The sequence below is a fragment of the Ranitomeya imitator genome, chromosome 4 (assembly GCF_032444005.1).
Source record: "Ranitomeya imitator isolate aRanImi1 chromosome 4, aRanImi1.pri, whole genome shotgun sequence".
Lineage (NCBI taxonomy): Eukaryota > Metazoa > Chordata > Amphibia > Anura > Dendrobatidae > Ranitomeya > Ranitomeya imitator.
Window position 1 is genome coordinate 188,704,371 of NC_091285.1, and position 1,153,433 is coordinate 189,857,803.

Genomic DNA, 1,153,433 nt, shown 5'->3' on the forward strand with positions numbered 1-1,153,433 from the left:
GCTGTTTTATATGTTCTTTTTTAGATGAAATCTTAATTACTTCTGCATTTTTGAGAACACTAATTTGTACCTGCATTTCTAATGACCCGCCTGTAAGTAAATGCAGTAGGTATGAGACAGTGACTGATTCAGGTGGACTATTATCCAGTCCTTTAAATCTAGGTTCTTTACTGATCAGCACATATTAGCATAAGTGTGTACACAATCCCTAGGTATTTGGGCTTGTTCCTCATATTGGTGCCAGGGGTAGGAGTGACCCATTAAAATGTCAGAGGGAGGAGTGATGCATTGTGATGGCACAGCACAGAGGGTGTGTATGGGAAAAAGTATATGGTGAAAGACTCGCAAGTACAACTCACAATACACTTTGCCCTAGGTACGTATCAGTGCTGGAGGATCCTCTCCTCCTCTGCTTTCCAGCTGATGTTTTTTATTACTTACTGCTTAATAACTGCTTATTATAGTAGGGTGTTTATAAAATGCGGGTTGTTGTAGATTTGTCTTTATTGCATGTGTTATACTTTTAGTTTGTGAATTTGGGAGGATATGAATCTAGCAGTGTATCATTTTCCTAGCAGCTGTTTAGCTGTGTCACGTTTTCAAGCATTTTATTATTATTATTCTATTATCTTTTTGGCTTATCAATATTATTCCATATTTCCTTTTGTTAGACTACCGTGGCGCTTGTCCGCATTTAAACCCCGTTGTATATTGCACATTTATTGGCCGTTATTAGCATTTTCGGTATGATGATTGGATTCCGTTGATTGGTGGGGTTCCAAGAGAGCTTTGCCGGTATGGTATATACACTGTATACAGCAGGATACACAAGAGCAGTGTTGCCTAATGTGTGATGTAAGGCTCCTTTTCCAAGATACTGTACGGCGCAGGAGGTGATCACAGAAGCGTATGGCAAAGAATAATGACAATGTAGAAGAATTCTGCTTGTGACTTCTGTGCATTCAAATGGAAATAATTAGAGCATAATATACTTATTGGGATATTCAGAATCTTTAACGAGCCTCTTCAGCTGCACTGCAAGCTTTCAAGGCTTCTGCAGTTTTAGGAGATCATGTTCATTCAGCTAAGCATAACTGCTGGGAGCTGGTAATGTATGTCTTGTCAAAATTCAGCCCTGATGCTGATTTGTCAGGGGCTGACTCGGGGTTTGCTCACAGTAGCATATAACACGGCCGAGTGCTATGGATGTTTTATAGGATACCGCTCTGAGCAGTATTATACTATGGGGCAGTGCCGACCAGCGCTTTCTTTCTTATGCCGATTTGGCATAAGAAAACATTCGCAGCACGCAGCGGGTGTATCCGATAATCGAACCATGCGCACCCATACACATCTATGGGTGCATGTGAAACATCGGACTGCGCTTGGATGTCAACCGAGTGCAGTCTGATCTATGCTGACACTGACGATGGAGAACATGGAGAAATTAAGTTCTTTGTCTTCTGCGTACCTGTGCTGCCATTCTGTCGTGTGAGCGAATCGAATCACGATAACTGAAACTCTGACAGTGTCATTTGCATAATTAATCAGATTCTCCCAAATGACAGAACAAACGGCTGTGTGACCGCAGCCCCAAGACCAGTTTATGTCCATATCACATGTGCTGGGTAACTGGCCACCTAAAATACTATGAGGTCAATGCACATTTATGTATTGAGTAGCCAGTGGCCCAATTCATGTTAACCAATTACTTGCCAAATTAGAAATATTCACTTTACGGATTTTTCAGAAAAGGGCGTCCCAATATTCAAAATATAAAATCATCTTTGAAGCTGAGATCATGCTATGCAAACTAGTGGTTGACTAGTCAGGGGATGTGCATTGATTTCCCCAGACTAATGCTTACATGATGAAATGGAGGATTCGTCCTCTGAAATTGCCCCCGCCCTCCGCTTCCGACTAGTCAAGTACTAATTTTTCAACTTCAAAGTCAATTTTGTATTAATTTAGCAGTGAATAAGATACATAAAGTGACTTGTTAAAATACAGGATTAGCGTCTTATAAGTAATAGAGCTTGTGTCTGAGCTGTGACAGTGGCTTTATATTATAGGCTAGCTGTACGTAATTAGGGACTTGATCTGTTCAGTACACTAAGAAAAATAATTTAAACAATGCTGAGAATAGGTAACAAAAATTTTGCACCACTTTAAATCCAATACCCCCGGAAGAAGGCACGTGGCCGAAACGCGCGTTGGGGTGGGTGGCATTGTGGTCCCTCAGGTAATCATATCCTCTATTACTATTATGGGTCATGCTCTATTGTTACTTATAGGTTATTTCTTGGCAACCTTGTGATGAGGCTTTATGGTGCTCCTGCATCCTTTACATTTGGTATATATATATTTATATCCCTATGAATTTTTTTGCACAATGCACTGGCACTTTTTGAGGTGACTATCTGTTTACTAAATGTTAACTATTGTTTGCCTGTTGGGTACTGCTTTGCCATCATTTTTGGTGAGTCGTTTGTCATCTCCCTATCTTACTATCTGTTACGTTATTTTTGAGTTAATAAAATTGTTACTTTTATACTAATTTGGTTCTTTTGGTGCTCTTGTTCCTTATTGGTTGTCCAATATGTGTGCACTGAACCTTTTTTGCTACATCTTGGCACTTTATGATTTGCTGTTAGAGTGCTTATGTTGTCTGGTTTATATGATTTAATTCCATTACTGCCTGGTCTGCCACCAGTTTATACATCCTGCAGTAGTGATGTCATCATGACACAGTGACAACTGCAGCCAATCAGTGGCTGATATGCATTACTGCAGTCAATCAGTGGCTGATATGCATTACTGCAGCCAATCAGTGGCTGATATGCATTACTGCAGCCAGTGATTGGCTGGGAAGTCAGTTCTTGTGCATCAAGAGGGATCAGAAAGTATAGCCCATGGGGTAGGTAACTAGAGACATGTATGAATGGGAGTAGCGGGGGGGGGGGGGGATTCACTTTTTCTGTTTATCCATTCTATGAAAAAAATAAAATTGTGGATAACCTCCTTTTTGGCAGACGATTATGTTTGGACATTATTGGAATCTAATAAAAAGAGGAAAAAATCCTAATATCTGCCGGATAATTTCTTGGCTATATCATCGTCCACTTGTCAATCCTCATTTGTGAGCCCTGTTAATACAATTGATTCCTTTCAGCTGAAGGTCATGGTAACTCTGCTTATTGCTCCACTTCATATAGGAATGCTTTTTTATTATCACTTCCTCTTATGAAGCTGTGGCCGTGCCTTGTGGTTGTGTGACTTACGAGAACAGCTCTAGGAATTGCAGCCCATGTGATCGCTATTTATCAGTGTGCGGCTGAAACTTATAGTTTGCGTAATGTGTGCCATTGCCAATATTTCTTGGTGTATCCTGTTTTCACCAGTGACTTTTTCCTGCTCATTCTCCACTGTTTGTTTTTTATCAGAAACTTAAAGCTATGGAAAAACCAGATGCAGGTTCAATGGAGAACGTCCAGCAGTCAGCCTGTGAGGAGGTGAGCACAAATCTACAAATCTATACTCACAGTGTTTAATTCCATACATTTGCAATTTATGTCTTTATCTTTGTGCAAAAAACACCCAGCACAGGGACGTGATATATGTCACCATGTCACAAAAACACTTCCCATTTTTCATGAAATATGTATGAGCTATCAGTAAATGACACAATCAGTTAAAGGGGTTTTCCACTTTCATGTACAGTATATCACAAAAGTGAGTACAACCCTCACATTTTTGTAAATATTTTATTACATCTTTTCATCAGCCAACACTGAAGATCTGACACTTTGATATAATGAAATGTAGTCAGTGTACGGCTTATTTAACAGTGAAAATTTGGTGTGCCGCCTAAATAACTCCCCCACAGCCATTAATGTCTAAATAGCTATTTTTCACCACCTGGTGTCATGTGACTCATTAGTGTTGCAAGGTTTCAGTTGTGAATGGGGAGCAGGGTGGAAAATTTGGTGACATCGCTCTCACACTTTCTCATACTGGTCACTGGAAGCAGGGGCGCCGTTATCATGGGGCAAGTTGAGCCCTTTGCTTCAGGCGGTAGTCGTCACTGAAAGACAGGGGGCGGCAGAGCGGCGGTCAGAGCACCTGGTGCCGATTCTCCATAATCCCTGACATTTGCTGTCACTAGTGCAGTGCGTGCGCCGCTGCTCACAACCCACGGTGTGCAATATCAGCTGGTCATCCCTGCACCCGCAGAGCAGCACACCACATATTGGCTGCTCTGTGCAAACAGGACCTGTGATGAGGTCACAGGAGGGGAGGAGTCAGGGGTGACATGATCGGGACCTCCATGGATTGCAGGACTCTGCTGTGCTGGTTGCCATGGTAAGTGTGTGTATGAGGTGTATGGAGCGGAGCTGAATGTGTACGAGGTGTATGGAGCGGAGCCGTGTGTGTATCAGGTGTACAGAGCAGAGCTGGGTGTGTATCAGGTGTATGGAGCAGAGCCGGGTGTGTATGAGGTGTATGGAGCGGAGCAGTGTGTGTATGAGGTGTATGGAGCGGAGCCGTGTGTGTATGAAGTGTTTGGAGCAGAGCCGGGTGTGTATGAGGTATATGGAGCAGAGCCGTGTGTGTATGAGCTGTACGGAGCGGAGTCTTGTGTGTATGAGGTGTACGGAGCAGAGCCTGGTGTGTATAAGGTGTATGGAGCAGAGCCGGGTGTGTATGAGGTGTATGGCAGTACAAGAGATGTGGTGCACTCCGCATGGAAAAAAGGTGCAGGCTGAACACAAAGTCACAGTGTCTATAGAAAAAACAGCCGCACACTCAAGACTTGCAGGTTTTTACGTGAAAGTTGTATTTTTTATTATTAGTACAGGCATCACCAAATGCATATTAGTCCTGTAGCACTGAGTCCATCACACTGGTGATGCAGTACTGCATCACCAGTGTGACGGACTCGGTGCTACAGGACCCTTGCAGACTTCGCCTACTCCAGACTGCTTCTGCACCTTTTCTACCCTCCATTAGAAGTGTGGTTTTGACAAAGACCAGCCTTGGTCGAAACGTTAACCATAATTTAAAGTATCCATGATTTTCTCTGAACACTAATAAGCATTTGGTGATGCCTGTACTAATAATAAAAAATACAACTTTCACGTAAAAACCTGCAAGTCTTGAGTGTGCGGCTGTTTTTTCTATAGACACTATGAGGTGTATGGAGCAGAGCCGGGTGTGTGCGAGGTGTATGGAGTGGAGCTGTGTGTGTATGAGGTGTATGGAGCGGAGCAAGGTGTGTATGAGGTATATGGAGCAGAGCCGGGTGTGTGCGAGGTGTATGGAGTGGAGCTGTGTGTGCAAGGTGTATGGAGCACAGCCGCGTGTGTAGGAGTAACTATGTGTGACCATTATACAGTATGGAGCATTATGTGTGGCCATTATACAGTATGGAGCATCATGTGTGGCCATAATACAGTATGGAGCACTATGTGTGGCCATTATACAGTATGGAGCACTGTGAGGCCATTATACAGTATTGAGCATAATGGGTGGCTATTATACAGTATGGAGCATCATGTGTGACCATTATACAGTATGGAGCATCCTGTGTGACCATTATACAGTATGGAGCATCATATGTGGCCATTATACAGCATGGAGCACTGTGTGGCCATTATACAGTATGGTGCATCATGTGTGGCCATTATACAGTATGGAGCACTGTGTTGCCATTATACAGTATGGAGCATCATGTGTGGCCATTATACAGTATGGAGCATCATGTGTCGCCATTATACAGTATGGAGCACTGTGTGGCCATTATACAGTATGGAGCATCATGTGTGACCATTATACAGTATGGAGCATCATGTGTGGCCATTATAGGTATTAATTAAGGTTGAAGGAAGACTATAAGTCCATCTAGTGCAACCCATAGCCTAACCTAACATGCCCTAACATGTTGATCCAGAGGAAGGCAAAAAAAACCCATGTGGCAAAGAGTAAGCTCCACATTGGGGAAAAAAATTCCTTCCCGACTCCACATACGGCAATCAGACTAGTTCCCTGGATCAACGCCCTATCAAGGAATCTAGTGTATATACCCTGTAACATTATACTTTTCCAGAAAGGTATCCAGTCCCGTCTTAAATTTAAGTAATGAATCACTCATTACAACATCATACGGCAGAGAGTTCCATAGTCTCACTGCTCTTACAGTAAAGAATCCACGTCTGTTATTATGCTTAAACCTTTTTTCCTCCAAATGCAGAGGATGCCCCCTTGTCCCTGTTTCAGGTCTATGATTAAAAAGATCATCAGAAAGGTCTTTGTACTTTCCCCTCATATATTTATACATTAAAATAAGATCACCCCATAGTCTTCGTTTTTCCAAACTAAATAGCCCCAAGTGTAATAACCTATCTTGGTATTGCAGACCCCCCCAGTCCTCTAATAACCTTGGTCGCTCTTCTCTGCACCCGCTCTAGTTCAGCTATGTCTTTCTTATACACTGGAGACCAGAACTGTGCACAGTATTCTAAGTGTGGTCGAACTAGTGACTTGTATAGAGGTAAAATTATGTTCCCCTCATGTGCATCTATGCCTCTTTTAATGCATCCCATTATTTTATTTGCCTTTGTAGCAGCTGCCTGACACTGGCCACTGAATATGAGTTTGTCATCCACCCATACACCCAGGTCTTTTTCATTGACGGTTTTGCCCACAGTTTTAGAATTAAGCACATAATTATACATCTTATTACTTCTACCCAAGTGCATGACCTTACATTTATCCCCATTAAAGCTCATTTGCCATTTATCAGCCCAAGCTTCTAGTTTACATAAATCATCCTGTAATATAAAATTGTCCTCCTCTGTATTGATTACCCTGCAGAGTTTAGTGTCATCTGCAAATATTGAAATTCTACTCTGAATGCCCTCTACAAGGTCATTAATAAATATGTTAAAAAGAAGAGGGCCCAATACTGACACCTGCGGTACCCCACTGCTAACCGCTACCCAGTCCGAGTGTGCTCCATGTGCTGGTTTCCTATCCCTGAGCCAGCTCTCAACCCACTTACACATATTTTCCCCTATCCCCATTATTCTCATTTTATGTATCAACCTTTTGTGTGGCACCGTATCAAAAGCTTTTGAAAAGTCCATATACACTACATCCACTGGGTTCCCTTGGTCCTATCCGGAACTTACCTCTTCATAGAAACTGATCAAATTAGTCTGACATGAACGGTCCCTAGTAAACAGTAATACAGTATGGAGAACTGTGTGGCCATTATACAGTATGGAGCATCATGTGTGGCTATTATACAGTATGGAGAACTGTGTGGCCATTATACAGTATGCAGCATCATGTGTGGCCATTATACAGTATGGAGCACTCTGTGGCCATTATACAGTATGGAGCATCATGTGTGACCATTATACAGTATGGAGCATTATGTTTGCCCATTATACAGTATGGAGCATCATGTGTGGCCATTATACAGTATGGAGCACTGTGTGACCATTATACAGTATGGAGCATCATGTGCGGCCATTATACAGTATGGAGCACTGTGTGGCCATTATACAGTATGGAGCAATATATGGGGCTCATTATACTGTATGGAGCAATATATGGGGCTCATTATTCTGTAATGAGAACTGTGGTGCCCAGAATACTGTATGGAGGACTATACTGTCTGATTTATGACCTATTGTAGAATGTACAATAGTTATCAGTCATGTAATGTATGGGGGGACTGTATATGAGATGGGAGCCCTATAGGGGAGCTGTACTGTATATGCGTTTAGGGGGGGGGAGCACCGTTTTGAAGTTCGCCTTATGAAACAGAGTGGCTAGGTTCACCCCTGACTGGAAGTTCAACATGGCATCTCATAGCAAAGAACTCAATGGGGATCTGCAAAAAAGAATTGTTACTCTATGTAATGATGGCCTAGGCTATAAGAAGATTGCCAACACCATAAAACTGAGCGGCAGCACGGTGGCCAAGACCATACAGCAATTTAATAAGTAATAATAATAATTTTATTTATATAGCACCAACATATTCCGAAGCGCTTTACAAATTATAGAGGGGACTTGTACAGACAGTAGACATTACAGCATGACAGAAATCACAGTTCAAAATAGATACAAAAGGAAGGAGGGCCCTGCTCGCAAGCTTACAAACTATGAGGAAAAGGGGAGACACGAGAGGTGGATGGTAGCAATTGCTTTAGTTATTCGGACCAGCCATAATGTAAGGCTCAGGTGTTCATGTAAAGCTGCATGAACCAGTTAACTGCCTAAGTATGTAGCAGTACAGACACAGAGGGCTATTAACTGCATAAAGTGTATGAGAACATGATGCGAGGAACCGGATTATATATATATATTTTTTTTTTTAATGGGCCACACAGGGATAGTTAGGTTAATGCGTAAAGGCAGTAGGCCAATCTGAATAAATGAGTTTTTAGGGCACGCGTAAAACTGTGGGGATTGGGGATTAATTGTATTAACCTAGGTTGTGCATTCCAAAGAATCGGCGCAGCACGTGGAAAGTTTTGGAGATGGGAGTGGGAGGTTCTGATTATTGAAGATGCTAACCTGAGGTCATCAGCGGAGCGGAGGGCACGGGTAGGGTGGTAAATTGAGACCAGAGAGGAGATGTAGGGTGGTGCTGAGCCATGGAGTGCTTTGTGGATGAGGGTAGTAGTTTTGTACTGCATTCTTGAGTGGATGAGTAACCAGTGTAATGACTGGCACAAGGTAGAGGCATCGGTGTAACGGTTGGTGAGGAATATGATCCTGCCTGCAGCATTCAGGACAGATTGGAGCGAGGAGAGTTTGGTAAGAGGGAGGCCGATTAGTAGAGAGTTTCAATAGTCCAGACGAGAATGAATAAGTCAAACAGTAAGAGTTTTTGCAGAGTCGAAAGTAAGAAAAGAGCGAATTCTAGAAATGTTTTTTGAGATGCAGATAAGAAGAGCGAGCCAGTGATCGGATGTGGGGGGTGAATGAAAGCTTGGAATCAAGTATGACCCCAAGGCAGTGGGCATGTTGCTTTGGAGTAATGGTGGAACCACACACGGAGATGACAATGTCAGGCAAAGGTAGGTTAATGGAGGGAGAAAACACGAGGAGTTCAGCTTTTGACAGGTTCAGTTTCAGATAGAGGGAGGACATGATGTTAGAGACAGCGGTAAGACAATCACTGGTGTTTTCTAAAAAGGTCGGCGTGATATCAGGAGAAGTGTATAATTGGGTGTCATCAGCATAGAGATGGTACTGGAAACCAAATCTAAGTAAGGTTCCACTCAAAACTGGCCTTGCCATGGTCAACTAAAGAAATTTAGTGCACGTGCTCAGCATCATACCTAGATGTTGTCTTTTCAAACTAGACATATGAGTAATGCCAGCAAAGACTTTGCTGAAGACAAGCAGACTAAAGACATAGATTACTGGAAACCTGTCCTGTGGTCTAATGAGACCAAGCAAGATAATCTTATTTGGTTCAGATGGTGTCAAGCGTGTGTGGCAGCAACCAGGTCAGGAGTACATGTCTTGCCTACAGTCAAGCATGGTGGTCAAAGTGTCATGGTTTGGGGCTGCATGAGTACTGCCAGCTGTGGGGAGCTACAGTTCATTGAGGGAACCATGAATGCCAACATGTACTGTGACATATTGAAGCAGAGCATAATCCCCTCTTTTTGTAAACTGTACCACAGGGTAGTATTCCAACATGGTAAAGACTCAAAACCTACCTACAAGACAACTACTGCCTTTTTAAACAAACTGAGGGTAAATGTGCTGTACTGGACAAGCATATCTTCAGACCTAAACCCTACTAAGTAGGGTTGAGCGACTTTTACTTTTTTAGGGTCGAGTCAGGTTTCGCGAAACCCGACTATCTCTAAAGTAGAGTCGAGTGAAATCGGCCGATTATGGCGAAAAGTCGGGGATCGACCGAAACACGAAACCCAATGCAAAGTCAATGGGATTTTTTTTTTCTCTCTCTCTCTTTCCTTCTCCCTCTCCCTCTCCCTCTCCGTCTCCCTCTCTCTCTCCCTCTCCCTCTCTCTCTCTCTCCCTCTCCTCCGTCCCTGAACAGAAAAGCTGGTGTTACACATTTCAAATCGCTGCAGCGCACAAACGACAAGATGACGATAGGCGTCCACGCCCCTAAGACCTATGTCATCACTTTGCCCACGCTCCTTCATTGGCTGAAAAAATGGCGCCAAGCGTGTCATATGAAACGCGACTTTGGCGCGAAAGTCGCGTACCGCATGGCCGACCCCACACAGGGATCGGGTCGGGTTTCATGAAACCCGACTTTGCCAAAAGTCGGCAACTTTTGAAAATGAACGATCCGTTTCGCTCAACCCTACTACTAAGCAATTGTGGGGCATCCTGAAATGGAAGGTGGAGGAGCGTAAGGTCTTAAACATCCACCAGCTCCGTGATGTTGTCATGGAGGAATGGAAGAGGATTCCAATGGCATCTTGTAAAACTCAAGTGAACTCCATGCCCGAGAGAATTAAGACAGTGCTTGAAAATAATGGTGGACACAAAAAGTAGTGATACTTAGGCACAATTTGGCCATTTTCACTTAGGGGTGTACTCACTTTTGTTGCCAGTGGTTTAGACATTAATAGCTGTGTGTTGAGCTATTTAGGGAGCACACCAAATTTACACTTATACAAGCTTTAAACTGACTACTTTACATTGTATCAAAGTGTCTTATCTTCAGTGTTTTCAAAGGAAAGATATGATGATAAAAAAAAAAAATTATGAGGGGTGTATAGCAATATAGCCTTGGAGTCCTTCAGGGAATGTGGCTTGTCAGTGCCTTGTAAGAAGCTGACACGTCTCATTTCCTGCCTGTCAGACACTGCTCTGTTTCTCTGAAGTGCAGAAGCATTGCAGAGTATCAGATTAGTAATCTATCACTATACAGGGACAACGTAAAAAGGTAATAAAAAATTATTGAAAAGTGTAAAAGTATAAAAAATCCCCCAATATAGAGCAAAAAAAGAAAAATATTAATTCAAGAAATGCATTTATTTATGTAAAAAAATGAACAAAAAAACTACACATATTTGGTGTGTCCTACGTCTTGAATGTACCGCTCTATAAATCTGTTCCTCTAGTTAACCCCTTTAGTGAACACCATAAAAAAAAACAGGCAACAAACACTGGTTTATCATACCACCGAAAAGTCAAATAAAACACGATCAAATAGATAAATGTAAATAAAAATGTTACCATTAAAAACGTCATCTTGTCCTGCAAAAAACGTAGTGGAAAAGTAAAAAAGTTATAGCTCTCAGAATAAAGTGATGCAAAAATAATTATTTTTTCTATAAAATTGTTTTTATTGTGCAAAACTGCCAAAACATAAAAAATATAAATAAGGTATTGCTGTATTCATACTGACCCAAAGAATAAAGCTGTCTTATCAATTTTACCATGTGTGAAATGGTATAAAAAAAGCAAAGAAAAAGCAATTCCTGTTTTTTGTTCATTCTACCTCTCAAAAATCAGAATAGAACGTGATCAAAAAATGTCATGTTCCCAAAAATAGTACCAATAAAAATGTCAACTCGTCCCGCAATAAACAAGCCCTCACATGACTTTGTCAGCCGAAATACAAAAAAATTATAGCTGTCTAAATATGGGTATGCAAAACCTAGTTTTTGCACTAAAAACCCTGTTAGTGTTATAAATCTAGTATCTCGCACCGACCTGAAGAATAAAGTTGTCTATTCCCTTATGCCTCATGAGGAATGGTGTAAAACATGAATAAAACCAATTCTGCACCTGTTATTGATTTTTTCATTCTGCCTCCCAAAGATCGCAGTAAGGTTCGGTGCACATTTATCCTGTACTCTACGCTGAGCTCTTACACTAGGGTTTTTGTGTAAATCTCTGAATAAGTGATTCAGACAGAACCCTCAGTTTCAAGGTGCGCAATACACGTCTAGATGAGTTCCCTGAGGCGTCTAGTTGCCAAAATGGTGTCACTTGTGGGGGGTTTCCATTGTTTAGGCACATCAGGGGCTTTCTAAACACGATATGGTGTCCGCTAATTATGCCAGCAAATTTTACATTCAAAAAGTAAAATGGATATCCTTCCCTTCTGAGCTCTGTCATGTACCCAAACAGTGGTTTTCCCCCACGTATGGGTATCAGTATTCTCAGAAGAAATTGAGGAACAAATTTTATGGCACATTTTCTCCTGTTACCCTTGTGAAAGTAAAAATTAGGTCTAAAGAAAAAGTTAATTGTTTATTTCTTCCTTCCACGTTCCATTAATTTGCGTGAAGCCCCTGAAGAGTTAATACGCTTCTTGAATGTGGTTTTGAACACTTTGATGGGTGCAGTTTTTAGAAAGGTGTCACTGTGGAAACACAGGGGTATGTCGGACGCCCTGGTTCGCTAGCCGAAACCGCATGGACCAGGGATCGTCCTGCCGAATGCCCAATCTCCCTTTAACAAGGGCATAACGCTACTCAGACAACACAGGGTGAGGGTAAAACGGTGTGGCAATGCTTTATTGAACCACAAGACAGGAAGATAACACATAGAACAGTCCCAGCAAAATACCCCAAGATGGTGCACATTACAGAGTCTCACCCTTCCACTGACTCACCAAGATAATGGTAGCTATTACTTCAGAGCTCCAAGGGTCAACTATCCCAAATGTAGAACTCATACAGAGAGGAGGTAATGACAAGTACGGCGCCCCAGGGTCCTGGTCATCGCAGTGGTATTGCTTTCCTCTCGGGGAGAGTGATGCTACGTTTGGAGGCAAAGAAGGATAACTGCATCCAGGTATCACAAACATGCAACACATTTCACACTCCAGACCACCAGGGGAGCTTCTGACCCTATTTATTAGGTCACTCCCCATATATATATAACTGGTAGTCTGTAGGGAAAGTTAGTTAGTTCCTGACCAGAGTCTGAGGAGGATGGAAGGTTAAAGGAGCTGTGCATGCCCTCAGAGCTGCAGCTCCCAGAAAGAGACATTGAAAGGCAGAATTGTATTGCAGCGATCGTTAAGGAAGTCAAAGCAAAGGAGAGGATACCAGAAGGGGACCAGCCCCGCTCATGCTGTCTCCTTCTGAGGCGCAACATCCCGGTAGCCAGAACACGGAGGGAGTAAGGACCTCTATGCCTTATTTCAGAGACCAGCAGGACAGCTAATTGCAGGTTACCTGTCCGCACCTACACCCAGGAGGCACGGTGACACACACAGAGCTGGGTTATCTAAGAGACCCTATAAACAGGCTCAAGTCACCAGTCATATGGGTTTTGTCCTATCCTATATGGGGGACAGAGAGAGCGAGACATCGCATCTGTGAGAGCCTTATGTGAAGCCATAGGTAAGGGACTACACCACTGCAGCGCAAGGGAAGGCTACTAATTTCCACCTGGACAAGGGAACTCTGGACTTGCCTCCAAACCGATTGGACTCTGCCTGCCCTGTGATCTGGTGCCCTGGACTATGGATTCTGAAGTCTTCAGTAAAGGTAAAGAGACTGCAACCTTGTGTCCTCGTTCTTCACTGCGCCATTCACCATACCACCATCTACACACCGGGAGGCCCTGGGGACATACTTCACTTGTGGGAAGGTATACCATCTAGCTGCCATAACATCACCCCAGCGGACCCCTTAAAGCAGCGTCGGTCACCCTGACAGAATACCACAGGTGGCATCACGAACATTCCCCTTAAAAACCTTTCCCTTTTACACGGACATCCCAGGGCCATGGACCGGGTCAGCCACCGCGACATCCCCTTGTGAACCGAAGGACCCGGTACCGAGTACCCCACTGCGCTCCACAAGCGTAGGAAGATGACAATCAATTCATGCACAAGGTCAGTTTAATGGAGGATCACAACCTGGCTTCTTTGAACATTTCCATGGAGCCAGGTAATCAACGAATCTCAGTCCTTGCTTTGTCCAAACTTATCAATGGTTAACTGAAGGTCACTGGAGCAGATCTGTATTCTTCCAACCGGGGCCGAAGTCCCCTAGGTTGTTTCCTTAGAATCATAGGTCCATGTCCCTCGTGATTGAACTATGATGTATTGGCAGCAGTCCTGTAAGGTCCCCTGGATGTTTGCATGGTTTGGCAGAATCTCTGGCTGTCTCTCTCTCTGAACACAGGCAGATCCTCCTTTTTATAGGTCACAACTTTTAATTTAGGCATTTCACTACAGGTTGGGGAAAGGTGGTAGGAAGTGATCCCTCACTGCTGGAGTGTTCAAACAACATGCATTGATTGTCCTTCATATTTTGAGCACGAATGGTTCATCAACATATTAACAAACATTCAAACAGTGTGCCTTTGTTTCACAAAGATAGTAGAACAATACTAGGCCTGCAATACAAGAACAGATGCAATAGCTAATCAGCATCCAGTCATAAAATGGCAGACATTAAACATTAAATCAATGACAATAAGGGTCATCAACAGTCATTCTACTGTACTAAGTCATCTGGTTAATTACGATACAATGCTGTGTCTTCACAGTTACTTTTGGGTATTTTTTGTCATATAGGCCCCTCAAAGTAACTTCAAATGTGAGGTTGTCCCCAAAAAATGGTTTTGTAAATTTTTTTGCAAACAGCAAAAAATATGTTTAAAAAATTGTGCTGATGTAAAGTAAACATGTGGGAAATGTTATTTATTAACTATTTTTTAGTTTAGAGTCACCCAGACCCAGATTTTGTGTTTTCCATGACAACTCATACTTTTATTAATCAAATGAGTTGCCAAATGAATTGAAAATCTAGTCCAGACATTGACAGGGTTAAAAAAAAAAGATTTTTATTTGAAATAATTTTTCCTTCAAACTTTGCTTTTGTGAAAGAATGCTTACAACATTGCAGACCTTTGGCATTCTAGCACTTAATTTGCTGAGGTAATCTGGAGAAATTTCACCCCATGCTTCCAGAACCCCCTCCCACAAGTTGGTTTGGCTTGATGGGAACTTTTTGCGTACCATACGGTCAAGCTGCTCCCACAAAAGCTCAATGGGGTTGAGATCTGGCGACTGCACTGTCCACTCCATTATAGATAGAATACCAGCTGCCTGCTTCTTCCCTAAATAGTTCTTGCATAATTTGGAGGTGTGCTTTGGGTCATTGTCCTGTTGTAGGATGAAATTGGCTCCAATCAAGCGCTGTCCACAGAGTATGGCATGGCGTTGCAAAATGGAGTGATAACCTTCCTTATTCAAAATCCCTTTACCTTGTACACTTTACCAGCACCAAAGCAACCCCAGACCATAACATTACTTCCACCATGCTTGACAGATGGCGTCAGGCACTCTTCCAGCATCTTTTCAGTTGTTCTTCTTCTCACAAATGGTCCTCTGTGTGATCCAAACACCTCAAACTTGGATTCGTCTGTCCATAACACTATTTTCCAATCTTCCTCTGTCCAATGTCTGTGTTCTTTTGCCCATATTAATCTTTTCCTTTTATTAGCCAGTCTCAGATATGGCTTTTTCTTTGCCACTCTACCCTGAAGGCCAGCATCCCAGAGTCACCTCTTCACTGTAGACGTTGACACTGGCGTTTTGCGTGTACTATTTAATGAAGCTCAATCGATGCTAGAGAAGACAGACGTGGCACTCACCCAAAGTATGCTGTATTCAATGTCCTTTATTGATCTTCATACACGAATGGACATATTGGTGGAGAGGCAGCAGGCAAACGAGGAGGTGCGGGGAGTGAAGGACGGACGACGGCCGTTTTGCAAAAATGCGCTTCTACGGGTCCAGTAGAACTGGAGCCACAGAAGCGTATTTGCGTGAAACGGCCATCACTCCCCGCACCTCCTCGTTTGCCTGCCGCCTCTCCACCAATATGTCCATTCGTGTATGAAGATCAATAAAGGACATTGAATACAGCATACTTTGGGTGAGTGCCACGTCTGTCTTCTTTATCATCGATTGTTCTCCTATTTTATGCTCTATGTTGAGCACCACCCATGAAATGCTTGGAACGCATGTGTTATAAAGGTCTTAATAAGAATCCTCTTGCACTAACTGAGCCTGCATATAAGAGGGCCCCTGGTGCCGTTCATTCCTGGCAGTGGAGGACCTGTGAGTCATCGATTTATCAAACTACAGACTCTAATGCAGGGGTCCCCAACTCCAGTCCTCAAGGCCCACCAACAGGTCATGTTTTCAGGATTTCCTTAGTCTTGCCCAGGTAATAATTGCATCACCTGTGCAATGCAAAGGAAATCCTGAAAACATGACCTGTTGGTGGGCCCTGAGGACTGGAGTTGGGGACCTCTGCTCTAATGTACTTGTCTTGTTGTTCAGTTGTGCAGCAGGGCCTCCCACTTCTCTTTCTACTCTGGATAGAGCCTGTTTGTGCTCTCCTCTGAAGGGAGTAGTACACACCATTGTAGGAAATCTTCAGTTCCTTGGCAACTACTCGCATGGAATAGCCTTCATTTCTAAGAACAAGAATAGACTGTTGAGTTTCACGTGAAAGTTCTTTTTTTCTGGCCATTTTGAGAGTTTAATGGAACCAACAAATGTAATGCTCCAGATTCTCAACTAGCTCAAAGGAAGGTCAGGTTTATAAGTTCTCTAATTGGCCAAACTGTTTTCAGCTGTGCTAACATACTTGCACAAGGGTTTTCAAGGGTATTCTAACCATCCATTAGCCTTCTTACAAAGTTAGCAAACACAAAGTACCATAAGAACACTGGAGAGATGGTTGTTGGAAATGGGCCTCTTTACACCTATGAAGATATTGCATTACAAACCAGACGTTTGCAGCTGGAATAGTCATTTACCACATTAACAATGTATAGAGTGTATTTCTGTTTAATGTTAGCTTCATTGGAAAAAACTGTGCTTTTCTTTAAAAAATAAGGACATTTCTAAGTGACCCTAAACTTTTGAACAGTAGTGTATTTCTCTGATTTAAGGGCATAAAAATTTAATTTTGAAAATTGCAAAATTTTCTACATTTTTGCCAAATTTCAGATTTTTTCACAATTTATATCAAAGAAATTTTACCACTATCATGAAGTACAATAATTCAAGAAAAAACAGTCTCAGAATCCACTGAAGCATTCCAAAGTTAATACCTCATAAAATGTTAGGAGTCGAGTTTCCTCTGCTGCACAGGGGGAATCTCGATCCGTGTCTGCTGCGGTCTCCCATTCTGCTTCGGCCGCAGTGGGCTCTGCTCAGCGGAGGCATCGCTCCCAGTGTCTCGCTGGGACTGATTCTGAGCAGAGGGTTACTGCTGCCTTTTCTGGCTCTCCTATTGTACCCTGCACTGATCTGCGGCGAGCGAGCTCCTTATTTGCACACACTGAGCATGTCCAGGGCAAGATCTCCCATTGGAGATCGAGGGTCACATGCTCAGGTACTGCAGCACATCCCATTGGTCCTCCTGGCAGGTCCTGAAAGGGCAAAACTTCTGTAGCCGCTTCCTGTGCTGCAACTATATAAACTGCGCATGACAGCACGGCCATGCGCTAGTATTGTCTTGATAATGTGTGTGTGCAGATGGATGTGTGTCGATGGATGAAAGCTCCTAAGTAGGGTTGAGCGAAACGGGTCGAACATTTTCAAAAGTCGCCGACTTTTGGCTAAGTCGGGTTTCATGAAACCCGATCCGACCCCTGTGCGGGGTCGGCCATGCGGTACGCGACTTTCGCGCCAAAGTCGCGTTTCAATGACGCGAAAAGCGCCATTTCTCAGCCAATGAAGGTAAACGCAGAGTGTGGGCAGCGTGATGACATAGGTCCTGGTCCCCACCATCTTAGAGAAGGGCATTGCAGTGATTGGCTTGCTGTCTGCGACGTCACAGGGGCTATAAAGAGGCGTTCCCGCCGACCGCCATCTTACTGCTGCTGATCTGAGCTTAGGGAGAGGTTGCTGCCGCTTTGTCAGAAGCAGGGATAGCGTTAGGCAGGGTCCATTAACCACAAAACCGCTTGTGCTGCAGCGATTTGCACTGTCCAACACCACCCTCGGTGTGCAGGGACAGTGGAAGTTTTTTTTTTTTTTTTTTCCCCCTCAGCGCTGTAGCTCATTGGGCTGCCCTAGAAGGCTCCCTGATAGCTGCATTGCTGTGTGTACGCCGCTGTGCAAACCAACTGCTTTTTTCAAAGCACAAATCCTCTTGTTCCTTCCTTTCTGCACAGCTATCTTTTTTGTTTGTCCACACTTTTTATTTCATTTGTGCATCAGTCCACTCCTTATTGCTGCCTGCCATACCTGGCTGAGATTACTGCAGGCAGGGAGATAGTAGCTGCCTGCCATACCTGGCTGAGATTACTGCAGGCAGGGAGATAGTAATTGTAGGACATTCCCTGTTTTTTTTTTTGTTTTTTTTTTGGTGGGAGATTAAGATTGGCAATTTGGCATTTCTGCTAGAGTGCCATCCCTGTGTGTGCCATCTCTCTCACATAGTGGGCCATAGAAAGCCTTTTCATTTTTCTGTATTTTTTTTTGTGGGGTGTATAAATTCTCCCTGATAAAAATACAGTGGGAGATTAATATTGGCCTTTGGGCTTGTGTGCCAGTCCTGAGTGTGCCATCTCTCTCACAAATAGTGGGCCATAGAAAGCCTATTTTATTTTTTTTGGGGTTTTATAAATTCTCCCTGAAAAAAAGGGAGATTAATATTGGCCTCTGGGCTTGTGTGCCAGTCCTGAGCGTGCCATCTGTGCCAGCCCTGAGCGTGCCATCTCTCTCACAAATAGTGGGCCATAGAAAGCCTATTTATTTTTTTTTTTGGTTTTATAAATTCTCCCTGAAAAAAAGGGAGATTAATATTGGCCTCTGGGCTTGTGTGCCAGTCCTGAGCGTGCCATCTGTGCCAGCCCTGAGCGTGCCATCTCTCTCACAAATAGTGGGCCATAGAAAGCCTATTTAATTTTTTTTTTTGTTTTATAAATTTTCCCTGAAAAAAGGGAGATTAATATTGGCCTCTGGGCTTGTGTGCCAGTCCTGAGCGTGCCATCTGTGCCAGCCCTGAGCGTGCCATCTCTCTCACAAATAGTGGGCCATAGAAAGCCTATTTAATTTTTTTTTTTGTTTTATAAATTTTCCCTGAAAAAAGGGAGATTAATATTGGCCTCTGGGCTTGTGTGCCAGTCCTGAGCGTGCCATCTGTGCCAGCCCTGAGCGTGCCATCTCTCTCACAAATAGTGGGCCATAGAAAGCCTATTTAATTTTTTTTTTTGTTTTATAAATTTTCCCTGAAAAAAGGGAGATTAATATTGGCCTCTGGGCTTGTGTGCCAGTCCTGAGCGTGCCATCTGTGCCAGCCCTGAGCGTGCCATCTCTCTCACAAATAGTGGGCCATAGAAAGCCTATTTAAATTTTTTTTTGGTTTTATAAATTCTCCCAGAAAAAAAGGGAGATTAATATTGGCCTCTGGGCTTCTGTGCCAGTCCTGAGCGTGCCATCTGTGCCAGTCCTGAGCGTCCCATCTCTCTCACAAATAGTGGGCCATAGAAAGCCTATTTTATTTTTTTTGGGGGTTTTATAAATTCTCCCTGAAAAAAAGGGAGATTAATATTGGCCTCTGGGCTTGTGTGCCAGTCCTGAGCGTGCCATCTGTGCCAGCCCTGAGCGTGCCATCTCTCTCACAAATAGTGGGCCATAGAAAGCCTATTTATTTTTTTTTTTTGTTTTATAAATTTTCCCTGAAAAAAGGGAGATTAATATTGGCCTCTGGGCTTGTGTGCCAGTTGTGAGCGTGCCATCTGTGCCAGTCCTGAGCGTGCCATCTCTCTCACAAATAGTGGGCCATAGAAAGCCTATTTAAATTTTTTTTTGGTTTTATAAATTCTCCCAGAAAAAAAGGGAGATTAATATTGGCCTCTGGGCTTCTGTGCCAGTCCTGAGCGTGCCATCTGTGCCAGTCCTGAGCGTCCCATCTCTCTCACAAATAGTGGGCCATAGAAAGCCTATTTATTTTTTTTTTTTGTTTTATAAATTTTCCCTGAAAAAAGGGAGATTAATATTGGCCTCTGGGCTTGTGTGCCAGTTGTGAGCGTGCCATCTGTGCCAGTCCTGAGCGTGCCATCTCTCTCACAAATAGTGGGCCATAGAAAGTCTATTTAAATTTTTTTTTGGTTTTATAAATTCTACCAGAAAAAAAGGGAGATTAATATTGGCCTCTGGGCTTCTGTGCCAGTCCTGAGCGTGCCATCTGTGCCAGTCCTGAGCGTCCCATCTCTCTCACAAATAGTGGGCCATAGAAAGCCTATTTTTTTTTTTTTTTGGGTTTTAGAAATTCTCCCTGGAAAAAAAAAGGGAGATTAATATTGCCCTTTGGGCTTGTGTGCCAGTACTAAGCGTTCCATCTCTCTCTCTCTCTCTCTCAGTCAGTGGGCCATAGAACGCCTATTTTTGGTTTTATTTGTTTTCTAAATTCTCCCTGAAAAAATCATTTTATTTTATTTGGTTTCTAAATTCTTCCTGATAAAATCACATTTTTTTTATTATTTTTTTTTCTAAAGTCTCCCTGAAAAAAAAAAAAAAAAACAGTGGGAGATTAATATTGGCCTTTCTGCTTGTGTGCCAGTCTTGACTCCTGGGTGCGTCATCTCTCAGTCAGTGGGCCATAGAACGCCTATTTTTGGTTTTATTTGTTTTCTAAATTCTCCCTGAAAAAATCATTTTATTTTATTTGGTTTCTAAATTCTTCCTGATAAAATCATATTTTTTTTATTATTTTTTTTTCTAAAGTCTCCCTGAAAAAAAAAAAAAAAAAAAAAAAAAAAAAAAAACAGTGGGAGATTAATATTGGCCTTTCTGCTTGTGTGCCAGTCTTGACTCCTGGGTGTGCCATCTCTCTCTCTCTCTCTCTCTCTCTCTCCAATTGTGGTCCATAGAAAGCCTACATTTTTTTTCCTTGATTTGGGTTCCAAAATCTACCAGAGAAAATAACTCCATCAATCATTGGTAGAAAAATATTGGCCTCTGGGCTTGTGTGCCACTCCTGATTCCTGTGTGCGTCATCTCTCACTCAGTGGCCCATAGAAAGCATATAGTTTGTTACATTTGTTTTCTAAATTCTCCCTGCAAAAATCTTTTTTTTTTTTTTGGGGGGGTTTCTAAAGTGTTCCTGAAAAAAAAAAAAATAAAAAAAAAATAATAGTGTGACATTAATATTAACATTTGTGCTTCAGTGACAGTCCTGCGTGTGGGGCATCTCTCTAATTTGCAGCCACCAAAAAAAGAGTGTGTAACATTGGGCCTGATTTTCGCTGTGGTCTCACCAACCTGTAAAGGGGTAGCTAAATCATACTGAAGTTATAGCTCACCGTGTAAGTTGTGTGACTGCAACAAATAACGTTAGTTTGGTTACGTTTTTAAAACAATGAGGAAGTCTAGTGGAAGAGGTCGTGGCCGGGGGCGTTCATTGTCAGCTGGTAATGAGGGTAGTGGTAGTGGTGGAGCATCAGGTGGTCGTGGGGGAAAAAATATTGCACCTAAGTCTGGAGCTGTGGAGCCAGGTTCGTCGTCCGGCTACACAAGGCCTCGAACGCTCCCTTTTCTGGGATTAGGAAAACCGCTTTTAAAGCCGGAGCAGCAAGAGCAAGTTTTGGCTTATCTTGCTGACTCAGCCTCTAGCTCTTTTGCCTCATCTCGTGAAACTGGTAAAAGTAAAAGCAGCGCGTCGTTAGTGGATGTTCACGGTCAGGGACAAGTCACTTCCTTGTCCTCTTCAGCAAAAACAACAACAGAGAAGAATGCAGCAGGCGACACAACGGGTTACTCCATGGAGCTCTTTACACATACCGTCCCTGGCTTAGAAAGTGAAGCAGTTAACAGTCCATGCCCATTACAAATTGAATCTGACATGGAGTGCACTGACGCACAGCCACAGCCAGACTACTATGCTGGTCCTTTGACTCAGACCACAACATTGCCCTCGCAGGGTGCTGATCAAGAATCAGACCCTGATGAGACTATGTTGCCCCATCACGAACGCTATACCACCGAACGACACGGTGACACAGACGAAGTTGCGCAGGAGGTACAAGAAGAGTTATTAGATGACCCAGTTCTTGACCCCGATTGGCAGCCATTGGGGGAACAGGGTGCAGGCGGCAGCAGTTCTGAAGCAGAGGAGGAGGAGGGGCCGCAGCAGGCATCAACATCGCCACAGGTTCCATCTGCCGGGCCCGTATCTTGCCCAAAACGCGTGGCAAAGCCAAAACCTGGTGGAGGACAGCGTGGCCATCCGGTTAAAGCTCAGTCTGCAATGCCTGAAAAGGTATCCGATGCTAGAAAGAGTGCAGTCTGGCATTTTTTTAAACAACATCCAATTGATCAGCGCAAAGTCATCTGTCAAAAATGTTCTACTTCCTTAAGCAGAGGTCAGAATCTGAAAAGTCTCAATACTAGTTGCATGCATAGACATTTAACCACCATGCATTTGAAAGCTTGGACTAACTACCAAACGTCCCTTAAGGTTGTTGCACCCTCGGCCAATGAAGCTAGTCATCAACGCAACATCCCTTCCGGCAGTGTAGGACCACCATTTAGCGCACCACCTGCTGTATCTGTGCAGGTATCTTTGCCAGGCCAAAGCAGTCAGGGTCAGGGAATCACCAGTTTCGTAGTAGGAAACACTGCATCTAGGGCACCGGCGGCAACAATACCATCTCCCACCGTCTCTCAGTCTGCCATGTCCACCGGCACCCCCGCTAGTTCCACGATCTCCAGCTCTCCAGTCCAGCTCACCCTACATGAGACTATGGTTAGAAAAAGGAAATACTTAGCCTCGCATCCGCGTACACAGGGTTTGAACGCCCACATAGCTAGACTAATCTCGTTAGAGATGATGCCCTACCGGTTAGTTGAAAGCGAAGCTTTCAAAGACCTGATGGACTACGCTGTACCACGCTACGAGCTACCCAGTCGACACTTTTTTTCCAGAAAAGCCATCCCAGCCCTCCACCAGCATGTTAAAGAGCGCATCGTCCATGCACTCAGGCAATCTGTGAGCACAAAGGTGCACCTGACAACAGATGCATGGACCAGTAGGCATGGCCAGGGACGTTACGTGTCCATCACGGCACACTGGGTAAATGTGGTGGATTCAGGGTCCACAGGGGACAGCAAGTTTGGGACAGTTCTGCCTAGCCCACGGTCTAGTAAACAGTTGTCTGTAGCCGTTCGCACCCCCTCCTCCTCCTCCTCCTCGTCCTCCTGCAGAAGCAAGAGCTCGTCCACAGACCGCAGTCGCACAAACACTCCATCCGCACCTGCCACTGTTGCACACCAGGTCTCCCATTATGGGGCAGCTACTGGCATACGTCAGCAGGCTGTATTGGCTATGAAGTGTTTGGGCGACAATAGACACACCGCGGAAGTTCTGTCCGAGTTCTTGCAGCAAGAAACGCAGTCGTGGCTGGGCACTGTAGATCTTGAGGCAGGCAAGGTAGTGAGTGATAACGGAAGGAATTTCATGGCTGCCATCTCCCTTTCCCAACTGAAACACATTCCTTGCCTGGCTCACACCTTAAACCTGGTGGTGCAGTGCTTCCTGAAAAGTTATCCGGGGTTATCCGACCTGCTCCTCAAAGTGCGTGGACTTTGCGCACATATCCGCCGTTCGCCTGTACACTCCAGCCGTATGCAGACCTATCAGCGTTCTTTGAACCTTCCCCAGCATCGCCTAATCATAGACGTTGCAACAAGGTGGAACTCAACACTGCACATGCTTCAGAGACTGTGCGAACAGAGGCGGGCTGTTATGTTTTTGTGGGAGGATACACATACACGGGCAGGCAGTAGGATGGCAGACATGGAGTTGTCAGGTGTGCAGTGGTCGAAGATTCAAGACATGTGTCAAGTCCTTCAGTGTTTTGAGGAATGCACACGGCTGGTTAGTGCAGACAACGCCATAATAAGCATGAGCATCCCCCTAATGCGTCTGCTGATGCAAAGTTTGACGCACATAAAGGATCAGGCGTCTGCACCAGAGGAAGAGGAAAGCCTTGATGACAGTCAGCGATTGTCTGGTCAGGGCAGTGTACATGACGAGGTACCGGGCGAAGAGGAGGTGGAGGATGAGGAGGATGATGGGGATGAGTATATTTTTAATGAGGAAGCTTTCCCGGGGGCACGGGAAATTGGTGGCGTGGCAAGGCCGGGTTCTGGTTTTTTGAGGGACACAAGTGACGTAGATTTGCCTGCAACTGCCCCTCAACCAAGCACAACCGCAGATTTGACAACGGGAACTTTGGCCCACATGGCGGATTATGCCTTGCGTATCCTCAAAAGGGACACACGCATTACAAAAATGATGAACGATGACGATTACTGGTTGGCCTGCCTCCTTGATCCTCGCTATAAAGGCAAATTGCAAAATATTATGCCACATGAGAACTTGGAACTAATATTAGCAACAAAACAATCAACTCTTGTTGACCGTTTGCTTCTGGCATTCCCTGCACACAGCGCCCGTGATCGTTCTCACACGAGCTCCAGGGGCCAGCAGACCAGAGGTGTTAGAGGGGCAGAAATCAGAAGTGGCGTTGGCCAGAGGGGTTTTCTGACCAGGTTGTGGAGTGATTTTTCTATGACCGCAGACAGGACAGGTACTGCAGCATCAATTCAAAGTGACAGGAGACAACATTTGTCCAGTATGGTTACAAACTATTTTTCATCCCTTATCGACGTTCTCCCTCAACCGTCATTCCCATTTGATTACTGGGCATCCAAATTAGACACCTGGCCAGAATTGGCAGAATATGCATTGCAGGAGCTTGCTTGCCCGGCAGCTAGTGTCCTATCAGAAAGAGTATTCAGTGCTGCAGGTTCAATACTAACAGAAAAAAGGACTCGTCTGGCTACCCAAAATGTAGATGATCTAACCTTCATTAAAATGAACCACAACTGGATTTCAAAATCTTTTGCCCCACCCTGCCCGGCTGACACCTAGCTTTCCTATGAAAAGGTCTTGCCTGTGGACTATTCTGAATGACTTTTCCAATCTCGTAATTTTCTTCACCTGATTGTCCAGCATACGACATGTTTCCACCTCACGAAATGGCCAAACTCCCCACACGGGGCCGTGCTATCGCCACTTTGCGCTTGGACCCTTGAGAGTGCTGTTTGTCTGAAGAGGTGGGTGTGGCCGCTTTTGGTCGACGGCACTGCCACTGGGTCCCTCATAGTACAATAAAGTGTCTCTGGCGGTGGTGGTGCGCACCCAACGTCAGACACACCGTTGTAATATGAGGGGCCCTGTGCCTGTAACGCCGGCCACAAGACAGTTCCCCCCCCCAGCTCAAACAGTGCTCTACCACTAGCAAAATTATCTCTCACAGCTTCACCAATGTGTAGTCTAGGCGCTGACATCCTTCAATGCCTGGCACTGACAATACCATTGTTTTGACATTTTTGTTATGTTAGGCCTTCGAAGCCTGTCTGCGGTCCCTTCTTTCTACAACTACTACACTGACCAGGCCACTGCTGGCCGTGTTACCCTGGAACCAATTTAAAAGTGCCTACAGTCAGCCCAATTTTGTTATGTTAGGCCTTCGAAGACTGTCTGCCGTCACTCCTTCCACTAGACTTCCACTGACCATACACTGCTGCCCATGTACCCCTGGAACCAATTTAAAGTGCCTACAGCCAGCCCAATTTTGTTATTTTAGGCCTTGGAAGCCTGTCTGCGGTCACTCCTTCCACTAGACTTCCACTGACCAGACCACTGCTGCCCGTGTACCCCTGGAACCAATTTAAAAGTGCCTACAGCCAGCCCAAGTTTGTTATGTTAGGCCTTGGAAGCCTGTCTGCGGTCACTCCTTCCACTAGGCCTCCACTGACCACACCACTTCTGTCCGTGTACCCCTGGAACCAATTTAAAATTGCCTACAGCCATGTGTTATTATTTTAGGCCTTCGATGCCTGTCTGCGGTCACTCCTTCCACTAGGCCTCCACTGACCACACCACTGCTGTCCGTGTACCCCTGGAACCAATTTAAAATTGCCTACAGCCAGCCCAATTTTTTTATTTTAGGCCTTCGATGCCTGTCTGCGGTCCATTCTTTCAACTACTACTACACTGACCAGGTCACTGCTGCCCGTGTACCCCTGGAACCAATTTAAAATTGCCTACAGCCATGTGTTATTATTTTAGGCCTTCGATGCCTGTCTGCGGTCACTCCTTCCACTAGGCCTCCACTGACCACACCACTGCTGCCCGTGTACCCCTGGAACCAATTTAAAATTGCCTACAGCCAGCCCAATTTTTTTATTTTAGGCCTTCGATGCCTGTCTGCGGTCCATTCTTTCAACTACTACTACACTGACCAGGTCACTGCTGCCCGTGTACCCCTGGAACCAATTTAAAATTGCCTACAGCCATGTGTTATTATTTTAGGCCTTCGATGCCTGTCTGCGGTCACTCCTTCCACTAGGCCTCCACTGACCACACCACTGCTGTCCGTGTACCCCTGGAACCAATTTAAAATTGCCTACAGCCATGTGTTTTTATTTTAGGCCTTCGATGCCTGTCTGCGGTCCATTCTTTCAACTACTACTACACTGACCAGGGCACTGCTGGCCGTGTTACCCTGGAACCAATTTAAAAGTGCCTACAGTCAGCCCAATTTTGTTATGTTAGGCCTTGGAAGCCTGTCTGCGGTCACTCCTTCCACTAGGCCTCCACTGACCACACCACTGCTGTCCGTGTACCCCTGGAACCAATTTAAAATTGCCTACAGCCATGTGTTATTATTTTAGGCCTTCGATGCCTGTCTGCGGTCACTCCTTCCACTAGGCCTCCACTGACCACACCACTGCTGTCCGTGTACCCCTGGAACCAATTTAAAATTGCCTACAGCCATGTGTTTTTATTTTAGGCCTTCGATGCCTGTCTGCGGTCCATTCTTTCAACTACTACTACACTGACCAGGGCACTGCTGGCCGTGTTACCCTGGAACCAATTTAAAAGTGCCTACAGTCAGCCCAATTTTGTTATGTTAGGCCTTGGAAGCCTGTCTGCGGTCACTCCTTCCACTAGGCCTCCACTGACCACACCACTGCTGTCCGTGTACCCCTGGAACCAATTTAAAATTGCCTACAGCCATGTGTTATTATTTTAGGCCTTCGATGCCTGTCTGCGGTCACTCCTTCCACTAGGCCTCCACTGACCACACCACTGCTGCCCGTGTACCCCTGGAACCAATTTAAAATTGCCTACAGCCATGTGTTTTTATTTTAGGCCTTCGATGCCTGTCTGCGGTCCATTCTTTCAACTACTACTACACTGACCAGGGCACTGCTGGCCGTGTTACCCTGGAACCAATTTAAAAGTGCCTACAGTCAGCCCAATTTTGTTATGTTAGGCCTTGGAAGCCTGTCTGCGGTCACTCCTTCCACTAGGCCTCCACTGACCACACCACTGCTGTCCGTGTACCCCTGGAACCAATTTAAAATTGCCTACAGCCATGTGTTATTATTTTAGGCCTTCGATGCCTGTCTGCGGTCACTCCTTCCACTAGGCCTCCACTGACCACACCACTGCTGCCCGTGTACCCCTGGAACCAATTTAAAATTGCCTACAGCCAGCCCAATTTTTTTATTTTAGGCCTTCGATGCCTGTCTGCGGTCCATTCTTTCAACTACTACTACACTGACCAGGTCACTGCTGCCCGTGTACCCCTGGAACCAATTTAAAATTGCCTACAGCCATGTGTTATTATTTTAGGCCTTCGATGCCTGTCTGCGGTCACTCCTTCCACTAGGCCTCCACTGACCACACCACTGCTGTCCGTGTACCCCTGGAACCAATTTAAAATTGCCTACAGCCATGTGTTTTTATTTTAGGCCTTCGATGCCTGTCTGCGGTCCATTCTTTCAACTACTACTACACTGACCAGGGCACTGCTGGCCGTGTTACCCTGGAACCAATTTAAAAGTGCCTACAGTCAGCCCAATTTTGTTATGTTAGGCCTTGGAAGCCTGTCTGCGGTCACTCCTTCCACTAGGCCTCCACTGACCACACCACTGCTGTCCGTGTACCCCTGGAACCAATTTAAAATTGCCTACAGCCATGTGTTATTATTTTAGGCCTTCGATGCCTGTCTGCGGTCACTCCTTCCACTAGGCCTCCACTGACCACACCACTGCTGTCCGTGTACCCCTGGAACCAATTTAAAATTGCCTACAGCCAGCCCAATTTTTTTATTTTAGGCCTTCGATGCCTGTCTGCGGTCCATTCTTTCAACTACTACTACACTGACCAGGTCACTGCTGCCCGTGTACCCCTGGAACCAATTTAAAATTGCCTACAGCCATGTGTTATTATTTTAGGCCTTCGATGCCTGTCTGCGGTCACTCCTTCCACTAGGCCTCCACTGACCACACCACTGCTGTCCGTGTACCCCTGGAACCAATTTAAAATTGCCTACAGCCATGTGTTTTTATTTTAGGCCTTCGATGCCTGTCTGCGGTCCATTCTTTCAACTACTACTACACTGACCAGGGCACTGCTGGCCGTGTTACCCTGGAACCAATTTAAAAGTGCCTACAGTCAGCCCAATTTTGTTATGTTAGGCCTTGGAAGCCTGTCTGCGGTCACTCCTTCCACTAGGCCTCCACTGACCACACCACTGCTGTCCGTGTACCCCTGGAACCAATTTAAAATTGCCTACAGCCATGTGTTATTATTTTAGGCCTTCGATGCCTGTCTGCGGTCACTCCTTCCACTAGGCCTCCACTGACCACACCACTGCTGTCCGTGTACCCCTGGAACCAATTTAAAATTGCCTACAGCCAGCCCAATTTTTTTATTTTAGGCCTTCGATGCCTGTCTGCGGTCCATTCTTTCAACTACTACTACACTGACCAGGTCACTGCTGCCCGTGTACCCCTGGAACCAATTTAAAATTGCCTACAGCCATGTGTTATTATTTTAGGCCTTCGATGCCTGTCTGCGGTCACTCCTTCCACTAGGCCTCCACTGACCACACCACTGCTGCCCGTGTACCCCTGGAACCAATTTAAAATTGCCTACAGCCAGCCCAATTTTTTTATTTTAGGCCTTCGATGCCTGTCTGCGGTCCATTCTTTCAACTACTACTACACTGACCAGGTCACTGCTGCCCGTGTACCCCTGGAACCAATCTAAAATTGCCTACAGCCATGTGTTATTATTTTAGGCCTTCGATGCCTGTCTGCGGTCACTCCTTCCACTAGGCCTCCACTGACCACACCACTGCTGTCCGTGTACCCCTGGAACCAATTTAAAATTGCCTACAGCCATGTGTTTTTATTTTAGGCCTTCGATGCCTGTCTGCGGTCCATTCTTTCAACTACTACTACACTGACCAGGGCACTGCTGGCCGTGTTACCCTGGAACCAATTTAAAAGTGCCTACAGTCAGCCCAATTTTGTTATGTTAGGCCTTGGAAGCCTGTCTGCGGTCACTCCTTCCACTAGGCCTCCACTGACCACACCACTGCTGTCCGTGTACCCCTGGAACCAATTTAAAATTGCCTACAGCCATGTGTTATTATTTTAGGCCTTCGATGCCTGTCTGCGGTCACTCCTTCCACTAGGCCTCCACTGACCACACCACTGCTGCCCGTGTACCCCTGGAACCAATTTAAAATTGCCTACAGCCAGCCCAATTTTTTTATTTTAGGCCTTCGATGCCTGTCTGCGGTCCATTCTTTCAACTACTACTACACTGACCAGGGCACTGCTGGCCGTGTTACCCTGGAACCAATTTAAAAGTGCCTACAGTCAGCCCAATTTTGTTATGTTAGGCCTTGGAAGCCTGTCTGCGGTCACTCCTTCCACTAGGCCTCCACTGACCACACCACTGCTGTCCGTGTACCCCTGGAACCAATTTAAAATTGCCTACAGCCATGTGTTATTATTTTAGGCCTTCGATGCCTGTCTGCGGTCACTCCTTCCACTAGGCCTCCACTGACCACACCACTGCTGTCCGTGTACCCCTGGAACCAATTTAAAATTGCCTACAGCCATGTGTTTTTATTTTAGGCCTTCGATGCCTGTCTGCGGTCCATTCTTTCAACTACTACTACACTGACCAGGGCACTGCTGGCCGTGTTACCCTGGAACCAATTTAAAAGTGCCTACAGTCAGCCCAATTTTGTTATGTTAGGCCTTCGAAGACTGTCTGCCGTCACTCCTTCCACTAGACTTCCACTGACCATACACTGCTGCCCATGTACCCCTGGAACCAATTTAAAGTGCCTACAGCCAGCCCAATTTTGTTATGTTAGGCCTTGGAAGCCTGTCTGCGGTCCCTCCTTCCTCTAGGCCTCCACTGACCTGTCTACTGCTGCCCGTGTTCCCCTGGAACCAATTTTAAATTGCCTACAGGCAGCCCAATTTATTATGTTAGGGCTTCGAAGCCTGTCTGCGGTCCCTCCTTCCACTAGGCCTCCACTGACCTGTCTACTGCTGCCCGTGTACCCCTTGAACCAACATCATAAAATAAAAAAAAAAGGATTTTGCTTATAAAAAAGAAAATACTGGTGAGATATCAAATGCAGACATTTTGACATTAAAAACAAACAAACAGCTAAAATCTGGTACAGTACTAAAAATGGCCACCAGCTACAATTACTTTCTCCTGCAAGTAGTTAACTGAAAGGTTTTTTAAATTGAAAACACACATATGGCATCCACCGAGTGTTGTCCTGTCGCGTCTTCTTTATATTATTGCCGAGAAGATGCAAAATAATGAAAATAATAAAATCATTAATTACCAAAATAATAGAGAAAGTCAACACCACATTGCAAATAAACATTCATTCCAAATAAAGAAGCAGGGCGCGTCCGAGGGTGAGTATATACCTAATAAGAATCTAATCACCCTCGGACGCGCAATGCTTATTTCCAACAGCCTTCCTTCCTAAGAATCATCCCTTCCGTGGTGTAGAGAGACGTTGTGTTACACTCCAAGGTGTTCCCCAGGTTGCCTTTCCTGAGCTTCGATCTACCGGCTCTCGTTTAGTAGTTGTTGGATACTACGCTGCATTAGGCCTTCAAATTGGGTATGGGGTGTAGAGAGATGGTGTGTTCCACTCCAAGGTGTTCCCCAGGTTGCCTTTCCTGAGCTTCGATCTTCCGGCTCTCGTTTAGTAGTTCTTGGAAACTACACTGCATTAGGCCTTCAAATTGGGTATGGGGTGTAGAGAGAGGGTGTGTTACACTCCAAGGTGTTCCCCAGGTTGCCTTTCCTGAGCTTCGATATTCCGGCTCTCGTTTAGTAGTTATCGGAAACTACGCTGCATTAGGCCTACAAATTGGGTATGGGGTGTAGAGAGAGGGTGTGTTACACTCCAAGGTGTTCCCCAGGTTGCCTTTCCTGAGCTTCGATATTCCGGCTCTCGTTTAGTAGTTGTCGGAAACTACGCTGCATTAGGCCTACAAATTGGGTATGGGGTGTAGAGAGAGGGTTTGTTACACTCCAAGGTGTTCCCCAGGTTGCCTTTCCTGAGCTTCGATCTTCCGGCTCTCGTTTAGTAGTTGTTGGAAACTACGCTGCATTAGGCCTTCAAATTGGGTATGGGGTGTAGCGAGAGGGTGTGTTACACTCCAAGGTGTTCCCCAGGTTGCCTTTCCTGAGCTTCGATCTTCCGGCTCTCGTTTAGTAGTTCTTGGAAACTACACTGCATTAGACCTTCAAATTGGGTATGGGGTGTAGAGAGAGGGTGTGTTACACTCTAAGGTGTTCCCCAGGTTTCCTTGCCATTGCTTCGGTCTTCCAACTCTCGTTTAGTAGTTGTAGAAAAGTACACTGCATTAGGCCATACAAAATGGGTATGGGGTGGAGAGAGATGGTGTGTTACACTCCAAGGTGTTCCCCAGGTTGCCTTTCCTGAGCTTCTATCTTCAGGCTCTCATTAAATTGTGGTTAAATGGAACAACTGCATTTGGCGTACTAGTTGGTTTGGGGCCTACTATCGGTGTCTGCCACTCCTTGCTGTTCTCCTCCACTGAACAAAGCTGTGCCGCCTGTTTACTACGGTTGCCAATTTTGAACTGCATTTCGACTACTTACTGATTTGGCCCTACTCTCTGTGTCAGCCTCTCATTCCAGTTGTCCTCCACTGCAATGCCCCCTGGTTATTCCTGTGTTACCAATTTTGAACTGCATTTAGCCCACTTTCTTCTTTGGGCCTATATCTGTGTTTCCACTTCATCGTGCCCATTGCCCAGCCAGTGATAGATGAGTCTGCTGGTACATTGACCCATAACGCAACATTCCCCGTGCACGCTACACAACAACATTGTGACCCTGCTGAAAGTCAGGTTGCTCTTCCCGCATACCATACCACCTTACACGGGGACAAAGAGGAAGGTGCAGATGAAAGTGCAGGTTCCTTCATCAGGTGGGGGGAGGAATACTAGTTGGCGACGTCACTGGCACAGGGCCTCTCATAGTACGCAAAAGTGTTGCTGCCGGTGGGAGGCGCCCCCGCCGTGCAAACACACCGCTGTACTTTGAGGGGCCCTGTGCCAGTGCCAATGCCAACGAGTGGGCCCCCCCTGCTTGCTCAGGTTCACAGCACTTGCAAAGTTGAAATACTTACCTCTCCCTGCTCCACTGCCGTGACGTGGTCCAGATTTCCTGGGCCCACTAATTACTTGAACCAGCCCTACCCCCCACAACTTTAGCCAAATGACCCCCAATTTCAAATGCCTTCCAATTATTATAAGGTAAATTACGCTTGACAAGCTTCATTAAGAAGAATGGATGGTTTTGACATTAAAATGGGCACTCTAGGTGTTTTCCTGGCCCCCACTCACTGCCGACTATGCTGCCCCATTGACTTGCATTGGGTTTCGTGTTTCGGTCGATCCCGACTTTACGTCATAATCGGCCGATTTCACTCGACCCGACTTTGGACATAGTCGGGTTTCGCAAAACCCGGCTCGACTCTAAAAAGGTCAAGGTCGCTCAACTCTACTCCTAAGTATCCCTCCCTAGTGTTGTTGACTGCTCGCGGATGATGGTAGCTATCTAGCGCCCGACTAGCCATCTGCACGTAACACACATCACAGCGTCCAGTTGCTGTGTCCGCCAGTACGGCGCCGTGCGCTTCCTCTGCGCTTTCCTTACCCAAGCCTGGGTGGTTAGTGGTGTTCGTCAGTGCGGCACCGCACGCACTCTCGTGCCTTTATATTCTATTTATTAGTTTCCTTACACACCCAGTTGCGGTGTTGTGCCAGCAAGTGTCTAATCGGACTTCAATCCTGAGTAGGGGTTGAGTTCGCTGACTTCTTGCTCGCGCTCTATGTGCGGTACTGCGGTCCTGTGACGCAACAGGATCGCTTCCTTCACGCAGGGTGAAGTTAACCCATGTGTGTATACTTAGTACCGCCATATAGTCCATCTTACTAGCAGCAGGGTCTTTACCTGCACGGTGGACCTCGGACTGCGAACGCACCTAGTTTCATATCATCTATACTTGGTGCGTTCCGCCGGTCCTTAACATAATACTAGCGCCAAGGTCTGGCTAGTAATGACGGACGATCAGCGTCTACAGCGGTACATCCAGCAGCTGGAGGGAAGGTTGGCGGCTCTAGAGCGTTCAACCTCAGCTGTGGATGTTACTGCTGTCGCTGTTCAGGCTGCAAGTGTGGCTGCAGCTACCTTGTCCACTGCCGCCCCTGTACCAACGCTATCTCGCCTCCCGCTACCAGAGAAATTTTCTGGTGACAGTAAGTCCTGTAGGGGTTTCGTGAGTCAGTGCTCTATCCATCTCGAGCTTCTGGCCTCTCGTTTCCCTACAGAGCGGGCTAAGGTGGGCTTTATAATTTCCTTATTGTTGGACAGGGCGTTGCAGTGGGCTACGCCACTCTGGGAGCGTGGTGATCATGTGGTGCAGAGTGCTCCGTTATTCCTGAGCACTCTGAAACAGGTCTTTCTAGGACCTCGTGTCACCCATGATACGGCGCTCCAACTGTTGGCACTGACTCAGGGCTCGTCCTTGGTCAGCCTTTTTGCCGTCCACTTCCGCACTCTAGCATCTGAGCTGGAGTGGTCGGATAAAGCCCTTATCCCTATATTTTGGAGGGGGCTGGCTGACCACGTTAAGGATGCTCTGGCCACTAGGGAGATTCTCGCCACACTGGAAGAGTTAATAACAGTATCTACTCGCATTGACCTCCGTTTTCACGAGCGGAGGTTAGAGCGAGCCCAGTGTAGGCAGAGGTTTCGGCTGGCTCCCACCTTCGCCAAACCTTTGGAATCTCCAGTCCAGGCTCCTGTGTTCCATGAACCTAAGGTGGTGTCACGAGCGGGATCTAAGTCCCAGACCGCTCGTGCACTCCAGGGTTGCCATGTATGCCAACAGTCAGGACATCTTGCCACCAGATGTCATCAGCGTTCGAGGAAACGTCAGCGTCTAGTGGTAGTAGGTGGAGGTGCACTAGACATTGCGACGTTTGCCTCCAAATTGTCCTTTAAGGGGACAATTACCTTTGGCTCATCCTCCCACTCGGTAGACCTCTGCGTGGATTCTGGGGCGGAGGGCAATTTTATGTCTTCTGCCTTCGCCCAACGTCACGCAATACCCCTGGTTATGCTACCTCAACCAGTAACGGTACGAGTGGTGAATGGGTCGACACTCCCCGCACAGATAACACATCAGACCATCCCTTTTACTCTGTCCATGTCGCCATCCCATCAGGAGATTATTTCTCTGCTCATCATTCCTGAGGGTATTGATGAGGTCCTGTTGGGGATACCTTGGCTACAGTACCACTCTCCTCACATCGAGTGGTCCTCAGGCAGAATTCTGGGATGGGGTGAATCATGTGGGGGTAGGTGTCACCGAGAGTGCGTTCAGGTTGCTACTACTGAGGTACCCGCAGATCTATCCTCTCTCCCCAAGCAATATTGGTCTTACGCAGACGTGTTCTCCAAAAAGGCGGCGGAGACCCTTCCGCCCCATCGCCCCTATGACTGTCCTATCGATCTCTTGCCTGGTGCGGAGCCTCCCCGGGGTCGAGTTTATCCATTATCTCTCCCGGAGACGGAGGCCATGTCTCAGTACATTCAAGAGAATCTGGCAAGAGGGTTTATCAGGAAGTCAGTGTCACCTGCTGGGGCAGGGTTCTTCTTCGTGCAGAAGAAGAATGGGGAACTACGTCCATGCATAGACTACAGGGGTCTTAACGCTATCACCGTTAAGAACAAGTATCCTTTGCCCTTGATATCCGAGCTCTTCGATAGGCTTCGGGGAGCTAGAGTGTTTACTAAATTAGATCTGCGGGGTGCTTACAACCTGATTCGCATCCGTTAGGGGGACGAATGGAAAACGGCGTTTAACACCAGAGATGGGCACTATGAGTATCTGGTGATGCCCTTCGGGCTCTGTAATGCCCCAGCCGTTTTTCAAGACTTTGTCAACTACATCTTCTGGGATATGCTTTCCACCTCAGTTGTAGTCTATCTGGATGATATTCTCATCTTTTCTCCAGATATTGACTCCCACCGGAGAGATGTTGGAAGAGTCTTCGACCTCCTACGGGCAAACTCTCTTTACGCTAAGTTGGAGAAGTGTATGTTTGAGCAGGAGTCTTTACCGTTCCTGGGCTATATCATCTCCGCCCAGGGATTGGCTATGGATCCTGCCAAACTACAGGCTGTGATGGACTGGCAAGAGCCCCATTCTCTTAAAGCGGTGCAGCGCTTTATGGGGTTCATTAACTATTACCGCCAGTTCATTCCCCACTTCTCAACTCTGGTAGCTCCCTTGGTAGGCCTCACCAAGAAGGGAGCGAATCCTAAATTGTGGTCGGAAGAGGTCTCCAAGGCCTTCACTTCTATTAAGTCCCATCTTTGCTAGCGCTCCCATCTTACATCGTCCCGATGTGGATAAGCCATTCCTAATGGAGGTGGATGCCTCATCCGTTGGTGCTGGAGCAGTCCTCTATCAGAAGGATGCTCAAGGTCGGAAGCATCCATGCTTCTTCTTCTCTAAGACCTTCTCGCCAGCGGAGAGAAACTACTCCATCGGGGATAGGGAGCTGCTAGCAATGAAGTTGGCCTTTTCAGAGTGGAGACATCTTCTGGAAGGTGCGCGGTTTCCCTTACAGGTTTACACGGACCACAAAAATTTGGTCTACTTACAAACAGCCCAGCGGCTAAATTCTCGCCAAGCCAGATGGTCCTTGTTCTTTTCCCGGTTCCACTTTTCTCTTCATTTTCTCGCTGGGGAGAAGAATATTCGTGCTGACGCTCTCTCTCGCTCCCTTATGTCAACTGAAGAGGAGGAATAGGAGCCTCGGCTTATTGTCCCTTCTGAGAGCCTGAGAACTGTAGCGCCGGTTTCGCTGGAGTCTGTGCCTCCGAGCAAGACTTTTGTGCCCATTAATTTGCGACCGGAGGTTCTCTCTTGGGCTCATTCGTCCAGGGTGGGTGGACACTTTGGGACAAAGAGGACATCTGAGCTACTGGCGAGGACGTACTGGAGGCCGCATATGGTCCAGGATGTCAGGGATTATATTCTGGCGTGTGTCTCCTGCGCCAAAAATAAATCTCCGCGTCAAAGGCCAGCTGGGTTGCTCTATCCCTTGCCGGTGGCAGATAGGCCCTGGGAGATGGTCGGGATGGACTTTGTTGTGGGTTTGCCCAAGTCTCGCGGCTGTACCATCATTTGGGTCATCACCGATCATTTCTCAAAAATGGTGCATTTGGTGCCGCTACCACGGTTACCTTCTGCACGGGCCTTGGCTGCGTTGTTCATTAAGCACATCTTCCGCCTACATGGTATGCCTGACAAAATTGTCAGTGACCGGGGTTCCCAGTTTGCGTCTCGGTTCTGGAGAGAGCTGTGTCTTCTTCTCAGTATTGAGTTGAATCTCTCTTCCGCTTATCATCCCGAGACGAATGGGTTGGTAGAGAGGGCCAACCAGACCTTGGTCACATACCTGCAACATTTTGTTTCAGCCAGGCAGGATGACTGGGCATCCTTGCTATCATGGGCAGAGTTTGCGTTGAACAACGCCGTAGCCGACTCCACTGGACAAACTCCATTCCTCCTCAACTATGGTCAGCATCCACGGGTACCTGTGCCTATGCCCGTGTCTTCCGCAGACTCCAGGGTGGCAGACTGGGCTGTGGAGGCACGGGATATTTGGGAACGCACTCAGGATGCCATTCGGGCCTCTAAGGAGAGAATGAGGTCCTCCGCCGATGCTCATCGGCGCCCCGCCCCGACCTTTGCTCCTGGCGACTTGGTGTGGCTCTACGCCCGTAACATCAGGCTGCGAGTTGAGTTCACTAAATTTGCTCCTCGCTACTTGGGTCCCTTCAAGGTCCTCGAACAGGTTAATCCTGTGGTCTACCGTCTGGCCCTTCCTCCACGCCTTGGTATCACCGACACTTTTCATGTGTCCCTCCTTAAGCCCGTATACATGTCCCGGTTTTCTGAGTCATCTGCCGGGACATCGGGTTCGTCTACGGACGATTTCGAGGTGAACGCTATCTTGGGGTTCAAGGTGGTACGTGGCAAAAATTTTTTTTGGGTGGACTGGAAGGGTTACGGCCCTGAGAATAGGTTCTGGGAGCCTGCTGAGCACATTCGGGCTCCGCAGCTTATTGCTGCCTTCGAACGTAGCGACGCCCAAGGAGGGGGGGGGCCCTAGGAGGGGGGGGGAATTTTAGGAGTCTAGTTTCCTCTGCTGCACTGGGGGAATCTCGATCCGTGTCTGCTGCGGTCTCCCATTCTGCTTCGGCCGCAGTGGGCTCTGCTCAGCGGAGGCGTCGCTCCCAGCGTCTCGCTGGGACTGATTCTGTGCAGAGGGTTACTGCTGCCTTTTCTGGCTCTCCTGTTGTACCCTGCACTGATCTGCGGCGAGCGAGCTTCTCTGGGACTAAGTCCTTATTTGCACACACTGAGCATGCCCAGGGCAAGATCTCCCATTGGAGATCGAGGGTCACATGCTCAGGTACTGCAGCACATCCCATTGGTCCTCCTGGCAGGTCCTGAAAGGGCAAAACTTCTGTAGCAGTTTACTGTGCTGCAACTATATAAACTGCGCATGACCGCACGGCCATGCGCTAGTATTGTCTTGATAATGTGTGTGTGTAGATGGATGTATGTCGATGGATGAAAGCTCCTAAGTATCCCTCCCTAGTGTTGTTGACTGCTCGCGGATGATGGTAGCTATCTAGCGCCCGACTAGCCATCTGCACGTAACACACATCACAGCGTCCAGTTGCTGTGTCCGCCAGTACGGCGCCGTGCGCTTCCTCTGCGCTTTCCTTACCCAAGCCCTCAGTGGTTAATGGTGTCCGTCAGTGCGGCACCGCATGCACTCTCGTGCCTTTATATTCTATTTATTAGTTTCCTTACACACCCAGTTGCGGTGTTGTCCCAGCAAGTGTCTAATCGGACTTCAATCCTGAGTAGGGGTTGAGTTCGCTGACTTCTTGCTCACGCTCTATGTGCGGTACTGCGGTCCTGTGACGCAACAGGATCGCTTCCTTCACGCAGGGTGAAGTTAACCCATGTGTGTATACTTAGTACCGCCATATAGTCCGTCTTACTAGCAGCAGGGTCTTTACCTGCACGGTGGACCTCGGACTGCGAACGCACCTAGTTTCATATCATCTATACTTGGTGCGTTCCGCCGGTCCTTAACATAAAGTGACTGTGGTCAAACTTGAAAAAATTGGCCTGGTCAGGAAGGTAAAAACAAGCTTCAGGGTGAAGGGGTTAAGAGTCATGAACTTAAACATGAAAACTCAAGAACTGGCAAAATATTTTTCAGATGATATGTGCTAAGTGTCTGATTGCTGTAATTTCCACCATTCCACCAACACAAAAAAGAGGGATCTAAATGGAGCAGAAGTCAAGCATGTGCTCTGCTGCTGTATTGCTGTATCCAATGTTTACATATTGATTAGAGCACCACTTCTGTGTTTTTTTTCAGTGCTGGAGTGGAATCACTAGTCAAAATTCCCTGTCCCTAGTCTAAAACTTTTCAGTTGCTGTCTTCAGCTGTTTCCTGCAGCTAGTCTTATGCTTATGAGTCACCATCTTCAGCTGTTCCCTGCATCGCTTCAGTCATTTGCAGCAATTTGTGACCTATTGATCTCCCCAGTGACAACTCAGTGAAAGTCTTTGAGAGACAGAACAATGCCAGAATGAGGCTCTCATAGAGCTACATTGAGAGCTTGCGACTGTTAGCTCTGATTTCCGTTCAGTCAGAAGTTGCATTCACAAGATGGCACCGTTTTACCGGAGTGGCCCCAGGAAGAGCTGAAGACAGCGACTGGTGAGTATAATATTTGAGTCAGGGACTTTAGGTTAGGGGCACCACTCCAGAGCTGCAATACAAAAAATTCTGGAGTGGAGCATTAATGTTTTAATGGAGATAGCCAAGAGATGTTCTTGGCTATCTCAGTCAGTCCCGTAGACTTTGATTTGAAGAGTAGTACTCATGTTGAACAGCCACTCTGTTCATACATGTCATGATATTTGAAGGCTAACATATGAGGAGATCCTAATAATAATAATAATAATCTTTATTTATATAGCGCCAACATATTCCGCAGCGCTTTACAGTTTAACAGTTTCAAACACAACACATAGGTAACAATGTTAACAATACAGTAATAAAGCAAAATAAGACAAAATAAGACGACCCTGCTCGTGAGAGCTTACAATCTACCATGAGGTGGGGGAGATACAAAGTACAGGTGTGTATTTACAATGATGCATTTACAATGATGGTCCAGCCATCTTCATGGAGTGGGGGGTAGATGGAGATAGGGAATGGGCTACACACAAACATAAAATGAGTTTGATTAGGGAATGTGATAGGCCGCTCTGAACAAATGAGTTTTGAGCGAGCGCCTAAAACTATGCAAGTTGTGGATGGTCCTAATATCTTGAGGTAGAGCATTCCAGAGATCCTGGACTTTTCTTATCCCTGTTGCAGATGAGGGGGAATGAGTAGAATATAGAGTATAATATACAGTATATGGATGGGATTCATTTATACCCTGAATATCAATATAGTGGAAAAAATATTTATGTTGGTGTGCATTATGGCTATTTAGTTAATACTGTATAGTAATACAGTCAAGGCTGGGGATGAGAGAAGGGTTTGTAGAGGGTATTGTATGTGCTTACTTACTTATTGCATGGGAATGTTGATTGGGCATGTCCAATTTCTAATAGAGAACACAGAAGTTCTCAGCTAATACAGCGCTCCTGCGTATGGGAGATGGCTCAGATAGCATTATTTCGATGACAGCCATCTAATGTGTGTAGGGAGCTTTACATTGGTCAGAATTTATCCAACTAAAGGTACCGTCACACTAAGCGACGCTGCAGCGGTACCGACAACGATGTCGATCGCTGCAGCGTCGCCGTTTGGTCGCTGGAGAGCTGTCACACAGACAGCTCTCCAGCGACCAACGATCCCGAGGTCCCCGGGTAACCAGGGTAAACATCGGGTTACTAAGCGCAGGGCCGCGCTTAGTAACTCGATGTTTACCCTTGTTACCAGTGTAAACGTTAAAAAAACAAACACTACATACTTACCTTCAGCTGTCTGTCCTCCGGCGCTCTGCTCTCCTCTGCACTGTCAGTGCCGGTCAGCCGGAAAGCAGAGCGGTGACGTCACTGCTTTGCTTTCCGGCTGGCTGGCGCTGACACAGGATGCAGGAGGAGTGCAGAGAAGCACAGCGCCGGGGACAGACAGCTGAAGGTAAGTATGTAGTGTTTGTTTTTTTAACGTTTACGCTGGTAACCAGGGTAAACATCGGGTTACTAAGCGCGGCCCTGCGCTTAGTAACCCGATGTTTACCCTGATTACCAGTGAAGACATCGCTGGATCGGTGTCACACACGCCGATCCAGCGATGTCTGCAGGGAGTCCAGTGACGAAATAAAGTTCTGGACTTTCCTCAGCGACCAACGATCTCCCAGCAGGGGCCTGATCGTTGGTCGCTGTTACACATAACGATTTCCTTAACGATATTGTTGCTACGTCACAAAAAGCAACGATATCGTTAACAATATCGTTATGTGTGACGGTACCTTAACTGTTTGGCAGTCTCTAGGGATAAAAAGCTGACCAGATTGTTTGTACGATATTCTTTTGTTTAGATAAGACCTTTAATGTCCATTTACACTGCAAGTTTATTGTGAACAAGTGCTCCTAGGAAGTAGAACCTTTGTTCATGATAATCATGCAGTCTCCACGAACAAGCGTTCATGCTGCAAAAAACATTGTTCTCGGCAGCTCATCATCCTGTGTAGACAGGATTAATGCTGCTGAGAGCAATGGCAACCTTTGCACATTGAATAATCTATTCCAGATTGTTCAGTGAGTATCTGAAGCTAGGTTGGTCTGTGCACGCAAGATAGTAAACCACTGCTGATCAGCAAACAAGGAGCTGATCACCGTTCACTTAGTATTAATAATTATAATAATAATAATCTTTATTTATATAGCGCCAACATATTCCGCAGCGCTTTACAGTTTAACAGCTTCAAACACAACAGTCATAAGTGACAATGTTAACAATACAATAATTAAAGCAACACAAGACGACCCTGCTCGTGAGAGCTTACAATCTACAATGTATTCCAAGTTGGTCCATGTAAATGGATCCTTAATATATGTTAGAATATTAGAATAGCATCGTATAGATGTAACTATAGATAGAATCATTAAAGGATTATAGTTTAAATATGGTAACTTAAAAAATAAATATTAAAAAAGAAAATAAAAATGGTTTAAAAAAAAAAATCTGAAAATTCAGACCATGGGATTAAAGAAAACAAGCAAAGCGTAGAGTTCAAGTATAGAACAGTGTATGAACAAAAATTTTCCAGTACAGCAAAAATATGACGTTTGCAAAGTGCATCATACTTATCTACACTTCTGATAATGAGAACCCCTGCTGCCTCGCCAGATGCGCCATCAGCAGAGTACAGGCATGGGCATTGTTAAACTGTACTTTATTTTGAGCGAGAATGGCTCTTTTTCTGCTGCCAGTTTGGGGTTTCGGTTTATGAAGTAATAAACCACCCAGAGACATTAACCAGACGTGTGCCTGCGTCCATCTCGAGGACCAGCTCAATGAGCCGACCTTCCACACTTCGTACAGCACAACAAAGCTCTACGGCAGTTTCCCAACTGAGGTCCTCAAGACAGAGCCACCAACAGATCACGTTTTCAGGATTTCCATAGTATTGAACAGGTGATATATCATCATCTCAGGTGAAGTATCATCATCAGGTATGATCATCTCTCTTTATGGACCAACTCCCTAGTTAGCCTTCACCAAACCTATTTGTAAGCCAGTGGGTCTCACCAGCTGTCTACTGGCAAATTCCACATAACCATCAGTTCTGAATTTAATAGATTGACATTGGTTGTGACTGTTTTTCTTACCACTGTCAAGATTTTTAACAATAGTCCTCTATGCCAGTTCAAGACGCAGTATATGACAGTGAAAGAAAGTAGGTTTTAGCAAAAATTTGACTTTCTTGCTTGTGTATACCAACTTCTTGAAAAGTATACAGCAATAAACAATAAATTTAGTTGTCACCTATACGAGTACTACCCCTAGGCAATGCTACAAATGATCTTGCAGCCATCTCCTGACTGCAAGGCAATAAACAGCAAGAACTTAGTATTTCTCCTCAGTGTGTGGACAGGGGAGTGCTCCGTTCATTAATTAGACTGGCCTGAATCCTAAATCAATATGACATGTTTCTGCTTGTTAATTTCATCAACTAAAATCATTTCTATTAAGTTCTTGCGATCTGAACGCTGCTTTCACGGCAATCCTCGCTCAAGCTGGTATTAATTGTGACACTTTACCTTTACGTCGTCCTTTTTTCTCACAGTCCATTTGCATGATTACATGCATCACTAGCTGGGATTTATTCTGATTGGGCAGACCTCTGACCATTAAACACGATTAATATATATCATATGCATGTGATTCAAAATCATGTAAGTGTCAGTATTTTTTTTAATACATGAACATTGCCCAAGGCAGTTAGAGAAGCTGTAAAAACTTTTCATCTGTACGGAGGTTTTCTCATTCAGAAGCATTGCTTTCTGGCAGAGGATATCTTCGTATATAGGGACAGAACTTGTTCGACTTACTATCAACTTGAAATGATGTCCTGTACAGTTGGATGAAGTGTGCAGGTTGTAAATGGATCCCTACCCCATGATTGTAAGGACGCTTTCATGGATGGTGCTACAGTGGCATGTAAAAGTTTGGTCACCTCTGGTCAAAATTACTTTTATTGTGAATAGTGTTGAGCATTCCGATACCGCAAGTATCGGGTATCGGCCGATACTTGCGGTATCGGAATTCCGATACCGAGATCCGATATTTTTGTGATATCGGGTATCGGTATCGGAAGTGTAAAATAAAGAGTTAAAATAAAAAATATTGTTATATTCACCTCTCCGGCGGCCCCTGGACATCAGCGGGAGGATCCGGCGTCCGGCACGGCTTCTTTCTTCAAAATGCGCGCCTTTAGGACCTGTGGTATGACGTCCCGGCTTCTGATTGGTCGCGTGCCGCCCATGTGACCGCCACGCGACCAATCAGAAGCCGCGACGTCATTCCTCAGCTAAAGTCCTAGAATGAGCGCCTTCTAGGACCTGAGGAATGACGTCGCGGCTTCTGATTGGTCGCGTGCCGGTCACATGGGCGGCACGCGACCAATCAGAAGCCGGGACGTCATTCCACAGGTCCTAAAGGCGCGCATTTTGAAGAAAGAAGCCGTGCCGGACGCCGGATCCTCCCGCTGATGTCCAGGGGCCGCCGGAGAGGTGAATATAACAATATTTTTTATTTTAATTCTTTATTTTACACTTTAATATGGATCCCAGGGCCTGAAGGAGAGTTTCCTCTCCTTCAGACCCTGGGATCCATGAGGATACCTTCCGATACTTGATGTCCCATTGACTTGTATTGGTATCGGATATCGGTATCGGCGATATCCGATATTTTTCGGGTATCGGCCGATACTATCCGATACCGATACTTTCAAGTATCGGACGGTATCGCTCAACACTAATTGTGAACAGTTAAGCAAGTTGAAGATTAAATGATTTTTAAAAGGTCTAAAGTTAAAGATGCACATTCCTTTGAATTTTAGGTAAAAAAATAATAATAAAACATTTAAATATATTTAGGGTTATGGATTGTTCACTATCATCTGTAGGAAAGGCCAGGTGATGCAAATTTCCCAGCTTTATGAAAACCCAACCTCCATTAACCTTGTGCCAAACAACAGCAGCCATTGGTTCTTCCAAGGAGCTGCCTAGCACTCTGAAACTGAAAATGGTGGAGGCCCACAAAGCAGGAGAAGGCAATAAGAACAGCACAAAGTGTTTTCAAGTTGTCCCTTCCTCAGTTTGAAATGTAATTAAGAAATGGCAGTTAAAAGGAACAGTGGAGGTCAAGATAAGGTCTGGAAGTGCAAGCAAAATTTCAGTGAAAATTTCTTGAAGGATTACTAGAGAGGCAAATCAGAATTCCCACTTGACTGCAAAAGACTTTCAGAAAGATTTAGCATGCTCTAGAGTTGTGGTACATTGTTCTTCTGTTCAGAGACACTGTTAGGGTTGGCGGAATGCGCCGAGTATATATAAGTAATAATAGGTGCGTTTGCAACCCGGGGTCCACCGTGCAGGAGAGTAACCTGCTGCTAGAATTGGCGGCACTATATGGCGGTATAAGCAAACTCTGTTACTTAACAGAATCGCATAGATAGGAAATTGCTGTGCCCTGTTAACCTCACAGAGGATTACAGCTACCTAACTGAGCAGAGAGCTACCAGTGGTCACGCAGTCAGCAAAGCACACAAACACCTCCTCTCCGGTGGAGCTGGAATTCTAGTGGCAATCCGCCAGCCCTTAATTCAAACACACAAAACTCCTCACCGGAGGTGCCGGTATTCTAGAGGCTTATTTCAGCCAAACCCTGACCTCATGCAGACATGACCATTAAAACAGCAAAGCTCATGACATAGGTTGATGCTAGCGCAAGGCCATGCGGCCATGCGTACCTTTTATAGCTGCAGCAGGAAGAACCTTCCTAGTGGTCCAATAGGAACCGCAACAGAACCTTAGCATGTGACCCCCGACCTTCAATGGGAGGTCGTTCTGTGGGCATGCACAGTATGGGAAAAGCAGGACTTAGTCCCAGAAAGACCTGCTTGCTGCTGAATATTGCTGGCTACAAAGGTAGAGCCTGGAAGGACAGTATTAACCAGTCGTCCAGTATCAGCCTGAGACCGACGTTTTCGCTGGGCAGGCTCCACTGTGGCTGGAGGAGAATGGGAGCCCGCAGCAGATATGGTTCGAGATTCCCCCTGTGCAGCGGCGGGAACTCAACACCTAACAGACACCTGTAAAAATATGGCCTTCATGGATAAGTCATCAGTAGAAAACCTTTTGTGCATTCTCACCATAAAATTCTGCATCAGAAGTGTGCAAAAGAAGATTTAAACAAGCCTGGTGCATTTTATGAGTCCTGTGGACTAATGAGGTTAAAATAGAACTCTTTAGCCACAATGATCAAAGGTATGTGTGGAGAAAAAAAGGGCACAGAATTTCAGGAACATAACATTTCACCAACCATTAAGCATGGGGGTGGATCAATCATGCTTTGGGGTTGTTGGAACATTTCACTGGTAGAGGGATGAATGAATTCAGTGAAATTTCAATGAATTCTTGATGCAAACATAACATCATCTGTAAAAAAGCTGAAGTTGAAAAGAGGATGGCTTCTACAAATAGATAATTAAATATCCTAAACACATGTCAAAATCTACAAGAGACTACCTCAAGAGGCACAAGCTGAAGGTTTTCCACTGGCCCTTACAGTCCTCTAATCTAAACATCATTGAAAATATGTGGCTAGACCTCAAAACAGCCGTGCATGCAAGACGACCCAGGAATCTCATAGGGGTGGAAAAGTTGTCCATGGAAGAATGGATGGAAATCTCTCAAACAAGAATTGAAAAGATTCTTGGCTGGCTACAACAAGTGTTTACAAGCTGTGATACTTTCAAAAGGGGGTGCTGCTAGGTAATAACCATGCAGAGTGCCCAAACTTTTGCATTAGCCCATTTTCCTTTTAGTAATTTTAAAATGTAAACGATGAAAACATTTTTTATTGCCTAAAGTATAAAGCACATGTGTCATCTTTAAAGTGAACCTGTCAGTAGGATTTTGCTATGTAAACTACAGACATTTTCAGGTTGGCAGTGTTAAAATGATACCAGGGGCGAAGAAATCCATCTTGTGGTTCTTGTGTAATCAATGTTAGAAATTTTCAGTTAGTGATATGCCTGTGCTCCACGGTGGGACTGTAGGCAGAGTCTTATCATCCTGCTCTAAGCCAGAGAAACCAAGGAAAGACCTGCCCACAGGCCTGCCCCGAAGCATAACCCAGTCTGTCTCTCCTTCTGTCTCTTTGATGATGTTTGTGCTTCGAGTGGCCAGTGTGCAGGTCTTTTCTTGGTTTCTCTGGCTTAGCTGAAAACTTCTAATGCTGAAATTATTAAATTAACTGAAAATGTCTAATTCTGATTACACAAGAACCACAAGATGGATTTCTTCACCCCAAGTATAATTTTAATCAATTTAACACTGCCAACCTGACAGTGCCTGTAGTTTACTTAGCAAAATCCTGCTCACAGGTTCACTTTGAATTTAGGTCTTTTAGAGATCATTTCATCTTCACTTGCTTAGCTGTTCACAATAACAGTAATTTTTTGAAATTTGTGCAAACAATCAACAAGATTTAAAAAACGGTTACCATAATATCAAATGTTTGGAAGGCCTGTACTGTGGATTATTTGTCTGAATTTCATAAACGAACTTCAGCGACATTTATTTAGAAAGTGAAGTGTCACCTTTACACTTAAAATGTTATTTTTGGATACGCTAATGAGAAACTAAACCTTTAAAGGATACGCTTTCTGTTTTTGCTATTCTTTTGACGTCTATAATTTCAAGATAGGTCCCAGCTCATACATGCCCCATACTTTAGAATTGGTTTCTTATTATAGAAAATGAAGCGATATTGCAGCAATGTGCATGAGGCCCTACGGTGAACATTCGAGTACTAAGGCTTAGTATAAGAACACCTTAATACCTTATTTTGTCTGAACAGTAGACTAATTTAACAACAAAGGTAAGAAAAGCTAAACATTATTCATTTTACTTGTCATTTGTAACTTTATTTATTCAGATGTGTGGCAGCTTCAAACCCCCTTTGCAATGAAACAGGGAGGATGCCAGGTGTCATAATGCAAAATACGTTATTGCTAAATGACCTCTAAGTGAAAGTTACTGAACCATAATCATTTCCTCAGTTTCAATCTCCTTCCTTTAAGTCATAAAGTAGGTTTCGTGTGGAGGTTCCCTTATGTTTTATTTCTGATGAGAAGGGACGGATGCAAATTTCTTAGAGCTGATAAATTTGCCTCACCGACTCGAAGGCTCTGAAATAAAAGGTCAATCTCATAAGTTGTGTACAAGGCAATACGAACTCTTAAAACCCGACTGCCATATTAAATAATGGAAGGTATCAGTTCAGATGTGTAGACAAAATATGAATGATGCGGTGACTGTGCTAAAAATATAAGCAGATCGTATTTTTTACAAAAGCAGGAAACCGTACAAAGCTGCCAAATATGGAATAGGAATGGGGATGTAAAATGTATGAAGCAATTCAAACTCCAATAGTCTTCAATGGTTATTTACTGATATTCAATACATGTGTCAACTTGTCCCAAATATATTGTCACAACTCTGTTGTCAGGTGCCAAAACGCTAGGGGGTGCCCTAGTTCGCCCTGTTCCCTGAGTTTATTCTGAAGGTGAAGATGTCGGGGCCACATACATTGCCTTATCTCCTGAATCCACTCTCTTGTCTGTACCCTTCCCCCACCCAGGGAAGAGGGAAGTAACAAATACACCATAGTGCAGCAACCAGATGAACAAGGTAACATGAACAGGGGAAACAGAAAATACCAGGTATACAAGTATACACACACATATAACAGAGATATTCACTGGGGGGTGTAGATGAGGTAAAACCAAAGTAGGAGAAGAAAGGGGATTATCACACTCACAAAACAAAGCAACAGTCACAGATAAATCCACCAAATGCCTCCTGCAATAACCAACAACTTCTATCCTCCCAGATATGCAGCATAAGCTAGCTCTGACTATATGCGTCAGTCAGGACCCAGATTATATAGGGGATGGGAGTGGCTAACAGCTGAGAGCCTAGCTCCCAGAGCTCTCAGTAGAGCAAATTAACCTCTGCACTGCCAGAAATAAATTGACACTGTTTAACCCCTTTCTGACCTCGGACGTTATAGTACATCCGAGGTCAGATCCCCTGCTTTGATGTGGGCTCCGACGGTGAGCCCACATCAAAGCCGCGGCATGTCATCTGTTTTGTACAGCTGACATGTGCGCGCAATAGCGGCGAGTGGAATCGCGATCCACCCGCCGCTATTAACTAGTTAAATGCCGCTGTCAAACGCTGACAGCGGCATTTAACTACCGCTTCTGGCCATCCGCCTGGAAATGCGCGCATTGCCGACACCCGTCACATGATTGGGGGTCAGCGATGCGTCGGCATAGTAACCAGAGGTCTCCTTGAGATCTCTGTGGTGGCTGATTTTGGCTTGCTGTGAGCGCCACCCTGTGGTCGGCGCTCATAGCAAGCCTGTAATTCAGCTACATAGGAGCGATCTGATGATCGCTGCTATGCAGTAGAGCCGATCAGGCTATGCCAGCTTCTAGCCTCCCATGGAGGCTATTGAAGCATGGCAAAAGTAAAAAAAAGTTTAACCCCTTAGTGACCGCCAATACGCCTTTTAACTGACCTGAGATATAAGAGACTTGTATCCCCATACAGGTGACAATCCAGCATCTGTCGGTTGTGCACTATAGCTGACAACTTGCTGCATCAGCCATTATCAGTGTTTGCACCGGAGGACAGAGAATGAACTTCAATCCAATATTGCAGCCAGCATGCAGCCAGCGGGTAAGGAAAGGGTGAATCAAACACCCAAAAACCCCGCCTCCATGGCTGAAGATTGTTCCCTCCAAATTCAGGTGACAGTGTCCCTTTAACAAACTACCTGACTGCAGTTTTCAATATGTCAGGGGGTGCTGTTTTTAAAATGGTATCACTTGTGTGGATTTCCCTATATATAGGACCCCCAAATTCACTTCAAACATGGATAGGTCCCTAAAAAAATACATTTTGCAAATTTCCTTGAAAAAAATTTAAATTGTTGCTACATTTTTAAACCTCCTAAAATGCTAACAAAATAAAATAACATTTTGCAAATGGTGCTGATGTAAAGCAGACATGTGGGAAATGTTATTTATTAATGTTTTGCTGTGGTATGACTATCGGGATTAAAGAGATAATCATTCAAAGTTTGAAAATTGCTAATTTTTTAACATTTATTTCAAATTTCTGATATTTTTTATAAATAAACACAAAGCATATCAACCTAAATTTACCATTATCAGAAAGTATAATGTGTCACGAAAAAACATTCTCAAAATCACTGGGCTTTGTTGAAGCGTTCCAGAGTTATTACCACATAAAGTGACACTGGTCAGATTTAAAAAATTTGGCTCCGTCACTAAGGGGTTAAGAAAATGTGAGATAAATAAAAAAAATAAAAGTTTAATCACCCCCCCCTTCGCCCCATTCAAAATAAAACAATAAAAATAAAATAAAATATACACATATTTGGTATCGCTGCGTTCAGAATCGCCCGATCTATCAATAAAAAAAGGATTAACCTGATCGCTAAATGGTGTAGCGAGAAAAAAATTTGAAACGCCTGAATTACTTTTTTTTGGTCGCCACGACATTGCATTAAAATGCAATAACGGGCGATCAAAAGAACGTATCTGCACGAAAATGGTATCACTAAAAACGCCAGCTCAGCGCACAGAAAATATGCCTTCACCCGACCCCAGATCACGAAAAATGAAGACGCTACAGGTATCGGAAAATGGCGCAATTTTTTTTTTAGCAAAGTTTGGAATTTTTTTTCACCACTTAGATAAAAAATAACCTAGACATGTTTGGTGTCTATGAACTCGTAATGACCTGGAAAATAATAATGGCAGGTCAGGTTTAACAATTAGTGAACCTAGCAAAAAAGCCAAATAAAAAACTTGCATGGGATTGCACTTTTTTTTGCAATTTCACCAGACTTGGAATTTTTTTCCCATTTATTAGTACACAACATGACAAAAACCAATGATGTCGTTCAAAAGTACAACTCGTTCTGCAAAAAATAAGCCCTCACATGGCCATATTCACAGAAAAAATAAAAAAGTTATGGCTTTGGGAAAGAGAGGAGCGAAAAATGAACACGGAAAAACGGAAAATCCCAAGGTCATGAAGGGGTTAATAAGAAGTTGAAGTGCTCCTCTTCAGCGCAGGAGTAGGAGCAATCAGACTCTGCAGTCTTCTGGCTCCTCTCTGTAGTGGTAACCCCATGTCATGTATGGCCACCATGACGTTGCCATGTGTTCAGTAGCATGTCAATAGGTTTACTAGCATGTCACAAAATCACATTGAATTTGATTAACGAAAAAGCATCCCCATGCTGTAGACACCGTCAGCTCTGCACTGAGAGGGAAAAGTTGCTGGTCATGCGCTGTGCATGATCAGCAAGTTTCCTAGCTCTGGTGACCCGGATGTCATCATGGGGTCACCAAGGCAACGATTTGGACCCTGCGTCATGCAGTGGGGTGTCCGATCCAAAGTCAGAGCTGTTTCCCGGATTGCTGCAATCTCATTCAATCGCAGCATTTAGGGAGTTAAAGTACTGGGAGAGGTGTGTTGTCAGTCTATTGTCAGCTGTCGGAATCAGCAGACACCCGGCAGTGATCGCCCACGCACTACCAGTGTGCACGGGCATTCGCACGGATGTAATATTCCGTCCATGTTCAAATAGGCACAAGCCACATGCACGGATTATTTTTTTTTATCATATGATAGAATATATACACAGTGTAATTAAATATATACATTTACTTTTTTTAAAATATGTTTTGAGAAAGGTTTTCCTTTCACAAATACTTATGTAAATTTACTTCTTTAAAAGTAAATTTTTCATTGTAATAGAGGAATTAACAAGTATCAGTTGCCATAGGAACAGAAAAATGCAACCTTGCCATGATAGCATTGACAATGGTGTAGGAATGCAAGAAATGGATACCATCTTCTATTCACCGCCAACTTTGATTTGCTTGACACGTTAAACGCACCAGTAAACAACATTGACTCATGCACCCAACACATTATAAGTCAATTAATGTGCGGCTTAAAAAAAAGCCTAGTTAGATACAAAAACACACACAATACAGTTTTAACCCTAGCACAAAAGGCATTGATACATATTTAAAAATATTTCACATGCATTGTTAGGAATATATAGTGTTATAGTCGCGTATTTTCTATACATTCATTCAAACCATTGGAGGAAAATGTGGACAGTAAAAATGCAAAATGAGTCTCTAGTTGTCAGTCTTTGGATCCTATCATAAAATTTGTCAGAAATCTGTTCTAGTATCAGCAATCGCAAACTGTTGGGATGTTTTTTAATGTACATGTATCAATATTTTTAAATATGTATCTATACCTTTTGTGCTAGGGTTTAAATGATTGTGTTTTATGCACCTTCCTAGGCTGTTTTTTTTAATTTGAATAGGACATTTATAATAGTGCAGTGTTTCTCTCAGGAATGGGTTAAGTAAAAAAATTCACCACACTTGGTATAATGTTCCAGATTTAACCCCTTAGGCTACGTTCACACTAGCGTTCGGCTAGTGTGCGTCGCGCTAGCGTCGGGCGACGCAGCGGCGACGCACGCGTCATGCGTCCCTATGTTTAACATGGGGGACGCATGCGTTTTTGCTTGTTGCGTTTTCCGACACGTGCGTCTTTTTTGACGCTAGCGTCGGACCAAGAAAACGCAACAAGTTGCATTTTTCTTGTGTCCGATTTTCGTCAAAAAACGACGCACGCGTTTTTCGGTGCGTTGTGCGTCGCGTCGCCGACGCAGCGGCGCACAACGCTAGTGTGAACGTAGCCTTAATGACCGCCAATACGTCTTTTTACTGACCTGAGCTATAAGAGAATAGCCTCCACATACAGGTGACAATCCAGCAGCTGTCGGCTGTACACTGTAGCTGACAACTTTCTGCATCAGCCGCGAACAGTATTGGCACTGTCCATATCTGTTTAACCCCTTAGATGCTGCTGTCAATAGTGACTACATCATATAAATGGTTAACAGAGTGTGGGGGCTTCTTCTTTAACCCCACTGGCACCCTGAGATCATGATTGTGTGGTCCTGATGTTTACCATGGCAATTCACTGCCAAATAGCGGCCTTAGAGTCTGACGGCTGTAGTAACCTGTTCACATGATGAGAGCATTATACTGCCTCTGTACAAATCCCTAGTTAGACCGCACGTGGAGTACTGTGTCCAGTTTTGGGCACCTGTGCTCAGGAAGGATATAATGGAACTAGAGAGAGTACAAAGGAGGGCAACAAAATTAATAAAGGGGATGGGAGAACTACAATACCCAGATAGATTAGCGAAATTAGGATTATTTAGTCTAGAAAAAAGACGACTGAGGGGCGATCTAATAACCATGTATAAGTATATAAGGGGACAATACAAATATCTCGCTGAGGATCTGTTTATACCAAGGAAGGTGATGGGCACAAGGGGGCATTCTTTGCATCTGGAGGAGAGAAGGTTTTTCCACCAACATAGAAGAGGATTCTTTACTGTTAGGGCAGTGAGAATCTGGAATTGCTTGCCTGAGGAGGTGGTGATGGCGAACTCAGTAGAGCGGTTCAAGAGAGGCCTGGATGTCTTCCTGGAGCAGAACAATATTGTATCATACAATTATTAGGTTCTGTAGAAGGAAGTAGACCTGGGGATTTATTATGATGGAATATAGGCTGAACTGGATGGACAAATGTCTTATTTCGGCCTTACTAACTATGTTACTAACTATGTTACTAAGTTAGCGGCATTTCGGTGGTAAAAATAGACTTCTTCATTCCTGTCATGTCACTCTGCATTCATTCCTGATCAGCACCTGAAGGGTTAATAAACTACCTGACAGAGGTTTGGCATATGTCAGGGGGTGCTGTTTTTAAAATGGCATCACTTTTGGAGGTTTCCAAATATCTAGGACCTCAAAGGGTCACTTGAAACTTGAATAGGTCCTTGAAAAATATAAAATGTTGTAAATCTCCTAGAAAATATTAAAAATTGCTGCTACATTTTAAAACCTCCTAAAACGATAACAAAATAAAATAACACTTTACAAATGGTGCTGATGTAAAGCCGACATGAGAGAAATGTTAGTTATGAATGTTTTGCTATGGCATGACTATCTGGATTAAAGGGATAATCATTCAAAGTTATTACATTTTTGTCAAATTTCTGATTTTTTTTTTCTACAAATAAACACAAAACTTATCGACCTAAATATACCATTATCATCTATAATATAACACTGGGAGCATCACTCTGTCCGAAGCCTTTATAGACTGCGCAAGCGCCGGCGCAGTCTGGGCCTCACAGAGTGACGCTCCCAGGAGATCGCGGTATGCGTAAACACTGAACGCACACCGCGATCTCCACCGGAGAGGCAGGGACCGTGGACGCGTCAGGAGGGTAAGTATATTCACCTGCCCCCGTTCCAGCGCTGCGTGCGGCTCCGTCTCCCGGGTCCTCTGCTGTGACGTTCACAGTTCAGAGGGCGCGATGACGCGCTTAATGCGCGCCGGCGACGCCCTCTGACTGAACAGTCATAGCCAGAGGAGCCGGAAGATGGCGGCGCGCAGCGATGGAACAGGACAGACAGGTGAGTATAGCAAGTGCTGGGGGCTGAGCTAGCGGTGATACCGGCACCTGACCCCCACAGCGCGCTGGTGTCCCCGCCTGCTCAGGCCCCCAGCACTCGGCACCCAGCGACCGTAGGTGAGTATGGTATTTTTTTTTTTTTTTTATATATGGCAGCATCATACGGGGCATATACAATAGAGCATCTTATGGTGGGCATATAATACAATGGAGCATCTTATGGGGGGCATATAATACAATGGAGCATCTTATGGGGGGTTTATAATACAATGGAGCATCTTATGGGGGGCATATAATACAATGGAGCATCTTATGGGGCCATCAACCATAATGGAGCAGTGTACGGGGGCATATATTATGGAGCATCTTATGGGGGCCATAAACCTTTATGGAGTAGTGTACGGGGGGCATACACACTGGAGCGTCTTATGGGGGCCATAAACCTTTATGGAGCAGTGTATGGGGGCATACACACTGGAACGTCTTATGGGGGCCATAAACCTTTATGGAGCAGTGTACGGAGGCATACACTATGGAGCATCTTATGGGGGCCATAAACCTTTATGGAGCAGTGTATGGGGGCATACACACTGGAACGTCTTATGGGGGCCATCAACCTTTATGGAGCAGTGTACAGGGGGCATACATTATGGTGCATCTTATGGGGGCCATAAACCTTTATGGAGCAGTGTACGGAGGCATACACTATGGAGCATCTTATGGGGGCCATCAACCTTTATGGAGCAGTGTACAGGAGGCATACACTATGGTGCATCTTATGGGGGCCATAAACCTTTATGGAGCAGTCTACGGGGGCATACACTATGGAGCATCTTATGGGGGCCATAAACCATAATGGAGCAGTGTACGGGGCATATACTATGGAGCATTTTATGGGGGCCATCAACCATAATGGAGCAGCTTATGGGGCATATGGATGGGAGAAGCAAATTAAAGAATGGTGGCGCAGGATGGGAGCAGCACATGACAGAACGGGGGCGCAGAATGGGAGCAGCACATGACAGAATAGGGCAGCACATGACAGAATGGGGGTGCAGGATGGAAGCAGCACATGACAGAACGGGGGCACAGGATGGGAGCAGCACATGACAGAACAGGGGCGATTACCTGGCAGCTAAGTTGATCTGGCCTATGTCCTTCTCTAGCTGTCCTGTATATCATGTATACCAATATGCTGAGGCTGTGCATTGCTGATATATTGATCTGTCTTCAGTCTGGTGCTTAGACATGGAATAGATTTTTCTATTGTGCTGTGTGACAATAATATTGTTTTTCATGTCAGCTATATATGAATGCTATGTCACACCATCTATCATCTACCATGGCACTATTGGCACATACTATCTCAGGCTGTGTAAAGAGGGTCTGTTATTAACAGTCTGCTGACATACACCGAATCAGGCTATTCTGAGGGTATTTTACCTACCCCAGTTATCAGTATTATTTTTGTTGTAGTCTGTAACCTCTTGAGTGCTGGCTATATTTGTTTATTTTAGTTTTTTTCTTAGCCAGCACACTATGAGTATAGCTCTTATGTGATGGGACCATGGCTTGTATGCAGCACACATAAGTAGCTTAGTTACTGGATGCTATACAAATCTTGGGGTTATTTATTATTTGTTTATTTCTTTGTGCACCTTAGTTTATCTCTCTAGCCCTTCCTTCATTTCTTTCAATAGCTTATTGTTTTCCCACCTGTAGCTCGCTAGATATTTATCAGGGTGAGTTTGGGTCAGCCGGCATTGAGTGGGGGCGCCAAATCGATCTATTAGGGTGCCAACCTCCACTGGTAGGTAGGGATAGTAGCTGAGTGCAGGGCTATTTGACAGGTTAGGTGCACATCTGGATCCTGTTGTTTATCTATTGTTGTTCTTCACTGGGAATTGTTTTTTTTAATATATATATAAATAAATTGATGTTTTAAGGGATTATATGTTACACAACAGAACAGGGGCACAGGATGGGAGCAGCACATGACAGGATGGGGGCGCAGGATGGGAGCAGCAAATGATAGAATTTAGGCGCAGGATGGGTGCAGCACATGTGAGAATGGGAGTGCAGGATGGGAGCAGCACATGTCACAATGGAGGCGCAGGATGGGAGCAGCACATGACAGAATGGGGGCGCAAGATGGGTGCAGCACATGACAGGATGGGGACGCAGGATGGAGCAGCACATGACAGAATGGGGGTGCAGGATGGGTGCAGCACATGACAGGATGGGGACGCAGGATGGGTGCAGCACATGACAGGATGGAGACCAAATACCAATATAGATGCTCGCCACCCGGGCGTAGAACGGGTTCAATAGCTAGTAAATTATAATGTGGCACGAATAAACATTCTCAAAATCATTGGGATTTGTTGAAGCAAAGGGACACTGGTCAGATTTCAAAAATTTGGCTCTGTAACTAAGGGGTTAAAAAGAGTAACTGGCTTCTTGTCTAACTATATCTGATGAAGGAGATGGATCATCCAAGAAACACGTAGTCTTGTTACCAATGGAAAATAATTAAAAAAAATCTACCATCTGACTTATCATCCTCTTCCTCATTCCTGGATTATCACCATTTTTGACTGACACCGATTTCAGATAATTTTTTCTGCGGTTTGATGTCTCTAATGCATTAAGGGTGAAGAAAAATGTGCAATTGTTATTCTAATGCAGCAAGACACATGGCAGCTACATCATATATCATATATCACTGATCAATCACACTGAGTCTGCCACTGATGCTGGCCCCTCTCCTTTCTCTTTCTCCCCTATCAATTGAATAAATATACAAGTATCTATTGTTTGCAGACTAATACACTTAACTTCTTCACTGCTGTAGTTGAATAACACATTACTGTTTGGAGTGTGTATCTAATGTTATAGATTATTCTCTTCCTATCTCTATTGTAGACCAGTGAGCTCAAACGTCCACTTAAAATCACCCTAAAATGGCTGCTGCATTTCTTGCCTTGGCTTTTATCCAAGCCATGACAATCCTTCCTGATTGACTGTGCTATAAGATTTAATGTGATAAGTGCAAGGCATTATGGGGAAGTCCTTGCAGTGTTAAATCATGTGAGCCTTCTGTGGCTAATGCAAGCTTCTGAAATGTGTAAGAATCAAATTAATTTTTTTTTAATTTCCCGGGACCTGCACATTTAATACAATTTGGAACAAATTTGATTCTTATCAAATAGTTTAGCTTATTTCTGTTTCTTACCATTTTATTTCATAGTTTAAAAAATTCTTCATAAATGAATTACGGTAATCAGATATTGAATTATTCAGAAAAATGAACTGTTTCATCATAGTTACTTGTTTACTTGAAGGGAATCTGTCAGCGAAGAATTTCACACCACAAGCTATTTATATCTGCATGCAGCTTTTTCATAGACGAATCCAGCAATACTTTAACATGTCAAATCTATTCTTACATTACTGAGAAATACGTGTTTAAATTTGTAGGAAAATAAGGCTGAAGAACTAGTAGTTCTGAAGCCTCTGTCACTCCAACTTAATTCCCCGCCCAGTGCTACCTCCTCCTGCTTGATGTACAGCCTTTTTGCCGCGTGACTTCAAACAAAGGAGGAGGCAGCGCTGGTCAAGGAATAGAGCTGGAGTGACAGAGGCTTTAGACCTATCAAAGTTCTTCAGTCTCATTTGCATATCACTTTAAACACTGATTTCTCATTAATAGAGAAATGGACTGGCCATGCAAAGGTGTTGCTGGACTTGTCTTTGAAAGAGCTACATGCACATATAAATAATTTGGGGTGTTAAATCCTGCTGACAGATTCCCTTTAACCCCTTCCCGACCTTTGACGCATACGCTGCGTCATGAAAGTCGGTGCCATTCCGACCCATGACGCAGCATATGCGTCATGGAAAGATCGCGTCCCTGCAGATCGGGTGAAAGGGTTAACTCCCATTTCACCCGATCTGCAGGGACAGGGGGAGTGGTAGTTTAGCCCAGGGGGGGTGGCTTCACCTCCTCGTGGCTACGATCGCTCTGATTGGCTGTTGAAAGTGAAACTGCCAATCAGAGCGACTTGTAATATTTCACCTAAAAAAATGGTGAAATATTACAATCGTGCCATGGCCGATGCTGCAATATCATCGGCCATGGCTGGACACACTAATGTGCACCCACCCCACCCCACCGATCGCCCCCCCAGCCCCCCGATCTGTGGTCCGCTCCCCTCGGTCCTGTGCTCCGCTCCCCCGTCCTCCTGCCCGCTCCCCCCGTGCTCCAATCACACCCCCCCGCATTCCGATCCCCCCCGCACAGCGATCCCCCCCGCACAGCGATTCCCCCCCCCGCACAGTGATTCCCCCCCGTGCTCCGATCCACCCGCCCGCACAGCGATCCCCCACTCCGTGCTCCAATCCACCGCCCCGTGTTCCGATCCACCCCCCCGTGCTCCGACGCGCCCCCCGTGCCCTGATCTCCCCCCCCTTATACTTACCTGGCCTCCCGGGGACCGTCCGTCTTCTTTCCTGGGCGCCGCCATCTTCCAAAATGGCGGGCGCATGTGCAGTGCGCCCGCCGAATCTGCCGGCTGGCAGATTCGTTCCAGAGTGAATTTTGATCACTGAGATATAACCTATCTCAGTGATCAAAATAAAAAAAAAAAGTAAATGACCCCCCCCCCCCCCTTTGTCACCCCCATAGGTAGGGACAATAAAAAAAATATTTTTTTTTTTCCACTAAGGCTAGGGTTAGGGTTAGGGGTAGGGGTAGGGGTAGGGGTAGGGTTAGGGTTAGGGTTAGGGGTAGGGTTAGGGGTTCGGTATGTGCACACGTACTCTGGTCCTCTGCGGATTTTTCCGCTGCGGATTTGATAAATCCGCAGTGCTAAACCGCTACGGATTTATGGCGGATTTACCATGTTTTTTCTGCGCATTTCAATGCGGTTTTACAACAGCGATTTTCTATTTGAGCAGTTGTAAAACCGCTGCGGAATCCGCAGAAAGAAGTGACATGCTGCGGAATGTAAACCGCTGCGTTTCCGTGCAGTTTTTCTGCGGCATGTGTACAGCGATTTTTGTTTTCCATAGGTTTGCATTGAACTGTAAACTCATGGGAAACTGCTGCGGATCCGCAGCGTTTTCCGCAGCGTGTGCACATACCTTTAGAATTAGGCTATGTGCACACGGTGCGGATTGGCCGCTGCGGATCCGCAGCAGTGTTCCATCAGGTTTACAGTACCATGTAAACATATGGAAAGCCAAATCCGCTGTGCCCATGGTGCAGAAAATACCGGACGGAAACGCTGCGTTGTATTTTCCGCAGCATGTCAATTCTTTGTGCGGATTCCGCAGCGTTTTACACCTGTTCCTCAATAGGAATCCGCAGGTGAAATCCGGACAAAAAACACTGGAAATCCGCGGTAAATCCGCAGGTAAAAAGCAGTGCCTTTTACCCGCGGATTTTTCAAAAATGGTGCTGAAAAATCTCACACGAATCCGCAACGTGGGCACATAGCCTTAGGGTTAGGGTTGGAATTAGGGTTGTGGTTAGGGTTAGGGGTGTGTTGGGGTTACGGGTGTGTTGGGGTTAGGGTTGTGATTAGGGTTACGGCTACAGTTGGGATAAGGGTTAGGGGTGTGTTGGAGTTAGAATTGAGGGGTTTCCACTGTTTATGCACATCAGGGGGTCTCCAAACGTAACATGGCGCCACCATTGATTCCAGCCAATCTTGTATTCAAAAAGTCAAATGGTGCTCCCTCACTTCCGAGCCCCGACGTGCACCCAAACAGTGGTTTACCCCCACATATAGGGTACCAGCATACTCAGGACAAACTGCGCAACAATTACTGGGGTCCAATTTCTCCTGTTACCCTTGTGAAAATAAAGAAATGCTTGCTAAAACATCATTTTTGAGGAAAGAAAAATGATTTTTTATTTTCACGGCTCTGCGTTGTAAACGTCTGTGAAGCACTTGGGGGTTCAAAGTGCTCACCACATATCTAGATAAGTTCCTTGGGGGGTCTAGTTTCTAAAATGGGGTCACTTGTGGGGGGTTTCTACTGTTTAGGCACACCAGGGGCTCTGCAAACGCAATGTGACGCCCGCAGACCATTCCATTAAAGTCTGCATTTCAAAAGTCACTACTTCCCTTCTGAGCCCCGACGTGTGCCCAAACAGTGGTTTACCCCCACACATGGGGTATCAGCGTACTCAGGAGAAACTGGACAACAACTTTTGGGGTCCAATTTCTCCTGTAACCCTTGGGAAAATAAAAAATTCTGGGCTAAATAATTATTTTTGAGGAAAGAAAACGTATTTATTATTTTCACGGCTCTGCATTATAAACTTCTATGACGCACTTGGGGGTTCAAAGTGCTCACTACACACCTAGATAAGTTCCTTTTGGGGTCTAGTTTCCAAAATGGGGTCACTTGTGGGGGGTTTCTACTGATAAGCCACATCAGGGGCTCTGCAAACGCAACGTGACGCCCACAGAGCATTCCATCAAAGTCTGCATAAACTTCTGTGAAGCACTTGGGGGTTCAAAGTCCTCACCACACATCTAGATTAGTTCCTTTGGGGTCTAGTTTCCAAAATGGGGTCATTTCTGGGGGATCTCCAATGTTTAGGCACACAGGGGCTCTCCAAACGTGACATGGTGTCCGCTAATGATTGGAGCTAATTTTCCATTTAAAAAGCCAAATGGCGTGCCATCCCTTCCGAGCCCTGCCGTGCGCCCAGACAGTGGTTTACCCCCACATATGGGGTATCAGCGTACTCAGGACAAACTGGACAACAATATTTGGGGTCCAATTTCTCCTATTATCCTTGGCAAAATAGGAAATTCCAGGCTAAAAAATCATTTTTGAGGAAAGAAAAATTATTTTTTATTTTCATGGCTCTGCGTTATAAACTTCTGTGAAGCACCTGGGGGTTTAAAGTGCTCAATATGCATCTAGATAAGTTCCTTGGGGGGTCTAGTTTCCAAAATGGGGTCACTTGTGGGGGAGCTCCAATGCATAGGCACACAGGGGCTCTCCAAACGCGACATGGTGTCCGCTAACAATTGGAGCTAATTTCCATTCAAAAAGTCAAATGGCGCGCCTTCCCTTCCGAGCCCTGCCGTGTGCCCAAACAGTGGCTTACCCCCACATATGAGGTATTGGCGTACTCGGGAGAAATTGCCCAACAAATTTTATGATCCATTTTATCCTACTGCCCATGTGAAAATGAAAAAATTGAGGCGAAAAGAATTTTTTTGTGAAAAAAAAGTACTTTTTCATTTTTACAGATCAATTTGTGAAGCACCTGAGGGTTTAAAGTGCTCACTAGGCATCTAAATAAGTTCCTTGGGGGGTCTAGTTTCCAAAATGGGGTCACTTGTGGGGGAGCTCCAATTTTTAGGCACACGGGGGCTCTCCAAACGTGACATGGTGTCTGCTAAAGAGTGGAGCCAATTTTTGATTCAAAAAGTCAAATGGCGCTCCTTCCCTTCCAAGCCCTGCCGTGCGCCCAAACAGTTGTTTACCCCCACATATGAGGTATCAGCGTACTCAGGACAAATTGGACAACAACTTTCGTGGTTCAGTTTCTCCTTTTACCATTGGGAAAATAAAAAAATTGTTGCTAAAAGATAATTTTTGTGACTAAAAAGTTAAATGTTCATTTTTTCCTTCCATGTTGCTTCTGCTGCTGTGAAGCACCTGAAGGGTTAATAAACTTCTTGAATGTGGTTTTGAGTACCTTGAGGGGTGCAGTTTTTAGAATGGTGTCACTTTTGGGTATTTTCAGCCATATAGACCCCTCAAACTGACTTCAAATGTGAGGTGGTCCCTAAAAAAAATGGTTTTGTAAATTTCGTTGTAAAAATGACAAATCGCTGGTCAAATTTTAACCCTTATAACTTCCTAACAAAAAAAAATTTTGTTTCCAAAATTGTGCTGATGTAAAGTAAACATGTGGGAAATGTTATTTATTAACTATTTTGTGTCACATAACTCTCTGGTTTAACAGAATAAAAATTCAAATTGTGAAAATTGCGAAATTTTCAAAATTTTCGCCAAATTTCCATTTTTATCACAAATAACCGCAGAATTTATTGACCTAAATTTACCACTAACATGAAGCCCAATATGTCACGAAAAAACAATCTCAGAACCGCTAGGATCCGTTAAAGCGTTCCTGAGTTATTACCTCATAAAGGGACACTGGTCAGAATTGCAAAAAACGGCAAGGTCTTTAAGGTCAAAATAGGCTGGGTCATGAAGGGGTTAATAGATGCCACAATTTGAGATAAAGTTATACATACAATAGAAGAGATGGGCGGACCCCTGGATGTTCGGGTCCGGCAGGTTCGGGCAAACAGTTATAAAAGGTTCAGGTTCGGTTACCAGAACAGTGTCCAGATCCGAACCCGGACCCCATTCACTTGAATGCGGGGCCCAAGCATCCAGTGTTTGCCACGCTGCCATGTGCATGACAGCGCAGTAAACACTGTTTCTGATCGTAAAATCATTACTGCCAATAAGAGAGCCATGGTTCCTGCAGCTGTGATCGGATGTAAAAACTACCTGCGGTCACTGGTGTCTGCCGATGGGACAATTGCTCACAATAGGCTACTCCAAGCCGCTGATAACAGCAAGAGCATTCGGTGACTGATGGGAGTAATTAACTAATTAAAAAAACAGCGTGGTTCCCCTGCATTTTTTATAACTAGCCACTAGCCAGGCAAAACTCACAGCTGGAGACTGCAACCCTCAGCTGTCAGCATTAGCAAGGCTGGTTGTCCAGAATAGAGGGGTCCGCACTGAGATTTTTGAAAATATTTAACTCCTTTCTGACCTCGTACAGGATAGTACATCCAAGTTGAGATTCCCTGCTTTCATGCGGGCTCCGGCATTGAGGCTGCATCAAAGGCGGCATGTGCCCACAATAGCGGTGGGTGGAATTGCGATTCACCCGCCGCTATTAACTAATTAAATGCCGCTGTCAAACGCTGACAGCGGCATTTAACTAGCCCTTCCGGCCGGAAATGCGCTCATCGCTGACCCCATCACGTGATCAGGGGTCAGTGATGCATCGGCATGACAACCAGAGGTCTATTGAAAACGTCTATGGTTGTTGATTTTGGAGTGCTGTGAGCGCCACCCTGTGGTCGGCTCTCGTAGCAATGCAACAATTCTACTACATAGGAGCGATCTGAGATTCGCTCCTATGTAGCAGAGGCGATTAAGTTGTGCCAGCTTCTAGCCTCCCATGGAGGCTATTGAAGCATGGCAAAGGTAAAAAAAAAAAAAATGTTTTAAAAAATATGAAAAAAATAAAAAAAATATAAAAGTTTAAATCACTCCCCCTTTCGCCCCATTCAAAATAAAACAATAAAAAAATCAAATATACACATATTTGGTATCGCCGCATTCAGAATTGCCCGATCTATTAATAAAACAAAGATTAACCTGATCGCTAAATGGCGTAGCGAGAAAAAAATTTGAAACGCCAGAATTACGTTTTTTTGGACGCCACGACATTGCATTAAAAAGCAATAGCGGGTGATTAAAAGAACGTATCTGCAACAAAATGTTATAATTAAAAACATCACCGCGCACAAAATAAGCCTTCACCTGACCCCAGATCACGAAAAATGGAGACGCTGCGGATATCGGAAAATGGTGCAATTTTTTTTTAGCAAGGTTTGGAATTTTTTTTCACCACTTAGATAAAAAATAACCTAGACATGTTTGGTGTCTTTGAACTCATAATGACCTGGAGAAGCATAATGGCAGGTCAGTTTTAGCATTTAGTGAACTGAGTAAAAAAGCAAAACCAAAAACCACTGTGGGATTGCACTTTTTTTTGCAATTTCACTGCACTTGGAATTTTTTTTCCCTTTTTATAGTACATGACATGCTAAAACCAACATGCTAAAACCAATGATGTCATTCAAAAGCACAGCTCGTCCAACAAAGAATAAGCCCTCACATGGCCATATTGACAGAAAAATTAAAAAGTTATGGCTCTGGGAATGAGGGGAGCGAAAAACGAAAATGAAAAAACAAAAATACCCCGGGTCATGAAGTGGTTAAATAAATAATTAAAAAAAAAAACGGTGTGGGGTTCACACAATTTTTGAAAACCAACCAAGTTAAAGCAGACACCTGGAGGCTGGTATTTTCAGGCTGGTAAGGTGACATGGACATTGGGCCCCCCAGCCTAAAAATAGCAACCCTCAGCCGCCCAGAAATTCCTCAGTGAACTGCGGTGAACTCTCTGAGCTCAGCTCTGTGCTGTGAAACTTTCTCACTGTGCTAGCGGGGATCTCACTGAGGTCACTGCAGTTCAGAAGCCCGGCTGGGAATGCAGCCTCAGTGACAGTTGGTAATCTCGATGATGTTGCTGCTAGTCACTGACACTGCGCTCACAGTAGCTCATTCGCCAGTGGTTCTCATCTTGGCACCGTCCAGGTTGAAAATTATTTATCCCTGAACATGGTTCACGTCGTGGGACAGAACGCCGGACAGGTGAGGGATATTGTTGTATTTTTATTTTTGTTTTATTATGGGAAACGAAGGCTTCAATGGATTGCGCGTTAGGTGAGTATAACTGTGTTTGTTATTTTTAAGTAGAAAAATAAAAGTGTGCTTTGTTTTATTTCATATAAAAGATATTATACTTGATGTGTGTTTATTTGCCATATAACCATAGGATTAGTAATGGATAGGTGTCTTATAGACGCCTCTCCATTACTAAGCCATGGGTTTAATGTCACCAGACAATACAAAGGTGACATCAACCCCACAAATATGAACCCCACTTGCCACCGCTACAGAGCAAGTAAGAAAAGCTGGGCAAAGCGCCACAATTGGCGCATCTAGTAGATGCACCTTTTCTGAGCTGCTGTATATTGCTATTTTTAGGCTGGGGGATCAATATCCATGGCCCCTTACCAGCCTGAGAATACCAGTCCCCAGCTACCTGCTTTAGCTTGGTTGATTTTAAAAAAAATTTGGGGGACCCCATGTCATTTTTTAAATTATTTATTTAAATAATTAAAAACATCGATGTGGGATCCCCTCTATTCTTGATAACCAGCCTTGCTAAATCTGACAGCTGATGGTTGCAGCCCCCAGCTGTGAATTTTGCCTGGCTAGTTGTCAAAAATGCAGGGAAACCCACTCTGCATCTTTTTTAAGTTATTTATTTACAGCGCAGGTGGAGGCTGATCAATACTACCATTAGTAGTAGCAGTAGTTCTATCAGCTGACGCAAGTGACCGGAGGTAAACTTTTTACCTCCGATCACAGCTGCAGGCTCATGCTGTCATTTGTCAGTGAGAGCCAGGGAGCCACAGCTCTCTGACGGTAATGATTTTACTGGCGAACAGAAGCAGTGCATGCAGCGCTGTCATGCACATGACAACAAGACAAACACCCGGTGTTTGGGGTACCGAACCCAAACAGTAACAGGGACTTCCTGGTGAAGTCAGTGTTCGGTATCCGTGTCTGAACAGTAGGTGTTCGGTATGGACGCCGAACTTTACTGTTCAGGTGTGCCCATCTCTATATGTAGGCGCATAAATTATGTCACCCAATGAACAACTTAAATGCACAATTTTTGCTAAACTCACAGATACTATTTACTGAACTATATGTCTTGGGATGTTATTGGATTTATGATGCAGTATTTAGCGTAAAATGTCTAGAACGCTAGTGAATAGAAAACACCCATCAGTGTGAGCACACATAGTCTGTATTATTGGGACCATAATTTTATATTTTTCATAATTGCTTGAGCAAGATAAAGAAAACTGAAGGCAGTCTTTGTGGCTTAGTGAGCCAGATTGCTTTTTCCCCTTGGTAGGGTTTTGATAATCAGTGTTCAATACTCAGCTATTGTTGCCAATTGACAGTGTGCGATGGAAAGCTGCCAGATTCTCAGAATAATACCAGCAGTTAAGATTTTGTGTCAATATGCCTTCCGAATTTCTTGGCTCATGAAACAGAGCAGCGACTCTTTTACTTATCCTAGATATAGTTCAGTATGACTGCATTGATCAGCATTGGGCAGTCTGTCATACATAACTCCTAAATGACCAGGCTTGGTTTAGACCTACTTATTTTTTTTTCCCAGCAGCCATAACGGTTTAATTTTTCCTTTAGTGTGTTCATGTTTTATGTGGAAGAAATAGTGTTTTTTAATGGACTGGATAGTGGTGTAAATTGTAATTTGTAAAAGTAGAGCAATTTTTGCCATCATATTTCTCTTTTTTTTTTTTTTGCAATAAACAACGTCCTTTTCTTCCCTGATTGTCATCTCTGGCCTTACGGGAGCTAGAAAACGGTGGAGATAGTTGCAAAACAAGTAGGTGGGAAGATGTACTGAGCACACGTGCTTGGTTTGAACAGTCATTTTGTGCTGACAGACTCCCATTAAAATTTTTCTTGCTACAGTCCTGTAGAGGTTTGCTGTTTTTGAGTAAAGTATGCCCAAAATATTGTCCTTTTCAAATAGTTTACTGCTCATTGGGACACTCAGCAATCACCTGTAATCTGCGAGAAACTCTATAGCAACTGTGAATAATTTCCTTCAAGTCCGAGTAGTGGATGGAGAAGTTGGGCTCCCAAAAGCTAAAATTGGGACATAATGAAGACCACATTCTATATTTCTGAATTCCCAATAGAATCTATTAAACTGGGTTTCTAGACCAGACAACCTCATTAACTTTTACTGCAATCTGATTTAATTTTGATGTTATGAAAATGTATGGCATATTAGGAAAATAAAGTTAGAACAAACAAGATTTACATATATTTTTGTGTACAAAGTTACAGCATTACCACTTATTATACTAAAAAAAAAAAAAAGTTAACATTTTTATAAACTTCTGTGGTGCATGAACCATGAGTACTGCGCTGTTGGTTCTGCCAGAACTATTTTAATAAGTAATGCAATATTTTAGTTGCATTTGACCCATAAGCTCATATTAAGGGACATAGCTGGAGGCATACACGTTCCTCCAAGGTCCCATAGTTTGACTTTTCAAGAGGCAACCTAAGGCAAAGGAAAATCTATATATAATTCATGTAAACTGTGTCTAGTTAAAATCAACATTTCAGCAGTTGTGATTATTCTAGATATTGCTTATGAGGCTGGGGAGGCCTTTTAGCCGTTTGGGGCATATTTTATAATGTACAATGCAAAAAAAAACACTTTTTGAATACTGCTATACAAAAAAACTCTGATGACAACCTTATGGACCGAGTAATCTCCAAGAAGTAGCCTTTTTATTTAGGCTTCAGTAAACATTAAAAAGTACGTATCACCAGATACTGAGGTTGTAAGTTTTATTTAAAACTAGATGGTGGCCCGATTCTAACGCATTGGGTATTCTAGAATATGCATGTCCACATAGTATATTGCACAGCCCACGTAGTATATTGCACAGCAATGTAGTATATTGCCCAGTCACGTAGTATATTGCCCATTGATGTAGTATATTGCCCAGCCATGTAGCATATTGCCCAGTCACGTAGTATATTGCCCAGTGATGTAGTATATTGCGCAGTGATGTAGTATATTGCCCAGCCACGTAGTATATTGCCCAGTCACATAGTATATTGCCCAGTCACGTAGTATATTGCCCATTCACGTATTATACAGCACAGAGCCACGTAGTATATTGCCCAGCCACGTAGTATATTGCCCAGCCACGTAGTATATTTCCCAGTGACGTAGTATATTTCCCAGCCACGTAGTATATTGTCCAGTGACGTAGTATATTGCCCAGCCACGTAGTATATTGCCCAGCCACGTAGTATATTGTCCAGTGACGTAGTATATTGCCCAGCCACGTAGTATATTGCCTAGTGACGTAGTATATTGCCCAGCCACGTATTATATTGCCCAGTGACGTAGTATACTTCCCAGTGATGTAGTATATTGCCCAGTGATGTAGTATATTGCACAGCGATGTAGTATACAGCACAGAGCCACGTAGTATATTTCCCAGTGACGTAGTATATTGCCCAGCCACGTAGTATAGTGTCCAGTGACGTAGTATATTGCCCAGCCACGTAGTATATTGCCTAGTGACGTAGTATATTGCCCAGCCACGTATTATATTGCCCAGTGACGTAGTATATTTCCCAGTGACGTAGTATATTGCCCAGTGATGTAGTATATTGCACAGCGATGTAGTATACAGCACAGAGCCACGTAGTATATTTCCCAGTGACGTAGTATATTGCCCAGCCACGTAGTATACTGCCCAGTGACGTAGTATATTGCCTAGCCACATAGTATATTGCCCAGTTACGTAGTATACAGCACAGAGCCACGTAGTATATTGCACAGCGATGTAGTATACAGACAGAGCCACGTAGTATATTGGCCAGCCACATAGTATATTGACCAGCCACGTATGTCACAGGTTAAAAAATAAAAAATAAACATACTCACCTTCCGATCCGAGGGCCCCTTGTAGTTCTGTCACCTGTGCGCGGTGCACGCGGCAGCTTCCGGTCCCAGGGTGTGATGACGTCGCGGTCACATGACTGTGACGTCATGGCAGGTCCTTCTCGTGCATCATCTGGACCAATTGAAGTATATACCACGTGAAACGGCCATAGTCCATTAACCTAACCAGTTTGTCTTGCAACTATCCTGCCCTCTGTAACCATGTCCACGTTGTTGAAATAAAGGACAAGGGATTTTTTTATTGGAAGACTTGTGTGGTGCTGCTATTTTCTTCCTGTTTGGATTTCCAACTTTAGCTATGCCTCACATAGGGCAACATAAAAGAGAGGCTTTACTGCAAAAACTATGATGAAACTGACAATCTTTGGACAAAGTCGCACTAACTTTATTGGTACTTATTGGGCTACTAGAAGGTTCAATCATGTATAGGTTTGTGTTAAGGCAGTTTACTGATCTCATGAAATTTTTTAAATTATTTTTTTGCAGGTTCACAAATGTCTGCAGCCATTATTTCTGACCCAGAAGCAGCTAGAAGCTGTGAGGGACCTCATGGCAGTCAACATGGAAAGAGGACTAAAAGCAGAACCAGACCACCCATCAACACTGAGAATGCTACCTACATATGTCCGCTCAACTCCACATGGCACTGGTGTGTTGCATTAACCTTTTACATCCTTTACCGTGTTGAAATGTTTGAGTATACAATACTGTATATTCCATTGTAGTCTTGTCTTGAATATACAACAGTTTGAACTGCTCTTCTACGCGTGGTGATGAAACCTGTGCTTTGCTGAAAGGGCAGCTGTGGATTTACTATTTGGTCTTGTATTTCTCCATCATATATAAATAAATCTGTGGATATTCAAAGCCATTCAGCATTATGGATAAAAAGCTTTTATATAGAGCAGTTTCAAATGATAGGAGGTATAGTTTTCTTTGCTTTGTTAATAAGTCTTTGGGTGTGCAGCGTTTCAGTTGAAAGTCATGGTCACATGTTTATTTGAGAAATACTTGGAATGGATCCCAGATCCCTCTCCATTTCTGGGATTCATTCCAAGTATTCTAAATAAAAAAAAATATCAAATGAATATTGTGTAGACCCAGCCTTTACGTAATTATAAAAACCTATAGCATTGACAAGGACACACCTGTGGATGGATGGCTCTTGATCATGGACACCAAAATACTTGATTTAAAAATACAATATAGAGAGGAGCTCCTACAGTGAAATCCCAGGAGAAGCTTTGTTTTTTATTTATCCATTAATATTTGAAAAATACTGATGACACCCTAACCAAACACTGATAACACATAGATCCAAAACAGTGGGAGGCAAAGCCAAACTTATATGCAACTCCTTAAGCTTCTCAAACAGCTAAAATTAATGGCAGATACCATGAAATGTGGCATCAATTGACCCACAATAGAAATTTGCTAATGGCACAGCAGCAGTCATCCATGGCCATTGCATGAGGTATCAGGGTCTGGGCCAGCATTTAGAGCTTTATATTGAAGTTTAAATTAAGACCTAATTGTCAAGGGAGCGGAGTAAGCCTTATATGCTGGGAGCCCTGATACCTCATGCAACAGCCTTTTTTTTCCCAGCCACACTCAGATGGCACAAACATAAGTTTCATAGAGTACTATTGGTAGAAAAATGAAACGAAAGTAACACAGGTAATTAATTGAAAGTAAGTGCAGGCCTGCCTTTCTTGGAAGCCCTACTTCTACAGGCAAGACACATGAAAGAGACCCAACCTGAATTCTCCATATTTCAAAAAATTATTGTCACACACCACTAAAGTGGCATCAATTTCCACAGAGTAGAAACAGTATAATAGGCCTCTGACACACCATCCACTACAGGCAACCCTCCAGATGGAGACCCCAGGGCTGCCACTAGAAATTTTGGGGCCCCATACTGGCAAAATTTTCGGGGCCCCCTTGAAACTCCGCCCAGGCTCCACCCCAGCCCCGCCTCCAGGCTCCACCACACGAACTGTCCACAGTCCCACCGCTCTCTCTTGGAAAATCTCCACTTCTCACCTATCACACATTGACAGTTCCCATCACCAGATCACACATAAAGCAGGCAGCTTTTGTTTTGGCCAAAAGATTTTTTAAGCCACCACCATAACATGGTAGACACTTTTGGCTGGGCCCTACTCTACTGTAACCTATTAAATATTTGTTAAAATATGCAATACAATTTAGGTATATTTTTATTTATTTTTCAATTTTTAAAATGACCTATAATACTACATACAAGGAACAAATACCACCGCACTATGACCAGATGACATATTACCACCACAGTGATCGAATAATATAAAATACAAGGAACAAATACCGCTACACCATGACCAGACCGCATATAACCACAAATGACTGAATACTACAATACTGATCAGTAATAAAAAAAACCCCACAATACTATCACCATCAGTGCCATTATGCACAGGAGATCTGTAATTAGTAAGCAGTGTCTACAGGTAATACAGTGATCACCGGTGACATTACACACAGGAGCTCTGTATATAATGTATAGGTAATACAGTGATCACTGGTGACATTGTACACAGGACCTCTGTATATAGTATACAGTGTATAGTGTCAGTGTATAGGTAACACTGACTCACCAGTGACGTCTCTAGGTGAAGTCCTTCATCTTTCATCCAGCACAGACCGCCATCACTTCATCCAGCCAGGACTCGTCTCTGCAGGAAATAAAACAGTTATCTCGAGTTCCGCTTGTAGAACACATTATTTAATTTTCCCAACTTCTACATTACACCACATGAAGAAGGCAACATAGTATCACTCTACACAGTAACAGGACCTCCCCCATTTAAAACAGTATACTCAAAAAATAAAATAAATACATCACTGCAATAATAATATCCCTTAATTAGCCCCTATGGTAATATTCGCCATCCTAGCCCCCGTGTGTCTCATTCCAGGCTCCAGCCATATGTTCTCCCATCCTGCCCTCATGGGTATCCATTCTGCCCCATATGATCTCCCCATCCTGCCCCATCTGTCTCCATCGTATCCATCCTGCCCCATCTGTCTCCAATCTTGCCCCATCTGTCTCCATTCTGCCCCATCTGTTTCCAATCCTGCCCCATCTATGTCCAGCACTCTGCCCCATCTGTGTCCAATCCTGCCCCATCTGTGTCCAGCACTCTGCCCAGTCTGTGTGCAATCCTGCCCCATCTGTGTCCAGCACTCTGCCCCATCTGTTTCCAATCCTGCCTCATCTCTATCCAGCACTCTGCCCCATCTCTGTCCAGCACTCTGCCCCATCTCTGTCCAGCACTCTGCCCCATCTCTGTCCAGCACTCTGCCCCATCTCTGTCCAGCACTCTGCCCCATCTCTGTCCAGCACTCTGCCCCATCTCTGTCCAGCACTCTGCCCCATCAGTGTCCAGCACTCTGCCCCATCAGTGTCCAGCACTCTGCCCCATCTCTGTCCAGCACTCTGCCCCATCTCTGTCCAGCACTCTGCCCCATCTCTGTCCAGCACTCTGCCCCATCTCTGTCCAGCACTCTGCCCCATCTCTGTCCAGCACTCTGCCCCATCTCTGTCCAGCACTCTGCCCCATCTCTGTCCAGCACTCTGCCCCATCTCTGTCCAGCACTCTGCCCCATCTCTGTCCAGCACTCTGCCCCATCTCTGTCCAGCACTCTGTCCCATCTCTGTCCAGCACTCTGTCCCATCTCTGTCCAGCACTCTGCCCAGCACTCTGCCCCATCTCTGCCCCATCTCTGTTCAGCACTCTGCCCCATCTCTGTCCAGCACTCTGCCCCATCTCTGTCCAGCACTCTGCCCCATCTCTGTCCAGCACTCTGCCCCATCTCTGTCCAGCACTCTGCCCCATCTCTGTCCAGCACTCTGCCCCATCTCTGTCCAGCACTCTGCCCCATCTCTGTCCAGCACTCTGCCCCATCTCTGTCCAGCACTCTGTCCCATCTCTGTCCAGCACTCTGCCCCATCTCTGTCCAGCACTCTGCCCAGCACTCTGCCCCATCTCTGTCCAGCACTCTGCCCCATCTCTGTCCAGCACTCTGCCCCATCTCTGTCCAGCACTCTGCCCCATCTCTGTCCAGCACTCTGCCCCATCTCTGTCCAGAACTCTGCCCCATCTCTGTCCAGAACTCTGCCCCATCTCTGTCCAGCACTCTGCCCCATCTCTGTCCAGCACTCTGCCCCATCTCTGTTCAGCACTCTGCCCCATCTCTGTCCAGCACTCTGCCCAGCACTCTGCCCCCCCGTGTCCAGCTTTACTGCCCCCCGGCCCCCACCCTGTGTCCAGCTTTACTGCCCCCACCCTGTGTCCAGCTTTACTGCCCCCCGGCCCCCACCCTGTGTCCAGCTTTACTGCCCCCGGGCCCCCACCCTGTGTCCAGCTTTACTGCCCCCCGGCCCCCACCCTGTGTCCAGCTTTACTGCCCCCCGGCCCCCACCCTGTGTCCAGCTTTACTGCCCCCCGGCCCCCACCCTGTGTCCAGCTTTACTGCCCCCGGGCCCCCACCCTGTGTCCAGTTTTACTGCCCCCGGGCCCCCACCCTGTGTCCAGCTTTACTGCCCCCCGGCCCCCACCCTGTGTCCAGCTTTACTGCCCCCCGGCCCCCACCCTGTGTCCAGCTTTACTGCCCTGGGCATCGCTGCTCTCAAAAAAAAAAAAAGTTCTACCTACCTGCCGCGCTCCTCTCTCCACGCAGCTGCAACGTGCACTCGCCGGCGACTGACAAAGACGTCAGACGCCGGCGACCTGCACGCTGCAGCTGCCGATGCGCGCCCCCTCTGCTCACCGGGCCCCATACGCCAGTCACGGCTGTAATGCCCTGATGGCGGCCCTGGGAGACCCAACTGGTGAGCTCAGGCCACTCTTCCATTGAAGATCAAAATGCAAAAGGGTCCGAATTCCCCCTGATGGCATTGTTATTGAGCTCAAGATACTCCTGCACCAATCTCTCTAGTCATTCACAACGTGCCATACTCGTACTCTATTCTGCTGGTGTATGGGCTGGTTTAACAAATGTGTGAAATGACTCACAAAAATTGCTTATGCCACTTACACTGCTGCTGCTGCTAATGCTTTTGTGATGACACCTTGACATTCCTGGGGTTGGAAGTCTAGAACTGCGATGCACACTGTGTTCCTTACTGTTGTCTTGGGGAAACACAAGCGTGTTTTGATACTCCAGCTTATGCGTGTTCCTTTCCAGGGGGGAGGGAAGCATTTGGCAAAATTTACTCTTGTACCGTTGATCTAACAGAGTAGCAATCCAGTAGTCAGCACTAGTGTTGAGCGATACCGTCCGATACTTGAAAGTATCGGTATCGGATAGTATCGGCCGATACCCGAAAAATATCGGATATCGCCGATACCGATATCCGATACCAATACAAGTCAATGGGACATCAAGTATCGGAAGGTATTCTCATGGTTCCCAGGGTCTGAAGGAGAGGAAACTCTCCTTCAGACCCTGGGAACCATAGGGATGTGTAAAATAAAGAATTAAAATAAAAAATATTGATATGCTCACCTCTCCGGCGGCCCCTGGACTTCACGCTGCTAACCGGGAGGCTTCTTTGTTTAAAAAGCGCGCCTTTCGGACCTGTGAATGACGTCCCGGCTTCTGATTGGTCGCGTGCCGCCCATGTGACCGGCACGCGACCAATCAGAGGCCGCGACGTCATTCGCAGGTCCTCAATTCCTAGCATTAGCAGTCTTGTGAATGAGAATGACGTCGCGGCTTCTGATTGGCCGCGTGCCGCCATGCACATGGTCAGCTGGGTCCAGTATTGAGGCTTATTCTTGGCCAAAGGCGTGGCATCAATTCCTCTCAATGGAATAGAACACTGCAAGGGCTCTAAGAGAAACCCACAACGCTTAGCATACTCCAAGTCCATCAAATTCAGGGCAGCGCCTGAATCCACAAATGCCATGACAGAATACGATGACAAAGAGCAGATCAAGGTAACGGACAGAAGAAATTTTGACTGTACCGTACCAATGGTGGCAGACCTAGCGAACCGCTTAGTGCGCTTAGGACAATCAGAGATAGCATGAGTGGAATCACCACAGTAGAAACACAGCCCATTCAGACGTCTGTGTTCTTGCCGTTTAACTCTGGTCAAAGTCCTATCGCACTGCATAGGCTCAGGTTTAAGCTCAGGTAATACCGCCAAATGGTGCACAGATTTACGCTCACGCAAGCGTCGACCGATCTGAATGGCCAAAGACATAGACTCATTCAAACCAGCAGGCATAGGAAATCCCACCATGACATCCTTAAGGGCTTCAGAGAGACCCTTTCTGAACATAGCTGCCAGCGCAGACTCATTCCATTGAGTGAGCACGGACCACTTTCTAAATTTCTGACAATATACCTCTATCTCATCCTGACCCTGACAAAGAGCCAGCAAATTTTTCTCTGCCTGATCCACTGAATTAGGTTCATCGTACAGCAATCCGAGCGCCAGGAAAAACGCATCGATATTACTCAATGCAGGATCTCCTGGCGCAAGAGAAAATGCCCAGTCCTGAGGGTCGCCGCGCAAAAAAGAAATAACAATCAAAACCTGTTGAACTGGATCACCAGAGGAGCGAGGTTTCAAGGCCAGAAATAATTTACAATTATTTTTGAAACTCAGAAACTTAGTTCTATCTCCAAACAACAAATCAGGAATAGGAATTCTTGGTTCCAACATAGCTTTCTGATCAATAGTGTCTTGAATCTTTTGTACTCTTGCCGAGAGCTGATCCACAAATGAAGACAGACTTCTAATGTCCATCGCTACACCTGTGTACTGAACCACCCAAATGTCTAGGGGAAAAAAAAGGCAAAACACAGTGCAAAGAAAAAAAAATGGTCTCAGAACTTCTTTTTTCCCTCTATTGAGAATCATTAGTACTTTGGGCTTCCTGTACTGTTATGAAAGGCAATTCAGTACCACAATGGACATAGTGGTCAGAGCGCTCAGGAGGTTATTCGCTTTCTGGTGTTGCATAATCTGCATGATGTGGTCATGTTGGGGTTGCCATGGCTACAAGCCCATAATCCATTATTAGATTGGAAATCCATGTCGGTGTCTAGCTGGGGTTGTCAGGGGGTACATGGTGATGTTCCATTTTTGTCAATTTCATCATCCACCCCTTCTGAGGTTCCAGAGTTCTTGTCTGATTACCGGGATGTATTTGATGAGCCCAAGTCCGATGCCCTACCTCCGCATAGGGATTGTGATTGTGCTATCAATTTGATTCCTGGTAGTAAATTCCCAAAAGGTCGACTGTTTAATTTATCTGTGCCTGAGCACGCCGCTATGCGCAGTTATGTGAAGGAATCCCTGGAGAAGGGGCATATTCGCCCGTCATCGTCACCATTAGGAGCAGGGTTCTTTTTTGTAGCCAAGAAGGATGGTTCGCTGAGACATTGTATAGATTACCGCCTTCTAAATAAGATCACGGTTAAATTTCAGTACCCCTTGCCTTTGTTATCTGATTTGTTTGCCCGGATTAAGGGGGCTAGTTGGTTCACCAAGATAGATCTTCGTGGTGCGTATAATCTGGTGCGAATCAGGCGAGGAGATGAATGGAAAACTGCATTTAATAGCCCGAGGGTCATTTTGAGTATCTAGTGATGCCATTCGGACTTGCCAATGCTCCATCAGTGTTTCAGTCCTTTATGCATGACATCTTCCGAGAGTACCTGGATAAATTCCTGATTGTGTACTTGGATGACATTTTGATCTTCTCGGATGATTGGGAGTCTCATGTGAAGCAGGTCAGAACAGTTTTTCAGGTCCTGCGTGCTAATTCTTTGTTTGTGAAGGGATCAAAGTGTCTCTTTGGTGTGCAGAAGGTTTCATTTTTGGGGTTCATCTTTTCCCCTTCTACTATCGAGATGGATCCTGTTAAGGTCCAAGCCATCCATGATTGGACTCAGCCTACATCTCTGAAAAGTCTGCAAAAGTTCCTGGGCTTTGCTAATTTTTATCGTCGCTTCATCTGCAATTTTTCTAGTATTGCCAAACCATTGACCGATTTGACTAAGAACTTCAAGAAGGGTGCTGATTTGGTCAATTGGTCTTCTGCTGCTGTGGAAGCTTTTCAAGAGTTGAAGCGTCGTTTTTCTTCTGCCCCTGTGTTGTGTCAACCAGATGTTTCTCTTCCGTTCCAGGTCGAGGTTGATGCTTCTGAGATTGGAGCAGGGGCTGTTTTGTCGCAGAGAGGTTCTGATTGCTCAGTGATGAAACCATGCGCTTTTTTTTCCAGGAAGTTTTCGCCTGCTGAGCGAAATTATGATGTGGGCAACCGAGAGTTGCTGGCCATGAAGTGGGCATTCGAGGAGTGGCGTCATTGGCTTGAAGGAGCTAAGCATCGCGTAGTGGTATTGACTGATCATAAGAACTTGACTTATCTTGAGTCTGCTAAGCGGTTGAATCCTAGACAGGCTCGTTGGTCGCTGTTTTTTGCCCGTTTTGACTTTGTGATATCGTACCTTCCGGGCTCTAAAAATATGAAGACGGATGCTCTGTCTAGGAGTTTTGTGCCCGACTCTCCGGGTTTGTCTGAGCCGGCGGGTATCCTCAAGGAAGGAGTAATTGTGTCTGCCATCTCCCCTGATTTGCGGTGGGTGCTGCAAAAATTTCAGGCTAATAAACCAGATCGTTGTCCAGCGGAGAGACTCTTTGTCCCTGATAGGTGGACCAATAAAGTTATCTTTGAGGTTCATTGTTCGGTGTTGGCTGGTCATCCTGGAATCTTTGGTACCAGAGAGTTAGTGGCTAGATCCTTTTGGTGGCCGTCTCTGTCGCGGGATGTGCGTGCTTTTGTGCAGTCCTGTGGGATTTGTGCTCGGGCTAAGCCCTGCTGTTCTCGTGCCAGTGGGTTGCTTTTGCCCTTGCCGGTCCCGAAGAGGCCTTGGACACATATCTCTATGGATTTTATTTCTGATCTTCCCGTTTCTCAAAAGATGTCAGTCATTTGGGTGGTCTGTGATCGCTTTTCTAAGATGGTCCATCTGGTACCCTTGTCTAAATTGCCTTCCTCCTCTGATTTGGTGCCATTGTTCTTCCAGCATGTGGTTCGTTTGCATGGCATTCCAGAGAATATCGTTTCTGACAGAGGTTCCCAGTTTGTTTCAAGGTTTTGGCGAGCCTTTTGTGGTAGGATGGGCATTGACTTGTCTTTTTCCTCGGCTTTCCATCCTCAGACTAATGGCCAGACCGAATGAACCAATCAGACCTTGGAAACATATCTGAGATGCTTTGTTTCTGCCGATCAGGATGACTGGGTGTCCTTTTTGCCTTTGGCTGAGTTCGCCCTTAATAATCGGGCCAGCTCGGCTACCTTGGTTTCGCCATTTTTCTGCAATTCTGGGTTCCATCCTCGTTTCTCTTCAGGACAGGTTGAGTCTTCAGACTGTCCTGGTGTGGATACTGTGGTGGACAGGTTGCAGCAGATTTGGACTCATGTAGTGGACAATTTGACCTTGTCCCAGGAGAAGGCTCAACTTTTCGCTAATCGCCGACGCCGTGTGGGTCCCCGACTTCGTGTTGGGGATCTGGTTTGGTTATCTTCTCGTCATATTCCTATGAAGGTTTCCTCTCCTAAGTTTAAACCTCGTTTCATTGGTCCGTATAGGATTTCTGAGGTTCTTAATCCTGTGTCTTTTCGTCTGACCCTTCCAGATTCTTTTTCCATACATAACGTATTCCATAGGTCATTGTTGCGGAGATACGTGGCACCTATGGTTCCATCTGTTGATCCTCCTGCCCCGGTTTTGGTGGAGGGGGAATTGGAGTATATTGTGGAGAAGATTTTGGATTCTCGTGTTTCTAGACGGAAACTCCAGTATTTGGTTAAATGGAAGGGTTATGCTCAGGAAGATAATTCCTGGGTCTTTGCCTCTGATGTCCATGCTCCCCATCTTGTTCGTGCCTTTCATGTGGCTCATCCTGGTCGGCCTGGGGGCTCTGGTGAGGGTTCGGTGACCCCTCCTCAAGGGGGGGTACTGTTGTGAATTCTGTGGCAGAGCTCCCTCCTGTGGTCACAAGTGGTACTTCGGACTGATTCTCTCTGTGAGCTTCTGTTGGTGGAGGGAAGTGGTACTGCGGCTTCTGAGTTTCCTCCCTCAGGTGTTCTGGTGAGGTCGTTAGGTGCTTCTCTACTTAACTCCACCTAATGCTTTGATCCTGGCTTCCTGTCAATGTTCCAGTGTTGGACTTGCTTTTCCCTGGATCATTCCTGTGGCCTGCTGCTCTGCATAGCTAAGTTCTTCTTTGCTATTTATTTGCTATTTTTTCTGTCCAGCTTGTCTATTTTGTTGCTGGAAGCTCTGGGACACAAAGGGTGTACCTCCGTGCCGTTAGTTCGGTACGGAGGGTCTTTTTGCCCCCTTTGCGTGGTTTTCTTTAGGGTTTTGTGTAGACCGCAAAGTTACCTTTTCTATCCTCGATCTGTTAAGAAAGTCGGGCCTCACTTTGCTGAATCTATTTCATCTTTACGTTTGTCTTTTCATCTTAACTCACAGTCATTATATGTGGGGGGCTGCCTTTTCCTTTGGGGTATTTCTCTGAGGCAAGGTAGGCTTATTTTCTATCTTCAGGCTAGTTAGTTTCTCAGGCTGTGCCGAGTTGCATAGGCAGAGTTAGGCGCAATCCACGGCTGCCTCTAGTGTTGTTTGGAGAGGATTAGGGATTGCGGTCTGCAGAGTTCCCACGTCTCAGAGCTCGTTCTATGATTTTGGGTTATTGTCAGATCACTGTATGTGCTCTGACCGCTATGTCCATTGTGGTACTGAATTGCCTTTCATAACAATACCAACTCTGTTAGCTTCACAGAGTAACCGCCAGAGGAAAGCTCTGTGCCCTGTTAGACTTTCACAGAGGCACAGGCCAACTACCCAGATGTGAGCAGTGAGTGGTCATGCATGCATACAAAACTCCTCGCTGGAGATGCCAGCATTCTAGGGGCTTATTTCAGCCGGGTCCCTGAACACACTTAAACACAATCTCCTCGCCGGAGGTGCCAGCATTCTAGGGGCTTATTTCAGCCGGGTCCCTGAACACATTCATCTTGCCCTGGGCATGCTCAGTGTGTGTAAATAAGGACTTAGTCCCAGGGAAGCCTGTTCGCCGCAGATCAGTGCAGGGTACAATAGGAGAGCCAGAAAAGGCAATAGTAACCCTATGCACAGAATCAGCCTCAGCGAGACGCTGGGAGCGACGTCTCCGCTGAGCAGACCCCACTGCGGCCGATGCAGAATGGGAGACCACAGCAGACATGGATCGAGATTCCCCCTGTGCAGCAGAGGAAACTCGACTCCTAACATTACCCCCCCTCCTAGTGCCCCCCCTTCCTTGAGCCTCACTACGCTCAAAAGCTGCAATAAGCAGCGGAGCCCGAATGTGCTCCACAGGCTCCCAGGTTCTATCCTCTGGGCCGTGACCCTTCCAGTCCACCAGATAAAATTTCTTGCCACGTACCACCTTGCACCCCACGATAGCATTCACCTCAAACTCATCCATGGATGAACCCGATGTCCCGGCAGAAGACTCAGAAAACCGGGACAAATGAACAGGCTTTAAGAGGGAAACGTGAAAAGTATCGGTGATACCAAGGCGTGGAGGAATAGCCAAACGGTAGACCACAGGGTTGACCTGTTCCAAAACCTTAAACGGGCCAATGTAGCGAGGAGCAAACTTAGTGGACTCAACTCGCAGCCTGATGTTACGGGCAGAGAGCCACACTAAGTCGCCAGGAGCAAAGATCGGAGCGGGGCGCCGGTGTGTATCAGCCGAAACCCTCATTCTCTCCTTGGAGGCCCGGATGGCATCCTGTGTGCGGTCCCAGATGTCACGTGCCTCCACCGCCCAGTCTGCCACCCTAGAATCGGTGGATGAGACGGGCATGGGCACAGGGACACGCGGATGCTGGCCGTAATTAAGGAGAAAAGGAGTCTGACCAGTGGAATCGGCTACGGCGTTGTTCAAGGCAAATTCCGCCCAAGGTAGCAAAGATGCCCAGTCATCCTGCCTAGCAGAGATGAAATGTCGCAAATATGTCACCAGAGTCTGGTTGGTTCTCTCCACCAACCCATTCGTCTCAGGATGGTATGCAGAGGAGAGGTTCAACTCTATGCTGAGTAAACGGCAGAGCTCTCTCCAAAACCGAGACGCGAACTGGGGACCCCGATCGCTGACAATTTTATCAGGCATACCATGTAATTGGAAAATGTGTTTAATGAACAACACCGCCAAGGCCCGTGCAGAAGGTAACCGTGGAAGCGGCACCAAATGCACCATCTTAGAGAAATGGTCGGTGACAACCCAAATAACGGAGCAGCCACGCGACTTGGGTAAGCCCACCACAAAGTCCATCCCGACCATCTCCCAGGGCCTGTCTGCCACTGGTAGAGGGTAAAGCAACCCAGCAGGCCGTTGCCGAGGAGACCGATTCTGGGTGCAAGAAACGCATGCCTGAATATAGTCCCTGACATCTCGGGCCATATGCGGCCACCAGTATGTTCTCGCCAGAAGCTCAGATGTCCTCTTGGTCCCAAAATGCCCACCCACTCTGGAGGAGTGAGCCCAAGAGAGAACCTCCGGTCGCAAATTTGCTGGCACAAAAGTCTTGCCCGGGGGCACAGACTCTAGCGAAACCGGAGCTACAGTTCTCAGGCTCTCAGAAGGGACAATGAGCCGAGGCTCCTCCTCCTCCTCCTCAGATGACACCACGGAGCGGGAGAGAGCATCGGCACGAACGTTCTTCTCCCCGGAGAGAAAATGGAGAGTAAAATGGAACCGGGAGAAGAACAGGGACCATCTAGCCTGGCGAGAGTTCAGCCGCTGGGCCGTCTGTATATACACCAAGTTCTTGTGGTCAGTGAAGACTTGGAAGGGAAAGCGAGCTCCCTCCAAGAGGTGTCTCCACTCTGAAAAAGCCAACTTCATGGCTAGCAACTCCCTGTCCCCGATGGAATAATTCCTCTCCGCTGGTGTGAAGGTCTTGGAGAAGAAGAAGCAAGGATGCTTCCGACCTTGAGCATCCTTTTGGAAAAGGACTGCTCCAGCACCAACGGATGAGGCATCCACCTCCAAGATAAATGGTTTATCTACATTGGGGCGATGTAGGATGGGAGCGCTAGCGAAGTGTGACTTAATCGAGAGAAAGGCTTTGGAGACCTCCTCTGACCACAACTTGGGATTTGCTCCCTTCTTGGTGAGGGCAACCAAGGGAGCTACCAAAGTTGAGAAGTGTGGAATGAACTGGCGATAATAATTAATGAACCCCATAAAGCGCTGCACCGCTTTAAGAGAATGGGGTTCCTGCCAGTCCATTACAGCCTGTAGCTTGGCAGGATCCATAGCCAAACCCTGGGCAGAGATGATATAACCAAGGAAAGGCAAGGACTCATGCTCAAACACACACTTCTCCAACTTGGTGTAGAGGGAGTTTGGCCGTAAGAGGTTGAAGACTTTGCGAACATCTCTCCGATGGGAGTCAATATCTGGAGAGTAGATGAGAATATCATCCAGATAGACTACGACCGAGGTGGTGAGCATATCTCGGAAGATGTCGTTCACAATGTCTTGGAAAATGGCTGGGGCATTACAGAGCCCGAAGGGCATCACCAGATATTCATAGTGCCCATCCCTGGTGTTAAAAGCCGTCTTCCATTCATCCCCCTCACGGATGCGAATCAGGTTGTAAGCACCCCGCAGATCTAACTTTGTAAATACCCTTGCTCCCCGTAGCCTATCAAAAAGCTCAGATATCAGGGGTAATGGGTACTTGTTCTTAACGGTGATGGCGTTAAGACCCCTGTAGTCTATGCATGGACGTAAGTCTCCAGTCTTCTTCTGTACGAAGAAGAACCCAGCCCCTGCCGGTGACACTGACTTCCTGATGAATCCTCTTGCCAGATTCTCTTGGATGTACTGAGACAATGCCTCCGTCTCCGGGAGAGATAACGGATAGACTCGACCCCGGGGAGGCTCAGCACCAGGCAAGAGGTCAATAGGACAGTCATAGGGGCGGTGAGGCGGAAGGGTCTCCGCAGCCCTTTTGGAGAACACGTCTGCATAGGGCCAATACTGCTTGGGGAGAGAGGAAAGATCTGCGGGTACCTGTGTAGTAGCAACCTGAACGCACTCCCTCTGACATCTACCCTCGCAGGATTTACTCCATCCCAAAATTCTCCCTGAGGACCACTCAATATGAGGAGAATGGTAGCGAAGCCATGGTATCCCCAACAGGACCTCATCAATTCCCTCAGGAATGACTAATAGGGAGATTATCTCCTGATGTGATGGAGACACAGAAAGCGTGATAGGAATGGTTTGGTGGGTAATCTGTGAGGGTAGTGTCGACCCATTTACCACTCGAACGGTTACTGGATTGGCGAGCATCACCAAGGGTATTGCGTGATGCTGGGCAAAAGCGGAAGACATAAAGTTACCCTCTGCCCCAGAATCCACGCATAGCTCGACCATAAGAGTGGATGGGCCTATGGTAATTGTCCCCTTGAAGGACAACTTTGAGGCAAACGTCGCCATGTCTAGTGTACCTCCTCCAACTGCCACTAGACGCTGACGTTTCCCCGACCGCTGAGGACCCTTGGAGGCAAGATGTCCTGACTGCTGGCAAACATGACGGACCTTATGTGCACGGGCGGACTGAGACTTGGATCCCGCTCGTGTCACCTCTAAGGCCTCATGTGACTCGGACGCCTGGACTGGAGATTCCAAAGGTTTGGCGAAGGTGGGAGCCAGCCGAAACCTCTGCCTACACTGGGCTCGCTCCAACCTTCGCTCGTGAAAACGAAGGTCTATGCGAGTAGATATGGCTATGAGCTTCTCCAGTGTGGCGGGAATCTCCCTAGTGGCCAAAGTGTCCTTCACATGGTCAGCCAGCCCCCTCCAAAATACGGGAATGAGGGTTTTATCTGGCCATTCCAACTCAGACGCTAATGTCCGGAAGTGAACAGCAAAATGGCTGACCATGGTTGAACCCTGAGTCAAAGCCAGCAGTTGGAGCGCTGTATCATGGGTGACTTGAGGTCCTAAAAAGACCTGTTTCAGAGTGTGCAGAAACCGAGGAACACTCCGCACCTGTTATGTCTGCTAATGACAGGTGTTATGAAGGCAATCCAGAAACACAGTGTGCTTAGCGATCAGAGCGCACACAGTGATCTGACAAATACCCAAAAATACAAGAACGTGCTCTGAGACGTGGAAACTCTGTAGACTGCACACCTGATCCTATCCTAAACACAACTAAAAGCGGCTGTGGATTGCGCCTAACAACTACCTAGGCAACTCGGCACAGCCTAAGAAACTAGCTAGCCTGAAGATAGAAAAATAGGCCTGACTTGCCCCAGAGAAATTCCCCAAAGGAAAAGGCAGCCCCCCACATATAATGTATAAAGACCAAAAAGAGAGAGAGAGCGGCACAGCTCTGAAAGATAGAGAAAACCGGTGACAAACCAACGAGGTGTGTAGCAGTCTAAGAAATGAACCAGGAGGTGCAATCTGCAGAAAAATAGTCCATGACAATCCGGAAAAAAAAGAAGAAAGCAGATGCACTCACCAGATGCAGTTACAAAGCGTCCTTTATTTCAGTGCCAGCCGGCACATAATTCACGGCACGGGGGAGAGGGAAGTGGACAGGGAGAGTGCGACAGGTAAGACGACGGCCGTTTCGCGCTGCCTGAGAGCGCTTCTACGGGTCCATCAATGTCCACTTCCCTCTCCCCCGTGCCGTGAATTATGTGCCGGCTGGCACTGAAATAAAGGACGCTTTGTAACTGCATCTGGTGAGTGCATCTGCTTTCTTCTTTCTTTTTTTTCCGGATCCCCACATATAATGACTGTGAGTAAGATGAAAAGACAAAACGTAGGGATGAAATAGATTCAGCAAAGTGGGGCCCGATATTCTAGGACAGAGCGAGGACAGTAAAGCGAACTTTGCAGTCTACAAAAAACCCTAAAGCAAAACCACGCAAAGGGGGCAAAAAAAACCCACCGTGCCGAACTAACGGCACGGCGGTACACCCTTTGCGTCTCAGAGCTTCCAGCAAAACAAAAGACAAGCTGGACAGAAAAAAAGCAACAAAAAAGCAAAAAGCACTTAGCTATACAGAGCAGCAGGTCACAGGAACAATCAGGAGAAGCTCAGATCCAACACTGAAACATTGACAAGGAGCAAGGATAGCAGCATCAGGCGGAGTTAAGTAATGAAGCAGTTAACGAGCTCACGAGAACACCTAAGGGAGGAAGCTCAGAAGCTGCAGTACCACTTGTGACCACAGGAGTGAATTCAGCCACAGAATTCACAACAGTACCCCCCCTTGAGGAGGGGTCACCGAACCCTCACCAGAGCCCCCAGGCCGACCAGGATGAGCCGCATGAAAGGCACGAACAAGATCGGAAGCATGAACATCAGAGGCAAAAACCCAGGAATTATCTTCCTGAGCATAACCCTTCCATTTAACCAGATACTGGAGTTTCCGTCTAGAAACACGAGAATCCAAAATCTTCTCCACAATATACTCCAATTCCCCCTCCACCAAAACCGGGGCAGGAGGCTCAACAGATGGAACCATAGGTGCCACGTATCTCCGCAACAACGACCTATGGAATACATTATGTATGGAAAAGGAGTCTGGGAGGGTCAAACGAAAAGACACAGGATTGAGAACCTCAGAAATCCTATACGGACCAATAAAACGAGGTTTAAATTTAGGAGAGGAAACCTTCATAGGAATATGACGAGAAGATAACCAAACCAGATCCCCAACACGAAGTCGGGGACCCACACAGCGTCTGCGATTAGCGAAAAGTTGAGCTTTCTCCTGGGACAAGATCAAATTGTCCACTACCTGAGTCCAGATCTGCTGCAACCTATCCACCACAGAATCCACACCAGGACAGTCCGAAGACTCAACCTGTCCTGAAGAGAAACGAGGATGGAACCCAGAATTGCAAAAAAATGGAGAAACCAAGGTAGCCGAGCTGGCCCGATTATTAAGGGCGAACTCAGCCAACGGCAAAAAGGACACCCAATCATCCTGGTCTGCAGAAACAAAACATCTCAGATATGTTTCCAAGGTCTGATTGGTTCGTTCGGTCTGGCCATTAGTCTGAGGATGGAAAGCCGAGGAAAAGGATAGGTCAATGCCCATCCTACCACAAAAGGCTCGCCAAAACCTTGAAACAAACTGGGAACCTCTGTCAGAAACAATATTCTCAGGAATGCCATGCAACCGAACCACATGCTGAAAGAACAAAGGTACCAAATCAGAGGAGGAAGGCAATTTAGCCAAGGGCACCAGATGGACCATTTTAGAAAAGCGATCACAGACCACCCAAATGACTGACATCTTTGGAGAAACGGGAAGGTCAGAAATGAAATCCATCGAAATATGTGTCCAAGGCCTCTTTGGGACCGGCAAGGGCAAAAGCAACCCACTGGCACGAGAACAGCAGGGCTTAGCCCTAGCACAAATCCCACAGGACTGCACAAAAGTACGTACATCCCGTGACAGAGATGGCCACCAGAAGGATCTAGCCACTAACTCTCTGGCACCAAAGATTCCAGGATGACCAGCCAACACCGAACAATGAAGTTCAGAGATAAGTTTATTAGTCCACCTATCAGGGACGAACAGTTTCTCTGCTGGACAACGATCAGGTTTATTCGCCTGAAATTTTTGCAGCACCCGCCGCAAATCAGGGGAGATGGCAGACACAATGACTCCTTCCTTGAGGATACCCGCTGGCTCAGATAAACCCGGAGAGTCGGGCACAAAACTACTAGACAGAGCATCCGCCTTCACATTTTTAGAGCCCGGAAGGTACGAAATCACAAAGTCGAAGCGGGCAAAAAATAACGACCAACGGGCCTGTCTAGGATTCAAGCGCTTGGCAGACTCGAGATAAGTCAAGTTCTTATGATCAGTCAATACCACCACGCGATGCTTAGCTCCTTCAAGCCAATGACGCCACTCCTCGAATGCCCACTTCATGGCCAGCAACTCTCGATTGCCCACATCATAATTACGCTCAGCGGGCGAAAATTTCCTGGAAAAGAAAGCACATGGTTTCATCACTGAGCAATCAGAACCTCTCTGTGACAAAACCGCCCCTGCTCCAATCTCAGAAGCATCAACCTCGACCTGGAACGGAAGAGAAACATCTGGCTGACACAACACAGGGGCAGAACAAAAACGACGCTTCAACTCCTGAAAAGCTTCCACAGCAGCAGAAGACCAATTAACCAAATCAGCACCCTTCTTGGTCAAATCGGTCAATGGTTTGGCAATGCTAGAAAAATTACAGATGAAGCGACGATAAAAATTAGCAAAGCCCAGGAACTTTTGCAGACTTTTCAGAGATGTCGGCTGAATCCAATCCTGGATGGCTTGGACCTTAACTGGATCCATCTCGATAGTAGAAGGGGTAAAGATGAACCCCAAAAATGAAACTTTCTGCACACCGAAGAGACACTTTGATCCCTTCACAAACAAAGAGTTAGCACGCAGGACCTGAAAAACCATTCTGACCTGCTTCACATGAGACTCCCAATCATCTGAGAAGATCAAAATGTCATCCAAGTAAACAATCAGGAATTTATCCAGATACTCACGGAAGATGTCATGCATAAAAGACTGAAACACAGATGGAGCATTGGCAAGTCCGAACGGCATCACTAGATACTCAAAATGACCCTCGGGCGTATTGAATGCAGTTTTCCATTCATCTCCTTGCCTGATTCTCACCAGATTATACGCACCACGAAGATCTATCTTAGTGAACCAACTAGCCCCCTTAATCCGAGCAAACAAGTCAGATAACAATGGCAAGGGATACTGAAATTTAACAGTGATCTTATTAAGAAGGCGGTAATCAATACACGGTCTCAGCGAACCATCCTTCTTGGCTACAAAGAAGAACCCTGCTCCCAGTGGTGATGACGATGGGCGAATATGTCCCTTCTCCAGGGATTCCTTCACATAACAGCGCATAGCGGCGTGTTCGGGCACGGATAAATTAAATAATCGACCTTTAGGGAATTTACTACCAGGAATCAAATTGATAGCACAATCACAATCCCTATGCGGAGGTAGAGCATCGGACTTGGGCTCTTCAAATACATCCTGATAATCAGACAAGAACTCTGGGACCTCAGAAGGGGTGGATGACAAAATCGACAAAAATGGAACATCACCATGTACCCACTGACAACCCCAGCTGGATACCGACATGGAATTCCAATCCAATACTGGATTATGGGTTTGTAGCCATGGCAACCCCAACACGACCACATCATGCAGATTATGCAACACCAGAAAGCGAATAACATCCTGATGTGCAGGAGCCATGCACATGGTCAGCTGGGCCCAGTATTGAGGTTTATTCTTGGCCAAAGGTGTAGCATCAATTCCTCTCAATGGAATAGGACACCGCAAAGGCTCCAAGAAAAACCCACAACGTTTAGCATAATCCAAATCCATCAGATTCAGGGCAGCGCCCGAATCCACAAACGCCATGACAGAAAACGACGACAAAGAGCATATCAAGGTAATGGACAGAAGGAATTTGGACTGTACAGGACCAATGACGGCAGACCTAGCGGACCGCGTAGTGCGCTTAGGACAATCAGAAATAGCATGAGTGGAATCACCACAGTAGAAACACAGACCATTCAGACGTCTGTATTCCTGCCGTTCAACTCTAGTCATAGTCCTATCGCACTGCATAGGCTCAGGTTTAACCTCAGGCAGTACCGCCAAATGGTGCACAGATTTACGCTCGCGCAAGCGTCGACCGATCTGAATGGCCAAAGACAAAGACTCATTCAAACCAGCAGGCATAGGAAATCCCACCATGACATCCTTAAGAGCCTCAGAGAGACCCTTTCTGAACAAAGCTGCCAGCGCAGATTCATTCCACTGAGTGAGTACTGACCATTTCCTAAATTTCTGACAATATACTTCTATATCATCCTGACCCTGGCACAAAGCCAGCAAATTTTTCTCAGCCTGATCCACTGAATTAGGCTCATCGTACAGCAATCCGAGCGCCAGAAAAAACGCATCGACACTACTCAATGCAGGGTCTCCTGGCGCAAGAGAAAATGCCCAGTCTTGAGGGTCGCCGCGCAAAAAAGAAATAATAATCAAAACCTGTTGAATAGGATTACCAGAAGAATGAGGTTTCAAGGCCAGAAATAGCTTACAATTATTTTTGAAACTTAGAAACTTAGTTCTATCTCCAAAAAACAAATCAGGAATAGGAATTCTTGGTTCTAACATAGATTTCTGATCAATAGTATCTTGAATTTTTTGTACATTTATAACGAGATTATCCATTGAAGAGCACAGACCCTGAATATCCATGTCCACACCTGTGTCCAGAATCACCCAAATGTCTAGGGGAAAAAAAAAAAGTGAACACAGAGCAGAAAAAAAAAAAAAAATGATGTCAGAACTTTTTCTTTCCCTCTATTGAGAATCATTAGTTTGGCTCCTTGTACTGTTATGTCTGCTAATGACAGGTGTTATGAAGGCAATCCAGAAACACAGTGTGCTTAGCGATCAGAGCGCACACAGTGATCTGACAAATACCCAAAAATACAAGAACGAGCTCTGAGACGTGGAAACTCTGTAGACTGCACACCTGATCCTATCCTAAACACAACTAAAAGCGGCTGTGGATTGCGCCTAACAACTACCTAGGCAACTCAGCACAGCCTAAGAAACTAGCTAGCCTGAAGATAGAAAAATAGGCCTGACTTGCCCCAGAGAAATTCCCCAAAGGAAAAGGCAGCCCCCCACATATAATGACTGTGAGTAAGATGAAAAGACAAAACGTAGGGATGAAATAGATTCAGCAAAGTGGGGCCCGATATTCTAGGACAGAGCGAGGACAGTAAAGCAAACTTTGCAGTCTACAAAAAACCCTAAATCAAAACCACGCAAAGGGGGCAAAAAAAAACCACCGTGCCGAACTAACGGCACGGCGGTACACCCTTTGCGTCTCAGAGCTTCCAGCAAAACAAAAGACAAGCTGGACAGAAAAAAAGCAACAAAAAAGCAAAAAGCACTTAGCTATACAGAGCAGCAGGTCACAGGAACAATCAGGAGAAGCTCAGATCCAACACTGAAACATTGACAAGGAGCAAGGATAGCAGCATCAGGCGGAGTTAAGTAATGAAGCAGTTAACGAGCTCACCAGAACACCTGAGAGAGGAAGCTCAGAAGCTGCAGTACCACTTGTGACCACAGGAGTGAATTCAGCCACAGAATTCACAACAGCACCACATGATCGTTGCGCTCCCACAGCGGCGTAGCCCACTCCAACTCTCTGTCCGACAAGAGAGAGATTATGAATCCCACCTTTGCCCGCTCAGTAGGGAAACGTGCAGCCAGGAGCTCGAGGTGTATACCACATTGGCTCACGAAACCCCTACAGGACTTACTGTCCCCAGAGTATCTCTCAGGCAAAGGAAGGTGAGATAGGGTCAGAACAGAGGTGGCAGTGGGTAAAGCTGCTGCAACCACGCTAGCAGCCTGAACAGCTATTGCGGTAACATCCACCGCCGAGGTTGCACGTTCAAGAGACGCCAACCGGCCCTCCAGCAGCTGGATGTACCCCTGCAATCGCTGTTCATCCGCCATTACTTAGCCAGATCCTGGCGCTAGTATACTGTTAGGGTTGGCGGAACGCACCAAATATATTATTTATTAAATGGAATTGGTGCGTTCGCAACCCGGGATCCACCGTGCATGAAAGTACCTGCTGCTAAATAATGGCGGCTCTATATGGCGGTATATACCAACTCTGTTAGCTTCACAGAGTAACCGCGAGAGGAAAGCTCTGTGCCCTGTTAGACTTTCACAGAGGCACAGGCCAACTACCCAGATGTGAGCAGTGAGTGGTCATGCACGCATACAAAACTCCTCGCTGGAGATGCCAGCATTCTAGGGGCTTATTTCAGCCGGGTCCCTGAACACACTTATACACAATCTCCTCGCCGGAGGTGCCAGCATTCTAGGGGCTTATTTCAGCCAGGTCCCTGAACACATTCATACACATGACCACATTGGCGCAAAGCATATAACATAAGACGATACTAGCGCATGGCCGTGCGGCCATGCGAGCCTTAAATAGCTGCAGCACATCTAGGACCTGTGAAAGAAGGACCAATGGAATTGCTGCAGCACCTGAGCACGTGACCCCAGACCTCCACTGAGAGATCCTGCCCTGGGCATGCTCAGTGTGCAAAGCAGAACTAGTCCTAGTACCTGCAGGACCTTCCGTGAGAAGGACCAATGGGAGTCGCTGCAGTACCTGAGCATGTGACCCTAGACCTCCACTGAGAGATCTTGCAATGGGCATGCTCAGTGTGTGTAAATAAGGACTTAGTCCCAGAGAAGCCTGCTCGCCGCAGATCAGTGCAGGGTACAATAGGAGAGCAAGAAAAGGCAATAGTAACCCTATGCACAGAATCAGCCTCAGCGAGACACTGGGAGCGACGTCTCCGCTGAGCAGACCCCACTGCGGCCGATGCAGAATGGGAGACCGCAGCAGACACGGATCGAGATTCCCCCTGTGCAGCAGAGGAAACTCGACTCCTAACACACTCATTAAGGAAAAAGTATTTTATTGAAATAAAGACACACGGTGTTGTAATAGTTTATTATACTCTCAATCCAATTGAAGACCCTTGTCACCTGAAATAAAGTTAAAATAAAAAATCCACAATATCCCATACCTTCCGTCGTTCAGTTTTCTCCCACGCTGTAAATCCATCTGAAGGGGTTAAATAATTTTACAAGCAGGAGCCTGCTAATGCAGCCGCCCCTGCCTGTAAAAATTGGAGAATGAATGGAATGCAGGGGAACGTAGCTACCTAGACTTGCGGAGCTGTGCCCCTTGCTGGCATAACCTCAGATGAACTCCAGCGAGGGAATTTTTCTGAATATTTTCTCACGCTCGAGTTCATCTGAAGTTATGCCAGCAGGGGCACAGCACCGCAAGTCTAGGTAGCTACGGTCCCCTGCTTCCCTTTCATTCCCCGGGTTTTTACAGGCAGGGGCGGCTGCATTAGTGTGTGTGACTCCGGCCTTAGAGGAAAACTATAATAGAAACATGTCACCACTTCTGTATTTATCACCCACTCCAGGTCTTGACTGACAAATACTGATGTAAAATACTGAGCCAATACTGAATGTGCAAACGTGGCCAAACAGTTTCTTGGGCAGCGTGAACTCTATACAGAGCCTGGCTGGCTTACTTATGGAAAGGAATCTTCAGCCAACCTTCTTTATACACAACACTAGTTATATCAGAGACGTACACAAAGTGAAGTGTGCTCCTTAGGCCGGGATCACACATGCGAGAAACACGTTCGTGTCTCGCATGTGAAATCCAAGCTCTGGCGCTGACACTGTGGAGCGTAGTGTGCGGCCGCATAGCAACACATGGAGCCGCATGCTCCACTCCCAAATGCTGGCGCCAGAGCTTGGATTTCATATGCGAGACACGGACGTGTTTCTCGCATGTGTGATCCCGGCCTTATGCTAGAAACGTTTAAGGGCTCTTTGCAGTCATAGTGTAAGGAAAACCTCTGGTCAAGGAGTGTTTCTGTTGTGTTTGCGTGCATGATGTTCTTTTACTTGGCCTGACTTTCAGACCGCCTACTGTCTGATGTTATGGCAGACAGGGAACACAAGCTTTGATTGGAGAAGTGGAAAGTTTCAGCTCTGAAAACTCTGCAAAAATGAATGTCAAAGAATAAATGAGGAATCCAGCTCAACGAGGTATTGACCTCGTTGAGCTGGATTCCTCATTTCTTCTTTGATTTTCTACGCCCTGACACAGCGGTTCCGTGCTCCAAGTCTCCAAGGATGTCGATCATGGTGAGCTGGACTCTGTTCAAAAATAAATGTCACACATCTTAAGGCCACGTTCACACGTAGACCCATTCAAATGAATGGGTCTATGCACATGTCTTCATGTGTCCGTGTTGAAAACACGGAGACATGTCCGTTTTTCTCCGGCAGCACGGTCCGCAAAGCGTCCCGCACACATGCACATGGAGAACAGTGTGCACTCTCCTCCATGTGCACGTACTGCCCGCAGGAGAGACAGCGCTACAGTAAGCGCTGTCCCCCCCCCCCCCCCCCCCCGCGTGTGGTGCTGAAGCCAGAATTCATCCCTTCTTCCCAGCAGCGTTCGCTGGAAAGAAGGAATGAAAAATCTTTTTTTTTTCTTTTCCCTTAAAAATAAAGTTTGCGCGTCCCCTCCCGCCTCCCATCCCCTGTGCGCCCCCCCGCTTGCCAGGAAATACTCACCGACACCCAGCTCCAGCGATGTCTCCTCTCAGCGGTTGCAGCCTGTGCTATGTGAGCGGTCACGTGGTCCCGCTCATTACAGTGAGGAATATGCGCATATTCCTCACTGTAATGAGCGGGACCACGTGACCGCTCACACTGGGCCTGCTGCCGTCACTGGGGGGGGGGGGGGGGAGAGGACGCGCAAACTTTATTTTTAAGGGAAAAGAAAAAAAAAAGATTTTTCATTCCTTCTTTCCAGTGCACGCTGCTGGGAAGAAGGGATGAATACCGGCTTCAGCACCGCATGCAGGGGACAGCGCTTAACTGTAGCGCTGTCTCCTGCACGGTCCGTGTGGTCCTCAGTCGGCACACGGGCGGCACACGGTTGCCGCACGTGTGCCACACTGATGTGCTACGTGAGCACACGGACACGGACAATTCCGTTACCGATTTCTCCGGTAACGGAATTATCTGGACGTGTGAAAGAGGCCTAATAGAAATCTCATGCCCACTGTACTTCTTACTAACGCTGTGTAAAATGACCTGTGGCATGGGTTTCAAATCAGCAACATGTTAATTTCGTTAGCAGGATACACTGTGCAGATTTTTCACATAGACTTACATTAGAAGCGGAAAATCCTCATATAAAAAACGCACATTCGTATTTAGTGCTTTTCTGCAGAGAAAATATATGTAATCCTTCCCTGACTGTATCAGTAAAGTTTTGTCAAAGCCAAATACCAGGAAGTATTTTAAAAAAAAAAGACATACCAAACAGAGACAAAGAACGCAACGTCAAAAGTGCAATAAAAGGGCATGCAAAAAAGCGCACTATAAAACCATGTGTACACATTGAGTATTTAGAGAGTTTTATTTACCTCAGTATGTGTAAGCGAAAACCAGGAGTGGGTGATAAATACAGAAGTGGTGACTAGGAATGAGCGAATAACTTCGGATAACTCCTTATAGCGCTTACCGAATAGCTGCATTGGGAAACCGGATACCTGGAGCGCTCAGCTGTTCGCCTCCGCAGCTGCATGTATCGCGGCTGTGTGACAGGCACAACACATCTATGGAGAGCCCAACAAACGGGCTATCCAGGTTACCGAGGCAGCTATTTGGTAAGCGTTATAGCTATTCAGATAAGGATTCAGATGGTGACGTGTTTCTATTAGACTTTTCCTCTGATTGTTCCAATCCTGGTTTTGGCTTACACATACTGAGGTAAAAATAAAAAAAAACCCTCATCAAATCCATTCCTGAATAGGCATTGTCATATCAAAAGATTGCAAATACTGTTTCTGGAATCTTTTTTTTTTTTAAACTTAATTCTTCAAAACCACTCCAAGTGAAGAGAAACTCCTCCGAAATCTCCCCCAAAGGGAATGTTTTATGAAGTTAAGTAGTTTCCGCTTGACAAACTTGTCATTTGTGAACCCCTCAAAACCTATATGTGAACATAACTTTGAGGTGTATTTCCAGGTTTTTTTTCATTTCTTGTTGGATACATATATAGATATTATCTATCAAGAAAGAAAACCGATAAACGTAGCTTTAAGAATTTAAATAGCTTTGATATAGTTTGGGAATCATAGAGTTAATGAATAAATGAGATTCACTAATTAAAAAGGGCCTTCCAGGCCTGGTGTGGAGACAAGTGAGAACTTGTGCTGCTTGCTTTATGGTAAGGTCATTCACTGAGGGTTGTTAATAGCAAGGGATATAAGGAACTAGAGGTTCTCCGTACAGGTTATGTCCCAATGGCGTTACGGAAATGTGGCAAGTTATTGTTGCCTCTCGTTTCCCCTTTTCATGAGCATCATGGTGTGCTACTGATGTCCTGCATGGTTGCTGCCATAATTGGTCTTGCTTATAGGTCTGAGAACAGAAATATGAGTAATGAATATGCAATAAACGTATATGCGACAGTCCCAGTTACTGGACGAAACAAGTCCAATGAGAAATTGGAGTCTTTGACCTTCAGGACTTATACTCACTTGCAAGCAAAATGGAAATGTGCAATCCAATAAAACAATAAAAAAAAAAATCGGATTGCACTCGGACCAATGTTATTCAATAGGTGACATATCAATCCGAAATCGGACTGAGAAAAAAATCGCAGCATGCAGCAATTTGCTGCGAGTCTCAGGCAAGACTCGCCAATGCAAGTCAATGGGTGCGAGAAAAAAAAAACGGAGTACAGACCATCCGTTTCCCGTTCGTTTTTTTGCAGATACCTTACCATTATGTGGCATAGAACACTGTAAATGGTCCTATAAATGATTATGCAAAAATAGTTGCTGAGAAAAAAGCGCATTGCATACAGATGTCATACGGATGTAAAACGGATGGTACGATTAAAAATCGCATTGATCTCGCATGACAATCGCATAGTTTGCATCCAATTTTTTCGGTCCAGATTGAGGACCATTTTTTTACTCGCAAGTGAGTATGAGCCCTTAGACCTAGGCTACACTGAGACCTTTTAGTAACGATACAGCAGTGGTCCCCACCTTCGGTCCTCAAGAGCCACTAACAGGTCATGTTTTCAAGATTTTCTTGATATTGCACAGGTGATAATTAGAGTATCTGCACAGGGAATAATTCCATCACCATGCAATACCAAGGAAATCCTGAAAACATGACCTGTTCAGGGTATGTTTCCACATTAAGGAAATGCTGCGTGTTTGACGCTGCGTAGAGCCGCAGCGTCCAGATGTTACCTCATAGTGGAGGGGATTTCATGAATTCCTGCCTCCACTATGCATTAAAAGACGCATGCGGCATACACGCGGAAACGCACATGTGGTGTGTCTTTTCAGAACGCAGCATGTCCTTACAATGCTGAAACAACGCAATGACAACACAGGTGACCTCCGGTGCAGATTTGATGCAGATTTTTACCTGCGCAAAGTCCTGACCAAATCCTGATGCAATCCTGAACGTGGACCCATACCCTTAGTGGATCTTGAGGCCAGAAGTTGGCTATGACTTTTACTAGAAGTGGCGGCTGCAGTGCACCCAATTGCATACAGCTGAAAGTATGCTTTAGACTTCAGCTGTAATTAACCCCTTCATGACCTTGGGATTTCTCGTTTTTCCGTGTTCGTTTTTCACTCCCCTCCTTCCCAGAGCCATAACTTTTTTATTTTTCCATCAATTTGGCCATGTGAGTGCTTATTTTTTGTGGGACGAGTTGTACTTTTGAACGACATCATTGGTTTTAGCATGTCGTGTACTAGAAAACGGGAAAAAAATTCCAAGTGCGGTGAAATTGCAAAAAAAGTGCAGTCCCACACTTGTTTTTTGTTTGGCTTTTTTGCTAGGTTCACTAAAACTGACCTGACATTATGATTCTCCAGGTCAGTACGAGTTCATAGACACCTAACATGACTAGGTTACTTTTTACCTAAGTGGTGAAAAAAAATTCCAAACTTTGCTAAAAAAAAAAAAAAAAAAAAATTCCGCCATTTTTTGATACTCGTAGCGTTTCCATTTTTCATAATCTGGGGTCGGTTGAGGGCTTATTTTTTGCGTGCCGAGAAAGTTTTTAATGATAGCATTTTGGTGCAGATACGTTCTTTTGATCGCCCGTTACTGCATTTTAATGCAATGTCGCGGCGACCAAAAAAACGTAATTCTGGCGTTTCAATTTTTTTTTCTCGCTACGCCGTTTAGCGATCAGGTTAATGCTTTTTTTTTAATTGATAGATCGGGCGATTCTGAACGCGGCGATACCAAATATGTGTAGATTTAATTTTTTTCATTGATTTATTTTGATTGGGGCGAAAGGGGGATGATTTAAACTTTTATATTTTTTTTCACTTTTTTTTCACTTTTTTTTTTTTTACTTTTGCCATGCTTCAATAGCCTCCATGGGAGGCTAGAAGATGGCACCACTCGATCGGCTCAGCTACATAGCAGTGATCTGCTGTTTGCTGCTATGTAGCAGAAAATCAGGTGTGCTGTGAGCGCCGACCACAGGGTGGCGCTCACAGCTACCGGCGATCAGTAACCATAGTGGTCTCAAGGACCTCTATGGTTACAATGGAGAAGCATCGCCGACCTCCGATCATGTGACGGGGGTCGGCGATGCCGTCATTTCCGGCCGCCTGGACGGATGCGGTAGTTAAATGGCGCTGTCTGCGTTTGACAGCGGCATTTAACTAGTTAATAGGCGCGGGCAGATCGCGATTCTGCCCGCGCCTATTACGGGCACATGTCAGCTGTTCAAAACAGCTGATATGTCCCGGCTTTGATGCGGGCTCACCGCCGGAGCCCGCATCAAAGCGGGGCTTCTGACCTCAGACGTACTATCCCGTCCGAGGTCAGAAAAGGGTTAAAGTTCAAATCAATGAGTAGTGCTACTAAAAGTACAAAGGTAGCCTGGCCTAAGGCCACGTTCACACGGTCAGTATTTTACCGCAGTATTTGTAAGCCAAAACCAGGAATGGCACAATTAGAGGAAAAGTATAATAGAAACACGTCACCATTTGTGTATTTATCACCCACTCCTGGTTTTGGTTTACACATCCTGAGGTAAAATCCTGACCAAATACTTCGGCTGGTTCTGTCTATGAGCTTCCTCTGGTGGATGTGAGTGGGGCTGCGGCTTCTGAGTTTTCTTCCTCAGGTGACGAGGTTAAGTCGTTAGGTGCTGCTCTATTTAACTCCACCTTGTTCTTTGTTCCTGGCCTCCAGTCAATGTTCCAGTATTGGTCTTGCTCTCTCCTGGATCGTCTTGTGGCCCTGCATAAGCTAAGTTCTGCTTGTGTTACTTTTGTTTGCTATTTTTTCTGTCCAGCTTGCTATATTGGTTTTTCTTGCTTGCAGGAAGCTCTGGGACGCAGAGGAAGCACCTCCGTGCCGTTAGTCGGTACGGAGGGTCTTTTTGCGCCCTCTGCATGGTTGTTTGTAGGTTTTTGTGCTGACCGCAAAGCTATCTTTACTATCCTCGGTCTATTCAGTAAGTCGGGCCTCACTTTGCTAATACCCATTTCATCTCTGTGTTTGTATTTTCATCTTTGCTCACAGTCATTATATGTGGGGGGCTGCCTTTTCCTTTGGGGAATTTCTCTGAGGCAAGGTAGGCTTATTTTTCTATCTTCAGGGCTAGCTAGTTTCTCAGTCTGTGCCTGAGGTGCCTAGGTCTGGTCAGGAGCGCTCCACAGCTACCTCTAGTGTGGTGTGATAGGATTAGGGATTGCGGTCAGCAGAGTTCCCACGTCTCAGAGCTCGTCCTATGTTGCTAGTAACTATCAGGTCACTTTGTGTGCTCTTAACCACCAGGTCCATTGTGTTTCTGAATCACCAGTTCATAACAGGGGTCCCCCTATTTTAATAGCCAGTAAAGACTATGCAGACAGCTGTGAGCTGATATTCATAGCCTGGGAAGGGGCCATGGGTATTACCCCCTTCCCAGGCTACAAATATTGGCTGTCGGCTTTTCCCCTCTGGTGCAGAAAATTGCGATGGAGCCCACGTCATTTTTTTTCCTTTTTGTTTTTTTTTTTTTCAAAATTAGACATATTGTTCATTAATAAACATCGGCCTTGCTAATATAGACCTATTGATAGATCTATAGATATATTCCTTCTATCTCTCTCTCTCATTCCTTCTATCTATCTGTGTGTAGTGGAGTGTGGGTTGGACAAATGTAAAAGAGGAAGTTGGACAAGAAATGAAATCGCAAATCATTTTTTTGTTCAATAATAGATCTTTATTTAGCTTTCAGAAACGCATCAAATCCGCGCAAAGAACGTGTCAAAAACGTGCATATTTTTACCTGCGTTCTCTGACAAGAGGTGCGGATTCAGTGTGGGAAAATCCGCAACGTGTGCACATATCTTAAGGCCGGGGTTACACTAGGCGTATGAAAATACGGTCCATTTTTTATGGCTATAATACACCGAAATGTTCCCAAAATAGTGATCCGTATGTCATCCGTAGGCGTGGTGTGGCAGCGTATTTTGCGCATGTCATCCTCCGTATGTAATCCGTATGGCATCCGTACAGCAAGATTTTTTCACTGGCTTGCAAAAAACGGACATACAATGGATCCATGGGCTCAAATATTCGTTAAAACACATTATATTTATATATTAGTGTGTTTTAACGAATATTTGAGCCCATGGATCGATTGTATGTCCGTTTTGCAAGCTGGCGAGAAAATCTTGCTGTGCAGATGCCATACGGATTACATACGGAGGATGACATGCACAATATATTCATACAGCGCTAGATAGCAGAAAAGCCGGTAATTCAATTGCCGGCTTCTGCTATCTCCTTCCCAAACCTGACATGATATGAGACATGGTTTACATACATCCCATTTTTTTTGCATATTCCTCACTGCTAATGTTAGTAGCGTAGATGTGCAAAATTTGGGGACTCTAGCTGTTAAAATAAAGGGTTAATTCGCTGAAAAAACTGGCGTGAGCTCCTGTGCAATTTTCTCCGCCAGAATGGTAAAGCCAGTAACTGAGGGCAGATATTAATAGCCTAGGGAGGTACCATGGCTATTGGCTACCCTGGCTAAAAACATCTGCCCCCAAACACCCTAGAAAAGGCACATCTGTAAGATTCGCCTATTCTGGCACTTGGCCACTCTCTTCCCACTCCCGTGTAGCGGTGGGATTTGGGGTAATAAAGGGTTAAAGTCACCTTGCTATTGTAAGGTGACATTAAGCCAGGTTAATAATGGAGAGGGGTCAATAAGTAGTAGTAAATGGTTAATAAAACACACACACACACACACACACATTATGGAAAAAGTATTTTATTGAAATAAAGACACAGGGTGTTGTAATAGTTTATTATACTCTCAATCCAATTGAAGACCCTTGTCACCTGAAATAAAGTTAAAATAAAAAATAAACAATATCCCATACCTTCCGTCGTTCAGTCTTGTCCCATGCTGTAAATCCATCTGAAGGGGTTAAATAATTTTACAAGCAGGAGCCTAATGCTTACATGTGTGTATGTATATGTGTGTATGTATATATATGTGTATAATATATATATATATATATATATATATATATATATATATATATATATATATATATATATATATATATATATATATCTCTGAAGAGCCCGGCTTTGCCTGGGCATAGTAAGTATCTGTGGTTAGTTATAGCACCTCACTTGTCTTATTTTCCCATCACGCCTCTCATTTTCCCAATCACATCTTTCATTTTCCCCCTCACACCTCTCATTTTCTCCCTCACTCCTCTCATTCCCCCCTAACACTTGTCACTTCAACCTCACATCTGTCATTTTCTGATCACTCCACTATTTTTCCTCACTCCTCTCATTTTGCACTCACACCTTTTCATTTTCACCTCATCACCTCAGTATATACATGTTTGTCATCTCCCTTACAGATGTATACTATATATATGTCATCTCCTGTATAAAGTATATACCTGTATGTCATCTCCCCTGTATATAGTATATACCTGCTGTGTGTCATCTCCTTCTATATATAGTATATACCTGTATGTCATCTGCTCCTGTATATAGTATATACCTGTGTCATCTCCCCTGTATATAGTATATATGTGTGTCATCTCCTCCTGTATATAGTATATACCTGTAGGTCATCTGCTCCTGTATATAGTATATACCTGTGTCATCTCCTCCTGTATATAGTATATACCTGTATGTCATCTCCTCCTCTATATAGTATATACCTGTGTGTCATCTCTCCTGTATATAGTATATATCTGTGTGTCATCTCCTCCTGTATTAGACCTCGTTCACACGTTATTTGCTCAGTATTTTTACCTCAGTATTTGTAAGCTAAATTGGCAGCCTGATAAATCCGCAGCCAACAGGAAGCCCTCCCCCTGGCAGTATATATTAGCTCACACATACACATAATAGACAGGTCATGTGACTGACAGCTGCCGTATTTCATATATGGTACATTTGTTGTAGTTTGTCTGCTTATTAATCAGATTTTTATTTTTGAAGGATAATACCAGACTTGTGCGTGTTTTAGGGCGAGTTTCGTTTGTCAAGTTGTGTGTGTTGAGTTGCGTGTGGCGACATGCAAGTAGCGACTTTTGTGAGATGAGTTTTGTGTGGCAACATGCGTGTAGCAACTTTTTGTGTGTCGAGTTGCATGTGACAGGTTAGTGTAGCAAGTTGTGTGCAGCAAGTTTTGCGCATGGCGAGTTTTATGTGTGGTGCCTTTTGAGCATGTGCAAGTTTTGTGTGAGGCAACTTTTGCATGTGTTGCAACTTTTGTGCATGTGGCAATTTTTCCACGTGTGCAAGTTTTGCGTGTGGCGAGTTTTCCATGAGGTGAGTTTTGCACTTGTGGCGAGTTTTGCAAGAGCCTAGTTTTTGCATGTGGCTAGTTCTGCGCGTGGCGAGTTTTGAGTGGCGACTTTTGTGTTTCAACTTTTATGTGGCGAGGTTGGTGTATTTGTGGTGAAATGTGTGCTGAGGGTAATATGTGTTTAAGCACGTGGTAGTGTGTGGCGCATTTTGTGTGTGTGTTCATATCCCCGTGTGTGGTGAGTATCCCATGTCGGGGCCCCACCTTAGCAACTGTACGGTATATACTCTTTGGCGCCATCGCTCTCATTCTTTAAGTCCCCCTTGTTCACATCTGGCAGCTGTCAATTTGCCTCCTACACTTTTCCTTTCATTTTTTCGCATTATGTAGATAGGGGCAAAATTGTTTGGTGAATTGGAAAGCACGGAGTTAAAATTTCACCTCACAACATAGCCTATGACGCTCTCAGGGTCCAGACGTGTGACTGTGCAAAATTTTGTGGCTGTAGCTGCGACAGTGCAGATGCCAATCCCTGACACACACACACACACACACACACACACACACACACACACACACACACACACACACACACACACACACACACACACACACACACACACACACACACACACACACACACACTGTATATATATATATATATATATACACATTCATATATATATATATATATATATATATATATATATATATATATATATATATATATATATATATATATATATATACACACACACATTCAGCTTTATATATTAGATATTACCTATACTATGTGTAGACAGACATTTATTTTAGCTATTCTATTCTAACCTGTCAGTGTGATTTTACTGTACACCACGCTGAATTGCCGGCTTTTCTATAGAACACCGCTGCGTATTTCTCGCAAGTCACATTGTTGGTCCGTGTGTAATCCGTATTTTTCTCGCCCCCATTGACTTTCATTGACGTATTTTTTGTGCAATACGCTGAAAAACGCAGCATGCTGCGATTTTCTACTGCCGTATAATACGGATGCGTAAAATATGGCAGATAGGAGCTGGGCCATAGAGAATCATTGTACCGTGTGCAATGCGTATTTTCTGGGCCTCTCATACGTCTGTAAAACACGCTAGTGTGACCAAGGCCTAACAGTTTGCGCTGACAGCCAGATTACCTAGGTTGACCAATAATTTTTTTTTTCAATTTTATCCATTGTTTAATTTTCTTACAGAATGTGGTGAATTCCTGGTGCTGGATCTTGGAGGAGCCAAATTCCGAATTGTTTACGTCCCATTGGATGGCTCTCGTGGAGTAGAGATGGATAATGAAGTTTATGACATTGCGGAAGATATAATGACCGGAACTGGGCAAAAGGTACATTTTTAAAATGTTAAGAAAACCGAGAAACCTTCTCCTAGGAGTTGCCTGTGGTTTTCATGGATAACACTCGTACTTGTGATAGTCTGTGGAGCCATTCATATGCTTATGATTTCGCAGACATGTGTCCAATCTTGAACCATGGGTTGGATCAAAATTGTGATGCAAGTAAATGGCTCTGTCAAAACATCAGACCACACTCAGTTGACATCCAAGTGTAAGTCAGATATAGAATCACTGCACTCAGTAGAAAGGTCATCCAAGTGTGGTCCTATTTTCACGGACTGTCATAAATGAGAAGATGGAAAAACTTTCTTTTTGTCTTTCCATATTTTTCCACTTATGAGAAAAATGGATGACACACAAACCACACTTTGCTAAGTCTACTCCGAATAATCTGTCCATCTTTATGTGAGAAAAATCGGACTTCTGAATGAGGCCTTAGGCTACCTTCCCACGAGAAGATTTTGGGGGTCTTTTGGTGCATTTTTGATGCTGTATGTTTTTGCCATGTCAAAACTCCAGTGTCTCACAGTTCTAGCAAAGTGGATGGAATTTATAGAAATCTCATGCCTACTGTGCTTTTATCTTGCTCAGTGTACACTGACCTGCGTTGCGTGTTTCAGCCCTGCAGCATGTCAAGTTCTATTGTAAGTACACTGTGTTTTCTGTGCTGATGCATGTAATCAACACCAAAGTAAATCAATAAAGTTTTGTCAAAGCCAAACACCAAGCAGTATTAAAAAAAACAAATAGCCGCTTTATGTAAAGCTTGACACACCAAAAAGAGACAAACTGCTGTGGTAAAAACACACGTTAAAAACCACACAAATGCAATGAAAATCTTCAAGCAACCTACGGTAGTTTACATAATTGATGCAGAAATTCCGCAGTGTCAAAAACTGACCAAAAACTTATGGTGAGAACATAACGTTAGGGTATGTTCCCATGGTCAGTAAACACTGCGGGTTCGACTCTGCGCACACCCACAGTGGCCAGATGTTACAGCATAGTGGATGGGACTTCAAGAGATCCCATCTCCACTATGTGTGAGTGGACGACACCTGCTTCCCTGAGGAGACAGACATGCGGCGCGTCTTTCCAGACCGCAGCATGTCTATTTATCTTGCGAAGACGTAGCCTTACTATTGGGCCACATGTAGACAACAGATGCAGCACTTGAAGACCATAGTAAGAGCAGGGCTACGGATCACATTCTGAAAGACTGCTTGTTGGGGAAAGTCTAGAGATTTGATATTTAGGCAAAATGTTGATATTTATCTTGATAAAACTCCTTTTATTGCACACTCCTAAATTGCATTTTAAGTGAAGTTGGTTTTGCAAAAATCCCAAATTCCTTTATTTAGATGTATACAATCTTGTTTCCCTTAAATTTATATGGATCGTATGTTTACTAAACTATATGATGTTGGCATTTCACTATTGCATTAACATAAGCATTGTGAAATAATAATTTTGATTGGAGGGCATCCCAAATCTCCTCCTTAATTAAGTAGATTCTAAATCTGGTAAAGGGTGAATGGGGGATAAAATGCTAGAGATGAAAGTATCAAAAACTTACCATGGGGGAAAAAAACCCCTTGCATTTTCAAAGATGATCTTATGTTTTGCTTTACCAGATATTGTCCTGAGGTACATCTAACATTATTCTTCAATCTTTTGCTCTTGGACACCCAGCATGGGAATTTCCAACTGATAAACATTTTGAATACTCTTATCACCTTGTGGCACCCACAGTGTCATAGTATTACTGACGCTTGACACTACTGTATATGCAATACAATACTGACTGTGTGTGTGTGTGTGTGTATATATATATATATATATATATATATATATATATATATATATATATATATATATATATATATATATATATATAATTTTATTTTTTTTCGGACCCCTTTTTTTTTTTTTTTTGTAGCACTCATTGCTCTTGTCACATGGCAGGGAGCAGTAGCTGTGGGTGAGGTACAGTGGGGCAAAAAAGTATTTAGTCAGTCAGCAATAGTGCAAGTTCCACCACTTAAAAAGATGAGAGGCGTCTGTAATTTACATCATAGGTGGACCTCAACTATGGGAGACAAACTGAGAAAAAAAAATCCAGAAAATCACATTGTCTGTGTTTTTTACATTTTTGCATATTATGGTGGAAAATAAGTATTTGGTCAGAAACAATCAATCAAGATTTCTGGCTCTCACAGACCTGTAACTTCTTCTTTAAGAGTCTCCTCTTTCCTCCAGTCATTACCTGTAGTAATGGCACCTGTTTAAACTTGTTATCAGTATAAAAAGACACCTGTGCACACCCTCAAACAGTCTGACTCCAAACTCCACTATGGTGAAGACCAAAGAGTTGTCAAAGGACACCAGAAACAAAATTGTAGCCCTGCACCAGGCTGGGAAGACTGAAATAGCCAACCAGCTTGGAGTGAAGAAATCAACAGTGGGAGCAATAATTAGAAAATGGAAGACATACAAGACCACTGATAATCTCCCTCGATCTGGGGCTCCACGCAAAATCCCACCCCGTGGGGTCAGAATGATCACAAGAACGGTGAGCAAAAATCCCAGAACCACGCGGGGGGACCTAGTGAATGAACTGCAGAGAGCTGGGACCAATGTAACAAGGCCTACCATAAGTAACACACTACGCCACCATGGACTCAGATCCTGCAGTGCCAGACATGTCCCACTGCTTAAGCCAGTACATGTCCGGGCCCGCCTGAATTTTGCTAGAGAGCATTTGGATGATCCAGAGGAGTTTTGGGAGAATGTCCTATGGTCTGATGAAACCAAACTGGAACTGTTTGGTAGAAACACAACTTGTCGTGTTTGGAGGAAAAAGAATACTGAGTTGCATCCATCAAACACCATACCTACTGTAAAGCATGGTGGTGGAAACATCATGCTTTGGGGCTGTTTCTCTGCAAAGGGGCCAGGACGACTGATCCGGGTACATGAAAGAATGAATGGGGCCATTTATCGTGAGATTTTGAGTGCAAACCTCCTTCCATCAGCAAGGGCATTGAAGATGAAACGTGGCTGGGTCTTTCAACATGACAATGATCCAAAGCACACCGCCAGGGCAACGAAGGAGTGGCTTCGTAAGAAGCATTTCAAGGTCCTGGAGTGGCCTAGCCAGTCTCCAGATCTCAACCCTATAGAAAACCTTTGGAGGGAGTTGAAAGTCCGTGTTGCCAAGCGAAAAGCCAAAAACATCACTGCTCTAGAGGAGATCTGCATGGAGGAATGGGCCAACATACCAACAACAGTGTGTGGCAACCTTGTGAAGACTTACAGAAAACGTTTGATCTCTGTCATTGCCAACAAAGGATATATTACAAAGTATTGAGATGAAATTTTGTTTCTGACCAAATACTTAATTTCCACCATAATATGCAAAGAAATTGTTAAAAAGACAATGTGATTTTCTGTTTTTTTTTTTTTTTTTTCTCAGTTTGTCTCCCATAGTTGAGGTCTACCTATGATGCAAATTACAGATGCCTCTCATCTTTTTAAGTGGTGGAACTTGCACTATTGCTGACTGACTAAATACTTTTTTGCCCCACTGTACCTGTCTCCCATGCCATGGTATGCTACATGCAAATCTCCGAGCATGCTTAGGAAATCTCGAGTAACGAGTATACTCACTCATCACTATTAAACATACAACATTAGGGTACAAATGCAAAATATTGAAATCTTTTTTACAAGGTTATTTTCTCCACAGCTGTTTGATCACGTTGCTGAATGTCTTGGCCGTTTCCTTGAAAAACGAAACCTCAAAAACAGAATTTTCCCACTTGGATTCACGTTTTCATTCCCTTGTCAGCAAAGTCAGTTGGACAAGGTAAGAATGGTTCACATAGAAATTATCCATGTCTATGTTCACACGGCAGTATTTTGGTCATTATTTCACACCAGAATTTTTAAGCCAAAACCAATAGGAACAATCAGGGAAAAAAAGTATAATAGAAAAACTTGCACCATTCCTACATTTTTCACCTACACCTGGTATTGGCTTGCAAATACTGATGTGAAATACTGCCGTGTGAATGTGGCCTTATTCTAATATTGTGGAATGTGTTTGAAAACCTTTTGATTCTTAATAAAATATAGGCCCTATCCTTCTCATTTTGATAAGGTTGATTAATGAGCAGAATTATGTGTGGAGATACCACCTTGATACACAACTTATTTTAATGCTATGCAAATGCCATCATTTTTTTCATATAAAATGTACTACATGACATTTAATGTTAATTATGGCGTTTGCTTGAAATACAACTAACAATATATATTGTTAGTATGTCTTTTTTACTTTGATAAGTTCACCAATGCTAAATGTTTATGTGATCTATAAGATGCTACAGATTTGCTGAACTGCATCCAAGGTGCTTAAAATCCAGGTATTTTTCATCAATTGAAGTCAGAGACATGCAGAAGAAAAGGAGTTCTGTCTAGGGGGATGCTTATGCCATAACTCTTCTATAGTTTTGTATATTTGTTGTCGAATATTGTATTTAGATTGGGTTTTCTATATGATGTTCTACTAGGTATTTTTTTTCCCCTCTACTAAAATTGCAATATACTGGAGTAAAAGATGTCTAAGTAGTAGCAGTGTTTGGGGGTACATACAGTGGCATGTAACAGTTTGGGCACCCTTGGTCAAAATTACAATTCATGGTGAACAGTTAACAAGTTGAAGATGAAATGATCTATAAAAGGCCTAAAGTTAAAGGGAATCTGTCACCCCAAAATTCGCGTATTAGCTAAGGCCACCGGCCTCAAGACTTATCTACAGCAATCTGTAATGCAAAAGTACTGTGTCAGCAAAAGATAAAGTTTCTGAACAATTTTCTTTCAAAAGATAAAAAGGAATAAAGAACTGGATATCAAATGGAAAATGGGGGACATATCTAAAGAAGAATATAATTCTCTTTGCAGGGCCGGTATTAGGCAAATTGGGGCCTTAGGCAAAGTTTAAAATGTGGCCCCAATTGCTGACATATTGCACATCACACCAAAACATTTTGGTTGTATTTACATGCGCTGAGTTCCAGATGCTAAACGAGTGTGATTGACAATATTGAAATCGTTCAACGCTTGTTTCCCGGCCTCTTTCCACCATCTTTAAAAGAATGAAAGGAACAGAACTAACACTAGCAGATCAATCTGTCCCCATACAGTATCATGTTATCAGCAGCACATCTACAGTTTACACCGGCGATGTGCTGTTGAGAACATAAACAATCCAATCACTCGATGAATATATAGCATTTTGCTTGTTTATAATACATGGAGGACTATGGGGTGTATTATACTAATGCGCACCACAGGAGGACAGAGTAGTGTCGCTTGCTCCTGGCAGTTAGTAGGTCATTGGTAACTTAAGTTAGGGCAGTCTCAGTTGAGTGATGGGAAAGGAAGCCAGATTGTAACCGATCAAAGAGGGACCAGGAGGAGAGGTGGGAGGACAACTCAAGATGGACGTGTTGCTCCAGCAATTTGGAGGCATAAGGGAGAAGAGATATCGGGCGATAGCTAGACACAGAGGATGGGTCGAGGGAAAGCTTTTTGAGTGTGGGTGTGATCTTGGCGAGAGGTTGAAGAGGTGCGTTAGGGTTGGGATGAAGACCGTGGAAAGGTTAGGGATGAGGTGGGGCGGGAGCGGGTCGAGCGTGCAGGTGGTGAGGTGTGATCTTGACAGGAGGGTGGAGAGCTGATCTTCTGTCATGGTGGAGAAGCTGGTTTTGGAGGAGCAGGGTTGGGCAGCTAAGAGGGGCAGTGGGCGCTGTGGGCCAAAGCTTTCTCTGATCATATCGATCTTCTGTTTAAAGAAAAAGGCGAAGTCTTCAGTAGAAATGAGGGAGGAGGGGCTGGGGGACGGAGTAGAGAATTGAAAGTGTTGAAAAGCTGTTTAGGGTTGTGAGACAGGGAGGATATGAGAGATGAGAAGTAAGTTTTTTTTTGCAGCACAGACTTGAAGCTGGTGAGGGACTGCTTGTATATAGTGAAGTGGTCGGCAGAGCGGGATTGCTTCCATCTCCGCTCAGTGATCCTGGAAGCCCATCTCAATTCTTTGGTCAGCCAGGGCTGCCTGTTGTGTACGAGTTTTACTATGCATGAGCGGGGCGGCCGAATTGAGTGTTGCTGTTATTGTGGTGTTATAAAAAGTGGCAGCAGCATCTGTGTCATGAAGGGAAGCTATGTCTGTAAGACGGAGAGTGATTGTAAGTTGAGATGTTTGAGATTTCTGCAAGGGAGTTTGTGGAGTGGGGGTTGCACACTAGGAGAAGGAAGAGAATGTCAGTAGGTTGTGGTCAGACAGGGGGAGGGGTGTGTTAATGAGATTAGTAAGGGAGCAGAGGTGGGTGAAGATGAGGCCCAGAGTGTGGCCATCTTTGTAAGTGGCCTCAGAGGACCATTGAGTGAGGCCAAAGGAGTCAGTCAGTGATAAAAGTTTAGAGGCAGCTGAGGTGGAAGTGTTAATGGGGATATTGAAATCACCCAGGATAATAGTGGGGATGTCAACAGAGAGGAAATGAAGTAGCCAGGTGGTGAAGTGGTCGAGAAAGGTGGAGATGGCTAGTTCTGGGGGGCGGTAGATGACAGCCAGCTAGAGGTTGGAGGGGTAATAGATGCGGACAGAGTGCACCTCAAACGAGGGAAGAGTAGCGGAGGGTGGTAGCGGGATTGGAGTGAAGGAGCAGGTGTTGGACAGGAGCAAGCCAACTCCTCCACCACGTTTGTTGCTGGGGCGAGGGGTGTGAGAGGTGGAATCCGCCATAGGAAAGCGCAGCTGAAGAGGCCGAGTCAGAGGGGGTGAGCCAGGTTTCGGTGAGGCCGAGGAAGGAGAGTTTGTTGATGATGAAGAGGTCATGGATAAATGGCAGTTTGTTGCAGACGGAGCGTTTGTTCCATAGTGCTCCAGGTAAGTGGACCGGGGGCTGGATGAATGGGTATGAGGTTGTCATAGTTTAGAAAACGTGCAGAGGATCATGGCAGGGGGTTAGAAACGAGTGTGGGGATGTGTTGGGGAGGGCCGGGATTTTGGGAATATGTCACAGCAATGAGGAGTAGCAGACAGAGCATTAGAAGGTGGGAGCAGGATAGGACATGATGCGGCTGTGTGTGTCTGGAGAAAAAGGATTGTATGTGGAGGAACAGTTCTGAGGAGAAGGTGAGATGGCTGGGGAGGATGGAGAAAGAAATGACTAGTTCCTTACTAGGTGGATGGATTGCAGGAGATTGTAAAAAGGAAAATAGTATGGGGGTGAAAGAGAAAAGAAACCGAAACATTGTAGTGGTTGGTGTTCTGTTACCTTCCAGTCAATTCCCATCCAATTCAGTTTAATTCAAATACATAATTAAAAAGATGTAATTTAAAAGATGGAAGTTAAAAGATGAATGCAGCAGACTGCGTCTGTAGCGTTCAGGTTAATCCTTTTTTGTTGTTGATGGAACTGGCAATTCTGAATGCGGCGATACCAAATATGTGTGTTTGATTTTATTTTTGTTTTATTTTGAATCTGACGAAAGGGGGGTGATCTGAACTTTTGTTTTGTAGATGACAGTTGACATTTAAACTCGAGTAGAACCAGGGAATTCACCATCAAAGAAGAAAATCACCTGTTTGTCATCAAGGGTTATATACCTGATCCAGTGTCCATGCAACAAACTTTACGTGGGACGTACCAAGCGGTGCCTTACAACACGAATAAAAGAACACTTGAAAAACATCCAAAAGGGCCACACTGGAACCATTTGTCACGTCCTCTTTTGGATACGCATAAAAGATAGGCAAAAGGGGTGTTTTTTACGGGCATTCAAATGGTCCGTCAGAACCCAAGAGGGGGCGATTATATTCGAAGTATGTCCAGGGCAGAAACGCAATGGATATTTACTCTGGATAGTTTGGCCCCAAAGGGCCTTAATCAGGAGTTGGAACAATTTGCTTTTTAAAAAAACTTTAAAAAAAAAGTTTCCAAAATTATCTTTAGGATACTTTAAATATTTTTGAAATATTTTTAAACATTTTCAGAAACATTTCTAGGATTACTAACCTACATATAGGTCGATGGACACTAAAGTAGAGGAACAAAAATAAATTAGAATTGGATTGTATGTGTCTAGGCCCTATCTGGGGTCCTAGGGGAAAATGTTTTTTTTATTTATATATACCGTATGTGTATTTTGTCTGTACATTTTAGAAAAATTTTTAAGTCCTACTATTTGACTTTAACTGTTCCCCGTTTTAGTTGTAATAACAATATTTTATATACTATAAATAACCGTATAGCTGGAATTAGGTTGGACTTGGGGAGAGTATTCACGTTTTAATGTTATAAATAAAATTTTGGTTTTAAAATGTATGTAGCGAACACAGAATAAGGCAGTTGATGAATATAACAGGCATTTTTGTAAATTTCATCTTCCGTCACATTTAGAACCATAGATCAAGGTCTTGGATTCAGTGTTGGGGTGTGAATGCATGAACACACAGGCACTGGGTGGTTGGGCGTTAAAAGAATGGGTGGCGCACAAACTCAACTTGAGAGTATATATGTAAGGGACCTTCCAGGGAGCAGTAACCCTGAGGAAGAAGAGCGTGGCTCTTCGAAACGCGTTGGTTAGCTCCATTTGTTGTTTTGAGCACCTCTGCCCTCCATTCTGAACGTGACGTCACAAGTAGGTGGGGTCTATCAGCCATGTTCCTTTTTGCCCCACGCGATACCTAGGGACGCTACCAGCCGGAGCTTTCCTTGCTGCATATCGCGCCTCACGATCCGGTGCATATGTTGCCGCCCGTAGCCCTTGCATGCTTGCTTCCAAACAGCGGGCCGGCACCTTGCAGACACGAAAGTTCATCGCACGCTGCAGCAACAATGACTCACAGGTAAGCTTGCAGCTACACACAGTCCTACTGCTGGTAGCAGTAGAATAATATAACATACGGATGTGTTAGTGTTCTGGCCATCAGAGGGATTTGTTGGTATTTACACAGGTACCTACCATAGTAAAAGTGAAGGCTTTGGTGTACTGTGTAGCCAGACCTACGTGAAGTATTTTTTTTTTCTGGTTTACCCTTAAGCGCGGGTTCAATATTGTATTACATGGTTTATGATTCTTGACACAGTTGGTACTACTGTCTGTATCCCAGCAGCTAAAGATTGTTGTGGTTTCTTAGGGTGAGCGCCTAATCTGTTTAATATTGAACTTTAGTTTTATTTGTTTCATATTTTTTATTACTTTTTTTATTGTTTAGCATGCTTCAATAGCCTCCATGTGAGGCTAGAAGCTGCCATAACTTGATTGGCTCCGCTACATAGAGGCAATGCTCAGATCACCCTATAACAGAATTACTGCATTGCTATGAGCGCGGACCACAAGATGGCGCTCACAGCAATCTGGCATCAACAACCATAGTGGTCTCAAGGAGACCTCTGGTTGTCATGCTGATGCACCGTTGACCCCCGGTCACATTATGGGGGGTCAGCGGTGCTTGTATTTCCAGCCTGATGGCCAGAAGCGCGCATTAAAAATGCTGCTGTCGGTTTGACAGCGGCATTTAACTAGTTAATAGGAGCGGGCGGATCATGATTCCAACCACACCTATTGCAGGCACATATCAGCTGTTGAAAACAGTTGACATGTTGCAGCTTTGAGGTGGGCTCACTGTCAGAGCCCACCTCAAAAGCGAGGCTTCTGACATCACATGTACTATCCCATCCGACGTCAGAAAGGGGGTTAAATCTCCTCTTCCAGATGAATTACATTCTAGGGTACTCAAGGGGTAATGTGGACATGTCAAGCATAGCGACATGAAGAAACTTTTAGGGTATGTGTACACTCTGCGCATCCGCAGCGGATTGGCTGCTGTGGATTCGCATCAGTTTTCCCTGAGTTTACAGTACCATGTAAACCTTTAAAAAAACAAATCCACAGTGCACATGCTGCGAAAAAAAACGTGCGGAAAAGTAACCTTGTTTATTCCGCAGGTGTAAAACCGCAAGTGAAATCCGCAGAAAAAGCTTGGTAATCCCGCAGAAAATCCGCAGTGCGGATTTACCAAAATCAGTGTGGGAAAAATCTGCACACCTTTCTGCAGCATGTGCACATAGCCTCAAGCCGCAATGCTCCTCTGGTTTTGCTTTCATCCTAAGTCAGGTGACAAGGCTCGTAATTTCTATACGGGGAAAGAGATTTGAACAAATTATTAAACCGCATGTATGTAAGCACGTGGATAAGAATACAGTAATTAGCCAGAGCCAGCATGGATTTGCAGTGTACAAGTCATGCCAGACTAATCAAATTTCCTTCTATGATGGAATCACTGACAATGTGGATCAGGGAAATATGGTATACTACTGTACACAGGACCAGCTCCAAGCTTTTGAGGGCCCCGGGCGAAAGTCTGTGGACTCCCCCAACCCCCCCGCCCCCCCTTTAACACATACCACGATTCATGATGCAAAGATACAGCAGAGAAATATAGGTATGGTACAATGCCAGATTTCACTTCTTTCACGAGTGATGGCTATTGTAAATTCTGCAGTGTGTATATATACAGGACATGAGAAGTGGTACTGTGCAGAGTATATATACAGGACAGAAGGATTGGTACTGTGCAGTGTGTATATATACAGTACTGGAGGAGTGGTACTGTGCAGTGAATATATATATACAGGACTGGAGGAGTGGTACTGTGCAGTGTATATATACAGGACAGGAGGAGCGGTACTGTGCAGAGTATATATACAGGACAGAAGGATTGGTACTGTGCAGTGTGTGTGTATATATACAGTACTGGAGGAGTGGTACTGTGCAGTGTATATATACAGATCTGGAGGATTGGTACTGTGCAGTGTGTGTGTGTGTGTATATATACAGGACAGGAGGAGTGGTACTGTGCAGTGTGTGTGTGTGTGTATATATACAGGACAGGAGGAGTGTCCACAATGATGTTATCTCAGTGAATTAGAATAATTAACAAAAACGCCTGCAAAAGCTTCAGTAGGTCCCACAATCATGGGGAAGACTTCTGACTTGACAGATATCCAGAAGGCAGTCATTGAATTCCTCCACAAGGAGGGTAAGCCACAAAAGGTCATTGTTAAATAAGCTGGCTGTTCAGAGTACTGTATCAAAGCATATTAATGGAAAGTTGAGTGGAAGGAAAAAGTATGGTAGGAAAAGGTACACAAGCAACCGGGATAACTGCAGCCTTAGGCCAGTCTCGCACGTCCAGATAATTCCGGTACCGGAAAAATCGGTACCGGAATTATCCGTGTCCGTGTGCCAGTGCGTTTCTGTGGCACATCAGTGTGGCACACGTGTGCCGCCCATGTGCCCACTGGGTACCACACGCACCGTGCTGGGTACCACACGCACCAGCATCTGTTGCTGAAGCCCTATTCATATCTTCCCTGCAGCAGCGTTTGCTGTAGAGAAGATATGAATAATTGTGTGTAAAATCAAGATCCAGGAACCCCCCCCCCCCCCCGCTCCCACCCCCTGAGCACCCCCCCGCTGTGATGAAAATACTCACCCAGCTCCATCGCTGGCTGGAGCTGCTTCCTGTCCTGGCCGCACCTTGTACTGTATGAGCGTTCACGTGGGGCCGCCGATTAGTCATGAATATGCGGCTCCACCTCCCATAGGGGTGAAGCCGCATATTCATTACTGTAAATGAGCGGCCCCACATGACCGCTCATACGGTACAAGGTGTGGCCAGGACAGGACGCTGCTGCGAGGGAGCCAGGTGAGTATTTTAAGCACAGCTGGGATCTTGATTTTTTTTACACACAATTATTCATATTTTCTCTACAGCAAACGCTGCTGTAGAGAAGATATGAATGGCGGCTTCAGCACCAGTGGACAGCAGGAGCGCTGTCTCCTGCACGGCACACAGATTGCACACGGACAACGTCCATGTGCGGTACATGTTTTACATGGACCCATTGACTTTAATGGGTCCGTGTAATCCGTGCACTCCCACGAACACTGACATGTCTCCGTGTTTGGCACACGGAGACACGGTCCGCAAAAAATCAATGACATCTGCACAGATGCATTGATTTTTAGTGTGTCTACGTGTGTCAGTGGCTCCGGTACGTGAGGAAACTGACACCTCACGTACCGGAGCCACTGACGTGTGAAACCGGCCTTAAAAGGTTTAAGAAAAAGCCATTCAAAAACTTGGGAGAAATTCACAAGGAGCCGACTGCTCCTGGAGTCCTTTCTTCAAAAGCCACCACACACAGACTTATCCAGGACATGGGCTGCAAGTGTTGCATTTCTTGTGTCAAGCCACTCGTGATCAATAGACCGCGTCAGAAGCGTATTACCTGGGCCAAGGAGAAAAAGATCTAGACTGTTGCTCATTGGTCCAAGGTGTTTTCAGATGAAAGTAAACTTTGCATTTAGTTTGGAAATCAAGGTCCAAAAGTCTGGAGGAAGAGTGGAGAGGCACACAATCCAAGCCGCTTGAAGTCTAGTGTGAAGTTTCCACAATAAGTGATAGTTTGGTGAGCCATGTCATCTGCTGGTGTAGGTCCACTGTGTTTTATCAAGACCAAAGTAGGCATAGCCATGTACCATGATCTTTCAGAGCACGTCCTGCTTTCCTCTGCTGACAAGCTTTTTGGAGATGGAAATTTCATGCTCCAGCAGGACTTGGCACCAGTCCACACTGCCAAAAGTACCGATGCCTGGTTTGAAAACAGGATCACTGTGCTTGATTGGCCAGCAAACTCGCCTGACCTTAACCCCACAGAGAATATGTAAGGTATTGTCAAGAAAAAGATGAGATGCCAAACCCAACAATGCAGATGAGCTGAAGGCTGCTGTCAACGCAACCTGGGCTTCCATAACACCTCAGCAGTGCCATAGGCTGATCGCCTTGCCACACCGCATTGATGCAGTAATTGATGCAAAAGGAGCCCCAAGCAAGTATTGAATGCAATTACTGAACATACATTTCAGTAGGCCAACATTTCGGATTTTAAAATAATTTTTCAAGCTGGCATTATAAAGTATTATAATTTTGCTCAGATAATGACTTTTGGGTTTTCATTGGCTGTAAGCCATAATCCTCAACATTAACAGAAATAAACACTTGAAATAGATCACTCTGTTTGTAATGACTCTAGGAGTTTTACTTTTTGTATTGAAAAGATGAAATTTACTTCTTGATATTCTATTTTAGTGAGAAGCATTTGTAACTATAGGATAAGTAACAGAATGGTGTCTTTTAGACACATCTCCATTACTAAGCCGTGGGCTTTGTCACCAGAAAATGCCAAGGTGACGTGAACCCCACCTGCCAACGCTGCATGGCAAGTGGGAAAAGCGTCAGAATTGTCACATCTAAAAGACTTTCCTTTTCTGGGTGGTTGCAGGCTGTTATTTTTAGGCTTGGTGGGGGGGGGAGGGGTCAGTATCAATGGACCCTATCCAGCCGGAGAATACCAGCCCCCAGCTATCAGCTTTAGGCCGGCGTGACACTCAACGTATAAAAATACGCTCCGTAATTTACGGCCGTAATACGCAGAAAAGTCACCAAAATAGTGGTCCGTATCTCCTCCGTAGGCATCGAGGCTGAGAAAATATTCAGAAAAGTTCCCACGCTCGAGGTCATATGAGAACATCCAGCAGAGGGCGCATCACCGCGAATGAAGGTAACTACAGGTCATTGACCTAGTTTCCATTCATTCCCTGGGGTTTTACAGGCACGAGCACAGCTGCATTATAGCAGAGCTCCTGCCTGTAAAATAATTTAACCCCTTCAGATGGATTTACATTGTGGGACATATCGACGGAAGGTATGAGATATTGTTGGTTTATTATATTATATATTATATTGGTCTTCAGGTGGATTGAGAGTGGAATAAAATATTACAACAACCTGTGTGTTTATTTCATTAAAATACTTTGCAATATTGTTTTTTTTTTTTTTTTTTTTTTTTTAACCATTTCATGCTATTGGATTAATAATGGATAGGTGTCATAATTGACGCCTCTCCATTATTAATCTGGCTTAATGTCCCCTTACAATAGCAAGGTGACATTAACCCTTCATTACCCCATATCCCAATGCTACACGGGAATGGGAAGAGAGTGGCCAAGTGCCAGAATAAGCGCATCTTCCAGATGCACCTTTTCTGGGGTGGCTGGGGGCAGATGTTTTTAGCCAGGGGGGGCAATAACCATTGACCCTCTCCAGGCTATTAATATCTGCCCTCAGACATTGGCTTTACTACGCTGGTGTAGAAAATTGCGCGGGAGCCCACGCCAATTTTTTCCGCCATGTAACCCTTTAATAGCTAGACAGCCCAAATTTTGCACATACACACTTCTAACATTAGTAGTGTGGAATATGCAAAAAAAGGGGATATGAGATGGCTTACTGTATGTAAACCATGTCTCATATCATGTCTGGTTTAGGAAGGAGATGGCAAAAGCCGGCAATTGAATTACCGGCTTTTAAGCTATCTCGCGCTGGATGAAATATTAATATATATACATATATGTGTCTCAATGATATATATATATATATATATATATATATATATATATATATATATATATATATATATATATATATATATATATATATATATAGTACACATTTATTCTACCTATTCTATTGTAAGCTGTCAGTGTGATTTTACTGCACACCGAACTGAATTGCCGGCTTTTCTCTCTAACACCGCTGCGTATTTCTCGCAAGTCACACTGCTGGTCCGTGTGTAATTGGCGCATTTTTGGCGCAACACGGTGACAAACACAGCATGCTGCGATTTTCTACGGCCGTAGAAGACCGTATAATACGGATCAGTAAAATACGGCTGATAGGAGCTGGGCCATAGAGAAGCATTGTACCGTATGCAATCCGTATTTTCTGCACTTCTCATACATCCGTAAAACACGGTAATGTGACACCAGCCTTAGGTGGTCTGGTTGGCAAAAATGGGGGGGCAGCACTCCTGCTGTCACTGTTTATTAGCGGCGGCAGGTGTAGGCTGATGGGAGTGATAGTCCCATCAGCCACAGCCTGCTGTCATTGTTATTACTTCAATAGAACTCTCATCATTCTTCCCTACTCGCGCTGAGTACCAGCAGGCTAGGGGAGAATGATGAGGGCAGTCTTCAGTGCCTGGAGACAGCGCTTACTGTACCGCTGCTTCACTGGCACCTGTGCGTATGGTACTGATGCGGCACACCGTTTCCACATGTGTGCTGCAAGTAACTCTGTATGGTTGTGCTGGACCACATTGTCTGCTTAACCTCTTCACTACTTATGACATATGTTTATGTAATATGTTGTGTCCCCGACTTTGTGGTCTCCGACACTGAGCCCTCATCTTTCCCTCACATGACAGTTGATTTAACCTTCAATTTGCTTAACTGTTCACATTAAGTCATTTTGACCAGGGGTGCCCAAACTTTTACATGCATGCCAATGTAGTAATAGATTTCTTGGTGGCAAATGCTATGAATACAACATTACATTTTTTTTTTAATCCTAATGAGTTGATCTGGTGCAACCCTCTGATTCATTTCTTTTTACACAGAGCGTTCTCATTTCTTGGACCAAGGGATTTCGCTGTTCTGGAGTTGAGGGACAAGATGTGGTTCAGCTGTTAAAAGATGCTGTTCACAGGCGGGGGGTAAGTCTTGCATGCAGCCCTCTGATACTATTAGACTTTTTCTAGAGTGGTAACTTTATCTACTCATTCTTGCAGGATTATAATGTTGATGTTATTGCCATTGTCAATGACACAGTTGGGACAATGATGAGTTGTGGCTACAAAGATCATAGCTGTGAGGTTGGCTTTATTGTTGGTAAGTTATCTGGGAAATATTTGGAGACTTTTTCTAGCAATAGATTTACAGCTCATGATTAATGTTACTTTTTCTCAGGTACTGGTACTAATGTCTGCTACATGGAAGAAATGGGTAATGTAGACAATGTAGAGGAAGATGAAGGTAAAATGTGCATTAATGTCGAATGGGGAGCACTTGGTGATAACGGAGAGTTAAGAGAAATTGAAACGGAGTATGACTGTCAAATAGACCAGATGTCTCATACACCTGGAAAGCAAAGGTAGGCAAAAGTTGGTGTGTATTATAAGCATTTAAAGTTCTGTTTGAGTTTGACCAGTTAATAGAAACTTTTAAAATATAGTTAGAAAAAACTCTTCATGACTGCTGCTGGAATTTTCACGACTTAATTCTTTTTATTTAAGAATTGGCAGTTCAATATTTATACTGGTAAATAAGCCAGTAATTGGCGTCTTTTCCCTACCTATTATTTATTTAGAGAAATCAATTTAGGTCAGATTAGTAATTGCAGCTTTAATGAGCCGTAGAAAATACATAGGCAGTACAGTTGAGTAACCCCTTCTTTTAGAAAAACTTGTGGGTCCAAGCATCCTCCATGACGTCAAGGGCTCATTTGTCATACCGGATTAAGGAAATGCCCAGCGTGAGTTGCAAAAGAGGGAAAGAAGATAAGGAGTGACCTGATGACAGGGATAAGAAGGACCCCTAAGCATTCTCCTGACTGCACCCTACGCTCCCTATTGTCCCTAGACAGGATTTAAAAATCACATAGCACATGATCCAAATTTGTTATTCAATAGGGCTGATCAGAGGATTTATATTTTTCACACCGATCAAGTAGCCATGTTGGATGAGCCATTTTGGATGAGACTTGCCTATTCGAGTCTATGGGTGTGTAAGACAAAAATAAAATCAGATCCCATATGGATCCATATTGCCTCCTATTTTTACAGCTACATTTCCATTATTAACCTAGTAAACGGTATTCGATCATGTACAGTTTGTAAAGGGAACCGGACAGCTGATGCATGCTGCCCACACTGTTGACCGTATGCATTAGATACTGGTTTTAGGTAGTTTGACTTTGAAGCACTGGTGTTCCAGAGAAACCTTACTTTAATAAAGGCCAGGGACCGAGGCAGCGCTGTAGACTAGTCAAACAGGAGAGTCCCTGGGGGCTTCTCCTTACCCACTGCCAGGTAAGGAGAAGCCCCGGGGACTGACGGGTCTCTGGCTATACACACACGTAGCCTGGGAAGCTGCAGCCAGTGGGTGATACATTTTGCCCATGGTTTGGGCGTTATGTATCCTCTCTCAGGTTCCCTTTAAACTGTTGTATAAATATGGATGTAATACTCTTAAAGTGTCCTTTTTTTTTTTTTTTTTTTATTCAATTTTTTTTCCCCGAATAAAAAAACTGACTATTTTGTACGCTCATCTGAACCACTGCCTCCGAGAACATGTCAGAACACAAATGTTACCCATGAAGTTGTAAAATATAAGAGCATGTTGTATTATTGTAAAGACATTGTAACCTAAGAGTTTTGATTCAGAAACCCATTTAATTCAACCAAATTCCTTCCATACTAGGGGCTTGAAAAATTACAAAACCTTCATCTTCAAACGTGGAGAATAATGTGATCTAAAGACTTTGAACATCTAAGAGCTAATTATACTCCTAGCACATACCGTATTTTATACCTCTACTATATGATGTTGATCTCCAATTAACTGTAGCAAAATGATCTAAGTAGTGTGGGATGTTGCTGTGTGCAGACATTACTAATATGGAACATCTTTGTTTTAACCTCAAAAGAAAATGTAATTATGCAGGTGGCCAGACAGGGAAGGAAAGTATTGGACAGAGCCATTCCTCTGCTTTCTTTAAAGTTCCTCGTATCCTTCAAGGAAAGCTTTTAGCAAGAATGTGAAAAATAACTTCTTCAAAAATCATCTTTTCTAATAACTAATTTTAACTCTGGAAAGTATAATTTATTCTAATGGTCCTCACATTTTCTTAGTAGCCCAGAAAAAGCTCATTGCTAATTGGGTGTGGAACTCGTTTCGCACTTAGTGTGGGTGGATTTTTGTTTTGTGGGGTTTGATGCTTTTTTTAAAGGGTTATCTGGCCTTGGGTTACAATTCTGCAGTGACGCTAAGTGACTGCAGACTTATGAATCCCATCGTGTGCGCTGTGAGGATGCATCAGCACCAAGAGCGTTGGGTGCGTGACCGCAAGGATTCCATTTGCATACATATGATCCTATGCCAACTAGATGGGTACAGCTAATGCAAGTGTATTAAGTGAGTCTGGACATGTCCAGTTGAGATGTGGCCGCAAATATGCAAATTGCATGCTTGCGGTTATATGACCACCTGCTCCTGGTCCTAGCACCAGAGTATCCTCACGCATACAGCCTAAGGCTGGAGTCACACTAGCGAGTTTTACGGACGTATGAGTGCAGAAAATACGTCCGTAAAGCACGCCTAACAAACGTCCCAATTATTCTCTATGCCCTGCTCCTATCTGCCGTATTTTACTGATCAGTATTATACGGCTTTCTACGGCCGTAGAAAATCGCAGCATGCTGCGTTTGTCACCGTATTGAGCAAAAAAAACGCCAATGAAAGTCTATGGAAGCCAGAAAAATATGGATTACACACGGACCAGCAGTGTGACTTGCGCGAAATTTGCAGCGGTGTTAGAGAGAAAAGCCGACAATTCAGTGCAGTGTACAGTAAAATCACACTGACAGCTTACATTAGAATAGGTAGAATAAATGTGTACACATAGAATAGGTGTGTGTGTGTGTGTGTGTGTGTATATAATATATATATATATATATATATATAATCTATATCAGTGAGACACATATATGTGTATATGTATGTGTATATATATATAATTACTTCGTACAGCGCTAGATAGCTTTAAAGCCAGTAATTCAATTGCCGGCTTTTGCTATCTTCTTCCTAAACCCGACATGATATGTGACATGGTTTACATACAGTAAACCATGTCATATCACCTTTTTTTTTTTTGCATATTCCACACTACTAATGTTGGCTGTTCTAGCTATTAAATTAAAGGGTTAAATGGCGGAAAAAATTGGCGTGGGCTCCCGCGCAATTTTCTCCGCCAGAGTAGTAAAGCCAGTGACTGAGGGCAGATATTAATAGCCTGGAGAGGGTCCATGGTTATTGTACCCCCCCTGGCTAAAAACATCTGCCCCCAGCCACCCCAGAAAAGGCACATCTGGAAGATGTGACTATTCTGGCACTTGGCCACTCTCTTCCCATTCCCGTGTAGCGGTGGGATATGGAGTAATGAAGGGTTAATGCCACCTTGCTATTGTAAGGTGACATTAACCCAAATTAATAATGGAGAGGCATCAATTATGACACCTATCCATTATTAATCCAATACTAGTAAAGGGTTAAAAAACCCACAAACACATTATTAAAAATTATTTTAATGAAATAAAAACAAAGGTTGTTGTAATATTTTATTCTACGCTCAATCCAATCACTGAAGACCCTCGATCTGTAACAAAAAAAAAAATTATAAACCAACAATATCCATACCTTCCGCAGATCTGTAACGTCCAACGATGTAAATCCATCTGAAGGGGTTAAAATATTTTGCAGCCACGAACTCTGCTAATGCAGCATTGTTCCTGGCTGCAAAACCCCAGGGAATGAAGGTAAAGTAGGTCAATGACCTATATTTGCCTTCATTTGCGGTGAGGCGCCCTCTGCTGGTTGTCCCTAGATCGTGGGAACTTTCCTAGAAAGCTCCCAGGCTCGAGTTCATATGAGGACAACCAGCAGAGGGCGCCTCTTATGAACTCGAGCCTGGGAGCTTTCTAGGAAAGTTCCCACGATCTGGGGACAACCAGCAGCCACATTTGGGGTATTGCCACATTCAGTAGAAATTGTGGGACAAATTACGGTGCCATTTTTACCCACATACTGTGTGACAATGTAAAATCTGAGGCTAAAGCATAATTTTGGTGTTTAAAAATCTAGTTATTTTTTTCTTCACTGCTCAATGGTATAAAATTCTGTGACTCGCCTGTGATGTCAATATGATCACTGCACCCCTAAATGAATTTATTGTGAGGTGTAGTTTGTAAAATGGGGTCACTTATGGGGGAGTTCTGTTGTTCTGGAACCTCATGGGCTCTCTCAGTGGGTCATGGCACCTGCAAACCATAATCGTAAAACCTGGCGTTCCTTGCCTTCTGAGCTTTGCACTGTGCCTGAAAAATAATTCCTGATTACATGTAGGGTATTGGCGCAGTTAGGAAACAATGGAACTCAGTTTGTTGTAAAAAAGAAAAAAAATTCTTATTGGCTCTTAGAAAAATGTAAAAACGTGTCTAAAACAACATGCAAGTGCAATACAAGAAGAAACTCTGACCCCCGAGTGTGCGGCTGTATAGAAATACATGCAGCTGAACGCTCTGGTCCCGAGTGCCGGGTATTGATGCAAGAGACTCGCGCATCACATTCGCAAGTTTGACACCAGCCAAAAAGTAGTTTTCTACCTCATTTGGGTTATTGGCATACTCTGGAGAAATTGCACTACAAATTATATGGTGCAATTTTGCATGTTACCATTATGAGCATGCAATATTTTGGGCTAAATCCTATTATGGGGAAAATGTTTTTTTTTTTTTGTTTGCTCAACGTTATAAACTTCTGTGACACACGAGGGGTTAAATGTGCTCACCACACATCATCTAGATCAGTTCCCTCAGGTGTCTAGTTTCCAAAATGGTGTCACATTTGGGGGATTTTCACTGTTTTGACACATCGGGGGCACTCCAAACGTGACATGGTGTCCACCAATTGTTCCAGCAAATTTTCCATTTTTAAAGTCAAATGTCCCATGTGGTGTGGTCCCTTTTAACCCCTTTCTGTCGTTGGACGGGATAGTATGTCCTACATCAGAAGCCCCTCTTTGGGAAGGGCTCCGGCGATGAGCCCACCTCAAAGCAGCTGACATGTGCCCGCTGACCCCTATCACGTGATCGGAGGTCAGCAGTGCATCGACATGACAACCAGAGGTCTCCTTGAGACCACTATGGTTGTTGCCAGATTGCTGTGAGCGCCACCCTATGGTTGGCACTCATAGCAATGCAGTCTCTTTGCATCGCCTCTTTGTAGCAAAGGCAATCGAGTTGTGGCAGCATCTAGCCTCCCATGGAGGCTATTGAAGCATGCCAAAAGTGTAAAAAAAAAAAAAAAAAAGTGATTACAAATATGAAAAAAAAAAATAAAACCTAAAAGTTTCCGCCCATTCAAAATAAAACAATAGAAATAAAATCATACAGACATAATTGGTATCGCCACGTTCAGAATCACCCGATCTATCAATAAAAATAAAAAAATTGAAGCTGATTGTTTAATGGCGTAGCGAGAAAAAAAATCAAAATGCCAGAATTACATTTTTTTGGTCGGCGGCATTGCATTAAAATGGGCGATAAAATGAACGTATCTGCACAAATACAATCAAATGGAATCATTAAAAATGTCAGTTCGGCGCACAAAAAAAAGTCCTCACCCAACCCTAGATCACAAAAAATAGAGACGCTATGTGTATTAGAATAATGCGCAATTTTTTAAAAAAAATTTTTTTTAGCAGACTTTGGAATTTTTTTTCACCACCACTTAGATAAAAAAGAACCTAGACATGTTTAGTGTCTAAGAACTCGTGATGACCTGGAGAATCATAATGGCAGGTCAGTTTTAGCATTTAGAGTATGTGCACACGTTGCGGATTCTCTGCGGATCCGCAGCATTTTTTGCGGTGCGGAAATGCTGCGGATCCGCAATTGATTTACAGTACAATGTAAATCAATGAGAAAAAAAAATGCTGTGCACACTTTGTGGAAAATCCGCTGCGGTTTAAAAGATGTAGCATGTCACTATTTTTTTGCGAATCTGCAACATTTTTGTACCCATTCCATTATAGAAAACTGCAGAGGTAAAAAACGCAGCAAATCCGCCCAAAAAAAAAGCAGAAAAAACGCTGCGGAACCGCACAAAAAGCGCGACAAATCTGCAGGAGAGGCAGAATCCGCACCAGAAATTCCTAAGGCTAATCGGCAACATGTGCACATAGCCTTAGGGAACATGGTAAAAAAAGCCAACAACAACAAAAAAAACAGTATGGGATTGCACTTTTTATTTTTTGCAATTTCACTGCACTTGGAATTTTTTTCCCGTTTCCGAGTACACGACATGCTAAAACCACTGATGTTCTTCAAAAGTACAACTCATCCAGCAAAAAGTAAGCCCTCACATGGCCATATTGATGAAAAATGAAAAAGTTATGGCTCTGGAAAGAAGTGGAGCGAAAAACGAAAATGCAAAACCAAAAAGTTCCCGTCATTGTGTTGAAAAAAAAAAGAAAAAGGAAAAACTTCCTAGTATAAAGTATAAGTATCAGCACAATTTTGGAACCAATTTTTTTTTGTTTTGTTAGGGCGTTATAGGGTTAAGAGCAATTTTTCATTTTTACACCCTTTTTTTTTTTTTTTTTTTTTTTAGGGACCACATCTAATTTGAAGTCATTTTTATGGGTCTATATGATAAAAAATAACCAAGTGTGACACCATTCTAAAAACTGCACCCCTCAAGGTGCTCAAAACCATATTCAAGAAGTTTATTAACCCTTCAGGTGTTTCACAGGAATTTTTGGAATGTTTTAAATAAAAATGAATATTTTAACTTTTTTTTCACAAAAAATTTATTTCAGCTCCAATTTGTTTTATTTCACCAAGGGTAACTGGACAAATTGTACAACAACTTTTGGGGTCCATTTTCTCCTGAGTACGCCGATACCCCATATGTGGAGGTAAACCACTGTTTGGGCGCATGGCAGAGCTCGGAAGGGAAGGAGCGCCGTTTGACTTTTCAGTGCAAAATTGACTGGAATTGAGATGGGACGCCATGTTGCGTTTGGAGAGCCCCTGATGTGCCTAAACATTGAAAACCCCCAAAAGTGACACCATTTTGGAAAGTAGACCCCCTAAGGAACTCATCTAGGTGTGTTGTGAGAGCTTTGAACCCCCAAGTGTTTCACTACAGTTTATAAAGCAGAGCCATGAAAATAAATCTTTTTTTCCCACAAAAATTATTTTTTAGCCCCCAGTTTTGTATTTTCCCAAGGGTAACAGGAGAAATTGGACCCCAAAAGTTATTGTCCAATGTGTCCTGAGTACGCTGATACCCCCATATGTTGGGGTAAACCCCTGTTTGGGTGCTCGGGAGAGCTGGGAAGGGAAGAAGCACTGTTTTTACTTTTTCAATGCAGAATTAGCTGGAATTGAGATCAGACGTCATGTCGCATTTGGAGAGCCCCTCATGTGCCTAAACAGTGGAAATCCCCCAATTATAACTGAAACCCTAATCCAAACACACTCCCAACCCTATTCCCAACAGTAACCCTAACCACACCTCTAACCCTGACACACCCCTAACCCTAATCCCAACCCTATTCCCAACCGTAAATGTAACCCTAACCCTAACTTTAGCCCCAACCCTAACCCTAGCCCTAAGCCTAATGGGAAAATGGAAATAAATACATTTTTTTTATTTTTTCCCTAACTAAGGGGGTGATGAAGGGGGGTTGATTTACTTTTATAGCGGGTTTTTTAGCGGATTTTTTTGATTGGCAGCCGTCACACACTGAAAGACTGTTTTTATTGCAAAAAATATTTTTTGCATTACCACATTTTAAGAGCTATAATTTTTCCATATTTTGGTCCACAGAGTCATGTGAGGTCTTGTTTTTTGCGGGACGAGTTGATTTTTTTTTTATTAGTAACATTTTCGGGCACGTGACATTTTTTGATAGCTTTTATTCCGATTTTTGTGCGGGAGAATTACCAAAAACCAGCTATTCATGAATTTCTTTTGGGGGAGGCGTTTATACTGTTCCGCGTTTGGAAAAATGGATAAAGCAGTTTTATTCTTTGGGTCAGTACGATTACAGCGATACCTCATTTATATCTTTTTTTATGTTTTGGTGCTTTTATACGATAAAAACAAATAATTATTTTTGCATCGCTGTATTCTGAGGACTATAACTTTTTTTTTTTATTTTTTCTTTGACGCTGTATGGCGGCTCTTTTTTTGCGGGACAAGATGACGTTTTCAGCGGTACCATGGTTATTTATACCCATCTTTTTGATCGCGTGTAATTCCACTTTTTGTTTGGCGGTATGATGATAAAGCATTGTTTTTTGCCTCTTTTTTTTTTTTCTACGGTGATTACTGAAAGGGTTAACTAGTGGGACAGTTTTATAGGTCGGGACGGACGCGGCGATTTTTTTACACATGTGAATATTTTTTTTACACTATAACATTGTCCGGGGGGCGGGGGGGGCGCATCATGTTATAGTGTAAGATCGCTGATCAGGCACTTTGCTGTCCACTGTGTCAGATCACTCCTGCAGGCTTACCAGCGCTTGCTCTGAGCAGGCGCTGGTAAGTCACCTCCCTGCAGGAGCCGGATGCAGCCCCACAGCCATTTTGGATCCGGGCCTGATGCAGGGAGGAGGATGTAAGAGACCCTCGTAGCAACGCGATCACATCGCGTTGCTCCGGGGGTCTCGGGGAAGCAAGCAGGGAGCTCCCTCCCTGCACGATGCTTCCCTATACCGCCGGAACACTGCGATCATGTTTGATCGTAGTGTGCCGGGGGTTAATGTGCCGGGGTGGTCCGTGACCGCTCCTGGCACATAGTGCCGGATGTCAGCTGCGATAGTCAGCAGACACCCGGCCGCGATCGGCCGTGCTCCCCCCGTGAGCGCGGCCGATCGCATGTGACGTACTACTATCCGGTCGGTCGTCATACGGGCCCACACCACCTCGTCGGGATAGTACGTCACATGTCAGAAAGGGGTTAAGGCTTTCTTCACACTTTTCAGAAAATTTTCCACTGTAGATTTGTTCACAAATTTAGCGCCAAAAATCTTGGTCAGATGGACTCTCTCATATCAACCCGGAATACTCACCGTAATGGTTTTTTTTTTTTTTTTTTTTTTTTTTAAGAAACCAGAAGTTCCTAAATTCTCTGATATAATGGACAAAATGTACTTGCATAGTTTTATGGATTTACGTTTTGCAATAATTGTCTTGCAAAATATTCTAGAAAATGGGAGCAATGGAAATTAACATTTCCCAAATTGTAATCCCATTTTTGCTCTCTCATGATAAGTTTTAAATTCCTCAATTCCCCATTGTATACTTTAATATGTGGTTGGTGTGGCTGAAATATTTCATGTTATATTTTTTCATAGTTTGTTCCTACGTAAACTGACATTGGTTATACTATAATGTTTGTTCATCATATACATCTTGATTATTGTATTGTTTGTTTTTGATTTTTATATGTACCGTATTTTCCGGCGTATGAGATGACTTTTTAAACCCTGAAAATCATCTCAAAAGTCGGGGGTCGTCTTAGACGCCGGGTACGGCGTGTGCAGGGAGCAGTCCTGTATGGTTCCCAGGATCTGGAAGAGAGGAGACTCTCCTTCAGGCTCTGGGATCCATATTCATGTAAAAAAAAAGAATAAAAAAAAAAAAAATATGGGATATACTTGCCCTCCGATGGCCCGCGGCTCTCAGCATTGCAAGCGGCGGCCTCCGTTCCTAAGGATGCATTGAGCGAAGGACCTTCGATAACGTCCCGGTCATGTGACTATGGATCCCAGGGCCTGAAGGAGTCTCTTCTCCTCCAGACCCTGGGAACCATCCGCACCGCCCACGCCGTATAAGGCCGGTTTCACACGTCAGTGGCTCCGGTACGTGAGGTGACAGTTTCCTCATGTACCGGAGCCACTGACACACGTAGACACATTAAAATCAATGCATCTGTGCAGATGTCATAGATTTTTTTTGGGGACCGTGTCTCCGTGTGCCAAACACGGAGACATGTCAGTGTTCGTGGGAGCGCACGGATTACACGGACCCATTAAAGTCAATGGGTCCGTGTAAAACACGTACCGCACACGGATGCTGTCCGTGTGCAGTTCGTGTGCCGTGCAGGAGACAGCGCTACAGTAAGCGCTGTCCCCCCCCCCCCACTGGTGCTGAAGCCGCCATTCATATTTTCCCTGCAGCAGCGTTTGCTGTAGAGAAGATATGAATATTCCTTTTTTTTTTAGTTTCTCGTGTTTAAAATAAAGCTCCATGTGCCCACCCCCCTCCCACCCCCTGTGCGCCCGCCCGCTGTTCTTAAAATACTCACCCAGCTCGCTGGCGCTGCTTCCTGTCCTGGCCGCACCTTCTACTGTATGAGTGGTCACGTGGGGCCGCCGATTAGTTATGAATATGCGGCTCCACCTCCCATAGGGGTGGAGCCGCATATTCATCACAGTAAATGAGCGGCCCCATATGACCGCTCATACAGTAGAAGATGCGGCCAGGACAGGAAGCAGCGCCAGCCAGCGAGGGAGCCGGGTGAGTATTTTAAGAACAGCGGGGGGGGGGGGGGTGCACAGGGGGTGGGAGGGGTTTGGGCACATGGACCTTTTATTTTAAACACGAGAAACTAAAAAAAAAAGGAATATTCATATCTTCTCTACAGCAAACGCTGCTGCAGGGAAGATATGAATGGCGGCTTCAGCACCAGATGCTGGTGCGTGTGGTACCCAGCACGGTGCGTGTGGTACCCAGTGGGCACATGGGCGGCACACGTGTGCCACACTGATGTGCCACAGAAACGCACGGGCACACGGACACGGATAATTCCGGTACCGATTTTTATTTTTATTTTTATTTTTTTTTTTTTTTTTTTCCCGGTACCGGAATTATCTGGAAGTGTGAGACTGCCCTTAGATGACTGGGCGTATAAGATGACCCCCGTCTTATACGGCGGGTGAATCCCAAACTCCATATTTTATATGGAAAAGTTAGGTCGTCTTATACGCCCAGTCATCTTATACACCAGAAAATACGGTCACTATATTTTGAGTTCTCTAAATTTTAACTCACTTTCCTTCCCTTTCCCTGATTTTCCCAATCCTTCCCCTTCCCTCTGTTTAATCCTTATGTCAAAATTTAATAAGCACAGTTAAAACACAAATTTATTGCCAAACTGCAACAGACACGAAACAAAATATGCTTGTGTTTTTTTTTTTTTTTCTTTGTTTTTTTTTTATTCCGAATTTCACTTAACTTCCTTGCTGGGGTGAAATCCGCAATTAAAGGAATGAGACTGCTGCAGATTTGAAATCTGTTGCATACTCATTTTCGTGTGTTGTGGTTTTTTTTTGTCTTGTTTTGTTGTAATATGTGAATGGGCTTTTTGAAGACCCGATTCACTTGCATTGTATTATTAATTTGTATGGAACTAATTGTGTAAACCTGTTTCCATTAATCAACAGCAAGTAGTGTTTGAAAGGTGAACTAATTGACACAATATTATAAAATGCAATTTATATTATTTACTCTTGTTCGAATGCAGGTTCGATAAGATGATTAGTGGATTGTACATGGGAGAAATTGTGCGTTTGATAGTTATTAAACTGGCCAATAGAGGTCTACTATTTGGCGGCACGACAACACCACAACTACTTACAAAAGAAGCAATACACACCCAAGATGTGTCAGACATTGACAAGTAAGTTTTTTTTTTTTTTTTTTTTTTTTTTACATGCATTTCAACATTCACATATAATTCTCAAAGCCAGATATTGTGAATTATAGTAAAGTATTTTATATGTAGAGTTCTTGTTGCGTTTTATTTCTGCTTAAAAACTGCCAGGTATAGCCAGAAAACCACAATGTAAATTGCCAAAGCATTTTTCGCTTAGCTAACTCTCTCAGCAGAGGAAAAAGTGGAGTAAAAATTCTGAAAGAATATACTTTCAGATTTTTTTACGCAAAAATCACCACAGTTAAAACGCAATATTTTTTTTTTTTTAGAGATCTCATTTATTTGCTGTGAAACTTTTATTTATTCGGTCTCACATGTGAGCACCACGAGAGAGGGGATCTGCCCTTCAGGGACAGGAATCCTACAGACATAAAAGGGTGGCACCTCTCCCATGCATCAGTTTGTTTCCTGTCCCTTACTGGGAACCTCGTCAGACATACCTGTGAGAAGAATCGTCGGATTCCCATGCCCAGCCAGTCAGTTGAGGCAGTGGGGGTCCCCTGCTTTGGTTGCTTCGGGGTCCCTGGGTGGACCGCACGATAGTGAGCGTAGCGGTGTCCGGAGAATTACCAGTTCCAGAAGGTCAGTGCCAGAAGACAGGTAAGTATATACTCCTGGAGCTGGCCGACACGGTCTCTGGCGTGGTGCGCCCTGGAGCATCCAGCCTTTATGGCTGTGGGTGCATCTGGGGTCACCGAAGGTGCATGTCATGTGATTCGTCCAGGGCAATCCCAGATGCCAGCTGGGGGGCTGGTCTGGTTACGTGTCCTGGGTGGGCCCTGATGGACGTGGTCTGCAGACCCTGGTGACGCGGCTGGAGACGCCATGGTTCCACATCAAGGGGGCGAGGCCTGGTGATGAGTCCTAGGCAAGCTGGATGTCGTGGCCAGTGTGTGCCGTGGTGACGCATCCGGGGCGGTCTCTATGCTGTGGCCGGAGCATCCAGGTCCGTCGGCATGACTGGTCACGGGTCTGCGGAGGAGGCGGGGTGCTCATGGGGGTCACGTCGTGTCTGGGGGCATGGTGGGGGAACTCTAGGGGAGGAAGTTGATGCCAAGTACCAGGATGGCCAGAGTTTAAAAAGGGCACCAGCACAGACCTCCTTGCTTCTGGGCCTAATCTTTGTTCAAGAGGATGGAGTCTTGTGAGTAACTGGAGCAGGTTCACCCTGCACAGCAGCAGCAACATCTGCAGCAGTAGCGGCTTGGTCAAAAGCCCCGTGACCCTGTGAGAGTGTGAGAAGTAGCCATGAAAGCGAGTATGGATTCTGCAGAGAGGTCCAGCCACAGGAGCTCCAGTAGCGTGGACGAGTCAGCAGCCTCCAAGGAAGATGACTCTGGCCATTTCTGTTTTCTGTTTCCCCATACAGTAGACCGGGTGGACAAATTGGTGAAGGTGGTCAGGAGCAATATGGGGATAATAGAGTCAAAGCCTGACCGATCTGTTCAGGATGTCATGTTTGGGGGGCTAGACCAGAGAAAGCACAGGTCTTTCTCCTTGAATGATAAGATCCACTCTCTGGCATGCCGGGAGTGGAAGAGACCACAAAGGTTCCCTTCCCCCAGCATGTAAAAGGAGGTACCCTTTTGACGACACAGTATCAAGTTCCAGGGATAAAGCCCCAAAATTCCATGCGCTAGTAGCCAAAGTGTTAAAGAAATCCTTGTTGCCATTTGAGGACCTGGGGACCTTGTAAAAGACCCTCTGGATAAAAAGGAGGACATTTTCCTTAAAGGGGTCATGGGAGATATCAGCAGGAGCTCTGAGGCTAGCTGTGGCATCTACATGTACGACCAGGTATAGGATCTGGTTAAATCAACTAGAGACTCAACTGGAGGAAGGCGCCTCGAGAGATCTATTCTAAGCTCATTATCAATGATACAGGGTGCTGTGGAGTTCTTATCAGATACCTTTGTGGATTCTGTCATGTTGGCAGCAAAAGCAGTGGGCCTCTCAAATGCTGCTCAGAGATTGTTATGGCTGAAGTGCTGTCCCAGGGATATTCAGGTCAGGTCTAGATTTAGTTCTATTCCATGAGGGGGAAATTACCTCTTTGGACCAGTCCTGGATGAGCTTCTGGAAAAGGCAGTTGATGCTGAAAAGACTTCCCAGTCTGTCGGCTCCCTCTTACAGGTGTCCCTTTAGTAGGAGGAGGTTTAATCATGGAAAACCTTCCAGGGACCGGGCCAAGTGGGATGAGAGAAAAAGAAAAAGTACGGGGTTCATGTTTGGGTACTCCTCATGGGAGCGTAAGAAGCCACCCAAATGACTTCCTGCCCTGCTAGGGGGAAGGCTGTTGGCCTTCTACTCGGTATGGTCAGGAATAACTAATAGTGACTGGGTTCATAACCTAATAACATTTGGGCTTAAGTAAGTTTTCTTCGATTGCACTGGACAGGTTTATGACAACCTGTTCCCGTTCATCCCCCTCGGAACAGCAAGCACTGGAGGCCAAGCTACTGGAGCTGTGGTGTAAAGCAGTCCTGGTGGAGGTTCCTGGGCCAGAAAGGGGCAAAGGGTTTTACTCCCTCCCACCCTCCCTTTTTCTGATTTGGAAGCCAGATGGCTCCTTTAGGACTATTAATAACCTTAAGGCTCTAAATCTTTTCTTGGTAGTACACCCCTTTTAAAATAAAGTCAATTAGATCAGCAATAAAGCTAACCTTTTAAAAACGTTTTTTTTATGGCGGAGTTAGATCTAAAGGATGCATGCTATCATGTTCCTATTCACGCAGAGCATTAGCGGTCCCTCAGGGTGGTGGTAGTCAGAGAGGGCACTACTAGGCTTTTCCAGTTAAGAGCTTTCCCCTTTGGCCTTGCTGTGACCTCTCAATTCTTCACGAAGGTGGTAGCTGAAGTCATGGGTCATCTGCGTGAAACCAATGCCTTGATTTTTCCCTACCTGAACGATTTTCTTATCGTAGGCAGGTCAGATGAAGTAAGGGAAATAATTGCCACTTGAGTGGCTGCTGAATATTAAGAAATCTCGACTAGAGCCCTTAAGGGTGCAGGAGTTCTTGGGGCTTGTTCTAGACTCAGAGATTCAGGAATGTAGTCTACCGCCTGGTAAACTAGTTAACCTTGAACACCAGGTGATAAGTGTTAAACAGTCCCACTATGTCCCTCAGGAAGGTGATGTCCCTGTTGGGGTCGCTAACCTTTTGCATCCCAGCGATCCGGTGGGCTCAATTTCATACCAGAACCTTGCAATGGGACATTTTGTTTAATGACAGATCACTTTGGGGTACCTGCAGGGACTACGGACCTTGTCCTTTTCTTCTCTACATTTACTAATGTGGTGGTTAGACCGTGATAATCTGTCCAGGGGGTTCCCTGGGAAAATTACATATCTTGTGTTGTCACTATGGATGCTAGATCTACAGGATGGAGGGCGCATCTGGGTAAGGTGATAATCTAGGGAATGTGGGAAGAACTTCAGATTTGAAGAACTATCAGGAGCTAATGGCAGTGGAGCTAGCTGTAAGAAGGCTTCTTATATTCCTACAGGGTCATCATGTCAGGATCTTCTCCGACAAACAGGTTGCAGCAGCCTACATCAACCACCAAGGGGGAACTCTGTCCAGACCATTAATGGAAGTGGTGGAGCTACTGTTTCAAGTAGTGGAGGAATATTTTCTTTCACTGACGGCTCTGCACATAAAAGGAAAAGACAAAATTGCAGCAGACTTTTTAAGCCACAACCTACTCGGGCATGGAGAGTGGATACTGAAAGATTCCATCTTCTACCAGCTTGTGTGCAGATGTGAAGTTATCCAGGAAGAACAGAAAAGTGAAGCAGTTCTGTTCTCTCAACCCCAGAGAAAAACCACTGATGGTAGATGCCTTCCTAATAAGGTAGAATATAAACCTAGCTTATGCCTCCCCCCCTCCCCCCCTTAGCCCTATTGCCTCTAGTAGTGAGGAAGATCAGAGAAGACAGGGCAAGGATTGTCATGATTTCCTCCTTTTGGCACAGAAAGGACAGGGTTATGCTTAAACCAGATCAATCTTACTTGCCAAAAGTAGCCTCCAAATTCCATAGGTTGCAGGAAATAGTCCTTCCTTCCTTCCTTCCCAATCCTAAAAGCCAGAAGGAGATGAAACCTCATACTCTAGATGTCAGTAGGTGCCTGTTAAGAGTACTTTTCTGTCACTTGTCCTTGGGAGAAGGATAATTCCTTATTTGTGTCCTTCCAGAGAGCAAGAAAGGGTCTTAGGGTGTCAAAGTACTTTAGCACCATAGGGTCTGAAGGCTCATTTCACTCGAGCCACGGCATCCTCCTGGGCAGAAAGATCAGAGATCTCAATTGAACAAATATGCAAGGCAGTCACATGGTCTTCTCTTTCCACCTTTTTTATAAACCTTATAGGTTGGATATGGGTGCCTCCTCCAATCTCACATTTGGGATAAGGGTGTTTCAGGTTGTAGTTCCTCCTTAAATCCTTACCGCTCTGTAATTCTTTTGTGGTGCTGTCATGGGAGACCGAATAAAGTTTGTTACATACCGGTAACAGTATTTTTCAGAGCCCATGACAGCACCTTTTTATATTCCCTCCCTTCATGTGTGGTTGAGCACTTATTCCGCTTCTAATTATTCACGAGTGTGAAATCGGGTATTAGGTGTATTGTATATTACAGCCACTAACCATGGGAGATCCTCTCGTGCTCTGTAATTCAACTGATGAATGGGAGAGGTGCCGCTCTCTTATGTCTGTAGGTTTCCTGTCCCTGAAGGGCACAACCCTTCTCACCTGGTGTTGTCATGGGCTCCGAAAAATACCGTTACTGGTAAGTAACGAAGACTTCTTATTTTTGGTTCATCAGAAAAGCATTTAAAAAAGAAACAAAACCCCTACCCCCTGAAAATCATAATATGTACACATGATGTCTTTTTCAGAGAGATTCCGCTAGGAACTTGCCTGGAAAGAGCATAAAAAAGCCCTCCAAAGGAATTAACACATACACTGCAAAATCTGTAAAAACGACTTGCTATGCATATGTTGTCTTTTTTTTTAATTTTTTAACATAAGGCTTTTGAAGTCGTTCAAAGAAGTGAGCAGTCCATTCCTCTGCCCACTTCTGTTTGGAAGTCGCTCTCTTTTAAGACATGAATTTTAAAGTAAATTGCTGGCAGCGAAACGGCTGCAAAATGCGCTCACATGTCGAAAAACCTTCAAGTAAAAGCACAGTTTTCCTGAAGAGCCTCCTGCTTCAAAAGTCAGCATGTATGCTGACATCTAAGACGCTGTGTGCACATACCTTAAGCTTATCAGGGAGTTGTCATTATTCCAATATTCAATATTTCACAAATATTTTCTCTTTAAATTTTACATGAACATTTAGAATTAATGTTTTAAATTTTGTGCAGTGACTGCTCCGGTCTGGGAAAAGCGAAAGCTCTCTTGGTTTCCTTGGGATTAAATCCAACTGAACAAGACTGTGCCTTGGTGAAGAATGTATGTAGTGCTGTGAGCATGAGATCTGCAATGCTGTGTGCTGCTGGCCTTGCTGCAGTTGCCAGCCGCATTAAGAATAATCATCATGACCCACTGGGACGCATCACTGTTGGAGTGGATGGTTCTGTTTACAAGACAAACCCAAAGTAAGATAGTAAAATGTTTGTCAGACATTATGTTCTTTAGTATAATACCATAACTTCATTATTGAACGGCATTTAGTCACTTATCTACTGTCCAAAAAAAACAAACAAACAAAAAACGGAATTTAAACCACTTGGTACAAGGCAAGCTATTGTCTTGGCCTTTGTGGATACAGTTATAAGTCTGAATGAATGCAGGCTGGCACAACAAATTGTATTTGCAGGGCATACGTGACTTTATAGCCCCATGTCGATTGCAACCTTCTTTTCTCCTTATCCTAATTTATTCTGTGATGGCTGAGTAAAAAAAAATGTAGACTTGTGCTTGTACTACTGTACAGGCACAAGCCTACATTTTTTTTTTTATTGTATTCATCCATCACAGAATAAATTAGTAACACAATTTATTGTGTGATAGGAAAAGATTAGAAGAAAATCTTTTAAAACATTTGGAATTTGTAATAGATTGGGGCAGACAGAGGCAACTAGTGTGGGCTACTTAAAATGGCAAAGTACCGTAGTTGTTCTCATTAAAAAGACCAGTTGAGTAAATACGTATGAGAGAGCGCTTTATTTTTATTTTACTTTGCATGAGAGGGCAATCTCAGTTACCACCAAGGAATATTGAGTTATAGGGTTGTACTCATGAGATGGATTCTTCTATTCTGTGAAAAAGTTTGTATAAAATTAATTGGCACAGTGTAGTGGCGCAAGGCCAGTTGTGGTGGCCATTGTGGAGTGTGCGAGGAAGCAGAAAAATACGGCATGGGTTACTCTGTAACAGATGAAATCCGCTACTGAATTTTAGACCGAAAAAAGAAAGTACAGTACTGGCGTATATGTTTGGTTTCTCACTAAAAGTGGGGGTTCCAGTTGTTTACTTTGCATATGCTATAGAAATGCAATCAGTTGATTATTGCTGCAATCACTTACTGGATGGGAAGTGTAACGGGGTCTACCAAGCTGGGGTACCTCTTTCAGTACCACCCCGTGTTTCAGGATGTCCACTCTGCTTTGGCTGGAGTCTGAATGAAGGACGCTGGCTGGAATTGCTTGGTTACATGGGCGCATATAAAAGATCACTGCTTCTCCACGTATTTCCAGTCTGACAACACTTTACTTACAGGACACAGAATATATCACACAGATACAGAGGGCAGGCCAATAGAAAAGCGGCAGGCCAGACATACATTACAATAGCCGCAGGTGGCCGGAGCTTGACGATATTTACTGTGGGAATTACAAAGGCAGAGGGCGGACAAAAGGGGAATAGCGTATCCCCCTCTGCCCAGGGGCACAGCCTGTGGGCTGTTGCATTAGGGACATGCATCTCACATGGAACCTATTATACATACATATAACTGCACAACATATTCTGGGTGCTGAGTGGTTCCGTAACACGTAACACGGCTCCCCTTTTCAGCGACGCGATCAGCATACACAGTCTGATCCTTAACAGATCAGTTTGGGGATGACCGAAGTTTATGGGGTTGGTACAAGTTCCGTTTGTCGACTTAGTCCATCGGCGTTACCGTTTTGTTTGCCGGGTCTGTAGTGGATGGCGAAGTCCAGAGGTTGTAGGGCTAAACTCCACCTCAGCAATCTGGTGTTGTCTCCGAAGACCCGATTAAGCCAGACTAGGGGATTATGGTCCGTTAGGAGGGAAAACTGTCGTCCATACAAATATGGTTGCAACTTTTTGAGTGCCCATACTACCGGCAGGCACTCCTTCTCGATGGCCGCATAGCTTACTTCACGGGGCAGTAGTTTCCGACTCGGGTAAGCTACCGGGTGTTCTTGGCCATCCAGCCCGACTTGGCTCAGTACTGCCCCCAATCTAAACATAGAAGCGTCTGTGTGAACAAGGAAACGTTTAGTTGGATCGGGTGCGGCCAATACAGGAGTATTGGTGAGGGCGTCCTTTAGTTGGCGGAAGGCTTCCTCACTCTCTGGGGTCCAGGTTACCTGGCGGGGTTGGTTCTTACAGGTCAGATCAGTGAGGGGCTTGGCTACGCTGCTATAATTGGCAACAAATTTCCTGTAATACCCTGCTGTACCTAGAAATGCCATGACCTGGGTTTTAGTGCATGGGGTGGGCCATTTGGCTATGGCCTCAATCTTGGCTGGTTCTAAACATTCTCTTTTCTAATCTCTTTTTATAGAAGAGACCATTCATCTTGTGTCTTAATCAAGTTGCCCACCTTTGAACTAAGTCACTCTAACTTTCCATTATGCTTTTTATTATGTGGAGCCCAAACTGAATCACATATTCCAGATGCAGCTTACAAAGTTGTATGCCATCAGCAAAGACTGACACTTTATTATTAATCTCATTTTCAAGGTCATTAATAAAGAGATTATAATTGGTCCTAACATAGATTATTGGGGACCTCACTTCTGACTTTAGTCCATTTAATAATGCACCATTTACAATTTCTCTTTGTTCCTTGTCCCTTTTAAAAAATATTCTCACATTAATCACAGCTCAGTAGTGGAGAATGCACTTAAAGGGGTCAATTGATGGGGGATCAGACACCTGCAGCAGCTGGAACTAAGCTGTAAGTACAGTGTACAGGCAGAACACCGTATCTCTGCATATTGCTCAGTTTTATAGCATGACAGCTCATGTAGGAGTCATTATACAGTTTGGAGGCTTCTGTGAGGTACCGTCAAGTGTTGCAACTTCCGTGGGGTTCATTATAAAGTGTGGGGGCTATTGTGGGAGGCCATCAAAGTGTATGGACTACCGAAGGGGCTATCATACAGTATAAGGGTGATTTTTTTTTTTTTTTTTTTTTTTTTTTACAGTATGGGAGCTAATGTCTTGGGCCATTTTTGATCAGGTATTTAATTGGTAACCCAAAATGTTTTAAACACTTTTTTTTTTTCTCATTGTGTTGATTGCACTTCTGCTTCTGCCTTCAAAAACTGCTGTGTAGGAAAGGCCTAACTTTTACGTTGGCCACGTTCTTCGTGATGCTAAACACTGTAGTTGATACAATCCAAGGATGACCTTTGTTATTTTATTTCAGGTTTGGTGAACATCTCAATGAGGCTCTGAAGGAGTTGGCGCCAGGCTGCCAAATTAAGTTTCTAGTGTCTGAAGACGGAAGTGGAAAAGGCACAGCAATTGTAACAGCTGTAGCACAACGTCTTGCTGACCAAAGACAATTAATTGATAAAATCCTAGAACCCTTTATTATGACCCAGGCAAAACTAAAAGAGATTCAAAAACGCATGCGAAATGAAATGGAAATTGGTCTTCAAAAATGTATGCAACCTGAAGCTATTGTCAAGATGCTTCCCACATTTGTGAGAGCTACTCCAAATGGAACGGGTAACTAATAAACTAAATATCTTCTACATCCATATAGCAAAATAATGCAAACTGTAAAACTTGGGACATTTTTAACCCTTTTATAGAGCGAGGAGAGTTTCTAGCTCTCGACTTGGGAGGAACAAACTTCCGTGTTTTGTATACCCACGTGGGCATAAAGAATGAGGGAGGAGTACAAATGAAAAGCAAAACTTTTGAATTGCCGACTGAAAAAATCCAAGGAACTGGAGAAGAGGTGCGGTTGATTATTTATGACCTGCTGCTCATGATAACCTGCCAGATGTAATAACCTAAATTGAGTTTATTAATCGCTACAAAGTAGTAAGGGCTTGTTCTCATCTGCGAGGAAAAACAGATGAGTGAAATCCGATTTAAAAAAAAAAAAAAAATAAAAAAAATCTGATTAACACTGGTCAGAGTGCAATCTGAGTTACAGCTCATCTGCAGATTTTATTCCCCTGAGCTGAAATCGGACTGAGAAAACAAAAATCGCAGCATGCTGCGATTTTCCACGTATATTGGACAAGACTCGCCAATACAAGTCAATGGGTGTGATTAAGAAAAAAATCGCACGACACTCGGACCATGCAAATGCTGTCCGACTTTTACACACTCATGCCCTATGAAAAGCCAATAATTCAGCAGGCGCTTACAGTAAAATCACAATGTGACCTTACCAAATAGAATAAATAGAGAATTATAGGGGGACCCTACGTCCTCTTTTTAGGTGGGGTCCCCCATTTTAAATAACCAGTAAAGGCTTAGTATACAGATGTGAGCTGGTATTAATAGCCTGGAAAGCTCCATGCATATTACCCCCTTCCTAGACTAAAAACATCAGCCCCCAGCTGTCTGCTTTCCCTCTGCTGGTTTGGAAAACTATGCAGGAGTCCATGATATTTTTTCAGAAAAATATATTCAATACATGTACAGCAAGCTTGCACACACACTGTTCTAACTTTGTATGTGACAGACAGCCTTTGTATTTTGTGCGTATACTGTATGTAATCTTTGTCTTATTCTGTCGGGCCCTGCTGTGATTTTACTGTACCAAGGCGGTGTAAAAATATTTTTATAAATGTGTGTTTTGAAGAATATCCCCTTTGAAAATTGTCTAAATGACATAGAGAATTGCTCTATGTAAAAGCTTCTGTTGAAAATGCATTATATTCAGATGTAAATCGGATGCTAGGTGCGAAAACTCAGATTGTACGGTCGTGAAAATCGCATGACCCTAGCTCTACTTTTCTGGACCAAAATCAGAACCTTTTTTTTTTTTTTTCACTGTGATGGGTGCAAGCCCTAAGAAGAGTCTCAGGACCATGGTTTGTCATCCACTTTGGTAATCTGAGCCAGCTGGTTCAAGGCAATGCAAATATAATGATATCGCATGAGGCCTAGTTATCATTGCCCTGGTCTATCTGCCACCCTATACTTGGTTAAATGCACAAAGTCAGAATTTTTATTTTGGCGGCAGAACAGTATTATATGTGTATATTGGAGCATGTTCACACATCTGGATAAAAACCACCTTGAATATCTTCATTAGAAATTTTGGATTAAAATGTGAATTTTTACTTCTGAGTGTGCAACAGATCTACATAGAGCATTAGTCTCCATTGCATTCATTGGTCTAATTTTTGGTATTTCTGTCCAAAACTTGAACTTTACTAATTTTTTCCTATAACGTGCAAACAAATTCAGAAACCAATGTTGATATGTATAGGATGCAGAGACCAAAATCCAAATCTTAACATGCGTGGACATGACCTTTTTTGAGATGTTAAAAATGTTACCCTAAAAGGACTTTAAGTGCTTCCAAAGGTATGTTCACACAAGTTTTTTTTTGTCCTCAGTACTTTGCGCTTTGCTTGGTTTTTGAAGAATAGAACATGTCACTTTCATTTCAACTTTTTTTGTGTGTTTTTCACCCATTGTTTTTACTGCGTTTTGTTTTTTTATGTGCTAAAACCTGAAGGAGAATGTGTGAACATAGCCTTATATTAGATGCTTGCAATCCTTTTGTTTGGGAACTGGTGATGGGAAATTGGATAAATGATCATACATAAGATCTTTCTGTCCAGGGAGGTAAAACCTGACCTCAATCTTTTCATCTGCACCACTAGAAATATAATGCATTAACAAGTATGGGACTGTAAATTTGCAGATCTTGAGTTTTCTTTCAAACTAATTATTTTCCCTTTTCCTCTCTTCTCAGCTCTTCGATCATATTGTGAATTGCATCACAGAATTTCAAAAAGAGAATAATCTTCAAGGGAAAAGATTGCCCTTGGGTTTTACATTCTCCTTTCCTTGTAAGCAGAACAGTCTAGATCAGGTAAGATAGTAAAAAGAAATTTTGAAAAAACATCTGTTTCTAAACCAAGTACACTTGTATACTTATTTTTTCTTGCTTAAATAGGGCATCCTCATTACTTGGACAAAGGGTTTCAGCGCTTCAGGATGTGTGGGAGAGGATGTGGTAGGGCTACTCAGAGAGGCTGCATTTCGGAAACAGGTAATAGCAGTTTGAATGCATCCCGTCATGTTCAGGTTCCTCCCCCTACCCCCTACCCCCTTGGTGATTGTGTGATCTATATTTTTCAGAACTCTGACTTCTATGTTATTGCACTTGTGAATGATACTGTGGGAACAATGATGTCCTGTGGATATGATGATCCAGCCTGTGAAGTAGGCTTAATAGTAGGTAAGATACTAGAAGAACACCTACACATTACACCTTCAGGGGCTTTTATGATTATCTAATGAGAAGGTTTTTTTTATTTTTCTCACAGAATTTTTACCCATTTTAATCCAAAAGAGCATTTATGAGGTCAGACATTGATTTTGGACAAGAGGGTCTGGCTCTCAATCCATGTTCAAGTTCATCCTAAAAGTTTCGATAGGGCTGAGGGCAAAGTTCTGTGTGGGCCATTCAAGATCTTCCATAGAAAACGCTCTCAACAATGTCTTGATGGACATTGCTTTTTGATTTGGGGCCAGTCATGTTGGAACAGAAAAGGGCCTGTTGCAACTGTTCCCACAAATTTGGGAACATAAAATTATGAATGACTTGATATCCTGTAACGATAAGATTTCCCATAATTGAAAATAAAGGGCCAAGGCCAACTTCAGAAAAAAAAAATGTCCATAGAGGAAATAAACCAGCTCACCTGGACTGCTGATGGCATATGGAAGAGCGGAAATGTGTGGCCACACATAAAGGTATCTGATGAAGGGGTGAATTCAGCTTCTCAAAAGGAAAAAAAAAGCTTTATTCTTCAAAAATAAAAAAAACATGATGGCAAGGATTTAAAGGTGATCTGCAAGCTACGTGTTTCAAATACTGTCTTTTTTCAAAAGCTCTGAACTTTGAAAAAGGCCGCAGAAACTGTTTGAAATGTGTAGCTTGCAGATCACCTTTAAATCCTTGCTATCATGTGTTTTAAGTCAAAACCTTTTGTCTGCTTCTTTATCCTTGTCACCCCGCCACCTCTGCTTACGGACTCCTCATTGACGGCTGGCAACCCAAACTATTTCTACCATGCGTGCAAGCAAAAAAAGTTGTTCCATTCTGATATAACTAGAAATGGGGAAGCCAGGACGTGGACATGTAGACTGAAGGATTTATTCTTTTCATTAATCATTTTCAGATTTCTTGTCCTATCTAGAAGATTGTTGCAGTAATATTGAATTACAAGTTACATTATATATTGGTCTAATCTGCATATCCTATATTTTACAGGAACTGGCACTAATGCTTGTTATATGGAAGAAATGAAAAATGTGGAGCTTCTTGATGGAGATGATGGTCTAATGTGTATTAATATGGAATGGGGGGCATTTGGAGACAATGGATGTCTGGATGATATCTTTACATCTTTCGATCAAGATGTTGACAACCATTCTATAAATCCTGGAAAACAAAGGTTTATGATCAATCTGATTTCAATATTTATTACAAAAAACTTTCTACAGTTACGTGTGAAAACCATCGTTTAAGGTTCAATTACACTGATGATTTTTCTGTTTAAACCGGCTACCAATCGCTTGATGAAAGAGCAAAGCGCTTGTTTGTCAGACTAAAATTTTTAAGAGTGCTTAAAAACAAAAATCTTGGCAGCTCATCATCCTGTATAAATGGGTCTCATGCTGCTGAAAACAATGGTAGCCAATGTGCACTGAATTACCTCTTTACAGATCTATCAGTGCACAATGGCAGTGCAGTCTACCTGCATAAATGGGCAATTAAACAACCACCGATCAGCAGACAAATTGCTGATTGCAGTTAAGTGCCACACCAAGTAATGTAAGTGGCTTCTTTGCTTAAAGGGAATCTGTGTCTGCAGGTATTTGCTCCGTAATATGAGGGCAGCATAAGGCTGGGAGGGGAGAGTCTGATTCCAACAATGTATCACTTACTGACTGCTTGGTGAAGTTCGGATAGAATTCCTATGTTATTGAACACTCATGACTGCACCACGAGAGAGGGGATCCACCCACCAAGGACTGGAAAACTACAGGCCAAAAGGACGGCACCTCTCACATGCATTAGTTGGTTTCCTATCCTTGATGGGGGAACATGGTACAGGCTTACCAGTGAAGAAGAAAAAGGCTGAAGGCTCCCAGTGACGTGACTCATGCCCAGAGGGCTACCGCATCGGAAAGAGACACTGGAGGGTATGTGGATGATGTGGGGGGGGGGTGCTCCCTGGCAGAGGGGGGGCGTGTGAAGGTGACAACACCAGGAGTCACGTCAGGGGCAGGAGCCACATGACCCAAAAATGTCAGGGAGCACAGGAGCCAGTATAAAGGTAAGGCTACTTTCACACTAGCGTTTTTTGACGTACGTCGCAATGCGTTGTTTTGGAGTAAAAACGCATCCTGCAAAGTTGCCCGCAGGATGCTTTTTTTTCTCCATAGACTTTCATTAGTGACGCATTGCGATGTATCGCCACACGTCTCATCCATCGTGTGATGGATGTGTCGTGTTTTGGCGCACCATCGGCACAAAAAAAGTTACATGTAACGTTCTTTTGTGCATCGAGTCCACCATTTCCAACCACACATGTGTGGCCGGAACTCCGCCCCCTCCTCCCTGGACCTTACAATGGGGCAGTGGATGCATTGTAAAACTGCATCCGCTGCCCTTGTTGTTAATTTTTTGGCAGTTTGCGTCTGTATGTCGGGCCGACGCAAGGCGATGGCCCCATACCGACGCTAGTGTGAAAGTAGCCAGAGAGCAGATCCAGTCAGTGAATCTCCTGCAAGGTGGAGGAACCGGAAGCCTCTAGGGATGATGTCCCGGGTGAGACGTGTTCTTCCTTTTAAATCCATACCATTTGATTGTGGTAAATGACCTTCATGAAAGTTCACTTGATAATATTGTTTCCCCTTTTTCTTGTCATTTATTATCAGGGAAATAAGTGTGTTGCTAAAGCGAAGCACAAGGAATGTGCTTTGTGTAAGACAGACCTTTATTGCTCAACTCTTGTCAGAAGCAGTTCTGTCAATCCTGTATAGAGCACAGTGATGGAAGAGATCCCTAACTTCACTACAGATTTAAGGGCCAGAATAAAAGCAGAGATTAAGAAGTCCCGTAGATCCCTTTCTCAGAAAGAGATGCAGAAAGAGAAGGATAAAAGGGTTTGGGAGGCCTCCCGGCATCTGACACTTCCTCTAAATCGGATAACGAGGATGACTCTGTTGGCTCCTCCTTGCCGGCCTCCTCGCTAGATAGTGGTTCAGGGCGCCATTTTTTTCCTCTTGAAGTAGATAGGCTGATAAAATCAGTCATCCACTATAGGCCTTATGGACACTAGACTGGAGAAGTTTGTGAATAATCTGCTCCTTTCCATTGAATGAAAAAAAAATCAGGGCTTTAGTGCAAAGGGAATGGAAAAAGGCCCGAAATGAGGGGGGGGGGGGCATATCCCCTTCTTTTAAGAGAAAATGTCCTTAAGTTGGATGTCCCAATGACTAAATCTTCCAAAAGAGCTTCTCTGCCTTTTGATATGGGGGCATTGAGAGATCCCCTGGATAGGAAAGCTGACACTTTTCTTAAGGGGTCTTGGGAGATATCAGCTGGTGCCCTGAAACCGACAGTTGCAGAGACATGATCCAGGTCCTTGATTATTTGACTAGATAGACTGGAATCCCAGTTAAAGGACAGTGTGGCAAGAGATGACATCTTGCCACCATTCTTCTTATGGGGGTAACATCAGCAGATTCTGTAAGGTCATCCGCCCTTTCCAACGCATCCCGTAGGGCTTTATGGCTGAAATGTTGGCCGGGGGGCATTTAGGTCAGGTCAAGGCTGTGTTTCATCCCTTGTAAGGTGGGAGTATCTCTTTGGCCCTTACCTGGATGAGAACCTGGAGAAGGCGGGAAACTCCAAGAAGGGGTTCCCCAGTCTCTATATGCTTAACTACAGGCAATCCTCCCGAAGAAGCAAGTTTGTTCAAGGGAAGCCTTTCAGGTAGCAGAACAAATGGGAAGATCGCAGAAGGAACAGTAGAGGCCTCATGTTTGGTACTTCTTCCCAGGAGGCCAGAAAATCAGGTCAATGAATCCCAACCAAGGTAGTAGGAAGGCTTTCTTCCTTCTTCCCTGCCTGGGAGGGTATTTTGGAGAGTGTCTGGATCCTCAATCTGATTAAAATTAGGATTGAGATTCAAGTTTGTCGGTTCCGTGAGATTTGTGTTGGCCCCCTCTTTCCTAAGAGAGAAATTGGCACTAGAGACCGAGGTACGAGATTTGGTTAAGAAAGCCATCCTCCTGGAAGTCCCAGAGTCTGAAAGAGGGAGGGGGTTCTACTACCCTCTTTCTAATAACCAAATCAGACAGCTCCTTCAGAACTACAGTTAATCTAAAGGCTCTGAACAAGTTCCTGAAGATGCAATCTTTTAAAATGGAATCTGTTAAATCGGCAATAAAATTTACTTTTTCCTGGTTGTTTCATGGCAGGATTTGAAAGATGCATACTATCATGTACCCATACACATGGAACATCTGAGATGCCTTATAGTTGCAATAGCCATGGACGGGGTTGTTAGGAACTTTCAATTCAGGGCCCTCCCAATTGGGCTGGCAGTAGATCATAGGACCTTCACAAAAGTGGTTGTGGAAGTAATGGCTCTTCTCTGGGGGAAAAAGATGTATTGATCATCCCATATGATAGATGATTTCCTGAAGGTAGGCAAATCGGTCCACCAGTGTAGAAATCAGCTAGAGGTGATGGATACCCTAGAGGGCCTAGGCTGGTTACTGAATTTAGAAAAATCCAGATTGGTACCCCTGAAGATTCAGGAGTTTCTGGGTCTCATTTTGGAACTTGTAAGTGCAGGAGTGTCACCTCCCAGTGTCTAAAATAGAAAGGATCCAATGCCAGGAAAAAAAAGCTTTAGAAGTCCCCACCATGTCCCTTAGGAGTGCAATGACCTCGTTCTTTCCAACATTTCTGTGGGGCCAATTCCATTTCAGAATTCTGCAGTGGGATGTGTTGCATAATGAATCCTCCCTTATGGCACCTGGAAGGCTGGATAACTCTATCCCCTCGGGCAATACAATTCCATCGGTGGTGGTTGAACGGTTCAAACCTGTACAGGAGGGTTCCCTGGGTTGTGGATATGACACGAATTGTCACCATGCATGTGAGCCCCAAGGAGTGCGTGATTCAGGGAGCCTGGTCTAGGAGTGAGAAAGCACTATGCACAAATGCAAATGAATCGCTGGTGGTAGAGTAGGCTGTAAGTAAATTCCTTGTATCCCTACACGGCCAGCATGTCAGGATCCTCGTGGACAATAAAGTATCAGTGGCTTATATAAATCGCCAGTGGGAACCCTTTCCAAAACTTTGAAGTTGACAGAGGGTTTTTCAGCTAGTCATCTCCTCTTGCTCTAAGGCAAGGGGGTTTGGAGCTTAGTCAGGACATCTTCAATCAGATAGTTCAGATGTGAGGTCTCCTGGACATTTTTGCCAACAGACTAAACCGAAAAGTTAAAGGTGTTTTGTTCACTGAACACAAGGGAGGATTCATTAGTGGTAGATGCTTTCCTGACCTCCTGGGACTCCAGCCTGGCATTCATCTTCCCTACAATAGCTCTGATCCCATTGGTCATAAGAAAAATCAGGGAGGACAGGGAAAGAATTGTATTCATTGCCCCCTAGTGGCCCAAAAGATCATGGTTTTTGTGGCTAAAAATGTCTGTGTTCAATCCATGATTTGTTCCAGAGGTGCTGAACCTGCTTTCTCATGGGCCAGTGTTCCATCCATGAGCATCCAGCCTCCTCTTGATGGCATGGCATTTGAAATGGCACTATTGGGGGAGAAGGTTTATCCCCAAATATGTCATTTCCACCTTGCTTCAGAGTAGGAAGGCAGTCATGACCAGGATATATCCTAGGAAACTGTTTATCCTCTTCAGTTTCTGGATTGAAGAGGGACATCGGTGGGGAAGATTTTGGATTAATTTGCAATGGGGATTTTTAGTTAGGATTGTCCACGAGTACCCTAAAATTACAGGTGGCGGCTATCGAGGAGCAGTACAGCTGTGAAGTCTCCGGTAATTATTGGGTGTCACGATGCTATAAAAGCATAGTTAAGATCTAGACCCATTTCTAAGCACAATTTATCACCGTGGGACTTAAATTTGGTCCTGACAGCCTTAACGGATGTTCCTTTTGAACCTATGGAATTGACTTCCCTGAAGGTTCTTTCACTCAACAACCCTGCTGGAAGCATTGAAATCAGGCAGAAGAGTCAGTGATGTTCAGGCTTTTACCATAGCCCCGCCAGTCACCAAAATACTAGATTATAGGGTAATCTTTAAGCCAGATGCAGGCTACCTTACCCAAGTGGCATCTCTTTTCCAAAGAATTGTCGTCTTCTTCTTTGCTAATCCAAAGAGAAGGAGGAAAGGCTGCATACTATGGATGTTAGTAGAGTTATAGTTAGATACCTGTCTGCTACAAAACACTGGAGAAGGGATAGGTCATCATTGTTCGTATAGTCCCAGGGTGCTAGGAAGCCGTGTAGAACCTCAAAACCTACAATTGCTAGCTGGATTAGGGAGGCCATTTCTCTAGCCTACTCAAGTGGTAAAGTGGTCCCGAAAGAAGGCTCATTCTCGGGCTGTGGCATTATCCTGGGCGGAGAGATCTGACATCTCGATAGAAGACATCTGTAAGGCAGCAACCTGGTCCTCTCCTTCTACCTTCTGTAGGCGTTATAGATTGAATGTAGGTGCGTCCTCCGAACTCACCATTGGAGAAGGGTGCTACGGGCTCCGTTCCCTCCCTAGATTTATTTTTCGCTAAATCTCTTATGGTGCTTTCGTGGGTGATCGATAAAGGGCAGCCCTGCTCTACGTAGTACAAATGATCAGATAATCACAGCTTCTAGTCTCCCATGGAGACTATTGATGCAAGTTAAAAAGTTTAAATTTTTTTTTTTTAAATTAACCCCTTAACCCCCAGAGCTTTTTCCGGTTTTGCGTTTTTGATTTTCGCTCCCCTCCTTCCCAGAGCCATAACTTTCTTATTTTTCCATCAATATGACCATGTGAGGGCTTATTTTTTGCAGGATGAGTTGTACTTCTGAAGGGCACCATTGGTTTTACCATGTCGTGTACTAGAAAACAGGGAAAACATTTCAAGTGTGGTGAAATTGCAAAAAAAAGTGCAATCCCACACTTGTTTTTTGTTTGGCTTTTTTGCTAGGTTCACCAAATGCTAAAACTGACCTGCCAATATGATTCTCCCAGTCATTGGGTTCATAGACACCAAACATGTCTAGGTTCTTTTTTTTATCTAAGTGAAGAAAAATTCCAAACTATGCAAAAAAATGTGCAATTTTCCGAGACCCGTAGAGTCTCCATTTTTCGTGATCTGGTGTCATGTGAGGGCTTATATTTTGTGTGCCGAGCTGATGTTTTTAATGATACCACTTTTGTGCAGGTATGTTCTTTTGTTCATCCATTATTGTATCTTAATGCAATGTTGCGGCGAAAAAATCACCCGCAATGCTAGCGTTTCGATTTTTTTTTTCTCACTCTGCTGTTTAGTGATTTAGATAATTCCTTTTTTTTTTTTTTTTTATTGACCGGGCAATTCTGAACGCGGCGATACCAAACGTGTAAGTTGGACTTTTTTTAATTATTATTTTGAATGGGGCGAATGGGGGGTGATTTGAACTTTTATATTTCTTTCATATTTTTAAACACTTTTTTTTTTTTTTTTCACTTTCGCCATGCTTCAATAGCCTCCATGTGAGGATAGAAGCTGGCATAGCCTGATCTGCTCTGCTACATAGAAGCGATGCTCAGATCGCCCCTATGTAGTAGAATTACAGCATTGCTATGAGCGTCGTCCACAGGGTGGCGCTCACAGCAGTCTGGCATCAACAACCATAGAGGTCTCCAGGAGACCTCTGGTTGTTATGCCAACACACCGCCAACCCCCGATCACGTGACTGGGGTCACCGGTGCCCGAATTTCCATCAGGATGGCCGGAAGCACTTGTTAAATGCCGCTATCAGAGTTGACAGCGGCATTTAACTAGTTAATAGGCGCGGGCTATTGCGGGTTCAAAACAGCTGACGTGTCCAGACTTTGATGCAGGCTCACCACAGGAGTCCGCATCAAAGCAGGGGTTCTGTCCTCTGATGTACTATTCTGTCTGGTGGCAGAAAGGGGTTAAAATAAAAAATATATAAGTTCAAATCAACCCTCATTCGCCCCACTCAAAATAAAACAATGAAAAAATCAAATATCCACATATTCGGTATCTCAGTGTTCAGAATCGTCCGATCTGTCAATATATATATATATATATATATATATATATATATATATATATATATATATATATATATATATAAGAATCCAAGCGGTAAACGGCATAGCGAGAAAAAAAAATTGAATCGCCAGAATTGTTTTTTTGGTCGCTGCAACATTGCAATAACGGATGATGAAAAGATCTGATACACACCAAAATGGTATCACTAAAAATGTCAGATCAGCACGCAAAAAATAAGTCCTCAAACGGCCCCAGATCCTGAAAATTGGAGATGCTACGGGTCTCGGAAAATGGCAACTTTTTTCTTAATTTTTTTTTTTTAACAAATTTTAGAATTTTTTTTTTTTTGTCCACTTAAATAAAAAAAAAAAAAAAAAAACTAGACATGTTTGGTGTCTGTGAACTCCTAATCAATGACCTGGAGAATCATACTGGAAAGTTAGTTTTAGCATTTAGTGAACATGGTAAAAAATCCCCCCCCAAAAAATTGTGGAATTGCAATTTCACCGCATTTGGAATTTTTTTTCCCCCCATTTTCTAGTACACGATATGGTAAAATTAATTGTGCCTTTCAAAAGTACAATTTGTCCCGCAAAAAACAAGCCCTCATATGGCCATATTGATGGAAAATTAAAAGTTATGACCGTGGCAAGAAGGGGAGAAGGGGTTAAAAGAAGCAGTATTCACTTGTAAACTGAAGAAAAACTAATTGGCGCAATAGGGTCTAATCTTGTGTAAGAGGAAATCTAGGTGCTGTTTAATTGCTCCTCTGATCGAGTTACCCGAAACCCAACAATTCGAGTAGCTTAGAAAGTTGGCTGCTACAAGCCCTCGGGTAGATCTAAAAGGAAAAGAAAGATGCAAAATACGGTTCACTGCACTGCCGACGGTAACCGATGAATGAAACCAAGGATATTTCTTTGTAGTTTATTGTCAACACATTTCAAAGTTTTTCAACTTCTTAATCAGGGCAAACCATGAAAGGGGGTGTAAAAAAAAAAAAAAAAAAAAAAAAAAAAGCATTACTCCCTTGCAGATGAAGACCAATCAACTCATGAGTTGTCCCCGGGAATGGTAAGGATTAGACATTGGGCTTTACCTTACTACTAAATACAGGAACACATGGGCTACTTGCACAGTGAACAAGTCTGTATGATCATGTTCACACACCACCAAGAAACCTGAAGACACAAAAGAGAATAGTAAAACCAAAAATACTCAGTTTGAAAAAATGTGCTAGTAAAAGATGTAAAAAACAGGGTATTTGGTTGATACGTTTTTTGCAAAAAATGTATACTAAGCTGCTCTACCAATCTTCACGGTATACCCTTATCAGAGCAGTCCTAACTAATGTATGCAATCCCTATCTGATGTATTTAAAAACCTGATCATCTGTATATAACCTGTGTGAACAGGGTTCAGAGAGGAAAAATCCATGTGTGCATACAGGGTAGAACAGCTTTTGTGCAGATAGCCCAAGAGGAGTGGTGGAACTCCCCAGTCTTGTAGACACAAGAGAACAATTATGGAAACCGGAACATATTACTACTAAATACGCTTGCCTATGGGACTTTAAGTTGTATTGCAAAAAAGAAAAAAAAAAGCATGAACCGCACATCCCAAAATCATACGTTGATCTAAAGCTGCTAGGCAAAAATTAATATAACTGAATGAGGTTTTCAGTTTAACATTCTGATCAGACTGTATGAAGCCCACTGCCCCTTTACGGCAAGCCTTGCGGCTTTAGATCAACGTATGATTTTGGGATGTGCGGTTCATGCTCTTTTTTTCTTTCTTTTTTGGAAAGCATGTCCTAGTCTTCTTCTTGGACCAACACTCCTCCCATTTGGCTCAGGTGATTTTAATTAGCAGGAGACTGCAAAGTAAGGGGTCTAGCCCATTTTGGCTCTCACTGAAGAGCTGGAGGAAGGTGAGTTTAAGTGCTCCTTTCATTTTGGTGTTGGTGCTGTGTGGCGGCCATTGTTGCTGTGGCTTTGTGCTGGTGGGGCGGCGCGGTCTGGAGTCTTGGGGACTCAGTCTTGCAGCATGGGTGCTGTGGGGCAACAGGCCGTCCACCCTGCTGGTGCATGGCCGCTGTGGCGGTGGGCGCCGCACGGCTCCGCTCCGTTAGGGCGATAGGACCCACTACGAGGTTGCCGTGAAGGGGCAGTGGGCTTCATACAATCTGATCAGAATGTTAAACTGAAAACCTCATTCAGTTATATTAATTTTTGCCTAGCGGCTTTAGATCAACGTATGATTTTGGGATGTGCGGTTCATGCTCTCTCTCTTTTTTTTTTTTTTTTCTTCTTTTTTGCAAAGCACTTTAAGTTGTATGTTTAGTTATTTTTGCCATGTGTGAAAGGGACATTGCTGGGATCAATGCCTCTTTTACACATTCAATTGGGATACAAACCATTATAGTCAGCAGTGCTAATGGACTGGAGACCACGGATGCCAATGTGGCCAGCATTTGTTTAGATTGTTCTGTCAAAACCTGAGCTCCAACCAGATTAAAAATCCAAGCAAAAATAACCAACACAGATGGTGGTGATACAATTTAAGTTACAACCACCGGCACCATACACTCTCAGTAAAAGTGACCGGTTCCATATGCTTCCCTTTTCAGATACGAGAAGATGATCAGCGGAATGTACTTGGGAGAAATTGTGCGCCAAGTTCTAATAAAACTCACCAAAGAAAAGGTTCTATTTGGTGGCCGAATCTCTGAGAAACTCAACACAAGAGGTCTCTTCCCCACCAAGTTTTTATCAAGTATCGAAAGGTATTTCACTTTATAATGTATATGATACAATTTCCTTATTTGTTTTTCCTGAAAAATAGAATGTGTATTTATGTATGAGATGACTGAAGTGCAATAGTGAGATCCCCCTAAATCTAAAAAAAACAAAACAAAAAAAACACGCTTACAGCAAGTGTTACCATTGAATCTTTGTTAAAGTTGGAAGATAATTTTGAACCTACTACAACATAGCATTTCTTTAAAAAGGCAAGACCATATAGACTGACTATGACAGCAATGAACTGGTTAATGTACAGTGAGCATAATGTGTATTTTTAATCAAGTTCTCTGCTAAATAATTTTTACAGATTTCAACAAACTAGCAAACACTCAATTTTGGCATGTCTGTGTACCGTGATGTTTTTGATTCTAAAATAAACCACAGAAATGATTTATTTTTCTGTCATGCCATATTAACATATTTCTGATTAGTTTCCTCCTTTTGAATTATGCCATGCTGAGGTTGTTGTTTTTCTGTGAATTGTGCCGGAGGTGATATAGACTTGTAGACATTTACATAGACATCTGTTTCCTCCTCAGTGATACCCTTGGCCTGCTGCAGGTTCGCTCCATTCTAGATCAGTTGGGTCTGAAGAGCACATGTGACGATACAGTGCTAGTGAAGGAGGTTTGCACCACTGTATCAAGAAGAGCAGCTCAACTATGTGCTTCTGGCATTGCTGCTGTTGTCGAGAAGATCAGAGAAAATCGAGGCCTTGAGCATCTCGGAATCACAGTAGGAGTGGATGGAACCTTGTACAAGCTGCATCCCCAGTAAGTGAACATAAATCCACATGGGCATGTAGGGCATAGAAAGCTGAATAAACTGACACGTTGATATCTGCAATCTAATGTTTTAAGAAAAATATTGATTTCTCTGGGATATGTAAATGAACCATTAAGATCTATGGGCAGAACACTGATTTCCCTGAGAAGCTGCCTCTAGAGCTTATTATATGTGAAAAAGGGCATTACCAGTAGAAGACACATAAATCAGGAGAGAAGACTATCAGTCATTACATGTCTCCCACTGCTAACGTTACCTTTCACTGAGAGTAAAGGTACCGTTACACTAAATGACTTACCAACGATCACGTCCAGCGATACGATCTGGCTGTGATCGTTGGTAAGTCGTTGTTTGGTCGCTGGGGAGCTGTCACACAGACAGCTCTCTCCAGCGACCAACGATCAGGGGAACGACTTCGGCATCGTTGAAACTGTCTTCAACAATGCCGAAGTCCCCGGTGACATCACCGCTGTGCTCTGCTTTACGGCCGGCGCTGACAGTCAGTGCAGGGAAGCTGACGGCGGGGGACATGACAGACATCGGAATGTGAGTATGTACTGTTTTTTTTTTTTTTTTTAACTTTTACAATGGAAACCAGGGTAAATATTGGGTTCCTAAGTGCGGCCCTGCGCTTAGTAACCCAATATTTACCCTGGTTACAAGTGAACACATCGCTGGATCGGCATCACACACGCCGATCTAGCGATGACAGCGGGTGATCAGCGACCAAAAAAAGGTCCTGATCATTCCCCAGCGACCAACGATCTCCCAGCAGGGGCCTGATCATTGGTCGCTGTCACACATAACGAGATCGTTAGCGGGATCGTTGCTACGTCACAAAAAGCGTGACGTTGCAACGATATCGTTAACAAAATCGTTGTGTGAAGGTGAAGGTACGTTAAGACAGAATTTCTCAGGAAAATCTGGGTCCGCTCAATAGATCTTAACAGCAAATTTTACATATTAAGGAAAAACCTGAATTTCTCTGGCATAAGTAATCAGATTGCAGATATCAAGGTTATATTTTATTCAACTTTTAATGCCCATATAAATTGGGAGGATTGATCCTACTGAGAAATGGCTTTTTAATATGTTGGGCAGTCTCTTAATAATCGAATATATGTTGAATTTAAAGGGAACATATCAAAGAATTACATGTTAAACTAGGTTTTTACAATATGAGTGTGTATAATGTATTTTACATTGTTTATTAACTCCTTGTTATATTACACATACATCCTTAATTACCTTCCCCTTTACATTGATCAAGTGAGCTGTATTTTTCCTGCTTTTCAGATGACTTTGCAGTACAGGACTGGAAAACCTAATGCTTCCATTATAATTCAGAAGAGCTAGATAAGATGGTCTGGCAACACTCTACCAACAAAACCAGGCACTTTAAATTGGGTTGTCCACCCTTAGGCAACAACTCTACAATCACTCTATGCGACAGCAAACTTGTGAACCCAAACATTGTGCCCACTGTGTGCTGAGCATTCTCCAATGCCGGGAGCATAGGGCACGTTGACCGCATGTATGCGGTTTGCATGAATGCAGTGACATGACGACTAGATGGCTAGCTCAATGAAAGTAAATTGAGGGAGGCTGGACACGTCTAGTTGGAATGTGGCTGGAAGTATGCAAATCGTGCAGGATGTCAAGATTCACAAGTTTACTATCACATATTGTGACAGCAGTCTTGTAGCCTAAGGTAGGACAACCCCATTTGGCTAAACCATTGCAGGCATCACCTCTTGAGAAATGGTATAAGCTTATTGCCTTTTCTGTGACCATTGGCCACCACCATCTCTTCTTGCTAACTTATTGGCTCAGAATATAGTTTGTGAATACTAGTGGCTATTCAACCCATGGAGTCATGCAAAGTGAGACTCTACTATACCCAGTTCCTGTATGTGCACCACTGGGGATAGATGTTGTTGTCACTTAAAGGCTTGGTCATATAGTTTTATGTCTGAATATTCTGACTGTAATCCATCGCTTTCTGAAATGGGTTATTTATACTGCAATCCTTAGCCTGAATGTAAAACTGACATTTATATTACTGTGCTTGGAGCTTGGCTGGACTGTGAAACTGGAATTATTTAGCAGTCCTTTGAGAACAATGAGTCAACTCTCTATCTAGATGTTGTGACTTATAGACTTGGAGTTCAGTTGCTAAAAGTTGTACAGATCGCTGTTGTTTTTTCTTGTCCTTGTCATTTTATGATGTACAGTGCATTTGTTTTGAGAAACGTGTGCGATAAAGTTTCCCAGGTCTGCTTCAGGAAGCTCCTGTCCGTATTATGAAATGTTAGCAAATTCCCGTCTTTGATTAAATCTTGATGATTTGAAAGTCTCCAGTGATGTTATTCCTGCAAACCACAACTCAATCAGACATATTAGACTTAAAGGAAAAACGTAATCCGAAAACTACCTATTTGATTAAATTGGGTTTTTGTGTGTTTTAAAAAAAAATAAAAAATCGTAAGTAAAAAGGTTTTAAAATTGGACAAACTTTGATAATGTTTATTACCATCTGTACTACCTAGCAATTTTCACAGTGGGCACGAAGGCTAATATTGGACTTCTGTTCATTTCAGCAGTTCAGAAGGTCCTAAGTAGCTTTAGATGGGGTCTGATCCTACAACCATTTTGCATGTACTAAAAACATTACATGATTGCTCGTCTCCCCTATTCTCATAGGGGTTTCTCCTCTTCCTATTCTCATATCCTTTCCCTTCTTCTCCTCCCCTTCCTTGCCTATCCTACCCAGTTAAAAAATTAAAATCCCATTAAAAATGTTTGAAAAAGATGGGGTCTGATCCTTTTGAGTTGTATGTTCTGGGTAAAGGTCATTATGGAGGGAGGATGAGGTTGTGAGATTTGACCATCGCCTGTTGCAAATGGTGGATCCTGTTAAGAGTATCTCCATTACATAGGTCTAATGCATCATTTTATTGTAATCCTGTCTGTAATGATAATGAAGGTAATAAAGTATTTTGTAAAGAACTGGAAGTATGAGTCTAGAATTAGGCCCATTGCCCACTGTGACAATTACAAGATTTAATTTTTTTTAATAGATTTAGAGATTTGGAAAATAGAAACAAAAATCATAATTTTAATAAATACATTTTAACATAAAAGCAATAGGTAATTTTCTGATGATTCATGATGATACATAACCTTTTAAGCCAGTTAGAATGTTGTCAAACGAGGCATTGGTAAAGAATGTCTTTTTGTCTCCATTTATAGCTTTGCTGGAGTGGTTAAGAAAACTGTGAAGATGCTGGCCCCAGAATGTGAGGTTAGGTTTCATCTTTCTGAAGATGGGTCTGGAAAAGGGGCAGCTTTAATAACTGCAGTTGCCTGTCGTATTGCTGGTGCTGAACCACTGCCAGCGTAAGAGGGGACCGAAGACCCAAGTACGAAGAGACCCAAATTGTTGAACTGTTGCACTTCGAATTAATAATTGTTTGTCTTATTAATGTTCTATTTATATGGCATAAAAAAATAAAATATTTTTGCACAGAAGTTTTTCTATAATTTTTCCACTTCTTTCGAAAAGATGTTCTATTCAAATGGCTGCAGTATGGCTCTGTTAATGATGAGTACTTGGCAGCACCAAAACAGAATTGGACCACACCATTGGAAATGTTTTTGTCGCCCACCAGGGCTGTGGGGTACTCTGTACCGGGTCCCGTCGCAATTAAAGGGGTGGTCACGGTGGCAGTGACCCGTTCCGTGGTCCTTGGCACCCAAGTAAACGGGAAAGGTCTTTTAAGGGAGTTGTAATAAAGTTTGTGTTCGTGACGCCACCTGTGGTTCTCAGTCAGAGGGCATGACGCTAGTTAAAGGGGTCCTCTGGGACAACATTACTGCAGCAAAGATGGTGACACTTCCCACAGGCGAAGCGAGGTCCCCAGGGCTCCCGATGTGTTTGGCAGGGATGGTGAATGCCTGCAAATAAATGGAGGACACAGGGTTGCAGTCATTACCTGGTTTATTGATGTTGGACAGCCTCAGTTCATGGTATCAGCAACAGATGTCGATGGGGTCGAGGCAGCCTGAAGACAAGAGGAAATCCCTTTGCCAGGTCAGTTTGTGAGCCTTCCACTTTGCGCTAATTATTAGTCCCTTGCTGCCTGTAGTGTCCTAAAAAGGTCCTCTGTTACTCTGTCCTGGGACAGTCCCTGCATGGTAGGCAACTTGAGCCGTCTCTTGAGGTCTCTATACCCGATGACTACAGGCACTGGATGCTGCTGTACTACCGGTATTATGTAGGCAAGTCACTTTTAGCTTCCTGCCCTCCGGTTCTGCTGTGGGACTTGCAGTTCCACACAGCCTTGGGTTCCCGTCAGGGCCGGACTGGCCATCAGGCAGTTCTGGCAAATGCCAGGAGGGCCAGTGCCAGTAGTGGGCCGCTGCGCGCCGACTCAAAACCAGCGCCGCCGCATTCAACTATACCAGCGTCTATGATGCCGGTACAGTTGAATGCAATGATGGAGGAGTTAGCGTCTGCTGTCGCTCCCTCTCCCATGATTCCCCGCTCTGCCGCCGAGACAGGAGCAGGGAGCAACACGAGCACAAGGAGAAGTGAGGAATGTGTGTGTTTTTTTTTTTTTTCTGTTTTTTTTTTTTTTTTTTTTTTTACTGGACTGTGGGGCCATTCTTGGGGGAGGAGAGATGCGGGCTGTGCTATATACTACTGTGTGGGCTGTGCTGTATACTACTATGTGGGCTGTGCTGTATACTTCTATGTGGGCTGTGCTGTATACTACTGTTTGGGCTGTGCTGTATACTACTGTGTGGGCTGTGCTATATACTACTGTGTGGGCTGTGCTGTATACTACTATGTGGGCTGTGCTGTATACTTCTATGTGGGCTGTGCTGTATACTACTGTTTGGGCTGTGCTGTATACTTCTGTGTGGGCTGTGCTATATCCTATTGTGTGGGCTGTGCTATATCCTATTGTGTGGGCTGTGCTGTATACTACTATGTGGGCTGTGCTATATACTACTATGTGGGCTGTGCTGTATACTACTATGTGGGCTGTGCTGTATACTACTGTTTGGGCTGTGCTGTATACTACTGTGTGGGCTGTGCTATATTCTATTGTGTGGGCTGTGCTATATCCTATTGTGTGGGCTGTGCTGTATACTACTATGTGGGCTGTGCTGTATACTACTATGTGGGCTGTGCTGTATACTACTATGTGGGCTGTGCTGTATACTACTGTGTGGGCTGTGCTGTATACTACTGTGTGGGCTGTGCTGTATACTACTGGGTGGGCTGTGCTGTATACTACTGGGTGGGCTGTGCTGTATACTACTGTGTGGGCTGTGCTGACAACAAAAATCCCAAATGCATATTGTGAGAAAGGAGGCCCATTGGAAATAAGTTTACCATGCACTCCCTAAACTCACTAAATCCGCTCCAAAATACCATATAGAATTAAGGAGAACAACCCGGAGCATCGATGAACCAAATATAAATAGCGTTTATTACATAATTTACTACATAAGCAAAAACATACAGTTCAATAGCAATATAGCATTAATAAGTAACAGGAGCAACATGAGTGTCTATAAAATGCTGAAAAAAGCCCCCATCCCAGCCCCACAAGTAATACTCCACACAATGGGAGCATACAGGCCCATCCCCCTCAGCAGTAAAGCCTAATAAGGTGCTAAGTGCAAATAAACGGCCACAAAAGGGCCTAGCCCAAATAAAGCACCCAGTTCCCAGACCAATGTCCAAGCATCGGACTTCATAACGTCACCACAGAAGTAAGATGGCTGGTACTGGTGCAGAGCTTACCGATAGCGGGGGGGAGGGTGGGGAGAGGTGGACCCCGACACACGTTTCGCGGCAGCGCCGTGCCGCTTCCTCAAGGGGATAGCCACTTACTGCCGAAAAGGACCTTGAAATAACCCCCGACCCTAACCATGTGATGTATGTCGACCAATCATGGGGGCGCTGTCGGCGCATGCGCGTTGCGTCCAACTACTACTATGTGGGCTGTGCTGTATACTACTATGTGGGCTGTGCTGTATACTACTATGTGGGCTGTGCTGTATACTACTATGTGGGCTGTGCTGTACACTACTATGTGGGCTGTGCTGTATACTACTGTGTGGGCTGTGCTGTGTTGTGAATTCTGTTGTCGAACTCCCTCCTGTGGTTGTGAATGGTACTTCGGCGATTTCTGTCCATGGACTCCCTCTGGTGGCTGTGAGTGGAGCTGCTGCTTCTGAGGTTCCTTACACAGGTGACGTGGTTTATCCTTTGGTTGGCTGCTCTATTTAACTCCACTCAGATCGTTACTCCATGCCAGCTGTCAATGTTCCTGCATTGGTTCAGTTCGCTCTTGGATCTTTCTGGTGACCTGTCTTCTCCAGCAGAAGCTAAGTTCCTGCTAGTTATTATTTGTTCATTGTTTCTTTGTCCAGCTGGTTATCATGATTTTGCCTTGCTAGCTGGAAGCTCTGGGATGCAGAGTGGCATCTCCGCACCGTTAGTCGGTGCGGAGGTCTTTTTGCACACTCTGCGTGGTCTTTTGTAGTTTTTTTGTGCTGACCACAAAGATACCTTTCCTATCCTCTGTCTGTTTAGTAAGTCTGGCCTCCCTTTGCTGAAACCTGTTTCATTTCTGCATTTGTGACTTTCATCTTTACTCTCAGTGATTATATGTGGGGGGCTGCCTTTTCCTTTGGGGAATTTCTCTGAGGCAAGGTAGGCTTTATTTTCTTTCTCTAGGGCTAGCTAGCTCTTAGGCTGTGAAGAGGCGTCTAGGGAGTGTCAGGAACACTCCACGGCTATTTCTAGTTGTTGTGATAGGATTAGGGGCTGCGGTCAGCAGAGCTCCCACATCCCAGAGCTTGTCCTGTGTGAGTTTAACTATCAGGTCGTGTCGAGTGCTCCTAACCACCAGGTCCATAACAGTGCTGTATACTACTGTGTGGGCTGTGCTGTATACTACTATGTGGGCTGTGCTGTATACTACTATGTGGGCTGTGCTGTATACTACTGTGTGGGTTGTGCTTTATACTAATGTGTGGGCTGTGCTATATACTATTGTGTGGGCTGTGCTGTATACTACTATGTCGGCTGTGTTATCTGCTATGCAGGTTGTGCTATATGCTATGCGGGCTGTGCTATATGCTATGAGGGTTGTGCTATATACTATGGGGGTATATTATATTCTATGGAGGAGGCCGTGTTATATACTATGTGGCTGTGTTATACTATTGTGGGGGTATATTATATTCTATGGGGGAGGCTGTTATATACTATGGGGGGCTGCATTATATATTATGGGGAGGTGGGCTGTACTATATTCTATGGGGGGCTGTATTAGCTTTTATGAGGGATGATTGCATCATACTCTGATAAGGCTGCTTTATATTCTGTGGGGAGGTGGGCTGTATTCTATTCTATTCGGGGCTACATTATATTCTATGGGGGAGCTGTTATTTATATTCTTTGAGGGGTGATTGAATCATACTCTGAGGGGGGCTGCATCATATTCTATGGGGTGGCTGCATTATACTATGTGGGCTGCATTATACTGCATTGAGGACTATGGGGAATACGTCATACTATATGAAGAACTATGGGGTGCATTATACTATGGGAAGCGAATTGTACTACATGGATGACTATGGCGGTGCATACTATATGGAGCACTATGAGGAGTGTATTATGCTATATGGAGGACTGAGCAGTGTATTTTAATATATCGAGGACTATAGGGAGTATATTATACTATATGGAGGACTGTGGTGCACATTATAATATATGGAGGACTATGGGGTGTATTTTACTAAACAAGTAAAATGCTGCATATTCAGATTGTTTTTGCTGGAACAAAAATCATTGTTCTCAGCAGCATATCGCCCGTGTAAACTGGAGATGTGCTGCTGCTAACATAATACTGTATGGTGATCTATTAGTGATCGTTCTGTCCCATTCTTATTCCTCATCTGGTGTAAAGAGGCTGGGAAACAAGCGTTGAACAACTTCAGTATTGTCGATCAAACTCATTTAGCGGCCTGAGATCAGCACATGTAAATACAACCGAAATGCTTTTGTGGGATGTGCAATATGTTAGCATTTAGGGCCCCACTTTGCCTAAAACCAGCTCTGCCTACAAGTGTACAAAGATATTATACAGTCATCATGTGACAAGTGGGCCTGTGTAACTTCAAATGCCAGGGCTGAATTTTAGTCCGAGTCCGGCCCTTTTTCCCAGTGCCTTGTTTCTGCGCTCAGCTTAGAGGGGCCCAGTCGCTGCCCTCCTCTAGCTCTTAGGTCCTACTGTGCTCCTTCACTGTCTGCTACCAACAGCCTAGCTCCTCCTATAGACCAGTCTGGAGTCAGTGTTGCATGTAAGATTACCTGCCACAGGGATCCCTCCTGCCTCCAGGCATGACATTACCCTCCCCGAGAGGAAGGCAGCATCACTGTGGTGATGCAGCAGAGATGTTACAGCTCCTCATGGGTAGAGCTAGGCCCCAGGGCAGTTAAAAAGTGAAAGGTGGTGTGAATGTTAAGGTGCAGGGTACGTTACGCAGTAAAAAAAATTCGAGGACACAGCGGAGTGCAGTTTCCACACTTATACTCACAGTTCTCCAGTTGCATTCCCAGCCGGGGTGCTGTGTCCTCCAGGTTGGTGATCCAGCCAGCTTTCAAGTAATTTGGGGAGTACACCATGTCAGAACCCCCTTTTTATGTTCCTTCCCTGCCTGTCTCACTGCGCTGACTCCCACCGCTCCTGCCCTGAGCCTTCACACGCAGTGTCCCAAGCCAGCAGCCTCGAGCGATGTACTCTAGGTCCCCTTGATTCTATGCGGCTGCCTTTTCGGCGATTACGTGTGGAAGCAGCTGCAGCACTTACAGTAGTCTCTGGTTGGCTAGCTGAATCCTCAGATCCTCCACTAGTTTTGGGAGCTGGTTCCCCCACTGCAACCAGGTCCCTCCAGCTGATTACGGTCAGCATGGATGCGGGCCCCACAAGTGGATTTCTCACTACCCATGCCCCTAGGACGCTTTCTTTCTCTCTCCGCTGAAGCTTATCTTTCTGTTTCTTCTGTACCTCCTTTCTCTTTCTTTTGTCCTCTGGTCCAGGGATGAGCTGCTCTCCACTCCAGTTCCCAGCATCAACTGTCTCTCTGCTCTCACTGTCACTTCCTTCAGCACTCCCTCTGCTGCTTTCTCCACCCACACCCTCTACCTAGCTCCTCCCTGCCCTTGGGAGTTCAGGTGTTGGATGCAAGTGTCTGAGTTCTGGGTAGCGCCCCCTCCTTACCTGAGAGCGGAGTACCACACCTGTCTGTGGTGCAGTACCTCTGTGGCAACTGGACCCTCAGAGGCGCCACATTTCCCCCCCGTTAAACACAGCACATCTTCGGGCTGCAATAGAGCAAACAAGTGTAAAACATACAAAAAATATTTTTCTGTAATGCAGCATTGCAACAGGTAACAGACAGGAACTCTTCGTCCCTTTATGGGAGGCACCTTCACTTGAACGTTGCATATAACTATTATAAATATAGCTTTATTAAAGTTAAGGCTAGGGTCACACTGCGTTATGGCGGTACGTTTAATGGACTACGTTACACCGCGGCATAACGCGGTGTAACATAGTCCATTAATGCCGTCATTGATTGTAATAGCGAACGCATCGCTAGCGCGTGGGTGTGCGCTAGCGATGTGCCATCATTTGAGTGACGGACCGTGAACGCTGCTTGCAGCGTTCGTGGTCTGTTCCTCGCTAGCACAGATCGGGGATTTGCGCTAGCGGGATCGGCAAACGCGATCCCTTTTGGGACATTGCATTAGCGCAGTCCGTAGCGCTATGCGCTAAGCGGACTGCCCTAACGCAGTGTGACCCTAACTATCTGAAACTACGAAAATAGCTTTACCATAATTTGAAAACCATCTCAAATATGCAATGTCACTTCACTATAAATAAAACGTTCCTATCAAGTTCAACAGGGTTAAAAAAAATCCCGAACCAAGGTATTCTTCTTCTTCACTTAGGTACAATATGGGGGAACAGTCTCAAACCCCCAACGTAGGTCCAGGGCCACGCCAGACGGTTTTTTTTCTGTAGTCTAGTGCTACACTCACACTGTAAAGGTTTGCTGTGAAACCAATAAAGAGCACATTAAGATGTGCTAACATTATACAATAAAGTTCTGGCACTCACTGTCCATGACTACACTGTCTTTTTAAATCAACATGACTTAACACTTTATCCTTAACAAGATTTAACACATTGTCCTTTAACAAAACCTAACCAGGTTTACTTAACTATTTACATTAACGTCACATTCTGCTTACTTTTGCTTCTTTTTCCAGGGTAGGTCCTCAGGCTTGCATCCTCCTGGACTGGGAAGTCTGTTCTTGTGCTACACTGGGTAGCACAAATTGGTCATCTCCCAGCTCCGGGGTTTGGGTGGCCTGGGAGCACATTTGATGGTTTTCTGTAGCTGCGGGGATCAGTGCAGCAGCTGGTGAAGAGGCCTCTGGTTGGTGTTCTGTACTTTTTCCATAGGCACTTACAAATGTTAAAGGGACACTGTCACCTGAATTTGGAGGGAACAATTTTCAGCCATGGAGGCGGGGTTTTGGGGTTTTTGATTCACCCTTTCCTTACCCGCTGGCTGCATGCTGGCCTGTATATTGGATTGAAGTTCATTCTCTGTCCTCCATAGTACACGCCTGCGCAAGGCAAGGGCGTACCAACCCTTTTCAATCCAATGGCGGATGTAAGTCACTTGGTCTCCCGGATAGAGGTCACTATCTGGGTGCCCTTCCAGGAGGTGCGATTCTACATCCTGCCTGGTGACAAATACCTCTATCATCCCGGGCTCCTTGATGAATCCCCCCAGCCTTGCTTCAGCCTGAATGTAACCACGGTGCCCTGCCTCAGCGGACCCCGGTCTGCATACCTGGCCTGGCAGGCCTGGGCCTTTGCCTGCTTATTCTGCTCCTCCTGGGCCTTCTGTTGAGCTGCGTGTTTTCCCTCCTCATTCTCCAACTTGTGCGCTATCTGTTATATTCTTCTCAGCTGAGAACTTGCACCCGATCTCCTTCCATTTGGCTTTCCCCAGGGACCCCCATTAGATCGGCCCCTGAGCGCTCCCAGTGGACTCCACCCATTCTCTGCGCAACTCCTGAGATGTATTATCGGGATGCAGCGGTGAAGTTAATCGTTCCCCAAGGTCTGATGTCTGATCCCAGACTAATGCCGGGTGTAAGTCACTTGGTCTCCCGGATAGAGGTCACTATCTGGGTGCCCTTCCAGGAGGTGCGACTCCACATCCCACATAACAGAAACATATGCACCACTTATGCATTTATCAAACACTCCTGGTTTTGGCTTACAAATACTGATGTAAAATACTGACCAAATACTGCTAGTTTGACCGTAGCCTAACAGTTAAGTTAAGTAACACGTACATGACAAAAAGGTACTTGTCAGTGTTTTTGATCAGTGTATCTGTTGTTGCCATCAGTGCCTCATCAGCTGTTTTTCAGGGATAGATGAATAAATAAATTACAAATTTAAGTTGTCTGGAGCGATAGCTATAGGCGAGCTGCTGCTTTTACACGCACTACATAATAACATCCGCCTTGGTAACCATTGCATAGTAAAATGACCTTTTGTACCCTCTAATGGTAAAATTGCCCTTTAACAAATATTAATACCCTGTGCAAGTGCTCTAGAAAATGGTGTCCACATTTTGCCCCCCCAAGAAAGTAATAATGCCCTATGTGTACTTTTGACGTTCACAATACCGTGTCACTTTTAACAATTATTCTTTTCACCACGTAACCTTTAATAATGTCTCCCGAGTCCCCCCCTCCATGTGTAGTAAATGTCTTGAGTCCCCCACATTCAGATTTCATATGCATGATGTGATGCCCCTACAGCACCCCAATACACAAACTGATGTCCCTACAGCTCCCTTTATAAACAATTAAATATCCACCTAGCTCCCCAATGCAAAGTATGATGGGCTCACACTTCTCATATACACAGTATGATGGGCTCTCAGTTCCCTTTTACTCAGTATAAAGCCCCCCGCACTATATGATGCTACCACAGTTGTCTCAACACTGTATGATACCTGCATAGTAGTCCCCACACTACATGATGCACCAACAGTACCCCTACAAGTACTATTAAAATAAAAAATATGAATCATATACTCGCCTAACCCAGGATCTTGGCAAGTCTGGATCCCTAACTCAGAATCTTGTAAACACCAAAGTGCAGGTGGATTAATGCAGTGAGGTCATTGTGCTGGAGCACACACATGTGATATAATCATCATCAAATCATTCTACACATGTCTGGTACTTACCCTGTGTGTCACCCTGTCTGTCTGTTGTCCACAGACCTAAAGTAATCTGCGGCCTACAGAACGGAGAGTGGTAGTGCAGGATAGCCATGTTTCTCATAACTACTGTAGAGATTAATTGTGTTGGTGTGCACTGCAAATAGTGGCAAACTGTAACTGCACTGGTGTGCACAGTTAAGATTGATGGTTTCTTTGAAATGGCCACTCGGAACAACTGCCCCCTGATACAGTAGCTATGCTAATAACTTCTACCTTTTTAATTCCCCCTTACAGTGGTAGTGTCCAACTTTCTGACTCCACTTCAAGTACCGTATTTTTTGGACTATAAGACGCACCGTACCATAAGACGCACCCCAAATTCTGGGTGAAAATTGCAGAAAAAAGATTTTTTTATAAGATGGGGGTCCGTCTTATTGCCCGAATTTAAGATCTCTTACCTGAGGGCAAGCAGTGGCAGAGCAGGGTCACAGGAGGCATAGTGGTGGCAAAGGTGAGGTGATGCTGAGCTGCGGTGGGCGGAACTGTGTGCACCTCCATGGGGAGGTTGCGGCAGTGCTGTGGCGGCGTCAGATGTGCGGTCACTTCCTCAGGTGGCAGCAGCCAGGGTCCCTTCCACATTTGAGGTGACGCCACGGTGGAATTGAAGGAGAGCCGCAGAGCTGGGTGAGTCACATGGAGATCGAGGCGGCCATTTTCCTGAAGCCGAGATCTCAATCTGCGAACTATGCTTCAGGAAAATGGCCGCCATGATCTCAATCTGTGCATGCGCGGCCTCCCGCGGCCATTTTCCTGAAGCCCCAGGAAGCAGAAAACTCAATCTGCGCATGCATGGCCTCAGGAAGATGGCCGCTGCCACCGGGAAAGCCATAACTCACCCAGCTCTGCTGCTCTCCTTCAATACCGGGCAGCGGCATCACCTCAAATGTGTAAGGGACCCTGCTCACGGCATACCGCTCACTGTGCCACATCATCCCGGCACCTCTGTCGCTGCCACAATGCCGGTAAGCCTGCATTCCAACTATAAGACGCACCCCCCATTTTCCTCACAATTTTTTTGGGGAAAAAGTGCGTCTTAGTTGGAAAAATACGGTAGTAATTATCCCACTTTGTAGCCCCACACAGTATCACAGTTTAAGCATGCACCTCTTACTATAGTAATATTTTTTGGACTGACCTCATTGTGCCACCTGCAATAGGGGGCTGGTGTACTGTCTGAGGATGCCCATCTAGTTGAAAAAAGAACTGGTCACAAGTTTGCCCCATCCTCCTTTATGGACCAAGTCGCAGACACTGCTACCGCTTTTATGCTTTCATTTTGTCATGTCCGTGCTTACATCTTTGCAAAGTGCTGGCTACTAGTGATGTGTGAACGTGCTCGGATAACGTGCATGTTTTGCAGCTGTTAGACAGCCACAGGGCCTCAAACATATTAACATGACCAGAGCATACTCAGATAACACGTTATCCAAGCACGTTCGCTCATCACTACAGGCTAGAAATTAGCAAGTTGTTTCTAAAATGTGTGGAGTTAATGATCTGCTTTCTAATAAAAGGGTTGCTATTCTGTAAAGCAGGAGTGCACGTCTTTCTAGAATCCTGATTACTATGAAAAAAGCATAAACAGAATGGGAGGAATAGGGCCAAGCAACAGCACATGTGAAAAAGACTTGGGTATACTAATAGATCACAGATTGAACATGAGTTAACAGTGTGATGCAGCAAAAAGGGCAAATCAAATTATCGGATGTATTAACAGAAGCATACAGTCTAGATCACGTGAAGTCATTATTGCCCTCTCCTCCTCTTTGGTCAGACCTCATCTGGAATACTGTGTCCTGTTTGGGGCACCACATTTTAAAAAAGACAACAAACTGGAGAAAGTTCAGAGAAGAGCGACCAGAATGGTGATTGGTCTGCATACCATATCCTATGAGGACCGTTTACAGAATTTATGAATGTTTAGCTTGCAAAAAAAGAAGACTGAGAGGAGACTTAATAGCTGTCTACAAATATCTCAAGGGCTGTCAAATTGTAGCAGTATCATCTTTATTCTCATTTGCACAAGGAAAGACTAGAAGCAATGGATGAAACTGAATGGGAGGAGACACAGATTAGATATTAGAAAAAACTTTTTGACAGGGTGATGAATGAGTGGAACAGTCTGCTACAAGAGGTGGTGAGTTCTCCTGCAATGGAAGTCTTCAAACAGAGGCTAGACAGACAACTGTCTGGGATGATTTAGTGAATCCTGCTTTGAGCAGGAGGTTGGACCAGATGACCCAGGAGGTCCCTTCCAACTCTACCATTCTATGATTCTATATTGTATAAATATATAAATGTATTTGCACTTTGAAGTGGGAAATAAGTATTTGATCCCAATTCCAAACTAGACTTGGTACTTGGTGGCAAAACTCTTTTTGGCAAGCACAGCAGTCAGACATTTTTTTGTAGTTGATGATGAGGTTTGCTCACATGTCAGAAAGAATTTTGGTCCACTCCTCTTTGCAGATCATCTCTAAGTCATTAAGATTTTGAGGCTGTCACTTGGCAACTCGGAGCTTCAACTCTTTCCAGTATTCTATAGGATTAAGGTCTGGAGACTGGCCAGGCCACTCCAATGTGCTTCTTTTTTAGCCACTCCTTTGTTTCCTTGGCTGTATGTTTTGGGTCATTGTCTTTCTGGAAGACCCAACCACAACCCATTTTTAATGTCCTGGCAGAGGGAAGGAGGTTGTCACTCAGGACTTTACAGTACATGGCTCCATCCATTCTTCCATTGATGTGGTTAAGTAGCCCTGTGCCCTTAGCAGAAAAACACCCCCAAAACAATAAGCAGCATTTTTCTTCCTCCAAACACTGCGAGTTGAGTTAATGCCAAATACCTCCATTTTTCGCATTCCAGCTTTGTGCAAGTTTATGATCTTGTCCCTGACATCCTTATAAAGCTCTTTGGTCTTACCCATGTTGTAGAGATTAGAGTCTGACTGAGTCTGTGGGCAGGACTCTTTTATAAAGGTGACTATGTAAGACAGCTGTCTTTAATGCAGGTAACGAGTTGATTAGGAGCGTCTAACTGGCCTGTAGGAGCCAGAACTCTTATTGGTTGGTAGGGGATCAAATACTTATTTCTCACTGAAAAATGCAAATAAATTTATATAATTTATACAATGTGATTTTCTGGATTTTATTTTTGATATTCTATCTCTTAATTTTAAAATTATGCTACCCTTAACCCCTTTCTGCCAGCTGACGGAATAGTACGTCAGCTGGCAGATCCCCTGCTTTGAGGTGGGCTCCGGCGGTGAGCCCACCTCAAAGCCGCGACATGTCAGCTGTTTTGTACAGCTGACATGTGCGCGCAATGAGCGCGAGCGGAATCGCGATCCACCCGCGCCCATTATCTAGTTAAATGCCGCCGTCAAGCGCTGACTGCGGCATTTAACTAGCGCTCCCGGCCGCGCGGGCGGAAATGCTCGCACTGCAGACCCCCGTCACATGATCGGGGGTCAGCAGTGCATCGTCATAACAACCAGAGGTCTCCTTGAGACCTCTATGGTTGTTGATGGCCGATTGCTTTGAGCGCCACCCTGTGGTCGGCGTTCAAAGCAACCCTGCATTTCTGATACATAGAGGTGATCTGTACTTCACCTCTATGTAGCAGAGCCGATCGAGTTATGCATGCTTCTAGCCTCCCATGGAGGCTATTGAAGCATGCCAAAATAAAAAAAAAAAAGTGATTAAAAATATAAAAAAAAATAAAAAATATATAAAAGTTCAAATCACCCCCCTTTCGCCCCAATCAAAATAAAACAATTAAAAAAAAATCAAACATACACATATTTGGTATCGCTGCGTTCAGAATCGCCCGATCTATCAATAAAAACAAAGGATTAACCTGATCGCTAAATAACGTAGCGAGAAAAAAAATCAAAACGCCAAAATTACGTTTTTTTGGTCGCCGCGACATTGCATTAAAATGCAATAACGGGCGATCAAAAGAACGTATCTACACCAAAATGGTATCATTAAAAACGCCAGCTTGGCACGCAAAAAATAAGCCCTCACCTGACCCCAGATCACGAAAATTGGAGACGCTACGGGTATCGGAAAATCGCACATTTATTTATTTATTTATTTATTTTTTTTAGCAAAATTTGGATTTTTTTTTTCACCACTTAGATAAAAAATAACCTAGACATGTTTGGTGTCTATGAACTCGTAATGACCTGGATAATCATAATGGCAGGTTAGTTTTAGCATTTAGTTAACCTAGCAAAAAAGCCAAACAAAAAACAAGTGTGAGATTGCACTTTTTTTGCAATTTCATCAATTTCATCATTTTTTTTGCAATTTTTTGCTCCCGGCGGTCCGCCACAACACAGCACAACAGTCGCACGACGGTTGCAACGTGTGTCAATGCATCGCAATGCGTCGCTAATGATAATCTATGGGGCAAAAGCGCATCCTGCAAACAACTTTGCAGGATGCGTTTTTTCACATAATCGATGCATTGCGACGTATTGCAAAAAACGCTAGTGTGAAAGTAGCCTTAGCCACAGTGTCTTGCACCCACTGAGAAATTTGGTGGAGGATCGGTGGTGATCTGGGGATACTTCAGCAAGGCTGGAATTGGGCAGGTTAATATTTGCGAAGGATGTATGAATCAAGCCGCATACAAGGTTATTCTGGAAAAACAGTTGATTCCTGCTCAGGGAATGTTCCCCCAACTCGGAGGACTGTTTTTTCCAACAGGACAATGACCCATGCCACACAGCTAGGTCAATCAATGTGTGGATGAAGGACCACCACATCAAATTCGTGTCATGGGCAGCCCAATCTCCAGACCTGAACCCCATTGAAAACTTCTGGAATGTAATCAAGAGGATGATGGATAGTCACAAGCCATCAAACAAAGAAGAACTGCTTAAATTTTTGTGCCAGGAGTGGCATAAGGTCACTCAAAAGCAGTGTGAAAGACTGGTGGCAATCATGCCAAGACGCATGAAAGCTGTGATTGAAAATCATGGTTATTCCACAAAATATTGATTTCTGAACTCTTCCTGAATTAAAACATTAGTATTGTTGTTTCTACATGAATAAGAACTTGTTTTCTTTGCATTATTTGAGATCTGAAAGCACTGCTTCTTTTTTTATTTTGTCGATTTCTCATTTGCTGCAAATAAGTACAACATTTTTAGCTTTAAATTTCGGAGACATGTCAGTAGTTTATAGAATAAAACCGCAATGTGCATTTTACTCAAAAAGTATACCTATAAAGAGAAAAATCAGAGAAACCTGAAAATTTTGCGGGAGTCTCTTAATATTTGCCAGAGCTGTATAGCTATACCTAGCGGCACTCTGTCTAATGCAAGTTATGTGAATACACTGAAAACATTAAATCTAGACTATGTTGCTACTTAAAAATATATCAATAAGATGGATATATAATATATATAGGCTTAGCTGATAAGAGCGTGTAGGCATTGCACATCAACCACACATAAGTCCCACTCACTGTTCATATCGTGCAGTCATGTACATGAGATGTATTTCAGTTTTTGAAGCAGCTTTTTTTTAAACCAGAGGCGCTTGTGAGAAAAACCATAAATAATTTGAGAAGATTACAAATCAAAATTCTCTTTCTACATTCCTTGCATGGTGGTTGAAGCTTGAGTTAGATCTAGGTAAGGTAGGTTGCTATTTGCATGCAATGTATTCATTCTTTTTTTTGTTTCATTGTGAAGCAACACTAAATCAATGGATTAAGTTTGGATTTTTCAACACCGACCGCAGAAAAACTCATTAAAGAAAAACTAAATATGTCATGAACATTTATTGCAGTCCGGCATTTAATTATCCTATGGTTTATTGCAGTATAAATATACCTGTAATGAGATGGTCTAACTGACAATAAATCTTTCTATAGTAGGTTAATAACTACTTCCTACAACACTATGACAAGGATATATTGAAAAGTATAAGATTGCATTCATATATCTGTTTACCATTCAAAATAAATAAACCTTTTTTAAGGTGCAATTCTAGTTGTATTTTTTTTTTTACTGAAGCAGATCCTGTCTAAACTTTTTTATTTCATCCATTGACTCTTAAACATGGATAAAACTCTAAAGTATAAAGAATATCTTCTGTTTTATATGGATCCAATAGATTTTAATGGATAAATCTGATCCACAAACCGGTTGAGAATAGGGCAAGCTCTGAGCCTCACAGACCGGTGTCATGGACTTGTTTTTAAAACTAATTTTAAAACTCTTTATATCACACAGGAAAGGCTGGTTCTAAGCTTTTCTGGAGGCTTGTTTTTTCCCCCCTGTAGGACACCTCCTACTTATGATTGGTCAACATGATATAGGGGAAAAAGTAAATGGCCCCAGATATGAATCTCTGATAATTCCCCTTTGGTCTTATCATAAATTACAATCTAAATTTTGCAAGCTAATCTATCCACAATGGAGAAGAGAAATTTTATAAAATAAAGACTTATGTTTTATTCAGCTTGAGGCCACTATTCCATGATGTGGCCCCTTTAAAACATGGTGAAAAGTCCTCTTTCAAAATGATCTATTGGTCAGTTAGCATTAATGCTTGTATACGTTTTCATTTCTGAATATTGCACAGATGGCAAATATTTTTCTACTCCAATTTTCACAATAACAATATTTAGCAAAAAAAAAAAAACCTGATTGTTAAGTAAAACAAAAGGAGCTTGCTCAAAGTAATTGTTTAGCAAAACATTCAATAAAATTCACTTTATTTCAACACTGTCGCTATTTGCAGTCTGCCCCTGCTCATTATCTGTAGACACAGCAAACCAACATCGCAAATGAAATCTTAGAAAAAACGGGCCATGATCTCTTCTTTCAATCAAAACATGTAGACTGTTTAGCAATATATATAATTTATTTACATTCAAGTCACCTAAAAGTACTATACACCTTCAGCGGAATGAACAGAATATATACATAAGGCCAAGTGTAAATACTTGAATGCACTTTAATACAGAATGTAGAAAAAAAACACTGATCATTACACATTTTTATTGTTCAAATGACTTTTTCTTGGTCTGAAAATAAAAACAACACTTGTGCACACGCGTCCACAATCAAACACACGCATTCATCCACTTCTGGAGCAGGGAGTGCTCTCGTTTTGCATATACAGCTGGCTTGAGGGGTGAAAGGGCCAATGAATTCTATTTGGGATTTCTCCCTTGTTTGGGTTAAAAAAAAGACCTCTGATGCACCCTCTAAGGTTTGTATGGCTATTAAGTAGGGGATGTATCTGTGTTTGGTGGGAATCATTTCGGCTTAATATTGCACCTTTCTTCACTTACCTGGGTATGGGTGAAACAACTGAACAACACAAACACTGGGTGTCACTGTCGCACCTTCACTGACAAGGTAGCAATACAAGACACTTGGTTTAGAGAGAGAGAAAAGGAATGTCTTTAGTGATTGGTAAGTTGACTTTCCACGAGGGTCTGTGGTGCCTTTGCTCTCCAGTGCAATATATACCAGGTGGTGTTGGTGTTTTATAGTAAGGTCCACAGTAATTAACAAAAAAAAACATTATAGACAATGCCTCCTTCAAATATGGACGTCTGTTCAAGTTTAGACCTAATGAAAAATGATGAGAGCAGCGTTTTTGTGTTAATGCATTTTGCCTCACACAGTTGGTTGTGGCGTCAGGCTCCATTTCTGATCATCCTGCTCTGCATAAAGGAGCTGGACAAATCATTAAATCTTTCACTTGCAGAGGGGATAAAACTATGAAAAGATATGTTTCAAGCCCTCTAACCCACAGTTGCCAGGAAAGGGCCATTTTCTTGAGTAAGCCCGCGGACCAATGATGGGAGTTTGAGCCCCTTGGCCAAGCTTGGACATGGGACTTGCTGGAATAGAGCAGGTGTCTGATAAAACCTTCAGCACTCTGCTTCGGACATCATGTACATTAGAGAGTCTTGCTTTCCGATCTCAGCCACAGAAGATGCCAGTCGTGCTAGGTTCCCATTGGGGAAGTTCTGTGCTTCCCAAAAATTTAGGAGAATGGCGGTTGGACTTGATTTGGAGATGAAGAAACCTAAATGGCTGTGAAGTAGAAGAGACAGAACACAGTGTAAATCATTGAAATGGTATAATAGAGTACACACATAGGGATAAGTGAAGAGTAGGGATAAGACACCGGCTGAGGGAGATGTCGGAATCAATGTAAAACTGGCCATACACATTAGATGGCTGTTGGCTAATTGTTCAGCCGACAGCCATCTCAGCCGACACTCCCATACAAAGGAAAGCTCATTCAGCAGTGGGCTCCTGTGCTCCCCATGAAAACGAAAAGTTGGCCAACAGCTTATCTCTGGAAGAACAATGTAATCGACAGTCCAAAATTGGACATGCGCAATCAACATTTACCCTGACCAAAAGTCAGCTGGTGCCCCCATACACATTAGACTATAGGCCAAACCTGTCAATATTGCCAGGTTGGGCCAAAATAAGTCTAAAGTGTATATAGCTCTTTAGTACTGCTGATGCATACCATGTTAGAGCACAATATCTATGCCAGATATAGCTTTATCTGAGCTGTGATATACAGATATTCTCTCCTATTAGGCTCCTGTCTCTCCTAATAGATAATGTGCCCAGAATAAACAGATGAGCAGGAGACACAGGGGCGGACCCACTGGTGTAATGTGTGCAGTTGCACGAAGGCCCACTTTTACCTTTCAATCAACAGGCAGTTTCTGCTACAGACACAAAGTATGGCTCATAAGCTATCCTTACACAAGGACCCTCTTCGGTTTGTGTCCGCCACTGACGAAACACGACCAGTCCTGCTATATTATAGATAGGATTTGTGTTCAGGAATGTGATGGCAGACATTTTGAAAAAATCATAATAATTGCTCACGTCACAAGACAAAACGCGTGTAAATAAATTAACAGTATTTTACAATTTCTAACATATTTTTTCATGTATTCATTTATTCTGTTTCCCAGAGAGCCGCTTTTAATAGCGTGAGTATTAATTGCTTCTACTCGCTAATCGTTGTAATCTAATAGTCGTAGATGGGTAAGAAGAGAATTGTGTTCATGTTGGATGACACAGTAAACCTTTTCATGACACACAAAGTTATATAATTTCATTTATGGTTAACCTAATGTTCAAAATCACGGACGGCTAGAAACGAAGAGGGAAATTTTAACAATTTCACGCTTCTCATGATTCATTTTCAATCAACAACCTTGTCCACAGCCGAGAATAAATGCATAGGATCCATTTAATCGTAAGTGCAGTAAGCGCTGTCATGGAGAACTCTTCACAGTAATTTCAAGGATCTTTCTATATCATTCTTTCAATTTCGTGATCATTCTTCGAGCTCGGGGTTAAACAGAGTAAAACAAATTGGCCATGTAATGGTAAAAACATTGATTTCTGGATTGAGGCATGTCTCGCATAGGCTTACATTCACATGAATTATTTTCTTATGTTCCTGCTGGCACTCATTCACCTGCCTACATGCACAGCATGACCTCCTGTTCACATAATGGACAAGTCTACTTTCTGACCGCGGTCAATGATAAATGTATTTGTACCTAGTGAATAAGTACGAGAGGGGACAATGCTTGTACATTAGACATCAGTAGTGTCACGAGGCACAGTTGCTGCTCAAATGACTGTGCATTGTGAATGGTAGTTATCAAAAATGATGTGTTTAATACTTGCTTCTGTTAGTACCGTTTGTAGATATAATTAAATGGTTACTCCCATCCCCATAAATGGATAATGTGGGGCAGTGCTTGAAATTTCAACATATAATGCCACTTTTTCTTATTTTATATTTGAAACTTATTGCCTTGGAGACCGACCACTGCAGCTAGACAGCAGAACACATGTAATGCTTGCAAACTCTTTTCTCTTGACCTTTTAAGCACTGGTTAGAAGCTAGCGAATATCACCGGAGCGCACTGTTATCTCCTAATCTTTACCAGTTCTACCACAGCGATCACTAGCTAGACAGCAGCAGTGGTCAATCTCCTAGGAAACAAGTTGTAAACAGAAGAAAACAAAAGTTTTAAAGGCAATCTGTCACCAGGTGTATGCCTCCTAATCTGAGGGCAGCATAGTGTAGAGATAGAGATCCTATTTCCGGCGATGTATCATTTACTGGACTGCTTACTGTGGTTTTGATGAAATAAGTACAGGACTAGTAAAACTGCTGACAGGTAGTCAAGCATATTCATGAGTTCTGTATAACCCCCACCTCCCATTACTGATTGGCAGTTTTCTGTGTACACTGGACATGGGCAGAGAGCTGCCAATCAGTGAAGTGGGAGAGGTCATACAGAGCTCAGCATTCAGAGAGCTGTTCGATTTGCAACAGATAAAATGGTTATCCGTCAATAACAATCTATGAATTTGGGAATAGCCATTTAAAGGCACTCTATCAGCACAGCATGACTATACTAAGTGCAAGCGCTTGGTGCATCATGAAGTGGTCAAAAATTTGACCCCACCTTCCGACCTTCTTGTTTTCCCTTAATCTACACCCCAGCTTTGATTGACAGTTCTGGCTTTATAGAGCCAGAGAAGGGCAGAGATAGATGTGAAAACAAGCAAGAGGGAAGTTGTATTTAAATAATTGGCACCGCCATGATGCACCGAGCACCTGGTTTTAGTTGACTAGAACAGACAATCTGTGCTAACAGAGTCCCCTTAAGGAACAGTTTTGGTTACCCCCCTATTTTCTTGTAAAACATCTATTTTGCCCCAATAACACATTTCAAGATTCAAATTAGAGATTTCCTTATACAGGGTGGAGTGCGGTAATTTGCTGATTTGGGAATGAAATAAAAAAATTATGATCATTAGAAAAATTTATTTTATATTTTAATTATACTGAACAGTAATGGAATTTTTAAATTACATGGTTTTAAATAGTGTATCTGGCAAATGTTGACCTTCGCTATCCACACACTGCTGCATACGTTTTCTGAAGTTTTCATGAACTCTAACAAGCATGTCCACTGGTATTCTGCCAATTTCAGCTTCAATATTGTTCCTTAGGTCTTCCAAGGTGTTGGGACGGTTGATATACACCTTAGACTTCAGGTAACCCCAAAGGAAAAAAATCGCATGGGGCTAAATCTGGTGAGCGTGCTGGCCAGTTCACATCTCCCCTCAAAGAGATAAGCTGTCCAGGAAACATTTGCCTCAAACAATTCATGGTAACCCTCGCTGTGTGTGCAGTGGCACCATCCTGTTGGAACCATGTATCCTCTAGTTCCATTGCCTCAAGAGCCGGCTGAAAATAATCCTGTATCATAGACAAGTACCGTTCGGAGTTCACAGTTATGGCACGACCATTATCCTGAAAAAAGTAAGGACCAATGATGCCTACTCGTGATATGGCGCACCACACAGTGACGCGGTCCGAATGCAGAGGTCTCTCGTGAACTTCTCTGGGGTTTGTTTCACTCCAGTAATGCATATTTTGTTTGTTTACACCCCCACTGAGGTGAAAATGTGCCTCATCAGAAAAAAACACAATTGCGTCACGGGGTATCGTTGCTAACATGTCTTCACAAGAGGTCCGCCGTGTCAAATAGTCCCATGCTGACAAATGTTGGACCACGCACATTTTATACGGGTGAAAATTCAGTTCATCATGAAGAATCCGGTGGAGAGAACGTCTTGAAATGCCAAGAGCAAATGATTGCTTCCGAGCAGAGCGTTTCGGAGATTGCAGTACTGCTGCTCTAACTCTCTCGATGTTTTGTGGTGTTGTAATCCTTCTCTCAGGTCCCCTTCATACACATGACACATTCCCTGCTGTTCTGAATGCATTCACCCAATTTACAATTGATTGCCGTCCAGGAACACGTCCGCGTGGAGGAACAGCGAATTGTAAACGAAAAGCACGCTGCACTGCAATGATCGAGTGGGCATTTGAAAAATACGCTTCAACACAAAATGACCTCTCCTCACGTGCCCACTGCATGATGGCAACTGAAAGGCAGAGGAATACAAATCTCCCATCAGCCACTGTAAGCCACACCCACTCTCCCCTCTCTTCGACCGACAGTGCCGCCACAGCATGCAGTGCAAAAAAGCAAATTACCGCGCTCCACCCTTATACTTATACTTATAATGGATCTGTTACCGGATTTACCAATCTAATCTGCATACATTAGAAAAAACTGATAAGTATTGCGTACTTACCAAGAAAATACATGTCAGAAGGTCTATATAATCCTGGATTCCAGAGACATTCTGACATGTTTTTTTTTTTTTTTAAAGTGCACCAGCCTCACGAAGTCCACAAATCTATATATTTGTGTATGCAGTTTATATTGTGAAATCTAGTGACATATCCATTTCAAATCCATGGAAACCATTATCTCTAAATCTTAGATGTTAAGAGAAAAGGCTACTTTTTGAAACATTATACTTAGAGTAACAGAAAAAAAGAATTTCCTGCTCTGAATCTACATTATCTTTATTTTAACAAATGTGTTGGAGACATGAATCATGAAAGGCACAGGTTTTTTTTTTTAGCAGACTCTCAGCTATCATGACAACTCATCGGCAACCTACCATTGCATTGTGGAGGAGGCAGATAATGGCTGAGGAACCCAGCCATCATCTGCCTGCAAAAAATGCGGGCTCAGTCTCTGAGCCTGTATGAAAGTCAGAGAGCCGGCATATGTACGTCAACATGCAGGCAATGGGTTAAACTGAAATATTACTTTACGGGGGAGAATGCCCAAACCAGTCTTCACCCTGAGTCAAAGAAGGCCTAGCTTTGTCACCAGGTTTTTTTTTCTTCACTAAAGGAATGTTTTTATCTTCCAATTGGGAAGTGCTGATGTTTCAGACATAAATTATAGTTTATCAAAACCACTATTTGGTTCCTTAAATACTTCTCATAATTATTTTGTTTAAATGGAAGTTATCACCAGGGGTGTCAAACTGCATTCCTTGAGGGCGGCAAACAGGTCATGTTTTCCGGATTTCCTTGTACTGCACAGGTGATAATTTAATCACCTACACAAATAATGAGTTGGTGATTAAATTATCACCTGTGTAGTACAAGGAAATCCGGAAAACATGACCCGTTTGCAGCCCTCGAGGAATGCAGTTTGACACCCCTGGTTATCAGCACTTTAATGCTGCTCTGCGGGCCGAATGAAAAAAGGACAAACACTGATTTGTAAGACAGTTGTCAATTATGGGTGAACGTACTGCACTTTTGTAGTGTATTTTGATTACTATGTAGTAATAGCTTACAACAATCACATTATGCTGCAACTAGTAAACAGCAAGTTTCCCAAAACTGCATTATATTCACAGATAAAAAAAAACCACATGGCTGATATGAGCGTCATAAGGGAGGGCAATATAAACATGCTGACAGGTTCTCCATGATTATGTTACTATTTTCTAACATATTATAACTAATTGCGTCCTTTAACTCTAGTATGACAAAGTAAGGGTTTCAGCAGATTCTACACTTAATAGCTGACAGTAGAAAATGTACAAATAAATAAAAAATGTACTTAATTCCTGTAAGTAAAGGTGGACTTAGCTGTGCGTGACTTTCAGGGACAAACTAACGAACAGCAATTTGTTATATTTGGGGCTAAGTGACTGCACAGCCAGACCACTAATGCTCTATGTGAAACCAAGCTCACAGGTTCTCTTTAAAGAGGACTTTCGCCAAATGTTTCATGTTGAACTGGACACATGATGTAACAGTGGCTGCAGAGTGGGATAAACTTTTTTCTTTTGTCCCTCTGTTGCAGAGATATTATTAATCAAAGTTTTGGGCAAAGTTTTTCAGAGTCCAAGTTGGCGTTATCAGACTTTTCACTGCGGATTATAAACAAGAAAAAAAGAGCAGCAAACTACCCATAAAAATATATAAAATATTTATTAGTTATCAATAAAATAGTAAATTCCATAAACACAAGTATAATAAAAGGATTATATGGACAAACTAATTGTAAAGTGAAGGACACAAACAAAGAAAGTCCGACACAAATGCTAGTATATAAACAGGACCGGGAATTCAATGACTAAAATGTATACATTGCAGCACTGTCAAAGCAAGATGGGTATATTTAGTGTTAATTAAAAGCGCATAAACACCATAGCTATGGCCCCATATATACAAGAAAAGGTTGCACTCGATCGTGCCAAAGCATTGTCTAATATGAAATACATGAAATATGAATAGCAAAATGGCTTTTGAACATTAGGAAAAATATTTGGGAGATGCTTTGCATAGGATTTGGCCAAATAGTGTGAGCCCATCAACCATCGTCAAGGTGGTCTCTTTAATCTGATGGGTCCTTGACCTCCCTGTCCAAATGTGAACACTTACCGAAGGCTAATGTCTGTATGCTTGGGTGAATGTGGACACCTCTGTCAGCAAAGCCTACATATGGGTTGGCTGGAACCAAGGGTGATTAGATGTAATTAAATTAGATGGTTTTTTTTTAGAAGCTGCCATGTGCTTCTCAGAAGTCTTGTAATATGGAGTTTCATGAGCAAGAAGAGCTGCAGCACTCTCCAGAGCAGCAGTGTCAAGAGAAGCCCCAAGCAGCGGTTACCCAGCGGCAGTCTAGTGCCAGTAGTTGCCCTGGAGGAGATAAAACCAGTCAAAAGTCTAAGCCTGGCAAGTTCTCAAGCCGTAGGGATGAATCACCGGCTGAGAAGGATCCCCCACAGACTACGGTACCATTCTTTACTATACCATGGGTAAGTGATCTTCGAGAAAGTTCACTTGGTGATATGTTGTCTCCCCTTATGTTCCCTCTCTCCTTATCTATCAGGGGAAAAAAAACAGTCTGTTAAAGCTAAACATAGGGAATGTGCTGAATGTGGGGTTCCCCTTCCAGACGGCCACGCTAAGAAGCTATGCAGACCATGTATTCACAGTTTGATAGCGGAGGAGACACCAGACTTTGCCACTAGCCTAAGACAAATGGTCAGACAGGAGGTCAGGGGTTTGGTGAAATCCCTGTCTCAGGATAGAGGCATTAAAGAAAGAGAGCCCAGGTCCCTTTTTTCAATTGACGAGAGTGACTCAGGGGAGCTAAGATCAGACTCTCTCCATTCGTCCTCATCATCTTCAGAGGGCAAATCCGGCCATTCTTGTTTTTCTTTTGACCAGATAGATCGTCTGGTTAAAGCAGTAAATAATACTATGGGGATTGAGGAAACCCAATCAGAGAGATCGGTACAGGATAAAATGTTTAAAGGACTAGACCGGAAAGCTCGTAGTTGTTTTCCTGTGGTTGACAAGATAAGCTCCCTTATTACAAGGGAATGGAAGAAACCGGAAAGAAAAGGTTCTCTTCTGCCATCCTTTAAAAGAAAGTATCCATTTGAGGAGGCGGCATCTTCTGCATGGGATAAGGCCCCAAAACTCGATGCGGCTGTGGCTAAGGCTTCCAAAAAAGCCTCCCCACCATTTGAAGATTTTGGGACTTTAAAGGATCCGCTAGATAGAAGGGCTGATGTTTCTTAAAGGAGCCTGGGAAACATCAGTAGGAGCTTTCAGACCTTCAATCGCAGCCACTTCTACAGCACGATCTCTAATGATATGGCAGACCGCTTAGAGGACCAACTTAAATACAAGGTTCCTAGAGATGAAATCTTATCCTCTTTTCCCATAATCCAGAGAGCAGTGGCTTACCTTTCTGATGCTTCAGCAGATTCCGTAAAACTAGCAGCAAGGTCAGTGACACTTTCCAATGCTGCCCGCAGAGCCATATGGCTGAAATGTTGGCCGGGGGATATGCAGGCCAGATCAAAGCTGTGCAGCATTCCATGTGAAGGGGGACATCTATTCGGCTCAGTTCTGGATGAACTACTGGAAAAAGCGGGCGATAGTAAAAAACAGTTCCCTTATTTAGGAGGACCTCCTTACAGACAGGATACTAATAGAAGGTGGTTCGATCGTAGAAGGTCTACTAGAGAAAGAACCAGATATGATGTCAATAGGAGGAAAGGTAGAGGTTTTATGTTCAACTCCTACTGGGACAATAGAAAACCACAATGACTGCCGGACCAGATGGGAAGCAGGCTCTTGGCCTTCTACCTGACCTCGTTAAACATTTCTAATAGCCCATGGGTCCTAAGCATTATTAAGACAGAGCTAAAATTTGATTTTCAGAGGATACCTCAGACTAAGTTTCTTTTAACGCCCATCCATTCTTCACCTACAGAATAATGGGCACTTGAATTTGTGGTCCAGGAACTTCAACAAGTGGGTGTATTGATTAAAGTTCCTGAAGCACAAAGAGGTAAAGGGTTTTACTCCCCCTCTTCTTGATTAAAAAGCCAGATGGTTCCTTTTGTACTATTATTAACCTGAAAGGTCTAAATAAATACTTACTGGTCCACTCGTTCAAGATGGAGTCTGTTAAAACAGCAATAAAGCTACTGTTTAACAATTGTTTCATGGTAATCTTAGATCTCAAAGACGCCTAGTATCATGTCCCTATACACACAGATCACCAACAGTTTTTAAGAGTAGCAGTTTCACTGAGCGGCACTGTAGAACACTTCCAATTCAGACCACTCCCCTTTGGAGTTGCGGTTGCTCCCCGTGCTTTCACTAAAATAATGGTGGAGGTCATGGTGCATCTACATGAACAAGATGTTCTAGTGGTTCCATACCTGGATGACTTATTGATTGCAGGACACTCAGAATCACACTGCTCGGCCCAATTGGGGAAAGTAATATCAGCCTTACTAAGATTGGGGTGGATTATTAATTTTAAAAAGTCACGATTACAACCCGCAAGAGTGCAGGAATTCTTGGGTCTCATCATAGACTCCAGATTGCAGGAATGCCACCTACCAGAGACAAAGGTGGACAATATTCGGCAGATGATGCTCAGGGTGGTTAATAATCCAACAGTCACACTAAGGAGGGCAATGTCACCATTAGGCTCACTCATGTCATGCATCCCGACAGTCCTTTGGGCCCAGTACCACACTAGAACCCCACAGTGGGATGTACTGTGCAATGCTAGTCGTCTAGATGGCCACCTTGAGTAGATTTTCCTTGTCCGACTCTTCTATACAATCCTTACGTTGGTGGTTGCACATTCCAAACCTGCGGACATGGGTTCCCTGGATAAACCATATATCCCGAGTGATAACTATGGATGCTAGCCCCAGGGGTTGGGGAGCACACATGGGTGATATGTGGGTGCAGGGGATTTGGACACAATCCGAACAAACCTTATCGTCCAACCTTAAAGAGTTATTAGTGGTAGAACGAGCTCTAAGTCATTCTTTTATGTCCGTACAGGGCCAACACGTCAGGCTATTTTCAGACAACCAGGTAACTGTAGCCTTCATTAACCATCAAGGGGGAACTCTGTCCAGATTATTAATGGAAGTGGCCGATCGTATCTTTCAGATAGCTGAGGTTCATCTACTGTCACTCACATCTCTTCACATAAAAGGAAAACACAACATCTTGGCCGATTACTTAAGTCGCAACAGACTCAAACAAAGGGATTGGGTCCTGAATCAGGCTGTCTTCAATCAGATCAGGCTTTAATGGGGGTACCCAGACATAGACCTCTTCGCCAACAAAGAAAACAGAAAGATACATTGATTCTGCTCCTTAAATCCCAGAGAAAACCTGTATGCGGTGGACACCCTCCTAATTCCATGGCATTTCAATCTAGCTTATGCCTTTACTCCATTGAACTTAATCCCGATAGTTCTGAGGAAGATACGGGTAATCTTAATTGCACCATTCTGGCCCAAGAGACCACGGTTCCCCTGGCTGAGAAAGATGTCCGTTTCTCAACCCTGGATTCTTCCGGAGCTTCCAGACCTCCATTCCCAAGGTCCAATTCTCCATCCACGAGTGTCCAATTTACATCTGGCGGAGTGGAATTTGAAAGGGTGTTACTGAGAGAGAGGGGGTTTTCTCAGTGACTTGTTAATACCTTGCTAAAGAGCAGGAAGGCTTCTACTACAAATATTTATGTTACAATCTGGTAAAGATTTTTGACAGTCTCAGGATTGAGGGTTAGTCAAAAAGCCTGTATTAGTAAGATTTTGGAATTCCTGCAAAGGGGTTTAGAGATGGGACTAGCTACAAGCACTCTTAAGAGTTCAAGTGTCAGCTCTAGGAGCACTATACAATTGTAATTTAGCTAGCAATTACTGGGTTGCTAGATTCATCAAGGCAGCAGCTAGGTCAAGACTAGTGTTGAGCATTCCGATACCGCAAGTATCGGGTATCGGCCGATACTTGCGGTATCGGAATTCCGATACCGAGATCCGATATTTTTGTGATATCGGGTATCGGTATCGGAAGTGTAAAATAAAGAATTAAAATAAAAAATATTGTTATATTCACCTCTCCGGCGGCCCCTGGACATCAGCGGGAGGATCCGGCGTCCGGCACGGCTTCTTTCTTCAAAATGCGCGCCTTCAGGACCTGTGGAATGACGTCCCGGCTTCTGATTGGTCGCGTGCCGCCCATGTGACCGCCACGCGACCAATCAGAAGCCGCGACGTCATTCCTCAGCTAAAGTCCTAGAATGAGCGCCTTTTAGGACCTGAGGAATGACGTCGCGGCTTCTGATTGGTCGCGTGGCGGTCACATGGGCGGCACGCGACCAATCAGAAGCCGGGACGTCATTCCACAGGTCCTGAAGGCGCGCATTTTGAAGAAAGAAGCCGTGCCGGACGCCGGATCCTCCCGCTGATGTCCAGGGGCCGCCGGAGAGGTGAATATAACAATATTTTTTATTTTAATTCTTTATTTTACACTTTAATATGGATCCCAGGGCCTGAAGGAGAGTTTCCTCTCCTTCAGACCCTGGGATCCATGAGGATACATTCCGATACTTGATGTCCCATTGACTTGTATTGGTATCGGATATCGGTATCGGCGATATCCGATATTTTTCGGGTATCGGCCGATACTATCCGATACCGATACTTTTAAGTATCGGACGGTATCGCTCAACACTAGTCAAGACCCATTGTCAAACAAAAAATAGCTCCTTATTGAATCTGCTCTGATAAAAGTCCTGTCCTTTAAAACAGCTCTTTTAGTTGCCCTCACATCGGCAAGGAGGGTTAGAGATCTGCAGGCCCTCTCCAGACAGCCTCCATACATTCAGTTTAGAGAAGACAGAGTGGTGTTAAAAACAGATCCTCTTTACCTTCCAAAGGTAGCGTCAAAGTTCCACAGACTACAGGAGATAGATCTCCCCTCTTTTTGTCCTAATCCCTCTAATCAAAAGGAAATCAAACTTCATTCCTTAGATGTAAAAAGATGCCTGCTCAGATATATTTCAGTTACAGACTCGTGGAAGAAAGATAATTCCTTATTTGTATCCTTTCAGGGAGTTAGGAAAGGAATTAGAGTGTCCAAAAACACCTTAGGCAGATGGATTAGAGAAGGGATTTCTTTATCTTATTCTGCAGCTGGCATGGAAATTCCAGAAGGTATAAGAGCTCACTCCACTCGAGCCATGGCAATATCCTGGGCGGAGAGGCCGGAGGTATCAATTGAGGACATTTGTAAGGCGGCCACATGGTCATCTCCATCTACTTTCTTTAAGCATTATAGACTAGATCTGGGTGCTTCCTCTGATCTCACATTTGGAAGAAGGGTGCTGGAGGCAGTAGTCCCTCCCTAAGACTCTTTTCTCTGTAATTCTCTCGTTGGTGCTGTCATGGCGACTGAATAAATACTCAAGCTACTATCGGATGGGAGGGAGGGGGGTTTCAGGAGCCCATGACAGCACCCTTATATTCCCTGCCTTGATTTCTTGTAAGGCCTAACACCTTTTTGTTTCTTTGGAGCCTTATGTTACTCACATGGGTGAAGTATAAAAGTTATTTATGTGCTACTAACCAAGGAGGTCCTCTCATGCTCTGTAATCCAACTGATGCGAGAGAGAGGTACCGCCTTTTCATGTCTGTAGGTTTCCTGTCCATGAAGGGTGGATCCCCTCTCTCGTTGATGCTGTCATGGGCTCCTTAAAAACACCGCTATGGGTAAGTAGCTTGAGTATTTCTGTTATGATTTGCAGGTGCCATGACCCACTGGGAGGGCCTGTGAGGTACCAAAAAAGCAGAACCCCCATAAGTGACCGCATTTTACGAATTACACCTCTCAATGAATTCATATAGGCATGCAGTGATCATATTGACACCATGGGTGCGTCACAGAATTTTATACCATTTGTCAGCCATGCGGAGAGACTCGGGAGGAACGGAGCGCTATTTGCCTATTCAAGTGAATGGGTCTGTGCACATGTCAGTGTGTTTCCACAGACTGTGTGTCCGTGGGCAAAACATGCTGACATGTCCGTTTTTAATGTTAGCATGGGCCACAAAGCATCAAGCACACGTGCATACGCATAACACACATGGATGTCATCCATGTGGCACGCATCGATGCTGGGGAAGAAGCGTTACAGTAAGCACTGTTCCCTGATGCCGGGTGCTGAACACGGCTCTCATCATTCTCCCCTGCTCTGCCGGTGATCCGTATGTGCTGCAAGTATTACACACACGGACACTGACATCTCTGGCACCGGAAATATCAGGATGTGTGAAAAGGGCATTATAGCGGGTTTTTATGTTTGGCTGCTGACACACACTAAGACACTTTTTATTGCAAAAAACAGTTTTTGCATCACTATATTTTCAGAGCTATAATTTTTCCATATTTTGGCCCACAGAGTCATTTGAGGTCTTGTTTTTTGCTGAACAAGTTGACATTTTTATTGCCACCATTTTCGGGCACATAACATTTTTTGATCGCTTTTTATTCCGATTTTTGGGTGGCAGAATTAACAGAAACCAGCAAATCATTAATTTCTTTTGAGGGGGTGTTTGTACCATTCCGCGTGTGGTAAAATTGATAAAGCAATTTTATTCTTCTGGTTAGTACAATTACAGCGATACCTCATTTATATCATTTTTTAATGTTTTGGCATGGTGGTGCGGTGTCTCCGATCCAAAGGCAGAGGGACTCTCAGCTCCTGTGCTGGCTCCAGAACGCTACGATCATGTTTGATCAAAGTGTTCTGGGAGTTAAAGTGACGGGAACGGTCTGTGACTGCTCCTGGCTCTTAGTGCCGGGTATTAGCTGTTAGCATCAGCTGACACCTGGCCGCACACCACTCGTGTGCACGGCCGATCGACCATGATTTACTATCCCGTCCATGGTAAGAAGAGCCCAGGGCACATGGACGGGATAGTACGTCAGATTGCATAAAGGGGTTAAAAGAATAAAAAAAAGTTCTCTGGCCCGAGCGGGGGTCATCGGGTTTTCCCACTAGGCCGCAAGTCTCTCTTTGACGTAGTTTATTAACAGGTGTTTGGCTCACATGCACCAACTGGCACCCTCCAAACCTGTTGTGGAGAGGACTAGGCCTCAGCTCTTGACAGGCGACGTCTGGTCTCGTAGGCTTGACCAACGCAGGGTGTGGATCCTGGTCCTGACCAGCGTAGGTGGAACTTGGGAGTTCTTTTGAGGGGAATCCGGACCTTGCCAGTGACCAGCACTTTGCTGGCATAGACTTCAAATGGGAGCAGTAGTCCATGTAGAGATCTTCATGTCATGTTAACAACACCCTAGATATTGCTGCAATAACTGTTCGATCTGCCCAACTTGCCTTGAGGAGAACTCCGAGAGGTTGGCCTTCATCTGTTCCAAGAGGTGGCGTACAGTTAGTGGTTCACTTCTGCCCTCCAGACTATCGAGCAACACCGCCAAGGTCTCCGGTTCTCTTCCCACAGGTGTCAGCTCTATAGCGTCAGTTCTGGTGAGATCTTATGGCATTATGCAAACTTGGGCCACTTCTTGTGGAGACATCAAGTGTAAACTTGCTCAACTCAAGTTTATACAAGGCACAGATACTTGGCCTTGTCACATGGTGGCCAGAGTACAGATAGCCAATAATCTGGAGATAGTTTCTTCTCCCACTATTAGCTCAATCTGTGCTTTCACACCCTCTAAGGATAAATAGGCCAGTACCAGCATAGTGAGTACAGTCTGTCACACTTGCAGTTTCACTTTGGCTTAAGGCGGTATCAACACTTTGCCAAGATATTGGAGAAAGCGGGTAATTTCTGAATTTGGCTGACTCGCACGAGTTGCTGAAACACCTTCTTACTGGCCGGATCATGAGTGGCATGGATCCAGTTGTTTTTGTCCAGGCCCTCAACCAAAAAATATCCCACTTCATTTAACATGTTCATACCCAGAATTACAATGGGTCCTCCTCCTCTGGACCCCTTTATCAGCACTATTCCCTTTCAGTCCAAGGCTTTTCCACACACACCTGAACAGACATCCGCTCTACTCCCACTACTGGGATAGGTAGTTGATTAGCAGCCACCAGTCAGATTTGTTCTTTTCCAGAGTGAGCAACCTTGTGAAATTGATTCTGGAAATATGCCTCCAGCATAGTGGCCACATGGAACCCTGTGTCCATTAAACAGCGGATGCACTGCCCATTGTATTCAGCCCAGATAATGGGTCTCTCAAAGACAATATCCTCAGAGTTTTCTCTTCTGTCCTCTGAGGCTTGAATCCCCACAGTATGCTCCACAAACATGGGGCACGTCTCCTCCATTCTCAGCTTCGGCAGTCTCTTGAAATATGCCTCTTTCTACCACAGTTCCAACATTCTGGCTCACGTTCTGCTGATGGGTTACATACATGGCATGTGGGGCTTGGAAGAAACAACTTTCCTGCTCTGACCTTCTTTCATGTGGGACCGTGTGATGAGCTAGAGGGTTGGCAGCACACACTCTTGTACCCAGCCAGGCTCAACGCAAGGTGACTCAGGGGTGACCACTTTATGACTCTGGACCGCGCCGGTCAGGACAGAGGCTTCTCTCTCCAGGACTCTACCTTCGGCCCCGACTACATGGAAGCCCAGATTGGGATTCAGGCATAGGCGCTCCTGTAAGACCTGCCTCAGTCCAGCAACTAGTTGGTCCAGCACCAATGGTACCAGTCCTCGGTACCCATATTGGATCTTCTTGGTGATATGGACAGTCACTTCCTGCAATGCATTAACATACCGAGTTATGGCCTCACTTTCCACTTGGACCCACTGGGATGTGACCGTGCATGTCCTCCAAGATTTTTACCACCTTATCCATAGTGTCACAGTTCCTAGGTGGCCAGTACATAACCATCTGCCAGGCCTCCCCATCAAGTGTCAGGAGGGCTAACTTGTCCTGAACGGAAAGGTTCAGGAGATACATGTGCGGCATGCTTCTCAGCCTCTCTACTCCATCTCACAGTGACACGCTGCTCCCAGTGAACTTGGGAAGATTGCTGAGAGGAGCCCCCAAGGGTATACGTCCCCTGTCGGGCTCGGTCACAGACTGGTCTGCCATCTCTGTGTCTGAATGTTGCATCCTGCAAACTAAGCCAAATGTAATGCAGGCATCTGAATGCACTTCACAGAGAATATGAGGCGAGAACAGTCAGTAATCGATATAGTTCTATTTATATACAGCAGTAACTATACAGTGATTTAAAGAAACTTTAAGCAATTAGTGTTAGTAACTATGCAAATCAACATTAAAAAGAATAAAAATAAGTTTATAGCAAAAAAAACCTTTCACTATATAATATTAATGTTCTTTTCACAAAGGTAGTGCACCCAGTCATGGGAGTCACCACATAGGTTCTGTCTGCAGCTCTGGCCCTAGCAGGGGTCACCGAGTTTTCCCACTAGGCTGCAAGTCTCTCTTTGACTTAGTTTATTTATGCATGTTGAGAGCGTGTTCACACGCTCCAAATGGCCCCCTTCCAATCTGTTGTCCTAATTGCAGCCGACCCCGGTATCGTAGGTTATAGCTGGAAGTGACGGCCCTAATCACTTGCATTGTTCCTTGGGAATCACAGGCATTCTTCTCCTGTCGCAGTCTCCTTGCGCAGATCTTCTCTGTTTGACCGTTGGTGAAAGTCTCTTAGAATCAGGGCAGAGAGGATTAGGCCGCATCTCTTGACAGGCAACATAGGGTCTTGGAGGCTTGACCAGCACAGGCCACAGATCCTGGTACTGAGCAGCGTACAAGGAACTCGAGTTCTCCCGAGGGGAATCTGGACCTTGCCAGGCAGAGACTGGCACCTTGGTGGCGTAGACTTCCCACTGAGGCCTGTCACTCTGGTCTCAGTGGTGTCTCTGGTGCATGTCTGCCCTGCTCTCTTTCATGATGCCAAATTTGCCTGTGGTTTGGCGCGCAGGGCCTTTATAAGAAGGAAATCCTTCCTGTGGGTCACCTGATTAGGTTCAGCACACAAGGTCGCTCCCCCTGCAAATCTTCCTGCACAATTTGGTTCCACTTGATTTTGCCTTGCCACCAGATGGCAGTCTCTTCTCATTAATGGCACATGCTGCAAGGGCTCTTTAGGGATTTCATTGCTTCTTATTACAAGTACATGTGAACCTCAACTAGAACAAAATCAGAGGGTACCCCACTCATATCTGTAGTAATTCACTATATTGTTTATATGTAGCTTGTCTATTTAATGGTATTTATATGTTTCTAGAATTGTGAGGGTTTTTGTACTAGCAATCATTTGTGTAATTTGTTTTACATTTGCCCCCTACATTATATGCGATGTTTACATGAGGGGACATGCTGATGGCAAGCAATAGTTTTTATATCTGCATAAAAGAACTGGACTCTCTTGACCTGGTGAGTTCTTGGGACTCCTTAGGCTGCCATCACACTAGCAGTATTTGGTCAGTATTTTATATCAGTATTTATAACCCAAAACTATGAGTGGAACAATTAGAGGAAAAGTATAATAGAAACATATGCATCACTTCTGCATTTATCACCCACTCCTGGTTTTGGCTTACAAATACTGATGTAAAATACTGACCAAATACTGCTAGTGTGACGGCAATCTTAAAGGCAGATATAATATTAGTCATGGTAATTCTTTAGCCAACAGGGTAAGGCTGTGATGTAGTCTCTGGTGAAGAGTTGAAAATAAAGTTAAAACTATTTTATAGCGCCAGTAAAAACAGTGTTTGTCAGTACAAGTATGTCTTACTTGGAGGGAAAACCTCACATGAGAAATGTCTGAAATTGGAACAAGCCCAAACTTGACCTTTTCCCCCTAACCATGTGTATAATTGCATGTAGTGTACTGTCAGTGTGCTGATACACTCACCTACTGCTATCTTCTCCGGTATCCAGGGCCATTCCAATACTCTTCTGTGTGAAGTCACCGTTCTTCAAAACGAGGCTTCATAGTCTTTCATCGTAAAAGAGACTTCCAGCTCACACACAGAGTGATCTGGATATTCTGGAGAGTGGTGACGTCACAGAGAAGTGGAGCAGAACGGAGATACGAGAGAAGGCAGCGGTAGGTAAGTATACAAACACACTATACTATATACACATATACACAGGTTTTATTGACAAAATAGGTCAAGCGCTTCTTTAAAGTCAGTGGACCTGAAAATGAATAGAAGTTGAAGCTGGAACCCCGGTGTGACTTTTTACACTCATGGTAGCCACTGACAATAGCAAAAAGAGTGAGGAGACCGTGATATTTAAACCAACAACTATTGATTTGATTAACAAAATCAAAGGGGTACCTTCACACAATATAAGGGGTTAATGTAAACTGTGAAAATGAAGCAAGTTATGTCTCAAGGAAAATACAGCAATCCGGATAAAGATATTAAAAAAATGCTAGAAGCACTATCATTCTATGATTACAATTAAACGGCTGTTAAAGTGAGTGATGCCTTAGTCCTAATACCCTAACCTAAAGGACATCACCATCAATATCGCCTCCAGTTCTGGTAATCTAGCTCCGGTGACCTGGTTCCTCTCTTGTATGTGGTCTCTGGTCTCTCGGTTCTTTCATCCTCATATGGTCTTTTGTTCATTTACCTGGATCTGGTCTTTTGGTTCCTTCACTCAGATCTGGTCTCTCAGGTCCTTCACTCGGATCTGGTCTCTCGATTCCTTCACTCAGATCCGGTCTCTCGGTTTCTTCACTCTGCTCTGGTCTCTCAAGTTCCTTCACTCGGATCTGGCCTTTTGGTTCTTTCACTTGGATCTGGTCTTTCAGTCCCTTCACTCCGATCTGGTCTCTCGGTTCCTTCAATTGGATCTAGTTTCTCTGTTCTTTCACTCAGATCTTGTCCCTTGGTTCCCTCACTCGGATCTGGTCTCTCAGTTCATTTTGCTTAGATCTGGTCATTTGCAATGGTGGCTATAAGCCAATTCTACTGCCTCACACATCTGTCCTACTACAGGCCCAGGTGTCTACTCCTCTCCTTGACTGTCCTCCTGAGCCATTTTTAATTATTAACTCTTTCCCCCTCAGGAACCATGTAATTAGTTTTGAAGTTCCTGCTGATGTAGTTCTTGCTACTTTCTCTTGTCCTTCGATATTTAACCAGTAGATGTCAGTCCCTGCTTTCAGACACCCTCATGGGCCTCACAGTCTGAGAATCTCTTATCTGTCCACCTCCTTACAATTGTGGGGAGTCAATGCAGCCCCAGCCTCCTGTGACATCATGTTTCAGACTCCTCTAAAATAAAATGTCATAGGAAGTACAGTAAAAAAGACACATTCAGGGTTTAGCTAGATAGTGAAAAGTGTAGGGTGTTGTGTAATAATTTAATAAAGCAATATTACAGAAGTGGTTAGAGTGTAAGGATATATATTTTGAAAATACATTTTAGCTGCTGGACCACCCGTTTAAGGCTTCATACAATGAAAGCTGCTCTCTGCTTAACTGGCTTTTTGTGTGAGTCTGTATGTTTTGATGTATAAATAATTACCAAAATTAATAGTAATATGCATAGCCCAAAAATTCTATTTCTCACAGTCTTGAGTGTTTTTGCAGGCAGTAATTACAAAAGTCTGTAATATGTTGTGTTTTTGCATTTATTTTGCATTGTACTTTTGGTGAGAAGTTTTAAAGTTCTTTTAGGCTGCCAGGAAAACAAAACAATTTTGGAGGGATATCTAATAACTGTGACATTTTCATTTACAGTTTCTATGTACAGGAAACATACCGCTGCAAAGAAATGGCTGGTTGCTATGGTTTTTGAGCTAGCGCTCTTATCTGTAGATTGTAAAAGTGAAATAGGTGAGAAGGACAAGCATTTCTCAACGGAAAAATCCTTGTTTGTTAAAGGGGAAGTGTTGTGTCACTAAATCAGTGTCAAACAAAGATTTTCAGACAAAGGGTAACAATTGTACAAGTGCGAAGATTCCCCAGATTTAGATCCAACGCCAGTTAAAAGGTGACGGAGTGTGTGTGGTATCCTTTGATGTTGTTCTAGTCCAGGTTCAGAAGTACTGACAAATATGGTAGCGATATAATCCAAATATACTATGAGTTACATTTTTTCCATGATAATATTGCATATCTGAAAATTCTGGGCATCTATTGTAGAGCATTGACACCATGGCCACATACACTAGTGTATCCATCACTCTGTCCTATAGCTACTACTGACTAAACACATAGATGTGTAACAGCTGCAGTGAGAACAGAACTACTACTGCTGTTAGGATTACACAGAAATTCACAGCAGCAGACTGGACTATAACTCCCAGCGGACTTTACTCCTCTTTACATCATGTAAGAAAGAAGAGGAGTAGCAGAGGAAGACACTGATTTGCTGAGCAAGCTGGAGAAGAAGGGAAACCCTAGCTGAGCACAAGGACAGGTGTGTGATCTTCCATTGCAGACTGGTGAGAACCTGACACTGGAGAGCGGAGAAAAGTCACAGAATGAGTGTTGACAGCCCCGCAGCTCAGTGTGTAAGAGGAGGAGATAACCCTGGAGATGTCTGTAGACCAGCCAAGTTACTGAGAGATGTGGAAAACTGACTTGTCTACCCCAGAGAAGGATCCTGCTCGAACTACTTGAGTTGACTGGTATTTCGATGCTGCAACCTCAAGTTGGAGACCAGTAAGACCAGAGAGTTGCCACATCAAGGAATGAGTATATCCCGCTGGGACTTGTGATTCCACTAGTAAAGAATCTATAAGAAAACTGTTGTTGAGGGTACATTACTGGAACTTGTAGTTCTGCTGCTAAGAAGTGTTTGCGATTGTGACCTGAGGCTGAAATTCAGTCCTGGCATTTGATATCACACAGGCCCATGTTGTCCCCATCCCCATGAACCAGATGGGATATATTACTAACATTACCCTGGATGGAGGAAAGGAAGATTTTCTACAAGACCAATATTTCTAATGATACCCGTGGCTGCTGTGGTAAGTGACTTTGTGCTTCGTCACAACTCTTAACAGTATGGGTATCCAGAGAACACCGATTCTGTTAACAACGTAGCAGACAAGGCAGCCCATGACCTGACAGGTCCTTCTGGCATTTGCCAGAATAGCCAGATGGCCAGTCCGGCCCTGATTGTGACATTAAACTGCATTACCAGTTCCTGTGCTCGCGCCAACATCCGCGACAACTGGGTCCCGTCGTTGGGCTGTGTTACTTGCACTGCTTCAGACATTTCTGGGGTAAGTGTTATTAGTTAGGAGTGTGTTTGCTGTCATTTAAGTGGACAGTGTTATCCTAAACTGTGGACCAACAGCAAATGTGGAATTCGGGAACTTGTGATGTGAAAGCTGTAGTGTTGTACCTCCTGGAAATTGATCTGTGCAATCACAACATTCAGGCTTGCTGCAAAGCCCAACCATTACATTTAAGAGTGTCACATATCTGTTGTGCTTGTGTGATAACATTGGTTTACTGTTCTTGTTATGCCCCCTGCCCTTTACACCTCTAAGCGCCTGTACAATAAATCAGTTTTAATCTCATTTCTTGTGAGTGTGTAGGAGCATGGACAGGGGTTTCCTGAGACAGGATAGGAAGACCGTCTTACATTCTCCTACAGCTCCCAGCAAGATTCAAGTTGAAGCTCTATGACATACTGAGGTAAGAACTTGCAAAAAAACCTGTCGACGGAGGCAGTTTACAGGGTTTTTTTTACTTGGATCACCACTTCCATGTCCATAAAATAGTACTGGACATAATAATTAAAAAAAAATAATTTAGTGCCCATACAACAAGATTTTATTTCGCATAATAGAAACAGAGGCCTGAAATTGTATACTGTAGTGTATAATTTGTAAAGCGCTGCGGAATATGTTGGCGCTATATAAATAAAAATTATTATTATTATTATTATTATTATTATTATAATGAGTGTACCACTAATACAAGACCTGTTACTAAGGCTAATTCACATTTGCATTCAGGGTCTTTGCAGAGGACTGCGTACGTCCTGCGTTAAGCCCCTCCTACTTCTGCATACTTTGGCATGCGTCCTGCGTACCTATCTTTAACATTGGGTACGCAGGACATGCGGATGTATGCGGATGCATTGTTTTGAAGTGCCCGCCGTCTGCGTTTTGTGCAGATGGCGTGCATGTCAAGACGACACATCCGCATACATCTGCATGTCCTGCGTACCCAATGTTAAAGATAGTGGAAGTAGGTGGGGCTTAACGGAGGACGTACGCAGTCCTCCGTAAAGCCGCCAAATGCAAATGTGAATGCGGCCTACTGAAGACACTTCACACTTCACTTCTTCAGATCATGCACAGTAAATTGCCCCCAGTATAACATTTGATGACTATACCTGTCCAAGTTTAGCTTTTGAGCTAACACTCTCCATTCGGCACCATGAGAAGATGGCTCATCTAAGCTTGTTATGATCTTCTGTCTCATCAGAAAGGGGATCTTGAATGCGCTGGGACCCACCAAAGCTGCTGCTTCTTTCTCTCTTTCATCTAACTGTATTTCTGATGGACGATTTTCCTAAATTACAATAAACAAATTTAAATAAAATAATTGTAAGTAAGGATATCAGTCACAATAGGAAACATGGTGTAACTAGAGTTGCGGGTGGGGCACTTAGGTTGAGATGTGGATGGAGCAAAGTCTGAGGGTGTCTTTAGATTCAGGCCTTCCTTCTTCAACTCTTGACTGTGTTAATCAATTATTATATAATAATCTTTTAAGGGTTATTCTTATGTTATAATTAAGGAACACAGTCATGAGTTCTCCTTTGGGAGAAGGGAGCCAAAGCATTTTTTTTTACCTCCATCCTGGATGATTGCTGGGCATGATTAACCCTGTTTTCACCTTCTTGACCAGGTCAATATTTTCAATTCTGACCAGCGTCACTTTTTGAGATAATAACTCTGGAACGCTTCAATCTATCCCTGTGATCCTGAGACTTCGTTTTTGTGACATGTTGTAGTTCATGTTAGTGGTACATTTTGATCCATATGATTTGCATTTAAATTGAACATTTTACAAAAAATTGAAGATTTTAAAATTTGCAAACGTTCAAAAGTTTGGGCACCTTCAGTCAAAATTACTGTTATTGTGAGCAGTTAAGAAGTTGAAGATAAAATGATCTCTAAAAGGGCTAAAGTTAATGATGACACATTTCCTTTGTATTTTGGGCAAAAAAAAAATATTGTCTTTTTTACATTTTAAAAATTAGAAAAAGGAAATAGGGCCATTGCAAAAGTTTTATCTAGGGCTGCAGTGAGGATGTTGACATCACGTATGCCTCATAGAATTTCATACCATTTGGTTGTGAAGAAAGAATAATTATTTACATTTTTACCACAAAAGTGTTGTTTTAGCCCCCAGTTTTTAATTTTTATAATTGCTAATAGGAAGAAATGGACCACAAAGATAGTTATGCAATTTCTCCTGAGTGCGCCAATATGCTGCAAGTAATCAGGAACTACTTTTCAGGGACAGTGGAAAGCTCAGAAGGGAAGGAGCACCATATTGTAGTGCAGAGCAGATTTTGGTGTTATGGTTTGCAGTTGCCATGACCCACTGGAATAGACCCTGAGGAGCCAGAACAGCAGAAACTCACCCACAAGTGACCCCATTTCACAAACTACACTTCTAAATGAATTCATAAAAGGGTGCATATGAAGGGTGATAAAAGGGTGATCATATTGACACCATGGGTGTATCACAAAATTTTTTACCATTGGGTAGCGAAGAAAAAAGAATTAAATTTCTACCTCCAAAAAATCGTTTTAGCCCCAGATTTTACATTTTCACGCAGGGAAATTGGTAAAAATGGCACCAAATTTTGGCACACAATTTTTGCTGAACGTGGAAATACCCCATATGTGGCTGTAGAGTACTGCTAAGCCACACGGTGAGACTTAATAAGGAAAAAGTGGTATTTGACGATATGAGAACAAATTATTGTAGAATAGTTTGCGGACTTAATATACGGAAGCTCTATGTGATAGAAGAGCAGAAGTGACCCCATTTTGGAAATTACACTCTTTGGGAATTTATCTACAGGTGTAGTGATGATTTTGACTCTATGGGTGTTTTCCAGAAAGGAGCAACAGTGGATACTCCTGAGTGAAAATTGCAAATCTGCCATTGTTGTGCCCATACATTATAGTGCCCATACATTGTAGTGCCCACCTTGCGATTTTGGAGATATAGACCCCGTAAATTAAGCAGGCTCTCATTGCCACAGAAATGTCAAACATGTGGATGCTAAATGTGGGGCTCAAAAGAGAGGGGGCATTTGTACTTGGGAGTGCAGGAGTCATTGAATTTCTTTTTGGGGCACGAGGAGCTATGGCAGTTTTTTTATAGTATTTGTGCTACCAGTGATGTGGAAGTCCCCTATATTTCCAGTAACAAATGAATAGCTGGAGCCCTGCTATGTGTAGCACAGGTGATTGGATGATCGCAGCTTCTAGTCTCCCGTAGAGGTATATTGAAGCAAGTAAAAAAAATGTTTTTAAAAAATATACCGTATATACTCCAGTATAGGCCGACCCGAGTATAAGCCGACCCCCCTAATTTTGCCACAAAAAACTGGGAAAACTTAATGACTCGAGTACTGTATAAGCCTAGAGTGTGAAATGCAGCAGCTACCGGTAAAAATAGATACCAATAAAAGTAAAATTAATTATGACATCAGTAGGTTAAGTGTTTTTGAATATCCATATTGAATCAGGAGCCCCATATAATGCTCCATAAAGTTTATGATGGGCCCCATAAGATGCTCCATATTAAAATATGCCCCATATAATCCTGCATAAAAGGTTAATAATGGCCCCATAAGATGCCCCATAGACACATTTGCCCAATATAATGCTGCACAAATGTTGATTATGGCCCCATAAGATGCTCCATAAAGATATTTCCCCCATATAGTGCTGCACAAACGTTGATTATGGCCCCATACATAAACTTGCCCCATATAGTGCTGCACAAACGTTGATTATGGCCCTATAAAGACACTTGCTCCATATAGTGCTGCACAAACGTTATGGCCCCATTTGTGGACGATTGGTGGAGCAGCTTAGTTTACAATTTTTTGCAAAAAAAAGTATCAACTAAATACCCTATTTTTTTCCATCTTTTGACTAGCACTTGCTTATTACTGTGATTTTTTTTTTACAACAGAGTATTTTTGACCTCACTGTGCTCTTTTGTGTCTTCAAGTTTCTTGGTGGTGTGTGAACATGTTCCTACATACTTGTTCAATGTGCAAGTAGCCCATGTGTTTCTGGTTCCATTATAGTGCTGCACAAACGTTATGACCCCATACAGACACTTGTCCCATTATAGTGCTGCACAAACGTTATGGCCCCATAGATGCTCCATACAGACATTTGCCCCATTTGCTGTTGCTGCGATAAAAAAAAAAATCACATACTCACCTCTCCGTCGCTCAGGCCCCCGGCACTTTCAATATTCACCTGCTCCTCATTCTGGCACTGCTCCATCTTCAGCGTCTTCTGCACTGACGTTCAGGCAGAGGGCACGCACTAACTACGTCATTGTGCCCTCTGACCTGAGCGTCACTGCAGAAGACGCTGAAGATGGAGCGGCGCCAGAACAAGGATAAGGTGAATATCGCGCAGCGCTGCGCTCCCCTCCCCGTTATACTCACCTGCTCCTGGCATGGTGCAGTCCCTGCTTCCCCGGCGCTGTTGCTTCTTCTTCTACTGAGCGGTCACCGTTACCGCTCATTACAGTAATGAATATGCGGCTCCACCTCCCTTAGGTGTGGAGCCGCATATTCATTACTGTTATGAGCGGTACCATGTGACCACTCAGTACAGGAAGAAGCTGCCGGCGCCGGGGAAAAGACGTGCAGTGACCGCGCCAGGGGCAGATGAGTATAATTAGACAGCCCCTGCTCCCCCTCCCCTGCCGACCCTTGGGTATGACTTGAGTATAAGCCGAGAGGGGGACTTTCAGCCCCCCAAAAATGGGCTAAAAATATCGGCTTATACTCGAGTATATACGGTAAAAGTTAAAATCATCCCCCTTTCACCCCATTAAAAATTAAAACCATAAAAATATGACACATATTTGGTATCGTATTCAAAAAAATTCAATAGTAACCAGGGTCTCAAAAGCATATAATCGTATTTAAATCCCTAAAAGCATAAATCTTTATTGATAACACGAACCTACATATTGGTTCACACCACAAAAAATGACCAAAAAATATCCAAAAAAGACATACACTGTGCTCACATATAAACACTTAATATTTGGTATTGCATGTTCAGAAACGCCCAATATATCAAATATAAAAAGAATTAAACCGATCGGTAAATTTTTTTGGTCACCACAACATTGCAATAATATAAAATAACTGGCAAAAAAAAAGATCATGTGTAACGCAAAATGATATCAATAAAGACTGGCGTGCAAAAAGTAAGCCCTTGCTCAGCCCGAGATCCCAGAAAATTAAGATGCTACGAGTCTCATAAAATGGTACTATTTTTATTTTTTGCAAACGTTTGATTTTTTTCCATCACTTAAATAAAAAAGATCCTATGCATGTTTGGTATCTATAAACTCATAATGACCTGGAGAATCATAAAGGGCAGGTCAGTTTTAGCATATTGGGAACATGGTAAAAAAAGAACACAAAATAATTGTTGAATTGAATTTTTTTTTTTGCAATTTCACCGCTTTTTGAATTTTTGCCCCATTTTCCACTACACCATATGGCAAAACCAATGGTGCCTTTAAAAAATACATACAACTCATCCCTCAAAAAGCAAGACCTCACATGGCCATATGGACAAGACAGGGAGCAAAATACAGAAACGCAAAAACAGAAAACAACAAGGTCGTGAAGGGATTAAACAGCTTAGGTCAGTGTGCACATCATTCCTGGTTGTGACGTGACAGGTGCTCGGCTATTATGTCAGCCGAGCTCCCGGTGGGCACAGCTCCGGTGCTGTACATGATCGCCATGATGTACAGTATCTATGCGTAAAGGGTTGGGAAGCCTTACCTGACCATGATCTATAGGAATGCCATTGGTTGTGGAAGGATTAAGGAGGCTTCCAGTCCAGAGTATTAAGAGAGATAAAGTGGAATTATTCCCACATTTGGAAATTTGGAGGTGAATGTTCCATTCTTCCTTATGAAATGGCCTTTGCCATATGACATCTTATGTATATTTATTTTGGAGATGAGTATTTCCCCATATTGTCCTTGAAATAGCGTTCTCTGACACAAATTTTTCTGAGGCATGGAAATCCCAGTTATTAACCCGTCAAACAGCGGCATTTAACAAGCGCTTCCGGCCATCCGTCCGGAAATGCACGCACCGGTGACCCCATCACATGATCAGGGGTCATCAGTGCGTCGGCATGACAACCAGAGGTCTCCTTGAGACCTCTATGGTTGTTGATGCCAGATTGCTGTAAGCACTACCCTGTGGACGGTGCTCATAGCAAGTCTGCAATTCAGCTACATAGAGGTGATCTGAGCATCACCTCTATGTAACTGAGCCGATCAAGTTGTGGCAGCTTCTAGCCTCCCATGAGGGCTATTAAAGCATGCCAAAAGTAAAAAAAAAGTTTAAAAAATATTAAAAAAATAAAAAAATATAAAAGTTCAAATCACCCTCTTTCGTCACATTCAAAATAAAACAATAAAAATCAAACCTACACATATTTGGTATCGCCGTGTTCAGAATCGCCCGATCTATCAATTAAAAGAAAGGATTAACCTGATCGCTAACGGTATGCCAATAAAAAAAGTCAAAACGCCAGAATTACGTTTTTTTGGTCGCAGCGACATTGCATTAAAATGAAATAACGGGCGATCAAAACAACGTATCTGCACCAAAATGCTATACCATAATTAAAAAGCTCAGCATGCAAAAAATAAGCCCTCACCCAATGAAGACGCTACGGGTATTGGAAAATTGCGCAATTGTTTTTTTGTTTTTTTTTGTATTTTTTTTAGCAAAGGTTGAAATTTTATCTCACCACTTAGGCCTCTTTCACACTTCCGTTTTTTACAATCCGTCACAATCCATCAAAATGTTGAAAAGACGGATCCAAATTGAAAAAAATGGGTGCATTGGGTCTGTTTTTTTTTAAAGATCTGTCGAGGCTATGTGCACACATTGTGTATGCGTCTTCACTGTGTTTTTCCACTGCGAAAACGCATGCACAACACAACCCAGGTTAAAAATAATTAAAAAAATAAAAAATCGTTATATTCTTCCCTTCCGGCGTCCCCTGCAGCCTTCCCGTTGCTTTTCCGATGCTCGCGATGCTGCCGGCAGCTTCTGATCCCAGTAATGCTTTGCAAGCAATGACTTGTGAATGATGTAGTGGTCTCGTGAGGCATCACTGGGAACGGCAGCTGCCGGTGAGCATCAGGAAGGCTGCGGGGACCGTGGGAAGGCTTCGGTGAATGCCAGAAAGAAAATCACGATTTTTTATCTTTTTATTATTTTTAACGTTCTATCTTTTTACTATTGATGCTGCATAGGCAGCATCAATAGTAAAGAGAGAGCGAGAGAGAATTTCCCTTCTGCACATGCTCAGTTTCAAAAGACGGCATCCATCGCTGGATTCCTGCTTTTGACAGTCAACGATTTTCCGACGTACAGAAAAAACGTTCCTCTTTGCGTGGTCTCCACCCGATGGACAGCAATTTTACGACGGACCCAGTGCACGACGGATGAAACAGAAGGCCATCCGTCACAATCCATCGCTAATACAAGTCTATGAGAAAAAAACGGACCCAGTAGAAACATTTGCTGGATCCTTTTTTTTTCAGAATACGTCGGATTTTGACGGAAAAAGAAAGACGGAAGTATGAAAGAGGCCTTAGATCAGGGGTGTCAAACTACATTCCTCGAGGGCTGCAAACAGGTCATGTTTTCAGGATTTCCTTGTACTGCACAGGTGATAATTTAATCACCAACTTATTATTTGTGTAGGTGATTAAATTATCACCTGTGCAGTACAAGGAAATCCTGAAAACATGACCTGTTTGCAGCCCTCGAGGAATGCAGTTTGACACCCCTGCCTTAGATAAATAAAATAACCTAGACATGTGTGGTGTCTATGAACTTGTAATGACCTGTAGAATCATAATGTCAGGTCGGTTTTAGCATTTAGTGTACCTAGCAAAAAAGCCAAACAAAAAGCAAGTGTGGGATTGCACTATTTTTGCAATTTCACCGCATTTGGAAATTTTTTCCCGTTTTCTAGCACACGACATGGTAAAACCAATGATGTCGTTCAAAAGTACAACTCGTACTCCAAAAAATAATCCCTCACATGGCCATATTGGCGTAAACATAAAAAAGTTATGGCTCTGGGAAGGAGGGGAGCAAAAATTAAAAATTCAAAACCGAAAAAGCTCCAGGGGTTAAGGGGTTAAGTGCTGATCTGATGCTGCTGTGTGTAGACGATAAGTGGAATATTAAATAGATGGGAACAATTGGTGTCAACATCTGTAGGCATTCTGAACCCGGATCTAAATGGGCTGACAGATTAGCACTCTGAGTTTTTACATGTATTGTTTGTTTCATGTCGTATGTCTAAAAAATTGACCATATTTTAACATTGACTTTAATAAAAAAAGTTAGTTTTTAAATTATTCCACTAATTGCTATACCATCTTTTGACAAGTGGACTACTTCTATTATCCTTTCTATATACTGTAGATACCCAGCTATCTTTATTTCAATATTTAATCCATAGTGAATTATTTTGCTGCATACCGAATTTCTTAGTAAAATCCATGCAATTTGTAAAATTCAAAACTCGCTAGAGCCACTCATGTCTAGTGCTACTGATGGCATATTACCATAATTCAGACACTTTGTAGTGTTCTTGTAGAGCACAAGATACCATCACCATATGGTAACACCGTCAATGTGTATTTTAACTATAATGGATGTATATATATGTCCCTTGGAGAGTTATTTTCTTCAACATTTTGGGTGGATCTCCACTACCACTGTAGCACCCTCACTGAACCGATAGTGACCAACCATTATATCTAGAGATCTATATTTTGTATAGGCCAGCATTGTGTGATTGGTGGGAGTTTTGACATCTGGACTCCAACCGAGCTTGATTTTACACTTAGCTGAGCCTGCCAGTGTTAATAAGTGGGTACCACATGGTTTGGATCCTCAGATGAAGCCTACTCTACATCCCGATGCACTATTGTGTTGGTCATTGATATTCATTGTATAATGAACAGACAGAAAAGAAGAAACATTTTTCTGCTGTCTTCGAGGCTGCTTTTTTTTCATTTTTATGTGAAAAAAAGTATCATAGGGCACAAATTATATAAAAAGGATTAATCTCACCTTATTCAGGTTAATATTGATGTTAAAACTCTGACCATCTCCTTCCACTTGCCATATCCAAACCCTGCAGGAAAGGTCACAAGTGCTGAGACTGAAGCGCTCCAATGTGAAAGTACAGTGAAGATTCCCATGCACTCCATTCCAGATATGATAGAACGGGATCTCCTGTATAAAGACAAAGAACCAATAGAAGGTGATTAGCGTGGACTCCAAGAGAAAAGCTGCAAATTAACCAGACTGAATTGCAAGGGACTAATTTGCACTATGCTCTGCTGGCCAATCTGCTGAATAAGCCAAATATCAAGTACTAGATGGTGGCCCGATTCTAACGCATCGGGTATTCTAAAATATGCATGTCCACGTAGTATATTGCACAGCCCACGTAGTATATTGCCCAGCCACATAATATATTGCCCAGCCATGTAGTATATTGCCCAGCCACGTAGTATATAACCCAGTGACGTAGTAAATTGTATCATACAATTATTAGGTTCTGTAGAAGGACGTAGATCTGGGTATTTATTATAATGGAATATAGGCTGAACTGGATGGACAAATGTCTTTTTTCGGCCTTACTAACTATGTTACTATGTTACTATAAATGTTACTAAATTGCCCAGGCACATAGTATATTGTCCAGGCACGTAGTATATTGCCCAGTGACGTAGTATACAGCACAGAGCCACGTAGTATATTGCCCAGCCTCGTAGTATATTGCCCAGCCACGTAGTATATTGCCCAGCCACGTAGTATATAGCCCAGCCACATAGTATATTCCCCAGTGACGTAGTATATTGCCCAGGCACATAGTATATTGCCCAGGCACATAGTATATTGCCCAGTGACGTAGTATACAGCACAGAGCCATGTAGTATATTGCACAGTGACGTAGTATACAGCACAGAGCCACGTAGCATGCAGCACAGAGCCATGTAGTATATTGTCCAGCCACGTAGTATACAGCACAGAGCCACGTAGTATATTGCACAGCGACGTAGTATATTGCCCAGTCACGTATGTCACAGGTTAAAAAATAAAAAATAAACATATACTCACCTTCCGAGGGCCCCTTGTAGTTCGGTCACATGACCGCGACATCATCACAGGTCCTGCGTGCCTGCGCGAGAAGGACCTGCCATGACGTCACGGTCATGTGACCGCAACGTCATCACAGGCCCTGCGTGCCTGCGTGAGAAGGACCTGTGATGACGTCGCGGTCACATGATCGTGACGTCATGGCAGGTCCTTCTCGCGCAGGGCCTGTGATGACGTCGCGGTCACATGACCGTGACGTCATGGCAGGTCCTTCTCCCATAACATCCTTGGCACCGGAACCTGCCGCTTGCATGGAGCAGTCACCGGAGCGTCGCGAAAGGTGAGTATATAATTAATTTTTTTTTTTTTAGCATTTTTAACATTAGATGTTTTTACTATTGATGCTGCATAGGCAGCATCAATAGTAAAAACTTGGTCACACAGGGTTAATAGCGGCGGTAACAGAGTGAGTTACCCATGGCATAACTGTGTGAGCGGTGACTGCGGGGAGTATGGAGTGGGCGCTGACTGCAGGCGAGGGACTAATTGGACTGTGGCCATCGCTGATTGGTCGCGGCAGCCATGACAGGCAGCTGGCAAGACCAATCAGCGACTTGGATTCCATGACAGACAAAGGCTGCGACCAATGAATATCCGTGACAGACAGAAGGACAGACAGACAGAAAGATGGAAGTGACCCTTAGACAATTATATAGTAGATAGATTTGTGCTACAAATTTTCTATTACACATTGTTTGATACTAATAAAGGGGTTTTCCAGATGATGAAAGACTTGTTAAAAAAAAAATAAAGCCAATCACTTGCTGAGGCACGTCACCACTATGATCAGTTTGGAAGGCATTTCTTGTGTATGAAATATAGGACTACTATTAAATTATTATGCTTAATTTTATAGTACCATTAATTCTACAGTGCTTCACAGACACTTAGTGGGATTTGAACCCAGGACCCCTGCGCTCCAAAGCAACAGTGTTAACCACTGAGCCACTATGCTGCCCAGTGACTCAAGAACAAGAGACCAATTAACCAGAAAGTTGCCAGAAAAAGAGATCAGCGATGGCGACTATAATTTTATATGTTGTATCATTCATTATTAACGGTCTAACTCCTTTTAAAAATAATTTTCATTACCTGGAAAACTAGGAAAGTGAAGTGTACAGTTTTGAACAATTTCTGATGCATAGTAAGACAACGATTATACCTGGTAGCTGGCCAAGAGCTTGCTCTTCCACATGGTGCTGTGCATGTCATGCACAGAAAGGCGTAGATTGTGATAACTATCCTTAAAATGTAAGATCCGCGGCTCATCTAACATCTGCCCCCCCTGTTGTTTCTCCAGCTGTATGACCTCCTGTGGGAAAAACACACACAATTATAGAGATAAAACATGTTGTACATGATTAATGCATTTGGAGAAACGGGTCCGATAGCATATCCGCATTAGTACATCTACATGCACCTAGCTCTTTGTCTATACAGGCAATTTGCATCCATCATACACGTAGCTTGATGTATTATGTGGTGCTTACATCTGTTTGTAAGCTTCCAATGTGTGTGTAGAGGGTTAGTGACCCTACACTGGAGTCTGGCTACCATCCTCGAGGGTACAGATGCCTATTTGGGCACAGCTGCTTTTCTTACCCAGCTGATGAACAATCTTGAGTTGATGAGAAACAAAGTTCAAGTGAGAACTCTCTAGAGGCCAACAATGCACATCCTGATAGACGGATGTAACTGAGCTTCTGCAATAAGTGGTTTCTTACAACATTCATAAACAATGAAAAGCCGCACAGTACCACTGAAATTGTTAGGATTAATGCCAAAGGATTAATTCACGGAGTTTACCATTTTCCTGTATTTTCTAAAGAAGGACACTTTTTCTTTGTATTTATGTTTTGCTTTAAAAACCTGAAAAAAATGGTCTCCAAAGGGTGAATAGGTAAAAGGCACACCCAGGTCCTGGCGCCTCTTTGGGCCTAAAATGCTTATCTGGTACAGAAGTAGAGACCACTATAATGAATGGCTTCAGGGGATACTCAGGTTTTGGTAGGACAGACCATGTTACACTTCCATTGGGGCCATGAAGGTTCAAGTTATGCATCAATGATTTAGCCATTATCATTATTTTCAAACACAATGCTTTAGAAACAATGGTCACATGATTGTGTATAGTGGTTTTTACCCCTGTTTAAAGAACTTTTGAAATATCCCTGGATTAGATAATATAGCCAGTGCCTAATACATGCTGTCCATGGATTGATCAACATGCACAAGATGCCAGTTTCTCTTAAAGTGGCAAATATGACTCAGAGGAGATCTATGTCTTGTTTAAATGGTATCAGATATATAGATGGCTTCCCCATTGTTCCAGATGAGACAATTCTCTATACTCCTCCTTCTAGACCTGTCCTCTGCCTTCAACACGACTGCCTCCTACTACAGATCCTCTCCTCCTTTGGTGTCAAAGACCTTGCCCTATCTTGGATCTCCTCATACCTTACCAACCGCATATTTAGCGTTTCCTACTCCCATACTACCTCTTCATCTCACCCCCTCTCTGTTGGTGTCCCTCAAGGCTATGCCCTAGGGCCCTTACTCTTCTCAATCTATACACTCAGCCTGGGACAACTCATAAGGTCCTATGGCTTCCAGTACCATCTATATGCTGATGACACTCAGATCTACCTCTCTGGCCCAGATGTCACCCCTCTGCTCTCCAGAATCCCAGAGTGTCTATCAGCCACATCCTCCTTCTCCTTTCGATTCCTCAAGCTCAATGTGGGCAAATCTGAACTAATTATCTTTCCTCCATCTCTCATATCTTCCCTACCTGATCTATCTATCAAAATAAATGAGATCACACTTTCCCCTATACCCAAAATCTGTTGCCTCGGAGTAACCCTTGACTCGGCCCTGTCCTTCAAACCGCACATCCAAGCTCTCGCTATCTCCTGTCGCCTCCAGCTCAAAAATATTTCCAGAATCCGTCCTTTCCTCAACCCTCACTCTGCCAAAATGCTTGTGCATGCCCTAATCATCTCCCGCCTCGACTACTGCAACATCCTCCTCTGTGGCCTACCTTCTAACACTCTCGCACCCCTCCGGTCCTTCCTTAACTCTGCTGCCCGACTAATTAATCTCTCTCATCGCTACACTCCTGCTTCCCCTCTTTGCAAATCCCTTCACTGGCTCCCAATTTCCCAGCATATCGAATTTAAACTACTAACACTGACCTACAAAGCCATCCATAACCTTTCTCCTCTGTATATTTCTGAACTAATCTCCCGATATTTTCCCCCACGTAATCTCCAGTCCTCCCAAGACCTCCTTCTCTCCTCCACGCTTATTTGCTCCTCACCCAATTGCCTCCAAGACGTCTCCCGAATATCCCCCATCCTCTGGAATTCTGTACTCCAACATGTCCGGTTAGCCACCACTTTTGGATCCTTCAAACGGAACCTGAAAACCCACCTCTTCAAAGAAGCTTACGACCTGCAATGACCACACGACCACCTCAACACCATCGGAGCTACTGCAACCCCCGACCTTCTGTCTCCTTCCCCATAATCCTGTAGAATGTAAGCCCGCAATGGCAGGGTCCTCTTCCCTCTGTACCAGTCTGTCATTGTTAGTTTGTTTACGGTAAGTGATATTTGTATTTTGATGTAAACCCTTCTCATGTACAGCACCATGGAATTAATGGTGCTATACAAATAAGTAATAGTAATAATAATAAAAATAATACACTTTATGAATTAAATTAAACTTCATAGCTACAATATGTTGGTTTAGTGAATGATTGCTCTATGAAAACAACATGGCAGCACTCCTTTCATGCAATCAATTACTATTTGCGTCTGGAGGAGAGAAGGTTTTTCCACCAACATAGAAGAGGATTCTTTACTGTTAGGGCAGTGAGAATCTGGAATTGCTTGCCTGAGGAGGTGGTGATGGCGAACTCAGTCGAGGGGTTCAAGAGAGGCCTGGATGTCTTCCTGGAGCAGAACAATATTGTATCATACAATTATTAGGTTCTGTAGAAGGATGTAGATCTGGGGATTTATTATGATGGAATATAGGCTGAACTGGATGGACAAATGTCTTTTTTCGGCCTTACTAACTATGTTACTATGTTACTATGTTACTATACACTTATTGCAACACAGATGGAATGATGTATAAAAGAATACATGCAATAATGTATAATACAAGGATAATGTTACACCTTGTTCATAAAATCTTCAACATTGAAATTGTAACACCTAGAAGGCAAAGTCATAGAATTATTAAAATCACAGGATCCACAGACATGTTAACTAGGGATGAGTGGGCCCGAGGATGTTTGGGTCTGTCGCGTTCAGCCAAACTTTATAAAAAGTTTGGTTCGGATGCCAGAACGGTACCTGAACTCGAACCCAACCCTATTCAAATGAACAGGGAGCCCGAACATCTGGCGGTTCCCACGCTGCCATCTGTGTGACAGAGCAGGAAAAAACAGCTTTGATTGGCGGTAACCTAACACGTTACCGCATGTCACAGCGTTGCAGTTTCAATACTGTCACTCAGATAAAATAATGTGAGCTTGTAGCTCTGACCGGCATTGAAAAAGAATCCACTGGTGAGGTGTTGTTTTATGAGTACTACTCTCATCAGCGTATGCCTAGGCTGGCTGAGAGCAATGAGAGCAGGTGTACCCTGATGAGAGTATCCAACAGTTGGTGCCTGTCCATAGTAATACATATTTCAGTGAGATAATTAGTGCAGTGCATGTGTATTTTACTGTACATGTATGAAGCTAATAAATAAAATAAAAAATGGCATTGGGTCCCATTTATTTTTACTAACCAGCTGAGGGAAAGTGGACAGCTGGGGCTGGTGTTATTATTCTGGGATTGGGCCAATATCATTAAAGGGTCCCTATTAATATCATCATCGTCTGTGTAGTCTTTACTGGTTATTAAAATGGGAGACCCCATAAGAATGATGTTGGGTCCCACCTATATTCAGTAACCAGCAAAAGCTAAACAGACAGCTGATGGGTAATACTACTAGGCTGGGAAGGAGATATTGGCCCCCTCCCAGACTAAAACACCAGCCCTCAGCTGCCACAATAATGGTGCATCCATTAGATACACCAATTCTGGTGCTTATTCTTGGCTTTTCCTACTTGCACTGGTGCGTTGCCAAGTGGGGTAATAGCTTTGGGGTTGATGTCTGGTGTATTATATTCGTTGACATCAAGCCCAGGGGTAATGGAGAGGCACTCCCATTACTAACCCCGTAAGTTTAAGTAAAATACACATACAGAGTAAAGTCATTTATTTTAACAAAAAACTGTCTGACCCTCTTTTACCCATTTATTAATGTAAAAATAAAAAAAAATGAAAGTTATACTCACCTGTCTGCCCATAATCCATAATGCTGATGTCCCACCACGATCATCAACTCTGCTACATTTGCTTGCATTGCTGAGCTGTGACAAATGTTACTGCTCAGCTCAAAAACCAGCTCACACTGAGCTGAGCATGAGAACACACCTATTTATGACTGGTGGTGATGTAATTAAGGTTACCTCCAGCTCAGTGTCATCTGGTTGCCGGGCAGAGCGGTAACATTATTGATGTCACCACTCAGCAATCCAACCAGATGTGGCAGAGTTAGTGATCATCGTGGGACATCAGCATTATGGAATATCGGCGGATAGGTGAGTATAACTTGGATTTTTTACTTTTTTTTACATTAATAAATGGGTAAAAGAGGATTGGTGCCCTGTTTTTCAAAACAGGACTTGGCTCTGTGTGTGTCTTTATTATGTTTTACTCACTGGGTTAGTAATGGGGGTGCATGATAGATGACTCTCGATTACTTGCCCCTGGACTTTATGTCAACAAACATAAAACAGGTGACATCAACCCAAAAACTATTACCCCACTTGTCAACGCACCAGGTCAAGTGGGAAGTGCCGGGCAAAGCCCAAGAATTGGCGCATCTAGTGGATGTACCTTTTCTGAGGTGGCTGTGGGCTGCTATTTTTAGGCTGAGGAAGGCCAATATCCACGAACCCTTCCCAGCCTAAGAACAGCAGTCTGCTTAAGATTGGCTGGTTATCGAATACTGGTTTATTGAATAATTTATTTCAGTAATTTAAAAAAATGGGAACCCTCTGTTTCTGTCATAATTACCAGCACTGGTTGTCAAGAATAGAAGAGACCCCATGTCTTTTCTTTTTATTTATTTATATTTACACAGTGCGCCAGCCGATAACAGCAATGCCAATACTTGACATGGCTGTGATGGAGCTGGAAGTGCCCACACAGGAAAAACTTAATTGGCTGCTCTGCAGCCTTTCATCAAGCTTTGTTCGGGCTACCGAACCTGTACAGTAACACAGAATTAGGGTATGGACCCTGAACTTTGCCGTTCAGGTTCGCCAATCTATAATAATGATATGCAAGTGATGAAAAAATGTAAGCAACATTTGTTAAACATCTCGATTTCTTAAGCATTGAGTATGATGTCCTCAGACAACCATTAATAACCTATTTGAAAACATGTCAAAACGTGTAAGTGCGTGTATTTATGACGATCATACTCAATACTGATAAGGTGTTTTAAAAATGTTGTTCCCATATTTTCAGAATTTGCACATCACTAAATATCTATCGATCCTGCATTTTCCATAACTCCACAATGTTTTCTTCTTGGTATTACAATTTCCATGTTGATGAGCTTCTATTTTATGTAAATTGGTTTAATACATGATACACCAATTAAGAAGTTTGGACAATGTACATTGCCAAAGTTTCATTATTTTTCGTTTCTTTTTTTTTTTTAACAAGGCCAATTCTTTGACTTTGCTTCCCTAATGCCTACAACCCTCGCATAATTCTCCTAAGCACTTGGGTATACCATCTCCCTCAATGGAGCAAGTAATGAATTATAGTATTACATCATGTTTTATGGGCTCCATAATCAACAGTCTCCTGTCGTTACAGTCAGTGAACCATATCCCGACTTTAATAGCTGTGGTTTATGTGTGGCTTTCCCCTTTCACTCACCTTCATGGCATCTTGTGTGTCAGGGATGCAGTACACTCGCAGGCTGTACTCCAGGCTGGTACATGAGGTGGGAGCAAAGAGCAGCATCTTTAGGCGCTTTGTGGCTGACATGCTGAGAGACTCTCCCACCAGAGCAAAGCGTCCCAGCTGCTCTGTGAATAGATAACAGTTGTGGGACTCCAAGTGGCAGTAATATGTGTGAGATGGGCTTCCCCCGTCAAGCTGCAACACATCCTGTTAAAAGCAAGTCACATACTTAAGATCAAAAGAGACCACTTAGGGCTCTCAGGCCACGGTCACACATTCAGTATTTGGTCAGTATTTTACCTCAGTATTTGTAAGCCAAAACCAGGAGTGTGACAATCGGAAGAAAAGTATCATAGAAACGTGTCACCACTTCTGTATTTTTCACCCACTCCTGGTTTCGGTTTACAAATGCTGAGGTAAAATACTGACCAAATACTAAACGTGTGCATGCGGAATAAGGCTACGTTTCCACAATGAGCTGTCAGTGAGTTTTTGACCCTACATATTTTTATTGCATCGAAAACACAGCATCTTACAGTTCCAGCAAAATTGATGGGATTTACAGAAGTTTCATGCCCACTGTGCGTTTGTTTTACGCAATATAAAGTGACCTTTCAAATCCACACCATGTCAATTTTTCTCGCGGGTACGCTGAGTTTTCTATGTGGATTTTTCCCATAGACTTATATTAGATGTGAAAAATGCGCAGATAGAACACGAACATGCATTTTTAGTGCATTTTGACGGCAGAAACCGATCAAAGACGCATGTAATCAGCACAAAGTACTGTATATCAATACAATTTTGTGAAAGCCAAATGCGAGGAAGTATCAAGAACAAAGCAGCATTTTTTAGAGCGTGATACACCAAAAAGAGACAAAAACCGAAGCATCAAAAACACAGTGAAAAACCGCAACTACTCTAATTTGATAGGTGCAGAAATCTGCAGCATCAAAAACTCCCCAAACACTCATTGTGGGAACATAGCCGTACAGTTATCCGTGTATGCGATGGAACAGTCACTCATCTTTTCGAGTTTCAGATTTAATTAAGAAATGGATGAACAGATTTTTAACAACTTCATACAAGAAGATTCCTAGTGATGAGCGAGTATGCTCGTTACTCGAGTTTCTCCGAGCATGCTCAGGAGGTCTCGGAGAACCCCCGAGCATGCTCAGACAAACTAGATTAACCAGCATACTTGCTCATCACTAAAGAGGACACGACAAGTGAACATATTTTCTTGTTTTTTTTTATTTGGTCTACGTAGGTCAATATTCTTACGTACTCTCTATATATTCAACTTTAGCAATAGAAGCAGCCACAATATTTTTTTCATCACAATGACATACAGAATCTGTGAAAGCAAAGCTCCATACGCCTCCGTATAAAATGGAAGACACATGCAGACACAAACAGTCTATGACAGCTGTACTGCAGATCTGTTTAAAGCAGGTCTGTAAAACAGCCATTTGCATCTTGGAAGACACCCAGAAAATGAAGATTTGCTTAGGCTATGTTTTAAGGCCGAAACCTAAATTCTTTAGTAAATCAATAAAATTCAAGGTATAATCAATCTTTTTACTGCAGTAATATATGCATGTTCAGTCTCCTCAGCTTCTGCATTCTAACATGACAGGACACCATGTTCAACGTAATCTACAGTCTTCCTCCCGGCAGACAGAAACATGTCTTCTCTACATAAACTTGGAAGCAGATGGTCAGAGAGTTTGACAGTCTCCATACATATTAGATTGTGAAAAATCTAAACTACATAACAGACCAATATTTTCTGTTTCTACCAATGGTATAAAACCTAAAGTGTGGGCACAGTTCACAATTATTCCCTCACGAATTATTACAGAGTGAAAAAATAACAACCTTTGTAATATACAGGTTGCTTGTTCAATGGCTCTTTCTCTACTTATTAAGCATTTGTTTAATTCCTGGATGGCGCTTGTGTTGTCTGTAGCTGTTCAGAATCTCTGAACACACTGAAATAGACATCTACTCTATAACATAAAAAATCAAACTTCTTATTGCATACTTGTATTACATACAGAATGGACAGTGTGTTTGTTTGTGGGTGGGACAGGGGTGCACACATTAATACAGATCATCTTTGGTATTAGATCAACTCACCCCAAGGATTGATTGAAAGCAAATTTTTTTTAATTGTAAGTTCGAAATACTCAAGTGCTGTGAGATATGTAAGACCAGATGATCACAGTACTGAAACTGGGAGAACTTGGGGAGCTTATCCAGGATTCTTGTAAGAATTCTACACTTGTTCTTTCGAAACAGACATATAATCGTGCCAGCCTTTATTAGGAGTTGGGTTCAGGATAAACTAAGAGTGGGCTTGCAATTGATAGATCTCCATTTACCCGAGGATTCCAGAAAGGCTTTGATTGGCCAACAGGAGAAAACAAGAATCCCCTGGTGGGCCCTTGCTCAAGAGTTTTGCCACCACCCTCATGTATTAGCAATTCTTGGCACAATATACATAAATCAATATGTACAGACAGCATCTTATTTATTTAACAATATAGCCAGTTGATTGATATATACATTTTTGATTAAGGATAATGTCACATTTGCATGTAGGTGAAAAGTGAGTCCCTGGAATTGGTTACTGGTGGGCTGTTGGCATCTCAGTAACACAGAGTCCAAAAATGGCATTTATGGCAAAATCTTCTAAAGATAAGTGAACAGGCAGAGGTCACAACTTAACTGATAGCCGTAAAACATGCAATATTACTATAGCTATGTGACATTTTTAAAGCTATGTATTAAGCTGGCTCAGGAGTTGAGCTTGCCTCATATCAAGTAGACGCTGGCATTGTTACAGACAGCATCTGCCTGGAACTGCAAAGACTGTATTTTTCTCTGAACGCTGCAGTTTAACAATTTATATGCCACTTTCAATCTCTGACAACAACATTTAAATGAAGTCAAGGTCAGTGGGGCATTAACTTTCATAGGCCTCCCGCAATGCAATCGCGGGGAGCTGATGGATTACCATTGCAGTTGGGGGTCAGATAAAGGTGACTGTAACTGATATCCTATTCTTCCTGTGAAACACAGCCACAGGCTTGAGGAAAAGTACAATTTCTCTATATACTGTAATATTGCAATTTATAGTATAAGCGATCACCTTAAGGGATTAAAAATTAACACAAACAAAAAAATCACGTTTTACAAAAACTTAAAAATAACTAAACCGGTTTATGTCACCTTCTTCACCCGTTTAAAGAAATTACAAAATTAAAAAAAAAGTTTTTATCATCATGTCAAATAATGCTCATCCCCATCTAAAAATAAAAATACATTAAAAAGTAATGTTATATGTAGCCAAAAATGGTATGAATAAAAATGTTAGCTATATGCAAATAACTCCTATCATAGGGTCTCAGAAAACAATGGGAGAAAGATATATTTTTTTGTACAAGGTAATGTAATATATACACAGTGCCTTAAAAAAATATTCATACGTCATTACTTTTCGACATTTTTTAACTCTAATCATCTTCCCTGTCCCTGCTGAAGAAAAGCATCCCCACAGCATAATGCTGCCACCACCTTGTTTGATGTTGGGAATGGTGTTTTCAGGGTGATGTGCAGTGCTAATTTTTTGCAACACATAGCGTTTTAGCCCACAATTTTCAAATTTGGTCTCATCTGACCAAAGCAACTGTAAGCAGCAACTGAAAGGAGCTTCTAAAGGAGCATGAATTGAAAAGTTAAAATGGCTCCCTCTGAAGTATTGATTTTGGGAGAGAAATAAGGTAATGACATATACTACAGTATTTCACAACTTTGCAATGCCTGAATAATTAAATTATTTACCCTTTAATTGTATAGTTTTTCTATAATTGTATTTGGATGTACTTGAATAAACTTGGCTAATATGGGCTCACCACTTTTTCAATACCTTCACATATCTGTCTTTCCGAATCCATTAGATTTGTGTATTTGAACAATTTGTGCCATAATGACCAGCGAACAGAATGAGCTGTGTAGCAAACAAAAACGATCTTATGGGATCGAAGTATTTAATTGCTACTTGAAAATAGAGAATCAAAGAAAGGAAAAGCTTTAAAGGCAAAAGTAATGCTGCCACGGACTCCTGAAAAGCTGACAATTATTATATTAATGCAATTTAACCTGTGGGCACCAAATGACAGCTTGCAAATCCTAAAAGATATTACTTTTTAAGTAGCCGGAAGCCCATGTCAACTGTCATCAAACTTAGTGTTGAACCTAATGTCTAGGCATCATTATCCAACAGCCAGAACATGACGTTATAAATGTAGAGAGCGCATGGTACATTTTCTGCATCCTTCAAATCCAGTGTCTATGTGATTCATAGTATGCACCGTAAACTTGCAGCCTGTTCAATAAACACCATCATCCAGGGACCTGCGCTATTCTCTGAGAATGCCTCTTATCAAAGTACAGCCGCAAGACACAAAGCGTTATTATAATGACATTCCGTAGGCAAGACATCAACTTTGTATGCCTTAGACATTCAGCACTTGGGTCCTGACAATCTTCCATGCAGCACACGTAATTTAGAGTCAAAAATCTCTATGGGACAATCTCACCAACTATGCAAACACACAGTTTACAGTTAATTGGAAGCTGTCACCAGAAAAGGATCCGTTTTTTGTGGTACATGGTACTTTAAAAAAAAAAAAGGATATTTTTTATTTAATATTTTCCGAGTTTTCTTCAAAAAACTAAATTAGTAATTTAGCATTTTTCACACTGGCCACTCAGGCTGTTTTAGACTTATGCTTCCTGTCCTTTCAGGAAGAGTTTATGGCAGTTTTCTTATCAGAGACACTATTACAATGACACCTCCATGCACAACTGATAACAAAAAAATCTACCAATCACAATAGGTAATGTCAGAGCTGACCCTGTCCCCCATCCCTTCACAACGACCTTTGCACATGCTCATTAGATGCTTCTGACTCTTGTTCATTGCTGCTAATGTACATGTAAATTACCTGAAACAATAGGAAAATATATATAAATAGTGGCCACTGGCCAGTGTGAAAATTGTAAGATTTCAAATTTTTAAACAGAGATTGTGATATAGGTAAAACATGGCCACATTTTTCAAAAAATATATTTAACACAAAAAACCTGTCTTAAACAATAGGTCATTTTCTGACGACAAATTCGACGAAGAGTAAAATTAAACAAAGATAAGTAAGCTCATTCCATCAAGTTGTTATAAATTCTATTGTTTTATCCTTTTCTGAGAACCAATATGCTTCCCAGATGGCTCATCGTTCTGCTTTTTTAAACTTTTCGGTGGCGAAACTTGCTAGATTATTCGACAATATTGGAGGTTGTGACTGTATCAATGAATAACGAGGGAGTTTGCCATTCGAAAGTTTATAAAAGTTGGAATAGTTGTGAGATGCAATGGCATAATGATTGTCCCCCAATCAAGCCGAAGTATTTTGAGCCCATCAGGGTAAAAAATCTGACTTTTATGGCATTTGTAATTAATAGCTTTCATTTTGAAACCACAGTGGCAATTGACTATTGTGGGTCTAGTTCCTTACAGTGTCTTTTTTGTCTTTACGTTTTCCTATGAGCAATTTAAAGAGGCAGGTCACGTTGCATTTATTCTAACAAATGTGTTAGATTCATGATTTTGTGGCACTGATTAATATAAAGGTATCACATATTCAGAACCAATTAGTTCTCACATGCATTGTCTCTCAATTGGGAAGTCTGGTCACATACTCCTCCATCAGTAGCCATTTTGAGAACAGGAGAGCTACGCTGGCTGTAAGTCAGCTGCATTGACAAGTAAGTGGTGCGTCTCAAAAGAGATTAGCGCTGATCCAGTAATACCTGCCCAAATCATGACAACATATTTGTCATATTGAAGATAAAGTATGTGGTGGCACCTGTTGTGAATTCAGCTTTTGGGCTCCCTCCGGTGGTTGTAGAGGGTAATGCAGTTGTGCCTGGACTGCAGGAGTGGACAAGTGTATCTACTAATTGCAAAACTGACTGGGGTATATAGCTTTGCTGGATCCTTTAGTCAATGCCAGTTGTCCATTGTTCTTGAAGGATTCACTTCCCTGCTGGTCTCTCCAGTTTGCTGTGTTTTTCTACAAAGATAAGTTCTGGCTTTGTTTTTGCTGTCCACCTGCAGTGGACCTTATAGTTCTGTGCATTTTCATGTTTTTGTCTTGTCCAGCTTGGTCTGTGAAGGATTTTTTGCAGCCTAGCTATTTCTCTGGAGATGCAGATATACCCCCCATGTCTTTAGTCAGATGTGGTGATCCGTATTTTCTGCGGTGGATATTTTCTAGTGTTTTTATACTGACCGCATAGTACTCTGTTCTATTCTTTCTTTTTAGCTAGTATGGCCTCCTATGCTAAAATCTGATTTCATATCTGCGTATGTTATTTCCCTCTCCTCTCACAGTCAATATTTGTGGGGGGCTATCTATCCTTTGGGGATTTTCTCTGAGGCAAGATAGGTTTCCTGTTTCTGTCTTTAGGGGTAATTAGATCTTAGGCTGTGCCGAGGGGTCTAGGGAGTGTTAGGTACCCCCAACGGCTACTTCTAGTTGCGCTGCTAGGTTCAGGGTTTGCGGTCAGTACAGGGACCACCTTCTCCAGAGTACGTCTCATGCTGCTCCAAGGCCACCAGATCATAACAGGCACCCCAGTAGATGTAAGACAAGGGGTGGGCACCCCAGTAGATGTAAGGCAAAGGGTGGGCACCCCAGTAGACATTTTTTGTATAAAGCAAAAGGATATTCTTCTCATGCAGAAACACAATATCTCTTTAAATTGGTACATGATATTTAAAACATTATTCCTATCAATTGAATAGGTTCACTTTAGGTAGATATTGTAGAAAAAATGTGTTTACTAATTATTTGCTTTTTAAATTCCACTTTGCTCTCCAAAAATGTTCAATACCATTTAGGAGTATTGGGCAAACGTGTGAACTGTTTACAAGTTCTTTTTTTCTACTGAGCTTGTAAGCGCTGCACTTAGTGTGCATGCTGAAGGCAAGCCATCTCTCTCCTGCCCCACTGCGCTTCCAATGCTGCAGATGTTATCAAGCCTGCCTCCTATAAACAATGCTGCTGACCTGAACTGTCACTCAAGCAGGAGGGGCTGCCCACTCAGCAGCCAGGAAGTCAAGAGGCTGGGGAACGGGGCACACCTGTGTCAGAAGGCACATGATTGGCTGCAGGTGTTATAGGACTGGTACCGGTGACAAAGTATAACAATATCTGCTGTTCGCACACATTTTATTAATTCTGACAACCCCTTTAATGGCAAGAAATGAATTTGCTGCAGAACTCCAATATTCCTCTGTACCAGATAAGGCAGTTTCTTTATTGGGACCAATAGGACTATGCACCACACCAGACTGATGGCTTCTTTCCCTAAACAACTGTGCCTCCATGGTTCTTAGTGAGGGAGGCTGTCACCTACAACAACCTGCACCTCTTTTGGTTCAATATCAAATGGTCCAGTCATCTGCAGACACTTCATCTTATTCTTTCCTCTCTTACCCACTTGCTTTAAGAGCTTTTTCCTATGGCCGGTGGTGGCCCTTCTATTATGATACTCAATGCCAAAAGACAACCAATGGTTCCTATATAACAGACTCAACAGCACTCTTGCTTCACCCAGTGAAGCCTTAAGGGCCCCACCATGCTTGCTATCCAGATCTACAGGTTCCTTCAAACAGAATACACAATGTGGCCTCAGTACGACTGCTCCTCAGGACCTTCATAGTTTACAATTCTTCTTATAGTTTCCATCACATCCCATTTGCCCACTGGCTTGCTCTTTAATGACTGGCATAAAGGCTAAGATGTCTGTATGTTTTACCCAGTAGGTCCTTCTTCAAGCCATGCTCATCACCACGCACACACTCACTTGGCCTCAAAGACACACCATGCAGATGCTCCTCACCAACCCACCATGGTGCACAGTGAAAGTGACTCAAATCTCACCATCAGTCAATACAAAGTCCCTCACTGGCTGACACCAACAACAGCAGGATCTGACAATACCACCACACAAGACAGTTCTCCAGCCAATTTAAAAACAGGTGAAAGTTGTATACACATAATACTACTTCTACGTGGGTGATTGAAGGTTATTTATGGCTCACTTGTAATAATAATTGTATTAGGCCGGAGTCACACTAAAGCGAGATACGGCCGAGTCTCGCAGGTTAAAACCAAGCTCTGGCACCGGCACTCCGAAGCGGAGCGTGCGGCTCCATGTATTGCTATGCGGCTGCACGCTCCACTCTGGAGTGTCGGGGCCAGAGCTTGGTTTTAACCTACGACACTCGGCCGTATCTCGCTGTGTGTGATCCCGGCCTTACAATGCAGTATTACATGGCTATTGAGCAACTTTACATTTTATTTTAGATAGTTGAGTTCCATGTAAGGGGCTCCCCTCGATGCCCCAAATGATGGCATAAATGGCAAAGCATCAGAAAGCTTTACAGAAACCCAGATATCCCCTGGACACAATAGGAAAACGGGACCGCGTCTTGTGCTAACCTAAAAGTACACCACAATAAAAGATGACCTTCCTTCATCTTGTCAGTGTTCATCTCGTTCTGAAGTATGTATTAGGAAGGCCAGGTACAGCTGCGGCTCTAAGGATGAGACAGCCCTCGCTTGCACGTTCTGATATAATATGGTATGAGATTTAATAAAGCATCTGTGACTGTGTTGTACAATCTATCATTGGTCTAAACACTAGTGGCAAGATACAAATCTACCATGATGACCGCTTGGAGCTTTTCTTTTCATCCAGGTTATTATTATGTTTATTCATTTGACAGACATTTTATGTGTAAAGAAAAAAAATAAATGAGACGGTGATATTATTATCAGATAAAAGGAGAGCGTTGTCGGCGGCTGTGAATGGATGCCACTTCCATTGTGTTCCTGGTGGCCAAGGCCGAATAAAATTCTCTGTAGAAAGAAACACTACGCACAGCGAGATAATGAAGATGAGGATCAGAAGATCATCTCCTCAAAAGTAACGGTAATTTAAAGCACTCTGTTTTGTCCCTTAAACAATAGAGGTAGCAGCCACATCGTAGGTGTCTCCTTGGGAGCCGCGACTTCAGCTTGTCCTAAAGTGCTAATTAGTGTTGTCCTTTTTATTTATGACACGATATTATTACATGAAGTGTTCAAAGATATTTCCATGATAAATGCTGTGGGATATGTAGCTGATTTGGAAACTGTTAAAGTGCTGGAGTTAATATAAAACCATAGGTTGGTTCCCAGAGGATTTATGACTAATGGTCCATTTACACACACTGACCAGTCGCACGACATGATAGGTAAACAATTACCTATCGGCGGTCATTTGAATCCCTGTTTATACTGGCAGACCATAGTAAACGATGAACACTGAGAGATCTAAACTGGATCACTAAATGTACATTAGCTGCCATTGCTCTTGGGAGCGCGAGTCCTGTTAACAGATGACGATACACCACCGAGAGTGCTCATATTTTATGCTGCATCAAAAATAATTTCATCCTATGAACGAGCATTTTGCTCATTCATCGTGTGCTTGTCAGCTTGTTTACATGGCAAGATAATCGTGAAATAAGCGTTTTTTTAATGATTACCTTGCAGTGTAAGTGCCCATTAAGGGCATATTTTTACTTCTGTGAAAAAAATTCTGTGAAGGGTATTTATGAGAATGGTGAGTTCAGGATGGGAGTCTTGCGACCAATCAGTGCATACAAGCATCATGTCTGAATTCCCTCCAAGGGGTAAATAATATATATATTCTACATACTATAAGACGCATGTGTGTAACCATTGTGACCTGTTGTTTATCATTATTACTGCTTATATGGGCCTAGTTTTGGTTGTAATTGAGAAATTGAAAGGGTATTTCTAGTTTCACAAATGATGGTATATCGCAACGATGATATGAGTAATTGCATAACCTCAAGTATCCACACCAATCCTGAGAAAGAAAGGGGCCAGACCCATGCTTATGCGCTGTATCCCTCTTCATATTTTTTCCTGCATACTGCCATTCCAGGCTACTCACAGGAAACTGCAGCTAGCCCTATTCACTTGAACATAGCCATGCTGCATCAAAGGCCGTTACTTCCCATGTACAATGGAGGCTCTGCTAAAATGATGTTGTTAGAGTTGGCAGATTGCACTAAATAAATATAATGATAAAGTGCAATCGCAACCCGGGCTCACCATGCAGAGATGGAAAACTGCAGCTAGTGTGAACAATGGCGGAGAATGCAGAGACCGATTGCTAACTCGCTCTGAGTTTCACATGACTCAGCAGCACATGAGGTAGTGTCACTCACACACAGTAATAAAGCTGATCCTCTGCAATAGAGCTGTGTCAATCACACACAGTAACAAAGCAGATGCTCAGCAATAGAGCTGTGTCACTTGCACACAGTAACAAAAGAGCTAGACACGATCTCTGTTAACGTCACAGAGGATCGAAGCCCACTAATGGAGCAGGTAGCAACAGTGGTCAGACAGTCAGCAACAGCACTCAAACAACTCCTCTCCGGAGGTGCCGGAATTCTAGTGGAATAACGCCAGCCCTGAATCCACACGAACAAACTCCTCTCCGGAGGTGCTGGAATTCTAAAGGCTAAGAGACGACCCTGAGCACATGCTAGTAAAGAAGCTGCGGAGACACCATCACGTGTTTCTCGACGCAAGCAGTGAATAGCCAGGCCTTTCCCCGGGAAGGAACAACCACGGGAAGGGCAGCATCCTATGAAGGAAAGCCACCTATGCCAAGCATGGTATCCATCCACAGACAGCTGTTTCGGGGTTTTTGCCCCTCATCAGTGTGGAGTAGGAATCTGGCTATTAGGAGCAGTGCCTAGTAAAAAGACTATAAAGGCACAGATGATTGGCCTCGGGGAGACCAAAACATCCAACACTGCGGAGACACCATCACGTGTTTCTCAACGCAGTGATTCCAGAACACTGCCCCCATCCCTTATGGGAAATATGCAAATGCAAGTAAAGAAGCTGCGGAGACACCATCACGTGTTTCTCGACGCAAGCAGTGAATAGCCAGGCCTTTCCCCGGGAAGGAACAACCACGGGAAGGGCAGCATCCTATGAAGGAAAGCCACCTATGCCAAGCATGGTATCCATCCACAGACAGCTGTTTCGGGGTTTTTGCCCCTCATCAGTGTGGAGTAGGAATCTGGCTATTAGGAGCAGTGCCTAGTAAAAAGACTATAAAGGCACAGATGATTGGCCTCGGGGAGACCAAAACATCCAACACTGCGGAGACACCATCACGTGTTTCTCAACGCAGTGATTCCAGAACACTGCCCCCATCCCTTATGGGAAATATGCAAATGCAAGTAAAGAAGCTGCGGAGACACCATCACGTGTTTCTCGACGCAAGCAGTGAATAGCCAGGCCTTTCCCCGGGAAGGAACAACCACGGGAAGGGCAGCATCCTATGAAGGAAAGCCACCTATGCCAAGCATGGTATCCATCCACAGACAGCTGTTTTGGGGTTTTTGCCCCTCATCAGTGTGGAGTAGGAATCTGGCTATTAGGAGCAGTGCCTAGTAAAAAGACTATAAAGGCACAGATGATTGGCCTCGGGGAGACCAAAACATCCAACACTGCGGAGACACCATCACGTGTTTCTCAACGCAGTGATTCCAGAACACTGCCCCCATCCCTTATGGGAAATATGCAAATGCAAGTAAAGAAGCTGCGGAGACACCATCACGTGTTTCTCGACGCAAGCAGTGAATAGCCAGGCCTTTCCCTGGGAAGGAACAACCACGGGAAGGGCAGCATCCTATGAAGGAAAGCCACCTATGCCAAGCATGGTATCCATCCACAGACAGCTGTTTCGGGGTTTTTGCCCCTCATCAGTGTGGAGTAGGAATCTGGCTATTAGGAGCAGTGCCTAGTAAAAAGACTATAAAGGCACAGATGATTGGCCTCGGGGAGGCACTGCTCCTAATAGCCAGATTCCTACTCCACACTGATGAGGGGCAAAAACCCCGAAACAGCTGTCTGTGGATGGATACCATGCTTGGCATAGGTGGCTTTCCTTCATAGGATGCTGCCCTTCCCGTGGTTGTTCCTTCCCGGGGAAAGGCCTGGCTATTCACTGCTTGCGTCGAGAAACACGTGATGGTGTCTCCGCAGCTTCTTTACTTGCATTTGCATATTTCCCATAAGGGATGGGGGCAGTGTTCTGGAATCACTGCGTTGAGAAACACGTGATGGTGTCTCCGCAGTGTTGGATGTTTTGGTCTCCCCGAGGCCAATCATCTGTGCCTTTATAGCCTGAGCACATGCTGACACAGACCACAAAGCTGAAAAGTACATTCAGACATGAAATTAGATTGATACTAGCGCATCGGTGTGCGCCTCTGAGAACCTTTTATACGTATAGCTCAAGTCCAGTTGGACAGGACCTTGCCTGTGTACCAATCCAGAGCTGCCATATCACCAGGGCAGCTGACGACTGACCACCAATGAGATGTCGTCACATCATGAGCATGCTCAGAAGGGTGATTTCTGGACTTTGTCTCCAGAGCATTTGCTCATTGCTGACTACCGCTGGTTACCATAGGCTTGGCTGAAGAGCCACAAGTAACCAGACAAATAGCACGACCCTGAGCAAGATGCCCGGACCAACATCTATGCTCAGCAGCACCCGCAGCGGTCAAAGCAGAATGGGAGGCTTGGGATCTACCCCATGCAGTGGGAGAATTCCGACACCTAACAGATTCAGGCCTGAATACAGATAGGTCAGACCCCTAGTCATTAAGTGATGTCAAATGTTATCTCTTATTGTGATCCCTTATCTATAAAGGAGTTGACCAAACTTAGCAAGTTTTCACCTGCCCACAAGATAGGTGATAGCTGCAGAAAGGATGTCACCACTATGAGCCCCTTTTGAATATAATAATGGGTGCACATTCAGGTAACCTCTCTATTCATGACCAGCTCATTCTATTGCACATATGGGCTATTTATATCTGAGGCATTTTGACTCTGATATTAAGGAAGTTGCACTCCTTAAGCTTTTGAACAGTTCTACAGCCAATGTAAACACGTCTAGTCTTGCCAAAAGTAAAAGGGTATGATTATGTCCCACATATTCCTCCTCTTTTTGGTGTTTGACACTCTTTTACTCCACCTCGTGTATGTGACTGTGATTCAAATAGTGTACATGCCTATGCTCCCTCTTTTTGTATATGGCTATGTCTGGTTGTGTTGCCCCCACATGTTGTTCTTGCTAATGACTGTCAAGGTCCCATAGACCCACTGAGGATGCAGTGTAATGACAAAGCACAACAAGGAGGGTGTATTTAGAGTTTTAAACAGGGGTACCCATTGCCGGCTCTTGTATAACAGGTGTGTATTACAGACACAATCATACTGGATCATGCAGATTCACCATTTTCAGTTTCATAAATGTTATGTCAGAATTTAATAAAAAATAAAATTTTTGTTATCAAAAATGAAGTTTTAGATTGAGTAGGTGGAAATATGGTATATGGTATTATGGTAATTTAGAATTATTGTCTGTCTTCTCTGAACTGTTCAGCGGACTGCTAAAATTGGGACTGTATTTAGGTCTGACATCAGCACAGACCCAAACAGGGTTAGAATGTTACACGGGTGTGATATAATAATGCTGAGGAGCAAGAAGGAAGAATGGAGGTGCATAGAGAGCCATGAATCAGTTGGCTGGAGACAAAAATTTGGACTCAGTGGTGTGAAAAGAGGATTTTCCACTGTTTAGCCTAGGACCACTCTCTTATTATTACACATAAAAATATGAAACTTGTACATTCCAAGTTTGCAGCTAAATTGATTTGTGGCCCATGGAAGTGTAAACTGTTTCTACACAAAGCGACTGGTGCACTCCATGTATTAGCATAGTAGTCTGTGGTGCAGAGTAACTTCTGAAAGACCCATACACTGTGTGCTGAATTATTAGGCAAGTTGTTTTTCGATCACATGATACTTTTTATACATGTTGTCCTACTCCAAACTGTTCAGGCTTGAAAGCCAACTACCAGTTAAGTAAATCAGGTGATGTGAATCTCTGTAATGAGAAGGGGTGTTGTCTAATGACATCAAAACCCTATATAAGGTGTAAGTCCGCAAGGACAGGGTCCTCTCCCCTCTGTACCAGTCTGTCATTGTAAACTTGTTTACTGTAAACTATATCTATAACTCTGTATGTAACCCCTTTCTCATGTACAGCCAGCACCATGGAATTAATGGTGCTATATAAATAAAAAAAAATAATAATAATAATATAAGATGTGCTTAATTATTAGGCAACTTCCTTTCCTTTGGCAAAAAGGGTCAGAAGAGAGATTTGACGGGCTCTGAAAAGTCCAAAACTGTGAGATGTCTTGCAGAGGGATACAGCAGTCTTGAGACTGCCAAACTTTTGAAGCGTGATCACCGAACAATCAAGCGTTTCATGGCAAATAGCCAACAGGGTCGCAAGAAGTGTGTTGGGCAAAAAAGGCGCAAAATAACTGCCCATGAATAGAGGAAAATTAAGCGTGAAGCTGCCAAGATGCCATTTGCCACCAGTTTTGCCATATTTCAGAGCTGCAACATTACTAGAGTAACAAAAAGCACAAGGTGTGCGATACTAAGGGGCATGGCCAAGGTAAGGAAGGCTGAAAAACAACCACCTTTGAACAGGAAACATAAGATAAAACATCAAGACTGGGCCAAGAAATATCTTAAGACTGACTTTTCAAAGGTTTTATGGACTGATGAAATGAGAATGACTCTTGATGGGCCAGATGGATGGGCCAGAGGCGGAGGTGGGGTACTGGTATGGGCTGGTATCAAAGATGAACTCGTGGGACCTTTTCGGGTTGAGGATGGAGTGCAGCTCAACTCCCAGACCTACTGCCAGTTTCTGGAAGACAACTTCTTCAAGCAGTGGTACAGGAAGAAGTTGGTATCGTTCAAGAAAAACACAATTTTCATGCAGGACAATGCTCCATCTCATGCCTCCAACTACTCCACAGCGTGGCTGGCCAGTAAATGTCTCAAAGAAGAAAAAGTACTGACATGGCCCCCTTGTTCACCTGAAATGAACCCCAAGGAGAACCTGTGGTCCCTCATAAAATGTGAGATCTACAGGGGGGGAAAACAGTCCACCTCTCGGAACAGTGTCTGGGAGGCTGTGGTGGCTGCTGCACGCAATGTTGATCGTAAACAGATCAAGCAACTGACAGAATCTATGGATGGAAGGCTGTTGAGTGTCATCATAAAGAAAGGTGGCTATATTGGTCAGTAATTTTTTTGGGTTTTGTTTTTGCATGTCAGAAATGTTTATTTCTAAATTTTTTGCAGTTATATTGGTTTACCTGGTTTACAAAAAACCAATTAGATGGGAATATATTTGGTTTTTATTAAGTTGCCTAATAATTCTGCACAGTAATAGTTACCTGCACAAACAGATATCCTCCTAAGATAGCCAAATCTAAAAAAAAACCACTCCAACTTCCAAAAATATTGAGCTTTGATATTTATGAGTCTTTTGGGTTGATTGAGAACATAGTTATTGATCAATAATACAAATAATCCTCTAAAATACAACTTGCCTAATAATTCTGCACACAGTGTAGCATCATGGTAGAATAGGCTGCAGCATTCCGGCAAATTGGTTAAGCCTAACTGGGTGATATCTCATGGGAGTTTCAGATTCCTGATCACGGTTTGAGGTTCTCTGTACGTATGCAATCTTCCAACTTGTGAACAAACAGATCTGTTAATCTGCAACGTCTGTCATACACGTGTACACCAATAAATTGTTGTTAGATGTTCTCTACTGAAAAGATGCAGAACCTTTTAAGTATGTATGTAATTTCCATCAGCTGAGCAGACAAGGAGATCAGAGGGCATCTGTACTATTCTGTATTCCATAGATAAGGGCCAGTGGTGACGGGTTGATGCAGGATCCATCACTCACAGCCATAGCGATGGAAACTACAAGGTCAAGTACTCTGCATGTTAATTCCTTTAGATTAATAATCGTATATATGACCTAGTATGCCTACTGTTATTTCTTTTTTTGTCAGGTCACCAATGTTCCTTTCCTTTTCCACAGACAGAAGAAGGTCCATTTGACAGAACATTATATCGGCTGTGCGCAGTACTAATAACGTGTCTGAAGCATGCTGCTTTGGAGTTGGAAGTGTGCCCTTTTACCTTTTGAGACCCCTGTTCGGCTGCACAGGTTGCACAAATTGTATGTGTACCCCTGATACAGTATGTAACTCAGGTATTGTATTTAGATTTTTAGATGTATGCCCGAGGAGTGCCTTTTTGACATACATCTGGCTGGCATACTCATTTTTCTTTTAAAGGGAACCTGTCACCCCGAAAATCGCGGGTGAGGTAATCCCACCGGCATCAGGGGCTTATCTGCAGCATTCTATAATGCTGTAGATAAGCCCCCGATGTTACCTGAAAAAGGAGAAAAAGACGTTAGATTATACTCACCCAGGGGCGGTCCCGCTGCTGGTCTGGTCAGATGGGCGTCTCTGGTCCGCTGCGGCGCCTCCTATCTTCTTTCCATGACGTCCTCTTCTGATCTTCAGCCACGGCTCCGGCGCAGGCGTACTTTGCTCTGCCCTGTTGAGGGCAGACAAAGTACTGCAGTGCGCAGGCGCCGAGCCTCTGACCTTTCCGGCGCCTGCGCACTGCTGTACTATCCTCTGCCCTCAACAGGGCAGAGCAAAGTACGCCTGCGCCGGAGCCGTGGCTGAAGATCAGAAGAGGACGTCATGGAAAGAAGATGGGAGGCGACGCAGCGGACCGGAGACGCCCATCTGACCAGACCAGCAGCGGGACCGCCCCTGGGTGAGTATAATCTAACGTCTTTTTCTCCTTTTTCAGGTAACATCGGGGGCTTATCTACAGCATTACAGAATGCTGCAGATAAGCCCCTGATGCCGGTGGGATTACCTCACCCCCGATTTTCGGGGTGACAGGTTCCCTTTAATATGTGTTGTGTTACAGAATGGCTCTTTCGAAATCCGAATACACCAAGTTCACTGAATTTGTTCCCAAAAATTAGATTTGAATCAATTAAATTCACCACAAATCACAATACTGAAAAATCATTAATTACCCAGAAAAAGAAGGGCAAGAAAGAAAGACAGAAAACAGAGGACTGAGGGGTTTAATATTGCCGTCCTTGTTTGCAATGGGTGAAGAATAAAAAAAGGCTATACAGGTACAGCACTACCCAATATTACTTGAATCTATGCATTATTATTCACATTCTCAGACTACCACTCCCATTTTCAATGTGCTTCAGCATTGCAGTACTACACCACAATCAGATTAGGTCATTTTGCATCCCTATATGGAATGAGCCGTGCCCTCTGAGCTCCTATCCCTTCACTGTACAAGCATAAAATGGCACCGTTCGGCTGGCCCTTATCTTTTACACCGACTGTGATAGCCTTCCTGATTCACTGTGCTACAACCATGTGACACCATATCTACAGAGGCATTAAGATATAGTCTGTTTCACTACACAAAATGCCATTTACCCACTCACTGATGCTTCAGCAGTGTGTGAAACGGCACTAGTCATTTTTTTAATAAAGTGTTTGAATTTGCTGAGACAAATTTAAGGAAATTTGATGAAAAGTTGATCCTTTCTAATTGGAATGTGTAGCCGGCTATCCATATCAATTCAAAAATATCTATTTCAATGTGTAGCAGCTGTAGGTGAGAACTACAGACCAAGGTCTAAGGCTATGTGGGCATGTTGCGTATTTGCTCGCAGAGATTTTTGCAAGGTTTCTGCATCCCTTGGCAGAAAAATGCAGCTGGAAATATGCTAATTAAGCACACTAATTCATGCTTTTCTATGCGTTTTTTCATGCATTTTTGTAAATCCACAGCACTAAATAAAGATATCTTATAAAAAAAGAATTGTGATGCCATTTCCTAGTTCAACCTCTTCAGCCAGAAACACACACACACAGACACACACACACACACACACACAGACACACACCATCCTATGTAGGAGCATTAACATAATTAACCTACATATGCAGGAACAAAAAAACAACTGTCAGAAATCTGGGTGAGATGCAATATCTGTTTATTTTTCGAAAAAGGAAAAAAAAAGTTTGCGTGGGCTCCCACATAATTTTAATAACCAGCAAAGGGAAAGCCGACGGCTGAGGGCAGATGTTAATATTCTGGGAAGGAGCCCATAGCCAAAGGTTCCCAGTTTACCAATATCAGCTCACAGCTGTTTGCTTAGCCTTTACTGGCTAGTTTTCAAGGGAATCTCAGAAAAAAATTGACATGGGGTCCCCCTATAAAATCGAACCAGCAAAGGCTATGCAGACAGCTGCAGGCTTATATTAATGGCCTGGTAAGTGGCCATGGATATTGACATTCCCCAGGCTAAAAACATCAGCTCTCAGCCTCCGCAAAAATGGCGCATATTAGAGATGCACCAATTCTGGCACTTAGCCTCACTGTTCCTGCTTGCCCTGTAGCAGTGGCAAGTGGGGTTCATATTTGTGGGGTTGATGTCACCTTTGTATTGTCAGGTGACATCAAGCCCACAGGTTAGTAATGGAGAGGCATCTATAAGACACCTATCCATTACTAATCCTATAGTTACATGGTAAATAAAGACATGGCCAGAATAAAGTCCTTCATTTGAACTAATCACACAGACTCATTTATTGAATCTAAACTTACCATACTTACTAAACGCCTAATCCCCGATGCCCTCATCTCCTGCAAACAATCAAAAAATAATAAACCAACATATAATACTATCCTGTCTGACGTAGTCTATTTTAATACCGAGTGTCCCAAGGTGATCTCACATGCAGAACAGTCCCATTCGGAGATGTGACCACTCTACACTGACCGGAGGTAATCGCTCCTGCAGTGTATCACTGAGTTGCCGTGAGAGTTCACCGGAGTTCATCAGCTCCGGCCTGTCACTTACGGCACTACCACTGTGTGAGAACGTTCCCACACAGCGGTGCTGTAAGTGAGAGCACCGGAGTTGATCAGCTGATGAACTCTGGTGCGCTGTCATTGCGGCTCAGTGATATAAGTTGTAGCAAATATATGGATGACCAGTGAAATATCTGCAAACACCAGACCAATGTCACTTACAAGTCAATTTGTGCAAAATGTTTTCACTTTTCCCCCAGTCATTCAGAATAAAATTTCTGTATGAATTCTTATACAAATTGTTATACTTTGCACAAGCATACAATACAAATAGTTGATTTAATGGTTATCTTAAGAATATTTCACACATTTAATGTGCATGGAAATTTAAGACAATTTGACAATAATTCATTTGGGATTATTTTAGTTTTTTTTAACCATCACATAGATATTAACTGACAGCAGGAAAACTGTTATCTCTGAAATATATTGAAATCCGTAGGCATCATTTATAGAGGTGGTAGGAGAAGCTGAATAGATATATTGTTTTGCTGAATGAGATCCATTATAAGTAATATTTCATACATTTGAATTCATGCTTTTACTGGACACTGAGGTCCAGTGAGCGGTTCTAATCAATGATTGACAGCTTCACTCTATAAATGTACACACAGAAATACACAGGTCTGCGACTAAAAAGCTGTTTGATTATGTGTGTTGAGGGCCTCCGAAATTGGTTCAAGGGTAAGAAAAAAGATTTCCGTTATGGGATTCCTATGGTATAGTGAGAGCAAAAGAACCATAGTGACGATTGTTACTTTTGTTCATGCGATGTGAAAGGGTATAATTCAAAATGGAAGCACTCCATTTCATACCCCAATATTCACTCAGCAATTCGTCCCATCCCCATGGCACAGATATACCAGTACCCAAGGCCCCTGCTACCTTGGAAGAGATATCTAGCTCCGATGAAGGTCATACCTGAACCAGATGATGAATCAAATTCTGACTTTGAAGATGATATAAGACCAAAGTTGTTTTCCCAGGAGGAGATGAATGATTTGGTAAGAGACTTGAATCTTCCCAAAGACGCCGCTGAGTTATTCGGATCAAGGCTCAAAAGCAAGAATTTATTGTTGCCAGAAGTGTCTTTTTCATGTTCATACATCGTGAAAACGAGTTCATTCCTTACTTTGCCCAGGAAGATAAGTTGGTTTATTGCATCGATGTCGAAGGTTTGATGGGTCAATTCAAAATCCAATATGATTCAGCGCAATGGCGTCTTTTTATAGATTCTTCAAAAAGAATTCTCAAAGCAGTTTTACTCCACAACGGCGGTTTTTATGCTTCCATCCCTGTAGGTCATTCTGTACACGTCAAGGAAACCTACGAGAACTTGGAATTGGTTCTTCGTAAACTCAAATATGAAGACCACGGTTGGCAAGTGTGCGGGGATTTGAAAGTCTTGTGCATGCTGCTCGGGCAACAAGCTTGGTATACCAAATACCCTTGTTTTCTGCGTCTATGGGACAGTCGAGACTGACAAAATCACTGCACCAAGAAGAATTGGCAGCCGAGGGTGCTCACAGTTGGTGTAAAAAATGTCCTCCGAGAAACTTTGGTTCCTCCCCATAAAGTTCTTCTACAACCTCTCCACATAAAATTGGGATTGATGAAGCAATTCGTAAAATCACTTCCAAAAGATGGAGAATGCTTCAAATACTTGGTCACCAAGTTTCCAGACCTCTCGGAGGCAAAATTGAAGGATGGTTTGCATTTAAAGAGGTCGTAGAGAAATTTTTAGGCAATAACAAAGACCCTGACTACAAAAAAATTGTTGGACGAATGCTGAAAGCATTTCAAGCTTTAGGTTGCCTGATGAGTTTGAAGGTGTGTTTCCTCCATTCCCACATTGATAACTTTCCTGAAAATTTGGGAGCTGTAAGTGAAGAGCAAAGTGAACGATTCCACCAGGACATTAAAGAGATGGAAAGAAGATACCAGGGAAGATGGAGCATTACAATGATGGCAGACTACTGTTGGACGCTTCAGAGAGACATTCCAGATGCTACTCACAAGCGTAAATGTACCAAGAGAAACCTCACAGGGATGAAGAATCAATTTTAGTGTGCGTTAGTGAGCTATTTGCAGTTAAAAAATGATTTTCATGAAATATTTGTGATAAAAAATTAATTTTATGAGTCTATTTTCATTTATTTTGAGGTATTGTTTTATTTAACATAGTTACTTAAATTGTCAGAAAACGTGATGTCCTATGACAAAACGGAGGTCATTTTCGGATTCAGCGCACTTAAAAACATAAAGATTACGTGGAATAACCAAAACAGCTCTTGAAAAATTTTTTTTTGCAGACCTGTTATATTAGAACTGCCCACTGGTCTTCTGTTTTGCGAAAATGCAGAAAATACAACTTGCAACGGGGTCTACCAAGCTGGGGTACCTCTTTCAGTACCACCCCGTGTTTCAGGAGGTCCACTCTGCATTTGCTGGATTCTGAATGAAGGACGCTGGCTGGAATTCCTTGATTACGTGAGAGCATATAAAAACTGACTGCTACTCCACGTATTTCCAGTCTAAAAGAACACACTTTATTTACAGCACACAGAATATATAGCACAGATACACAGGGCAGGCCAATAGAAAAAGCAGGCCAGACATACATTACAATAGCCGCAGGGGGCCGGAGCCTGCTGATATTTACTGTGGGAATTACAAAGGTGGGGGAGGTCAGATGGAGAATATCTTGTTGACCAGGGGTGCAGCCTGTGGACTGATGCATTTCACATGGAACCTATTATTCATAATATATACTGCATAACATATTCTTGGTGCTGGGGGTTCTGTAACACAACTTATACTAAGTTTTAACTCACAAACCTGTATATGAATCAGATCATTTCCTCTTGCTCTATAACAGTGTTCCCCAGCTCCAGTCCTCAAGAGCCACCAACAGGTCATGTTTTCAGGATTTCCTTAGCATTGTACAGGTGACAATTGCATTACCTGAACAGGCAAGAATTTCTACACCTGCTGTCACTGATAACAGCGAGAGCCGGTGCTGCTGATGGGAGTGTTCATCAGCTGGCGCCTGAGCTATTAATAAATGTTAAAAAAATTACTTGAGATTTGTTTGTACTTTTGATAACCAACATGGCAAAACTGACAGCTGCAGACTGCAATCTTCAACTGTCAGCTTTGTCATGACTAGTTATTAGTAATAGATGGGTCCCCATACCATTTTTTGTAATTATTTAAATAAATAATTTAAAAAGATGGCATGGGTCTCCCCACTTTTGACAACCAGCCAACCTAAAGCAGACAGCTGGGGGCTTGTATTCCCAGGCTAGTAAGGGGCCATGGATATTGCCCCCTGCCTAAAAAGAGCAGCCCACAGCCACTTCAGAAAAGGCACATCTTTGAGATGAGCCAATTCTTGCACTTTGCCCAGCTTTTCCCAATTGCCCTGTGGCAGTGGCAATTGGTGTAATATTTGTGGGGTTGATGTCACCTTTGTATTGTCAGGTCACATCAAGCCCACAGGTTAGTAATGGAGAAGCGTCTATAAGATGCCTATCCATTACTAACCCCATAGTCATATTGTAGTTAAAAAACACCCAGAATAAAGTCCTTTATTTGAAATAAAATTCCGCATGCAGTTTTACAAATATATTTAAAAATAACAAAGTTATATTCTTCTTACACTCATTCCATTGAAGCCCATGTCCCCTGTAAAAAAACAGAAAATAATAAACAATAAAAATACTCACCTTACGCTAATTCCATTGAAGCCCTTGTCTCCTCTAAACAAAGCAAAAATAATACACAACCATATCCCTCTCCTGTCTGAAGTGAAGATGTCCCACACCGTAATACATGCTTGCGATATTTGGTTAACAACCTGGACGGTGCCATGATACCACCATCCAAACTCCATAAAAAAGGTTTCCATTCCTAAAGCTCCCCTAAAACTAGTATGACCTCAAAGATGCTTTGTGTAGGGGCAAGTAAAATATGAAATAATTCTTGTCCAGTGCTTTAATTTGGCTCACATACAGTATGCTTAGTGCTTTGCAATGCATTTTGAACCGAATACAATCAGTTTGCATTCTCGACTGTAAAAATTACAGGTCTTGATGCTTTGTTCTGAGGAATGGGATCAGGTCTCAAGGATCTCCAGCATTTCTAGAATTCCTGTTTGTGAAACACTGCAAGAGATGGTCAGCAGATTCTAAAGATTTGGAATTAGATCCAACATCATTAACCCCTTCCCGACCCATGACGCCACGTAGGCGTCATGAAAGTCGGTGCCAATCCGACCCATGACGCCTATGTGGCATCATGGAAAGATCGCGTCCCTGCAGATCCAGTGAAAGGGTTAACTCCCATTTCACCCGATCTGCAGGGACAGGGGGAGTGGTAGTTTAGCCCAGGGGGGGTGGCTTCACCCCCCCATGGCTACGATCGCTCTGATTGGCTGTTGAAAGTGAAACTGCCAATCAGAGTGATTTGTAATATTTCACCTATTATAACTGGTGAAATATTACAATCCAGCCATGGCCGATGCTGCAATATCATCGGCCATGGCTGGAAACACTAATGTGCCCCCACCCCACCCCACCGATCGCCCCCCCAGCCCTCCGATCTGTCCGGTACACTGCTCCGGCTCCCCTCCGTCCTGTGCTCCGCTCCCCCCGTGCTCTTGTCCGCTCCCCCCGTGCTCCAATCACCCTCCCCGTGCTCCAATCACCCCCCCTGCACTCCGATCCACCCCCCGTGCTCCGTTGCACCCCCCCATGCTCCGTTCCACCCCTCCCGCACTCCGATCCACCCCCCCATGCTCCGATCCCCCCCACCCCATCATACTTACCGATCCTGCCGGGGTCCATCCGTCTTCTCCCTGGGCGCCGCCATCTTCCAAAATGGCAGATTCGTTCCAAAGTGCATTTTGATCACTGAGATAGATTATATCTCAGTGATCGAAATAAAAAAAATAATAAATGACCCCCCCCTTTGTCACCCCCATAGGTAGGGACAATAAAAAAATAAAGTATTTTTTTTTCCCACTAATGTTAGAATAGGGTTAGGGCTAGGGCTAGGGTTAGGGGTAGGGTTAGGGGTAGGGTTAGGGGTAGGGTTAGGGGTAGGGTTAGGGGTAGGGTTAGGGTTAGGGTTAGGGTTTCGGTATGTGCACACGTATTCTGGTCCTCTGCGGATTTTTCAGCTGCGGATTTGATAAATCCACAGTGCTAAACCGCTGCAGATTTATGGCGGATTTACCGCGTTTTTTCTGTGCATTTCACTGCGGTTTTACAACTGCGATTTTCTATTGGAGCAGTTGTAAAACCGCTGCGGAATCCGCAGAAAGAAGTGAAATGCTGCGGAATGTAAACCCCTGCGTTTAGGGTTAGGGCTAGGGTCAGGGTTAGGGCTAGGGTTAGGGGTAGGGTTAGGGGTAGGGTTAGGGATAGGGTCAGGGTTAGGGCTAGGGTTAGGGGTAGGGTTAGGGCTAGGGTTAGGGCTAGGGTTAGGGTTTCGGTATGTGCACACGTATTCTGGTCCTCTGCGGATTTTTCAGCTGCGGATTTGATAAATCCACAGTGCTAAACCGCTGCAGATTTATGGCGGATTTACCGCGTTTTTTCTGTGCATTTCACTGCGGTTTTACAACTGCGATTTTCTATTGGAGCAGTTGTAAAACCGCTGCGGAATCCGCAGAAAGAAGTGAAATGCTGCGGAATGTAAACCCCTGCGTTTCCGTGCAGTTTTTCTGCAGCATGTGTACAGCGATTTTTGTTTCCCACAGGTTTACATTGAACTGTAAACTCATGGGAAACTGCTGCGGATCCGCAGCGTTTTCTGCAGCGTGTGCACATACCTTTAGAATTAGGCTATGTGCACACGGTGCGGATTTGGCTGCGGATCCGCAGCGGATTGGCCGCTGCGGATTCGCAGCAGTGTTGCATCAGGTTTACAGTACCATGTAAACCTATGGAAAACCAAATCCGCTGTGCCCATGGTGCGGAAAATACCACGCGGAAACGCTGCATTGTATTTTCCGCAGCATGTCAATTCTTTGTGCGGATTCCGCAGCGTTTTACACCTCTTCCTCAATAGGAATCCGCAGGTGAAATCCGCACAAAAAACACTGGAAATCCACGGTAAATCCGCAGGTAAAACGCAGTGCCTTTTACCCGCGGATTTTTAAAAAATGATGCTGAAAAATCTCACACGAATCCGCAACGTGGGCACATAGCCTTAGGGTTAGGGTTGGAATTAGGGTTGTGGTTAGGGTTAGGGGTGTGTTGGGGTTAGGGTTGCCGTTAGGGGTGTGTTGCGGTTAGGGTTGTGATTAGGGTTATGGCTACAGTTGGGATAAGAGTTAGGGGTGTGTTGGGGTTAGTGTTGGAGGTAGAATTGAGGGGTTTCCACTGTTTAGGCACATCAGGGGTCTCCAAACGCAACTTGGCGCCACCATTGATTCCAGCCAATCTCGTATTCAAAAAGTCAAATGGTGCTCCCTCACTTCCGAGCCCCGACGTGTGCCCAAACAGTGGTTTACCCCCACATATGGGGTACCAGCATACTCAGGATAAACTGCGCAAGAATTACTGGGGTCCAATTTCTCCTGTTACCCTTGTGAAAATAAAAAAAATGCTTGCTAAAACATTTTTGAGGAAAGAAAAATGATTTTTTATTTTCACGGCTCTGCGTTGTAAACGTCTGTGAAGCACTTGGGGGATCAAAGTGCTCACCACATATCTAGATAAGTTCCTTGGGGGGTCTAGTTTCTAAAATGGGGTCACTTGTGGGGGGTTTCTACTGTTTAGGCACACCAGGGGCTCTGAAAACGCAACGTGACGCCCGCAGACCATTCCATCAAAGTCTGCATTTCAAAAGTCACTACTTCCCTTCTGAGCCCCGACGTGTGCCCAAACAGTGGTTTACCTCCACACATGGGGTATCAGCGTACTCAGGAGAAACTGGACAACAACTTTTGGGGTCCAATTTCTCCTGTAACCCTTGGGAAAATAAAAAATTCTGGGCTAAATAATTATTTGTGAGGAAAGAAAACGTATTTATTATTTTCACGGCTCTGCATTATAAACTTCTATGAAGCACTTAGGGGTTCAAAGTGCTCACCACACATCTAGATAAGTTCCTTTCGGGGTCTAGTTTCCAAAATGGGGTCACTTGTGGGGGGTTTCTACTGTTTAGCCACATCAGGGGCTCTGCATACGCAACGTGACGCCCGCAGAGCATTCCATCAAAGTCTGCATTTCAAAACGTCACTACTTCATTTCCGAGCCCCGGCATGTGCCCAAACTGTAGTTTACCCCCACATATGGGGTATCACCGTACTCAGGAGAAACTGGACAACAAGTATTGGGGTCAAATTTCTCCTGTTACCCTTGGGAAAATTAAAAAATTCTGGGCTAAATAATTATTTTTGAGGAAAGAAAACGTATTTATTATTTTCACGGCTCTGCATTATAAACTTCTGTGAAGCACTTAGGGGTTCAAAGTGCTCACCACACATCTAGATAAGTTCCTTTCGGGGTCTAGTTTCCAAAATGGGGTCACTTGTGGGGGGTTTCTACTGTTAAGCCACATCAGGGGCTCTGCAAACGCAACGTGACGCCCACAGAGCATTCCATCAAAGTCTGCATTTCAAAACGTCACTACTTCACTTCCGAGCCCCGGCATGTGCCCAAACAGTGGTTTACCCCCTCATATGGGGTATCAGCGTACTCAGGAGAAACTGGACAACAACTTTTGGGGTCAAATTTCTCCTGTTACCCTTGGGAAAATAAAAAATTGCAGGCTAAAAGATCATTTTTGAGAAAATAATTTTTTTTTTTATTTTCATGGCTCTGCGTTATAAACTTCTGTGAAGCACTTGGGGGTTCAAAGTCCTCACCACACATCTAGATTAGTTCCTTTGGGGGTCTAGTTTCCAAAATGGGGTCATTTCTGGGGGATCTCCAATGTTTAGGCACACAGGGGCTCTTCAAACGTGACATGGTGTCCGCTAATGATTGGAGCTAATTTTCCATTTAAAAAGCCAAATGGCGTGCCTTCCCTTCCGAGCCCTGCCGTGCGCCCAAACAGTGGTTTACCCCCACATATGGGGTATCAGCGTACTCAGGACAAACTGGACAACAACATTTGGGCTCCAATTTCTCCTATTACCCTTGGCAAAATAGGAAATTCCAGGCTAAAAAATCATTTTTGAGGAAAGAAAAATTATTTTTTATTTTCATGGCTCTGCGTTATAAACTTCTGTGAAGCACCTGGGGGTTTAAAGTGCTCAATATGCATCTAGATAAGTTCCTTGGGGGGTCTAGTTTCCAAAATGGGGTCACTTGTGGGGAGCTCTAATGTTTAGGCACACAGGGGCTCTCCAAACGCGACATGGTGTCCGCTAACAATTGGAGCTAATTTTCCATTCAAAAAGTCAAATGGTGCGCCTTCCCTTCCGAGCCCTGCCGTGTGCCCAAACAGTGGTTTACCCCCACATGTAAGGTATCGGCGTACTCGGGAGAAATTGCCCAACAAATATTATGATCCATTTTATCCTATTGCCCATGTGAAAATGAAAAAATTGAGGCGAAAATAATTATTTTGTGAAAAAAAAGTACTTTTTCATTTTTACAGATCAATTTGTGAAGCACCAGGGGGTTCAAAGTGCTCACTATGCATCTAGATAAGTTCCTTGGGGCGTCTAGTTTCCAAAATGGGGTCACTTGTGGGGGAGCTCCAATGTTTAGTCACATAGGGGCTCTCCAAACGCGACATGGTGTCCGCTAACGATGGAGATAATTTTTCATTCAAAAAGTCAAATGGCGCTCTTTCCCTTCCGAGCCTTACCATGTGCCCAAACAGTGGTTTACCCCCACATGTGAGGTATTGGTGTACTCAGGAGAAATTGCCCAACAAATTTTAGGATCCATTTTATCCTGTTGCCCATGTGAAAATGAAAAAATTGAGGTGAAAAGAATTTTTTTGTAAAAAAAAAAGTACTTTTTCATTTTTACGGATCAATTTGTGAAGCACCTGGGGGTTCAAAGTGCTCACTATGCATCTAGATAAGTTCCTTGGGGCATCTAGTTTCCAAAATGGAGTCACTTGTGGGGGAGCTCCAATTTTTAGGCACACGGGGGCTCTCCAAACGTGACATGGTGTCCGCTAAAGAGTGGAGCCAATTTTTCATTCAAAAAGTCAAATGGCGCTCCTTCCCTTCCAAGCCCTGCCGTGCGCCCAAACAGTGGTTTACCCCCACATATGAGGTATCAGCGTACTCAGGACAAATTGGACAACAACTTTCGTGGTTCAATTTCTCCTTTTACCATTGGGAAAATAAAAAAATTGTTGCTAAAAGATTATTTTTGTGACTGAAAAGTTAAATGTTCATTTTTTCCTTCATTGTTGCATTGTGAAGCACCTGAAGGGTTAATAAACTTCTTGAATGTGGTTTTGAGTACCTTGAGGGGTGCAGTTTTTTGAATGGTGTCACTTTTGGGTATTTTCAGCCATATAGACCCCTCAAACTGACTTCAAATGTGAGGTGGTCCCTAAAAAAATGGTTTTGTAAATTTCGTTGTAAAAATGAGAAATCGCTGGTCAAATTTTAACCCTTATAACTTCCTAGCAAAAAAAAATTTTGTTTCCAAAATTGTGCTGATGTAAACTATACATGTGGGAAATGTTATTTATTAACTATTTTGTGTCACATAACTCTCTGGTTTAACAGAATAAAAATTCAAAATGTGAAAATTGCGAAATGTTCAAAATTTTCACCAAATTTCCGTTTTTATCACAAATAAACGCAGAATTTATTGACCTAAATTTACCACTATCATGAAGTCCAACATGTCACGGAAAAATATTCTCAGAACCGCTAGGATCCGTTGAAGCGTTCCTGAGTTATTACCTCATAAAGGGACACTGGTCGGAATTGCAAAAAACGGCAAGGTCTTTAAGGTCAAAATAGGCTGGGTCATGAAGGGGTTAATCTCATGGAACTTAGAATCAGCAGATTAAAAAAAGAAGTAAACCAACATCTCTCTGCATTGTATATTGTTTCTAAATGTATAACGCTGTAAATAGGTTAATCACAGAGCTTCTTTTAAAATAGTAGATTTCTCTTTAGTGTTATGCCGTTTTTTTAGATTTCCAATAAATTACATAGTCAGTATTTTGTACTATTTTTTTGTTATGGTTAACTTTCCCCTTGTGAACTTCATTTATCCTTTAATGAATGGGCCTGGGGTTATAACCACCTTAAAACTTATTTCTAGAAATGTTGAAATCATAAAAAGGAAATAGTGGTATTGATGCTGAGAGTACCAACCCTAAAATTCTCATGAATTATAGACAATTATTATATTAGTTTAGCATTGCCTAAGGACATCCAACAATAGATTATAACTAGTGATATACAACATTACAACTAGCCTCTGGTCTATGTCAGCCATCATCAACCTTTATTGTGCACCTGCTGTCTAGACATCATTATCTAACAGCAGAACATGGCACTATAAATGTTGAGCGTGCACAACACATTACCTACAACCCATCAGAGATGCCTCAACTTACAGCCTGTTCAATAAATACAACCAGCCAGGGACCCAACACATTCCCTGGAAATATCTAAATCATGGCAGAGCTTCCAAATGTTATTATATCAGCATGACCAGTCATCACGGATGAAGCTGTTTTCTGGTCATTTTACCAGTAATAAAAACACAAACAATATACACCTTGATGTGATAAACCAAAAATGGACAAATATGTTGAATGTTATTTTTTTAATGATTAACATTTAGGAAACAGAAAAATAGGCAAAGATTTACTAAAAATATAAGTAATTTAGGAAGAAAATGTAGCATTCTTCAATTCAAGACACCTTGATCGTCATCCGAGGTTGATGTCTATAAACTGAGATTTCGAACTTTTGGCAAATATTGTTCGGTGCCAGGCGGGACTTCCATTACACCTGGCACAAAATAGTTTGTATCTTTTGGATGTGCTCATGTGCTGAGTGGGGTATAGAAGAAATTATAAAAATGTGACGATATTGTTTGTTTTCTACCCTTCCTTATAAAATAAGTTTATTGTAGATTGCCATGGGTACTGTTATTTCAGCACTGTTGGTAGCAATTGTATGTAATTATGTTATATGAAGCCAAATCTAACCATTAGTTTAACTCGTCTGTCTCAATTAACACAAATGTGTTAATTTAGGCTGGGTTCACATTGCATTACTGCAGTCCGTTCAACGCATGCTTTAATTGGACTGCGTTAACGCAAGTGGCGAAAAAGATTGCGTTATGCTAGCGCAGATGCTCTATCTGAGCTAGCGGTGACGGACCCAGAAATGCTGCAGTCAGCGTCTGAGGGTCTGTCACAGAATGACGGTATATCGCTAGCGCATGCCCATTATGGCATTCGTTGCCCATGCGCCCAATAATAGGGGTTAATGGCAGCGTTAATGGACTGTGTTACACTGCATTATGCCGCGGTGTAACGCAGTCCGTCTAATGGACTGCCATAACGCAATGTGAACCCAGCCTTACAGTGGAATTATGTCCTCAATGCTCAGATTCTCATAAAAGTACATTTTGCTGGACAAACACTTTAATAACTAAAGGAATATTAAAAAAACAAACAGATACATAAATGTGCCTTCATCAATAATAGAAGAATCTCAAACAGCTAAGAGTATGTCCCACAAGACTCTCCATTAAAACAAATCTGTCAGTATAGTGAGATGAATCAAGATCAAGACGTTCTTTTCATATGCCAGCCTCAAAACTCTAGACTACTGGAATATGGTGCAGTGAATTTATCAAGAGGCGCACCCCTACTAATAAGAAGGATTGCCAACTGTTCAAAAATTCCTGGACAGTCTGTAAAAATAGGGCACATTTTTGCCCTGTCTGTAAAAACAATTTACGGAGTCTATGATTTTTTTTGAAGCTGAAGAAACTTATACAGATTATTATGACAATAATTATCAACATTTTACAATTTACAGTGATTGCAGCTGAAGTCTCTATATCAGAATTATGGGCTGTAGGCACGTATCACTTATAATCATAATGATTTACTATGCTTTTAAAATGTTCTAGTAAAAAATATTGTCCGTGATTTTTTTCAATAAGTTTTCCAGAAAATGAAAGTCAAGTTTGCAACCCTGCTAATAAGTTTGGTGCATCTTTGCACCAAAAAGTGGAATGTACATCAACCATGAAATGTTATAAATTTCAGTGACAAATTACAAAAGTTTTGTGCTAGCAAATTTGTCCCTCATGCCCTTTTTGTTACCTTCCAACACATCTCGAAAAAGTTCTAATAGGGTAAAATAGTCATGAAATTATGTGCAAATACCACTTGCGATGAATTTTGCTTTTTCACACCATGGGATTTTAAATTCCGAAAAATATTAACAGCAGTGCCTGCTGCTATCAAGTTCAACAAGAAATTCTGGCTTCGCTGGATCTCATTTGCTATACAGTCATAACCGAAAGGGATAGAACCCTTGAAATTCTTCCTGAAAATGAAGCACTTGAATTTTCAGATTACAGGACGCTCTTTTTTTTCTTTAAAATTTGGGAGGAAAACAGGGGTGTGTCTTATAATCCAAAGTGAGCTTACCGGTGGGGGCCGGCGCGGTGGATTGGGGTCACAGGAGGCAGGGTTGTTGCTTCAGGAGGGTTTTTTGTGAAATTATGTCCAATTTGCCTTTTTTCTCTGATGTTTTTGTGTTGTTTCAATACGCACAAAGGAAATAAACATGTGTATAACAAAACATCTGTAATTGCAATAATTTTCTGGGAGAAATACTTCATTTTCTGGAACAATTTCAAGTATTATAAACTCATATGTAGCAAGCGCTGCCTAGTCGTGGCTTCCAAGAGTATTTTGCAGGAACTTTGCCTGCAATACCTGTCGTTTGGGATAGCTAGAAGATCTACCCTGTTTCTAAAAACTCTATAAAATCCATTCCACCTGGTTTTCATGTGAGACTGCTCTGGTAAAAGAAAGCATGGACTATGGTTGATATAACCAGTTCCTCCGTGAGCGTTCTACATTTAGGCTTAATTTATTTCGTAAGACTTGCAGGTCAGCATTTATATATTCAGGCAGGAAAGCTGTGTGAGAATAGAAAATCCATTAGATGTAATTGTTGTCTGCTGAACAATATGAAAACTAAGCGCACCCGTAATAAAATGCCACCATTGTCACCCAATCTTTAGTAGAACAGTAGTTTCTTCTACTTAAACTTCCTGCTCAGCATTACAGCCTGTAAATGTTTCCTTCCGAGACATTCATTAGTAGATGTACATTAAACAGTTACTACCCTACTGTGTATATGCAAAGGTCACAAATGCGGGTACATGTAAAGGTTGTGTGAAATGATCTTCCCTGATGATATTTAAAAGAACCTTTGTGCAGAGAAGATTTTATTCTAGTCCTTTGTGTAACCACTTTTTGTTGAAAAAGAGCAATATTATAGGAAGCCTATCAGCCTATTCATGTTGCCCTAAACAAGGGCAGCATGGATCACAGCCTGGCTGAACGATTGCAGTCAGGTGTGTTTTTCTCTAAAAAGCTCTGATATTTCAGAGAACCTATTTGAAAGATCCGGGGAGCTGCTACGCACCCTGCTCTAGTTGATTGACAGGTCTTTCCAATGTGAGTTCACCGGGAAAAGCTTGTCAATCAACTTGAGCTGGCAGGCGGCAGTACAGGACTGATCTCATCTCTGCCTATGGTCCCTGGTCAGATCTTTAAAGGGAACCTGTCAGCTAGATTGTGCTCCATAACCTACACACAGTGTCAGGTTAATGCCGTTATACTGATTAAAATGATACCTTGGTTGATGAAATTCATCTTGTGGTTGTTGTTTAATCTTTATTTTCAGTTTTCAGTAAATGAGATGCTCTTGCCCAGGGGTGGGCCTGGAGGGGGGTCTTCATGTGATGCTTTGAATATGTATTCATGTGTATGGCTTCTGACAGGTCACTGATCCTTCAGTGACCTCCCCCCTAGTTTACATAATGAATATTATATATATTTTTTTTTATTTGATGCTATAAATACATTCATGAAAAAAAATCTTTTGCAAAATGATCCCAGCCATGCCTCTGCTGTAGCAGGTATCGGCGATCCGATAGATGCTACTGCACAGGCGCCACCAATGCCATCTTGCTAGAGGAAAAAAAAATTGCCTCCTCTAAGATAGCAATGCATCGCCTGCCAGTAGCATCTATCAGATCACCAATAGATGCTACTGCGCAGGTGGCTCCATCTTGCTAGAGAAAACAAAAATTGTATCCACTAAGATGGCGCCAGCCATTTTGGAGGAGACCATTTTTTTTCTCTAGCAAGATGGCGCTGCCGGCGCCTATGCAGTAGCATCTATCTGATCGCCGATAACTGCTACTGCCCAGGCACGGCCGGCGCCATTTTGCCACATTTTTTTTTAATGAATTTATTTAACTCAAAACTGAAAATAAAGATTAAACAACCACAAGACTGATTTCTTTAACCCAGGTATCATTTTAAACAGTACAACGGCGCCGACCTGACACTGTCTGTTGGTTACTCAGCAAAATCCTGCTGATAGGTTCCCTTTGAACTATATTTTTTTCTAAAATGCCAGACTTTTTCTGCAGAAAACATACCTGACTGCAATAATTCAGCCCAGCTGCAATTATTTCTACCAGTGGTTTTGTTAGCATGAATCAACTGATAGGCTCCCTTTACAGAAGGATAATGTATGTTACATTTATAGCAACATTACTGCAGTGTTTTCTTTGTCTTGATAAGGAGGCTATGATAATGTATGTCTATTTATGTCTAAGGGGTAAGGTTTCTCCTTGTGGTGAGTGACATACCAGCTCTGGCTTCTCAAGGTAATGAGGCTTATTCACCAAGCAATGCTCCTCTGGGAAATTTAATATGCAAATTTATGTACAGTATATGTGTCTGTCTGTCTGTTAGGCCAGCGCTGGCGCCCCTGCATGATTCCCCTTCCTCATCTCAGCAGGGACGCCGTAGTGTTCTCTCACCTCTCCGTGCTGCTCCGGTCCCAGCCATCTGTCTCCTCCCAGGGCATGTGCACGGCACACAGGTTTCCTGGGAGAATGCTTAGGGCACGCGTTCCCTGCTTCTTAAAGGGGCAAATGGCTGGCAGAGATTAGGCATTTAAGGCACCATCCTTAAATGGGAGGTGCCTTAGCAACATTAGTATCAGTGAGTTAACTGTTACCTAGTTGTAAGGTCTCTGTACCTGTTCTCTCTGAATCTGATCCTGTCCATTCCATTTACCTGACCCTGTCTGCCCTGTCTCCACCTGATCCTGTCTGTCCTGCTGTACCTATACCCGAACCCGTTCTGCCTGTTCCTAGTCCTGTTCCATATCCGTCTGAACAGCATCTGTGAATCTACACCTGTAATCCTATACCTGTGGCTGCCCATTGTTCCTTTACCTTAGTTACACACCTCCATGCTCTCCCCAGACCATGGCACAGAAGTTTGATAACCACGTTTGTAACACTGTCTATCTAAGCCATATGCCCAAAACTTTTGACATACATACACATCTTAATTACTGACTTCAGGTTTTCATTCAGACCCATTTCCAGAAAGGATCATCCAGCACCTAGCCATGCAGTTTGTTTTTACAAATATTTGTGAAGGAATGGCTGGTTCTGAAAAGCTCCTAAAAATTCCTTGATGACTAGTGAGTGGTGTAAAAATGAAATTTTTTAAGAGGCAGACGACACAAATTTACAGTAACCTAATTCTGGGGCACACAGCGCATAAATGTCACCAATGCTCTGCTGGCTCATTAACATAAGAGTACCCAACTAACTCTGGAATTAACATCAGCTCAAATACTTTCAAGACCCGAGTAAGCGCAGCAGCGCAAAACGATCGTCGTCTTTTTATATCACTTTTCTCCCTGCTATTTCTGCATTTGGCATGTGGCACAATAAAGACTGAATATTAGCAGATGGTGAGTGCCCACTTTTTCTACAATTTTTGCTATTTCATGGATTATATTTCTGTGGCAGCACCCAAGTTCTGACACACACATGTACAGGTGTTTTCACAAGCGGTTGGTGCGGCAATCTGTTTTTCTTTTTGCTTTGAACTTGCTCAAATACTTTGCACTGGTAGCTTCATGGAATGGGCTTCCATGGCCGCTGCATGCAAGCTTACATTGCCAAGCACAATACCAAGCGGCTGATGGAGTGTTGTAAAGTCTATGCCTAATGAAGAGACCTGAGTAGTCTCGAAAGCTTGCAATTTGTTGCCATCTTTTCAGTTAGCCATTAAAAGTTTTCAACCACTGAGGACTCTCAATTCTAAATATTTTTCTATCCACTGGCTAGCACGGTACCAAGATATATATCTTTCCTGTAAAGTACACTATCATTGTAGTCTGGAGCAGATGAAATTTCTTAAGGTACCGTCACATTTAGCGACGCCACAGCGATATAGACAACGATGCCGATCGCTGCAGCGTCGCTGTTTAGGTTGCTAGGAGACGTCAAACACCGGCAACGCAGAACGATGCAGGAGCGATCCAGTGACGTACTTATCGTTCTCGCTGGTTGTTCGCTCCATGAAGAAACATTGCTGGCATCGCTGCTTTTGCTGTCAAACATGATGAATCACGCCGACCTGACGACCAAATAAAGTTCCAGACTTTCAGCAACAACCAGCGATGTCACAGCGGGATCCTGATCGCTGCTGCGTGTCAAACACAATGAGATCTCTATCCAGGACGCTGCAACATCACGGATCGTTGTCATTCTCGTTGTAAAGTTGTTCAGTGTGAAGGTACCTTTAGGAGTGATGAATCACACGTTCTTATCTGGCAGTCTGATAGAAGTGTCATGGTTTGGCGGCTGCCAGGAGAATATTAACTGTCTGGTTGTATTGCGACAAATGAAAAGTTTGGTGAAGGAGGGATAATGTAATGGGGTTGTTCTTCAGTGGGTGGCCAGTGAAGAAAAGTCTTAATGCTTCAGCATGGCAATAATTTTTGGACTATTGTATGCTTCCAGGTTTGTGGGAACAGTTTGGGAAAGCCAATTTCTGATCTAGGATGACTATGTTCAGTGCAAAAGGTAAGGCATTGGTTGTTGAATTTGGTGCGGAAGAACTTGACTAGCATGCACAAGCCCTAACCTTAATGCCATTAAAGGCCTTTAGAATGAACCAGAATGGGAAGTGCAAGCAGATTAATTCCCGTGCAAAAGTTTTAGATGAGTGAAAAAAATGCTGCAAAGTAGCAATTCTTTAAAAAATAGAAGGGTTAATAGTTTATTTTGATCAAATAACAAAATGCAAAGTGAGCAAACAAAATCTAAGAGAAATCTATATCAAATCAATATTAGGTGTGAACATCCTCTGCGTTCAAAACTGCATCAATTCTTCTAGATAAACTTGCCGGGTCAAAGTCTGGGATTTTGTAGAATTATAGTAAGGTCTAAGTTTGAGTAATGAATAAAGGTACCTTCACACATAACGATATTGTTAACGATATCGTTGCTATTTGTGACGTAGCAACGATATCGTTAATGAAATCGTTATGTGTGACAGCGACCAACGATCAGGCCCCTGCTGGGAGATCGTTGGTCGCTGAATAAAGTCCAGAACTTTATTTCGTCTCTGGACTCCCTGGAGACATCGCTGGATCGGCGTGTGTGACACCGATCCAGCGATGTCTTCACTGGTAACCAGGGTAAACATCGGGTAACTGAGCGCAGGGCCGCGCTTAGTAACCCGATGTTTACCCTGGTTACCATGCTAAAAGTAAAAAAAAACAAACAGTACATACTTACCTACCGCTGTCTGTCCTCCAGCGCTGCGCTCTGCTCTCCTCCTGTACTGGCTGTGAGCCGGAAAGCAGAGCGGTGACGTCACCGCTCTGCTTTCCGGCTCCCAGACAGTACAAGAGGAGAGCAGAGAAGCAGAGCGCAGCGCTGGAGGACAGACAGCGGTAGGTAAGTATGTACTGTTTGTTTTTTTTTTACTTTTAGCATGGTAACCAGGGTAAACATCGGGTTACTAAGCGCGGCCCTGCGCTTAGTTACCCGATGTTTACCCTGGTTACCGGCATCGTTGGTCGCTGGAGAGCGGTCTGTGTGACAGCTCTCCAGCGACCAAACAGCGACGCTGCAGCGATTCGGATCGTTGTCGGTATCGCTGCAGCGTCGCTAAATGTGAAGGGGCCTTTAGACTAAACAGATGATAATGATCATCATTTTTATATGAAGTTGAAACACAATCATTAACTAAAAGAGAAACAGCTGTGTGGGAGGCTTAAAACTGGATGAGGAACACCCAAACTCTGCTGCAAAGATGAGGTTGTGGAAGACAGTTTCATGTCACATATTGCAAGATGGAGCACAGCAACAAGGTGCATGGAAGTTATATTTCATTAGTTTGGTTTCTTCTAGGCAAATGGAAGATGACTGCAACATAGGACAAAGGTAGAAGGGGGAAAACTGACCCTACACTATGACTAGGCTGAAACCCTACGATGGAGTGGGTGACCCATTCATTGCGAATAGACCCACCGATGATCCTAGGTTAATCTCAAACGAAGACCTATAGATAAGGGGAAGGGGTTCCCTAAAAGAACTAAGGACTGGGTACAAAAACAGGTCACCTCCTAATAGAAAACACAGAGAAGGCTGCAGAAACCAATAGAAAACAGAAACTAAAGGTACCGTCACACTAGACGATATCGCTAGCGATCCGTGACGTTGCAGCGTCCTCGCTAGCGATATCGTCCAGTGTGACAGGCTGCAGCGATCAGGCCTCTGCTGTGATATCGCTGGTCGGGGAAGAAAGTCCAGAACTTTGTTTCGTCGCTGGATCTCCCGCTGACATCGCTGAATCGGCGTGTGTGACGCCGATTCAGCGATGTCTTCGCTGGTAACCAGGGTAAACTTCGGGTTACTAAGCGCAGGGCCGCGCTTAGTAACCCGATGTTTACCCTGGTTACCATCGTTAAAGTAAAAAAAACAACTACTACATGCTTACCTACCGCTGTCTGTCCCCGGCGCTGGGCTTCTCTGCTCTGGCTGTGAGCACAGCGGCCGGAAAGCAGAGCGGTGACGTCACCGCTCTGCTTTCCGGCTGCCCGGAGCTCACAGCCAGAGCAGAGAAGCACAGCGCTGGGGACAGACAGCGGTAAGTAAGTATGTAGTGTTTGTTTTTTTTACTTTAACGATGGTAACCAGGTTAAACATCGGGTTACTAAGCACGGCCCTGCGCTTAGTAACCCGATGTTTACCCTGGTTACCGGGGACCTCGGGATCGTTGGTCGCTGGAGAGCGGTCTGTGTGACAGCTCTCCAGCGACCAAACAGCGACGCTGCAGCGATCCGGATCGTTGTCGGTATCGCTGCAGCGTCGCTTAGTGTGACGGTACCTTAAGGCTAGCAGAACCAGAGGTACCAGTACTGCACAAATAACACACACAGAAGACAAAGCAAAGCACCAAGCTAGAGATCAAGCAGATTAACACTGTTGTCCAGCAAGGACTGGGAGGCAGGTGCTGGTTAATAAAGAGTGATACAAACACCTGACTCAAGACAAACCCAACACCAGAGGAAAAAGTCCAGCAGCCATAACTCCACAAGAAAATGGCGGATAGTCACAAACTAAACAGATTCTAACAAGATGATCCAATGCAGGAGTACAAGAGACAAGCAAAAAAGGTTTTATGTTCAGAACTAGAGTGATAACAATGACTTCAACAACCAATGTCTTATGTCTTATATGCTGTGCATAACATATTAAAAACATTGCAATACTTAAAGGGAAACTTTCTGTTGGGTCAACCCTTCTGAAATCTCCCAGCTCTGATGTCTACTTAGCTTGCTGATTGTGAATCAGGGATCGATCATGTACAAAATAGTTTTTAGTCATTACGGATATCATTGGCCATGATATGGCACATGAAATGACCTTCTACTGATCGCAACAATAATAGATGGTTTATCTTTTACAATTGTAATTGCTTTGTCAATGACCAGCTCAATTACTTACTCAATAAAATAGCAAGAATGATAAGGTCAACTTATTGATATTCCATCTTTATACTTCTTTTGTTAAAATAAATAAAGTTATTCCCTGGAGTTCTGAGTATTGCATGGAACTCTATAGAAGTTTCTCACAAAACATGTCAACAATCGTTCTTTTTAAGGGAGAAACTTCCTTTCAGTGACTTAAGTAGTATTTTTTTCTCAGTCTTCCAAGATGCCCTCAAGCAAGGTGAAGGGAAGGTTGATCCTTTGTTGGCTTTCTTAATGGATAGTTCCCAGCAGAGGGATAGTTCTAACATTCATCACCAGAGTGGTTTCAGAGAAATTGGAATCAGAAATCAAACCAACATTTAAACACTATATATTTGGTAACTAAACTGATGGAACTATCAGCTCTGAGTATACGAAAGCCCTTGAGAGGTCATCAAGAGATCAGCTTGCTTTTCATGCTTGACATTCATTGTTCATTTGTGCTCTCACATTTTTACAGACTGTTCAAAAACAACAATAATATCTACAGACATCTGGTTGTCACTAAAATGTCACAGAGAAAAACTGAATTTATACAACGACTTGCATTTATTTGAGCCTGTAAGTCTTTTTTCTGCCAAAGTAACAATGATTTTACAATGAAGTCCAACTGGACAATACATGTGATTGCCAAATTTAATTAGGTCTGGTTATTTTGTGCACAGACTGCTTAGCCAGAGTAGGAGGCTTTCCTGTACTTTTACAATGGATCTGCAGATGGTCTTTGGTCTTCCATACAGCCTGATCTTGATTAGTATATAAACCAACACGCGAGCTTAAAAGACATAAATCAAGCTTAATGATTATTATTAAGGGAAATATTTTATTGATACACAAATATAAACAAAAATAAATAATCCAATAAACACTTAAAAAACCTATATTGCCTTGTGTGATCTGTCTTATTTATTGGATAATTAATTTTGAGTATGTTTGTGTGTTAATAAAGTATATACTTTAATATTTAGTATTAAGAGTGATTTATTTTAATTATATGTATATTTGTGTATCAGTAAATTGTATGCATTAATTATTAAGTGTGATTTATGTTTTTTTAAGCTAGCATGCAGGTAAATATATTTGGATATGTACTGGCTTGATTTGAAGCTTTCTTTGGCAAATTATAGGAAATATTTGATCCTGGTTAATGGACTGGTATTGCAATTTTTTATGAACAATGTTTTCTTCTAAAAAGTACGCAGGCAATCAAGTGTTAAAGGGAACCTGTCACCCCCATAATCGACGGTGAGCTAAGCCCACCGTCATCAGGGGCTTATCTACAGCATTCTGGAATGATGTAGATAAGCCCCCGATGTCTCCTAAAAGATGAGAAAAAGAGGTTAGATTATACTCACCTGGGCGGGCGGTCCGATCCAATGGGCGTTGCAGTCTGGGGCCTCCCATCTTCACATGATGATGTCCTCTTCTGGTCTTCATGCTGCGGCTCTGGCACAGGCGTACTTTGCCCTATTGAGGGCAGAGCAAAGTACTGCAGTGCGCAGGCGCCGGGAAAGGTGAGAGAGGCCCAAGACCTGCGCACTGCAGTACTTTGCTCTGTCCTCAACAGGGCAGACAAAGTACGCCTGCGCCGGAGACGCAGCATGAAGACAAGAAGAGGAGGTCATCTGATAAATATAGGAGGCGCCAGACAGGACCGCGACACCCATCGCACCGGACCGGGACCGGGATTACCCCTGAGTGAGTATAATATAACCTCTTTTTCTCATCTTTTAGGATACATCAGGGGCTTATCTACAGCATTCCAGAATGCTGTAGATAAGCCCCTGGATGCTGGTGGGCTTAGCTCACCCTCGATTTTGGGGGTGACAGGTTCCCTTAAATACTACTTTTTTAAGATAAAATGTATAGACATAATAACTGCTAAGAGCTATGACACAAAAACTTCATGCACTGTATCAGGTTGGTAACATGGCAGTCTAAAAGGCAAATCTACTGTATATGCGATGGCAAATCTATGTGATGTTAAAAGAACATCTCGTGCCCTAATGCGCAGCTTTAATTACAATGTTTTGTGGAGAAGGAATATTGACCAATGCAGCAGCACTATACAGCTGTGATTTTCTTATCAACCAAAATCATTGCCCAACTTCACTTATTTTTTTGTAACTGAATGGACAAAAATGACCATCAGAGTTTCTGAGATAGATATTCCGTATATTGTAGTAAAAGTCCATTAATGCCATGCATGGTTGCCTCTAATGGTAGCAGATAATACTTAGCAATCACTCCCATAAATAGCTCTATAATATTCTTTAACATGGCTACTATTCTACCATTTAAAGATGACCTGGATCCATAAGTTAAGTTAATACAGCTCTATCAATAATGAAAGTGATTGTTTCATTTGCCGACCCCCCTGGCAAAAAGTTGATTTTGCTTGGGCAAACCTTTTTCTGGCTTCTACAGGAAAAATGGAGTATTACATAGTAGCCATTTTAGGGACACTCTGGGAATAGTAAAAGAAAGGGAAGAAAAAAAAAGAGAGAAAGAAAGAGCGGAAGAAGGGAAAAAAGACTGGAAGAATGAAAGAATGAAAATGTCATGAAAAATTTCCTCAATACATTTAATTAGCAAATTTATTTCGTATAGAGTTACTCAAAATAGTATATTAACATTGCCACCATCTTGTTGTACTGACTGAAATTAAAGTTGTCCTAGAATGTTAATAAGACAGGTGCATGTGAGCATGTGTGATAGGAAGTTATTCCCCAGTGCTGAGTGAAGAAGAGGCTGCTCACACTCCTGTCTACCCTATCTTTCTGAAGTAATACTGGAGAAACTGGAGATACTAGGGGTGCTCTGGTAATATGTGGCTGCTCATTCGCACTGTTATCTGATCTAATTCTATAGATAGCAGGTGTGCTGTTGTGAGAAAAGGCAGCTCACTCTGCTGTCCACCCTGTCTGTCTGTTCTAATACTTGAAATGCCAGGGGTGATAAGGTAAGACAAAGCTGCTCACACTGCTGTCCACCCTGTCTATCTGTGCTAATACTAGAAATGGCCGGAGTGCTAAGGTAAGAAGAAGCTGCTCAAACTGCTGTTCACCCTGTCTGTCTGTTCTAATACTTGAAATACCAGGGGTGAAAAGGTAAGACAAAGCTGCTCACACTGCTGTCCACCCTGTCTATCTGTACTAATACTAGAAATGCCAGAGGGGCTAAGATTAGAATAAGCTGCTCACACTGCTATCTACCCTGTCTATCTGTACTAATACTAGAAATGCCAGTGGGGCTAAGATAAGAAGAAGCTGCTCACACTGCTATCCACCCTGTCTATCTGTACTAATACTAGAAATGCCAAGGGTGCTAAGAGAAGAATAAGCTGCTCACACTGCTGTCCATTATGTTCATCATTTCTAATATTAGAGATTCCAGGGATGCTAAGGTCAGAAGAAGCTGCTCACACTGCTGTCCACCCTGTCTACCTAATCTAAAAGTGAAGATTCCATTGATGATGTGGTAAGAAGAGGCTGCTCACACTGCTGTCCACCTTGTCTGTCTGATCCAATACTAGAGATACCAGGCATGCTGAGTTTAAATAAGCTGCTCAAACTGCTGTTCACCATGTCTACCTAATCGAAAAGTGAAGATTCCATTGATGATGTGGTAAGAAGAGGCTGCTCACAATGCTGTCCACCTTGTCTGTCTGATCCAATACTAGAGATACTAGGCATGCTGAGGTTAAATAAGCTGCTCACACTGCTGGTCACCATGTCTACCTAATCGAAAAGTGAAGATTCCATTGATGATGTGGTAAGAAGAGGCTGCTCACAATGCTGTCCACCTTGTCTGTCTGATCCAATACTAGAGATACCAGGCATGCTGAGGTTAAATAAGGTGCTCACACTGCTGGTCACCATGTCTACCTAATCGAAAAGTGAAGATTCCATTGATGATGTCGTAAGAAGAGGTTGCTCACACTGCTTTCCACCTTGTTTGTCTGATCTAATACTACAGATACCTGGAGTGCTGAGGTTAAATAAGCTGCTCACACTGACTTTTCACCCTAATTTTCTCAATGCAGAGTGGTTGCCAAGACTTGAAAATAAGGTGACAATATGTGGTATAGCTTTTTTTTCCAAGTGACAGCAGTGGAGATTCCTTCTGCACATGCTCACATGCACCTGTCTTATTAAAATTCAGCCAGTCTTCTCTCAGTGTAACAAGAGAGTAACAATTTTAATGTACTTTACTGATTATCTCCCTAGACAAAACAAAAGTAATTTGCTAATTACAACTATTTAGGGATTTTATCATAATTACATGATCTTTCTTTATATTTTTCTGTTCTCTGAGAACCCCATTAAGATAAATGGCCATTCATGTAAAAAGTACAGCTTGAGTCTGTTGAAGCCGCTCTCACAGGGTGGCTCTCTGTTCTGGGTCTAGATAGATATGGGAACACCCTCCACGATATGAAGTGCCCTACCATTGTGTAAATGGATGGCGCTATTATTATTAGATAATCCCTGAAGAGAGTTATCAAAATATGGTTTACTGTCTAATATGAACACCCCAAAACATGCATCATCTGATCGCTTGTGCCAACATATCATAATTAGTTTGGGGAAAATTGCTTGGTGCTTTCCCAACTTGAACAAGAAATAAGTGGACAGGAATAAAGAAGGAATAACGTTATACAATAACGGAATGATTGTATTATCAGCATTTGTAAATTGTTTTTCCTGTTGCAATACTATACTGTTTTTATGGAGTAGAGTCTAGAACAGCAAGTAACTATGAAGAGAAGGTCTTTAGATGGTGACTTTTGTGAAAAGCCCTGCATAGAAGAGCAGATCTGGATATGTGTATACTGTTGGTGAAGGGAGAATAAATATAGTAAACTGGAGACAGGTTGAGAGAGAGAGATGCTTGCATCTAGATGCGATAGTGCAGTGAATGGACTTGATACCAGAATACTAAAAAGGAGTAAAGCAAGAACCCCTGGATATAGGTATGGTGCCAATAAGGGAGTGGGGCAAAAGGTTTTGGTGTGCTTTCTGTGAGAAAGCTTTGGCTGTCATTATATCAGGACTATGGGATAGCGGTAATGGTCCAGCTGAATGTGGGTCATAACTATTCTGTCAGAATTGAACGTGGTTCCCAGGGTAAGAATGGTTGGGGACCACTGGTTTTGAGCCATATTGACATTTCAAGTTGCATATTTGTGTGACTGGCTCTAGGCCTGTTATGCCTAGGGTCCCTGTACCCAATTTCTTGTCATTGTGATCATGCTGCTGTAACCTACCTCCCAGCTACCTTCACAAGACTGTTTCTTCAGGCGCACAGTCCAGTTCTCAGGGCCGGGTTCTAGGCAGTGGTCCATTGACAAGATAACAGGCTGTGTAAGCAGGACTCCAGGAGGTCCACAGCTGACGATGGGACCCAAAAGGGTCTGGCAGCCAGCTAGAGGTAACCTCAAAAAGAGAAAAGAAAGGTAGACGCAGTGAGATGAAAATGAATCACCAGTTATCACCAATGAATCTAATGTACTATACGTCGGACACTTACTACAGTACAAATTATCATAAGGCAAAGGTAAATTCTGGATTTATGGTAAAGAGGTAGCTGAGTGAACAGAAGTACAACTGTAGAATCAGACTACACAGGGTTTGTTTGTAGTCTGTAACCATGGAGACACATAGGTCTTTAGTAAGTAATTTTTAATGAAGACTTTTTACAAAAATGCTTCATTTTTTTATTTTAATTACACTGAAGTTTATTGAAACAAAATTTTTACATTAAAAAAACAGATGGATGGCTTTAGCTTTAATCTTATTCAGTGTTTCAGATTCATGACAAAATATTAGCATAATGTTTAATACTTCCCTTTTACAAAACGCAATTAAAAAAATGTGAGATAAATTATAAAATGTCTTTAGGGACCTACCTTACATCTTCCTGTTTGTGAAGTGTCAGGTAGATTTCATAGATTTTTCCCCGGGGAATGGCATCTGGAGGAATAAGTAAACTGAGGCCTGAGGAAAAGCAGAGTATCACTATTACAAATGCACAATCCCAAATGTTTTAACGATGTAATTAAACACAAAAGGAGTCACATCGCACTAATATTTAAGAAAATATATAGCATACTACATAGTTGTGCAGAAAGCCTAATATTGACTAACATTCATTACACCGGTGACAGTGGAGTACGACAAACTGATCATTTAATTTAGCCAAATCTTCTCCACGATGCCGACTAAGGCAATAAAGTTCTGGCACACTCGTAACAACTTCTGTGATGTACTGCAGATCAATCAATTTACTAAATATTCTGTATAAACCTATTAAAGGGATTGTCTCATTAATGATGGGCAGCCAGGGGAATGCCACACTCAGCTGGCAACTGCAAGTCCAGTTCAAAGAGAGAGTATTCCTCAATGACTTCAATATTTTGAATAGTATATGGACAAAATGATGTTCAAGAATAATTCTAGATTATCAATAAATTATTTTTGTATGAAAAGCACAAAATAAAAGTCAAATTACCAGTATTTGGAATCTTAAGACGTCCTCCTAAAAAGTTGAAGGTACCATACGCCATATTACTTGATCCACGTGGCAGAGTACGGAAATAATTTTGGGTGGAGAGTCGTGGTAATGTGTGACTATGCTCCCTTGGTAAACCTGGCCCCATAGGTGGCAGAAGATGCCCATTGGTTAGCTGGAATTTATTGCCACCATCTTGTCGTAGGCACAAGGATCCCTGATAGGTCATTGTTGCTGTACTTAGATCAGGCTGAATAGTCAATAGATGAGCTTGACCTAAAAAATATATATAAAAACAATATGCTTATATCACAAAAATGTGATTAGGGATACCAATGTTTAACATAATTCAACGATGAACCTTCACATATAGAATTAGTTATATCTTGAGCTGATAATTAAATCCAATCTTCTGGTATACTTAGAAGAAAGTTCATGTAAAATCTTTGAGGAAAGATTTGGGTATGCAAATGAGTGCCTTACTAAATACTTTGCATAATTCTTGTTGTACTACGTTTTTGAAATACAACAATAATTACTATGATAATTTCAAAATGCCTCATAAATGTATGAATATATTAAAATAAATCTACAGAAATAACATTTATCATTTACTCTCAAATCTTACATGCCTATTGTCTCAATGTGTAGAGATCATGAAGACACTTCCTACGGCTTTACTTTTGTTAACACCAACTGGCAATCTAGGGAGTGTTTTTCTGATCCTAGAGGCATAGTCTGGGTGTAGCTGTTGGGGCATCTGCCATCAAGTCACGTTCAATGCTGCACGTTTTATAGAGCACCTACAAGCTTTACTGACACATCAGTTTTATTAAATGCTTGTATCGCCTATAAAAATAAGGATACTGAACTATTCTAAAAATCTGAATAAATTGACAACTAGGTGCCTTCATTCTTCTCTTAAAAAGGATGTGCCCCTACAAAGTTTGATGGTGTCAACCATGATTGACCAGTGACAGAATGTCCATGGAGGCACACCAACTTCAAATACCCAGATGACAATTTATTCCTACATTCCTACAAGAGGAATAACAAGGGAACAGCACAGTGCAATGAAAAACGGATCCAGAATTGTTATTTTATGGGGAATACTTGTATTTATTTAAGCCTGCAGCTGTTGTAGGCTCCAACAAAGGGAGGATTTATCTACTCTTTTCCCAGAAATCCTGTTCTCTGTAATGTTGATCAGATGGAGAATTTATTTATAGAGAGAACGTGTACACCATAACCACTACTTGCTGATGCCGATGGGACCATACACTGTAAAAAGTGAGCAAGGAGAAGGCTGTACTAGATGTAATACCTAAATTAGCAGCATGCTAAAGAAATGAAGAGAATGACGTTGAATGCAGGAAAAAAGGAACTGCAAAGCAAGTTTATCTGTCCACCGTCCTTTGGCTTTGTAAACAGTGGTGCACCAAAAATTCCTTACATTACTCTTTCTTTCTTCCTTGTATATATTCTTAGTGTGGTAAATCGGCTCACTCGGTAGACAACGGAACACTGTCTCTCTTTAAGACTCTTACTTTTTTGTTAGGAGTGCTGCATAAGGCAGTGCAGATAACAAAATAAAACAAGGCCTTCCTGGCCTAGGGAAAAAAATAAAGCAAAACATACAGCACAGTCCATGTGGTTGCGGGGACCCGCCTGCTTAGGAAAAAAAAAACAACATTCACAGGTTCAGATTCCTTATCAGGACATCTAGCACTGGAAATTCACTCTCCAGGCCTACGGAACACTGAATGCCTGTGGAGGCCAACTATTTAAACCCCACACCACACCCTGGGGTGGAGATAAGGTGGACAACCTCCCACCTGCTCTATGGTTGTCCACAAAAACCCAGCTCATAGAATGGCCTATTAATTCCTTTCAACACATAGTTTGCTGGATGAAATTTTATGGTTTCAAATCACTGAAGCTAATAGCCTCAGTGAAACATATCTTCCCTCATCACTTTACCAGTGACTGTCACATTTCTCATATAGGAGATCCTGCAAAAAAATGATGTGACTGTTTTCTATGTCACCATTAGATAAGGAGTTAATGCGCGATGTATCAATTCCTGTGCCTTCAGTTGCACATTGTACGTTGTGGCTACACGTTCAGCAAATACACCGATATTAGATAAGAACAAGAACTGAGCAGAGTTGTATGTTCTAGGAATTATGTATATTCACATGTCCAGTATTTTTTTCTACTTCTGGTTCCTTTTTTGGGACTCTAAGAACAGAAATAAAACATTCTTTTACAGGAGCCATTAATTTGAATTGGAACGGAAGTGTAATAAAACACATTTTGCTGCTATCTGCTTTTTAGCTGAATCAAAAATCTTAGTCAACTAAACTTTTTTGTATAGCCAAAAAAATCAGGTAGCAACTGAAGCCATTGAAGTCTATGGGAAACAGATTCCATTGCGCATCTGTTTTAGTTCAGTTTGTATTGGATCCAAATTTTTTTAAAATACTAGAGAAAACAGTTTGAAAGGCCAAATTTAAATGAAAGAGAGAGACCTGACTGGCTGCCTGCTTCTCGCTCTGCTCCAGTTTGTTGATAGGTTTCTCCCAATCTCTACAATCTGATAAGGATGCTGTATTTATGATCCTTATCAGAATGGCTGCTTAACACTTTATGAAAGTTTAACTCAATCTCTGCCCACCTAGCCCGATTGACCGCTCCTCACTGTCCTTCCTGCTGCTGCGATCTCACACTGCTCAGTAGAAGCTGCAGCTGTCAGCCACACTGTGTAGACAGAGATTGCACGCAATTGGTCATAAATTTCACATATTTCTTTCTACATTTGGAATCATAAAATGCATATCTTAATATCAGGATTTTTCAGCTATTCTAACAGGGATATTCAAAGTTAACACACTAACCTCATTGGGTCTAAAGATATATTTGCTATTCTATGCAGTTTCTAATGTGATGTCTGGTTCCAGATTCGCTTTAGATAGGTTGTCCACCCCTGAGTTGGCAAGCGGATCAGGCAAGCGGAGATGAATCTTATAGGTGTGTGCACATTCTGCACTGTCGGGTGGACAAGCCCATTCACATATTTCTTGTAGAAGCTTTTCTTAATAGTTCTTACCTGCTTTACCAGGTTTGAGACTGACAGGCTGGAATGCCGCTGTTAGGATGGAGGAGTCAGCCACATCAGCATCTAGGCCTTCCTTCCTGCGCCAGCACACCAGTATCACTGCTAATAACAGCACTAGGAATACCGCTACGGCCACTACGCCAACATATAGGGCCACGTCCTCAGGGGCGCCTACCGCTGCAGCACCCAAAGAAAGAAAAAAAAGCTCAAATGAATAATTATGTTTGAAATAACAAATATATGCGATGGCTCATTTATTTGTACTCGGTGTAAAGTTCCTACACAAACGCTGTCATAGTCTTAGAACAAGGTCACTTTTTGAATGGAGTCACCATTTACAACCTTTGATGTAGGCCTATTTTATCCAGGTAATGATTGATCGCATATTTGCTTAACTATTAATGACATTCTAGAACCAAACGCTTTAGTGACTAATATTTCCTCGATTCTGACTATCTATCTATTATCTATATATTCCCATATCTGTCTATTCCCATATCTATCTATCTATCTATCTATCTATCTATCTATCTATCTATCTATCTATCTATCTATCCCATATCTATCTATCTATCTATCTACGATTGTGCTCAAAAGTTTACATACCTAGGCAGAATTTTTGCTTTCTTGTACTTTTTTCAGAGAATATGAATAATAACACCAAAACATTTTCTCCACTCAGGGTTAGTGGTTGGGTAAAGCCATTTATTGTCAAACTACTGTGTTTTCTATTTTTAAATCATAATGATAACCCAAAACATCTAAATGACCATGATGAAATGTTCACATACCCTGGTGATTTTGGCATGATAACATGCACAGATGTTGACAAAAATGGGTTTGAATGGCTACTAAAGGTAACATCCTCACCTGTGACGTGTTTGCTTGTAATCAGTGTGTGGACGTAAAAGCTGAGTGAGTTTCTGGGATCCAGACAGACTCTTGCATCTTTTATCCAGCCACTGACTTTTCTGCATTGTGAGTCATGGGGAAAGCAAAAGGATTGTCAATGGATCTATGGGAAAAGGTAGTTGAACTGTATAAAACAGGAAAGGGATGCAAAAAGATATCCAAGAAATGATGATGCCAGCCAGCAGTGTTCAAACTGTGATTAACAAATGGAAAATCAGGGGCTCTGTAAAACCAAAACCACGGTCAGGTAGACCAATAAAAATGTCCTCCACAACTGTCAGGAAAAACCCACAAAAACCATCAAGTGAAACACTGGACTCTCTGAAAACTGGCGGTGTGGCTGATTCAAGATGTACAATAAAGAGGCACTTGAAGAAAACTGGTCTGCATGGTTGAGTCATGAGATGAAAGCCATTAATGTGCAAATGCCACAAAGTATCTTGCCTACAAATATGCAAAACAGCACAGAAACAAGCCAGCCTCAAAACTTCTGGAACAAGGTAATTTGGAGTGATGAGACCAAAATTGAACTTTTTGGCCACAACCATGAACGTTACATTTGGAGAAAGGTCAAGAAGGCCTATGATGAAAGGAACAACATTCCTACTGTAAAGCCCGGAGGTGGATTGCTGATGTTTTGGGGATGTGTGAGCTACAAGGGCACAGGAAACTTGGTCAAAGTTGAAGGAAATATGAATGCAGCACATTATGAGCAAACACTGGTTGCAAATTTGCACACTTCAGCCCAGAAGCTGCTCATGGGACGTACTTGAATGTTGCAACATGACAATGATACAAAACACAAGGCCAAGTCGACCTGTCATTGGCTACAGCAAAACAAAGTGAAGATTCTGGAGTGGCCATCTCAGTCTCCTGATCTCAATCTTATTGAGCCACTCTGGGGATATCTCAAGGGCGCAGTTCATGCTAAACAGACCAGGAATTTAAAGGAACTGGAGCCTTTTTGCCATGAAAAGTGGGCAGCTTTACCATCTGAGAAAATAAAGAACCTAGACCACAACTGCCACAAAAGACTTCAAGCTGTCATTGATGTTAGAGGGGACAATACACGGTGTTAAGAAATGGGGTATGTGAACTTTTGATCAGGCTCATTTGGATGTTTTGGGTTATCATTATGATTTAAAAATAGAAAACACAGTAGTTTGACAATAAATGGCTTCACACAATGACTAACCATGAGTGGAGAAAAAGTTTTGGTGTTATTATTCATATTCTCTGAAAAAAAGGACAAGAAAGCAAAAATTCTGCTGGGGTATGTAAACTTTTGAGCACCTGTATCTATCTATCCCATATCTATCTATCTATCTATCTATCTATCTATCTATCTATCTATCTATCCCTTATCTATTGTGAGGCAGTGACTCGTCTCACAGGTAGGGGTCGCTGTGTGTTCTCCCCAGGTTGTGCATAGAGACGAATGAAGTCCATAGGTGTGCATGGCAGTCACAGATTTCCAGTCCGGGTTTTCCATGTGGTTGAAAGCCACAGGTTTGTTTATTAAAAACCCTGCAATAATGGGTATGGGTTGGTCAGGTGTCAGGTGCAATGTCAGTGTCAGTCTGGTGTGTGCTGTTGTGCAGAGCAGAGGCCTACAGAGTGCTGTCTGTGAGTGTGAAGAAGCACAGATCAGGAGAGTTAGCAGCTATTGCAGCTGAACAAGCCTGGCACCCGCAGTGTACACAGCGATGCAAGTTGTCCATGGTAACTGGTCTCTGATATGGACAGTCCTGTGCATGGGGTGAATCGGAGGTGGATGTCCTGTGCTTGAAAGAGTCAGATGTGGACAGTCCTGTGCACAGAGGTGCTGGAGGTGGAAATGGTGCCCAGCTGCTATCCAGAGGATATCCTGGGCTGTGTATGGCTGTGAAGCTGTGTTTGGAGACTGTAATATGGCGTGCGGTCGCCCCACGGATACTGGACAAGGAGGGGTCCGGCATGTTTAGGGACTGCAATCTAAAAGCCATATGATGTGTAGTGCTATGAAACGGGCAGTGAAACAAAATGCAAGTGTGTGTATTGAACTTTGTGATGTGTACTATATAATGCTATGCACCTTTATGTGTGAAGTAAGTGAAGTAACACATTACAGAGACTTTTGTGTTTGAACTTTGTGGGTCACTGCCTCTTCACTGCATACGGTGCTACCGCAGCATTACACTATTTATCTATCTGTCCAATATCTACAGTATCTATCTATCTATCTATCTATCTATCTATCTATCTATTTATCTATCTGTCCCATGTTTATCTATCTATCCTTCTATCTACCTGTCCCATATCTATCTATACGTCTCAGATCTAGCTCACATCTATGTCTTTATATCTATCTCATATACAGTATATGTATGCATTGCATTATCTATCATTAGGGTTGAGCGAAACGGGTCGAACATTTTCAAAAGTCGCCGACTTTTGGCTAAGTCGGGGTTTCATGAAACCCGATCCGACCCCTGTGCGGGGTCGGCCATGCGGTACGCGACTTTCGCGCCAAAGTCGCGTTTCAATGACGCGAAAAGCGCCATTTCTCAGCCAATGAAGGTAAACGCAGAGTGTGGGCAGCGTGATGACATAGGTCCTGGTCCCCACCATCTTAGAGAAGGGCATTGCAGTGATTGGCTTGCTGTCTGCGACGTCACAGGGGCTATAAAGAGGCGTTCCCGCCGACCGCCATCTTACTGCTGCTGATCTGAGCTTAGGGAGAGGTTGCTGCCGCTTTGTCAGAAGCAGGGATAGCGTTAGGCAGGGTCCATTAACCACAAAACCGCTTGTGCTGCAGCGATTTGCACTGTCCAACACCACCCTCGGTGTGCAGGGACAGTGGAATTTTTTTTTTTTTTTTTTTTCCCCTCAGCGCTGTAGCTCATTGGGCTGCCCTAGAAGGCTCCCTGATAGCTGCATTGCTGTGTGTACGCCGCTGTGCAAACCAACTGCTTTTTTCAAAGCACAAATCCTCTTGTTCCTTCCTTTCTGCACAGCTATCTTTTTTGTTTGTCCACACTTTTTATTTCATTTGTGCATCAGTCCACTCCTTATTGCTGCCTGCCATACCTGGCTGAGATTACTGCAGGCAGGGAGATAGTAGCTGCCTGCCATACCTGGCTGAGATTACTGCAGGCAGGGAGATAGTAATTGTAGGACATTCCCTGTTTTTTTTTTTTTTTTTTTTTTGGTGGGAGATTAAGATTGGCAATTTGGCATTTCTGCTAGAGTGCCATCCCTGTGTGTGCCATCTCTCTCACATAGTGGGCCATAGAAAGCCTTTTCATTTTTCTGTATTTTTTTTTGTGGGGTGTATAAATTCTCCCTGATAAAAATACAGTGGGAGATTAATATTGGCCTTTGGGCTTGTGTGCCAGTCCTGAGTGTGCCATCTCTCTCACAAATAGTGGGCCATAGAAAGCCTATTTTATTTTTTTTTGGGTTTTATAAATTCTCCCTGAAAAAAAGGGAGATTAATATTGGCCTCTGGGCTTCTGTGCCAGTCCTGAGCGTGCCATCTGTGCCAGTCCTGAGCGTCCCATCTCTCTCACAAATAGTGGGCCATAGAAAGCCTATTTAATTTTTTTTTTGGTTTTATAAATTTTCCCTGAAAAAAGGGAGATTAATATTGGCCTCTGGGCTTGTGTGCCAGTTGTGAGCGTGCCATCTGTGCCAGTCCTGAGCGTGCCATCTCTCTCACAAATAGTGGGCCATAGAAAGCCTATTTAATTTTTTTTTTGGTTTTATAAATTTTCCCTGAAAAAAGGGAGATTAATATTGGCCTCTGGGCTTGTGTGCCAGTTGTGAGCGTGCCATCTGTGCCAGTCCTGAGCGTGCCATCTCTCTCACAAATAGTGGGCCATAGAAAGCCTATTTAAATATTTTTTTGGTTTTATAAATTCTCCCAGAAAAAAAGGGAGATTAATATTGGCCTCTGGGCTTCTGTGCCAGTTGTGAGCGTGCCATCTGTGCCAGTCCTGAGCGTGCCATCTCTCTCACAAATAGTGGGCCATAGAAAGCCTATTTAAATATTTTTTTGGTTTTATAAATTCTCCCAGAAAAAAAGGGAGATTAATATTGGCCTCTGGGCTTCTGTGCCAGTCCTGAGCGTGCCATCTGTGCCAGTCCTGAGCGTCCCATCTCTCTCACAAATAGTGGGCCATAGAAAGCCTATTTTATTTTTTTTTTGGGTTTCAGAAATTCTCCCTGGAAAAAAAAAGGGAGATTAATATTGCCCTTTGGGCTTGTGTGCCAGTACTAAGCGTTCCATCTCTCTCTCTCTCTCAGTCAGTGGGCCATAGAACGCATATTTTTGGTTTTATTTGTTTTCTAAATTCTCCCTGAAAAAATCATTTTATTTTATTTGGTTTCTAAATTCTTCCTGATAAAATCATATTTTTTTTATTATTTTTATTTCTAAAGTCTCCCTGAAAAAAAAAAAAAAAAAAAACAACCAAAAAAACAGTGGGAGATTAATATTGGCCTTTCTGCTTGTGTGCCAGTCTTGACTCCTGGGTGTGCCATCTCTCTCTCTCTCTCTCTCTCTCTCTCTCTCTCTCTCTCTCTCTCCAATTGTGGTCCATAGAAAGCCTATATTTTTTTTCCTTGATTTGGGTTCTAAAATCTACCAGAGAAAATAACTACATCAATCATTGGTAGAAAAATATTGGCCTCTGGGTTTGTGTGCCACTCCTGACTCCTGTGTGCGTCATCTCTCAGTCAGTGGGCCATAGAACGCCTATTTTTGGTTTTATTTGTTTTCTAAATTCTCCCTGAAAAAATTATTTTATTTTATTTGGTTTCTAAATTCTTCCTGATAAAATCATATTTTTTTTATTATTTTTTTTTCTAAAGTCTCCCTGAAAAAAAAAAAAAAAAACAGTGGGAGATTAATATTGGCCTTTCTGCTTGTGTGCCAGTCTTGACTCCTGGGTGCGTCATCTCTCAGTCAGTGGGCCATAGAACGCCTATTTTTGGTTTTATTTGTTTTATAAATTCTCCCTGAAAAAATCATTTTATTTTATTTGGTTTCTAAATTCTTCCTGATAAAATCATATTTTTTTTATTATTTTTTTTTCTAAAGTCTCCCTGAAAAAAAAAAAAAAAAAACAACCAAAAAAAACAGTGGGAGATTAATATTGGCCTTTCTGCTTGTGTGCCAGTCTTGACTCCTGGGTGCGTCATCTCTCAGTCAGTGGGCCATAGAACGCCTATTTTTGGTTTTATTTGTTTTCTAAATTCTCCCTGAAAAAATCATTTTATTTTATTTGGTTTCTAAATTCTTCCTGATAAAATCATATTTTTTTTATTATTTTTTTTTCTAAAGTCTCCCTGAAAAAAAAAAAAAAAAAAACAACCAAAAAAAACAGTGGGAGATTAATATTGGCCTTTCTGCTTGTGTGCCAGTCTTGACTCCTGGGTGCGTCATCTCTCAGTCAGTGGGCCATAGAACGCCTATTTTTGGTTTTATTTGTTTTCTAAATTCTCCCTGAAAAAATCATTTTATTTTATTTGGTTTCTAAATTCTTCCTGATAAAATCATATTTTTTTTATTATTTTTTTTTCTAAAGTCTCCCTGAAAAAAAAAAAAAAAAAAACAACCAAAAAAAACAGTGGGAGATTAATATTGGCCTTTCTGCTTGTGTGCCAGTCTTGACTCCTGGGTGTGCCATCTCTCTCTCTCTCTCTCTCCAATTGTGGTCCATAGAAAGCCTACATTTTTTTTCCTTGATTTGGGTTCCAAAATCTACCAGAGAAAATAACTCCATCAATCATTGGTAGAAAAATATTGGCCTCTGGGCTTGTGTGCCACTCCTGATTCCTGTGTGCGTCATCTCTCACTCAGTGGCCCATAGAAAGCATATAGTTTGTTACATTTGTTTTCTAAATTCTCCCTGCAAAAATCTATTTTTTTTTTTTTGGGGGGTTTCTAAAGTGTTCCTGAAAAAAATAAAAATAAAAAAAAAATAATAGTGTGACATTAATATTAACATTTGTGCTTCAGTGACAGTCCTGCGTGTGGGGCATCTCTCTAATTTGCAGCCACCAAAAAAAGAGTGTGTAACATTGGGCCTGATTTTCGCTGTGGTCTCACCAACCTGTAAAGGGGTAGCTAAATCATACAGAAGTTATAGCTCACCGTGTAAGTTGTGTGACTGCAACAAATAACGTTAGTTTGGTTACGTTTTTAAAACAATGAGGAAGTCTAGTGGAAGAGGTCGTGGCCGGGGGCGTTCATTGTCAGCTGGTAATGAGGGTAGTGGTAGTGGTGGAGCATCAGGTGGTCGTGGGGGAAAAAATATTGCACCTAAGTCTGGAGCTGTGGAGCCAGGTTCGTCGTCCGGCTACACAAGGCCTCGAACGCTCCCTTTTCTGGGATTAGGAAAACCGCTTTTAAAGCCGGAGCAGCAAGAGCAAGTTTTGGCTTATCTTGCTGACTCAGCCTCTAGCTCTTTTGCCTCATCTCGTGAAACTGGTAAAAGTAAAAGCAGCGCGTCGTTAGTGGATGTTCACGGTCAGGGACAAGTCACTTCCTTGTCCTCTTCAGCAAAAACAACAACAGAGAAGAATGCAGCAGGCGACACAACGGGTTACTCCATGGAGCTCTTTACACATACCGTCCCTGGCTTAGAAAGTGAAGCAGTTAACAGTCCATGCCCATTACAAATTGAATCTGACATGGAGTGCACTGACGCACAGCCACAGCCAGACTACTATGCTGGTCCTTTGACTCAGACCACAACATTGCCCTCGCAGGGTGCTGATCAAGAATCAGACCCTGATGAGACTATGTTGCCCCATCACGAACGCTATACCACCGAACGACACGGTGACACAGACGAAGTTGCGCAGGAGGTACAAGAAGAGTTATTAGATGACCCAGTTCTTGACCCCGATTGGCAGCCATTGGGGGAACAGGGTGCAGGCGGCAGCAGTTCTGAAGCAGAGGAGGAGGAGGGGCCGCAGCAGGCATCAACATCGCCACAGGTTCCATCTGCCGGGCCCGTATCTTGCCCAAAACGCGTGGCAAAGCCAAAACCTGGTGGAGGACAGCGTGGCCATCCGGTTAAAGCTCAGTCTGCAATGCCTGAAAAGGTATCCGATGCTAGAAAGAGTGCAGTCTGGCATTTTTTTAAACAACATCCAATTGATCAGCGCAAAGTCATCTGTCAAAAATGTTCTACTTCCTTAAGCAGAGGTCAGAATCTGAAAAGTCTCAATACTAGTTGCATGCATAGACATTTAACCACCATGCATTTGAAAGCTTGGACTAACTACCAAACGTCCCTTAAGGTTGTTGCACCCTCGGCCAATGAAGCTAGTCATCAACGCAACATCCCTTCCGGCAGTGTAGGACCACCATTTAGCGCACCACCTGCTGTATCTGTGCAGGTATCTTTGCCAGGCCAAAGCAGTCAGGGTCAGGGAATCACCAGTTTCGTAGTAGGAAACACTGCATCTAGGGCACCGGCGGCAACAATACCATCTCCCACCGTCTCTCAGTCTGCCATGTCCACCGGCACCCCCGCTAGTTCCACGATCTCCAGCTCTCCAGTCCAGCTCACCCTACATGAGACTATGGTTAGAAAAAGGAAATACTTAGCCTCGCATCCGCGTACACAGGGTTTGAACGCCCACATAGCTAGACTAATCTCGTTAGAGATGATGCCCTACCGGTTAGTTGAAAGCGAAGCTTTCAAAGACCTGATGGACTACGCTGTACCACGCTACGAGCTACCCAGTCGACACTTTTTTTCCAGAAAAGCCATCCCAGCCCTCCACCAGCATGTTAAAGAGCGCATCGTCCATGCACTCAGGCAATCTGTGAGCACAAAGGTGCACCTGACAACAGATGCATGGACCAGTAGGCATGGCCAGGGACGTTACGTGTCCATCACGGCACACTGGGTAAATGTGGTGGATTCAGGGTCCACAGGGGACAGCAAGTTTGGGACAGTTCTGCCTAGCCCACGGTCTAGTAAACAGTTGTCTGTAGCCGTTCGCACCCCCTCCTCCTCCTCCTCCTCGTCCTCCTGCAGAAGCAAGAGCTCGTCCACAGACCGCAGTCGCACAAACACTCCATCCGCACCTGCCACTGTTGCACACCAGGTCTCCCATTATGGGGCAGCTACTGGCATACGTCAGCAGGCTGTATTGGCTATGAAGTGTTTGGGCGACAATAGACACACCGCGGAAGTTCTGTCCGAGTTCTTGCAGCAAGAAACGCAGTCGTGGCTGGGCACTGTAGATCTTGAGGCAGGCAAGGTAGTGAGTGATAACGGAAGGAATTTCATGGCTGCCATCTCCCTTTCCCAACTGAAACACATTCCTTGCCTGGCTCACACCTTAAACCTGGTGGTGCAGTGCTTCCTGAAAAGTTATCCGGGGTTATCCGACCTGCTCCTCAAAGTGCGTGGACTTTGCGCACATATCCGCCGTTCGCCTGTACACTCCAGCCGTATGCAGACCTATCAGCGTTCTTTGAACCTTCCCCAGCATCGCCTAATCATAGACGTTGCAACAAGGTGGAACTCAACACTGCACATGCTTCAGAGACTGTGCGAACAGAGGCGGGCTGTTATGTTTTTGTGGGAGGATACACATACACGGGCAGGCAGTAGGATGGCAGACATGGAGTTGTCAGGTGTGCAGTGGTCGAAGATTCAAGACATGTGTCAAGTCCTTCAGTGTTTTGAGGAATGCACACGGCTGGTTAGTGCAGACAACGCCATAATAAGCATGAGCATCCCCCTAATGCGTCTGCTGATGCAAAGTTTGACGCACATAAAGGATCAGGCGTCTGCACCAGAGGAAGAGGAAAGCCTTGATGACAGTCAGCGATTGTCTGGTCAGGGCAGTGTACATGACGAGGTACCGGGCGAAGAGGAGGTGGAGGATGAGGAGGATGATGGGGATGAGTATATTTTTAATGAGGAAGCTTTCCCGGGGGCACGGGAAATTGGTGGCGTGGCAAGGCCGGGTTCTGGTTTTTTGAGGGACACAAGTGACGTAGATTTGCCTGCAACTGCCCCTCAACCAAGCACAACCGCAGATTTGACAACGGGAACTTTGGCCCACATGGCGGATTATGCCTTGCGTATCCTCAAAAGGGACACACGCATTACAAAAATGATGAACGATGACGATTACTGGTTGGCCTGCCTCCTTGATCCTCGCTATAAAGGCAAATTGCAAAATATTATGCCACATGAGAACTTGGAACTAATATTAGCAACAAAACAATCAACTCTTGTTGACCGTTTGCTTCTGGCATTCCCTGCACACAGCGCCCGTGATCGTTCTCACACGAGCTCCAGGGGCCAGCAGACCAGAGGTGTTAGAGGGGCAGAAATCAGAAGTGGCGTTGGACAGAGGGGTTTTCTGACCAGGTTGTGGAGTGATTTTTCTATGACCGCAGACAGGACAGGTACTGCAGCATCAATTCAAAGTGACAGGAGACAACATTTGTCCAGTATGGTTACAAACTATTTTTCATCCCTTATCGACGTTCTCCCTCAACCGTCATTCCCATTTGATTACTGGGCATCCAAATTAGACACCTGGCCAGAATTGGCAGAATATGCATTGCAGGAGCTTGCTTGCCCGGCAGCTAGTGTCCTATCAGAAAGAGTATTCAGTGCTGCAGGTTCAATACTAACAGAAAAAAGGACTCGTCTGGCTACCCAAAATGTAGATGATCTAACCTTCATTAAAATGAACCACAACTGGATTTCAAAATCTTTTGCCCCACCCTGCCCGGCTGACACCTAGCTTTCCTATGAAAAGGTCTTGCCTGTGGACTATTCTGAATGACTTTTCCAATCTCGTAATTTTCTTCACCTGATTGTCCAGCATACGACATGTTTCCACCTCACGAAATGGCCAAACTCCCCACACGGGGCCGTGCTATCGCCACTTTGCGCTTGGACCCTTGAGAGTGCTGTTTGTCTGAAGAGGTGGGTGTGGCCGCTTTTGGTCGACGGCACTGCCACTGGGTCCCTCATAGTACAATAAAGTGTCTCTGGCGGTGGTGGTGCGCACCCAACGTCAGACACACCGTTGTAATATGAGGGGCCCTGTGCCTGTACCGCCGGCCACAAGACAGTTCCCCCCCCCAGCTCAAACAGTGCTCTACCACTAGCAAAATTATCTCTCACAGCTTCACCAATGTGTAGTCTAGCCGCTGACATCCTTCAATGCCTGGCACTGACAATACCATTGTTTTGACATTTTTGTTATGTTAGGCCTTCGAAGCCTGTCTGCGGTCCCTTCTTTCTACAACTACTACACTGACCAGGCCACTGCTGGCCGTGTTACCCTGGAACCAATTTAAAAGTGCCTACAGTCAGCCCAATTTTGTTATGTTAGGCCTTCGAAGACTGTCTGCCGTCACTCCTTCCACTAGACTTCCACTGACCATACACTGCTGCCCATGTACCCCTGGAACCAATTTAAAGTGCCTACAGCCAGCCCAATTTTGTTATGTTAGGCCTTCGAAGCCTGTCTGCGGTCACTCCTTCCACTAGACTTCCACTGACCAGACCACTGCTGCCCGTGTACCCCTGGAACCAATTTAAAAGTGCCTACAGCCATGTGTTATTATTTTAGGCCTTCGATGCCTGTCTGCGGTCACTCCTTCCACTAGGCCTCCACTGACCACACCACTGCTGCCCGTGTACCCCTGGAACCAATTTAAAATTGCCTACAGCCAGCCCAATTTTTTTATTTTAGGCCTTCGATGCCTGTCTGCGGTCCATTCTTTCAACTACTACTACACTGACCAGGTCACTGCTGCCCGTGTACCCCTGGAACCAATTTAAAATTGCCTACAGCCAGCCCAATTTTTTTATTTTAGGCCTTCGATGCCTGTCTGCGGTCCATTCTTTCAACTACTACTACACTGACCAGGTCACTGCTGCCCGTGTACCCCTGGAACCAATTTAAAATTGCCTACAGCCAGCCCAATTTTTTTATTTTAGGCCTTCGATGCCTGTCTGCGGTCCATTCTTTCAACTACTACTACACTGACCAGGTCACTGCTGCCCGTGTACCCCTGGAACCAATTTAAAATTGCCTACAGCCAGCCCAATTTTTTTATTTTAGGCCTTCGATGCCTGTCTGCGGTCCATTCTTTCAACTACTACTACACTGACCAGGTCACTGCTGCCCGTGTACCCCTGGAACCAATTTAAAATTGCCTACAGCCATGTGTTATTATTTTAGGCCTTCGATGCCTGTCTGCGGTCACTCCTTCCACTAGGCCTCCACTGACCACACCACTGCTGCCCGTGTACCCCTGGAACCAATTTAAAATTGCCTACAGCCATGTGTTATTATTTTAGGCCTTCGATGCCTGTCTGCGGTCACTCCTTCCACTAGGCCTCCACTGACCACACCACTGCTGTCCGTGTACCCCTGGAACCAATTTAAAATTGCCTACAGCCATGTGTTATTATTTTAGGCCTTCGATGCCTGTCTGCGGTCACTCCTTCCACTAGACTTCCACTGACCAGACCACTGCTGCCCGTGTACCCCTGGAACCAATTTAAAAGTGCCTACAGCCAGCCCAAGTTTGTTATGTTAGGCCTTCGATGCCTGTCTGCGGTCACTCCTTCCACTAGGCCTCCACTGACCACACCACTGCTGCCCGTGTACCCCTGGAACCAATTTAAAATTGCCTACAGCCAGCCCAATTTTTTTATTTTAGGCCTTCGATGCCTGTCTGCGGTCCATTCTTTCAACTACTACTACACTGACCAGGTCACTGCTGCCCGTGTACCCCTGGAACCAATTTAAAATTGCCTACAGCCAGCCCAATTTTTTTATTTTAGGCCTTCGATGCCTGTCTGCGGTCCATTCTTTCAACTACTACTACACTGACCAGGTCACTGCTGCCCGTGTACCCCTGGAACCAATTTAAAATTGCCTACAGCCATGTGTTATTATTTTAGGCCTTCGATGCCTGTCTGCGGTCACTCCTTCCACTAGGCCTCCACTGACCACACCACTGCTGTCCGTGTACCCCTGGAACCAATTTAAAATTGCCTACAGCCATGTGTTATTATTTTAGGCCTTCGATGCCTGTCTGCGGTCACTCCTTCCACTAGGCCTCCACTGACCACACCACTGCTGTCCGTGTACCCCTGGAACCAATTTAAAATTGCCTACAGCCATGTGTTATTATTTTAGGCCTTCGATGCCTGTCTGCGGTCCATTCTTTCAACTACTACTACACTGACCAGGGCACTGCTGGCCGTGTACCCCTGGAACCAACATCAGAAAATATAAAAATAAGTATTTTGCTTATAAAAAAGAAAATACTGGTGAGATATCAAATGCAGACATTTTAACATTAAAAACAAACACACAACTCTAATCTGGTACAGTACTAAAAATGGCCACCAGCTACAATTACTTTCTCCTGCAAGTAGTTAACTGAAAGTTTTTTTAAATTGAAAACACACATATGGCATCCACCGAGTGTTGTCCTGTCGCGTCTTCTTTATATTATTGCCGAGAAGATGCAAAATAATGAAAATAATAAAATCATTAATTACCAAAATAATAGAGAAAGTCAACACCACATTGCAAATAAACATTCATTCCAAATAAAGAAGCAGGGCGCGTCCGAGGGTGAGTATATACCTAATAAGAATATAATCACCCTCGGACGCGCAATGCTTATTTCCAACAGCCTTCCTTCCTAAGAATCAGCCCTTCCGTCGTGTAGAGAGACGTTGTGTTACACTCCAAGGTGTTCCCCAGGTTGCCTTTCCTGAGCTTCGATCTTCCGGCTCTCGTTTAGTAGTTCTTGGAAACTACTCTGCATTAGGCCTTCAAATTGGGTATGGGGTGTAGAGAGATGGTGTGTTCCACTCCAAGGTGTTCCCCAGGTTGCCTTTCCTGAGCTTCGATCTTCCGGCTCTCGTTTAGTAGTTGTTGGAAACTACGCTGCATTAGGCCTTCAAATTGGGTATGGGGTGTAGCGAGAGGGTGTGTTACACTCCAAGGTGTTCCCCAGGTTGCCTTTCCTGAGCTTCGATCTTCCGGCTCTCGTTTAGTAGTTCTTGGAAACTACACTGCATTAGGCCTTCAAATTGGGTATGGGGTGTAGAGAGAGGGTGTGTTACACTCTAAGGTGTTCCCCAGGTTTCCTTGCCATTGCTTCGGTCTTCCGACTCTCGTTTAGTAGTTGTAGAAAAGTACACTGCATTAGGCCATACAAAATGGGTATGGGGTGGAGAGAGATGGTGTGTTACACTCCAAGGTGTTCCCCAGGTTGCCTTTCCTGAGCTTCTATCTTCAGGCTCTCATTAAATTGTGGTTAAATGGAACAACTGCATTTGGCGTACTAGTTGGTTTGGGGCCTACTATCGGTGTCTGCCACTCCTTGCTGTTCTCCTCCACTGAACAAAGCTGTGCCGCCTGTTTACTACGGTTGCCAATTTTGAACTGCATTTCGACTACTTACTGATTTGGCCCTACTCTCTGTGTCAGCCTCTCATTCCAGTTGTCCTCCACTGCAATGCCCCCTGGTTATTCCTGTGTTACCAATTTTGAACTGCATTTAGCCCACTTTCTTCTTTGGGCCTATATCTGTGTTTCCACTTCATCGTGCCCATTGCCCAGCCAGTGATAGATGAGTCTGCTGGTACATTGACCCATAACGCAACATTCCCCGTGCACGCTACACAACAACATTGTGACCCTGCTGAAAGTCAGGTTGCTCTTCCCGCATACCATACCACCTTACACGGGGACAAAGAGGAAGGTGCAGATGAAAGTGCAGGTTCCTTCATCAGGTGGGGGGAGGAATACTAGTTGGCGACGTCACTGGCACAGGGCCTCTCATAGTACGCAAAAGTGTTGCTGCCGGTGGGAGGCGCCCCCGCCGTGCAAACACACCGCTGTACTTTGAGGGGCCCTGTGCCAGTGCCAATGCCAACGAGTGGGCCCCCCCTGCTTGCTCAGGTTCACAGCACTTGCAAAGTTGAAATACTTACCTCTCCCTGCTCCACTGCCGTGACGTGGTCCAGATTTCCTGGGCCCACTAATTACTTGAACCAGCCCTACCCCCCACAACTTTAGCCAAATGACCCCCAATTTCAAATGCCTTCCAATTATTATAAGGTAAATTACGCTTGACAAGCTTCATTAAGAAGAATGGATGGTTTTGACATTAAAATGGCCACTCTAGGTGTTTTCCTGGCCCCCACTCACTGCCGACTATGCTGCCCCATTGACTTGCATTGGGTTTCGTGTTTCGGTCGATCCCGACTTTACGTCATAATCGGCCGATTTCACTCGACCCGACTTTGGACATAGTCGGGTTTCGCAAAACCCGGCTCGACTCTAAAAAGGTCAAGGTCGCTCAACTCTATCTATCATCTCTCCATCTATTTATGAATTATTGATTTCTCGTGTATTCCATCACCATCTTTCACTGTGAGATTATTTATTTAGAAATCTTCATTATGGTGATGACATGTATAAATATATTTTGTTACATGATATACACTCCGCAATCCTCGTCACTTGTTATTGAACAGTAAATCCTTCTTATTTTTCACATAAGCCAAATCTCATACATACAAATTACACGCAAAAACGAGACAGTTCGCTCCCGATGAAATTATTTTCATTCTTTATGTGCGATGTCTTATTTGTGTTTATATTTGACATCAACGCAAAGCAAAAATATAAATCTCCCCTGTTCCTAATGTAAGTGTGACTGCTTTGCCTGAGATGGCAATTGTACCCTGTAGGTACTGCCAGTCTGGTTTCTTTGCACAGCTCTCATGTGCCAGAGCAAAGTCATGTCTAATTACTGCCTACCTGTGTTCCATTAGTCAGCCCTTCTCATTAAATCACCATTAATGTAATATAGACATTAGATGCATCTGGTGACTGCACAGAAAAGCCCACAGTGTGGCGGCCCACTTCTGCCTCCGTCCACCTGCACACACAGCAGAGGACGGTATTGTACTGGATATAAAGAACATAAAGTCTGTATCCCTATGCTGTAACCTTTACTCTACATTTCCAGGTACAATACAATTTAATATAAATTTTTGTCCTTACTTACAAAATATGTATTGGTGTAACAGATGGGTTTTCATTTCATAGGTAACATCCATTAATGGCAGCCGTTAAGCGATTTGGATTACCTCCTTACAAACCATAGGTAGCATATAAATCGCCATTGATGTGCCACTTAAAGGGCTATTCCCCTTTAAGCAAATGCAATTTACTCATTATATGATGAAAAGTTGGGCAACTTTTTTAATATAAGTTCTGTATCAATTCCTCACAGCTTTCAAGATATCTGCTTGCCGTATTGCTCCTTTGTGATCATGAAATGACCGTGACACTTTTTAAGGGAGAAGACAAGGAAATCTGCCATTTATTACAATCTAGAATAGTATTTTTATCTGCAAAAGGGATTTAACAACGACACATACTGCATCTGTGCTAAGACGTTAATATTAGTTTCATACACATCACATTTATGACGCAGTTTTTTGAGCCCAAGAAAAAAAGATTCTAATGGAATTGGAGAAATATAGAAATAAGTTATACTACTCGTTCGTGTTGAATCCACTTTATACCTAGGCTTATAAAATTGTATCAATTTCTACAGTGGCATTCTATAAAAAAATTCTGTGTGTGACACCACCCTGCACCCAGACATAATAGTTTCATATTTCTGCCAGTAAATTATTTTACCATCCCAATGCCATACATTTAAAGGGAGTCTTTCAGTAGTTTTTTGCGACCTCATCTGAAAGTTGTATAATGCAGGCAAAGAGAACCTGAATCCAACGATGTATCACTTAGATAACTGGGAGCAGCGGTTCTGACACAATCACAGGTCTTAGATTTAGTACTGCAGCTGAGCTGAGAAAGCTAACCCCGCCCACACCAGGCTCTATATTTAGCAATGCAGCACAGTTGAGAAAGCCCACACCAGGCTCTATATGTTCACAGTCTATTGACGGTGAGTGAGATGCTTATTACAGAAGGGGCGCAGTTGGACTAGCAGTCACATGCACATCAGACATAACAATGATAATGTCCTGGTGATAAAACCTTCAATGCAAGTAGACAACAGCACATAGCCCAATAAGTGACACATAGTTGAATTCTGTGTTTTACCCCCTACCTCATATAGCACTCAGATTACATAGCAAAACCCTGCTGACAGATTCCATTTAAGATTGTACCATAGGTGGAAAGAGTCACAAAGGATGACCATTGGTTGCGTTTTGATTCTTGTGATAACAATATTAATAATAATTGGAAGACCACAAGGAAGGGTACTCCTTTACTTCCATACTGGCTGCCTCAGTGATAGCAATCACTAAGACTGACAGTTATAATTAAAATGGTTGCTTCATGGAGGCAAGCTCTTTTCGGCAGTGGGCTGCTCACCACAGGCGAGGCGTCTTCCAACACTGGCAATTATGTCATCAGTTGGGAAGCAGTGCTGGAGATTTAAATTAATGGTTCCACCCTGATAGAACAATCCATTAGACCATTAATTAAATATTGTTAAATAAAGTATGTATCATGAGCACTGATAGAAAATCTGCAATACCATGTGGTCTCCTGTTACAGAGTCCTTATACAGCAGTCATTTCATTATTTTATTTTTCATTTTGCATTTAAATTGTTATTCTGTATTATATTTTCAAGACAGTCAAGGATACACACGTATATATTATCTCTTAAGTATGGGTAAAAATGACATGTTTTAAGGGCTAGAACAGATAAATTATATCACACACTCGTGTTGTCAATGCATAAGGTGACCCATGATGGATAACTAAAGGTAATCAGAAAAAAAATTTAGTATTAGCAAATAACAGTGACCTAAGCCATCAATTGGGCGTCCTATGGAGGAATTAATTTAGTAAATTATGAAATTAGGATAAAGGTGAAGAAAGGAAGTAAAGAAGAAAGAAAAAAGGAGCAAAGGGAGAGGAGAAGAAAAGGGGAGCACTACCTATATTAACCCCTTTCTGACCTCGGACGGGATAGTACGTCCGAGGTCAGAAGCTTTGATGCGGGCTCACCGCCGGAGCCCGCATCAAAGCCGGGACATGTCAGCTGTTTTGAACAGCTGACATGTGCCCGTAATAGGCGCGGGCAGAATCGCGATCTGCCCGCGCCTATTAACTAGTTAAATGCCGCTGTCAAACGCTGACAGCGGCATTTAACTACCGCATCCGGCCGGGCGGCTGGAAATGACGGCATCGGCGACCCCCGTCACATGATCGGGGGTCGGCGATGCATCTCCATTGTAACCATAGAGGTCCTTGAGACCTCTATGTTTACTGATCGCCGGCAGCTGTGAGCGCCACCCTGTGGTCGGCGCTCACAGCACACCTGATTTTCTGCTACATAGCAGCGAACATAAGATTGCTGCTATGTAGCAGAGCCAATCGAGTTGTGCCAGCTTCTAGCCTCCCATGGAGGCTATTGAAGCATGGCAAAAGTGAAAAAAAAAAGTTAAAAAAATGTTAAAAAAATAAAAAAAATATAATAGTTTAAATCACCCCCCTTTCGCCCCAATCAAAATAAATCAATTAAAAAAAAATCAAATTTACACATATTTGGTATCGCCGCATTCAGAATCGCCCGATCTATCAATTAAAAAAAGTATTAACCTGATCGCCAAACGGCGTAGCGAGAAAAAAATTCAAAACGCCAGAATTATGTTTTTTTGGTCGCCACGACATTGCATTAAAATGCAATAACGGGCGATCAAAAGAACATATCTGCACCAAAATGCAATCATTAAAAACATCATCTCGGCACGCAAAAAGTAAGCCCTCAACCGACCCCAGATCATGAAAAATGGAGACGCTACGAGTATCGGAAAATGGCACAATTTTTTTTTTTTTTAGCAAAGTTTGGAATTTTTTTTCACCACTTAGGTAAAAAATAATCTAGTCATGTTAGGTGTCTATGAACTCGTACTGACCTGGAGAATCATAATGGCAGGTTGAACCTAGCAAAAAAGCCAAACAAAAAACAAGTGTGGGATTGCACTTTTCTTGCAATTTCACCGCACTTGGATTTTTTTTCCCGTTTTCTAGTACACGACATGCTAAAACCAATGATGTCATTCAAAAGTACAACTCATCCCGCAAAAAATAAGCTCTCACATGGCCAAATTGACGGAAAAATGAAAAAGTTATGTCTCTGGGAAGGAGGGGAGTGAAAAACGAACACGGAAAAACGAAAAATCCCAAGGTCATGAAGGGGTTTAGTAAAATTATAAGACAGGTGCTATTCTCTTTCTATGTTTGTATGAAAGAACACTCTTGGTATTGGAAAGAACAGATAAACTCAAGGCCCCCATGCACATTACATTACATCTAGCTGAATTTGCCAATATCGAATGGATTGAATGACAGTCTAATGTGGATGGGGGCTTCTCGACTCTCCCTTGACTGATCATGTCAGGAGAGAGAATGATTTGGCCTGCTGAATTTCATGAATCAATCCTTTTGTATTCTCAGTAGATAAGCCACTGCCAGATGAGTCTGACAGTTGCTTTCTCATATCTAAAATTGGGGAAAGTCAGGTGAGATACTGTAGCCTCTGGAAATGGTAATCTGCCATAACATGGATCCAATAGATTGAATCTCCTTATAAAGTGTAAAAAAAAAAAAACTGTCAGAAAACGATTATTCAGCCAGAGCAGTGTTTCTCAACTCCGGTCCTCAAGACCCCACAACAGGTCATGTTTTCAGGATTTCCTTAGTATTGCACATGTGATAATTTCATCACCTGCTCAAGCATTAATTCCATCGCCTATGCAATACTAAGGAAATCCTGAAAACATGACCTGTTGTGGGGTCTTGAGGACTGGAGTTGAGAAACACTGCTCTGGCTGAATGATCGTTTTCTGACAGTTTTTTTTTTTTTACTGTTTATAAGGGTATTCAATCTATTGGATCCATGTTATGGCAGATTACCATTTTCATACTCTCATTTATTCTCCCAAAATACTGCATTAACATTGTGGGATTGAAACGCCTCAGTGGACTGAGACACAGGCTTTAGCAACATTTAAAAAATGTGTCAGAGAAGGGACTTACATTATCTCAAAGTGCTGAGAATAGTGTAAAATAGAAAAGGCTTATTGTTCGGCAGATGACAACCAATAGTCATGAAAATAATCTCAACTCTGGACCAGGAGGGCTTGATATTGGAGCAGCTCCAGAATACACAATGAATTGCACTTTCATCCACTCCACAGCTCCAGCAGAAGCAACACTTAGGCAGAAAAATGATTTGTGATCACATCAACCCAACTGTCGACCAAAAGACCTGATCATGGAAAATCTGTAGATAACGTGGAGGATAGTGCTTTCCTCAAATTGAAGTGCCGGCAGAAGCAAGACATCATCCCAAGGAATCTGAACTCGGTACTACCAAATGAAGATTTTGTATTATGTTCTTATGGTTTTTTTTCAAAGTTTGATGGATGGCTTGTGGACAATTAACATAATAGAAATGTTTAGTATGAATGGATACACTTGAACAAGAAAGAAAGAAAGAGGACACCTCATCTTAAGATCAGGAACTAAAAAGTTTGAAAATAATGGAAAGAGGGTGTTGAGACAATTCGGTTACCATGCTACTTCTGTGACTTTTGCCATCTTCCGAATCAACATGTTAAACTGAATCTGTCAGCAAGTTTTTGCTATGTAATCTGAAGACAGCATGAGGTAGAAGTTAAAACACTGAATTCAACCTTGTATCACATGTCATGTTTCCATAGATGGAAGTGGTGTTTCCATAGACTGAAGCTTTAATCACTTGGCGATTAACATGGTTATGAATCGTAGGCATGGGCTTCCAAGTCTGACATTGCCCCCTACCCCTGTAATAAGCACCTCACAGTCTATAGTTATGCACACAGAAAGCCTGGTGTGGGCAGAAGCAGCTTTGTCAGCTCTGCCACATTGATAAATCTGAAAAATCTGTGTCATAACGACTGCACTCAGTAAACTAAATGATACATCACTTTAAACAGGATTTCTTTTCTGAAATTATGCTGCTCTCAGATGAGGTAGTCAAATCCTGCTGGCAGATTCCCTTTAAGGTATATGCTGAAATTAATGGAATTATGTCATCTTTCAACTGCGAGGCTAGTCACTACTGAATGAGGCAGAATACTCAAGAGGTCCAGGGTCAGTACCAAGAGGGCTTGTGATAGACAAAGGGAAAAGGCAAAAGCATAGACAGGTAACAGTCCAAGGTCAGAGAATCAGGAAGGTAGCAGATCAAGACAAAGGGGTAAGTCAAATGGATGGTCAAAAGGTAAATCTAAGGTCAACAACAGAGATCAGGATCCAACTCAGAGCATAGAGCAGACACACTTGAGCAAAGCTACAATTGGCAAAGGTCTGACAATTGTCAGGGTGATAAATAGCCCTGTAATCACCCAGAATAGATGACACCTGGAGGAGATCACACAGACTCAGCCAGATAAGACAGCTGAGCTGTCAATAACAATACTCACACCTCAGCCTCAGATGTCACTCATAATCCTGACAGCTCAGCCAGCCCTTGATCCCATAGGGCTGCAGAGTTGTAATTCACATCGTCCCTAGGAAAACATGAGTGGTGGAATCGTGACATGAACCTTAAAACTGAAACCATGTCACCCCCTGACATTGCTCATACGACACTTCAACATATGCAGAGCCGAATTATATTACAAATAAGGACAATCTGGCCTGTCTTAGGGTTAAATGTTTAGCAGATTCTATATACGTTACAATTTTATGATCTGTCACAACAGTGACCTGATGAATAGCTCCCTCCAAACAATGTCTCCATTCTTCAAAAGCTAATTTGAAAGCCGAGCAGCACGCGATTCCCAACATAATTTCTCTCAGAAGATGAAAATTTCCTAGAGAAAAACGCACATGGCCCACAGTTTTGGAACCTTGATACAAAACAGCCCCTACCCTGACTTCAGAGGCATCCACATCCATGATATATGGTTTCTGGACATCAGGTTGGATTAAAATATGAGCAAACATGAAACACTCTTTCAATTTACTAAAGGCTCCAATAGCATCTGGTGACCAAACTTTTAAGATGCGTCCCTTATGTGTGAGATCAGAAGGTTTAACCCCTTCATGACCTTGGGATTTTCCATTTTTCCGTGTTCGTTTTTCGCTTCCCTCCTTCCCAGAGCCATAACTTTTTTTATGTTTCTGTCAATATGGCCATGTGAGGGCTTATTTTTTGGGAAACATGTTGTACTTTTGAACAACATCATTGGTTTTAGCATGTGATTCAACTTGTGATTCAACTTGTGATTCAACTTTTTTTTTGTTTGGCTTGTTTGCTAGATTCACTAAATGCTAAAACTGACCTGCCATTATCATTCTCCAGGTCATTATGAGTTCATAGACACCTAACATGTCTAGGTTCTCTTTTATCTAAGTGGTGAAAAAAAATTCCAAACTTTGCTAAAAAAAATTGTGCCATTTTCCGATATCCGTAGCGTCTCCATTTTTCATGATCTGGGGGCATGAGTAACCATAGAGGTCTAAAGGACCTCTATGGTTACCATTCTGATGCATCGCTGACCCCAGATCATGTGACGGAGGTCAATGATGCGCTCATTTCCGGCCGGATGGCTGGAAGCGCCAGTTAAATGCCGCTGCCAGCATTTGACAGCGGCATTTAACTAGTTAATAGCGGCGAGTGAATCACGATTTCACCCACCGCTATTGCGGGCACATGTCAGCTGTTCAAAACAGCTGACATGTCCCGGCTTTGATGTGGGCTCACCGCCGGAGCCATGCATCAAAGCGGGAAATCTGTTAACGATTCATGCAAAAACCAATACGCAAAGAGAAACGAATACGCTGATAGGGAGATCACCAAACAATTACAAAATATGGCTTTTATTAGAAAAGTGCACACAGAAAAACAGTACAATAAAACCACTTAAAAAACACATACATGAAAACAATGCCCTGTAGATAGTAAGAACTCCCCCTCCTCCCCCCATCCAAACTGAACACTCCCGCTGATCTGGCAAAAGGTACAACCCAGGAAGGTATACATGCAGGTGCTGAGTGCATAAACACTAAACTAAAGCTCCTATCCCCAATATGCAGTAATCTAACATGAAGCGGTCAAACACATACCACCTGAGAGTCCGACGGACTAGTGAAATGTAAATAACCCTATCTCACACTGATAGTATAATGTCTGCTACCTGCACACATAAATAATGAACAGTGAGCACGACCAATGTCTAAATCAGAGCAAGTGGGAGACACAATAAGAGATACAGAGGGTATATACGTTACACAGGTGCTGCAGAGCCGCAGGCAGCCAGGAGGTGTGACGGAGCTGAAGCCAGGGTGTCAGTCAGGAGAGAGGAGGGGGGCCGAAGCCCAACGCGTATCGCTACACACAGGTAGCTTCGTCAGGGGCAGAAAGAGTATACTTGGTCATGCTCACTGTTCATTTTTTATGTGTGCAGGCAGCAGACATTATACTATCAGTGTGAGATAGGGTTATTTACATTTCACTAGTCCGTCGGACTCTCAGGTGGTATGTGTTTGACCGCTTCATGTTAGATTACTGCATATTGGGGATAGGAGCTTCAGTTTAGTGTTTATGCACTCAGCACCTGCATGTATACCTTCCTGGGTTGTACCTTTTGCCAGATCAGCGGGAGTGTTCAGTTTGGATGGGGGGAGGAGGGGGAGTTCTTACTATCTACAGGGCATTGTTTTCATGTATGTGTTTTTTAAGTGGTTCTATTGTACTGTTTTTCTGTGTGCACTTTTCTAATAAAAGCCATATTTTGTAATTGTTTGGTGATCTCCCTATCAGCGTATTCGTTTCTCTTTGCGTATTGGTTTACTGTTTTTGTACGCTGTGGGATCGATCCCATTGTCTATATTTTTATATTTCTATGGTGCCCTCCATACTATTTATATATATGCGATTCATGGAAAAACCTTTATAAATTTTCTATAGTAATTGGTGAATCCTAGAAAACGTTGCAATGGTTTAAGGTCACGAGGTTTAACCCCTTCATGACCTTGGGATTTTCCTTTTTCCGTGTTCGTTTTTCGCTCCCCTCCTTCCCAGAGCCATAACTTTTTTTATGTTTCCATCAATATAACCATGTGAGGGCTTATTTTTTTGTGAAACAAGTTGTACTTTTGAACGACATCATTGGTTTTAGCATGTCGTGTACTAGAAAACGGGAAAAAAATTCCAAGTGCGGTGAAATTGCAAAAAAAGTGCAATCCCACACTTTTTTTTTGTTTGGCTTGTTTGCTAGGTTCACTAAATGCTAAAACTGACCTGCCATTATGATTCTCCAGGTCATTACGAGTTCATGGACACCTAACATGTCTAGGTTCTCTTTTATCTAAGTGGTGAAAAAAAATTCCAAACTTTGCTAAAAAAAAAAAATTGTGCCATTTTCCGATATCCGTAGCGTCTCCATTTTTCATGATCTGGGGTCAGGTGAGGGTTATTTTTTGTGTGCCGAGCTGGCATTTTTAATGATACTATTTTGGTGCAGATACGTTCTTTTGATCGCCTGTTATTGCATTTTAATGCAATGTCGCGGCGACCAAAAAAACGTAATTCTGGTGTTTTGAATTTTTTTCTCGCTACGCCATTTAGCGATCAGGTTAATCCTTTTTTTTGTTAGATCGGGCGATTCTGAACACAGTGATACCAAATATGTGTAGGTTTGATTTTTTTTATAGATTTATTTTGAATGGGGTGAAAGGGGGGTGATTTAAACTTTTATATTTTTTTATTTTTTTCACATTTTTTTCAATTTTTTTTTTTACTTTTGCCATGCTTCAATAGCCTCCATGGAAGGCTAGAAGCTGGCACCACTCGATCAGCTCAGCTACATAGCATCGATCATCAGATGCAGGCTTGCTATGAGCGCCGACCACAGGGGGGTGCTCACAGCAGGCCGGCATGAGTAACCATAGAGGTCTCAAGGACCTCTATGGTTACCATTCTGATGCATCGCTGACCCCAGATCATGTGACGGAGGTCAGTGATGCGCTCATTTCCGGCCGGATGGCCGGAAGCGCCAGTTAAATGCCGCTGCCAGCGTTTGACAGCGGCATTTAACTAGTTAATAGCGGCGAGTGAATCGCGATTTCACCCACCGCTATTGCGGGCACATGTCAGCTGTTCAAAACAGCTGACATGTCCCGACTTTGATGCGGGCTCACCGCCGGAGCCATGCATCAAAGCGGGGGATCTGTTAACGATTCATGGAAAAACCCTTATAAATTTTCTATAGTAATTGGTGAATCCTAGAAAATGTTGCAATGGTTTAAGGTCACGAGGTTGAACCCAATTAATTATAGCCTGTACCTTCCACCATATACAAGGAATTGCAAGAAAGATATTTCGTTAACATATGTAGTATATTTAGCATACAAAGAATTTGCCCTGAGCTTATGTAGCAGAAAATGGACATGTTCATAGTGCAAATCCAGATCAGGCAAAAATAATATCAGAAAATACGTCATTCAAAAGTTTTTGAAAGACTGCTGGTGCATTGGTTAACCCAAAAGGTTTAACAAGATATTCAAATAAACCTGCAGACATTAAAAATGACGTTTTCATCAGCTCATCGCCCTTCAGAATGCGTATCATATTATAAGCCCCTGTATGATGAAATTTAGAAAAGTGGAGTGGAAATGGGTAAGTATACTTCACCATAATTTAGTTTAATTCACGGAAATCGAGGCAAGGACAGAGACCCCAATCTTTTTAACAAAGAAAAACTCAGCAGCTACAGGCGAGAATGTAACATAGGATATGACCCTTCTGTAAACTTTAATTTACATATTCTTTCATGGCAGTATGTTCAGGAATTATAAATTATACAGGTGAGCTTTAGGCAATTTGTGTCTTTTTCTGAGACCATATCTCCAAAGTCTTTGAGGTACACTGGCAGACCCTCCAGACTATCGGATCAAACTGATATAGACTTAAGACATTTCTTATGACAATCGGAACTCCACTTAATAATATCCCAGCTAAACAAAGTTCTGGAATAACGGTGTCATGTCAATGGCAAAAATTTGAATGGTCACTCTAATCTAATTGTCCCTAATCCTAATTTAAGAACAAGTCTTGAATCAATGAAGTTGGCTGCAGAACCAAAGTCAATAAAATCAAATGCAGATAACCACAGGTTGTGGAAACCTAGTCCAAAATTTAACAGCACTTTATCTGACGAGTAAAAAGGTACCTGGAAGTCTGGGTGACCTCCTCGACAATCACTCAGACTTAGGCCTTTCCTGCCGGCTTGCTTATTTGAGGGTGTATTGTGCAGTCCTGAAGAAAATGCCCAGCGTGACCACAGAAAAAACAGAGTCTGAGATTGTGCTGTTTCCTCAACCACCCGAGAGCTCCAACTTTCATCAGTTCTGCCTCTGTCAAATGAACAGAATCGAGGGGTAATGACAGAACTCCCTGTTGCTCATCAGCCTCTCCCAACTTTTGTGATTCAACCATAAAGTCTGGGTCATGGCCTCCACCAAGGAACAAGGTGAAGTATGGAGAGCCAGAGAGTCCTTGAAAGTATCTGAGAGGCCTCTGCAGAACTGGCACCTGAGAGCTGTATCATTCCATAGAATTTTCATGAACCATTGCTGGAACTTGATATAGTAATCTTCAGTGGTGTGGCCCCCTTGTGTTACAGTCATAATTAGTGATGAGCGAATTTGTTTGAAAAACGATTGCTAAACATAAAATCGAAAAGAATATGGAACATGCGGAATCGTGATCGGAAACAGGAGCAAAAGTTTTATAAAATTGGTAAAAAGTTCGAGAAAATATTTGCATTGCCACTAAAGTATTTTGAGCACTTAGGCTATGATAATAGTGGTATATGATGAGCATGGGGCAAGTGTTTCATAAGGGTAGGGGGTTGGCAGAGCTCGGAGGAGCAGCGAGATTGTAACCTTTTTTTCTTCTAACTTTATGTGTGCACATTGCGGCTAGCCAATCATGTCACAGGCAACATTAACAATGTCCTGTTACAACAGCTTGTGTCACTGGCTGCTGAAATCACATGTCCCTCTCCAAATTAAGAGTGGACATCTTGTTTTACTGCCATTTTTACACTGTAGCAGCACAGAGAGGCTGCTACTGACACTGGGAGAGTTTGCAGCTATATTTTAAGTAGTTAGCTAGGTGGTTGTTTCTAAGCCAGATAGTGTTAGGCGTCGAGATCCCACCGCTGCACAGGGGAAATCTCAAGCCATGTCCTCTGCAGTCTCCGGTTCTTCTTCAGCCACAGAGGATCCTGCTCTGATGGACTGGAAGGGTCCTGGGCCAGAGGACAGGACCTGGGAACCTATTGAGCACATCCAGGCTCCTCAGCTCATTGCAGCATTTGAGCGTAGTGAGGCCAAAGGAAGAGGGCCCTAGGAGGGGGGTAATGTTAGGCGTCGAGATCCCACCGCTGCACAGGGGGAATCTCGTGCCATGTCCTCTGTAGTCTCCCATTCTTCTTCAGCCGCAGAGGATCCTGCTCAGCAGAGACATTGGTCCCGGCATCTTGCACAGGCTAATGCTGTGCGTTTGGTTGTTGCTGTGTCCCAGGTCCAGCTATAGCAACCAGCATTAGTCAGCAGCGAGCAGACACTCCTGGGACTAAGTACTGCTTTTCTCTATCTGAGCATGCCCATGAGACGACCGCTCATTGGTGGTCAGAGGTCACATGATCAGATCCTCAAGCAGCTTGGATTGGACCATCAGCAAGGTCCCGGAAGGCTGCAGCTATAAACAGAACGCACGGCCGTACAGCCGTGCGCTAGTATATCCTATAATCGTGGAATGTGTGTGCAAGCGTGTATGTCTCAGGTGAAAGCTCCGAATGATCACCTTCCCTCTGGTTGTGAATGTGAATTGGGTGATTCAAGTCAGCAGAGACAGCGCCTAGTAGTGGCATTGCCTGTATGCCACTGTGCACTCAGTCCGCACTCCACAGTAGTTAGCGTCAGTTTGGCGTTCACCTGTGCGACGCCACGTGCACTCTGTGTGCTAGATCCACTAGTTAGTGTGAGTTCGTGGCATTCATCAGTGCAGCGAACCCATGTGTGTTCGGTATTGTACCGCCATTTAGTGTTCACTATTACCAAGCTGCATTTTACATTTCTGCACGGTGGACCCAGGGCTGCGAACACACATTATTAGTATCTTTATATTTATTTGGTGCGCTCCGCCATCCCTAACAGATAGTTTAGCTAGGTAGTGTCTTGTGTGGCTGTGAAATCGACCTTCCAGCATTCTTTTGTGACATTACTGAGGTACATAGACAAAGACAACAGGGCACATTGCATACAAGTGTGTTGTGCACTGCTTCTATTGTGCTCCATGCACAAGTAGACAGTTCTATATCTTATTTTTTCACTTGTTAAATGTGAAACAGCACGCCATATCCCACCTTGTCACTTAGTGGTGTGGTGACATTGTTCTGTGAAAAAACATTTTTTTTGGCAGTTGCTACTGTGTTTCACCATTCTATATCTCACCTTGTTATTTAGTGGTGCTGAAATTCCACTGTCTGCTTAGCGCATGCAGATTAAAAAGCAAATTTCTGTTACTAAAACGTGATACAGCCTGTCATTTCCCATGTTGTAATTTTGTGGAGGTGAAATTAAGCTGTCTGCAGACCTCATGAACATAAAAAAAACCTTTTTTCTGTTTCAAAAAGTGGTACAGCCTGCCATATCCCCGCTGTAATTTTGTGGCGGTGAAATAAACCTGTCTGCAGTGCTCATGCAGATGAAAACAAAAAAAGTTTTCCTGTTGCTAAATGTGATATAGCCCACCATATCCCATTTTGTAATTTTGTGGCAGTGAAATGAAGCTGTCTGCAGACCTCATGCTCATTAAAAAAAAACTTTCTGTTGCTAAATGTGATACAGCTGCCATATCCGACGTTGCAATTCTGTGGTGGTGAAATGAAGCTATCTGCAGACCTCACGCACATTAAAAAATAAATAAATTTATGTTGCTAAATGTGAAAGAGCCCGCCATATCCCACCTTGTCATTTTGTGGTGGTGATATTGTTCTGTGTGCAGAACTGTTGCACATTAAATAATATTTTTTTTACAAACGTTATACAGTAGCCTAGATCCCAGTTTGAAATTGTTTTGAGCCTATCTTGTAGATTATACAGGCCCTATCAATACTGAAAACAAATTTTGTTCTGTTACTAATGTGATACAGTAAGAGAGATCTAATTTTGAAATTGTTTAGATCATATCTTCTTTGTCATACAGGATGTCCTATTTACCTGATGTCATCTTGACACTGGATGTACCATTCGCCTCCGGATGAACTTACACCATGGAAGGGAAACGCGTTGAGGCACTTTCATTTTCCGGATCCCAGATAAGACTTTTTTTCATTATATGGTGCTAAATTGGGCATAGTGCAGTAAGTGTGTTTTCTCCTTGGGAGATCTCCATGTGCGCAAACTATATTTAGAGGGCATTTTTGTTGGTTCATCTTTTGACAAGCGATTGGTCCTGTCTTTCTGCATTTGAAATAATCAATATCTACTGAGAGGGCTTATCATTGCACGGATTGTTTTTACATTTACAGACATTACTGGCACTGTCGCCATTGGAACTCACAATCTAAATTTCCTATCAGCATGTCTTTGAAGTGTGGAAAAAAGAAGTACTGAGAGGAAACCCTCGCAAACACGGGGAGAGCATACAAACTCTTTGTTGATGCTGTCCTTGGTGCGGTTGGAACACAGGAATCCAGCGCTGCAAGGCTGCTAATGTTTTTGAATTGACGAGTCAACATTCCTGGAAGCCTATCACTGTGACACACACTGTGTGCCTAACTGCTGTCTTGGAGAAAACCACTGTCAAGCTTGTCTTCAAGCATGTGTTGATACTGCAGCATGGGCGTGTCCCTTTTCAGGGGGGAAGCAACTGGCAAAATTTACTTTTGTATTGTGGATCAATGCGACTGGCAACCCAGTAGTTAGCACTATTTAGAATCCTAACAATATGGGCAACAACCATGTTGCAGATGGTTCTGCAAGAAGGCACTCATGGGTCAGTCTCTTTCGTGAAGTCCAAGTCCATAGTCTGTTGGTGGCGGGATATCACTCAAGCTTGCTTCCTCCATCCCCTCCTGTCAACCACAGACAACAGAGAGGGAAACATTATCTTCTTCATCTCCTAACTTACGCGTCCATTGACTCTCATCCTTTTCCTGGTCATTCTCCATTTTTTCTTCCCATGGCAACCACCAGGGAGATGACAGACCCGAACTTAGAGATATTGTTAACCCTAAAGGCATAATCCATCTACTTCGTCCTCATCTCCCGGGACCACCACCACCTCCTCCCGCAGACTATTTAGTGTGCTCCAGCATGTAGATGACAATATTAGTAATGCTGATAACAGAATTGTCAGCGCTAACCATCTTAGTAGCCATTTCAAAATCAGGGTCTTCCACCACTCACCCTCAGAGTCATATATCATCCCCCAGGCCCACCCACTGACTTCCGTGACCACTATTCTGCCTTACTGTTATACTCCATGTTCTCAGAATTGCCAACCCTTATCCTGGGAGACTTCAACAGCTCCACCTCCACAACTGCATCCCAGCTTCTATCTCTAGCCAATTCTCGTGGCCTCTCACAACTTTCAACTTCTAAGTTACACAAAGACACTAACACTCCTGATCTGGTCTTTGTCCAGCACAGTTCAATCTCCCACCTAAATAATACACATTTTTAGGCGTTCCCTCAAAGCACATCAGTTTATTGCAGCCTATCACGTTCACTAATCAAAGTCCTTTTTGTATATAACCTATTCTCTACTTATCTGAACATTATTTCCCATCAAACTCAACTGCATTCAAAAGCTTAATGCAGTCTTTATCTACCCACCATTTTCTCAAGATAGCTGGACCATTATTGCAAATAAGCACCGGTACTTTGTGTCACCCCACCTCATTGTAGATCGTAAGCTCTGAAGAGCAGGGTCGTCATTATTTTAGCTTTAATTGTTTGGTTATCATAAACTTTGAAATTGACTGTTTTATATGAACTGCTGACTTGTAAAGCTCTGTGGAATATGTTTGCGCTGTTAAAATTAAGGTTATTATTATTTGAAGATGGTGAAGTTCAAGCTCTTAGCTTTGCCTTGTGTATAAGAAAACAATCTTTTACGTGAGCACAACTGCACAAACGCAGGCTGGCTGCTGAACTGTGAGAGGTGCAGGCAGAGATGTTATGGTGAGGTGTGCTTAGTATCTAAGATCAGTCAAAAACATCAGGAATGTGCAGATCCGTATCAGACAGGCTCTTACTCACCCCAATTGTAGGGGGTAAACAAGTGGAGGTTCTGCGGCTGGAGACCTGTGTGACAAAACGTGCCACGGTGAGGGAGGAGGAATAATTGGAAGATGCGGTTGATGGGATGGACGGTGTTTGGCGAGGCACGCTAGTCAGAATTTTAGCACAGTGAAATTCCTAGATTAACACATATTGATTGCTCATTTGCCAGTTCATGCATGTAGTAGCCAAATTATTTTTTTTTTTAACTCTACTCTGTCGTTTTTAACAAAGTTGACAGGTAAGATGATTTTTCTCATTTTTGCTGGTCTGAAAAACAAAGACCCATGCTAGCCAACAGCAGACCTATGGTCACTGACATATACAAAAGAAGAACGGAGTACAGAAACAGCACCAATAAAATAGAAAATCGCATTTTTATTTAAATATCATAAATAACATTTTTAGAAGACATCATGTCAAATGACAACAACAGGAAGACAAAACGGAAGGAGACATGTTGATACAGCAGAGAGACGGTGAGCACCTAAGCAACCAAAGGCATATGAGAATCATATCCAAAAAATGCGAAAACCCAAAGAAGGTACATACTCATATTAAATATATAATATCCGATCAATTAGGCATATATTGCATATACCCCCGGGGCTTTAGATCAGAAAGGATCAATCTCACTTACCCATATGTAATGGTAGCGTCCATGTGTCTCCCTACTGGTTCCTTGACGCGTGCTTTGCGTAATATTTTTCAAAAGGGAAGAACCAAGCTAGCCAACTGCAGACCCACGAATGCTGCTGGTTACTGACTTAGTTGGGGCTGAGGATGCATTGCTTGTTGTGGTTGTATAACTCTGTGTCTTCGGGAAGCTGCAACGTAACCTCCTCATCTTCCTCCTCCTCCTCCTCTGCTGAGCTACTCAGCTGCATGCCTCTGGGTTTACACCAAGTGTGTTCAACTACCTCATCATCATCCTCTCTTTTCTCCCACTGCTGACCCTGAAAGTCACTCTCCTCCTTTTCCTGATCTCACAGCGCTGTACAGTTTGAGTGCTTCTCATGTATCTGAGTCTCATTAGGAATGGATCATCTCCACTCCCGGGGTTAATATCTGTTGAGGAGATTTTGGATTCTGCTCGGACCCTATTTCATCTGGCTCTGGATCAAACTGAACAAAAAATGGACATCGGTACAGATGGTTTCCTCTTCTTAACTCTGTGAATCTTTGGAGTATACTTGTGATGCCCATGGCATGTAATGTGTGAAGAGATCTGCAGACTCATCAATCTGTGGTTCCCTACAGTCAGTTGGGTGGTTGGAAAGTTGTTGTGATGTGGGGAAAACAATGGTAATTTAGGGTGCCACCTCTAGGACTGTACTGTGTGTGATGTTAAGGTGGAGGAAGAAGAGCACAGGCCACTTGATGCAGCGCTTGCCATCTACTGGAGCACATCTGGCCCTCATCTACAAAGCGTAACCCTGTGTGGCTGCCAAAGAAAGTAAGTGGAGTAGCCCGTCCAGTAACAGAAGTTGTAAAAATTCAACAAAACAAACCTACTTCTCATCTCTCATATCATATCTGTCTAATAACCCTAACTTTAAATTCTCTCCTCCATCCACCAGCTCACCGTCCCTCTTCTCTCACCTCAGCTGGAGACTCTGGCTCACCACCTGTGAACTTGACTCAATAACGTCCCACCTCATTCCAAACCATACCACAGTGTTCATCCCCTGCCTAACCCACTTCTTCAACCTGTCACTAACAACTGGTGTCTTTCCCTCCTGATTGAAACATATCTTGATCACATCCATCCTCAAAAAGCCCTTCTTGACCCATCCTCTGTGTCTAGCTGTCACACCATCTCCTTTATTTTCTATGCCTCCAAACTACTGGAACAAGACATCCATTTTGAATTGTCCTCCCACTTTTCCTCTTGTTCCCCCTTTGACCGCTTACACTATGGCTTACGACTGTACCATTCCATGGAAACCGCCCAGACTAAAGTTACCAATGACTTAATAACTGCCAAATGAAAGCGACACTAGTTTGTCCTCCTCCTTCTCCTGAACCTGGTATCTGCCTTTGACACAGTTTGATGGTGTATGCATTTATTTTTGCCTCCCATTGACTAGAATGGTGTTCAGCTATGTTCGACGAATATTCAACAAATAAATTGTTGAATATTGCAAATTTGGTGATCGCAATCCCAACCGAACATTGAAATAGTCGCTCATCTCTAGTCATAATCTTTGCCTCTGCAATATGGATCCTGTTAGGTTAATCATAGATTAACCCTAATGTGTCAAAAAAGATGTTAACCGAAGACCATTCTGTTGCTTGTGGGGACAAAAAGAATGCCCAGGTCTGAGAGCCTCCTCGCAGTAGCGACATGATTATTCCCACCTGATGGGACTCATCCCCTGAAAAAATAAACTACAGCTCTCCCTGAACTCCCTGAACTGATTTTTCTCCTCTGAAAATTTAGCAGGGAGATCAACTTCTGATTCGGGAGAGACTAACTGTACATCAGAAGGTACAGCCATCATAGCTATTGCCAGCAGCGGAGGGTTCTGAGTAGCACCCATCATGTTGGAAAATTAACCCTGAAGTGAGACTGTGATGCTTCTAATTTCTGGTGCACCTTTATCAGATCCTGAACCATCTGGCTCAGATTTGTCACCTGATCGCAACGTGTGCGAATTGGTTCCCTGCTGGTGGGAGACAAAAAAAAGTATTGGGGCTAATTGTAATGTAACATTCATCACTACTCAATTTGACGCTATTCAATACTCATGGACTTACCATGATGCAGGATAGTTAAGAGGTCTGGGATCAGCACCAAGAGGGCTCTTAATAGATAAAGAGAAAAGACCAAAGCGTAGTGAGGAAACAGTCCGAGGTCAAAGTATCAGTCAAATGCTCTAAGTGACATGCCATTAACATTTCAGCTGCCACTGCCAGTTTCCCTACCACCATGGTGTCAGTGCCATTGCTACCACCACCAACAACACAGATAAGAATTAAACCATGTCCTCCATCTTCTCCACCCCTATCTAATCTAAGTTCAAGCACTAACTGACCACTTCCATTGCATCAACTGGAAGATGATGTTGAGACATATCCTTCTTGTCACCAGAAGTGCAGTGGCTTCTGGAACTAGTAGTCAGAAAAGTTATAGCTGTAGTAGATGAAATTGCAAGTCCGTAGAAAAGATTAATAGCTATGTCTGTGAAGAAGGCATAATGTGCAGAAGAGCAACAAGCTGATGGTATCACTGCCAGATGTAGTACAACCTTGCTCTACCTCCTCCTGTAAGGGTGGACTGTATGTAGAAACCTGGCAGCTCTTAATAAAGCTTCCATGGACAGCGTTTACCAAATGTAAGCCACTACACTTAGGTTGCAGTGGTACCATGGCCTTTGTCTTTTAACCCATATTAAGGGATCTGGTCTTACAAAAAGGACCCCTGAATTGAGTCCACAAAGTAGATTTAGCAGGAAGAGTGAGTTGGAATATGAAAGTCGGCTCAAAACCAGTGAAGACTAGCACAAGATAAATCAGTAGATAAAAAACATAGTTAGGGAATAAGCTGGGGCCAGATACCAGTTGGTCAGAGAAAGCCAGGTCAGACTAGCCAGGATCTTAGTCAGGAGGGAAACAGAACAAACAAAGTGAAGTTCAAAAGTGAGGTCAGAATCAGGATCAGAGCAACAGGAATAGCACTAATTAACTAGAAAAATTACCAATGAAGAACTTTCAGGTCCCATACAGAACTTCCACTATGGTAAGGAATGATAGTGAACAAGGATTATGCCGAACTGGACTCGGAAATCGGTGCTGCTTTTTCTCTCCTGGGCATTTTTCAATTTTGGGGCAGTTAATAGCAGGACGATTAAGTATTGTCTCATTGTAGATTGTGAGCCTTCGCGGGCAGGGTCCTCTCTCCTCCTGTACCAGTTATGACTTGTATTGTTTAAGATTATTGTACTTGTTTTTATTATGTATACCCCTCCTCACATGTAAAGCGCCATGGAATAAATGGCGCTATAACAATAAATAATAATACGGTAATAATAATAATTTCTGATTTTCTAGTTTAATGGGATTCTGTGGTAGCTCTCTAATAGATTGAGAACACAATCATAATTCTGGTTCTTAAAGTGTTACACCGCCATAATAACAGTCACTTAAGTTGATGACAATCTGTGCATTTCCAAGGTACATATCTACATTGACTTTATAATGTTGAAAGGCGTGATTACAGCTGCATGAAAAGAAAATGCATCAACGTGGAAAAAGAATCAACACTCCACTCCCTGAGGACACTTAATCAGAATTAGATTTTAAGGGGGAAATTAATTACTGTAATTTCTAAAAAGTCATTTAACTCTTCCATTACAGCAGACATTAGCAGATGATTTATCTTGCTGGAATCAGGTTTGTTTTTTGCTGAGATAGATCATGAATTATCACTGATTAAACTGAACAAATATTTTAAGAACAGCTACAAAGATAGATAACATTTGAGGAGGAACTGTTTGCCGAGGAATAAGAAACCTCAGCAAAAAGTCTACTTTCCACAAAGACGAGTACAAGATTTATAATGTTTAGATTAATGGGTGAGCCTGTAGTAATATTAGCAGGTCATCTTCTAAAATAGTTTATAACCTTATTGTATACATCTTGCGGACAGAATATCTGATATATGTAATTGGTATTTCCAAAATCTTCCATAGTACCAATAAAGGAGAAGATTACACCAAGGCTGTATGCCCAGCAAAGATACACCCCAAGGGATACCAGCCTGAAGATAGCAATCTCTAAGTTGCAAGAAATGCTTGGAGCAAAACAGTAGTTTGATCCACTAACATGAAACATCACCCTGTTTTTTTGCAGATGAAATTATGTCTCTTGAGAGATGATTCCACGGAGAACAAAGTTATTAAGTATGAAATGTTTTCAGATTCAATTCTCTTTGAAGTCAGGATAAAATATAGAATCATTAAACTGACCGAACGAGGGAAGAAAATCAACTCTACTCTGATTCCAGATGAGCAAGTGAATTGTGAATTGGTTAACCAATGTCATAAGGAAAATATTATTATATGCAGTTATTATAAACAGTGGAAATTGTTATCATGCACCTAATTTGTAAGGTTCAGCAAAATATTGTCTATCCAAATAGAGCTAGTTGTGGCTGCCAAAGTGGCAACACTTACTGTGCATGCAGAGTTCACTGGTGCAGTTTCGGGTCTCTGTGTCAGGCCCTTGACACTGTAGCCCACCATTCCTTGGGGCTGGCTGGGTACAATCTCTGCTTCTCCAGTGGGTGCAATCAGAAGTACAAGAAGACCAGTAGCTCCACTCTGCCCATCCTCCACTCACTGTGTACATATCCAACCAGCAAAATAAAAACAAAAAATAAATACTTGTCTAAAATACCTAATATTGTCTTCCCATCTCATGCAAATGCCAAGCATTCATCATACATTATTTCTAAATCCGACATCTGCTCTGCCTGTATAATGGAGGTGTCCTGAGGTTGCATTTTCAGAAGGACCCAATTTGTTAATAAGCAGTTTCCTTATATTTGGAAATCAAACTTCTTATATATTGAGGACAATTCTAGTCAAACCCCAAATTCCAACTTTGAGAGATATGCCCACTTTGCTCATCACCCCACAAGTCTGAAGAAGTCTGGGATTGACAGTGTTCATTAATACTCCCTATGGGGAGCATTAATAGGGGGGTGCTTTTATTGTCCAGTATGTCATGCATAGGTAGCTAAAGCAGTACTCCACTGATGACTTTCACAGAACTTCGGAGTGAGTGCGAGTTTAAGGGTTGATATTAGCTCATTTCAGTTCTAAAATATTTTGCTGTAAAGTTCATTATAAAATATGCCTTTAATCCAGATCCTTTAACACCATGCTCCTCTTCTTCTACCCCATTACACTTGTCTTGGCATGCTTTGACCTATCTATCCATTACCTACACATAACCTATACTCCCTGTTTAAAATTTGCACTCTCTAGAAGATGAATATAGCCAACAAATAATCCCACTTACCAGGACAAAGGGTTGTACAAGCTGTCTTCTGGATATTTTGACCCTCGCAAAAAGATCCACCATTTAATGGTGTGGGGTTGGTGCAAGTTCGACTTCTTTTCTGCCAGCCCCTACCACAGGTTGTGCTACATGGAGACCAATCAGTCCATGATGACCATCCTCCATTAACTGGGAAGAAACATATGCAAAGAGTTACAAATAAATATATGAAAAGGTAAAGAAACACTTCCAACAATTTTTTTATCCTATAAGTATACTGTAATCATCATATTATATAGAACTCTGTACTTACAATTGCTCATTTTACCTTTCTACCCAGCTAATTTTTCTCTTTTCCTTTAGGTCTATGACATTACATGATTAAAAATTGACTAGCTGAATCCCTCTAAGGGTGCTTTCACACTGTTCGTTGGTCCCAACAGAACTTACTTCCAAACCCCTTGCAAAACGGGATTCAAGCGTATGCACTGACGGGGCCATAGACTATAATGGTGGCAACAGAGTAAGCGTGTGCTCTGTCATGAATCATTTTCAGGCATGTACCTAAGGCCTACTTAAGGTGGTGGCGGACACTTAGATGAAGTAGACTGCTTCTGGATCTCCATCTCCAGTAAGCGTACCCACCAGAAAATGAGGCACAGAAGGGAAGGTAGCAGCTGGACCAGAAGTTCAAAAGGAGAATGATAAATGCAGGGACAAGAGCAGAGAAAATAGAATAAGTAGCTGGGTAGAAAGGGAAAATGAGCAATTGTAAGTACACAGTGCTAAGAGTATTCTTTTAATACTGACTAAAGAATCAGTACAAGCTATTCCATCATTTCAATGCTACACAAGTAATCAAGTGTGTATTTCTGGTACTATCTTATATATAATTTCCTAGAATACTACTTCCTGCAATTTGTGCCAACTTCCGTGGCTTTGTCCGGAGCTAATGTCCGGAGCTAATGTCCGGAGCTAATGTCCGGAGCTAATGTCCGGAGATAAGTGACGTCAACAGTGTCCAGTGTCTGATTGGTTGCCGCCTGCTGCGAGCGACCAATCAGAAACGTGCCGTACTGTGACACACTCCGCCCGCCATTTTGGTGTGATTTTTGAATTTTTACCTCACAGCAAGTTTCTACTGCGTGGAGGCGGGCCCAGTGACGTTGCTCTTCAAGCTCCTGCCGAATTTCAAGTATATATGGATTCTAGACTCCCGATTCTTTAGAATCGGGCTGCCATCTAGTACTGTATAATACAATACACATCATCTCTTAAAGCCAGTACCTGCAGAATACATTTTGTTTAAGTCAGCTTCTCTCCTATATTTTTCTGTTACTGTAGCTGTATACCATATATGTACACTTTTTATGTTTAGCTATTTTTGCACACTAAAAATGCTTAAAAAATGAATTTTAATGTTATATTTTTTATTTTAAGAAGCTGTGTGAGGGCTTGTTTTTTGTGAAACAATTATTAAATGGAATGTGTTATCAAAAAAATTGCTATTTTTTAAGTCAAGTTTTTTGTTAAAAGTTTTATTTTAAAATGTTTGCAATGTTTCTTTTTTCATATCACATATACGAATCTGTATTTAAAAAAAATAGAAATAAAAAGTTAAAAGTAGCACTTTTCCATACAAAGATGGGTGCAACACGGTCACCAAAATCTCTTGCTTACACATTTACAATGTTCACATTTATCTTTCTGTTTGAAAGTGACAGTCAGTATTTTGATATTTGCATTGGCAGCCATAGACTGACTCAGACCCTATATTTTTTTATTGAAATTTTAAATGAGCATATAGAGGGTGGAAAGGTCATTGCGCATTGAAGGGTAGCAGGGTCAGCTCTGACTTCCCGTATTGTAAATGGTGGATCCTGTGTTATCAGCTGTGTATAGAGAGTTCAACTGTTATTGTAATCCTGACACTGATGATAATGAGTCTGCTGAAAACACTTTCTAGAAAAATTGCCAGAATGGCCAGTTGGAAAATTGCAATATTTCTAGTTTTCTTTTTTTTAATACAGATCGTGATTTGAAAAAAAAAAACAATTGTCAAAATTGATCTAAACTACGTCTAACACAAAAATCTGATTTGAAAATATGACATGTTCTGATAAAACATTCTCTTTAGCCTATTATTGAGGGAATCAACTTACCATAAACAGTGATAGCTGCTGAGCTACTCCTCCGCCTAGCAACTATATTTTTGGCCACGCACGTATAATTCCCGGTGTCAGCTAGGCGAGCCTGTCTTAAGACAAGGCTGTGATCTGTTCCAATGAAAATATTGGAATCCGTATTTGGATCTAGTACGTCTTCATTCTTCAACCACTCCACCTTAGGCAGAAGAAATAAAGTTTTGGTAAAATTTGAGAGGAATAGAAGCAGTAAATTATGAGGTTTCATAAATCTTATCTACCTAAATATGCAATATAAAGCTGTATAGCATACATAAAAGGTATCAATATGCTCTAAGATATGCTGCATTTTAGCTTGACCTCAAATGATAACAAACAATTATTGATTTCCAAATTTGATCTTAAACTGCCTTTTTGGAAGAAGATGGAGTTATCAGCGGCAAAGTTCGCCACCCGTGTCTCCTTTATCTATTGTGGAGCAGAAGAAATTAATATTACTGAAAAATACTTGTCTTTTACAGCTTGCAAAGTTTAACTCAATGGTTTCAGAGTAAATAAGGTGGTTAACATAGGAGTTTCACGGGATGAGCCAAAATGATGGACCTGATAGTACACGATATGGTACACATTTAATGCTGTTTTATGTTGCAGTATAATGTGCAATTTGTACAGTATAGTAATCATATACAATAAAGGTATATAATATTATAAAATATGTATCTTTTATTTAGGAGACATTATTGAAACAGTTTAAGGCCATATTCACACGTTCAGTGTTTGGTCAGTATTTTACCTCAGTATTTTACCTCTGTATTTGTAAGCCCAAACCAGGAGTGGAACAATCAGAGGAAAAGTATAATTCTGTAGAAACACGTCACCACTTCTGTATATATCACCCACTCCTGGTTTTGGCTTACACATACTGAGGTAAAAAACTGACCAAATACTGCTAGTGTGATAGTTGCCTAAAAGTTAGACATAGATTAACCCACAGCAACCAATCATAGTGCAGCTTTAAGAAGGGGTGAGGCTGGGTGGGGTGACCTTTGGCCCAATAAATGGACCCGTTGCCAGGATATAATCACTAAGTTGTCACTGTCTGCAACTGACTGTGACATCTAAGGGGCTAAACAGCAGCTGATAAGGAATCACACACATTTTGGAGCAGATACTATCCAAAATCCACCTAAGAAACTGCTGCAAAAACCCATAGAAAACGGTTCCAAATCATTTCTATGGGAAGTCCACTTTGGGGAATGTACATACGGAGTCTTTAGGATGACTTTTTAGATCAGAAACTCATAAATTTTGAGGAGTTTTGAGATTTGGTGGAGGATTTAGGCTATGTGCACACGTTGCGGATTTACTGCGAATCCGCAGCGTATTTTTCCGTGCAGCAATGCTGCAGAACCGCAAGTGATTTACAGTACTATGTAAATGAATGGGAAAATAAAAATGCTGCGCTAATGGTGCGGAAAATTCAGCACGGAATCCGGAGCAGATTAAAAAAAGGACCGTGTCAATTCTGTGTGCATTTCTGCAGGCTTTCTTCACCCATTCCATTATGGGAAAACACAGGGGTAAAAACGCATGAAATCGGCACAGAATCCGCAGCAAATCCGCAGGTAAAAACGCACAAAATCCGCGTAAAATAAGCGCAGATTTTGACCTGCATTTTCAGCCAAGAGATGCAGAATCCGCACAGAAAATTCCACAGGCAAATCCGCAACATGTGCACATAGCCTTAGAGAGTTTCTGCTCCGTTTGCACTAAGATTTTACTCCAAAAACTCAGTGTAAAATCTTTGTGTGCACAGAGCCTTATGGTATGTGCTCACAACTTCTTTCAGAAGCCGGCTGTGTTTTCCTTTTTCAACTTCTTCATATTTGTTGCAGTGGCTTTGCCTCTGGTGCTATTTTTATAAATTAAATATAAAATAGGTGTGGCTTTAATAGTGATGGACTAGTCTGCTGTGTTCCTAACCATGATGACGATAATCACGCTGTGTGTATAATGTCATTCAGTTTTATGTGTAATGTGAATTGTGATGTTCGTCTTGTATGATGATAATCTGCAGCATAAAAGTAATGTAATGTGTTAATGTACAATGTGAGTAGTTCCTACTGCAGGTTAAACACAGGATTAGACTAGGGATAAAATAAGTACTGTTCATATAGTTAAGTGGCTTAGCAATCGCTTAGGACATAATAATATAAGGACAATAGGTTTAGTCTACAGTATAGGATATAGTTAATGGACAGAACTATCCCATTTGGTGGAGACAAGTGTAGTTGAAAAGAGGGGCAATTCCTGGTAGTGAGTCAGATAGGGAAGTACTATAACAAGGTGAAATTCAGGTATAGTGGGCTGCTAGGGCCAGCACGTATCAATCGTTCGAGGCAATGGAAAGCCCTACTGGAATCCCGAGTGGATGCCCCTATTTTGTCCGGATACCAAAATCTGGCATAGGGGATGCTGGACACATTGTGTCCTCTGGAATACAGTGGAAGACGGCTAGAGATCAATGTAGATGGAAGGTGGTGGGTCCTGGGTGCACTGCTCAAGTGGACAGGAAATTCCTGGGGCTGACGGAGTCAGTGGGCCTAGGGATAGTCAACTAAGAATTAAGATGTAGGGCTGAAGATGCGTTGCACTAAGGAAGTTAGAAACATATAGTGCTGTGCCCTATCCCACATGTTATACCCTGATGGACTTGAACTGACCAGAAAATGTTTGCTTGTTGCAATGAACTTGGTGTCCTCTGAGTTCTATGCGGTGGCCCCAGGAGATGAAGGCCTGGAGACAACAGAGGCCTGCTGCCCACGAGAGAGTGCAATGCACCTTACACCATACAGCACACTGTTTTCCTGTTAAGTGCCAGGGTGTAACTGGACAGCAGCTTGACCATGACCACCGCTCGTGTCAATTTTACACGGTTACCAAGTCAAAGCCATCCGAAGAATGGACTGGTCACTTATTTCAGCCAATTTAAGCTTTCAAAGCCTACAGCAGTTAAACGAAGTTAAAAAAGATTATGAAAATTCACATCAATGTTGTTTTGATATTGCTCTGCAGGCATTCATTATTTTTAACATTTATTGAGCAATTTTTATGTGTCTTCCAGTTGGAAACTGCTTGAAAATGACGTCATGTGCACATACCCGCAGGTGGCTTACTTTAAGATGGTGTTTTTGAGCTTCACCCCTCCAGTACTATACCACATAAAAGTCATGATTACAGTTTACCATGTAGAGAGAACACATGTGGTGGAACTGACAATATTTATATCAAGGAAATGTCCTTCATGAATTAGTATAAGCAGGTTGCGGGATGCAGTGACGGACAGGAGGCAGACCAAGGATTAACAAGAGGTTTAACAAACAGTAGTTACTCCTCGCAGGGAGATACATACACAAGGAGCAAGGTTATACCTAATACAGAGAAAACCAATAGAAGGAAGTTTTTTTAATAAACAGGGGAGAATAATACAAATAATACTCTTAACACTTTGGACATCAGTCAAAGGTGACCTCCTGACCGTGACTGAGGACGTTTAGATTATGTGACAGAAAGGGATCTGTCACAGCTCTGTGAAAAATGGGGGAAACTTCCCTGGCGTTAACAGTGTCCTCCTGTGGTCTTGATGATGGCGGTGTCCTCTGGTGGTCCTGGCAGTGGCGATGTCCTCTGGTGAACCTGGCGATGGCGGTGACAGTCTGTGGTATCATCATGGGCCCTGGCCCTAATGGATGAAGGGCGGAAGGAGGAATAGTCTCTTCCCTACACACTCTATAATGGCCAGCTCGGTCTACTGTGCCGTACTGATGAGCACCTGTTTCCTGTACACAGACCTTGTCTCTCACGGTCAGTTCTCCCGGCCAGGGTGGTCTTGTCAGCAATGTTGGCTGAGTCAGCAGTCTCTAAATGGTCCACAATGTAAGCGGTGACAGCGGTGTTAGTGAGGACAGCGTTATCTGTGGTGTCTCAGCGGGACCCCGTCGGTCGGTTCCTGTCAGGGAGCCCTCTCGTCCATGTCTCCAGTCAGCGTCGCCCCATCGACTCAAAGCTGATCTTCTCTGACATGACTCTCCATCACATGCCGTTCCCACCTGAATTGTTTGAATTTCTGCATGCGCATTAAATGTCTACTTAGCTACACCCCCTTCTCTTGAGCAGAGGGAATACCTCAAGCTCTCCCACCTGTATCCTAGGTGACAGACCCGACGGTTCCGGACCCATTATGGATGAAGCAAACCTGGTTAGTTTCTCCCCCCATGGGTCTCCTCCAGTATCGACAATACTTTGTCAAGGGTGTCTCGTTCACGGGGGGGCCGCAACATAACTGAATCTCTCGCCTCCTTGTTTAAGGCCATCACAGTGACCTCCACCTGCAAGGCAGGAATCATATGGTGTATTCTCATCATCCCCTTTATATGCTCAGTCCAGCCCCACAACATGGTGTTGTTCCCATTAAACATCGGGAGGTTATTTAATATTGCCCCCAGGGAGATACTAGATCTAGGGCCCTCCCCAGACACTTGGTCTGCCATGTACATATGTGTAGACTGCATCCTGCTGACTACGTCAAGTAAAAGCAGATGCGTGATGCAGTGATGGATAGGAGGCAGACTAAGGGTTATCATGGGGTGTAATAAACAGTAGTTACTCCTCGCAGGGAGATATATACACAAGGAGCAAGGTTATACCTAATACAGAGAGAACTAATAGGGGGAAGGTTTTTTAATGAACAGGGGAGAATAATACAAATAATACCCTTAACACTTTGGGCATCAGTCACAGGTGTGCTCCTGCCCGTGACTGAGGACATTTAGATTATGTGACAGAAAGGGATCTGTCACAGTTCTGTCAAAAATGGGGGGATCTTCCCTAGCGTTAACAGTGTCCTCCTGTGGTCCTGATGATGGCAGTGTCCTCTGGTGGTCCTGGCGGTGGCGATGTCCTCTTGTGAAACTGGCGATGGTGGTGATAGTCTGTGGTATAATCACAAGCACTGTCCCCAACAGATGAAGGGAGGAAGGAGGAATAGTCTCTTCCCTCAGCGGTGAGAGTCCCTACACTGCCGGACCCTGTGACACTGTCCCGACACACTCTATAATGGCTAGCTCGGTCTGCTGTGCCATATCGATGAGTGCCTGTATACCGTACACAGATCTTGCCTCTCACGGTCAGTAGTTCTGGCCAGGACGGTCTTGTCAGCGTTATCGGCTGAGTCAGCAATCTCTTAACGGCCTGCGATTTAAGCGGGGACAGCGGTGTTAGCGAGGACAGCATTATCTATGGTGTCTCAGTGGGACCCTGTTGGTCGGTTCCTGTCAGAATCGCCTCACAGCTGATCTTCTCTGACAGGACTCTCCTGCGTGCGCCGTTCCCGCCTGAACTGTTTGAATTTCTGCACAGGCATTAACTGTCTGCTTATCCACACCTCCTTCTTTCAAGCACAGGGACACCTCAAGCTCTTCCCCCTGAATCCTAGGTGACAGACCCGATGGTTCTGGACCCGTTACGAATGAGGCAATCCTTGTTAATTTGTCCCCCTTACATTATAAGGACTGCACAATGAGAGTTTACCCTAACCAACTGGTGCAAAATTGGTCCAAATTCTTAAGATTCTAATCAAAGCACATACTTTTAAGTAAAACAGAATAAATCTGACAAAAATGTTGACATAAAGTATACTAATAAATAATGCAGCAACCTAACAAATTGTGGGCCAGAATGCCATTCTTACAAATTGTAGCATGCTTTACAGTGCCAATAGGTAAAAGTATTATGTTCTTCTTACAAATTGATATTTACCCTGTCTATCCACATTGACTCTTCACACAGTAGGACAATGCTTATGCACTATTGCTCTGGAGGGAATTTCTAAATGCCGGAGTTTGCCTCAATGATTTTACTTTAAAAGAATTCTCTGCATGCATCCCATTACTTTAAAGAGGATGCATAGACAGTTTATCTCGTAGCTCTATAAGATTGTTTCGAAGGATTACACATTTGAGTTGCAGTCCTTTCTTTTTTAAACTAGTGGGAGAGAGTCTAGCAAAGCGAATTCACAAAGACAGACATTTTCCTGTGTACTTGAAACCATATTTGCTGAGTGTCAGGGACTTTTTATCTGTCATAAAAGAAATAATGTCTACATGTTTTGTGGAAAAGAATGCCTTAGAAATGCATTTTCTACAACAGACTGGAATTTGCATAAACAAAATATCCATTTATATGGATAATGTCAAGGTCTACCTACATGAGAAAAAGACTATGTTTATGAATTACTGAGCACTATTCCCTAAAAAAAAGAGATAAAGCTATATTGAAATACTCTAGCAATAGCTGTAAGCTTAGATTTACTAATGGCCCCGATACATATTAGATACAAGTCAGGAAAACCTGCCAATGTTGGGTGGATTGCTCTACCTTATAAAGTGTTTGGAGATGTGCCTGGGGGGGAAAGAAGGCACGGTGCCGAAACGCGCATTGGGGATCTCTTACATCACCCCATACTAAGGTAACTATTTGGTGTTGTTTTAATGCCTTAGTTGCTTCGATGCCTACTGTTCATATTGGCTCAAACTTACTTTCTTTCCAAGGCATAAGACTTGTTTAGCTGTCCATGAACCATTATGCTCTTTAACTTATTGTGTGGCTACTATGCTCTTTTGGTTTTGCACTTTCTTGCACTTTTTTGCATTCATATGCATTTTTACATTTACCTTGGAGTTTAACGCATAATGCAATAAGTAGGTGGTCATTGGTATACACTCCTTAGCAACTACCTTTTGTTTGCATTTTTTTTGCATTTGCTGGTTTTTGTACTGAGTGGTGTACACTTTCATTTTGGCTGCTTCACACATTGCTTTTAAATTTTTCTGCTATATGTAATGTTTGTATATTTGTATGATATTTTATCTTTATATATAATAAACATTATTGGGTTCATCATGCATTACTTTGGTTCATTTTTATCCATGTGCCATTGTATGTCTGTTTTTTACTTCCGTGTCCCATTCGTATGTCCATTGAGTTCATGAGCCTATTGGCATAGAAAACTGTATGCAGAATTTCATAAATAATAAAGGATAAATACAGTTTACTATCCTAATAATTATAATGGATCTGTGAAAAATGCATGGCATACAAATAGTAACTCGTATGTGATCTGTTTTTCGAGCATTGAATTACAATGGATGAGTCTAATCTGGAAGATGCATTAAAGTAGTGCATGCTTTGATTTTTTACTTTTTACGTGCAATTCATTGGTTTTTGTGTTAAAACATCCTTGTGAACTACGGCATTGACTTGCATTAGTCAGTGTGCTGTCCGCATGCTACCAATTTTAAATTCATCTGAACACAGGAAACACTGCATATCCAATGCCATTGATAATTGCATCTTCTTCATATATACAGTGTGGGAAATAAGTATTTGATCCCTTGCTGATTTGTAATTTTGCCCACTGACAAAGACATGAACAGTCTATAATTTAAAGGGTATGGTTAATTTTAACATTGAGAGATAAAATATCAAAAATAAAATCCAGAAAAACACATTGTATAAATTATATAAATGGTATTTGCATTTTGCAGTGAGAAATAAGTATGATGATGATATGGCTCTTGATGTCAATATTATCAAGTCTGTCTGGGATTACATAAAGAGACTGGAGGCTTTGCACAAACCTAGCTACCGAAGAACAGTGGTTAGTTCTCCAAGATGTTTGGAACAACCTCCTTGCAAGTTAATTCAAAAACTGAAACAAGTGTATCTAGAAGTGATACTTTAATGTTGTTTTGAAGGCAAAGAGTGAACACTAGTAATGAGCGAGTGTACTCGTTGCTTGGGTTTTCCCGAGTACGCTTGGGTGACCTCCGAGTATTTCCCTAGCAACCAGGCAACCCCCACATGTACTCAGCCTGGCTAGTAGCTGTAAATCATTCAGCTGCCGCGATGAAAACGAAATCTCCAAACACTAACAAATACTCGGAGACCACCCGAGCAACGAGTACACTCGCTCATCACTAGTGGTCACATCACATATTGATTTGACTTAGATTTTTCTATTGTTCATTCACATTGTATTTTGTTAATTGATACAAATAAACTATTAACATTTCTGTTTTAGAAAGCGTTCTTACTTTTCAGCATTTTTTCCATGCCTGCCTAAAATCTTTTGACAATATTGTACATAAAAATTCCAATCACTGCCTTGACTAACATAGGAAAACATCATACTGATAATTTTAACTCCGGCGTTAGCGCCAGCAATATTCTATATATGACAATTAATTCTCTTTACATACCAAAATCCTTTCATTAATTCTAATTTGCTTGTGACTATGCTATCCACGATAGCGCTGCCTCGTGCGTACACAAATCTAAGACTAACCAATTTGAGCCTTAAAAAAAAACAAGTAAAGTCACGTGCAGGGAGAACGAGCTAGAATAAATGTTTCTGTACTTGGCTTGACATGCAGATATGTGAAAGAAATGCGCACAGGGGAGTAATGCTTGGTGACACATTTGCGGCACTCACCTCCGCAGGAGGAATCCCCTCAGGTGGCTGACATAACAGAGTCACCTCCTGATCCAAAGACACTTCTCTTGATAATGGCTCCTTCTCGAAATTCTTCCTGAGGTCTTAAAGAAGAAAATACAAAAAAAAAAAGAACAAAAAAACGTGATATTATAAAAGTAAGGATAAATCAAATGTAAAATATGAGTATGTGAATTGGATTTAACACCAGGTAAGTCAGATGTGCAGTGACATTGAAACGCTGGTGGAGAAGTAGAGGAGCAGCCAGATTGCATTGGGTCTCCGCCGGTGCAGCTCCTGCCAGCTATGCATAACCACATATTACAGCGTGACAGTGATAGAGAGTGACAGAGGAGGATGTATACGTTGTGCCTTCTCCTCCCCTTGGGGTCCGCAGGTCTAAAATAAACCGAATTCCACATTCATTTAGCCTGTTCATCTACATTTTGGTTTCTCCTTGCTGAATCCCTGCTTAGAGCACACATGGCTGGATTGCAAGTGACAGAAATTGACGTGGGGCTGCACAGTCCCTCATAGCTCTGCTATACTGGCACCCTGTGGCAAAACATACCAGCTCAGTAATAACACAGGCCACCTCTTTGCCCACCTGTCTTCTCGTGTTTGTTTTTAGCGCCGTAAAAGAAGCCTGACAAGTTTGTTCTACGCAGAGAAAATGCTCGCTTATATTTAGTGCTAGGAAAGCACAGGCACGAGGATTGTCAGCAGCCTCATCACACATCGTAGATCTATGATGTAAAACTCCGGATTAGATACTACTGAATAAATAGACACATGCCTTGAGGAGCTTACAGTCTGTAAGGCACTGGAGTGAGGTGACATGGTGGCAATGACATGGAAATACAGTGCAAAATCAAAGCCTGATCTGTTCTGGAATAAATGTGTTGTTGGCAAGGCTAATCAGACGCTAAAGAATATCTGCAGGCATACATTAGCATTGATGAAAGTCATTTAACAGAATGATCTTTTAACATTTAGGAAACCGAGAAAGGAAAAAAAAAAAATTGTTGTGCGAGCCATAAAAGAAGAACAAATCATTTGAAAAGCAATGAAGTTGTAGCCTAGAAACAATTAATTGGAAAACATTAATGATCGGCAAAGGTGTGATTTTCTAATTGATGATCTTCTATCTCTTATCCACAGAGATTCCTTTATATTAAGAGGATTCTTTATCATAGTTATGCAGGTTGAAAAAGGCAAAAGTCCATCAAGATCAACCTTTCACAATCAGTTATTCTACATTCATCATTAGATTGTTAGAATTCTCAATGTTATTTGCTTTAACAAAGCATTCAGCCCTTTAAAAAATGATGTTATATAATTTACTGTTACGTTCTATTGCAGCATTCCACAGTACAACTAGCTTTAAAGAATCTTTTCCTAGAGTATACACATGTCATAATTTATCGTTCCTCTAAACATGTAAGGAAATATCTTTTGCCTCATAAAGTCCTTGGAAGCAGTAAATAATGCATTCTTTGTATTGATCACACATGAAATACATGTTGTAAATGCTGCCAGCTTATCCAGTTCTTGGGTAATATACAATTAGGCAGAGCTTTAAATATAGAAAAAAATTTGGACTAACAGAGATCCTTGTTGTACCCATCTGCTTACATTAGCCCATTTATGGAAAGAACTATTTACAACCCTCTGTTTCCTATATCTTTAATATATATGGTGTTCTAGTCTCTTGTTCTGAAGCTTCAGTACAAGGCTGATGCATGGTGCAGTATTAGATGTCAGACGGCTCCATTAGCAGCGCAAACTAGAGCTTCCTGCTTTCCTCTCGTCGGTGGCCCTCTCTATAGTCCTCATGCTTTATAGAATAATATGTTCTACTCACCCCCACCTCTAGCTAGCTAGGATGCAGACATTCTGTTGAACTGCTGTCAGATTGGACAATTAGCAGTGCAAACTAGAGCTTCCTGCTTTCCTCTTGTCAGTTGCCTCTCTATAGTCCTCATGCTTTATAGAATAATACATTCTACTCACCCTCACCTCTAGCTAGCTAGTATGCAGACACTCTGTTGAACTGCTGTCAGATTGGACAATTAACAGTGCAAACTAACGCTTCCTGCTTTCCTCTCATCAGTTGCACTCTCTATAGTCCTCATGCTTTATAGAATAATATGCTCTACTCACCCCCACCTCTAGCTAGCTAAGATGCAGACACTCTGTTGAGCTGCTGTCAGAATGGAAAATTAGCAGTGCAAACTAGAGCTTCCTGCCTTACTCTCTTCGGTTGCACTCTCTATAGTCCTCATGCTTTATAGAATAATATGTTCTACTCACCCCCACCTCTAGCTAGCTAAGATGCAGACACTCTGTTGAACTGCACAGCCTTTCCTATATTGTACCATGATGGATCTGACCTACACCAGAGGGAAAGAAAAAAAAAATCTGGGCTTTGCACACTCCCATGGGCATACAAATGTTGACCCTGCACTGTCCAATTTCATCAAGAAACTCAACAAGCAAAATGACATTAAAAGGGTTGACTTGTCATCTTAAATGGGTAAAATTGCAATGTGCTCATAAAACCAAACAACTTTTAAATTCCCTTGGAATTAAAAATCCTCTCTCAAAAGCTCAAGAGATTTTCAATTGTATTCTTGCATAGGTTACCAGCCACCTCTGCAGTCTATCAGCAGTGATCAGCAAGGAATTCAGCACTTACAAGCTCTTTTTCTAAAGAACCTGTAAGAAAAGCCCTGAAGCTGGCCAGATTTCTGGAACCAGACAGTTTCAGTGCAACTCTGCTTCCATAGAGGCTGCAAAGGTAAAGTTGACTCAACAATGTTAATTAATCAGCTCACTGTTCATCTACCAACCCTAGCGACCAGCGAGCTGAACAACAGTGGAGCAATGCCTTTGTGTTCCACAACATGCAAGCAATTCTTGGCACTCCTACGTGATCAAATAGGACATTGCTAGTTTTATGCAGCATCCACATAATTAATATCACAGTACATTATAGAGCATATACAAATTATAGTATCATAAAACATGTTATGTCATTACTACCCAAATAAAAGCAAATAATAGCAAATAGCCTCGGAGTAACCTTCGACTCTGCCCTGTCCTTCAAACCACACATCCAAGCTCTTTCCACCTCCTGTCGCCTCCAGCTCAAAAATATCTCCAGGATCCGTCCTTTCCTCAACCCCCAATCTACTAAAATGCTTGTGCACGCCCTCATCATTTCCCGCCTTGACTACTGCAACATCCTTTTCTGTGGCCTCCCTGCTAACACCCTTGCACCTCTCCAGTCCATCCTTAACTCTGCTGCCCGACTAATCCATCTCTCTCCTCGCTACTCCTCCGCTTCCCCCCTCTGCAAATCTCTTCACTGGCTCCCATTCCCTCAGCGTATCCAGTTCAAATTGCTAATACTGACCTACAAAGCCATCCACAACCTGTCTCCTCCATATATCTCTGAACTAATCTCTCGATACCTTCCCTCACGTGATCTCCGGTCCTCCCAAGACCTACTTCTCTCCTCCACACTTATTCGCTCCTCATCCAATCGCCTCCAAGACTTCTCCCGAATATCCCCTATCCTCTGGAACTCTCTGCCCCAACACGTCCGACTATCAACCACAGTCGGATCCTTCAGACGGAACCTGAAAACTCATCTCTTCAGGAAAGCCTACAGCCTGCACTGACACCGCTGCTGCCTCATCACTATCGAAGCTACCGCCTCACCAACACCGGAGCTACCGCCTCACCAACACCGGAGCTACCGCCTCACCAACACCGGAGCTACCGCCTCACCAACACCGGAGCTCCTGCAACCCTCAACCTACTGTCTCCTTCCCCATAATCCTGTAGAATGTAAGCCCGCAAGGGCAGGGTCCTCGCCCCTCTGTATCAGTCCGTCATTGTTAGTTTGTTTACTGTATGTGATATTTGTAACTTGTATGTAACCCCTTCTCATGTACAGCACCATGGAATCAATGGTGCTATATAAATAAATAATAATAATAATAATAATAATAATAAAATAGACAATTCGAAAAAATAGATGTCATCTCCATCACAATAGGAACAACAGCCGCTAATAGCAGCCAAGAAATGGAAATACGGAATGTTCAGCAACTCACATTGGGGTTCGTGAGCTTAATATTTATAAGAAGGTGGCGATCATTTTTTAACCCTTGTATAGGTAGAAGTTAGCTCATCACCACACCACATTGGGTTTCAAGAATGGAGATACTTTTGTAACCACCTCATAGTGAATGATTTGAACTTTAACCCCTTAACGACCAAAGGTATTATTTGTTTTATATTTTTATTTTTTACTCCCCTTCTCGTTGTTCCGATCTGACTTTTTAATGATACCATTTTGGTGCAGATATGTTCTTTTGATCGCCCGTTATTGCATTTTAATGTAATGTTGCAGAGACCAAAAAAACAAATTCTGGTGTTTTGACTTTTTTCTCATTGCGTCACTTAGTGATCGAGTTAATTCTGTTTTTCATTTTAATACATCGGGCGATTCTGAATGTGGTGATACACAAATATGTGTATGTCTGATTTTTTTTAATTGTTTTATTTTGAATGGTGCGAAAGGGGGGTGATTTTTAAAAACTTTTTTTTACTTGTGGCTTGTTTCAATAGTCTCAATGGGAGACTAAAAGCTGGTGTAACCCAATTGGCTCTGCTGCATACAGGCAATGATCAAGTTGCCTGTATGTACCAGAATTCCTGACTTGCTATGAGCGCCGACCACCAGGGGGAACTCATAGCAACACAGTAGTGACAACCATAGAGGTCTGCTGGAGACTTCTGGTTGTCATGCCAACCCATCGGTAACCCACGATAACGTGACTGGGTCACCGATAGGCGTGATTTCCGGTGTGCTTGCCTGAAGTGTTCGTTAAATGCCGCTGTCAGAGTTTGACAGCGGCATTTACCTAGTTAACAGCCGCAGCTGCTAGAGGCACAAGTCAGATGCTAAAAACAGCTGATATGTGCTGGAAACGATGAAGGCTCAGTGCCAGAGCCCACATCAAAGGAAGGAGTCCGATATCGGTGTACACTTACGCCCGATGTCCGAAAGGGGTTAAAAAAGTATATCCAAAGGATATTGACATCTTATTCTTATATTAAAAGGATTGTCCACTACTCGGACAATCTGTTCTCAATCAGCATGTTTGTCCCTGTAAAGTAGCAACACTTATTCGGACCTCTGGTGTCGGTGTCATTCCAGTAGTGTCAGCACTCGCACTCCTGGGGCTTGAGTGAGATTTTCATGTCACATGAACCCATCGCCCAATCGGCCTTGGTGTCACGCTGGTAACTCGCACTCCTTCCCAGCACAGTCATGCTCACTGCGCTCAATGCTCCGCTCCTCCGTGTCTGGCCATCTCGCTGAGCTACCTCTTGCAGTACTTCCAGCTCTGCTGCTTCCTCCTGCTATTCCGACCTGGCTATACGAGGGGCGATCCAAAAGTAATGATAATCAATACTAAACACAATGAATATAGTCAAAACATTTTTTTATTTTTTACATAGTCTCCTATCAAGTCTATACATTTAGTCCATCTCTTTTCTAAACTTAGAATTCCCTTAGAAAAAAATTCTTGATCTTGACCCTCAAAAAAATCCCCAACAGCGGTTATCACGTCGCTATTGTCATCAAATTTCTTGCCCCGGAGGTGTTCCTTGAGTCGAGGAAAGAGAAAGAAGTCACTGGGGGCTAGATCTGACCAATAGGGGCGGTGTTCCACCAGTTCAAAGCCCGCTTCTTGAATGGTAGCCATGGCAACTGCAGCTTTGTGAGCCCGGTGCCTTATCTTGGTGAAACAGCACTCCAGCCGGCAGTTTGCAGCGCCTTTTCTCCTTGATAGCCTCCCACAATCTTCTTATTTGTTCTGCGTAGTAGGAGCCCGTAATAGTGGCTCCCTTCTCCAAATAGTCCACCATAATAATTCCTTCATCCCCAAAAAACGGACGCCATAACCTTCCCTGCTGAGCTTGACACTTTTAATTTCTTCGGCGTTGGTTCGTCGGCTCGTTTCCACGTCATCGATTGTTGTTTAGTTTCGGGATCAAAGTGGTGGATCCACGTCTTGTCCTTGGTCAAAAAACGTGACAAAAAATTTTCCTTGTCTGCTTGGAACTTTTTGAGATTTGCTATTGAAATGTCAACTCGTTTCTTCTTTTGCTCATCGGTTAACATTTTTGGCACCCAACGCGTGGAGACCTTTCTCATATGCAATTCTTTTGCAAGGATTCTTTGAATACTGCCATATGAGATCCCTGGGACCTCAGCTACATGCCTGATAGTCACTCTTCGATTTGCCAATACAACTTCTTCAACTTTTTTCACGTTTTCTTCATTGAGGGACGTGGATGGGCGTCCTTGACGATGTTCATCTTCCGTCGATGTTCTTCCCAGCTTAAATTCCTTGGCCCAGCATGCAACTGTGGAATATGGAGGAGAAGAGTCCCCCAATGTTTCCACCAAGTCGCTGTGTATGTCTTTGGTAGTCATTTTTTTCAAACAGAGGTATTTGATGACAGCTCTGAGCTCGTTTTTTTCCATTTTGATGTTCACTCCTCGGCAGTTCATATTCAAATGAATGTAGCTCCCGGGAATCGTGGTCTATTTAAGTGATTTTTTTTTCTGGACTAGTGGGTACCTAAGAGAGAAGAAAACATTTTATTTTAATTTCTGTGTGCAATAGAAATAACCGATTATCATTACTTTTGGATCGCCCCTCGTAGAAAGGCCCAATCTGACTCTACAGTAATTTAACCCTGCTTTGCCCTGCAGAATTTTGCCTCCCTGGCCTATCCCCTGCCAGCAGGTGATATATTAAGCAGTTCTTCCCTCCACACCTTGCCTGAACGTAGGTTCCTAGATGCAGTGGGTCTCCCGTATCCTGTCAAGTTGTACTATAGTGTTGACTCTCCTGTTAATGACCTGGCTTATTTCCTCGTATTATGTGACCTTTCCGCTCCTGACTCCAGCTTTGTATATTGATCCTATGCTGCATGCCTCGACCTTGGACTGTCTGACCACGTCTGTGCCTTCTCTGCATCATATTGTGCCTCTGACCTGTAGGTCACCTGCTATAGGCCTGGGAACTGCCCTGGAGTGGGACATTGTAGCTACTTTAATGGCTCAAGCCTATACTCACCATCAAAGGCTCTAGTTAAAACCAGGTAGCCACTTTGTCATGCCTCTCCATGGCAAGCCGGCCAGTGGTGCAGTGAGTCCACACCCACCATCATCACCCTTCCTTTGGACGAATCAGACATGAATAGGAAGTCATAGATATGGCTGACTACTCACATCCTCTTGATGTCTGATATGGGGGAAAACGTGCTGAGTGAGAAGGAGGTGGACCCAGGAGCAGACAACCTTTTTAATATCTAGGTGTTCAGTACCAATGTAATGTTTTATGCAGTATAATTATTATACAGACTTATGCAGATGGATATACCCAAATAATAATGCTCAGAATTACTTGTACAATGTAGAGGCCTTATATCCTTCCAGAATAATGTTGATCTCATCCTTCAGTCAACGTCTTCGCTTTTACACCTGCAAAACCAAAGCGATAAAAGCTGTCCATGTTGTGCCACTTGATGTTCAGGACCAGTTGATACTATTAATTTGAAGAACCCAGATCAGAAAAATCTCTTACTTTTCCATTTACCCACTAGCACACTTCAGTTTCAATTGCAATACAAATATATATTTATACTGTAGCTGTGCTGCTGTGGCTGTATATTCAGTTGACTGACAACCATATATAATACGCCATACTGTGAAGTGTACAAAAATGCCCTCTCGCTAGGTTGGTTACTGGTAAAATCGTTTTGTTATGATGCCATTCTCTTCATGGAGGAAGGTATCTTCGGTATTTAGAGAGACAGATACTATTTATAAAAGAGGCGAGCTAGCGGAAACATTAGAAAATCACTTAAGGTAGCCATAGAAACTAAATGTACTTTTACTAACTTTTGGAATATCTGAATATTTTTAGGTTTTAAACAATGGAAGAAGTTGTCCTGGTCCTGCAAAAAAATATATCTTTGCAGGTTATGCGCTTACCAGAATCAATCTCTTTATGTAACGCACTACTGCTTAAAGGGAATCAATCAGCAGGCTATGTAATCTGGCACCAGCATGGTGTAGGGGCAGAGATCCTGATTCCAGCCATGTATCGCTGTGTACAGCCTCATCCACACCACTGATTAGCAGCTTCCCGTGTACATTGTATAGTGACCTTATTGTTGGACGAGGACTCACGTGGGAACCTTGTCCTGTAGTGATAAACTCCTGATGATAATACACTAATTGCATTGACATAGCAAAATACAGATTAGTAAGAGAAAATAACTGTAATCAGGGTCTCTGCCCTGTGAGGGAATGATAGGTATTATATGTGAGGGATGCCCCAGGATGCATATAGAAGCTTATTAAGACCACTGGAGTGCATTGCAGTCACAGGTATAGCTGTGGTTTCAATGCAGAATAAAAGTAAGTGTGATCTTGGACAAGCTATTTGCCCAAGGCAGATTTAAGACTACCCAACATGGGCTTTGGTAGTGGGGCGCTTCGCTCCCTCCAGGCCGGGTCTTACAAGTGGCCCATGGCCACAGATCTCATTTAAAAACCCCGCAGCAAAGGGTTGGGGGTGTCAGTCTTGGTTTCCAAACTGCAGAACAGGTGGCTCTGCAAGATTTGGCCTGCGTGAAGCAACATTGAGCAAAGCGAAGCCAAAACGCCTTGCACCCCTTAGAATGACATGGTAGCACAGTCGCCCACAGCAACCGGTCTCCAATACAGACTGTCTTGACACTCCAACTGCAATCCGGAGGATACCATTTGTTTTCCATTTGTGAGTTACGTTGGACACTAACCCCTTTTTGCAGCTTAATGACCAGGCCAATTTTTGCAATTCTGACCACTGTCACTTTATGAGGTTATAACTCTGGAACGCTTTAACGGATCCTGCTGATTCTGAGAAGGTTTTTTTTCTACATATCGTACTTCATGTTAGTGGTAAAATTTCCTCTATATTACTTGTGTTTATTTATGAAAAAAATGGAAATATGGTGAAAATTATAAAAATGTAGCAAATTTCAAACTTTGAATTTTTATGCCCTTAAATCAGAGAGATATGTCACACAAAATAGTTAATAAATAACATTTTCCACATGTATACTTTACATCAGCACAATTTTGGAAACAAATTTTTTTTTTGTTAGGAAGTTATAAGGGTTAAAAGTTGACCAGCAATTTCTCATTTTTACAACAAAATTTACAAAACCATTTTTTTTAGGTACTATCTCATATTTAAAGTCACTTTGAGGGGTGTACAAGACAGAAAATACCCAAATGTGACACCATTCTAAAAGCTACACCCCTCAAGGTGCTCAAAACCACATTCAAGAAGTTTATTAACCCTTTACGTGCTTCACAGGAACTGAAGCAATGTGGAAGGAAAAAATTAACATTTTACTTTTTTTACAAACGTTTTACTTCAGAACCAATTTTTTTTATTTTCACAAGCATAAAAAGAGAAATTGAACCACAAAATGTATTGTGTAATTTCTCTTGAATACGTCGACACTCCACATGTGGGGGTAAACCCTTGTTTGGGCGCATGGCAGAGCTCGGAAGTGAAGGAGCGCCGTTTGACATTTTCAATGCAGAATTGGCTGGAATTGAGATCGGACACCATGTCGCGTTTGGAGAGCCACTGATGTGCCTAAACAGTAGAAACCCCCCACAAGAGACCAAATTTTGAAAACTAGACCCCCAAAGGAACTTATCTAGAAGTGTGGTGACCACTATGAACCCCCCAAGTGCTTCACAGAAGTTTATAATGCAGAGCCGTGAAAATTAAAAAAAAATCATTTTTTTTCCACAAAAATGATTTTTTCACCATAGATTTTTACTTTTACAAGGGCAACAGGAGAATTTGGACCATGAAAGTTGACTTGAGTATGCTGATACCCCATATTTTAAGAGGACCACTGTTTGGGTGCATGGCAGAGCTCGGAAGGGTAGGAGCGCCGTTTGACTTTTTCAATGCAGAATTGGCTGGAATTGAGATCAGGCGTCAAAGGTCTGCGGGCATGATGTTGCGTTTGCAGAGGCCTTGAAGTGCCTAAACAGTAGAATCCCCCACAAGTGACACCATTTTGGAAACTAGATCTCCCCAAGGAACTTATCTAAATGTGTGGTGAGCACTTTGAACGCCCAAGTGCTTCACAGAAGTATATAATGCAGAGCCGTGAAAATAAAATAAAACATTTTCCACAAAAATTATTTTTTAGCCCATAATTATTTATTTTCCCAAGGGTAGTAGGAGAAATTGGACCCCAAAAGTTGTTGTCCAATTTGTCCTGAGTACGCTGATATCCCATATGTGGAAGAAAACTACTGTTGGGCACACGTCGGTGCTCGGCAGGGAAGCAGTGATGTTTTGGAATGCAGACTTTGATGGAAAGGTCTGCGGGCATGATGTTGCGTTTGCAGAGCCCTTGATGTGCCTAAACAGTAGAAACCCCACAAGTGACACTATTTTGGAAACTAGATCCCCCCCAAGGAACTTATCTAGATGTGTGGTGAGAACCTTGAACGCCCAAGTGCTTCACAGAAGTTTATAATGCAAAGCTGTGAAAATAAAAAGCAGGTTTTTTTTCCACAAAAATGATTTTTTAGCCACATTTTTTTATTTTCCCAAGGGTAACTGGAGAAACTGGACCCCAGAAGTTCTTGTCCAATTTGTCCTGAGTACCCTGATGCCCCATATGTGGGGGTAACCACTGCTTGGGCGCACGGCAAAGCTCAGAAGAGAGGGAGCACCATTTGACTTTTTGAACCCAAAATTGGCTGGAATCAATGGTGGCGCTATGTTGCATTTGGAGACCCTCTGATGTACCTAAACAGTGGAAATCCCCCAATTCTAACCCCAACACACCCCAAACACTAATCCCAACCATAACCCTAATTACAACCATAAAACCTAACACACCCCTAACCCTAATCCCAACCCTAACTATAACCCTAATCCCAAACCTAACTCTAATCCTAAACCTAACACTAATCCCAAACCTAACTCTAGTCCAACCCTAACCCTAATCTCAACCCTAACCCTAATCCCAACCCTAACCCTAATCTCAACCCTAACCCAAACCCTAATCTCAACTCTAACCCTAACTTTAGCCCCGACCCTAACCCTAACTTTAGCCCCAACCCTAAACCTAACCCTAATCCTAGCTACAGCTCAACTCATTTTAACCCAACTTTAACTCTTATTGGAAAATGGAAATAAATACATTTTCTATATTTTATTATTTTTTTCTAACTAAGGGGGTGATAAAGGGGGAGATTATTTACTATTTTTTATTTAGATCACAGTGATAGGGTCTATCACAGTGACCAAAATCATCCAATAGGAAAAATCATCCTATTGTTGCCGAGTGCCGGCCGGCAGATCTCGGCGGGTGCACTGCAAATGCGCCCACCATTTTCTTCCCGGATAAAGATGGCGACACTCATTGGGGGAAGCATGAGGGCTGAGGAGCACAAGGAAACACTGGTAAGTATCGGGGGCGATCGTGGACCCTATTTATCTGTCCTCTGATGTGCGATCACATTGGAGGACAGAGAAATTAAGTGGCACAGCAAACTTTTATTTTTTCTTTGTGATCTCCGGTATATGGTTATTACCGGCAATCGCAAACCTGGGGTCAGTAAAAACCGACCCGGATCATGTTCTTTGGGGTCTCGGCTACCCCCGACCAAAATCATCCAATAGGAAAAATCTTCCTAATGTTGCCGGGTGTCGGCCGGCAGATCTAGGCGGGTGCACTGCGCCGTTTTTTCCCAGAAGATGATGGCGGCACCCATATGGGGAAGCAGGAGGAGCACCGGGAGGAACCGGAGGGGATCGGGGACCCCATTTCTCTGACCTCTGATGTGCGATCACTTTGGAGGATAGAGAAATTAAATGGCACTGTGGACTTTTTTTGCGGTCGCCGGAAAACAGTTAATACCGGTGATCGCAACCCAAATCATATTCTCTGGGGTCTCGGTTACCCCCAGCAGCTGAGAGTGCAGAGAAAATACGACTCTACGGCGCTATACACTTTTTCCACAGCGCCGTTGCTGTGGTTTACCCTTAACTAAAGCCATTAAAAGACGTATCGGTGGTCGTTAAGGGGTTAAAGACATTTTGTTTTGAACTTTCCTGTGGTCACTGCCTATGTGTTGCACTGCACCAACACAGCTGCACTACATCTCCTACATCATTGTACTCACAGAATACATAGCAAAAACTTGGTGAAAGACTCCCTTTAAATGGATCTGCCACATACTCGAAGTCTCCCAGACTATGGCGATATTCTTTTCTTTTCATACACTTCAAACATAAGTTTTAGGATTAGGTCTTCAATACAAAACCATTTTTTTTTAATTGGTCATGACAACTATGTTAATTGACCTCTTCCAGTCATAAGGGTGCTGCCTCATCCAGGAAACCCCTACTGCAGATATTTTTTTTACCCTCTCCGGACGGGATGGATGCCCTTTACACAGTCTGGATGGCTGTCTGGAGCACATCAATCAGCCAAGATGGGTGTGATTACAGCATCTGCATTCAGTCTATTTTTATGTGAAGGAAGTCACTCATGTCCAGGGGTGTTACCATAGAGCCTGCTGCCAGACCATTCCTGGATTGGGTTCCCTTCAGATGACTGGAAGAGAAGGTCAGGGGCATGTTTAAGTTCCAGGAAGAAGGCTGTATATTGTCATGATGAAAGTTTTGGACTCTTTAGAGTATGTGACACATTATGCTGGACATATAGTAGATTGATTTTGACGTAACTGACTGACCACGCTTGGTGCTTGGTGGTGTTCCATCTCTGCCTTGGTGGCATATATCTGGACAAAAAAAGCTGTTGGATTTTACCATGCCCAATCCTTTTTTCTCAGCAAAGATCAAACATCAGTGTCTGACAGTGACTTACACCCTTCTCAGAATGTTTATGGGCAATTAGGATATTTAGTGTGCCTCCATTTTTAGATTCACTCATATTCCGCTATATAAGCTGCTATCAAAAATGCTGAAAAATAAAGCTTCAATACACACAATTATGAAACTCAGGGAATAAAGAACACCACATTACAATTCCTAAAAAATTCAATAATACAGTATCCAAACAAAACTACCATATATGCTGACATAATGCTACCATGTACAGTTGAAACCAGAAGTTTGCATGCACCACATGAAAAGGCACATATGCATGCTTTTCTCAATATCTGACATGAAATCAGAATAAACCTTTCCCGTTTTAGGTCAAATAGGATTACCATAATTATTAATAATTGCCAAATGTTAGAATAATGAGAGCGAGAGAATGTTTTAAGGCATTTTTATTACTTACTGCAAAGTCAAAAGTTTACCTACACTAAGATTACAATGCAATTAAACAATTCTGGACTGCCCATATGATGATGTCATGTGTTTGGAAGCTTCTGATTGGTTTTGGCAACACCTAAGTTAATTAGAGACACACCTGTGGATGTATTTTAATGCACACCTGAAACACACTGCTTCTTTGTACATCATGGGAAAGTCTAAAGAAATCAGCCAAGATATCAGAAAGAAAATTGCGGACTTGTACAAGTCTGTCTCATCCTTGGGTACCGTTTTGAGAGACCTTAACCCCTTAACCCCGTAGCTTTTTTCGGTTTTGTGTTTTCATCTTTTGCTCTCCTTCTTCCCAGAGCCATAACTTTTTTTTTTTTCCATCAATATGGCCATGTGAGAGCTTGTTTTTTGCCGGACGAGTTGTACTTTTGAACGACACCATTGGTTTTACCATGTCCACGTACCAGAAAACGGGAAAAAAATTCCAAGTGCAGTGAAATTGCAAAAGAAGTGCAATTCCACACTGGTTTTTTGTTTGGCTTTTTTACAAGGTTCACTAAATGCTAAAACTGACCTGCCATTATCAGTCTCTAGATCATTACGGGTTCATAGACTTCAAACATGTCTAGGTTCTTTTTTTTTTTTTTTTTTTTTTAGTGGTGAAAAAAATTCCAAACTTTGTTAAAAAAAAAAATTGCCATTTCCAATACCTGTAGCGTCTCCATTTTTTGTGAACTTGACTTGGGTGAGGGCTTATTTTTTGCGTGCCAAGCTGACATTTTTAATGATACCATTTTGGTGCAGATCCGTTTTTTTGATTGCTCGTTATTGCATTTTAATGCAATGTCGCGGCGACCAAAAAATCGTAATTTTGGCGGTTTGACTATTTTCTTGCTATGCCCTTTAGCGATCAGGTTAATCATTTTTTTAATTGATAGATCGGGCGATTGTTAACGCGTCAATACCAAATGTGTGTAGGTTTGATTGCATTTTTATTGTTTTATTTTAAATGGGACGAAAGGGGGGTGATTTGAACTTTTATATTTGTTAATTTTTTTATATTTATAAAAACTTTTTTTTTACTTTTGGCATGCTTCAAAAGTCTCCATAGGAAACTAGAAGCTGCTATAGCCCGATCGGCTCTGCAACATAGAGGCGATGTTCAGATTGCCTCTATATAGCAGATTTACTGACTAGCTATGAGTGCCGATCACTGGCTGGCATTCACAGCAAGCTGGCACTGACAACCATAAGGGTCTCCAGGAGACCTCAGGTTGTCATGCCAACACACCAGTGACCCACGATCTTGTGATGCGGGTCACCGGTGTGTACTTCCAATCCAATGGCCAGAAGCGCATTTAAACATTTAAATGTCGCTTTCAGAGTGTGACAGCGGTATTTAACTGGTTAATAGCCAAAGGTGGATCGTGATTCCATCCATGGCTATTGCGGGCACATGTCAGCCATTCAAAATAGCTGACATGTCCCCAGAAAGATGTGGGCTCACCGCCGAAGCCAACATCAAAGGGAGGGAGACCGACATTGGCGTACTATTACGCCCGATGTCGGTAAGGGGCAAAGGTGTCTCGTTCATCCGTACAAATAATTATACGCAAGTATAAAGAAGATAGGAATGTCCAGCCATCATACCTCTCAGGAAAGAGATGGGTTCTGTGTCCCAGAGATGAACTCGCTTTGGTCCAACATGTGCATATCAACCCAAGGACAAAAGCAAAAGACCTTGTGAAGATGATGGCGGAAGCTGGTAAGATTATGTCAATATCCACAGTGAAACGAGTCCTATATCAACATGGGCTGAAAGGTCTCTCTGCCAGGAAGAAGCCATTACTCCAAAAGAAACAAAAAAAGCCTGATTAATGTTTGCAAATACATACAGGAACAGAGACCTTAATTTTTGGAGACGTCCTGTGGTCTGATGAAACTAACATTGAACTTTTTGGGCATAATGACCTTTGTTATGTTTGGAGGAAAAAGGGAGAAGCTTGGAGGCCTAAGAACACCATCCCAACTGTGAAACATGGGGTTGGCAGCAAAAGACATCAGCCAGGAAGTTAAAGCTTGGGCGGAAATAGGTCTTCCAAATGGACAATGACCCAAAGCATGCTGCCAAAATGGTAACAAAGTAGCTTAAGGATAACAAAGTCAATTTTTTCGAGTGGCCATCACTAAGCCCTGATCTCAATCCTGTTGAAAATTTATGGGCAGAGCTGAAAAGGCAGGTGCGAGCAAGGCGACCTACAGACCTGGATCAGTTACACCAGTTTTGTCAGGAGGAATGGGCCCAAATTCCGACCAACTATTGTGAGAAGCTTGTGAAAGGAAATCCCAAATGTTTAAACCAAGTAATTTAGTTTAAGGGCAATGGTACCAAATACTAATGAAATGTATATAAACTTTTGACTTTGCAATAAGTAATAAAAATGCCTTAAAACTTTATCCCTCTCATTATTCTGGCATTTGGCAAATATTAATAATTATGGTAATCCTAATTGACCTAAAACGGGAAAGGTTTATGCTAGTTTCATGTCAGATATTGAGAAAAACATGCATTTGTGTCTTTTTATATAGTGTATGTAAACGTCTGGTTTCAACTGTATATACCCTATATGCTACCAGAAAACTGCCATTCATGTGGACCATGAGATTTCTAGCATCAATATACAAACAAATATTATGACCTAGGTTTTATGAATCATTTGCCTGCTAAAAAAAAATAAACTATATGACCAAAAGTATGTAGATACTGTTCTTTTCATTAGGTTTAGGGTCTCAAATAATCTTAAACTCAGCCATTGAAACAACAACATAGAATCACACACATGCAATCTCCATAGAGAAATAATAATAATATCAACTCAGACAGTTGCCAAAAATGTATCCCTTTTATCTAATAAAGAGTAATGTTAGTGATACAACACAAAAATACATTTTAGACAGTTGTATGCTTCCATCTTTGAGGAAGGCTATGCTAACTCAATACAGACCTGGTGTAAAATGTTTAGTGTGGACGAACACAAGTGCTCTGCAAAGAACTCAGACTTTAACTCCACTGAACATCTGTAGTAAAAAGTTTTTGTTTGTGGGAAAGCCCTTTCAGAAGAGATGAGCAGATCGATATGCAGAGGATCATGTTTGAGTCGAATTTCCTGTAATCCTCGCTTTCATGCAAATACAAACACTTTGAGATTCGATTTGTGGCTTGCTAGAAAAAAAAAATGTCTGGCACTATTTCACGCACTGCTGAAGCATTAGAGAGTGGGTTTATGTCTTTTTGTGTGGCTGCGCTGGCTGCTTCATAATGTCCTGCTGCTAAGGCATATAACAGATACCTTACATAGGGGGTCAGGCCCTGGGCCATCTGAGATCAGTGGTTGCCAGTGGAGCACAGTTTGTACATCAGAGTCATTTTCCATCTTTAGAGTCTCTGGGTATGGCTCATTCTTCTGTAGAGTGTAATCTCTTATGATCAGCAGGGTCCTCTTTCTCTTTCTTTCTTCTATACTGTGTAAGCTTGTATGATCAGCGGGCTCCTCTCTCCTGAAGAGTGCAAGCTCTTATGGTCAGAAAGGTCCTCTCTTTCCCTCCGTTCTGTATAGTGTAAGCTCTTATGATTAGCGAGGTCCTCCTTCTGTCTTTTCTGCATACTGTAAGCTCTCATGATCACCACAGTCCTTTCTTCTGCAGTGTGTAAGCTCTTACAGTCAGCAGGCTCCTCTTTTTCTCTCTCGTCTGTAAGCACTTATTAGCAAGGTCCTCTCTCTCTTCTGTAGAGTGTAAACTTTTATGGTCAGCGGGTTCCTCTCTTTCTCTCTCTTCTGTAAAGTGTAAGGTCTTATGATCAGCATTGTCCTCTCTTTTAGTTAGCAGGGTTCTCTTTCTTTCTCTATTCTGTAGAGTATAAGCTGTTATGATCAGCAGGGTCCTCTCTTGCTTCTGTAGACTGTAAGCTCTTATGGTCATCAAGGTCCTCTCTCTCTATCTTCTGTAATCTGCAAGCTCTTATGATCAGCAGGGTGCTCTCTCTCTTCTGTAGAGTGTAAGTTCTTATGGTGAGTGGGGTCCTCTTTCTCTTCTGTAGTGTGTAAGATCTTGTGGTCAGTGGGGTCCTCTCTCTTTCTCCTGTAGAGTGTAAGCTCTTATAATCAGCAGGGTCATCTCTCTTCTGTAGAGTGTAAGCTCTTATGGTTAGTGGGATCCTCTCTCTTTTTTGGTGTGCAAGGTTTTATGGTCAGTAGGGTCCTCTATTTCTCCTGTATTGTGTAAGATCTTATGGTAGGGGGACTCTCTATCTCTCTCCTGCAGAGTGTAAGCTCTTTTATTCAGTGAGGTCCCCTCTCTCTTCTGTAGTGTGTAATCTCTTATAGTCAGCAGGATACTCTCTCTCTTCTGTAGTTTGTAAGCTCTTATGGTCATCACGGTCCTCTCTTCTGCAGAAAGCAAGCACTTATGATCGTCAGATTCCTCTCTTTGTCTCTCTTACGTAAAGTGTAAGCTCTTTTGATTAGTAGAGTCCTTTCTCCCTTCTATAGGGTGTAAGCTCTTATGGTCAGTGTGGTCCTCTCTTTCTCACTTCTGTAGAGTGTAAGCTCTTATGGTCATCAGGATCCTCTCTCTCTCTCTTCTCTAGTGTGTAAGCTCTTATGATCAGCAGAGTTCTCTCTCTCCTGTATAGTGTTAGCTCTTATGGTCAGCAGGGTCCTCTTTCACTCTTCTGTGGAGTGTAAGATTATGGTCAGTGTGGTCCTCCCTCTTCTGTGTAAGCTCTCATGGTCAGTTGGGTCCTCTTTCACTCTTCTGTAATGTGTAATCCCTTATGGTCAGCATGGTTCTCTTTCTATCTCTCTCATGGAGAGTGCAAGCTCTTAAGATCAGAGGGATTTTCTCTTGCTCTTTCTCCTCATCCCATGTGTATTTTCTGAGCAATTGGCTTTCCAGTAATGAGATGCACAAGATTTTAAGTTAATCCAAACTGTTATCCAAAAATTCAGTGAAACCTGTCAATTTGACTCTCAAAAAATTGGTTCATCTTTACCTTTTAGTCCAGAAACTTGACCTCACAAATTTTCTTTTGGTGCAACCCAGCTGTTATAGCTGCAAAAGGTTGGGCAAAAATGTAAAAAAGACTGTTTTTGGAATGGGATGTCCAATGCACTCATAAACGTGACTATCAGGTGTACATATAGTGCGTAGTGTATATAATTGTTTTTAATTGTAGCAATTGTGATCATGTAAAGTTATTTAGGAGGCGTTTTAAGAGTTTTTATGTTCTCCTTAAAGTCACATTGTGCTGATTTGGCAAATCATGTATTTCAGCAAAACCCTATTTTCACAGATTTTTCATTGCTCTGTTTACATGGCATTACTCAATTAGTGGATGAATATTTATAAGCAAGGCTGCAGTGATCATTTCTCTTGATGTATAAGACAGCTAAACTACTTCAGTCCTTGTCAACCACTCTTCATATACAAACCCCGACATTCAGCTCATGCTAGCAATAAAGATGTTGTAAAACATTTATTAACATGTCCGCATTATCTCAAATACATTCTTGAACCTGAAAGTGTTTCAGTCAATCAACTAGATTAATGACACAGTGGAAGATTTCTGGTAAATTTACTGAAAAAAATAAATATATTTATTAATATGTATTCCATTTGCCATATTTACAGGGCCGGCGTTAGCCGCAGGCAGGCCAGGCAGCTGCCTAGGGCCCCTGCTCCCCAAGGTGCCCCCAACCAGTCGCCTGCCGCCAGCGCTGACTCCCCCCGCCAGCGCCGACCTCCCCCAGCCACCGCCACTGCACTGAATCGTTACAGTTCAAAGCGATGATGGAGGAGAGAGCGTCGGCTGGCGCTCCCTCTCCCATCATTTCCCTCTGCCTCTGACACTGCAGATGACGTCATCATGCACCTGCTGTGTGCTGAGCAGACTGCAGCCGCTGAGACCAGAGCTGGGAGCAGTGCGGGGCACGATGAGAGGTGAGGATTGTGTGTGTGTTTTTCTTAAATATATCAATGAGTGATTACTGGACTGTGGGGCCATTCTCAGGGGGTAGGGCTACATTATATTCTATGGGGGAGGGCTGTATTAGATTTTATGGGGAGGGCTGTATTATATTTTATGGGGGCTGTATTATAGTCTATGGGGGGCTGTATTATATTCTATGTGGGATGGCTGTATTATATTCTATGGGGACTGTATTATTTTCTATGAGGTAGGGCTGTATTATATTCTATGGGGGGGCTGTATCATATTCTATGGGGGAGGGCTGTATTATGTTCTATGGGGGAGGGCTGTATTATATTCTATGGGGGGCTGTATCATATTCTATGAGGGAGGGCTGTATTATGTTCTATGGGGGAGGGCTGTATTATATTCTATGGGGGCTGTATTATATTCTATGGGATCGGCTACATTAGATTCTATGAGGGAGGGCTGTATTATATTCTATGAGGGAGGGCTGTATTATATTCTAAGGGGGAGGGCTGTATTAGATTCTATGAGGGTTATATTAGATTCTATGGAGAGGACTGTATTATATTCTATGGGGGCTGTATTATATTCTATAGGAGAGGGCTGTATTATATTTTATGGAGGAGGGCTGTATTATATTCTATGGGGGCTGTATTAGATTCTATGGTGGAGGGCTGTATTAGATTCTATGAGGGAGGGCTGTATTATATTCTGTGGGGAGGGCTACATTATTCTATGAGGGCTGCATTATACTATAGGAGGGCTACATTGTATTCTATGGAGGGGCTAAATTATATTCTATGGGGGCTGCATTGTATTCTATGGGGGGCTGTATTATACTCTATAAGGGGGCTACATTATACTATATGAGGGGCTGCATTATATTCTATTGGGGGTTACATTATATTGTATGACGGGGCTGCATTATACTCAGGGGGCTAGATTATATTCTGTGGGGTGACGGCATTTTACTATATGTGGGCTGCATTATACTGTATCGAGGACTATGGGGAATACATTATACTATATGAAGAACTGTGTGGTGCATTATACTATGGGAAGTGAATTGTACTACATGGATGACTGGCGGTGCATTATACTATATGGAGCACTATGAGGAGTCTATTATACTGTATGGAGGACTGAGGAGTGTATTATACTACATGGAGGACCGAGGAGTGTATTATGCTCTATAGAGAACTGAGGAGTGTATTACACTATATGGAGGACTGAGGAGTGTATTATACTATATGGAGGACTAAGTGTATTTTAATATATGGAGGACTATGAGGAGTGTACTATACTATATGGAGGACTCAGGAGTATATTATCCTATATGGAGGACTGAGTGTATTTTAATATATGGAGAACTACGAGGAGTGTATTATACTATATGGAGGACTATGAGGAGTGTATTATACAATATGGAGGACTGAGGAGTGTATTATACTATATGGATGACTGAGTAGTGTATTTTAATATATGGAGGACTATGAGGAGTGTATTATACTATATTAGGACTATGGGGAGTGTATTTTACTATATGGAGGACTATGGGAGGGTATACTATATGGAGCACTATGAGGAGTATATTATACTATTTGGAGGACTGAGCAGTGTATTTTAATATATGGAGGACTATGAGGAGTGTATTATACTATTTGAAGGACTGAGGAGTGTATTTTAATATATGGAGGACTATGGAGAGTGTATTATACTATATGGAGGACTATGGGGCACATTATATTATATGGAGGACCATGGGGTGCGCATTTTAAAATATGGAGGACTGTGGTGCACATTATAATATATGGAGGACTATGGGGTGTATTATACTAAACAAGCAAAATGCTGCATATTCATTGAGTGATTGTTTATTCCGGAACAGAAATCATTGTTCTCAGCAGCACATGGCTGGTGTAAACTGTAGAAATGCTGCTGATAACATGATACTGCATGGGGACAGATTGTTCTAATAATGATTGTTCTGTTCCCATCATTCTTTCTCAGTTGGTGTAAAGAGGCCGGGAAACAAGCAAACGACTTCAATATTGTCAATCATATTCTATGAGGGAGGGCTGTATTATGTTCTATGGGGGAGGGCTGTATTAGATTCTATGGGGGGCTGTATTATATTCTATGGGGGCTGTATTATATTCTATGGGATCGGCTACATTAGATTCTGTGAGGGAAAGCTGTATTATATTCTATGAGGGAGGGCTGTATTATATTCTAAGGGGGAGGGCTGTATTAGATTCTATGAGGGCTATATTAGATTCTATGGAGAGGACTGTATTATATTCTATGGGGGCTGAATTATATTTTATATTCTATGGGGGAGGGCTGTATTATATTCTATGGGGAAGAGCTGTATGATATTCTATGGGGGCTGTATTATATTCAATAGGAGAGGGTTGTATTATATTTTATGGAGGAGGGCTGTATTATATTCTATGGGGGCTGTATTAGATTCTATGGTGGAGGGCTGTATTAGATTCTATGAGGGAGGGCTGTATTATATTCTATGGGGAGGGCTATATTATTCTATGAGGGCTGCATTATACTATAGGAGGGCTACATTGTATTCTGTGGAGGGGCTAAATTATATTCTATGGGGGCTGCATTGTATTCTATGGGGGGCTGTATTATACTCTATAAGGGGGCTACATTATACTATATGAGGGGCTGCATTATATTCTATTGGGGGTTACATTATATTGTATGACGGGGCTGCATTATACTCAGGGGGCTAGATTATATTCTGTGGGGTGACGGCATTTTACTATATGTGGGCTGCATTATACTGTATCGAGGACTATGGGGAATACATTATACTATGTGAAGAACTGTGTGGTGCATTATACTATGGGAAGTGAATTGTACTACATGGATGACTATGGCGGTGCATTATACTATATGGAGCACTATGAGGAGTCTATTATACTGTATGGAGGACTGAGGAGTGTATTATACTACATGGAGGACCGAGGAGTGTATTATGCTCTATAGAGAACTGAGGAGTGTATTACACTATATGGAGGACTGAGGAGTGTATTATACTATATGGAGGACTAAGTGTATTTTAATATATGGAGGACTATGAGGAGTCTGTAAAAAGTCAGACAACTCGCCTTATCACACTTGTCATTTTGTTAGGCTGAAATTAAGCTGTAGAGGCCTGATCCAGAGGCCACAAAAAATTCTTATGTTCCTAGTGGCATACAGTAGGGGACCTGACTTTAAAATAGTTTGTGCCATCTAGTGTGTTATAGAGGCCTGATCCGTAGGTCATAAGACATTCTTCTGTTCCTAACGTCATACAACAGGGAAACTGACTTTCAAATTGTTTGTAGCATAACTTCTTTGTCATTCAGGCCTCATCCACACTCAAACAATTATTTTTTCCTTGACTTACACGATACAGTGCGCCATATTTCAACTTGGAATTTACTGTTGCTGAAATTCAGCTGTTTGCAGAAGTGGTGCAGCGGTTAAAATCTAATTTTTGGGGGCTAATACTATGCTCTAGGGTTGAGCGAAACCGGTCGGCCATTTTCAGAAGTCGCCGACTTTTGGCAAGGTCGGGTTTCATGAAACCCGACCCGACCCCTGTGTGGGGTCGGCCATGAGGTCGGCGATCTTCTGAATCTGGTATCGGAATTCCAATACCGAGTTCCGATATGTTTGCAATATCGGAAATCAGTATCGGAATCCATATTTAAGTGTAAAAGAAAGAATTAAAATAAAAAATATTGCTATACTCACCCTCTGACGCGCCCTGGTACTAACCAGCAGTCTTCCTTCCTTAGAATCAGCACTTGAAGGACCTTCGGTGACGTCGCGGCTTGTGATTGGTCGCGCGACGGCCCATGTGACCGCTCACGCGACCAATCACAAGCCGCGACGTCACCGAAGGTCCTTCAAGCGCTGATTCTTAGAAAGGAAGGCTGCCGGAAAGAAGCAGGGCGCGTCCGAGGGTGAGTATACCCCGACTTTTTTATAGGATCGGCCGATTTCACTCGACCCGACTTTTGAGAAAGTCCGGTTTCGTGAAACCCGACCCGATCCTATAAAAGTAAAGGTCGCTCAACCCTACTATCCTCCTACCACTCTATCTGAGCAAGATGACTGGGAAAAAGGGAGGCTGTGGTGGAAGGGGAATTCGTCTCAAGGTGTACGTGGGGTAGGTGGTAATGTTTGTGAAAGCACTAATGAACCAACAACGTCACGTCCTATGCAAAGACAACTGACAACTTCTGTTACTGAAACAGGAACACATGGGCTATTTGCACAGTGAACAAGTCTGTATGATCATGTTCACACACCACCAAGAAACCTGAAGACACAAAAGAGAATAGTAAAACTAAAAACACTCAGTTTGAAAAAATGTTGCAGTAATCCGCAAGTGCTAGTAAAAGATGTAAAAAACAGGGTATTTGGTTGATACGTTTTTTGCAAAAAATGTATACTAAGCTGCTCTACCAATCTTCACGGTATACCCTTATCAGAGCAGTCCTAACTAATGTATGCAATCCCTATCTGATGTATTTAAAAACCTGATCATCTGTATATAACCTGTGTGAACAGGGTTCAGAGAGGAAAAGTCCATGTGTGCATACAGGGTAGAACAGCTTTTGTGCAGATAGCCCAAGAGGAGTGGTGGAACTCCCCAGTCTTGTAGACACAAGAGAACAATTATGGAAACAGGAACACATGGGCTACTTGCACAGTGAACAAGTCTGTATGATCATGTTCACACACCACCAAGAAACCTGAAGACACAAAAGAGAATAGTAAAACCAAAAACACTCAGTTTGAAAAAATGTTGCAGTAATCCGCAAGTGCTAGTAAAAGATGTAAAAAACAGGGTATTTGGTTGATACGTTTTTTGCAAAAAATGTATACTAAGCTGCTCTACCAATCTTCACGGTATACCCTTATCAGAGCAGTCCTAACTAATGTATGCAATCCCTATCTGATGTATTTAAAAACCTGATCATCTGTATATAACCTGTGTGAACAGGGTTCAGAGAGGAAAAATCCATGTGTGCATACAGGGTAGAACAGCTTTTGTGCAGATAGCCCAAGAGGAGTGGTGGAACTCCCCAGTCTTGTAGACACAAGAGAACAATTATGGAAACAGGAACACATGGGCTACTTGCACAGTGAACAAGTCTGTATGATCATGTTCACACACCACCAAGAAACCTGAAGACACAAAAGAGAATAGTAAAACCAAAAACACTCAGTTTGAAAAAATGTTGCAGTAATCCGCAAGTGCTAGTAAAAGATGTAAAAAACAGGGTATTTGGTTGATACGTTACTGGACAGGCTACGCCACTACTTTTCTTTGGTAGACGCAAAGCGATTTGCCTTGTTGATGATGGCCAGAAAGAGCATGTACTCATGTGTATGGCAAGCGAAGCTTCAAGTGGCCTCTGCTCAACACATCACACCTAGTGCAGTCCACTGAGGTGGCACCCAAATTCCCCTTGCTATCCCCTGCATCCCAACTCTCCAACCATTCAACTAACTGTATGGAACCACAGATGGGTGAGTCTGAAGAGATGTTCACATATTCTATGTCATGGTCATCAGAAGTGTACTCAAAAGCATTGCAGAGTCAAGAGGAGGAAATATGCACCGATGCCCAATTTTTTTTTAGCTTGGATCTGGGCAGGACAAAGTAAGGTCCGAACAGCATCCTGACCCTTGTCATCAGGCATCAACCCCTGGGGGAGGTGATCCTGATGAGACTCAGATATCTGAGGCTCACGCAGACTGTATTGTGCTATCAGGGCAAGAAGAGGCGGAGGGTGACTCCAAGGGCGAGGAATGTGATAACACACAGGATGATGATGATGTGTTAGATCCCAATTGGCGTAAAAATAGAGGCACACAGCTGAGTAGGTCATCTGAGGAGGAAGACGAGGAGGTTACATTGCAACGTACGTCACAGACATGTAGTGATGCAGCCACGATGAGCAATGCATCCTGAGCCACAACTGTGGCTGTGTCCAGCAGCATCTGCGGGTCTGCATCTCAGAGGCGTGGCAAGAATTGCGTAGCCTGCCAACTATGCACAAAAAAAAATGAGCAAAAATGCGAACCAGCGGACCCCAACAACCATCAGCTGTTTCATCAATGGCATTTGCTGCTTCTTCCTCCTCCTCCTCTGTTACTGTGCCAACTTTTGGGATGCAAGTCTTTAACTGCAGTACTTCAGGTACTTTACCCGCTCCAGTCACATTAATTGAGAGCCTAGAGTCAGCTGTAGTGGAAGCGGACATCCCTTCTGCTTTTGAAGAACACACCACAAGTTTCTCAATCCACTGTAACATCTCCACCTTCACCTCTCTAATGGTCTAGCACTTTGTCCAGTTTACCATACTCCGCCCTCTCTCATCACTGCAGCAGCTCATGGTTCCACAGTTGTGATCACATAAAAGATTGTTTCCTCCTACGCATGACAAAGCTAAGAGGTTGAACTCCACCATCTCCAATCTGTTGGTCAGAAATACTGCCTTTCCGCCTGGTAGAGACAGACTGTTTCCAAAAGCTGAAGGCCATCGCAGTCCCCCAGCAAAACATTGCTCAGTCACCAATACTTTTCTAAGAAAGCGGTGCCTGCGATACACCAGCATGTTGCAGACAACATCACCCGTTCCTTTGTCTGCCAGGGTGCATTTCACCACAGACACTTGGATGAGTAAGCATGGCCAAGTGCATTACATCTCACTGACTGGGCACTGGGTGACTCTGGTGGCTGTGGGGACTGGTGCTTCTCCACAAGTCTTGGAATCCCCAAAGCTTGCAGGACAACCCTCTACATTTAACACTTCCTCCACTGCTTCTGCCTCCTCTATCTCCTCTAGGGCCTCCACCTGCGCCCTCAACCTCTGCCTTAACAAGACACGCATTCCAACAGAGCAGAGGTAATCCCAATCACCTCTGTACTGCGCAGCCAGGGTTCACCGCAATCAGGCAGTATTAAAATTGTCACACACCTGGACCTGTTGAAGTGCTCACTGCGCAAAATCTCTTGTTCACTTGGATTAAATTAAAACGGACTTTGGAATAATCAATCCATCTGGTGAGTGCCGCATTACTTTTCTTCACACATACTTAAAATTAATATGCCTTGTAGATTGCAGTAATAAAGCTGAAAAGTTGTGGACAGCTCTCCAGGCTGAGTTTGATCAATGGCTGTTTCCGCTGAACCTGCATACAGGGACGGCTGTGTCCGATAACGGTGCAAACCTGGTGGTGGCCCTACGGTGAGGCAAGCTCACACACACATGCCTTGCATGGCTCACATCCTCAACCTGGTGGTACAGCATTTTCTCTGCCACTATCCTGGCCTGGGTGAGCAGCTCCGGAAAGCACGTAAGCTGTGTGCTCATTTCCGCTGTTCGCACCCCTCAGGTTATCGACATGCATCGATCCAGAGGTATTTGTCCATGCCAGTTAACAGATTGATATGTGATGTGCCAGCATGGCGATATTCCACTCTGCACATGTTGCAGCGACTGTGGCAGCAGCAACAAGCCCTGACGCAGTATGTCATGTCGTATAGCCTGGGCCAACACAGTACGGACGTGGCACGTATCACGTTTAGAGTGAGCACAGATTAAGAACCTCTACACCCTTCTGCACAGTTTTGAAATGGCTACTGAGATGTTAGCGCTGATGACTCTGTCATCAGCATCACTATTCCGGTCATCTATATGCTGGAGCAGACTTTGAATAGCCTGCGGGAGGAGATGGTGGTTCCAGAAGAAGAGAAAGCAGAGGACGATGCAGAAGGGATAACATTATCTCTAAGTTCAAGATTGTTGTCACACAGGTGGGTGCCAGGGGAGGGTGGATTACTGGGATCTCGGGGGGGGCTGGTGATAACAGACAAACTGTTATGGAAGGTGCAAGATCTGAGGAACAGATGGAGGCAGAAGAGGTGATGGGCGAGCAACTGTCAGATGAAGAGGATAATCCCTCTCTGCTGCTTGTGGTTGGTGGGAGGGGATGGAGGAAACAAGCCTCATTGTTACCTAGCCAGCAACACAGCCTGGGCTTGGACCTCATGGTAGAGCCGACATATGAGTGCCTTCTTGCTGCACTTGCTGCAACATGATCCCTGTTTATTTATGGTTAGGAATACTGCTGACTACTGGGTTGCCACTCAGATGATTCCCACCCTAGAAAGGGACCCACGAATGCTGGAGTATCTAAACATGCTTTTCAATACCTTAAGAGAGCTTTTTCCCAAGGCAGAAGTGAACCACACAGTTCGCATCGCAGCTTTAGATTTCCAACCTCCGGCACGTCAATTCATCAACACCAAAACATTATTAGCAGCAGCAGTGGTGGAAGAGGAAAAAGTAATTTCTGTGAGTCGTTTAACACTTTTTCTTAGACCAACTCGTGCACCAGCACAGGATTGTGCAAGAGTATCTAGAACTGAATATAAATACCATCAGGGAGGGAGGGTTTGGACCCTTTCATATTTTGGTCTGCCAAAATGGATGAGTGGCCTAAGCTTGCCTCACATGCCTTGGAAATTTTATCGTGCACGGCAGTCAGCGTCCTCTCAGAACATGTCTTCAGCACTGCTGCTGGTGTCCTGATGGATAAGTGCAGCCGGCTGTCCCCTAAAAGTGTAGACGGCCTAACATTCATCAAGATGAACAAGTCATGGATCTCCAAAGACTTTTGCACCCCAATCGCAGACTGTACAGACAAGTTGATATCTTTAGTGTGGCTTCTGTGCCTGCTGTTGCTGCTGCTGATGTTAACACAAATTTGTGGAAATGTGAACAGTCATGGTTGGTCTACAGCTACTGGATTAGCTGTAGTGGAAGACGTCTCGGTCCCAACTATACTCTTGCTAAACTCATGACCTTTATTCTACTTTGGTGGTGTCAGGCCCTCATTTTTTAAAATGTGAACACTGCTGGTTGGGTGTCCATCTGTTGGATTGGGTGTAGTGGAAGACCTGTCAGTCCCTATTATACTATCTACAGTTGTGGTCAAAAGTATTGACACCCCTGCAAATCTGTCAGATAATACTCAGTATCTTCCTGAAAATGATTGCAAACACAAATTTTGGCAAATGAAAAAAATGTGTTTTTTCATTCAAGACAAATTAAATGAAGATAATAATACCAAAGAATTTGTGATTGCAATCATTTTCAGGAAGAAACTGAGTATTATCTGACGGAATTGCAGGGGTGTCAATACTTTTGGACACAACTGTATACTGTGGTGAAATTGATGCCTCTTTGGTATTGTCTGCCAATAATTTTTGAAAATGTGAACCCTCCTGGTTGGGTGTCCATCTGCTGAAATGGGTGTAGTGGAAGACTTGTCCGTCCCTATTATGAAATTGATGCCATGTCTGTGGTGTAAGGCTCTCATTTATTTAAATGTGAATGCTCCTGGTTGGGTGTCCATCTGCTGGATTGGGTGTAGTGGAAGACTGGTTGGTCCCTATCATACTATTTCAACTGTGGTAAAATTGATGGCACTTTTGTGGTGTAAGGCCCACATTTGTTTAAATGTGAACACTCCTGGTTGGGTGTCCATCTGCTGAATTGGGTGTAGTGGAATACCTGTTGATCCCTATTGTACTATTTCTACTGTGGTGAAATTGATGCCACTTTGGTAGTGTCTGGCACTAATTTTTGAAAATGTGTAGACTCCTGGTTGGGTCTCCTTCTTGCGTGTTGCCTGTAGAAGTATACCTCTGAGACAGTCAGGCTTCAACTCTCTTGGACTCAAGTACCCGTGTTACTATCCTTAAATTTTTCTGACAATGGCAGTTTACAAAGCTTATATTTGTGCCACCTGAGTGTGGCTCAGCATGAAAGCAGGTAGAGGTGTTGCATGTGGCATCAGGGCTCCCTCATCTACCTCGTCTTACTGTAATGTTCAATTGACATATGTAAATGTTGTCCGAGACCCCAATACCTCATGCCTGGCTGATTGCTGCAGTGCCATGCTGCAGTTTGTGCTGTAGTAAATTGAGGCAACTTTCCTGGTGTCTGTCCCTCATTTGATGTGTTTTGGCCGACTGTAATGGCATTCGGTTATGTTCGTCAAATATTCGATGAATTAAATTGACAAATATTGCAAATTCAGCGATCATAATCTGAACTGAACATTGAAATATTCACTCATTTCTAGTATTAACATGAAAAGTACGTAGGTAAGTGATTGTAAATAATAAAATAATTTTATTTCTATAGTGCCAACATTTCTCGCTGCACTTTATAATTAACCGAGGGCATGTAGAGACAATAAAGACATTACAAAGTAACACCACCAGTTACAGCAAGGATCTGAAAAGGGATCTGATCAAGAGAAAACTGGTGCACTATGTAAATTATAAGTCAGTAAGACCAATAGTTTATATGATGCAAGAGTCATACCTTATTTGTATGAATGATATTGACATAATAATAATCTTTATTTTTATATAGCGCTAACATATTCCGCAGCGCTTTACATTTTTGCACACATTATCATCACTGTCCTCGATGGGGCTCACAATCTAAATTCCCTATCAGTATGTCTTTGGAATGTGGGAGGAAACTGGAGTGCCCGGAGGAAACCCACGCAAACACGGAGAGAACATACAAACTCTTTGCAGATGTTGTCCTTGGTGGGGTTTGAACCCAGGACTCCAGCGCTGCAAGGCTGCAGTGCTAACCACTGCGCCACCGTGCCGCCCCGATATTGACATGAAAAAAAATGAGAAAACCAACAACATTTAGGTGAATCTACGTCTGGTAGAGGTCTGGGACTAAAAGCCAAGCTAAGTAGCTAGCCAATCACCTGGGACAATGAACACCCGGAGACAGCCAACACCTCTCAGTCTCAGATGGGATGGCCAAGCTGTCAATCACAACACAGCTACTGCCGCAGACTGGACACTGAGCTGTCAATCAAAGTATTGACAGCTTCAGCATTTTCCTGTACCATATTGGATGGCTGACTCAGCAGTAAGTGCATTCCAAATACATTGAAGGGTGGAATCGCGACACGCATTTTTATTTCTTCATTATTAATGCACTAAAAAGCAAAAGGAAGGTGGCACAATAGTTTTTACATAAAGGCAAATATGAATTCAGTGTGATGCTGTGCCTACTTGTCACAAGTGACTCTAGTGTCAGGAATAATGGTTTTTAAAATTTCAAAAGAAAATTCCCCAAATTCAAGACATTTAACTGCAACTGTCTACCTTTACAAAGTGTGTGTGTGTGTGTCTCCAAATTTATTTCTGCACATCTGTTTTACTAGTCAAATTTCAAATCTATATAAACCACAATAATTGCAGGTGCTAACTTTTTGGTCATGTATCTGCCTAATATTTATTTTATCATTTTTGGGAAGAGGGTTGAATTTTTGCTTAAAATATTTTTTTATTTACACAATTATGCATGTCTAAATAACTATTTTGCTACTAGTGTTGAGTGATACCGTCCGATATTTGAAAGTATCGGTATCGGATGGTATCGGCCGATATCCGAAAAATATCGGATATTGCCGATACCGATATCCGATACCAATACAAGTCAATGGGACACAAATATCGGAAGGTATCCGTAATGGTTCCCAGGGTCAGAAGGAGAGGAAACTCTCCTTCAGGCCCTGGGATCCATATTAATGTGTAAAATAAAGAATAAAAATAAAAAATATTGATATACTTACCCTCGGACGGGCCCTGGTTGTCACCGCTGCAATCGCCATGCTTTTCTTCCTAAGAATGAGTGCTTTAATGACCTTCGATGACGTCGTGGCTTGTGATTGGTCGCTGAGCGGTCATGTGACCGCTCACGCGACCAATCACAAGCCGCGACGTCATCAAAGGTACTTAACAAGCTCATTCATAGGAAGGAAAACATGGGGATTGCAGCGGTGACAACCAGGGCCCGTCCGAGGGTAAGTATATCAATATTTTTTATTTTTATTCTTTATTTTACACATTAATCTAAATCCCGATACCGATTCCCGATATCACAAAAATATCGGAACTCGGTATCGGAATTCCGATACCGCAAATATCGGCCGATACCCGATACTTGCGGTATCGGAATGCTCAACACTATTTGCTACATAATTAGACAACCTTACATGCCACACATATGCTGTGGGCTGTGGTCAATTGCCACATTTTGCTTTCTGTACATGTAACCAAGTTTCTTGCATTTCTCTTTCATACTTTTTGGAGAGGTTAAAGAATTTGGTTTGAAAAGCATGTCAAAAATGAATTACTGTATAGTGTTACATATAACGTAAGATGAAATTTAAAAAATGGCAATCGATGGGATAGAGTAAAGGAAAAAATGTCCATAGCATGGCTAAGAATGTGGGAGCTGCTAGCAGAGGCACCCTCACCACCATTGGCATCAGCTCTTTGGGCAGTTGTATTATCAAAAACACATCACAATTGTCCTCCTTTGCCTCTCATAAGCACCTTAGTGGGGAAGAAACAGATGGCATTATGCATTATATGGCACATCACTTATCTCAATTACAGCAAGCTGATGCTACTTATACCTGTGACACTATTAGTTTGAGGCAGTGTTTTGAACAGAATAGTCTACCTGATCACAAACAACTAAGAGGGATACTTTTTGGACATTCTTTTAATTAAAAATAAACACAGAAAGTGTTTCAGTGCACTGTGTTATTAAATGGACTATAGGTTACTACCATGTTATCATCCATTTCTGTGATGAGACTATTTTAGTATTACTAAGGCTGTGTTAAAGAAATTGTAAAATATTGGATACTGATCTAATAGACCTCAGAGTATGATACACATCTTTTTAAAGCAATCGGAGTGTCTAATATTTGTAGCAATTTTTTGGCACAAATTGAAGTTTTTTTGAAAAATTTTGAAAACTTTTTGAATTTGAATTTCAAAAGATTTGATCATCTCTAATGTATCTAATGTATTCATCTGCAAGATAAGTAACAGTGCAAGAGTATTATTATATATTATTTAAAAGGAAATTATATCAGTAAGAATTTATATTTTACATATGTGCGGGTTTTCTTGATTTTTGACAGTCAGACATATACAGTGGGTGAAATAAGTATTGAACACATCCTCAATTTTCTAAGTAAATATATTTCTAAAAGAGCTATTAACATATTAACAATAAATTCTCATGAGATGTCAGAAACAATCAATCCAATCCACACAGGCAAAGTAATCAAACCAAAGATGTCCATAAATTATAAGTTATGCTTCATTTAAGTTATTAATGAGAAATGATAAAGGTGAAAAGTATTGAACACATCAAGAAAGAGAGGTGCAAAAAGTCATGGAAATTCATGACAGCAACTGAAATCTATCAGCAGTTAAAAAGTAATCCTGCCCCTTAGTGAAAAAAAAATCAGCTGGTTCAACAGATGGCTTATAAAAAGGTGTCTTATTATCAAGGTGCCACATAAGAAACATCTCATGATGGGTAAAACCAGTGAGCTGTCTCAAGACCTTTGTGCAACCTTATTTTTGCCATACCTACTGATGGTATTGGTTACAGAAGAATTTCTAAACTAATGAAGGTTCCAGTGACTAATGTTGGGGCAAAATTCAGAAATGGAAAGAACATAATCTTCGCCATAAACCGTCCATGACCAGCTGTTCCTCACAAGATTTCAGAAAGAGAAGTGAAAAGAATTATCAGAAAAGTTGTCCAAGAGCCAAGGACCATTTATGGAGAGCTACAGAAAAACCTGGAATCAGCAGGTACAATTGTTTCAAAGAAAACAATAAGTAATGCCCTCATTCTCCATCGTCTGTGTGCATGTTCACCACTCAAGGCTCCATTGCTGAACAAAAAGCATGTTCAAGGGCCTTTACAGTTTGCTACAAACCATTTAGACAAGCCTGTAAAGTACTAGGAGAATTTTGTCTGCTCAGGGGAGACCAAAATTGAACTCTTTGGTTGCCATTGTACACACTATGTTTGGAGGCCAAAAGGCACTGCATATCATCCCCAAAACACCATACCAACAGTGAATTTTTGCATTGTAACATGGTGTTGGGCTGTTTTTCAGGCACTGACAAACTTCATATAATTGAAGGAAGGATGAATGAACAAATGTACTGAGGCATTCTTGATAAAAAAAAAATCTGATGCCATCTACCAGGATAATGAAGATGAAATGATGGTGGACATTTCAGCAAGACAGTGATTCCAAGCACACAACCAAGGAAGCTCTTAATTAGTTTTAGATAAAGAAAGTAAATCTGCTAGATTGGCCCAGCCAATCACCTGACCTGAATCCAATTGAAAACTTATGGAAGGAACTAAAGCTCAGAGCCCACACAACCTTCAGGATTTGAAGAGTGTTTGTGTGGAAGAATAGGCCAATACTGCACCTGAGCAATGCATGCAACTAGTTTCTCCATACAGGAGGTGTCTTGAAGCTGTTTATTAAATAATTTTCAGTAATTGTGATCAACACTTTTTCCCTGTGTCATTTCTCAGCATTACAAATAATTTATGGACATCTATGGTTTGATTTCTTTGTGTGGATTGGATGGGTTGTTACCGATATCTGGTGAGACTTTCGTATCAATAGCACCTTTAGAAATATATTTACTATGAAAATTAGTGACACGTTCAATACTTGTTTTACCCCCTGTATACACAAGTATGCTTGTGTTCAGGTCTTAAGCACAAAAACAATATATATAAATTTGATCCATGCTGCCTCTTGTAAACTTACATATTCTTTATTATAAAGCGCATTCATGCAGAAGCGTGAAAGAAAAATTTGATAGTAATTAGCAGAGCAGAGGTTCTTAGGCCTTTCTAAACCATAACACAAATTAAGACTGGGAATCAGGATATGGTGTCATGGTCCGTTTAGAAATAATAACGTGATTCATTGTAATTAATTTACCCTTCACTAGTTGTTTTTTTCCGCAACATTTGAATGGTAATGCTTTGTGTTGTGAGCAGCATTTGTGTCTACAGACATGATTATTAGTTTGTTTGTTCATTTGCAGCACTACTGTATTATGGTTCTCCAAAGTCGTGGGATAATAGGGGTACAGACGGTATAACAATGGAGAAAGCTTCAAGAGTTCAAGGTTACGAATAGCATAAGTTTAAATATTTCGACAATATACAACATTCTTGTTTTTATTGTTTAGATAGAAGCTCTTCTCTCAATTAAGCAGAATATTATGTTTTATACATCTTCACACTATTATTCATAAAATGAAACAATTATATTACATTTCTACTTAAGAGGTGATGACAACTAGAAATATTTTCTCTATGGTTTTCCACTGTTTTGGATTCACCCATAGTGTTGGTGAAGCATTACGTGTATATGCATATTTTATTTTCCATGGGATAATGCGCATATGTATGTTGCACTGGTTAGACCATTGACACATTATCAAAAACTATGTTTCACAATATCATTCTTAAAAAAACCCTGCAGATCCTGTTAAACATGGCTTACATCTAAATCAGCTTTTATGACGCTGCCAAATTTGCATATGTTTCGTTTAAGCATTTTATTATTATCCAAACACACAAAGCCTGGATTATGTCAGAATCAGCCTTTCCTCTGATATTATTCACTTCTTAAACTACTAAAGTAGACATTTTCAGATTTTCCAAAATGACTCTGAACCTGCCAAGTTACATACATAACCTTTTTTTTTCCCTTTTATGCCGTAATCTTTTTTTCTCACCATTCGCCAGTGAGAAGGCTTTAATATAAAAGAAACAGCACAATAAACAAAAATAATAAACCCATACAGTATCAAATGGCAAGTAACCTGTAAGTAAAGACAAATAAAAACTGCATTAAATAAAATAGAAGTGCGCCGGAATTGATACATAATAAAACGAGACGAATGTCTATTTGCGCTCAAGGCATAATAAAACACAGCAAACACAACATAAAGAAACTCTCAAAATAGCCACAATATGAATAATGTATAGCGAACGGAAGTACTCTATGTATTAACGTATTCTTTCAAGAGTGACCTTCAGATATACAGCCAACCTAAAGATGCACAATTCAAAAATTTTGCTAGGAATAAATTGTTAGATTTTTGCTTAGAAGACATTTTAAACCTAGAGATTAACGACGAGCCTCCATGTGTTGTGTGTGATATATTCTATGATTTTCTTCCTCGGCGACCAATAACGCACTGCTAATAGATACATACACATATCTACCATCAAAAGACTACTTTGCATCTTGCACTTGTAAGAAGTAACAATATACCACCTGCAGCCACTTATTAGAATACAGGGAAAGGGAGAATAATGGGTTACGTAGTCAATTAAGACATCAGATGTTAGATGAATGCTCGTGTACATAAACGCAGTGGAGTTGCTAATAATACGTTTCCTGGCATGTTAGGCTATGAAAGAGGAAGATTTATGGTTTTTATATAAAGTCTGTACTGTAAATAAAATATATAAGAAAAATATTAAAGGGATGTAGTGAATACTCAGAACATAAGTGAATGTACGCTGAATATTACTATAAGGCCGGGGTCATACGAAAGTTTGACCAGAGTGTGTTCATAGCGTGATCGGAATCTCTTGGATGAGGAAAAGATGGAGAGAAAAATGTCTCCATCTTCTAATTATGTCAGATGTCATCCAAGTTCAGTCCAATGTTTTCCATGGACTCATTGACTTGCATGGCCAAATGTGATCCAAATTTTGGATCAAGCTCAGGCATTCTGCGACTTTTTCCTTGGACCGGCTTGGTCAGAGGAAAGAATTGGGCATGGACACAGCCAGATAAAATAACATTGGTCTAATTGCTATCAGATGACTCTTGAACCATGTGCACTTGGTGAAGATTTCACTGTATGCTGGAAGCAAAAAACGGTCTCTTGTCGTGTGCGGATGTAGTTGTATTGAAACGATATAGAGTTGGGCGCACCACTATTCAGAACGATAAGTGAAGACAGTGAGGTGCTAGATCAGGTAGAACTAGAATGAGATGGGCAAGGAAGAAAAGGCTTCCTGAATACTAGTGCACACTCACAAAATTCATGATGTGTAAAAAAATGATTTTATTGGACATCTAACACAAGACAAAATACATCTAAAACAATTAAAAATACATGGGGAAAAGGTTCCCCAGACCATGGTGTCTGACAGTGCATAAATACATATTAAAAATCAAAAATGTGTCAATATCATAACAGGCAAAATAATTGTGTGTCACAGTATAGTCATAATTATTGTACCTCTGCAAACACCACCGATAGAAGCATATGTCCATGTAATAGATAACGATAATTAGTCCTGCGGCATAGATAATGTCAACCAGCCCATGCAGAGATTATATCTAGAGAAATAAAATAAAGATAATGCACCTGGTAGAGTAAATGTACCAAGAGGAGCAGTTAGAAAAGACTGCACCTGGACACAATAAATATAATGTATGCTCGAACTAGTAGCAGGATGAATATAGAAGATGTGAATGATCAACAGAGAAGATGCAAAAGGGGCATGAACCTGTAGATGTGCCCCAGTGGGCTAACAAAAGTATACCTGCAAAAGCATGGTGTACATGGGTAAAGCAAGGATTTGCCACAGGACTGCAGGATTATGCTGAAGTGGGGAACAGCGAGGAAATAAGAGCTCCACAGAAGGTCTGGGGAAAAACCCCACACGTATCGCTGCGTCTAGCTCATTAGAGCATGGGCGGAGCTTAGCAGTTTGACAGGTGTCGGGACTTCATGGCAAGTTGGTAGGGCTTATGTGCCCAGTGGATCTACTGCCCCAGAAAAAAATATTCAGGTAAGAATTACAATATGATTTAGTCATGTTTACGATAAGTTCAGATGACTTGCAGATTATGACATGTGCCGCTTGTGTCTGATATGACGTGTCTGTCCTGTACCTGTCTAATATCGAAACAGTATGTGTGCTGCATGTGTCTAATATGCAAAGACAAATTCATGTGTCCGTTTAGGAATTCAGCTTGTATGTTCTGTGTTGGGAACAGAAAAACTGCCCTAATGTGCAAAACGGATCCGGTGCATGACTGACGTAAAAGGAAGCAGAGTGTCCCCATTATGATTACTATGGGGTCCATTTAGACTCCATTATTTGTCCATTTCAGAACAGGAAAAATGTTGTACATGCTGTGCTTTTTCTTTCCATTATAAAAACTGATACCAATAAGAAAACAGTCAGAAACCATAATAATGGAGAAAGTACTCAGAGAAAAGTCCAGCACCACATGTTAGCCTTAATTGTCCCAGCTCAATCCTCCATATAACAGTGAACTTCGGTGCCAATCAAAGGAGAATACATTTTGTGGAATGTGAGAAAAAGAGAGATGGTACTCATCGTCCCTGTAAAATCTTCCTGTATTAGAAAAGGTTAAAACATAGCATGAACCAGGACCTGTTGAAGCGCAGTGAAGTGTGAAAAGCAGGATGTTAAAGGGGCAATCAGTGCAATCTCTCTTCTACTCACATTCTACATACCCTACAGGTCCGCTCTTCCCTCCGCTCCTTGCCAGAGCTTAGGTCCTAGTACCAGTTGTCTCTAGTCCCCTGTCAAGGTGCTTTATTGTTTTGTTTTTCCTATTGCGGTTCCAGTTAGTTACTCGTTATATCTGATCTCTGCACTTCTGATCAAGTCTTAAGATTCTGAACCAGTGCTATGTGAATTGACGTCAGACTTTCTAACCAAATCTCTGCCTTAATTTTCTGCCTTTGATCCGTAGGTCAGCTGATGCAGGTCCGGGGACTGCCCTGGAGTGGCACCTGGTGACTACCCTAATGGCTCAAGCCTATCCTCAACATCAGATGCTTTAGCAAAGACCAGGTAGTCACTTAATTATGCCCGTTGAGGGTAAACCAAGCCAGTATTGCAGTAGGTCCACACCCACATACTGCCATCAACATACTAGAGAAGAGCAAATATATTTGAGTGGAATTGAATATTTCAAACTTCTGCAGTCACCAACATTTTTTGCACTTCACTTCCGAGCAGATTCAGTAAAATGGCAGCTGGCTGGCCAACATTTTGCAAAACCATGAGGGGACAAAAAAAGGTTAAGTAATAAAAAACTACTTACACCAACTTTGATGATCACCTCCCTGGCAACTCTGCTTTGCACCGTCTCCTGTCTGGTCTTTGGCACATCTTCTTAACTCTGCAACAGAGCACTGAATTCCCATTTCTGCGCTTATGCGTGCAAGGCATGATGTCGTGACTTCACATATTTGGTGCTTGGCGGCGGTGATAGGAAGATGTGCCAAAGACTGAATTGGGAACGTTGAAGAGCGGTGAATGGTAAGGTGAGTGTAAGGATTTATCAAAATTTTTACATCTTATGTTTATTATGCTATGAAGTCTGGAGAGACCCCAGAGTATTAAAAGGGACATTCAATTCATAGAGAATAACTTTGCTACAAATCTATTATCCCAGGAAAATTCATGCGAACAGGCCAATTTGAATTTTGTCAAATTCACTTATTTTTTACTGAACAGCGATTGTTACATTGTAACATTGAATATCATGCACTGTGTTCACACAGACAGATAATCTGAAGTGTAGGTTTGTTCAATGTTCAAACTTCATAAGTGATAATAATTAATTTGAATACATGAATTCCTAAACTTTTTATTTTACAGACATGTTCATTTATACAATACAAAGAAAATGTAATCCAATTAGTGATAAAATGTTACTAAATTTCACAGTTTTTTTATGAACAGTAGCAATAATAGCAATAAACAATATGACACGAATATGTACTCATTCCAATGTGCCAACTGCTACTGAGCAATTGCCTAGGAACACAATTAACCAGCTGAAATCCATGCTTTTGCTTCATCCTCAGTTTTATGTAAGATGTAAGTTAGGGACAATTTGTTGGTTCCCTCGTGAAAGCTGCGGGTGAAACAAGAGTTGGGCATGCCACACTGATTTGTATTTATGTATTTATTTGGTCAACTTATATTTCTTTGGGCATGCATGTTTGCACTGACTTATCAACATAGACTTACCAGGTACATATGCACATGATTGTTTATCTTCATATTTAACAGTTTGCTGTGTTCTCATACCACTTGTCACTTTATACCATATGGTTACACCATTTTGCTTTCACTAATTAGGATATCCAGTTGTGAGAAAAAGTGATTACCCCCCTCCCCCCTTAAAACATAAATGAACTGTGGTTTATCACATCTTTGGAAAGCTGAGTTTAAATTCCCTAGCCACAAACAGGCCTGATTACTGCCACACCTGTTCTCAATCAAGAATTCACTTAAATAGGACCTGCCTGACAAAGTGAAGTAGATCAAAACCTCCTTCAGAAGCTAGGCATCATGCCGCAATCCAAAGAATTTTAATTTAGAACAAATGAGAAGTAAAGTAATTGAGATCTATCAGTCTGGAAAAGGATAAAGCCATTTCTCAAGCTTTAGGACTCCAGCAAACTACAATGAGGGCCATTTTCCACACGTGGAAAAAACATGGAACAGTGGTAAACCTTCCCAGGAGTGGCCAAATGATCAAAATTACACCAAGAGCACTGCGATGACTTATTCAAGGGGACCCAAAAGATGCCACAACAACATCGAAAGAACTGCAGGCCTTACTTGCCTTAGTTAAAGTCAGTGTTCATGATGACTCCACATAAGAAAGACACTCAGAAAAAATGGCCTACATAGCAGAGTTCCAAGACAAACACCATTACTGAGCAATAAGAACATAATGTCTTGCCTCAGTTTTGCCAGAAAACATCTTGATTATCCCCAAGACATTTGGGAGAATGCACTGCAGATTGAGGAGACAAAAGTTGATCTTTTTGGAAGGTGTATGTCCCATTACATCTGGCGTAGAAGTAACAAAGCATTTCAGAAAAGGAACATCATTCCAACAGTAAAATATTGTGGTGGTAGTGTGATGGTCTGGGACTGTTTTGCTGCTTCAGGAACTGGAAGACTTGCTGTGATTAGTGTTGAGCGATACCGTCCGATACTTGAAAGTATCGGTATCGGATAGTATCGGCCGATACCCGAAAAATATCGGATATCACCGATACCGATATCCGATACCAATACAAGTCAATGGGACATCAAGTATCGGAAGGTATTCTCATGGTTCCCAGGGTCTGAAGGAGAGGAAACTCTCCTTCAGGCCCTGGGATCCATAGGGATGTGTAAAATAAAGAATTAAAATAAAAAATATTGATATGCTCACCTCTCCGGCGGCCCCTGGACTTCACGCTGCTATCCGGGAGGCTTCTTTGTTTAAAAAGCGCGCCTTTCGGACCGGTGAATGACGTCCCGGCTTCTGATTGGCCGCGTGCCGGTCACATGGGCGGCACGCGGCCAATCAGAAGCCGCGACGTCATTCTCATTCACAAAACTGCTAATTCTAGGAATTGAGGACCTGCGAATGACGTCACAGCCTCTGATTGGTCGCGTGCCGGTCACATGGGCGGCACGCGACCAATCAGAAGCCGGGACGTCATTCACCGGTCCGAAAGGCGCGCTTTTTAAACAAAGAAGCCTCCCGGATAGCAGCGTGAAGTCCAGGGGCCGCCGGAGAGGTGAGCATATCAATATTTTTTATTTTAATTCATTATTTTCCACATCCCTATTGATTCGATACCGATACCCGATATCACAAAAATATCGGATCTCGGTATCGGAATTCCGATACCGCAAATATCGGCCGATACCCGATACTTGCGGTATCGGAATGCTCAACACTAGCTGTGATAAATGGAACCATGAATTCTGCTGTCTACCAAAAAATCCTGAAGGAGAATTTCCTGCCATCTGTTTATGACCTCAAGCTGAAGCACACTTGAGTTATGCAGCTGGGCAATGATTCAAAACACACCTGTAAGTCCACCTCTGAATGGCTTAAGAAAAACAAAATTAAGACTTTGGTGTGGCCTAGTCAAATTCCTCACCTTAATCCGATTGAGATGCTGTGGCATGACCTTAAAAAGGTGGTTCATGTTTGAAAACCCTACAATGTGGCTGCATTACAACAATTCTGCATACAGTGGTTCGTGAAATTTTGAGCACCCCTGGTTCAAGGGTTTTTGCTTGTGTTATTTCTCAATACTACACAACTTAATTCATTGACATCTATGGTTTGATTTCTTTGACTGTGTGGATTGGATGGGTTGTTACCGACATCTGGTAAGAATTTTAATAGCACTTTTAGAAATATATTTACTTAGAAAGTTGGTGACATGTTCAATACTTAATTGACCCGCTGTATATCTTATGGATGCGCATGCACTGGTCATGTATTTTTTAACCTAATGGTTGCTTATTTATCAATAGAAAACTAGATAGGGGCTCAATTCTAACGCATCGGGTATTCTAGAATATGTATGTAGTTTATTTATAAAGATTTAAGAATAATGCAATGAATACACAGGATTTTCCGGGTAAAATATATACATTATCATTAAATTGTATTGCTCATTGAACTTAATACAACTGAACGAAATTATTAAACAGATCATCAAAATATATAAACCATTACATGAATATCTAACTGTATTTAAATAAAATCATCAGATGAAAGAAGTACATCGACACTATAATATATTTGTTAACAATATCTACCCAAAATAATTTTTTGTACACCACATTGACTGACTGAACGTGTTCAGTAAACGTGAGTGAACTATGTCGCACTGTGACTGACAGAACGTGTTCAGTAAGCGTGACTGAACTACGTGGCACTGTGACTGACAGAACTTGTTCAGTAAACGTGAGTTTACTATGTCACACTGTGACTGACAGAACTTATTCAGTAAACGTGAGTGAACTATGTCGCACTGTGACTGACAGAACTCGTTCAGTAAACGTGACTGAACTACATGGCACTGTGACTGACAGAACTTGTTCAGTAAACGTGACAAATTTTTCAGCAAATGTGACTGAACTACGTGGCACTGTGACTGACAGAACTTGTCCAGTGGCACTGTGACTGACAGAACTTGTCCAGTAAATGTGACTGAACTACGTGGCACTGTGACTGACAGAACTTGTTCAGTAAATGTGACTGAACTACGTGGCACTGTGACTGACAGAACTTGTCCGGTAAACATGACTGAACTACATCACACTGGGACTGACAGAACTTGTTCACTAAACATGACTGAACTATGTGGCACTGTGACTGACAGAACTTGTTCAGTAGTAAACCTGACTGAACTGCGTGGCACTGTGACTGACAGAACTTGTTCAGTAAACGTCAGTGAACTATGTTGTCGACCAATCAGTGACGCGGGATTTCCGTTACAGACAAACAGACAAAATTAGATGATTATTATTATAGTATATTTTTTCCATAAGGTTTTGGTTAACTCGGTTGCATCATAACTATTTGATTAATTATTTATGTATTTATTTAGTATTTGCAGCACAGGCCACTTTAATTACTAGTCTTATGTGCCCTATGGTGTATATAATTGATGAACCACAATTATTTTTGCTTTGACAGCCAGTGCTATTTACAATGCAGAGGAGAGTCGATGGGTGGGAAACACCCTCACTTGCCAATTTAGTGATGGCTAATTGGGAGGAGAGGTTATTGTACACGATTGACAATCCTTTTTTGTCACACATTTCTGGTATGGCAGATACATTGATGACACATTGATCATTGGGTCTGGTGATGTATCTGCCATACCAGAATTCATTTGGTACCTTAATTCTAACCAAGTCAACCTTTTCTTTACACACACTGCTCAGTTGTCTTCTATTTTATTTTTGGATTTATAATTGGACGGTGTGCGCGGAAGGAATATTATCACATTTACATTTTCCAAACCCTTATCGGGCAATACCATTTTACTTGCGAAGAGTAGTCATCCCCAAAATACAATTAAATCTATACTAGTAGGGGAATTAGCTCGCATCACTAGAAATTGTAATGATGATGCCATTCTAGAAGAGGGAGACAAAAAATGCTGTGATAAATTAAAAATAAGTGGTTATCCTTAATAGTCTTTGAATAGAGCAGTGGATATAGTGCACAGAAAAGACAGGCGAGATCTTGTTATACACAAGCACAGGATCAAGTCCCCAGTGGGTAATAAGGCAGTTCTTTTTATTCTGTATAGTCCTCAGATTTCTAAAATTAAATTACTAATTCGGAAACATATTCCTATTTTATATGAGGCTTCTACTTTCTCTACTATTTTAGAATCGGGTTGTCACATAGTAGCTAAGAGAGCTGCGACATTGGGAAATATTATTTCACCTAGCATGGTTATACCATCCAGTTTTCTTTGACTTTGAAGGATCTAGATGTAGAACATGTAAACATTCTGCAACAACTCGTATTGTTCAACAACACTCAACAATTCAAAATTCAGCAATATATAAACTGCAACTCACGCAATGTTGTATTCATGATTAAGTGCATTGAATGTCATCTGATGTATATAGGTTGCACTACCCACAATTTAAAAGTCAGAATTTCTGAACACGTAACTGACATTGTTTCTCTTTCCAGTTCAAATCGTGCCATTTCATTTGTAATCAGGCATTTTATTCATTCTCAAAGAAATACTGCTTTATTTAGGATTTCTGGAAAAGAACGCGTTGCACATTCATCTAGAGGAAGAAACATTAAGAGACTTCTAATGACACGAGAGGCAATTTAGATTTTTTACTTGGAAACATGCCATCCTGCGGGTCTGAATGGTCACAAGGAATTTATGTTCCATTATTATTTTTATTTATTTTTGTGTCTAAGTATATACATGTAATGACATGATTTTATCTATTTCATGCTTTTTCCTTTCCCTTTCCTTTGCTTCGCCTCCCACTTTTTTCCCTTTTTTTGCACATGGAATTTTAATGATTAGCATGTTTGTCATGTGATTTGAAATCGCTCTTTTATTGGTCTCATTTTGTGGAAAAGTTGTATAGGACCAGTTCTTGAATAGTTTGATAAAGGAGGCTTCGCGCATTTGAAAAGTGTAAATATATCTTGCCATGTGAACTTTGCCATTGCCATGGTTTTTTTTTAAGAAGAATTTTCTAATACATTTTTTGATTCAACTAAGCTGCAACATGTCTCCTTTTTCTCAGGAGTCCAGAGTAACTCTGCTGCCTCATTATAGTGAATGGATCCATCGGTGTTTTCATCTGTCACATCACTCGTAGATTTAGATGGAAACCCAAAAGTAAGTGGTCAGTGTAGAGCGCAGGATAAATGTGATCCCAAATGTTATGTAAAATGTTCCCAATAAAAACTCCAACTCAATCCACAAAAAAGCAAGTACCCACTGGTCTGTCATGGGTTAACGGAAATATAGGGGGCTTCCATATTACTGGTAGTTCAAAGGCTCTGAAAAAGCTAAATGGCTCCTCACCACCCAAATAAATTCAGCTAATTCTCTGCTCCTAAATTCAAATGCCCCTTCTGAGCCTCAGTGTGTCTAAACCACATTTAGCGTCCACATGCTTGACATTTCTATAGTGATGAGATCCTGCCTAATTTACAGGTACGTATCTCCAGAAGCACGAGCTGGGCATAATATACTGGTGACTACAAGGTACTGATCACTACAACGTACTGGTTTCTACAACGGCAGTTAGCAATTTTCACTAAGTAACATCCCCAGTGTTAGGGTTCATGGAACGCACCAAGTATATATATATATTGAGTAGTAGGTGCGTTCGCAACCCGGGGTCCACCGTGCAGGAGTGAACCTGCTGCTAGTAAAAGACAGTACCATATGGCGGCATAAGCGAACTTCACAGATTCGCTTGAGAAAGAGAACGCTGTGCCCTGTTAACCTCACAGGGGTGACAGTGGTCATGCAGTCAGCATAGCACACACAAAACTCCTCACCGGAGGTGCCGGTATTCTAGGGGCTTATTTCAGCCGAACACTGACCACTTGCTAGAATGACCACACTGGCGCTGAGCTCATAACTTAGGTTAATACTAGCGCATGGCTGTGCGGCCATGGAAAACCTTTTATAGCTGTAGCAACTTCAGGACCTTCCTAGAGGACCAATGGGAGATGCTGCAGTACCTGAGCATGTGACCCTCGACCTCCAATGAGAGGTTTTATCCTGGGCATGCTCAGAAGGGGAAAAGCAGGACTTAGTCCCAGAGATGTCTGCTTGCCGCTGACCAGCACTGGCTACAATGGCTGAGCCTGGAAAGACAGCAGTAATCATCTGCACCGTATCAGGCTGAGCCAGACGCTGGGACCGACGTCTTCACTGAGCAGGCTTCACTGTGGCTGGAGAAGAATGGGAGACCGCAGCGGAGATGGTTTGAGATTCCGCCTGTGCAAGGGCGGGAACTCGACCCCTAACACATTGCTGCTTGTTTCTGGAAAACACCCATGGAGTCAAAATTGTTGCTACATCTGTAGATAAATTACTAAAGGGTTATAATTTCCAAAATGGGGTCATTGATGGGGGATTCTGCTTTTCTATGGCGCTATAAAAATAAATAAATAAATAAATAAAATATGTTGGCACTATATAAATAAAATTATTATTATTATCACTTAGGGGCTCTTTATACGGAATTTGCAAACTATTCTTAGAAAATATGTGTTCCAGGAGGCAAATAGCACTCTGTCCCTCCAGAGTTTCTCCGTATGGCTAAGCAGTACTGTACAGCCACATATGGGGTATTACCACATTCAGTAGAAATTGTGAGACACATTTTAGTGCCATTTTTATCCATTTCCCAGTATGAAAATGTAAAACCTTGGGTAGCACACAATCTTGGTGGTAAAAATGTAAATTATTTTATCTTCATTGCTCAATGGTATAAAAATCTGTGACACACCTATGGTGTCAATATAATCACTGCACCCCTAGATAAATTCATTGAGAGGTGTAGTTTGTAAAATGGAGTTGCTCTGTCAATGTAACATGGCACTCTCAAACAAGTCCAGCAAGATTTGCACTATACTATAGCGTTTCTTCCCTTCCAAGCCCTGCCGTGCAACCAAACAGTTGTTTTCCTCCACATATTGGCCATCTGCACACTCAGGAGAAATTACACAACAAATTTTATTGTCCATTTTCTCTTGTTACTCTTGTGAAAGTAATAAAAAATAAGGTGTAAAGGAACATTTTTGTGAAAGAAAAGAAAATGTTTATTTTTTCTTCCACATTCCAAAAATTCCTGTGAAGCATCTGAAGGGTTAATAAACTTCTTGAATGTGGTTTTGAGTACTTTGAGTGGTGCAGTTTTAAGAATGGAGTAGGTTTAGAGTATTTTCTGCCATATAGGCTCCTCAAAATTACTTCAAATGAGAGGTGGTCCATAAAAAAATGGTTTTACAAATTATGTTGTAAAAATGAAAAAAATCGCTGGTCAACTTTTAACCCTTATAACTTCCTAACAAAAAAAAAATTAGGTTACAAAAATTGTGCTGATGTAAAGTATACATGTGAGAAATTTTATTTATTAACTGTTTTGTGCTATATGACTCTCTGATTTAACCCATTTCTGACCTCGGACGGGATAGTACGTCCGAGGTCAGAACCCCCGCTTTGATGCGGGCTCTGGCGGTGAGCCCGCATCAAAGCCGGGACATGTCAGCTGTACAAAACAGCTGACATGTGCCCACAATAGGAATCGTGATCCACCCGCCGCTATTAACTAGTTAAATGCCACTGTCAAACGCTGACAGCGGCATTTAATTAGCGCTTCTGGCCATTAGGCCAGAAATGAGCGCATCGCTGACCCCCGTATCGTGATCGGGGATCAGCGATTCATCTGCATGACAACCAGAGGTCTATTGAAGACATCTATGGTTGTTGATGTTGGATTACTGTGAGCACCACCCTGTGGTCGGCGCTCATGGCAATGCAGTAATTCTACCACATAGGAGCGATCTGAGCATCGCTCCTATGCAGCAGAGCCGATCGAGTTGTGCCAGCTTCTAGCCTCCCATGGAGGCTATTGAAGCATGGCAAAAGTAAAAAAAAGTTTTTAAAAAATATGAAAAAAAAAAATTTAAATCACCCCCTTTTCCCCCATTGAAAATAAAAAAATCAAAATCAAATGTACACATATTTGGTATTGCCGCGTTCAGAATCGCCCGGTCTATCAATAAAAAGAAAAGGATTAACCTGATTGCTAAACGGCGTAGTGAGAAAAAAAATTGAAGCAATCAAGAGAACATATCTGCACCAAAATGGTATCTTTAAAAACGTCAGCTCGACACACAAAAAATAAGCCCTCACCCAATCCCAGATGACAAAAAATGGTGACGCTACGGGTATCGGAAAATTGCATCATTTTTTTTTTTTAGCAAAGTTTGGAATTTTTTTATCACTTAGATAAAAAATAACCTAGACATGTTTGGTGTCTATGAACTCGTAATGACCTGAAGAATTATAATGCAATTTCACCGCACTTGGAATTTTTTTCCCACTTTCTAGTACACGACATGCTAAAAACCAATGATGTCGTTCAAAGTACAACTTGTCCCGCAAAAAATAAGCCTTCACATGGCCATATTGAGAGAAAAATAAAAAAACTATGGCTCTGGGAAGGAGGGGAGCGAAAAATGAAATGAAAAGCTGGGGCCATGAAGGGACTAAGGGCCTAAAAATTAAAAGTTTGAAAATTGTGAAATGTTCAACATTTTTTACAAGTTTTTTTTCCACAAATAAACGCAAGTCATATCGAAGAAATTTTACCACTATCATGAAGTACAATATGTCACAATAAAACAGTTTCAGAATCAATGGGATTCATTGAAGCGTTCCAGAGTTATGAACTCATAAATTGAAAGTGGTCAGAATTGTAAAAATTGGCCTGGTCAGGAAGGTGAAAACAGGCTTCGGGGTGGAGGGCTTAAGCTTTGTGCCCGAGATGGATTAAAGTGGAATATGTTAAAATGTTGATGGTTCTACCTCAAACTTTACTCCATCCTATGCTAGGTTGCTGTAGTAGGGTGTTAGTCCACACAACTGAAAAGCTCTTCTTATAAGGAGAATTCAAATTCATTTGTTTTCTTTCCATTTTATTTTATTTTCGCCACCTTTTTCTAGAATATTTTAGAATGGTTTGCGTAGCAAGACAAACTTTTGAAACCTCTCAGGTTTATTATATTGCATATTTAAGACTATCACAGTGATCAAAAGAAAAAAAAAGGTAAATCAAATCCTCCACTGTCAAGCCCTTAGATAGATTAAAAAAAACACAATACATATATATTTTAATTTTTTTCATTCTTTGCAGTTGTGGTTAGGATTGGGGTTAGGATTTGGGTAGGTGTTTAGTGTTGGGGTTAGGGTTTTGGTTGTTTTAGGGTTGGGGTTAGGATTGTGTTAGGATTAGAGTTGGGGTTAGGGTTGTGTTAGGGTAGGAGTTAGAATAGTTTTTTTTTTTAAGAGTAAAAAACAAAAAATGATGAGGATGATATGATGGCCAGTATTGAGTGCATGTGTTTGCTAATCGATTGTGAATCGCATACTCGGGTATGCACAGAGAATAACGGATCCGCGCATGTTTTTTGCCAGGTGTCTAACAGCCGCTAAACATGCGGCTGGGGACTTGAGCATGTCACGAGCACCGGTGGTACTAGGAGTAGCAAGCCCTTGCTCTCAACACTAATGACGATGTATCCGATATGACAACTAGAGATGGATGTTTGGGTCAAGCGGGTTCAGTCGAACACAAAGTTTGGTTTCGGGCACTAGAACAGAACTTAGACCCTAAGCCCGACCTGAACCCGGACATTCAGTATACCACACTATCATTTCACTGAGGTCACCGCAATTCAGGGGCCCAGCTGGGAACACAACCTCCCTGACCAGCAGTAACCTCAATTACGTCATCGCTGCTCACTGATGCTGTGCTTACAGCAGCTCATTCATTGGTAGTTCTCAACCTGGATAGTCACATCTGGGCACCATCCAGGTTGAAATCTGTTTATCCCCAGATATGGATAAAGGTGTGGGACAGAACGATAGACAGGTGAGAGATATGGTTGTTATTTATTTTGTTTTCTTACAGAAGGCAATGGCTTCAATGGTTTTTAGACTGGGGGGCCAATATTAGTGGCCCCTTACCAGCCTGGGAATATCAGCCCCCAGTTGTCTGCTTTAGCAAAACTGGTTGTCCAATAATTAAAAAAAAAAAAGCATAGGGACCCTAAATTTCCATTTTTTTCAAAAATAAAAGTCCTATGGAAGAAATTTTACCACTGTCATGAAGTACAATATGTCCTGAAGAAACAATCTCAGAATCAGTGGAATTCGTTGATGTGTTCCAGAATTATAATTACATAAAGTGACACTGGTCAGAATTGTAAAATTTGACTTGATCCTTAAGGTCAAAATTGGCTAGGTCACTAAGGGGTTAAGTAAAGTTCTGATAAATGAAGCTGTAAAACATTGAGAGAAGCTTTTTTTGCCCTTAGTTCAATATCTAATAAGACTTGAAATAAAGACCAAGACAGGTTCACACTAAGTAGCTTCCCTTCAATGAGGTAGTTGTACTCTTGCTGACACCATAGAATTTGAAAAAAAAAATCAAACCATTTAAAAACAAGTTGATCAAGTTTAAAGAAAGATATACGATTGAAGAAAGCAGGCCCTCCAGGCAGGAAACTGTTAAAGACAGGGACATTCAATCGTTTCTTCAATATACTGAGTTTGGATGGGTTGTTTATTTGTTCTTTATGGTTGAGACACTTGTGCTTCTAATGTTAGTCCTTATTGCAGCCGCTGCTTAGGATAGTTCCCTGTGGGTTAAGTAGAAATCTTTCCACTAGAAATGCTCTTTTGATGAATGTGATGCCACTTTCTGCAGAACTTCAGTATGCATTTTCACATCAGAGAAACTTTGTAGCATGAGATTGTTAATAAGTGTGTCATCAATCATCAGCTAAACAAATTAGCCGGCTCGTCTTTTAGAGCCCGACACTCAAGAAAAACACATAGCTGCATGTGAACTGTTGCTGCTTTACATTGTGCCTTCCGTCACGCAGTTACATTACTTGTGATCTGGTTCATAGGCAATGGGGACAAGATTCATTTGCAAAAGAATAAACATCAGAAAATATAGGTACCTGAGTTCCCCTCTTTTGTTAAATTGTAAACTCCTTAATTATTAACATTTTTGGTCCTAAATGACCAGCCACTTTTGTGGATATTATGCATGTGGTGGTAATTTTCCATTTTTGAATTTCTTTTCTCTTCTTTTTCTTCTAGGAACTATATCTTTTTTTAACACCTTAGTGACCAAGACAATTTTGACCATAATGACCAGGCCAAATTTTTGAAACCTGACCGAGGTCACTTTATGTGGTAATAAGTTTGGAATGCTTTAACGGATCTCACCCATTCTGAGAACGTTTTCTTGTGACATATTGTACTTCAATCATGACACTTTTAAAACTTGTTAGATATGACTGGAGATGAGCGAATATTTCAATATTCGGTTTGTATTACGTTCTCTGAATTTGCAATAATTGCCGATTTATTAGTCAAATATTCGCCGAACATAACTAAATGTCATTCAAGGCGATAGGAGGCAAAACAAACGCATGCACAACACCTTATCATGGCCCCAAAAGCTGCCAAAACACATCAAATGAGGGACAGACACCCGTAAAGTGGCCTCAATTAACCCACAGTACAAATTGTAGCATGGCACTGCAGCAATCAGCCAGGCATGAGGTATCGGGGTCTGGGCCAGCATTCACAGCTTTCAATTGAATGTCACAGTAAGGCAAGGTGGGTGAGGAATCGGTGCAGGCCTCCTGTGCTGGGATCCCTGATACCACATGCAACAGCTAAACCGGCTTTCATGCTCAGCCACACTCAGGTGGCACAAATGTCAAATAAAATTCATAGACTACTATTGTCAGAAAAATCTAAGGATAGTAACACGGGTAGTTGACTCCAAGGAAATGGAGGCCTCATGGTCTCGGAGGCCTACTGCTTCAGGCAACATGCATAAAGGAGACCCAACCAGGAGTCTGCACATTTACAAAAATTAATGGCAGACAATAGCAAAGTGTCATCAATTGCAATAGTGTAGTTCTAGTATAGCAAAGACTAACACCTCTTCCACTACAGTCCAGCAGATGGAGACTGTAACGGGAAAGGTGGTGGAACCATTGTGCCGAATCCCTCTGAAAGCCTGGAGGGGCATAACTAGGTAGCCTACCAAATCCCAACTCAGATAAGTGGCAGCAGGTGAAAACTGTGACCCAAGGAGGGACAAAGGGGTGGTGCCAGGTGCTACTCCATGACTGACCTACAGAAGGTGGCAGCTGACCCCGTAAAGCGGGGAAGCTGCTACCGCCCGAAGGAGGGATGAAAAATGCAGGTAGGCACTGTAGAGACTCTGGAACCAAGGCTTCAGATGGGACTGGCTGAGGAACAGAAGAGCACAGACAGGTATGAGCAGAAGGGCACACACAGACAGGTAAGAGCAGATGAGTACAGGGTAGACAAGCAGATGGGCGGACCTGGGGAACCTGAAAACTAGCAAGCAGGCAAGGCAAACTAACAAGGTAGCCCAGGCACCTCCATATTGGAGGCAAAGCCTTAAATAGAAGGTGTTGTCCAGCTATAGGCTGGGAATACTTAAGGTTGATGCGGGTGATCCCTTTAAGAGGGAGTGTGTGAGCACTTACTGTAAGCATGGTGCCTGGTCCTACAACTGAACCTTGGTGGGAACCGACACATAGGGAGGAAGATGAGGAGGTGATGTGTGAGTGGGAGACACTTTCTGTTAAGTACAAGGAGATCCAACAAAGAGCAAAGTCTGTAATGTCAACAGATCAGAAAGTCTGTAGTAAAAGGGAATAGTCCACTATGTCAAATACAGATGCCAGATCCAGGAGAAGGAGGAGGACAAACTCCCGTCACTTTCATTTGGCAGTTAGTAGGTCATTGGTGACTCTAGTCAGGGCAGTTTCAGTAGAATGGTACCGTCTCAAGCCAGAGGTCAAAGCTGGAGCAAGAGGAAAGGTGGGAGGACAGTTTAACATGTTGTTCCAGTAGTTTGGAGGCATAGGGGAGAAATGACATGGGGCAATAGTTAGACACAGGGAAAGGGTGGGCTTTTTGATGATGGTGTGATCGAGGTATGGTTTAATCAGGAGGAAAGACACCAGATGTTAGTGACAAGTTGATGAGGTGGGTTAGGCTTGTGATGAAGACTGTGGTAAAGTTTGGAATGAGGTGGAACGTTATTGTGTCAAGTTCACAGGTGGTGAGGCAAAGTCTTCAGCTGAGATGAGAGGAGATGGAGAGGGAACTGGTGGATGCAGGAGAGAATTGAAAGTATTGAATAGCTGTTTAGGGTTGTGAGACAGGTATGATATGAGAGATCAGAAGTTGATTTGTTTTGCTGCAGTGAGCAATTGTGCAGCATTTTTGCAACTTTTGTTGCTGGAATGGCTACTCCACTCCCTTTCTTTGGCAGTCATACAGCAGTACACTTTGTAGATGAGGGTCAGAAAGAACATGTGCTCCAGTAGATGGCAAGCACTGCATCAAGTGGCCTCTGCTCCTCTTCCTTCACCTTCCTTCACACACGGTACAGTTCTCAGTGGTGGCACCCCAATAATCCTGGTTTTCCCCCACATCACAACTCTCTAACAGCCCAACTGACTGTTGAGAACCACAGATAGCTGAGTCTGCAAATCTCTTCACACATTGTATGCCATGGGCAGCGGAAGTGTACGCTAAAGATTTACAAGAGTCAAGAGGAGGAAATCATCTGCACCGATGGCCAAATGTTTTCTCAGTTTGATACATGGCCAAATTAAGTTGGGTCAGAGCATAATCTAAACCCTTATCAACAGACATTAACCCTGTGGGGTGAATGTGATGCAATCGTGACGAGACTCAGATACTTGAGGTTCCCGCAGACGGTACTGTGTTGTCGAGGCAAGAAGAGGAGGAGTGTGACTTCTCAGGGCAAGTAGTGGGAGAACAGAGAGGATGACAATGAGGTAGTAGATGACACTTGGTGTAAACCCAGAGGCATGCAGCTGAGTAGCTCAGCAGAGAAGGAGAAGGAGGAGGAAGATGAGGAGGTTACATAGACACAGAGTTATGCAACCATGACCACCAATGCATCCTGAGCCCTAAATCTGCCAATGGACAGCAGCATTGCATTTGCCTATCTTGGGTCGTTATTACAGACAAAAGTCTAAAAAATCACGTTATCTGTCAACTTTTTTAAAAACAACCTAGTATAGTAAAAAAAAATAAAACAATTCCAGTACTAAAGAAATGAACTGGCACATGCAAGATCAATATGCCTTAATCTGGGAATGTCACTGTGCTAAAATGCAGCGTAGTGGGCCTCATTAACCACCGTCCAACCCATCAACTGCAACTTCTGATTCTTCCTCCTTCCTCACCGTGGCAAGTGTTGTCACACAGGTCTCTGGCCAAAGAACCTCCACTTGTTTACTCCCCAGAGGTGGATTGACTGAGAGCCTGTCAGCTGATACGGAATTGGACATGCGTGCTGTTTTTCACAGATCTTACATACCAAGCACACCCAATCCACCGTAACATCTCAGCCTGTACCTCTCTCACAGTCCAACAGCTTGTCATGTTCACCCTGCTCCACCCTGTGTCAGCACAGCAGCAAACCCTCGTTTGTGCAGTTGTGCTCACGTAAAAGATTTTTTCCTCCTACACATGGCAAAGCTTGAGCTTCACTATCTTCAATCTACTAATAATAATAACCTTTATTGATACAGCTCAGGCAAAAATTAAGAGACCACTACATCAAAACCCTGTCCTGGGCAGCCCAGTCTCCAGACTTGAACCCCATTGAAAATCTCTGGAATGTAATCAAGAGGATGATGGATAGTCACAAGCCATCAAACAAAGAAGAACTGCTTAAAGTTTTGCCCCAGAAGCAGAGTGAAAGACTGGTGGAAAGCATGCCAATATTCATGAAAGCTGTGATAAAAAAAATCATGGTTATTCCACAAAATATTGATTTCTGAACTCTTCCTGAGTTAAAACATTAATATTGTTGTTTCTAAATGATTATGAACTTGTTTTCTTTGCATTATTTGAGGTATGAAAGCCCTGTTTGTTTTAAATTTTGACCTGTGTTAGCGCTTAGCGGTGACCGGAGGGGAGTATGCGGATGACAGGCACTGACTGCGGGGAGTAAGGAGCGGCCATTTTCTTCCGGACTGATTGGTTGCGGCAGCCATGACAGGCAGCTGGCGAGACCAATCAGCGAATGAATAACCGTGACAGACAGAAGGACAGACAGATGGAAGTGACCCTTAGACAATTATATAGTAGATATATATATATATATATATATATATATATATATAGGACTTTGATTAGGGAATGTGATAGGCCACCCAAACAGATGTGTTTTGAGCGAGCACCTAAAAATGTCTAAGTTGTGGTTATACTCCTAATTCCATGGGGGATAAAGGGTAAGAGGTGAGTTATTTAGGTAGGAGATTGAACTGAGCCAGAGAAAGTCCAGATCAGGGGTGTTACCGTCTTTGTGTGTCTCAGAATTTGAAAGTTGTGAGAGGCCACAAGAATTGGCTAGAGATAGAAGCTTGGATGCAGTTGGGGAGGTGGGGATGTTGAAGTCTCCCAGGAAAAGGGTTGTCAATTCTGAGGACATGAAGTTTAGCAGCAAGGCATAAAAGTGGTCAAGGAAGTGGTTGGGTGAGCCTGGGAGTGGTGTATGACTGCTACTCTGAGGGAGAGGCGGTGGAACACCCTGATGGTGTGAACCAGAAAAGAAGAATGGCATCCAATCAGCCTGTATTTATTTTCTTGGTTAAAGACAGGATTGCTGTTGACAGCGAGGAGTGTAGGGTTCTCGTGGAGCTAGCAGTGATCGTACGGCGGTACATACATATATTCCATGTGTTCTAATCAGGACGTGGATAAGCCATATGCTCACTATTCCTTTTCTGAGAACTAATTACTGGGAACAGCCTGTGGCCTCCACGGATGATTCATTACCCAATCATGTCATTGTCTGGGCTATAGGGGCCAGCTGGCCCTATTCGCTACAAAGATCACAGCGCTAGTTTCTGTAAGACTCATGACCTGTGATCTCTGTGATTATTGCATGGCCCTCCAATCTGTTCGGCCATGGAAATGCAGCCTTTCTGCCTTGTGGATACAGATGGTTTCCAAAAGCTGATGGCCATCGCAATCCCTCAGTACCAACAAACTGCGCTCTCAACCTCTGCCTTAATTAAACACACGTTCCAACAATGCAGAGAGAATCTCCACCCACCTCTGTACTGCGCAGCCAGGGCTCACCATAATCAGGCAGTGCTTGCATTAATATGCCTTGGAGATCGCAGACATGCAGATCAACAGTTGTGGACAACTATCCATGCCGAGTTTGAGCAATGGCTGTCTACACTCAACCTGAAGCCAGGGAAGGCCGTGTGCGATATCAGTGCAGAGCTGGTGACGGCCCTATGTTGGAACAACTGTACACACGTGCCTTGCATCTACAACCAGATGGTACAGTAATTCCTTCTTCACTGTATCTGCCTGGATGCGCTGCTGCAGAAACCACTGTAGTTGTGTGCTGACTTCCACCATTCCACTTCAGTTGGTATAGATATCTTTCAGACTACCAGTTAGCCGGTTGATATGCGATATGACCACACCGTGGAATTAAACTCTGCACATATTGCAGCAGTGCCGAGACCTGGTGCAGTATGACATTTTTCATAGCCTGGCATAACGCAGTACAGACATTGTGCAATTCACACTTGCGTAGTCTACACAGATGAAGGACCTCTGCACCCTTCTGCATGTTTTCTTAATGGCTACTATGATGGTTAGCGGTTTCGATGCCATCATCAGCATCCCTATTACTGTCATCTACAGTACATGCTAGAGAACACTTTAAATAGTCTAGGTTAGGAGGTTATGGTGGTGGTGGTCTCGAGGGAGAGAAGGAAGCAGAAGAGGATTCCTTTAGGGTTAACAATATGAATAGAGGGAGAAATAAGTATTTGATCCCATTGCCCACTGACAAAGACATGAACAGTCTATAATTTTAAGGGTAGGTTAATTTTAACATCGAGAGATAGAAAATAAAAAATAAAATCCAGAAAATCACATTGTATAAATAATATGAGGTTATTTGCATTTTGCAGTGAGAAATAAGTATTTGATGCCTCTGGGAAACAAGACTTACCACTTGGTGGCAAAACCATTGCTGTCCAGCACAGCAGTCAGACGTTTTTGCAGATGATGATGAGGTTTGCGCACATGTCAGGAGGAATTTTGGTCCACCCCTCTTTGTAGATCATCTCTAAATAATTAAGATTTGAGGCTGTCCCCTGGCGACTCAGAGCTTCAACTCCCTCCATAAGTTTGTATGGGATTAAGGTCTGGAGACTGACTAGCCACTCCATGACCTTAATGTCCTTCTTTTTGAGCCACTCTTTTGTTGTTTTGTTGCCTTGGCTGTATGTTTTGGGTCATTTTCTTGCTGGAAGACCAAGCCATGTCCCATTTTTAATGTCCTGCGGAGGGAAGAAGGTTGCTACTCAGGATTTTACGGTACATGGCTCCATCCATTCTCTCATTGATGTGGTGAAGTAGTCCTGTACCCTTAGCAGAGAAACACCCACAAAATATAATGTTTCCACCTCCATGCTTGACAGTGGGGATGATGTTCTTTGGGTCATAGACAGCATTTCTCTTCCTCCAAGGACACCAAGTTGAGTTAATGCCAAAGACCACAATTTTTGTCTCCTCTGACCACAGCACCTTTTCCCAATCACTCACAGAATCATTCAGGTGTTTATTGGCAAACTTCAGACGGACCTGAACATGTGCCTTCTTGAGCAGGGGGACCATTGGGCACTGCAGGATTTTAAACCTTTACGGCATAATGTGTTGCAAATGCTTTTCTTGGAGACTGTGGTCCCAGCTGCCTTGAGATCATTAACAAGTTCCCCCCGTGTAGTTTTAGGCTGATCTCTCATCTTCGTCATGATCAAGGATTCCCCACGAGGTGAGATTTTGCTTGGGGCCCTAGATCAATGTCGATTGACAGTCATTTTGTATTTTTTCCATTTTCTTACTATTGTTCCAACAGTTGTCTTCTTCTCACCTGGCGTCTTACTTATGGTTTTGTAGCCCATTCCAGCTTTCTGTAGGTCTATGATCTTGTCCCTGACATCCTTATAAAGCTCTTTTGTCTTGCCCATGTTGTAGAGATTAGAGTATGTCTGATTACTTGAGTCTGTAGACAGGAGTCTTTAATAAATTTGACTAAGTAAGACAGCTGTCTTTAATGCAGGTAATGACTTGATTATGAGCGTCTAACTGGTCTGTAGGAGCCAGAACTCTTAATAGTTGGTAGGGGATCAAATACTTATTTCTCCCTGCAAATAAATTTATATTATTTATACAATGCGATTTTCAGGATTTTATTTTTGAAATTCTATCTCTCACTGTTAAAATTAACCTACCCTTAAAATTATAGACTGTTCATGTCTTTGTCAGTGGACAAACTTACAAAATCAGCAAGGGATCAAATTCTTACTTCCCCCACTGTATAAGTTCAGGTCTGTCATCTCACAGGCGGTTGCCATGGGAGGAACAAATGGAGAAGGACGAGTAGGAAGAGGTGATGGATGCACAACAGTTAGGAGATGAAGATGAGAATGATTCCCTCTATGTTGTCCATGGTGGTCAAAAGGGGATGGAGGAAGAAAGCTTGAGTGTTATCCCACCACCCACGAGTGCCTTCTTGCAGCACTACTTTTAACATGATTGTTATTGTTAAATGTATAGTTATGATTCAAAATAATGCTGACTACTGTGTTTTCAGTGTGTTCTACCCATAATAAAAAAAGTAAATTTTTCCTGTTGCTTTCTACCCTGGAAAGGAACGCGCCCATGCTGCACTATCAAAACATGCATGAAGACAATCTTGACAGTGATTTTTTTCCAAGACAGCAGTGAGGCACACAGTTTGTATCTCAATGAAAGCCTTCCATCCCCAGAAACGTTCAGTTGTCAATATAAAAACATTAGCAGCCTTGCATTGCTGTACTCCTGTGTTCCAACCCCACCAAGGACAGCATCTGTACAGAGTTTGTATGTTGTACCCGTGTTTACATAGTTAGTGAGGCCGAAAAAAGACATTTGTCCATCCAGTTCAGCCTATATTCCATCATAATAAATCCCCAGATCTACGTCCTTCTACAGAACCTAATAATTGTATGATACAATATTGTTCTGCTCCAGGAAGACATCCAGGCCTCTCTTGAACCCCTCGACTGAGTTCGCCATCACCACCTCCTCAGGCAAGCAAATAGTAACATAGTTAGTGAGGAAAACTAGAGCAGGTCCAATTGCACTTTCCATGGTGGGATTAGAACCCTGGACTCCCATGCTGCAGAGCACCAGTCCTTTCCACTGGGCTACTGTGCTGCTCAACTAGAGAAGGTCCATTTGGTATTTCCCATGGTGGGATTAGAACTCTGAACTTCAATGCTGCAAAGCACCAGTCCTTTCCGTTAGGCTATCATACAGCTTTACGAGGGTTTACACCTAGTAATTTTTTTTCAACCCACACTACAAAAACATATAGATAGTAAATTTAAAGTGTGAGTCCCAATGGTGACAATGCCAGTAATGTCTGTAAATGTCTGTAAAGCGAATGTTGAATTATTTGCGCTATATAAGTGATAAAACAAAAAATAAATGAAATTTATGCTTATCCACACTCAGGTGGCACATGTATCAGTTTTGTAGATTATTATTGTTAGAAAAATGTAAGGATAGTAACACGGGTAGTTGACTAAAAGAGAGTCGAAGACTGTTGTGAATTCTGTTATCGAACTCCCTCCTGTGGTCATGAATGGTACTTCGGCGAGTTCTGTTCATGGACTTCCTCTGGTGGCTGTGAGTGGAGCTGCTGCTTCTGATGTTCCTTCCACAGGTGACGTAGTTTATTCTTTGGCTGGCTGTTCTATTTAACTCCACTCTGATCGTTACTCCATGCCAGCTGTCAATGTTCTTGTACTGGTTGAGTTCGGTCTTGGATCTTTCTGGTGACCTGTCTACTCCAGCAGAAGCTAAGTCCCTGCTAGTTTATTATTTGTTCATTGTTTTCTTGTCCAGCTTGCTATCATGTTTTTTTCTTGCTAGCTGGAAGCTCTGGGATGCAGAGTGGCACCTCCGCACCGTGAGTCGGTGCGGAGGTCTTTTTGCACACTCTGCGTGGTCTTTTTGTAGTTTTTTGTGCTGACCGCAAAGATACCTTTCCTATCCTCAGTCTGTTTAGTAAGTCTGGCCTCCCTTTGCTGAAACCTGTTTCATTTCTGTGTTTGTGACTTTCATCTTTACTCACAGTCAATATATGTGGGGGCTTCCTTTACCTTTGGGGAATTTCTCTGAGGCAAGGTAGGCTTTATTTTCTATCTCTAGGGCTAGTTAGCTCTTAGGCTGTGAAGAGGCGTCTAGGGGGAGTCAGGAACGCTCCACGGCTATTTCTAGTGTGTGTGATAGGATTAGGGGTAGCGGTCAGCAGAGCTCCCACTTCCCAGAGCTTGTCCTTGTTAGTTTAACCATCAGGTCTTTTCAGGAGCTCCTAACCACTAGGTCCATAACAGTACAGCTGGCCCAAAGTATTAATGCATCTCAATAGAGGGATAAGAGAAGTTCTGAGACCATTTTTTTTTCTCTGCAGTGTGTTTTGTCTTTCTTTTCCCCTTAACCTCTGGGTGGTTCAGGACACAGGTGTAGATATGGACATTCAAGGTCTGTCTTCTTGTGTGGATCATCTCACTGCAAGGGTACAAAACATTCAAGATTTTGTGGATCAGAATCCGATGTTAGAGCCTAGAATTCCTATTCCTGATTTGTTTTCTGGGGATAGATCTAGGTTCCTGAATTTCAAAAATAATTGTAAACTGTTTCTTGCTTTGAAACCCCGCTCCTCTGGTGACCCCGATCAACAAGTAAAAATCATTATTTCTTTGTTGCGTGGTGACCCTCAAGACTGGGCATTTTCCCTTGTGCCAGGAGATCCTGCATTGCGTGATGTAGATGCGTTTTTTCTGGCGCTTGGATTGCTTTTTGATGAACCAAATTCAGTGGATCAGGCAGAGAAAATCTTGCTAGCTTTGCGTCAGGGTCAGGATGAGGTGGAGGTATATTGTCAGAAGTTTAGAAAGTGGTCTGTGCTTACTCAGTGGAATGAGTGTGCCCTGGCGGCAATTTTCAGAAAGGGTCTTTCTGAAACCCTTAAGGATGTCATGGTGGGATTTCCCACGCCTGCTGGTCTGAATGAGTCTATGTCCTTGGCCATTCAGATCGATCGGCGCTTGCGGGAGCGCAAAGCTGTGCACCATTTGGCGGTATTCTCTGAGCATAGGCCTGAGCCTATGCAATGTGATAGGACTTTGACCAGAGCTGAACGGCAAGAACACAGACGTCGGAATGGGCTGTGTTTTTACTGTGGTGATTCCACTCATGCTATCTCCGATTGTCCTAAGCGCACTAAGCGGTTCACTAGGTCTGCCACCATTGGTACGGTACAGTCTAAATTTCTTTTGTCCATTACTCTGATTTGCTTTTTGTCGTTCTATTCTGTTATGGCATTTGTGGATTCAGGCGCTGCCCTGAATTTGATGGACTTGGAGTTTGCCAGGCGCTGTGGTTTTTTCTTGGAGCCCTTGCAGTATCCTATTCTATTGAGAGGAATTAATGCTACGCCTTTGGCCAAGAATAAGCCTCAGTACTGGACTCAATTGACCATGTGCATGGCTCCTGCACATCAGGAGGATATTCGCTTTTTGGTGTTGCATAATCTGCATGATGTGGTCGTTTTGGGGTTGCCATGGCTACAGGTCCATAATCCAGTTTTGGATTGGAAATCTATGTCTGTGTCCAGCTGGGGTTGTCAAGGGGTACATGGTGATGTTCCATTGTTGTCAATTTCGCCTTCCACTCCTTCTGAAGTCCCTGAATTTTTGTCGGATTACCGGGATGTATTTGATGAGCCCAAATCCAGTGCCCTACCTCCCCATAGGGATTGCGATTGTGCTATTAATTTGATTCCTGGTAGTAAGTTTCCTAAGGGCCGACTGTTCAATTTATCTGTGCCAGAGCACGCCGCTATGCGGAGTTATATAAAGGAATCCTTGGAGAAAGGTCATATTCGCCCGTCGTCATCACCGTTGGGTGCAGGGTTCTTTTTTGTGGCCAAGAAGGATGGTTCTTTGAGACCTTGTATTGATTACCGCCTTCTTAATAAGATCACAGTCAAATTTCAGTACCCTTTGCGCTGCTGTCTGATTTGTTTGCTCGGATTAAGGGGGCTAGTTGGTTCACCAAGATAGATCTTCGAGGGGCGTATAATCTTGTGCGTATTAAACAGGGCGATGAATGGAAAACAGCATTTAATACGCCCGAGGGCTTTTTTGAGTACCTGGTTATGCCATTCGGGCTTTCTAATGCTCCATCTGCATTTCAGTCCTTTATGCATGACATCTTCCGAGAGTACCTGGATAGATTCATGATTGTATATTTGGATGATATTTTGGTCTTTTCGGATGATTGGGAGTCTCATGTAAAGCAGGTCAGAATGGTGTTCCAGGTCCTTCGTGCGAATTCCTTGTTTGTGAAGGGGTCAAAGTGTCTCTTTGGAGTTCAGAAGGTTTCATTTTTGGGTTTCATTTTTTCCCCTTCTACTATTGAGATGGACCCTGTTAAAGTTCAGGCCATTTAGGATTGGACTCAGCCGACATCTGTGAAGAGCCTGCAGAAGTTCCTGGGTTTTGCTAATTTTTACCGTCGCTTCATTGCTAATTTTTCTAGTGTTGCTAAACCGTTGACTGATTTGACCAAGAAAGGTGCTGATGTGGTCAATTGGTCCTCTGCGGCTGTAGAGGCTTTTCAGGAGTTGAAGCGTTGTTTTTCTTCTGCCCTTGTGTTGTGTCAGCCAGATGTTTCGCTCCCGTTTCAGGTCGAGGTTGATACTTCAGAGATTGGAGCAGGGGCTGTTTTATCGCAAAGAAATTCTGATGGCTCGGTGATGAAACCATGTGCCTTCTTTTCCAGAAAATTCTCGCCTGCTGAGCGCAATTATGATGTTGGCAATCGAGAGTTGTTGGCCATGAAGTGGGCATTCGAGGAGTGGCGACATTGGCTTGAAGGAGCCAAGCATCGCGTGGTGGTTTTGACGGATCACAAGAATTTGACTTATCTCGAGTCTGCCAAACAGTTGAATCCTAGACAGGCTCGATGGTCGTTGTTTTTCTCCCGTTTTGATTTTGTGGTTTCGTACCTTCCGGGCTCTAAGAATGTGAAGGCTGATGCCCTGTCAATGAGCTTTGTGCCTGACTCTCCGGGTGTTCCTGAGCCGGTGGGTATTCTCAAAGAGGGGGTAATTTTGTCTGCCATCTCCCCTGATTTGCGGCGGGTGCTGCAGAAGTTTCTGGCTGATAGACCTGACCGTTGTCCAGCGGAGAAACTGTTTGTCCCTGATAGATGGACTAGTAGAGTTATCTCTGAGGTTCATTGTTCGGTGTTGGCTGGTCATCCTGGAATCTTTGGTACCAGAGATTTGGTGGCTAGATCCTTTTTGTGGCCTTCTTTGTCACGGTATGCGCGTTCTTTTGTGCTGTCCTGTGGGACTTGTGCTCGGGCTAAGCCCTGCTGTTCTCGTGCCAGTGGGTTGCTTTTGCCCTTGCCAGTCCCGAAGAGGCCCTGGACGCATATTTCCATGGATTTTATTTCAGATCTCCCTGTCTCTCAGAGGATGTCGGTCATTTGGGTGGTTTGTGATCGCTTCTCTAAGATGGTCCATTTGGTACCCTTGTCTAAATTGCCTTCTTCCTCTGATTTGGTGCCATTGTTTTTCCAGCATGTGGTTCGTTTGCATGGCATTCCGGAGAACATCGTCTCGGACAGAGGTTCCCAGTTTGTTTCGAGGTTTTGGCGGTCCTTTTGTGCTAAGATGGGCATTGATTTGTCTTTTTCTTCGGCTTTCCATCCTCAGGCCGCCGTCACACATGCGAGTTTTACGGACGTAAGAGCGCAGAATCTACGTCCGTAAAACTCGCAAAAAATACGGCACAATTATTCTCTATGCCCCTGCTCCTATCTGCCGTATTTTACTGATCAGTATTATACGGCTTTCTACGGCCGTACAAAATCGCAGCATGCTGCGTTTGTCACCGTACTGCGCAAGAAATACACCAATGAAAGTCTATGGAAGCGTGAAAAATACGGATTACACACGGACAAGCAGTGTGACTTGCGAGAAATACGCAGCGCTGTTAGAGAGAAAAGCCGGTAATTCAGTGCGGTGTACAGTAAAATCACACTGACAGCTTACAGTAGAATAGGTAGAATAAATGTGTACACATAGAATAGGTATATATATATATGTCAGTGAGACACATATATGTATATATATTAATATTTATTCCAGCGCTAGACAGCTTGAAAGCCGGTAATTCAATTACCGGCTTTTTCCTTCTCCTTCCTGAAACCCGACATGATTTGAGACATGGTTTACATACAGTAAACCATGTCTTCTCTCCATTTTTTTTGCAGATTCCACACTACTAGGCTTTCTAGGTAATTTCCCACGATCTATGAACAGCCAGCAGAGGGCGCCTCACCGCAAATGAAGCTAAATATAGATCATTGATCTATTTTTAGCCTCATTCCCTGGGGTTTTGCAGCGAGGAGCAGCCTGCATTAGCACAGCTCCTTGCTGCAAAATGTTTTAACCCCTTCAGAAGGATTTACATCGTTGGACGTTACAGATCTGCGGAGGGTAAGTATATTGTTGGTTTATTATGTTTTTTTACTCACAGAACGAGGGTCTTCAGTGACTGGATTGGGCGTTGAATAAAATACTGCAACAACCATTGTTTTTATTTCATTAAAATAATTTTAAAAAATGTGTTTGTGTTTTATTTAACCCTTTACTAGTATTGGATTAATAATGGATAGGTGTCATAATTGACGCCTCTCCATTATTAATTAGGCTTAATGTCACCTTACAATAGCAAGGTGGCATTAACCCTTCATTACCCCATATCCCACCGCTACACGGGAATGGGAAGAGAGTGGCCAAGTGCCAGAATAGGCGCATCTTCCAGATGTGCCTTTTCTGGGGTGGCTGGGGGCAGATATTTTTAGCCGGGGGGGGGCCAATAACCGTGGACCCTCTCCAGGCTATTAATATCTGCCCTCAGTCACTGGCTTTACTACTCTGGCGGAGAAAATTGCGCGGGAGCCCACGCCAATTTTTTCCGCCATTTAACCCTTTATTTTAAGAGCTAGAACGGCCAAATTTTGCAGATACACACTACTGACATTAGTAGTGTGGAATCTGCAAAAAAAATGGAGAGAAGACATGGTTTACTGTATGTAAACCATGTCTCAAATCATGTCGGGTTTCAGGAAGGAGAAGGAAAAAGCCGGTAATTGAATTACCGGCTTTCAAGCTGTCTAGCGCTGGAATAAATATTAATATATATACATATATGTGTCTCACTGACATATATATATATACCTATTCTATGTGTACACATTTATTCTACCTATTCTACTGTAAGCTGTCAGTGTGATTTTACTGTACACCGCACTGAATTTTCTCTCTAATATATGTGTCTACTGACATATATATATATATATACAGTGGGGCAAAAAAGTATTTAGTCAGTCAGCAATAGTGCAAGTTCCACCACTTAAAAAGATGAGAGGCGTCTGTAATTTACATCATAGGTAGACCTCAACTATGGGAGACAAACTGAGAAAAAAAAATCCAGAAAATCACATTGTCTGTTTTTTTTAACATTTTATTTGCATATTATGGTGGAAAATAAGTATTTGGTCAGAAACAAAATTTCATCTCAATACTTTGTAACATATCCTTTGTTGGCAATGACAGAGGTCAAACGTTTTCTGTAAGTATTCACAAGGTTGCCACACACTGTTGTTGGTATGTTGGCCCATTCCTCCATGCAGATCTCCTCTAGAGCAGTGATGTTTTTGGCTTTTCGCTTGGCAACACGGACTTTCAACTCCCTCCAAAGGTTTTCTATAGGGTTGAGATCTGGAGACTGGCTAGGCCACTCCAGGACCTTGAAATGCTTCTTACGAAGCCACTCCTTCGTTGCCCTGGCGGTGTGCTTTGGATCATTGTCATGTTGAAAGACCCAGCCACGTTTCATCTTCAATGCCCTTGCTGATGGAAGGAGGTTTGCACTCAAAATCTCACGATACATGGCCCCATTAATTCTTTCATGTACCCGGATCAGTCGTCCTGGCCCCTTTGCAGAGAAACAGCCCCAAAGCATGATGTTTCCACCACCATGCTTTACAGTAGGTATGGTGTTTGATGGATGCAACTCAGTATTCTTTTTCCTCCAAACACGACAAGTTGTGTTTCTACCAAACAGTTCCAGTTTGGTATCATCAGACCATAGGACATTCTCGCAAAACTCCTCTGGATCATCCAAATGCTCTCTAGCAAACTTCAGACGGGCCCGGACATGTGCTGGCTTAAGCAGTGGGACACGTCTGGCACTGCAGGATCTGAGTCCATGGTGGCGTAGTGTGTTACTTATGGTAGGCCTTGTTACATTGGTCCCAGCTCTCTGCAGTTCATTCACTAGGTCCCCCCGCATGGTTCTGGGATTTTTGCTCACCGTTCTTGTGATCATTCTGACCCCACGGGGTGGGATTTTGCGTGGAGCCCCAGATCGAGGGAGATTATCAGTGGTCTTGTATGTCTTCCATTTTCTAATTATTGCTCCCACTGTTGATTTCTTCACTCCAAGCTGGTTGGCTATTGCAGATTCAGTCTTCCCAGCCTGGTGCAGGGCTACAATTTTGTTTCTGGTGTCCTTTGACAGCTCTTTGGTCTTCACCATAGTGTAGTTTGGAGTCAGACTGTTTGAGGGTGTGCACAGGTGTCTTTTTATACTGATAACAAGTTTAAACAGGTGCCATTACTACAGGTAATGAGTGGAGGAAAGAGGAGACTCTTAAAGAAGAAGTTACAGGTCTGTGAGAGCCAGAAATCTTGATTGTTTGTTTCTGACCAAATACTTATTTTCCACCATAATATGCAAATAAATTGTTAAAAAAACAGACAATGTGATTTTCTGGATTTTTTTTTCTCAGTTTGTCTCCCATAGTTGAGGTCTACCTATGATGTAAATTACAGACGCCTCCCATCTTTTTAAGTGGTGGAACTTGCACTATTGCTGACTGACTAAATACTTTTTTGCCCCACTGTATATATATATATATATATATAGACAGTATATATATATTTTCTTTTCTTTTTGGGACACATGGATCACTTCTATAGCGGTATGTTGGTTTTGCTAGCCTGCGAGAAAACCACGCAGTACGGATGCCATACGGATTACATACGGAGGATGCCATGCGCAAAAAACGCTGACACACCCTGCCTACGGAGGAGCTACGGACCACTTTTTTCGGGACTTTTCAGCGTATTACGGCCGTAATATACGGACCGTATTGTTTTACGCTGTGTGTGACGCCGGCCTCAGACAAATGGCCAAACCGAGCGAACTAATCAGACTTTGGAAACATATCTGAGATGCTTTGTTTCTGCTGATCAGGATGATCGGGTGTCCGTCTTGCCTTTGGCTGAGTTCGCCCTTAATAATCGGGCCAGCTCGGCTACTTTGGTTTCGCCGTTTTTCTGTAATTCTGGTTTTCATCCTCATTTCTCTTCAGGGCAGGTAGAGCCTTCGGACTGTCCTGGTGTGGATACTGTGGTGGACAGGTTGCAGCAGATTTGGACTCATGTGGTGGACAATTTGACATTGTCCCAGGAGAAGGCTCAACGTTTCGCTAACTGCCGGCGCTGTGTTGGTCCCCGACTTCGTGTTGGGGATTTGGTTTGGTTGTCGTCTCGTTATGTTCCTATGAAGGTTTCCTCTCCTAAGTTTAAGCCTCGTTTCATTGATCCATATAAGATTTCTGAAGTTCTCAATCCTGTGTCATTTCGTTTGGCCCTTCCAGCTTCTTTTGCCATCCATAATGTGTTCCACAGGTCGTTGTTGCGGAGATACGTGGCGCCTATGGTTCCCTCCGTTGATCCTCCTGCCCCGGTGTTGGTCGAGGGGGATTTGGAGTATGTGGTGGAGAAGATTTTGGATTCTCGTATTTCGAGACGGAAACTCCAGTACCTGGTCAAGTGGAAGGGTTATGGTCAGGAAGATAATTCCTGGGCTTTTGCCTCTGATGTTCATGCTGCCGATCTAGTTCGTGCCTTTCATTTGGCTCATCCTAATCGGCCTGGGGGCTCTGGTGAGGGTTCGGTGACCCCTCCTCAAGGGGGGGGGTACTGTTGTGAATTCTGTTATCGAACTCCCTCCTGTGGTCATGAATGTTACTTCGGCGAGTTCTGTTCATGGACTCCCTCTGGTGGCTGTGAGTGGAGCTGCTGCTTCTGAGGTTCCTTCCACAGGTGACGTAGTTTATTCTTTGGCTGGCTGTTCTATTTAACTCCACTCTGATCGTTACTCCATGCCAGCTGTCAATGTTCTTGTACTGGTTCAGTTCGGTCTTGTACCTTTCTGGTGACCTGTCTACTCCAGCAGAAGCTAAGTCCCTGCTAGTTTATTATTTGTTCATTGTTTTCTTGTCCAGCTTGCTATCATGATTTTTTCTTGCTAGCTGGAAGCTCTGGGATGCAGAGTGGCACCTCCGCACCGTGAGTCGGTGCGGAGGTCTTTTTGCACACTCTGCATGGTCTTTTTGTAGTTTTTTGTGCTGACCGCAAAGATACCTTTCCTATCCTCAGTCTGTTTAGTAAGTCTGGCCTCCCTTTGCTGAAACCTGTTTCATTTCTGTGTTTGTGACTTTCATCTTTACTCACAGTCAATATATGTGGGGGGCTTCCTTTACCTTTGGGGAATTTCTCTGAGGCAAGGTAGGCTTTATTTTCTATCTCTAGGGCTAGTTAGCTCTTAGGCTGTGAAGAGGCGCCTAGGGAGAGTCAGGAACGCTCCACGGCTATTTCTAGTGTGTGTGATAGGATTAGGGGTAGCGGTCAGCAGAGCTCCCACTTCCCAGAGCTTGTCCTTGTTAGTTTAACCATCAGATCTTTTCGGGTGCTCCTAACCACCAGGTCCATAACAGAAGACTGCTGTTATTGTAGGCCAACTGCTACACGCAACACACATGAAGGAGATCCAACTAGGAATCTACATATTTACAAACATTTATTGGCAGACACTAACATTGTGACATCAATTTCACCACAGTAGAAATAGCCTAACAGGGATCGACAGGTCTTTCACTACACCAACTCAGCAGATGGACGCCCAAGCAGGACTGTTCACATTTCCACAAATTAGGCTTAACATCTCCAGCAGCAGCAGCAGCAGCAACAACAGCAGACACATAAGCCACACTAAAGATATCAGAGACTTCAATTACATGAGAACAATGCAGCACACTAAAAACTACAAAATCCAGTAACAGAAGTTGTCAGTTGACTTTGGATAGGACATCACGTTGTTGGTTCACTTGTGCTTTCAGAAACTTTAACACCTACCTCACATATAAATTGAACACGAAGCCTAATCCCCCTTCTACCACAATCTCCCTTTTTCCCAGTCATGTTGCTCAGATAGTGTGCTAGGAGCACAATAATAGCAACTAAAAATTAGATTTTTTACTCTGTACAACCTCTGCACATAGCTGAATTTCACAAAATTAGAAGGTAAAATATGGTTTGATGAATCACATTACTCACAGAAGAAAGAATTGTTTCAGTGTGGATGAGGCCTGTATAACAAAGAAGATCTGCTCCTAAAAAATTTCAAAGTGAGATGTCCCCTGCTGTATGACATTAATAACAGATTTTTTCTTTTTTTGTGTGTGGATGAGGCCTGCATAACATTGATGACATGTTCCAAACAATTTCTATGTGAGATGTCCCTTACTTTATTATGTTAGTAACAGAAGATTTTTTTTTGTGCCTGTCAATGAGGCCTGTATAACATAGACTAGATGCTCAAAACTATTTCAAACTGAGATGTCCCCTTCTGTATCACATTAGTAACATAACAAAATATATTTTTAGTGTGGATGAGGTCTGTATAGTCTAGAAGATTGTCTGTGGCTTTGGAATGCCCTCTTTACTACAGTTGCTGCTGGTAAGGTGCAGGTTTGCCTGTGAAATATGGCTGACGTGTCGTTACATGACCTGATCAGGAAAAAAGGCATGACGATGGCAGGAATGGGATCGTACAACATGATCAATAACAGAGCGGCTATGGAAGGTATGAGATCCAGGATCAAGCCTACATCAATTACTCGTTTACCCAACACCAATTACCAGAGAGCGTTTGTTGCTTGTCAGAAGATAGGTGTAACAGATGCGCATCTCAAGCTAGGCATAAAAGATGCCCATGAAAAATTGGATGCCAAAGATGCACATAATCTAGAAGATAGGCTCAAAACAATTTAAAACTGAGATCTACCCTTCTGTATCATGTTCGTAACATAAAAAAATATTTTTAGTGTGGATGAGGCCTGTATAATCTAGTATAATCTAGAAGATTGTCAGTGGCATTGGAACACCCTCTTTCCTATAGTTGCTGCTGGCAAGATACAAGTTTGCCAGAGAAATATGGCCAACATGTTGTTACATGAACTGATCAGAAAAAGAGGCATGACGACGGTAGGAATGGGATTGTACAACAGGATCAATAACACGGCGGCTATGGTAGGTATGAGATCCAGGATCCAGCCTACAGCAATTACTCGTTTACCCAATACCAATTACCAGAGATCGTCTGATGCTCGTCAGAAGATAGGTGTAACAGATGCATGTCTCAAGCTAGGCATAAAAGATGTCCATGAGAAATTGGATGCGAAAGATGAACATAATCTAGAAGATAGGCTCAAAATAATTTCAAACTCAGATCTCGGCTGCTTTATCACGTTTGTAAAAAAAATAAAAGAAAGAAATTTTAATGTGCAACAGTTCTGCACTCAGAACAATTTTAATGCCACTAACTGAAAAGGTTTGACATCAGAAAAGAGATAAAAAATGTATCCAAAATACACCATTTCGTAGAGAATTGATTAATAAAAAACATCAATCTTTATTACAAATATCAACACACAAATATAAAGATAGCATGAATCGTGTGTACCACGAGACATGTATGTGGTATCGAGAAAATAGGAAATCAAGTCCATACATATAGAGGGACAGACCAAAATTCATGTTGTAACACAGTTAAATGATCATAGTAGAGCTCTCCCAGGTCAGAGAGAGAGAAAAAAAAGCTCATCCTAGAGACCTATAGCAACATGGGTAAGATAAATTGATGAATTACTGTTCCATTTGGTGGTTTTTTTTTCTCTTTGACCTGGTGCAGCTCTACTATGATCATTTAACTGTGCTGCAGCCAGAATTTTGGTCTGACCCACTATATGTATGGACTTGATTTCCTATTTTCTCTATACCTCATACATGCCATGTGGTACACACAGTTCATGCTATCTTTATATTTGTATGTTGATATTTCTAATAAAGATTGATTTTTTTAAATCATTTCTCATTTCACCGCCACAAAATTGCAATGTGGGCTACAGCGGGCTGTATTACATTTAACAACAGAAAAAAATATTTATTTTTTTGTTATGTGCATGAGGTCTGCAGACAGCTTCATATAATCGCCATAAAATTACAACGTGGGATATGGTGGGCTGTATCCCCTTTTGCAACAGAAAAAATTATAATTTAGTTTTTTTAAGGTACGTTAGGTCTGCAGACAGCTTCATATCACTGCCACAAAATTGCAACACGGGATACGGCGGGCTGTATCACCTTCCACAACACAAAAAATTATAATTTTTTTTTAATGTCCCCAAGGTTTTCACAGAAGTTTATAACGTGGAGCTGTGGAAAGAAAAAATTACATTTTACCAACAAAAATTTATTTTAGCCCCAATTTTTTTAATTTCACAAGGGTAACATGAGAAAACGGACCCAGAAATTTGTTTTCTCTTGAGTATGCCAATACCCCATATGTGGAGGAAAACTACTATTTGGGTGCACAGCAGAGCTTGGAAAGGATCAAGTGACATTTTGGTAAGCAGACTTTGATGGAATGGCATGCATTTGGAGAGCCCCTGATGTGCCTAAGCAGTGAAAAACCCCAAGTTACCCTATTTTGGAAACTACACCACTCAATGATTTTATCTTAAGGTATAGTGAGCAGGTGCTACACAAAATTTAATAAAATTAGCTAGCTATATTGAAAATTTTCATTTTTGTTCATGAAAATGTTGTATCTGCCCCAACGTTGTAATTTTCACAATGGATTATTGGAGAAAACAGACCCCATAATTTGTCCAGAAAGTGACGATACTCCATATGTAGTCAAAAACTTCTGCTTAGGCACATGGCAGGACTAGGAAAGGAAAAAGCGCCTGGGATACATTGCCTGGGATATATAGGGAATACCATATCTCATTGGAAGAGCCCCTGACATGTGAAGACAGCAGAAACCCCCTACAGGTGACCACATTTTGGAAACTAAACCCCTAAGGGAATACATCTAAGGGTATAGTAAGTATTTTAAACCCATAGGTGCATCACAGAATTTTATAACATAGAAATATAACATTTTAGTGGTAAAAATATAATTTTGTATTTGCTGCAAATTTGTCAGGTACACAAGGGCTAATAGGTGAAACTAGATCTGACAATATATTGCACAATTTTTCCAAAACGTGGCAATGCCCTACATGTCATTAGAATCTACTGATAGGCCACATGTCTGGGCTGAGAAGGGAGGAGCACTATTTGGCTTTTGGAGGACATATTTTGCTAGAATAGTTTATGGATGACATTTGCGGAGCCCCTAAGGTGCCAGAACAGCAGAAAACCCCCCAAAATGACACCATTGTAGCAACTGCATTTCTCAATGAATTCATCTACGGCTGCAGTAACTATTTTGTAATATCCATGCCAGGCTTTTTTTCTGGGGAATTGCAAATCTGCCAGTCTAGTACTCATACATTGTGTTCCAATACCGTGTAGAGCCCCATATATTGTAGCGCCCCATACATTGTGCTCAGCTTGTGCTTCTGGCAAAAAATTAAGTCACTTCTCTCCTTTACAAAAATGCCAAACACGTGGCAGCTTACTGTGGTTTATGCAATGGGGCTCAGAAGGAGGGGGGTATTTCAATTTGGAAGCGCAGAATTCACTGGATTTTATTTGAGGGGTTGGGAGCCATGTCACTTTTCTATAGATGTTGTTCTGCCAATAACGCTGGAACCCCCTTATAGTTCCAGTGACAGTTCAGGAACCTGAGTGGGTGCTGGTTTTGTGTGGGATAAATTAGGATTTTTATTGGTAATCTTTTTGGGGTAAATGATATTTTTTGATCGCTTCCAGCATAAGGCTGGGATCATATTCTTGTGTTCTACGCTGAACACTTACAACGGGGTTTCTGTGTAAATCCCACAAAAGCGCAATTCAGATGAAATACCCAATGGAACCACACACAATGAGGCAGATGAAGACATTTCATACTCTGTTTGGCATCTGCTCCATTGATATCCATCTTTTTAGGCTTGCACAGATCTGTGGTCGCTGATACTTGTGTGCTAAAAAAATGCCTAAAATGATGGGACACTGCTGGAACACAGACATGTTGCAAGTAACTCGATATGCCTCATTGCGTCTGCCTCAAGTAAGTGGTTCCGTCCAGGGTTTTGTCTGAATTGCGGTTTTGGGGAATTTACATGGAAACCTGGATGTAAGCGCTCAGCGGAGAGTGCAGGATAAATGTGAGCCGAGCCTTATTATGATTTTTGGGAGGCGGAATGAACAAATAGACAGCATTACAAGAATAGTTCCTTTTTTGCTTTTGCGCAGTTCACCGTGCGGTATAAGGCGGATTTATTCCTTGGGTCAGTGCAATTATAATGATACCAGATTTATATAGGTTCTTTTTTAGGTTTTCCTGCTATCACACAATAAAAAGGCTTTTTTATAAAAAGAAGGGGTTTTTGTCGCCATATTATGAAAGCTGTAACTTTTGTTCATTTTTGGGGAGCAGAGCTGAATGAGGGCTTATTTGTTGTGGGAGTAGTTGCACATTTTTCTGGCACCATTTTGGGGTACATAATATTTTCTGATCGCTTTTTATTCAGATTTTTCAGACACAGAATGAACAAAACCAAGCAATTCAGTTATTGTTTTTATTTTTTATTTTTTGCACCATTCACTGTGCGGTAAAAGTAATAAGAGTGATTCGTTTCGTTGAGTTGGTATGACTACAGCGATACCAGATTTATATAATTTTACATTCTTTGCTCTTTTTACAGACTAAAAACAATATTTTACAAAAATGAATTTGTTTTCCCGTCGTCATATTCTGAGAGCTGTAGCTTTTTTATTTTTTTTTGCTAAATGAGCCATATTAGAGCTATTTTTTGTGAGACATTTATCATTTTCATTTTTTTAGATTCGACTTTTTGATCACTTTTTATTGACTTTTTTTAAAGTCAGTATGATGAACGATATTTTTGGATTGTAGTGATTTCTGTGCACTTTTTTTGTGTTTTTTATATATTTCATTTTACCTTTTTTCACTTTTTTACTCACTGTCAAATATGTATAATTTTTTACTTTGACACTCATTTTTACTTTGTACTCATGTACAGCATTGTATGAGACTGATCAAATATGAGGAGAACTTGAATCATAATGTATCTCATATGTATAAATATTTTAATAAGGGTAGATATTTACCACGTACACTAAATACAAATACATATACCGAGTATAAGCCGACCCGAGTATAAGCTGACCCCCCTAATTTTGCCACAAAAAACTGGGAAAACGTATTGACTCGAGTATAAGCCTAGGGTAGAAAATGCAGTGTTCATTATGGCCCCATAGCTGTGCCATATAGTGCTCTGCACCGTTGCATTATTGCCCCATAGATGTACCATAGAAAGCTGTGCCATATAGTGCTCTGCATCGTTCATTATTGCCCCATAGCTGTGCCATATAGTGCTCTGCACCGTTCATTATTGCCCCATAGCTGTGCCTTATAGTGCTCTGCACCATTCATTATTGCCCCATAGCTGTGCCATATAGTGCTCTGCACCGTTCATTATTGCCCCATAGATGTACCATAGAAAGTTGTGCCATTGCTGCTGCTGCTGCAATAAAAAAAAAATGCCATACTCACCTCTCTTGCTTGCAGCTCCTCAGCGTCCCATCCCGGCGTCTCTCCGCACTGACTGTTCAGGCAGAGGGCGGCGCGCACACTATATGCGTCATCGCGCCCTCTAACCTGCACAGTCAGTGCGCAGAGACGCTGGGAAGATGGAGCGGCGCCCAGCGTGTGGAACGCGAACAGGTGAATATGTAATACTTACCTGCTCCCGGCGTCCCGCTCCTTCCCCTGGACAGCTGGTCTTCGGTGCCGCAGCCTCTACCTCTATCAGCGGTCACCGTTACCGCTCATTAGAGAAATGAATATGCGGCTCCACCCCTATGGGAGTGGAGTCCATATTCATTTCTCTAATGAGCGGTCCCACGTGACCGCTGAACAGGGGAAGTGCTGCGGCACCCGGAGACCGTGGGACGGGCAGGGGGAGCACCAGGAGCCCCGGGTGCAGGTAACTATGCCTCTGCGCCCTCTCCCCCTCACCCGCCGACCCTGCCACCCACCGTGACTCGAGTATAAGCCGAGAGGGGCACTTTCAGCCCAAAAATTTGGGCTGAAAATCTCAGCTTATACTCGAGTATATACGGTAATAGGATATGATAAAATAGCGTGATCCCAAAAAAATAAGGAGTAAGGCTGGCATCACACTCGGCGTAGGGAAATATGGTCCGTATTTTACATGCGTAATACGCAGAAATGATCCCAAAACAGTGATCTGTATGTCATCCGTAGGCAGGGTGTGTCTGCGTCTTTTATGCATGTCATCCTTCGTATGTAATCCGTATGGCATCCGTACAGCGAGATTTTCTCGCCGGCTTGCAAAATGGACATAGAATGGATCCATGGGCTCAAATATTCGTGAAAACATATATATAGTATATATATATATATATATATATATATGTATATCAGTGAGACACATATATACATATACTTTTATTTCATACAGCGCTAGATAGCAGAAAAGCCGGTAATTCAATTGCCGGCTTTTGCTCTCTCCTTCCCAAACCCGACACGATATGAGACATGGTTTACATACAGTAAACCTTTTCATATCCCTTTTTTTGCATATTCCTCACTAGTAATGTTAGTAGTGTGTGTGTGCAAAATTTGGGGGCTCTGGCTAGTAAAATAAAGGGTTAAATCGCGAAGGAAACTGGCGTGGGCTCCCGCGCAATTTTCTCCGCCAGAGTGGGAAAGCCAGTGACCGAGGGTAGATATTAATAGCCTAGAGAGGGACCATGGTTATTGCCCCCCCCCCGGCTAAAAACATCTGCCCCTAGCCACCCCAGAAAAGGCATATCTGTAAGATGCGCCTATTCTGGCACTTACCCTCTCTCTTCCCACTCCCCTGTAGCTGTGGGATATGGGGTAATAATGGGTTAATGCCACCTTGCTATTGTAAGGTGACATTAAGCCAGGTTAATAATGGAGAGATGTCAATAAGACACCTATCCATTATTAATCCAATAGTAGTAAATGGTTAATAAAACACACATACACCTTAGGAATAAAGTATTTTAATGAAATAAAGACACAGGGTGTTGTAATAGTTTATTATACTCTTAATCCAAATGACGACCCTCATTCTGTAAAAAAGGAAAAATAAAAAAACAACAATATCCCATACGTTTCCACCGTTACAGTCATGTCCCACGATGTAAATCCATCTGGAGGGGTTAATTAATTTACAAGCAGGAGCCTGCTAATGCAGCTGTGCTCCTAACTGTAAAATCTGGGGAATGAATTGAAAGCAGGGGAACGTAGCTACCTAGACTTGCGGTGCTGCGCCCTTTACTGGCATAAACTCATATGAACTCGAGGGTGGGAATTTTTCTGAATATTTTCTCACGCTCAAGTTCATATGAGGTTATATATATATATATATATATATATATATGTGTCTCACTGATATATATAGATATATATCTCCCTATACTATGTGTAGACATTAATTTTATCTGTTCTATTCTCAGTGTGATTCTACTGTACACCGCGCTGAATTGCCGGCTTTTCTCTAGAACATCAGTGCATATTTCACACTGATGGTCCGTGTGTAATCCGTATTTTTCTTGCCCTCATAGACTTTCATTGGTGGATTTTTTGCGCAAAACGCTGAAAAATGCAGCATGCTGCGATTTTCTACGCCCGTAAAATACAGCTGAGAAATATATGGCAGATAGGAGCTGCCTCATAGAAAATCATTGGTCCGTGTGCAATGCGTAGTTTTTGCGCCTCTCATACGTCCGTAAAACACTCTAGTGTGACCCCGGCCTAACAGTCACAAGGTGGATCAGGATAACATATTATGCTTAATAATTACATATACATGTAGAAAGCAATGCACATAAGCAATGTAACTTAAACAGGTAGGACAATCAGTTAGTCACTTGTTTGTACCAAGACTAATCAGTTCCCCCTATAACTATCACCATGTTTAGCGCTAGCATGCATTGTTATAAAGCATTACAATGTATCAGACATAAGTAGCATAAGGTATGCATCAATAAATCAAGGGTTAATTACCCATATTGTGTCTACTCTTGTCCACAGTGTGACCGCAAACCTGTGCGCATTTTACGAGTATAAACACTCGCTTCCTCAAGGGGGCATCGTCTAATTCGCCAACTCACTGATCTTAAGTAGCCAGCTGATCCGATCACATGGTTGGATGCAGCCAATAACATGTTACGTCTTTACAATGCACAGGTCCTTGCTTTGAAAACTCCTTAACCCATATACTGCAGCTGGGGATAAGGAGTCTCAATGCAATGCAATGGAAGGTCCATGGATCAAGACCAAACATGTACAAAAAGTGCATTTTTAAAATAAAAATGACATATATACAATGAATAATACATCTAGAAATAATGATAGATGAATAAACAAAGTGCATGTGTAACAAACATAGTGTATTTGCTTGACGATTATAGTCCAGCATATGTTGTGCATATTTATTTATTTATTGTATGAGACTGTCAGTGTCTCACTGACTGTGCCTGTGAATCTCAGTTTATTGCTGGATCTCACAGGCCACCATACCCTGTAGTCATCACAGGGTCATCACAGGATCAGGGTACCATGGTAACCATATTTAACAACTTAAATACCGCTGTTGTGATTGACAGCAGTATTTAACTGGTTAATCGGCCACAATCAGCTGGAAAACCGGTCAGGTCCGGTACTGCAGTGTATCAGTTGTCATGTACAGCTGACACCCACGGTGTCATGCTCAGGCCCTGACTGGTGGGCATGAGCTTGGGGGGATTGTGTCGCCACTGCGCCAAAAACCAGACTACCCTAGAAGGGGAATGACTATGACAGCTGCCTGGGTTTTCGCTAGAGCCTCTGATGGTGAGGTCAGGCTTGTGCAGCAGGCAGCTGCCAGGTGCTACTCCAGGGTGGTGTCTGGCTGTGGCTGCTGATCCCACTAGGGAGACAGGAACACTAGGACAGGTGCGGGCGACTGGCAGATGAGCACTGCTGAAACTTGGATGAGTAGGCAAGCAGGCACAGCAGAGAACACAGGGCTGGCAGGCATGGCAGAGAACACAGGGCTGGCAGGCACAGCAGAGAACACAGGGCAGGTTGGTGTGGTGTATGAAGGAACAGGTAGGGACCTGTTCACACAGGAGGTGAAAGTAAGGAAACAAGCAGGAAGGAATGAAGTATGAAGGAACACGTTGGGACCTGTTCATACAGGAGATGCAGGTACGGAAACAAGTAGGAAGGAATGGAGTGTGAAGCAACAGGTTGGGACCTGTTCACACAGGAAGAGAAGCGCAAGGCTGCGGATAGGAGCGGTAGAGCAGCAAGAGATAGAGCAGCAACAAAAGCTAAGCAGAGCGGAACTGCAAGGAATGCGTCGAGGAGCTGCAGCAATAGGTTTCTGCAGCAGCAAAGCAGAGCAGAACCGCAAGGAATGCGGAGAGGAGCTGCAGCAAGAGATTCTTGCAACAACAGGAGCGAAGCAGAGTTGAACGGAGCAGAACCGCAGGAGGGCGGAGCAGAGGTCAAGCCACAAAGGTACAGAACAGTAAGAGCCGCAAGAGTGTGGAGTATAAGCAGACTGAGAACACAAGGAAAGACACAGCAGGGAAAGAAGCCACAGACAAGGAGACCGAGCTAAGACTAAGTTCAGACAATGAACAAGAACAAAGACACAGGGACCAGGATATTCTGCCTCCTGGAGGGCGGACAACAAGATCAAGGCAAGAACACTGAGAAAAGCTTCCAGAGAGGGAGTAACACAGAGCAAGGCCTGGCAAACTCAGAAGCTAAATACAAACTGAGCTAGCACATTGCACAGGCCCAGTCCACTGGGTGGAGCTGCACTAAATGCTGGAGGCCTCTTGGTAATTGGTCAGGAACAGATTAGACAGGTGCACCTGATTCCTATAAGAACCAGAGAGTTCAGGCGCCGCCCCCCTATACACACAGCCAGGAAGCATGCAGAGAGCAGAAGCACAGAATATGGTGCTGGCGAGAAACAGAAACCACAACATGACCTGGAGCAGTGGGTAAGATAGTGTGAGAGATGACAGGCCATGCCGTGATGCCAGCAGAGTTGTTACACACGGGACTCGCCACCGCTCAGCATTGCTATTACTGTTATTGCTATAAGTACCCGTCATTTTAATGCTTATTGGTGGTCGTTAAGAGGTAAATTTTTGGGCAAAACTTAGCCATATGAGGTTTGATATTTGTGGAGCAAGGTATAGTTTAGATTACATTATTCACTTTACTATATAATGTAATGAAAATTAAACCAAAATTTCAAGTGAGGCGAAATGATGAACCTTGTTCTGAAATCTTCACTGCTTCTGCAGTCAAGTTAAGCTCTCTGATGAAATAAATAAATAATAATAATCTTTATTTTTATATAGCGCTAACATATTCCGCAGCGCTTTACAGTTTTGCACACATTATCATCACTGTCCCTGATGGGGCTCACAATCTAGATTCCCTATCAGTATGTCTTTGGAATGTGGGAGGAAACCGGAGTGCCCGGAGGAAACCCACGCAAACACGGAGAGAACATACAAACTCTTTGCAGATGTTGTCCTGGGTGGGATTCGAACCCAGGACCCCAGCGCTGCAAGGTTGCAGTGCTATCCACTGAGCCACCGTGCTGCCCAAATATGGGTTTCTTAATACTCACATGAAATATGTTCATGTGAGTACTGGCACATAAAGACAGTCAAGAAACAGTGTATTAGGAGCCCCATACTCACAGCTTAGTTATGGAGTCAGAATAGGGGGCTCACATCCACCTCTAAAACAGAAGGTAATTGTGCATTATGGTGAGCTATTGAATTTAAAAGGGCCCATACTTTGTCTTCTCTTCAGTATGTGTGTGCTTCTTGTAAGATCTATTACTAAAACGCACCCCAACCCCAAAGTTTTTATGGTGTTTTTGTCTTTTTTGTCTGGTGTTTTTGTTCAAAATCAAAGTGGCAATACTACCGCAAAGATGAATACATGCCTCAGTAGATAATATTAAGGATGCTAAATATATTGTTTATAAATGACCTTTTGCAAAAAGGTTCTGCTATGCGCACAATTTATATATTCATTTGTAACTTAGTGCCAAAGCAAAAGTAAGCGAGTTATTAAGGTTACTTTGCCATACCGATAGTTGTTTCTTAATTTTATATTCGTTTCCTGCAGCCGATAATACATTTTTAATGTATTTTTTTACCAGTTAATGACGTTAGTGAACATTAATTTGGTTTTAAACGTTTTGATAATTGATGCTATAATAGAATGATAATTTGCACTTAAAGATTTTAATTGGATGGTTACATAAATCTCTGCCATCCAGATCCTGATATAGACCTAAAGTGGCTTTGAAAATGTCACCAGTCCACCACCACCGTTTCCTCGTTATCACTGTTACGGTTGCAATACTTTATTAAACCATCAAATCTGCTTATATTTCCTGAATTGTTCACTCACTCTTAGAAAGGCTTCTGGCCAGACAGTGTTTTGGGACCCCTCTATTTAGTATGCAGTCAGTTAGTTTTGCTGGATATATCCCTAAGCAAAGCATTTGCATTAGGTCTTGTTTGGTGATTTGATTTTGCTCCAGCGCCAGTAAAATATTCTGTACAGATAACTCTGCTTTTTTAGAGATTCTCAAAGCTGCCTTCAAACTGTTCAAGTTTTCAGAGTATTGTTGGAAAAAGAAAGAAGAAATATATTGATCCTTTGAGTCCTGTGAGGATAAGCTGCCTGAAGACAGTGTTGAGAGTCTAGTGATTGAGATCACTCCTTCAAAACCTTCAGGCCACAATATAAACCAAAGTGCAAGATTAAAGGACACTTGAAGTAATACGTGTATGAACACAGGTGGAATAATCCAGACGGAGTCTGTATGACCAATAGTTCTGAGATAAGAATCAGCCACCTCCATGTAACAATATAATGAAAATTGACTCATTACTGCTTTGTGTGTATAGTGGTCCGTCAAGCTGTACTATTGATATTATTAAACCAACTCTTCAATCTATTCCATTTAATGAAGAAAAATGGAACTGCCAGCATAAATTTGATCTAAAAAACAAGGCTTAAAATGAGTCTGTACGTAGATACTGTCTGCCATAGTCTCTCATGACACCACCATGTTACTACGTTATAATAATATAGATGTTTCGAATGACAGCGTAGTAGACTAGGTTCTCACCACATAATATCATAGGTTAGAATTACCCTGTCAATAAGAGAGTGTCAGCCAGCTTACCCAAGTTGGGGTCACCAGCAAATACTTGGCTCTGATGAAAAAAAAAACACGCCTGCTTGGTAGAAACCATAGGATAAAGTAGGGATCTTCAGATGTTTTTGGATAAAAAATGTCCAAAAATTGGTTATCCCTACCTCTTCCTATGATTTGCACTCAGCTGCACTGTTGGACTCTTGACACTCCCATCCTCCCATCTCAGAGACCACCATCTATCTAAAGAACAGGGGTTGAGCTACCCCAATCTCAGGGCCACAGTCAGTGGAAGGACAGACAAACGCACGAGATTCACTTCAAAACATATGGGATTCATTTTTTAACTTCAAAAATAGGTGAGCAGAACATACAGTGGGGCAAAAAAGTATTTAGTCAGTCAGCAATAGTGCAAGTTCCACCATTTAAAAAGATGAGAGGCGTCTGTAATTTACATCATAGGTAGACCTCAACTATGGGACACAAACTGAGAAAAAAAAATCCAGAAAATCACATTGTCTGTTTTTTTAACATTTTATTTGCATATTATGGTGGAAAATAAGTATTTGGTCAGAAACAAACAATCAAGATTTCTGGCTCTCACAGACCTGTAACTTCTTCTTTAAGAGTCTCCTCTTTCCTCCACTCATTACCTGTAGTAATGGCACCTGTTTAAACTTGTTATCAGTATAAAAAGACACCTGTGCACACCCTCAAACAGTCTGACTCCAAACTCCACTATGGTGAAGACCAAAGAGCTGTCAAAGGACACCAGAAACAAAATTGTAGCCCTGCACCAGGCTGGGAAGACTGAATCTGCAATAGCCAACCAGCTTGGAGTGAAGAAATCAACAGTGGGAGCAATAATTAGAAAATGGAAGACATACAAGACCACTGATAATCTCCCTCGATCTGGGGCTCCACGCAAAATCCCACCCCGTGGGGTCAGAATGATCACAAGAACGGTGAGCAAAAAGCCCAGAACCACACGGGGGGACCTAGTGAATGAACTGCAGAGAGCTGGGACCAATGTAACAAGGCCTACCATAAGTAACACACTACGCCACCATGGACTCAGATCCTGCAGTGTCCCACTGCTTAAGCCAGTACATGTCCGGGCCCGTCTGAAGTTTGCTAGAGAGCATTTGAATGATCCAGAGGAGTTTTGGGAGAATGTCCTATGGTCTGATGAAACCAAACTGGAACTGTTTGGTAGAAACACAACTTGTCGTGTTTGGAGGAAAAAGAATACTGAGTTGCATCCATCAAACACCATACCTACTGTAAAGCATGGTGGTGGAAACATCATGCTTTGGGGCTGTTTCTCTGCAAAGGGGCCAGGACGACTGATCCGGGTACATGAAAGAATGAATGGGACCATGTATCGTGAGATTTTGAGTGCAAACCTCCTTCCATCAGCAAGGGCATTGAAGATGAAACGTGGCTGGGTCTTTCAACATGACAATGATCCAAAGCACACCGCCAGGGCAACGAAGGAGTGGCTTCGTAAGAAGCATTTCAAGGTCCTGGAGTGGCCTAGCCAGTCTCCAGATCTCAACCCTATAGAAAACCTTTGGAGGGAGTTGAAAGTCCGTGTTGCCAAGCGAAAAGCCAAAAACATCACTGCTCTAGAGGAGATCTGCATGGATGAATGGGCCAACATACCAACAACAGTGTGTGGCAACCATGTGAAGACTTACAGAAAACGTTTGACCTCTGTCATTGCCAACAAAGGATATATTACAAAGTATTGAGATGAAATTTTGTTTCTGACCAAATACTTATTTTCCACCATAATATGCAAATAAAATGTTAAAAAAAACTGACAATGTGATTTTCTGGATTTTTTTTTCTCAGTTTGTCTCCCATAGTTGAGGTCTACCTATGATGTAAATTACAGACGCCTCTCATCTTTTTAAGTGGTGGAACTTGCACTATTGCTGACTGACTAAATACTTTTTTGCCCCACTGTAAATGTCTGAGATACATGACAGAAATATCAGAGATGGGAAAACCTCATGTATTGATATTCTATAGGCATGTCTAGTGAAATTACCAGTCTATAATCCATTGGTAGAAGCTAACTATAACGAGGGTCTGCCTTTAGGACAACACAAATAACATTTTATTTTCCTTTTTTAACACTTTGTTAGTGTGATAAACTGCCATGAACATTAGTAATATAATATCTTATCAAAAGACTTAGATGATGTAAAATGCATTTCATATTAGTAACTATTTAGTGTGCAGCCTAGAATACTTACATGCAATTCGGATAAATGCCTTCTGACTTTTGGAGGTTCCAGAGGAGCTCCAAGCTACACAATGACACCAATATTCTTCCAGTCCAAAAATCTTCTCCACTTGCTGCCTAGAGATGTCAATCCTCACTTCCATTACAGGGAGACCTAAATAATTGAGATAAAAAGATCATCAGTGTACAGTTACAATATAATAAATAAATGCATACATTGTATCATAAATCTTTTCCATTATACGGTTGTGTTAGGCTGTAACTTGTTTCTACTTCCAACATATCCCAAGATTTATGGTGCATGATGATAAACAAATATAAAAAAAGCCTTTGATCCAGTTTTTGGCCAACCATAACCCGCATTCTCGGAAGGTTAAACAAAGCATACGTAAGTTAAGCTTTCTGCTATCCCTCACCCATAGGTTCACAAGCTTAAAAGTACACATTAGTGTATTCATTTTTCCTAAATGGCACAAGATTGTTCTGAACTGGTATAATGACAAATTATGTAACGTAACAAAATGTATAATTTTTACTGAAAATATTATTTGGACACCGTATACAAAGAAGTCATCTAAACTTGATGAAGATTAAAAAAAGGACATTTCCTTAAGAAAATCGATTAATGAATCAAAATCTGGAATTTTTTTTACAGGGAACTTGTCATGTTGGATAATTCTATTAAGCCACACAGATAGGGTTAAGGTACCTTCACACTAAACGATATCGCTAGCAATCCGTGACGTTGCAGCGTCGTCGCTAGCGATATCGTTTAGTTTGACACACAGCAGCGATCAGAATCCTGCTGTGATGTCGTTGGTCGGGGCTAGAAGGCCAGACCTTACTTTGGTCGCTGGCTCTCCCGCTGACTCAAGGAGAAGTCATTATTATGGGGGACTTCAACTACCCTGAAATAGATTGGGGAATAGAAACCTGCAGTTCCAGCAAAGGTAATCAGTTTTTGACAATTATGAGAGACAATTACCTTTCACAACTGGTTCAGGACCCAACAAGAAGGGGGGCACTGCTAGACCTAATATTAACCAACAGGCCAGACCGCATATCAAATATAAGGGTTGGGGGTCACTTGGGAAATAGCGATCACAAAATAATAAGTTTTCAAGTATCCTTTAAAAAGATGTGTAGTAGAGGGGTTACAAGGACACTAAACTTCAGGAGGGCAAATTTCCAACGGATGAGAGAGGATCTTGGTGCAATTAACTGGGACGATATCCTGAGACACAAAAATACACAAAGAAAATGGGAGACGTTTATTAGCATCCTGGATAGGACCTGTGCACAGTATATACCGTATGGGAATAAACATACTAGAAATAGGAGGAAACCAATATGGCTAAATAGAGCTGTAAGGGGCGCAATAAGTGACAAAAAGAAAGCATTTAGAGAATTAAAGGAAGTAGGTAGTGAGGAGGCATTAAATAAATACAGAAAATTAAATAAATTCTGTAAAAAGCAAATCAAGGCAGCAAAGATTGAGACAGAGAGACTCATTGCCAGAGAGAGTAAAAATAATCCTAAAATATTCTTTAACTACATAAATAGTAAGAAACTAAAAAATGATAGTGTTGGCCCCCTTAAAAATAGTCTGGGTGAGATGGTGGATGAGGATGAGGAAAAAGCCAATATGCTAAATGACTTTTTTTCATCAGTATTTACACAAGAAAATCCCATGGCAGACAAAATGTCTAGTGATAAAAATTCCCAATTAAATGTCACCTGCTTAACCCAGCAGGAAGTGCGGCAGCGTCTAAAAATCACTAAAATTGACAAATCTCCGGGCCCGGATGGGATACACCCTCGAGTACTGCAGGAATTAAGTACAGTCATTGATAGACCATTATTTTTAATCTTTAAAGACTCCATAATAACAGGGTCTGTGCCACAGGACTGGCGTATAGCAAATGTGGTGCCAATATTCAAAAAGGGGACAAAAACTGAACTCGGAAATTATAGGCCAGTAAGCTTAACCTCTACTGTGGGTAAAATACTGGAGGGCATTCTAAGGGATGCTATACTGGAGTATCTGAAGAGGAATAACCTCATGACCCAGTATCAGCACGGGTTTACTAGGGACCGTTCATGTCAGACTAATTTGATCAGTTTCTATGAAGAGGTAAGTTCCAGATTGGACCAAGGGAACCCAGTGGATGTAGTGTATATGGACTTTTCAAAAGCTTTTGATACGGTGCCACACAAAAGGTTGATACATAAAATGAGAATAATGGGGATAGGGGAAAATATGTGCAAGTGGGTTGAGAGCTGGCTCAGGGATAGGAAACAAAGGGTGGTTATTAATGGAGCACACTCGGACTGGGTAGCGGTTAGCAGTGGGGTACCACAGGGGTCAGTATTGGGCCCTCTTCTTTTTAACATATTTATTAATGACCTTGTAGGGGGCATTCAGAGTAGAATTTCAATATTTGCAGATGACACTAAACTCTGCAGGGTAATCAATACAGAGGAGGACAATTTTATATTACAGGATGATTTATGTAAACTAGAAGCTTGGGCTGATAAATGGCAAATGAGCTTTAATGGGGATAAATGTAAGGTCATGCACTTGGGTAGAAGTAATAAGATGTATAATTATGTGCTTAATTCTAAAACTCTGGGCAAAACCGTCAATGAAAAAGACCTGGGTGTATGGGTGGATGACAAACTTAAATTCAGTGGCCAGTGTCAGGCAGCTGCTACAAAGGCAAATAAAATAATGGGATGCATTAAAAGAGGCATAGATGCTCATGAGGAGAACATAATTTTACCTCTATACAAGTCACTAGTTCGACCACACTTAGAATACTGTGCACAGTTCTGGTCTCCGGTGTTTAAGAAAGACATAGCTGAACTGGAGCGGGTGAAGAGAAGAGCGACCAAGGTTATTAGAGGACTGGGGGGTCTGCAATACCAAGATAGGTTATTACACTTGGGGCTATTTAGTTTGGAAAAACGAAGACTAAGGGGTGATCTTATTTTAATGTATAAATATATGAGGGGACAGTACAAAGACCTTTCTGATGATCTTTTTAATCATAGACCTGAAACAGGGACAAGGGGGCATCCTGTGCGGTTGGAGGAAAAAAGGTTTAAGCATAATAACAGACGCGGATTCTTTACTGTAAGAGCAGTGAGACTATGGAACTCTCTGCCGTATGATGTTGTAATGAGTGATTCATTACTTAAATTTAAGAGGGGACTGGATACCTTTCTGGAAAAGTATAATGTTACAGGGTATATACACTAGATTCCTTGATAGGGCGTTGATCCAGGGAACTAGTCTGATTGCCGTATGTGGAGTCGGGAAGGAATTTTTTTCCCCAATGTGGAGCTTACTCTTTGCACATGGGTTTTTTTTGCCTTCCTCTGGATCAACATGTTAGGTTAGGCTATGGGTTGAACTAGATGGACATATAGTCTTCCTTCAACCTTAATAACTATGTAACTATGTAACTATGACATCGCTGAATCGGCGTGTGTGACACCGATTCAGCGATGTCTTCGCTGGTAACCAGGGTAAACATCGGGTAACTAAGCCCAGGGCCGCGCTTAGTAACCCGATGTTTACCCTGGTTACCATCCTAAAAGTTAAAAAAAACAAACAGTACATACTTACCTAACGCTGTCTGTCCTCCAGCGCTGTGCTCTGCACTCCTCCTGCACTGGCTGTGAGCGTCGGTCAGCCGGAAAGCAGAGCGGTGACGTCACCGCTCTGCTTTCCGCCGCTGTGCTCACAGCCAGTGAAGGAGGAGTGCAGAGCACAGCGCTGGAGGACAGACAGCGTTAGGTAAGTATGTACTGTTTGTTTTTTTTAACTTTTAGGATGGTAACCAGGGTAAACATCGGGTTACTAAGCGCGGCCCTGCGCTTAGTTACCCGATGTTTACCCTGGTTACCTGCATCGTTGGTCGCTGGAGAGCGGTCTGTGTGACAGCTCTCCAGCGACCAAACAGCGACGCTGCAGCGATCCGGATCGTTGTCGGTATCGCTGCAGCGTCGCTTAATGTGAAGGGGCCTTTAATCTGTAGGTTAATCGCGTTAGAAAGGATCTTGGCCACCATACTGAAAGTGCAGCTCCTGTGAGAAAATTAACTTTATTACTTCTGGAAGCCACCAACTTTCAGTCATAGGCAACATTCACATGTTCAGTATTTGCTCAATTTTTTACCTCAGTATTTGTAAGCCAAAACCAGGAATGGAGCAATCAGAGGAAAGTATAATAGAAACACGTCACCACTTCTGTATTTATCATCCACTCCTGGTTTTGGCTTAGGCTAAGGTAAAATATTGACCAAATACTGAACGTGCGAATGTGGCCACACAGGCAAGATGGCTCGGCTACTGGCACTGCTCGCATCACTGTGAGTGGCTGAGAACACACTCCAACACAGTGACTGTAGCCACACCGATATGCCTGTATGGCCGTGGTCACATGTGATCACGCGGCCATCGATTCTCTCATGAAAGAGAATCAGGGCCAACTATGCAAATACTCTCAGATCAAACTTTGTCAGAGTCTGATCTGAGTGTCAGTGCGCTGTGCTCCAATTTTATCGCATGAGAAAATCATGGCTCAGGTGTGGAGAAGATGGAGAAAGTAATTTCTCCCTCTCCTCGATTGCCTGTGTCCATGGTAATCGGACGGCACTTGGATGACACTGATGAGACCAACTGCAGTCCAATGTTTCACCCTCACTAGTAGACTTGTGTGTGTGTGTATGAGACGAGGCTAAGACAGTTTTTGTGTTTTTTTACGAAAAAATGTTAGAACCCCTCTAATCTTTATTTAAGTAAACCCATAAAACCACTTTTTAAGAGAAGAGGAAACTATTTAAATGCATTAGTGGTCTGATGTAAGACAATTTACTTATTGAAATCACTTAAAGTTAACTACCTGACAATTTATTATTTTTTAACTACATGAACTTGAAGCTCAGGCTGAAAAGTTGAAGAAGTAACTCGTATATAGATTTAGTTTAAAATGTATTCCACATATTTCTATAGACACAACTGAAAATCCAAATCTGCTGCAAGGACTGACAGGTGAACTCTGCTTTTGTATAAAGAGTTAGATTTAAACCAAATTATTTTTTGCTGAAGAGGAGATATGAAAATAAAAAGATGAGGATTAGAGCATGAAGAGCATAAATAAAATAAATCTCATGAATTTAAAGTATACTGTGGTAGAATATAACCTACAAATTCTTAGTAATTGAATAAATGTTCTTTGATCTTTTATTGTTTTGTAGAAGAAGGGATTCGGCTCAGTGTGCCACCATTGTAGCTGCTGGGGTGCATCTTCTGAACTCTCCTCAAGGAAGAGTAATCAGAGTTCAATGCGGTATTTGCAGATTCAAATATAAAGGATTTCATATTTTTGGCCCATATTCACAGAAAAATTACTTTAAATTTAATATATTAAGTTGGTGGATGACATCTAATGTGTCAGAATGTATGTCAGGTTCTTTGTCTTCATGTATATAAATGTTTCCAGTTCTTATTGGTGGGGGAGAGTGCTTGTCCAGGCCTGTGTGTACACAGATTAATAAGAGTCCTGAAGTGTTGATACTGTTGCTGATGCTGAACCATCATATTAAAAGTCATTCTAAGGACTAATCCTGTGGTTTGCTGTTTATATCAGATATCTTCTGCTTTTAGCCTAGGAACAGTTGTAGGAGCAGGGAAAGTGGCAGAATACAGACTCTAGGTGGGGTTTAGTGCTTTGCAGCCCATTGCTAAATGTATAGCTGCTGCACATGACCACATTCTTTTTTGGAGAAGTGAAAAATTTACTATATAGACGTTCATACAGTTTAACATACTTAACTTTACATTACGGTGGTATATAAAACTTAAAAAAAAAGTTATAATATTTTTTACTGGCTTGAATTAGTCACCCATAAAATTTAACATGCTTGGCATATAAAACAAGAAAAAGTTCCAAAATTTCCTCTGGATTCAAGTAGTCACCCATACAGTTTAACTTGGTTACTGTTACATTACTAAAAAAAGTTAAACATTTTTCTGGATTGAACTAGTCATCCATAGAGTTTAATGTGCTTAGTGCTACATTACGGTAGTATATAAAATTTCAAAAAAAAATTAATGTCTTGAATTACATTTACTTATACCCAGGACCTTTATAAGCATGCCAGAAACAGTTGATTGTAGACAGGAAACCAGGAACCGATCCCTTTCCTCTCCCCCTCTTCTCCCCCCTCTTCTATCTCTCTTCTTCTCTATCTCTTCTTAAACATAAATAAAGTTTAAGCTATCTTAAGGTTTTTATATGATGCTACAACATAGATGTTCCAGTTCTCGAACCAATTCTATATATCTACATTAAGGAAGACAAAAGGAATATTGCTACTCAAGTTTATTTCAAATTTCAATGCATTTTATTGTTCAAAAGTGCTTACAATGAAAACTATTTCACTATCTATTTGTTTGATGATGATCTGATCTGTAATGAATAATCTTATGCAACTTATATCAAGAAAAAAGATATACACAAAAAATTTTAATGTCACATAATGGTGGTATATCAAACTTCAAAACCGGTTCAAATATTTTCTCTGGATTCAATTAGTCATCCATACCATTTAATATGATTAGTGTTACATTATGGAGGGTTATAAAACTCAAAAAAAGTTCACATTTTTTTCTGGATTCAATTAGGCATCTATACAGTTTAACGTGGTTAGTGTTTCATTATGGTGGCTTATAAAGCTAAAAAAAAGTTCAGTTTTTTTTCTGGATTCAATTGGTTATTCAGTGTTTATCATGCTTAGTGTTACATTACGGTGGTAAATGAAACTCAAAAAGAGTTCCATTTTATTTCTGGATACAATTAGCCATCCATACATTTTAATGTGGTCAGTGTTATATTGCATTGGTATATAAAACTCCAAAAAAGTTCGTTTTTTTGAGGATTCAATTAATCATCCATAGACTTCAATGCACTACTTAGTGTTACATTACGATGGAATAAAGAACTCAGAAAAAACATTAACTATTTTTTTCTGCATTCAATTAGTAATCCGTGCATTTTAACATGATTACTGTTACATTACAGAGCTACTGTATATATAATTTAAAAAAAAAACGTTCAAAATTGTTTTCTGGATACAATTGTTCGTCCATAAACCTTAACACAACTGCTTAGTGTTACATTACCGTGGTATACAAAACTAAAAAAAAAACCACCACGTCTGAAGCCACACTGCTGCAAACAGGTGGTCAGTTATATAGCAGATAATGCTTCCAGCATGCTTGGCAGCACCACACAGTCTTCCACATGGTTCAGCCTCACTAGCCAACAGTCTGGATCACTTAATCCTCACTCTGATCCTCCTTCCTTCCAACATGTTGAGTCCTAGAAGACCAGTGATCCCACACTAGGTCTCTCCAGAAAGCTTGTAAAACATAATTTCTTGATTGTGGCCTCTCACCCTGCATGTTCCAAGAGGGACCGAAGGAGATGCTGTTTATTTATGCACACAACGTAGAGGAGCCACTGTCACAAGAAGATGATGGTGGGGAATAAAACCTTTTGTCTAAGGAGGAAGATGATTATGAGAGACAGTTGACAATAAGTCAGGTTGTCGTTAAGTCAGCAAGTCAGGAGGACAAGGGTGCAGCGATGGAAGGCGAGGTGGTAGATGACAAAGTCAATGACCCAACCTGGGAAGCTTGCATGCAGAGTTAGGCCAACAACACAGAGGGGGAGGGATCGGCAGCACAGAAACAGACAGGAAGAGGCAGTGGGGTGACTAGAAGGAGATGGTGGCCAACTATTCCACAGAGCACGGACACTTGTGAATTTCTTCCATTTCAATATGATCACTTGCACAGTGCTCCTTGGGATGTTTAAAGTTTTAGAAATCATTTTGTATCCAAATCTGGCTTTAAACTTCTCCACAACAGCATCACGGACCTGCCTGTTGTGTTCCTTGGTCTTCATGATATTCTCTGTGCTTCAAACAGAACCCTGAGACTATCACAGAGCAGGTGCATTTGTACGGAGACTTGATTACATACAGGCGGCTTATATTTATCATCATTAGGCATTTAGGACAACATTGGATCATTCAGAGATCCATAATGAACTTCTGGAGTGAGTTTGCTGCACTGAAAGTAAAGGGGCCGAATATTATTGCACGCCCCACTTTTCAGTTTTTGAATATCCCCCAAATTTAAAATAACCAATAAATTTAGTTCAACTTCACAACTGTGTTCCACTTGTTGATTCTTCACCAAAAATGTACATTTGGTATCTTTATGTTTGAAGTATGATATGTGGGAAAAGGTTGAAAAGTTACAGGGGGCCGAATACTTTCGCAAGGCACTGTAAATGAGGTACACCAGTTGTTTCCCACCTGTTAGGGTTGGCGGAACGCACCAAATATATTGTTTATTAAAAGGAATTGGTGCGTTCGCAACCCGGGATCCACCGTGCAGGAAAGTACCTGCTGCTAAATAATGGCGGCTCTATATGGCGGTATATACTAACTCTGTTAGCTTCACAGAGTAACCGCGAGAGGTGAGCTCTGTGCCCTGTTAGACTTTCACAGAGGCACAGGCCAATTACCCAGATGTGAGCAGTGAGTGGTCATGCATGCATACTCAATCTCCTCGCCGGAGGAGCCAGCATTCTAGGGGCTTATTTCAGCCGGGTCCCTGAACACACTTATACACAATCTCCTCGCCGGAGGTGCCAGCATTCTAGGGGCTTATTTCAGCCGGGTCCCTGAACACATACAAACACATGACCACATTGGCGCAAAGCATATAGCAACAGACGATACTAGCGCATGGCCGTGCGGTCATGCGCAGTTTATAAAGTTGCAGCACAGGAAGCTGCTACTGAAGTTTTTGCCCTTTCAGGACCCTCCAGAAGGACCAATGGAAAGTGCTGCAGTATCTGAGCATGTTTTGCCCTTTCAGGACCTTCCAGAAGGACCAATGGAATGTACTGCAGCACCTGAGCATGTGACCGAACATGTGGCCCTCGACCTCCAATGGGAGACCCTGCCCTGGGCATGCTCAGTGTGAGTAAACAAGGACTTAGTCCCAGAGAGGCTCGCTCGCCGCAGATCAGTGCAGGGTACCATAGGAAAGCCAGAAAAGGCAGTAGTGACCCTATGCACCGAATCAGCCCCAGCGAGACGCTGGGAGCGACGTCTCCGCTGAGCAGAGCCCACTGCGGCCGATACCGAATGGGAGACCGCAGCAGACACGGATCGAGATTCCCCCTGTGCAGCAGAGGAAACTCGACTCCTAACATTACCCCCCCTCCTAGGGCCCCCCCTCCTTGAGCCTCACTACGCTCAAAAGCTGCGATAAGCAGCGGAGCCCGAATGTGCTCCACAGGCTCCCATGTTCTAACCTCTGGGCCGTGACCCTCCCAGTCCACCAGATAAAATTTCTTACCACGTACCACCTTGCACCCCACAATAGCATTCACCTCAAACTCATCCGTGGATGAACCCGATGTCCCAGCAGATGACTCGGGCTTTGAGAACGGGCTTTAAGAGGGAAACGTGGAAAGTATCGGTGATACCAAGGCGTGGAGGAATAGCCAAACGGTAGACCACAGGGTTGACCTGTTCCAGAACTTTAAACGAGCCAATGTAGCGAGGAGCAAACTTAGTGGACTCAACTCGCAGCCTGATGTTACGGGCGGAGAGCCACACTAAGTCGCCAGGAGCAAAGACCGGAGCGGGGCGCCGGTGTGTATCAGCCGAAACCCTCATTCTCTCCTTGGAGGCCCGGATGGCATCCTGTGTGCGGTCCCAGATGTCACGTGCCTCCACCGCCCAGTCTGCCACCCTAGAATCGGTGGATGACACGGGCATGGGCATAGGGACACGCGGATGCTGGCCGTAATTAAGGAGAAAAGGAGTTTGACCAGTGGAATCGGCTACGGCGTTGTTCAGGGCAAATTCCGCCCAAGGTAGCAAAGATGCCCAGTCATCCTGCCTAGCAGAGATGAAATGTCGCAAATATGTCACCAGAGTCTGGTTGGTTCTCTCCACCAACCCATTCGTCTCGGGATGGTATGCAGAGGAGAGGTTTAACTCTATGCTGAGTAAACGGCAGAGCTCTCTCCAAAACCGAGATGCGAACTGGGGACCCCGATCGCTGACAATCTTATCAGGCATACCATGCAAACGGAAAACGTGTTTAATGAACAACACCGCCAAGGCCCGTGCTGAGGGTAACCGAGGAAGCGGCACCAAATGCACCATCTTGGAAAAATGGTCGGTGACAACCCAAATAATGGAGCAGCCACGCGACTTGGGTAGACCCACCACAAAGTCCATCCCGACCATCTCCCAGGGCCTGTCTGCCACCGGCAGAGGGTAAAGCAACCCAGCAGGCCGTTGCCGAGGAGACCGATTCTGGGCGCAAGAAACGCACGCCTGAATATAGTCCCTGACATCTCGGGCCATATGCGGCCACCAGTATGTTCTCGCCAAAAGCTCAGATGTCCTCTTGGTCCCAAAATGCCCACCCACTCTGGAGGAGTGAACCCAAGGGAGAACCTTCGGTCGCAAGTTAGCTGGCACGAAAGTCTTGCTCGGGGGCACAGACTCTAGCGAAACCGGAGCTACAGTTCTCAGGCTCTCAGAAGGGACAATAAGCCGAGGCTCCTCCTCCTCCTCCTCAGATGACACTACGGAGCGGGAGAGAGCGTCGGCACGAACGTTCTTCTCCCCGGAGAGAAAATGGAGAGTAAAATGGAACCGGGAGAAGAACAGGGACCATCTAGCCTGGCGAGAATTCAGCCGCTGGGCCGTCTGTATATACACCAAGTTCTTGTGGTCAGTGAAGACTTGGAAGGGAAAGCGAGCTCCCTCCAAGAGGTGTCTCCACTCTGAAAAAGCCAACTTCATGGCTAGCAACTCCCTGTCCCCGATGGAATAATTCCTCTCCGCTGGTGTGAAGGTCTTGGAGAAGAAGAAGCAAGGATGCTTCCGACCTTGAGCATCCTTTTGGAAAAGGACTGCTCCAGTACCAACGGATGAGGCATCCACCTCCAAGATAAATGGTTTATCTATATCGGGGCGATGTAGGATGGGAGCGCTAGCGAAGTGTGACTTAATCGAGAGAAAGGCGTTGGAGACCTCCTCTGACCACAACTTGGGTTTTGCTCCCTTCTTGGTGAGGGCAACCAAGGGAGCCACCAAAGTTGAGAAGTGTGGAATGAACTGGCGATAGTAATTGATGAACCCCATAAAGCGCTGCACCGCTTTAAGAGAATGGGGTTCCTGCCAGTCCATTACAGCCTGTAGCTTAGCAGGATCCATAGCCAAACCCTGGGCGGAGATGATATAGCCCAGGAAAGGCAAGGACTCCTGCTCAAACACACACTTCTCCAACTTGGTGTAGAGGGAGTTTGCCCGTAAGAGGTCGAAGACTTTGCGAACATCTCTCCGATGGGAGTCAATATCTGGAGAGTAGATGAGAATATCATCCAGATAGACTACGACCGAGGTGGTGAGCATATCTTGGAAGATGTCGTTCACAAAGTCTTGGAAAACGGCTGGGGCATTACAGAGCCCGAAGGGCATCACCAGATATTCATAGTGCCCATCCCTGGTGTTAAAAGCCGTCTTCCATTCATCCCCCTCACGGATGCGAATCAGGTTGTAAGCACCCCGCAGATCTAACTTTGTAAATACCCTTGCTCCCCGTAGCCTATCAAAAAGCTCAGATATTAGGGGTAATGGGTACTTGTTCTTAACGGTGATGGCGTTAAGACCCCTGTAGTCTATGCATGGACGTAAGTCTCCAGTCTTCTTCTGTACGAAGAAGAACCCAGCCCCTGCCGGTGACACTGACTTCCTAATGAATCCTCTTGCCAGATTCTCTTGGATGTACTGGGACATTGCCTCCGTCTCCGGGAGAGATAACGGATAGACTCGACCCCGGGGAGGCTCAGCACCAGGCAAGAGGTCAATAGGACAGTCATAGGGGCGGTGAGGCGGAAGGGTCTCCGCAGCTCTTTTGGAGAACACGTCTGCATAGGGCCAATAGTGCTTGGGGAGAGAGGAAAGATCTGCGGGTACCTGTGTAGTAGCAACCTGAACGCACTCCCTCTGACATCTACCCTCGCAGGATTTACTCCATCCCAAAATTCTCCCAGAGGACCACTCAATCTGAGGAGAATGGTAGCGAAGCCATGGTATCCCCAACAGGACCTCATCAATTCCCTCAGGAATGACTAATACTGAGATTATCTCCTGATGTGATGGAGACACAGATAGCGTGAAAGGAATGGTTTGGTGGGTAATCTGTGAAGGTAGTGTTGACCCGTTTACCACTCGAACGGTTACTGGCTTGGCGAGCATCACCAAGGGTATTGCGTGACGCTGGGCAAAAGCGGAAGACATAAAGTTACCCTCTGCCCCAGACTCCACGCATAGCTCGACCATAAGAGTGGATGGGCCTATGGTAATTGTCCCCTTGAAGGACAACTTTGAGGCAAACGTCGCCATGTCTAGTGTACCTCCTTCAACTGCCACTAGACGCTGACGTTTCCCCGACCGCTGAGGACCCTTGGAGGCAAGATGTCCTAACTGCTGGCAAACATGATGGACCTTATGTGCACGGGCGGACTGAGACTTGGATCCCGCTCGTGTCACCTCTAAGGCCTCATGTGACTCGGACGCCTGGACTGGAGATTCCAAAGGTTTGGCGAAGGTGGGAGCCAGCCGAAACCTCTGCCTACACTGGGCTCGCCCCAGCCTTCGCTCGTGAAAACGAAGGTCTATGCGAGTAGATACGGCTATGAGCTCCTCCAGTGTGGCAGGAATCTCCCTAGTGGCCAAAGCGTCCTTCACATGGTCAGCCAGCCCCCTCCAAAATACGGGAATGAGGGTTTTATCTGGCCATTCCAACTCAGACGCTAAAGTCCGGAAGTGAACAGCAAAATGGCTGACCATGATTGAACCCTGAGTCAAAGCCAGCAGTTGGAGCGCTGTATCATGGGTGACTTGAGGTCCTAAAAAGACCTGTTTCAGAGTGTCCAGAAACCTAGGAACACTCCGCACCACATGATCGTTGCGCTCCCACAGCGGCGTAGCCCACTCCAACGCTCTGTCCGACAGGAGAGAGATTATGAATCCCACCTTTGCCCGCTCAGAAGGGAAACGTGCAGCCAGAAGCTCGAGGTGTATACCACATTGGCTCACGAAACCCCTACAGGACTTACTGTCCCCAGAGTATCTCTCAGGCAAAGGAAGGTGAGATAGGGTCGGAACAGAGGTGGCAGTGGGTAAAGCTGCTGCAGCCACGCTAGCAGCCTGAACAGCTATTGCGGTAACATCCACCGCCGAGGTTGCACGCTCAAGAGATGCCAACCGGCCCTCCAGCAGTTGGATGTACCCCTGCAATCGCTGTTCATCCGCCATTACTTAGCCAGATCCTGGCGCTAGTATATTGTTAGGGTTGGCGGAACGCACCAAATATATTGTTTATTAAAAGGAATTGGTGCGTTCGCAACCCGGGATCCACCGTGCAGGAAAGTACCTGCTGCTAAATAATGGCGGCTCTATATGGCGGTATATACTAACTCTTTTAGCTTCACAGAGTAACCACGAGAGGTGAGCTCTGTGCCCTGTTAGACTTTCACAGAGGCACAGGCCAATTACCCAGATGTGAGCAGTGAGTGGTCATGCATGCATACTCAATCTCCTCGCCGGAGGAGCCAGCATTCTAGGGGCTTATTTCAGCCGGGTCCCTGAACACACTTATACACAATCTCCTCGCCGGAGGTGCCAGCATTCTAGGGGCTTATTTCAGCCGGGTCCCTGAACACATACAAACACATGACCACATTGGCGCAAAGCATATAGCAACAGACGATACTAGCGCATGGCCGTGCAGTCATGCGCAGTTTATATAGTTGCAGCACAGGAAGCTGCTACTGAAGTTTTTGCCCTTTCAGGACCCTCCAGAAGGACCAATGGAAAGTGCTGCAGTACCTGAGCATGTTTTTCCCTTTCAGGACCTTCCAGAAGGAGCAATGGAATGTACTGCAGCACCTGAGCATGTGACCGAACATGTGGCCCTCGACCTCCAATGGGAGACCCTGCCCTGTAACTTCTTCTTTAAGAGTCTCCTCTTTCCTCCACTCATTACCTGTAGTAATGGCACCTGTTTAAACTTGTTATCAGTATAAAAAGACACCTGTGCACACCCTCAAACAGTCTGACTCCAAACTCCACTATGGTGAAGACCAAAGAGCTGTCAAAGGACACCATAAACAAAATTGTAGCCCTGCACCAGGCTGGGAAGACTGAATCTGCAATAGTCAACCAGCTTGGAGTGAAGAAATCAACAGTAGGAGCAATAATTAGAAAATGGAAGACATACAAGACCACTGATAATCTCCCTCGATCTGGGGCTCCACGCAAAATCCCACCCCGTGGGGTCAGAATGATCACAAGGACGGTGAGCAAAAATCCCAGAACCACGCGGGGGGACCTAGTGAATGAACTGCAGAGAGCTGGGACCAATGTAACAAGGCCTACTATAAGTAACACACTACGCCACCATGGACTCAGATCCTGCAGTGCCAGACGTGTCCCACTGCTTAAGCCAGTACATGTCCGGGCCCGTCTGAAGTTTGCTAGAGAGCATTTGGATGATCCAGAGGAGTTTTGGGAGAATGTCCTATGGTCTGATGAAACCAAACTGGAACTGTTTGGTAGAAACACAACTTGTCGTGTTTGGAGGAAAAAGAATACTGAGTTGCATCCATCAAACACCATACCTACTGTAAAGCATGGTGGTGGAAACATCATGCTTTGGGGCTGTTTCTCTGCAAAGGGGCCAGGACGACTGATCTGGGTACATGAAAGAATGAATGGGGCCATGTATCGTGAGATTTTGAGTGCAAACCTCCTTCCATCAGCAAGGGCATTGAAGATGAAACGTGGCTGGGTCTTTCAACATGACAATGATCCAAAGCACACCGCCAGGGCAACGAAGGAGTGGCTTCGTAAGAAGCATTTCAAGGTCCTGGAGTGGCCTAGCCAGTCTCCAGATCTCAACCCTATAGAAAACCTTTGGAGGGAGTTGAAAGTCCATGTTGCCAAGTGAAAAGCCAAAAACATCACTGCTCTAGAGGAGATCTGCATGGAGGAATGGGCCAACATACCAACAACAGTGTGTGGCAACCTTGTGAAGACTTACAGAAAACGTTTGACCTCTGTCATTGCCAACAAAGGATATATTACAAAGTATTGAGATGAAATTTTGTTTCTGACCAAATACTTATTTTCCACCATAATGTGCAAATAAAATGATAAAAAAACAGACAATGTGATTTTCTGGATTTTTTTTTCTCAGTTTGTCTCCCATAGTTGAGGTCTACCTATGATGTAAATTACAGACGCCTCTCATCTTTTTGAGTGGTGGAACTTGCACTATTGCTGACTGACTAAATACTTTTTTGCCCCACTGTATATATATATATATGTATATACATACACACATAGATAGATAGATAGATAGATAGATAGATAGATAGATAGATAGATAGATGGACAGTAGGTATATATATATATATATATATATATATACATATAGTATATATAAGGTAACTTGCAGATCACCGCTAGTGCGACCTTTGGGACCCTCAGCAATTTGGAAAGTTGAATCTTAGGAATGGGGATAGCTTGTTTTTATGGGAATAACCATAAACATTTGTATTATAGCTAATGGATGGTGTGAAGTATTACAGCGGAGGGATCATGCAGAATCCCACTGCTGCCACCACGCGACACCAGAGAGATTACGTTGAATCCCACCGCTGCCATCATATGTGAAGAACCCGCACCTCACGACTCCACCTGACATCACTAGTATATTGGAGTAATCACATGTTGTCTCCTCACTTGTACCAGTGAGACCCCCTGGGGACACGTGAGGTCAACTTGGCATAGTTTTATCTTGAGCAGCGTGTTGACAGCAGAAAAAAGCAGGGGCATTCTTCATTTCGAATGGAATCACTATGGACTAGAACAGCTAGTGGCCCCCCCTTTTAGAAGTGAACAACAAGCGTGGCAAAGTGAGAGAGCAAGCACATGGCACATGGCACATGGCACAAGCATTTATCCCTTTTGTCGGTTACTCCCTCTTCCAGCCAAAAAAAGGTCCCCTGAGGGTTTGTAGCTAAAACTCCCCAAAATGATGAAAGATCATAACTTCCCAACAGAATGTAATAGGGCGGCGGTTCTGGCACCATTGGATCCGGCTGGGCTCCCTTTACGCTTTGGGGCCAAACATGGCTTTGTTACCTGGCATCTACTAGTTGTTCTGTGTATCTCCCTACTGGGGCGCTAGAACGGATCAAAACCTTCAGCCCATTCCAGAGATCTCAAAAATGTAACCGGTGTGTGGCTAGGACATATGATAACTTTATATTCTCTTTATAACTCTTTATAAAATCCTGCATGACTGGAAGAAGTTTGAATGAACCAGTCACACAGTGTTGGCTCCACAGGTGGTCATCCTGTATGTGCCTGGATACTAGCTGGTGGGTCTGTACCACCTGCTGAGCAATGTGTCCTTTTACAGCCACACATATTGAATGAGGATTGTAAGTTGCCATTATATCCCCCCATGGTCTCCACAGACAGCATCCTCCAATTCACCTCATTGGACATGCACATTTTTTGCTTCATGTTTAGCACCGAATACTTAGAAATACAGTATATTTGGTTTAGACACAAGAAACTACTATATAATTGTCTAAGGGTCACTTCCGTCTGTCTGTCTGTCACGGATATTCATTGGCCGCGGCCTCTGTCTTTCATGGAAATCCAAGTCGCTGATTGGTCGTAAAAAAACAGCCACAACCAATGAGCGATGGGCACAGTCTGGAAGAAAATGGCCGCTCCTTACTCCCCGCAGTCACTGCCTGTCGCCCGCATACTCCCCTCCAGTCACCGCTAACACAGGGTTAATGCCGGCGGTAACGGCCCCCATTATGCCGCGGGTAACGCACTCCGTTACCGCCGCTATTAACCCTGTGTGTCCCCAACTTTTTACTATTGTTGCTGCCTATGCGGCATCAATAGTAAAATAATGTAATGTTAAAAATATATAAAAAAAAAACCTGCTATACCCACCCTCCGTAGTCCGCCGAGCCGCTCGCGCCTGCCGCCATCTTCCGTTCCCAGCGATGCATTGCAAAATTACCCAGAAGACTTAGTGGTCTCGCGACACCGCTAAGTCATCTGGGTATTTTCACAATGCATCCTGGGAACGGAAGATGGCGACAGGCACGAGCAGCTCGGCGGAGCTTCGGTGGATCCCAGGGGTGAGTATATAACTATTTTTTATTTTAATTATTTTTTTAACAGGGATATGGTGCCCACACTGCTGTATAATATGTGGGCTGTGTTAGATACCGCGTGGTTCTGTGCTGTATACTACATAGGCAGTGTTATATACTATGTGGGCTGTGTGATATACTCCGTGGCTGTGCTAGATATTACGTGGCCACTGTTATATACTGTGTGGGGAGTGTTATATACTACGTGACTGGACAATATACTACGTGACTGGGCAATATACTACGTGGCTCTTTGCTGCATACTATGTGGCTCTGTGCTGTATACTACATGGCTCTGTGCTGTATACTACGTCGCTGGGCAATATACTACGTGGCTGGGCAATATACTACGCGTCTATGTTCTGTATACTACGTGGCTCTGTGTTGTATACTACGTGACTGGGCAATATACTATGTGACTGGGCAATATACTATGTGACTGGGCAATATACTACGTGACTGGGCAATATACTATGTGACTGGGCAATATACTACGTGACTGGGCAATATACTACGTAGCTGGGCAATATACTACGTGACTGGGCAATATACTATGTGGCTGGGCAATATACTACGTGGCTGGGCAATATACTACGTGACTGGGCAATATACTACGTGACTGGGCAATATACTACGTGACTGGGCAATATACTACGCGTCTATGTTCTGTATACTACGTGGCTCTGTGTTGTATACTACGTGACTGGGCAATATACTATGTGACTGGGCAATATACTATGTGACTGGGCAATATACTACGTGACTGGGCAATATACTATGTGACTGGGCAATATACTACGTGACTGGGCAATATACTACGTAGCTGGGCAATATACTACGTGACTGGGCAATATACTATGTGGCTGGGCAATATACTGTACTACATGACTGGGCAATATACTACGTAGCTGGGCAATATACTACATGGCTGGGCAATATACTATGTGGCTGGGCAATATACTACATGGCTGGGCAATATACTACGTGACTGGGCAATATACTACGTGACTGGGCAATATACTACGTGACTGGGCAATATACTACGTGGGCTGTGCAATATACTACGTGGACATGCATATTCTAGAGTACCCGATGCGTTAGAATCGGGCCACCATCTAGTTGACACATAAAACCACACACATATATTTAATTTATGTACATACAGGTGCATCTCACAAAATTAGAATATTATCAAAAATTTAATTTATTTCAGTTCTTCAATACAAAAAGTGAAATTCATATATTAGATAGAGTCATTACAAACAGAGCGATGTATTTTTAGTGTTTATTTCTGCTAATGTTGATGATTATGACTTACAGCCAATGAATACCCAAAGTCATTATCTCAGTAAATTAGAATACTTTATAACACCAGCTTGAAAAAAATATTTTAAAATACAAAAATGTATATTCAGCAAATGCACTCAATACTTGATCGGGACTCCTTTGGCATAAATTACTGCATCAATGCATTGTGGCATTGATGCAATCGGCCTGTGGCACTGCAGAGGTGTTATGAAAGGCCAGGTTGCTTTGATAGCAGCATTCAGCTCGTCTGCATTGTGGGGTCTAGTGTCTCTCATCTTCCTCTTTACAATACCCCATATATTATCTATTGTGTTAAGGTTAGGTGAGTTTACAGGCCAATTAAGCACAGTGATACTGTTGTTTTTAAACCAGGTATTGGTAGTTTTGGCGGTGTAGACAGGTGCCAAGTCTTGCTGGAGAATGAAATTTCCATCTTCAAAAAGCTTGTCTGAAGAGGGAAGCATGAAGTGCTCTAAAAATTTCCTGGTAGATGGCTGTGCTGACTTTGGTCTTGATAAAACACAGTGCACCTATACCAGCAGATGACATGGCTTCCCAAACCATCACTGATTGTGGAAACTTCACACTAGACCTCAAGCAGCTTGGATTGTCTGCCTCTCCATTCTTTCTCCAGACGGACCTTGATTTCAAGCTCTTTGGAGATGGAAAATTCATTCTCCAGCAGGACTTGTCACATGTCCACACTGCCAAAAGTACAAATTCTTGGTTTAAATACGACAGTATCACTGTGTTTGATTGGCCAGCAAACTTGTCTGACCTTAACCCAATAGAGAATCTATGGGGCATTGTCAAGAGGAAGATGAAAGACATCAGACCCAACAATACAGACGAGCTGAAGGCTGCTATCAAAGCAACCTGGTCTTCCATAACATCTCAGCAGTACCACAGACCGATTGCCTCCATGCCCCGCTGCATTGATGCAGTAACTGATGCAAAAGGAGCCCCGACCAAGTATTGAGTGCATTTACTGAATATACATTTCAGTAGGCCAACATTTCGGATTTTAAAATAATTTTTTCAAGCTGGTGTTATAAAGTATTCTAATTTCCTGAAATAATGACTTTTGGGATTTCATTGGCTGTAAACCATAATATCATCGATATTAACAGAAATAAACACTTGAAATGCATCACTCTGTTTGTAATTAGAGTTGAGTGACTTTTACTTTTTTAGGATTGAATCAAGTTTCGCGAAAAATGACTTTGTCAAAAGTTGGGTCGGGTGAAATCGGCTGATTATTTCGAAAAGTCGGTGGCGGACCGACACACGAAACCCAATGGAAGTCAATGGGGAATCAAAGTCGGCAGTGAGTGGAGGACAGGAAAACACCTACAGTGCCCATTTTAATGCCAAAAACATCAATTCTTATTTCTTAAGCTTGTCAATCTTAATTTACTTGATAATAATAGGCATTGAAAACAGGGGGGTCTGTTGTGAATTCTGTGGCTGAGTTCACTTCTGTGGTCACAAGTGGTATTGCAGTCTCTGGGCTTCCTCCCTCAGGTGTTTTGGTGAGCTCGTTGGCTGCCTTGCTATTTAGCTCCACCTGAGTCTGTCTTCCTTGCTCCTTGTCAATGTTCCAGTGTTGGATCTGAGCTACTGCATCTTTCCTTGGGCCTGCTGCTCTGCTAGATAAGTGCTTCTAGTTTGTTTTCTGTTTTTTCTGTCCAGCTTGCTATTAACTTTTGCTGGAAGCTCTGAGAAGCAAAGGGGTGCACCGCCGTGCTGTTAGTTCGGCACGGTGGGTCTTTTTGCCCCTTTGCGTGGTTTTCGTTTTAGGGTTTTTTGTAGACTGCATAGTTCTCTTTGCTATCCTCGCTCTGTCTAGAATATCGGGCCTCACTTTGCTGAATCTATTTCATTCCTACGTTTGTCTTTTCATCTTGCTAACAGTCATTATATGTGGGGGGCTGCCTATTCCTTTGGGGTATTTCTCTGAGGTAAGTCAGGCTTGTATTTCTATCTTCAGGCTAGTCAGCTCCTCAGGCAGTGCCGAGTTGCATAGGTAGTGATAGGCGCAATCCACTGCTGCTTATAGTTGTGTGAGGATAGATCAGGTACTGCAGTCTACAGAGATTCCACGTCTCAGAGCTCGTCCTATTGTTTTTGGTTATTGCCAGATCTCTGTATGTGCGCTGATTACTGCACGCTGTGTTGCCTGATTGCCAGCCATAACAGTACAAGGAGCCATACCAATGATTCCCAATAGAGGGAAAAAAGAAATCCTGACATCATTTTTTTTTTCTTAGCTCTGTCTTCAGTCTTTTTTTTCCCCTAGACATTAGAGTGCTTCAGGACACAGCTGTGGACATGGATATTCAGGCTCTGTGCTCCTCAATGGATAATCTCGTTGTAAATGTACAAAAGATTCAAGATACTATTGATCAGAAATCGATGCTAGAACCAAGAATTCCGATTCCTGATTTGTTTTTTGGTGACAGAACTAAGTTCCTGAGCTTCAGAAATAATTGTAAGCTATTTTTGGCCTTGAAACCTCATTCTTCTGGTAATCCTATTCAACAGGTTTTGATTATTATTTCTTTTTTGCGCGGCGACCCACAGGACTGGGCGTTTTCTCTTGCACCAGGAGATTCTGCATTGAGTAATGTTGATGCATTTTTCCAGGCGCTGGGATTGCTTTACGATGAGCCTAATTCAGTGGATCAGGCTGAGAAAAATCTGCTGGCTTTATGCCAGGGTCAGGATGATGTAGAAGTATATTGTCAGAAATTTAGGAAGTGGTCAGTACTCACTCTGTGGAATGAATCTGCACTAGCGGCTTTGTTCAGAAAGGGTCTCTCTGAAGCTCTTAAGGATGTAATGGTGGGATTTCCTATGCCTGCTGGTTTGAATGAGTCTATGTCCTTGGCCATTCAGATCGGTCGTCGCTTGCGCGAGCGTAAATCTGTGCACCATCTGGCGGTATTGTCTGAGAGTAAACCTGAGCCTATGCAGTGCGACAGGACTATGACTAAAGTAGAACGGCAAGAACACAGACGTCTGAACAGACTGTGTTTCTATTGTGGTGATTCTACTCATGCTATTTCTAATTGTCCTAAACGCACTAGGCGGTTCGATAGCTCTGCCGTTATTGGTACTGTACAGTCCAAATTCCTTTTGTCCATTACCTTAATGTGCTCTTTGTCATCGTATTCTGTCATGGCGTTTGTGGATTCAGGCGCTGCCCTGAATCTGATGGATTTGGATTATGCTAAACGTTGTGGATTTTTCTTGGAGCCTTTGCGGTGTCCTATTCCGTTGAGAGGAATTGATGCTACACCTTTGGCCAAGAATAAGCCTCAGTACTGGGCCCAGCTGACCATGTGCATGGCTCCTGCACATCAGGAAGTTATTCGCTTTCTGGTACTGCATAATTTGCATGATGTGGTCGTGTTGGGGTTGCCATGGCTACAAACCCATAATCCAGTATTGGATTGGAACTCTATGTCGGTAACCAGCTGGGGTTGTCAGGGAGTACATGGTGATGCTCCATTTTTGTCTATTTCGTCATCCATTCCTTCTGACATCCCAGAGTTCTTGTCGGACTTTCAGGATGTATTTGAAGAGTCCAAGTCTGATGCCCTACCTCCGCATAGGAATTGTGATTGTGCTATCGATTTGATTCCTGGTAGTAAATTCCCTAAGGGTCGTTTATTTAATTTGTCCGTACCTGAACACACCGCTATGCGCAGTTATGTGAAGGAGTCCCTGGAGAAGGGACATATTCGCCCATCGTCGTCACCATTGGGAGCAGGGTTCTTTTTTGTAGCCAAGAAGGATGGTTCGCTAAGACCGTGTATTGATTACCGCCTTCTTAATAAGATCACTGTTAAGTTTCAGTATCCCTTGCCATTGATTTCTGACTTGTTTGCTCGGATTAAGGGGGCTAGTTGGTTTACTAAGATTGATCTTCGTGGTGCGTATAATCTGGTGAGAATCAGGCAGGGAGATGAATGGAAAACGGCATTTAATACGCCCGAGGGTCATTTTGAGTATCTGGTGATGCCGTTCGGACTTGCCAATGCTCCATCTGTTTTTCAGTCTTTTATGCATGACATTTTCCGTGAGTATCTGGATAAATTCTTGATTGTTTACTTGGATGACATTTTGATCTTCTCAGATGATTGGGAGTCTCATGTGAAGCAAGTCAGAATGGTTTTCCAGGTACTGCGTGCTAATTCCTTGTTCGTGAAGGGATCAAAGTGTCTCTTCGGTGTGCAGAAAGTTTCATATTTGGGGTTCATCTTTTCCCCTTCTACTATCGAGATGGATCCGGTTAAGGTTCAGGCCATCCAGGATTGGACTCAGCCGACATCTCTAAAAAGTCTGCAGAAATTCCTGGGCTTTGCTAATTTTTATCGTCGCTTCATCTGTAATTTTTCTAGCATTGCCAGACCATTGACCGATTTGACCAAGAAGGGTGCTGATTTGGTTAATTGGTCTTCTGCTGCCGTGGAAGCTTTTCAGGAGTTGAAGCGTCGTTTTTGCTGTGCCCCTGTGTTGTGTCAACCTGATGTTTCTCTTCCGTTCCAGGTCGAGGTTGATGCTTCTGAGATTGGTGCAGGGGCGGTTTTGTCACAGAGAGGTTCTGGTTGCTCAGTGTTCAAACCATGTGCTTTCTTTTCCAGGAAATTTTCTGCTGCTGAGCGTAATTATGATGTGGGCAACCGAGAGTTGCTGGCCATGAAGTGGGCATTCGAGGAGTGGCGTCATTGGCTTGAGGGTGCTAAGCATCGCGTGGTGGTATTGACTGATCATAAGAACCTTACTTATCTTGAGTCTGCCAAGCGCTTGAATCCTAGACAGGCCCGTTGGTCGTTATTTTTTGCTCGTTTTGATTTTGTGATTTCATACCTTCCGGGCTCTAAAAATGTGAAGGCGGATGCTCTGTCTAGGAGTTTTGTGCCCGACTCTCTGGGGTTATCTGAGCCGGCGAGTATCCTCAAGGAAGGAGTCATTGTGTCTGCCATCTCCCCTGATTTGCGGAGAGTGTTGCAGAAATTTCAGGCTAATAAACCTGATCGTTGTCCGGCCGAGAAACTGTTCGTCCCTGATAGGTGGACTAGTAAAGTTATCTCTGAACTTCATTGTTCGGTGCTGGCCGGTCATCCAGGAATCTTTGGTACCAGGGAGTTGGTTGCTAGATCCTTCTGGTGGCCATCTCTGTCACGGGATGTGCGTGCTTTTGTGCAGTCCTGTGGAATTTGTGCTAGGGCTAAGCCCTGCTGTTCACGTGCCAGTGGGTTGCTTTTGCCCTTGCCGGTCCCGAAGAGGCCTTGGACACATATTTCGATGGATTTCATTTCTGACCTTCCCGTTTCTCAAAAAATGTCGGTCATTTGGGTGGTCTGTGATCGCTTTTCTAAAATGGTCCATCTGGTGCCCTTGGTTAAATTGCCTTCCTCCTCTGATTTGGTGCCTTTGTTCTTCCAGCATGTGGTTCGTTTACATGGCATTCCTGAGAATATTGTTTCTGACAGAGGTTCCCAGTTTGTCTTGAGGTTCTGGCGAGCCTTTTGTGGTAGGATGGGCATTGACCTATCTTTCTCCTCGGCCTTCCATCCTCAGACTAATGGCCAGACCGAACGAACCAATCAGACCTTGGAAACATATCTGAGATGTTTTGTTTCCGCTGACCAGGATGATTGGGTGTCATTTTTGCCATTGGCTGAGTTCGCCCTTAATAATCGGGCCAGCTCGGCTACCTTGGTCTCTCCATTTTTCTGCAATTCTGGGTTCCATCCTCGTTTCTCTTCAGGACAGGTTGAGTCTTCGGACTGTCCTGGTGTGGATTCTGTGGTGGACAGGTTGCAGCAGATCTGGACTCAGGTAGTGGACAATTTGACCTTGTCCCAGGAGAAGGCTCAGCTTTTCGCTAATCGCAGACGCCGTGTGGGACCCCGACTTCGTGTTGGGGATCTGGTTTGGTTATCTTCTCGTCATATTCCTATGAAGGTTTCCTCTCCTAAATTTAAACCTCGTTTTATTGGTCCGTATAGGATTTCTGAGATTCTCAATCCGGTGTCTTTTCGTCTGACCCTCCCAGACTCCTTTTCCATACATAATGTATTCCATAGGTCGTTGTTGAGGAGATACGTGGCACCTATGGTTCCATCTGTGGAGCCTCCTGCCCCTGTTTTGGTGGAGGGGGAATTGGTGTATATTGTGGAGAAGATTTTGGATTCTCGTGTCTCTAGACGGAAACTCCAGTATCTGGTCAAATGGAAGGGTTATGCTCAGGAAGATAATTCCTGGGTTTTTGCCTCTGATGTCCATGCTCCAGATCTTGTTCGTGCCTTTCATGTGGCTCATCCTGGTCGGCCTGGGGGTTCTGGTGAGGGTTCGGTGACCCCTCCTCAAGGGGGGGGTACTGTTGTGAATTCTGTGGCTGAGTTCACTTCTGTGGTCACAAGTGGTATTGCAGTCTCTGGGCTTCCTCCCTCAGGTGTTTTGGTGAGCTCGTTGGCTGCCTTGCTATTTAGCTCCACCTGAGTCTGTCTTCCTTGCTCCTTGTCAAGGTTCCAGTGTTGGATCTGAGCTACTGCATCTTTCCTTGGGCCTGCTGCTCTGCTAGATAAGTGCTTCTAGTTTGTTTTCTGTTTTTTCTGTCCAGCTTGCTATTAACTTTTGCTGGAAGCTCTGAGAAGCAAAGGGGTGCACCGCCGTGCTGTTAGTTCGGCACTGTGGGTCTTTTTGCCCCTTTGCGTGGTTTTCGTTTTAGGGTTTTTTGTAGACTGCGTAGTTCTCTTTGCTATCCTCGCTCTGTCTAGAATATCGGGCCTCACTTTGCTGAATCTATTTCATTCCTACGTTTGTCTTTTCATCTTGCTAACAGTCATTATATGTGGGGGGCTGCCTATTCCTTTGGGGTATTTCTCTGAGGTAAGTCAGGCTTGTATTTCTATCTTCAGGCTAGTCAGCTCCTCAGGCAGTGCCGAGTTGCATAGGTAGTGATAGGCGCAATCCACTGCTGCTTATAGTTGTGTGAGGATAGATCAGGTACTGCAGTCTACAGAGATTCCACGTCTCAGAGCTCGTCCTATTGTTTTTGGTTATTGCCAGATCTCTGTATGTGCGCTGATTACTGCACGCTGTGTTGCCTGATTGCCAGCCATAACAGGGGTCATTTGGCTAAAGTTGTGGGGGGGTAGGGCTGGCTCAAGATTTTCGTGGGCCCAGGAAACGCGGAATACGTCATGGCGGTGGAGCAGGGAGAGGTAAGTATTTCAACTTTGCAAGTGCTGTGATCCTGAGCAAGCAGGGGGGGCCCACTCGTTGGCACTGGCACAGGGCCCCTCATAGTACGGCGATGTGTTTGATGGCGGGTGGCGCCTCCCACTGCCAGAGACACTTTTGCGTACTATGAGGGGCCATGTGCCAGTGCCAACGAGTATGCCCCCCCCACCTGATGAAGGAACCTGCACTTTCATCTGCACCTTCCTCTTTGTCCCCGTGTAAGGTGGTATAGTATGCGGGAAAGGGAACCTGACTTTCAGCAGGGTCAGATTCTTGCTGTGTAGAGTGCAAGGGGAATGTAGTGGTCTGGGTCAATGTACCAGCAGGCTCATCTAGCAGTGGCTAGGCAATGGGCAGGATGAGGAGGAAACACAGATATAGGCCCAAAATAATAAAGTAGGCTAAAAGCAGTTCAAAATTGGTAAATGGACTAAACAGGCGGCATTGATTTGTTCAGTGGAGGGCAATTGTAACGCGTCGTGCAGACACAGGTAGTAGGCCCAAATACAAAAGTAGGCTAAAAGCAGTTCCAAATTGGTAACAGGACTAAACAGGCGGCATAGCTTTGTTCTGTGGAGGACAATTGTAATGAGTGGCGCAGACACAGGTAGTAGGCCTAAAATACAATAGTAGGCTAAATTCAGTTCAAAATTGGTAACAGGACTAAACATGCGGCATAGCTAGGTACTGGGGTGGGCTCCTCTGCTGAGTAGCAGACAGTGGTAGTAGGCGCAAAGTATTAACTGGTCTAAATGGAGGCCAGGGCCCCTGTATATTTTGACTATCATCTATCATTTCAACAAATTTGTATTGGCAGTGCCATTGAAGGATTTAACAGCACAGACTAAACAGTGGTGGAGCAGGGAGAGGTAAGTATTGCAAGTGGTAGAGCACTGTTTGAGCTGGGGGGAACACTCTCTCGTGGGCGGCAGTACTGGCACAGGGCCCCTCATATTACGACGGTGTATCTGACGTTTGTTGTGTACCACCACCGTCAGAGACACTTCATTATACTATGAGGGACCCTGTGCCAGTGCCGTCACCCAAGAATAGGCCCACCCACCTGTCCAGGCAAACGGCACTCGCACGGGTGCTTGCGCCAGGTGGTGACCACGGCCCTGTGGGGGGAGTCAGCCCATTTAGGGAGGTATAAAAATGGCCTATGGTGGACATTCAGCACCTGCAAATGGAGGAATTGGAGCAGTCAGTAAGAGGAGGCCAAAAGCAAGACATTTTTCAGGCAAGCTACGTGTCAGCAGGAGAAGGTGGGGCAAAATAATTTGACCTCCAGCCTTAGGTGCTATTGTGCTTTTGCCACTACCACCATCAATACCAGCTGGCAACCACCGCCCACGGGCTCTTCCACCAGAATTCCTAATTTTTTGGAAAATCTAACCAAAATAACAACCGTTATATGGTACTGTAAAACAAGGTAGAAGGTGTATATAAACTTGTTGAGAATTTAAATCTCCCTTTTTTTTTGGGGGGGGGACAACTAAAACTCAGGCCCTGTGCATAAAACAACGCAATGTAAGTGGCAGAAAGTGGCTGGCTGATATACGACAAACTAACAGGACTGCAGTAGATCCACTTTGTGAGAATTTGAAACTCACTTTTTTTTTAGGAGACTGACCCAAAACTCAGACCCAGTGTATAAAGCAACGCAATCTAAGTGGCACAAAGTGGCTGGAAGGTATATGAAAAAATACAAGGGCTGTAGTACCATTTCAATCTCCCTACAATGATCTCAGGACAAGTATGGCAGCAATAAAAAGGACTGCTGCACACAAAAGTGTGCACAAGTAAACAAGATAACTGTGCAGAAAGGAGCAACAGAATTTTTGCTTTTAAAAAAGCAGTTGGTTTGCACAGCGGCTTACAAACAGCAATGCAGCTATCAGGGAGCCTTATAATGCTGCCTAATAAGCTACAGAGCTGATGCACAAAAATATAAACTCCACTGTCCCTGCAAACAAATGGTGGTATTGGACAGTGGAAATCGCTACAGCACAAGCAGTTTCGGGGTTAATCTTCCCTCCCTAACTATATCCCTTCTTCTGATGCAGCTGCGGCAACCTCTCCCTATGATACGATCGGCAGAAGTAAGATGGCGGTCGGCATGCACGCCCCTTTATAGCCCCTGTGACGTCGCAGAAAGCAAGCCAATCACTGTCATGCCCTTCTCTAAGATGGTGGGGACCGAGATCTATGTCATCACGCTGCCCACACTCTGCGTCCTCCTTAATTGGCTGAAAAATGGCGCTAAAAGCGTCATACAAAATGCGAAGATTGCCAACCTCATGGCCAATCCCACACTAGGATCGTGTCGGGTTTCATGAAACCCGACTTTGCCGAAAGTCGGCGATTTTTTAATTTGTCCGATCTGTTTCGCTCAACGCTATTTGTAATGACTATATTACATATGAGTTTCATTTTTTATATTGAAGAACTGAAATACATTAACTTTTTGATGATGTTATAATTTTGTGAGATGCATCTGTATTTTATATACTGAACAGAGGATGCCACGACAATTTCTTCTTTTGCTGAATGTGACCTTGAATCAATTATCAAGATTGAGTCTAATGCTACTCACTCTTTATACAATAGTATTATTTCTGCTCTAAATGGCTGAATACAACAGGCACTGTATGGAAGCATTATTTGACATTATATGTCAATTTTTGGACATACATTTTTAGGAAAAATTATTGCTTATATTGCCCGCAATACCAGAAACAGAATTAACATATTGGCTTTCCACCCTGTCTCATACATAAGTTTGCAAAACGTATACCCCTTTATGAAATCAATGCAGATTGATAGAGCATATAGATGGAAATTGTCTTGATGGGACAATCCTTTAAAGAATAATTGTTGTTTTTATTTTCATTTTATAAATTGATAATACACAGGAAAACAAGCAACTTGGTGATATATTCATTAAGAGAAATCAGCTTCTTTCTCCTCGAGGATTGTTGTTTTTAGTCAAAACAGATTTTCAAATTGCTTAAATGACATATGGTGCGCTTAAAATTATATGGGTGGATAGAGGAACTGGAGGCAGACAGACATTCTTCTGCAAATTCCAATAAAATGACGGTTAGGGCGTAGTCAGTAGGTCGAATAACATGGATGACAATTGCACTGCAATGCTTGAACTGGCCATCAGCTCTCCTGACCCAAGTCTGACAGCTGCATAGAAATACATGAAGCTGTCATGCTCAGGTCAGGAGAGCCGACTACCAGCCCAAGCATTGCAATGCGATCGTCCTCTGTGTTATACGGCCTTCTGACTGCACCCTTAAGGTACCGTCACATTTAGCGACGCTGCAGCGATCTAGGCAACGATCCCGATCGCTGCAGCGTCGCTGTGTGGTTGCTGGAAAGCTGTCACACAGACAGCTCTCCAGCGACCAACTATGCCGAGGTCCCCGGGTAACCAGGGTAACCAGGGTAAACATCGGGTTACTAAGCGCAGGGCCGCGCTTAGTAACCCGATGTTTACCCTGGTTACCAGCATAAACGTAAAAAAAAAAAAACACTACAAACTTACATTCCGGTGTCTGTCCCCCGCTGCTGTGCTTCTCTGCACTGACTGTGAGTGCCAGCCGGAAAGCACAGCGGTGACGTCACTGGGGGACAGACACCGGAATGTAAGTATGCAGTGTTTTTTTTTTTTTACGTTTACGCTGGTAACAAGGGTAAACATCGAGTTACTAAGCATGGCCCTGCGCTTAGTAACCCAATGTTTACCCTGGTTACCAGTGAAGACATCGCTGGATCAGCGTCACACACGCCGATTCAGCGATGTTTGCGGGAGTCCAGTGACAAAATAAAGTTCTGGACTTTCTGCTCCGACCAACGATGGCACAGCAGGATCCTGATCGCTGCTGCCTGTCAAACTCAACGATATCGCTAGCCAGGATGCTGCAACGTCACGGATCGCTAGCGATATCGTTCAGTGTGACGGTACCTTTACAGTCATCCATAGATTGTTATCATCTCCTATCTCAGTAATAGGAAAATCTGTATTCACTAAAGTGAGATTTTATCCGTAAATTGAGAATATTGAAAATTAAAGATCAGTTCAGGAGTTAGGGGTCGAGTTCCCACCTCTGCACAGGGGGAATCTCGAGCCATCTCCGCTGCAGTCTCCCATTCTTATCCTGCCACAGTGGAGCCTGCTCAGCGGAGGAGTCGGTCCCAGCGTCTCGCTCAGTCTGACACTGTGCAAAAGGTTAATGCTGCCTTTCCAGCTTCTGCCATTGTAACCAGTACTAGTCAGCGGCGAGCAGACATCTTTGGGACTAAGTCCTACTTTTCCCCTTCTGAGCATGCCCAGGGTAAGATCTCCCATTGGGGATCAAGGGTCACATGCTCAGGTACTGCATCAACTCTCATTGGTCCTCTAGGAAGGTCCTGAAGTTGATCAAGTTCTGTGGCAGCCTTCCATTGGTCCTTCCGGGAAGGTCCTGTAGTTGCTGCAGCTATAAAAGGTTTGCATGACCGCACGGCCATGCGCTAGTATCAATCTATGTTATGTGCTTTGCGCCAGTGTGGTATTGTGTGTATGTATTTAGGGCTGTGGCTGAAATAAGCCCCTAGAATACCGGCACCTCCGGTGAGGAGTTTTGTGTGTATGTATTCAAGGTCTTGGCTGAAATAAGCCCTAGAATACCAGCACCACCGGTGAGGAGTTTGTGTGTGTGCAAGACCATTGACTGCTATCAGCTCAGCAGTTAGCTGTGTACTCCTCTGAGTCTAACAGGGCACAGTGCTTTCTTTTGTCGGTGACTCTGTGAAGTAACAGGGTTTTCTTATACCGTCATATAGTGCCATTTGCTAGTTTCAGGTTCCTCCTGCACGGTGGACCCCGGGCTGCAAACGCACCAATAACATCATCTATTTACTCGGTGCATTCCGCTAGCCCTAACACAGTGTTAGACTGGGGTACCAAGGGCTCTTCAGTAATACTGAACCTGGGGATCCACTCCTTAGCTACAAATAAATATTTTTGGCTGGGAATGGAGGGTACTGTATGGATTTTATGTTGTGAGGACACAGTATTGCATCCTTATTAACCATACATCTATTTTCAGCAAGCCAGGAAGAATATACTGTTATCTATATGTTGACTTCTGAATTTATGCACTTTTTCTTCAGTTGGGCAAAAGTCTGAAATGTCGGCTCTTCTTCCATACAGTGTCATAAAACAATGATGTTTGCTGATATGCTGATTACACATTGTCGAGGCCAGCAAGTTTGTTGACTTGAAAAATAGAGAAGGAAAAATATGGAAATAGATTACATAATCAAACAATGTGGGTTAGTCTTATCACCATTCTTCCCCTTTAGCTGTGAATACTAGATGAAAGATGGTTGTTAACTATAAAAGAAGTTACAGTATGTGCCCCTGCAACATGTGCCAGCGATGCAGCCAAGACATCAAGACTTAAAAAAATCCAGATACTCCCTACAGGTCAGTAGCCATGGCTCCATTACAAGGGGTACCGATTTTTCATTCTACAGTATGCTGGCTTAGGGGACCATTGAGTGAAGATGCTTTCCTTATGCAGAGCAGTTGGTAGAAATTCAATTTCAATAGTGTCTGTAGTTCCAACATTATACAGATTACAACACTTCCCTCATTTCACTCATTTACATCTCTAATTAACCTTTATCAGTCTCACCTCCACTGCTCACTAGAGTCACATGCTTACATGGTTGAGCTGTGAATATGTAGAGTATTCACTGAGCAGAACTCTTATGTGAAGCAGCTGCTGATCTGAGGACATGGCACGTGCATCACCACAGACATTGAAATTGCTTTTTGTACATTGATACTGCCAAAGATAATTTACTTTGTCTCCGATAACTTGCTCACGCATGGTCGTGCTATTTCTCTGTGGGATTGGTGCTTGTCTGCTGGATCCAATTGCCGATTGTCATTAAGTAAGAAGTAACCTCTTAGTAAATGAAGACAAAACTAGATGAGAAGTGATTTTGCTCAAACAAGCACTGTGATTTGTGAATAATATCTACTTAAATGTCTTTATATTTCTGTGAGTGCGTTGCCATAGCTGTGTGCGGTGGGTGTATATGTGCTTTTTATCTCCACCACATTCTGCTCTACAATCTTTTTCGGGATGGTTATACAGTATTATTTGTGGCGCGCAGCTGTGTAGTGTTGGCATTTTTATTCATTATCCAAAATCACTAAGGAAAAACAGACAAAATTAGGAGGTGACCTATTGCCCTATGGAACATTCTGGATGATTATCACTTTTGGTATTAGAATATTTTCCTTTGGACAATGGCATGAGCTATGTCAGCAAAGCACTTCAGGCAGAATGTCACATGCAGTAAATCTTGGTCAGTAATGCTGTCCTAAGTTGACCTGTATTTTCCAAGATCTATTCAATCTGAAGAGAATTAAACAAGATGGGTGAAAAATATATGATCGCTGGGGAACTGACTGCTGAGACCCTCACTAATCCAGAGAATGGGGTGTTACAGATTTGCCCGACTTCAGCAGAAGTAACAGCAATCAGACATTTGTGGAAGAAGCCAGAGTTTGAGACATGCAGACTTGTCCTAAAATGACTTCTATACTACAGAGTGACAAAATAAACAAGAGAAAACTGTTAAGATACACTACATATTATTAACCCCTTACTGACTACCGATACGCCTTTTAACAGCATCAGTTAAAGGTACTTAATCCTCAGCACCCCTTTCAAATGGTGCTGAGAAATAAGGGTATAGAGCCCCCCAGCATTTGAAAATCTCCGGGGTCTCGGCTAGGAGAGAGAAATGGTGTCCCCCGAGCCTCCCTCCTCTTGGTACCTCCAGTATCTTTGTCCTTCTGCCCTCGGCGTCTTCTTCTGGGAAGAAAATGGCAGGCGCATGTGCAGTGCGCCCTCTGAGATCTGCCGGCCAGGACCCGACAACAATAAATTTTTCCTATTGCTTCATTTTGGTCACTGTGATAGACACATCACAGTAATCAAAATAAAAAAAAATTGTAAATCAAACCCCTCTTTCTCACCTCCTTAGTTAGGTAAAAATAATAAAATGAAAAAAATATATATTTTTTCCATTTTTCCATTATGGTTAGGATTGCGGCGAGGGTTAGGATTAAAGCTAGGTTTAGGGTTGGGGCTAGGGTTAGGGTTGGGGTTAGAGCTAGGGTTAGGGTTGGGTTAGGTTTGGGGTTAGGATTAGAGCTAGGGTCAGGGTTGGGCTAGGCCCTGTAGCTCGGGAGCCCATGTGGCTCGTTGTCCTATGAATTGTGGCTCGCGGCTGTCTGCCAGCTTGGTGAATTAGCTCCAGTTCTAGCAAACAGCTATGAAGAGCACATCTGAAAATGGTGAATTTTGTGAGCAGCCCTGCACAGAAGAGCAGACCTGGATGCACATATACTTGTCTTAGGGGTTTTGAGATGATTTAAGTATGGTACGCTGGAGACAAGATGATACCACCTGTCAGAGGAGATGTTTGAAGCTGGATGTGACAGTGTCTTGGGAGTGCTTTATAGGAGAATATTGAATGTGAGTATTGTGGGAACCCCTGGATCTTAGTATACTGCTTTGGCGTGATTTTTGTGGAAAAGCTTTGGTTAACCATTATGCCTGTAATGGGGCTTTGGTTGCCACTATTGTGAGGGGGGTGGGAGCTGAATGTGGCTCGCGACTCTCTCTCAAGGCTGGATGTGGCTCCCGACCCTCTCTCAGAGCTGAATGTGGCTCTCAAGGTCAGAAACGTTGGGGACCTCTGAGCTAGGGTTAGGGATGGGGCTAGGTTAGTTGTTAGGGTTGTGTTAGGGTTAGGGTTGTGTTGAGGTTTGGGTTGTGTTGGGGTTAGGGTTGTGGTTAGGGTGGTGTTTGGGTTAGAGTTGTGGTTAGGGTTATGGTTATGGTTGAGATTACAGTTAGGGTTGGGATTACGGTTAGAGGTGTGTTGGGGTTAGTGTTGTGGTTAGAGTTATGGTTAGGGCTTGGATTAGGGTTAGGGGTGGGTTGGGGATAGGGCTGTGTTAGGGCTGAAGTTAGATTTGGGGGGGTTCCACTGTTTATTTATATCAGGGGTTTCCAAATGCGACATAGCGCCCACCATTATTCCAGGCAATTTTGTGTTCAAAAAGTCAAACGTGCTCCCTCCCTTCTTAGCTCTGCCATGCACCCAAACAGTGGCTTTCCCCCACATATTGGGTATCCGCATACTCAGAAGAAATTGCACACTAAATTTTATTGTCAATTTTCTCCTGATGCCCTTGTAAAAATAAAAAAGTTTGGCTCCAAAGTAATTTTTTTGTGAAAAAAGTAAAATGTTCATTTTTTCCTTCCTCATTGCTTTCGTTCTCATGAAACACCTGAAGGGTTAATAAACTTCTTGAATGTGATTTTGTGCACATCGAGGTGTGCAATTTTTAGAATGGTGTCACTTTTGGGGTATTTTCTGTTATATTGATCCCCCAAACTAACTTCAAATGAGAGGTGGTCCCTAAAAAATATGATTTTGTAAATTTTGTTGGAAAAATGAGAAATCACTGGTCAACTTTTAACCCTTATAACATCCTAACAAAAAAATTATTTTTCCAACATTGTGCTGATGTAAATTTGACATGTGGGAAATGTTAATAATGAACTATTTTGTGTGATACCACTCTCTGATTTTAGTGTACAAAAATAAAAATTTGAAAATTGCTAAATTCACAAATTTTTTGCCAAATTTCCATTTTTTTAAATAAATAAACGCAAGTCATATCGAATAAATTTTACAACTATCATGAAGCACAATATGTCACGAAAGAAAAGACTCAGAATCAGTGGGATATGTTGAAGCATTCCAGAGCTATAACTTTATAAAGTCACAATGGTCAGAATTGTAAAAATTGGCTTTGTCATTACGTACAAAATTGGCTCTGTCACTAAGGGGTTAAGCTTCAATAGACACAATTACGCCATCTGCTGACACTGCAATGCGACTCATTCAACATATAATAAAGTCTGCAGCTTGTTGCATGTATTTCAACATGGAGAACCCAAAGTCCTCTGTAAATATGCAGTGTCAGCGAGCATGTGCAACCACCAGTTGCCCATGCTTACTACTGTTCAATTCACACAGAGTACTTTGGGGGTTCCAGCAGTTGGATTATCAACTAAATGCAGCAGGGTAGAAATAATACTAAATTAAATAAAATATAACTTTTAATATTAGTAAATAAAAACTTTTACAGACAAGAACAACAAGACAAAAACAAATAACACACACCAACCATAGGTAGCAAATAAACACCCAAGGTTCCAAAATCACCTTTTATGGGTGTATCACAAATGATTACTCGAATATATTAGTCTCTCAACCAGTAGACTCTTACAATCTGAGCAATAATAAAGAAGCAGTGTCCTTTAGCCTCATACAATTAATATCAGCAGCCTCAAAATCAGAGAGTACCATATCAATGCTATATACCATATGGCTACCATAATAGAAGGAAAAACATCTGCTTAGAATAAATGGAACGGTCTCACCCAGGTAAACTGTACATGTGTTCCTCCTGGTCTTTCAGACGGCTCCAGAGAGATGCTTTGAGTTGATCCCAGAGTGTGGGGAAACGGGTATATTTCAATCCCCGTAACATTGGAAACCCACCATTAGGAAACCCAAGCCTCAAAGATTAACCCCGTGGCCCCCCGACGCGTTTCATTATTCCAAATCATCAGGGAAGGATAAATAGATAAATGAATACATTGCCAGTTTGGGGAAGGAAGGGGTTTTCCTCAGAGTAGGAAAGCCGATGGCCGGGGGCATTATATTTGTATCCTGGGAATGGGGTAATACCCATTCCCCTTCCCAGGCTATGAATATCAGACCGCAGCTGTCTGCGTAGCCTTTACTGGCTATTAAAATAGGGGGACCCCCCAAAAAATGACGTGGGGTCCCCCTATATTTTATAGCCAGAAAGGCTACACAGACAGCTGCGGGCTGATATTCATAGCCTAGGGGGGTCCATGGATATTGCTCCCCCCTGCTACAAATACCAGCCTGCAGCCACCCCAGAAATGGCGCATCTGTAAGATGCGCCAATTCCAGCACTTAGCCCCTCTCTTCCCACTCCCGTGTAGTGGTGGGATATGGGGTAATAAGCGGTTAATGTCACCTTTGTATTGTAAGGTGACATTAAGCCCAGTTAATAATGGAGAGGCGTCAATAAGACACATATACATTACTAATCCTATAGTAGTGAAAGAGTTTAAAAAAAAGACACAGCCAGAAAAAAGTATTTTGTTTTCTTAATTTCACCATACTTACCATACTCGATCGCCTGCAAAAAATTAAAAATAATAAACCAACCGTATACTCCCTGTCCGACGCAGTCCAATTAATAACGAGTGTCCCATGACGATCTCCCCTATAGAACAGTGACATTGGGTGATGTCACTGACCTATAGGGCCTCCCTGGGATGAACTCACAGGAGACAATGGCTCCTGCAGTGCATCACTGAAGAGGTTACTGTAGGTCAGGCTCTCACTTTATGGCAAAGCTGCGTGGGAATTTTCCCACACAGCAGTGCCGCAAGTGAGAGTAGGAACTATTTCTTACAGCGACGGAGGGATACAGTGCGGAAGGATACCTTCTGTCATTGTATCGCCGGAGCCCCTGGAGAGCGGTCGCATCAGCTGATGCAGCAGCTCTCCATGGGAGATCATCATGGGACACTCATATTAATTGGACTTCTGCGCATCATGGAGCATATTGTTTATTTATTATTTTAATATTTTTTTACAGGTGAGCAATGGCTTTGGAGATCAACGTGATGGTGAGTATGTACTCTATGTTGTATGTACTGTATGTTGGATGTACTGTATGTTGTATGTTCTGTATGTTGTATGCACTGTATGCTGTATGTACTGTATGTTGCATGTTGTATGTTCTGTATGTTGTAGGTATGTATGTTGTATGTTCTGTATGTTGTATGTACTTGGGCAGCACGGTGGCGCAGTGGTTAGCACAGCAGCCTTGCAGCGCTGGAGTCCTGGGTTCTAATCCCACCTTGGACAACATCTGCAAAGAGTTTGTATGTTCTCTCCGTGTTTGCGTGGGTTTCCTCCGGGCACTCCGGTTTCCTCCCACATTCCAAAGACATACTGATAGGGAATTTAGATTGTGAGCCCCATCGGGGACAGCGATGATCATGTGTGCAAACTGTAAAGCGCTGCATAATATGTTATCGCTATATAAAAATAAAGATTATTATTATTATTACTTTGTCGTATGTTCTGTATGTACTGTATGCTGTATATTCTGAATATTTTATGTACTGTATGTGTTGTATGTATTGTATGTTGTATGTACTGTATGTTGTATGTACTGTATGTTTTATGTTGTATGCACTGTATGTTGTATGTACTGTATGATATATGTTGTATGTACTGTATGTTGTATGTACTGTATGTTATATGTTGTATGTACTGTATGTTGTATGTACTCTATGTTGTATGTTGAATGTACTGTATGTTGTATTTTGTATGTACTGTATGTACTGTATGTTGTATGTACTGTATGTTGTATGTATTGCATGTGTTTTTTGTACACTTGAACACAGTAGCCGGATAATGGGACTATACTGTCCCATCAGCCGGCTACCTGTCACTGTAGCAGGCATAGCTAGATGGGACTAGTAGTCCCATCAGATGATGCCTGCCTACATACAGACCCGCACACACACACTGCCCCACACACACCCACACACAGACACATACAGACCCGCAGACGCCTGCACAGCCCTGCGATCGCGCACAGCCCTGCGATCCCTGCACAGCCCAGCAATCCCTGCAGACCTCCGTGATCCCCTAACACAGACACAACAGCCCCGCAGACACCCGCAAACCACCGCAGACACACACAAACACCCGCACATAGACATGTAAATCGTCACCGCATACACACAGTCTCTGCAAGCACACAGTCTCCACCCACACTCTGCCCACACACTCTTCCCCTCCCGATCTGCAGCGTTTCTGGCACCCAACTCTGCAGAAATACCTCAGCTCTTTTTTAAACCTGCAGTTTTGCTGTGGATTGGCCTGACACAATGGAAGTCAATGGGTGCAGAAATGCTGCAGATCCGCACAAAAGAAGTGACATGCTGTGGAAAATAAAATGGTGCGTTTCTGTGTGGATTTTTCCGCAGCATGTGCACATCAAGTGTGCGGTTCCCATAGACTTGCATTGGCTGTGCACTATATTGCGGATTTGATGCAATTCCGAGCGGAAAAAAACGCTGCGGTTCCGCAATAAAATCCGCAACATGTGCACACAGCCTTATTGTGATAGAGCTTAGGAAGCTAGACTTAAAGGGGTTGTCTGGTCCAAATCGAGAAGTCTGCGGTCACTCTGTGTGATGGCAGACTTATGAATCGATTCAACGTGCGCACTGTAGTGATTTGCCGGCTTCTGACCTGGGATCGGAGGATATGTATGTGTTATACAAACATACTACTGGTCAGTGGGTGCAGCTTCGCTTCCAAACACTTGTATGGAGCGAGACCACAGCCACTAGACGAGCCCTGGCTGGGACTATAGCACGTATAGCACATATACAGGTCCTTCTCAAAAAATTAGCAATTAAACTTTCATATATTATAGATTCATTATCCACCAACTGAAATTTGTCAGGTCTTTTATTGTTTTAATACTGATGATTTTGGCATACAACTCCTGATAACCCAAAAAACCTGTCTCAATAAATTAACATATCAAGAAAAGGTTCTCTAAACGACCTATTACCCTAATCTTCTGAATCAACTAATTAACTCTAAACACATGCAAAAGATACCTGAGGCTTTTATAAACTCCCTGCCTGGTTCATTACTCAAATCCCCCATCATGGGTAAGACTAGCGACCTGACAGATGTCAAGAAGGCCATCATTGACACCCTCAAGCAAGAGGGTAAGACCCAGAAAGAAATTTCTCAACAAATAGGCTGTTCCCAGAGTGCTGTATCAAGGCACCTCTATGGTAAGTCTGTTGGAAGGAAACAATGTGGCAGAAAACGCTGTACAACGAGAACAGGTGTCTGGACCCTGAGGAAGATTGTGGAGAAGGACCGATTCCAGACCTTGGGGAACCTGAGGAAGCAGTGGACTGAGTCTGGTGTGGAAATATCCAGAGCCACCGTGCACAGGCGTGTGCAGGAAATGGGCTACAGGTGCCGCATTCCCCAGGTAAAGCCACTTTTGAACCATAAACAGCGGCAGAGGCGCCTGACCTGGGCTACAGAGAAGCAGCACTGGACTGTTGCTAAGTGGTCCCAAGTACTTTTTTCTGATGAAAGCAAATTTTGCATGTCATTCGGAAATCAAGGTGCCAGAGTCTGGAGGAAGACTGGGGAGAAGGAAATGCCAAAATGCCTGAAGTCCAGTGTCAAGTACCCACAGTCTGTGATGGTGTGGGGTGCCATGTCAGCTGCTGGTGTTGGTCCACTGTGTTTCATCAAGGGCAGGGTCAATGCAGCTAGCTATCAGGAGATTTTGGAGCACTTCATGCTTCCATCGGCTGAAATGCTTTATGGAGATGAAGATTTCATTTTTCAGCACGACCTGGCACCTGCTCACAGTGCCAAAACCACTGGTAAATGGTTTACTGACCATGGTATTACTGTGCTCAATTGGCCTGCCAACTCTCCTGACCTGAACCCCATAGAGAATCTGTGGGATATTGTGAAGAGAAAGTTGAGAGACGCAAGACCCAACACTCTGGATGAGCTTAAGGCCGCTATTGAAGCATCCTGGGCCTCCATAACATCTCAGCAGTGTCACAGGCTGATTGCCTCCATGCCACGCCGCATTGAAGCAGTCATTTCTGCCAAAGGATTCCCGACCAAGTATTGAGTGCATAACTGAACATTATTATTTGTTGGTTTTTTTGTTTGTTATTAAAAAACACTTTTATGTGATTGGATGGGTGAAATATGCTAATTTATTGAGACAGGTTTTTTGGGTTATCAGGAGTTGTATGCCAAAATCATCAGTATTAAAACAATAAAAGACCTGACAAATTTCAGTTGGTGGATAATGAATCTATAATATATGAAAGTTTAATTGTAATCATTACATTATGGTAAATAATGAAATTTAACACTATATGCTAATTTTTTGAGAAGGACCTGTATACCCTCTGATCTCAGGTCAGAAACTGGCGAATCCTCGCTGCACACAGGGCATGCAATCAGCAACAAATGCAGTCACTAGAACCTACTTTAGAACCTTTATGGCTATGTTTATGCTGGTGATGCTTAATGATATTGGTGGTGCTTTGGAGCCCATGAGCTTCAAATTACACCACTGCTTATACAGCTCCAATAATTCCAATCGTGATCACTAGCTAAATTCCACACCTGTATGCTTTTGGATTTTGGGGGGAAACTCACTCAAATAAGGTGCGATCATCAGATCGCTGCTATGTAGCAGAGCCGATCAGGCTATGCCAGCTTCTAGCCTCCCATGGAGGCTATTGAAGCATGGCACAAGTAAAAAAAAATGTTTTTAAAAATATGAAAAAAATATAAAAAATATAAAAGTTTAAATCACCCCCCTTTCGCCCCATCCTAAAAAAAAAAAAAAAAAAACCTACACATATTGCCACGTTCAGAATTGCCCGATCTATCAATAAAAAAAAGCATTAACCTGATCACTAAACAGCGTAGCGAGAAAAAAATCCAAAACGCCAGAATTATGTTTTTTGGTCGCCGTGACATTGCATTAAATTGCAATAACGGGCGATCAAAAGAATGTATCTGCACCAAAATGGTATCATTAAAATGTCAGCTCGGCACGCAAAAAATAAGCCCTCACCTGACCCCAGATCACGAAAAATGGAGACGCTACGAGTATCGGAAAATGGCACTTTTTTTTTTTTTTAAGCAAAGTTTTGAATTTTTTTCACCACTTGGATAAAAAATAACCTAGACATGTTAGATGTCTATGAACTTGTAATGACCTAGAGAATCACAATGGCTGGTCAGTTTTACCATTTAATGAACCTAGCAAAAAATCCAAACAAAAAACAAGTGTGGGATTGCACTTTTTTTGCAATTTCACCGCACTTGGAATTTTTTTCCTGTTTTCTAGTAAAAGACATGGTAAAACCAATGGTGTCGTTCAAAAGTACAACTCATCCCGCAAAAAATAAGCCCTCACATGGCCATATTGATGGAAAAATAAAAAAGTTATGGCTCTGGGAAGGAGGGAAGTGAAAAATGAAAACGCAAAAACGAAAAAGGGCCGCGACTTGAAGGGGTTAATGTCGCCATCCTAGGCCCCTATGTTGCCCCCATCCTGGACCCCTATGTCCACATTAATAAGGTCCACATCCTAGGCCCATTCCAATAATAATGTGTCCAACCTGAACCCCTTTCAGTAATAATATTCCCATCCTGGGCCCCTTCCAGTAATAATGTCTCCATATCATGCCCCTTCCAATAATAATGTCCTATCCTGGGCCCCTATGTCAGCCCCTATGTCCACTACCCTGCCCAATCAGAGATAGGGGGATTATTCTCACCTTCACAGGCTCCCTCTTCTTGCTGCTTCATATTCAGCGTGGTCGTTAAAATGGCCACCAACTGCAGAAGTGACAGGACGCTCCTTTCTGTGACAGGCCGAGCACTGATGACACATAGCAGTAACATTGAAAGGCCACCAGCCTATCAAAGGCTGCAGGTGTCAGCTGCAGGGCTGGCTCCTGGTTTTCGTGGACTACAGGCGAAAAAGTCTCAGTGGGCCCCTTTAACACATACCATGATTCATGATGCATAAATAAGAAATATACAGTTGAAAGCATAAGTTTACATACACCATATAAAAAGGCACATATGCATGTTTTCTCAATATCTGACATGAAATCAGAATAAACCTTACCAGTTTTAGGTCAATTAGGATTACCATAACTATTATTTGCCAAATGCCAGAATAATGAGAGAAAGCGAATGTTTTAAAGGGAACCTGTCACCCCGTTTTTTGAGATTGAGCTATAAATACTGTTAAATAGGGCCTGCGCTGTGTGTTCCTATAGTGTATGTAGTGTACCCCGATTCCCCATGTATGCTGAGAAATAACTTACCAAAGTCGCCGTTTTCGCCTGTCAATCAGGCTGGTCAGGTCGGGAGGGCGTGGTGACATCGCTGGTTCTTCCTCAGCTTTACGTTGGTGGCGTAGTGGCGTAGTGGTGAACAAGCAGCGCGCGATCTGCGCTGTCATCCCTTTCGTCGGTGGGGGCGGCCATCTTCCTGGGGCCGCGCGTGCGCAGATCGAGTGCTCTGCTGCACGGGGCTTCAGGAAAATGGCCGCGGGATGCCGCGCGTGCGCATTAGAGATCGCGGCGGCCATTTTCCCAAAGCCGAGTTTGCATCTCGGCTTTGGGAAAATGGCCGCCGCGATCTCTAATGCGCACGCGCGGCATCCCGCGGCCATTTTCCTGAAGCCCCGTGCAGCAGAGCACTCGATCTGCGCACGCGCGGCCCCAGGAAGATGGCCGCCCCCACCGACGAAAGGGATGACAGCGCAGATCGCGCGCTGCTTGTTCACCACTACGCCACCAACGTAAAGCTGAGGAAGAACCAGCGATGTCACCACGCCCTCCCGACCTGACCAGCCTGATTGACAGGCGAAAACGGCGACTTTGGTAAGTTATTTCTCAGCATACATGGGGAATCGGGGTACACTACATACACTATAGGAACACACAGCGCAGGCCCTATTTAACAGTATTTATAGCTCAATCTCAAAAAACGGGGTGACAGGTTCCCTTTAAGGCATTTTTATTACTTACTGCAAAGTCAAAAGTATACATACACTAAGATTACTATGCCTTTAAACAATTCTGGGCTGCCCATATGATGATGTCATGTGGTTGGAAGCTTCTGATTGTTTTTTGGCAACATATAAGTTAATTAGAGACACACCTGTGGATATATTTTAATGCACACCTGAAACACACTGCTTCTTTATGCAGCATCATTGGAAAGCCTAAAGAAATCAGCCAAGATATCAGGAAGAGAATTGTGAACTTGCACAAGTCAGGCTCCGTCTTGGGTTCAATTTCAAGATACCTGAAGGTGCCGCGCTCATCTGTACAAACAATAATACGCAAGTACAATCAAGATGAGAATGTCCAGCCATCATACCGCTCAATAAGGTTCTGTGTGAGATGAACGTGCTTTGGTCCGACATGTGCATATCAACTCAAAGACAAAAGCAAAACACCTTATGAAGATGATGGCGGAAGCTGGTAAGATTGTGTCAATATCTACATTGAAACAAGTGCTATATCAACATGGGATGAACGGTCACTCTGCCATGAAGAAGCCATTACTCCAGAAGAAGCATAAAAAACAGATTAATGTTTGCAAATGCACGCAGGAACAAAGGTCTTAATTTTTGGAGACATGTCCTGTGGTCTGATGAAACTAAAATTGAGCTTTTGGGGCATAATGACATCTTTATGCTTGGAGGGAAAAAGGAGAAGCTTTGAAACCTAAGAACACCACCAGAAATGTGAAACACGGGGGTGGCAGCATCATATTGTGGGGCTGTTTTGCAGCAGGAGGGACTTGTGCACTTCACAAAATAGGTGGCATCATGAGAAAAGAAGATTATATGGCAATACTGCATCAACATGTAAATACATCAGCCAGGAAGTTAAAGCTTGAGCGGAAATGGGTCTTCCAAATGGTCTGACTCGAAGCATACTGACAAAATGGTAATAAAGTGTCTTAAGGTTAAAAAAAATGTTATGAAAGTACAGTCCCAAAGCCTTACAAAAACTAGATCAGTTACACCAATTTTTGCATGAGGAATGGGCCCAAATTCCAACCAACTATTGTGAGAAGCTTGTGGAAGGATATCCCAAACGTTTGACCCAAGTCATTCAGTTTAAGGGCAATGATTCTGTCATTATCCATTTTTTGGATTTGTGGCAGCTCTGATTCTACTCAGTTTAAAGCTTTTTTCCTTTTGGACTATCGGGGGTGAATGTCAGTTCCCCCCCCCCCCCCCCGGTGGAAATCTGGTGTTACTGCAGTGATGCTGGGTCAGCTGATGCAGGTGGTGACCCCACTCCCACCATCCTTTAAAGGTCACCTGATGCATCAGCTGACTGTTGGTGATACAGTTTCTTTTTGGAGACCAGCCTAGCAGGAGCAGCTCTCTGGTGTTAGCCATGTCTGGTTATTGGATTCCAGTTGCTGTTGTTATCTGTGGTGTGGAGCTTAGCAGCGGTGTTCATAAGCTAAGTGTGGTGTTTTTTCACCTTGTCCCTTTGGTGTTTGTCACTTCCTTCTGTGTGTATTATCTGCAGAGGTGAGGCAAGTTCTCCTTGCCAGCCAATGCACTAGCCAGGGCAGTAATAGGTGATTACTAGGGATGAGGTATCTTGACAGTGGTGGGAGGAGGACCCACATTGGGCATTAGATTAGTGCAGGGACCGGCTCAGGTTTGAGCTTAGGTGGTGACCATCCCCCATTCCCTATCGGTAGGGCCTTCCTCTCACCTTTTCCATCCCATTGTTTGTAAGTCGTGCCATCCATTGACCGACCACCCGTTGGGTCAGGTCACACCGTGACAAATAGCAAATACTAAAGAAATGTATGTAAACTTTTGACTTTGCAGTAAGTAACAAAAATGCCTGAAAACATTCTCTCTCTCTCTCTCTCATTATTCTGCCATTTGGGAAATATTAATAATTATGATAATCCTATTTGACCTAAAATGGGAAAGGTTTATTCCGATTTCATGTCAGATATTGAGAAAAACATGAATATGTGTCTTTTTATATAGTGTGTATAAACTTCTGATTTCAACTGTAGGTAGCGTGCAATGCCCAAGATTTCACTTACTTCTCACAGAACAAAAGTGTTATCTATTGTAAATTCTACAACGGCTCAGAATCCGGTGAATCCTCGCAGCCCACAGCACGGCATAGTCATCCATACAATATTGTGGGCACCACATATTCCTCCAAACAGTATTATGGGCACCATATATTCCTCCATATAGAATTATGGGCACCACGTAGTTCTCCATACAGAATTATGGGCCCCATACTGTAAATTGCTCTGTCTGTGCAGTATAATAAGCCCCATATACTGCTTCATACAGTATAATGGGCCCCATACAGTATAATGGGCCTCATATAATGCTCCATACAGTATAATGGCTCCATATATTGCTCCATACGGTATATAATGGAAACCATATAATGCTCCATTGAGTATACTGGCCCCCATATAATACTCCATACAGAATTTAATGGGTTACATATATTGCTCTATACAGTATAATAAGACAGAATGCACACTGGATGCGCGGATGCGAACATGAAAACACTACCCAGGAGAAGCCCCTCTTCTTTTACCCCTCCAGGAACTCCCAGCAACTTTGGACAATCTCGGCACATTAAAAGTGACTCAGTGAACAAGACTTGGGACCTGGTCAAAACGTATAGTTCACATTCAAAACCTACACTATATGCTTAATCTGAGATTATGTTTGCTTTTACCTTGAAATAAAAAAGTATTTGCATTCGACATAAGAGTGTGGTGAATTTACTTCACTAAACCATACAATATATTGACCCCATATATTGCTCCATACAGTATAATGGTCCCCATATAATGCTCCACATAGCATATAATGTCCCCCGTATATTGCTCCATACAGTATATATTGTCCCACAAATATTGCTCCATACAGTAATTAATGGCCCCATATATTGATCCATACACTACATAATGGGCCCGATATATTGCTCCATACAGTACATAGTGGCCCATTTATTGCTCTGTACAATATAAAATGCCCCATATATTGCTCAATACAGTATATAATGGACCCTATATATTGCTCCATACAGTATGATGGGCCCCAAATAATGCTACATATAGTTTTAATGGCGATATATACTGCTCCATACAGAATAATGGCCCCATATAATGCTCCAAACAGTATAATGGCCCCCATATATTGTCCGATTGACAAAGAGATCTACGCTGCCATCAATAGAAATTGGCACATTTTGCAATCTTATAGAGAATTATCTTCTCTGACTATGAATCGCCCAAGGTTTGGGTATAGGCGCACGAGAAATTTAGGGGATTTACTGATTAAAAATCGTCTCCCCACAATAGAAAATAATTGGCTCACGAAACATCAACCTACGGGTAATCACAAATGTGGCAACTGTAAATTCTGCCATTTAAGACTTCTGAAAAATCCGATTCGCATAGGCTCAGTTTGTCATACAGTTAGAGACTTAATTACGTGCAAAACTCCATATGTGGTTTATTTAATCCTCTGCCCATGCCAGTTTTATTATATTGGTAAAACAATACGTCCCATGGTCACGAGATTTAGTGAGCACTGCAATTCTATAACGTCCGGGAAGGGTCGCCCGCGCTTTATTAAACATATGCGGGATCACCACAATGCGAATCCAAATGTGTTACAATTCGCAGGTCTTGAGGTGGTTAAAAATCCAGTAAAAGGTGGTGACCGCAAGAAAATTCTATTACAGCGCGAGGCACGTTGGATCATGGAGACCAATGCGCAAGGGCCCATTGGTCTCAATGATAAACTGGACATGACAATATTTTTGTAATATTTTTGTAACATTTTTGTTATATATTTTTGTAGCAATATTGTTGTAATTATCATGTGCTGGCTCCCTCATGTGATGTGGCTCATAATGCTGATTTGTATTTGTGCTTGTTAATCTTGTTTCTTGCACACAAACCAATGTGTTTTTTTTTTTTTTTAATCTTACACCTGTTCACATCAAGCTGCCTAGTTCCCTATAAAGGAAATGGTGATTTTAATTGTGCACATGGACCCGTGGAAGCGCACAAGCGCGAAACGATCGTAGTCCTGTTCTTTCTCCCCGCACCGCTGATCTCTCCCAGCCGCCTCTCCTTACTATGTCCGTTGTTACGTTATGATGAATAAAGGACTTTGATTCGCAATCTACCTGGGTGAGTGCCGCATTTTCCATTTTCTCCTTGGATATTTGTTCACTGCTTTTTATGCTGAGCACCACCCGAACATTGCAGACTATATACGTGCTATAGAGTCTTGCAGTGGAATCCTCAGGCTGCGGCTACACCGCCTGCTGCGATAACACCTAGTGCCGTTCATATTTTGTGCCCCCATATATTGCTCTATACAGTATATAAGGGCCACTTATATAAGCGTCGACGCTCATAGCAAGTGAACATTTCTGCTACATACAGACGATCTGATCATTGCCTGTGTGAAGCAGAGGCGATCGGATTAAAGCAGCTTCTAGTCTCCCAAGGAGACTACTGAAGCATGCAAAAAGCAAAACAAAAAAAATGTAAATATTAAAAACATAAAAAACAAAAACAAATCACCCCCCATTCACCCCATCAAAAATAAAACAATGTAAAAAAAATAAAATGTACACATACAGTGGGGCAAAAAAGTATTTAGTCAGTCAGCAATAGTGCAAGTTCCACCACTTAAAAAGATGAGAGGCGTCTGTAATTTACATCATAGGTAGACCTCAACTATGGGAGACAAACTGAGAAAAAAAAATCCAGAAAATCACATTGTCTGTTTTTTTAACATTTTATTTGCATATTATGGTGGAAAATAAGTATTTGGTCAGAAACAAAATTTCATCTCAATACTTTGTAATATATTCTTTGTTGGCAATGACAGAGGTCAAAAGTTTTCTGTAAGTCTTCACAAGGTTGCCACACACTGTTGTTGGTATGTTGGCCCATTCCTCCATGCAGATCTCCTCTAGAGCAGTGATGTTTTTGGCTTTTCGCTTGGCAACACGGACTTTCAACTCCCTCCAAAGGTTTTCTATAGGGTTGAGATCTGGAGACTGGCTAGGCCACTCCAGGACCTTGAAATGCTTCTTACGAAGCCACTCCTTCGTTGCCCTGGCGGTGTGCTTTGGATCATTGTCATGTTGAAAGACCCAGCCACGTTTCATCTTCAATGCCCTTGCTGATGGAAGGAGGTTTGCACTCAAAATCTCACGATACATGGCCCCATTCATTCTTTCATGTACCCGGATCAGTCGTCCTGGCCCCTTTGCAGAGAAACAGCCCCAAAGCATGATGTTTCCACCACCATGCTTTACAGTAGGTATGGTGTTTGATGGATGCAACTCAGTATTCTTTTTCCTCCAAACACGACAAGTTGTGTTTCTACCAAACAGTTCCAGTTTGGTTTCATCAGACCATAGGACATTCTCCCAAAACTCCTTTGGATCATCCAAATGCTCTCTAGCAAATTTCAGATGGGCCCGGACATGTACTGGCTTAAGCAGTGGGACACGTCTGGCACTGCAGGATCTGAGTCCATGGTGGCGTAGTGTGTTACTTATGGTAGGCCTTGTTACATTGGTCCCAGCTCTCTGCAGTTCATTCACTAGGTCCCCCCGCGTGGTTCTGGGATTTTTGCTCACCGTTCTTGTGATCATTCTGACCCCACGGGGTGGGATTTTGCCTGGAGCCCCAGATCGAGGGAGATTATCAGTGGTCTTGTATGTCTTCCATTTTCTAATTATTGCTCCCACTGTTGATTTCTTCACTCCAAGCTGGTTGGCTATTGCAGATTCAGTCTTCCCAGCCTGGTGCAGGGCTACAATTTTGTTTCTGGTGTCCTTTGACAGCTCTTTGGTCTTCACCATAGTGGAGTTTGGAGTCAGACTGTTTGAGGGTGTGCACAGGTGTCTTTTTATACTGATAACAAGTTTAAACAGGTGCCATTACTACAGGTAATGAGTGGAGGAAAGAGGAGACTCTTAAAGAAGAAGTTACAGGTCTGTGAGAGCCAGAAATCTTGATTGTTTGTTTCTGACCAAATACTTATTTTCCACCATAATATGCAAATAAAATGTTAAAAAAACAGACAATGTGATTTTCTGGATTTTTTTTTTCTCAGTTTGTCTCCCATAGTTGAGGTCTACCTATGATGTAAATTACAGACGCCTGTCATCTTTTTAAGTGGTGGAACTTGCACTATTGCTGACTGACTAAATACTTTTTTGCCCCACTGTATTTGCTATCACCGCGTTCAGAATGGCCCAATCTATCAAGAGATAAAAATAATTAATCCGATCAGTGAACAGCTTAGCAAAATAAAAATGCAATAACGGGCGATCAAAAGATTGTATCAATACCAAAATGGTAAAATTAAAAATAGCAGCTCGGCATACAAAAAATAAGCCCTCACCCAGCCCCAGGTCACGAAAAATGGAGACGCTACGGGTCTCGGAAAAATGACGCAATTTTTTTTGTTAACAAACTTTGGATTATTTTTCACCATTTAAATAAAAAAACAACCTAGACATGGTTGGTATCTACATACTCGTAATGACCTGGAGAATCATAATGGCAGATCAGATTTAGCATTTGGTGAATATGGTAAAAAAAATTCAAAAACAAATTCCTCTATATATTGTTCCATACCGTATATAATGACCCCCATATATTGCTCCATACCGTATATAATGGCCCGGTATATTGCTCCATACAGTATATATTGTCCCCCATATATTGCACCACACAGTACATAATGGGCCCCTATATATTGCTCCATACAGTAGTTAATGGACTCATATATTGCTCCAAATAGTATATAATGGGCCCCATATATTGCTCCATACAGTATATAATGACCCCCATATATTGCTCCATACCGTACATAATATTCCCTATATATTGCCCCATACGGTATCTAATGGCCTCCATATAATGCTCCACACAGTATAATGGCACAATATAGTGATCTATACTGTATAATGGGCCCAATACAATTCTACATGCATAAAAGAAAACCAATACCTGTCTGTATTCCTTGCTGGCTGCAGTGCCGATCTCCTGACTCTCTGCACTGCTCAGCACAGAGGACATGCTGTAGTGACGTCTTCGCTCCCTCTTCCCTGAGACGTCACAGTCAGAAGACACTGAACATACTGGAGCTGCAGGTAATGGGGACAGTTGAGTATTTGAGGGGGTAGGCCCAGTGCCAGCGCTCCCCCAACTCACTGGCCCCATGGCGTGCCAGTGTCTCCGACGATGAGTGTGCTCCACCATTCGCCCAGGGCCTGTGTGTGCTGGGTGATGACGCCGGCCCTGGTTATCATGGTGAGCGTGTGTGCACCCCTGCCTCCTACCCTTTTAAAGGACCTGTACCGCTAAAAACTTTTTTCTTCTTCTTTGTCTCTCAGCCGGCGGGCCCACTGGGCATTTCACTGGTACCCCGCTAGGCCAATCCAACCCAGTGTCAGGGTATGAAATGAGTGCCATTTGATACTAGTGTATAGCTAAACTCCCACCTCAATTTTTTGTTCCAAGGCATTGATAAACTGTCCAAACAGACTAAAGGGAATCTGTCACAGGTTTTGTAGCCTAATCTGAGAGCAGCGTGATGAGGGCAGAGACCCCGATTCCTTCAATGTGTACTGGGCTACTCGTTGTCATCTGCTGCAGATCCTCCTGTTCTCTGAATGTTCAGCTTTGTATAACACACACTGTGTGGCGGATTTCTGCCCATGTACGGTGTACACAGAAAGCTACCAATCTGTAATGGGGTCGGGCTGTACAGAGTTCATGAATATTTACTAGTCCTTAGGTTACTTATAATCTCTTACTGATAAAATTGTGATTTTATCAAAACTACATTAAACAGCCCAACAAATAAAACTGTGGAAAGATGGACCGGGCCGGTGAGGCCTCTCTCGTGTCGGTTCCTGAACTATCGGTCTGTCACCATTGTTGCTGGGGAAAAAGCTTTCTCACCCAGACAGACCTTTGCACTCATCTGTAGGGGGCATGTCAGGAATAAAAGGGACGGTGCAGGGGAAAGCAAGACACTTGGCATTAAGACAGCGTGCGCAGCAGGAGAAGGTTGATTCACTCTCCATGGGGCGACACGATAGTCCAGGCCTGCGCTGCAGCTCCCCACACTGACTGTGAGGAACGTATACTTGTGTGCCCACTCACCCCTGTCACTGGGAATCCATTCCGCTGACTGCCGCGAGCGCGTGGCCTAAGCCTGACCAGGTGAATCATACAGAGCCGGATAGCTTCACCCCCGCCTCTGCTACTGAATTGAGTCACACTCCGGCTGAACCACAGACTACTTCTCAGCACGGTCATTCCCCCGGTAACACAGGACCTCACCTAGGAGAGCCAGGATATATCGCTTCCGTCAGGAGACAGTGCATCAACTTTCTTCAGGATCAGGCCAGAGACTTCACGTGTCAATGGCGGCGCCACCGTTGGATCTCAAGCCTCCACAGCCCGGAAACCATCAGACTGATAAGTTTCCCCTGTAATAAACCCTTTAAAGGATAACCTGTCACCCCGCAGATGGACATCGCTGCGGCCATTTTCCTGAAGCCGAGTTCGAATCTCGGCTTCAGGAAAATGGCCGCCACGATGTCCATCTGCGCACGCGCGGCATTCCGCGGCCATTTTCCTGAAGCCACGGGAAGCAGGAGACTCCATCTGCGCACGCGTGACCTCAGGAAGATGGCCGCGCCCACCGAGAAACCGCTGAATAGCGGCGAGCGCGCTCTTTTTCTACAGCTGCGCAGTGCATTCGGCACTTGCGCATGCGAGAAGCACTACGCCACCAATGGGAACATAAGCAAGATGTGGGGGAGAAACAGCGCTGTGACCACGCCCATCCGACCTGACCAGCCTGATTGACAGGCGAAAAAGGCCACTTTTGTAAGGTATTTCGGCAGCATAGGTAGGGAATCAGGGGACAAAAAATACCCTATTGTAAAGCACAGCTCAGGCCCTATTTAACGGTATTTTTATCTCCTACTGAAAAAACGGGGTGACAGGTTCCCTTTAACTCTTGCTCTGCCTCCTGCCCATTACTGCATCCCGCGTCCCTGCAATTCTACAATACATCACTGGAATCAGTGTCTTTGTCTCTACATTATGTTGCTCTCAGATGACAAAAACCTGGTGACAGATTCCCCTCAAGACTAAAATTAATAAAAGTCAGTTTGGGTGGAAGTGGCTGATTATGTTATCTGTTTGAGGTGCTCTCAGCCTTCCCAGAAGGATTTCACCATCCCCAATTCTTCGTTCTTGTGAGTGATACGCTAAAGAGGATCCATTTGTGGCTCATTTCTAACTTTGAAGCAAACATGAATCCTTGATTGAATGTGTGGGTTTATGGTAGATTTTAAAGAATCAGCTGCGGCATGTGTATGGCTAGATCATTTATGCAAATTACACATTTTTCTATCATGTATTGCAACATGTTGACATATCAGGGCTGCCTTTCTGATAAGAACAATTGCTAACCTGTGATAAATGAACCTTAAGGGGAATCTGTCACCAGGTTTTTGCCACCTACATGGAGAGCAGCATAACGTTGGGACGAGGACCCTGATACCAGTGTTGTATCATTTACTCAGCTGCTTGCTGTACTTTTGATAAAATCACTGTTATTTCAACACAAAATTATCCCTAAAAGACTAGTAACCTGCTGCCATGTAGTCCTCTATATTCTCAAGCTCTGTTTAACCGCACCACCACCAAAGACTGGCAACTTTCGGCCTATGCACAGTGTACAAAGAAAGCGACCAATCAGTGGTGTGTTTGGGGTTATACACAGCTCAGCATTCAGAAAACTGTCAGATCTGCAGCATTTTAGCTGATTTGATCAAAACTACATCAGCCATTGAAAATGCATATACTCAGCTAAAGTTCAGACCGGCTTTATAATTGGGAAGGCGCATTCAAGTTACTAAGTCTTAAAAGAAAACAGACTGTACCACTTCAGGTCATAATTTCAGTGATATAGAAGATTGTGTCCAAGTAAAAAAAATGACTAATTGGGTATAAACAAATTGTTTATGCTCTTCGTTAGATTAAACACAACGTCATAGGTGTACGGCTAAGGTATAGTTTTACATTAACGAAGCAGTAATTGCTTGTCTCTAGTGGCGAAGGAGTTAATGATGCAATGCTCTGCAGATTAGAGCAGATAAAACGGAGACCTAGAAATCTCCGGAGGTAAATATTGTATCTTCACGTGGCAATTTAGGATGCTGTTAACGAAGCAAGGCTTTGAAGATCTTCCTTGGGCAAGGAAGAGGTTAATGATGCTGTAACTAACTGTGGGGGGTTAGAAGAGTAGAGGTACAGACGGACGCCAGGGAGAAGTAATGAATGGTATGAATGCCATGTTTACATGCGAAAATATAGTGATTATTGCTTTGAAAGTAGTTTATTAGTGCTCTTAGCTTCTCAGAGTCATAAACTGCTGATATACATGAACATACAGTAAAGCAGCACTACACTGAATTTATACTGAGTAATTGCTGCAGCTACTTAGTAGCTACTAGTCACAAGAGTACAAGTCCCCTAGGCCATGATTATCCAGTAGAATAGTCGGAATTAGATACTTGTACACTGTGATGTACCTATAGCTTTGTATGGTTCTTTCGGTCATATGTTTGATAAATAAACTAGATGGTCCGCCAATACTGGAAAACTTTCCCTATCATTTTTATTATTTTATTTTATATGGTTTATTTGCATGTCATTGGCACTGCAAGAAGTTAGGATGCGGTACAGTTAAAAAAAGCCCCCCCCCACGTATATTTTTTTATTATATGTGTGTACATAAAAGTTTGTGCACCTCTGGTCAAAATTACTGATATCGCGAACAGTTAAGAAAGTTGAAGATGAAATGATCACTAAAAGGACTTAAGTTGCACATGGCACATTTCCTTAGTATGTTAGGTAAAATATATATATATATATTGTAATTTTTTACATTTTAAAAATTACAAGAAGGAAAATGGGCTGATGCAAACGTTTGGGCACCCTTGGAGATTTGTGTGCTCACATAACTTTTACCAAGGTTTCAAACCTTAATTAGCCTGTTAGGGTCATGGCTTGTTTGCTATCATTGTTGTGAAAAAGGTCATGTAAATTTCCCAGCTTTATAAAAACCCAGAATCCTCTAACTTTCCTCTAACTTTGTGCTAGAAAACAGCAGCCATGGGTTGTTCTAAGCTGCTGCCTGGAACTTTGAAAATGAAAATGGTGGAGGACCACAAAGCAGGAGAAGGTTATAAGTTGCCCTTTCCTCAGATCGAAATGTAATTAAGAAATGGCAGTTAAAAGGAACAGTGGAGTTCAAGATAAGGTTTGGACGGCCAAGCAAAATTTCAGGGAGAGCTGCTTGAAGGATTGCTAGAGAGGCAAATCAGAACCCTTGCTTTACTGCAAAAGAGCTTCAGGAAAATTTATCAGACTTTGGTGTCATGGTACATTGTTCTACTGTTCAGAGACACCTGCACAAATATGGCCTTCGTGGAAAAGTCATCAGAAGAAAACCTCTCCTGTGTCCACACCATAAAATTCAGTGTCAGAAGTATGCAAAAAAGCATCTAAGCATGTCTTATGCATTTTGAAATAAGTCCTGTAGACCGATGAGGTTAAAATAGAACTCTTTGGCCACAATGATCAGAGGTATGAGTGGCGAGAAAAGGGCACAAAATTTCAGGAAAATAACATCTCACCAACCATTAAGTATGGGGTGGATCAATTATGCTTTTGAGTTTTGTTGCAGCCAACGAAACGGGGAACATTTCACAGGTAGAGAGAAGAATGGATTCAATGAGCTTTCAACAAATTCTTGATGCAAACATAATGTTAGGGCTAGCGGAACGCACCGAGTAGAAATAGATATTTATTATAAATGGTGCGTTCGCAGCCCGGGATCCACCGTGCAGGAAGAACCTGCCGCTAGTAAGACGGACTATATGGCGGTACTAAAAGTATACACGCACAGGTTAACTTCACCCTGCGTGAAGGAAGCGATCCTGTTGAGTTACAGGACCGCGGTACCGCACATAGAGCGCGAGCAAGAAGTCAGCGAACACAACCCCAACACAGGATTGTGTGTCCGATTAGACCACTTGCTGGCACAACACCACAACTGGGTGTGTAAGGAAACTATTAAAATAGTATATAAAGGCACGAGAGTGCATGCAGTGCCGCACTGATGAACGCCACTAACCCAGCCTTGGGTAAGGAAAGCGCAGAGGAAGCGCACGGCGCCGTACAGGCGGTCACAGCAACTAGACGCTGTTATGTGTGTAACGTGCTGTTGGATAAGTTGGGCGCTAGATGGCAAACATACACCTTCCGCGAACAGTCATCCAATAGGGAGGGTATTTTAAAGAGCGACTTTCACACACATATTATCAAGACAATACTAGCGCATGGCCGTGCGGTCATGCGCAGTTTATATAGTTGCAGCACAGGAAGCTGCTACTGAAGTTTTGCCCTTTCAGGACCCTCCTGGAGGACCAATGGAATGTGCTGCAGTACCTGAGCATGTGACCCTCGATCTCCAACGGGAGATCTTGCCCTGGGCATGCTCAGTGTGTGCAAATAAGGACTTAGTCCCAGAGAAGCCCGCTCGCCGCAGATCAGTGCAGGGTACAACAGGAGAGCCAGAAAAGGCAACAGTAACCCTTTGCACAGAATCAGTCCCAGCAAGACGATGGGAGCGACGCCTCCGCTGAGCAGACCCCACTGCGGCCGGTACAGAATAGGAGACCGCAGCAGACAGGGATCGAGATTCCCCCTGTGCAGCAGAGGAAACTCGACTCCTAACACATAACACCATCTGTAAAAATGGTGAAGTTGAAAAGGGGATGGCTTCTACAAATAGATAATAATCATAAACACATGAAGTCCTCTGATCTGAGCATCATTGAGAATCTCTGGCTAGGCCTCAAAATAGCAGTGCATGCTAAATGACCTAGGTATCTCACAGAACTAGAAGAATTTTCCAAGGAAGAATGGATGAAAATCCCTCAAACAAGAATTGAAAAACTCTTGGTTGGCTACAAAATGTGTTTATAAGTTGTAATACTTGCAAAATGTGGTGCTACTAGGTACCATGCAGGGTGCCCAAACTTTTCCATTGGCCCATTTTCCTTTTTGCAATTTTTAAAATTGGCAAAATTAAGAGACAACCACATCAATACCCTGGGCAGCCCAATCTCCAGACCTGAACCCCATTACAAACCTCTGGAATGTAATCAAGGGGATGGTGGATAGCCACAAGCCATCAAACAAAGAAGAACTGCTTAAATTTTTTGTGCCAGAAACAGTGTGAAAGACTGGTGGAAAGCATGCCAAGACATATGAAAGCTGTGAGTAAAAATCATGGTTATTCCACAAAATATTGATTTCTGAACTCTTCCTGAGTTAAAACATTAGTATTTTTGTTTTTAAATGATTATGAACTTGTTTTCTTTGCATTATTTGAGGTCAGAAAGCACTGTTTTTTTTTTAAATTTTGAACATTTTTCTTTGTCAGAAAAAAAATACAGATATTATTGCTTGGAAATTCGGAGATATGTCAGAAGTTTATAGAATAAATTAACAATTTACATTTTACACAAAAATATGCAGTGGTCTCTTAATTTTTGACAGAGCTGTATATTTGTTTTGTGCCAAAAATACAAAGAAAATGTGTCACCTTTAAATTTAACCCTTTTAGAGATCATTTAATCTTCAACTTGCTTCACTGTGACCTGGAAAGCCTGAAGAGTGGTGACGTCTCTGAGAAGAGTACCATAGCGGCACTGGATCCCGGAGAAATCGTCTGTAGTTGAGTATATTAATGCACTCATACTACATTACATGCAGATACACACACATTTAATCAAAAAATATAGATAGGAGTGCTACCTTAAGATTTTAGGTAAAGGAGTATTCCCAGCATATCTATTTATATAATTGCCTTGTAATGTTTTCATTTCATGTTCTGTCCAGATGTCACCGTATCCCAGAATTCCAAGCGGAGGAAGTTCACCAACCGAAATATTTGGACACCCAAGTGATGGGTGCTGCTTTTACCAACCTATTGCGCACTACCACCAGCAGAACACCGTCACAACACACACACACTCTATACACCGTACGCACCACACAAACATACGCACTCACTCACACTCATGCACTGACATTCACACACACACACTCACACACTCATGCAGCCTCTTGCGTGGTACCACCAGCGGAACACCGTCACAAACACGCCGCCAGGATCAGCCAAATCTTTATACAGGAGGAGTGCATGCGCAGTTTTAATGTGACCGCCGCTATCTGTCTGCACAAAGATGGCGGCGGTCTGATTTACTGTGCCTGCACGAATTACGCCCAGGTACAGTGAATCATTCGGCTGATCCCGGTGGCAGATGCATGACGGTCAAATTGAAGGGGTTTTCCCATGAACGAACGTTCATTTTAATAATTGTCTGTATCTGACCGTGTACGGAGCATACCACATCTCCTGGGCAGGGAAGGAAGCAAAAGACAATACTGATATTACAGCAGGAGATCACAGTGGATTCATTTTGTGAGGTAAAATATTTCACTGATAGTTTTTTAAAAATATTTTACATCACAAAATGTATCCTCTGTGATCTCCTGCTGTAATGTCAGTATTAGTTATGAGCGAATATACTCATTACGCGAGATTTCCCGAGCACGCTCAGGTGACCTCCGAGTATTTTTTAGTGCTCGGAGATTTAGTTTTTATTGCCGCAGCTGAATGATTTATATCTGTTAGCCAGCATAAGTACATGTGGGGGTTGCCTGGTTGCTAGGGAATCCCCACATGCACTGAAGCTGGCTAAGAGATGTAAATCATTCTGCTGAGGTGAGGAAAACAAAATCTCCGAGCACTAAAAAATACTCGGAGGTCACCCGAGCGTGCTAGGGAAATCTCGAGTAACGAGTATATTCGCTCATCACTAGTCAGTATTGTATTTTGCTTCCTCCCCTGCCCAGTAGCAGTGGTATGTTCTGTACACAGGCCGACACAGGGGTGAGTGTGTCTGAACATATACGGAGCATACCACACCTCTGCAATCTCCTGCTGTAATGTTAGTATTGTCTTTTGCTTCCTCCCCTGCCCGGGAGCTGTGGTATGTTCGGTACACGGTCAGACACAGACAATTTTTAAAATGAACTATTGTTTGTGGGAAAACCTCTTTACAAAGCAAATATCAATGCCAACATGGCTCCTCATAAAAAGTACGGCAATGACAATTAAAGGAAAGCAGCAAAGGCACAACATTGAAGACAACAACGGGTAAATGAGACTCTTGAAGAGCAACAGCATCGCTGGGACAAAAACAATGCATATAAGCGTAGACGTCAAGCACATGAGTCCCCTGATGCAAAAGTCATTAGATTATCACAGGTTGCCATTAGGCAAAAACAGCGCCACATGCCTGCCCCCATCGTGACATTACCGCCCTCCCGATGCGAAAGCATTAGGCCTCCATCTAGTGTTTTGATATTTCACTAGGATGTGCCATAACATCATGATCGGTGGAAGTCTGACTTTTGTGACTCCAGCTGTTCAGCAGAATGATGAGGATAGCGAATGTGTTGTTCCCCATAAAGCAGGTGACCAGGAGAGGCATCAGTCATCGGTATTCCTTTTGATAACTTCTTTCTAGGATTGGGGAAGAATTATTGACCGTGAGGAAATATATGCAATGTTTGAGTTGGAATTTTTTTCACTAATAAATGATAATTAAACAGACTGGCTACTATTTTATTTTCTAATATATACTGTATAAAACAGATTATAACTGGTTTTGGGGAATAACTGTCAAAATATATATCTGGCCAATACATTTTACTACGGTTATTTTTTTTTCAATTTATTACTGATATCACTTAACCAAGAATGCATTTATTAAAGTCTTGTAAGGGGAAAATGATGCATCCCCTAGGAAAAAATGCACTGAAATTGCTTCTTCCAATGATGTTAGTTTATAGTCTGTTCAGGAAATAGCTCACAAGTCAAAAGAAATTTGAAGTTAACAATTTTGTACCCCTCATTGGCTTTTAAAAATATCCTGGCACACATGGTATGAAATGAGAAAGATAACAGATGGGTCATTTCTTATTATTACGGGGGTAAGTGTGCCACATCTAATAGTTTGCCCACTTTCTAGCTTTGTCTTATATGTGATTTTCAACATTTTGCCCAAACCTCTACAAAAATGATGGTACCCAATCAAATTGATATTTTAGAGAAGTCGTCCATGAAAGAAACAGTGTAACATCTTATATTGAAGAAAGCAGATGTCCATTGTGCATTTCATCATTTCATACAGATAATGTACATGTGCATTAACCCACAGGAAAAGGATGCAAGCCCTGAGATGGATACATGCCACTGTGACCTGAAAGCCAATTATTTTTAAAGTAATGGTAAACAAGATCAAGATCCTACAGATCAACCTTAAATTGACTTTTTTGCAGTGCAGTCAAAATGATGTTATCTAGGAAGTGAGAGAAAAAAAGAGCAAGCAAGACCTGACCTGTCTCTTCTCTATGGACTTCAACAGGCAGATATAGTGTGAACCCCTAAGTGAGCTGACAATCGATTATATCTTGAATAAGATGGATTTTAGCTCTAATTTACAGTTGGGTGTTTAAATTCAGACTTCTAAATTCATCTTTCCCCTTTCATTATCTGTTGGGGTAGAGTAAGGAGGCCTCCATACACATTAGATAGTTAGCTTGCCTACATTGGCTGAACTTAATCTAATGACTATTGGGATTTAAGGTTAGTCTTTCACCTCCAAAAAGGAAATTTAACTATTTAGTCATTCATATAGGAAATATCATTTTTAAAAATCATACTTGACCTATAGATTTTAGTAACTTTATTGTTGGAAAAACAGTTTTCTTACATACAGCTCTGGCAAAAATTAAGAGACAATGAAATCAAAACTCTGTCATGAGCAGCCCAATCTCCAGACCTGAACCCCATTTAAAAAACCTCTGGAATGTAATCAAGAGGATGATGGATAGTCGCAAGCCATCAAACAAAGAAGAACTGCTTACATTTTTGTGTGAAAGACTGATGGAAAGCATGCCAAGACGCATGAAAGCTGTGATTCAAATCATGGTTATTCAATATTGATTTCTGAACTCTTAAAACATTAGTATTGCTGTTTCTAAATGATTATGAACTTGTTTTCTTTGCATTATTTGAGGTCTGAAAGCAGTTTTTTTTAAATTTTGAACATTTTTCTTTGTCAGAAAAAAAAGTACAAAAATTATTGCTTGTAAATTCGGGTACATGTTGTCGGAAGTTTATAGAATAAATGAATAATTTACATTTTACTCAAAAATATACCTATAAAGAGAGAAATCAAAAACTGAACATTGTGCAGTGGTCTCTTAATTTTTGCCAGAGCTGTATGTAAGTGATGGGTATTTGGTGCACCCTTGGCATGGCCAAGAGGTTGGTGCACCATTCTGCCCAAGTTTGATCTAAATGCTCAAATTTGCACATATCGACACTGAAGGGGCCAAGTGCACGCACACCCAGTCTCAATGTGTGGCACGGGCTAAGTTCTCATCCCTCTCCTGTGTGCAGTGGACATTTGTTGCATACAAGATCACAAAGCATTTAGTGGAAAGTGCTGACAGGAAGATGAGAACACACACACAGTCACTGTGTGTGCACACATTCATCCCCAGCATGTTAATGTGTGCATTATCTCAAATCTCTGTCCTGTGTGTAGTTGCCGCTCGCTGCACACAGGATCACACAGAACAAACACACAGTAGAGTGATATGAGAACATACACACACTAACATTGTGCAAGCTCTAATCATCGCCGCTCTCTGCTTTGGGATCTTGTGTGCAACAAGCAGTCGCTACACACTGGAAAGAGGAAAGAGAACACGACTCCTATACACACTGACACTACGCGTGCATGTGCTTGGCCATTCCAGAGTTAGCACGTGGAGAACTGTGAATTTAGGCTACGTTCACATTTGCGTTGTTGTGTGTTGCATCAGCGACGCAACGCATGCACAACGCATGCAAAACACATGCAAAAACGCATGGTTTTGTGACGCATGCGTCCATTTTTGGCTTGCTTTTGGACGCAAAAAAAATGCAACTTGCTGCGTCCTCTGCGCCCTGATGCTTGCGCTAAAAATGACGCATGCGTCACAAAACGCAAGACAACGCATGTCCATGCGCCCCCATGTTAAATATAGGGGCGCATGACGCATGCGTCGCCGCGGCTGCGCCGACGCAACACTAATTTGAACGTAGCCTTAGACCAGTCAGCACTCCAAATCGAATGCTGTCAAATAGCAAGGAAAGGGGCAGATGATAGCACTGAGCACTTGACCACACTAAAGGTACACCAGAGCCTTCTCATTTACATACCTGTATGTAATAAAACAGTTTTTCTATACAACAAAGTTACTAAAATCTGCAGTGCAAGTATGATTTTTATAGGGTAAAAGTTAATTTATAAATAATTCAATTTCAGTTTTGGGAGGTAACAGACTTTCTTTAAGGATCAGTCCCAACGACCAGATACTTAATGATCAATAAGAAAAGGTATATCCTAGCAATCTGCCAACACTTTCTCTATTTGAAAAACACATTATAAAGCACCACAGGAGTGGTGCTTCCTATCTATGGTCCATGACTAGTCTTATACACACCTGCCGGCATCTTTATCTTTTATCACTGCAGCACCCTTCAATCTCCTGCAGTTTGTGACCTGCCGGATCACTCCAGTGTTTTATGGAGTGATCCAGAGATCACAACTCAACACAAGTCTAATGAGAGACTTGTTCTGTTTCCCATAGACTTGCAGTATGAGCTTGTGATGTAACTTCTAACTTCTAGCTAGTCACAAGTTGCGTTCACAAGATGATGCCGTGGGGCTGGAGTGGCGCCGAAAAAGTTGAAGATGCCGGAGGGTGAGTATAAGACCAGGGACAGGGAGGACTACTCCAGCGATGCATATTTAAACCACTGTAGTGGTGCTTTAAACAGTTACCAATGTACAAAAAGCATTGTATATAAAACCTGCTTATAACTATTAAGTTAATATAAATAATTTATGCCAACAAAGACAGAAGTAACTTCCTTGATTCTTTCTAAGGCTGATTTAATAGCTACTCCTATCTTCCAAATCGAAGCACGAAGATCCCAACAGTATGATTCAGTATTTCTGCACTTTTAGGAAAAGCATGAAACTGCACACAACTAATGTACATGTGCATTAGTCCACAGAAATATGTTTCACCAAAGGCATGAGCAGGATTAGTGACCTCGTGACCTGATTATTTTTGAGTCATAGCAAATATATATCCCTGTAACTCCAGAGACGAGAGTGTCAGGAGTCAGAACTCAGGACCCTATAGGTCAAACTCAATAGGATTCTGAAATTAACTTTTTGCAGGGCAATCAAAATCATGTGACCTAAGAAGTAAGCAAACAAGCGAGCTGGAAAATGGGAAAATCAGGGACTTGTGAAGAGTAATATACCATATATACTCGAGTATAAGCCGACCCGAGTATAAACACATCCCACTTACCTTCCCTGTGCGCCTTCACTGTATCTCGTTCCGGTGCCAGCAGCTCTTCCGCACGAGCAATCACGTATCCCCGCTCATTAAGGTAATGAATATTCACACCATGCCTATGAGAGTGGAGAGACGAGAATATTCATTACCGTAATGAGTGAAGGACATGAGATCGCTCATCCAGAAGAGCTGCTGGCAACGGCCAGAACGAGATGCAGCGAGGGCGCGCAGGGAAGGTATGTAGGATGTGTGCTGGAAGAAAATGGTTGCGGCTGTAACTACGTGCTGTAAGAGAAATGAATATTCATTGCCAGGGCAGTGAATATTTATTTCTCTTTAGCAGTGGGCACAGGCTTAAGCTGCTGGTTCCTGCCTCCTGTGACCCACTGCTCCGCCACTCCCCCTCCCCCATTGCCTTTCTGGGACAATGACTTGTGTATAAGCCAAGGGGGCCGTTTTCAGCACTAAAATGTGCTGAAAAACTCAGCTTATACACGAGTATATACGGTAGTTGAGACTGATGGAGATTTTTGTCAGAGGAGGATTAAAAAGAGCTTTCATCATGAACGCTTGATCCAATAATATTTTACAGTTTTATACATTCATTCTTGAGAGAAGAAGTCACCATTAGGGTTGAGCGAAACGGGTCGTTCATTTTCAAAAGTCGCCGACTTTTGGCAAAGTCGGGTTTCATGAAACCCGATCCGACCCCTGTGCGGGGTCGGCCATGCGGTACGCGACTTTCGCGCCAAAGTCGCGTTTCAATGACGCGAAAAGCGCCATTTCTCAGCCAATGAAGGTAAACGCAGAGTGTATGCAGCGTGATGACATAGGTCCTGGTCCCCACCATCTTAGAGAAGGGCATTGCAGTGATTGGCTTGCTGTCTGCGGCGTCACAGGGGCTATAAAGGGGCGTTCCTGCCGACCGCCATGTTACTGCTGCTGATCTGAGCTTGGGGAGAGGTTGCTGCCGCTTCGTCAGAAGCAGGGATAGCGTTAGGCAGGGTCCATTAACCACCAAACCGCTTGTGCTGTAGCGATTTCCACTGCCCAACACCACCTTCGGTGTGCAGGGACCGTGGAAGCTACATTTTTTTTTCCCCTCAGCGCTGTAGCTCATTGGGCTGCCCTAGAAGGCTCCCTGATAGCTGCATTGCTGTGTGTACGCCGCTGTGCAAACCAACTGCTTTTTTCAAAGCACAAATCCTCTTGTTCCTTCCTTTCTGCACAGCTATCTTTTTTGTTTGTACACACTTTTTATTTAATTTGTGCATCAGTCCACTCCTTATTGCTGCCTGCCATACCTGGCTGAGATTACTGCAGGGAGATAGTATTTGAAGGACACTCCCTGTTTTTTTTTTTTTTGTGGGAGATTAAGAGTGCCATCCCTGTGTGTGCCATCTCTCACTCAGTGGGCCATAGAAAGCCTATTTATTTTTTTGCTTGATTTGGGTTCTAAAATGTACCTGAAAAAATCACTACATCAATCAGTGGGAGAAAAATATTGGCCTCAGGGCTTGTGTGCCACTCCTGACTCCTGTGTGCATCATCACTCACTCAGTGGGCCATAGAAAGACCATTTTTTTTTTTTGCTTTATTTGGGTTCTAAATTCTACCTGAAAAAATCAATAAATCAATCAGTGGGAGATTAATATTGGCCTTTGGGCTTGTGTGCCAGTCCTAAGCGTGCCATCTCTCTCTCTCAGATAGTGGGCCATAGAAAGCCTATTTATTATTTTTTTTATTGGGTTTATAAATTTTCCCTGGAAAAAAAAAAAAAAAGTGGGAGATAAATATTGGCCTCTGGGCTTGTGTGCCACTCCTGACTCCTGTGTGCATCATCTCTCACTCAGTGGGCCATAGAAAGCCTTTTTTTGTTTTATTTGGTTTCTAAATTCTTCCTGAAAAAATCATTTTATTCTATTATTTTTTTTTCCTAAAGTCTCCCTGAAAAAAACAAAAAACAAATCCGTGGGAGATTAATATTGCCCTTTCTGCTTGTGTGCCAGTCTTGACTCCTGGGTGTGCCATCTCTCTCTCTCTCTCCAATTGTGGGCCATAGAAAGCCTATTATTTTTTTAGCTTGATTTGGGTTCCAAAATCTACCTGAAAAAATCACTACATCAATCAGTGGGAGATAAATATTGGCCTCTGGGCTTGTGTGCCACTCCTGACTCCTGTGTGCGTCATCTCTCACTCAGTGGGCCATAGAAAGCCTTTTTTTGTTTTATTTGTTTTCTAAATTCTCCCTGAAAAAATCATTTTATTTTATTTGGTTTCTAAATTCTTCCTGAAAAAATCATTTTATTCTATTATTTTTTTTTCCTAAAGTCTCCCTGAAAAAAACAAAAAACAAATCAGTGGGAGATTAATATTGCCCTTTCTGCTTGTGTGCCAGTCTTGACTCCTGGGTGTGCCATCTCTCTCTCTCTCTCTCCAATTGTGGGCCATAGAAAGCCTATTATTTTTTTAGCTTGATTTGGGTTCCAAAATCTACCTGAATCTCTCTCCAATTGTGGGCCATAGAAAGCCTATTATTTTTTTAGCTTGATTTGGGTTCCAAAATCTACCTGAAAAAATCACTACATCAATCAGTGGGAGATAAATATTGGCCACTCCTGACTCCTGTGTGCGTCATCTCTCACTCAGTGGGCCATAGAAAGCCTTTTTTTGTTTTATTTGGTTTCTAAATTCTTCCTGAAAAAATCATTTTATTCTATTATTTTTTTTTTCTAAAGTCTCCCTGAAAAAAAAAAAAAAAATCAAATCCGTGGGAGATTAATATTTACATTTGTGCTTCAGTGACAGTCCTGCGTGTGTGGCATCTCTCTCATTTGTTGCCACCAACAACAGAGTGTGTAACATTGTGCCTGATTTTCGTTGTGGTCTCACTCACCTGTAAAGGGGTAGCTAAATCATACTGAAGTTATAGCTCACCGTGTAATTTGTGTGACAGCAACAAATACCGTTAGTTTGTTTACGTTTTTAAAACAATGAGGAAGTATGGCGGAAGAGGTCGTGGCCGGGGGCGTTCATTGTCAGCTGGTAATGAGGGTAGTGGTAGTGGTGAAGCATCAGCTGGTCGTGGGAAAAAAAATATTGCACCTAAGTCTGGAGCTGTGGAGCCAGGTTCGTCGTCTGGCTACACAAGGCCTCGAACGCTCCCTTTTCTGGGAGTAGGAAAACCGCTTTTAAAGCCGGAGCAGCAAGAGCAAGTTTTGGCTTATCTTGCTGACTCAGCCTCTAGCTCTTTTGCCTCCTCTCGTGAAACTGGTAAATGTCAAAGCAGCGCGTCGTTAGTGGATGTTCACGGTCAGGGACAAGTCGCTTCCTTGTCCTCTTCAGCAAAAACAACAACAGAGAAGAATGCAGCAGGCGACACAACGGGATACTCCATGGAGCTCTTTACACATACCGTCCCTGGCTTAGAAAGTGAAGCAGTTAACAGTCCATGCCCATTACAAGTTGAATCTGACATGGAGTGCACTGATGCACAGCCACAGCCAGACTACTATGCTGGTCCTTTGACTCAGACCACAACATTGCCCTCGCAGGGTAATGATCAAGAATCAGACCCTGATGAGACTATGTTGCCCCATCACGAACGCTATACCACCGACCGACACGGTGACACAGACGAAGTTGCACACGAGCTACAAGAAGAGGTAATAGATGACCCAGTTCTTGACCCCGATAGGCAGCCATTGGGGGAACAGGGTGCAGGCGGCAGCAGTTCTGAAGCGGAGGAGGAGGGGCCGCAGCAGGCATCAACATCGCAACAGGTTCCATCTGCCGGGCCCGTATCTTGCCCAAAACGCGTGGCAAAGCCAAAACCTGTTGGAGGACAGCGTGGCCATCCGGTTAAAGCTCAGTCTGCAATGCCTGAAAAGGTATCCGATGCTAGAAAGAGTGCAGTCTGGCATTTTTTTAAACAACATCCAATTGATCAGCGCAAAGTCATCTGTCAAAAATGTTCAACTACCTTAAGCAGAGGACAGAATCTGAAAAGTCTCAATACAAGTTGCATGCATAGACATTTAACCACCATGCATTTGCAAGCCTGGACTAACTACCAAACGTCCCTTAAGGTTGTAGCACCCTCGGCCAATGAAGCTAGTCAGCAACGCAACATCCCTTCCGGCAGTGTAGGGCCACCATTTTCCGCACCACCTGCAGTATCTGTGCAGGTTTCTTTGCCAGGCCAAAGCAGTCAGGGTCAGGGAATCACCAGTTTCGTAGTAGGAAACACTGCATCTAGGGCACCGGCGGCAACAATACCATCTCCCACTGTCTCTCAGTCTGCCATGTCCACCGGCACCCCCGCTAGTTCCACGATCTCCAGCTCTCCAGTCCAGCTCACCCTACATGAGACTATGGTTAGAAAAAGGAAGTACTTAGCCTCGCATCCGCGTACACAGGGTTTGAACGCACACATAGCTAGACTAATCTCGTTAGAGATGATGCCCTACCGGTTAGTTGAAAGCGAAGCTTTCAAAGCCCTGATGGACTACGCTGTACCACGCTACGAGCTACCCAGTCGACACTTTTTTTCCAGAAAAGCCATCCCAGCCCTCCACCAGCATGTTAAAGAGCGCATCGTCCATGCACTCAGGCAATCTGTGAGCACAAAGGTGCACCTGACAACAGATGCATGGACCAGTAGGCATGGCCAGGGACGTTACGTGTCCGTCACGGCACACTGGGTAAATGTAGTGGATGCAGGGTCCACAGGGGACAGCAACTTTGGGACAGTTCTGCCTAGCCCACGGTCTAGGAAACAGTTGGCTGTAGCCGTTCGCACCCCCTCCTCCTCCTCTTCGTCCTCCTGCAGAAGCGAGAGCTCGTCCACAGACCGCAGTCGCACAACCACTCCATCCGCAGCTGCCACTGTTGCACACCAGGTCTCCCATTATGGGGCAGCTACTGGCAAACGTCAGCAGGCTGTATTGGCTATGAAGTGTTTGGGCGACAACAGACACACCGGGGAAGTTCTGTCCGAGTTCTTGCAGAAAGAAACGCAGTCGTGGCTGGGCACTGTAGATCTTGAGGCAGGCAAGGTAGTGAGTGATAACGGAAGGAATTTCATGGCTGCCATCTCCCTTTCCCAACTGAAACACATTCCTTGCCTGGCTCACACCTTAAACCTGGTGGTGCAGTGCTTCCTGAAAAGTTATCCGGGGTTATCCGACCTGCTCCTCAAAGTGCGTGGACTTTGCTCACATATCCGCCGTTCGCCCGTACACTCCAGCCGTATGCAGACCTATCAGCGTTCTTTGAACCTTCCCCAGCATCGCCTAATCATAGACGTTGCAACAAGGTGGAACTCAACACTGCACATGCTTCAGAGACTGTGCGAACAGAGGCGGGCTGTTATGTTTTTGTGGGAGGATACACATACACGGGCAGGCAGTAGGATGGCAGACATGGAGTTGTCAGGTGTGCAGTGGTCGAAGATTCAAGACGTGTCAAGTCCTTCAGTGTTTTGAGGAATGCACACGGCTGGTTAGTGCAGACAACGCCATAATAAGCATGAGCATCCCCCTAATGCGTCTGCTGATGCAAAGTTTGACGCACATAAAGGATCAGGCGTCTGCAGCTGAGGAAGAGGAAAGCCTTGATGACAGTCAGCCATTGTCTGGCCAGGGCAGTGTACAGGACGAGTTAGCGGGCGAAGAGGAGGAGGAGGACGAGGAGGATGATGGGGATGATTATATTTTTAATGAGGAAGCTTTTCCGGGGCCACTGGAAATTGGTGGCGCGGCAAGGCCGGGTTCTGGTTTTTGGAGGGACACAAGTGACGTGGATTTGCCTGAAACTGCCCCTCAACCAAGCACAACCGCAGATTTGAGAACTGGAACTTTGGCCCACATGGCGGATTATGCCTTACGTATCCTCAAAAGGGACACACGCATAACTAAAATGATGAACGATGACGATTACTGGTTGCCCTGCCTCCTTGATCCTCGCTATAAAGGCAAATTGCAAAATATAATGCCACATGAGAACTTGGAACTAATATTAGCAACCAAACAATCAACTCTTGTTGACCGTTTGCTTCTGGCATTCCCTGCACACAGCGCCCGTGATCGTTCTCACACGAGCTGCAGGGGCCAGCAGACCAGAGGAGTTAGAGGGGCAGAAATCAGAAGTGGCGTTGGCCAGAGGGGTTTTCTGACCAGGTTGTGGAGTGATTTTGCTATGACCGCAGACAGGACAGGTACTGCAGCATCAATTCAAAGTGACAGGAGACAACATTTGTCCAGTATGGTTACAAACTATTTTTCATCCCTTATCGATGTTCTCCCTCAACCGTCATTCCCATTTGATTACTGGGCATCAAAATTAGACACCTGGCCAGAATTGGCAGAATATGCATTGCAGGAGCTTGCTTGCCCGGCAGCTAGTGTCCTATCAGAAAGAGTATTCAGTGCTGCAGGTTCAATACTAACAGAAAAAAGGACTCGTCTGGCTACTCAAAATGTAGATGATCTAACCTTCATTAAAATGAACCACAACTGGATTTCGAAATCTTTTGCCCCACCTTGCCCGGCTGACACCTAGCTTTCCTATGAAAAGGTCTTGCCTGTGGACTATTCTGAATGCCTTTTCCAATCTTGTAATTTTCTGCACCTGATTGTCCAGCATACGACATGTTTACACCTCACTAAATGGCCAAACTCCCCACATGGGGCCGTGGTATCGACACTTGGCGACAGCACCCGTGAGAGTGCTGTTTGTCTGAAGAGGTGGGTGTGCCCGCTTTTGGTCGACGGCACTGCCACTGGGTCCCTCCTAGTACAATAGAGTGTCTCTGGCGGTGGTGGTGCGCACCCAACGTCAGACACACCGTTGTAATATGAGGGGCCCTGGGCCTGTACCGCCGGCCACAAGACAGTTCCCCCCCCCAGCTCAAACAGTGCTCTACCACTTGCAAAATTATCTCACAGCTCCACCAATGTTTAGTCTATGCGCTGACATCCTTCAATGCCTGCCACTGACAATACCATTGTATTGACATTTTTGTTATGTTAGGCCTTCGAAGCCTGTCTGCGGTCACTCCTTCCACTAGGCCTCCACTGACCACACCACTGCTGCCCGTGTACCCCTGGAACCAATTTAAAATTGCCTACAGCCATGTGTTATTATTTTAGGCCTTCGATGCCTGTCTGCGGTCACTCCTTACAATATGCCTCCACTGACCACACCACTGCTGCCCGTGTACCCCTGGAACCAATTTAAAATTGCCTACAGCCAGCCCAATTTTTTTATTTTAGGCCTTCGATGCCTGTCTGCGGTCCGTTCTTTCTACTACTACTACACTGACCAGGCCACTGCTGCCCGTGTACCCCTGGAACCAATTTAAAATTGCCTACAGCCATGTGTTATTATTTTAGGCCTTCGATGCCTGTCTGCGGTCACTCCTTACAATATGCCTCCACTGACCACACCACTGCTGCCCGTGTACCCCTGGAACCAATTTAAAATTGCCTACAGCCAGCCCAATTTTTTTACTTTAGGCCTTCGATGCCTGTCTGCGGTCACTCCTTCCACTAGGCCTCCACTGACCACACCACTGCTGCCCGTGTACCCCTGGAACCAATTTAAAATTGCCTACAGCCATGTGTTATTATTTTAGGCCTTCGATGCCTGTCTGTGGTCACTCCTTCCACTAGGCCTCCACTGACCACACCACTGCTGCCCGTGTACCCCTGGAACCAATTTAAAATTGCCTACAGCCATGTGTTATTATTTTAGGCCTTCGATGCCTGTCTGCGGTCACTCCTTACAATATGCCTCCACTGACCACACCACTGCTGCCCGTGTACCCCTGGAACCAATTTAAAATTGCCTACAGCCAGCCCAATTTTTTTATTTTAGGCCTTCGATGCCTGTCTGCGGTCCGTTCTTTCTACTACTACTACACTGACCAGGCCACTGCTGCCCGTGTACCCCTGGAACCAATTTAAAATTGCCTACAGCCATGTGTTATTATTTTAGGCCTTCGATGCCTGTCTGTGGTCACTCCTTCCACTAGGCCTCCACTGACCATACCACTGCTGCCCGTGTACCCCTGGAACCAACATCAGAAAATATAAAAATAAGTATTTTGCTTATAAAAAAGAAAATACTGGAGAGATATCAAATGCAGACATTTTAACATTAAAAACAAACACATACAACAAAAATCTGGTACAGTATTAAAAATGGCCACCAGCTACAATAACTTTCTCCTGCAAGTAGTTAACTGAAAGTTTTTTCAATTTAAAACACAGATATGGCATCCACCGAGTGTTGTCCTGTCGCGTCTTCTTTATATTATTGCCAAGAAGATGCAAAACAATGAAAATAATAAAATCATTATTTACCAAAAAAATAGAGTAAGTCAAAACCACATTGCAAATAAACATTCATTACAAATAAAGAAGCAGGGCGCGTCCGAGGGTGAGTATATACCTAATAAGAATATAATCACCCTCGGACGCGCCCTGCTTCTTTCCAACAGCCTTCCTTCCTAAGAATCAGCCCTTCCATGGTGTAGAGAGAGGGTTTGTTACACTCCAAGGTGTTCCCCAGGTTGCCTTTCCTGAGCTTCGATCTTCATGCTCTCGTTTAGTAGTTGTAGAAAACTACACTGCATTAGGCCTACAAAATGGGTATCGGGTGGAGAGAGATGGTGTGTTACACTCCAAGGTGTTCCCCAGGTTTCCTTGCCATTGCTTCGGTCTTCCGACTCTCGTTTAGTAGTTGTAGAAAACTACACTGCATTAGGCCTACAAAATGGGTATCGGGTGGAGAGAGATGGTGTGTTACACTCCAAGGTGTTCCCCAGGTTGCCTTTCCTGAGCTTCGATCTTCCGGCTCTCGTTTAGTAGTTGTTGGAAACTACAATGCATTAGGCCTACAAATTGGGTATGGGGTGTAGAGAGATGGTGTGTTCCACTCCAAGGTGTTCTCCAGGTTGCCTTTCCTGAGCTTCGATCTTCCGGCTCTCGTTTAGTAGTTGTTGGAAACTACGCTGCATTAGGCCTACAAATTGGGTATGGGGTGTAGAGAGATGGTGTGTTCCACTCCAAGGTGTTCCCCAGGTTTCCTCGCCAATGCTTCGATCATCATGCTCTCGTTTAGTAGTTGTTGGAAACTACGCTGCATTAGGCCTACAAATTGGGTATGGGGTGTAGAGAGATGGTGTGTTCCACTCCAAGGTGTTCTCCAGGTTGCCTTTCCTGAGCTTCGATCTTCCGGCTCTCGTTTAGTAGTTGTTGGAAACTACGCTGCATTAGGCCTACAAATTGGGTATGGGGTGTAGAGAGATGGTGTGTTCCACTCCAAGGTGTTCTCCAGGTTGCCTTTCCTGAAATTCCGTTTTCAGGCGCTCGTTAAGTAGTTGTTAATGTTAGACTGCATTTGGCCTACTAGTTGGGTTGGGGCCTACTATCGGTGTCTGCCACTCCTTGCTGTTCTCCTCCACTGAACAAAGCTGTGCCGCCTGTTTACTACGGTTGCCAATTTTGAACTGCATTTCGACTACTTACTGATTTGGGCCTACTCTCTGTGTCAGCCTCTCATTCCAGTTGTCCTCCACTGCAATGCCCCCTGGTTATTCCTGTGTTACCAATTTTGAACTGCATTTAGCCAACTTTATTCTTTGGGCCTATATCTGTGTTTCCTCCTCATCCTGCCCATTGCCCAGCCAGTGATAGATGAGTCTGCTGGTACATTGACCCATAACGCAACATTCCCCGTGCACGCTACACAACAACATTGTGACCCTGCTGAAAGTCAGGTTGCTCTTCCCGCATACCATACCACCTTACATGGGGACAAAGAGGAAGGTGCAGATGAAAGTGCAGGTTCCTTCATCAGGTGGGGGGAGGAATACTAGTTGGCGACGTCACTGGCACAGGGCCTCTCATAGTACGCAAAAGTGTTGCTGCCGGTGGGAGGCGCCCCCGCCGTGCAAACACACCGCTGTACTTTGAGGGGCCCTGTGCCAGTGCCAATGCCAACGAGTGGGCCCCCCCTGCTTGCTCAGGTTCACAGCACTTGCAAAGTTGAAATACTTACCTCTCCCTGCTCCACTGCCGTGACGTGGTCCAGATTTCCTGGGCCCACTAATTACTTGAACCAGCCCTACCCACCACAACTTTAGCCAAATGAACCCCAATTTCAAATGCCTTCCAATTATTATAAGGTAAATTACGCTTGACAAGCTTCATTAAGAAGAATGGATGGTTTTGACATTAAAATGGGCACTCTAGGTGTTTTCCTGGCCCCCACTCACTGCCGACTATGCTGCCCCATTGACTTGCATTGGGTTTCGTGTTTCGGTCGATCCCGACTTTACGTCATAATCGGCCGATTTCACTCGACCCGACTTTTGAGATAGTCGGGTTTCGCGAAACCCGGCTCGACTCTAAAAAGGTCAAGGTCGCTCAACTCTAGTCACCATTGGTGTATACTTCTGATTAAGTGTTGTTTACAATGTAATATACTACTTTCTTTGGGGATAGTTTGGATACACCTTATTTGATTAAAGTCATTTAGCTGAAGATATAAGCAAGAATTTATTAAGATACCGTTTTATACGCCAGTTTTAATGAGGGGTGTACAGGAATAAAATGCGTTAAGTTCATTAAGAAATGCACGCCATTTAATGAAGTCATCAAATGTTATCAGTGGTGTGCACCTCTATGCACCCCAGGGACTGGAGTAACATTTCTGGAGTATGAAATGCTATCACTTTTGACGAATCTGATAGGTGGGTGTAGCCCCGGCCCCTCCCACTTCCGCCCATTTTGTGTAGCTGCTTGAAACCGGTGTAAAAATGCCCAAAACATCAAAACTTTGTGAACAACATTGCTTTACGCAAAAATGATGTGATATTTAAAAGTGTATCACCCCCGTTTTCTGGCTTAAACACTTTGATGAATTGGGACCATAGATTTTTAAAGGGAATCTGTCACCCCATTTTAGGCCTATAAGCTAAGGCCATCACCATCAGGGGCTTACCTACAGCATTCTATAATGTTGTAGATAAGCCCCCCATGGAACCTGGAAGATAAGAAAAAGAAGTTAGATTATACTCACTCAGGGACGGTCCCGGTCCGGTCCAATGGGCGTCGCGGTCCGGGTCCAGCACCTCCCATCTTCAGATGATGACATCCTCTTCTTTGCTTCCTGCCATGGCTCTGGCGCAGGCGTACTTTGTCTGCCCTGGTGAGGACAGAGCAAAGTACTGCAGTGCGCAGGCGCCGGGCCTCTCTGACCTTTCCTTATACTCACCCCCCAGAGCTCCCATATGGCTATTTGATATGTGGTGCCCGGTGCCCGGTATCTGAAAGTGGAGACAGTGACTCCAGCGCTGATTGGGCATCGGGGTCACATGTCCCAACAACTACAAAGGAGCCTCAGAGAGAGAGAAAGTGCCGACACTGCAGGAACAGCACCAGCATTGGAGGTGAGGATAATTTTTTTATTATATACAGGCCAAGCGTGGGGTATGAGTAGACAACTTCTTTAATCTATTTGTCTGTTCATCTTACAGTATTTTTATGTTATCAATTTTGAAGTAACTTTTGACCACATTGGTGTCCCTCACCTTTTTCCTTTGGGTGTTTATCCCCTTTTTGAGATATACTTCTGCACCGACCGTTTTTTGATTGTCGGCAGGCTGCTTTACACAGTAGTGCAGCCAACTTTTTAGCGTATCACAGGTTTTTAGGAAATACTGTTTTATGGCTGACAGTTTACAGGAGGTTTTGTGTGACACCAGTGTAGGCCGACATAGGGCTTCATACTGGGGACTAACAGGAGAGTATTGCAGGAATAGGAAGGATTAAGTAGAGTAAGTGCACTTCAAACAATGTGTAATGCCAGAGGCTCCTGTTGTTGCATAATTATCAGCAGGCTTGTTACAGCCACTGTGAAACGAGACCGTAGGGTGAGGCACGCTAATGTAAAGACACACTCAATCTGTTGGCCAAGAATCTGATGCAATTCTTGGGAGAGTAAAACAACAGTCTGACTGAATCAGTGATGCAGAGGGGTTGGCAGGATTATGGGTGAGGAAAGGGGTGAATATAAATTTTGCATTTATATGCCTTGCCGGTGCACGACTCTACAATTTCCGGGGCTAAGGGGCAATGCACAGCAATAAAAGGTACATGTTCTGAAAGGGTTGAATTTTAGTCCCAGTCTGTCCCTAATTAGTCTCCAAAGGCTATTCTATATTTCTGGTTCAATGCATACCCCGGCTGCGCCCAGCTCTACCCATTTTGGTCAAACTGCCTTAAACACCAGAAGTCACAAAATTTGAATTTTCAAAGCCTTTTAAGCCAGATTTCTGGTGCAAAAGTTTTGATGACTCACACCATTTATGCTTTTTCACCTAAAAATTCTGCGTTTGCATAACACTCATAGAGGGGAAAAGTGGCAAGGACCTGAAGGACTATTTTTAAAATTGTAATTAAAACACTTTAGATTGAAGTCTTCTTCTTTTCCGTGTATATATTTTTTATATATTATGGGAAACACCTTTGTGCATCTTTCTACAGCTATTTCTCCCTCACCAAAAAAGTAGAAATCCAACTACACTTAAATCAGGAGTAGAATTAAGAAGAAACTTATTCCCCATTCCATAATCATAAAGCAATGCTTCTCACAGCAGGTCTTCATTGCCCTTGTAAGATCTTTTCTATGTTGCCAATGCAGTAGAAAAAAAGTACTTGCATAGTATAGTAATTGTTAGAAGGGATTAATGATGATTACACCACAGGTTTTAAACTGGAGGGGATTTATAAAGCTTTAGTCTGTAGTTTGCCGAAAAAATAGGATAAAAGCCTATAAAAATAGATCTTTCTTATCACGGCATCTATTACCATTAAGTTAGATGTTAGTGACAACTTATATGTTCAGATTCTCTGTATTTATCCATATAGAACAAAAATGTATTGTTCAGCCGTTCTCTTTTTTGTGACAGTGCCACAGTAAGTCATGCACAGTGTCATAGAAAATCTTCAGAAAAGGAGAACTGCTGTAATATCAAGCAAGGGCTCAGCTTCACTAAAACATATAATATTACAGTTGTTTGTCATTTATATTTGTTTCTTGTTTTAAATAAAGGCAAATACGATGCAATACTATTCTAATATATATATATATATATATATATATATATATATATATATATATATATATATATATATATATATATACCCAACTGGTACAGCATTAGGCCTCTTTCAGACATCAGTGTATCCGGTGATAGTTTTCTTATGTACCGGAGACACTTACACACATAGACCAATTCAAGTGAGCAGGTCTGTGCACTTGTCAGTGTGTTTCCATGCACCGTGTGTCCGTGGGCAAAATATGTTGACATTTCCATTTTTATAACAGCAGTATGGTCTGCAAAATGTCCTGCACACCTGCAAGCAGATGACATAGGGATGACACCATTGTGTCATCAGTGTGACACGTACCGAGACCAGGGAATCAGCGTTACTGTTAGCGCTGTTCCCTGGTGCCAGGTGCTGATGACCACTCTCATCATTGTTACCTGCTCGCTCTGAGATGAGCACTACCAGGGGAGAATATTGAGAGTTAAATTCAACAGTAAGAGCAGGCTGCAGCTGGTGGGTCTACTACTCTCACCAGCCTACACCTACTGCCACTAATAACAGTGAGAGCATTCATCAGCCACCACCTGCGCTATAAATGAATAAATAGATATAAAAACTGTTGTGGTTTTCCATTTATTTTTGATAACCAGTCAGGCAAAAGTGACAGCTGCAGGCTGCAACCCTCAGCTGTCAGCTTCAGCAAGGCTGGTTATTAAGAATAGAGGGGTCCCCGTGCCATATTTTTAAATATTTAAATAAATAATTTAAAAATTGGGACGGGGTCTCCCACATTTGTAACTACCACCCCTGCTAAAACAGACAGCTGGGGGCTGGTATTCTCAGGCTGGTAAGGGGCCATTGATGCTGTACCTACAGTCTAAAAATAGGAGCCCGCAGCAGCCCAGAGAAGGCACATGTATTAGATGCGCCATTTTTGGTGCTTTGCCCGTCTCTTCCCACTTGCCCTGTGGTTTTGGCAAGTGAGGTAATATTTGGGAGGTTGATGTCACCTTTGTAACATCTGGTGACATCAAACCCACGGATTAGTAATGGAGAGGTGTCTGGTCTGTAATACGCCTCTCCATTACTAGTCCTATGGTTGTAAATAGACACACAGCAAGTATAAAGTCTTTTAATTGAAATAAAAACAAAACTCACTTTAACCTTTTTATTTAAAAATAACAAACACAGTTATACTCACCTAGCACCCATTCTATTGAAGCCCTCGTCTCCTGTAATAAAACAAAAATAAATAAACAACCATATCCCTCACCTTTCTGATGCTCTGTCCCATGCTGTAATGCATGTCTGGGGTTAAATACTTTTCAACCTGCATGGTTCTAGGATGTGACGTTCCAGGCTGAGATCCACTCATGAATGAGCTGCTGCGAGCGCAGTATCAGTGACTAGTGGGACATCATCGAGGGTCACTGAGGCTGCGTTCCCAGCCATGCTGAACTGCAGTGACCTGAGCATTATGAGAAAAAAACACTGAGATCACCGCAGATGACAGCGAGAGTGGTCACTGCTGGTCACTGATGCTGCACTCACAGTAGCTCATTCATAATTTCTCAGCTTGAATGATTGCATGGTACCATCCAGAGTGAAAACTATTTGTCCCCAGACATAGATTATGGGGTGAGACAGAATGATGGACAGATAAGGGATATGAATGTTTTATATTTTTGTTTTATTGCAGAAATGAGGGCATTAATGGAATGGGCATTAGGTGAGTATAACTGTATTTGTTATTTTTATATAAAAATGGAAAAGTATGTTTTGTTTTTATTACAAATAGTAGACTTTTTGCTTGATTTGTATTTATTTACAATACAACTATATGATTAGTAGTGGATAAGTGTCTTATAGTTATAGACGCCTCTCCATTACTAATCCGTGAGCTTGATGTCACCAGACAATACAAAGGTGACATTGACCCTAAAAATATTACCCCACTTGCCACCACTGCAAGGCAAGTGGGAAGAGTCGGGTGAAGTGCAAGAATAAATTTGCCTTTTCTGGGTGGCTGAGGGCTGCTATTTTAAGGCTGAGGGGGTCTTTATCCATGGCTCCTTATGAGCTTGAGAATACCAGACCCCAGCTGTCTGCTTTAACAAGGCTTGTTGTCAAAAATGGGGGGGGGGGACACCATCCCATTTTTTAAACATTATTTACTTAAATAATTAAAAAAAAAAGCATGGGGACCCCTCTATTCTTTACAACCACCATTGCTGAAGCTGACTGCTGAGGGTTGCAGCCTGCAGCTGTCCGTTTTGCCTGGCTGGTTATAAAAATACAGAGGAACTAACACCTTTTTTTCATTTATTTATTCCTTTACAGCACAGGCAGCAGCTGATGTATGCTTTGATCAGCCGCCAATTGCTCTTGCTGTTGTCAACTGAATTCAACTCGCAACATTGTCCCCTGCTAGTCCTGATCGCAGCACCAGCAGGTGGGAATGATGAGAGCGGTCTTCAGCACCAGGCGCCTAGGAACAGTGTGAACAGTACCACTGCTTTCCAGGAACGGGTACATGTGGTACTGATGTGGCACCCACACAGTTGCCACACGTATGCCACACGCATGACACACACGTACCCACGGACTCTGATATCTCTCCTACTGTTTTTTCCAGTACCAGAAATATCAGGATGTGTGAAAGAGCCCTTAGGGATTGTATACTGGTAGTTCAGTAACCTTTTTAATAGGCTTTCCCACTAAAAACACACAGGGACATGATACCCAGTATTGGCATTCATCGACTTACCAGAGGCTTTGGATAGAGATGAGCGGATCTATCTGTGGAGGAGCAAGTTCCTGTTTAATTTCCTGAAATTCATGGTGTCACAAAAATTCAAACCTTTCGAGATTCGATTTGAATAAAAAGAAAGCTTGCCAGGCATCATTAGAGACCAGACAAACATCATTTTGTGTTGCCACGTGGGCTTCTCCATAATGCTCTGCAGCTATAGCATCTAGCAGATTATTATAACTTGAACAGTGGTGGTCAGTTCCTGGGTCATCACAGATCAGTGGTTTCCAGTGTGGAACAGTTTGTACAGCAGAGTCGTTTCCATCTTCAGAGTCACTGGGTAAGTCTCTACTATAGAGTGTAAGCTCTTATGGTAAGCAGGGTCATCTCTCTCTCCTATACAGTGCATGCTCTTATGGTTAGCAGAAACCTCTCTCTCTCCTGTAGAGAATAATCTCTTATGGTTAGCTGGGTCCTCTCTCTCTACTGTAGTGTGTAACCTCTTATTATGAGCGTAGTTCCCTCTCTGTCCTGTATAATGTAGGCTCTTATGGTTAGCGGGGTCTTCTCTCTCCTATACAGAGTATGTTCTTATGGTAAGCAGGGTCCTCTCTCTCTCTCTCTCGCTCCTGTTGAGCTTAAGTTCTTATGGTCATTGGGATACGCTCTCTCTCTTTGTACAGTCTAAGCTTGTATTCGTATTAGTGGGGTCCTCTCTCCCTCCTGTATAAGGTAAGCTCTTATGGTAAGTGGGGTCTTCTCTCTCTATGTGGAATCTAAGCTCTTATTCATATGATCACTGGGGTCCTCTCTTTCTCCTGTAGAGTGTAAGCACTTATGGTCAGCGAGGTCCTCTCTCTTTTTCTCCTGTATAATGTAAGCTCTTATTTTCAGCAAGGTCCTCTCTTTCTTATACAGTGTAATCTTTAATAGCCAGCTGGGTTTTCTCTCCCTTTCTATCCTTTCCCCTATCTCTACTTTACGACCAATTACATGCTTTCTAATATTAAAGTTCTCTCAGATTTATTCACAACAACTCCACATTTTGGAAGGAAAAATTTGAAAAGTCGGCAAATTCAAAGTGAAAGTCTATGGCACTGATAGAGAGTTAGAGACACCCCAGTCAGTGTACGACGAATGGAGTGGCAGGGTCCATTTATAACCATTGCTCTTGATGAGGGACACCTCAGTCCAACTCTGGCTCAGCAGCCATTTTAGAGTCGTTCGATCTAGACTCTATTTTGTGTTTGAATTTCTTTGTGTGCAATGAAGAAGGAGAAGGAAATGTTACCTCACATAGCTTGTCTCCAAGCTACTCCTTGCCAATGCCAAGAAAAGGTCGAAAACAAGCTGATACCATCAGAACTGTAAACGTCATAAGCGGTAGTCTGTTTATGATGATAAGAATAAGCTCACAGAAATTAATTGAACTTGTATATGTGACTTGACGTGACTTAGCAATTCTCCATTGAGGCATATTGATCTACCTTTGTATAAGTAAAGCATTCACACACTAGACTGGCAGGAACCTGAGGGTGAACCAGACTACTTGTTTGAGTTTCCTTTTATTCCTCTGTTGCAATGACATCTACCTGCACCACGTTATTTTATTAGACCATCGGTTTGCCATGACTTCCTATATACAGTTCCTCTAGAATTGGGACTTGAGCCCTCTATTATACTCATCGGTGGATGTTCTAGTGCAGCCCCCAATGATCATACATTTATCACCTCTTTTAAAGGGAGTTTCCAAGAACAAAATACATTTTAATTAACAGATCTTGGAATAATAATTTACACAGCTGGATAAATTAAAAAATGTTTTCCTATGCTGAGATAATCTTATAAATGTATGCATGGTCTGATCATACCACAGCTCCTGGGCAGGGGAGGAAACAAAGGAGGAAATGCAACACCTGCTAGGGCTGTGGGGTACTTGGAAACAAGTCGGACGGTTCTTAAAGGGGTGGTCACGGCAGCAGTGTCCAGATCTGTGGCCCTGGGCACACAATTAAAATGGATGGATGATGGAAAGGAAGAAAGATTATATAGGAAAAGGGAATTATTCGTGACGCCACCTGTGATACTTAGCCAGGAATGGCCGATGCTGCTTAAAGGGACCACTAGGGATGATGGCGATGCAGCTGGGATGGTTCTGCTCCCCACAGGCGGAGCAGGGCCCCAGGGCTATTGATATAGTTTTGTAAGGGACTTGTGGATGTTGGGGTGCAGGACTGAGAGTGTAGGAATAACTAGAGGACTCAAGGGTTGCAGTTTTCTTTACCTTTAATCCCAGGTTGCAGGTGCTGTCCGGGGCACAAGTCACAGCTGATGATGGAGATCCGGGCAGCCTGGAAGCAATTCAGGATCCCCTAGTCAAGTGGGGTTGGAGGCCTCCCTGCTGCGCTGTTCTCTGGGTGCTTGGTGGTTTTAGTTCTCATCAAATCCCTCTCTCGATCTGTCCACTTAGTGAAACACTACCTATATGGCAGACAGATCAAGCCTTTTCCAGGTGTCACTTCCTCGTGGTGACTCCGGGCTCTGGTATGCGGCTGTGCCTTCGGGTGTCAGCTGGAGCCAGGAGACCTGCAATCTCCTGTCCTCTGGATTTGGTTGCAGTTCCCACAGAACCATGGACTCGGGTGTCCAATCTTCGTCGCTCAGTCCTGGGGTGAGCTCAAGTGCATCTCCTATCCCCAAGGTTCTCCTCACTTCTTGCCTCCTCTTCCTTCACTGTCTGCTCCCTGACACACACTAGCTAACCCCGCCTCCAGACCAGAACTTATAGGGAAGCTCCCCTGCAAACTGGGTTAGAGCTCCCCCTTCTTGTCTGGAGTCAGGAAAGGTGTTGCATGCTGTGTTACCTGCTAAGGAGATCCCTTCTTGCTTCCAGGCATGACATCACTCCCTGTGAGGGAGGCAATGCCCCTGTGGCAACCGGACTCCTGGGGTGCCACAAATATACAGGCAGGACAGTAGAAAATCACAGCTGATTCTTTTTGTGAAGCAAACCATTTCACTGACTATTTTTAAGCAATGTTTTATCGCAAAGAAATAATCAGCTGTGATTCAGTGCAGTAGTGTCTGAATACTCTCTTTTACTTCCTCCCCAGGAGTTGTGGTATGATCAGACCATGTCCCTGTAAGTTCAGAAACAGACATTACACAGTACACAGCAGGGGCACATTTAGGATTATCTCAGCACAGGAACATTTAAAAAAAACACTCAATTAAGAAACGTATTATTATTAAAAGATCTATTGATTAAAATGTTTGTTAAAATTAATTTTGTTGGTGGGAATACTCCATTAAGGACCTTAATGTTTAATGTTTGCAGTCTCCATAATAATGAATATATTCTTGGTTTTAGTTTGCATAATTATCACATAACTCTGTAAAGGAATTGGATGCAAAAAACACAGGATTTTTTTTTACAAAAAAACCCCAAACTATTTGAAAAGTTAAAATAAAACATATAGTGACAATCCATGAAATAGTTTATTCGGTTCCTAGAAATATTTAAGATGGCGTAGTATGGGGAATTTCTATTCTCTGGTTTGATTTTTTGCAAATTGTTAATTAAGGAAAGGGCCCAGGTTTATCAAGCGGGTGCAGGCGAACTATTCAACATCCACCGGCTGCTTGCCTTAAAGTCTTTTGTAATAGGATAATAGGAAAAAGGCGAGAGGTAGCTGCTGTGCCCTATATCCTCTATGCCTAGCTTTCTTCTGCCTGCCTTTTATTCTAGGCTCATTACAAGTGAGCAGCGGAATGGTCTTATTTAGAGTTTAATTAATTAACAAAAGAGAAAAACAAAAACCTGTTACTTCCTCTGCTCACCCCTTCCCCTCATTTTCTTCTCTCCTCAGTATAGCATTGTGAAATATGATAAAGAAAAATTGCAAAGCCTAGTGGCATGGCTCCCAGTTACTGTCAACTGTCAAGCTCCGAGCCATGAACCTCTGTCTTCTTCTCCCTATTGTAAGGAGAACGAGCGGTGGGAGCTGCTTGTGCGTATGGAGTGGGGGGGATAATATATAAAAGAAGAGACTGAACTGTCGATGCCTGGAAGACTCATCTATTACTCAGGGGAATAAAAACCCTTCAGTAATGCAGCCAATTTCCAGAGAGGGGGAAAGGGTATACACAGATAACCCAGTAATCCGGTGCAGAAATTGGGGCTTTTTACACCTGCTGTAGGCAAGCTAATTGGCTGTGATGGCTAGTGACACAGAATAATAAGCATATACCGTATATGTGTAGTGGTTCATTATTGAAGGGAGTGAAGCCCCCATTGACACTAGTGTGAATTAAAACCTTGGTGGTCTTAAAGATTGTAAAATTGTTGTTCAGCTGAATAATGTGCATTATACAACTGAATGGTTTTATAGTTTCCTAAATGATATAAGGAATTCTAATGTACAGTATATTCACGTGTTGGTGTTATTCTAATATTTCTTTCTTTACTATGGGTCTAGAAGAGTTAGAAGATTTAGATAATAGTAAGTACTATTATCATTTACATTCTTCAATTTAAGATGTAAAATGTCGCGTTGGAATGAAAGATATCAAAATATATTTAAAAAACATAACAAATAGTGCCTGTAATTCCACTGAGTATATAAGATCTATAAAGTATGGATCTATGGAACCAGCACTAACAGTAATCCACTGCACTAGGCCTTGTGAAAAGGGTAAAGTGAGTACACAGGGCCTGTATGGCTGAGCCCATGTCCCCACAGCCTCATACTGCGGAGCCATAGGCACTTTGTGGGCTGCAATATGTCGTCTCCATATGGCACTGTGCTATGGAGATAGAAGCAATATGCCTAGAAAAGAATACCTTTATAATATGGCATTTAATTAAGCATATTAAGGGCTTGTACAAAAGATCAGACGAGTTCTATCTGTGGTTTGATAGCACTTGTCCTCGTGCTGTTCAATGTGGCAGTGCACAAGTCCATTTTTTTCCTCAAACCTAGTGGTCTGAGGAAAAAAAATCGCAACATGCCCGATTTGCATCTGATAATTGAACAGCACTCGCTCATTCATGTCTATGGGTCCATAGAAAAACATCGGACCTCACATGGATGATAGGATGGCACTCGCTCATTCATGTCTATGGGTCCATAGAAAAACATCGGACCACACATGGATGATAGGATGGCACTCGCTCATTCATGTCTATGGGTCCATAGAAAAACATCGGACCACACATGGATGATAGAATGGCACTCCCCCATTCATGTCTATGGGTCATAGAAAAACATCGGACCACACATGGATGATAGAATGGCACTCCCCCATTCATGTCTATGGGTCATAGAAAAACATCGGACCGCACATGGATGATAGGATGGCACTCACCCATTCATGTCTATGGGTCCATAGAAAAACATCGGACCGCACATGGATGATAAGATGGCACTCGATCATTCATGTCTATGGGTCCATAGAAAAACATCGGACCACACATGGATGATAGGATGGCACTCGCTCATTCATGTCTATGGGTCCATAGAAAAACATCGGACCACACATGGATGATAGGATGGCACTCCCCCATTCATGTCTATGGGTCCATAGAAAAACATCGGACCGCACATGGATAAGATGGCACTCGCTCATTCATATCTATGGGTCCATAGAAAAACATCGGACCGCACATGGATGATAAGATGGCACTCACCCATTCATGTCTATGGGTCCAAATAAAAACATCGGACTGCACATGGATGATAGGATGGCTTTCACCCATTCATGTCTATGGGTCCATAGAAAAACATCGGACTGCACATGGATGATAGGATGGCTTTCACCCATTCATGTCTATGGGTCCATAGAAAAACATCAGACCGCACATGGATGATAGGATGGCACTCACCCATTCATGTCTATGGGTCCAAAGAAAAACATCGGACTGCACATGGATGATAGGATGGCATTCATCCATTCATGTCTATGGGTCCATAGAAAAACATCAGACCGCACATGGATGATAGAATGGCACTCACCCATTCATGTCTATGGGTCCAAAGAAAAACATCGGGCCGCACATGGATGATTGGATGGCACTCACCCATTCATGTCTATGGGTCCATAGAAAAACATCAGACCGCACATGGATGATAGGATGGCACTCACCCATTCATGTCTATGGGTCCATAGAAAAACATCAGACTGCACATGGATGATAGGATGGCACTCACCCATTCATGTCTATGGGTTCATAGAAAAACATTGGACCACACATGGATGACATCTGACAGACTGAATGGAGAAGATGGAGAAACTTTTTTTCTATTGTACACATCTGAGGAAAAAATTGGATCCTACTCTGAACAAAACTCTGATCAGAGTGTGACTAGCATAATTGGATTGATGGAGAACATATAGCCTAATTGAGTGTTAAATCATTAGAATTTAAAGAAACTAAGATTGAGAAATATTTGTTGGCCCCTATTTAGCAAAATGTTAATGCATAAAACACTTTGAAAAGTCACCAACCTCTATTTTGGCAAAAATGTTGTGGCTTTTAGCATTTTCACACCATTTATGTTAGTTGTGTGGAAATGTGTAGAGCTGTGGTGGGACAGGATTGGAATGGGCCATGGCAATAGCCGATTGTCTAATGCATGATAATCTGTGGCGTACATTATGCCACAAATCTTACTTCAGTCACTAACTGATTTAGGCATATTATGAGGTGCGCAAAGGTGTACGCCAGTTTTAAGAAGTGCCTGATTCATAAAGCGAAATGCATCCCTTAGTGAATCAGGAGCCTGTGATTCCATCACACCCCACCATCAATTCTGGCGTGAACAACGCTGGTCTTAATGAATAGGGCCAACTTTGTATTTTTGTAATGAATATATAACTGCTTGCTTGTCTCCTGTTTTCCACTCAGGACACAATGGTCACTAACCGGGCAAACCCGGATGCTTTTTAGGGTTTTGGACAACATGGGTATGGAAGCCTAGGACAGAAGATAGTCAGGGGAGTTAAGGATCCAGCAAGTCTGATTTCGGACTGCTGATCCATTCGTTCTCTCCAGAGAAGTCTGACAGTGCCTCTCTCATTGAGAACATAGAAGCACTCGGCAGAGTGAGCGCTCCTGTGTATGAGAGAGACAGACAGGCGAGATAGATTTCATCCAAACAACGTAGAACCATCAGGTGTATGGGGGCATCAGACATTGTGTATAGGGAGCTGGCGGTACAAAATATACATGATGTCATTATATTATAATGGACACAATTTAAATGGAAGTGTATGAGTATTTTTACCCGTACTGCGGTCTGCACTGTGCTGAATCACGTGGTCAGTCTGGTGGACCCACTCTCCATTGCATTTGAAGTAGACTTGCGTGGCTGGGGTCGCTTTGCAGCTCAGGGTCACCGGTTTGTTCTTCACAATGAAAACATCCGTGGGTTCTAGGAGAAAGTGCGGTAACAATTCCCCTCCTTGTCCTCCCAGACTTGCTGAACCAGGCATTGGCATGGGGAAAGGATTCACTGGCCCCGAGCTCTGCTGGCATCCTGAAATCAGAGAACATGAGGAGGCTATTTAGTGTATTGCTTGCCTGCTGCCTGCACATTGTACGCATTAGCACTGCTCCACGTCTTTTCTTATCTTTCTCAATCACCTACAAGCCGCAAGCTATTTTACACTGCTATATTCATCTTGCTATTGATTTTCATGTTTTAAGCAATGACAAATGTTGCATTAAAAGATGCATTAAAAGCAATGGACATTAAATTAAACTATATCCATGTTACACATTCACACGCCACTGGTTTAAAAATTGTTCATCCGCTTAACTGTTTGCATCCCATGAGCTGTACAATATTCAATTTGCTCTATATAAAGGGTACCCGCTGGAATATATATATATATATATATGTGTGTGTATATATATGCACTATGTGTATATATATATATATATATATATATATATATATATATATATATATATATATATATATATATATATTTTATATACATCAGGATAGGGAATAAAAACTAAGCCCTTAGTGTAGTTATTATTTAACGCCTGATTGCCCAATGGGAAACAACTCTAATATAATGTCCAGTCTGGATCACCTTACTCCATTAATAGTGTCATGCAATGCAATTGTAGTAAAATAGTCCGAGCATGTCCTCATCTCTATTCCGACACTAATATAAACCCCCTTCTGCTGCAGCTATCCATATCCCATGTCAAGGTCATGATATCATCACTGAGATTGCGGGTATGGAGATTTGGACGCACGCCCCCATAATGTCCCAAGAATAAGTTATTATGAAAGTGTCAATGCTAAAAAACTCTTACTCTCCGGACAACTTTGCCCTCTTGTGACAGTTACCGGTATAATTATCACAGTCTTTAAAAGCTCCAATTACTGTTCATTATTGTAGTCATAGTCATTATTGTGACTATGTTTCTTGTTTTACACATCAAAACACTACACTCTGTTCTGTTGGAAATGATTCTCATTTCCAGATCAGTTGGAGATTGCTACATTACTGATCCGTCATCATAGGAATCAATGGCCTCTGAAAACCAGACAGCAGTCGATAGCATAAAGGATTAACTCCCACAATGGAAAAATTGAAATATCTAATCATCAACTCCATGGACAGAGCTAAAGAAAAGCATACAATATCCTTAGGATAGACCATAAAAGAACATAGTTTTGCCTCTATACAAGACACACATAGAATACTGTGTATAATTGTGTGCTCCAGTGTAAAAGAAGGGCATAGCTGAACTAGTGCAGAGAAGAGCAACCAAGATTATTAAAGGGGTTATCCAGGACTATTTTTTTTTTCATTATGGGCCTAACAACTTACAGTCAGGTAATTGCCACCTTCCTGCCTGTTGTACCCAGCGCTGACCTCCGCCCGCTCACAGTGATCACAGATCGCTCTTGCTGCAATTCTGTTACTTCCGATGACTTTACATCGACAGAGCAACTGCTTTACTTCCGCTCTGCTCTGTCGACAGGGCATGAATTCCAATGTCATGCTGATTGTCAGATGGGGAGCAAATTGTCAATCAGCATGACGACTGCAGTTACGACCTGTCAACAGAGCAGAGAGGAAGAGCTGCTTTGTTAATGTGAATCAGCAGAATTGTCAGCAGGAGTGGTCAGTGACCGCTCTGAGCCAGCGGCGGGCAGAACAGGCAGGTAGTTAGTTAGCTGATCGGTGGGAGTCCTGTTGTGAGTTCTGTTTTTGGGCTCCCTCTGGTGGTTACTGATGGTACTGGGTGATTTGTGTTCTGCTGTCTCTGGTGTCCACCTGTTCTATTAGGATTTGGGAGGTTCCTATTTAACCAGGCTTTCTTGTCATTTCCCCGCCGGCTATCAAGGTTTTCAGAGTGTTTTGTTACCTCAGCTTCTGGCTTCAGTAATCTTCAGGACAAGCTAAGTTTTTGATTTTCTTGTTCCACGTTTTGATTTATTTTTGTCTTGTCCAGCTTGCTTATAATTGTTTCTTTGCTGCTGGTTGCTCTAGCGGGCTGTAATTGCTCCTCATGTTCCATGAGTTGGAACATGAGTTCAAGCAATTACAGGATGGTTTTTTGAAGGGTTTTTTGCTGACCGCGCAGTTTACTTTTGTATCCTCTGCTATCTAGTTTTAGCGGGCCTCATTTTGCTGAATCTGATTTCATACTGTGTATGTGCCTTCCTCTCATTTCACCGTCATTATATGTGGGGGGCTGCTATTTCTGTGGGGTATTTCTCTGGAGGCAAGAGAGGTCTGTGTTTCTTCTAATAGGGGAAGTTAGATCTTCGGCTGGTGCGAGACGTCTAGGATCAACGTAGGCACGTTCCCCGGCTATTGTTATTTGTGTGTTCAGGTTTAGGGTCGCGGTCAGCTCAGGTTCCATCACCCTAGAGCTCGTTCGTGCTTGTCCTTTTGTGATTCCCTGCCATTGGAATCATGACAGTATAGCCGGCCCAAAAATGTTTGGGCTGAAGTAGGAGGAAAAGTAGTCTGAGGAAGTTTTTTTTTTTTTTTTTCTCCTCTGAGGTTGCTGCCTAGCCCTAATTGCAGCCTGGCTGATTTTTTTTTTTTTTTTTTTTTTTTTTCCTCCTCTTAATCCTTGAATGGCTCTGACCTTAGCTGTTTATCATGGACGTCCAGAGTTTAGCTTCCAGCTTGAATAATCTTGCTGCTAAGGTTCAAAATATACAAGATTTTGTTGTACATGCTCCTATGTCTGAACCTAGAATTCCTATTCCAGAGTTCTTTGCTGGAGATAGATCTAGTTTTCTGAATTTTAGGAACAATTGCAAGCTGTTCCTTTCTTTGAAATCTCGCTCTTCTGGAGACCCTGCTCAGCAGGTTAAGATTATTATATCTTTCCTGCGGGGTGACCCTCAAAATTGGGCATTTGCATTGGCACCAGGGGATCCTGCGTTGCTTAATGTGGATGCGTTTTTTCTGGCATTGGGTTTGCTCTATGAGGAACCTAACCAAGAGATTCAGGCTGAAAAAGCTTTATTAGCTCTCTCTCAGGGGCAAGATGAAGCAGAAATATATTGTCAAAAATTTCGGAAATGGTCAGTGCTTACTCAGTGGAATGAGTGCGCCCTGGCTGCAAAGTTCAGAGATGGCCTTTCTGAGGCCATTAAAGATGTTATGGTGGGGTTCCCTGCGCCTACGGGTCTGAATGAGTCTATGACTATGGCTATTCAGATTGATCGGCGTTTACGGGAGCGCAAACCTGTGCACCATTTGGCGGTGTCTTCTGAACAGGCACTTGAGACAATGCAATGTGATAGAGTTCTGTCTAGAAGTGAACGGCAAAACTATAGGCGGAAAAATGGGTTGTGTTTTTATTGTGGTGATTCAGCTCATGTTATATCAGCATGCTCTAAACGCACAAAAAAGGTTGATAAGTCTGTTGCCATTAGTACGTTACAGTCTAAGTTCATTCTGTCTGTGACTCTGATTTGCTCATTATCATCCATTTCCGTCGATGCCTATGTAGATTCAGGCGCTGCCCTGAGTCTTATGGATTGGTCATTTGCCAAGCGATGTGGGTTTAGTCTTGAGCCTCTGGAAGTCCCTATTCCTTTGAATGGAATTGACTCTACACCTTTAGCTATGAATAAACCTCAGTACTGGACACAAGTGACCATGCGTATGACTCCCGTTCATCAGGAGGTGATTCGCTTCCTGGTGTTGTATAATTTACATGATTTTCTAGTACTTGGTCTGCCATGGTTACAAACTCATAATCCAGTCCTTGACTGGAAAACAATGTCTGTGTTAAGCTGGGGATGTCAGGGGGTTCATGATGATGCACCTCCGATTTCTATCGCTTCATCTACTCCTTCTGAGGTTCCTGTATTTTTGTCGGATTATCGGGATGTTTTTGAGGAGCCTAAGCTCAGTTCGCTTCCTCCTCACAGGGATTGCGATTGTGCTATAGATTTGATTCCTGGTAGTAAATTTCCTAAAGGTCGTTTGTTCAATCTGTCAGTGCCAGAGCATACTGCTATGCGGGATTATGTTAAAGAGTCCTTGGAAAAGGGACATATCCGTCCATCTTCGTCCCCTTTGGGAGCAGGTTTTTTTTTCGTGGCCAAGAAAGATGGGTCCTTGAGACCTTGTATAGATTATCGTCTTTTGAATAAGATTACCGTAAAATATCAGTATCCTTTGCCTTTGTTGACTGATTTGTTTGCTCGCATTAAGGGGGCTAAATGGTTCACTAAGATTGATCTCCGGGGTGCGTATAATCTTATACGAATAAAGCAAGGTGATGAGTGGAAAACCGCATTTAATACGCCTGAGGGCCATTTTGAGTATTTGGTAATGCCTTTCGGACTTTCTGATGCTCCTTCAGTCTTCCAGTCCTTTATGCACGATATTTTCCGTGAATATCTGGATAAATTTATGATTGTGTATTTGGATGATATTTTGTTTTTTTCTGATGACTGGGAGTCTCATGTTCAGCAGGTCAGGAAGGTGTTTCAGGTCCTGCGGGCTAATTCCTTGTTTGTAAAGGGCTCAAAGTGTCTCTTTGGAGTCCAGAAGATTTCTTTCTTGGGGTATATTTTTTCCCCTTCTACTATTGAGATGGATCCCGTCAAGGTTCGGGCTATTTGTGACTGGACGCAGCCTGCATCTCTTAAGAGTTTGCAGAAGTTCTTGGGCTTTGCTAATTTCTATCGTCGTTTTATAACTAATTTTTCTAGTGTTGTTACGCCTTTGACGGATTTGACTAAGAAGGGTGCTGATGTTGCTGATTGGTCTCCTGCGGCTGTGGAGGCCTTTCAGGAACTTAAACGCCGGTTTTCTTCTGCTCCTGTGTTGCGTCAGCCTGATGTTTCGCTTCCTTTCCAAGTTGAGGTTGATGCTTCCGAGATTGGAGCGGGGGCGGTTTTGTCACAGAGAAGTTCCGATTGCTCGGTGATGAAGCCATGTGCGTTCTTTTCTAGAAAATTTTCTCCCGCTGAGCGGAATTATGATGTGGGTAATCGGGAACTTTTGGCCATGAAGTGGGCATTTGAGGAGTGGCGTCATTGGCTGGAGGGTGCTAGACATCGTGTGGTGGTCTTGACTGATCACAAAAATCTGATTTACCTTGAGTCTGCCAGGCGTCTGAATCCTAGACAGGCTCGTTGGTCACTGTTTTTCTCTCGTTTCAATTTTGTGGTTTCATACCTGCCAGGTTCAAAGAATGTGAAGGCGGATGCTCTTTCTAGGAGTTTTGTGCCTGACTCCCCTGGAAATTCTGAGCCCACTGGTATCCTTAGGGATGGGGTGATTTTGTCGGCCGTCTTCCCAGACTTGCGACGTGCTTTGCAGGAGTTTCAGGCGGGTAAACCTGATCGTTGTCCGCCTGAGAGACTGTTTGTTCCGGATAGCTGGACCAGTAGAGTCATCTCTGAGGTCCATTCTTCTGCGTTGGCAGGTCATCCTGGAATATTTGGTACTAGAGACTTGGTGGCCAGGTCTTTTTGGTGGCCTTCCTGGTCTAGGGATGTGCGTTCTTTTGTGCAGTCTTGTGAGGTTTGTGCTCGGGCTAAGCCTTGCTGTTCTCAAGCCAGTGGATTGTTGTCACCTTTGCCTATCCCGAAGAGGCCTTGGACGCACATTTCCATGGACTTTATTTCGGATCTCCCTGTCTCTCAAAAAATGTCCGTCATCTGGGTTGTGTGTGACCGCTTTTCTAAAATGGTTCATCTTGTACCCTTGCCTAAGTTGCCTTCCTCCTCTGAGTTGGTCCCTCTGTTTTTCCAGAACGTGGTTCGTTTGCATGGGATTCCGGAGAACATCGTTTCTGACAGGGGATCCCAGTTTGTGTCTAGATTTTGGCGGACGTTCTGTGCTAAGATGGGCATTGATTTGTCCTTTTCGTCTGCATTCCACCCTCAGACGAATGGCCAGACGGAGCGAACTAATCAGACCTTGGAAACTTATTTGAGGTGTTTTGTTTCTGCTGATCAGGATGACTGGGTTACCTTTTTGCCGCTGGCCGAGTTTGCCCTTAATAATCGGGCTAGTTCTGCTACCTTGGTTTCTCCTTTCTTTTGTAATTCGGGGTTTCATCCTCGTTTTTCCTCTGGTCAGGTGGAGCCTTCTGATTGTCCTGGAGTGGACATGGTGGTGGATAGGTTGCATCAGATTTGGAGTCATGTGGTGGACAATTTGATGTTGTCCCAGGAGAAGGCTCAGCAGTTTGCTAATCGCCGTCGCCGCGTGGGTCCTCGACTTCGTGTTGGGGACTTGGTGTGGTTGTCTTCTCGTTTTGTTCCTATGAAGGTCTCTTCTCCTAAGTTCAAGCCTCGGTTCATCGGTCCTTATAGGATCTTGGAAATTCTTAATCCTGTGTCGTTTCGTTTGGATCTCCCGGCATCGTTTGCTATTCATAATGTGTTCCATCGGTCGTTGTTGCGGAGGTATGAGGTACCTGTTGTTCCTTCGCCTGAGCCTCCTGCTCCGGTGCTGGTGGAGGGAGAATTGGAGTATGTTGTGGAGAAGATCTTGGATTCTCATGTTTCCAGACGGAAACTCCAATATTTGGTCAAGTGGAAGGGTTATGGTCAGGAGGATAATTCTTGGGTGGTTGCCTCTGATGTTCATGCTGATGATTTGGTCCGCGCTTTTCATAAGGCTCATCCTGGTCGCCCTGGTGGTTCTCGTGAGGGTTCGGTGACCCCTCCTCAAGGGGTGGGTACTGTTGTGAGTTCTGTTTTTGGGTTCCCTCTGGTGGTTACTGATGGTACTGGGTGATTTGTGTTCTGCTGTCTCTGGTGTCCACCTGTTCTATTAGGATTTGGGAGTTTCCTATTTAACCGGGCTTTCTTGTCATTTCCCCGCCGGCTATCAAGGTTTTCAGAGTGTTTTGTTACCTCAGCTTCTGGCTTCAGTAATCTTCAGGACAAGCTAAGTTTTTGATTTTCTTGTTCCACGTTTTGATTTATTTTTGTCTTGTCCAGCTTGCTTATAATTGTTTCTTTGCTGCTGGTTGCTCTAGCGGGCTGTAATTGCTCCTCATGTTCCATGAGTTGGAACATGAGTTCAAGTAATTACAGGATGGTTTTTTGAAGGGTTTTTTGCTGACCGCGCAGTTTACTTTTGTATCCTCTGCTATCTAGTTTTAGCGGGCCTCATTTTGCTGAATCTGATTTCATACTGTGTATGTGCCTTCCTCTCATTTCACCGTCATTATATGTGGGGGGCTGCTATTTCTGTGGGGTATTTTTCTGGAGGCAAGAGAGGTCTGTGTTTCTTCTAATAGGGGAAGTTAGATCTTCGGCTGGTGCGAGACGTCTAGGATCAACGTAGGCACGTTCCCCGGCTATTGTTATTTGTGTGTTCAGGTTTAGGGTCGCGGTCAGCTCAGGTTCCATCACCCTAGAGCTCGTTCGTGCTTGTCCTTTTGTGATTCCCTGCCATTGGAATCATGACAGAGTCCCCCAAGATTGGACAGTCTCGGTCCTAAGGATAGGCCATCAGCATGTCTTTCTGTAAATTCTCTCTATGATATACCATAGCTGTGTTTCACAGTGACACCCGATAACATTTAGAAGTGACATGGGGGAATACATTATTCAATATTTGCAATATAATTTTTGTTTTTCCTGCGCATAAATCGAATCTCCACATAAAGCAATAACGCGATAATGATCTGCAGCCTTTCTCCTCTAGCTTTACTTAGGCACAGACTCTTTTATCTGAAAGTATATTCACATTTCATTTTGAAACATACACATGTTGCCGTGTGATGTCTAACATGATTTATTCTTCCATTTCTGTGCTATAATCTTCCAGTCGTCACTGCTTGTCACTTCGCACTTTTCAATGCCTGTTTTTTTTTTCCTTTTTCATATAGATGATCTCGTGTCTTTAAATTATCTGGTTCACAGATATAAGTGGGATGGTTTCTGTTTTCTACGTATAAAACGGATTGTGTCTTCATAGCACCATTTTTTTAAAGGGTTGTTTCCACTCTGAGAACAAATGCTTTATCGCAAGGGTACGTCATCAATTCCTAACCTCTAGGGGTCCAACTTCACACTTCATGATCCTAAGAATCACAGGTGGCAGCGCACAGTGAATTAGAGTCTAACCTTTGGGACCCTAGCGAATCTTGCAGAAGAAAGGACTATGGTTCTGTTTTTTTGTCTGCAGCACCTGATTGAGATTCTCAGCCAAATACATTGTACTTTAAATTGCTGTGGTTACTGGTGATCCATAAAGGGAACCTGTCACCAGGTTAGGCTGATGCGAGTTACAGCCATCACCCTTCAGGGCTGATATATTGCATTCTATAATGCTCTATATCTGCCCTTATGCTCATTTTGGGGATGCGTCATCCACATGAAGCAAGCAGAAGGGTGGCATCGCAAGAAGATGGGAGATGCCGGACCAAGACCAGTGACACCAATCGGACCGGACCGCCCCACAGGTGAGTATAATAAAAGTTATTTTTCTTCTCTTGCAGGTCAGATCGGGGGTTAATATACAGCATTATAAAACGCTGTATATCATCCCTGAAAGGTGATGGCCGTAACTCGTATCGGTCAAACCTGGTGACAGGTTCCCTTTAAATTTGAAGCAAATTCTAGCATGTCAAAAAGTGGCTATAATGTAAAATTTTTTGCTCTGCAGAATGAATTTTTTTGCATTTTCAAATGTTTTCCAAATTTGAATTTGTTATATCAATTGAACAAAAAAACCATACCTCTATGGGATATGTTGACACGTGGCATTTTTGCAGGTTTTCTCTGCACCAAAAAGTAGAGTTTTGGCAGGAAAAATGTTGCTTAAAATATGCTGTACTTTTTTTTTTTACATACTTTTTCATGCATTCTTGATGATTTTTTACTTGTGTTTTCCCCCTATTCCCACTACAAAAACTCTGAAAGATTTGACTTGCTGCAGATTCGAAAAAGCGCTCTGATGGTTCGAATCCACAAGGGAAAGTTAAGCAGCATGTGCATGAGAAATATCATTCACTTTGCTGGTATCATAATGTAAAACACTACTTTTTTCCAGAGCAAAAACATGCCAAAATGCTGCAAAAATGTCATGTGAAAACCAACCTTTATTTGGTTTGCTTTGTATAAAGAAACAAATTTTGATAATAATGCAGACAGTCCTCTGGAAAATTGCATTGATAAATGGCAGCCTGCATTCTGCTGAAGGATTGTTGGATAGAAATGAGGACTGGTTATATACAAATACCGGACACATCTTAAAGTAGAACTCTTGCTTTACTTATTTTATTATCAGTGCATTCATATTCAGGGAACAACGCCCTCAGCTGCTCAGTAACTTATGACTAAACTGATAATGAACTGTAAAAAGTCTGTTAACTACCATCCATACCATGGTATTGGGAACACAACAGTTCAATAGTCTATGTGCACATAACGTCAATTTAAGGTGGATTATGAGCGGAGTCTGTCAGAAAAAGTATCAATAAAGCTTCCCATAAAATTAACAAAGTGCACAGCAATGTCAAAACTACATTGCTGTGCACATATTTCATCTTCAGAAACCTCAAAGTAGTTTAAAGAAGTGACCAGTTTATTCTTCTGGGGCTTCTACTCAGAAGCCGCCTACTCTCTATACTTCACAGTATAGAGTAAAAGACATCAGAGCCCCCCAATGATAGCAAAACTTCAGCTGAAGTCGGTTTTCCTGAACTTTGGTCACTTGGGAAAACTTGATGGCTGCACTGATGTTTCACGGATGGTGTGCATACATGACCTCACACTGTAATCTGAGCTTTGGTATAGTAGGTGCCTGGTGAATATGGTGAAGGTTCAATGCGTATTTCTGCTGACTCTGATGACTTTTTCCCTCCCTGCTTTGTCGGTGCAACCTCTGAGGCTATATTCATATGTCTACTTGGGATCCTTTTTGTAATGGATTCAGTTAAAAAAAACTGCAATAAAAAAAGATCCAGGAGAAGTAAATGTCCAGCTTCACCGAATCCGTGAAAAAAAGTTTTCTTTAGTCACAAACTTAAACTTGGAGGATACAAACTTCAGCACAAACCATGTGGGTAAGAATCTCAACGCGTTTCTGGAGACTGAGCTCCCTTAATCATGAAGTTTGTATCCTCCATGTTTAAGTTTGTGAATAAAGAAAACATTTTTCATGGATTCGGTGAAGCTGGACATTTTCTTCTCTTGGATTCTACACGCCTGGACACAGCGGGTCCGTGCTCCCGAAACTCAGCTTATGCATCACAAGTGAGCTGGTTTATATTCCTTCTCAATAAAAAAAGATACAAACAAATATCAAATGTGTCAATTTATAAATGGATTCATTTGACAGACAGTTTCCATTTTGTATCCATTTGCATCAGTTTTATGTTTCCTTTTGAATAGCTAGGTTTTTACTAGAAGTCTCTCAAAACACCTATAATGTTTGGCACCTACGTAGCGCTTAAAAGCGGTTCTGTTAAATGGATAACATAACAAGATCATAACATTTTACACAAAATCTGATTTTTCAGATTGCTCCCTGTCATTGATGAATCATAGTAATAAAACCCCATAGGAACATTTTGTAGGAATATAGGTTCTCGGTTATGGACCCATCTAAATAGACCTGAAATCGCCCTACCACCAAACCAAATGCTCGTTAACCAGATGCTTAAAAATCTTCGTTAATGGCAGCACGTTATCCCATTTAAAAAGGCAATATGCTTCTGATAATATGATATTCTAGGGCAGTGTTCCCCAACTCCGGTACTGAAGAGCCACCAAAAGGTCATGTATTCAAGATTTCTTTAGTATTGCACAGGTCGGGGTATATGGGGTATCTAGGTAGTGGTAGCATCTCTGGTGGAGTGCCTGCCGTGTCCTTTATGGACAACTCTTCCATCTTTGGTCCTCATCTGATGCTCAACTCTCACCTGTACCTCCAAGTAGCTGCTAGCATGCGGCAGCGGGTACACCCCGGAACACCGCCTCGGCAGGTGGGTCAAACCAGGTGAGGGTAGCTGTTAGATTTCTTTGAGACCTACGGTGATTTTTAAGGGTTTGCCTACCCTTTCATGTGAAGACTGGATATGGCAGACTGTGTGGAAGAAACCAAGATTCAATGGACAGACAAAGCGATTTCCAGCACAGCGTTGTGGAGCGCTGAGAGGGCGCAGCGAAGCACATATAGGACACTGCTGGCCATCCACTGCACCCTGACCTATCTCCAGTTGTCTCACCTAGTTCTTGCCACTGGGGCTCGATAGGTACGGGCGAGAGAGTGAGGTTGACGACTGCTCAACTCTCCCTCTCTTTAATCCAAGTCAAGCGCAAGTCATGACTTTAACCACTGCGTATCTAAAGTCCTGTGGTGATGGGAGAGTGGCAAAGCAGCAGGTGTGGAGTCACTGGAAGCTGTAGTCACGAACCTGCATGCAGGCGGCCCAGGCCATATGGTTGCTCCCCACTGGACCGAAGCAGTAGTGGACTTCGGCAGCCTCCTGGGTGTCTGAGCAGTCCTGTTCAGGATCACTCTGCTCACCTCATTTGAGGACGGGGCTGGAAAAGGTGCCTCAAACATAGTCTGCTTCATTTCACCTGGCCAGCCTACCGCAGCTGGCAGATTTCCCATACAGAGGTCGACACGCAGAAAAGAAAAAGAAAATAATGGTACTCAACTTTGGCACATGGAATGTTAGAACTCTGCTGGATAATACCAAGGCAGACAGACCAGAGAGAAGAACGGCATTGGTTGCTCGGGATCTTGCTCTTTACAAGGTTGATATAGCAGCTCTCAGCGAAACACGCCTGGCAGACAAGGGTCAATTGACAGAGCATAGTGGTGGATATACATTCTTCTGGAGTGGTTGAGGCAGCACTGAAAAATGAGAAGCAGGCATGGGATTTGCTATCAAAACTCATCTTGCTCATGAACTTACCAGGGTTCTGGAGGGCATCAACGACCATCTGATGACATTTCAGCTCCGACTTACAAACAAGAAACACACGACTCTGATCAGTGCCTATGCTCCCATGATGACTAATCCGGATGACATTAAAGATAAGTTCTACGATGAACTTGACACACTTATTTCAGCAATCCCACAGGCAGACAAGCTCATTATACTTGGAGACTTTAATGCCAGAGTGGGATCAGACCATCAAAACTGGGAAGGGGTCATTGGGAGACACGGCACTGGCAAATGTAACAGTAATGGCCTGCTGCTCCTCAATATGTGTGCCACACATGACCTTGTCATCACAAACACTTTATTCCGCTTACCCACACGCAAGAAGAAATCATGGATGCACCCATGCTCGAGGCATTGGCATCTCATTGATTACATCATTGCCAGGTAAAGGAATGAGATGGACTTTAGAGTGACAAGGGCCATGTGAGGTGCAGACTGCTGGACTGACCATCGCCTCATTGTGTCTAAGTGCAGGCTCCTCATCCTGCCTGCGAGGAGACCCCAAGGGCAGAAAACGACAAAGAGGCTGAATATCTATAAGCTGCAAAATGAAAGAATTGCAAGGGAATTTTCCAATGACCTTGATGGCAGACTGTTAGATATATCTCAGGCAGAGGAGATCGGCTTGAGGAGCAGTGGAAAATTCTGAGAGATGCTGTTTATAATACTGCTCTGGAGCACATCGGATCAGCAGGCTGAAATAATCAAGACTGGTTCGATGAAAACGACGAGGAAATAAAGACACTCCTAGAAGAGAAACATCAGCGGTACAAGGTGTATCAAAATGACCCCACATCGTTAGCTAAGAAAGGTGCCTTTACCAACATAAAAAGAAAGGTACAAATCAAGATATTGGCACGTCTCTTGCTCAACCACCTTTTACATCAACTTGAGCAAGGACTATTACCCAAAAGCCGGTGTGGTATCCGTGCTAAACGTGGAATAGTAGATATGGTCTTTTCAGCACGCCAACTTCAGGAAAAGTGCCAGGAGCAACACGGTGACCTTTATGTAACTTTTGTTGATTTGACTAAGGCTTTCGACACAGTCAGCAGAGGCAGCCTGTGGAAGATCATGCCAAAATTCGGCTGCCCGAGCAAGTTCATCTCAGTCGTCCGGCAGTTCCATGATGGCATAATGGTGAAGGTTTGGAATGATGGAGACGAATCTGAGACTTTCCCAGTAACAAACGACGTAAAACTAGGCTGTGTGCTTGCTCCAACCCTGTTCAGTGTGCTGTTCTCTGCAATGTTAAGTGATGCCTTTAACAACTGTGAAGATGCAATCCAGGTTACGTACAGGACTGATGGCAAGCTATTCAACCCAAAATGCCTGAAGGCGGTTACGAAAGTGCATGAGACTGTTATCCGTGAATCATTATTTGCTGATGACTGTGCACTTAACGCTAGCATGGAACAGCAGATGCACCATGAAATAGACTGTTTTTTGCAAGCTTGCGACAGTTTTTGTCTCGAGATAAACATTAAAAAACCGAAGTCCTGTATCAACCGGTTCCAGGAAAACTGTACAAGGAGCCATGTATCACGGTGAAGGAGCAAAACCTCAAAGCGGTCGATAACTTCACCTACTTAGGCAGCACACTTTCCCGTGAAGTAACCATATATGTTAAGGTTAATAACAGAAACTGCAAAGCCAGTGCTGCCTTCGGGAGACTGCATAAGAACGTCTGGGAACGAAGGGGACTCAGCCTTACCACCAAGCTGAAGGTCTACTGCGCGGTGGTCCTCACCACACTTCTCTATGCTAGCGAGACCTGGACAGTCTACAGCCGACATGCTAAACAGCTTAATCATTTCCACATGAGTTGCCTCCACAGACTCCTCCACATTAGGCTGCAAGACAATGTCACGGACATGGCAATTCTGGAACAAACTGGGCTCTGCAGCATTTACACTGTCCTGCTGAAAGTCAATGCTAGGTGGGCTGGACACGTAGTTAGAATGCCTGACAGCCGACTACCGAAACAACTGCTGTACGGAGAACTGTGCCAAGGAAAGCGAGCAGTTGGGGGGCAGAAAAAGCACTATATAGACTGCCTTAAGGTGTCTCTCAAAAACCTGGAAGTCAACACCAATGAATGAGAAGAGCTTGCCCTGGATCATCCAGGTTGGTGGGGCAGGATCACCTCAGGAGCACGTGCAGCTGAAGATAGGAAAATATTTGATGCAAAAAGAAAGCGCGCTGTACGCAAGGCACAAATAGAATTTGGTGTACTGACCACATCTGCTTCCTTATGTCAAGTATGTGGGCGAACCTTCAGGGCCCGGGTTGGACTCATCAGCCACTTCCGGACCCATAACTACTAATTCGCATGAAAGGGGGTGTGCTGTAGAAATAAATTAAATTTATCACCTATTCACAGGATTGATCAGGAAATTTTTGTTCATGACATATAGCATTTACAGTGCCATTTCCCACATATCATGCTTCAAACATAAAGATACCAAATGTAAATTTTTGGTGAAGAATCAACAACAGGTGGAACACAATTGTGAAGTTGAACTCAATTTATTGGTTATTTAAAATTTTTGTGAAAATTCAAATACTGAAAAGTGGGGCGTGCAATATTATTCGCCCCCTTTAGTTTCAGTGCAGCAAACTCACTCCAGAAGTTCATTGTGGATCTCTGAATGATACAATGTTGTCCTAAATGCGTAATGATGATAAATATAATCCACCTGTGTGTAATCAAGTCTCCGTATGAATGCACCTGCTCTGTGATAGTCTCAGGGTTCTGTTTTAAACAAAGAGAGCATTATCAAGATCAAGGAACAGAACAGGCAGGTCCGTGATACTGTTGTGGAGAAGTTTAAAGCTGAATTTGGATACAAAATGATTTCCAAAACTTTAAACATCCCTAGGAGCACTGTGCAAGCGATCATATTGACATGAACTTTCATCTTAAACAAGGAGAAGACTGATCAGATATGTAGCCAAGAGGCCCATGATCACTCTGGATGAACTGCAGAGAGCTACAGCTGAGGTGGGACAGTCTGTCCATAGGACAACAATCAGTCGTACACTGCACAAATCTGGCCTTTATGGAAGAGTGGCAAGAAGAAAGCCATTTCTCAAAGCTTTCCATAAAAAGTGTAATTTAAAGTTTGCAACAAGCCACCTGGGAGACACACCAAACATGTGGAAGAAGGTGCTCTGGTCAGATGAAACCAAAATCGAACTTTTTGGCAACAAAATGATATGTTTGGCATAAAGGCAACACAGCTCACCACCCTGAACACACCATCCCCACTGTCAAACATGGTGGTGGTAGCATCATGGATTGACCTGCTTTTCTTCAGCAGGCACAGAGAAAATGGTTAATACAGGACTATTCTTGAAGAAAACCTGTTGGAGTCTGCAAAAAACCTGAGACTGGGATGGAGATTTGTCTTCCAACAAGACAATGATCCCAAACATAAAGCAAAATCTATAATGGAATGGTTCACAAATAAACGTATCCAGGTGTTAGAATGGCCAAGTCAAAATCCAGACATCAATCCAATCGAGAATCTGTGGAAAGAGCTGAAAACTGCAGTTCACAAACGATCTCCATCAAACCTCACTGAGCTCAACCTGTTTGCCAAGGAAGAATGGGCAAGAATTTCAGTCTCTTGATGTACAAAACTGATAGAGACATACCCCAAGTGACTTGCAGCTGTAATCGCAGCAAAAGGTGGCGCAACAAAGTATTAAGTTAAAGGGGTGGAATAATATTGCTCGCCCCACTTTTCAGTTTTTGAATTTCCAGAAAAATTTTAAATAACCAATAAATTTCATTCAACTTCACAATTGTGTTCCACTTGTTGTTGATTCTTTACCAAAAATTTACATTTAGTGTCTTTATGTTTGAAGCATGATATGTGGGAAAAGATTGAAAAGTTCCAGGTGGCCGAATACTTTCGCAAGGCACTGTATCCCCATGACAAAATAATGTGGCAAGTCTGATGCCAAACTGCTACTCCATTTAGTCTCTAAGTGGCTGCCAGAAAAAAAACTGAGTGAGGCGCTCGGCCGACCCAAAAAGAATCCTTGGAGTGCTGCTGTTACATTCTGAAGAGAAAAAAGTGCCCTGTTTGACCGATTGGTGCAATTCCCAATTGTCGGACTCAAACCGATCAACAAAGTTATCATCTTTTTAATGAATAAATGATAACTTACTTTCACCAGCTAACCTTTAACGATCATTCTGTGTTCATAGACTTTTTGTTGACCTTTCTAAACGGGCCAGCAGCTGACCAACAATCAGCTTGCCAATTAGCGGTTGTGTAACTGCTGTGGTCGGTAAATGGGCCATTGCTTTCAATTAAGCTCCTTAATATAAAAGAAGAGGTTGACTAAAGCCAAGCTAAAATTGTAAAATCTAGTCTGTTAATCAGCAACTGTCAACGTAACAAAGAAGGGAAATTAACCTGATTAGTGGATAAGGAGACTCAGCCTATGGGGAACACTGCACTTTCGATTCTTAGCTAGACCACTGGGATTTATGCTGATATTGACTTATAATTAGCTAGAATGTATCCCGGTTGTGTCAGTCTGATGACACTTTACAGGAGACACTATTGGGGAGAATATATAATCACAGTACCATCAACAGTACCTTCAGAACCGCTGTGTTCTGTTTTTACCTCTCCAAACCTTCAACTAACCCCATTATAATTATTTTATGGTTTGCTAATACAAATCCAATGGGAGCTTTATTCTCTTTCTATCCATTCAGTGTTTTCTCTGCTTTCAGAAATACAAGCACCATTAATTCATGGAAGCTGAAATCTGGTTACATTAGTGAAAGAATTCAGCTGTCCTTTAGAATTGGAGCACAAAGCCCAATAATGACAAGTAGGCTGTACCCAATGAATGAGTATAATAAAGGGAAGGCTGGTTTTCTCTTCAAGATGGGGATGTGTATTAATAGCTTTCATAAATGCAACTTTACAAAAAAGATTCAGGGAAGAATTTCTGTATATTTTTGGATATATTTCTTAATAAATACGGAAAAATTTAATGTGTCAGCAAACATTTTGCTGTTGCAAAAGAAGGGTGAAGGCTTTAGCAACTTGTCGTATTGGGCCCGTATAGAGCCTTTTTAATTCATATCCAAATAGAGGTCATTAAAAACCAAGGTGGTGCCAAAACCCACAAGAATGGTAACCAGTGTATGCTTTAAGAGTGTTACCCTCTGTATTCCCATAATTACCAACCATAATGTTTCTCCCATTAGTGTTAGCCATGGTGCTTCCCAAAAAATTGCTAGCTATGATGCCCCTGATAAGCTACCATTATCTGTGTTTTACTGGACATTAACTTGCCTAGTTACTATGCATGTGCTATATGTATGTTATATTATGCTATCGGCTGTTTTATGAAGTATGTTGCTCGCATTGTTACTATCTAGCATCATGCCATTTCCGGTTAAGTTTCCACTGTAAGGCTATGTTCACATGTTGCATTTTTGCAGCATTATTTTTTTTCTGCAGGCAACCCTGCTCTCCCAACAGTAAAAAAGATGCTTATAAAAAGACAGAAATAATAGGGCACTTGAACAAGCACAAAACCAAAGACAGTGAGAGTCATCATTAGATGAACTGGAAATGCCACTGCTCTGGTCTGTTGATTTTTCAAGATTTATAACAGCAGCTTGTCAGGAGCTGAGAGGGAGAGGAAGCGAGGTGAGCAGATAACCTTTGCATAAAAATCAATGGGCTGGACATAGGTGCCTTGGATGGTAGGAGTTAACTTCTGACCTGGAATATGTTAGGAATACCTGCCATGGACACAATCATCCTCCTCCAGTTTCCAGATTCCTCTGCCTGCCTGTCTGAACTGGTTGCGGAGCTATCACGCATTGGATTGGTGCCTCTTGTGTGGAAGTGGTTAGAGATGTTGGAAATCGAGATGCCGTGCTTTCCACATTTTTCATGGACCTGAAGACATGGGACACTGTGTCTCTTGGTTTACAAGCAAGGCAGGATGCTGCCTTGCATGGTGTTAGCCAATGGTGGTAAAGTGTGCATCCTGCTGTTCAAGTGAGCAAAGAGTAGCTTCCTGGACATGATTAGGAGAGATGCATAACTTGATTATTATCCTTATATAAGGCCTGCTTCTAATCCAGTTCAGTGCTCTGTATTCAATTATTTTGCATAGTGATATGGTGAGTGATTCCTGGTTGGGCTCTAGTTGCTTCTCAGTAATTTCTAATGGTCATTATTTTTCTTCGTTGTTAGTACTGATGAGCAAGTATACTCATTGCTTGGGTTTTACCGAGCACGCTCGGGTGATCTCCGAGAATTTGTGAGTGCTCGGAGATTTAGTTTTAGTCTCTGCAGCTGCATGATTTGGGGCTACTAGACAGCTTGCATGTGGGGATTCCCTAGCAACCTAATCATGCTGCTGCTTCAACAAAAACTAAGTCTCCGAGCACTAGCAAATACTCGGAGATCACCCAAGCACTTTTGCTGATTTGATGTGAGTCACTACAGAGTACTAATTCCTGTGCGAAATGGAATGTAACTATTGCACACTCTAGGCCAAGGTCCGGGCAGGCACCAATGGCCAAGATGCATGAAAAAAAGCTGTACATTATGAAAGATAAAAGCTCTCATTGTAGGAGAATAACAACAGATAGGAAAAGTATTTTAAAGGCAAACTTGCTTATTTTCATGCTGCCTAACTAATTGCAATAACTAATTGTTAGGGGTCGAGTTCCTGCCTCTGCACAGGGGGAATCTTGGGCCATCTCCACTGCAGTCTCCCATTCTTCTCCTGCCTCAGTGGAGCCTGCACAGCGGAGACGTCGGTCCCAGCGTCTTGCTCAGTCCCACTCTGTACAAAGAGTTACTGCTGCTTCTCCGGCTTCTGCCATTGAAGTCAGTGCTGGGCAGCGGCGAGCAGATGCTTCTGAGAATAAGTCCTGCTTTTCTCGTTCTGAGCATGCCCTGAGTAAGACCTCTCAGTGGAGATCGAGGGTCACATGGTCAGATACTGCAGCTAAGTCCATTGGTCCTTTTCTGGAAGGTCCTTCAAGTGCTAGGACTAAATCCTGCTTTGCACACTGGGCATGCCCAGGGTAAGATCTCTCAGTGGAGATTTAGGGTCACATGCTCAGGTATGGCACTCTCTCATTGGTCCTTCTAGGAAGGTCTTTTACTTGCTGCAGCTATATAAGGCTCGCAAGGCCACACGGCCATGCGCTAGTGTCAATTGATATATGTACTTTGCGCCAGTGTGGTTATGCATGAGTGTGTTCAGGGACCCGGCTGAAATAAGCCCCTAGAATACCGGCACCTCCGGTGAAGAGATTGTATGAGTGTGTTCAGGGACCCGGCTGAAATAAGCCCCTAGAATACCGGCTTCTCCGGTGAGGAGATTGCGTGTAGCATAACCACTGACAGCTATCAGCGTGGCAGTTAGCTTGTGCTCCTGTGAGGCTAACAGGGCGCAGTGCTTTCCTTTCACGGCTACTCTGTGGAGTAACAGAGCTAGCCTATACTGCCAAACAGTGCTGCCATTTGCTAGCAGCAGGTTCTTCCTGCACGGTGGACCCCGGGCTGCGAACGCACCAATAATAATAAACATCTCTACTTTCTCGGTGCGTTCCGCTAGCCTTAACACTAATTACCATAAATATTTGAGAATACCCCTTTAAATATTCTATGCAAAAGAAAAAAAATTGTAAGCACAACTTCTGATTGGGCAGAAATCTGAAGATATGCCACAAGCTCTCAATGCAAGTGTCCTTTTAGTGTTTCAGGCTGACAACCTAGTAGAAGGAGGAGAGGTGTGAAGCCCTACAAAGAAATCATAAGCATCATAACTAGACAGTGCTCTCTGTACACTGCCGAAAATGATGAGTATCTGCATCATCAATGGCCCCGTGAGCGCATGCGCCCAAATCTCATTTTGCGGGTGGTTCGGACAAAAATCCTGATGGAGCCACTGATTGTACAGACAATTGCTTTGTGAACATAGTCTTAGTCCTATGTGGCTAACACTATAGCCATGGGGTAGAGCATTATATACTCTATATAAGACATCTTTCACTGTGACTACTACATTATAGAAAGAGGGTGAAAGTTATAACTACTGAGAGAAGAAAATAAACCTATTTTCTATATAAACCAGCCACATCACTGAAGCCTGATGTTTGGGGACTGATATACGGTAGCTAAAGAAATAGAACTTAGGAGTTTGTAAAATTGTCAGACACACTATAGAAGTGCATTGCTGTCTAGAAAGGTGACCGGGATGGAGGTTGAAAGTGCATTGTGAGCAACACAGAGACTGTGAATGAGGAAAATGGTGTCGTTAAGATTAGTAGATTACCACCAGACTACATAAATTGCTGTAACTCTCAACCCAAGGTTGTTGTGTATAATGACCTCTGTTGAAGTCACTTTCTCATGAGAAATTGTATGTAACCACCTAGCACATTGCCTCCTAAGAAACTCTGTAACCATCAAGCTTGTTGTCTCTTTATAAATAAAATTGTTCCTGAACTGTCCCCTGTATATATGCAGTGGGTACAGAAAGTATTCGGACCCCTTAACATTTTTCACTCTTTGTTTCATTGCAGCCATTTGGTAAATTCAAAAAAGTTTATTTTTTTTCTTATTAATGTACACTCTGCACCCCATCTTGGCTGAAAAAAAACAGACGTAGTAATTTTTGCAAATTTATTAAAAAAGAAAAACTGAAATATCACATGGTCATAAGTATTCAGATTCTTTGCTCAGTATTGAGTAGAAGCACCCTTTTGAGCTAGTACAGCCATGAGTCTTCTTGGGAATGATTCAACAAGTTTTTAACATCTGGATTTGGGTATGCTTGGCCATTCTTCCTTGCAGATCCTCTCCAGTTCCGTCGGGTTAGATGGTGAACATTGGTGGACAGCCATTTTCAGGTCTCTCCAGAGATGTTCAATTGGGTTTAGATAAGGCCTCTCTCACCAAGGTTCTTCTCCCATGATTGCTCAGTTTGGCTGGACGGCCAGGTCAAGGAAGACTTCTGGTGGTCCCAAACTTCTTTCATTTAAGAATTATGGAGGCCACTGTGCTCTCAGGAACCTTGACTACTGCAGAAATTCTTTTGTAACCTTGACCAGATCTGTGCCTTGCCACAGTTCTGTCTCTGAGCTCCCTGACCAGTTCCTTTGACCTCATGATTCTCATTTGGTCTGAAATGCTGTGAGCTGTGAGGTCTTATATAAACATGTGTGTACCTTTCCAAATCAAGTCCTATCAGTTTAATTAAACACAGCTGGCCTCCAATGAAGGAGTAGAACCATATCAAGGAGGATCACAAGGATATGGGCAGCATGTGACTTAAATATGAGTTTCTGAGCAAGGGGTCTGAATACTTATGATCATGTGATATTTCAATTATTCTTTTTTATAAAATTTGCAAAAATTTCTACATTTCTGGGTTTTTTCAGTCAAAATGGGGGGGCAGAGTGTACATTAATGAGAAAAAAATTAACTTTTTTGAATTCACCAAATGGCTGCAATGAATCAAAGAGTGAAAAACTTAAAGGGGTCTGAATACTTTCCATACCCACTTGATATGCCCTCCTTCTGAAAGTGAAACATCATCTCTACTATTATGTCCCACTCTAACCTTTCATTAAATGGGCATAACCTCTTCCACACAAGCTGTGCAACCACCTCTTAAACCTTCATTAAGGCCAATAACAATGTTTCCAAAATTATAAGCCAGAGTATCCTCATGCAGTCCAGCCTTATGGCTTCTACCACTATTGGGAAATTACATATAAGCAGACATGAATGGGTGCGAAGTAGAAATGAGCAAATGTGCTCAGATAATGTATCATTCAAGCATGCCAAGGTTTTACCTGAGTATCTTGGGGGTGTTCGATTAATATGTTCGAGTCCCCATAGCCTAGCAAACAGGCAACGACGTAATGAAAAATCCATCTATTCAAGTTGCTTGTTTTTACATGCAAATTGCAATCTTACTGTCAGCCAGTAACGCTGGTGTTTTTACTTACCTGTCCATGCTATGTTGGCATCTGATCTTCCTATGATCTGCACACATCATGCAGGTCTCCTGAGAGTGTACACGTTGCTAAAGACTTTCCCAGCCAATCGCTGGGAGATCTCTGATATTTAAGGCACTCTCCCCTATTGGGAGGTGCATTACCAACTTCAGTGATCAGTCTATATCCTGCTACCTAGTTGTAAGGTCCTCATTCCTGTGCTCTGAGTATCTTATCTTGTCTGTTCTGCTAACCTGATCCTGTCTGCCCCGCTGTACCTATACCTGAACCCATCCTGCCATGCCTAGTCCTGTTCCTGATCCATCTGTACCTGCTCCTGTGTACCTGCACCAGTGATCCCACATCTGTAGCCATCCCGTGTTCCTATACCAGTCCTGCTTGTGCCTGATCCCGCAACTGTTCACCTACCTCATACATCCCACTAAGCAGTTCCCGGCTGGTCATACTTTCTGGTTCCCTTGGGAGTTAGCTTCCGCTCCTCTAAAGGTCCGTTCTGGAGAGGCATCTTGTGTCCACCTGGATTCAAGTCTAACCACACCATCAGGGGCTTTAGTGAAGAACCAGGTGTTTACTTAGTTACACACCTCCAGGCTCTCCGTGGACTGCGGCACAGTAGTACCACAACCACGTGCATAACATTTACCTATTTAGTAAGATGAGACAACTTCTTTAATCTTCAGTATTTATAGTCTTCCTTAATAACAGGGTATTAATAATTTTCTAGATACTTGTTCAAATGTAAATGATAGATTATAGCAATTAATTATAATAATAATAGTATCATGGTAACTAAACCAAGATAAAAAACAACACCTGCAAGAAACTGACTACTAATAGCAACTGATATTCAGATCTACTGAAAAGGAAAATGGAAATAAATATCAACTTTCACTGAATAATGTTTATTGTCATTAATGGCCATACACCGCTAAACCTTCCCCCTCCCGCCTCTTCACTCTTATTTAATCCTTTGAATGAAAAGGTCATATTTACCGCAATGCTTCTGGGTAGCCCAGCGCATTCTCCTAATTGAGGACACCTCACTGTGTTTCTTTCACGGCTAAGAATTTGCATGGAAGGGCTTGTCAATTTTTCTTGGCACCCTTTGTGATAAACGTACCAGATCACTATTGGTTTTTGCATTTAATAGAGATAGCTAGCTAAGCGATAACCAAAATGGTATTGGAGCTCTGCCACATTTTTTGACAATCTAGCTATTCGTATGGTGCCTAATTCTGAAAAAGGCAGTATCACTGCAAAAACCATATTACTTGTGTCTGGTTTTTATCATGAACATTTGTCATAAAGCACATACACTTTCACACTAAATACACATCATGCTTCATACAGACAAAACAATAAAGATGTGGGTGACACCATTATGACTGTATTAAAAAGTACAAATAGATACGAGCATTCAAAAAAATAATAACTGCCTTATTCCTCTTCTATATAAAAGGGTTGTCTCATTTATAAAATTAAACCAGTTAAATAATCAACTAGTCCCAAACGATCAGTGTAAAAGTCGGGAGAACTTGCAATAGTATGTCAGTGTCAGCCTCTAGCTCCTCCCTCCTCTTCCCTCTCTATAGAACTTTATGGGCACCAACTACCCTCTCCTATCTCGGTAATGGTAAAATCTGTCATCACTGAATACAAATTTTACTTATGAACTGAGAATACATGAAAAATACAGGAGTCGAAAAAGCAGATTTCTGATGTATTACAAAGTTTGCTATTTTCATGTGCACTATTGGTTTATGAAATAGTAAATAAAATGATGGTCACTCTTTAAAGTGTTTGTCCACAACTCAGACAACCCCTTCTCAATCGCTATATTCCCACCAGAGGCGTAGCTAAAGGGGGCAAAATATCTTGTAACCCCGATTACAACTTAAGTGGTGCACCCTAATAAGAGGTATAAGGGAACCTCAGCTGACAATCTGGCTGCAACTGAAAGAAAATCACTATGCAAAAACCAACACTGAAATTACCGGCATATGGTAACAGTATAGTGGTAGATACCAGTTCTGGAGAACATACAAACCTGCACAAACTCATCATCCTGCTGATACCCCAATACTGAGCTGTTGCCATGTACCTATTACTCACCGACTGTGTGGTACAAAACCAGCATTCTTACATCCCCACATAATAATGGCTACCACTGTGCCCCTTACAAAATAAAATGCCTCCTTTGTACCCACTAGATGGTAAAATTAACCTTTAGAATATATTAATGCCTGTACAAGTGCCCTAAAAAACACTAGTGCACACATTTTGCCCTCTAAAAAGTAATAATGTCCCTTATGTCACTTTGACAGTCACAGTACCCTAAGTGCCCCTGTAACCATAAGTGCCCACTTAAGATTAATAATGTCCCCTGAGACTTACCCTGTACAGCTGCCCTCTACACTATACAGTATGTCACAACTCCCTCATACGCCATATGATGTCACTACCACAGCTCAACTGTAGATCGCATAATGCCAGAAAAACCCCACAGTAGCATCCACACTTTTATTATGTTGCCTCCAGCTCAAAAAAATTTCCAGAATCTGTCCTTTCCTCAACCCTCACTCTACCAAAATGCTTGTGTTCCTCTGTGGCCTACCTTCTAACACTCTCGCACCCCTCCAGTCCATCCTTAACTCTGCTGCCTGACTAATTAACCTCTCTCCTCGCTACACTCCTGCTTCCCCTCTTTGCAAATCCCTTCACTAGCTCCCAATTTCCCAGCATTTCCAGTTTAAAGTGCTGACACTGACCTACAAAGCCATCCATAACCTTTCTCCTCCATATATTTCCAATCTAATCTCTCAATATCTTCCCTCACGTTATCTCCGGTCCTCCAAAGACCTCCTTCTCTCCTCCACGCTTATTCGCTCCTCACCCAATCGCCTCCAAGACTTCTCCCGAATATCCCCATCCTCAGGAATTCTGTGCCCCAACACGTCCGGTTAGCCACCACATCTGGATCATTCAAAAGAAACCTGAAAACATATCTCTTCAAAGAAGCTTACAGCCTGTAATGACCACACGACCACCTCAACACCATCGGAGCTCCTGCAACCCTCGACCTACTGTCTCCTTCCCCATAATCCTGTAGAATGTAAGCCTGCAAGGGCAGGGTCCTCTTCCCTCTGTATCAGTCTATCATTGTTAGTTTGTTTACTATAAGTGATATTTGTATTTTGATGCAACCCCTTCTCATGTACAGCACCATGGAATTAATGGTGCTATATAAATAAATAATAATAATAGTAGTTATGTCCTCTTAGTAACCCTCGCACTGTTTAATGGATCCTATACTATGCAATGTCCCCACTGTAGCCCCCGCACTGTACGATGGCTCCCTCACTGTATGACGATCCCCACAGTAGTCCCTAACCTGTATGATGGCCTCCTCAGTAGTCCACACAGCATATTGGCCCCCTTAGTAGCCACCACTCTGTAAGATGTCCCCCTTAATAGACCTCACTCTGATGGCCCTATTAGAAGCCCCAACTCTGTAGGAGAGTCCCCCTATTTGCCCCATTCTGTAGGAGGGCCCCCTTAGTAGCCCCCACTCTGTAGGAGGACCCCCTTAGTAGCCCCACTCTGTATAATGGCACCTCTAGTGGCGTCCAAGCTCTATGATGGTCCCCCATAAAAGCACCTACACTGCATATTGGCCCCCTAAGTAGCCACCAATCTGTAGGATGATTCCTTAGTAACCCCAACACTATAACAGTGTTATCAGTGTATTAGGAGTTCTCATGCTATATTATGGTCCCCCTTAATAGCTTACACACTATATCATAGCTCCTTTAGTAACCTCCACTGTGTGTGAGGTCCCACTTAGTGTCCCCTTTGTTATATGATGGCCTCATTAGTAGCCCCCATGTTTTTATGATGGCCCCTTCTAGTAGCCCCCATGCTAATATGATGGGATTCTTTAGTACCCCCACACAATTATGGGCCCTTTTTAAAAGCCTCTAGTCTATTATGGCCCCCATATTAGTAGCCCCCAGTCTATTATGGCCCCATAAATAGTACCCACCAGTCTTTTATGGCCCCCTTAGTAGTAGTAGCATCCAGTCTATTATGGCCCCCTTAGTATTAGCCCCCAGTCTATTATGGCCCCATTAGTAGTAGCCCACATTCTATTATGACCCCCTAAGTAAAAGCCCCCTTAGTGATAGCCCCCAGTCTATTATGGCCCCATAAATAGTACCCACCAGTCTTTTATGGCCCCCTTAGTAGTAGTAGCATCCAGTCTATTATGACCCCCTTAGTATTAGCCCCCAGTCTATTATGGCCCCATTAGTAGTAGCCCACATTCTATTATGGCCCCCTAAGTAAAAGCCCCCTTAGTGATAGCCCCCAGTCTATTATGGCTCACTTAGTAATAGCCTTCAGTCTATTATGGTCCCACTTACTAGTAGCCCCACATTTTTTATAGCCCCTTTAGTAGTAGTCTCCTGTCTATTGCAACTACCTTTGTAGTAGCCCAATATGTAAAGATACAAACACACAATCTTAACCCCTTCATGAGCCAGGGTATTTTCGTTTTTGTGTTGTTTTTTTTGGCTCCACTCTTCCCAGAGCCATAACTTTTTTTATTTTTCTGTCAATATGGCCATGTGAGGGGTTATTTTTTGTGGAGCAAGTTGTACTTTTGAATGACACCATTGGTTTTATCATGTCGTGTGCTAGAAAACTGGAAAAAAATTTCAAGTGCTGTGAAATTGCAAAAAAAGTGCAATCCCACACTTATTTTTTGTTTGGCTTTTTTGCTAGGTTCACTAAATGCTAAAACTGAACTGCCAATATGATTCTCCAGGTCATTACAAGTTCATAGACACTAAACATGTCTAGGTTCTTTTTTTACATAAGCGGTGAAAAAAAATTCCAAACTTTGCTAAAAAACAAAAAATAATTCCAATTCCCGTAGCTTCTCCATTTTTCGTGATCTGGGGTCGGGTGGGAGCTTATTTTTTGCATGTCGAGCTGACGTTTTTAATTATACTATTTTGGTGCAGATATGTTATTTTGATCGCCCATTATTGCATTTTAATGCAGTGTTGCGGTGACCCGAAAAAAGTAATTCTGGCATTTTAAATTTTTTTATCGCTACGCCGTTTAGCGATCAGGTTAATCTTTTTTTTATTGATAGATCAGGTGATTCGGTATGTGGCGATACCAAATATGTGTAGGTTTGAGGTTTTTTATTGTTTTATTTTGAATGGGGCCAAAGGGGGGGTGATTTGAACTTTTATGTTTTTTTCATTTTTTTCATATATTTAAAAACTTTTTTTTTACTTTTGCCATGTTTGAATAGCCTTTATGGGAGACTAGAGGTACCGTCACACTAAGCGACGCTGCAGCGATACCGACAACGATCCGGATCGCTGCAGCGTCGCTGTTTGGTCGCTGGAGAGCTGTCACACAGACCGCTCTCCAGTGACCAACGATGCCGGTAACCAGGGTAAACATCGGGTTACTAAGCGCAGGGCCGCGCTTAGTAACCCGATGTTTACCCTGGTTACCATCGTTAAAGTAAAAAAAACAACCACTACATACTTACCTACCGCTGTCTGTCCCCGGCGCTCAGCTTCTCTGCTCTGGCTGTGAGCGCCGGGCAGCCGGAAAGCAGAGCGGTGACATCACCGCTCTGCTTTCCGGCCGCTGTGCTCACAGCCAGAGCAGAGAAGCTGAGCGCCGGGGAAGACAGCGGTAGGTAAGTATGTAGTGGTTGTTTTTTTTACTTTAACGATGGTGGCCAGGGTAAACATCGGGTTACTAAGCGCGGCCCTGCGCTTAGTAACCCGATGTTTACCCTGGTTACCAGCGAAGACATCGCTGAATCGGCGTCACACACGCCGATTCAGCGATGTCTGCGGGGAGTCCAGCGACGAAACAAAGTTCTGGACTTTCTTCCCCGACCAGCGATATCACAGCAGGGGCCTGATCGCTGCTGCCTGTCACACTGGACGATATCGCTAGCCAGGACGCTACAACGTCACGGATCGCTAGCGATATCGTCTAGTGTGACGGTACCTTAGAAGCTGGCACAACTTGATCGGCTCTGCTACACAGAGGCGTGCTCAGATCGCCTCTATGTAGCAGAATTACAGCATTGCTGTGAGAGCCGACCTCAGGGTGGCGCTCATAGCAATCAGGCATCAGCAACCATAGAGGTCACAAGGAGACCTCTGATTGTCATGCCGATGCGCCAATGACCCCCCGATCATGTGACGGGGTCACCGATGCGCGCATTTCCGGCTGGATGGCCGGAAGTGCTTATTAAATGCCGCTGTCACAGTTTGACAGTGGCATTTAACTAGTTAATATGTGCGGGCGGATCGCGATTCCACCCGCACCTATTGCGGGCACATGTCAGCTGTTCAGAACAGCTGGTATGTTCCGGATTTGATGCGGGCTCACCGCCGGAGCCCACATCAAAGTGAGGGTTCTGCCATCGGACGTACTATTCTGTCCGAAGGCAGAAAGGGGTTAAAATAAAGAGAAAAACATCAGATGCACAATGAAACTGGGCATATCCAGCAAACAGTAGCAGGTCCCAGGCAGTCCGATGCAATGACATCATAGTTCCGGGTCTCTGATGTCAAGCGATGACGTCACTGCGTCACTCTACACTAGACCTACCGTTCTGTAGGCCTCAGACCTACTGCGACTTGTGACCTACAGAGTGGAGAGCGGCAGTGCAGGCACACAATTTCTCCCTGCTCGGTTGCAGATTTAACTGTATTGGCCCACTGTGCATGCCGATTCTGTTAAAGGTGTTTTCCTACAAACAAAAGTTCATATAAATCAATAGATCTTGAAATAATAACAACTTCCACGATTGGATGTGTTTAAGTAAAATGTTCTTGTGCTGAGATATTGTTAGAAATGTGCCCCTGCTTTGTCATCCCCTGTCCAGGAGCTGTGGTATGATCAAACCGTGTCCCTGAATGGTCAGACACGGCCATTACACAGTACACAGCAGGGGCAGATTATCTCAGCACAGGAACATTTTATTTAAACACATCCAATTGTGTTAGTTATTATTAGTCCAAAATCTATTGATTAAAATGAACTTTTGTTTGTGGGGAAAACCCTTTTAAGTATATCCTAGCTCCAGGTGGGCCCCTCAGTGCGTGGGGCCTGGGGCGCCCACACCCTCTGTCCCCCCAGTAGCTACAGTACACTACTGACTCCCCCTTAATAACACCTATACTCACCTTAAGTGCCGAAAATTTTCCAGCGGTGACGGCACAATGTCATGTGATCCCTGGATTTACTGTACTAGAAAAATGAACTTATCACTGCAAGTTATGCTAGAGAAGATAAGTCTGTGCCCCTTCTATGATATGTGCTCTGGATTCATAACTGGTCAAATCATGTAAAGTTTTCCAAAAATCCAACACTCCATGAAATCAATTTTAATGCTTGAAACGTGTATTACAAAAACCTATTTAAAGTTTTTTAAATAAGGAAATTGTTTTTATGGTGTCAGATTTTGTGAAAATTTTGCTGGTCTCACTGTCCTCAACTGTGGACAAATAAGAGATCCGGAGGAAATAAGAAAGCAGCTCCAGCTTTGACTTCTTATGGAGAACTAATCTGAGCAAAGAAGAGGACAGTGACTGCATGATAGAACAATGTCACGAGTCCCGGGAAAGCCAGTGCCATCATCGCTGGAATAGCCCAGACATTGGAGGTGAGTAGAGTTGAGCGACCTTGACCTTTTTAGAGTCGAGCCGGGTTTTGCGAAACCCGACTATGTCCAAAGTCGGGTCGAGTGAAATCGGCCGATTATGACGTAAAGTCGGGATCGACCGAAACACGAAACCCAATGCAAGTCAATGGGGCAGCATAGTCGGCAGTGAGTGGGGGCCAGGAAAACACCTAGAGTGCCCATTTTAATGTCAAAACCATCCATTCTTCTTAATGAAGCTTGTCAAGCGTAATTTACCTTATAATAATTGGAAGGCATTTGAAATTGGGGGTCATTTGGCTAAAGTTGTGGGGGGTAGGGCTGGTTCAAGTAATTAGTGGGCCCAGGAAATCTGGACCACGTCACGGCAGTGGAGCAGGGAGAGGTAAGTATTTCAACTTTGCAAGTGCTGTGAACCTGAGCAAGCAGGGGGGGCCCACTCGTTGGCATTGGCACTGGCACAGGGCCCCTCAAAGTACAGCGGTGTGTTTGCACGGCGGGGGCGCCTCCCACCGGCAGCAACACTTTTGCGTACTATGAGAGGCCCTGTGCCAGTGACGTCGCCAACTAGTATTCCTCCCCCCACCTGATGAAGGAACCTGCACTTTCATCTGCACCTTCCTCTTTGTCCCCGTGTAAGGTGGTATGGTATGCGGGAAGAGCAACCTGACTTTCAGCAGGGTCACAATGTTGTTGTGTAGCGTGCACGGGGAATGTTGCGTTATGGGTCAATGTACCAGCAGACTCATCTATCACTGGCTGGGCAATGGGCACGATGAAGTGGAAACACAGATATAGGCCCAAAGAAGAAAGTGGGCTAAATGCAGTTCAAAATTGGTAACACAGGAATAACCAGGGGGCATTGCAGTGGAGGACAACTGGAATGAGAGGCTGACACAGAGAGTAGGGCCAAATCAGTAAGTAGTCGAAATGCAGTTCAAAATTGGCAACCGTAGTAAACAGGCGGCACAGCTTTGTTCAGTGGAGGAGAACAGCAAGGAGTGGCAGACACCGATAGTAGGCCCCAACCCAACTAGTAGGCCAAATGCAGTTTAACATTAACAACTACTTAACGAGAGGCTGAAAATGGAATTTCAGGACAGGAAACCAGGAGAACAGCAAGGAGCGGCAGACACCGATAGTAGGCCCCAAACCAACTAGTACGCCAAATGCAGTTGTTCCATTTAACCACAATTTAATGAGAGCCTGAAGATAGAAGCTCAGGAAAGGCAACCTGGTGAAAACCTTGGAGTGTAACACAACCTGTCTCTACACCCCATACCAAATTTGTAGGCCTAATGCAGCGTAGTTTCCACCAACTACTAAACGAGAGCCGGAAGATCGAAGCTCATGAAAGGCAACCCGGGGAACACCTTGGAGTGTAACACAACCTCTCTCTACACCACGAAAGGGCTGATTCTTAGGAAGGAAGGCTGTTGTAAATAAGCATTGCGCGTCCGAGGGTGATTATATTCTTATTCGGTATCTACTCACCCTCGGACGCGCCATGCTTCTTGATTTGTAATTAATGTTTATTTGCAATGTGCTTTTGACTTACTCAATTATTTTTTTAATTATTGATTTTATTAAATTAATAGTTTAACATCTTATTGGAAATAATTTAAAGGAGACGCGACAGGACAACACTCGATGGATGCCATATCTGTGTTAACAACTCCAAAAAACTTTCAGTTAACTTCTTGCAGGAGAAAGAAATTGTAGCTGTTGGACCTTTGTAGTACAGTTCCAGATATTTGTTGTGTGTTTGTTTTGATTGTTAAAATGTCTGCATTTGAGATCTCAACACGATCTTATTTTTTATAATCAAATTAATTTTTTTTATATTTAATGATGTTGGTTCAAGGGGTACACGGGCAGCAATAGACAGGTCAGTGGAGGCCTAGTGGAAGGAGTGACGGCAGACAGGCATCAAAGGCCTAACATTGGGCTGGCTGTAGGCAAGTTAAAATTGGTTCCAGGGGAACACGGCCATCAGTGGCCTGGTCAGTGTAGTTGTAGTTGAAAGAACGGGACGCAGACAGGCTTCGAAGGCCTAACATAATAACATAGGGCTGGCTGTAGGCAAGTTAAAATTGGTTCCAGGGAAACACGGCCATCAGTGGCCTGGTCAGTGTAGTTGTAGTTGAAAGAACGGGACGCAGACAGGCTTCGAAGGCCTAACATAACAAACTTGGGCTGGCTGTAGGCACTTTTAAATTTGTTCCAGGGGTACATGGGCAGCAGTGTATGGTCAGTGGAAGTCTAGTGGAAGGAGTGACCGCAGACAGGCTTCCAAGGCCTAACATAACAAACTTGGGCTGGCTGTAGGCACTTTTAAATTGGTTCCAGGGGTACACGGGCAGCAGTGGTCTGGTCAGTGGAAGTCTAGTGGAAGGAGTGACCGCAGACAGGCTTCCAAGGCCTAACATAACAAACTTGGGTTGGCTGTAGGCACTTTTAAATTGGTTCCAGGGGTACACGGGCAGCAGTGGTCTGGTCTGTGGAAGTCTAGTGGAAGGAGTGACCGCAGACAGGCTTCGAAGGCCTAACATAACAAACTTGGGCTGGCTGTAGGCACTTTTAAATTGGTTCCAGGGGTACACGGGCAGCAGTGGTCTGGTCAGTGGAAGTCTAGTGGAAGGAGTGACCGCAGACAGGCTTCCAAGGCCTAACATAACAAACTTGGGCTGGCTGTAGGCACTTTTAAATTGGTTCCAGGGGTACACGGGCAGCAGTGGTCTGGTCAGTGGAAGTCTAGTGGAAGGAGTGACCGCAGACAGGCTTCCAAGGCCTAACATAACAAACTTGGGCTGGCTGTAGGCACTTTTAAATTGGTTCCAGGGGTACACGGGCAGCAGTGGTCTGGTCTGTGGAAGTCTAGTGGAAGGAGTGACCGCAGACAGGCTTCGAAGGCCTAACATAACAAACTTGGGCTGGCTGTAGGCACTTTTAAATTGGTTCCAGGGGTACACGGGCAGCAGTGGTCTGGTCAGTGGAAGTTTAGTGGAAGGAGTGACTGCAGACAGGCTTCCAAGGCCTAACATAACAAACTTGGGCTGGCTGTAGGCACTTTTAAATTGGTTCCAGGGGTACACGGGCAGCAGTGGTCTGGTCTGTGGAAGTCTAGTGGAAGGAGTGACCGCAGACAGGCTTCGAAGGCCTAACATAACAAACTTGGGCTGGCTGTAGGCACTTTTAAATTGGTTCCAGGGGTACACGGGCAGCAGTGGTCTGGTCTGTGGAAGTCTAGTGGAAGGAGTGACCGCAGACAGGCTTCGAAGGCCTAACATAACAAACTTGGGCTGGCTGTAGGCACTTTTAAATTGGTTCCAGGGGTACACGGGCAGCAGTGGTCTGGTCAGTGGAAGTCTAGTGGAAGGAGTGACCGCAGACAGGTTTCGAAGGCCTAACATAACAAACTTGGGCTGGCTGTAGGCACTTTTAAATTGGTTGCAGGGGTACACGGGCAGCAGTGGTCTGGTCAGTGGAAGTCTAGTGGAAGGAGTGACCGCAGACAGGCTTCGAAGGCCTAACATAACAAAATTGGGCTGGCTGTAGGCACTTTTAAATTGGTTCCAGGGGTACATGGGCAGCAGTGTATGGTCAGTGGAAGTCTAGTGGAAGGAGTGACGGCAGACAGTCTTCGAAGGCCTAACATAACAAAATTGGGCTGACTGTAGGCACTTTTAAATTGGTTCCAGGGTAACACGGCCAGCAGTGGCCTGGTCAGTGTAGTAGTTGTAGAAAGAAGGGACCGCAGACAGGCTTCGAAGGCCTAACATAACAAAAATGTCAAAACAATGGTATTGTCAGTGCCAGGCATTGAAGGATGTCAGCGCCTAGACTACACATTGGTGAAGCTGTGAGAGATAATTTTGCTAGTGGTAGAGCACTGTTTGAGCTGGGGGGGGGAACTGTCTTGTGGCCGGCGGTACAGGCACAGGGCCCCTCATATTACAACGGTGTGTCTGACGTTGGGTGCGCACCACCACCGCCAGAGACACTTTATTGTACTATGAGGGACCCAGTGGCAGTGCCGTCGACCAAAAGCGGCCACACCCACCTCTTCAGACAAACAGCACTCTCAAGGGTCCAAGCGCAAAGTGGCGATAGCACGGCCCCGTGTGGGGAGTTTGGCCATTTCGTGAGGTGGAAACATGTCGTATGCTGGACAATCAGGTGAAGAAAATTACGAGATTGGAAAAGTCATTCAGAATAGTCCACAGGCAAGACCTTTTCATAGGAAAGCTAGGTGTCAGCCGGGCAGGGTGGGGCAAAAGATTTTGAAATCCAGTTGTGGTTCATTTTAATGAAGGTTAGATCATCTACATTTTGGGTAGCCAGACGAGTCCTTTTTTCTGTTAGTATTGAACCTGCAGCACTGAATACTCTTTCTGATAGGACACTAGCTGCCGGGCAAGCAAGCTCCTGCAATGCATATTCTGCCAATTCTGGCCAGGTGTCTAATTTGGATGCCCAGTAATCAAATGGGAATGACGGTTGAGGGAGAACGTCGATAAGGGATGAAAAATAGTTTGTAACCATACTGGACAAATGTTGTCTCCTGTCACTTTGAATTGATGCTGCAGTACCTGTCCTGTCTGCGGTCATAGAAAAATCACTCCACAACCTGGTCAGAAAACCCCTCTGGCCAACGCCACTTCTGATTTCTGCCCCTCTAACACCTCTGGTCTGCTGGCCCCTGGAGCTCGTGTGAGAACGATCACGGGCGCTGTGTGCAGGGAATGCCAGAAGCAAACGGTCAACAAGAGTTGATTGTTTTGTTGCTAATATTAGTTCCAAGTTCTCATGTGGCATAATATTTTGCAATTTGCCTTTATAGCGAGGATCAAGGAGGCAGGCCAACCAGTAATCGTCATCGTTCATCATTTTTGTAATGCGTGTGTCCCTTTTGAGGATACGCAAGGCATAATCCGCCATGTGGGCCAAAGTTCCCGTTGTCAAATCTGCGGTTGTGCTTGGTTGAGGGGCAGTTGCAGGCAAATCTACGTCACTTGTGTCCCTCAAAAAACCAGAACCCGGCCTTGCCACGCCACCAATTTCCCGTGCCCCCGGGAAAGCTTCCTCATTAAAAATATACTCATCCCCATCATCCTCCTCATCCTCCACCTCCTCTTCGCCCGGTACCTCGTCATGTACACTGCCCTGACCAGACAATCGCTGACTGTCATCAAGGCTTTCCTCTTCCTCTGGTGCAGACGCCTGATCCTTTATGTGCGTCAAACTTTGCATCAGCAGACGCATTAGGGGGATGCTCATGCTTATTATGGCGTTGTCTGCACTAACCAGCCGTGTGCATTCCTCAAAACACTGAAGGACTTGACACATGTCTTGAATCTTCGACCACTGCACACCTGACAACTCCATGTCTGCCATCCTACTGCCTGCCCGTGTATGTGTATCCTCCCACAAAAACATAACAGCCCGCCTCTGTTCGCACAGTCTCTGAAGCATGTGCAGTGTTGAGTTCCACCTTGTTGCAACGTCTATGATTAGGCGATGCTGGGGAAGGTTCAAAGAACGCTGATAGGTCTGCATACGGCTGGAGTGTACAGGCGAACGGCGGATATGTGCGCAAAGTCCACGCACTTTGAGGAGCAGGTCGGATAACCCCGGATAACTTTTCAGGAAGCACTGCACCACCAGGTTTAAGGTGTGAGCCAGGCAAGGAATGTGTTTCAGTTGGGAAAGGGAGATGGCAGCCATGAAATTCCTTCCGTTATCACTCACTACCTTGCCTGCCTCAAGATCTACAGTGCCCAGCCACGACTGCGTTTCTTGCTGCAAGAACTCGGACAGAACTTCCGCGGTGTGTCTATTGTCGCCCAAACACTTCATAGCCAATACAGCCTGCTGACGTTTGCCAGTAGCTGCCCCATAATGGGAGACCTGGTGTGCAACAGTGGCAGGTGCGGATGGAGTGTTTGTGCGACTGCGGTCTGTGGACGAGCTCTTGCTTCTGCAGGAGGACGAGGAGGAGGAGGAGGAGGAGGGGGTGCGAACGGCTACAGACAACTGTTTACTAGACCGTGGGCTAGGCAGAACTGTCCCAAACTTGCTGTCCCCTGTGGACCCTGAATCCACCACATTTACCCAGTGTGCCGTGATGGACACGTAACGTCCCTGGCCATGCCTACTGGTCCATGCATCTGTTGTCAGGTGCACCTTTGTGCTCACAGATTGCCTGAGTGCATGGACGATGCGCTCTTTAACATGCTGGTGGAGGGCTGGGATGGCTTTTCTGGAAAAAAAGTGTCGACTGGGTAGCTCGTAGCGTGGTACAGCGTAGTCCATCAGGTCTTTGAAAGCTTCGCTTTCAACTAACCGGTAGGGCATCATCTCTAACGAGATTAGTCTAGCTATGTGGGCGTTCAAACCCTGTGTACGCGGATGCGAGGCTAAGTATTTCCTTTTTCTAACCATAGTCTCATGTAGGGTGAGCTGGACTGGAGAGCTGGAGATCGTGGAACTAGCGGGGGTGCTGGTGGACATGGCAGACTGAGAGACGGTGGGAGATGGTATTGTTGCCGCCGGTGCCCTAGATGCAGTGTTTCCTACTACGAAACTGGTGATTCCCTGACCCTGACTGCTTTGGCCTGGCAAAGATACCTGCACAGATACAGCAGGTGGTGCGCTAAATGGTGGTCCTACACTGCCGGAAGGGATGTTGCGTTGATGACTAGCTTCATTGGCCGAGGGTGCAACAACCTTAAGGGACGTTTGGTAGTTAGTCCAAGCTTTCAAATGCATGGTGGTTAAATGTCTATGCATGCAACTAGTATTGAGACTTTTCAGATTCTGACCTCTGCTTAAGGAAGTAGAACATTTTTGACAGATGACTTTGCGCTGATCAATTGGATGTTGTTTAAAAAAATGCCAGACTGCACTCTTTCTAGCATCGGATACCTTTTCAGGCATTGCAGACTGAGCTTTAACCGGATGGCCACGCTGTCCTCCACCAGGTTTTGGCTTTGCCACGCGTTTTGGGCAAGATACGGGCCCGGCAGATGGAACCTGTGGCGATGTTGATGCCTGCTGCGGCCCCTCCTCCTCCTCTGCTTCAGAACTGCTGCCGCCTGCACCCTGTTCCCCCAATGGCTGCCAATCGGGGTCAAGAACTGGGTCATCTAATAACTCTTCTTGTACCTCCTGCGCAACTTCGTCTGTGTCACCGTGTCGTTTGGTGGTATAGCGTTCGTGATGGGGCAACATAGTCTCATCAGGGTCTGATTCTTGATCAGCACCCTGCGAGGGCAATGTTGTGGTCTGAGTCAAAGGACCAGCATAGTAGTCTGGCTGTGGCTGTGCGTCAGTGCACTCCATGTCAGATTCAACTTGTAATGGGCATGGACTGTTAACTGCTTCACTTTCTAAGCCAGGGACGGTATGTGTAAAGAGCTCCATGGAGTAACCCGTTGTGTCGCCTGCTGCATTCTTCTCTGTTGTTGTTTTTGCTGAAGAGGACAAGGAAGTGACTTGTCCCTGACCGTGAACATCCACTAACGACGCGCTGCTTTTACTTTTACCAGTTTCACGAGAGGAGGCAAAAGAGCTAGAGGCTGAGTCAGCAAGATAAGCCAAAACTTGCTCTTGCTGCTCCGGCTTTAAAAGCGGTTTTCCTAATCCCAGAAAAGGGAGCGTTCGAGGCCTTGTGTAGCCGGACGACGAACCTGGCTCCACAGCTCCAGACTTAGGTGCAATATTTTTTTCCCCACGACCACCTGATGCTCCACCACTACCACTACCCTCATTACCAGCTGACAATGAACGCCCCCGGCCACGACCTCTTCCACTAGACTTCCTCATTGTTTTAAAAACGTAACCAAACTAACGTTATTTGTTGCAGTCACACAACTTACACGGTGAGCTATAACTTCAGTATGATTTAGCTACCCCTTTACAGGTTGGTGAGACCACAGCGAAAATCAGGCCCAATGTTACACACTCTGTTTTTGGTGGCTGCAAATTAGAGAGATGCCCCACACGCAGGACTGTCACTGAAGCACAAATGTTAATATTAATGTCACACTATTATTTTTTTTTTATTTTTATTTTTTTCAGGAACACTTTAGAAACCCCCCAAAAAAAAAAAAAATAGATTTTTGCAGGGAGAATTTAGAAAACAAATGTAACAAACTATATGCTTTCTATGGGCCACTGAGTGAGAGATGACGCACACAGGAATCAGGAGTGGCACACAAGCCCAGAGGCCAATATTTTTCTACCAATGATTGATGGAGTTATTTTCTCTGGTAGATTTTGGAACCCAAATCAAGGAAAAAAAATATAGGCTTTCTATGGACCACAATTGGAGAGAGAGAGAGAGAGAGAGAGAGAGAGATGGCACACCCAGGAGTCAAGACTGGCACACAAGCAGAAAGGCCAATATTAATCTCCCATTTTTTTGGGGGGTTTGTTTTTTTTTTTTGTTTTTTTTCAGGGAGACTTTAGAAAAAAAAATAATAAAAAAAATATGATTTTATCAGGAAGAATTTAGAAACCAAATAAAATAAAATGATTTTTTCAGGGAGAATTTATAAAACAAATAAAAACAAAAATAGGCGTTCTATGGCCCACTGACTGAGAGATGACGCACACAGGAGTCAGGAGTGGCACACAAGCCCAGAGGCCAATATTTTTCTACCAATGATTGATGTAGTTATTTTCTCTGGTAGATTTTGGAACCCAAATCAAGGAAAAAAAATATAGGCTTTCTATGGACCACAATTGGAGAGAGAGAGAGAGAGAGAGAGAGAGAGATGGCACACCCAGGAGTCAAGACTGGCACACAAGCAGAAAGGCCAATATTAATCTCCCACTGTTTTTTTTGGTTGTTTTTTTTTTTTTTTTTTCAGGGAGACTTTAGAAAAAAAAATAATAAAAAAAATATGATTTTATCAGGAAGAATTTAGAAACCAAATAAAATAAAATGATTTTTTCAGGAAGAATTTATAAAACAAATAAAACCAAAAATAGGCGTTCTATGGCCCACTGACTGAGAGATGACGCACACAGGAGTCAAGACTGGCACACAAGCAGAAAGGCCAATATTAATCTCCCACTGTTTTTTTTTTTTTTTTTTCAGGGAGACTTTAGAAAAAAAAATAATAAAAAAAATATGATTTTATCAGGAAGAATTTAGAAACCAAATAAAATAAAATGATTTTTTCAGGGAGAATTTATAAAACTAATAAAACAAAAAATAGGCGTTCTATGGCCCACTGAGTGAGAGATGACGCACACAGGAGTCAAGACTGGCACACAAGCAGAAAGGCCAATATTAATCCCCCACTGTTTTTTTTGTTTGTTTTTTTTTTTGTTTTGTTTTTTTCAGGGAGACTTTAGAAAAAAAAATAATAAAAAAAATATGATTTTATCAGGAAGAATTTAGAAACCAAATAAAATAAAATGATTTTTTCAGGGAGAATTTAGAAAACAAATAAAACCAAAAATAGGCGTTCTATGGCCCACTGACTGAGAGAGAGAGAGAGAGAGATGGCACGCTTAGTACTGGCACACAAGCCCAAAGGGCAATATTAATCTCCATTTTTTTTTCAGGGAGAATTTCTAAAACCCCCCCAAAAAAAAAAATAGGCTTTCTATGGCCCACTATTTGTGAGAGAGATGGGACGCTCAGGACTGGCACAGATGGCACGCTCAGGACTGGCACAGAAGCCCAGAGGCCAATATTAATCTCCCTTTTTTTCTGGGAGAATTTATAAAACCAAAAAAATATTTAAATAGGCTTTCTATGGCCCACTATTTGTGAGAGAGATGGCACGCTCAGGACTGGCACAGATGGCACGCTCACAACTGGCACACAAGCCCAGAGGCCAATATTAATCTCCCTTTTTTTCAGGGAGAATTTATAAAACCAAAAAAAAAATTAAATAGGCTTTCTATGGCCCACTATTTGTGAGAGAGATGGCACGCTCAGGACTGGCACAGATGGCACGCTCACAACTGGCACACAAGCCCAGAGGCCAATATTAATCTCCCTTTTTTCAGGGAAAATTTATAAAACCAAAAAAAAAATTAAATAGGCTTTCTATGGCCCACTATTTGTGAGAGAGATGGCACGCTCAGGGCTGGCACAGATGGCACGCTCACAACTGGCACACAAGCCCAGAGGCCAATATTAATCTCCCTTTTTTCAGGGAAAATTTATAAAACCAAAAAAAAAATTAAATAGGCTTTCTATGGCCCACTATTTGTGAGAGAGATGGCACGCTCAGGACTGGCACAGATGGCACGCTCACAACTGGCACACAACCCCAGAGGCCAATATTAATCTCCCTTTTTTTCAGGGAGAATTTATAAAACCAAAAAAAAAAATTAAATAGGCTTTCTATGGCCCACTATTTGTGAGAGAGATGGCACGCTCAGGGCTGGCACAGATGGCACGCTCACAACTGGCACACAAGCCCAGAGGCCAATATTAATCTCCCTTTTTTCAGGGAAAATTTATAAAACCAAAAAAAAAATTAAATAGGCTTTCTATGGCCCACTATTTGTGAGAGAGATGGCACGCTCAGGACTGGCACAGATGGCACGCTCACAACTGGCACACAAGCCCAGAGGCCAATATTAATCTCCCTTTTTTTCAGGGAGAATTTATAAAACCAAAAAAAAAATTAAATAGGCTTTCTATGGCCCACTATTTGTGAGAGAGATGGCACGCTCAGGGCTGGCACAGATGGCACGCTCAGGACTGGCACACAAGCCCAGAGGCCAATATTAATCTCCCTTTTTTTCAGGGAGAATTTATAAAACCCAAAAAAAAATAAAATAGGCTTTCTATGGCCCACTATTTGTGAGAGAGATGGCACACTCAGGACTGGCACACAAGCCCAAAGGCTAATATTAATCTCCCACTGTATTTTTATCAGGGAGAATTTATACACCCCACAAAAAAAAATACAGAAAAATGAAAAGGCTTTCTATGGCCCACTATGTGAGAGAGATGGCACACACAGGGATGGCACTCTAGCAGAAATGCCAAATTGCCAATCTTAATCTCCCACCAAAAAAAAAAAAAAACAGGGAATGTCCTACAATTACTATCTCCCTGCCTGCAGTAATCTCAGCCAGGTATGGCAGGCAGCTACTATCTCCCTGCCTGCAGTAATCTCAGCCAGGTATGGCAGGCAGCAATAAGGAGTGGACTGATGCACAAATGAAATAAAAAGTGTGGACAAACAAAAAAGATAGCTGTGCAGAAAGGAAGGAACAAGAGGATTTGTGCTTTGAAAAAAGCAGTTGGTTTGCACAGCGGCGTACACACAGCAATGCAGCTATCAGGGAGCCTTCTAGGGCAGCCCAATGAGCTACAGCGCTGAGGGGAAAAAAAAAAAAAAAAACTTCCACTGTCCCTGCACACCGAGGGTGGTGTTGGACAGTGCAAATCGCTGCAGCACAAGCGGTTTTGTGGTTAATGGACCCTGCCTAACGCTATCCCTGCTTCTGACAAAGCGGCAGCAACCTCTCCCTAAGCTCAGATCAGCAGCAGTAAGATGGCGGTCGGCGGGAACGCCTCTTTATAGCCCCTGTGACGTCGCAGACAGCAAGCCAATCACTGCAATGCCCTTCTCAAAGATGGTGGGGACCAGGACCTATGTCATCACGCTGCCCACACTCTGCGTTTACCTTCATTGGCTGAGAAATGGCGCTTTTCGCGTCATTGAAACGCGACTTTGGCGCGAAAGTCGCGTACCGCATGGCCGACCCCGCACAGGGGTCGGATCGGGTTTCATGAAACCCCGACTTAGCCAAAAGTCGGCGACTTTTGAAAATGTTCGACCCGTTTCGCTCAACCCTAGAGGTGAGTATACATGTTATTTATTTATACGGGAGAAGCATAGTAATTGAGAAGGGGTTGCCCAAATAAGCCACAGATAGCGTTTCTGGGTAAAGTTTTGTTTATGGGCAATGTAATAAATCCATGCAATGCATCAGCGGGTCAAATTAACACAGCAGGATTCTTTCTTACTAAACTTCTTTTTATTTGTTTCAGAGAAGGGGATTCAGAGCTTAGGACCTACTTCGTAATGTTCATATCCCTTAATCATGCTAATAGATTGGGTTTTTCAAAAAAGCAACCATTAAAATTTTGTAAATTAAGATCTAAATTTTTCCCCAATTCATGACTACATATTGTAAAATGACGCCATGTGGTTATGACAGGTTTATGTAGTGGGTTCAAGAACTCAGTTCATGAAGTCACTTGTCGGGGTGGTGCTGGTCTCTGCTCGCTCGATCACTTTTTACAATGTGCATTAGCAGTACGCTGTGCTGCCAGCTCGTCACTTCTGATCAGACGGAGTGACAGAGCGCATTATTACTGTGCGCTGAAAAGATCATACTGGCCATACATTGGATTGACAACCGGCGCAGGGTCAATAGAGCAGAGACTAACCCAGCCCCACAACGGATGTCACTGATGACGTTTTGTTTCGGGGAGAGGGGCAGAGATTTCAGCAGTGACCGCAGCCTGATGATGACTCAATTGCTTATCCCTGCATGCACTGGGATTCTCAAATGAAGCGTCAATAAAGTAGAAAGAAAAGTAAAGCAGTTACGCTACTTTCACACTAGCGTCGTACACGTACTGACGCATACTGTGGAAGCGCCGCACAACGGGGCAGCGGATGCATTTTTCCAACGCAACCACTGCCCCATTCTGAGCTGCAGGCAGGAGGGGGTGGAGTTCCAGCCGCGCTAGCGTGGTCGGAAATGGCGGACACAACGCACCAAAAAACATTACATGCAACATTTTTTGGTGCCGACGGTCCGCCACAACACGACGCAACCGTCGCACGATGGTTGCGACGGATGGCAAAGCGTCGCAATGTGTCGCTAATGTTAGTCTATGGAGAAAAAATGCATCTTGCAAGCAATTTTGCAGGATGCAATTTTTCTCCAAAACGACGCATTGCGACATGCGTTGTACGACGCTAGTGTGAAAGTAGCCTAAGGCTGGTTTCACATTTGCGTTTAAAAACGCAGCGTTTTAAACGCAAACACATTTGGTGAAAAAACGCGTTTAAACGTTTTTTAGGCGCATGCGTTTTTGCATGTTTTAACACAAACGCGGCGTTTGGATGCGTTTACATGCGTTTTTTCCTGCGTTTGCATTTTTTAAATGCATGATGAGAAGTGTGTGACAGCTGCCAATCATCAAAATCAACTAGAAAACCCACTATAAACAGAAATACCTAGGGTTAGGGTTAGGATCCCTAGTAACCCTAGGGATCCTAACCCTAATCTAAACTCAAACCCTAACCCAAACTCTAACCCTAACCCAAACTCTAACCCTAACCCAAACTCTAACCCTAACCCTAACCCTAACCCAAACCCTAAGCCAAACTCTAACCCCAACCCAAACTCTAACCCTAACCCTAACACAAACCCTAACCCTAACCCAAACTCTAACCCTAACCCAAACTCTAACCCTAACCCTAACACAAACCCTAACCCTAACCCAAACTCTAACCCTAACTCAAACTCTAACCCTAACCCTAACACAAACCCTAACCCTAACACAAACCCCAACCCTAACCTTAGCTCTAACTCTAACCCTAAGGATCCTAACCCTAACCCTAACCCAAACTCTAACCCTAACCCAAACTCTAACCCTAACCCTAACACAAACCCTAACCCAAACTCTAACCCTAACCCTAGCTCTAACCCTAACCCTAGGGATCCTAACCCTAACCCAAACTCTAACCCTAACCCAAACTCTAACCCTAACCCTAACACAATCCCTAACCCTAACTCTAACCCTAACCCTAACACAAACCCTAACCCTAACCCTAGCCCTAACCCTAACCCTAGGGATCCTAACCCTAACCCTAGGGATCCTAACCCTAACCCTTAGGATCCCTTAGGGTTAGGATTAGGGTTGGGGGGTGGCTTATCAGTGTGTATTCTTGTGTTTTTCTATAAAAACGCATGCAAACGCATGTGCTTAAAAACGCATGCGTTTATATAGACATCAATACGTTTTTTTGCCGCAAAAAAAAAGCATGCGTTTTTTTGCCGCAAAAAAATGCCGCTAGAAATTACTACATGTTGCATTTCTGCAACACAACGCATGCAGAGAAAAAATGCATGTGTCGTCAAAATGCGTCAAAACGCATGCAAAAAACGCATGCATTTTTAATGTTAAGTATAGGGAAAAAAACACATGCATTTTTTGCGTTTTTTTGTGCAAAAACGCAAAAAAAAAACGCAAATGTGAAACCAGACTTACAGTGTAGTAATGGAAGAATAGGGAATTTTTTGTTAAAATGTACTACAAAAAAAGATAACATTATGACATTAAATAGATAAAATAGAGATTTAGGAGTAAAATAAAATGAATAAAATAAAATGTAGTTTCGGACAACCCCTTTAACGTCAAAGCTCAAGAACAGCTTTTTTGGTTTCTGCACTGCCCCCCGGTTTCTGCACTGCCCCACCAAAAATGCAATAAGCAGCGCTCAAAAATTCATACGGATTCTGAAATAGAATTGATAAAAATCTGAGCTCACCTAAAGCAAAAAGCAAGCTCGAACTAATAGAAAATAAATAAGTTAAGGGTCTCAAGTCTCAATTTTCTTTCTTTTTAAAAAGTTCAGAATTTTTTTTAGCTATTAAAGTTTGTTTAATAAGAGTAAAGTTTTGGTATTGCTGCACTCGTATTGACCTGGAGAATCATACCGCCACAAGAATTTTACCGCATAATGAATACAGTTAAACAAAAACCCTTAAAACAATGGCTGAATCATGTATTTTTCACCAGTTTACCACACTTAGATTTTTTTCTCCTTTTTCTGTAAATTCCATGGTGAAGTGAATAGTACCATTTTAAAACTACAACTTGTCTAATAAAAAGGAAGCCTTTATATGGCTATTGTGAAAGACAAATGAAAAGGGTCAAAGCTTTTGGAAGAAAAAAGAGTAAAAAAAAAAAGAAAGCAAATTTCAGTCATACAGGGGTTAAACAGCAACATCAGCTAATAGATTTTCAGCTTTCAGATACTATTCTTTCCTAAATCCAATAATGCAATATTTTACATCAGTCAATGCTTCCTTGATTTCCTTATCTCATTGTTCCAAAACCCCTTGCATGTTGGTCACATACATATCCATTAAATATATCTATGTATTGCATTCTTATTATTCCCTTTGATAAAACTACATTACTGTTCATTTATTACCTCTTTTGATATCTTTATTATGCCTTAAGCCATCTCCATACTTTTAGAACTGCAAGCAAAAATGAATCTATAGGTCAAAAAAATATAAAAAATCCCTGTTACAATAGCATTCTTAGAAAAGTGATAAGCATAATGCACTTTAATGTATCATAGAGGCTTACAAATCAGTATGAGCGGCACTGAACCGAGCTGGCAGGCATATGAGTCACACAACACAATGGAAACAGGTAGGAGATGAACACATTGCAATGCTGGATACCAAAAACACAATGAAACTAACATACAGAAAGTTTTTCTTGTTTTTTTTTCCACTTTTGTCTTGGTTTGTTTTTGTTGTTATAGTCTTCTTACATTTGCCCTACTACAAACGAGTTTATAAAAAGAATGTAATTTTATTTTTACTATCAATTAATGAGCATGACAGCAGAGGACCTATGTGAGCCTTGATGTTTACTACCTATGTGACTTCATATTATACAGTACAGTAATACAATCCAGCAAAATTTGTGCAGAGATCCAATACAAGCAGATGGTGGCAGACAAGGTAAAAAGGACAGTAAGAAAAGATGGTATATTGAAAATCAAACCAATGGTAAGTTCAGTTATAACTGAGCAAAATATAAAACAGAAAAATTAAAACGTACTTGGGTGTGACGATGCGTTATTATTTAATAAAAGAGTGGCCAGCGCCAGACTGGTGATTTTTTCTAAATATATGCTATTGTCAAAAGTGTGCAGACCAGTCCCTAATGTCTCCTGAAAGGGTCAGAGTTGCTAGTAAAAGTTGGGGGCCAAGTTTTCTCACGTATATAATGCTATTGATCTTGATAATTATGATAGACTGGACATTTATGGATGCTTCAATGCCAAATCAAAAAATGATATGAATTATTTACATTTTTTCTTTTAATTTTTAAGGCTACGTTCAGACTAGCGTTGTGCGCCGCTGCGTCGGCGACGCAACGCACAACGCACGCAAAAACGCGTCGCAAAACGCACGAAAAAACGCTGCGTTTTGCAACGCGTGCGTCGTTTTTTGCCGAAAATCGGACGCAAGAAAAATGCAACTTGTTGCGTTTTCTTGGTCCGACGCTTGCGGCAAAAAAGACGCACGCATCGCAAAACGCAACAAGCAAAAACGCATGCGTCCCCCATGTTAAACATAGGGGCGCATGACGCGTGTGTCGCCGCTGCGTCGCCCGACGCTAACCCGACGCACACTAGCACAACGCTAGTCTGAACGTTGCCTCAAACCTTTTTCTATGCTTTGCTTTATTTTTTGCCCTGTTACGGGACTAGAACTTGCAATCGTCTCATCAGTTACACAGTTCCAGAACCACCATCAGTACATGAATTACTGGAATCATGAACAGTACAAGCATATATCACCAAACCACAATTTGTACTTGAACTACCAGAACCATACTCAGTACATGAATACAGCAACAGAATCATCATCAATAATTGAATACAGCACCAGAGTCACCAACACTACATGTTGACAGCAGCAAAACTATCATCACTCCACTCTGCCCGCCTTCATAAGCTGTAAATGCCACTTTTCCCTTCATGAACAATAATTGCAACACCATCATCCCTAATGAACCATAGCCACCACTCCCGTTTTTGAACTAAAACCTCCACTTCATCTGCTCTTATGATCTGTAACCGCCACACTGTCAGTGTTAATAACCACTACACTTTCCGCCTTTATGAGCTACAACTGCCACACTTTCTCCTTTATGAACTATTTCTGCTACATTGTCCACCCTTGTGAACTATAGCTGCCATACTATCTCCTCACACTGTACCCCGAATTGCCCCCTATCTATACTGTCCCTCTCAAACTGACCCCTCTCCATGCTGTGCCCTCTCACAGTCTTCTATCCCTAATGTGCACTCATAATACTCCTCATTCCTACCTTATTCCCTCTCACACTTTTCCCAATATGCCTGCAAGGCATGCAAGGCCCCCTGTTATGATACGGTGGTCTAGGAGCAACATGGAACGAGCTCTGAAGGAAGTGGTAACTGTACTGACCGCAGTCCCTAAGCTCAACACAACACTAGAAGTAGCCGTGGAATGCTCCTAACTCTCCCTGGGCATCTCGTCACAGCCTAAGAGCTAACTACCCCTAAAGATAGAAGCAGGAAAGCTATCTTGCCTCAGAGAAAATCCCCAAAGGATAGATTAGCCCCCACAAATAATGACTGTGAGTGGAGAGGGAAAAGACATACACAGAATGAAACCAGGATGAGCACAGGAGGCCAGTCTAACTAAATAGATAGGACAGGATGGAATACTGTGCGGTCAGTATAAAACACTACAAAAATCCACGCAGAGTTTACAAAAAATCTCCACACCTGACTAAAGGTGTGGAGGGCAAATCTGCCTCCCAGAGCTTCCAGCAAGACAGAATAAATTCACACTGATAAGCTGGACAAACATAGAAAGCACAGAATGGATAAGTCCACAATCTATGGACAGAAAAGGGCAAGCAAAAACTTAGCTTAGCTGAACTGGTCAGGATAACAGGGAACTCCAAAGAGATGTGAATCCAACCAGGAACCATTTACAAGTGGCACTGGCTGAAGATAGAGCCAGACTTAAATAGCCGAGCAGAAGAGACGATAAGTGGAGGCAGCTGATGACAGCTAACTCCAAGGAGCAGCCATACCACTAGAAACCACAAGAGGGAGCCCAAGAGCAGAACTCACAAAAGTGCCACTTACAACCACCGGAGGGAGCCCAAGAGCGGAATTCACAACAGCCCCCCTCCATACACCAGCACATGTCCAGACCTATTTGTAGATCACCAATAACCATCTGGATGATTCAGAGGAGGCATGGGAAAAGGTCATGTGATCAGATGCAGATGAGACCAAAATAGAACTTTTTGATATCAACTACACTCGTCGCCGTTGGAAGAAGAAGATAAATGAGTACAATTACAAGAACACCATGCCAACCATGAAGCATGGTGGGGGAAACCATTCTTTGGTGGTGCTTTACTGCGAAGGGGAAAAGATGACTGCGCCGTGTTGAAGGGAGGATGGATGGGGTCATGTATAACGAGATTTTGACCAGCAATTTCCATCCATCAGCAAGACCATTAAAGATGGGTAATGATTGAGTCTTCCAGCCTGACAATTACCCGAAACACACAGCGAGGGAAACTAAGGAGAGGCTCTGTAAGAATCATTTCAAGATCCTGGAGTTGCTTAGCCAGTCTCCAGACCTGAACCCAATAGAAAATCTTTGGAGGGATACTGGAAATAGGAATTTGAGTGTCCCATTTGCATGGAGCAATGGTTTGGATGTGTACCACCCCACCACTCCACTACTGGTCTTTCTAACTGATGCAGATGGCTGGGTACAGTGCTAAGATAGCTATCTCTGTCTGCCTCATAGGCAGTTAACCAAGTGATTCTGCACAGGCTTGACCATTGCTCCACCCAAACGGGAAACTTCAGAGCCCTGTTTTAAGGATCAGTGGGAGACCTTGAGGCTATTAATAACTCACATTAAATGGGTGTAATTCTTTAATCTTTACTCCCAAAGAGCACATTAGCTACACTTTTCCTATTTTGTGATTGTATGTGGAATCCGGCAATTCTTAATAGGTCTTCTGAAAGTCTTTACACTAGCCATACCACTTAGCAGGTCCAGGGAATTAATTATTGTTCATTGTTTCACAAGGAACTAGCCTTTTCTGCACAGGAATTGTGGATTCCATCCACTGCTGGCCAGTGGAGCAAGTTGGCAGCAGAGTAGTTAACAAGAATGCTCTGAAAGGGAGTGAGAAATGCTTGTTAAAACAGTTTTACAATTTATCTAGTTTTATTTGACGTTGAAGCCTCATTAATCCATTCCTAAAATCAATCTAAAATTCCCACTTTAATTAACACTGGTAGAATCAAAATTTCCATCTGAATAACTACCGTACATTTATTCTGAAGGTTTGTATAGGATTGCTTCTATCAGGCATATCCTTCTTACGGTGGTCACTGCTGTTGTGACTGTAGATCAGTAATATTTTATTCACCATGTTCTTAAAAGGTCAACTGATCACCTAATTGTGCCCACCATGCTTCACCCGGAAATTCCTGAAGTCAGGTTCATAAAATAAAAATTTAAAACCTTAATAAAAAAATATTTCATTGCTTTTGTGGCTGACAGAGATTGCTAGCTGAGCACTGTACCCAGCTATCTGAGTCTGATTGTGACATGCAGAAGTAGTGCTAACTACTGTCACTTCAAAAGCATCCAGCAACTAGAGGGGTTAACATAGTTACAGGAGACAGGGAGTGGTTAGCAGAGCCAAGGGATTAGTGGTGTGTACCTGTGATCTGTTTCACAAATGTTCAGGCAAGTGAACCATAGGGACACAGGATTCCATTACAGAGTGGAGTTGGGCTAATCCCTGTACTGTGAGTTGAGAAAGTCTATCGGGAGCAGGAAGATAAGTGTCACAGGGATAATCTCCCTCAGCAAATCCTCCCCCCGCCTCCATTACACTGTACTAGAAGGAATGCTGTGTACTACTGTGCTTTTGTAAAGAGTCTTGATCTGTGCTGAACTGTACTATCCAAAGAGACTTAGTCAATGTGCCTCTAAGAAGCAGCTGTACTGTTTATAAAGCCTGTGCTTAAGAGACTTGAATTGTACTGGATGTGCTGTGACAATAAACTACACTGTTCATGTTCATGAGGACTCTATCAATTGTATCTGTGTGAGCAAGTAAATCCATCTTGTGCCTGAGGAAGCTGCAGTACAATGTCGCCCTGAGTAACAGTTCCCCCAGAGTTCCAAAGAAGTCATGAGACCTGTCCCACCCCTATCTGAACCTAGCGGCGTACACGTAACATGATCCAATGAGCATGAATGGAGTGATGGTGCCCATGCAAGACCAATGCTTCATTCAAATGCACTCAAATCCCTATTCTTAGTATCAGTGGAGATCTCAGCAGTAGGATGATACAGATTGCATTTCTTTCATTATTTGGACTTTTGTCTCTAAACAAGGTGCAGAGATTTTCCAGGAAGTGAATTATTACCATATGGCAAAAATATTTAATAGTTGCATTCTTTCTCAAGGAAAAATCCCAGTGAATTTAGCCAGTGAAAAGGTGATTGATCCGGGGAATATGTGCAGTTTCCAAAGGTGGCCACAGAGAGCCTTCGTTAATAACTGCATAGATTTGCTGTAAAAGTACAGTAGAGGTAACATTTGTTCTCTTTTGTTCAGCATGAGATTTATTTTGTGGGCCCCAGTATGTGGATATTTTGTACTTTTTAAGTGTTTTTTTTTCTGTAATTGCCAATAAAAATAAAAAACAAAATCCAATAGAAAAATGCAAGATGAAATTTGCTATATCATACAATGGCTGCCATAAATACATATCATTCCCACTATGGGCTTGTAGTGGTAAAATCAGATGACAAACTGATATTACCACAAAGTGTGACCAATGAAAATAACAACTTTCGTTCATGAACAACAAATTTTAAGGAAGTTGCCAACTACTTAAGCATTCCCTTCTAAAATACTGCAGTTCCTCATGCAAAAAATAAAAACCTTAAACTCATCTCACGCACCAATGCGATTCCAGTAATGTCAGCTCTTGTGTGACATTGTTATGCGGTGTGCTCAATACTATGAGGTCGGGGTCACACCTAGCATAGGAAAATACAGTCCGTTCTTTACGGCCGAGAAACGCAGAAAAGTTCTTGAACAGTGATCCGTATTCAATGCGAGGATGGAATTTTTTCTCAAAAAATTATCTGTGTGTCATCCGTATGGCATCCGTATGGCGAGATTTTCTCGCCGGCTTTCAAAATGGACATAGAATGGATCCATGGGCTCAAATATTCATGATAACATATATACAGTCTCTCTCTATATATATAAGATATAAATAAATATATATGTCAGTGAGACACACACATATACATATACCGTATATACTCGAGTATAAGCCGACCCGAGTATAAGCCGACCCCCCTAATTTTGCCACAAAAAACTGGGAAAACTTATTGACTCGAGTATAAGCCTAGGGTAGGAAATGCAGCAGCTACTGGTAAATTTAAAAAATAAAAATAGATGCTCTATACCGTTCATTATTGCCCCATAAGATGCTCCATATAAAGCTGTGCCATATATAATGCTCCATACTGTTCATTATTGCCCCATAGATGTGCCATAGAAAGCTCTGCCATATAGTGCTCTGCACCATTCATTATTGCCCCATAGCTGCCATATAGTGCTGTGTGCCGTTCAGTACTGCCCCATAGCTGCCATATAGTGCTGTGTGCCGTTCAGTACTGCCCCATAGCTGCCATATAGTGCTGTGTGCCGTTCAGTACTGCCCCATAGCTGCCATATAGTGCTGTGTGCCGTTCAGTACTGCCCCATAGCTGCCATATACTGCTGTGTGCCGTTCAGTACTGCCCCATAGCTGCCATATAGTGCTGTGTGCCGTTCAGTACTGCCCCATAGCTGCCATATACTGCTGTGTGCCGTTCAGTACTGCCCCATAGCTGCCATATAGTGCTGTGTGCCGTTCAGTACTGCCCCATAGCTGCCATATACTGCTGTGTGCCGTTCAGTACTGCCCCATAGCTGCCATATAGTGCTGTGTGCCGTTCAGTACTGCCCCATAGCTGCCATATACTGCTGTGTGCCGTTCAGTACTGCCCCATAGCTGTGCCATAGAAAGCTGTGCCATTGCTGCTGCTGCTGCTGCAATAAAAAAAAAAAATGCCATACTCACCTTTCTTGCTTGCAGCTCCCAGCGTCCGGTCCCGGCGTCTCTGCGCACTGACTGATCAGGCAGAGGGTGCCGCGCACACTATATGCGTCATCGCGCCCTCTGACCTGCACAGTCAGAGCGGAGCGACGCCGGGAAGATGGAGCGACGCCGGGAAGATGGAGCGACGCCCGGCGGCTGGAACGCGGACAGGTGAATATTACATACTTAAATAGTCCCAGCGATCCTGACTCTCCCTCTGCCTGTCACAGCTGGTCTTCGGTGCCGCAGCCTCTTTCTCTATCAGCGGTCACCGACACCGCTGATTAGAGAAATGAATACGCGGCTCCACCCCTATGGGAGGTGGAGCCGCCTATTCATTTTTCTAATGAGCGGTCCCACGTGATCGCTGAAGAGGGGAAGAAGCTGCAGCACAGAAGACCGTGGGACGGCAGGGGGAGCGTCAGGATCGCCAGGACTAGGTAAGTATACCTCAGCGCCCTCTCCCCCTCACCCGCCGACCCCACCACTACCGTGACTCGAGTATAAGCCGAGAGGGGCACTTTCAGCCCAAAATTTTGGGCTGAAAATCTCGGCTTATACTCGAGTATATACGGTATATATATATATATCTATAATATAACACTGGGAGCGTCACTCTGTCCGAAGCTTTTACAGACTGCGCAAGCGCCGGCGCAGTCTGGACCCCACCGAGTGACGCAGCCCAGGAGATCGCGGTATGCGTAAGCACTGAACGCACACCGCGATCTCCAACAGAGAAGCAGGGACCGCCAGGAGGGTAAGTATCGGCTATATTCACCTGGCCCGTTCCAGCGCTGTGTGCCACTCTCTTCCGGGTCCTCTGCCTGTGATGTGTAGTTCAGAGGGCGTGATGACGCGCTTAATGCGCGCCGCCCTCTGACTGAACAGTCACAGCCAGAGGACCCGGAAGAGAGCGGCACGCAGTACTGGAACGGGACAGGTGACTATAGCAAGTGTCAGGGGCCTGAGCTAGCGGTGACTCTGGCACCTGACCCCCACAGCGCGCCTGTGTCCCCGCCTACTCAGGCCCCCCAGCACTCGGCGCCCAGCGACGATAGGTGAGTATGTTATTTTTTTTATATATCGCAGCAGCATACGGGGCATATAATACTATAGAACATCTTATGGGGGCCATCAGCATTTATGGAGCAGTATACAGGGCATATACTATGGAGCATCTTATGGGGGCCATCAACATTTATGGAGCACTATACAGGGCATATACTATGGAGCATCTTATGGGGGCCATCAACATTTATGGAGCAGTATGTGGGGCATATACTATGGAGCATCTTATGGGGGCCATCAACCATAATGGAGCAACATATGAGGCATATACTATGGAGCATCTTATGGGAGCCATCAACCATAATGCAGCAGCATATGAGGCATATACTATGGAGCATCTTATGGGGGCCATCAACTATAATGGTGCAGCAAACGGGGCATATACTATGGAGCATCTTATGGGGGCTATCAACCATAAGGCAGCAGCATATGAGGCATATACTATAGAGCATATTATGGGGGCCATCAACCATAATGCAGCAGCATATGAGGCATATACTATAGAGCATCTTATGGGGGCCATCAACCATAATGGAGCAGCATATGAGGCATATACTATGGAGCATCTTATGAGGGCCATCAACCTTTATGGAGCAGCGTATGGGGCATATGGATGGGAGCAGCAAATTACAGAACGGTGGCGTAGGATGGGAGCAGCAGATGAAAGGATGGGGCGCAGGATTGGAGCAGCACATGACAGGATAGGGGCAGCAAATGGCAGGATGGGGGCGCAAGATGGTAGCAGCACATGACAAGATTAGGGCGCAGGATGGAAGCAACACATACAAGGATGGAGACCATATACCAATATAAATGCTCGCCACCTGGGCATAGAACGGGTTCAATAGCTAGTATATATATATTTAAATTTAATTCAGAGCTGGATAGCAGAAAAGCTGGTAATTCAATTGCCGGGTTTTGCTATCTCCTTATCCAACCCGACAGGATATGAGACATGATTTACATACAGCAAACCATTTCATATCCCTTATATCTTTACATATTCCTCACTAATAATGTTAGTACTGTGTGTGTGAAATATTTGGGAGTTCTAGGTGTTAAAATAAAGGGTTAATTTGCTAAAAAACTGGCGTGGTCTCCCGCACAATTTTCTCCGCCAGAGTGGGAAAGCCAGTGACTGAGGGCAGATATTAATAGCCTAGAGTGGGACCATGGTTATTGCTCCCCCTGGCTAAAAACATCTTCCCCAAGCCACCCCAGAAAAGGCACATCTGTAAGATGAGCCTATTCTGGCACTTAGCCATTCTCTTCCCACTCCCAAGTAGCGGTGGGATATGGGGTAATAAAGGGTTAATGTCACCTTGCTAATGTAAGGTGACATTAAGCCTGGTTAATAATGGAGAAGTGTCAATAAGACACCTATCCATTATTAATCCAATATTAATAAAGGGTTAAAAAACACACACACATTAGCAAAAAAGTATTTTAATGAAATAAATACACATGGTGTTGTAAAAGCTTTATTAAACGCTCAATCCAAATGACAACCCTAGTCTTCTAAACAACAATATCCCATACCTGTCAGCCATACAGTCATGTCCCACAATGTAAATCCATGTGAAGGGGTTAAATAATTTTACAACCAGGAGCCTGCTAATGCAGCTGCCCATGGCTGTAAAAACTGGGGAATGAATGGAATGCAGGGGAAAATAGCTACCTAGACTTGCGGTGCTGTGCCCCCTGCTGGCATAACCTCATATGAACTCTAGCGTGGGAAAATATTCAGAAAAATTCCCATGCTAGAGTTCATATGAGGTTATGCCAGCAGGGAGCATAGCACCGCAAGTCTAGGTAGCTACGTTCCCCTGCATTCCATTCACACAGTCTAGGAAGAGCCTGGAGGGGCGTAACTAAGCAACCACCTGGTTCTTCACTAGAGCCCCTGATTGTGTGGTAAGACTTGAGCCGAGGTGGACACCAGATGCTACTTTAAGACTGACTCCGGAGCCATCGCAGCTGACTCCCAAAGGGACAGAGAAGCAGGCCAGACAGGCACTGGTTAAAAGTAGAATGTGCGGCTGGTTAGACCGAACAGGTTCAGGACTGCATGGCTGGTAGACAGAACATGTTCTGGATCAGGAATGAGTAGTATAGGTTCAGGAACACAGGGCAGACTCAGGTGCAAGGTCACAGGTGCAGATTCAGACTAGACAGAAGGGGATACCCGTATAGGTTCGGACAAGGCAGATCAGGCTAAGGACTGGTTAGTGGCAGGACAGACTCAGGAACAGGTTACAGCAGGAGGGCAGGATCAAGTTCAAAAAGGATCAGATGTGGACAGGATGGAAAGGATAAGATTCAGAGATCACAGGCACAGGGACCTTAAAACTAGGAGGAAGGCACCTTAAATATCAGGCGTCTCCCAGCTATTGACGACTGGGGATGTTTTCGCACACACTGTCCCATTAAGAAGCAGGGATCGCGCGTCCTATTCATAATTCCAGGAGACCTGCATGCCATGCGCAGCTCCTGGGAGGAAACGGAAGCTGCAAGAGCAGGGGTGAATCCTCAAATATGCCGGCATCCCTGCTGGGAGGAGGAAGGGGATCATGCAGAGGAGCCGCTGCTGTTCTAAGGGTACCGTCACACAGTGGCATTTTGATCGCTACGACGGCACGATTTGTGACGTTCCAGCGATATATCCGTGACGTTCCAGCGATCTCGCTGTGTCTGACACGCTCCTGCGATCAGGGACCCCGCTGAGAATTGTACGTCGTAGCAGATCGTTTGAAACTTTCTTTCGTCGTCTAGTGTCCCGCTGTGGCGGCATGATCGCATGGTGTAACAAAGGTGTGCACGATATTGTATACGATGTGCGCATAGTAACCAACGGCTTCTACATCGCACATACGTCATGAAATTATCGCTCCAGCGTCGTACATTGCAAAGTGTGACAGCAGTCTACGACGCTGGAGCGATATTGTTACGACGCTGGAGCGTCACGGATCGTGCCGTCGTAGCGATCAAAATGTCACTGTGTGACGGTACCCTTACACAGTGGTCACAACCAACATTGCTAGAACAGATGAGTATATAGAGTTCAATTTACATGGCAGACTACAGCATTTAAGAAGGGGCTGTCCAAGTAGTGGACCACCTCTTTCATTATTGATTTATTCACTTTGTTTTCTTTAAATCTCTGCATCAGCAACAGCACTTTTCCAGCAATCGAGAACACGCTTTACATCTGGATTCCAGTGTATGAGTGACTTAAAAAGAAACAACAGAAAAAAAGGATATATTTTTCTGTCATATGTGTCCCCTTTTAAAATTAAATTTCCATTTCTGTTGTTATATACACAGTGCTCATTAAAGTGTTGTGTATCTGGTAGCTGAGAACATAAATTAGTGATTGACAGCTTATTCTTTCCCTCCTGAGTGTCCGGCTTCCTCTAACAGGATTTCTGAGTGACCCATCTCAAGGCTTCTAGTTTGAGGACCAGTCTCTTTATCTCTTCCTTAAGCTGCCTTCATCGTACTTAGATAAGCTCCATGCGTTCTGTGGTTTCAATCACTGCCTTCCCACCATTGTACTCCTCATTACCTGATTAATCTAAGACCTCTGCCCAGTATCACAGCATATCTCATTGACTTATGCACTCATTATGCACACATGCTAAGCAGAGGTGCCAAACACACAGGGTTATTTAAACAAATTTTCACCTCATCCTACAGATGTGTAATCCCAAAAATATTGGTTCTATTCATATAAATATACTGTTCTTCGCTGCTTTTTGTCACATTGACCATGCAATTTTGTTTTGGTGGATCTTCTCAGCAGTTGGATTGCCAAATACAGCCCGCAGCTGTCTGCTTTAGCTTGGCTGGCTACCAAAAATGGGGGAGTGACTACATGCTATTTTTTAAATTATTTATTTAAATGCACTTGAGCTGCATTCTGGGAGACCTGGCAGCTGGGAACTGAGGTGAAGAATTTAAGGTTATCTCGCCCAGTTCTCACGAGGGCTGGACCACTGTGAACTGAAATAACCTTACTGTAACGTCACCTGAGTTCATAGCAGCTGGTCTCACAAAGGGCAGCTCCAGTGTATTTAAATACATAATTTAAAAAAGGTGTGGTGTCATTAAGGTTACCGCCAGTCACAAGTAGAGTTTCTTACACTCTGCTCAGTGTGTTTTGGCTGGCATGGAGAGCGGTCGCATCACTGATGTGACTGCTCTCCAAACCATCCAGATCATCCTGTGGCATGGCCATTAATGGATTATCAGTGGAAAGGTATGTATAACTTTGCTTTTTTATTTAAATTTTTGGTGAATGAATGGGTAAAAGAGGATCAGGGAGTTTTTATTTCAAATAAAGAAGTATGTGTGTTTATTTCAATCAAAGGACTTTACTTTGTCTTTATTATATTTGACTATGGTGTAGATAAATGCCTCTGCATTACTAACCCGTGGGCTGACAGCAAGCCATAAAACAGCTGACATCAAACCCAAACCTACTACCCCATATAGATGTGCTTTTGCCTGGGGTGGCTGCAGGCTGCTACTTTTAATGAGGGCCAACATCTATGGCCTCTTCCCAGTCTGAGAATACAAGCCCCCAGCTGTTTGCTTTTGATTGGCTGGTTGCTAAAAATAGAGGGGACATCACACTGTTTTTGAAAATAATTTATTTACATAATTAAAAGAAAACAATGTGTGAACCATTATATTTTTGATAACCTGCCAAGATAATGCTGACAGGTTAGGGCTGCTGTCAGCTTTATCTGAGCTGGTTGTCAAGAATAGAGGGACCCCACAACATTTTTTAAAATGTATTTGTTTACTGCAAAGGTGCCCCAGCTGGTGAAAACTCTCATCATCGTATGCCTGCACTTGCTGCTATCAGCGAGACCAGGCGTTCGATGTTGAGAGTAGCACTCTCATCAACTGACAATTGTGACCAGTGGTAACCTTTTTATCATCGATCACAGCTGCTGGCTCACACGTTGTCATCTGTGTGACAGCATGGGAACTGCAGTGCTCAGACCAGCGGTAACAAACTTACTGCCGATCAGAGCTGGTGTTTCTCGCGCTTTCTTACAGATGACAGCTTGGGAAATGCCGATGTTTGGGCTCTCCATTCATTTTAATGGGGTCCTCATTTGGGTTTGAGTTCAGGTACCATTCTGATACCTGAACCAAACTTTTTTTTTTAATGTTCGTCCTAACCCGACGGACCACGGGCCGCCCATTACTACTCAGGATGGGTTTAAAAAAAAGCAGCAATGCTTACCTTACCACACTTCCTCCAATTCCAATGCTGCCAAGTCCTTTGCAAAATTTTATTTTATGCTGCAGCAATAACGTCCACAAGAATATATCACCACTGTGGTCAATCACTGGACTGGGCAGGATCAGAACAATAGAGGCGGATTTTCTGATGGTGAATTCTTTACCTTTTAAACTAATTGTAAAAAGGTTCATAAAAATCTCAGAATTGGTTTGAAATACAGTAACTTGCAGCTCAGCCTTCTTGGAGAAGGTTTAGGAACTAAATTTGAAAATAGTCTTGACTAAAAAGATCTTTCCATTTTGTGTACACAGTTTCTCCACAAACCTCTGTGTCTATATAGTAACTGACTAAAAACCATAGTCAGATCATGGAGTCATGCGTTACTCCTTTTTAACTGATGCCTACTGCTTCATGTTGACCTGCAGTAAGCGTCTAAATTAGTTTTATAAACTCGAGTTTGGAAATAGGCTCTGCACTTAGATATGAAACTGTATATTGCGTTAGATTTCATTTTCACTCAAAAATTTTTAATTTTCTTTGTAAATTAAAATACTTTTTATAACCTCTCTCCAAAGGCTGTCACAAAATGGAGGTCATCTGCTTGGTGTGATTCCAGAGAGGAAGCCTTGTTGTTTGACAGTCCCGTCTGCTTATTTTCAGTCGAGTCTTTTTTAAACTCATGCACTTACTATTTACCATCATGCTTTGTTAGTGCTTTCCCACTGTAGTTGCACTTTGACACGTCTAGTTAGGTGCAGAACCTTTTTCTTCTCTACTTTTTAATGTGGCGCTTCCTTTGATAGTATCAGTAAATGTATTTTTAATGGTGTTTCGCAGGCCAGATATGTCTTCACAAACAACCTTGTTTTTCAGCAATGAAAGAATTTCAGCATTACTTTTCTCTAGGTAGGCTCTATAAATTTCGGCAGGTACTTGCAGCCCTGCTGCTTGCCCTGTTTGATCCTGCCAGAGGCTCTCCCACTGCCCGCAGCCTTTCAATCAGGCAAAGGCGGCTGGAAGCTGAACTCTCCTCCATCGCTCATGTCCACACTTAACTTCTAATGAAAAACAAACGTAGTGTGACCAACGAGGGACATTTCTCACATCGCCAGGGGAGGAGGGTGGTCATGGCATGCTGACTCCAGCACGAGCTTGATGTAGCATAGACCCCTCCTTTATCTACAAAAGGCCAGAGGCAGCGACAGAGACACCAAACCTTGAGGCTTTGTCTGTCCCTTTGCCTGAATGTTTGTTTCCTTGTCCTGTCTCTTCTCTTTATGTCTTAACGTCAGTGTCTCAAGCCAAGATCTACAGTCTGTTCCTCCTATTCCGGCACCCTAGGAATAAATCGTATTTTTTCCAACATAACAGATTTAATCTCCATCCATGGAGTGAAGAGACCAGTGCTCTCTGGAAAACATATGCACATGCACGTAAGACTGATTTGTTCACGTCTCACTGTGTTAAAAGCTTAACGAATGCTCCAGTGAGACAAAGTTGCGAAACACGCTTCTATTTGTCTAATTGCAGTAAGGACCAAATTTTATTAGTTTATTTTATTTTTTTGAAAATGCGCTTTCAATTATAGAACCCTGATAGTAGTAACATAGTAACATAGTTAGTAAGGCCGAAAAAAGACATTTGTCCATCCAGTTCAGCCTATATTCCATCATAATAAATCCCCAGATCTACGTCCTTCTACAGAACCTAATTGTATGATACAATATTGTTCTGCTCCAGGAAGACATCCAGGCCTCTCTTGAACCCCTCGACTGAGTTCGCCATCACCACCTCCTCAAGCAAGCAATTCCAGATTCTCACTGCCCTAACAGTAAAGAATCCTCTTCTATGCTGACGACACTCAGATCTACCTCTCTGGCCCAGACGTCACCGCTCTGCTGTCCAGAATCCCAGAGTGCCTATCAGCCATATCCTCCTTCTTCTCCTCTCGCTTCCTCAAACTCAATGTGGACAAATCTGAACTCATCATCTTTCCTCCATCCCACAAATCTTCCTTACTTGACCTATCTATCGCAGTCAATGACATCATGCTTTCCCCTGTACCCGAAGTCCGCTGCCTCGGAGTAACCTTCGACTCTGCCCTGTCCTTCAAACCACACATCCAAGCTCTTTCCACCTCCTGTCGCCTCCAGCTCAAAAATATCTCCAGGATCCGTCCTTTCCTCAACCCCCAATCTACTAAAATGCTTGTGCACGCCCTCATCATTTCCCGCCTTGACTACTGCAACATCCTTTTCTGTGGCCTCCCTGCTAACACCCTTGCACCTCTCCAGTCCATCCTTAACTCTGCTGCCCGACTAATCCATCTCTCTCCTCGCTACTCCTCCGCTTCCCCCCTCTGCAAATCTCTTCACTGGCTCCCATTCCCTCAGCGTATCCAGTTCAAATTGCTAATACTGACCTACAAAGCCATCCACAACCTGTCTCCTCCATATATCTCTGAACTAATCTCTCGATATCTTCCCTCACGTGACCTCCGGTCCTCCCAAGACCTCCTTCTCTCCTCGACACTTATTCGCTCCTCATCCAATCGCCTCCAAGACTTCTCCCGAATATCCCCCATCCTCTGGAACTCTCTGCCCCAACACGTCCGACTATCAACCACAGTCGGATCCTTCAGACGGAACCTGAAAACTCATCTCTTCAGGAAAGCCTACAGCCTGCACTGACACCGCTGCTGCCTCATCACCAACGAAGCTACCGCCTCACCAACACCGGAGCTACCGCCTCACCAACACCGGAGCTACCGCCTCACCAACACCGGAGCTCCTGCAACCCTCAACCTACTGTCTCCTTCCCCATAATCCTGTAGAATGTAAGCCCGCAAGGGCAGGGTCCTCGCCCCTCTGTATCAGTCCGTCATTGTTAGTTTGTTTACTGTATGTGATATTTGTAACTTGTATGTAACCCCTTCTCATGCACAGCACCATGGAATCAATGGTGCTATATAAATAAATAATAATAATAATAATAATAATATGTTGGTGGAAAAACCTTCTCTCCTCCAGACGCAAAGAATGCCCCCTTGTGCCCGTCACCTTCCTTGGTATAAGCAGATCCTCAGCGAGATATTTGTATTGTCCCCTTATATACTTATACATGGTTATTAGATCGCCCCTCAGTCGTCTTTTTTCTAGACTAAATATCCTAATTTCGCTAATCTATCTGGGTATTGTAGTTCTCCCATCCCCTTTATTAATTTTGTTGCCCTCTTTTGTACTCTCTCTAGTTCCATTATATCCTTCCTGAGCACCGGTGCCCAAAACTGGACACAGTACTCCATGTGCGGTCTAACTAGGGATTTGTACAGAGGCAGTATAATGCTCTCATCATGTGTATCCAGACCTCTTTTAATGCACCCCATGATCCTGTTTGCCTTGGCAGCTGCTGCCTGGCACTGGCTGCTCCATGTAAGTTTATCATTAACTAGGATCCCCAAGTCCTTCTCCCTGTCAGATTTACCCAGTGGTTTCCCATTCAGTGTGTAATGGTGATATTGATTCCTTCTTCCCATGTGTATAACCTTACATTTATCATTGTTAAACCTCATCTGCCACCTTTCAGCCCAAGTTTCCAACTTATCCAGATCCATCTGTAGCAGAATACTATCTTCTCTTGTATTAACTGCTTTACATAGTTTTGTATCATCTGCAAATATCGATATTTTACTGTGTAAACCTTCTACCAGATCATTAATGAATATGTTGAAGAGAACAGGTCCCAGTACTGACCCCTGCGGTACCCCACTGGGGTAAAATGAAATGTGATTATTTAGCATATTTCATATATCCCCCTATGGGGCATTGCGCAGATATCTCATCATCAGCACCGCGGAGTTGTCTTTGCCTTACATAAACATGTTCACATGCATGTTGCATTTGGAATTGTGTTGAATCATGTGGTTGAACAAGAAATCTGTTGAAGACAAATTATATGCTAAGTTCCTGTCTCTCCATTGCAATAAACTTAAATCGACAGGAGAGCTATGAAATAAGTATAATTGGTGTGATCATAATGAGTCCCGCGAACATTGTTTTACACCAAGAGATAACTAGCAGAAGATCTTATGCAGAGGTGTTCGTTCTAGGTGAATAAAAAGGAAACAGCAGGACTGAGATTGGTCTAGTGTGCACTGCAAAATGAATAATGAGAAAACATGGTTAGCAGAATCTTCTCTATTGTTCTATAAAATACCAATAGATGCTTGCGGATTCAGTTTTTTTTCCACTTATATGCTCCTTAGTTTTCAGAGCGACTCTTTTCAGAGTGTATGGCACAGATGGAAGCAGAAAAATGCTGTACTAGGCTATTTCCGTCAGTGTGATACAGTTTCAAATAATCAGCCAGGTGTATGCCGTTCCATTTAAAATCCTCTTAATCATTGGTCTTAAGGCTAGAGGGAATATAGGGAAGAATATAGGGAGGGCTCTAAAACTATTTTAATAGAGACCAGCGAATTGATTCAATTTTAAATATGTGTCGAATATTTCTGAAATTGCGGCACTAAACAAATTGCAATTTGTGTTATTTGAATCTGCCGCCGCTTTTCTCGGTGTAGGAAAGAGCATCAACCATATTTAGTCATATATGATCTTGAGCACCACTGAGTTTCCCCATAACGCCTTGCATACATGTTACATCATCACTGCCAGTTACCACTGTTGTTTTTGGGCAAGCCTTATAAAGTAGTATTTCTTGGTTGGTACTTTTTATGAAGGGAGTAACTGTGGTTAAAAACAAAAATTCTAATTCTAACATAGTAAAAAAAGTAGGGTATCTGCCATTAAGAACATGTGAGCTGCAAGTGTCACCAGCAGCAGCACCACCACTGGTACCAGCTATCAAACACAGGTCACAATGCTAATGGCAAGCACATTGGTGGGGAAGACGCAGAGGATGTTATGGACTATATGTTACATCTCTAATGTCTGTCTGTCACATCAGGATGATAATATCTCTGACAACGTCACTTTGAGTCAGTGCTCTGCATATTCCTCTTCTTCTGTCACCACCATACCAGTTAAACTTCGCAATTGCAGACTTTCAATTCAGTCAGGGACATGTCTGACATTTCTAACCACTAGTCTCTTAAGCTACAGCACTCCGGGTGCTAAGGAAGACATTTTATAACTTCTTCCAGTTCATGCAATGGATGAGATCAGTCAGCATTTAGACTTGGATGAGAGAAAGATGTAGGAATTGTAAGACTAGACTTCAACCTAGATGTGTTGGTTGTAATAGTGGCACTAGTAGCTGTGGCAGTACAGGTAGTGGCAGTGGCAGCCTATGACTTAGTGGCACTTTAACTCATGGAATCAGGAGGGAGATGTTGAACATGAGCATAAGATTTTTCCCACACTGATGCAACTGTCAGTTGAGTCAAGGATAATGATGATGGTGTGGAAGACAGAATCTGGGAGCCAGATTGTTGTGGCAAGGAAGTGATATCATCACAAGAGAAAAGTGGTGACATCAGTGATAATGAGTAGAGCCAATGTCTGACAAAAAGTTCATTATGGATCACATATGCTTTTTCTGTAATCCGTTCAGAAGCAAGGGTTGCCTCAAGTGATGTTATCCAAAGTTACATACCACATCAAAGCTCAGGTCATTGTTGTGGTGGTGCCAAGCAATCATCTTAGGTTGGGGAATTCTTTTCTATGTTGCTGGAGGACCTATCTATTATAGTGTGCAGACTGCTGTCATAAAGTGACCAATGTACATCCTGGCACAAGTCCTCTAGGAACTATGACTTTCCATCAGCACATAAAGAGGCATCATCTTCTCACAATGGAGATGAAATATTAGCTAGCAAAATGAGTAAGCCTGAAAACCAAGAAATTAAAAACCAAAGTGGAGCCTGCGGTGCCTCGCTGAGGGTATAAATACATTGCAGATACATTTCAACCTTGTTATAGGTCTTAAAGAAATCAGGTTGAAAGGTAGCTGAAAAGTATTTGGCATAATACAAATATTTTTGCATTTACCACTACTACCCATTTGGACATTGTCTACCTTTCCATGACTGACTTTGTTACTAACTGAGGTTCCTTTGTCACTTGACCTTGTGTCCAGCTGATGGATGGGTGCTACTGACCACTCATTCATGCTTACAAATTCTGTCAGACCTGACAAGTGGAATTTGTATCATTAAAACAACAAATACTACATTTAACAACAGTGGATCAGTTTGTTTGGTCCGTCCAGTGTCTTTGATATCTGTCATTCAATTTTGATTCCTCATGTTACTATTTATATTTTGATGTATATGGTGCATTTTATGCACACAATTGTTTTTAGTTTTTTGCGTTGAATTTATATTTGGTATACGAATATATTTTCTGACTATCGTAGATTATTGAACCCTGGTGTATCTGTAAATATTGGTTCTGTTTTCGACAGGCTTGTTAAATGTAATACCACATAAATGGGTTAAATAGCTCCATGTCTTATACACCCTTTGTAAATCTCTCTTCCCTTGTATATTCACACAGTTATAGATATTCTTCCCTGTGCACCAAAATTATGAACAAAAAAAATCAGCGCTAGCACTTTTTATGCTGTCGAAACAGTTTTAAAAATGTTTGAGGCTCTAAATAAGCATGTGATTACCAAAGAATAGACTAGTTACCGTGTCAGTGAATTAAACAGGGATTGTTGCTGATAATTAGCCGGTTAGAATTTATTAAGCATGCAATTAAACTGAATGGAATTCATAGCAATTAGGAGCTCTCCTTTCATCAAATAAAGAGAGAATAAAACCGCCCCCTGAGAATTCACACATGAATCCTTTACAGATCTCTGCTCTCTCACCAGTGAATTTGGGTGACAAAAGATGAAACATGGGTGGGAAACATTTAATCCCATACCCTTTGTTCCTTATAAAATGATAAAGGACAGGATATAGATGTGATTATTATTGTAGCTTTTTCTTATAGGAAATCTCATTTACATATGAACTGGTAATTTTGATAAACTGTTTTTTTGGTGTGGGTTTAACACCTAGAATTATATGATTCTTCAAAATCCTTTTTCAGGTACACTTAATTAGGCTAAGTTCACACTTGTGTTTGGCTGGTCTGCATATGGCTGCGTACTTCCTCCCTTAAGCTCCGCCTATGCTCCACCTACTTCCGCAAGCATCCTGCGTCATCTTGCGTACCTATATTTAACATCGGATATGCAGGGATATGCATTTTTGGCGGATGCGTCCACATGCAGCATTTTAATGTGCCTACCAAACGCACGGGAAGGCAACTTTTTGCATTCCTGTGCGGTCGGTGGGCACATCAAAACGCCGCATGCGAACGCATCTGCATACAACACATGTCCCTGCGTAACCAATGTAAAGATAGGTACGCAGAATGAGACAGGACGCATGGGGAAATAGGCAGAGCGTAGGTGGAGCTTAACGGAGGAAGTACGCAGCCATACGCCATACAATCCCCACCCCACAAACTTTCACACCCTCGCAGAAATCTTAAACACATTGACCTACACTCACACTCATTCTCTGAATCCTTCCTCCCTCTCACAGATATAAGTTCCTTACACAATGCGGATGACACTGCTGCTCTATATAACACCACAATAGCTGTAGCTTTGGAATCTGCTGCCCCACTTACACATACCAAAGCTTGCAAAGTCAACAGACAGCCCTGGCACACCAGCCTGACCAAAGAACTGAGGCGAGCTTCCAGGGCTGCTGAGCGCAGATGGAAAAGATCCCACTCCAACGAGCACTTCATCACATTCAAACAGTCCCTCACTACTTTCAAGACCACACTCGCCACATTTAACAAACCTACTTCTCATCTCTTATATCCTCCCTGTCTCACAACCATAAACAGTTATTCAACACCTTCAATTCACTCCTCCGTCATCCAGCACCTCCTCCCTCCTCATCTCAGCTGAAGACTTTGCCTCATTTTTCAAGCAGAAGATTGATAACATCAGAGACAGTTTTGGTCAACAACCCCCAGAGCCCTTCCTCCCAACTTCCCAGCCCTCCACCTCCAAAACCAACTTCTCCACCATTACAGAAGATCGACTCTCCACTCCACTCTCAAGATCACATCTCACCACCTGTGCACTTGACCTGATCCCATCCCACTTCATCCCAAACCTCACCACAGTCTTTCTCCCAACCCTAACCCATCTCTTCAACCTATCACTAACAACTGGTATTTTCCCCTCAAGCTTTCAACATGCCTCCATCACACCTATCCTCAAAAAGCCCTCTCTTGACCCATCCTCTGTATTTAGCTATTGCCCTATATCACTTCTCCCCTATGCCTCCAAGCTACTGGAACAACATGTATACCTTGAACTGTCCTCCCATCTCTCTTCTTCCACTGAAACTGCCCTAACTAAGGTCACCAATGACCTCTTAACCGCCAAGAGCAAGCAACACTACTCTGTCCTCCTCCTCCTGGACCTGTCGGCTGCCTTTGACACAGTGGACCATTCCCTATTATTACAGACCCTCTCACCCCTCTTATCATCACAGACTTGGTCCTATCCTTGATCTCATCATACCTAAGAGACCGGACATTCAGCGTCTCCCACTCACACACCACCTCCTCACCTCGCCCCCTATCTGTCGGAGTCCCACAAGGTTCAGTCCTAGGGCCCCTGCTCTTCTCCATTTACACCTTTGACCTGGGACAGCTCATAGAATCTCATGGCTTTCAGTATCATCTCTATGCTGATGACACACAGATCTACATCTCTGGACCAGATATCACCTCCCTACTAACCAGAATCCCTCAATGTCTGTCCACTATTTCATCCTTCTTCTCTGCTAGATTTCTCAAACTTAACATGGACAAAACAGAATTCATCATCTTTCCCCCATCTCATGTGACCCCCCAACGAATCTATCCATTACAGTAAATGGCTGCCCACTCTCCCCAGTCCCACAAGCTCGCTGCCTTGGGGTAATCCTTGATGCTGATCTCTCCTTCAAACCACATATCCAAGCCCTTTCCACTTCCTGCCAACTTCAATTCAAAAATATTTCACAAATCTGTTCATTCCTTAACCAAGCATCTGCAAAAACCCTAGTCCATGCCCTCATCATCTCTCGCCTTGACTACTGCAACCTCCTGCTCTGTGGCCTCCCCTGTAACACTCTCGCACCCCTCCAAACTATCCTAAACTCTGCTGCCCGACTAATCCACCTGTCCCCCCGCTATTCCCCAGCTTATCCCCTCTGTCAATCCCTTCATTGGCTCCCCATTGCCCAGAGACTCCAGTACAAAACCCTAACCATGACGTACAAAGCCATCCACAACCTGTCTCCTCCATACATCTGTGACCTCGTCTCCCGGTACTTACCTACACGCAACCTCCGATCCTCACAAGACCTCCTTCTCTACTCCCCTCTTATCTCCTCTTCCCACAATCGTATACAAGATTTATCTTGCGTATCACCCCTACTCTGGAACCCTCTACCCCAACATATCAGACTCTCACCTATCATCCAAACCTTCAAAAAGAACCTGAAGACCTACCTCTTCTGACAAGCCTATAACCTGCAGTAACCACCGATCGACCAAACCGCTGCATGACCAGCTCTACCCTCGCCTACTGTATTCTCACCCATCCCTTGTAGATTGTGAGTCTTCGCGGGCAGGGTCCTCTCTCCTCCTGTACCAGTTATGACTTGCATTGTTTAAGATTATTGTACTTGTTTTTATTATGTATACCCCTCCTTACATGTAAAGCGCCATGGAATAAATGGCGCTATAACAATAAATAATAATAATAATATGCAGACCAGCCAAACACAAGTGTGAAACCAACCTTAAAAGCCAAACTTGGGAACAGTTGTGTATTTTTACAAATTACATGATTTATTTTGAACTTGATTTAAAATTCTATTAATACTTGGCTAATATATTTTTATAGTGAATGGGTTTAAGAATCACCAGAAAAGGATTAGCCAAAGAATCAAGAAGAAAGAACTCTATCTGAGATCCTTTCTACTTTTCTATAAAATAGGGGCAATTCAACAGTAACTTAAAGCTCTAGGGCTCCCCCCAAAAATCTGTAACAGATACTCCAATTTACCATGTTTTAGTTATAATACTGGTATCCTCTTACATGGATGAGTCTTTCCATTGTGACCACTTCACCTGATTACTTCACCTCTGAGGAAATGCATAAGGGCCCCCTACATACAATATGACAATCCAACAATGAATGATTGTTCATTGTTCATACAGCACTTCATTTACAAGACCGCATCCTACACATGTTCGATTAGATTGTACATAAAGTGGGTATGGAAAGTAATCAGACCCCTTTAAAATTTTCACCCTTCGTTTCATTGCAGCCATTTGGTTAATTCAAAAAAGTTAATTTTTCTTCTCATTAATGTACACTCTGCACCCTATCTTGACTGAAAAAAGCAGAATTGTAGTGATGTTTGCAAATGTATTAAAGAAGAAAAATGAAATATCACATGGTCATATGTATTCAGACCCTTTGCTCAGTATTGAATAGAAGCACCCGTTTGAGCTAGTACAGCCATGAGTCTTCTTGACAATGATGCCATAAGTTTTTGACACCTTTTTTTGTTTTGGGGATCCTCTGCCATTCTTCCTTGCAGATCCTCTCCATTTCTGTCAGGTTGGATGGTGAACGTTGGTGAATTTTCCGCAATTTTCAGGTCTCTCCAGAGATGCTCATTTAGGTCAGGGCTCTGGCTGGGCCAGTCAAGAATGGTCACAGAGTTGTTCTGAAGCCACTCCTTTGTTATTATAGCTGTGTGCTTAGGGTCAATGTCTTGTTGGAAGGTGAACCTTTGGCCAAGTCTGAGATCCAGGGTACTCTGGACGAGGTTTTCATCCAGGATATCTCTGTACTTGGCTGCATTCATGTCTTCTTCAATGCCAACCAGCCAGGACAACTGCAGCTGAAAACACCGCCATAGCATGATGCTGCCACCACATTTCATTGTTGGGATTGTATTGGGCAGGTCATGAGCAGTGCCTGGTTTTCTCCACACATACCGCTTTGAATTATCACCAAAAAGTTCTATCTTTGTCTCATGAGACCAGAGAATCTGATTTCTCATAGTCTGGGAGTCCTTCATGCATTTTCTAGCAAACTCTATGCAGGCTTTCATATGTCTTGCACTGAGGAGAGGCTTTTGTCGGGTCACTCTGCCATAAAGGCCCAACTCATGGAGGGCTGCAGTAAAAGCTGAATTTGTGGAACTTTCTCTCATTTCCCTACTGCATTTCTGGAGCTCAGCCACTGTGACCTTGGGGTTCTTCTTTACCTCTTTCACCAAGGCTCATCTCCCACGATTGCACAGTTCGGCTGGACAGCAAGGTCCAGGAAGACTTCTGGTGAGCTCAATCTTCTTTCATTTAAGTATTATGGAGGCAACTGGGTTCTTAGGAACCTTGAGTACTGCAGAAATTCTTTTGTAACTTTGGCCATTGGCCAGATCTGTGCATTGCCACAATTCTGTCTCTGAGCTCCCTGACCAGTTCTTTTGACCTCATGATTCTCATTTGGTCTGACCATCACTGTGAGCTGTGAGGTCTTATATAGACATGTGTGTACCTTTCAAAATCAAGTCCTATTTTATTTTTTATTAAATTTGCAAAAATTTCTACATTTCTGTTTTTGTTCTGTCAAGATGGGGTGCAGAGTGTACATTAATGATAAAAGAATTAACATTTTTGAATTCACCAAATGGCTGCAATGAATCAAAGAGTGAAAATTTTGAAGGGGTCTGAATACTTTCCATACCCACTGTATGTACAATGTAATCGAACATGTGTATGGTGCAGTCTTGTAAAGAAAAGGCTTTGATAATCTTAGCTTGATACATCCAAAGGTAAAGCTAGAAATAGAAGATCGTTCATTTTCCAAACTATCAGCACATACATATTATGCCATAGACAAAAGTTGTACATGAAAATATTAGACCTCAATCTTTTGGACGATTGTGAACATTCATCACTGTGAGGCAGTGACCGGTGTTATATGTGAAGGTCAGTATGCCAAGTCAACACAGAGCCAATGAAAGCACAACATCTGGCGCCCCTCAGCATGTCACGGTGGTGTAGTCGCCCACGGCAACCATTCTCAGATACAGACTGTTTTGACCCCTCAGCTGAAATCCAGAGGATACCGTTTTGCCTTTAAGTTGTGAGCTTTTGGACAATAAAGACCTTTGCGTTGAACTTTACTGAGTCACTGCCTCATTACTGAATGGTGTGAACACCGCTGCACTACCTCACCCAAAAGTCAATCATGTGCCATCTAAAGAACTGAACAATAAATGATCGATTTGCTCTAAATCATCCATTTGATATAACTTTGGTCTAATGTCTATGGGGGTGTTTAAGAGAGGAGTGTTATTTGCATATTGTTTTTAATGAATTTGGTCATTTAATTTTCCACAGGGTCTCTGAGAACTGGGATCTGGCATCTGATTCTGGTTTATTTGAAATTCCCCATACCCCTAAGCCTTCTTGCATGTACACATTGGGCAAATTACGGTGTTGTTCCTAGTACTTTTACTCCAAAGTTGCTTGCTTTTTGGTGTAGCTTTATGAAACTACCTGTTGTAGAAAGACACTAAGAATAAAGATATAGGGTTTGATTCATTAACGTGTTTATACCAGAATTCTTTTTAAATCACCTTAAGTCTAAATATTTTTGAGCAACTCAAAACTGAACAAAAATATTTTGACTTTTTGGCATTTTCACATCCGTCCCGGCCAGCTAAGCCAATATAGGTGGAGCATATGTGGAGAAGGGAGTGGTTAAGTACAAAGAAGAAGAATGTCCAGCTTCACCGAATCTGTGAAGATAAAGCTTCAGCCCAGACCGAATAAGTGTGAATATCAATGCGTTTCTGGAGACTAAGCTCCCTTAATCATGGGTTAAGTACACCCAACAAATTCATGAACAGTTACGCCACTTTAGTGTCCTAGCTTACTCCAGAAACGTGCACTAGTCCATGAATGAAGTACATCTCAGGCAGAGGCGCATGGCACTTTTAAGTTGCCCTTAACTCATTAATGATTTATTGGCACCTGATTACAGCAGTTCTGTTCATTAAAGAGGTTGTCTGTCCTTAGGGTTCAAGTCTACAGTAACTCTATGTCACTATAGACTTCTGAATCCTCACAGAGCAAGCTGTCAGGATTCTCAGGTGCTGGCGCCCAGGGTGGTGGGCTCGTGACCTCAAGTATTTGATTTTCATTCATGCATTTGTGAGCTGACTATATGTACACGACCTTGCTCAATGAAAGTGAAATGAGCAAGGGCGGACATGTCTAGTCAAAATGTGTTCAGAAGTATGAAGATTAGAGTTGAGCGACCTTGACCTTTTTAGAGTCGAGCCGGGTTTTGCGAAACCCGACTATGTCCAAAGTCGGGTCCAGTGAAATCGGCCGATTATGACGTAAAGTCGGGATCGACCGAAACACGAAACCCAATGCAAGTCAATGGGGCAGCATAGTCGGCAGTGAGTGGGGGCCAGGAAAACACCTAGAGTGGCCATTTTAATGTCAAAACCATCCATTCTTCTTAATGAAGCTTGTCAAGCGTAATTTACCTTATAATAATTGGAAGGCATTTGAAATTGGGGGTCATTTGGCTAAAGTTGTGGGGGGTAGGGCTGGTTCAAGTAATTAGTGGGCCCAGGAAATCTGGACCACGTCACGGCAGTGGAGCAGGGAGAGGTAAGTATTTCAACTTTGCAAGTGCTGTGAACCTGAGCAAGCAGGGGGGGCCCACTCGTTGGCATTGGCACTGGCACAGGGCCCCTCAAAGTACAGCGGTGTGTTTGCACGGCGGGGGCGCCTCCCACCGGCAGCAACACTTTTGCGTACTATGAGAGGCCCTGTGCCAGTGACGTCGCCAACTAGTATTCCTCCCCCCACCTGATGAAGGAACCTGCACTTTCATCTGCACCTTCCTCTTTGTCCCCGTGTAAGGTGGTATGGTATGCGGGAAGAGCAACCTGACTTTCAGCAGGGTCACAATGTTGTTGTGTAGCGTGCACGGGGAATGTTGCGTTATGGGTCAATGTACCAGCAGACTCATCTATCACTGGCTGGGCAATGGGCACGATGAAGTGGAAACACAGATATAGGCCCAAAGAAGAAAGTGGGCTAAATGCAGTTCAAAATTGGTAACACAGGAATAACCAGGGGGCATTGCAGTGGAGGACAACTGGAATGAGAGGCTGACACAGAGAGTAGGGCCAAATCAGTAAGTAGTCGAAATGCAGTTCAAAATTGGCAACCGTAGTAAACAGGCGGCACAGCTTTGTTCAGTGGAGGAGAACAGCAAGGAGTGGCAGACACCGATAGTAGGCCCCAAACCAACTAGTACGCCAAATGCAGTTGTTCCATTTAACCACAATTTAATGAGAGCCTGAAGATAGAAGCTCAGGAAAGGCAACCTGGGGAACACCTTGGAGTGTAACACACCATCTCTCTCCACCCCATACCCATTTTGTATGGCCTAATGCAGTGTACTTTTCTACAACTACTAAACGAGAGTCGGAAGACCGAAGCAATGGCAAGGAAACCTGGGGAACACCTTAGAGTGTAACACACCCTCTCTCTACACCCCATACCCAATTTGAAGGCCTAATGCAGTGTAGTTTCCAAGAACTACTAAACGAGAGCCGGAAGATCGAAGCTCAGGAAAGGCAACCTGGGGAACACCTTGGAGTGTAACACACCCTCTCGCTACACCCCATACCCAATTTGAAGGCCTAATGCAGCGTAGTTTCCAACAACTACTAAACGAGAGCCGGAAGATCGAAGCTCAGGAAAGGCAACCTGGGGAACACCTTGGAGTGTAACAAACCCTCTCTCTACACCCCATACCCAATTTGTAGGCCTAATGCAGCGTAGTTTCCGACAACTACTAAACGAGAGCATGAAGATCGAAGCTCAGGAAAGGCAACCTGGGGAACACCTTGGAGTGTAACACACCCTCTCTCTACACCCCATACCCAATTTGTAGGCCTAATGCAGCGTAGTTTCCGACAACTACTAAACGAGAGCCGGAATATCGAAGCTCAGGAAAGGCAACCTGGGGAACACCTTGGAGTGTAACACACCCTCTCTCTACGCCCCATACCCAATTTGTAGGCCTAATGCAGCGTAGTTTCCGACAACTACTAAACGAGAGCCGGAATATCGAAGCTCAGGAAAGGCAACCTGGGGAACACCTTGGAGTGTAACACACCCTCTCTCTACACCCCATACCCAATTTGAAGGCCTAATGCAGTGTAGTTTCCAAGAACTACTAAACGAGAGCCGGAAGATCGAAGCTCAGGAAAGGCAACCTGGGGAACACCTTGGAGTGTAACACACCCTCTCGCTACACCCCATACCCAATTTGAAGGCCTAATGCAGCGTAGTTTCCAACAACTACTAAACGAGAGCCGGAAGATCGAAGCTCAGGAAAGGCAACCTGGGGAACACCTTGGAGTGGAACACACCATCTCTCTACACCCCATACCCAATTTGAAGGCCTAATGCAGAGTAGTTTCCAAGAACTACTAAACGAGAGCCGGAAGATCGAAGCTCAGGAAAGGCAACCTGGGGAACACCTTGGAGTGTAACACAACGTCTCTCTACACGACGGAAGGGCTGATTCTTAGGAAGGAAGGCTGTTGGAAATAAGCATTGCGCGTCCGAGGGTGATTATATTCTTATTAGGTATATACTCACCCTCGGACGCGCCCTGCTTCTTTATTTGGAATGAATGTTTATTTGCAATGTGGTGTTGACTTTCTCTATTATTTTGGTAATTAATGATTTTATTATTTTCATTATTTTGCATCTTCTCGGCAATAATATAAAGAAGACGCGACAGGACAACACTCGGTGGATGCCATATGTGTGTTTTCAATTTAAAAAAACTTTCAGTTAACTACTTGCAGGAGAAAGTAATTGTAGCTGGTGGCCATTTTTAGTACTGTACCAGATTAGAGTTGTGTGTTTGTTTTTAATGTTAAAATGTCTGCATTTGATATCTCACCAGTATTTTCTTTTTTATAAGCAAAATACTTATTTTTATATTTTCTGATGTTAGTTCCAGGGGTACACGGCCAGCAGTGCCCTGGTCAGTGTAGTAGTAGTTGAAAGAATGGACCGCAGACAGGCATCGAAGGCCTAAAATAATAACACATGGCTGTAGGCAATTTTAAATTGGTTCCAGGGGTACACGGACAGCAGTGGTGTGGTCAGTGGAGGCCTAGTGGAAGGAGTGACCGCAGACAGGCATCGAAGGCCTAAAATAATAACACATGGCTGTAGGCAATTTTAAATTGGTTCCAGGGGTACACGGGCAGCAGTGACCTGGTCAGTGTAGTAGTAGTTGAAAGAATGGACCGCAGACAGGCATCGAAGGCCTAAAATAAAAAAATTGGGCTGGCTGTAGGCAATTTTAAATTGGTTCCAGGGGTACACGGGCAGCAGTGGTGTGGTCAGTGGAGGCCTAGTGGAAGGAGTGACCGCAGACAGGCATCGAAGGCCTAAAATAATAACACATGGCTGTAGGCAATTTTAAATTGGTTCCAGGGGTACACGGGCAGCAGTGACCTGGTCAGTGTAGTAGTAGTTGAAAAAATGGACCGCAGACAGGCATCGAATGCCTAAAATAATAACACATGGCTGTAGGCAATTTTAAATTGGTTACAGGGGTACACGGACAGCAGTGACCTGGTCAGTGTAGTAGTAGTTGAAAGAATGGACCGCAGACAGGCATCGAAGGCCTAAAATAAAAAAATTGGGCTGGCTGTAGGCAATTTTAAATTGGTTCCAGGGGTACACGGACAGCAGTGGTGTGGTCAGTGGAGGCCTAGTGGAAGGAGTGACCGCAGACAGGCATCGAAGGCCTAAAATAATAACACATGGCTGTAGGCAATTTTAAATTGGTTCCAGGGGTACACGGACAGCAGTGGTGTGGTCAGTGGAGGCCTAGTGGAAGGAGTGACCGCAGACAGGCATCGAAGGCCTAAAATAATAACACATGGCTGTAGGCAATTTTAAATTGGTTCCAGGGGTACACGGACAGCAGTGACCTGGTCAGTGTAGTAGTAGTTGAAAGAATGGACCGCAGACAGGCATCGAAGGCCTAAAATAAAAAAATTGGGCTGGCTGTAGGCAATTTTAAATTGGTTCCAGGGGTACACGGGCAGCAGTGGTGTGGTCAGTGGAGGCCTAGTGGAAGGAGTGACCGCAGACAGGCATCGAAGGCCTAAAATAATAACACATGGCTGTAGGCAATTTTAAATTGGTTCCAGGGGTACACGGACAGCAGTGGTGTGGTCAGTGGAGGCCTAGTGGAAGGAGTGACCGCAGACAGGCATCGAAGGCCTAAAATAATAACACATGGCTGTAGGCAATTTTAAATTGGTTCCAGGGGTACACGGACAGCAGTGACCTGGTCAGTGTAGTAGTAGTTGAAAGAATGGACCGCAGACAGGCATCGAAGGCCTAAAATAAAAAAATTGGGCTGGCTGTAGGCAATTTTAAATTGGTTCCAGGGGTACACGGACAGCAGTGGTGTGGTCAGTGGAGGCCTAGTGGAAGGAGTGACCGCAGACAGGCATCGAAGGCCTAAAATAATAACACATGGCTGTAGGCAATTTTAAATTGGTTCCAGGGGTACACGGACAGCAGTGGTGTGGTCAGTGGAGGCCTAGTGGAAGGAGTGACCGCAGACAGGCATCGAAGGCCTAAAATAATAACACATGGCTGTAGGCAATTTTAAATTGGTTCCAGGGGTACACGGACAGCAGTGACCTGGTCAGTGTAGTAGTAGTTGAAAGAATGGACCGCAGACAGGCATCGAAGGCCTAAAATAAAAAAATTGGGCTGGCTGTAGGCAATTTTAAATTGGTTCCAGGGGTACACGGGCAGCAGTGGTGTGGTCAGTGGAGGCCTAGTGGAAGGAGTGACCGCAGACAGGCATCGAAGGCCTAAAATAATAACACATGGCTGTAGGCAATTTTAAATTGGTTCCAGGGGTACACGGACAGCAGTGACCTGGTCAGTGTAGTAGTAGTTGAAAGAATGGACCGCAGACAGGCATCGAAGGCCTAAAATAAAAAAATTGGGCTGGCTGTAGGCAATTTTAAATTGGTTCCAGGGGTACACGGGCAGCAGTGGTGTGGTCAGTGGAGGCCTAGTGGAAGGAGTGACCGCAGACAGGCATCGAAGGCCTAAAATAATAACACATGGCTGTAGGCAATTTTAAATTGGTTCCAGGGGTACACGGACAGCAGTGGTGTGGTCAGTGGAGGCCTAGTGGAAGGAGTGACCGCAGACAGGCATCGAAGGCCTAAAATAATAACACATGGCTGTAGGCAATTTTAAATTGGTTCCAGGGGTACACGGGCAGCAGTGGTCTGGTCAGTGGAAGTCTAGTGGAAGGAGTGACCGCAGACAGGCTTCGAAGGCCTAACATAACAAAATTGGGCTGGCTGTAGGCACTTTAAATTGGTTCCAGGGGTACATGGGCAGCAGTGTATGGTCAGTGGAAGTCTAGTGGAAGGAGTGACGGCAGACAGTCTTCGAAGGCCTAACATAACAAAATTGGGCTGACTGTAGGCACTTTTAAATTGGTTCCAGGGTAACACGGCCAGCAGTGGCCTGGTCAGTGTAGTAGTTGTAGAAAGAAGGGACCGCAGACAGGCTTCGAAGGCCTAACATAACAAAAATGTCAAAACAATGGTATTGTCAGTGCCAGGCATTGAAGGATGTCAGCGGCTAGACTACACATTGGTGAAGCTGTGAGAGATAATTTTGCTAGTGGTAGAGCACTGTTTGAGCTGGGGGGGGGAACTGTCTTGTGGCCGGCGGTACAGGCACAGGGCCCCTCATATTACAACGGTGTGTCTGACGTTGGGTGCGCACCACCACCGCCAGAGACACTTTATTGTACTATGAGGGACCCAGTGGCAGTGCCGTCGACCAAAAGCGGCCACACCCACCTCTTCAGACAAACAGCACTCTCAAGGGTCCAAGCGCAAAGTGGCGATAGCACGGCCCCGTGTGGGGAGTTTGGCCATTTCGTGAGGTGGAAACATGTCGTATGCTGGACAATCAGGTGAAGAAAATTACGAGATTGGAAAAGTCATTCAGAATAGTCCACAGGCAAGACCTTTTCATAGGAAAGCTAGGTGTCAGCCGGGCAGGGTGGGGCAAAAGATTTTGAAATCCAGTTGTGGTTCATTTTAATGAAGGTTAGATCATCTACATTTTGGGTAGCCAGACGAGTCCTTTTTTCTGTTAGTATTGAACCTGCAGCACTGAATACTCTTTCTGATAGGACACTAGCTGCCGGGCAAGCAAGCTCCTGCAATGCATATTCTGCCAATTCTGGCCAGGTGTCTAATTTGGATGCCCAGTAATCAAATGGGAATGACGGTTGAGGGAGAACGTCGATAAGGGATGAAAAATAGTTTGTAACCATACTGGACAAATGTTGTCTCCTGTCACTTTGAATTGATGCTGCAGTACCTGTCCTGTCTGCGGTCATAGAAAAATCACTCCACAACCTGGTCAGAAAACCCCTCTGTCCAACGCCACTTCTGATTTCTGCCCCTCTAACACCTCTGGTCTGCTGGCCCCTGGAGCTCGTGTGAGAACGATCATGGGCGCTGTGTGCAGGGAATGCCAGAAGCAAACGGTCAACAAGAGTTGATTGTTTTGTTGCTAATATTAGTTCCAAGTTCTCATGTGGCATAATATTTTGCAATTTGCCTTTATAGCGAGGATCAAGGAGGCAGGCCAACCAGTAATCGTCATCGTTCATCATTTTTGTAATGCGTGTGTCCCTTTTGAGGATACGCAAGGCATAATCCGCCATGTGGGCCAAAGTTCCCGTTGTCAAATCTGCGGTTGTGCTTGGTTGAGGGGCAGTTGCAGGCAAATCTACGTCACTTGTGTCCCTCAAAAAACCAGAACCCGGCCTTGCCACGCCACCAATTTCCCGTGCCCCCGGGAAAGCTTCCTCATTAAAAATATACTCATCCCCATCATCCTCCTCATCCTCCACCTCCTCTTCGCCCGGTACCTCGTCATGTACACTGCCCTGACCAGACAATCGCTGACTGTCATCAAGGCTTTCCTCTTCCTCTGGTGCAGACGCCTGATCCTTTATGTGCGTCAAACTTTGCATCAGCAGACGCATTAGGGGGATGCTCATGCTTATTATGGCGTTGTCTGCACTAACCAGCCGTGTGCATTCCTCAAAACACTGAAGGACTTGACACATGTCTTGAATCTTCGACCACTGCACACCTGACAACTCCATGTCTGCCATCCTACTGCCTGCCCGTGTATGTGTATCCTCCCACAAAAACATAACAGCCCGCCTCTGTTCGCACAGTCTCTGAAGCATGTGCAGTGTTGAGTTCCACCTTGTTGCAACGTCTATGATTAGGCGATGCTGGGGAAGGTTCAAAGAACGCTGATAGGTCTGCATACGGCTGGAGTGTACAGGCGAACGGCGGATATGTGCGCAAAGTCCACGCACTTTGAGGAGCAGGTCGGATAACCCCGGATAACTTTTCAGGAAGCACTGCACCACCAGGTTTAAGGTGTGAGCCAGGCAAGGAATGTGTTTCAGTTGGGAAAGGGAGATGGCAGCCATGAAATTCCTTCCGTTATCACTCACTACCTTGCCTGCCTCAAGATCTACAGTGCCCAGCCACGACTGCGTTTCTTGCTGCAAGAACTCGGACAGAACTTCCGCGGTGTGTCTATTGTCGCCCAAACACTTCATAGCCAATACAGCCTGCTGACGTATGCCAGTAGCTGCCCCATAATGGGAGACCTGGTGTGCAACAGTGGCAGGTGCGGATGGAGTGTTTGTGCGACTGCGGTCTGTGGACGAGCTCTTGCTTCTGCAGGAGGACGAGGAGGAGGAGGAGGAGGGGGTGCGAACGGCTACAGACAACTGTTTACTAGACCGTGGGCTAGGCAGAACTGTCCCAAACTTGCTGTCCCCTGTGGACCCTGAATCCACCACATTTACCCAGTGTGCCGTGATGGACACGTAACGTCCCTGGCCATGCCTACTGGTCCATGCATCTGTTGTCAGGTGCACCTTTGTGCTCACAGATTGCCTGAGTGCATGGACGATGCGCTCTTTAACATGCTGGTGGAGGGCTGGGATGGCTTTTCTGGAAAAAAAGTGTCGACTGGGTAGCTCGTAGCGTGGTACAGCGTAGTCCATCAGGTCTTTGAAAGCTTCGCTTTCAACTAACCGGTAGGGCATCATCTCTAACGAGATTAGTCTAGCTATGTGGGCGTTCAAACCCTGTGTACGCGGATGCGAGGCTAAGTATTTCCTTTTTCTAACCATAGTCTCATGTAGGGTGAGCTGGACTGGAGAGCTGGACTGGAGAGCTGGAGATCGTGGAACTAGCGGGGGTGCCGGTGGACATGGCAGACTGAGAGACGGTGGGAGATGGTATTGTTGCCGCCGGTGCCCTAGATGCAGTGTTTCCTACTACGAAACTGGTGATTCCCTGACCCTGACTGCTTTGGCCTGGCAAAGATACCTGCACAGATACAGCAGGTGGTGCGCTAAATGGTGGTCCTACACTGCCGGAAGGGATGTTGCGTTGATGACTAGCTTCATTGGCCGAGGGTGCAACAACCTTAAGGGACGTTTGGTAGTTAGTCCAAGCTTTCAAATGCATGGTGGTTAAATGTCTATGCATGCAACTAGTATTGAGACTTTTCAGATTCTGACCTCTGCTTAAGGAAGTAGAACATTTTTGACAGATGACTTTGCGCTGATCAATTGGATGTTGTTTAAAAAAATGCCAGACTGCACTCTTTCTAGCATCGGATACCTTTTCAGGCATTGCAGACTGAGCTTTAACCGGATGGCCACGCTGTCCTCCACCAGGTTTTGGCTTTGCCACGCGTTTTGGGCAAGATACGGGCCCGGCAGATGGAACCTGTGGCGATGTTGATGCCTGCTGCGGCCCCTCCTCCTCCTCTGCTTCAGAACTGCTGCCGCCTGCACCCTGTTCCCCCAATGGCTGCCAATCGGGGTCAAGAACTGGGTCATCTAATAACTCTTCTTGTACCTCCTGCGCAACTTCGTCTGTGTCACCGTGTCGTTCGGTGGTATAGCGTTCGTGATGGGGCAACATAGTCTCATCAGGGTCTGATTCTTGATCAGCACCCTGCGAGGGCAATGTTGTGGTCTGAGTCAAAGGACCAGCATAGTAGTCTGGCTGTGGCTGTGCGTCAGTGCACTCCATGTCAGATTCAATTTGTAATGGGCATGGACTGTTAACTGCTTCACTTTCTAAGCCAGGGACGGTATGTGTAAAGAGCTCCATGGAGTAACCCGTTGTGTCGCCTGCTGCATTCTTCTCTGTTGTTGTTTTTGCTGAAGAGGACAAGGAAGTGACTTGTCCCTGACCGTGAACATCCACTAACGACGCGCTGCTTTTACTTTTACCAGTTTCACGAGATGAGGCAAAAGAGCTAGAGGCTGAGTCAGCAAGATAAGCCAAAACTTGCTCTTGCTGCTCCGGCTTTAAAAGCGGTTTTCCTAATCCCAGAAAAGGGAGCGTTCGAGGCCTTGTGTAGCCGGACGACGAACCTGGCTCCACAGCTCCAGACTTAGGTGCAATATTTTTTCCCCCACGACCACCTGATGCTCCACCACTACCACTACCCTCATTACCAGCTGACAATGAACGCCCCCGGCCACGACCTCTTCCACTAGACTTCCTCATTGTTTTAAAAACGTAACCAAACTAACGTTATTTGTTGCAGTCACACAACTTACACGGTGAGCTATAACTTCAGTATGATTTAGCTACCCCTTTACAGGTTGGTGAGACCACAGCGAAAATCAGGCCCAATGTTACACACTCTTTTTTTGGTGGCTGCAAATTAGAGAGATGCCCCACACGCAGGACTGTCACTGAAGCACAAATGTTAATATTAATGTCACACTATTATTTTTTTTTTATTTTTATTTTTTTCAGGAACACTTTAGAAACCCCCCAAAAAAAAAAAAATAGATTTTTGCAGGGAGAATTTAGAAAACAAATGTAACAAACTATATGCTTTCTATGGGCCACTGAGTGAGAGATGACGCACACAGGAATCAGGAGTGGCACACAAGCCCAGAGGCCAATATTTTTCTACCAATGATTGATGGAGTTATTTTCTCTGGTAGATTTTGGAACCCAAATCAAGGAAAAAAAATGTAGGCTTTCTATGGACCACAATTGGAGAGAGAGAGAGAGAGAGATGGCACACCCAGGAGTCAAGACTGGCACACAAGCAGAAAGGCCAATATTAATCTCCCACTGTTTTTTTTTTTTTTTTTTTTTTTTTTTTTTTTTTCAGGGAGACTTTAGAAAAAAAAATAATAAAAAAAATATGATTTTATCAGGAAGAATTTAGAAACCAAATAAAATAAAATGATTTTTTCAGGGAGAATTTATAAAACAAATAAAAACAAAAATAGGCGTTCTATGGCCCACTGACTGAGAGATGACGCACACAGGAGTCAGGAGTGGCACACAAACCCAGAGGCCAATATTTTTCTACCAATGATTGATGTAGTTATTTTCTCTGGTAGATTTTAGAACCCAAATCAAGGAAAAAAAATATAGGCTTTCTATGGACCACAATTGGAGAGAGAGAGAGAGAGAGAGAGAGAGAGAGAGAGAGATGGCACACCCAGGAGTCAAGACTGGCACACAAGCAGAAAGGCCAATATTAATCTCCCACTGTTTTTTTGGTTGTTTTTTTTTTTTTTTTTTCAGGGAGACTTTAGAAATAAAAATAATAAAAAAAATATGATTTTATCAGGAAGAATTTAGAAACCAAATAAAATAAAATGATTTTTTCAGGGAGAATTTAGAAAACAAATAAAACCAAAAATATGCGTTCTATGGCCCACTGACTGAGAGAGAGAGAGAGATGGAACGCTTAGTACTGGCACACAAGCCCAAAGGGCAATATTAATCTCCCTTTTTTTTTCCAGGGAGAATTTCTGAAACCCAAAAAAAAAATAAAATAGGCTTTCTATGGCCCACTATTTGTGAGAGAGATGGGACGCTCAGGACTGGCACAGATGGCACGCTCAGGACTGGCACAGAAGCCCAGAGGCCAATATTAATCTCCCTTTTTTTCTGGGAGAATTTATAAAACCAAAAAAATATTTAAATAGGCTTTCTATGGCCCACTATTTGTGAGAGAGATGGCACGCTCAGGACTGGCACAGATGGCACGCTCACAACTGGCACACAAGCCCAGAGGCCAATATTAATCTCCCTTTTTTCAGGGAGAATTTCTAAAACCCAAAAAAAAAATAAAATAGGCTTTCTATGGCCCACTATTTGTGAGAGAGATGGGACGCTCAGGACTGGCACAGATGGCACGCTCAGGACTGGCACAGAAGCCCAGAGGCCAATATTAATCTCCCTTTTTTTCTGGGAGAATTTATAAAACCAAAAAAATATTTAAATAGGCTTTCTATGGCCCACTATTTGTGAGAGAGATGGCACGCTCAGGACTGGCACAGATGGCACGCTCACAACTGGCACACAAGCCCAGAGGCCAATATTAATCTCCCTTTTTTCAGGGAAAATTGATAAAACAAAAAAAAAAATTAAATAGGCTTTCTATGGCCCACTATTTGTGAGAGAGATGGCACGCTCAGGGCTGGCTGGCACAGATGGCACGCTCAGGACTGGCACACAAGCCCAGAGGCCAATATTAATCTCCCTTTTTTTCTGGGAGAATTTATAAAACCAAAAAAATATTTAAATAGGCTTTCTATGGCCCACTATTTGTGAGAGAGATGGCACGCTCAGGACTGGCACAGATGGCACGCTCACAACTGGCACACAAGCCCAGAGGCCAATATTAATCTCCCTTTTTTCAGGGAAAATTGATAAAACAAAAAAAAAAATTAAATAGGCTTTCTATGGCCCACTATTTGTGAGAGAGATGGCACGCTCAGGGCTGGCTGGCACAGATGGCACGCTCAGGACTGGCACACAAGCCCAGAGGCCAATATTAATCTCCCTTTTTTTCTGGGAGAATTTATAAAACCAAAAAAATATTTAAATAGGCTTTCTATGGCCCACTATTTGTGAGAGAGATGGCACGCTCAGGACTGGCACAGATGGCACGCTCACAACTGGCACACAAGCCCAGAGGCCAATATTAATCTCCCTTTTTTCAGGGAAAATTTATAAAACAAAAAAAAAAATTAAATAGGCTTTCTATGGCCCACTATTTGTGAGAGAGATGGCACGCTCAGGGCTGGCACAGATGGCACGCTCAGGACTGGCACACAAGCCCAGAGGCCAATATTAATCTCCCTTTTTTTCAGGGAGAATTTATAAAACCAAAAAAAAAAATAAATAGGCTTTCTATGGCCCACTATTTGTGAGAGAGATGGCACACTCAGGACTGGCACACAAGCCCAAAGGCCAATATTAATCTCCCACTGTATTTTTATCAGGGAGAATTTATACACCCCACAAAAAAAAATACAGAAAAATGAAAAGGCTTTCTATGGCCCACTATGTGAGAGAGATGGCACACACAGGGATGGCACTCTAGCAGAAATGCCAAATTGCCAATCTTAATCTCCCACCAAAAAAAAAAAAAAAAACAAAACAGGGAATGTCCTACAATTACTATCTCCCTGCCTGCAGTAATCTCAGCCAGGTATGGCAGGCAGCTACTATCTCCCTGCCTGCAGTAATCTCAGCCAGGTATGGCAGGCAGCAATAAGGAGTGGACTGATGCACAAATGAAATAAAAAGTGTGGACAAACAAAAAAGATAGCTGTGCAGAAAGGAAGGAACAAGAGGATTTGTGCTTTGAAAAAAGCAGTTGGTTTGCACAGCGGCGTACACACAGCAATGCAGCTATCAGGGAGCCTTCTAGGGCAGCCCAATGAGCTACAGCGCTGAGGGGAAAAAAAAAAAAAAAAAAACTTCCACTGTCCCTGCACACCGAGGGTGGTGTTGGACAGTGCAAATCGCTGCAGCACAAGCGGTTTTGTGGTTAATGGACCCTGCCTAACGCTATCCCTGCTTCTGACAAAGCGGCAGCAACCTCTCCCTAAGCTCAGATCAGCAGCAGTAAGATGGCGGTCGGCGGGAACGCCTCTTTATAGCCCCTGTGACGTCGCAGACAGCAAGCCAATCACTGCAATGCCCTTCTCTAAGATGGTGGGGACCAGGACCTATGTCATCACGCTGCCCACACTCTGCGTTTACCTTCATTGGCTGAGAAATGGCGCTTTTCGCGTCATTGAAACGCGACTTTGGCGCGAAAGTCGCGTACCGCATGGCCGACCCCGCACAGGGGTCGGATCGGGTTTCATGAAACCCCGACTTAGCCAAAAGTCGGCGACTTTTGAAAATGTTCGACCCGTTTCGCTCAACCCTAATGAAGATTGCTCAAGGCGATGGCACTGGAACATCTTCACAATGTGCAGTGCAAGCACTGTGAGGATTCACAAGTCTGCAGTCACATTGAGTGACTGCAGACTTGTATCCCAAGGCTGGGCCAACCCAGTAAGACTGGCGTGCAAAATCCCAGTCTTACCTAAATCGGTGCATAATGTCATGTTATTAGTGTATTGCATCAAGTAACGTGTACTTTTATTCTACTGAGTCTCAATCCCAGTGCAAAAATTGTCAAAAGATGCCTTTACGTAAGCCACGGTAGTTTTATGGGTCGGAGGTATGGAATAGGACCCTAACCATTAGTGTGACAGCAGTCTCTATGCTGCCTATAGATATGTCCCAACATAGCAATATGTGCTAAAATGGTGGTCCCCCAGACAAGTGATGCATTAGCCAGGCAAACACAATCTTCAGAATACCCTGAACTGGCACAATGTTTCAAAAAATCCATGTGATACTAAATCCACAACCTGCATACATAAATTGCAGAGCAGATGAGCAGGTTAATGCCATATTGTTATTCATGACCGGTATGATATTCACAAAAGAAACTCTTTAAGAGGTATTTTGCGAATTTTCCACCATTTATTTCAGTCACAGCAGATTTTGGATAGTCTAGATTATTCCCTCATTCTGATATTTTCAATTGCTTTAAGCCATTTAAGCGTAGAATGGGTTGAAGATTGTTTTCATTATGGTCATAAAGTGGTTATTAAATGTGCTCTGAAAAAGACACTCTAATATTGTGATATTAATTAGAATGAAATACTGAAAAAGATTAATGGTGACGCACAAAACAGTAGAACGTTGCATTCATCCTTCTAATGAAATAAATCATTTTCTACCAGGAATCCCATTGATATTTACAAGAAACATCGCTCAATCCAAAGCAGGCCGTAGAGTATTTCACAAAAATGAATATATTGCATTTTATAAATTTGCTCTTGAGTGCTAGAAAAAAAAGTTTGAGATGATTCATTTAAAATTTGCCAAGGAGACAAACATTATGATTTACAAATGTTACAGCATGTAATTCTGGATACAATGCATTTTTATGTAATATTATGACATATGATAGGAGAGATATGTTTTATGAAAACAGCAACAAAGACTAGTTTTTGTTTCCTTTATATCCACACTATGCAGAAAATTATTATGACTTATTATTACATTTCAGTCACTGAATTCAGGTTTTACGTTCAGTCTTCACGGCACAGGTATACTGTATAATATCCAGCCCCTAGCCATGCAGTGTGCCTTCACAAACATTTGTGAGGGAATGGGTCCTTCTTAAGACCTCACTAAATTTGATCATGGTACTGCAATAGGACACAGCTTGTGGAACAAGTTTGTGAGTTATATTATTGAAAAGTAGAAGTGTGGAACCACAGCGAATCAGCACAAAGTGGCAGAATATATAAAGCTTCAGTAGGGTTTCAGAGTATTGAGTCAAAAACTGCAGAATTCCAAACCTGCCCTGACATTAAAGAAGCACTCCTTGTTACGACTGGCGGAATGCACTAAATAATAATTAGAGATAATATAAGGTGTGTTGGCAGTCCGGGGTCCTCCGTGCAGCTAAGACTCCTGATGCATGGTAATGACGGACTATATGGCGGTATAATGTGAGTACACACACGGGTTAGCTTCACCCGGTATGAAGGAAGCGAACCCTGCTGTTTCACAGGGCCGCGATACCCCACAGAGAGCGCAAGCAAGGTGACACAGAACTCTGCCCCAAGACTCAGGGTAAGAGTCCCTCTAGATCTCTTGCACTCGACACCACTACTGCGGTGCCAGGGAATCAATTAAACTAAACATTTACCGCACTGGAGTGCATGAAGCGCCGCTCTGTCCGACGCCACTAACCACCCTAACTAGGGCCAGGGAAGCGCACTATCTGCGCACAGCACAGCTCTGGCATTCGCTGCTAATTAGATTAGTATCTTGTGCTAATGTGCAGGATAGCACTGTTGGGCGCTAGGTAGCTCTACCATTCATGAGCAGGCAACAACTCTAGCGATGGGAATGATTCAGAGCTTTCATCCATCGACGGGTATTCATCCACACACACAAGTTAACAAGTTTTACACTAGCCATGCAAACCTTTTATAGTTGTAGCGCTCTGGGACCTTCCTGATGGTCCAAAGGAGCCGCAACAGGAACTGAGCATGTGACCCCCGACCTTCAATGTGAGGTCGTCCTTGTGGGCATGCTCAGTGTGGGAAAAGCAGGACTTAGTTCCTGAAACGCCTGCTCGCAGCTGATCAGGGCTGGCTGATCAGTGCTGGCTACAAAGACAGAGCCTGAAAAGGCAGTAGTACCCAAGCGCACAGCATCAGCTTGAGCCAGATGCTGGGATCGACGTCTCTGCTGAGCAGTTTCCACTTCGGCTGGAGGAGAATGGGAGACCTCAGTGGACATGGTTCGATATTCCCCCCTGTGCAGGGGGGGGGAACTCGACAACTAACACTCCTCTCAAAATTTGTATCCTCTTAGTATATTGCTGTCATCATATTTTATGGCAATGCATACTCACAATTGCTCATTTTGCCTTTCTACCCAGCTAATTCTTCTCTTTTCCATTAGGTCTTTGACCTCAGATGATTAAAAACAAACTAGCTGAATCCTTCTAAGCTCTATGTAGAAACAGGAGGTCAATTTTCCATGTATGAGTCATCAGTCACTGAAACGTTCCTTACAGGGTAGAGGAGCAGAGCAGCTGGGTTAGGAGTTGAAGAGGGGAATGCTAAATGCAGGGAAAAAGAGACTTCCTGTTTTTATATAGAGCAAAGAAAATAGAAGAATTTACAGAGTAGAAAGCAAAATGAGCAATTGTAAGTACACAGTGTTATATAATATGATGACCGAAATACACTTCCTGACATAAGTTATGTTGCTTATCCATGTTATGCAAATAAAAGCCTATAACCTGACGTTAAATTCATCCATTGGTTGTATAAATTATTCTTTTGAAAGCTGAAACCCTCCGAAATGTGGTTTAGGTTAAGAAAATAAATTGGCATCAAAGCAGAAATATTGATCAGTTAACGGACACAGAATGGTCACAGAATGGTCAGATTTTGGCAAGACAAAAGTTTTGTCGCCCACAGAAAGTAATGTGATATTCAAACAAATAATTAGCTTAAAATACAAATATATGTTGTATAACATTGGTGAATGCAGTTGTGGTGCTATTAGAATCATATTTAATATTTTGTGTGACTTCCATGAGATTGAAGGACTGCATCCATGCGGTTCAACAATGGTTCATACAATTTATTAATGAAGTCATCAGGAATAGCAAAGAATTCAGTCTTACATGCTTCCCAGGGTTCATCTAGATTCTTTAGTTTTGTCTTCCAAGCTTCCTTTTTCATCCTACCCCAAACTTGCTCAATGATGTTCATGTCTGGTGACTGGGCTGGCCAGTCCTTGAGCACCTTGATCTTTTTTGCCTGGAGGAACTTTGTTGTAGAGATGGATATATGAGATGGAGCACCATCCTGCTGCAGAATTTGACCCCTTTTATGATTTTGAATATAAGAGGTAGCTAATACTTCTTGATATTTTTGGCTATTGATATTACCTTCCCCCTTGCAAATGTTTTGCACACCTCTATTCTAAATGTAACCCCAGACCATGATCTTTCCACCACCAAGTTTAACTATTTTCTGGGTCCATACGGGCTCCAGTAGGTTTCCTGCAGTATTTTTGCGGCTGTTTTGTAATTCTACTGAAGATTCATCAGAGAAATCCACCATTTGCCACTTTTCCAGCGTCCATCTGTTTAGCAGGCTGTGGGACTTTGCAAATGCCACATGGTTTTTTATTTGCCTTTTGTTTAGTGCTGGCTTCTGGGCACTGATTCGACCATGGAGGACATTTCGAGACAGAATCCTACAAACTGTTCTAGTTGACACAGGGACTTGAGGTGACCAGGCCTGTTGGAGCTCTGGTCCAGTGGAAAAGGGGCTTGCTTTGGATTTTCTAACCAACAAACAATCCTCCTGAGAAGTTGTCTTGCGGGGTCTGCCAGACCTGGGCTTGTCAAGCACATCTCCAGTCTCTTCAAATCTTTTTTTAATTCTTTGTACTTGACGCTGAGACACATTAAAAGTGCCAGCCACCTCTGCAGTGAATCTGGTCTTCAGCCTCTTGATAATCCAGGCTTTGATCGCAGGGTGGATTTTTGGCATGTTGTCAGAGCTCAAGTTGCAGTTCAAGTGAAGGTCAGGGGTGCTGGGTTTCTTTTTATACACACACACACTAATTAACCGATCATTTACTGAGCACAGGTGAGGATGTAAACTAGGATTTGGTGCATTATAGCACCAGGCAACAAAACTTTTGTCTTGCCAAAATCTGACCAGTCTGTGTCCATTAACTGATCAATATTTTTGCATTGGTGCCAATTTATTTTCTTAGCCTAAACCACACTTCGGAGGGTTTCAGCTTTCAAAAGAATAATATATACAACCAATGGATGAAGTTAACTTCAGGTTATAAGCTTTTATTTACATAACATGGATAAGCGACATAATTTCTGTCAGGGAGTGTATACTAAGAGGATAAAAACTTTTAAAGGAGTGCTTCTTAAAACAACACAAAAATTGTGCACTGGGAGCTTCATGCAATGAGTTTCTATGGACAAGCAGTGGCATGAAAGCTTTACATCATCAAGCACAATGGCAAACATTGAATGGAATGGTCACAATTGAAAGGTAATTAATTATTCTATGAAGTTTAGTTGTGTGGGCTCCGTAATTCTTTTGGCTTTTGGCACCTTTTGTGGAACCGGAATACGTTTTCTGCTTTAGTTTTCATAGGGCTCATTTATCAGTCATTTGGTGTCCCAAAGTGTCCCCCTTCTCCCTTTCCTAGGTCTCCCTGCCAGTTCATGATTGTTATTCCCCTCATGGATTGTAGACTAAATCTAATCTCTGAAAAGTAAAATAGATAACACTAGTTTTTCAGTAGTAGAAGTGCGCAATATACATTATTAACGACTGTCAATCGTCATCATGTTTGTTATTTGGTGGTCATGTAATAGCCAGTTTGCACAGCCTATCCTGGCTACAGATGCGCCCTGAGTGATCAGTAAGGCTAGGTTCCCAGAATGAGTTTTCGGTGACTTTTTTATTTTATTTTATCTTACTTTTATCTTTTTTTACTTAATGGGTGCAGAAATGGTGCAGGACATTAAAAGCTCATCTCACCAAAAGATCTTCTTGGGAACATAGTTTAATAGATCTTTCAGTCTGCGTGATCTTTTGTGTAGTCTGTTCCTGTTAATGCTGTTTAGACTGCTTGATTATCATGAAATGGGCCTTCCCTATGAGCACTCGTTTACGATAATCTTGAAGTGTAAATCGACCTTAACATTGTGAGAGGAAGAAACTAACTTCTATTATTTGTGTTTTAATATAACTCAATATAGTGAATAACCTATGGCTTTATGGCTTAATGCAATGCATGGGAGTTTTCGAAAGCAATGGAGACATTTTGTAGTTTGTCCTGAGATAGTTACCTTGAACTTATGTTCAAATTTCTGGAAATATGCTTACATTTATTTTATAATTTAACCTCACTAATATTAAAAAGAATATGGTTTTTCTAAGTGCTTCACTACATAATGTCATTGTATTCAACAAGCTAACATTTTTGTCATACATTGAATATTTTATGACAAAAACATAAACTTCTTTTTCAAAGAGCCAGTTACTTTTTTTCATGCCTTGTTACAATCAGTTAATGTATATGTTTCATTCTCAAACTCTACCGCATTTCAGAAAAAGCAGAGTATAAAATTAAGACAGACTTAGGAGTCAAGGAGGTGGTTCCCCAGCATCTTCTCCTTCTCCTCATTAGAATGATTAATTGGATAGACTGTTCTCATTGTTACCACATCATTTGTAACTTGTATTTTTTTCAGACTTCAGAAATACCACAGCAGTGTGTAATGGGGCCTTGTCAGTGGTCGCTTGGCAGCTTTAAAATGGCTATCACAGATTGGCTTAGCGCAAGCCACTCCCAGGGGTTACTTTGGCCTTCACATGGGGCCATGGAAAAAGCTGGCAAGAGTGGTGCAGGCTGGCAAGAGTGATCATTTAGCTGAGATAGGACCAAAGGGACAGAAAAAAAGTATAAAATTATAAAATGCAAGAACACTGAGTAAAACAAGCTGCGATCAAAACAGGAAACAAATACACTACACAGGAGCTTACCAGACAGGACTAAACCAGAGAAACACAAGATTATATCTCGCAGTTTCTATCAGGAAACTGGAAGCTTAAGTAAGGTGTGGTGCTTTCCACTTGGCTAGAGCAGGACGCTGATAACTCCAGTTGGACTGCACACACATCCATACTGCCAGGCTGGATGGCACTGTAGATTCCAGCCATGCTAAATGTAGTGGCTGGACATAGCCTGTGCCATCCAGAGGCCACAGAATGAATATTGCAGCACTTGGCAACAGACGAAGACTTCACAGGAGCAGGTTCTGGTGGAGATGTGACTTAGTGGTTCAGACGAGTTCACTTTAACTTTAGGTTTGGTGTCAAAAAAGATAAAGCATAATTAATTCCAAAAATTGAATAATGCATTGCTAAAGGTATGTTTTGTTCTGTGTGTGTGCCATACTTCTGAGTGTCCTTGCCATATTATGATCATTCTTGCTCCTTGACAAAAATTCCTTGCTCAGCCTCTCACATATTAGTCTCTGAAGGTATTACTCCTAATTTACAGCACAAAGATAAATGGGAGCCATAATGCCACGTTTACTACCCATCAGCATTTTTACAGTGTCGTTGGCAATTAATTTAATTAAAAAAATCCTGTCCTGGGTAGAAAGCTATTTCATATTTCACTGGTTTAACAACATGACCCCATCTGCATGCAGAGTGAGACATGGCTGATTTATCTGCATGTTAGCGTTGGTAATGGACACTTGGGAATGCGGTTTGTAACTGCGGCTCATGACGGGACATGCTCGTTGCAGACTTCTGGCAAAAATACACTCATACTTGCTCTTATAAATGAGATTCCGATTAACACCAGGCAAGTTTGTTAAGATGTTGCTAGTCTTGGAGCGTGACGCCCACGAGACTTGGCCCTAAAGACACAGGGCTACTATTACCACCAGTAAGCCATGTTACTATGCTTGTAAAAGTGTTGCTTGATGCTGGTAGACCCTGCTTGAAACATAACAGCTAGACTCCAATAATATCTATCGGCTGATTACGCTATGTGGTCTCATTAGTCCAGCTTCATAGATCAATCTTATGGATCATTTCCAGGTAGCATTTGTATTACTGAATATTTCAGGAAAGCTTCCAATTATTCCTGGTATGAAAAAAAGAATACTGGAACACTAGAGATGGCGCAAATTGATTCATAATTCCCAGTCCATTGGGCACACCAGTAATCTGTGGCCAATGGACAAGAGCCCTGCAGTCCACATCTTACCTGATGCACTCCCAGCCCCTCTGACTAGCTGGCCTGGTGTGATGCACATTTGAAGTCGCACTTGGCCAGCTAATTAAAATAAGAGCCGCAGATTGCTGGTGTAGCCATTGCACTAGGTCCTGCAAATTGTATGTCACCATCTCTATAGAACAACTTTTAAAAAACTGTGCAATGTGACGATCCTGTTATTACTGTTGAACATTTGTGAATACACTGACAATTGGACATCACCATTCCTCTTTTCCAATGGGTCTATAGAAAGTCTACCACTGTTAGCACTGATCGGACAGTGAGTGTCGGAAAAAAACTTCGAATTGTAACACTAAGTTGTCAATATATTCAGAATTTTTAAAGGTCCATAACAGAGAGACATCACAACATAGAATTCCAGCAAAATATGATCCAAAATCATTCAAGTGAATCTGTCAGTGGGAGTATGAGGCTGCAGGTCAAAGGAAGCTGGATAAAATGATACCTTGATATCAGTGATACAATGTTTTATTAGAGAAAATTCCACCTTTTTCTTAAATGCAAATGAGCTGTTAAGTACTATGGTCCGGACACAGATTTGCATGAAAATCTGCCACCAATAGTAGGGGGAGTAAGCAGTGTGATATGTAATGGCCGCTCACTGCTCTACTGATCTCACTGCAGAGCTGTGTGCGAGTATAACTGACACATCTGCAGGTTCCTCTCAGCTTCAGCTCCCAGCTCACAGGCAGCCAGTGTTAAAATATTGTTCCAAGACAGCCGACCAGTGAGAGGTGTAGCTGCTAACGTGTTTGTTATGAGACAAAGTTCAGCTCTACTTTGTTGTGCTAGTTACTTATCTCACACTGATAACCCCCCCCCTTTAATTAAAATTAAGCTTCAAACGCAAATTCTCATGATGATCAGTATCCGGCCCATAGTTAGGAACAGATCATTTACATATAAGAAAAAAGTGGATTTCTCTGTAATAAGACCTCGGATCACAGATGTCAAGGTATCACTTTATTCAGTTTTCTATGACCTACATGCTCATATAAATGGTTTCAGAGGGTTGATCCTACTGACAGAATCCCTTTAAAAGGCATCAGACAGTAGGATCAACCCTCTAAGCCATCTATATGGGCATGTAGGTCATAGAAAGTTAAAGGCAATCTATCAGCAGGTTTTTACTTTGCAATCTGAAGACAGTATTAGGTAGGGGTTAAAACACAAATTCTAGCAATGCCCCTCTTATCAAACTCCATGGATTAGTTTCCAGTGATTGTTTTAGCTCCAGGAGCTTAACATTGCTGGCACACAGCAACCCCATGCCTGCTGGTCTGACTCCGCCCCTTTCTGTGATAAGCTCCTCACTGTCTATAACCATTGTATATGGAGAGCCTGGTGTGGGCGAGGTTAGCTTCCTCTGCTCTGCTGTATTGCTACATCTAAACATTCCTGATTCAGTCAGAACCCAGTAAACTACAGGTGCTTCTCCCAAAATTAGAATATCATCAAAAAGTTAATATATTTCAGTTCTTCAATACAAAAAGTGAAACTCATATATTACATAGAGTCATTGCAAACAGAGTGATCTATTTTAAGTGTTTATTTCTGTTAATGTTGATGATTATGGCTTACAGCCAATGAAAACCCAAAACTCATTTTCTCAGTAAATTAGAATAATTAACAAAAAACATCTGCAAAGGTTTCCTAAGTGTTTAAAATGGTCCCTTAGTCTGTTTCAGCAGGCTCCACAATCATGGGGAAGACTGCTGACTTGACAGATGTCCAGAAGGCAGTCATTGACACACTCCACATGGAGGGAAAGCCACAAAAGGTCATTGCTAAAGAAGCTGGCTATTCACAGAGTACTGTATCCAAGCATATTAGTGAAAAGTTGAGTGGAAGGAAAAAGTGTGGTAGAAAAAGGTGCACAAGCAAGCGGGATAACCGAAGCCTTGAAAGGATTGCTAAGAAAAGGCCATTCAAAAATTTGTCAGAGATTCACAAGGAGTGGACTGCTGCTGGAGGCATTGCTTCAAGAGCCAACACACACAGACGTATCCAGGACATGGGCTACAAGTGTCGCATTCCTTGTATCAAGCCACTCCTGGCCAATAGACAATGCCAGAAGCGTGTTACCTGGGCCATGGAGAGAAAGAACTGGACTGTTGCTCAGTGGTCCAAGGTGTTGTTTTCAGATGAAAGTAAATTTATCATTTTATTTGGAAGTCAAGGTCCCAGAGTCAGGAGGAAGAGTGGAGAGGCCACAATCCAAGCTGCTTGAGGTCTAGTGTGAAGTTTCCACAATCAGTGATGGTTTGGGGAGCCATGTCATCTGCTGGTGTAGGACCACTGTGCTTTATCAAGACCAAAGTCAGCGAATCCGTCTACTAGGAAATTTTAGAGGACTTCATGCTTCCCTCTGCCAACAAGCTTTTTGAAGATGAGAATTTCATTCTCCAGCAGGACTTGGCACCTGTCCACACTGCCAAAAGTACCAATACCTGGTTTACAACCAACCGCATTACTGTGCTTGATTGGCCAGCAAACTCGCCTGACCTTAACCCCATAGAGAATTTATGGGGTATTGTCAAGAGGAAGATGAGAGACCCCAGGCCCAACAATGCACATGAGAGGAAGGCTGCTATCAAAGCAACTTGGGCTTCCATAACACCTCATCAGTGCCACAGGCTGATTGCCTCCATGCCACGCCGCATTGATGCAGTAATTGATGCAAAAGGAGCCCTGGCCAAGTATTGAGTGCATTTACTGAACATACATTTCAGTAGGCCAACATTTTGGATTTTAAAATAATTTTTCAAACTGGTGTTATAAAGTATTCTAATTTACTGAGATAATGACTTTTGGGTTTTCATTGGCTGCAAGCCATAATCATCAACATTAACAGAAATAAACACTTGAATTAGATAATTCTGTTTGCAATGACTCTATATAATACAGTGGCTGGCGAAAGTATTCGGCAACCTTTTCCCACATATCATGCTTCAAACATAAGGCTACCAAATGTAAATTTTTGGTGAAAAATCAACAACAAGTGGAACACAATTGTGAAGTTGAATGAAATTTATTGGTTATTTTAAATTTTTGTGGAAATTCAAAAACTGAAAAGTGAGACATGCAATATTATTCTGCTCCTTTACTTTCAGTGCAGCAAACTCACACGAGAAGTTCATTGTGGATCTCTGAATGATTCAATGTTGTCCTAAATGCCTAATGATGATAAATATAATCCACCTGTGCGTAATCAAGTCCGTAGAAATGCACCTGCTCTGTGATAGTGTTCTCTTTGAAGCACAGAGAGCATCATGAAGACCGAGGAACACAACAGGCAGGTCCGTTATACTGTTGTGGAAAGCCAGATTTGGATACAAAATGATTTCCAAAACTTTAAAAATCCAAGGAGCACTGTGCAAGCGATCATATTGAAATAGAAGGAGTATCATATCACTGTAAATCTACCAAGACTCGGCCATCCCTCTAAACCTTCATCTCAAACAAGGAGAAGACTGATCAGAGATGCAGCCAAGAGGCCCATGATCACTCTGGATGAACTGCAGAGATCTATAGCTAAGGTGGGACAGTCTGTCCATAGACAACAACCAGTCGTACACTGCACAAATCTGGCCTTTATGGAAGAGTGGCAAGAAGAAAGCCATTTTTCAAAGATATCCATAAAAATGTTGTTTAAAGTATGCAACAAAGCCACCTGGGAGACACACCAAACGTGGAAGAAGGTGCTCTGGTCAGATGAAACCAAAATTGAACTTTTGGCAACAATGCCAAACAATATGTTTGGCGTAAAGGCAACACAACTCACCACCCTGAACACACCATCCCCACTGTCAAACATGGTGGTGGCAGCATCATGGTTTGTGCCTGCTTTTCTTCAGCAGGGACAGGGAAGATGGTTAAAATTGATGGGAAGATGGAGCCAAATACAGAACCATGAAGAAAACCTGTTGGAGTCTGCAAAAGACCTCAGACAGGGACGGAGATTTGTCTTCCAACAAGACAATGATCCAAAACATAAAGCAAAATCTACAGTGGAATGGTTCACAAATAAACGTATCCAGGTGTTAGAATGGCCAAGTCAAAGTCCAGACCTCAATCCAATCGAGAATCTGTGGAAAGAGCTGAAAACTGCTGTTCACAAACGATCTCCATCAAACCTCACTGAGCTTGAGCTGTTTGCCAAGGAAGAATGGGCAAGAATTTCAGTCTCTCGATGTACAAAACTGATAGAGACATACCGCAAGCGACTTTCAGCTGTAATCGCACCAAAAGGTGGCGCAACAAAGTATTAAGATGAAGGGGCTGAATAATATTGCATGCCCCACTTTTCAGTTTTTGAATTTCCACAAAAATTTAAAACAACCAATAAATTTCGTTCAACTTCACAATTGTGTTCCACTTGTTGTTGATTCTTCACCAAAAATTTACATTTGGTATATTTATGTTTGAAGCATGATATGTGGGAATAGGTTGAAAAGTTCCAGGTGGCCGAATACTTGCGCAAGGCACTGTATATGAGTTTCACTTTTGTATTGAAGAACTGAAATAAATTAACTTTTTGATGATATTCTAATTTTGTGAGATGCACCTGTATGTCCGGTCCATAGATCTTAATAGCTCATTTATTTCATTCTTGGATCGCAGATATCAAGTTATCATTTCTATGACCTCCATGCACATTTCTAGACAACTTAGGAGAATGGATCTTCCTGACAGATTCCTTTAAGTCATGGGAATATTTTTAGTCATATTGTCAATTCCAACTGCAGATGGGTGAAGCCGCACATGTAGTTAGTCAGTGTCAGCCTGAATATCTACTAATGAGTGAATCCTAGATTGCTCAATTAATTATATTACTGAGTAAACAAAATGAATCACTTTCATGATGTTCATAACATGTGGCTTGGTTTTTTTTTTCACGCTTATACCTAACCCCCAAAAAATGTTGAAAGGAAAGATAAAAGAGTACCATCATTTTCATTTCAATTTCGTAGATCGATAGTCCACATTAAAATAAGCAAAATATATTGTCATAAACATTTTCTTCTTTCTCTTCATGGATTGATCTTTTACTCTCAATTTAGAGGTAAAATCTGTAGTAAAGACAGATTTTCCCATTACTGAGATAGGAGATAACAATTGGTGCTTTTAGAAATCTATGGAGAGGGGAGGGGGAGGGAAGGACTAGAGGCAGACATGCACATTTTTGCTGTAAGTTCTCCTGAAATGACAGTAACAGAAGATAGTGACATTTCTCCATAGAACTTTATGAGCACCGGCTGAAATCTCCTATGTCAGGAATGAGAAAATCTGTTTTCACCGAATACAGATTTTACCTTAGAATTGAGAATTTTGAGAATAAAAGATGAATCCAGGAGGAGAAAGAAGTAGATTTCTCTGATAAGATATGTTGCAAATGTAGTTACCGTATTTTCACATGTATTGTTGAGTCATGAATAAAGAAATAAAACTATAGTTTCATTTTAAGTAGTGAAATCTCAAAAAGCGAAATGTCCAATACTGCCCTCATCACAGCATTTCCCAAACCCTTTCATGTGTTTGGAAGACTTTTTGTTTACTATAGAGAATACTACTTTCTCTTAATGACTTGAAAGTAGGTATTTACCAACCCGTGGAAGTTCAGGTTCAGCGGGTTTGGTCGAACTTTAGTCCAAAGTTTGGTTTGAGTACCCAAACTTAACCTGAACTTGATCCTAGACCTGAACCCATGATGCCTGGTAGTGGCTGCAAATCCAGTCTATGGATGTCATGAATCATTAACCCTGCTGTTTTGTTCGCATTTACTATACACTTGTAGTGTTCCGGGTCACTGTGACCCGGCTTATTAAACCTTGATTTTAGACACTCTAACTCCATTTTTTGTTATACTTTTTGCTTACTGGACTTTGTGAACATGTTTGGTAGTAAAAAAAAAAGAAAAATGAACTAGAAATCTTTTTTTTGTTTTTATTCTGAAAAAAACAGATCAATGAGCAAAACGAAAATAGAAAACTACACATATTTTGTAATAAAAAAAACCTTTGTAAGTAAACAATAATAATAAAGTCTGAGAAAAAAAACAGCTTCAAAAACAATAAGAGCTTCTATACTACATCAAAGCATACCAGTGCTCAATATCCAGCAATCTATCATGCTAAGTGTAGAGCAGTGTATCACACAGTAATAACACTAATTACATGTAATAAAATAAAATAAAAGTATTCCTTTACAATATACAATCTATCAATAGAATTGATTAGTAAAAGCATAACAAGCAACATACCTGTAGAAAACATAGATACTGCCTGGAACAAAGATATCCTGGAACAGAGGTATGCCTGTAGATTGTGAGCCTTCGCGGGCAGGGTCCTCATTCCTCCTGTACCAGTTATGACTTGTATTGTTTAAGATTATTGTACTTGTTTTCATTATGTATACCCCTCCTCACATGTAAAGCGCCATGGAATAAATGGCGCTATAACAATAAATAATAATAATAATAATAATAATAATGTACACAGCTGCTCTCCAAAGAAACTGAAAGGTAACATGTCTGGGCTAGCATATGTGTACTGATAAGAGCAGAGAAGATAAGAACCCTTCTGAAAACAAGCAGATAAGCCAGGAAGACAGACTAGCTTTACAAAAAAAAAAAGTCTTAGACAGCGCGTTCTGAGCAGTCCGTTCTGCGCATAATATACACATGTAGTGCACACCTAGTGATCTCTCTGGATGCACTCTACATTTTAGAATAGACTGCGCACCAAAAATAATCAATATAAAGCCATTTTTATGGTGCGCAGATCTCAATGCATACCCCCGGTAGAGCACGTGTACGACCCCATTGAAATAATTTAGGAAATAAATCAATTGATATACAATAGTAGATGCAATAAATAGACCCAACTGAGGTAATAACTCCTTTATTTCACTGAAAATATGACCTCACAGCTGTAAAAAACGATGTCGGGTCACTATGACCCGAACACAACAAGTGTAACTTTTGCGTGTAGCAAAAAGTAAACGGAAAAAAAAAAAATACTCATAGGTAGGTCCCCCCAAATGAGGAAAAGTCAAGGAGTCTCAAGTTTTAGAGACTTACAGAAACAAATCTACAGGGCCGCAAAAAGTCTGTTCGGGTCACTATGACCCGAACAGAACATCGGGGTTGAGGGATTTGGGGCAGCTCTGGGTCTGCTGGAATTTAAATGTATTTGTTTTCCTTTGGTTCAGCAAGAGTTAATGTCAGTCTCTTGCTCGCAACTTCTTTTAGGCTAGTCAGCTGATGTTGGTTGGCAACCACTCCCACCTCCCTATAAATAATCACATGACCCATCAGCTAATCTTCAGTTACTTCCATGCAGACCAGCTAGTTGTGTGTAGCTCTCCTGTGACTGTGGTATTGCCGCTGATGGAGTTCTGTTTACGTGGTGCCGTTTACTTTGCTACTGTGGTACTTTTCAGCAGATTCTAAGCTGAGTTGTATTCTTTCTGTCAGTTCCTTGTTTGTCTCTTTCCTGTCTATGTAATATTACCTGCAGTGGCAAGGCTAGCATCCTTCCTGGCCAGTCCACTAGCCAGGGTTAGTAGAGGTGACAGCCAAGAACTAGGCACCTGACGGCAGCTGGTTGAAGGACTCACATAGGGCGTTAGGTGGAGCTTAGGGACAGGCACAGGTTGGTGTCAGCAGGTCTCCCATCTCCCTCTCCCTACTGATAGGGCCTTCCTCTCCCTTTATCATCCCATTGTATATATATATGTTGTGTTATCCACCGGACATACCCGTGTCTGTTCGTGACAATAAAGCTGTGTTCTCTGAATGAGGCTCCATAGACTGAAGGAATAGGAAGATGAGGATCGTTGTGGGACCCCCATTTGGATTATGCTGGATTACTCGTGTGGATTATTATTTTTTTAATAAATGGGGAAAGGAAATTTGTTAGGGACTGATTTTTACAAATAAAAAGCTTTTGTGTGTGTTTCTTTCTTTTGACTGTGGGGTTAGTAATGGGGTGTCTGACAGACGCTTCTCCATTACAAAACCTTGGGCTTGATGTCAGAGGAAATCAGACAGCTGACATCAACCCCAATCCCATTATCCCAGTTGCCAATGCACCAGGGCAATTGAGAAGAGCTGAGGCTAAGCACCAGAATTGGCACATCCAATGGATGCTCAATTTCGGTGGTGGCTGACGACTCATCATATTAGGTTGGGATGGGGTCAATATTCATAGCCTATTAATATCAGCCTGCAGCTGTCTGTTTTGCCTTAGCTGGCTATTACACACTAGATTGTGGCCCGATTCTAACGCATCGGGTATTCTAGAATATGCATGTCCCCGTAGTATATGGACAATGATGATTCCAGAATTCGCGGCAGACTGTACCCGTCGCTGATTGGTCGAGGCAACCTTTATGACATCATTGTCGCCATGGCAACGATTATGACATCTACGTCGATACTGTGCTCATCGCTGATTCGTCGAGGCGAATTCGCGGCAGACTGTGCCCGTCGCTGATTGGTCGAGGCAACCTTTATGACATCATCATCGCCATGCTGTGCCCATCGCCTATTGGTCGAGGCCTGGCAGCCTCGACCAATCAGAGACGCGGGATTTCCAAGACAGACAGACAGACAGACAGAAAAACCCTTAGACAATTATATATATACTAGATTGTGGCCCGATTCTAACGCATCGGGTATTCTAGAATATGCATGTCCCCGTAGTATATGGACAATGATGATTCCAGAATTCGCAGCAGACTGTGCCCGTCGCTAATTGGTCGAGGCAACCTTTAGGACATCATCGTCGCCATGGCAACCATTATGACATCTACGTCGATACTGTGCCCGTCGCTGAATCAGAAACGTGAGATGTCTACGTCCTTTATGACATCATCGTCGCTGTGCCCGTTGCTGATTGGTCGAGGCCTGGCGGCCTCGACCAATCAGAGACGCGGGATTTCTACGTCGTTGCTGTGCCGGTCTCTGATTGGTCGAGGCCTGGCGGCCTCGACCAATCAGAGACGCGGGATTTCCAGGACAGACAGACAGACAGACAGAAAGACAGACAGACAGACGGAAAAACCCTTAGACAATTATATATATAGATATAGGGGACCCCGCAACATTTTCTTTAGAGTCCCCCTCGTCAATCACAGTCATGCTATTACTTGACATTCCTGTGATAGGTCTAGATGTGCCCACAACCTTACAGCTTGGTGATTGGCTGCACAAGCTTTATTAGACTGCTGAACTCGAACAGCAACAATGACGTACAGTTTGGTTCATTCTTACTTGAAAGTAAAACCATATCTTACGATGAAATGTAATATATTTCAACAAATAAAATGTCATGATATTTTTAATTTCCTTTATATTCAGATGATACCTATTTTAGGTGTTGTAATGAGTTTGTCCATTTCCATAGACTTTATTATGAAATGCATTTTATAAAATATTTGTATAGTAACTGAATCCTATTTTATGATTACTTATTTGGATCATTTCTTTGACCCTTGATTCTCACGCAGGAATGCACATTAAATAGACAAATACTACTTTTGAACTTGACTGATTCTCATTGACACATGATGAATACAAAGATTTTGCAAGCATTAGCACTAATATAAGGCAAAACTATTTTCTTAGCCTTAGTATTACTAATATTAAGCATCTGAATAATTCAGAGCTTGACTTGAGGAATATATCATATTAATCACATGCAGGCATGTGGCTTCTTCATTTTTTACATTAGCTATGTTAAGTTGTACTGTATTTTTTCAGACCAGGACCATAGCTTATATGCTGTATGTGTCTTTGCTGCCATATTCATGTTTCTATTTCTTCTGCTAGTATTATTCATAATATTGTGATTTGTATCATGTGCAAAAATGTCATTAAAATGGTCTAATAAAACATTGCAGAGAAAAATGTGTTCATAAGTTGTCTTCACCTTGCACTTCCGCTGTTTTTTCATTGCCCCCTTTAACTCATTAAATTAATGGTTGCGGCAGACAAACTGTGAAACTATATGAGACACCATGTATTACTCAAACACATGATGGCATTTTCTCCTTCATTATGTCCTAGTGTTGAGACCCATAGCCGCTCTTTAATAAACCAACAGAATACGTCTCTATAATTTACGCTGCTTATATTTCTCACTTCTTAGGAAGTCAGTAGTTGTGTGAAAGCTGCAAAGCACATGCTATTTGTGACACGGCTGTTAACTGAATAAGTAGACTTATTAATATGAAGCTTTTTAAACACATAACTCCCAAAAAGAAAATTGGATTTACCAATAATGCATCTAAAATCCTACAATGTGTAGGATCAAGACTTTAGAGTGGCTAAAAAGAGTGATAAAATCCCATGATCTCAACGCATTGTTACCCCTTGATAAATTACTGGTGAGGCCACATCTAGAATATGGGATCCAGTTTTGGGCCCCACATTTTCAAAAGGATATTCAGAAATTAGAGTCAGTTCAAAGGTGGGCAACTAGATAATTACAAGGGATGGAAGGCGTCTCGTATGAGGAGAGGCTGGAAAAGTTGGGCTTGTTTAGCTTAGAAAAAAAGGGGATCTCATTTACATGTATAAATATATGTGTGGTCAGTACAAAGGACTGGCGCTTAGTCCTCCCAAAGACCATACTAAGGACCAGGGGGCAGTCATTACGAGTGGAAGAAAAGCAATTCCGGCAGCTAAATAGGAAAGGGTTCTTTACAGTTAGAGCAATCAGAGTGCAGAATGCCCTATCACAAGAGGTAGTAATGGCAGACACTATAGCAGCTTTTAAAAAAGGGCTGGACGATTTCCTTGATACACATAACATTGTGGGATATAGGCTAGTTGGTGAAAAAATTGGTGGAGAAAGGATGAAATTGGTGGACCTAGGTCTTTTTGCAACCCATGTAACTATGTATATTTACATGGTTGGGGACTGATATGCCTGGATTATGTTGTTATAGCCTGTAAACCAACAACCAATATATGATCACAAAAAAGCACTCAGGATTTTTTTCAATATATTTAATTAAAACATTAAATTAAAGGGTGTACACATGAATTGGAGGATTTGCCCATTAAAAATAAAATCAGGGATTTTTAAGGTAAAATTGTTATTTTAAAAATATTAAAGAAAATATTTACTTAGGACATACATCATTTCAGCCTAAAAGTCTAAAATGGCTTAGCTGATCTACCAGTGTCTGTAGGTGCAAGGTCCTAAGGATTACAATAAACCATCTAAACGAAGTCTTCAACTCTATCTAGAAATAGAGCCCTAGGCCAGAGCCAGCTACGGACTGGGGCTGAAATTCAGTCCTGGCATTTGAAATGACACAGGCCCATGTTGTCTCCATTCCCAAGAACTATATGGGATATATCATTAATATTACCCTGGATGAAGGAAAGGAGGATTTTCTACAAGACCAATATTCCTAGTGATACCCGTGGCTGCTGGGGTAAGTGACAGAGTCAGCGACTTTGTGCTCCTTCACAAACTTTAACAGTATGGGTGTCTTAAGAACACCGATTCTGTTAACAACGTAGCAGACAAGGCAGCCCATGATTAGACAGGCCCTTCTGGCATTTGCCAGAATTGCCAGATGGCCAGTCCGGCCCTGGCCAGAGCTATCATTGGAAGGTGTTGGCTCTTATAGTCAAAATGCTTGGTCTCAGCTTGGTGATGGTTAGAGTTTTTTCTGTTGACAGCTAAAGAAATCAAGGAAAGGGGGGTGTTTAATACCTGATGTAATGAGTCCACCTTACTTATAGTACCTGACATCAGACAGAATTGTATGTCTTTCTTATAGTTTTTTATCCTGGGGTTGTACTGGCAAGCAAGACTCCTATTTGGCTGGGCACTTGACTGCAGTATGGCCTGCATTGGCCAGATGGCAACCTGCTCTAGAAAATATTAATATACGGGATACTTTTCAACAAAGACAACCCGGGTAGCTCCGCCACCAGTGTAATAACAAATGGTCACACAATAATTATTACTGTAATAATGCGGTTAGGTACTGTACATTTTTCTGCCTCTTTTTGTCAGTGATAAATCCCCTATGACGTTACTTACAAAAATGTGATAAATGTTATTTATTTTTAGATGCAGACATTCAGTAAGTACTGATAGGAGACTTTATATTTCCAGGAACAAACAGCTGCTAGTACTGTCAGCATCTCCTGTGTCCAGAAATTTCACTGTAGATGAAAAATACTGGGGATTAAAAAGGAGCATCGTAATACAGGCCAATTCTCAAACTATTTAGTAGTTTTACAAAGTTGTCCAGATTAGAAAACTCACTTTTAAATGTCGTCTTTGACACTGAATCAATAAACAAAGGCTCTAAATGTAGGAGCCAGACTTAGGCCACGTTCACACATTCACTATCTGGTCAGTATTTTACTTCAATATTTGTAAGACAAAACCAGGAGAGGGTGATAATACAGAAGTGGTGACTTGTTTCTATTATACTTTTTCCTCTGATTGTTCCACTCCTGATTTTGAATTACAAACACTGAGGTAAAATACTGACCAAATACTGAACGTGTGCACGGGGCCTAAAGAATGACTACTAAAAGAATGTAATGCTTTGGCGAACTTATCACAAACCTTTATTACAACAACAGTCTTCTGATGCAAATTGTCATACTTAATTTTTCCAACTGTTGTGCTGCAATTAAACACTTGCTGGCAGGTGCCTCCGAAGATTACTGGACTTACTAGCATAGATTAATCCCATGATCAGTTTTCTCTAGAAAAAACCCTTTAATCTCAAAATGAACAGGCCTGGTAGGGCCTTAAAACCATAAATTTTCAACAGCACTTTGTCGCTATCAGGTAAAACCACGATTGCTTCCGGAATTAATATCCTATGTGGCAGTATGGTGTGATCCAGGCTCAGACTAAATGTTAGTACATTCAGTATTTGGTCATTACTGAGGTAAAATACTGACCAAATACTGAACATGAGATTTATCCATATTAAACCGCATTTGCCAAGTGTTTGCCCATTCAGACATCTTTTCCAGATCGTTTTACAATATTGTAATGTCAAGGTCTGTTTTTAGTATCCTACATAGTTTGGTGTTGTTGGTAAAGACTGACACTTTACTCTCAATCCCATGCACAAGGTCATTAATAAAGAGGTTAAAAATAATCAGTAGTAGCACAAATCCCCGTGGTCCCCAATGCTGACTATATCCCATTTACAGAACGTACCATTTATGACGACTCTTTGTTTCCTGTCATTTAGCCAATTCCTTACCCATCTGCATACAGTTTCCCCCAGTCCCTGCTTTTAGAGTTAGGCTACTTTCACACTAGCGTCGGACTCAGCCCGTCGCAGTGCATTGGGCCGAGGTTCCGACACTAGCAGTGAAACGGAGGCACAACGGAGGCAGCGGATGCACTTTTCCTGCGCATCTGCTGCCCCATTGTAAGGTGCGGGGAGGTGGGGGCGGAGTTCCGGCCGCGCATGCGCGGTCGGAAAAAGCGGTCCGTCGGCAGCAAAAAACGTTACATGTAATGTTTTTTGCTCCCGGCGGTCCGCCACAACACGGCGCAACCGTCGCACGACGGTTGCAACGTGTGTCAATGCGTCGCTACTGTTAATCTATGGGGCAAAAACGCATCCTGCAAAAAACTTTGCAGGATGCGTTTTTTCCCCTAAACAACGCATTGCGAAGTATTGCAAATAACTCCAGTGTGAAAGTAGCCTTAAAGTCACAAGTCCTTTAAAATGTTACATCTTTGGCTAAAAATGCGCTAAATTAAAAACTCCACAAGAATCTTTACTCCGGGCTGGGACTAGAGAGATGTACCAAAATATGAAACATTTTGTAAAATTCGCATTTTGGGAATCTGCCTAAACATCTGAATGAGCAAAGTTGTCTAGGAAAAATGAAAGGACACATACAAAAAAACAATAACAAAAAAGAGAAAATTACAGAAAACTAGAAAAAAAAACAATGGTGAACCAGGGCTCCATGTAGGCGTTTGAATAAAGAAAATATTTGGAATAATGTATAAACCTTTTATGGACAGACCCGTAATTCTGGACATAGAATTTTTCTCTACAAAGTCTAGATAAAAACAAGTATAATTGCTTTTGAAAAGTTTTGATCTGGTACATTCTTCCCAGTAAGACATGAACTGCAAACTTCATTCACCTTCTAGCGCAGAAGCCTAGATCAAGGTGTGATGGATCGCTATAGACTTTGAAATATTTGAAACATTGTTTTGAACAGAAATGTCAAAAACATTGCCAGGGTCATTCTGCTGATTGCCAATTACTGCCCTTTACCCTCTGCATCAGTGGAAAAACAACCTGTCTGGTGAAAATGTTCTGGTGTCATGCCTGATCCTCTGCAGATGGGGACTTAGGCTTAAATATCTCGAACCTGCAGTACATGTGGAGGAAAAGTCATTTATTATATTAACTATGTGACTTTATAGTGCATTTTTCTTTAATAAATCTTCAATGTTTTATGTTTTTGTTTGTTAGTTAAACACGATTTTGTGGTTAATCAAAGCACTCATTGAAAATTAAAAATGAGGAAGGACCCTTCTTGAGATCCTTTTATGATTGCCAGAAGAATGGCGTGTTTTCCTTGATAATTACCTATTGGGCTAATGTATACTGTATATGTGTATACACTAGGACATAGAAATGATCAGGCACATAAATAAGAAGAATATTACCTTTAAATGCACAATTTATTTTATCAAATTAACCATTATTTGATTTAGGAACAACATCACTACTAGTATGTGCACTAGTGCGACAGTCTTGGTCAGACAACATAGTTCAGTTACAACCCAAATAGAACAAAAAATAGGAGTAAAGAACGTCCAAATAGAAAAGAATAATTTTATTAACAAATATAGAAACAATATAATAGACTGGGATCAAATAGTGATGGCCACTAATGTCCGGACACACAGAAAACATAAATGGGCAAGTACATAAAGTGCTACGTGCATATTGTAAATAAGGGAATCAGAGAATGCAGGGCATAAACCATCTAGCACCGCAATGGCGGTGAAACAAATGTGTACACAATAGATAAAGCTCCCGTTCCCTCCTCTTATCCTAGCTTACCCATAATGTGACTGCGGCCGGACAAGCGCCACGCCAGCACCGACGCGCGTTTCGCTAAACTTCTTCAAGGTGCGGTGGTGTGCTATGAACTGAGCCCCATATAAATACCTCCACTCCAGGTGTCCATAATTGCGGCGCATGAAACCGGAAACCCGCGCCGGGTATTGCATCACTTCCGGCACAGCGCAATGACGACTGCGTGCCAGCTGGGCCGTCGCCCATATACATGCTGATACGCACGCGTCACCGCCCAGGCGCCTTCAGCGATGCCCCGGACTGCGCAAACCGAAGACATGCGCACACAGGACAACGGAATAATAAAAGCCGGCTACAAATATCCCGGTAATAAAGTGAACAGAGTGCAAAAAAGTGACAATGAATCAATAAATAACCGGATGAATAACATCACAGATATATACAAATAGCAATAATTACATAAACATAGATATAGACAATACTAGCATAACACTAATTATACATCATAATATAATAATAAGATAGTGCACAATATAAGATTCCAAATCAGAACCAAGTGATAAGACATCATTGGAGGCAAAGATGACTTCAAAGTTGGCCCAAAGCAGATTTCAATTGCTTCACACATGATGATAAAATACTTGATCACTAAAAACTAAAAGGACAAAAATATAAAAAATATAACAAAGAAAATAAATTAATAGAAGCAACATAGAAAAAATCATAACAACACACAAACATATAAAACGGTAAATCGAGACTAGTTCTTCACAAAAAGGAACTAAAACTAAGTTGCTCATTGAGACCAGCAGGCGCGACCGTATCCAATATGGCGATCCACCTGCATTCCCTCTGAGCAAGCACACGCTTCATATCACCTCCCCTTATGCCAGACAGAACTCTATCAATCCCCCAAGCCTGAAAACCAGCTGAGTTACATTTGTGCTTCAAACGGAAGTGCTTTGGGATAGTTTTAAGGGAATTGACATCAACCACGTCACGAGCAGAATCAATATCCCTTACGTGTTCGCGAATGCGAACACGCAATTCCCGTGACGTAAGGCCCACGTATATGAGTCCACACGGACAAACCGCATAGTAGACCACATACGTGGAACTGCAAGTGATATGGTCTCTAATGCCATATTCCCTAAGTCCATCCGATGACTTAAAGGATCTAGCATGCTTAAGATTCTTGCACGCTAAACAATCACCACATGGGAAGAACCCAGTTCTAATTGTACCTATCCCAAATGGTCTGGGGGTTCTTGCCACATAGTGACTCTTCACGAGCATGTCTTTCAAGTTGTCACTTTTCCTGGCTGTCATAAGGGGCTGTCGTGGAAGACACCTCCTCAAAATGGGGTCAGTGGTAAGAACAGACCAATGTTTGTTCAGTATTGACCTCATCAGATCCCATTTATGATTGTATGTAGAAATGAATCTCAGTTCTCCATCTGTACCATCCCTTCCCATGATGTCTTTCCTTCTCCTACTCACCAACAAATCATCCCTCGAAGACCGCATAGCTCTCATATATCCCCTCTTAATGACACGTTTACTATACCCTCTTTCCATAAATCTCTCCCCAAGGTCCACGGCCTGCCTCTCAAAACAAGTATCAGTAGTACAAATCCTCCTAGCTCTGAGGAACTGCCCCACAGGAATGGACCTAAGTGTGGAACGCGGATGTGAGGAGGAGGCATGCAAGAGGGCATTCACAGATGTCTTCTTGCGATATAGATCAGTATGTATCAGACCATCTTCTTGTACACATAGTGTAACATCCAAGAATGAAATTTCCTTCTGATGAAAAACATACGTGAGTCGAATGTTGGAGTCATTGTGGTTTAGCTCTGACATAAACTTATGTAAATCACTAATGGGACCCTGCCATATAAACAATACATCATCGATGTATCTATACCACCCCACAATTTGGGGGGCGGCATGTGCGCCGGCTGAGAAGATCTCACGTTCCCAATAACCCAAAAACAAGTTAGCATAAGAAGGCGCACATGCCGCCCCCATGGCAGTCCCCTGTTTTTGAAGAAAAAATTTATCCTTAAAAGTAAAAAAATTATGAGTCAGAACAAACTCCAACAACTCCAACACCAACTCACGCATGTCAGGATCTAAATTACTATTCTCCAAGAAGAATCTGGATGCCCTCAAGCCATCCTCATGACGGATACTAGTATATAATGATTCAACGTCTGCTGTAACAAGTGTCATGTCCGCGTCCACACAAAGGCCATTTAAACGTCTCAGAATATCATTAGTGTCCCTGATGTGGGAGGGCAGCGTCTCAACCTGAGGCTGCAGATAAAAATCTACAAACCGACAGACCGGATCACATAACCCCCCCACACCAGAAACAATGGGGCGGCCAGGTGGTGAAACAGGATCCTTGTGGACCTTGGGGAGAAGATAGAACGTGGGAACAGTAGGGGTTTGAACCAACAATCCACCCAAGACTTTCCTGGAGATAATATTCCTCTCGTATGCCATCTCCAGAATAGTTCAGTTCCAGAGACTCGTGTAGCACTCAAAGGAAAACTCATTGATATAATAGAAACAAGAGCCAATCAAGCATTTTTAATTTTCAGATTTGAATTCAGGTGGTTAAAATCATTAAGAAATAGCTTGATTCATAACTGAACCTGGCAACTTTTGAGAATATGTAGAACAGTATTACCAGAAAATGTTTTGTAGTTGTCAAAAGATAGGTGTAAAAGAAACCCATTCGAATCCAAGGATAAAAGTGGTCTGTGATAAATTGGTTGCCAAAAATGCACATTTCCTTATAGAGTGTGAATTCTAGAAAGTAGCATGTGGCTTTTGAAAGAAAGCCAACCAAAGTGGTGGACGCTCATGAAACGTTCATCTCAAGAGGAGTGCACCAGCCGTATCTAATACCTCACCCATGGAACAAGGTTTCCAGAATTCACAGCCGGAGACAATTTCCTCAGGTGTAACTAACGCTATTAAAGGAGCGCAAATAAATATTGTCAACCACTAAACTTGGAATCCGTTTTCCTCTCCACAAGATATACTGTTGTTGATGATGATATGTGTGATGAGCTTGAACATTTCAACATCCACTTCAAATAGATGAAGATCACGGTTGCCAACACTGTGCAGAAAATGCCGGGAATGTCTCAATACTCATTCTTACTTGGGCAAACATTATCTTTTTTTTAAAGTAGTACAGAATGATGCATGCACAGCTCCTATTTCTATGCAGGTCGAGACGGCAGTGCTTTTATTATCCACAGACACTCTATCTAATGAGTCTCAAACACTTCTCACAAAAGAGGCTAATTCTTGAGTACAGCTAACTGCAAGTGAGTCAGCTTTCAGCCTTCTAGAAGGCCCAAAAATGACCAAAAATAATCCACAGCCAAGAGTAACTCAGGAAAATATTGTAGAGCTTTTCTATGCACCATGCACCAGTGGGGTACCGCAGGGGTCAGTATTGGGACCTGTTCTCTTCAACATATTCATTAATGATCTGGTAGAAGGTTTACACAGTAAAATATCGATATTTGCAGATGATACAAAACTATGTAAAGCAGTTAATACAAGAGAAGATAGTATTCTGCTACAGATGGATCTGGATAAGTTGGAAACTTGGGCTGAAAGGTGGCAGATGAGGTTTAACAATGATAAATGTAAGGTTATACACATGGGAAGAAGGAATCAATGTCACCATTACACACTGAATGGGAAACCACTGGGTAAATCTGACAGGGAGAAGGACTTGGGGATCCTAGTTAATGATAAACTTACCTGGAGCAGCCAGTGCCAGGCAGCAGCTGCCAAGGCAAACAGGATCATGGGGTGCATTAAAAGAGGTCTGGATACACATGATGAGAGCATTATACTGCCTCTGTACAAATCCCTAGTTAGACCGCACATGGAGTACTGTGTCCAGTTTTGGGCACCGGTGCTCAGGAAGGATATAATGGAACTAGAGAGAGTACAAAGGAGGGCAACAAAATTAATAAAGGGGATGGGAGAACTACAATACCCAGATAGATTAGCGAAATTAGGATTATTTAGTCTAGAAAAAAGACGACTGAGGGGCGATCTAATAACCATGTATAAGTATATAAGGGGACAATACAAATATCTCGCTGAGGATCTGTTTATACCAAGGAAGGTGACGGGCACAAGGCGGCATTCTTTGCGTCTGGAGGAGAGAAGGTTTTTCCACCAACATAGAAGAGGATTCTTTACTGTTAGGGCAGTGAGAATCTGGAATTGCTTGCCTGAGGAGGTGGTGATGGCGAACTCAGTCGAGGGGTTCAAGAGAGGCCTGGATGTCTTCCTGGAGCAGAACAATATTGTATCATACAATTAGGTTCTGTAGAAGGACGTAGATCTGGGAATTTATTATGATGGAAAATATAGGCTGAACTGGATGGACAAATGTCTTTTTTCGGCCTTACTAACTATGTTACTATGTTACTATGTGTGGTGCTTTGAAATGTGCCCACTTGCTGAACCCTGAGATGCACAGGTTGTGTTGGCGAGAAAGGGAGGTGAAGTTGGTACGCGAAGAAATGTTTATGGACATGACGCACTCCAATGCTGCTTCTAACCCGCCAGCTGAAGTCATTCCTAATAGAATCCTAAAAGCACTCTTTAAATCCTCATTTTCACCACTAGTCCATCAGCTACATTTAAGATTACGCTGAACAGGAATTACAGTGAAATTTGCAACAGGTTTTCTTCTGTCCTATGTGTACCTTCCCATATTCTACTGCATACATAAGGAAGAGGTATTACATTTACTTCTTCCAAGTTTATGTTAGACTTTAGGCATCAGTGTTCCAATGGACTTCTCTTTGTGTTTGATTTTTTTCCTCTTTGCTTTCCAAGAGTTCTAACTTTTTTATTTTTTATCAATAGAGTAGTGTTTGGCCTTGTTTTTTGAGGTAAGAACAATATTTTTTATCATTACCATTTTGGATTCCATATAACTTTTTGATCACTTTTTATGATCTTTTTATTCTCTTCTAGGTAGGTGAGCACAAAACAATGATTTTGTTTCTTTTTCATTTCATTGTTCTTAATATGGGGATAAATATAATATTGCACTCTTTCAGAAAGTTCCAGAATCAGTAATACAAAATCTGTTTATTTTTTTAGATTTTATTTAAGTTCCAGGAAAAAAAGGGATGATATGAAAATTTATATTTTTAAAAAAATATTATTTTTTTTTATTAGCTCCCCTAGGAAACTGCATTCAGTTGATCTCATATATAAGAAACTTTTAATATTGTAAAATTGCAGTGTATTGTAAATTTACAGTCTTATGAAGCTAGGTCACAGGTTGGGCTTCACAGGATTACAAACACTGCAGAAACAGAGGCTTTCAGTAAGACACCTGGCTGCCAAGACTCTGTCATCGGTAGAATACATCCAGGTTACAGGGGGTTCAATGGGCATCAGAAGGTATACTTTCTTCCATTTTCAAGTCCTTGAATGTTGCTGTCACATTTGACAAAGGAATCTAAGAGGTTGTGAACAAAACTAGCTTTGTTTGTCACAGTTAGACTTGAGTGCCGACACAGTATGGAATTGTCTTGTTGGACGCTATTCACACTAGGGCGTCTGACAGACAGCGGTAATTCCACATTTGTCCACAATATGCTCAGTGGCGCCGGCTAGATTTTATCCAGGTTATCCGGGGTTAACCTAGCTGGTAATCTGGTTGGAGGCTGGGTCATGCCCGTGGCCTTTAAATAGTCATTCTGGACTTTGGGCGTCGCCGATTATAGCTTGTGTCTTGTGCCTGGTGATCTCGGTCTGGAGTGGTGGTCTAGGAGAAGAAATATCGTATCTGGTGGTGTATTATTCTTTGTCATATTTCTCCTTCCTATCTTTGTGTTTGTTTTGCCCTGTGCACATTATAGTGTTTTCCTGTGTGTCTGCGGTGTGGTGCGTTTTTTAGTTTTCCCTGTCTGTGCTTTCTGTGGAGGTTGGTGTGTGGTCTTATCACTGGGTGGTGGGTGGAGGCTTCAGCATAGGGCTGAAACAGGAGTCAGGGTCAGGCCTGGTGGCCCAGACAAGCACACCATTAGTGCAAATTCTGGGAGAGGGACAGACAGGGTTTCCCTAGTCTGAGGGATATCACAGGGGCCCGTGTAATCAGCTGTAGTCTACTCGGTACCCCCGTGACAGGAATGGTCTCAGCTCCTGAGCCTGCTCCATATCTCCAGTTTGCACATCCACTGTCCATGGGCCCTGGAACTTGTTTCGGATTGTCAGGTCCTGGTTTTTAACCTTCTTCCTACTCTGCTATGCTTATAAAATTGATTTGGCTTCTTAGTAAACATTTTGTTTGATACAACTCACTGTTTGTGCAGTTTTCTAATATATAAAAATTAAAGGAGTACTTATTGCTAATTTTTTTTTATTTTTTAGCTGTTATTCTCCAAAAGATAATCTGTTTTAAAAGACATAGAGACTGAAAAACTGGTTCAGTTTGAAAAGAACTTCTGGAAAACGATTGACTACACGTTACACTGGTGGGTTTATGAAGGAGAACATGCTGACGCTTGGGAGAAGATCGAGCAGCCGCATGCCTGCTGAGTTCTTCAGTGTCTTACGTATTCATTCACCATAGTCTTATTGCCCTCCACCTTCTCCCGCACTCCATGTTAGAGAAGATGTATTGATTATAGTGTAAGGGAAATGTGCACTCTTTCTGCAAGACCAATCACTAAGCCACATACCTCTCATGACAAATGGACCTACGGGTGTTATTTCTGGGTGCTTGCAAGGACACCGTCCCTCACTTGCAATGTAAGGATAAGAAATCACAAAAGATTTTGACAGCAGAAAAATAGCTGGGGCCAATTAGCCCTCACCCACTTTAATTACCCTGTGTCCAAATAATTAACTTCTTGTTTATTTCATTTAACAAAACGGATCTTTTGCTAGTAATGATTTCTTGTCTTTGTTTTTATTCATTATCTCTCTAGCTCAAGTTTCAGGGGCATTATTTCTCTTTAATGAGGTGGAGAAGAAGAGAAAGTGAAGCGAGAGTAAGAACAACACGAGGTACAAGATGCACTAAGCGCAAAGGGAGGGGGACAATAAATGAGATTGGAGTGAATTGTTTATCGCCGGTGCTTAAAACTGTTTGTGCACAAAACAAATATTAAGATAGTGGACTATACCACATTATTTATGAGCATTTTCCGGTTTATGATTCCACTTTTATGGAAATGTTCAATTCGTGAAAAAAATGAATTGTTATGAACTAAGTGTTTTCATCAGCCAAACAAATCATCAAGTTGTGAAAAGTCATGAGGACTGCTTTCAGGGCCATACGTTAAGGGGAAGGTGCCCTATTGGCGCTTGTACAGTACTGTGAAAAAGCTTTTGGCACAGTACTATGCTTTAAGAATGTTTTCAAAAGTAGAAGTGTTAGGTTTTTCAACAAATTAACAAAATGAAAAGTGAATGAATAAAAGAAGATGCTAAATTAAATCAATAGTTGGTGTCACCATCCTTTGCCTTCAACACAATGTCATTTCTTCTAGATACACTTTCACACAGGTTTTGAAGGAACTCAGGAACTCGGCAGGGAGGTTGTTCCAACCATCTTGGAGAACTAATCACAAACACCCGATTGCATTCAAATTTATTGTGCAGCAGGACAATGAGCCCAAACATACAGCCAACAACAGGGGTGTCAAACTGCATTCCTCGAGGGCTGCAAACAGGTCATGTTTTCAGGATTTCCTTGTACTGCACAGGTGATAATTTAATCACCAACTCATTATGTGTGTAGGTGATTAAATTATCACCTGTGCAGTACAAGGAAATCCTGAAAACATGACCTGTTTGCAGCCCTCGAGGAATGCAGTTTGACACCCCTGGCCAATATCATTAAGAACTATCTTCGGTGTAAAATGAAAGAGGAGTCCTAGAAGTGATAATACGGTCCCCACAGAGCCCTGGTCTCAACATCCCGGAGTCCCTCCAGGATTGCATTTAGAGGCAAAAGGATTTGTACAAGCCTACATCCTACATCATTTTTACTGTGGTTAGTTACTAGGCTTGTTACTAACTGTAGGATTTGTACAAAATGGAGAATCCTTTAATATCAACCTGTCATCAAGGCAAAAATAGTCAGATTTTGATCTCATTTCATTTACGCTGCTGCCCTGACTATTATTTTTTTTATTTTATTGTTTTGGAGATATAGACCTCTTAATTTAGTGAAAATGTTAATGGTCATTTTGAGTGATAATTATGCAGAACATTCAGAGAATTCTATGAGCCATGTCACAAAACTAGAGTCCATAAAATTAGCACCAAATATGCTTAAAAATAAAATAATTAACCTCTTCACGACATGCGCCGTACTAGTACTGCGCATGTCGTGTCTCCCCCTTTGATGTGGGCTCCGGCAGTGAGCCCACATCAAAGTCGCAACATGTCAGCTGTTTTGTACAGCTGACATATGTGTGCAATAGCGGCGGTTGAAATCATGATTCACCCGCCGCTATTAACCTGTTAAATGCTGCTGTCGAATGCTGTCACTTAACTACCGCTTCGGGTCCCGCGGCCAGAAATGAGGGCATCGCCGACCCCTATCACATGACCAGGAGTTGGCGATGCATCAGGATGGTAACCATAGAGGTCCTTGAGACCTCTATGGTTACTGATGCAGAACTGCTGTGAGCACCACCCTGTGGTCGGTGCTCATAGCAAGCTTGCATTTCAGCTACATAGCTGCGATCTGATGATCGCTGCTATGTAGCTGAGCCGATCCAGTGGTGCCAGCTCCTAGCCTCCCATGGAGGCTATTGAAGCAGGGCAAAAGTAAAAAAAAATGTTTTTAAAAATATTAAAAAAATAAAAAAAATATAAAAGTTTAAATCACCCCCTTTCGTCCCATCCAAAATAAAACAACAAAAAAAATCAAACCTACACATATTTGGTATCACCGCATTCAGAATTGCCTGATCTATCAATAAAAAAAAACCATTAACCTGATCGCTAAACAGCGTAGCGAGAAAAAAATTTGAAACGCCAGAATTATGTTTTTTTGGTTGCCTCGACATTGCATTAAAATGCAATAACGGGCGATCAAAAGAATGTATCTGCACAAAAGTGGTATTATTAAAAACTTCAGCTCGGCACACAAAAAATAAGCCCTCACCCGACCCAGATCACGAAAAATGGAGATGCTACGGGTATCGGAATATGGCTCTTTTTTTTAGCAAAGTTTTGAATTTTTTTTTCACCACTTAGATAAAAAATAACCTAGACATGTTTGGTGTCTATGAACTCATAATGACCTGGAGAATCATAATATCTGGTCAGTTTTAGCATTTAGTGAAGCTAGCAAAAAAGCCAGACAAAAAACAAGTGTGGGATTGCACTTTTTTCCAATTTCACCACACTTAAAAATTTGTTCCCCTTTTTTTAGTACAAGACATGGTAAAACCAATGGTGTCGTTCAAAAGTACAACTCGCCCCGCAAAAAATAAGCCCTCACATGACCATATTGACAGAACAATAAAAAAGTTATATCTCTGGGAAAAGAGCCGCGGCGTGAAGGGGTAAAATAAAGGATTACTAAGGGGAGCAGCAGGAATTTAAAAGGAGCAAAAACTGGCCACTTGTAAAGCACCACTCCAGCATCTTTTTTGAATTTAACTGCTGGAGTGGTTCTTCTAATCTAAGTTCTCTGCACCCAGCTGCCATCTTCATTCACTAAAAGACCTGCTCTGGCCATATTCTACAGTTTGAGATCTGCCTCATCTCTCCAGTGTTTGCTAGACAAGAAGGAAGTCACTATTCAAAGTAAGTCTATCAAAGCCAGAACGATGCCAGAATTATGTTCTCATAGACTTATATTGAGAGCTTGTGACCATTAGCTCTGACTTCCGATCAGTCAGTAGATACGGTCACAAGATGGTGGTGCTGATAACATTGCTGATAACAGCTGACAACGGCGTTTGGTAAGTATATTACAAGGGGCAGGGAACTTTGATTAATAACTAGTGATGAGCGAATATACTCCTAACTCGAGATTTCCCGAGCACGCTCGGGTGACCTCCGAGTATTTTTTAGTGCTCGGAGGTTTAGTTTTCATCGCCTCAGCTGAATGATGTACATATGTTAGCCAGCATAAGTACATGTGGGGGTTGCCTGGTTGCTGGGGAATTCCCACATGTAATCAAGCTGGCTAAGAGATGTAAATCATTCAGCTGAGGTGAGGAAAACTAAATCTCCGAGCACTAAAAAATACTCGGAGGTCACCCGAGCGTGCTTGGGAAATCTCGAGTAATGAATATATTTGCTCATCACTATTAATAACGTCTCTCCAGAGCTGAAATAAAAATAATGCTGGTGTTGTGCTGGTGGACTGGTATGCAACCAATTTCCACCCTGGTTTTACATGCGTGAAATATGCTGGATTTTGCAGAAAGGTGAATGAGATTTAAAAAACTAAAATTTAAATGGGAATTGATTTGTAGCATGTCAATTTTTGATGTAAATTTTCACAACAGAAATCCACAACATTTTTTCATCAAGCATCAAAGATTTTTTTCTTATGTGGATTTTATCAGCCTCCTGTGACTGTACCCTCAAGCAGTTAAGAGTTTATCTGTCAAGACAGTCAAGACAGTGTTGGCAACCAGCAGAAATTTCAATAGATTGATAATTGTAAAATGTCAAGGACGCATCAGAACTAGGATTTAATAGAGAGTATAATCATAACTTGCATAAATCGAAAATCGTAATAGTAGTACCCAACCTCAACGTACAGTAAAGCTTGTATTTGAGGAAGCGCAAAGAATGGTCGGCATCGTGAGAAGGGAAATGGGCTTGGTATGTTTTATGTAGTCCATGAAATCACACAGTATATAGGAATATATTAGGTATTCTGTCGCTCGATTATGTTACATTTTGCAGGTCCCATCCAAAAAGATGTTGTAGGAGATTCTTCAAAGTTTCCTTGATGATACTAAATGATCAGATTGACTCAAATGGCAGGCTAATATTTAGGTTACAGGACAAGAAGTGAGTACAGAGAGCAGACCTTGATGTGTCCGATGCACATAAAGTAAGTGAGCCCATGCAGATGGACTCTGAAATTATCATAGTGTCATGAGCACCGATATTGCTGCCTTTTCTCACCTGCTCATGGGTTGTCATGGCAACGAGCACGATGCTTATTATGTGGCCTTGGTTTATCTCAAACATTTTTCACTTCAATGAAGGGGGAGGGAGTGTGGCTGCAAAAAAACTGAATATGAAGCCTGACGGACAAAAGAGGAAAATCACAAGCATTCATAAGTCGGAATGGTAACAATAGTAAGGCAGTAAAGGAACACAATGTTTCAGATGTGATTATAATGGTTTTCTAGAGTAATATTGACTATTAGGTATCAGACCTCTTTATAATGGGACATCTATAAGATGTTGATAAAGGATATCAGAGATTAAATAGTTACTATGAGCACACAGGCATTTTGTTAATGCTGCTGCAGTGCAGAATAGTGCAACCTCCACCAGGGGATGTTGATGAGGGAAGAGAGGTTGCACACACAGCGTAACACCACTGAGCAGCAACACAAGCGACACCTGGTGGCGAAAGAGTGGTCAGGCGAGCCGAGTCAGAAACCATCAGGACAAGAAGTACCAGAGGTCACAGCAATACACGTGGTCAAATACAAGCCAGAAGTGAGAGCCAGACTGGAGCAGATATAACCATGACGAGGGACAGTCAAACAGGTCAGAAGACAAGCCGGGTCACATACTAAGAGGTCCAAGAACAGGGAGAGATCACTAAGACAAAGTGGGGGGCAGGAAAGGGAAGTCACGGGAACGGAGTAAACGGGCAGAGAACAAAACATGATATCATGAGGTCAGCTGCTCTAGCCTGGGAGCATGAACTTTCACTGACATTGGTCAGCAGGCCACAGAAGACTAACATAGCAACACTGGACTCAAAACAAGGTTTCTTTTCCATATAACTTACTAGGCAAAACTTACTCTAATATTTATTGAAGGAATTAATATAATTCATCAAAATAAAGGCAATGTTAAGATGTAGCGGAAATATGTATTAATATTGTTACAAGATGACAGAGTAGATTTAACAGGTTCACCATTCTTAGACTATTAAGGTTATTTTGATCATTATGAATTGTTAAAAATTACATTTTCAATATTTGCTCTATATAAAGCTTTCTGTGCAGGTGCAAAGAGGCATCATCCATGAAGTAGGATGGTGAGCAACAGCCTATGGGAGTGATGTAGAGGCCCAAAACCACTCCCATCGGACCAGAATGAGACGATTACCATACAGCATGGGAGAAACTAAAAAGGTTTTTAGGGAGTATAGAAGGGGAGTTAGGGGGGTTATATAGGGATTTAAGGAATGCATAGCAGACGCTATATAAAATGATAGCTGCTATGTTAGAAAAACTGGTGACAGGTTCCCTGTAAGAAGATTATTAAATCCATGTGAAATCACTTCTGTAATTGGCTAAAAAATGTTCTGATGCATCCATTTCCAAAACTCCATTGATCACCACAGTGTGCATGTGGTAGGCATGATATCTATGGTCAAATGACAAAAGCTTTGATGAATTAGAAGTGAGGCTATTTTCAGCAGACTGCATGCTCAATAATGAATTGGTAATGCACATGCAGCACGTATATATGTGCAGTGGTTAGCACTGGTTAGTGCTGGAGCCTTGCAGTGCTGGGGTCCTGGGTTCTAATCCCACCCAGGACAACATCTGGAAGGAGTTCGTATGTTCTCTCCTTGTTTGCGTGGGTTTCCTCCAGGCACTCCGGTTTCCTCTCACATTCCAAAGACATACTGATAGGGATTCTAGATTGTGAGCCCCATCGGGGACAGTGATGATAATGTGTGCCAAACTGTAAAGTGCTGCGGAATATGTTAGCGCTATATAAAAATAAAGATTATTATTATTATGCTCAACAAGTCTCCATACAAAAAACTTTTCCTCACTGTAATCATGCTGGAATGGAGGTGATGGACAATCTAACACTTATCATTTATGAAGACTTTAAAGCCTTATTGGGTCTTATGTATCAAAACTGCTTTACAGTAAAATTTCTCCTCTGCATTACCTGCATTAAATTAGGCTTAGGTATTATTTTGCATAAGGAAAATTAAAGTGAACCTGACAGCAGGATTGTGCACAGTATCAGGTTGGCGCCGTTATATTGATTAACATGATACTTTGGTTGATGAAATCCGTCTTGTGGTTGTTGTTTAATTGTTATTTGCAGTTTTCAGTTAATGAGATTCTTGTGCTGTGAGGCGGCCTGTGGGGGGGGTCTTCATGTGTTGCTCTGATTAAGTATTCATCTGTATGACTTATGACAGGTCATTGATTCCTCCGTGACCTGTCCCCTATTTTACATACTGTATATCATATCGTTTTAAGAAAAAAATGTACATTCGTCATGCAAGCGCCGGTGGCGGCGCCTGCGTTGTAGCATAATCAGATCTGTAATATCCATATGGTTATTTTATTAAGTGATATAAATTTCTTGAGAAAAAAAAAATCTTCCTCAAAATGGCGCCGGCACAGTAACCTTTATTGGATCGCCGATAGATGCTACTGCGCAACATGGCCCGCCCCATATTGATGGAGAGATTTTTTGGTAAACACATTGATGATATCTGAGTGTGGTTTTATTTTCACAGATTGAGAGAAATTTGTTTTCCATCTTCCGCAACTCTTAGAAAATCAGATCGACGTCTAATTAGAGTGTGATTAGCATATCGGCATGAATCTCTCGGATGAGAGAAAATACAGTGATGTGGCCCTAGCCTTATTATACATAACGATGACCCTGTCATGGGTTCAGACGGAACCTTCTATTGAGTCATGGACCCTAATGAGAGTTCAGCCTAACTTATTTATCTTTAGCAAGGAACATCCTATCTATGACTCTCCACACACTGATCTTCTAAGAGGTCCGTATGTATAATCAAATAAACCAGAGCATAGAAATAACAGCTATTAGAGGCTGTATCGGCTTTAAGGACAAACGCGTAGACTAGATACTTGTTGTACTAGACAAGGAGAAAATGGATTATGTCCCAGAGAGAGTTCCTTAATGAATCGCCAATAATTGCATGCGCAATTAAAGCCGAGTCCAAAGAAACGAATGTGGTATCCTGGGGCGGTATGCTCTGTATTGTCCTCTGCAGGGTATTTATTGCATGGGAGCAGCTACTCATAAAGCTGAATGGGGCTCAGTGAACATGTTGTTATCTCTGCTGCTAATGGGTAATTGGGAGTCGGGAGCTGCTATCAGCAGATATAAATTACCCACTGCAAACCCAGAGCATTAAGTCAGACTTTATTACCCATTATCCACAGCGCCTTCTCTTTAGTAGAAACTTGAAGTATATTAGGGAGAAAATTTATGCATCGCAATTAATACGAAGATAAGGCATTCCAGTGGTCTAATATCTGACTCACCCTAATCTGTTTTGGAGACTGCAAACAGAAAATGAAGTAAACTTGGGAATTTTTAATGATTCAAATCTCTTTTGAAGCTCCCATTTGTAACTGGTGTTAAATAGCCTTGGATGTCAATGTGTTCCACTAATTTGATAGATTTGCATTCCTCGGAGGAAAGTCTAGAAACACATTACTATTGAAAGGAAGCCTACTGGGAATTGTGCATAAAGTCGACAATGTATTTGTTATGTATGATAAATATGATTTACCGTAGTGTCCTTGAGTGTCAAATGGCCTTTCCATTTGTCACACTTGATGCCTCTAATGCATCATTGTAGCCACCGAGGAGTAACTTATGCTTTCTTGATTCTTCACGTCTAGAACCTATTTTGAACACATTGCTTCTGTCGTTATGTATCTAGAGTAGAATCCATGTGTTATGAGCTGTAAAATACATTACATGATTGCTTAGAAGCAAAAAAAAACATTTATTTCTGTTCTGGTTTCTGACAGAACTTTAGGCACTCTTGGTTAGTATGGGATCTCCTAAACATTGGGGGTAAGACATTGATAATTCTAACTCTCCACATTCTAAGTTCAAAATCATTTTTTAAACAAGTTCTTTCTTGCTTTCTTCTTCATACTCGGATTTCATTTATATGTGATGATCAGTCACAGAAATTTAGACATAGAGTTATAGATTGTTAAAGTTGGAGGGGACCACCAGGGTCATCAGGTCCAACCCCCTGCTCAGTATAGGATTCACTAAACCATCTCAGACATGTCTGTCCAGCCTGTGTTTGAAGACTTCCATCGGAGGAGAACTCACCACATCTTGTCTCTACCTCTCGTCTACTCATCACCTCTCATCACCACATCTAAAGGAGATATCTGGAACATTGTAAAAAAACTGTCTGTTTCTGCCTCTACACCCCCCTTCTTCTCCCCTCTCCATATAATTTTAATAGCACCGAGTGTCAACTCCAATTTCACTAATGGGAACATCTAACCACTCGCTAAGTGCATAGTTTACCCATTATTTGGGAGTAAAAGATCAATCCAGGAGAAAGAAGCAGATGCTCTGGTAAAATATGTGACAGAATTGCTTATTTTCACATATAGTATTGATTTATGAAATAAAAATTAAGACGATTAAATCTGTTGTAAAAACGAATTTTCCTCCTCTAGCTGTTTGGCATCTATGTGAAATAATGTTAATGATAAAACTACTTGTGTGTATAACTTATCTACAGGATTTAGTTAGATTTGAGGCTGATTTTAATCATTTTAATGTCCCTCTCTATTTCTGTTAGACGTCTTTACGGCTTACACATATTATATCCTCCTGTTAAATTCACCATGGGGTGCACATTAATGCTCGAAGTTTTAGGCATTACAGAGGCAGCTAAGAAAATTCTTCTCCGCACACACACATACAGTATATTGGGAGATTTCGCCAGTAGTATGCCACCGAACATCATTCGAAGTGACACCTTCCTGGACGTTGGCCTAATCTAATTGACCACAAACCATTATTTGGCACAGCTCTTCGGCCCCGTCCCAATAGGCAGCTATTTACAATGAAGTTATAATAAACATTCACTTCAGATTAATTAGGTTTGATTGGCCTCTGTCAGGGAGTTCATGAGGAAATTACTTCTTGCAGACCATCCATATAGACCAACTTATGTTATTTGCTCTTGGCAAGGGTGGCAATGTACATCTCTAGAGTTAACGCTGTGTTTTTTCCTTCTCAATCATTCCTTCGTTGTCATTTCAACTACTGAGAAGTCTGTTTTCAAGCAATTAAACTGAAAACAGATCTGATAAAGAAGAACATTTCTCCCTCCTCCTGTGACACAGCGTCTCGGGGTCCTAGTAATTCCCCTTGTCAGCACTGACAGGCTCATCACACTGGGAGGACTGACGGAGCATTATTACTGGGACGCCGAGAACTGCCTCCCACTGGGAGATAGATGTATGTGTGCAGTGGCATCCAATGTTAACATAGTGGGTACAATTTATCTAGGCTCCTTAGAGGAAAGTCAGCAATGTATTTTTTAACTATTTCGCGCACCTAACAATGTGTGTTTTTAGATCAGACTAAAAAGCATTACGCTTTAGTTATTGGAAGCAGATGCCTCTGGATTTCAAAATGTCACATCTCATGCAGAGTCCCAGAAAGTTAAATAAATTCCAATTTTAACAAGGCTGATTCCCTTGCATTTTATCCACCAGAATAAAAAGCAAAACGCAATTTCTCAACTCTGTGGATTATAACGATTGCACTAAAAGGCCAGTTTTTATGTGTTTGCAGAGATGAAAAATGTCTTCACGGAAGAGTCAAGTCAGGAAAACAGTTATGTTACAGGGGAAAAAATGGAAATAAGCTGAGTAAATTGTCCTACACTAATATCATCTGAAAAGCCATACTAATTGCATTACATTTTCTGATTAGGGAGTTTCTGAAAAAAAAAAACATTACACAACTAATCTGGTTCCATGCTTAATGGAATCATATTGGACACTCTGAGCAATAATAAAATTGTCCTCCTACAATCAACCCCTACATTGCCAGCTTGATGGGACTTCTCTTCATATCTGAGTTCCCTTGGGCCAATATTGTAAGATAATAACTGCTAACTTCCATTCATTATTTACAAAACCTGTTTTCTAACTTCGATGTTAAAACGTACCTGCCATTTCAGGTAACTTTGCAGAATAAGCTGCCATGTTTGTGTAAATGAGAAATAAAACAATCTCTGGTCATTACTTGCCTTGTATTGTGCATTTTTCACCACTTTTTACCTTGAGAGGCTCCTATTTTCTGTTGTCTGAACTAGTGGGTGGAGACTAGCTGCTATGATGCCACTCATACCAGGAAATAGAAACATCCTATCTTCTTCCTCTGCTTAGGACATACAGTACATAGAAGTAGTAGCATTGAGGATATTTTACAGCAATACTGTGCAATGTAGCTGTGAATCCAGCTCAGTGATAACCTAAATCCCTCACTAATGGCAGCATAACCTGCTTATGTTTGTCTACCTGCTTTTTCACTCTTCTCCTCCTGTCTCCTCCCTTCTCTGTAGGCCTTGATATCTAGTAGTAACCTGAAACCTCACTGTGCTGGATTGCTTTGGTCATGACAAATTTGAGCTCTTTTTTTCAGAGTGGATGTTGGGTTCAGAAAGAAAGAAGGAAGAAGTGGAGAAAGAAACACATTTCTCCAATAAGACATATCATTAAGCTTCTCATATACATCATATAGATGTGCACTCTGTGCGCATCTATGCCCCCATCAACCTCCAACTGGCTGTCATTTACCGCCCCCCAGGGCCAGCCACCACCTTCTTTGACCACTTCACCACCTGGCCACTTCATTTCCTTTCTGCGGACATCCCCACTATCATCATGGGTGACTTCAACATCCCCATTGACACTTCCCTCTCAACTGCCACTAAACTTCTATCTCTCACTTCCTCCTTCAGCCTCACTCAATGGTCTTCTGCAGCCACTCACAAAGACGGTCACACATGGGACCTCATCTTCACCCGCCTCTGCTCCCTATCTAACCTCTCAAACTCACCTCTTCCTCTTTCTGACCACAATCTACTCACATTCTCTTCCCTCTCCACTCCTTGTCTACAATCCCCACCCCACAAACTTGCACACCCTCGCAGAAATCTTAAACACCTTGATCTACATTTACTCTCTGAATCCCTCCTCCCTCTCACAGACATAAGTTCCCTACACAATGCGGATGACGCTGCCGCTCTTTATAACACCACAATAGCTGCAGCTTTGGAATCTCTTGCCCCTGTCACACATACCAAAGCTCGCAATATCAAAAGACAGCCCTGGCACACCAGCCTGACCAAAGAACTGAGGCGAGCTTCCAGGGCTGCAGAGCGGAGATGGAAAAGATCCCACTCCAATGAGCACTTCATCGCATTCAAACAGTCCCTCACTACTTTGAAGACCACACTCGCCACAGCTAAACAAACCTACTTCTCATCTCTCATATCCTCCCTGTCTCACAACCCTAAACAGTTATTCAACACCTTCAACTCTCTCCTCCGTCCCCAGCACCTGCTCCCTCCCCACTCATCTCAGCTGAAGACTTTGCCTCATTTTTCAAGCAGAAGATTGAGAACATCAGAGACAGTTTTAGTCGACAACCCCCAGAGCCCTTCCTCCCAACTACCCAGCCCTCCACCTCGAAAACCAACTTCTCCACCATTACAGAAGTTCGACTCTCCACTCTACTCTCAAAATCGCATCTCAACACCTGTGCACTTGACCCGATCCCTTCCCACTTCATCCCAAACCTCGCCACAGTCTTCATCCCAACTCTAACCCAGCTCTTCAACCTATCACTAACAACTGGTGTTTTCCCCTCAAGCTTTAAACATTCCTCAATCACACCTATCCTCAAAAAGCCCTCTTTTGACCCATCCTGTGTATCTAGCTATCACCCTATATAACTTCTCCACTATGCCTCAAAACTACAGGAACAAAACGTCCATCTTGAACTGTCCTCCCATCTATCTTCCTGCTCCCTTTTTGACCGCTTACAATCAGGCTTCCGGTCACACCACTCCACTGAAACTGCCCTAACTAAGGTCACCAATGACCTATTAACTGCCAAGAGCAAGAGACACTACTCTATCCTTCTCCTCCTGGACCTGTCCTCTGCCTTTGACATAGTGGACCATTCCCTATTACTACAGATGCTCTCATCCCTTGGCATCACAGACTTGGCCCTATCCTGGATCTCGTCATACCTAACTGACCGAACATTCAGCGTCTCCCATTCACACACCACCTCCTCACCTCGCCCCCTATCTGTCGGAGTCCCACGAGATTCAGTTCTAGGGCCCCTGCTCTTCTCCATTTACACTTGTGGCCTGGGACAGCTCATAGAATCTCACGGTTTTCAGTATCATCTCTATGCTGATGACACACAGATCTACATCTCTGGACCATATATCACACCACCCTACTAACCAGAATCCCTCAATGTCTATCCGCTATTTCATCCTTCTTCTCCGCTAGATTTCTAAAACTTAACATTGACAAAACAGAATTCATTGTCTTTCCCCCATCTCACGTGACCCCCCAACGAACCTATCCATTACAGTAAATGGCTGCCCACTCTCCCCAGTCCCACAAGCTCGCTGTCTCGGGTAATCCTTGACACTGATCTCTCCTTCAAACCGCATATCCAAGCCCTTTCCACTTCCTGCTGGCTTCAACTCAAAAATATTGCACGGATCCGTACATTCCTAAACCAAGAATCTGCAAAAACCCTAGTCCATGCCTTCATCATCTCCCGCCTCGACTACTGTAACCTCCTGCTCTGTGGCCACCCCTCGAACACTCTCACACCCCTCCAATCTATTCTAATCTCTGCTGCCCGACTAATCCACCTGCCCCCCTCGCTATTCCCCGGCCTCTCCCCTCTGTCAATCCCTTCACTGGCTCCCTATTATTCAGAGACTCCAGTACAAAAGCCTAACCATGACAAACAAAGCCATCCACAACCTGTCTCCACCATACATCTGTGACCTCGTCTCCCGGTACTTTCCTGCATGCAACCTCCGATCCTCACAAGATCTCCTTCTATACTCCCCTCTTATCTCCTCTTACCACAATCGCATACAAGATTTCTCTCATGCATCACCCCTACTCTGGAACTCTCTACCACAACATATCAGATTCTCACCTACCATCGAAACCTTCAAAAAGAACCTGAAGACCTACCTCTTCCGGCAACCCTACAACCTTCAGTAACCACCGATCGACCAAAACGCTGCACAACCTGCTCTATCCTCACCTACTGTATCCTCACCCATCCCTTGTAGATTGTGAGCTCTCGAGGGCAGGGTCCTCTCTCCTCCTGTACCAGTTGTGACTTGTATTGTTCAAGATTATTGTACCTTTTTTTTATTATGTATACCACTCCTCACATGTAAAGCGCCATGGAATAAATGGCGCTATAATAATAAATAATAATAATAATATATGGACTATTAATTCATGCAAAGGTTGTTAAAGTGACAGCAAATGGATTTTTTATCGTTTACAAACCATTTTGTGAGAAGGGTGTACCAAAAAAATCAGGTATGCCAAAAATCTGCAGTGTTTGTAGAAAAGCATTCAGCTCTATGACAGTGCCACCACAGAGAAAAGGAAGTATTACATGGTGCAAATTGAGATTGATATGCTGTATATATAGTACAGGAGTAAGTGGGCTCCTTGAGAAAAAGAAACACATTTTGTTACTGTTCATTGCTGCAATTATCCGTAGCCCCACACTATTGACTCTTTAATATCTTACAATGCACTAATGGAGGTATCTGAGAATTGTTTATCTAAAGTAGATAACGATTTCAGCATTCACATGTAGATTTGATTATATAATATGGACATTTACTTCAGTTTGGGTCGACTTTAATTAACTTGACACATTTACACAAATTAGACTTATGTTTGCAAAAATCTCCTGCCGTTTTCTCAATCTAAAAATAAAGAAATAAGTAGGTAAAAAATAGTAATAAAATATTCAGTTTTTAATCTCATATGGTAAGTAGCAAAACTGTGGTTTTTCAGTTATCTCAACTCCCCCAAAAAATAGAATAAAAAGAGACCAAGCCACAAATGCCCCAAAATGGTAGCAATGAAAACTATAGTCTGCTGCACAAAAAAGTCTGTATACAGCTTTATCGATGGAAAAATAAAAAGTTAGTGACACAAATTATTTAAAATCGGGTGCGTGTGTATATACCATATTTTTCTGATTATAAGATGCACTTTTTTCCCCAAAATTTTTTTGTGGGGTATGGGGGTGTGTCTTATAATCTGAATGTAGCTTACCAGCTGCGGTGGAGCGGGGTCCCAGAGTCGCTGCTGCAGGAAGTTTCTGGCGAATCAAGAGTGGGGCAATGCTGTATGTCCCAGGCAGGTAGGAGGGGGCAGCCACTGAAGGCGGCAATTGCTTGGATTGAGATCTCAGCAACGATGGCTATTTTCCTAGAGTTCATCGAATTAGAAAGTGCGGGGGCTCCAGGATTTCACAAAATGTGGGTGGATCCCCTGCACTACCTTCTCCCAGCCTGGGGCTCAAAGCATTGCCCCACTCCTACCTAGAAAACCAAACCAGAAAAAACAAGGATCCCTAAATAATAACTTTTAATCGTAGTAGTTAAAAATAGAAGACTTTATATATCATATATAATAAAAAAGTACACAGTGTACCTAAAGAACCCTATAACGGACTACAATAAATCCTGCCTGTCAGTGGAGGTTGGCACCCTAATTAACGGCGATGTTCGCCCCCACTCCTCGACGGCTCACCCTTTTAAATCCCTAAAAAGGCCTGAATACCAGAAAGCCTAGTGAGCCCTAGAGTACAATCCTATACTGTCAGCTACCTACCAGTGGAGGTTGGCACCCTAATTTTCTGCGGTAGGCGCCCCCACTAGGGTTGAGCGAAACGGGTCGAACATTTTCAAAAGTCGCCGACTTTTGGCTAAGTCGGGGTTTCATGAAACCCGATCCGACCCCTGTGCGGGGTCGGCCATGCGGTACGCGACTTTCGCGCCAAAGTCGCGTTTCAATGACGCGAAAAGCGCCATTTCTCAGCCAATGAAGGTAAACGCAGAGTGTGGGCAGCGTGATGACATAGGTCCTGGTCCCCACCATCTTAGAGAAGGGCATTGCAGTGATTGGCTTGCTGTCTGCGACGTCACAGGGGCTATAAAGAGGCGTTCCCGCCGACCGCCATCTTACTGCTGCTGATCTGAGCTTAGGGAGAGGTTGCTGCCGCTTTGTCAGAAGCAGGGATAGCGTTAGGCAGGGTCCATTAACCACAAAACCGCTTGTGCTGCAGCGATTTGCACTGTCCAACACCACCCTCGGTGTGCAGGGACAGTGGAATTTTTTTTTTTTTTTTTTTTCCCCTCAGCGCTGTAGCTCATTGGGCTGCCCTAGAAGGCTCCCTGATAGCTGCATTGCTGTGTGTACGCCGCTGTGCAAACCAACTGCTTTTTTCAAAGCACAAATCCTCTTGTTCCTTCCTTTCTGCACAGCTATCTTTTTTGTTTGTCCACACTTTTTATTTCATTTGTGCATCAGTCCACTCCTTATTGCTGCCTGCCATACCTGGCTGAGATTACTGCAGGCAGGGAGATAGTAGCTGCCTGCCATACCTGGCTGAGATTACTGCAGGCAGGGAGATAGTAATTGTAGGACATTCCCTGTTTTTTTTTTTTTTTTTTTTTGGTGGGAGATTAAGATTGGCAATTTGGCATTTCTGCTAGAGTGCCATCCCTGTGTGTGCCATCTCTCTCACATAGTGGGCCATAGAAAGCCTTTTCATTTTTCTGTATTTTTTTTTGTGGGGTGTATAAATTCTCCCTGATAAAAATACAGTGGGAGATTAATATTGGCCTTTGGGCTTGTGTGCCAGTCCTGAGTGTGCCATCTCTCTCACAAATAGTGGGCCATAGAAAGCCTATTTATTTTTTTTTTTGGTTTTATAAATTCTCCCTGAAAAAAAGGGAGATTAATATTGGCCTCTGGGCTTGTGTGCCAGTCCTGAGCGTGCCATCTGTGCCAGCCCTGAGCGTGCCATCTCTCTCACAAATAGTGGGCCATAGAAAGCCTATTTAATTTTTTTTTTTGTTTTATAAATTTTCCCTGAAAAAAGGGAGATTAATATTGGCCTCTGGGCTTGTGTGCCAGTTGTGAGCGTGCCATCTGTGCCAGTCCTGAGCGTGCCATCTCTCTCACAAATAATGGGCCATAGAAAGCCTATTTAAATATTTTTTTGGTTTTATAAATTCTCCCAGAAAAAAAGGGAGATTAATATTGGCCTCTGGGCTTGTGTGCCAGTCCTGAGCGTGCCATCTGTGCCAGCCAGCCCTGAGCGTGCCATCTCTCTCACAAATAGTGGGCCATAGAAAGCCTATTTAAATATTTTTTTGGTTTTATAAATTCTCCCAGAAAAAAAGGGAGATTAATATTGGCCTCTGGGCTTCTGTGCCAGTCCTGAGCGTGCCATCTGTGCCAGTCCTGAGCGTCCCATCTCTCTCACAAATAGTGGGCCATAGAAAGCCTATTTTATTTTTTTTTTGGGTTTTAGAAATTCTCCCTGAAAAAAGGGAGATTAATATTGGCCTCTGGGCTTGTGTGCCAGTTGTGAGCGTGCCATCTGTGCCAGTCCTGAGCGTGCCATCTCTCTCACAAATAGTGGGCCATAGAAAGCCTATTTAAATATTTTTTTGGTTTTATAAATTCTCCCAGAAAAAAAGGGAGATTAATATTGGCCTCTGGGCTTCTGTGCCAGTCCTGAGCGTGCCATCTGTGCCAGTCCTGAGCGTCCCATCTCTCTCACAAATAGTGGGCCATAGAAAGCCTATTTTATTTTTTTTTTGGGTTTCAGAAATTCTCCCTGGAAAAAAAAAGGGAGATTAATATTGCCCTTTGGGCTTGTGTGCCAGTACTAAGCGTTCCATCTCTCTCTCTCTCTCAGTCAGTGGGCCATAGAACGCATATTTTTGGTTTTATTTGTTTTCTAAATTCTCCCTGAAAAAATCATTTTATTTTATTTGGTTTCTAAATTCTTCCTGATAAAATCATATTTTTTTTATTATTTTTTTTTCTAAAGTCTCCCTGAAAAAAAAAAAAAAAAAACAACCAAAAAAACAGTGGGAGATTAATATTGGCCTTTCTGCTTGTGTGCCAGTCTTGACTCCTGGGTGTGCCATCTCTCTCTCTCTCTCTCTCTCTCTCTCTCTCTCTCTCCAATTGTGGTCCATAGAAAGCCTATATTTTTTTTTCCTTGATTTGGGTTCTAAAATCTACCAGAGAAAATAACTACATCAATCATTGGTAGAAAAATATTGGCCTCTGGGTTTGTGTGCCACTCCTGACTCCTGTGTGCGTCATCTCTCAGTCAGTGGGCCATAGAACGCCTATTTTTGGTTTTATTTGTTTTCTAAATTCTCCCTGAAAAAATTATTTTATTTTATTTGGTTTCTAAATTCTTCCTGATAAAATCATATTTTTTTTATTATTTTTTTTTCTAAAGTCTCCCTGAAAAAAAAAAAAAAAAACAGTGGGAGATTAATATTGGCCTTTCTGCTTGTGTGCCAGTCTTGACTCCTGGGTGCGTCATCTCTCAGTCAGTGGGCCATAGAACGCCTATTTTTGGTTTTATTTGTTTTATAAATTCTCCCTGAAAAAATCATTTTATTTTATTTGGTTTCTAAATTCTTCCTGATAAAATCATATTTTTTTTATTATTTTTTTTTCTAAAGTCTCCCTGAAAAAAAAAAAAAAAAAACAACCAAAAAAAACAGTGGGAGATTAATATTGGCCTTTCTGCTTGTGTGCCAGTCTTGACTCCTGGGTGCGTCATCTCTCAGTCAGTGGGCCATAGAACGCCTATTTTTGGTTTTATTTGTTTTATAAATTCTCCCTGAAAAAATCATTTTATTTTATTTGGTTTCTAAATTCTTCCTGATAAAATCATATTTTTTTTATTATTTTTTTTTCTAAAGTCTCCCTGAAAAAAAAAAAAAAAAAACAACCAAAAAAAAAAAATGGGAGATTAATATTGGCCTTTCTGCTTGTGTGCCAGTCTTGACTCCTGGGTGTGCCATCTCTCTCTCTCTCTCTCTCCAATTGTGGTCCATAGAAAGCCTACATTTTTTTTCCTTGATTTGGGTTCCAAAATCTACCAGAGAAAATAACTCCATCAATCATTGGTAGAAAAATATTGGCCTCTGGGCTTGTGTGCCACTCCTGATTCCTGTGTGCGTCATCTCTCACTCAGTGGCCCATAGAAAGCATATAGTTTGTTACATTTGTTTTCTAAATTCTCCCTGCAAAAATCTATTTTTTTTTTTTTGGGGGGTTTCTAAAGTGTTCCTGAAAAAAATAAAAATAAAAAAAAAATAATAGTGTGACATTAATATTAACATTTGTGCTTCAGTGACAGTCCTGCGTGTGGGGCATCTCTCTAATTTGCAGCCACCAAAAAAAGAGTGTGTAACATTGGGCCTGATTTTCGCTGTGGTCTCACCAACCTGTAAAGGGGTAGCTAAATCATACTGAAGTTATAGCTCACCGTGTAATTTGTGTGACTGCAACAAATAACGTTAGTTTGGTTACGTTTTTAAAACAATGAGGAAGTCTAGTGGAAGAGGTCGTGGCCGGGGGCGTTCATTGTCAGCTGGTAATGAGGGTAGTGGTAGTGGTGGAGCATCAGGTGGTCGTGGGGGAAAAAATATTGCACCTAAGTCTGGAGCTGTGGAGCCAGGTTCGTCGTCCGGCTACACAAGGCCTCGAACGCTCCCTTTTCTGGGATTAGGAAAACCGCTTTTAAAGCCGGAGCAGCAAGAGCAAGTTTTGGCTTATCTTGCTGACTCAGCCTCTAGCTCTTTTGCCTCATCTCGTGAAACTGGTAAAAGTAAAAGCAGCGCGTCGTTAGTGGATGTTCACGGTCAGGGACAAGTCACTTCCTTGTCCTCTTCAGCAAAAACAACAACAGAGAAGAATGCAGCAGGCGACACAACGGGTTACTCCATGGAGCTCTTTACACATACCGTCCCTGGCTTAGAAAGTGAAGCAGTTAACAGTCCATGCCCATTACAAATTGAATCTGACATGGAGTGCACTGACGCACAGCCACAGCCAGACTACTATGCTGGTCCTTTGACTCAGACCACAACATTGCCCTCGCAGGGTGCTGATCAAGAATCAGACCCTGATGAGACTATGTTGCCCCATCACGAACGCTATACCACCGAACGACACGGTGACACAGACGAAGTTGCGCAGGAGGTACAAGAAGAGTTATTAGATGACCCAGTTCTTGACCCCGATTGGCAGCCATTGGGGGAACAGGGTGCAGGCGGCAGCAGTTCTGAAGCAGAGGAGGAGGAGGGGCCGCAGCAGGCATCAACATCGCCACAGGTTCCATCTGCCGGGCCCGTATCTTGCCCAAAACGCGTGGCAAAGCCAAAACCTGGTGGAGGACAGCGTGGCCATCCGGTTAAAGCTCAGTCTGCAATGCCTGAAAAGGTATCCGATGCTAGAAAGAGTGCAGTCTGGCATTTTTTTAAACAACATCCAATTGATCAGCGCAAAGTCATCTGTCAAAAATGTTCTACTTCCTTAAGCAGAGGTCAGAATCTGAAAAGTCTCAATACTAGTTGCATGCATAGACATTTAACCACCATGCATTTGAAAGCTTGGACTAACTACCAAACGTCCCTTAAGGTTGTTGCACCCTCGGCCAATGAAGCTAGTCATCAACGCAACATCCCTTCCGGCAGTGTAGGACCACCATTTAGCGCACCACCTGCTGTATCTGTGCAGGTATCTTTGCCAGGCCAAAGCAGTCAGGGTCAGGGAATCACCAGTTTCGTAGTAGGAAACACTGCATCTAGGGCACCGGCGGCAACAATACCATCTCCCACCGTCTCTCAGTCTGCCATGTCCACCGGCACCCCCGCTAGTTCCACGATCTCCAGCTCTCCAGTCCAGCTCACCCTACATGAGACTATGGTTAGAAAAAGGAAATACTTAGCCTCGCATCCGCGTACACAGGGTTTGAACGCCCACATAGCTAGACTAATCTCGTTAGAGATGATGCCCTACCGGTTAGTTGAAAGCGAAGCTTTCAAAGACCTGATGGACTACGCTGTACCACGCTACGAGCTACCCAGTCGACACTTTTTTTCCAGAAAAGCCATCCCAGCCCTCCACCAGCATGTTAAAGAGCGCATCGTCCATGCACTCAGGCAATCTGTGAGCACAAAGGTGCACCTGACAACAGATGCATGGACCAGTAGGCATGGCCAGGGACGTTACGTGTCCATCACGGCACACTGGGTAAATGTGGTGGATTCAGGGTCCACAGGGGACAGCAAGTTTGGGACAGTTCTGCCTAGCCCACGGTCTAGTAAACAGTTGTCTGTAGCCGTTCGCACCCCCTCCTCCTCCTCCTCCTCGTCCTCCTGCAGAAGCAAGAGCTCGTCCACAGACCGCAGTCGCACAAACACTCCATCCGCACCTGCCACTGTTGCACACCAGGTCTCCCATTATGGGGCAGCTACTGGCATACGTCAGCAGGCTGTATTGGCTATGAAGTGTTTGGGCGACAATAGACACACCGCGGAAGTTCTGTCCGAGTTCTTGCAGCAAGAAACGCAGTCGTGGCTGGGCACTGTAGATCTTGAGGCAGGCAAGGTAGTGAGTGATAACGGAAGGAATTTCATGGCTGCCATCTCCCTTTCCCAACTGAAACACATTCCTTGCCTGGCTCACACCTTAAACCTGGTGGTGCAGTGCTTCCTGAAAAGTTATCCGGGGTTATCCGACCTGCTCCTCAAAGTGCGTGGACTTTGCGCACATATCCGCCGTTCGCCTGTACACTCCAGCCGTATGCAGACCTATCAGCGTTCTTTGAACCTTCCCCAGCATCGCCTAATCATAGACGTTGCAACAAGGTGGAACTCAACACTGCACATGCTTCAGAGACTGTGCGAACAGAGGCGGGCTGTTATGTTTTTGTGGGAGGATACACATACACGGGCAGGCAGTAGGATGGCAGACATGGAGTTGTCAGGTGTGCAGTGGTCGAAGATTCAAGACATGTGTCAAGTCCTTCAGTGTTTTGAGGAATGCACACGGCTGGTTAGTGCAGACAACGCCATAATAAGCATGAGCATCCCCCTAATGCGTCTGCTGATGCAAAGTTTGACGCACATAAAGGATCAGGCGTCTGCACCAGAGGAAGAGGAAAGCCTTGATGACAGTCAGCGATTGTCTGGTCAGGGCAGTGTACATGACGAGGTACCGGGCGAAGAGGAGGTGGAGGATGAGGAGGATGATGGGGATGAGTATATTTTTAATGAGGAAGCTTTCCCGGGGGCACGGGAAATTGGTGGCGTGGCAAGGCCGGGTTCTGGTTTTTTGAGGGACACAAGTGACGTAGATTTGCCTGCAACTGCCCCTCAACCAAGCACAACCGCAGATTTGACAACGGGAACTTTGGCCCACATGGCGGATTATGCCTTGCGTATCCTCAAAAGGGACACACGCATTACAAAAATGATGAACGATGACGATTACTGGTTGGCCTGCCTCCTTGATCCTCGCTATAAAGGCAAATTGCAAAATATTATGCCACATGAGAACTTGGAACTAATATTAGCAACAAAACAATCAACTCTTGTTGACCGTTTGCTTCTGGCATTCCCTGCACACAGCGCCCGTGATCGTTCTCACACGAGCTCCAGGGGCCAGCAGACCAGAGGTGTTAGAGGGGCAGAAATCAGAAGTGGCGTTGGACAGAGGGGTTTTCTGACCAGGTTGTGGAGTGATTTTTCTATGACCGCAGACAGGACAGGTACTGCAGCATCAATTCAAAGTGACAGGAGACAACATTTGTCCAGTATGGTTACAAACTATTTTTCATCCCTTATCGACGTTCTCCCTCAACCGTCATTCCCATTTGATTACTGGGCATCCAAATTAGACACCTGGCCAGAATTGGCAGAATATGCATTGCAGGAGCTTGCTTGCCCGGCAGCTAGTGTCCTATCAGAAAGAGTATTCAGTGCTGCAGGTTCAATACTAACAGAAAAAAGGACTCGTCTGGCTACCCAAAATGTAGATGATCTAACCTTCATTAAAATGAACCACAACTGGATTTCAAAATCTTTTGCCCCACCCTGCCCGGCTGACACCTAGCTTTCCTATGAAAAGGTCTTGCCTGTGGACTATTCTGAATGACTTTTCCAATCTCGTAATTTTCTTCACCTGATTGTCCAGCATACGACATGTTTCCACCTCACGAAATGGCCAAACTCCCCACACGGGGCCGTGCTATCGCCACTTTGCGCTTGGACCCTTGAGAGTGCTGTTTGTCTGAAGAGGTGGGTGTGGCCGCTTTTGGTCGACGGCACTGCCACTGGGTCCCTCATAGTACAATAAAGTGTCTCTGGCGGTGGTGGTGCGCACCCAACGTCAGACACACCGTTGTAATATGAGGGGCCCTGTGCCTGTACCGCCGGCCACAAGACAGTTCCCCCCCCCAGCTCAAACAGTGCTCTACCACTAGCAAAATTATCTCTCACAGCTTCACCAATGTGTAGTCTAGCCGCTGACATCCTTCAATGCCTGGCACTGACAATACCATTGTTTTGACATTTTTGTTATGTTAGGCCTTCGAAGCCTGTCTGCGGTCCCTTCTTTCTACAACTACTACACTGACCAGGCCACTGCTGGCCGTGTTACCCTGGAACCAATTTAAAAGTGCCTACAGTCAGCCCAATTTTGTTATGTTAGGCCTTCGAAGACTGTCTGCCGTCACTCCTTCCACTAGACTTCCACTGACCATACACTGCTGCCCATGTACCCCTGGAACCAATTTAAAGTGCCTACAGCCAGCCCAATTTTGTTATGTTAGGCCTTGGAAGCCTGTCTGCGGTCACTCCTTCCACTAGACTTCCACTGACCAGACCACTGCTGCCCGTGTACCCCTGGAACCAATTTAAAAGTGCCTACAGCCAGCCCAAGTTTGTTATGTTAGGCCTTGGAAGCCTGTCTGCGGTCACTCCTTCCACTAGACTTCCACTGACCAGACCACTGCTGCCCGTGTACCCCTGGAACCAATTTAAAAGTGCCTACAGCCAGCCCAAGTTTGTTATGTTAGGCCTTGGAAGCCTGTCTGCGGTCACTCCTTCCACTAGACTTCCACTGACCAGACCACTGCTGCCCGTGTACCCCTGGAACCAATTTAAAAGTGCCTACAGCCAGCCCAAGTTTGTTATGTTAGGCCTTGGAAGCCTGTCTGCGGTCACTCCTTCCACTAGACTTCCACTGACCAGACCACTGCTGCCCGTGTACCCCTGGAACCAATTTAAAAGTGCCTACAGCCAGCCCAAGTTTGTTATGTTAGGCCTTGGAAGCCTGTCTGCGGTCACTCCTTCCACTAGACTTCCACTGACCAGACCACTGCTGCCCGTGTACCCCTGGAACCAATTTAAAAGTGCCTACAGCCAGCCCAAGTTTGTTATGTTAGGCCTTGGAAGCCTGTCTGCGGTCACTCCTTCCACTAGACTTCCACTGACCAGACCACTGCTGCCCGTGTACCCCTGGAACCAATTTAAAAGTGCCTACAGCCAGCCCAAGTTTGTTATGTTAGGCCTTGGAAGCCTGTCTGCGGTCACTCCTTCCACTAGACTTCCACTGACCAGACCACTGCTGCCCGTGTACCCCTGGAACCAATTTAAAAGTGCCTACAGCCAGCCCAAGTTTGTTATGTTAGGCCTTCTAAGCCTGTCTGCGGTCCATTCTTTCAACTACTACTACACTGACCAGGTCACTGCTGCCCGTGTACCCCTGGAACCAATTTAAAATTGCCTACAGCCAGCCCAATTTTTTTATTTTAGGCCTTCGATGCCTGTCTGCGGTCCATTCTTTCAACTACTACTACACTGACCAGGTCACTGCTGCCCGTGTACCCCTGGAACCAATTTAAAATTGCCTACAGCCAGCCCAATTTTTTTATTTTAGGCCTTCGATGCCTGTCTGCGGTCCATTCTTTCAACTACTACTACACTGACCAGGTCACTGCTGTCCGTGTACCCCTGGAACCAATTTAAAATTGCCTACAGCCATGTGTTATTATTTTAGGCCTTCGATGCCTGTCTGCGGTCACTCCTTCCACTAGGCCTCCACTGACCACACCACTGCTGCCCGTGTACCCCTGGAACCAATTTAAAATTGCCTACAGCCAGCCCAATTTTTTTATTTTAGGCCTTCGATGCCTGTCTGCGGTCCATTCTTTCAACTACTACTACACTGACCAGGTCACTGCTGTCCGTGTACCCCTGTAACCAATTTAAAATTGCCTACAGCCATGTGTTATTATTTTAGGCCTTCGATGCCTGTCTGCGGTCCATTCTTTCAACTACTACTACACTGACCAGGTCACTGCTGTCCGTGTACCCCTGGAACCAATTTAAAATTGCCTACAGCCATGTGTTATTATTTTAGGCCTTCGATGCCTGTCTGCGGTCACTCCTTCCACTAGGCCTCCACTGACCACACCACTGCTGCCCGTGTACCCCTGGAACCAATTTAAAATTGCCTACAGCCAGCCCAATTTTTTTATTTTAGGCCTTCGATGCCTGTCTGCGGTCCATTCTTTCAACTACTACTACACTGACCAGGTCACTGCTGTCCGTGTACCCCTGTAACCAATTTAAAATTGCCTACAGCCATGTGTTATTATTTTAGGCATTCGATGCCTGTCTGCGGTCCATTTTTTCAACTACTACTACACTGACCAGGTCACTGCTGCCCGTGTACCCCTGGAACCAATTTAAAATTGCCTACAGCCATGTGTTATTATTTTAGGCCTTCGATGCCTGTCTGCGGTCACTCCTTCCACTAGGCCTCCACTGACCACACCACTGCTGCCCGTGTACCCCTGGAACCAATTTAAAATTGCCTACAGCCAGCCCAATTTTTTTATTTTAGGCCTTCGATGCCTGTCTGCGGTCCATTCTTTCAACTACTACTACACTGACCAGGTCACTGCTGCCCGTGTACCCCTGGAACCAATTTAAAATTGCCTACAGCCATGTGTTATTATTTTAGGCCTTCGATGCCTGTCTGCGGTCACTCCTTCCACTAGGCCTCCACTGACCACACCACTGCTGTCCGTGTACCCCTGGAACCAATTTAAAATTGCCTACAGCCATGTGTTATTATTTTAGGCCTTCGATGCCTGTCTGCGGTCCATTCTTTCAACTACTACTACACTGACCAGGGCACTGCTGGCCGTGTACCCCTGGAACCAACATCAGAAAATATAAAAATAAGTATTTTGCTTATAAAAAAGAAAATACTGGTGAGATATCAAATGCAGACATTTTAACATTAAAAACAAACACACAACTCTAATCTGGTACAGTACTAAAAATGGCCACCAGCTACAATTACTTTCTCCTGCAAGTAGTTAACTGAAAGTTTTTTTAAATTGAAAACACACATATGGCATCCACCGAGTGTTGTCCTGTCGCGTCTTCTTTATATTATTGCCGAGAAGATGCAAAATAATGAAAATAATAAAATCATTAATTACCAAAATAATAGAGAAAGTCAACACCACATTGCAAATAAACATTCATTCCAAATAAAGAAGCAGGGCGCGTCCGAGGGTGAGTATATACCTAATAAGAATATAATCACCCTCGGACGCGCAATGCTTATTTCCAACAGCCTTCCTTCCTAAGAATCAGCCCTTCCGTCGTGTAGAGAGACGTTGTGTTACACTCCAAGGTGTTCCCCAGGTTGCCTTTCCTGAGCTTCGATCTTCCGGCTCTCGTTTAGTAGTTCTTGGAAACTACTCTGCATTAGGCCTTCAAATTGGGTATGGGGTGTAGAGAGATGGTGTGTTCCACTCCAAGGTGTTCCCCAGGTTGCCTTTCCTGAGCTTCGATCTTCCGGCTCTCGTTTAGTAGTTGTTGGAAACTACGCTGCATTAGGCCTTCAAATTGGGTATGGGGTGTAGCGAGAGGGTGTGTTACACTCCAAGGTGTTCCCCAGGTTGCCTTTCCTGAGCTTCGATCTTCCGGCTCTCGTTTAGTAGTTCTTGGAAACTACACTGCATTAGGCCTTCAAATTGGGTATGGGGTGTAGAGAGAGGGTGTGTTACACTCCAAGGTGTTCCCCAGGTTGCCTTTCCTGAGCTTCGATATTCCGGCTCTCGTTTAGTAGTTGTCGGAAACTACGCTGCATTAGGCCTACAAATTGGGTATGGGGTGTAGAGAGAGGGTGTGTTACACTCCAAGGTGTTCCCCAGGTTGCCTTTCCTGAGCTTCGATCTTCATGCTCTCGTTTAGTAGTTGTCGGAAACTACGCTGCATTAGGCCTACAAATTGGGTATGGGGTGTAGAGAGAGGGTTTGTTACACTCCAAGGTGTTCCCCAGGTTGCCTTTCCTGAGCTTCGATCTTCCGGCTCTCGTTTAGTAGTTGTTGGAAACTACGCTGCATTAGGCCTTCAAATTGGGTATGGGGTGTAGCGAGAGGGTGTGTTACACTCCAAGGTGTTCCCCAGGTTGCCTTTCCTGAGCTTCGATCTTCCGGCTCTCGTTTAGTAGTTGTTGGAAACTACGCTGCATTAGGCCTTCAAATTGGGTATGGGGTGTAGCGAGAGGGTGTGTTACACTCCAAGGTGTTCCCCAGGTTGCCTTTCCTGAGCTTCGATCTTCCGGCTCTCGTTTAGTAGTTGTTGGAAACTACGCTGCATTAGGCCTTCAAATTGGGTATGGGGTGTAGCGAGAGGGTGTGTTACACTCCAAGGTGTTCCCCAGGTTGCCTTTCCTGAGCTTCGATCTTCCGGCTCTCGTTTAGTAGTTCTTGGAAACTACGCTGCATTAGGCCTTCAAATTGGGTATGGGGTGTAGCGAGAGGGTGTGTTACACTCCAAGGTGTTCCCCAGGTTGCCTTTCCTGAGCTTCGATCTTCCGGCTCTCGTTTAGTAGTTCTTGGAAACTACACTGCATTAGGCCTTCAAATTGGGTATGGGGTGTAGAGAGAGGGTGTGTTACACTCTAAGGTGTTCCCCAGGTTTCCTTGCCATTGCTTCGGTCTTCCGACTCTCGTTTAGTAGTTGTAGAAAAGTACACTGCATTAGGCCATACAAAATGGGTATGGGGTGGAGAGAGATGGTGTGTTACACTCCAAGGTGTTCCCCAGGTTGCCTTTCCTGAGCTTCTATCTTCAGGCTCTCATTAAATTGTGGTTAAATGGAACAACTGCATTTGGCGTACTAGTTGGTTTGGGGCCTACTATCGGTGTCTGCCACTCCTTGCTGTTCTCCTCCACTGAACAAAGCTGTGCCGCCTGTTTACTACGGTTGCCAATTTTGAACTGCATTTCGACTACTTACTGATTTGGCCCTACTCTCTGTGTCAGCCTCTCATTCCAGTTGTCCTCCACTGCAATGCCCCCTGGTTATTCCTGTGTTACCAATTTTGAACTGCATTTAGCCCACTTTCTTCTTTGGGCCTATATCTGTGTTTCCACTTCATCGTGCCCATTGCCCAGCCAGTGATAGATGAGTCTGCTGGTACATTGACCCATAACGCAACATTCCCCGTGCACGCTACACAACAACATTGTGACCCTGCTGAAAGTCAGGTTGCTCTTCCCGCATACCATACCACCTTACACGGGGACAAAGAGGAAGGTGCAGATGAAAGTGCAGGTTCCTTCATCAGGTGGGGGGAGGAATACTAGTTGGCGACGTCACTGGCACAGGGCCTCTCATAGTACGCAAAAGTGTTGCTGCCGGTGGGAGGCGCCCCCGCCGTGCAAACACACCGCTGTACTTTGAGGGGCCCTGTGCCAGTGCCAATGCCAACGAGTGGGCCCCCCCTGCTTGCTCAGGTTCACAGCACTTGCAAAGTTGAAATACTTACCTCTCCCTGCTCCACTGCCGTGACGTGGTCCAGATTTCCTGGGCCCACTAATTACTTGAACCAGCCCTACCCCCCACAACTTTAGCCAAATGACCCCCAATTTCAAATGCCTTCCAATTATTATAAGGTAAATTACGCTTGACAAGCTTCATTAAGAAGAATGGATGGTTTTGACATTAAAATGGCCACTCTAGGTGTTTTCCTGGCCCCCACTCACTGCCGACTATGCTGCCCCATTGACTTGCATTGGGTTTCGTGTTTCGGTCGATCCCGACTTTACGTCATAATCGGCCGATTTCACTCGACCCGACTTTGGACATAGTCGGGTTTCGCAAAACCCGGCTCGACTCTAAAAAGGTCAAGGTCGCTCAACTCTAGCCCCCACTCCTCGGCGGCTGACCCTAGGGTCCCTCACAGTCCCTATAATAGGGATAGACAGAAGATAATGTCCCACATACACCTCCGATACCCGTGAAAAAACACAAAAAATGGAAAAATGAAATACAAAAAAAAATAATAAAAAAGAAAAAAAGAAAAATAAATTGCTATCACAGTTCTATACAGCAATATATGGTGGGTGTCATATATATGGTAGATGTCACATAACAATATATACCACCACAATAAATACCCTTACAGATAACTGGGTATAACGGAGTGTAAAGATGTATCTTGTCCAAATTGGATCAATCTGACCAGCAAAAAATGCAAAAATAGACAGAATATGTGAGATGACAAAAAATGTGTATTAGTCACACTACTCCCAAATCATCATAATATTCAGCAAAAAATAAATGCTCAATGCCACCAGATAGTCTTTCAGCAAAAACACTGGATACACATCAATGTGTAATATTTTTATACCAGTAACAAGGCAGCATGTCATTTATCATGATAGGACAGATACTCCTAAAAACATGGATCCACCAGGTAATAAATGGAAAACCATAGTAGGCAAGTAGTTTTAGCATGTATATACACCTCTTTTACAATCCTCAGGGTACTTGAACACAATCGTTCTTACCACATAGACAGTATGCATAAAGATATGTAACCGCTATACTCATCTATTTGTTGAGGTGTATTATGCCCTTTCCAATTAGGCCCAGAAGTCCATGTGGGAAAATGGATGTCATCCTGACCATAGTCTGTCAATACGTCCCCAGGTAATGCCCGACGCATTTCCCCCCCATTTGGGGATGACAGGGGTTCATCAGGGGTTAGGCAGCTACACAAAAATTGCAAGAGCACTCCTACCTCCACTGAACACCACCTCCTACCAACCTGGGACACACAGCATCATCCCACTCCAGCTTTCACCACCACCGGCTTCCTGCAGCAGCAACTCTGCCACCTGGGATCCCACTCCACCACTTCCCCACTGGTTAGGTCAGGGGAATCTTGAATTATCTCTGCTGCAGTCTCCCATTCTTTTACAGCTGCAGTGGAGCCTGCTCAGCAGAGACGTCAGTCCCAGCAGCTAGCTCAGGCTGATACTGGACGACTGGTTACTGCAGCCCTTCCAGGCTCTGTGTTTGTAGCCAGCAGTGATCAGCAGCGAGCAGGTCTTTCTGGGACTAAGTCCTGCTTTTCTCATACTGAGCATGCCCATGGCATGACCTCCCATTGGAGGTTGAGGGTCACATGCTCAGGTCCTGTTGCGGCACCTATTGGTACATCTGGAAGGTCTTATAGCACTGCCACTATAAAAGGTTCTAGTGTACATTCTAGTGTACATTTGAAAACGTGTGTGTGTTGATGAGTGCAAGTCGTTCTTTCATCATCCCGTCCTTTGTGTATGACTGCTCGCGTAAGGTGGATGTCTGCTATCTAGCGCCCATCTGAGCTATCAGCACAATAACACGAAACAGCATCTAATTGCTGTGACCAGCAGTGTGGCGCCGTGCGCTATTAGAGCGCTTTCCTTACCCAAGTCTGGGTGGTCAGTGGCGTCCGCCAGAGTTGCACGTGCTGTACTCTTGTGCATTTAAGTTACTTTCTCAGTTACTCTGATACCCCAATTGTGGTGTCGAGCGCAAGAGGTCTACATGAACTCTAATCCTGTGTCCTGGGATAGAGTTCTGTGATTCCTTGCTTACCCTCTTTGTGCGGTACCACGGCCCTGTGACACAACAGGTTTCGCATCCTTCATACAGGGTGAAGTTAACCCATGTGTGTATCCACATTGTACCGCCATATAGTCCGTTATTACTCAGGAGCACGTTCCATCTCTGCACGGTGGACCCCGGGCTGCGAACGCACCTCATACCTTCTCTCTAATTATTTGGTGCGTTCCGCTAGCCCTAACAATGTGTATTGCTACATCCATAAAGCAACCTATATGGCAAATGGAATGATTGCATTTTTTGGTTTATCCCAGACCCTCAAAAAATTAAATATAAAGAAAACAAACTACAGTTATGATTGTTAAATATCTCAGAAATATATATATATATTTGCTAATTTTTTACTTTTTTAAAAGCAGTAGCAAAATATATACTGTATAATATGTATCTATATATATAATTGTCTAAGGGTTTTTCTGTCTGTCTGTCTGTCTGTCCTGGAAATCCCGCGTCTCTGATTGGTCGATGCCGCCAGGCCTCGACCAATCAGCGAAGGGCACAGCATGGCGACGATGATGTCATAAAGGTTGCCTCGACCAATCAGCGACGGGCACAGTCTGCCGCGAATTCACCTCGACCAATCAGCGACGGGCACAGTATCGACGTAGATGTCATAATGGTTGCCATGGCGATGATGATGTCGTAAAGGTTGCCTCGACCAATCAGCGACTGGCACAGTCTGCCGCAAATTCTGGAATCATCATTGTCCATATATTACGGGGACATGCATATTCTAGAATACCCGATGCGTTAGAATCGGGCCACAATCTAGTATTATATATATATATATATATATATATATATATATACAGTTAGGTCCATATATATTTGGACAGAGACAACATTTTTCTCATTTTAGTTACAGACATTACCACAATGAATTTTAAACAAAACAATTCAGATGCAGTTGAAGTTCAGACTTTCAGCTTTCATTTGAGGGTATCCACGTTAAAATTGGATGAAGGGTTTAGGAGTTTCAGCTCCTTAATATGTGCCACCCTGTTTTTAAAGGGACCAAAAGTAATTGGACAATTGACTCCAAGGCTATTTCATGGACAGGTGTGGGCAATCCCTTCATTATGTCATTCTCAATTAAGCAGATAAAAGGCCTGGAGTTGATTTGAGGTGCGATGCTTGCATTTGGAAGGTTTTGCTGTGAAGTAAACATGCGGTCAAAGGAGCTCTCCATGCAGGTGAAACAAGCCATCCTTAAGCTGCGAAAACAGAAAAAACTCATCCGAGAAATTGCTACAATATTAGGAGTGGCAAAATCTACAGTTTGGTACATCCTGAGAAAGAAAGAAAGCACTGGTGTACTGATAAATGCAAAAAGACCTGGGCGCCCACGGAAGACAACAGTGGGGGATGCTCGCAGAATAATCTCCATGGTGAACAGAAACCCCTTCACAACAGCCAACCAAGTGAACAACACTCTCCAGGAGGTTGGCGTATCAATATCCAAATCTACCATAAAGAGAAGACTGCATGAAAGTAAATACAGAGGGTTCACTGCACGGTGCAAGCCACTCATAAGCATCAAGAATAAAAAGGCTAGACTGGACTTTGCTAAAAAACATCTAACAAATCCAGCACAGTTCTGGAAGAACATTCTTTGGACAGATGAAACCAAGATCAACCTCTACCAGAATGATGGAAAGAGAAAAGTATGGCGAAGGCGTGGTACAGCTCATGATCCAAAGCATACCACATCATCTGTAAAACACGGCGGAGGCAGTGTGATGGCTTGGGCATGCATGGCTGCCAGTGGCACTGGGTCACTAGTGTTTATTGGTGACGTGACACAGGACAGAAGCAGCCGAATGAATTCTGAGGTATTCAGAGCCATACTGTGTGCTCAGATCCAGCCAAATGCAGACAAACTAATTGTCCATCTCTAGTATTAAACGACGACCAATGACCCAAAACATAAAGCCAAAGCAACCCAGGAGTTTTTTAAAGCAAAGAAGTGGAATATTCTTGAATGGCTAAGTCAGTCACCTGATCTCAACCCAATTGAGCATGCATTTCACTTGTTAATGACTAAACTTCAGACAGAAAGACCCACAAACAAACAGCAACTGAAAACCTCCGCAGTGAAGGCCTGGCAGAGCTTCAAAAAGGATGAAACACAGCATCTGGTGATGTCCATGAGTTCAAGACTTCAGGCAGTCATTGCCAACAAAGGGTTTTCAACCAAGTACTAAAAATGAACATTTTATTTACAATTATTGAATCTGTCCAATTACTTTTGGTCCCTTTAAAAACAGGGTGGCACATGTTAAGGAGCTGAAACTCCTAAAACCCTCATCCAATTTTAATGTGGATACCCTCAAATGAAAGCTGAAAGTCTGAACTTCAACTGCATCTGAATTGTTTTGTTTAAAATTCATTGTGGTAATGTCTATAACCAAAATTAGAAAAATGTTGTCTTTGTCCAAATATATATGGACCTAACTGTATATACATTTATATTTAGTGTTGCTTTAAACTTGTATTGCTGTGTACTTAGAGATTTATTTTTACTGCCCAAATGATAGTCGTAAAAGCAAAACACAAAGAATGAGGGCAGTATTGTGCTTTTTTGTCATCATTTTACCCTGTTTGGAAATTTTTCCCCATTTTTTAGTACTGTATAATAATAAGTTTAATTGAATGGTGCAGTTTAAAACTCCAACTTGTCCCACAAAAAATGAGCCCTCGTTAATTCTTTCAACATAGTAATAATAATTTTATTTCTATAGCGTCAACATATTCCTCAGCACTTTACATTTTAGAGGTGACTTGTATGGAGAATAAAAATTTTTTAGAGTTGAGAGTTTTCAGTGGTTGATAGTTGATACCTTTTAATGGCTAACTGAAAAGATGGTAACAAATTGCAAGCTTTCGAGACTACACAGGTCTCTTCATCAGGCAGAGACTGACTGGGCTGTATTATGCAGTTCACATAATGGTAGTTCTGCTTCATGTCACCTGTCTTATCTATGGCATTATTCCTGGGCTGTATTGTGCATAAATTTGTGATTCTTCATAATTTCTATTAGTCTTGCCTGATGAAGGGACCTGAGTTGTCTCGAAAGCCTGCAATTTGTTACCATCTTTTCAGTTAGCCATTAAAAGGTATCAACCACTGAGGACTCTCAATTCTAAATATTTTTCTATCTACTGGCTAACACAGTACCAAGATATATATCTTTCCTATATAGAGAATAAATACATTATAGAATAAACATAACACAGATACCAAGAGGAGTGAGGGCCCTGCTTGCGAGCTTACAATCTGAGGAAATAGGGGAGACATGAAAGGTGGATGGTAAAAAGAGATGTATTGTGTGGTCCAGCCATCAGTGAAATAAATAGGGTGTTCACATAAAGCTGCATGAGCCGGTCACCAGCCAGTTTGTGTACAGTATAGACACAGAGAGCTATTAAGTGCATGAAGGGTGTGTGAACAGATGCTACGATGGTCATTATTTTTAAGAAACTTTTGTATGGGTCAAACAAGAATAATTAGAGAAAAAAGTAAGTTGGGACGGTAGGCCAGTCTCAAGAAATGCGCTTAAAATTGTGGGTATTGGGAATTAATCGAATTGTCTTTGGTAGTGCATTCCAAAGAATTGGCGCAGCACGTGGGAAGTCTTAGAGACGGAGTGGGAGGTTCGGATTATTGAGGATTTTATTTGAAGTCATTAGCAGAATGGACGGCACGGGTAGGTAGGAAAAAAAAATAAAGGCATGACTCTTGGAAGAAAAAAAGGAATAGGTAAAAACATTTTTCAAACCTGGCCCCATTATGGACGGGATACATTTGTTATGATCTTGACTGCGGGATAAACAGCTCTTTTTCAATGTGATCTTCAAAATAATGGCTTGTAATATTGAAGAAAAAAATGGCCTACTGTTAAATCCACTTCTATGGAATTCTAGAGAAATTACATATATTGACAAGGTCATGAGAAAGTCTTATTTCTTATAAATATTATAGTAGAAGGTCTAGAGGTCTGTAATTGTACTGATGTACATCGATAAATGGACTTGCCTAAAATACAAAGTTGTGGCACCTTCATACTGCATGAGCTCATTTTACTTTCCGGAGGATTTGGGGACATTTATTTAAATTGTAAATCGCTTTGTCAGTGCGAACAATTCAGTTACTTGTTTTGCATCTCAGACAATTCAATTTAACTTGTGAGCTTGACTGTAAAAATAATTTATGTACATTGTCAACAATATAAAAGGCCTGACTACTTATTGAGTGCTGCAGTCCCACAGTACAAAGCAGCGTACAATGATTTGTAAATTGTTCTTGGTACACGGACCTGGGCTGTATTCTCTGGAAATAAATGTTAGCTTATACTGAACAATAAAAAAAATGACCAGTAAATGTAGACCCCTGAGTTTCAACACGTCCAAAAGTTTACTGCTTTCTTTTTCGAGTTCACCATTTTCTCTAAAAGGTTGAGGAAAACTGAAGTATAAAAATATGCTGTTGTTTTCAATCAGATCAAAAAGGGACATTTTTATGACCCACATCATTTTTTACCTGACATAAAAACTTTGCCGGCAGCAAAATTTTGTCCAAGGGTATCAACGTGGGGTCAAATTGGAACAAATTGTGTCCGTCATTCCCATCCATCCAGAACAGATGACCTGTCTGAAATGTATGAACAAAGACTATCCTGTTTCAGGAAAGGCTGGGAGACAATCATTATGGCGCTCTGGAGCAAGGCGTTGTGGCTAGTCATTAGGTGGAAGCAATGTCCCCAAGAAGGCACCACCGTTATTAGGCAATACAGCCCCTAAATTCAAAAATCAGGCTGCAAAATTTTTCATAGAGCTTTATTGAAATCAAATGTTCTTCCCATCAATTTGGTTATGGATATGGTGAACGGCATGTTACTCTGTGAAAAATTAATAATTACCGTATTAAGGTTTTTAGTTAGGCATGGCAGCCCTGGATAGACTATACAGCATATGCCAACCTTATTTGGATGAGGTCCTGACCTCCTGATCTTGATATTTGGAAGCAACGGCCTTGAACCTCCATTTTCTTTTTTTCAATAATTGTATTATTACGACTCTCAAACCATTATTAGGTTAGGTTATGCCACCAAATCTAAGAGCAGCATAATTTGGTGGCATAGACCCTGATTCCAGTGGTGTCAATTACCTGGCTGCTTATTGTAGTTTTGAAATAAATCACAGTTTTATCAGCAGTAGATAAACATTAGAGGACTAGTAAACCTAATGTCAGGTAGTCAAGCATATTCATCAGATATGTATAACCCCTCCCTTACCCCTGATTGCCAGCTCTCGGTGTACACTGTACAAGGGCATAAAGCTGCCAATCAGTGATGTGGGCGGGGTTATAAAAAGGTCAGCATTCAGAGAACTGCTAGATCTGTAGCAGATAAAACAGTGTTTTTATCAAAACTGCAGCAAGTATCCCAGTAAGTGACACATTGCTGTAATTAGATTGCCTTGTGCAGGCGTGTACTATGGAGGACAGAGAATGAAATTCAATCCAATATTGCAGCCAGCATGCAGCCAGCGGGTAAGGAAAGGGTGAATCAAACATCCGAAAACCCCGCCCCTATGGCTGAAAATTGTTCCCTCCAAATTCAGGTGACAGAGTCCCTTTAACTCTCTTTTCCTCGTCTGTAAACCACCTCAACCCCTTTTTTTAATGTTTAGTACTGTTTCTGTTTTTGTTTTCATTGTTGAATATTGTTGGCGATCCAAGCAATGCTTGATTGTGGTGATCTATCTTATCATATTCCATCTGATATAACTATAATCTGCACCATGAATATACATATTGCCCCTGTGAGGGAACAGTTTTCAAGGTATTTAGCATTCTCCCCTGTTCGGTAAAAACTTGTAGAAAAATTTGTGGAAGGTCTATAGTAAAATAATGCTTACACACAGGATTGAAGGGCATGTAAGTGGAATTTTCATATTCAATGGGCTTATTTTTATTAAAAAGTGACACAATGCAAGTAAAAAAAGCCATAGAAAATCCTTTAATCTGCAGAGAATGTTATGGATGTCTAACAGAGCAGTACAATAAGTCAAGTTATTTGTGAGCTTGGAAAGAAAGGGCATATTGCAGCTTTAATCGGCATAATTTGTGAAAGATGGATGTCGAAAGCATAGCACCCCACCAATTCTGAGAATGGTGCTCGGAAATGCCTTGCCGGAATGGAGTTGAGACTATCCATGCATGCTATAGCTCCATTCAATGTCTATGGGACTGCCGAGAAAAGCTAGGCTCCATTCTTGTCTATCTTCAGCAGTCACATAAACGATGCACACTCCATTATGATGGTTCATTTTAAAGCCCCTTCTTAGGATCAGTGGCACCCTTTAAATGTTGGGTCTAACCCTTTAAACTGATTTGACAAAGAAATGGATAGATTAAACGTTCAAAAACCTACAGCTGGGTCCAGAATTATTTGGACACTGATAGAATCTTTGTGATTTGGGCTCCGCATTCTACTAATTTTGTATTTAAAATAAAACATCTCAGATGCAAATGAAATTTAGACTTTTGGGTTTAATTTAAGGGGTTGAACAAAAATACCCTGTGAAACGTTTAGGATTTGCAAGCATTTTTCCGCAAAGTCTCCTTCTTTCCGGGGCTCAAAAGTAATTGGGCAATTTAACTTTATCATAAATAAAATATTCATTTGTAATACATTGAAGAGAATCCTTTTAAGGTAATGACTGACTGAAGCCACAACGCCATGGACATCACAAAATGTTGTGTTTTCTCCTTTGTGATGCTCTGCCAGGACTTTACTGCAGCTAACTTCAGTTGTTACTTGTTTGTTGGTCTTTCTGCTAAAGTTTTGTCTCAAGCATATGAAATGCTACTCAAAGGGGCTGAGATCCAGTGATTGACTAGGCTATTGCAAAATATTCTACGTCTATGCCCTAAAAAACTCTTAAGTTGGTTTTGTGGTATGTTTTGAGTCACTGTCCATTTGTACTGTGAAGAGCCTTCCAATCATCCTTGCTTCATTCGGTTAAATCTGAGTACAAAGTATATCCCTGTACACTTCAGAATTTATCCAGTTGCTTCTGTCTTTAGTCACATCATCAATAAACACTATTGACCGATGGGAAGCCATGAATGCCTATGCCATCATACTGTCTCCACCATGCTTTGGACTTTGAGTTGTTTCAAGCCTTCTCCATACTTTCTTCATGTCCTCATTCTGGCACAGGTTGATCTAAGTTTCATCTGTCCAACGAATGCTTTTCCAGAATCTGGTCTTTCTATTTTTAAGGTTGATTAATGGTTTGCACCTTGTGGTGACCCTCTGTATTTACTCTCATGAGGTTTTCTCTTTATGGTAGACTTATATACTGAAGCACCTACTTCCCGGAGAGTGTTCTTCACTTGGATAGATGTTGTGAAGGGGTTTTTCTACACCATGGAAAGGATTCTGCGATCATCCACCATCGTTGTCTTACGTGGACGTCCATGCCTTTTTGAGTTCCCAAGCTCACCATTGCGCTCTTTTCGCAGAATACACCAAACTATCTCTTTGACGGACATTGATGGTATAACTCTGTCTTGAACATGTTTTGGTAAACAGCTAAAAGGCCAAACCTTGCTACTGTCCAAATACAGTAGTTCTGGACCTAACTGTATGTTTTCAGGATTTTTCACTGCAGGAGGAAATGCAACTGAAACCATTCCAGAATTATTCACTACAAGTGCTTAGTTATGTTTCTAACATTACCTATCTGTGTCTCTTTCCCATTACCTGATGTATGCTCTTAAATAGTCCATCGCTGCACGCTCCCTCCGTTTCACTCCTTTGTATTCTCACTCCTGCCCCCACTCTGAATCTTTAAGAGATCCAAAGTGTCATAAGATGACCTTTAGCAAACACTTTGCAAATGTGCAATCATTTGTAAGATTTTTATTCCACTAATAGACTATTTTATATCATTTCCATATGGTTGTTGTAATTTATTCTTTTGCATGGGTCACATTCAGTGTTAATTCTCCACCATGGATTTAAATATCAAGCTTTATCCAAATACGGGCTTACTGCTAAATGGACTCTGTGATCACGTTTCCATCTGTATGGTGCAAAGCACATTTATGAAATGTGCTTCCTAACCTCTCTTTGGTGGTAAGAAAAGGCGATCTAAAGAAACAATTTTTCTCAGATTTAAATAGTTTTCAATTGCTTACATTAAATCATCAACCATGGCTGTTTGGAAATCCTGTAATGCCAAATGCCTTAAGTGATTGTTTATACATGAGCACGATATTTTGAGATAATCTGCAACAAATCTTCTATATGGACAGAGTTTCACTGGAGTAGCTCCTACAATTGTTGCTGCTCCACCAATTCTAGAACACTTTTTCTTTTTTTTCTGTGCCCTTCCATTCCAAAGTTATTCCCCCAGAAATAATGGTGTAAATTTTCATTACAGCCAAGTAGACATGTACCCCAGATCTCTGTGGGTGCAGCCATGTTTTAACTGGCCAGCATACAAGGTGAAAGCGCAAACACCCACAAGGATGTTCTGTGGTATACGCTCACTTAGTTAAAAGAAAAATGTGCGTTATTATTACCCGGGCATAACTTTGGAACAAAGGGGAACAAGAGAAAAATAAAATCCTCCGGAATCAATGGCGCAGCACCAATTGGAGGAGGTACTCAGTTTAAATTTAGAAATCCAGTGAAAGGTCCCCTTTAAATTAAGCAATTCTGGTGGTCTGTTGCCATCACTCATGAATGCTATATAGTATTATACATTGAAGTTGATTGTACAGTATAAATGTATGCAATGTTTTTCTAAGCTTCCCTAGTGGTCTGAAAAATTCAGAGGAGAGAAAGAGAAGCTGTACTCATTACTGGCAATTTCAGTAAAATGCCTCTTTTTTTCCGTCACAGGGCTGCAGACAGAGATATTCGTGAAATGATCAACAGCTGTTTTACATGAGTACATGCTTCTGCAGGCTCACACTGTCACTGTCTACAGTAGAGACCAAAAGTTTGGACACACCTCAAAGATTTTTCTGTATTTTCATGACTGTGAAAATTGTACATTCACACTGAAGGCATCTAAACTATGAATTAACACGTGGAATTATATACTTAACAAAAAAGTGTGAAATAACTGAAATTATATCTTATATTCTAAGTCCTTCAAAGTAGCCACCTTTTGGTTTGATGACTAATTTGCACACTCTTGGCATTCTCTTGATGAATTTCAAGAGGTAGTCACCGGGAATGGTCTTCCAACAATCTTGAAGGAGTTCCCAGAGATGCTTAGCACTTGTTGGCCCTTTTGCCTTCACTCAAAGAAAAACTAATGGCCATCATTACTTTAAGAAATGAAAGTCAGTTTGAAAAATTGGGAAAACTTTGAAAGTGTCCCCAAGTGCAGTGGCAAAAACCATCAAGCACTACAAAGAAACTGGCTCACATGAAGACTGCTCCAGGAAAGGAAGACCAAGAGTCACCTCTGCTTCTGAGGATAAGTTTATCTGAGTCACCAGCCTCAGAAATCGCAGGTTAACAGCAGCTCAGATTAGAGAACAGGTCAATGCCACACAGAGATCTAGCAGCAGACACATCACTACAACAACTGTTAAGAGCAGACTTTGTGCAGCAGGCCTTCATGGTAAAATAGCTGTTAGGAAACCACTGCTAAGGACAGGCAACAAGCAGAAGAGACTTGTTTGGGCTAAAGAACACAAGGAATGGACATTAGACCAGTGGAAATCTGTGCTTTGGTCTGATGAGTCCAAATTTGAGATCTTTGGTTCCAACCACCGTGTCTTTGTGCGACGCAGAAAAGGTGAATGGATGGACTCTACATGCCTGGTTCCCACCGTGAAGCATGAAGAAGGAGGTGTGATGGTGTGGGGGTGCTTTGCTGGTGACCCTGTTGGGGATTTATTCATAATTGAAGGCATACTGAACCAGCATGGCTACCACAGCATCTTGCAGTGGCATGCTATTCCATCTGGTTTGCGTTAAGTTGGACCATCATTTATTTTTCAACAGGACAATTACTCCAATCACACCTCCAGGCTGTGTAAGGGCTATTTGACCAAGAAGGAGAGTGATGGGGTGCTACGCCAGATGACCTGGCCTCCACAGTCACCAGCCCTGAACCCAATCGAGATGTTTTGGGGTGAGCTGGACCGCAGAGTGAAGGCAAAAGGGCCAATAAATGCTAAGCATCTCTGGGAACTCCTTCAAGATTGTTGGAAGACTATTCCCGGTGACTACCTCTTGAAGCTCATCAAGAGAAGGCCAAGAGTGTGCAAAGCAGTCATCAAAGCAAAAGGTGGCTACTTTGAAGAACCTAGAATATAAGACATATTTTCAGTTGTTTCACACTTTTTTGTTAAGTATATAATTCCACATGTGTTAATTCATAGTTTTGATGCCTTCAGTGTGAATGTACAATTTTCATAGTCATGAAAATACAGAAAAATCTTTAAATGAGAAGGTGTGTCCAAACTTTTGGTCTGTACTGTATATCAGAAAAACTAAGCTCTCCATACTCTATGGATTTATCAAGTAATTACTCAACACAGTATGTTCCTAAAAAGACTTGAGTCCTGATTCGTTAATGCAGTTGCTCCTTTTTTACTTTTTTTTTCATTTGCGTCATATTCTTTTGTTAATTTGCAACTTATTAAAAGCTTTTTATATGTGCTTACCTTATTTTTTTTTGTCACTATTGTGAGCTGTTGCAGCTAGGGGGTGCTGTTTGTGCTCCCTAGAATTCGCATGGAGGCGTATGAGGGCCATAGGTGTGCATGGCAGTTGCAGGTGTAGATGTGATTGCAATGTGAGGCAGTGACTCATGTCACAGGTAGGGGTCACTGTGTCTTCTCCCCAGGTTGTACATGCAGATGGATGAAGTCCATAGGTGTGCATGGGAGTCACAGATTTCCGATCCGGGTTTTCCATATGGCTGAATGCCACAGGTTTGTGTGTGTTAAGAACCCGGCAGTAAGGGGTATGGGTGTGTCAGGTGTCAGTTGCGTGAGGTGCACGTCAGTGTCAGTCTGGTGTTTGCAGAGCAGAGGCCTGCAGAGTGCTGCCTGAGTGCATAGAGGCACAGGCCAGTGGAGCCAGCACCCAGGACAGCTGAATAGCCTGGCACCCACAGCGTATTCAGTGATGCAAGTTGTCCAACTGACGTGAACTGAACACTGATAATATACACTGAAGTTATGTGCATTTGTGTGAACTGGACTTTAATGCTGTGAGGAAACACATTAAAGAGACTTTTGTGTTGGAACTTTGTGGGTCACTGCCTCTTCACTTCGTACAATGCTACTACAATCTTACACTATGCGTGTGGCGGTTCCAATTTTTTTCCTGCTGATTCCTGAATTGTCACTTTTTAAAAGTCCAATTTTTTGTGTGCAAATGTACTCCAGTCCCCCGTTCCTGGGTGGATTTTATATATTTCCAAAGTCTTTCTGCAAATTGTGCCATATTAGCAGAACAGATGAGTTTTGCATGAAAAGTTGCAACAAAGTTTAAAAACAAAAATAAAGAGCATTTGTGACTATGTGCAAAATTTATGAACCATGTGCACCATTTTTAAGAATTTGGGACACAAAAAAAGTTAGCGAGTACCACAAGAAAAAAAAGTGATGAACATGAATTGGGCCCTTGGTCATGGACAATAAATTAAGGCCATATTTGTGCTCACATAGAGTATTATGTCCGGTCAGGGTCTGATATGTGGAAGGTTATGTCCATAATAGCTATTTACTCTTTTAACACTAGGACTATTGGACTCGTGTACCCTGACTAGAACTACTGCAATTAAGTAGTCAAAATGACTATACCAGTAGTCCTAGTGTTAAATTATTCTCAAATAACTCTAATTAATAAAGTGAACATTTTCCTTGCATGAACCTTATGTAAGAATAGTATAACAAGGTAGGATCGGTCAGCTCATCACTTAGAACAGTTACGCTCTGATGATTTAGTGAACTTCCAGGAACCATCCAGAGAAGCTCTAAGTTCAACAACCGAAAAGTAGCAAGGTCCAGCACAAAAGATAATGCCTGAGCCTGTTAAAACTTCATCTTTAATGTTAATATATTTAAAGCTATATACTATGATAAGCCTAGTAGCAATCCCTGTGTTTGGGCAGGTAGCCTTAATCACAGTAAGATCTCACCAGATCTTACCATGACTAAAGGTACCGTCACACTCAGCGACGCTGCAGCGATATAGACAACGAGCCGATCGCTGCAGCATCGCTGTTTAGGTCGCTGTAGAGACGTCAAACACATCAGCTCCAGAACGATGCAGGAGCGATCCAGTGACGTAACGGCGACTCACTTATCGTTCTCGCTGGTTGTTAGCTCCATGTAAAACATTGCTGGCATCGTTGCTTTTGCTGTCAAACACGACGATCCACGCCGACCTGACGACCAAATACAGTTCTGGACTTCTAGCTCTGACCAGCGATATCACAGCAGGATCCAGATCGCTGCTGCGTGTCAAACACAACGAGATCGCTATCCAGGACGCTGCAACGTCACAGATCGTTGTCATTCTCGTTGTAAAGTAGCTGAGTGTGAAGGTACCTTAAGGCTACCTCCTGAAATGCATAGGTTTGCTAATAGGCTTATCACAGTATGGAGCTTTTAATATATCAACGTTAAAGATGAACTTTTAGCAGGCTCAGGATTTATCTTCTGTGCTGGACCTTTCTACTTTTTGGTTGTTGAACTTAGAGCTTCTCCGGCTGGTCCCTGGAAGTTCACTGAATCATTCAGGATTTGTCTTCTGTGCTGGACCTTTCTACTTTTCAGTTTATGCAAGAATGCACTTGCATGGTAAAGAATTTCTTTCGTCGCAGTCGCCCAAAAAGCCAGTAAAGTGTCATTTTGGGCTGGCATTGAAACCCAAGACAAGAAGAGATTTACTGCTCTGAATGATATCTGAAGAACTTTGCTTACATGACAATGATATAAAAAAAACAAATTTTTACAATAAGGTACTGTCTTCACACTAGTATTCAAGGGTTTGTTTACATGGACTGATGACCAGCACGATACGACCGACAATTGGTAAACTTTTACACCGGTTAATTGGATGCCTGTTTACACAGGCAGACCAAAGTCAGCCATGTGCACTGAGCGATCTGTACTGTCATTGTTCTTGGCAGTGATAGCTAGGGTTACACAGGACATTGCACCACCGGGCCCGATGATTTATAATGCTGCACAGAAGATCATTTCACCCAAGTGTTTGGCTTGTTCCTCAAGTTATCTGCAGTCTATTTAGATGTCAAGATAATTGTGAAAAGCTCATCTTTAACAACACTCATTCACAATAATCTTTCAGTGTAAATGCCTCTTAAGATTTGATTAAACTTTTTTTTCTTCAGCTGCCAGGCAAAAGGAATAATGTAGAATTTAACCTGAAGACTCCTGACTGATTTCCATATCTAAGAGCGTTATTGGTATATGCTTTGTTTTTTTTTCTACACATTAAATTGTGTTCAAGTGCACTGAAAAAAAATCTGGTAACCATATTTTAATATGAAAATCTACTTTGAATTAAACCTTGATGATTAGTTAAATAACTATTACAAAGCCAAATAAGTATCATTGTGACAAATTCTAACCTTTTGATTGTATCGTACCACAGAAAAGGTTCAAGTTTTTACTTTAGAAAAAAAAAACAGACTTATGGAGGATCAAAAAATTCAGTCTTTAGAAATGTAGAAAGCCTGGTCCAAATCTACAATCTGTCCCTCAAAGTGCAGATAAACAATTCAGAACGTTTGCACGGGGTCAATATTGCGGCAAGTACAAATCTTACATAAGGACATCACAGGCGCATAGAAGCTCTCATTGCAAGAAAATGAGAGGGGATTATTATACGTATTATTTCTTATAAGTGCATTCGTGAGATAAGGCCATTTGGAAAGACTCTAAAGCTTACTTGAAAGTTGTGGATATTTCTGGCATGAGATGCTGCAAAGTAAATGAATGCAATTATATCAAAAACCTTTTTTTCATAAATTCATTAGCATCTTGATGTGGACTAGAGTATCATAATTCCAGCTACAAACTTACAGCAAATATATTATACTAATCATTTGCATATTATAATTAGCTAATGTTTCTTTGGTCCACAAAGGCCAGTTAACACACACAATGCGATGTGCATGAATTTGTCAGTTCCATTAAATCATATCGAGTGAGGAACAATGGTGCTATATTGCACTGCGTTCATGTAGCAATACCAATAAATGATTATTACATGGGGTGAAAATTAGATAAATCAAGAAAAACACTTCACCTGGTGAACTTTAAATATGTATTTTACTCCACTCCTGTAACAGATCAAATGTACTGTTACATACATCATTTTGAGGCTAAAATCAATAGGGAAAAGTATGGATGGAAGCAACCTGTTAATCCACCAAAATCCTTCACATTATCACATCCATTCCCGAAGTACATGGAAAGTTATTGGTCCTTCCAGTCTAGGGCACGGATATGTGCACTAATCTGAAGCCACCACTTTCAAATGAAAATCAGCCTGAGCCATGCCGAAGTTAACACAGAAACGTAGGATCCCTATAACAAAGATGAAACTGGGCCTCCTATGAATTCTGGGTTTTTACCATCTCATCGACTTGCTTCCTAAGCAGTAGTTCTACAGAAGAAGAAGTTCTTACCCATTCAAGAAGTGGGCTGGTGAAATATAATCTAGCAGGTGCGTAAACAATTTTTCAGCTCTGGACAGAAGCCTTTGTCATTTGAGTCAATTATTGAGATACCTTTATTTGAAATCTTGTTTCTGTTTTCTGCTCTGGACCAGAGCCTTCATCAGGTGATTCGTACTCACTTGATGAAGGCTCCGATCAAGAGCCGAAAACCAGTTTGTGCTTTGAAGATTTCGAATTTAGATATCTCAATAATTGACTCAAAGGACAAAGGCTTTGCTCCGGAGCTGAAAAATTGTTTCTGCTCTGAAGACTTAGAATAAAGGTATCTCAATACTTGCTGTGTTATTACCTTCCTCTATCGGGCAGCGCACCTGCACTCTCCCGTGACATAGATTAAGGAATAGTCATGAGAGGGAAATTTAGGATAGGTTCTTGTCACGTCGGGCAGCGCACCTGCACTCTCCTGCAACATAGATTAAGAAATAATCTTGGGAGAGAAATTTAGGATGGGTTCTTGTTACATGGTAGCAAAGGAAATGTCACCAGTCAGGGCTGGGCTACTTCTTTTCATAGCATTCTTTATGGTACAACCATGACCTTCTCTCTTTCTCCAGCTTTTTTCAGTTGTGGCATAACAGATGTTTTCTAGTCAAGAAACTTGGCACTCAAGGAGTACGTGAAGTGAAAATAAAGGTTCCGTTTATTGTGCATCCAATAAATGTTAAACGTTTTCGGCCCAAACAAAAGGACGTTCATCAGAACTAGCTGGATGCTGGAATGGAACCTGGATGAAGACTGGAGTGCGTCAGCCCATGTGGGATATGCGACAGCTCTCGCTAGGAAGGAGAGCTCCTTCCTAGCGAGAGCTGTCGCATATCCCACATGGGCTGACACACTCCTGTCTTCATCCAGGTTCCATTCCAGCATCCAGCAAATTCTGATGAATGTCCTTTTGTATGGACCGAAAACGTTTAACATTTATTGGATGCAAATAAACGGAACCTTTATTTTCACTTCAATTACTCCTTGAGTGCCAAGTTTCTTGACTAGTGTATACGACGGGTTGGATACCCTACTTGGGCACCTATATCTCTTGTATGAGTGCCGTGCTTTCTATCTGATATTACAGATGTTTTCAACATTAGTTATTACAATACAGTATATATCAAACATATAAAAAATATATGAACATAAGGTTTCTAAGGATTTAAAGAAACTTCTATATTGCTCTATGACTTACATGAGCCCACTAAGAATTCAGCACCATTGATTTTAGCACCATTGATCTGTTGGTATTAACAATTAATTTCAGAGGACTGTCATTGCATCATGCTGATCATAAATAATTAACTGTTTGAGCAGTTCAACGCAAGTTAGCTAGAGGATTTCAAAATATTGCTTCTTAACAGGTGAGAATTGTACAGAATGCGATACTTTTGTTGATAAGTGTTGAAAAATGGAAATATAATAGATTTGTGTAGTATGGATCCATACAATCTTACCCCATAGACTGCCTGGGATGAATACTGCGCCTCTGAGCTTTATATAGAAGCACACAAACGTTTAATCACATTTTTTCATTCCATATAAATTTGTAAAATAAAAAATAGTTGCATGCAGCATTGCAATACAGTGTTGAAATATGATTCTTATAAAGTAGAATAAAGCGATGCCAATTAACCACTCATAGTGCAATATGGGTCAATGTTACAGATCTGTTCAACCATACAATAGGGTCAGTGTGTGCGGCAATAATAAGGGCATGGAGCTTAATTTCTGCAAAGATCCAGGTGGGTATATTTCAGTTTGATGTTGTTTGAGTCAAGTTGTATTTGGTCCATTTAATTTCTATCCTTATCTCAAGAAAAAGTTTTGCAATAAATTATCCAGCAGTGACTAAGTCAACAGTATGTTGAACTAATGATAACGGTCTGGCAGGGCTTGTGTACACCACTTTCCACAGAGAAAACTGTATGCATATGATGTGATAATTACTGCTCAAACGTGACACTGTAAATAATTGTAAAAATGAGTCTTACCTCACCCAGCTGAGAAATAACCTGAGTGAGGACATGTGCTTGTTTTTGTGTTGACCACATCTCCAGGGAAGGTGCCATCTGTCTAGCTCCAGACAACCCTAGAACATGTTTTCAGCTTTCTGTGCCAGCCAAGTGAGAGAATGAATCAACTTGAAGTTTCAGGAAAATCAATGACTCTTGCTTTTAGTTGTAAATAAAATGAAAACACAATTTTTTTTATATATTTGTATATAACTAATCTGCTGTCCATGGTCCTTCAACCTCTACATCTGCAAAGAGAACAAATGTGCGGTCCATGGTTTCATTTTTTAAATTATCGCCGAGATTTTAGCTAATAAAGTTTACAGTAGATGCTACTTTTGCTAATATAAGGCAGTGTTACCAGAGGTTTATCTCCAGGGGTAGTTACTGTTTGGCCTGCTTGACATCGACTAATCATAAAAAGGGAACATCATACAAGGAAAAAGAAAAGAACATGACCCCAAAGAATATCACACTTAGCTTTTCTCTGAGTTAGACATGTATTGACGCAAAGCTCTGATTTCACTGCTGGCACATACTGTGATTACAAGCAGAGGAGTAGTACAGAGCTGTGTGTCATTACAAACACATGTTGCAGTTCTTCTCTCATAGTGCTAGCAGCTCTGCTGTGCTACCCCTTTTCCCACCCTAACTGCTCCAAAATGAGAGCTGCAAGAAGTGTTTGTATTGACATAAAGCTCTGCTCTACTCCTCTCCCACCACACTGCTGTGAAATGTGAGCTTCAAGAAGTGATTGTAATGACACACAGCTCTGCACTACTCCCCTCCCACTATTCCATGATTTGGCCAGTTTAATATGCTAAGACCAGTGAACGATCTTCTTTATTTCTAAACAAACAAGTAAAGTATTCCAATAGCGTTCACCAAAACTCTTCATATGCATTCATTTTTTACACAGAATACACTGTACAAAATTCATGATTATATCTACAGTATATAATATAGAACTAGAGAGTGCTCATCAATATGTAAGTCTGTGACAACTCCTGTATGCGCAAAATTTACAATTTGTATAGCTTATCTTCTGTCCATGGTCTTTTTTGTATATAATTGATCAGCTGTCCATGGCCCTCGTATCAACATAACTTTATAGAACTGGTATGCTGTCCCTGCTGCTTCTGCATATCTGAATGTATATATCTATTCTGCTGTCCATGGTGCTATCTATTATTATTTATTTACTGTGATTTGCTTATATAGTGCCATCATATTCTGCAGTGCTTTACAGACATTTTCATCTCTGTCCCCATTGGGGTTTACAATCTAAATTCCCTATTAGTAGGTCTTAGAGTGTAGGAGGAAACCATAGTACCTGAAGGAAACCCACGCAAACACGGGGAGAACATACAAACTCCTTGCAGATGTTGTCCTTGGTGGGATTTGAACCCAAGACTCCAGCGGTAACCACTGAGCCACTGTGCTACCCATGGTCCTTGATCCATATGTTACTTCAGAGTCTCATTAAGTGTCAAATTGACAATGTCGTGTCTGTTGTTCCTGTTCCTTCAATCTAAAGTACATAACTGATCTGCTGGCGATGGTCTTGTTATTTGTCTAACTGTATTTAGCTGGTTGGCCTCAATGATACTTCTATCAATATACTTGTATATAACTGATCTGATGTCCATGGTCCATGTATCCATATAACTGTTTAGAACTGATCTGCTGTTCATTTTCCATCTGTTCAACTACATATAACTGATTTCTGTCCAAGGTTCTACTTAAATACCTACATGTAAATGATCTGCTGTCCATGGTCCTAGCTGTTATGATGCGGTGGTATAGGAGCAACATGGAACGAGCTCTGAAGGAAGTGGTAACTGTACTGACCGCAGTCCCTAAGCTCAACACAACACTAGAAGTAGCCGTGGGATGCTCCTAACTCTCCCTAGGCACCTCGTCACAGCCTAAGAGCTAACTACCCCTAAAGATAGAAGCAGGAAAACTATCTTGCCTCAGAGAAAATCCCCAAAGGATAGATTAGCCCCCCACAAATAATGACTGTGAGTGGAGAGGGAAAAGACATACACAGAATGAAACCGGGATGAGCACAGGAGGCCAGTCTAGCTTGATAGATAGGACAGGATGGAATACTGTGCGGTCAGTATTAAACACTACAAAAATCCACGCAGAGTTTACAAAAAAATCTCCACACCTGACTAAAGGTGTGGAGGGTAAATTTGCTTCCCAGAGCTTCCAGCAAGACAGAATTAATTCATACTGATAAGCTGGACAAACATAGAAAGCACAGAACGGAAAAGTCCACAATCTGTGAACAGAAAAGAGCAAGCAAGAACTTAGCTTTGCTGAACTGGTCAGGATAACAGGGAAATCCAAAGAGATGTGAATCCAACCAGGAACCATTTACAAGTGGCACTGGCTGAAGGAAAGAGCAAGGCATAAATAGCCGAGCAGAAAAGACGATCAGTGGAGGCAGCTGCTGACAGCTAACTCCAAGGAGCAGCCATACCACTTGAAACCACAAGAGGGAGCCCAAGAGCAGAACTCACAAAAGTGCCACTTACAACCACCGGAGGGAGCCCAAGAGCGGAATTTACAACACCTAGCTATACAATTACATAGAACTGATCGCTGTCCATGGTTTCTCCATCTGCATTATTATGAACAGCTATCAGTTATATATAGTTATGTTGTAAATGCCATTCAAACTTGAGACCAGTAACATTAATAATATAATTATTATATTGCAAATTACAGCATATTCTTTGGTAATATATACTGCATCTAATATAGATAAAACATTATATCTTCTAATAATTATTTATATAGTGAATTTAAGGAGCCCATTGCTTGCTCTCTAGTAGGAAGCTGTAGAAATTACAGCAATCTATAGCTTCATATTCAATGCAAATTTCATGTTTTGGTCACAAATAAATAAAAAGACATCAGCTATACACTCTTTCTGATAGTGATTGTGAGTTATTTAGTTGATAATATAATATAATGTAATTGCCAATTTTTGTAGAAGACCAACCAGAGCGACATAGATGAAAGATGAAGACGGCAGCTGGTAAGAATAATACTAGGGGTAGGGAACGTGGATTAGTAGCTCCACTCCAGAACTGAAATAAAAAAATGCTGGAGTGGTGCTTTAAGTACTTAGGTCTTGTTCTTGCATTTATAGCACATGTCAAACTGTATATACATGTGGTTGAGCAATGAGTCTATAATTTATAATTATGGATATATAAACAGTATAAATGATCTCGTTATCGATGGCTGTAATTGAACTTGACATCTGTATAATATCGATTACTTCTCAAGGTTTTTATTAACACACAACAATATTTATTCCTGAGTAGGCTTTCAATCTGACGTGTGATTACATACAATGATATTTAGGACCGTATTATAATCATCTCTGCATATATTCAGGAATAAAGTTTGAATTGAAAAATCGAGACTAATACTGAAGTCAAATGTCATAAAGCTTTAGGCTCGAAACCTGTCAACTGACATACGACATAGAAGAAAATCATTTTTTTAATGCCAAAAAAGCTTTTAAAAATATCACTTGACCCCCTTGATGCCAGTGAAGATTACTGTCAGAGACATGTTGATTTAGTTTTGCTTTAGTTTTCACTTGGTTTATGTTACAAGAAGGCACTGGCACATGTTAAAAATGGGGCCACTTGCTTTTTCCTAAGTAGAGCAGTGCTGATTTGTCCCTGCTGTACAGAAGCTGTTAATGACCTGTCACAGGAACGGCAGCAGATGGAGCAGGAGAACAGCCCTGGTTGGGGGCACTCTCCTCTGCCTCTAAATTATTAATGCCTAAGCACTGTCACATCTTCATTGCACTGTCCCAAGACATTGCCAGGATATATCTTAGCATTGTCAGATAGTATACATGAAATGTAATATCCAAGAGACCCATAAGAGCCACATACACATTACCTGTTGAGCAGGATCTAGAAGAATAATCATATATTTGTTAGATCTTTGGCGTCCTGCCACTGGAACCCCCACCAAACACCAATACTGTGATCCAGAATACCAATTTCTTTTTTCATAAAATGTATTCCCAGTTGTGGTACCCCAAGCGATCTAACATTTATCACCTGTACTGTATATCATTCCCCCCTCAACAAACAAACAAACATGTCTCTGAATTTCCAAGCAATACATTTTGTATTTTTTTTCTGACAAAGAAAAATGGTCAAAATAGAAAAACAGTGCTTTCAGACTTCAAATAATGCAAAGAAAACAAGTTCATAATCATTTAGAAACAACAATACTAATGTTTTAACTCCGGAAGAGTTCAGAAATCAATATTTTGTGGAATAACCATGATTTTTAATCACAGCTTTCATGCGTCTTGGCATGCTTTCCACCAGTCTTTCACACTGTTTCTGGCGCAAAAATTTAAGCAGTTCTTCTTTGTTTGATGGCTTGTGATCATCCATCATTCTCTTGATTACATTCCAGAGTTTTTCAATGTATATATATATATATATATATATATATATATAAAGATCAAAATTGGAACAGCATCTGATATTACCACAATTGTCGTGCAACGCTTCCCAAACCAATGGTCCAATGGCTTCCAATAATAAGAATAAAAAAGGAAAACAGCACAAAAAATAGAATAACGAGGCTTGAGAAAGGATATTATATCCGAAACGTTACCACGCCGTTCAGGCATTAAAGCCCACTTTTTTTCTATTTTTTGTGCTGTTTTCCTTCTTTATTCTTATATATATATATATATATATATATATATATATATGCTTTTATTCTTATATATATGTATATATATATACGTATATATGCTTTTTTGATTTTTTTTTTTAGTTTGTCTAAAATACAAAGGAAATGTGTCAGCTTTAACTTTATCCCTCTTAGAGCTCATTTAATCTTCAGCTTACTTGCTAAACTGTTCCAATAACAGTAATGTTGACCAGGGGTGCCAAAACTTTTAAATGCCACTGTCAGTGGTTAAACGCGGCCCTAGTCCCCCACTTTGTACTGTACGTCTACACTGGAAGTGACAGCTCACACAAACGTCCCTCCACTGCATCCTAGTCATCTTTCTCTCGGTCCTGACTCTGCTTACTCGGTTAAGCTCTAATGGCTCTGGTCTCTTTCAGCTCTTCTCTTGGGTCTAGTCTCTCTTTGGTCTTCATTAAGGTCTGATCTCTCTCGGGTCTGATCTCTCGATTCCTTTACTTAGGTCTGGTCTCTCATAATGGCAACTATAAGCCAACTCTACTGCTCACACAATTGTCCAGCTACATCAAGTTGCTGACTCCTGTACTTCTCGCCCCTTGGGCCTTTCATATCTATTATCTCTTACTTGAGGGAACATGGAATTTACTCTTGAGTTCCTGCCAATGTAATTCTTTTTCTTTTCCATTCCTTATCGTCTTTGGCCAATAGATGGTGGTGTTTTTGTTAGGCTTTAACTGTGTGTCTTCTGACTTGTCTATCTCCTTACACACCTGTATTTGGTTTGATCAGTCACTTTTTGCTGACAGATTCTCTTTAAAGGGAATCTGTCACCGCACTTTTCGTATATAAGCTGCAGCGACCGCCTTTATGGGCTTATCTACAGCATTCTGTAATGCTGTAGATAAGCCCCCTATGTTACCTGAAAGATAAGAGAAAAACAAGTTAGATTATACTTACCCAGGGGTGGTCCAGTGCAGTCTGGGTCCGATGTGCATCGCAGTCCGGATCCGCCGCCTCCCATCTTCATGCGATGACGTCCTCTTCCTTGCTTGCTGTCACGGCTCCTGTGCAGGCATTCTTTATCTGCCCCGTTGAGGGCAGAGCAAAGGACTGCAGTGCGCAGGGGCTGGCAAATTGCCAAGAAGCCCAGTGCCTGTGCACTATAGTACTTTGCGCTGCCCTTAACAGGGCAGATAAAGTACGCCTGTGCAGGAGCTGTTTCAGGAAGCAAGGAAGAGGACATCTTGGCATGAAAAGGGAGGCGCTGGACCCGAACCGGCGACACCCATCGGACCCAAACCGCATCGGACAGCCCCCCAGGTGAGTATAATCTAAATTGTTTTCTTATCTTTCAGGTTACATAGGGGGCTTATCTACAGCATTACAAAATGCTGTAGATAAGCCCCTGTTGGCGGTGGCCGAAGTTTATTTACGAAAAAGTAGGTGACAGATTATTAGCAGCAATCAGAGTTTAGCTCTCATTACTGTTCTTACAGGCAGGTACCATCTATTTAATACAGCATCTCCAGGTATTGTCCAGACTCCATATTTATCAAACTTTTTAAAAGATTAAAAAATGCTTAAAATGCTGTTATGCAATCCATGTATTGATAATCATCTTAGCAATCTCCATTTGTTCCCGTTACAGGATGCCATGTCTGTCTTTATATTTATTATTTCACTTGCAAAAATATAAATCCACTGCAAGCAACCTCTAGCTGTAGACATGAGGTGTTAGTTACTGATACGGCCATTGTTTGGCACAAGTGCTGCCATGTCCTTTCAGATGGAGCAGGAAGCACAGAGACTGGCGGAAATGGGCATAATCAATTAAGCATGCCTGGTTAGGATTGAGGTGGATGAAAACTATGAACAAGAGTCATTCACCAGTCTAAACAGTTGATAATAGAAGCTGTAATATTTTGATATACCGATAAACGATCACCAATACAAAATTCATATGCAAAAATGTGTGTACATATATATATATTTATATATATATATATATATATATATATATATATATATATATACCGTATATACTCGAGTATAAGCCGACCCGAGTATAAGCCGACCCCCCTAATTTTGCCACAAAAAACTGGGAAAACTTATTGACTTGAGTATAAGCCTAGGGTGGAAATGCAGCATTTACCGGTGAATTTCAAAAATAAAAATAGATCATTATTTCCCCATAGCTGTGCCATATAGTGCTCTACACCGTTCATTATTTCCCCATAGCTGTGCCCCATATAGTGCTCTGCACCGTTAATTGTGCCCCATAGCTGTGCCATATACGGTGCTCTGCACCGTTCATTGTGCCCCATTGCTGTGCCATATACAGTGCTCTGCACCGTTCATTGTGCTCCATTGCTGTGCCATATACGGTGCTCTGCACCGTTCATTGTGCCCCATTGCTGTGCCATATACGGTGCTCTGCACCGTTCATTGTGCCCCATTGCTGTGCCATATACAGTGCTCTGCACCGTTCATTGTGCCCCATTGCTGTGCCATATACGGTGCTCTGCACCGTTCATTGTGCCCCATTGCTGTGCCATATACAGTGCTCTGCACCGTTCATTGTGCCCCATTGCTGTGCCATATACGGTGCTCTGCACCGTTCATTGTGCCCCATTGCTGTGCCATATACGGTGCTTTGCACCGTTCATTGTGCCCCATTGCTGTGCCATATACGGTGCTCTGCACCGTTCATTGTGCCCCATAGAAATCTCTGCCGCCGCCGCTGCTGCAATAAAAAAAAAAAACACATACTCACCTCCCTTGATTGCAGCTCCCGGCGTCTCGTTCCGGCGCCTCCATCTTCCCGGCGTCTCTGCTCTGACTGATCAGGCAGAGGGCGCCGCGCACACTGTATGCGTCATCGCGCCCTCTGCCTGAACAGTCAGAGCGCAGACGCCGGGAAGATGGAGGCGCCGGCCGGGAAGATGGAGCGGCGCCCGGCGGCTGGAACGAGGACAGGTGAATATGCTATACTTACCTAGTCCTGGCGATCCTCGCGCTGTCCCTCTGCCTGGTCTTCGGTGCCGCAGCTCTTCCTGTCAGCGGTCACCGGCACCGCTGATTAGAGGAATGAATAGGCGGCTCCGCCCCTATGGGAGGTGGAGCCGCTTATTCATATCTCTAATGAGCGGTCCCACGTGACCGCTGAAGAGGGGAAGAAGCTGCAGCACAGAAGCCCATGGGACGGCAGGGACAGCGCGAGGATCGCTGGGACTAGGTAAGTATACCTCAGCGCCCTCACCCCCTCACCCGCCGACCCTGCCACCCACATTGACTCGAGTATAAGCCGAGAGGGGCACTTTCAGCCCAAAAATTTGGGCTGAAAATCTCGGCTTATACTCGAGTATATACGGTATATATATATATATATATATATATATATATATACTAGATGGTGGCCCAATTCTAAAGCATCTGGTATTCTAGAATATGTATGTAGTTTATTTATGAAGTTTTCAGAATAATGCAATTTATACACAGGATTCGGCCGGCCGGGCGCGACCAATTAGTGAAGTGTGGTTCAAATTCCACATCAATTTGTGGCCGGACAGCGCCTGTTGCTGATTGCTCGTGGCTGGCCGGGCGTGACCAATCAGTGAAGCCAGGGCCTACTCCAGGTTTTTGAGGGCCCCGGGCGAAAGAGTCTCAGTGGGCCCCCCACTTTAACACATACTACAATTCATGATGCACAGATACAGCAAAGAAATATAGCACAGCCACGTAGCATATAACACAGCCCACGTAGCATAAAGCACAGCCCACATAGCATATAGCACAGCCACGTAGCATATAACACAGCCACGTAGTATATAAGAGCCCACGTAGCATATAACACAGCCCACGTAGTGTTTCGCACAGCCATGTCTTATATAGCACAGCCCCGTAGTATATAGCACAGCCCATGTAGTTTATAGCACAGCCCACATAGTATATAGCACACCCACGCAGTGTATAACACAGCCCACGTAGTATATAGCACAGCCCACAAAGTATATAGCACAGCCCACACAGTATATAACACAGGCCACATAGTATATAACACAGCCACGTAGTATATTGCCTAGCCATGTAGTTTATAGCACAGCCCACGTAGTATATAACACAGCCACGTAGTATATAGCACAGCCCACGTAGTATATAGCACAGCCCATGTAGTGTATAGCACAGCCCACGCAGTGTATAACACAGCCCACATAGTATATAGCACAGCCCACGCATAACGCAGTGTAACGCAGCCATTAACCCTGTGTGGTAAAGTATATCGTGGCACAGCTGTGTTGGTGCACAATATAGGTTCCCCAAACCAGTAAGCATATACTAAATAATTTGGCAATCAACTTATATGCGGCTGTAGCTTTGAAACAATTTTTTTTATTGCAGTCCAAAATAAACGTTTCGGTCAAAGCGAGACCTTCTTTAGTAAACCGACTGCTCTTGTGGTATATCTAGTAGGTATCACTGTACATCAATGTGGGCCCATGTGTGTGGGGGCTAACCCAGAAAGACCTCTCGGGAGAATAATCTCCCAAGTGTAACCATACATCTAGTGAGACATCGAGGTATAGGGCTTCAGATTTGTATTTGTAGATTTTGTAATATGAATCACAGAAATTAGATTAGACCAGCAGCGGACACCGCGTTAGATGTGCAGCATTTCTGGTCCATCTGGGTCTGGCTCGTATATCCCTTATGTTTTGTCTATGCCAAGTGATTCATATTAGTTACTGTCTCATTACAAATCTGAAGCCCTATACCTCGATGTCTCACTAGACGTATGGTTGCACTTGGGAGATTACTCTCCAGAGAGGTCTTTCTGGGTTAGCCCCCACACACATGGGCCCAAATTGATGTACAGTGATACCTACTAGATATACCACAAGAGCAGTCGGTTTGCTGAAGAAGATCTTGCTTTGACCAAAACGTTTATTTTGGACTGCAATAAAAAAATTGTTTCAAAGCTACAGCCGCAAATAAGTTGAGTGCCAAATTATTTACTATTAACCCTGTGTGAGCGCTGACTGGAGGGGAGTATGGAGAGAGCACTGACGGAGAGAAGGAAAGGGCGAATTCGCAGCCGGACTGTGCCCATCGCTGGCCGCGACCAATCAGCGACGCGGGATTTCCGTTACAGACAAACAGACAGAAAGACAGACAAACAAATAGGAAGTACCCCTTAAATGATCTATAATATAACGCTGGGAGCGTCACTCTGTCCGAAGCCTTTATAGACTGCGCAGGTGCAAGCGCCGGCGCAGTCTGGCCCCCACAGAGTGACGCTCCCAGGAGATCGCGGTATGCGTAAGCACCGAACGCATACAGCGATCTCCACCGGAGAGTCAGGGACCGCCAGGAGGGTAAGTATATTCACCTGTCCCCATTCCAGCGCTGCGTGCGGCTCTGTCTCCCGGCTCCTCTGCTGTGACAGTTCAGAGGGTGCGATGACGCGCTTAATGCGCGCCGGCGCCGCCCTCTGACTTACCAGTCACAGGCAGAGGAGCCGGAGTGTGTGTTCAAGAAAATGGTGCCGGAAAGCGCGGACTGCGCAGGCGCCGATTCCTGCTGCCGGAATCGGCGCCTGCGCAGTCCGCGCTTTCCGGTGCCATTTTCTTGAAGACACACTCTGGCTCCACTGCAGGTGTGTCATCAAGAAAATGGCGGCGGAAAGTGCAGACTGCGCAGGCGCCGATTCCTGCTGCCGGAATCGGTGCCTGCGCAGTCCGCGCTTTCCGGCGCCATTTTCTTGAAGACACACCTGCAGTGGAGCCGGACGATAGGTGAGTATGGTATTTTTTTTTTTTATATGGCAGCAGCATACGGGGGCATACACACTGGAGCGTCTTATGGGGGGCATATAATACAATGGTGGCGCAGGATGGGAGCAGCACATGACAGAACGGGGGCAGGATGGCAGCAGCACATGACAGAACGGGCGCAGGATGGCAGCAGCACATGACAGAACGGGCGCAGGATGGCAGCAGCACATGACAGAACGGGCGCAGGATGGCAGCAGCACATGACAGAACGGGCGCAGGATGGGAGCAGCACATGACAGAACGGGCACAGGATGGCAGCAGCACATGACAGAACGGGCACAGGATGGGAGCAGCACATGACAGAACAGGGGAGCAGGATGGGAGCAGCACATGACAGAACAGGCGCAGGATGGGAGCAGCACATGACAGAACGGGCGCAGGATGGCAGCAGCACATGACAGAACGGGCGCAGGATGGAAGCAGCACATGACAGAACGGGCGCAGGATGGCAGCAGCACATGACAGAACGGGCGCAGGATGGCAGCAGCACATGACAGAACGGGCGCAGGATGGCAGCAGCACATGACAGGACGGGCGCAGGATGGCAGCAGCACATGACAGAATGGGCGCAGGATGGCAGCAGCACATGACAGAACGGGCGCAGGATGGCAGCAGCACATGACAGAACGGGCGCAGGATGGCTGCAGCACATGACAGAACGGGCGCAGAATGGCAGCAGCACATGACAGAACGGGCGCAGGATGGCAGCAGCACATGACAGAACGGGCGCAGGATGGGAGCAGCACATGACAGAACGGGCGCAGGATGGCAGCAGCACATGACAGAATGGGCGCAGGATGGCAGCAGCACATGACAGAACGGGCGCAGGATGGCAGCAGCACATGACAGAACGGGCGCAGGATGGGAGCAGCACTTGACAGAACGGGCGCAGGATGGCAGCAGCACATGACAGAACGGGCGCAGGATGGGAGCAGCACATGACAGAACGGACGCAAGATGGCAGCAGCACATGACAGAACGGGCGCAGGATGGCAGCAGCACATGACAGAACGGGCGCAGGATGGGAGCAGCACATGACAGAACAGGCGCAGGATGGCAGCAGCACATGACAGAACGGGCGCAGGATGGGAGCATCACATGACAGAACGGGCGCAGGATGGCAGCAGCACATGACAGAACGGGCGCAGGATGGCAGCAGCACATGACAGAACGGGCGCAGGATGGCAGCAGCACATGACAGAATGGGCGCAGGATGGGAGCAGCACATGACAGAACGGGCGCAGGATGGCAGCAGCACATGACAGAACAGGGGAGCAGGATGGGAGCAGCACATGACAGAACGGGCGCAGGATGGCAGCAGCACATGACAGAACGGGCGCAGGATGGCAGCAGCACATGACAGAACGGGCGCAGGATGGCAGCAGCACATGACAGAACGGGCGCAGGATGGAAGCAGCACATGACAGAACGGGCGCAGGATGGGAGCAGCACATGACAGAATGGGCGCAGGATGGCAGCAGCACATGACAGAACTGGCGCAGGATGGGAGTAGCACATGACAGAACAGGGGAGCAGGATGGGAGCAGCACATGGCAGAACGGGGGCGCAGGATGGGAGCAGCACATGACAGAACGGGGCGCAGGATGGGAGCAGCACATGACAGGATGGGGATGCAGGATGGAGTAGCACATGACAGAATGGGGGCGCAGGATGGAGCAGCACATGACAGGATGGGGACGCAGGATGGAGCAGCACATGACTGGATGGGGACGCAGGATGGAGCAGCACATACCAGGATGAAGACCATATACCAATATAAATGCTCGCCACCCGGGAGGTAGAACGGGTTCAATAGCTAGTTATATATATAGATATACATGCACATACATTTATCTATTCATATATCTTATATAAATATTCATACTTATCTATGTGTCTATCTATCTTTGCAGGTAAAACAAATGTCCAGTGCAATAGTAATTGTATATGAAACATATTTTTACATCTGAGCTCCTAGCCCAGTCTAGCCAATGGCCTCTTGCTAACTGATGTAAACTAATTGTTTATGTGATCCCATATTTGTGAGCTGTCGCCAGGTTAACCATGTGGTAATGATTCACTGTCAGACAAATCATTCTTGAAGGCTGTGGCCTATTAAAGCAAAATTGTTAACAGGACAGAAAATTGAACTATGCACGAGATCAGAGACGTCTCCTGGCCGCACAGCTAACCCTATGTTCATTAACAAGGAAGAGATCCTACTTTGTCCTCTCAAGATTAAAAAGCTCTGTATGCCTTGCTGTAGCCCTTATGAAAAAGTGCAGAGTTGTTAAATGAATTGGTAATTGGTTACTTTATAGAGAACAGGGGAAAAGAATTAAATTGGATGAAAATGCTGTTGTTATCGGATTATTTTATGAGCATATAAAGATAAATGTTGACACAAAAATAACTAGAGATCTGACACTTATTCTCTCCTCCATCCACTGGTAGGAAACATATTTCCTTCTTTTAACAAAAGGCATTGTGCTGGAACTGCAGTTTTTAATTAATTGCCCCAGTGGGCTTTCTCAAAGCTGTGTCAGCCATTCCAGAAAGGCATTATTTAGCCATGTTGTTCAGCTTCTTTTTTTCGTACTGAAACAGTTAACCCTTTTGCTGTTGAGAGAGCCCATGGCATATTTGTCACACAATGCTGGAGGGTTTTCTGCCACTGATTAGACTGAAGGATGTGTGCTGCCAGAGGAAGGAGCAGTGGGGGGTATAGTCAGGAAATTACAGATCCATACTTCTGTTAAGGGAAAAAAGTAAACAAGTACAATCTTGGGTCATGTCTTCATGATGTCTATATATCAGATGATTGAATTTTGTTTTTATATCCACATATCAGGTGATTGTTTTTATGATTGACAGCATCTTTCCATAAGAAACAGGAAAGAATCATGTTGCGTCTTACTCAGGCCATGCTATCTACAGCTGAATAAAACATAGCTTTTATTTTTCAATTTCTCATCCCCATTGCAAAGATATTAGCTTACGAAGTTTAGAACATAATTTATGTAATCATGTAAGTCCAAAGGAGAGTTATATTTATACCTTTCTCTGGGGGTGTGTACCTTTTTCCATGCATGATTTAAACCAATCATAAGCAGTAAGCATAATGCAGGTGGAAAGAAAATAACACATCCCCATAAGGTCAAAAGAACATACTTTCTCCTGTAAGATGTAATGATAGACAGCTCTGATCTTTGCAGCTACTTTGTGTAGTACAGCAGAACCTAATGCGATTACAAACACCTCCAGATGTCTTCTCCAAGCAGTCAGTGAGAGCTAACTGTTAATAAAAACACTTCTCTACTGTCAACTTAGCTTTATCCTGCTACTCCCACAATGAATGCCGTAACATGAATGCTAAAAGTGTAATTGCACTCAGTTTTGTTGTGCTCTACCGCGTCCCATACTGACTGCCAAGAGATGAAAGCTGGAAGTCTTTGTAATCACAGTCATCTCTGCTCTACTCTACATATTAAGTGCAGAGGTCAAGACTGAGAGCCGGGATGTATATCATTACATCTCATCAGAGAAAGCATGTCCTTCTGACCTTCCGATGGTATATTCCCTTTTCCTCTGCATGTCCTGCTTATTAGTCATTGTCATGCAGGGGAAAAAACTAACTGCTCCCGAAGACAAGTTTCTGGTAATGCTCCATTGGACCTATCATAAATTATAACCTAAACTTTACTAACTAATATCTTCACAAAGAAAACAAGAAATATAAAAAAAATGTGTTATTGGTTTCTGCACTCTCTGTTCCATGATGTATCCAGTTTAACATTCCAAAACTGGAAAAATGGTCCCTTTAAAAGAAGTTGGTTAACAACCAATATGACTGCACCTCTATCAAGTTAAGTGGCGATAAGATCACTATTGCATAAGTCTGCAGATATGCTTTCAGACATCTATACAAGATAGGGGAGAAGCACAGGTGGAATGTAATGGTGCCTGCATTGATTTGAATTTTAAAAAATATAAATTGCCCAGACATGTTTTTGAATAAAAAATGATATTCTGTGAACATTCAGTTTATTCGACAAGTTACTATAAACCTTTTTTTCCCTTTAAATTCTTTGACTCCTCCGTTATTTTTTTGTATACTCACCAGCAGCAATACAGTAATGTACATGAGGACATCAAAGCTTTAACATTGAGTGACTTTGTCAAAGATATGCATTTCTCATTTTCTGATACAACTTATGAGAAATATCAAAGGAATATCCAAAGATACAGAATATCCAATGTAAATTTCTGAAATAATTGCTGTTTTTACAAGGAAAAAAAATTCCTGTCGACATATGGCCAGTTTCGTCATTTTCCCTCCTGTGACCATGTGATAATGAAAGTGTCATTGGAATAAAAATATGCGTAAAATGGATCCATTCTATGTATTCCTTGTATTAGCATTTAAAGTACATCAGATGTAAAACATTTTTATAAGCAAAGGAGTATAGGGCGTTTTATGTTTATATTTATTTGCTTTTTTTGCACCAGATTTATTAACTCTTGTCCACCATAAGAGCATTATCTCTGCTCCCTGTAGCGTATGCCTGACTGATCAATCTGCTATAAACTTAAAATATCATATCAGACTTGGCATTAACCTTTATAATAAGTCACACTTGACATTAGTCTGAAGATTTGCCCAGTGGTTTCATTAATATGGTCTTTGGCCCAAACAATGCACTTACGCCAGAAGCTAGTGTGAACACATTACATGTTTATGAGTTACATGAGCGATTAATGTAGAATAATGTGATATTTGGGCAATAGGATATTTAATACAGTGAATTGTCATAACATACAATGAGTTTTGGACATTCTTTATTACAAATAGCTCGTTTATTAGCACAAGCAAGTCCCCAGGGTCATTTCCCCACTCCCGAACGGAAAGATTGACAGTTTTTCTGCCTAGAGACCTGTTAGAATAGAGAAGATATGTCAGTCTCAGGGGCTTTACAGTTATGTCATGCTACCCATAGAAAGTGCATTATGATTAGCCTGACGAGTTCACCCAAAATTCAATATGTGCCTTTATAATGAATCATTATTCCATATGCAAAAGAAATGGAAAGCTGGAATATACTATTGTTCCAATATAAGACTAAAATGACTATGTCTCATGTGTATTTAGCACCACCTCATTTTCTTTGAAAATGAAAACGTGTGACATTTTACCTCTGTGCTGATTATCTGATTTTTTTTACTGCTGTACAGCTGCAGGCATACAGATATCCACCACTGCTGTTGTCTTCGCTCAAAAACGACCGACCTTGAACGTCAATATTCTTTAAAATATTCAAGATGCGGCTCTGAAACCTGTGGCCGACCGACCCATCCTCATTTAAGTCAATCAACCACAAGTTTCAGAACCACATCTTGAACACCCCAAAAAATACCAAAGTTCAAAATAGGTCTCCCCAGACGGAAGACAACAGCAGGGTTAAAGAGGTTGTCCGAATCCGAAATTCTATTTTTTTAAGCTAATCTGTGCTGTATTATAATATCTAGGGTTGAGCGAAACGGGTCGTTTATTTTCAAAAGTCGCCGACTTTTGGCAAAGTCGGGTTTCATGAAACCCGATCCGACCCCTGTGCGGGGTCGGCCATGCGGTACTCGACTTTCGCGCCAAAGTCGCGTTTCAATGACGCGAAAAGCGCCATTTCTCAGCCAATGAAGGTAAACGCAGAGTGTGGGCAGCGTGATGACATAGGTCCTGGTCCCCACCATCTTAGAGAAGGGCATTGCAGTGATTGGCTTGCTGTCTGCGGCGTCACAGGGGCTATAAAGGGGAGTTCCCGCCGACCGCCATGTTACTGCTGCTGATCTGAGCTTAGGGAGAGGTTGCTGCCGCTTCGTCAGAAGCAGGGATAGCGTTCGGCAGGGTCCATTAACCACCAAACCGCTTGTGCTGTAGCGATTTCCACTGCCCAACACCACCTTCGGTGTGCAGGGACAGTGGAAGCTACATTTTTTTTTTTTTCTCAGCGCTGTAGCTCATTGGGCTGCCCTAGAAGGCTCCCTGATAGCTGCATCGCTGTGTGTACGCCGCTGTGCAAACCAACTGCTTTTTTCAAAGCACAAATCCTCTTGTTCCTTCCTTTCTGCACAGCTATCTTTTTGGTTTGTACACACTTTTTATTTAATTTGTGCATCAGTCCACTCCTTATTGCTGCCTGCCATACCTGGCTGAGATTACTGCAGGGAGATAGTAATTGAAGGACACTCCCTGTTTTTTGTTTTTTTTTTGTGGGAGATTAAGATTGACATTTCTGCTAGAGTGCCATCCCTGTCTGTGTCATCTCTCACTCAGTGGGCCATAGAAAGCCTATTTATTTTTTTGCTTGATTTGGGTTATAAAATCTACCTGAAAAAATCACTACATCAATCAGTGGGAGAAAAATATTGGCCTCAGGGCTTGTGTGCCACTCCTGACTCCTGTGTGCATCATCACTCACTCAGTGGGCCATAGAAAGCCCATTTTTTTTTTTTTTTTTGCTTTATTTGGGTTCTAAATTCTACCTGAAAAAATCAATAAATCAATCAGTGGGAGATTAATATTGGCCTTTGGGCTTGTGTGCCAGTCCTAAGCGTGCCATCTCTCTCTCTCAGTTAGTGGGCCATAGAAAGCCTATTTTTTTATTTTTTTTTTATTGGGTTTATAAATTTTCCCTGGAAAAAAATAAAAAAAGTGGGAGATTAATATTGGCCTCTGGGCTTGTGTGCCAGTCCTGAGCGTGCCATCTCTCTCACAAATAGTGGGCCATAGAAAGCCTATTTATTTTTTTTTTTTTGGTTTTATAAATTCTCCCTTAAAAAAAAGGGATATTAATATTGGCCTTTGGGCTTGTGTACCAGTCCTAAGCGTGCCATCTCTCTCTGTCTCTCAGATAGTGGGCCATAGAAAGCCTATTTATTATTTTTTTTATTGGGTTTATAAATTTTCCCTGGAACAAAAAAAAAAAAGTGGGAGATAAATATTGGCCTCTGGGCTTGTGTGCCACTCCTGACTCCTGTGTGCGTCATCTCTCACTCAGTGGGCCATAGAAAGCCTTTTTTTGTTTTATTTGTTTTCTAAATTATCCCTGAAAAAATCATTTTATTTTCTTTGGTTTCTAAATTCTTCCTGAAAAAATCATTTTATTCTATTTTTTTTTTTCCTAAAGTCTCCCTGAAAAAAAAACAAAAAAAAACAAATCAGTGGGAGATTAATATTGCCCTTTCTGCTTGTGTGCCAGTCTTGACTCCTGGGTGTGCCATCTCTCTCTCTCTCCAATTGTGGGCCATAGAAAGCCTATTATTTTTTTTAGCTTGATTTGGGTTCCAAAATCTACCTGAAAAAATCACTACATCAATCAGTGGGAGATAAATATTGGCCTCTGGGCTTGTGTGCCACTCCTGACTCCTGTGTGCGTCATCTCTCACTCAGTGGGCCATAGAAAGCCTTTTTTTGTTTAATTTGTTTTCTAAATTATCCCTGAAAAAATCATTTTATTTTCTTTGGTTTCTAAATTCTTCCTGAAAAAATCATTTTATTCTATTTTTTTTTTCCTAAAGTCTCCCTGAAAAAAAACAAAAAAAAAAACAAATCAGTGGGAGATTAATATTGCCCTTTCTGCTTGTGTGCCAGTCTTGACTCCTGGGTGTGCCATCTCTCTCTCTCTCTCCAATTGTGGGCCATAGAAAGCCTATTATTTTTTTAGCTTGATTTGGGTTCCAAAATCTACCTGAAAAAATCACTACATCAATCAGTGGGAGATAAATATTGGCCTCTGGGCTTGTGTGCCACTCCTGACTCCTGTGTGCGTCATCTCTCACTCAGTGGGCCATAGAAAGCCTTTTTTTGTTTTATTTGTTTTCTAAATTCTCCCTGAAAAAATCATTTTATTTTCTTTGGTTTCTAAATTCTTCCTGAAAAAATCATTTTATTCTATTTTTTTTTTCCTAAAGTCTCCCTGATAAAAACAAAAAAAAAACAAACAAATCAGTGGGAGATTAATATTGCCCTTTCTGCTTGTGTGCCAGTCTTGACTCCTGGGTGTGCCATCTCTCTCTCTCTCTCCAATTGTGGGCCATAGAAAGCCTATTATTTTTTTTAGCTTGATTTGGGTTCCAAAATCTACCTGAAAAAATCACTACATCAATCAGTGGGAGATAAATATTGGCCTCTGGGCTTCTGTGCCACTCCTGACTCCTGTGTGCGTCATCTCTCACTCAGTGGGCCATAGAAAGCCTTTTTTGTTTTATTTGTTTTCTAAATTCTCCCTGAAAAAATCATTTTATTTTATTTGGTTTCTAAATTCTTCCTGAAAAAATCATTTTATTCTATAATTTTTTTTTCCTAAAGTCTCCCTTAAAAAAAAAAAAAATCAAATCAGTGGGAGATTAATATTTACATTTGTGCTTCAGTGACAGTCCTGCGTGTGTGGCATCTCTCTCATTTGTTGCCACCAACAACAGAGTGTGTAACATTGTGCCTGATTTTCGTTGTGGTCTCACTCACCTGTAAAGGGGTAGCTAAATCATACTGAAGTTATAGCTCACCGTGTAATTTGTGTGACAGCAACAAATACCGTTAGTTTGTTTACGTTTTTAAAACAATGAGGAAGTATGGTGGAAGAGGTCGTGGCCGGGGGCGTTCATTGTCAGCTGGTAATGAGGGTAGTGGTAGTGGTGGAGCATCAGCTGGTCGTGGGAAAAAAAATATTGCACCTAAGTCTGGAGCTGTGGAGCCAGGTTCGTCGTCTGGCTACACAAGGCCTCGAACGCTCCCTTTTCTGGGAGTAGGAAAACCGCTTTTAAAGCCGGAGCAGCAAGAGCAAGTTTTGGCTTATCTTGCTGACTCAGCCTCTAGCTCTTTTGCCTCCTCTCGTGAAACTGGTAAATGTCAAAGCAGCGCGTCGTTAGTGGATGTTCACGGTCAGGGACAAGTCGCTTCCTTGTCCTCTTCAGCAAAAACAACAACAGAGAAGAATGCAGCAGGAGACACAACGGTTTACTCCATGGAGCTCTTTACACATACCGTCCCTGGCTTAGAAAGTGAAGCAGTTAACAGTCCGTGCCCATTACAAGTTGAATCTGACATGGAGTGCAGTGATGCACAGCCACAGCCAGACTACTATGCTGGTCCTTTGACTCAGACCACAACATTGCCCTCGCAGGGTGCTGATCAAGAATCAGACCCTGATGAGACTATGTTGCCCCATCACGAACGCTATACCACCGACCGACACGGTGACACAGACGAAGTTGCACACGAGCTACAAGAAGAGGTAATAGATGACCCAGTTCTTGACCCCGATTGGCAGCCATTGGGGGAACAGGGTGCAGGCGGCAGCAGTTCTGAAGCGGAGGAGGAGGGGCCGCAGCAGGCATCAACATCGCAACAGGTTCCATCTGCCGGGCCCGTATCTTGCCCAAAACGCGTGGCAAAGCCAAAACCTGTTGGAGGACAGCGTGGCCATCCGGTTAAATCTCAGTCTGCAATGCCTGAAAAGGTATCCGATGCTAGAAAGAGTGCAGTCTGGCATTTTTTTAAACAACATCCAACTGATCAGCGCAAAGTCATCTGTCAAAAATGTTCAACTACCTTAAGCAGAGGACAGAATCTGAAAAGTCTCAATACAAGTTGCATGCATAGACATTTAACCACCATGCATTTGCAAGCCTGGACTAACTACCAAACGTCCCTTAAGGTTGTAGCACCCTCGGCCAATGAAGCTAGTCAGCAACGCAACATCACTTCCAGCAGTGTAAGGCCACCATTTTCCGCACCACCTGCAGTATCTGTGCAGGTTTCTTTGCCAGGCCAAAGCAGTCAGGGTCAGGGAATCACCAGTTTCGTAGTAGGAAACACTGCATCTAGGGCACCGGTGGCAACAATACCATCTCCCACCGTCTCTCAGTCTGCCATGTCCACCGGCACCCCCGCTAGTTCCACGATCTCCAGCTCTCCAGTCCAGCTCACCCTACATGAGACTATGGTTAGAAAAAGGAAGTACTTAGCCTCGCATCCGCGTACACAGGGTTTGAACGCACACATAGCTAGACTAATCTCGTTAGAGATGATGCCCTACCGGTTAGTTGAAAGCGAAGCTTTCAAAGCCCTGATGGACTACGCTGTACCACGCTACGAGCTACCCAGTCGACACTTTTTTTCCAGAAAAGCCATCCCAGCCCTCCACCAGCATGTTAAAGAGAGCATCGTCCATGCACTCAGGCAATCTGTGAGCACAAAGGTGCACCTGACAACAGATGCATGGACCAGTAGGCATGGCCAGGGACGTTACGTGTCCATCACGGCACACTGGGTAAATGTGGTGGATGCAGGGTCCACAGGGGACAGCAAGTTTGGGACAGTTCTACCTAGCCCACGGTCTAGGAAACAATTGGCTGTAGCCGTTCGCACCCCCTCCTCCTCCTCTTCGTCCTCCTGCAGAAGCGAGAGCTCGTCCACAGACCGCAGTTGCACAACCACTCCATCCGCAGCTGCCACTGTTGCACACCAGGTCTCCCATTATGGGGCAGCTACTGGCAAACGTCAGCAGGCTGTATTGGCTATGAAGTGTTTGGGCGACAACAGACACACCGCGGAAGTTCTGTCCGAGTTCTTGCAGAAAGAAACGCAGTCGTGGCTGGGCACTGTAGATCTTGAGGCAGGCAAGGTAGTGAGTGATAACGGAAGGAATTTCATGGCTGCCATCTCCCTTTCCCAACTGAAACACATTCCTTGCCTGGCTCACACCTTAAACCTGGTGGTGCAGTGCTTCCTGAAAAGTTATCCGGGGTTATCCGACCTGCTCCTCAAAGTGCGTGGACTTTGCTCACATATCCGCCGTTCGCCCGTACACTCCAGCCGTATGCAGACCTATCAGCGTTCTTTGAACCTTCCCCAGCATCGCCTAATCATAGACGTTGCAAAAGGTGGAACTCAACACTGCACATGCTTCAGAGACTGTGTGAACAGAGGCGGGCTGTTATGTTTTTGTGGGAGGATACACATACACGGGCAGGCAGTAGGATGGCAGACATGGAGTTGTCAGGTGTGCAGTGGTCGAAGATTCAAGACATGTGTCAAGTCCTTCAGTGTTTTGAGGAATGCACACGGCTGGTTAGTGCAGACAACGCCATAATAAGCATGAGCATCCCCCTAATGCGTCTGCTGATGCAAAGTTTGACGCACATAAAGGATCAGGCGTCTTCAGCTGAGGAAGAGGAAAGCCTTGATGACAGTCAGCCATTGTCTGGCCAGGGCAGTGTACAGGACGAGGTTGCGGGCGAAGAGGAGGAGGAGGACGAGGAGGATGATGGGGATGATTATATTTTTAATGAGGAAGCTTTTCCGGGGCCACTGGAAATTGGTGGCGCGGCAAGGCCGGGTTCTGGTTTTTTGAGGGACACAAGTGACGTGGATTTGCCTGAAACTGCCCCTCAACCAAGCACAACCGCAGATTTGAGAACTGGAACTTTGGCCCACATGGCGGATTATGCCTTACGTATCCTCAAAAGGAACACACGCATAACTAAAATGATGAATGATGACGATTACTGGTTGGCCTGCCTCCTTGATCCTCGCTATAAAGGCAAATTGCAAAATATAATGCCACATGAGAACTTGGAACTAATATTAGCAACCAAACAATCAACTCTTGTTGACCATTTGCTTCTGGCATTCCCAGCACACAGCGCCCGTGATCGTTCTCACACGAGCTGCAGGGGCCAGCAGACCAGAGGAGTTAGAGGGGCAGAAATCAGAAGTGGCGTTGGCCAGAGGGGTTTTCTGACCAGGTTGTGGAGTGATTTTGCTATGACCGCAGACAGGACAGGTACTGCAGCATCAATTCAAAGTGACAGGAGACAACATTTGTCCAGTATGGTTACAAACTATTTTTCATCCCTTATCGATGTTCTCCCTCAACCGTCATTCCCATTTGATTACTGGGCATCAAAATTAGACACCTGGCCAGAATTGGCAGAATATGCATTGCAGGAGCTTGCTTGCCCGGCAGCTAGTGTCCTATCAGAAAGAGTATTCAGTGCTGCAGGTTCAATACTAACAGAAAAAAGGACTCGTCTGGCTACCCAAAATGTAGATGATCTAACCTTCATTAAAATGAACCACAACTGGATTTCGAAATCTTTTGCCCCACCTTGCCCGGCTGACACCTAGCTTTCCTATGAAAAGGTCTTGCCTGTGGACTATTCTGAATGCCTTTTCCAATCTCGTAATTTTCTGCACCTGATTGTCCAGCATACGACATGTTTACACCTCACTAAATGGCCAAACTCCCCACACGGGGCCGTGGTATCGACACTTGGCGACAGCACCCGTGAGAGTGCAGTTTGTCTGAAGAGGTGGGTGAGCCCGCTTTTGGTCGACGGCACTGCCACTGGGTCCCTCCTAGTACAATAAAGTGTCTCTGGCGGTGGTGGTGCGCACCCAACGTCAGACACACCGTTGTAATATGAGGGGCCCTGGGCCTGTACCGCCGGCCACAAGACAGTTTCCCCCCACCCCAGCTCAAACAGTGCTCTACCACTTGCAAAATTATCTCACAGCTCCACCAATGTTTAGTCTATGCGCTGACATCCTTCAATGCCTGCCACTGACAATACCATTGTATTGACATTTTTGTTATGTTAGGCCTTCGATGCCTGTCTGTGGTCACTCCTTCCACTAGGCCTCCACTGACCACACCACTGCTGCCCGTGTACCCCTGTAACCAATTTAAAATTGCCTACAGCCATGTGTTATTATTTTAGGCCTTCGATGCCTGTCTGCGGTCACTCCTTCCACTAGGCCTCCACTGACCACACCACTGCTGCCCGTGTACCCCTGTAACCAATTTAAAATTGCCTACAGCCATGTGTTATTATTTTAGGCCTTCGATGCCTGTCTGCGGTCACTCCTTCCACTAGGCCTCCACTGACCACACCACTGCTGCCCGTGTACCCCTGGAACCAATTTAAAATTGCCTACAGCCATGTGTTATTATTTTAGGCCTTCGATGCCTGTCTGCGGTCACTCCTTCCACTAGGCCTCCACTGACCACACCACTGCTGCCCGTGTACCCCTGGAACCAATTTAAAATTGCCTACAGCCATGTGTTATTATTTTAGGCCTTCGATGCCTGTCTGCGGTCACTCCTTCCACTAGGCCTCCATTGACCACACCACTGCTGCCCGTGTACCCCTGGAACCAATTTAAAATTGCCTACAGCCATGTGTTATTATTTTAGGCCTTCGATGCCTGTCTGCGGTGACTCCTTCCACTAGGCCTCCACTGACCACACCACTGCTGCCCGTGTACCCCTGGAACCAATTTAAAATTGCCTACAGCCATGTGTTATTATTTTAGGCCTTCGATGCCTGTCTGCGGTGACTCCTTCCACTAGGCCTCCACTGACCACACCACTGCTGCCCGTGTACCCCTGGAACCAATTTAAAATTGCCTACAGCCATGTGTTATTATTTTAGGCCTTCGATGCCTGTCTGCGGTCACTCCTTCCACTAGGCCTCCACTGACCACACCACTGCTGCCCGTGTACCCCTGTAACCAATTTAAAATTGCCTACAGCCATGTGTTATTATTTTAGGCCTTCGATGCCTGTCTGCGGTGACTTCTTCCACTAGGCCTCCACTGACCACACCACTGCTGCCCGTGTACCCCTGGAACCAATTTAAAATTGCCTACAGCCATGTGTGATTATTTTAGGCCTTCGATGCCTGTCTGCGGTGACTCCTTCCACTAGGCCTCCACTGACCACACCACTGCTGCCCGTGTACCCCTGGAACCAATTTAAAATTGCCTACAGCCATGTGTTATTATTTTAGGCCTTCGATGCCTGTCTGCGGTCACTCCTTCCACTAGTCCTCCACTGACCACATCACTGCTGCCCGTGTACCCCTGTAACCAATTTAAAATTGCCTACAGCCATGTGTTATTATTTTAGGCCTTCGATGCCTGTCTGCGGTCACTCCTTCCACTAGGCCGCCACTGACCACACCACTGCTGCCCGTGTACCCCTGGAACCAATTTAAAATTGCCTACAGCCATGTGTTATTATTTTAGGCCTTCGATGCCTGTCTGCGGTGACTCCTTCCACTAGGCCTCCACTGACCACACCACTGCTGCCCGTGTACCCCTGGAACCAATTTAAAATTGCCTACAGCCATGTGTTATTATTTTAGGCCTTTGATGCCTGTCTGCGGTCACTCCTTCCACTAGGCCTCCACTGACCACACCACTGCTGCCCGTGTACCCCTGTAACCAATTTAATATTGCCTACAGCCATGTGTTATTATTTTAGGCCTTCGATGCCTGTCTGCGGTCACTCCTTCCACTAGGCCGCCACTGACCACACCACTGCTGCCCGTGTACCCCTGTAACCAATTTAAAATTGCCTACAGCCATGTGTTATTATTTTAGGCCTTCGATGCCTGTCTGCGGTCACTCCTTCCACTAGGCCTCCACTGACCACACCACTGCTGCCCGTGTACCCCTGGAACCAATTTAAAATTGCCTACAGCCATGTGTTATTATTTTAGGCCTTCGATGCCTGTGTGCGGTCACTCCTTCCACTAGGCCTCCACTGACCACACCACTGCTGCCCGTGTACCCCTGGAACCAATTTAAAATTGCCTACAGCCATGTGTTATTATTTTAGGCCTTCGATGCCTGTCTGCGGTCACTCCTTCCACTAGGCCTCCACTGACCACACCACTGCTGCCCGTGTACCCCTGTAACCAATTTAAAATTGCCTACAGCCATGTGTTATTATTTTAGGCCTTCGATGCCTGTCTGCGGTCACTCCTTCCACTAGGCCTCCACTGACCACACCACTGCTGCCCGTGTACCCCTGTAACCAATTTAAAATTGCCTACAGCCATGTGTTATTATTTTAGGCCTTCGATGCCTGTCTGCGGTCACTCCTTCCACTAGGCCTCCACTGACCACACCACTGCTGCCCGTGTACCCCTGGAACCAATTTAAAATTGCCTACAGCCATGTGTTATTATTTTAGGCCTTCGATGCCTGTCTGCGGTGACTCCTTCCACTAGGCCTCCACTGACCACACCACTGCTGCCCGTGTACCCCTGGAACCAATTTAAAATTGCCTACAGCCATGTGTTATTATTTTAGGCCTTCGATGCCTGTCTGCGGTCACTCCTTCCACTAGGCCTCCACTGACCACACCACTGCTGCCCGTGTACCCCTGGAACCAACATCAGAAAATATAAAAATAAGTATTTTGCTTATAAAAAAGAAAATACTGGAGAGATATCAAATGCAGACATTTTAACATTAAAAACAAACACATACAACAAAAATCTGGTACAGTACTAAAAATGGCCACCAGCTACAATAACTTTCTCCTGCAAGTAGTTAACTGAAAGGTTTTTTCAATTTTAAACACAGATATGGCATCCACCGAGTGTTGTCCTGTCGCGTCTTCTTTATATTATTGCCAAGAAGATGCAAAACAATGAAAATAATAAAATCATTATTTACCAAAAAAATAGAGTAAGTCAAAACCACATTGCAAATAAACATTCATTACAAATAAAGAAGCAGGGCGCGTCCGAGGGTGAGTATATACCTAATAAGAATATAATCACCCTCGGACGCGCCCTGCTTCTTTCCGACAGCCTTCCTTCCTAAGAATCAGCCCTTCCGTGGTGTAGAGAGAGGGTTTGTTACACTCCAAGGTGTTCCCCAGGTTGCCTTTCCTGAGCTTCGATCTTCCGGCTCTCGTTTAGTAGTTGTTGGAAACTACGCTGCATTGGGCCTACAAATTGGGTATGGGGTGTAGAGAGATGGTGTGTTCCACTCCAAGGTGTTCCCCAGGTTGCCTTTCCTGAGCTTCGATCTTCCGGTTCTCGTTTAGTAGTTGTTGGAAACTACGCTGCATTAGGCCTACAAATTGGGTATGGGGTGTAGAGAGATGGTGTGTTCCACTGTAGAGAGATGGTGTGTTCCACTCCAAGGTGTTCCCCAGGTTTCCTCTCCATTGCTTCGATCTTCCGGCTCTCGTTTAGTAGTTGTTGGAAACTACGCTGCATTAGGCCTACAAATTGGGTATGGGGTGTAGAGAGATGGTGTGTTACACTCCAAGGTGTTCCCCAGGTTTCCTCTCCATTGCTTCGATCTTCCGGCTCTCGTTTAGTAGTTGTTGGAAACTACGCTGCATTAGGCCTACAAATTGGGTATGGGGTGTAGAGAGATGGTGTGTTACACTCCAAGGTGTTCCCCAGGTTTCCTCTCCATTGCTTCGATCTTCCGGCTCTCGTTTAGTAGTTGTTGGAAACTACGCTGCATTGGGCCTACAAATTGGGTATGGGGTGTAGAGAGATGGTGTGTTCCACTCCAAGGTGTTCTCCAGGTTGCCTTTCCTGAGCTTCGATCTTCCGGCTCTCGTTTAGTAGTTGTTGGAAACTACGCTGCATTAGGCCTACAAATTGGGTATGGGGTGTAGAGAGATGGTGTGTTACACTCCAAGGTGTTCCCCAGGTTTCCTCTCCATTGCTTCGATCTTCCGGCTCTCGTTTAGTAGTTGTTGGAAACTACGCTGCATTAGGCCTACAAATTGGGTATGGGGTGTAGAGAGATGGTGTGTTCCACTGTAGAGAGATGGTGTGTTCCACTCCAAGGTGTTCCCCAGGTTTCCTCGCCAATGCTTCGATCATCATGCTCTCGTTTAGTAGTTGTTGGAAACTACGCTGCATTAGGCCTACAAATTGGGTATGGGGTGTAGAGAGATGGTGTGTTCCACTCCAAGGTGTTCTCCAGGTTGCCTTTCCTGAACTTCTATCTTCAGGCTCTCATTAAATTGTGGTTAAACGGAACAACTGCATTTGGCGTACTAGTTGGTTTGGGGCCTACTATCGGTGTCTGCCGCTCCTTGCTGTTCTCCTGGTTTCCTGTCCTGAAATTCCGTTTTCAGGCGCTCGTTAAGTAGTTGTTAATGTTAGACTGCATTTGGCCTACTAGTTGGGTTGGGGCCTACTATCGGTGTCTGCCACTCCTTGCTGTTCTCCTCCACTGAACAAAGCTGTGCCGCCTGTTTACTACTGTTGCCAATTTTGAACTGCATTTCGACTACTTACTGATTTGGGCCTACTCTCTGTGTCAGCCTCTCATTCCAGTTGTCCTCCACTGCAATGCCCCCTGATTAGTCCTGTGTTACCAATTTTGAACTGCATTTAGCCCACTTTATTCTTTGGGCCTATATCTGTGTTTCCTCCTCATCCTGCCCATTGCCCAGCCAGTGATAGATGAGTCTGCTGGTACATTGACCCATAACGCAACATTTCCTGTGCACGCTACACTGCAAGATTGTGACCCTGCTGAAAGTCAGGTCCCCCTTCCCGCATACCATACCACCTTACACGGGGACAAACAGGAAGGTGCAGATGAAAGTGCAGGTTCCTTCATCAGGTGGGGGGAGGAATACTAGTTGGCGACGTCACTGGCACAGGGCCTCTCATGGTACGCAAAAGTGTTGCTGCCGGTGGGAGGCGCCCCCGCCGTGCAAACACACCGCTGTACTTTGAGGGGCCCTGTGCCAGTGCCAATGCCAACGAGTGGGCCCCCCCTGCTTGCTCAGGTTCACAGCACTTGCAAAGTTGAAATACTTACCTCTCCCTGCTCCACTGCCGTGACGTGGTCCAGATTTCCTGGGCCCACTAATTACTTGAACCAGCCCTACCCACCACAACTTTAGCCAAATGACCCCCAATTTCAAATGCCTTCCAATTATTATAAGGTAAATTACGCTTGACAAGCTTCATTAAGAAGAATGGATGGTTTTGACATTAAAATGGGCACTCTAGGTGTTTTCCTGGCCCCCACTCACTGCCGACTATGCTGCCCCATTGACTTGCATTGGGTTTCGTGTTTCGGTCGATCCCGACTTTACGTCATAATCGGCCGATTTCACTCGACCCGACTTTTGAGATAGTCGGGTTTCGCGAAACCCGGCTCGACTCTAAAAAGGTCAAGGTCGCTCAACTCTAATAATATCCATCACCCTTATACATTTTGATTTTGTTTTTATCTTTCATTTCTCCTGAATTTCAATTAATTCTCTGCACCCACCTTGTTTACCTGCGGCTCTACCAAACTTGACAGCTCCCCCTGCTTTATTACCTAACCTCACAGTCAGAGCTAGCACCGCCCTCTACCTGCCCACTGCTCACTCATTCGCTGTCAGTATCTGCCCCATCACTGACTTTTATCATCACCCCAATATTGGAAATAACAGAGCATTGTCCTGTGTCCTCATCTGTGGAAAGCATCACAATCACTCCACTCCACAGGACATGTGCATGTGTATCTACAGGGTGGGCCATTTATATGGTTACACCTAAATAAAATGGGAATGGTTGGTGATATCAACTTCCTGTTTGTGGCACATTAATATATGGGAGGGAGAAAACTTTTCAAGATAGGTGGTGACCGCTCTGTATGCGGCAGCTGTAAATGCACCCCTGTCAATGACGCCCCATGATTGAAACTGGAATGCTACCAGGAAGAATAAAGTTAATTTTCTCCCCGCAGTGTTTAGCTAAGTGTGGGTGTCAGGCAGCTTAAAAAAGTTACTAACCTGCAGATTAACATAGAGAGATACATAGATAAATAATAGATATACTGCAGATATATAAATTAACAACCATACAAGGCATATAAACATTGCACCCTTTAGTGCCAGGCATGTGGAGCTTATATTCTCAGGCTATGAAGGTCCTTGGTTTTTTGGCCCATCCCAAGGTAAAAATACAAGCCCAGAGCTGCCCCAGAATTGGCACCTCGACTCTTCTCGATTGTCCTGATGCTTTGGCCATTGGGGCAATGGTTTTTGGGATTGTTGTTAGCTGTGTAGTGTTAGCTGGCATCAAGCCCAGGGTTTAATAATGCAGAAGCATCTATCAGACACCCCCATTACTAGCCCAGTGAAAAAAAGGAAAAACACACACAAAAATACCTTACTGAAATTAAGCACTCCCTATCACTCTTTCATTCACCACTTTAATTTAAAAAAAAAGAAAAAAATTCCACACAGGTCAGACATAGTCCAAATAATCTTACATAGTCCAGAGAATCTGGCAAACTCTACGAAGCCACATTCTGACACTCCATAGACTTTGCAAGCAGCCTCTTCCTGGTCACACTGAGCTGTGTGTAAAGGCCCCTTCACATTAAGCGACGCTGCAGTGATACCGACAACGATCCGGATCGCTGCAGCGTCGCTGTTTGGTCGCTGGAGAGCTGTCACACAGACAGCTCTCCAGCGACCAACGATCCCGAAGTCCCCCGGTAACCAGGGTAAACATCGGGTTACTAAGCGCAGGGCCGCGCTTAGTAACCCGATGTTTACCCTTGTTACCAGCGTAAACGTAAAAAAAAAAAAAAACACTACATACTTACCTACCGCTGTCTGTCCCCGGCGCTCAGCTTTTCTGCACTCCTCCTGTACTGGCTCTGAGCACAGCGGCCGGAAAGCAGAGCGGTGACGTCACCGCTCTGCTTTCCGGCTGACCGACGCTCACAGCCAGTACAGGAGGAGTGAAGAGCACAGCGCCGGGGACAGACAGCGGTAGGTAAGTATGTAGTATTTTTTTTTTTTACTTTTACGCTGGTAACCAGAGTAAACATCGGGTTACTAAGCGCGGCCCTGCGCTTAGTTACCCGATATTTACCCTGGTTACCAGTGAAGACATCACTGGATCGGTGTCACACACGCCGATCCAGCGATGTCCACGGGAGATCCAGCAACGAAATAAAGTTCTGGACTTTGTTCAGCGACCAACGATCTCCCAGCAGGGGCCTGATCGTTGGTCGCTGTCACACATAACGATTTCCTTAACGATAACGTTGCTACGTCACAAAAAGCAACGATATCGTTAACGATATCGTTATGTGTGAAGGTACCTTAACTCGGCAACTCTAGACTAGATAGATAGATAAATAGATTGATAGATAGATAATAGATGGATATAGAATAGATGAATAGATAGATAACAGCTAGATGATAGATAAATAGATGATAGATAGATAGATAGATAGATAGATAGATAGATAGATAGATAGATAGATAGATAGATAGATAGATAGATAGATAGATAGACTGATTAATAGCTATGGGGTAGATAGATAAAGGGTGTGAGGAGCTGGCCATGGACTAAATACTATTGGACCCATGGATATAGAGTGAAGTCAATGGCTCTAAGGGATAAGGACTTTTTCTAACATGGAGCACCAGTTACGTCGACCTTACAGTTGTGTTTCATTAGAGATTTCCTTACTCGGCAGTTAAAGGTGCACAAATCTCTCCAAGAAAATGTTCAGCCTCAGGAATCAATGTTTCCATTCAGTGACAGTAAGCAGAGGAAGAAGTGCAGGCAGAAACTTATGTAGACATGAGGTCAGACAGGAGATTGGTTATCAGGTAAAGCAATCATTCTATTACTCTTGTTAGTGTCTCAGAGGCCTCAAGTGAGCCATTGTTTCATATGAGACTGTATGTTGATTCTTGTAGTATGTTAATTTGTGAATGCCTGATGAATACTTATTTCATCAGCTCACTGCAGTTTACTAATCTGCACAAATTAGGACAAATATACTGGTTAAGGCCCCTTCACATTAAGCGACGCTGCAGCGATACCGACAACGATCCGGATCGCTGCAGCGTCGCTGTTTGGTCGCTGGAGAGCTGTCACACAGACCGCTCTCCAGCAACCAACGATGCCGGTAACCAGGGTAAACATCGGGTAACTAAGCACAGGGCCGCGCTTAGTAACCCAATGTTTACCCTGGTTACCATCCTAAAAGTAAAAAAAACAAACGGTACATACTTACCTAACGCTGTCTGTCCTCCAGCGCTGTGCTCTGCACTCCTCCTGTACTGACTGTGTGAGCACAGCGGCCGGAGAGCAGAGCGGTGACGTCACCGCTCTGCTTTCCGGCTGACCGACGCTCACAGCCAGTACAGGAGGAATGCAGAGCACAGCGCTGGAGGACAGACAGCGTTAGGTAAGTATGTACCGTTTGTTTTTTTTACTTTTAGGATGGTAACCAGGGTAAACATCGGGTTACTAAGCGCGGCCCTGCGCTTAGTTACCCGATGTTTACCCTGGTTACTAGTGAAGACATCGCTGGATCGGTGTCACACACGCCGATCCAGCGATGTCCACGGGAGATCCAGCGACGAAATAAAGTTCTGGACTTTCTTCAGCGACCAACGATCTCCCAGCAGGGGCCTGATCGTTGGTCGCTGTCACACATGACGATTTTATTAACGATATCGTTGCTACGTCACAAAAAGCAACGATATCGTTAACAATATCGTTATGTGTGAAGGTACCTTTAGTTGAACAATCGAACAATGGGGGATTACTTCCCCCACCCTTACCCAATCCTGTGGAAAAATGTCTTGAATGAGAGCTGTGGGTATATAGTCTCTGGCTCCCTCTTCAGGTACATCAAAAACAGAGGGATAAGACAAACAAATAGTCAAAGGCAAAGTCAAGACCTAGAAACTAAAGTCAAAATATGTCAAAAGCCAAAGGGGTTATACAGTCGGGCAGTCAAAAGACAAATCCAAGGTCCAACAACAAAAGATCAGAATATCAAAGTATTACAGAGTAAGCACACCACTGAACTGAAGCTACAACTGTCAATGATCTGACATTTTCAGCTAGTTAAATAGCCTGGCAATTAACTGGAAAATAAAACATCTGGTGGAAACCCAAACACAACACTGATAGACCCACATGCCACTGGTATCCATAGGGGGCCTGATCTCTCTCTGACAGCCTGACATGCCCCTGCTATCCATAGTGCAGTTGAGCTGCCATTCACAGCGTCCCTAGAACACAGCGAGTCATAAAATCGTGACAGTACCCCCTCTTCAAGGGGGCCACCAGACCTCCAAGATTTTTAGTAAACTGAAGATGGAAGGTCTTGACCAGACTTTCAGCCTTCACCCAATGAGCTGGAACCCAGTAACTCTCCTTGGGTTTATATCCCCTCCAATGAACAAGATATTGGATAATATTTTAGAACCACTGAGAATCCGCAATCCTCTACCCCTCCTATTCTAACCCTCCATCAAAGGAAACTGAAGGAGGCAGAGGCAAGGGAGATAGTACAGAATAATAAACTCTTTCAACAGTGACCCTCTGTAAAGCATTTAGATTACAAAGTGAGAATGTTTTAATCTAAAGGAAACTAGGTTGATTACATCCAGAATTTATTATGGGCCAATAACTTTAGGACCTCACTTCACCGATGATACCTTCAGCTTAATATTTTTTGATGATACGCAAACCTTATCACCTATCCTGAAGATTGGACTCATTAGCCATCCCCTCCCATGTCTGGCTAGTGTCGGGGTGGCTGTTTTTATCAGTAGTTTGCACCTGTGCTGCCCTTTGCATTTATCAGTGGAGGCCTGCAGCATCCTGCTTGATGTGCATTTGTCATCAGACAGGGTTTTTGGAAGGCTGTATCTTATGGTTTGTGTTTTTTTTTTTTTTTCTTCTATGACAGCTGAGCTACCCCAATATTCTTTTGGACCTCACTCCAGACATCCCCAAGTTTCTGTATGGCAACCTCTACTCAAGGACATCCAGAACTCATACTAGAAAATTCACCAGAATGAGGATGAAAACTATAATTACAAAAAAGGCAAGAATCTAGTGAACAGATTAATCCAACTGTAAAAGGCGATCTGAGCAAGAGACAAATATGAGGACCAGTACTCCTGCTGAGCTGCAATGAAACACCTTAAAATTTGTTCCAAAGATTGATTTGTCCTTTCTGTCTGACCGATGGTTTCAGGGTGGTAGGCAGAGGAAAATGACAAATCGATCCTCAATTTTCTACAAAATCTACAGAATTGCACCCCCTATCAGATTCAGAGTTCAGAGGAATTCCATGCAATCCAACCACATGATTGATAGATAACCTAATAGCCGGTTATGACAGAGTTTAGTAGAATGTAAAACTCACAAGAGGAAAAAAATCTCCAATTTCATTATACATTGATGGCCAACAAAAAGCCTTGCAATGGATTTTCACAGAGCTGTGACACCATGGTCACCACTCAAGACAAAATCATGAAACCTTTGTAATAGATGCACTCAGTACAACAAATTTGGTCCTAGGAGTAGTGGAAAGAGCCAGTGACTGGACTCTATGGATCTCCTCTCCCAACTCTGAGGATAACATGGAAACCACAATGCCTGAGGAAGAATAGAGGATGTAGGTTCAGAAGGAGAAACTGAGTCAAGGCTGTCTGAACTCACTTCACATTCTTGGACTCTGGCTGAACGTGATAGAAAAATGTAATCTAGAGAAAAATAAGGACCATCTGGCCTGCTTTGGAGTCAACAGCTTGGCTGATTCATTGTAAGCAAAACTTTCATTTTCCGTCACTACTGTGACTTGATAAACTGCTCTCTCCAAAAATGCCTCTAGTCTTCAAACGCTAATTTGACAGCAAAAAGCTTTCAATTCTCAACATCATAATTTTTCTCAAAAGATGAAAAATGCACATGCCTGCAAGTTGGTCAGAGTTTTGGAAGCTGCAACAATGAAAGGTTTCGGGAGATCTTGTTGGATTAAAACTGGAGTGGACATGAAGTACTTTTTCAATTTGCTAAAGTCCCCAAAAGCATCTGATGACCAGACCTTAAGGTCCGCCTCATTACCTGTGTGATCAGTAAGAAGTTTAACGATCTGGGAAAAAACTCTACTAAATTTTCTATAAAAATTGGTGAATCCTAGAAAATGTGGTAACTTTTTAAGGTCCTAAGTTTGAATCCAATCAATTATGGCCTGTACCTTCCCAGGATACATTTTAAGCCCATCATCAGCCAATACAATGAATCACAAGAGCGATATTTCTTGAACAGAAAAAGTACATTTCTCCAATTGATAAACAAACAATGCTCTCTTTTATGTTTTTTATAACTTTTTTTTAAATGTTCATATTATAAATCTAGATCGGGTGAAAAAATGAGAATATCATCAAGATATACTACAATAAACCTTCCAATATAATCAGAAAAGATATTGTTCATAATGTTTTGAAAAACTGCAGGTGCATTAGTTAACCCAAAAGGCATGACAAGAATTTGAAATAGATCACCGTTTTTCACTCTCCACCCTTCCGGATCAGTATCAAATTATAAGCCCATCTAAGGTCAAGTTTATAAAACCGTTTAGCCCCCATAAGATGATTATATAGGTTTATATTTTTATATACACCGAAAAAACAACCTTCACACAAAGGCCATAAAATTAAAAAGTAACTTTTATTAATCACAATATATATTAAAAATAGATAATGGCGGGTGAAACACCTAAGGCACAGGACAAAAGGTGGGCAACCCAGAGCAAACGCTCCATAAATAGCAGCACTAAAAGCACTTGCCGGTTTATATTGTACTTTTAGTGCTGCTATTTATGGAGCTTTTGCTCTGGGTTGCCCACCTTTTGGCCATATATACCTGGATGGCGGCCATGTATGACTGGGTGGGGGGCCACATACATCTGGATGAGGGGACCATGTATACCTAAATGGGAGAGCCATGTATACCTGGATACAGGTGGCAATGGATACCTGGATGTGGATGGGGTCATGTATACCAGGATAGGGATAGGGGCCATGTATACCTGGATGGGGGACCATATATACCAGGATCGGTATGGGGGGCATGTATACCAGAAAGGGGGTATCTATCCCTGGATAGGGTCCATGTATACCTGGATGGGATATCATCTATCCCAGGATAGTGGGCCATATATACCAGGATGGAGGGCCATGTATACGAGAAAGGGGGGCCATGTATACCTGGATGGGGTGCCATGTATATGTGGATTGGGTGCCATATATACCTGAATGTGGACAAGGATCACCCCCACGTAAGGGCAATGGGGCACTTGGTGCCGGGTCCTTCAGTTCCCTCAGCGAGGATGTCACGGCGGCCCGACCCGGACTGTGGCCCTATGAGGGACACCCAACTAAAAGGCATAGTTCGTAGATAACGGTAGTTTTCGTGATGCCACCTGTGGTATTCGGTCAGAGTGACCGATGCTGCTTAGGGGTCCGCTGGGGTGGTGTTATGACAGCTAGATGGTATACCTTCCCACAGGTGAAGTATTTCCCCAGGGCTTCCCAGAAGTGTAGATGATGATGGTGGATTATGTAAGGCGCAGCAAATAACAAGGAAACAATGGGTGCAGTCTCTTTACCTTTACTGAAGGTTTCAGCATCCACAGTCCAGAGTGCCGGATGACAGGGTAGGCAGGGTTCGGCCGGTCTGATAGCAATTCCAGAGTCCCCTTATTCAGGTGGAAATCAGTAGCCTTCCCCTTGCGCACAGTAACGTAGTAGGTCCCTACTTGCATTAGCTACCATAAGGTCCTCACTGTTGTTACTTCTCTCTCTGTCCCCCAGATGGATAGGACAAACCCATATGACGGTGGTAGCCTGAGGCTATTTTATAGGGACCCTAATGACGCCCCTCCTCCACAATTGCCACCGTGTCTGCCTAGGTCGGACAGCCAACTTGGAATTGACTGCCCTGCCAGTCTCTGAAGTAAAGCGTAGAGTCTATTACTCCCTCGGTGTTCTGGCCACCGGGTCTGCGCTTCGGAAGGAGGCAGCCTGCTCCTAGCTGGTCTCCCACCGATGTTTCACTCATGTTGCTACGACTTCTTTTCTCACTCACTACAGCACAATTCCTTTCATGTCCTTTCTTAGGATGCTGCCGCATGGGTTGCAGGCGCAGCTCCGTGTCCTTCTTTCTTTTTTCCTCAGACTTCAGTCTGGATCTGACCAGGGATCACCCCAGCCAGCTCGACCTGGAGACCTTTCCTCGTCGGTCCCCAGCCAGGAACTCTCCTCTCCTCCACTGAACTGACTAACTTCCTAACCAACCCACCAGTTTTACCCTGTGTGAGGAGTGGCCTAGTAGATAGAACACTTAGCTCCCCCTGGTGGACTGGAGTGTGAAGTGTGTGTGTGGCTGTGATACCTGGTAAGGTGAACTCCTTTGGTGCCATCAGACGTAACATCACTCCCCCTGGTGGAAGAGCGACATTACTGCAATGACGAGGACTCTGGGGCGCTGCAGACATATATATCTGGATGAGGACATACATATCAGAATGGAGTGAGGTGTTTATACCAGTGTGCGGAAATATATATACCAGGGTAGGGGAAGATAGTACAAAATTGGGAGACATTACCCCTATAACAATGTCAGCAGCAGATCCCCCTTCCCATAACAGTGCATCATAACCAAATTTTTTGCTTCTTTTTTTTATCTATTTTCATCCTCTAAAACCTAGGTGTATTTTAATCTCTGGTGCGTCTTAAAGCTTGAAAAATACAGTACATCATCAGATGGTTCAGATGAAATATGACGCAAATGTAATACACATTAATATTTTTTATTTCTAGCATTAAATATTTTTTATGTGGATCTGTAACCATATTATGCTACTCTTTAAGGGAAGCATACTACAGTTGTACGATTAGCCCAAGTGGTGCTGAAAAATAATGTTCTCTTTGGTTCATAGGACCTTACAAAGAATGCAGAGGACTCCAACAAAAGTTTATGAGGCATACTTTCCTTTCTTTTCTTTTCCTCAATGACTTATTCCTAAAGTTTGGGCATAATATCTTAGTAGAAGGTTTGTCTCTTAAATAAATTCCCAAGGATTGCCAGTCGGACACTTTTATAGAATAACCTTCTATTACAAAGTGTCTATTCTGTGTCCATACTACGTAATAAGAGGTCAACACTGAGGATCACATTTTTATGAAATTCCTGGTCTTAAAGGGGTTGTTCCCTTTCGCTAAATAAAAGTCCATTGTGTGTTTTTGTAAGAAAACAAAGTTTGCCGTTCTCACCTTCACAGGGTCGAATGGCAAGTCTCCGCTGGTACTTCCAGTGTCTGGTATTGGGTTTGGTGCTGATGCTACATAAACAGTGCAGCAGCCAACAGTGAGTTTAAAGGCTCTGGCAGTGTAGACAGAGTGCCCCCTTCAGTGCTGCAGAGGGTTCTGATTGGCTGCAACGCTGTTTTCGATGTGACATTACCGTCACATCCAATTCCAGAGGCTCACTAGTGGACCTGGCAAAGGTGAGTACAGCAGAGTTTATTTCTTTATAATAACCTGCAGCCAGGAACATTCATTTACTAAAATGGATCAATCCTTTTAATTTAAAAAAAATATACAATAAAAAGGAAAAAAAAGGCAAATCATTGGACTAAGGATCTGAAGGCCAAACGATCAAAAATTGAGATGTTTTTCCATCAGAATACTTTTTCAAGTGTCTTAATCAATCTCCCCTATAATGTATCATAAATGTGACATATTTGCATAAATTCTAAAATGTGTAAAATGATGCAGTAGTTTTATGATATATACTGTCATAGCAACTACTGCACCTTCCTGCTCTTGTCAAATCCCCAATTATTTGTAAAGTGTGTTAAAACGAAGTTAATTGAAAAATACTTTCAGATATTCTAATGAGAAAGAAAATCATCCTTTCACCACAAATCAAAAAAAGGAAAATAGCAGTAATTTGCATAGCTTTAATCGGCGTAAACAGCTCTGAAAAATCTTTGTACAGACAACTAAATTGTTTTGGTATTTAAACCGGAATACTAAGGGCATATGGAGACGAGCATTGTGAATGCATCGTAATGCATCCTTCCCTATTGGACGCGGCTTTATGGCGTTCTTACCCAGAATGCTTTGTGGCATTTTAAAAGAGGTCGCGGGGTGAAGGCATTAAGCGAAGAGAACAGAAATTGAAAGGATTGAAAAGGTTGACGAGGAGATATTTATCTTGAGCAGATGCCATTTTGTGCCAGCTCTTAGCAGAATAGAATTGGCATGCCGGTGTCGAAATTAAGGCATGAAAGAGCAATTAAAATCTGAAAAAAAGGAGAAGATTTAAAAGGTAATTTCAGAGAATATTTTAAAAGCTGCAGATATCAAAAGGATACGATGCATTCCCCTACAGGCCAGCTCCCCGGAGTCATTTATGAATCAAAAAAGTCTTTTTTTTTTTACAAGCAAAATTAAGTCGCCAGATGTAAGCCAATAAATCCAGCCTTCCACGCGACAGGCCAGACACTCCATTAAAATGAAAGATTTTATCTCGCTTTACAACCTTTCCGCCTTGTACCATGACAGCAGGTAATTAAAACAATAAGTGTTTTCTGATGTAGCTTTTGCAAAACAATAAAAAAAAAATTCTACTTTTTTTTCTCTAGTCTCTTTCCCGGGAGCGGTTAATTGTGACGTTTACCAAGTCTTCACTCCACCCATCTACTTGATGTTTTTTAAAGGACATACCGAAGCATGTGTATAACAACTGGTATAAATCTATAAGTGTTAGCACTTTACATACATATTCATGACACTTTTGGCTGTTTTTGATATTTATTGATGATCACAAATGCAACATTTGAGAGTTTTATGTGACGAAGGTATTAAAGTGGTTTTCCCACGGACAAACTTAATTTTAATCAACATTTTAATCCATAGATCTTTGAAGTTCCACAATTGGATGTGTTTAAATAAAATGTTCCTGTGCTGAGATAATCTTATAAATGTGCCCCTGCTGTGTACTGTGTAATGGCCGTGTCTGACCGTGCAGGTCTGATCATACCACATCTACTGGGCATGGGAGGACACAAAACAGTATACAGACGGGACAGCAGGGGATCACAGCTGCTGCTATCTGTGAGGTAACACTGCTTAAAAACAGGCAGGGAAATGTTTTGATCAGAGCATGTTCCTGCACGGTCAGACACAGCCATTACACAGTACACAGCAGGGACACATTTATAAGGTTATCTCAGTAATATTTTTTTAACACGTCCAATTGTGAAAGTTATTTTTATTCCAAGATCTCATAATTAAAACGTATTTTAAAGCCCCTTTAAGAATGGTACAGAGCTTTACTCCTACACTATGAGTGGAACAGGTTTGAAGCCGTTGCCCCTGGAATTAATCAAGACCAGGAAAGGCTGTTAAAGCATTGTGACTCAAACTATGAGATTGGCACTTCAGATAGGACCTCCCTGAAGGCAACCATATGTATTATGTCGGCTGGATCAGCCAATGTCAACAGATGGGGTCGAAAGTCCAATGTATATGGGGTCCCGACCAACGGATCGTCAGTGGAGATATTGATAGGATACGTCCGATTTTGAACTGCTGATTGTGTTGCCTCTTGGAGATAAGCCACAGTCAGACGCCCTGTGTATGGGACAGCAGAATGTGACAGCTGTTAACTGAACGATCAACCAAAGCATCATTCGGCTGACAACCATCTAATGTGTTTGGTCGCCATTAGTTGTTATTAAAGTGCAGCTGAGAAGTAATTTTCATGCAAGTGATTATATTGTTCCATAGATAAAATAAATAAAAGCCAGCTCATTGGTAAAATAATCAGGGCTTGGAATCATGCCATTGTCCTAGTACAGCTTTAAGTTATCTTCAGAAGATTGGTTTTATTCAATAATCACTTAAAAATAGTGCAACAAAAGCCTAAACCCCCATTTCAATGCAGTTGATGGAATGGACATTTAGTTTTTTGCTGCGCAATTTTTGTATTATGATTGAATAAGGCTTTGAAGATTTTATAGGCATCTCTGTGAGCTGGATCTATCTTCATATTGATTCATACTGCTGCAACGTCTATTTTTGCGATTAATTGGAAAGGATCTTTTAGCTAAAAAATGAATTTAAATTTATTTGAAATAATAAGTTATGGAACATACCGATATCATTCTTTCCTGAAAGATTCCCTGATCTTCAGCTTTAAACTCTGGTCCCAAGAGATCCCCTACTGATTTGTACCTGACAGAGTACAGTGTTTCTTGTGTTTGCAGATAAGCAGAGCTATGTGCGAAAGGGTCTGGCTGATTTCTCATTTTAATAGCTAAGTCAGCCTTCTCTGATCATTGACTGTGATAGAAAAAAAGAGTTAAGTTATGCTCCTGAAATAAGCAATCAGTGGATCTCCTTCATACAGAGCACTGGTCACCTTCTGAGGCAGATCATTTTGACCAGTATTGGATGGGAGTTTGAAGCTGAAGATCGCAGCAACATTCAATCAAAAACTATATTAGTAAGTTGCATACCTTACTAATCGAGGACGATTTAAAAACAAAGTGTTAAGGACTGGCGGAACGCACCATGTATAGATGGTACGAAACTAGGTGCGTTCGCAGTCCGAGGTCCACCGTGCAGGTAAAAGACCCTGCAGCTAGCAAGACGGACAATATGGCGGTACACTAAAGGATACACGCGTGGGTTAAACCTCACCCAGCGTGAAGAAAGCGATCCTGTTAATCCACAGGACCGCAGTACCGCACTAGGGCGCGAGCAAGTGGTCAGCGGACTTAACCCCAGAAGGGATTGGAGCCCGATTAGACCCTTGCTGGCGTAACACCGCAACTGGGTGTGTAGAGAACTTTAAGAAGTATAAGTGCACAAGAGTGCGAGCGATGCCGCACTAACGGACGCCACTAACCACCCAGACTCGGGTATGGAAAGCGCAAGGCAGGCGCACGGCGCCGTACTGGCAGGCACAGCTACAGGACGCTGAGATGTGTGTCTAGTGCTGTAGGCTAAGTCGGGCGCTAGGTAGCAGCCATACACCTTCCGCGAACAGACATTCAATAGGGAAGGGATTTCAAAGGACGACTTGCACTCACAACATACACACATCAACAATTGTTAGACAATACTAGCGCATGGCCGTGCGGTCATGCGCAGTTTATATAGGAGCAGCACAGGAAGTGGCCACAGCACTTTTGCCCTTCTAGGACCTGCCAAGAGGACCAATGGAATGTGCTGCAGAGCCTGAGCACATGACCCTCGATCTCCAACGGGAGACCTTACGCTGGGCATGCTCAGTACATGCAGACAAGGACTTAGTCCCAGAGAAGTCCGCTCGCTGCTGACCAGTACTGACTTTAATGGCAGAGACTGGAGAAGCAGCACTAACTCTCTGAACAGAGTGAGAATGAGCAAGACGCTGGGACCGACGTCCTTGCTGAGCAGGCTCCACTGCGGCTGGACAAGAATGGGAGACCGCAGCGGAAGTGGCTCGAGATTCCCCCAGTGCAGAAGCGGGAACTCGACCCCTAACATTACCCCCCCTCCTAGGGCCCCCCCCTCCTTGGGCCTCGCTACGTTCAAAGGCAGCAATGAGCTGCGGAGCCCGAATGTGCTCCACAGGCTCCCAGGTTCTATCCTCTGGACCATGACCCTTCCAATCCACCAAATAAAATTTTTTGCCACGTACCACCTTGCTTCCCACAATAGCATTCACCTCAAATTCATCCGTGGATGAACCCGATGTCCCAGCAGAAGACTCAGAAAACCGAGACAAGCGAACGGGCTTTAAGAGGGAAACGTGAAAGGTATCGGTGATACCAAGGCGTGGAGGAATGGCCAAACGGTAAACCACAGGGTTGACCTGTTCCAGAACTTTAAACGGGCCAATGTAGCGAGGAGCAAACTTAGTGGACTCAACTCGCAGCCTGATGTTACGGGCGGAGAGCCACACTAAGTCGCCGGGAGCAAAGACCGGAGCGGGGCGCCGGTGTGTATCAGCCGAAACCCTCATTCTCTCCTTGGAGGCCCGGATAGCATCCTGTGTGCGGTCCCAGATGTCACGTGCCTCCACCGCCCAGTCTGCCACCCTAGAATCGGTGGAGGACACGGGCATGGGCACAGGGACACGCGGATGCTGGCCGTAATTAAGGAGAAAAGGAGTTTGACCAGTGGAATCGGCTACGGCGTTGTTCAGGGCAAATTCCGCCCAAGGTAGCAAAGATGCCCAGTCATCCTGCCTAGCAGAGACGAAATGTCGCAAATATGTCACCAGAGTCTGGTTGGTTCTCTCCACCAACCCATTCGTCTCGGGATGGTAAGCAGAGGAGAGGTTTAACTCTATGCTGAGTAAACGGCAGAGCTCTCTCCAAAACCGAGATGCGAACTGGGGACCCCGATCGCTGACAATCTTATCAGGCATACCATGCAAACGGAAAACGTGTTTAACGAACAACACCGCCAAGGCCCGTGCTGAGGGTAACCGAGGAAGCGGCACCAAATGCACCATCTTAGAGAAATGGTCAGTGACAACCCAAATAATGGAGCAGCCACGCGACTTGGGTAGACCCACCACAAAGTCCATTCCGACCATCTCCCAGGGCCTGTCTGCCACCGGTAGAGGGTAAAGCAACCCAGCAGGCCGTTGCCGAGGAGACCGATTCTGGGCGCAAGAAACGCACGCCTGAATGTAGTCCCTGACATCTCGGGCCATATGCGGCCACCAGTATGTTCTCGCCAAAAGCTCTGATGTCCTCTTTGTCCCAAAATGGCCCCCCACTCTGGAGGAGTGAGCCCAAGAGAGAACCTCCGGTCGCAAGTTAGCTGGCACGAAAGTCTTGCCCGGGGGCACAGACTCTAGCGAAACCGGAGCTACAGTTCTCAGGCTCTCAGAAGGGACAATAAGCCGAGGCTCCTCCTCCTCCTCCTCAGATGACACTACGGAGCGGGAGAGAGCGTCGGCACGAACGTTCTTCTCCCCGGAGAGAAAATGGAGAGTAAAATGGAACCGGGAGAAGAACAGGGACCATCTAGCCTGGCGAGAATTCAGCCGCTGGGCCGTCTGTATATACACCAAGTTCTTGTGGTCAGTGAAGACTTGGAAGGGAAAGCGAGCTCCCTCCAAGAGGTGTCTCCACTCTGAAAAAGCCAACTTCATAGCTAGCAACTCCCTGTCCCCGATGGAATAATTCCTCTCCGCTGGTGTGAAGGTCTTGGAGAAGAAGAAGCAAGGATGCTTCCGACCTTGAGCATCCTTTTGGAAAAGGACTGCTCCAGCACCAACGGATGAGGCATCCACCTCCAAGATGAATGGTTTATCTACATCGGGGCGATGTAGGATGGGAGCGCTAGCGAAGTGTGACTTAATCGAGAGAAAGGCCTTGGAGACCTCCTCTGACCACAACTTGGGATTTGCTCCCTTCTTGGTGAGAGCGACCAAGGGAGCTACCAAAGTTGAGAAGTGTGGAATGAACTGGCGATAATAATTAATGAACCCCATAAAGCGCTGCACCGCTTTAAGAGAATGGGGTTCCTGCCAGTCCATTACAGCCTGTAGCTTGGCAGGATCCATAGCCAAACCCTGGGCAGAAATGATATATCCAAGGAAAGGCAAGGACTCCTGCTCAAACACACACTTCTCCAACTTAGCGTAGAGGGAGTTTGCCCGTAAGAGGTCGAAGACTTTGCGAACATCTCTCCGATGGGAGTCTATATCTGGAGAGTAGATGAGAATGTCATCCAGATAGACTACGACCGAGGTGGTGAGCATATCCCGAAAGATGTCGTTCACAAAGTCTTGGAAAACGGCTGGGGCATTACAGAGCCCAAAGGGCATCACTAGATATTCATAGTGCCCATCCCTGGTGTTAAAAGCCGTCTTCCATTCATCCCCCTCACGGATGCGAATCAGGTTGTAAGCACCCCGCAGATCTAACTTTGTAAATACCTTTGCTCCCCGTAGCCTATCAAAGAGCTCAGATATCAGGGGTAATGGGTACTTGTTCTTAACGGTAATTGCGTTAAGACCCCTGTAGTCTATGCATGGACGTAAGTCTCCAGTCTTCTTCTGTACGAAGAAGAACCCAGCCCCTGCCGGTGACACTGACTTCCTAATGAATCCTCTTGCCAGATTCTCCTGAATATACTGGGACATTGCCTCCGTCTCCGGGAGAGATAACGGGTAGACTCGACCCCGGGGAGGCTCAGCACCAGGCAAGAGGTCAATAGGACAGTCATAGGGGCGGTGAGGCGGAAGGGTCTCCGCAGCTCTTTTGGAGAACACGTCTGCATGGGACCAATAGTGCTTGGGGAGAGAGGAAAGATCTGCGGGTACCTGTGTAGAAGCAACCTGAACGCACTCCCTCTGACATCTACCCTCACAGGATTCACTCCATCCCAAAATTCTCCCAGAGGACCACTCAATATGAGGAGAATGGTAGCGAAGCCATGGCATCCCCAACAGGACCTCATCAATTCCCTCAGGAATGACTAATAGGGAGATTATCTCCTGATGTGATGGAGACACAGATAGGGTGAAAGGAATGGTTTGGTGAGTAATCTGTGAAGGTAGTGTTGACCCATTTACCACTCGAACGGTCACTGGCTGGGCGAGCATCACCAAGGGTATTGCGTGACGCTGGGCAAAGGCGGAGGACATAAAGTTACCCTCTGCCCCAGAGTCCAAGCATAGCTCGACCGTGAGAGTGGATGGGCCTATGGTAATTGTCCCCTTGAAGGACAACTTTGAGGCAAACGTCGCCGTGTCTAGTGTACCTCCTCCAACTGCCACTAGACGCTGACGTTTCCCCGACCGCTGAGGACTCTTGGAGGCAAGACGTCCTGACTGCTGGCGAACATGACGAACCTTATGTGCACGAGCGGACTGAGACTTGGATCCCGCTCGTGTCACCTCCAAGGTCTCATGTGACTCAGATGTCTGGACTGGAGATTTCAAAGGTTTGGCGAAGGTAGGAGCCAGCCGAAACCTCTGCCTACACTGGGCTCGTTCCAACCTCCGCTCGTTAAAACGGAGGTCTATACGAGTAGAAATAGATATTAACTCCTCCAGTGTGGCAGGAATCTCCCTAGTGGCCAGAGCGTCCTTAACATGGTCAGCCAGGCCCCTCCAGAATATGGGGATAAGGGCTTTATCCGACCACTCCAGCTCGGAAGCTAACGTACGGAATTGGACGGAAAAATGGCTGACCAAGGACTCACCCTGAGTTAATGCCAGTAGTTGGAGCGCTGTATCATGGGTGAGTTGAGGTCCTAGAAAGACCTTTTTCAGCGTGCCCAGAAACAACGGAGCACTCTGCACCACATGATCATCACGCTCCCACAGCGGCGTAGCCCACTCCAACGCCCTGTCCGACAACAGCGAGACAATAAATCCCACCTTAGCCCGCTCTGTAGGAAAACGTGCAGCCAGGAGCTCGAGGTGGATAGAGCACTGACTCACGAATCCCCTACAAGTTTTGCAATCTCCAGAAAATTTTTCTGGCAACGGGAGGCGGGATAATGTCGGAACAGGGGTGGCAGTGGACAAGGTTGCTGCCGCCACGCCAGCAGCCTTTACAGCAACTGCGGTAACATCCACAGCTGAGGTTGAGTTCTCGAGAACCTTCAACCTACCCTCCAACTGCTGGATATACCGCAAAGATTGCTGAATGTCCGCCATACTAGCCAGACCCTGGCGCTAGTATTATGTTAAGGACTGGCGGAACGCACCATGTATAGATGGTACGAAACTAGGTGCGTTCGCAGTCCGAGGTCCACCGTGCAGGTAAAAGACCCTGCAGCTAGCAAGACGGACAATATGGCGGTACACTAAAGGATACACGCGTGGGTTAAACCTCACCCAGCGTGAAGAAAGCGATCCTGTTAATCCACAGGACCGCAGTACCGCACTAGGGCGCGAGCAAGTGGTCAGCGGACTTAACCCCAGAAGGGATTGGAGCCCGATTAGACCCTTGCTGGCGTAACACCGCAACTGGGTGTGTAGAGAACTTTAAGAAGTATAAGTGCACAAGAGTGCGAGCGATGCCGCACTAACGGACGCCACTAACCACCCAGACTCGGGTATGGAAAGCGCAAGGCAGGCGCACGGCGCCGTACTGGCAGGCACAGCTACAGGACGCTGAGATGTGTGTCTAGTGCTGTAGGCTAAGTCGGGCGCTAGGTAGCAGCCATACACCTTCCGCGAACAGACATTCAATAGGGAAGGGATTTCAAAGGACGACTTGCACTCACAACATACACACATCAACAATTGTTAGACAATACTAGCGCATGGCCGTGCGGTCATGCGCAGTTTATATAGGAGCAGCACAGGAAGTGGCCACAGCACTTTTGCCCTTCTAGGACCTGCCAAGAGGACCAATGGAATGTGCTGCAGAGCCTGAGCACATGACCCTCGATCTCCAACGGGAGACCTTACGCTGGGCATGCTCAGTACATGCAGACAAGGACTTAGTCCCAGAGAAGTCCGCTCGCTGCTGACCAGTACTGACTTTAATGGCAGAGACTGGAGAAGCAGCACTAACTCTCTGAACAGAGTGAGAATGAGCAAGACGCTGGGACCGACGTCCTTGCTGAGCAGGCTCCACTGCGGCTGGACAAGAATGGGAGACCGCAGCGGAAGTGGCTCGAGATTCCCCCAGTGCAGAAGCGGGAACTCGACCCCTAACACAAAGTTTAACAAAATACCCCATTTAATATTAGAGACCATTTTTGAACAAAAAGTAAATATGAATTGAGCAATATTATTTACTCTGGGATGCACATTGACCACTGTTGAGGCTCAGGCATCACCTTGTTCTTGCTGGTAAAGTCTCAGTGGAAAAAAAGACTGAGACTTTTTTTATCTGGCTTACTGTTACCTGTATGACTTGAGTGTAGCAAAAAAACATATTGTTCAATTGGTTCTCAATTTTTTGTGACCTCATGAGGAGACATATTGCGACACAGTAAAAAAATCACTGTTCTATTAAATAAAACTCATAAAAATAGGAAACTGACAATCAAAATCATATTCATACTATAATTGTATAGCTTCCATACTTGTTAACTAAATTAACATCAAGGGCTCCAAACTTGGGAAATTTTAGGCCAAAATCACTGTAAGGCTCACAAGGTGAGGTGGATCATCCAAACCCCAGGTATTTCCATGACATAGTTTTGTGTCTTGTGGGCCTTATATAGGCCTAAGCAAATTATAACATGGGAACACACCATGCTACTAGCAAAGCTTGAAGTGGGACACAACAGAGTTTTGTAAATCAGGGTGAAGGGTCCATATCCCAGACCCAGAAGAGGTGTGTAACCATCACACTTCCCAGAAACACAAACCTTGCTCGAATTGCAATGCCTGATCCAATATGTGCCTATGAGCCAGTTGGCTGTGGTCAGGAGATCTGACAGGTATTGCCATATAAGCAACAGTTTGTTTCACTGATGTGAATTTGGCCTTACTGATAGTTTCTTCTGACATGTCACTGTATGTCTGAAGATGTGCATACGTTGGTCTGCTTATTTGACATGGTCTCCGTCATTTTTACCAGCTCTTGCCCATTAATAGACCAGTCCTTAACCCCTTCATGACCCAGCCTATTTTGACCTTAAAGACCTTGCCGTTTTTTGCAATTCTGACCAGTGTCCCTTTATGAGGTAATAACTCAGGAACGCTTCAACGGATCCTAGCGGTTCTGAGATTGTTTTTTCGTGACATATTGGGCTTCATGATAGTGGTAAATTTAGGTCAATAAATTCTGCGTTTATTTGTGATAAAAACGGAAATTTGGCGAAAATTTTGAAAATTTCGCAATTTTCACATTTTTAATTTTTATTCTGTTAAAATAGAGAGATATGTGACACAAAATAGTTAATAAATAAGCACAATTTTGGAAACAAATTTTTTTTGTTAGGAAGTTATAAGGGTTAAAATTTGACCAGCGATTTCTCATTTTTACAACGAAATTTACAAAACCATTTTTTTTAGGGACCACCTCACATTTGAAGTCAGTTTGAGGGGTCTATATGGCTGAAAATACCCAAAAGTGACACCATTCTAAAAACTGCACCCCTCAAGGTACTCAAAACCACATTCAAGAAGTTTATTAACCCTTCAGGTGCTTCACAGCAGCAGAAGCAACATGGAAGGAAAAAATGAACATTTAACTTTTTAGTCACAAAAATTATTTTTAGCAACAATTTTTTTATTTTGCCAATTGTAAAAGGAGATACTGAACCACGAAAGTTGTTGTCCAATTTGTCCTGAGTACGCTGATACCTCATATGTGGGGGTAAACCACTGTTTGGGCGCACGGCAGGGCTTGGAAGGGAAGGAGCGCCATTTGACTTTTTGAATCAAAAATTGGCTCCACTCTTTAGCGGACACCATGTCACGTTTGGAGAGCCCCCGTGTGCCTAAAAATTGGAGCTCCCCCACAAGTGACCCCATTTTGGAAACTAGACGCCCCAAGGAACTTATCTAGATGCATAGTGAGCACTTTGAACCCCCAGGTGCTTCACAAATTGATCCGTAAAAATGAAAAAGTACTTTTTTTTCACAAAAAAATTCTTTTAGCCTCAATTTTTTCATTTTCACATGGGCAACAGGATAAAATGGATCCTAAAATGTGTTGGGCAATTTCTCCTGAGTACGCCGATACCTCATATGTGGGGGTAAACCACTGTTTGGGCACATGGTAAGGCTCGGAAGGGAAGGAGCGCCATTTGACTTTTTGAATGAAAAATTATTTCCATCGTTAGCGGACACCATGTCGCGTTTGGAGAGCTCCTGTGTGCCTAAACATTGGCGCTCCCCCACAAGTGACCCCATTTTGGAAACTAGACCCCCCAAGGAACTTATTTAGATGCCTAGTGAGCACTTTAAACCCTCAGGTGCTTCACAAATTGATCTGTAAAAATGAAAAAGTATTTTTTTTCACAAAAAAATTCTTTTCGCCTCAATTTTTTCATTTTCACATGGGCAGTAAAATTTGTTGGGCAATTTCTCCCGAGTGCGCCGATACCTCATATGTGGGGGTAAACCACTTTTTGAGCACACGGCAGGGCTCGGAAGGGAAGGCGCGCCATTTGACTTTTTGAATGGAAAATTAGCTCCAATTGTTAGCGGACACCATGTCGCGTTTGGAGAGCCCCTGTGTGCCTATGCATTGGAGCTCCCCCACAAGTGACCCCATTTTGGAAACTAGACCCCCCAAGGAACTTATCTAGATGCATATTGAGCACTTTAAACCCCCAGGTGCTTCACAGAAGTTTATAACGCAGAGCCATGAAAATAAAAAATAATTTTTCTTTCCTCAAAAATGATTTTTTAGCCTGGAATTTCCTATTTTGCCAAGGATAATAGGAGAAATTGGACCCTAAATATTGTTGTCCAGTTTGTCCTGAGTACGCTGATACCCCATATGTGGGGGTAAACCACTGTTTGGGCGCACGGCAGGGCTCGGAAGGGATGGCACGCCATTTGGCTTTTTAAATGGAAAATTAGCTCCAATCATTAGCGGACACCATGTCACGTTTGGAGAGCCCCTGTGTGCCTAAACATTGGAGATCCCCCAGAAATGACCCCATTTTGGAAACTAGACCCCCAAAGGAACTAATCTAGATGTGTGGTGATGACTTTGAACCCCCAAGTGCTTCACAGAAGTTTATAACGCAGAGCCATGAAAATAAAAAATAAAAATTATTTTCTCAAAAATGATATTTAAGCCTGCAATTTTTTATTTTCCAAAGGGTAACAGGAGAAATTTGACCCCAAAAGTTGTTGTCCAGTTTCTCCTGAGTATGCTGATACCCCATATGTGGGGGTAAACCACTGTTTGGGCACATGCTGGGGCTCGGAAGTGAAGTAGTGACGTTTTGAAATGCAGACTTTGATGGAATGCTCTGTGGGCGTCACGTTGCGTTTGCAGAGCCCCTGATGTGGCTTAACAGTAGAAACCCCCCACAAGTGACCCCATTTTGGAAACTAGACCCCGAAAGGAACTTACCTAGATGTGTGATGAGCACTTTGAACCCCCAAGTGCTTCATAGAAGTTTATAATGCAGAGCCGTGAAAATAATAAATACGTTTTCTTTCCTCAAAAATAATTATTTAGCCCAGAATTTTTTATTTTCCCAAGGGTTACAGGAGAAATTTGACCCCAATATTTGTTGTCCAGTTTCTCCTGAGTACGGTGATACCCCATATGTGGGGGTAAACTACTGTTTGGGCACATGCCGGGGCTCGGAATTGAAGTAGTGACGTTTTGAAATGCAGATTTTGATGGAATGCTCTGCGGGCGTCACGTTGCGTTTGCAGAGCCCCTGATGTGCCTAAACAGTAGAAACCCCCCACAAGTGACCCCATTTTGGAAACTAGACCCCGAAAGGAACTTATTTAGATGTGTGGTGAGCACTTTGAACCCCCAAGTGCTTCACAGACGTTTACAACGCAGAGCCGTCAAAATAAAAAATTATTTTTCTTTCCTCAAAAATGATGTTTTAGCAAGCATTTTTTTTATTTTCACAAGGGTAACAGGAGAAATTGAACCCCAGTAATTGTTGAGCAGTTTGTCCTGAGTATGCTGGTACCCCTTATGTGGGGGTAAACCACTGTTTGGGCACACGTCAGGGCTCGGAAGTGAGGGAGCACCATTTGACTTTTTGAATACGAGATTGGCTGGAATCAATGGTGGCGCCATGTTGCGTTTGGAGACCCACTGATGTGCCTAAACAGTGGAAACCCCTCAATTCTAACTCCAACACTAACCCCCCCACACCCCTAACCCTAATCCCAACTGTAGCCATAACCCTAATCACAACCCTAATTCCAACCCAACCCTAACCCTAATCCCAACTGTAGCCATAACCCTAATCACAACCCTAACCACAACCCTAATTCCAACCCTAACCCTAAGGCCATGTGCCCACGTTGCGGATTCGTGTGAGATTTTTCAGCATCATTTTTTAAAAATCCGCGGGTAAAAGGCACTGCGTTTTACCTGCGGATTTTCCACGGATTTCCAGTGTTTTTTGTGTGGATTTCACCTGCGGATTCCTATTGAGGAACAGGTGTAAAACGCTGCGGAATCCGTACAAAGAATTGACATGCTGCGGAAAATACAACGCAGCGTTTCCGCGCGGTATGTTCCGCACCATGGGCACAGCGGATTTGGTTTTTCATATGTTTACATGGTACTGTAAACCTGATGGAACACTGCTGCGAATCCGCAGCCAAATCCGCACCGTGTGCACATAGCCTAATTCTAAAGGTATGTGCACACGCTGCGGAAAACGCTGAGGATCCGCAGCAGTTTCCCATGAGTTTACAGTTCAATGTAAACCTACGGGAAACAAAAATCGCTGTACACATGCTGCGGAAAAACTGCACGGAAACGCAGCGGTTTACATTCCGCAGCATGTCACTTCTTTGTGCGGATTCCGCAGCGGTTTTACAACTGCTCCAATAGAAAATCGCAATTGTAAAACCGCAGTGAAATGCGCAGAAAAAAACGCGGTAAATCCGCCATAAATCCGCAGCGGTTTAGCACTGCGGATTTATCAAATCCGCAGCGGAAAAATCTGCAGAGGACCAGAATACGTGTGCACATACTGAAACCCTAACCCTACCCCTACCCCTAACCCTACCCCTAACCCTACCCCTACCCCTAACCCTACCCCTAACCCTAACCCTAACCCTAACTCTAACCCTACCCCTAACCCTACCCCTAACCCTACCCCTAACCCTAACCCTATTCTAACATTAGTGGAAAAAAAAAAGTCTTTATTTTTTTATTGTCCCTACCTATGGGGGTGACAAAGGGGGGGGGGGTCATTTATTATTTTTTTTATTTTGATCACTGAGATATAATCTATCTCAGTGATCAAAACTCACTTTGGAACGAATCTGCCGGCCGGCAGATTTGGCGGGCGCACTGCGCATGCGCCTGCCATTTTGGAAGATGGCGGCGCCCAGGGAGAAGACGGACGGAGCTCGGCAGGATCGGTAAGTATGATGGGGTGGGGGGGAGCACGGGGAGGGGGATCGGAGCATGGGGGGGAATCAGAGCGCGGCAGGCGTGGAACGGAGCACGGGGGGCGTGGAACGGAGCATGGGGGGGCTGGAACGGAGCACGGGGGGCTGGAACGGAGCACGGGGGGGTGAATCGGAGTGCAGGGGGGGTGATTGGAGCACGGGGGGGTGATTGGAGCATGGGGGGAGCGGACAAGAGCACGGGGGGGAGCGGAGCACTGGACGGAGGGGAGCCGGAGCAGTGTACCGGCCAGATCGGGGGGCTGGGGGGGCGATCGGTGGGGTGGGGTGGGGACACATTAGTATTTCCAGCCATGGCCGATGATATTTCAGCATCGGCCATGGCTGGATTGTAATATTTCACCCGTTATAATAGGTGAAATATTACAAATCGCTCTGATTGGCAGTTTCACTTTCAACAGCCAATCAGAGCGATCGTAGCCACGAGGGGGTGAAGCCACCCCCCCTGGGCTAAACTACCACTCCCCCTGTCCCTGCAGATCGGGTGAAATGGGAGTTAACCCTATCACCCGATCTGCAGGGACGCGATCTTTCCATGACGCCACATAGGCGTCATGGGTCGGATTGGCACCGACTTTCATGATGCCTACGTGGCGTCATGGGTCGGGAAGGGGTTAAGGTTGGTGACATTTATCTAGGTATCTCTAGAAGAAGCAGGAGACCAATGTGTCTGACTTACCCTGTTCAAAATGAGAAGACTTATAAAGAGAAGTTTTTCTATCAGTTATTTTTCTCTTGGCAATCATTTTTCCACTGCTCAAATAGCAGAAAGCCTTCTGTTGGGAACATAATCATTTTACATTTTGTCCTCTAATGCACGACTACCATTACAAAATAAATTGCTACATGCATCATTTACCAAACATGGTTTAGGACCACTTGTACAATTAAAATGAGAACTTGCTGTAATGTGGTCCTGGTGGTTAGGGATGTTAGGAACACATAGATCACATTGTACTCACTCTCCATGATGGTTACTGTTCAGTTAAGACAGGTTATGTCAGCTCTTACCTTATTATTTATGGCATTATTATAAGGAACAAGAATTTAAAAAAATATTTTCCAACTTTTAATGTAGTTTAGTTTTCAACCTTTTAAATAAACGCTATCTATATATTATGACCTTCTGTTAATATTTGTATTTGAACAGTACTCAGTTTACTGCACTGGGTTAAGTCCATCACAGCCTTTTCATTCTCATCTTTTATATCACAAATATTCTTTGAGGTTCACAAAGCATTTTGTAAATATGAAGAATGAGCATACCCCTCAGTGTGTACTTGTCTAGGACTATTAAGGTTGATTTGCTCCCTGCTTCAATTTTTCTTTATAACTTAGGTCAGTTCATCAATGTTTTATGTTTGTCGATATTCCCATGCCTTTTACTCTCTGTCTGAATCATAGATCATGGATGTGAATTTATGGCATGTTCTAGCATTGAACAAATGCAGGGTTCTTCTATCTATCCATTACACAAAAAATGTCAGGCATAAATCTTGGCAACAGATCAGTCCAATGTGACTCGTAAGGTCTACCGGCAGACGCAAATTTAATTAGAGAAGTCCTAAAAACTCTGGCAGTTAGATGTCATCTGGGGGCTGAGTTGGACCACTCTTTAATATCGTGTATAAATAAAAAACACAGGTGTTAAGTTACTAATGAGACAAACTCTGATATACAACTTGGATTGAGATTGTCACTTTAGGGGTTAAGATTTTGTAGAAGTGCAAACACTAGTATGAGAAATGGAAGACTAGGCAAGAATGCAGCAATATAAAAAGTCTAATAAGAGGAAATTGAAGGGCAGTTCAAGTGGAACAGATGGAATTTGGTGTCATCGAGATAGAACTCTATGCACCATGAACATTATATGAGAATACCAATGTTAAATTTTTTTCATTTCCAGAAAAAAGGGAGAAACATACAATAGAGCTCTCGATACAGGGAGAAATGTGGGACGCATCATTCTCCAGATATCCCCAAAGACGATATTACATAGTGATGTTATGCAGTTATCGCTGCAAAGAATGACCCCGGTAAATATCATATTTTATAGGCTTCTCCACAGGGAGTTAAGCTGCAAAACAATGCCCTGCAAAATAATCTACAAGGAACAACGCCTGACAGCAAAGCTTTGTAGATCCGTGTAAACGGTGTTACACTTGTGAAGTCATGCAGGGTTGAGTAAGCAAACCAATGGAGTGCAAGGATGAAGTAAGTAAAGTAATGAGTTGCAGAGTTATGGCCAACAGAACAATGAACTAGAGGTCAGAGACGTAACCAAGGCTGCTTTATCTGGCTTGAGTACCTTCTCACATTTATAGAGATTTTATAATGTCTTTTCAAACCACTCGCTCTCTTCTGTATTACAAGCACACACAAGCATGACCCTTTCACCTTTCATTTAATAGTGTTCTCCTGTACTTTATATCTGAATTGTATATGTTGGCATTATAAAAATAAAGGATTCATTGTTTTTCAGATGCAGGATAAACAGCCTATTAGATTATCCCTGTAGACTGACATTTTTATGTGCAATGGGAAAAGGTTTATGTAAAAGTAAATGTCTAAAGATTTGAACAAATATGACACTAGTCATTTTTATTAGGTTACTAGGTGTCAAGAATTATATATGATATGGTAAGTTATTAAACACTTTGGCATTCTAGTTTGCAGTCACTTTTCTAGTTGGTCTCACTAGGGTGCTGGCCAAATTTAAAGGAAAGCTGATAGTAGATTTCTTTATCTGAAACATTGGCAGAATAAATCAAACAATAGTTGCGTTACGGCAGAAAAGTGAATTTTATTCTGAAATACTGAGGCATGTCAAAGAAAACCTTCTTTGATAAGCTGTCCTTGGACTATATGTTAAAGAAAAGAAAAAAAGATTGGACTACCAACCGGCCAGCACAACCACAAGGAATAGAAAAATACCAAATAGTTTATTAAACACCACAGCAAAGAACATCTAAAAACATTAAAAATACAACAAGTGTGTACAAAACACCCCTAATCACACATAATATGTCTGCAAGAAATATTTTAACATAATATAGTAAGATAAATAGAGCTGGCAGTATAAATCACCACATGTTTGCAAAGAAGCATATATATATATATAATAGCTGAAAAGGGAGAGGTCTCTATGACGTGCAAAAGACCTGTAGATAAGGAAAACCAGACCCTATGTGCTGCACTCCCTATAGGTGTATCAGCATAGTGAGCCTAAGAAAAAAAAATGTCCAAAAGCTCACCAAAAGACCATCAACCAGGGTAGAAAACAGTCAACAAGATTGATAGCCCATGCAAACAATGAAAGCGATATAATGCCGTATATACTCAGCTGAATGTGGAAGAAAATAAGCTGAAGCCAATTGGATAAACTGGCTCTAAAATGCCATGCAGCTATCCATGCCCTAAGTGACCGGCATGGAATCAGAAAAGGGTGTGTGGAGAGAACCCCACGCGTATCGCTGCCACAGCGGCTTTCTTTGCCATATACATTATTGGACTAGGCACTGCACCCCTCTCTTTTTATCCAATACAGCTTGAGTGCACCCTTTCTTATATTTTGTGTTTCTTGGACTATATGTTGAGATGTCTTGTCCAAGAGGCGGGTCCCTGGCAGCTCCTCTCCCTTGTGCTCTCTTAGGCTTCTTTCACACTAGCTTCGGAATCTCCCCGTCGCAATGCGTCGGGGAGAGATTCCGACGCTAGCGTTTGCTGCATTGCACAATGGAGGCAGCGGATGCATTTTTCCGGCGCATCCGCTGCCCCATTGTAAGGTGCGGGGAGGTGGGGGCGGAGTTCCGGCCGCGCATGCGTGGTCGGAAAAAGCGGTCCGTCGGGGGAAAAAAACGTTACATGTAGGGTTTTTTTCTCCCGATGGTCTGCCAAAGCACGACGCATTCGTCGCAAGACGGATGCGAAGTGTGCAAATCCGTCGCAAATGCGTCGTCAATAGAAGTGTATGGGGAAAAAAACGCATCCTGCAAGCACTTTTGCAGGATGCGTTTTTTCTGCAAAACGACGCATTGTGACGGATTTAAAAAACGCTAGTGTGAAAGTAGCCTTAGACTAACAGGTATCTCCCTATGTAAGCAAATAAGGAGAGATCTGTCAGTTTAGGAGAGCAGTGTGGAGAGAAGTTCTGGGTAACGGCCTCAAAGATATATAGTCCCTGACTGTCATAAAGGTAAAACATACCTGGCTGTAATAAGTCTGTGCTTGTGGTTTGAACAGCATGAATCAGATGACAGGCTACCTTTAACTTATATGTAAAAACTTACAACTCACCTTAAAATTATAATATTTTACAGACTTCATGCTGAATTTGATTAAAGTATATGACACAAGGCTAACTGATTTGGAAGTTATCTTAATTACGTGCCTTCATCAAGACCATCACTCATGATTTTTAGCTTGGGTTCTTAGTTAAATTTTCTTTCTAGTCTTTTTTTTGCCCCCCCCCACTAATTATTCTTGGGTACTACATGATGAACTAGTAGCTCTGAATGTTCCTTGTATGAAATTCATGGAAACCATGAGGCTAAAGGGAAACTGTCATGTCCTCTTTAGCATGTAAACTGTCCCCATTGCTTGTTAGTGACGCAATGTGCATCACTAACACATTTTTTTCCATTATAAATGGCAGGCTAATCATGTGCAAATAGCACTTCATATAGTAAGATCGTACCTGCTCATTTAGTTATAGGGGTGTGCATCATTTATGTTGTGAATTCTGTTGTCAAGCTCCCTCCTGTGGTCATGAATGGTACTTTGGCTGGTTCTGTCCATGGGCTTCCTCTGGTAGTTGTGAGTGGGGCTGCGGCTTCTGAGGTTCCTTCCACAGGTGACGAGGTTAATTCGTTAGCTGGCTGCTCTATTTAACTCCACTTAGATCTTTGCTCCATGCCACCTGTCAATGTTCCAGTATTGGTCTAGTTCACTCCTGGATCGTTCTTGTGACCTGTCTTCCCAGCAGAAGCTAAGTTACTGCTTGTTTTTCTCTGGTTTGCTATTTTTCTGTCCATCTTGTTATTTTGATTGTTGTCTTGCTTGCTGGAAGCTCTGGGACGCAGAGGGAGCGCCTCCGCACCGTGAGTTGGTGCGGAGGGTCTTTTTGCGCCCTCTGCATGGTCTTTTTGTAGTTTTTTGTACTGACCGCAAAGCTGCCTTTCCTATCCTCTGTCTGTTCAGTAAGTCGGGCCTCACTTTGCTAAATCTATTTCATCTCTGTGTTTGTAATTTTCATCTTTACTCACAGTCATTATATGTGGGGGGCTGCCTATTCCTTTGGGGAATTTCTCTGAGGCAAGGTAGGCTTTATTTTTCTATCTTTAGGGCTAGCTAGTTCCTTAGGCTGTGACGCGGCGCCTAGGGAGCGTCAGGAGCGCTCCACGGCTATTTCTAGTGTGTGTGATAGGATTAGGGATTGCGGTCAGCAGAGTTCCCACGTCTCAGAGCTTGTCCTATATTATTAGTAACTATCAGGTCATTCTGTGCGCTCTTAACCACCATGTCCATTATTGTCCTGACCACCAGGTCATAACACATTTAATTCAGTCACGTTTGGTGCCACCCATGAAATTTGAATGATGTTCCCAGGGTTGCGCTGATGGCACTCAAATCTACTAAGAAAAATCACGCGATTGTACAATGTATCTTGGAGCCGCGCTTACGCAGTGTCGACCTGGGAGCCACGCATGCTCTGTAACAAGTGACTCCCCATGCTTGAGTTGACATGAGTGGCTTTGGCACACAGTCAGTGTGCATATGCTGGGAACAGCTCATCACGGCGCATGCGTGGCTCCTTGATAAACACTGCGCAAGTGCTACTTCACAATAAACTGGGAAAGAGCGGGATTTTTGAAAATGGATTTGAGTGACGTTGGCACAACCCCGGGAACATCATTAAAATTTCGTGGGCGGCGCCAACCGTGACTGAATGAAACAATGCACACCCCTATGCACATTGCATCACTAACAAACACAGACAGATTCCCTTTAACATTTTAAATTCCCTTTTTTTTTTTTTTTTTTTTTTGAGGTGCAGTTAGTTGGGCGCAGATGGCTTTGTAAATTGTGGCCTCTGTTCGCACAGGACACTAGGGTTGAGCGAAACGGGTCAGCCATTTTCAGAAGTCGCTGACTTTTGGCTAAGTCGGGTTTCATGAAACCCGACCCGACCCCTGTGTGGGGTCGGCCATGAAGTCGGCGATCTTCTGAATCTGGTATCGGAATTCCGATACCGAGTTCCGATATGTTTGCAATATCGGAAATCGGTATCGGAATCCATATTTAAGTGTAAAATAAAGAATAAAAATAAAAAATATTGCTATACTCACCCTCTGACGCGCCCTGGTACTAACCGGCAGCCTTCCTTCCTTAGAATCAGCGCGTGAAAGACCTTAGATGACGTCGCGGCTTGTGATTGGTCGCGCGACCGCCCATGTGACCGCTCACGCAACCAATTACAAGCCGCGACGTATATTCCTATTAGGTATATACTCACACTCGGACGCACCCTGCTTCTTTCCGGCAGCCTTCCTTCCTAAGAATCAGCGCTTGAAGGACCTTCGGTGACGTCGCGGCGTGTGATTGGTCGCGTGAGCGGTCACATGGGCGGTCGAGCGACCAATCACAAGCTGCGACGTCATCTAAGGTCTTTCACGCGCTGATTCTAAGGAAGGAAGGCTGCCGGTTAGTACCAGGGCGCGTCAGAGGGTGAGTATAGCAATATTTTTTATTTTAATTCTTTATTTTACACTTAAATATGGATCCCAGGGCCTGAAGGAGAGTTCCCTTTCCTTCAGACCCTGGGAACCATTAGAAACCCAATGTACTGCATTGGGTTTCGTGTTTCGGCCGACCCTGACCCCGACTTTTCTATAGGATCGGCCGATTTCACTCGACCCGACTTTTGAGAAAGTCGGCTTTCGTGAAACCCGACCCAATCCTATAAAAGTAAAAGTCGCTCAACCCTACAGGACACATTACAGTTAGCACTGGGCAGCCCGCCACAGGTCGATTCAGATGCTGTGCATACTTTGTGTGAACACTGCTGCACTGCGGCTAATCCCTGATTGTAGGCTGGCTGTCTCATTTGGTTTAACCGCACCTGTGTAGTCGCCATCTTTACTTGGGGCCGCTGCACCATGATAGTACATTTGAATTGAGGCCTAGACAGGTAAGCATCTTTGCCTGTTTTTGGGGTGTTTTCCCTTTAAAGCCTGTAGGCTTTCTATGCAAGTTCTCCTGACAAGAAAACCCTTGAAGCCATATATTTGATCCATGCACAATGAAAAACCTGACAGCACGGACTTATAAACTATCATCATTTACATGGTACCATCATTTTCCATTGTGCTACTAAAGTATTATAGGCTATTAGTATAATCATCAATACAAAAGCAAAATCTGATATAAAAAAGCTCATCTAAAAATGTTAGAATCTAAAAACAGTAAAAAACATTTAAGGTATTTGTATAAAGAGGCATTCTAAGCCTATTCATCTAATTATTAGAGTTATACACTCTTTTCATTTGTTTCCCTCTACATTGTGAGGTAAACCAAAAAAAGACTCACCAGTGCCATTATTTTCCAATGCGGAACTAAAATATTACAGTGTTATTAATATAATTGTTGATAAAAAAAAAAAAAAGGATAAAAAAAACTAAGCCAAAGCTCAAGTAACAATGTTAGAATCGGTTAATGTTAATAAATGTTTTAGGCATAATTTGAATTATAATTCAAAATAAGAATCCTATTAATGTGTTTCCTAAGAGTCATTTACAATGCGCTTTTCTCTTTCCTTCTACAAATTTGTGATGTTAAAATATAAACCAATATTACAATGGGTCCTGTGAAAACTCCCAGCAATGTGATGGCACAAATTCACTAAAAATTAAAATTTATCTTTATTAATTAATCAACCCTTAATTACTTAAAAGTCAATACAGACACAAAAAAATTAATAAACCTGATGAAACTAGCAATCTCAATACAAAAATACATGGATCAAATGTAAAATCAGTGTTGTATTTTGAGGTATTTGATATTTTCCGATATTACGCTCATCAGAAATCATTTTTATAGCTTAGAAAATTTTTTTTTTATCTCTCTGAAAAACTTTAAAGTATCACTTTGCTATAAGTTACGGTACTTTTGTTCTCACAGGGCACCAACCAAGTTCACACCAGAACGTTTAGATGTACGACGTTGGAGAGAAGCGGATGTCTAAATGAATCCCTTGTTCCCAGTGGGAACTGTTGGGAACCAAAAGATATGTGGTCATCGATATTTGTAGCAGATCGGTTTTGGAATGTTGCGGGTTTGTCATTTCCATCTACCCAGGGTTTTTATAAAACCAGAGTAAATTAACCTTTATCTTAATAGTGGTAAAAAGGAGTATATTTAAAAGTCATACATAATACTAAAGGAAGACAATCAGCACTGCATTTATCATCGGAATATTGAGCATTGATCCCTGCGTAGGAGTGCACACAGAATTCAATACAAAGCCTTGATGAACTATTGCCATAAGAAAGCTCACCATACTAGAGCATCATTAATATTCTGTCAGCCATTTAATAGACACTAGTGTCTACTGACTTTTCTCCTGTAATAAGGATCAGTAATACCTATATTCTGTGTCCATAAAAGATCAACTCCTGCAACCTACTGCAGCCACCTATATCTCAGACTAGATGACTACATAAAAAACCCATCCATATACACAAGCTAAACAGGATAAAATAATTGACTGTAACATGATTATTGTAAAGAATAAATGTTTATGGGAAGAAATCTATAAATGGAGAGTGTTCTGATTACATGATATACAGTAAAAAAGTAAGGATGCAGACAAGTATACAAATATGTGTTTAGATGGAGAACTAAAAAAAATGCAAGTACAGTAAGTAATAGGTGTGCAATAGGTGTACAGTTACAGATGGATAGCTAGAAGCATGATATTAATTTTCAGATTATAAAATGCACTTTTTCCCCTAAATTTTGGAGAAAAATATGGGTGCGTCTTATAATCCAATTATAACTTACCAGAAAGATAAGATGAGAGCGGTCGGAACCCGATAAATATACTTATATGTCTTTGAACCTACAAATCATTTTATTTGAAAAATAAATTAGATTCTAAACTTTTATGATTGATTTATTTTTATGTTATTATGGCCAAATATCATCTTATTTCCATATGGTATTTTATGCAGAAATGTCTCATTTAAAGCATGCTTGCTAGTGGAACAAAAGTTGAATCATGGACCCAGTGTCATTTTTAGGTTTACGTGTACTAAAGGCGAGCCAAATGTTTTATAGCACTTTTATATAAGTTGTCTTGGCAGGTGGGAACTAGTATGTAACCTGGATTCATGCATTCTAAGATACGTAAAGGCTGCCCTGCAGATCCAAATCTAGTCTTTTCTTTGGCTGAGCCAGAACCCTACACTATAACTGGCTAATGCATTTTAACCCTACAAAACTTCCACAGCATCATGCTGTATCTCTGCAATCTCCATTAGCACAAAACACCTTCGATTGACCATTAAATACCATTAAATCCTAATATTATTCCATTCAGAGCAAAAGATGGTAGAAATTGCTTCTGTGTCTTCTCTTTTTATGCCTTTTATGATTACTGATTGGAGAGGGTGTGAGAGATCTTTCTTTAAATATATTGTACACCTGCCACTGGTTCTTTAACACCGTGAAAGGTCAGAAGCAAATTTAAGGCAGAAGTCATCATGTCCAAGATGTGTATGTATTTGTGAATTACATTCAAGACCTGATACTCAATCTCTTTGATTTTCACTTGTTCTCACAATGCCAGGTCTTACTTATTTGGGCAGAAGGCTAACTTTGTCACAAATCTCATTGACTTGACTAAAGTCAACACAGCTTACCTTTTTGTAAGTCTCATTAACTTCAGTTGAAGATCGATCTCCCAGGCCAAATATTTTCTACTAAAAATTAATCTGTGATGTACAGCCACAAACTTAAATAATATGGGTAATTAATCATCTTCTTTTTCATTGAACCTCCATGTAAGGCTAAAATGTGGTTTAATTTTGGGCACCTGCAATTTAAAAGCCTAAAACCTCTTATAACCTATAAGTACATTAAACAAAATCTCAAATATGAAGGATTGTTCTATTCTATTGGACAATGTTTCTAGCTATTCTATTCTCCCACATAGTACTGCCATACTGTAGCAATAAAGCCTGGTGGCCATCTACTTGACCATGCAAGGATTATTGTGGTCTAGAATATAGAATCATAGAATTATAGAATGGTAGAGTTGGAAGGGATCTCAAGGGTCATTGTGTCCAGCAACATGCTCAATGCAGGATTCACTAAACCTCAGACTGATGTCTGTTCAGTCTCTGTTTGAAGACTCCCATTGAAGAAAAACTCACCACCTCTTATGGCAGTCTGTTCCACTCATTGATCACTCTCACTGTCAAAAAGTTTTTTCTAATATCTGATCTGTATCCATTTCAGTTTCATTCCGTTGCTTCTCGTGTTTCCATGTGCAAATGAGAATAATGATGATCCCTCTACACTGTGACATTCCTTTAGATATTTGTAGACAGCTACTAAGTCGCCTCTCAGCCTTCTTTTTTTGCAAGCTAAATATTCCCATATCTTTTGACCTTTTTTCGTACGACATACTTTGCAGTCTGCTTACCATCCTGGTAGCTCTTCTCTGAACTTGCTCCAGTTTTTCAATGTCTTTTTTAAAATGTGGTGCCCAGTACTGGACATAATATTTCAGATGAGGCCTCATCAAGGCGGAGTAGATGGGGATAATTACTTCACGTGATGCAGACTCTATGCTTCTCTTAATATATACTAGAACTGTGTTTGCTTTTTTGCTGCTGCATTACAGTGTTTACTCATGTGCAGTCTGTGATCTATTAGTATACCCACGTCTTTTTCACACTTGCTGTTGCTTATTTCTATTCCTCCCATTCTATAAATGTAATTTTTGTTTTTCTTGCCCAGATGTAGAACCTTGCATTTCTCCCTGTTAAATACCTTTCTATTAGCCCCTGCCTATTGTTCGAGCTTATCAACAGTACAGACCAAAAGTTTGAACACAACTTCTCATTTTAAGATTTCTCTGTATTTTCATGACTATGAAAATTGTACATTCACACTGAAGGCATCAAAACTATGAATTAACACATGTGGAATTATATACTTAACAAAAAAGTGTGAAACAACTGAAAATATGTCTTATTTTATAGGTTCCTCAAAGTAGCCAACTTTTGCTTTAATGACTACTTTGCACACTCTTGGCATTCTCTTGATGAGCTTCAAGAGGTAGTCATCGGGAATGGTCTTCCAACAATCTTGAAGGAGTTCCCAGAGATGCTTAGGATTTGTTGGCCCTTTGCCTTCACTCTGCGGTCCAGCTCACCCCAAACCATCTCGATTGGGTTCAGGTCTGGTGACTATAGAGGCCAGGTCATCTGGCGTAGAACCCCATCACTCTCCTTCTTGGTCAAATGGCCCGTACACAGCCTGGAGGTGTGTTTGGGGTCATTGTCCTGTTGAAAAATAAATGATGGTCCAACTAAACGCAAACCGGTTGGAATAGCATGCCGCTGCAAGATGCTGTGGTAGCCATGCTGGTTCAGTATGCCTTCAATTTTGAATAAATCCCCAACAGTGTCACCAGCAAAGAACCCCAACACCATCACACCTCCTCCTCCATGCTTCACGGTGGGAACCAGGCATGTATAGTCCATCTGTTCACCTTTTCTGCCTCACACAAAGACACAGTGGTTGGAACCAAAGATCTCAAATTTGGACTCATCAGACCAAAGCACAGATTTCCACTGGTCTAATGTCCATTCCTTGTGTTCTTTAGCCCAATTTTACCATGAAGGCCTGCTGCACAAAGTCTCCTCTTAACAGTTGTTGTAGAGATGTGTCAGCTGCTAGAACTCTGTGTGGCATTGACCTGGTCTCTAATCTGAGCTGCCGTTAACCTGTGATTAACCTGCGATTTTTGAGGCTGGTGACTCGGATAAACTTATCCTCAGAAGCAGAGGTGACTCTTGGTCTTCCTTTCCTGGGACGGTCCTCATGTGAGCCAGTTTCTTTGTAGCGCTTGATCGTTTTCGCCACTGCACTTGGGGACACTTTCAAAGTTTTCCCAATTTTTCAACTGACTCACGCTCATTTCTTAAAGTAATGGTGGCGACTTGTTTTTCTTTAATTAGCTGCTTTTTTCTTGCCATAATACAAATTCTAACAGTCTATTCAGTAGGACTATCAGCTGTGAATCCACCAGACTTCTGCACAACACAACTGCTGGTCCCAACCTCATTTATAAGGCAAGAAATCCCACTTATTAAACCTGACAGGGCACACCTGTGAATTGAAAACCATTTGTGGTGACTACATCTTGAAGCTCATCAAGATAATGCCAAGAGTGTGCAAAGCAGTCATCAAAGGAAAAGGTGGCTACTTTGAAGAACGTAGAATATAAGACATAATTTCAGCTGTTTCACACTTTTTTGTTAAGTATATAATTCCACATGTATTAATTCACAGTTTTGATGCCTTCAGTGTGAATGTACAATTTTTCATAGTCATGAAAATACAGAAAAAGCTTTTAATGAGAAGGTGTGTCCAAACTTTTGGTCTGTACTGTAGATCCTTCTGAATCCTTTCTCTGTCTTCTCTAGTGTTAGCTAATCGTACTAGCTTTGCAGTGGCATTGCCTGTTACAAGGCAGTTTCACCAATGTATTTTGACTTTGTCAAGCAAACATTGTACTTACAGAGTTTATTCTTTAATTAGTCTGAATAACACACAACAAATAATTAATAGACAACTTAGATATTTGCTGAAATTCCCATCAATCATCAACTTCTTGACTGTCACACTAACAAGATTTTTTTCATGACCACCTCCGAACTATTTTGATGTGCACTTGACTTCCTTCTATGCCGAGGTAAAACTGTGATTTCTGATGGATTTCTTCCACTAGTTAGCCAAAATACTGACTCAGCAGGGTCAAGCAATCACAAGTAGATTATTTCATCTTTTCAGAGTAGCTATTTTGTTATGTCAGCTTCCTGCAGTCTTAAGATTGTGTCATTGAGAAAGTGGCATATTGGGGTTAAGTGTAGTCATGTTTGAGTTTTCAGAGTTTTAGAGTAGATAGGTTTTAATTATTTTGAGGACCTTAGTCCCATAACTGGCATGGGATCAAATCAACTTTAGTTTTATGACTAGAGCTTGTTCAAATGAATACAGTATGTGATTTCTGAAATAGTGCCTTTGGGAATATTTGCAATATGTTGTTCACATGAATTGAGGTGCTTAGTGCTAAACCAGCCACTAATGTTGGAAATCACGCAGACTACTTTCAAGCATTAGTATCCAATTTAGTACTCTGCAGTGATGTTTATGTGAACCATATAAATGTGCGTTCAATGAAAGTACAATATCTAAATGATAGTGACAAAATAAATCAATTCAAACATGTATAGAGTTCTAAGCAAATATATCTGATTCAGTAATACATGATACCTTGATCTGAAACCAAAGCAACCAACGCCTGTAACATAGAAACCATTGCAGGTCCAGTTCCCGGCAAACATTTGCTGTTGGAATCTAAACATTTTTTATGCAGTGAAGTATGCAATATTGCATGGTTTACCTCACTAAATGTAGGATTACATAATGGCCATTCAGATAAAAAGCTACTCTATATATGGGTGGCTTAAGCCCACCAGTCCACCTTTCTAATGCTGCTTAGAGAATGTGGTCCAGAGGCAAAGACACCCCCTTTTAAATGTTTACGTGCCCTACTAGTAGTTGTCTTACGATAAATTCTTTACTAACTCTGATGAATTTGAATGATTTAGTGTACTGACTATAGATTCCAGTGTGAAAATAAGATAATAAAAGCTATTCAAAAATACATTTTGCACACATATATATACATATATATGTATATATATATATATATATATATATATATATTTAATAGTATTGTATATCAATTCCAAGAATATTATAAGGCCGTGTAAAATTATAAAGAACACAAGAATGCAATGATTTCGAAATATCTTATAACCCTATTTGATTCACAACAGAACAAAGAATATAAAGTTATACGTTTCCATTTAAATAAGCACTCCTATCAAAATTTGTATCCTCTTAATATATTGCAGTCATCATATTATATAGCACTGTGTACTTACAGTTGCTCAATTTCCCTTTCTTCCCTGTAAATTCTTCTCTTTTCCACTAGGTCTATGACATTACGTGATTAAAAACTGACTAGCTGAATCCTTCTAAGCTCTATGCAGAAACAGGAAGTTTCTTTTCCCTGCATGAGTCATCATTAGAATTACAATTCCACTCACTGCAAAATCCCCAGCAAGGGAAGGAGCAGTGCAGGTGGGTCAAGAGTTGAAGATGGAGATGACTCATGCAGAGAAAATAGACTTCCTGTTTCTACATAGAGCTTAGAAGAATACAGTTTGTCAATTTTTAATCACGTGATGTTATAGACCAAATGGAAAAGAGAAGAATTAACTGGGTAGAAGGGGAAAATTAGCAATTGTAAGTACACAGTGCCATATAATATTATGATGATTGCAATGCATTAAGAGAATAAAAACGTTGATTGAAGGAGTACTTCTTTAATTTTTAAAAATTTACACACGTAAAAAATTGAAGATATTAACATATCTCAAAAATGTTTGGATGGAGCCATGTTTACCATTGTGTAGCATCCTCTTTTTGATAACAGTTTGTAAACATCTAGAAACTGAATAGATCAATTGCTGGAGTTTTGGGAGAATATTGTTGTTCCTTTTCTTGTCTGATGTAGGAATCTAGCTTCCCAACAGTCCTGCATCTTCTTTCGCAGGTTTTTCTTTTCAGGACTGCAAGCAGCCAGTTTATTACCTAAACTCTTCTTCTGTCATGCCATGTTGATGTGATGGATGCAATATATGCCTTAGCTTTGACTCGCTGAAATAACCTATGCATGCCATAGGCACTAATGTAAACCCATATGATCAGAAACACAGGTTTTTGAATTGTGTGCTGATAACATGCTGTATGAACCCTCTCCACTTGAATCCAAAGGATGCAGTGTCAGCATCTTCTATAAAGAATCTCAAATTCTGGATTGTCTTGTTAAATAATTTCTTCTTTGCATGATAGAGCTTTAACTTGCATTTGTGGATTGCATGGCAAAATGTGTTGACAGTCAATCATTTTTGAAAGTCAAAAACCATAGAAAAACAGAAGACCGCACTAACAGCTGGTTTTATCACCTGGATAAATGAAGCATGATTCAGATACCAAAAAGCTGAATTGGAAATCAGGTGCTCACGCTGAAAATAAGTCCAAATCACCGCTGCATGAAGATAGAAGATATGCGGGCACTCACCATCCAAATAAAATCCAAATTTTATTCTGACATCATGTCAAATGCAGAACAGGCAGGGAAACACGGGCTTCCACAAGACGACGGCCATTTCGCGTAGTTGCGCTTCCACGGGTCTTGACCAATTTTTGAAAGTATACCTGAGCCCATGCAGTAATTTGCATGACCGAATCATGCCTGTTTTTAATGCAGTGGGCCTATAAATCACAAGAATCCAATATTGACTGTTGGCTTGTCCATTGTGCACATGGATTCTCCAAAGTCTCTTAATATTTTGATGAAGATGTAATTTAGACAGTGGGATATTCAAAGTCTACAATTTAATGCTAAAGAACATATTTCTGAAATTGTTTCACAATTTTAAGACACAGTTGTTCACAGAATGGTGAACCTCTGACCATCTTTGCTTCTGAAAGACTCTGCCTTTATAACCATCTCTTTTCATACACAATCGTGTAAGTTAATTCAAAATTAACCCTCTAGCTAATTTTATTAGTACTACTTACTTTTCCACCTTTTGTTAACTGCCTCAACTTTTTTCTAAATGAGTTATTTTTTTCAAATGAAATTAAAAAAATGTTTACATTTCAACTTCTGATTTGTATTTTATGTTCTATTGTCAATAAGATATGCTTGCTAGTTTCCTTTACATTTTGCACAACTTTCCAACTTTTTTTGGAATTGGATATGTGTATAGTCTTCTAATATTTTCTTATATGGTTACTACAGAAAAAATGCCATACATTATAATTCACATAATGAATTGCTTCTACTAGATGAGCATATTCCTTAACCCTACATGGTATTAATGGAATGATCAAGCAACTAAAACAAAAACTTCCGATAATATACTTTGTAAATAACACATGTTAAAGCTTTACTTTAAAAGTCCTGCATCTACTTCTAGTGCATTTTACTTATCTTCTTCTGTAGAAACTTCCCTGACCCAGTTAAAAAATGTCATGAATATAGTTCTACACTTATATAACAGATCAATAATAATTCCTAAGGCACAAAAAGCACTAACTGCAATACAGATCTGCAGTATAAACCAATGTTTTAGACCTTCTGGCCTCATGTAGTGCCTAGTATACGACTGTCTGTGCAAGTATTCTGTATTGCTTTTATTATTATTATTATTATTATTATTATTATTGCACCATTTAATCCATGGCTTTACATGTGAGGAGGGGTATACATAATAAAAACAAGTACAATAATCTTAAACAATACAAGTCATGACTGGTACAGTAGGAGAGAGGACCCTACTTATTTGTAGAGTGGCAAGGGTTGCCAATTAGAGGCACATAGAGGCTTATCTGAGCTTCATAGAAAACTGAGCAGATCATCTAGTATACTGTATATAAAACAACAATCCTGAAAACACTTGTGAATAAGACTATATCATATGTTCTCTGTTCTATAACTAGAGTTGAGTGGACATTTTGAAAATCAAATTCACCAGCTTTGAATTGAAAGTAATGCAAAGCCTCTAATGACATCGATAAGAGGTGTATGACACTCTGAAGTCTCCAAGAGCTGTGTCAAACCCCTTTCAAACTCTTGGTAAATGGTTGATGATTGTTCTTCACTTCTGTGTTGTCACAAATTATCTGTACAGTTTATTCAGTGTTCCATGGCTTTATCTCCCCATCTCTAAGGCTACAGTTTGACATACTCTCATTATCCAGCTTCACCATAAAATGGCTGATTCTCCTTGATATAGGCTATGATAGTCCATCCTGGTTTGTTGTGCTTTAGCATATAGTGTGATAGGTGCTAGGTATTGTGGGGAAGCCAACACTGCATTTTCATGATGTCTGCACAGGGGGAATCTCGAGCCATCTCCGCTGCGGTCTCCCATTCTTATCCAGCCGCAGTGGAGTCTGCTCAGCAGGGACGTCGGTCCCAGCGTCTTGCTCAGTCTCACTCTGTACAGAGAGTTACTGCTGCTTCTTCAGCTTCTGCCATTAAAGCCAGTGCTGGTCAGCAGCGAGCGGACTTCTCTGGGACTAAGTCCTTGTCTGCACACACTGAGCATGCCCAGGGCAAGATCTCCCGTTGGAGATCGAGGGTCATGTGCTCAGGCTCTGCAGCACATTCCATTGGTCCTCTTGGCAGGTCTTGGAAGGGCAAAGTTTCTGTGGCCACTTCCTGTGCTGCAACTATATAAACTGCGCATGACCGCACGGCCATGCGCTAGTGTACATTTGCTTACGTGTGTTTGTTGTGAGTGCAAGTCGTCCTTGGATACCCCTTCCCTATTGAATGTCTGTTCGCGGAAGGTGTATGGTTGCTATCTAGCGCCCGACTTATCCTACAGCACTGATCACACGTTACAGCGTCCAGTTGCTGTGACCGCCAGTACGGCGCCGTGCACTTCCTCTGTGCTTTCCTTACCCAAGCCTGGATGGTTAGTGGCGTTCGTCAGTGCGGCACCGCATGCACCCTTGTGCCCTAATATTGTTATTCAGCTTCCTTACACACCCAGTTGCGGTGTTGTGCCAGCAAGGGTCTAATCGGACTTCAATCCTAGTTGGGGTTGAGTTCGCTGACTACTTGCTCGCCCTCTATGTGCGGTACCGCGATCCTGTGACGCAACAGGATCACTTCCTTCACGCTGGGTGGAGTTTAACCCATGTGTGTATACTTATGAGTACCGCCATATAGTCCGTCATTACTTGGCAGCAGGTTCCATCTCTGCACGGTGGACCCCGGGCTGCGAACGCACCATACACTATCTGTCTTATTATTTGGTGCGTTCCGCTAGCCCTAACAATAGCTTTCCATACAAAATGTTCAGTTTTACTCAAATTAGTTGATGCAAAAATGAATAGACCCTACATCAAAAACTATCACATTTAGTATTTTGTATTACCTCCCTGATTTTTACCTCTTTTACAGCATGGATGCTGGATGGAGAGCGATTCCCATTTTTTTATAAATTTATTTTAAATATGGATAGTAACTTGAAAAATTAAAATAAAAAAAAATATAAAAAAATACAATGTTTAAAGAGGCCTTTCACCAAACTTTTTATGTTGAACTAGACATGTGAATGCACAGCAGAATAAAACTTATTTTTTAATTTTGTTCAAGAGATATTAGCAATCAAAGTATTTGAACAATAAGTTCACTTTTATTTAGTCTAAGTGGGTGTTATCTGATAGTTTTAACTAGAGGGGTTTATTTCTTCTCCCCCTATCAGTTACCCAATCATAGCTTAGAGCAAGTTTTTCAGTGTGTGAGATGTAATGATACAGCTTTGATCTCCTGGTCTAACCTCCTACATGATTAGAAAGTGCTGAGAGAACAGATGGGCAACATCTTTTAAATAGACTGGCATTCTATGTCTTATACAAGAGTATTGTGCTCTGCTCTCACTGTAGAGCGATTATAAGTGTCACATATCTCTGGTAAGTAAAAGTCAATTATTCTTTAATCCTGTTTCCATTAAAATGGCACACAATGGATTTAAAACCAAAGCGTTTCTGGTGAGTCACGCAACCTTAATCATGGTATGAAGACCCTGATTATCATCATACCACGATTAAGGGTGATCGACTTGCCAGAAAAACTTTGGTTTTAAATCCCTTGTATGTCATTTTAATGGATACAAGATTAAAGAATTATTGACTTTTATCTATGTAGGTATGTAGTGGTCAATTATATTGTTTGGAGGGCTGTATGGGGCCATTATACTGTATGGAGGGTTGTGTTGCAGCCTTTATACTGTGTTGAAAACGATGTGGGGGACCATTATACTGTTTGGAGGGCTATGTGAGGCCATTATATTATTTGGAGGGTCATTATACAGTGTGGAGGGTTGTGTGGGGTACATCATATTGTTTGGGTGGATGTGTGGAACTCATCATACTTTGTGGGAGGTTGTGTTGGTACCATTATAGGAGGGCAACAACCCAGCAGCAGGACCGCTACCTCAGCCTTTGTGCAAGGAGGAAGAGGAGCAGTGCCAGAGCCCTGAAAAATGACCTTCAGCAGGCCACAAATGTGCTTGTATCTGCACAAACGGTGAGAAACCAACTCCATGAGGATGGTCTGAGTGCCTAACGTCCACAGATGGGGGATATGCCCACAGCCCAACACCGTGCAGGATGCTTAGCATTTGCCACAGAACACCAAGATTGACAAATTCGCCACTGGTGCCCTGTGCTCTTTACAGATGAAAGCAGGTTCACACTGAGCACATGTGACAGATGTGACAGAGTCTGGAGATGCCATGGAGAGCGATCTGCTGCCTGCAGCATCCTTCAGCATGACCGGTCTGGCAGTGGGTCAGTAATGGTGTGGGGTTGTAATTTCTTTGGAGGACCGCACAGCCCTCCATGTGCTTGCCAGAGGTAGCCTGTCTGCCATTAGGTGCCAAGATGAGATCCTCAGACCCCTTGTGAGACCATATGCTGGTGCGGTTGGCCCTGGGTTTCTCCTATTGCAGGACAATGCCAGACCTCATGTGGCTGGAGTGTGTCAGCAGTTCCTGCAAGATGAAGGCATTGAAGCTATGGACTGGCCCGCCCATTCCCCAGACCTGAATCCGATTGAACACATCTGGGGCATCATGTCCCGCACCATCCACCAACGTCACATTGCATCACAGACTGTCCAGGAGTTGGTGGATGTTTTAGTCGAGGTCTGGGAGGAGATCCCTTAGGAGACCATCCGCCGCCTCATCAGGAGCATGCCCAGGCATTGTAGGGAGGTAATACAGGCACGTGGAGGCCACACTCACTACTACTGAGCAATGCATCATTTCCTTGTCTTGAGGCATTTCCACTGAAGTTGGATCAGCCTGTAATTTCATTTTCCACTTTGATTTTGAGCATCATTCCAACTCCAGACTTCCGTGGGATATTAGTTGTGATTTACATTGATCATTTTTAGGTTTTATTGTTCTCAACACATTCCACTATGTAATGAATAAAGATTTACAACTGGAATATTTCATTCAGTGATATCTAGGATGCTGGGATGTGGGATTTCAGTGTTCCCTTTATTTTTTTGAGCAGTATGTATGTATATAATACACACACATTATATATATATATATATATATATATATATATATATATATATATATATATAGTTGGGAGACCCGATTTCTATGTTTGATTTGAGAACATCTGTATTCAGTATTTGAAGTTTACTCTCCTTGATTTCACAGCACTTGCATGATTGTTTTTCAGCAAATTCATACTGTGCATTAAATTATTTTTTAAATTACAAAAAATTGGTATGAAGCAATATTAACTCAGAAAGCCAGTGTCTCATATATAAACATAGCTACATTATTAGATTTATTAGCTAGCGACCACCATTAGAAGGAATTTAGTAGCTTACTGCAGGGTTAGGCAGTATAATTTTCTGAGTGGTAGTGTAAGAGACTATGATTATTGAGAAGGGCTAAACAAATTGCCAAAACTTAGACACATTTGCTTGCTAAAAAACAATCAACTTAATAACTTGCAAAAATCTATCAGCTCACTTGATTCTGCTGTTTTTTTAACATTTTGCACTATGCCATTCCATTCCAGAAATATTCACATTTGTTGTTTTTTGAAATAAGATGTAGAGACAGATAAAATCTCTGCGTGTAGTGCAACTGAACATTTCTTCAGACATTTCTTAAGGGGCATGTGCATTCCTGCCTCCCAGATTGGAAGCTACCGGTTTCAGAGTCTTTTGTGGAGGCTTTCACTTTCAAACCTTCCTCCCTGATACTGCCAATCACATCAGGGCAGTATCGGAGACTGCTAAACTGCTAGATCAGCTGTTGAGGTATGATTGAGGTATGATTGAGAGTGTCTGAAAGATTTCACATACTGTACTCTGAAAGCAACAAATTTGAATATTTTTGCAATGTAGTGGTGCATTGCAAAATGGAGAGAGTGGCAGAATTAGGGGAGCTCATGGATTTATACAAGGCATTTCACTAATTTTTCTTGAGCAAGCGACAGGTCCTCATTAATTTTTTTTATAATAATAATAATGATCTTATAATTTAATTTTTAATCATTACAACTTTATATTAATATTTACTTTATTGCTTAATACTGAGCAGTATTAGGTATGTAGACTAGCTTCAACTGCTAAATCGTGTTATATTAGGGTTTATGCACCTAATCAAATACATCAAATTTACTGCATTTTATAAAGTTTATTAAATGAAGTGATAGTAAATCATGCTTCTCTTGTTAATCAGCCTTAAGTATAATAAACATAGATGTACATTAATCAGCTGCTATCTTTACTATGATCTCTTTCAGTATCTGTATCTTTTTTAGAATCTATCTCTCTATATTTTGTTTCTGTCATAATTCTAATCACTTTCTTTCTTCTCCCAATCTTTGTTTTCTTCTTTTTTTCTCTTGATCATCTTCCTTTTGGTTGCTTCTCAAATGACTTGTGCTCATCTAACCTGTGTCTATGGGTTTGATCTCCGGGTCTATGCAGGTCAAGTCTACGCTATAATGCTTCTAGCACTGCACTGCCACGTTGCATGTGAATTCTAGTCCTTTGACTGTTCCGGTCTGACACAGTTTATCTAAATCTGGCTTTCTGAATATTCTTAGTACATTAAACTAAGTAATTAGTAAGATAATAAGTAGAGATGAGCGAATGTTTGAATTTCATTTTTAACAAACTAAATTTGTGGCAAATAAATTCTCTTGAATCTCAACACTGGAAATGTAATTGCTCGGAAAATGCACATGGGTCAAAGAAAGAAACATAAGAGTTTAGACAGTACAGAATAGACAGAACCCCACTGATTTTAAAAGTGCACGTTCTACAGCAGAAATAAAACTCCGCTGAACATAACAGCTTACACAGTACAGAAGAGAATGAACCCCACGTACACCAATCTCACTAGTCTAATAAAGCTTAGTGAAAGGCTGCAGTGCAGCCAATAAACAAACTTTTAGACTGTGGGCATTTTCGGATAAGGCCAGATCTCGAGTGCTGCCACCATTCTGCTCTTTTTAGTGTAGAGATAGGACGCAGCTGGAGTGAGGGACAGTTTCTGACTGCGCACTAAGCAAAAGAGCCACTGCATGTACTCTGCAACCCATATCTGTGGGAGTACTGTGCTAAACAGCTGCTGTGTGTACTCTGCTACCCATATTTGTCAGAGTACTGTGCCAAAAAATACTGTGGGTACTCTGCACCATCTGCTTGTGGAAATACTATGCCTTTAAGCCACTGTGTTTATTCTGCACTCCCCACCTGTGGGAGTACTGTGCCTTTAAGCCACTGTGTGTACTCTTAATCCGCTCAACTATGGGAGTACTGTGACTTTAAGCAACTGTATGTACTCTTTACCCTCCCCCTGTGGGAGTACTATGCCTTAAAGCAACTGTATGTACTCTTTACCCTCCACCTGTGGGAATACTGTGCCTTTAAGCAACTGTATGTACTCTTTACCCTATGCCTGTGGGAGTACTGTGCCTTTAAGTTGCTCTATGTACTCTGCCCCCTTCGCTTGTGGGAGTATTGTGCCTTTTAGCTGCTGAATGTTTTGTAGTAGTCTGGTAATTAAATAATTGGCATCAGCCATCTCATTGCCATTTTTAGGCCAAAGAAATAACTTTTCTGGACCATTGTGTGTTTTCTAATAGTCTTGGAAGTAAATAATTGGCATCAGCCATCTCATTGCCATTTATAGGTCAAATAAATACATTTTCTGGACCATTGTGTGTTTTCTAGTAGTCTGAGAAATAAATAATTGGCGTCAACCATCTTGTTGCCATTAGTATGCCAAAGAGATACATTTTCTGGACCAGTGTGTGTTTTCTAGTACTGTTGCAAATAAATAAATCCACTCATCTCTATGCGAGTAGTGTGCACAAAAAACACTTCCAAAGATGAGGAGAGCATCAAATAGGGGACATTCAGGTGGCCATGATGGTGCTGGTGTAGCTACTGATGGTGGTAGGGGTGTAGCTGATGCAGATAGAGGGCGTCGTCAGTCGGTTCTAGCTATGTGCTCAAATACAACACCTTATTCTGGTGTACATTGGCAATAGGATGTTATGCGTCCTTTCATAGGCCAGAATACCGCTGCACGGATGGTGAGGCCATAAGATGTTGAAAAGGTGCTAGATTGGATGGCTGAGAGTGGCTCCAGTTTCTTTATATTAATTTCCACCTGGTCCACTGCAGAAAGTATACAGCACCTGAGGACCATGGTCATTCAGCTTCCAAACTCACCTCCTTGCAAATTAGCCAAGCAGTCTGAACCCCAAGTCATGTAGCAGTCTCTTTTGCTTTTTGATGACTTCACTGGCTGGGATTCTGGGGCCCATCCACTTGGCTCTGCCCCAGAAGTGGACGAGACTGCGTGGACTGATGCCCAACCACTTTCTATGTTGATGGATGAGTATGTGGGAGAGCTAGTGCACACGGTTAGTGCACCACCGCAGCACATATCAGATGATGACAAAACTCAGTTTCCAATTGCAGCATCTATCTGAGGTGAAGACCAGCAAGGAGGGCAAGAAGGGAAAACACAGTAGTTTAACAAAAAATGGCTTCACCCAATCACTAACCATGAGTGGAGAAAAAGTTTTGATGTTATCATTCATATTCTTTGAAAAAAGGCCAAGAAAACAAAATTTCTGCAGGGGTATGTAAACGTTTGAGCACAACTCTAACTACCGATACGTGGACCCATAAGGACAGCCATGGATGTTACATAAGTGCTCACTCGGTAAATATAGTGGCAGCTGGGACAGAGGCAGAAGGCATTCTAGCTCATGCCCTACCACCACCTAGGATTACTGAATGTTTATATGTCCAGATTGCCTCCTCCTCCTCCTACTCTGCTTCCTCCACCTCCTAATCATTCAGTCACAGGAAGACCTGAACCACCAACCCTAGCACAGCCATCGAGAAATGACAGAAGCAGGTTGTTCTTAAACTCCTCTGTTTGGAAGGACAAATCCCACAATGTGCAGGAGCTGCAGATGAGTGGTTGGTGACGGTGACCCTCAAGCCCGGACAGGTGGTGTAGATAACAGGAAAATCTTGTAGCAGCTCTTTGCCTAACAATTTTTATGCACATCCCTTGCCTGGTGCATGAGCTGAACTTGTTGGTGCAGGATTTCCTGAAAAACTACCCACACATGTCAGAGCTGCTGCTCAAAGTGTGGGCAGAGTGTGCGCGCGTTCAGCATTCTCACCCCACTACTGCTCGCCTGTCTACGCTGCAGCATCACTTCTGCCTTCCCTCTCACTGGCTAATATATGATGTAACACTAAGCTAAAACTCCACCTTGCATATGCCAAAGTTACTCTGCTGGCAGCAGCAGGCAAAAAATGGATGCAGCACACATCGCTGAGTCACTCTGCAGAACAACACCACTTCACCACCAATGAGTGGACCTCCATGTTGGACATGTGTGCCATGTTACACTGCTTTGAATATTCCATCAATATGGCAAGCGCTGATAATGCAATAATGAGTGTTACTATACCACTTACTGTGTATACCTGCTGGAAAACACAGTTCAGGCCATGGTGAATGAGGTGATGACACAGCATGAAATGAAGCAAGAGAAGCAGCACCAATTCACATTGTTATCCAGCCTGTTGTCCACACATGGCTCGAATGGTGGGCTAAATAACCAACAGCGGCCAGGTACCCATTTGCACAGCCAGGGGACAGTTTGGGAGGATGAAGAGGAGCAGTAGAGGAGGTGGATGAGCAACTGTGTTCACTGCAGAGTGGAACTGAAATAAGCTCAGGGGCATCATTGGAGCATGGCTGGGGGGATATACAAGACACAGACCATACACCTCCCACCGAGGACAGTTTGTCATTGTCTATGGGCAGCTTGGCAGACATGAGCCAATACATGCTGCTTTGAATGCTTAATGACCGACAAATTGCCCGCATTGCTACCAGTACTGATTACTCGGTGGCCACCCTTATGGATCCCTGCTACAAGGACAATGTACCATCATTACTTCCGTCACAAGAGTGTGATCGTAAAAGGCATAAGTAAAAAACATGCTGGTAGGGAAACTACCACTGATTTGTCCACCGGGCAGTGGGGGCTCAGTGGAAGGACAAGGCAAAGGCTGAAGACGTCACCAACGCAGCTGGCGCATCATCATCACCTCGGAAAGCAGGCATACATGGCTGAAATGTGGCAAAATGGTCTCAGCATGCCACAACATCTGGCAACACCATCTCATATGGTACGTTTTAACAGGAGGCAGCATTACAATAACATGGTGGAAGAGTATGTGTCCGCATGTCTCCATGTCTCCATGTACTAACTGATTTGTCTGCCCCATTTAACTTCTGGGTCTCCAAATTGGACACATGGCCTGAGCTTGCCCATTATGCCTTGGAGGTGCTGGCTTGCCATGCGGCAAATGTCCTGTCAGAATGTGTGTTTATCACGGCAGAGGGTTGCATCACACACAGGGGCATCCGCCTGTTCACATTCAATGTGGGGATTCTAACATTTCATTAAATAAACCAGTCATGGATCCCACAGGACTTGTCCTTACCTTTGGATGACTATACAACTAAAGCAGCTGCACCCAGCCAGTCATGAACTCTATTTGCCATTTGTTTAATTTAGATGCCTCCTCCTCAAATTAAAAAAAAAATGTATTGACTACCTCCTCTTCTGCCTCTTCCCACCACATCTCCACCTCCTCCTCTACTGTACCCTGGTTTTAGCATGAGGTTTACTTTGTGTTCATTCTATGTTCTTTTACGTCAGTTCCCTAAAAAAAAAAAAAAAAGACAGTGTTGGATTACTCCTCCCTTGCCTCTTCCACCTAAACTGCCACATCTACCTTTTCCTAAACTTGGCCTACTCCTAGTGGTTCTAGATAGCTAGTTTTAATTTGTGAATTCTAGGTTTTTAAGTCAGTTCCACAAAAAAAATGAAAAAGCAGAAACAAAAACAAAACCAAAAAAAGCCAGTGAAAAACAGAAAGAAAAAATAAAAAGACAAACAAACAGTGTTGGATTATTCCTTCTCTGTTTATTCCACCATTATATCCACTTTTCTCCACTTGGACCTATGCCTCCTGATTCTAGATTGTTATTTTTAGCGTTTTAAATTCTAGGTTGTTTGAAGTCAGTTTTAAATAAAAAAAAACAACTATGAAAAAAAATAAAATAAGGGATTACTCCTCCCTTGACTCTTTATTTTATTTATTTATTTTACTCACTTATATAGCACCATTAACTCCACAGTGCTTTATAGACATTATCGGCACTGTCCCTATTAGAGCTCACAATCTAAATTCCCAATTAATATGTTTTTGGAGTATGGGAGGAAACCGTATTACCGGAAGGAAACTCACACAAAAATGGGGAGAACATACAAACTCCTTGCAGATGTTGTCCTTGGTTGAACTTCTTGCTGTGTGGCTGAAATTTCTTATCAGATTCTGTGGTGCTACTGTACTCCATGCTCTGTGAGAGAAATTTGTTATCATCTTCTGTGGAGGTACTGTTCTAAGTGCAGCTGTGTGTATTCTTTACCCCATATCTGTGGGACTCCTGTGCCTTTAAGCCGTTGTGTGTACTCTGAAACCCAGCCCTATTGTCTGGTTGTGAAATTTTTCTGGGGAAAATGTGAAAACATTCTCTGTGGGTGAAATTTTTAATCAGCTTCTGTGGGGTTCTGTGGACAAAATCATGTGTGCAGTGTGCACCGAGCAATTTTTACTTTCTGTGAAATTTCATAGGCCCAAATACAATGGTAATAATGGTGAAGGGCAGAAAAAGTAGAGTCGGTTGAGATTGGATGGCTCAGAGTACCTACAGTTCTGTTGTTTTGTGTTCCCACATACAAGAAAATAGAGATTAAGCCCAATTACCTATTATTCCTAGCTGAATTATTCAGGCATGGTTGCCTGATTTGAACAATAATCTTTTCAAGGGAAACACTTTGAGCCCCCGGAACTCTAAAGGCCCCGTCACACTTAGCGACGCTAAAGCGATCCCGACAACGATACGACCTGTCAGGGATCGTTGCTGCGTCGCTATGTGGTCGCTGGTGAGATTTCAAACTGTGAGATCTCTCCAACGACGCAGCAGCGATGCGGCGACCTGTAGCGACCTGTACAACGATGTCACACGGCAGCTATTTCATGACGATTAACAGACCTCAATGAGGGACGTCCTGTCATGAGGTCGTTGGTAAGGTGTCAAACACAGCGATGTGTGCTACCCAGCGGGACCTCAACGATCAAAAAATGGCCCAGGCCATTCCGACACGACCAGCGATCTCACAGCAGGGGCCTGGTCGCTGCTACGTGTCACACATAGCAAGATCGCTACTGAGGTCGCTGTTGCGTCACAAAACTTGTGACTCAGCAGCGATCTCGCTAGCGATCTCGCTTTGTGTGACGGGGGCTTTAGTCAACAGCATTGGGGAAGCATCCCATGGCAAAGGGGCTGAGACTGACTGTAGAAAGCCTCGCGGCGAACCACCAGCTGTATCGAGAATCAAACTATGAGCTTTTTTCTGCGACCTCTCTACTATAACGAAGGTAAAAGTTTGGCTCTGTGGGAAAATGTAGAAGCATGCTCTGTGGGTGAAATTTGTTATCAGCTTCTGTGGGAAAAATATGAAAAAATGCTCTATGGGTAAAATGTTTACTGGACTTCTGGTAGCAAGCCTCGTAGTGGACAGTGGACCACCAGCTCTATTCAAGGTCATTCTAACAGCTTTTCATAAGCGGAATTTGTAATGTATGCTACTGGAGCCAACATTTTAAAGCTGTGGGGATACTCTGCCCCATGCTCTGTGAGTGAAATCTGTCATCAGCTTCTGTTGGAATTCTGTGCCCCATGCTCTGTGGGTGAAATTTATGAGCTGCTTCTGTAGAGGTACTGTGCCCCATGCTTCATGGGTGAAATTTTTAACTGGACGGGTGGTAGCAAGCCTCAGACTCTGTGAGGGCACTGGTAAAGTTTTTATGCTATTCATTTACTTCTTATTTTACCAAGATTACTGAGGTGACATATCCCTGTTAATTAATTTCCATATCCATATTTACCCTAATTTTTCTTCCTTTTGCAGCCCCCTAGCCCTTACTCAGAGTATATTACAGCCATTTTACAGCCCTGAAGTTCAGGTCCCGATTGACTTATATAGGTTTCAGGGTCTATGGTCAGGTTCGGGTCCCTAATCGGACTTTTTAAAAAGTCCATACAAACCCGGTGAACCCAAACATCCATGGATTTGCTCATCACTAATTACCACCACTGTACGAGGCATGTTAATTCGCTAGATGTTGGAAGCCATAGGGCAACATAAAATGATGCTTGCATGCTCTCTGATTCTTCAGCAGTGTGGGAAATGGTGCCAGTTGTGAAAATGCAAATGTCAGGAAATGTGACTTGAACTCAATCCTCTGCATCTCTCACCTCCTCTGGATGTCATGTACATGGTGTATGTTTTAGAAGATGGCGCTTGTTGCCATCATGCATTTTTATTAGTTTAGCTGAGTTCTCTTTTTATTAGTATAAAAAGAGATCTCAGCTAATACCTTATTTTGTTTCATCTCTTCCAAACAAAATGCTCCAGTGCTGTTTCAATGTCTAAGTTCATGCCCATTTAGTAGCTCCTTTAAACTGCTGCTTGACAAAGATTTTTACAGAATATTCATACAATCATAGTAGGGAATTCCCGACAGAGTACAGGGGTGGAATTGCGAGAGACTCAGACTGAGAAATTCTCAAACTCAGACTTCTGACAAATTCTTGCTGAGCAGCAGTTGAAAGCAGCTATAATGTAGAAACATGCAATATACCATATATACTCGAGTATAAGCCGACTCAAGTATAAGCCGACCCCCCTAATTTTGCAACAAAAACTGGGAAAATGTATTTACATGAGTATAAGCCTAGGGTGGAAAATGCAGCAGCTACTGGTAAATTTCAAAAATAAAAATAGATACCAATAAAAGTAAAATTAATTGAGACATCAGTAGGTTAAATGTTTTTGAATATCCATATTGATTCAGGAGCCCCATATAATGCTCCATACAGTTCATGATGGGCCCCATAAAATGCTCCATACAAAATACGCCCCATATAATGCTCCATAAAGTTAATGATGGGCCCCATAAGATGCTCCATACAAAAAATATGCCCCATACTGTAAAATGCTGCACAAAAGTTAATAATAGCCCCATAAGATGCTCCATATTGAAATATGCCCCATATAATGCTACATAAAAGGTTAATGATCGCCCCATAAGATGCTCCATAGAATAATATGCTCCATATGCTGTTTCCGTAAAGGTTAATAATGGCCCCAAATGATGCTCCATATTAAAATATGCCCTATATAATGCTGCACAAAGGTTAATGATGCCCCATAAGATGCTCCATAGAATAATATGCCCCAAATGCTTCTTCATAAAGGTTGATGGCCCCGTAAGATGCTCCATATTGAAATACGCCACATATAATGCAGCACAAAGGTTAATGATGCCCCTTAAGATGCTGTTAGGGTTGGCGGAACACACCGAATATAAGGGTCTAATGGTTTTTCCGTCTGTCTGTCTGTCTTTCTGTCTGTCTGTCTGTCTGTCCAGGAAATCCCGCGTCTCTGATTGGCCGCCAGGCCTCGACCAATCAGCGACGGGCACAGTATCGACGTAGAAATCCCGCATCTCTGATTGGTCGAGGCCGCCAGGCCTCGACCAATCAGCGACGGGCACAGCGACGATGATGTCATAAAGGATGTAGACATCCCGCGTCTCTGATTGGTCGAGGCCGCCAGGTCTCGACCAATCAGCAACGGGCACAGCGACGATGATGTCATAAAGGACGTAGAAATCCCACGTTTCTGATTCAGCGACGGGCACAGTATCGACGTAGATGTCATAATGGTTGCCATGGCGACGATAATGTCATAAAGGTTGCCTTGACCAATCAGCGACGGGCACAGCGACGATGATGTCATAAAGGACGTAGACATCCCGCGTCTCTGATTGGTCGAGGCCGCCAGGTCTCGACCAATCAGCAACGGGCACAGCGACGATGATGTCATAAAGGACGTAGAAATCCCACGTTTCTGATTCAGCGACGGGCACAGTATCGACGTAGATGTCATAATGGTTGCCATGGCGACGATAATGTCATAAAGGTTGCCTTGACCAATCAGTGACAGGTACAGTCTGCCGCGAATTCTGGAATCATCATTGTCCATATACTACGGCCTGGCGGCCTCGACCAATCAGCAATGGGCACAGCGACGATGATGTCATAAATGACGTAGAAATCCCACGTTTCTGATTCAGCGACGGGCACAGTATCGACATAGATGTCATAATGGTTGCCATGGCGACGATGATGTCATAAAGGTTGCCTTGACCAATCAGCGACGGGCACAGTCTGCCGCGAATTCTGGAATCATCATTGTCCATATTCTACGGCCTGGCGGCCTCGACCAATCAGCAACGGGCACAGCGACGATGATGTCATAAAGGACGTAGAAATCCCACGTTTCTGATTCAGCGACAGGCACAGTATCGACATAGATGTCATAATGGTTGCCATGGCGACGATGATGTCATAAAGGTTGCCTCGACCAATCAGCGATGGGCACAGTCTGCCGCGAATTCTGGAATCATTGTCCATATACTACGGGGACATGCATATTCTAGAATACCCGATTCGTTAGAATCGGGCCACAATCTAGTATGTATATATGAGACCATAGGTGCGTTCGAAACCTGGGGTCCATCGTGCAGGAGAGAAACCTGCTGCTAGTAATAGGTGGTACTATATGGCGGTATAAGCGAACTCTGTTACTTCACAGATTCACTACGAAAAGAGAACACCGTCCCCTGTTAACCTCACAGGAGATCACAGCTACCTAATAGAGCCAACAGTGGTCATTGTTGTGAATTCCGCTCTTGGGCTCCCTCCGGTGGTTGTAAGTGGCACTTTTGTGAGTTCTGCTCTTGGGCTCCCTCTTGTGGTTTCTAGTGGTATGGCTGCTCCTTGGAGTTAGCTGTCTTCAGCTGCTTCCACTGATCGTCTTTTCTGCTCGGCTATTTATGCCTGGCTCTGTCCTTCAGCCAGTGCCACTTGTAAATGGTTCCTGGTTGGATTCACATCTCTTTGGAGTTCCCTGTTATCCTGACCAGTTCAGCAAAGCTAAGTTTTTGCTTGCTCTTTTCTGTTCACAGTTTGTGGACTTATCCGTTCTGTGCTTCTATGTTTGTCCAGCGTTATCAGTGTGAATTAATTTTGTCTTGCTGAAAGCTCTGGGAAGCAGATTTACCCTCCACACCTTTAGTCAGGTGTGGAGATTTTTAGTAAACTCTGCGTGGATTTTTGTAGTGTTTTATACTGACCGCACAGTATTCCATCCTGTCCTATCTATCAAGTTAGACTGGCCTCCTGTGCTCATCCTGGTTTCATTCTGTGTATGTCTTTTCCCTCTCCACTCACAGTCATTATTTGTGGGGGGCTAATCTATCCTTTGGGGATTTTCTCTGAGGCAAGATAGTTTTCCTGCTTCTATCTTTAGGGGTAGTTAGCTCTTAGGCGGTGACGAGGTGCCTAGGGAGAGTTAGGAGCACCCCACGGCTACTTCTAGTGTTGTGTTGAGCTTAGGGACTGCGGTCAGTACAGTTACCACTTCCTTCAGAGCTCGTTCCATGTTGCTCCTAAACCACAGCATCATAACAGTACAAGTGGCCAAAAATGAATTAAATGCATCTCAAAAGAAGGAAAAGAAAGTTCTGAACCATTTTTTTTTCTGTGCTCTGGTTTGTCTTTTTTTTCCTCTTGATATCTGGGTGGTTCAGGATATATGCTCTGGCATGGATGTTCAGGGTTTGTTTTCTCGTGTGGATCAACTTGCTGCAAGAGTACAGAGTATCCAGGACTACGTTGTCCAGACTCCGGCTTTAGAGCCTAGAATTCCTACTCCTGATTTGTTTTTTGGGGACAGATCCAAGTTTTTGAACTTTAAAAATAACTGCAAATTGTTTTTTGCTTTGAAACCCCGTTCTTCAGGTGATCCCATTCAGCAAGCAAAAATCATCATATCCTTGCTGCGTGGTGACCCTCAAGACTGGGCCTTTTCTCATGAAACAGGGGATCCATTATTGAATGTAGACGCATTTTTTCAAGCGCTCGGATTATTGTATGACGAACCTAATTCTGTGGATCATGCAGAAAAAACCCTGTTGGCCTTGTGTCAAGGTCAGGAAGCGGCAGAATTATACTGCCAGAAATTTAGAAAATGGTCTGTGCTCACTAAATGGAATGAGGAGGCTCTGGCTGCTATTTTCAGAAAAGGTCTTTCTGAAGCCCTTAAAGATGTTATGGTGGGCTTTTCTATGCCTGCCGGTTTGAGCGAATCTATGTATCTAGCTATTCAGATTGATCGGCGTCTGCGCGAGCGCAAAGCTGTGCACCATATGGCAGTGTCCTCGGAGCAGAGTCCTGAACCTATGCAATGTGATAGGATTTTGACTAGAACAGAACGGCAAGAATTCAGACGTCAGAGTAGGCTGTGTTTTTACTGTGGTGATTCTACTCATATTATCTCTGATTGCCCTAAGCGTACTAAGAGAGTCGCTAGATCTGTTACCATTAGTACTATACAGCCTAAATTTCTCTTATCTGTGACCCTGATTTGCTCATTGTCGTCGTTTTCTGTCATGGCATTTGTGGATTCAGGCGCTGCCCTGAACTTAATGGACTTAGAATTCGCCAGGCGCTGTGGTTTCTCCTTGCAGCCTTTGCAGAGCCCTATTCCTTTGAGGGGTATTGATGCTACACCCTTGGCCAAGGATAAACCTCAGTACTGGACGCAGATGACTATGTACACGGCCCCAGCACATCAGGAAGATTGCCGTTTTCTGGTGTTGCATAACCTGCATGATGTTGTTGTACTGGGTTTTCCATGGTTACAGGAACATAATCCGGTGCTGGATTGGAAAACTATGACTGTGACTAGTTGGGGTTGTCAAGGGGTACATAGTGACGTTCCTTTGATGTCAATTTCCTCTTCCCCCTCTTCTGAGGTCCCTGAGTTTTTGTCGGATTTCCAGGATGTATTTGATGAGCCCAAGTCCCGTTCCCTTCCACCACACAGGGACTGTGATTGTGCTATTAACTTGATTCCTGGTTGCAAGTTCCCTAAGGGCCGACTTTTCAATCTGTCTGTGCCAGAGCATGCCGCCATGCGGAGTTATGTTAAGGAGTCTTTGGAGAAGGGGCATATTTGGCCCTCTTCATCACCATTGGGAGCGGGTTTCTTTTTTGTTGCTAAGAAGGATGGCTCCTTGAGACTCTGTATTGATTATCGTCTTCTTAATAAGATCACGGTTAAATTCCAATACCCCTTGCCTCTGCTTACTGATTTGTTTGCTCAGATTAAGGGGGCTAGTTGGTTTACTAAGATTGACCTCCGAGGGGCATATAATCTTGTTCGTATTAAACAGGGTTCGGTGACCCCTCCTCAAGGAAGGGGTACTGTTGTGAATTCCGCTCTTGGGCTCCCTCCGGTGGTTGTAAGTGGCACTTTTGTGAGTTCTGCTCTTGGGCTCCCTCTTGTGGTTTCTAGTGGTATGGCTGCTCCTTGGAGTTAGCTGTCTTCAGCTGCTTCCACTGATCGTCTTTTCTGCTCGGCTATTTATGCTTGGCTCTGTCCTTCAGCCAGTGCCACTTGTAAATGGTTCCTGGTTGGATTCACATCTCTTTGGAGTTCCCTGTTATCCTGACCAGTTCAGCAAAGCTAAGTTTTTGCTTGCTTTTTTCTGTTCACAGTTTGTGGACTTATCCGTTCTGTGCTTCTCTGTTTGTCCAGCATGTTTGTCCAGCATTATCAGTATGAATTAATTCTGTCTTGCTGGAAGCTCTGGGAAGCAGATTTACCCTCCACGCCTTTAGTCAGGTGTGGAGATTTTTAGTAAACTCTGCGTGGATTTTTGTAGTGTTTTATACTGACCACACAGTATTCCATCCTGTCCTATCTATCAAGTTAGACTGGCCTCCTGTGCTCATCCTGGTTTCATTCTGTGTATGTCTTTTCCCTCTCCACTCACAGTCATTATTTGTGGGGGGCTAATCTATCCTTTGGGGATTTTCTCTGAGGCAAGATAGTTTTCCTGCTTCTATCTTTAGGGGTAGTTAGCTCTTAGGCGGTGACGAGGTGCTTAGGGAGAGTTAGGAGCACCCCAAGGCTACTTCTAGTGTTGTGTTGAGCTTAGGGACTGCGGTCAGTACAGTTACCACTTCCTTCAGAGCTCGTTCCATGTTGCTCCTAAACCACCACATCATAACAGGTCATGCAGTCAGAATAGCACACAGGCAACTTCTTTCCGGTGGAGCCAGAAATCTAATGGCTATACGCCAGCCCTGAATCCACATACACAAAAACTCCTCACCGGAGGTGTCAGTATTCTAGGGGCTTATTTCAGCCAAACCCTGACCACATACAACCATGACCACACTGGCACTGAGCCCATAACATAGGTTTGATATTAGCACATGGCCGTGCGGCCATGCAAACCTTTTATAGTTTTAGCACTCAAGGACCTTCCTAGTGGTCCAACAGAAAATGCTTCAGGACCTGCGCATGTGACCCCCGACCTCCAATGGGAGGTCATCCCATGGGCATGCCCAGTATGGGAAAAACAGGACAGAAAAATTTGCTCGCTGCTGATCAGCACTGGCTACAAAGGCAGAGCCTGGAAGAATCGTAGTAACAAGTCTCCCAGTATCAGCCTGAGTCAGACCACAGCAGAGATGGTTCGAGATTCCCCCTGTGCAGAGACGGGAACTCGACACCTAATAGATGCTCCATAGAATAATATGCCCCAAATGCTGCTCTATAAAGGTTGATGGCCCAAAAATATGCTTCATATGCTGCTGCGATTAAAAAAAAATTACATACTCACCTCTCGTCGCTGGGGGCCAGGTGCCGGTGTCCTGTGTAGGCAGGGACACTGGCATGCTATAGGGGCCAGGTGCTGGTGTCACTGCTGGCTCAGGCCTCTTGCGGTATTCACCTTCCCTGTTCCGCCGCTGTGTCTTCCGGGCAAGCACTAAACACGTCATCGTGCCTCAATGTCACAGCCAGAGGATGCGGAAGACAGAGCCTGGCGGTGGAACAGAGAAAGGTGAATATTGCATGGCTCACCCTCCCCATCATACTCACAATCTCCTGGCGTGGTCTCTGCACGTCCCTGCTTCACCAATGGTCTCCAGCACCGGAAGCTTGTTCCTGTGCTCAGCGGTCACATAGTACTGCTCATTAAAGTAATGAATATGCGCTCCACGTCTATGGGAATGGAGTTCAATGTGACCGCTGAACATAGGAAGAGCTGCAGGTGCCGGAGACCATCTGAGAAGCGCTGGGGCGCTTTTCTTCCGGTCGGACCCTCTTCCTGCATCCCCCACTGGTAAGCCTAGCCACGGTACCTGCTATATCATGATGCACTGCACATTATCGGTAGCACTGCTCTATCGTTTGTAATGACATTTACCTTGGTACATGTGGGCTTAGTCTCACCGGTTTACAATATATGGGGTTTTTTTTCTCCCCGGCTACTATGTCTACATACATGGGGGTTTGCATGGGGGTGGTTTTCCTTCTGTGCCTGAGTGGATGACACCTAAGATGTAATTGCCTTACTATTTTTAGTATTTTTGTATCAATAAAGTTATGTGTTTACAAAATTATATATATTGTATGCTTCCTTTTTCTCCTATTTATACACAGCAGAGATGGTTCGAGATTCCCCCTGTGCAGAGACGGGAACTCGACACCTAATAGATGCTCCATAGAATAATATGCCCCAAATGCTGCTCCATAAAGGTTGATGGCCCCATAAGATGCTCCATAGAATAATATGCCCCATATGCTGCTCCATAAAAGTTGATGGCCCAATAATATGCTTCATATGCTGCTGCGATTAAAAAAAAATTACATACTCACCTCTCGTCGCTGGGGGCCAGGTGCCGGTGTCCTGTGTAGGCAGGGACACTGGCATGCTATAGGGGCCAGGTGCTGGTGTCACTGCTGGCTCAGGCCTCTTGCGGTATTCACCTTCCCTGTTCCGCCGCTGTGTCTTCCGGGCAAGCACTAAACACGTCATCGTGCCTCAATGTCACAGCCAGAGGATGCGGAAGACAGAGCCTGGCGGTGGAACAGAGAAAGGTGAATATTGCATGGCTCACCCTCCCCATCATACTCACAATCTCCTGGCGTGGTCTCTGCACGTCCCTGCTTCTCCAATGGTCTCCAGCACCGGAAGCTTGTTCCTGTGCTCAGCGGTCACATAGTACTGCTCATTAAAGTAATGAATATGGGCTCCACGTCTATGGGAGTGGAGTTCAATGTGACCGCTGAACATAGGAAGAGCTGCAGGTGCCGGAGACCATCTGAGAAGCAGAGACCGCGCCAGGAGGAGGTGAGGATGATGTGACAGCTACCACTCCCCCCCTCAGACAATGACTCGAGAATAAGCCAAGAGGGGCACTTTCAGCCTAAAACGGCTGAAAATCTCAGCTTATACTCGAGCATATACGGTAAATTGAAACAACCCTGCAGCATAGTGTTTGGGAGAGAAGGAAATCAAATAAATAAACACTGTCTAATAGTATATACAGGGCCTCCACCAGGAATTTCAGGACCCCTTACTGGCAAAATTTCTGGACTCCCTTAAAATTCTGCTCAGGCTACACCCCCGCTCTGCCTCCACCCCTCAAATCATCCACATTCCCAAGGCCCCTTCTTGGAAAAACTTCACTTCTGCACCACATCCTCACGAATCACACATTAGCAGTTCCCATGGAGCACCAGATTACATACATACTCATATACTCATCATCTTTTGATATGGCAAAATCTACTCTAATCTGTTAAACATTTCTTAAAATACCCCACACTATTTTTAGGTAGATTTTTATCTTTATTTTGTTTAGTGGAATGAGTCACATACATTATTTAAATGAACAATAAAACCACATCCTGTTAGGGGTTGAGTTTCCGCCTCTGCACAGGGGGAATCTCAGGCCATCTCTGCTGCGGTCTCCCATTCTTCTCCTGCTGCAGTGGAGTCTGCTCAGTGGAGACATTGGTCCCAGCGTCTCGCTCAGTCTGACTCCGTGCAAAGGGTTACTGCTGCCTTTCTAGCTTCTACCATTGAAGCCAGTACTGGGCAGCGACGAGCAGATGTTTTTGGGACTAAGTCCTGCTTTTCCCCTTCTGAGCATGCCCAGGGTAAGATCTCTCGTTGGAGATCAAGGGTCACATGCTTAGATACTGCAGCTTATCCCATTGGTCCTCTAGGAAGGTCCTGAAGGTGCTCAACTTCTGTGGCAGCCTCCCATTGGTCCTTCTGGGAATGTCCTGCACTTGCTGCAGCTTTAAAAGGTTCGCATGACCGCACGGCCATGCGCTAGTATCAATCCAAGTTATGTGCTTTGCGCCAGTGTGGTTATGTGTGATAGTATTCAGGGACCCGGCTGAAATAAGCCCCTAGAATACCGGCACCTCCGGTGAGGAGATTGTGTGATTGTATTCAGGGATCTGGCTGAAATAAGCCCCTAGAATACCGGCACCTCCGGTGAGGAGATTGTGTGCTTGCATGACCACTGACTGCTATCAGTTCAGCAGTTAGCTTGTGCTCCTGTGAGTCTAACAGGGTACAGTGCTTTCCTTTCACGGCTACTCTGTGAAGTAACAGAGCTAGCCTATATCACCAAATAGTGCCGCCATTCACTAGCAGACGCACCAATAATAATAAACATCTATATTTACTCGCGCAAGCCCTAACACATACAAGGAACAAATATCGTCACACCATGGCCGAACCACATAATACCACCACATAGTGACCAAATAATACCACAGACAGGAAGAAATACCACCACACCATGGTGGGACCACCTACAACCACCAGATAATGACCGAATAATACCACATAAAAAAAGAAATACCACCATACCATGGACGGACCACATATTAATGCCACATAGTGACTGAATACAATGCTGATCATTAAAGAAGTTGTCCACTACTTGGTCAACTTCCTGTCATACCCCTCGCTTTGCCCTGATAAAATAATAAAACCTATATACACCTCTTGTGCTGTTGCCATTCCTGCGGTGTCTGCTCTCCATCTCCTGAGCTATTGTTGTTACATGTGATGTCGGTGCCCATTCAGCGCTGGCATCATTGTCCCTGACTCCTGTTGAATTGAGAATTAGGAGACAGTCTGAGATAAGCTGCCACCTGGACTTCCTATTCATTCTCAATTTGTCTGAAGGCAGGAACAGTGATGCCTGCACAATTGGGCACCCGCGTCACATTCCACAACAACTGGAGCCCCAGGACTGCGAGTGCCAACACTGTGGGAAAGGAGCCAGCATGAGAGGTGAGTGAAGGCATTATTATTTTATGGGCACCAAACATTTTGATCAAGAAGTGGTTGTCTTGGAAGTGGACAACCCCTTTACTAAAAAAACACAATACTAATATTAACATACGTGCCATTATACACAGGAGATCTGTACATAGTATACAGTAAATGGTGTAAGTATAAAAGTCCTACATTGATCCCTGGTGACAATATACACAAGATCAGTGTCAGTGCACGGGTAATAAAGGGATCACCAGTGACATCCTAAACAGGAACTTTGTGTATAGTGTATAGTGTACAGGTAATACAGTGATCTCCAGTGACATTATACACAGGAGCTCTGTATATAGTGTCAGTGTACAGGTAATACAGTGACCACTGGTGACATTATACACAGGAGATCTGTACATAGTATATAGTGTATCTTGCCAGTGTACAGGTAACACACTGACTCACTGGTGACATCTCTAGTTGAAGTCCTTCATCTTTGCTTTTCTTATTCATCCAGCACAGTCCGCCATCACTTCTTTCAGCCAGGAGGACTCATCTCTGCAGAAAATAACAGTTATCTAGAGCACATTCTCCAATTTTTACCCAACTTCTACACCACACCAGATGAAGAAAAAAAGCAATAGTGTCATCCTGCACAGTAACATGACATCCCCACACTGAAAATGGTATCCTTTAAAAATAAAATACATCACACCACTAATAGTATTATTTAAATAACGCCTACAGTAAAATGGTCCCACATCCTGCTCCCATATGTACTCCATTCTGGACCCCACATGTCTTATTCCTGGCCCATTGTGGTGTCTCATGCCTGGCACCTTGTAGCATTCCATTCCTCGACACTTGTGTTCTCCCATTCCTCGACTCTTGTGTTCTCCCATTCCTGGCACCATATGTTGCTCATACTTCCCCCATATGTTCTACTATTCTGGCCCCATGTGACTCCATCCTGCCCTCATGTGGCTCCATCCTGCTCTAATGTGACTCTATCCTGCCCCAATGTGACTCCGTTCTGCCCCATGTGACTCCATTCTGCCCCATGTTGTCTCCATTCTGCCCCATGTTATCTCCAATATGCCCTTATGTCATCTCCATTCTGCCCCATTTCGTCTCCATTCTGCCCCACAAGTCTGCATTTTGCTCTATGTCTCCATTTGCCCCATGTCTCTCAGTTCTGCCTCATGTCTCTCCATTCTGCCCCATGCATTCATTCTGCTCCCATGTGTCTCCATTCTGCCCACATGTCTCTCCATTCTGCCTCCATGTCGTCTCCACTCTGCCTCCATGTCATCTCCATTCTGCCCCATGTCTCTCCATTCTTTTCCCATGTCTCTCCATTCTGCCCTCATATCTCCATTCTGCCCTGATGTGTCTCCATTCTGTCCCCATGTCTTTCCATTCAGCCCCAGATTTCTCCATTTTGCCCCAAGTCTCCATTCTCACCTCATGTCTCCATTCTGCACACATGCCTACATTCTGCCCCATGTCGTCTCCATTCTGCCCCCATATCTCTCCATTTTGCCCCATGTCTCTCCATTCTGCTCGATTTCTCCATTCTGCTTCCTTGTCTCCATTCTGCCCACATGTCTCCATTCTGCACACATGCCTACAATATGCCCCATGTTGTATCCATTCTGCCCCCACATCTCTCCATTCTGCCCCATGTCTCCATTCCCCCATGTGTCCATTCTGCACACATGCCTACATTCTGCCCCATGTCATCTCAATTATGCCCCCATATCTCTCCATTTTGTCCCATGTCTTTCCATTCTGCCCCATGTCTCCATTCTGCCCCGTGTCTCCATTCTCCCCTCATGTCTCCATTCTGCACACATGCCTACATTCTGCCCCATGTCGTCTCCATTCTGCCCTATATCTCTCCATTTTGCCCCATATCTTTCCATACTCCCCATGTCTCTATTCTGCCCCTATGTCTCCATTCTGCCTACATGTCTCCATTCTGCCTCATTGTCAACTCCATTTTGCCCCCCTATCTCTTCATTCGGTCCCCATAATGCGGCTTTACCAAAAAGGTTAAAGTGGTCCAGTGGCGTCCCCTTCCTGCCTCTAACGATGTCAGCTGCCAGCCTGTTAACTCGTCTTGCATGGCAATAGATTTCAACTGAACGTATGTTCAAGGCCATACGTTCAGTTACTGAACTGGCAGAATCCTGCCCTTGTGGCCCAGAGAGCATAAGATTGGGGGACCCCTCTGCTCCCCGGACCATATATACCAGTAAGGGCTTTAATGCCCTGATGGGGGCCCTAGGTATACTGTATATGTAGCATTTTTTAACCTAAAACATGTGTTAACTATACCATATTGCAGAAAAATATTTTTATGTGAAAAACTGAAAGTTAACATTTACCATAGTGCAAGCCAACAAACATGTCAAATTAGGTGTTGAGCTACATTTTGCTGCATCGTGGTATGTTTGACAAGTTAGAAAATATAACATCTGTATTGGCTATCACTGTAGTAATCACATGAATGCATTTATTTTTAATCAAAATTAGGCTATACACTCCTTGACAGAAGTTATGTCGCTTATCCATGTTATGCAAATAAAAGCTCATAACCTGACATTAAATTCATCCATTGGTTGCATACAATTTTCTTTTGAAAGCTGAAACTATCCGAAATGTGGTTTAGGTTAAGAAAATAACTTGGCATTAATGCAGAAATATTGATCAGTTAATGGACACAGACTGGTCAGAGTTTGGCAAGACAAAAGTTTTGTTTCCTTTAGTGCCGGGGATCTGTACGGTCCTCTCGGGTGTCTGTGCGGGCTGCTGGGGGTCTGCAATTGCTGCGTGGGAAAATTTCTCACAGAGCAATGCCAACAGTGGGACTAGGCAGGCACGCACAGACCCCCGGCAGGCACGAAGACTCCCGGCAGCCCGCACAGACCCCCGGCAGCCCGCAGAGACCCCCGGCAGGCACGTACAGACCCCGAGAGGACCGTACAGACCCCCCACAGTCACGCACAGACCCCTCCCGCACACACACACGCAGTCTCTGCTCACGCACTGCCTACACTCCATTATAGTGCATCATTGCACTATGGTAACTTCTGATTCCTGTATCCAATATCACAAAAGTATCGGAACTCGGTATAGGAATTTCAATACAGCGAATATAGGCCGATACCCGATATTTGCAGTATCAGAATGCTCAACACTAGTTGCCTGGTCATATAATGCACCCAGTCCTAGTTTACAACCTCACCTGTGCTCAGTAAATGATCGGTTAATTAGTGTGTGTGTATAAAAAGAACCCCAGCACCCCAGACTTGCAACTTGAGCTCTGACAACATGCCAATAATCCACCCTGCAATCAAAGCCTGGATTATCAAGAGGCTGAAGACCAGATCCACTGCAGAGGTGGCTGGCACATTTAATTTGTCTCAGCGTCAAGTACAAAGAATTAAAAAAAGATTTGAAGAGACTGGAGATGTGTTTGACAAGCTCAAGTCTGGCAGACCCCGCAAGACAACTGCTCAGGAGGAACGTTTGTTGGTTAGAAAATCCAAAGCAAGCCCCTCTTCCACTGGACCAGAGCTTCAACAGGCCTGGTCACCTCAAGTCCCTGTGTCAACTAGAACAGTTTGTAGTATTCTGTCTCGAAATGACCTCCATGGTCGAATCAGTGCCCAGAAGCCAGCACTAAACAAACGGTATATAAAAAACCGTGTGGCATTTGCAAAGTCCCACAGCCTGCTAAACAGATGGACGCTGGAAAAGTGGCAGAAGGTGGGTTTCTCTGATGAATCTTCAGTAGAATTAGACCACAGCTGCCGCAAATACTGCAAGAGACCTACTGGAGCTCGTACGGATTCAAAATACACCCAGAAAACAGTTAAATTTGGAGGGTGAAAAAATCATGGTCTATGGTTACATTCAGTATGGGGGTGTGCAAAACATTTGCAAGGTGGAAGGCAATATCAATAGCCTAAAATATCAAGAAGTATTAGCTACCTCTTATATTCCAAATCATAAAAGGGGTCAAATTCTGCAGCAGAATGGTGCTCCATCTCATACATCCATCTCTGCAACAAAGTTCCTCCAGGCAAAAAAGATCAAGCTGCTCAAGGACTGGCCAGCCTAGTCACCAGACATGAACATCATTGAGCTTGTTAGGGATTTGATGAAAGGGGAAGCTTGGAAGACAAAACCAAAGAATCTAGATGAACCTTGGGAGGCATGTAAGACTGCATTCTTTGCTATTCCTAATGACTTCAATAATAAATTGTATGAATAATTTTTGAACCGCATGGATGCAGTCCTTCAAGCTCATGGAAGACACACAAAATATTAAATATGATTCTAATAGCACCACAACTTCATTCACCAGTGTTATGCAACATATATTTGTATTTTAAGTCAAATATTTGCTTGAATATCACATTACTTTCTGTGGGCGACAAAACTTTTGTCTTGCCAAAATCTGACCATTCTGTGTCCATTAACTGATCAATATTTCTGCATTGATGTCAATTTATTTTCTTAACCTAAACCACATTTTGGAGAGTTTCAGCTTTCAAAAGAATAATTTATACAACCAATGGATGTATTTAACGTCAGGTTATAAGCTTTTATTTACATAGCATGGATAAGCGACATAACTTTTGTCAGGGAGTGTAGGTATCAGTGCATCTCTTGAAGGACGTACAGTGGGGCAAAAAAGTATTTAGTCAGTCAGCAATAGTGCAAGTTCCACCACTTAAAAAGATGAGAGGCGTCTGTAATTTACATCATAGGTAGACCTCAACTATGGGAGACAAACTGAGAAAAAAAAATCCAGAAGATCACATTGTCTGTTTTTTTATCATTTTTTTTGCATATTATGGTGGAAAATAAGTATTTGGTCAGAAACAAAATTTCATCTCAATACTTTGTAATATATCCTTTGTTGGCAATGACAGAGGTCAAACGTTTTCTGTAAGTCTTCACAAGGTTGCCACACACTGTTGTTGGTATGTTGGCCCATTCCTCCATGCAGATCTCCTCTAGAGCAGTGATGATTTTGGCTTTTCGCTTGGCAACACGGACTTTCAACTCCCTCCAAAGGTTTTCTATAGGGTTGAGATCTGGAGACTGGCTAGGCCACTCCAGGACCTTGAAATGCTTCTTACGAAGCCACTCCTTCGTTGCCCTGGCGGTGTGCTTTGGATCATTGTCATGTTGAAAGACCCAGCCACGTTTCATCTTCAATGCCCTTGCTGATGGAAGGAGGTTTGCACTCAAAATCTCATGATACATGGCCCCATTCATTCTTTCATGTACCCGGATCAGTCGTCCTGGCCCCTTTGCAGAGAAACAGCCCCAAAGCATGATGTTTCCACCACCATGCTTTACAGTAGGTATGGTGTTTGATGGATGCAACTCAGTATTCTTTTTCCTCCAAACACGACAAGTTGTGTTTCTACCAAACAGATCCAGTTTGGTTTCATCAGACCATAGGACATTCTCCCAAAACTCCTCTGGATCATCCAAATGCTCTCTAGCAAACTTCAGACGGGCCCGGACATGTACTGGCTTAAGCAGTGGGACACGTCTGGCACTGCAGGATCTGAGTCCATGGTGGCGTAGTGTGTTACTTATGGTAGGCCTTGTTACATTGGTCCCAGCTCTCTGCAGTTCATTCACTAGGTCCCCCCACGTGGTTCTGGGATTTTTGCTCACCGTTCTTGTGATCATTCTGACCCCACGGGGTAGGATTTTGCGTGGAGCCCCAGATCGAGGGAGATTATCAGTGGTCTTGTATGTCTTCCATTTTCTAATTATTGCTCCCACTGTTGATTTCTTCACTCCAAGCTGGTTGGCTATTGCAGATTCAGTCTTCCCAGCCTGGTTCAGGGCTACAATTTTGTTTCTGGTGTCCTTTGACAGCTCTTTGGTCTTCACCATAGTGGAGTTTGGAGTCAGACTGTTTGAGGGTGTGCACAGGTGTCTTTTTATACTGATAACAAGTTTAAACAGGTGCCATTACTACAGGTAATGAGTGGAGGAAAGAGGAGACTCTTAAAGAAGAAGTTACAGGTCTGTGAGAGCCAGACATCTTGATTGTTTGTTTCTGACCAAATACTTATTTTCTACCATAATATGCAAAAAAAAATGATAAAAAAAAAGACAACGTGATTTTCTGGATTTTTTTTTCTCAGTTTGTCTCCCATAGTTGAGGTCTACCTATGATGTAAATTACAGACGCCTCTCATCTTTTTAAGTGGTGGAACTTGCACTATTGCTGACTGACTAAATACTTTTTTGCCCCACTGTATATATGCATATGTGTAGATAACAATAAAGAATGAGAGACCATGGACAATGAGGTCACATGATAAAGTCATGTCAGTGTGGATATGATATGCCTTGGATGACCTACACTCCTAGTCCATATAGTTTACATACAACATAAGCACTTGAGAAGGTGATACATCATGAAGTATATTGGTAAATTTACTTGACTTTGTCCAAAACATTCACAGACAATGAATAGAGTCGAGGTCATTCGAAGGGTTGGGTTACAGAGGCCTGTTCTCGGGATCACTGGGAGTCTCAGCGGTCAGACTCCCAGAGATAAGATACAATAGGGAATAGCTTACAATCTTGGAAATACAGTAATACTTTAAAGAGGAGTCTGTGTCAAATAAGTTGACAGGATTCTTTTTTCCAGGAGATCACTGCCAGCATTTTCCATAATTCATTATTTTATTATTGACATCCAGGATGATAGCTATAGGAAAAACTAGGGTAGCAGTTCCACCTGAGCCATGGTGCCCGAAGGGGTCCAAAAACCCTTTTCCAAATAAGATGACACCAGTACAAATGATAGTTGGCAGCTGAGGAGAGGGAGTCCTATTACAGATTTTGCATTTGGACTCGTGAACTTCAAGTTACATCTCTGTTAATTACCATTATCATTCTGCTTTATTTTTCACCACAGTGCATTTTATCATGGATTGGGGTGTTGCAGTAATTACTTAGGGCTCGAGAAGAATAGTTCTTTAACTAGAGAGCATTTAATTGTATAATATATTTTTTAAAATTCCCCTTTAGAGGTTCCACAGGATACAATATATGTCTGTATATGAGAGAATGAGCTGTTTCTGTTATAGTGGACAACCCTGTCGAGTAGAAGTATACATAATTTGTCAGGAGACAATGCTCACAGGAAATCTGCAGGATGTACTTTAGCTATGGACTCAGTGTTAATAAATTCAAAGGAACACTACGTTCCTTTCACACCACATCATGATTATTGGCCTTTTATGCCTATTACTGAAATCTACACAGAGACAGCGCTGTCACATTCAAGTGTGGGGTCGTGAGCAGAAAAGCGGAACTAGGCCTTGCACCAATAATCACATAAATGAAGATTTGTGGGGGCAGCTCCTAAGTGAGGACACAAGAATTAATTTGTGTGGTTTTGTTTAATATAAATATTCAAGAGGTGGATCAGTTAATACAACCGACGAAAATGAGCTGCGTTCCTGGAAACATGTCGAGGAACGATGCAAGTTGTAAAACGGATGTTTAATAAAATGGTCTACTGTGGCCTTTATTTAAAAACAATTCAGTTCTGCCATGTTATATCCATGTATGAAACGCAATGTCAGAGGAACAACATGTGTAGAGAAGAAGAAAAGAAGCTGCCATGACATCAAGAACAGACAAATCCAGAATGAAGTGAGGTGTAGTGCACCAAAGGAAGAAGAAAGGAAATCTTTCACGTATGCTGATGATATTATTAATACATTATTTGTTTAGTTTGAGATGGTTGCTTATTACCCAAGGCATGTTGAAGGATCAGACTGAGACAATGTCATGTAAATAGCACTTTGGTGGCAGTTCGTTTCTTTATTTATAAGAGCAAAATAATTATTTTACGTGTATATTTATGTAGCACCAACGTATTCTAAACCACTTTATGGATATTATCATCATCATTTCTATAGAATCATGTCTACATTTATTCTCACAATCTTGGGGCTTGTAACTAAGACCAAGTTCACACATTGAGTATTTGATCAGTTTTTTACCTCAGTATTTGTAAGCCAAAACAAAGAGTGGGTGAAAAATAATGAAGTGGTGACATGTTTCTATTATACTTTTCCTCTAATTGTTCCAGTTCTGGTTTTGACTTACAAATACTGAGAGAAAAAACCCCACCAAATAGTAAATGTGTGCATGTGGCCTAAGGATGAGTGAATCTTCAGAAATTCAAATTTGCCAGGAAATTTAAAATCCAATTGTGCAGCCCAGCTCAGGTCAAGTTCATACCCAAGACCAAAGAAACAGTATTAGCATCTGAGCCATAATACAGACCACACAAAAAAGCTTTTATGGGTAATAACAGACAAACAATCTGTCTTGACCGTTTCCGTAAATACAACATATCTTGATTGACCGCTCCATCATATAAACCTCCTCAATTTGGTTGTGTTGCTGAGAGAAAGTGGGTTACTGTGGTACTTCAATCAACTGATTGATAGGGTTCCAGCAATTGAATGCCCACTAATCTAGCAATTGCCATTAGAGATGAGAGGTTAGAATTCTATAATCACTGGAAAGGAGTCCTGAAAATCCCTTATTACCTATAGAATCTGTGGCTTCCCTTTGATTTTGGTACAACATCATCATTGCAATGTGACATACACTCAACATCGGACCAGTAAGGCTAGCCAAAAGAAGAGCCACAGATTCTGGCAGGTAAGAAGTAATTGAAGTGCTCCCATCTAATGGTCATGGAACATTGGCCTGACTTCTGGAACAGGGTTCTGTGAATCAATTCTTTTATCTTTATTTGCTACCTATTATTGTAGTGTAAGAGGTTTTCCCAACTGAATAAGAAGTTGTCCCAACTTCTTCTGCTGATCTGGCTTCTCCAACCTGGTGAAATCAGCTGTAAGGGTTAAATGAAAGTGTGTGTCCATTCTTCTGGCTCAGTAGAGTCCTGAGTGTTGACCTCCAGGATGACGTCCAGTTTCACTAGCAGGGAATATAAAAAAGGTTGTCCAGGTGGGTCAAACCTATTAACTTGATAAACACACTTTATTGAGGTATTTTCTGTTGGCGTAAATCAATTTGTGCATACATAATTTGTAAGAGGGGCTTTTTTAAGGTCCTTAACCCTTTTAACACATCGGGCGTAATAAAACGCTGCTGTTGGACACCCTCCCTTTGATGTGGGCTCCAGCAGTGAGCCCGCATCCTTTCCAGCACATATCAGCTGTTTTGAATCACGACCCACCAGGGGCTGTTAACCTGTTAAACGCCACTGTCAAACTCAGACAGCGGCATTTAACACACGCTTCCGGCAAGCGCGCCAGAAATCCCAGACATCAGTGCCCGTGTCACATGACCACGGGTTGCCGATGGGTTGGAATGACATCTAGAGGTCTCCAGCAGACCACTATGGTTATCACTGCCAGATTGCTATGAGCGCCGACAGGTGGTTGGTGCTCATAGCAAGTCAACAATTCTGCTACATACAGGCGGTCTGATCATCCCCTGTATGTAGCAGAGCCAATTGGGTTATGGCAGCTTCTAGTCTTCCATGGAGACTATTGAAGCATGTCAAAAGTAATTTAAAAATGTTTTTATAAAAGTTCAAATCACCCCCCTTTTGCCCCATTCAAAATAAAACAATAGAAAAATCAAACATACATATACTTGGTATCGCCGCATTTAGATTCGCCCGAACTATCAATATAAAAAAAGATTTAACCCAATCGCTAAATGTCGTAATGAGAAATAAAGTAAAAAATGCCAGAATTCTGTTTTTTGGTCGCCGCAACATTTCATTAAAATGCAATAACGGGCGATCAAAAGATAATATCTGCACTAACATGGTATCTTTAAAAACGTCAGCTCGGCACACAAAAAATAGGCCATCACCCAACACGAGATCACGAAAAATGGAGATGATACGTGTATCAGAATATGGCACAATTTTTCTTTTTAAAGGGAACCTGTCACCCCGTTTTTTAAAGATTAGATAAAAATAGTGTGAAATAGGGGCAGAGCTGGGCTTTACATTAGTGCCTTTTTGGTGCCTTTATTCCCCCGTTAGGCTGCCGAAATACCTTTGTGAACTGGTCGTTTTGTCCTGTCACTCAAGTTGGTCAGGTCGGATGGGCGTGGTCAAATAGCGGTTCCTCCCCCACCTCTTGCGTTTCCCTGCGCAATTTAGTCCCGCCGTTGGCGTTGTGTTTAGCGCCTGCGCAGTACCGTCTAATTTGGCGCCTGCGTATTATGCTTTGCCCAACTGTGGGCATAGCATAATTTACATCACTGCACATGCGCGGGTCGTAACTAGTGTTGAGCATTCCGATACCGCAAGTATCGGGTATCGGCCGATACTTGCGGTATCGGAATTCCGATACCGAGTTCCGATACTTTTGCGGTATCGGGAATCGGTATCGGATCCATATTAATGTGTAAAATAAAGAATTAATATAAAAAATATTGATATGCTCACCACTCCGGAGGCCCCTGGACATCACCGCTGGTAACCGGCAGCCTTCTTTGTTTAAAATGAACGCGTTTAGGGACTTCCATGACATCACGGCTTCTGATTGGTCGCATGCCGCTCATGTGACCGCAACGCGACCAATCAGAAGCCGCGACGTCATTCTCAGGTCCTAAACTCCTCATTCTAGGAATTTAGGACCTGAGAATGACGTCGCGGCTTCTGATTGGTCGCGTGGCGGTCACATGAGCGGCACGCGACCAATCAGAAGCCGCGACGTCATTCTCAGGTCCTAAATGCGCTCATTTTAAGCAAAGAAGGCTGCCGGTTACCATCTGTGATGTCCAGGGGCCTCCGGAGAGGTAAGTATATCAATATTTTTTATTTTAATTCTTTAGTTTACACATTAATATGGACTGGGTGCCCCGGAAGTGATCATATGGGCATAGTGTTTATCTGGATGCCGGTAAAATTTTCTCAGCCCAAATTGCGAGCGTAATTTTGGCACCAAACTTACGCTCGCAGTTCGGGCTGAGAAAATTTTACCGGCATCCAGATAAACACTATGCCCATATGATCACTTCCGGCGCACCCAGGCTAAAGTTACGACCCGCGCATGCGCAGTGATGTAAATTATGCTATGCCCACAGTTGGGCAAAGCATAATGCGCAGGCGCCAGAGGCTAATTCACTGCACAACTGCTAAGAAAGAGCGCGATCTGTGTTTATGACAGACACGCCGAGAAGCAGGGGGGAGGAACCGCTATTTGACCACGCCCATCCGACCTGACCAACTTGAGTGACAGGACAAAACGGCCAGTTCACAAAGGTATTTCGGCAGCCTAACGGGGGAATAAAGGCACCAAAAAGGCACTAATGTAAAGCCCAGCTCTGCCCCTATTTCACACTATTTTTATCTAATCTTTAACCCCTTCCCGACCTGTGACACAGCGTATGCGTCATGAAAGTCGGTGCCAATCCAACCTGTGACGCATATGCTGTGTCACAGAAAGATCGCGTCCCTGCAGGCCGGGTGAAAGGGTTAACTCCAATTTCACCCGGCCTGCAGGGACAGGGGGGGGAGTGGTAGTTTAGCCCAGGGGGGGTGGCTTCACCCCCCCGTGGCTACGATCGCTCTGATTGGCTGTTGAAAGTGAAACTGCCAATCAGAGCGATTTGTAATATTTCACCTAAAAAACTGGTGAAATATTACAATCCAGCCATGGCCGATGCTGCAATATCATCGGCCATGGCTGGAAACACGGATGTGCCCCCACCCCACCCCACCGATCGCCCCCCCGCCCCCCGATCTGTGGTCCGCTCCCCTCCGTCCTGTGCTCCGCTCCCCCGTCCTCCTGTCCGCTCCCCCCGTGCTCCAATCACACCCCCCGTGCTCCAATCAAACCCCTCCGCACTCCGATCACCCCCCCGCACAGCGATCCCCCCCGTGCTCCGATTCCCCCCCGTGCTCTGATCCACCCCCCTGCACAGCGATCCCCCACCCCGTGCTCCAATCCACCCCCCGTGTTCCGATCCACCCCCTCATGCTCCGATCCACCCCCCCGTGCTCCGACGCTCTCTCCGTGCCCTGATCTCCCCCCCCCTTATACTTACCTCCCGGGATCCGTCCGTCTTCTTTCCTGGGCGCCACCATCTTCCAAAATGGCATGCGCATGTGCAGTGCGCCCGCCGAATCTGCCGGCCGGCAGATTCGTTCCAAAGTGAGTTTTGATCACTGAGATATAACCTATCTCAGTGATCAAAATAAAAAAAAATAGTAAATGACCCCCCCCCTTTGTCACCCCCATAGGTAGGGACAATAAAAAAATTATTTTTTTTTTTTACACTAAGGTTAGAATAGGGTTAGGGTTAGGGGTAGGGTTAGGGTTAGGGTTAGGGGTAGGGTTAGGGGTAGGGATAGGGGTAGGGTTAGGGGTAGGGGTAGGGTTAGGGGTAGGGTTAGGGTTAGGGGTAGGGCTAGGGTTAGGGTTAGGGGTAGGGTTAGGGGTAGGGCTAGGGTTAGGGTTTCGGTATGTGCACACGTATTCTGTTCCTCTGCGGATTTTTCCGCTGCGGATTTGATAAATCTGCAGTGCTAAACCGCTGTGGATTTATCGCGGATTTACCGCGGTTTTTCTGCGCATTTCACTGCGGTTTTACAACTGCGATTTTCTATTGGAGCAGTTGTAAAACCGCTGCGGGATCCGCAGAAAGAAGTGACATGCTGTGGAATGTAAACCGCTGCGTTTCCGTGCAGTTTTTCCGCAGCATGTGTACAGCGATTTTTGTTTCCCATAGGTTTACATTGAAATGTAAACTCATGGGAAACTGCTGCGGATCTGCAGCATTTTCCGCAGCGTGTGCACATACCTTTAGAATTAGGCTATGTGCACACGGTGCGGATTTTGTTCCATCAGGTTTGCAGTTCCATGTAAACATATGGAAAACCAAATCCGCTGTGCCCATGGTGCGGAAAATACCACGCGGAAATGCTGCGTTGTATTTTCCGCAGCATGTCAATTCTTTGTGCGGATTCCGCAGCGTTTTACACCTGTTCCTCAATAGGAATCCACAGGTGAAATCCGCACAAAAAACACTGGAAATCCACGGTAAATCTGCAGGTAAAACGCAGTGCCCTTTACCCACGGATTTTTCAAAAATGATGCTGAAAAATCTCACACGAATCCGCAACGTGGGCACATAGCCTTAGGGTTAGGGTTGGAATTAGGGTTGTGGTTAGGGGTGTGATTAGGGTTATGGCTACAGTTGGGATTAGGGTTAGGGGTGTTTTGGTGTTAGTGTTGGAGTTAGAATTGAGGGGTTTCCACTGTTTAGGCACATCAGGGGTCTCCAAACGCAACATGGCGCCACCATTGATTCCAGCCAATCTTGTATTCATAAAGTCTTATGGTGCTCCCTCAATTCCAAGCCCCGACGTGCGCCCAAACAGTGGTTTACCCCCACATATGGGGTACCAGCATACTCAGGACAAACTGCGCAACAATTACTGGGGTCCAATTTCTCCTGTTACCCTTGTGAAAATAAAAAAATGCTTGCTAAAACATAATTTTTGAGGAAATAAAAATTATTTTTTATTTTCACGGCTCTGCGTTGTAAACGTCTGTGAAACACTTGGGAGTTCAAAGTGCTCACCACATATCTAGATAAGTTCCTTGCGGGGTCTAGTTTCTAAAATGGGGTCACTTGTGGGGGGTTTCTACTGTTTAGGCACACCAGGGGCTCTGCAAACGCAACGTGACGTCCGCAGACCATTCCATCAAAGTCTGCATTTCAAAAGTCACTACTTCCCTTCGGAGCCCCGACGTGTGCCCAAACAGTGGTTTACCCCCACACATGGGGTATCAGCGTACTCAGGACAAACTGGACAACAACTTTTGTGGTCCAATTTCTCCTGTAACCCTTGGGAAAATAAAAAATTCTGGGCTAAAATATTATTTTTGAGGAAAGAAAACGTATTTATTATTTTCACGGCTCTGTGTTATAAACTTCTGTAAAGCACTTGGGGGTTGAAAGTGCTCACCACATATCTAGATAAGTTCCTTTGGGGGTCTAGTTTCCAAAATGGGGTCATTTGTGGGGGGTTTCTACTGTTTAGGCACACCAGGGGCTCTGCAAACGCAACGTGACGCCCGCAGACCATTCCATCAAAGTCTGCATTTCAAAAGTCCTACTTCCCTTCGGAGCCCCGACGTGTGCCCAAACAGTGGTTTACCCCCACACATGGGGTATCAGCGTACTCAGGACAAACTGGACAACAACTTTTGTGGTCCAATTTCTCCTGCAACCCTTGGGAAAATAAAAAATTCTGGGCTAAAAAATTATTTTTGAGGAAAGAAAACGTATTTATTATTTTCACGGCTCTGTGTTATAAACTTCTGTAAAGCACTTGGGGGTTGAAAGTGCTCACCACATATCTAGATAAGTTCCTTTGGGGGTCTAGTTTCCAAAATGGGGTCAATTGTGGGGAGTTTATACTGTTTAGGCACACCAGGGGCTCTGCAAACGCAACGTGACGCCCGCAGACCATTCCATCAAAGTCTGCATTTCAAAAGTCACTACTTCCCTTCGGAGCCCCGACGTGTGCCCAAACAGTGGTTTACCCCCACACATGGGGTATCAGCGTACTCAGGACAAACTGGACAACAACTTTTGTGGTCCAATTTCTCCTGTAACCCTTGGGAAAATAAAAAATTCTGGGCTAAAAAATTATTTTTGAGGAAAGAAAACGTATTTATTATTTTCACTGCTCTGTGTTATGAACTTCTGTGAAGCACTTGGGGGTTCAAAGTGCTCACATCACATATAGATAAGTTCCTTTTCGGGGTCTAGTTTCCAAAATGGGGTCACTTGTGGGGGGTTTCTACTGTTTAGCCACATCAGGGGCTCTGCTAACGCAATGTGACGCCCGCAGAGCATTCCATCAAAGTCTGCATTTCAAAACGTCATTACTTCACTTCCGAGCCCCAGCATGTGCCTAAACAGTGGTTTACCCCCACATATGGGGTATCATCGTACTCAGGAGAAACTGGACAACAACTTTTGGGGTCAAATTTCTCCTGTTACCCTTGGGAAAATAAAAAATAGCGGGCTAAAAAATCATTTTTGAGAAAAGAATTTTTTTTTTAAATTTTCATGGCTCTGCGTTATAAACTTCTGTGAAGCACTTGAGGGTTCAAAGTGCTCACCACACATCTAGATTAGTTCCTTTGGGGGTCTAGTTTCCAAAATGGGGTCATTTCTGGGGGATCTCCAATGTTTAGGCACACAGGGGCTCTCCAAACGCGACATGGTGTCCGCTAATGATTGGAGCTAATTTTCCATTTAAAAAGCCAAATGGCGTGCCTTCCCTTCTGAGCCCTGCCGTGCGCCCAAACAGTGGTTTACCCCCACATATGGGGTATCTGCGTACTCAGGACAAACTGGACAACAAAATTTGTGGTCCAATTTCTCCTATTACCATTGGCAAAATAGGAAATTCCAGGCTAAAAATCATTTTTGAGAAAAGAAAAATTATTTTTTATTTTCATGGCTCTGCATTATAAACTTCTGTGAAGCACCTGGGGGTTTAAAGTGCTCAGTATGCATCTAGATAAGTTCCTTGGGGGGTCTAGTTTCCAAAATGGGGTCACTTGTGGGGGAGATCCAATGCATAGGCACACAGGGGCTCTCCAAACGCGACATGGTGTCCGCTAACAATTGGAGCTAATTTTCCATTCAAAAAGTCAAAAGGCACGCCTTCCCTTCCGAGCCCTGCCGTGTGCCCAAACAGTGGTTTACCCCCACATGTGAGGTATCGGTGTACTCGGGAGAAATTGCTCAACAAATTTTAGGATCCATTTTATCCTATTGCCCATGTGAAAATGAAAAAATTGAGGCGAAAATAAATTTTTTGTGAAAAAAAGTACTTTTTCATTTTTATGGATCAATTTGTGAAGCACCTGAGGGTTTAAAGTGCTCACTAGGCATCTAGATAAGTTCCTTGGGGGGTCCAGTTTCCAAAATGGGGTCACTTGTGGGGGAGCTCCAATGTTTAGGCACACAGGGTCTCTCCAAATGCGACATGGTGTCCGCTATTGATGGAGATAATTTTTCATTCAAAAAGTCAAATGGCGCTCCTTCCCTTCCGAGCCTTAGCATGTGCCCAAACAGTGGTTTACCTCCACATGTGAGGTATCAATGTACTCAGGAGAAATTGCCCAACAAATTTTAGGATCCATTTTATCCTGTTGTCCATGTGAAAATGAAAAAATTGAGGGTAAAAGAATGTTTTTGTGAAAAAAAAGTACTTTTTCATTTTTACGGATCAATTTGTGAAGCACCTGGGGGTTTAAAGGGCTCACTATGCATGTAGATAAGTTCCTTGGGGCGTCTAGTTTCCAAAATGGGGTCACTTGTGGGGGAGCTCCAATTTTTAGGCACACGGGGGCTCTCCAAACGTGACATGGTGTCCGCTAAAGAGTGCAGCCAATTTTTGATTCAAAAAGTCAAATGGCGCTCCTTCCCTTCCAAGCCCTGCCGTGCGCCCAAACAGTGGTTTACCCCCACATATGAGGTATCAGCGTACTCAGGACAAATTGGACAACAACTTTCGTGGTTCAGTTTCTCCTTTTACCATTGGGAAAATAAAAAAATTGTTGCTGAAAAATCATTTTTGTGACTAAAAAGTTAAATGTTCATTTTTTCCTTCCATGTTGCTTCTGCTGCTGTGAAGCACTTGAAGGGTTAATAAACTTCTTGAATGTGGTTTTGAGTACCTTGAGGGGTGCAGTTTTTAGAATGGTGTCACTTTTGGGTATTTTCAGCCATATAGACCCCTCAAACTGACTTCAAATGTGAGGTGGTCCCTAAAAAAAATGGTTTTGTAAATTTCGTTGTAAAAATGAGAAATCGCTGGTCAAATTTTAACCCTTATAACTTCCTAGCAAAAAAAAATTTTGTTTCCAAAATTGTGCTGATGTAAAGTAGACATGTGGGAAATGTTATTTATTAACTATTTTTTGTCACATAGCTCTCTGGTTTAACAGAATAAAAATTCAAAATGTGAGAATTGCGAAATTTTCAAAATTTTCGCCAAATTTCTGTTTTTATCACAAATAAACACAGAATTTATTGACCTAAATTTACCACTAACATGAAGCCCAATATGTCATGAAAAAACAATCTCAGAACCGCTAGGATCCGTTGAAGCGTTCCTGAGTTATTACCTCATAAAGGGACACTGGTCAGAATTGCAAAAAACGGCAAGGTCTTTAAGGTCAAAATAGGCTGGGTCATGAAGGGGTTAAAAAACGGGGTGACAGGTTCCCTTTAACAAACTTTAGAATTTTTTCTGAACCCTTAGATAAAAAAGAACTTAGACATGTTTGGTGTCTATGAACTTGTAATGACCTGGATAATCATAATGGCAGGTCAGTTTTAGCATTTCCTGAACATAGTATAAAATAAAAACAAAAAACAATTGTGGAATTGCACTTTTTTTGCAATTTCACCGCACTTGGAATTTTTTTCCCGTTTTCCAGTACACGACATGTTAAAACCAATGGTGTGGTTCAAAAGTATAACTTGTCCCAAAAAACAAGCCCTCACATAGAGAAGGGGAGCAAAAAATCAATACGTAAAAAATGAAAATATTGTACCTCCGGTCATGACAGAGTTAAATGTCCTTCAGATCAGTCTGAGTCTGGGTCGGAAGACCATCACCAATAAAACAGAATACTGGTTAGAATTTCCCAACTCTGGAAGTAGAAGCACTCGACTCCAGCCTATGTGTGCGATCAGAGCAGTGTATGGTTTGAATAAAAAGTCTATGGGTCAGCACTAGTGATGAGCGAATATACACGTTACTCGAGATTTCCCGAGCACGTTCAGGTGTCCTCCGAGTATTTCCCTAGCAACCAGGCAACCCCCACATGTACTTATGCTGACTAACAGATGTAAATCATTCAGCTGCGGCAATAAAAACTAAATCTCCGAGCACTAAAAAATACTCGGAGGTCACCTGAGCGTGCTCGCGAAATCTTGAGTAACGAGTATATTTGTTCATCACTAGTCAGCACCCCACTCTATGAATGCTCTGAGGAGTTGGACCCAGGACATTTAAGAGTCAGTGAAATATATACATATATACATCTACTATATAATGGTCTAAGGGTCACTTCCGTCCATCCTTCTGTCATGGATATTCATTGGTCGCGGCCTCTGTCTATCATGGAAATCCAAGTCGCTGATTGGTCGTGGCAAAACAGCCATGACCAATCAGCGACGGGCACAGTCCGGTGGCAAAATGGCAGCTCCTTCCTTCCCGCAGTCAGTGCCCTGTTGTGAATTCTGTTATCAAACTCCCTCCTGTGGTCATGAATGGTACTTCGGCGAGTTCTGTCCATGGACTCCCTCTGGTGGCTGTGAGTGGAGCTGCTGGTTCTAAGGTTCCTTCCACAGGTGACTTAGTTTATTCTTTGGCTGGCTGCTCTATTTAACTGCACTCAGATCATTACTCCATGCCAGCTGTCAATGTTCTTGTATTGGTTCAGTTCGTTCTTGGATCTTTCTGGTGACCTGTCTACTCCAGCAGAAGCTAAGTCCCTGCAAGTTAATTATTTGTTCATTGTTTTCTTGTCCAGCTTGCTATCATGATTTTGCCTTGCTATCTGGAAGCTCTGGGATGCAGAGTGGCACCTCCGCACCGTGAGTCGGTGCGGGGGTCTTTTTGCACACTCTGCGTGGTCTTTTTGTAATTTTTGTGCTGACCGCAAAGATACCTTTCCTATCCTCAGTCTGTTTAGTAAGTCTGGCCTCCTTTGCTGAAACCTGTTTCATTTCTGTGTTTGTGACTTTCATCTTAACTCACAGTCAATATATGTGGGGGGCTGCCTTTTCCTTTGTGGAATTTCTCTGAGGCAAGGTAGGCTTTATTTTCTATCTCTAGGGCTAGTTAGCTCTTAGGCTGTGAAGAGGCGTCTAGGCAGAGTTAGGTACGCTCCACGGCTATTTCTAGTGTGTGTGATAGGATTAGGGGTTGCGGTCAGCAGAGCTCCCACTTCCCAGAGCTTGTCCTGTGATAGTTTAACCATCAGGTCGTTCCGGGTGCTCCTAACCACCAGGTCCATAACAGTGCCCCCTCCAGTCAGCGCTCACACAGGGTTAATGGCAGCATTAACCGACCGCGCTATGCCGCGGTGTAATGCACTCGGTTAGCGCTGCTCTTAACCCTGTGTGACCAACGTTTTACTATTGATGCTGCCTATGCGGCATCAATAGGAAAAAGATCTAATGTTAAAAATAGTAAAAAAAATAAAAAATCGTTATATACTCACCGTCCGTCGGCTCCTCGGATCCACAACAGGCCTTTCCCGCTCGCGACGCTCCAGTAACCAGTCCATGCTGCGATCTCGCGATCACAATGCACTCTTGAGACCGGAGTGCGGGAGGAGCGTCGGTAACTGCTTCGCTTGGATCCGGGGGCTCCGGAAGGTGAGTATATAACTATTTTTTAAATTCTTTTTTTAACAGGGATATGATGCCCACATTGCTATATGCTATGTGGGCTGGGCAATATACTACATGGGCTGTGCAATATACTACGTGGGCTGTGCAACGTGGCTGGGCAATATACTACGTGGGCTGTGCTATATACTACATGGGCTGTGCTATATACTACGTGGGCTGTGCAATATAATACGTGAAAGGGCAATATACTACATACTACGTGGCTGGGCAATATACTACGTGACAGGGCAATATACTACGTGGCTGAGCAATATACTACATACTACGTGGCTGGGCAATATACTACGTGACTGGGCAATGTACTACGTGGCTGGGCAATATACTACGTGACTGGGCAATATACTACGTGGCTGGGCAATATACTACGGGCCACCATCTAGTATATATATAAAAAGGGTCCAACATTTTGATGAATTTTAAAAAGAAACTTAATCCAGGAAATATAATAGTAACAAAAGACAAGAATCTGTGCCTTATGCTGGAAGGGAAGGAGTGATTCAGAACACTTAATTATTTCATTCTTTAGATGCAACTCTAGAGAAAAGTCCTTTAGAGAAAGAAACCAAAGGCTTTATATTTAATGTTTCATTGGTGTGTTGAAATTACTCTTTATGTCTGGGTTTACATTATCTGCTTATGTCAATGGTTACAATACTTGTATAACCATTTGGAAAATATATGTTTATCTTTGTCTCTCCGTGACATCTACAGTCATTAAATTAAATAATATCCTTCACTATAGTGTACATTTTAACATTTAGCTCATCTACAGTGACATAGATAATATAGTTGACATTTGCTCATAATATTTAAACAAGACCAATTGCTTCTCAGCTGCCTCCATCAAATGTTTCTCAGACAGACAGTAAAGTGGGAATTTATTAAGATAGGCATTTTATACCCAAGTCTTGGGCGGATTGGAGTAAGATGGACCAAATATATTAGTAAAAGTGCAAATGTTGCGCATCCCAACACAGAAAGTCTCATCTATACCAGCTAATGGTGCCAATTTCTAGATTACCTGCACGCAACCTCCGATCCTCGCAAGATCTCCTTCTCTACTCCCCTCTTATCTCCTCTTCCCACAATCGCATGCACGATTTCTCTCGCGCATCACCCCTACTCTGGAACTCTCTAACACAACATATCAGACTCTCGCCTACCATCGAAACCTTCAAAAGGAGCCTGAAGACCTACCTCTTCCGACAAGCCTACAACCTGCAGTAACCACCGATCGACCAAACTGCTAAACGACCAGCTCTACCCTCACCTACTGTATCCTCATCCATCCATTGTAGATTGTGAGCCCTCGCGGGCAGGTTCCTCTCTCCTCCTGTACTAGTTGTGACTTGTATTGTTTAAGATTATTGTACTTGTTTTTATTATGTATACCCCTCCTCACTAGTGTTGAGCGATACCGTCCGATACTTGAAAGTATCGATATCGGATAGTATCGGCCGATACCCGAAAAATATCGGATATCGCCGATACCGATATCCGATACCAATACAAGTCAATGGGACATCAAGTACCGGAAGGTATTCTCATGGTTCCCATTGTCTGAAGGAGAGGAAACTCTCCTTCAGGCCCTGGGATCCATAGTGATGTGTAAAATAAAGAATTAAAATAAAAAATATTGATATGCTCACCTCTCCGGCGGCCCCTGGACATCACGCTGGTAACCGGCCGGCTTCTTTGTTTAAAATGAGCGCCTTCAGGACCTGCGAATGACGTCGCGGCTTCTGGTTGGTCGCGTGCCGCCCATGTGACCGGCACGCGACCAATCAGAAGCCGCGACGTCATTCGCAGGTCCTTAATTCCTAGAATTAGGAGTTTTGTGAATGAGAATGACGTCGCGGCTTCTGATTGGTCGCGTGCCGGTCACATGGGCGGCACGCGACCAATCAGAAGCCACGACGTCATTTGCAGGTCCTGAAGGCGCTCATTTTAAACAAAGAAGCCAGCCGGTTACCAGCGTGATGTCCAGGGGCCGCCGGAGAGGTGAGCATATCAATATTTTTTATTTTAATTCTTTATTTTACACATCCCTATTGATCCGATACCGACACCCGATACCACAAAAGTATCGGATCTCGGTATCGGAATTCCGATACCGCAAGTATCGGCCAATACCCGATACTTGCGGTATCGGAATGCTCAACACTACTCCTCACATGTAAAGCGCCATGGAATAAATGGAGCTATAATAATAATAATAATAATAATAATAATAAATGATAATGATAATAATAATAATAAAGTTATCATACCTAGGAAGCTTGTACCTTCTCAAAATCCCGCCCATCGGACCCGACCACCCCCACATGAGTATTATAAAAGTTATCTTTCTTGTCTTACAGGCCAGGTTGGTGACCATATATACAGCATATTAGAATGCTGTATATCAGGGTTGAAAGGTACTGGTCTTATCTCATAAAGGACAATCCTTGGGACAGGTTCCCTTTAAATATCCAGTAGATTTTTTTTTTAACTTCATAACTAGACAAGAACGGCATGTAGAACTTCACTAGAGATATTACGGTAGTCTATTCCTTGGATGTGTCTTGAGTAAACAGTGTGTCTGGCAATCATTTATAGTCCTAGTGCCTTACTCTAAGACAAAGAAATATTTCATTTAATTAGTGAACCGTCATTTGTAGAACTAACCCCATGCAGGATGCTTTGGAAATGTTAAAGCCTTCCGAGATTATTTGGACCTGATAAGTAAATCCTTAAACATAGAATGGCACAACAACAATTTTAATTTGCATATTAATTATCGGCGCTAGATGAGCAAGGTTGCTTGAGAATAATTATGTTTTTGGAGGGCTATGTGTGATGGTTGGGGTCTTTGTTCAGTGTGTGCGTGGGTGGATTTTTCTTTGTGCTTATGTCTGTATACACTGACGACACTGAATCTCAGGAATTTTATAGTTATGAATGACAAGTATAAATGAATTACTATTACACCATTATATTGGCGTAGCAAAATATAAGTCAATTATGAAAAGGCTATCAAGTTATCCTTACATTGAACTGTAGGTAGCTTTTGTGGCACACTGTGAGTTATGTTCAAGGTTACAAACATTATACAAATCAAATGAAATAGGAGATTGTATGCAACATTAGAAAATAGAGTCCAACAAATGAAGCGTATTGTACAGCACCCTTACCCTACTGTGGGCTTATTATTGACCTATTGTGCCTTAGAACACAATGAAAAGTTTTCTTTCGGCTCTATTCACATTGACATCATAACTCTATGCTGGATCAGCTATTGGACAGATCTGAACTGCATACTCTAGTTTTATTGTTTTCATAAATAATCAGAACCCCTTTAGTGTAATTCTTATGGATTTTATGAAAATATGCAGATAATTAAAATACGCTATAATAAAAGTTATACTACTGGAGTTAACAATCGTAGTATAACCTGAGTATGTATAGCCCCCTGGTTAAAAAATAAAATTAGCGGTATTTTTAATAATTTGTCTTTGTTTATGAATTTCCAATATGGAGGCACAGTTATTTGTAATGCTGGGGACTCAATAAACTTCTCAACTAGGCTTAGTCCCTTTTCTATCTTTGTCTGTACTGGTTCACTTGAGATTGCATCTCCAAGAATACATTGAAATTGCAACGTCAAGAAGGAAAAGTCAAGAAATTATGGAAATCACAGAATTGCTGGACATGCTAATGATATGCAAATGATAAAAAAATGGAAACTACATTTTGAAAACATCTCAATGTATTCACTATCAAGTGTGAACATTGTGGGCAGAAATAGACACATCACGCACACCATGGCATGTTATCAATGAGGTTATTGTCTGTTCTGCACTTGGGTATGTGAATCCTCAAAATCCTCTGCTGGCAGATGTAAAGGATCTACTGTTTTGTGGGTATTGATATATTTTCCATGAAGAATTTTTTTGGGAAAAAGCATGATGAGAGAATATAGACTATTAGACTCTTAAATAAGGAGAGAAAAGAGCTAACCGCTCTTGCAGAAACTGGAGATGGCTGAAAGGGGTCTTTAGTGACTGGTGCTATATTTTGCTGGTGAAGCACAGTGATATCCAGAGGAGAAAAAGGAATTCAGCACATCAATCCACTAAATATTTATTAAACTCTTAGTGTGCGATAAACAGGATCCATACATCCAGGAAAAGGCAGTTCATAAGGATCCCGAGATTGAGAAGTAACAATAATAACTGCATATAAGTTAAAGAGTTTGCCAACTACTTTTACATTGATGACATATCAAATCAATAGGAGGATGTGTAGTACCCTTCGGCGGCCACTATCATTAGATGGCCAGCTCCGCAAGTGAGTACTTCCAGCCGCCGTCGCCTCACATAACGGCTGATCGGCGGGGGTGCCGAGTATCGAACCCTGGCAGTTCAGATATTTATAACCTATCCTAAGGATAGATCATCAATGTCATCCTCTTTAATTGTGTATATATACAGTGGGGCAAAAAAGTATTTAGTCAGTCAGCAATAGTGCAAGTTCCACCACTTAAAAAGATGAGAGGCGTCTGTAATTTACATCATAGGTAGACCTTAACTATGGGAGACAAACTGAGAAAAAAAAATCCAGAAAATCACGTTGTCTGTTTTTTTAACATTTTATTTGCATATTATGGGGGAAAATAAGTATTTGGTCAGAAACAAAATTTAAACTCAATACTTTGTAATATATCCTTTGTTGGCAATGACAGAGGTCAAACGTTTTCTGCAAGTCTTCACAAGGTTGCCACAGACTGTTGTTGGTATGTTAGCCCATTCCTCCATGCAGATCTCCTCTAGAGCACTGATGTTTTTGGCTTTTCGCTTGGCAACACGGACTTTCAACTCCCTCCAAAGGTTTTCTATAGGGTTGAGATCTGGAGACTGGCTAGGCCACTCCAGGACCTTGAAATGCTTCTTACGAAGCCACTCCTTTGTTGCCCTGGCGGTGTGCTTTGGATCATTGTCATGTTGAAAGACCCAGCCACGTTTCATCTTCAATGCCCTTGCTGATGGAAGGAGGTTTGCACTCAAAATCTCATGATACATGGCCCCATTCATTCTTTCATGTACCCGGATCAGTCATCCTGGCCCCTTTGCAGAGAAACAGCCCCAAAGCATGATGTTTCCACCACCATGCTTTACAGTAGGTATGGTGTTTGATGGATGTAACTCAGTATTCTTTTTCCTCCAAACACGACAAGTTGTGTTTCTACCAAACAGTTCCAGTTTGGTTTCATCAGACCATAGGACATTCTCCCAAAACTCCTCTGGATCATCCAAATGCTCTCTAGCAAACTTCAGACGGGCCCGGACATGTACTGGCTTAAGCAGTGGGACACGTCTGGCACGGCAGGATCTGAGTCCATGGTGGCGTAGTGTGTTACTTATGGTAGGCCTTGTTACATTGGTCCCAGCTCTCTGCAGTTCATTCACTAGGTCCCCCCGCGTGGTTCTGGGATTTTTGCTCACCGTTCTTGTGATCATTCTGACCCCACGGGGTGGGATTTTGCGTGGAGCCCCAGATCGAGGGAGATTATCAGTGGTCTTGTATGTCTTCCATTTTCTAATTATTGCTCCCACTGTTGATTTCTTCACTCCAAGCTGGTTGGCTATTGCAGATTCAGTCTTCCCAGCCTGGTGCAGGGCTACAATTTTGTTTCTGGTGTCCTTTGACAGCTCTTTGGTCTTCACCATTGTGGAGTTTGGAGTCAGACTGTTTGAGGGTGTGCACAGGTGTCTTTTTATACTGATAACAAGTTTAAACAGGTGCCATTGCTACAGGTAATGAGTGGAGGAAAGAGGAGACTCTTAAAGAAGAAGTTACAGGTCTGTGAGAGCCAGAAATCTTGATTGTTTGTTTCTGACCAAATACTTATTTTCCACCATAATATGCAAATAAATTGTTAAAAAAACAGACAATGTGATTTTCTGGATTTTTTTTTCTCAGTTTGTCTCCCATAGTTGAGGTCTACCTATGATGTAAATTACAGACGCCTCTCATCTTTTAAAGTGGGGGACTTGCACTATTGCTGACTGACTAAATACTTTTTTGCCCCACTGTATATATATATATATATATATATATATATATATATATATTTTTTTTTTTTTTTTTTTCATTGAATTCTATATTTCTCTCATTTTTTCCTAGCAATTTTCCTTTTATTGTATGCTCCTGACTTTTTATGCAGATCAGATGTTATTTTATAAAGGGAAAAGCCTTTCTTCTTTAGATTTGAGAGGAGTGAAAATGTAATAATATTCTGTTCATCCATGAAAGAGTATGATCACCTGAAATGACCCTACAGAAATATAAGAAGAAAATTGAATAAATAGGAACTTGCTAGCAGTGTCATCCAAATTACTCTTTTGCATGTATAATGATAATTAATGCAGACCTATGGATAACTTTGATTTTCTTGCAAATGTTCCGATTTTTGCCTTGGGACAATGACAACGAAGACTAGTGCAGACAGTATTTCACGGTTGCTGATGGTGTAAATGGCAGGTTAACTACATGTTTTCATAAAACAGTCTGTAGCCTGTGGATGGACTTCTTTTTAGTGAAAGTTGCTATTTTAAATGTATTATTATGCTTACTAAAATACCATCAAGTATAGACAATCCAGACCATTATTTTATAACTAGGAGGTAGGAACAGTTCTAGGCTGTATTAACAGAAGCATATAGTCTAGATCACATGAAGTAATTATCCCCCTCTACTCCTCCTTGGTCAGGCCTCATCTGGAATACTGTGTCCAGTTCAGGGAACAACATTTTAAAAAAGACATTGAAAAACTGGAGCAAGTTCAGAGAAGAGCACCCAGGATTGTGAACAGACAGCAAAGTATGTCCTATGAGGAACAGTTACAGGATCTGGGTTGACTTAATAGCTGTCTACAAATATCTGAAGGGATGTCACAGTGTAGGAGGATCATCCTTATTCTCACTTGCACATGGAACCACGAGAAGCAATGGAATGAAACTGAAAGGAAGAAAATACAGAATAGATATTGGAAAAAACTTTTTGACAGTGAGGCTGATCAATGAGTGGAACAGGCTGCCACGAGAGGTGGTGAGTTCTCCTTCAGTAGAAGTCTTCAAACAGAGGCTGAATTCTATACATTTGAAATTCTATGCATTTGGAACACAAGGTCAACAAACTAGACCACATCCCTAACTGAAATGTAACATATTTACTTTATATGTGAGACAGAGTTTAACGTTGTAATGTTGGAACGTCCAAGTACATCCCATGTTTGACAATAAATGGCTTCACTCAACCACTAACCATGAGTGTAGAAAAAGTTTTGCTGTTATAATTCATATTCTCTGAAAGAAGGCCAAGAAAGCAAATATTCTGCCGTGGCACAGGAAACTTGCTTAGAGTTGAAGGAAAGATGAATGCAGCATGTTATCAGCAAGTACTGGAGGAAAATTTGCAAATCATCAGCCTGGAAGTTGCGCATGGGATGTACTTGGATGTTCCAACATTACAACGATCCAAAACACAAGGCCAAGTCAACCTGTCATTGGCTACAGCAGAACAAAGTGAAGGTTCTGGAATGGTCATCTCAGTCTCCTGACCTCAATATCATTGAGCCATTCTGGGGTGATCTCAAGCGCGCAGTTCATGCTAGACAGCCCAGGAATTTACAGGCCAAGAAGAGTAGACAGCTTTACCATCTGAGAAAATAAAGAACCTCATCCACAACTACCACAAAAGACTTCCAGCTGTCATTGATGTTAGAGGGGGCAATACACGGTATTAAGAAATGGGGTATGTGAACTGTTGATCAGGTTCATTTGGATATTTTGGGTTGTCATTATGAATTAAAAAGAGAAAAAAAAGTAGATTGACAATAAATGGCTTCACCCAACCAGTAACCATGAGTGGAGAAAAAGTTTTGATGTTATCATTCATATTCTCTGAAAAAAGGTGAAGAAAGCAAAAATTCTGCCAGGGTACGTAAACGTTTGAGCACAACTGTATCTATCTATCTATCTATCTATCTATCTATCTATCTATCTATCTATCTATCTATCTATCTATCTATCTATCTATCTATCTATCTATCATAATTAAAGAACATTTTGCAGCACTACCTAAAAACATATACAATAAAACCTGTAAAGGTGATTTCCAAACCTCCAAAATAGAAAATCAGAAAAAAACATGCAGCACTCCAAAAATCAAAGTGAAAAACCGTGGCTTTACTGATACATTAGTAGCAACGTTTCGGCAGAATTTTTCTGATTATCTATCTATCTATCTATCTATCTATCTCTCTATCTATATGTGTGTTTTAAAGAATATTTTCTTTGAAAATGATGTGTAAATGATAGTGTTGAGCGATACCGTCCGATATTTGAAAGTATCGGTATCGGATGGTATCGGCCGATATCCGAAAAATATCGGATATCGCCGATACCGATATCCGATACCAATACAAGTCAATGGGACACAAATATCGGAAGGTATCCTGTAATGGATCCCAGGGTCTGAAGGAGAGGAAACTCTCCTTCAGGCCCTGGGATCCATATTCATGTGTAAAATAAAGAATAAAAATAAAAAATATTGATATACTCACCCTCTGACACGCCCTGGTTGTCACCGCTGCAACCGCTATGCTTTCGTTCCTAGGAATGAGCGCGTTAAGGGCCTTCGATGACGTCGCGGCTTGTGATTGGTCGCTGAGCGGTCATGTGACCGCTCAGCGACCAATCACAAGCCGCAACGTCATCGAAGGCCCTTAACGCGCTCATTTCTAGGAACGAAAGCATGGCGGTTGCAGCGGTGACAACCAGGGCGTGTCAGAGGGTAAGTATATCAATAGTTTTTATTTTTATTCTTTATTTTACACATGCATCTTACTCCCGATACCGATTCCCGATATCACAAAAATATCGGAACTCGGTATCGGAATTCCGATACCGCAAATATCGGCCGATACCCGATACTTGCGGTATTGGAATGCTCAACACTGGTAAATGACAGAGAATTTCTCGATATAAAAGCTCATGATAAAATTGCATTGCAATCGGATAGCAAACACACTGCATTTGGGTGTAAATCGGATGCTAGTTGTGAAAATTCAGATTGTACTAGCATGAAAAACGCATGACACTGGCATTAGCCTCGTCCGACTTTCCAGGAACAAAATTGGACCGAGTTTAAAAGTACTAGTGTGACTCCAGCCTAAGGGTTCATGCGCAAGACGTCATCAAGATGCCAATGCACCCGCTGAGGATTTCCAAGGCAAAGCTAGCTGTGTTTTTCCTGGAGTAGCTTTTCTGACAGTTTTGACATTATGTACTTTGACTACAACGTTTCTTCTCTAGTTTCAACTATGTACTTCTTTTAACCGTTTCAGTCAAGTGGTAAAACAAGTAACAGAAGACTAGAAATTCACACAGCAATGTCGTTTTGAAATTGCTGCGCACTATGTTGATTCTTTTTGGCGCTTTTTCAGGTGGGTTCCAGGTGGAATCTACCTGAAAATGAGAGATTCAGAGATTTCAGCTTATGACTTAATTGGGAGACGTTTGGTTCTGTGACAGGAATTGTGCTAATAAATCTAAAATCAAGAAAATTGTCACGTTTTCAACCATTTTTAATTACAGATAAATTTACTCACAATACTGAGCACAACTGGTTTTGTCCTGACTGGGACACCAAAGAAACGGTTGGCATAAAAGAGGAAATATGTGACATTCATATACTATATATGCCCCCCGTTTAATCTAGTCCCGACTATCGTCTGCTCCATTTCTGCTAAATAGCCTCTTTAAATTGTATAGGAACAACAATGTCTAGTAAATCAATTATCGCAGGAAATGGCAGCAATAGATGCACAAATATATTGAAACAATGAAAATACATATTTGAGATTGTTATTGCCCTTTACTCGGAATACTTCATCATGTTGCTATAGTGATGTTAGTTGGAGATTATCTTGACATTTTCTCATGGGAACATCTTTTTAGATTTCATTTTATTCATTTTTTCTGTTTTTTACTTATGATGTACAATGCCATGGGGCTGTAGTTACAGACGTATACCGGGAGCACAATAGTGGTAGTAAACTGCCCTGCAAACTATTGATTTATAACTTTCTTGTTCTGTGTGCTTTTTTGGAATGAAAAGGTTTAGGAGCGTTAAGTATGAGCGGCTTAAGATCTAGCAGACTTTCCTATTCACATAATGTATCATATAGTCATGTTTGGCCAAATAAAGCAGCTGTTATTGCAATGGATTTTAGAAGCCAGATTCATGACTAGTGCCCAATCAGCAGGGAGAATATCCGATATGTAGCTGGCATCTAGCAATAGATCTCAGGAAAAAAGAAGCCTAAAAAAGAAAACTGATTAGTCACACCTTTTTGCTTAAGCAAAGAAAATTGCTCTGCTTCGGTAAAGAAGAATTGGTCCCTGCATTTACTGTTCGATGACGGGAAGCAAAATTATTATAATTTGCTAATAGTCTAAAAATTTCAATTGTCTGGTACATATTTCTTTTCTATTTTGGGATGTCTAACGTCCAAAAGGTTCTTTGCTATTACAAATAATGCTAGGTATTTTTCTATGACAGTCTGATAATCTATAACTTTATATAATCTTGAACTTCTCAGTTTCTGGTTATGCAGTATTAGAGAAATTTTTATAGAAATTCAATAAAACAAATAACAGAAATCAGTTTGCAGAAGTTTGCTGTAAGTAAGTTTTACCAATGCACTATTACTGGTTTGTAATTAGCGATGAGCAAATCTTTTGAAATTCGAATTGTCAACTTGCCAATTTTGCCAATAATATTTGATTTGTGGCAAATAAATTCATACAAATTTCAATACTAGAAAACTTGTACTTGCTCGTAAAATAAACATAGGGGAGAGGACCCTGCTGACCATGAGAGCTTCCACTTTACAGGCGAGAAAGAGAGGTGCCCTCTTACCACAAGAACTTCCACTTTACAAGAGATTAAGGGGACCCCGATGCCCTGAAGAGTGCACATTCTACATAAAAGAGAGGACCTCACTGACCATAAGATCTTACACTCTATATACCAATGAAGAGACTGAGGACCCTGCTGCCTGCACACTCTAGAGGAGAGAGAATAGACCCCACTAGCCATTAAAGCTTATATTGTACACCATTGAAAGAGAGAGATAGGAACCAGCTGACCACAGGAGATTGCAGTCTACAGGAGAGAGATACATAACAGTGACTCTTGAGATGGAAAAGACTCTGCCGTACAAACCGTTCTCCACTGGGAATCACTCATCTGTGATGGCCCGGGAACTAACCACCACTGTACAAGGCATTATGAGGAAGCCTGCCCATCAACGAAAAACATAAATACAAAAAACCAAAATATTTGATGCTTCGGTAATTTGGTAAATGTTCCTGGTAAAGGTTTTTTTGTGAAATCTCAAAATGTTCCAATTCATGTGAAACTGCAAATTTCAGGAAATTCTACCCCTCTGCAAAACGATCTGTTCATCTCTATTTGTAGTATGGTGGTCAATATCATAATTACAATATAATGGTTTTGGTGCAAGTGGAGCGCCCCCAGACGCAGGGCCGCGGGTTACTCGGTACCGGTCCTCTCTGTTTCGGTGCTGGGGTTGTCACGGTGGCTGGACCCGGTCCGTGACCCTGCTAAGGGGCGTCCAATAAAAGGGGTGATGAAAGTTTGTCAAGGGTTCGTGACGCCACCTGTGGTATTCGGTCAGGGTGACCGACGCTGCTTGGGGGTCCGCTGGTGTGATAGAATGGCAGCTAGATGGTATACCTTCCCACAGGTGAAGTATATCCCCAGGGCTTCCCAGTAGTGTAGGTGGCAATGATTTGAGGCGCAGTTAATAACGAGGACACAGGGTGGCAGTCTCTTTACCTTTTTACTGAAGACTTCGGGATCCGCAATCCAGAGCACTGCTAACAGGGCTGACTGAGTCCGGCTGGTCCAAAATCACATCCAGAGTTCCCTTTGCAGGTGGAAATCAGTGCCTACCAACTAGCGCCTGTGTGTTGTAGTCCTTCCCTGCTGAGCATTTGGGATAGTCCTCACAACTTTCGTATTCGATCTTTCTCTTCTCCGTCCCCCAAGTTTATCTGGCTAGGACACACCCGTATGACGGGTAGGCTCGGAGCTATTCTGGGACCCTAGAGATGCCCCTCTCCACGTTTGGCCCCTATGTCTGCTTAGGTGATGTAAGGTAGACAGCCAACCAATAATCAACTGTCCTGCTGCTGTTTGAAGTAATGCTTGAAGTCTGTTACTTCCTCGGCGTTCCGGCCACTGGCTACGCACCTCAGTAGGATGTTGCTGATCTCGGGGTATGACTCCTACTGGTTTATTGCTCGGGGTATGACTCCTACTGCAATTTCGTTTCTCACTTCTCCACAATATCCTTCGCTTCGTGTCCTTCCTTAGGATGCCGTCGCAAGGTAGTGCAGGCACGGCTCCGTAACTGTCTGTCCTTTCTGCTAGGTAACTGCCAGGAACCCACCCCTGACAGGTCCTCCCTGGAGCTCTCCCAGGCTGCAATCTCCCTAACTTCCTATCCAATCCCCAGTTTTACCAAAGTGTGAGGAGTGGCCTAATACATAGTGCCTTTTGCTCCCCCTGGTGGCCGGAGTGTGAAGTGTAATGTGTGACTGTGATACCTGGTCAGGTGAACTCTGCAATCAGACATAACAATACTCCCCTTAGTGGCAGAGCGACATTACTGCAACGACCAGGACTCTGGGGTGCTGCACAAGCATTATTTTACTTGACATATTGCTAGTTTTGATCATGTGCAAATAATATTATTTTTCAACATTTGTATGTAAAATACATTTAAAGCAAGACAAAATTTAAAAAGCCGTAATAGGTTCACTTTTCTTTAAATGTTAATTTTGCTTGCAATTTCAGTAAATAATTGTTTCTGATTACCATAATTTGATAATACTTTTGACTACATGCCAAGGAAAAATTGGTTAAATTTGCTAAATTCTGCACATTAATCTACCAGCCCTCTAAAGACAGAAACTAGACCACCTGGCTCAACTTTACATGTGCCTGGCCAAGGTTTTCAAGTGGAACATGAGATTTAAAATCCTGGCAAAACACTGCGTATTCTTGTCGAAATGGCTTCAATAAAAATTGAAATTCATCACTTAAAAAAAAAAATAAATGAATTTCCCTTCCTAAAGAAAACCACAAAGTGTCCCCTTGTATTTATAGTATTTAGGCCCATGTGGAGACCAATATTCTGATAGACCCAAGGTGTTCATGCCAAAGCATTACCTTAGAAATCTCATATGAAGCTGGAATGCATATTGATTTATACAATAATGTAACTGCTCTTGAAGTATAAGGGTTAATGGCTGAGGCACACTGGAGGCGGAAGCATGGTCGCAGCTTCGAATCTGTAGAACACTTGCCTCAAGGATTTTGAAGGTCACCCTGATCTAGTGAGAGCTAGCAGCTTGCAGAGAGACATGACAGGAAGGGGCAGTAGAAGAGAGGCAGACACTGTTGTTTTTAGATTCCTTTTGTCGTGAAGAGAGCTTTGTATACGAAGACAGCGGGGAACGGCAGAAATAAGGGGAGGAAGCTATGGGCAAATCCATGTAGTTTTGTGTTTACTAGAAAATGTCATCAATCTCGTCAAACTTTACCCTTGCGACCATCGTATTTTATGCAGGACAGCACTCCACCGTTGGGTTACCTTGAGTAAATGCCACACAGAATGACTTTTTTGCGGGACACTTTCTTGCCACACTAGAGACAATAGCTGCTTATTATTTTACCAGTTTATAAAATGCTGTTATCTCTCGCTTTTATGTCATCCCTCTCTGGCACAGCATGTTATCTTGTTAAAGCCAGCAGAGAATGTGAGTGAGCTACACAAAAGCGAAGCGCATTAGTCGGCCCTTGCTTTGTGCTCCTAGCGGCCGCCCGCGTTATCCGGCTCTCCTTTCCCTTATCAGCCTGCTCCTCTAATTCTTCACTATATTTCATTTGCTTTATCAGACTCTGCTTCGATTTACAGTTTAGACAGGGTCTAAAATGTTTATTAGTGATTCCAGGAATAAAACCCATTTTAGACTCCATTCTCCAGCGTGTAGCCTTGGGCTTGAAACGTTTTAAGAATATTATAGACATTTGTATTACGGTACCTTATCTTTGTAAAGCCAACAAGATGTATAAAAATTATCCTTGTCACTTTTTACTAATCCATCCCAACATAAACCCTCTTGCGCTGTGACTTCGGGCTATGTTGGAACAATAGCTGTTAAGTACCCATGGAGATAATGCAGGTTCGGGTTAGGCAGGTGGAACAGTAGGATTGACCTAGCCGGCCATTATGATCTATATTTCAAAATAACGGCTCGGAAACGTTTTCACTGCTTCTCAAAATACCAGATATTCCTTATTTCCAGATATGTGGGACACCTTCCAAGAGCCCCTGATTTTAAAGGATGATGCAGCTGTGCCAGGACGTAATGCTGGGGTCATGGAAGTGGCATTCTCTCACAGACCACCTAATTTGGTAAGACATTCTTCAGTGTATGGGGCAGGAAGGTTAGAGCGGTGCGACTAAGCCACATTGGCTGTCTCTAGGGGCCTTGGTGCACCATTTTTCACATTAAGGGCATTGTGACTAATGCTTTGTCACTATTATTGGGGCTTTGGAAGAGTATGTTCATCATGAATAATGAATATCAACTGCTTATGAGGCCCAGAGATCTCTATGGATAGGCTGGTGAGAACCTAAAGAAAATATGTTTCTGTGTTATTACTTTCGGGCTGTGGTCTAACTTCATTGAGGTCTCAGGTGTAGGGTCTGACTAAATTAGATGTCTGATTTGGTGTCAGGATTTACTTATGGGTGTTATACAGGGTTTCATTCATCTAGGGTTGGCTTAATTTAGGGATCTGGTCTAAGGTTTGTTCTGCGGTCCCAATAATGTAGGTATATTGTCTAATAGAATATAAATTTAGGGGTCTTGTATAGGGTCCCAATAAATTAGGGATATTGTCTAGGATAATATAAATGTAATTATCTGGTTTGTGGTCCACATAATGTGCAGATATTGTCTAGATGTCTGAATCAATTTAAGGATCTGAGGAATGATTAAATTACTGCTCTCTTCGGGAGTCTGAATGAATTTTGGAGACTGGTCTGAATTTATTAGGGGTAACTATATGTGTGCATCAACAAAAAAAGATGCAGAAACCTTACATCTAGTTCCTTTCTCCTCCTACACCCTCCGATCTGCATAGAATCTTATCAGAATCTTATCAATACTCATATCCTATCTCAGTAATGCAAACAAATCTGTCTTCTTGTCCCCCCTCCCATCTACATAGACTCTTATCAGCACCAACTGCCATCTCCTATCAAACAGCATCATTTTGGCCATCAGAAGGAGCTAAATAGGCTCTACACAATGGTGTACCCGTTGAAATATTGTATATCAGGTCACACTTCCACAATATCTGAAAATCTCACCATGATATCAACAATGTTTTGCCTTTGGATCATTCCAATTTCTGATGCTTCTTCTTTAAAAGGAATTTGTCAACAAGTTTTTGCTACCTCATCTGAGAGCAGCATGATAAAGGCACAGAGACCCTGAATCCAACGATGTATCACTTAGTTTACTGTGTGCAGCCATTCGGACACAATGAGCATTAGATTTAGCAATGCAGCAGAGCTGAGATAGCTAACTCCGCCCACACCAGGCTCTGCATGCACATTGTCTATAGACAGTGAGCTTTCTATTACACAAGGGGGCAGTGTGAGATGAATCACAGCAATGATAATCACCAGGTGATAAAACCTTCACTGTAAGAAAACAACACCACACAGCTGGACGTGTGACACATCCTTGAATTCTGTCTTTTAGCCCCTACATCACGCTGTCCTCAGATTATATAGCAAAAAACCTGCTGGCAGTTTCCCTTTATATAAAGTTATTGACTTAATTTCTGAAATTTTGAATATGCTAATATGGCTTTTTTTTTTATAAGAAAATCACATTTTAAGATAAGATAAATTTGTAGACTCAGTTTGGCGCCGTTACTTTTACAAAGCGCCACAAAGGAAACCCTACTTTGCTTAGCTTAGCGTTATTTGCACTTAACAGAACTGGAAATTATAAATGGTATATGCTTCCTGCTTTATGCTAATATGTTATTTTTCATATAGAATGTGGGTCACAATATGAGAAAGTGATCCATATTTGTCAATGTAATTGTTTCGATAAAATTGATGAAACGCGTTCTGTTGATAAATATGGAGCAATCACTTTGCCCCAGATATGCTCCAACTTTGAAGTGATAAATAGCCCAGCTGGAGAAGACTCTGAAAATACGTCTATTCCCAACATCTAAAGAACAAAAAAAGTTAAAGATTTTCTTCAAAAAGGAAAAATAACAACTATAAGTATTGCCCATATTATGTCGTGCTGCATAAGTAATAGATAATAGGACAGTCTGGGCAGATCTACCACCTTATTAATATGCATTCCATTCATATGTTAATATATGAGATATCGGCATATATTGCAGATACATGCATCCATAATAATATTTAGCATTGGGTGTGTACTGAAGTGGTACTATGAAAAACGGATCATATACAGTGAGGGAAATGGATTCACTGGGATTGCTATTTCTAAATTATCATTTGCATTAGAGGGTTTATTCATAAAAATGAATGTCAGAAGTCAATTATGAATATATATACATTGTATTGTTTATCTTGTATTCTCCCTGAGTCTTATAATCTAGAGCTGTATTCAATATTCTGCCATTATGAAAAGAAACAAATCACAGGCATGTCAAAAGGAACCTGTATACAAGGATTTTGCTGCGCCATCTGAGAGCAGCATGATTTAAGGGCTGAGACCCTGAGTCTAGCGATGTATCACTTACTGGGCTGCTTCCTGCAGTTTTGATAAAATCACGGTGTTATCTGGACAGATGCAGCAGTTCTCCGAACCCTGCAGTCTGCATACGGAATTAAAAAAGTTTTGTGCCTATGAATATTGCGACCCCTAAAAAATAGATTTGCGCAGAAAAAGTAGAGATACATAAAAGACTATATAATCTTAGTATCATCATTATTGTATTGACCTGCTTATTAACATGAAGGGTAAGGGCATTAGTTAAGCATTTGGCGTAGAAAGTTCTGTATCTCTTGGCAGGAAAAACATTGTGTAAAATAGGCGTATTTTTCCCCACTCATTAGAAAGGGTGAAATCTACAGAAAAAAATAATTTGCTGAAGATATACAGTTAGGTCCATAAATATTTGGACAGAGACAACATTTTTCTAATTTTGGTTATAGACATTACCACAATGACTTTTAAACTAAACAATTCAGATGCAGTTGAAGTTCAGACTTTCAGCTTTCATTTGAGGGTATCCACATTAAAATTGGATGAAGGGTTTAGGAGTTTCAGCTCCTTAACATGTGCCACCCTGTTTTTAAAGGGGCCAAAAGTAATTGGACAATTGACTCCAAGGCTATTTCATGGACAGGTGTGGGAAATCCCTTCATTATGTCATTCTCAATTAAGAAGATAAAAGGCCTGGAGATGATTTGAGGTGTGGTGCTTGCATTTGGAAGGTTTTGCTGTAAACATGCGGTCAAAGGAGCTCTCCATGTAGGTGAAACAAGCCATCCTTAAGCTGCGAAAACAGAAAAAACCCATCCGAGAAACTACTACAATATTAGGAGTGGCAAAATCTACAATTTGGTACATCCTGAGAAAGAAAGAAAGCACTGGTGAACTCATCAATGTAAAAAGACCTGGGCGTCCACGGAAGACAACAGTGGTGGATGATCGTAGAATAATCTCCATGGTGAAGAGAAACACCTTCACAACAGCCGACCAAGTGACCAACACTCTCCAGGAGGTCGGCGTATCAATATCCAAATCTACCATAAAGAGAAGACTGCATGAAAGTAAATACAGAGGGTTCACTGCACGGTGCAAGCCACTCATAAGCATCAAGAATAAAAAGGCTAGACTGGACTTTGCTAAAAACATCTAAAAAGCCAGCACAGTTCTGGAAGGACATTCTTTGGACAGATGAAACCAACATCAACCTCTACCAGAATGATGGAAAGAGAAAAGTATGGCAAAGTCGTGGTACAGCTCATGATCCAAAGCATACCACATCATCTGTAAACCACGGCGGAGGCAATGTGATGGCTTGGGCATGCATGGCTGCCAGTGGCACTGGGTCACTAGTGTTTATTGATGATGTGACACAGGACAGAAGCAGCCGAATTAATTCAGAGGTATTCAGAGACATACTGTGTGCTCAGATCCAGCCAAATGCAGCCAAACTGATTGGTTGTCATTTCATACTACAGATGGACAATGACCCAAAACATAAAGCCAAAGCAACCCAGGAGTTTATTATAGCAAAGAAGTGGAATATTCTTGAATGGCCAAGTCCATCACCTGATCTCAACCCAATTGAGCATGCATTTCACTTGTTAAAGACTAAACTTCAGACAGAAAGGCCCTCAAACAAACAGCAACTGAAAACCACTGCAGTGAAGACCTGGCAGAGCATCAAAAAGGAGGAAACACAGCGTCTGGTGAGGTCCATGAGTTCAAGACTTCAGGCAGTCATTGCCAACAAAGGGTTTTCAACCAAGTACTAAAAATGAACATTTTATAAAAAAATTATTGAATCTGTCCAATTACTTTTGGTCCCTTTAAAAACAGGGTTGCACATGTTAAGGAGCTGAAACTCCTAAACTCTTCATCCAATTTTAATGTGGATACCCTCAAATGAAAGCTGAAAGACTGAACTTCAACTGCATCTGAATTATTTTGTTTAAAATTCATTGTGGTAATGTTTATAACCAAAATTAGAAAAATGTTGTCTCTGTCCAAATATATATGGACCTAACTGTAAATCTGCTCCAAATCTGCAAGTCACAAATAATCGATGTGTGCATGAGACTTCAGGATTCCCATTCACTATGGTGGCGTCAGGAACCCTTCAGGTGTCTGCGCAGAAAAAAAGCAACAAATTTGCAACGTGTGCACTGGCCCTTACATATGTCTATTAACCTGAATAATGAAAAAAAAAAATACAGACTCAGCAGTTCTTTTCTTCATTCCACCAACAAAAATGCATACTATAAAGTGCTAAAAATGTCATATTTATCCAAAAAATGAAAATATTGAAAACTGTATTGATTCCAGGAAAAAATAAGCCTTTATATAGGTATTGACAGACAATTGTAAAACACATACACGGTAGCTCTTAGAAGGTTTCACAAAAAATGCTTTTCTTTCAAATAATGTAAAGACACAAGAGCAGTAAATCATAAATAAAAGTATTTAAATCTGGCATTGGGCTGATCCACAGATTATAGTTAGCACTTTATTTAAAGGGAACCTGTCACCCACAAAATGAAGATGAGCTAAACCCACCGGCATCAGGGGCTTATCTACAGCATTCTGTAGTGCTGTAGATCCTGATGTAACCTGAAAGATGTGAAAAATAGGTTAGATTATAGTCACCCAAGGGCGGTCCCGCTGCGGTCCAGTTTGATGGGTGTCGTGGTCTGGTCCGGGGCCTCCCATCTTCATAAGATGACGTCCTCTTCTTGTCTTCATGCTGTGGCTCCGGCGCAGGCGTACTTTGTCTGTCCTGTTGAGGGCAGAGCAAAGTACTGCAGTGCACAGGCGCCGGGCCTCTCTGATCTTTCCGGGCTCCTACGCACTGCATTACTTTGCTCTGCCCTCAGCAGGGCAGACAAAGTACGCCTGCGTCGGAGCTGCAGCGTGAAGACAAGAAAAGGACGTCATCGTAAGAAGATCGGAGGCACCGGACCGGACCGTGACGCCCATTGGCTTATCTACAGCATTACAGAATGCTGTAGATAAGCCCCTGATGCCAGTGGGCTTAGCTCATCTTCGATTTTGGGGTGACAGGTTCCCTTTAAGCAGCACGTGTAATTTACCATTTTTAATAGCAAATATAGAAAATCAAAATTGCTGGCTTTTTTCCGCCTAAATAAAGGTTAAGAAATAAGTTTTAGGTACCCCAAAATGCGGCCAGTGATTTATACAATTCATCCCTCAAAAAATAAGCCCTCATTTAGCTATATTGATGAAAAAAATAAAGATATTACGGTTCCTGGAATGTGACAAAGAAAAAAATGTAAAACAAGTGCATTGTTCTAAGGCTAAGGGCCCAAATGTGCGAGTCCTTAAGGATTTAAACTGAATGTAGTTAGGGAAAGAGAGATGTAAGATGGATTCCTGTGTGTTATGGAGCAGCAGGAAGAAAAATAAACTAGAAACAGCAACTACAACCTTGTCTAGTTTAGGCTCTTTAATGGCCGTGAAGTACATTTATGCCTGATTTCCTTTTTGCTGACTTACTTTTACCGTATTTCAGAGAAAAAGAGCAGATTCATTTCTTCAGACAGATTCATAATACAGGCAAAATCCTGCTAGTTTGAGCACATGGCTCCATTTACCATTCAGATGATGCATACAATCACCTCTTCGCACTTCGCAATATGTACATCCCAGACAAGAGTTTCTCCACAAATTTTGAGGTCATTCTGCTCCACTATAGTGAAAGAAATATCTGTGTCTATGCAAAGTCAGGTTCACACAAAGCATTTTTGAGCAATGGCCCGTCGGACTATGTGTCTATGAGGTTGTAAGTTTAAGTCGAGAGACTCGCCGTCTAGTATTGGTATTGTGGTCAGTATACGAAGCATAACATATTTTGGTATGAGCCTGGCCTAATACTGAAAGAACATATATGAATTTCTAATAATGCATATTTTATAAGTTTTATAATTACATCTATTGTCATTTTTGGGGATTTTCTCAGAACTTACTCATCTTCTTTTTAACCAAAAAAAAAATAAATTACAAAATGGCTACCTTTTCTAAGAAAAGCAAAAGCGTTGAAATAAGGATCGTATGCTTTCAAGAGCTGATGATGGCATAATTCAGAAGACGGTATTATTGCTTTGCCTCTTTTATTATACTGTAAAATCCCTTGATGTAGGAGGAGTTAGAAGACATGAACGCCATTGTAAGCTCTATTAACAGGAATATTTGAGACATTTTATCATCCAATTTCTGATAAAAGTAACATGGATAATAAAGATCATTATAGAGATGAACTTATCATTATAAATTCTCCCTTCCATTGATTCTTCACAATCACTCTAATTTGCTGAGTGAATCGAACCTGGTAAATCGATTCCACCACGTCTAATGAAAACTCTGCAGAGCAACATGTGCTGCCAAGTAGGATACTGTTTTAATGCTATTGCATATCAATATCAAGTCCTAGAGTGGCCTGTAGCTAAAGTATTATAATATATTATATTATATAACATATATATATGTTATAAATATTATAACATACAAATTAATTCAATGTATAGCCATGAAAGGGTCCAAAATAATGCAACATCATAGACTAGTTCAAATAGATATGTCTAATTCTATGAGGAGATAAGATATACATTTAAGGGGTTTCTGTCAGCAGGATTTCACCCCACAAACTATTTATATGTGCATGTATCTCTTTCAAAGACAAGTCCAGCAATACCTTTACATGGCCAGTCCATTCCTTCATTATTGAGAAACGTTTGAACTGATATGCAAATGATGCTGAAGATCTAAAGCCTTTGTCACTCCAGCTCTGTTCCCCAACCACTGAAGATTCCTCCTGTCTTCAGGCATAGGAGATATCATAGAGCTAGAGTGACAGAGGCTTGAGCTCTACAGCCTCATTTGTATATCAATTCAAACGCTGATTGATGTAATAATGTGATTTGATTAAAATATGTACACCATCCTCAACAGGTATAAGATATCTATTTATTAAAGTATGCAGTAATGTAAAATATAGAGACAAAGACTTTTAAAGGCTGCACAGACAATACAGTTCTCAGTAGTATTGTATATGAACCAAAAATAGCATTTTCAAAATGGCTCATGAGGTATTAGATAGCTGGCACAACTCACTAGATACTTTAAAAAAGATTGTCCTTTTTTAACTCCCTAAGAGCCCTAGAATGCTATAAAAAAGCTCAGTCACAGAGTCCCCGCCACTCTTCCGTATTGCTGTCCGGGTACCCCACCAGACTACTTTAAATCTGACATTGTTGGCTTGTGAGTTGTGACCAATGCTGCCAATCTTTGACCAACCATCACAATTGCCATCCATATGTCCTAATCTAATGAAAATGACAGGTATACAATTCATGTCAATCGCACACAGACACATGCCCTGACGGGTATCAGTAGATCTGATAACACCGAGCCAGCGTTCCTCCCAACGCACAAGTGAGTGAGCCAGAATAATCCTTAAAGGAAACAGGTTAGCATTAGATATAATCCAACATTATTACAAATGAACTTTCTAAAATTAACTTGTAGGCTTAAAAAGAGTTAACGAAATTTCACATGCCATATTCTTGACAGTGTTGTCAGAACATTTAGAATTTTTTTCAGCCGTGAACCCTTGGATTTGGATATGTGCCTCTCTTTAATGTAATTATCTTTAGCATGACTCTAAGCTTTAAGACGTAATAGTTCAGACCAAAGTCTGCGACTTCATAGCCACTGTAAAGTATTCTGTGGAAAATTATGACTCATAGATAGTTTTAACAGAATCTACTCTACCAGTAATAATAAGAAAACATAGGTATGGTTGATAGGTTCAAGAGAATTATAATAGACTAGATGGTGGCCCGATTCTAACGTATCAGGTATTCTAGAATATGTAGCTAGTATATAGCACAGGCTACGTACTATATTGCACAGTGACGTAGTATATAGCACAACCAACTTAGTATATAACAGAGCTACGTAGTACGCAACTCAGCGTATGTAGTATATAGCAGAGCTACGTAGTATATAACACAGCCACGTAGTATATAACATAGCCACGTAGTGTATTGCACAGCTACATAGTGTATTGCACTGGCACATAGTATATTGGTCAGCCACGTAGTATATAGCAGAGCCACGTAGTATATTGTAGAGCCACATAGTATATTGCACAGGCACATAGTATATTGCACAGCCCACGTTGTATATAACACAGTCACGTAGTGTATTGCACAGCTACATAGTGTATAAGAGAGCCCACGCTGTATGTAACACAGTGCACGTAGTATATAGCAATGTGGGCATTATATGCGTGGTTAAAAAAGACTTAAAATAAAAAAATAAACATATACTCTCCTTCAGAAGGCCCTTGAAGTCCTGGCGCCTGTGTGCGGTGCACGTGGCAGCTTCTGGTCCCAGGGTTGGTATGAGCGCAGGACTTGTGATGACGTCGCGGTCACATGACCGTGACGTCATGACAGGTGCTTCTCGCATAGCATCCTTGGCACCGGAACTTGCCGCTTGCACTGCAGAGGACAACGCGCAACCTCAGAAGATGAGAATAACCTTTTTTTTATTATTATTATTTGTAACATTAGGTCTTTTTACTATTGATGCTGCATACGCAGCATCAATAATAAAAAGTTGGTCACACAAGGTTAATAGCGGTGTTAAGAGAGTGCGCTACATCGTGGCATAACGTGGTTTGGTAATGCTGCCATTAACCCTGTGTGAGGGCTGACTGGAGGGGAGTATGGAGCGGGCACTGACTGCGGGGAGGAAGGAGCGGCCATTTTGCCGCTGGACTGTGCCCGTCGCTGATTGGTCATGGCAATGGTTGTGGGTGTTTTGCCACGACCAATCAGTGACTTGGATTTCCATGACAGACAGAGGCCGCGACCAATGAATATCCGTGACAGACAGAAGTGACCCTTAGAAAATTATATAGTAGATGTTTGGATTAAAATGACAGGTGACTCATCTTCACTTGAGGATTTTAATCATCTATTAACCTTTAAGGAATACTACTGGAAAAAACCTGATACTTTTTATTATACCTAGAGATTCAAACAAAACAGATAGTATACATAATTCCCAACATAATTCCCACCAAGAAGTATTTAAGTTTCTTCATAATAAAGCCCCTCTTCTTGAGCAGTCTGCTGTTATCCAGAACTATGGCTTAAAATCAGCTGAATAAATAATATAAATTTCTAGAAATGAGTGAATCAATTCACAGGACACTGGTCCAGTGGTCACGTCATCATTCCATGTCCACCAGATGGAAGCCCAGTGAACTACCTCCTACCTGCCAATATCCCCAGTGCCTTCTCCGATCAGTAGGCCAGGAGTGACATCACACGTGCATAATGCCACAATGGTGACATCAAACTGGGCCTACAAATTAGAGGTTTACGGGATTTTGGTAGGTAGCAGCCAGTTAGCAGTGCTCTAGGTCTCCGACCACGGAATACTGCCATGAATGATGGACCAGGGTCCTGTGAATTTATTTTCTCATCTCAATAAATTACATACTATTTTACATATATTGATAAGTTATAGTGTAAGGAACATAAAGCCATGTTGACAAAATGTAATCCCAATGCACTTTTTGTTGTTACTTTTCAAAAATGCAGCTAAATAATTTTTCCACATTTTAAGCTAGCCAGAGCTCTGAATCAGTTCTAATGTCTGGATCCGGACAAGTTCAAGGCCACTGCGCTCTTCTGATGCCTCAGGGGTAAAGCTGCCTCTGCTTGCAGCACATGAGAGTGCACAGTTCAGTTCAATGCTGCTGGTCCAAACTGTCAGTCAAGCAGGAGTGCACCGCCCACTGATTACACTAAGGCTGTGAAGGGGAGTGCTCCTTTCCTAAGAGGTATCTAAGAAGTATTGTTTCTCCTTGCGGAGATTGACATGCCAAGCATGCCAGGATAAGGAGACTTAAAGCTGATATGCTCCTCTGGGAAATATGCAAATTGTCTCTTCAGAGAGGAAGAGGACTAGACCTCTTCCTCTCTGAAGAGACAATTTGCTTAAGAGGATGATACAATTCTTATAAAATTTTCACTATGCCATGTAACTTGAATTTTATGACTCTAGTAATGAGCTCAAAGCTGTCTATGCATTTTAGATAGCTATTGGATGAACACTATTCCTTCAGTACCCCTATAAACAGGCATGCTCATTTCTGCTAAGCCTATATATTGTCTTGAATGGGGAAAGAGGTGTAGGCATCTGTCAGACATTTCTAGAGGAGTTAGATCTCCCTTGGGAGAATTATTATGTCGATCTTCTTACCTCGGTTTTGGGCTGGGTTAACCGAAATGAATATGTTTGATCCAATAATATATTTTGTTTCCCAACGCGTTTACACGGCCGGCAAGTGTAAAAACCAACTGTACCAGGTACAACCCCATATATATGAAATGGTCTGCCGAAAACAGCAGATTTGGACAACAGTATTCTTTATAGGCGTTGTCTGCTTCTTTAGAAGGGACAAAGCTGATCGCATGTCCAAGGATCCATAGCAACTAGCTATAACCTGTACAAGAAGTTGTCAGCAAGTGTTCAATTCCTTTGCAGCGCCACCATAGGGTAAATGAAACATTACACAATTCTCATTGAAGTTAATGAGCTGTCTGGGTACGGACCTGTCCGGTACTCAACGGCAAGAGGACTAATCAATGAGGGTTGCAAACCAGACGACCCTTTTACTGCTTCCCTCTGATCCTTCTGTTTTCTTTCATTAATGTGTAGTGTTGTTCGAGCCCATGCAGTGGCTTAACTACTGATTTTTTTTATCTCATCTCATTAGATAGCATAATTAGTTGTCTCAGTTGCAGGGCTCACCAGCTGTCTAGCGTCGGCGACTGTCTTTCACCTCTCACACACAATGTGTACCGTCTACTTTTTATCTCTCGCCTGCGATCGCCACCTCGCTCCCTTATCGTTGTCCCCTTGCTTGTTCCCCTGTTTTTACATTATTTCTGTCTCTCACTGTCGCCTCCTGCCCATTATTTCTCTGTCTTGGTGAAACGGAGCTGATTTTATTGTTGTTTTTTATTTGATAGTTTTTATTAGCAGTTTCATTACTGCACACTACAGTGCCATCTGCTTCCGTCCTTCCCTCCTTGCTGTGGTCTTCTTGCTTATACTTCTCGCTCCTTTTCCTGGTGTTCATTATTACATGTTGGCAGACAGTTTCTTACTGTGTAGCCCGTTGCTTTTTTTTATTGTTTGCCGAGTTCTGTATCATTTCCTTTGCCATTGTTTTAACTGTCCTTGATAGCTGTCTTTTCACCTTCATATTTCCAGCTTTTACAGGCTGCCTCATTTCCCGTCTGTCTATGTCACCCATTGGTAACTGTCCTTAAATAATGCCCTGTGGGTGCCGCTGTCACCCCTCGGTCTGTGCGTTTACTGTGCCGAGATGACAGCTCCCTCGCTCAACCCATCACTCAAATTCCCTTGTTAAACACACAATAACATCCGACATTGCCTATCAAACAGCTAGTGGGAATCTTGTTGTGCTAATGGCTGGTTTCATGGTTAAATATAAATTAACAATGTACTGTTAATGATGACAGCCGTGCTAATAGCCCACTCTCGGAGACTGCCTGCCAGATTGGGGAAGTACACAGTGACTCCCTTCCCTGCTGAGCAGAGGCATAAGCAGTTCCCTTGATGTTTGTGCATGTCCCTGGTGCACTGCTACAGTTTTGTAAAGAATGAGCTGCAGGGACAGGCAAAATGCTAATGATTTTTCCTGAGTTACATATCAACAGCACAGAAATGGAAAAATGTCAGGCACCCAACTAAATCATGCATACAGGCTTAGACTAACTTCGTAAAACACTGAGGCGATTCCTACTTATGCAGAGATACATTCCGGTATATTCTGTCATAGACAAAGACAGTTTTTATGGGGTTAAAAGTGGAAAGATTTACACAGCATGGAACAAATAAGACTGGATAGGCGTAGAAGATTTTATGCCAATACTAAAATGACTTGATCTTGATATATTGGAGTGAAGATTGGCTATACAAGTCCCATTGATTACTAAACACTGATTTCAAAGCTGACACAATATTTCTTAAAGGAATACAGAGGACTCGAATCAATCGTAAATTGCTTTGAAATGTTTCGAATTTGTTGCACAATGTGGAGTTGCACAAAAATTTGGCGGCTTTTGCTGTTTTCCCACCAGGTTCACCCAATTCTGAAAAAAATTGTGGACATAGGGAGAGGCGAGGGCACAACAGGGGGCGTGATGAGATAGCTTGTCTAATTTATGACAAACTGTGGCGTACCTTACGTCAGAAATCTTACTCCAGTCCCTTCCTGGAGTAATCACTTTTCAGACAGGCCTGAAATTAAGAGATATGTGAATTTTAATGAATCAGGAGTGTCTGACTCGCCCACTCATCAAGACCGGTATTGCTCATGCTGGTCTTGATTAATTGAGGCAGAAGAGAGGAAAGGAAAAATGCAAACTAAAATGAACATTAGCTAAGTTTTTACAGTAACATAAACATTATATATATATACATATGTGTGTATATATATATATATATGTATATATATACACTGCTCAAGAAATAAAGTAAATACTAAAATACCACATCCTAGATATCTCTGAATGAAATATTTCAGTTGCAAATCTTTATTCATTACATAGTAGAATGTGTTGAGAACAATAAAACATAAAAATGATCAATGTAAATCAAAATTAATATCCCACGGAGGTCTGGAATTGGAATGATGCTCAAAATCAAAGTGGTAAATCAATTTACAGGTTGGTTCAACTTCAGTGGAAATGCCTCAAGACAAGGAAATGATGTTCTATTGTGTGTGTGACCTCCACGTGCCTGTATGATCTCCCTACAATGCCTGGGCATGCTCCTCACAAGGTGGCGGATGGTCTCCTGAGGGGTCTCCTCCCAGTCCTGGACTAAATCATCCGCCAACACCTGGACAGTCTGTTGTTGTGAATTCTGTCGTCGAGCTCCCTCCTGTGGTCGTGAATGGTACTTCTGTGAGTTCTGTCCGTGGGCTCCCTCTGGTGGCTGTGAGTGGAGCTGCTGCTTCTGAGGTTCCTTACACATGTGACGTGGTTTATCCTTTGGTTGGCTTCTCTATTTAACTCCACTTAGTTCGTTACGCCATGCCAGCTGTCAATGTTTCTGCATTGGTTCAGTTCGCTCTTGGATCTTTCTGGTGACCTGTCTACTCCAGCAGAAGCTAAGTTCCTGATAGTATCTAATTTGTTCATTGTTTTCTTGTCCAGCTGGATATCATGGTTTTGTCTTGCTAGCTGGAAGCTCTGGTATGCAGAGTGGCTTCTCCGCACCGTTAGTCGGTGCGGAGGTCTTTTTTGCACACTCTGCGTTGTCTTTTGTACGTTTTTGTGCTGATCGCAAAGCTACCTTTTCTATCCTCTGTCTATTTAGTAAGTCTGGCCTCCCTTTGCTGAAACCTGTTTCATTTCTGCGTTTTTGACTTTCATCTTTACTCACAGTCAATATATGTGGGGGGATTCCTTTACCTTTGGGGAATTTCTCTGAGGCAAGGTAGGCTTTATTTTCTATCTCTAGGGCTAGCTAGCTCTTAGGCTGTGGCGAGGTGCCTAGGTAGAGTCAGGAGCGCTCCACGGCTATTTCTAGTGTGTGTGATAGGATTAGGGATTGCGGTCAGCAGAGCTCCCACATCCCTGAGCTTGTCCTGTATGAGTTTATACTATCAGGTCATTTCGGGTGCTCCTAACCACCAGGTCATAACAGTCTGTAGTGCAACGTGATGTTGGTGAATGGTGTGAGACGTGATGTCCCAGATGTGTTCAATTGGATTCAGGTCTGGGAAATGGGTGGGTCAGTCAATAGCTTTAATGCCTTCATCTTGCAGGAACTGTTGACACTCTGCAGCCACGTGAGATCTGGCATTGTCCTGCATTAGCAGTAACCCAGGGTCAACCGCACCAGCATATGGTCTCACAAAGGATCTGGAGATCTCATGTCGGTACCTAATGGCAGTTAGGCTACCTCTGGTGAGCACATGGAGGGCTGTGCGTTTCTGCAAAGAAATGCCACCCTACACCATTACTGACCCACTGCCAAACCGGTCATGCTGAAGGATGTTGCAGGCAGCAGATCGCTCTCTCACTCTGTCACGTCCGTCACGTGTGCTCAGTGTGAACCTGCTTTCATCTGTGAAGAGCACAGGGTGCCAGTGGCGAATTTGCCAATCCTGGTGTTCTGTGGCAAATGCCAAGTATCCTGCACATTGTTAGGCTGTGAGCACAACCCCCATTTGTGGACGTCGGGCTCTCAGACCATCCTCATGGAGTCGGTTTCTAACCAATTGTGCAGACACATGCACATTTGTTCCTTGCTAGAGGTCATTTTGCAGGGCTCTGGCTGTGCTCCCCCTGGTCCTCCTTGCATAAAGGCTGAGGTAGCGGTCCTGCTGCTGGCTTGTTGCCATCCTACTGCATCCTCCACGTCTCATGGTGTACTGGCCTGTCTCCTGGTAGCGCCTCCAGCCTCTGGACGCTACGCTGACAGACACAGTAAACCTTCTTGCCACACCTCGCATTGATGTGCCATCCTGGATGAGCTGCACTACCTGAGCCACTTGTGTGGGTTGTAGAGTCTGTCTCATGCTACCGAGTGTGAAAGCACAACCAACATTCAAAAGTGACCAAAACATCAGTCAGAAAGCATTGGTACTGAGATGTTGTCTGTGGTCACAATCTGCAGAGCCACTCCTTTTTTGAGTGTGTCTTGATAATTGCCAATAATTTCCATCTGTTGTCTATTTCATTTGCACAACAGCATGTGAAATTGATTGTCAAACAGTGTTGCTTCCTAAGTGGACATTTTGATTTCACAGAAGTTTGATTTACTTAGAGTTATATTCTCTTATCTTCCCTTTATTTTTTGAGCAGTGTGTATATATATATATATATATATATGTAGTTGAGCGACTTTTCCTTTTTTGAGGTCGAGTTGGGTTTCGCGAAACCCGACTTTCTCAAAAGTCGAGTCGAGTGAAATCGGCCGATTATCTTGAAAGTCGGGGTCGGTGGATCGGCAGAAACATGAAACCCAATGCAAGTTAATGGGAAATCTCAATATATTTATATTTACTTCAGCGTGATATAACTGAAAAGCCGGTAATTCAATTGCCGGCTTTTCATTTCTCCTTCACAAACCCGACATGATATGAGACATGGTTTACATACAGTAAACCATGTCATATCCCCCTTTTTTTGCATATTCCACACTACTAATGTTAGTAGTGTGTATGTGCAAAATTTCAGCGCTTGTAGCTATTAAATTTAAGGGTTAAATCGCGGAAAAAATTGGCGTGGGCTCCCGCACAATTTTCTCCGCCAGAGTGGTAAAGCCAGTGACTAAGGGCAGATATTAATAGCCTGGAGAGGGTCCACGGTTATTGGCCCCCCCCTGGCAAAAAACATCTGCCCCCAGCCACCCCAGAAAAGGCACATCTGGAAGTTGCACCTATTCTGGCACTTGGCCACTCTCTTCCCACTCCCGTGTAGCGGTGGGATATGGGATAATGAAGGGTTAATGTCACCTTGCTATTGTAAGGTGACATTAAGCCAGATTAATAATGGAGAGGCGTCAATTATGACACCTATCCATTATTAATCCAATTGTATGAAATGGTTAAAAAAACACACACACAATATTGCAAAGTATTTTAATGAAATAAACACACAGGTTGTTGTAATATTTTATTGCACTCTCAATCCACCTGAAGACCCTCGACCTGTAACAAATTAAAAATAATAAACCAACAGTATCTCATGCCTTCCGTAGATCTGTAACGTCCCACGATGTAAATCCATCTGAAGGGGTTAAAATATTTTACAGGCAGGAGCTCTGCTAATGCAGCTGTGCTCGTGGCTGTAAAACCCCAGCGAATGAATGGAAACTAGGTCAATGACCTGTAGCTACCTTCATTCGCGGTGATGCGCCCTCTGCTGGATGTCCTCATATGATCTCGAGCCTGGGAACTTTTCTGAATATTTTCCCATGCTCGAGGTCATATGAGGACATCCAGCAGAGGACGCATCACCGCGAATGAAGGTAACTACAGGTCATTGACCTAGTTTCCATTCATTATTAATCTGGCTTAATGTCACCTTACAATAGCAAGGTGACATTAACCCTTCATTACCCCATATCCCACCGCTACACGGGAGTGAGAAGAGAGTGGCCAAGTGCCAGAATAGGCGCATCTTCCAGATGTGCCTTTTCTGGGGTGGCTGGGGGCAGATGTTTTTAGCCAGGGGGGGACCAATAACCGTGGACCCTCTCCAGGCTATTAATATCTGCCCTCAGTCACTGGCTTTACCACTCTGGCGGAGAAAATTGCGCGGGAGCCCATGCCAATTTTTTCTGCGATTTAACCCTTAAATTTAATAGATACAGCGCCGAAATTTTGCACATACACACTACTAACATTAGTAGTGTGGAATATGCAAAAAAAGGGGGATATGACATGGTTTACTGTATGTAAACCACGTCTTATATCATGTCGGGTTTGTGAAGGAGAAATGAAAAGCTGGCAATTGAATTACCGGCTTTTCAGCTATATCGCGCTGAAGTAAATATAAATATATATATATATGTGTCTCAATGACATATATATATATATATATATATATATATATATATATATAAAAATGAAACCCGACTTTGGAGCGAAGATCGCCGACCGCCGACCCGATCCCACAGTGGGATCGGGTCGGGTTTCACGAAACCCGACTTTGCCAAAAGTCGGCGACTTTTGAAATTGGCCGATCCATTTCGCTCAACCCTATATGTATATATATATCTATATATATATATACAGTTGTGGCCAAAAGTATTGACACCCCTGCATCTCTGTCAGATAATACTCAGTTTCTTTCTGAAAATGATTGCAATCACAAATTCTTTGGTATTATTATCTTCACTTAATGTGTCTTAAATGAAAAAACACAAAAGAAAATGAAGCAAAAAGCAAAACATTGATCATTTCACTCAAAACTCCAAAAATGGACCAGACAAAAGTATTGGCACCCTCAGCCTAATACTTGGTTGCACAACCTTTAGCCAAAATAACTGCGACCAACCGCTTCTGGTAACCATCAATGAGTTTCTGACAATGCTCTGCTGGAATTTTACACAATTCTTCTTTGGCAAACTGCTCCAGGTCACTGATATTTGAAGGGTGCCTTCTCCAAGCTGCCATTTTTAGATCTCTCCACAGGTGTTCTATGGGATTCAGGTCTGGACTCATTGCTGGCCACCTTAGAAGTCTCCAGTGCTTTCTCTCAAACCATTTTCTTGTGCCTTTTGAAGTGTTTTGGGTCATTGTCCTGCTGGAAGGCCCATGCCCTCTGAGGGAGACACAGCTTTCTCACACTGGGTCCTACATTATGCTGCAAAATTTGTTGGTAGTCTTCAGACTTCATAATGCCATGCACATGGTCAAGCAGTCCAGTGCCAGAGGCAGCAAAGCAACCCCAAAACATCAGGGAACCTCCGCCATGTTTGACTGTAGGGACCGTGTTCTTTTCTTTGAATGCCTCTTTTTTCTCCTGTAAACTCTATGTTGATGCCTTTGCCCAAAAAGCTCTACTTTTGTCTCATCTGACTAGAGAACATTCTTCCAAAACATTTTAGGCTTTTTCAGGTAAGTTTTGGCAAACTCCAAATTGGCTTTTTTATGTCTCGGGGTAAGAAGTGAGGTCTTCCTGGGTCTCCTACCATACTGTCCCTTTTCATTCAGACGCCGACGGATAGTACGGGTTGACACTGTTGTACCCTCGGACTGCAGGGCAGCTTGAACTTGTTTGGATGTTAGTCGAGGTTCTTTATCCACCATCCGCACAATCTTGCGTTGAAATCTCTTGTCAATTTTTCTTTTCCGTCCACATCTAGGGAGGTTAGCCACAGTGCCATGGGCTTTAAACTTCTTGATGACACTGAGCACGGTAGACACAGGAACATTCAGGTCTTTGGAGATGGACTTGTAGCCTTGAGATTGCTCATGCTTCCTCACAATTTGGTTTCTCAAGTTCTCAGACAGTTCTTTGGTCTTCTTTCTTTTCTCCATGCTCAATGTGGTACACACAAGGACACAGGATAGAGGTTGAGTCAACTTTAATCCATGTCAACTGGCTGCAAGAGTGATTTAGTTATTCCCAACACCTGTTAGGTGCCACAAGTAATTTACAGGTGCTGTTAATTACACAAATTAGAGAAGCATCACATGATTTTTTGAACAGTGTCAATACTTTTGTCCACCCCCTTTTTTATGTTTGGTGTGGAATTATGTCCAATTTGGCTTTAGGACAATTCTTTTTGTGTTTTTTCATTTAAGGCTAGTTTCACACTAGCGTTTACCTGATCTGCGTTGGGCTGCGGACTTCCTCCGTGAAGCCGCGCCCTCGGGCGCACCTCCGCTGCTAGCTCTGCCTACTTCTGCATGCGGCCTGCATGCGGCCTGCGTACCTATCTTTAATATTATGTACGCAGGTCATGCGGCTGTATGCGGATGCTTCCGCATGTGTCATTTTGACAATGCGGAGAGAAAAAAATGCTACAGGCTGCGTCCTACGCTGGTCGCCGCATCGTCAAAACGACGCATGCGGAAGCATCCGCATACAGCCGCACGACCTGCATACCTAATGTTAAAGATAGGTATGCAGGCCGCATGCAGGCCACATGCAGAAGTCGGCAGAGCTAGCGGCGGAGGTGTGGCCGAGGGCGGGGCTTCACGGAGGAAGTCCGCAGCCCGCCGCAGATCAGGTAAACGCTAATGTGAAACCGGCCTAAGACAAATTAAATGAAGATAATAATAACAAAGAATCTGTGTTTGCAATCATCTTCAGGAAGAAATTGAGTATTATCTATCAGAATTGCAAGAGTGTCAATACTTTTGGCCACAAATATATATGTATATATATATATATATATATATATTTTTTTTTTTCAGTGCCCTTTTAAATGTAAATAGATCGGTGGGGGTCCAGGCTCTGAGACTCCCACAGTTTGCTCAAAACCACCTTTGAGAAGAATGCAGTTTAAATGGCAAAGGACAGAGAATGCATAACATGCTATGTGTCAACCTCTCAGGAAGGCAGTTAAATGATCTGGGGTAATTGCAAGAAGTGGACTGCTACCAATCTGTTTGCAATTAAAAGGGCACTCTAATATAAAAAGATTAGGATTAGGGTATGTTCACACGTAGCATAAATGCAGAGGATTTTTCTGCACCAAAATCCAGGCCGAAATTATTTTTTCGTTACTGTGGAGTGGAATCCTATTCGTGCACCCATCCACAGAAGGAGTGCCGCGCAGCCTTTTTTTTTCCAAAATCCAGTGTTGCCAGGAAAACCACTGAATGCAATACGTACATTTCTTACACAGTTTTAAGTATATATTTACATGATTTTACAGAGTTTTTAATTTAGTTTTTTTCATTAACTTGAAAAAGTGAAAAATGTTGCAAAAATTCTGAAAGAATTGAGTTTTGCCAAAATGCAGCATGAGGCCAAATACACACTGGGGAGAAAAAAAAAAGCAGCGTGTGCTGTAGATTCCCGAATTCTCACTGATTTAGCTGGTACTGTAAAACGCTGCTTATTTTGACTTCCTGATGCTCTTAATAAAAAAACTCTGCAATTTCGCCAGATGTGAAAATAGCCTTATAAAGGTTTAGTTATTTCTTAACTGTTCATAGTGAGAGCCCTTACTGCCAGGACTACCTGCTAAAAACATGAAGTAAACCATAGATCAAGGTAAACTGTGCACCTTGTGGCCAGAGAAGACTGAAAATATAATTTATTGATCTGAATTCTCCGTAGAATAAAAAATACTAGCATTTATCAGGTTCATCTATTTTGACATATTTATTTCCATTTAAGCATATATCTGGATACATTATGTGATCACTTGCTAAAATGTTTAAAGTGATTACAAGATGGAGTTTTTTGACGTATGTTTTCACAAACTAGTTATTTCATCCTTCTCATTATAGTCAATGTCCACTAGGTGCTTTAGGCAGATTAAGAATTGGTTGCTTGTAACGTTCCCGCCTCAACATATATTAACTATCATCAGACAAAGAAGCAAAACTATCATTTTTCTGGTTACTGGATTTTTTATATTGGCATAAAGAAAAGCATTTTTTGGCAATAGATCACCCTGTGTAAAAGAGATGTGCTGCTGATAGCATGATCATGTATGTGGACAGAACCTTCATATCAAGGTCGTTCTATTCCCATTGGTACCAATCGTTCTGTGTACACAGGCCAGATCATGCTGAAGGATTTGGGGTACCAATGTAGTGTCCAGAGTCAGAAAGCTGGGTTTCCGTCCTAGGTTATGAGTCTTCCAGCAGGATAGTGACCCCAATACTTCAAGAAGCATCCAGAATTGGAAGGAAACAAAGCGCTGGAGAGTTCTGAAGTGGCCAGCATTGGGCCGGATCTAAATATCATTGAACATCTGTGGAGAGATCTTAAAATTGAGAGAAGGCGCCCTTCAAATACGAGAGACCTGGAGCAGTATATAATAGCAATAATTTTCTGGGAGAAATAGTTAATTTCATGGTGCAATTTCAAAGGTGCCAACACTTTCGGCCATGACTGTATATTTACTTAGAAAATTAGTGACATTCAATACTCATTTCACTCGCTGTATATATTCAGATATTATAATGACTTTGCTAATATAATACATGAAGTAACATTGCTATACATGAACATGTACATATGCAAATACACATATGAATTTACATTTGTTTGTGTGGAAAATAAGCATTGGATACACTGACGATTTTGCAACTTTTCCCACCTACAAAGATTGGAGAGGACTGTAATTTTTATCGTAGATGCACTTCACCTGTGAGAGACAGAATCTTAAAACATAATAAAACAGAACATCACATTGTATGATTTTTAAATAATTACATTGCATTTTATTGCATGAAATAAGTATTTGATCAACAACCAACCAGCAAGAGTTCTGGCTCTCACAGACCTGTTGGTTTTTCTTTAAGAAGCCCTCCTACTCTGCACTCATTACCTGTATTAATTGCATCTGTTTGAACTTGTTACCTGATTAAAATCCTGCAGGACATGCAAGGTCCCCCTGCTCACGCTAGCACATGTCCAGGCATGTTTGAAGTTCACCAATGACCATCTGAATGATCCATAGGAAACATGGGAGAAGGTCATGTGGTCAGATGAGACCAAAATAGAACTTTTTGGTATCAACTCTTCTCGTCGTCTTTGGAGGAAGAAGAAGGATGAATATAACCCCAAGAGCACCATCCCAACCGTGAAACATGATGGGGGAAACATCACATCATACTTTAGGGGTGCTTTTCTAAAAAGGAAACAGGAAGACTACACCGCAATGAAGGGAGGATGGATATGGTCAGATATAGCGAGATTTTGGCCAATAACCTCCTTCCCACAGAAAGAGCATTGAAGATGGGCTATGGCTGGATCTTCAAGCATCACAATGATCAGAAACAGTGAGAAGCATTTCATGATCCTGGAGTGGAGTCTTCAGACCTAAACCCAATAGAAAGTCTTTGAAGGGATCTAAACTCAATGTTTCCCTAGCTTTAGCCCTTAAACCTGAAAGATCTGGAGAAAATCTGTATGGAGTAGTTGGCCAAAATCCCTGCTGCAGTTTGTGCAAACTTGGTCAAGAACGTCAAGAAACGTCTGACCTCTGTAATTGCAAACAAAGGTTTCTCTGGGAAATATAAAACTCTATGTTTTTCTATTGTATCAAATACTTACTTCATGCAATAAAATTCAAATTTATTATGCAAAAATCATATAATGTCACTGACTGGATATTTTTTTACGATTCTGTGTCTCTCAGATGAAGTGCACCTATGATAACAATTACAGACCTCTCCATGCTTTGTAGGTGGGAAAACTTGCAAAATCGGCAGTGTATAAAATACTTATTTCCCCCACTGTTTACATAAAATAATGTATATTATAAAGATTGTTAATTTAATACATAAAGTAACATTACTTTAAGGGGTCTTATAACTAGTGATAAAAGGAGCAAAAGGTCAAGAATTGCAAGCATTATAGAAGGACACAGCATTCACACAAGTGATGTCAGGCTTCTAGACATTGGATGTGAAGATAAAACTCTTGTATTCTTCACATACAGATGTATTGTATATCTATATAAAATGAGACATGTTTGTCACACAAGGTAAGGGACCTACATAAGCACTCATCTCCTTTGTCAGAAAATAAGACACATACCCGGCACACAGAGCCAATTTGTGTAACAGTCCATCAAGCGCTTAGCCTCTCATATAAACATGCACTTGCAGATGGATTTCATATTATTAAGGCTTCTAGCTGCATCTGTGATCCAGATTATTTATACTGCGCCTTGAAGCACTCACTGATTCTAACAACATAAATATGCAGGTCTTGGATTTGATAAGAAATCAATAGCAGATACTGAGAAATATCAGAAGGCGGCCATGGCTTACCTTTGGAATTTTTGTCATTTTTATAATTTCCTTTTTTAAATACTTAGAATTAAACGTTCTCAGTTCTTCGACATTAAATGCTAGTATACCGTTGTGTGTAAATAGGTTTGCATTTGCTGGTTGTGAGAAATTATCCAAAACATGGGCGTGTGCAAAGGCCTTGGAGATATTTTTTGACAAGATTATTTTAATAAATGCTGAGCGTGCGTCGTTAGAAATTTGTCATTTTTATAATTTCCTTTTTTAAATACTTAGAATTAAATGTTTTCAGTTCTTCGACATTAAATGCTAGTATACCGTTGTGTGTAAATAGGTTTGCATTTGCTGGTTGTGAGAAATTATCCAAAACATGGGGGTGTGCAAAGGCCTTGGAGATATTTCTTGACAAGATTATTTGAATAAATGCTGAGCGTGCGTCGTTAGAAATTTGTCATTTTTATAATTTCCTTTTTTAAATACTTAGAATTAAATGTTTTCAGTTCTTCGACATTAAATGCTAGTATACCGTTGTGTGTAAATAGGTTTGCATTTGCTGGTTGTGAGAAATTATCCAAAACATGGGGGTGTGCAAAGGCCTTGGAGATATTTCTTGACAAGATTATTTGAATAAATGCTGAGCGTGTGTCGTTAGAAATTTTCAAATCTCATACAGCCAGCCAAGCCCATTGTAATTATTCCATGTGCCATAGGAAAAAGGAGAATTGTAAGAATTAATTTATGTGTAAATTTTTTCCTTAAAATTAAAACACTTCTTTTTTGATGAGAAGATGGCAAGATGCTGACCTGTGCTCTTCACAACCACATTTTTATGATGTTATTCTACAGATGGAATCAAAATACGGTAAATGTAATTCTATTAGATCAATGTAATACTGTAAAATCTCATATGTTTCTTTTCTCTGTTCTTCTCATGGGACTTTATGCAGCTTTTGGTAATATATTTCGCAACTAATAAGACTATTACCTTCTTGCCGTCATTTAAAGGTGACATTACGAATGTTCCCTTTAAGCCATTTCAGCTAATAAGCAGAATAATAATACTCCTTGGCACTGTTCCTTCTAAAACTGGCTGATTCAAAACAGCATCAAATAAATATTGCCATATAATGCTAATATAAAAAGACCTAGAAAAGCAAGATGCCCAATACACTATAATGCCCATGTAAAGTTTCATATTGTGCCTAGATTTGCCGTTTTATAGTGTATATGTCAATGTCCCGAGTGGTCTAGGGCAGGGAATGGGTTTGTGCTGGCAAAAGAGCAAATGCCAGCCCATCTGATGGGTAGATATGGGTTTAACATACACATTTATTTCAATTTATACAAGAAAACGGGTCACTAGTTCATACTGGATGTTTAGTAGTTTTAACCCCTTCCCAGGCTATAGTGTTGACACCATAGCAGGAACGAGAGTATTGTTAAATGTTTTTTGATTTTTCATTCATTCAATAGTGTTAGGATGTTTATTAGCCCTGTGGGGTATGTACACATTTGCAACTATTTTTATTATTGCTTCAATGTATCTACTGTAAAATAAACAATGAAGCAACTTTTTCATAAAAATATTAAAGGAGTCGTCTGGGAGTTTAACATTGCTCAGTTTCAGAGCTGCACAGCATAGCTCCGTAGACGGAATAGTTGCCACAGCCAGGTATTACACATCAGCCACCTCTACAAATCAGTTGGGGGTGGTAGTGCAGTACCTGGCCGCAGATACTATTCTGTAGATTGAGCTGTGCTGTGCATCTCTGTAATTAAGCAGTTACGGCAACAGTTCATCGGCAGAGGTCCTGGATGTTGCACCCCCACCAATCACATATTGGTGACCTTAAGAATAGCCCATCAATGTCATTGTCCTGGCCAACCACTTTAAGATCTATGGGGTTCGTTCATCAAGACTGTCTTACTGGATTAAAAGGTGCCAAATTCGTTAAAAGGCGAACAAATTCGGCACCTCTTCTGAGGTCCATATTCCTCCATGACCGCGGCAGATACCTTGGCTAGTACCACTTCTAGGCTATAAAACATTGACATATTAAATTTGATCGGTAGGTGTTACCACCACACCCCCATCTTGCCTTCTCTCAAGCTTCTCCCATTTTGGTAGATCTGATTCATGTGAATGAAACTGCCAAAAGTCATAACATTTTTGTCTAAATTCCCTGTTCATCAAAATTGTTTGCTACTTTTCAAAGCTTTTACGACAGTTTTCTGGCCTGAAAGCTTTGATGAATCAGCCTCATTGTGTTTTTTTGAATTACCAGTCACAGAGTGTTTGCGTCTTGTGAAAATCTAACAGCTTTTATATAGAGAGCCTTCACGGTGTGAATCAAGGGATCTGTTTTGTAATAATTTATGCACTGTCACTCTCTACATTATATATTCAATGTTCAATCACCGTCCATCTTGGGTGGCCAGTTGTCCCTCACTTCTATGACTATCAGAACTGCATGATTTCATAAGTAACCAAATTGCTTAAGCAGTGGGCAGATCAAAGACTCTTATTTCCAAAAGTGAAAAAATATTGAGTGGTCAAGTGTTATAATTGATGACAAATAAATGAACAATTGCGACAGCCCTGAATTAATGCTAATAAAATGGTAAGTGCTAACTATTCAGTTTTTGCCTAAAAACTTACTTTAAATGTCAAAGGGATAATTCAGACATCAGTTTTTTTGCCAATGATACCTATTTGTGTTTTTTAACACATAAAACTTGTATATATTATAGCATATAGATCTATGCAAATGGCCATATATTTTTCTGGATCAAGTGGACCGTTCAAAAACACTGAGGCATGTCCAATTTTCATCTAAGTCACAGACCAAGTAAAAAAAAATTTGAACATCAGTCTGAGGCCATGTTCACACGTCCAGTATTTGGTTAGTGTTTTACCTCAGTATGTGTAAGCCAAAACCAGGAGTCAGTGGCGTACCGCCAATGGCAGCAGGGCACGTGACTGATAAGGGGCCCGCCAGAGTCAGACCGCAATGGTTGTGCTGTGCCATGTGCCTTTAATTAAATGTGCGCGCTGCATGACTCTCTACCTGGCTCCTCCTAACTTCTCCTTTCTAGTCCTGCACATTTCCAGGCTGAATTGAGAGCAGTGTATACTGGGCCCTGCAGGAAGTATTTGCACATGTGAGGGCGGCTAATGGCTGTTGGAGACAGAGCATCAGGAGCTGAGGCTGTGTGGAGACGCAAGATGGTGAGCTAGGCCCAGTGGTGAATTATTTTTGGCAGGGGGTTCTATTCAGACTTTTGCTATGGGACCCCATGATTTCTTTGTATGACCCTGCCAGGAATGGAACATGTCCAGTGTTTGGTCAGTATTTTACCTCAATATGTGTAAGCTAAAACCAAGAGAGGAACCCGTCCAGTATTTGGTCAGTATTTTACCTCAGTGTGTGTAAGCCAAAACCAGGAGAGGGATAGTATAATAAAAACACGTCACACTCACCACTTCTGCATTTATCACCCACTCCTGGTCTTGGCTTACAAATACTGAGGTAAAATACTGACCAAATACTGATCGTGTGATCGTGGCTTGAAAGGGGTTCTCCACTACTCGGACAACCCCATCTCAATCAGCATGTTGTGAATAGTGGATCCTGTTATCAGCTGTTTATTAGGTATTGTAATCCTGCCTCTGGTGATAAGAAAATTGCTGTAAACTCCTTCTGAAATGACAGCACGTTAACGTCTAAAATAGTTCAAATGTCCAGTTTGAAAATGACAAAATTACTAGTTTTAATTTTTTAATAAAGATCGAAAAATATTTAGAATTGAGAGTCCTCAGTGGTTGATACCTTTTAATGGCTAACTGAAAAGATGGTAACAAATTGCAAGCTTTCGAGACTACATAATAATAAAGATCTTGATTTAAAAAAAAAATCATTATGAAAAATGTATTTTTAAAAACTGATTTAAACAACATGTCATTATCTCGCGACATATTCCCTTTAACGGACTAGACATTTCTATTCAGTCTTGACAGCTATTTATAAAAATGAAAAAAAACAAACAAAATAAGTAGCAGATGAGAAAATTAGAACTGGAAATAGATACCATAAAAGTCAATAAAGAACGGTGAAACAATAGAAATCCTCTGGAGGAGGACTGAGCAGCATCCTGTCTTCCTGACAATACTAACAGCAAATTACAAAGATCTTAATTGTCTGTAGGTTGGGAAGGAGGGAGAGCTGTGACATGAAATGAGCGACGGCCAGGCAGGTTTCATCCACAGTTACGAAGCCTCTTGTTTATTGAGACCCTTATGTGTCAGCAAGAGATGAAGACACTGCACTGGAGAGAAGCAGACCTTTGATCAGGTTCTTGAGCCCTGAGGACATGGGAGCAATTAGAAGGGAAGATCCCAGAGCAGTCTTTTAAGGTGCCTGAGTCTAGGAGCAGTCTGCGGTGATACATTTTTTTACTTGGTGTTCAAAGTTATCATCAAGTGAATATACAGTAATGAACTCAGAATATCATGTCAACATCATTATTAGGTCAACCATATTCAAAAGTGCTCTTTCAGGTGTCCGCTCACATCGATGCAATCGCGCATAGCAATACACAGGCTGGCCAACAGTCTCCCAACCCGAGCATGACCGCTTCATATATTTCTTCAAGGATGCCACACTCGGTTCAGGAGATGCTTGGTCTGTCTGTGCAATGTGATCCGAGATCAGACAGATGATCACTGACGTGACTTCAGAAAGAGTCCTAAAGGATACATTTACTTTTACTTATATTCTCTACTGCATCATAATCTCTTAAAGAGGTGTGCCCATCTTATTAGGTGATTGCTTGCCCTGAGATCGGACCCCCAGCTATTATTTAAAGGAGTATTCTCATGTTATGAAATGTTATGAAATGGGTATAATTAGTTAAACAGCATGAAAATAAATTAGCAATTGACTTGATATTTCTATCTGCTGTAATTATTCTAGTTTACAGCTTGGTATTAAGGAGATCAAGTAACAAAGCTTGGCTGAGATAAATGCTGTAAACTGAGCAGTCGCTACTTTCCAGGCTAAGATCCCAGCCAGTGTTCTCCAGCCTTTTGACTACTATACAGGACTTAGTTGACCACATTTTCCTCTATTTCAGCTCCTGACAGATCTGCTATTAGTCTTGCAAATTCACAAGCTCTGAGCATCAGAATTTTCCAGAGCATGGCAGTAACATAAGCCCAGCAGTAGTACAAAGCTACCGAACCAGAGCTGCACCTTGAGGAGGAATATATGCCAACAACAACAAGGAGGTGAAAGAGACTGGAGAGGTGTGCTGTTGAAGACACAACTTGAGAATAACTCTTTTCAGTTATTCTAACGATATGCTATCACTTGTCTAGATGGAAATATACCTTTAAGGAGATATTTATGGATCTAATTATTCATGTTAAGTATATTTGTTACAATTGGACTGTTCTTTGTAAACTTTTCTACATTATTAGATTAAAATCAATTTTGAAATATTGTAATTTTCACATTGTCACTGAAGCCTCACAGTTTTGTTGAGATGACTTTTCAGCTTAATTATGTACACTATTAGAAAGTGAAGACAAATATTACAGTATACGCCATTGACAGGTGAGGATACAACGCAGCTTTTCACCTTTCCTGCACGATAACCTATGGAAATGTTACAGAACATGCCCACATCACTCTCTCATAAAAGTCCAAAGGTTTTTTTCTAACTTTCATTTTGTAAAGGTGTCTGTCAAAAAAAAGTCAAAATGGCTGACCCCATATTTCTATAAAGACTACAAAATAAACTACTTGATATGTAAAGGTGGCATTACACTATACATGAATTTCAGCTTCCAATTAATATACAGTACATTATACAGGTAGTTATGCGTTCCCTCTCTTCTCACAATATAGCAAGTCCCTTTTAACCATGAAAGTAATGCCTATTGGGGCATATGTAGTAATATTCCGTCTGTTCTAGCTATGGCATTCCTCCAAAAAACTAGAGAACATGAGAAAAGGTACTGATATCACAAGCAACAACACAGCATACTATGGTGATTGTGGAGAGTGTCCACGCCATTTGCGTCACATTTTTCCATAGGTAAAGCATGCACTACACAAAATTGCGTAAATAATGTTGAGGTAAAAGATGTATGAACATTCATTGGCTGCTTGTTACTTCTGTACACTAAACTGTTCAAACTGATTTGCTTGCTACTAAATGAAATTTCCCATGCATAGAAGGAAATATTGAAGAAAACATGTAGTACACATGTGGTCAAAATTGTTTGTACCCTTTGGTTACTGACAGAAAAACCCACAATGGTCACATAAACTACTTGAATCTGACAGAAGTAATAATAAATTAAAAAATCTATGAAAATGAACAAATGAAATCAGACATTGCTTTTCAACCATGCTTCCACAGAATTTAGCAAAAAATACAATTCATGAAATAGGCCTGGACAGAAATGATGGTACCCCTGAAAATAATGTGACAAAAGGACATGTCTACAATCTTGGAATCAGTGAGTTGGCCTGTTTATAGGGCTACAGATAATCACTGTGCTGTTTGGTGACATGGTGTGTATCACACTCAACATGGACCAGAGGAAGCGAGGGAAAGAGTTGTCTCAGAAGATTAGAAAGAAAATTATAGACAAACATGCTAAAAGTCAAAGTTATAAGACCATCTCCAAACAGCTTGATGTTCCTGGGACTACAGTTGCGCATATTATTCAGAAATTTAAGATCCATGGGACTGTAGCCAACCTCCCTGGTCGTGGCTGCAGGATGAAAATTGATAACAAATCAAAGAGACGGATAATGCGAATGGTAACAAAAGAGCCCAGAAAAACTTCTAAATAGATTAAAGGTCAACTTCAAGCTCAAGGAACATCAGTGTCAGATCGCACCATCCGTTGTATGAGCCATGGGAGACAACCAAGGAGGACACCATTGTTGATGAAAAAATCATAAAAAGCCAGACTGGAATTTGCTAAGCTACATATTTACAAGCCAAAAAGCTTCCGGAGAATGTCCTATGAACAGATGAGACAAAATTGGAACTTTTTGGCGAGGCACATCGGCTCTATGTTCACAGATGGAAAAATGAAGCATATCAAGTAAAGAACGCTATCCCTACTGTGAAACATGGAGGAGGCTCTGTTTTGTTCTGGGGCTGTTTTGCTGCATCTGGCACAGGGTGTCTAAAATCTGTACAGGGTACAATGAAATCTCAAGACTATCAAGGGATTCTAGAGAGAAATGTGCTGCCCAGTGTCAGAAAGCTTGGTCTCAGGCGCAGGTCATGGGTCTTGCAACAGGATAATGAGCCAAATCACACAACTAATAAAACCCAAGGATGGCTAAGAGGAAAACATTGGACTATTCTGAAGTGGCCTTCTATGAACCCTGACCTAAATCCTATTGAGCATCTTTGGAAAGAGCTGAAACATGGAAAAGGCAACCTTCCAACATGAGACAACTGGAGCAGTTGAGGAGTGGGACAAAATATCTGTTGAGAGGTGCAGAAGTCTCATTGACAGTTCCAGCAATGGATTGATTGCAGTGATTGCCTCAAAAGGTTATGCAACAAAATATTAAGTTAAGGGTACCATCATTTCGGTCCGGGCCTATTTCATGAGTTTTATTTTTTTTTTTATTCTGTAGAAGCATGGTTGAAAAGCAATATCTGACTTTCATTTATTCATTTTCATAAACCTTTTATTTATTATTACTTTTGTCATATTCAAGTTATTTTTGTGAGCATTGTGGGTTTTTCTGTCATTAAACAGGGGTACCAATAATTTTTGACCATGTATGTATTTGATGCACATTGTTACCACCACTGGTGTTGGCAATTTAGGGATTCAGGACAATTTAGTTCTGCCATAGGATTGCCAGAAATTACCATTTGTAGGTTGAATTTTGTGCAAAGCCCCTTTTGTTAATGGACAGCACAGATTTGTTGGAATTCTTTTTGAAAAATAGAAAAAAATGTGAGGAAATACCAGCAAATTTTAGACAGTTGATCTCTATGTCTGCATATGTTTAATTTAAAGGAAATCTGCCACAAGGTTTTTGCTACTCCATCTGAAACTGTCGCCCAGTTTTTGCTACCGCATCTAAGAGCATCACGATTTAGGAACAGAGATCCTGATTCCAGCAATATATCACTTATTGTTTTCTCTGCTGCAGATCCATCAGTTATCTGAATACTGAATTTTGTATAATCCCACCCACACTACTGATTGGCAGCTTTCTGTGTACACTGTCCATAGGCAAAAAAACTGTCAATCAGTGGTGGGGGCATAATTGCACTACTTGGCAGCAGGTTTACTAGTCCTCTACTTATAATCTCCTGCTGTTAAAACAACGATTTTATAAAAACTAGACTGAGAACAGTAAGTGACACATCACTTAGAGTCTCTGCCCCTTCATTCTGGTGCTTTAATTAGGCAGCAAGAACCTGGTGACAGATTATTTTTAAAGATCTTCAACCCCCAACACAAACTCCTTTTTGATGATGTGGCAAAAGGGAGTATGGGCCCTATTCAGGTGCCAGGACCTGGGTGCAGCAGCTAATCTACACCCTCGGTCAGATGACCCTGTGATACATAAAGACTCTGGGGAACCCCAATCAGGGTTAAGGCTCTTTCACACATCCATGATCACGGGTCTGATTTCAGATCACAATGCACAGACTAGCCGCATGTCTCTCAACCTGAGTGTGAAAGCTTCATATATTTCTATGAGGTTGTGACGCTCGGGTCAAGAGACACATTGCCAGTACCTGCATTACGATCCAAGATCTTACTAATCATCAATGACATCTGAAAGAGCCCTTATTAAAGGGAACCTGTCAGCATGGAGGTGCACAGTAACCTACAGACCCTGTCAGGTCGGGGCCGTTATACTGATTAAAATGATACCTTAGTTGATTAAATCCGTCCTGTGGTTGTTGTTTAATCTTTATTTTCAGTTTTTAGGGATCACTAACCTGTCAGTAATCTGCATTATGAATACCTAACCAGAGCACCACATGAAGACCCCTCTCCTTCACAGGTCACCCCGGAGCATGCGCATATCATTAGCTCAAAATTGAAAATAAAGCTTAAACAACAACCACAAGACGTATTTCATCACCCCAGGTATTATGATAAACAGTATGACGGCACCGACCTGACACTGTCTGTAAGTTACTGTGCACAATCTTGCTGACAGGTTCCCTTTTAAGTGCAGAAGGGTCTTGACATGGACATTTATACATGTTTAAAGATAAAAAGGCAATTTTTAAGTTTCCTAATGCAATCCCTTTTATACTGTCTCCTCTTTAGCTACAAGTAAGTAGTGTATATGCCAATGAGAGGAAACATTTTACTGACACAAATGACCCCTTCCAATTTCTTCCGGAGACTGGTGTAGACTAAGTCCTTAATCAGCACTATGCAATTTTAATAAAGTAAATGGGGAGGAAGAGTATACAGATTTCAGCAAATATTCCTGACAGCACAGACTTTACGGTGAAAAGGCTGTCAGATATTTTAATTTCCCTCTGGAATATTCTATTACAAACTGAAGATTCTAGATACAATTTCCATTTAGCCGAAGTCCTGCATGACACGAAACAATGTGCCACGTGTAGCATAAGCAGTGCCGTATGCCTACTTATGCAGCCATTAATGATCCTGCATCATGGTGCTAAAAGGGTGGGGACGCGTCTTAATCATAGCTGACATTTTTACAATGAACACATTTGAATTCCATATCCCTGAATTACTGAAATGTCAATACATGTGTTACATATATCATATTCTGAATACCGGCACATGCGTCTAGTGGAATATCCTGATGAATTCAGAGTTCATTAACTATTGTTATTTTTCCCACACATTCGGAGGCAATCAAAGTACACAAACCAGAGTTATTTCTCCGGCAAATTTACACTGCTGCGAACAGATTTCTCCAAGATCTTTTTCACTTGATTACAGTTGAGTCTCGGCTAAAAGGCACGTTCATTGTTTGTTATCAAATTTAATTACATGTTTACCTGCAAACTTTAAGTGGGTCAGACACACGTGCTGGTTTTAGCCTCCTCAACAATTTACCGTAGCAGCCACGTTACGTTGTTGAAAACTGGATTAAACACATTTGTCAGTATTGTCGTAAGAACTACATTGTGCGAATCACTGAGAACCAGGCAGTGTAATTATGTACTGGCGTAAACAAGCGATATTCCGTGAAACGGTTGCTACCTGGTTTCTTTGATTTTCCAGAACATTTTTGAGCGAAACGTAAGGTTTAGTTGACACTTTGCTAGTTTTTTTTAATGCAACTTTTTTTTCCCCCATAAAAGCACAATTACCGTAAGTCCTAGTGGGGATGCAGAAGAAGAGGTTCAAGCTTGGCATTTCACTACTGTCTTTAAGCTATGGTTTATTTTTAATGACGAAGAAAGTGCAGCAGATGTTACACAAGTTTGAATGTAAATAAGGCTTATTCTTAAAAAAAAATAATCACCACGTTTTTACATATGAAAACTGCACATTTTTAGGCGCTATACATAAAGAACATAAATGCAATCAAGTATGATTTATTGCACTTTCCTGTATAAATTCTATCAGCAAGAACTAGAAATTTACCAACAAAAAGGTACAGAGCTCTCCGAGAAATATATGCTCTTATTTGGTAGCCACCCAGATGGTAAGTTTTAGAAAATGTGGACATTTTTGTACTTGCAACTCCTATATTTTGCGAGATTTGAACGTAGAAACAGGTGGGGGGCAATATTTCCAGAATAAAGCATTCAATCTTTTGATTTCTCGATATTCTTTACATTCCATTTTAATACGTAATATAGCATTGTCAACGCATGTGCAGTCAATATGCCAGTGGGGGTCTCTTTCATTCAGGGTAGGCACACATGGGTGGAAATTAGAAAATCATTTAGAGTTTCATCCAGAAAAGTGGGATAATTTTTTTCCCACTTGTCATCCGTGTGCAGTCCGTATACGATCTATTTTTTTTTTTACAGCAGCGGCTATTAATCATTTACAGGACCATTAACTGCTTCCAATGTTACAGAATGGCAATGTATTAATACGAATCTGATGCTATACTGTGTACTGTGGCCTCATATGGCATCTGATTTTTTCACGCACCCATCGACTTGAATGTGTGAGTCTCATCCGATCTAAAGAAGAAACTTGTGCACGCTGCAATTTTTTTCCCATGTAGGCTTGGTCCATGAAAAAAAGTCACTGCCCGTTTGATTAACATTGTACCAATTGCTGTCCGTTTTTTTTACAGACAGCACGCAGATCAAAAATAAGTTTATGGGAATGAGCCCTGAATCTTGTTCTTGCTGTCTCTGTCGGACTAGGAAGCACTAGTCTTTTTGTTACTGATTTATATGCATATCTTGGTAATTAATTGTGATGAGCGAAAGTGCTTGGATAAGTTGTTATATGAACAGGCTTGGGTGCTGTTTGTAAGGCCGGCGTCTCACTGCCGTAGAATATGGGCGATTGCTATGCGAGAAAACATTGCATAGCACTCGGACCAATGTTAATCTATGGGGCAGCTCCCATCACCATTTCGTATTCGACGTGCATGTAAACTTGAAGCAGGCTGCGCTTGTATGCGTAAATCGTCCAAGACTCACCAATGCAAGTTTATGGGTGCGAGAAAAACTCGGACACCACACGGACCATCCATGTAGCTTGCGAGAAATACGCACACATTTTCCTCATTTCATCTCATTGAGCCATTAAATTCAATGGGGAAAATCAATGAGAAATGTAAAGTCATACGGATGTCATACGAATTTCATACGGATACATAGGTGCGAGAAAATCGCATCATCACATTGCAAACTCATTACACACGGATGACCATACGGAGAACACTTGTGCGACTGTCGGCAGGGAGACTCGGACCAATTTTTCATACATTTAGTCTGATTCCGGCCTAACAATCACAGTTGAACACCCATTTTCCCCTAAATAAACTAATAGTGACAGAGAGGTACAGAGGGGAGAGGACCCGTACCCTTGTGGCCTTTCGTTCTACAGGTAACGCACTAATTTGAATCAATTGACAAGACTCTTAGACCTAAAAAAAATTCAATAACATGTTTCATCACTCCACAAGACTACAGACAGGCCCAACATGAGCACTTTCCGGGAGTTTGATAAGCAATACCTATTTTTAGGATAGGTCTTTAATATTAGATTGAAGGGGTCTTATTTCTGCTACCCTAACAATCAGCTGATCACTGTTATCAGGCACAGCTTTGTACATAGTGACTGTGTCTGATAGGTCAGCTAACTGCAGATCAGCCACTTCCAAATCTATGGAACTGTGCCTGGGAAATAGAGATGGTGGACGTAGTGCTGCTTGGAGTGCAATGACCTCTTCAATTATTAGGGTGCAAGAATTCCCCGCTGCTCTGATATTAATAGCCTGTCCTAATTATCAAAGTCCTAAACACTCTGTGCATAATTCTCTTCTAAATGGATGAGACTCACCTAATTGTCTATGGGTGAGCCAAAAACAAAATTGGATCTCTTGTGGAATATCCCTACTGCATCCAATTTTTATGGTTACGTTGCCATTATTTAGCTACGACACTATATTTTATCATGTACATTTAAAAATATTGATGTATAAAAACAGATGCTACACGGATGTAAAATACGGACAGACTGATGGCATACGGTTACAATGCGGATGAAAATCATCAGGGTTTTACCGATGAAAATCATACTATTTTTCACACACTCATCTGACCCCGGTTTAACATTGAATCTCTGGTTTTCCATTGGTCCTGTGTTCTTTCTATTTCGTCTGCTCTATTACTATTCATAGATAATCACATGCAAAAAAGGACAACATTTTCATATTGTATTTTCCATTTTTTATATTTATCATTACATTTATCCTTTTTGTGTTGATAATAATAAAAGTGACATAAGCAACACTCCAGAAGGCAATGATGTGACAAAAATATCTAGTTGTTCCAAAAAATAAATGGCACACTTCAGTTATTCTTACATTTTTTTTCTTTTGATCATATGAATATACTTTACCATATTTCGCTTTGGCTCTATGGATAATGAAGGCTAAAGGGCATGCCCACGGTTCACAGAAAAATGAGATTAACCACTTAAAAATAGATATCTTTTAAGAATCTTGTTTGTGAAAAAAAATTATGAAAATACATATGATATTGTTTAATATTTAAATATATCTAAGTTGATAAGCATGAAAAGGATGAATAGGTAAATCGTAAATTTATTGGAAACACTGATTACTGAATTGGGTAGCAGAGTCGAGGATTGGTTGGGCAGAAAACTGCTGGCTTGGTGGCCACAGAGAAGCATGTTGCAGCAATCTAGGTGGGATATAACTAGGGCATTAGGACTCATTTTTGATGAGTCAAAGGTGAGCAGAGATTGTATTCTAGAAATGTTTTTGAGTTTGAGGTGGCAAGAGATGGTACGGGCATGAATTCATCGTTTGAAGTGTAAGATAGCATCAAAGGTTTCCCAAATTCATCCAACTTGGGAAAGTGAAGAGCCATTACTGTCATTCATAGGTTTGATGGTAGGGAGAGTCGATTAAGATGGAAAAAAGATGTGTATTGTATGAGCAAATATATAACTTTTGTACAACTTGTACATCATTAGTAAGGGCTAGTGTTGAGCGAGTATACTCGTTGCTCGGGTTTTCCCGAGCACGCTCGGGTGGTCTCCGAGTATTTGTAACTGTTCAGAGATTCACTTTTTGTTGACGCAGCTGCATGATTTACGGCTGCTAGCCAGCCTGAGTACATGCGGGGGTTGCCTGATTGCTAGGGAATCCCCACATGTATTCAAGCTGTCTATCAGCTGTAAATCATGCAGCTAAGGCAACGAAAACTAAATCTCCGAGCACTTACAAATACTCAGAGACCACCCAACCGTGCTCGGGAAAACCCGACCAACGAGGACCCTCGCTCATCACTAGTAAGGGCTCATTCAGGCAAGTTTAATAAATGTCCAGCCAAACTGAGAAAATAACACAATCACAAGTATCATTGGGTCACAATTACTGCCAAAACACCTTTCTATGAGACCACACAATTTTGTCGAAACACTAAGTTTGGAACATTATATTGAAATTCTATCTTGTAATTTCAAGTGCATCTCTTTATCTAAAGTGATGATTTGTTATATTACTGAGCATATGAGAAATGTATATACACGTGAACTAGGGCTTCGAAGGACTAACCATTGGCCAACTGCTACTGTCTATAAAATGTCCAGCCCTTAGTAACATAGTAACATAGTAACATAGTTAGTAAGGCCGAAAAAAGACATTTGTCCATCCAGTTCAGCCTATATTCCATCATAATAAATCCCCAGATCTACGTCCTTCTACAGAACCTAATAATTGTATGATACAATATTGTTCTGCTCCAGGAAGACATCCAGGCCTCTCTTGAACCCCTCGACTGAGTTCGCCATCACCACCTCCTCAGGCAAGCAATTCCAGATTCTCACTGCCCTAACAGTAAAGAATCCTCTTCTATGTTGGTGGAAAAACCTTCTCTCCTCCAGACGCAAAGAATGCCCCCTTGTGCCCGTCACCTTCCTTGGTATAAACAGATCCTCGGCAAGATATTTGTATTGTCCCCTTATATACTTATACATGGTTATTAGATCGCCCCTCAGTCGTCTTTTTTCTAGACTAAATAATCCTAATTTCGCTAATCTATCTGGGTATTGTAGTTCTCCCATCCCCTTTATTAATTTTGTTGCCCTCCTTTGTACTCTCTCTAGTTCCATTATATCCTTCATGAGCACCGGTGCCCAAAACTGGACACAGTACTCCATGTGCGGTCTAACTAGGGATTTGTACAGAGGCAGTATAATGCTCTCATCATGTGTATCCAGACCTCTTTTAATGCACCCCATGATCCTGTTTGCATTGGCAGCTGCTGCCTGGCACTGGCTGCTCCAGGTAAGTTTATCATTAACTAGGATCCCCAAGTCCTTCTCCCTGTCAGATTTACCCAGTGGTTTCCCATTCAGTGTGTAATGGTGATATTGATTCCTTCTTCCCATGTGTATAACCTTACATTTATCATTGTTAAAACTCATCTGCCACCTTTCAGCCCAAGTTTCCAACTTATCCAGATCCATCTGTAGCAGAATACTATCTTCTCTTGTATTAACTGCTTTACATAGTTTTGTATCATCTGCAAATATCGATATTTTACTGTGTAAACCTTCTACCAGATCATTAATGAATATGTTGAAGAGAACAGGTCCCAATACTGACCCCTGCGGTACCCCACTGGTCACAGCGACCCAGTTAGAGACTATACCATTTATAACCACCCTCTGCTTTCTATCACTAAGCCAGTTACTAACCCATTTACACACATTTTCCCCCAGACCAAGCATTCTCATTTTGTGTACCAACCTCTTGTGCGGCACGGTATCAAACGCTTTGGAAAAATCGAGATATACCACGTCCAATGACTCACTGTGGTCCAGCCTATAGCTTACCTCTTCATAAAAACTGATTAGATTGGTTTGACAGGAGCGATTTCTCATAAACCCATGCTGATATGGAGTTAAACAGTTATTCTCATTGAGATAATGCAGAATAACATCCCTCAGAAACCCTTCAAATATTTTACCAACAATAGAGGTTAGACTTACTGGCCTATAATTTCCAGGTTCACTTTTAGAGCCCTTTTTGAATATTGGCACCACATTTGCTATGCGCCAGTCCTGCGGAACAGACCCTGTCGCTATAGAGTCCCTAAAAATAAGAAATAATGGTTTATCTATTACATTACTTAGTTCCCTTAGTACTCGTGAGTGTATGCCATCCGGACCCGGAGATTTATCTATTTTAATCTTATTTAGCCGATTTCGCACCTCTTCTTGGGTTAGATTGGTGACCCTTAATATAGGGTTTTCATTGTTTCTTGGGATTTCACCTAGCATTTCATTTTCCACCCTTCCAGCCCTTAGATTACACACAAAGGAATAGTGGGGTGTAACATTTTAATATATAGGCAAATGTCTTTTGAAATAACCTTCATAAGTATGTATATGACATTGAATGAATCTAAAACTGCTAGTACTATACAGTCACATAGTAATCATCTTAGGCAGGTTTCTGGGTCTGACATTTGCGGTCCGGCGACAGGTCTCCTGACCCAGTGTCAATGTCCTCTTATATGGCTACGGGGCAGTTAGTTGGGGTCATGGTTGGTCCAATGATAGTGGAATGTATACAGACAGTGAAACATGAGCATGTGATTGCAGCCTAAGAGAAGGATTTAACAGTAATGGCTATAAAGATACCATCATTTTCCTAATTTTATCATTATTATTACAATTTGAAGGGACAGGTTGATCCTTTCTGAATTCTGGAAAAATGATACCTCTGCAAAATGTTTTCTGAGCTCCAGTATAACAGTGATCTCATATTGAGATGTCATATGTGATTTATCTTCACTGAAGTGTAATGAGAATAGGACTGAGTTTCCTCTGGACACATATACATTCATAAGCATAGCATAATCCCCTTGGGTTCCTGGTTCAAAAGCTATAACAGTACTCACTACAGAGGTCACTAAGTCTGCTACAACATTAAAGTATCTATATGCACAGTAAAATATCGTTAGATGGCATTAGCATATATGGCATTAGGCTCCTATTACCCAATTTAGAGAGTGGACCAATGTTTTTACGATACTGCATTCCAATAAATCATTCCATTTGCTTGTCATACCCATGGTCATATCCATGATCTTCTTTGACCTCTACTTGATCAGTATCTACTTTTCTCTATTTTTGAACAAACATAGATAAATAGAAGAACAAGTGTTTTTCGGTCCTAAGATACTATGCCCTTACGACTAAAGGTCATGCTATAAATCCATTATATATTTATATATACCGGGAGAATTTTAGAACACTTTCACTCCTTGATTGCGAGTCTTTGCATTTTAATGTTATGCCAGACTCTTTTTTGTATGCATATTGTATGATTAAAAGGTGCATCTCCTTACATACTGTATTTTAGAATTTTATGTACTGGATATACTGGGATGTATTGATCATTAGCCTTGCAGTATAACACCCTGCTGGATTCTCTTTAGTTATTCCTTCACTAGTATTTATGCAGATAGCTAATACCGCATACATTTTTCTGGTTTTCACAATTAAAGGCAATTTGGATCAATTCTTCTATATAAGGCCAGTTATAGCTATTGATCTAATATTGGAGTGGTATATAGTAGTTAATAGGGGTAGGCTTCATGTGCCTGTAGTGTTAGGTTAAAATGATCTACTCCTGGTTTAACATATGTGTTGTATAGATTATTGCATATTTAATTAAGTCTATGGATTTTTTTTCTAGTATGTATTGGTTTCGCTCTCTGCTTTTTTCCTTTGACGTTTGACACTATAGAGGTCTGATGTGATTTTTTTATAGGTAGCACAAACCTAAGTAAATAGTCTGAATCTGTAATAGACAGTAAAATTTGCTTTGTTTGCAAGTTTTTTGTACTATGATATGATTGAATGTATTATGTCATAAATGATTGACCCAGGTTACGCAGGTCACAGCCTTCAAAGGTTTTTCTGCCATCACCAGCAAGAAAAACAGCACGGTTTTCAATAAATGAGATTATGTTGTATCTTATCAAGCTGCCAGTTCGCAAACACATATATTACATATGAAACGTCTTCATAAAACCTGGGATGATTCTATATTATATGGATGATGGAAGAGGAGACTCGCGGAGTTGGAGCTCTCTTATATTATTTATTACAGCTGACTGTCTCTGATATCATTACACTACTGTATTAGCGGCTGATAAGTTTATTCAGCAGTGTAATTGTTTCTACATGATAAATATTCATCTCTGGGAAAAAAAGAGCTATGGCAGAGACAAAGATTAGTGGGCGATTCTTGATGTAAGGAATGCGTGAATGCGTGCTGATGCTTTGATAGTCTGGAGACATTTTGATAGTATTTCTTTTTTTTTTCCTGATGTTGGTTGGGCGGTTGGCTCCCAATGTGTTACTATCGGTAGCTATTTAAATAAATGCTAACCGATACAAGATTATTGGGATTAACATCCCATCTTGCATTAGGTAGAATGGAAGGGCACCCATTTCCCACTTTTGTCTTCAGACCAGTTTCACAGATTGCAAAAAAGTTAGAGACTGTTTAGATTTCTGGTAAAGAGATCTCAGACTAACGTTTCGAGACACCGGACGTAACTTTTGGAGAATTAACGCTTAATTTGATCATCATTCATGACGGTAAACTACAGTAGATGTTTGAATGTATGTGGTCAGCACTTACATTTATCGCATAGCCAGAATCGATGCCTATGTAGCACGAATCAACATTTTGTAACATTGAATATATTCCCTTTTAAACACGGCGTATGTCTTCCAGTTTTCCTGTGGAGACCAAATGAATCATTCCCACCTCTGTATAGATTGTCAAAGGAAGACCGATTTAGAAGAGTAATGCAAACAGACCGGATACCTCTCCTTTCTTTATGAAGAACAGGTGCTAACTTGTACCGTCCATACTTAATATGGTTAAAATGTTGGGTTTCTACAGATTTTGATCAAAATATGATATTCAAATGCATAGGATCATTTTTCTATGTGTATTTAAAAGAGATCCAAAAAATGATATATATGTAATATATATACATATATATATTACACACATATGTACATATATGTATATCTATAGTCATATATATCTTCTTTTTCTAAAGAACTGTACATGCGCTGTGTATATGATGAGAATAATGAATATGATAATAGGCGCTCACAGTATCCTGTAGTCCATTGATATTTATACATGGACATTAGCATCTTTATGTGTCTATACAGTACACGTTGTTGCTCCATTGAGCAGGAGCATACTCGCAGAGAGCTAGACACATCACGTTCAACCAGACACGGTCACACGTTTTCCCAATGATATGGTACAGCCTACTACAAAGAATGTGGGCATACGCATTCATGATTTTACAACCTACACATACCGTTAATTCAAGGGTCTGTTATAAGCTGGGTATGATCACAGCATAGAATGATATGAAAAAAAATCACATTGCTAGCGTTGTACTGCAATTATACAAATGATTGACAGCTATCACCTAATTATAGCCCACCCCGTAAACAATTGTTCGAAAGCAAACAGCAACTTACTCCATCGCCCACACATGCCCTTCTATCTTGCCTTAGATGTGTAATAAACTCTGATAGACCCATCTGAATAGGTAGAAAAAAACATTCACGATGTGCTTCTGCCCTCTAAATGGATAAACCTTGAACATGAATGGAAACGCAAGCCTACATCATGAAGGAATCTGTTCTTCTCCAAGGATTGACACCAGCAAGTAAATATATCTGTGCACAGTAGGCTTGCTTATATAGGCTCACAGCAGTAGCACAATGTGCTTTACAATAAACCTACATATGAGCACTACAGAACAAGAGAGAAAAGCACAGGAGAAGATTTCTATAAAGATGTAGCTCCTATTGAAGCCACACTGAGCAGATTATAACCAAACCGAGACGTGTATTATGCAGTAGTCGCATATAAATGACACCATACAGCCAGAAGTGTCTTCGGAGCAGATTAAGTTTTTATAGTCTGGCATAACATCATTTCATTAAGATCTCTTATATGCCTCGGGATGGCTAAAAATCATGATCTGCAGCCACCTTCATTGTAAAACATTCACCCCGAGTTGCACTAAATCAGCCAAGAGTGCAGTTTCAGGCCCTGGTTCCAATGAGTTATTAACAGTGTTTTCTACAAGGACAGCAATCAGTAAATAAAACGCCAAAGTGAATCCTTGGCTTTCCGACCTCATCTAAAAAAAATCTTGTCTCTTCTCGCAGGTGATGATGATGATGATACAACGGCAAATCAGGCCACTCAGACCAGTACTGAAGATTACGAATTGGACATTTCCAGGAGAAGATTTGACTCATTCGCCTGTCTTCTTTTTCTGTCCCATTACTATTGTAAGCTTTGTAAAATATATATGCATACTAGGATATGTTTTTCAGATGACCACTCAAGATTGCGTTGAAAAATGGTCTTTGAGAGAGGGAGCTTCACAAAGAAGATGGCCATTATGCATATTATATGGTGGAACTAAAAAATTGTCACAGGAAACCTGGTCTGGACAAGTGTTTTCTTCTCATAAAGCTAGTCTTCCAGAGAGGGTTTCACAAATTTCTGGCTTCACATTTCTAGGCAACAGCGTTCAGCAGCTCAACCCTGAACCACCATGTAATCACCTGCTCCAGTCTTTACTCACACACAAGGTTGAACATGTAATCTCAGTGATTTAATACATTTCTATCTGCTCCTACCTATTCTTCACATGTGCCTTATCTGCCTTTGCTTTGTGCCCACAGACTGCATGCACCTGCTGTTACTATGCCTCATTCAGTGTTTCCCATGGGAGAGACCAGAGGTGAGAGGCTAAAGCAGCAGAGAAGAGGACTTCATGACATTGACAACCCAGAAGGGATAGCTGGATGGCATTCATAAAAAAGGCACATAAATCTGCTAGGTATGCCACTACATCATGGCAAGCATACAAGGGGCCAACTCCTCCTCTGTAAGTGGTAGATAAGTTGAAAGAGGTCAAACTTACCAGAAGGAGGAAGATGCAAGCTGATGAAACCACTGACCATCAAGAAACATGCAGCCCCCATCCTGAGGTCCAGACTGGATTCCCCCAACCATGAGCCCATTGCAGGACAGAAGTTGAGGTGTTACGAAATGTGAACAAGAGAAGTGTCAATGTGACAAATTTCAGGGTATTCCTCCATTCTGCAGTACATGGCAGCACCTCTTCCCTGGTGAATGATCCATATGGACCCTCTTAACCGTCACCCTTTAACCAAGAGCGCCTGACTTTTCCAAGAGTGAGAGTAGGACCAGGTTATATCAGCAGCTCATAGCAAAGATCCACTTGCCAAAAAAACAACAGGCACAGTTCTTGTTCCCCCTGTTCTCCTCTCTCCTCCTGTATTGGCTTATGTGGGCTCCACAGCAATGCAGAGCAGTGAAAGGAGAATGAGCCAGTGAGCGAGAAAGAGAAAGGGACATGCAGACATAGGCTGGAAAAACACGGTCTGGATCACAGCTGGTTGGATGGATTGGAGGAAACGCAACAGCTGGTTAAAGTGGCAGCTTCTGTGATGCTGATGGGAGGAAACAGGATTGCTGCAGCCGCAGGCATCCTAACCCCAGCTGCTGTCTGTCAGGGATGGAGGAGGGAGGGCTGTGCATTTAATGCACAAAGAGACCGAGATTTATGCAAGGGAGGACAGCAACCAATTCCTTCACAGCAAGAAATGTGCAATGTTTATGCAAATGTTAGAAAAGGAACATCATTCTAAGACAAGAAGATATCTCTGTGGACCTCTGAGTGCTGGATTGGCCTTTTACTGCTAGAAATTCAATAAAATGTAGCAAAAAACTATCATTTTCCTCAATGGTATTGTATGCTGGGAATGAAATGTTGTCAGGGGAGCAGCATTTCGTCCCCGGGAAATATGGAGCAGAACTGTGTTGTCGCGTTCAGTGCAACAAAATATCTGTAAATACACTAAAATCTCACTGTGACATCGTGCAGACAGAACTGGCGGACAGCTCCTGGCCTGCTCTGGGACTCGGGACCCCAATTTAAAGTCTCCACATTCTCCTATCCCCAGATCTGTGAAGATCTACTTTATGAGAGTGGGGATATAACTGATGAAGGAGAGGGGGCAAAACAGTCGTTAACGATTCCGTCCCAGGATGAGGAGACGTGGAGGTCTGAGCCAGCGCCAGGAGGGGGAGCTCCTTTTATTCCTTGATGTGCGGCATCCTTTTCTCTATGAGACTCCCTACAATATGTTATACCATGTTAAGAGTTGTAGTATAACAAAAGATTCCAAGAAACAATTTCAATTACGAATTATCATATTGTGCATGTTATTTCTTTTCTTGTACATAATATCTGCTTTCTATACCAATATATTGAGGTAAGAGGTGTTGTAGCAGCTGGCACACCTGCCAGTACATCTGTTCCTGTTAGACCTCCCTTCTCATATACCTCGTAGGCAATGTACTATGCAAGTGACCTGCACACATGTTCTGTATCATTCGTCATTCACAAATAGTGAAAAAGAGTAGAATTCCTTATGGAATAAATGAGAGGTAGAGAGAAGGACTACCAGAATTAATCTAATTGTAGATGTCCTGCATGATAGAATTGTACTGAATTATGGAATTCATACCTAAAGCAAAGATTTCACCCATGGATTATGGCTACAAGGAAGGCAGTGTGAAATATCAGATTGTTCAGTGCTGTCATTTACATAGTTAAACCCCACTACACTATAGCCTATCATACACTGCTCAAAAAAATAAAGGGGACACTAAAATCCCACATCATAGATATCACTGAATGAAATATTCCAGTTGTAAATCTTTATTCATTGCATAGTTGAATGTGTTGAGAACAATAAAACCAAAACATGATAAACGTAAATCACAACTAATATCCCACGGAGGTCTGGAGTTGGAATGATGCTCAAAATCAAAGAGGAAAATGAAGTTACAGGCTGATCCAACTTCAGTGGAAATGCCTCAACACAAGGAAATGATGCTCAGTAGTGTGTGTGGCCTCCACGTGCCTGTATGACCTCCCTACAATGCTTGGGCATGCTCCTGATGAGGTGGCGGGAGGTCTCCTGAGGGATCTCCTCCCAGACCTTGACTAAAGCATCCCCCAACTCCTTGACAGACTGTGGTTCAGCCTGACGTTGGTGGATGATTCAAGACATGATGTCCCAGATGTGTTCAATCGGATTCAGGTCTGGGGAATGGGCGGGCCAGTCCATAGCTTCAATGCCTTCATCTTGCAGGAACTGCTGACACATTCCAGCAACATGAGGTCTGGCATTGTCCTGCCTTAGGAGGAACCCAGGAACCCAGGGCCAACCGCACCAGCATATGGTCTCACAAGGGGTGTAAGGATCTCATCTTGCTACCTAATGGAAGTCAGGCTACCTCTGGCGAGCACATGGAGGGCTGTGTGGCCCTCCAAAGAAATTCTACCACACATCATTACTGAACCACTGCCAAACTGGTCATGCTGAAGGATGTTGCAGGCAGCAGATCGCTCTCCATGGCATCTCCAAACTCTGTTACGTCTGTCACATGTGCTCAATGCTCAGTGTGAACCTGCTTTCATCTGTGAAGAGCACAGGGTGTGAGAGGCGAATTTGCAAATCCTTGTGTTCTGTGGCAAATGCCAAGCATCCTGCATGGTTTTGGACTGTGATCACAAGCCCCATCTGTGGACGTCGGGCACTGAGACCATTCTCATAGAGTCGGTTTCTAACCGTTTGTGCAGACACATGCAAATTTGTTGCCTGCTGGAGGTCATTTTGCAGGGCTCTGGCAGTGCTCATCCTGTTCCTCCATGCACAAAGGCTGAGGTAGCGGTACTGTTGCTGGGTTGTTACCTTCCTACGGCCCCTTCTACGTCTCCTGGTGTACTGGCCTGTATCCAGCCTCTGGACACTACGCTGACAGACATAGCAAACCTTCTTGCCACAGCTCGCATTGATGTGCCATCCTTGATAAGCTGCACTACCTGAGCCACTTGTGTGGGTTGTAGAGTCTATCTCATGCTACCACTAGTGTGAAAGAACAACCAACATTCAAAAGTGACCAAAACATCAGCCAGAAAGCATTGGTACTGAGATGTGGTCTGTGGTCCCCACCTGCAGAACCACTCCTTTATTGAGTGTGTCTTGAAAATTGCCAATAATTTCCATCTGTTGTCTATTCCATTTGCACAACAACATTTCGATGTGAATACTTTTCTGCCCAATGATGACAGAAGTATTCTAGGAGTGATACCTTTATTGGCTAACCAGAAAATAATATGTTTGCAAGCTTTCAGAGCACAGAGGCTCCTTCTTCAGACAAGATTACAAAAATTATTTTTTTTCAACTCCTGCTTCATCACTATGGATTGTCTACCTACATTTCTGTCTCCCATTGCAATCATTGTTAGCTGCTACTCTAGAGGGAGTTGCACCTGGAGGCGCTCCTAGCTTAATCTGACACTTATTTGTGGGAAGCATTCATAAAAAATGTAGGGTTAATTAGACAATATGACTATGCTAGCACTAATGCATAATGGTGTAAGGTAGTCCACGCATTCGAATACGTGATCCCATAAGTCTCTTATTAGTTACTACCCAGTATAATCGGTGTCTATAAAACTGTGCTATATTGTAACGATGCTATACTTCCCCTAGGAAGAAACAATCACGAAACGCGCGTCGGGGATCTCGGAGGTACAGCGTGCCACGCGGCATCACATTTTTGGAAGCGACATATAGAGCCAATACTCGCCTGCACAGACTTTTCAAAGCCCTTCATTCTACACACCAATGGAAGTCTCCATGGTCTGGAGGCCATGCTATCGCAAATGCAGGAAGGGAAAGAATGAGTGATTAACTATGCAAGCCAGTCCCTTCATGACTCAGAATGGAACCCGGACAATTACAGTTCCTTCAAGTTGGAATTGCTGGCATTAGTGTGGGCAATGCCCTAAAAATTTGCTGCATACTTGTCAGGGCCTAAAGTCTTTGTGTGCACCGATTAAAATCCCCTGGCCCACCTAAAAAATGCAAAACTGGGGGCCCTGGAGCAAATATGGGTGGCCCACATGGTGAAGTATCAATGCAAGATCGCACACTAGAAATGAGCCAAGAATACGCATGCTGAGGCTCTGTCCCGAGTTATTCACGAGTGACCGGGACACGACCAAGACGAAGAGTTGGAAGCAGTAGAGATTCCTGGCTTCCAGGACCTTGCCAGGTCGTTGGCGGGGATGCAGGGACAGATCGGGGAGGCGTCGGGAGAACAAGTGATGGGATGACCTTGGGATGACTTGGTGCAATTATAGCTGGAAGATAGGGAGCTTGCCCAATTTAGACAGTGGGTGGCTTTGAAGCGACTTACCAGTGGGAAAGGCTCCAACTGAAAGATGGCTTGCTGTATCGAAAAGTATAGTTGCTATGGGAGTTTGGGATCACCAGGCAAGTGGTGCTCCCAGAGAAATTGATCGGCATAGTGGCCACGGAGGCTCATGAGAGAGGGGTTCACTTTGGGCTGATAAAGACATTTCAGTGGTTACAGAAGCTGGTCTAACACCCTTGATTGAAGACTGCAGTAGAGGAGACCCGTCAGTGACATCGGAGCTGCGAACTGTCTAAATCTCTGGAACAGAGAGCCCCGACACAGACCATTGTGACGTCTGCCCCGTTAGAGTTGTTGATGATCGACTACTTGACCGTGAGTCCAGCTCATCTCAGATATGAACATTGTCTGGTGATGACCAACCACTTTACCAAATTCGCCGTGGTGACTCCGACCTGGGATCAGACTGCCAAGTCAGCTGTGCAAGCTATCTGTTGAGACTTCATCTGGGCATATGGTTGCCCAAAGATAATTCATTCTGATTAAGGTGCTTGTTTCCAAGGCTGAATGATGGAAGAGTTACATCGGCTGTACAGGATTGAGAAGTCAAGAATGCTGATTTAGATGTTGAGAACATTGGAAGATCAGAAAGTCCGCTGGCCTGAGTACGTAGCGGGATTGGTCTGGGTGTAGAGCAACCGAGTGCACAGTACAACAGGATACACTCTGTATATCCTGCTGTTCGGGCAAAAAGGACGAGAGTATACAGAGCTGGAGTTGCATCCAGAAGAAGACTACCCACACATGGGTGTGTCTTCCTGGGTCCGAGAACATAGACATAGGTTGCAGACTCTTCATCGGTTAGTGCAGACCAAGTTCCGAGAACTTGAGCACCATGAAGTGCCGCCCCTTCGAGGGACAGCTCTAAAGGTAGGAGACCGGGTGCTGGTCCGAGCTAAGAGGTGTCGGGGCAAGTTAGGGCATTGATGGGAAAAAACTCCGTATTGGGTATAATGCCGAGTTGGAACCGATGGGCCAGTATATGAAGTTCAACCTGAAAGAGAAGAAGGGGTGCCTACCCGAAGAGTCCATGATGAGGAAGAACCACTTGCCTCGTTCTCAGACTTGGATAGTCCGCCGCCCGCCAGTCCAAGGGAAGTGCGTAGTCCTGAAAAGATGGCTGATTCATTGTACCCGGACGTGCTCCCGTATTTACCCCTCAACTTGACTCTACCACTCAACCTGAACTATGCTGTACTGAGCGAACGACTGCAGAAATACGTCCCACTCGTTATGAACAAGACCAGTTTATTTGACAAAGGATTGTTCGAGAAATGGAAGTGTGTCAAAGTCTACTGAAAGAATTCTCGCCCACGGAAGGGCAAGCTAAAAGAGAGGGAGACTGTAAAGAGGAGGACCAGGTTGTGAATACCTGTATTGAGCTCGTTCCGGAACTGTCGAGGCTGGGTCCCAAGTTGCCCAGGAGAAGGAAAAGAGAACCGGACACATCACATGACCCGGGAAGAGGGGGCATGTTTAAGCCAGAAACAGAGCAAAAAGCGCGCTAAGTGACAGTTGGTTTCCAGTCGGCAGCATGAGCAGTAGCAGGCATGTGGTACGCTCCGCAGGGTGCCAGACAGCGCACAGGCGAGCCACGGCAGAGATTAAGCACGTGCTCCAGACAGACAGTGAGTGTGCAGAGTGCCGCATGCCCGACTAAGCATAAGACCGCTCGCGTCAGAGAGGCATGGGCAGGTTACAGGATATTGAAATGCGGTTCCCTTTGCTGGCTAGCACGCATCACCTCACGGTCAGCACAGAGGCTTCTGCATCATTTCCGGGTTTGATTGCAGGGGCTAATGGACTGGGGGCTCAGCGGGTAAAACCGGAGACCACCCGCTGCTGCCAGAAAATGGATCGCTAGCCTTGATCTCCATCAGAGGACGCCACACCGGCCGCTGCCAGTACTACAACTCCATTATTTGTACATGTTACTTTGTGCACACTTGTTCTGGAGCTTCCATTCCCTCAAGCGCAGTTACGATTTTTTTCTTGTACAAGCATAAGACCGCTCGCTTCTGAGAGGCATGGGCCAGATACAGGATATTGAAATGCGGTTCCCTTTGCTGGCTAGCACGCATCACCTCATGGTCAGCACAGAGGCTTCTGCATCTTTTCTGGCTTTGATTGCACGGGCTAATGGACTGGGGCTCAGCGGGTAAAACCGGAGACCACCCGCTGCCGCCAGAAAATGGATTACTAGCCTTGATCCCCATCAGAGGACGCCATACTGGCCACTGCCAGTACTACAACCCTTAAAGGATCATCTGTGGTGGAGGACCATTAGGACACAATAAGTTTGATAATTGGACTGCTGTCATCTGACATTTGCTCTTGTTTCAAATTTAACTGTTTATCTCCCTGCGGGGAGTTTTCTCCTTTATGTTAATTAAATTATTATATTGTTAACCCCTGCTCTGTCTCCCTTGCTTCACTGCATCCTGCAACTTGCTTACAATAATTCCAGTCTGTGTCAGCCATTGACATCCATAGCACTTTGTATGAGCATGAACTCTTTCTCTGCTCATAGATATATTTCTGTCCCTGTAGATCTTTCTGCAGTAAAAACATGGATGCAAATTACAATATGGTAGTAGAAAAGCATGGATCATATCTATATGGTACAGGAATCACAATATGGTGGCAGAAAAAAAATGCACAAGCTCTATGAATTACAAAATGTGTGGCAGTAAAACATGTGCCAGCCCAACAAAGTATTTGAGTCACAATATGGTGGTAGTAGTAGAAGAAGAAAAACATGGGTCAGTCCTATGCAGTATAAAAATCACAATATGGTAGTAGAAAACATGGATAAGTCCTCTGCAGTATAGGAATCGCAATATGGACGCAGAAAAATATGGATCAACCATATACAAGATAGAGATCACATTAGGGAAGCAGAAAAACATGGACCGACCCTATACAGTATAGGAATCGCAATATGGAAGCAGCAAAACATGGACCAACCCTATGAACTAAATAGATCACAATATCGATGCAGAAAAATGTTGACCAGCCCTATACAGTATAGGAATCACAATATGGAAGCAGAAAAATATGGACCAGCGTTATACAGTGTAGAGATCACAATAGGTAAGACGAAAAACATGGACCAACCCTACACAGTATAGGAATCGCAATATGGAAGCAGTAAAACATGGACCAGCCCTATACAGTATAAGAGTCACAATAGGGAAGCAGAAAAACATGGACAGGTCCTATACAGTATATACATTACAATATGGAAGCAGAAAAGCATGGACCATCCTTACACAGTATAGGATCACAATATGGTGGCAGAAACAACATGAACCAGCCCTATAAAGTATATAGATCACAATATGGAAGCAGAAAAACATGGACTAGCCCTTAAGGTATTTACATCACAATATGGAAGCAGAAAAACGCCCTGTAAAGTATATAGATCACAATACAGAAAAAGAAAAACATGGATCCTCCCTTTACAACATAGAAATCACAATATGGAAGCAGAAAAATATGGACCAGCTCTATACAGTATAGGAATTGCAATATGGAAGCAGAAAAACATGGACCAGCCCTACACAGTATATCCATGGTAGTTGAGGTGTATGTGTGACTGCACAAAAAGCAAACAGAAATAGCAGGTCATCCATGAAAACCAGCTCAGATAAGTAATGTTGCCAAAAGCAATCAGATTCCAACTCTTCAATAGAGGTTCAGGAAATAACAGCAAACGTTTTATTGTCCGCTAAGGGCACACTTCTGTTCTTCGTTTGCTTGAATGAGTTTTATAGTCAGAGTTTTGCTGAGAATATACGATATATGCATATTTGCAGGCTGTACAGAAAAGCCTTGTATAATCCACTGCCTATCCGTCACTGTTACCTGAGCTACCACAATGGGGGATGGTTAGAAAAATAGATTATGCAGTAAATTAGAATGGTAATAGACTGGTATAGCCCATGTTGATTAAGGAGATTCACTCATAATATTGTTCTACAGAAGAGTAGAAGAAGCATACAGTGATTTGTTGCTGTAGGGCATTTCTCTGCACTTCGTTTCCACTCGCCTTCACAAGGAGATGATCAGATTGATACACATTTTTGTGGAAGAAGTTTGTAAACCTTGTAAATTCATTTACAATTCATTGAATTCATTGAAATTCCTGGTGCTTGCATGATTCATTCCAGTGGGTGTTCCTATTCAGTGACTGACAGTCTCTCCTGTATGACTGTACATGCAGAGATAGATGATGTCAATCACTGAGTAGCAACGCCCGCTTGACTTGTAGGCATACAAGCAAGAAATATTTTAATCAAGAAAATGCAAGATTTTCCTGAATATTTTCCAAAAAACCTATGTACCACTCTTCTAAGCTGCTTCTATAAACCTTGCTGTCGTCAGATCGCACTGCATGTATATTGTGACAGGTTTATTTCAAATAGTGTAGTTAGAAATAAAATCTTACATGTGCACGCTGTCTATCATGAAGCTAACAATATACTTTCCAAGTTTAATTTTTCTAGTGACTGTCTAAAAACTCCCCCGAGAGAGACAAGAGGGAGGGATCTGGAGCGCGAACAGCGACGCCAGATCAATTTGAAGCTACATTGTGCCACCCTCACTGAATACCTTCGGGTGAGAAGCATTCCCCGGGGACTTAGAGTTCCGCTACGCCCTACCTTATTCAGTGAATCTCCAGAATTTTGCAAAAATATGAACAAATTTTGAATAAGTGCTCATTTGATCTTATGACATTGACTGTTGAACACTTACAGGGGACGATTTCCTCCACCAAAGATACTATCAAGAATATTGAATCCCAATTAACCTCTTCTGGTACAGCAGAAGAAATTGACTCTCTAAAGGCCAGAATTAAAACAGTTATAGATCAACACAGACGTGATATTGAGAACAGGAAGAGGATTAAATTTCAAAGAGACTCTGACGATTATGATAATAATCGTGTATATCAATGGCAAGATAGATCTGTGGCGCCCCAAGGTCCTGGTTGTCACAGTAGCATTGCTTTCCTCACGGGGAGAGTGATGTTACATTTGGAAGCGATGAAGGAGATCTTTTATCAGGTAACCACAATGCATCCAACATGTTCACACTCCAGGCCAGAAGGGGGAGCTTTAAACCTATTTAAGGTGAACTCCCCTAGAAAGAAATTCTGTTCTGGAGGGAAAGTAAGTTCAGTTTCAGTTCAGAAAGTGAGAGACACAGAAGAGAGCAGACCGACATAGAGTGTCAGAAGGTCTGAAGGGGCATGTAGTCTGAAATACTGCAGCCCCTGGAGGAAGAGACATACAGAAAGCCAAACATTGTTCAGTGAGTGTGCAGGAGAGCGAAGCACAGGAGAGTAACATCAGGGGAGATTCGCTAAGATCAGGCTGCCTCCTTCTGAACCGCAGATAACCGGTAGCCGGACCACCGAGGTTGTAAGGACTCTACAACTTACAGCAGAAACCGGCAGGACCACTGAATTGCAAGTTACCTGTCCGCCTTAATACCCAGGAGGCACAGTGACACCCATAGAGCCAGGGGCGTGCTAGAGTCCCTATAAACAGGCTCAAATCACCAGTCATACGGGTTATGTCCTATCCTTTATGAGGGACAGAGAGAGAGAGAACATCTGTGAGGACCTTATCTGAAGCCATAGGCAGTAAGGGACTACCTCACCACCGCACTTGAGGAAGGCTTTTAACTCCACTTGCTAAAGGGGACTCTGGATTCACTTCCAAGCTGGCCGGACCCTGCTTGCCCTGTGATTTGGTGCCCTGGACTGTGGCTGCCTGAAGTCTTCAGTAAACAAGGTAAAGAGACTGCAAACCTGTGTCCTTGTTTTTACTGCACCTTCTACCATCTTCCATCTACACATCGGGAGCCCTGGGGATATATTTCACCTGTGGAAAGTTATACCATCTAGCTGCCATAACATCACCCCAGAGAACCCCTTAAAGCAGCGTCGGAGCCCACTGACCGAATACCACAGGTGGCGTCATGAACATAAACTTTATTCCCTTTAATGACCTTCCCCTTTTACATGGGCACCCAGGGCCACGGACCGGGTCACCGCCGTGACATGTCCCCTTAAGTACTGGACCTGGTACCGAGTACCCCACGGCCCTGGTGGGCGACTCAGATCCATAGCTCGTCTAAATAATATCAGATCTGATTTTTGTTCTTCTAATGACTTTTCTACCTCAGGTTCAGAATCTGACATAAGAGAGACCCGTACTGGATCAGGCATTTTTTTAGGCCAAAGAAGACACCAACAAAAAAAGAAGAGGACCCACAGGAGCCAACGATCTAAGAGATACAGACTTCTCCAGAGTGACCCGCTCCCAGGTATATCACCACTAGTCATTAACATATCCTCATGGACTCTTAGTATTGCTGAACACGACTTATTACAGAAGGGACTTTCATTCTGTCCCTCTTTTAAGTTCAGTACTTTTGATATGGACATGGATCTACATCGGTTTTATCGTCGCCTAAGGTTGTTGGTACATTTTGAATCCTCTAACCAATCACCCATGTTACTATCTACCACAAGTGAACCCTTGCTATCCACCCACAGCTTAGGTCTCTGTACCAAAAGCACTTTTAGACCCCCACGAGGGTCATATGCTGTAGAGACCTTTATTAGCTTCATTGACCAGGCTTTCTCTAAATTACGACAGGAAATGGAAAGTGGCAGGTTACACCACTCTCCCAATCTCAGTCCTCTTGACTTTCAGGCATTACAGTCTCTGTGTAGTGACAGGGATATCATCATCAAACCCGCCGACAAAGGCGGGGCAATTGTGATCATGAATAAGACAGACTTTCTCAAAGAGGTCTAACGACAACTGAATGACAGCACAGTTTCTGTCAAACTGACATCAGATCCTACCTCCACAATTAGGAATCTAATAAGAGATGTCCTCAATATCTATCGGGATAGGGGGGTTATTGACAACAAAACACAAGACTTTCTTACTAAGACTAATCCCATCTGTCCAGTTTTCTATATACTTCCAAAGGTTCATAAAAACCTGGAACATCCCCCCGCAGACCCATTGTCGCATCTACAGAGTCCATTCTCTCACCTTTATCTATCTACTTATTTTGACTCCCCTTATACGCAAATTACCTTCTTTCTTACTCGATACAGGTGACTTTTTACATGAAATCCAACAACTTGGTATTATTCCTAGGGACTCACTTTTGGTTTCATTAGATGTCAAAGATCTTTACATATCTATTCCCCATTCACAAGGCATATTATGTGTTAGACATCTACTTACAAATGCAAACATCGATTCCAATGTCATAGGTCTGTGCCTCGAACTACTGACTTTAGTCTTAACTAAAAAAATTTCATGTTGAGGATAATTACTTCATACAGACCAAAGGGACCGCTCTAATGTAGGACCGCTCTAATGTAGCCCCGCCATATGCTTATAGCTACACGGCCAGATTTGAGGAGGAGATAGTGTACCCAGACCCGCTCTTCCAATCCCACTGTCTTATCTGGAAACGCTACATTGACGATGTGTTCTGAATGTAGACTGGTTCCGCTGAGACACTTGATCACTTCTTTCAAAATCTAAATGAATCTTGGTCTGACCTTACCTTCACCATTACAAGCAGCACACAACAGGTCAGCTTTTTGGACACAATGGTCATTAAGGATGAATTCGGGGTTCTCAGTACAGACTTATACGTAAAACCGACTGATAGGAATAGTCTTCTCCACTATCAGAGCTTACACCCTTTATCCACCAAGAAGTCAATCCCCCGATCACAATTTAACCCTGCTGTTCTGTTGGTCAAAAATGACCGACTTTGAACTTCAATATTCTTTAAAATATTCAAGATGCGGCTCTGAAACCCGTGGCCGACCGACCCATCCTCATTTAAGTCAATCAACCACAAGTTTCAGAACCGCATCTTGAACACCCCAAAAAATACCAAAGTTCAAAATAGGTCTCCCCAGACCGAACAGAACAGCAGGGTTAAAGGAGTCCAAAAGATCGTCACGGATCCCTCACGCAAGGACATGAGAACAGACAAAATATACAAGAAATTTAGGTAACGTGGTTACCCACCTAACCTTCTGGCGGATGCCACCAGCTGCCCCACATTACCACAACGTCCGGCTATCAAAAGAATACCTTTTGTACATACATACCACCCCTATGTACATATTCTGCATCATAGCATTAGACGACATTGAAACCTTTTACAGACAGCATATCCTAATATACCCGAATTTAGAAAACAGTTTCTACCCTGCTATAAATGTGCCCCTAACATTCGGGACTCTCTGATAAGAGCAGATATTGGCCCTAAGAACCGCAGTACCACACAAAGGTTTCTACAGAAACCAAAAACAGGAACCAACCCCTGTCTACGCTGCAATCAATGTAGTAACATCCTCAAAGGTGACACATTTCATCACCCACATTCCGAAAAAAAATACAAAATTAAAGACTTCTCTACTTGTGACACCACCTTTGTCATCTATCTCATCAAATGTCCCTGCAGTCTACTCTACATCGGGGAAACAACCCAACCCATCAAAGGCTGCATATCCAAAGAGAAGTCGACCATCAGGTATAAAAACATGCTATTACCAATACCACAACACTTTATCTCTCAGGGTCATAACATAGCCCAACTCAAATTCCAAGTCATAGAGCACGTTCCAATACCTAGACGGGGTGGTGACTGTATCCACTCTTTAAAAAGAAGAGAAGCCTAGGGATACATGAACTACAGTCTTTAACACCCAAAGGCTTATTTCTTTTGTCTAAACTGTTTCCTCTTGTGCATGCTGTCTGATATCATTACATAACTTGTATTCAAATGACATCCTTCTAGAACCATTATGATTCTATTGTATCATATGTTTATGATTATATCATATATTTACCAATGTTGTGATCAGATCTTGGTTCGACCTTGACATATTTGATGAGTCATAGCACTGTATTTCAGCATTTTAATCTATTTGTCTCTTCTTTCAGAGTCGTCTATATTGACCACCTCTGCAATATCCAGAAAATGAAGTACTTCTCTCAGACTATTATTACATTTACACATGTTTTGTTATACACACGGTTATTTACTTTGTGTCTATTGGAAAAAAAAAATAAGACAAAAAGACAAAAACGCAAATTGGACATTGGACATCATTTCACATAAAACCCCAAAAATGAGCCTCACAAAATTGTTGGTACCCTCAACTTAATATTTGGTTACAAACTCTTTGGAATAAATACCTGCATTAAATCACTTCCTATAATCATCAACAAGCATCTTACAACTCTCAACTGGAATTTTGGACCACTCTTCTTGTGCAAACTCCTCCAAGTCTCTTGTATTCGAGATTTAGATCCGGACTCATTGCTGACCACTTCAGAACTCTCCTTTACTTGGTTTGCATCCATTTCTGGTTGATTTTTCCAGAGGCAGAAGAACAATCCTAAAACATCTTTGAACCTCCATCATACTTGACTGTAGGTACTGTGTGTTAGGACTGGCGGAACGCACCAAGAAAGATGTGTTCGCAGTCCGGGGTCCACCGTGCAGGAGAAACCCTGCTGCTAGTAAATTGCAGACTATATGGCGGTACACTAAAGTATATACACGTGGGTTCAACCTCACCCAGCGTGAAGGGAGCAATTCTGCTGCGTCACAGGATCGCGGCACCGCACCTAAAGCGCGAGCGAGCAGTCAGCGTACTTAACCCCAACTGGGATTGAAGTCCGATTAGACCCTCGCTGGCACTACACCACAACTGGGTGTGTAAGGAAACTAAGAATAAATATATAAATGCACAGGAGTGCGAGCAATGCCGCACTGACGGACGCCACCAACCACACTGGCTTGGGTATGGAAAGCGCAAGGCAAGCGCACGGCGCCGTACAGGCGGACACAGCAAGAGGACGCTGCAATGTGTGTTTCGTGCTGTTGGACAAGTCGGGCGCTAGATAGCAAACATACACCTTCCGCGAACAGACATTCAATAGGGAGGGTATTTAAAGAGCGACTTTCACTCACAACACACACACATATTTACAAGACAATACTAGCGCATGGCCGTGCGGTCATGCGCAGTTTATATAGTTGCAGCACAGGAAGTGGCCACAGGACTTTTGCCCTTCCAAGACCTGTCAAGAGGACCAATGGAATGTGCCGCAGAGCCTGAGCACATGACCCTCGATCTCCAACGGGAGATCTTACCCTGGGCATGCTCAGTATGCGCAGACAAGGACTTAGTCCCAGAGAAGTCCGCTCGCTGCTGACCAGTACTGGCTTTAATGGCAGAGACTGGAGAAACAGCAGTAACTCTCAGAACAGAGTGAGAATGAGCAAGACGCTGGGACCGACGTCTTTGCTGAGCAGACTCCACTGCGGCTGGACAAGAATGGGAGACCGCAGCGGAGGTGGCTCGAGATTCCCCCTGTGCAGAAGCGGGAACTCGACCCCTAACATTACCCCCCCTCCTAGGGCCCCCCCCCCCCCTTGGGCCTCGCTACGTTCGAAGGCAGCAATGAGCTGCGGAGCCCGGATGTGCTCAGCAGGCTCCCAGGATCTATCCTCAGGACCGTAACCCCTCCAGTCCACCAAATAAAATTTTTTGCCACGAACCACCTTGAACCCCAAGATAGCGTTCACCTCGTAATCGTCCGTAGACGAACCCGACGTCCCAGTAGAAGACTCAGAAAACCGGGACATGTAGACGGGCTTAAGGAGGGACACATGAAAGGTGTCGGTGATACCAAGGCGTGGAGGAAGGGCCAGACGGTAAACCACAGGATTAACCTGTTCGAGGACCTTAAAAGGACCTAAGTAGCGAGGTGCAAACTTGGTAGACTCAACTCGCAGCCTGATGTTATGGGCGGAGAGCCACACCAAATCGCCAGGAGCAAAGGTTGGAGCGGGGCGCCGATGTGCGTCGGCAGAGGACCTCATTCTCTCCTTGGAAGCCCGAATGGCATCCTGAGTGCGATCCCAAATGTGCCTCCACAGCCCAGTCTGCCACCCTGGAATCGGCGGAAGACACGGGCATGGGCACAGGTACCCGCGGATGCTGACCATAGTTAAGGAGGAATGGGGTCTGTCCAGTGGAGTCAGCTACAGCATTGTTAAGAGCAAACTCCGCCCATGGTAGCAAAGATGCCCAGTCATCTTGCTTAGCAGAGACAAAATGTCGCAGATATGTGACCAAGGTCTGGTTGGCTCTCTCCACCAACCCATTCGTCTCGGGATGATATGCCGAAGAGAGATTTAACTCAATAGTGAGAAGATGACAAAGCTCTCTCCAGCACCGAGATGCAAACTGGGGACCCCGATCACTGACAATTTTGTCTGGCATACCGTGAAGACAGAAGATGTGTTTAATAAACAACGCTGCCAAGGCCCGCGCAGAAGGTAGCCGAGGAAGCGGCACCAAATGCACCATTTTAGAAAAATGGTCGGTGATTACCCAAATAATGGTACAGCCACGAGACTTCGGCAGACCCACCACAAAGTCCATCCCGACCATCTCCCAGGGCCTGTCTGCCACCGGCAGAGGGTATAACAACCCAGCTGGCCGTTGACGGAGAGACTTATTCTTGGCACAAGAGACACATGCCCGAACGTAGTCTCCGACGTCACGAACCATATGTGGCCACCAGTACATTCTCGCCAGCAACTCTGATGTCCTCTTTGCCCCAAAGTGTCCACCCACTCTGGACGAATGAGCCCAGGAGAGAACCTCCGGTCGCAAATTGATGGGAACAAAAGTCTTGCCCGGAGGCACAGACTCAAGCGAAACCGGAGCTACGGTTCTCAGACTCTCCGAAGGGACAATGAGCCGAGGCTCGTCCTCCTCCTCCTCAGTTGACACAAGGGAGCGAGAGGGAGCGTCAGCACGAATGTTCTTCTCTCCGGCGAGATAATGTAGAGTAAAGTGGAACCGGGAGATAAACAAGGACCATCTGGCCTGACGAGAATTCAGCCGCTGGGCTGTCTGCAAATAGACCAAATTCTTGTGGTCCGTGAAGACTTGGAATGGGAACCGAGCACCCTCCAAGAGATGTCTCCACTCCGAAAAGGCCAACTTCATTGCCAGCAACTCCCTATCCCCGATGGAGTAATTTCTCTCCGCTGGTGTAAAGGTCTTTGAGAAGAAGAAGCATGGGTGCTTCCGACCTTGAGCATCCTTTTGATAGAGGACTGCTCCAGCACCAACGGATGAGGCATCCACCTCCATAAGGAATGGCTTATCTACATCGGGACGATGTAAGATGGGAGCGCTAGCAAAATGGGACTTTATAGAAGCGAAGGCCTTGGAGACCCCTTCGGACCACAATTTGGGATTCGCTCCCTTCTTGGTGAGGGATACCAAGGGAGCTACCAAAGTTGAGAAGTGGGGGATGAACTGGCGATAGTAATTTATGAACCCCATAAAGCGCTGCACCGCTTTAAGAGAATGGGGTTCCTGCCAGTCCATCACTGCCTGTAGTTTGGCAGGATCCATAGCCAATCCCTGGGCCGAGATGATATAGCCCAGGAAAGGTAAGGACTCCTGCTCAAACACACACTTCTCCAACTTTGCATATAAGGAATTCGCCCGTAGGAGTTCGAAGACTCTGCCAACATCTCTCCGGTGGGAGTCAATATCTGGAGAGAAGATGAGAATATCATCCAGATAGACTACAACCGAGGTGGAAAGCATATCCCGGAAGATATCGTTGACAAAGTCCTGAAAAACGGCTGGGGCATTACAGAGCCCGAAGGGCATCACCAGGTACTCATAGTGCCCATCCCTGGTATTGAAAGCCGTTTTCCATTCGTCCCCCTCACGGATACGAATCAGATTATAGGCACCCCGCAGATCTAATTTGGTGAATATCTTAGCTCCCCTTAGCCTGTCAAAGAGCTCCGATATCAGGGGCAACGGGAATTTATTTTTAATGGTGATAGCATTGAGACCCCTGTAATCGATGCAAGGACGTAACTCCCCGTTCTTCTTCTGTACGAAGAAGAATCCCGCCCCTGCCGGAGACACCGACTTCCTTATAAACCCTCTTGCCAAATTCTCCTGAATGTATTGAGACATAGCCTCCGTCTCTGGGAGAGAGAGGGGATATACTCTTCCCCGAGGAGGTTCAGCTCCAGGCAAGAGGTCTATAGGACAGTCGTAGGGGCGATGAGGCGGTAGGGTCTCAGCATCCTTCTTAGAGACTACGTCTGCATAGCACCAATAGCACCTAGGAAGAGATGAAAGGTCTGCGGGTACCTCAGTAGTAGAAACCTGTACACACCTCACACACTCACTCACACACCTGCCCATACAAGACTTACTCCAACCCAATATTCTCCCTGAGGACCACTCAATATGTGGAGAGTGGAAACGGAGCCAGGGTATTCCCAGCAAAATCTCATCCATTCCCTCGGGAAGAACAAGAAGGGAAATAATCTCCTGGTGGGAAGGGGACATGGACAGCGTGAACGGAACTGTCTGGTGTGTGATCTGCAGTGGAAGTGTCGCCCCATTCACAACTCTAACTGTAACCAGTTTGGCGAGCATGACTAGTGGTATAGCATGGCGTAGAGCAAAAGCAGAGGACATGAAGTTTCCCTCTGCTCCTGAATCCACACAAAGCTCGACTGTTAGAGTAGAGTAGCCTAACAGGATTGTCCCTTTAAAGGACAGTTTGGAGGAAAATGCTGCTGTGTCTAATGAACCTCCCCCAATGGTTACTAGACGCGATCGTTTTCCCGACCGCCGCGGACATTTATTGGCGTAATGTCCAAGTTGATGACAGTTTTTACAAACCACGGGTACTCGAGCGGCCTGAGACTTAGGTCCCGCTCGAGAAACCTCCATGGCCTCATGGGAATCTGACGCCAAGACAGGAGATTCAAGAGGTCTGGCGAAGGTAGGAACCAGCCGAAACCTCTGCCTACACTGGGTCCGCTCCAACCTCCGCTCGTGAAAACGGAGGTCGATGCGGGTAGATACTGAAATAAGTTCCTCCAGTGTGGCGGGTATCTCCCTGGTGGCCAAGGCGTCCTTCACATGGTCTGCCAGTCCCCTCCAGAACACCGGAATAAGAACTTTGTCTGGCCACTCTAACTCAGAAGCTAGAGTCCGGAACTGGATGGCAAACTGGCTGACCACGGACGTGCCCTGAATAATAGTCAACAACTGGAGCGCGTTATCGTGGGTAACACGAGGTCCTAAAAAGACTTGCTTCAGAGTGTCCAAGAAGAGAGGAGCACTCTGTACCACACGATCATCTCGCTCCCAAAGTGGCGTTGCCCACTCCAACGCCCTGCCCGACAAGAGAGATAGAATAAATCCCACTCTCGCCCGTTCCGTAGGGAAACGTGACGCCAGGAGCTCAAGATGTATGGAGCACTGGCTCACGAATCCGCGACATTGTTTACTGTCGCCAGCAAACTTGTCAGGAAGCGGGAGACGGGATAAAGTTGGAGCAGGGGTGGCAGCGGACAAACTGGCTGCGGCTACACTAGCAGCCTGAACAGCTACAGCAGTGACATCCACAGCTGAGGTTGTACGCTCAAGAGCTGCCAACCTTCCCTCCAGCTGCTGGATGTACCTCTGTAAACGCTGGTCGTCCGCCATTTACTAGCCAGACCCTGGCGCTAGTATTCTGTTAGGACTGGCGGAACGCACCAAGAAAGATGTGTTCGCAGTCCGGGGTCCACCGTGCAGGAGAAACCCTGCTGCTAGTAAATAGCAGACTATATGGCGGTACACTAAAGTATATACACGTGGGTTCAACCTCACCCAGCGTGAAGGGAGCAATCCTGCTGCGTCACAGGATCGCGGCACCGCACCTAAAGCGCGAGCGAGCAGTCAGCGTACTTAACCCCAACTGGGATTGAAGTCCGATTAGACCCTCGCTGGCACTACACCACAACTGGGTGTGTAAGGAAACTAAGAATAAATATATAAATGCACAGGAGTGCGAGCAATGCCGCACTGACGGACGCCACCAACCACACTGGCTTGGGTATGGAAAGCGCAAGGCAAGCGCACGGCGCCGTACAGGCGGACACAGCAAGAGGACGCTGCAATGTGTGTTTCGTGCTGTTGGACAAGTCGGGCGCTAGATAGCAAACATACACCTTCCGCGAACAGACATTCAATAGGGAGGGTATTTAAAGAGCGACTTTCACTCACAACACACACACATATTTACAAGACAATACTAGCGCATGGCCGTGCGGTCATGCGCAGTTTATATAGTTGCAGCACAGGAAGTGGCCACAGGACTTTTGCCCTTCCAAGACCTGTCAAGAGGACCAATGGAATGTGCCGCAGAGCCTGAGCACATGACCCTCGATCTCCAACGGGAGATCTTACCCTGGGCATGCTCAGTATGCGCAGACAAGGACTTAGTCCCAGAGAAGTCCGCTCGCTGCTGACCAGTACTGGCTTTAATGGCAGAGACTGGAGAAACAGCAGTAACTCTCAGAACAGAGTGAGAATGAGCAAGACGCTGGGACCGACGTCTTTGCTGAGCAGACTCCACTGCGGCTGGACAAGAATGGGAGACCGCAGCGGAGGTGGCTCGAGATTCCCCCTGTGCAGAAGCGGGAACTCGACCCCTAACACTGTGTTCTTTTCTTTGTAGGCCTCATTCCATTTTCACTAAACAGTAGCATGATGTTCTTTTCCAAAAAGCTAACAATGAAACTGGAAAGAAAGAAAGTGCAATAGGGTCTTAACTGGTAACAGAACGGTGGCAAGGAAATAGACCCACTCACCTTGTATGGTTGCTACAGAGTAACATGTAACTGGCATGAAATAGAAATTAACTGCTGCAAGGACATCGGTCACTAGAAGGACCAAACAGTGCATTTGTAGCCGATTCCAGCTTTGTGCAGGTCTATGATCTTATTCCTGACATACTTTGAAAAGCTCTTTGGTCTTGGTCATGTTGTAAATGTTAGTCTGACTGATTAGACAGGAGTCTTTTATAAAGGTGACTATGTAAGACAGCTGTCTTTAATGCAGGTAACGAGTTGATTAGGAGCGTCTAACTGGTGTTTAGGAGCCTGAACTCTTAATGGTTGATAGGGGATCAAATACTTATTTCTCACTGCAAAATGCAAAGACATTTATATAATTTATACAATGTGATTTTCTGGATTTTATTTTTGCTATTCTATCTCTCAATGTTAAAATTAGCCTACCCTTAAAATTATAGAGTGTTCATGTTTTGTCAGTGGGCAAACATACAAAATCAGCAAGGGATCAAATAATTATTTCCTTCACTGTATATGCATATATAATGGTGTGCCTAGTCTAAGGAATAAGGCTTCTGGGTGACAGTTATAGGGTAGATTCAAAGGGCTGGTTGGGCCTAACAAGACCTTGCTGTTGGCTATAGAGGGTACATGGTGCTACGGACACACTTGTGCCCCCATGTTGATAGGATGTGGCATGGTAGAGCCTATGAAAGACTTGAGTCCTGAGGATATGTATAAGGTCACATTAAAACATTCAGTTTTTGGTCAGTATTTTATCTTAGTATTTGTAAGTCAAAACCAGGAATGGAACTGTTATGTGGCGTGGGGTGGTAGACGTTGGCAAGGTGTAGGGGTTCAGCCCCTGCTAATATCTGAATGAATTACAGTGTGACTATGACGCTAGTCACTTTTTACGGCCAAGCCATGAGTCAGAATGGTCAAGGAGTCCAAGGTCAGAAGCCAGGAGGGTACATCATAAACAGAAGGAAGAGACAAAAACGTTCCGAGATCAAAGTACTGGGAGGATAACGAATGAGAGCTGAAGGGGTTAAGCAGGCGGATGGTCAGAACGAAGTCAAGGGTCAGGCAACAGATCAGACATATAGAACTCAAGGCACAGGAAAGTGCACACATCACAGGCTGAATGTATGTCTGGTAGAGTTCTGGAAGACACAGCTCAGTTAAAAAGCATGACAATTAACTGGAATAATGAACACATGGAGCTAGCCAATGCCTCAAAGTCTCAGATTTGATAGTTGAGCTGTCAATCAACACATTGACAGCTCAGTACGCTCCTGTACCAGATTGGATGGCCAAGCTGTCAATCAAAGTACCGACAGCTTCAGCACACCTCTATACCAGATTGGATGGCCAAGCTGTCAGTAACTACATCCCAGACACACTGAGGGGTGGAACCGTGACAGTGACTTTAAGAGACAATGCTCCCATCTGATTAGGGTGCAATTGGACTAGTCCTTTCTCCTCTGCAACTTGCTGTGTTTTGGTTCACGAACAAAAGAGGGACCCTCATGCCTGTGAGAGACAGGCAGAACTATTAGTATGTCCTCTCAATGAGAGACTGGTAAATTAACTAACGTCTTCCAGAGAGAAGATAGTACACAATTCCCGCAGGATTGATCACCAAGACTGTTTCAGAAAGAAAGAGTCGCATTGCATAGCCAGGATAGTTCTCACCAAGCACTTGTAGCCTGAGAGAGAAAACAACGCTATGGTACCAGTAATCTCTCAACATTGAAAGATGGAATGAGACTTGCACAGATCCAGAAGAAGACCAGTAGCAGCTACCAGACCTTCTAAGTGCTACACTGGTGTTCAACTGTGTTAGGGTGTAGAGCAGGCTTCTTTAGCTAGGGCGCTGTAGCAGCACAGCCTGATCGGAAGCCAGGTAGGAACTTAGAAGAGAGTGTTTTTTAGAAATTGATTATACCGTTTGTATTGAACTTTGCATTGCCATAGCTGGAGCGCAGCTTGTGTTACACGCTCCAGCTAGCTCTCCTTGTATCTATTATTGCTGTTATCATTACAATAACTGTTAGTTTTATTTTCCACCATATAATCCTCTGTCTTTCAATAATGCCGGTATTTTGGTTTACTTTCTTGTCTACTGTATGGTATTTGAGTCCTGCCCAGCGGTGTTGTTCAGGCACCTCTACATGTGGTACTGTGAGCAGGGTACGGTCACAGAGATGGAGGAGGGTGACAGCAATAATGGTTTTGCTAATGTGAGTACCGCAGACTAGGGTTGAGCGAAACGGATCGTTCATTTTCAAAAGTCGCCGACTTTTGGCAAAGTCGGGTTTCATGAAACCCGACCCGATCCCTGTGTGGGGTCAGCCATGCGGTACGCGACTTTCGCGCCAAAGTCGCGTTTCGTATGACGCGCTTGGCGCCATTTTTTTCAGCCAATGAAGGGGCGTGGGTAGAGTGATGACATAGGTCTTAGGGGCGTGAACGCCTATCGCCATGTTGTCGCTTGTGCGCTGTAGCGATTTGCACTGTGTAACACCAGCTTTTCAGTTCAGGAACGGACGGAGGGGAGAGGGGGAGAGAGAGAGAGAGAGAGAGAGAGAGAGAGAGAAAAAAAAAAAAAAGAAAAAAAAAAAAAATCCCATTGCCTTTGCATTGGGTTTCGTGTTTCGGTTGATCCTCGACTTTTCGCCATAATCGGCCGATTTCACTCGACTCGACTTTTAAGATAGTCGGGTTTCGCGAAACCCGGCTCGACCCTAAAAAAGTCAAGGTCGCTCAACCCTACCGCAGACCATGGTGTAATCTTGCAAGGACCCACCCAATGACCATATTGTTTAGTGTGCTGTCCAAATTTGATGGCAAGAATATGCCATAGTCCGATTGGGTGACCAGATTGCAGAGCTCTGCTAAGATTTATAATGTTAGTCCAGAGCTACAAGTGGAGATTGCACCGGCCATCCTGGAGCGTGAGACCCGCAGAAACATCTTCCTGCAAACCAGAAGCCAAGCATACCACCTTGCAAGGGATGGTGACATTTTCGGAGAAGATATGCGGTGAAACAGCTAGTGCAGGACACCTCTGGGTAAAGTTGTTTTACCACCTCCATTGGGAAGGGGCCTCCCAATATGCCATGGCATTACAAGAAGTACTAGCAGAAGTGTAAAAGAAAGTGGCAGATGGAGTAGGCATCATGGGAAATGTGGACCGGATATTACAAGAACAATTTATCCTGGGACTGTAATGTACTCACCTGAGGCAGGTCCTGCATGAGCAAATTAGAATGGATCCTGCCTTAAGCTTTCAAGAAAGAAAAGTGGCCTGAAGTAAAGAAAAAAGCTATGCTTCTGGAGTGCTATGGACCCAAACCATTACAACCATTGGGGGCATAAAGAATGACGAGGCTCTGATCAGGGTAAAGTACAATATCTGCAGAGTTCCCTGAATTATATGCAAGAAAAGTTGACTCAAGTGGAAAAGAGGATGGGGATCGGCTCCACCTCTGAGGCTACCTACCTGGCCATACAAATTCCATATCGGGCCATCCCTCAGGCTCCTGAACTTGAACCTCCCTATGCAAGTTTGCTGATTCCCTATGGTCCTCGACCTACTATGCCTGAATGTGGACTTTTATACCAAGTTCCTCAATATCATTGACCGGCGGGCCCTTGGCCTGAGCTGATCTATCCATGACCCCAGCGTCCTCCACTGAGGCCAGTTAGTCAGGTTCAAAGGGCACCTTCTACACACAGATGAAAAAGTGTTGGCGGTATGGAAGTGAAGGATGCTTCACTAGAGGGTGTCAGAGTGATTTACAAGGACACCCAAAACCGCTGTTAAACTTACGACCACTGCAGCAGTGCGGCATACTGCAGGGGAGGTAGAAGGACAAACCACCCAGCATAACTCTGAACACCTGGTTGCAGGTTGTCCCATCCTGCAAGCTGAGTATGAAGGAATTCCAGTGGACTGCTTAGTGGATACCTGGTCACAGGTAACAACCGTGCCTGAGTCATACTTCTTTGGCTTTTCCTTCACTCCATGGGCACATAATCACCCGAGTACCTGCCCTAATGAGTTCATGGGATCCTGAAAGGTAGTGGAGTACACAATTATATTGTCCAGCTATATCAGAGTAGCCTCAAAGTTCAGGTAACCCAGGCACTTCTCCATCAGCCGCTAGAACTTACCCGATGCACTGGATAGCCCGAATGGCATTATGTTAAATTCAAACAGTCCCATGGGGAGTATGAATGCTGTCTTTCCCTTGTCTTTTTCTGTCATCGGTACCTGCCAGTACCCGCTAGCTATATTCAGAGTGAGAAAGTATTTAGCCTTCCGTAGGGCCATCAAGAACTCTTCGATGAGGGTCAGAGGGTAAGGGTCTCGTCAGGGCCGGCTCCAGGTTTTCATGGGCCCTGGGCGAAAGAGTCACGGTGGGCCTCTTTATCACATACCACAATTCATAATGCACCGATACGGCAGATAAATATAGGTATAGTACAATGCCAAAGATTTCACTTACTTCTTACATTACATGAGTGATATCTATAGTACATTCTAAATTAGCTCAGAAACCGGACAGCATAGTCCTCTATACTGAATAATGAGCCCCATATATTGCTCCAAACATAATAATGAGCCCCATATATTGCCCCATACAGTATAATGGCCCCATATAGTGCTCCATACAGTATAATTGGCACCACATAGTCCTCTATACAGAATAATGAGCCCCATATATTGCTCCAAACAGAATAATGAGCCCAATATTATGCTCCACACAGAATAATGAGCCTCATATAATGCTCCATACAGTATAATGGGCACTACACAGTGCTCCATACAGAATTAACCGCATGTATTGCTCCATACAGAATTGACCCCATATAATGCTCCATACAGTATAGTGAGCCACATATAATTCTCCATACAGTATATGATGGGCCCCATCTATTGCTCCATATAAAATGGGTCTCATATAATGCTCCATACAGTATATGATTGGCCCCCTACAGTATACTGAGTCCCATATATTGCTCCATACAGAATGGGCCCCATATGATGCCCCATACAGAATGGGCCCCATATAATACTCCTTACAGAATTGGTCCCATATTGTCGAGGGAGGATCTAAAGTGATCCTTCACGGTTAACTCAGTGATTTCCAAATTAATCTACAGGGCGTTGCCGGCAACTGAAAATGACCAGACGGAGACGAATGTCTCTGTTTGGGGAGGATCAAGCAGATCTCTGGGCCCCCGTTTATTGTCTGACTTTTCATAGTCATAGAAATTATACTTCAACCAATCAGCATAAGAACACGTTCACAGTTCTTAACCTATAAGAATGCAGGAACAGTCTGTACGTCAAAGTCTCGTAGAACAATGCACTCCCAGTCTCATGTCCTGGCAGATTGCAACAATGAAGGTCTCATCAAGGTCTCATAACAGCTGTAAACTTTAGCCTACTAACAAAGTTTATATCAAAACAACAAAATGGAGTCGAAAAGCACAAAATGGAGAATCTTTCTTAATATGTTCCTTCACAATATAATGCTCCAAAAATAATTGGCCCCATAAGATGCTCCATGTATAATGGGCCCCATGTAATGCTCCATATATAATTGGCCATATAAAATGCTCCACATATAATTAGTCCCATAAGATGCTTCATATATTATTGGCCCCATATACTGCTCCATATGTAATTGTCCCCATATACTGATCCATATTGAATTGGCCCTATAAGATGCTCCATATTAAATTGGCTCCATATTAAATTGGCCCCATATAATGCTCCCTATAGAATTGTCTTCATAAGATGCTCCCTATATTAATGGCCCCATAAAATACTCCATATAGAAATAGCCCCATATAATGCTCCATATATGGGCCCCTTCTGATGGTCCCCATATATTGCTCCAAATATAAAAAAAAAATGAAATACTCACCTTAACGCTGCTCTGCTCTGGACTCCTCACCGTCGGCGTCTTCCTGCTCTCTGTCCTGCGACTTCTCAGGCAGAGGGCGTGCACTGGTGATGTCATTGCGCTCTCTGACCTAAACGTCACAGTCAGAGGATGGAAGACGCTGCAGCACTGGAACCGAGAGAGGTAAGTATCGCAAGTTCCGGGGCCCGGAGCAGGCAGGGGTCCACTCGCGGGGGCCGGCACTATAGCGTGCCAGTGTCCCTGACGGCGAGTGGGCCCCCTGCCTGCTCGGGGCCCCGACACTTGCCCGGGTGCTGACGCTGGCCCTGGGTCTCGTACCGTGCTCACATTCAACCGCTGATAGTCCACGCAAGAACAAATGGTTCCGTCTTTCTTCTTGACACACACCAATGATGCTGCCCATGGACTCTGACTAGTCTGCACCACTCCCAAATCCAACATCTATTTCAACAAGTTCTTCACCTCCTGGTACACCTTGAGAGGTATCTGTCGATATCTTTCTCGGATCTCGAGAAGTGTCTCCTGTCAGTATTTCATGGATGATGGCCTCTGTGCAGCCGAAGCCATCAGTGTGGCAGGCAAACGTGGCCTGATTCTCCCACAGCATTGTTTCAACTTCTTTGACTTCAAGATCCTTCACCTCTATTTGGGCATCACCTCTATCAGGGAAGCCGGGTCAGACGTGGCAGTACCAAATCAGAAGACAAGTAGCAAAAGCCCTAGGACACAGCCAAAGTCAGAAAACAGAGAAGCAGATGAAGTACAGAATCAGTAGGCAAAATCACAACGGGGAACAAACCAGATCAAAACTAAACATTCAGAAGAGGACTCAGGCACAAAGGCACAGGCACATGGGGGTCAACATACTTAGCCGAGGGCAAAAGTATCACCGACTATGCCTAGATCCACAAAGAGGCTATAAAAAGCCTCGCTGAAACCAAAGGGAGGCTCCCAAGATTAACCCCAGCAGCTCCAGACCTAAGCATCCCAGGCAAACCATGGCAGCTCTTCTATGTCCCACAGACATGGATCAGGGTTGAAATGCTTTCTTTCTGGGTTTGTACAGAGTGGCCTGTTTCCAGTAGCCAGGCCTCCACTTAGTGAACGTGATCTGGTCCAACTCTCGCAGGATATTAAAGCCCATTATCACCAGTACATCTTCTCTGAATGGCTCGGGAACCAGCAGGATGCCTTTTCTTCCCACATCTTGTTCACATAGCCGCACATTCATCAACACGACCCCCATGATGGGGATCAATTGCTGATTAGCAACTGTTACCCACATCAATGTCTCCCACTCTTGCTTGACCATCACTTGAAAGTAATGGTTGAAGTGTCATCTTCTCAAGAAGGTGATCAAGTTCTTGGGCTATAAGGCATCCCAGCACAGAGTCCTGCCTTCCATAGACAACGTGTGTGAGATTCAACAATAGCAAGCACCAAGAACCCTGCACAAGTTGAAATCCTTACTTGGATCAGAAGGGTAATATCGGCGGTTCATCAAAGTCTTTGCGAAAATAGTGGGCCCTCTGAATGAGCTACTAAGAGGAACATCTGGAGTACTCAAGAATGAAAGCATACCCTGGGAACAGAAGCAGGGGGAGGCCATCCAGATGCAGAAAGAAGCCCTGACATCGGCCCCCATCCTGGCTTATGCAGATATTGATAGGCCTCTTTTACACTGATGGCAGTCTCTATGGACTCGGGGCAGTCCTTTTGCAGGTACAGGATGGGCACAAAAGGGTTATTGTCTATGCCAGTATACAGATACGGCATGGGCCATGATGATAAAATCTTTGTGCGGACTGACAACAATCCGCTAGCCCATCTGAACCCTGCCAAGTTGGGAGCCCTGAAACAGCATTGGGTGGCACGTCTTGCAAAATTTGTCTTCTTGATTCGCTATCACTCTGCCACGGAGAACACAATTGCTGATGGCCTATCAAGGGTAACCATTAAAAGTCTGAAAAGGGACCTTGATGAAATCCTGAAAGAAAATGCCGGACCGCCGAAAATTCACAACCCCAGTAGCAGTGACACAGTCAAGAGGGAAGTCCCACTCTCGACCCAAGTCACTAGGGAGAACTAGCAAAAAATGGGATCGAGTACAAGATGAAGATGAATGAATGGAGCAAGCAAAAGGTTGGGCAGCCCAGCGAAAAGTACCTAACAAGGAACAAAGTGCTGACCTAGATGCAGAGATAAAGTCCATGATGCACCATTGGGATAGGTTGGAATTTCAAGGAGCCATTCTATACTGCATGTGGCAACAGCCTGCTGACTTAGAGGAAAGGTGACAAGTAAGAGTGGCATGAAAAATTTCGAAAAGAAGCTCATGAGTTTGGAGCCCCTTTTTGGACCAGGAAAGACCTACCAGTGGCTGTAGCGTTACATATATTGCCCGCAGTTGGAGGCCAAAGAAGTTTGCCGACAGTGTCAAACATGTGACCTCACCAAAATAACAGAACAGAGGGCACCCGTACAGATCATACCAACCTCTCCCAGGACTCCTGTCAGTTTTCTTTACTTCTCTTTACTCCGATTTACATTAGCCACCATCTCTGCTTTTCTTCACTTCAAAGACAACCACATCATGTGGCACTGCTTACTGTGCAGACCTTAGATCTACTTCAGACACACACTGGGCCCTGTGTGATGTTCTGACAGGAAACTGTCTGTGTCGCTTAACTATAGCCTCTCCCAATATGGCATAGTTTCAATCGTTAACTCCAACTCTCCCTACAATTGGACAGAAAAACAATACCAACAATATTAACACATGTCACAGTTCACATTACTACACAATATAACAATGTACATGTTCTTCAAGAAGGAACGTGGGCAGTATGTCCATCTTCTTACCGCGAAATCAAAAGAAAAATATAATAGAAATACGTACATCATGTCTGAATTTTTAAGCCACTCCTGCTTTTGGCTTACAAATGCTGATATAAAATGCAAAAAAAATGCTAAACGTGTCAACGTGTCCTAAATAAAAGTTAGGGACATAATCACAAGTTGCAGTAAGGTCTCCAGAGATAAAGCAAAGACTGAAGTGTGTGGCTGTAGAGATGGTAAGTCAGTGTGGAGCACAGGAGCAATGCGGTCGAGCAAGAGCAATTGAGCCCTGGAGAAGGACATGGTTTGACTTATTTTTCAAGAGGGACATGGAGTGTAAGTCAAAGCAGATGAGGAAACTCTCTATAACTCTGTGTTACAACCCTGTCTCACTTAATTTCAAAAAACAAGAGGGTGGTGGCTTATACAATGCAGTTCACGTTAATTTCATCATTACCATTTTGTAGATGCACTAGTGCTCCATTAACTGTTGTAAAGTGCCTCTGTAAGAGTCACAACCACAGTGCATCCATATGACAGTTACATGGCTCTCAAAACAGCCAAGTTATATGCCCCCAGTCCAATTTCAGCCAGACCCTGTACCACAGGAGCAGGAAGACAGCCATATGGATCCCATAACATATACAGCCGGTTAAATGCTCAGCCTCATGACATAGCCTTGTTTCTTTCATTTTTCTGTACTGTTTTCTTCCTCTGGCAGATGCTTGAAATGGGGAGGACAAAGTGTTCTACAAGGGTCAGCCAGTCTAGTAATAAAGGATTATTGGGCCATATTTCATCATTTTTAAGGCTGTAATGCCACTTTCTAACAGAGCCAAGTTCATGGACCCTCTGCTAAGAATCTCTGCAATCCTGAATGAAACTTTCTTCAGCTTTTCTAGAAATAGTCTTTTTGCCTATTACCTTGCCAGTAAGGGCTCGTTCAGATGAGCATATTATACTGATGTATGTTGTCCGAGTGAAAATATTGTCCAAAGTCAATAGGGCTGTTCAGATGATTGTTTGCCCACTTGGATCCAGTGTCTGTATGAAAAAGAATTGCGGCATGGACAATTCTCTACTGTATATCGGATAAGATGATCCTATTCAAGTCTATGGGTGCACAAACGAAAAGAAAAATGAAATCCTCTACTGATCAATCATATTGCATCAAATTTGCATCCAATTTTTAAGAATATATTTCCATTATTAACACAAGAAACTCGATTTGATTGTGTACATTTTAAAATGTTAATGTAGAACTACAGATGCCATACATGGATGTAAAATACAGATGTCATATTGATGTTATACGGATGAAAAATATAGATGCCTTAAAAACATGGATATAAAATGCAGATATCATACAGATCTCACATGGATGTAAAATACGGATGCCATACAGATGTCACATGGATGTAAAATACAGATGCCATACAGATCTCACATGGATGCAAAATACGGATGCCATACAGATCTCACAAGGATGTAAAATACGGATGCCATACAGATCTCACAAGGATGTAAAATACGGATGCCATACAGATCTCACAAGGATGTAAAATACGGATGCCATACAGATCTCACATGGATGTAAAATACGGATGCCATACAGATCTCACATAGATGTAAAATACGGATGCCATACAGATCTCACAAGGATGTAAAATACGGATGCCATACAGATCTCACAAGGATGTAAAATACGGATGCCATACAGATCTCACATGGATGTAAAATACGGATGCCATACAGATCTCACAAGGATGTAAAATACGGATGCCATACAGATCTCACAAGGATGTAAAATACGGATGCCATACAGATCTCACATGGATGTAAAATACGGATGCCATACAGATCTCACAAGGATGTAAAATACGGATGCCATACAGATCTCACAAGGATGTAAAATACGGATGCCATACAGATCTCACAAGGATGTAAAATACGGATGCCATACAGATCTCACAAGGATGTAAAATACGGATGCCATACAGATCAAACATGGATGTAAAATACGGATGCCATACAGATCTCACATAGATGTAAAATACGGATGCCATACAGATCTCACAATGATGTAAAATACGGATGCCATACAGATCTCACAAGGATGTAAAATACGGATGCCATACAGATCTCACAAGGATGTAAAATACGGATGCCATACAGATCTCACATGGATGTAAAATACGGATGCCATACAGATCTCACAAGGATGTAAAATACGGATGCCATACACATCTCACAAGGATGTAAAATACGGATGCTATACAGATCTCACAAGGATGTAAAATACGGATGTCATACAGATCTCACAAGGATGTAAAATACGGATGCCATACAGATCTCACAAGGATGTAAAATACGGATGCCATACAGACCTCACATGGATGTAAAATACAGATGCCATGCAGATGTGACACGGATGTAAAATACAGATGCCATATTGATGTCACACGGATGCCTTACAAACATGGATGTAAAATACGGATGCCATACAGATGTCACATGGATGTAAAATACAGATGCCATACAGATCTCACATGGATGCAAAATACGGATGCCATACAGATCTCACAAGGATGTAAAATACGGATGCCATACAGATCTCACAAGGATGTAAAATACGGATGCCATACAGATCTCACAAGGATGTAAAATACGGATGCCATACAGATCTCACATGGATGTAAAATACGGATGCCATACAGATCTCACATAGATGTAAAATACGGATGCCATACAGATCTCACAAGGATGTAAAATACGGATGCCATACAGATCTCACAAGGATGTAAAATACGGATGCCATACAGATCTCACATGGATGTAAAATACGGATGCCATACAGATCTCACAAGGATGTAAAATACGGATGCCATACAGATCTCACAAGGATGTAAAATACGGATGCTATACAGATCTCACAAGGATGTAAAATACGGATGTCATACAGATCTCACAAGGATGTAAAATACGGATGCCATACAGATCTCACAAGGATGTAAAATACAGATGCCATGCAGATGTGACACGGATGTAAAATACAGATGCCATATTGATGTCACACGGATGCCTTACAAACATGGATGTAAAATACGGATGCCATACAGATCTCACATGGATGTAAAATACGGATGCCATACAGATCTCACAAGGATGTAAAATACAGATGCCATGCAGATGTGACACGGATGTAAAATACAGATGCCATATTGATGTCACACGGATGCCTTACAAACATGGATGTAAAATACGGATGCCATACAGATCTCACATGGATGTAAAATACGGATGCCATACAGATCTCACAAGGATGTAAAATACGGATGCCATACAGATCTCACAAGGATGTAAAATACGGATGCCATACAGATCTCACAAGGATGTAAAATACAGATGCCATACAGATCTCACATGGATGTAAAATACAGATGCCATGCAGATGTGACACGGATGTAAAATACAGATGCCATATTGATGTCACACGGATGCCTTACAAACATGGATGTAAAATACGGATGCCATACAGATCTCACATGGATGTAAAATACGGATGCCATACAGATCTCACATGGATGTAAAATACAGATGCCATACAGATCTTACATTGATGTAAAATACGGATGCCATTCAGGTCTCACATGGATGTAAAATACGGATGCCATACAGATCTCACATGGATGTCAAATACGGATGCCATACAGATCTCACAAGGATGTAAAATACGGATGCCATACAGATCTCACATGGATGTCAAATACGGATGCCATACAGATCTCACATGGATGTCAAATACGGATGCCATACAGATCTCACAAGGATGTAAAATACGGATGCCATACAGATCTCACATGGATGTCAAATACGGATGCCATACAGATCTCACATGGATGTCAAATACGGATGCCATACAGATCTCACATGGATGTCAAATACGGATGCCATACAGATCTCACAAGGATGTAAAATAAGGATGCCATACAGATCTCACATGGATGTAAAATACAGATGCCATACAGATCTCACATTGATGTAAAATACGGATGCCATACAGATCTCACAAGGATGTAAAATACGGATGCCATACAGATCTCACATGGATGTCAAATACGGATGCCATACTGATCTCACATGGATGTCAAATACGGATGCCATACAGATCTCACAAGGATGTAAAATACGGATGCCATACAGATCTCACATGGATGTAAAATACGGATGCCATACAGATCTCACATGGATGTAAAATACGGATGCCATTCAGATCTCACATGGATGTCAAATACGGATGCCATACAGATCTCACATGGATGTAAAATACGGATGCCATACAGATCTCACATGGATGTAAAATACGGATGCCATACAGATCTCACATGGATGTAAAATACGGATGCCATACAGATCTCACATGGATGTCAAATACGGATGCCATACAGATCTCACAAGGATGTAAAATACGGATGCCATACAGATGTCACACAAATGTAAATGCACATATCATATTGATGTCACACGGATGTAAAATATGGATGACCTATCGATGTCACATGGATGTAAACTATAGATGTCATATTGATGTCATACGGATTTAAATACGGATGCCTTACAAACATGGATGTAAAATACGGATGTCATACAGATGTCACAGATGTAAAATGCACATATCATATTGATGTCACACGGATGTAAAATATGGATGACATATCGATGTCACTTGAATGTAAAATCTAAATATTATACTAATGTCACATGGATGTAATATACAGGTGCCGTCCTGATGCCACCAAGAGGTAATGTATGGATGTCATACTGATGTCACATGCGTGTATAATACAGATGCCATACAGATCTCACATGGATGTAAAATACGGATGTCATACTGATGTTACACAGATGTAAAATACAGATATATGTTTAGCACATGGATGAAAATATGAATGAAAATCAGTGTCAGTTTGACAGATGAAAATTGGACAGTTTTGTGAAGGTTGAAATTCCCGACCAAACCAGTTCATCGCTGCTCCTCTGCTCTCTGAAGAGGAGCCTGAGAAGTAAACTTAAATGACAGATTTTATTAATTTTTCAACCACAAACATCTCAAAAATGCAGCTTATGCATTCAGGATATTATATCACACAAAATAATCTATTTTTAATGCCTGCCTGGAGAATCCCTTTCATAGACAGATTTAGTTGTTCTGGTACTACACAAGTGACTGGGTCGGCTGGTGCGCTCACGGACGAGACTGGAGAATATATAGATTGATATACGAGTGTAATCTTTTGCTGCTTGTGAGCGTTTCATCTCATGCAGCGTTTTGGAGAATACTACAGAGATCAGATCTCTCTTCTAAAAAAACGCTACCAAGGCGTAAATGAATGTGACAGCATGTTAATTATAATATATATTGCTATGTTCGGCATTCTCTGCCGTTTGTCTCCCGCATTGTACTGTGACTAATAAAGTAGCACCTTACCAATAAATGATAACAAGTATTGTTTATGATTTATTTATACGGCGGCGTAATTTCCCATGCCGTGGAACAATACGAGGATCAGAGAGAAGAGAGAGGAACATGCATAATTATTCATGAATACCCTGACACACGCAAATAAAAGAGGTGGAAGGTCCGCTCCGGAGAGTAGACGATCTGTGATGATTGTTAGATATGGCTCTTAACCCTTTGTGCTGCGTCGGCGTTTTTCAGCGGGCTCCTTCGGCGCACGGCTCTTTTTCCTTGTAAGCTGGAAATTTACAGTTGCTCCCTCACTAGCTGATAGCACTGCGTGCCAAGGTTAATTAAACTGGTAATTAGAAAGAGAGGTGCTTAATCTATCCGATTAATAAAATTACCCCTTCTCTCCACAGCCCATATACATACTCCGGGAACCCGAAGACATATACTTAGTGCACAGCAGACACCTTAACAAGGCAGCCGCAAGGGTGGATGTACCCTGTATGACCTTCACCATACTTCGCACATACAGACTCCTTTTTCTCTCTGCCGCTTCAATCCGCTATTTAATATTACATTCTTTAATGACTCGCAGCATATTGCACAATGTAGGCTTTCCAGACAGGCTGTTTTTCAGGCAGGCATAGTTTATAAATGCAATTGCAGCAGACACAAAAATACATATAATCAAATGGATGTCAAGTAACTTTGCTCCAGCTATCTCATCTTATTGCTCCATCTAATAACTTTCTAAATCGTTTTCTACTGCAAGCAAAGCAAAAGCCAGGCAACATAACCAGAAGTGTTAACATTACGGCACAGAATAGATCATTTTCCAAACATTTTATGCAACATTCCGGCTTTATGTTCTCCTTTATATTCTGACTGCATTGCACAATGATGAATGCGGCATTAACTGCTTTATCTTTTTTGCTAATCCAACATATTGGGTGGTTACATGACGCAAACTTGCAAAGATTAACTCCTTGTCGAATAAGCAATTTTTGGTTTTATTTCCTCCCCGTCTTCCAAGAGCCATTATTGTTTTATTTTTATGTCAAAATAGCCATGATTAGCGGTATATGACATCACTCATTTTATAATGGAATTGACTGAAAAATGGAAAAAAAAAATCCAAATTGTTTTGTGGCTTTTATTGTTCAGTAAAAATGACTTGGCAACATGATTCTTCAGTAAGTATGATAATGACAATAGCAAACATAAAAGTATATATACACATATATATATATTTACTATATAATTGTCTAAGGGTCACTTCCGTTTTTCTATCTGTCTGTCTGTCTGTCCTTCTGTCTTTCTGTCATGGATGTTCATTGGTCACGGCCTCTGTCTGTCATGGAATCCAAGTCGCTGATTGGTCATGGCAAAACACCCACGACCAATCAGCAACGGGCGCAGTCTGGCGGCAACATGACCGCTCCTTCCTCCCCGCAGTCACTGCCCGCTCCGTACTCCCCTCCAGTCACCGCTAACACAGGGTGTGCCAGCGTTACCGGACCGCGGTGTAACGCACTCTGTTTACGCAGCTATTAACCCTGTGTGACCAACTTTTTACTATTGATGATGCATATGCAGCATCAATAGAAAAAAGATCTACTGTTACAAATAATTATAATAATAATAATAAAATAAAAGTTATTCTCACCCTCCGACGTGTCATCCTGTCCTCGGCAGTGCAAGCAGCAGGTTCCGGTGCTAAGGATGCTATGCGAAAAGGACCTGCCATGATGTCACGGTCATATGACCGTGACATCATCACAGGTCCTGCCCTCATACCAAATCTGGGACCTGAAGCTGCCGCGTGCACCGCACACAGGCGAGAGGACTACAAGGGTCCTTCAGAAGGTGAGTATGTTTATTTTTTTATTTTTTAACCTGTTACATACGTGACTGGCCAATATACTACGTGTCTGTGCTGTATACTACGTGGCTCTGTGCTGTATACTACATGGCTGGGCAATATACTACGTGACTGGGCAATATCCTACGTGGCCTGGCAATATACTACGTGACTGGCCAATATACTACGTGTCTGTGCTGTATACTACTGTATGTGGCTCTGTGCTGTATACTAAGTGGCTCTGTGCTGTATACTATGTGGCTGGGCAATATACTACATGGCTGGGCAATATACTATATGACTGGGCAATATACTACGTGACTGGGCAATATGCTATGTGGCTGGGCAATATACTACGTCACTGGGCAATATACTACGTAGCAGGGCAATATACTACGTATCTGGGCAATATACTACGTGACTGGGCAATATACTACGTCACTGGGCAATATACTACATGGCTGGGCAATATACTACGTGACTGGGCAATATACTACGTAGCAGGGCAATATACTACGTATCTGGGCAATATACTACGTCACTGGGCAATATACTACATGGCTGGGCAATATACTACGTGACTGGGCAATATTCTACGTCACTGGGCAATATACTACGTGACTGGGCAATATACTACGTGGCTGGGCAATATACTACGTGGCTGGGCAATATACTACGTGACTGTGCAATATACTACGTCATTGGGCAATATACTATGTGACTGGGCAATATACTACATGACTGGGCAATATACTACGTGGCTGTGCAATATACTACGTGGCTGGGCAATATACTACGTGGTTGGGCAATATACTACGTGACTGGGCAATATAATACGTCATAGGGCAATATACTATGTGGCTAGGCAATTTACTACGTGGCTGGGCAATATACTACGTGACTGGGCAATATACTACATGACTGGGCAATATACTACGTGGCTGGGAAATATACTACGTGACTGGGCAATATACTACGTGACTGGGCAATATAGTACGTGGCTGGGCAATAGGCAATATACTACGTGACTAAGCAATATACTATGTGACTAGGCAATATGCTACGTGGCTCTGTGCTATATACTACGTAGCTGGGCAATATACTACGTGACTGGGCAATATACTATGTGGCTGGGCAATATACTACATGACTGGACAATATAATACGTGGCTGGGCAATATACTACGTGCCTGGGCAATATACTATGTCACTGGGCAATATACTACGTAGCTGGGCAATATACTACGTAGCTGGGCAATATACTACGTGGCTGGGCAATATGCTACATGGACATCCATATTCTAGAATACCCGATCCCCTACCAACCATTAACCCCTTCCCGACCTTTGACGCCACGTAGGCGTCATGAAAGTCGGTGCCAATCCGACCCATGACGCCTATGTGGCGTCATGGAAAGATCGCGTCCCTGCAGATCGGGTGAAAGGGTTAACTCCCATTTTACCCGATCTGCAGGGACAGGGGGAGTGGTAGTTTAGCCCAGGGGGGGTGGCTTCACCCCCCCGTGGCTACGATCGCTCTGATTGGCTGTTGAAAGTGAAACTGCCAATCAGAGCGATTTGTAATATTTCACCTATTATAACTGGTGAAATATTACAATCCAGCCATGGCCGATGCTGCAATATCATCGGCCATGGCTGGAAACACTAATGTGCCCCCACCCCACCCCACCGATCGCCCGCCCAGCCCCCCGATCTGTCCGGTACACTGTACCGGCTCCCCGCCGTCCTGTGCTCCGCTCCCCCCGTGCTCTTGTCCGCTCCCCCCGTGCTCCAATCACCCTCCCCGTGCTCCCACCACCCCCCCTGCACTCCGATCCACCCCCATGCTCCGTTACACCCCCCGTGCTCCGTTCCACCCCCCCGTGCTCCGTTCCACCTCCCCCGTGCTCCGTTCCACCCCTCCCGCGCTCCGATTCACCCCCTCATGCTCCGATCCCCCCCCGAGCTCCCTCCCCCACCCCATCATACTTACCGATCCTGCCGGGGTCCGTCCGTCTTCTCCCCGGGCGCCGCCATCTTCCAAAATGGCGGGCGCATGCGCAGTGCGCCCGCCGAATCTGCCGGCCGGCAGATTCGTTCCAAAGTGCATTTTGATCACTGAGATATAATCTATCTCAGTGATCAAAATAAAAAAATAACAAATGACCCCCCCCCTTTGTCACCCCCATAGGTAGGGACAATAAAAAATAAAGAATTTTTTTTTTCCCACTAATGTTAGAATAGGGTTAGGGTTAGGGTTAGGGTTAGGGGTAGGGTTAGGGGTAGGGTTAGGGGTAGGGTTAGGGGTAGGGTTGGGGCTAGGGTTAGGGTTAGGGTTAGGAGTAGGGTTAGGGGTAGGGTTAGGGCTAGGGTTAGGGGTAGGGTTAGGGTTAGGGCTAGGGTTAGGGTTTCGGTATGTGCACACGTATTCTGGTCCTCTGCGGATTTTTCCGCTGCGGATTTGATAAATCCGCAGTGCTAATCCGCTGCAGATTTATGGCGGATTTACCGCGTTTTTTCTGCGCATTTCACTGCGGTTTTACAACTGCGATTTTCTATTGGAGCAGTTGTAAAACCGCTGCGGAATCCGCACAAAGAAGTGACATGCTGCGGAATGTAAACCGCTGCGTTTCCGTGCAGTTTTTCCGCAGCATGTGTACAGCGATTTTTGTTTACCATATGTTTACATTGAACTGTAAACTCATGGGAAACTGCTGCGGATCCGCAGCGTTTTCCGCAGCGTGTGCACATACCTTTAGAATTAGGCTATGTGCACACGGTGCGGATTTGGCTGCGGATCCGCAGCAGTGTTCCATCAGGTTTACAGTACCATGTAAACATATGGAAACCAAATTCGCTGTGCCCATGGTGCGGAAAATACTGCGCGGGAACGCTGCGTTGTATTTTCCGCAGCATGTCAATTCTTTGTGCGGATTCCGCAGCGTTTTACACCTGTTCCTCAATAGGAATCCGCAGGTGAAATCTACACAAAAAACACTGGAAATCCGAGGAAAATCCGCAGGTAAAACGCAGTGCCTTTTACCCGCGGATTTTTCAAAAATGATGCTGAAAAATCTCACACGAATCCGCAACGTGGGCTCATAGCCTTAGGGTTAGAGTTGGAATTAGGGTTGTGGTTAGGGTTAGGGGTGTGTTGGGGTTAGGGTTGTGGTTAGTAGGGTTGAGCGAAACAGGTCGTTCATTTTCAAAAGTCGCCGACTTTTGGCAAAGTCGGGTTTCATGAAACCCGATCCAACCCCTGTGCGGGGTCGGCCATGCGGTACGCGACTTTCGCGCCAAAGTCGCGTTTCAATGACGCGAAAAGCGCCATTTCTCAGCCAATGAAGGTAAACGCAGAGTGTGGGCAGCGTGATGACATAGGTCCTGGTCCCCACCATCTTAGAGAAGGGCATTGCAGTGAATGGCTTGCTGTCTGCGGCGTCACAGGGGCTATAAAGGGGAGTTCCCGCCGACCGCCATGTTACTGCTGCTGATCTGAGCTTAGGGAGAGGTTGCTGCCGCTTCGTCAGAAGCAGGGATAGCGTTAGGCAGGGTCCATTAACCACCAAACCGCTTGTGCTGTAGCGATTTCCACTGCCCAACACCACCTTCGGTGTGCAGGGACAGTGGAAGCTACATTTTCTTTTTTTTTCCCCCTCAGCGCTGTAGCTCATTGGGCTGCCCTAGAAGGCTCCCTGATAGCTGCATTGCTGTGTGTACGCCGCTGTGCAAACCAACTGCTTTTTTCAAAGCACAAATCCTCTTGTTCCTTCCTTTCTGCACAGCTATCTTTTTGGTTTGTACACACTTTTTATTTAATTTGTGCATCAGTCCACTCCTTATTGCTGCCTGCCATACCTGGCTGAGATTACTGCAGGGAGATAGTAATTGAAGGACACTCCCTGTTTTTTTTTTTTTTTTGTGGGAGATTAAGATTGACATTTCTGCTAGAGTGCCATCCCTGTCTGTGTCATCTCTCACTCAGTGGGCCATAGAAAGCCTATTTATTTTTTTGCTTGATTTGGGTTATAAAATCTACCTGAAAAAATCACTACATCAATCAGTGGGAGAAAAATATTGGCCTCAGGGCTTGTGTGCCACTCTTGACTCCTGTGTGCATCATCACTCACTCAGTGGGCCATAGAAAGCCTATTTATTTTTTTGCTTGATTTTGGTTCTAAAATCTACCTGAAAAAATCACTACATCAATCAGTGGGAGAAAAATATTGGCCTCAGGGCTTGTGTGCCACTCCTGACTCCTGTGTGCATCATCACTCACTCAGTGGGCCATAGAAAGCCCATTTTTTTTTTTTTTTTGCTTTATTTGGGTTCTAAATTCTACCTGAAAAAATCAATAAATCAATCAGTGGGAGATTAATATTGGCCTTTGGGCTTGTGTGCCAGTCCTAAGTGTGCCATCTCTCTCTCTCAGATAGTGGGCCATAGAAAGCCTATTTATTTTTTTTTTTTTTATTGGGTTTATAAATTTTCCCTGGAAAAAAAAAAAAAAGTGGGAGATTAATATTGGCCTCTGGGCTTGTGTGCCAGTCCTGAGCGTGCCATCTCTCTTACAAATAGTGGGCCATAGAAAGCCTATTTATTTATTTTTTTTGGGTTTTATAAATTCTCCCTTACAAAAAAAAAGGGAGATTAATATTGGCCTTTGGGCTTGTGTGCCAGTCCTAAGCGTGCCATCTCTCTCTGTCTCTCAGATAGTGGGCCATAGAAAGCCTATTTATTATTTTTTTTATTGGGTTTATAAATTTTCCCTGGAACAAAAAAAAAAAAGTGGGAGATAAATATTGGCCTCTGGGCTTGTGTGCCACTCCTGACTCCTGTGTGCGTCATCTCTCACTCAGTGGGCCATAGAAAGCCTTTTTTTGTTTTATTTGTTTTCTAAATTCTCCCTGAAAAAATCATTTTATTTTCTTTGGTTTCTAAATTCTTCCTGAAAAAATCATTTTATTCTATTTTTTTTTTTTTCCTAAAGTCTCCCTGAAAAAAAAAAAAAAAAAAAAACAAATCAGTGGGAGATTAATATTGCCCTTTCTGCTTGTGTGCCAGTCTTGACTCCTGGGTGTGCCATCTCTCTCTCTCTCTCCAATTGTGGGCCATAGAAAGCCTATTATTTTTTTAGCTTGATTTGGGTTCCAAAATCTACCTGAAAAAATCACTACATCAATCAGTGGGAGATAAATATTGGCCTCTGGGCTTGTGTGCCACTCCTGACTCTTGTGTGCGTCATCTCTCACTCAGTGGGCCATAGAAAGCCTTTTTTTGTTTTATTTGTTTTCTAAATTCTCCCTGAAAAAATCATTTTATTTTATTTGGTTTCTAAATTCTTCCTGAAAAAATCATTTTATTCTATTTTTTTTTCCTAAAGTCTCCCTGAAAAAAAACAAAAACAAAACAAATCAGTGGGAGATTAATATAGCCCTTTCTGCTTGTGTGCCAGTCTTGACTCCTGGGTGTGCCATCTCTCTCTCTCTCTCCAATTGTGGGCCATAGAAAGCCTATTATTTTTTTTAGCTTGATTTGGGTTCCAAAATCTACCTGAAAAAATCACTACATCAATCAGTGGGAGATAAATATTGGCCTCTGGGCTTGTGTGCCACTCCTGACTCCTGTGTGCGTCATCTCTCACTCAGTGGGCCATAGAAAGCCTGTTTTTGTTTTATTTGTTTTCTAAATTCTCCCTGAAAAAATCATCTTATTTTATTTGGTTTCTAAATTCTTCCTGAAAAAATCATTTTATTCTATTTTTTTTTTTTCCTAAAGTCTCCCTGAAAAAAAAAAAAAAATCAAATCAGTGGGAGATTAATATTTACATTTGTGCTTCAGTGACAGTCCTGCGTGTGTGGCATCTCTCTCATTTGTTGCCACCAACAACAGAGTGTGTAACATTGTGCCTGATTTTCGTTGTGGTCTCACTCACCTGTAAAGGGGTAGTTAAATCATACTGAAGTTATAGCTCACCGTGTAATTTGTGTGACAGCAACAAATACCGTTAGTTTGTTTACGTTTTTAAAACAATGAGGAAGTATGGTGGAAGAGGTCGTGGCCGGGGGCGTTCATTGTCAGCTGGTAATGAGGGTAGTGGTAGTGGTGGAGCATCAGCTGGTCGTGGGAAAAAAAATATTGCACCTAAGTCTGGAGCTGTGGAGCCAGGTTCGTCGTCTGGCTACACAAGGCCTCGAACGCTCCCTTTTCTGGGAGTAGGAAAACCGCTTTTAAAGCCGGAGCAGCAAGAGCAAGTTTTGGCTTATCTTGCTGACTCAGCCTCTAGCTCTTTTGCCTCCTCTCGTGAAACTGGTAAATGTCAAAGCAGCGCGTCGTTAGTGGATGTTCACGGTCAGGGACAAGTCGCTTCCTTGTCCTCTTCAGCAAAAACAACAACAGAGAAGAATGCAGCAGGCGACACAACGGGTTACTCCATGGAGCTCTTTACACATACCGTCCCTGGCTTAGAAAGTGAAGCAGTTAACAGTCCATGCCCATTACAAGTTGAATCTGACATGGAGTGCACTGATGCACAGCCACAGCCAGACTACTATGCTGGTCCTTTGACTCAGACCACAACATTGCCCTCGCAGGGTGCTGATCAAGAATCAGACCCTGATGAGACTATGTTGCCCCATCACGAACGCTATACCACCGACCGACACGGTGACACAGACGAAGTTGCACACGAGCTACAAGAAGAGGTAATAGATGACCCAGTTCTTGACCCCGATTGGCAGCCATTGGGGATACAGGGTGCAGGCGGCAGCAGTTCTGAAGCGGAGGAGGAGGGGCCGCAGCAGGCATCAACATCGCAACAGGTTCCATCTGCCGGGCCCGTATCTTGCCCAAAACGCGTGGCAAAGCTAAAACCTGTTGGAGGACAGCGTGGCCATCCGGTTAAAGCTCAATCTGCAATGCCTGAAAAGGTTTCCGATGCTAGAAAGAGTGCAGTCTGGCATTTTTTTTAAACAACATCCAATTGATCAGCGCAAAGTCATCTGTCAAAAATGTTCAACTACCTTAAGCAGAGGACAGAATCTGAAAAGTCTCAATACAAGTTGCATGCATAGACATTTAACCACCATGCATTTGCAAGCCTGGACTAACTACCAAACGTCCCTTAAGGTTGTAGCACCCTCGGCCAATGAAGCTAGTCAGCAACACAACATCCCTTCCGGCAGTGTAGGGCCACCATTTTCCGCACCACCTGCAGTATCTGTGCAGGTTTCTTTGCCAGGCCAAAGCCGTCAGGGTCAGGGAATCACCAGTTTCGTAGTAGGAAACACTGCATCTAGGGCACCGGTGGCAACAATACCATCTCCCACCGTCTCTCAGTCTGCCATGTCCACCGGCACCCCCGCTAGTTCCACGATCTCCAGCTCTCCAGTCCAGCTCACCCTACATGAGACTATGGTTAGAAAAAGGAAGTACTTAGCCTCGCATCCGCGTACACAGGGTTTGAACGCACACATAGCTAGACTAATCTCGTTAGAGATGATGCCCTACCCGTTAGTTGAAAGCGAAGCTTTCAAAGCCCTGATGGACTACGCTGTACCACGCTACGAGCTACCCAGTCGACACTTTTTTTCCAGAAAAGCCATCCCAGCCCTCCACCAGCATGTTAAAGAGCGCATCGTCCATGCACTCAGGCAATCTGTGAGCACAAAGGTGCACCTGACAACAGATGCATGGACCAGTAGGCATGGCCAGGGACGTTACGTGTCCATCACGGCACACTGGGTAAATGTGGTGGATGCAGGGTCCACAGGGGACAGCAAGTTTGGGACAGTTCTGCCTAGCCCACGGTCTAGGAAACAATTGGCTGTAGCCGTTCGCACCCCTTCCTCCTCCTCTTCGTCCTCCTGCAGAAGCGAGAGCTCATCCACAGACCGCAGTCGCACAACCACTCCATCCGCAGCTGCCACTGTTGCACACCAGGTCTCCCATTATGGGGCAGCTACTGGCAAACGTCAGCAGGCTGTATTGGCTATGAAGTGTTTGGGCGACAACAGACACACCGCGGAAGTTCTGTCCGAGTTCTTGCAGAAAGAAACGCAGTCGTGGCTGGGCACTGTAGATCTTGAGGCAGGCAAGGTAGTGAGTGATAACGGAAGGAATTTCATGGCTGCCATCTCCCTTTCCCAACTGAAACACATTCCTTGCCTGGCTCACACCTTAAACCTGGTGGTGCAGTGCTTCCTGAAAAGTTATCCGGGGTTATCCGACCTGCTCCTCAAAGTGCGTGGACTTTGCTCACATATCCGTCGTTCGCCCGTACACTCCAGCCGTATGCAGACCTATCAGCGTTCTTTGAACCTTCCCCAGCATCGCCTAATCATAGACGTTGCAACAAGGTGGAACTCAACACTGCACATGCTTCAGAGACTGTGTGAACAGAGGCGGGCTGTTATGTTTTTGTGGGAGGATACACATACACGGGCAGGCAGTAGGATGGCAGACATGGAGTTGTCAGTTGTGCAGTGGTCGAAGATTCAAGACATGTGTCAAGTCCTTCAGTGTTTTGAGGAATGCACACGGCTGGTTAGTGCAGACAACGCCATAATAAGCATGAGCATCCCCCTAATGCGTCTGCTGATGCAAAGTTTGACGCACATAAAGGATCAGGCGTCTGCAGCTGAGGAAGAGGAAAGCCTTGATGACAGTCAGCCATTGTCTGGCCAGGGCAGTGTACAGGACGAGGTAGCGGGCGAAGAGGAGGAGGAGGACGAGGAGGATGATGGGGATGATTATATTTTTAATGAGGAAGCTTTTCCGGGGCCACTGGAAATTGGTGGCGCGGCAAGGCCGGGTTCTGGTTTTTGGAGGGACACAAGTGACGTGGATTTGCCTGAAACTGCCCCTCAACCAAGCACAACCGCAGATTTGAGAACTGGAACTTTGGCCCACATGGCGGATTATGCCTTACGTATCCTCAAAAGGGACACACGCATAACTAAAATGATGAATGATGACGATTACTGGTTGGCCTGCCTCCTTGATCCTCTCTATAAAGGCAAATTGCAAAATATAATGCCACATGAGAACTTGGAACTAATATTAGCAACCAAACAATCAACTCTTGTTGACCGTTTGCTTCTGGCATTCCCTGCACACAGCGCCCGTGATCGTTCTCACACGAGCTGCAGGGGCCAGCAGACCAGAGGAGTTAGAGGGGCAGAAATCAGAAGTGGCGTTGGCCAGAGGGGTTTTCTGACCAGGTTGTGGAGTGATTTTGCTATGACCGCAGACAGGACAGGTACTGCAGCATCAATTCAAAGTGACAGGAGACAACATTTGTCCAGTATGGTTACAAACTATTTTTCATCCCTTATCGATGTTCTCCCTCAACCGTCATTCCCATTTGATTACTGGGCATCAAAATTAGACACCTGGCCAGAATTGGCAGAATATGCATTGCAGGAGCTTGCTTGCCCGGCAGCTAGTGTCCTATCAGAAAGAGTATTCAGTGCTGCAGGTTCAATACTAACAGAAAAAAGGACTCGTCTGGCTACCCAAAATGTAGATGATCTAACCTTCATTAAAATGAACCACAACTGGATTGCGAAATCTTTTGCCCCACCTTGCCCGGCTGACACCTAGCTTTCCTATGAAAAGGTCTTGCCTGTGGACTATTCTGAATGCCTTTTCCAATCTCGTAATTTTCTGCACCTGATTGTCCAGCATACGACATGTTTACACCTCACTAAATGGCCAAACTCCCCACACGGGGCCGTGGTATCGACACTTGGCGACAGCACCCGTGAGAGTGCAGTTTGTCTGAAGAGGTGGGTGAGCCCGCTTTTGGTCGACGGCACTACCACTGGGTCCCTCCTAGTACAATAAAGTGTCTCTGGCGGTGGTGGTGCGCACCCAACGTCAGACACACCGTTGTAATATGAGGGGCCCTGGGCCTGTACCGCCGGCCACAAGACAGTTTCCCCCCACCCCAGCTCAAACAGTGCTCTACCACTTGCAAAATTATCTCACAGCTCCACCAATGTTTAGTCTATGCGCTGACATCCTTCAATGCCTGCCACTGACAATACCATTGTATTGACATTTTTGTTATGTTAGGCCTTCGATGCCTGTCTGTGGTCACTCCTTCCACTATTCCTCCACTGACCACACCACTGCTGCCCGTGTACCCCTGGAACCAATTTAAAATTGCCTACAGCCATGTGTTATTATTTTAGGTCTTCGATGCCTGTCTGCGGTCACTCCTTCCACTATGCCTCCACTGACCACACCACTGCTGCCCGTGTACCCCTGGAACCAATTTAAAATTGCCTACAGCCAGCCCAATTTTTTTATTTTAGGCCTTCGATGCCTGTCTGCGGTCCATTCTTTCAACTACTACTACACTGACCAGGGCACTGCTGCCCGTGTACCCCTGGAACCAATTTAAAATTGCCTACAGCCATGTGTTATTATTTTAGGCCTTCGATGCCTGTCTGTGGTCACTCCTTCCACTAGGCCTCCACTGACCACACCACTGCTGCCCGTGTACCCCTGGAACCAATTTAAAATTGCCTACAGCCATGTGTTATTATTTTAGGCCTTCGATGCCTGTCCGGTCACTCCTTCCACTAGGCCTCCACTGACCACACCACTGCTGCCCGTGTACCCCTGTAACCAATTTAGAATTGCCTACAGCCATGTGTTATTATTTTAGGCCTTCGATGCCTGTCTGCGGTCACTCCTTCCACTAGGCCTCCACTGACCACACCACTGCTGCCCGTGTACCCCTGGAACCAATTTAAAATTGCCTACAGCCATGTGTTATTATTTTAGGCCTTCGATGCCTGTCTGCGGTCACTCCTTCCACTAGGCCTCCACTGACCACACCACTGCTGCCCGTGTACCCCTGGAACCAATTTAAAATTGCCTACAGCCATGTGTGATTATTTTAGGCCTTCGATGCCTGTCTGCGGTCACTCCTTCCACTAGGCCTCCACTGACCACACCACTGCTGCCCGTGTACCCCTGGAACCAATTTAAAATTGCCTACAGCCATGTGTTATTATTTTAGGCCTTCGATGCCTGTCTGCGGTCACTCCTTCCACTAGGCCTCCACTGCCCACACCACTGCTGCCCGTGTACCCCTGGAACCAATTTAAAATTGCCTACAGCCAGCCCAATTTTTTTATTTTAGGCCTTCGATGCCTGTCTGCGGTCCATTCTTTCAACTACTACTACACTGACCAGGGCACTGCTGCCCGTGTACCCCTGGAACCAATTTAAAATTGCCTACAGCCATGTGTTATTATTTTAGGCCTTCGATGCCTGTCTGTGGTCACTCCTTCCACTAGGCCTCCACTGACCACACCACTGCTGCCCGTGTACCCCTGGAACCAATTTAAAATTGCCTACAGCCATGTGTTATTATTTTAGGCCTTCGATGCCTGTCTGCGGTCACTCCTTCCACTAGGCCTCCACTGACCACACCACTGCTGCCCGTGTACCCCTGGAACCAATTTAAAATTGCCTACAGCCAGCCCAATTTTTTTATTTTAGGCCTTCGATGCCTGTCTGAGGTCCATTCTTTCAACTACTACTACACTGACCAGGGCACTGCTGCCCGTGTACCCCTGGAACCAATTTAAAATTGCCTACAGCCATGTGTTATTATTTTGGGCCTTCGATGCCTGTCTGTGGTCACTCCTTCCACTAGGCCTCCACTGACCACACCACTGCTGCCCGTGTACCCCTGGAACCAATTTAAAATTGCCTACAACCATGTGTTATTATTTTAGGCCTTCGATGCCTGTCTGCGGTCACTCCTTCCACTAGGCCTCCACTGACCACACCACTGCTGCCCGTGTACCCCTGGAACCAATTTAAAATTGCCTACAGCCATGTGTTATTATTTTAGGCCTTCGATGCCTGTCTGCGGTCACTCCTTCCACTAGGCCTCCACTGACCACACCACTGCTGCCCGTGTACCCCTGGAACCAACATCAGAAAATATAAAAATAAGTATTTTGCTTATAAAAAAGAAAATACTGGAGAGATATCAAATGCAGACATTTTAAAATTAAAAACAAACACATACAACAAAAATCTGGTACAGTACTAAAAATGGCCACCAGCTACAATAACTTTCTCCTGCAAGTAGTTAACTGAAAGGTTTTTTCAATTTTAAACACAGATATGGCATCCACCGAGTGTTGTCCTGTCGCGTCTTCTTTATATTATTGCCAAGAAGATGCAAAACAATGAAAATAATAAAATCATTATTTACCAAAAAAATAGAGTAAGTCAAAACCACATTGCAAATAAACATTCATTACAAATAAAGAAGCAGGGCGCGTCCGAGGGTGAGTATATACCTAATAAGAATATAATCACCCTCGGACGCGCCCTGCTTCTTTCCGACAGCCTTCCTTCCTAAGAATCAGCCCTTCCGTGGTGTAGAGAGAGGGTTTGTTACACTCCAAGGTGTTCCCCAGGTTGCCTTTCCTGAGCTTCGATCTTCCGGCTCTCGTTTAGTAGTTGTTGGAAACTACGCTGCATTGGGCCTACAAATTGGGTATGGGGTGTAGAGAGATGGTGTGTTCCACTCCAAGGTGTTCCCCAGGTTTCCTCGCCAATGCTTCGATCATCATGCTCTCGTTTAGTAGTTGTTGGAAACTACGCTGCATTAGGCCTACAAATTGGGTATGGGGTGTAGAGAGATGGTGTGTTCCACTCCAAGGTGTTTTCCAGGTTGCCTTTCCTGAGCTTCGATCTTCCGGCTCTCGTTTAGTAGTTCTTGGAAACTACACTGCATTAGGCCTACAAATTGGGTATGGGGTGTAGAGAGATGGTGTGTTCCACTCCAAGGTGTTCCCCAGGTTTCCTCGCCAATGCTTCGATCTTCATGCTCTCGTTTAGTAGTTGTTGGAAACTACACTGCATTAGGCCTACAAATTGGGTTTGGGGTGTAGAGAGATGGTGTGTTCCACTCCAAGGTGTTCCCCAGGTTTCCTCGCCAATGCTTCGATCTTCATGCTCTCGTTTAGTAGTTGTTGGAAACTACACTGCATTAGGCCTACAAATTGGGTATGGGGTGTAGAGAGATGGTGTGTTCCACTCCAAGGTGTTCTCCAGGTTGCCTTTCCTGAGCTTCGATCTTCCGGCTCTCGTTTAGTAGTTCTTGGAAACTACACTGCATTAGGCCTACAAATTGGGTATGGGGTGTAGAGAGATGGTGTGTTCCACTCCAAGGTGTTCCCCAGGTTTCCTCGCCAATGCTTCGATCTTCATGCTCTCGTTTAGTAGTTGTTGGAAACTACACTGCATTAGGCCTACAAATTGGGTATGGGGTGTAGAGAGATGGTGTGTTCCACTCCAAGGTGTTTTCCAGGTTGCCTTTCCTGAGCTTCGATCTTCCGGCTCTCGTTTAGTAGTTCTTGGAAACTACACTGCATTAGGCCTACAAATTGGGTATGGGGTGTAGAGAGATGGTGTGTTCCACTCCAAGGTGTTCCCCAGGTTTCCTCGCCAATGCTTCGATCTTCATGCTCTCGTTTAGTAGTTGTTGGAAACTACACTGCATTAGGCCTACAAATTGGGTTTGGGGTGTAGAGAGATGGTGTGTTCCACTCCAAGGTGTTCCCCAGGTTTCCTCGCCAATGCTTCGATCTTCATGCTCTCGTTTAGTAGTTGTTGGAAACTACACTGCATTAGGCCTACAAATTGGGTATGGGGTGTAGAGAGATGGTGTGTTCCACTCCAAGGTGTTCTCCAGGTTGCCTTTCCTGAGCTTCGATCTTCCGGCTCTCGTTTAGTAGTTCTTGGAAACTACACTGCATTAGGCCTACAAATTGGGTATGGGGTGTAGAGAGATGGTGTGTTCCACTCCAAGGTGTTCCCCAGGTTTCCTCGCCAATGCTTCGATCTTCATGCTCTCGTTTAGTAGTTGTTGGAAACTACACTGCATTAGGCCTACAAATTGGGTATGGGGTGTAGAGAGATGGTGTGTTCCACTCCAAGGTGTTCTCCAGGTTGCCTTTCCTGAGCTTCGATCTTCCGGCTCTCGTTTAGTAGTTCTTGGAAACTACTCTGCATTAGGCCTACAAATTGGGTATGGGGTGTAGAGAGATGGTGTGTTCCACTCCAAGGTGTTCCCCAGGTTTCCTCGCCAATGCTTCGATCTTCATGCTCTCGTTTAGTAGTTGTTGGAAACTACACTGCATTAGGCCTACAAATTGGGTATGGGGTGTAGAGAGATGGTGTGTTCCACTCCAAGGTGTTCTCCAGGTTGCCTTTCCTGAGCTTCGACCTTCCGGCTCTCGTTTAGTAGTTCTTGGAAACTACACTGCATTAGGCCTACAAATTGGGTATGGGGTGTAGAGAGATGGTGTGTTCCACTCCAAGGTGTTCTCCAGGTTGCCTTTCCTGAACTTCTATCTTCAGGCTCTCATTAAATTGTGGTTAAACGGAACAACTGCATTTGGCGTACTAGTTGGTTTGGGGCCTACTATCGGTGTCTGCCACTCCTTGCTGTTCTCCTGGTTTCCTGTCCTGAAATTCCGTTTTCAGGCGCTCGTTAAGTAGTTGTTAATGTTAGACTGCATTTTGCCTACTAGTTGGGTTGGGGCCTACTATCGGTGTCTGCCACTCCTTGCTGTTCTCCTCCACTGAACAAAGCTGTGCCGCCTGTTTACTACGGTTGCCAATTTTGAACTGCATTTCGACTACTTACTGATTTGGGCCTACTCTCTGTGTCAGCCTCTCATTCCAGTTGTCCTCCACTGCAATGCCCCCTGGTTATTCCTGTGTTACCAATTTTGAACTGCATTTAGCCAACTTTATTCTTTGGGCCTATATCTGTGTTTCCTCCTCATCCTGCCCATTGCCCAGCCAGTGATAGATGAGTCTGCTGGTACATTGACCCATAACGCAACATTCCCCGTGCACGCTACACAACAACATTGTGACCCTGCTGAAAGTCAGGTTGCTCTTCCCGCATACCATACCACCTTACACGGGGACAAAGAGGAAGGTGCAGATGAAAGTGCAGGTTCCTTCATCAGGTGGGGGGGAGGAATACTAGTTGGCGACGTCACTGGCACAGGGCCTCTCATGGTACGCAAAAGTGTTGCTGCCGGTGGGAGGCGCCCCCGCCGTGCAAACACACCGCTGTACTTTGAGGGGCCCTGTGCCAGTGCCAATGCCAACGAGTGGGCCCCCCCTGCTTGCTCAGGTTCACAGCACTTGCAAAGTTGAAATACTTACCTCTCCCTGCTCCACTGCCGTGACGTGGTCCAGATTTCCTGGGCCCACTAATTACTTGAACCAGCCCTACCCACCACAACTTTAGCCAAATGACCCCCAATTTCAAATGCCTTCCAATTATTATAAGGTAAATTACGCTTGACAAGCTTCATTAAGAAGAATGGATGGTTTTGACATTAAAATGGGCACTCTAGGTGTTTTCCTGGCCCCCACTCACTGCCGACTATGCTGCCCCATTGACTTGCATTGGGTTTCGTGTTTCGGTCGATCCCGACTTTACGTCATAATCGGCCGATTTCACTCGACCCGACTTTTGAGATAGTCGGGTTTCGCGAAACCCGGCTCGACTCTAAAAAGGTCAAGGTCGCTTAACTCTAGTGGTTAGGGTTATGGCTACAGTTGGGATTAGGGTTATGGCTACAGTTGGGATTAGAGTTAGGGGTGTGTTGGGGTTAGTGTTGGAGGTAGAATTGAGGGGTTACCACAGTTTAGGCACATCAGGGGTCTCCAAACGCAACATGGCGCCACCATTGATTCCAGCCAATCTTGTATTCAAAAAGTCAAATGGTGCTCCCTCACTTCCGAGCCCCGTCGTGTGCCCAAACAGTGGTTTACCCCCACATGTGGAATACCAGCATACTCAGGACAAACTGCGCAACAATTACTGGGGTCCAATTTCTCCTGTTACCCTTGTGAAAATAAAAAAATGCTTGCTAAAACATGATTTTTGAGGAAAGAAAAATGATTTTTTATTTTCACGGCTCTGCGTTGTAAACGTCTGTGAAGCATTTGTGGGTTCAAAGTGCTCACCACATATCCAGATACGTTCCTTTGGGGGTCTAGTTTACAAAATGGGGTCACTTGTGGGGGGTTTCTACTGTTTAGGCACACCAGGGGCTCTGCAAACGCAACGTGATGTCCGCAGACCATTCCATCAAAGTCTGCATTTCAAAAGTCACTACTTCCCTTCTGAGCCCCGACGTGTGCCCAAACAGTGGTTTACCCCCATACATGGGGTATCAGCGTACTCAGGACAAACTGGACAACAACTTTTGGGGTCCAATTTCTCCTGTAACCCTTGGGAAATTAAAAAATTCTGGGCTAAATAATTATTTTTGAGGAAAGAAAACGTATTTATTATTTCCACGGCTCTGCATTATAAACTTCTATGAAGCACTTGGGGGTTCAAAGTGCTCACCACACATCTAGATAAGTTCCTTTCGGGGTCTAGTTTCCAAAATGGGGTCACTTGTGGGGGGTTTCTACTGTTTAGCCACATCAGGGGCTCTGCAAACGCAACGTGACGCCCGCAGAGCATTCCATCAAAGTCTGCATTTCAAAACGTCACTACTTCAATTCCGAGCCCCGGCATGTGCCCAAACAGTAGTTTACCCCCACATATGGGGTATCACCATACTCAGGAGAAACTGGACAACAAATTTTGGGGTCAAATTTCTCCTGTTACCCTTGGGAAAATTAAAAAATTCTGGGCTAAATAATTATTTTTGAGGAAAGAAAACGTATTTATTATTTTCACGGCTCTGCATTATAAACTTCTGTGAAGCACTTGGGGGTTCAAAGTGCTCACCACACATCTAGATAAGTTCCTTTCGGGGTCTAGTTTCCAAAATGGGGTCACTTGTGGGGGGTTTCTACTGTTTAGCCACATCAGGGGCTCTGCAAACGCAACGTGACGCCCGCAGAGCATTCCATCAAAGTCTGCATTTCAAAACGTCACTACTTCAATTCCGAGCCCCGGCATGTGCCCAAACAGTGGTTTACCCCCACATATGGGGTATCAGCGTACTCAGGAGAAACTGGACAACAACTTTTGGGGTCAAATTTCTCCTGATACCCTTGGGAAAATAAAAAATTGCAGGCTAAAAGATCATTTTTGAGAAAATAATTTTTTTTTTTTTTTTTTATGGCTCTGCGTTATAAACTTCTGTGAAGCACTTGGGGGTTCAAAGTCCTCACCACACATCTAGATTAGTTCCTTTTGTGGACTAGTTTCCAAAATGGGGTCATTTCTGGAGGAGCTCCAATGTTTAGGCACACAGGGGCTCTCCAAACGTGACATGGTGTCCGCTAATGATTGGAGCTAATTTTCCATTTAAAAAGCCAAATGGCGTGCCTTCCCTTCCGAGCCCTGCCGTGCGCCCAAACAGTGGTTTACCCCCACATATGGGGTATCAGCGTACTCAGGACAAACTGGACAACAACATTTGGGGTCCAATTTCTCCTATTACCCTTGGCAAAATAGGAAATTCCAGGCTAAAAAATCATTTTTGAGGAAAGAAAAATTATTTTTTATTTTCATGGCTCTGCGTTATAAACTTCTGTGAAGCACCTGGGGGTTTAACGTGCTCAATATGCATCTAGATAAGTTCCTTGGGGGGGTTTAGTTTCCAAAATGGGGTCACTTGTGGGGGAGCTCCAATGTTTAGGCACACAGGGGCTCTCCAAACGCGACATGGTGTCCGCTAACAATTGGAGCTAATTTTCCATTCAAAAAGTCAAATGGCGCTCCTTCCCTTCCGAGCCTTACCATGTGCCCAAACAGTGGTTTACCCCCACATATGAGCTATCGGCGTACTCAGGAGAAATTGCCCAACAAATTTTATGATCCATTTTATCCTATTGCCCATGTGAAAATGAAAAAAATTGAGGCGAAAAGAATTTTTTTGTGAAAAAAAAGTACTTTTTCATTTTTACAGATCAATTTGTGAAGCACCTGAGGGTTTAAAGTGCTCACTAGGCATCTAAATAAGTTCCTTGGGGGATCTAGTTTCCAAAATGGGGTCACTTGTGGGGGAGCGCCAATCTTTAGGCACACAGGAGCTCTCCAAACGCGACATGGTGTCCGCTAACGATGGAGATAATTTTTCATTCAAAAAGTCAAATGGTGCTCCTTCCCTTCCGAGCCTTACCATGTGCCCAAACAGTGGTTTACCCCCACATATGAGGTATCAGTGTACTCAGGAGAAATTGCCCAACAAATTTTAGGATCCATTTTATCCTGTTGCCCATGTGAAAATGAAACAATTGAGGCTAAAAGAATTTTTTTGTGAAAAAAAAGTACTTTTTCATTTTTACGGATCAATTTGTGAAGCACCTGGGGGTTCAAAGTGCTCACTATGCATCAAGATTAGTTCCTTGGGGCATCTAGTTTCTAAAATGGGGTCACTTGTGGGGGAGCTCCAATTTTTAGGCACACGGGGGCTCTCCAAACGTGACATGGTGTCCGCTAAAGAGTGGAGCCAATTTTTGATTCAAAAAGTCAAATGGCGCTCCTTCCCTTCCAAGCCCTGCCGTGCGCCCAAACAGTGGTTTACCCCCACATATGAGGTATCAGCGTACTCAGGATAAATTGGACAACAACTTTCGTGGTTCAGTTTCTCCTTTTACCATTGGGAAAATAAAAAAATTGTTGCCAAAAGATAATTTTTCTGACTAAAAAGTTAAATGTTCATTTTTTCCTTCCATGTTGCTTCTGCTGCTGTGAAGCACCTGAAGGGGTAATAAACTTCTTGAATGTGGTTTTGAGTACCTTGAGGGGTGCAGTTTTTAGAATGGTGTCACTTTTGGGTATTTTCAGCCATATAGACCCCTCAAACTGACTTCAAATGTGAGGTGGTCCCTAAAAAAAATGGTTTTGTAAATTTCGTTGTAAAAATGAGAAATCGCTGGTCAAATTTTAACCCTTATAACTTCCTAGCAAAAAAAAATGTTGTTTCCAAAATTGTGCTGATGTAAAGTAAACATGTGGGAAATGTTATTTATTAACTATTTTGTGTCACATAACTCTCTGGTTTAACAGAATAAAAATTCAAAATGTGAAAATTGCAAAATTTTCAAAATTTTCGCCAAATTTCCGTTTTTATCACAAATAAACGCAGAATTTATTGACCTAAATTTACCACTAACATGAAGCCCAATATGTCATGAAAAAACAATCTCAGAACCGCTAGGATCCGTTGAAGCGTTCCTGAGTTATTACCTCATAAAGGGACACTGGTCAGAATTGCAAAAAACGGCAAGGTCTTTAAGGTCAAAATAGGCTAGGTCATGAAGGGGTTAAAAATTCTGGCTTCTACAGACCAGTTAGACACTCCTAATTAACTCATTACAAAAACAAGAAAAAAAGCGACTAAAAAAGTCGCAGCCAGCTCACCAACCAGACTATCGAAAGCGGAGCACGGGAGCCCGTCCTGATCCAGACGTCCAGCAGCAGCACTTCCAACAAAGTAGACACTCCAGCTCCAGCAAGATGGATAAAAAGTTGCAAATTTTATTAATCCAAAGTGGCAATAAAAGCAGAAAAATTCCTTACAACAAGTGGACCAGACAGGTGATTGTAAGAATACGGCTACGCGTTTCAACCTACAGCGGTCTTACTCATGTCCAACTGGAAGGTCCAGCCATGACCCATTTTTAATGTCTTGGTGGTGGGAAGGAGGTTATCACTTAGGATTTTACAGTACATGGCTCCATCCATTCTCCTATTTATGCGGTGAAGTAGTCCTGTGCCCTTAGCAGAGAAACACACTAAAAACATAATGTTTCTACCTCCATGCCTGACAATGGGGATGGTGTTCTTTGGGTCATAGGCAGCATTTCTCTTCCTCCAAACACGGAGAGTTGAGTCAATGCCAAAGAGCACAATTTTTGTCTCATCTGACCACAGCACCTTCTCCCAATCACTCACAGAATCATCCAGGTGTGCATTGGCAAACCTCAGACGGGCATGCCCATGTGCCTTCTTGAGCAGGGGGGCTTTGCGGGCACTGCAGGATTTTAAACAGTTACGGTGTAATGTGTTACCAATGGTTTTCTTGGTGACTGTGGTCCCAGCTGCCCAGAGATCATTAACAAGTTCTCCCATGTAGTTTTAGGCTGATCTCTCACTTTCCTCATGATCAAGAATACCCCACAAGGTGAGATTTTGCATGGTACTCCAGATCGATGTCAATTGACAGTCATTTTGTATTTCTTCCATTTTCTTACTATTGCACCAACAGTTGTCTCCTTCTCATCCAGCATCTTACTTATGGTTGGATTCCAGCTTTGTGCAGGTCTGTGATCTTGTCCCTGACATCTTTATAAAGCTCTTTGGTATTGCCCATGTTGTAAAGGTTAGAGTCTGACTGATTAATTGAGTCTGTGGACAGGATTTTTTTTTATAAAGGTGACTATGAAAGACAGCTGTCTTTAATGCAGGTAACAAGTTGATTATCAGCATCTAACTGTTCTGTAGGAGCCAGAACTCTTACTGGTTGGTAGAGGATCAAATACTTATTTCTCATTGCAAAATCCAAATAAATGTGTATAATTTAAACATTTTGATTTTCTGGATTTAATTTTTCATATTCAGTCTCTCAATGTTAAAATTTATCTACCCTGAAAATGATGGGCTGTTCATGTCTTTGTCAATGGGCAAACGTACAAAATCAGCAAGGATAAAATACTTATTTCCCCCACTGTGTGTATATCTATATATATATATATAAATATAAATATATATATATATATATATATATATATATATATATATGGTCCTTCAGCTGTCAAGAACTTGACAAAGTCCTGCTCTGTGTTTCATACCCGACAATATGTGCCCATTCCATGTTTTATTTATAATGGATTAAAAGAAAATGTTTAGCTGCTACGAATATTTATGGATTCTTCCTTCCTGCGTCCTTGAATGGGAAAGAAAAATCACAAATCGTGAGTTACACTTTTCTTTTATTTCTTTTTGGCATTTTTAACATATGGGTTAAATAATTACTTCATTTTCACAGTACTCTTTTAAAGTATGTTTTTCTCTGAAACACTGCAACATTTCAGAGACAAACATACCTGGCTAAGATCATACAGGCAGTATCAGTGTAAGCAGGTTGCGGGATGCAGTGACGGCCGGAAGAAGATCATGGGTTAACATGTTTTAATAAACAAGGTATTACTCCACGCAGGGAGATAGAGTAAACGTGAGGTAAAATACCCGGGTTCTACCCGGACCCGTCGAAGCACCTGTGTGTGCGAAACGGCCGTCGTCCATGCTCCTATACCGCACCCTCCCCTATACCTGAAGTCCTGACGGATGTAATTTCTATTATTTCTTCTTCAATAAAGATCACAATCTTCACAGCCAAGTCGGGGTGAGTGCCGCATCATTCTCTTCTTTCGTATTGCATAAACAAGGTATTACTCCACGCAGGGAGATAGAGTAAACGTGAGGTAAAATTTAAGCAGAATAGGGAAAAAGTGAGGTAAAATGTAGGCAGAATAGGGAATACAGGGGTTTGGTTGGGAAAAAAATCAACGCAGGTAAAACAAAGAAAGTCATTCTCAATAAAGTCACTTATCCATCAGTCGTCTTCCGGACAGGAATGGTTCTGGAGTAGATAATGGCGCCAATAGCCATCAACGCAACATGGATCCAGTGTGGTCCGGAAGTAAGCGATGATCCATTCCTGGCTGGCAACTTTAAGTCTTTAAAATGTCCCGTTGCGTGCACAGTAAAAAGACTCCAGTGGCCGGCAAGGAATATGCCACAGTCCTGTCAGAGTTAGGCGAGGCTCGACAAGCATGCACCGGGGATTCAGGAAACAGCAGTCCCCAGTCACAGTGACAGTTTCAGTCAGGCGGCACACGCGCAGCACTGACTGTTACAGAGCAATTGGCATCTTGATGCCCGGGTGCCAACCTGCACACGACGGGTTTCTCGTTGTACCATAACATGCTGATTGACAACCTCCTTCCCTCTGCCAGAACATTAAAAATGGGACGTGGCTGGGACTTCCAGCAATACAATGACCCAAACCATATAGCCAAAGCAACAAATGAGTGGCTCAAAAGGAAGCACATTAAGGTCATGGAGTGGCCTAGCCAGTCTCCCGACCTTAATCCCATAGAAAATTTATGAAACTAGTAAAAGCTCTGAGTTGCCAAGTGACAGCCTCAAAATCTTAATGATTTAGCGATGATCTGCAAAGAGGAGTGGACCAAAATTCCTCCTGACATGTGCGCAAACCTAACGATCAACTATGAAAAATGTCTGATTGCTATGCTTGCCACCAATTATTAAGTCTTGTTTGCCAGAGGTATCAAATATTTATTTCTAACTGCAAAATGCAAATAAATTTATATAATTTATACAATGTGATTTTCTGGATTTTATTTTCGATATTCTGTCTCTCAATGTTAAAATTAACCTTCCCTTAAAATTACAGACTGTTCATATGTTTGTCAGTCAGCAAGGGATTAAAAACTTATTTACCTCACTGCATAATGGAACTGGGGGGACATCTTAATGTTTATAGATGAGCTGTAGATACATCATACTGTGTATAAGAGAGTTATATGTTTCTTAATAAAGTTTCTGCAATATTCTAACTGGGTGTCCCCAACATCTGTATGCCATCTAGTACATTTAATCATAGCTCATAAGTGGGGTTGAGCGAAACGGGTCGAACATTTTCAAAAGTCGCCGACTTTTGACAAAGTCGGGTTTCATAAAACCCGATCCGACCCCTGTGCGGTGTCGGCCATGCGGTACGCGACTTTCGCGCCAAAGTCGCGTTTCAATGACGCGAAAAGCGCCATTTCTCAGCCAATGAAGGTAAACGCAGAGTGTGGGCAGCGTGATGACATAGGTCCTGGTCCCCACCATCTTAGAGAAGGGCATTGCAGTGATTGGCTTGCTGTCTGCGGCGCCACAGGGGCTATAAAGGGGCGTTCCCGCCGACCGCCATGTTACTGCTGCTGATCTGAGCTTAGGGAGAGGTTGCTGCCGCTTCGTCAGAAGCAGGGATAGCGTTAGGCAGGGTCCATTAACCACCAAACCGCTTGTGCTGTAGCGATTTCCACTGCCCAACACCACCTTCGGTGTGCAGGGACAGTGGAAGCTACATTTTTTTTTTTTCCCCCTCAGCGCTGTAGCTCATTGGGCTGCCCTAGAAGGCTCCCTGATAGCTGCATTGCTGTGTGTACGCCGCTGTGCAAACCAACTGCTTTTTTCAAAGCACAAATCCTCTTGTTCCTTCCTTTCTGCACAGCTATCTTTTTTGTTTGTCCACACTTTTTATTTAATTTGTGCATCAGTCCACTCCTTATTGCTACCTGCCATACCTGGCTGAGATTACTGCAGGGAGATAGTAATTGAAGGACACTCCCTGTTTTTTTTTTTTTTTTGTGGGAGATTAAGATTGACATTTCTGCTAGAGTGCCATCCCTGTCTGTGTCATCTCTCACTCAGTGGGCCATAGAAAGCCTATTTATTTTTTTGCTTGATTTGGGTTATAAAATCTACCTGAAAAAATCACTACATCAATCAGTGGGAGAAAAATATTGGCCTCAGGGCTTGTGTGCCACTCTTGACTCCTGTGTGCATCATCACTCACTCAGTGGGCCATAGAAAGCCTATTTATTTTTTTGCTTGATTTTGGTTCTAAAATCTACCTGAAAAAATCACTACATCAATCAGTGGGAGAAAAATATTGGCCTCAGGGCTTGTGTGCCACTCCTGACTCCTGTGTGCATCATCACTCACTCAGTGGGCCATGGAAAGCCCATTTTTTTTTTTTTTTGCTTTATTTGGGTTCTAAATTCTACCTGAAAAAATCAATAAATCAATCAGTGGGAGATTAATATTGGCCTTTGGGCTTGTGTGCCAGTCCTAAGCGTGCCATCTCTCTCTCTCAGATAGTGGGCCATAGAAAGCCTATTTATTTATTTTTTTTTTTAATGGGTTTATAAATTTTCCCTGGAAAAAAAAAAAAAAAGTGGGAGATTAATATTGGCCTCTGGGCTTGTGTGCCAGTCCTGAGCGTGCCATCTCTCTCACAAATAGTGGGCCATAGAAAGCCTATTTATTTATTTTTTTTTGGTTTTATAAATTCTCCCTTAAAAAAAGAGGGAGAGTAATATTGGCCTTTGGGCTTGTGTGCCAGTCCTAAGCGTGCCATCTCTCTCTGTCTCTCAGATAGTGGGCCATAGAAAGCCTATTTATTATTTTTTTTATTGGGTTTATAAATTTTCCCTGGAACAAAAAAAAAAAAGTGGGAGATAAATATTGGCCTCTGGGCTTGTGTGCCACTCCTGACTCCTGTGTGCGTCATCTCTCACTCAGTGGGCCATAGAAAGCCTTTTTTTGTTTTATTTGTTTTCTAAATTCTCCCTGAAAAAATCATTTTATTTTCTTTGGTTTCTAAATTCTTCCTGAAAAAATCATTTTATTCTATTTTTTTTTTTTCCTAAAGTCTCCCTGAAAAAAAAACAAAAAAAAAACAAATCAGTGGGAGATTAATATTGCCCTTTCTGCTTGTGTGCCAGTCTTGACTCCTGGGTGTGCCATCTCTCTCTCTCTCTCTCCAATTGTGGGCCATAGAAAGCCTATTATTTTTTTAGCTTGATTTGGGTTCCAAAATCTACCTGAAAGAATCACTACATCAATCAGTGGGAGATAAATATTGGCCTCTGGGCTTGTGTGCCACTCCTGACTCCTGTGTGCGTCATCTCTCACTCAGTGGGCCATAGAAAGCCTTTTTTTGTTTTATTTGTTTTCTAAATTCTCCCTGAAAAAATCATTTTATTTTATTTGGTTTCTAAATTCTTCCTGAAAAAATCATTTTATTCTATTATTTTTTTTTCCTAAAGTCTCCCTGAAAAAAAAAAAAAAAATCAAATCAGTGGGAGATTAATATTTACATTTGTGCTTCAGTGACAGTCCTGCGTGTGTGGCATCTCTCTCATTTGTTGCCACCAACAACAGAGTGTGTAACATTGTGCCTGATTTTCGTTGTGGTCTCACTCACCTGTAAAGGGGTAGGTAAATCATACTGAAGTTATAGCTCACCGTGTAATTTGTGTGACAGCAACAAATACCGTTAGTTTGTTTACGTTTTTAAAACAATGAGGAAGTATGGTGGAAGAGGTCGTGGCCGGGGGCGTTCATTGTCAGCTGGTAATGAGGGTAGTGGTAGTGGTGGAGCATCAGCTGGTCGTGGGAAAAAAAATATTGCACCTAAGTCTGGAGCTGTGGAGCCAGGTTCGTCGTCTGGCTACACAAGGCCTCGAACACTCCCTTTTCTGGGAGTAGGAAAACCGCTTTTAAAGCCGGAGCAGCAAGAGCAAGTTTTGGCTTATCTTGCTGACTCAGCCTCTAGCTCTTTTGCCTCCTCTCGTGAAACTGGTAAATGTCAAAGCAGCGCGTCGTTAGTGGATGTTCACGGTCAGGGACAAGTCGCTTCCTTGTCCTCTTCAGCAAAAACAACAACAGAGAAGAATGCAGCAGGCGACACAACGGGTTACTCCATGGAGCTCTTTACACATACCGTCCCTGGCTTAGAAAGTGAAGCAGTTAACAGTCCATGCCCATTACAAGTTGAATCTGACATGGAGTGCACTGATGCACAGCCACAGCCAGACTACTATGCTGGTCCTTTGACTCAGACCACAACATTGCCCTCGCAGGGTGCTGATCAAGAATCAGACCCTGATGAGACTATGTTGCCCCATCACAAACGCTATACCACCGACCGACACGGTGACACAGACGAAGTTGCACACGAGCTACAAGAAGAGGTAATAGATGACCCAGTTCTTGACCCCGATTGGCAGCCATTGGGGGAACAGGGTGCAGGCGGCAGCAGTTCTGAAGCGGAGGAGGAGGGGCCGCAGCAGGCATCAACATCGCAACAGGTTCCATCTGCCGGGCCCGTATCTTGCCCAAAACGCGTGGCAAAGCCAAAACCTGTTGGAGGACAGCGTGGCCATCCGGTTAAAGCTCAGTCTGCAATGCCTGAAAAGGTATCCGATGCTAGAAAGAGTGCAGTCTGGCATTTTTTTAAACAACATCCAATTGATCAGCGCAAAGTCATCTGTCAAAAATGTTCAACTACCTTAAGCAGAGGACAGAATCTGAAAAGTCTCAATACAAGTTGCATGCATAGACATTTAACCACCATGCATTTGCAAGCCTGGACTAACTACCAAACGTCCCTTAAGGTTGTAGCACCCTCGGCCAATGAAGCTAGTCAGCAACGCAACATCCCTTCCGGCAGTGTAGGGCCACCATTTTCCGCACCACCTGCAGTATCTGTGCAGGTTTCTTTGCCAGGCCAAAGCAGTCAGGGTCAGGGAATCACCAGTTTCGTAGTAGGAAACACTGCATCTAGGGCACCGGTGGCAACAATACCATCTCCCACCGTCTCTCAGTCTGCCATGTCCACCGGCACCCCCGCTAGTTCCACGATCTCCAGCTCTCCAGTCCAGCTCACCCTACATGAGACTATGGTTAGAAAAAGGAAGTACTTAGCCTCGCATCCGCGTACACAGGGTTTGAACGCACACATAGCTAGACTAATCTCGTTAGAGATGATGCCCTACCGGTTAGTTGAAAGCGAAGCTTTCAAAGCCCTGATGGACTACGCTGTACCACGCTACGAGCTACCCAGTCGACACTTTTTTTCCAGAAAAGCCATCCCAGCCCTGCACCAGCATGTTAAAGAGCGCATCGTCCATGCACTCAGGCAATCTGTGAGCACAAAGGTGCACCTGACAACAGATGCATGGACCAGTAGGCATGGCCAGGGACGTTACGTGTCCATCACGGCACACTGGGTAAATGTGGTGGATGCAGGGTCCACAGGGGACAGCAAGTTTGGGACAGTTCTGCCTAGCCCACGGTCTAGGAAACAATTGGCTGTAGCCGTTCGCACCCCCTCCTCCTCCTCTTCGTCTTCCTGCAGAAGCGAGAGCTCGTCCACAGACCGCAGTCGCACAACCACTCCATCCGCAGCTGCCACTGTTGCACACCAGGTCTCCCATTATGGGGCAGCTACTGGCAAACGTCAGCAGGCTGTATTGGCTATGAAGTGTTTGGGTGACAACAGACACACCGCGGACGTTCTGTCCGAGTTCTTGCAGAAAGAAACGCAGTCGTGGCTGGGCACTGTAGATCTTGAGGCAGGCAAGGTAGTGAGTGATAACGGAAGGAATTTCATGGCTGCCATCTCCCTTTCCCAACTGAAACACATTCCTTGCCTGGCTCACACCTTAAACCTGGTGGTGCAGTGCTTCCTGAAAAGTTATCCGGGGTTATCCGACCTGCTCCTCAAAGTGCGTGGACTTTGCTCACATATCCGCCGTTCACCCGTACACTCCAGCCGTATGCAGACCTATCAGCGTTCTTTGAACCTTCCCCAGCATCGCCTAATCATAGACGTTGCAACAAGGTGGAACTCAACACTGCACATGCTTCAAAGACTGTGTGAACAGAGGCGAGCTGTTATGTTTTTGTGGGAGGATACACATACACGGGCAGGCAGTAGGATGGCAGACATGGAGTTGTCAGGTGTGCAGTGGTCGAAGATTCAAGACATGTGTCAAGTCCTTCAGTGTTTTGAGGAATGCACACGGCTGGTTAGTGCAGACAACGCCATAATAAGCATGAGCATCCCCCTAATGCGTCTGCTGATGCAAAGTTTAACACACATAAAGGATCAGGCGTCTGCAGCTGAGGAAGAGGAAAGCCTTGATGACAGTCAGCCATTGTCTGGCCAGGGCAGTGTACAGGACGAGGTAGCGGGCGAAGAGGAGGAGGAGGACGAGGAGGATGATGGGGATGATTATATTTTTAATGAGGAAGCTTTTCCGGGGCCACTGGAAATTGGTGGCGCGGCAAGGCCGGGTTCTGGTTTTTTGAGGGACACAAGTGACGTGGATTTGCCTGAAACTGCCCCTCAACCAAGCACAACCGCAGATTTGAGAACTGGAACTTTGGCCCACATGGCGGATTATGCCTTACGTATCCTCAAAAGGGACACACGCATAACTAAAATGATGAATGATGACGATTACTGGTTGGCCTGCCTCCTTGATCCTCGCTATAAAGGCAAATTGCAAAATATAATGCCACATGAGAACTTGGAACTAATATTAGCAACCAAACAATCAACTCTTGTTGACCGTTTGCTTCTGGCATTCCCTGCACACAGCGCCCGTGATCGTTCTCACACGAGCTGCAGGGGCCAGCAGACCAGAGGAGTTAGAGGGGCAGAAATCAGAAGTGGCGTTGGCCAGAGGGGTTTTCTGACCAGGTTGTGGAGTGATTTTGCTATGACCGCAGACAGGACAGGTACTGCAGCATCAATTCAAAGTGACAGGAGACAACATTTGTCCAGTATGGTTACAAACTATTTTTCATCCCTTATCGATGTTCTCCCTCAACCGTCATTCCCATTTGATTACTGGGAATCAAAATTAGACACCTGGCCAGAATTGGCAGAATATGCATTGCAGGAGCTTGCTTGCCCGGCAGCTAGTGTCCTATCAGAAAGAGTATTCAGTGCTGCAGGTTCAATACTAACAGAAAAAAGGACTCGTCTGGCTACCCAAAATGAAGATGATCTAACCTTCATTAAAATGAACCACAACTGGATTTCGAAATCTTTTGCCCCACCTTGCCCGGCTGACATCTAGCTTTCCTATGAAAAGGTCTTGCCTGTGGACTATTCTGAATGCCTTTTCCAATCTCGTAATTTTCTGCACCTGATTGTCCAGCATACGACATGTTTACACCTCACTAAATGGCCAAACTCCCCACACGGGGCCGTGGTATCGACACTTGGTGACAGCACCCGTGAGAGTGCAGTTTGTCTGAAGAGGTGGGTGAGCCCGCTATTGGTCGACGGCACTGCCACTGGGTCCCTCCTAGTACAATAAAGTGTCTCTGGCGGTGGTGGTGCGCACCCAACGTCAGACACACCGTTGTAATATGAGGGGCCCTGGGCCTGTACCGCCGGCCACAAGACAGTTTCCCCCCACCCCAGCTCAAACAGTGCTCTACCACTTGCAAAATTATCTCACAGCTCCACCAATGTTTAGTCTATGCGCTGACATCCTTCAATGCCTGCCACTGACAATACCATTGTATTGACATTTTTGTTATGTTAGGCCTTCGATGCCTGTCTGTGGTCACTCCTTCCACTAGGCCTCCACTGACCACACCACTGCTGCCCGTGTACCCCTGGAACCAATTTAAAATTGCCTACAGCCATGTGTTATTATTTTAGGCCTTCGATGCCTGTCTGCGGTCACTCCTTCCACTATGCCTCCACTGACCACACCACTGCTGCCCGTGTACCCCTGGAACCAATTTAAAATTGCCTACAGCCAGCCCAATTTTTTTATTTTAGGCCTTCGATGCCTGTCTGCGGTCACTCCTTCCACTAGGCCTCCACTGACCACACCACTGCTGCCCGTGTACCCCTGTAACCAATTTAAAATTGCCTACAGCCATGTGTTATTATTTTAGGCCTTCGATGCCTGTCTGCGGTGACTCCTTCCACTAGGCCTCCACTGACCACACCACTGCTGCCCGTGTACCCCTGGAACCAATTTAAAATTGCCTACAGCCATGTGTTATTATTTTAGGCCTTCGATGCCTGTCTGCGGTCACTCCTTCCACTAGGCCTCCACTGACCACACCACTGCTGCCCGTGTACCCCTGGAACCAATTTAAAATTGCCTACAGCCATGTGTTATTATTTTAGGCCTTCGATGCCTGTCTGCGGTGACTCCTTCCACTAGGCCTCCACTGACCACATCACTGCTGCCCGTGTACCCCTGGAACCAATTTAAAATTGCCTACAGCCATGTGTTATTATTTTAGGCCTTCGATGCCTGTCTGCGGTCACTCCTTCCACTAGGCCTCCACTGACCACACCACTGCTGCCCGTGTACCCCTGGAACCAATTTAAAATTGCCTACAGCCAGCCCAATTTTTTTATTTTAGGCCTTCGATGCCTGTCTGCGGTCACTCCTTCCACTAGGCCTCCACTGACCACACCACTGCTGCCCGTGTACCCCTGTAACCAATTTAAAATTGCCTACAGCCATGTGTTATTATTTTAGGCCTTCGATGCCTGTCTGCGGTGACTCCTTCCACTAGGCCTCCACTGACCACACCACTGCTGCCCGTGTACCCCTGGAACCAATTTAAAATTGCCTACAGCCATGTGTTATTATTTTAGGCCTTCGATGCCTGTCTGCGGTCACTCCTTCCACTAGGCCTCCACTGACCACACCACTGCTGCCCGTGTACCCCTGGAACCAATTTAAAATTGCCTACAGCCATGTGTTATTATTTTAGGCCTTCGATGCCTGTCTGCGGTGACTCCTTCCACTAGGCCTCCACTGACCACATCACTGCTGCCCGTGTACCCCTGGAACCAATTTAAAATTGCCTACAGCCATGTGTTATTATTTTAGGCCTTCGATGCCTGTCTGCGGTGACTCCTTCCACTAGGCCTCCACTGACCACACCACTGCTGCCCGTGTACCCCTGGAACCAATTTAAAATTGCCTACAGCCATGTGTTATTATTTTAGGCCTTCGATGCCTGTCTGCGGTCACTCCTTCCACTAGGCCTCCACTGACCACACCACTGCTGCCCGTGTACCCCTGGAACCAATTTAAAATTGCCTACAGCCATGTGTTATTATTTTAGGCCTTCGATGCCTGTCTGCGGTGACTCCTTCCACTAGGCCTCCACTGACCACACCACTGCTGCCCGTGTACCCCTGGAACCAATTTAAAATTGCCTACAGCCATGTGTTATTATTTTAGGCCTTCGATGCCTGTCTGCGGTCACTCCTTCCACTATGCCTCCACTGACCACACCACTGCTGCCCGTGTACCCCTGGAACCAATTTAAAATTGCCTACAGCCAGCCCAATTTTTTTATTTTAGGCCTTCGATGCCTGTCTGCGGTCACTCCTTCCACTAGGCCTCCACTGACCACACCACTGCTGCCCGTGTACCCCTGTAACCAATTTAAAATTGCCTACAGCCATGTGTTATTATTTTAGGCCTTCGATGCCTGTCTGCGGTGACTCCTTCCACTAGGCCTCCACTGACCACACCACTGCTGCCCGTGTACCCCTGGAACCAATTTAAAATTGCCTACAGCCATGTGTTATTATTTTAGGCCTTCGATGCCTGTCTGCGGTCACTCCTTCCACTAGGCCTCCACTGACCACACCACTGCTGCCCGTGTACCCCTGGAACCAATTTAAAATTGCCTACAGCCATGTGTTATTATTTTAGGCCTTCGATGCCTGTCTGCGGTGACTCGTTCCACTAGGCCTCCACTGACCACACCACTGCTGCCCGTGTACCCCTGGAACCAATTTAAAATTGCCTACAGCCATGTGTTATTATTTTAGGCCTTCGATGCCTGTCTGCGGTCACTCCTTCCACTAGGCCTCCACTGACCACACCACTGCTGCCCGTGTACCCCTGGAACCAATTTAAAATTGCCTACAGCCAGCCCAATTTTTTTATTTTAGGCCTTCGATGCCTGTCTGCGGTCACTCCTTCCACTAGGCCTCCACTGACCACACCACTGCTGCCCGTGTACCCCTGTAACCAATTTAAAATTGCCTACAGCCATGTGTTATTATTTTAGGCCTTCGATGCCTGTCTGCGGTGACTCCTTCCACTAGGCCTCCACTGACCACACCACTGCTGCCCGTGTACCCCTGGAACCAATTTAAAATTGCCTACAGCCATGTGTTATTATTTTAGGCCTTCGATGCCTGTCTGCGGTCACTCCTTCCACTAGGCCTCCACTGACCACACCACTGCTGCCCGTGTACCCCTGGAACCAATTTAAAATTGCCTACAGCCATGTGTTATTATTTTAGGCCTTCGATGCCTGTCTGCGGTGACTCCTTCCACTAGGCCTCCACTGACCACATCACTGCTGCCCGTGTACCCCTGGAACCAATTTAAAATTGCCTACAGCCATGTGTTATTATTTTAGGCCTTCGATGCCTGTCTGCGGTGACTCCTTCCACTAGGCCTCCACTGACCACACCACTGCTGCCCGTGTACCCCTGGAACCAATTTAAAATTGCCTACAGCCATGTGTTATTATTTTAGGCCTTCGATGCCTGTCTGCGGTCACTCCTTCCACTAGGCCTCCACTGACCACACCACTGCTGCCCGTGTACCCCTGGAACCAATTTAAAATTGCCTACAGCCATGTGTTATTATTTTAGGCCTTCGATGCCTGTCTGCGGTGACTCCTTCCACTAGGCCTCCACTGACCACACCACTGCTGCCCGTGTACCCCTGGAACCAATTTAAAATTGCCTACAGCCATGTGTTATTATTTTAGGCCTTCGATGCCTGTCTGCGGTCACTCCTTCCACTATGCCTCCACTGACCACACCACTGCTGCCCGTGTACCCCTGGAACCAATTTAAAATTGCCTACAGCCAGCCCAATTTTTTTATTTTAGGCCTTCGATGCCTGTCTGCGGTCACTCCTTCCACTAGGCCTCCACTGACCACACCACTGCTGCCCGTGTACCCCTGTAACCAATTTAAAATTGCCTACAGCCATGTGTTATTATTTTAGGCCTTCGATGCCTGTCTGCGGTGACTCCTTCCACTAGGCCTCCACTGACCACACCACTGCTGCCCGTGTACCCCTGGAACCAATTTAAAATTGCCTACAGCCATGTGTTATTATTTTAGGCCTTCGATGCCTGTCTGCGGTCACTCCTTCCACTAGGCCTCCACTGACCACACCACTGCTGCCCGTGTACCCCTGGAACCAATTTAAAATTGCCTACAGCCATGTGTTATTATTTTAGGCCTTCGATGCCTGTCTGCGGTGACTCGTTCCACTAGGCCTCCACTGACCACACCACTGCTGCCCGTGTACCCCTGGAACCAATTTAAAATTGCCTACAGCCATGTGTTATTATTTTAGGCCTTCGATGCCTGTCTGCGGTCACTCCTTCCACTAGGCCTCCACTGACCACACCACTGCTGCCCGTGTACCCCTGGAACCAATTTAAAATTGCCTACAGCCATGTGTTATTATTTTAGGCCTTCGATGCCTGTCTGTGGTCACTCCTTCCACTAGGCCTCCACTGACCACACCACTGCTGCCCGTGTACCCCTGGAACCATTTTAAAATTGCCTACAGCCATGTGTTATTATTTTTGGCCTTCGATGCCTGTCTGCGGTCACTCCTTCCACTATGCCTCCACTGACCACACCACTGCTGCCCGTGTACCCCTGGAACCAATTTAAAATTGCCTACAGCCAGCCCAATTTTTTTATTTTAGGCCTTCGATGCCTGTCTGCGGTCACTCCTTCCACTAGGCCTCCACTGACCACACCACTGCTGCCCGTGTACCCCTGTAACCAATTTAAAATTGCCTACAGCCATGTGTTATTATTTTAGGCCTTCAATGCCTGTCTGCGGTGACTCCTTCCACTAGGCCTCCACTGACCACACCACTGCTGCCCGTGTACCCCTGGAACCAATTTAAAATTGCCTACAGCCATGTGTTATTATTTTAGGCCTTCGATGCCTGTCTGCGGTGACTCCTTCCACTAGGCCTCCACTGACCACACCACTGCTGCCCGTGTACCCCTGGAACCAATTTAAAATTGCCTACAGCCATGTGTTATTATTTTAGGCCTTCAATGCCTGTCTGCGGTCACTCCTTCCACTATGCCTCCACTGACCACACCACTGCTGCCCGTGTACCCCTGGAACCAATTTAAAATTGCCTACAGCCAGCCCAATTTTTTTATTTTAGGCCTTCGATGCCTGTCTGCGGTCACTCCTTCCACTAGGCCTCCACTGACCACACCACTGCTGCCCATGTACCCCTGTAACCAATTTAAAATTGCCTACAGCCATGTGTTATTATTTTAGGCCTTCGATGCCTGTCTGCGGTGACTCCTTCCACTAGGCCTCCACTGACCACACCACTGCTGCCCGTGTACCCCTGGAACCAATTTAAAATTGCCTACAGCCATGTGTTATTATTTTAGGCCTTCGATGCCTGTCTGCGGTCACTCCTTCCACTAGGCCTCCACTGACCACACCACTGCTGCCCGTGTACCCCTGGAACCAATTTAAAATTGCCTACAGCCATGTGTTATTATTTTAGGCCTTCGATGCCTGTCTGCGGTCACTCCTTCCACTAGGCCTCCACTGACCACACCACTGCTGCCCGTGTACCCCTGGAACCAATTTAAAATTGCCTACAGCCATGTGTTATTATTTTAGGCCTTCGATGCCTGTCTGCGGTGACTCCTTCCACTAGGCCTCCACTGACCACATCACTGCTGCCCGTGTACCCCTGGAACCAATTTAAAATTGCCTACATCCATGTGTTATTATTTTAGGCCTTCGATGCCTGTCTGCGGTCACTCCTTCCACTAGGCCTCCACTGACCACACCACTGCTGCCCGTGTACCCCTGGAACCAATTTAAAATTGCCTACAGCCATGTGTTATTATTTTAGGCCTTCGATGCCTGTCTGCGGTCACTCCTTCCACTAGGCCTCCACTGACCACACCACTGCTGCCCGTGTACCCCTGGAACCAATTTAAAATTGCCTACAGCCATGTGTTATTATTTTAGGCCTTCGATGCCTGTCTGCGGTGACTCCTTCCACTAGGCCTCCACTGACCACACCACTGCTGCCCGTGTACCCCTGGAACCAATTTAAAATTGCCTACAGCCATGTGTTATTATTTTAGGCCTTCGATGCCTGTCTGCGGTCACTCCTTCCACTATGCCTCCACTGACCACACCACTGCTGCCCGTGTACCCCTGGAACCAATTTAAAATTGCCTACAGCCAGCCCAATTTTTTTATTTTAGGCCTTCGATGCCTGTCTGCGGTCACTCCTTCCACTAGGCCTCCACTGACCACACCACTGCTGCCCGTGTACCCCTGTAACCAATTTAAAATTGCCTACAGCCATGTGTTATTATTTTAGGCCTTCGATGCCTGTCTGCGGTGACTCCTTCCACTAGGCCTCCACTGACCACACCACTGCTGCCCGTGTACCCCTGGAACCAATTTAAAATTGCCTACAGCCATGTGTTATTATTTTAGGCCTTCGATGCCTGTCTGCGGTCACTCCTTCCACTAGGCCTCCACTGACCACACCACTGCTGCCCGTGTACCCCTGGAACCAATTTAAAATTGCCTACAGCCATGTGTTATTATTTTAGGCCTTCGATGCCTGTCTGCGGTGACTCGTTCCACTAGGCCTCCACTGACCACACCACTGCTGCCCGTGTACCCCTGGAACCAATTTAAAATTGCCTACAGCCATGTGTTATTATTTTAGGCCTTCGATGCCTGTCTGCGGTCACTCCTTCCACTAGGCCTCCACTGACCACACCACTGCTGCCCGTGTACCCCTGGAACCAATTTAAAATTGCCTACAGCCATGTGTTATTATTTTAGGCCTTCGATGCCTGTCTGTGGTCACTCCTTCCACTAGGCCTCCACTGACCACACCACTGCTGCCCGTGTACCCCTGGAACCATTTTAAAATTGCCTACAGCCATGTGTTATTATTTTTGGCCTTCGATGCCTGTCTGCGGTCACTCCTTCCACTATGCCTCCACTGACCACACCACTGCTGCCCGTGTACCCCTGGAACCAATTTAAAATTGCCTACAGCCAGCCCAATTTTTTAATTTTAGGCCTTCGATGCCTGTCTGCGGTCACTCCTTCCACTAGGCCTCCACTGACCACACCACTGCTGCCCGTGTACCCCTGTAACCAATTTAAAATTGCCTACAGCCATGTGTTATTATTTTAGGCCTTCAATGCCTGTCTGCGGTGACTCCTTCCACTAGGCCTCCACTGACCACACCACTGCTGCCCGTGTACCCCTGGAACCAATTTAAAATTGCCTACAGCCATGTGTTATTATTTTAGGCCTTCGATGCCTGTCTGCGGTGACTCCTTCCACTAGGCCTCCACTGACCACACCACTGCTGCCCGTGTACCCCTGGAACCAATTTAAAATTGCCTACAGCCATGTGTTATTATTTTAGGCCTTCAATGCCTGTCTGCGGTCACTCCTTCCACTATGCCTCCACTGACCACACCACTGCTGCCCGTGTACCCCTGGAACCAATTGAAAATTGCCTACAGCCAGCCCAATTTTTTTATTTTAGGCCTTCGATGCCTGTCTGCGGTCACTCCTTCCACTAGGCCTCCACTGACCACACCACTGCTGCCCGTGTAACCCTGTAACCAATTTAAAATTGCCTACAGCCATGTGTTATTATTTTAGGCCTTCGATGCCTGTCTGCGGTGACTCCTTCCACTAGGCCTCCACTGACCACACCACTGCTGCCCGTGTACCCCTGGAACCAATTTAAAATTGCCTACAGCCATGTGTTATTATTTTAGGCCTTCGATGCCTGTCTGCGGTCACTCCTTCCACTAGGCCTCCACTGACCACACCACTGCTGCCCGTGTACCCCTGGAACCAATTTAAAATTGCCTACAGCCATGTGTTATTATTTTAGGCCTTCGATGCCTGTCTGCGGTGACTCGTTCCACTAGGCCTCCACTGACCACACCACTGCTGCCCGTGTACCCCTGGAACCAATTTAAAATTGCCTACAGCCATGTGTTATTATTTTAGGCCTTCGATGCCTGTCTGCGGTCACTCCTTCCACTAGGCCTCCACTGACCACACCACTGCTGCCCGTGTACCCCTGGAACCAATTTAAAATTGCCTACAGCCATGTGTTATTATTTTAGGCCTTCGATGCCTGTCTGCGGTCACTCCTTCCACTAGGCCTCCACTGACCACACCACTGCTGCCCGTGTACCCCTGGAACCAATTTAAAATTGCCTACAGCCATGTGTTATTATTTTAGGCCTTCGATGCCTGTCTGCGGTCACTCCTTCCACTAGGCCTCCACTGACCACACCACTGCTGCCCGTGTACCCCTGGAACCAATTTAAAATTGCCTACAGCCATGTGTTATTATTTTAGGCCTTCGATGCCTGTCTGCGGTCACTCCTTCCACTAGGCCTCCACTGACCACACCACTGCTGCCCGTGTACCCCTGGAACCAACATCAGAAAATATAAAAATAAGTATTTTGCTTATAAAAAAGAAAATACTGGAGAGATATCAAATGCAGACATTTTAACATTAAAAACAAACACATACAACAAAAATCTGGTACAGTACTAAAAATGGCCACCAGCTACAATAACTTTCTCCTGCAAGTAGTTAACTGAAAGGTTTTTTCAATTTTAAACACAGATATGGCATCCACCGAGTGTTGTCCTGTCGCGTCTTCTTTATATTATTGCCAAGAAGATGCAAAACAATGAAAATAATAAAATCATTATTTACCAAAAAAATAGAGTAAGTCAAAACCACATTGCAAATAAACATTCATTACAAATAAAGAAGCAGGGCGCGTCCGAGGGTGAGTATATACCTAATAAGAATATAATCACCCTCGGACGCGCCCTGCTTCTTTCCGACAGCCTTCCTTCCTAAGAATCAGCCCTTCCGTGGTGTAGAGAGAGGGTTTGTTACACTCCAAGGTGTTCCCCAGGTTGCCTTTCCTGAGCTTCGATCTTCTGGCTCTCGTTTAGTAGTTGTTGGAAACTACGCTGCATTGGGCCTACAAATTGGGTATGGGGTGTAGAGAGATGGTGTGTTCCACTCCAAGGTGTTCCCCAGGTTTCCTCTCCATTGCTTCGATCTTCATGCTCTCGTTTAGTAGTTGTTGGAAACTACGCTGCATTAGGCCTACAAATTGGGTATGGGGTGTAGAGAGATGGTGTGTTACACTCCAAGGTGTTCCCCAGGTTTCCTCTCCATTGCTTCGATCTTCCGGCTCTCGTTTAGTAGTTGTTGGAAACTACGCTGCATTAGGCCTACAAATTGGGTATGGGGTGTAGAGAGATGGTGTGTTCCACTGTAGAGAGATGGTGTGTTACACTCCAAGGTGTTCCCCAGGTTTCCTCGCCAATGCTTCGATCTTCATGCTCTCGTTTAGTAGTTGTTGGAAACTACGCTGCATTAGGCCTACAAATTGGGTATGGGGTGTAGAGAGATGGTGTGTTCCACTCCAAGGTGTTCCCCAGGTTGCCTTTCCTGAGCTTCGATCTTCCGGCTCTCGTTTAGTAGTTGTTGAAAACTACGCTGCATTAGGCCTACAAATTGGGTATGGGGTGTAGAGAGATGGTGTGTTCCACTGTAGAGAGATGGTGTGTTCCACTCCAAGGTGTTCCCCAGGTTTCCTCGCCAATGCTTCGATCATCATGCTCTCGTTTAGTAGTTGTTGGAAACTACGCTGCATTAGGCCTACAAATTGGGTATGGGGTGTAGAGAGATGGTGTGTTCCACTCCAAGGTGTTCCCCAGGTTTCCTCTCCATTGCTTCGATCTTCATGCTCTCGTTTAGTAGTTGTTGGAAACTACGCTGCATTAGGCCTACAAATTGGGTATGGGGTGTAGAGAGATGGTGTGTTACACTCCAAGGTGTTCCCCAGGTTTCCTCTCCATTGCTTCGATCTTCCGGCTCTCGTTTAGTAGTTGTTGGAAACTACGCTGCATTAGGCCTACAAATTGGGTATGGGGTGTAGAGAGATGGTGTGTTACACTCCAAGGTGTTCCCCAGGTTTCCTCTCCATTGCTTCGATCTTCCGGCTCTCGTTTAGTAGTTGTTGGAAACTACGCTGCATTAGGCCTACAAATTGGGTATGGGGTGTAGAGAGATGGTGTGTTACACTCCAAGGTGTTCCCCAGGTTTCCTCTCCATTGCTTCGATCTTCCGGCTCTCGTTTAGTAGTTGTTGGAAACTACGCTGCATTGGGCCTACAAATTGGGTATGGGGTGTAGAGAGATGGTGTGTTCCACTCCAAGGTGTTCTCCAGGTTGCCTTTCCTGAGCTTCGATCTTCCGGCTCTCGTTTAGTAGTTGTTGGAAACTACGCTGCATTAGGCCTACAAATTGGGTATGGGGTGTAGAGAGATGGTGTGTTCCACTGTAGAGAGATGGTGTGTTCCACTCCAGGGTGTTCCCCAGGTTTCCTCGCCAATGCTTCGATCATCATGCTCTCGTTTAGTAGTTGTTGGAAACTACGCTGCATTAGACCTACAAATTGGGTATGGGGTGTAGAGAGATGGTGTGTTCCACTCCAAGGTGTTCTCCAGGTTGCCTTTCCTGAACTTCTATCTTCAGGCTCTCATTAAATTGTGGTTAAACGGAACAACTGCATTTGGCGTACTAGTTGGTTTGGGGCCTACTATCGGTGTCTGCCGCTCCTTGCTGTTCTCCTGGTTTCCTGTCCTGAAATTCCGTTTTCAGGCGCTCGTTAAGTAGTTGTTAATGTTAGACTGCATTTGGCCTACTAGTTGGGTTGGGGCCTACTATCGGTGTCTGCCACTCCTTGCTGTTCTCCTCCACTGAACAAAGCTGTGCCGCCTGTTTACTACTGTTGCCAATTTTGAACTGCATTTCGACTACTTACTGATTTGGGCCTACTCTCTGTGTCAGCCTCTCATTCCAGTTGTCCTCCACTGAAATACCCCCTGATTAGTCCTGTGTTACCAATTTTGAACTGCATTTAGCCCACTTTATTCTTTGGGCCTATATCTGTGTTTCCTCCTCATCCTGCCCATTGCCCAGCCAGTGATAGATGAGTCTGCTGGTACATTGACCCATAACGCAACATTTCCCGTGCACGCTACACTGCAAGATTGTGACCCTGCTGAAAGTCAGGTCCCCCTTCCCGCATACCATACCACCTTACACGGGGACAAACAGGAAGGTGCAGATGAAAGTGCAGGTTCCTTCATCAGGTGGGGGGAGGAATACTAGTTGGCGACGTCACTGGCACAGGGCCTTTCATGGTACGCAAAAGTGTTGCTGCCAGTGGGAGGCGCCCCCGCCGTGCAAACACACCGCTGTACTTTGAGGGGCCCTGTGCCAGTGCCAATGCCGAGTGGGCCCCCCCGCTTGCTCAGGTTCACAGCACTTGCAAAGTTGAAATACTTACCTCTCCCTGCTCCACTGCCGTGACGTGGTCCAGATTTCCTGGGCCCACTAATTACTTGAACCAGCCCTACCCACCACAACTTTAGCCAAATGACCCCCAATTTCAAATGCCTTCCAATTATTATAAGGTAAATTACGCTTGACAAGCTTCATTAAGAAGAATGGATGGTTTTGACATTAAAATGGGCACTCTAGGTGTTTTCCTGGCCCCCACTCACTGCCGACTATGCTGCCCCATTGACTTGCATTGGGTTTCGTGTTTCGGTCGATCCCGACTTTACGTCATAATCGGCCGATTTCACTCGACCCGACTTTTGAGATAGTCGGGTTTCGCGAAACCCGGCTCGACTCTAAAAAGGTCAAGGTCGCTCAACTCTACTCATAAGGTATGTGTTCACTTCAGAAATTCTCAAACTACATATATAGGTGACGTTTTTATGTCAACATTTAAATTAGATAGGAAAAACCTGCATGTTTTTTCAAAAATCACAATTGCATACAGAATTTGTTTTTACCCTACTACATGTGTGCGAAAAATGATAAGTTTTAGAATGTGTCTTATAGTTCAAGGTTAGAGTGGACAAACTAGAGGAATTCATTCATTATCACCCTTATCTGTGACGGGCATTGATATCTTCTTGTCACACGTGTGAAATCCATCCTTACAGAACATTTGTCTGATTGCTAGCACAGTATTCATCAACTCATTATGTTAGTTGTAATTCATAATGAATGGATGATGAAAACCTGTTATTTTGGGAAGTAGTACAATGTGATGATTAAAATTGAAACAATACTTGAGAAGTTTATATATATGCATGACCTTGATGCACACTAACTTCTGCATTTAAGTAGGAGCACTGACATCTAAGCTTTATCTTGTGACTTTCCTTCTACACTGTGTTCCAAATTATTAAGCACACAGAGTCTAGGAGTGATAAGGTTAGAATTTTTTTGTTTGTCATTTAAACTCATTGATGGTGATGTGTGTCAGGGTCTTTATATCACTGAAAGCAATTGCAGATACCTGCGCAAATTAGTTTGGCAGGTGTGTCCAAATAAAGGCAAGACTACTTAAGAAGGCTGTTCCACATTATTAAGCAGCCAACATTTTGGCCAAAATGGGAAAGAAAAAGGATGTGTCGGCTGCTGAGAAGCAACAAATTGTGGAGTATTTAGGTCAAGGCATGACTACAATCAACATTGCCAAGACACTTCATCGTGATCATCGCACAATCAAGAAGTATGTAGCTGATTCCCTGCACACACGTGTGCGTGCTGATAAGGAAAAATTGAGGACTCTTTCCAACAGGCAATTGCGTAAGGTGAAAAGAGCAGCTGCAAAAATGCCTTGTCATAGCAGCAGACAAGTTTTTGAAGCTGCTGGTGCCTCCAACGTCCCCAGAGCAACAAGATGCAGGGTCCTTCGGAGGTTTGCAGCTGTGCGTAAGCCATCCTTTCGACCTCCTCTATCCACTGCACACAAGCAGAAACGGCTCCAGTGGGCCAAACGATACATGAAGCCTGACTTCCAAACTGTTTTGTTCACCGATGAGTGCCATGCAACGCTCGATGGTCCAGATGGATGGAGTGGAGGATGGCTGATTGATGGACACCTGATGAAAACACGGCTAAGGCGCCAACAAGGAGGAGGTGGAGTAATGTTTTGGGTTGGAATCATGGGGAGAGAGATTGTCGGACCCTTTATGATCCCTGAAGGGGTAAAGATGAACTTCATAATCTATGTGGAGTTTCTAAAACAACACTTCCTGCCATGGTTCAAGAGGAAGAACCATGCTTTCCTCAGCAAGATCATTTTCATGCATGATAATGCACCATCTCATGCTGCAAAAACACATCTGCATCTCTGGCTGCTATGGGCATAAAAGAGGACAAACTTATGGTGTGGCCACCATCTTCTCCTGACCTCAACCCCATTGAGAACCTCTGGAGCATCATCAAAAGGAGTGTCTATGATGGCGGGAGGCAGTTCACATCTAAGCAACAGCTCTGGGAGGGGATTCTGTCCACATGCAAAACAATTGAAGCAGAAACCATCCAAAAACTGACAAATTCAATGGACCAGAGAGTTCAGAAGCTTCTTTCGAACAAGGGGTCCTATGTGCAAATGTAACATCACCTAGAATAAAGTTTTCACTTGAAAACTGTTTGATTTCATTTTGTAATAAGCTGATAATGCTTATACCTTCAAAATTGACCATTTTTTTGTTCAAAATTAAATAAAAAAGGTTGAAAACTCTGCTGGGCATAATGATTTGGAACATGCATTTTGAGTGTTTATTTTTTTTTAAAAGATACTGTTTTCATAGGCAGTTTTTTCCAAAACATTGCAATTATACTAGAATAGTAGATGACTGGAAAATAACAATGACTGCAATTCAGATAGGTAATTTAGAGAAAATATGAGGAAATATTATTTGCATAATAATTTGGAACACAGTGACATAGTAACATAGTAACATAGTAAGGCCGAAAAAAGACATTTGTCCATCCACTTCAGCCTATATTGCATCATAATAAATCCCCAGATCTACATCCTTCTACAGAACCTAATAATTGTATGATACAATATTGTTCTGCTCCAGGAAGACATCCAGGCCTCTCTTGAACCCCTCGACTGAGTTCGCCATCACCACCTCCTCAGGCAAGCAATTCCAGATTCTCACCGCCCTAACAGTAAAGAATCCTCTTCTATGTTGGTGGAAAAACCTTCTATGCCCCAGACGCAAAGAATGCCCCCTTGTGCCCGTCACCTTCCTTGGTATAAACAGATCCTCAGCGAGATATTTGTATTGTCCCCTTACATACTTATACAGTACATGGTTATTAGATCGCCCCTCAGTCGTCTTTTTTCTAGACTAAATAATCCTAATTTCGCTAATCTATCTGGGTATTGTAGTTCTCCCATCCCCTTTATTAATTTTGTTGCCCTCCTTTGTACTCTCTCTAGTTCCATTATATCCTTCCTGAGCACCGGTGCCCAAAACTGGACACAGTACTCCATGTGCGGTCTAACTAGGGATTTGTACAGATGCAGTATAATGCTCTCATCATGTGTATCCAGACCTCTCTTAATGCACCCCATGATCCTGTTTGCCTTGGCAGCTGCTGCCTGGCACTGGCTGCTCCAGGTAAGGTTATCATTAACTAGGATCCCCAAGTCCTTCTCCCTGTCAGATTTACCCAGTGGTTTCCCGTTCAGTGTGTAATTGTGATATTGATTCCTTCTTCCCATGTATATAACCTTACATTTATCATTGTTAAGCCTCATCTGCCACCTTTCAGCCCAAGTTTCCAACTTATCCAGATCCATCTGTAGCAGTATACTATCTTCTCTTGTATATGTCATTGCATTTTCATAGGCTCAAAATCCATACCCTTCACTTACCCTATTTGTTGGTCACTGATCAATACTGGTCAATTCTGTTTGTGGTCATCTGGCTTCTTTAAAAATGGCTAAAACAAACTTTCTTGGTGCTAGCCGCCCCTTTTACTAGATTCCATGTATTGCCCTGACTTTTAAACTTTAACCCCTGCACAGAGAATTCAACTTATGTTCAGTGGTGCATGCTGACAAGAAAAATCATCAGATTGCCAGGTCAGCACAAGGAGATATGGCTAGGGTAGTGCAGCAGTAGCACCGTATGCAGTGATGAGGCAGTGACCCAGCAAAACGTCTCTTTAATGTTCAACTCAAAAAACACAGCACACGATATCCTCAGGATCGCGGCTGAGAAACAGGACAGTCCACCTCCGGATTGCAGGGTTTTTAACTAGCAACCTGTGGCCTTCAGCCACCTGGAAAATCCGGCCTGGAATTAAACGGACTGTACCTCTACCGTGCTGTAGTTCATTTCAAAACCCAAAAGCCAAGAGCAGGTTTTCCCTAATTTTTCCCTAGATGCATAGCATGCCCAGGACCAATACTCACTTTAGTCTGCATTGCAACCTCAGCTATGCCTGTGACTGCATTGCACTCTCATGGCCTCAATATGCCTCCGTGCGCATCCTGGGGGAGCATATAATGACCCGCACATGTAACACCAGTCACTGCCTCATATACCCCCTCTCTCTGTTCAAGCCTGTGCGGTTGAGCAATTGTCACCCCACATGGGCGCGTGACAATGCATCTGCATAATCCTGTGACACCCCTGCATGACACTGTGCTGAGAAGCGAAAATAGGGACCGGAATCATCGGTTGATGTAAGCACCCCTCACCTTTGAGTTTCTCCTCCATACTTTGCTACGTGACCACCCACTTCCCCATTCTCCGTTACAGAAGACATACCCACTTTCCTGACTAACAGTAGATTTTGCCAGTTTTTGGTGGTCTCGACTTGGTTTATTTTGTGTTCCCTAACCCTGAAGCATATCCCATTACCTAAGTACCTGCCTTCGGCACTTTGTACCATTTCCTCTGTACCCTTACCCGGGCCTCGGTGACTATGTCATGCTGACTCGGGATCCGGGTGAAGTGTCAGTGGATGTGCTGCTGACGAACCAGGTTTTGTCCTCATGAAGAGATCCTGTCTATGACTTTGAAACGGATTTACCTGAATAAAGCTTTTGAAGATATCATCGACTATCTGAATATACTCATCAGCATTGCATCCACTGACACTTCAATCGGATCCTGTGCCACTCTTTCCTTATGGACCTGTCTCATGCAGCGGCTGATATGTGCTAAACATGTTGCTTAGGTGCAACTTCATCAGGTGTGCAGATTTCGTTTTATCGTCTGCACCTTATTGTGTTATCAGTTAAGACCCTATTACGCTCTGTTTTGTCCTAGTTTCTCACATCTATGTTACGCTAAAATGCTGCGATCTGCCCCGGCAACTCCAGGCATACATGCGCACCATGTCGCACCTGGACCCAAGCCTCGCAATGTTGCTGTCTAGCAAGAGCTCTATCCATTTTACCATGACCACCAGCCACATCCTTTGCTGGTGCCAGAGGGTTCATCATGCGTACGTCCCTAGTCGCCTCCACGACCACACCTTCCTGATTCCTCCAGGCTTTCTTTTTATATGTGAGTTTTTTATACCTGCGTCTCTGCATGGGACCCTGGAACTGAGCTGTCCTGAACTTAACAGGGGACATTACCAGCTTGGGGTTCAGTGGGGTCTCCATAACCTCTCTTGTCACAACATCTAGGGGGAACCTATCGGTGTTACGCTCTGTCACTAGGTTGGCAACCACTATGGCAGGTATCCCTGACTCAGGATCTTTGGGTTCTGCACCCAGAACAACATCCTCAGCCTCTCCTGCCAATACCTGTAGGGGAAACCTATTGAGGTTACACTCTGTCCATAGGTTGGCAACCCCTATGGCAGGGATCCCTGACTTGGGATCTTCGGGTTCTTCACCTGGAACATTTACCTTGGGAGCGTTGACCCTGGTTTCCCACAGGGACCAGAACAGAGGCAAGTCTCTTCCCAACACAGCCCCATATGTAAGAGTCTTCACTACTCCCAACACATGTTTAATGTCCCCACATGATGTGGAAAAATTAACCTCCGCAGTTGGGTACTCATGGATTTCCCCTGGATACCCATCACCTCCACTTTCCGTCCTTTAGGATTGTCCCTGGCAACAAGGGACCCATGAATTAAAGTCACTCTGCACCCCATGTCTAGGAGAGCCTCTGTTTGGTACCCATTCACCAGTATGGGCACCGCTGTCGGTGGAACAGACTGGCTGGGCATACATAGACACATGGCGAGTATACCCGCAGTCCATGGGCTCAGATGTCAGAGGGCAGTTGACAGCCACATGTCTGGGCCCTTGACATCACCAACACTTAATAACCACAGCATGACTAGACCGTAGAGCTGCTTTAGGTGAAACGGGACCTTTGTCACCCACACATCACGGACTTTGTCCGGGTGAGCCCCACTAGTGGTTTGTGGACTTTTCCCAGTCCTGAGTGGCTGTATACTGCTCAATCAAACTTATTAGCGGGTCAAAAGTGCCCAGGTCTTCTTGCCCCACCCATCGCTGCATGGTGGATGGCAGAGCCCTCACCAGCCAGTCGGCCACCACCCTCTCTATCATCTGGGCCGGGGTCAAAGTCTCAGGTTGGAGCCATTCCTCCACCAACTGCAGTAAGTCATACACCTGAGACTTGGCACGACGAGTCTGCAAAGGACCACTGGTACACCACTTAATTGCTTCTTACCTTAGGGGTATCTTCTTGGCACCGCTGATCGGCCCTCACCTTATGGGTATTCTCTTCACACCACTGATCGCCCCTCACCTTAGGGGTCTCTTCTTTACACCGCTGATGCTCCGGTTGCTGAAACTGTATCTGCAGTGCCTTTTGCTGCTGCTGCTGGAACTGTAGCTCCTACTGCTACCACTGCAGTGCTTCTTGCTACTGCTGCTGGAACTGCAGCACCTCTTGCAAAAGCTCTGCCATTTTTCCAACAGACTTGCTCACCAACATGCAGCACTCTTTGGGGCATGCCTCAGTTTACACTACCCCACATTCTCTAGCCATATGCAGTGCAGCGGTAGCACCATATGCAGTGATTATGAGGCAGTGACCCAGCAAAGTTAAAAGCAAAACATCTCTTTAATGTTCAACTCAAAAATCATAGCACACAATATCCTCCGCAATTGCAGCTGGGAAACAGGACAGTCCACCTCCAGATCGCAGTCGAGAACAAGACAGTCCACCTCTGGTTCGCAGCCAGGCACATATCCTCTGGATTACAGTCACTAAACACACCAGTCCACCACTGACCTGTTGCTGTGGACAACTGCACCGCCGTATTAATGTTCTACTCACAACATCACAGAGTACATGAGTACATGATATCCTTTGGATAGCAGCCGGGAACCATATCCTCCAGTTTACAGTCACTAAACAAGCCGGTCCACCTCTGACCGTTTGCCGTGGACGACTGCACCGCTGTGTGCACTGTGGATGCCAGGTGTTTCAGCTCCCCTGGATGTTTGGCTCCACTAGCCTGTGTTGTCTCACACAGATGAAGCTCTGTAGAGCCGACTGATCTGTACTCCTCCAAACACCAGACTTACACTGACTCTGACACACCCAAACCCTATACTGCACGAATCTTAACTGACAGCCTGTGGCCTTCAGCCACCTGGAAAACCTGGCCCAGAATGAAAAGGACTGCACCACTACCGTGCTGTAGTCCATTTCAAAACACAAAAGCCCAGAGCAGGTTTTCCCTAAATCTGCCCTGGACACATAGCATGCCCAGGACCAACACACACTTTAGACTGCATTGCTACCACAGCTACGCCTGTGACTGCAATTCACTCTCATGACCTCAATACGCCTCTGTGCACATCCTGGGGGTATATACAATAACCCTCACATGTAACACCAGTCAGTGCCTCACACTAGATACAAATTTGTCAGGCAGAAGGATAATTAGAAAACAAGCTGAAGTCAGAAGCAGGAATAATCACTAAGACACTAGTGAGGAGATACACACAAGAACACAATATATAGTTAGATTATAATAAGTAGTGGGGACTGCTTCTCAGGGGTTTAAAGGTTGTCCATAGGGTTGAGCGACCTTGACCTTTTTAGAGTCGAGTCGTGTTTCGCGAAACCCGACTATCTTAGAAGTCGAGTCGAGTGGAATCGGCCGATTATCGCGAAAAGTCGGGTATCGCCCGAAACACGAAACCCAATGCAAGTCAATGGGGGAGCATAGTCGGCAGTGAGTGGAGGCCAGGAAAACACCTACACTGCCCATTTTAATGGCAAAAACATCCATTCTTTTTACTGAAGCTTGTCAATCGTAATTTAGCTTATAATAATTGGAAGGCATTTGAAATTGGGGGTCATTTGGCTAAAGTTGTGGGGGGTAGGGCTGGTTCAAGTAATTAGTGGGCCCAGGAAATCTGGAACGCGTCACGGCAGTGGAGCAGGGAGAGGAAAGTATTTCAACTTTGCAAGTGCTGTGATCCTGAGCAAGCAGGGGGGGGCACTCGTTGGCACTGGCACTGGCACAGGGCCCCTCAAAGTACAGCGGTGTGTTTGCACAGCGGGGGCGCCTCCCACCGGCAGCAACACTTTTGCGTACTATGAGAGGCCCTGTGCCAATGACGTCGCCAACTAGTATTCCTCCCCCCACCTGATGAAGGAACCTGCACTTTCATCTGCACCTTCCTCTTTGTCCCCGTGTAAGGTGGTATGGTATGCGGGAAGAGGAACCTGACTTTCAGCAGGGTCACAATCTTGCTGTGTAGCGTGCACGGGGAATTTAGCGTTATGGGTCAATGTACCAGCAGACTCATCTATCACTGGCTGGGCAATGGGCAGGATGAGGAGGAAACACAGATATAGGCCCAAAGAATAAAGTGGGCTAAATGCAGTTCAAAATTGGTAACACAGGACTAACCAGGGGGCATTGCAGTGGAGGACAACTGGAATGAGAGGCTGACACAGAGAGTAGGCCCAAATCAGTAAGTAGTCGAAATGCAGTTCAAAATTGGCAACCGTAGTAAACAGGCGGCACAGCTTTGTTCAGTGGAGAACAGCAAGGAGTGGCAGACACCGATAGTAGGCCCCAACCCAACTAGTAGGCCAAATGCAGTTTAACATTAACAACTACTTAACGAGAGCCTGAAAATGGAATTTCAGGACAGGAAACCAGGAGAACACCTTGTAGTGTAACACACCATCTCTCTACACCCCATACCCAATTTGTAGGCCTAATGCAGTGTAGTTTCCAACAACTACTAAACGAGAGCAGGAAGATCGAAGCAATGGCGAGGAAACCTGGGGAACACCTTGGAGTGGAACACACCATCTCTCTACACCCCATACCCAATTTGTAGGCCTAATGCACTGTAGTTTCCAACAACTACTAAACGAGAGCATTAAGATCGCAGCAATGGCGAGGAAACCTGGGGAACACCTTGGAGTGTAACACACCATCTCTCTACACCCCATACCCAATTTGTAGGCCTAATGCACTGTAGTTTCCAACAACTACTAAACGAGAGCATTAAGATTGCAGCAATGGCGAGGAAACCTGGGGAACACCTTGGAGTGGAACACACCATCTCTCTACACCCCATACCCAATTTGTAGGCCTAATACACTGTAGTTTCCAACAACTACTAAACGAGAGCATTAAGATCGCAGCAATGGCGAGGAAACCTGGGGAACACCTTGGAGTGGAACACACCATCTCTCTACACCCCATACCCAATTTGTAGGCCTAATGCACTGTAGTTTCCAACAACTACTAAACGAGAGCAGGAAGATCGAAGCAATGGAGAGGAAACCTGGGGAACACCTTGGAGTGTAACACACCGTCTCTCTACACCCCATACCCAATTTGTAGGCCTAATGCACTGTAGTTTCCAACAACTACTAAACGAGAGCAGGAAGATCGAAGCAATGGAGAGGAAACCTGGGGAACACCTTGGAGTGTAACACACCGTCTCTCTACACCCCATACCCAATTTAAGGCCTAATGCAGTGTAGTTTCCAACAACTACTAAACGAGAGCAGGAAGATCGAAGCAATGGCGAGGAAACCTGGGGAACACCTTGGAGTGGAACACACCATCTCTCTACACCCCATACCCAATTTGTAGGCCTAATGCACTATAGTTTCCAACAACTACTAAACGAGAGCATTAGGATCGCAGCAATGGCGAGGAAACCTGGGGAACACCTTGGAGTGGAACACACCATCTCTACACCCCAGACCCAACTTGTAGGCCGAATGCAGTGTTGTTTTCAACAACTACTTAAGAAGAGCCTGAAGATCAAAGCTCAGAAAAGGCAACCCGGGGAACACCTTGGAGCGGCAGACACTGGTAGTAGGCTGTAAACCCCAAATTTTGGTCAATGGAGTTTATGAAATGTTCCAGGGGTACACAGGCAGCATTGGTGTGGTAAGCGGAGGACAATTTATATTTGGGACTGCAGACAGACTTTGTAGGCTGTCCCCTGTGGACCATGCATCCACAACATTAACCCAGTGCGCCGTAATGGACATCTAACCTTTCGTGGACATGCCTACTGGTCCATGCATCTGTTGTCAGGTGCACCTTTCTACTATTAGATAGCCAGAGAGCATGGACAATGCAGATTTTTACATGATGCTGTAGTGCTGGGATGGCTTTTCTCGCAAAAGAAGTGACGACTGGGTAGCTCTTACCGTGGTACAGCGTAGTCCATCTGGGCTTTATAATTGTAAAATAGAGAATAAAAATTGGCTGTATGCACTTTAAAATAGGTTACAGGGGTACACGGGCGGCAGTACAATGGTCAGTGGAGGCCAAGTGGAAGGAGGGACCGCAGACAGGCTTCGAAGGCCTAACATAACAAATTGGACAGGCTGTAGGCACTTTTACATTGGTTCCAGGGGTACACGGGCAGCAGTACAATGGTCAGTGGAGGCCAAGTGGAAGGAGGGACCGCAGACAGGCTTCGAAGGCCTAACATAAAAAAATAGGGCTGTTGGCAATTTACAATTGGTTCCAGGGGTACACGGGCAGCAGTAAAATGGTCAGTGTAGTTGTAGTAGAAAGAAGGGACCGCAGACAGGCTTCGAAGGCCTAACATAACAAATTGGACAGGCTGTAGGCACTTTTACATTGGTTCCAGGGGTACACGGGCAGCAGTACAATGGTCAGTGGAGGCCAAGTGGAAGGAGGGACCGCAGACAGGCTTCGAAGGCCTAACATAAAAAAATAGGGCTGTTGGCAATTTACAATTGGTTCCAGGGGTACACGGGCAGCAGTAAAATGGTCAGTGGAGGCCTAGTGGAAGGAGGGACCGCAGACAGGCTTCGAAGGCCTAACATAACAAAAATAGGGGTGCAGGCAATTTAACATTGGTTCCAGGGGTACACGGGCAGCAGTGGTCTGGTCAGTGTAGTAGTAGTAGAAAGAAGGGACTGCAGACAGGCTTCGAAGGCCTAACATAACAAAATTGGGCTGTTGGCAATTTAAAATTGGTTCCAGGGGTACACGGGCAGCAGTACAATGGTCAGTGGAGGCCTAGTGGAAGGAGGGACCGCAGACAGGCTTCGAAGGCCTAACATAACAAAAATAGGGGTGCAGGCAATTTAACATTGGTTCCAGGGGTACACGGGCAGTAGTGGTCTGGTCAGTGTAGTAGTAGTAGAAAGAAGGGACTGCAGACAGGCTTCGAAGGCCTAACATAACAAAATTGGGCTGTTGGCAATTTAAAATTGGTTCCAGGGGTACACGGGCAGCAGTACAATGGTCAGTGGAGGCCTAGTGGAAGGAGGGACCGCAGACAGGCTTCGAAGGCCTAACATAACAAAAATAGGGGTGCAGGCAATTTAACATTGGTTCCAGGGGTACACGGGCAGCAGTGGTCTGGTCAGTGTAGTAGTAGTAGAAAGAAGGGACTGCAGACAGGCTTCGAAGGCCTAACATAACAAAATTGGGCTGTTGGCAATTTAAAATTGGTTCCAGGGGTACACGGGCAGCAGTACAATGGTCAGTGGAGGCCTAGTGGAAGGAGGGACCGCAGACAGGCTTCGAAGGCCTAACATAACAAAAATGTCAATACAATGGTATTGTCAGTGCCAGGCATTGAAGGATGTCAGCGCATAGACTAAACATTGGTGGAGCTGTGAGAGATAATTTTGCAAGTGGTAGAGCACTGTTTGAGCTGGGGGGGGGAACTGTCTTGTGGCCGGCGGTACAGGCCCAGGGCCCCTCATATTACAACGGTGTGTCTGACGTTGGGTGCGCACCACCACCGCCAGAGACACTTTATTGTACTATGAGGGACCCAGTGGCAGTGCCGTCGACCAAAAGCGGGCACACCCACCTCTTCAGAAAAAAAACAGCACTCTCACGGGTGCTGGCGCCAAGTGGCGATACTACGGCCCCGTGTGGGGAGTTTGGTCATTTAGGGAGGTGTAAACATGTAGTATGCTGGACAATCAGGTGCAGCAAATTACGATATTGGAAAAGTCATTCATAATAGTCCACAGGCAAGACCTTTTCATAGGAAAGCTAGGTGTCAGCCGGGCAAGGTGGGGCAAAAGATTTCGAAATCCAGTTGTGGTTCATTTTAATGAAGGTTAGATCATCTACATTTTGGGTAGCAAGACGAGTCCTTTTTTCTGTTAGTATTGAACCTGCAGCACTGAATACTCTTTCTGATAGGACACTAGCTGCCGGGCAAGCAAGCTCCTGCAATGCATATTCTGCCAATTCTGGCCAGGTGTCTAATTTGGATGCCCAGTAATCAAATGGGAATGACGGCTGAGGGAGAACGTCGATAAGGGATGAAAAATAGTTTGTAACCATACTGGACAAATGTTGTCTCCTGTCACTTTGAATTGATGCTGCAGTACCTGTCCTGTCTGCGGTCATAGCAAAATCACTCCACAACCTGGTCAGAAAACCCCTCTGGCCAACGCCACTTCTGATTTCTGCCCCTCTAACACCTCTGGTCTGCTGGCCCCTGCAGCTCGTGTGAGAACGATCACGGGCGCTGTGTGCAGGGAATGCCAGAAGCAAACGGTCAACAAGAGTTGATTGTTTGGTTGCTAATATTATTTCCAAGTTCTCATGTGGCATTATATTTTGCAATTTGCCTTTATAGCGAGGATCAAGGAGGCAGGCCAACCAGTAATCGTCATCGTTCATCATTTTAGTAATGCGTGTGTCCCTTTTGAGGATACGTAAGGCATAATCCGCCATGTGGGCCAAAGTTCCAGTTCTCAAATCTGCGGTTGTGCTTGGTTGAGGGGCAGTTTTAGGCAAATCCACGTCACTTGTGTCCCTCCAAAAACCAGAACCCGGCCTTGCCGCGCCAACAATTTCCAGTGGCCCCGGAAAAGCTTCCTCATTAAAAATATAATCATCCCCATCATCCTCCTCGTCCTCCTCCTCCTCTTCGCCCGCTACCTCGTCCTGTACACTGCCCTGGCCAGACAATGGCTGACTGTCATCAAGGCTTTCCTCTTCCTCAGCTGCAGACGCCTGATCCTTTATGTGCGTCAAACTTTGCATCAGCAGACGCATTAGGGGGATGCTCATGCTTATTATGGCGTTGTCTGCACTAACCAGCCGTGTGCATTCCTCAAAACACTGAAGGACTTGACACATGTCTTGAATCTTCGACCACTGCACACCTGACAACTCCATGTCTGCCATCCTACTGCCTGCCCGTGTATGTGTATCCTCCCACAAAAACATAACAGCCCACCTCTGTTCGCACAGTCTCTGAAGCATGTGCAGTGTTGAGTTCCACCTTGTTGCAACGTCTATGATTAGGCGATGCTGGGGAAGGTTCAAAGAACGCTGATAGGTCTGCATACGGCTGGAATGTACGGGCGAACGGCGGATATGTGAGCAAAGTCCACGCACTTTGAGGAGCAGGTCGGATAACCCCGGATAACTTTTCAGGAAGCACTGCACCAAAAGGTTTAAGGTGTGAGCCAGGCAAGGAATGTGTTTCAGTTGGGAAAGGGAGATGGCAGCCATGAAATTCCTTCCGTTATCACTCACTACCTTGCCTGGCTCAAGATCTACAGTGCCCAGCCACGACTGCGTTTCTTTCTGCAAGAACTTGGACAGAACTTCCACGGTGTGTCTGTTGTCGCCCAAACACTTCATAGCCAATACAGCCTGCTGACGTTTGCCAGTAGCTGCCCCATAATGGGAGACCTGGTGTGCAACAGTGGCAGCTGCGGATGGAGTGGTTGTGCGACTGCGGTCTGTGGACGAGCTCTCGCTTCTGCAGGAGGACGAGGAGGAGGAGGAGGGGGTGCGAACGGCTACAGCCAACTGTTTCCTAGACCGTGGGCTAGGCAGAACTGTCCCAAAATTGCTGTCCCCTGTGGACCCTGCATCCACAACATTCACCCAGTGTGCCGTGATGGACACGTAACGTCCCTGGCCATGCCTACTGGTCCATGCATCTGTTGTCAGGTGCACCTTTGTGCTCACAGATTGCCTGAGTGCATGGATGATGCGCTCTTTAACATGCTGGTGGAGGGCTGGGATGGCTTTTCTGGAAAAAAAAGTGTCGACTGGGTAGCTCGTAGCGTGGTACAGCGTAGTCCATCAGGGCTTTGAAAGCTTCGCTTTCAACTAACCGGTAGGGCATCATCTCTAACGAGATTAGTCTAGCTATGTGTGCGTTCAAACCCTGTGTACGCGGATGCGAGGCTAAGTACTTCCTTTTTCTAACCATAGTCTCATGTAGGGTGAGCTGGACTGGAGAGCTGGAGATCGTGGAACTAGCGGGGGTGCCGGTGGACATGGCAGACTGAGAGACGGTGGGAGATGGTATTGTTGCCGCCGGTGCCCTAGATGCAGTGTTTCCTACTACGAAACTGGTGATTCCCTGACCCTGATGCTTTGGCCTGGCAAAGAAACCTGCACAGATACTGCAGGTGGTGCGGAAAATGGTGGCCCTACACTGCCGGAAGGCATGTTGCGTTGATGACTAGCTTCATTGGCCGAGGGTGCTACAACCTTAAGGGACGTTTGGTAGATAGTCCAAGCTTGCAAATGCATGGTGGTTAAATGTCTGTGCATGCAACTTGTATTGAGACTTTTCAGATTCTGCCCTCTGCTTAAGGTAGTTGAACATTTTTGACAGATGACTTTGCGCTGATCAATTGGATGTTGTTTAAAAAAATGCCAGACTGCACTCTTTCTAGCATCGGATACCTTTTCAGGCATTGCAGACTGAGCTTTAACCGGATGGCCACGCTGTCCTCCAACAGGTTTTGGCTTTGCCATGCGTTTTGGGCAAGATACAGGCCCGGCAGATGGAACCTGTTGCGATGTTGATGCCTGCTGCGGCCCCTCCTCCTCCGCTTCAGAACTGCTGCCGCCTGCACCCTGTTCCCCCAATGGGTGCCAATCGGGGTCAAGAACTGGGTCATCTATTACCTCTTCTTGTAGCTCGTGTGCAACTTCGTCTGTGGCACCGTGTCAGTCGGTGGTATAGCGTTCGTGATGGTACAACATAGTCTCATCAGGGTCTGATTCTTGATCATTACCCTGCGAGGGCAATGTTGTGGTCTGAGTCAAATGACCAGCATAGTAGTCTGGCTGTGGCTGTGCATCAGTGCACTCCATGTCAGATTCAACTTGTAATGGGCATGGACTGTTAACTGCTTCACTTTCTAAGCCAGGGACGGTATGTGTAAAGAGCTCCATGGAATAACCCGTTGTGTCGCCTGCTGCATTCTTCTCTGTTGTTGTTTTTGCTGAAGAGGACAAGGAAGCGACTTGTCCCTGACCGTGAACATCCACTAACGACGCGCTGCTTTTACATTTACCAGTTTCACGAGAGGAGGCAAAAGAGCTAGAGGCTGAGTCAGCAAGATAAGCCAAAATTTGCTCTTGCTGCTCCGGCTTTAAAAGCGGTTTTCCTACTCCCAGAAAAGGGAGCGTTCGAGGCCTTGTGTAGCCAGATGACGAACCTGGCTCCACAGCTCCAGACTTAGGTGCAATATTTTTTTTCCCACGACCACCTGATGCTCCACCACTACCACTACCCTCATTACCAGCTGACAATGAACGCCCCCGGCCACGACCTCTTCCACCAGACTTCCTCATTGTTTTAAAAACGTAACCAAACTAACGGTATTTGTTGCTGTCACACAACTTATACGGTGAGCTATAAATTCAGTATGATTTAGCTACCCCTTTACAGGTGGGTTAGACCACAACGAAAATCAGGCACAATGTTACACACTCTGTTTTTGGTGGCACCAAATGAGAGAGATGCCACACACGCAGGACTGTCACTGAAGCACAAATGTAAATATTAATCTCCCACTGTTTTTTTTTTTTTTTTTCAGGGAGACTTTAGAAACAAAATAAAATAAAATGATTTTTTCAGGAAGAATTTAGAAACCAAATAACATAAAATGATTTTTCCAATGACAATTTAGAAACCAAATTAAAAAAAAAAAAAAAAAAAAAAGGCTTTCTATGCCCCACTGAGTGAGAGATGCCACACACAGGAGTCAGGAGTGGCACACAAGCCCAGAGGCCAATATTTTTCTCCCAATGATTGATGTAGTGATTTTTTCAGGTAGATTTTGGAACCCAAATCAAGCTAAAAAAATAATAGGCTTTCTATGGCCCACAATTGGAGAGAGAGAGAGAGATGGCACACCCAGGAGTCAAGACTGGCACACAAGCAGAAAGGGCAATATTAATCTCCCACTGATTTTTTTTTTTTTTTCAGGGAGACTTTAGAAAAAAAAAATAATAGAATAAAATGATTTTTTCAGGAAGAATTTAGAAACCAAATAAAATAAAATGATTTTTTCAGGGAGAATTTAGAAAACAAATAAAACAAAAAATAGGCTTTCTATGGCCCACTGAGTGAGAGATGACGCACACAGGAGTCAGGAGTGGCACACAAGCCCAGAGGCCAATATTTTTCTCCCAATGATTGATGTAGTGATTTTTTCAGGTAGATTTTGGAACCCAAATCAAGCTAAAAAATAATAGGCTTTCTATGGCCCACAATTGGAGAGAGAGAGAGAGATGGCACACCCAGGAGTCAAGACTGGCACACAAGCAGAAAGGGCAATATTAATCTCCCACTGATTTGATTTTTTTTTTTTTTCAGGGAGACTTTAGAAAAAAAAAATAATAAAAAAAAATGATTTTTTCAGGAAGAATTTAGAAACCAAATAAAATAAAATGATTTTTTCAGGGAGAATTTAGAAAACAAATAAAACAAAAAATAGGCTTTCTATGGCCCAATGAGTGAGAGATGACGCACACAGGAGTCAGGAGTGGCACACAAGCCCAGAGGCCAATATTTATCTCCCACTGATTGATTTATTGATTTTTTCAGGTAGAATTTAGAACCCAAATCAACCAAAAAAATAAATAGGCTTACTATGGCTCACTATCTGAGAGAGAGAGATGGCACGCTTAGGACTGGCACACAAGCCCAAAGGCCAATATTAATCTCCCTTTTTTTTTTTTTTCAGGGAAAATGTATAAACCCAATAAAAAAAATAATAAATAGGCTTTCTATGGCCCACTATCTGAGAGAGAGAGATGGCACGCTTAGGACTGGCACACAAGCCCAAAGGCCAATATTAATCTCCCTTTTTTTTTTCAGGGAGAATTTATAAAACAAAAAAAAAAAAATAGGCTTTCTATGGCCCACTATTTGTGAGAGAGATGGCACGCTCAGGACTGGCACACAAGCCCAGAGGCCAATATTAATCTCCCACTTTTTTTTTTTTTTTTTCAGGGAAAATTTATAAACCCAATAAAAAAAATAATAAATAGGCTTTCTATGGCCCACTATCTGAGAGAGAGAGATGGCACGCTTAGGACTGGCACACAAGCCCAAAGGCCAATATTAATCTCCCACTGATTGATTTATTGATTTTTCAGGTAGAATTTAGAACCCAAATAAAGCAAAAAAAAAAAAATAGGCTTTCTATGGCCCACTGAGTGAGTGATGATGCACACAGGAGTCAGGAGTGGCACACAAGCCCTGAGGCCAATATTTTTCTCCCACTGATTGATGTAGTGATTTTTTCAGGTAGATTTTAGAACCCAAATCAAGCAAAAAAATAAATAGGCTTTCTATGGCCCACTGAGTGAGAGATGGCACAGACAGGGATGGCACTCTAGCAGAAATGCCAATCTTAATCTCCCACAAAAAAAAAAGAAAAAAAAAAAGGAACTGTCCTTCAATTACTATCTCCCCGCAGTAATCTCAGCCAGGTATGGCAGGCAGCAATAAGGAGTGGACTGATGCACAAATTAAATAAAAAGTGTGGACAAACAAACAAGATAGCTGTGCAGAAAGGAAGGAACAAGAGGATTTGTGCTTTGAAAAAAGCAGTTGGTTTGCACAGCGGCGTGCACACAGCAATGCAGCTATCAGGGAGCCTTCTAGGGCAGCCCAATGAGCTACAGCGCTGAGGAAAAAAAAAAAAAAAGGAGCTTCCACTGTCCCTGCACACCGAAGGTGGTGTTGGGCAGTGGAAATCGCTACAGCACAAGCGGTTTTGTGGTTAATGGACCCTGCCTAACGCTATCCCTGCTTCTGACGAAGCGGCAGCAACCTCTCCCTAAGCTCAGATCAGCAGCAGTAAGGTGGCGGTCGGCGGGAATGCCCCTTTATAGCCCCTGTGACGCCGCAGACAGCAAGCCAATCACTGCAATGCCCTTCTCTTAGATGGTGGGGACCAGGACCTATGTCATCACGCTGCCCACACTCTGCGTTTACCTTCATTGGCTGAGAAATGGCGCTTTTCGCATCATTGAAACGCGACTTTGGCGCGAAAGTCGCGTACCGCATGGCCGACCCCGCACAGGGGTCGGATCGGGTTTCATGAAACCCGACTTTGCCAAAAGTCGGCGACTTTTGAAAATGAACGACCCGTTTCGCTCAACCCTAGTTGTCCAGTACTTTAGACAACTGTTGCTCAATTACTATATTTCCCTAAAAAGAGGAAACACACAAGCGCTAATCTTAAACCCAAGGTCCCTAGCAGCTGGAGTCAGGGCAGGTAAGTGCCAATCCTGCTATGGAGGTATGTACAATAAAAGTTGCAGCTGAACCGCGCATAAAGGGACCAAAACCACATAAACAATATATAACAAAAAATAAAGCAAATAAGCACACACTCGTACAGCCACTAGAACTGACAACTGGGTGGCTACTAGAGGCTGGACGGAACCACCCGAGAAGCGGACAGAGGGATCCACCCAGGGCCGCTGTGTAGGAGCGACTCAATACCTGCACTGACAGTGCGGTGGGCCCCCTACCAGATATAAAGTATAAAATGGTAAATGTAAAATGAAAACACAACTGTGTAAAGATAGCGGACTTACCAAAACATAGATGCCGCAGCGTCAGCAGAAGAGGCAAACATGTAGTTCTACGGTAAGGAGCCCAGAACCACGTGGATGGAGCACCGTGCAGGCCAGCAAACCTGGAGGGGCTACGGCGCTGCGCTGCGCCGAGAGGTGGATGTGACAATGAATGAATGCACGTGGGTGCTGTGCAGGGAAGCCCTGATGCAGGAAAGGGCTGAACGCACAGGCGGACCTGCAGGGGAGCGGGCACAGAATCGCTGTGTAGTAGCTGCGTAGAGCCAGGGAATGCCCCGGCCGGTGGCGTCCCTGGATACGAGCAGGGGGAAGATGGCCGACAGAAGACTCAGCGTGTGACGTCACAGCTACGGAGCGGTACTGGGACCAGAATTAACCAACGCGTTTCGGAGGCACTGCGTCCTCCTTCGTCAGGGTTACCGGTCCCTGGGTGCTCAGATGATTTATGTAGGAGCCCTGTGGGCCAACCCCCCAGAAACAAACCGCCCCCACCCCAGTGATATGGACTGCCCATATATGAGAGCAGAATGTAAAAGTATGGTGCCAAACAGCCCCCACTTAACCCAATGAAACCAAGCCCCCCTGGAGATAACGAAAAAGGGGATAATTCAATAGTGAATAGATACATAGTAAGTAAATAAATAAATGAATAATGCGATTGATACAAATGATCGTAGCAACGTGTGGGTGTACTCAATGGATGCTGTATACTGGAAGGGCAGAGAGAAAAACACTATTCACAAATAAATAAATATAATAAAATAAAATAGCTTTTAATAAATAGACTAAAAAATTCAAAATAGTATAATATAAGATAAAAATGGAAATGTTAGGAAATAAATATGAGATAATAAAAAATGCAAAGTGCATTATCCAGGAAAAAAAGGATATATAATAAAAGTCAGAGCAATGTCCCTGATACGTTAGTAAAATACATGGTTAGGCAGAAAAAACTGGTGTGTGACCCCCACTATATCAGAAAGCAAATAATTCCAGCCCATGATTAAGGCCCTTGGGTGCAAGGCAGTTAAGGGAAAATATCCATTTCGATTCAATCCTGGACATAGATTGTATTAGGTTACCCCCTCTCATATTTTGTTGTATTTTATGGATCCCGAGAAAACGCACGTCTTTTATGGATCTGTCGTGTTTCTCGCTAAAATGACGTGAGGGGGGTGGCCCACAAAACCTTTTCGGATATTGACCAGATGCTCCTTGATACGCACCATGAGTGGTCTCTTAGTGCGGCCCACATACAATTTCCTACACGGACACATAAGATAAATGACTTTTGTGGACAAGCACAATACTTCCTATATGAATACTTCCTATATGAAGGGGACTTCTTTCTACAAGTTTGTGGCACGGCTATGGGCACACGTTTTGCGCCCAGCTATGCCAACTTGTTCGTAGCCAAGTGGGAGGAGTCTCATATTTATACTAGCGGAAACTTACGTCCAGGGCTAATCCTTTGGCATCGATTCATTGATGACGTGCTTTTCATCTGGGATGGCCCCAAGATTGATTTGGACCTATTTGTTTCCGGCCTGGACAAGAATAACTTCGGATTGGAATTCACACCAACAATTAGCACTACAGATATTCATTTTCTGGACCTCCACATATATATACAAGACTCACAATTGCTGACAAAATGTTATCGGAAAAATGTGGATTCCAACAGCTTCATTAACATCTCAAGCTGTCACCTACCTGTGTGGCTCACAAACATTCCCAAAGGTCAATATACTAGGATCAGGCGGAACTGCACTACCCTGGAGGACTTCAATAAGGAATCGGAAGTCCTGACCCAACAATTCCTGGATAAGGGCTATCCATGCCCGTTATTGGAACAAGCAAAGCAGGAAGTAAGAGCTACCTCAAGAAATTCCTTGCTATATGGAGAAAGACCTATTAATTCAGTGAATCCCAGTATTGGGAACCAAATCCTAAAATTGCCATTCATCACGCAATTTCATGCTGACCATGCGGTATTTAGGTCCATTATCCGAAAGCACTGGTCTATTCTACAAGGGGATAAGATTGTAGGGGTACATTTACCGGCTGTCCCAAAATTTGTGTTTAGGAAGGCCAATTCTCTGGGCAGCCTAATAGCTCCCACTATTAAACTATCTGCTGAGCAGCAACTACAAGCGGGTACTCATAGAGGTAGCAGGCCAGGATTTACTCCCTGTGGCAGGTGCTACGGTTGTAAAAATACCGCTTTTAGAAAAACGTGCCAGTACACATTCACGGACTCGGACTCTCTGCATGAATTTACCATCAAGGAGAGCATTTCGTGCTTGTCCACAAAAGTCATTTATCTTATTGAGTGTCCGTGTAGGAAATTGTATGTGGGCCGCACTAAGAGACCACTCATGGTGCGTATCAAGGAGCATCTGGTCAATATCCGAAAAGGTTTTGTGGGCCACCCCCTCTCACGTCATTTTAGCGAGAAACACGACAGATCCATAAAAGACGTGCGTTTTCTCGGGATCCATAAAATACAACAAAATATGAGAGGGGGTAACCTAATACAATCTATGTCCAGGATTGAATCGAAATGGATATTTTCCCTTAACTGCCTTGCACCCAAGGGCCTTAATCATGGGCTGGAATTATTTGCTTTCTGATATAGTGGGGGTCACACACCAGTTTTTTCTGCCTAACCATGTATTTTACTAACGTATCAGGGACATTGCTCTGACTTTTATTATATATCCTTTTTTTCCTGGATAATGCACTTTGCATTTTTTATTATCTCATATTTATTTCCTAACATTTCCATTTTTATCTTATATTATACTATTTTGAATTTTTTAGTCTATTTATTAAAAGCTATTTTATTTTATTATATTTATTTATTTGTGAATAGTGTTTTTCTCTCTGCCCTTCCAGTATACAGCATCCATTGAGTACACCCACACGTTGCTACGATCATTTGTATCAATCGCATTATTCATTTATTTATTTACTTACTATGTATCTATTCACTATTGAATTATCCCCTTTTTCGTTATCTCCAGGGGGGCTTGGTTTCATTGGGTTAAGTGGGGGCTGTTTGGCACCATACTTTTACATTCTGCTCTCATATATGGGCAGTCCATATCATTGGGGTGGGGGCGGTTCGTTTCTGGGGGGTTGGCCCACAGGGCTCCTACATAAATCATCTGAGCACCCAGGGACCGGTAACCCTGACGAAGGAGGACGCAGTGCCTCCGAAACGCGTTGGTTAATTCTCGTCCCAGTACCGCTCCGTAGCTGTGACGTCACACGCTGAGTCTTCTGTCGGCCATCTTCCCCCTGCTCGTATCCAGGGACGCCACCGGCCGGGGCATTCCCTGGCTCTACGCAGCTACTACACAGCGATTCTGTGCCCGCTCCCCTGCAGGTCCGCCTGTGCGTTCAGCCCTTTCCTGCATCAGGGCTTCCCTGCACAGCACCCACGTGCATTCATTCATTGTCACATCCACCTCTCGGCGCAGCGCAGCGCCGTAGCCCCTCCAGGTTTGCTGGCCTGCACGGTGCTCCATCCACGTGGTTCTGGGCTCCTTACCATAGAACTACATGTTTGCCTCTTCTGCTGACGCTGCGGCATCTATGTTTTGGTAAGTCCGCTATCTTTACACAGTTGTGTTTTCATTTTACATTTACCATTTTATACTTTATATCTGGTAGGGGGCCCACCGCACTATCAGTGCAGGTATTGAGTCGCTCCTACACAGCGGCCCTGGGTGGATCCCTCTGTCCGCTTCTCGGGTGGTTCCGTCCAGCCTCTAGTAGCCACCCAGTTGTCAGTTCTAGTGGCTGTACGAGTGTGTGCTTATTTGCTTTATTTTTTGTTATATATTGTTTATGTGGTTTTGGTCCCTTTATGCGCGGTTCAGCTGCAACTTTTATTGTACTATATTTCCCTATTTAAAGTAAAAACAGCCTGTACTCACCCCAAGCTTTGGAGCTGGGTCTTCCAGGTCTCATGGGATTTCGTTCTCACTTCCTTCGGACACAACTGATGTCTGAAGGGAGTCAGACAGTAGGAACCGCTTTCACTTCTCCTAGAAAGTAATGGCAGGAGCAAAGCTGCCTCCCCAGCGTGGGTGGAGGTTAGCATGACAATGGGTTGGAGGAGGTGGGGACATGGTTATAATGGGGTGGGTTTGAGGATATTTTTATGGTAAATTAGGGGTGAGGTCAAGTAGTTTCATGCTCACAGCCAGCAGGAGTAGTCCCTCTGTACAGCTTACCATTTCATCGGTTGCGCAGATATTAGAGAGCCTCAAGCCCAAGTATCCGGGATCATTGACAGGGGAGGGAGGATGGAGATGGCAGAGTCCTCATCTGTGCAGCATCCCCATTGGGCATGGCCTCCAGATCGTCTTTCACCTGATGTGGTTCCCTGGACCTAGCGCAGGAGCCTCTCTGAGAACCCTTCAGGCTGAGTGCCGAGACATATGTGGGCTTGTATGCCCTGGTATGGGAGGAATCCACCGGTCAGGCTGTGTCCAGCTGCGGTTAACAGGCCTCCACCTCTGCCAGAGGTGGGGGCTTGGCCAGTACGGTCCAGGCAGTGCGGGTCTAGAGATGTCACTGTGAGTCGCCATGGCGATAATCCAGTCGGGTGGCCTGCCTCTTCCTCTGCATCTGACATAAGGAGCTTCCATGATGACCTGCCTTCAGGCAGTATGCCCCTGCATTCATGGCTATTAGTCCTGTTATTAACCCCTGGAGTTCCCTCTGCAGCGTCAAGACCCCCATCTAATGCCACGCAACCTCTGTTACTGGTGGGTATATCGGACAGTGGGTTGGTGGCAGGAGGTTCAGCAAGATAGATAGCATACAAATAGCAATAAGATGAAATTATAAATAAAAGTAACCAGTCACATGTAACACAATCATAGTGTTGCACAAAATGTAAAGGAAAAATAATAATGGCAATGGATGGGTTAGTGTAAAAGAAAAAACCCTTACCATAACTAAGATTGCAGCAACTGCTAACAGCAGAAACACCAACACTATTTGTACCAGCAGTTCAGGCAGTAGAATTTCTAAAACACAGGTTACAATTTGGCTCCTTTGTCAATGGCAAGCATATTAGTGGGCAAGAATTACCGTATATAATATATGTTTCACACTGGTTGGCGTGAGTGTGCGGGGATGTGGCCCCACTGTGCCACAGACCAGACTACCCTGGAAGGGACATAACTAAGTAGCTTCCTTGGTATTCACCGGAGCCTCTGATGGTGAGGTCAGGCTTGTGCGGCAGGAAGCTACCAGGTACCACTCCAGGGTGGTGTCTGGCTGTGGCTGCTGATCCCATCGGGGGAAACAGAACATAGACAGGCAAGCGGGCACTGCTGGCCCTCTGGCAGACAGGCGGGCACGGCTGGGACACAGGCAGGCAGACGGGTACAACAGAGACACTGGCAGGCAGGCGGGTATGGCTGGCTCTCTGGTAGGCAGGCAGGTATGCCTGGCGCTCTGGCAGGACTGGTGGACAAGGCTGGTACATTGGAAGGACCGGTAGGGACCGATATGCAGGCAGGTATGTAAAACAGGTAAGAACTTGTTCAGACAGGAGGGTTTATGAGAACAGGTAGAGAAAGACTGCAAGGAGCGGAGCAAAGCAGAAGCACAGGAGGTGGAGTCAAAAGCAGGAGGCGGAGTCAAGTACAGAAACGCAGGAGGCGGAGACAAGAGCAGGAGCCAGAGCCAAGTACAGAAACGCAGGAGATGGAGCCAAGAGCAGGAGCCGGAGCCAAGTGTGGAAATGCAGAAGGCGGAGCCAAGAGCAGGAAATGTAGAAATGGAGCAAGGTAGAACTGCAAGAAGCGGAGCCGCAGAGCAAAGTTACAGGGTGCAGAGACAAGAGCAGGGCAAAGCCACAGAGTTCAGAGACAAGAGCAGAGCAAGCCAAGACACAGAGTGCAGAGCCGAGAGCAGAGCAAAGCAAGACACAGTGAGCAGAGCCGAGAGCAGAGCAAAGTAAGACACAGAGTACATACAGCAGTGAAAGCAAACCAAGACAGGTATGAAAATGGACACAGGAACAGGACTAGACTAAGACAAAGTCAGGAAAGGGACAAGGCACAGAGACACGGACACAGGCCAGGGTACAACGCCCCACTGGGTGGCAAACACTGGACACAGGCCAGGGTACGAAGCCCCACTGGGTGGCTACACAAGGACACAGAACAAGATACGAAGCCCCACTGGGTGGCTACAAAAAGACTCAGGCCAGGGTACTATGCCCCACTGGGTGGCAAACACAGCACACAGACCAGGGTACAACGCCCCACTGGGTGGCAGACACAAGAGTCAGAGAGACAGGGCCTGGCACCTCAGCAGCTAAGAACTGACTGAGTGAGTAAGTTGCACAGGCCCCCACCAATAGGTGGGGAAGCCTTAAATACAGGAAGCCTCATGGCAATTGGTCGGGGACACCTTAGCAAGGTGCACATAGTCTCAATAAGACACAGGAACTGATGGCGCTGCCCCCCTATACACACAGAGCATGCACAGAGCAAGCAGCAGACATGAGGCACACAGCATGGAGCTGGCAGCAGAGAGAACTCAGAGCATGGACCGGAAAAGTGAGTGAGTTTGTGTGAAAAGCAGATGGGGGATGGGAGGCCATGCAGTGATGCCAGAAGGGTTGTTACAATATGGAACACCACTTGTTTGAGCTACAGCAGAATGATAGCATCTCTGACAGTCTTTTGCACAGAACAATCTGCCTGATCACAAAAGACTAAGGCTCTGATTCATGATTTGTATTTTTTTAAGGTTACTTTTATTTTTTCGTCTTGAAGTATTTGCTGATGTTTATTTCTCCAAATTCATCAAAATTGTGTTTGCAATTCAAATATTTGCCGCAAAGTAAAAACAAAGGGATTCTTTCCTGTCATTAATCATTTTTTCATTTTTTTGATAAATGTTACGGAAAGGTGTGACTTTGAAAACCATACGTAAACTACACTTGTGGAGACTAGAATACAGTAGCACCAAATTTTGCGACTTTTTAAAAAATTACTATTGATGAATCAGGCAAAATATGTTAAAAGGAAAACAAAACAAAAGAAAACAAAAAACAGGAGAGTATATTAAACAGATTTTTAAAAAGGCGCAAATAGAATAATGCATTGGGTGGAAACAAAAGTGAAGGGCGCAATCCACACAAAACTAGAAAAAAAGGAACAAAGGCAATGATGAATCAGGGCCTAAGAGGGATGATTTTTGGACCATATTCTTAATGTAATAAAAGCATAAAATTTGTGTTAGTGCAGTTTGTTATTAAATGGGCTGTTGCTTACCAGCGAGTTAACTCCCGTTTCAATGCTGAGGTCACTTTGACATTACAAATCTATGTTTATGATAAATGAATTAAAATGGGTTGGATGCGGTCCTAGAAGTCCTCACAGTCTCAGAGGGTTGAATATGTCTTTTCAGGAAACAATTAGAGTATTTGTGATTCAAATTTTTGTGAAAAGTTTGCCGAAACTGTCAAGTTCGAATATGAAAAGATTCAAATATCTCATCTCTATTGAACACTTTAAAATTGTATTCTTAAAGTGGGTTGTTTCATTGCAAACAAGTAATATTATATCCTATGGACACCATAGTGACTCCAGTAATCACATTCAATAAGAAATGAATAATAGATAAGCATATGCATTTGTGCAGAACAGTGCAAAAATATAACCTGCTTATGTCTGAAAACATAACATGGTTGAAATAGATATCACATCACTTTATGTAGTGCACATCTTAATGTATTTTTTCTGGAGCTATAAAAGGCGGATATGAAGATTTTGGAAATTAATACTTTATATTCGAATATGTTTGCTATGAATTTGATATTTGCAACAACTCCTCACTTAGTTTGCCTTTGCCATTGCGGCAGTTATGGGTTGGGGATCTTTCCATTTTCTTCCGAACATAAGGAACACATTAATATGTGAAATATTACTCGAATAAAATAGACCAGAGATGAAAGCAATCAAATGCCAATTAGAAACTAGTGTAAGGTATCCAACTTTTTACCAACTCTAAGCATCCCTTGAGAGCCAATACTTAAAGCCAAATTTCATCTCTAACTTACACTGATTACACTGGTCTACAAAAAAAAAAAAATTCTAGCATGGACTTTAAGAACAGTTAATTTGAGGGTGCTGAATTCAAATCTGATCTTATAATTTCTCTATCACATCACGTTTTTGCGCTATAGGTATATAGCCCATTTTCAGGAATTCCATGATAAATATAAGTAGTGTATGAAAAGTGCCCGTTTATACGGTTCACTAAGGTAAATTTAGTTTTCATTTAGTCTCCCAATAAATGTGAGAATATCTTTGTTTTCTTTGAACATGCATAATTCCCATTTGTTATGATAACACCCTTGTTTTCTGTGCTACTGTGACAGTAGAGCTACAGCAGAGCGTTGGGTGAAAACTGAATGGCCTCAGCGACAGAATTTGGCATCTGGTGATAAGAATGTCATCCATGATCCTCTAGTGGATAGGAAGGACATTGTCTTTCCTCCCTTACACATAAAACTTGGATTGAAGAAGCAGTTCGTCAAAGCTCTCAATCACAGTGGAGAATGCTTTAACTATATATGTTCAACTTTTCCTGGTCTTAGTGAAGAGAAGAAGAAGGCTGGAATATTTGATGGACCTCAAATAAGAACACTTATGAGAGACCCAAATTTTATCACATCAATGAATGAGACAGAAGAAAGAGCTTGGAATGCATTTTGTAATGTGATGCAGAATTTTCTAGGGAATAAGAAAGCAGACAACTATGTAGAGATTGTGGAAGAGCTACTAATGAGTCTGCGAAATCTTGGATGTAGAATGAGTATCGAGATTCACTATTTACACAGCCATTTGGACTTTTTTCCAGAGAACCTTGGGGATGTGAGCGAGGAACAAGGGGAGCATTTTCATCAGGACATTAAAACAATAGAAGAACGGTATCAAGGCCGGTGGGACTCATATGATGGCTGACTATTGCTGGAGCTTGATGAGAGACAACCCAGAAGCGGTACACCACAAATCAGCCAAGAAAAGAAAGTTCAAATAACTGCCATTTGTCATTCATCTGTGTGCCATATAGATGTGTTTTTATATTTTGTAGTTTAATTCTGTAAGTATATTTGATTTGCTGTACATAGACTTTGTAATCTTTGTTATTCCTTGATTAAAAATATACAAAATGTAGTACTGAAAATCATGTGTTTTTATCATAAAACATTAGGAGTAATTTTCATCAAAATTGAAAATATCTTGAAATCCAGATGTGATAGCCAAAAAACGGAGTTCATATTCGAAATCAGCAGCCAAAATTGACTTAAAATATGTTTTAAAACCTTTTGCCAGAAAAATTGCGTTGACCGGTATAATATAGGTTGCATATTCAAAGAGTCTCACCCCTCCAAACCATGCCAGAGAAACAGATTCTGCTCATTACATGCACGGAAAGTTTAGTTCAGGCATACAGCTAATGTTTTTCAGTGGACTAAGACTATGTTCCCACTATGAGCTTTTCGTGAGTTTTTGATGTTCCAGATTTCCTGCACCATTTCTGCACCCATTAAGCAACATAGCTAACTTGCATTTTTTGAAAATATACAATATTAAAAGCTCATTGTTGGAGTTAGCCTTACAAGTAGAGGTTAGGAATAGCGTAATAATGGGCAGTTCTAGTGGCTGGGTCATTTTTATATCCACTTTGAAAGAGAAGTTGCTGAAATCAGCAAGTCAGCCAGTCGTGGGATCTTTCTTAACAAAGCATATGACTAAGTATATATTTTTGTTCACTTTACAGACACTAATGCCACTTTTTTTCTAGCTAGACAACCTTTGAAAATATAGATTACTATTATCTTTTGGACATTGTTAAATCTAGTATATCTTGATAGGACAAGTAAGATACAATATGCAGATAGGTAAACTGACGAACCATGAACAACGTTACTAATGTACTGTAGGTTGAGACGAACGTATAAAAAAAATCAGAGTTTCATCTGATTTATGGAAGAAACTAGTGCATGCTGGGATTTTTATCACACCTAGATTCAGTCAGTGAAAAAAATTGATCTTCTGCATGGCCCCATTGAACAACATTGGTCCAAGTTTTTTTCATGGACAACACTTGAAGGAAAAATATGGGCATGTGATTGAAACCTCACTGTGACACTTTTACCAATATTTTGCAATCCTTTTCTGCATTTCAGATAGTTAAAAAGGACACTTCACCCCTTCATGCTGTGACCAATTTCCGTTTTTTCTTTTTGTTTTTGTTTTTTCCTATCCTTTGTCGAAGAGCCAGAAACTCTGATTTTTTTTATACGTTCGTCTTAACCTACAGTACATTAGTAACGTTGTTCATGGTTCGTCAGTTTACCTATCTGCATATTGTATCTTACTTGTCCTATCAAGATATACTAGATTTAACAATGTCCAAAAGATAATAGTAATCTATATTTTCAAAGGTTGTCTAGCTAGAAAAAAAGTTGTACTTTTCAATGACATCATTCATTTATCATGTGATGCACTGAAAAGTGGGAACAAATTCCAAGGGCGTTGAAAGTGCAATGAAGGTGCAATTCCACCATTGCTTTTAGGATTTTTTTAATTATCATATTCACCATAAGGTTAAACTGACTGGGCAATATGATTCTCCAGGTCAGTACAATTACACAGAAACCAAACATGTATAGTTTACCAATTTGGAGATTTAGAAAAAAAAAAATTGCTGGTGTCGCTATTTTCCAAGATCGTAAGGTTTTACAATTTTTCGGATATGGAGTTGTGTGAGGAATTATTTTTGAATTGATATTTTTACGGACACCATTTTGAGGTAGTTACAATGTTTTCATTGTCTCTTATCTAGTGATGAGTGAGTATACTCATTGCTCGGGTGTCCTCCGAGTATTTATGACTGCTCGGAGATTTAGTTTTCATCACGGCAGCTGAATGATTTACAGCTATTAGCCAGGCTGAGTACATGTGGGGGTTGCCTGGTTGCTAGGGAATCTCCACATGTAATCAAGCTGGCTAATAGCTGTAAATCATTCCGCTGCCGTGATGAAAACTAAATCTCAAAGCACTAACAAATACTCGGAGGACACCCGAGCGTGCTCTGGAAAACCCGTGGAACAACGAGTATACTCACTCATCACTACTCTTATCGCATTTTATTGCAATGTTGCTGTGTCCAAACAAAAAACGTAATTCTGGTGCTTCAATCTTTTTTCTCATTATGCTGTTTACTAATCGGATTAATTTATTTTACACTTTGATAGATCAGTCGTTTACGAAAACATCAATATCAAGTGTGTGTATTTTTTTAATTGCTTTATTTTTAATGGGGAAAAAGGGAGGTATTTTGAACTTTTCTATTTTTTTAATGAACCTTTGATCAACTAAACGCTGGTTTTATATACAGCAGTGCATCAGCACTACTATGTATAGTGGTATAGTGAAAATCACGGTCTCCTATTAATGCCAACTAAACACCATGTTACTGCACGGCCAGATACAGCCGTTACGCAATACATAACAGGGGAAGATTTATAAGATTATCTAAGCACAGGAACATTTTGTTTAATAAATACAATTGTGGAAATCATTTTTATTCCAAGATCTATTGGTTAAAACTAACTTACCGTATATACTCGAGTATAAGCCAACCCGAGTATAAGCCGACCCCCCTAATTTTGCCACAAAACTTATTGACTCGAGTATAAGCCTAGGGTGGAAAATGCAGCAGCTACCGGTGAATTTCAAAAGTAAAAATAGATGCTCCATACCGTTCATTATGGCCCCATAGCTGTGCCATATAGTGCTCTGCACCGTTCATTATTGCCCCATAGCTGTGCCATATAGTGCTCTGCACCGTTCATTCTTGCCCCATATATGCTCCTTATAAAGCTCTGCCATTGCTGCTGCTGCAATAATAACAAAAAAAAGCCATACTCACCTCTTTTGATTGCAGCTCCCGGCGTCTCGTTCCGGCGTCTCGTCCTGGCGTCTCTCTGCACTGACTGTTCAGGCAGAGGGCGCCGCGCACACTATATGCGTCATCGCGCCCTCTGACCTGCACAGTCAGAGCGCAGAGACGCCGGGAAGACAGAGCGGCGCTGGGAAGATGGAGCGACGCCCGGCGTGTGGAACGTGGACAGGTGAGTATAAAATACTCACCTAGTCCCGCCGCTCCTGACGCTGTCCCTGCCTGTCACACTGTCTCTGGGTGCCGCAGCTCTTCCTTTCAGCGGTCACTGGCACCGCTCAGACTCAGAGGAATGAATATGTGGCTCCACCCCTATGGGAGTGGAGTCCATATTCATTTCTCTAATGAGCGGTCCCACGTGACCGCTGACAGGAAGAGCTGCGGCACCCGGAGACAGTGTGACAGGCAGGGGGAGCGTCAGGAGCGCCAGGACTAGGTAAGTATGCCTCAGCGCCCTCTCCCCCTCACCCGCCGACCCTGCCACCCACCGTGACTCGAGTGTAAGCCGAGAGGGGCACTTTCAGCCCAAAAATTTGGGCTGAAAATCTCGGCTTATACTCGAGTATATACGGTAATTCATTGTAACACATTTTAACCCCATACTAGTATGGCGCATGTCGCTTCTCTCCCTTTGATGTGAGCTCACATCTTTCCCAGCAAGTCAGCTGTTTTGAACAGCTGACATATGCCCAAAATTGTGATCCACCCGCGGTTATTAACCCGTTAAATGCCTCTCTCAAACTCTGACAGCGGCATTTAACGCACTCTTCCGGCCATCGGGCCAGAAATCTGCCCACCGGTGACCGCCACCACATGATTGTGGGTCACCGATGGGTTGGCATGACAACCAGAGGTCTCCTTGAGACTAGAGTTGAGCGACCTTGACCTTTTTAGAGTCGAGCCGGGTTTCGCGAAACCCGACTATCTCAAAAGTCGGGTCGAGTGAAATCGGCCGATTATGACGTAAAGTCGGGATCGACCGAAACACGAAACCCAATGCAAGTCAATGGGGCAGCATAGTCGGCAGTGAGTGGGGGCCAGGAAAACACCTAGAGTGCCCATTTTAATGTCAAAACCATCCATTCTTCTTAATGAAGCTTGTCAAGCGTAATTTACCTTATAATAATTGTAAGGCATTTGAAATTGGGGGTCATTTGGCTAAAGTTGTGGTGGGTAGGGCTGGTTCAAGTAATTAGTGGGCCCAGGAAATCTGGACCACGTCACGGCAGTGGAGCAGGGAGAGGTAAGTATTTCAACTTTGCAAGTGCTGTGAACCTGAGCAAGCAGGGGGGGCCCACTCGTTGGCATTGGCACTGGCACAGGGCCCCTCAAAGTACAGCGGTGTGTTTGCACGGCGGGGCGCCTCCCACCGGCAGCAACACTTTTGCGTACTATGAGAGGCCCTGTGCCAGTGACGTCGCCAACTAGTATTCCTCCCCCCACCTGATGAAGGAACCTGCACTTTCATCTGCACCTTCCTCTTTGTCCCCGTGTAAGGTGGTATGGTATGCGGGAAGAGCAACATGACTTTCAGCAGGGTCACAATGTTGTTGTGTAGCGTGCACGGGGAATCTTGCGTTATGGGTCAATGTCCCAGCAGACTCATCTATCACTGGCTGGGCAATGGGCAGGATGAGGAGGAAACACAGATATAGGCCCAAAGAATAAAGTTGGCTAAATGCAGTTCAAAATTGGTAACACAGGAATAACCAGGGGGCATTGCAGTGGAGGACAACTGGAATGAGAGGCTGACACAGGGAGTAGGCCCAAATCAGTAAGTAGTCGAAATGCAGTTCAAAATTGGCAACCGTAGTAAACAGGCGGCACAGCTTTGTTCAGTGGAGGAGAACCGCAAGGAGTGGCAGACACCGATAGTAGGCCCCAACCCAACTAGTAGGCCAAATGCAGTCTAACATTAACAACTACTTAACGAGGGCCTGAAAACGGAATTTCAGGACAGGAAACCAGGAGAACAGCAAGGAGTGGCAGACACCGATAGTAGGCCCCAAACCAACTAGTACGCCAAATGCAGTTGTTCCGTTTAACCACAATTTAATGAGAGCCTGAAGATAGAAGTTCAGGAAAGGCAACCTGGAGAACACCTTGGAATGGAACACACCATCTCTCTACACCCCATACCCAATTTGTAGGCCTAATGCAGTGTAGTTTCCAAGAACTACTAAACGAGAGCCGGAAGATCGAAGCTCAGGAAAGGCAACCTGGAGAACACCTTGGAGTGGAACACACCATCTCTCTACACCCCATACCCAATTTGTAGGCCTAATGCAGTGTAGTTTCCAACAACTACTAAACGAGAGCCGGAAGATCGAAGCTCAGGAAAGGCAACCTGGAGAACACCTTGGAGTGGAACACACCATCTCTCTACACCCCATACCCAATTTGTAGGCCTAATGCAGCTTAGTTTCCAACAACTACTAAACGAGAGCCGGAAGATCGAAGCTCAGGAAAGGCAACCTGGAGAACACCTTGGAGTGGAACACACCATCACTCTACACCCCATACCCAATTTGTAGGCCTAATGCAGCGTAGTTTCCAAGAACTACTAAACGAGAGCCGGAAGATCGAAGCTCAGGAAAGGCAACCTGGAGAACACCTTGGAGTGGAACACACCATCGCTCTACACCCCATACCCAATTTGTAGGCCTAATGCATTGTAGTTTCCAAGAACTAGTAAACGAGAGCCGGAAGATCGAAGCTCAGGAAAGGCAACCTGGAGAACACCTTGGAGTGGAACACACCATCTCTCTACACCCCATACCCAATTTGTAGGCCTAATGCAGCGTAGTTTCCAACAACTACTAAACGAGAGCATGAAGATCGAAGCATTGGCGAGGAAACCTGGGGAACACCTTGGAGTGGAACACACCATCTCTCTACACCCCATACCCAATTTGTAGGCCTAATGCAGCGTAGTTTCCAACAACTACTAAACGAGAGCCGGAAGATCGAAGCTCAGGAAAGGCAACCTGGAGAACACCTTGGAGTGGAACACACCATCTCTCTACACCCCATACCCAATTTGTAGGCCTAATGCAGTGTAGTTTCCAACAACTACTAAACGAGAGCCGGAAGATCGAAGCTCAGGAAAGGCAACCTGGGGAACACCTTGGAGTGTAACACACCATCTCTCTCCACCCCATACCCAATTTGTAGGCCTAATGCAGCCTACTTTCCGACAACTACTAAACGAGAGCATGAAGATCGAAGCTCAGGAAAGGCAACCTGGGGAACACCTTGGAGTGTAACAAACCCTCTCTCTACACCACGGAAGGGCTGATTCTTAGGAAGGAAGGCTGTCGGAAAGAAGCAGGGCGCGTCCGAGGGTGATTATATTCTTATTAGGTATATACTCACCCCCGGACGCGCCCTGCTTCTTTATTTGTAATGAATGTTTATTTGCAATGTGGTTTTGACTTACTCTATTTTTTTGGTAGATAATGATTTTATTATTTTCATTGTTTTGCATCTTCTTGGCAATAATATAAAGAAGACGCGACAGGACAACACTCGGTGGATGCCATATCTGTGTTTTAAATTGAAAAAAACATTCAGTTAACTACTTGCAGGAGAAAGTTATTGTAGCTGGTGGCCATTTTTAGTACTGTACCAGATTTTTGTTGTATGTGTTTGTTTTTAATGTTAAAATGTCTGCATTTGATATCTCTCCAGTATTTTCTTTTTTATAAGCAAAATACTTATTTTTATATTTTCTGATGTTGGTTCAAGGGGTACACGGGCAACAGTATACAGGTCAGTGGAGGCCTAGTGGAAGGAGGGACCGCAGATAGGCTTCGAAGCCCTAACATAATAAATTGGGCTGGCTGTAGGCAATTTAAAATTGGTTCCAGGGGAACATGGGCAGCAGTAGACAGGTCAGTGGAGGCCTAGTGGAAGGAGGGACCGCAGACAGGCTTCGAAGCCCTAACATAATAAATTGGGCTGGCTGTAGGCAATTTAAAATTGGTTCCAGGGGAACATGGGCAGCAGTAGACAGGTCAGTGGAGGCCTAGTGGAAGGAGGGACCGCAGACAGGCTTCGAAGCCCTAACATAATAAATTGGGCTGGCTGTAGGCAATTTAAAATTGGTTCCAGGGGAACACGGGCAGCAGTAGACAGGTCAGTGGAGGCCTAGTGGAAGGAGGGACCGCAGACAGGCTTCGAAGCCCTAACATAATAAATTGGGCTGGCTGTAGGCAATTTAAAATTGGTTCCAGGGGAACACGGGCAGCAGTAGACAGGTCAGTGGAGGCCTAGTGGAAGGAGGGACCGCAGACAGGCTTCAAAGCCCTAACATAATAAATTGGGCTGGCTGTAGGCAATTTAAAATTGGTTCCAGGGGAACACGGGCAGCAGTAGACAGGTCAGTGGAGGCCTAGTGGAAGGAGGGACCGCAGACAGGCTTCGCAGCCCTAACATAATAAATTGGGCTGGCTGTAGGCAATTTAAAATTGGTTCCAGGGGAACACGGGCAGCAGTAGACAGGTCAGTGGAGGCCTAGTGGAAGGAGGGACTGCAGACAGGCTTCGAAGCCCTAACATAATCAATTGGGCTGGCTGTAGGCAATTTAAAATTGGTTCCAGGGGAACACGGGCAGCAGTAGACAGGTCATTGGAGGCCTAGTGGAAGGAGGGACCGCAGACAGGCTTGGAAGCCCTAACATAATCAATTGGGCTGGCTGTAGGCAATTTAAAATTGGTTCCAGGGGAACACGGGCAGCAGTAGACAGGTCATTGGAGGCCTAGTGGAAGGAGGGACCGCAGACAGGCTTGGAAGCCCTAACATAATCAATTGGGCTGGCTGTAGGCAATTTAAAATTGGTTCCAGGGGAACACGGGCAGCAGTAGACAGGTCAGTGGAGGCCTAGTGGAAGGAGGGACCGCAGACAGGCTTCGAAGGCCTAACATAAGAAAAATGTCAATACAATGGTATTGACAGTGCCAGGCATTGAAGGATGTCAGCGCATAGACTAAACATTGGTGGAGCTGTGAGATAATTTTGCAAGTCGTAGAGCACTGTTTGACCTGGGGGGGGACTGTCTTGTGGCCGGCGGTACAGGCCCAGGGCCCCTCATATTACAACGGTGTGTCTGACGTTGGGTGCGCACCACCACCGCCAGACACTTTATTGTACTATGAGGGACCTAGTGGCAGTGCCGTCGACCAAAAGCGGGCACACCCACCTCTTCAGACAAACAGTACTCTCACGGGTGCTGGTGCCAAGTGGCGATACCACGGCCCCGTGTGGGGACTTTGGCCATTTAGGGAGGTGTTAACATGTCGGATGCTGGACAATCAGGTGCTGCAAATTACGAGATTTGAAAAGTCGTTCAGAATAGTCCACAGGCAAGACCTTTACATAGGAAAGCTAGGTGTCAGCCGGGCAAGGTGGGGCAAAAGATTTCGAAATCCAGTTGTGGTTCATTTTAATGAAGGTTAGATCATCTACATTTTGGGTAGCCAGACGAGTCCTTTTTTCTGTTAGTATTGAACCTGCAGCACTGAATACTCTTTCTGATAGGACACTAGCTGCCGGGCAAGCAAGCTCCTGCAATGCATATTCTGCCAATTCTGGCCAGGTGTCTAATTTTGATGCCCAGTAATCAAATGGGAATGACGGTTGAGGGAGAACATCGATAAGGGATGAAAAATAGTTTGTAACCATACTGGACAAATGTTGTCTCCTGTCACTTTGAATTGATGCTGCAGTACCTGTCCTGTCTGCGGTCATAGCAAAATCACTCCACAACCTGGTCAGAAAACCCCTCTGGCCAACGCCACTTCTGATTTCTGCCCCTCTAACACCTCTGGTCTGCTGGCCCCTGCAGCTCGTGTGAGAACGATCACGGGCGCTGTGTGCAGGGAATGCCAGAAGCAAACGGTCAACAAGAGTTGATTGTTTGGTTGCTAATATTAGTTCCAAGTTCTCATGTGGCATTATATTTTGCAATTTGCCTTTATAGCGAGGATCAAGGAGGCAGGCCAACCAGTAATCGTCATCGTTCATCATTTTAGTTATGCGTGTGTCCCTTTTGAGGATACGTAAGGCATAATCCGCCATGTGGGCCAAAGTTCCAGTTCTCAAATCTCCGGTTGTGCTTGGTTGAGGGGCAGTTTCAGGCAAATCCACGTCACTTGTGTCCCTCCAAAAACCAGAACCCGGCCTTGCCGCGCCACCAATTTCCAGTGGCCCCGGAAAAGCTTCCTCATTACAAATATAATCATCCCCATCATACTCCTTGTCCTCCTCCTCTTCGCCCGCTAACTCGTCCTGTACACTGCCCTGGCCAGACAATGGCTGACTGTCATCAAGGCTTTCCTCTTCCTCAGCTGCAGACGCCTGATCCTTTATGTGCGTCAAACTTTGCATCAGCAGACGCATTAGGGGGATGCTCATGCTTATTATGGCGTTGTCTGCACTAACCAGCCGTGTGCATTCCTCAAAACACTGAAGGACTTGACACATGTCTTGAATCTTCGACCACTGCACACCTGACAACTCCATGTCTGCCATCCTACTGCCTGCCCGTGTATGTGTATCCTCCCACAAAAACATAACAGCCCGCCTCTGTTCGCACAGTCTCTGAAGCATGTGCAGTGTTGAGTTCCACCTTGTTGCAACGTCTATGATTAGGCGATGCTGGGGAAGGTTCAAAGAACGCTGATAGGTCTGCATACGGCTGGAGTGTACGGGCGAACGGCGGATATGTGAGCAAAGTCCACGCACTTTGAGGAGCAGGTCGGATAACCCCGGATAACTTTTCAGGAAGCACTGCACCACCAGGTTTAAGGTGTGAGCCAGGCAAGGAATGTGTTTCAGTTGGGAAAGGGAGATGGCAGCCATGAAATTCCTTCCGTTATCACTCACTACCTTGCCTGCCTCAAGATCTACAGTGCCCAGCCATGACTGCGTTTCTTTCTGCAAGAACTCGGACAGAACTTCCGCGGTGTGTCTGTTGTCGCCCAAACACTTCATAGCCAATACAGCCTGCTGACGTTTGCCAGTAGCTGCCCCATAATGGGAGACCTGGTGTGCAACAGTGGCAGCTGCGGATGGAGTGGTTGTGCGACTGCGGTCTGTGGACGAGCTCTCGCTTCTGCAGGAGGACGAAGAGGAGGAGGAGGGGGTGCGAACGGCTACAGCCAACTGTTTCCTAGACCGTGGGCTAGGCAGAACTGTCCCAAACTTGCTGTCCCCTGCATCCACCACATTTATCCAGTGTGCCGTGATGGACACGTAACGTCCCTGGCCATGCCTACTGGTCCATGCATCTGTTGTCAGGTGCACCTTTGTGCTCACAGATTGCCTGAGTGCATGGACGATGCGCTCTTTAACATGCTGGTGGAGGGCTGGGATGGCTTTTCTGGAAAAAAAGTGTCGACTGGGTAGCTCGTAGCGTGGTACAGCGTAGTCCATCAGGGCTTTGAAAGCTTCGCTTTCAACTAACCGGTAGGGCATCATCTCTAATGAGATTAGTCTAGCTATGTGGGCGTTCAAACCCTGTGTACGCGGATGCGAGGCTAAGTACTTCCTTTTTCTAACCATAGTCTCATGTAGGGTGAGCTGGACTGGAGAGCTGGAGATCGTGGAACTAGCGGGGGTGCCGGTGGACATGGCAGACTGAGAGACGGTGGGAGATGGTATTGTTGCCGCCGGTGTCCTAGATGCCGTGTTTCCTACTACGAAACTGGTGATTCCCTGATCCTGACTGCTTTGGCCTGGCAAAGAAACCTGCACAGATACTGCAGGTGGTGCGGAAAATGGTGGCCCTACACTGCCGGAAGGGATGTTGCGTTGCTGACTAGCTTCATTGGCCGAGGGTGCTACAACCTTAAGGGACGTTTGGTAGTTAGTCCAGGCTTGCAAATGCATGGTGGTTAAATGTCTATGCATGCAACTTGTATTGAGACTTTTCAGATTCTGTCCTCTGCTTAAGGTAGTTGAACATTTTTGACAGATGACTTTGCGCTGATCAATTGGATGTTGTTTAAAAAAATGCCAGACTGCACTCTTTCTAGCATCGGATACCTTTTCAGGCATTGCAGACTGAGCTTTAACCGGATGGCCACGCTGTCCTCCAACAGGTTTTGGCTTTGCCACGCGTTTTGGGCAAGATACGGGCCCGGCAGATGGAACCTGTTGCGATGTTGATGCCTGCTGCGGCCCCTCCTCCTCCGCTTCAGAACTGCTGCCGCCTGCACCCTGTTCCCCCAATGGCTGCCAATCGGGGTCAAGAACTGGGTCATCTATTACCTCTTCTTGTAGCTCGTGTGCAACTTCGTCTGTGTCACCGTGTCGGTCGGTGGTATAGCGTTCGTGATGGGGCAACATAGTCTCATCAGGGTCTGATTCTTGATCATTACCCTGCGAGGGCAATGTTGTGGTCTGAGTCAAAGGACCAGCATAGTAGTCTGGCTGTGGCTGTGCATCAGTGCACTCCATGTCAGATTCAACTTGTAATGGGCATGGACTGTTAACTGCTTCACTTTCTAAGCCAGGGACGGTATGTGTAAAGAGCTCCATGGAGTAACCCGTTGTGTCGCCTGCTGCATTCTTCTCTGTTGTTGTTTTTGCTGAAGAGGACAAGGAAGCGACTTGTCCCTGACCGTGAACATCCACTAACGACGCGCTGCTTTGACATTTACCAGTTTCACGAGAGGAGGCAAAAGAGCTAGAGGCTGAGTCAGCAAGATAAGCCAAAACTTGCTCTTGCTGCTCCGGCTTTAAAAGCGGTTTTCCTACTCCCAGAAAAGGGAGCGTTCGAGGCCTTGTGTAGCCAGACGACGAACCTGGCTCCACAGCTCCAGACTTAGGTGCAATATTTTTTTCCCACGACCAGCTGATGCTCCACCACTACCACTACCCTCATTACCAGCTGACAATGAACGCCCCCGGCCACGACGTCTTCCACCAGACTTCCTCATTGTTTTAAAAACGTAAACAAACTAACGGTATTTGTTGCTGTCACACAAATTACACGGTGAGCTATAACTTCAGTATGATTTAGCTACCCCCTTACAGGTGAGTGAGACCACAACGAAAATCAGGCACAATGTTACACACTCTGTTGTTGGTGGCAACAAATGAGAGAGATGCCACACACGCAGGACTGTCACTGAAGCACAAATGTAAATATTAATCTCCCACTGATTTGTTTGTTTGTTTTTTTTTCAGGGAGACTTTAGGAAAAAAAAATAATAGAATAAAATGATTTTTTCAGGAAGAATTTAGAAACCAAATAAAATAAAATGATTTTTTCAGGGAGAATTTAGAAAACAAATAAAACAAAAAAAGGCTTTCTATGGCCCACTGAGTGAGAGATGACGCACACAGGAGTCAGGAGTGGCACACAAGCCCAGAGGCCAATATTTATCTCCCACTGATTGATGTAGTGATTTTTTCAGGTAGATTTTGGAACCCAAATCAAGCAAAAAAAATAATAGGCTTTCTATGGCCCACAATTGGAGAGAGAGAGAGAGATGGCACACCCAGGAGTCAAGACTGGCACACAAGCAGAAAGGGCAATATTAATCTCCCACTGATTTGTTTTTTTTTTTTCAGGGAGACTTTAGGAAAAAAAAATAATAGAATAAAATGATTTTTTCAGGAAGAATTTAGAAACCAAATAAAATAAAATGATTTTTTCAGGGAGAATTTAGAAAACAAATAAAACAAAAAAAGGCTTTCTATGGCCCACTGAGTGAGAGATGACGCACACAGGAGTCAGGAGTGGCACACAAGCCCAGAGGCCAATATTTATCTCCCACTGATTGATGTAGTGATTTTTTCAGGTAGATTTTGGAACCCAAATCAAGCAAAAAAAATAATAGGCTTTCTATGGCCCACAATTGGAGAGAGAGAGAGACATGGCACACCCAGGAGTCAAGACTGGCACACAAGCAGAAAGGGCAATATTAATCTCCCACTGATTTGTTTTTTTTTTTTTTTTTCAGGGAGACTTTAGGAAAAAAAAATAATAGAATAAAATGATTTTTTCAGGAAGAATTTAGAAACCAAATAAAATAAAATGATTTTTTCAGGGAGAATTTAGAAAACAAATAAAACAAAAAAAGGCTTTCTATGGCCCACTGAGTGAGAGATGACGCACACAGGAGTCAGGAGTGGCACACAAGCCCAGGGGCCAATATTTATCTCCCACTTTTTTTTTTTTGTTCCAGGGAAAATTTATAAACCCAATAAAAAAATAATAAATAGGCTTTCTATGGCCCACTATCTGAGAGAGAGAGAGAGATGGCACGCTTAGGACTGGCACACAAGCCCAAAGGCCAATATTAATCTCCCTTTTTTTTTCAGGGAGAATTTATAAAACCAAAAAAAAATAAATAAATAGGCTTTCTATGGCCCACTATTTGTGAGAGAGATGGCACGCTCAGGACTGGCACACAAGCCCAGAGGCCAATATTAATCTCCCACTTTATTTTTTTTTGTTCCAGGGAAAATTTATAAACCCAATAAAAAAAATAATAAATAGGCTTTCTATGGCCCACTATCTGAGAGAGAGAGATGGCACGCTTAGGACTGGCACACAAGCCCAAAGTCCAATATTAATCTCCCACTGATTGATTTATTGATTTTTTCAGGTAGAATTTAGAACCCAAATAAAGCAAAAAAAAAAAATGGGCTTTCTATGGCCCACTGAGTGAGTGATGATGCACACAGGAGTCAGGAGTGGCACACAAGCCCTGAGGCCAATATTTTTCTCCCACTGATTGATGTAGTGATTTTTTCAGGTAGATTTTAGAACCCAAATCAAGCAAAAAAATAAATAGGCTTTCTATGGCCCACTGAGTGAGAGATGGCACACACAGGGATGGCACTCTAGCAGAAATGTCAATCTTAATCTCCCACAAAAAAAACAAAAAAAAACAGGGAGTGTCCAACAATTACTATCTCCCTGCAGTAATCTCAGCCAGGTATGGCAGGCAGCAATAAGGAGTGGACTGATGCACAAATTAAATAAAAAGTGTGTACAAACAAAAAAGATAGCTGTGCAGAAAGGAAGGAATAAGAGGATTTGTGCTTTGAAAAAAGCAGTTGGTTTGCACAGCGGCGTACACACAGCAATGCAGCTATCAGGGAGCCTTCTAGGGCAGCCCAATGAGCTACAGCGCTGAGGGGAAAAAAAAAAAAATGTAGCTTCCACTGTCCCTGCACACCGAAGGTGGTGTTGGGCAGTGGAAATCGCTACAGCACAAGCGGTTTGGTGGTTAATGGACCCTGCCTAACGCTATCCCTGCTTCTGACGAAGCGGCAGCAACCTCTCCCTAAGCTCAGATCAGCAGCAGTAACATGGCGGTCGGCGGGAACGCCCCTTTATAGCCCCTGTGACGCCGCAGACAGCAAGCCAATCACTGCAATGCCCTTCTCTAAGATGGTGGGGACCAGGACCTATGTCATCACGCTGCCCACACTCTGCGTTTACCTTCATTGGCTGAGAAATGGCGCTTTTCGCATCATTGAAACGCGACTTTGGCGCGAAAGTCGCGTACCGCATGGCCGACCCCGCACAGGGGTCGGATCGGGTTTCATGAAACCCGACTTTGCCAAAAGTCGGCGACTTTTGAAAATGAACGACCCGTTTCGCTCAACCCTACTTGAGACCTCTATGGTTGTCACTGGCGGCTTGCTGTGAACGCCACCTGGTGGTCGGCGCTCATAGCTAGTGAGGCACTCTACTACATACAGGTGATCTGATCATGGCCTTTGTAGCAGAGCAGATTGGGTTAAGGCAGTTTCTAGTCTCCGATGGGGACAATTGAAGCATGCCAAAAGTTAAAAAAAAAAGTTTTTAAAAATATACAAAAAATGTAAAAAATAACAGTTTAACCCCTTTCTGTGCTTGGACGGAGTAGTGCTGTGAGCCCGCATCAAAACCAGGACATGTCAGCTGTTTTGAGCAGCTGACATGTGCCTGCAATAGCGGTGGGTGGAATCGTAATCCATCTGCCGCTATTAACTAGTTAAATGCCACTGTCAAACCCTGACAGTGGCATTTAACTAGCGCTTCTGGCCTTTGGGCCAGAAATACTCACATTGCTGACTGCTATCACATGATAGGGGGTCAGCGATGCATCGGCATGACAACTAGAGGTCTCTTGAAGACCTCTATGGTTATTGATTATGGATTGCCGTGAGCGCCACCCTGTGGTCGGTGCTCATAGCAATGCATCAATTCTACTACATAGGAGCGATCTGAGCATCGCTCCTATGTAGCAGAGCTGATTAGGCTATGCCAGCTTCTAGCCTCCCAAGGAGGCTATTGAAGCATGCCAAAAGTAAAAAAAAAAGTTTTTAAAAATATAAAAAAAAATGTAAAAAATAACAGTTTAACCCCTTTCTGTGCTTGGACGGAGTAGTGCTGTGAGCCCGCATCAAAGCCAGGACATGTCAGCTGTTTTGAGCAGCTGACATGTGCCTGCAATAGCGGTGGGTGGAATCGTAATCCATCTGCCGCTATTAACTAGTTAAATGCTGCTGTCAAACCCTGACAGCGGCATTTAACTAGCGCTTCCGGCCTTTGGGCCAGAAATGCTCACATTGCTGAATGCTATCACGTGATAGGGGGTCAGCGATGCATCGGCATGACAACCAGAGGTCTCTTGAAGACCTCTATGGTTATTGATTATGGATTGCCGTGAGCGCCACCCTGTGGTCGGTGCTCACAGCAATGCATCAATTCTACTACATAGGAGCGATCTGGCAAAAGTAAAAAAAAATGTTTTAAAATATATGAAAAAATAAAAGAAATATAAAAGTTTAAATCACCGCACTTTCGCCCCATGCAAAATAAAACAATAAAAAAACCAAACCTACACTTATTTGGTATCACTGCATTCAGAATCACCTGATCTATCAAAAAGAAAAGGGATTAACCTGATCGCTAAATGGCATAAAAAGAAAAAAATTCAAAACGCCAGAAGTACGTTTTTTTGGTCTCCGCATCATTGCATTAAAATGCAATAACTGAGATCAAAAGGACGTATCTGCACTAAAATGGTATTATTAAAAATGTCAGCTTGGCACACAAAAAGTAAGCCCTCACGAAAAATGGAGACGCTACGGGTAATGGAAAATTCCGCAATTTTTATTTTTTACCAAGGTTTGGAATATTTTTTTACCACTTACATAAAAAATAACCTAGACATGTCTGGTGTCTGTGAACTTGTAATGACGTGGAAAATCAATATGACCGGTCAGTTTTAGCATTTAGTGAACCTAGTTCAATTTCACTGCACTTGGGAATTTATTTCCTTTTTTTGTAGTACATGACATGCTGAAAACAATGATGTCATTCAAAAGTACAACTCATCATGCAAAAAACAAGCCCTCACATGTCTATATTGATAGAAAAATAAAAAGTTATTGCTCTGGGAAGAAAGGGAGCGAAAAATAAAAACGCAAAACCGAAAAAAGCTAGGGTCATTAAGGGGTTAAATCACTGACCTTTCGCCCCATTCAAAACAAAACAATAGGCTACTGAAGCATGGCAAAAGTAAAAAAAATGTTTTAAAAAATATGAAAAAAAAAATGAAAGTTTAAATCACCCCCCTTTCGCCCCATTTAAAATAATTATATGTGGTATCACCGCGTTCAGAATAACCCAATCAATATAAAAAAAGGATTTACCTGATCGCTAAACAGCGTAGCGAGAAAAAAGTCAAAACGCCAGAATTTACATTTTTTTGGTTGCTGCAACATTGCATTAAAATGCAATAATGGTTGATCAAAAAATCATATCTGCACTAAGATGGTATAAATAAAAACGTCAGCTCGACGAGCAAAAAATAAACTCTCAACCAACCCGAGATCACGGAAGATGGAGACGCTACGGGTCTCGGAAAATGGCGCAATTTTTTTTTTAAACAAATTTTGGATTTTTTTTCACCACTTAAGTAAAAAAAAACTTAGTCATGTTTGGTGTTTATAAACTCATAATGACCTGGAGAATCATAATAGCAGGTCACTTTTAGCATGTGGTGGACATGGTAAAAAAAATCCATGCAAAGTTGTGGAATTGCATTGTTTTTGCAATTTCACCGCACTTCTAATTTTTTTCCAGTTTTTGAGCACACGATATGTAAAACCAAAGATGTTGTTCAAAAGTACAACTCGTCCCGCAAAAAACAAGCCCTCACATGGCCATATTGACAGAAAAATAAAAAAAGTAACGGCTCTGGGAAGAAGAGGGGGAGCAAAAAACAGAAATGCAAAAATGAAAATGGGCTCTGGCATGAAGTAGTTAAGACCTATAACCGCTACACTGTCCACCCTGATTAGCCATAACTGCCAAATTGTGCTCACTAGAGTTGAGCGACCTTGACCTTTTTAGAGTCGAGCCGGGTTTCGCGAAACCCGACTATCTCAAAAGTCGGGTCGAGTGAAATCGGCCGATTATGACGTAAAGTCGGGATCGACCGAAACACGAAACCCAATGCAAGTCAATGGGGCAGCATAGTCGGCAGTGAGTGGGGGCCAGGAAAACACCTAGAGTGCCCATTTTAATGTCAAAACCATCCATTCTTCTTAATGAAGCTTGTCAAGCGTAATTTACCTTATAATAATTGGAAGGCATTTGAAATTGGGGGTCATTTGGCTAAAGTTGTGGGGGGTAGGGCTGGTTCAAGTAATTAGTGGGCCCAGGAAATCTGGACCACGTCACGGCAGTGGAGCAGGGAGAGGTAAGTATTTCAACTTTGCAAGTGCTGTGAACCTGAGCAAGCAGGGGGGGCCCACTCGTTGGCATTGGCACTGGCACAGGGCCCCTCAAAGTACAGCGGTGTGTTTGCACGGCGGGGGCGCCTCCCACCGGCAGCAACACTTTTGCGTACCATGAGAGGCCCTGTGCCAGTGACGTCGCCAACTAGTATTCCTCCCTCCACCTGATGAAGGAACCTGCACTTTCATCTGCACCTTCCTGTTTGTCCCCGTGTAAGGTGGTATGGTATGCGGGAAGGGGGACCTGACTTTCAGCAGGGTCACAATCTTGCAGTGTAGCGTGCACGGGAAATGTTGCGTTATGGGTCAATGTACCAGCAGACTCATCTATCACTGGCTGGGCAATGGGCAGGATGAGGAGGAAACACAGATATAGGCCCAAAGAATAAAGTGGGCTAAATGCAGTTCAAAATTGGTAACACAGGACTAATCAGGGGGCATTTCAGTGGAGGACAACTGGAATGAGAGGCTGACACAGAGAGTAGGCCCAAATCAGTAAGTAGTCGAAATGCAGTTCAAAATTGGCAACAGTAGTAAACAGGCGGCACAGCTTTGTTCAGTGGAGGAGAACTGCAAGGAGTGGCAGACACCGATAGTAGGCCCCAACCCAACTAGTAGGCCAAATGCAGTCTAACATTAACAACTACTTAACGAGCGCCTGAAAACGGAATTTCAGGACAGGAAACCAGGAGAACAGCAAGGAGCGGCAGACACCGATAGTAGGCCCCAAACCAACTAGTACGCCAAATGCAGTTGTTCCGTATAACCACAATTTAATGAGAGCCTGAAGACAGAAGTTCAGGAAAGGCAACCTGGAGAACACCTTGGAGTGGAACACACCATCTCTCTACACCCCATACCCAATTTGTAGGTCTAATGCAGCGTAGTTTCCAACAACTACTAAACGAGAGCATGATGATCGAAGCATTGGCGAGGAAACCTGGGGAACACCTTGGAGTGGAACACACCATCTCTCTACACCCCATACCCAATTTGTATGCCTAATGCAGCGTAGTTTCCAACAACTACTAAACGAGAGCATGATGATCGAAGCATTGGCGAGGAAACCTGGGGAACACCTTGGAGTGGAACACACCATCTCTCTACAGTGGAACACACCATCTCTCTACACCCCATACCCAATTTGTAGGCCTAATGCAGCGTAGTTTCCAACAACTACTAAACGAGAGCCGGAAGATCGAAGCTCAGGAAAGGCAACCTGGAGAACACCTTGGAGTGGAACACACCATCTCTCTACACCCCATACCCAATTTGTAGGCCCAATGCAGCGTAGTTTCCAACAACTACTAAACGAGAGCCGGAAGATCGAAGCAATGGAGAGGAAACCTGGGGAACACCTTGGAGTGTAACACACCATCTCTCTACACCCCATACCCAATTTGTAGGCCTAATGCAGCGTAGTTTCCAACAACTACTAAACGAGAGCCGGAAGATCGAAGCAATGGAGAGGAAACCTGGGGAACACCTTGGAGTGTAACACACCATCTCTCTACACCCCATACCCAATTTGTAGGCCTAATGCAGCGTAGTTTCCAACAACTACTAAACGAGAGCCGGAAGATCGAAGCAATGGAGTGGAAACCTGGGGAACACCTTGGAGTGTAACACACCATCTCTCTACACCCCATACCCAATTTGTAGGCCTAATGCAGCGTAGTTTCCAACAACTACTAAACGAGAGCATGAAGATCGAAGCAATGAAGAGGAAACCTGGGGAACACCTTGGAGTGGAACACACCATCTCTCTACACCCCATACCCAATTTGTAGGCCTAATGCAGCGTAGTTTCCAACAACTACTAAACGAGAGCATGATGATCGAAGCATTGGCGAGGAAACCTGGGGAACACCTTGGAGTGGAACACACCATCTCTCTACAGTGGAACACACCATCTCTCTACACCCCATACCCAATTTGTAGGCCTAATGCAGCGTAGTTTCCAACAACTACTAAACGAGAGCCGGAAGATCGAAGCTCAGGAAAGGCAACCTGGGGAACACCTTGGAGTGGAACACACCATCTCTCTACACCCCATTCCCAATTTGTAGGCCTAATGCAGCGTAGTTTCCAACAACTACTAAACGAGAGCATGATGATCGAAGCATTGGCGAGGAAACCTGAGGAACACCTTGGAGTGTAACACACCATCTCTCTACAGTGGAACACACCATCTCTCTACACCCCATACCCAATTTGTAGGCCTAATGCAGCGTAGTTTCCAACAACTACTAAACGAGAGCCGGAAGATCGAAGCTCAGGAAAGGCAACCTGGAGAACACCTTGGAGTGGAACACACCATCTCTCTACACCCCATACCCAATTTGTAGGCCCAATGCAGCGTAGTTTCCAACAACTACTAAACGAGAGCCGGAAGATCGAAGCAATGGAGAGGAAACCTGGGGAACACCTTGGAGTGTAACACACCATCTCTCTACACCCCATACCCAATTTGTAGGCCTAATGCAGCGTAGTTTCCAACAACTACTAAACGAGAGCCGGAAGATCGAAGCAATGGAGAGGAAACCTGGGGAACACCTTGGAGTGTAACACACCATCTCTCTACACCCCATACCCAATTTGTAGGCCTAATGCAGCGTAGTTTCCAACAACTACTAAACGAGAGCCGGAAGATCGAAGCAATGGAGAGGAAACCTGGGGAACACCTTGGAGTGTAACACACCATCTCTCTACACCCCATACCCAATTTGTAGGCCTAATGCAGAGTAGTTTCCAACAACTACTAAACGAGAGCCGGAAGATCGAAGCAATGGAGAGGAAACCTGGGGAACACCTTGGAGTGTAACACACCATCTCTCTACTCCCCATACCCAATTTGTAGGCCTAATGCAGCGTAGTTTCCAACAACTACTAAACGAGAGCCGGAAGATCGAAGCAATGGAGAGGAAACCTGGGGAACACCTTGGAGTGTAACACACCATCTCTCTACACCCCATACCCAATTTGTAGGCCTAATGCAGCGTAGTTTCCAACAACTACTAAACGAGAGCCGGAAGATCGAAGCTCAGGAAAGGCAACCTGGGGAACACCTTGGAGTGTAACAAACCCTCTCTCTACACCACGGAAGGGCTGATTCTTAGGAAGGAAGGCTGTCGGAAAGAAGCAGGGCGCGTCCGAGGGTGATTATATTCTTATTAGGTATATACTCACCCTCGGACGCGCCCTGCTTCTTTATTTGTAATGAATGTTTATTTGCAATGTGGTTTTGACTTACTCTATTTTTTTGATAAATAATGATTTTATTATTTTCATTGTTTTGCATCTTCTTGGCAATAATATAAAGAAGACGCGACAGGACAACACTCGGTGGATGCCATATCTGTGTTTAAAATTGAAAAAACCTTTCAGTTAACTACTTGCAGGAGAAAGTTATTGTAGCTGGTGGCCATTTTTAGTACTGTACCAGATTTTTGTTGTATGTGTTTGTTTTTAATGTTAAAATGTCTGCATTTGATATCTCTCCAGTATTTTCTTTTTTATAAGCAAAATACTTATTTTTATATTTTCTGATGTTGGTTCCAGGGGTACACGGGCAGCAGTGGTGTGGTCAGTGGAGGCCTAGTGGAAGGAGTGACCGCAGACAGGCATCGAAGGCCTAAAATAATAACACATGACTGTAGGCAATTTTAAATTGGTTCCAGGGGTACACGGGCAGCAGTGGTGTGGTCAGTGGAGGCCTAGTGGAAGGAGTGACCGCAGACAGGCATCGAAGGCCTAAAATAATAACACATGGCTGTAGGCAATTTTAAATTGGTTCCAGGGGTACACGGGCAGCAGTGGTGTGGTCAGTGGAGGCCTAGTGGAAGGAGTGACCGCAGACAGGCATCGAAGGCCTAAAATAATAACACATGGCTGTAGGCAATTTTAAATTCGTTCCAGGGGTACACGGGCAGCAGTGGTGTGGTCAGTGGAGGCCTAGTGGAAGGAGTCACCGCAGACAGGCATCGAAGGCCTAAAATAATAACACATGGCTGTAGGCAATTTTAAATTGGTTCCAGGGGTACACGGGCAGCAGTGGTGTGGTCAGTGGAGGCCTAGTGGAAGGAGTGACTGCAGACAGGCATCGAAGGCCTAAAATAATAACACATGGCTGTAGGCAATTTTAAATTGGTTCCAGGGGTACACGGGCAGCAGTGGTGTGGTCAGTGGAGGCCTAGTGGAAGGAGTGACCGCAGACAGGCATCGAAGGCCTAAAATAATAACACATGGCTGTAGGCAATTTTAAATTGGTTCCAGGGGTACACGGGCAGCAGTGGTGTGGTCAGTGGAGGCCTAGTGGAAGGAGTCACCGCAGACAGGCATCGAAGGCCTAAAATAATAACACATGGCTGTAGGCAATTTTAAATTGGTTCCAGGGGTACACGGGCAGCAGTGGTGTGGTCAGTGGAGGCCTAGTGGAAGGAGTGACCGCAGACAGGCATCGAAGGCCTAAAATAATAACACATGGCTGTAGGCAATTTTAAATTGGTTCCAGGGGTACACGGGCAGCAGTGGTGTGGTCAGTGGAGGCCTAGTGGAAGGAGTCACCGCAGACAGGCATCGAAGGCCTAAAATAATAACACATGGCTGTAGGCAATTTTAAATTGGTTACAGGGGTACACGGGCAGCAGTGGTGTGGTCAGTGGAGGCCTAGTGGAAGGAGTGACCGCAGACAGGCATCGAAGGCCTAAAATAAAAAAATTGGGCTGGCTGTAGGCAATTTTAAATTGGTTCCAGGGGTACACGGGCAGCAGTGGTGTGGTCAGTGGAGGCCTAGTGGAAGGAGTGACCGCAGACAGGCATCGAAGGCCTAAAATAATAACACATGGCTGTAGGCAATTTTAAATTGGTTCCAGGGGTACACGGGCAGCAGTGGTGTGGTCAGTGGAGGCCTAGTGGAAGGAGTCACCGCAGACAGGCATCGAAGGCCTAAAATAATAACACATGGCTGTAGGCAATTTTAAATTGGTTACAGGGGTACACGGGCAGCAGTGGTGTGGTCAGTGGAGGCCTTTTGGAAGGAGTGACCGCAGACAGGCATCGAAGGCCTAAAATAATAACACATGGCTGTAGGCAATTTTAAATTGGTTACAGGGGTACACGGGCAGCAGTGGTGTGGTCAGTGGAGGCCTAGTGGAAGGAGTGACCACAGACAGGCATCGAAGGCCTAACATAACAAAAATGTCAATACAATGGTATTGTCAGTGGCAGGCATTGAAGGATGTCAGCGCATAGACTAAACATTGGTGGAGCTGTGAGATAATTTTGCAAGTGGTAGAGCACTGTTTGAGCTGGGGTGGGGGGAAACTGTCTTGTGGCCGGCGGTACAGGCCCAGGGCCCCTCATATTACAACGGTGTGTCTGACGTTGGGTGCGCACCACCACCGCCAGAGACACTTTATTGTACTAGGAGTGACCCAGTGGCAGTGCCGTCGACCAAAAGCGGGCTCACCCACCTCTTCAGACAAACTGCACTCTCACGGGTGCTGTCGCCAAGTGTCGATACCACGGCCCCGTGTGGGGAGTTTGGCCATTTAGTGAGGTGTAAACATGTCGTATGCTGGACAATCAGGTGCAGAAAATTACGAGATTGGAAAAGGCATTCAGAATAGTCCACAGGCAAGACCTTTTCATAGGAAAGCTAGGTGTCAGCCGGGCAAGGTGGGGCAAAAGATTTCGAAATCCAGTTGTGGTTCATTTTAATGAAGGTTAGATCATCTACATTTTGGGTAGCCAGACGAGTCCTTTTTTCTGTTAGTATTGAACCTGCAGCACTGAATACTCTTTCTGATAGGACACTAGCTGCCGGGCAAGCAAGCTCCTGCAATGCATATTCTGCCAATTCTGGCCAGGTGTCTAATTTTGATGCCCAGTAATCAAATGGGAATGACGGTTGAGGGAGAACATCGATAAGGGATGAAAAATAGTTTGTAACCATACTGGACAAATGTTGTCTCCTGTCACTTTGAATTGATGCTGCAGTACCTGTCCTGTCTGCGGTCATAGCAAAATCACTCCACAACCTGGTCAGAAAACCCCTCTGGCCAACGCCACTTCTGATTTCTGCCCCTCTAACTCCTCTGGTCTGCTGGCCCCTGCAGCTCGTGTGAGAACGATCACGGGCGCTGTGTGCAGGGAATGCCAGAAGCAAACGGTCAACAAGAGTTGATTGTTTGGTTGCTAATACAGGTCCTTCTCAAAAAATTAGCATATAGTGTTAAATTTCATTATTTACCATAATGTAATGATTACAATTAAACTTTCATATATTATAGATTCATTATCCACCAACTGAAATTTGTCAGGTCTTTTATTGTTTTAATACTGATGATTTTGGCATACAACTCCTGATAACCCAAAAAACCTGTCTCAATAAATTAGCATATTTCACCCATCCAATCAAATAAAAGTGTTTTTTAATAACAAACAAAAAAAACAACAAATAATAATGTTCAGTTATGCACTCAATACTTGGTCGGGAATCCTTTGGCAGAAATGACTGCTTCAATGCGGCGTGGCATGGAGGCAATCAGCCTGTGACACTGCTGAGATGTTATGGAGGCCCAGGATGCTTCAATAGCGGCCGTAAGCTCATCCAGAGTGTTGGGTCTTGCGTCTCTCAACTTTCTCTTCACAATATCCCACAGATTCTCTATGGGGTTCAGGTCAGGAGAGTTGGCAGGCCAATTGAGCACAGTAATACCATGGTCAGTAAACCATTTACCAGTGGTTTTGGCACTGTGAGCAGGTGCCAGGTCGTGCTGAAAAATGAAATCTTCATCTCCATAAAGCATTTCAGCCGATGGAAGCATGAAGTGCTCCAAAATCTCCTGATAGCTAGCTGCATTGACCCTGCCCTTGATGAAACACAGTGGACCAACACCAGCAGCTGACATGGCACCCCACACCATCACTGACTGTGGGTACTTGACACTGGACTTCAGGCATTTTGGCATTTCCTTCTCCCCAGTCTTCCTCAAGACTCTGGCACCTTGATTTCCGAATGACATGCAAAATTTGCTTTCATCAGAAAAAAGTACTTGGGACCACTTAGCAACAGTCCAGTGCTGCTTCTCTGTAGCCCAGGTCAGGCGCCTCTGCCGCTGTTTATGGTTCAAAAGTGGCTTTACCTGGGGAATGCGGCACCTGTAGCCCATTTCCTGCACACGCCTGTGCATGGTGGCTCTGGATGTTTCCACATCAGACTCAGTCCACTGCTTCCTCAGGTTCCCCAAGGTCTGGAATCGGTCCTTCTCCACAATCTTCCTCAGGGTCCGGTCTCCTCTTCTCGTTGTACAGCGTTTTCTGCCACATTGTTTCCTTCCAACAGACTTACCATTGAGGTGCCTTGATACAGCACTCTGGGAACAGCCTATTTGTTGAGAAATTTCTTTCTGGGTCTTACCCTCTTGCTTGAGGGTGTCAATGATGGCCTTCTTGACATCTGTCAGGTCGCTAGTCTTACCCATGATGGGGGTTTTGAGTAATGAACCAGGCAGGGAGTTTATAAAAGCCTCAGGTATCTTTTGCATGTGTTTAGTGTTAATTAGTTGATTCAGAAGATTAGGGTAATAGGTCGTTTAGAGAACCTTTTCTTGATATGCTAATTTATTGAGACAGGTTTTTTGGGTTATCAGGAGTTGTATGCCAAAATCCTCAGTATTAAAACAATAAAAGACCTGACAAATTTCAGTTGGTGGATAATGAATCTATAATATATGAAAGTTTAATTGTAATCATTACATTATGGTAAATAATGAAATTTAACACTATATGCTAATTTTTTGAGAAGGACCTGTATTAGTTCCAAGTTCTCATGTGGCATTATATTTTGCAATTTGCCTTTATAGCGAGGATCAAGGAGGCAGGCCAACCAGTAATCGTCATCATTCATCATTTTAGTTATGCGTGTGTCCCTTTTGAGGATACGTAAGGCATAATCCGCCATGTGGGCCAAAGTTCCAGTTCTCAAATCTGCGGTTGTGCTTGGTTGAGGGGCAGTTTCAGGCAAATCCACGTCACTTGTGTCCCTCAAAAAACCAGAACCCGGCCTTGCCGCGCCACCAATTTCCAGTGGCCCCGGAAAAGCTTCCTCATTAAAAATATAATCATCCCCATCATCCTCCTCGTCCTCCTCCTCTTCGCCCGCTACCTCGTCCTGTACACTGCCCTGGCCAGACAATGGCTGACTGTCATCAAGGCTTTCCTCTTCCTCAGCTGCAGACGCCTGATCCTTTATGTGCGTCAAACTTTGCATCAGCAGACGCATTAGGGGGATGCTCATGCTTATTATGGCGTTGTCTGCACTAACCAGCCGTGTGCATTCCTCAAAACACTGAAGGACTTGACACATGTCTTGAATCTTCGACCACTGCACACCTGACAACTCCATGTCTGCCATCCTACTGCCTGCCCGTGTATGTGTATCCTCCCACAAAAACATAACAGCCCGCCTCTGTTCACACAGTGTCTGAAGCATGTGCAGTGTTGAGTTCCACCTTGTTGCAACGTCTATGATTAGGCGATGCTGGGGAAGGTTCAAAGAACGCTGATAGGTCTGCATACGGCTGGAGTGGAGCGGATATGTGAGCAAAGTCCACGCACTTTGAGGAGCAGGTCGGATAACCCCGGATAACTTTTCAGGAAGCACTGCACCACCAGGTTTAAGGTGTGAGCCAGGCAAGGAATGTGTTTCAGTTGGGAAAGGGAGATGGCAGCCATGAAATTCCTTCCGTTATCACTCACTACCTTGCCTGCCTCAAGATCTACAGTGCCCAGCCACGACTGCGTTTCTTTCTGCAAGAACTCGGACAGAACTTCCGCGGTGTGTCTGTTGTCGCCCAAACACTTCATAGCCAATACAGCCTGCTGACGTTTGCCAGTAGCTGCCCCATAATGGGAGACCTGGTGTGCAACAGTGGCAGCTGCGGATGGAGTGGTTGTGCGACTGCGGTCTGTGGACGAGCTCTCGCTTCTGCAGGAGGACGAAGAGGAGGAGGAGGGGGTGCGAACGGCTACAGCCAATTGTTTCCTAGACCGTGGGCTAGGCAGAACTGTCCCAAACTTGCTGTCCCCTGTGGACCCTGCATCCACCACATTTACCCAGTGTGCCGTGATGGACACGTAACGTCCCTGGCCATGCCTACTGGTCCATGCATCTGTTGTCAGGTGCACCTTTGTGCTCACAGATTGCCTGAGTGCATGGACGATGCGCTCTTTAACATGCTGGTGGAGGGCTGGGATGGCTTTTCTGGAAAAAAAGTGTCGACTGGGTAGCTCGTAGCGTGGTACAGCGTAGTCCATCAGGGCTTTGAAAGCTTCGCTTTCAACTAACCGGTAGGGCATCATCTCTAACGAGATTAGTCTAGCTATGTGTGCGTTCAAACCCTGTGTACGCGGATGCGAGGCTAAGTACTTCCTTTTTCTAACCATAGTCTCATGTAGGGTGAGCTGGACTGGAGAGCTGGAGATCGTGGAACTAGCGGGGGTGCCGGTGGACATGGCAGACTGAGAGACGGTGGGAGATGGTATTGTTGCCACCGGTGCCCTAGATGCAGTGTTTCCTACTACGAAACTGGTGATTCCCTGACCCTGACTGCTTTGGCCTGGCAAAGAAACCTGCACAGATACTGCAGGTGGTGCGGAAAATGGTGGCCCTACACTGCCGGAAGGGATGTTGCGTTGCTGACTAGCTTCATTGGCCGAGGGTGCTACAACCTTAAGGGACGTTTAGTAGTTAGTCCAGGCTTGCAAATGCATGTTGGTTAAATGTCTATGCATGCAACTTGTATTGAGACTTTTCAGATTCTGTCCTCTGCTTAAGGTAGTTGAACATTTTTGACAGATGACTTTGCACTGATCAATTGGATGTTGTTTAAAAAAATGCCAGACTGCACTCTTTCTAATATCGGATACCTTTTCAGGCATTGCAGACTGAGCTTTAACCGGATGGCCACTCTGTCCTCCAACAGGTTTTGGCTTTGCCACGCGTTTTGGGCAAGATACGGGCCCGGCAGATGGAACCTGTTGCGATGTTGATGCCTGCTGCGGCCCCTCCTCCTCCGCTTCAGAACTGCTGCCGCCTGCACCCTGTTCCCCCAATGGCTGCCAATCGGGGTCAAGAACTGGGTCATCTATTACCTCTTCTTGTAGCTCGTGTGCAACTTCGTCTGTGTCACCGTGTCGGTCGGTGGTATAGCGTTCGTGATGGGGCAACATAGCCTCATCAGGGTCTGATTCTTGATCAGCACCCTGCGAGGGCAATGTTGTGGTCTGAGTCAAAGGACCAGCATAGTAGTCTGGCTGTGGCTGTGCATCAGTGCACTCCATGTCAGATTCAACTTGTAATGGGCATGGACTGTTAACTGCTTCACTTTCTAAGCCAGGGACGGTATGTGTAAAGAGCTCCATGGAGTAACCCGTTGTGTCGCCTGCTGCATTCTTCTCTGTTGTTGTTTTTGCTGAAGAGGACAAGGAAGCGACTTGTCCCTGACCGTGAACATCCACTAACGACGCGCTGCTTTGACATTTACCAGTTTCACGAGAGGAGGCAAAAGAGCTAGAGGCTGAGTCAGCAAGATAAGCCAAAACTTGCTCTTGCTGCTCCGGCTTTAAAAGCGGTTTTCCTACTCCCAGAAAAGGGAGCGTTCGAGGCCTTGTGTAGCCAGACGATGAACCTGGCTCCACAGCTCCAGACTTAGGTGCAATATTTTTTTTCCCACGACCAGCTGATGCTCCACCACTACCACTACCCTCATTACCAGCTGACAATGAACGCCCCCGGCCACGACCTCTTCCACCATACTTCCTCATTGTTTTAAAAACGTAAACAAACTAACGGTATTTGTTGCTGTCACACAAATTACACGGTGAGCTATAACTTCAGTATGATTTAGCTACCCCTTTACAGGTGAGTGAGACCACAACGAAAATCAGGCACAATGTTACACACTCTGTTGTTGGTGGCAACAAATGAGAGAGATGCCACACACGCAGGACTGTCACTGAAGCACAAATGTAAATATTAATCTCCCACTGATTTGATTTTTTTTTTTTTTAAGAGAGACTTTAGGAAAAAAAAATAATAGAATAAAATGATTTTTTCAGGAAGAATTTAGAAACCAAAGAAAATAAAATGATTTTTTCAGGGAGAATTTAGAAAACAAATAAAACAAAAAAAGGCTTTCTATGGCCCACTGAGTGAGAGATGACGCACACATGAGTCAGGAGTGGCACACAAGCCCAGAGGCCAATATTTATCTCCCACTGATTGATGTAGTGATTTTTTCAGGTAGATTTTGGAACCCAAATCAAGCTAAAAAAATAATAGGCTTTCTATGGCCCACAATTGGAGAGAGAGAGAGAGAGATGGCACACCCAGGAGTCAAGACTGGCACACAAGCAGAAAGGGCAATATTAATCTCCCACTGATTTGTTGTTTTTTTTTTTTTTTTTCAGGGAGACTTTAGGAAAAAAAAAATAGAATAAAATGATTTTTTCAGGAAGAATTTAGAAACCAAAGAAAATAAAATGATTTTTTCAGGGAGAATTTAGAAAACAAATAAAACAAAAAAAGGCTTTCTATGGCCCACTGAGTGAGAGATGACGCACACAGGAGTCAGGAGTGGCACACAAGCCCAGAGGCCAATATTTATCTCCCACTTTTTTTTTTTTGTTCCAGGGAAAATTTATAAACCCAATAAAAAAAATAATAAATAGGCTTTCTATGGCCCACTATCTGAGAGACAGAGAGATATGGCACGCTTAGGACTGGCACACAAGCCCAAAGGCCAATATTAATCTCCCTTTTTTTTTAAGGGAGAATTTATAAAACCAAAAATAAATAAATAAATAGGCTTTCTATGGCCCACTATTTGTGAGAGAGATGGCACGCTCAGGACTGGCACACAAGCCCAGAGGCCAATATTAATCTCCCACTTTTTTTTTTTTTTCCAGGGAAAATTTATAAACCCATTAAAAAAAAAAAAAAATAAATAGGCTTTCTATGGCCCACTATCTGAGAGAGAGAGATGGCACGCTTAGGACTGGCACACAAGCCCAAAGGCCAATATTAATCTCCCACTGATTGATTTATTGATTTTTTTCAGGTAGAATTTAGAACCCAAATAAAGCAAAAAAAAAAAAAAAAAATGGGCTTTCTATGGCCCACTGAGTGAGTGATGATGCACACAGGAGTCAGGAGTGGCACACAAGCCCTGAGGCCAATATTTTTCTCCCACTGATTGATGTAGTGATTTTTTCAGGTAGATTTTAGAACCAAAATCAAGCAAAAAAATAAATAGGCTTTCTATGGCCCACTGAGTGAGTGATGATGCACACAGGAGTCAAGAGTGGCACACAAGCCCTGAGGCCAATATTTTTCTCCCACTGATTGATGTAGTGATTTTTTCAGGTAGATTTTATAACCCAAATCAAGCAAAAAAATAAATAGGCTTTCTATGGCCCACTGAGTGAGAGATGACACAGACAGGGATGGCACTCTAGCAGAAATGTCAATCTTAATCTCCCACAAAAAAAAAAAAAAAACAGGGAGCGTCCTTCAATTACTATCTCCCTGCAGTAATCTCAGCCAGGTATGGCAGGCAGCAATAAGGAGTGGACTGATGCACAAATTAAATAAAAAGTGTGTACAAACCAAAAAGATAGCTGTGCAGAAAGGAAGGAACAAGAGGATTTGTGCTTTGAAAAAAGCAGTTGGTTTGCACAGCGGCGTACACACAGCAATGCAGCTATCAGGGAGCCTTCTAGGGCAGCCCAATGAGCTACAGCGCTGAGGGGGAAAAAAAAAAAATGTAGCTTCCACTGTCCCTGCACACCGAAGGTGGTGTTGGGCAGTGGAAATCGCTACAGCACAAGCGGTTTGGTGGTTAATGGACCCTGCCTAACGCTATCCCTGCTTCTGACGAAGCGGCAGCAACCTCTCACTAAGCTCAGATCAGCAGCAGTAACATGGCGGTCGGCGGGAACGCCCATTTATAGCCCCTGTGACGCCGCAGACAGCAAGCCAATCACTGCAATGCCCTTCTCTAAGATGGTGGGGACCAGGACCTATGTCATCACGCTGCCCACACTCTGCGTTTACCTTAATTGGCTGAGAAATGGCGCTTTTCGCGTCATTGAAACGCGACTTTGGCGCGAAAGTCGCGTACCGCATGGCCGACACTGCACAGGGGTCGGATCGGGTTTCATGAAACCCGACTTTGTTAAAAGTCGGCGACTTTTGAAAATGTTCGACCCGTTTCGCTCAACCCTAGTGCTCACACACTGTCCCCCTTGCTTTCACTTTATGCTGTGCCCTTTAACCGCTTAAACTGTGTCCCCTCCATATTTTTCAATCTCAACTGGCTTGAAGAGCCTCACTGCCAAGGATCAGCAACATGATAGCCCCTGTGAAATACAGTGGGGAAAAAAAGTATTTAGTCAGCCACCAATTGTGCGAGTTCTCCCCCTTAAAAAGATGAGAGAGGCCTGTAATTGACATCATAGGTAGACCACAACTATGAGAGTCAAAATGAGAGAACAAATCCAGAAAATCACCTTGTCTGATTTGGCAAGATTTATTGGCAAGGCCTCTAGTATTTTTTTAAGTGTGAGAACTTGCACAATTTGTGGCTGACTAAATACTTTTTTCCCCACTGTACTTGAGATCTCCACATGAGGTCCTCCTGCTGGTTGCTCACGGGGCACATGTTTTGGTCCTGCTGTTTGCATTTCTTATGCATATAATAATTGCTGCATATCTAGTAAAGAAGTTTATATGGAGTTTAATGAATAGTTTGCAATTAATCTGTCATAGCAGACTTCAAAATTTCTACCTTCACACCTGGGACAAACAACTTGTTGTATTGTCAGGTTGTTATGTCTTACTGATAGTATTGGACTACCCTGCACCACCTACAAATAAATCAGAATAAATAAAACTACTCTTAGGCAAAATGCATCCATCCTATGTTTACAGAGCACAGACAGGGGACCAACCACAGGTCTACAGACCTAAATTCAATACCCTCCTATACTGTATGCCTATGAGGCTGTTGAATTCAGGTCAGGTGACCCAATGAAAATTTGATGTTTGAAACCAACTTTTGGGTTTTCACTAGAAGTTCTAATTGCAATTTCAAAGGAAGTTTCTTAAGTCTCCTTACTTCCTGGTAGCAGGTGTAATGGCATTCCACCTTGAGTGACTATTAGTAGAACTGATCTGAAAAATGTCAATGCTAGAAGATGGTGATTTGCTTTGCAGGACTGATAGCAGCAGCACGAGTGCTGAAAGGTAGGGGTAGAAAGGGATGCCGTTCACTGTTGAAATAGAAATCAGAGGATAGGAGAAAGCTCATTGCTATCTAAGCAGTTAACTCATCAGTCTAAAATATAACTACTGCACATACTCAGCCAGACTCTGTTGGTCAATCACCTTGGCAACAAGCTGTACTTGAAGTAAGATAAAAGCTCTCATAGTTGATGAATAACAGTAGATAAAAAAGCAAGTCAATTGCAAACTTGCATATTTTCATGCTGTTCAACTAACAATACCAATTTCCTAATGTTTATTAAATAAAAATGCCTATTTTTTAAATGGATTTTTATGTATTTTACCAGTAAATAATCTGTCACCAGATTTATGCTACCTTTTCTGGGAGCAGCATGATGTGGAAGCCTAATTCCAAAGATGTATCACTTACTGGGCTGCTTGCTGCCATTTTGATAAGATGCTTATTTTATCTGGTGCAGATCTAGCTGTTCTCCGCATGCTGAGCTCAGTATAACCCTGCCTCACCACACCGATTGGCAGCTTTGCGTGTGCATGGGCAGAGAGCGGCCAATCAGTGGTTGGGCATGGTTCTCATGCCTTTAAAACAATTTTTTTTATCAAAACTACTTCAAGTAGCCCAATAAGTGACAGATCTCGGCAATCAGAGTTTTTGCCTCTACATTACGCTCCTCTCAGATTAGATGGCAAAAACCTGATGAGAGATTTCCTTTACAAGGCAATTAAAAAACCTAATGTTAAGGCTGCCTAATTGATCAAGCTGTTACTAAAAGCTAGACCATATTTCTTTTAACATTTTTTTTCACGGTGGCTGGAATTAAGCTATGATACGTCTGTCAGAGGTTAAACAATTCACTGATGGGCCACAATTAGCGCTATATGCTAAAATTTGCCATCCAGCCCCTGTGATTGTCTCTTTAAATGATGGATGCCTAAAAGAAGGATTTGTTTGAAATTCAAAGTTAATTAATGTTTAATTTTTGCTGTAAAGGAAATATTTCAGACTTTTAATATCTGACACAACCCTTTACTTAAAAGAGAAAAATTAAATAATTTTTTTAGCTCTCCATATTAATTCTTAAATCACAGGATGAGTCATGCAGCGCACTTCCATAAACTTACTTATTTCTTGCTTTCGATTGTCCAGAAACAGAACAGTTGCTCCGGCAAAGGTTTCTGCTATTTATAGTCAGAATTTTTCTGGCGTTTGAGGCAGGTTAATAAAATGGAACGTTACGATATTGCAGGGAAGAGCTCCCGAACATTCGGAAGTTATAACATTCCTTGTGTTCATTCTCTGCTTTGCCTTAACCCATTTGTTATCAGTAGGAACAGCAAAGCATTGTAGCATAAGTCTATAGGCGTGGGGGAGTTCGAATGTGTGCAAGTCCCTAAGGTCTGTAAAGCTGAGGTGGGCAGGTCTTTTTTTATTCTTCCGAGAGATACAATCCTTAATTTTAAGTGAAGAAACCAAGCAGGCAGACATCCAGGCAGAAAGGACAAGCGAGTAGCAGAAATAAAACAATTAAACCAGTCAACAGGATAAATCAACTGAAGGAGAAGACCATGCTGTACTGCAAAATACAATAAACGCTTAAAGAGACTGCAAGAAACGAAAAACCACCAACAGAAGTTTTAGAGAGGAAATGAGTTCTTTGACTGCATGTAGGTCAGTGTTATCACTTACAAACACCCGGTTGAGTCTAAAGTCCTGTGCTCTGCTATGGTCAAGTAGAACATGAAATGAATTATGAGGTTTTGTGGTATATAAACTCAGTACCTTGTGAATATAACACACGGAGCCGGTACATGGAACACCTAAGGTTCTGTAAAACGATAGATACTGTATGTAATGGAAAATGACTATTTTTTTTTAATGTCACTCAAAAGAATGAATACGAGAGAAAAAATTAGGATCCCTCCATAGGAAATCTAAGGCAATTGATGGTGCAGTGTGGGCCATAAGACAAGTATGGGTGCCATATTATACCTATGTACTTAGTGAACAATGATATGAATTCCATGAGGTCCATGAGTATGTGCGCACAACGTCTATTTTCAGGTGGGTATAGTCTTTGCTTATTCTAAAAAAAAGTGCTAAATAAACTCTGACAAGAATAAATATATGCTCTGCTATGTAAAGGAACATGGTCTAATCATACCACAGCTCCCGGGAAGGGGGCTAGGCACAGGATCACAGCTGATTCTTTTTGTGAGGTAAATCATTTCCCCGCCTATTTTTAAACAGCGTTTTACCTCAAATAAACAAGGGGAACACAATTTTTTAAGAGTTAGGTCAGACAACTGTTGTTAATTAATTTTTGGATGCTGAATCCAGAAATGATCTCAGTTTTTCTCTATCACGTCAAGTTTTTGAACTATAGGATTTTTGTCTTCTCAAAACTATGTAAACTACTGTACCTAAAAAGTGTTGTTTTTTTAAATAGTACAAATATGAACAAAAAATGAAATATATAAGAAATAGGCATGACAAAGTTGTGACTACTCTTTCAAGTTGCCACGTAGCTCTATATGAGTCGAATTGTAATCAGATAACAAGTCTTATTACAGATATCAGTGCAATTGTGCTTCTCTGGCAGGTAAGTTGTGTAGGAAAAACTTGACGTGCTAGAAAAAAACTGATTACATTTTTGGAATCAGCATGCCAATTTTAGTATAAATCAGCTCAAAAACCTAACTCAACAGAAAATGTTTTTCAAATTGTTCCCCTGTGGCAATCAGCTGTGATCCCTGTGATCCCGTGCTGTCCTGTCTGTATACTCTCTTTTTCTTCCTCCCCTGCCCAGGAGCTGTGGTATGATCAGACCATGTTTCTGCACGGTCAGACACGGCCATTACACAGTACACAGCAGGTGCACATTTATAAGATTATCTCAGCACAGGAACATATTTATTTAAACACATCCAATTGTGGAAGTTATTATTATTCCAAGATCTATAGATTAAAATGAACTTTTGTTCGTGAGAAACCCCCTTTAAGGAATAACATGTGGGACCTGGAGATGTTTTAAGGCATTCATAGCCTTCTTCCATGTCTCCCACTTCTTTTGTGAAGGTAGTGCCTAGAGTTGAGCGACCTTGACCTTTTTAGAGTCGAGCCGGGTTTCGCGAAACCCGACTATCTCAAAAGTCGGGTCGAGTGAAATCGGCCGATTATGACGTAAAGTCGGGATCGACCGAAACACGAAACCCAATGCAAGTCAATGGGGCAGCATAGTCGGCAGTGAGTGGGGGCCAGGAAAACACCTAGAGTGCCCATTTTAATGTCAAAACCATCCATTCTTCTTAATGAAGCTTGTCAAGCGTAATTTACCTTATAATAATTGTAAGGCATTTGAAATTGGGGGTCATTTGGCTAAAGTTGTGGTGGGTAGGGCTGGTTCAAGTAATTAGTGGGCCCAGGAAATCTGGACCACGTCACGGCAGTGGAGCAGGGAGAGGTAAGTATTTCAACTTTGCAAGTGCTGTGAACTTGAGCAAGCAGGGGGGGCCCACTCGTTGGCATTGGCACTGGCACAGGGCCCCTCAAAGTACAGTGGTGTGTTTGCACGGCGGGGGCGCCTCCCACCGGCAGCAACACTTTTGCGTACTATGAGAGGCCCTGTGCCAGTGACGTCGTCAACTAGTATTCCTCCCCCCACCTGATGAAGGAACCTGCACTTTCATCTGCACCTTCCTCTTTGTCCCCGTGTAAGGTGGTATGGTATGCGGGAAGAGCAACCTGACTTTCAGCAGGGTCACAATGTTGTTGTGTAGCGTGCACGGGGAATGTTGCGTTATGGGTCAATGTACCAGCAGACTCATCTATCACTGGCTGGGCAATGGGCAGGATGAGGAGGAAACACAGATATAGGCCCAAAGAATAAAGTTGGCTAAATGCAGTTCAAAATTGGTAACACAGGAATAACCAGGGGGCATTGCAGTGGAGGACAACTGGAATGAGAGGCTGACACAGAGAGTAGGCCCAAATCAGTAAGTAGTCGAAATGCAGTTCAAAATTGGCAACAGTAGTAAACAGGCGGCACAGCTTTGTTCAGTGGAGGAGAACAGCAAGGAGTGGCAGACACCGATAGTAGGCCCCAACCCAACTAGTAGGCCAAATGCAGTCTAACATTAACAACTACTTAACGAGCGCCTGAAAACGGAATTTCAGGACAGGAAACCAGGAGAACAGCAAGGAGTGGCAGACACCGATAGTAGGCCCCAAACCAACTAGTACGCCAAATGCAGTTGTTCCGTTTAACCACAATTTAATGAGAGCCTGAAGATAGACGTTCAGGAAAGGCAACCTGGAGAACACCTTGGAGTGGAACACACCATCTCTCTACACCCCATACCCAATTTGTAGGCCTAATGCAGCGTAGTTTCCAACAACTACTAAACGAGAGCCGGAAGATCGAAGCTCAGGAAAGGCAACCTGTAGAACACCTTGGAGTGGAACACACCATCTCTCTACACCCCATACCAAATTTGTAGGCCTAATGCAGTGTAGTTTCCAAGAACTACTAAACGAGAGCCGGAATATCGAAGCTCAGGAAAGGCAACCTGGAGAACACCTTGGAGTGGAAAACACCATCTCTCTACACCCCATACCCAATTTGTAGGCCTAATGCAGCGTAGTTTCCAACAACTACTAAACGAGAGCCGGAAGATCGAAGCTCAGGAAAGGCAACCTGGAGAACACCTTGGAGTGGAACACACCATCTCTCTACACCCCATACCCAATTTGTAGGCCTAATGCAGTGTAGTTTCCAAGAACTACTAAACGAGAGCCGGAAGATCGAAGCTCAGGAAAGGCAACCTGGAGAACACCTTGGAGTGGAACACACCATCTCTCTACACCCCATACCCAATTTGTAGGCCTAATGCAGCGTAGTTTCCAACAACTACTAAACGAGAGCATGAAGATCGAAGCATTGGCGAGGAAACCTGGGGAACACCTTGGAGTGGAACACACCATCTCTCTACACCCCATACCCAATTTGTAGGCCTAATGCAGTGTAGTTTCCAAGAACTACTAAACGAGAGCCAGAAGATTGAAGCTCAGGAAAGGCAACCTGGAGAACACCTTGGAGTGGAACACACCATCTCTCTACACCCCATACCCAATTTGTAGGCCTAATGCAGCATAGTTTCCAACAACTCCTAAACGAGAGCCGGAAGATCGAAGCTCAGGAAAGGCAACCTGGAGAACACCTTGGAGTGGAACACACCATCTCTCTACACCCCATACCCAATTTGTAGGCCTAATGCAGCGTAGTTTCCAACAACTACTAAACGAGAGCATGAAGATCGAAGCATTGGCGAGGAAACCTGGGGAACACCTTGGAGTGGAACACACCATCTCTCTACACCCCATACCCAATTTGTAGGCCTAATGCAGCGTAGTTTCCAACAACTACTAAACGAGAGCATGAAGATCGAAGCATTGGCGAGGAAACCTGGGGAACACCTTGGAGTGGAACACACCATCTCTCTACACCCCATACCCAATTTGTAGGCCTAATGCAGCGTAGTTTCCAACAACTACTAAATGAGAGCCGGAAGATCGAAGCTCAGGAAAGGCAACCTGGAGAACACCTTGGAGTGGAACACACCATCTCTCTACACCCCATACCCAATTTGTAGGCCTAATGCAGTGTAGTTTCCAACAACTACTAAACGAGAGCCGGAAGATCGAAGCTCAGGAAAGGCAACCTGGGGAACACCTTGGAGTGTAACACACCATCTCTCTCCACCCGATACCCATTTTGTAGGCCTAATGCAGTGTAGTTTTCTACAACTACTAAACGAGAGTCGGAAGACCGAAGCAATGGCAAGGAAACCTGGGGAACACCTTGGAGTGTAACACACCATCTCTCTCCACCCCATACCCAATTTGTAGGCCTAATGCAGCCTACTTTCCGACAACTACGAAACGAGAGCATGAAGATCGAAGCTCAGGAAAGGCAACCTGGAGAACACCTTGGAGTGGAACACACCATCTCTCTACACCCCATACCCAATTTGTAGGCCTAATGCAGTGTAGTTTCCAACAACTACTAAACGAGAGCATGAAGATCGAAGCATTGGCGAGGAAACCTGGGGAACACCTTGGAGTGGAACACACCATCTCTCTACACCCCATACCCAATTTGTAGGCCTAATGCAGTGTAGTTTCCAAGAACTACTAAACGAGAGCCGGAAGATTGAAGCTCAGGAAAGGCAACCTGGAGAACACCTTGGAGTGGAACACACCATCTCTCTACACCCCATACCCAATTTGTAGGCCTAATGCAGCGTAGTTTCCAACAACTACTAAACGAGAGCATGAAGATCGAAGCATTGGCGAGGAAACCTGGGGAACACCTTGGAGTGGAACACACCATCTCTCTACACCCCATACCCAATTTGTAGGCCTAATGCAGCGTAGTTTCCAACAACTACTAAATGAGAGCATGAAGATCGAAGCATTGGCGAGGAAACCTGGGGAACACCTTGGAGTGGAAAACACCATCTCTCTACACCCCATACCCAATTTGTAGGCATAATGCAGCGTAGTTTCCAACAACTACTAAATGAGAGCCGGAAGATCGAAGCTCAGAAAAGGCAACCTGGAGAACACCTTGGAGTGGAACACACCATCTCTCTACACCCCATACCCAATTTGTAGGCCTAATGCAGTGTAGTTTCCAACAACTACTAAACGAGAGCCGGAAGATCGAAGCAATGGCAAGGAAACCTGGGGAACACCTTGGAGTGTAACACACCATCTCTCTCCACCCCATACCCAATTTGTAGGCCTAATGCTGCCTACTTTCCGACAACTACTAAACGAGAGCATGAAGATCGAAGCTCAGGAAAGGCAACCTGGGGAACACCTTGGAGTGTAACAAACCCTCTCTCTACACCACGGAAGGGCTGATTCTTAGGAAGGAAGGCTGTCGGAAAGAAGCAGGGCGCGTCCGAGGGTGATTATATTCTTATTAGGTATATACTCACCCTCGGACGCGCCCTGCTTCTTTATTTGTAATGAATGTTTATTTGCAATGTGGTTTTGACTTACTCTATTTTTTTGGTAAATAATGATTTTATTATTTTCATTGTTTTGCATCTTCTTGGCAATAATATAAAGAAGACGCGACAGGACAACACTCGGTGGATGCCATATCTGTGTTTTAAATTGAAAAAAACATTCAGCTAACTACTTGCAGGAGAAAGTTATTGTAGCTGGTGGCCATTTTTAGTACTGTACCAGATTTTTGTTGTATGTGTTTGTTTTTAATGTTAAAATGTCTGCATTTGATATCTCTCCAGTATTTTCTTTTTTATAAGCAAAATACTTATTTTTATATTTTCTGATGTTGGTTCAAGGGGTACACGGGCAGCAGTAGACAGGTCAGTGGAGGCCTAGTGGAAGGAGGGACCGCAGACAGGCTTCGAAGCCCTAACATAATAAATTGGGCTGGCTGTAGGCAATTTAAAATTGGTTCCAGGGGAACACGGGCAGCAGTAGACAGGTCAGTGGAGGCCTAGTGGAAGGAGGGACCGCAGACAGGCTTGGAAGCCCTAACATAATAAATTGGGCTGGCTGTAGGCAATTTAAAATTGGTTCCAGGGGAACACGGGCAGCAGTAGACAGGTCAGTGGAGGCCTAGTGGAAGGAGGGACCGCAGACAGGCTTCGAAGCCCTAACATAATAAATTGTGCTGGCTGTAGGCAATTTAAAATTGGTTCCAGGGGAACACGGGCAGCAGTAGACAGGTCAGTGGAGGCCTAGTGGAAGGAGGGACCGCAGACAGGCTTCGAAGCCCTAACATAATAAATTGGGCTGGCTGTAGGCAATTTAAAATTGGTTCCAGGGGAACACGGGCGGCAGTAGACAGGTCAGTGGAGGCCTATTGGAAGGAGGGACCGCAGACAGGCTTCGAAGCCCTAACATAATAAATTGGGCTGGCTGTAGGCAATTTAAAATTGGTTCCAGGGGAACACGGGCAGCAGTAGACAGGTCAGTGGAGGCCTAGTGAAAGGAGGGACCGCAGACAGGCTTCGAAGCCCTAACATAATAAATTGGGCTGGCTGTAGGCAATTTAAAATTGGTTCCAGGGGAACACGGGCGACAGTAGACAGGTCAGTGGAGGCCTAGTGGAAGGAGGGACCGCAGACAGGCTTCGAAGCCCTAACATAATAAATTGGGCTGGCTGTAGGCAATTTAAAATTGGTTCCAGGGGAACACGGGCAGCAGTAGACAGGTCAGTGGAGGCCTAGTGGAAGGAGGGACCGCAGACAGGCTTCGAAGGCCTAACATAAGAAAAATGTCAATACAATGGTATTGACAGTGCCAGGCATTGAAGGATGTCAGCGCATAGACTAAACATTGGTGGAGCTGTGAGAGAAAATTTTGCAAGTCGTAGAGCACTGTTTGACCTGGGGGGGGGGACTGTCTTGTGCCGGCGGTACAGGCCCAGGGCCCCTCATATTACAACGGTGTGTCTGACGTTGGGTGCGCACCACCACCGCCAGACACTTTATTGTACTATGAGGGACCTAGTGGCAGTGCCGTCGACCAAAAGCGGGCACACCCACCTCTTCAGACAAACAGTACTCTCACGGGTGCTGGCGCCAAGTGGCGATACCACGGCCCCGTGTGGGGACTTTGGCCATTTAGGGAGGTGTTAACATGTCGGATGCTGGACAATCAGGTGCTGCAAATTACGAGATTGGAAAAGTCGTTCAGAATAGTCCACAGGCAAGACCTTTACATAGGAAAGCTAGGTGTCAGCCGGGCAAGGTGGGGCAAAAGATTTCGAAATCCAGTTGTGGTTCATTTTAATGAAGGTTAGATCATCTACATTTTGGGTAGCCAGACGAGTCCTTTTTTCTGTTAGTATTGAACCTGCAGCACTGAATACTCTTTCTGATAGGACACTAGCTGCCGGGCAAGCAAGCTCCTGCAATGCATATTCTGCCAATTCTGGCCAGGTGTCTAATTTTGATGCCCAGTAATCAAATGGGAATGACGGTTGAGGGAGAACATCGATAAGGGATGAAAAATAGTTTGTAACCATACTGGACAAATGTTGTCTCCTGTCACTTTGAATTGATGCTGCAGTACCTGTCCTGTCTGCGGTCATAGCAAAATCACTCCACAACCTGGTCAGAAAACCCCTCTGGCCAACGCCACTTCTGATTTCTGCCCCTCTAACTCCTCTGGTCTGCTGGCCCCTGCAGCTCGTGTGAGAACGATCACGGGCGCTGTGTGCAGGGAATGCCAGAAGCAAACGGTCAACAAGAGTTGATTGTTTGGTTGCTAATATTAGTTCCAAGTTCTCATGTGGCATTATATTTTGCAATTTGCCTTTATAGCGAGGATCAAGGAGGCAGGCCAACCAGTAATCGTCATCGTTCATCATTTTAGTTATGCGTGTGTCCCTTTTGAGGATACGTAAGGCATAATCCGCCATGTGAGCCAAAGTTCCAGTTCTCAAATCTCCGGTTGTGCTTGGTTGAGGGGCAGTTTCTGGCAAATCCACGTCACTTGTGTCCCTCCAAAAACCAGAACCCGGCCTTGCCGCGCCACCAATTTCCAGTGGCCCCGGAAAAGCTTCCTCATTACAAATATAATCATCCCCATCATCCTCCTCATCCTCCTCATCCTCTTCACCCGCTAACTCGTCCTGTACACTGCCCTGGCCAGACAATGGCTGACTGTCATCAAGGCTTTCCTCTTCCTCAGCTGCAGACGCCTGATCCTTTATGTGCGTCAAACTTTGCATCAGCAGACGCATTAGGGGGATGCTCATGCTTATTATGGCGTTGTCTGCACTAACCAGCCGTGTGCATTCCTCAAAACACTGAAGGACTTGACACATGTCTTGAATCTTCGACCACTGCACACCTGACAACTCCATGTCTGCCATCCTACTGCCTGCCCGTGTATGTGTATCCTCCCACAAAAACATAACAGCCCGCCTCTGTTCGCACAGTCTCTGAAGCATGTGCAGTGTTGAGTTCCACCTTGTTGCAACGTCTATGATTAGGCGATGCTGGGGAAGGTTCAAAGAACGCTGATAGGTCTGCATACGGCTGGAGTGTACGGGCGAATGTCGGATATGTGAGCAAAGTCCACGCACTTTGAGGAGCAGGTCGGATAACCCCGGATAACTTTTCAGGAAGCACTGCACCACCAGGTTTAAGGTGTGAGCCAGGCAAGGAATGTGTTTCAGTTGGGAAAGGGAGATGGCAGCCATGAAATTCCTTCCGTTATCACTCACTACCTTGCCTGCCTCAAGATCTACAGTGCCCAGCCACGACTGCGTTTCTTTCTGCAAGAACTCGGACAGAACTTCCGCGGTTTGTCTGTTGTCGCCCAAACACTTCATAGCCAATACAGCCTGCTGACGTATGCCAGTAGCTGCCCCATAATGGGAGACCTGGTGTGCAACAGTGGCAGCTGCGGATGGAGTGGTTGTGCGACTGCGGTCTGTGGACGAGCTCTCGCTTCTGCAGGAGGACGAAGAGGAGGAGGAGGGGGTGCGAACGGCTACAGCCAACTGTTTCCTAGACCGTGGGCTAGGCAGAACTGTCCCAAACTTGCTGTCCCCTGTGGACCCTGCATCCACCACATTTACCCAGTGTGCCGTGATGGACACGTAACATCCCTGGCCATGCCTACTGGTCCATGCATCTGTTGTCAGGTGCACCTTTGTGCTCACAGATTGCCTGAGTGCATGGATGATGCGCTCTTTAACATGCTGGTGGAGGGCTGGGATGGCTTTTCTGGAAAAAAGTGTCGACTGGGTAGCTCGTAGCGTGGTACAGCGTAGTCCATCAGGGCTTTGAAAGCTTCGCTTTCAACTAACCGGTAGGGCATCATCTCTAACGAGATTAGTCTAGCTATGTGGGCGTTCAAACCCTGTGTACGCGGATGCGAGGCTAAGTACTTACTTTTTCTAACCATAGTCTCATGTAGGGTGAGCTGGACTGGAGAGCTGGAGATCGTGGAACTAGCGGGGGTGCCGGTGGACATGGCAGACTGAGAGACGGTGGGAGATGGTATTGTTGCCACCGGTGCCCTAGATGCAGTGTTTCCTACTACGAAACTGGTGATTCCCTGACCCTGACTGCTTTGGCCTGGCAAAGAAACCTGCACAGGTACTGCAGGTGGTGCGGAAAATGGTGGCCCTACACTGCCGGAAGGGATGTTGCGTTGCTGACTAGCTTCATTGGCCGAGGGTGCTACAACCTTAAGGGACGTTTGGTAGTTAGTCCAGGCTTGCAAATGCATGGTGGTTAAATGTCTATGCATGCAACTTGTATTGAGACTTTTCAGATTCTGTCCTCTGCTTAAGGTAGTTGAACATTTTTGACAGATGACTTTGCGCTGATCAATTGGATGTTGTTTAAAAAAATGCCAGACTGCACTCTTTCTAGCATCGGATACCTTTTCAGGCATTGCAGACTGAGCTTTAACCGGATGGCCACGCTGTCCTCCAACAGATTTTGGCTTTGCCACGCGTTTTGGGCAAGATACGGGCCCGGCAGATGGAACCTGTTGCGATGTTGATGCCTGCTGCGGCCCCTCCTCCTCCGCTTCAGAACTGCTGCCGCCTGCACCCTGTTCCCCCAATGGCTGCCAATCGGGGTCAAGAACTGGGTCATCTATTACCTCTTCTTGTAGCTCGTGTGCAACTTCGTCTGTGTCACCGTGTCGGTCGGTGGTATAGCGTTCGTGATGGGGCAACATAGTCTCATCAGGGTCTGATTCTTGATCAGCACCCTGCGAGGGCAATGTTGTGGTCTGAGTCAAAGGACCAGCATAGTAGTCTGGCTGTGGCTGTGCATCAGTGCACTCCATGTCAGATTCAACTTGTAATGGGCATGGACTGTTAACTGCTTCACTTTCTAAGCCAGGGACGGTATGTGTAAAGAGCTCCATGGAGTAACCCGTTGTGTCGCCTGCTGCATTCTTCTCTGTTGTTGTTTTTGCTGAAGAGGACAAGGAAGCGACTTGTCCCTGACCGTGAACATCCACTAACGACGCGCTGCTTTTACATTTACCAGTTTCACGAGAGGAGGCAAAAGAGCTAGAGGCTGAGTCAGCAAGATAAGCCAAAACTTGCTCTTGCTGCTCCGGCTTTAAAAGCGGTTTTCCTACTCCCAGAAAAGGGAGCGTTCGAGGCCTTGTGTAGCCAGACGACGAACCTGGCTCCACAGCTCCAGACTTAGGTGCAATATTTTTTTTCCCACGACCACCTGATGCTCCACCACTACCACTACCCTCATTACCAGCTGACAATGAACGCCCCCGGCCACGACCTCTTCCACCAGACTTCCTCATTGTTTTAAAAACGTAAACAAACTAACGGTATTTGTTGCTGTCACACAAATTACACGGTGAGCTATAACTTCAGTATGATTTAGCTACCCGTATACAGGTGAGTGAGACCACAACGAAAATCAGGCACAATGTTACACACTCTGTTGTTGGTGGCAACAAATGAGAGAGATGCCACACACGCAGGACTGTCACTGAAGCACAAATGTAAATATTAATCTCCCACTGATTTGATTTTTATTTTTTTCAGGGAGACTTTAGGAAAAAAAAATAATAGAATAAAATGATTTTTTTCAGGAAGAATTTAGAAACCAAATACAATAAAATGATTTTTTCAGGGAGAACTTAGAAAACAAATAAAACAAAAAAAGGCTTTCTATGGCCCACTGAGTGAGAGATGACGCACACAGGAGTCAGGAGTGGCACACAAGCCCAGAGGCCAATATTTATCTCCCACTGATTGATGTAGTGATTTTTTCAGGTAGATTTTGGAACCCAAATCAAGCTAAAAAAATAATAGGCTTTCTATGGCCCACAATTGGAGAGAGAGAGAGAGAGATGGCACACCCAGGAGTCAAGACTGGCACACAAGCAGAAAGGGCAATATTAATCTCCCACTGATTTGGTTTTTGTTTTTTTTCAGGGAGACTTTAGGAAAAAAAATAATAGAATAAAATGATTTTTTCAGGAAGAATTTAGAAACCAAATAAAATAAAATGATTTTTTCAGGGAGAATTTAGAAAACAAATAAAACAAAAAAAGGCTTTCTATGGCCCACTGAGTGAGAGATAACGCACACATGAGTCAGGAGTGGCACACAAGCCCAGAGGCCAATATTTATCTCCCACTGATTGATGTAGTGATTTTTTCAGGTAGATTTTGGAACCCAAATCAAGCTAAAAAAAATGATAGGCTTTCTATGGCCCACAATTGGAGAGAGAGAGAGAGATGGCACACCCAGGAGTCAAGACTGGCACACAAGCAGAAAGGGCAATATTAATCTCCCACTGATTTGTTTTTTTTGTTTTTTTCAGGGAGACTTTAGGAAAAAAAAATAATAGAATAAAATGATTTTTTCAGGAAGAATTTAGAAACCAAATAAAATAAAATTATTTTTTCAGGGAGAATTTAGAAAACACATAAAACAAAAAAAGGCTTTCTATGGCCCACTGAGTGAGAGATGACGCACACAGGAGTCAGGAGTGGCACACAAGCCCAGGGGCCAATATTTATCTCCCACTTTTTTTTTTTTTGTTCCAGGGAAAATTTATAAACCCAATAAAAAAAATAATAAATAGGCTTTCTATGGCACACTATCTGAGAGAGATGGCACGCTTAGGACTGGCACACAAGCCCAAAGGCCAATATTAATCTCCCTTTTTTTTCAGGGAGAATTTATAAAACCAAAAAAAAATAAATAAATAGGCTTTCTATGGCCCACTATTTGTGAGAGAGATGGCACGCTCAGGACTGGCACACAAGCCCAGAGGCCAATATTAATCTCCCACTTTTTTTTTTTTTGTTCCAGGGAAAATTTATAAACCCAATAAAAAAAATAATAAATAGGCTTTCTATGGCCCACTATCTGAGAGAGAGAGATGGCACGCTTAGGACTGGCACACAAGCCCAAAGGCCAATATTAATCTTCCACTGATTGATTTATTGATTTTTTCAGGTAGAATTTAGAACCCAAATAAAGCAAAAAAAAAAAAAAATGGGCTTTCTATGGCCCACTGAGTGAGTGATGATGCACACAGGAGTCAGGAGTGGCACACAAGCCCTGAGGCCAATATTTTTCTCCCACTGATTGATGTAGTGATTTTTTCAGGTAGATTTTAGAACCCAAATCAAGCAAAAAAATAAATAGGCTTTCTATGGCCCACTATTTGTGAGAGAGATGGCACGCTCAGGACTGGCACACAAGCCCAGAGGCCAATATTAATCTCCCACTTTTTTTTTTTTGTTCCAGGGAAAATTTATAAACCCAATAAAAAAAATAATAAATAGGCTTTCTATGGCCCACTATCTGAGAGAGAGAGATGGCACGCTTAGGACTGGCACACAAGCCCAAAGGCCAATATTAATCTCCCACTGATTGATTTATTGATTTTTTCAGGTTGAATTTAGAACCCAAATAAAGCAAAAAAAAAAAAAATGGGCTTTCTATGGCCCACTGAGTGAGTGATGATGCACACAGGAGTCAGGAGTGGCACACAAGCCCTGAGGCCAATATTTTTCTCCCACTGATTGATGTAGTGATTTTTTCAGGTAGATTTTATAACCCAAATCAAGCAAAAAAATAAATAGGCTTTCTATGGCCCACTGAGTGAGAGATGGCACACACAGGGATGGCACTCTAGCAGAAATGTCAATCTTAATCTCACACAAAAAAAACAAAAAAAAAAACAGGGAGTGTCCTTCAATTACTATCTCCCTGCAGTAATCTCAGCCAGGTATGGCAGGCAGCAATAAGGAGTGGACTGATGCACAAATTAAATAAAAAGTGTGGACAAACAAAAAAGATAGCTGTGCAGAAAGGAAGGAACAAGAGGATTTGTGCTTTGAAAAAAGCAGTTGGTTTGCACAGCGGCGTACACACAGCAATGCAGCTATCAGGGAGCCTTCTAGGGCAGCCCAATGAGCTACAGCGCTGAGGGGAAAAAAAAAAAATGTAGCTTCCACTGTCCCTGCACACCGAAGGTGGTGTTGGGCAGTGGAAATCGCTACAGCACAAGCGGTTTGGTGGTTAATGGACCCTGCCTAACGCTATCCCTGCTTCTGACGAAGCGGCAGCAACCTCTCCCTAAGCTCAGATCAGCAGCAGTAACATGGCGGTCGGTGGGAACGCCCCTTTATAGCCCCTGTGACGCCGCAGACAGCAAGCCAATCACTGCAATGCCCTTCTCTAAGATGGTGGGGACCAGGACCTATGTCATCACGCTGCCCACACTCTGCGTTTACCTTCATTGGCTGAGAAATGGCGCTTTTCGTGTCATTGAAACGTGACTTTGGCGCGAAAGTCGCGTACCGCATGGCCGACCCCGCACAGGGGTCGGATCGGGTTTCATGAAACCCGACTTTGCCAAAAGTCGGCGACTTTTGAAAATGAACGACCCGTTTCGCTCAACCCTAGTAGTGCCGTGTCCCAATCCATGTTCTTAGCAGTAAATTTTCTAAGCAGTATCTTGCCTTGAATGGTGATGGGTATTAAAAACCCAAAAGGATTGAGTGCAATAGCTTCCATCCACGTCAAGGTGTACCTAAATATGGATGGTCCCTATTACTTATTTCCTACTTCTTCATGGGCCAAACCAAGTCTCATCTGATTGGGGAAGTAAAAAGAAAACCAGGCATAGCTCACAATTAAAACCTTGTTTGAGAAGGATGCGTAGATAAGGGTGCTGAGCACTTGAGGAGGTAATACTCCCTTATATGTCTGACAGAAAAGAAAAATAGGACCCACACTCCTTTACTATTAAACTAATGAGCAGGTGAACAAATATTCTATGTGGCCATATACGTATATACACTATGCATCAGCACACTGCGACTAATGAATACATGTATTCCACTATTGACTGTTTATATGGTTGGACAGCTTTTGCACTCTCTGATCAAAAAATGTTAACTGTTACAGCAATATTGGAGTTCAGATATTCATTAATTGCAGTGTGTAGATGTATACGTAGATGTTGGTGTATTTGTGGACCTCTACATTAGTTTAATCAATTAATTACTTAAGGTGTGTGGGCCCTATTTTTTGTGTAGTATACATTGGCAACTTTGGCATCCTCCAGGGCTCAGTACCCATATCTACAGATCCTTTCCAAACAAGGATTTAACTGTGAGCTAAGCCAGGTTTCTATTCACTTCCCCATTCCGATGAGGCCTGGTTTGTCACATGAAGTCATATTAGTGATAGGGACCATCCATATTTAGGTACAACTTGACATAGTTGAATGACTTTTGTACTTTTTGATAAAAATCTCGAAGTGCCTTTTGTTTTTAACTTTTACAGCTGTAGCAGAGTTCATGCATTCATAAACTGCTAAGTGCTGATGCAGCGCCCCAGAGTCCTGGTCGTTGCAGTAATGTTATTCTACCACCAGGGGGAGTGATGCGATGTCTGAAGGCAATGAAGGAGATCTTCTGTCCAGGTATCACAACCACAAAACACACTTCACACTCCAGTCCGCCAGGGGGAGCTAAGCTTCTATCTACTAGGGCACTCCTCACACTTAGGTAAAACTGGGGGTTGGTTAGGAAGTTAGACAGAAGCTGACTGGAGGGAGTAGGAGATAGTCAGGGAGTCCCGACCGAGTTTGGCAGAGGCTGGTTGGAGTGGGTTCCAACCAGATCCAGACTGCCGCCTGTGGAAGGCGAGGGTACACGGAGCTGCGCCTGTATCCCATGCGGCAGCATCCCACGAAAGAGACATTGAAAGGAATTGTGTTGCAGTGAGTGAGCAACGAAGTCATGGCAACAGGAGAGGAACATCAGCAGGTGACCAGCTAGAAGCAGGCTGCCTCTTTCTGAAGCGCAGTACCGATAGCCAGAACACCAAGGGAGTAAGGATCTCTATGCCGTTACTTCAGAGACTGGCATTACAGTTGATTCCACGTTGGCTGCCTGACCATATATCCAGGAGGCAGGGTGGCAACTTGTGGGGGCCGGGGCGTCTCTAGGGTCCCTACAAAAAGCCTCAGGCCACCAGTCATGCGGGTTTGTCCTATCCGTCAGGGGGACAGAGAGAAAGAGACTTAACATCTACAATAGTTGTGAGGACCTTACCGAGTTGCTCAGCAGGGAGGGACTAAAATGCCCAGGCGCTAGAGGAAGGCGATTGAATGCCACCTGGATAAGGGGACTCTGGATTTGCCTTCAGACCGGCCGGACTCTGCCTACCATGTGGTCCCTACCCTGGACTGTGGATGCTAAAGCCTTCAGAAAAGGTAAAGAGACTGCAACCTTGTGTCCTCATTATTCATTGGGCCTTACATCATCCACCATCTACCATCTACACTCTGGGAAGCCCAGGGGACATACTTCACCTGTGGGAAGGTATACCATCTAGCTGCCATAACATCACCCCAGCGGACCCCTAAGCAGTGTCGGTCACCCTGACCGAATACCCCAGGTGGCGTCACGAACATTATCCCTTTAAAGACCATCCCCCCATTTCATCAACGGACCTCCCGAGGGCCACGGACCAGGTCCACCACCATGACATCCCCCACTGAGAACCGAAGGGGCCCGGCTCCGAGTACCCCACAGCCCTTGGGGGCGCTCCACTGACACATAGTGTATGTATACTGTATGTAAGTCTATGGGTTTACATTTCCATACCATTCACAGACCTGCAAGTTTTTAAGTCAATATAACTGAATACAGTAGAAATCAGATCTAGTCACATATTCAGCTTAATTCACAAGTTAATTCACAAGTAGTGTTGAGCGATACCGTCCGATACTTGAAAGTATCGGTATCGGATAGTATCGGCCGATACCCGAAAAATATCGGATATCGCCGATACCGATATCCGATACCAATACAAGTCAATGGGACATCAAGTATCGGAAGGTATCCTCATGGATCCCAGGGTCTGAAGGAGAGGAAACTCTCCTTCAGGCCCTGGGATCCATATTAAAGTGTAAAATAAAGAATTAAAATAAAAAATATTGTTATATTCACCTCTCCGGCGGCCCCTGGACATCAGCGGGAGGATCCGGCGTCCGGCACGGCTTCTTTCTTCAAAATGCGCGCCTTCAGGACCTGTGGAATGACGTCCCGGCTTCTGATTGGTCGCGTGCCGCCCATGTGACCGCCACGCGACCAATCAGAAGCCGCGACGTCATTCCTCAGGTCCTAGAAGGCGCTCATTCTAGGACTTTAGCTGAGGAATGACGTCGCGGCTTCTGATTGGTCGCGTGATGTCCAGGGGCCGCCGGAGAGGTGAATATAACAATATTTTTTATTTTAATTCTTTATTTTACACTTCCGATACCGATACCCGATATCACAAAAATATCGGATCTCGGTATCGGAATTCCGATACCGCAAGTATCGGCCGATACCCGATACTTGCGGTATCGGAATGCTCAACACTATTCACAAGTTGTCTGTTTTTCCTCTATGAGGTTCAGATAGTTATAACAGATTGTGCCTGCCTACAATTCATATCAAGTTTGCTATATGAATATCTTATGCTAAAAATATTCTTTTTCTTTTTACAGCTCATGACCTCATTCTGGTATGTGCACCATTATATCTACACATAGTTCCTGGAAGCATGTCCCTTACAATCTGATAATGAATGATCCTTCAGGTAGCAGATTTCTGTCAAACTAGCAATCACATACTTTCAGCTCTTTTTGCAATATATTCTCCTATGAGCAGGGCATCAATCCTTTAAGCAAAACATCTTCCCCCTTGTGTCAAACAGCACATCTTATTCTCTTTTATCTCAATATATTTCCAGTCACAGAATCTCTAATAATTGTATTTTTCAGGGCACTTCAAAAATAGTTATTAGGCATAATCTGGAATGAATAGTCATCAGATAATCATGATCTTAACTTTTAAACAATAGTGTATGGAAATTGAAATAAAGATATAAACCCTTGTGGTAGAATATAAACTTAAAGGGGTATTGTCCTGCTATTAAATAGCTTGAATTAGGCAGTATTAAAATAAGCAAGTCTGCAAATGACTTGCTTTTCTTCTGCTGTCATTCTCCTGCAATGAAAGCTATTACATAGTGTGCAGCTTGCTTCCATGCAGTACAGCATCCAATGCCTGGCTGAGTGTGTGCACAGTCCAATACAAGAGTCAACTCTTAACATCCCAGTCAGCTTTCTCCAGACCATTGATTTATATACAGCAGTAGTCCTCTAAACCCCGTCCCCCTCAATTCCTTACAAAGCTGAAAAGTCATGTAAAATTATAATACGCAGCACTCGGCATTGGCAGTTTACAAAACAGATCACCTAATTGTTGCTATCCGTTTCCTGATCCGTGTGATTGTTTAAAGTCCTTCCTATCTTTTTCTGTCATTATAGTGATGACAACATAGACTCAGAACAAACACTGACTGTTAATGTGTAATAGTAGAATAAAGCTACTTACCAGAACTGTCACTCAAGGAGGAGCACCCACCCCCAAGTAACTAAGAAATAAGGAGACTATAAGAAGATAGGAGTAGGGTTGAGCGAAACGGGTCGTTCATTTTCAAAAGTCGCCGACTTTTGGCAAAGTCGGGTTTCATGAAACCCGATCCGACCCCTGTGCGGGGTCGGCCATGCGGTACGCGACTTTCGCGCCAAAGTCGCATTTCAATGACGCGAAAAGCGCCATTTCTCAGCCAATGAAGGTAAACGCAGAGTGTGGGCAGCGTGATGACATAGGTCCTGGTCCCCACCATCTTAGAGAAGGGCATTGCAGTGATTGGCTTGCTGTCTGCGGCGTCACAGGGGCTATAAAGGGGAGTTCCCGCCGACCGCCATGTTACTGCTGCTGATCTGAGCTTAGGGAGAGGTTGCTGCTGCTTCGTCAGAAGCAGGGATAGCGTTAGGCAGGGTCCATTAACCACCAAACCGCTTGTGCTGTAGCGATTTCCACTGCCCAACACCACCTTCGGTGTGCAGGGACAGTGGAAGCTACATTTTTTTTTCCCCCTCAGCGCTGTAGCTCATTGGGCTGCCCTAGAAGGCTCCCTGATAGCTGCATTGCTGTGTGTACGCCGCTGTGCAAACCAACTGCTTTTTTCAAAGCACAAATCCTCTTGTTCCTTCCTTTCTGCACAGCTATCTTTTTGGTTTGTCCACACTTTTTATTTAATTTGTGCATCAGTCCACTCCTTATTGCTGCCTGCCATACCTGGCTGAGATTACTGCAGGGAGATAGTAATTGTAGGACACTCCCTGTTTTTTTTTTTTTTTGTGGGAGATTAAGATTGACATTTCTGCTAGAGTGCCATCCCTGTCTGTGTCATCTCTCACTCAGTGGGCCATAGAAAGCCTATTTATTTTTTTGCTTGATTTGGGTTATAAAATCTACCTGAAAAAATCACTACATCAATCAGTGGGAGAAAAATATTGGCCTCAGGGCTTGTGTGCCACTCTTGACTCCTGTGTGCATCATCACTCACTCAGTGGGCCATAGAAAGCCTATTTATTTTTTTGCTTGATTTTGGTTCTAAAATCTACCTGAAAAAAATCACTACATCAATCAGTGGGAGAAAAATATTGGCCTCAGGGCTTGTGTGCCACTCCTGACTCCTGTGTGCATCATCACTCACTCAGTGGGCCATAGAAAGCCCTTTTTTTTTTTTTTTTTTGCTTTATTTGGGTTCTAAATTCTGCCTGAAAAAATCAATAAATCAATCAGTGGGAGATTAATATTGGCCTTTGGGCTTGTGTGCCAGTCCTAAGCGTGCCATATCTCTCTCTCAGATAGTGGGCCATAGAAAGCCTATTTATTTTTTTTATTTTTTATTGGGTTTATAAATTTTCCCTGGAAAAAAAAAAAAAAGTGGGAGATTAATATTGGCCTCTGGGCTTCTGTGCCAGTCCTGAGCGTGCCATCTCTCTCACAAATAGTGGGCCATAGAAAGCCTATTTATTTATTTTTTTTTGGTTTTATAAATTCTCCCTTAAAAAAAAAAGGGAGATTAATATTGGCCTTTGGGCTTGTGTGCCAGTCCTAAGCGTGCCATCTCTCTCTGTCTCTCAGATAGTGGGCCATAGAAAGCCTATTTATTATTTTTTTTATTGGGTTTATAAATTTTCCCTGGAACAAAAAAAAAAAAGTGGGAGATAAATATTGGCCTCTGGGCTTGTGTGCCACTCCTGACTCCTGTGTGCGTCATCTCTCACTCAGTGGGCCATAGAAAGCCTTTTTTTGTTTTATTTGTTTTCTAAATTCTCCCTGAAAAAATCATTTTATTTTATTTGGTTTCTAAATTCTTCCTGAAAAACTCATTTTATTCTATTTTTTTTCCTAAAGTCTCCCTGAAAAAACAAAAAACAAAAACAAATCAGTGGGAGATTAATATTGCCCTTTCTGCTTGTGTGCCAGTCTTGACTCCTGGGTGTGCCATCTCTCTCTCTCTCTCTCCAATTGTGGGCCATAGAAAGCCTATTATTTTTTTAGCTTGATTTGGGTTCCAAAATCTACCTGAAAAAATCACTACATCAATCAGTGGGAGATAAATATTGGCCTCTGGGCTTGTGTGCCACTCCTGACTCCTGTGTGCGTCATCTCTCACTCAGTGGGCCATAGAAAGCCTTTTTTTGTTTTATTTGTTTTCTAAATTATCCCTGAAAAAATCATTTTATTTTCTTTGGTTTCTAAATTCTTCCTGAAAAAATCATTTTATTCTATTATTTTTTTTTCCTAAAGTCTCCCTTAAAAAAAAAAAAAAATCAAATCAGTGGGAGATTAATATTTACATTTGTGCTTCAGTGACAGTCCTGCGTGTGTGGCATCTCTCTCATTTGTTGCCACCAACAACAGAGTGTGTAACATTGTGCCTGATTTTCGTTGTGGTCTCACTCACCTGTAAAGGGGTAGCTAAATCATACTGAAGTTATAGCTCACCGTGTAATTTGTGTGACAGCAACAAATACCGTTAGTTTGTTTACGTTTTTAAAACAATGAGGAAGTATGGTGGAAGAGGTCGTGGCCGGGGGCGTTCATTGTCAGCTGGTAATGAGGGTAGTGGTAGTGGTGGAGCATCAGCTGGTCGTGGGAAAAAAAATATTGCACCTAAGTCTGGAGCTGTGGAGCCAGGTTCGTCGTCTGGCTACACAAGGCCTCGAACACTCCCTTTTCTGGGAGTAGGAAAACCGCTTTTAAAGCCGGAGCAGCAAGAGCAAGTTTTGGCTTATCTTGCTGACTCAGCCTCTAGCTCTTTTGCCTCCTCTCGTGAAACTGGTAAATGTCAAAGCAGCGCGTCGTTAGTGGATGTTCACGGTCAGGGACAAGTCGCTTCCTTGTCCTCTTCAGCAAAAACAACAACAGAGAAGAATGCAGCAGGCGACACAACGGGTTACTCCATGGAGCTCTTTACACATACCGTCCCTGGCTTAGAAAGTGAAGCAGTTAACAGTCCATGCCCATTACAAGTTGAATCTGACATGGAGTGCACTGATGCACAGCCACAGCCAGACTACTATGCTGGTCCTTTGACTCAGACCACAACATTGCCCTCACAGGGTGCTGATCAAGAATCAGACCCTGATGAGACTATGTTGCCCCATCACGAACGCTATACCACCGACCGACATGGTGACACAGACGAAGTTGCACACGAGCTACAAGAAGAGGTAATAGATGACCCAGTTCTTGACCCCGATTGGCAGCCATTGGGGGAACAGGGTGCAGGCGGCAGCAGTTCTGAAGCGGAGGAGGAGGGGCCGCAGCAGGCATCAACATCGCAACAGGTTCCATCTGCCGGGCCCGTATCTTGCCCAAAACGCGTGGCAAAGCCAAAACCTGTTGGAGGACAGCGTGGCCATCCGGTTAAAGCTCAGTCTGCAATGCCTGAAAAGATGCAAACTCGGCTTTGGGAAAATGGCCGCCGCGATCTCTAATGCGCACGCGCGGCATCCCGCGGCCATTTTCCTGAAGCCCCGTGCAGCAGAGCACTCGATCTGCGCACGCGCGGCCCCAGGAAGATGGCCGCCCCCACCGATGCAAGGGATTACAGCGCAGATCGCGCGCTGTGTCTTCACCACTACACCACTACGCCACCAACGTAAAGCTGAGGAAGAACCACCGATGTCACCACGCCCTCCCGACCTGACCAGCCTGATTGACAGGCGAAAACGGCGACTTTGGTAAGTTATTTCTCAGCATACATAGGGAATCGGGGTACACTACATACACTATAGGAACACACAGCGCAGGCCCTATTTAACAGTATTTATAGCTCAATCTCAAAAAACGGGGTGACAGGTTCCCTTTAAGCAGAGGACAGAATCTGAAAAGTCTCAATACAAGTTGCATGCATAGACATTTAACCACCATGCATTTGCAAGCCTGGACTAACTACCAAACGTCCCTTAAGGTTGTAGCACCCTCGGCCAATGAAGCTAGTCAGCAACGCAACATCCCTTCCGGCAGTGTAGGGCCACCATTTTCCGCACCACCTGCAGTATCTGTGCAGGTTTCTTTGCCAGGCCAAAGCAGTCAGGGTCAGGGAATCACCAGTTTCGTAGTAGGAAACACTGCATCTAGGGCACCGGTGGCAACAATACCATCTCCCACCGTCTCTCAGTCTGCCATGTCCACCGGCACCCCCGCTAGTTCCACGTTCTCCAGCTCTCCAGTCCAGCTCACCCTACATGAGACTATGGTTAGAAAAAGGAAGTACTTAGCCTCGCATCCGCGTACACAGGGTTTGAACGCACACATAGCTAGACTAATCTCGTTAGAGATGATGCCCTACCGGTTAGTTGAAAGCGAAGCTTTCAAAGCCCTGATGGACTACGCTGTACCACGCTACGAGCTACCCAGTTGACACTTTTTTTCCAGAAAAGCCATCCCAGCCCTCCACCAGCATGTTAAAGAGCGCATCGTCCATGCACTCAGGCAATCTGTGAGCACAAAGGTGCACCTGACAACAGATGCATGGACCAGTAGGCATGGCCAGGGACGTTACGTGTCCATCACGGCACACTGGGTAAATGTGGTGGATGCAGGGTCCACAGGGGACAGCAAGTTTGGGACAGTTCTGCCTAGCCCAAGGTCTAGGAAACAATTGGCTGTAGCCGTTCGCACCCCCTCCTCCTCCTCTTCGTCCTCCTGCAGAAGCGAGAGCTCGTCCACAGACCGCAGTCGCACAACCACTCCATCCGCAGCTGCCACTGTTGCACACCAGGTCTCCCATTATGGGGCAGCTACTGGCAAACGTCAGCAGGCTGTATTGGCTATGAATAGTGTTGAGCGATACCGTCCGATACTTGAAAGTATCGGTATCGGATAGTATCGGCCGATACCCGAAAAATATCGGATATCGCCGATACCGATATCCGATACCAATACAAGTCAATGGGACATCAAGTATCGGAATGTATCCTCATGGATCCTAGGGTCTGAAGGAGAGGAAACTCTCCTTCAGGCCCTGGGATCCATATTAAAGTGTAAAATAAAGAATTAAAATAAAAAATATTGTTATATTCACCTCTCCGGCGGCCCCTGGACATCAGCGGGAGGATCCGGCGTCCGGCACGGCTTCTTTCTTCAAAATGCGCGCCTTTAGGACCTGTGGAATGACGTCCCGGCTTCTGATTGGTCGCGTGCCGCCCATGTGACCGCCACGCGACCAATCAGAAGCCGCGACGTCATTCCTCAGGTCCTAAAAGGCGCTCATTCTAGGACTTTAGCTGAGGAATGACGTCGCGGCTTCTGATTGGTCGCGTGGCGGTCACATGGGCGGCACGCGACCAATCAGAAGCCAGGACGTCATACCACAGGTCCTAAAGGCGCGCATTTTGAAGAAAGAAGCCGTGCCAGACGCCGGTTCCTCGCGCAGATGTCCAGGGGCCGCCGGAGAGGTGAATATAACAATATTTTTTATTTTAATTCTTTATTTTACACTTCCGATACCGATACCCGATATCACAAAAATATCGGATCTCGGTATCGGAATTCCGATACCGCAAGTATCGGCCGATACCCGATACTTGCGGTATCGGAATGCTCAACACTAGCTATGAAGTGTTTGGGCAACAACAGACACACCGCGGAAGTTCTGTCCGAGTTCTTGCAGAAAGAAACGCAGTCGTGGCTGGGCACTGTAGATCTTGAGGCAGGCAAGGTAGTGAGTGATAACGGAAGGAATTTCATGGCTGCCATCTCCCTTTCCCAACTGAAACACATTCCTTGCCTGGCTCACACCTTAAACCTGGTGGTGCAGTGCTTCCTGAAAAGTTATCCGGGGTTATCCGACCTGCTCCTCAAAGTGCGTGGACTTTGCTCACATATCCACCGTTCGCCCGTACACTCCAGCCGTATGCAGACCTATCAGCATTCTTTGAACCTTCCCCAGCATCGCCTAATCATAGACGTTGCAACAAGGTGGAACTCAACACTGCACATGCTTCAGAGACTGTGTGAACAGAGGCGGGCTGTTATGTTTTTGTGGGAGGATACACATACACGGGCAGGCAGTAGGATGGCAGACATGGAGTTGTCAGGTGTGCAGTGGTCGAAGATTCAAGACATGTGTCAAGTCCTTCAGTGTTTTGAGGAATGCACACGGCTGGTTAGTGCAGACAACGCCATAATAAGCATGAGCATCCCCCTAATGCGTCTGCTGATGCAAAGTTTGACGCACATAAAGGATCAGGCGTCTGCAGCTGAGGAAGAGGAAAGCCTTGATGACAGTCAGCCATTGTCTGGCCAGGGCAGTGTACAGGACGAGGTAGCGGGCGAAGAGGAGGAGGAGGACGAGGAGGATGATGGGGATGATTATATTTTTAATGAGGAAGCTTTTCCGGGGCCACTGGAAATTGGTGGCGCGGCAAGGCCGGGTTCTGGTTTTTGGAGGGACACAAGTGACGTGGATTTGCCTGAAACTGCCCCTCAACCAAGCACAACCGCAGATTTGAGAACTGGAACTTTGGCCCACATGGCGGATTATGCCTTACGTATCCTCAAAAGGGACACACGCATAACTAAAATGATGAATGATGACGATTACTGGTTGGCCTGCCTCCTTGATCCTCGCTATAAAGGCAAATTGCAAAATATAATGCCACATGAGAACTTGGAACTAATATTAGCAACCAAACAATCAACTCTTGTTGACCGTTTGCTTCTGGCATTCCCTGCACACAGCGCCCGTGATCGTTCTCACACGAGCTGCAGGGGCCAGCAGACCAGAGGAGTTAGAGGGGCAGAAATCAGAAGTGGCGTTGGCCAGAGGGGTTTTCTGACCAGGTTGTGGAGTGATTTTGCTATGACCGCAGACAGGACAGGTACTGCAGCATCAATTCAAAGTGACAGGAGACAACATTTGTCCAGTATGGTTACAAACTATTTTTCATCCCTTATCGATGTTCTCCCTCAACCGTCATTCCCATTTGATTACTGGGCATCAAAATTAGACACCTGGCCAGAATTGGCAGAATATGCATTGCAGGAGCTTGCTTGCCCGGCAGCTAGTGTCCTATCAGAAAGAGTATTCAGTGCTGCAGGTTCAATACTAACAGAAAAAAGGACTCGTCTGGCTACCCAAAATGTAGATGATCTAACCTTCATTAAAATGAACCACAACTGGATTTCGAAATCTTTTGCCCCACCTTGCCCGGCTGACACCTAGCTTTCCTATGAAAAGGTCTTGCCTGTGGACTATTCTGAATGCCTTTTCCAATCTCGTAATTTTCTGCACCTGATTGTCCAGCATACAACATGTTTACACCTCACTAAATGGCCAAACTCCCCACACGGGGCCGTGGTATCGACACTTGGCGACAGCACCCGTGAGAGTGCAGTTTGTCTGAAGAGGTGGGTGAGCCCGCTTTTGGTCGACGGCACTGCCACTGGGTCCCTCCTAGTACAATAAAGTGTCTCTGGCGGTGGTGGTGCGCACCCAACGTCAGACACACCGTTGTAATATGAGGGGCCCTGGGCCTGTACCGCCGGCCACAAGACAGTTTCCCCCCACCCCAGCTCAAACAGTGCTCTACCACTTGCAAAATTATCTCACAGCTCCACCAATGTTTAGTCTATGCGCTGACATCCTTCAATGCCTGCCACTGACAATACCATTGTATTGACATTTTTGTTATGCTAGGCCTTCGATGCCTGTCTGTGGTCACTCCTTCCACTAGGCCTCCACTGACCACACCACTGCTGCCCGTGTACCCCTGTAACCAATTTAAAATTGCCTACAGCCATGTGTTATTATTTTAGGCCTTCGATGCCTGTCTGCGGTCACTCCTTCCACTAGGCCTCCACTGACCACACCACTGCTGCCCGTGTACCCCTGTAACCAATTTAAAATTGCCTACAGCCATGTGTTATTATTTTAGGCCTTCGATGCCTGTCTGCGGTGACTCCTTCCACTAGGCCTCCACTGACCACACCACAGCTGCCCGTGTACCCCTGGAACCAATTTAAAATTGCCTACAGCCATGTGTTATTATTTTAGGCCTTCGATGCCTGTCTGCGGTGACTCCTTCCACTAGGCCTCCACTGATCACACCACTGCTGCCCGTGTACCCCTGGAACCAATTTAAAATTGCCTACAGCCATGTGTTATTATTTTAGGCCTTCGATGCCTGTCTGCGGTCACTCCTTCCACTAGGCCTCCAATGACCACACCACTGCTGCCCGTGTACCCCTGTAACCAATTTAAAATTGCCTACAGCCATGTGTTATTATTTTAGGCCTTCGATGCCTGTCTGCGGTCACTCCTTCCACTAGGCCTCCACTGACCACACCACTGCTGCCCGTGTACCCCTGGAACCAATTAAAAATTGCCTACAGCCATGTGTTATTATTTTAGGCCTTCGATGCCTGTCTGCGGTGACTCCTTCCACTAGGCCTCCACTGACCACACCACTGCTGCCCGTGTACCCCTGTAACCAATTTAAAATTGCCTACAGCCATGTGTTATTATTTTAGGCCTTCGATGCCTGTCTGCGGTCACTCCTTCCACTAGGCCTCCACTGACCACACCACTGCTGCCCGTGTACCCCTGGAACCAATTAAAAATTGCCTACAGCCATGTGTTATTATTTTAGGCCTTCGATGCCTGTCTGCGGTGACTCCTTCCACTAGGCCTCCACTGACCACACCACTGCTGCCCGTGTACCCCTGTAACCAATTTAAAATTGCCTACAGCCATGTGTTATTATTTTAGGCCTTCGATGCCTGTCTGCGGTGACTCCTTCCACTAGGCCTCCACTGACCACACCACAGCTGCCCGTGTACCCCTGGAACCAATTTAAAATTGCCTACAGCCATGTGTTATTATTTTAGGCCTTCGATGCCTGTCTGCGGTGACTCCTTCCACTAGGCCTCCACTGACCACACCACTGCTGCCCGTGTACCCCTGGAACCAATTTAAAATTGCCTACAGCCATGTGTTATTATTTTAGCCCTTCGATGCCTGTCTGCGGTCACTCCTTCCACTAGGCCTCCACTGACCACACCACTGCTGCCCGTGTACCCCTGGAACCAATTTAAAATTGCCTACAGCCATGTGTTATTATTTTAGGCCTTCGATGCCTGTCTGCGGTCACTCCTTCCACTAGGCCTCCACTGACCACACCACTGCTGCCCGTGTACCCCTGTAACCAATTTAAAATTGCCTACAGCCATGTGTTATTATTTTAGGCCTTCGATGCCTGTCTGCGGTGACTCCTTCCACTAGGCCTCCACTGACCACACCACTGCTGCCCGTGTACCCCTGGAACCAATTTAAAATTGCCTACAGCCATGTGTTATTATTTTAGCCCTTCGATGCCTGTCTGCGGTCACTCCTTCCACTAGGCCTCCACTGACCACACCACTGCTGCCCGTGTACCCCTGGAACCAATTTAAAATTGCCTACAGCCATGTGTTATTATTTTAGGCCTTCGATGCCTGTCTGCGGTCACTCCTTCCACTAGGCCTCCACTGACCACACCACTGCTGCCCGTGTACCCCTGGAACCAACATCAGAAAATATAAAAATAAGTATTTTGCTTATAAAAAAGAAAATACTGGAGAGATATCAAATGCAGACATTTTAACATTAAAAACAAACACATACAGCAAAAATCTGGTACAGTACTAAAAATGGCCACCAGCTACAATAACTTTCTCCTGCAAGTAGTTAACTGAAAGGTTTTTTCAATTTTAAACACAGATATGGCATCCACCGAGTGTTGTCCTGTCGCGTCTTCTTTATATTATTGCCAAGAAGATGCAAAACAATGAAAATAATAAAATCATTATTTACCAAAAAAATAGAGTAAGTCAAAACCACATTGCAAATAAACATTCATTACAAATCAAGATGCAGGGCGCGTCCGAGGGTGAGTATATACCTAATAAGAATATAATCACCCTCGGACGCGCCCTGCTTCTTTCCGACAGCCTTCCTTCCTAAGAATCAGCCCTTCCGTGGTGTAGAGAGAGGGTTTGTTACACTCCAAGGTGTTCCCCAGGTTGCCTTTCCTGAGCTTCGATCTTCCGGCTCTCGTTTAGTAGTTGTTGGAAACTACGCTGCATTGGGCCTACAAATTGGGTATGGGGTGTAGAGAGATGGTGTGTTCCACTCCAAGGTGTTCCCCAGGTTGCCTTTCCTGAGCTTCGATCTTCCGGCTCTCGTTTAGTAGTTGTTGGAAACTACGCTGCATTAGGCCTACAAATTGGGTATGGGGTGTAGAGAGATGGTGTGTTCCACTGTAGAGAGATGGTGTGTTCCACTCCAAGGTGTTCCCCAGGTTTCCTCTCCATTGCTTCGATCTTCCGGCTCTCGTTTAGTAGTTGTTGGAAACTACGCTGCATTAGGCCTACAAATTGGGTATGGGGTGTAGAGAGATGGTGTGTTACACTCCAAGGTGTTCCCCAGGTTTCCTCTCCATTGCTTCGATCTTCCGGCTCTCGTTTAGTAGTTGTTGGAAACTACGCTGCATTAGGCCTACAAATTGGGTATGGGGTGTAGAGAGATGGTGTGTTACACTCCAAGGTGTTCCCCAGGTTTCCTCTCCATTGCTTCGATCTTCCGGCTCTCGTTTAGTAGTTGTTGGAAACTACACTGCATTGGGCCTACAAATTGGGTATGGGGTGTAGAGAGATGGTGTGTTACACTCCAAGGTGTTCCCCAGGTTTCCTCTCCATTGCTTTGATCTTCCGGCTCTCGTTTAGTAGTTGTTGGAAACTACGCTGCATTAGGCCTACAAATTGGGTATGGGGTGTAGAGAGATGGTGTGTTCCACTGTAGAGAGATGGTGTGTTCCACTCCAAGGTGTTCCCCAGGTTTCCTCGCCAATGCTTCGATCATCATGCTCTCGTTTAGTAGTTGTTGGAAACTACGCTGCTCTAGGCCTACAAATTGGGTATGGGGTGTAGAGAGATGGTGTGTTCCACTCCAAGGTGTTCTCCAGGTTGCCTTTCCTGAACTTCTATCTTCAGGCTCTCATTAAATTGTGGTTAAACGGAACAACTGCATTTGGCGTACTAGTTGGTTTGGGGCCTACTATCGGTGTCTGCCACTCCTTGCTGTTCTCCTGGTTTCCTGTCCTGAAATTCCGTTTTCAGGCGCTCGTTAAGTAGTTGTTAATGTTAGACTGCATTTGGCCTACTAGTTGGGTTGGGGCCTACTATCGGTGTCTGCCACTCCTTGCTGTTCTCCTCCACTGAACAAAGCTGTGCCGCCTGTTTACTACTGTTGCCAATTTTGAACTGCATTTCGACTACTTACTGATTTGGGCCTACTCTCTGTGTCAGCCTCTCATTCCAGTTGTCCTCCACTGCAATGCCCCCTGATTAGTCCTGTGTTACCAATTTTGAACTGCATTTAGCCCACTTTATTCTTTGGGCCTATATCTGTGTTTCCTCCTCATCCTGCCCATTGCCCAGCCAGTGATAGATGAGTCTGCTGGTACATTGACCCATAACGCAACATTTCCCGTGCACGCTACACTGCAAGATTGTGACCCTGCTGAAAGTCAGGTCCCCCTTCCCGCATACCATACCACCTTACACGGGGACAAACAGGAAAGTGCAGATGAAAGTGCAGGTTCCTTCATCAGGTGGGGGGAGGAATACTAGTTGGCGACGTCACTGGCACAGGGCCTCTCATGGTACGCAAAAGTGTTGCTGCCGGTGGGAGGCGCCCCCGCCGTGCAAACACACCGCTGTACTTTGAGGGGCCCTGTGCCAGTGCCAATGCCAACGAGTGGGCCCCCCCTGCTTGCTCAGGTTCACAGCACTTGCAAAGTTGAAATACTTACGTCTCCCTGCTCCACTGCCGTGACGTGGTCCAGATTTCCTGGGCCCACTAATTACTTGAACCAGCCCTACCCACCACAACTTTAGCCAAATGACCCCCAATTTCAAATGCCTTCCAATTATTATAAGGTAAATTACGCTTGACAAGCTTCATTAAGAAGAATGGATGGTTTTGACATTAAAATGGGCACTCTAGGTGTTTTCCTGGCCCCCACTCACTGCCGACTATGCTGCCCCATTGACTTGCATTGGGTTTCGTGTTTCGGTCGATCCCGACTTTACGTCATAATCGGCCGATTTCACTCGACCCGACTTTTGAGATAGTCGGGTTTCGCGAAACCTGGCTCGACTCTAAAAAGGTCAAGGTCGCTCAACTCTAGATAGGAGGGATTTCAGCTGCTCAGGAGCTAACTTGAGATTACCCCTTAAAATTACAGGTAGCGAAAAACGAAACTTTTTTAAAATGTAATTATTGATCAGTCTTTGAAAAATTGAACAATACCTTCAATACTTCATATTAATGCCTTTTTCACAATTTCTATTCTGTTTCAACTTTCTTATTTATAGTAGTAGTAGTAGTAGTTTTGAACTATAGGTCTAGCAAATGACCGTATTCCAGTGTGAGCTTCTCTGCGCTCTTCTTCCATGCTCAGGCAGGAAATAATTTGTAAATCATGACTGAACATGGGGTAAATGGAGCAAGAAAGTTCACCTTGGAGTGCATTCAATTGCTGGTCTTGTTGTTCGAAACAGCAAAAGCGTATGAACTTTTCAGCTTGGGGTTTGGATGAAAAAGAAGTGATAAAGTTAATAGAGTAGAATATTACAATTCAAGACTTTGGAAAGGTCTATCAATAATTAAGTTCTACGTGTATTCTAAATTGTATCACTTTGAGTATTGGCTAATTCACCTTATTTTTACTTTTCTTAGGCCCAGAGAGCATTGACCCATTTAAACACCTTTAACGACAACTTAGATATGTAGTCTTAATTAGATCCACCAAAATAATGAATTGAATTAAAGAATTTGGATAATTCTTAAGGTACCGTCACACATAACGATATCGTTAACGTTATCGTTGCTTTTTGTGACGTAGCAACGATATTGTTAAGGAAATCGTTATGTGTGACAGCAACCAACGATCAGGCCCCTGCTGGGAGATCGTTGGTCGCTGAGGAAAGTCCAGAACTTTATTTCGTCGCTGGACTCCCTGCTGACATCGCTGGATCGACGTGTGTGATGCCGATCCAGCGATGTCTTCACTGGTAACCAGGGTAAACATCGGGTTACTAAGCACAGGGCCACGCTTAGTAACCCGATGTTTACCCTGGTTACCAGCGTAAATGTTAAAAAAACAAACACTACATACTTACCTTCAGCTGTCTGTCCCCGGCGCTGTACTTCTCTGCACTCCTCCTGCATCCTGTGTCAGCGTCGGCCAGCCGGAAAGCAGAGTGGTGACGTCATCGCTGTGCTTTCCGGCTGACCGGCGCTGACAGTGCAGAGGAAAGCAGAGCTCCGGAGGACAGAAACCGGAAGGTAAGTATGTAGTGTTTGTTTTTTTAACGTTTACGCTGGTAACCAGGGTAAACATCGGGTTACTAAGTGTGGCCCTGCGCTTAGTAACCCGATGTTTACCCTGGTTACCGGGGACCTCGGGATCGTTGGTCGCTGGAGAGCTGTCTGTGTGACAGCTCTCCAGCGACCAAACAGCGACGCTGCAGCGATCGACATCGTTGTCGGTATCGCTGCAGCGTCGCTTAGTGTGACGGTACCCTTAAAGATGCGAGGGGATAATCGCTGTTGATACTTACTATCATGCTTTTTCCAGTTTTTGCATTTTTTTATTTCATCTGTATGGTAGGAGAAAGTATGCTGAAAAAAAATCCAAAGAAATCAGAGTATATTGCTAGACTAATGGACTGCAATAGGAGTCCCGCCATAGTTGTGGACAATTCTACTTTACCCCTTCGTTAAGCTTTATGCTTGGTTTCAATAGGGCTTTTGTGTATGGAGTGAATATGCTTTTACCTGCTGAAATTGCTTCCAGTAATGTTTTACCTCTTGTCGACTGTGGAGGTAAAAAGCCTCTTCGAAAAACTATCTTAGTGCTTGCTTATTTTCCTCTTTTCTGCTGCTAAATGTTTTTTCAGAGAAGCATAGAAACCTTGTATTCAGGTATTACTATAATTACTCTAAATCAACATATGCGCACTTCTGTTTACCTCTCCCTCAGTGCATACACATAATTTCAGGACATCCATAGTGTCAGCACAATGAGCACGTAGAAACATTACCATGCTCTGCTTTCTATAAATAATTACAGGACTGCTCACTTTGCCAATGCAAACTTACAGCACACACAAGCAATTCTGTATTGCACCGCATATAAATAAAAGCGACTTATTACAGGTGAAATTAGAACTAACCTAAAAAAATATATTTTTTAAGCTTTCTATTATAATATAGAGTCATGGGATATATCAAAGCACCTGTTGATTGTACCAATCAGTAAAATTGCAGGTAGTGTCTACAGTAAAATAATACCCAACAAATAAAGTAGCAGTCTGTGGTGCTATAGCATGAAAACATGAAAACTGGTGTGAACAGATGCCATCTCCATATATAACAAATAAAGTAGCACTCTGTAGCGCTATAGCATGAAAATATTAAATATATGAAATATGAATTACATGACTGCTCTAGAAAATAGGGATAATTGGGAATACTTATTGGCCAATTTATGCGCTAAGTATTCTCAATTTTTCCAATTTTCTAGACCAGTAATGGAATTTATATTTCTTATATTTCATGTTTTTATGCTATAGCGCTACAGAGTGCTACTTTATTTGTTATATATGGAGATGGAACCTGTTCACACCAGTTTTCTATTTGGAAGTGATGGTCAGTTTTTTGTGATTTATAGTACATTAATAGTTATTGTATCTCATAGAACAAGCCATTGAACTTACAAATAATGTATAAAGTTAGCTACTTAGCTTATACAGGGTGGAGCGCGGTAATTTGCTTTTTTGCACTGCATGCTGTGGCGGCACTGTCGGTCGAAGAGAGGGGAGAGTGGGTGTGGCTTACAGTGGCTGATGGGAGATTTGTATTCCTCTGCCTTTCAGTTGCCATCATGCAGTGGACACGTGAGGAGAGGTCATTTTGTGTTGAAGCGTATTTTTCAAATGCCCACTCAATCATTGCAGTGCAGCGTGCTTTTCGTTTACAATTCGCTGTTCCTCCACGCGGACGTGTTCCTGGACGGCAATCAATTGTAAATTGGGTGAATTTTCACATTTTCACCTCAGTGGGTGTGTAAACAAACAAAATATGCGTTACTGGAGTGAAACAAACCCCAGAGAAGTTCACGAGAGACCTCTGCATTCGGACCGCGTCACTGTGTGGTGCGCCATATCACGAGTAGGCATCATTGGTCCTTACTTTTTTCAGGATAATGGTCGTGCCATAACTGTGAACTCCGAACGGTACTTGTCTATGATACTGGATTATTTTCAGCCGGCTCTTGAGGCAATGGAACTAGAGGATACATGGTTCCAACAGGATGGTGCCACTGCACAGCGAGGGTTACCATGAATTGTTTGAGGCAAATGTTTCCTGGACGGCTTATCTCTTTGAGGGGAGATGTGAACTGGCCAGCACGCTCACCAGATTTAGCCCCATGCGATTTTTTCCTTTGGGGTTACCTGAAGTCTAAGGTGTATATCAACCGTCCCAACACCTTGGAAGACCTAAGGAACAATATTGAAGCTGAAATTGGCAGAATACCAGTGGACATGCTTGTTAGAGTTCATGAAAACTTCAGAAAACGTATGCAGCAGTGTGTGGATAGCGAAGGTCGACATTTGCCAGATACACTATTTAAAACCATGTAATTTAAAAATTCCATTACTGTTCAGTATAATTAAAATATAAAATAAATTTTTCTAATGATCATAATTTTTTTATTTCATTCCCAAATCAGCAAATTACCGCGCTCCACCCTGTATAATATTGGCTATGGTATTATAAAATAGCAGCCATACTGCCGAAATAATGTGACCCATAACATCCCATAGTGCAGGCCCCCAAAGTAGTAAAAAAGAGATTTATAAAAGAAAGAGTGAGAAAGAAAGAGCAAATGTATACCTATATGATTATTATAAAAGTGTCTGTATCAATGAAAGAATGACCCATCCTACTCATTATCTCCATGAATAGAGTAATTTGTGGTCTTATGGGTCTGCTACTAATGTGTGAAATGCTCTTGACTGGCCAAGATCTTGACCACTGTAAGCTTTATAATTTAGCCACCAGAATTCATCTACTGGAAGTGTAAGTAAAAATCTGCATTAAATATTCATTGCTTGCTATGGTGAAGCATATTTATAGGTAGATACCACATAAAGCCTTACCTTATAAAAGCCAATGCTTAAACGTCAGTCTTTTAATAAAATTCCAACTTAATCGACGTTGGACATGTCATTGACGCGTAATTGCGCACTTTCAGCAGATTTATTGTAGAGACTCGATCACGTTTGCGTTGTTTTGAACTGACCAGCTGTTTCCTATGAAACCCTTATTTTCAAGACTTTACATAATCCTTTTTTTTGATGGCTAAAAGCCTCCAGTGGTATATTTTGAGAAATGAAAATCAAAGCTGGGAACGTAAAATAAAATTTTTATGTGGCAAAGCCATACTTATAATACTGTAAGTCTATCAATAACTTTCTTTTGTTCTTTAAGTAATAGGGGATTGTAACTGCGGCACTTCATTTTAACTAGATGCAATGAGACTAAAGTGCAAAATCTTAATGAAAGCAGCCATTCTGTCAGTGGCCTGCTGTTACTAGCAATTGGCATTGCCTGTCAAGTGTATCACTACAAAAGAGTGAACATAGAGTTTGATATACGCATACAGCAAAGTTGGATGCTCAGCATTAGTAGATTTAGCATTGAAACCATTTTCATTTATATGTAAAGTAACAGATGCAATATTTCAATGTACCGTATTTTTCGCTTTGTAAGACGCTCCGGATTATAAGACGCACCCCAAATTTTGAGGAGAAAAATAGTAAAAAACTTTTTTTAATAAATTGGTGGGGCGTCTTATAATCCATGCGTCTTATTACTTACCAGGGGTTGTGGCTGCGGTGGATCAGGGTCCCAGGGTCGTTGCTGGAGGCAGGAGTGGAGCATTGCTGCAGGCTGGGATGAGGGTGTCTGCAGGGGGGGCTTCTGTGCTGCAGTGGGCTCCTGTGCTGCAGGCTGGGATGAGGGGGTCTGCAGGGGGCTCCTGTGCTGCAGGCTGGGATGACGGGGTCTGCAGGGGGGCTCCGGTGCTTCAGGGCTGTCTCCGGTCCTGCGGGGGGCTCTGGCGACATTTTGTGAAAGATCAGAGCCCCCCGGCACTTCTTCCATGCGTTCCTGTATGACTGACTCCTGGAAAATGGCCGCCGGAATCTAAGGAGATGAGATCTTCCATTCGTTCCTGTATGACTGACTCTGGGAAAATGGCCACCGGAATCTCGAGAGATGAGATCTCAGCGCTGAAATCTCATCTCCCGAGACTCCGGAGGCCATTTTCCCGGAGTCAGTCATACAGGAACGCATGGAAGAAGTGCCGGGGGGCTCTGGTCTTTCACAAAATGTTGCCAGAGCCCCCTGCAGCACCGGAGCCTCCAGCATCACCCGGGGCAGCAGCGGTGGCGGGCGAGGTGACAGCGGTGGTGGGCGGCAGCGGTGGCGGGCGGCGGACACCCCCTCATCCCAGCCTGTAAGTGGCATATCTGCTTTGTAAGACGCACCCCCATTTCCCCCCCAAATTTGGGTGAAATAAAGTGCGTCTTACAAAGCGGAAAATACGGTACTTTCCAAAATGCACATTGGTGCTGGACAGCTGTAGACCATCTGCACAATATTCACTCTTTGTGTCTGCACAGTAAAGTCTTCAATCTAAGAGACTATAAAAACATTATTCTACAATTTAAAGAATAGCCTTTACAGTACACGGAACAATAACAGCAGATACTGTAAATGCAAGAAGTCTGGGAAGTTGGTAAGTACCGTATTTAAAAAACCACTAAACCTCAAAACTGAAATTTCCAGATATGATCATGGAGCTAAAATACTCCGTCTAGCACTATGCTTATGTTTCACTGAAGCTCTAATACTTCCTATTAAAAGACAAAAGCCAGACTTTCCAAGAGCAAAGTATCTGTGATTAGCTCACTTTATTAAAAGGGAAATGTTTCATTTTTAAAGATAAAAAAGTACAAAGACAAGGGAAGGTGGAGTAGAAGGTTACTAAAGGAGCTATTAAGAGGAAAAAAGCAGAAACAATCAACAACAAAAAAAACTAAATTTCCATGTAGAGCAAAAATATATCTTAGTACGGTGTTAGCCTGCAGCTGGAATATTGAAAAAGAGAGTCCTCAGTGGTTAATACCTTTTAATGACTGAGGCTGGCGTTACACCTAACGTATAAAAATATGGTCCATTTTTAACCGCCGAGATATGCAGAAATGTTCCCAAGCAGTGATCCGTATGTCATCCGTGTGTAATGCAAGGATGCAACTATTTCTCAAAAAAGTATCCATATGGCAACCGTATGGCGAGATTTTCTCACCGGCTTGCTAAATGGAAATATATTGGAGTCATGGGCTCAAATATTCGTGAAAACACATATATATATATATATATATATACAGTATATATATATATACTAGATGGTGGCCCGATTCTAACGCATCGGGTATTCTAGAATATGTATGTATATAACGGCCACATAGTATACAGCACAGGCCACGACATATTCTTGAATACCTGATGCGTTAATACAGGCCACGCAGAATATAACAGTGGCCACGCAGTATATAACACAGCCCATGCAGTATATAACATTGCCCACTTATTATTTAACACTGGCCACGTAGTATATAGCAGTCCACACAGTATATAACACAGCCAACATAGTATATAACACTGCCCACGTAGTATATAGCAGCCATGTAGTATATAACACAGCCCACACAGTATATAACATTGCCCACATAGTATATAGCACTGCCCACGTAGTATATTGCAGCCATGTATTATATAACGCAGCCCACACAGTATGTAACACAGCCCACGTTGTATATAGCAAGGTGGGCACTATATTCGTGGTTAAAAAAGACTTAAAATAAAAAATAAACATATGCTCACCTTCCGAAGGCCTCTTGAAGTCCTGGCGCCTGTCTGCGGTGCACGTGGCAGCTTCCGGTCTCAGGGTTGGTATGAGCGCAGGACCTGTGATGACGTCGCGGTCACATGACCATGATGTCATGGAAGGTAGTTCACGCATAACATCCTTGGCACCGGAACCTGCCGCTTGCACTGCCGAGGACAGCAGGCGACGTCGGAGGGAGAGAATAACCTTTTTTTTATTATTATTATTTTTAACATTAGATCGTTTTACTATTGATGCTGCATACGCAGCATCAATAGTAAAAAGTTGGTCACACAGAGTTGATAGCTGCGTTAATGGAGTGCGTTACACCGCGGCATAACGCGTTCATTAACGCTGCCATTAACCCTGTGTGAGGGCTGACTGGAGGGGAGTATGGAGTGGGCACTGGCTGCGGGGAGGAAGGAGCGGCCATTTTGCTGCCAGACTGTGCTCGTCGCTGGTTGGTCGTGGCAATGGTCGTGGGCGTTTTGCCACAACCAATCAGTGACTTGGATTTCTATGACAGACAGAGGCCGCGACCAATGAATATCCATGACAGACAGAAAGACAGACAGACAGAAAGATGGACGTGACCCTTAGACAATTATATAGTAGATATATATATATATATATATATATATATATATATATATATTTATATTTCATACATAGCTAGATAGCTGAAAAGCCGGTAATTCATTTGTTGGCTTTTGCTGAATCAATACAGGATTTGAGACATGGTTTACATAATAATAATAATAATGATTTTTATTTATATAGCGTCAACATATTCCGCAGCGCTTTACAAATTATAGAGGGGACTTGTACAGACAATAGACATTACAGCATAACAGAAATACAGTTCAAAACAGATACCAGGAGGAATGAGGGCCCTGCTCGCAAGCTTACAGACTATGAGGAAAAGGGGAGACACGAGAGGTGGATGGTAACAATTGCTTTAGTTATTCGGACCGGCCATAGTGTAAGGCTCGGGTGTTCATGTAAAGCTGCATGAACCAGTTAACTGCCTAAGTATGTAGCAGTACAGACACAGAGGGCTATTAACTGCATAAAGTGAATGAGAACATGATGCGAGGAACCTGATTGTTTTTTTGTTTTTTTTTAAATAGGCCACACAGGAATCGTTAGGTTAATGCATTGAGGTGGTAGGCCAGTCTAAACAAATGAGTTTTTAGGGCACGCTTACAACTGTGGGGATTGGGGATTAATCGTATTAACCTAGGTAGTGAACTGGCCCACTCCTTTACATACAGTAAACTATTGCATATCCATTACATTTTTATATTCGCCTCCCTAATAATGTTAGTAGTATGTGTGTGTAAAATTTTGGAGCAGTAGGTGTTAAATAAAAGGATTAATTCACGGAAAAAACTGGAGTGGGCTCCCGCGCAATTTTCTCTGCCAGAGAGTTTCCCAGCGACTGAGGGCAGATAGTAATAGCCTGGAGAGGGACCATGGTTATTTGCCCCCCAGCTAAAAAAAAGTCTGCTCCCAGCCACCCCAGAAAAGGCACATCTGTAAAATGCACCTATTCCGGCACTTAGCCTCTCTCTTCCCACTGCCCTGTAGCGGTGGGATATGGGGTAATAAGGGGTTAATTTCACCTTGCTATTGTAAGGTGACATTAAGCCTGGTTAACAATGGAGAGGTGTCAATAAGACACCTATCCATTATTAATCCAATAGTATGAAAGGGTTAAAAATACACACACACATTAAGAATAAAGTCTTTTAATGAAAAAATGAAACACACAGGTTTAATATTTTTATTGCATGTTCAAGCCAAGCGAAGCCCTCATTCTCCTGTGCAGCTTCCCTGCATGACCGGACATGAACCCCGTAGCATGGGAAAGCTTCTGAACATTTTAATGCACAACTGAAACACACAGCTTCTTTATTTAGAATCATAGGAAAGTCTCAAGAAATCAGCCAATATATCAGGAAGAGAATTGTGGATTTACAAAAGTCTGGCTCATCCTTTGGTACGTTTTCAAGATACACTGGATTTTTGTCCCAGAGATGAACTTGCTTTGGTCCGACATATGCGTATCAACCCAAGGACAAAAGCAAAAGAACTGATGACAGAAGCTGGTAAGATTGTGTCAATATCCACCATGAAACGAGTACTGTATCAACATAGACTGAAAGTCCACTCTGCCAGGAAGAAGCCATTAATTCAAACGAAACATAAAAAAAGCCAGATTATTTTTTGCAAATAGGAACAAAGACCTTAATATTTGGAGACATGTCCTTTGATCTGATGAAACTAAAATTGAACTTTTTGGGCATAATGACTATCGCTACATTTTGAAGGAAAAAGGGAGAAGCTTGGAAGCCTAAGGACGCCCTGCCAACTGTGAATCTCGGGGATGGCAGCATCCTGTTGTGGGGTTGTTTTGCTGCATGAGGGATTGGTGCACTTCACAAAATAGATGGCATGATGAGAAAAAAGGATTATGTGGCAATACTGAAGCAACATCTCAAGACATCAGCCAGGACGTTAAAGTTGGGGCGGAAATGGGTCTTCCAAATGGACAATGACCCAAAACATAATGACAAAATGGTAAAAAAGTTGCTTAAGGATAACAAAGTCAATGTTTTGGAGTGACTATCACAAAGCCCTAATCCTATTGAAAATTTATAGGCAAAGCTGAAAAGGCAACCTACAAACCTGGAACAGTTGCACCAGTTTTGTCAGCAGGAATGGGCTCAAATTCCGCAATGGTAATGTAATGGTTTTGGTGCCAAGGGGATGAGTGTGGTGCTTGTAGACCCTATTATCTGCCTCTTGTAAATAGGCTTGTAAAGTAGAAAAAGCTTTGCAGTCTGGAGGCAGACGCAAAGATATTTGGAGCTACATGACTTATTTTTAAGTTCTGCAGACAGCTTTCCAAGATACACTGAAGGTTTTCGGCGAGGAGTATTGGGTATGTTTTACTCCTGTCACCCTATCCTATTCTGAACCATCGGTGGGTCAAAGGCACAACTATTAGGCATAGAGAACAAGGAAACCCACAGCAGGATTGTCACTGAGTGTGTTGAGATACTCTGCAGTAAGGATTCGTTCACTCACTTTTTGGACAATGTGAACTCCACACTACTAAAATAGCAAGTGGGACATTTAATAACTAATATATTCAGCTTTTATATTCAGAGATATAGAGGTAGGACCATTGCGCACATTGCAATCTTTTTTTACTTTTACATACCCATAAGCATAGGTTTGGCGGATTTCTTGCCGCTTGTTGCAGCAGTGGTGCAGACAACTGGGTGGAAGTGCCAGTTTTTACCATCTGTTTGACAATTTATTTAGTTTTTAATTAAAACTCCATCACCCAGTAAAGTAAGTGATTCATCCTTTGCATCAGGATCTCTGCCCCTGCATTATGCTGCTCTTAGATGGAATAGCGAATACCTAGAAACACGTTCCCTTTAATGATCCTTCTGTACGCGTAACAGTGTGATTGGCATGCCTAAAAAATGCCATTAAACGACCGCTAATCAGCTGGCATGTAGCTGGTTGTCAGGAGTCAGAGAAGATGGAGTCCGAATCTATAAACACGAGATAGATATCAACAAGAGATAGACACAACATAAATGTGCATAGAAGGTCATGAAGACATGGGTAAAAAAAAAACAAATGAAAAAAAAAGCCGGGCCATTCTGTAGCTGATGAGAAAGTTTAATGAGTCAGTATTGAGAGGAGACTTGATATAAATGTCTGCTAGTCATAATCCTGCCCGAGCTCTGCGTCTCATGGGATGGAAAGTCTGCTGCACTAACAGGACCTGTGAGCTGAGTCATGCACAACTCATTGCTTATCAGGATTAGCATGGACACAGACAAAATAGTCAATTAAAAACAGATTAGCATAAATGATACTGATTGGGAATCCTCAGAGCTGCTTATCTGCATAATAGGAGAATGGGTTTGCTATTCGCTTGCATACATCACCTTTTCAGGTCCCAAACAGGCGTTTAAAGGTCCATTTACATTAAGTAGTTATTTCACAGATCCAAATGATTACAACCATTCAATATCACAACTGCCTTATGGAAATAATCATCTATGAACAATAAAAATATTGTTGACAAAATGAGTCATTCATAGTTAAACGTTTGGATGCTGCCCAATGCATGGGGCTTTATCTCACCACTTGGTAATGGTATAGAACTGTTTTCAATTCGAATGATATTGCTATTGTGAAGGCGTTATCGCCAAAAGAAAATCCGACATTTATAAAGGCATGTGTTGCCTGGTACTTTTTGTATTATGAAAAAAAATGAAACATAATGCCGTAGAATGAAAATATAAGAAGATTAGAGATTAGGGAATCAATTTCGAACAAATCGAAGTTGCTATGAACTTTCCCAAAATTTCCCTAAGAAGTCACCAGAATTTTTTATGATTTGAATATTTTGCTTTACTCTCTTGAAGGCTGAGAAGGAGTTAACAAAAAGATAGAAAGTATTATACTCACCTCATCCCTCACCTGTCCTACTTCCACAGATCTCCACAAAGTCCTCAGCTCTCTCCCTTCAGTCTTTCGGCACTGACCACCAGCTCGTACACATATCTGGCAGCAGCCACAGTAAAGGTGGCGGCAAAGTCAGTGAAATATTTTATTAATATTAACCTCCTTTCTTCCCCTCCACGTATTATGCTTTGGAGTTTGGAGATGACATATAAACGTATTTTTATGGCAATCAAGTCATTCGACGCAAATCACATTTTTGGGGTGAATCAAAGCCAAATCGAATTCTAGGAGGTTTGCTTATCTATAAAGAAGGAATTTTATAGGGTTGTGTGATAAGCCACATTTAGATGTATATAATCATGACAATATGGAGCCATGGCTAGGGATGAGCTGACCAATATTTAAAAGTTCAGTGTTCGTACCGAACAGTTACTGTCCAGTGCTAAACTCTGAACATGGACTTTCCCCACAAGTATGTTGCAAAGTTCGAAGTTCTGGGGAAATCACGTTGCGAAGAGAGAGAGATTTTACCCAGACCAGATCCATAGATCAGATCTCCATTGTTTTCAATGGGGTTTGGATTCGGGTTCAAGTTTGGTAATTCTGGTACCCGAACCGAACTCTTGGACTAACATTCGGGTTGCGAATCAGAACCTGAGCTTCCATGGGTTCCCTCATCCCTAGATGACCACTAATAATGATATAAAAATGGTTTAAACTCCAAAAATCTCAATTATGGGTCATTGTAAGAAAAGACTGGTACTCGCGTAAGTTACAGTGATTGCAAGGTCTGTTCAAGTGTATCTTCAAAACAACGTTATATCTATGACGCGTTTACGCTTAATCAAGCTTTTTTTTGAAAATGCTTAAATTAAACCAAAATGCATCACATATGTTTTGAAGATACAATGGAATAAACCTTGAAATCACTGCCATTTAAGTGAATGACATTCTTTTCATATATTTACGAGTTGGATGCCTTCCCTAGACACGAACACCACTTCTTCCTTGACTGCCGACTTGAAACATATGTGCATTATCAGTCAATAGGATCCATCAAGTGGCGAAATTTAAAGCAATAATGATAGTTAGGGTAGAGGTTTTGTGGTGCAAGTTCTTTACTCTGATCAGAGAAAGTTAAACCACTAGACTTGTTATGATGCAGTAAATAAAAACTTTCTTTGGGAAAGGTTTACTTCCATGTAACGATCTCTATTCATTTCTAGCAATCATCTTAACTACTAAACATGCACCACTTCATTCACTGTATTATATCCTGGTGCTTCAGGAGTATTGTATCTATCCTTTCTACTAAATATATTTTCCTAAACAAGTTATGAGACAACTGTTCGTGTGGACCCACTACACCACTGATAGGCTTACTCTGGAGTTGCTTAACTAAGTGACTACATAGTTTTATTAGAGCATCTGATGGTGAGGATAGGCTTGAGCCATTATGGCAGTCACTAGGAGACCCACAGCAGATCTGTGGGTCAAAGGCAGATCTATGCAGCACAGAGGACAAAGATAGTGATGTGGTCAAACAGTTTGAGGTCAGGTTCAAAATAAGAAGCCGGGTCAAGAGCGGAGATATCAAACAAAACAAGTAAACAAGCCGGGTCAGTAATAGTAGAGTCAAAACAGGAATATACCTAGCCAGGTAACTAGAGGCAAAATTCAGCTTGAACCTAAGCTCAGACAAGGTGTAGAGGGAGGAGCTGCCTAATATCCACTGCTGGCAGAGGATAGGGATGGAAAGCAAAACTCTGCAGGATACAGTGGTTTTGAATTCCTCAAGAGTCTGGCTGCACCTCGCTATAGCAGGGTGGAGACTCTCCAGGAGAAGGAGAATGTAGCAGTGCTGAGACAGCTCATTAAAATGTTTTGACACTGGGAGGAGCAGAGCTGGGCATGCAGTGAGTAAGATGGCATTTATAAACCGTGCATGTCACTGGCATAACAGTATCCCATATCCTTTTTTGGCCAGACCAACGGAGAAACCTCTTAAGAATGGTAGGGGTGCAGATGTTCTCAGCAAGTACTCAAGATCTTTCTTCAGGACCAAATTCCTTACAATCGACCAAATAAAAAGTCCTCTCCCGAACATTTTTAGAACCCAGAATGTCCTTTACTTCAAACACATCCGAGGGACCCTTAGGAACACAAGTAGATTCAGGAGTATGGGCTTTATAGAAGTGATTCAGGACCACTGGTTTCAGGAGCGAGACATGAAATGAATTTGGAATCTGAAGATTCAAGGGGAGCTGAAGACTATAGGTCTGAGGATATTAAATGATTCAAGGTACCAAAGGGTGAACTTGTAGGAGGGCACCTTCAGGAGATTATTTCTGGAACATAACCAGACTTTATCTCCACGTCAGTAAAAAGGTGGAGGACATCTCTTCTTGTCTGCATGAGACATCATCCGGGATATGGCATTATGGACGAAGGCCAAAGTCTGCTGCCAGATCTGGAAGAGCTTGCCATATGAGGAATTAACTGCTGGAACCCCCGAAGAGGCAGTCATAGGAGAGGGCTCTTGAGGATGCTAGGACTATACAATGAAAAATGGAGATGCTCTGGAAGACTCCCCAACATGATTGTTATGAGAAATTTCTGCCCAGAGAAGTAATTGCACCAAATCATCCAGAGATCAAGTGGCATAGTTAGTTTTCAAGGACCTGATTGACCCATTAGATTTGCCCATTAGTCTGAGATTCATAGGCAGAGGAGAAATCCAGCTGGACATTCAGAAGTTTGCATAGAGCTATCCATAATTTCGACGTGAACTGAACCCCAAGATCAGAGACAATGTGGAGCTGAAGAACATAGAGATGAAACACATCCATGAAGAACTGCATGATCAATTTGTGAGCAGAGTGAAGAAGGACAAGTGGAATGAAATATGTCATCTTGGAATACTGGTCCATCACAACTCAGATCGTGCTGCAACCCTCAGAGATTAGCAGGTCTATGATGAAATCCATTGAGTATTCTCAATTTTCATATTTGCTAGTCCAGTAATGCAGTTCAAATTTCATATACTTCAAGTATGCATGATAAAGCGTTACAGAGTGCTACTTTATTTGTTTGTTATATATAGAGATGGCTACTCTTAGTAAGCGCCTGTTCACACCTGATGTCTCTTTGGAAGTGATGGTCAATCTTTTGATATTTGTATTCTAGGGTTGAGCGAAACGGATTTGACAAATTCAAAAATCGCTGACTTTCGGCAAAGTCGGGTTCATGAAACCCGACCCGATCCTAGTGTGAGATCAGCCATGAGGTCGGTGATCTGCGTGCAAAAGTTGCATTTCGTATGACGCTTTCAGCGCCATTTTTCAGCCAATGAAGGAGGACGCAGAGTGTGGGCAGCCTGATGACATAGGTCTCGGTCCCCACCATCTTAGAGAAGGGAATGACAGTGATTGGCTTGCTTTCTGCGGCGTCACAGGGCCTATAAAAGGGCATGCACGTCGGCCACCATCTTGCCTCTGCCGATCTTAGCATAGGGAGAGGTTGCTACAGCTTCATCAAAAGAAGGGATGTAGATAGGGAGGGAAGATTAACCCCCAAACTGCTTGTGCTGTAGAAATTTCCACTGTCTAACACCACCATTTTTTTGCAGGGAAAGTGGAGGCTATATTTTTGTGCATCATCTCTGTAGCTTATTAGGCTGCCTTATAAGGCTCCCTGATAGCTGTATTGCTGCTTGCACTCTACTGTGCAAACCAACTGCTTTTTTAAAAGCAAAAATCCTGTTGCTCCTTTCTGCACAGTTATCTTGTTTATTTGTCCACACTTTTGTGCGCAGCAGTCCTTTTTTTTGCTGCCATACTTTTCCTGAGATCATTGTACGGAGATTGAAATTGTACTACAGTCCTTGCATTTTTTCATATATCTTCCAGCCACTTTCTGACACTTACATTGTGTTGTTTTATACACTGGGCTTGAGTTTTGGTTCAGTCTCCCCCCCAAAAAAGGGAGATTCTAAGTCTCACAAAGTGGATATACTTCTGTCCTCTTAGTTTGCTGTATATCAACCAGCCACTTTCTGCCACTTAGATTGTGTTGTTTTATACACTGGGCCTGAGTTTTGGTTCAGTCTCCCCCCAAAGAAGTGAGATTCAAATTCTCGCAAAGTGGATATACTTCAGTCCTGTTAGTTTGTCGTATATCAGCCATCCACTTTCTGCCACTTAGATTGCGTTGTTATATACACTGGGCCTGAGTTTTGGTTCAGTCTCCCCCCCCCCAAAAAAGGGGGATTTAAATTCTCAACAAGTTTATATACACCTTCTACTTTGTTTTACAGTACCATATAATGGTTGTTATTTTGGTTAGATTTTCCAAAAAATGAGGAAGTCTGGTGGAAGAGCCCATGGGCGGTGGTTGCCAGCTGGTACTGATGGTGGTGGTAATGGTGGTGCATCTGATGGTAGTGGCAAAAGCACACTAGCACCTAAGGCTGGAGGTGTTGAGCCAGCATCATCGTCTGGCTACACAAGACCTCGAAGGCTCCCCTATCTGGGAGTAGGAAAACGGCTTTTAAAGCCGAAGCAGCAGGAAAAAGTTTTGTCTTTCCTTGCTGACTCAGCCTCTAGCTCTTTCGCCTCCTCTTCAGAAAGTTCCAAATATAAAAGCAACGAATCGTCAGTGGATGCTCCCTGTCAGGAACAAGACGTTTCCTTGTGTCCTTTACCCAAACCAAAAGTGAAGGATGCGTCAGGCGAAACTACAGCTTACTCCATGGAGCTCTTTACACATATCGTGCCTGGGTTAGAAAGGGAAATTGTTAACTGCCCATTACAAGAAGAATCGGTCATGGAGTGCACTGATGAACAGCCACAGCTAGATTATTCTGCTGTTTCATTGACTCAGATCACTACATTGCCCTTGCAGTGTACTGAGCCAGAATCTGACCCTGCTGAGACTATGGTGCCCCGTCCCGAATGCTATAGCACCTTACATGGTGACACAGAGGAAGGTGCACATGACATTGAAGAGGAGGTGATAGATGACCCAGTTGTTGACCCAGATTGGCAGCCATTGGGGGAAGTGGGTGCCGCTGCCAGTAGCTCAGAAGCGGAGGAGGATGATCCGCAGCAGTCATCTACATCACAACAGCTGTCATCTGGCAGGCCCTTATCAGGTCAAAAATGTTTGTCAAAAACAAAAACAGTTTTAGGACAGCGTGGCCATCCGGTGAAAGTAGCACAGTGTGCAATGCCTGAAAAGGTATTCCATAGTAGGAAGAGTGTAGTGTGGCATTTTAACCAAGATCCAAATGATCAGTCAAAAGATATCTGTAAAAATGCTCAAAGACCTTTAGCAGAGGGAAGAATCTTCAAAATTTAAATACAACGTGCATGCTTAGACATTTAACCAGCATGCACTTGCAAGCCTGGACTATCTACCAAACGTCCCGTACCGTTGGTGCACTTGTTCAGAATGAAGGTAGTCAGCAACGCTACATTGCTTCCCTCACTCTAAGCCCACTGGTTAGGACACCACCTGCAGCAAATGTAGAGGTATCTTCGCCACGCCAAAGCAGTCAGGGAATCACAAGGTTATTTATTAGGAAACACTGTATGTAGGCCAAAATCAAGAATACCATCATCAACCCTCTCTCAATCCGCCATGTCCACCACCACCACCGCTAGTTCCACCATATGCAGCTCTCCAGTCCAGCTCACCCTACAAGAGACTCTCATTAGGAAATGAAAGTACTCATCCTCTCATCCGCGTACACAGGGTTTGAACGCCCACATTGCTATACTAATCTCGTTAGAGATGATGCCCTACCGGGCAGTTGAAAGCAAAGCTATCAAAGACCTGATAGCCTATGCAGTACCACGCTATGACCTACCCAGTCAGCAGTTCTTTGCGAGAAAAGACATCCCAGCCCTCCACCAGCATGTCAAAGACCGCATTGTCCATGCACTGAGTCAATCAGTTAGTGGAAAGGTGCACCTCACAACAGATGCATGGACCAGTAGGCATGGCCAGGGACGTTACGTGTCCATCACGGTGCACTGGGTTAATGTGGTGGATGCAGGGTCCACAGGGGACAGCCATAGTGGGACAGTTCTGACTAGCCCACGGTCTAGGAAACAGTTGGCTGTAGGCGTTCGCCACCCCTCCTCCTCCTCCTCCTCCCGAAGCGAAAGCTCATCCACAGAGCGCAGTTGCACAACCACTCCATCCGCAGCTGCCAGTGTTGCACACGAGGTGTCCCATTATCAAACAGCTAGTGGTAAGCGTCAGCAGGCTGTGTTAGAAATTAAGTGTTTGGGCGACAACAGAAGCACCACGGAAGTACTTGCCGAGTACGTGGAGCAACAAACTCAGTCATGGCTGGGCAGTGTACATCTTGAGGCCGGCAAGGTAGTCAGTGATACCGGAAGGAATTTTATGGCTGCCATAGCCCTTTCAGAATTTAAACACATACCTTGCCTGGCTCACACTTTGAGCCTGGTGGTGCAGTGCTTCTTCAAAAATTATCCGGAGTTACCAGCCCGACTACTGAAGGTGCAAAGACTTTGATCGCACATCCGCCGGTTGCCCATACACTTCAGCCGTATGCTGAGCCATCAGCGATCGCTGAAGCTTCCCCAGCACTGCCTAATAATCGACGTTGCAACAAGGTGGAACTCCACACTGCACATGGTTCAAAGGCTGTGCGAACTGAGGCGTGCTGTGATTAATTTGTGGGAGGATACACATACACGGGCAGGCAGTTGGATGGCAGACATGGAGTTGTTTGGTGTGCAGTGGTCCAAGCTCCAAGACCTCTGCCAAGTCCTTCAGTGTTTTGAGGAATGCACACGGCTGGTAAGTGCAGACGACGCCATCATAAGCATGAGTATCCGACTAATGCGTCTGCTGATGCAAAGTTTGACGCACATTAAGGAGCTGGCGTCTGCAGCCGAGGAGGGAAGCCTTGATGACAGTCAGCCATTGTCTGCTCAGGGAACTCTCCTGGACGAGGTGGCGGACGAAGAGGAGGAGGAGGAGGATGATGGGGATGAATATTTATGGGAGGAGGATGCTTCTCAGGGGGCAATAGAAACTCGTGGCGTTGCAAGGTCAGGTACAGGGTTTTTGCGGGACACAAGTGATGTTGATTTGCAAGAAAGTGCTCCTAAACCCAGCACAAGCAGTGAATTGACACCTGGAATATTGGCCCACATGGCTGAGTATGCCTTGCGAATCCTAAAAAGGGACCCCCGCATTATCAAAATGATGTCCGATGACGATTACTGGTTGGCCTGCCTCTTGGATCCATGATATAAAGGAAAATTACAAAATATCATGCCACATGAGAACCTTGAGCAAATATTGGCTACCAAACAAGCAACTCTTATAGACCGTTTGGTTCAGCCATTCCTAGCACACAGCGGCGGTGATGGTTCTCACACGAGTCATAGGAGGCAACATGGCAGAGGTGTTAGAGGTGCACAAATCCGAATTGGCGTTGGACAAAGGGGTTTTCTGACCAGGTTGTGGAGTGATTTTGCAATGACCTCTGACACGACAGGTACTGCTGCATCGATTCAAAGTGACAGGAGACAGCATTTGTCCAGTATGGTTACGAACTACTTTTCCTCCGTTATTGATGTTCTCCCTCACAGGTCATTCCCCTTTGATTACTGGGCATCTAAAATAGACACCTTGCCTGAATTGGCAGAATATGCATTACAGGAGCTCGCTTGCCCTGCTGCTAGTGTGCTATCAGAAAGAGTATTCAATGCTGCTGGTTTAATACTGACCGAAAAAGGACACGTCTGGCTACGCAGAATGTTGATGATCTAACCTTCATTAAAATGAACCAATCATGGATTTCAAATTATTTTGCCCCACCTTCTCCTGCTGACACATAGCTTGCCTGAAAAATGTCTTGCTTTTGGCCTCCTCTTACTGACTTCTCCAATTCCTCCATTTGCAGCTGCTGAATGTCCACCGTAGGCCATTTTTATACCTCCATAAATGGCCTGACTCCCCCCACAGGGCCGTGGTCACCACCTGGCACAAGCACCTGTGCGAGTGCCGTTTGCCTGGACAGGTGGGTGCGCCCACTCTTGGGTGACGGCACTGGCACAGGGTCCCTCATAGTACAATGAAGTGTCTCTGATGGTGGTGGTGCACAACCAACGTCAGACACACCGTCGTAATATGAGGGGCCCTGTGCCAGTACCGCCACCCACGAGAGAGTGTTCCCCCCCAGCTCGAACAGTGCTCTATCACTTGCAATACCTACCTCTCCCTGCTCCACCACTGTGTAGTCTGTGCTGTTAAATCCTTCAATGGCAATGCCAATACCAATTTGTTGAAATGATAGCTGATAGTTAAAATATACAGGGGCCCTGGCTTCCATTTAGACCAGTTAATAATTTGCACCTACTACCACTGTCTGCTACTCAGCAGAGAAGCCCACCCCAGTACCTAGCTATGCCACCTGTTTAGTCCTGTTATCAATTTTGAACTGCTTTTACCCTACTTTTGTATTTTGGACCTACTACCTGTGTCTGCACCACTCATTACATTTGTCCTCCACAGATCAAAGCTATGCCGCCTGTTTAGTCCTGTTACCAATTTTGAACTGCATTTAGACTACTTTTTTATTTTGGGCCTACTAACTGTGTCTGTGCCACTCATTACAATTGTCCTCCACTGAACAAAGCAATGCCGCCTGTTTAGTCCTGTTACCAATTTTGAACTGCATTTAGACTACTTTTTTATTTTGGGCCTACTAACTGTGTCTGTGCCACTCATTACAATTGTCCTCCACTGAACAAAGCAATGCCGCCTGTTTAGTCCTGTTACCAATTTTGAACTGCTTTTAGCCTACTTTTTTATTTTGGGCCTATATCTGTGTTTTCTCCTCATCCTGCCCATTGCCCAGCCACTGTTAGATGAGTCTGCTGGTACATTGACCCAGACCACTACATTCCCCTTGCACTCTACACAGCCAGAATCTTACCCTGCTGAAAGTCAGGTTCCCCTTCCCGCATAGTATACCACCTTACATGGGGACAAAGAGGAAGGTGCAGAAGAAAGTGCAAGTTCCTTCATCAGGTGGGGGCATACTCATTGGCACTGGCACAGGGCCCTTCATACTACGCAAAAGTGTCTCTGGCAGTGGGAGGCGCCACCCGCCGTCAAACACACTGCTGTACTATGAGGGGCCCTGTGCCAGTGCCAACTAGTGGGCCCCCCTGCTTGCTCAGGATCACAGCACTTGCAAAGTTGAGATACTTACCTCTCCCTGCTCCACCGCCGTGACGTATTCCGCGTTTCCTGGGCCCACGAAAATCTTGAACCAGCCCTACCCCCCCACAACTTTAGCCAAATGACCCCCTGTTTTCAATGCCTAACTATTATTATAAAGTAAATAAAGATTGACAAGCTTAAGAAATAAGAATTGATGTTTTTGGCATTAAAATGGGCACTGTAGATGTTTTCCTGTCCTCCACTCACTGCCGACTTTGATTCCCCGTTGACTTGCATTGGGTTTCGTGTTTCGGTCAGCCATCGACTTTTCGAAATAATCGGCCGATTTCACCCGACCTGACTTTTGACAAAGTCGGGTTTCGCGAAACCCGACTCGATCCTAAAAAAGTAAAAGTCGCTCAACTCTACGGGTAATGTAACGAGTAAAGAAAGAGGGAGAGAGCCAGAGTTACCTCCCCTACATAAACCCCCACCCTCCTCACAGTAATACACCAAGCATAAACATACTAAGCTCCTTCATCTTAAAGACAGGGAACATGATACCAGATGTGCAGCATCTGAAACAATGGATAATGGAAGCCTGTTCTAGCATTTCTTCTGCGGTGTTGCTATCAGTGTGTCAAGAGTGGGAGAAGAGGGTTGCATTGACAATCCAACACAATGGGCAGCACTTTGAACACATTTCATAAATGGTCATAAGCGTGTAAATAACTCATGAAAGAATAAAGTTGCATTAAAACCAAGCACACCATTGTTTTTGTTGTGAAATTCTCAATAAATTTGAAGTGTCACTTGACCCTCTTCCCACTGAAAAAAATAAAGTTTGATCCAAAATGGTGGATTTCAAAATGGCTGACTTGGTCACCACCCATCTTGAAAAGTTTTCCCTCTCCCATATACTAATGTTCCATAAACAGGAATTTCATATCACCAACCATTCCCATTTTATTTAGGTGTATCCATATAAATGGCCCACCCTGTAGTGTGTTATAGAGACCTGATCCAGAGGCCACAAAAATTCTTTCATTCCTAGTGTTATACAGTAGGGGACCTGACTTTAATATAGTTTGTAGCATCTAGTGTGTTATATATGCTTGATCCAGAGGCTACAAAAATTTCTCTTTCTAGTCTCAAACAGTAGGAGACCTGACTTTCAAATAGTTTGCAGCATCTAGTGTGTTATAGAGGCTTTATGCAGAGGCCACCAAAAAATTCTTGCCTTCCTAATGTCATACAGTAGGGGACTTCTGACTTTCAACTTGTTTGCAGCATATCTTCTTTGTCAAACAGGCCTCAAGCACACTCAAACAATTCTGTGATATTTCACCTTGGAATTTACTGTAGCTAAAATTCAGCTGTTTGCAGAGGTGTTGCAGAGTTTAAAATCTATTTTTTTGTTGCTAATACTGTGCTCCTACCACACTATCTAAGCAACATGACTGGGAAAAAGCGAGGCTGTGGTGGAAGGAGAAATAGGTGATTACAGACAAACTCTTATTGTAGATGCAAGATCGGAGGAAGAAATGGAGGAGGAAGAGGTGATGGGCGAGCAACTGTCAGATGAATAGGGTAAGCCTTTCCTCTCTGTTGTTCATGGCTCGCAGGAGGAGATGGAGGAAATAAGCCTCATTGTTATCCAGCCACCGACACAGCATGGGCTTGGACCTCATGGTAGAGCCCGACATATGAGTGCATTCTTGATGTACCGTCTGCAACATGATCACCATATAGTTATGAATAGGAATACTGCTGACTACTGGGTTGCCACTCTGTTAGATCTGTGTTATAAATCCAAATTTAGCCAAATGCTTCCCATCCTGGAAAGGGACCTGCGATTGCTGGAATATCGAAACACGATTTTGCACAAACTTAAGAGAGCTTTTCCCCAAGACAGCAGTGAAGCACACAGTTCACATTGCAGCTCTAGACTTCCAACCTCTGGCACATCAATTTATCAACGCCAAAAGATTAGTAGCAGCAGCAGTGGTGTAAGTGGAAGAAGCAATTTCGGTGAGTCCTTTGACACTCTTTTTTTGCATTTTTAGTTTGATGCATTATTGTCACGTAACTGGACTCTGTGATATCTTTAGTGTGGCTTCTGTGCCTGTGTGGTGGCTGCTGCTGATACCGATACTGATACTGCTGATACCAAGTTCCGATACTTTTGCGATATCGGATACCGGAATCGGAAGTTCCCATAGTGCAATCATGCACTATAATGGAGTGTGGGTGGTGCATGGGTGGAGACTGCGTGTCTGTGTGTGCGGGCAGGGTCTGTGCGTGACCGTGGGGGGTCTGTGCGGGCCTGCCAGGGGTCTGTGCGTGCCTGCTGGGGGTCTGTGCAGGCCTGCCGGGGCTCTGTGCAGGCTGCCGGGGGTCTGGGCGGGCTGTTTGGGGTCTGTGCGGGCTGCTGGGCTCTGTACGGGCCTGTCAGGGCTTTGTGTGGGCTGCCGGGGCTCTGTACGGGCTGCCGGGGCTCTGTGCGGGCTGCCGGGGCTCTGTGCGGGCTGCTGGGGCTCTGTGCATGTGTGCAGGCATCGTCCGATGGGACTACAAGTCCCATCGGACGATGCCTGCTACAGTGACAGTGATTGACACATTAGCCAATAATTGGATACTACATACCGTATATACTCGAGTATAAGCCGAGATTTTCAGCCCATTTTTTGGGCTGAAAGTCCCCCTCTCGGCTTATACCCGAGTCATATACCCGGGGGTCGGCAGGTGAGGGGGAGCGGGGGCTGTGTAGTTATACTTACCTGCTCCCAGCGCGGTCCCTGCAGTCCCTGGCTTCCCCGGCGCTGCAGATTCTTCCTGTACTGAGTGGTCACATGGCACCGCTCATTACAGAAATGAATAGGCGGCTCCACCTCCCATAGGGGTGGAGCCGCACATTCATTGCTGTAAATGATCTGTAACTGTGACCGCTCAATTACAGGAAGAAGCTGCAGCGCCGGGGAAGCCAGGGACTGCAGGGACCGCGCCAGGAGCAGGTAAGTATACGGGGAGCGCAGCGCTGCGCTATATTTACCTGCTCCTCGCTCCGGTGCGGCTCCGTCTGCAGAGTCCTCTAGCAGTGACGCTCAGGTTAGAGGGCGCGGTGACATAGTCAGTGCGTGCCCTCTGCTGAGCGTCAGTGCTGGAGACGGAGCTGCACGAGGAGCAGGTAAATATTGAAAGCGCCGGCGTCCTGAGCGAAGAGAGGTGAGTATGTGATTTTTTTTTTTTTTGCAGCACCAGCAGCATTCTATATGGCACAGCTTTATAAGGAGCATCTATGGGGCCATAATCAAAGGTGCAGAGCATTATATGTGGCACAGCTTTATAAGGAGAATATATGGGGCCATAATGAACAGTGCAGAGCAATATATATATGGGACACAGCTTTATAATGAGCATCTATGGGGCCATAATCAAAGGTGCAGAGCATATATATATGGGGCACAGCTTTATAAGGAGCACCTATGGGGCCATAATCAACGGTGCAGAGCAATATATATGGGGCACAGCTTTATAAGGAGCATCTATGGGGCCATAATCAACGGTGCAGAGCAATATATATATATGGCACAGCTTTATAAGGAGCATCTATGGGGCCATAATGAACGGTGCAGAGCATTCTATATGGGGCACAGCTTTATAAGGAGCATCTATGGGGCCATAATGAACGGTGCAGAGCATATATGGCACAGCTTTATAAGGAGCATCTATGGGGCCATAATCAACGGTGCAGAGCAATATATATATGGCACAGCTTTCTATGGAGCATCTATGGGGCCATAATGAACGGTATAGAGCATTCCATATGGCACAGCTTTATGTGGAGCATCTATGGGGCCATAATGAACGGTGTGGAGCATCTATTTTTATTTTTGAAATTTACCAGTAGCTGCTGCATTTCCTACCCTAGGCTTATACTCGAGTCAATAAGTTTTCCCAGTTTTTTTGTGGCAAAATTAGGGGGGTCGGCTTATACTCGGGTCGGCTTATACTCGAGTATATACGGTACATACTACATACATACATACTACATACATACTACATACATACTACATATATACATACTACATACTTACTACATACATACTACATACATACTACATACATACATACTACATACATACATACTACATACATACATACTACATACATACTACCTATCACATACTACATACATACTACATACTACATACATACTACATACATACATGCTATATACATACATAATACATACATACTACATAAATACATACTACATACATACTACATACATGCTACATACTACATACATACTACATACATACATACTACATACATACTACTTACATACTACATACTACATACATACTACATACATACTAAATACTGCATACATACATACTGGATACATACTACATACAATACATTCATATATTACATACATATAGACATACAGTACATTAAACATACTCACCATCACTTGTCACTTTGTTCCCCGAAGCCAGTGTCACCTGTAAATAATATTAAAATAACAAACAACCAATATACTCCCTGATCTGCAGAAATCAACGAGTGTCCCACGATGATCTCCCGTGGAGAATGGCAGCATCAGCTGATGTGACCGCTGTCCTGGGGCTCCAGGAACACAATGACGTGAGGAAGGCATACTTCCACACTGTATTCCTCCGCCGCTGTAAAAAAGTAGTCCCTAGTCTCACTTTTGGCATTGCTGTGTGAGAAATTTTCCCACGCAGCAATTGCCATAAAGTGAGACTTTGAACTAAGGTAACCTTTCAGTGATGCACTGCAGGAGCCATTGTGTCCTGTCAGTGTGTCACTGAGGGTCCTATAGAGCAGTGACATCACCCGATGTCACTGTTCTATAGGGGAGATCATCATGGGACACTCGTTATTAATTGGACTACGGTGGACAGCTAGTATATGGTTTATTATTTTATGTTTTTTGCAGGCGCTGAAGTATGGTAAGTATGGTTAAATGAAGAATATTAAAATACTTTTTTCCTAAAAGTGAGACTAAGGACTAATTTTTTACAGCAGCAGAGGAATACAGTGCAGAAGGGTACCTTCCTCCCGTCATTGTGTTCCTGGAGCCCCTGGAGAGCGGTCGCATCAGCTGATGCTACCGTTCTCCACGAGAGATTGTCGTGGATTTCTGCGGATCAGGGAGTATATTGGTTGTTTGTTATTTTAATATTTTTTACAGGTGACACTGGGTTTGGGGAGCAAAATGACAAGTAATGGTGAGTATGTACTCTATGTTTAATGTACTTTATGTCTGTATGTATGTATTGTATGTAATGTATGAATGTACTCTATTGTTGTGAATTCTGCTTTTGGGCTCCCTCCGGTGGTTGTAGGTGGTAATGCAGTTGTCCCAGGGCTGCAGTCATGGTCAGGTGTTTCTGCTGATTGCAATTCTGACTGGGGTATTTAGGTTTGCAGGATTCATTAGTCCTTGCTAGTTGTCAATGGTTCTTGGGAGGTGTTGGACCTCTGTCTATTTTCTCCTGCTTAGCTGCCAATTCAGCAAAGATAAGTGTCTGGTTTTTTTTCTATGGCACACATGCTGTGTGCTGGATTTTTGATTGTATTTCTGCTCTGTGTGTAGTATTCTCTGGAGTTGCAGATATACGTTCCATGTCTTTAGTTAGATGGAGGAATTTTTTGTATAATCTGCTGTGGATATTTTTGGAAGGGTTTTAATACTGACCGCACAGAACTCTGTCCTATCCTTTCCTATTTTAGCTAGAGTGGCCTCTTTTGCTAAATCCTGTTTTCTGCCTACGTGTGTCTTTCCTCTCCTACTCACAGTCAATATTCGTGGGGGGCTGCCTATCCTTTGGGGTTCTGCTCTGAGGCAAGATAGTATTCCTATTTCCATCTATAGGGGTATTTAGTTCTCCGGCTGTGACGAGGTGTCTAGGGTTTGTTAGGCACACCCCACGCCTACTTCTAGTTGCGGTGTCAGATCAGGATTTGCGGTCAGTACAGTTACCACCTACTCCAGTGAAAGTTATTCTTGTGGCTCCAAGGTCACCTTATCATAACAGTACAACTGGCCAATAATGAGTTAAATGCATCTCAGAAGAAGGGAAGAAAGGTGTTGAGCAATTTTTTTTCTGCAGTCTGCTTTGTCTTCTCTTCCCTCTTTATCTCTGGGTGGCTGAGGAGCCTTGTGCAAGCATGAATGTTCAGGAATTAGCTTCTTGTGTAGACCAGCTTGCTGCTAGGATACAGGGTATTTCTGATTATATTGTTCAAACTCCTGTTTTAGAGCCGAAGATTCCTACTCCTGATTTGTTTTTTGGTGACAGGTCCAAATTTTTGAGTTTTAGAAACAACTGTAAACTGTTTTTTGCTCTGAGACCTCGATCCTCTGGTGATTCCATTCAGCGGGTTAATATCGTCATCTCCCTGCTGCGTGGCGATCCACAGGATTGGGCATTTTCCCTGGAATCTGGGAATCCGGCTTTGCTTAATGTAGACTCCTTTCATCAGGCTTTAGGATTATTATATGATGAACCTAATTCTGTGGATCAAGCGGAGAAGACCTTGTTGGTCCTGTCTCAGGGTCAAGAGGCGGCAGACCGAGCGAACTAATCAGACTTTGGAGACTTATTTGAGATGCTTTGTGTCTGCTGATCAGGATGATTGGGTGGCTTTCTTGCCATTGGCCGAGTTTGCCCTTAATAATCGGGCAAGTTCGGCTACTTTGGTTTCGCCTTTCTTTTGTAATTTTGGTTTTAATCCTCGTTTTTCTTCTGGGCAGGTTGAGCCTTCTGACTGTCCTGGTGTGGATTCTCTGGTTGACAGGTTGCAGCAGATTTGGGCTCATGTGGTAGACAATTTGGTGTTGTCTCAGGAGGAGGCTCAACGTTTTGCTAACCGTCGTCGGTGTGTTGGTTCCCGGCTTCGGGTTGGGGATCTAGTCTGGTTGTCTTCCCGTCATGTTCCTATGAAGGTTTCTTCTCCTAAGTTTAAACCTTGCTTTATTGGTCCTTACAGGATTTCTGAGATTATTAATCCAGTGTCTTTTCGACTGGCGCTTCCGGCCTCTTTTGCGATCCATAACGTCTTCCATAGATCTTTATTGCGGAAATATGTTGCTCCCTCTGTTGATCCTCCGGCCCCTGTGTTGGTTGATGGGGAGTTGGAATATGTTGTTGAGAAGATTTTGGATTCCCGTTTTTCGAGGCGGCAGCCTCAGTACCTTGTCAAATGGAAGGGTTATGGCCAAGAGGATAATTCTTGGGTTTTTGCCTCAGATGTCCATGCCGCTGATTTGGTTCGTGCCTTTCATCTGGCTCGTCCTGATCGGCCTGGGGGCTCTGGTGAGGGTTCGGTGACCCCTCCTCAAGAGGGGCTCCCTCCGGTGGTTGTAGGTGGTAATGCAGTTGTCCCAGGGCTGCAGTCATGGTCAGGTGTTTCTGCTGATTGCAATTCTGACTGGGGTATTTAGGTTTGCAGGATTCATTAGTCCTTGCCAGTTGTCAATGGTTCTTGGGAGGTGTTGGACCTCTGTCTGTTTTCTCCTGCTAAGCTGCCAATTCAGCAAAGATAAGTGTCTGTTTTTTTTTCTATGGCAAACATGCTGTGTGCTGGATTTTTTATTGTTTTTCTGCTCTGTGTGTAGGATTCTCTGGAGTTGCAGATATACGTTCCACGTCTTTAGTTAGATGGAGGAATTTTTTGTATAATCTGCTGTGGATATTTTTGGAAGGGTTTTAATACTGACCACACAGAACTCTGTCCTATCCTTTCCTATTTTAGCTAGAGTGGACTCTTTTGCTAGATCCTGTTTTCTGCCTACGTGTGTCTTTCCTGTTATGAAAGGCAATTCAGTACTACAATGGACATAGCGGTCAGAGCACATACAGTGATCTGACAATAACCCAAAATAATAGAACGAGCTCTGAGACGTGGGAACTCTGCAGACCGCAATCCCTAATCCTCTCCAAACAACACTAGAGGCAGCCGTGGATAGCGCCTAACTCTGCCTATGCAACTCGGCACAGCCCGAGAAACTAACTAGCCTGAAGATAGAAAATAAGCCTACCTTGCCTCAGAGAAATACCCCAAAGGAAAAGGCAGCCCCCCACATATAATGACTGTGAGTTAAGATGAAAAGACAAACGTAGAGATGAAATAGATTCAGCAAAGTGAGGCCCGACTTTCTTAACAGATCGAGGATAGAAAAGGTAACTTTGCGGTCTACACAAAACCCTAAAGAACACCACGCAAAGGGGGCAAAAAGACCCTCCGTACCGAACTAACGGCATGGAGGTACACCCTTTGCGTCCCAGAGCTTCCAGCAACAAAATAGACAAGCTGGACAGAAAAAATAGCAAACAAATAGCAAAGAAGAACTTAGCTATGCAGAGCAGCAGGCCACAGGAATGATCCAGGGAAAAGCAAGTCCAACACTGGAACATTGACAGGAAGCCAGGATCAAAGCATTAGGTGGAGTTAAGTAGAGAAGCACCTAACGACCTCACCAGATCACCTGCGGGAGGAAACTCAGAAGCCGCAGTACCACTTCCCTCCACCAACAGAAGCTCACAGAGAGAATCAGCCGAAGTACCACTTGTGACCACAGGAGGGAGCTCTGCCACAGAATTCACAACAGTACCCCCCCTTGAGGAGGGGTCACCGAACCCTCACCAGAGCCCCCAGGCCGACCAGGATGAGCCACATGAAAGGCACGAACAAGATCGGGAGCGTGGACATCAGAGGCAAAAACCCAGGAATTATCTTCCTGAGCATAACCCTCCCATTTAACCAGATACTGGAGTTTCCGTCTAGAAACACGAGAATCCAAAATCTTCTCCACAATATACTCCAATTCCCCCTCCACCAAATCTGGGGCATGAGGATCAACAGATGGAACCATAGGTGCCACGTATCTCCGCAACAATGACCTATGGAATACGTTATGTATGGAAAAAGAATCTGGAAGGGTCAGACAAAATTACACAGGATTAAGAACCTCAGAAATCCTATACGGACCAATGAAACGAGGTTTAAACTTAGGAGAGGAAACCTTCATAGGAATATGACGAGAAGATAACCAAACCAGATCCCCAACACGAAGTCGGGGAACCACACGGCGTCTGCGATTAGCAAAACGTTGAGCCTTCTCCTGGGACAAGGTCAAATTGTCCACTACATGAGTCCAAATCTGCTGCAACCTGTCCACCACAGTATCCACACCAGGACAGTCCGAAGACTCAACCTGTCCTGAAGAGAAACGAGGATGGAACCCAGAATTGCAGAAAAATGGCGAAACCAAGGTAGCCGAGCTGGCCCTATTATTAAAGGGAACCTGTCACCTGAATTTCGCGGGACTGGTTTTGGGTCATATGGGCGGAGTTTTGGGGTGTTTGATTCACCCTTTCCTTACCCGCTGGCTGCATGCTGGCTGCAATATTGGATTGAAGTTCATTCTCTGTCCTCCATAGTACACGCCTGCACAAGGCAAGATTGCCGTGCACAGGCATGTACTATGGAGGACAGAGAATGAACTTCAATCCAATATTGCAGCCAGCATGCAGCCAGCGGGTAAGGAAAGGGTGAATCAAACACCCGAAATCTCCGCCCATATGACCCAAAACCAGTCCCGCCAAATTCAGGTGACAGAGTCCCTTTAAGGGAGAACTCAGCCAAAGGCAAAAAGGACACCCAGTCATCCTGATCAGCAGAAACAAAGCATCTCAGATATGTTTCCAAGGTCTGATTGGTTCGTTCGGTCTGGCCATTAGTCTGAGGATGGAAAGCCGAGGAAAAAGACAAGTCAATGCCCATCCTACCACAAAAGGCTCGCCAAAACCTTGAAACAAACTGGGAACCTCTGTCAGAAACAATATTCTCTGGAATGCCATGTAAACGAACCACATGCTGGAAGAACAATGGCACCAAATCAGAGGAGGAAGGCAATTTAGACAAGGGTACCAGATGGACCATCTTAGAAAAGCGATCACAGACCACCCAAATGACTGACATCTTTTGAGAAACGGGAAGATCAGAAATAAAATCCATGGAGATATGTGTCCAAGGCCTCTTCGGGACCGGCAAGGGCAAAAGCAACCCACTGGCACGAGAACAGCAGGGCTTAGCCCGAGCACAAATCCCACAGGACTGCACAAAAACACGCACATCCCGCGACAGAGATGGCCACCAAAAGGATCTAGCCACCAACTCTCTGGTACCAAAGATTCCGGGATGACCAGCCAACACCGAACAATGAACCTCAGAGATAACTTTATTGGTCCACCTATCAGGGACAAACAGTCTCTCCGCTGGACAACGATCAGTTTTATTAGCCTGAAATTTTTGCAGCACCCGCCGCAAATCAGGGGAGATGGCAGACACAATTACTCCTTCCTTGAGGATACCCGCCGGCTCAGACAAACCCAGAGAGTCGGGCACAAAACTCCTAGACAGAGCATCCGCCTTCACATTTTTAGAGCCCGGAAGGTACGAAATCACAAAGTCAAAACGGGCAAAAAACAGCGACCAACGAGCCTGTCTAGGATTCAACCGCTTAGCAGACTCAAGATAAGTCAAGTTCTTATGATCAGTCAATACCACCACGCGATGCTTAGCTCCTTCAAGCCAATGACGCCACTCCTCGAATGCCCACTTCATGGCCAGCAACTCTCGGTTGCCCACATCATAATTTCGCTCAGCAGGCGAAAACTTCCTGGAAAAAAAAGCGCATGGTTTCATCACTGAGCAATCAGAGCCTCTCTGCGACAAAACAGCCCCTGCTCCAATCTCAGAAGCATCAACCTCGACCTGGAACGGAAGAGAAACATCTGGTTGACACAACACAGGGGCAGAAGAAAAACGACGCTTCAACTCTTGAAAAGCCTCCACAGCAGCAGAAGACCAATTGACCAAATCAGCACCCTTCTTGGTCAAATCGGTCAATGGTTTGGCAATACTAGAAAAATTGCAGATGAAGCGACGATAAAAATTAGCAAAGCCCAGGAACTTTTGCAGACTTTTCAGAGATGTCAGCTGAGTCCAATCATGGATGGCTTGGACCTTAACAGGATCCATCTCGATAGTAGAAGGGGAAAAGATGAACCCCAAAAATGAAACCTTCTGCACACCAAAGAGACACTTTGATCCCTTCACAAACAAAGAATTAGCACGCAGGACCTGAAAAACTGTTCTGACCTGCTTCACATGAGACTCCCAATCATCCGAGAAGATCAAAATGTCATCCAAGTACACAATCAGGAATTTATCCAGGTACTCTCGGAAGATGTCATGCATAAGGGACTGAAACACTGATGGAGCATTGGCAAGTCCAAATGGCATCACTAGATACTCAAAATGACCCTCGGGCGTATTAAATGCAGTTTTCCATTCATCTCCTCGCCTGATTCGCACCAGATTATACGCACCACGAAGATCTATCTTGGTGAACCAACTAGCCCCCTTAATCCGAGCAAACAAATCAGACAACAATGGCAAGGGGTACTGAAATTTATCCGTGATCTTATTTAGAAGGCGGTAATCTATACAAGGTCTCAGCGAACCATCCTTCTTGGCTACAAAAAAGAACCCTGCTCCTAATGGTGACGATGACGGGCGAATATGCCCCTTCTCCAGGGATTCCTTCACATAACTGCGCATAGCGGCGTGCTCAGGCACAGATAAATTAAACAGTCGACCTTTTGGGAATTTACTACCAGGAATCAAATTGATAGCACAATCACAATCCCTATGCGGAGGTAGGGCATCGGACTTGGGCTCATCAAATACATCCCGGTAATCAGACAATAACTCTGGAACCTCAGAAGGGGTGGATGACGAAATTGACAGAAATGGAACATCACCATGTACCCCCTGACAACCCCAGCTGGACACCGACATGGATTTCCAATCTAATACTGGATTATGGGCTTGTAGCCATGGCAACCCCAACACGACCACATCATGCAGATTATGCAACACCAGAAAGCGAATAACCTCCTGATGTGCAGGAGCCATGCACATGGTCAGCTGGGTCCAGTATTGAGGCTTATTCTTGGCCAAAGGCGTGGCATCAATTCCTCTCAATGGAATAGGACACTGCAAGGGCTCTAAGAGAAACCCACAACGCTTAGCATACTCCAAGTCCATCAAATTCAGGGCAGCGCCTGAATCCACAAATGCCATGACAGAATACGATGACAAAGAGCAGATCAAGGTCACGGACAGAAGAAATTTTGACTGTACCGTACCAATTGTGGCAGACCTAGCGAACCGCTTAGTGCGCTTAGGACAATCAGAGATAGCATGAGTGGAATCACCACAGTAGAAACACAGCCCATTCAGACGTCTGTGTTCTTGCCGTTTAACTCTGGTCAAAGTCCTATCGCACTGCATAGGCTCAGGTTTAAGCTCAGGTAATACCGCCAAATGGTGCACAGATTTACGCTCACGCAAGTGTCGACCGATCTGAATGGCCAAAGACATAGACTCATTCAAACCAGCAGGCATAGGAAATCCCACCATGACATCCTTAAGGGCTTCAGAGAGACCCTTTCTGAACATAGCTGCCAGCGCAGATTCATTCCATTGAGTGAGCACGGACCACTTTCTAAATTTCTGACAATATACCTCTATCTCATCCTGACCCTGACAAAGAGCCAGCAAATTTTTCTCTGCCTGATCCACTGAATTAGGTTCATCGTACAGCAATCCGAGCGCCAGGAAAAACGCATCGATATTACTCAATGCAGGATCTCCTGGCGCAAGAGAAAATGCCCAGTCCTGAGGGTCGCCGCGCAAAAAAGAAATAACAATCAAAACCTGTTGAACTGGATCACCAGAGGAGCGAGATTTCAAGGCCAGAAATAATTTACAATTATTTTTGAAACTCAGAAACTTAGTTCTATCTCCAAAAAACAAATCAGGAATAGGAATTCTTGGTTCCAACATAGCTTTCTGATCAATAGTGTCTTGAATCTTTTGTACTCTTGCCGAGAGCTGATCCACAAATGAAGACAGACTTCTAATGTCCATCGCTACACCTGTGTACTGAACCACCCAAATGTCTAGGGGAAAAAAAAGGCAAAACACAGTGCAAAGAAAAAAAAATGGTCTCAGAACTTCTTTTTTCCCTCTATTGAGAATCATTAGTACTTTGGGCTTCCTGTACTGTTATGAAAGGCAATTCAGTACTACAATGGACATAGCGGTCAGAGCACATACAGTGATCTGACAATAACCCAAAATAATAGAACGAGCTCTGAGACGTGGGAACTCTGCAGACCGCAATCCCTAATCCTCTCCAAACAACACTAGAGGCAGCCGTGGATAGCGCCTAGCTCTGCCTATGCAACTCGGCACAGCCCGAGAAACTAACTAGCCTGAAGATAGAAAATAAGCCTACCTTGCCTCAGAGAAATACCCCAAAGGAAAAGGCAGCCCCCCACATATAATGACTGTGAGTTAAGATGAAAAGACAAACGTAGAGATTAAATAGATTCAGCAAAGTGAGGCCCGACTTTCTTAACAGATGGAGGATAGAAAAGGTAACTTTGCGGTCTACACAAAACCCTAAAGAACACCACGCAAAGGGGGCAAAAAGACCCTCCGTACCGAACTAACGGCACGGAGGTACACCCTTTGCGTCCCAGAGCTTCCAGCAACAAAATAGACAAGCTGGACAGAAAAAATAGCAAACAAATAGCAAAGAAGAACTTAGCTATGCAGAGCAGCAGGCCACAGGAATGATCCAGGGAAAAGCAAGTCCAACACTGGAACATTGACAGGAAGCCAGGATCAAAGCATTAGGTGGAGTTAAGTAGAGAAGCACCTAACGACCTCACCAGATCACCTGAGGGAGGAAACTCAGAAGCCGCAGTACCACTTCCCTCCACCAACAGAAGCTCACAGAAAGAATCAGCCGAAGTACCACTTGTGACCACAGGAGGGAGCTCTGCCACAGAATTCACAACACTTTCCTCTCCTACTCACAGTCAATATTCGTGGGGGGCTGCCTATCCTTTGGGGTTCTGCTCTGAGGCAAGATAGTATTCCTATTTCCATCTATAGTGGTATTTAGTTCTCCAGCTGTGACGAGGTGTCTAGGGTTTGTTAGGCACACCCCACGGCTACTTCTAGTTGCAATGTCAGATCAGGATTTGCGGTCAGTACAGTTACCACCTACTCCAGTGAAAGTTATTCATGCGGCTCCAAGGTCACCGGATCATAACACTCTATGCAGCATGTATGTAGTATGTATGTATGCATGTAGTATGTATGTAGTATGTATGTTTTTTTTTTGTTTTTTTTTCATTCAGCACATTAGACGGATGATGGGAATACTACTGTCCCATCATTGGCTAATGTGTCAATCACTGTCACTGTAGCAGGCATCGTCCGATGGGACTTGTGCCTGCACACACGCACAGACCCCCGGCAGCCCGCACAGAGCCCCGGCAGCCCGCACAAAGCCCTGGCAGCCCGCACAGAGCCCTGGCAGCCTGCAAAAATCCCCAGCAGGCCCGTACAGACCCCCGGCAGGTCCGCACAGAGCCTGGCAGGCCCACACAGACCCCCGGCAGCCCGCACAGACCCCCGGCAGGCCTGCACAGACCCCCGGCAGCCCGCACAGACCCCCGACAGCCTGCACAGATCCCCGGCAGGCCCGCATAGAGGACCCCGCCCGCACACACAGTCACGCACAGTGTCCGCTCTTGCACCACCCACACTCTTCCCCCTCCGGAACAGGATGTGGAAGGACAGAAAGGGCTTATTTACATTCCGATATTTGTGTCCCATTGACTTGCATTGGTATCGGGTTTCGATATCCGATATTTTTTGGATATTAGCCGATCTAATCCGATACCGATACTTCTGGATATCGGAAGGTATCGCTCAACTCTACTGCTGATGTTAACAAAAATTTGTGGAAATGTGAAAAGTCATGGTTGGTCTACATCAGCTAGGTTAGCTGTAGTGGAAGACGTGTCGGTCCCAATTATACTACTTCTATTCTCGTGACAGTTATTCCACTTCAGTGGTGTCAGGCCCTCATTTTTTTAAATGTGAAAACTCCAGGTTGGGTGTCCATCTGCTGGATTGGGCGTAGTGGAAGACCTGTTGGTCTCTATTATACTATTTCTACTGTGGTGAAATTGATGCCACTTCTGTGGTGTAAGACCCCCTTCTGTTTAACCCCTTCAAGACACAGCCCTTTTTCGTTTTTGCATTTTAGTTTTTCGCTTCCCCCTTTCCCAGAGCCATAACTTTTTTATTTTTCTGTCAATATGGCCATGTGAGGGCTTATTTTTTTTCGGGACGAGTTGTACTTTTGAAATACACCATTGATTTTACCATGTCTTGTACTAGAAAACGGGAAAAAAATTCCAAGTGTGGTGAAATTGCAGAAAAAGTGCAATTCCACACTTGTTTTTTGTTTGGCTTCTTTGCTAGGTTCACTAAATGTTCAAATTGACCTGCTATTATCATTCTCCACAGCATTACAGGTTCATAGACACCAAACATGTCTAGGTTATTTTTTATCTAAGTGGTGAAAAAAAATTCCAAACTTTGCTAAAAAAAAAAATTGCGCCATTTTCTGATACCCATAGCGTTTCCAGTTTTTGGGATCTTGGGTTAGATGAAGGCTTATTTTTTGCGTGCTCATGTTTTTAATGATACCACTTTTGTACAGATACGTTATTTTGATCACCCATTATTGCATTTTAATACAATGTCGCGGCTACCAAAAAAAGTTATTCTGGCGTTTAGAATTTTTTTCTCGCTACGTCGTTTAGCGATTAGGTTAATCCTTCTTTTTAATTGATAGATCGGGCGATTTTGAATGCGGCGATACCAAATGTGTATGTTTGATTTTTTTTTTATTGTTTTCATAATTTTTAAAACATTTTTTTTTACTTTTGCCATGCTACAATAGCCTCCATGGGAGGCTAGAAGCTGGCACAACTGGATCGGCTATGCTACATATGAGCGATCATTAGATTACTCCTATGCAGCTGAATTACAGACTTGCTATGAGCGCTGACCACAGGGTGGTGCTCACAGAAAGCCGGCATCAACAACCATAGAGGTCTCAAGGAGACCTTAGGTTGTCATGCCAACGCATTGCTGACCCCCGATCACATGACGGGGTTCAGCGATGAGTGCATTTCCGGCCCGATGGCAGGAAGCGATAGTTAAATGCTGCTGTCAACGTTTGACAGCGGCATTTAACTAGTTAATAGCGGTGGGTGGATCGCGATTCCACCTGCCGTTATTGCACGCACATGTCAGCTGTACAAAACAGCTGACATGTTGCGACTTTGATGTGGGTTCAGTGCCGGTGCCTACATAAAAGGGGGAGACACGACATGCGCAGTGCTAGTACTGTGCATGTCGTGAAGGGGTTAAATGTGATCACTCCTGGTTGGGTGTCCATCTGCTGGATAGGGTGTAGTCGAAGATCTGTTGGTCCATATTATACTATTTCTACTGTGGTTAAATTGATGCCACTTCTATGGTATAAGGCCCTCATTTGTTTAAATGTGAACACTCCTGGTTGGGTGTCCATCTGCTGGATCGGGTGTAGTGGAAGACCTGTTGATCCCCTATTTCGGTGAAATTGATGCCATTGTTGTGGTAACATAGTAACATAGTTAGTAAGGCCGAAAAAAGACATTTGTCCATCCAGTTCAGCCTATATTCCATCATAATAAATCCCCAGATCTACGCCCTTCTACAGAACCTAATAATTGTATGATACAATATTGTTCTGCTCCAGGAAGACATCCAGGCCTCTCTTGAACCCCTCGACTGAGTTCGCCATCACCACCTCCTCAGGCAAGCAATTCCAGATTCTCACTGCCCTAACAGTAAAGAATCCTCTTCTATGTTGGTGGAAAAACCTTTTCTCCTCCAGACGCAAAGAATGCCCCCTTGTGCCTGTCACCTTCCTTGGTATAAACAAATCCTCAGCGAGATATTTGTATTGTCCCCTTATATACTTATACATGGTTATTAGATCGCCCCTCAGTCGTCTTTTTTCTAGACTAAATAATCCTAATTTCGCTAATCTATGTAGGTATTGTAGTTCTCCCATCCCCTTTATTAATTTTGTTGCCCTCCTTTGTACTCTCTCTAGTTCCATTATATCCTTCCTGAGCACCGGTGCCCAAAACTGGACACAGTACTCTATGTGCGGTCTAACTAGGGATTTGTACAGAGGCAGTATAATGCTCTCATCATGTGTATCCAGACCTCTTTTAATGCACCCCATGATCCTGTTTGCCTTGGCAGCTGCTGCCTGGCACTGGCTGCTCCAGGTAAGTTTATCATTAACTAGGATCCCCAAGTTCTTCTCCCTGTCAGATTTACCCAGTGGTTTCCCGTTCAGTGTGTAATGGTGATATTGGTTCCTTCTTCCCATGTGAATAACCTTACATTGATCATTGTTAAACCTCATCTGCCACCTTTCAGCCCAAGTTTCCAACCTATCCAGATCCATCTGTAGCAGAATACTATCTTCTCTTGTATTAACTGCTTTACATAGTTTTGTATCATCTGCAAATATCGATATTTTACTGTGTAAACCTTCTACCAGATCATTAATGAATATGTTGAAGAGAACAGTTCCCAATACCGACCCCTGCGGTACCCCACTGGCCACAGCGACCCAGTTAGAGACTATACCATTTATAACCACCCTCTGCTTTCTATCACTAAGCCAGTTACTAACCCATTTACACACATTTTTCCCCAGGCCAAGCATTCTCATTTTGTGTACCAACCTCTTGTGCAGCACGGTATCAAACGCTTTGGAAAAATCGAGATATACCACGTCCAATAACTCACCGTTGTCCAGCCTATAGCTTACCTCTTCATAAAAACTGATTAGATTGGTTTGACAGGAGCGATTTCTCATAAACCCATGCTGATATGGAGTTAAACAGTTATTCTCATTGAGATAATCCAGAATAACATCCTTCAGAAACCCTTCAAATATTTTACCAACAATAGAGGTTAGACTTACTGGCCTATAATTTCCAGGTTCACTTTTAGAGCCCTTTTTGAATATTGGCACCACATTTGCTATGCGCCAGTCCTGCGGAACAGACCCTGTCGCTATAGAGTCCCTAAAAATAAGAAATAATGGTTTATCTATTACATTACTTAGTTCTCTTAGTACTCGTGGGTGTATGCCATCCGGACCCGTAGATTTATCTATTTTGATCTTATTTAGCCGGTTTCGCACCTCTTCTTGGGTTAGATTCGTGACCCTTAATATAGGGTTTTCACTGTTTCTTGGGATTTCACCTAGCATTTCATTTTCCACCGTGAATACCGTGGAGAAGAAGGTGTTTAATATGTTAGCTTTTTCCTCGTCATCTACAACCATTCTTTCCTCACTATTTTTAAGGGGCCTACATTTTCAGTTTTTATTCTATTACTATTGATATAGTTGAAGAACAGTTTGGGATTAGTTTTACTCTCCTTAGCAATGTGCTTCTCTGTTTCCTTTTTGGCAGCTTTAATTAGTTTTTTAGATAAAGTATTTTTCTCCCTATAGTTTTTTAGAGCTTCAATGGTGCCATCCTACTTTAGTAGTGCAAATGCTTTCTTTTTACTGTTAATTGCCTGTCTTACTTCTTTGTTTAGCCACAATGGGTTTTTCCTATTTCTAGTCCTTTTATTCCCACAAGGTATAAACCGCTTACAGTGCCTATTTAGGATGTTCTTAAACATTTTCCATTTATTATCTGTATTCTTATTTCTGAGGATATTGTCCCAGTCTACCAGATTAAGGGCATCTCTAAGCTGGTCAAACTTTGCCTTCCTAAAGTTCAGTGTTTTTGTGACTCCCTGACAAGTCCCCCTAGTGAAAGACAGGTGAAACTGTACAATATTGTGGTCGCTATTTCCTAGATGCCCGACCACCTGCAGATTTGTTATTCTGTCAGGTCTATTAGATAGTATTAGGTCTAAAAGTGCTGCTCCTCTGGTTGGATTCTGCACCAATTGTGAAAGATAATTTTTCTTGGTTATTAGCAGAAACCTGTTGCCTTTATGGGTTTCACAGGTTTCTGTTTCCCAGTTAATATCCGGGTAGTTAAAGTCCACCATAACCAGGACCTCATTATGGGTTGCAGCTTCATCTATCTGCTTTAGAAGTAGACTTTCCATGATTTCTGTTATATTTGGGGGTTTGTAACAGACCCCAGTGAGAATTTGGTTACCATTTTTCCCTCCATGAATTTTGACCTATATGGACTCAACATCCTCATTCCCTTCGCTAATATCCTCCCTTAAAGTGGACTTTAGACAAGACTTTACATAGAGACAAACCCCTCCTCCTCTCTGATTTTTACGATCCTTTCTAAACAGACTGTAACCCTGTAAGTTAACTGCCCAGTCATAGCTTTCATCTAACCATGTCTCGGTTATTCCCACTATGTCAAAGTTACCTGTAGATATTTCTGCTTCTAGTTCTTCCATCTTGTTTGTCAGTTTAGAGGATTTTGTTTTGTTCCAATCTCCTCACTGTGGATTGTTTTAGAAATGTTCTTACCTCCCTTCTGAGTATGTTTTCCTGGGTCTTCTTTGTTCGAGTCTAATGTTTTTCTTCCCGTCCCCTCTTCTTCTAGTTTAACACCCTCCTGATGAGTGTAGCAAGTCTTCTGGTGAATGTGTGTTTCTCAGGTTTGTTGAGGTGTAGTCCGTCTCTGGCGAGGAGTCCATCGTACAAGTAATTCACACCGTGGTCCAGGAATCCGAATCTTTGTTGTCTGCACCATCGTCTTAGCCAGTTGTTCGCATCAAGGATCCTGTTCCATCTCCTGGTGCCATGCCCGTCTACTGGAAGGATAGAAGAAAAAACTACCTGTGCATCCAGTTCCTTTACTTTCTTCCCCAACTGTGGTGTCTGACAGTAATTTTTCTAAATGTGAACACTCCTTGTTGGGTATCCATCTGCTGGATTGGGTTCAGTGGAAGCCCTCTCGGTCCCTATTATAATATCTATAGTGTGGAGAAATTGATGCCACTTTTGTGGTCTCTGCCATTTATTTTTGGAAATGTGAACACTCTTGTTTGCATGTCCATCTGCTGGATTGGGCATAGTCGAAGACCTTTCAGTCCCTATTATACTAATTCTACTAAGGTGAAATTGATGCCACTTCTGTGGTGTATAGCCCTCACTTTTGGAAATTTGAATACTCCTGGTTGGATCTCCTTCATGCGTGTTGCCTGTAGCAGTAGGCCTCCGAGACCGTCTGGCCTCCACTTTCTTGAACTCTACTAACCATGATACTATCCTTAAATTTTTGTGACAATGGTAGTCTACAAAACTGATATTAGTGCCACCTGAGTGTGGCTCAGCATGAAAACAGTTACAGGTGTTGCATGTGATATCATTGCAAAGAAGGCCTACACCGGTACCTCTCCTATCTCGTCTTACTGTGACATTCAATTGAAAGCTGTAAATGCTGTCCCAGACCCGATACCTCATGCCTAGCTGATTGCTGCAATTTGCCATGCTACAATTTGTACTGTGGGTGAATTGAGGCCACTTTTCTGCTGTCTGTCCCTCATTTGATGTGTTTTGGCAGCATTTGAGGCTGTTAAAGGTGTTGTGCATGAGTTTGTCTTTGCCTCCCATTGACATGAATGGCGTTCAGTGAATATTCGATAAATTAATCATCGAATATTGAAAATTTGGCGATCATAATCCGAACCGAACATTGAAATATTCACTCATCTCTATTTACTACAGAAAGGAAAATATTTAGCCCTGTAAAGGACTACTGTTTTAACAGTGCAGCAGTATACAAGTACTTCAATAGTAATATTAAACCCTAAAAGCCTCTAGTCCTAAACTTTTCCTCTTTTGAATGCAGGTAGCGGCAGTTTTACTACAGAAAGGAAAATAATTAGCACTGAAAAGGACTTGTTTTATTGCTGCAGGAGCAGTATACGAGTACTGCAATAGCAAGATTATGACACCCAAACTACTGCATATCCCTGCTGTAAACTATACTCTCCCTCCTATAACAATTCTCCCTAAACTACTTCCTGGACACAGTGTGCCGAGCATCGCGTCTCCAGGTCTTATATAAGACTCCATGATGCGATGTGGCCTACCAATCCCAGTAATGAGAGTAGCTTGCGAGCATTGCTCTTGCGGGTCAGGATCAAAATATAAGCCTGTCTTACATCCAATTTAGTTTAAATCTTTGCCCTATGGATTTTGTCAAATAGTTCAGAAATCAAAGGCAGAGGATACTTGTTCATAATGGTGATTTTGTTTAGACCACTATAGTCAATTCTGAACATAGGTAACCATCCTTCTTAGTCACGAAGAAGCTGCCACAGGCAGGAGAAAAGGGCTTACAGCTTAATCCCTTGACTAAGTTTTCTTAGGCACGATAATAGCTGAGCACGGAAGATAGTTTCAAAGGCACGAAATGTGGAGACTTGGGAAAGACCATGGCAAGGCAGGTGGCAGCACAAAACAGTCCCCAAAGAAGCATCTGTCCGGTGGACCAGTCAACAACTGGTATGTGTAAACGCAACCATGCATGGCCCAGAAAACAGAGTTTACTGATTTTGGTAGCACTTAGAAAGAAATTCTCTCAGAATGCCGGACTCCAATCTGCAATGTAACTGGCTACATGACATATCGGATAGGCTCCGCCAGGAGTTGTCCATTAATGGGGGACAATAACCAAGGAATGATCTAGCTGTTGTGTAGGAAGATGAAAATGAAGAACCTGGTCTTGATGGATAAAGTTTGCAGCGGCACTTGGTACAAATGAGAAGCCACAGAGAGCGCTCTCTCCTCAAGACCAGAGATAAGCAAATATGTTCGGCTCCCTCCTTATTCAACAAGCCATAGCGCTTACCGAATTAGCTGCAAACAGAACTCAGATACCTGGAGCCTGTTTGTTGGGCTCTCTATGCATATGTTGTGACAGTGAAACAGCCGCGACACATGTAGCTGCGGCGCCGGACAGCTGATCAGCAGGAGGATCCAGGTATCCGGGTTACCTCTGCAGCTTATTTGGTAAGCGCTGTAGCTTGCTGAATAAGGAGGGAGCTGAACATATTTGCTCATCTCTACTCAAGACAGTGTGACTTTAGTCAAAACTTTTGGAGAACAACCTTTGTCACCCTAGGTGCTGGAGTTTCCCGGCCTCACTGGACACTGATGAACATAATGTCTTTTGTCTCCACTGTAAATGCACTTGTCCTCTCTATACCTTCGATGTCCTCTTATACAAAAAGATTGGACAACTCAGTATAGCAAGAGGTGTGGCTTGCATCTGTGAGCAGGATTTAGTGACAGGCAGGAGACAGGGCAAGGGTTAACTCCACACTGGGAGGAAAAGGGTTAAACAGGGAATAAAACAGTTCAATGATGAAATTGTGGGTAGGGTTAAAGAACAGTGAAGACAGTAGGGAGAGATCTTGTGGGGTTAACTTACGATATCCGCTGATCCTCAGGCCGTGGATGTTGTGAAGCGGTGATGGCGCCAACAATGGCTGATGTGACGCTTGTCCACGTAGGTCCTGAAAATAACAGTAGTCCGTCTTCTGGCAGCGTTTGGTCACTGGTACCTTCCGCTTAGCCCCTAGTCCATGTATCAGTGTGGCTGGAAGGATGGAAGCCACCGCACGGTCTGAGCCCAACGTGGTCCGGCAAAAGTATACTGGGGAAGCAGAGCACTGATAGCAGATCCACTCTCGGTCTCTCTCAAGCAGCACCTGCACGGTACTCATGGGCCCGGAGCACTCACCTTCTTGCTTACTCATGATCAGCGGGCGCACTGCACAACTTTTCTCACAAGTTCTGCTGGCAGCAGCAGGGATGCTCCGGCGTGGGCCTGTGTCGTGCCGGTGGTTGAGGGAAGGAGTGCTCTCCACTGACTGCTGTGCACTGTCTCTTCCCGCCAAGTCTGCCTGTTCCCACGCACGCTGTCGCCTCAGACTTAGCCACGCCCCCTGCTGCTAAGTGCAATTGACACGAGAAAATACTTGAAATTGTTCCAGAACTTGCTTTTGGAAGCTGAGAGCAATTTTAGCAGCCAGGTGTAAAGTTGAGCGAAACGGGTCGAAATTGTTCAAAAGTCGCCGACTTTTGGCAAGGTCGGGTTTCATGAAACCCGACCCGACCCCAGTGGGGGGTCGGCCATGAAGTCGGCGATCTTTTGAATCTGGAATCGGAATTCCGATCCCGATTCCCGATATGTTTAAGATATCGGGAATTGGTATCGGAATTCAGATTAAAGTGTAAAATATAGAATTAAAATAAAAAATATTGCAATACTTACCCTCTGACGCGCCCTGGTACTAACCGGCAGCCTTCCTCCTTCGAATCCGCGCTTCTAGGACCTTGCCGTGATGTCGCGGTGACGTCGCGGCTTGTGATTGGCCGCGCGGCCGCCCATGTGAATATACTCACCCTCGGAAGCGCCCTGTCCTTCCGACAGCCTTCCTTCCTAAGAATCAGCCCTTCCAGGACCTTCGGTGACGTCGCGGGTGACGTCGCGGCTTGTGATTGGCCGCGCGAGCGGTCACATGGGCGGCCGCGCGACCAATCACAAGCCGCGACGTCACCCGCGACGTCACCGAAGGTCCTGGAAGGCTGATTCTAAGGAAGGAAGGTTCCCGGTTAGTACCAGGGTGCGTCAGAGGGTAAGTATAAGGATATTTTTTATTTTAATTCTATATTTTACACTTAAATATGGATCCCAGGGCCTGAAGGAGAGTTTCCGCTCCTTCAGACCCTGGGAACCATGGAAACCCAATGCACTGCATTGGGTTTCGAGTTTCGGCCGACCCCGACCCCGACTTTTTTATAGGATCGGCCGATTTCACTCGACCCGACTTTTCCAAAAGTCGGGTTTCGTGAAACCCGACCCGATCCTATAAAAGTGAAGGTCGCTCAACCCTAGCCAGGTGTATTACGGTATCCAGGGAAGATGGTAAATCTCTGTCTGCCAATTCATCCTTAATACAACTGAACAGACCCTGCCAGAAGGTTGCCAACAGGGCTTCTTCATTCTGAGCCAGCTCCGCAGCCAGGTGCGGAAGCATAAAGCATACTGGGCCGCAGTGACCATTCCTTGGTTTAAAGTCAAAAGGGACAACGTGGTTGAGGCCTGGTATTTCAAACACCACTGGAAACTACTCCAGGAACTTTCCTAATTCAAGGGGGCTCACAAATTTGAGATCTTCCCAAGCCAGGGCTTGTTTGAACAGCAGAGAGACCGTAAACACTATCTTGGTTTTGTCCATTAGAAAGAGATGGGCGTGCAGCAGAAAGTAGATTAGGCACTGGTTTATAAAGCTGTGGCAGTCCTTGGGTTCTCCTTCATTGCAAGATGGAAGTAGAAGCTGGAACTTAGCTGCTCCACCAGAAACTGGAGCATTAGGTGGTTCCCATGGAGAGGAACTCAATCTTGAGGAAGACTATCATAGTTAAGGCACAAGAAAGAGAGGAACGAGAGATGGACAAATCCTGCACCTGAGTTGTCACCATATTAATTGACTGCATCATCTGATCTTGACAATCACATTGTGAGCAAACCTCCTCATACAGGACTCTTGACTTGTGGTCTCTAGGACCCAATTTGTCAATGGGGTCCATAGCCTGATCTTACTGTGACAACGGTGGGTGTGGACTCAATGCGGCATTGGCCGGGTTTACCCTGGAGGGGGAAAACTAAGTGACCACCTGGTTTTTACTAGAGCCTCTGATGCCAAGCATAGGCTCAGGTAGTCACTACAGGGAACTCCCCAGCTAACCTGTGGGTCAAAGGCAGAACTTTGAGGCACAGAGGATGAGGACAGAGACATGGTCAGACAGTCAGAGGTCACAATGTGAAGCCTGGGTCAGGAGCGGTGAGATAGACAAAATAAGTTAACATGTGAGGTCAGTAACAGGAAGGTCAAAACAGGAATCCACCTAGACAGGTAACTACAGGGTAGGCCATTTATATGGATACACCAGGGTGGGCCATTTATAAAGATTAGGGTTGAGCGAAACGGGTCGAACATTTTCAAAAGTCGCCGACTTTTGACAAAGTCGGGTTTCATGAAACCCGATCCGACCCCTGTGCGGGGTCGGCCATGCGGTACGCGACTTTCGCGCCAAAGTCGCGTTTCAATGACGCGAAAAGCGCCATTTCTCAGCCAATGAAGGTAAACGCAGAGTGTGGGCAGCGTGATGACATAGGTCCTGGTCCCCACCATCTTAGAGAAGGGCATTGCAGTGATTGGCTTGCTGTCCGCGGCGTCACAGGGGCTATAAAGGGGCGTTCCCGCCGACCGCCATGTTACTGCTGCTGATCTGAGCCTAGGGAGAGGTTGCTGCCGCTTCGTCAGAAGCAGGGATAGCGTTAGGCAGGGTCCATTAACCACCAAACCGCTTGTGCTGTAGCGATTTCCACTGCCCAACACCACCTTCGGTGTGCAGGGACAGTGGAAGCTACATTTTTTTTTTTTTCCCCTCAGCGCTGTAGCTCATTGGGCTGCCCTAGAAGGCTCCCTGATAGCTGCATTGCTGTGTGTACGCCGCTGTGCAAACCAACTGCTTTTTTCAAAGCACAAATCCTCTTGTTCCTTCCTTTCTGCACAGCTATCTTGTTTGTTTGTCCACACTTTTTATTTAATTTGTGCATCAGTCCACTCCTTATTGCTGCCTGCCATACCTGGCTGAGATTACTGCAGGGAGATAGTAATTGAAGGACAGTTCCTTTTTTTTTTTTTTTTTTTTGTGGGAGATTAAGATTGGCATTTCTGCTAGAGTGCCATCCCTGTCTGTGTCATCTCTCACTGAGTGGGCCATAGAAAGCCTATTTATTTTTTTGCTTGATTTGGGTTCTAAAATCTACCTGAAAAAATCACTACATCAATCAGTGGGAGAAAAATATTGGCCTCAGGGCTTGTGTGCCACCCCTTACTCCTGTGTGTGCCATCTCTCAGTGGGCCATAGAAAGCCTATTTATTTTTTTGCTTGATTTGGGTTCCAAAATCTACCTGAAAAAATCAATAAACCAATCAGTGGGAGATTAATATTGGCCTTTGGGCTTGTGTGCCAGTCCTAAGCGTGCCATCTCTCTCTCTCAGATAGTGGGCCGTAGAAAGCCTATTTATTATTTTTTTTATTGGGTTTATAAATTTTCCCTGGAAAAAAAAAAAAAAGTGGGAGATTAATATTGGCCTCTGGGCTTGTGTGCCAGTCCTGAGCGTGCCATCTCTCTCACAAATAGTGGGCCATAGAAAGCCTATTTATTTTTTTGGTTGATTTGGGTTCTAAATTCTACCTGAAAAATTCAATAAATCAATCAGTGGGAGATAAATATTGGCCTCTGGGCTTGTGTGCCACTCCTGACTCCTGTGTGCGTCCTCTCTCACTCAGTGGGCCCTAGAAAGCCTATTTTTTGTTTTATTTGTTTTCTAAATTCTCCCTGAAAAAATCATTTTATTTTATTTGGTTTCTAAATTATTTCTGAAAAAAATCATTTTTTTTTTTATTTTTTTTCTAAAGTCTCCCTGAAAAAAAAAAAAAAAAACAAATCAGTGGGAGATTAATATTGCCCTTTCTGCTTGTGTGCCAGTCTTGACTCCTGGGTGTGCCATCTCTCTCTCTCCAATTGTGGGCCATAGAAAGCCTATTAATTTTTTTGCTTGATTTGGGTTCCAAAATCTACCTGAAAAAATCACCAAATCAATCAGTGGGAGATAAATATTGGCCTCTGGGCTTGTGTGCCACTCCTGACTCCTGTGTGCGTCCTCTCTCACTCAGTGGGCCCTAGAAAGCCTATTTTTTGTTTTATTTGTTTTCTAAATTCTCCCTGAAAAAATCATTTTATTTTATTTGGTTTCTAAATTATTCCTGAAAAACATCATTTTTTTTGTATTTTTTTTTTCTAAAGTCTCCCTGAAAAAAAAAACAAAAAACAAATCAGTGGGAGATTAATATTGCCCTTTCTGCTTGTGTGCCAGTCTTGACTCCTGGGTGTGCCATCTCTCTCTCTCCAATTGTGGGCCATAGAAAGCCTATTAATTTTTTTGCTTGATTTGGGTTCCAAAATCTACCTGAAAAAATCACCAAATCAATCAGTGGGAGATAAATATTGGCCTCTGGGCTTGTGTGCCACTCCTGACTCCTGTGTGCGTCCTCTCTCACTCAGTGGGCCCTAGAAAGCCTATTTTTTGTTTTATTTGTTTTCTAAATTCTCCCTGAAAAAATCATTTTATTTTATTTGGTTTCTAAATTATTCCTGAAAAACATCATTTTTTTTGTATTTTTTTTTTCTAAAGTCTCCCTGAAAAAAAAAACAAAAAACAAATCAGTGGGAGATTAATATTGCCCTTTCTGCTTGTGTGCCAGTCTTGACTCCTGGGTGTGCCATCTCTCTCTCTCCAATTGTGGGCCATAGAAAGCCTATTAATTTTTTTGCTTGATTTGGGTTCCAAAATCTACCTGAAAAAATCACTTAATCAATCAGTGGGAGATAAATATTGGCCTCTGGGCTTGTGTGCCACTCCTGACTCCTGTGTGCGTCCTCTCTCACTCAGTGGGCCCTAGAAAGCCTATTTTTTGTTTTATTTGTTTTCTAAATTCTCCCTGAAAAAATCATTTTATTTTATTTGGTTTCTAAATTATTCCTGAAAAAAATCATTTTTTTTTTTCTAAAGTCTCCCTGAAAAAAAAACAAAAAAACAAATCAGTGGGAGATTAATATTGCCCTTTCTGCTTGTGTGCCAGTCTTGACTCCTGGGTGTGCCATCTCTCTCTCTCCAATTGTGGGCCATAGAAAGCCTATTAATTTTTTTGCTTGATTTGGGTTCCAAAATCTACCTGAAAAAATCACTAAATCAATCAGTGGGAGATAAATATTGGCCTCTGGGCTTGTGTGCCACTCCTGACTCCTGTGTGCGTCCTCTCTCACTCAGTGGGCCCTAGAAAGCCTATTTTTTGTTTTATTTGTTTTCTAAATTCTCCCTGAAAAAATCATTTTATTTTATTTGGTTTCTAAATTATTCCTGAAAAACATCATTTTTTTTGTATTTTTTTTTTCTAAAGTCTCCCTGAAAAAAAAAACAAAAAACAAATCAGTGGGAGATTAATATTGCCCTTTCTGCTTGTGTGCCAGTCTTGACTCCTGGGTGTGCCATCTCTCTCTCTCCAATTGTGGGCTATAGAAAGCCTATTAATTTTTTTGCTTGATTTGGGTTCTAAAATCTACCTGAAAAAATCACTACATCAATCAGTGGGAGAAACATATTGGCCTCAGGGCTTGTGTGCCACTCCTTACTCCTGTGTGTGCCATCTCTCAGTGGGCCATAGAAAGCCTATTTATTTTTTTGCTTGATTTGGGTTCCAAAATCTACCTGAAAAAATCAATAAATCAATCAGTGGGAGATTAATATTGGCCTTTGGGCTTGTGTGCCAGTCCTAAGCGTGCCATCTCTCTCTCTCAGATAGTGGGCCGTAGAAAGCCTATTTATTATTTTTTTTATTGGGTTTATAAATTTTCCCTGGAAAAAAAAAAAAAAAGTGGGAGATTAATATTGGGCTTGTGTGCCAGTCCTGAGCATGCCATCTCTCTCACAAATAGTGGGCCATAGAAAGCCTATTTATTTTTTTGGTTGATTTGGGTTCTAAATTCTACCTGAAAAAATCAATAAATCAATCAGTGGGAGATAAATATTGGCCTCTGGGCTTGTGTGCCACTCCTGACTCCTGTGTGCGTCCTCTCTCACTCAGTGGGCCCTAGAAAGCCTATTTTTTGTTTTATTTGTTTTCTAAATTCTCCCTGAAAAAATCATTTTATTTTATTTGGTTTCTAAATTATTCCTGAAAAAAATCATTTTTTTTTTTTCTAAAGTCTCCCTGAAAAAACAAACAAAAACAAATCAGTGGGAGATTAATATTGCCCTTTCTGCTTGTGTGCCAGTCTTGACTCCTGGGTGTGCCATCTCTCTCTCTCCAATTGTGGGCCATAGAAAGCCTATTAATTTTTTTGCTTGATTTGGGTTCCAAAATCTACCTGAAAAAAATCACTAAATCAATCAGTGGGAGATAAATATTGGCCTCTGGGCTTGTGTGCCACTCCTGACTCCTGTGTGCGTCCTCTCTCACTCAGTGGGCCCTAGAAAGCCTATTTTTTGTTTTATTTGTTTTCTAAATTCTCCCTGAAAAAATCATTTTATTTTATTTGGTTTCTAAATTATTCCTGAAAAACATCATTTTTTTTGTATTTTTTTTTCTAAAGTCTCCCTGAAAAAAACAAACAAAAAACAAATCAGTGGGAGATTAATATTGCCCTTTCTGCTTGTGTGCCAGTCTTGACTCCTGGGTGTGCCATCTCTCTCTCTCTCCAATTGTGGGCCATAGAAAGCCTATTAATATTTTTGCTATATTTGGGTTCCAAAATCTACCTGAAAAAATCACTTAATCAATCAGTGGGAGATTAATATTGGCCTCTGGGCTTGTGTGCCACTCCTGACTCCTGTGTGCGTCCTCTCTCACTCAGTGGGCCCTAGAAAGCCTATTTTTTGTTTTAATTGTTTTCTAAATTCTCCCTGAAAAAATCATTTTATTTTATTTGGTTTCTAAATTATTCCTGAAAAAAATCATTTTTTTTGTATTTTTTTTTTTCTAAAGTCTGGTCGTGGGAAAAAAAATATTGCACCTAAGTCTGGAGCTGTGGAGCCAGGTTCGTCGTCTGACTACACAAGGCCTCGAACGCTCCCTTTTCTGGGAGTAGGAAAACCGCTTTTAAAGCCGGAGCAGCAAGAGCAAGTTTTGGCTTATCTTGCTGACTCAGCCTCTAGCTCTTTTGCCTCCTCTCGTGAAACTGGTAAAAGTAAAAGCAGCGCGTCGTTAGTGGATGTTCACGGTCAGGGAAAAGTCGCTTCCTTGTCCTCTTCAGCAAAAACAACAGAGAAGAATGCAGCAGGCGACACAACGGGTTACTCCATGGAGCTCTTTACACATACCGTCCCTGGCTTAGAAAGTGAAGCAGTTAACAGTCCATGCCCATTACAAGTTGAATCTGACATGGAGTGGACTGATGCACAGCCACAGCCAGACTACTATGCTGGTCCTTTGACTCAGACCACAACATTGCCCTCGCAGGGTGCTGATCAAGAATCAGACCCTGATGAGACTATGTTGCCCCATCACGAACGCTATACCACCGACCGACAAGGTGACGCAGACAAAGTTGCACACGAGCTACAAGAAGAGGTAATAGATGACCCAGTTCTTGACCCCGATTGGCAGCCATTGGGGGAACAGGGTGCAGGCGGCAGCAGTTCTGAAGCGGAGGAGGAGGGGCCGCAGCAGGCATCAACATCGCAACAGGTTCCATCTGCCGGGCCCGTATCTTGCCCAAAACGCGTGGCAAAGTCAAAACCTGTTGGAGGACAGCGTGGCCATCCGGTTAAAGCTCAGTCTGCAATGCCTGAAAAGGTATCCGATGCTAGAAAGAGTGCAGTCTGGCATTTTTTTAAACAACATCCAATTGATCAGCGCAAAGTCATCTGTCAAAAATGTTCAACTACCTTAAGCAGAGGGCAGAATCTGAAAAGTCTCAATACAAGTTGCATGCATAGACATTTAACCACCATGCATTTGCAAGCTTGGACTAACTACCAAACGTCCCTTAAGGTTGTAGCACCCTCGGCCAATGAAGCTAGTCATCAACGCAACATCCCTTCCGGCAGTGTAGGGCCACCATTTTCTGCACCACCTGCAGTATCTGTGCAGGTTTCTTTGCCAGGCCAAAGAAGTCAGGGTCAGGGAATCACCAGTTTCGTAGTAGGAAACACTGCATTTAGGGCACCGGCGGCAACAATACCATCTCCCACCGTCTCTCAGTCTGCCATGTCCACCGGCACCCCCGCTAGTTCCACGATCTCCAGCTCTCCAGTCCAGCTCACCCTACATGAGACTATGGTTAGAAAAAGGAAGTACTTAGCCTCGCATCCGCGTACACAGGGTTTCAACGCCCATATAGCTAGACTAATCTCGTTAGAGATGATGCCCTACCGGTTAGTTGAAAGCGAAGCTTTCAAAGCCCTGATGGACTACGCTGTACCACGCTACGAGCTACCCAGTCGACACTTTTTTTCCAGAAAAGCCATCCCAGCCCTCCACCAGCATGTTAAAGAGCGCATCGTCCATGCACTCAGGCAATCTGTGAGTACAAAGGTGCACCTGACAACAGATGCATGAACCAGTAGGCATGGCCAGGGACGTTACGTGTCCATCACGGCACACTGGGTAAATGTGGTGGATGCAGGGTCCACAGGGGACAGCAAGTTTGGGACAGTTCTGCCTAGCCCACGGTCTAGGAAACAGTTGGCTGTAGCCATTCGCACCCCCTCCTCCTCCTCCTCGTCCTCCTGCAGAAGCGAGACCTCGTCCACAGATCGCAGTCGCACAACCACTCCATCCGCAGCTGCCACTGTTGCACACCAGGTCTCCCATTATGGGGCAGCTACTGGCAAACGTCAGCAGGCTGTATTGGCTATGAAGTGTTTGGGCGACAACAGACACACCGCTGAAGTTCTGTCCGAGTTCTTGCAGAAAGAAACGCAGTCGTGGCTGGGCACTGTAGATCTTGAGGCAGGCAAGGTAGTGAGTGATAACGGAAGGAATTTCATGGCTGCCATCTCCATTTCCCAACTGAAACACATTCCTTGCCTGGCTCACACCTTAAACCTGGTGGTGCAGTGCTTCCTGAAAAGTTATCCGGGGTTATCCGACCTGCTCCTCAAAGTGCGTGGACTTTGCTCACATATCCGCCGTTCGCCCGTACACTCCAGCCGTATGCAGACCTATCAGCGTTCTTTGAACCTTCCCCAGCATCGCCTAATCATAGACGTTGCAACAAGGTGGAACTCAACACTGCACATGCTTCAGAGACTGTGTGAACAGAGGCGGGCTGTTATGTTTTTGTGGGAGGATACACATACACGGACGGGCAGGCAGTAGGATGGCAGACATGGAGTTGTCAGGTGTGCAGTGGTCGAAGATTCAAGACATGTGTCAAGTCCTTCAGTGTTTTGAGGAATGCACACGGCTGGTTAGTGCAGACAACGCCATAATAAGCATGAGCATCCCCCTAATGCGTCTGCTGATGCAAAGTTTGACGCACATAAAGGATCAGGCGTCTGCAGCTGAGGAAGAGGAAAGCCTTGATGACAGTCAGCCATTGTCTGGCCAGGGCAGTGTACAGGACGAGGTAGCGGGCGAAGAGGAGGAGGAGGACGAGGAGGATGATGGGGATGATTATATTTTTAATGAGGAAGCTTTTCCGGGGCCAGTGGAAATTGTTGGCGCGGCAAGGCCGGGTTCTGGTTTTTGGAGGGACACAAGTGACGTGGATTTGCCTGAAACTGCCCCTCAACCAAGCACAACCACAGATTTGAGAACTGGAACTTTGGCCCACATGGCGGATTATGCCTTACGTATCCTCAAAAGGGACACACGCATAACAAAAATGATGAACAATGACGATTACTGGTTGGCCTGCCTCCTTGATCCTCGCTATAAAGGCAAATTGCAAAATATAATGCCACATGAGAACTTGGAACTAATATTAGCAACCAAACAATCAACTCTTGTTGACCGTTTGCTTCTGGCATTCCCTGCACACAGCGCCCGTGATCGTTCTAACACGAGCTGCAGAGGCCAGCAGACCAGAGGTGTTAGAGTGGCAGAAATCAGAAGTGTCGTTGGCCAGAGGGGTTTTCTGACCAGGTTGTGGAGTGATTTTGCTATGACCGCAGACAGGACAGGTACTGCAGCATCAATTCAAAGTGACAGGAGACAACATTTGTCCAGTATGGTTACTAACTATTTTTCATCCCTTATCGACGTTCTCCCTCAACCGTCATTCCCATTTGATTACTGGGCATCAAAATTAGACACCTGGCCAGAATTGGCAGAATATGCATTGCAGGAGCTTGCTTGCCCGGCAGCTAGTGTCCTATCAGAAAGAGTATTCAGTGCTGCAGGTTCAATACTAACAGAAAAAAGGACTCGTCTGGCTACCCAAAATGTAGATGATCTAACCTTCATTAAAATGAACCACAACTGGATTTCGAAATCTTTTGCCCCACCTTGCCCGGCTGACACCTAGCTTTCCTATGTAAAGGTCTTGCCTGTGGACTATTCTGAACGACTTTTCCAATCTCGTAATTTGCAGCACCTGATTGTCCAGCATCCGACATGTTAACACCTCCCTAAATGGCCAAAGTCCCCACACGGGGCCGTGGTATCGCCACTTGGCGCCAGCACCCGTGAGAGTACTGTTTGTCTGAAGAGGTGGGTGTGCCCGGTTTTGGTCGACAGCACTGCCACTAGGTCCCTCATAGTACAATAAAGTGTCTGGCGGTGGTGGTGCGCACCCAACGTCAGACACACCGTTGTAATATGAGGGGCCCTGGGCCTGTACCGCCGGCCACAAGACAGTCCCCCCCCAGGTCAAACAGTGCTCTACCACTTGCAAAATTTTCTCTCACAGCTCCACCAATGTTTAGTCTATGCGCTGACATCCTTCAATGCCTGGCACTGTCAATACCATTGTATTGACATTTTTCTTATGTTAGGCCTTCGAAGCCTGTCTGCGGTCCCTCCTTCCACTAGGCCTCCACTGACCTGTCTACTGCTGCCCGGGTTCCCCTGGAACCAATTTTAAATTGCCTACAGCCAGCCCAATTTATTATGTTAGGGCTTCGAAGCCTGTCTGCGGTCCCTCCTTCCACTAGGCCTCCACTGACCTGTCTACTGCTGCCCAGGTTCCCCTGGAACCAATTTTAAATTGCCTACAGCCAGCCTAATTTATTATGTTAGGGCTTCGAAGCCTGTCTGCGGTCCCTCCTTCCACTAGGCCTCCACTGACCTGTCTACTGCTGCCCGGGTTCCCCTGGAACCAATTTTAAATTGCCTACAGCCAGCCCAATTTATTATGTTAGGGCTTCGAAGCCTGTCTGCGGTCCCTCCTTCCACTAGGCCTCCACTGACCTGTCTACTGCTGCCCGTGTACCCCTTTGACCAACATCAGAAAATATAAAAATAAGTATTTTGCTTATAAAAAAGAAAATACTGGAGAGATATCAAATGCAGACATTTTAACATTAAAAACAAACACATACAACAAAAATCTGGTACAGTACTAAAAATGGCCACCAGCTACAATAACTTTCTCCTGCAAGTAGTTAACTGAAAGTTTTTTTCAATTTAAAACACAGATATGGCATCCACTGAGTGTTGTCCTGTCGCGTCTTCTTTATATTATTGCCAAGAAGATGCAAAACAATGAAAATAATAAAATCATTATTTACCAAAAAAATAGAGTAAGTCAAAACCACATTGCAAATAAACATTCATTACAAATAAAGAAGCAGGGCGCGTCCGAGGGTGAGTATATACCTAATAAGAATATAATCACCCTCGGACGCGCCCTGCTTCTTTCCGACAGCCTTCCTTCCTAAGAATCAGCCCTTCCGTGGTGTAGAGAGAGGGTGTGTTACACTCCAAGGTGTTCCCCAGGTTGCCTTTCCTGAGCTTCGATCTTCATGCTCTCGTTTAGTAGTTGTCGGAAAGTAGGCTGCATTAGGCCTACAAAATGGGTATGGGGTGGAGAGAGATGGTGTGTTACACTCCAAGGTGTTCTCCAGGTCTCCTCGCCATTGCTTCGATCTTCCGACTCTCGTTTAGTAGTTGTAGAAAACTACACTGCATTAGGCTTACAAAATGGGTATGGGGTGGAGAGAGATGGTGTGTTACACTCCAAGGTGTTCCCCAGGTTGCCTTGCCATTGCTTCGGTCTTCCGACTCTCGTTTAGTAGTTGTAGAAAACTACACAGCATTAGGCCTACAAAATGGGTATGGGGTGGAGAGAGATGGTGTGTTACACTCCAAGGTGTTCTCCAGGTTTCCTCGCCATTGCTTCGATCTTCCGACTCTCATTTAGTAGTTGTAGAAAACTACACTGCATTAGGCCTACAAAATGGGTATCGGGTGGAGAGAGATGGTGTGTTACACTCCAAGGTGTTCCCCCGGTTGCCTTGCCATTGCTTCGGTCTTCCGACTCTCGTTTAGTAGTTGTAGAAAACTACACAGCATTAGGCCTACAAAATGGGTATGGGTTGGAGAGAGATGGTGTGTTCCACTCCAAGGTGTTCTCCAGGTTGCCTTTCCTGAGCTTCTATCTTCAGGCTCTCGTTAAATTGTGGTTAAATGGAACAACTGCATTTGGCGTACTAGTTGGTTTGGGGCCTACTATCGGTGTCTGCCACTCCTTGCTGTTCTCCTGGTTTCCTGTCCTGAAATTCCGTTTTCAGGCGCTCGTTAAGTAGTTGTTAATGTTAGACTGCATTTGGCCTACTAGTTGGGTTGGGGCCTACTATCGGTGTCTGCCACTCCTTGCTGTTCTCCTCCACTGAACAAAGCTGTGCCGCCTGTTTACTACGGTTGCCAATTTTGAACTGCATTTCGACTACTTACTGATTTGGGCCTACTCTCTGTGTCAGCCTCTCATTCTAGTTGTCCTCCACTGCAATGCCCCCTGGTTATTCCTGTGTTACCAATTTTGAACTGCATTTAGCCCACTTTATTATTTGGGCCTATATCTGTGTTTCCTCCTCATCCTGCCCATTGCCCAGCCAGTGATAGATGAGTCTGCTGGTACATTGACCCATAACGCAACATTCCCCGTGCACGCTACACAACAACATTGTGACCCTGCTGAAAGTCAGGTTGCTCTTCCCGCATACCATACCACCTTAGACGGGGACAAAGAGGAAGGTGCAGATGAAAGTGCAGGTTCCTTCATCAGGTGGGGGGAGGAATACTAGTTGGCGACGTCACTGGCACAGGGCCTCTCATAGTACGCAAAAGTGTTGCTGCCGGTGGGAGGCGCCCCCGCCGTGCAAACACACCGCTGTACTTTGAGGGGCCCTGTGCCAGTGCCAATGCCAACGAGTGGGCCCCCCTGCTTGCTCAGGTTCACAGCACTTGCAAAGTTGAAATACTTACCTCTCCCTGCTCCACTGCCGTGACGTGGTCCAGATTTCCTGGGCCCACTAATTACTTAAACCAGCCCTACCCACCCCAACTTTAGCCAAATGACCCCCAATTTCAAATGCCTTCCAATTATTATAAGGTAAATTGCGCTTGACAAGCTTCATTAAGAAGAATGGATGGTTTTGACATTAAAATGGGCACTCTAGGTGTTTTCCTGGCCCCCACTCACTGCCGACTATGCTGCCCCATTGACTTGCATTGGGTTTCGTGTTTCGGTCGATCCCGACATTACGTCATAATCGGTCGATTTCACTCGACCCGACTTTTGAGATAGTCGGGTTTCGCGAAACCCGGCTCGACTCTAAAAAGGTCAAGGTCGCTCAACTCTAATAAAGATGCATCCAAAATGGCCAGCTACAAAATGGCCGCCATGGTCACCACCCATCTTGAAATGTTTTCCCCCTCCCATATACTAATGTGCCACAAATGTAGGTGTATCCATACATATACATGGCCCACCCAGGTTTATCCCCATATATGGCCAACCATGCAGCTAGAAGATAAGCTCAGGCAAGGTCTAGAAGGAAGAGCTGCTTAATATATCCACTGCTGGAAGGGGATAGGCCAGAGAAGCAAAGCTCTTCAGCGGTTTTAAATTCCTGAAAAGTCTGGCCATGTCTCACTATAGCCGGGTGGAGACTCTTCAGAAACAGGAGAACATTGCAGTGATGAGGCACCTCATTGAGATTATTTGACCCTGGCAGGAGCAGAGAAGTAGATACTGTGAGTAGGACGTCTGTTATGACCTGGTGGTCAGAACAATAATGGACCTGGTGGTTAAGAGCACACGGAATGACCTGATAGTTACTGATAATAAAGAACGAACTCTGGGACGTGGGAACTCTGCTGACCGCAATCCCTAATCCTATCAACCACACTAGAAATAGCCGTGGATTGCTCCTAACGCTCCCTATGCAACTCGGCACAGCCTAAGGAACTAGCTAGCCCTGAAGATAGAAAAATAAAGCCTAACTTGCCTCAGAGAAATTCCCCAAAGGAAAAGGCAGCCCCCCACATATAATGACTGTGAGTAAAGATGAAAATACAAACACAGAGATGAAATAGATTTAGCAAAGTGAGGCCCGACTTACTGAACAGACTGAGGACAGGAAAGGTTGCTTTGTGGTCAGCACAAAAACCTACAAAAAGACCACACAGAGGGCGCAAAAAGACCCTCCGCACCGACTCACGGTGCGGAGGCGCTCCCTCTGCGTCCCAGAGCTTCCAGCAAGCAAGACAACAATAAAAATAGCAAGCTGGACCGAAAAATAGCAAACTAAAGAAAATACAAGCAGGAACTTAGCTTCTGCTGGGAAGACAGGTCACAAGAACGATCCAGGAGTGAACTAGACCAATACTGGAACATTGACAGGTGGCATGGAGCAAAGATCTAAGTGGAGTTAAATAGAACAGCCAGCTAACGAATCAACCTCGTCACCTGTGGAAGGAAACTCAGAAACACCCACCAGAGGAAGTCCATGGACAGAACCAGCCGAAGTATCATTCATGACCACAGGAGGGAGCCCGACCACAGAATTCACAACAGTATCCCCCCCCCTTGAGGAGGGGTCACCGAACCCTCACCAGAGCCCCCAGGCCGACCAGGATGAGCCAAATGAAAGGCACGAACCAGATCGGTAGCATGAACATCAGAGGCAAAGACCCAGGAATTATCTTCCTGACCATAACCCTTCCACTTAACCAGGTACTGGAGTTTCAGAATTCACAACAGACGTCACTTGTAAACCATGTGAATTACCAGCATAACAAGCTATTTTGTGTTAGAGAGAAAATTATTACATTCTTACTTAGAATTGAGAGTCCTCAGTGGTTGATACCTTTTAATGGCTAACTGAAAAGATGGTAACAAATTGCAATCTTTCGAGACTACTCCGGTCTCTTCATCAGGCATAGAATAATAGAAATTCTAAAGAATCACATATCTATGCACAACACAGCACAATAAAATGCCATAGATAAGACAGGTGACATGAAGCAGAATTACCATTATGTGAGTGATAAACAGTTGTGTCAATAAATTTTGGTACAGTTCATAGATAAGGAGTGTGAATGTTTTACTGTCCTCTGATTGGGGTCTGGTTCTATGTTATGATGCCCCCACACTGTCTGAGGAGCAGATTCGTTAATTGATGTTAAAAAACATAAATCCATGCGACGCATTCATTCCTGCACTGAGAGTGTCAAAGGTCATCATCAGCTTATAGTCCCAGACTCTTTTGTCTCTCTGAGATTTGAAGTTACCTTTTTAATACAAGTAATTTCATGTCCATAATGCTATGATCAGGGATACAAAAATGCATTGCCACAGGTAGATCCACTCTTTTTTTCTGTTATTGTATGGCAAAGAGAGCTCATCCTTGTTCTCAGTTTCTGCCCTGTCTCCCCCACATATAGACCCCCAGTTGGACATTTAGTACAAATAATTAAGTACACCACATTAGAAGTGACGCAGCTGAAAGTACCTGGTATCTTGTAGTCCTGATGTGAATTGGGGATCTTTATCTTGTCCGTGGTCATTATAAATGGACAGGTTTTACATTTTTCCTGGATGCAAGGAAAGGTTCCTGCAGCTGTTGGAGAGGACAGGGAGCTTCTGACAATGATGCTTCTTAGATTTGGGGGCTGCCTAAAACACAGTAGTGGGGGAGTCTGGAAAAATGGATTGTAAGTGGGCATCTTTTTGTAGAAAAGATTGTAATTTCCGTGCAGCTCACCTTAGCACCTCCAGATTTGGATTGTAGGTGACTACTAGAGGTACCCGGTTATTTTCTTCTTTAGCTTTGTAATGTAGCAGGTGATTCCTTGATATTCTTGTTGCTCTTGTAATTTGGTTTTCAATTGTTCTTGGATGGTAGCCCTGGTTCAAAAAGGTCTTTCTGAGGCGACCAAGGTGTTCATCTCTATCCCTCGGGTTGGAACATATACGATTGTATCTGATGGCTTGGCTGTAGATAATAGAGTTTTTTATGAGTTTTGGTTGGAAACTGTCCCATTTAAGGTATGCTAGATGGTCGATTCGCTTCTGACACAGGGTTGTTTCTATTTAATTGTTCTGCAGATATGATGGTGTCGAAAAAGTTAATTTCAGTGCAGGAGTAGTTGAGTGTTAAGTTGATGGTAGGATAAAATTGATTAAACTGTTCATAGGACGTCTTTAGCTGTGGCTCAGACTCCGTCCAGATGATTAAAATGTCATCAATGTAGCAGTAGTAGGCCAGAGGCCTGATGGGACATGAGGACAAAAAGTCGCTTTCAAGCTTGGCCATGAAAAGATTTGCATACTGTGGGGCCATTTTACTTCCCATTGCTGTGCCAGTCTCCTGTAAATATATCTTGTTGTCAAATGCAAAGTAATTGCAGGTGAGGATGAATTTTATAAGTTTCACCACAGAATCAGAATCAGTCTCTGTTTTTTCAGGAAGAATTTGCAGGAATTTAATCCATCCTGGTGTGGGATATTAGAGTCCAAAGATTCCACATCCATGGTGGCAGGATTATTCCTTCTGGTAGAGGGCCTATTTTACATCAGCTAAGAAATTTGCTCCTCAGACCATGTGGGGGAATCATAACATAGAACCAGACCCCAATCAGAGGACAATAAAACATTAACACTCTTATCTATGAACTGTTCCAATATTTATGGACACAACAGTTTATCACTCACATAATAGTAATTCTGCTTCACGTCACCTATCTTATCTATGGCATTTTTCTGTGCTGTGTTGTGCGTAAATATGTGATTCTTCAGAATTTCTATTTGTCTATGCCTGATGAAGAGACCGGAGTAGTTTTGAAAGCTTGCAGTTTGTTGCCATCTTTTCAGTTGCTAAAAGGTACAACTTTATTATAATGTAAATAAGACACATATGAAATCATAAAACATGTTAGGAGTAATTACATAATAGATGCTGAATGATGAGGAGAAAAAAAACAACATCTCCCAGACGTGATAGAGACCAGTGCAGACCCAAATGTAAAAGGACAAGGGTAAACAAGCCACACAAACAGTCGCTGACTGCTTTATCATTAATCCACTATGGGACTCAGAGGGTTGCAATCCCCCACTGAGAAGCAGCAGAGAGCGGTTCGGTGGTAAGTTGCTAATTTTTAGTAGTGGACTGTCTCTCCTCCTTTTTTCTCATATCTGTTTTAAGTCTATACTACACCTAAAATTCATGGGGATATTCAGCACACTGTTGCTTTACGTCTAAAATGCAATATTGGAGATTTTTTGCATCTTTTCAGTTAGCCATTAAAAGGTATCAACCACTGAGGACTCTCAATTCTAAATATTTTTCTATCTACTGGCTAACACGGTACCAAGATATTTATCTTTCCTGTATACCTTCTTACAACACTTTGTCACTTACAAATGTAGACCAAAATGTAAAATTTATCAACTTCATAAGACATACCATATGTTTCCCTGTATGTTACCATTGCCTTGATCTGTATGAATAATTGTGATGATCATCTTTGTTATGTCACAAAACTATTAGGCTACAATTGGTGTAATTGCATCTCAGAAAGTTTCTTCAGCTTGACCTTTTAGTATTGCAAGGTGCAAGAAGTCCATTTACTAACCCTGCCAGATTCTCAGGAGAACAAACATTACTGTTAATGGCAGCTTACATTTTTTCTCTTTGTAATTTGCGGACTGACACACTGTAGCTAGGATAGTAGGTATGATTATCTAGCACTTTACTCAACTTGCAATTAGGTTTCAAACAAATTTATAGAAAGGATTGGTCAGTTAATGGAAGTTTACCACAGTTCCCAGTAAAATGACTGAGAAATTCTTTGGCGGTGTATACTGTAAATAATCCTCTCTGAAGAACATTAGTCTTTGAGCAGCAAGAAAAGCGATGTCTTTCACAGTCTACCACAACTATAATATATCTGTGGCATCACTCTGGGATAACAAGATATGCAGCTGGGTCATAGCAGCACAGTCTGATCTGAATACAAGTTGTACCCCTGGACTACAGTTAAGTCCATATATATTTGGACAGAGACAACATTTTTCTACTTTTGGTTATAGACATTACCACAATGAATTTTAAACAAAACAATTCAGATGCAGTTGAAGTTCAGACTTTTTAGCTTTCATTTGAGGGTATCCACATTAAAATTGGATGAAGGGTTTAGGAGTTTCAGCTCATTAACATGTGCCACCTTTTTTTTAAAGGGACCAAAAGTAATTGGACAATTGACACCAAGGCTATTTCATGGACAGGTTTGGACAATCCCTTCATTATGTCATTCTCAATTAAGCAGATAAAAGGCCTGGAGTTGATTTGAGGTGTGGTGCTTGCATTTGGAAGGTTTTGCTGTGAAGTAAACACGTGGCCAAAGGAGCTCTCCATGCAGGTGAAACAAGCCATCCTTAAGCTGCAAAAACAGAAAAAAAAACATCCGAGAAATTGCTACAATATTAGGAGTGGCACAATCTACAGCTTGGTACATCCTGAGAAAGAAAGAAAGCACTGGTGAACTCATCAATGCAAAAAGACCTGGGCGCCCACGGGAGACAACAGTGGTGGATGATCGCAGAATAATCTCCATGGTGAAGAGAAACCCCTTCACAACAGCCAACCAAGTGAACAACACTCTACAGGAGGTAGGCGTATCAATATCCAAATCTACCATAAAGAGAAGACTGCATGAAAGTAAATACAGAGGGTTCACTGCACGGTGCAAGCCACTCATAAGCATCAAGAATAAAAAAGGCTAGACTGGACTTCGCTAAAAAACATCTAAAAAAGCCAGCTCAGTTCTGGAAGAACATTATTTGGACAGATGAAACGAAGATCAACCTCTACCAGAATGGTGGAAAGAGAAAAGTATGGTGAAGGCGTGGTACAGCTCATGATCCAAAGCATACCACATCATCTGTAAAACGCGGCGGAGGCAGTGTGATGGCTTGGGCATGCATGGCTGCCAGTGGCACTGGGTCACTAGTGTTTATTGATGATGTCACACAGGACAGAAGTAGCCGAATGAATTCTGAGGTATTCGGAGCCGCCATACTGTGTGCTCAGATCCAGCCAAATGCAGCCAAACTGATTGGTCGTCGTTTCATACTACAGATAGACAATGACCCAAAACATAAAGCCAAAGCAACCCAGGAGTTTATTAAAGCAAAGAAGTGGAATATTCTTGAATGGCCAAGTCAGTCACCTGATCTCAACCCAATTGAGCATGCATTTCACTTGTTAAAGACTAAACTTCAGACAGAAAGGCCCACAAACAAACAGCAACTGAAAACCACCGCAGTGAAGGTCTGGCAGAGCATCAAAAAGGAGGAAACACAGCGTCTGGTGATGTCCATGAGTTCAAGACTTCAGGTAGTCATTGTCAACAAAGGGTTTTCAACCAAGTGCTAGAAATGATCATTTTATTTAAAATGATTTAATCTGTCCAATTACTTTTGGTCCCTTTAAAAACAGGGTGGCACATGTTAAGGAGCTGAAACTCCTAAACCGGTCATCCAATTTTATTGTGGATACCCTCAAATGAAAGCTGAAAGTCTGAACTTCAACTGCATCTGAATTGTTTTGTTTAAAATTCATTGAGGTAATGTCTATAACCAAAATTAGAAAAATGTTGTCCCTGTCCAAATATATATGGACTTAACTGTATAATAAGTTTCAAAATCCCTCTCTTCCCCCCTTCCCAATTATGTAGGCATTTTCAGTTCTTTTGGATTCTTGGACACAGAATCTCAGCCATCCTGGTTATCTTGTGGTAGATCTCCTTTGGCAGAATTTCAGCAGAACTTAGTATGGGTAAGGTGTATTTTTGTCAGCTCACCATTTATGATGCTGGTTCTGTCCCAAATTCTCAGAATACTTGATCTTCCAGTTCTGATTTCAATGATGGGCACAGATTGCTCCATATTTGCTTACTCTCCCAGGACACCTTTGAGGCTCCAGGATGAAAAGAAGACTTCCAGATTCCTGGAAAAGTTCACAAATCTCCCAGTTTCCATCAAATCCTCCCACCTTGGATTTGAAGAAGCTTCTGGGTGTCTGGAAGGTTTGGCAAGTATGGTGTAGTTGACTGCAATCTTGAAGTGAGAGTGTTGCTTGGGTAACACTTAAACGCACATACAGTTCGCATGAAAGAAGCATGGAGAGGGCATAGAGATAGTGTACCCAAAAACAAGGCATAACTATAAATTAACTGTGATTCATGTGATCCCAGATTATCAACATAAAAATTTGGCAAGAATGAAGTATAGAGGCAGCATGATGACTTGGTGGTTAGCACTGTTGCTTTGTAGCACTCGGGTCCGTGGTTCAAATTCCACCAATGGCAACATCTGTAAGGAGTTTGTATGTTCTCCCCGTGTTTGTATGGGTTCTTCCAGGTTCTCCCATTTCCTCCCACACTTCAAAGACATACTGATAGGGAATGTAGAGGTGTGAAGCTTAGAGGTGACAGTTATGATAATGTCTGTAAAATGTTGTGTAGTATGACAGCTCTATGCAAGTAAATTAAATAATAAACTACACTTGTGATCAACTTGCCATTCACTTATTAGAGGATCATATTAACTACTAAACTCAATCCTCTTCCAATCCTTCTGTTACTAACCTTTTATGGATCAAATGTTGGGCACTGCTTCCATCTTTATCTGCTGGCTCACTTTGCTCTTCAGTGCGGCGCACACCTCTGATGGCATGTGTTCAGGCCTTATGTGTTAAAGGCAAGCTCTGGCAGCAGATCACCGCCTAAGCATTCAGATAATTATCATCCATTTTTAAGGTGGGCATTTTCCCTAAGTGTGCATTCTGACATACCCAGTTCTGCTACATCTCTGGGGTCTACAATATTGCCAAAAATTTAACTCCTCACATACCAAGCTCAACTGCATCAGTTGGTTCTGCTATGTTGGTGGGATCTGGTAAACTATCTCAATTAAGTTTCCTGAAATAGTCACTTCTGCTGTACTATTAGTCTTTGCTGCATCACAATCAGTTAGACTTCTAATATACCCGACCATGTTGTGCCACTGGCCTCTGCTACATCACTCAACTTTGCTCCACCTCTATTGTCCATTTTAAGATATCAAAGTCAAATATCAGAATAATGTCAGCTTGAGGCTAAATACCCTGACTGAGAACTGACTTTGACATCTGACTGTTATGGACTGATCTGAGTTGGAGAAGTGATATTGCAACCACTGGGGGCAGCACGGACAAATATCGTAGTCAGGAAATAGCCAGAGGTCGGTACACAGAGCAGCAGTATAGTTGGGAGGATAAGCAGGTAACATAGTCAGGAAATAGCCAGAGGTCAACATACGGTAGCAGCAGTAGAATCTTGAGGATAATAAGTAGTAGGTGGAAAAAAGCTAGACTAAAGGCAGGGAGCTCAATAATCTCGAAAGGAAGGAAGTGCAGTGCCAGGTTTAAGTAGGGTATTCAATCAGGATATCAAGGGGTCGAGACAATCAGGAGCAACACAGGTGCTAGTATCTGATTTAGAAAGAAACTATTCAGCAAGCTGAACAGCTCAGAAGGAAGAGCTGCTGCCTGGTTCACCCGCTGGGTTTGAGTCCTGACAGTATTCCCCTCTTTCTAGGATGGCCTCTGGATATCTCAGGTGTTGGCTTATCTGGAAGTCTCTGGTGAAAGGCTCTTGTAAGCCTAGGTGCACAGACGTTGCCCCCCAGCTCCTATGAATTATCTCCTGGTCCATAACCTCTCCATTGTACCAAATATTGCAATCTTCTTCTAAATCTTCTAGAGTCCAGAAATTTTGTTTACAATCTACTCTTCTTCACCATGGACTTTTTCTGGTGGAATAGGTGGCTGAGTTTTTCCTGGTAAAGGGTTCTCACTGAATAGTTTGAGCAAGGATACAAGTAATGCAGGATGTATTTTCAGGCTGTTAGGAAGTTTTAAGCGGAAAGCAACTGGATTAATTTGTGCTGAAATTTGAAAAGGTCCTATGAATTTTTGACCCAAATTAGAAGACAGTACGTTCCTTTTTAGATTTTTTTGTATATAGCCAAGCCTAGCCACCAACCTGAAGGGTAGGAGGGGCTTTGCTAGGTTTACCAGCTGTTTCTTTGTAATCTTCTTGGGCCTTTTGTAACATATCGATCAGTTCTTCCTGAGATTTCCGCAAGTTTGTAATTCTGTCAGTAACAGCAGGAACTAAAGTATTCAATGAAGATAAGGAATTAATACCAGATGCAAGCCAGAGTTAACAAAAAATTGGCTTTGGGATGTAGAACTGTGTTTGGATTTATTATAGGCAAATTCTGCTCTTGGTAAATAGGTAAGAAATAAAACAGTGTAGGTATTGTTAAAGTGTTTGGATAGTTCTTTCAGTCAGGCTATGGGATTGTGGGTGGAAGGCAGTAGACAAATTGACAGTAACCCCTAAAGATGTACAGAAACTTTTTAAAACTTTTGATGTAAAGTGAACGCCTCTATCAGAAATTACATTGTCAGGAATACCATGCAGCATAAACACCTCTTTGACCACATATTCTGCGGTTTGTACAGTGGTAGGAATCCCTTTAGTTAGAATAAAATGGGCCATCTTTGTGAGCCTATCCACCACAACAAAGATAACAGTATTTTTTTTAGAGGTAGTTAGAGCCACTCTAAAATCCATTGCGATTGATCCCCAAGTCCTGAATGGAACTGGAAGAGGTTGACGGAGTCCTAGAGGTGAAGATTGTGGTGTCTTGTTCCGTGCACATGTTAAACAGGAGGAAACATATTTTTTTCACATCCTTCCTACAATTAGGTCATCAAAAAGAACAAACCAGTATTTCTTGCATTTTCCTGATTCCAGGGTGTCCCACAAATTTAGAATCATAGACAAGTTTGGGAACTTCAAGTCGAGCAGATGCAGGGACATTTATTTAGTGGTTCTGCATCCAAACCCCCTCCTTAAAAGAAATATTAATGTTTTTAGAAGGATGTTGAGAAAAAAGTCAGTTTGGTATCCATCGTTAATCTATGTTCAAAATTCATTTTGGGGCATAGAATGGCATAGTCAGTGTTAAACCTCTCCTGAGGTTCGGTAAATATTCCGGACAGAGGATGGTTTTTTGAACCATACCTAAAAGAAATTATAAAATTAAACCTGGAGAAAAATAAGGCCCAACGTGCTTGTCTTGCATACAACCTCCTAGCTGTACATATGAATTCTAAGTTTTTCTGGTCAGTATGGACAGTCACAAGATGATTGGCACCTTCCAAAAGATATCTCCATTCTGAGAAGGCGACTTTAATAACTAATAGTTCTTTATTTCCAATGCCATAATTCTTTTCTACAGATGACATAGTATGAGAAAGAAATGCACATTTCTGAAGCTGCATTTTGTCTCCAAATCGCTGTGATAAAATGGCTACAACCACAGATTCTGAGAAGTCTACTTGGACAACAAACGGCAGTTCAGGATTTGGATGGATTAGTATTGGTATGGAAGTAAAAAGAGTCTATAATTTGTCGAAAGCCACTTGTGCCTCTGGACACCAGGAAAACACTTTAATTTTCTTTGTGAGTGAAGTAATTAGAAAAATGCTGTTCGAAAAGTTTTAAAGAATCTTCTGTAGAAATTTGCAAATCATGTAAAGCTCTAGACGTCTTTTAGATTTATTGGGATAGGCCAGTCAATTCTGATTTTACTGGGATCCATGCTCAGACCTTCTGGAGAGATAATATATCGCAGAAATTGAGTCCTGGTTTGTACAAATTCACATTTTTCGAGTTTGATGTAGAGCTGACTCTCCTGTAGACATTTCAGTGCTAACCGGACATGCCTGTGATCCTCCCCCAAGGTTTCTGAAAATATAAGAATGTCATTGACATAGACAACATCAAATTGATCCAAGAAATCTCAAAAAACGTCATCAATGAATTGCTGAAAGGTGGTCGGGGTTTTCCTAAGGCCGAAAGGCATAACCAGGTATTCAAAATGTCCATATCTAGTTCTAAAGGCAGTTTTCCACTCATCAATCGGGCAAATTTGTATGAGATTATAATCCCCTCTTAGATCGAGTTTGGTAAAAATCTTGGCAGAACGCAGTCTTTCCAGCAACTCAGAAATTAAGGGGAGTGGGTAGCGATTTTTTGTGGTAATGTTATTCACCCCAGCTGGTGAAGAAGGTTGAATGAAGCCTTTCTTTAAATTTTCATCTAGGTATTCCTTTAGTACTTTCAATTCCATTCCAGAAGCGGAATGGATGCTCCAGGAAGCAATTCAATGGGACAGGCGTAAGAACGATGAGGAGGCAGTTGATCTGCTTTCTTCTTACTGCAGACCTCACTGAACTGGTGGTACTGAGGTGGTAGTTTATCATAATTCTGATGAGAAATCTTGGATACTTGAATTTGTTTGAGAACAGATAAATTACCAATTACCAAATTACTCAGAGGGAAAGGTAGTGGTCCTCAATGCCCAGTTGAAAGACGAATTATGGATTAAAACCAGGGAATTCCTAGAATAACTGGAAATTTTGGAGAGGGAATAAGATGAAAATGAACAGCTTTGTGATGATTCAGTTCAATACAGATTTCAAGTTTAATTGCCTAGTGAGTAACAGGTCCAGAAGATAACAGTGATCCATCCACCGTTTCCCTATCGATTGGCATGGATTTAGTACTACTTGCAATGTTATTATCAAGTGTAAATTGTAAGTCCATGAAATTTCCTCCTGCTCCAAAATGTAACATGGCAGAGCATTGTATTTTTGGCTCCCAATTAGTACCTGTATAGGAACGACAATATGAGATGATGGTGAATGCTCTTTGCCTTTATCCTGCATTACAGATGAAACATGCGTTTCGCCCCCTGAAGAAGTGTGGACGAAACGTGCATTGGGGCTGAGGGACAAAGGACAGACCCCACCCAGTACTTAGTAAGTTATTTACACACATTTATTGCATTCTATTGCCACCAAGTGGCATTGCAGTAAGCCTTGGTTAAAATACATCATGTACTTACCTACACCTGCATAGCAAAGCAATCCCTTTGGCATTTCTGACACCTATTTATACAGTGGGGCAAAAAACTATTTAGTCAGTCAGCAATAGTGCAAGTTCCACCACTTAAAAAGATGAGAGGCGTCTGTAATTTACATCATAGGTAGACCTCAACTATGGGAGACAAACTGAGAAAAAAAAATCCAGAAAATCACATTGTCTGTTTTTTAACATTTTATTTGCATATTATGGTGGAAAATAAGTATTTGGTCAGAAACAAACAATCAAGATTTCTGGCTCTCACAGACCTGTAACTTCTTCTTTAAGAGTCTCCTCTTTCCTCCACTCATTACCTGTAGTAATGGCACCTGTTTAAACTTGTTTTCAGTATAAAAAGACACCTGTGCACACCCTCAAACAGTCTGACTCCTAACTCCACTATGGTGAAGACCAAAGAGCTGTCAAAGGATACCAGAAACAAAATTGTAGCCCTGCACCAGGCTGGGAAGACTGAATCTGCAATAGCCAACCAGCTTGGAGTGAAGAAATCAACAGTGGGAGCAATAATTAGAAAATGGAAGACATACAAGACCACTGATAATCTCCCTCGATCTGGGGCTCCACGCAAAATCCCACCCCGTGGGGTCAGAATGATCACAAGAACGGTGAGCAAAAATCCCAGAACCACGCGGGGGGACCTAGTGAATGAACTGCAGAGAGCTGGGACCAATGTAACAAGGCCTACCATAAGTAACACACTACGCCACCATGGACTCAGATCCTGCAGTGCCAGACGTGTCCCACTGCTTAAGCCAGTACATGTCCGGGCCCGTCTGAAGTTTGCTAGAGAGCATTTGGATGATCCAGAGGAGTTTTGGGAGAATGTCCTATGGTCTGATGAAACCAAACTGGAACTGTTTGGTAGAAACACAACTTGTCGTGTTTGGAGGAAAAAGAATACTGAGTTGCATCCATCAAACACCATACCTACTGTAAAGCATGGTGGTGGAAACATCATGCTTTGGGGCTGTTTCTCTGCAAAGGGGCCAGGACGACTGATCCGGGTACATGAAAGAATGAATGGGGCCATGTATCGTGAGATTTTGAGTGCAAACCTCCTTCCATCAGCAAGGGCATTGAAGATGAAACATGGCTGGGTCTTTCAACATGACAATGATCCAAAGCACACCGCCAGGGCAACGAAGGAGTGGCTTTGTAAGAAGCATTTCAAGGTCCTGGAGTGGCCTAGCCAGTCTCCAGATCTCAACCCTATAGAAAACCTTTGGAGGGAGTTGAAAGTCCGTGTTGCCAAGCGAAAAGCCAAAAACATCACTGCTCTAGAGGAGATCTGCTTGGAGGAATGGGCCAACATACCAACAACAGTGTGTGGCAACCTTGTGAAGACTTACAGAAAACGTTTGACCTCTGTCATTGCCAACAAAGGATATATTACAAAGTATTGAGATGAAATTTTGTTTCTGACCAAATACTTATTTTCCACCATAATATGCAAATAAAATGTTAAAAAAACAGACAATGTGATTTTCTGGATTTTTTTTTCTCAGTTTGTCTCCCATAGTTGAGGTCTACCTATGATGTAAATTACAGACGCCTCTCATCTTTTTAAGTGGTGGAACTTGCACTATTGCTGACTGACTAAATACTTTTTTGCCCCACTGTACCTCTTATGATTACTTATGCGATATTTAATTCACTTTGATTCTATGCACTGGCACTTTAGAATATCATATAGTGACTTATAGTGACTTAAATATAGGAGCTGATTAATCAGTTGTACTCAAGATTCCATGATTTTATTTGCTAATAACATCAATTTGATTAAACATTGCACATAATTTATTTATTATTTTTTTGCTATTTATTTATGATAATATTGAATGCTAAATTATCTTAATATTATTACATTAAAGGGTCTTTACCATATAGGTATTCCTAACAATAGAGTCATCTGGTTTTAAATATTTTTGTTCTATGTTTAATTTGATGTACTAAAATTGATATATTTTAGTAACTTTGGCCTGTGTTCACATCCTTACTACTCTGGCCCTAACTATAGAGGGGGATTTAGTAGTATAGCCTGCTTTAAAAATTGTTCCTCAGTGACACATTTTAATGGGCAGGTATGATTTAGTCAAAATATGTGCAAAGTGTCTCATTTTTTTTCCTAGTATTCAGAAGCAGTACTGCTATTCATATTTCATATATTTTACATTGACATGCTTTAGCACGATAGAGTGCAACTTTTTTTGTATATTGAACATTATAATATGGATCACAGCTTATTGATTTAATATTACAGATGAGATGGTCTGCATAACTGGATCTGGTCATTTAAAAAGATCTAAATCGCTTGCACTTTTGGCATTTGTGAAGACTATGGTCCTCTAATTAGGACAGTTAATGGCAAAATGTCCAGAGGTCCCACAATAGAGGCAAAAGTTTTCTGTATGTCGCCTCTCCTTCTCTAATGTAGAGAGCAGTTTACAGATTACATTAATTTGCATAGGTTCAGGCACTTTTTCCATTTCCTGTTGGTGTTTTAAGGCTGATTGAGTAAAGGTGTAGCAAGGGTTGTTTCCAAATCCTCGCAGTTTTTCCTTTCTTTGTTCAGTGAGTCTCTGATCAATTCGGATGCATAATTGAATAAAGTCCTCTAAATTATCAGGGGTCTCAACCCTTGCAAGCGCATCCTTAACTAGCTTTGATAATCCTCAACAAAATTGACTCCTCTGGGCAGTTAAATTCCATATGGTGTCTGCCACCCAACAGTGTAATTTGGAGGTATATTCAGCTACAGAGCGCCACCCTTGACATAGGTTATGCAACTTGGTTTCAGCTGCAGCACTATTCAGGTCATCAAACACTTGATCCATAGCTGTGATGAAAGAAACTAAGTCATTCAGGAGGTCAGAATTCTTTTCAACATGCATCTGGAAATAAATACAACACTGATTAAGGAATCCTCCGTAATGATAACGATCCCCACTGAACTTTGAGGGCATCGACATGCATGTGTTTGATTCCGGACTAGAGTTGCACAAATCTAGAAGTTGCCTCTGTAACTCAGTAATTTCCTTTTGCTGACCCAACACTTGTGTTTGCAACTTAGGAAATGTTTCTTGGTATTTGCCACCAAAATTCTGAAGTTCAACAAGTTGTTGCCTCAGGGTGGCCTTTTTGTATTTAGGCAGATATCAATGTAAGATGTCAGAGTCAGTTTGCAAAGTCAGATGTCAAAGTCAATTCTCAGGGTATTTTGCCTCAAACTGACATTATTCTGATGTTTGACTTTGATATCTGATCAAGTCCTAGAATGGACACTGTACTCCTGGCCTACTGCTTTGCTTTAGCAATAACACTACAAGCTGTTGTCTGCTTCATAAGTCTTCCTACATTGAGACAGCAACTTCAACAGCCTCTGTTGTTCCAGCTGCTATTCTGCCTCTCCAGACTTTGATGAAATAAATAGTTCACCTCAATGCATCAATATAATCAGTCCATGTTGAGGAGGCTTAACACTTTCTTTCAAAACTGTCCCTAGGAACCCTTTCTGTCTGAGCACTCAGGTTTCTCAGACTTTATGCTACATTTTGGGCACACAACACAGGTTGTCATAATACAACCTACATATTTTTGGGTACAGTGAGGACCAAGAAAATGATGAATTGGTTATGCTTACAGCAGTTCAAGACTTAATCAGCAAGTCTGAGCCAGAAAGAAGATACAGGTTACAGGAACCACAGGAGTTTGTAGAGAAGATAGCAAGCTGTGTGAACTTATAAGGGAACCTCAGAAGCAGAAAGTAACGGAATACTAGCTTACCAAATACCCAGACACAAATGAGTGAGATAGCTGGCCTTAAAACTCCAGTAGTAATGACATCACAGGACTTTGTCGAGTAATCTGTGAAGCCCAGAGTAGACCACAGCAAAGGAAGGTGGCCTACAAGAAGGAGGTAAGAGCCAGCGCTAAAATGGGTACAGGTGCGTAACATCTGATCTCAGTGTTTTGACTGCAGCGAAGACATCACAACATATGATTTTGGTTGTAGCGGTAATATGATCTGTTGAAGTTTGGAACAGAACTAATATTCATTATAAGCATTTGTATAATCTATATCCTGGCTGCTGCATTCACTCACATTCACCGTCCTTACATTAACTCTTTACAATCCATCCTTATCGGCCGCTCTGTCCTTTCCTATGTATAGCACTCACGCTCTGTTCACATTGCTTAACAGAGCAGGTCCATTCAGTCCCACAAGCCAACACAAGAGACTATCTCACAAATCACTTAACCATCTGCTCACTCTTTCTATCCTCCTTCTCCTATTCACTGGAGACATCTCTCCCAACCCCGCCAACCCCCCCCCCATGTTATAGCCAGTCAAACCTCACAACTGTTACACTCAGAAACCCCTCTAACCTTATTAATATTCCCTGCATGCCTTCTGCCTCTTTCAATTGTGCCCTTTGGAATTCTCGCTCTGTGTGTAATAAACTCCCTTTCATCCATGACTTCTTCCTTTCTGATTCTTTTAACCTCCTGGCTCTTACTGAAACCTGGATCCAGCAGTCAGACACCACCGCTGCTGCTGCTCTCTCATATGGTGGACTACACTTTTCTCATACCTCAAGATCGGACAACAGAGCAGGTGGAGGAGTTGGTCTGCTCCTATCATCCAAATGTACCTTCCAAGTTATCCCCCAAGTACCCTCACTTGTCTTCCCTTTCTTTGAAGTTCATGCTGTCAGACTCTACATCCGCGAGTGGCGGTGGTGTATCATCCTCCCAGCCTTTCTCATCAGTTCTTCCTGGATCACTTTGCCACCTGGCTTCCACACTTTCTCTCCTGTGACATCCCCACCCTCATCATGGGTTATTTCAACATCCCCATTGCTTTTCCCCTCTCCCCATCTGCTTGTCACCTTTTATCTCTAACCTCCTCTTTCGGCCTCTCGCAGCATACTCTCCAACGCATGAAGATGGAAACTCCTTCGACTTGGTCTTCTCTCGGCTTTTCTCAGTGGACGATTTCACAAACTCCCCTCTCCCGCTCTCTGACCACCACCTTCTTTCACTCTCTATCAATAGCTGCCATCTCACTCAGGTCACTCCCACTTTCCACACTTATAGAAACATACAGGCCATTAATACCCCGAAACTTATGCAGAATTTGCAGTCCTCATTGGCTCCTATCTCCTCCATCTCATGTCCTGATTCTGAACTGAAGCATTACAATGAAACCCTCCAAAGTGCCCTGGATGAAATTGCACCTCCTATACATATAACAACTCGGCACAGACGGTGACAACCGTGGCACACGCTGCAAACACATTTCCTACAGTGGTGCTCCAGGTGCGTCAAACGTCTGTGGAGAAAATCTAATCTACCCGAAGATTTCATCCATTATAAGTTCATGCTTAAAACATACAACTATGCCCTTCACCTCTCCAAATGAACCTATTTTAACACTCTCATCACCTCTCTGTCCAATAACCCTAAACGTCTCTTTGACACTTTCCATTCTCTACTCAACCCAAGAGTGCAGGCCCCAACCACGGATCTCCACGCTGATGATCTGACCAATTATTTCAAATAAAAAATTGACCACATTCAACAGGAAATTATCTCCCAATCCCTTCATACCATGCACTCTACTCCCTCCCCCACTCCATCTAGTTCACTTTCTGATTTTGAACCAGTTACAGAAGAAGAAGTAATCAGGCTCCTTGCATCTTCTCGCCCGACCACTTGCACCAGTGAACCCATTCCGTCACATCTCCTCCAGTCCCTTTCCCCAGCTGTCACCTCTCACCTAACAAAAATATTCAACCTTTCTCTCTCTTCTGGTATTTTTCCCTCCTCATTTAAGCATGCCATCATACAACCATTACTTAACCCCTTCATGACCTTGGGATTTTTCGTTTTTCCATGTTCGTTTTTCACTCCCCTCCTTCCCAGAGCCTTAACTTTTTTATTTTTCCGTCAATTTGGCCATTTGAGGGCTTATTTTTTGCGGGACGAGTTGTACTTTTGAACGACATAATTGGTTTTAGCATGTCGTGTACTAGAAAACGGAAAAAAATTCCAAGTGCAGTGAAATTGCAAAAAAAGTGCAGTCCCACACTGGTTTTTTGTTTGGCTTTTTTGCTAGGTTCACTAAATGCTAAAACTGACCTGACATTATGATTATTCTCCAGGTCATTACGAGTTCATAGACACCTAACATGACTACGTTATTTTTTACCTACGTGGTGAAAAAAAATTCCAAACTTTGCTAAAAAAAAAAAAAAATTGCGCCATTTTCCGATATTCGTAGCGTCTCCATTTTTCATGATCTGGGGTCGGTTGAGAGCTTATTTTTTACCTGCCGAGCTGGCGTTTTTAATGATAGCATCTTGGTGCAGATACATTATTTTGATTGCCCGTTATTGCATTTTAATGCAATGTCGCGGCGACCAAAAAACGTAATTCTAGCGTTTCGAATTTTTTTCTCGCTACGCTGTTTAGCAATCAGGTTAATGTTTTTTTTATTGATAGATCGGGCGATTCTGAACGCGGCGATACCAAATATGTGTAGGTTTGATTTTTTTTATTGATTTATTTCGATTGGGGCGAAAGGGGGATGATTTAAACTTTTATATTTTTTTCATTTTTTTTAACATTTTTTTAACTTTTTTATTTACTTTTGCCATGCTTCAATAGCCTCCATGGGAGGCTAGAAGCAGGCACAACGCTATCACCTCTGCTACATAGCAGCGATCTTATGTTCTCTGCTATGTAGCAGAAAATCAGGTGTGCTGTGAGCGCCGACCACAGGATGGCGCTCACAGCTGCCGGGGATCTGTAACCATAGAGGTCTTAAGGACCTCTATGGTTACAATACTGAAGCATCGCCGACCTCGGATCATGTGACGGGGGTCGGCGATGCAGTCATTTCCGGCCGACCGGCTGGATGCTGTAGTAAAATGCCGCTGTCTGCATTTGACAGCAGCATTTAACTAGTTAATATGTTCTCCTCCTATCTCTCTGACCGCTCCTTCACTGTATCTTTTGCTGGTTCCTCCTCCTCTCACCTTCCCCTTACTGTTGGAGTTCCTCAAGGATCAGTCCTAGGCCCCCCGTTCTTCTCTTTGTATACGGCCCCTAATGGACAAACAATCAATAGATTTGGTTTCCAGTACCATCTCTATGCTGATGACACCCAATTATACACTTCTTCTCCTGATATCACGCCTGCCTTTTTAGAAAACACCAGTGATTGTCTTACCGCTGTCTCTAACATCATGTCCTCCCTCTATCTGAAACGGAACCTGTCAAAAACTGAACTCCTCGTGTTCTCTCCCTCTACTAGCCTACCTTTGCCTGACATTGCCATCTCCATGTGCGGTTCCACCATTACTCCCAAGCAACATGCCCGCTGCTTTGGGGTCATCCTTGATTCTGAGCTTTCCTTCACCCCCCACATCCGATCATTGAATTGTTCTTCTTATCTGCATCTGAAAAACATTTTTAGAATTCGCCCTTTTCTTACTTTCGACACTGCAAAAACTCTTACTGTTTCACTCATTCATTCTCGTCTGGACTATTGTAAGTCTCTCTTAATTGGCCTCCCTCTTACCAAACTCTCCCTGCCCCAATCTGTCCTGAACGCTGCTGCCAGGATTATATTCCTCACCAACCGTTACACCGATGCCTCTACCCTGTGCCAGTCATTACACTGGTTACCCATCCACTCAAGAATCCAGTACAAAACTATTACCCTCATCCACAAAGCACTCCATGGCTCAGCGTCACCCTACATCTCCTCTCTGGTCTCAGTCTACCACCCTACCCGTGCCCTCCGCTCCGCTAATGACCTGAGGTTAGCATCCTCAATAATCAGAACCTCCCACTCCCATCTCCAAGACTTTTCACGTGCTTCGCCAATTCTTTGGAATGCACTACCCAGGTTAATAAGATTAATCCCCACAGTTTTAAGCGTGCCCTAAAAACGCATTTGTTCAGACTGGCCTACCGCCTCAATGCATTAACCTAACGATCCCTGTGTGGCCCATTAAAAAAAAACGAAAAAAAACCTTAAACCTTAATCAGGTTCCTCACATCATGTTCTCATACGTTTCATGCAGTCAATAGCCCTCTGTGTCTGTACTGTTACATACTTAGGCTATTACATACTTAGGCAGTTAACTGGTTCATGCAGCTTTACATGAACACCCGATCCTTACACTATGGCTGGTCCGAACCACGAAAGCAATTGTTACCATCCACCTTTCGTGTCTCTCTTTTTCCTATAGTTTGTAAGCTTTCGAGAAGGGCCCTCATTCCTCTTGGCATCTATTTTGAACTGTGATTTTTGTTATGCTGAAATGTCTATTGCCTGTTCAAATCCCCTCTATAATTTGTAAAGCGCTGCGGAATATGTTGGTATGTTGGCGCTATATAAATAAAATTATTATTATTATTATTATTGAAGTAACATCATTGCTGCAGCCAAAACAAAACGACCAAAGCAGCAGTGGGGAGCCCACAATGATGTGGAGTAGGTGAGTACTATTTGACTTTGTTATTTTACCCTAAAGGAATCATTTGTGGTCCATGCTTCTAAAGTGGAAATCCCCTTGAAACATTCCTACAAATAATAGTGTATGCTGATAGCACTTCGGACGTAAGGCATAAACCACAATGCATGAACAGCATCTGTCTATCAAGCTGTGCTCTCAGCCATTGTATCCATCACTTGTTATTTTCTTTTCAGCTTGTCTGGTTATTTTGTGCTCGTTCTGCATCTAATGGCACCTAACCGCCCGTGTCCCTTCTCGTGTCCCTATGCTGCTTACATGCCTGTCACCGCTGCTGTGCATGTACTTAGTATACTTAGTACCACCTCTCACTCACGTGCTTTCTCGCCTTTGTTTCTACAACCACAGAAGTCATCTTCGATAGCGATACAACTCTTTTTCGTCCATTTTATATTACAGTCAGAACATATATAAATGCATTTACATCTGGTGTGCCTTGACAATGCTATTCTCTTGTGAGTGACACTATTATTTTCTCCAGCTAGTTTGACATTTAAAGAGCAAATCTTCCTATCTCCGATCTTGTTAATAGGTAGAGGAAGTAGCTCTGCATCTTTACCCTTTCCACACATACTGAGCTGAGACCCTACTTACCACCGCGGCTAGGTCTCCACGCAAGGCCCCCAAACACCATTAATCAGGTGCAAAATAATAACTCTGCATCCTACTGCCATACCCAGGCACAGCAACTCAATTAACCTTATGGAAGCTTGTGCCACGGACCCACTAAACTAGTTTCCACCTTGGATATTACTAATCTTATTATGAACATGAATGTCGTATTTTTGCTCTCGATTCCTATTTAGATTGAAATAAAATGATGGAAGAAAATCGCTGTTCAATAAGCCATTTAATATATTGGTACTGCAATGGAAGGTGTGAGTATTAAAGTAGCGTTGTGCTGCAGGCAATGCATGGGATAAGGCATAACCCAAGATTATAGAAATGATAACAATGTTTGGAATTAATCGCTGCTGATTTTTATTCTCCTTGGAAAATAAACGCTGACATACAAACAATGGGGAAAAAAAAACAACGTTGAGTGAAATTGAGCTGAACATTGTCTTTTATAGCAGCTGCCTAATAAATCCCTTTGCTTCCATGTAGGTTAAATTGGATAAAGGTTTGACAAGGACATTTCTTTGTACGCAGGTCTATGAGGGACACTGTAAATGAATTAGCTAAAATGAATGTAATTTTCTTCTTCTTTACGTTGCCTAATAGCCCTATTAAAGGAAGATGCGCTTGCTACAGACAGCCTCACCGTGTCCTGAAAGAGTTAAAGACCTTATATTAGTCCATGAGCTGCTCCCAGAGGAGGAGAGATATTAAAAAACGTTCTCTCTTCAAGGTGTGAGAAACACTGGACGGAAGTTGGCGATAGAGATTAAAAGAATGCTTTGAATAGCAATGGCGTTAAATGCTTGGCCGGCTGCACGAGGGGCAGGTGAGGGGTACGTAGAGATGTGGGCGCAGGCTGGCACAGTCCTCCTCCAAGCTGCTCCCACCAAGATGTCACAGTTAAGGTGTTTCAGTTTGCTGCCATTAGGCAAGAGAGCAGGTGGCGATGCCACCAACATTCCCTGCCAACCTGAGAAAAAGACAAACAACTCACACCTCCTACCTTACACTAGGTTCAAGGCTAAGTCATACTAGCCATGCAGAAGGGATTTTATGCTTGGCCATCTTTCCTCATTGGAATTCTGCATATACAGTAATAGTTTCCTTGTGCTTTTTCTGCTCTTTTAAATTCACCACTTGCAGTGATATATGTTTTCTGACAATTTTCATAGGACTGAGAGTAAATCTGCTATAATTCATATCTATCTATCTATCTATCTATCTATCTATCTATCTATCTATCTATCTATCTATCTATCTATCTATCTATCTATCCTATAATTATCTTCTATCTATCTATCTATCTATCAATCTAAGAACCATCTATTTATCTATTCCATCTTTACTGCATGTCTATATCATGTCTATCTCATATGTACAGTATGTATCCACCCTATAATTATCTATCTATCTATCTATCCATCTACCAGGTCCGGTGTTCACAGGGGGATGTCACGGTGGCGACCCAGTCCGTGGCCCTGGGCGCCCATGTAGAAGGGGAAATTGAATAAAGTTTATGTTCGTGATGCCACCTGTGGTACTCGGTCAGTGGGGACCGACACTACTTGAAGAGGTCCTCTGGGGTGATGTTATGGCAGCTAGATGGTATAACTTCCCACAGGTGAAGTGTATCACCAGGGCTTCCCAGTGTGTAGATGGAAGATGGTGAATGGCACAGTAAAGAACGAGGACACGGGTTTGCAGTCTCTTTACCTGGTAAACTGAAGACTTAAGGAAGCCACAGTCCAGGGCACCAGATCACAGGGCAGGTAGGGTCTGGCCAGCTGGGAAGAAAATCCAGAGTCCTCTTTACCAGGTGGAGTTAAAAGCCTTCCTCTAGCGCGGTGGTGTTGTAGTCCCTTACTGCCTATGGCTTCAGATAAGGTCATGTGATGAGCGCATATACTCGTTAATCGAGACTTCCTGAGCACGCTCGGGTGTCCTCCGAGTATATTTTAGGGCTTGCAAATTTAGTTTTTATTGCCGCAGCTGAATGATTTACATCTGTTAGCCAGCATAAGTACATGTGGGGGTTGCCTGGTTGCTAGGGAATCCCCACATATACTTAGCTGGCTAACAGATGTAAATCATTCAGCTTCAGCAATAAAAACTAAATCTCCGAGCACTAAAAAATACTTGGAGGACACCCGAACGTGCTCAGGAAATCTCGAGTAACGAGTGTATTCGCTCATCACTAATAAGGTCCTCACAGTTCTTCTCTCTGTCCCCCACATAGGATAGGACAATACCTGCATGACAGGTAACAAGCCTTTTTACAGGGAGTCTATCATGCCCCGGGCTCTATGTGATACTGTGTCTTCAGGTGTGTGTGGTGGACTGGTAACTTGCAGTTCAGCAATCCTGCCGATCTCTGATGTAAGTCTTAGAGTCCCTTACAACCTCGGCGTTCCAGCTACCGGTAATCGTTGCTTCAGAGGAAGATAGTTCATTCGCAGCTGGTCTCGACTGATGTCAATCTCCTGTACTTCGCTCTCCTGCATGCTCAGTGAACAATGTCCCTTCCTTCTGTATATCTCTTTCTCCAGGGGCTGTAGTACTTCAGACTACATGGCCCCTTCAGACCTTCCAACACTCTATGTTAGTCTGCTCTCTTCTGCCTCTCTGACAATCTGACCTCTCTTTCCCTCCAAACCACAATATATATATATATATATATATATATATATATATATATATATATAAGTCACCAAGTAATAGGATCAAAAGCTCCCTTGGCTAAGACGATGGTGCAGACAACAAGGATTCGGATTCCTGGACCACGGTGTGAATTACTTGTACGATGGACTCCTCGCCAGAGACCGACTACACCTCAACAAACCTGGGAAACACACATTTGCCAGAAGACTCGCTACACTCATCAAGAGGGCGTTAAACTAGAAGAAGAGGGGACGGGAAGAAAAACATTAGACTCAAACAATGAAGACCCAGGAAAACATACTCAGAAGGGAGGTAAGAACATTTCTAAAACAATCCACAGCGAGGAGATTGGAACAAAACAAAATCCTCTAAACTGCATGCTCGCAAATGCCAGAAGCCTGACAAACAAGATGGAAGAACTAGAAACAGAAATATCTACAGGTAACTTTGACATAGTGGGAATAACCGAGACATGGTTAGATGAAAGCTATGACTGGGCAGTTAACTTACAGGGTTACAGTTTGTTTAGAAAGGATCGTAAAAATCGGAGAGGAGGAGGGGTTTGTCTCTATGTAAAGTCTTGTCTAAAGTCCATTTTAAGGGAGGATATCAGCGAAGGGAATGAGGATGTCGAGTCCATATGGGTCGAAATTCATGGAGGGAAAAATGGTAACAAAATTCTCCTTGGGGTCTGTTACAAACCCCCAAATATAACAGAAATCATGGAAAGTCTACTTCTAAAGCAGATAGATGAAGCTGCAACCCATAATGAGGTCCTGGTTATGGGGGACTTTAACTACCCGGATATTAACTGGGAAACAGAAACCTGTGAAACCCATAAAGGCAACAGGTTTCTGCTAATAACCAAGAAAAATTATCTTTCACAATTAGTGCAGAATCCAACCAGAGGAGCAGCACTTTTAGACCTAATACTATCTAATAGACCTGACAGAATAGCAAATCTGCAGGTGGTCGGGCATCTAGGAAATAGCAACCACAATATTGTACAGTTTCACCTTTCACTAGGGGGACTTGTCAGGGAGTCACAAAAACACTGAACTTTAGGAAGGCAAAGTTTGACCAGCTTAGAGATGCCCTTAATCTGGTAGACTGGGACAATATCCTCAGAAATAAGAATACAGATATTAAATGGAAAATGTTTAAAGGGAACCTGTCACCTGAATTTGGCGGGACTGGTTTTGGGTCATATGGGCGGAGTTTTCGGGTGTTTGATTCACCCTTTCCTTACCCGCTGGCTGCATGCTGGCTGCAATATTGGATTGAAGTTCATTCTCTGTCCTCCATAGTACACGCCTGCACAAAGCAATCTTGCCTTGTGCAGGCATGTACTACGGAGGACAGAGAATGAACTTCAATCCAATATTGCAGCCAGCATGCAGCCAGCGGGTAAGGAAAGGGTGAATCAAACACCTGAAAACTCCGCCCATATGACCCAAAACCAGTCCCGCCAAATTCAGGTGACAGAGTCCCTTTAAGAACATCCTAAATAGGATTCTTTACTGTTAGGGCAGTGAGAATCTGGAATTGCTTGCCTGAGGAGGTGGTGATGGCGAACTCAGTCGAGGGGTTCAAGAGAGGCCTGGATGTCTTCCTGAAGCAGAACAATATTGTATCATACAATTATTAGGTTCTGTAGAAGGACGTAGATCTGGGGATTTATTATGATGGAATATAGGCTGAACTGGATGGACAAATGTCTTTTTTCGGCCTTACTAACTATGTTACTATGTTACTTGTGGCCCGGAGTGTGAACATGTTGTGTGCATTGTGGTTACCTATAAAAGATATCCTTCATCGCTTCCAAACGTAACATCACTCTTCCCATGAGGAAAGCATTGCTACTGTGATGACCAGGACCCTCGGGCGCCACATATCTATCTATCTATTTATCTATCTATTTATCTATCTATCTATCCCATATCTATCTATCTATCTATCTATCTATCTATCTATCTATCTATCTATCTATCTATCTATCTCTCCCATATCAATCTATCTATCTATCCCATATCTATCTATCTATCTATCTATCTATCTATCTATCTATTTATCTATCTATCTACTGTATCTCAGAACCATCTATTTGTCTATTCAATCTTTACTGTATAGCTCTATATCATATCTGTCTCATATATACAGTATGTGTCCACCCTCTATCTATTTATCTATCTATCTATCCATCTATCTATCATCTATTATCTATCTATCTCATGCGTTCATCTATCTACCATAGTAGGTGCCCAGGCAGTTCAATATAATCTCGCATCAACACCAGACATCTGCCAGTGCCAGTGAAGTACCCACGGGCTCACGGATGGTTTACTTTAGGCTTTTTGAAATGTTGTCATAAAAAAAGAATTTATAGTCCTCAATTTATTTACATCTTGTAGCTGAAAGCACAGAAATGTTCATTACGATCCTAGAGTGCGCACAAGCTGCCAATAGTTTCAAAGACGTAAGGAGTAAATGACATGAAGCCAATGTACTGTATATCTGGTCATTCTATGCAGTGAGGTCCCTGCCATCCTGCTGGTCACTGGGATGAACCTAGTTGCCTGTGGATGGGTAACATAGAGGTATCACTTTTCCCTTATCATGTGCCCGACATGAGACACCAGGTGTATACAAACATGTAGAACAGGAACATTGGCGCAGGGCATCAATGTTACAATACATGATATGTAATAATAGACCGTCTAGGTTATGACCATAGCCAAAATCTAGAGATGGTTGCATGACCTTGGCATGATGCAGGGTATAAATGAAGAGATTTCCAATGGCTTTTCTGCCTTTCCAACATTCATATGGCAGTCTTTAAATGTTCCTAAAGTGATCCAGGCAGATCCTTAGGGCGGAATTAAGGAAAGCAGGCGATAAGGACGAGGTGGTGCTTGCAAACATCATATGCACCCTATAAATATTCATGCAGAATGCGATTGATAACATGGGAGATATGAAGGACAGCTCAGGCTTCTTCCACTCCATCATTATAACAAATGAGTCTTAGTGTGGTGCAGCCAAGAACAGGTGAATCCCAGGACACAAACTGTTATAATTGGGTTGGTTTATGATTTACATATTTGGAGAGACTAGTTTTCGAAAAGCAAAATCTTGGAGATGTTCTGCAGCACTGCGGCATTGATTTGGTTAATGTGAACATTTTAGCAATTACTTTTTTTTTTTTCCGCTTTTTGACCCAATGCCTTTTTGTGTTTAGGACTGCAGCCAAAAGCTGTCTTTGCTGCAGGATGGCAGAAGAGGACCCCGAGCGCAGGCTGGGCACGTTTTACCTGCCACTGATGCCTCTTGGCAAGTGCCTGGCTAATGTCTGGAGCACTGTATTGTTAGCCAGGAAAAGGACTTCAGTCAATGTGAACTGTAGCCCCCACACAACCTCTTTTTTTCTCACCGGTATTGCAGACAGCAGGAAGCGAGACAAAGGACCTCTCTCCTAGAAAATTCATTGATGTACAAGACATTACATTCTGCAGCTGTTACTGGGTATATATGTACAGGAAAATGTTGGCTCATTCAAAGAGCGGAAGGTTTAACTCATTCACGTCTCGATCCTCACAAACTCCCGAACCGAAATGTGGGCAGCATTACGTGCCAATTACTCCTTTGACGGATGGAGAAGAAAAGAATTCACCTGCTGATAATTGAACCCATGCAGTGTTTTAGCACCATTAAAGCCAGGTATGCTGCCACTGAGTCATGAATGACGATTAAGGAGACGACTTTGTGAACATACAGTTCTATCCAGCTGCTGGTGATGTATGGTCAGGACTTTGGTTAATTCATTATAGGCTTGTGTTGGTTGCCCTTTTCTGCAAAGTAGGAGGATTGTGCACAAAGAGCACTGTTTAATTTGTCATTGGTGCTTGTTGTACCTCAAGGCTCAGCAGACCTGTCTGTCCAGAATAAAGGAATGCTACATATATATTGAATACCACTATTTCTATCACTGTTACAATAATACAACTAATCCTATTACTGCTTCAAATATTACTACACCACTTATTCTATAAAGCTACCACTATATAAACTGGGCCAGAATAAGGCGGAATGGTGCCACGTGCCAAACTGCCACTTGGTCCCCCTGTTAAGGAGCGTAGAAGCTTCTCACACCCTCCTTGGATATCTTATGGTTACATAGTGCATTGCCATAATTTGAATGCTGTTTTATCTGGTTTGCGTTCTGCAACATTGGGTTAGCTGTAGATAGGGTTAACTATGGGGGCCAGCCCAGGCGTTATGTTGGCACAAGGAGTATCTCTTGTTAGGCAGATAGGGAAAAGTATTGAGAAGTTGAAAAGACAGATGGTCTGGTTGTTTGCAGACCTGCATTGAAAAGGAGTGCGTGTGCCAGGAGAGGGAGACTAGATCAGATAGCATGTTCTAAAGGAAACCAGGATTAAGTGGCAGCAGGATTTCTTAGCTCAGGCAAAAGAGCCAAAAGAAGGACTAAGTCAAAGAAAATGCAAACTGCCTCTTCAGAGAAAAAGAGGACTTAAACTCTATAGCGCCACCTGTTGGAAGTAGCGATCCTACAAGTCACAATCAACCCTATAACGAGTCGTGCAATATGACTTAGGATAAAAGCCAAATCAGTATCTCAATTCGCAGACACGGTGTTTCAGGCTGTTGGCTCTCGTCAGTGCGAAGCATGAGAACTGATTTGGTTAGGTGAGAGGCTCTGGACTGGGGTCTAAGGGGCAACGTTTCTCCTTATGGAGAGTGACATACCAGCTCTGACTTGTCAAGTTAAAGAGGCGTATTCACCGTGCAATGCTCCTCTGGGAAATTAATATGCAAATTGCCTCTTCAAAGATAAAGAGGACTTAAACTCTATAGCGCCCACCTGTTGGAAGTAGCGATCCTACAAGTCACAATCAACCCTTTAAGAAGGATTCCTACTCTTAGGCAAGCCGGTATAAAACAAATGATTATCTATACCAGATGAGAAGCTAGGATGTAGCCAGGCCTGAGGGTCACAGAGGAGAAGATGGCTGGGACACAAGTTCTCCTACAGGGAGCTAAAGATGCAGTGGGACAGCAAGGAGCATGTAGGCCTCATCGAATGCACTTGGAGAGCAGTAGTGAGGATTCGTGCGAATGTACCTCAGTCTGAAAGGACCTCACTAATCAGCTGGTAGATGAGACTAACAGTGAGGGGCCGTAGCAACACACCATGACCTATGTGGTCGTCACAGTGGAATATGGAGGTTCTCATAATGGTTTGCTGGACTGAATTGTGCAGAAGAAGTATTCTTGAAGTGTTGTGCCTGATATCTAATGTATATACTTTCATCAAAATGTTCAGTAAAGGAAAGTTTATTTTTGGACTTTGGTCTCCCTCACTCATCTTTATCCCATCTGGTGGACACTAATAGGGTTAATTCTGTGTCCCAGACTGTGGAGCAAGCAAGGTATTAAGTTCTGCCCCATATTCCTTGATTGCTTTTTTGTCTCTTTCAAAGAGAGGTGTTCCTCCTCCCTGTAGCCAATAGGATCATGTGGCCTTTACATATATATAATGTTATGTTTTAATACATTGGGAACCGGTTGCATCGTTCTGGAGATACAAGCAGGTCCCATTGGTGGGATCCACATCTATTATGCACCTTTAACCTATCCTCTGGATGTACCAGAAATATACAAGATAGAGATACTCTATTTAAGCTGCTGATACATTATGTAGCTAGTGATTCCACTCTGGATTTACTCATATACTTAAGGCCAACATGGTAAAAATTAAACATGCACCCCTTCCTCTAATATCAAATAATTTGGATGTCAAAGGAGAGCGTAGAAAATCAGAAACACATGCCCGTTTTCCTGTATAGACCTGAAAAGAGCTTGTGGACAAGTGTGGCCTGGTTTTGGAGGAAAACAGCCATGTTAATTCTGAATAACGCCAATAATAGTAACAATAGGTTTATATGAGTTGGAAAAATTGTAGACAATTTTACAATAATTGTGGCAAACAATTTGCAGGAAGATCTGTAAAACACGGCAAAATACACAGCAAAATTTACAATACATTGCATATAATACCAAACTCGACTGCTGAAGAACCTCATAATGGACCCCTAAAATGATGCAGAACATCAAAATCCACTTGTCAGCTGCTGCACAGCTGCAAAATAAACATAAAGCTGTTGCAGAACCTCACAATATCCACCATCAGCTGCTAGAAAATGTCAAAATCCATCATGGACATCTAAATGAAGCCTTAAAAGAAAATCTTGTTTTGCTATTTAATAGAGACAAGCATAATGTAGGAGCAGAGACCCTGATTACAGTGATGTGTCACTTATAAGGCTGGGTGTTCTAGTGTCAATACAATCAGTGTTTTATCAGTAAAAATACCACTGACTAGTTTTCACATGCAGGTCAGTCAAGCTAATCTTTGTAACCACGCCTCCATCACTGATTGACAGCTTGCTGGTACTGCACACTGTACACAGGAAGCTGCCAATCAGTGGTGTGGGTGGAGTTATACGCTGCTTAGCAATATGACATCTGCTACATCTGTAGCAGATAAAGCAGAGATTCTATCAAAACTACTGTCACGCTCGGACTGGTGGGCATGAGCCAGGGGGTTTGTAGACCCACTGTGCCACAAACCAGACTACCCTGGAAGGGGCGTGACTAGGACAGCTGCCTGGGTTTTCACTGGAACCTCTGATGGTGAGGTCAGGCTTCTGCGGCAGGCAGCTCCCAGGTGCTACTCCAGGGCGGTGTCTGGCTGTGGCTGCTGATCTCACTTGGGAGACAGGAACACTAGGATAGGTGCCGGTGGCAGGCAGGACTGGCAGATGAGCACACCTGTAAGTCAGACGAGTAGGCAGGCACGGCTGAGACACAGGGCAGGCAGGCAGGCACGGCTGAGACACAGGGCAGGCTAGTGTGGTGTATGAAGGAACAGGTAGAAACCTGTTCACACAGCGGATGCTAGTACTGGAACAGACAGGAGCGAGTGGAGTATGAAGGGACAGGTTGTGACCTGTTCACCACACAGGAGGTGCAAGTATGGAAACAAACAGGAAGGAATGAAGTATAAAGGAACAAGTTGGGACCTGTTCACACAGGAAGTGCAGGTACGGAAACAAGCAGGAAGGAATCAAGTATGAAGGAACAGGTTGAGACCTGTTCACACAGGAGGAGAACCGCAAGGCTGCGGATAAGAGCTGTAGAGTAGTAAGAGATTCTGCAGCAACAGAAGCAGAGTGGAACCGCAAGGTATGCGGAGAGGAGCTGCGGCAAGAGATTCCTGCAGCAGCAGGAGTGGAGCAGAACTGCAGGAGTGTGGAGCAGAGGTAGAAAGTGGTACAGAGAGAACATAAGGAAAGACACAGCAGGGAAAGAAAGCACAGGCAAGGAGACTACCAGTCAGAGGTAGGACAAAGTTCAGACAAGGTAATGGAATGACAAGGTAAAAGAACAAAGACACTGAGACCAGGATATACAGTCTCCTGGAGGGCAGACAACAAGATAAAGGCAAGGCAAAGAGAAAAGCCTCCAGAAAAGGCAAAACACAGAGCAAGGCCTTGCAGCTCAGAAGCAAGACACTAAGTTTAGACATTGCACAGGCAAGTTCCACAGGGTGGAGATGCCTTAAATACTATAGGCCTCTTGGTAATTGGTCAGGGACACATTAGACAGGTGCACCCTGATTCCATAAGAAACAGAGAGTTCTAGCGCCACCCCTATGCACACAGCCAGGAAGCATGCAGAGAGCAGAGGCACAGAACATGACATGGAGCAGTGAGTGAGGCTGCCGTCACACTAGCAGTATTTGGTCAGAATTTTACATCAGTATGTGTAAGCCAAAACCAGGAGTGGGTGATAAATGCAGAAGTGGTGCATATGTTTCTATTATACTTTTCCTCTAATTGTTCCACTCCTGGTTTTGGCTTACAAATACTGATGTAAAATACTGACCAAATACTGACCGTGTGACGGCAGCCTAAGATGTTGTGTGAGGGATGGGAGGCCTTGCAGTGATGCCAGCAGAGTTGCTACAACTACACCAAGCAGTCAAATAAATGATACATCGCTGGATCAGGCTCTCTTTCCCTACATCATGAATCCCTCAGATTACATAGAAAAACTTGGTGACAGATTCATTTTAAAACCCCTTCACGCCACAGCCCTTTTTTGTTTTTGCCTTTGCTTTTCGCTCCCCTTCTTCCCACAGCCATAACTTTTATATTTTTACATCAATATGGCCATGTGAGGGCTTGTTTTTCACAGGACGAGTTGTACTTTTGAACACCATTGGATTTACCATGTCATGTACTCGAAAACAGGAAAATAATTTCAAGTGCGGGGAAATTGCAAAAAAGTTCAATTCCACAAAGGTTTTTGGATTTTTATTTTACCGTGTTCACCAAATGCTAAAACTGACCTGTCATTAAGATCCTCCCGGTTAATACTAGTTTATAGATACCAAACATATATAGATTTTTTTATTTAAATTTTGTTTTTTAATGACGGAAAATTATGTTTTCTTTTTCTTCTTTTTAAAAAACAAAACAAAAACCATGATTTTTCGAGACCCATAGCATCTCTATTTTTCATGATCTCGGGTTGGGTGAGGGCTTATTTTTTGCGCACCGAGCTGACATTTTTAATGATTGCATTTTGGTGTGGATACGATCTTTTGATTTTAATGCAGTGTTGCGGCAACCATAAAAACGTAATTCTGGCATTTTCACTTTTTTTTTCGCTATGCCGTTTACCAATCAGATTAATTCTTGCTTTTAGCTTGAATGCGACAATACCAAATATTTGTATATTTTAATTTTTTTTAATTGTTTTATTTTGAATGGGGAGAATGGGGGGGTTATTTGAATTTTTATATTTTTTTATATTTTTAAACAGTTTTTTTTTACTTTTTGCATGCCTCAACAGCAGGGCCGTATTTAGAGTTTCTGCTGCCCTAGGCACTTTTAGTGCTGCCTCCCCCATTGGTGAGTATGTCACTATCCGCAGTGACTTTGGCAAGAATCGCTGATGTGAAAGTCGCCTTTTGCAGCAGATCAGGCAGTTTTTCTGCATCTGCCGCGTAACGGATCACTTACGGCAACACTGCGTTTGGTTTCATTCATTCCCTATGGGATTTGCGGTACTTGCTGTGATCTGGGAAATGCGGTACCATACCTCCCAAATTTTGAAGAAGGGAAAAAGGTGTAAAGGTTGAGGCGCACGTAGTGCGCCGCGGCAAATTTTGGGCCACGCCTCTGACCACACCCATTTCACAACTAATCACACCCATATCCAAGTCCCAACCACACCCATTCAGCACTGCTGATCACACTGTTTCATATACAATAATTAAAACCAAAAAAATATGGCCACGCAGTGCTCCATACTGTATAATGGCCACACATGATGCTCAATACTGTATAATGGCCACACATGATGCTCCATACTGTATAATGACCACACATGATGCTCAATACTGTATAATGACCACACATGATGCTCAATACTGTATAATGACCGCACATGATGCTCCATACTGTATAATGACCACACATGATGCTCAATACTGTATAATGACCACACATGATGCTCAATACTGTATAATGACCGCCCATGATGCTCCATACTTTATAATGGCCCCACATGATGCTCAATACTGTATAATGGCCGCACATGATGCTCCATAGTGTATAATGACCGCATATGATGCTCAATACTGTATAATGACCACACATGATGCACAATACTGTATAATGACCGCACATGATGCTCCATACTGTATAATGACCCCACATGATGCTCCATACTGTATAATGACCACACATGATGCTCCATACTGTATAATGGCCACACATGATGATCCATACTGTATAATGACCGCACATGATGCTCCATACTGTATAATGGCCGCACATGATGCTCCATACTGTATAATGGCCGCACATGATGCTCCATACTGTATAATGACCGCACATCATGCTCCATACTGTATAATGGCCCCACATGATGCTCAATACTGTATAATGACTGCACATGATGCTCCATACTGTATAATGACCCCAAATGATGCTCCATACTGTATAATGGCCGCACATGATGCTCCATACTGTATAATGACCGCACATGATGCTCAATACTGTATAATGACCACACATGATGCTCCATACTGTATAATGGCCGCACATGATGCTCAATACTGTATAATGACCGCATATGAAGCTCCATACTGTATAATGGCCATACATGATGCTCCATACTTTATAATGGCCCCACATGATGCTCCATACTGTATAATGACCACACATGATGCTCAATACTGTATAATGACCACACATGATGCTCCATACTGTATAATTGCCGCACATGATGCTCAATACTGTATAATGACCGCACATGATGCTCCATAGTGTATAATGACCGCACATGATGCTCAATACTGTATAATGACCACACATGATGCACAATACTGTATAATGACCGCACATGATGCTCCATACTGTATAATGACCCCACATGATGCTACATACTGTATAATGACCACACATGATGCTCCATACTGTATAATGGCCACACATGATGATCCATACTGTATAATGACCGCACATGATGCTCCATACTGTATAATGGCCGCACATGATGCTCCATACTGTATAATGGCCGCACATGATGCTCCATACTGTATAATGACCGCACATGATGCTCCATACTGTATAATGGCCCCACATGATGCTCAATACTGTATAATGACTGCACATGATGCTCCATACTGTATAATGACCCCAAATGATGCTCCATACTGTATAATGGCCGCACATGATGCTCCATACTGTATAATGACCGCACATGATGATCAATACTGTATAATGACCACACATGATGCTCCATACTGTATAATGTTTGCACATGATGCTCAATACTGTATAATGACCGCATATGATGCTCCATACTGTATAATGGCCATACATGATGCTCCATAATTTATAATGGCCCCAAATGATGCTCAATACTGTATAATGGCCGCACATGATGCTCCATACTGTATAATGACCACACATGATGCTCAATACTGTATAATGACCACACATGATGCTCCATACTGTATAATGGCCGCACATGATGCTCAATACTGTATAATGACCGCACATGATGCTCCATACTGTATAATGACCCCACATGATGCTCCATACTGTATAATGGCCGCACATGATGCTCCATACTGTATAATGGCCACACATGATGCTCCATACTGTATAATGGCCCCACATGATGTTCAATACTGTATAATGACCGCACATGATGCTCCATACTGTATAATGACCGCATATGATGCTAAATACTGTATAATGACCACACATGATGCTCCATACTGTATAATGGCCACACATGATGCTCAATACTGTATAATGACCGCACATGATGCTCCATACTGTATAATGACCGCACATGATGCTCCATACTGTATAATGACCCCACATGATGCTCCATACTGTATAATGGCCGCACATGATGCTCCATACTGTATAATGGCCACACATGATGCTCCATACTGTATAATGGCCCCACATGATGTTCAATACTGTATAATGACCGCACATGATGCTCCATACTGTATAATGACCGCATATGATGCTAAATACTGTATAATGACCACACATGATGCTCCATACTGTATAATGGCCACACATGATGCTCAATACTGTATAATGACCGCACATGATGCTCCATACTGTATAATGGCCGCACATGATGCTCCATACTTTATAATGGCCCCACATGATGCTCAATACTGTATATTGGCCGCACATGATGCTCCATACTGTATAATGGCCACACATGATGCTCCATACTGTATAATGGCCGCACATGATGCTCCATACTGTATAATGGCCCCACATGATGTTCAATACTGTATAATGACCGCACATGATGCTCCATACTGTATAATGACCCCACATGATGCTCCATACTGTATAATGATCCCACATGATGCTCCATACTGTATATTGGCCGCACATGATGCTCCATACTGTATAATGACCGCATATGATGCTCAATACTGTATAATGACCACACATAATGCTCCATACTGTATAATGGCCACACATGATGCTCAATACTGTATAATGACCGCACATGATGCTCCATACTGTATAATGGCCGCACATGATGCTCCATACTTTATAATGGCCCCACATGATGCTCAATACTGTATAATGGCCGCACATGATGCTCCATACTGTATATTGACCCCACATGATGCTCCATATTGTATAATGGCCATGGCTCATATCCCCCTCCCCTCCTCCTGTATGCATGGCTCATAATTCCCCCCCCCTCCCTATGCATGGCTGATGGCTCATAATTCCCCCCCCTCCCTATGCATGGCTGATGGCTCATAATTCCCCCCCTCCCTCCCTATGCATGGCTGATGGCTCACAATTCCCCCCTCCCCCCCTCCCTCCCTATGCATGGCTGATGGCTCATAATTCCCCCCCCTCCCTCCCTATACATGGCTGATGGCGCTCATAATTCCCCCCCCTCCCCTCCCTATGCATGGCTGATGGCGCTCATAATTCCCCCCCCTCCCTATGCATGGCTGATGGCGCTCATAATTCCCCCTCCCACCCCCCTATGCATGGCTGATGGCGCTCATAATTCCCCCTCCCCCCCACCCTCTCCCTATGCATGGCTCAACTCTCCACCCCCTCCCCACTCCTTCTCCCGGGCCATCTTGCATGGCGCGGGTGGCTTCCCATCCTCCCCCCGCCCCCGTCCCTCATACTCACCTGTCAGCTGCCTGTCTGTCCCACACGCCGCGCCGACATCCCTCCGGCTCCGGCTCTGTCCCGCGGCGCCGCAGCGCCTTCGTCCTGAGTGAGCGGTCATGTGGTACCGCTAATTAAGGTCATGAATATGCGCATATTCATGACCTTAATTAGCGGTGCCACATGACCGCTCACTCAGGACGCGCTACAGACCAGGCATCACTGGAGCAGGTGAGTATCGTCTTCAGGGAGGGTGGGTAGGACTTGGAGGTGGGGGGACTCGGAGGTGGGGGCCTGGGGGGACTCGGAGGCGAGGGGGGCGGGGCCGTCGGGCGCGTTTTTGACCCGGGCCGGGACTTATAAAAAAAAAAAAACACACCTTGCTCAGGTGCCGCCCCCCGCAATGTCGCTGCCCTAGGCACGTGCCCTCGCGTGCCTAGTGGCAAATACGGCCCTGCTCAACAGTCTAGAAGCTGCAGTTGTCCAATCAGCTCTGCTACATACAGACGATAATCAGATTACCTTTGTGTGATAGATGTGGGCTCAGCGCCGTTGTCTACATCAAAGGGAGGGACACGACATGCGCAGTACTTTTACGGTGCATGTTGTGAAGGGGTTAAAGGGAATCTGTCAATAGGAACAACCCTCCTAAGCCATCTGTATGGGCATGTAGGTCATAGGAAGGGGAATAAAATGATATCTGGTAACTCCACCTTTTATTTAAATAAATCCCTGGTGGCAGATTCTCATGCAGATCAGTGTCCGTTTTTACAATCATTGTTTCAACAGTTTTTTCTCAGATGGATAAAAAAAAATACAAACCTTTTCCTATCGTTTGCAATGGTAAATGCAGACAGCACACAGACTTTACACTGATGCCATCCACGTGTTGTGCGTAGTTTTCACAGACCCATTATTTTTTTGGCCTTCTTTATCCATGATGCCAGAAAAATGACAGACATGTTAGTAAAAATAACACTACTATGTGGTTAGGCAAACAGAACAGCTCACCATACCTGCATCATTAACATTCTGGCTGCCGACGGCCACAGCAGGCATGATGATAAATGCGACTGACGAAAAGGTCGCCTTTCCGTCCTCCAGGATGAATTCATGTTCTTTTTTCAAAAATCATGTGCATAGTCAACATTTAAAAATGGACATCAGAACATCTTCTTACGCATTTTGGAATTAAATTCCTTACTCGTTGCTGTTCAATACATGACCAGCTACTGCATAACTTAGGAACTTCATTCGGAAACGTGTAAGATGTTCTGATTCATGTTTGTAAGCCCTTCAATGATCTCAGATATATCCATATGTCCAGGTTGGGAAGTACTCCCTGACCTTGGATTTATGGACAAGCCTTGGTGATTTTGCCCGTGCAGGAACTGTGTGTGTGATCACCACCGGGTGTTCAGCTAACATGACAGCTGCACGACCCCTGGCAGATAAACCCCCTAAATTTTGCGATCGATATAGAGTGCAGCATTTAGAAGGCAGGGAAAAGGAGGGGGCTTCCTCTGCCCTCCAATCTTGCTTCGCTATGCTTTATAACTGCAATCAGAGCTGTGAAACTGAAAGTTGTAAAAATATATTTTTTTTAAATCACAAAATAATAATAATAATAAAAATATAATATAAATATATGGTATGTATATATTCTACCCTTAATTAAATATAACTCTCCAACTAGTTAACCCCTTTGGTAAACACCATATAAAAATATATATATATATATATATATATATATATATATACAGTGGGGCAAAAAAGTATTTAGTCAGTCAGCAATAGTGCAAGTTCCACCACTTAAAAAGATGAGAGGCGTCTGTAATTTACATCATAGGTAGACCTCAACTATGGGAGACAAACTGAGAAAAAAAAATCCAGAAAATCACATTGTCTGTTTTTTTAACATTTTATTTGCATATTATGGTGGAAAATAAGTATTTGGTCAGAAACAAAATTTCATCTCAATACTTTGTAATATATCCTTTGTTGGCAATGACAGAGGTCAAACGTTTTCTGTAAGTCTTCACAAGGTTGCCACACACTGTTGTTGGTATGTTGGCCCATTCCTCCATGCAGATCTCCTCTAGAGCAGTGATGTTTTTGGCTTTTCGCTTGGCAACACGGACTTTCAACTCCCTCCAAAGGTTTTCTATAGGGTTGAGATCTGGAGACTGGCTAGGCCACTCCAGGACCTTGAAATGCTTCTTACGAAGCCACTCCTTCATTGCCCTGGCGCTGTGCTTTGGATCATTGTCATGTTGAAAGACCCAGCCACGTTTCATCTTCAATGCCCTTGCTGATGGAAGGAGGTTTGCACTCAAAATCTCACGATACATGGCCCCATTCATTCTTTCATGTACCCGGATCAGTCATCCTGGCCACTTTGCAGAGAAACAGCCCCAAAGCATGATGTTTCCACCACCATGCTTTACAGTAGGTATGGTGTTTGATGAATGCAACTCAGTATTCTTTTTCCTCCAAACACGACAAGTTGTGTTTCTACCAAACAGTTCCAGTTTGGTTTCATCAGACCATAGGACATTCTCCCAAAACTCCTCTGGATCATCCAAATGCTCTCTATCAAACTTCAGATGGGCCCGGACATGTACTGGCTTAAGCAGTGGGACACGTCTGGCACTGCAGGATCTGAGTCCATGGTGGCGTAGTGTGTTACTTATGGTAGGCCTTGTTACATTGGTCCCAGCTCTCTGCAGTTCATTCACTAGGTCCCCCCGCGTGGTTCTGGGATTTTTGCTCACCGTTCTTGTGATCATTCTGACCCCACGGGGTGGGATTTTGCGTGGAGCCCCAGATCGAGGGAGATTATCAGTGGTCTTGTATGTCTTCCATTTTCTAATTATTGCTCCCACTGTTGATTTCTTCACTCCAAGCTGGTTGGCTATTGCAGATTCAGTCTTCCCAGCCTGGTGCAGGGCTACAATTTTGTTTCTGGTGTCCTTTGACAGCTCTTTGGTCTTCACCATAGTGGAGTTTGGAGTCAGACTGTTTGAGGGTGTGCACAGGTGTCTTTTTATACTGATAACAAGTTTAAACAGGTGCCATTACTACAGGTAATGAGTGGAGGAAAGAGGAGACTCTTAAAGAAGAAGTTACAGGTCTGTGAGAGCCAGAAATCTTGATTGTTTGTTTCTGACCAAATACTTATTTTCCACCATAATATGCAAATAAAATGATAAAAAAACAGACAATGTGATTTTCTGGATTTTTTTTTCTCAGTTTGTCTCCCATAGTTGAGGTCTACCTATGATGTAAATTACAGACGCCTCTCATCTTTTTAAGTGGTGGAACTTGCACTATTGCTGACTGACTAAATACTTTTTTGCCCCACTGTATATATATATATAATTTATTACAAATATATATATATATATATATATATATAATATATACAGGTGTTATATATACACACAGGTGCTTCTCAAAAAGTTAGAATATCATCAAAAAGTTATGCCAATGAAAACCCAAATATTATTATCTCAGTAAATTAGAGTAATTAACAAATAACACCTGCAAAGGCTTCCTAACCATTTAAAAAGGTCCCTTAGTCTGTTTCAGTAGGCTCCACAAACATGGGGAAGACTGCTTACTTTACAGATGTCCAGAAGGCACTCATTGTCACACTCCACAAGCAGGGTAAGTCACAAAAGGTCATTGCTAAAGAAGCTGGCTGTTCTCAGAGTGCTGTATCCAAGTATGTTAATGGAAAGTTAAGTGGAAGGAAAAAGTATAGTAGAAAAAGGTGCACAAGCAACCGGGAAAACCGTAGCCTTGAAAAGATTGTTAAGAAAAGGTCATTCAAAAATTTGGGGGAAATTCACAAGGAGTAGACTGCTGCTGGAGTCATTGCCACCACACACAGACTTATCCAGGCCATGGGCTACAAGTGTCACATTCCTTTTGTCAAGCCACTCATGACCAATAGACAATGCCAGAAGCATCTTACCTGGGCCAAGGAGAAAAAGAACTGAACTGTTGCTCAGTTGTCCAAAGTCTTGTTTTCAGATGAAAGTAAATTTTACATTTCATTTGGAAATCAAGGTCCCAGAGTCTGGAGGAGGAGTGGAGATGCACACAATCCAAACTGCTTGAGGTCTAGTTTGAAGTTTCCACCATCAGTGATGGTTTGAGGAGCCATGTCATCTTCTGGTGTAGGTACACTGTGTTTTATCAAGACCAAAATCAGTGCAGCTGTCGATCTGGAAATTTTAGAGCACTTCATGCTTCCCTCTGCCGACAAGCTTTTTGGAGAAGGAAATTTCATTTTCAAGCAGGTATTGGCACCTGTCCACACTGCAAAAAGTATCAATACCTGTTTTAAAAGCAACAGTATCACTTTGCTTGATTTGCCAGCAAACTCACCTGACCTTAACTCCATAGAGAATCTATGGGATATTGTCAAGAGGAAGATGAGAAACACCAGTCCCAAAAATGCAGACAATCTGAAGGCTGCTAATCAAAGCAACCTGGGCTTCCATAACTCCTCAGAAGTGCCACAGGCTGATCGCCTCCATGCCACTCTGCATTGATGCAATAATTGATGCAAAAGGAGCCCCAACCAAGTATTGAGTGCATTTACTGAACACACATTTCAGTAGGCCAACAATCATTTTTCAGCTGGTGCTATAAAATATTCTAATTTTCTGAGATAATGACTTTTGGGGTTTCATTGGCTGTAAGCCATAATCATCAACATTAACAGAAACAAACGCTCTGTTTGTAATCACACTATATTATATATGAGTTACCCTTTTTGAATTGAAGAACTGAAATAATTTAACTTTGTGATGATATTCTAATATTGTGAGAAGCATATGTATACAATATATGCTTTTTCATCATACCTCAAAAACAAAAGTGGAATAAAACATGATCAAAAATGCAAAAGTAAAAAAAATGGTATAGCTGAAAACAGCATCTTGTCCCCAAAAAAAACAAGTGCCGTACAACTCCATCAGCATAAAAATAAATAGTTAGAGCTCTCAGAATGCAGCAATACAAAAATATTTTTTTCTGTAAAATAGCCTTTAATGTGCAAAAGTGCCAAAAATAACATTGGGGCTAAATGAACATTTTTGTTTGGAAAAATTAGATTTTTTATTTTCACAGCTCAACGTTTTAAACTTCTATGAAGCACCTAGAGGTTCAAGGTGCTCACCACACTTCTAGATACATTTCCTGAAGGGTCAAGTTTACAAAATTGCATCACTTGTGGGAGATTTCCTCTGTTTAGGCAACCAAGGGCTCTCCAACAGCAAAATAGTGTCGGCTAATGATTCCAGACAATTTTGTATTCAAAAAGTAAAACGGTGCTCATTCCCTTCTGAGCCCTGCTGTGCGCCGAAACAGCAATTTTCTTCAACATATAAGGTATCAGCATACTCAGGAGAAATTGCACATCAATTTGTTTTGTACATTTGTTCCTGTTACCCTTGTAAAAATGAAAAAATTGGAGCTAAAATAAATTTTGTGGGAAAAATGTGATTTTTTTATTTTCACGACGCTATGTTATAAATTTCTGTGAAGCACCTGGGGTTAAAGGTGTTCATCACACATCTAGGTAAGTTTCTTGAGGGGTCTAGCTTTCCAAATGGGGTTTCCACTGTTTAGGCACATAAGGAGCTCTCCAAATCTGGCATGGCATTCACTAAAGATTCCAGCCAATTTTGAGTTTAAAAAGTTAAATGATGCTCCTTCTCTTCTGAGCCCTATCATGCCCCCAAACAGTAGTTTTAGTCCACATATTGGGTATCGTCTTAATCAAGAGAGGTTGCGCAACAAATTGATGCTTAACCCCTTAGCGACCGCCGATACGCCTTTTAACGGCGGCCGCTAAGGGTACTTAAACCACAGCGCCGTTAATTAACGGCGCTGTGGAAAAAGTCAATAGCGCCCCCCACAGGCCGATTTTCTCCGGGGTCTTGGCTGCCGGGGGTAGCCGAGACCCCAGAGAACATGATTCGGGGGGGTTTTAACCCACCCCGCATTTGCGATCGCCGGTAATTAACCGTTTACCGGCGATCGCAAAAAAAAAAAAAAAAAAAGCGATCTCTTTTTAATTTCTCTGTCCTCTGATGTGATCACACATCGGAGGACAGAGAAAAGGGGTCCCAGGTGGCCCCCCAATACTCACCTAGCTCCCCCGATGCTCCTCGTGTCTCCCGGTGGGCGCCGCCATCTTCAAAATGGCGGGCGCATGCGCAGTGCGCCCGCCGGCCGGCACCGGGAGAATCTTTGGGGTCTCGGCTGCCGGGGGTAGCCGAGACCCCAAAGAGCATGATCGGGGTCGGTATTACCGACCCCTGTTTTGCGATCGCCGGTAATTACCTGTTTACCGGCGACCGCAAAAAAAAAAAAAAAAAAGTAAAGTGTAATTCTCTGTCCTCTGATGTGATCGCACATCAGAGGACAGAGAAATAGGGGGATTCGGGGACCCTAGCATACTCACCTAGGTCCCTGGATCCTCTTGCTGCTCCTCCTGGCCGCCGGCAGAAGAACATGGTGGACGCATGCCCAGTGCGCCTGCCATCTGTCTCCATCTGCCGGCCGGCAGGAGAACAGCAGTTGGGGCTAAAATTAGGGTTAGGGGTAGGGTTAGGGTTAGGGTTAGGGGTAGGGTTAGGGGTAGGGTTAGGGGTAGGGTTAGGGGTAGGGTTAGGGGTAGGGGTAGGCTTAGGGGTAGGGTTAGGGGTAGGGGTAGGGTTAGGGTTAGGGGTAGGGTTAGGGGTAGGGTTAGGGGTATGGGTAGGGTTAGGGGTAGGGTTAGGGTTAGGGCTAGGGTTAGGGCTAGGGTTGGGGCTAGGGTTGGGGCTAAATTTAGGGTTAGGGTTGGGGATAAATTTAGGGTTAGCGTTGGGGCTAAATTTAGGGTTAGGCTTCTTTCACACTTACGTCGGTACGGGGCCGTCGCAATGTGTCGGCCCGACATACCGACACACGTTGTGAAAATTGTGCACAACGTGGGCAGCAGCTGTAGTTTTTCAACGCATCCGCTGCCCAATCTATGTCCTGGGGAGGAGGGGGCGGAGTTACGGCCACGCATGCGCGGTCAGAAATGGCGGATGCGACGTACAAAAAAACATTTCATTGAACGTTTTTTTGTGCCGATGCTCCGCCAAAACACAACTGATCCAGTGCACGACGGACGCGACGTGTGGCCATCCGTCACGATCCGTCGGCAATACAAGTCTATGGGCAATAAACGCATCCTGCGGGCACATTTGCAGGATCCGTTTCTTGTCCAAAACGACGGATTGCGACGGAATGCCAAACGACGCAAGTGTGAAAGTAGCCTTAGGGCTAGGGTTAGGGTTGGGGCTAAAGTTAGGGCTAGGGTTGGGGCTAAAGTTAGGGTTAGAGCTGGGATTAGGGTTAGGGTTTGGATTAGGGTTGGTATTAGGGTTAGGGTTGGCATTAGGGTTACGCTTGGGATTAGGGTTAGGTTTGGGATTAGGGTTAAGGTTAGGGTTGTGATTAGGGGTGTATTGGGATTAGGGTTAGGTTTGAGGTTAGGGTTGAGATTAGGATTAGGGGTGTGTTGTATTTAGGGTTTTGATTAGGGTTATGGTTAGGGTTGACATTAGGGTTGTTTTGGGGTAAGGGTTGTGATTATGGTTAGGGTTAGTGATTAGGATTATGGATCAGGTTAGGATTAGGGTTAGGGGTGTGTTGGGGTTAGGGTTGGAGCTAGAATTGGGGGGTTTCCACTGTTTAGGTACATCAGGGGGTCTCCAAACACGACAGCCAATTTTGCGCTCAAAAAGTCAAATGGTGCTCCCTCCCTTCTGAGCTCTGCCGTGCGCCCAAACAGTGGGTTACCCCCACATATGGGGCATCAGCGTACTCGGGATAAATTGGACAACAACTTCTGGGGTCCAATTTCTCTTGTTACCCTTGTGAAAATAAAAACTTGGGGGCTACAAAATCTTTTTTGTGAAAAAAAAAATATTTTTTATTTTCACGACTCTGCATTCTAAACTTCTGTGAAGCACTTGGGCATTCAAAGTTCTCACCACACATCTATATAAGTTCCTTGGGGGGTCTAGTTTCCAAAATGGGGTCACTTGTGGGGGGTTACTACAGTTTAGGTATATCAGGGGCTCTGCAATCGCAACATAATGCCCACAGACCATTCTATCAAAGTCTGCATTCCAAAAAGGCGCTCCTTCCCTTCCGAGCTCTGCCGTGCGCCCAAACAGTGGTTTACCCCCACATATGGCGCATCAGCGTACTCGGGATAAATTGGACAGCAACTATTGCAGTCCAATTTCTCCTGTTACCCTTGTGAAAATAAAAACTTGGGGGCTACAATATCTTTTTTGTGGAAAAATAAAATATTTTTTATTTTCACGACTCTGCATTCTAAACTTCTGTGAAGCACTTGGGCATTCAAAGTTCTCACCACACATCTAGATATGTTCCTTGGGGGGTCTAGTTTCCAAAATTGGGTCACTTGTGGAGGGTTTCTACTGGTTAGGTACATCAGGGGCTCTGCAAACGCAACATAATACCCGCAGACCATTCTATCAAAGTCTGCATTCCAAAACGGCGCTCCTTCCTTCCGAGCTCTGCCGTGCGCCCAAACAGTGGTTTACCCCCACATATGGGGTACCAGCATACTCAGGACAAATTGAAGAAAAATTTTTGGGGTCCAATTTCTCTTGTTACCCTTGTGAAAATAAAAACTTGGGGCCAAAAAATCTTTTTTGTGGAAAAAAAAAATATTTTTTATTTTCATGGCTCTGCATTATAAACTTCTGTGAAGCACTTGGGCATTCAAGGTTCTCACCACACATCTAGATAAGTTCCATGGAGGGTCTAGTTTCCAAAATGGGGTCACTTGTGGGGGATTTCTACTATTTAGGCATATCAGGGGCTCTCCAAACGCGACATGGCGTCCGATCTCAATTCCAGCCAATTCTACATTGAAAAAGTAAAACGGCACTCTTTCTCTTCCAAGCTCTGCGGTGCGCCCAAACAGTGGTTTACCCCCACATATTGGGTATCGACGTACTCAGGAGAAATTGCACAACAACTTTAGTGGTCTAATTTCTCCTGTTACCCTTGTGAAAATAAAAATTTGTGGGCAAAAAGATCATTTTTGTAGAAAAAATGCGATTTTTTTTTTTTCACGGCTCTACGTTATAAACTTCTGTGAAGCACATGGGGGTTCAAAGTGCTCGCCACACATCTAGATAAGTTCCTTAAGGGGTCTAGTTTCCAAAATGGTGTCAGTTGTGGGGGGTTTCCACTGTTTAGGCACATCAGGGGCTCTCCAAACGCAACATGGCGTCCAATCTCAATTCCAGCCAATTCTACATTGAAAAAGTAAAACGGCGCTCCTTCACTTCCAAGCTCTGCGGTGCGCCCAAACAGTGGTTTACCCTCACATATGGGGTATCGACGTATTCAGGAGAAATCGCACAACAACTTTTGTGGTCTAATTTCTCCTGTTACCCTTGTGAAAATAAGAATTTGTGGGCGAAAAGATCATTTTTGTGTAAACAAAAGCGATTTTTTAGTTTCACGGCTCTACGTTATAAACTTTTGTGAAGCACTTGGGGGTTCAAAGTGCTCACCACACATCTAGATAAGTTCCTTAAGGGGTCTAGTTTCCAAAATGGTGTCACTTGTGGGGAGTTTCCACTGTTTAGGCACATCAGGGGCTCTCTAAACGTGACATGGCGTCCGATCTCAATTCCAGCCAATTCTGCATTGAAAAAGTCAAACGGCGCTCCTTGACTTCCAAGTTCTGCGGTGCGCCCTAACAGTGGTTTACCCCCACATATCGGGTATTGGCGTATTCAGGAGAAATTGCATAACAAAATTTATGGTTACATTTCTGTTTTTACACTTGTGAAAATAAAAAAAATGGTTCTGAATTAAGATGTTTGCAAAAAAAAGTTAAATGTTCATTTTTTCCTTCCACATTTTTTCAGTTCCTGTGAAGCACGTAAAGGGTTAATAAACTTCTTGAATGTGGTTTTGAGAACCTTGAGGGGTGTAGTTTTTAGAATGGTGTCACACTTCATTATTTTCTATCATATAGACCCCTCAAAATGACTTCAAATGTGATGTGGTCCCTAAAAAAAAATGGTGTTGTAAAAATGAGAAATTGCTGGTCAACTTTTAACCCTTATAACTCCCTAACAAAAAAAAATTTTGTTTCCAAAATTGTGCTGATGTAAAGTAGACATGTGGGAAATGTTATTTATTAACTATTTTTCGTGACATATCTCTCTGATTTAAGGGCATAAAAATACAAAGTTTGAAAATTGCAAAATTTTAAAAATTTTCGCCATATTTCCATTTTTTTCATAAATAATCGCAAGTAATATCGAAGAAATGTTACCACTAACATGAAGTACAATATGTCACGAAAAAACAATCTCAGAATCAGCGGGATCCGTTGAAGCGTTCCAGAGTTATAACCTCATAAAGTGACAGTGGTCAGAATTGCAAAAATTGGCCTGGTCATTAAGTACCAAATTGGCTCTGTCACTAAGGGGTTAAAGAACATTTTCGTGGGAAATATGTGATTTTCTATTTTCACAGCTCTACGTTAGAAACTTCTGTGTAGCACCTGGAGGTGAAACAAAGAGTGAAAAATTTAGAGGGTACTGAATACTTCCATATCCACAGTACTTAAAGAAGATTGCTCCTCAGGTCACCCATACCCTTTTCCACCTCCCCCTTTCTGAGAGCCAAAATCCCATTAATCAGTTCAGTGTGCCACCCATCAGTCCCTGGGCAAAAGTTCATGAAAGATAGGGGGCAGAGTCCATGGAAGCAATGGGACAGAGTCTATGGGAGCACTGCATTAAGTTCACAGTGGCCAGAAGAGTATCAGTCCCCTCATGAGTCCTCAATCCCACAATCCGGAAGGTGGTGAGCAAATGTACGCAAAAGAACTGAGATTGGGGAAAACACACAAACCAATTTTTTCTTTAACTGTGGCCATACTGTCCAGTAATTGACATTTCCTGTTTTCTTCAGAACCCCCTGCCCTCAGGAACGCTGAACAGTCCCTGGAATTGTCACCATCACCTCTGTCAAATGGGAGGAGTGCTGGTCCAAGAAAGGGAAAAGAACATGCTTTGCACCAAAAAGAGCATGAACCGCACCTTCAAAAATCATATGTTGATCTAAAGCTGCTAGGCAAAAATGATCTAACTGAACATGAGGTTCTAAGTTTAACATTCTGATCAGACTGTATGAAGCCCTAGAACCTCGTGTTCAGTTATATATATTTTTGCCTAGCGGCATTAGATCAATGTATGATTTTTGAAAGTGCTGTCCATTCTCTTTTTTTCAGCATATTGCATGATCTTTCTTTTTTTTTCTTTGGATGTGCACTCCTCCCATTTCGCACATGTGATTTTAATTAGCAGGAGACTGCAAAGTAAGGGGCCTTGCCCATTTTTGCTCTCACTGAAGAGCTGGAGGAAGGTAAGCTTCAGTGCTCCTTTCATTTGGTGTTGGTGCTGTGTGGCGGCCATTGTTGCTGTGGTTTTGTGTTGGTGGGGCGGAGTAGTCTGGAGTCATCGGGACTCAGTCTTGCAGCATGGGTGCTGTGAGGTACCAGGCTCTCTGCCCTGCTGGTGCATTGCCGCTGTTGCGGTGGTTGGTGCACGGCTCCGCACTGTTAGGGCGGTAGGACCCACTATGAGGTTTGCTGTGACGTAGCAGTGGGCTTCATACAATCTGATCAGAATGTTAAACTAAGAACCTCATGTTCAGTTATATATCTTTTTGCCTAGCGGCATTGGATCATTGTATGATTTTTGGAGGTGCTGTCAATTCTCTTTTTTTTCAGCAAATAACTATGTCCATACCTACTATACTTCTACTTTATTACTACTACTCCTACTACAACTATATCTAAAAACATTGACATAAAAGGTAGTAAAATATTTTCTGGTACTCCATACATCAATATTATCTTCATTAGATTGGATCTACGGTAGTATAGTAGTGAAAATAGGTAATTTTCACCTATTTGTCTAATATGCTATATTTCGGCCTTAAGCTCTTATACCTATTTACACACATCCACCTGCATCCCATTGTCCAGGAGGCTCTTGATTTAGCTTAAAAACATGTTGCTATTGATCCAAAATGTGCTGCTGTTTCTGTGAAAATCGAAGATGAAAACAGCAGAAAAAGATGTTAGTTTCTAAAATAATAAATGTGTTCTGTGCAGGATTTGAAATCCTGAATCTTTTGATAATTGGATAAATGGCTAAATTGTTTACCAATGTGTGGCTATAAGTCTATAGTATAAGGCTGCATTTGCAGATTGCTGCTGTGGTACTTTTTTTGCTATGATTGCGGTAGAAACACAACATATTTGGCAAATTTTGGCAAAATGATAGAATTTTGCCACCATTTTAGCACAAAAACCACAAACACAACAAGGCTGAAACGAGTGGCATAACTAGAATCTCATGGGTTGCGGTGCAAAAGTTGGACCTAGTACTGCACATTCATGTTTTTCAGATGTAATAGCCTTGTACCATTCTAGATCTTATAAACACATAGTCATGGCCAAAAGTGTTGGCACCCTTGAAATTGTTCCAGAAAATGAAGTATTTGTCACAGAAAATTATTGCAACAGCACGTTGTTTTATACACATGTCTAATTCCTTTGTGTGTATTGGAACAGCACAAAAAAAAAACAGAGAAAAAAGTCAAATTGGACACACAAAACCCCAAAAGTGGCCTGACAAAATTGTTGGCACCTTTTGCAAACATGTGGGTAAACAACCGTGTTTCAAGCTTGTGATGCTTATTCAAACTCACCTGTTGCAAGTAACAGGCATGGTCAATATGAAAATCACACCAGAAACCAGATAAAAGGGGGAAAAGTGAACTCAATCTTTGCATTATGTGTGCCACAATATGCACGAAGAACAGAATGAGGAGAAAAAACCCATTTGAGGACTTAAGAACCAAAATTGTACAAAAATATCAACAATCTCATGGTTACAATTTCATTTCAAGAGATCTTGATGTCCTTTTTTTAATAGCACACCATAATCACGAATTTTACAATCTATGACACTGTAGTTAATCTCCCTGGACATGGAAGGCTGAGAAAACGGTTGCAACATAGGATCGTCCGACTGGTGGATGAGCGCCCCAATCAAGTTCCAAAGAAATTCAAGCTGTCCTGCAGGATCGGGGTGCATCAAATTTCAGCGCCAACTATCCTTCGACATTTGAATGAAATTAAACGCTGTGGCAGGAGACCCATGAGGACCCACTGTAGACAGAGAGGCATAAAAAAGCTAGACTGCTCCTGCGGAGAGATCTTAAAATTGCTAATGGGAGAAGGTATCCTTCAAATATGAGAGACCTGGAGCAGTTTGCAAAAGAAGAGAGGTCCTTAATTCCAGTTGAGAGGTGTAAGAAGCTTGTTGATGGTTATAGGAAGTGATTGATTGCAGTTATTTATTCCAAAGGGTGTGCAACCAAATATTAAGTTGATGGTCCTAACAATTTTATCTGGCCCATTTTTGGGGTTTTGTGTGAAATTATGTACAATTTTTGTGTTGTTCCAATACACTCAAAGGAAATAAACATACTGTATGTATTACAAAACACATGTAATTGCAATAATTTTCTGAGAAAAATACTTCATTTTCTGGAACAATTTCAACATTGCCCATTACTGTACATGTAATAGTGTCTTTATCATGCATGGCGCCTTCCTGTAATAATGTCCCCCATCATGTTCCCCTCTCTGTAAAAATGTCCTCTTTACTGGTCCCTTTCTGTAATAAAGTCCCCATGCACTTACATCAGTATTTTGCACCTGTCCTTTCTCTGCCTTTTATCACTGGAGCCTGTCTGCATCCTACAGGTTAATGGTACTGTGTCCAGGCATTGGTGGAAATGACCTTTTTCTTTTTGTCAGCTTTACATCAAGCTATTAACTTCGTGCTCTAACACCTTTGTATCATATCAAGCATTAATTCTTTTCAGCAAGTCGTGCTACACTAGCACTTTTGTTGAGTTCTAACTAACGAGCTAGCATTTGCTCCCGAGACACGTTAAAGAGTCCCAGTCCAGTTATGACCCTACAGCTAGTTTATTGGTTGACAGTTTTTTAACTAATCACTGCATACTGGAAACACTTTATAAGAACTGTCATTTTTTTACATGCTCTGACCCATTTGTTTAACCCTTCAGAATTTGGTTCCAGTCAGACCCTTATACTTGTCCATCTTGCTTTCAAAGCATAAACTTTAAGACCTGATTCCTCACTTTCTGCCTAATAAACTCACCCCTGGACAGTATGACGAGAAGAAGATGGGACGCTCAATTGTCCATTTTGAGGTGCTCCGAAGAAGACACTAGTCATAAATTCATAAAGAAACTCCATCAGTCAAAGAATATGATTCAAAAAGAATAATTTAATCACATGACCCAAAAGAAAAAAATAATATCCATCCAACGTTTCGGCCATGTGAGGCCTTGTTCAAGGAATACCTGCACACCTCCACCTAATTCTATTTACTTTAGTCTCCTCTGTATTTCTGTCCCTTCTTCTTAGGCTGGGTTCACATTGCGTTAGTGGGTGTCCGCTAACGGAATCCGTTACATGGTGAAATTGGTGCAATTAACGCTATGTAACGGATCCGTTAGCGCACCCATTGACCGCAATGTGCTAACGGATCTCTAACGCATCGCTAACGTATGCCATTTTTGGCATGCGTCAGCGATGTCCCGTTATTTTTGGATGGACCTCGAACGCTGCTTGCAGCGTTCAGGGTCCGTTCTTCACTAGCGCAGATCGGGCATCTGCACTAGCGGGATTACCAAACGCAGTCCCTTTCTGGACATTGCGTTAGCGCAATCCGTTAGCGTATGCGCTAAATGGATTGCACTAACGCAATGTGAACCTAGCCTTAAACTTTTATACTCCCTGTAACATTCATCTCCTCCGCAGTATACATAACAATTAGCTATTCATCCACATGGTCTTCACGTATGTGCACATCACCTTATTCAGGAGCCATATACTATGCAATGCCACCCTCGGCAAATTCCGTCATTACTCGGCTCCCGCATGTGCAATACTGATGTCGAAGTCTGGCACTCGCGTCACAGGATATCGTCGTTGGTCTCGCCTACACGCCATAGAAGGCTCCACTCTGCTTTTTGTCCTTACCGCAGTGCGACAAGCATCGCATAGCTGCATGTCTGGACCCATATATACCCACAGGTAATATAAACAAGTCTCCTTATGATATTTAATGCTTATCCTTTTGCTCAATTTACTTACCTTTTGTAAATATATTCTTTACCATTCAAGACTCTCTATGAGGATATCTATAACAGTTATTTCACTTTTATTTCTTATTTTCTATTTTTTATCTTTATTTTTTCAATTTTTATTTCTCTTTTCCAATTTTTTTTATTTTTTTCCATTTTTCAGTTTTTATTCTTTTATGTACTTTTTTCCCCTTTGTTTACCTTACCTCATACCAACATAGGACTTGCATGTACGTCTTGGGAATTATTATCATATATTATTATTCTATGCCAGTGATTTCTCCCTATTTTTCAGTAAATCTTCATGTTGCGCTAGACCTTATCGTTACATTAGAAATGACATCTTCTATATCTAAATATGACAACTGTGTGTTTTATGCCTCCTACTTGGAACCTAATAACAGATCGAAATACTTATCTTATATACATTTACAGTATGCATATACAGTTAGGGCCAGAAATATTTGGACAGTGACACAAGTTTTGTTATTTTAGCTATTTACAAAAACATGTTCAGAAATACAATTATATATATAATATGGGCTGAAAGTGCACACTCCCAGCTGCAATATGATAGTTTCCACATCCAAATCGGAGAAAGGGTTTAGGAATCATAGCTCTGTAATGCATAGCGTCCTCTTTTTCAAGGGACCAAAAGTAACTGGACAATGGACTCTAAGGGCTGCAATTAACTTTGAAGGCGTCTCCCTCGTTAACCTGTAATCAATGAAGTAGTTAAAAGGTCAGGGATGGATTCCAGGTGTGTGGTTTTGCATTTGGAAGCTGTTGCTGTGAGCAGACAACATGCGGTCAAAGGAACTCTCAATTGAGGTGAAGCAGAACATCCTGAGGCTGAAAAAAAAGAAAAAATCCATCAGAGAGATAGCAGACATGCTTGGAGTAGCAAAATCAACAGTTGGGTACATTCTGAGAAAAAAGGAATTGACTGGTGAGCTTGGGAACTCAAAAAGGCCTGGGCGTCCACGGATGACAACAGTGGTGGATGATCGCCGCATACTTAATTTGGTGAAGAACCCGTTCACAACATCAACTGAAGTCCAGAACACTCTCAGTGAAGTAGGTGTATCTGTCTCTAAGTCAACAGTAAAGAGAAGACTCCATGACAGTAAATACAAAGGGTTCACATCTAGATGCAAACCATTCATCAATACCAAAAATAGACAGGCCAGAGTTAAATTTGCAGAAAAACACCTCAAGAAGCCAGCTCAGTTCTGGAAAAGTATTCTATGGACAGATGAGACAAAGATCAACCTGTACCAGAATGATGGGAAGAAAAAAGTTTGGAGAAGAAAGGGAACGGCACATGATCCAAGGCACACCACATCCTCTGTAAAACATGGTGGAGGCAACGTGATGGCATGGGCATGCATGGCTTTCAATGGCACTGGGTCACTTGTGTTTATTGATGACATAAGAGCAGACAAGAGTAGCCGGATGAATTCTGAAGTGTACCGGGATATACTTTCAGCCCAGATTCAGCCAAATGCTGCAAAGTTGATTGGACGGCGCTTCATAGTACAGATGGACAATGACCCCAAGCATACAGCCAAAGCTACCCAGGAGTTCATGAGTGCCAAAAAGTGGAACATTCTGCAATGGCCAAGTCAATCTCCAGATCTAAACCCAATTGAGCATGCATTTCACTTGCTCAAATCCAGACTTAAGACGGAAAGACCCACAAACAAGCAAGACCTGAAGGCTGCGGCTGTAAAGGCCTGGCAAAGCATTAAGAAGGAGGAAACCCAGCGTTTGGTGATGTCCATGGGTTCCAGACTTAAGGCAGTAATTGCCTCCAAAGGATTTGCAACAAAATATTGAAAATAAAAATATTTTGTTTGGGTTATGTTTATTTGTCCAATTACTTTTGACCTCCTAAAATGTGGAGTGTTTGTAAAGAAATGTGTACAATTCCTACATTTTCTATCAGATATTTTTGTTCAACCCTTCAAATTAAACGTTACAATCTGCACTTGAATTCTGTTGTAGAGGTTTCATTTCAAATCCAATGTGGTGGCATGCAGAGCCCAACTCGCGAAAATTGTGTCACTGTCCAAATATTTCTGGCCCTAACTGTATATTGGACAGCTACCCTTTTTTTTTGCATTATAATATACTAGATGGAGGCCCGATGCTATCGCATCGGGAGGGTGGTTTTGCGGCGGGGGAGTCCCAGCAGCGGGGGTTCCTTTGATGACCCGCTGGTGGTACTGCGCAAGGGCCTGGCACCACTAGCGGGTGCCATATTGGAATACCCATCACTTGAGTATTCCAATATGGTGGTCGGCGTACTTCCACTGTGGCGCAGTGGATTGTGGGATTGGAGGACGTCCAGACGGAAGTGGATGACAGATAATTTAAGGTAATTATATAAATAGATGCAAAATGTTTACTGTGTTCTTATTGTTTATTTATATTGATTATGTTACTGATCATCATGTTATTATGTTTTGTCTATTACTTGTGCAGATATTTCTTGAACAAGGACTCACACGGCTGAACCGCTGGATGAATATTATCTGTTTTTCTTTTGGGTCATGTGACTAAATTATTCTTCATAAACCATACTCTTTGATATAATAAACGCTACTCACTTTACCTGTTAGTGGTTTTAATATCAGTGTGTATATAATTAAAAAATTGAGAAAAAGGAGTAATACAATGATGGTAAGTTATCACCTATAAATAAGTAATTGCTTGTTGATCACTTTCTATCCCACCACTTGATCACTTTTTAATCATGAGGAAGGGACAACCAAATCCTCCATTTGAAAAATTCAGCGCCGCTCCTTTGAAAGAGATAAATGAGAGATATACTCAGCTAAGTTCGGCAGTCCTGCAGAGTTTAGATGGATCAGCAGTTTTCAAGTTGGACTTCAGTTGTTGCAATTGTTTAAGACACCCAAAGATCTAAAAATGATCAACTATTCTTTAAAGGTGGATTTCTTTATGTAGTAAATAGTAGTATAACACGTATTAACATTACAGCTTCAGGCACATTCACAAAAAAATTAAAACAAAGTTTAATGCACTGTACAGCTCCCATAATACCAGTGCACTTGGGTAACTTTTATGCACCTTTAACATCTTTAATATAAATTATTTTACAATGAATTTTAAAATAGTAGGTTTTATATTTCTAAGGATAATATGAAAGCGGTCCCTTACTGATGTATTTTTACAATGGAGCAGATGGCTGAGAATCTATGTACATGCAATGAATAAGAACTGGAACAATAATTGCCTGGACCATTTTGGGCTGATATTATTGTCATTGCTTTTAATGCAGGTACGCTTTTTAATTGTAATATAAAGTATGGTAGAACGGATCCTAATAAATGCAAAGTCACAGCCTGGTAAAATGAGAGCTTAGTGCTTTCAGATAGTGATAAGATGTCACTCTTTGTAAGCACTGCAGCTATTCTATGTCTTATGTCCAACATTTAGTGCTGATTATTATCTCAGAATTCCAAATCCCTCCCCCCCCCGTATAGAGTGATAAATTATAAAATTCTAGGTACTTGGAGTATCACCTGTCCACCGAGGAATCTAAATACAGCAATGGTAATTAGAGATGAGCGGATCAGGCAAAAATTGAATTCCCCTGTTCATGAGGATTTTCCCAAGAAATTCGAATTGCAGAGAAGTTATTCTCACCAGTGGATTATCTCTTATTATGATCAGGGGTCTCTCCAGAACCCAAAACATAATAAATAAATGTAATGTAAATAAATATAAAAAATAAAAATATATTCACCTTAGCACTCTTCTCTCCAGCCCCTCAGCATCTCACTGTTATCCGTCTGGTCTGGGCAATTCCCCAAGGTGACAATTTCATGAAGCCATGATGTGCGCCTGTGGCTTTGTATGCATGTGTAGAACTGTCCTGGCCTCATCAGAGCCGGAAGCCTCGCTTGTGACAATGATGCAAAGAGTTAGAACTGAAAAAGCCAGAGAGGTGAGAGGCAAGGTGAGTATAGGTTAAAAAATTTAAAAAATACCTTTTAATGGCCCTGTACGGTTCACCAAAATAGCAGCCAAAGGCCACTTCCACAAGGGAGCGAGAAGCAAAAAAAACTGCATTTTGGATAATGTGAATTTTTGTAATATTTGAAAGGAATTCAATTCCACTCAAATATAGTCACTATGGATAAGCGAGTAGTGAAATATTCGGACTCGCTGTACTCTTTACGAGTAGGTCTTAATACTCGGGTATTCGCAACTAGTAGCGAGTCCAATGCAAGTCAATGGGAAATGCGAGTAATTTTATGCTGGACCCTACAAAGCGCTCTGGGGGCCTGAGAAAAAGGCTGAAATGGGTGAATGATTGTTTAAAAGCAGCTGTTAAAAAGCTGTGTTTTGGCTACCCATCATCATCACAAAGGGTTCACAATTCTAAAGGTTGGACTACTGTCCTTGCTGTTCCACTGTCACTGCACAATGTGCAGGCATAGTGTCTTCAAAAAATTAGCCCTAGGGGCTGTATTATGGTTGACGCAGGAAGGATGCCTCAAGAGCCAGACAATTATAACACTAGACTACTACCACGGTAGTTCCAGTGCCCAATATGCAGGCATACATATAGTGTTTCCAAAAAAATTGCCCAAGGGGCTGTATCATGGTTGAGGCAGGAAGGATGCCTCAAGAGCAAGAAAATTATAATACTAGACTACTATGTGCAGGCATAGACATAGTATTTGCAAAAATTAGCCCAAGGGCATGATACCATGGTTGATGCAGGAAGGAGATCTCATCACAATTGCCTCCGGGAAATATTAATGAATGGAACATTGTTTCTAGCTTGTTTACCATGAGGCATATGTGGCAGAAGCAGGAGTAGGATGCACATGTAACATAGTAACATAGTAACATAGTTAGTAAGGCCGAAAAAAGACATTTGTCCATCCAGTTCAGCCTATATTCCATCATAATAAATCCCCAGATCTACGTCCTTCTACAGAACCTAATAATTGTATGATACAATATTGTTCTGCTCCAGGAAGACATCCAGGCCTCTCTTGAACCCCTCGACTGAGTTCGCCATCACCACCTCCTCAGGCAAGCAATTCCAGATTCTCACTGCCCTAACAGTAAAGAATCCTCTTCTATGTTGGTGGAAAAACCTTCTCTCCTCCAGACGCAAAGAATGCCCCCTTGTGCCCGTAACCTTCCTTGGTATAAACAGATCCTCAGCGAGATATTTGTATTGTCCCCTTATATACTTATACATGGTTATTAGATCGCCCCTCAGTTGTTCTTTTTTCTAGACTAAATAATCCTAATTTCGCTAATCTATCTGGGTATTGTAGTTCTCCCATCCCCTTTATTAATTTTGTTGCCCTCCTTTGTACTCTCTCTAGTTCCATTATATCCTTCCTGAGCACCGGTGCCCAAAACTGGACACAGTACTCCATGTGCGGTCTAACTAGGGATTTGTACAGAGGCAATATAATGCTCTCATCATGTGTATCCAGACCTCTCTTAATGCACCCCATGATCCTGTTTGCCTTGGCAGCTGCTGCCTGGCACTGGCTGCTCCAGGTAAGTTTATCATTAACTAGGATCCCCAAGTTCTTCTCCCTGTCAGATTTACCCAGTGGTTTCCCATTCAGTGTGTAATGGTGATATTGGTTCCTTCTTCCCATGTGTATAACCTTACATTTATCATTGTTAAACCTCATCTGCCACCTTTCAGCCCAAGTTTCCAACCTATCCAGATCCATCTGTAGCAGAATACTATCTTCTCTTGTATTAACTGCTTTACATAGTTTTGTATCATCTGCAAATATCGATATTTTACTGTGTAAACCTTCTACCAGATCATTAATGAATATGTTGAAGAGAACAGGTCCCAATACCGACCCCTGCGGTACCCCACTGGTCACAGCGACCCACTTAGAGACTATACCATTTATAACCACCCTCTGCTTTCTATCACTAAGCCAGTTACTAACCCATTTACACACATTTTCCCCCAGACCAAGCATTCTCATTTTGTGTACCAATCTCATGTGCGGCACGGTATCAAACGCTTTGGAAAAATCGAGATATACCACGTCCAATGACTCACCGTGGTCCAGTCTATAGCTTACCTCTTCATAAAAACTGATTAGATTGGTTTGACAGGAGCGATTTCTCATAAACCCATGCTGATATGGAGTTAAACAGTTATTCTCATTGAGATAATCCAGAATAACATCCCTCAGAAACCCTTCAAATATTTTACCAACAATAGAGGTTAGACTTACTGGCCTATAATTTCCAGGTTCACTTTTAGAGCCCTTTTTGAATATTGGCACCACATTTGCTATGCGCCAGTCCTGCGGAACAGACCCCGTCGCTATAGAGTCCCTAAAAATAAGAAATAATGGTTTATCTATTACATTACTTAGTTCTCTTAGTACTCGTGGGTGTATGCCATCCGGACCCGGAGATTTATCTATTTTAATCTTATTTTGCCGGTTTCGCACCTCTTCTTGGGTTAGATTGGTGACCCTTAATATAGGGTTTTCATTGTTTCTTGGGATTTCACCTAGCATTTCATTTTCCACCGTGAATACCGTGGAGAAGAAGGTGTTTAATATGTTAGCTTTTTCCTCGTCATCTACAACCATTCTTTCCTCACTATTTTTTAAGGGGCCTACATTTTCAGTTTTTATTCTTTTACTATTGATATAGTTGAAGAACAGTTTGGGATTAGTTTTACTCTCCTTAGCAATGTGCTTCTCTGTTTCCTTTTTGGCAGCTTTAATTAGTTTTTTAGATAAAGTATTTTTCTCCCTATAGTTTTTTAGAGCTTCAATGGTGCCATCCTGCTTTAGTAGTGCAAATGCTTTCTTTTTACTGTTAATTGCCTGTCTTACTTCTTTGTTTAGCCACATTGGGTTTTTCCTATTTCTAGTCCTTTTATTCCCACAAGGTATAAATCGCTTACACTGCCTATTTAGGATGTTCTTAAACATTTCCCATTTATTATCTGTATTCTTATTTCTGAGGATATTGTCCCAGTCTACCAGATTAAGGGCATCTCTAAGCTGGTCAAACTTTGCCTTCCTAAAGTTCAGTGTTTTTGTGACTCCCTGACAAGTCCCCCTAGTGAAAGACAGGTGAAACTGTACAATATTGTGGTCGCTATTTCCTAGATGCCCGACCACCTGCAGATTTGTTATTCTGTCAGGTCTATTAGATAGTATTAGGTCTAAAAGTGTTGCTCCTCTGGTTGGATTCTGCACCAATTGTGAAAGATAATTTTTCTTGGTTATTAGCAGAAACCTGTTGCCTTTATGGGTTTCACAGGTTTCTGTTTCCCAGTTAATATCCGGGTAGTTAAAGTCCCCCATAACCAGGACCTCATTATGGGTTGCAGCTTCATCTATCTGCTTTAGAAGTAGACTTTCCATGATTTCTGTTATATTTGGGGGTTTGTAACAGACCCCAGTGAGAATTTTGTTACCATTTTTCCCTCCATGAATTTCGACCCATATGGACTCGACATCCTCATTTCCTTCGCTAATATCCTCCCTTAAAGTGGACTTTAGACAAGACTTTACATAGAGACAAACCCCTCCTCCTCTCCGATTTTTACGATCCTTTCTAAACAGACTGTAACCCTGTAAGTTAACTGCCCAGTCATAGCTTTCATCTAACCATGTCTCGGTTATTCCCACTATGTCAAAGTTACCTGTAGATATTTCTGCTTCTAGTTCTTCCATCTTGTTTGTCAGGCTTCTGGCGTTTGCGAGCATGCAGTTTAGAGGATTTTGTTTTGTTCCAATCTCCTCGCTGTGGATTGTTTTAGAAATGTTCTTACCTCCCTTCTGAGTATGTTTTCCTGGGTCTTCTTTGTTCAAGTCTAATGTTTTTCTTCCCGTCCCCTCAAGCAAAGGGGTTTGTATGGGAAGGGATGTATGTGATCACCATTGGCAAAAAAGAACGTTTTGGGTGACTTTAGGATGGGATGATGTCATCTGGAGGGCTTAAAAACTGTGGCGAAATCCAGTCCTTGTGAAATGTTATCAGTCAGTCTGTCTGCATTCTCTGTAGTCAGCCTTGTTCATGTATCTGTGATGATCGCCTCAGTGGCACTGAAAACACGCTCTGACACCACACTAGCAGCAGTGCTGGCCAGCACCTCCAAGGCATATAAGGAGAGGTCTGGCCATCTGTGCAGCTTGGATACCCAGTAATTAAATGGAATCAAAGCATCATGAAGGATGCAGGTATGGTCACTTAGATACTCGTTGATCATGTTGTTCAACTTCTGCCTTCTTGACATGGTTACCGGTCCAGATAGCCCTTGCTGATGAGCCGGTTTATTGAAGATGGCCCAGTTTGTGGACATTCTCCCCCACCTCTTTTGGACCTGCTGGGCATGTCTCTCCCCATTAATGCATGCTATTGCAAAGAGCTGATACCTCTGCTACCAACGGTGTCTGAATCTGATGTTGTCATCAAATGATCGACAACAGCCCTCTCGATGGATTCAATTGTGAAACCCCTTAGAGACTGCAGCAGTAGCGAAGGAAATTTGTCCTTGTACCGTGGGTCGAGCAAGGTGGCCAACCAGTATAGATTGCTGTTGAAAATGTGGATCACACGAGGGTCTTGGGACAGACAATTAGACATGATGAACTGTGCCATGTGTGCGAAGCTGCACTGAGGCAAATGCTCTGTGGCCCCAGAAGGAAGAACAATACCCATCCTCTCCTCACACTGACTCTCCTCCTCCTCTTCCTTCTTTCCAGCCCACAGATGCTGGACAGACCTGAAGCTAGGGTTAGGAGTCTCATCTGTAGCATCATGGGTCCCCTCGGTATCTCATAGAAATAAGTCCTCTCCCTCCTCATCTTCCTCCTCATCTTCATCACCCAATCTTGCCACATCATAATATTGGCTGGGCTGGGTAGGATCACCCAGTGTGAAATCTTGCTCTATACCCTGCTGATGGGCACTCAAAGATTCCATGTTTAGATTATGCAGCGATTCTTTCAACGTACATAGCATCGGGATGATAATGCTGATAATAGCCTGATCACCGCTCATGAGGTTGATGCAGTACTCATAGTTATCAAGCACCTCACAAATGTCAGCAATCTACACCCACTCGATAGTTGTTATGTGTTTTGGCTGAGTCGCAGTCTGACGGGCATGTTTAAGCTGGTATTCAGAAAGTGCCCTATGCTGCTCACTAATCCTTGCCAACATATGATATGTTGAGTTCCACCATGTGGACAGGTCGAAAATGAGTCAGTGAGTTGGCAAATTAAATTGCTTTTGAAGCGCTGTAAGAACAGCAACAGCAGTAGAGGAATGGCAGAAATGGGCACAAATACGGTGCACCTTCTAAAGTAGGTACAGCAAGTCAGAGGATGTTTTGATAAATTTCTGAACCACTAGTCAGCACGTGAACCACGCAAGGCACATGTGCCAGCTTCCCAAGCTTTAATGCCACCAACAGGTTACGTCCATTATCGCAGACAGCAAGATCGGGTTGGAGTTGCAGTGGTGAGAGCCACTGATCGATCTGTTGTTTTATTCCTTGCCACATCTCTGCTGCAGTGTGTGGTGCTCGACCTAAACAGATCAGCTTCAGCAGAGCGTGTTGCCACTTTGCTTATGCGCTGCTGCACAGTTTTCAACTTGGGAGTGATGTAGAGGGTAATTCAGCACAGGATGAGGAGGCGGAGGAGGAGGAGAAAGGGGGGAGACTTGATGTATATGATGTTGCAGAAACCATGACTGAGTTTGGGCCCACTATACGTGGCGTGGGTAGGTTAACTGATGTTTCAGTTTGTGACTTTGTCCCACCCTCCACCAGGTTCAGCCAGTGTGCCGTGACAGAAATGTCTCATCCAGGTCCACAACTACTTGCCACGTGTCTGTTGTTAGGTGGACCTTCCCGGTTACTGTGTTGGTGAGAGCACGCTTTAGATTGTTTAACACGTGCTGGTGTAACGCAGGGACGGCACACCGGGAAAAATAGTGCCGGCTGGGAACAGAGTATCATGGGGAAGCCACAGCCAAGAAATCATGGAAAGACTGTGTCCCCACAAGCCTAAACGGCAACATTTCCATGACTAGCCACTTGGCAATGTGTGCATCTAGTATTTGTGCTTGAGGGTTGGTATTTATGCTTCCTTTTATAGAGCTGGGGCACGGACAACTGGACGCTTGGCTGGGAAAACAAGTGGATGGGATTGTTGTGTCCTGTTTATCTGCAACCGCAGCTTGTGACCAGGGGGTATGAGCATCTGCTTCCTGGCCAGCAAATTGAGAAAGACAGATCACAGGCGACATGGCAGTGGTTTGACCCGCAGACACTGATTTGCTCTTCTGGCACCAGACACGTTTGCATTCCAGACCGGGAATTTTTGACAGGAACATAGATGCATCAGCCTTCTTCTGTCTCCCTGAATCACCACTGTGTCGGGCACCCCTGACAACCCCACACCCACTTCCATGTCCCTGTCCCTTCACAACAGGCTTTTTGGGAATTTGTTTTTTTTGTGCCATAGTTGCAGAAGTTCAGATGCAGTTATTGGGGAACAAGGAACAGTTTGTGCTTTGTGGAAGGTAGAACTACAGCCTAGTACTGCTTTGTGCTTTAAAAACAGGAGGACTGTCTGCGATGTAAAAGAAATTGAAATGATTTTAACACTGAATATTTTGCTCGCCAGTCTCCACAGAAGACAACGGTGTTGTCATTTGTGCAGTAATGTACGTGCTATTCGGTGTGCAAACAGCACCGTAAAGGCAAAAAAATTGAAATGAGTTTAACACCAAGTATTTTGCTCGCCAGTCACCACAGAAGACAATGGAGCTGGATGCATGTCACTTGTGCAGTAACGTGCGTGCTATTCGGTGTGCACAGAGCACTGTAAAGGCACAACAATTGAAATGAGTTTAACACTGAATATTTTACTTGCCAGTCACCACGGAAGACAATGGAGCTGGCTACGTGTCAGTTGTGCAGTAACGTGCATGCTATTCGGTGTGCAAACAGCACCGTAAAGGCACAAAAATGTAAATGAGCTTAACACCAAATATTTTGCGCGCCAATCACCACAGAAGACAACAGAGCTGGATGCGTGTCAGTTGTGCAGTAACATGCGTGCTATGCAGTGTGCAAACAGCACAGCAAGAACAAAAAAATTGGCCTGCAGGGGTAAATGTGACCCCAAAAATAGGTGGGAAAACTGTCACTACTCCCTGACCTTATACAGTACTTTCAGCAAGAGCAAAGATATTGAGGTACTATGTATGTACTGTAACTCTCCTGCCTGTCTCCCTGTTCTACTACATTTACCTACTACTAGAATAGCTCTCACAAGAGCTTCTGTGATTTTTTTTAGATGATTTCTGGACGATTTCCAAAAGCAAGAAAAACGAAAAAACTAATCTATCCAAAAACTTTGTTAAACCAAATTAGGATAAAAGACTGACACAACACCCAGACCCCTCTAAATGGGAGTGAGTCAATTAAAAAACCTGGCCCAAAAAAATTGAAAAGGGCAAAGGGTGGGAGGGACAAAGGGACCAATTGCAAAACCCTAGACGTCCCTACAAGTGTTCCCAACCTGTCTGCGGAGGTTGGCACCCTCTTGGACGCAATATGGCGCCCCAGCTCCTCGTCGACTGACCCTTAAAGCCCTATGAGTCCCTATAAATGTATAAAGATACTATACCACAAACAACGCCTAATACATGGCCTAATCAAAATCGGGAACAACAAATAAAGAAAAAACACCAGGTAGTAATTCACCAGTAAAGACAAATGGTCTGACCGTACCAATCCCTATACACTTATGTATGCCGCCTGTAGCTAAGGCTAGTATGCCCTAAAGAGTCCCTAGCCGAGTCTCCCTGCCTGTCAGCGGAGGTTGGCACCCTCTTGAATGCAAATGGTGCCCCCGCTCCTCGGCGGCTGCCCCTAATAACCCTAGCTGAATCCCTAAAGAAATATATTGGGATACTAAATGTGGGTGGTGCCTTAGGGGCTGCACTAGTGACCCATATAGACAGATCCCTGTAACTCGGTCAGACCCTAAAAATCAATCAAATAGCGAAGGTGCTTAAACCAACGATAGCTAACAATAACAAAGATGTATCTAATAGCTTAACGGATACGACTTAAATTTTAAATCACAGATGGTCAAGTACCCATATACATATACATTGGTTACAAAAAAAACACAACTGGCGAAAAACATATAAGTTTAAAAAGCCTGAAACACTTATCTGTGTTCAGGTCTCGCCTCTACGCGTTTCCCCCCCATGATGTGGTTCCTCAGGAGGCATATGGGAAAATGAGATTCCGTGTGGTTAGATCACATCAGAGATACATGCTGTGCCTGGTTGCAGGTCAGGGATACACTGACTAAAACGCCATTAAATAGCCCCCCCTAGAAATAAAGGGTTAAGGGGCTAATTGCCACCTGTATGTGCCGCTCATAAATTACATCGCACGCATGGGGTCCATTATCAGGCTCCGAACTCACTGTTACAGCATTCCGGCCGCCATTATTGCTGTTTTCCGGCGTCCTGTCCTCTCTGCGCATGCGCAGGTATCTGGCCTTAGAGGTCCAACTGTCAGGCACCTCACTACGCATGTGCTTGGGCGCCATGTTTCTGTAGACGGCATTTCAAGAAGCCTGATAATGGACCCCATGCGTGCGATGTGATTTATGAGCGGCACATACAGGTGGCAATTAGCCCCTTAACCCTTTATTTCTAGGGGGGGGCTATTTAATGGCATTTTAGTCAGTGTATCCCTGACCTGCAACCAGGCACAGCATGTATCTCTGATGTGATCTAACCACACGGAATCTCATTTTCCCATATGCCTCCTGAGGAACCACATCATGGGGGGGAAACGCGTAGAGGCGAGACCTGAACACAGATAAGTGTTTCAGGCTTTTTAAACTTATATGTTTTTCACCAGTTGTGTTTTTTTTGTAACCAATGTATATGTATATGGGTACTTGACCATCTGTGATTTAAAATTTAAGTCGTATCCGTTAAGCTATTAGATACATCTTTGTTATTGTTAGCTATCGTTGGTTTAAGCACCTTCGCTATTTGTTTGATTTTTAGAGTCTGACCGAGTTACAGGGATCTGTCTATATGGGTCACTGGTGCAGCCCCTAAGGCACCACCCACATTTAGTATCCCGATATATTTCTTTAGGGATTCAGCTAGGGTTATTAGGGGCAGCCGCCGAGGAGCGAGGGCGCCATTTGTGTTCAAGAGGGTGCCAACCTCCGCTGACAGGCAGGGAGACTCGGCTAGGGACTCCTTAGGGCGTACTAGCCTTAGCTACAGGCGGCATACATAAGTGTATAGGGATTGGTACGGTCAGACCATTTGTCTTTACTGGTGAATTACTACCTGGTGTTTTTTCTTTATTTGTTGTTCCCGATTTTGATTAGGCCATGTATTAGCCGTTGTTTGTGGTATAGTATCTTTATACATTTATAGGGACTCATAGGGCTTTAAGGGTCAGTCGACGAGGAGCGGGGGCGCCATATTGCGTCCAAGAGGGTGCCAACCTCCGCAGACAGGTAGGGAACACTTGTAGGGACGTCTAGGGTTTTGTAATTGGTCCCTTTGTCCCTCCCACCCTTTGCCCTTTACAATTTTTTTGGGCCAGGTTTTTTAATTGACTCACTCCCATTTAGAGGGGTCTGGGTGTTGTGTCAGTCTTTTATCCTAATTTGGTTTAATAAAGTTTTTTGGATAGATTAGTTTTTTCGTTTTTCTTGGTTTAATACTAATTTGGATTATCAGATATTATACTTCCTACCGATTTCCAAAAGCACAACTCTCCCTAGCAACTGCTCACACTCTCCCTACGCTAGTGCTAGCATTCCGGATGCAATATGCAGAAAATGGCGACGGCAGGGCATGTATGTGCAGCGCCCCAGAGTCCTGGTTCATTGTAGTAATGTTATTCTTCCACAAGGGGGAGTGATGTTATGTCTGAAGGCAAAGAAGGAGATATTCTGTCCAGATATCACAACTACTACACGCACTTCACACTCCAGTCCACCAGGGGGAGCCATGCTTTTATTTATTAGGGCACTCCTCACACTTGGGTAAAACTGGTGGGTTGGGGAGGAAGTTAGTCAGAAAGTCAGAGAAAGGGACAGAAGCTGACTGGAGGGAGAAGGAGATATTCAGTGAGTCCAGACCGAGTTTGGCAGAGGCTGGTTGGAGTGGGTTCCAGCCAGCTTCAGACTGCGGCCTACGGAAGAGGAAGGTACACGGAGCTGCGCCTGCATACCATGTGGCAACATCCTAAGAAAGGACACAAAAGGAATTGTGTTGCAGTGAGTGAGCAATGAAATCATAGCAACAGGAGTGAGACATCAGAGGGAGACCAGCTAGAAGCAGGCTGCCTCTTTCTGAAGCGCAGGACCGGTAGCCAGAACACCGAGGGAGTAAAGAGCATTATGCCGTTACTTCAGAGACTGGTAGGACAGTTAATTCCATGTTAGCTGCCCGACCATTTACCCAGGAGGCAGGGTGGCAACTTGTGGGGGCCGGGGCGTCACTAGGGTTCCTATAAAAAGCCTCAGGCCACCCATCATACGGGTTTGTCCTATACATCAGGGGGACAGAGAGAAGAGACTTAACATTTACAATAGTTGTGAGGACCTTACCGAGTTGCTCAGCAGGGAGGTGCTACAACGCCCAGGCGCTAGAGGAAGGCTATTGAATTCCACCTGGATAAGGGGACTCTGGATTTGCCTTCAGACCGGCCAGACTCTGTCTACCCTGTGGTCCCTACTCTGGACTGTGGATGCTGAAGCCTTCAGTAAAGGTAAAGTGACTGCAACCCTGTGTCTTCGTTATTCACTGCGCCTTACATCATCCCCCATCCACCTTCTACACTCTGGGAAGCCCTGGGGACATACTTTGCCTGTGGGAAAGTATACCATCTACCTGCCATAACATCACCCCAGCGGACCCCTAAGCAGCGTCGGTCACCCTAACCGAATACCACAGGTGGCGTCACGAACATTATCCCTTTAAAGACCTTTCCCACATTTCATCAACAGACCTACCGAGGGCCACGGACCGGGTCAGCCACCATGACATCCCCACCGAGAACAGAAGGGTCCGGTACCGAGTGCCCCACAGCCCTTGGGGGCGCTCCAAGTACAGCTTATGAGTCATACCCTGCGGCATTACTGTGATTGGCTAATGCTGGGCAGGAGATACGAATATTGCGAGGCAAGTAGTGAAATACTCGCTAGGATTCGAGTACCGCGAGTACCGAATCCTAACAAATATGCTCGCTCATCTCTAATCGTCACTCATCCCTAGTGGTAATGCATGTGCTCCAGCTCTCTAGTCAATAACCAAGGCAAAGATGCAATTAGCTGAGCACTGTACTCCAGACACTTGTTGACCCCCATTCTATTAAAACTTCTCCTTAACCTGGGTTTTAGAACTCTTATTGATCTGTGGGGATCTCAGCAATAGGGACTCGGAGATCATACATTTAACTCCTGTGCTGTTGTGAGATATCCACTTTGAGGGCATAGCCAATAATGCAGTGTTTTTTTTCTTTTTGAATGGGGGGTGTTTTCTTCTCCACCGTCCTAGGGAGATAACATTTTATTTTTTTATTCAATGCAGTAGTTTGAACACTTATTCTTTGTTGCTATAGGAGAGGACTGCTAACTGTAAGGCATTAAAATTGTTTTAGGTGTTATTAAGGGGTTTCCGTCACTTTGATATTGAATTGATGACCTATCCAAAGGATTGGAGTCCAACTCACACCATCTCTACTAATCAAAAATGAATAGCTCCAGTGACGTATAGTGATATAAAGAGTTAGCCTTAGCTAGATGCAGAATCTAATTGTTTAGATGCCTCAGTCTCTATTATCTATGGCATCCTATGAGTTAAATGGCACTGATCTAGGTCACCCACTTCGGCAGAATGTCAGCTATAATGTAATATATATTTTATATTTACAGAACTCATTGCAGTACAAATTGCACAGTTTCAGTGCTAAAAAAGTACTGCAAATGTTGCCAAGAAGGTTTAATACAGGGCACTTGGACCCCTGCATCACAAAAGAGAAGTCTCCCAACAATATAAAGATACATAAGACATTTATTCAAAACATAATTTCGTACATATTAAAAAAATAAAAAGGGGCTATTAATAAAATATAGACAATCAAGACAACACTCACTGTGTCTTATTAAAAATGTCTTCATCTGTCATATTCAGTATAAACAAGGATAAGGTTATGCTTACTTCTAGAAAGCCTTGTGCATGCTTTTAAATAGATTTTCTAGTAATATTTTTAAAAAATCCATTTGCTTGCTGTCCTTCAAAGAAACAAATCAGTTGCTCAACCTCCCCTGCTCTAGAGCTGCCATCCCCGCCTCTACTCCAGTCTGTATTGATAGGCTGCTGTGGTTTGACTTTCTTAAAGTTCTGGCTACACTCATATTTGTTAGTAGCATTCTGTATCTAACTCTGTAATTAGGACTTATTATTTTGCCTTTCAGAGCCTTTTAAGGTGCTGAACAGATCTTGTCCTTTTAATAATAAAGATTATTATTATATTTTATTATTATTGTCCTATTATTAGTGAATTTAAAACTAAGAACAAGTAATGCATAGGTGACCATTCTCCATGCTCACATTTTTGCTATAAATATGATCATACTGATGTTCTAATACGTTGGTAAAAATAAGTATTTTACACACTGCCAATTTTGCAAATTTTCCCAAGAGACAGGCACATAAGTGTGTTATAGTCAACTATCTTGTGTACAGCCAAGTCTTGCACTTCTAGTTCGTAAGTTTATTGTTCTTCTAATCCAACTTGCTTTTACTTCATGACACCCACCATTTTCAATCATAAAGTAAACCTCAGAAAATATATAAAACCACTTTTATTGATTAAAAACAAGGCGACGAACCCAACCAATAGTGACCAATAAACAAAGCACAAAACCAAAATACAAAAAGTGCTATAAAAACACCATTGAACTAATGGGGAAGGCTATGTAAACCTAGCCAAAGCATCTAGATACACCCCTACCTGGCTGCGGAGGTAGACACCCTAGGGGAACACGTAATGGCGCCCCCGCTCCACGATGACTGTCCCTAGGGGTCCTGGTGTGCCCTACAGCAACTAGTGACAACTTCTACCCAGCAACTAAAGGGTCCTCTAGCACTATACAGAGATCAACTGTGCTAGGGAATGCCTATACCCAAAAAGAACAAGGAAAACAATAGACACCTATGGCGGTAGGTGAAGATAATATATTGATAAGATAGATAGTACTACCAAATAGATGGACCATAGAGGGTAGCTCACATACAATTAGATAAACTGCTACCAGACAGATCTTCCTGATTCATACCGGCTGGAGCACCCTTATTAAGTACCCCTGATACACCACCAGTCTCTATGTCATTCCCAATATATTGATATATATGGAGACCATGAGTACTCATCTGTCAACATGTCCACACCACCGCTATCTATACTGAACGCCTCAACGCGTTTCGCCTGCCACGGCTCATCAGGAGGCCAGATATCATGATACGTTGTGTCACTTCTGATAATGGATAGCTTAAACGCCCAGTCCCACATCACCTACTTATATATCTGCCGCCGATCTGGCTCGCTCCAGGTACCGTCTGACCACTTCCTGTGGCGTGCCCCAAGTTGCACTGCGCATGTCCACTCCGATCTGCGCACAGGGGACATCAAATTGCAATCTACTGCGCACACTTCAGTGCGCAGGTATCCCTGTGCGAGTCCGAAGCGGAAGGCTTAGACGCACTTCTGCGCATGTCGATATTACGTCGTGCAGGGAAATGCCCCTGACCATCTAAATAGATCCAGCGGAGACGCCACCTGCCATGTTATTTGGGCAGTACATGCCGCACAGGGAGATACCTCTTCTTACTCACATTGTTCCCTATTAGCATTAGAATGACGGGTACATAATACAAAGCTTGCCCTTCCTTAATTCACAATATCGCGATCTAAATAATATTTACAATGGCTGTTCTTATCTGCTAGAGATCTTCCTAGCAGGGGGATACTCAGGAGAACTTTCCTCCCACTAAGTATAAATTATAAAATATAAAAAAGGCAATACCCGACAATCCCGCAGCATAAACTCCTCAGCTCATGTACATGTAGTGCGTCCATCACTACACAACGTATGTGGTCTCATTTCCAACAGGACTGAAGAATAGCATCAGCTCTACTTGTCTCTAAAGATTATGATGATAGAGCACAGCATAAGTCTAGGTAAATCAATGTAAACCAGCACCACACACGTTGTATGTCACAGCCATAGATGCCCCACTATTGGGTCCAGAGCATAGTATGAGCCACATACCAAACGTCCCCACATTGATAAACACATACCATGTGTAAAGACTACGCATTATCTGGGGTATAACATGCAATTTGCATTCTGATAAATTCAGGTCACCCAAGGGAGACTTGATAATTATTTGAATCACTTATCCTCCTATATAGTATAATATGCTCCTCTGTCTCCTCTCGGGCACAAGGGGGCATTCTTTGCGTCTGGAGGAGAGAAGGTTTTTCCACCAACATAGAAGAGGATTCTTTACTGTTAGGGCAGTGAGAATCTGGAATTACTTGCCTGAGGAGGTGGTGATGGCGAACTCAGTCAAGGGGTTCAAGAGAGGCCTGGATGTCTTCCTGGAGCAGAACAATATTGTATCATACAATTATTAGGTTCTGTAGAAGGACGTAGATCTGGGGATTTATTATGATGGAATATAGGCTGAACTGGATGGACAAATGTCTTTTTTCGGCCTTACTAACTATGTTTCTATGTTACTATGTCTTAAATAATACCCATGGTACACTGACTTCTGGGAAATAAGATGGATAACCCCATTATTAAAACTAGAGTACATGTTGGGCGTCGGGAATAATATACAAGTTGCAGATTATCTGCTAAATAAGATGAGGGAGTGCAAACATTGGGCCACCAGACCCGAGGCACCTGGAGAAAAAATAGAGCTATATTACGGCAGAACAACCGGCGAAAGGTGAAATAAGGATAAATACTAGGAATGCAATGCATACTAAATATATCATGGGAATCCATGTGAGTCCTCCACAATGAGGACTCCATCGAAGTAATGGTTTGGCCAAAGAATCCTTAAAATCGAACCTGTAAGTAGTATAGGATTACACATCCAAATTATATCAGATTATCAGTTGATAATTACAGAAAACATGTGTACGATATTTGCTCGTTAATTCCCTTTGGTTCAAGAGACTCCATCCTAAAGATCCATTCACATTCACGTCTCAGGATCAATCTATCCAGATTGCCTCCTCTCGGCTTCACTTTACCCACCTCCAGGACAGTGAATTTTACTCCTGTTGGATCTTGACTGTGGTGAGTGTGCATATGTTTCGCCAATGGTGTATCCCTCTTATGGCGAATGTCGCCTATATGCTCCCCCACTCTTCTCCTGAACTCCCTCTTGGTTTTGCCAACATAATCTTTTGGGCAGGAGCAGGACGCCACATACACCACACCGGTTGTTTTACAGTTTGAAAACTCACGTTGGTAGAAAATTCTACCCGTAGTGGAGCTCTGAACCTTTTTACACGGTCTCATCCACTGACACAAACTGCAGTCTCCGCACTTGAAGAAACCGCAAGGCCTCCTATCCAGCCAGGTCCCACCGGATTTAGGGCGCTGATATTGGCTATGTACCAGCAAGTCTTTGATGGAGCGGCCCTTCCTAAACGTAATGTTATGGCATTCACCCACTACGTCCCTCAAATCCGGATCTAATTTCAGGATATCCCAGTGTCTAGCAAAGGCCTTTCTAACCTCTTGATGCTGTGTGTCAAAAGTGCCAATGATCCTTACATTATCATCGACCTCCGTCTTCCTATGTTTCTGCAATAACCCTTGTCTTTTGGTCCTCATTGCAAAATTATAAGCCGTGCTCACGACAGGTCTCGGGTACCCCTTCTCTCTAAACCTGTCGAACATATCCCCAGACTGGCTCTTAAAGGTATCCTCCCTGGAACAATTCGTCCTGAGCCTGAGGAATTGCCCCTTAGGTATCCCCCTTTTAAGGGAGACCGGATGATGACTGTCCCAGTGTAGCAGACTGTTAGTGCTTGTCGGCTTTCTATAAATACTTGTTGCTACTTGTCCACGCACTTCTTTCACAATTCTCAAGTCCAAAAACGCCAACTCTATCTCACTGATCTCTGATGTAAATTTCAGGCCCACCTTATTTATGTTCAAACATCCCATAAACCTTGTGAACTCCTCTTTTGTGCCCGTCCATACCAAAAAAACATCGTCAATATATCTGTACCAGATGGATATAAATTTATGCCACCACCTCTCTTCGTCTCCAAAAATGATGGTCTCCTCCCACCAGCCCAGGAACAAATTAGCATACGACGGGGCACAGAGACACCCCATCGCTGTGCCCCTGAGCTGGTGGAAGTGTTTGCCATCCCCGCCTCTACTCCAGTCTGTATTGATAGGCTGCTGTGGTTTGACTTTCTTAAAGTTCTGGCTACACTCATATTTGTTAGTAGCATTCTGTATCTAACTCTGTAATTAGGACTTATTATTTTGCCTTTCAGAGCCATTTCAGGTGCTGAACAGATCTTGTCCTTTTAATAATAAAGATTATTATTATATTTTATTATTATTGTCCTATTATTAGTGAATTTAAAACTAAGAACAAGTAATGCATAGGTGACCATTCTCCATGCTCACATTTTTGCTACAAATATGATCATACTGAAGTTCTAATACATTGGTAAAAATAAGTATTTTACACACTGCCAATTTTGCAAATTTTCCCAAGAGACAGGCACATAAGTGTGTTATAGTCAACTATCTTGTGTATAGCCAAGTCTTGCACTTCTAGTTCGTAAGTTTATTGTTCTTCTAATCCAACTTGCTTTTACTTCATGACACCCACCACCTGATTTTTATATAATTTAACCCCTTCACTCTCGGGCCAATTTCCTTTTTTTTTTTTTGGTTGTTCCACCCCTTCTTCCAAGAGCCATAACTTTTTTATTTTTCTGTTAATATAGGCATATGAGGGCTTGTTTTTTTGTGGGTTTGGGATGTACTGTTGAATAACACCATTCACTTAACCATATAGAATACTGGAAAATTGGGGGAAGAAATTCCAAGTGCTGCAAAATTGTAAAAAAAAAATGCAGTTCAACAATTGTTTTTAGGATTTTTAATTTTACCATGTTCACTATATTGTAAACTTTACCTGGCAGTATGATTCTCCAGAGTACGCAGATACCAAACATGTATAGATTTGTATTATTTAAGCAGTGAAAAAAAATTCTTAAATTTATATGAAATATGTTTTTCACTTTTGTCGTCATTTTCTGAGACCCAGAGCATTTTGATTTTTCATGATATGGGGCTGTTTGATAGCTTATATTTTTGTTCCATAAGCTGACTTTTTACTGTTACAATCTTGGGGTAGATAGTGTAACAAGGTGGCACGGGGTGGTAGTCGTGGGTGAGTCCACCAAATAACAGTTAGCAGGCACCCGGTACGTGAAAAGACAAACTTCCTTGTACTGCATGTGCAGCATGCACCACAGCACATTCACAAGCTCTGTCAGATTCCCCTTAGCTGCTGCCATGTCAGCTCCGCATTCATGAGCTCTGCAAATCACTTCAGAGACGAGGTCTTTTTCCAACAGCTTAACTTTAATAGACAGCAGCATATTCATCTCACAGACAGCACAGTTCAAACACAGAGACATCTTCTTATCTGCATTCTTCACATCAGCAGCACAGTTCACATAGGGCAAAGTTTCCTGCATTTTCCCTTCCTCTGCCATGTGGTCAGACTATTATTTCTCTCTCTTTACTCTTGACTTTCACGGCCATACCTCTATCCTGACTTAGTCCTGTCGGCGCTTTCCTTTCCTCTGCCATGCGGGCAGCATCTTTGGACAGTTCGTGTCCCATCTGTACCTTCAGCATCCACAGCCCCCTGTCAGCCCCTTGTCCGGTTCCAATAGGGAAAGGTGCCGGGAACGCAATCTCAGCTGCTCCCACCCTAGTTTTAGACCCCGCATCCTTCTTGGGGATGGTCCTATTGAGCTGGTGCCAGACTGCACTATTCTTCAGCCGGGAGGCCCTTACTGCCGTCTGCAGACTTATCCCCCACAGCCTGTAACTATCTCACTGTATGCATTCTGCCCCTTGGGCAGACTGCCCAGATGTCTAACAGAACCAGGAAGTGTCTGTACTATATCTCCCTGCTCTGTGCTGCTCTGCTCTGTGCCCCTCCCACCTACTTAGTCTTCTTATTTGACATGAAGCTGCTGAAGGTCATGAAGCTGCATGAAGGTCCGATCATTTGTGATATAAATCACAGTGCTCCATGTGCCAATATTCACAGGGGAATTGTAATGACAGGCATGGCGTATATTAGCAAATTCCTCGCTGACATAACAGCCCATCAGCGCCTCATGATTAGTGCTGAGCATTCCGATACTGCAAGTATCGGGTATCGGCCGATATTTGCTGTATCAGAATTCCGATACCGAGTTCCGATATTTTTGTGATATTGGAAATCGGAATCGGAATGTGCGGTGCGTATGGTTCCAAGGGTCTGGAGGAGAGGAAACTCTCCTTCAGGCTCTGGGATCCATATTAATGTAAAAAATAAAGAATAAAAATAAAAAATATGGCTATACTCACCCCTCCGAAGGACCCTGGCTGTCACCGCGGCAAGCGTCCGCCTCCGTTCCTGAGAATGTAGTGAGTGAAGGACCTTTGAAGATGTCGCGGTCAGGTGACCGGTCACCGGTCACCTGACCGCTCACGCGACCGCTCATCTGACCGTGACATCATCGAAGGTCCTTCACTCACTACATTCTCAGGAACGGAGGCGGACGCTTGCAGCGGTGACAGCCAGGGTCCTTCGGAGGGGTGAGTATAGCCATATTTTTTATTTTTATTCTTTATTTTTTACATTAATATGGATCCCAGGGCCTGAAGGAGAGTTTCCTCTCCTCCAGACCCTGGGAAACATACAGGATACATTCCGATATTTGTGTCCCATTGACTTGTATTGGTATCGGGTATCGGTATCGGCGAGATCCGATATTTTGCCGGTATCGGCCGATACCATCCGATGCCAATACTTTCAAATATCGGAAGGTATCGCTCAACACTACTCATGATTGCATCACGGTCACACCAATGGGAGAATGGAATGATGTGCGCCCCTGTTGACACATGTTACATCCCGCTGTCGAAGATTGACAGTGGTATATAGCAGGTTAACAGCCTGTTAGGGCTAGCGGAACGCACCAAATTATAAGAGAGATGGTATAAGGTGCGTTCACAGCCCGGGGTCCACCGTGCAGAGATGGAACCTGCTGCTGAGAAATGACGGATTATATGGTGGTAAAATGTGGATACACACACGGGTTAACTTCACCCTGTGTGAAGGAAGCAAACCCAGTTGCATCACAGGGCCATGGTACCGCAGCAAGAGCGCAAGCAAAGAGTCTCAGGACTCTATCCACACAGCATTAGAGTACATTCAGACCACTTGCACTTGACACCGCAACTGGGGTGTCAAAGTAACAGAAAATATAACTAAAAGTATAAGAGTGCATGCTGTGCTGCTTTGGCGGATGCCAGTAACCACCCAGACTTGGGATAGGAAAGCGCTCTATAAGCACACGGCGCCACACTGGCTGTTACAGCAATAGACGCTGTATCGTGTGTCTTTATGTTGACATAGACAGCAAGCATCCATCTTTTGCGAACAGTCATACACAAGGGAGTGGACTTTAAAGAACGACTTGCACTCATCAACACACACACGATTCCAAATGTACACTAGCGCATGGTCGTGTGGCCATGCGAACCTTTTATAGCTGCAGCAAGAACAGGACCTTCCCAGAAGGACCAATGGGAGTCAGCCACAGAAGAAGAACACCTTCAGGACCTTCCTAAAGGGCAAATGGGATTTGCTGCAGTATCTAAGCATGTGACCCTTGATCTCCAACGAGAGTTCTTGCCATGGGCATGCTCAGAAAGGGAAAAGCAGGACTTAGTCCCAAACACGTCTGCTCGCTGCTGCCCAGTACTGGCTACAATGGCAGAAGCTGGAAAGGCAGCAGTAACCAGTCATCCAGTATCAGCCTGAGCTAGACGCTGGGACTGACGTCTACGCTGAGCAGACTCCACTGTGGCTGGAGAAGAATGGGAGACCGCAGCGGAGAAGGCCCGAGATTCCCCCTGTGCAGAGGTGGGATTCTCTCCTTGGAGGCCCGAATGGCATCTTGAGTGCGGTCCCAAATGTCCTGTGCCTCCACAGCCCAGTCTGCCACCCTGGAGTCAGCGGAAAACACGGGCATGGGCACAGGGACACGCGGATGCTGGCCATAATTTAGGAGTAATGAAGTCTGACTGGTGGAGTCGGCTACAGCGTTGTTAAGCACAAACTCTGCCCATGGTAGCAAGTAGAGTTGAGCGACCTTTACTTTTATAGGATCGGGTAGGGTTTCACGAAACCCGACTTTTTCAAAAGTCGGGTCGAGTGAAATCGGCTGATCTTATAAAAAATTCGGGGTCGGGGTCGGCCGAATCTCGAAACCCAATGCAGTGCATTGGGTTTCCAATGGTTCACAGGGTCTGAAGGAGCGGAAACTCTCCTTCAGGCCTTGGGATCCATATTTAAGTGTAAAATAAAGAATTAAAATAAAAAATATCGCCATACTTACCCTCTGACGCGCCCTCGTACTAACCGGGAACCTTCCTTCCTTAGAATCAGCCTTCCAGGACCTTGCGGTGACATCGCGGTGACGTCGCGGCTTGTGATTGGTCGCGCGGCCGCCCATGTGACCGCTCGCGCGACCAATCACAAGCCGCGACGTCACCGCGACGTCACCGAAGGTCCTGGAAGGGCTGATTCTTAGGAAGGAAGGCTGCCGGAAAGAAGCAGGGCGCGTCCGAGGGTGAGTATATACCTAATAGGAAACTTAAATCTGAATTCCGATACCAATTCCCGATATCTTAAACATATCGGGAATCGGTATCGGAATTCCGATTCCAGATTCAGAAGATCGCCGACTTCATGGCCGACCCCACACAGGGGTCAGGTCGGGTTTCATGAAACCCGAGTTTGTCAAAAGTCGGCGACTTCTGAAAATTGCCGACCCGTTTCGCTCAACCCTAGTAGCAAGGATGCCCAGTCATCCGGCATGGCAGAAACAGAATATTGTAAATATGTGACCAGGGTCTGGTTGGCCCTCTCAACCAACCCATTCGTCTCGGGATGATATGCCGAGGAGAGATTCAACTCAATACTGAGTAGACGACAAAGCTCTCTCCAGAATCGAGACGTAAACTGGGGACCCCGGTCACTGACAATTTTGTCTGGCATACCGTGTAGGCGAAAGATATGCTTGATGAACAATGCTGTCAGAGCCCATGCAGAAGGTAGCCGTGGAATAGGCACCAAGTGCACCATTTTGGAAAAATGGTCGGTGATCACCCAGATAATGGTGCAGCTACGAGACTTGGGTAAGCCCACCACAAAGTCTAATCCCAACAATCTCCCAGGGCCTGTCCGCCATCGGCAGGGGATAAAGCAACCCAGCTGGCCATTGCCAAGGGGACTTGTTCTTGGTGCAAGAGACACACACCCGAACATAGTCTGCGACATCACAAGCCTTATGCGGCCACCAATATGTCCAATCCAGTAGCTCAGATGTCCTTTTGGACCCAAAATGTCCACCCACCCTGGACGATTGAGCCCAACAAAGAACCTCCGGATGCTGATTGGATGGTACAAAAGTCTTGCCCAGAGGCACAGACTCGAGCAAAACCGAGGCCACAGTTCTCAGGCTCTCGGTGGGGACAATAAGCCAAGGCTCCTCTTTCTCCTTCTCAGATGATACAACGGAGCGAGAGGGAGCGTCGGCACGAATGTTACTCTCCCCGGAAAGAAAATGGAGGGTGAAATGGAACTGGGAGAATAACAAGGACCATCTTGCCTGGTGAGAATTTAACTGCTGGGCTGTCTGCAGGTACACCAAATTCTTGTGATTTGTGAAGACTTGGAAGGGAAAACGAGCTCCCTCCAAGAGATGTCTCCACTCTGAGAAGGCCAACTTCATGGCTAGCAACTCCCTGTCCCTGATGGAATAATTCCTCTCTGCTGGTGAAAAGGTCTTAGAAAAGAAGAAGCAAGGATGCTTCCGACCTTGAGCATCCTTTTGGAAAAGGACTGCTCCAGCACCAACAGATAAGGCATCCATCTCCATTATAAATGGCTTATCTACATCGGGGCGATGTAGGATGGGAGCACTAGCGAAGTGTGACATAATGGAGAGAAGGGCCTTGGAGACCTCCTCAGACCACAATTTGGGATTTGCTCCCTTCTTGGTGAGGGCAACCAAGGGAGCTACCAAAGTTGAGAAGTGTGGAATGAACTGGCGATAGTAATTAATGAACCCCATAAAGCGCTGCACCGCTTTAAGAGAATGTTGTTCCTGCCAGTCCATCACAGCCTATAGTTTGGCAGGATCCATAGCCAATCCCTCGGTGGAGATGATATAGCCCAGGAAAGGTAAAGATTCCTGCTCAAACACACATTTCTCCAACTTTGCTTAGAGGAAATTTGCCCATAAGAGGTCGAAGACTCTGCAAACATCTCTCCGGTAGGAGTCAATATCTGGAGAGTAGATAAGAATATCATCCAGACAGACTACGGCCGAGGTGGAGAGCATATCCCGGAAGATGTCGTTCACAAAGTCGTTGAAAACGCCTGGGGCATTACAGAGCCCGAAGGGCATCACCAGATATTCATAGTGCCCATCCCTTTGTGTTAAAAGCCGTCTTCTATTCGTCCCCCTCACGGATGCAAATCAGGTTGTAAGCACCCCACAGATCTAATTTTGTAAATGCCCTTGCTCCCCAAAGCCTATTAAAGAGCTCAGATATCAGGGGCAAAGGACACTTATTATTAACGGTGATGGCGTTAAGATCCCTGTGATCTATGCACGAAGAAGATCCCAGCCCCTGCAGGTGACACTGACTTCCTAATGAATCCTCTTGCCAGATTTTCCTGGATGTACTGTGACATTGATAGACTCGACCCCGGGGAGGCTCAGCACCAGGCAAGAGGTCAATATGACAGTCATATGGACAGTGAGGCGGAAGGGTCTCTGCAGCTCTTTTGGAGAACACGTCCGCATAGGGCCAATATTGCTTGGGGAGAGGGGATAGATCTGTGGGTACCTCAGTAGTAGCAACCTGAACACATTCCCTCTGACATTTAACCCCACAAGATTCACCCCATCACAAAAATCTGCCTGTGGACCACTCAATATGAGGAGAATGGTACCGGAGCCAAGGCATCCCTAACAGGACCTCATCAATTTCCGCAGGAATGACTAGCAGAGATATAATCTCCTGATGAGATGGCAACATGGACGGAGTGAAAGGGATGGTCTGGTGTGTTATCAGTGAGGGCAGTGTCGACCCATTTACCACTCGTACGGTCACTGGTTGAGCTAACATTACTAGGGGAATTGCGTGATGGTGGGCGAAGGCAGATGACATAAAATTGCCCTCCACCCCAGAATCCACACAGAGCTCTACTGAGTGGGAAAATGGGCTTATAGTAATTGTCCCCTTAAAGGACAATTTGGAGGCAAATGTCGCCGTGTCTAGTGTACCTCCACCTACAACCACTAGGCGCAGACGTTTCCTCGACCGCTGGGGACATCTGGTGGCAAGATGTCCTGACTGCTGGCAAACATGACAAATCTGGAGTGCATGAACGGTCCGGGACTTAGATCCCACTCATGACATTTCCATGGCTTCATGTGACTCAGAGGCCTGGACTGGAGATTCCAAAGGTTTGGCGAAGGTGGGAGCCAGCCGAAACCTCTGCCTACACTGGGCTCGCTCTAACCTCCGCTCGTGAAAACGGAGGTCAATATGAGTGGACACTGCTATTAACTCCTCCAGTGTGGCGGGAATCTCCCTAGTGGCCAGAGCGTCCTTCACGTGGTCAGCCAGCCCCCTCCAAAATATCAGAATAAGGGCTTTATCCGACCTCTCCAGCTCAGATGCTAGAGTGCGAAAGTGGACGGCAATATGGCTGACCAAGGACGAGCCCTGAGTCAATGCCAACAGTTGAAGTGCCATATCATGGGTGACATGAGGTCCTAAAAAGACCTGTTTCAGAGTGCTCAGGAACACCGAAGCACTCTGCACCACATGATCACCACGCTCCCACAGCAGCGTAGCCCACTCCAACGCCCTGTCTGACAGGATTGACACAATAAATCCCATCTTAGCCTGCTCTGTGGGGAAATGTGTGGCCAGAAGCTCGAGATGTATAGAGCACTGACTCACGAAACCCCTACAAGACTTAATATCACCAGAAATTTTTTCTAGCAAGGGAGGCGAGATAGAGTCAGAACAGGGGTGGCAGTGGACAAGGTTGCTGTAGCCACGCTAGCAGCCTGAACAGCAACTGCGGTTACATCCACAGCTGAGGTTGTGCGCTCGAGAGCCGCCAACCTACCTTCCAGCTGCTGGATGTACAGCAAGGATTGCTGTTTGTCCATCATTACTAGCCAGACCCTGGCGCTAGTGTAATGTTAGGGCTAGCGGAACGCACCAAATTATAAGAGAGATGGTATAAGGTGCGTTCGCAGCCCGGGGTCCACCGCGCAGAGATGGAATCTGCTGCTGAGTAATGACAGACTATATGGAGGTACAATGTGGATACACACACGGGTTAACTTCACCCTGTGTGAAGGAAGCAAACCCTGTTGTGTCACAGGGCCGCAATACCGCACCAAGAGCGCAAGCAAGGAGTCTTAGCACTCTATCTCAAGACACAGGATTAGAGTACATTCAGATCACTTGTGCTCGACACCGCAACTGGGGTGTCAAAGTAACAGAAAATATAACTTAAAGTATAAGAGTGCGTGCTGTGCCGCTTTGGCGGACGCAACTAACCACCCAGACTTGGGATAGGAAAGCGCTCTATAAGCGCACGGCGCCGCACTGGCGGTTACAGTAATAGGCGCTGTATCGTGTTTCTTTATGTTGACAGCTTATTCGGGCGCTAGACAGCAAGCATCCACCTTTTGCGAACAGTCATACACAAGGGAGGGTATTTTAAAGAATGGCATGCACTCATCAACACACACACAATTCCAAATGTACAGTAGTGCATGGCCGTGCGGCCATGCGAACCTTTTATAGCTGCAGCAAGGACAGGACCTTCCCACAAGGACCAATGGGAGTCAGCCACAGAAGAAGAACACCTTCAGGATCTTCCTAAAGGACCAATGGGATTTGCTGCAGTATCTAAGCATGTGACCTTTGATCTCCAACGAGAGTTCTGGCCCTGGGCATGCTCAGAAAGGGAAGAGCAGGACTTAGTCCCAAACATGTCTGCTCGCCTCTGCTCAGTACTGGCTACAATGGCAGAAGCTGGAAAGGCAGCAGTAACCAGTCGTCTAGTATCAGCCTGAGCTAGACGCTGGGACCGACGTCTCTGCTGAGCAGACTCCACTGCGGCTGAAGAAGAATGGGAGACCACATAGCGGAGATGGCTCAAGATTCCCCCTGTGCAGAGGCGGGATTTTGACACATAACACAGCCACCCCATCATTGACTGTTAAAGGCACATGATGGCTGAATAAATCAGTCATCATGTATGGGGAAAGATGCGGCTTGGCATGTGAGCCAACATCATTGGCAGGAATATTACATATAACATAAATATGTCGTGAAGGGGTTAAAGAAGTCTGGTTTATTGGATTCAAATTGCTACTATCATGCAATGTTGATCCAGAGATAAGTGGACAATTTGTCTTCATAGAAGAGAAATAATTAGTTTGTTTAATTGCAATCATGCCAGAATCGATCCATGTATCAGTTACCTAGAAGGTGGTATTTGATCTGACTCTGTTTCACCTATTGACTTTGCCAATGAGCTTAACAGCATGAATAGATTACAACACATCTTATGTTAGGAGTCGAGTTCCCGCCGCTGCACAGGGGGAATCTCGATCCGTGTCTGCTGCGATCTCCCATTCTGCATCAGCCGCCGTGGAGCCTGCTCAGCGGAGACGTCGGTCCCAGCATCTCACTCAGCCTGATACTGTGCAAAGGGTTACTGCTGCCTTTTCAGGCTCTGCTATTGTACACTGCACTGATCTGCGGTGAGCAGGCTTTTCTGAGACTAAGTCCTGCTTTGCACACACTGAGAATGCCCAGGGTAAGATCTCTCAGTGGAGGTCTAGGGTCACATGCTCAGGTACTGCAGCGACTTCCAGGACCATTGGTCCTCCAGGAAGGCCCTGTACCTGATCAAGTTCTGTGGCAGCCTTCCATTGGTCCTTCTTGGAAGGTTCTGTACATGCTGCAGCTATAAAAGGTTTGCATGGCCGCACAGCCATGCGTTAGTATCACCTCATGTCATGAGCTTGTTTATTGTTGTTGCGCCTGCATGTGTGTGTGTTCAGGGACCCGGCTGAAATAAGCCCCTAGAATACCGGCACCTCCGGTGAGGAGTATCGCATGAATGTATTCAGGGACCCAGCTGAAATAAGCCCCTAGAATACCGGCTCCTCCGGTGAGGACTGTTTGTATGCTTTTCTGGGTGCGTGACCACTGACTGCCTCCAGCTCAGCAGTTAATAATAATAATAATCTTTATTTATATAGCGCCAACATATTCCGCAGCGCTTTACAGTTTAAGTTTCAAACACAAAAGTCATAGGTAACAACGTTAACAATACAATAATTAAAGCGAAATAAGATGACCCTGCTCGTGAGAGCTTACAATCTACAAGAGGAGGGGGAGATACAAAGTACAGGTGTGTATTTACAATGATGTATTTACAATGATGGTCCAGCCATCTTCAGGGGTTGGGGAATAGATAGGGATAGTGAATGGGCTACACACACAAACATAAAATGACTTTGATTAGTGAATGTGATAGGCCGCTCTGAACAAATGTGTTTTGAGCGAGCGCCTAAAACTATGCAAATTGTGGATGGTCCTAATATCTTGGGGTAGAGCATTCCAGAGGATTGGCGCAGCACGGGAGAAGTCTTGGAGTCGGGAGTGGGAGGTACGGATTAGTGCAGAGGTTAGTCGAAAGTCATTTGCAGAGCGCAGTGGTCTGTTAGGCTATCACACAGTTAGCTGTGTTCCCCTGTGACGCTAACAGGGCACAGCATCTTATTTCTAGCGACTCTGGAGTTAACAGAGTTCGCTTATAACGCCATATAGCGCCGCCATTTACTAGCAGCAGGTTCCTCTCCTGCACGGTGGACCCCGGGTTGCGAACGCATCTATTTATACATATATATATATACTCGGTGCGTTCCGCCAACCCTAACATCTTATATTTCTCCCCCCACCCTAAAAGAGTTTTTTCACCCCTTGACTATTGTGAACATGCATTCATAGGAAAGCTCATTCACAATAATTGTCCTAGGTCAGCAGGCTGCTAATCACCCCGGAGAAGCAAAATGCTCAATCATGGGGATGAAATGATCGTTTGGTTTGCCCAAAAGATTATTATTCTCTGCAGCTTATTGTCCTGTGTATATAGGACCTGCACTTCTCAGAATAGTCAGCCAATGTCTTAATGAAAGTTCTATTACAGCTCTTTCAGTGCACATCTTTAGCGCGTTCTTCCTGTGAATATAGGCTATTAAACAATCAGCAATTTGGTAGCCGATTGTTGTACATTTCGTGATACCAGTTGGCTAGTGTTAACAGACCTTAAAGCACTACTACACTGTTTTTTTTTATTTCAGTGCTGGAGTGGTGCCACAAATTTAAGTGCTATGTCACATGTATTTTAAGTATTATACTTTACATCTGCCATCTTCAGCTGTTCCCAGTGCAGCTCCGCAAAATTTGTTACCGTAACTTCTGACTGGCCAGAAGTTGAGGTAAGGGTCATAAGCTTTCAATTCAAGTGCATGAGTGCTTTATTCTGGCCCCGTTCTGTCTCTCATAGACTTAAATTGAGTTGTGACTTTCGGCTTGCCCAGCAAACACTGGAGCCATCCAGAAGGTCACAATTTGAAAGAGACCGACATGATCGGGGGGAAAGGAACTTAGATTAGTAGTACCAGTGCTTAAGTATGCCTACACATATTAGATAGTGGTCAGTTAAACGATCAATAGGCAGACAGCTATCTGTTCTAGCTCACCAATTCACATGCAGGATCTGCGAGAGTACATTACTGTAATTTCCAAAGGAATGTAAGCCGTTGTTAAACACATGAGACTGTGGCTTACCTGTCGGAATATAACCAAAAGGGTCAGATGGGGTGATTTAACATGGCAAGTCCTTTTCTCCCAGGACATAACCTGCAATCGGAAAGTTTGGAGACTGCCATAATTATTAGATGGTCAGATGGTTCCATAAACGTTAATAAGTTTGACTTAAAACGAATTATTTTGTTGGTAGTCCTTTTTAGCTACTGTTTTCACTATCTCTTGTTTTTTTGATCTGTCTATGAAGCTTATTTGAATGTTAAAAATATACATAAATTATATCTTAGACAAAGCTTGGACCTGCGCAATATGACTATGATCATGTTCACAAAAGTACATCTGAAAGCAAATATTTTGTGTCAAAGTGAATCTTTGCTCATCCTTTAAAACTAAATTTTGGACATTTAATTTCCCATTTAGGTTAAAAAAAATTGTCGCCACAAGTGGACAAACATTTTTGGCTACATTTTTTTTTATTGAGGATTCAAAGTATACTGGATTTAATTGATCCAAAGTATCCAATTTGTCATCTTATCATCTATTATGATTTTTATTTAAAGTTTCTATTGTGAGTTTTACAGTGATGAAGACTTTCCTCTCCTTTACTTGATTTGAAAGTATATCATGGCTAAAGCACTACATGTTCTAATTTTCTACTCTTTTAATAAATGCAGTGGCATTTATTTGTGTTTGTTTTTTAAAGTCTCTTAAGTGCTGAAGCTCATTAAAAGTAAAGATATATGCACAAGCCATTAAGATTTGATAAGGAACTAGTTGAAGTAGAGATGAGATGGGTATTTTGCAAACAAGGACATCATGCAGAAATACAGGCGGAGATACAAGCTGAGATATAAGAGGGAGCAGAGTTAATGGTATTGATGTTAAGGAGGATTTAGAGGAGCTTTAATGCAATTTGCTCTTTACTAGGAATATACCGTTTGAAGGTTCATAAATGACCTTATGAATTTCATCTTTGTTTTCAGGTTCATTACTACAGTATGTATATGGATTTTACATCAAATGTCAAATATAAAAGTAAAGCTGTTAGCCATTAGAAATAGGGGTTAAATTTCACATTTTTCAAAATTCTTTCCTATTTTATCCACCCGATATTTAATGTTTTGTCTATGAAACGATTTAAAGAGGACCTTTCACTACTTTTAGCATGTAAAATGGCCATATAGTAGAATAAAAGCAGCAGAGCTTTTTATTTTTTTCTGTTATAGCTCAACTGGATGTGGCATAGATTAGTCTCTGTGGACATGTACTTCTTCCACTGCATGAGGTTGACCAATAATAAGCAGGCGGCGTCATGCAGGGGAGAAAAGAACATACCCTACTCTCCTCACTGATCACTACAGTTAGTGTGTTGAAATAAGCTGAACTGAGTAATGCATCACTCCAAACACTTAATAGTAAAAAGTAACATTTACAGAATTTATTTGACTAACTAATTGCGATCTGATCTCTTTTCGAGATAGGCGATTCCCATTTCCAGAAAGACGATTTTTATAGCTTCTGCAAATGTCAGTTATCTATGACCATAAATGTTAGATATCTACACAACACCACTAAATAGGTACTAAGGTAAACTCTTGCTGAAGTAGCATTAAAGTTGGTGGAGGTACTGAGATAAAAATTTGGTTGGAGTCCCCATCTTATGTCTAGAGCAAATAACCCACCTGACATGCTATTGAAAATATATTTAGTCTACCCTTATCCACTAATCTTTCCTAAGCAAGACTTTAATTGCAAGCTATACTTGGTTTCCTTTTACTTCCCCAGTTCTTATGAGACCTGGCTTGGAACATGGAGAGGTCAGACCTTAGTAATAGGGACCATCAATGTTGCGGTACACCATGTTTTTAGATAGTTAACATTTTTTATCAATAAGTGCAAAAGCGAAGTATCTTATGTTGTTAACATTTACAGCAATATTGGAGTTCATGTATTCATTAGTCGCAGTGCAATGACGCACAGTGTATGTATATATAGAATTTTTACTCCTATATTTCAAAATAATGTACATTGACACATAATGGATATAAATGTAATCTTGCAGCCTATTACCATCAGATATCTGCTTTCATAATTATAATCCTCGCCAAAGATTAAAGGGTTTTTTCCCACACAATCAGCTCTTTATTAAAAGGTCAACCTCAGAGGAAGTGGTTATCCAAACTGGAAAACCCCTCTAAGGGTATGTGCATTCGATCAGTAATCGCTGCAGGTTGGACTTAACTTATGCTGTGCCAAACCCGTGGCCAGATGTTACAGCATAGTAGATGGGATTTCAAGAAATTCCAAGCCCACTATGCATCTAGAGATGCCCAAGAATCACCTGCGGAAAAGGACATGCGGCGCGTCTCTCCAGACTGCAACATGTCAATTTGTCTTGCAGAGATGTGAATCTCCACAAGAGAATTTCAAGAATAGAATGTATTTAACGTGGTGAATCCGCACGGTTCAGTGAACACATGGGGACTGACCTGCGATCAATAGATGGCAGCGCTTTTGGATGCAGTGAACATACTCTGTGTCCAAAGCACTGCTACTTCGGATCGTAGGCACCCTGCCTAAGAAAATTGCTAATTGCGCAAAAACGAAAAATGGAGTCGCCATAAAATACAGGGTGCAGTAAAAATGAGAGCTTTATTAACAAATAATACTAAAATATAAAGTACCAAATATTTTTTTAGGTCAGAAGAACAAAAAGGAGGAACAACCAATAGAGGGGCAAACCATCATCATAGATAATTTATTAGGATAAGAAACACCCAGTAAATATAAGTTCCATGGATGTCGAGTTCTACATGTAGTACAATAGACCTGGATAAAGAAAGTGCATGTGCATGGAGATAAAGTGCAGATATCAAGTATGGAGACATGAGTAACATGCATGGAAATATATCCTAGTCAAGCCCAATAAATGTATCACAGTCTGAGTTCCAAAATATGTCTACCGAATGTATATTAGCCATGTCACATTGATACAGTTTAACGCTTACCCATATGGAAGTAGAATGGAATGCCCCCCACAGCCCCGATGCGCGTTTCGCTACTGTTTTTTCAAGGGGAAGTATTTGTGGTATGCTTACCAGATGGAGTTTATATGGACAAAATCACAGATGGAGCCATTCCGGAGGCACATGTCTGGCGCTGATCGCACCATTGCCGTAAAGCTGCCCGTCGCCATCATACTGTGACGTGCATGCGGGGTATAGGAATAACCCAATGACATCAATATTATGCGCATGACACATCATTGATGGCCGGCGCTGGATACCAAGGCATTCGATACACCATGCATGTGCGTAGAGTGGCAGCCATGATGTTGCAACTCCTGAGGGCGAGGCCATCTTTGGTGTATCTGTCAAGACTAGGTAAATGGCATTTGCCGCCGTATCAAGAGTATTTGAGCCAGAGAAATGTGTGTAAAGAATATTTGGGGACGGGAGAGGGCAAATGACTGGAGAGGGGAAAACAGATAGGCAAAACGGGTAAAATAAGAGCAGCCCAATATAGGATAAGTGTGATATGTGGATGAACAATAAAAAGGAAAAAAAAGAGAATAGGTCAAATAATAAAGAATAATAATAAAATGGGAAAGGGAACTGTTGTGGAGAAAAACCACAATAAAAAAATGAAAAAATATACACACGTGGTCAAAATTGTTGGTACCCCTCGTTTAATGACGGAAAAACCCACAATGGTCACAGAAATATCTTGAATCTGACAAAAGTAATAATAAATAAAAAAATCTATGAAAATGAACAAATGAAAGTCAGGCATACTTGGTCCCCCTATGAAAAAAGGATGGTGGCAAAAAACACCCCCTCCCCTTCAAAACAGTAAATACATAAAAATAATTAAAATGAAAAATAATGATGGTTTGACCCTCTATTGGTTATTCCTCCTTTTTGTTCTTCTGACCTAAAAAATATTTGGTACTTGATATTTTAGTGTTATTTGTCAATAAAGCACTGTTTTTTTACTTCACCCTGTGGTTTATAGCTACTCCATTTTTCTTTTTTGCTCAATAGTCTTTGGAATATTCCACTTCTGCACTTCTTTTGTAAAATGGGGGAGGTTTACTACATGTGATCAAGTTCCTGACTCAGACGCATGTGCATTTTAAATATTGGGTTAAAATGAGTGACCTAACACATACTGAATACCTGACTGATAGATAAATGAATTCTGGAGTATGCAAATGAAATGTCATTTATGTGACTTGTAGGTGGGAGTGTTAAGCAATATTTGGAAAAAGATGTGAAAATCCTGAGTTAGTATTAGAGAGACAAATAAAGTAGAAAGTTTATAAAGGAGGGCATACAGTTAAGCATAGTCCACATTACTAACTTACAGGATAAAGCATATGCAGCACTAAATCTTTGTTGGTTGCCATTTGTTTTTATGTAACCTGGGATTGTGGCTCTTCCTGCACTAGGAGTCATTATTTCTGGAGCATGTTAAGTATGACACAGGATAATGGCTGTATATCAGTGTAGGGTTGGGGAAGACAGTGACTTAGCTGGGGAGACAGCTGGGTGGTAAGTGCCATAGGGGAACCAACATGTTAAATAGCCATGGCCTTAGTATTTACATATAAAGTTAAGGCAGCAAACGGAATCTGCAGCAGGGCAAAGAAAGCCTAGCTATGGCTCTGAGGAGAGACAGACTTTAGCAAGTTCCAGGACGGATGGATTCTGGCAATCAAAACGCTTGTTCTAGAAGGAATCATATTGCTAATAAAGCGGTTTCAAGTTTTCAAAAAAACTCTAACCCTCAGCTGCAGTATGTTTAAAAAAAACAAACAAACAAACAAACCTTCCTTTACTCACTCTCACCAGGTCCATATGTAATTCTCTGATGCTACTCCCATGTGTGATATTGTCTGCGGTGCTAACATCACGAAAACAGCACTGCAGCCAGTAACATGAATAGATAGCATTAGATACCCAGAGTATTGATTGCAGGACTATCATCATGATACCAGCACTGTAGTCATGAACAGAAAAAGGTAGCAGTTATCAATAGAAACAGGTAGCAGTAAGGATCTCCTTTGGTAGCCCAAGGCGACAGAACATGGCAAACAACTCCCGGGCGATAAGCATAGCCGAGGTGTGCCGAAGCGGAATGGCCCTCCGGTACCGGGTGGCATAGTCTATGACCACTAGTATGTTGATGGCCCCTGTGGCAGATTTTACTATCGACCCTACCAGATCCATCTCAATCCGCTCAAAAGGTACCTTTATAATGGTCAGAGGTACCAACTGACTCTGGTAGTTTGCGGTGGGTGAGGTTAGTTGGCAGTCAGGACACGTTTTGCAATACCTCTATACCTCAGTGTATATCACAGTCCAAAACAAACTCTGCAATATGCACTCCTGCGTCTTTTTGGCCTCCAAGTGTCTTCCCAGCATATGGGTAGGATTGAGGCACTACCAGCTGTTCTACCACCTCGTCCTGGATTTTATCAGCCTTGTAAAGTAACCCCTGGCTGATCGCCATACGTGGGAACACTGTCTCTGCACCCGGTTGCTGAGCCACCTAGTTTTTTACGTCGATTATCCTGGAGCTGACCAGTCCCAAACATACCAGGGGGCACTTCCAGCTTGGGGATCAACGGGGTCTCCTTGCCCTCTCTTGCCAATACCTCTTGGGGAAACTAGGTTGGCGACCCCTACGGCAGGTATCCCTTACTCGGGATCTTCGGGTTCTGCACCCAGAATAACATTTACCCAAGAAGGCTTAATTTTATTTTTCCATAGAGACCAGAAGAGGGGAAAATCCCTTCCCAGAACAGCCCTGTTAAGAAGGGTCTTCAGTACTCCACCATATGTTTAATTTCCCCGCAGGGCGTAACAAATGAGACCTCCAATGTCGGGTACTCGCGGAGTTAACCATGTATACACACAACACCCACATTTTTCCAAGTGAGTTCTAAGCCCGAGTTTAAAGACCTGTGCAAAAGTGTCACCAGACTCTCTGAGTGCAGGTGGGCTTCAACCTGGTGTCCATTGACACGCACCTGGCACAGATGCAGTTCACCTGCTGGGACGAATGGATCCAAGGTGAAAATGGCCTCAATGTACATCGACATACGGCCAGTTTACCTGCAGTCCATGGGATCAGCTGTCAGGGGCAGTTGGCAGCCACATGTCCTGGCCCTTGGCATCGCCAACACTTAATAGCTGCGGCACGACTGGACCTTGGGGGCGATTTAGAGGAGCCGGGTTGCTGGTCACTCTCAGTTTGGGGTACCCCCTCAGTACGGGCTCAGTCTTGAATGACCCTAGCAGAGGGTCGCGGTCCTTTCCCAGGCTCATGGGCTGTCGGGGCCTGACATGATAACCATAGTTAAGCAGAGTCCTGAATAAAGTCCTGAGTGGCCGTATATCGTGCAATCCCCTTGGCCCACCCAACGCTGAATAGCGGCTGGCAGAGTTGTTACTAGCCAGTCAACCACCACAGTCTCCACTATCTGGTAAGAGGTTAAGGTCACAGGTTGGAGCCATTTTTACCAGCTGTAACAAGTCATATGCCTGAGACCTGGCGGGGTGAGACTCTGCAAAGGACCACTGAAAGCCCCGTTGGGCACTCACATATGTATTAACACCCAGTCAGGCAAGTATCTCACCTCTCAGTTTCTCATAGTCCAGGGCATCATCCCAAATGAGGTCCAAGTAGGCCTACTGGGCATCTCCTGTCAGGAAGGGGGGCACCAGTTCAGCCCACTTGAACATCGGCAAGCTCTCCCACTCTGCTGTGCATTCTAACACGGTGAGGAAAGCCTCCAAATCGTCCTCAGGACTCATCTTCCTCAGCGCTGACCTTACTTTATTCTGAGCCTCCAAATGGATCTTGGTTGCTGATGAGGGTGCATTTTGCAGAGCCGCAATCTGTTGCAGGATCAGCTCATTAGTTTTATGCTGTTGCTGATACAGCAGCTGCTGCTGGTGATTATGCTGCTGCTGCTCCTGCTGCCATTGCTGAGTGAGGACCAACTGCTTCATAAACTCCTCCATCTTCTTGGCAGGCTTAGACTGCAGTGTTGCAGGCCTAATAACCGACATGCAGCGGGCTTTGGGTATGCCTCAGTTCACACTGCCTGCATTCTCCAAAAATATGTGGTGCAGTGGCATTGGTGCAATGCGACAGATAGGCAAGTAGTTCAAAGAAAAGTGTCTTTAATGCCCAAAACTTACAAATTAAAAGCAAATGGTATCCTCCGGATTGCAGCCAGGGCGTCAAGACAGTCAGTATCCGAGACTGGTTGAGGGCGACTGCACCGCCATGTCACGATGAAGGTTCGCTTCACTTGGCTCCTTCTTACTTCACATCAGTCGGACGCTGCAGAGTCACCTGCTCTGCAGTTTTTAAACCAAGACTGACACCCCCAACCCTTTGCTGCAGGGTTTTTAAATGGAATCTGTGGCCATGGGCCACTTGTAAAACCAGGTCTAGAGGGAGCAAACTGCCCCACTACCCAGGGCTGCCACTAGAAATTTCGGGGCCCCATACTGGCAAAATTTTCGGGGCCCCCTTGAGACTCCGCCCAGGCTCCACCCCAGCCCCGCCTCCACGCTCCACCCCTCGAACTGTCCACAGTCCCACCGCTCTCTCTTGGAAAAACTCCACTTCTCACCTATCACACATTAACACTTCCCATCACTAGATCATAAATATAGCCAGCAGCTTTTGTTTTGGCCAAAAGATTTTTTAAGCCGCCACCATAACACGGTAGACACTTTTGGCCGGGCCCTACTCTACTGTAACCTATTAAATATTTGTTAAAATATGCAATACAATTTAGGTATATTTTTATTTATTTTTCAATTTTTAAAATGACCAATAATATCACATACAAGGAACAAATACCGCTACACCATGACCAGATGACATATTACCACCACAGTGATCGAATAATATCACATACAAGGAACAAATACCCCAACACCATGTCCAGACCACATATTACCACCACATAGTGACTGAATACTACAATTCTGATCAGTAATTAAAAAAAAGCACCATACTATCACCATAAGTGCCATTATACACAGGACTTCTGTACTTAGTATGCAGTGTCTGTGTACAGATAATACAGTGATCACTAGTAAAATTATACACAGGAGCTCTGTATACAGTATACAGTGTATAGTGTCAGTGTATAGGTAACACACTGACTCACCAGTGACGTCTCTAGGTGAAGTCCTTCATCTTTCATCCAGCACAGACCGCCATCATTTCATCCAGCCAGGACTTCTCTCTGCAGGAAATAACACAGTTATCTCGAGCTCCGCTTGTAGAATACATTACTTAATTTTTCCCACCTTCTACATTACACCACATGAAGAAAAAGAGGCGACATAGTGTCACTCTACACAGTAACAGGACCGCCCCCCCATTTAAAACCGTGTCCTCAAAAAATAAAATAAATACATCACTGCAGTAATAATATCCCTAAATTAGCCCCTATGGTAATAATATTCCCCATCCTGGCCACCGTGTGTCTCATTCCTGGCGTCAGCCACATGTTCTCCCATCCTGCCCTCATGAGTATCCATTCTGCCCCATATGATCTCCCCATCCTGCCCCATATGATCGCCCCATGTGATCTCTCCATCCTGCCCCATCTTTCTCCATCATATCCATCCTGCCCAATGATCCTGCACGATCTGTCTCCAATCATGCCCCATGTCTCCACTCTGCCCCCTATGTCTCCAACCATGCCCCCATGTCTGAAATCCAGCCACTTGTCTCCAATCATGCCCCCTGTGTCTCCATTCTGCCCCATCTGTCTCCAATCCTCCCCATCTGTCTCCAGTCATGCCCCCATGTCTTTCATCCTGCCCCGTGTCTCCAATCATGCCCTGTATCTCCATTCTGCCCCGTGTCTCGCATTCTGCCCCAATTTCCAGCATTCTGCCCAAATGTCCAGCATTCTGCCCCCGGGTCTCACAGTCTGCCCCTGTGTCCAGCATTCTGCCCCTGTCACTGTGTCCAGCATTCTGCCCCTGTCACTGTGTCCAGCATTCTGCCCCAGTGTGTCCAGCATTCTGCTCCACTGTGTCCATAGCATTTCTGCCCCACTGTGTCCAGCATTTCTGCCCCACTGTGTCCAGCATTTCTGCCCCACTGTGTCCAGCATTTCTGCCCCACTGTGTCCATAGCATTCTGCCCCAGTGTCTATAGCATTCTGCCCCACTGTGTCCATAGCATTTTGCCCCACTGTGTCCATAGCATTCTGCCCCACTGTGTCCAGCATTTCTGCCCCACTGTGTCCAGCATTTCTGCCCCACTGTGTCCAGCATTTCTGCCCCACTGTGTCCAGCATTTCTTCTCCACTGTGTCGAGCATTTCTGCCCCAATGTGTCCATAGCATTCTGCCCCAGTGTCTATAGCATTCTGCCCCACTGTGTCCATAGCATTCTGCCCCACTGTGTCCAGCATTTCTGCCCCACTGTGTCCAGCATTTCTGCCCCACTGTGTCCAGCATTTCTGCCCCACTGTGTCCAGCATTTCTGCCCCACTGTGTCCAGCATTTCTGCCCCACTGTGTCCAGCATTTCTGCCCCACTGTGTCCAGCATTCTGCCCCAATGTCCAGCATTCTGCCCCGGGTCTCACAGTCTGCCCCTGTGTCCAGAATTCTGCCCCTGTCACTGTGTCCAGCATTCTGCCCCTGTCACTGTGTCCAGCATTCTGCCCCAGTGTTTCCAGCATTCTGACCCCGGGTCTCAGAGTCTGCCCCTGTGTCCAGCATACTGCCCCTGTCACTGTGTTCAGCATTCTGCCCCACTGTGTCCAGCATTCGGCCCCACTGTGTCCAGCATTCTGCCCCAGTGTCTATAGCATTCTGCCCCACTGTGTCCAGCATTCTGCCCCCAGTGTGTTCAGCATTTCTGCCCCACTGTGTCCAGCATTTATGCCCCACTGTGTCCAGCATTTATGCCCCACTGTGTCCAGCATTTCTGCCCCACTGTGTCCAGCATTTCTGCCCCACTGTGTCCAGCATTTCTGCCCCACTGTGTGCAGCATTTATGCCCCACTGTGTCCAGCATTTATGCCCCACTGTGTCCAGCATTTCTGCCCCACTGTCTATAGCATTCTGCCCCACTGTCTATAGCATTCTGCCCCACTGTGTCCATAGCATTCTGCCCCACTGTGTCCATAGCATTCTGCCCCACTGTGTCCATAGCATTCTGCCCCACTGTGTCCAGCATTCTGCCCCCAGTGTGTCCAGTATTTCTGCCCCACTGTGTCCAGCATTTCTGCCCCACTGTGTCCATAGCATTCTGCCCCACTGTGTCCATAGCATTCTGCCCCCAGTGTTTCCAGCATTTCTGCCCCACTGTGTCCAGCATTTCTGCCCCACTGTGTCCAGCATTTCTGCCCCACTGTGTCCAGCATTTCTGCTCCACTGTGTCAAGCATTTCTGCCCCACTGAGTCCAGCATTTCTGCCCCACTGTGTCCAGCATTTCTGCCCCACTGTGTCCACTGTCACACAGGCAGCACGGTGGCGCAGTGGTTAGCACAGCAGCCTTGCAGCGCTGGGGTCCTGGGTTCTAATCCCACCTAGGACAACATCTGCAAAGAGTTTGTATGTTCTCTCTGTGTTTGCGTGGGTTTCCTCCGGGCACTCCGGTTTCCTCCCACATTCCAAAGACATACTGATAGGGATTCTAGATTGTGAGCCCCATCGGGGACAGCGATGATAATGTGTTCAAAACTGTAAAGCGCTGCGGAATATGTTAGCGCTATATAAAAATAAAGATTATTATTATTATTATTTCTGCCCCACTGAGTCCAGCATTTCTGCCCCCCATCACCCCCCCCGGTCCACCCTGGATCGCAGCTCGCAAAGAAAAAAAAAAACAAGAGTTCTTACCTGGCCATGCTCCTGCACCGGGCGAAGATCCCTCCAGGCTCCACACAGATGCACTCGCCGGGCTCGGCAGCTGACAATGACGTCAGACGCCGGCGACGCCGGCGAGTGCGCACTACGGCCCTATTCAGCCGCCAGCCTCAGACTGGCTGGCGGCTGTTAACTATTGATGTGCGGGCGCGGGCCCGCACGTCAATAGTGTGCCGCAGCGCCTGCAGGGGGGCCTGGTGAGCAGATGAGACGGGGCCCGATGCGGGCCCCCTCTGCTCACCGGGCCCCATACACCAGTCACGGCTGTAATGCCCTGATGGCGGCCCTGCCACTACCATCCTGTAGTTCCCTCCAAAAATAAAAGCCCATGCCGGCTTTTCTTAAGTCTGTCTTGGACAAATAGCTTGCACAAGATGAAACTTACTTTTATTTTGCACTGCAATCACAGCTATGCCTGAGACTGCAATGCCTCCAGCAGCCTCAATACGCTTCTATGCGCATCCTGGAGGATACATATCGACCCTCACATACGATCCCCATCACTGCCTCACATCGCCATGGGTAAAAATGGTGAAAATCTTTTTTTTTTGTAGAATGTTTACATTTAGGCATGTGCAATTGTATACTCAAAACATATAACTATTTTTATATGCAAGGAAGAAAATTAGTGTTGTATGTTTCTTTTTACAAAAGTCTAGTAACATGTCATTATATGCTCTTATGGAGAAACTTCTTAAAGTGTTATTCACAAAAAAAATTAAGTTATCCCCTATAAATGGCATATTTGATAACTTCATAGTCCTTGGGAGTCCTTGGATTCCTTGATCTCGCAAGATTGGGGCTCTTGAACCAAGATACAGAGGCCTGATCTTGAGATCATGGGGGTCTCAGTGGTTGGATGCGCAAACTGTTAGATAGGGGATAACTTAATATTTTGGTAAAAACGTTTTAAGTGTCACTTGAGTCTCATTCCTATTAACAAACATCAAAATCACACAGACATATGTTAAGAAAAATGAGACTCACGTGACTACTATATAGGTATCCCCAAAATATTAATTGATAAATGAGGACATAGTCTAGCTATACAGTATGTCATTATATACTGTTATGGGATAACCAGTGGCGTAGGAAGGGAGGTGCGGGGGGGGCGGTCCGCCCCGGGCGGCACAATGCGGGGGGCGGCCGGCGCTGCAGGAGAAGAAAAAAAAAAAAAAAAAAGACGCCCCTTTAAATCTTCGGGCGGCGCCGTCCGCCGCCACGACCAGGGCCAGCTCCCCCCACCACCGAACCCCGCCCCCCGCTCTATACTCACCTCTCCTGGTTCCTGCGGCGCCGGCAGCTGCAGCGTCCTCTGACTCTGCGACGTCTCAGAGCAGAGGGCGCGATGACATCACTACTGTGCGCGCCGCTCTGCCTCTCTGTCCTGAGCGTCGCAGAGCCGGAGAGACGCTGACTGGCTGCACCGGACCTGCGCTAGGAACGGGAGAGGTGAGGATTTTACTTCTTTTTTTTTTTTCTTTATGTCTGACTGACTGGGGCTGGGGCAATGCTGGACACACTGGGGCAATACTGGAGACCATGGGGCAGATTGCTGGACACACTGGGGCAATACTGGAGACCATGGGGCAGATTGCTGGACACACTGGGGCAGTACTGGAGACCATGGGGCAGAATGCTGGACACACTGGGGCAGTACAGGAGACTATGGGGCAGATTGCTGGACACACTGGGGCAATACAGGAGACCATGGGGCAGATTGCTGGACACACTGGGGCAATACATGAGACCATGGGGCAGAATGCTGGACACACTGGGGCAGTACAGGAGACTATGGGGCAGATTGCTGGACACACTGAATACTGGAGACCATGGGGCAGATTTCAGGACACATTGAGGCAATGCTGGAGACCCTGGGCAGACTTCTGGACATACTGGGGCAATACTGGAGACCATGGGGCAGATTGCTGGACACACCGGGGCAATACTGGAGACCATGGGGCAGAATGCTGGACACACTGGGGCAATACAGGAGACCATGGGGCAGATTGCTGGATACACCGGGGCAATACTGGAGACCATGGGGCAGAATGCTGGACACACTGGGGCAATACAGGAGACCATGGGGCAGATTGCTGGACACACTGGGGCAATACTGGAGACCCTGGGGCAGATTTCTGGACACATTGAGGCAATGCTGGAGACCCTGGGGCAGACTTCTGGACACACTGGGGCAATGCTGGACACTGGGGCAGATTGCTGGACACACTGGGGGTAATATGCTGGACACACTGGGGCAATGCTGGACACTGGGGGTAATATGCTGGACACACTGGGGAAAGGCTGGACACTGGGGCAGATTGCTGGACACACTGGGGGCAGTGCTGGACATACTGGGGCAGATTGCTGGACACACTGGGGGTAATATGCTGGACACACTGGGGCAGATTGCTGGACAACATGGGGGTAATATGCTGGACACACTGAGGCAGATTGCTGGACAACATGGGGGTAATATGCTGGACACACTGGGGGCAGGACTTGAGGCATGGGCAGAATGTAGATACGGGGCATGATTGGAGACACGGGGCAGGATTGGATCATGGGGCAGGACGGATACGATGGAGGCTGGTGGGGCAGGATGTGGAGATCATATGGGGTAGAATGGATACTCATGAGGGCAGGATGCGAGAACATATGGCTGGAGCCAGGAATGAGAAACGGGGCCAGGGTGGGGAATATTATTACCATAGGGGCTAATTAAGGGATATTATTACTGCAGTGATGTATTTATTTTATTTTTTGAGTATACTGTTTTAAATGGGGGGGCGGTCCTGTTACTGTGCAGAGTGACACTATATCACCTTTTTTTCTTCATGTGATGTAATGTAGAAGTTGTGAAAAATTAAGTAATGTGTTCTGCAAGCGGAGCTCGAGATAACTGTGTTATTTCCTGCAGAAACGAGTCCTGGCTGGAAGGAATGATGGCGGTCTGTGCTGGATGAAAGATGAAGGACTTCACCTAGAGACGTCACTGGTGAGTCAGTGTTACCTATACACTGACACTATACACTGTATACTATATAGAGGTCCTGTGTATAATGTCACCAGTGATCTCTGTATTACCTCTACACAGACACTGCATACTAAGTACAGATCTCCTGTGAATACTGGCACTTATGGTGATAGTATTGTGGGTTTTTTTTTATTACTGATCAGTATTGTAGTATTCAGTCACTATGTGGTGGTAATATGTGGTCTGGAAATGGTGTTGTGGTATTTGTCCCTTGTATGTAGTATTATTCGGTCACTATGTGGCCTGGTCATGGTGTGGTGGTATTAAGTCACAGGTGTGGCATGTGGGGGTGACACCATTAGGCCCAGTTTAAGTTCTACAAAACAGGAAAACCGTTTTTGGTAACCTTTGTGTGTATTGAGCCGGGGGGGGGGGGGGGGCGCCAAACTCGGGAACAGCCCCGGGCGGCAAAAGCTCTAGCTACGCCTCTGGGGATAACCTCTTAATGGGTTATTCTCAAAATATTAAGTTATTACTAATCAATGGGATATGTTTTACTGGTCGCTGAGAGCCGGACCATTAGAACTTTCCACATTCCAAAGGTTTGGACTCTGGAACAAGGGTGCCAGGTTCCAGAACTCTCGAGATCCTTAAAGGGGTAGTCCCTTTATCTCCCTTATCTTAAAGGGAACCTGTCACCTGAATTTGGCGGGACCGGTTTTTGGTCATATGGGCGGAGTTTTTGGGTGTTTGATTCACCCTTACCTTACCCACTGGCTGCATGCTGGCCACAATATTGCATTGAAGTTCATTCTGTCCTCCGTAGTACACGCCTGCGCAAGGCAATCTTGCCTTGTGCAGTCGTGTACTATGGAGGACAGAGAATGAACTTCAATCCAATATTGCGGCCAGTAGGGTTGAGCGAAACGGGTCGTTCATTTTCAAAAGTCGCCGACTTTTGGCAAAGTCGGGTTTCATGAAACCCGATCCGACCCCTGTGCGGGGTCGGCCATGCGGTACGCGACTTTCGCGCCAAAGTCGCATTTCAATGACGCGAAAAGCGCCATTTCTCAGCCAATGAAGGTAAACGCAGAGTGTGGGCAGCGTGATGACATAGGTCCTGGTCCCCACCATCTTAGAGAAGGGCATTGCAGTGATTGGCTTGCTGTCTGCGGCGTCACAGGGGCTATAAAGGGGCGTTCCCGCCGACCGCCATCTTACTGCTGCTGATCTGAGCTTAGGGAGAGGTTGCTGCCGCTTCGTCAGAAGCAGGGATAGCGTTAGGCAGGGTCCATTAACCACCAAACCGCTTGTGCTGTAGCGATTTGCACTGTCCAACACCACCTTCGATGTGCAGGGACAGTGGAAGCTACATTTTTTTTTTTTTCCTCAGCGCTGTAGCTCATTGGGCTGCCCTAGAAGGCTCCCTGACAGCTGCATTGCTGTGTGTACGCCGCTGTGCAAACCAACTGCTTTTTTCAAAGCACAAATCCTCTTGTTCCTTCCTTTCTGCACAGCTATCTTGTTTGTTTGTCCACACTTTTTATTTAATTTGTGCATCAGTCCACTCCTTATTGCTGCCTGCCATACCTGGCTGAGATTACTGCAGGGAGATAGTAATTGAAGGACAGTTCCTTTTTTTTTTTTTTTTTGTGGGAGATTAAGATTGGCATTTCTGCTAGAGTGCCATCCCTGTCTGTGCCATCTCTCACTCAGTGGGCCATAGAAAGCCTATTTATTTTTTTGCTTGATTTGGGTTCTAAAATCTACCTGAAAAAATCACTACATCAATCAGTGGGAGAAAAATATTGGCCTCAGGGCTTGTGTGCCACTCCTGACTCCTGTGTGTGCCATCTCTCAGTCAGTGGGCCATAGAAAGCCTATTAATTTTTTTGCTTGATTTGGGTTCCAAAATCTACCTGAAAAAATCACTACATCAATCAGTGGGAGAAAAATATTGGCCTCAGGGATTGTGTGCCACTCCTGACTCCTGTGTGCATCATCACTCACTCAGTGGGCCATAGAAAGCCTATTTTTTTTTTTGCTTTATTTGGGTTCTAAATTCTACCTGAAAAAATCAATAAATCAATCAGTGGGAGATTAATATTGGCCTTTGGGCTTGTGTGCCAGTCCTAAGCGTGCCATCTCTCTCACAAATAGTGGGCCATAGAAAGCCTATTTATTTATATTTTTTGGTTTTATAAATTCTCCCTGAAAAAAAAAAGGGAGATTAATATTGGCCTTTGGGCTTGTGTGCCAGTCCTAAGCGTGCCATCTCTCTCTCTCAGATAGTGGGCCATAGAAAGCCTATTTATTATTTTTTTTATTGGGTTTATAAATTTTCCCTGAAAAAAAAAAAAAAGTGGGAGATTAATATTGGCCTTTGGGCTTGTGTGCCAGTCCTGAGCGTGCCATCTCTCTCACAAATAGTGGGCCATAGAAAGCCTATTTATTTATTTTTTTTTGGTTTTATAAATTCTCCCTGAAAAAAAATAGGGAGATTAATATTGGCCTTTGGGCTTGTGTGCCAGTCCTAAGCGTGCCATCTCTCTCTCTCAGATAGTGGGCCATAGAAAGCCTATTTATTATTTTTTTTATTGGGTTTATAAATTTTCCCTGAAAAAAAAAAAAAAAAGTGAGAGGTTAATATTGGCCTCTGGGCTTGTGTGCCAGTCCTGAGCGTGCCATTTCTCCCACAAATAGTGGGCCATAGAAAGCCTATTTATTTTTTTGGTTGATTTGGGTTCTAAATTCTACCTGAAAAAATCAATAAATCAATCAGTGGGAGATAAATATTGGCCTCTGGGCTTGTGTGCCACTCCTGACTCCTGTGTGCGTCATCTCTCACTCAGTGGGCCATAGAAAGCCTATTGTTTGTTTTATTTGTTTTCTAAATTCTCCCTGAAAAAATCATTTTATTTTATTTGGTTTCTAAATTCTTCCTGAAAAAATCATTTTTTTTTATTATTTTTTTTTCTAAAGTCTCCCTGAAAAAAAAAAAAAATCAAATCAGTGGGAGATTAATATTGTCCTTTCTGCTTGTGTGCCAGTCTTGACTCCTGGGTGTGCCATCTCTCTCTCTTTCTCCAATTGTGGGCCATAGAAAGCCTATTATTTTTTTTGCTTGATTTGGGTTCCAAAATCTACCTGAAAAAATCACTACATCAATCAGTGGGAGATAAATATTGGCCTCTGGGCTTGTGTGCCACTCCTGACTCCTGTGTGTGTCATCTCTCACTCAGGGGGCCATACAAACCCTATTTTTTGTTTTATTTGTTTTCTAAATTCTCCCTGAAGAAATAATTTTATTTTATTTGGTTTCTAAATTCTTCCTGAAAAAATCATTTTATTCTATTATTTTTTTTTTCTAAAGTCTCCCTGAAAAAAAAAAAAAAATCAAATCAGTGGGAGATTAATATTTACATTTGTGCTTCAGTAACAGTCCTGCGTGTGTGGCATCTCTCTCATTTGCTGCCACCAAAGACAGAGTGTGTAACATTGTGCCTGATTTTCGTTGTGGTCTCACCCACCTGTAAAGGGGTAGCTAAATCATACTGAAGTTATAGCTCACCGTGTAAGTTGTGTGACAGCAACAAATACCGTTAGTTTGGTTACGTTTTTAAAACAATGAGGAAGTCTGGTGGAAGAGTTCGTGGCCGGGGGCGTTCATTGTCAGCTGGTAATGAGGGTAGTGGTAGTGGTGGAGCATCAGGTAGTCGTGGGAAAAAAAATATTGCACCTAAGTCTGGAGCTATGGAGCCAGGTTCGTCGTCTGGCTACACAAGGCCTTGAACGCTCCCTTTTCTGGGAGTAGGAAAACCGCTTTTAAAGCCGGAGTAGCAAGAGCAAGTTTTGGCTTATCTTGCTGACTCAGCCTCTAGCTCTTTTGCCTCCTCTCGTGAAACTGGTAAATGTAAATGCAGCGCGTCATTAGTGGATGTTCACGGTCAGGGACAAGTCGCTTCCTTGTCCTCTTCAGCAAAAACAACAACAGAGAAGAATGCAGCAGGCGACACAACGGGTTACTCCATGGAGCTCTTTACACATACCGTCCCTGGCTTAGAAAGTGAAGCAGTTAACAGTCCATGCCCATTACAAGTTGAATCTGACATGGAGTGCACTGATGCACAGCCACAGCCAGACTACTATGCTGGTCCTTTGACTCAGACCACAACATTGCCCTCGCAGGGTAATGATCAAGAATCAGACCCTGATGAGACTATGTTGCCCCATCACGAACGCTATACCACCGACCGACTCGGTGACACAGACGAAGTTGCACACGAGCTACAAGAAGAGGTAATAGATGACCCAGTTCTTGACCCCGATTGGCAGCCATTGGGGGAACAGTGTGCAGGCGGCAGCAGTTCTGTAGCGGAGGAGGAGGGGTCGCAACAGGTTCCATCTGCCGGGCCCATATCTTGCCCAAAACGCGTGGCAAAGCCAAAACCTGTTGGAGGACAGCGTGGCCATCCGTTTAAAGCTCAGTCTGCAATGCCTGAAAAGGTATCCGATGCTAGAAAGAGTGCAGTCTGGCATTTTTTTAAACAACATCCAATTGATCAGCGCAAAGTCATCTGTCAAAAATGTTCAACTACCTTAAGCAGAGGGCAGAATCTGAAAAGTCTCAATACAAGTTGCATGCATAGACATTTAACCACCATGCATTTGCAAGCCTGGACTAACTACCAAACGTCCCTTAAGGTTGTAGCACCCTCGGCCAATGAAGCTAGTCATCAACGCAACATCCCTTCCGGCAGTGTAGGGCCACCATTTTCCGCACCACCTGCAGTATCTGTGCAGGTTTCTTTGCCAGGCCAAAGCAGTCAGGGTCAGGGAATCACCAGTTTCGTAGTAGGAAACACTGCATCTAGGGCACCGGCGGCAACAATACCATCTCCCACCGTCTCTCAGTCTGCCATGTCCACCGGCACCCCCGCTAGTTCCACGATCTTCAGCTCTCCAGTCCAGCTCACCCTACATGAGACTATGGTTAGAAAAAGGAAGTACTTAGCCTCGCATCCGCGTACACAGGGTTTGAACGCCCACATAGCTAGACTAATCTCGTTAGAGATGATGCCCTACCGGTTAGTTGAAAGAGAAGCTTTCAAAGCCCTGATGGACTACGCTGTACCACGCTACGAGCTACCCAGTCGACACTTTTTTTCCAGAAAAGCCATCCCAGCCCTCCACCAGCATGTTAAAGAGCGCATCGTCCATGCACTCAGGCAATCTGTGAGCACAAAGGTGCACCTGACAACAGATGCATGGACCAGTAGGCATGGCCAGGGACGTTACGTGTCCATCACGGCACACTGGGTGAATGTTGTGGATGCAGGGTCCACAGGGGACAGCAAGTTTGGGAAAGTTCTGCCTAGCCCACGTTCTAGGAAACAGTTGGCTGTAGCAGTTCGCACCCCCTCCTCCTCCTCCTCGTCCTCCTGCAGAAGCGAGAGCTCGTCCACAGACCGCAGTCGCACAAGCACTCCATCCGCAGCTGCCACTGTTGCACACCAGGTCTCCCATTATGGGGCAGCTACTGGCAAACGTCAGCAGGCTGTATTGGCTATGAAGTGTTTGGGCGACAACAGACACACCGCAGAAGTTCTGTCCGAGTTCTTGCAGAAAGAAACGCAGTCGTGGCTGGGCACTGTAGATCTTGAGGCAGGCAAGGTAGTGAGTGATAACGGAAGGAATTTCATGGCTGCCATCTCCCTTTCCCAACTGAAACACATTCCTTGCCTGGCTCACACCTTAAACCTGGTGGTGCAGTGCTTCCTGAAAAGTTATCCGGGGTTATCCGACATGCTCCTCAAAGTGCGTGGACTTTGCTCACATATCCGACGTTCGCCCGTACACTCCAGCCGTATGCAGACCTATCAGCGTTCTTTGAACCTTCCCCAGCATCGCCTAATCATAGACGTTGCAACAAGGTGGAACTCAACACTGCACATGCTTCAGAGACTGTGCGAACAGAGGCGGGCTGTTATGTTTTTGTGGGAGGATAAACATACACGGGCAGGCAGTAGGATGGCAGACATGGAGTTGTCAGGTGTGCAGTGGTCGAAGATTGAAGACATGTGTCAAATCCTTCAGTGTTTTGAGGAATGCACATGGCTGGTTAGTGCAGACAACGCCATAATAAGCATGAGGATCCCCCTAATGCGTCTGCTGATGCAAAGTTTGACGCACATAAAGGATCAGGCGTCTGCAGCTGAGGAAGAGGAAAGCCTTGATGACAGTCAGCCATTGTCTGGCCAGGGCAGTGTACAGGACGAGGTAGCGGGCGAAGAGGAGGAGGAGGACGAGGAGGATGATGGGGATGATTATATTTTTAATGAGGAAGCTTTTCCGGGGCCACTGGAAATTGGTGGCGCGGCAAGGCCGGGTTCTGGTTTTTGGAGGGACACAAGTGACGTGGATTTGCCTGAAACTGCCCCTCAACCAAGCACAACCGCAGATTTGAGAACTGGAACTTTGGCCCACATGGCGGATTATGCCTTACGTATCCTCAAAAGGGACACACGCATTACTAAAATGATGAACGATGACGATTACTGGTTGGCCTGCCTCCTTGATCCTCGCTATAAAGGCAAATTGCAAAATATAATGCCACATGACAACTTGGAAATAATATTAGCAACCAAACAATCAACTCTTGTTGACCGTTTGCTTCTGGCATTCCCTGCACACAGCGCCCGTGATCGTTCTCACACGAGCTGCAGGGGCCAGCAGACCAGAGGTGTTAGAGGGGCAGAAATCAGAAGTGGCGTTGGCCAGAGGGGTTTTCTGACCAGGTTGTGGAGTGATTTTGCTATGACCGCAGACAGGACAGGTACTGCAGCATCAATTCAAAGTGACAGGAGACAACATTTGTCCAGTATGGTTACAAACTATTTTTCATCCCTTATCGACGTTCTCCCTCAACCGTCATTCCCATTTGATTACTGGGCATCCAAATTAGACACCTGGCCAGAATTGGCAGAATATGCATTGCAAGAGCTTGCTTGCCCGGCAGCTAGTGTCCTATCAGAAAGAGTATTCAGTGCTGCAGGTTCAATACTAACAGAAAAAAGGACTCGTCTGGCTACCCAAAATGTAGATGCTCTAACCTTCATTAAAATGAACCACAACTGGATTTCGAAATCTTTTGCCCCACCTTGCCCGGCTGACACCTAGCTTTCCTATGAAAAGGTCTTGCCTGTGGACTATTCTGAATGACTTTCCCAATCTCGTAATTTTCTGCACCTGATTGTCCAGCATACGACATGTTTACACCTCACTAAATGGCCAAACTCCCCACACGGGGCCGTGGTATCGCCACTTGGCGCCAGCACCCGTGAGAGTGCTGTTTGTCTGAAGAGGTGGGTGTGCCCGCTTTTGGTCGACGGCACTGCCACTGGGTCCCTCATAGTACAATAAAGTGTCTCTGGCGGTGGTGGTGCGCACCCAACGTCAGACACACCGTTGTAATATGAGGAGCCCTGGGCTTGTACCGCCGGCCACAAGACAGTTCCCCCCCCCCAGCTCAAACAGTGCTCTACCACTTGCAAAATTATCTCTCACAGCTCCACCAATGTTTAGTCTATGCGCTGACATCCTTCAATGCCTGGCACTGACAATACCATTGTATTGACATTTTTGATATGTTAGGCCTTCGAAGCCTGTCTGCGGTCACTCCTTCCACTAGGCCTCCACTGACCACACCACTGCTGCCCGTGTACCCACGGAACCAATTTAAAATTGCCTACAGCCATGTGTTATTATGTTCGGCCTTCGATGCCTGTTTGCGGTCACTCCTTCCACTAGGCCTCCACTGACCACACCACTGCTGCCCGTGTACCCCTGGAACCAATTTAAAATTGCCTACAGCCAGCCCAATTTTTTTTATTTTAGGCCTTCGATGCCTGTTTGCGGTCACTCCTTCCACTAGGCCTCCACTGACCACACCACTGCTGCCCGTGTACCCACGGAACCAATTTAAAATTGCCTACAGCCATGTGTTATTATGTTAGGCCTTCGATGCCTGTCTGCGGTCACTCCTTCCACTAGGACTCCACTGACCACACCACTGCTGCCCGTGTACCCCTGGAACCAATTTAAAATTGCCTACAGCCAGCCCAATTTTTTTATTTTAGGCCTTCGATGCCTGTCTGCGGTCCGTTCTTTCTACTACTACTACTACACTGACCAGGCCACTGCTGCCCATGTTCCCCTGGAACCAATTTAAAATTGCCTACAGCCATGTGTTATTATGTTAGGCCTTCGATGCCTGTTTGCGGTCACTCCTTCCACTAGGCCTCCACTGACCACACCACTGCTGCCCATGTACCCACGGAACCAATTTAAAATTGCCAACAGCCATGTGTTATTATGTTAGGCCTTCGATGCCTGTCTGTGGTCACTCCTTCCACTAGGCCTCCACTGACCACACCACTGCTGCCCGTGTACCCCTGGAACCAATTTTAAATTGCCAACAGCCCTATTTTTTTATGTTAGGCCTTCGAAGCCTGTCTGCGGTCCCTCCTTCCACTAGGCCTCCACTGACCATTGTACTGCTGCCCGTGTACCCCTGGAACCAATTTTAAATTGCCAACAGCCCTATTTTGTTATGTTAGGCCTTCGATGCCTGTCTGCGGTCCCTCCTTCCACTAAGCCTCCACTGACCACACCACTGCTGCCCGTGTACCCCTGGAACCAATTTAAAATTGCCTACAGCCATCTGTTATTATGTTAGGCCTTCGATGCCTGTCTGCGGTCCCTCCTTCCACTAGGCCTCCACTGACCACACCACTGCTGCCCGTGTACCCCTGGAACCAATTTAAAATTGCCTACAGCCAGCCCAATTTTTTTATTTTAGGCCTTCGATGCCTGTCTGCGGTCCGTTCTTTCTACTACTACTACACTGACCAGGCCACTGCTGCCCGTGTTTCCCTGGAACCAATTTAAAATTGCCAACAGCCACATGTTATTATGTTAGGCCTTCGATGCCTGTCTGCGGTCACTCCTTCCACTAGGCCTCCACTGACCACACCACTGCTGCCCGTGTACCCCCGGAAACAATTTAAAATTGCCTACAGCCATCTGGTATTATGTTAGGCCTTCGAAGCCTGTCTGCGGTCACTCCTTCCACTAGGCCTCCACTGACCACACCACTGCTGCCCGTGTACCCCTGGAACCAATTTAAAATTGCCTACAGCCATCTGTTATTATGTTAGGCCTTCGAAGCGTGTCTGCGGTCCTTCCTTCCAATAGTTCTCCACTGACCAGACCAATGCTGGCCGTGTACCCCTGGAACTTAGCTGAAAGTGCATGTAGCCTCCTTTTTTTCTTTGTTTTATATTTAGAAAGCCCAGATGAACTACGCTGTGCAACGGTTCAAGCTACCCAGTCGACATTTCGTTTGCGAGAAAAGCCATCCCAGCCCTCCAGCGGCATGAAAAAGTCTGCATTGTCATAGCACTCAGGCAATCAAACAGTAGAAAGGTGCACCTGACAAGAGACTCATGGACCAGTAGGCATGTCCACAAAAAGTTACGTGTCCATTACGGCGCACTGGGTTAATGTGTTGGATGCATGGTCCACAGGGGACAGCCTACAAAGTCTGCATTCAGTCCCTAGTTCCAATTTTCCTCCGCTGACCACACCACTGCTGCCCGTGTACCCCTGGAACCAATTTTACAGTGTCTACAGCCTAATTTTGTTATGTTAGGCCTACTACGCCTGTCTGCGGTCCCTCCTTCCAATACTCGTCCACTGACCACACCACTGCTGCCCTTGGACCCCTGGAACCTATTTTTAATTGCATAGAGCATCCTTTTTTTAATAGTAGGCGTACAAAGTCTGTCTGCGGTCCACTATTGAAATTGTCCTCCACTGCCCAGAGCACTGCTGCTTGTGTACCCCTGTAACTTTTTTAAGCTGCAGTGAGCCACATTTTTGGTTTAAGTCCTACTACCTGTGTCTGTCTGCGCCACTCAATTCTGCTGTGTTCCTTTGAAAAAAGCTGAGCGTCAATAGTCTTGTTTTCAGCCTCTAGGAATTTTAAAACTGCATTGGGGGTACAACTTTGGTAGGGCCTACTAACGGTGTCTGCCTCCCCAAAGTGTGCCCCAGGTTTCCTCGCCATTGCTTCGATCTTAATGCTCTCGTTTAGTAGTTGTTGGAAACTACACTGCATTAGGCCTACAAATTGGGTATGGGGTGTAGAGAGATGGTGTGTTCCACTCAAAGGTGTTCCCCAGGTTTCCTCTCCATTGCTTCGATCTTCATGCTCTCGTTTAGTAGTTGTTGGAAACTACACTGCATTAGGCCTACAAATTGGGTATGGGGTGTAGAGAGATGGTGTGTTCCACTCCAAGGTGTTCCCCAGGTTTCCTCGCCATTGCTGCGATCTTAATGCTCTCGTTTAGTAGTTGTTGGAAACTACACTGCATTAGGCCTACAAATTGGGTATGGGGTGTAGAGAGACGGTGTGTTACACTCAGTGGCGTAGGAAGGGGGGTGCGGGGGGGGCGGGCCGCCCCGGGCGGCACAATGCGGGGGGCGGGCATCTAGCCCTGCTGGCACAAGCATCTCTTCAGTCAGTGCAGGGCCAGGCAGTGCAGGCACATCGGGGTTAACAAGGCAGCCAGCGTGACATTGTTTTGTGGGCGGAGAGTTCTCCTGCTCTGCTCCTCCGCCCGCCCCTCGCTGACTGCTGAACTTACATCAGGACAGGCAGATTCTGGAGGAGCTCCTTGGCAAGCCTTGCCGCCCTGAGTGAGTGCGATGTATCCCTGTATTCTGACAGTCTGGGTGACCTGGGGCGGCCACAGCTGATATACTGTATATTATATACTTCAGCAGCCGCCCAGGTCCCCAGCACCTGTCCTGTATATGTATATACTGTATCTATACAGCCTGCATGACAGTATATATAATATATATACAGGACAAGTGCTGGGGGCCTGGGCTGGGCGGCTGCTGAAATATATACACTGCACAGTACCATCACTCCCCTGTATATATACACTGCACAGTACCACTGCCCTGTATATATACAATGCACAGTACCACTGCCCCTGTATATATACACTGCACCGTACCACTGCCCTGTATATATACACTGCACCGTACCACTGCCCTGTATATATACAATGCACAGTACCACTGCCCCTGTATATATACACTGCACCGTACCACTGCCCTGTATATATACACTGCACCGTACCACTGCCCTGTATATATACACTGCACCGTACCACTGCCCTGTATATATACACTGCACCGTACCACTGCCCTGTATATATACAATGCACAGTACCACTGCCCCTGTATATATACACTGCACCGTACCACTGCCCTGTATATATACACTGCACCGTACCACTGCCCTGTATATATACACTGCACAGGACCACTGCCCTGTATATATACAATGCACAGTACCACTGCCCTGTATATATACAATGCACAGTACCACTGCCCCTGTATATATACAATGCACAGTACCACTGCCCCTGTATATATACACTGCACCGTACCACTGCCCTGTATATATACACTGCACCGTACCACTGCCCTGTATATATACAATGCACAGTACCACTGCCCCTGTATATATACACTGCACCGTACCACTGCCCTGTATATATACAATGCACCGTACCACTGCCCTGTATATATACAATGCACAGTACCACTGCCCCTGTATATATACACTGCACCGTACCACTGCCCTGTATATATACACCGCACAGTACCACTGCCCCTGTATATATACAATGCACAGTACCACTGCCCCTGTATATATACAATGCACAGTACCACTGCCCTGTATATATACAATGCACAGTACCACTGCCCCTGTATATATACACTGCACAGTACCACTCCCCTGTATATATACAATGCACAGTACCACTGCCCCTGTATATATACACTGCACAGTACCACTCCCCTGTATATATACACTGCACCGTACCACTGCCCTGTATATATACAATGCACAGTACCACTGCCCCTGTATATATACACTGCACAGTACCATCACTCCCTTGAATATATACACTGCACCGTACCACTGCCCTGTATATATACAATGCACAGTACCACTCCTCCTGTATATATACACTGCACAGTACCACTGTCCTGTATATATACACCGCACAGTACCACTCCTCCTGTATATATACACCGCACAGTACCACTCCTCCTGTATATATACACTGCACAGTACCACTCCTCCTGTATATATACACCGCACAGTACCACTGTCCTGTATATATACACCGCACAGTACCACTCCTCCTGTATATATACACCGCACAGTACCACTCCTCCTGTATATATACACTGCACAGTACCACTCCTCCTGTATATATACACCGCACAGTACCACTGTCCTGTATATATACACCACACAGTACCACTCCTCCTGTATATATACACTGCACAGTACCACTCCTCCTGTATATATACACTGCACAGTACCACTCCTCCTGTCCTGTATATATACACTGCACAGTACCGCCCCTCCTGTCCTGTATATATACACTGCACAGTACCACTCCTCCTGTCCTGTATATATACACTGCACAGTACCACTCCTCCTGTCCTGTATATATACACTGCACAGTACCACTCCTCCTGTCCTGTATATATACACTGCACAGTACCACTCCTCCTGTCCTGTATATATACACTGCACAGTACCACTCCTCCTGTCCTGTATATATACACTGCAGAATTTGCAATAGCTGTCACTCATATAAGAAGTGAAATCTGGCATTGGACTATACCTAGATTTCTCTGCCGTATCTGGGCATCATGAATCGTGGTATGTGTTAAAGGGGGGGGGGGGACCCACTGAGACTCTTTTGCCCGGGGCCCTCAAAAACCTGGAGCCGGCCCTGGGGGTGGGTCACCGGGCTGCGGCCGGCGCTGCAGCTGTTTAACGCTATTGACGTGTGGGCCCGCGCCCGCACGTCAATAGTTAACAGCCGCCAGCCAATCTGAGGCTGGCAGCTGACGTCAGTCCCAGTGTGCATGTCGCCGGCGTCTGACATCATTGTCAGTCGCCGGCGAGTGCACGTTTCAGCTGCGTGGAGAGAGCAGGAGCGCGGTCAGGTAAGCAGAACTTGGTTATTTTTGCAGTCCCGATCATGTGATGGTAACATTCACCGGCGAAACAATTAAAGTTCTACATCTGAGGTCTTATTCCTGCTGGGGGGGGGGGGGGCGCCAAGCTCGGGACCAGCCCCGGGCGGCAAAAGCTCTAGCTACGCCTCTGGTTACACTCCAAGGTGTTCCCCAGGTTTCCTCTCCATTGCTTCGATCTTCATGCTCTCGTTTAGTAGTTGTTGGAAACTACACTGCATTAGGCCTACAAATTGGGTATGGGGTGTAGAGAGATGGTGTGTTCCACTCCAAGGTGTTCCCCAGGTTTCCTCGCCATTGCTGCGATCTTAATGCTCTCGTTTAGTAGTTGTTGGAAACTACACTGCATTAGGCCTACAAATTGGGTATGGGGTGTAGAGAGACGGTGTGTTACACTCCAAGGTGTTCCCCAGGTTTCCTCTCCATTGCTTCGATCTTCATGCTCTCGTTTAGTAGTTGTTGGAAACTACACTGCATTAGGCCTACAAATTGGGTATTGGGTGTAGAGAGATGGTGTGTTCCACTCCAAGGTGTTCCCCAGGTTTCCTCTCCATTGCTTCGATCTTCATGCTCTCGTTTAGTAGTTGTTGGAAACTACACTGCATTAGGCCTACAAATTGGGTATGGGGTGTAGAGAGATGGTGTGTTCCACTCCAAGGTGTTCCCCAGGTTTCGTCCACATTGCTTCGGTCTTCCGACTCTCGTTTAGTAGTTGTAGAAAACTACACTGCATCAGGCCTACAAATTGGGTATGGGATGTAGAGAGATGGTGTGTTCCACTCCAAGGTGTTCCCCAGGTTTCCTCTCCATTGTTTCGATCTTCATGCTCTCGTTTAGTAGTTGTTGGAAACTACACTGCATTAGGCCTACAAATTGGGTATGGGGTGTAGAGAGATGGTGTGTTCCACTCCAAGGTGTTCCCCAGGTTTCCTCTCCATTGCTTCGATCTTCATGCTCTCGTTTAGTAGTTGTTGGAAACTACACTGCATTAGGCCTACAAATTGGGTATGGGGTGTAGAGAGATGGTGTGTTCCACTCCAAGGTGTTCCCCAGGTTTCGTCCACATTGCTTCGGTCTTCCGACTCTCGTTTAGTAGTTGTAGAAAACTACACTGCATTAGGCCTACAAATTGGGTATGGGGTGTAGAGAGATGGTGTGTTCCACTCCAAGGTGTTCCCCAGGTTTCCTCTCCATTGCTTCGATCTTCATGCTCTCGTTTAGTAGTTGTTGGAAACTACACTGCATTAGGCCTACAAATTGGGTATGGGGTGTAGAGAGATGGTGTGTTCCACTCCAAGGTGTTCCCCAGGTTTCCTCTCCATTGCTTCGATCTTCATGCTCTCGTTTAGTAGTTGTTGGAAACTACGCTGCATTAGGCCTACAAATTGGGTATGGGGTGTAGAGAGATGGTGTGTTCCACTCCAAGGTGTTCCCCAGGTTTCCTGTCCATTGCTTCGATCTTCATGCTCTCGTATAGTAGTTGTTGGAAACTACACTGCATTAGGCCTACAAATTGGGTATGGGGTGTAGAGAGATGGTGTGTTCCACTCCAAGGTGTTCCCCAGGTTTCGTCCACATTGTTTCGGTCTTCCGACTCTCGTTTAGTAGTTGTAGAAAACTACACTGCATTAGGCCTACAAATTGGGTATGGGGTGTAGAGAGATGGTGTGTTCCACTCCAAGGTGTTCCCCAGGTTTCCTCTCCATTGCTTCGATCTTCATGCTCTCGTTTAGTAGTTGTTGGAAACTACGCTGCATTAGGCCTACAAATTGGGTATGGGGTGTAGAGAGATGGTGTGTTCCACTCCAAGGTGTTCTCCAGGTTGCCTTTCCTGAGCTTCGATCTTCTGGCTCTCGTTTAGTAGTTGTTGGAAACTACGCTGCATTAGGCCTACAAATTGGGTATGGGGTGTAGAGAGATGGTGTGTTCCACTCCAAGGTGTTCCCCAGGTTTCCTGTCCATTGCTTCGATCTTCATGCTCTCGTTTAGTAGTTGTTGGAAACTACACTGCATTAGGCCTACAAATTGGGTATGGGGTGTAGAGAGATGGTGTGTTCCACTCCAAGGTGTTCCCCAGGTTTCGTCCACATTGCTTCGGTCTTCCGACTCTCGTTTAGTAGTTGTAGAAAACTACACTGCATTAGGCCTACAAATTGGGTATGGGGTGTAGAGAGACGATGTGTTACACTCCAAGGTGTTCCCCAGGTTTCGTCCACATTGCTTCGATCTTCCGACTCTCGTTTAGTAGTTGTTGAAAACTACACTGCATTAGGCCGACAAATTGGGTATGGGGTGTAGAGAGATGGTGTGTTACACTCCAAGGTGTTCTCCAGGTTGCCTTTCCTGAACTTCTATCTTCAGGCTCTCATTAAATTGTGGTTAAATGGAACAACTGCATTTGGCGTACTAGTTGGTTTGGGGCCTACTATCGGTGTCTGCCACTCCTTGCTGTTCTCCTGGTTTCCTGTCCTGAAATTCCATTTTCAGGCTCTCGTTAAGTAGTTGTTAATGTTAGACTGCATTTGGCCTACTAGTTGGGTTGGGGCCTACTATCGGTGTCTGCCACTCCTTGCTGTTCTCCTCCACTGAACAAAGCTGTGCCGCCTGTTTACTATGGTTGCCAATTTTGAACTGCATTTCGACTACTTACTGATTTGGGCCTACTCTCTGTGTCAGCCTCTCATTCCAGTTGTCCTCCACTGCAATGCCCCCTGGTTAGTCCTGTGTTACCAATTTTGAACTGCATTTAGCCAACTTTATTCTTTGGGCCTATATCTGTGTTTCCTCCTCATCCTGCCCATTGCCCAGCCAGTGATAGATGAGTCTGCTGGTACATTGACCCATAACGCAAAATTCCCCGTGCACGCTACACAGCAAGATTGTGACCCTGCTGAAAGTCAGGTTCCTCTTCCCGCATACCATACCACCTTACATGGGGACAAAGAGGAAGGTGCAGATGAAAGTGCAGGTTCCTTCATCAGGTAGGGGGAGGAATACTAGTTGGCGACGTCACTGGCACAGGGCCTCTCATAGTACGCAAAAGTGTTGCTGCCGGTGGGAGGCGCCCCCGCCGTGCAAACACACCGCTGTACTTTGAGGGGCCCTGTGCCAGTGCCAATGCCAACGAGTGGGCCCCCCCTGCTTGCTCAGGATCACAGCACTTGCAAAGTTGAAATACTTACCTCTCCCTGCTCCACTGCCGTGACGTAGTCCAGATTTACTGGGCCCACTAATTACTTGAACCAGCCCTACCCCCCACAACTTTAGCCAAATGACCCCCGATTTCAAATGCCTTCCAATTATTATAAGGTAAATTATGATTGACAAGCTTCTGTAACAAGAATGGATGTTTTTGCCATTAAAATGGGCAGTGTAGGTGTTTTCCTGGCCTCCACTCACTGCCGACTATGCTCCCCCATTGACTTGCATTGGGTTTCGTGTTTCGGGCGATACCCGACTTTTCGCCATAATCGGCCGATTCCACTCAACTCGACTTCTAAGATAGTTGGGTTTCGCGAAGCACGACTCGACTCTAAAAAGGTCAAGGCCGCTCAACCCTAGCGGCCAGCATGCAGCAACATTCATTGCCTATCCTTAGGATAGGTCAACAATGTCTCATCTGTGGATTTGCAACACCTGACATCCCCACCAATCAGATGTCGTCGCCAACCGAAACTGCTCAGTTGTGCCCATCGACTGCATAGTGACCGCTGCCGAGTACTGCACATCCGCCACCTATTTGAATCAATAGGTGGTGGATGTGCAGTACCCAGCCGCGGTCACTATTCTAGTGATGGAGCTGACCCCGCAGCTCTGCAGCTGAGCAGCTATGGCGCCCGACACCAGGAACAGCTGATCGGTGGCAGTGCCAGGTGTCACACCCCCACCAATCAGACAATGATGACCTATCCTAAGGATAGGTCATCAATGTTAAAGTCCCGGAAAACCTCTTTAAGGGTCTCAGTGATCAGATCCCAAGTACTAATAAGTGATAACATTTCCAACAGATAGAAAGAAAACATAATATTTTGGAATTAACCCTTTCAGTTTAACTTGAGTCTCATTTTTTATCATATGATATGGCATGTGTGTTTTTGAAGTGGGGTGATATGAATTTTGGGGGCTCTATTATATTTTAATTATTCTTATCAACATATAGTGTTGTCTATACAAGCCTGAAGTGCACTGTAGGCTTTGAACAAGCAGGAATTTAGATGAATGTGAGAACAATATCCATAAATTAAGGTCACTGACAAATGTAGTAGCTGGAGCAGAGCACTGGGGGGTTGCTTTTAATATTGAGATATTAATAATTCTAGCATGTAGTCTTCCTCCTTTACACCTGCTCCTAACGTAGCTATGTAATTATAAATCAACCATAATTATGTATCAAATATATCATCCATCCCTTTGTTTACGCTCCCCTCCATTCATTCAGCTATATCTCAGCTATTTATTAATGCCGCTCGCATCGGTAAATGTCTGCTAATATATCCTGCAGCCTAGGTCTAAGATATATATGTCTCTGTATTTTTAATTATTACTTAAGGCCATTAAAACTAACTGGATATGCCCCTTAGGAAGTTTAAACGCACCATACTATAACTCTATTAAAGTACATCAGGAAGGGGCAGCACTCCGAGATAACTTTGCTTTATACTTCCCACGGCAAGGGTGCGACTCTTTCCTGATTTACAGGGTAGCCGCATAAACAAAATAAAAGCCGCTTCACTTTCACGACACCAAACAAACCAAGAAAAATGAAAGCCAAATCTGAAAACGAGCCACTGAGGAAATTAAACAGCACGCAAGGACCTCCTTGCTGAATATTGCACACACATTAAAGAGCTTCTGCCATATAAACACTAAGCACTTAAACTGTTATATTTGCAGTAATTACCTTTATCCTTAACGTTCGCTCTGTTCAACGCCTGCCGTGCGTTCCCTGCTCTGTACCTCCATGGATGCATAGGTACTATCACCAAGTCTATGGTACCTCTGCAACACCTGAACGTCAGGCGAGATCTTATGGGTCATTAATTAAAATGATGAATGATGCGTATGATAATCACACAAAATCATTCTTCTTTTCTACACAACGTAAAGCTTTTGCAATGGTTTCCGACCAGTCTGGTATGTGCAACTTCTGTCATATGCGCCACTAACACAATGTATTGTGCCGGACAATGGTAGGCCTATGTGGTGCCCCTGGGGTCCAGTCGCCACAGAGATACTGCACTTCACTCAGAGGGGTGTTATCCCACTCTCAGATAAGGAGAGAGCACTACCCAGGACTCTAACACTCACATGGAACACACACCAGTTTAGTCAGGGCACCTGGGCATACCCTTAGTAACATAGTAACATAGTTAGTAAGGCCAAAAAAAGACATTTGTCCATCCAGTTCAGCCTATATTCCATCATAATAAATCCCCAGATCTACGTCCTTCTACAGAACCTAATAATTGTATGATACAATATTGTTCTGCTCCAGGAAGACATCCAGGCCTCTCTTGAACCCCTCGACTGAGTTCGCCATCACCACCTCCTCAGGCAAGCAATTCCAGATTCTCACTGCCCTAACAGTAAAGAATCCTCTTCTATGTTGGTGGAAAAACCTTCTCTCCTCCAGACGCAAAGAATGCCCCCTTGTGCCCGTCACCTTCCTTGGTATAAACAGATCCTCAGCGAGATATTTGTATTGTCCCCTTATATACTTATACATGGTTATTAGATCGCCCCTCAGTCGTCTTTTTTCTAGACTAAATAATCCTAATTTCGCTAATCTATCTGGGTATTGTAGTTCTCCCATCCCCTTTATTAATTTTGTTGCCCTCCTTTGTACTCTCTCTAGTTCCATTATATCCTTCCTGAGCACCGGTGCCCAAAACTGGACACAGTACTCCATGTGCGGTCTAACTAGGGATTTGTACAGAGGCAGTATAATGCTCTCATCATGTGTATCCAGACCTCTTTTAATGCACCCCATGATCCTGTTTGCCTTGGCAGCTGCTGCCTGGCACTGGCTTAGAGAGGAAGGCCTCATAGCAGACTGGATAGGAATGGGTGTTGGGAGTGGGTGGGGTAGGTAGAGTAGGGGAGGAGCTAATTAGGAGGGAAAGTGAGGAGAAGGAGGGAGGGAGTGGAGCCGAGCAGATGTTCTGGTCTGCAGCTCCTGAAAGACAGACAGAAGAAGTGTGAAATAAAGACAGAAAGAAGCTCCAGAAGCAGGAAGGAGTCCTAGGGGCACGGGAAGTATAGAAGCCACCCATGGGACCCGCATTCAGATGTGGAGGGACCAAGTCGCAGTAAGGGGACTGGCCCTAACTTAGTGAAAAACTACAAGTCTGGCTAAGAAACCGGAGGCTGTGGCTTCTGCAAGAGTCACAGGCACATCCACCCATACTTCGTCAAAAAGGGAACCGGATAGAATCCAGGGGACTGAGAGAACGTTGCCCGACCAGGTTTGTGGCTGCTGGCTTGGGACACTGTGGGTAAGGTGCTGGGCATGAGAAGAGGAAAGTCAGCATAGAGAGACAGGTAGAGGAAGGCATATGCAAGGAGTCCTAGAAGAGTGCATCCCAAACTACCTGAGAGTTTGTTGGACTACAGACCTGGGGGAATCAGCACACCCGGCTGGGTGCCATACAGAACTGTAAGCCTGAAACTGCACCTTGCTGTGTCCTTTGCGTTATTCCAATAACACCTGCCCGGCAAAGCCACCACCGCCATCTTATATTCCTACACTACATCTGCAATGGGGTTAGCTCTACCCGTGTAGAGCTGCACCAACTCTGCTGCATCACTATCTGCCCCAGAAGATCTGAACCGCAGCGTCGGTCATCACCTCATTTCCGAACTCCACAGTTGGCATTACAAACATTTCCTCTATCCCCCATAAACTTTATTTTTTCCCTTTAACAACCATTTTCACCTTTAATTGGATGCCCAGGGCTACGGACCGAGTCAGTTTTGGGCACCGGTGCTCAGGAAGGATATAATGGAACTAGAGAGAGTACAAAGGAGGGCAACAAAATTAATAAAGGGGATGGGAGAACTACAATACCCAGATAGATTAGCGAAATTAGGATTATTTAGTCTAGAAAAAAGACGACTGAGGGGCGATCTAATAACCATGTATAAGTATATAAGGGGACAATACAAATATCTCGCTGAGGATCTGTTTATACCAAGGAAGGTGACGGGCACAAGGGGGCATTCTTTGCGTCTGGAGGAGAGAAGGTTTTTCCACCAACATAGAAGAGGATTCTTTACTGTTAGGGCAGTGAGAATCTGGAATTGCTTGCCTGAGGAGGTGGTGATGGCGAACTCAGTCGAGGGGTTCAAGAGAGGCCTGGATGTCTTCCTGGAGCAGAACAATATTGTATCATACAATTATTAGGTTCTGTAGAAGGACGTAGATCTGGGTATTTATTATGATGGAATATAGGCTGAACTGGATGGACAAATGTCTTTTTTCGGCCTTACTAACTATGTTACTATGTTACTATGTTACTGCTGCCGTGTCCTTCCCATTTAAGAACTGCCGTGTCAGACCCAGTACCGAGTACCCCACGGCCCCATGGGGCGCTCCACCTATGTTATAGCATACTCTCCACATACATATTTAGTTTTGGGATATTTTAATCTCTGTAACCCTGTTCAAAACTGGATTGACCCAAGAGCTGCCCATAAATGTCCCTTTTATGCAAACCTGTATGAAAGCCACCATATCGTTTTTTGAAAAACAGGACTGCTACTGGGTTTTTCAGTAAGGCCATGTGCACGCATTCAGTATTCGGTCAGTATTTGGTCAGTATTTGTAAGCCAAAACCAGGAGAGGGTGATAAATACAGAAGCGGTGACGTGTTTCTATTATACTTTTCCTCTGATTGTTCCTCTCCTGGTTTTGGCTTACAAATACTGAGGTAAAATACTGAGGTAAAACACTGACCAAATACTGAGCGTGTGCATTTGGCCTTGTTATCTTTCTGGTTCCTGCACCTCTACATAGAGAAGTTTTATTGCTTTTCTGTGGTAAATATAAAATGAAAGACTAGTTTAAAAAATAAAAGTTTGACGTAATCTTTGGAGGATAAAGTAGTTCCAGTGAACCCAACAGCAATCTGGACACAGTATTACTTTTTAGGAGCAATGAAAGTGTGCCACATTTTGCCAGAAGTATAAGGTATAATGTCACATGACATAAATATGATGGTACTATTCTTCTATGTTAAATGAAATAATAGCAACATACAACGATATGGAGATTAGAGTGAGTACAACTATCAGGTAGAAGTTTTGGGAAAACCTTTTTTATATTTAAAAGGAATCTTTCAGCAGGCTTTTTCTAAGTAATCTGAGAGCAGCATAATTTAGTACAAAAACCCCCAATTCCATTAATGTGTCACTTACTAGCCTGTGTGTTGCTCTTTCAATAAGATAAGTGTTTTATCAGCAGGAGATTATGGCTACAGGACTAGGTGTCTGCTAGTTCTTCTGCCCTGTATAACTCTGCCACCACTACTGATTAGCAGCTTACTGTCAACTGACAGTGAGTGGTATGTGCGGGGTTAAACAGGGATCAGCATTTGGGGCACTGCTAGATCTGCAGATGAGAATTCATGCTTCCCAGCAGATGACAAATTACTGGAATTAGGGTTTCAGACTCTACATCATGCTACTCTCAGATTACATAGCAAAAATCTAATGACAGATTCCCTTTAAAGGAGCGCCATTAAAGAATAAGCTACTGTTTCAATCATGTGCAAATGTTGGGAGTATATTCTTTTCAATGTTTGCTAATGTTTTTTATTATTTTCTATAGCAAATTCTGTAGTTAAAGGGAATGCGTCAGCTGGTTTACTCTGCATGAACCATGGCACGGCCAGCATTACTGTATGTTTTTCTCTGATACACAGCGGCATTTCAGGGAAAATACACTTTGCAAATCCGGCCACGAGTCTCGAATGACAAGTACCAGGTTGGTCCCTGGGGGTTATTCCCTGTCATGGTCTCCTAGACAAACATGACTCTTCTAATCATCAGTATAAGACATCGGGGTGGGGAGAAGTCGCCAGATACCAGTCTAGAGGTTGCCTTCGGCCAGCTTTTCACAGGCATATTTTCTCTGAAACCAAGTAGCGTGCTTTCTGTGAAGCGCAAACACACCCGCAGTTTTAATAATGCAGCCATTATCATGTTGACCATGTTAAGAGGCAGTATAAATCTCTTGGCAGGCGCCCTCCAAAAATCCAAAAAATTTGTGCAACACCCGCTAGGGCCGTGGGGTACTCGGAACCGGGTCGGACAGTTCTTAAAGGGGTGGTCACGGCTGCGGTGACCCGAGCGCGCAAGTAAAGATGAAGAATGGATAATGGGAATAAAGTTTATATCCGAAAGGGGCATTGTTCGTGACGCCACCTGTGGTACTCTGCTAGGGATGGCCGACGCTGCTTAAAGGGACTGCTGGGGCTGATGGTGATGCAGCAGAGTTGTTATACCGATCCACAGGTAGAGCTTAGTCCCCAGGACAGTTAAATAAGTAAAGTTATTGATGGACTGGCAAGTGAAGGAAAGAATTGAGAGGACGGGGTGCAGTTTCCACACTTTTACTCACAGTTCAGGTATTATTCGCCCTGTCGGGGTGCTATGTCCTCCAGGTCAGTGGTCCAGCCAATTCTCCAGTAACTCTTAGGGCACTTGTCCAGCACCCCCTTAGTATGTGCCTTCTCTGGCCGACTCACTGCGCTGGCTCTCACCTCTCCTGCCCTGAGCTTCACACCCAGTGTCCCAAGCCAGTAGTCACGGGTCCTGTCGGGCGATGTCTTCACTGTCCCCTGGACCCTCTATTTGTACCTTTTCAGCTAAATAGATGTGCATGTGACTGTCTCACTTGCAGAAATGACAGCCTCTGGGTTCCTAGCTGGGGCTTGTAGTTCCTCCAATAAATCAGAGGCCGGTTCCCCAACTGCGACCAGGTCCCTCCATATGGCGATGGTG

The 1,153,433-nt window shown here is 43.6% G+C and overlaps 2 protein-coding genes across 3 annotated transcripts; one reads left to right on the forward strand and one right to left on the reverse strand.

Annotated features, from left to right (window-relative positions):
• The first annotated feature begins 287 nt into the window (after positions 1-287).
• HK3 (hexokinase 3) lies at positions 288-156,832 on the forward strand. Its single transcript, XM_069764182.1, has 19 exons — positions 288-376; positions 3,444-3,512; positions 68,889-69,051; positions 102,281-102,423; positions 106,181-106,300; positions 118,029-118,124; positions 118,200-118,299; positions 118,378-118,561; positions 129,785-129,940; positions 135,346-135,579; positions 138,609-138,913; positions 139,000-139,148; positions 141,132-141,251; positions 141,336-141,431; positions 141,521-141,620; positions 142,659-142,842; positions 152,341-152,496; positions 153,055-153,288; positions 156,554-156,832. The coding sequence occupies exons 2-19, from the start codon at positions 3,456-3,458 to the stop codon at positions 156,702-156,704; spliced, it is 2,748 nt and encodes a 915-aa protein (XP_069620283.1). The 5' UTR covers positions 288-376; positions 3,444-3,455; the 3' UTR covers positions 156,705-156,832.
• A 15,743-nt stretch (positions 156,833-172,575) lies between these two features.
• Positions 172,576-808,088, reverse strand: UNC5A (unc-5 netrin receptor A). Of its 2 annotated transcripts, XM_069764183.1 has the most exons (16): positions 807,478-808,088; positions 477,509-477,760; positions 391,962-392,105; positions 308,328-308,431; positions 299,795-299,975; positions 297,654-297,821; positions 296,804-296,968; positions 260,287-260,472; positions 257,178-257,453; positions 256,576-256,663; positions 255,934-256,102; positions 211,503-211,736; positions 205,646-205,795; positions 203,389-203,553; positions 195,367-195,545; positions 172,576-173,781 (listed from the first exon to the last, which is right to left on the reverse strand). In XM_069764183.1, exons 1-16 carry the CDS (start codon positions 807,575-807,577, stop codon positions 173,616-173,618), a joined length of 2,727 nt encoding a protein of 908 aa, XP_069620284.1. In that variant the 5' UTR covers positions 807,578-808,088; the 3' UTR covers positions 172,576-173,615. The 2 variants fall into 2 exon arrangements, with proteins under 2 accessions (XP_069620284.1, XP_069620285.1); XM_069764184.1 differs by lacking the exon at positions 296,804-296,968 and having other exon boundaries at positions 807,478-807,912.
• Between the last annotated feature and the right edge of the window lie 345,345 nt (positions 808,089-1,153,433).

What these genes read in the sequence shown, in the direction of transcription:
- HK3 (XM_069764182.1), top strand. Translation starts at nt 3,456, where the DNA reads ATGGAAAAACCAGATGCAGGTTCAATGGAGAACGTCCAGCAGTCAGCC. An exon ending in AGCAGTCAGCCTGTGAGGAG is followed by an intron (nt 3,513 to 68,888) that starts GTGAGCACAAAT and finishes ATTTTTTTGCAG; the next exon opens with GTTCACAAATGTCTGCAGCC. An exon ending in TGAAGTAGGCTTAATAGTAG is followed by an intron (nt 141,621 to 142,658) that starts GTAAGATACTAG and finishes TATATTTTACAG; the next exon opens with GAACTGGCACTAATGCTTGT.
- UNC5A (XM_069764183.1), bottom strand. Translation starts at nt 807,577, where the DNA reads ATGGGCTCATGGTTGGGGGAATCCAGTCTGGACCTCAGGATGGGGGCT. An exon ending in CACAAACAGGAAGATGTAAG is followed by an intron (nt 256,103 to 256,575) that starts GTAGGTCCCTAA and finishes TCTCTTTTTGAG; the next exon opens with GTTACCTCTAGCTGGCTGCC. An exon ending in CTTGTGAAGGTAGCTGGGAG is followed by an intron (nt 211,737 to 255,933) that starts GTAGGTTACAGC and finishes TGCTTTTAACAG; the next exon opens with GATGTGTTGCAGCTTGACGG.